The sequence below is a fragment of the Solea solea genome, chromosome 12 (assembly GCF_958295425.1).
Source record: "Solea solea chromosome 12, fSolSol10.1, whole genome shotgun sequence".
In the NCBI taxonomy this organism is placed as follows: domain Eukaryota; kingdom Metazoa; phylum Chordata; class Actinopteri; order Pleuronectiformes; family Soleidae; genus Solea; species Solea solea.
This window is the reverse complement of record NC_081145.1, coordinates 4,728,238-5,762,892: the sequence shown is the minus strand read 5'-3', so window position 1 is coordinate 5,762,892 and position 1,034,655 is coordinate 4,728,238. Positions and strand designations below refer to the sequence as shown.

The 1,034,655-nt window shown below is 40.5% G+C and overlaps 33 protein-coding genes and 1 non-coding gene across 66 annotated transcripts; 16 read left to right on the top strand and 18 right to left on the bottom strand.

The window, feature by feature from the left end:
• Positions 1-44,861: 44,861 nt before the first annotated feature.
• On the bottom strand, positions 44,862-57,679 carry si:dkey-234i14.6 (uncharacterized). Its single transcript, XM_058644478.1, has 5 exons — positions 57,027-57,679; positions 52,586-52,762; positions 48,256-48,465; positions 46,878-47,091; positions 44,862-45,960 (listed from the first exon to the last, which is right to left on the bottom strand). Exons 1-5 carry the CDS (start codon positions 57,495-57,497, stop codon positions 45,782-45,784), a joined length of 1,251 nt encoding a protein of 416 aa, XP_058500461.1. The 5' UTR covers positions 57,498-57,679; the 3' UTR covers positions 44,862-45,781.
• Positions 57,680-63,095: 5,416 nt separating this feature from the next.
• prpf18 (PRP18 pre-mRNA processing factor 18 homolog (yeast)) lies at positions 63,096-72,299 on the bottom strand. Of its 2 annotated transcripts, XM_058646422.1 has the most exons (11): positions 72,121-72,299; positions 71,486-71,563; positions 71,261-71,287; positions 70,009-70,110; positions 69,742-69,855; positions 69,285-69,431; positions 67,198-67,266; positions 66,175-66,315; positions 66,003-66,074; positions 65,741-65,896; positions 63,096-63,500 (listed from the first exon to the last, which is right to left on the bottom strand). In XM_058646422.1, the coding sequence occupies exons 1-11, from the start codon at positions 72,184-72,186 to the stop codon at positions 63,420-63,422; spliced, it is 1,053 nt and encodes a 350-aa protein (XP_058502405.1). In that variant the 5' UTR covers positions 72,187-72,299; the 3' UTR covers positions 63,096-63,419. The 2 variants fall into 2 exon arrangements, with proteins under 2 accessions (XP_058502405.1, XP_058502406.1); XM_058646423.1 differs by lacking the exon at positions 71,261-71,287 and having other exon boundaries at positions 72,121-72,298.
• Positions 72,300-73,927: 1,628 nt separating this feature from the next.
• Positions 73,928-82,541, top strand: bend7 (BEN domain containing 7). The gene is made up of 10 exons (XM_058645925.1): positions 73,928-74,191; positions 76,363-76,443; positions 76,519-76,881; positions 78,960-79,076; positions 79,159-79,502; positions 80,182-80,283; positions 80,409-80,526; positions 80,614-80,727; positions 80,896-80,937; positions 81,255-82,541. The coding sequence occupies exons 1-10, from the start codon at positions 74,128-74,130 to the stop codon at positions 81,308-81,310; spliced, it is 1,401 nt and encodes a 466-aa protein (XP_058501908.1). The 5' UTR covers positions 73,928-74,127; the 3' UTR covers positions 81,311-82,541.
• Positions 82,542-83,143: 602 nt separating this feature from the next.
• Positions 83,144-91,503, top strand: sephs1 (selenophosphate synthetase 1). Of its 2 annotated transcripts, none has more exons than XM_058645461.1 (10): positions 83,144-83,245; positions 84,789-84,911; positions 85,021-85,117; positions 85,430-85,533; positions 85,660-85,767; positions 87,878-88,032; positions 88,116-88,206; positions 88,301-88,400; positions 89,065-89,277; positions 90,487-91,503. In XM_058645461.1, the coding sequence occupies exons 2-10, from the start codon at positions 84,816-84,818 to the stop codon at positions 90,699-90,701; spliced, it is 1,179 nt and encodes a 392-aa protein (XP_058501444.1). In that variant the 5' UTR covers positions 83,144-83,245; positions 84,789-84,815; the 3' UTR covers positions 90,702-91,503. The 2 variants fall into 2 exon arrangements, with proteins under 2 accessions (XP_058501444.1, XP_058501445.1); XM_058645462.1 differs by lacking the exon at positions 83,144-83,245 and adding an exon at positions 83,531-83,985.
• Positions 91,504-91,609: 106 nt separating this feature from the next.
• cpt1b (carnitine palmitoyltransferase 1B (muscle)) lies at positions 91,610-104,366 on the bottom strand. Its single transcript, XM_058645451.1, has 19 exons — positions 104,140-104,366; positions 102,504-102,656; positions 101,290-101,429; positions 101,035-101,206; positions 100,529-100,630; positions 98,858-98,995; positions 98,704-98,781; positions 98,483-98,590; positions 98,249-98,333; positions 97,303-97,498; positions 97,034-97,219; positions 96,094-96,199; positions 95,892-96,008; positions 95,633-95,797; positions 94,589-94,723; positions 93,442-93,594; positions 93,244-93,357; positions 92,263-92,355; positions 91,610-92,146 (listed from the first exon to the last, which is right to left on the bottom strand). Exons 2-19 carry the CDS (start codon positions 102,642-102,644, stop codon positions 92,012-92,014), a joined length of 2,364 nt encoding a protein of 787 aa, XP_058501434.1. The 5' UTR covers positions 102,645-102,656; positions 104,140-104,366; the 3' UTR covers positions 91,610-92,011.
• Positions 104,367-105,068: 702 nt separating this feature from the next.
• LOC131469975 (actin-binding protein IPP) lies at positions 105,069-110,066 on the bottom strand. 3 transcript variants are annotated; one of them, XM_058645452.1, is made up of 8 exons: positions 109,114-110,066; positions 108,481-108,669; positions 107,982-108,166; positions 107,541-107,892; positions 106,648-106,793; positions 106,399-106,553; positions 105,501-105,658; positions 105,069-105,362 (listed from the first exon to the last, which is right to left on the bottom strand). In XM_058645452.1, exons 1-8 carry the CDS (start codon positions 109,339-109,341, stop codon positions 105,180-105,182), a joined length of 1,596 nt encoding a protein of 531 aa, XP_058501435.1. In that variant the 5' UTR covers positions 109,342-110,066; the 3' UTR covers positions 105,069-105,179. The 3 variants fall into 3 exon arrangements, with proteins under 3 accessions (XP_058501435.1, XP_058501436.1, XP_058501438.1); XM_058645453.1 differs by having other exon boundaries at positions 106,648-106,790; XM_058645455.1 differs by lacking the exon at positions 105,069-105,362 and adding an exon at positions 106,017-106,231 and having other exon boundaries at positions 105,572-105,658.
• Positions 110,067-110,130: 64 nt separating this feature from the next.
• Positions 110,131-119,944, bottom strand: chkb (choline kinase beta). Of its 4 annotated transcripts, XM_058645456.1 has the most exons (12): positions 119,396-119,942; positions 118,755-118,863; positions 118,497-118,610; positions 117,904-118,037; positions 117,703-117,807; positions 115,221-115,279; positions 113,049-113,111; positions 112,459-112,543; positions 112,241-112,349; positions 111,922-112,022; positions 111,369-111,450; positions 110,131-111,270 (listed from the first exon to the last, which is right to left on the bottom strand). In XM_058645456.1, the coding sequence occupies exons 1-12, from the start codon at positions 119,860-119,862 to the stop codon at positions 111,214-111,216; spliced, it is 1,485 nt and encodes a 494-aa protein (XP_058501439.1). In that variant the 5' UTR covers positions 119,863-119,942; the 3' UTR covers positions 110,131-111,213. The 4 variants fall into 4 exon arrangements, with proteins under 4 accessions (XP_058501439.1, XP_058501440.1, XP_058501442.1 ...); XM_058645457.1 differs by lacking the exon at positions 113,049-113,111 and having other exon boundaries at positions 119,396-119,941; XM_058645459.1 differs by lacking the exons at positions 110,131-111,270; positions 111,369-111,450; positions 111,922-112,022 and adding an exon at positions 113,229-113,269 and having other exon boundaries at positions 119,396-119,943.
• A 1,109-nt stretch (positions 119,945-121,053) lies between these two features.
• On the bottom strand, positions 121,054-123,284 carry LOC131469980 (zona pellucida sperm-binding protein 4-like). The gene is made up of 8 exons (XM_058645463.1): positions 122,849-123,284; positions 122,569-122,753; positions 122,378-122,475; positions 122,092-122,249; positions 121,818-122,010; positions 121,539-121,731; positions 121,361-121,436; positions 121,054-121,192 (listed from the first exon to the last, which is right to left on the bottom strand). The coding sequence occupies exons 1-8, from the start codon at positions 123,282-123,284 to the stop codon at positions 121,101-121,103; spliced, it is 1,431 nt and encodes a 476-aa protein (XP_058501446.1). The 3' UTR covers positions 121,054-121,100.
• A 549-nt stretch (positions 123,285-123,833) lies between these two features.
• Positions 123,834-127,013, top strand: LOC131469977 (zona pellucida sperm-binding protein 3-like). The gene is made up of 8 exons (XM_058645460.1): positions 123,834-125,109; positions 125,190-125,308; positions 125,418-125,521; positions 125,611-125,788; positions 125,886-126,003; positions 126,104-126,186; positions 126,324-126,577; positions 126,742-127,013. Exons 1-8 carry the CDS (start codon positions 124,657-124,659, stop codon positions 126,798-126,800), a joined length of 1,368 nt encoding a protein of 455 aa, XP_058501443.1. The 5' UTR covers positions 123,834-124,656; the 3' UTR covers positions 126,801-127,013.
• A 1,895-nt stretch (positions 127,014-128,908) lies between these two features.
• On the top strand, positions 128,909-159,998 carry mapk8ip2 (mitogen-activated protein kinase 8 interacting protein 2). 2 transcript variants are annotated; one of them, XM_058645808.1, is made up of 14 exons: positions 128,909-129,483; positions 140,577-140,682; positions 148,870-149,109; positions 149,223-149,301; positions 149,686-149,889; positions 150,297-152,547; positions 153,317-153,525; positions 154,711-154,786; positions 156,082-156,254; positions 156,358-156,467; positions 156,566-156,703; positions 156,917-156,987; positions 157,082-157,180; positions 158,097-159,998. In XM_058645808.1, the coding sequence occupies exons 1-14, from the start codon at positions 129,419-129,421 to the stop codon at positions 158,167-158,169; spliced, it is 3,894 nt and encodes a 1,297-aa protein (XP_058501791.1). In that variant the 5' UTR covers positions 128,909-129,418; the 3' UTR covers positions 158,170-159,998. The 2 variants fall into 2 exon arrangements, with proteins under 2 accessions (XP_058501791.1, XP_058501792.1); XM_058645809.1 differs by having other exon boundaries at positions 128,910-129,483; positions 149,686-149,787.
• Positions 159,999-161,538: 1,540 nt separating this feature from the next.
• Positions 161,539-167,571, bottom strand: LOC131470263 (arylsulfatase A-like). The gene is made up of 8 exons (XM_058645971.1): positions 167,298-167,571; positions 164,984-165,224; positions 164,541-164,759; positions 164,068-164,237; positions 163,223-163,347; positions 162,579-162,706; positions 162,376-162,478; positions 161,539-161,961 (listed from the first exon to the last, which is right to left on the bottom strand). Exons 1-8 carry the CDS (start codon positions 167,519-167,521, stop codon positions 161,654-161,656), a joined length of 1,518 nt encoding a protein of 505 aa, XP_058501954.1. The 5' UTR covers positions 167,522-167,571; the 3' UTR covers positions 161,539-161,653.
• A 63-nt stretch (positions 167,572-167,634) lies between these two features.
• LOC131470262 (arylsulfatase A-like) lies at positions 167,635-174,762 on the bottom strand. The gene is made up of 8 exons (XM_058645969.1): positions 174,455-174,762; positions 173,181-173,421; positions 172,852-173,070; positions 171,954-172,123; positions 171,633-171,757; positions 171,314-171,441; positions 171,113-171,215; positions 167,635-169,920 (listed from the first exon to the last, which is right to left on the bottom strand). The coding sequence occupies exons 1-8, from the start codon at positions 174,751-174,753 to the stop codon at positions 169,625-169,627; spliced, it is 1,581 nt and encodes a 526-aa protein (XP_058501952.1). The 5' UTR covers positions 174,754-174,762; the 3' UTR covers positions 167,635-169,624.
• A 49,944-nt stretch (positions 174,763-224,706) lies between these two features.
• On the top strand, positions 224,707-431,145 carry shank3a (SH3 and multiple ankyrin repeat domains 3a). 11 transcript variants are annotated; one of them, XR_009241848.1, is made up of 27 exons: positions 229,655-229,736; positions 255,515-255,971; positions 289,862-290,065; positions 294,165-294,236; positions 324,680-324,788; positions 325,310-325,461; positions 327,839-328,006; positions 332,760-332,876; positions 341,032-341,109; positions 342,137-342,203; positions 343,195-343,424; positions 344,568-344,737; positions 355,033-355,214; positions 380,539-380,652; positions 399,807-399,882; positions 402,985-403,067; positions 404,144-404,268; positions 404,896-405,031; positions 413,277-413,357; positions 413,536-413,559; positions 415,369-415,496; positions 415,623-415,728; positions 416,294-416,820; positions 417,721-419,804; positions 423,442-423,493; positions 424,490-424,524; positions 426,322-426,398. XR_009241848.1 is itself a non-coding variant. In XM_058645438.1 (27 exons), exons 2-25 carry the CDS (start codon positions 255,576-255,578, stop codon positions 420,756-420,758), a joined length of 5,475 nt encoding a protein of 1,824 aa, XP_058501421.1. In that variant the 5' UTR covers positions 229,655-229,736; positions 255,515-255,575; the 3' UTR covers position 420,759; positions 424,490-424,524; positions 426,322-426,362. The 11 variants fall into 11 exon arrangements, 8 of the variants coding, with proteins under 8 accessions (XP_058501419.1, XP_058501421.1, XP_058501423.1 ...); XR_009241847.1 differs by lacking the exon at positions 424,490-424,524 and adding an exon at positions 420,713-420,759 and having other exon boundaries at positions 426,322-426,338; XR_009241846.1 differs by lacking the exon at positions 426,322-426,398 and adding an exon at positions 420,713-420,759 and having other exon boundaries at positions 424,490-424,510.
• Positions 431,146-432,076: 931 nt separating this feature from the next.
• Positions 432,077-439,456, bottom strand: rabl2 (RAB, member of RAS oncogene family-like 2). The gene is made up of 8 exons (XM_058646605.1): positions 438,843-439,456; positions 437,905-437,934; positions 437,437-437,516; positions 436,698-436,777; positions 435,122-435,233; positions 434,905-435,002; positions 433,984-434,067; positions 432,077-433,512 (listed from the first exon to the last, which is right to left on the bottom strand). Exons 1-8 carry the CDS (start codon positions 438,947-438,949, stop codon positions 433,432-433,434), a joined length of 672 nt encoding a protein of 223 aa, XP_058502588.1. The 5' UTR covers positions 438,950-439,456; the 3' UTR covers positions 432,077-433,431.
• A 1,915-nt stretch (positions 439,457-441,371) lies between these two features.
• Positions 441,372-443,219, bottom strand: cimap1b (ciliary microtubule associated protein 1B). Its single transcript, XM_058646221.1, is given in 7 exon segments — positions 441,372-441,398; positions 441,400-441,465; positions 441,543-441,683; positions 441,779-441,885; positions 442,331-442,534; positions 442,622-442,736; positions 443,153-443,219. Coding segments are annotated over 6 exon segments (657 nt in total). The 5' UTR covers positions 442,734-442,736; positions 443,153-443,219.
• A 764-nt stretch (positions 443,220-443,983) lies between these two features.
• On the bottom strand, positions 443,984-449,651 carry zgc:77752 (uncharacterized protein LOC393862 homolog). Its single transcript, XM_058646253.1, has 13 exons — positions 449,563-449,651; positions 448,470-448,661; positions 448,306-448,386; positions 448,100-448,218; positions 447,288-447,425; positions 446,925-447,196; positions 446,534-446,836; positions 446,213-446,449; positions 445,500-445,616; positions 445,082-445,183; positions 444,892-444,972; positions 444,673-444,783; positions 443,984-444,560 (listed from the first exon to the last, which is right to left on the bottom strand). Exons 2-13 carry the CDS (start codon positions 448,658-448,660, stop codon positions 444,441-444,443), a joined length of 1,872 nt encoding a protein of 623 aa, XP_058502236.1. The 5' UTR covers position 448,661; positions 449,563-449,651; the 3' UTR covers positions 443,984-444,440.
• Positions 449,652-453,257: 3,606 nt separating this feature from the next.
• On the bottom strand, positions 453,258-457,362 carry LOC131470429 (ADP-ribosylation factor 4-like). Its single transcript, XM_058646252.1, has 6 exons — positions 457,172-457,362; positions 456,415-456,495; positions 456,212-456,321; positions 454,969-455,040; positions 454,372-454,497; positions 453,258-454,264 (listed from the first exon to the last, which is right to left on the bottom strand). Exons 1-6 carry the CDS (start codon positions 457,236-457,238, stop codon positions 454,178-454,180), a joined length of 543 nt encoding a protein of 180 aa, XP_058502235.1. The 5' UTR covers positions 457,239-457,362; the 3' UTR covers positions 453,258-454,177.
• A 3,347-nt stretch (positions 457,363-460,709) lies between these two features.
• Positions 460,710-467,182, top strand: si:dkey-30c15.2 (uncharacterized protein LOC558938 homolog). The gene is made up of 12 exons (XM_058645924.1): positions 460,710-460,895; positions 460,980-461,023; positions 462,202-462,268; positions 463,182-463,313; positions 463,831-463,935; positions 464,016-464,065; positions 464,149-464,268; positions 464,357-464,402; positions 465,204-465,275; positions 465,360-465,513; positions 466,006-466,088; positions 466,178-467,182. Exons 1-12 carry the CDS (start codon positions 460,854-460,856, stop codon positions 466,337-466,339), a joined length of 1,077 nt encoding a protein of 358 aa, XP_058501907.1. The 5' UTR covers positions 460,710-460,853; the 3' UTR covers positions 466,340-467,182.
• Positions 467,183-469,980: 2,798 nt separating this feature from the next.
• Positions 469,981-486,226, bottom strand: neto2b (neuropilin (NRP) and tolloid (TLL)-like 2b). Of its 2 annotated transcripts, none has more exons than XM_058644450.1 (12): positions 486,085-486,226; positions 480,145-480,201; positions 478,677-478,835; positions 477,375-477,623; positions 477,164-477,211; positions 476,910-477,037; positions 475,476-475,577; positions 475,184-475,310; positions 473,860-473,973; positions 473,357-473,487; positions 473,178-473,270; positions 469,981-472,199 (listed from the first exon to the last, which is right to left on the bottom strand). In XM_058644450.1, exons 1-12 carry the CDS (start codon positions 486,173-486,175, stop codon positions 471,750-471,752), a joined length of 1,749 nt encoding a protein of 582 aa, XP_058500433.1. In that variant the 5' UTR covers positions 486,176-486,226; the 3' UTR covers positions 469,981-471,749. The 2 variants fall into 2 exon arrangements, with proteins under 2 accessions (XP_058500433.1, XP_058500434.1); XM_058644451.1 differs by lacking the exon at positions 486,085-486,226 and adding an exon at positions 483,888-484,474.
• Positions 486,227-505,065: 18,839 nt separating this feature from the next.
• terb1 (telomere repeat binding bouquet formation protein 1) lies at positions 505,066-511,310 on the bottom strand. Its single transcript, XM_058645446.1, has 16 exons — positions 511,169-511,310; positions 510,958-511,068; positions 510,605-510,736; positions 509,829-509,960; positions 509,651-509,711; positions 509,424-509,542; positions 509,157-509,282; positions 508,926-509,078; positions 508,714-508,845; positions 508,456-508,581; positions 507,223-507,353; positions 506,833-507,140; positions 506,675-506,739; positions 506,485-506,562; positions 505,874-506,074; positions 505,066-505,070 (listed from the first exon to the last, which is right to left on the bottom strand). The coding sequence occupies exons 1-16, from the start codon at positions 511,203-511,205 to the stop codon at positions 505,066-505,068; spliced, it is 1,917 nt and encodes a 638-aa protein (XP_058501429.1). The 5' UTR covers positions 511,206-511,310.
• A 574-nt stretch (positions 511,311-511,884) lies between these two features.
• Positions 511,885-518,831, top strand: LOC131469556 (P2Y purinoceptor 2). The gene is made up of 2 exons (XM_058644619.1): positions 511,885-511,983; positions 517,755-518,831. Exon 2 carries the CDS (start codon positions 517,786-517,788, stop codon positions 518,773-518,775), a length of 990 nt encoding a protein of 329 aa, XP_058500602.1. The 5' UTR covers positions 511,885-511,983; positions 517,755-517,785; the 3' UTR covers positions 518,776-518,831.
• Positions 518,832-522,688: 3,857 nt separating this feature from the next.
• On the top strand, positions 522,689-528,197 carry pdp2 (putative pyruvate dehydrogenase phosphatase isoenzyme 2). Of its 2 annotated transcripts, none has more exons than XM_058646590.1 (9): positions 522,689-522,897; positions 523,321-523,458; positions 524,334-524,546; positions 524,679-524,798; positions 524,882-525,168; positions 525,264-525,369; positions 525,456-525,692; positions 526,077-526,376; positions 527,193-528,197. In XM_058646590.1, the coding sequence occupies exons 1-9, from the start codon at positions 522,829-522,831 to the stop codon at positions 527,466-527,468; spliced, it is 1,746 nt and encodes a 581-aa protein (XP_058502573.1). In that variant the 5' UTR covers positions 522,689-522,828; the 3' UTR covers positions 527,469-528,197. The 2 variants fall into 2 exon arrangements, with proteins under 2 accessions (XP_058502573.1, XP_058502574.1); XM_058646591.1 differs by having other exon boundaries at positions 522,897-522,958.
• A 214-nt stretch (positions 528,198-528,411) lies between these two features.
• LOC131469432 (B-cadherin-like) lies at positions 528,412-537,681 on the top strand. Its single transcript, XM_058644348.1, has 15 exons — positions 528,412-528,701; positions 528,996-529,067; positions 529,152-529,304; positions 529,390-529,545; positions 530,258-530,399; positions 530,492-530,655; positions 532,467-532,595; positions 532,670-532,855; positions 532,953-533,197; positions 533,888-534,030; positions 534,247-534,475; positions 534,560-534,780; positions 534,860-534,996; positions 536,861-536,998; positions 537,086-537,681. Exons 1-15 carry the CDS (start codon positions 528,663-528,665, stop codon positions 537,338-537,340), a joined length of 2,409 nt encoding a protein of 802 aa, XP_058500331.1. The 5' UTR covers positions 528,412-528,662; the 3' UTR covers positions 537,341-537,681.
• Positions 537,682-538,924: 1,243 nt separating this feature from the next.
• si:dkey-30c15.13 (uncharacterized protein LOC558731 homolog) lies at positions 538,925-540,785 on the top strand. The gene is made up of 7 exons (XM_058646035.1): positions 538,925-539,250; positions 539,339-539,500; positions 539,588-539,698; positions 539,778-539,834; positions 539,939-540,049; positions 540,170-540,316; positions 540,579-540,785. The coding sequence occupies exons 2-7, from the start codon at positions 539,339-539,341 to the stop codon at positions 540,630-540,632; spliced, it is 642 nt and encodes a 213-aa protein (XP_058502018.1). The 5' UTR covers positions 538,925-539,250; the 3' UTR covers positions 540,633-540,785.
• Positions 540,786-543,448: 2,663 nt separating this feature from the next.
• On the bottom strand, positions 543,449-677,725 carry frmd4a (FERM domain containing 4A). 8 transcript variants are annotated; one of them, XM_058644845.1, is made up of 24 exons: positions 677,388-677,725; positions 587,782-587,847; positions 581,740-581,834; positions 579,752-579,844; positions 572,085-572,169; positions 569,839-569,895; positions 569,013-569,035; positions 565,756-565,839; positions 565,596-565,661; positions 565,421-565,478; positions 565,123-565,209; positions 560,272-560,347; positions 559,201-559,343; positions 557,920-558,061; positions 555,955-556,088; positions 555,732-555,854; positions 553,131-553,362; positions 552,969-553,025; positions 552,292-552,529; positions 552,020-552,178; positions 551,134-551,466; positions 550,468-551,045; positions 548,863-548,971; positions 543,449-546,652 (listed from the first exon to the last, which is right to left on the bottom strand). In XM_058644845.1, the coding sequence occupies exons 1-24, from the start codon at positions 677,430-677,432 to the stop codon at positions 546,550-546,552; spliced, it is 3,186 nt and encodes a 1,061-aa protein (XP_058500828.1). In that variant the 5' UTR covers positions 677,433-677,725; the 3' UTR covers positions 543,449-546,549. The 8 variants fall into 8 exon arrangements, with proteins under 8 accessions (XP_058500828.1, XP_058500831.1, XP_058500827.1 ...); XM_058644848.1 differs by lacking the exon at positions 677,388-677,725 and adding an exon at positions 653,460-653,872; XM_058644844.1 differs by lacking the exon at positions 677,388-677,725 and adding an exon at positions 632,382-632,681.
• trnam-cau (transfer RNA methionine (anticodon CAU)) lies at positions 549,134-549,206 on the top strand. The gene has a single exon. It is a non-coding gene; the product is annotated as a tRNA-Met (tRNA).
• A 3,774-nt stretch (positions 677,726-681,499) lies between the features above and the next one.
• Positions 681,500-687,975, top strand: LOC131470183 (receptor-interacting serine/threonine-protein kinase 3-like). Of its 3 annotated transcripts, none has more exons than XM_058645829.1 (12): positions 681,500-681,794; positions 682,288-682,462; positions 682,575-682,881; positions 682,966-683,114; positions 684,385-684,434; positions 684,886-685,041; positions 686,865-686,947; positions 687,084-687,141; positions 687,233-687,300; positions 687,403-687,439; positions 687,532-687,774; positions 687,853-687,975. In XM_058645829.1, the coding sequence occupies exons 2-12, from the start codon at positions 682,308-682,310 to the stop codon at positions 687,858-687,860; spliced, it is 1,314 nt and encodes a 437-aa protein (XP_058501812.1). In that variant the 5' UTR covers positions 681,500-681,794; positions 682,288-682,307; the 3' UTR covers positions 687,861-687,975. The 3 variants fall into 3 exon arrangements, with proteins under 3 accessions (XP_058501812.1, XP_058501811.1, XP_058501814.1); XM_058645828.1 differs by having other exon boundaries at positions 687,400-687,439; XM_058645831.1 differs by lacking the exon at positions 681,500-681,794 and having other exon boundaries at positions 682,339-682,881; positions 687,400-687,439.
• Positions 687,976-689,011: 1,036 nt separating this feature from the next.
• impdh1a (IMP (inosine 5'-monophosphate) dehydrogenase 1a) lies at positions 689,012-702,605 on the top strand. Of its 2 annotated transcripts, XM_058646259.1 has the most exons (16): positions 689,012-690,037; positions 692,403-692,501; positions 693,280-693,328; positions 694,756-694,857; positions 694,973-695,047; positions 696,757-696,963; positions 697,470-697,557; positions 697,632-697,831; positions 697,907-697,997; positions 698,112-698,207; positions 698,341-698,484; positions 699,140-699,281; positions 699,371-699,514; positions 699,602-699,685; positions 700,993-701,009; positions 701,162-702,605. In XM_058646259.1, exons 1-16 carry the CDS (start codon positions 689,802-689,804, stop codon positions 701,263-701,265), a joined length of 1,878 nt encoding a protein of 625 aa, XP_058502242.1. In that variant the 5' UTR covers positions 689,012-689,801; the 3' UTR covers positions 701,266-702,605. The 2 variants fall into 2 exon arrangements, with proteins under 2 accessions (XP_058502242.1, XP_058502243.1); XM_058646260.1 differs by lacking the exon at positions 700,993-701,009 and having other exon boundaries at positions 701,162-701,271.
• An 89-nt stretch (positions 702,606-702,694) lies between these two features.
• prrt4a (proline rich transmembrane protein 4a) lies at positions 702,695-708,806 on the bottom strand. The gene is made up of 3 exons (XM_058646258.1): positions 708,538-708,806; positions 707,515-708,359; positions 702,695-705,445 (listed from the first exon to the last, which is right to left on the bottom strand). The coding sequence occupies exons 2-3, from the start codon at positions 708,233-708,235 to the stop codon at positions 703,359-703,361; spliced, it is 2,808 nt and encodes a 935-aa protein (XP_058502241.1). The 5' UTR covers positions 708,236-708,359; positions 708,538-708,806; the 3' UTR covers positions 702,695-703,358.
• A 4,764-nt stretch (positions 708,807-713,570) lies between these two features.
• si:dkey-5i3.5 (uncharacterized protein LOC565091 homolog) lies at positions 713,571-720,722 on the top strand. The gene is made up of 4 exons (XM_058645417.1): positions 713,571-713,776; positions 715,288-715,559; positions 717,950-718,196; positions 718,321-720,722. Exons 2-4 carry the CDS (start codon positions 715,323-715,325, stop codon positions 718,680-718,682), a joined length of 846 nt encoding a protein of 281 aa, XP_058501400.1. The 5' UTR covers positions 713,571-713,776; positions 715,288-715,322; the 3' UTR covers positions 718,683-720,722.
• A 580-nt stretch (positions 720,723-721,302) lies between these two features.
• On the top strand, positions 721,303-729,065 carry rbm28 (RNA binding motif protein 28). Of its 2 annotated transcripts, none has more exons than XM_058645416.1 (20): positions 721,303-721,689; positions 721,878-722,024; positions 722,122-722,207; positions 722,312-722,387; positions 722,507-722,599; positions 722,682-722,753; positions 723,500-723,620; positions 723,759-723,979; positions 724,065-724,131; positions 724,255-724,364; positions 724,444-724,517; positions 724,645-724,780; positions 725,193-725,257; positions 725,342-725,500; positions 725,659-725,808; positions 725,901-725,975; positions 726,064-726,193; positions 726,410-726,548; positions 727,551-727,653; positions 728,692-729,065. In XM_058645416.1, exons 1-20 carry the CDS (start codon positions 721,572-721,574, stop codon positions 728,836-728,838), a joined length of 2,289 nt encoding a protein of 762 aa, XP_058501399.1. In that variant the 5' UTR covers positions 721,303-721,571; the 3' UTR covers positions 728,839-729,065. The 2 variants fall into 2 exon arrangements, with proteins under 2 accessions (XP_058501399.1, XP_058501398.1); XM_058645415.1 differs by having other exon boundaries at positions 721,306-721,689; positions 722,119-722,207.
• A 90-nt stretch (positions 729,066-729,155) lies between these two features.
• On the bottom strand, positions 729,156-731,692 carry LOC131469950 (leptin-like). Its single transcript, XM_058645418.1, has 2 exons — positions 731,366-731,692; positions 729,156-730,516 (listed from the first exon to the last, which is right to left on the bottom strand). The coding sequence occupies exons 1-2, from the start codon at positions 731,504-731,506 to the stop codon at positions 730,178-730,180; spliced, it is 480 nt and encodes a 159-aa protein (XP_058501401.1). The 5' UTR covers positions 731,507-731,692; the 3' UTR covers positions 729,156-730,177.
• A 169,356-nt stretch (positions 731,693-901,048) lies between these two features.
• On the top strand, positions 901,049-908,622 carry lrrc4.2 (leucine rich repeat containing 4.2). The gene is made up of 2 exons (XM_058646316.1): positions 901,049-902,463; positions 902,580-908,622. The coding sequence occupies exon 2, from the start codon at positions 902,701-902,703 to the stop codon at positions 904,702-904,704; it is 2,004 nt and encodes a 667-aa protein (XP_058502299.1). The 5' UTR covers positions 901,049-902,463; positions 902,580-902,700; the 3' UTR covers positions 904,705-908,622.
• An 82,327-nt stretch (positions 908,623-990,949) lies between these two features.
• hgfb (hepatocyte growth factor b) lies at positions 990,950-1,023,015 on the bottom strand. Of its 2 annotated transcripts, none has more exons than XM_058646458.1 (18): positions 1,022,855-1,023,015; positions 1,019,938-1,020,097; positions 1,019,601-1,019,713; positions 1,017,587-1,017,701; positions 1,014,679-1,014,827; positions 1,013,148-1,013,268; positions 1,009,618-1,009,736; positions 1,005,356-1,005,521; positions 1,005,136-1,005,269; positions 1,003,749-1,003,842; positions 999,846-999,982; positions 998,566-998,595; positions 997,972-998,077; positions 995,590-995,664; positions 995,227-995,376; positions 995,026-995,132; positions 993,635-993,777; positions 990,950-992,458 (listed from the first exon to the last, which is right to left on the bottom strand). In XM_058646458.1, the coding sequence occupies exons 1-18, from the start codon at positions 1,022,901-1,022,903 to the stop codon at positions 992,279-992,281; spliced, it is 2,148 nt and encodes a 715-aa protein (XP_058502441.1). In that variant the 5' UTR covers positions 1,022,904-1,023,015; the 3' UTR covers positions 990,950-992,278. The 2 variants fall into 2 exon arrangements, with proteins under 2 accessions (XP_058502441.1, XP_058502443.1); XM_058646460.1 differs by having other exon boundaries at positions 999,852-999,982.
• Between the last annotated feature and the right edge of the window lie 11,640 nt (positions 1,023,016-1,034,655).

The following is a 1,034,655-nucleotide window of genomic DNA, read 5'->3' as shown; positions in this document are numbered from 1 at the left end:
CCCTCCGTACTGCGATGGGACTGTGTTAAGCTCTTTAGTCCACGTGGCTAATGAAATAGGGTTGGCAGGATTACATAGGGCTAAAGCACTGTGCCTGGTGAGCCTCGGAGAAAACCACTGCCAAACGAAAGGCAAGGAAAGACGGGAAAGGAGGACGAGGTTTGCGAAGAAGAGGGCAAGGAAAGAGTTTTGTGGGGGTGTAAGAGCTGGATGAGCAACTGTAGAGAGGAAAAACTGCATAATCACAGCCTGACAGACCGTGTGTAAGAAACTGACGGAGCCTTTATGTTTGAAAAGTGAAGCCTATGTGGATGTGGGACAGTGGGAGCCATTAGTCACCAGGGGGCGACGCCACAGGTTGCAAAAAGGTTGCAAAAAGAACTTTATGTTCACTATTCCCTACCATGAGCATTACCACACATCGCAACCAAAACCTTAATAAACATGAATGAGTCTATATTCTGTAACATGTTTAAGTGACACTTTCAAATGTGCATAGACGACAGAACAATCAGAAACAGAAGGATTCAATGGCAGCCTTTGCAATTTGTTAACTGCATTGTTTCAAAGTGCGATTTTTTAAAACATTTTCCTGAGGAGTTAATGGTCTCAGATCTGCGTCAGAGCAACATGAAACCACTTTTGTAAATGATTATAAGAGAAAAATGTGATTGTCCAGCGTCTGGTTGCAGGTGAATACGGTTGGATGTGATTGGGGATTGTTTTGTTGCAGTTCTGGAGATGTAGCTGCCTTCTGAGTCTGCTGAACCCCACGTTCCCTCGAGGCTCTTAATTTTTAGGGTGGTCAACCACTGGTGGAGAGAAATTGAGTGTTGTAGTAGATAGCTCACACTTGGCTTCTAAAAAGCCATAAAAGCAGCAGAAGGTTTTTTAACAAGTCATAAAATCAGTGGCGGGAACAGGAGGGTATTAATTAGATTAGCGCATTCATGGTCCTGTGATCACCGTTTCTGCTTCCATGATCATTTCTGAGAGATGGAATGAGATCCGTTCATTATGGGATATACTGGATATTGTGAATCATATGAACGCGCCGCCTTTCAGTGATACTGACAAAAACATTTTACATTTATAAAAAGCTTCATATGAAATATGTCACTGACTCTTCCTGAAAGTTTTAATCCATTATTAAAAAAAAATGTCTGCTTCTATTATACAGGTATTATACAGTTATTGTATGAAGGTTATTTAGTATATATATATATATATATACACATATATATATATATATATACATATATATTTATATATATATATATACATATGTGTGTGTGTGTATATATACTAAATAACATTACTGTTTGCAGGCAGCTATATTGTCTTGAAGGCATCAGAAGTATTAAAACAGTTATATAATGCTGTGTCTTTAAGAAGCATTCCAAAATTTTATAATAAAAGTAACATGTAAACCACCTTTCTTCAAGAAATTATTTTTAAATAATACGAATATTCACAAAATTGCATGCACCAATTGGAATAAATTCATAATCAAGATGATCGGAACACTATTTCAAACAAATCAAACATTAGGGCTGAAAAATATGGGAAAATATCTAATTGCAATATTGTATAACATGTTTTTTAAAGCTTCTGTTCTGTTGTGTGTGTGTGTAAAACATGACAGAGCATGAGACAACATCGAAATGTCAAAGTTGTGAAAGGCTCCTGGTTTCTATGTTCTTCTCTTTCCTCTCTCGTGTCTGTACTGCACGTCTGTCCGTCCTGGGAGAGAGATCCTTCCTCTGTGGCTCTTCCTGATTCTTCCTTCTCTCATTTTTTCCCTGTACAACGATTTTTGTGGATTATGTCTACTATGTATTAGATTTTATTTATTTTGTTTGACTTGGCAACATTTTTTAATTTGCAATTTGCTCATTTCATTGTTGCAAATTATGAATTTGATTGAACATATTTGGAAAGTGCCTCATAAAAAGCAAGATAGCTATTTTTTTTTCTTTTCTCATAAGCCTTTTATGATTTCCCAAACTTAATTGAACTTTATGAATGGAAGTTCAGTTCTTAAATCCTGTGGTACATCATTCAGTTTACCTCATCCTTCTCTTTCTCACTCCCCTCCTCTTGTCACACTGGAGGAATAAATCTGTTTCCAAACATAATGGGGCCCTCCAGGGGGGAGGAGTTTTGGTTTAGTATAGCTCCGTCCGATTGGTTGCTGCGGTTGATGTCGTATATGATGATAAATCTGGCCCAGGTGTCACCTCCCAGGCAGCAGGTGAGGATTGATGGGATACAGGAGGACTATCCATCATCCTGGGCAGGTGGCATGCTATCGGAATTTGGGAAATCTGTTCCCAATCAGTGTCCCGCGGTGCTCGGCGGGGTTTGCAACGCTGTTTGGGAGGCGTTACTGGAAATCAATGGCAAGCACTCAAGGTCAATGTACTGTTAGAAAACTCCTTAAGCTCTGAAGGATAGAGCTCTGTACTCTCTCTTGCTCACTTTCTCAGTGGGTGAATTTGAGGAGACAGCAACAGCCTCGATCCTCCGCTGCTCGGGCCCCTCAGTTAAAGGAAAGCTGGTTTTTGTGTGGATGTCATACGGGCTGTCTGGAGTCATTTGCGACGCAGCCCTTCTTCCAGGTGGAGCCAGCGAGTGTCAATCTGGGGCCGAGGCTGGGACTGGGGTTGGGGCCGGGGAGTATCGGAGATCTAATAAAAGCCCAGGGCGCCTGCCTGGCTCCTTATTCTTATAGATTACCTGTAAGTCACCTTGTCCCTGCTACTGTAAGGGTTGGGAGTTAAGCTGCATAAAGGCAGAGATTCACCCTCACCTCCTTTGCTGGCTGAAAGTCAATTCAGACTGCAGATCAGAGGAGAAAGAAACTCTGGTACAAACCTGCTGTGAACCTATGATTCAGCAGTCGGACTGTGAGGTCAGTTGCAGCAATGTAAACATTTTCCCTTTTTTTGGCCAGAAAAAGTAATTGATGCACTTTAAATGGAGTATAATGTAGTACTGCACAACACAACATGAGCTGTCTATGAAGTATGTGTAAGCTTTTTAACTGCAGACTTTATTCACTGTGGAATTACAACTTTACAGCAGCCATTTTAATAACATACATACACAAACACACAGCTCTGCAGAAATTAGGTTCTTCCTTATTAGGATCACACATGGGTCCCGATCCTGAAAAAGTCAGTGTTTATACCTGAAAACAAAAATGTCACCTCTCAAGTGATGGCTCGGACCAGGTTTTGGTCTACATGAGGACTAATGGTCCTGACAAGGTCAGCGATTATCCAAGAAAATGTCCTAAAGAGGTAACAAACACAAGTACACACACACACACGGATGCATGTGTGACAGGTTTTCATTCTTGAGTAAACGGGTAAACCGCTGCTAAAACTCGCTGAAGGTTTTTATATTGTTACAGCATCAGAGGAGGAGTTATGCTCACCATGGCTCCAGTGCGTCATCGAGCCATCTTTTAAGATACTGTACGTCCCAAACAGAAGACTGGAGACAAACTGTTGTCTGTCTTTACTCCACAGTTGTCATTTTCTTTCACATGTTCTCAGCCACTACTTTGTAATAATGCGTGAGTAGTGGAATCTCTGCATTTGCTGTAAGCAAAGTATCGACTACAGTGTCCATTTACACCAGTGTCCCCTCACCCACCTCTGTCCCTATACTCGGTAGCTATGCTGTCTCCTTATGTTGACCTCATTAGCTGTCTGGAGGTCAGGTGCATTAAGGTCACAGACCTAACCGACTCTCCTTCTGTTCCTGTACAACCTCCACTCATATCCTTTTCTCTCACCTCTTACCTTTACACTCGTTCTCCTTTTATCAGTGTTGAACTGTGCCAAACATTTCATACGTCTTAGATGTCTAAGTCCATCTTACCTTTACCTCGACAAGTCTTCCCATTGCAGACTTTTGCCACCCTGCCCCCTCTATCCCAAGGTGACCCTGCCTCACAATCCCCCACTATCGGTCAGGCTTGGACTTCTATTAATCCTACTTCATTTGTCTCGACTCTCCCCTTCACTTTGGGTGGAATTTATGACAGTACCTTAAATGCTAATGGGGTCTAATCTGTAGAGAGCTTCGCTCTTTTCTAAAGACTCCTATCACTCTTTGTGCCACGTGCATACAATGAGTCCACGAATACAGTCGGGGACAGAGCCAGTCTGGTATTAAGAGAAAGTTCCTTTGGTGAATAGGCAGCATGTGTCCATTCAAATGTATTTCCATCCAAGAAATCATGTCCTCTTTGTAGAATTGTGAAAAATAATATATATATATATATATTTTTGTCAGAATGCTTTAGTCTATGTTGAAAAGATGAATCCTCTGTCAAAGTTCAATGACTCGGGGTAAGAGTCACTGCAGGGAACTGGAGAGATTAATTTGAGTGTGGGGTACTTCACTGTGACCGTGTGTGCGTCCGTCCTGCTGTCTGTTCAGCCTCCTGTGTGCCACTATTAACATGGAAACTCCACACGAATGTTTAGCCCCACTCGAGGATAAAACCGTCAAAAATAAGTGCTTCCTTTCGAGAAGTGTGTGTTTGTAAGGCAGAGGATAAAACTGAACAATTTTCTGCCTCACTAGTTTATTTAATGCAAGGGTAAAATAATGCACATTTTAAATGGATGTAATTACTAGTTATCACTGGCAGTTACTCCACAGTCACTTTGTGCTGAAAATAGAGGGAAGAGAGCGGTGCCTCCTCTTCAACACTGGACACTACAACTAAAACACACAATGGTCTCACGAGGGGAACCAATCTGACACTCCAGTTCAACATACATGGGGGGGGGGGGGGGCCCTGGTGAAAATTGCGAGGGATAACACTTGTGCGTGTGCTTTGGATGGGACATATGGGATACAATACATGTGAACATGCACATCACACACACACACACTGTTCTGTACAGGCCTGAAGTGAAAAATCTGGGTGCAACATGAAAAAAAGATTCCCTTTTCTCAGCTCCCTAGAACCCACCAGCAACACACAAAAGATAGCAGTTTAAAGCGTGAGATGTCTGCTGGCAGTGTAGCTGCAAATGGTTCAAAGGAAGTCTACTGTAACTGGGAGCAATAGACACCAGAGGGGGACTCCACTGGTCTGCTTGAGTCTACATGTATGGGAGAATTGTTCTATTTCTCACTTGACGTAAAGCAGTGAACATTCTCCTGAGGTGTTAATGGACTCAATAGAAAATGATGTCAGTTTTGTAAATGATGCTCCCATTTTGAGGACAGTAGACAATAAAGCATGGTACACATGACCTCAACATGATGCCAGCCAAACTGTCAGTCTTGAGGCTTTAAAATGGGAGTTTGGCTCCTGAGTGACATCAAAACCGGTTACTAATTGGACCAATCAGCTCCCAGGATCAACCTAAACCTTCCATCATGGTACGGTTTGGAATGGAGAAGCCCTGGCTTGCTTTTCACCTGAGAGCAGTACCTTTACTTGCTACTTGTGATGTGTGGGCTGTGCCCGATGACCGTGTAGCAGACAACAATGGAAGTCATCCAGCAGCTCGGTTTGTGGCTGTTTGTCTCAACAAGACATCGAGCTTTGTGTGAAGAGAAGAGACTGCAGGCATTTGCATCGACTTCCATGGGATATTTACACCGATGTTTTTCTGTTGCCCAATCAGCTGTCTGACTGACCATTTTACTCTGGTACCCCAAAGGAAGGGTGCCAAAGAATGGAACGGTTGGGGCCGGTAATTTTGGTACTATTCCTAATAGAAAAGCTAAATAATATGTACCATATTATACCAAACCATTCCATTCCACTTGGTGGAAACATGGGTAATAACATGGGTAATAAAAGCAAGAAATGAAAGACACTTAATCTCAATAGCTTAATATAGTGACTGAAATACAATAGATGCTCTATAAAATAACATTTCTAACTTGTTTTTATCATGAGCGCTGTTATGAAATGTCACTTTCATTATTTAGACACTTAGGACGGATTCCACAGATAACTCAATCCTAATAATCAACTCAGTATAATTACAGCCTTAATATCAATGGAGAAACATCATATTGGAATGCACTGAGGCGTGTTTGGGGGATTGTGTATGTGCAGGTGTGTGTGTGTGTGTGTGTGTGTGTGTTCACTTCCATGCACATGTTAATTCTGTGCTGGTCACTGGAGTAAGCTAAGCTACAGAGGAGGCAAAGCTGTGATTGCGTTGAGCTCTGTGCTGCGACGGACAGACTTAATACCAGCCCCTCTGGGCTGAGATCAGCTATTAAGATAAACCAGGCCAACTTGGTTTAATTCCTGCGTGAATAACGCTCAGACCTGGCCCGCATTTGCATTCATGGAAATTTCATTAAAAGACTAATTTTGGCAAAGATTTGGGTTCTGTCCTGTTATTCCTGAAAGCAGAACATTGTCATTTGCATGAATGCATTATGTATGAGACGCACAGTGACATAAAGCAGTTTTGGAAATAGACACACCTCTTATTTCAAGCCCCCTTTTTTTTATATATGGGGGATGAAATAGTGGGTACATGATCCAGTATCATGTGCGGGCCACATCTATCACAAACCCTGTCAGCTGTGCTCTCTCTCTGGTCGTGACCTCTTTCAAAATGCCCGCGTGTGGTACAATTGTTGGTTCATTTATCTGAATATAAATTGCAGCAGGTCATTGACGGACGCAGCGCTTCAGTGAAAGAAGCAGAATAATGACGGCTGGTGAGACTTCAGCGAGGCTTCAATAATCAAAGTGTAACAACGCTGGTCATCCTACAGTTAAAACACCACCTGACAGTGAGCTATTGTTCCCTGGAACTGTGGCTACCCATAAGGCACTTCTACTCTCATAATCACCACACATAATGGATGATATGGGTCAACGTGGAGGTGGGGTATTTTTCATGCTCACTTTCAGCCAGCAAGCCTATTCTTTTATAGAACCTCTTCATGAGCGAGTTGGAACATCGCTGAATCTCACACAGCATCTCTTCCCGTTTTAACCTTGGTTTGACTTGTTTACCTCAAAACGTCACGGGGAGGTCACACTCCAGGTTCTTTGGGAGGAAGGGGAACATGGAACACAGCACGTTGTGGTGTGATGGGGGGGGTAGTAACAAGTTTTACCCAGGCTGCTTCCTCACAGCCCTGTGATACAGTAAAGTAATGTGATTTTCCCTAAATTGAATTTGCAGGAGAAATATGAGAAAAATGCATTCAGGTGAAAAAATACCAAAAAAAAACACGGTTTTTAAACCTACATATCTGCTGATTAAGAGAGAATTTCATGTATGTTTTCATATTAAGCGACACATTTATATACGCTGCATTGCATGTAAAAACACAATAAACCATATGGCCTTTTTATTTGTTTTCCAGCGCTGGTTTACAGCATCAAATAAAAGCAAATGTATAGGACTTTTATGACAAAGGAAATGACTCAAGACTTTTCACTGCACCCCGATGACTGAGGACAGTAAATATGACAATCAGCTGAGAAAGGCAGCCTCTGATCGGGCCACGCAAACCCAGCCGTAATTTAAAACACTCGCAGCACGACTTTATTCCTCATGCGAAGACTCTTCACATGTACATGACAGAATCACGCTCTCTCAGAAATGAACGCATTTATCAGAGACGGCGTCTTCTCTCACACTGTTACGTCGACACAGGGAAAGTGTAGCCTCATGCACTGTTGCCTCCCGCTCCCTAAATCCACACTGTAACACTGTCAGGGGCTTTAGTGAACGTGTTTACTGTGCTGTGCAGCCAGTGATCATGAAGTAGCCTCTTTTCCCCCAAGCTCCATCCCAACCACCTTAAACTTTAATAGTGGACAGTTAAATATTAATAACTGATATCAGCAGGGGCTGCTTTACTGTTTTTGGCAGCAGTACATTAGCCCACTTGAGCTCTATAACTACTCCCCACACACACACACACACACACACACACACACACACACACACACTGACCACAACTTCAGACACTTGGCAAAAATACAAAAAAAGAAAAAAAATAAAATTTTATGACTAATACCAGTGCACTTCACGTAGCAAAAATAAAAGGAACATTATATAAAGAGTTAAAACGAAGCAAAGTTACTACAGCACAAAAGTATGCAAGGTAGGCTAAATAGTATTAGCTCAGATAGTGAAAACTAGGGCATGACAGTATAGACTTGCACACACTGCAAAGTGCTTTACATATAGGAGGCAGTTTTGTGTTCCTCTATAGGATAAAGGTGTGTGTGTGTGTGTGTGTGTGTGTGTGTGTTTTTTGTTCCTTAGCCAGAAATAAAATATAAATAGCGTGTGAGTTTTGTCCTCTGCAGGTGTACTTAACACAGGAGAACATTTGATATCAACATAAAATGAATAATTAAATAATTAAACGGCAATAGTGATAACATTAAAACAGCGAAATAAAGGAGAGGATGAAATAAAAAAAACAGCACTCAAGGGAGGAGAGGTTGAAAATGTCATTTGTTCTGAGTTTTTAGTCTTAAAACACCGTCACTTTTAAATGTACATTCATGTCTGTTTATCATTCAAAGCATTGTCAAAAGTGTCTTTTATCATCTGGCAATAGGCCTGTGCTGCACACAGGAAGTGATTTGTTTTATATGTCAAGACAGACGGAGGCGGCTGCGAATAAAACGAGACGTCGGCAAACAGTTTGGAGTATGACGGGAAAATTCAAAGAGGCTCCGTGGAGAGTTTGAGAACTGAATTCTCCTGCTCAAAAAAGCTGGTCCGTTTTCAAATGACAAATTATTTTAGATCATTTCTGTTAATGAAGTCAAATCAAAGGCAAAAAAACAATGCAGTGTAGCTTTAAATTTAAATAGTAAGACTAAGGAAAAAGGATGAAAGCAAATCAGATGAACGTCTCCTTTGTTGGTTACAAACCTTCACAGACTCAGTTAAAACTGGGAAAGAACAAATTCTTCTTTTGCTTCACCTCCATTGTGTTTGTCCACAGTTTACTTTACATCTGTGTTTCAACTCACAAAAACATCTTCCAGGCTCTTTGTGTCACATCCCATGTTCACCTCGACTGCTCAGGTACACCAGTTTGTCAACAAACACGTCTTTACCTAAACAAGCAGGGTCTCCACAGGTCAGCAGACATCACACACACACACACACAGACACACACACAGACACACACAGACACGCTGTCTGTCCCCTGGTGTCTGGAGGGTTTCAGGTTGGCCGAGCGCTGCAAAAACGCAACCTTTTCTGCCTGGAGGCTGTACAAAAACAGGCCGGTCTTCAATCACAATTACCTTAATTAAGAGAGAAACTAAAGCTCAGCATTTGCACGAGTGCTGTAAGACAGTCAACGGAGGTTTAAATCAAAATTCCACGACTCCATCAGCAGAAAAAACAAGTCCCGGCTTCATAAGTTTTAATTATAGTTGTGTAGAAATTCTTCATAATTCAAAGAGTTTGTGATGAAATTGTTCTGGAGTAATCATTTCACTGATTTCAAAGTAAGAGCGCAGGCAAACATAAATAAATACTTCTCGGTTTAACATGTATTCCCAATGAGGATTCGCCTATTTATGTTTTATCTAAGGAAATGACTGGTGCAGCCGGCCCAGAAGAGCGAGTGTCAGCGTTTCTTACAGGCCCGACTCCGTTGGTTCTCTCTGTTCTTGTTTTCACACTTTCTCCGCATCTCCTTCACCCTCTCGTCTTATGTTGTGCTTTGCTTTCCCCAGATGAATCAGCGCGGGTTAAGTGAGTGAAGTGAGCATATACACAGTAATCCTTTATTTGCCTGATGAACATATTTGTTTGCTCTGGGGTCCTCACTCTTAGACGTAATTACATCCCCTATCTCAGCCGCTAATTACAAGGTTTTGTAGAACAATCAAGGTCCTCAAAGTCAAGTGCACTCAGAACACCTCTCTTTCTCCTTAACGCCCCTTTTTGTTTCACTGAACATCTCAACTTCTCTGATGTTTATTCATTTATCTTGGTTCAGTTCTTAATAGAAACATTTCTCTTTTTATTACCTTACAGTATTATAATTCAAATCATTATAGTGACAACAGGAGTAACAATGTTACCTTGTGTCAGTACTCGTTTTTAAATATTTACATTCACTTTTTTTAATAGCATATTGAAAGAGTGTGTTCAGTGAAAGAAAATACTCGGCGATGGTGATTTATAAGAACTTCGTCCCGTGATGTAAACATATCAAACCTCTGTGAAAAGAAAGCGCCTGTATTATCTGAGTTTGATTCTTTTATTACACAGAACTGTCACTGCGTCAGATTTGAGCTTCTGAAAGGTTTCTTTTTATTCAAATTTGAGGGAACCTGTTCAATATATATATATATATATATTTATTTATTTATTTATTTATTTAGTGGGCTCCGTCCATCCTGTTCATCTGTCATCACCCATTTCTTAATATATTCTGGAGTCAAGACTATAAAATACAAAATGTTCTTTGGAATCAACATTATTCATTTGGACAATTCTTGATTGCACAGTCTTTTTATTTTATTTTATTTATTTATTTACTTATTTATAATTTTTGGGGGGGTTTCTGGGGGGGGTTGAACTTTATATTACAGTTCCTATTAAAATGTAATAGTGCTTGTAATAATCAAGGTGTGTTTCCGCCGTGTGGGTCTATGTCTTCCTGTTTTCTTTCTTATAATATCTTGCATATTTTCCAATTATATTATTCTAGCAACTACATAAGGGATTTCCCCTTGAGGAGCAGTAACTGAACTGAACTGTCACTTATTTTTAAACAACCCCTGGATCCTTTTTGTATTATATCGTTATTTGCTAAATCTTTAAAATGTTTAGTTGAATAAAAAGTGGGCTAGTTTGCTCACACTAATAAGGGTTTTTGCTTTTCTTTTGTAATGAGAGACACAATTTGTTTTAGTCTGACACGTGTGTCCTCATAATTTAATTTCATAGTACACAAACACATCACGTCCTCCTCTCCGCCCTGCAATGTCCCGTGAATGTCTCATATCACTGCTCATCCACTAAAACTTTGTTGACAAGACGCTGCGGCGATGAGGCTCAGGCTCTCGTTCTCATGCAGAGGTCACTGTGGAGGAGAGCTCGTCGGTCCAGCAGCAGCAGCAGCAGCAGCAGCAGCAGCAGCAGCAGCAGCAGCAGCAGCAACAGCAGCAGCAGCAGCAGTAGCAGCAGCAGAAGCAGCAGCAGCAGCAACAGCAGCAGCAGCAGCAACACCGGCCCTACTGTGCTGCCAAGACGAGAGCAGGAACGCTGCTAATCTGAGAATTGGGGGGGTGGGGTGGCGGGGATTAGGCTGAACTGTTATTGTCTGTTTGATGAGGGATTAAATTTGGTTAATCCAGACCTTCATATGGGATTCCTCATTTAAGATAGCGGCGCGGTTCCATCACACAGCTTAACCGAGCCTCTCTCTCATTCACTCCCTCTCTCTGTGTCTCGCTCCTCTCTCTCGTACAAGTCAATATTTATATTTGCTCCCTCGCCTTTTGCCCATGTGACTTCCTTCATCTACATCTTCACTCCTCATTTATTCATTGAGCTGTGATTGTCATCACTTCAGATAAGGTTTAACAATTATTAAAAGGCCTGTTTTTTTTCTGTAAAATAACACAAAGCATTATTATATCAAGGAAATTATGTTTTTTCTTTTTTTTGCAGCGTATGTGGTCAAGAAGGTATTGCACAGATTCATTTTGAAGACTACTTTAATTGGTCTCCTACATTGATCCATCATCCTTCAGCCAACAGGTTATTTATTTACCATAATTTTAATTTATTTAGACAAGGTCAGAATGTGCAGTAAATTGAAGTAAGTGACATCAAATCTGCTTAAAAGAAGCAAAAAAAAAAACCTTCTTCTTAATTAATTTTAAGTGTCTCAATTTATCGGCTTCAGTCGCTTTGTGGCAAAAGTGACACAAGTGTAAATCACAAGGTAATGTTGTTGACTTTTCATCGGTTTAACAGAAAATACCCTGGTTATAAAGATGCAGATTCAGCTTCAAGGCGAGGTAGAGCCGTTTCCCTTGCATAAATTCTAAGAGATGAAATATTGACATTATTTCTCCGATTGATGCACATGAATTACTTATTTATAGTGTCAAATATTCATGGTTCCAATGTGATTTCCGGTGCATTTGTGCAGGTAGAGTCGCTCTCAGGAGAACACATAAAAGGACAATAACGACACTCTGAGGGCCATTTTGCTGTATCATCACTGTCCTCACTGATGTATTCAATTTTATTGTACTTTTCATTCAGTCAATACAAAAAGAAAGTGTTTTTTAGATGGCGCGCCACTTGCCAATACACAGGCATGATCATAAAAGTATATGATCTAATTGATTCGTAGTGAAAATAAATTCCGGAGTTTTACGCATCCGAGTACAGGCTCTGCACAGGAAACAGATGTAGGTATATTTCATAATCTCCCAAAATATGCTTACTAGTGACAGGCAAATAAAGCCACATATGTACATTTAAACAGTTAATAAAACAAAACCTGTTTAACAATCACAGCGTGCAGCGGGAGGGCAGGAGGACGAGAGAGAGACGGGTGAAAGTCAGTATATCATCCTGTTTTATCTGCACAGCAGCTTGTAAAATCCCGAGCATTGTCTTTGCCACACGTACACGGCTTTTCCTTTTCCCGTCCCCAACTCCACCTCCACCCACTGTTCACTCAGCTCCGACACCATTTAGAACAGTTGGCATCATTAATGGGAGGGATTGCCTCTAAATTGGCAACAATGAAAAGACAAATTATGAGTGGCAGAGTGCTGGAGAGAGAGAGAGAGAGAGAGAGAGAGAGAGAGGGTGGGTGGGAGTAAGAAGGGAAGAATTAGAGTATTTGAATAATTTAGCCCCCTGTGGCTGCGATGACAGGACTGTTATTCTGAGGGAAGGCCCCGCTGCTAGAGAAATGAGAGCATGTAATGAGACGTAAGCATGTGTGTGAGTGTGTTCCAGGTATTACTTATGTTGTGGGGACCTATATTTGTTACCACACTCATGTTATGGGGACATAAAGCAAGTCCCCATAAAACACAGTGAGCAGTGTATGAGGTGCGCGAAAAAAATAAACAAGGGCCAGTGTTCCCCTTATCCAAATGAGGCGTGTATGTCTGTATCAATAAATCATTTATAAACGATGAAATAGAAATGATGAAAATTCTGAAGTAAATACAAGATGCCAGAAGATGTCAGTGACGTTCACCACATCAGTTTATTTAAACGTTTAGTTACTTCTGTAACTTGTATATTTAGATTATCCTCAACATTTCCAACAATGACTTAAACTTCAAGCAGACATTTTAGTCCATTTGTTTTGGTGTCCTCTTGTTATTCTGTCCTCCAGGACAATCATGTGGCAAAGAGTCAGTGACTATAAGTAGACATTAGTAAAAAAAAATATAGATACTGTTCTTGTTTAAGAAAAAAAAACAAAAACTCTAGAAATAGAGAAGTGCCGTCACACAAATAAAAGTGCTGGTACAAATAGTAAAATGAAGAAATGCTGGTATTGATAGTTAAGATGAGGTTATGGTAAGAGCTGCAAATAACGATTATTTTCAAAATCGGTTAATCTTTCGATTTTTTCTCGATTAATCAATGAATTGTTTGGTCTATAAAATGTAAGAAAACCTTAAATAAAATGTTGATCGGTGTTTGTCAAACCTGGAAATGATGATGTTCTCAAATCCACAAACCAAAATGATTCACTTTTAATGATTTCTTTGTTATCCACAGCAAAGAAATTAAGAAAATATTCACATTTAACATGCTTAAACGATTGGAAATCTTGTATCACCGATTTCATCGATTATCAAAATAGTTGTCAATTAATTTAGTAATTGATTAATGGATTAATTTCAGCTCTAGTTAGGGTTAGGCCAGTCGTAGCAGGAAATGAATGTAAGCCAATGTAATGACCTGTGAAGTCATGGAAGCCTGACTGTGAGTGTGTGTGTGTGTGTGTGTGTGTGTGTGTGTGAGTGAAGTGTGTGTTGCTCACTACATTTGATTTGGCATGAATTTCCCCACATGACAATCAGGCTGGTTACAGAGAGGGGCTGGTGTGACACGAGCCCTGTGTGCTTTTCTTCTTGTCAGAAACAGAGAGGGCCGGTTCTGCGTGTCAGCATCCAAGTGTTGTTTTGTTTTGCGCGCTCTCTGCACACCTTTCTCCGAGCCATTACTCTATTTACCCCTGCAACCATATACTGCACATATACGGACGACCAGAGCAGAAGACAACTTTAGTGTAACTTTTCTAAAATAATAATGAAAAAAAAAAAGATACTCCTCAAACTGTTACCCCCCAAAATGTGGTGCAATCCATGAAACACTTGTTCTGGACCAGTCAAACAGTCTCTGTCTTCTGAATGTGTGTGTGTGTGTGTGTGTGTGACTGTAGGCCCAGTGACAGCTCCGTCCCTCACCTGTCCCCCACAGCGCTATCTAGGGACCCCCTCCCAGGCCCTCTCTGCAGGGGAAGAGGGGAGACACCCGAGACGCCTCCCCACACTCCACTCCACTCCTGCCTTTGAACACTTCCTCTACTTCAATGGCAACTTGTCTAAAAAAGCTCCTCCACTCACACAGCCACTTATAAGAAAGAATTCTCTCTTTCTCTCCTCTCTCACCAGCTCTCCTTCTCCCTCTGCCTTCCCTCTCTTCCTCTGCTGGCACTTGTAATTATCTTATGCCTGGGAGACAGGTTTTAAGCAGAGGTGTCAGGCCAGGTGCTTCCTGACAGCTGGGGATGATTAGGAGAATTCTGGAGTTCTGTCACTGGTCTCCATGGTGCTCCCCACGGCGACCGGGATGCCTTGTTGTCACAGCAACAATAGCAACTCTTAATTTGTTGACGAGGAGAAATTCATCAAGGCCTAGGTGGCTCTGCAGCCCTAAACAACAGGCCCTCTGGGGGGTAAGAGAGGCACACTGAGGGACCAAGGACCGGGCAACTGATGGAGAGACAAAACTTCTGCAGCTCTTCCTCACTTTGCTCATCACATATTTTTGCACCATAGCACTGCTACTTCTCACGTTTATTCATCGCCTTCTCTGTCTTTTGTTAAATTATAATACTATGCAACCCACAAATTCCATCCATCTATTTCAGTCTCACACGCTCAGTCTCACACGCACACACACACAAACACACACACACACACACACACACAGCTTAGTTCATTAGAGCCCAGCTCACTGTCCTTGACGCCTCTCCAGTGTGTGTGTGTGTGTGTGTGTGTTTGTTTTCTCATGTGAATGTTACAATAGTATTATCAGCCTTGTGTGTAAGTCGCCCTGTGTTATAACATGTGCACTGAGAGTAAAAGAGGGCAGAGACAAAGGCACACAGGCCTCATAAATGTTGGATTGGAGTGTCACTGCTGTGACACACACACACACACGCACACACACAGCTATTCTTGTTAGGACCCTGCACTGACCTCCATTCACTTGGACAGCCAAATTACCCATAAGGATGGTTTTGGTCTTCATGAGGACTTCTGGTCTTCTGGTATACACACACACACACACACCACACACACACACACACACACACACACACACACACACACACATAACATTACAGCCTAACTCACACTGGTAAAGAGAACATGGCCGACACCATGTTTCAGTACAATACTGGGGTTAAAGATTTTGCAAAACTATTAATGACAGAGCATTTGGTTTAAATAAATCAAACTGAGTTATAAAATGACCACAGATTTTTTTAGTGGAAGGTATGGCTAAATGTTTTATGAGCACGCAGTAAAAACCTAGATACATGAATGCAGGTGTTTGTCGCTCTCAATGAATATATCAGTGTTATTATTGTTATTGTTATTATTAAAGTGTAAGTAGAGCTTTAGGAAAAACTGGGGTCAAACTGTCGGCCTGCAGGTGTGCAGAATACCTGTGGGAGAAATGAGAGCGATGAAATGAGCAAAAGTCCGCTGGAAAAATGAACTGTGGTGAAGATAAGATATTTACAGTGTTAGAGCCATGTAATAAATAGTCCATAAAGGTAATTAATAATAAACGTGCCTTTTCACATCTACTAAAGAAGATATTGACTAATTTAGTTCATGAGAAATAGAATAGACTAGAATATACATTAAGTAACCAGGATATACACAGAATGGGCTTAATATTACAGAGTAAACCAGGATTACACATGAGATATTGTATTTAGGGAGAGGGAGAGTTGACGTATCACTTACTTCACAGTATTCCACAAACTCATTCCCATTCTTAAGAACTACTTAAAGAGTTGGTTCTTATTCTGAAAATATATTTGCTTAATTTTGGATATGATCTTTTTATTTCAATACCACAGTATAGTGTGGGGTCAAGGAAACACACACAGACTCTTGCACAGCATTCTTACTGAAAACATTCATAGACATAATTCCCTAGCCCCTTACCTTAACCATAACCATCACCGCTACATGTCTAATCCTAACCCTTAACCTAAACCCAATATTAACCCCAAAAACGTGGTCTTAAACCCCCAAAAGCCCTTTAATGTCGTGAGGAGCAGACAAAAATGTCCACACTCCCTGTACTTTAAAATAAATGTGTCACTTACTTACTTCTAGCTCTCGTTTGTACCCAAATGTTGAAATGCACTTATTGTACGTCTCTTTGGATAAAAGCGTCTGCTAAATGACATGTAATGTAATAATAATAATGTAAAAATGTTATGCTTTCCCTATAGCCCCTTACCCTAACCTTAAGCATTACAACTTCCCTTAACCCAAACCTTATTCTAACCCTAAAACCAAATCTTAACCCTCAAAGCCCCTTTGAGTTGTGACAGAACATGACAACCAGCCAGAATGACCTCACGCGGTTTGGTCCTCACAAAGATACACATACAAGAACTCACACACACACGGAGGGAGAGAGAGAGAGAGACAGAGAGAGAGAGCCTGTCCAGATATATGTACAGAAAGTGATCAGTGAGAGAGATTTTCAGTGGAAACACTGGCACAATTGCCTACATGATGAACTCAGCAGGAAGAAGGCTCTCACACACACACACACTGAGAGAGAGAGTCTTCATGGAGAGCCCACTGTGGTGAAGTGAGAGGGTCTAATTTGGAGGACATAATGAGTGGGTTTGGGCCTCCCTGCTGGTCTCTCTCTCTCTCTCTCTCTCTCTCTCTCCCTCTCTCTCTCTCCCTCCCTTTCTCTCTCTCTCTCTCTCTCTCTCCCCCTCACCTCTCATCACGTCTCCATTCACTTGCAGAGACAAGGTGCTCAACATGCAAAGGAGCCTCTTAGTGTTGCTGCTATTGATTTTCCATCATGAAAGGCTTGAAATTAATATTGATTCAAAAACATCCACATGATGAATGTATCATAGGCACAGCATGTCAGATACATTTTAAAGGGGAAAGAGAGTGAGTGCAAGGAGATGGACATAGAGGGAAGTCTCTCTTTGGTGCTGTGCTATGTGGTGGTATTTTTGTTTTGTTTTGGGGGGGGGGGCATGGGTTCACTTTGAGCAGTAAAGAGAGAGGCGAAAAAACAAGTTAAGAGGGAAAGTTAAGTAAAATGCTGATATCGGCAGAAGGGGCTCAGTTTTGAGCATTGTTCGTTGGCTTTCTTGCAAATACAGAAAAGAGGAATACTAGAGGGGGATAGGGGCTAATTAAAACTCAGATCAAAGCCTCCCTTTAAGTGTTTTTCCTCGACACATCCGGGGAAAACTCAAAACACCGCTTTTATTTTTCTGCCACCTCAGATATTTCATTTTGGGAAGGAAGAAAAAGAAGAAGATGAATAAAAAAAAAGGACAAATACGGTGAACTTTCTTTGAGTACACATTGTTAACACATTATCCCATTCACTGTGCTAACATGCTAACCCAAACACAGGGTGTCAGTCATGGTTTGCTTGTTGTGATAATTAACACTCATCCACACACGCGCACACACACATACACACACACACTTTTTAACAATCAAGATTACTGTGGATCCTAATCTGATTTCTCCTCATTTATTGTCTTAATCCAGCACCAAGCAATTAAGAATTGAATCTTCTCCTCCATTAACATTTCAATTAATTTTGAGCGTGACGTGTGTGTGTGTGTGTGTGTCTGTGTGCGTGTGTGTGTGCGTGTGTGTGTGTGTGTGTGCGTGCCTTGTGCCCAGGGTCCTGATATTTCTCCTGTAGCTCTGCGAGGATTACACCTTTAATCTACACTGTCACTCTGAATGAGCCCATAGACACACACTGCACTGTGGGTGTGGGAGCTGTCAGCTCTTCTTACTACAGATGCTATAGCTACACACACGCATGCACACACACACACAGTCCACTCTAATGCAGTTTACATGCAGGTACGTATATATGGCTCCTATACATGTCCTGTTCTGTCCTTAGAGAGTTTTTTCCTCATCAATAACTGTGTGATTGTCCTAGATTTCCTTTGTCCCACTTAGTGTATGAGGTGAGAAAATTAAGGAAGAGCGTAACATGAGCCTATAGAAAATATTTATCATTATATTTTTGAGACATTTGTCTTCCATACAAAAGAAAACCACATTTAATTTCCCCTAAAATAAAACAAGTCAACATTTTGTATTTAAAGTGCAACAGTGGGGTTAGATTACATGTATGGGTGTATATGCTGAGAGTTGTTTCAGACTGACTGACAATGATTATACGTTGTATGTATAATGTATCTTGTATATACATTGGGCATGTTGACCTGTGACCTGTATCCAGCCTCAGGCCTGACGTCAGCTGGGATTGTCTTCAGCCCTGCAGTAACCCTGAGGCCGCTTTGACGGGCGGGCGCTGTGTCCTGAGCTTTAAATGACAGGCTGATTATAGTGAGATTAAAAGATGGGACTAAATCTCATAATGCAACAATAACATTTGGTCTACACCAACACTACATGATTGTTCACTGACCCTATTAAGGACCTATAGTGAAATGTTAGGCTATGAAAACACTGGTGCGGCCTGAGGGAGCCACTAGTAAAGAGAGCAAGATCCAAGTCAGAACCAGGATCAGACGGAATATTCTAGAGCTGCACAAGCTGCTTTAACTCCTTGCTGGAAAAATTCAAGGCACAGGTTGACTAACATGAGACTCAAACTACATGAGGCCAAAGTGGCCACAAACATGTTTTACTTACTTACTGGTGCATACTTAACCAACGGAGACAGTTAACATAGAAACAGGACTTTCTTCAGTCTTCAAATCTTGACACGGTCTGACAGACATTCTAAAGTAAAGTAAAGCAAGCCATCCCCTCCTCATTAGTGTTGATTTTCTTGTGTTTTTCTTTTTATTGATTAAAATGACGGAGTGCTATCATCACTATGAGATGCAGACTCCACTTGCTTCTTCACTTGATTTTTTTTTCTATATTTATTTGATTAATCGTGTAAATCTGTGTGTGAATTGCTTTGAATTATTCAGACGGTTGTGCCTTTTATTTGTAACCCTAGTGACAGTCTATTATTCTGTACTGCACACAGAAAGAAAGAAATGTCTTTATTTTATGATTTATGTCACATTTTTGGAAAAGGAACTGCGCTCTAGTCTGAGCTTTGCCTCCACTCTACAGCAGTACCACCTGAGAAAACACTAAGCTGTCCATTAACACACCATTGTCACCAACGCTAAAATACAGTGGTGTAAATAGGTCGAACAAAGTCAGCTACACACTTTTCACAGGAGGCAAATTCATAAATGTTTGTCACCCGGGTAACCTTGTCTTGATACTTTGTCATTTATTTGGAAGTGCATTAATTCTCATCATGAGCCACATACACTTTCTGCTATGAAAAACAAACAATTCAGCCGGCAATTTGGCAACACTGACTCAAGTGACTCCAGTGACTCGATGATGGAGAAATAGATAAGGTGACTCTATTATTTTTTGTCATTTGTTTCCTACAAACTCAAAATCCCTCTGCTCCGCTCCGATCACACCCTGGTAAACACAGTAGAACAGTATTTCTGATTTTCCACCAGAGGAAGCCCGCGTACCACTGGTGGCCCACGTACCACAGTTTGAGAACCATGGCTCTACAAGCTTGTAGAGGTCATGTTAATCTTGTGACTGTCTCTGGTCCAACAGGAAGCGACATTATTACCTGGTTCACTCAGGATTGTAAGTGATTGAGCTGTACTGTAATGTGACACTGTATTGAGTTAGATCCAAACAGGTCACGCTGGCCCTTCCCCTCTCATCAGCATCACCAGGCCTTAAAAAACAGCCTGCTCACCCCAATCAATGACCCTCATATACATACATTTGCATCCTAACCTAATGGATCTTTACCTTGATTAGACGTGATCAGCACATGGACATTCACCTGCGACATTACTTAGCCACAGACCGAGAGCGGACTACATAATAAATAATGAAGACAGTTAAAATAAGGCTCAGTTTGATTTCAACTCACGCTGACAAGTAAATAATAACTTTAGCTATTGCTTTTCTTACAAGTGATACCCTATATGCAAATCCAAAATGAATCACACATATTTGTTTATTCTGCAGTCTATGATGAAGAATAGATATTTTAGAGCTTTGGTTTTCCCACAGCTGTTTTCCCGTAGCAAAATAATCACAGTGGAGTCCTGATTCACATTTTCATCCATCAATCCATTTTCTGCACTCACTTCTGAAAATTGTTCCTGCTCTCAGGTCCATATACAATACACAGTATCCTGCTGCTGCAAAAATCTAATGCTTTCTGAGATTGTTTTCACACACATCCAGGATTTTATCTGTACTTCTCAATCTGTCTGCCTTTTTCCATATTTCTCAATATCCCACCATTTTACTCTGATCTGTTACAAAATCACTATCACGAGAGAGAAAAAGAGCAAGAGAGAGGGCCAACCGTGTAAATCCCTGCCAAGTATCCTCCTCAGGGCAGGCTTAAATGGGTCTGTGGCAGTCCATTTATTTATCAGAGGCTAAATTCAATAAAACGGCCCATATATGAAAGAGGGGGAAATAGCAGCACTGTCTGACCGGAGGATTTATCACAGCTGGGAAACTCGTTGTTGCTCTTATCTGTCCAACACTGTTCCATTCTTTCACTGCTGATGACGTATGACTCTCCCCACATCCACCACCAGTGGCAGGTTGTAAGACGACCTGGCCACGAGACAAAAAACATTGACTCCACATACTGTGGAGATGACAATGACACTTGCAGAAACAACTGTTGGACTGGGGGTTAGCAACAGCTTGCGTTTCATTCAACCCATCTGTTATTCATCCCAAGAGGTCCACAGATGATGGGACAAACATTTAACATCTTTAAAAACAACAAGTCACACCAGAATAGCCTCAAAAACATTTAGGGAAATACAGTTATTGCAGTTTTACAGGGGATTAACTGTGCAGATGGAGACTGCTATGGTATGTTAGCTTAGCATAAACATAAAACAATTTTGGATTTTGTAAAAGAGGTCCATAAGCATAACAATTAAGATGTAATATGTATGTAAAGTCTAAAATGTTTAAGGGCCGCTTCACACTTTCTGTGTTCCAATCAGTATCTATGATTAGAACACATGCAAACTCAACCGCACACTACATTCCATTCTGGTTCATCCCTATTTGTATGTCCTTGTATTCTTTATGTCAGAGGTCTCCAATGTTTGGTTACATAAGTTTTTTAATCAAAGACTTATGGTGAAATGTGTGTATTTATACTATTGAAAAAATACATTTTTATGATCATTTCCAGGCAAATCCTATGTAACAAAGCAACAGCTACACAGAAACACGCCCTGTGTGTGTGATATAACGTATCAGCTTTGCAGTTGTCACACTGCAAATGCATCCAGTGTTGCACTGGCCTAACTCTCCTAATGTGAAAATGTTGAATACAGTTAACAGTTGTATGGGTGCTCAGGTCTCTACATAACACACACACACACACACACACACACACACTACCATTAACAGGATTAAGTTTGAGTCTCAACTCACAGCTATTACAACACTGTTTACCTGAACACACACACACACACACACACACACACACACACACACACACACACTTGACCCTCAGTGGAATATCTGAGATGATGTTTACAGCTAACAATGTGGGAAGCATCATTGGACACTTGGTGATTAAATGAGCAGGTCAGGGTAATAGCGCATTCACCTGTCACTCAACTGGTGGCATATTAGTCATCTGAGTGGCAGCCATCAACTGCCAGCTCTGCAGCTGTGCACATGCACAAGCGTGCCTGCAAACACACACACACACTCACAGGTGTCAGCAGGTCAATATCTGTTGACAGGTCTGGCTGTCCAGTCCTGTTTCTCCATTCATTTTCAGGTTGCGCATGAAGCAGGTCACACACCAAATCCTAAAACCCCGGTCGCCCGTGCTACTGTTGGTGCCATGTAAACACACCATCTCCCCTGCTGCAAGACGGACAGACTGACTGACCCACACATCGACTGGATGACACATGGACGGGTCCATGAGAGTCCCCAAGGACGTCCCTCTGATTAGGCACACTTATAGCCTCATGCAGCCGCACACACACACAGGGTTATTCTAAAATGACCTGCCATTATTTTGCAACCATGTCACTTCATATGAGACAGCTAAAAATCTCCACCTCAGACATGCAGTGACCTCACCCACACTTTCCATTTTGTTAAACCTGCCACTGTCAGAACATTTTGTGAAAAGGACCATTAGAACAGAAATGGCCCAGGCAGGAATAGCTTGATGCCAGCCATCACATTATTATGTGTCATATCACTTGATATTAGCCGAACAGGAGCCACTAAAGCTATCAAACTGTGCTTTTTCGTCATTAAATGTTCTAGTACACGGTCCAAGGCAATGGTGAATGATGGGAAATTAAACAAGGCAGTGAAATCAAGCAACCCTCACATCTGCAGAATGTTTATTGAATGACAGTTAAAGCTGCAGCGCTGTAACGCTTAAATATAAACAAATGTCCGTTGGATTCAAACTATTGTCAGATGAGTTCACACAATGCTGAGGAAGCTTATCAGCTCCACACTATTCTCTCTGCTTCTGAAAGGAGGCAACAGCAACGTGGCATTAGTAAAATGAGACAGCGGGAAACAGGTTGGAGGGCGAATGAAAACATATTTAAAACAAACACCCATGAAAGGTTTCAGAAGTGAATTCTACTGCTCATTAAGCTTGACCCCGCCTGCCCCTGCACTGCCGCTATATACACACAAACGCTCCCTCAGTTAGGTCTGATTGTATTTCTTATCAGAGCCTGATTTCAGAATAAAAATCATCAAATGTGACAGACTTTGACTCTGGTTTAGGTTATATATCCTGCTCAAATACTCAATCTGATTGGCTGAAAGATGAGACTTATGTTTCAGTCAGAGAGGAAAGTGGATTGCTCCTCAAAGTCTATTGTAAATTTAACCTAGCTTGTTTTTTCCAGTATTTTCATAAATGGTTAATGACATGATGTGTATGCGTGGGTTTTCTCCAGGTCCTCCGGCTTCCTCCCACAGTCCAAAAAAAACGTGCAATATGGGGATTAGGTAAATTGGACACTCTAAATTGACATAGAAAAATGTAATGTGCACAGAAAAGAGTGACACAAACAAAACAAAATTCCTGCCAAAAAATGGGAGCATGTGCATTTTGACAGAAGCAATAGCTCACCACAAAAAAAATATTATACTGTATGTAGAGCTATATTTAATATCCGTGCAACAAGTGTCAGTCCCAGTGGGCCTTGCTGTTTAAAACACATGCAGCAAACATGGACAGAGCATGTTTAATAAACATATTCTATAGCTTTCAAATGCATCTAATCTTGAAAAAGGGAGATTAACAAAAACACCCTGAAAAGGAAAGTTCCCCTTTCCTCTGTGGTTGCATTCCCATGGTAGTTTGCACAAACCCCTGAGGCAAAGCTTTATCCCCGAGCTAACATGCTCAAGTACCACCAATGATCAAAGTCGCCCATTTGTTTGAACACACTGAGACAGAGTCATTAGAAATGCATATTACAGGACAGCTATTGCATATTAACAAAGTCGGGCAGCCAATTAATCATTACTTCATCAATATCTCATTTGCATGAAATTATTCTCTTTTAAGAGCCTGTGTCTGGGGTGACGGGGTGAGCTCATCGATAATGTTAATGTCCCCGTGGGCCTGGGAGAGGGAGGTGAAGGGAGGAGAGACGGGGGTGAAATGGAGAGTGGGAGACCTTGTTCCAATGTATGACACACTCCTTTAAATACCATATGAAGAGAATCAGCATGTGCTTTAGCTCAGCATTAACGGTTTTATATTAGTTGTATATATTTATATTTATTTCCAAGTGAAATAAACTTATGCAGACAACACACACATACACACACACACACACACATATGCAATTATGCTATTGGCAAGGCCAGAGAGAGTGGAGTGTCTCAAGGTCGCCTAAGGCTCACGGCTCTTATAGATTGCAGCTACGGTGTGTATGTGCCCTGACCACACCTCAGTGAGTGCCACTGTGTGTGTGTGTGTGTGTGTCACCCTTTCCTAAAGAGTACTGTGAGATGTGCCATGCTTGTTAGCCATCAAGATATTGATTCCTCAGTAGAAGGAACGGGAATGAAAATGCACTAAAACGACGTGTTAGCTAATTTATGCAACAATGAAGCACATTCAAACGAATGCCTTCAAATACTTTGTCTGTTTGTTTCTCTGCTACAAAAGTATAGAGGACAGATTCTGGGAACATTTTCTGAAGAAATGTCAGGTTTGCTGATGATCTTGTTTCAGATATGGACTTTTTAAAAAATGACGTTGTGAGATATAGGGGAGTGTGCAAAACTGAGCAGCCTTTTGTTTTCAGATTGTTTCCACAACCATTAATTGTCGGTGGGAGATCATTTTCTGGAGCATGTTGTACTGTATTGCTCAAAGTCCTCTTCACACCCCGTTTGTAACCAATTAATAAACGCATTTTCACAAAAATGGAAAAATGTTCATCCGCCTGAAAAAATACCAACCAACCATACTGAACGGCCCTAACTGAAAGCCCAGAAGGGACTGCAAAGTGATGCCATGGTGACTCTGTTTCTTCTGGACTGGTAGGTTAACTTTGAGATCTTTTGAGAGTATTTGTTGTTTCCAAGTACCCAAAAAAGAAAAATGTTAGCATCACCTTAAATACTACAACTACAGGAAAATAAATGAAAAATTATGGCCTCAATAGATCTTTATCACCACCAAAATTATATAATTTCTTCCTTGGGCCATAACCTTAATCCCTTGAAAAATGTACTGTCCTTTACTTTTTACTCACAATTAAATGCACAAAAACAAACCTTCTAGGCAGAAGTATTAAAATAATTATGAGAGCTTGTGAATGAACTCAAATGCAATATTGGTTACTGACACCACTACATTTCCTAAAAAGAAGTAAAATGCTTATTTATGTAAATCTCATCGAATTTCTGCTTTTCACTCTCATCCTCCCTCTAGCAGGAGGAGATGATTCGGGTTCTCTCTGCTGATTACCAAACATGAAAAGGGTTTCCTAAGTTCAAGACTTTTCATTGATTACTAACCTCCTCCTCCTCCTCCTGCTTCTCGTCACTCTCTACCTCTGTGCTCACCCTCATTGACAATCCTGCCATCTCCTCGCCTCCTTTACCTTTGTCGCTACCCTTTACCCTCAGCACCAGCACCAGAACCTGCCCATGTCACAGATGTTAAGTGTGGTCAACTAAACACAACACTGCCAATTGTGCAAGTGTGTGTGTGTGTGTGTGTGTGTGTGCCCTTGCACACTTCTCTGACTGTCTATTCAAGTGTTTGTGTTGGAGGATACACTTGAGGCCTAATTAGAGCCGTTATAGCTGCAAAGGGAGTGGTGTAATGGCACATAATGAAAAATGCCAAATTTCCTCTCCAATAAAAACGAAATTGATTAATGAAAAGCACTTCGAGATAGAAGAGGTAAAGCGTTGCTGGATATAAAAGATGATGTATTAATCCTCTGCCGTTACAGATGGTTCAACCCTCCTGACAACTGCTATTATGTCGAGACACTGTTAGCATGCATAATTATGCTAATTAAGACCTAATTAAGTGCTAATTCTTTGGAGAGTCTCTTTCTTTGGTTATAATTTAACACGACTCAGCATTTAACACTTCTTAAAGATTTTTCCACACCCCCTGTGATTCATGTGCAACCCTTGTTCTGTTTGTTCTATGTTATAGACACATGTGGGCTTCCACGCTGGTCAAACAATGATGCAAAAAAAGGCCATGGTTGAGGGAGAAGTGGGCCTGAAGCGAGAGAGAGAAAATTCAGTGCATTGGTGTGGACATGATGAAAATTCATTTATGATAAGTTGAGTTAGAAACTGAAATATATTCAAGAGTTTGCAGAATTGTAACACAGCTAAGTAGTGCAAACTTGTTTCACTCAGTAAATGTGAGTGTTTACATTTAACCTCTCGCCTCTTTTTGATATCGTGTGTACCTAATAAAGTGGCTGATGTCTCCACTGGCTTTAAGATTTGTTCATAAACGGTGTATAAAAAAGTAGGCATAGTCTTCCTGTTTGGTGGCTGAAACTAACCAGGAAGTAAGAATATACTGAATGGCCACTAGGGGGCAACTCCACTCGTTGCTAAAAGAACTTAATTATACCGAAGTTATTTATAACATCAGTAAACAATTTCCTGAGGAGTTGATTGTCTCACTTGGTAGTTTGGGGTGTTCCTCAATTGGTAAATGATGTTCCCATTTAGAGGAAAATAGACAAAAAAGCTTTGGGCTATCATCGTCCAATAGGTGCCTGGCTGTATATTTCAGGCCATGTTGAATCCCTCAATGCTAACTACTAAAACAACTACTTGAAGACAATGAAAAGGCTTTTGATCTGTATCAGAAATTTTAATTGCTAATGTTACCTTAATGGGCAACTGACAGGAAGTAAAGGGGCTGGCTTATTTTAGCGGGACTTGGAAGTGACGCGCATGGGTTTTCTCCAGGTTCTCCGGTTTCCTCCCAGGCAACTGGGAACTTACTTACTGATCGGTAGACAAGGGCCCTGTGCATATTTTATTGCATTTTTGAGGATGCATTACCGCCTCCTTCTGGACTGGAGTGTAAAATCTGGGAACTGCTCTTAGTCCAAACAATCCAATTTGCATTACTGATTAAATGGTAAACGGTCTGTAATTATAAAGCACTTTTCTAGTCTTGATGACCACTCAAAGCTGCTTTACACCACAGTTATTCACTCATTCATACAGTGTATCTACTGTGTTTTCTATCACACATCTACCCATCTTACCCTTTCACACAGAAGCAGCATGGGGTTAAATATTTTGCCCAAAGGCACATCAGCATGTAGCATAGCAGAGCCGGGAATCAAACCCACAACTTTCATTTGGAATAATTAAACAATTAAAATGAGTTTATTTTATTTTAGTGATTTATTTGACAGGACCACAGATAAGCTTTGTTTATTCTTAATGAAATGCATCAATTCTAGCTTATGTGTTTCTTTGGTTCTTTTTAATTTGCACAGTCTGAACTGTGTACTTTTCTACACTGTCTTATGCATGTGCAAGAAGGTCTGAGGCAAAGAAAGTGATTTAAGTCACTTAAATCACTTTTCTTCCTCATGCTGATGCTCAGTTTGATCTCCAGCAGGTTGTCTTGACCATATCTACATGCCTACATGCTTTTAATTGTTGTAAAGTGGCTAATTAGATATTTGCACTAACAAGCAGTTGAACAGCTGCCCCTAATGTGTTTCCACTGTGTAGTAGTTATATTTCTCGTATTTCTTATAGCGTGTTTTTTTTTTTTTAACTAGTTGCAAGAATTAGTTGTCCAGCAGGTTCTCTGGTACATTGTTATGTTGAGTGACAGTCAGATCACAAGTGGTTACAGCACATTGCGTCAGAGGGAGACGGAAATTGTGTGACAGTGATCCAGTATGTGTTGAACAGCAGCACTACACATACACGAGCTGTGACTCAGTCCGTCATTAAAACAAAGCCATTACAAACTTGACATGACATCTGTCACCCCGGCTATCATCACAGATCAGGACTCTTGACCTCTCCCTGTCACGGTGCATGTAGCGATCAGAGGAAACGCAGCTCGCCGATTGGCTGCAGAGCCAAGGAGCTAAAGCCGTTTCATAATGCCGTCTGTTGTTATAACAGGCAGGTAGGATGGTGCAAATTGGCTGGTGTGCTTTTCTGAGTCTGGCAGTGGAGTTTCTAGAGTTTCAGCACTCCTCCTCTTTTTTGAAAGTCTCAAACAATTACAAACTACTTAATGTTGCATCAGATGGCTGACGTACGAGACCACGGGCCGAGTTGAGGTGCATGGCTGAATAAATCCCAGATTGTATCTTTAAATTTAATCTCTCACTAAAACCAAACGTTACATAAAACACAAAGAGAAAATTGTTGCAAGAGGGGAAACAGATGCAATGTAGTGTAGAGATTTTCTATGTTGCCTTAAATCAACGGCAGGCCTGTAGTGTTGGAGCAGGACTGTGTGCAGATAATGAAGTGTGGCACTAAGTAACTGTGGAGTCCCTGCCAAAGCTTAATTAGAGATTCATCCTCTGGTATATATCACTGTTAGTGTGTGTCAACAGGGTGCAATATATCAGCCGTTGGCAGAAAGGGGTTTATGGCCCAAACTGTGTGTATGCGCGTGTGTTTATGTGCGTGTGTAACAGCCACATCTAGGCCTGTGAAATTAAACACCAATAATTAATGGCAGATAGGAACTTTAGCACCTGTTTCAGTCTAGTGTTAATGGAGATCTTGCGGGAAAACCACTGTGTAGGGCTTTAAGATAAACAAGGTGTTTCTCTTTTAATCCGTATGTGGTCCTGCATTGTCTGATGGTTTTTGCCTTAAAGTGTGCTGCACAGATGCACAGTGTAAACACATTTGAGAATAATACACATTAATATAAGGATATGGGATGTTGAATGGTTGTAAAAAAAATAATATTATTGATTCTTGTAACAATAATAGTTATTACACTGTAATAGATGTTTAGTTGTGTCCATCCATCCCTACCGCTATCTACCGCTTTAGTTATTTTAGGTGCACATCCAGTGTAATCCTAATACTGGTTCCAATCCAGGATAAATGGGAGGGAGTTAAGCATCCAGCGCCAAAAGGGGGTTCCCCTTGATCTCCAGCCATGAGCCCCCCTACTTCTGTGCAAAAAAATTCTGTCTGTCTCTAAACCACCCCTCCACACACACAGCACACATCAAATAAAACCTTAATTGTCAATCGTGTCAATTATTTCTCACAACATAGATCCATCTATAAAAAATACCAGCATGTTATGTGAACTACATAACATGCTACACCAGCTCACCTTCGCTTTTAAAGAAATCTACTGCAATGTTTGGCTGAATTTGACTGAATGTCTATGTTTATATAAATGTAATTCACCTCAGCACGGTTATTTTGCATTTCCACTAGCATAGTACCTGGTACCAGGTTCTTTTTTAGTACCCGCTCTGGCGAGGTTCCAAGCAAGCTGAGGCAACACTATGCGTGACGTCACCAGGCTGCCGGCCACTGATTGGTCAGAGTTACAGGAAGCCTACAGAAAGCCAATGATTCCCAGTTTTGGAATTTCCGCTCGATCTTTCCTCCTGTTGCACCTGAAACCATGTAGGGTTCTATAATAGACAACAATCATCACCATCACATTCATGCAAGTCAGGTTTGAAAATGACACCAGCATGGTTCCAACAATATTAAAACAAAAGTTGTAAATACAGAAAATACAGATTTACTAAGAAAAAGGTCACTCAGATTCAATGATATCTGTTTGATATTTATCAAACAGTAGAACTCAGTAGAGTTATACAGTAGAGTGTATTTTCCTCAGTTTACTTACATATTGTGTGTCTGTGTGTGTGTGTGTGTGTGTGTGTGTGTGTGGTGAATAAATGTCACGTGCCCACAGGCACAGACAATTATTAGTACACAGTTTATTCACTCATTTAATCACAGTTTAAAAAAATAATTAAAAATAGGTTATAATTAGGGCACAATAAAATGAGTGAGTGAGTTCATCTCTGTCACTTCACATCTATGTGTTAGCTTTGAATAATTATATTTACATGGACAATAAGTGCAGCAGGCTTTTTATGAATCAAGAGTCATGTGCACATAAATGCATAAATGAGACGCTAATATCATTTATTTTACAATGTTTCATCTATGTGTGTGTGTGTGCAGGAGGAGGAGAGGGACCCCTGAGGTTTATATGATTATAAACCAGTGACCACAGTGCCCAGCACAAAGGCACTGGTCCATTGACACAGTAACACAGCCTCTGGGACTTGAGCTTATACATGCTCTGTGATGTCGCTGGCTGAGGCTGGAGGAGAACACACACACACGCACACACACAACTTGTTTTTATATCTTAGTGAGGACACACCATAGGCACAAGCATTCCCTAGCCCCTTACCCTAACCTTAACCATCACAACGAAGTGCCTAACCTTAAACTTTAACCTTACCCTGACCTAAACCCAATTCTAACTCTAATCCTAAAATCAGGTCTTAACCCTGAAAAAGCCCTTCAAAGTTGTAGGGCCCAGACAAAATGTCCCCACAAGGTCAAAATGTCCTCAGAAAGATAGGTTTGTGAGTTTTTTATAAATACACACAGACACGTCGCACAACTATTTCTTAGGATTACACTGACTGATCATAACCAGTTAATGTATAACCCTAACCTTCAACTAACCACAATTCAAATCTTAAAGGCGACATAGAATGCTTGTATCACACATATATGTTAGTTATGGAGGTCTACTTACATATATTAACTTGTTTTCATGATTAAAAACCTCCTAATCGCTGCAAACGAGCCGATCAAAATATCTCCTCACTGACACTCTCGTCAGCCGCGCTGTTTCAGACCAAACAGTTGCTGTGATTGGCCAGCCAACGAGAGCTTTCCTACTGTCCTGTGATTGGCCAGGTACCTGGAAGTGACGTAATAGATAGGCCAGCGCTCAGATACACAGCTCCCCCTCTGGCACGGTGGATGCTCTGCATCTCAGCAGCTACAACGAGACTAGTTCTTCTTCTTCTTCTGCGGTTGAATGTACGCAACCGGATGTGCCCGGACTAGTGCCCGCACCGGGAGGCGCTACGGTGGTGAGGATTTCTGATGACGACATCAAATTAAGGAAGTGTCGATCCGCTTCGCAGAGCCCAGGAAAACAATACAACACTATTTTCTCAGCAGTGGCTGAACTGTTTGTTCTGAAACTTTAGGGTTTCATAAACGAGGTAATGACGCAGATACACACACAAACGCAGCGTTAATTGGAGCTTCCGGTCTATGTCACCTTCAACCAGTTCCTCAAAAATGAGGTTTGAGGTCTTAATGAAGACATGAGGACATGGTTTATGCCAGTAAAAGTCCCCATAATGTGAGTTGTCTGCAGCGGGGCCTTTTCATTAGTGTGTGTGTGTGTGCGTACGTGTGTGTCTTTAACAGCACACATACAGTGCATACACTCCAATGTGGAGACTGTGATAAACAGAAACTTAAAGACGGTTAGTGATGGTGAAACAGAGACACAGAGGCGGCTTTACCTCCCTCTGTTAGCATCATGTTTCTTGGCTGAGTCATTTAATCTGGCTAATTGAATGCTCCAATAATTCTAAAGAGATTATAGTCCGACAAAGCGTCACACACGGGTCAGAGGTAAAGCGGGCCAATGATCTATTTGTCAAATACATCAAGTGCTCCTCTAATTTCCTTTGATTGAAATTGATCATTTTGTAAATGCACGGTCCAGATGGCTGATAAGATTTATTTCTTTTGTGCTGGGGGAGGCTGAGCTAATATTATGTAAAGGATGTGCAGATAACTCTGGATTAACTAAAGATCATTGTGAAGAAAGCTGGTTTTATAAAGCTCTACTAAAAGCTCTCACTAGGTGTCTTTGCTGATAAATTGGAGTGTGGCCACCATCTTAACTTTGCTTATCTAATTAGTTAATTAGGGATTTATTTTATGTTGAAAACACATAGAGTTTTCAAATGCCTGAAAACAGCTTCTGACAAGACAGTGTACACTTAACTAGACATTTGCCATCTATCCATAAGATGTCCATTATGTAAATGTTTGATTAAACATTCAAACTTTTATTTATGTAGCACATTTCGTACAAAACAATGCAACATAAAGTGTTTCACAGGATAAAAAGATAATCAAGGAAAACTATCCAGCTTTAGTGAGGAAGTGAAGAGTAAGGCAGAAAGGAAAATAAGTAAGGAGACTGAATCGGAAAAGGAGGTAAACTAAAATAAAAAATGAAATAGTAAAGTGAATGAGTACTAGAAATAAATATAATAAATAAAAGGAGTACCATAAGCAAGCAATGATAAGCATTCTTTACTTTGCATGTATTAATTAATGTAACGTATATATATACATATATATATATATATATGTATATATATACATATACACATACACACATACATACATACATACATATATAGTATATATATGCATATGCTTATACATATATATATATACATACATACATACATAGATACATATGCATAATAAATAATAAATTGCATCAGATTAACAGATTACTTTTATAGTAAAATATATATTTTTAAAATATTTATCAGATAATTAAAATGACCTCATAGATGCAGAAAACCTTTTTTTTTTCTTTTTACCACCTCAATGATGATTTTTAAACCACTCCATTGAGCAACTCAATAACGAATGCTAGCTTTTTCAACTCCAGAGTAAACCGCTGTAAAACTACTGTAATGTGAAACTGAACACAGATACTCTTTGATATGCTCCATGTTGCACGCGGCTGTATACACGCACAGGGACGCTCCAGTGAGACACTCCAGTGAGATGATCCAGTGAGACACAGATGGAGCACAAAGGTACGAGAGGTGACATTCTGGAGCGCTGAGATTTTTAGGATTGACCTGTCATTTCAGATGGTTTGTGTGTGGCTCTTTAGTGCAGCGATGAACTGCTGAGGTGCATTTCTCTCCTGACATTCCACAATAGCAGAAGGAGGAGGAGGACGAGGAGGAGGAGGGGGGAGGGTCTGGATTATTCCAGAGTCATTCCAAGTTTACCAAAGCAGTTGTTTCTCCCCTAAAAAGTCACAGTCTATGTGACTCAACATGATCCCAGCTCAGCAATTCGGAGAGTTTTCTGTCAGCCTTGCACAATAAACAGCTTTCTCCTAATGCCCCCTTCTTTCACCCTCTCCTCCTCCTCGTCCTCCCTCCCTCCCTCTCTCTCTCTCTCTCTCTCTCTGTTTCTCTCTCTCTCCCTGTCACAGTTGCTCATTTGCAGGATGATAGGGGGCATCAGAAGGGATGAGTAAGAGGCATTTGAGACAGGCGTGTGAGAGACACGGCGTGATATCTGTGGAGAGGGACGTCTCTCTCAGAGGCTGTCTCTGGTCACATCCACAAACCACAGACAACAGATGAAGCAGAAGAAAAAGGGTAACCCGGGCAAACACCCAGGGGCAAGATGGCAACGTGGAGAGGTTAGCACAGAGGAAGAGTGCACAGAGGGCGGAGGGGTCGTCGTCATGGCTCTCCCATCTCATGTCCCGTCATTTTAAGTGTGCTGTTGTTTGCTTGATGCCTGCTGTTCCCTCCCATCCCTTTATCTCTTCCTCCCCAGTGCTGCTCTTCATCTCAGGTAATCTATTTGAATACACTTAAAGGTAATAATTTAAAGTCAATAGAAATGGAATATAAAATAATATGTTTTCTACAATTTGTCATTTATATTTGATATATCTATCAGGAGCCAGAGGACGCCATGTTGGACCACCATGTTTGTAATGGACAAACTAAACACCTTTTTAGTTTGGATGATATCTGAAGGCTACCAGAGCTTCTCCTACATGAACACAAGGGAAGGATTAGTTGAAAGATACTCAGCTGTAACTTGCAACTTCACCAGTAGGTGTCGCTGAATCCTACACGCTGTACTTTTAATTAAAGTATACTAAACACACTTTCTGTGTACATGATTAATGTATACAGAGAGTGTGCTATTTTCAGCATACTAATAATGTACTTATATGTCATAAGTGCTACTAAATACGTTTGAGTGTATTTGACTTGTCTTTATTTTTGAGACGCAACAAAGACGTACTTAAAGGTTCAGTGTGTAAAATCTGTGTGAGATGTTTTAATTAGGCAGAAAATGTACAATCACCTGATTGTATGTGTTGTTTTTCATTATTACTGAATAAGTCTTTTATATTTGTATCAGGAGCAGGGTTAGCGCTAAAGAGGTGGACCTTTTAGACAACCATGTTTTTACAGGAGCCCACAATGGACAAATTAGAGATGTTCTGAGTTTCAATGCTAACTGATGCTACATAGGTTCAGCAATGCACTTGAAAGAGAAGAAGTGAAGTGAGAGATATTCAGATGTAACATGTCACACACTCTAATATATTTAAATATAAGTACAGTTTCAATGAAGTTTGCTTTATTATTATTATTATTATTATTATTATTATTATTATAATACAATAACTGTATAATCCAATACAAATGTTTTGCTAATTCATTATAATTATAATTTATTAGAATTTTTAATGATATGGATATCCTTTAAGTTCAAACATCAACTACTACTACTACTAACAAAAATGTATTGACGTGCATCTTAAAAGGTATTAAAATACAATACTGTAGTATATCTGCAGTAGTACTAATGACATGTAGTTGGCTATACTAAATACCTTGAAAACAGCTCACACAAGACACACAAAGTCCACTTAGACTGTGCCGATTTCACTGTGCTTTTCTTAACTGTATGTAAGATACACACAACAGACAAAGCCATTTCACATGGAGAGCGCTCCGTCAACCAGATCTGCACTGACTGCTCTTTTTGACTTTGTGTGTTTGTGTGTACTGTTTGAGGTGGGGGAGTACGTCTGCTTTCCTGGTGTTTGAAGACTCTGATTTTTGTGGCAGTGCTGTCAGATACCAGTCCACCCCCCACCCCCCACCATCCCCACGCCAGATCAGTGCCAGCACCGAGCAAGTGGCAGCGTCTGATGAGAGCCACCCGCCCCTGTGACGTGCGCTTGCCCTCTGCGACAGGGAATAATATGTTCCTCCGAAGAGCAAGCTGGTGGCAACTCAGTGATGCACACACTGAGTGGCACTGCGGGAAATTGGTTCTTAAACTGCACAGGAAGTTTTTATTGTTGGAATCAGTGGTGAACTACAGGAAGCAAGTGGGTTTAGATGCACGAAGATATAAGACTTGTGGATTATTTATCTTTAAGAATTATTTATCTTTAAGAAGTGATCATTTCTGCAACAGTTCTTTCCACAGAAGAGAGTTGAGTTAATTTCAGAAGTTTAACATAATTAGTGAGCACAAACTCTGTTTATGACGTGGTTTGGGATTTTGTTTTGGGATCAACACCTGGGGTTGCCTAAGTTTGTCAAACACAGCAAGCTGCAGGCAGCTATAGGTTAGAAATACAGAATGTTTCCAAAAAAAAACCCTAAAAGCCTCACTAGCCCTCTCAAACACGTCTCAGAAGAGACGACCACTTTGCTAACACTTGAAAATTAACCAAATAGACTTGAGGTTTGATAGTGGGACAGTTAGGTATGTGTGTAGGTCTGTGCATAAACACAATGTAATGTCGGACACAACTACAGCTCTCTTTTTCCATGTTTCTGGGTTTTTTTTGGCAACCACATTCTCTTAGGTTTTATATATGAATTGCATTAAACATTTAAATACTAGTAGTATTAGTACATATTTTACATAAAGCATATCCCATTTAACTTCAACAAATGTTCTCGAGCAAAAATGCTGCAAAACCCGTCATGGCAGAGACAACAAACTGCTTACATATAGGAAATATAATTCACAGAATATAAATACATTTAAATATAGGAAAAAGCTGAAATCTAAAAGTTCAAACACTGTAAAAACAAAAAATTATTAAAAACCAGTAAACACTAGTGACAAGTGTCAATGCTTATTGAGATAAATGACATTTAACCTGTTTCCTTATATTTTGTATTATTTTATATAGGAATATATTTCCTCTGAATTAGTTGTTTTAAAAAAAAAAACCTCAGCTATAGTTTTGATTAATTGCTGTTACATTAACATTTAAAATGTTCTTCTTCATAGGCCAGTGATGATTAACATGAGAGTATCAGCATGCAAACGTGTTGCTGCACTAAATTGTTACACTTTCTCCTTAAAAGTGCGTCTGCTCTGACGGAACGAACAATAAATTTCAGCGAACACATTCTTGTCAGACACGGGAGACGTCACATGGGTGAAGGTACGGCAACAGAGCGCAGCATTTAATGCACGGCACCAAAGCCATAACACTAAGTAGATGCTGCCCACTTAAATCTTAACATTCTTCATTCACTTTAGCTCACCAAACACGACAGTCCCCATAGGCGAGTAATGAATAATCATTAGCAAAAGGTCCACAAATTATTGATGTAAAATAAGCAATGATTCTTTTTTTTGTTTCGCAATTTATTGCCATTAACAAGTAACTTGCAATCCAATAAATGTCAGCATGGCTTTCAGTTAATTAAAGGGAAAGATATTATACAGTAATGCAGGGTGGCGTTTATATCTCGATTTCCACAGACTGCAATTTACTGCTCAGCCTTTATTTGAAGGGACCCACAAATAATGGCTATTAAGCCGTCAGGGGATGGACAGGAGATCACATTAATGAAATTAGATAAGGTGGAATGGTGATCTATGCAGCCTGGACTCTGGAGACTCACACAGAGACACACAAAACCACACCGACATTTACACATGCCGCACACAAGCATGACATGCTGGGACTGTATGCTGTTTAGTTTCCTATTTCCACATCTTTTTTTTTTTTTTATTTCGCCCCTGAACCGCTTGGCTTATGTTTTCTTTTCTTTTTTTCCCCCCGCATCTTTTCCTTCACCTCTTCTGCATTTTGTCCGAGCACCAACTGCAGCCCAGTTAGGTGTTCAACATGAGGAGCTGTCAGCTCATCAGGGAAAGTTTCCCCCCTGTTTGTCCTGAGCACTGCAGGTAAGCCAGTCAGTCCATCAGCTCTGGCATCAACACATGCACACACACACACACACACGCACACACATGCACAAACGTGTCCACATCTGCCCCAGTAACAGGGAGGTGTCACTCGGGGAGGCAGCTGCAGTCGATGGTATGACGGCTCTCCTCAAATCAGAGACCCTCGTCCCTGTCAACAGCAACCAGGCCCTGAGGCTACCACTGTCACACAGCGTACACCCCCCCCCACCCCCCGAACACACACACACTTGGGGGAGGAAGAAGAGACAGGAGGAGGAGGAGGAGGAGGAGGAGGAGGTGGCCACTGTGTTCTATGTGGAGTGCTGAATTCCATTGGATTAGGGGAGCAGGATGATGGAGAAAGGGGGAGGTGAAGGATAAAGAGAGGTGTGGGGTGAGGGATGTGTGTTTTAGTTCGAACAGTAGTCCTGATTTCCTTCCTGACAGAGAAGCCCCAATTATTAGCTGTGACAGTTTAGGGAAATTGGGCGTGAGTGTGACGGGACAGATAGGAGCTCAAAAGATAGGATGACAGATAATTGTCCGACAGGCGCAGGTAGAAATCTCGCTGCGGCATTCGGCTCGTTCAGTTTCATGCGTAACGATGCAAAAAAGCGACAATTCGAGAATTACATTCGAGACATTAAAGCTGTGGTGTGTAACTTTTAAAATATACAGAGTTATTTGTTACATTCAAACAATTGTCACATGAGTTCATACAATGCTGATCAGCTCCTCACAACTGCCTGTGTTTCTCATTATAGCAGTGTTTAGATCTTGTGTCACCCACCGACATTCCCACACTGCACACAGGAAGTGATTCTGTCAAGACTGATGGAAGGAACAGCAACAAAACAACACACAAACACTCCCTCAGTCAGGTCTGATAGTATTGCTTGAGCCAAATACCATGTAGTGCATCGTTATCAATTGATTGAGCTAACAATGGCTAGCCTGAGATACGTTCACGTCGTTTTTCTCCGACTTCTCGACTGGAACGCCGTGAACTCGGGTCACTCCCAGTTCCGAGTTCTGATGTAAATGGAACGCAGCATTACACTCTGCAGCTTTAAATCATTTTCCTCTTCATAAAAACCCCTCTAAAATTCCTTCGATTTCACCCTTTATTCCTGGCTTTGTCCTCACCCGCTCACTCTCTTACCCTCTCTGTCTTTGTGTGTGTTTGTATATGAATGACTCGGTCTGTATTCATGCTGGCAGCAAACATAAGAGGCCCTCTGTGCAATCGGACAAGGTGCCGATATCTCAGTCATGTGACAGTGACTTCCTGTCTGTGTGTCAGACAGCAGCTGAAGGCTCGTCAATACAGCCTCATGCTTACATCCTTTCCCATCTCCTCAAACACAAACTCACATGGTCAGTAAAGGAGAGAAAAAAGTGAAAATCACTTTCCTCATGTTCCTCCTCTACCTCGTCCTACATTGTAAGCTTATCATGATGGCATGAATGACAACTTTACACTTAAACTAATTTGATGTGCCATAGTTAGAAGCTGAATTTGCTTTTCCATGAGTTTAGTTGTGTTTCAGTGTGACAGATTATCCTGCCCCTTAATACTGTAATATTCTCTGTTTGCTTTAATAAAAGTAAATATTTTTGGATGTTTAGCAGGACACAGCAGTCACACAGTCGCCGTCCATCCCATCTACAATCACTCCACTTCCAGATCCAGTGTTGCCTTTTGTCCCTGCAGTCAACCAAAGCCAGTGAGAGCCTGGAGGCTAATTAAAAGGACAACACTGCCCTCCTGTGGCGGGATGATGCCAAAGCCAATAAAGGCACACAGTTGCAGCGCATGTGGGAATTCATCAACATTCAGTTACTGTGGAACATTAGTACAGCAGTCAGTCCGTCCACCTCTGTCATCCCCTGTTTCTCAACATGAAAAAGTAGTATCACTTTTAAGACTTGTCCGTCTACTTCTTCATTGAAATCTTTGATTTCTGCAATGATGACTCCTTGTCTGCAGACGTTTGTGGAAATATAGTGAATATCATGTGACGCCGAGTAAAGCGTGGACATATGTAGACTATTATAATTTCGCCAAACTGTTTTGCTTTGGATTTTTATCTCACGAAAAACCTAAATAAAACTACAGGCTCCCAAGCAAATATAGTCCTCCCACTGAATGGTGTGTGCTAGGACATATGAGTAGTTCCTGCTTCATCATGTGATGCTACAGAAGTTCTCTAACTTTTCTTCGATGTAGTTGTTAAATGTATTCAAACTAAATGTAATCACTGACAATCAAAACTGTGGGTCAAACAGTAAGTTTAATATTGCAAAAAAAGTCTTACCAATTTGATGTATGCGTTATTTATTTTGTACTTTAATCCCTGTGGGGAAATTCCTCTGTGATTCTCAAAATCCTCTACTGGGAACCCAGAATTAGAAGTAGTGGGCAGCCACGGAATGGTACACAAGCCTTTGACCTTCGAACCGGCAGAATTCGAACTGGCGTCCTTCCGGTTACAAGCCAAGTTCCCTCTCCGCTTTTCCATGGGCTATGCCAGTTACCGAAATTGGAGGAAAAATGTAGGCCGAGCTAGTGACCAATGAAGATATAATCGTGTTATAGAAAACAAAAACAAATGTTGGAAATGCTGACTCAGCATATACAAAATCAATCCTGTGTAATTGTCAGCTATCTGAGATCACGGGAGTCTTTATTAAAGGGTGCAAACTGGAGATTCCATCAATGAGAGTGGAGAAGTGAGATGCCACACTTACCCATAATGCCATGCACACTCACACACACACACACACACACAATAATGATCACTAATCCAGCATCAAATCTTCTTCTTTGGACGGACAGATGTCTGTTACTGTGACTATACAACACATCAAGTCTCTGTTTAACATTAGTCATTGATCCGCGCCAGGCGGCCTGCATCGGCAGGTCTAATTAATTTACGAACCTGTCATTCCACATCATCGATTAAGTTGTCCTTCAACCTGCTTTTAATTATATACAAAGATAAAAGATTTTCTCATTAATGTGTTTAATCTAATGAAAGGCCTAGTGCTACTGCAGGGCCTGGTTCAAAAGGTCCACACTATTGACCTTGGAGGGCACTGCGAGCGGAGGAAGGTTTTTAATTAGAAGGAGCAAACGGCTTCAGCAGGAAGAGCTAACATGTCTGTTGGATGGTGGGACGTGGGACGGAGCAGTTTCATAGATCTCAGCAGGTCACTGTCTCTCGCCTCGACTGACTGAAGCTCAAGACTCATCACTGTTTGATGCACAATAATAATATTAAGTATATTATTTAATATGATTCTGTTCAATCCAGTGGTAAATACACCTGTAACTGTATTTACCACTTTTCGTCTGATACTGATACCAATATTAGTCCGATAAAGTATTTTACCTCTTAAACCACTTAAAAATATTTTAATGTTTAAAAAACATAACGCCCCATCAGTGTGTAGCTATCAGTCATGTCCTTGTCCATGGCAGACATCTCTCTTATATAATATATAAAGCACCTGCTTTTAGAGAAGCACTGACATCACTTTTAGGGTTTTATGGTTAATATTTGACTTATTCCGATGTTTCTTTTATTGTATTATTTTCAGAAATGTTTATTAACATTTTCAAAATAAAACATTCACTTATGCACATCTGATGATACCGAATCAGCTCATCCCTATTAAGAACAAGTGGAATCACTTTTTTTTCACTTATTTTTTTACTATTTGTTTTTTATTACATTTGCATGAAGTGATTGAATCAACTTTGAGATCAACTAGTGCATGTTGCAGCTGAACATCCCTCACCTCAACCTTCCCTTCTAAGTGTGTTGGAGAGCATAATATGTAGCCTTCACTTAGCATCAAAACTGAAAAGATGTTTATTCAGTACATTGTGGGCTATGAAAAACCTGCTGATCCAAAATGGTGGCCTCTGTAGGGCTGACCCTGCTCCTGATATAAATATAAAAGGCTCATTCTGGGGTAATGGAAAAATAACAATTTATACAATCAGGTGATTGTCCACTAATGTCGCTTTTCCATGAGCTGAGCCGATACTAAAATGTGATGTCAACAGACTGCTGGCCACTGATTGGTCAGAGAGTGTTAATATTTTAACAGAGGAGTCTGGTGTATGTAGCGTGAGCCGAATCACGACCCGTTCAGTGGTATTTCAGTTCAGTGAATGTGTCAGATGGAGTCTGTGCTCCAGTCATGCAGGAAGTACCAAAGATTATGTGAACATATCTTTTTAATGAACTGATTCTAATGATTCAATTACACGAAAAAACGACTGCTTTGCCCGTCACTTGTTTGTGTGTTTGTGTCGCGTATAAAACTACGTTTCACGTGGCTGTTCCATGACGAGGGAGTACAGCTAGAACTGTATCATTAAAAAAGCACCATTATAAAATCTTAAGTAAAATAATTGTATTATGTATTTCAAATGAAAAAGGATTCCTCTAAATTTTACACATTGCACCTAATCTGATTAAATCAATCAGATTAAATGTTGATTGAGACTGGACCTGTATTTGAAAGTTAGCTTTCCATTCAATACAATTTGTGTTCTCAATGTTGCTGAAAATTTATATTGATACAGCAGCGTTACAAGAGTTACAAGCAAAATGCAAAAAAAAAAGAAAAATTAGAATGGATTATTAATTGAAAGTAAAAAATTTGAATACAGAATAAAAACATGTACAAATATTATTGACAACAACAATATACGTACTATACAATGTGCAAAGCAGTATATGGGTGACATTGCTGTTTCTTTTTCTTCTTTTTTAAAAAAAATAATACTAATACTGGCACAGTGACCTCGGTGACCCGCATGTGGAGGATAAAGCAGTAGAAGATGGGATGGCTGTGCTTTGGACCGGGGCCTTGCTTTACAGAGGTCGCCATCTTGTGGTGACATGTTGCTAAAGCAGCTGGAATGGGCAAATCAGCCAGGGCTTTTTTTTTATTTTGCATTTTGAAGCAAACTATTGCAGTATTGAGTATTGAGTGGAGGAGTCTCATTATTAGATGTCATTAGATTTTACACAATTGTAATCATCCCATCAAAGCCTTCCCAGTAAAAACAACATTTCAATCAGATATTAGATAATGCCCCATATTATAATTTTAACAAAACAAAATGTTAAAATTTACAATTAGAATGACCGTTTCCCTAATAGGACTGTCAGAGTTACTCAATACACGGTAATGCAGTGCATATTGTAATAACACGTCAAACGGATGAATACACAGCACTTTTAGAACCACACTCTAGCTTATGGTTATTGTCCGCGGCAATTTTATAAACAAACTTACAACATAGGCCTACCTTACATGAACACGAAAGCCATTCGTCGGTTGTTCCTTGTGAAGTGGGCGATGTCCTTTGACTTGAGCTCCAAAAGAAGTCCTTTCTCTATGGACATCAGTACCAAAGCTCCCAGGCGATCCTGTCCAGTACCGTTTCTAGCGTGCGTCTTGATTCGCTTCAGAGCCACATACCCTCCACGGCGTAGGTGGACACGGGGATGGTCAGCACTCAGTCAGCTCTTGAAGTGTCCGAAAGTGCAGCAGGTGTGATGGGCTCCTTGGCTCAAAGTTTGCCATGTTTGACACGTCTATCAGTTCAATCTTGACTTCCCCGGAAAGTCAAAGTGCAGCCCGTAGTTTTCAGCAAGGATTTCACTGTGTAGCTGCTGGTACGCTGTGAGCACGTCTCCAACTAATATTAATTTTCGGTCTTGAAATGCCTTTCCACTTTATTAGCCTTTTCTTTTAATCCCACTTCTGGAGTTGGACTTCCATTTTTTTATTTATTATTTGAAGTTTTTCTGTGAAACGCCGCCTTGAAAAAGGCGATGCTATCAAGCTAGCCACAACATCGCTCTCGTCTTCCGCTCTCAACCACTCTGGGGGGCGTGTCCTGAAGTGTGTCTGTGGTCTACCGTTAGACCTGCGTTAGACCTGCGCAGTGCGCTGGACCTACTTGTTCGGACTTCACGAAGGATCTTTTGTTTTTGGCCCACCCACTTAAAATCAAACTATCATTGGTCAATTTGCCCATCACTCTCCGAACCAAAACACACTCATACAAGTAGGCTTTCACCGGGATTCGCGAAGTCCTAACCAATTAATGAGCCAGCTAACCGGGCATAATAGAGACGGACGATTCTGATTGGATAACATGTTTCAGGACAGTAACCCTTTCATTGCTCATGGGAACTTGACAGTAAACTTAACTTTGGAACATAGATGAGAGAACATTTATTAAATGTATTGTATTAAATTATATGAGATAGATTTTTTTGTATATATATATATACATATATTTATATGTCGTCCAAAATCAGACACAAATATCAGAATATATTCGCCTCTCTGTGAGATTTTGAGTGGAAGTTTCTTCCATGAAGTGAAACGAAAAAAAAGTCACAATTATTTGAGTCGACATTATTGACCAAAAGATAGCTTGTAAAACATAACCACGGCTGTTGATGCACATCATGCTGCTGATGCTAATTTAAAGAATTATATATATATATATGTATATATATTCATATATATATAGATATATATATATATATGAATATATGTATTTTATTTAGAATGTTTTTAATATGAAATACAAAGTGAAGTGTTACACCTGCCAGACTACACCACTAGAGGACAGTACTGTATCATAGCAACCATTGTTAATGCTCAGGTATGACAATACTGTATTAAAATATCATTTAACAAATGCTGCATTGACCTGTCTAAATTATAGACAATTGTTAATAGTCCCTTTTTTGTTTAAGACCTTTATTTATACAGCTTTGACATTTTTAACCACACTTTCTAATTAAACACATGAAAGTGTGTCCAATAAAGACCAAAGATGTCACTCTTGCTTAAATAATCTTTATTGGCACTTCAGCTGGAGCAGGACATTAGTCTCCTTCATCTTAAATAATCGACTTTAATGGGTGATCATTGAGTCCTCTGTAGAAAAAATAATTAAAAGGGAAGTGAAATTGTAATACCAGCAAAAAAAAAACTGTACATTAAGTCTCCATTAACATGGTTCCTGTCCCCTATTTCTGAAAAATGCCCGAATATTAGATTCAAAGCACTCACACAAAATAAGCCACAAAACATTGCACATTTTTACCACAATTATCACCACATTGTCAAACCAACACAAAGACAAAGCGCTGGATAAAAACACTTTGGAGCACCTGCCTTTTCACATCGCCTGATTGTTCATGTGTGATGAATCACAGACAATAACAGTTCCTTAGTTCCAGCTATAATTGTATGACTCACTTCAGTCACTGATGTGCTGTACAGAACACAATCACCTGAGCGCTGGAAATCAAGTCACTTCTTTTCACAGTGAAGGGAGAAAATGACAGTGATTAAAGCTGCAAATATCACACAGATTTCCTTTATTCCTGTTACTACCAGAGCTTCATTTCCCAAGACGATGGTGTTTTGGTACTTAAGACAGGTCTTGAGACCACTTTTAAGGTCTCATCTCGGAAAATATGACACAGATTTGTTCTCTGTCTTGCCTTGGTCCCCTTCTCCTTCTTACATTAAGACTCAGTTGAGCTCCACAACTGATTTGTGATTGGATGCAAAACCAAAAACATAAGTAGACAGAATCTTCTGTTGTCGGATATCGGCTGATGTGAAATCTTAAAAAATATAGCTCCATGACGCACCACAGCCATAGTTAACATAACTCCTCCTCAAACACTGTTACAATTAAAAAAACAAACAAAACTCACTCATGAGTCACTGCACCTGTCCCTACATCACTGCCTTTGGTTTGCTATAGATGAGAAGTCTTCCCTGGATACAAACATACACAGAAAAGCTGTGCCACTTTATTTAAAATTGCTAAAGATGAGGAAATGAAGAGCTGACTCCAGCATTGAGGCTGCAGTACCACTGATAGAGGAAGAGGGAGACAGTGAGCATGACTGTGTTTGTGTACAGTATGTCGACAAAATGTGACCATAACAATGAAAACATTGCTTCTCTACATGTTTGTTGAGCAATAGTTTACATTAACATTCTGTACAAACACTGATAAATAGAGACGCACAGAGCTCCTCCCCTCCATACACAATTTTAGAGCAAACCCCAGCGTTTAAGAGCAAATAATACTGCTGAATTTTAATTTAATCATGTTTGTTATCATTCCGATTTGGCAAGTTGCTTAGTAACACATTCACATCCACAACACGGTGGACTTTGTGATTTTACTTGTAGAAACATCCTCTGTCCTTAGACCCTCTGAGAGGAACAAGGGAGACAAAGATTTTGATATAGACTCATCGTGCACTGGTCTAGGTCTTGACTCCGTCTTGACGCCTATAATCTTGGTCTTGTCTTGAAGTAGACGAGCAGTTCTCGAGTAGCTCTACTTGCTGAATCTCACAGAGACATATGGACACATGTTCGTGTCCATTATTCATCTGTTTACAACATATACTCCTACAGCTCATAACCGTTAGCGGTCCATTTCAGCAGCACACTCATGATTTATTGTAAACACAGCTTATCCACCAACACTTTTCACACGCTGGCGCCATGCACTCAGCAGGACGGTCTTCTATTTCATTCATACATAGATTCAGCTAGGCCGGTCTGCCTGAAGGCCTCAGCCACATGTCTGGAGTGCTGCATCTTAGCCGACAGTGCCTCTAAAATGTCGTTCTGGTCCACAGCAGTGGCTGTTCTGTAAATGAAAGATCCCATTGATTCCAGACCACGCATACCTAGATTCACCCCAAAACCTGAGAAGATGAAGAGACAGGAAAAGGGAAACATAGACTTAATCAAATAGATTTTACTATTGAAAAAACAAATGTATATGCTGAGAGATCTTGTTTTAATAGCCCATAGGTTTATTACTGTGAATTGGTGTAAGCCAAACCCACCTATTTTGGACCAATGCATACAGAAGATAGAGGATGTGAACTGTATGGAAAATATAACTTTAAAACTGCAATTTGGATTTATCTCGACAGATGGTCTTCAGAGCGGACCTGGAGTGCATTTGATTCTTTTTATTACATGAATACAGTAGGGGAAGAGCTGTATGTATAATGTCTAACCTATGATCTTGATGATGCAAACCTTCTTGTGAGGGAAATTGTTTTAATAAAAGTAAAATAAAAATCATGTTTGAGTTAGAAATATACAGCCTAGAAGTGTATCATGGTCCAGCAGAGGCTGTTATGAACAGCTTGGCTTTAGATCCATTTTGAATGCACTCTTGGCCCATTAGAAAAATAAGACATGGATTAACATGGACAAACATGGACTTTTTTTAATACGTTCATATTTGAACGTTTTTGTGAAAAGCGACACCGCTGATTCATGGTAAGACATTCTGTTCCTGATTTTGCAGAGAAAATACAAAACTGTAGCCTTGAAGTCATAGAACACAGCAGCACACCACGTACACACTGAGCAAGAAAGAAACAAAACCCAGTGAAGCTTCAGCTGAAAGGCCACAGAGTGCAGTAATGAGTCACACACAGAGAGAGAAATAGCTCTATTTTCCTGTTAATTTGAACCTTCGATATCATATCTCACTCCAGCCACTTGTACTTGTATTACAGCAAATGAGCTAATATACTGCATTTTAAGAAAAACATCTTTTCCATTTCTCAGCTCTGCATAAGCTTGGTACTTCACAGAGCCGTACCTGTGTCAAAGTTGAGGACACGTGCTGCTTCTCCCTCCACAGTCACCGCCACGTTGTCCCCTTCGATGTAAGCAGCGCTGATGCGTCTGTGCGACAGCTGAATCTCAAAGAGCCGTCGGCTGCACTGCATGTGGTGGCATGTGACGTCGCTGAGGCGAGGCTCGATGTCCGTCTTATAGGCGTTAAAGGACTGGTGGAAAATGTTCTTCATGATCTGGGCAGCAAAACAGACAACAACGACTGTTACAATATATTGTTTTATAGTTTACAACACCATTTAAAGCAGGGGTCTCATACTCAACTGATCTAGGGGCCACTGAGTTTCTTGTTTGGCCAGTAAGGGGCCGGTCAAGTGAAAAATTGAAATAATAATATTTATCACGATAGTTGAAGTGTTTTGATATAGAATGATCATAGTTCACAATATAAATGTATTTATGATACAAAAAACATACAGAAATAACTCATTTTAACTTGATATTAAATGGCGGGTCGTATTAATTCATTGGGGGGGTTGCATGTGGCCCATGAGCCACGAGTTTGAGACCTCTAATTTAAAGACCATGGCACAATTACATAATAACTACAGTTACACACATGTGAATGCTCTAATAAACACACTACAATGGAAAGCAACAGGTTAAAAACATTGTGAATTTGGTCACTTTAAAGATCCACTGAATTAGTGACATCTAATGGTGAAACTTTAGATTACATAAAATTAACACATCTGTCATTTAAATGAAGGGTTCTTCATTTCCAGCATCTAAAATGTGATTTTCATCTAAAAGAACAGATCTTGTGATTTCTAATTGGTATAAGATATTTTATTTTATAGCTGCATTTGTAAGTGTACACTAAGTATTATATTTTGCTGCATCCTTTCTTCAGTGTATACCAAAGAAATTGTAGGTTCCGCAATGACTCATAAAAGCTTGTCATTTTACGAGGATGCATTAAAGCTGGAGCTGAAACCGTGTCCACAGATTGCTGTGTGCCTGCTCATTGATTTGACAGTAATTGTGGGTATTGAGTGACAAAGCCTTTCTCCGGCTTTGTTGATTTGTCCCGCTGCTCTGCTCCTCTTCGACCCATACTTGCACAGTCATCTGTTACCAAGTAACAGTGCATCTGTATGGCCACCCACATAGCAACACGCATTCCAAGGACCATCTTGCTCCATACCTGTGTGCACTGCACACGCTGCGACTCCAGACCACACGTCATCAGAGAAGAGCTTGACGTAAGAGACATTTTGTTTACCAGTTTGTAACAGCAGGGTACACCTTCAGACAGTAGTGGACTCCCTCTCTATTGCTGCCACTTGCTTGAAAAAGCTGTGAAACCAAAGTCATTAAAAAGGGTACAAGATTCTTACAGAGGAGTTTGCTGTGTGCCTGAGGAAGCGAACCATCTTGGTGTCGGAGGTCGGGCAGACGAGGGCCATGTAGCGGTTTCTGAAGGTGCCGTAGATCTTCAAGTGAAAGCCAGGTTTGGACGTCGGGTTTCGATGCTCTCGGAAAGCCTCCACACCGTAGGCGGACAGGTCAAAGTAGAGACTGTGGGCTCGGATCTCAGGTGTGGGAACCTGAAGTGAAAAGAGAGGGGGGAGACAAAGGAAACCTCATAGTGACATCCATCCTAAGTGATCTGATCATAAAAACACATTGGGAGGTGGTCTGATGACACATGAAGCACATGAATTAGTGAACATGCATGAACACGATCCATCCTCAGGATGAATTAGAGACCACTGTCGTCGTCTGATCTGCGGACATTTCATTTTTGATCATTTATTTGCAGCCACCACCACAACAACATAACACTGATTTCTTTTCTCTAATGGTTCAAATGTATTTCATGTTACAGTGGCATGAGTATAGCTTTGATTTACTTGAGCTTCTCTAATCCCTTTTCTCTCTTTCTGTCACTCGTGCACACACACACTGTCAGATCTGTTAAACACAGTCAAAGGACATGTGATATGAGGACATGTGGTCACAGGAGACACAACAGACCCAACTTAGTGTTATCCACATGTGATATAACCTCTGAGGTCTGATCAGGGCCAATTACAAAACTTTCAGACATAAAAAGGATTGATATCATCATTTATTTGGGCCCAAGCACTCGAGCGAAGTTGAAACTATACATTTTGAGGGCCTATACATGCTCAAAAACTCACTAAACCTTGCACATGTCGAGAAAATGTACATGTTTTAAAGGTCATGCACACAGGGGTGGCAAAATTAATTGGTGTCACACCTTTAACTTCACCCCTTGGGCTGAGTTTGACCTACACGCATGAAATTCTGTGCACAAATTAATCATGTCAAAAAAAAGTCTTAAGAAAGAAAGTTTTAAAACTCCAAGCCCAACAGGAAGTTAGCCATTTGAATCCAGCAACCATGTTCATTAAGTCTATATACTGTAAAAGTCAATGTTCAGTTAAAGTCACAGCGTCACCTACTAGCAATAATAAATAACCCTTGTATGTATGTTTTCATGAGGTATGAAAATGTGAGTGAATATGGGTGTGAATGGCAAAACTGTAGTGTACAGCAGCTTTGAGTGGTCAAGTCTAGAAAAGCACTATATAAATACAGACCATTTACCTCTGAAAATGAGCTAAAATACACATCTATACATCGATCATTTGTATCTTGAAATGCAGTTTATAAATTAAAAGTCTGGATGTAGCCCTCTTGTTAACGATATAGTATCTTCACAGTCTAATTCATACAATACAGTGCATGCATGCTGAGCTGTGCATGTAGTGAAAGAACACAACCTTAACACCATGTCTGCCTGTGAGGCTGTTGTCACTTGAGCAAAGATTAAGAATGGCTTGTTTCTCATTCACTGGCAGTGCCTGCCGCTTTTCCCTAAAGCCAAAATTGATCAATTTTCTTTTCAATCACATAAACCAGCCAAGGGTGATGAAACAGCGTTTAGTGCAGTGGAGGTAGACAGTGAGGGAGAAGAGCAGCGACTGAGAGAGGATGGAGGAGACAGTAGGGCTGACCAGGTCATATCCTGAGAGGTAAATTCAATCACTACAGGAAACAGTTGCAGAGAAGAGCGTACAATAAAAGGCAGCCTCAGCCTCACGGGCAGCTGTGTTTGTGTCCAGTGTTGGTCAGATATTCACCTGAGAGCTCTTTACGTCAGCCTGTTTATTTGTTTATCCTCAGTAATCGTGACTGTTATTCAGTTTGTATTTGATTCTATATCCCACTCTTTAGAATCTTAAATCTTAGAGAGTATCACACAGCCAAAGAAAGAAGAAGTTAAATTGTTTTTGGGGGCATTTTAGACGTGATTACTCTCTGGAAGAGCTCCATATCTGTCTCCTGTTTAATGGGTCTCTTAGAAACACTGAGCCATGACTCAGAGAACCATCTGCCTATATAATGACAAGCGTCCTCTGGTGTGAAAAACATTGCAGCTGATGTATTGATATCTTCATTCATATTCAGCCAGCAGGGAACAAATTATTAGTGTGACCAGGGGGGATGTAATGAGTCAAAGCTTTATCGTGGCCATTACCTGCTTCCGATTCAGTGAGTAAATCAAAGAATGACCACTGATCAAACAGGCTGCCCATTGGAACATGACTGTTTATATGAGATCCACACATGGTGCTCAGCTGCTGGTGTGAGATCCACATCACTGTTTGCTCACATCAGCTTTATGAGGCCAAATAAAATCACGTCCACGGCAATATCCTGGTCCTGCCCTGTTCACAAACATCAAACGGTAGATCATTACCTCTGTGTGTGTGCACAGGAGTAAATGCATTAGTGCACATTAGTGTAGAATATAGGTCCGTGCAATATTCACCATAATACTGTTTTTACATGGTGAAGAAATGTCATATTTCACTGGACCAAATTGTCCATGTTTAATTCAAAAACGTTTCTTTACTTTCTTCTCTTTTGAGTGACCGTCCAGTAACTGAAGGCTCTATGTGGAAGTATCCTTGAGCAAGATACTGAACCCCTAATTGCTCCCCGGGAACTGTTCAGTAGCTGCTCACTGCTCTTTAATTCTAAGAAGGTTCTCAGCAGAGGAGCAATCATTTCTCTACGGGGACAATGAAGTACAATTATTATTATTTATAAGCTTGTTTAGAGTTCAGGGGCTTTAATTGTACGCATGAGCAGATCGTTCAAATGTGTCTTTCTATTTACAGATTCCTTTTGAATTCAACTCAGTGGCTTTTATTTTGAAGGTCTGTATGAAATACAATCATGAATAGAAATGTCCCTGGAATATTGTTATAAATTGAAGCCTATACCAACCACTAGTATAGATACATGAACAACTAAACACTGAGATCACTTCACTGGTTTCCAGTCAAATGCATGATTGATTTCATTGATTTAAAGATACAGTATATACAGAGGCTATAAGAATGTGCAATATAGAGTGTCTAGAGGGTCTCAAACTCAAATGACCTGTGGGCCGCTGACTGTCTCGTCTGGTCAGTCGGGGGCCAGTCAAGTAAAAAAAAAAGACCAACTTTTTTGGGAAAAGCAAACTGGTGGATGTTATGAGCTCAAAATGACATATCAATATGCTGTATTCATTCCTTTTTTTATATGTACTCTTGCCTCATGTGAGCTTTTCTGTCTTTTATCCATTGTTCTGTACAGCACTTTGGTCCACTGTGTTTGTTTTGTGCTTTACAAATAAAGTTGGATTGGATTGGATCATTTCAAAATATAAGTGCTTGTTTTAATATGCAACAATAAAAAAAACATATTTATGATGTAAAATTAATCTATTAATTTCAAAATAAAAACATATAGAAATGACTAGTTACAACTTGATATTGTTTGGAGGGCCACATGAAATCGATTAGAGGGCCACATGTGGCCCCCGGGCCGCCAGTTTGAGACCCCTGACCTAGACAATCTGATGAAAAACTATATAAACACACCTGAGCAAAAAGTACTAAAAATGTTTAAAAATTGTATAGAATTTGTGAAATTTGGGCAGTTCAAAGTTTACTTGGCTGGTTTTTATGAACAAAAAGACAAGAAAAAAACGCTCTATTTTGTGATTTCTGTGTCGTGGTGGGGTTTCTTGAGAAAAATCAACTAAGTTATCTTGATACATCAGCTAAAGTTGCAACAAAAAGTAATAAAGAGTTGAAGCCGTTGTCCTTCAGATCAAAAAGTATTTAATTCTGGATCCACAACCAAACACCAAGATGAGCACACAGCAGGATGCTGTGATACTGACCTTACAGTCGCTGAGTGTCCCTTATTTATGCAGTAAAAGTAGGTCATCTGTGGGGGAGGGGTTTTTCCCCTCCTACTCCAATTGGTTACTTTTATTGTTACGTAAACATTCCTTGACAATTGTACATTGATTGGTCACTTTGATTGTCATTCAGCAGTTTTGGGAACATTTTAGGTACTCCCCAAGCACGTGCAGTATACCTCCTGTCCTTGGGTGCTTTCCATCATCTTGTAACACACGAACATGGCCTTTAAATGAACCTGTCGTGGCCTTCGAGTGAACCTTATCAGATGCTCTTTTTTGCACATTAACATTGTAGAATACCACAAAAATAATTTTTTAAAGACTGAATATGTGACCTATAAACACACCCCCAGGATGTCCATATAAGAGTTGTACATTAGTCCTCTGAAATCATGGAAACCAGACCGTGTGTGTGTGTGTGTGTGTGTGCTAACCTGTCTCTGGTCTAGTCTCTCTATAGTTGCGTTAGCTCCATAGGCGTGGCAGGACTCCACCGTGTAGTCAGAGCTGATGCCCAGCACTGAGCAGGAGTCACCACACGACCCATCAGCCACCACGATCACACTTGGCCATTCCTTGCGGGGGATGCGACGCAGATATTCTTCAGTGAACTACAGGAACAGAGGTAACAGGATTATTCTCTCTTAGACATCACTGTTTTGTGTAACGTTAGTTTAAATGTTCATAGTATCAACACACAGTTAGTTACTGTGCTGAGGCGGAACTTAAAAATACTAAATTCCGAAATCGCCGGATGTGGGTGGAATCGTTGTCGCGAAACATCAGGGAAATTATTAAACTATATTAATCATTTAATCATTAATCATGATCATATATTGTCCGTATGTTCATAAAAAGCTAATCTTTACAACATTAAACTTGGAGCTCTCTCTTTACTTGCTCCATGTGCTTCTTCCACCTCATCTACTCAGACTTTGTTTTATATTTATTTACACACTGCAGCATTAATATTGTTTTTTGCATTTTGAAATACAGATTCAGGTATAAGTTTGGAAGTATTTATTTTTGAAATTTGAAAATTGACAAACATTTACGTAAAGTTTCCTCCTGGTGAACTGTCCCTACATGTGCTGTATAGAAAATGTCCATCTCAGTGATAGAAAGTGATGCTGTGGTTTAAAGGGCGTCCCTGTAAACCTGTGTGAGAATGTGGGAAATGTTCCCAAAACTGTATGATTTTGGACTGTGGGAGGAAACTGGAGATGCAAACTCCATGCAGAGAGGCCCTTGTTCAGACCGGGTCACAAACCCGGGTTTTCTTGCTGCAAAGGCAAGAGTGCGCACTTACAACTGGGAGGGGAAAAAAAATACAGACAAGTCTGCCTTAAGTGTACCTTTTTACCCTTTAAATTGCCCGCCCCTGCCCTTCCAAATGTCTGTGTACGTTAATGAGTTACTATATGAGGTAATGTGTTTTTTGTCAATATATTTTGTCTATAATATAATCCAACATTCAATAAAACAATTGACCAGAGAAGTAGAAGTGAAAACCAATAGAGAGAAACAAATTTTTCCATTAATCTGCGTTGTGACAGTGACTGATTAAAAAGGCGTCTCAAAGTCTGAGAGCTGAGAAACGGCTGAGAGCTTCATGTTTAATTCATTCACACTGCAGTGACCAGGTGATTTAAAAAAAAACAAAAAAATCCTTTTTACTTTGTCAGACCTTTGAAGGCTGACAAGGTAAAGAGGGGAAAAAGGTAATCAGGTGCAGTGTGTCTGTCTAATCAAGTGGAAATAGAGATCTGCAGGAGCACTAAGTGGAAGTGAAGTTAGTTTGTGATCAAAGACTCTCTCTTGACCTTGTCTTTCATCTCACTAAGTCCTGATGAGTCACTGGACACAAGAGAGGAAAGCTGCAGTTACTGCGAGTCAAACTGGAGCCGAGGAGAGGGAAAGAGCCAGAGAGGAGCGTCACAGAAATCACAACATACATTATCTCACAGTACTTTACCTTGTAGGACACAGTGAACAAGCACAAAGAAATCCCTCACCTTTAACAGGAAGAAATGTGACAAAACCACACTCAAAGATTCAATTTTGAGGTAAAAATAAAAAATTATACTGATATCAGTTTTATTCATAATGTGACAATAACATTAGCAGCAGCAACAAGTGGACATTTGAGATAGTCCTGATAGCTACTATATAATGAATGGTATGGAGGGGGAAAAACACAATTACACAGGATGCAATAAAAGCTCTGTCACCATATTATCCTCTGAGATACTGACACTTTTTTATCACTTAAACAGTGATAAAAATAGACTCTGCATGTTTCCAGCCACAATACAAATATCCACCAGACATTTAATCCTTCTTTTTCTTCTTTATTTTATTATCATTATGTCTTTGCTCTAGATCAGACGGGGATGAATTACTGAATGAATATTTACTGTGCTATAGTTTAAAATAAGATGGAGCATTACCACATGAGATAACGATAACATTTCATCTACTTTTCTCTAATACGAGGATGAAAATTAAAATAAAAGAATGTTTTTGTTTCTAACATTTATGTATTACATTTTAAAACGACAGCACAGAACAGAACGATCAAAAACACTTCATTTGCACTTCAAACACTTCATATGTGATTTGCCTATTGCATTGTTTCAAATTTTAATATGAAATGATTCATTGTTCATCCATATATACAGTATGTATATATATATATGTATATATATATATATATATACACATATGTAGGAGACACCCTTCAAAACCTCACACTGGTTGGAAATCCCTTTGAATCAAATAATACAATTTGGAAACGGTGTTATTTTGATGATATAAGACTTGGATTGGAACTTGTTGACCACAAATCGGGCTTTTACTTCCCACTGCTTGTCCTCGGGCATGAGGTCAGCTTATATAACAGGTCAGTTGATCTGACGTGCCTGTATTCACTCTGATAGTATACATGAGAAAATGGTGTAGACCTGCAGTCTGATTTTAAACTGATTGCTCCTGGAATAGAGCTGCTATTTGTGGTGCTTCGAGGGCAAAGTGGCTCATATTGAATGCAAGAAAAAAAAGTGAAAAGGCTTTTTAAATGTCAGAAGAGGACGGCGTGTGTTTGACTCAGGAGACTGAGAGCAGACAGCTCGTGTCTCCATGGCTGCTCAGAGCTCTCTTTTCCTCGACTGCTGGAACTAAGAGAGGATCAAATGTTGACAGCTTAAAGAGACACAGCTTTTAAAAGATTAAGACTGTCATACATACACTGTTCTCAGATCAGCAGCATCTGTAAAGGATCCCAGATGTTTCTTTTAAGAGGTTAAAGAATTTAAAAAAAAATGGATTCAATTGATTTTAAATCATCAATCTTGTCAAGTTTCATTTTCGTTTTTAAAACTCTGTTTCCACAATCGCTCAAAGGAGGAACTTCTATCATAAACTGTATGACATATAGCAGTAATACTGTAGATATAGCAGTAATACTGTAGAGCATGACTGTTCTGTTGGTTTAGAGGGACAGATAGACAGACAACATTAAGTTGTGAAGTGAACGTGAAATCATTTCTTACCTTTACACCACCTATGCCGCCAATTTATTTGGACATTAAACACAAAGTTATTATATTTTCAAAAGTGGTCAATATTCATTTGACTTTCTCAACTGAAATGACCTTCAAAATGTGAAGCCTGTTCTGTACCAATGCTGTTCACATGCACATATATCTATATCTATATGTATACATATATATACTGTATATATGTATACATAGCATATCTCAGGCAATTCGTCTCCTCACCAGATGTTTTCAGAAAAAGTGAAGATGGTGGAGAGATGTTGTGAGCCAGGGTGATGAAGCTAATTGGAGAGCATATTACTGGATCATTAAGTAAATTGGACCCTCTAAATTGACCATAGGTGTGAATGTGAGAGTGAATGGTTGTTTGTGTCCCTGTGATGGACTGGCAAACTGTCCAGGGTGTGACCCCACCTATCGCCCTATGTCAGCTGAGATATTGCACAGCACCCCTCACGCAACCCTCCTGTGGAGGATGAAGGAGTACAAAAATGGATGGATTACTGGATCACCAAAGATCCTGAGGGCAGCAGAGGTGGATCACTGCTACAAAACACACTCAAAGTCGGAGTAGATGATGGAGTGATGGGAACCAACAGACAACTGATTCTGCTTGTAGAGTGATCACTTCAACCCAGGTACTGTTGTTATTAAGCACAGTGCTGAAGTTTGCATCCAGATTCACATCTTCAACCAAACCCTGTAGAGGCGAGGCGAGGCGAGGTGGTACTATGTAGTGGAAAAGTGTATGTAGTATGTCGCATGCAAAACTCTAACATGAGAGTCAAGCCCATGTCAATCACACCAAAGTATAATGTTTTAACCACTAAGCTAACTGCTAGTCGAAACCTCATCAAAGCTACTTGATGACGACACACCCAAGGTACCAGATTGGTGTTATTTATACTACCACTAGGGGGCGCCTGTTTAAAAAAAACGTACCAATAAGTTGTATTTCCTGCATGTGACCCATCATTATGTTAGGTTAGTTATGTTATACTGGAGGACAGTCTCCCGCCTGCTGCTGCACTGCTGCTGCATACACACAAACGCTCCCTCAGTCAGGCCTGATAGTATTCATTGATAGAGCCTGTTTTCACATTAATATTTGTTAGTATTTTTTAAAGTGATGCACTGCAGCTTTAAATGACTTCACTTAAAACTGCTAGAGTTAAAGTCATGTCAAAGTCTCAGGATATAACAGGTTTAATTGTAAAATGAGAGTTAAGTTTTACAACTTAACCGTCTGTGTTGAAATGTAGTGTGGTGTTGCGTTGACTTGTGTTTTTAAAGACAGCAGGGGAAGTTTGAGTGCTACCTTTGTTCCCAGCTGCACCTTCACGTCCACCTGCTGTCGCTTCTGCTCCAGGATGCTCAGCAGATATTCCTGAAACACGCCGATCCTGGTGAAGAAGTGGTCGTTGTGCCAGCAGCCCTCCATGTTGTCAAAGTCCACGCCGAGTCCCAGCAGGAACTTCACGCTGCGTGGATCCAGAGCGATCTGCTGGGGCCGGCAGAGCAGCGCGCTCCGGTACCGCTCATCCAGCACGGTCAGTTTCAGCACCTTCCCGGAGCGGACAGCTACCAGCGCCGCCGTCAGACCCACGGGACCCGAGCCCACGATGAGCACCGAGATCCTGGCCCGCCACTGTCTGATGCCGTCCAGACTCACTTTGACCAGCACGTACACGACCACGGCCAGCAGAGTGCTGAGAGCCGTGTCACAGGCGAGAGCGCGATACTTTTCCTCCGCGGTGTCTCCGCTGTTTTCCGCCTGCAGTCCGTCCATGCTGACAACTGATGACCGAGTCCTCCACCGATCAATCAGCTGAGACCCCTCTCATCATCCTCATCATCATCATCATCAACAACAACAACAAAAACAACAACTACACCGTCACTGACGGAGGAGGATTTACATCCACAGGCACAGGACAGAGCAGCTGAGCTGCGACTTCATCATGATGATGCTCCCTCCTCTGCAAGTTCTCTCTCTCTCTCCCTCTCTCTCTCTCTCTCTCTCTGTGTGTGTGTGTGTGTGTGTGTGTGAGAGAGAGAGAGAGAGAGAGAGAGAGGTCCAAAAAAACGTACAAACCTTTCTCTGTGAGGACATTTTGACCTTGTGGGGACATTTGGTCTGGGCCCTACCACTGTGACTTTTTGGGGTCCTGAACAATTAAGGTAAGGGTAGGGATAAGGGTAAGGGGCTAGGGAATGCATTAAAATCCTTAATCCTGCCCATTCTATGATCAGCACCAGACTGTCTTCCATGTTTAACTGTTTTTTTTAAATCATATTCAAAACAGTTAGAAAGACAAGCAGAAAGTACTTAATATCCTATCAGGTGAAGCTAAAATTGCAATTTCATAAATAGAAAAAAAAACAGGTTGGAAAATAAAGATTGGCAGGTAACAATAAATAAATAAATATGTTTTTAATAATGTGTGGGGGATTTTTAAAGGTGTACTTTTCCTCCTTGGAGGATTCTGAAATGATTTTGCAGATGTATTATTTTGATGAATGTTTTTTTTTCTTATGTGGTCTGTAGTTGTCTTTCTTTCTTATTGATAATGTTATAAATAAAAACATAAAAATCAATATTCAGCTGAGTCAGCGGTCCACGCAGGACTTCAGATGGTTCGCTCTGTAGAAAACTCCACGCACAGGCATGTGAGTCTCATTCTCCAAAATCCAATAGATGCAAACTGCAGGGGGAGCATGAACAATGTGGTTTGGTTTTATCTGAGAAACTATTGATTTACCCGGCTAAAACAGGACAATTCGATTCTCTCCCACACACACACACACAGACCAAACCTACAATCCCACCAGGACCAATTACAAAGTGTAGTGACATTCACTTCAAACACCAGTGTCCTGTTTGGCAGACAAACTGTGACAAAAAGCAGCTCTTGACTAATCTGATTTGATAATGAAAGTTAACAGTCAGCCTGACGTTGGTGGCAAAAGATTAAGGCAGAAACAAATCAGGGGGGATAAGACACGCTGGTGAATGTTTGTGCTTATCACATGTGATCGTGGGAAGCTTCACAGCAGTATCTCTTCTCTCTCACACACACATTCCACTTTCAATTGATTAAAACATCTATCACAGGGCACTTTTCTTTCTCTTTTTCTCTTTTCTCTCATCTCCTCTCAGAAGAAAACAAAGCAGTGGCCATGAAGCAGCCTCAGAGGACAAGGCCAGAGGACACATACTTCATATCAACACTGAAAGTGTATTCTAGTTAGATCTCACATTGTGCTGTAGAAGCATTCAACCATTAACTCTCACGGTCAATTCGAGTGTCCACTTTATCTATATTGCATGTTATTGCAGTGTGGGAGGAAGCCAGAGAACCCAGAGAAAACCCACGCACACATGGGAAGAAGAGGCAAACTCCATGAAGAAAGGCCCTTGTTCCAACCTGGGGTTCAAACCTGGGTCTTCTTGCTGCAAAGGCAAGAGTGCTAACCACTACACCAACCGTGTGGCCTGAGGTCAAATCATTCTTTCAACAAAACTAAAAACTGGACATGGTTTCCAGCCAGAGCCTCAGCAGAAATGCACTGTTATATGCATATTTTATGTTTTGGACGACTTTAGACTCTTTTTTTCATATCAGAAACATGCAAATAATAGTTTTTGAGAGAGACTGTTTTATTTTACCTCTGCCAAACCATTTAAACTCCTTTCTGATCTTGTAAAACACACACGTTTTTCACAAAAGTCTGAAGAGACTGAGAGATATTTTCATCTAAATGCTTTATAAATCGTTTCTATTTTTGTGAAATCATTAATATTCATTAATATTCCTTAGTTGTTGCCGTAAGGAATATGGAGAAACGGGAGAGGTTTTTAGACGCTGCCATGTTTGTTTGTTTGTTTTTTAGTTCAGTTTAGTGTCACCTTACAGGCAAACGTTCCACAGTAACATTTACAAAGACGTCATTCTTTGATTGTATTCACAAAAACGGATCACTTTTGATACTAAGTAATAAGTTAACTTAGCGATGTGATATTCCCTCAGTGAAAGCACCTTGTGTTTGTCCTCTGCTGCCACCCTCGTTAAATGAACTGTGGATCCTGACCTTTAAGTTCCATTTGAGCCCTATAAACTGTTCGCCTAGATGGTGGTGATGATATCGTTAGTGACTCCTGATGTAACCACAGTCACTTTACATGAGGCTGCTGATGTTCATGTGACGTATTTACCATAAATCCTAGGTAAGAAGTGCATTTGAATCCATAAAACCATTAAAACCACCAGGGGTGCAGAGAGAAACTGAGCAAAAGCAAGACAAATACACACATGCGGAGAGAGAAGAAGAGATGTGTGGTGCTCATGGTGCTGGTGGTGCTGGTGGTGGTGGTGGGGGAGATGCACTTTACGCCTCCCCTGGTTATTGGTTTCCACCTCTGTTCAGGTGCCTGGCAACAATCATAACATCCAGCCAGTCTAGGTGTAAGGAGTAGGTGAAGCTCTAATTACAGACCCAGTTGGCAAGCAACCACACACACACACAAGGCTTTTACACAGACAATAATGCAGAGTGGTCACCTGGAAACAACACAATCATCGGAAATATTCCATTATAGTGTCTTCATTTGAAAGTGGAATAGACTCAAGGCAGAGTTCACTCTTTCACTTTTCATTGTCACGCATGAATAACACGCATTAAATAAGTCAAGTCTTATTATAGCAGAAAGTCCAGCTATGTGGGGGGAAAACATATAAAGAAATATTCAACTATTATATACCAACAATCACCGAGAACTTCACACAATTTCAAAATAAAAGTGTCTTGAAGTATACAGTAGTTCACAATAAAAAAAAACTTATTATACAAAATGACTATAAATATCAAGAACATATATTTAGGTTCTTGACAGCTGTCGCTAAATACACGACTCCTCTGTTAAATATTGAGATTTTAGAAATGTCCGTGCTAATTGTTGAGATTAACTCAAAACTCAAGTTTTCGTGGATTTTAAAGTCTTTTTAACTGATCTAAAGTTCGGCATTGTTCGGTTTGATTCTTGTGTCGGACGTCGCGCTCCTGATTCTTCCAGTGACGACACTCTGACCAATCAGTGGCCGGCAGACTGATGACGTCACATTTTAGTATGAATTTTACCCGCTGTACCTTTAAATGAACTGAATCTATTATCCTGACATACTTCACCATGAAATAACACTCTGGAAAACTATTAAGCTTCCAAGCAGCATTATTTGCTTTGATTTCCACATTAGTGTGCTAATATATGCAAGTTACACGTAGGCTATTGAGATTATCCTTCCATAAAGCGTCAGGATTTGAATGTGTTAATGACACTGAGTGGATCCCTCACATGTCCCACTCTGACACAATCCTGCGCCTGGAACAAAAGGAGCATAGAGAGCGGGTTTTTATCAGCTTGCTCACATCTTACAGCGAGTAATTGGACTGTGCATGTAAGTCTGAGGTCATTAGAGAGTGCCTCCAACACAAAGAATACAAACCCTCGATTGTTGTCAGGGAAATCAGGCGCCATTTAACCAGGACGTCCACACACGGGCTCAGTGCCAGGCAAATCTGGACATTTGTTTGCAGTCTTTACAAAACAAGCTACCTATGTTGAGACAAGGTAGCAACATCTCAACCACTCAAGGGGTTGAAATTAAAATACTGTTGCTACATCTTATAAGAATCTAGGTATCATCATTCAGCTGGAGGTCAAAATGGATTCCATTTTTAGGAACAAATCAAATTCCTCCATCAAGACAAGGAGGTATTTGATATCAGCAATTTGTTCACCTCTGCTGGATTATGACCTTTTGTAGTTCATGAACACCCTGAACAGTATCTGAAGAAAACTACGGTGGCCGACGCGGGCAAACGCACTGCAACGACCCAAAACACACAAGCGAAAACACACACAAACCCCAAAACACGCAAGACAGAAAACACACACAAGTCCCAAAACACGCAGCATAGAAAACACACACAAACCCCAAAACATGCAGGACAGAAAACACACACAAGTCCCAAAACATGCAGGACAGAAAATACACACAAGTCCCAAAACATGCAGCACAGAAAACACACACAAACCCCAAAACACGCAGAACAGAAAACACACACAAGTCCCAAAACATGCAGGACAGAAAACACACACAAGTCCCAAAACACGCAGGACAGAAAACACACACAAGTCCCAAAACACGCAGGACAGAAAACACACACAAGTCCCAAAACACGCAGGACAGAAAACACACACAAGTCCCAAAACACGCAGGACAGAAAACACACACAAGTCCCAAAACACGCAGGACAGAAAACACACACAAACCCCAAAACACGCAGGACAGAAAAGTCCCAAAACACGCAGGACGTGTAAATGTCCTTTCTGTTGGACATAACATTGCTCTAACAAGATAAAGCTAAAACAGGTCACAACTATCCCTCTGGTGCAAAAACACACACAAGGAAGTCTTGTGTTTATTTAGAAGCCACAACAAATACACTGGATAATCATTTAAAAGTCCTTGGCTGAGCAGACGTCACTGCTGACAGTGACACATCAGTTTAGACCTTGGACGAAAACCAACATATTTGGCACATTTGGTCTCAAGGACACAGCGAGTAACACTTCTCATGACGTTAGTTTAAGCCCTCCCGAGATACATTATTTCCCCTTACGTTCTTGTGTGTCATAAGCAAGTGGTGAGGGGGGTAAATGGTATTCTCTTTCTTATTCATGGTATTTGCGCTGCCAACTGTGATCGTGTCCAGCTGCGTCTCAGGCAGTGACGTGTTCAGAGCTGACGGACTGAAACCGTGGTGACGTGGGTTCACAGAGCCGAGAACACACTATGACCACAATGAACAGATCAGGGTCTCCATGGTTACTCGGTGTAATAAGGTCAATGTGTGATGCTGGATGCTTCTTAGCACAACACTGAAAGGTTTTCATCAGTGGTTGCAAATTACATTTTTATTCTTCTTCTCCCCCCAATTACCATCCAGTAATCCAGAGCACATAATTGAACAATGATTCCTTAATTTGCTATCTTCATCTGCCCAACGCTGCTTAATGAATTCTTCACTTATGAAGTGTGCAGTGCTGCAATCAAAGTGCGTCATGGTGCATGTTTTATTATTAAAGGTTTCCATGCACACACATCGTCGAGAAACGTGGTGGCTAAAATGATCAGGTTTTGTAGTCCAGATGCAGAGGACGAGAGAGCAAATCTACATAATTATTATGGAACGGATTTAAATTAAGTATTTTTCAGCTCTCTCTGCTTTGCACACAACTTCATTTTCTCACACAAGCTGCCTCCAGATACAGGGATTGGTTGATTTATCTGCTGAAAACATGACAACGCAAACCCACACAAAACAGACTCAGCAGAACTTTAATATCTCAGATGTAATGAAACTTACACATAGTGGATCTTTCTCTGCAAATAACACTTAGCTTAGCCACACCATGGAAAAAATAAAAAGACACCAAAAGAAAGCATGGAAGGGGAAGATCAGTTCAGTAGCTCATGATATATATTTAATATTACAGAAAATTGTAGAAAATGGATCCGACTCTTCAAAACATCCATAAATGTGAACGTTCTTCAATTGTTCTTCCACAACCGCACTTGAGAAAGACCAAAATCCAAAAGTGAAGAGCTCTTGACAACATTATCTGATGACACGATGGACTGGACACTTAAAGAGCATTGTACTCTACACACTTTGACGGAACAGTGGTGAAGTGTTTCTGGCAGATGGTCATCAGCCTCTTCAGTCCCTGTATGAAGAAAAACAAAAATAAAAGGTAAGAAAATTCCACTGTCATTGACACAGGTGCGAATCTCTATGTATGTCATTCAATTATAAGACAATAATTGATGTATCAGAATTTTCATTGAAAAACATCTGTTTTGGGTTTGTTAAGCACATTTATTTCCAGTTTCCTTTGAGAGTGTGTGTGAGACTGTGAGTCTCTCAGGTGGATCTCTGCAACCAGGTGAGTACACTGTGAGTGGCTCATTGGAAGGAGATTGGCTCACCATGAGTGGTTGAAGAGAAGAAAAACCCTCACTCAACTGCACTCTGGGCATCCTCCTCCTCACCTTTCCAAACAAATCCTGTGTCGTTGCAGTTTCATAGTAGTTAAGTCGTAGTGTGTGAAGATTTGGATAAGTTGCTGTGTGGGTATTTAAGTTCATTTTGAAAGCTGCAGTAAATAGAATATTTTCTTTGTTCCATCTTTCTTTTCTCCTGTTTTCTTTTTGCAGGTAGGATTGGGTTTGAAAAGAGAAGTTTTGGTTTGTTATTTTTCCCTCGATCCTCTCCGAAAATTAATAAAACTGCTACATTTGTTTGAACAGACTTTGGATTTATTTTGGCTTTCTTTCCAAAGACGAGGTGGAAGACACGCACGCACACACACACACACACACACACACACAACACACAAATCTACAGTAATAAGTATTAAATCACTGAGACAATCCGCAGTGTGATTATAGAGTCTCACTGTCCTGATTAAAAGAGCACAGAGAGAGACAGAGAGAGATGCTGCGGTTATCGCCTCCTCCAAGTCCTCTCACTGATTTTGGCAGAGAATTGTTCGCACACTTAAACAGTATTTACGTTTTCTTTTGCGAGTCCTCTAATTAATGTGTATTTACTCTGTAATAACATACGGCAGATTTTTCTGTATTGAAGTGTTCGAGAGAATTTTCCATGACATCAACATCAACAAACAACTGAATCGTTAGAAAAAATAAATGGTTTAGACTCGTCTTTTTTAGACATCAATAGTTGTATTTAGAGCTGCAACTAAACCTTATATTCGTAACCGATTAATCTGTCGATTATTTTCTCGATTAACCGCGTAATCGGTTGGTTCATAAAATGTCAGAAAAGGTTAAAATATGTTTGTCAAACCTGGAAATTATGATGTTTTGTCGAATGTCTTGTTGTAAATTCTTTGTTACATGGAGCAAAGAAATGAAGAAAATATTCACATTTAAGAAGCTGAAACAATCAGAAATCTGGTTTTAATCATGAAAAAAGCTTCAAACCGATTAATCGATAATCTGATGATTAGCTGACGATTAATTTAGTAATCGATTCATTATCAAGTAATTGTCTCAGTTCTAGTTGTATTCTTGTGTTCAAAATAAATGATATGTGTTACCTACTGTCGCTATCATCCGACCTGAGCTCATTCCGAAACCTCAGCAGTTTATTAAATCACCAACTTGTGCAGATACCAGTTGGTGATTTACACTGACAACAGCATGACGCAATTTACCGTCATATAAATAAGCTACAGACAGACTTTTTAGGAATTCCAGTCATTCAGTAATGTTACACTTTGCAATAATATAAATATATATATATATAAATATTTCTGATTTAAATAATCCGAGTACTTCCAATAACAGGAGAAGAGGCGGGAATACTTTGAGCACATACTAAAACTGTGTAACTCAAAACTTTTCTTTGCTCAATGTTAACATATAATGTACCACAGGGGTCACATTAACCGAGAATTCTCCGTCAACGACAGATATTTTTCTACCACGACGGAAGAATCTGAAGGCTGTCCCTCTTGAACAGAGGTTAATCTACTGTAACTTGAAATAATTCACACACAACACCGCCAATAACCACTTGTAAACAGTGGCGCCGGAAATCCCACATTATGGGGCCGTCCGTGCGTTTCCGTGCAGAATACGCTGGTTCAGAAAAACTATGAAGTCACATTCCCAGCTCTCTCTTGCGCTGTCATTCATTGTCTTGTGTTTAGAGATTGTTTGACAGAGTTAACAACTACTGTCAATGAAAGGTAACTAAAGTCAGTGTGAAGATGTGCTGGAGATCACTAGAACACGTCCTGTCTTTAGAGATTTCAGGCAGCCAAAAGCTGGCGCATGTATATGATCATCATATATGATGATACCAATCATCATTACATACATGAGTATGAGGAAGGACTGATGAAAACAACTGTGATGAACAGTGTGAAAATCTCACCTGAATGTATTTCCTTTGCGTTTCATCGTTGAGAACGTGCGCCACGTGTTTGGAGAAAATCTTTTCTCGCCCCGTACGGGCATGGATGCCCACCATGGTCACACCAATTGGCCAGGGAGCATTTCCAATGGCCATCTGCAGGTAAGCGTCATTCGCCTTTAAGAAAAATGAGACATATTGGTTAAAAAACGTGGCAGTAGATTAGTCACACTCAAAGTTCCTACAGGAAACAAAATCAGTGTTCATGGATCGTTTGACAAACCTTGACATATTCTCTCTCCAACATGAATTTAATAATGTCGGTGATTGACTCTTTGATGTCACCTGGTAAACTCTGAAAGAGATAAAAACAATTATGCATCAAACATTTTGAGCAAAAAGAGAGAGAGAGAGAGAGAGAAAAGACACATCGTCCAGCTTTTAAAAATAGATACCTTCTTCCTGAGTTTCCTGAAGAGAGGTTTGAGGTACGACTCCGTCTGTGAGTGTGTTGCACTGGCCAGTTTGCCCTGAACACCGCGCTTCACATGGTCCTCTCTTTTGTTCAGATCCTTGGCCCAAACACCGAGCAGAAACTAAAAATAAGAAAATATTACTCAAAATTGAAATGGTCACCGACATTAGACAGAGTCTCTTCTTAAAGCTGCATCGTGTATAAAAATATACAAATGTTTAGATTGTCAAACAAGTTCACGCAATGCTAATTAAGTTTATTAACGACGCCAAACGACTCTCAGTATAGCAGAGTTTAGATGTCATGTGACCTGGGGACATTCCTACGCTGCACACAGGAAGTCAGAGATGCAAACACGTTGGAGTATGACTGAAAACATAAATAAGTGCCCATAATAAAGTTTCAGAAGTGAATTCTACTGTTCAAAACCCCCCGCCGTTTAGCAGTTTGACGGAATAAATGTCTCTTGTCCCCACCCGCCTCTGCCCTGCTGCTGTATACACTCAAACACTCCCTCACTCAGGTCTAATAATGTTGTTTGACAGAGCCTGTTTACAGATGAAGGATGCAGCATTCAAATGATACGTTATTCCATTTCTGTTCACAAAGACCAGACAGATGCAGAACAATAACAACAGAAATGGTAAAAATGACACACTGCAGCTTTAACTTGTGGCTTTAATAATGTTACGTATCACAGTACATGTTCCATCTTGAAAATACCGTTATATTTCTATGTTTAATTGATAGCAATTATTTACTTACATTTTTTTGGGGTAACACTCTATATAAAGGAACACATATTCACAATTATTACAATTATTAAGCACGTATTAACACCTTAATCAGGAAAAATCTTAATTCATGTTGTAATAGGAGGTAGAATAAGGTGTTAATACATGCTTAATAAAGGGCTAGTATGCTATTTATGCATGTTAGTAAGCACCTAGTTAATGGGGAATATGTGTTCTTTAATATAAAGTGTGACCTTCTTTTGTCTTACCCTCAAAAACTTGTCAATGACGTCCTGGTCCCAATTGTCATCTCCTGTTCCCAGGGTTTTACCCAGAGCCTAAAGAGAGTTCAAACATTAAAGACAAAATCAACAACTACCTTCACTGACAGACGCTGTAAAACAGGGAACAGATTAGATGATGGATTACTAAAAATAACTGCATACACAATTTCACTCCAAGGCGGAGCTTTCAAATTTAGAGGTTTGAGCAAAACATCACACATCTATGCCCATATTTGGACATTGACTCATGTTGGTACAGAGGTTCCCACAGAGGTTCCGGTTATGTGACATAAATACATTTGTTTATACATGTTCACAAACAACCGAAGTATTTTTCCTAAGAGCTCATATTTTTAGGGAAACTTAAAATTCCGCTAAAATAGGTCAGGAATTAGCGGCTGCTTCCTGCACAACTCGACAAGACACAACAGTTTAATGAAGTGGATGATGAATTATGCCGAGTTTTGTAATGACTCTTCAGATTGAACTCAACCACTGCTCTTGAAAGCAGCAGGCTTCACAGTTGACTTTAAACCTCTGTGTCTGTTGTCAGTTTACCTTTTACTGATTAAAAAAAAAAACCTGAATTTACAACTAAATAAAACCATGTGCACAGGTGTATGACTGTGCTGCCACCCTGAGGTGAAAGGAAAAAAAATACAGTGAACTTGCTCGATGTATTAGTGCTGCTGTATAGCACTATTAGCTATCGTATTTTATTTTACTATCTTATTAGAATGTATTTTTTGAGAGACAACTCGCAGACTGATCTGTGGGTGGGACTTCAAGTCAAGACAATATGGCGAGAACAGACATGTTGCTGCTGTCGATGACATATCGGGTGATACGTCTTCTGGGCAAAAACAGTGGTTTTGTAGTGAATCAGAGGAGAGAAAATTGAACCACCAAAGGCGGTCGTCTCATGCGTGTCCATCACTCGGCTCATTGTCTCTACAGATCTATTATAGCAAAAATGGCAGACGCCAGGGGAAAAAGCATAGATGTAAGGTGACTTGAAGATTTTGAAATCACTGATGGTCCAGTGGCCGTTAAATCTCATGTGTGGAAGCATTTTGGTTTCCCTGTGTGAAGAAATGAGAATGGAGCAAAGGCGATGGAAAAACGGACTGCCAGACTACAGTGACCTGGGAATACGAGTAATATGAGAGGTAACTTGGCAAACCATCACCCTGAATATAGCATTTACAATCCCTTTATCCCACTTCCCCATAACAGAGCCAGGGCTGCATCAGTGAAGTATCAGAGGATGTAAATCCAAAGACCTTCAGCCATTTTCTGTGGTGGACAATGAAGGATTTAGAGGATCAGTAAAACACTCAGGAGCCAAAATATGAAACTCTGTCACAGACAAACTGATGTCAACCAGCTCTCTCATGCACCTGCTACTCCACACAACCATAGGTGTTGTGTCCATTATATTGGGGAGGGACGTGTGTCCCCCAAATTTCGGAATTATTCGTTCGGACCACCTTGCATATTAGTGCTTGATCAGTCCCTCCACCCAGCGCTGTTTGTATTGCTTTACTATAAATCCATTCCCCTTGATTGTAAGGAGAGACCACTGAAAATCTACTCCAGGTTTTAAGCATAACAGCATATTGCTACAGCAAGTGAATCGTCAGGCAGTTTAGTATTTTAAAAGTCTTTTAATGCCCAGTGCTTCAGTATTTGCTGCACAGAAACTATAGTCGGACTAATGAAACTAGGCCTAATCATCTCCATCATCTCTTGAGTCAGAGGCAGGGTCAGCATGTAGGGACACTGGAGAGAGTTGAATTGCTGATGTGAGTGATGAAGGGTGCAGGTTTAAAAAACATGCTGATGCATATGGACTAGTTAAATGAGGACTTATTATTGAACCTGTCTCTGAATAAGTTATTGAGTCAATTGTTTTTGTTCACTTAAAATATGACTATTACTTAAAATACATCAGAATGGCATCTAATTTTCTGGGGGAGGACCCGTATAATTGTGTGATGGGCTTTGAAGTGTTAACCCCTAATATTTAATGTGACCAAAAGTCATGATATTAAGTTATCAGAGAAATGTACCTCCAGTTCTTCTATAGTGGTGTTTTCTTCGTGTACTTTAAGGTCGTGCTGTGTGTCCACTTCTCCTGCCTCTGTTCCTCCAACTATCTCATTCAGGTACTGCTGGTCAATCTTGTCCATGGCTGCTTTCAGGTCGTTCCTCAAACCCTAAAAAAAAGGGACAACAATACATTCCAGGTGGAGAAAGAGTGAACAGTCATTGAAATGTTGCAAAATCCAAATTAGGATTTCCAAAAAATTACCACATGACACAATTTAGCAGCCACAAAACACAACTCACAAACACATGAATAGCACCAACGATTAACAAGTCTGATCATAGTGTTAGTGGTGACAGATTATATCAGGGCTATAATGAGAAATGTGTTAGTGGTGATGATGTGCAACTTTTCTGGTGAAGTGAATTCAGTGTTAATTTATGTTCCGCTCTGGAAACTTCGTTCCACCCCACTCTTACCTTGTTTACTTCTGGGGTCAGAATCTCAATCTTCCTAAGTCTTTGGAAGGCATCATAGTCAGATTCTCCAAAAAGTCGAACTGGTTCCCCTCTTTCTCGAAGTCGTCGTATTACCTAAACACAGTAAAAGACTCAAGTAGTATGGAAATCTTCTCAACCATAATTTTACTAGAAAGTCACACTGAGATTTAAATCAATTTTACTTTCTTTGACCCAACAGGGTCAGTGAACAGCATACTTCTAGCAAAATCACACATATTGACTCACCTCCTGTCGTGACAGAGTCATTGGCAGCTTCTCTTCAGTTAGTTCCATTTCTAACACTGGAGTGGCTGAGGTGGATGGCTCATCTTCCTCCGCATTTTCAATCTTCCAGGAGAGAGGAAACATATTTACTGGCATTAATGGACAGTTTTATAGGTAATATAAGGTCCACTTTACATCAAAACATTTGTCATTCTATGCCAAAGCAAAAAATAGAAAAAAACAAAAACCACTTGCATTATGTAAGTGATACCTTAAGTGTGCATTCCAAATCTTACCTGAATAAAGACAGGTCACTAAGTAACTTACCAGTGAAAGCAAGCGTGTTGAATGTTACTCTAATTTCATAACATTCATTTAGTGGAATTTGAGTGTTACTGCACTGCATCTGAAACCCAAAACACTACTTTGTTTGAAACAAAGAAAAATAAAGTATACTACCAGGTCATGCTTTCATAGGCACATGCATCCTTGCACCGTTAGATTGTGCTTCATGCAGCACAATGTAACAGAACAAACAAAGTGATGACAGAAGCCTGCCACAGAAACAACAGCCCTTCCTCAAATAAACACAGTAAACTGCATCTGATCGTATTAAGTCTGACATTTTAAGTCTTTAGCAAAGAACAGGAATAGATGTATCCGTAGGACAACTGTTAATTTAATGAAACAAAACTAGGAAAAAACTCATAATTGGACAAAAAAAATTAAGCCGTTTTTTAACATTTCAGTCCGGTACCCATGCTGTAATCCAAACAGTTGCTGTGTTCCACTCTGACTTTACTGCTTCCTTTCTTTGTAACCTTGCTTTCTGACAAATACCTGTTGCTGACTTTGTAAACAGTTTGTAAGACATAACCAGTACAGGACAAATGAGGTGGTTCAGGAAATGTAAGTGAATTTTTGTACCAAAAGAAATGCTCATTGCTTATGCAACTCTGACAACAATTACTTGTATGATTAAATAACAATTTTAAAAACAAAAATTATACTTTTCCGAAATGACCTAGAGCAGGACCAATTTATCAATAATTGTCAGCAGAGATTAATTGATGTCAAATAGGTATGTAGCAGATTGATTAACTTCATCCTCATAAGGTTATGTCTAACAACCAGTAAAGTTGCCTCCCCCGGGTCATTTCTGCTTTTATCCTTTCGAAAAAACAGGCCAAAGAAGCGGAAGCTTTCAGGACACGGTTCATTTTATTCCTTTGTCATGCACCCTGTTAGCTAGTTGCGCTGTGCAATCCCATACCTGGCTCTCGGGAGTCTCTCTCTGAACCTACAGATGCAGGCAGCAGAGGCAGTTTGGGAGAAAACAGCATAGTAAACACAAACATGAATGTGCACTAGGGCATCAATGCCATCAACCTTTGTTTTTCTGACTATTTATTTACAGAAAAAATTGGACTGAAGAAAATCAGTGGTGTCATAGGTGTGACTTTTTGAGATAAAGCAAGAGACAAAAAGTGGTATCAACCTTATATCCACATCTTCTGAAGTAATCCTCTTGTTCCTTGCGAGCAAGATCGCCCCTTTTGAAGTACTTTTTGTTTTCCTGGGAAAAGATAATTGCATTATTAAACATCTATGAGTGCCTTCCTAAAATAAATACAGAGTGACCTTCTGAAGTGCTTAGGATAATAATAATTATAATATTTAGGATAATAAACAAAAGGGTTCTTCTTTTTTGTTTTCCTCTTACGTCACTCCAGGACAGCTCAAAATGCGTGGCAACAATAATGCGTGGTTATTTTGTTAGTATTATTATTGAATTGACACATAATACTGTGTGAATTGGACCTGTATAAATATGTATATCCACACAAACACGAGTATACCAAGACACAAATTCATAGAATCACCAAAGTTAGCACTAATATGAGCCTTTGTGACGGTCGGCTATCGCCTGTGCTATGCTACATCACACAGATAATTTAGTTTGTCGCGTCTTATGTTGTCTGTTAAGTTCAGTTATTTACAGATTTCCATGTTGAAACGTGTTTATAACCATTATTAGAGAAGAAAGTTGTCTGAACTCAGATAGCTCTCGTCAACATTGGCTATTCGGTTAGCAGCACGCTAACAAAACAAACAACTTAATCAGCAACTTACGTCAACAAGCTGTTTCTCTTCGAGGAGCTTCCTCTTTCTGGCTATTTCAGCTTTAATTATATCCATTCCAGGGCGCCGATATTTTTCGTCAGTTCTTTATTTCGGCAAATAATGCCTTATCCAAAATATTAGCGTGGCGCAGCGGCTTTGAAGTTTAAACCGGAAGTACCAAAACAGGAAGTTCACCGAACACACCTTTCAGTATAAGAGTGCTAAGTGATTTCTTTTGGTCAATTGAACATACTTGGGTTAAACGAGTGACTTGGAACTGTGATTAAGAATTTCGAACTGTGGAGGGCAGCATTACACCTCGGAGCTTACAACCTGCCGATACCGCCCCAGTGAATTAGAATATAATTTCTGCTTTCAAAAAGCTATCAAATCGCCAGTGAAGTTAGTGTAAACTGGGGCAAGATATATTTTGTATAGTTGCCTGATACAAAGTGGACATTTATTTCAAATGAGTTTGAGGTTTCAATGTTGAAGTTTCATCAAAGTTGGTAAATCATTGCAGGCTGGACTCACAAATGTTATCCTATATTGTCAGTTCCACATTATCCACAGTATGTCCTTGTATTTGGCATTTTATTTTATTATTTTATTTATGTATTGCTGTGAAATATGTCTTCTTTTATATTTTACATGTTTTTTTCTAAAGTGCAAAAGTCCTATTGTATCCACCTTCACTACACAGCAGGCTTCCACCCTGCCTCCATTCTTTTTAATGTTTTTTTTATCTATCCCCGATGATAACGTCCAAAGCCAGTGTGCCACCTAATGACAAAGGGAAGCACGTATTCAGGCGTCTCTATAGAGCCATGCAATGTCTGCTGCAGTCACTTCACACCCTTACATGTATGGGGGTGTGAGGACCCATTCATTGCATTCAGTAGTTTATTCTTCATTCATTCATACATTGTCTACCACTCTATCCTCCACATGAGGGTAGACGGGTGCTGGTGCCAATCCCAGCTGACAGATGAGGTACACCCTGGACAGGTCGCCCTATGTCAGCTGGGATTGGCACCAGCGCCCCCCATGACCCTCATGGAGGATAAAGCGTTGGAAGATGAAAGAATGAATGAATATCAAAAATTGGGTTCATAAGAATGTGGACAACTGTAATTATAACACTAAACATATACTGGCAGAGGAGGTTGAGTGCCATGTTTTCATGATAACATGATATGAAGTGATGGTTTGATATCTCCAATTCAGAATGTGCAATTATCCTCTGCATGTTTTTGGATAGGTGGAGAAAACCTGAGCCTGGTGAAAACCCATGTGCACACATGGAGAACATGCAAACTCAAGACACAGACGGGCCCTGGTCAGACCCTGTTTATTCTACTCAAGATATTTTCCGGTTCTGTCTATCTGTCTGTCTGTCTATCTGCTCTAAGTGAGAGCATGATTGAAGGGAGACCATGTTTTCCCACGTTACATATAGATATGTCCATCTTCACTGTTCACACCCTGTTTGTTATAAGAGAGACTGATTTGACAACCAAGTGTCTCTCCCATCAATAGTTAAATGTGTGGTAATTCAGTCATTTCTAAATCTATAGAAATCTACAACAACAGTACAAATGAACAATATTCATGATCATAATTTGGGAATGTGTATGGAAAGTGTTTCCAGTTTGTGCTTTTGTGAAAATGTCTCTGTGTCATCTAAACTCAAATGTCTTGTCTCGACCTTTTCATGGGAATGTTACCATCAGGTGGCGCACGGGGATATGTGAGGATTTTTCAATATTAAAGTCATTAATTTATTTGCATGGCATAAGGGAGGAACCACGCCGTGTTGGGAAAAGGATAATAGATGTAACAGCAGCGTTTATCAGGCCAGGCTCCGCGTAACAAGGTGGCAATGTGCGGATGACTTTAGCGCAGGCTGAGGAGAAATTTAACTGCTCAACAAGGCGGACAGAGATTTAACTGAGTGGATCTGTTTAAAGGGATTTTCGTCTGCGCGTCTTTTTGGATTATAATCCCTCTGGAGAGATGGAGTGTGGTGAAAGGAAGAGGAGAAGGAAGTCACGGAGCTTTAAACTGGTCACGGATGAAGGTAGGCTGTTGCTGTTGCTGCTGCTGCTGGATGAAAGATGAAGACCGTGACAGACGCGCGTCCGTGTCTGTGTCTGGGTTTGTGTCTGGCGCTGTGTCAACACACGCCGACGACACTGTCAGCGACAAATGACCAACAACAGTCTGTGCCTCCATTATAACCAGCGGCTCAAGATTCAGACACTAACACACATTTCTGGACATTTCTCGAAACAGAGCTCAGTCCAATTTCATTTTTTTAAATAAAAGATTCAATCAAGCAAGTAATCATAGCTGAAAATGCAAAAGGAAAAAAATAAATCACAAAACAAGCAGCTGTTCTGAATCACTTTAAAGCTCCACACTCTCTTTCTCTACTTCATACTAAACCTACAGGTGGTGGTTTCTACATGGGATGGGGGAGGGGGGTGCTCTGCATGACATCACTGTCCCTGACAGTCTGCACACTGTACACATGAAGATGCACACTTTCTGCGACCATCTCGCAAATGGGTTTTGTTATAACAATATCAGTTTAATCCAGGACTCAAGAAAATAAAATGAGCACATAAAAAAAATCCTGCATGATTCATTAAAAGCTTCATATGGCACAAAAAGTTAATGTAAAATGCACTGAATTTAAACACTAAAGGGAGGCATCTCTACCAGTGTCTTCATCATAGCTGTGACTGGTAATGAGCAGTAACCTGATTATGGAGGGGACCAAAATGACGTCATTTACAGATGAATCAAGTGGACAATTCAGTTTGAACACTGAATTTCTTATTATTTGGGCTTCTCCCTTTAAGGGTCACCACAGTGGATTAGGGGTTGGTAAAAATATCATCCAATATGATAATCAATATGCCAGTAAATGTCAATATTTTAATTAACAAATTAAGGCGCTGTACAGTAAGGTTTGTGAAACTTGGGCAGAAGTTACCTGGCTGAAGAAGAGGGAGTTTACAGCGGGATAATGGTGGAGAAAGCTACGTTTAGAGATGCTCCATCCACGTTCAATACATAGACTTTATCCACTTAGGTAATCCTGTCCATCCTGGTCACTCCAAACGAAATTCCCAGTGTTGTCAGCTTCCTGAAGTTCCAGAACGCATATTGGAAAAATATTGACACACACAGAAAGAAACAATTATCCTTTGTTAAGTGTTACTTCATATTTGAACAGTTTAAAAACAAGCCAGACAAGTATTCCCAGTGGGAATATAGCAAAGAGGACTTCTGATGCAGAGCATCATGTAGAGAATGGAACTTGATTTATCTCTGCAACTACAAGCTTTATATGAAAGGTAATACTTTTTTTTCACAAATGTGTAATAAAGTGAAGAGAGAAATGTCCAAATATTTAGTGTTTTCTCACAGCCACTTCAATTTCTTATGAGTATAGAAAGAAATTCTATGAAGTTGTGAAATAAATTCAAAAACACAGAATTCCTTAATACGGCTTGTTAAGTATTGACTCGCACAGAAAAAAACAACTCACTGTCACTACAGCTTTATCAGAGCATCAATATACCCAGACCCAAAAAAAACAGTCAAATATTCTAATATTTGTCTCACTGCCTACTGTACAAACCTGTGGGATCATGTTCATCAGGTTTAACAACGTTACGTACCCAAAGAAATGAGGTGACATAAATTAAATGTACCGCAGTACCAGGTTTTTCTGGCATATTCCGAGATGACAATGCCAGAATTCGCTGGGCTCAAACTGTGAAAGAAGATTTCAGGGAGCATGAGTCATCATTTTTGCACATGGATTGGTCAACATCGAGTCCAGACATTAACCCCACTGAGAATGGCTTTACACTGCAGTCCAAGTCTCCTATTTAAAATAACAAGGTCTTTAAACTGAGATATAATGTTCATACAGCATCTGAACACCGACTAAGCAAATGATCTTATTGGGAATTAATCTGTTGCTCGGCCTATATACACCACTGTGTTACTTCAAGCAAGCATTATTTACTCAGGTGGTATAAACATTTTGAGAACCACTGGAACCCCAGACCAAATGGGGATACACCGGCCCCATTTTACCTGCATATTATTACCTCCACCAATGTTTTTCTCCAAGTAGCTTTGGTGGAGGTTTTCGCTCTACAAGCGTTTCTTCTACTTTAATCAGTGTTATTCAACTATTTAATGGCACAAATCCCCTCTTTTTTAATGCAGATTATGACCCTTCATATATGATGAATTCCAGCGGTAAAGATGCCAACGGAGAGCCTAAGGTTGCTGCTGCTGTGCCTGATGGTATGTGCCACTGTGAGGATTAATGGTAGAACCATAACAGATCCCATTAATTCCACTCATCTCTCTCTCTCACAGTAGTTTGGCTGGGGGATGAGGGCGTGGAGATCAAGAGACAAATCACAGGTATGATGAGGCTTCTGAGGGACAAGAGCAGCAGGGTGTATCAGCGTGCTGGAGCCGAGCAGGATGGTGGAACAAAGGAGCCCCAGGATGGATGTCGGGACTCGGAACATCAGTCCGCACCTTTGTGTCTCGGATCAGAGGATCATCAGAGCAACAGCTGGGACTGTGCAGGAGATCTCGGGGCTTCACCTTCATCTGCATCCACCACCACCCCTAAAGGCCCAGTCTGTGGCCAGTACAGCACCCACTCCAAAGCCCTGAGGATCCACAACGACAAGGATCTACTTAATCTACTCAAAGTCAATGAAGCTGAAGGTAGAGTGGTGGAGCACATGTATGTAATAAGCAAATATGAAAAAACCTGTTTCAAATAGATCTTGTGTAGTACTGAACATCGGGGCTGTTTCGTTGTTGAGATGGTTTTATTGAAGCGTCTTGTGTGTAATGACTACATGCTGCCAGAAAACTCAGGGACACATCAGCATGTAGACTTGCTCTAGCACAGAGCATCAGAATAGGGAAGAGGGGTGAATTAAAGGTCCTAATGTGTCATAACTAGTGCCACTAATGTGGCTTGTAACTGGAAGGACGCTGGGATGGGTGAGGGCTGGGGTGCCCCTGAGCAAGGCCCCCAATCCCCCATTGCTCCCCGCGCGCAGATAAGTGCTGCACACAGCTCCTGCTCTCGGCTTGTATGGGTTCACCTCTGGTGTGTAATAAGGATGGGTTAAATGCAGAGGACAATCACTAATTGGTGTGTGTGCAAAAATTACCAATTCTAATGAAACTAATTCTAATTCTGAAACGTGAAATGCCTGTTTTGGCTGGTTCGCTCATTAACGCTGCTGTAGAAACACAAGATGTTATTGTTACAGTGGGTACTGGACCCAAGAGCAGGCAGACGAAGACTGCAATATTCCATCTCGTCTGTTAACCCATTCATTCATAAACTGTTAAATTACCTTTAACAATGGGTTAACAGATGACATGGAATATTGCAAGAAGTGGAGGTGAAGGCTGAGAGCTGATCCAGACGGCGAAGAAAGGTAAGCGTCAGTGGCAGCATGCACGCAGGAGGAAGTTCTGAGCACAGGAGTTAACAGAGAAACAGAGAAAGCTGAGAAACTGCAATAACTGGACAGAATACGAAAGATCTTCAGGAGAGCCGTGATGTTTACCACCAGGAAATAAGTAGAGGAGCTTGATGATTGAACTGGAGCAGGTGTGCTCCCGCCGCAGGTGAACTGATTGCATGGAGAGATGAATGCAGGAGAGAAAGGGGGAGACGCAGGTGGAGATGAAGGCAGAGTGTCGTTTTTGTCAGGCTTCCTTCTTCTTATGAACTATAGGTGATGAGTTGATGATGCAGGAAAAGACCCCACTGACACAGGACTTGTACCGAACAAAGGGATTTTATTTAGTTACAAGTCAGGCGTCAGAACCAAGCTCTGCAGCAGCTCGGGAGAATGTGTTCTTGCCGAAACCTCCGAACAATTCTGCCTCAGAAAAGCAAAACTAACCTTATATAGATTTTCTAGCATTCTTATTTGCAGGCATCACATGTTTCGACCCCCGCATTTCTCCTGTTTCCATAATGCAACAGACTTGAAGAACAAGTCGGGTCCAGATATACCACACTGTCCCATGATCTTTAAATTGGACAATATCACCATTTAGTCAAACAAGAGACATCTATATTTCCTAACTAACCATATCTCAGCCGACCCTACTCGACAGTAGCTGGTACCTAGTGCTCTTTTTGGTACCTGCTCTGGTGAGGTTCCAAGCAAGCTGAGCCAATACTAAAATGTGACGTCAACAGACTGCCAGCCACTGATTGGTCAAAGAGTGTCGTCACTGGAAGAATCACGAGTCTGCTGAACTCTAGGTCCGTTTTAAAGACTTAAAAATCCTGAAAACATGCCTTTACCTCCTACATTTAGCAAGGACATTACCTCAATATTTAACAGAGGAGTCTGGTGTATTTAGCGACGGCACTGCTAAAAGCTGGCGACAGGAAGCACCCAACGATTCTATGAACAAATACTGAAAAAGAACTGCTTTTGCCCGTCACTTGTTTGTGTCGCATATAAAAAAACGTCACGGCAGTTTTGCACAGCCATGCTATGACGACCCTGCCCACAGTGAGGAGGTAATGAAGTAATGGACAATGACGTGCCTGTTACCAAACCGAATGGAGTTCTAGAACGGATAATGTAAAAGCGCCATAATCATTATGCACTTACACAAACATACATATGAGTAGTATATTGAATGTGTGCAAACGGAAGTAAATGTTACACACTGGACCTTTAAACACACATTTATGCTGCACAATTTGTTGACACACTGCATGCCAGTCACTGACCAATACACTACTGATTTTCCTGCAGACGCAGTATCTCCTGCCGTGCCAGAAACCCCCTGCTGTATGTGCAATTGTAAGGGCACCTTGCAGGCTATTTTGCAGGAACTGCGAACCGTGAGGAGGATGATGCATGCTCAAAAAGGTCAGTGGACTGAGAGAAAATTAGAAAGAAATAAAAACAAGACAATAAAATGTACTAATGTCTTTTTTTCTGGCATCATTAGAAAGACAGGAGCAGGCAGCATCACCATGCCAACCTCGTCTTGGTCCAGGACCAGCTCCTTGTTGTAGGCCACGTAAGTGGAGGCCATTTTATAAAATGGCACCACTGGGTGTGCCAAGTACTCGAAGAGCTGCTCTTAGCTCTCTGGAGGCATCACCGCTCATAGCTACACCTGCAGAAAGTGGAAAGAGGGAGGAATGTGAGAAAGAGCAAGACTCGTCCACAGCCACCAGTCATCCCGTCTCCTCTGAGGTTTCTGTGCCGCCACCTCAGAATAATTCAGTTCCTCTGAACCACTCACAGAGTCGTCCACTGAACCAACTGATGGAACCACAGTCATTAGAGGTAATCTGCACGTTAGCGTACATGAATGTGTACAGTATGTTGCTGTGCTTCATTTTGAACTTGATTTTAGTGTTTGATTTTATTAGGGTCTGGACTTATTCAGTCTCACGTGAATTGGTGTGTTTCCTTTCCTGTATTTAATTCAGCCTAAATTATGTCTTAAAAACATATAAATTACACATTGTACTATTTTTGTAAAGACATAAAATAAAAGGCCTCTTCTATTATAAGAAAAGGTTTTTCTTAAGCCTGTTTGACTCCATTGAGTTTTGAGGTTATTTTATTTCAGCTGCATAGACATTTTATCAGTTGTCATTTCTGAGAACTATTGTGTCCTCTGACCTTTTGGAATCTCACTCAAGTCATATTTTTAAAAGAGTATATTTTCTTGCAATGTGTCTGTGAAGGTCCTCAGTCATCCAGAATCCAGATCATATTCATCTTCAGTTGTTAGCTGTTGGCATCTGATTCCCAAGAGGCTTCTTCATTTCTTGGCTGAAAACCTGTCTAGATACAGATACTGAGGATTAGTACCTGGACTTCAATTTCCTTGTGATGATATTTACAAAATGATGAAAAATGATTGAGCAGCATGTTCTTTTGCCTTCACGTGGAATTTAATGTATTGAATTTTTTCTGGAGGTTATAACTCATACTGCGTTTTTGTTTCCTTTCTGAGGTTCGTCTTGCCAAAGATTATGACGTGTTTATCTCAAAAACTCAGCTGGACTCCATCCTCATCAACTACACGCGATCTGGGAGCCTGTTGTTCCGGAAACTGGTGCGTGTCTACATTCCGGAAGAACCAAAACACTACAGTCACGTTGCACCACTTGATATTTGCTTTTGTTTCTGACAATTACTGTATACTTATAATATATGATATAATTACTTATAATTGTGTAGGTGTGTGCCTTCTTTGATGACACTACCCTGGCTAACTCCCTGCCAAATGGTAAAAGAAAGAGAGGACTCAATGACAACCGTAAGGGCTTGGACCAGAACATTGTAGGTGCCATTAAAGGTAAAGTTTTACAGATTGAGTCATTAGCTTTGTAGTAAAACAACAATCATTACAGAGTATTAATATAATTGTGTGAACTCTGTTTAGTTTTTACAGAGAAATACTGCACTGAACACAGAATAGAAAAGTTGCCGGGGCCACGAGACTGGGTGCAGATCCTTCAAGATCAAATTAAGCTTGCCAGGAGGAGGCTGAAAAGAGGTGCCGTACTTCTATGGACGCTGCCTGCTATGCTTTTCTTGCAGTAATGTGTACTGTATATAACCCTATGATTTATGAGTTGGGGATATAAAATAGTGTTCTTTGTATTATAAAATGTACCAGCGCACAAAATGCAAGGTGAAATTTCACACTCCTTTGACTCCTCAGATGCTGCCGATTCAGACGAACCCTTAAATGGACCATCAACAAGTATGAAACACACACACACACACACACACATGCTAGTCTGCTCATTTATGCAATAGTATACCTGTATCTGTCTTTCTTTGCTTCTTTCCTATTTCACCAACTCATCTGCGGCCGGACGTGCTTATTAACTCATATGTCTTTGTCAAGCTGCCATTGTGACATTTAACATTCTTGCGCACTTCCCAAAATGTCAGCTAATTATCTTTCCACCACGTGGCATATATACCATCTTTCACTTTCCTCTTTGAGAAAACTGAGACAAAAGTCCTCATCAGATGTGAGAACATTTCACTGTTTTTCATATCTTTGTTTTACAGGCTGCGACTATAAGAAGCCCACAACAGTGGAAGCGACAGCAGTGAGCACAACATGATTGCCCTCATCATTTGATTTGTTTAGATGTTTCATTTCAGATCTTTCCTTTGCATATGTTAACTGTTATGTTATGAATATAAAGGGTAAAAAAAGCAACCAGATGAAGAGGAAGATGCTGGATGATACACACACACACACACACACACACACACACACACACACACACACTCACGCACTCCAGCTTTAGCGACTGTGATGATTTACGATGATTTTACATGTCAAACCCTGTGGAAATTGGACTTTGTACAAGCAAACAACAGTGTTTAAGAAATGCCATGTCATTTTCAAGACTGGAAATAGTTGACATTAAAGTAAACAGCTTTAAAAGCACTTGTAGTTCACATGTCGGTAGGAGGTTGTTTTCTGGCTGCATTTGACTGACTGACTGTAAGCGGAATATCTCCGAACAGTAAAGGTTGTTTTATGTTACATTTTAGATTTTATTGACGATCTGGACACGGATACAATTTTTCTTTTTTTTAATATTTATTTATTTATTTAATTATTCAACAATTGTTAAAGGTCTACTTTGTAACAATTAGTGACATCTGAAGGCCAGGTTATACCAATTTGCATTCCCACATGCACATACATGCCTGTGGTTCTGGTCATGCTTAACAAGGGTCTGCATTAGTCTAGTCTCACAGTCCATGTTTTTCCTTTGCATATCTATAGCTTCTGCTTCCGTTCACAATGCAATTGTACGTTTGGCTTTTGTATGCAAAGACGGCAGCCTCTGTAAATCAAGGCCTTGTCAAAAGTGCATACTGTATAAAAGGTGTACTCCAAGGCTATGACAACCAAACAATTATACACTTATACAAACATTCTTCACATTCATATATTCAGTTTCTGCCAATAAACTCCTCTAAATGTTTATGTTACACACTGGACCTTTAACCTTGTGAAGCGAGAATGTGCTGACTCTGGGAATCTGAGCAGCGTTGGCGGAGGTCGGCGCTCTCGGACTACTTTATCTAGTTTACTAAGAGCCACAATTAAGTACTGTAACAGTTCAGTATTCATGTATTTTGCACAAATTACATTTTGAGGGATGTTGTTTTGTGGATCATGCCTTTAAGGCGACCTGTAGTTCAGTGGGTGAAATGTGCAGTGCCGCATCAGCCTACATTCCAAACATTGCATTGAAAATAAATATTTGATGTGTATTAAAAAGTAATAGTGTTTTGGTTTTTTTCTTGAGTAGCCACACATATCTGTATTTACATTGTGATGGAAATACATTGTTTATTTTCTTGCATATGAAAATGCAGTGCCTAATAAGTGAATAGTTGTTTCCATCATTAAAAAAGGTTTCTTCACAACTGTGTCCTTGCGTTATTTTTATTAATGATTTCTGTCTGCATAAGTCACATCCAGGCACAACATCTCAGGTGCTTAAAGCAGTGGTTTAGCCTCTACAAATATATTAATATTAATGTGTTACACAACTGTAACAAACTGTTTGTTTTAATAGAAATATAATGAACATAACGAGATAAGGATATTGATTCACGTTTACAGATTTCTATTGACCCAGACCATCGTCGTTGTGTGTATTTGGAGGGAAAACGGTGAATTAAAGGTACACTCCATTGTAGAAATTTTGTTGCCAGACTTTACCGCTCGTTAAAGGGGATGTTGAAGCCGCCACTGCCCAGGCATAGGACCCTTTGATATCTCGAGAGTTCCCCCTTTGTATTTTCAAACAAATGTCATGTCATCGAGATAAAGCTCTACTTTATACGAGTGCTTATTCGATAATTGTTAATTTTGCCCAATAGTTGGATTTGTTCAACGTCTAATCTCGACATAGACGCCAAATATGTGTCGATTTTCGTCAGGCATTGTCTCACGTCGCCCGATTCTCGCCGCAGTGCATTGTGGTCCCTTCCCCGCTCTTCTGTTGGGATCCACCGCTAACGTGAAGCTGGTAAGGATAAACTGGTCAGAGCAATTAAAGGGGAAATGTTGCAAGAATATAACTCCGCTTTGGTCCTAAAATCACAGTTAGGGTTGTTGTAAACACTCCTATTGCACCACATCTTTACAAACTTTGCATAAGTCGCATGTTTGGCGCACTTTCATTCATATTAACGCTGATGTTGCACTCATCGCATGGCGAGGGACAGGAAGGGGTTAATTTTTTCCGCCGCCGACATTTTTGTTCGGTGCTCTTCTGCAACTTTCTAACTTACATGTGCACACAGTCGGCGCTGTTTTACGCCACAGTATATCATAATTGGGCCACAGCGCGCACATTATGCTTCTTTAAATGGTTTTCAGATAATCAGCTTGGCGCTTTTTAGCTATTTGTTACGCAGAGCTGCTTGTGCACTGCGCCTCATGCATGGATCTGTTAGCAAGAGCTAGCTCTGAAACCAAAACTCAAACAAACACTCAGAATAGATGCAGATGTGTCTCAGTCTGCAGCCTAAATGTGTTCAACCTGAGCGCCCTGTGCTTAATAATGTGGTTTTATAATACACTGCATGTAGTGAAGTGAACATGTGTACAGCAGTAGTATTGTTTGTGTTGGGTTGAATGAACTTGTCAGTATTGTGTGTCTTGAACAGTCCCACAGTGAAATCACGAGGACTCTCACCAACTTGTGTTTGTGTGCAGCATCACTTCAAATGTTTACAACGGACTTTGATGACATTCTCTGGGCATGTATGTTATGTCCCGGTGAAGAAATCATTGGATTTTTGTGGCTGAATGTTTGAAAATATTTTTGTAACCACTCAACATGGGGATGTTTTCAATATTTTATGTTAACTATTAAAAATGTTTGTATGTGACACATGAAAAACAGAAAAACAAAGTGTTTAGAGAGTGCAAATATCTGCCCATGGTTAATGAGTGATCATAGAATCCTCAAAATCCAACAGTTTCTTTCCAGAGCTCTAACTTACATCCACCAAAAGTTTAATCAAATTCATCCTCTACTTTTTGAGTTATGCTGCTCACAATTAAATCAAATAAACATATAAAGAACCTAAAAGCCTAACCTAAAATAAAGAACCACTTTCTCCTTTAAATATATACTTATCCTTGTCAATCAGCATGCAGCAGCTCGTTGTGGTGTTTAATGTTGTTAGCGTTGTTGTTTTTTAACAGTTCATTGGTGTTATCTTCACATGTGGAAAACACATTATACTATATCAATTACACAAATACTACACTGCAGAATATATAGTCATTTGCAACTGAGTAGTGAGTTTATAGTTAATTGCTTACTTGAACTAATAATTTCAAACATTGTCAAATACACGCCCTAACAATATCAAGAAAATTAAAATATTGAAAAAAACTACACATACAGTGATCAATGCAATTCTTTTGCTGTATTATGTATCAGTGTTAAAGCTCTTTTGTTCATTGATTCATGATTCACTGTATAACACATCAGTAAATAAACCCAAATGTCTGTTTCTAATCATTTTTTCCTGTCATGGTCATGAATGTGGTCCTAGTGGTGAAGGACCAGAGTTTCATCAGCCATGTCGGTGAGGGAGTCGTTTAACCCTGAAAGCTATGAGCTGGACAAGAGCTTCAGACTCACACGCTTCGCTGAACTCAAGGGCACAGGCTGCAAGGTTTGTTTGAAATCGGCCACTTTATATTAATGAACTAAAGACTCCACCTGATGTAAGAACACATTCCAAAAAATAACATTTGAAAATGTTGGTTGTTTTCTGGTCACAGGTGCCACAAGATGTATTACAGAAGCTGCTAGAATCTTTACAGGAGAACCACTATCAAGAGGATGAACAGTTCCTGGGGGCAGTTATGCCCCGGTTAGGTAATTGTGGTACTACAGCATAACAATGACAGACAACTTAAGTGCACGACTTTCTTAATGTTTAATCTAACCACCATATCTGTAACAGCTGTGTGTAATATAGCATAGTAAACAAAACACTTGTTTTCTTGCTCCACTGAAAACATTGTTTTTCATGCAGAAACTGAAAGCAGCGACATATTGACATGTTGTTTTTGTTAAGTAAGTTTGATAAACTGAAAAGAAAGTAGCATTGTAAATAATAAATCAAAACAGTCAAATTCTGCGTGACCTGAAGTCGTCTGGTGTCATTGATCACCATTATTTCCGTAGGCATAGGTATGGACACCTGTGTGATCCCCCTCAGACACGGAGGCCTTTCTCTGGTGCAGACTACAGATTACATCTACCCCATTGTGGATGACCCGTACATGATGGTATGGAAAATGGAATTATGTCACCAATTGTTTGCCACATGTTAAAGTGCATTGTTCCTGGGCCTACTGTGGCTCTACTGTACACACCCAGTAAATGCTTGGTTTATCAATATTTCTATTTTACAGGGAAGAATTGCTTGTGCCAATGTTCTAAGTGACCTGTATGCCATGGGAGTGACGGAGTGTGACAACATGCTGATGCTCTTGGGAGTCAGCAACAAAATGTCAGAGAAGGTAAGACCCATGTGATATTTTGAGTTCAGATTTGTTTTTACGTGTTTTCTTATGTCATATTTATACATTATCATTATCAACACTGCGGAATTTCAACGTTAGCCACTTATAACTTATCAGCTACATCTGCCCAAGTCTATGATATCTCAAGAATATCTTCCACTCTCTGTACCGCTCCCTGCACCAAAGTCCATATTGGAAAATCTTGGCCACTTTAAACCACAGCACCCAGGAATTGTTTATCCACTGCTGCCTCCTTCACTCATTTCTTAAGTCATCGTGTGACCTTGCTGTTTAAAGTCCTTTGTTTGTTTGTTTACCTAAGAGATACAAACTCATCAAACCAGGCTGCAGTACACCAGTGCATCTTTTATCGCCACAAGCTAAAATGTATGATCTTCTCTTATGTGTGTGAGTGAGTGGTTTACTTTAAGCTCCACTCACAAAAGGTTGTCTGAAGGAGATAAAGGTGCGACAGTATTCTTTAGATGTGCAATTGTAGATTTAAAGGGGACATATTACGCAAAATCAACTTTTTAACCATTTTAATACTTATATTTGGGACTCTGGGGGCCCTACCAGTCACCAAAGTGTGGAAAAAGAATACTCCGTCATGTTTTCGTGGTTCCCCTTAGTGTAAGTATAGGCGATAAAACACTCGATGTTGAATTCCCTGCGTTTATGACGTCAGCATGCGCATTTCACCGCGAATGTTACCGCCCCACCAGTGAGTTTACTTCGAGAGCTCCACCTTAGCTCCACCTTGTCCCTGCGAGAGTGCAGGCGAGGGAGGAAGAGCGGTATTATGTCAACGCAGAGGGACAAGTGTGCTGTTCGTGGCTGCACAGTGGAGCACAGTGTTTTACACAAACTTCCACAGAGGATTTGATATATGAAGCTAATGTGCCGGATAAAGTCAGCAAACGTGTGTTCGCACTAGACAGCGGTCGCCGTATTTAGTCAGGGGACGTATTTCACCGACGTACAAACACACACACGTTGTTAAGAAAAGGTCACATAGAGCTCATAACTGACCATTCTGACACGTCCTAATTAAAAATTTTGTTCAGTACGTCCTCCATGACCGGAGCACAGACTCAGTCTGATACAATCACATATACAGCGGCGAGCGGCAGTTTATGCCGCTCGCCACTGGCGATCAGCGGTGCTGCACTCTCTGTGCAGAGGTGACCGCGGCACCGCTGATCGCCACCGCGGCACCGCTGATCGCCAGCGGCGAGCCGCCTAAACGGCCGCTGTATGCGTTTAGGCAGCTCGCCGCTCGCCGCTGGCGATCAGCGGTGCCGCGGTGGCGATCAGCGGTGCCGCGGTGACGAGGTCTCCGGAGCATAGTCACCGGTCTGATACAGTAACATACAGCGCCAGCTTATGCAGCTCGCCGCGCGCCGCTGGCGATCAGTGGTGCTGTTCCTAAGTGTTTTTTAACTGATTAACAGTTCGGCACTGTTCGGCTCGATCCTTATGTAGAACGTCTCTTCCTGTGACGGCACTCTGGCTGTTTTCTGCGCACGCTGCCATGTTGATATTGTCAGAGAACTAGTGGAGGGAGGGGGAGACGAATAGAGCTGTAAAGCGCTGTAACGAGGACAAATCAGAAACCCCCTGGAAGAAGTGGGTGTGTGTTTGCCTGTGTCTCATTTGCATGTAAAGGGACCAAGCACGAAAACCGAGCGTTCTGAAAGGGGCGGGCTTAGCAGGGTTATTGAACTGCTATGATGCTTCATCCTTATGGTATTTTGACCAAGGCATGTCACTGACATGTTCATTAGGACACCAGGGAACTATTTTAATGGGGGAAATAGGGTATAATATGTCCCCTTTAATAAAAATTAGCCTTTTGCTAATGAGTAAATCACTGTGCCTGTGACAGCAGGAATGTTGTCAGTAAGCCTATAAATAGTCCATGAAAACAGTTAGTATGTCAATACCGCATACAACCCCACTTCAGAAAAACTCAAAACTACCCACTGTGTTAAAGGGAAAAATAAACCAAAGAAATCTAATGTAAAGAATTCTAAGGAAAGAAGTATTTTTTATAATTATTATTTACATGTTATTTTGCTGCTCTGTTATTCCTTGGCTTTTGCAGGAGAGGGACAAAGTCATCCCAATGGTCATCCAGGGATTCAAGGATGCAGCGGAGGAGGCGGGCACGTCTGTAACAGGAGGACAAACGGTGCTCAATCCCTGGGTGGTGATGGGTGGAGTTGCTACGACAGTCTGCCAGCCCAACGAATTTATCATGTAGGAAAAGATTGTTTAAGATCAGTCTTTAAATTTGTTCATCATCATTCAGTCATTTTACAATGTTGGATATTTTCCCTCAGGCCAGACAATGCAGTGCCAGGAGACGTGTTGGTATTGACTAAGCCTCTGGGAACACAAGTTGCTGTAGCTGTACACCAATGGTTAGATATTGTAAGTCTGTCTACTCACTTGTATGTAATCGTCTTGGACACTCATTGTTGTTTTTTTCATGATAATCATACATTCCTTGTTTGCCTCTTCTCAGCCTGACAAGTGGAACAAAATAAAGTTAGTGGTAACCCAGGAAGACGTCGAGCTGGCCTACCACGAAGCCATGATGAACATGGCACGACTCAACAGGACAGGTAAAATGACCCAGAATGCATCACCACATTTCAGCTTCAGATACACAGAAACTCAGAGTGTCATTGTTGTTTTGCAGCAGCCTCTGTACTGCAACCTTTGTTGCCAATAATGTCCAAATACATGTAACTGAACAACAAGGACAGGGCTTTATGTGGGGATATAAAAGGTCCACTGTGTAAAAGTCTGGTGAAAATATATTCATTTGGCAGAAATACTTAAAGACCAGGTGAAGCAAATGCAGATATTCTCCTCTTCTCTTGTTAGAAAGTAATGGCAAAGTGTGTCTACATTTATATTCTGTACAAACGCTTAGGAACAGTGATGTTACACTGCTTTGGTGTTTGCATTGTTTTAAATTGTGATTTTAAATGAAAACGATACATTGCTCAGTGTTACGCTAAATAACAGAAGCACAAATAAATAAATAATTCAAAATATTGTTATTATATTATATTATATATAACAAGTCGTTTGTTTACTTTTAAGTTTGTGTATTTAGCTCAAAATGAGTTGGTTTGACTGAATAGTCTGAACTTATTCATTTCACTGACTAACACTCAGCCATGTAAACTGTTGTGTGAGTCTATAATCATAACAATGAATCCTTCAGGTGCCCGTCTAACTCTCTCTCTCTCTCTCTCTCTCCCCCCTCTACCCATGTAGCGGCCGGCCTCATGCACACCTTCAACGCCCACGCAGCCACCGACATCACAGGGTTCGGGATCCTCGGCCACGCGCAGACGTTGGCGAAACAGCAGCGGAGCGAAGTGTCATTTGTCATCCACAATCTCCCCGTCCTTGCCAAAATGGCCGCCGTGTCCAAAGCCTGTGGCAACATGTTTGGTCTCATGCACGGCACCTGCCCAGAAACATCAGGTGTGTATTCATGGATGGAAGTGTGTGTGTGTGTGTGTGTGTGTGTGTCATAAGATGACAACATAAACAAAAACATTATAAAAAATGTTGTTTCACTCTCTGGGAGCTACAACTACAATGATTTGTAATTACCTGTCTGGTATGTAAAGATCATTGTACATCCCTGACGCACTTGTGGAACAGAAGGGGGTGAGCAGTCTCTCGTTTACTGTATTGCAATTATTAGAAATTATTTGAATTCTTACAAGCTGGTCCTTTAAGATGAAGAAAGAAAGAAAATGCAATCAGATCTTAGTGATGTGTAGATATCCCACTGTTAGGGCACTGTCCAGTATACAGTTCTAGCACTACTCGGCCCCACTCGTTTTTTTTTTTTTTGCTTTTCCATCAGTAATAATACCTGGTACTTTTTTGGTACCTGCTCTGGTGAGGTTCCAAGCGACCTGAGCCGATACTAAAAGGTAACCGCTGATTGGTCAGAGTGTCATCACTGGAAGCACCGACGTCCCCCGAAGAGTCAAACCAAACAAGGCAGTCACAGGCGGCAGACTTCACCCCATTCATGCAACAAGCCTCTGTCTGCCTGTATGTGTAACAGAAAAACAAAATCTAAATAAACAACAAGCCTCTGTCGGCCTCTGTCACTCATATTGCAACCAGGCGTGGAAACACACACAGACACACAGAGCCATCCAAAAACAATACTTCATGTCAAACTGTAGATCAGTTAGAAAGACTTAAAAATCCTGAAAACATGCGATAAGCTCCAACAAATAGCAAAGAAAATGTCTAAAATCTCAATATTCAACAGAGGAGTCTGGTGTAATTAGCGACAGCACTGCTGAAAGTGAGTCAAATTACAACCTGTTCAGTGTTATTTCAGTTCAGTGACTGTCAGACAGAGTCTTGTTCCGGTCATGCAGCAAGTACTGAATGATTCTGGGAATACTGAATAACTGATAAACCCCCTCCCCCCCACACATTGAGGAAGTAGAACCGAGTAGTGCTAGAACTGTATGATGGAAAAGCGGCATAAGAAAGAAAAAGCCTTCAAGTTAACAGTTTTGAATATCCCACTGTTGTGAGGTTGTGATAATTGGATCAAGATTAAAATGAAGGCATGTGTGTGAAAGGTAACACATAACGCAGCTGCGAGAAAATCATCTTTTAAGGCCCTTTTTAACCGACCAAATCTCTGTTCATCTACAGGAGGCCTGCTCATCTGTCTGCCACGGGAGCAGGCCGCACGCTTCTGCGCCGAGATCAAATCTCCGAAGTACGGAGAGGGCCACCAAGCGTGGATTATCGGGATTGTAGAAAAGGGCAACCGCATGGCCCGCATCATCGACAAACCTCGGATCATTGAGGTGGCGCCGCAAGCTGCCACGCAGAACGTCAACCCGACCCCCGGTGCAACTTCTTAATCCACCTTTGCTGAATCACAGACCAGAAACCCTGAAAGCTCTGTTGAGTGATTTTTAGACACATAAACTACAAAAACCATCCTAGAGTGTTGAAATATATACACACACACAATAGTATGTACACAGAAAAGACTGGGCTGGTGCGTCTACATGGAAACCAGTGCAGCAACACAGTGGCTCGGAGGAGTATGTCGCCACCCAGTGGACTCAACCTCAACTACACCCTCGATTAAAAAAAAAAAAAAAATTATTGGTAAGAAATAAGAGTGTACTTCAAATCCATATGCCTTTTGTGTCTGTTGTATAATGTAAAATGTGCTTGGATGAAAGGCAGCTTTTGGTAAGAGAGCGATGAAGACAATAATCTGATGCTTTTGATTCATTTCGAATCACAGGAAGTCTGGAGTCTGTCGCCTCTTAAACTTTGCTCTCATCAAGCGACATCAAGGTGGTGTGATGTGTTTCTGTTTGTCCGTTCACTTTGTACAGTCATAAAAAGCCTAGTTTTTAGTTCATTGCTGTAACTGATGCCTTGAAGGAGTTTGACCAGAATGTTAATTTCATTTCTTTTTTTTGTTTTGTTTTTATTTCTTTGACTTTTTTTTGTATTGTCCCCACACAAACTAATAAATATTCAAATAGAAGACGGTTTGTTTGAGCTGCAGCCACGAGCACGTACATAAATCTGTCACGAAGCTTCCAGCTTAATACGTTTATTTTTGTTTATCCTCACTGGAACAAAACTGTGCATGTTCAAATGGAAATCAGAGCCCATCTCTTAAAATAAACTCCTTATGATATAGTTTTCTGCATGTGTTTTTCAACTATAGGATTTGTGTTTGTTGTGTAAACATGGTGTTTTGTTTATTCGTTTTACTAAATTGACAAATGAACAGCAAACCTATACATGCTGTACATAAGATTTAATATAGAAGTGTACAGATACACGTCTCATATGCACAAACCAAAATCCACACACAAGATGACAATAATTACTTTTTCCTGTACATTCAAGATTTTCCACAAGAAGGTGAGAAACAACATCAGAAAACCAGTATTTCCTCACGTCATCATCAACGATGACCTCTTTTCCTCTGCACCAAGCAGCTGTGAAAAGTGCAATGTAAATATAAATATAAATAAAAAGGAGGCGTAACAGCGATTCCCTTGTGTCACTAAGTGGAATGGTTACGTCCTTGAACACGAGCAGAGAGATAAGTGGCACCTGTCAGCACAGCTTTGTGCTGTTAACGTGAACAAAGACGTGACAGATCACAGATGTTCTGCTCAGTATATGTCGACGGTGGCTGTTATAGGTGCTTTTTCCCATTTTCCATTTGCACAATCTTTCCATTATCCGCCATCTTCTTATCATTATCTGGCTTGAAAAGTCCCTGAATGTCAAGCATGGCCTTTTGTATGTGCTGTCCAAACCTGTATGAGTCCTGCAGGAGACACACACACACACACACACACACACAGAGAGAGAGAAGGATGTGACAGATGATTTACCTACAGTAGACTGTGGTGGAATGCATGATGACGCAGTTTGTGCTCTTACTGTGCTGGGGCACGAGAACTTGCAGGAAATGTGGAATGTGACGAGGTTTTCTCCAACGATGATATAGGACACGCCATAACCGTCGTCAGCCACCTGAGGGCACCAAAGAGACATTATAGTTTTTAACTCATTTTTACACATGCAAAAAAAAAAAAAAACTGCTAAACCTTTCCACGGAAGAGTGTTAGGGAAACAAATTAAACAGCATGAATTAATAATAATAATAGATTTTATTTGTAATGTGAGGAAAAAGTCCAAATTCTGAGTAAAAAAATCAGAATTCTGAGGTTAAAGTCAGAATTCTGAGTAAATAATCTGAATTATGAGATTAAAGTCAGAATTCTGAGTAAAAAGTCCAAATTCTGAGGTTAAAGTCAGAATTCTGAGTAAATAATCTGAATTATGAGATTAAAGTCAGAATTCTGAGTAAATAATCTGAATTATGAGATTAGTCAGAATTATGAGATTAAAGTCAGAATTCTAGAATTGAAATCAGAATTATGGAATTAAAATCAGAATTCTGAGTAAAAAAAAATGAATTCTGAGATAAAAAATCTGAAAAGTCAGAATTCTGACTTTTTTCCTCAGAATTCATGCTGTTTATTTTTTTTTCCTTCATCCATTTTTTTTACATATGGCCCTAATACTCAAGAATCACCAGTTTTACAAACCTGTTCACATACAGTAAGCACGGACCCAAAAAGTGCAACACTCTTTATTCTCAACTACAATGTATACTAGATTTAGATTTTCAAGAAAGTAAAATAATCTTAATTTCTGTGAAATTGTTTGTATTTTTTGCCTAAATAGAAAAAAAGTTTTCCACTACAAAGATAATATAATTTTAAGAAAAAAAAAAATCTAACTTTGTCTTTGAGCTAAAACTGGTGTGTGTTCTTGTTGGAATGAGTGACAATAAAAATGTATATGATGCAAAAAAAAATCTGTATTAGAGGTAAAGATGATGATGTTTTAACTCACTGGTCCAAATCCACCACCAGCACCCACATATTTAGGGAACTTGTTGATGTCCACTAAGTTGAGCTGCTGCTGTGGAGTCTGACTGGTGGACAACTTCCACGGGTCTGACAGCACCTGGAATCATATGTGAGTGGGAGACGGCACATGATCAGGCTACCTGCAGATTCCTGTGTCAGGAAGAAAATGTACAATGATCACCTTTTTAAGGAATGGTGAGTCAATGCCAATGTATTTGGACACGATGTAGAGACAGAAGAGGTGACGGTCAATGCCAGCGCCAGTCATGGCCAGACGATACATGTTCTGATGCTTATCTGCTGCCTTCCGAAACAGAGCCAGTCTCTGTGCATTCTTAACAAGAAGAAAAACAAGAAGCAAACAAAGAACAAAATAAAAACGACCACATTTCTGTTCAATGGTCAACTTAACCAAAAACACAAGCGAGTTTAAAGTTCAGAGATACATTATCTCTAGGACTGGGTGACCAAGTCCTGAGCAGCACAGTGTGACCTCTTACAGCAGCACTTCTCATAATGTGACCGTGACAAAGCTCACACAAGATCTATTCTTTCATAAAACAGGTGGAACTGTCGACTTGACTGTACTTTACAGTGCCTAAAGTACAGTTAGTATAAATTAGTATTATTAGTATTATTAATATCATCATTATTATTATTATTATTATTATTATCATTACTATTATTATTATCATTGTTATTATTAATTATTTTGGTATTTTATTATTATTAATTAACATTAATATAGCACTTTTCTAGTCTTGATGACCACTCATGTTTACACATTTCTGTCGTGTGTGGGGTTAAGTGTCTCGGCCATGGATATATTGGCATGTAGACTGGCAGAGCCGAGAATCTAACCCACAACCTTGCAGTTAAGAGACAACTCACTCATCGTCACCATCATCATCATCATAACAATAGTAATAGTAGTATTTTTCAATTGTTAGTGCACAGATTTGCTGTATTTTCTGGTTGCATCTCAATACAGATACTGGGAAATAAATGGATGGTCATTAAAACCTGCAAAAAGACCTTTGCACCTTACTGAGTGTAATGGAGCTTTTTAATTAAATTTCTAATTTCATTCATTCCTAATATCAGTCAATGTCTGTGTTTGTCTGTGTGGACAGGATGACTCAAAGAGTAAAAGACAGATTTGGATGACATTTTCTGGACATGGAGGTCATGGTTCAAAGAAGAGGTTGTTAGATTGTTAGATTTAGGTGGTGACGCAGACACAGGGGAGTGGATTGGCACCGGGAAAACAGAGATTTGCATTCCCTGAGTGTTTTAAATAGTCCCGAGTGTTTCTGTGTGCAGCTTACTGTTGCACCAGTGTCTTCCATGGCTCTGACAAATGCAACAGCCTCAGAGGTGCAGGAGCGCACCGTCTCTGTCCGACCGTCTCTGAACATGCGGGTCATGGACGACTCGTACGTCAGACAGAACACTCCCTGATCCTGTACAAGCAGACAAGAAATGTCACGTAATGATGCTGGACGATACATTTACACATTTACAAGATGGTAAAACAGCTAAGTATAGTAGTATAAATATATATATGCACATATACACATATATATATATATATATATATATATATACATATATTTTGTATATATAAAACTGTATATATACACACATACTACGTACAGTACATACATCAGGATATAAAGCCACACACAGGTTGCTTCTCTAGACTCATGAAAGTGTTATTAAATTACTTTTTTAATCAATATATCATGCCTAATTTATAATATTCACTGTTGACAACAACTTTATTTGAAGTCATAAAATGGCCATGATGTATCGTCGTGGATTAAACTGAAATATTCACAATTTACAACCCTAAAACAATCGAATCCCCATGTTCACTCATATATAACTGGACAGACTGATCACCTTTATCTTCCTTTTTATAAAACAAATGATTATCAATCATCGTGGCGCACACTTGTGGAACTGTGATTAAATTAGAATAGATTTGACTTCACTGATCCCACACTGGGCTAATTAGAATATACATAATTTGGGGGTATAAAATAAGCAATATAAAATAACAAGAGTGTTTATGAATATAAAAAAGTACTAAAAGTCAAATCTAAGCCAAGTGGGGGTGAAAAAATCAGATATCCATATTTCTGGAGATATCATAATCATAATAAAGAGATGGGTGGATGGATCTGTCAGGGATGAGTTTCATACAGATGAGCTAATAGGGATGACATGTAACTTGGGCCGATTCTCTGTTTGACTTTCTGTTTGAAAGCTGTGGGCCGTACAAAATCTGACCGAGGGCCATGATTGGCCTGCAGGCCAGACTTTGGACATGCCTGATATATAAGCTATAAGGATATTTGTATTCCTACCCTGAACTGTGCCAACTGCAGAGCCATCTGAATGAAGGCATCAGGACTGGTCCTGCACTTCTTAATCAGACCTTTCCCAAAGTCAGGAAACAGGTGACCATGAAAGTCCACGTCGTCAGCGATCTGCTTCGCTGCGAGGTACGATGTGTCGATGACGTCTCGGCACTAAAGACGGGTTGAAATGTTTGGTGATAAAAGGTCGTCCTAGGTAATCCCAAATGTATTCATGCCAATCACAAAACAATAAACTCTACTGAACCTCCTTTGGAATCTGCCACTGTAGCCTGGTGGGATAAGGCAGCCCCTTGTTCACATCTCCTTTACAGTGTCCCTCCTCTGTGTAGCCCAGGTGGAAGCAGTCTGTTGCAAGGACGTACTACACAGAGGAGGGAAAGAAATAAGTCACTGTAAAGTTTACATTTCTGATTGGACACATGATACCTGTGTCACATGTGGCATACCTCCCACATATGTCCCACAATCGGGGCATCAGCCCAAGAATGTTCAGCATTTATACCCATTTTTCCATTTGGATAAGAAATCAGGGTGAAAGATTTGTCGAACCACCTGTGAGACAAAAAAAAGGAAAGATCTAAGTTTAGTACTTCAGTGCAAAAATCCAACTACACCACATCTGTTTTATTCTTAAAGTAATATGCATAAAGTAACAGATACATTTTTTTCACTTGGTGAGACAGTGTAACAATGTGATGATGACCTCATCAGGTTTTTAAGAATAACAACACTTCAGAGGAAAGGGATAATAGAGAGAAAAGAGAATGGAATTAAAATATGGTGTTAATACGTCATAAAAATGTAAACATTTTGTTTATTTTTCTTGTTGTGAGTGATGTTTTATTTGATAATTGGGTTCTTCAACTGCACACAGTTAAATAATGGCTTTTGTTGATTGATTTTTCTTTTTCCTTTACTCTTGTGGAGCGATAACCACTGTAATACTGTAAGAAATAAATAAAGAATATTAAAACAAAGTTCAATATTAAATCTAGTTTCGCTGCAGGCATCGTTTTACACGCAACATGAGAAAAACATTCACAACACAACTCATACTCTTAATAATTGATATGCTGACATAGTTTAGAATAAATCAATCAATATATAAATAATGAATAACTAAAAAGCAAAAAAATGATTGAAAATGTTAGTCTTTCCATTGTTTATGTCATAAATATAATCATCAACATCACCTTTCATGTTAGTCCTTACTGTAAACAATAATCTGACATTGCACATGGAGTTTTTCTCTGTTTTTAATCATGACGTTCATTTTGTATCTCTTGTATTGTCTCGTGTGTCAGACCCCCCAGTAAAGTGATATGATGCTGTCCTAATAAAATAAAAGGCCATGAAGGAAGGCCTTCGCTCGCCTGCCTGACCTACCTGTCGTAACATTGTCCATGCAGCAGTGACTTGGCGTAGCCGTCGAGTGAGTTGGTCTTCGCGGGGTCGTAACCCTGCGGCTCGTCGTCCAGTGACAGGAAGAAGGCAGCTGACTCAACGGCATCCAGGGACACTCTGTTTACTCCCTGGCTGAAATATTTAATCCGAGCATGAGCCCATGGAACTCTAGAAGTCAGAGTGGGACAGTTACATCTCAGAGACTCTCCTCTCCAAGTGTGTGTGTGTGTGTGTGTGTGTGCTGTGTGTACCTTTTTCCTGCTGTCAGAGCAGCTAATTTAAGTTCTCCTGGCTGAGGCTCTGATGTATCAGCGAGTATCCTTTGAATCTGTGTCTCAAGTTCACTGGGTAAAAGGTGGCGCCCCCCGGTGTACAGCCACACTTGGAAGAAGCGGCCCTTGTGGTAGACGACCAGGTGCTTACGGTCAGTCAGGTGCTGCACAATATCTGCAAGAGGAGGTCACACGGGGTCACAACCAAGAAGTCACTGAGGAAGCATCGCACACAAGAATCCTGAGATGATGGTTCTCAGAGCAGGTGTTAAAGGGTGAATGGACAGAATACAACCGTCTGTGGGCTGAAACCTCAGACTGGATATAAATAATGTCAATCACACTATTTTCCTAAAAATGGGGACATTATTTACTAAAACTGACATCAAGTTCAATTGAAGAAGACTTGTTTTGAAAGGCAGTCGAGGGCTATGTCCATATTTAAACATGTCTTTAACTTCTAAAAGTCACATTTCTGGTCATTACTGATGTTTAGCTTTTAAAGGTCCAGTGTGTCAGAATAAGTGAAATCTAATCTAATCTAATCTCTTTTGCTTGCTCCCTCCCTCTGAGGTCACCTCAGTAGATGATCTGCATATTTGATTTGGTAGATATTTTCCTGACGCAACCTTCCCATTTATCTTGGAGTTCTTTGTATGATGGACCCTCCTGTCTCTCAGTACATCCTGTTTGAACCTCACCCCTGCTTTGTCACCCTGTCAAAAGTATAAGATCTTACTTTTGTACATAACGAGTGCCATGGTCTTCAAATATATCTGCTGTGTATATAACACTGTAGGCCATAAACCACTTTACGTCACTTTAGTTGAATGTGGGGCCCCCGGGGACCCCACAGGCTCTTGAGACGCCCCTGTTTGCCACATTGATTCACTTAAAGCCTACACACACCTGAATAGTTTCTCACCTGTTTCAATGCCAGGAATACGGGTGGTGTTAAACATCCTCTCCATCTGGTTGGAGCACATAGGCACAGTCCCCAAGGCCCTCAGCTGGGAGGAGGTTTAAACCAGTGGGTCATCGTGTAATTAATAACATAAAACCTTTTACAGAAATAGTTAAGATCTACAAACAAACAAGCTTTTAGAGGCTTTAAAAAAAAAGGTCCAGTGTTCTATAATAATGTCATGGTAAGAATTACCGGTGCGTGTTCACCGCGCTCCAGTTTGCGTCTGTACTGCAGCATGGCGTGAACCACGTTCCCCACGCGTGCAGCCTGCCGGTGAGTGGGAGTCACGTACAAAAGGTCCTTCACAAACAAGAAATAGAACATATTTTAAATATTATTACTTTTGTCTGTATGCATTTATTAATGTATAACTTCTATAATAGTATAATTAAAACAAATCACTAGTGTCCTACCATGATATAGAAGTTACTGTTGACCATGATGGGACTCCTGCCCCGGAGGTAGATATACTCCTCCCACCAGTCACTCACCTACAACAGATCAATGACATAATGATCAAACAGAATTTCAAGTGTAACGATATGTTACTAACAAAAAACTACTCACATAATTTGTTGCCCACCAGGATTTTAAGATCAAGTATCTCTGCAGTTGAGCTGCTTTTGAATCCTGAAAATCATTGGCCAAAATCTCCATTTGGTTGTACTGCTCACTGTCCAGAAGAGGACGGACCGACTCAAGATACTGTGAGGGAGAGGAGAAGGACGAGTGATATGTGCCGTCAGTACACAGCTGCAATAACATCAACAATGATGATAATAATAATAATAATAGAAGATGGAAATCTGGAGGGCGTCAAAAGCAAAATAAGCAGCACAGCTAAGAGGACACAGGGTGCAGATGGACTGTTACATTATGTCGTGGTGGACTCTAACCATGATCAGCCACTTTATTAGGCACATCTGGTTCAATTTTAGGGCAAAAATCTCGTCGGCCGATCACATTGCAGCAACTCAATAAATGTGGACTTGTGAAGTTTAAAAGAAACTCACAACCATCTCAAAGGTTTACAGAGAATGGTCTGAAAAAGAGATATAATAAACTAATATGATATAATCTAGTGAGCAGCAAATGGTTTGTTGATGTCAGAGGTCAGAGGTCAGAGAATGACCAGACTGGTTTCAGATGATAGAAAGGCAACAAGAACTCAAATATCCATGTGTTACATCATCACTAAAAGAACAACAGTAGATTACCACGATACTGCCATTTTATTAGGTACAGGGATGAGCAGTTTTTCTGATTTATGTATTTAAAATATGTACTTCAAATACTATATATTTGTATTTTATTAAGATGATATTCATTTCTGTATCAAAATACTGCAATGTCATGTATTTTTTATGTAAAATACACAATGACATCATAAGATTACAAGGCGCTGCTGTAGACTTGGTGGCTACTTTCATTAAAGTCACACATAGCAACACAGTGACTGAGTCACAAGCTTTCAGAGACAAACTTGTTTAGTAGATGATCTTATTTGAACTTTGACTTTATCTGTTCTCCATTCAGTGATTGGAGTTAGAACAATGGATCTCTACTAGACTTTGAACTTGTGTTTGTTCTTAAGAACTTGACAGGGTCACTTCATCCTGTCATGATTATTGGCTTCTGAGTAATTCTTGTATTGGATGGTAACAGCATGTTACATTTTTATATGTTTTAATAGACAGTTTAATGTCTGTTTCAGCTGTAGACTGAAATTAGAATTATTCAACTGCACTGTGAGAAAACTCAATATAAGTGTAGTCGGATCATCCACTTGAACGTTTGCTGATTCATTGTGGGCCAAGAAAATAAATCAAGATTCTTCAGGAAGAGTTCCTTGAATCTGAGTATTTTTTAGTATTTTGAAAATAGAAAAAAAAGTTTTATTGTTGATACATTTATTAGTGGGTATTTGGTCTTTTATTCTAAAATATTAAAATAAATATACATTTAGACATATTTGTGACCATGCCTGACAAAAAGTGGCTGATAAGATAAAAGATAAAGTGGCTGTCATTATATTAGTCCCAATAGTCCGGAATAATCAGTCACAGCTGAATTAATTAATTTCAATTAATTAACTCCCCATCATGTATTTTAAGATACTTTTGAGCCAAATTTATGGAAAGCCAATTATGATATTAATTTTATATCATTAATATATATTATATATTATTATCATATTTATTAATATTATATTATTACAATATTGAGTTGATTACACACCCTGTGAACTGTGTCATCTACACTGGGCACAGGAAGTCTGGGTAAAGACGCCTGGAAACTGTAGAGCAGCGGTCTGCGTCCAGAGAACATCCTCACCAGACTCTGAAACAAACAAACAAGATCATACACATCTTGAGCTGTGAGGTGCAGACACAGGCAGACACAGGCAGACACGTACTCTGGCAGCTGCTCATGCCAACAGCACATGGTTGCTTTTAATATTGGACAATTGTGATTGTGATAAAAATAGGACGAGGAAGTCCTACTGAACATCCAAGTTTATTTTCAGCTCTTGACGGTTTGGCACCATCTTACCTCTCTGAACTTCTTCCTCCATCGCAACCTCTGAGGTCTAATAACAGGCTGCAGACTAAAAACCTGGGAGGAGCAGGCACTTTTCTGTTCTGTTCTTGCTTAAAGTCACCCCAGCATTTGACCTTAACATAAACCCCCATTACATAGAAAATGAGTATTGGCTCAATCGTGTGTTTGAGGGACAAACGTACCAGCCACAGTTTGGTGGGCGCGCTCATTTTTCCATGGGACTCAAAAATCCAGCCGTGGTAGGAGAGCAGAGCTTTGAGAGTGTATCTCAGAAGGTAGATGAGGAACAGCCACAGTCCAGTAGCAAAGAGGATGGCACTCAGCACGGCCCGGCTCTGCACTGACATACACTCTCTGCTCAGAGAAGGCACAACACTGGCCTGGTTATGTTACACTCCACATGTACTGTAGATGGTAAACTGTGTGGGATTTCTGACCTTTGAGGCAGGTTGTCCTTGATGGTGTCGATCATCCCTAACGACGGATCGACACGAATGTACAAAGAACTCATCATCGCGATCACAGCTATCAGCCAGCTGGACGGACTGGCTGGATAAACTCCAGCCAACACACCATTCTGTGAATGAAACAGCAACACGTCAAAGATTTCACTCCACTTTGACCTAGAGCTTGTACTTTCACAGTGGGTTACTGTATCATTTAATAGTAAAAGCTGTTCACTATAACTTGGCAAATGTCACTGTGATTTAGCAGTTTTTTTATTGTACAAACACTGTATTATTACTGCAACTTCACATTATTTCTTGGTATATACCGTTTTGTTTTTGTTTTTTACTCCAGCTTTACAGTAATCAGTCAACCAGTATATAACTTATAATAATATTGTGAAGTTACAATAAAATGTTTTGCTACAGCTTTTAATATTATTGTTCTGTATAAACATCACAGTTGTGCCATATTACTGTGATTTAGCTGTATTTTCCTTCATACTTCAACTCTGTAAATACAGTTATACAACAGTATTTTATTTCCTTTATAAATACTTGATTTTTTCTGCAATATTATACAATAATATCCTATATAAACACAGATTTCTTTACTATAACTTTACAGATGTGCCATATTACTGTGATTTAGCAGTATTTTCCTTCATAAACAGTAACTTCACAGCATTGTCCCATATGAATACTGTCTTGTACTGTAATTTCAGTTTAACCAGATTACTGTGATTTAAATACTACATATCATTTTTTTCTTTACTGTTACTTCATGGTATTGTCCTGTATAAATACTCCGCGTTGCCATATTTATGTCATATTACTGTGATTTGGCAGGGTTAGGGTTTATACTGTACTGTAATACTATATTTTAACTATAAACAAAATTACCTTAGAAGCACACATATCCCACATTCACCATCAAACACAAAACATGTTGTATATATTGTAAATCCTCACAGTTAAAGCTAATGAAACGATGATGATGTAATAGTGAAAATGTACAGTTAAAGTGTGCGAAATCCTGAAAATCATTGAAAGTCCCCCATTAATGCAGCATCACTCTTTGTCTAATATTCTGTGGAAGAATAACGTCAAATGCAGTACTGTTACAGACTTTAAATACCGCTGATACGACACTAAATCCACGAGTCGCCTCACATTTCTAACACTTTGGTTCCATGTGACTTTACCTTGAACTGTATGGCCCTCTTCTTCCATGACGTCACCGCTGACAGGTAGATGTTCCTGAAGACCTCTTGACTCAGCGTGAGGTCCACACCGTCGGGACGCACGGTGAACTGGAATCCCACCGCCTGATGAGCCTCAGCCATCTCTGTGTTTTACTGACATGGAAAGTAAAAAAAAAAGGGCATCGCATTTATCTGGAAAATAGTCTTTATTAATCAAACTGTGTTTCCCTTGGCCACAACACACATGGTATGAAGTATGATATACTTCATACCATGTGTGTTGCATATTCATATTTTTATATTTGACATTATAAATGATAAGAATATGAATATGTTGAGACTGTGAGGGCCTGCTGTGTCCGCATGTGCCGCCACCTTTAAGTAGTATATTTGGAAAAGATAATAAAACCTTAAGAACAAGGACCTAGCACCTACAGACAACATTATTGCATCAATATTTCCAAGATTTAAAAAAAAACACATATAGATATATATATATGTATACATATATATACAGTGTTGCACAGTCACTCATCAGATATTACTTTACTAATTCCTGTGAGAAATTGGTTACAATCACATGATTCAAAGGTGATTTTCACTGTAATTAATGTGGAGATACACATTTAAAATATCTACTGTGTTGCAGATGAATTTACTCTGACCCATAACCCATATCTTCAATTCTGTAATCGTCTCACATGTCTTAGCGTTCTTTTGTGGCCCAGAGTTTCCATACAGACCCCGTAATTGTGAAGATATACTCCATTTATTGAAATAGGCCTCATATGGAAGAGGTTAATATCATCTATAGATTAAATGTGTGATGTTCAGATTTGGAGGGAAAAAAAGGCTGCAGTCAAAATTCAAATTCACATTTCATCATGCTCAGTATTCACAGTTAGATTGCTTAGTTATGTCTTTAGATATTATTATGTAGTGCATCTCCAAATGAACTTGACTGAAATTAAACATTAAAAAAAAAAAAAAAATAATGTGCAGTGTTTTTTCTTTTTCATGGTGACAAGAATTTTTTTAGGACACCTACATGTTCCCAGCTCTTTAAATCTACACAATCCTGTGTCACAAAGTCACAAAGTGCTAATGGAGAGGAATCCTTAATCTACATATTCTCCATTTAAAAATCTGTTTGGTTTTTATTTTCATTGTCATATGAAGTTCAGATTACCCCTGTGTAATGGCCAGCGGGACAGGTCTAGTATTTCTTTTTCCATGTCATGAGACTGAACAGTCACCAAGTGGGACAAAGTTCATTGGCCAGATATAGCAGTGCACCGGCTGAGCATGCACCCAGACCTGAGGTGGCTCAGAAAATATAAACAGAGAGCAACCCGCAGAGGCATACTGAACTCTTTTCTTTTCCAGAAGTCTGTGAGAATCGATTTAAAGGCGCTATTGATTTTTAAAAAGGCAGAATTCATGAAAGTGTCAGCACTGTGCACTTCAGCTCTCCCGTCATGGTTGGGTTGTCATTTAAAGTTTGACACAATGTCACCAATCATTAAAAAGATGTTAATAATTTAGAACGTTCCACCCTGACATGCAGTTAAATCAGAGTTTAGTTCACGAGCATGAATCAAAAAAAGCTTCCACAATAAACATGCACATATTTTACCGTGTTTCAGTCAGAGTCAGTGTGATCCACTCAGGCAAAGACACGCTGGGACTTTACTTTGTGCCAGTGAGGCAGTGAAATTCCCTCTATACTGAGGCTCGAGTGGAGCTCTCTCTCTCTCCCTCTCTCTGTGTGTGTGTGTGTGTGTGTGTGTGTGTGTGTGTGTGAGAGTGACTCCTGTGCCCTTGAAATCAGCTTTCCTCAGGTACTGACATTAGAGTGTTTTTTTCCTGCTCTGTGTGTGTGTGTGTGTGTGTGTGTTTTGCGACATACCTCTTTTTTGAAACAAGACACCACCAAACACAGACGGGCCCTGACGTCACGTGCTGTGAAGTCTCTGCTGCAGTGCTGTGTTAGGATGTACAGACACACTATAATTCTATAATTCATCATAGATCAGGGGAGGGCGACACTGACTTAAATGAAGCAAGCAAAGGGCCACAAATAAAGAATAATAAACCCATCTTTATATACAACAAGCATAGCCTTTACATTTAAATGTAAAAATACAACTTTTATTTTTTGTTGTGACATGTAATCTCACTCCTTTCTGTGACTGTTTCAAAAAGTCTGCGCTACTGTGCAACTTCTCTGTTTCTGTGGCTGTTTCTCATCTTAGCTCTGATTCTGTCATCACACCTGCTAATATCACGACTTCGATCTGTCACCTGAGCCGAGCAAGAGAGTCAGCGTAAGGTGAATCGTGAGGACGCAGCGGGCCGGATAAAACTGGTTTGCAGGGCAGACCAATGTCGCCCATGTGTATCATAGAGAGTAGAAGCTCTTGTGCAAGAAAGAAAAGATTATAATTGTGTATTATGAATTCATTACCTGATTCAGGTAAATCGTGACGCATACAAAAATAATGTTACATTGTTCTGAGTAGTGCCTGCATGTTCTCCCACTGTTCAAAAACACACAGCAGTCAGTATAATAACATCAGCAACAAAAGAAATCACCACATGTTCAGTAGTCGTAGTAATTCAGCCCCAATAATCACACTTATGCACAGTGTAGCAGAGAAGCTAAGAAGAAGAGGATCAGAAGTGCAGATGAAAGGTCGCTTCGTAGCGGACGGAGACTGGCAGAGGAGGAAAAGCTCGGAGGGACAGAGTTTGGAGGTCGATCTCAGCGACTGTGTTGTGCTCGACACTTGGAATCAGGACTTTGTTGTCTGCAACTGTCCCCTGTCCTGCAAATGCCACTTTCTCAGCCCAATGCACCTGGACAAAATGGACAAAACAATTGGGAGTAAAAACAATAAAGATGTATGACCTTTGACCTTCACATGCACATGCACATGACTCTCTTTTTTTAAAACTCACTTCTTGTCTCGTTAAGTCTCTGTGGTGAATTCTTACCTGTCCCCACTTGTGTGACTGCACGCAGAATGATGTCACGACATTCTCTGAGGCGTTTCCACCGATCACAAGCAGCTCGTCTGTGGCACACAGGAAGTAAAGAGTAGGCAGGTCCGTGTCTGCTCTGGTCAGCGTGGGCAGCAGTTCAGACCACGAGTCTGTCACACAGAACACACACGAGATACTGAAGTCCGTGGAGTGAGGTCAAGGAAACAGAGAAGACAACTAGGAGACAGAGAAGACAACTAGGAGACAGAGAAGATAACTAGGAGACAGAGAAGACAACTAGGAGACAGAGAAGGCAACTAGGAGACAGAGAAGACAACTAGGAGACAGAGAAGATAACTAGGAGACAGAGAAGACAACTAGGAGACAAGTTGAATTTGAAAAGCCTTTGGAATTTCTTGCAACAAGTTTTGAGATTTAAAATTATAACTCTTCAAAATTGTTTAACAATGGTAAAGGTACAGTGCATACATATAGATGAAATATAGATGAAGTGAAGGCTACATTCACCAATTAAGAGCAATGTTGGCCCAGCAAGTAGGTTGCTGGTTTAAATCCCGGTTTGACTGATGGCCTTTCTTTGTGGAGTTTGCATGTTCTCCTCATGTGCTCCACGATTTCCCCCCACAGTCCAGAAATACACAGATTTGGTTCATTGGAAACTCTACATGAGCAGCGTGTACCCTGCCTTTCACCCCACGTCAGCTGGGATTGGCTCCAGCTCACTGCGACCCTCGTGTGCAGGATAAAGTGGTAAAAAATGAATGAAAAATAAAAGTTGAAGGAGAATATTGAAGTTTTCAAATGTGAATTATATTGCAAAACAAATCTGAAAGCTTTTAAAACTCAATATCAAATGGACCCGAGTATGGGCTGCCCTAACGGACTTCACCTTGCCTCGTGTCGTACTGTAGCAGCAGTTTCTCTCCCGTCCTCTGGATGCTTCCCAACACATACACACAGTGTCCAAGGCAAGTAAGAAGAGGCACATCATGGGACAATGACACGCTAAACTGGAAGTCAGTGAGTGGCAGTGAGGAGACAAATCTGAGACAGGGATTACAAACAGTCACAACAACACAACGGTTTTCTGAAGGGCCAAAAAATGTTTTCCTTCATATTTCTGGTTCAGGACTCAGACCTCCATGTGTCCTGCCAGGGATCATAGCATTCCACAGCTGTGTAGAGAGCCGTGCAGGAGTCTGGACTCACCAGAGAGTCCAAGTACCAGCCTCCCACAGCGTAAACACAGCCGTCACATGCCACTGCACTGAAGTGTCTTCTCTTCTGTGGAGGCAACACATCGCCAAAGTGTTAAATATAAACACATGTCCGACTCTCTCTACATTCAAAACATTTCCAAAGGGGTTCACATCATGCGACATGTAATGCTGATGAAGCCTCTCAAAGCCTCTGTTTGTCAGTATATGTCATGTGGTGACATTTACAGCGACAGTGAGCTGGTAAAATAAGGTCGGAGTTTGACTGAAAACACAAAAACCTTCAGAAGTGAAGTGAAGCGAATTTACCAAACCATTATGTACCTTCAAAAAATCGCTAGCTGTTAAAGAAATGGAAGTTAAAATGGTCAGAAATGTTTATTATGTATGTATATACACAAATACATACAAAGGTCATGTGAGACGATAGAGAGTCTATTGAGAATGATTTCAGAGTAGAGCAAATGTAGACCACACCCTGAAAGCAAATGAAACAATGTTTATCACTGAAGGTGTACTTCTTGTTGCCAGGAGGTGGCACAACGACTGGCCAGGGTGGTGTCTGTCTGGGCAGAAGCCTGCTGTGAGGCTAGTGGGAACACAAAATGTGTTTGTAAGTACAATTCCTGCAAAAGTCATCGGATCGCTCTTGAAATCAGTCAGTTCGGTTGATTTGGGGAGTTTCCGTGCACATCAAGGCCCTCAGTAATAAGTTAAAGAAAAGGAAAGAGACGATGATGATGATGATGATGATGATGATAACGCTAACTAAATAAGGAACCAGTGGATGTGAGGATGGGTGTGAGACGCTTACCTTGATCAGAGGAGCTGTGGAGACCCACATATGAGTTGTGGGATTGTACCTGAAGGAAGCCATCTTGAACTCCCAGCCTCTCCTCACACGCTGCCTGTAGCCTCCTATGATGTACAGGTAGTTATACAGAACCACTGCAGTGAAACACCACTTATCCGCTCTGAAAGGAAGCTCTGTGACCGGACACCAGCTTTCACCGCCCTCTCCTTCTTTTAGGATGAAAACATGTCGTGCACGTTCCGTCTCTGGGTCACTCCAAGTCGTTAGGTTCTCCTTCCTGACGCTGCAGAGATGTCGCTCTCCTTGAGTCCTCAGTTTGATGACCTCATCCTTTTCCTCGTCCTTCAGTTGCCTGAATTTTAATGACAAGTCCATGGCTTTACCAGAATAGGAAAATGGAGGAACTTAAGCTTCATAATCACACTGTTAAATACTGCATACCTGGTGAGGAGTGACAGCTCCATCATGTTTCTACTCAGGTAAGTCAACACGGTCATCTTCAGCTCTGCACAGCAGATCTCCTGAGCCAGACTCAGGTAAGACAAACAGTTATCTGGCCTGAGTTCATCTGCCAGTACGGACAGACACTTTGAGAGGAAGGCCACTGTGAGGAGATAGCTGCCCACCTCCACAGTCACACAGGAAGAAAGAGGTGGTAGGTTGGACAAAGACTCCATTTGGACCTGGTATGAACATCTGTCCTCAGTGATCTGATCGTCATGGCGTTAAAATAGGTCCTGGATGCTTCTTCTGTGACCACATGCTTGGATTTGGGGTCCCCACCCTTTATTCAAACCAGCTCTGGATGTGGTTTTTGTGATCACATCTCATGTTTTGGGAGTGTTTAGACCTGAACTTGACACAGTCTGGCCTTGATCAGATGACTGAGGATGTGGACGTTTAAACCAGGTCTGAAAGGGGGTGAGGAATGTGTGTATACCTGGATGTGTGTGTCCAACTCCTCCTTTGGGACTTTGAACTTATTGTGGAAGGAGAACTCAAGGATATTGTAGAAGACAGAGGAGGACACATGGTCCAGGTGGATGAAACTCTCGGAGGTCTCTCTCATTTTGGACTGGGACAAAGCCCTGAAGTAATCGCTGCACTCTGAAAGTCTTTCAAGGTCCACCTTAAAAATCCATGATCTCAGTCACTTTTTGTGGCCTTGGTTTATTTTTTATTTATTTTTTACCAATTTGAACATCTTTAAAGGTCCAGTATGTAACACTAAGACTGTTTATTGGAAGACATTGAAGATACCACTTACAAGTATTTGTGTATATGTTTAAAATTAATTAATTAAAGCATTAGAATAGGCTTTTCACATGGACTTTAGACAAGGGCCTTGCTTTACAGAGGCCGCCATCTTGCGCCACCATGTGTCTACAGCAGCCTGAACACAAGTTTCCATTGAAAACAATGAACAACATCATTCAGGCCATTCTACTTCTCTGACACACGTGGGGAAAGGGAGGAGTGAGTGGAGGAGTCCACTGTTACACAGTCTCACCATTATGTGTTATTAATTCTCACACACTGGGCCTTTAATTCATGTGTTTTGCTTTTTACTCACGTGGAAAGTGTGTGTACAGGTCTGGACCGTAACCATGGTTTCCCCTCCATCTCCGCAGCGATATGTGCGGAGTGCCACGTCAGTTTCCCACTCCTCTGCATCTGCACTGGACGATCGCCTCTTGGCGTTCACACTTGAAACATCTCTCCACAGACGTGTTAGACCATATTTCAGCCATGAGCTCAGCCACTCAAAGAGCACCATTAAATACTGTCTGAAAGGATTCATGTCACTGACACACTGGTTGGATTAGAGGTGAACAAATGTGGGCTTATAGATTTCTTTCCCTGCACATTTATACAATATAGCACTTTAATGACAACAAACAATACACACATTGCTTAACTCTGAGATAACTTATAAACTATGTTCAATAAAATAAATATTAAACACAAGAAAACTAAAATGTGACTGAAAAAAGTTGGAGTACACTTTTATAAAGTTCCTGAGGGAAAAAAGTGAGTTAACTTAGATAAATAATATTTGACATAGTCTGTCCCTGATGATTTTATTTTCAAATGTCTATGCACATTACTACTGTGTGATTCTTCCATAAAAAAGCAATACTCAAAACACTGTGGACAGAAAGGCCAGTTTAGTCCATGTCCGTCTGGTTCGTCTCACCCTCCTTTCGCCAAGTCACATGACCGTCCACAACACAAGCAGCAGAGCAGCTGTCAGCTAAGATCTAAGATCACATGCCAAGTGAAACAGCATCATAAATAAAAGGCCTGGTGAATATACAAGTTCCATGTAAAAATTCCTGCAGCGGATCCAGTTAAATTTAGGTATCTTCTCTACCTTCTCTGAGCAGTGCACCTCTCTTTCTCCCCCTCTCTCTCTCTCTCTGCTGGTTTATTCTTGGCACATGGAATTCCAACATGGCTGCCCTCACTCTCTCTGCACGTCATCATGGGGTATTCAAGTTCACGACAGTAACATGAGTGTTGCTTCATGTCTGACAAAGGTTTGTTTTGAATATGTTTGAAGAGGATTCAACGATAAACAGACACACCATCACGTTCTAACCACTGGTTTTTATTTGCTTTTAAATGATAAGTTGTTGTTGTGCAAGCAGGACCAACAGAAGCAGAACTTTAACAAGAGTGAAAATCTACTCGGACAAAAAACAGAAGTTATACTCAAACATCTTTTTAGTAAAATAAAACGACGCAGCTACATGTTAATCAAAATACATTCATGGCAGGACGGTATGAATGGATGAGGAATTCACTTCACATTCAGGTTAAATGTGATGTGATTTTTCCAAAACAGTTTTCAATAACTGTTGCCTCTATTTTAGGCAATCTTGTTTAAAGTGGTTACATAACATAGAAATGTGCCCAATGGACAGTTTAATTCACCGGATATTAATATTCCAAAGAACTAAACCACCGGATTTTCTTTTAAAATTATTTTTAAAACCCAGCGGAATTTTACAGGTAATCATTTTCATATATCTAAAGAGGCGGATCCATATCAATTATAATCAGTTTAAATGTCTGACACTTATTTACTGTTTTAATTGTTAGAAGAAGAGATTTGTTTACTACACAGTAATAGCCCTGTTTTGATTAAGTTTCTAAACTTAACTTTAAAGCATATTTCACACATTTCATAAAAGAAATACTTGTTACAGAGGATGACTGTAAATACCAGCCCTTCTGGAATCCCTAACTGAATACAGAGCGAGGTAGAATGACAACAAACACAAAAAGCAGCGAGTTACTATTGTTACTGTTACAGTATGATTGTGGAAAAAAAAAAGAGAAAAGAACACGAATGCTGTTGACCGCGATTGTTCGTCCCTCAGCTAAATAATGGTCCTAGAACTTCAAGTGCAACTTTTAAAAACAAATGTGATAAAAACAAAATGAAATAAAAGTTTCAGTCCCTCTTCAATTATAAATAATAACATTCAGAGCTGTAGAGCTTGTGAGTTCTCTACGGGCGTAGGCACGTACTTCATTCAACTGTTTTTTTCCACGTGCGTGGCATTGAAGTGTTAAATTACTTGTCATAACCAGAGCTGCATAGGGCCAGAGGTTCATAAACGCATGACATGATTAAGAAGAGGAAAACGTCTTCACATGATGGAATTCAGGAAAAGAGCTTTTTTTGTTTGAAGTATGCATCGAAACGACACTGAGCGTAGTCCTGCAAGAAAAACGACATGTTAACAAGACACAGATTAACCCGAACTTATATATATGAATATAAAGGTGTGACATTTAAATGAAGTGTATTATCCTCACCATGTATCCAAACTCAATCTTGGATATCTTGGCTTGAATGATGGACCACAGGCCCCAGAGAAAGTGTGAAGCCAGTGCATACCTACAGTTACAATCCATCCAACAAACAAGTCAATATTATCATAAAAAATAAACACGACACAGACATGGTTCTTGGTCTTTTTCTGCTAAGAAATGTTTGATTCCACTGATTCAGACTAAAGCTCTAAAGCAGAGGTGGGCAACGTTTTTGGTTTTTGAAGAATCAAGAAATAATAATCACTCAACCTTTTAAAAAGTTAAAATGCTGTAAAAATTAAAAAAAATAATAATAATTTCAGCTTTAACTTTACCGATGCATTTCCTTTCCACTGAATATTTCAAAATAAAAGTCTGGCTGTGTTTCACAAGTTAAAAGTCTGTTAAAGTGAGATGTTTGGTATAGTGTTTGTATTGTGCTTCACAGGTCCTGAGCGTCGTCTCACCAAATCAGACTTTAAAACTGCTTTTCTATTTCAAAACTGCTAATATCACAACGTTGATCCGTCACGTGTGCTTCAAAGTAAATTATTACCGGTTTGCTTCGATGATCATGTCCTCTTCGATCTGCGTCTGGTCCGTGGGAATGTCAGAGTGTTTCCTTTGTTCTGCCAAATAATTTCTGATAAAATGAAGCTGCAAAGAGAAAGAAAAACAAGACAGAAGTCACATCACTTTCACACACTGATGTAAAAATGGTGGCTTTGCCAGGGAAGTAGGAGAGAAATGCGGGTCATGTGGTGTTTGGTGATGTCCCGGTCAAATTAAACTTGTATTACAAACTTTCACCACTAGATGGCGATGTGAGGCCAAAACATTAAGCTACCACAGTTCAAATACTTCTTCAAACTGACCTGCTGCTCTCTGGTGGGGTAGTTCTCTGGAGTGGCTTTGTAGAAAGGCCATTGGTCATAGGTGTAATTATACATCCACTCACAGAAATGGTTCCCAAAGTCAAAACCCCTGTAGGAAATATACCAATTCATGAATAAACAGCAACACTGTAGCCCCCAAAAATGACAATAACCTAACCATGAATGATCAAATGCACGAGTACGAGTTCACACGTTACCTGTAATTGTAGCTGCTGTACTCAAAGTCTATCAGCATGAGGTCGGTTGAGGGTTGGTCCTTGTTGTCCAGTATAAGAATGTTACCTGCATGGAAAAAAACAACCACCGTCATCCACTTTACTCACACTATTTTTAAACCAGAGAAGGATTCAGCTAAACAAACAAGAAATGTGGTTTATCTGTTACATTAACACGGATCTATACTATTCAGACAAGGTGAGTGTGGTTGGTGAGAACATCGTGTGTGTAAATAAACTGAAGTTTATCAAACAACTGATGTTTATCAACTCCTTGCAGTGTTTCTCCTACATCCATACAGCAGCTGACACATGATTGAGCACTACTTGTACCATTTTAATAATATAAATTATATATCATTTCACACCACGATGTATGTCCATGTGTATCAATTTATTGGACATAAATCATTGCGTCAAATGAAATGAAAAAAGACGTACTGATAAAAGGTGAATGCAATTCAATGCTATTAAAACAGATTCAGCAAACAAAAAGCACAACATTTAGAGACCATATGAATGACACCGGGCCACACGGCTGGTGTAATGGTTAGCACTCTTGCCTAGCAGACCTGGGTTCGAGTTTGCATGCTCTCCTCGTGTGTGCGTGGATGTTCTCCAGGTTCTCCGGCTTCCTTCCACAGTCCAAAAACATGCAATATGGAGATTAGGTAAATTGGACACTCTAAATTGACGGTAGGTGTGAATGTGATTAAATGGTAGAATTTCCTGCGATGGACTGGTGAACTGACCAGGGTGTACCGCGATTGGCACAACACCCCCCACGACCCTCCTGTGGAGGATAAAGCCGTGATAAAATGATGGATGGATGGATGATGGATGATGGATGATGGATGATGGATGATGGATGATGGATGGATGGATGAACATTAACTTCTAGCATCTGCACTGGATGGCTGAGGAAGGATGAGGAAAATACCACATTTCTCAACTTAGCGCGACCAGCCCGGTGGGAAGGAAACAGAACTTCATCCAGTTGTCCAATCTTATTTTTCCACGGTGACCTGCACTTTTGCGCCACCTGCTGCTCACCTCAACGGAAACACACATCGTCTTTTTGAAATCTGGGTTCAAATTTGCAAAATATCTGAATGGAAAACTCACAAGTAATAACAATATCTGTAAATCAAAATACATACAATGTATGCGTTAAGTGAATGAGAACTTTGTATTGGAAAAATGCAACAGCAACAGACTGAACCAGTCTAGTTGTTAAAGTGAGTGGTGTCACATGTTCTTTCCTGCAGCTGTCAGAAGTATGCGAATCCCTTTTAATCCATACAAGTGTGCAATATCTTAGTGTACAGTCCCTCATACTCTTCATCCGGTATGTAATAAGCCCATTCAAGGGAAAAACACAGTTTACTCTAAATGTTACTTCACTTTCTTATATTCCAAATGTTCCTACTTTTCTCCCTTACCCAAGGTTCATAATGCATGTTTACTATTCATTACTTCTCCCTTTTATCTGTGATGCTGTAACATTGCACAGTTCCAAGTCATGGGACTAATAAAGGTTTATCTTATCTTATTGTGTGCCACATATTCTCTGGCAACACTTTGACCAAAGATCTTTTTCGTCATCACTGTGATCGTGACTCACGGCCAGGAGAGAATACAATACAAAGTTGGTCGTGGGAAAACTCTCCTGACTGGTTTAAACAATATTTGGAATGAGCAGAAACTCATCTCAGACTCCTGGGGGGTATTCCATCAACGTAGCTAAGAATTGCCAGACTTAGGTGTAAGCTTGAAGCTTGACTAAGCTTCCCTTCCCAATCTAGCTCCAAGTCGTTCCATCACCTGTTAAGCCTCAACTTGTGCACGCCCACAGGGAAAATAAAAAGCCCATTCTAGTCGAGCGCGGAAACTGTGAAAAATGCCGAAAAGCAAGGGAAAAGAACGTGCAGAGATGTTCTCCGCAGCGGAGCAAACCCTCCTCATGGAGGTATACGAGGATTACAGCCACATAATCCGAAAAAAGGGCAATACCGCGGCAATCAATAAAGCGAGGGATTGGGCTAATCTCAGCCTCTTTGATGGAACCAAACTCTCACTCATATTAGCCAGACTTGGCCATTTAAGCTTGGCTTTGACTTTAGCCTGCTTGATGGAATACCCCCCTGCTCTCAAAGACACTTGTTTATTCGAAACCTAAATCTGTCACGCCTTCTTCACTGATTGGTTTTCACCCATAGGATGATGAATACGAATATGAGCTGCTTCTATTTATATGCTTTGGCTCTCCCAAACAAATGTGACAGTATAGGGCGAGGATGCCTAACCGGTTCAGACTACAACCCAGAAATGGGAGTAAAGCCCAGGTCAGATCAGGTCATGTCAATTAACATTTTTTAATTGCTTTATTGAAAATAGGGTGCAACATTTAATAAATAGATGTATAATATGTAAAAAGTGATAATGAGTAGAAACTGATTGGCGATTGACTGTTTAGAACCGGGATTTAGTATTTACCACAGGACAGTGAATGCAACACTATTGGCAGATACTATTCTTTGCTTCCACAACAAATCAAAATAAACAAAGATGGTGGTCGGATTATGTAAATAGTTATTAAAAAGATAATTAAAAACTAATGACCAAGTCGGAAATATTATGATAATCATAAGTGCTGCTGATAACACATAAGGTGTGTGATTTGTGTGTGTGTTTGTGTCAATATTAGACAGAGAGTATTAGACAGGATGCGACAAATTCTTTACCTTCCTGGATGTCGTTGTGACAAAACACCACTGGTGATGGAGTCGCTGCCAGCAGTTCACTAGAGACAAGAGTCACATGATCAGAGTGAGTCAGTGTTGCATGCATGCATATCAGTCCAGAATAAAGAAGTAGGTGAAGGTGTCCTGGACCAAAAACACTACAGTGAGGCAATGAGATGCAGATGTTATACAAGACTATTTTACAGCTAGCAAAGCCAGACTGCCATGCACAATGTTCAGAAGAGTTCCACCTTTGCCCTGGTAGTTTGTGATGTGCACCATTCATGGAAGAAACCGCAAGATAAGCGTATCACCTGTAGTTCATGTTGCTGTCTAAGAATTCCTTTATCTCTTAACAGGCAAGTGTTGTGTTTAAGTGCAATGAGTACAGTGTCTGTGTGAAGTCATCAGATGACTTTCAGACAATATCATGAAATTGTGTTTTAGAGATGTTGTTCTGCACTTCAAACAGCATTACACTAGAAGAAGAGGAATCATCATCACGGGCAGATCCAAACCAAATAAACAAAAGGCATGGTGACAGTTGATGAAGATGAGGGTGTTGGGACTGTAAACAATATTCTCTGATGATAATAATGTGATACAATTACAAAGAGAACCGTTATAAGCAAAAAACTACAATATATTAACTTAGAACTATTTCAGTGCCAAGATTCAGTGGTCAGAAGTCAGCAAAAAAACACAAAAAACATAATGGAAGGCAGCCAATAACTCCTGGAATTTTCTGGAGTGATAAAGTCTGAGAGGGCAAAGAAAAAACAATGTCACTCCGACTAACATTCTTAGGGGCAACAGCAGTTATCAGCACATTCCATGTCATGGCAAACAATGTTTCCTTTGGTGACACTGATGCAGCTTCTCAACAATAATGTGTTCAGAGATAAACTCAATAAACACTGAGCTGCTTCCAAGGCCAGAGTGTGAGGTGATCTCAGCGGTGAGTGTGTGGAGGGACTGGGACAAAGGTCAGAGATTGGAGTGCACACAAAAATACAAACACTCATCCAACTAAAACTCTCAGTCATATTCAAGCAAGACATTATCTTTTCACATTAACCTATATTAGTCCATTTTACTGTTGCCGTTATCTTAATCATAGATTTTGTTGGTAGTCTTATCTCATTCAGCTGTGAGGACATAGTGTGCTTGTATAAATGTTTACGCTGATTAAACCTAGGTAAATGTCTCCTGACATGTGTCTAACATGTCCTGGTAGGAGATAATGTGACGTGATGATCCAGGTCCCACTAATAGTTGCTGACCTACATTTGATCCTGTGTGGAGAACCTTCTATGGACATTATGTTGTAAACTTCACATATTAACAGTTTAATTTAATATTCAACCATTGTTGTTTGTGGTCGCCACATTCAGATTACCAGCCACATTGTTCAAATCCTCTCAAAACACACATGCACAACATTCATGTTACATGGGCACAAGTAGGACCACATGGTGAAGTGACTAGTGCTGTCACTTTATTGCAAAGATCAAGTTAATGAAGATTTATTAACATATTATTCCTTCAAAGATATTCAGGTATTCCTCATCCCCTGCCCATTAACATCTGCCGCTTCACTCAAGTGGAGCCAAAAGGTGGGTCTGCAGGTTTGTTCCCTGCATTCTCATCTATGATAAAGAACTTTCATGAGACGGTTTTCAGATGCTTTGGTGTCTTGATTGTCTGCTCAGGGGAATGGTTTAGTTTGCTTTCGTCCTCCATTTTCACAGCGGGTTAGTTTTGAGTTCTGAAAGCAGTTCTGAGAGCAGCACAGCATCACCATGTCGTTTTTTTACTGATGGATTCAAAGTGGATCTAAGGCCAAGCTGCTTTCACTGTGCCCTCTGCTGAAACACACAGTAATTACTTTAGATGGTGTGAATGGGTTTCTGTCTAGACTTTGAATCGGTTTTAGGCATGAGTCGGCATGAGTCGATACATACACACACATACATATACATATATACACACATATATATATACACATATACTGTATATACACACATATATATATATATACACATATATACACATATATATACACATATACATATATACTGTATATATATATACATATATACACACACACATATATACATACATATATACATATATACTGTATATATATATACACATATATACACACATACATATATATATATGTATATATATATATATATATATATATATGTATGTATGTGTATGTATATATATGTATATGTGTGTGTGTGTATATATATATATATATATACACACACACACATATACATATATATACATACACATACATACATACACACACACGTATATATATATACACATACATATATTATATATACAGTATATATATATATATATACACACACATACATGCACACATACATACATACATACACACACATTAACTCACACCATGCCACAAACATTATCTTAATCTCTGAAGCTCGTTCCCATAACTTACCGGAGGCTCTCTAGCTCAGCAACTAGGTTCATCTTCATCAGCTTCTTGTACTTTTTCAAATGTGCATCCCGGACAAAGTTAAGTTTTATCACTTGATCCATGTATCTAAAAGGAGAGAATAAAAAAACATATATAAATGTGAGAACACACAATATTGTTGTAGAGTAGTGGAGAGAGCATGGATTATCAAAGGATTCGTACTTGTCAATGGTCCCAAAGAGCCACTTTGGCTCTTTATTAAAGGGCATGACCATTTCATGGAAATGTGCCACTTTCGTGGCAATCTCAGCTGAAATGGTGGGATCTGAAAGTTGTTCTGTGCGCATGCGGGTATTCTGGGAAAACAGAGACACATGGAAATTAGAATTTCTGCTAGGGCTTCACCAACATGACGGAAGTGGCACCTGGACACCACTGTTCTATATGACACGGAAAAGCAATATTTGTAATTGTAGCACACACAAAAAAAAAAAACATTGATTACAACGCCATTCTCATCTAATGATTGAGAGAGGATTTCAAAGTGTGAAACAAATGACATCCATTTTGGACAAATATATGACAGATATGGGCTGATATTGGTTATCCGATATTTTAATAAAACTTAGTATTCATTAATTATATAAGTTTACACCTTCTGTTCCTGATAAAATGATAAATGAAGATCAGAGAGGCAGACAACAACTGTTAATCAAAAAGTTAAGATAAGTTAAGTTAAGTTAAGTCAGATGGAGGAGAACAAAAGTCCAAAATGAATTGGTCAACCCCTGACTTTGTGTATGTGTAAATCATACCGGAAGATACTGTTCCAAGCGTCCTTCAGGAAAGATGCCATATAGTTTTGGCCCCAAACATCGCTCTGCCAGGATGGAGAACATGACACTCTCCAACACCAGAGAGTCCACTCCCTGTACAAGACAAGATCATGATGCTTTTGCTTTTCTACCACAGATTATCCCTTTTCAAGCCTGTATATGATAATTCAAAATGTGCAGCTACACACATTTACAGAGGAACTGAATTTCTTGAAGCTCCCTTTTGGACAAACCAACCTGTAGGATGGCACCATAGACTCTGAGTAGCACCAGACGAGGTTCCGTTCCCACAGTGTGCACATGCTCAGGCAGACTACACAGATACAGCAGATTACTCAGTCCACCACTGCAACACAAGATCATTAGTGTTACTTTCACATCAGAGAGGAAAGATGACCTCAACACCAGAGCCACATCCTACTATTGATAGAAAAGTGTGTTACATTAAACCAACAAACCACTTTCTTTAAAAGTATAGATATTATAGACATGCATTCTTTCACCTTGGCACATAAACTGTTACATTATTCTATAATTGGATTAATGTAGAATTTTGCTTTGAAGCTTTATGTGGAGTTAGTGGGAATAGTGTTACATCTCTGCTAATTATTATTTTCAGAAAAAGGACATGGATGAAGACTATGCATTTCCTGCCTAAAAGATATGTTTTGAATGGAAAGTTTTCTCATGTTCATAAAGGTAAATGGCCTGAAAGAGAACTGATATCAAACCGTTTCAAATAAAACGAGGCATTATTTTGACAGTAGTGATACAATTCTGCCCCTCCTCTTTGGTGATGTTCATAAAAGCCGAATACAGAAAAAGAGGACAAAGGGACAGTGGTGTTTAATAACGTCATTATTTATGCATTTATTTACCTGACGATGCTGATTTGAAAGTCCTCCTCTCGGATAATCTTCCACGAGCCTGACAGAAAGTCTCTGCACCAAACAAACGCCTTGCTCCTCGTGTCTCTGTCCACATCTTCGCTTCTTCCATCTTTAAAAGACTCAGCCTCCGAGTCGTCATCACAGTTGCCTTCTAACAGAAGTTCCAGTCTCCTCTTTTCAACGGGAGGACTACTATCATCTGCAGTGATGGTGGGAATGTAGCTCAAAAGCTCCGGGCCAGGCTCCACTACTCTGCCCGAGCACACGTCGTCGCGACCGCTACATTTGCTTACAATTCCACTTGACTGCATCGTGAGTTTCCGGGCGAATAGTAAAGGAAACCCGCGGTTATATGACGCTCCGACACGGCACAACGGACTGGCTGACAAGCGCAGGTCGCCGGTAATGTTACTTAGCCGGAAGAGGCGACCATATGCGCACGGCCTGAATCTCATGGAGGAGAGTTAAAAGCCACCGAAGCTTTATATACGGTCAAATAAACGCTGACGGCCTCGGAACGCAGCCTCTGATGATTCGGACTAAGCCAAACTGGCGTATTCGGTGTCCAATCACAGCACACTTCCGGGGTCCCTTGCTAATCTCATTGGTCGCGTTGGAGGGTTGCAACTTCCCACGTGAGTTTACTGTAACGCGAAGGCTTCTGGGAAATGATGTGTGACGTGACAGCGTTAGCCTACAAAGAAAAACACAGTCTATAAAGGCACACTCCCTGAAAGTATAGTAAAACCACACACCCCCTTGGATGGATGGAAATTACATTACATGTCATTTAGCAGACACTTTTATCCAATGCAACTTACAAAGGAGTTAAGTACAACCTGCCAAGAGTGGAGTTGAACTTGCAGCTATGAAGTCTTTTGCACACAGGGTACCAGTCTTAACCACTGTGCCACTCCACCCCAGCTCAGTATGTGCACTATTTTTTTTCCATACAGGCCTCTATATGTATAGTAATATTATGTAATAATAATAATAATTATATGTATATATATAAATATATAAATATATATATATATATATATATATATATATATATATATATATATATATACATACATATAATTATTATTATTATTATTATTATTATTATTATTATTATTGTTATTATTATTATTATTATTGTTATTATTATTAATAATAATATTAAAACAATGGAGGCCCCTCGTCTGCCTTTCATCCATGCATTTTCAATGGGAATGTGAAAAGGTGAATATTTATTTATTTATTTTCATTTGATAACTGAATACAAACTCAAACTAAATCACACATAATTACATTAAATATAACTACCAGAAGCCAGCTCATGATATTTAAAACAACCAAACATATGGGTTTATTGCCTAATAAACTAAGAAGCCGTGGCAAAGCCATCTTATTTAATGTTTTGAAGTTGTTATTATTATTACTATTATAATATAAAGTGGGAGCTTATGGGCTGCCACTAAATTCACTCCATATCTCAGTTCCCCTTATATTACTGTGTTGACATGTCTAGGCTCTCATAGTGTGCACTGATCTTATATTTTTGGCATTGATATCACAGTACTGTATATCTGAAAGACATGTGATCACACAACACATTTAGCAACTTGAATATTTATTTGAAAGTCAATCACTTTCCAGGAAGTGTAAGGAACAGAAATTTCAGGAAAAGAAAGTTCTGTGGATGTTGTTACTGAGTATCTGCCATGTAAATCGGTTGACTGGTAACCATGGTGGTGTCCTGTCTGGTAGTTGTCAGGAAAGATGCAGCAACATGTCTCTCTGTTAACGAAACATAGCAGTGGTCAGTTGCTGTGAGACGGGGTGAAGGATCTCCAGTAGTTCGCTGTAGGCAGCTTGAGTCAAGTTTCAAACGTGTCTAGCCCAGCTGCCTGTAGTTAACTACTGAAGATCTGGGTGAGTGAGAACCTTTACAGCAATACTACTTACTCTTTCTGTAACACCGTGGTTCACAATTGTTTGCAAGAGAAGGTTGGCACACAGCTGCATCACAGTGTATATAAATCTGGTGGAAAACAAGTAAATTGCAAAAAATGTCAATGATATAATATATTAGAAAGAAAGTCACAATAAACTTAAGAAATTTTGTGAGAAAGTGATCTTATACCAGTTCCTTGAGAGGAATCAAAGAAGCCCCTGCATCTTCAGCACCTCCCTTCTTGCTGGGATTGGCGGCACCAGTGGCTACAAAAGTGAACATCTTGAAAATAAACCGCCTGTAGTGTGATGGGTACAAGACATCAGGTGAGCCACCCACTGGCACCAATGAGGTCAGGTAGCGGTCATCACGGAAGGGGCAACTACGGCAAGAGAGAGGGTGGATTACCAGTTTTAAAATGTGTGACCATCTCATCTATCTCAGAGACAATCTAAAACCTGTGCTTACCCATCAATAAGCAAGTCCCACTGAGGAAGACTGTGAGGGGAGGGGTTAGAAGTTGCCCAGCATCTTCCAAGAGTCAAAACAAGGTTGGGATCAGTCCTCTCCAGCATTCGGACTTCAACATACACTGGATCCCTGAGGACCTTCGTGATGGGGTAATCACTATCCAAGTAATAGGAGCTGTAGGCCACCTCCTCTGCTCAAACATAAAGTTTGGTTGGTAACACAAATACAGTTTAATGAGGCTAATTGCTCATAGTGGCTCCCTCAAACAAACCTTCCACACAGCCCTTGCCGAAACACTGTCCATTGCCGAGTCTGAGCTCCACTCGCAGGGGTCCAGGAGCTGCAACTGGGGGTGGTGGAGGAACCAGGCCGACCTCTATGACCAGAGCCTGAACTGAGGTGCCGGTGTATCTACACTGGCAAAGGAGCCTAAAACAAGACATTAAGTGAGGTTTATTTTGATATTTATGCTTGATACAACTTTGCAGACCTGAAACCCACATATTGTAACCTTTAATGTTGTGAGTAATTCGTCTTATGCGAAGAAAAACACATACTCATAGCTGCTGTCTCTGGTAATGGCTCCTTTGGATGCAATGGCAACTTCAAATGAGGAGGACATCCTGTTCTCATAGACTATAACACCAGGCTCCTCCTGCAATGAGATGGCAGCATTTCAATTTGTATTGCTACCTGAAAAAAAGGAATAAAATCTTATTGAATAGTGAAAAGTGTAAGTAACCCTTACCATAATGACGGTTCCGCAGGCAGTTGCCGGGAACTGGTAGATGGCAAACGCTGAAGAGGTACCAACTGGATTGCAACCTTGTTCATTTCCGAGGAAAGTAATTGTCTCCAAGTCAAGGTTGGGTAGGGTGGCGTCCCTAGCCACCACCACAATGAACTGGGCGTCTTTGGTGCACTGAAGAGTCACTAAGATAGTCAGAGAGCAATAATTATAAACAATACAAATAAAAAAATCAAAGTAAGAAGAGTTGTGTTTTTAAAAAGCCTGAATAAATACTCACCAGATTTGCCATAATAGCATGTGCGCCCATCAAAGCAGCAGTTTATAGCCTCACACTCTTGAGCAGAAATGGCGGGAGCCCCACACAGTATCTTGTACTGCTCAGCCACGTCACAGGAGTGAAATGATGAAGGCTGCTGGCTTCCAGGGATTTTTGATGTTTGAGATTGCTGTTGTGTTGTCAGGGGATCGTAGGCCTGCTGTGGCTTCTGTGCGGATGTTGGCCGCTGGTAGGCCTGCTGCGGCTTCTGTGGGGATGTCGGCAGCTGGTAGGCCTGCTGCGGCTTCTGTGGGGATGTCGGCGGCCGGTAGGGCTGCTGGGGTGGCTTGGGCTGCTGGGGTGGCTGGGGCTTCGTGCCTGGATAATATTGAGCATCAGCCAGCCAGCCAAGTAGGGCCACTGCCAGAAGACAACTACAAATCAGCTTCATTGCCATGGCTTCACAGCAGAGTGATTCATAAAAGAACACAAGATGCTGTGAAAGATAGGGTGGAGATTTGCTGACTTTTATAAGGTGTGGGTAATGTTGACCTATCCTGTTTGCTGCCAACAGCCAATCAAAGGCTCCAGTTTCTGGGTGGTCTGTAGTGGAGCAATGGAGAGATTAGAAATCATGCAAAAAAGTAAACTCAGCTTCACTGAGATAATCCATCAATAGATACTATCTTTAAACAGAACATATGGAGATGGAAAAACCCCAAAGGGCATATCTTAATCCTTAAAGCATGGACATTTTAAATTATTATTTCTCATCATAAAGATAAGATAAGATAGTCCTTTATTCATTAAGATAATAAATAATAAACATGCATTTCCAAGAAGTACAATAATAGAAGGATTTAACAATAAGGCTATAAAAGTTTAAAAAAAAAGTACATTGTCTATAATGTACTTTTTTTCCAGAACATATACAGTATGGGCTTGATATTTACAGTATAAACATCATTTGAACATGGGATATTCAAAACAGAAACACAATGAATGAAAGAGGTCAGAAAGATGACAGAAACAGCTTGTTTGAGTGGATTTTAAAGTAAATCTGTATGACCAAAGAAAGAAAGAAAGAAAGAAAGAAAGAAAGGAAGGAAGGCAGCTTTGCTGGTAAAGTGAGACGACTGGGAACTACTGAAGGAATTATCCCTGGTTCTATGGCACATGAGTGAGGTGAGCCCAATGTTGAAAAATAACTGTAGGCTAAAGAACTCACCTAAAGAACAAGTTAAGCCTGGTAGCAACACTAGCAGTGTTTGGCCACAAAAGTCACACACTGGAGCTTAAAAACACAGCTGGATTTCATTGAGTCAAAACGGATCAGTGCTCTGCAACAATGCAAAATATCCCTCACTTTGGCCATTTGATTTTTCTCTATGCTGTGACTAAGAGTGTTGAAATAATCATATCTCTTCTTGCTGGCATTCAGTTTCCTGAGTTAGTTTGATGTGACACTGTTTGGGGTCAAATTGATTTTCAGGTCTTTGCAAAATGTACTTTGGCATACATACTAAGTTTGACATGTCATGTCAAGAGCAAGTACACCTAACCCACGGTCAACATAACTTGGTCCATGGTCACTGACTATTTACACATCATGTGCTTAAGGGACAAATAAGAAATAATATCTTCAAATTCACAACTTTGATGCTGTTTGGCATGGTATGCTTATTATGGCTGATAGGGAGTGGCCAACTGAAGGGGTGGGATGTAGTGCTGGGAGTAAACAGGCTCACCATATTATAAAAGTACCTGCACACATCCTTGTTCCTCACAGCACCCAGTGAACTGTCCAGATCACTTGTTGTTGTGGAGCCATGGCCATGAAGTGTACTGCAGTGTGCCTTATGGCACTGTCCTTGCTTGGGAGCTTCTGCGATGCTCAGTGGAGCGGCTACAAGCCCTCAAAACCTTACCAGAAGCCAGCAGTTCCGACGAGACAGGAGCCCATCAAAAAGATTGCTCCACCCCAGCAGTCAAAGCAGGACTATGAGAAACCACTCACCTGGGTATATCCTCAAGTTGTTCAGCCCGAGCCCCAACCTGCCGTGCCTTTTGAGCTGAGATATCCTGTTCCTGCTGCAACAGTTGCAGTCCAGTGCAGAGAGAGTATCGTTCATGTGGAAGTTAAGAAGGACATGTTTGGGATTGGCCAGTTCATCAATACCGCTGACCTCACCCTGGGAAGCTGTACCGCTGTTGCAGAGGACAATGCTGCTCAAGTGTTGATTTTTCAATCTGAACTCCATGAGTGTGGCGGCTCACTGACAGTAAGCACTGAGATAATGGTTAAGCAAACTGTAGGAATACATGTGTGATGTTATCTGACTCTACAATGTTCTCTTTCTAGGTGACAGGAGATTCCCTCATTTACACCTACACGATGAACTATAATCCCCAACATATAGGTGATTCTCCTGTGGTGAGGACCAGTCAAGCTGCTGTATTTGTGGAATGCCACTACCCAAGGTAAAACACAAGGAAATGAATACAATAATGCAACATCTTAAACTGCTAAATCCGGTAAAGAATACCTTTAAAAACATCACAAATGACTTATCTGCAATCTATCATTTAGGAACCACAATGTGAGCAGCCTTCCCCTTGACCCCCTCTGGATCCCATTCTCTGCAGTTAAGGTGGCAGAGGAGTTCTTGTCCTTTACACTGACACTTATGACAGGCAAGTGATGGAACCATTCATCTGCACATTTCTACCTTTATGGAACTGTGATTTAAAATATATCACTATGTCATCATTTAATTGCACAGATGACTGGCAATATGAGAGGCCAAGCTACCAGTACTTCCTGGGGGATATTATTAATATTGAGGCAACTGTCAAGCAATTCTTCCATGCTCCCCTTCGTGTTTATGTGGACCACTGTGTAGCTACTCTTTCCCCTGATGTGTCCTCCAACCCCAAATATGCTTTCATTGAGAACAATGGGTAATGTATTTAAATGCTACAACTGTGATAAATATCACAAAATGTGCAAATATGTATATCTCTAATGTTTAACTCTATGTTTTTTCTTCTTTTGCAGGTGTTTGGTTGATGCCAGACTCACAGGCTCAGCCTCCAGGTTCATGGGCCGCTCTTCAGATGCCAAGCTTCAGTTCCAGTTGGAGGCCTTCAGGTTCCAGGGTGTTGACAGTGGAATGGTTAGTATCTCCAAGACTTAAATAGTTGGTTAGTGTTTTCTATTGTATGCCATAATAGAGAAAAAAAACACACAACTCAAACTCACTGTTATTCAAACAGGTCTATATCACCTGCCAACTGAGAGCAACATTAGCTGCGTATCCCCTTGATAGCCTCCATAGAGCTTGTTCATACAACAATGGGTGAGTCTGAGTGTGCACATACATGCAAGTGACATACATGGTCATTTAAAAAAACAACAACAACAACAACAACAACAACAAAGTGCATGCGACAGTAGAGTTGATATGGGACTTCTTGCATGCCCTCTTCTTCACAGGTGGAAGGAGGCCAGTAGTGTTGATACAGTCTGTGGCTCCTGTGAGTCTCCCTCATTTGGCCCAGTCGGTGGCACATCTGCTGCAATTGCAAGTGGAGCATCAACTATTTTTGCAGGTGGTTTTGGCCCTGGTAGCAGCACTGGCAGTGGCATTGGCGGTGGCATTGGCGGTGGCAGTGGCACTGGCGGTGGTGGTGGTGGTGCCCAACCAGTTATTCCCGCAAGAAAAATTCGTGATGTGTCCACAACTGAAGGTAGGTTGGGATATGTAAACACACAATCGATGTAGTTATTTATTATAGATTGAACAGCCATGTTTTTTTAACATTACCATATAGATGAATTCACTTTTTATGCTTTTATTTTTTTCGTAAGAGCCACACGGTTAATATAACACGTTTCCTGTTATCATCCTCAGCTTTCGAATGGGTAGGTGATATCGCCCTGGGAGTCTACATTGGGGAGAGGGCTGCTTAACTCCATTCCCTGCCACAGTAATATCCATCAAAATAAACATTCTCATTGGTTCATAGATCTGTCAGTATGTTATTTTCTTTCATAGTTTTAGCAGAACAGATTGAACAAGGAAACGACCCCATTTACTCTGTTAAATGCAAGATGTAACATGGAAGAAACATGTTGTAAGTGTAAGAAAACAGAAATCCCTGGGGTGAAATTAACGTGTTTTACACTGGCCTCTGAGTGATAATAAATATTACACATGGACTACATCTGCCCACTTCAAAGTCTGTAAATCCTTCCATTTAATGAAAATAAAAACACAACTGTGCTTAAAATGCTAAGTGCTATTTTTCTTGAAAAAACAAATATATACAACACATTTTCAATTCCTGCAGTTCAGAAGATGACAAAAATGTCATGGGCTTTATAAGCACAATTATTCTCAGCTGAATAATTACAATTGGTCAATTCTGTTATTGGAGGAATTAAGGCAAAAAAAAATCAGCCAATCCCAGCAGACATAGGGTAAAAGGGTGCGGTCACAACCTGGACAGGTCACCAGTTCATTGCAGATCATATCAAAATATTTATATATAAAGTGTGACTCCACAGGTTTTTCACTCATTAAGTGGGTATTTGATGCCCCCCAGGGGCACATTTGAGAAACTACAGCTTGGCAAGTACCACAATTTCAGCACTAAATGCAGTGAACAGCTCCACACTGTGTCTCCATATAATGATATCTGCCAGAGTCTGGGGTGAGAGTGAAATATAATAATATAGTTATTTATAATCTGTGATCCAGCCTCAAATACTAACATCACTGTGTAATCATAGTGATATAGGTTATGGCCAAATGGGGAATTATTACATTTAGGTGTTGATCCAGGATAAAAAAAAAATTAATCTTTCAAGATGGAATAGTTTTGACATTTAAGGTTTATATTCAGGTCACCAACATGGTTGCTAAGTGGGTTTGTCTGTGGTTTCCATGGTGGCCCCACCCATATTATGTTACTGAAACCATATGGGGCGTAATTATTCGCCCACTTCAAACCATTCTTACTTAATATCCAGGTAGCCTGGAAAGGGTACAAAGTGGACATGGGCTTGAAGTGGGTAAACATGGGTGGGGCCTCCATGGAAACCAGGGACAAACCCATGTGGGTTATAAGTTATAACTCGTAGACACCTATTTATGACCTTGAAAAGTCATGTAATTGTCCCTTATATACTGTATATGTACACGTTTATACAATATTGTGTCGTTTCACCAAAATCCAGGGTTATCTCTGTTGATCCCTGTTGTCCCATTTGTGATTGATTTTGATTCAATAAATTAATAAATAAATAAATTGTGGTCACCATTTTGGCCATAACAAGAAGCCCACATATAACACACATGTAAACTTTTTGTAGTTTAATTTGTTAGTGGCTTGTTTGACTGCTCTATAGGACCTTGAAGAGAGCTGGCCTGAGGGATAAGCATAAACTAAGTGGCTAGTTTGCTTACGCTGGCACTGGGCCCCCAAAAGTGTATGGAGAATTTTTTTTTTTAACATATTGAAGAAATCTAGATATTTTCTTATATATTTAAACATCTAAATAGTGTTGGAGGTGAAGATTGCTCACCTAGTGCACATTGACACAGGTTTTAAATCCAAAGTCTGGTATACTCGTTTAATTCAACACACTTTGCCCTCCAAGGTTAAAAACAAAACAAAAGTGACACAGGTTTGGTGTGGATAACACAGCTATCAATAATGCAATTTATAGTGTTTTCATTTTAATCAATAATAGTCCAGCACCGGCTACTGCAAAGGATAGAGGCCCAAAATCAAATTCTGCTTAGGGCCCCATAAAGTCTTGGTCTGGCCCTGACCTTGAATGAATAAAGGGGATAACTAAAGTTGAATGGAATTGAATGAATCTTTATATAAGCAGGGCTGTGACGGTAAATACTTGGTTAGTTTGTTTGCTGCTGGTCAGACCTGCAGACTTCAGCTCTGACAGCATCCACTCAGGCAGGACGGTCCTGCGCAAGTGCGCATAATACGGTAACGCCACTGACGTTATACCACACACACACACACACACACACACACACCCCTCCCTCCATCCTCCATCCTCCTCCTCCTGCACTGCTGGCCTCCCTCTCTCTCCCTCTTTCTCCCCTGTGTTTCACCGGCAGCATCACAACAGCAGACATTTGGCGATCATCGCAAACAAGGACTGCGGTGGCGCACTGACACTGACTGTGACGCTCCTGCATCATCGTGGGAGCAAACACTGGATTGTATTCTTTTTTTTTCCAGTTTTTGATTTGTGAGCTGTGTATTCTTCCTCTGACTCCTCTTCTCCTCCCTCCTCCTGCCCTGCGCGCGCTCCTCGGTGTGGATGCTTGGATGCAGATTTGACGGTGCTGTTCAGGCAGCGCGTCTGATTGCAGGCTTGCGGCCGGGGGAGGGGGGCATCCGCTCGGTGAGTGAGTGGGAGAGAGAGAGAGCGACTGACACCGACACTGTCCACGGCCGCGTCTGTCCTCTCCCTGCCCCTGCCGCTGTGACTGTGAATGGACTGCGCCTCCTCCGTGATTCTCTGCATTCGCTCTGAGTCATTTGTGGTGGAAGAAGATGGCGGACAGGGCTGAGATGTTTTCTCTCTCCACTTTCCATTCCCTCTCTCCTCCTGGCTGCAGGTAAGAGCTGGAGGGCGACAGTGGAGGGATGATGATGATGGTGGTGGTGATGATGATGATGATGATGATGATGAGAGGGAGAAAGGGCACTAGACAGCAGGAATATACCTGTTCTCAGCTTTGTTGTTTATGGCTGTTGTAAAACAGCACATATTAATCATGGACAGCATCCTCATAGATGGATACTGTGACAGGCCTTCACACAGTCTGTAGGTGCTGCAGCTCGTCACTGCTGCTTTGCTTGTGTTTGGAGCGGATTGTTCCTCATTTATCGTCATCGTCGGGAAGTAAAACAAGGTACAAATGTGTGACAGAGAGGGCAGATGACTGATCCCGAGCTGTGGCGACAGTCAGTCACCCGCTTTGCGCATTCTCTGTGCGAGGGAGGCCCACGCCCTGTTGAGTCCAACCCAAAGCAAAGCAAGGGCATGTTTGCTGAACAATGATTTACATAGAGAGAAGAAGGAGGTCTGTGCCACTGATACTGATGTTCTGTGAAAAACCCTTTGATGGTGATGATGTTGTGACCTCATAGGACAAATGTACTTGTGGTTTCTCTCTTCTTCTTCTTCTTCTTCTTCTTATTATTATTATTATCATCATTATTATAGTTGTTGTTGTTGTTATTTGAGTGTTTCATTAAATGTGCGTACAAAACAAAATAAGACATGCAAGACAGAAAAAGGAAGGAAAACAAATCGTTGTATTAGTATTAGTAGTAGTATTAGTAGTAAGTAGAGGTCCACTTCTGACCTCACTCATGTGTTTTGTTGTCTGTCTCTTTTTATTGAACCAGGAAGTTCCTTGAAACAGAAATTTCCATAGATGGGATGAGTTAAAGTAATACTCAACAAACACAACAACAAAGCAGAATCGTGTACAAACGCATCAAAAAAGCCATTATTCTTTAGTGTTGCCTTCTCTTTGGTACCTTGAAACACACTATACAAGTCTAAATTATTATTATTATTATTATTATTATTATTATTGTAAAATTATTGTTAAATTGGATGAAACTTGAACCTGGAATATTTCAACACTGAAATATTGCCTCAATATTAAGCTCTATTTTTGTCCAGGGCCATAGCCTAATAATATGCTTTGTATAAATAATGCATACTTCTTTGTATTTATATGTGGTTTCCAGGCAAAATCATGTTCCTACTTCGAGAACCTCGTCTTCACACAGAGAACACATCCAATTTAAGAGCTGTGACGACAAAACAATCGTCTACAATTGTCCCGCTATTGAATTAAATCAAGGGATTTTAACTCACCCGCACATGAGAATGATAGTGAAGGCTCTCTATGCACTAATGCATTTCATTGTGCTTGCTCCCTGTGTGTGTGTGTGTCCACATGTCCTATGTCCTCCAGAATGCAATCACATTAGCGAGCAGCTCCCAGTGGAGTTTTTTTTTTTCATCCACAGAATGCACTCCTGCTGGATTTAGTTACATACTGTAGCTCCACCTCATGAGCAGATCCTATCAGATCAATATGTGACTTTGTTTTTCACATAATGACCTTAGATCACAGCGCACAGACGACCGTCATCACAACTGTGAATTAACGTCACTGAGAAAATGTTTATGAATTCATCTTGAGCTATGACAAGCACACGTTTTACTTCTTAGAAGAGCTGTGACGATTATTCGACTGTTTTGATAGTCGGTTTTTTTTTTTAATAATTAAAACAAGCTGTATGATTTTTCAGCTGCTTAAATGTGAATATCTTCTTTCTTCATTAAGATATACTGTTAATTTATGGACAAAATAAGACATTTAGGATGTTTGGGATCAACATTTTTCTAAATGTTCTTACATTTTATGGACCAAACGATTAATTAAATAAACAACAGATAATCAATTATGAAAATAATTGTTAGTTGCGGCCCTATTTGTGTCACTGACTACACAATTGCAAGACTTTTTAGTCAACATTTTGTGTTTTGTGTGCATCACTGTTATGTGAATGTGATGGAGACTGATCAGTCTGAGTCATTTTTTAATTTCTTTGTCTTGAGTAGGCCGTAGAGTGAAATACAAACTGATCAGATTGATGAAACATCTGGCGATAAAACATAGTTTTAGTTTGCTCATCCAATAGAACTGCATGCACCACACCTTTTTTCTGTACATGTCTTTTTCTCTAACCACCTGTGTTTTAATGATGCGCTACAATAATCTGCTTTACATAACCATAATCCTGTTTTCAACATAATCCATAAAGGAGTATCATTTTTCCTCTTGTCTGAGCACCAGAAATGTACACTGTCATTTCTCAGTGTAATTCAGAAACCCGATTGATACAGTTTGTTGAATTGTTTTCATAAAGACTTCATTTTATTTTATATACACGTGTGTGTGTGTATATATATACACACACACACACACACTGTATAAAAATGATCATTCTATTATTGTACTGATCATGTTAAATCTCTCTTCCGGGTTTTCTGAAACCTAAAACAGAAAAGGTGTTTCCTACAACAACCCATATGCTCCATTGTTTAAAATTTGTGAAAGAATTGGGTTTTGCCGAGTCGACTCTTTCCGATGTGTCCGGGGAGCAGCAGTAAATCTGTGAAAGCCCATGAAAGGCAAGATTCTTCTTCTTCTTTGGGCTCACCATGTTATTCTGTTCTGACTAAACAGTATGTCATCGACAGATTAATCCCAAGCTTTCTTTATGGAAAATATTGCAATTTAGGAAGACTAAACCTAAATGGACTGCGTTAGATCAGTCAATATTGCGGTGAGTCACCAAACAGAAAAACAAATCCCTCGATCAATTATTGAAGCCATTTTGGAGCAAAAATGTGCTCCAGCTTCTCAAATGTTCTCTCAAAGGGGTTTTCCAGATCCTCTACCTCTGGTTTACCTCACTCCACCCTCTGCCCTCTTTAATTTGTTTGAATCTTATAAGTTGAGGCGTGGATGCTCCACTTGTGCTGTCAGACTCTTTGGAGCAGGCTGTTGGAGCAGGCAGAGAGAGGGAGGGAGGGAGGGAGGTGGCTGATGCTGGGTATAATGGTTACCACGAGGTAAGAGGCTTAAATCAAATACAGATTCATTTCAGCTTCATTGTGCCTCCCATGCTCCCATGCTCTCCATCTCTCATGTTGTTGTTTTTTGGTCCATTTCACTCTGTACATCCTCAAAGTGCCATCTTTCTTTTCATCTGTCAATCTTCAGTCAGTATGTTTCCATGCACAGTTAAGTTGTAGCTCAGCTGCACCGTGTAGTTGGACGACTTCCCTTTTCCCAGTATATTAGCACTTGTGGGGAATGTATTGGCTGAAGTGTGTCTGATACTTCCTGCTTCTTTAGGTTACAGCTGGTTGTTAGCATTCTGAGTCTTCCTACCATCCAGAAATCCTAGTTTTGTAAGCTGATCTCGTCAGTCCAAAATATGGACTGGCCTGAATTCTGCCATGTTTTTGTCACTGTTGTCCTCACTGTCCCAGTTTCTTCTGTTATTTATAATCGGGGTGGGAACGAGGACTGAATAATTCATCAAAATTTTATTTTCGCAATATTCAATGCAATATTTTTTTAAAGCCAAACTGTGTGTCAAAATTGCCCTGGTCTTTGTTTCTCACAGACCTGCACACATATCACACAGTAGTCCTTTTAAACGGGTTATTCCAATGATAATAGGAATAATGATGTTAAAAATGACCATTCCCTCTGACTCACAGGTGTGTTCGTCTGACTTTGAGGACTTTGATGTAACATGAAGTTTAACAGTCTAGATTTAGTCGGACAAATACCATCATTAATTTTTTTTTCTAATGTCACATAAACACAAAGACTGTGTCGTCTTTGTTTTTGGTGATTAAATAGTGATACATCTGATCACATTTCCCTCTCATGGCTAATGCATTGTTAATATTATGACTCATTGATCTGAAACTGGCCACATTGGAAATCATCACATGATCAAACCGATGCATCATCTCTGCCGTCACTTTAACAGTCACGTGATCTTCAGCCTTGGATCTAACAGAGAGTGCTTCATTAGGTTAAACGCATGACTCATACATGTGTGTGCGTGTGTGAGAGAGGTGGGGTGGGGTGATGGGGGGGTACATTACTGGAGACTGATGGTGGGTGAAAAGCCTGAGAAATTGATCTTATTAATGAGTCTGTGGCAACCACACAGAATCATGATGTCACCGAGGAGGAGCAGGTGCTCACGGTTAAAAGGCAGCTTAATCACAACAAAGAGCCTGTGCTGAGCCTCTATATTCCATCTGTATCCATTTTAGTATGGTTTTTACAGAGTGCTTTTTCATTTTATTCTCATATCACGGTTTGATTTCGACCATCTACTTGACGTGCTACACGAACACCTTTACACAAATGTGCTCCAAGTATTTGGATCTGACAAGGGACTTCAATTCTATTCTCTTCTTCATTTGAGAAGCTTTAGCCATGAACTGCTGGAGTGCGTCGAAAATGAAACAGATAACAAAATGAATTGAATAATAATAGAGTCTCCTTATCTCTCACTCCATCTTAACAAAAACTGCCTCCTGTGAAAAGTCTTTGAAAAAACATTGCTCGACCTATTTACACCACAGTATTTTAAAGTTGCTTTAAGAGCTCAATATTTTCTCATGTAGTATTTGATGTAAAAAGCTTGACAACCACTGATTTAGGCCACATCTACACGGAAATGTTGGTACATTTGAAACACTGTGCCTTTAAAACCATTAAGGGTCTGTGCATGCATTTAATATAATCTCTAAACTAAAAATAGCAATTGACATTGTTACCTTTCAGTGATGAAAATACACAGTAGTCGGTTAAAGATGATTTTAAAAATGGTTCCATTTAAAAGTTAAACATACTCCAGAGTGTGTCATATATACACGTACACTGTGCTTTTGTGTAGAATTGCGCCACATTTGCATTTAGCTTCAGTGCCAATGTAGTTGCACATCATTTCAAAGCTTACATTTATATATGAGGTTGTACACAGTTGACTTATTTAGGTTAAATGACTTTTCTAGCACTGTCTACATATTGTATATTGACACTTATTTATACAATTCGTATGTATTTGACACAGAAGTGAATTTTTAAATTGTATATCCTAACAAAAGCAATTCATTATGATTCAGAAATAGGGCCTATAATCATTACTGTTGATCATTATTGTCAGCCATCTTGATAATCACTTATTTAACAGATATTTCAGCTTCTTAAAAGTGAAAATGTTCTAGTGTCTTTGCTCCATACTAAACTATAACTATAAACTATAAATGATCATGTTCTCAAATGTGTTGTTTTGCAGACAAAACAACACATTTGAGAACATGATCATTTTAAGGTTTAATCACTTCATTGACAAAACAACCCACAGATCAATCAATACTCTGTGTGTCACAGGACGTCACATTTCTGACGTCCTGCAGTTGAGGGGAGATGGAACCACACTCTGTTGTGAGTCCACAGGTGTTACAAAACCACATGAGAACCCTAACACAAGCAGATAGAAACAAACCACATGGAGTCTGGAGGTGATGTTGGATACAAGGAGGGCAGGGGAAGGAAATGAAACACAAGGAATAGATGATATTAAAGATGGTTTGTGTTTGGTTCAGTCACATTCAGCCAGGGTAGAGATATCATCTCCACTCCCATATTGTTCACAGCAGCATTGATAATTACATTTGTGGTGATTTAGCAGAACCATCTCTTACCAGAAACCGTGTCAACGTTCTTATTTTACTTCCTACCTAAGAAATAATGCAATATTGAGTAATGTGACATTGTGCTTAGTGAGGGCATTGATTTTTTTTCCTGCTGCTCTGTGTGGGTATAAATACATTGTAATTACATCCATTTTGGGAGCGGCGTCATGGTTAGTTTGAAAATGGGATTAAAACTGGTACTCCACAAAAAGCACGGCTCCAAAAACAGTTCATATTTCAAAATAAACTCACTTCAGTTGTCACAAACAGTGGCTCGGTAGACAACGATCAGTCCAGGCAAAAACAGGCGATAATCCAAAAAAAAACAAAAACAAAACAGGAAACCAGATCACCACAAACAGCAAGAAGGCTGGAACATTAGACACTGAGGTACAAAGACAAACAAGGGAAACACAGCTTATATACAGGTGAATCTAATGAGGGCGGGGCAGACAATCAAGCCTGGAGGGGAAACACACAGGGGCAGGAAGTGAAGCGATCTGAAACAGTTTCACAATAAAACAGGAAACATGAAAGAAAGAAACAACAAACATGACTTTAAGAGGAATGCGGGTATGTATCAGCCTCACTCCCAGGGGGCGGCATTCGGACAAAAGAAGAGAACTTCTGTTAAACATAAATAATTCAAAATAATTATGAAATTGAAATGATCAGCTCTGGGATGCAGCTCTCTGCCAAAGAAGGTAGCCGGGTTATCACAAGCTCACCCTGTACACCTCTCTCTCTCTCTCTCTCTCTCTCGTTCCCTCACAGCCCTGAACAACGATCATCATGTTTGATCTTTAATCGATCACTTACCTGTCACTTTGATCCGCGTCAGCTGTTTTTTCCCTTCTTTTCTCTTGATTACAGGATGTAGGTGATGATCTAGATCAGGCCTTACAGCAGCTTTCCACCCTTAGTACTTTCTTTATTTATTGCTTTTCTAAGCTATTTTGAATTCATCTAATACTCTAATCTTCGCCTCGATGCCCGCCGCCCCTTCCTGTCCATCTCTTGTGTCCAGCAGGTTTCTCTAACCTCCCCACCCAAAATATAAATTTACCTTCTTTCATTTGTTTGGTGGTGACAAACTGCCTTGGATACAGCGGCGCCGATGTGGTGATTTTCCGCTGTGAATCACACACCCACACTCACACTTAAAAAACACTGATTCCCTGAAGGTTCAGACAGGCGAGGAGCTCATTAGTGGTTCTTTTTTCTCCAGGTTTGGGAAAGTCAAGCTCTTCAGCCTGTGTGTGTGTGTGTGTGTGTGTGTGTGTGTGGTCACACCCACAGACCACACTCAGGTTGGGAGGTTGGTGTTACTTTTGATGTATTGTGTCATTGTGTCTGGCAGTCAAGTTGAAACTCCAGTTCAGCATCGTAAACAATTGTACACTTGTCGATAACTTGGCCTTCCTCCTTTATATAACATCATGGTGGTGAGATGACGGTGCAGAAAGAGACTCGGCTGACACAAGGCTTGCATAGACCAAAGAGAACTTCATTTGGTACAAGCCAAGCATCAGGTTCAAGCACTGCAGTTGAGAGAGAGAGAGGGAGAGGGAGAGAGAAAGAGAGTGTTTCAGCCGAATCTTAGAACAACCCTGACCCCTGTCACCAGGATTTTAAACATTTTAAAGGTTATCTGACATCATCGTCATCTTATACATCACATTTGCCCATTTTTGGTATTCTATCTCCAGTGCAGACGCCAATTGAGGACCAAAAATGATCCTCCTTTCTCCTGTTTTCTAAGTGACATGTCTGCAATTTCACAAACTATCTAAATCCCATGTATATATCAGCTGTAAAGCAGAACTATGCAGGATTTTGACACTCATTTAACAGCGTCAGAGTCATGGTGATGGTTGAATGGCTTGTTGCGTCTGTTAGCAGAAAACAGTGAGGATAAAGTGGCAGAGAATGGATGGATGTTTGTGGTAGGGGGAGCTCCATCAAGACAAAAGGGAAAAAGTGACCAGCTCTGCTTTAAAGTAACACAAAGTAGGTGTGACGTTTGCCGAAGCATGAACCTTAAATTCCATTGTGCCGAGGCAGCCGATGCAGACCTGATCAGGCTTTGAGTCGTAGTGTCATCAAAGTGACCATGGATACATTATTTGAAGGTTGTAATCCTACATTGGGTCACTTTAAGTCTGCTAGAGAAGTTGTACAGACAGTGGCACATGAAGGATTTATTCAATATAAGGTATGATGGTTTCCTCACTTTTCTAGTGCATGGAGTTTGCCCACAGGTTGACAGAGTCAGTGAGAAGAACATGAAAGGCCTAGGGTCGTGTCCCAATGCTGATATGTGGTGTGGGTAACAAAGAAGTTAGTTCATGCTTTAATCTTCTAACATTTTGAGTAATAAAATAGAGGTCATAGGGAATCCAATATAAATAGGAGGTCAGTATGTGCGTCCATGCTCGAGTCATGGACTAAATCTAGTCAACATGGCTCCCCCTAAAGGAGTGGCCGGCAACACATGTTATAAAGGTACATTCTACAGTAACGAGTGTTAAATTAAGTCGGGATTTGTCAAATCAATCAGCTTCTCCATCCTTGGCCTGGTGCTGCTGGTAAAGCAGCTTGAGCCCCTTCTCTCTCAGGGCCTCACACATCGACTTGTGACTCCGCAGAGGAATCCTGCACAGGCAACATTACACTTTTCACTTTCAGTTTCCTTACCTGACACGTCCCTCTGTGAGCACCACACAGACCAGAACTGCAACATGACACTTCATGATGATCTCTCTCTTGGATGCATTGAGTCTGAACAGGCTGATCCCATATCAGCCACACTGCTATCAAACATTTAGTTATATCAGTTGTGGCAAGGTGACCCTTAGGGCTTTTTAATGTTACTCGCACCACATGTACAGCCACATGCATGCTCACTTAAAAAATAACCCCCTAAATAAATCGTATAAAAACCTTCTATTGACCTGGTTCTTATTGCAAATGTCATCACTTTGCTGCGGTCATCAAAGAACCATACAGTCGATGTATGTTCTGTATGAAAGCTATAAACGGCTGCATACAGGGGTCAAGTGCCTTTTTCATTGTCTTTAAAGAAATCTCTCCATGTTGTTTTAAATCAATACGCCACTTCGCAACAGTCTATCAGTTCAGATACTGTGCAGATTAACAGCAAGGTCAGCATGAACAGTTTTTAGGTCATAACACAGATGGAAAATCAATGTGTTATATCTTAGGCTTCAATATCAGGAGCAGTTACAATATAATCAACAATGTTCAGAAGGAAAATGTGATAAACTGCGCTTGTCTTTTGGCTTTCTATGAAATATATTGATATTTTATTAGTTTTCATAAATTGCATTTTTCTTTCATTGTGCAATGCATTCCAATCCTTTTTCAAATGTAACGTTCATTTTCTTTTTTGTAAAAGTACATAACTACACAAAGCCATACAGGATATATTTGTATAAACATAAACTAGGTATTAATTGCTGAAAACTGCAACGTAAACAGTCCATTAATGGACAATATTAAACATATAAGACTGCATATAGTGTAGACCAGGGGTTTCAAACTCAAATGACCTGGGATCACTGAGCATCTCATCTCATCTCATCTCATCAGGAGGCAACTATTCAGTAGGGGTGGGCATATGAACTTAAAATTATTGAACAATAGTCCATTATTATTGTTGTAATTATACAACAATATATAGTTTAAAATAAAAACCTATTTAGGACGCAAAATGAATCTGTTCATTAAAATAAAATACATATAAATAACACATTTAGACATTTACCATTGCTATCCTGCATCTTGCAAGGATTGTTTTTTGTTTTGTTTTTTAATTTGGAAATCAAATAACTTTGTGATTCACTCATTTAATCTTTTCCAATTTTCACTTTGCAAACATTTGTTGCTGCACATGTGAACTTAGTGAGCCACAGACAACCTGATATTTAGATTGTATTGTGTCAAATAAACTTGCACTTGGTATTGATGTGTTTTATGTTCAATAATGCACCATAAATATATGCATCATTTTCAATGAAGCTTTAGTGACAAAAAGATAAAAATCACAGTCTCATTGATTTTAGTCTTGTGTCTGACCCACTCAGTTACACACTTGCCTGTATTCACTCTATTGTACATACTGGCATATTTGGACTGACTTCCTACAGCTTTTTGACAGTAGACAGTAGGTTTTTTTTTTTTTACTTTTTTTTACCTTTGGTTCAGAATAAGCTGTGTGCTAAACCTCTAAACCACTTGAGTCCTTGGTCTCTCTGGTCAAACACCAGCTACTACATTCACATTTTGCCACTGGCTTTCTCAGTCCACTCTTGCATCAGTGGTACCCGCTTCCGTCACTCTCTTGTCCAACCAGCGTGAGGCTTGTTGTCCCAGACTCCTCCCCCTTTTTTTACAAACACCAGTGCTTTCACCTTTTTCTCTCTCTCTCTCTCCACCACAGTGTGAGTGACTGAGTGTCTCGTCTCACTGAGCACTTCACAGCAGCTGCAACTCGGTGTGAGATTTCACGACCAGGCCACGCCCCCTGCACTGCTCCTCACTCTCCCTCCCTCCACCTCTCTCTCACTCAGCACTCAGCTCACTTCTTGGCATTTTTCAAAATCATGCATTGGGCGGAGCTACCTTCAGAAGGGGGCTTAGTTACACTTTAAATGATGCCTGTACTGTATGTATGTGTTGTTGTTTTTTTTGCAAATTAGCCATCATTGATACTAAACACTGTCATTGCAATGCTTTTTGCATCAACTCCACGACCATCATTTACTGTCGTACATGAAAGCAGAGCAGACATCTCTTTTGTTTCACCTTCATATGCATTGGCACACCCTTGTGTAGACAGGACACCTATATGAGTGTGTGATGATGTAAGCTCGCATCTATACGTAATATATAGAGTGTCCTTTCCGTAGCAGCAAAGCTGCAATGCAGCATTTTCCTCAAGCTGGCTGCTGTAGAACCGAGGGGTCTGTTAAAATGAATGGGCCACAGATGAGATGCAGTCTGATCAAGAGAACCTGCAGTGTCGTGGATCATTACAGAGACATGCTTCACGCTTCTGTGCTGCCGGTATGGAGACTCTGCTATGAGAAGCCGCGACCAACAGGGCATACATATGCACAATGATTACATGTTTCTGTTTTTATTCAGCTTGTTGTTATAAATTGATGTAAGTAATGTGGGTGTTAGTGAGGCTGTCTCCATGTCACATCCTGACAGACCATGCGTTGGTTTCCATCAGAACAGGGGCTCAGCGTGTGTGGGCATGAATCAGTGAGAAATCCCTCCCTGGAGTTGTTCACTGATGAAACAGGCATATTACATAACACATACTGTGTAGTGAATATGCTGTCTCTCATGTACTTCCAGGCCAGCCCATGACATCAGCCTGGAGGAGTTTGACGATGAAGATCTCTCTGAGATTACAGATGACTGTGGGATTGGTCTCAACTATGACTCTGATCCATATGAAAAGGTAAAACATCTTTTTTTTAAACTCTAAACACAAACTCAGAACTTAAACACTTCAACTTAGACACTTAAAAGCACTTTCTTTCTTCTCAAACTCATTCCTTCTATTAAGACAACACACACAGCTATTATACTGTATCCTTATGTCTTACAGAGCATTAAATGAACACGTATGTGATGACTTCAATCAAAAACACATCCATTAAAAGGATATTTTGGCTTCATTAGGGCATTTTTATTCTTAATTGAGTGGCACCTGGTCATGACGTCTCCAAAAAGAATCTGAACTTACATTTTGATGCCTCAAATGCCTACAAATGTGTAGAAATATGTCTATTTCACGTAATATGTAGTCATTTCACCTCTATGCAATGAGAAATAGAGAAAATCAGTGCACATAATATGCAAAATTGTCACAGAAGAACTCTCAACTACAAGTCACTGGAGGCCCCTCTTATACAGGACTGAAGTGTTTGCACAGGTGAAACTAGAGTGAGTCTAATGGCTGATCAAGGTGTTAGATTTGAAAGGTCAGTGCTTTTAGGGGAACAAATGCCCTTTTTCCAATCGGCACGGTGTGGTTATTTTTGCATTTCCACTACAGAAAGAACCTGTTATTTGGTACTTTTTTAAAGTACCTGCTCTGGCGAGGTTCCAAGCGAGCTGAGGCGATACTATGCGTGACGTCGTCAGACAACCGGCCACTGATTGGTCAGAGTGCCGTCATGAGCAAGACGTCCAACACAAGAATCAAGCCGAACAATGCCGAACTGTAGATCAGGTAAAAAGACTTAATAATCCTGAAAACGTGGGTTCATCTCCAACAATTACCAGGAACATGTCTAAAATCTCATGTTGAACTGATGAAATGATTCAGTTACACTGAAAACAACTGCTTTACAAGTCACTAGTTTGTGTGAGTAAAACGAAGTCACGACAGCTTCATGCAGCCGCACAGTGATGACTCCGCCCATGTTGAGGAGGTACTATTTTGTAGTGGAAAACCAACCGAACCGTGTAGAGCCAAGGCGAGGCGAGGCGAAGCGAGGCCAGCTGGGAACTTGTAGTGGAAACACAGCAAAAGAGTGTGATTTTTGTAACGGCCGACTGATGAGACAAGAGATGAGACAAAAGGCCAACAAGAGTCAATACAGGCAGTCAAAAAAAAAATGGCAAGGTATCAAAATTCCACAAGCCAGAGACGCGGTCCAAAATACAGATGAGGTCAAACTCTAGGGAAAACAAGAGACTAAATGCTGCTTCTTTCCAGCTTGATCTAAGACAACTTGGCAGAAACTGAAAGTTGAACAGAGCTGATGTTTGGAGTTTTCAGAATTTTGTGTGATGGCCTGTTTTGTGTGTACAAATTGAGGAGGGGACACATGGGGTTGCAGTGGCTGGCATTGTTGCCTCACAGCAAGAAAGATCGGATCCTGACTCAAGGGCCTTTCTGTACGGAGTTTGCATGTTCTCAGGTTCTCTCTGTGTTCTCCAGCTTCCTCCCACAGTCCATGTGGATAAGGGATTAGGATAATTGGACCCTCTGAATATACCATGCCCCCTGTCGTGACCTTTTGTGGAGGATAGATGAAACCGATAAAGATAGAAACTGTAAAAGTAAAGCCATATAACCTGCAGGGCTGTGAAGCATCTAGAGAACAAACATAGTAATTACATAGTGCTTTTGTGTGTGGTTGAGATGATGTGTCACGTTACAACCACCATCTGCTGTTACTCCTTTGCAATTTCCAGGTGACAAATTATATGCACAGTATGCAATTTCTGCCACGCTCAATCAAAACACTAAACACTGACAATTTGTTGTCTCGTGAGTTTTTGATCTACAAAAATATCTCACTGCAGCTCACGAGTAGCACCAAATATTTTGCTCTGTCACTCTTTCATGGGGGGGCGGGTTTGCCCCAGTGATTATAGCAGAGCTGCGCAAGTAAGGAACATGAGAGAGCGAAAGATAGATTCTGGCTTGGTTTCTAGTGGGAGAGAACAGCTTTATTTGCATTATCGCTGTCTTGAGTAAGCACCTCTGTGCCTTCAGATTATAATCTACAGTCTTGCAGCTTCTCCAGCATTGCAGTCACTACAGTAATGACCACATGCTGCAGATATTCATTACAGTAGTGGGGGGGTAAAAAAGCTGAGATGAGTCTGTGTCTCATCAGCTGATTCTCCTGAAACATGTCCTGAGATCCCACAGAGCAAACAGCATATACTTTACTGACCAGGTTAGACTCTAATTTAATCTCTTTGGGTGTAAATGTTTTATGCTGGTGCTGTGGTGGAATCACAGCTGCAGCAGAGGGGGTGACCCAGTGCAGTTTGCTGCTATGCAGAGACAACCTCCTTCCAGCGTTCCCTCTCTCTCTCGCTCTCTCCCTCCCATATGTCTTCCTGACCTGCTATGCAGAGTGTTGCTTGGAGACAGAACTCGCCCTCCCCCTTCCCTCCCTCCCTTCCTCCCTCTCTCTATGCCATCTCTCCTCTGCCTCCCGCTTAAAAGATTTCCTTCTTTGACTTTCTCTCTCTCTTCTGCACTTCTCTGCTGCAGGGATTTAGCTCAGTGATGCTCCATTCTCAGGGTTAAGCTCTTGAATTAAATCTGCAATAATGTATTTTTGCTCACTTCCTCTTAAATACATCAGCAAAACACATTGTGGACAACTAGCAAAGCCCCTGTGTGACAAAAATGTTCTTTGAATAGCAAGAAATCCGCCAGAGAAGGCATTGGGAGTAGAGCTGAACTATTTTGGTAAATCATTCTGTATTTTATGAGTTTTCATTTTTAGCTGCGTAACTTCTGGTTATTTCCACGTCCACAAATGAGCAACCACATTTGTATACTGCTCCATATAAACATCAGCGTTACTACTAGTTAGCATCTGTATGTGTCCCTCGTGGATCACAATTAGTCGTTGCCTTTGCTGTTGCCAAAGGTTTGCCCGAACAACAATTCCCATGATTCCACGCTGCTTCAAGACATCACCAAACTATAGGTCTTCTAATTGTTTTGAATTAGACACTCCTTGAAGCAGAAATTACATACTGGACACTCCAGAGATAATAACTTTAATTTTACAATCTTAAAATTAACACAAAAAGTGTCAATTTGACACCAACTATGATAAGGACCAAAGATAATCATAAACAGACGATTCTAGTGTTACCACAAGACTGCTTTACTGTGTATGTAAAGCAAATGCAAACAATTTGAAGCAACAGTGTCTGTATATTGCAAATAACAATGCATTTAAATAATGAATTGTACTCCCTAAATTGCATTTTAAATCATGACGAACAACTAAAATGACAACAATGAAGTTGCCAATTTTGTTCTTTTAAAGGTGACATCGAATGCTCGTATCCCATATCCAATCCAATCCAATCCAACTTTATTTGTTAAGCACTTTAAACAAACCACAATGGACCAAAGTGCTGTACAGAATAAATAAAAGGCATAATACATAAAAGGTTCAAAATAAGATAAAACAGCTTAAAATACATTAGAATCATAAAACACAATAAGAATTAGCAGCCATACAATAAAAAACAATAAATTCAATTCAAATAGAAATATGTAAAATAAATAAAAAAACAAACGTCTCATGAGGTTTCAAAGGCCAAAGAGAAAAGGTGGGTTTTAAGAAGGGATTTAAAAACAGACAAGGACGAGGCCTGTCTTATGCACAGTGGCAGATCATTCCAAAGTTTTGGAGCTGCGACAGCGAAGGCACAATCCCCTCTGAGCTTCCGCTTAGTTTTAGGCACACTCAGGAGCAGCTATATATGTTAGTTATGGACGTCTACTTACATATATTGACGCAGATACACACACAAAAGCAGCGTTAATTGGAGCTTCCGGTCGATGTCTCCTTTAAATTGCTCGTATTAGAGACTTTTTCCTTCTCATGGCACAGATGTCATGTCCATGTCTCTCACATGCCATCACACACACACACACAAACACACAGACACACACACGCACACACACACACTCACTCACTTCACACATTTGAAAGCAGCAGACAGAGAGCATGTTGGTCTTTGTTATGTTACATCATCGCCCACAGGGAGTCTTCTTGCTGATATGGGACAGAAAGGACAGAGACTGAAAGGCGAGACAGAGAATTTCACGTGTTAAGATATAATTGATGTAACAGTGGGATGTGTGACACTTTGTCAACAGCAGCAGTCTCTGCTTTAGTGATGACACGCTGCTGCTGCTGCTGCTGCTGCTGCTGCTGCTGACAGTTTGACTCGGTCATACTGGACAGCACATCTTTGATGTTTTTGAGGATCAGCTAATCTCGAATGGGGGATTATGCCCCGGCCCCAATCCCCAGCTCAAATTAATTCCAAGTCATTATAGGATGTGAATGTGAACAAAAACAAGACACATACACACACACACACACACACACATACTTGCTATGCCTGGACACAGCTTATTCTGTCATTTAAAGCTTAGGGAAGGCAATTAAACATCCATCATATCAATGTCAGTTTTTCTATCCTGGTCATTTCTCACTCTATGTCAAAGTGCTTGAGCATTTCTGGGTAAGATGGTGTTTTTCTAATATCTGGGGAAGTGTGATTTCTTTTAAAGGTCCTGTGTGTAGGAATTGGTGAAAAAAGGGGACTTTTCAGCTATAATCTCTCCCTTTCCCGAGCATGTCAGGGAAGGAACAAGAAAAAGGAGAACATACCGATAGATAGATAATTATAGTATTTACTTCTTGACCAGATACAAGTAGCTTGTGGAAGAATTTAGTTTGGCTTTATGATAGGTGTATAACTTTTGCATTATGTAAAATACACATGCTGAAATTGCAACGACAGTACATCTTCAGTGTATTGTGCAGCATCTATACCATCTGCACTGATCGGGCAGCATCACATTCATGCTCAATCAACTGCTGTGCATTAGTCAGCAACAATGCTGGACCGTTGGCACCGCTGTCCTTTCTTGTTTTCTGTTGATGTCTGTTGGATCTTACAACACCACTTCATTCTCTGCTTCCCCTCTCTTCTCTCCCCTCTGCATCCCCCCCCCCCCTTGTCCTCTTCATTCACAAAGTCCAGCAGCCAATTCTCGCTCAAGGACTCTGCTCTCAGTGTCTCTCACGTGTGCACTGCTGCCTCTGTCAGCAGGTCACCTCATTAAGAATGGCCACACACACTTGTGCTCTGCTGCAGCGGGCAGTGCTGTGTCGTGGTGCAGCCTCGTACAGATTTCATGATGTGCATCAGTCAGGAGGTATAACAATATTCATGCTGAACAAGCCTGTGGTCTGTACTTTATAGAGATGCAATGGCTGCTTTGCACTGCCCTCTATTTTCCACATTTATATCTCATTGCTTACTGATCAGCATACACAGACACAGCTTTATGGTCTGACTTTGCCATCGGGTGGCAGTACAAGTGTGGATGCCGGGAATAGGACGCATTCCTACCAAAGAAGAAGAGAACGATATTACAGCTCCCTCAGAAACATCTGGTTCAAGCGGAGCCTGTGGATTCACATCAGCCTCTGTAAAGGAAGGCTACAAAAACCAAGCAACATTCATTTTAAAACAAGCCAATCAGAGATGGCAGACTTCTTCTGGCGCCCTCTGTCGGTCATAGTGGCAAGCCTCCTTAATTTTATATACTGGACCTTTAAAAGATATCTCTATTCATTCAAGGACTGTCTGTCAATCACAAAATTGCCCATCGTTTGAAACTTTGAAGTTGGCAGGTGACTTACTGAGGGCATCAGTGTACAGTGCTGATATTTGCAGTGTTTGGATGAGAAATGCAAGAGAAATTTGTCATTAATGCCAGAGAGAGATCATTAAATGGGCCGCTTCAGTCCTGTTGTGCATGGAGAAATGAATGGAGACAGATGCAAAAGAACACCAGACAGGGACTGCACTGTAACAATAACTGGTAGGGCTTTAAACTTGGCAGGTGACGTTCTATGGGTACCAATGTGTGCAGAGGGGACGTTGAAGTATAGTTTGGAGTAGAAATGCAAAATATTCTGGTTGAAATTCGCTGAAACATTCCCCCACTCACGTAAAATAAAAAACGCAGCAGGAATGGAAATGAAAGAGATATTGGTAGAAATGCTTCTGCATGCCTTTAGGCAGTTGTGCCAATAGAGAGAGGATATGTAAGGCAGTGTGCCACACAGGCACTGCATGGCAATAGGAATTTGATTTTGCGTTGAGAGCAATTTAATTCAGTTGTGTGTGAAATTCAGAGTGTGCAGCTTTTCTCTGGGTTCTTCAGTTTACTCCCATAGTCCAAAAACATGTCGGTTAATTGATCACCCTCATGTGGAGGATAAAGCAGGAGACAATGACTGAATGAGAGAACACATCTGTGCTCTCTGATGCTTGTTTATTAACTCACAACACTTCCCCTGACAGCAGGTGAGCACTGTGTGCATACGTCTGCTGTGTAACAGTCACAGGACTGTATGGGATGTCCTTGGGAACTGGAGACCATGGTGATCGATTGTCACCAACACACAACCCTTTATTTATAGTGCTCTCTCTCTCTCTCTCTTTCTTTAAGCTGCTTGTCTCTCTGTTGTTGGCTCCACTAAAGAATGTCTCTTGACAGCACAGATTATTCTCCCAAGCAGATGTGGCATTTTCACAACCCAGTTGATGGATCAGTGGATTTTTACTCTGCCATAGGTCACATATCCCCAGTGATGGATTATAATGGATTATGATGTGGGGAAACGGCATAGTGAATCTTGACAGTAAATCAGTGGAGTCAGAATCAAGAAATAGTATGACGCGCAATGTCAAGACATTTCTCCACAGTTTAGTCACAGTCGTGTTTTTAACAGAGAATATTCACGTGTACTCGCTCTGGTGGGAAGAGTGACTGTGTATTTCTGTTGCTGTAGCATAAAGTGGATGCTCCAGGAGTCAGCAGATCTGTGAGGTGGATGGGTGAGAGGGTGAGCTTTGATTTGGTCCATTAAAAAAAAGAAAAAAAAAAGGACTGCACTGAAAGGCAACGAAACTGCTGCGCTGGTCAATCTGCAAACCAGAGGCATCAATCCTGGTGTTTGGATTGTCAGATACAGTCAGATCATAGACCGTGCTGTCTATGGGAACAGCAGTGTTAGTACCATCAGTATTAATAGCAGCAATACTTAGAAGTCTTGAGGTAATTCTGACGCTAAAAAAAACGTTAAGATCCCGCAGCACAGCTCGATGCGTAAGTGTTCATCTCCACAGAGTGTGTGACGGTTGAATCACAGCACAGTGTGAGAGGTGTGTCATTTATTTACATTTTTTTATGCAGCAAACACACAGTATAAAGGCGTAACAGCAACACACTTGAATGTCTGGTTAACCTCAAAAATCACTTAGTGCACCACTTTCTGGGAAACCATCTGAAACCCGAGAGATGTTGGAACTATCGACTCCATTTCCATTGCTCCACTTACATTATCCTTTCATCTTTGTGTTACAGACAGACACACACACGCAGTCTGGTTTCCATGACTTCAGGGGACATTACGTTCACTTACATTCATTTCCTGGAGACTTTCTCTAAGTGTAACTACTACTGAACTGACCTTAAACCTCATCCTAACCATACAACATGTCCAAATCCCCATTATGTGATTACGTCAACATATTAAGGTCCCCACAAAATAATAAAACAAAGGCTTCTGACATCAAGCTGCAGCCTCTAGTAACTAGACAATTTACAAACGTTGCACGGATAGAATCGATGATATGCTGTCACTGCATCGATGCACAATCTTTCCCTATGCATCTTAGGAAACAGTCTCACACTAATGTCCTCATGGGTTCACAGGCACGAGATCCAAGAGAACCTAAAGAACAAACCTACAATGAAAACTCTTTCTGTTAATATAATTCTGTTCCCACCAATGTGTATGTTTTTCGGCATTTTACCGATGCCATCTGTTCAGTCAAAGAACATTGGCTGCATGCTGTCCATCTGTGTCCTCCTAATTTCTCAAAAACATGCACATTTTTGTCAAAAAACAAAAAAAGAAGCTGTATAAAGTAATAGACGGTATCAGGTTTCCATTTGTCTGCTCACTATTTGGTAATAGCAGCTTACCAAAAGAAAAGATGGTGTCACATTATCCAGGGTCTCCATTACTAACTCAATCTCTCTCCCTGCCTTTTTCAGGATTCTCTCATTCTGGAAAAGAGTGACATGCACCACCCAGTCTGCTCCTTCCAGGATGACTTCCAAGAGTTTGAAATGATTGATGATGAAGATGAGGACGATGAGGAAGATGATGATGATGATGATGAGGTTGACCCTGATGCACCTCCATCGCCATTTGCGTCCCCTCCTCTCTCCCCTACTCTTGGAACTCTAAAGAGCAGACCCACCACACTGAACCTCACCACCGCTGTGTCGCAGGTAAGCACACGGACGCTCTGGCCCCACAGCAATCACTGATGATAGCATAGTGTCGAGTCGCCATCACTGTGATGAATATGCTTGTTAGATACATTCCTTTCTCTCCTGTCAAGGATTCTCTGAACAACAACAGCAGTCTGTCTCCAAAGAAAGGAAGCTGGCAGGACTCCCTACGCAACCCCACCTCACAGGGTGAGCACATGATGAAATTAATCAATATGACGTCATCGCATTCTGAACTACTGTTGTGACACCAGCACCATGTAGAGGTGTCTGCAGCTACTGTACAAATTTCACCTGTAAGCAGAATACTGGATGATACCAGCTGATTGAGCAAACTATACACATCACATCAAATAATATAATATTTTCCTAGATATACTGCATGTCAAACAAAGAAAGTTGACCAATACAAGTGAGGTACTCAAACATCACAAATAACCATTACTCAAAATTAACATAAAGTTGATTCGTATTTTCTTTTCTTTCATTTGTGTAGTAGTTACACCATATGGGACTGTTATAGTTGCCTTCAAATCTCGTTTGGTTAACCTTAATTATTCTCTATAACTCTAGGCCGTCTGTCCCCAACCCACTCATGTCTGGAGGATGGTAGCCATGTGACAGGCCAGTGTCCAGCCTCTCCAGTTTCCCAGGCGCCAGTGTCTCAGAGCAAAGGTACTCCACCAAAACAGACAGGGGAGGGTAGGAACCCCCAGTCTCCTCACAGGCCCCTCCTCTGCGACATGGAGGGCAACAGGCGCGAGCGGCCCGAATACGGTAACAAGAAGGCCAGCGCAGCAAGCTTAGAGCTCATCTCATTAACGTCATGATGTGAAGTGATGTGACGGGAAATTGACTTGACTTGTTTTCAAGAAAAGTTCAGCAAATCATTGTTCTTTTGATTCTTGTAAACCTCATTTATGCTAAGAAATTAAATTAGTATCTTACAAATGACATTAGGTTTGCTGAACTTGACCATCCTTCATCTTTTTTTATACTAAAAAATGCAAACATCCTTTATCTGTCTTTATCCATTAGTATTCATTTTTGCTCTCTAAGTAGCTCTGGCCACCATCACCAAGTTCTGAATTTGTTCACCTTTTGGCAATCTCATTCACAATGTACTGTATACTTTTATCCATTCTTACACTGCTTCTTGTTTTTCCACTTTTTTATATTTGCAGGTTCATTTGGTCAACTTAAGTCCCACTCCATCTCTGGTGATGTCACCGAGCCAAAACCAGACCCTTCCATTCAAACAACCAGGGTACCCTCCATAGATGAGCACTCCCAGTGTTCAGACACAGAGGTGGACCATGACCTCAACAATGACCACATTCACAAACATTCAAACCGCTGTACCACTGACACCTACACAATCACCAGCGAGTCAGGTTTGGAGCCAGAGAATGACCTAGACCCAGATGGAACCAGTCACTGCTTGTCATCCACTGCTCCCATTGGAGCCAATGATGGGGCCGACACACCTTTGTCTGATGAAGAGCTTGATAAGGATTTTGAAGTGGAGTTTATGTGTAAAGAGACCTACGATATGGTGTGTAAAGAGAATCGGTCATCATATGTTGAATTCCCCCCCATTGAACCCTCTGAGCCCCCTTCCTTCTCCAGCTATGTGTCCTCTAGCCACTCTGAGGCTTTTGATCACTCCACCAGTTCAGATGCTCGAGGTAATTCCAACATGGACGCAGCAGCTAACAACTCCACCTCCCCATCCTCTGATCCAGGGATTGCAGATATGAACCAGCAGGGTTACATGACGTCAGACCAGGACAAAGATCTCAGTTCTCCGGGCTCTGACTCTGACCTTGAAGGGGAGCTGGAGGCAGCATTTGCCTGCGGAGGTCCTGTAGTTTCCAACATGATCTCCTCTATTTCAGAGACAGAGCTGGACCTTACTAGTGATGAGAGCAGCAGTGGACGTTCATCTCATCTCACCAACTCCATTGAGGAAGCTAGCTCACCCACATCAGACCAGGAACTGGACCCAGATACAGAGTTAGAGCAAGACAGTGGCATTGTTGGACTGAAAGCCTCTCTATTTCTTGGCCAGCCTGACCCAATCAAAGAAGGATCTCGTCTACCATCCCCATCTCCTTTACCCTCACCCACAATTGCCACACCATCCCCTGTTGACTCACCCATCCTACCCCCTGAGTCTTACGATGATGGCCAAGCTCTGATGGGGCTGCAGAATGTGGATGATGAGCTGTCCTGTGAGCATCAGGCTGACCCAGATGAGACTCTACCACCTGCACAACGCTGTGAAGACAGTCTGTCAAGACAGATGGTGCTCCAGATAGAACCAGACCACAGCCTAGAAAGCTTCAAGCGCTCCTTCTACCTGCCAGTGGGTCCTAGACTAATGCCAAATGCAGATGATTACGATGGAATAAGTGAGGGAGAATCAGAATCAGAAAGTGAAGATGATTTGAGTGAGAATTCAGACTCACCGTGGCTACTCAGCAACTTGGTCAACAGAATGATCTCTGAGGGCTCATACCCAATTAGCTGTCCTGAGGAGTGCTTAAAGAGGAAGGCATCTGTGTCAGACACAATCTCCCCATCATCAGACATTGGTGAAGGAGATGGATTCAATGATGACGACCAAGAGAAGAAAGCAGAGCTGCTGGAATCAGAGGAAGAAGAGGGTGGTGATGGGTACAGAATGGAAAGGATGGACTCTGGAGAAAGAGGAAGTGTGAAGTCTTCAAAGGAAGAAGCAATTATAAGTCCTTGTCTCTATATGAACAACTCTACAAGTGACAATTTAGCCCCTCTCATTTTAGAACGGTTTGTAAACAATGAGAGTGGAACTACGGATTTCAGCTCTGTGTATACCACAAAAGAGTCTGAGAAGAACTTTACAGACAAACTATCAAAGAACGTCAGGAGACAAGAGGATGATGTAGAGCCCAATAATGATTTAACGATGCTGGAGGGGGGAAAGGATCTGGACTCACCAAGCCTCAGTGAGAGTGTGGTCAGTGACAAGGATGAGGGACGAGAGACGGAGCCCAACAAGCCAGCAAACCGCTCCTCAGCCTCTCTTGAGCGTATCACTGAGGTCAAACATAGCCTGACGCTGGACATCCCTACTACCCAGACCAACCGCTGCTTTAGCCTTACCTACTCTACAGACAATGATGAGGAGGAGGAGGAGGAGGGGGACTGTTATCCATTCCTTGACGGCTTGGCGAAGCAGTCCTACAGAGATAGTGATTTGGGACTTGACAGTTCACCGCCAGTTGATTCCAGCGTGCAAGACCATCGTTTATCTGACCATGACCTCCCACTGTGTGAAAAGGATCTGGCTCTGAGGGAGCCAAATGAAGATGATGGACTGGCCTATGACTCCATGAAGTACACACTAGTGGTTGATGAAAATACCAAGCTGGAGCTAGTCAGCCTTAGAAGGTATGCTATGGCAAGACATAATGAGCAGAGAAAATGACATTTAATTACAATTATCTTGCAAGCACCTACATGATAACATTGCAACTCTGTAACTGTATCTATCAAGATAATATTACATAACATGAATGGCTGAAAAGTGTCTTTCAAAGTGAAATGAACTACTTTGTTCACTATTGGTTAGAGATGTAACTATAGCGAGATCATCAATGATTATACTGTGGTAACAAGTCCACAGTATGATATTTATTGCAATATTGTGATAGCAATGTGGCTCAGTGCTGTAAATGCTTAGGCTCTGTGTAATCTTAGCTTTTTTTCTTTTTGTAGAGAGCTGGTAAAAGTGTTAAAAGCATTGCATGACTTATGCAATTTGTGTGCCTGGATCATTTGTATTAATCACAATCAGTGACCACTACCGGCTAATACTAGAGCTAACCAACCGCCAACTACAAGCCACAGAACCTTTCTAGGTAGTCCAACTTTGACACTGGATCTCTACAAAGCCCACCCTCTTCCTTGCTTAGTCTTGCACATACTGCAACAATCCATCATATTTAAAAGACTAGAGTGGATGATGTATCAGCATAAGACCATGACGATGGTCTTTGCAATTCTTACTTCCCTTTGTTCTGCTCCACTGTGGCAGGAGGACCTTCTGTTTGATACTGTTACAGTTTTGTCACTGCAATATTGTGAAATTAACGCCACCGTTACATTACTATTATCAAATTTAGTCACTGTCTGCAATTGATGATTGTTGTCCTCACAGGTGCACCTCTGTTCTGAGCGATGACAGTGAGCTGTCCACGCTATGTGACGAGGAGCCTTTGGGAACAACTGAGGTGGGCTACGGTCGAGATGATGAGAAGGGGAGAGCAGAACTTCTCAGTTCTTCTGAGGACTCCTCCCCCGAAGCTGACCTCCCATTCTCCAAGAAGTTTCTGAATGTGTTCGTCAACAGCACTTCCCGTTCTTCCAGTAAGTCACACACAAGGCAAAGCAGCCAAATGATCGAAAGGATCGATACCACTCATTACTCGGTTCATATGAAGCTACAGCTATAGCTTTGTCTAAAAGTTAATGTGATGTGTACATTCGCATCAGTTGAACATCCCTAATGTAGAAACTGGTTTGGTACATGAATAATCATGTAATCAGGTCAGGCTAAATTGTTAATGCAAATAAGTGCAATGGCAACAGATGCAGGTCTGTTTTCAGTGAAGTCTCAAAAGCACGGCCCTCGAAAAGTAGCATCATCAGCAGAGGAGAGGAGGTATGTGTGGACTGTCGACATGCCTCGTCTTACTGCAAAAAGCACATTCGACTATAATTATAGCTGAGAAACAGCAACGATATGCAAGCATGTATCACTAGCAACTCTTTATGTTTGTCATCTAGTTGCACCTTCATATCCTTCTTCTATAGTGACCTACTTTGTGTTACCTAGTGCCTACTCTTCGTAATGAACCAACTCCCAATGTTGGCTGAGCAGCAGCGCATGGAAACACAGAAAAGCACATTTTCATTTACTGAAAATTAAACCACCACACATATCACACAAGCAGATACCGTGACAGGATTTGGGTATGTCGCCAGACAGAGACTACCAAATTAAAACAGGAAACAACACAAAACCCTAATACTAACAGGAAGTTGAAAATGATACAGCATTAGTTTGAACAGGTCCCAGCATGATCATCTGTCACAGTTTGGGTCATCTCAAATCCACTCTGGTATTACACATTATGTTAAACAGACCTAAACTAACCGTCTCCTAGCTTTAGTCTAACATTGTAAATGTTAAAGTTACACCAGTGGTGTAATGTGCTATAATTATCTCTCCATGGTTCAAAGGATCAGTCTTATATCAGTTGAACTCATTACTGTCAGCATGATGCATTAACATGTGTTCCAGATATGGCAGAGAGCCCACACAAGACCTATGGGAGAGCTCTGCTTCCCAGTACACCCATCATCAATCAGTGCTCATGCTTAATATTAATATTTCTCATGAAGGGTGATTTGCATAATGAAAGACTCACCGAAATCCTATTAGCTGACTCTCAATCAACACAGGACATGAAATACGTGAGAAGCACTGCAAGAACAAATAATTCAGTGTATTCGAGGCTGATTTGATGATTGTCTCTCTTTGCCATGTAGGTACAGAATCTTTTGGACTTTTCTCGTGCACCATTGATGGAGAAGAGAGGGACCAGACACACAGGGCAGTATACAGGTGAGTGAACGGGTCACTGGTCATTGTCAGGCTTTTGCAGAGCTTTGAAAAAACAGGTGTGAGGGAGCAGGGAAACACCTAAACATGCAGGGCAGTGGGTGCCCAGGACCAGGTTTGGGAGACACTGATTTTTTAATAGTGGAAGCCAAGAGAATAACTGCAAAATAACTGAAAATTATTGCATTTTGACGTCATTTCCATTTTGAATGAAGGCAAAATCCTTGTGTTTACAACAATAACAACAATATCTTCTCATAGTTTCACGGAGCTCAGTGTGCTGTTGAGGTCATGCAGCAATACTGAATCACTAATGATGTTAGGGAGGAGGCTGCTACAGCTCAGCAGATAGAGCTGCAGGGTAGCCAGTAATTAGATCAACCACCGCATGTGTGTATGTGTATGATTGTGTGTGTGTGTGTGTGTGTGTACTTGTATTTGTTGCTGCTTGTCAGGACCAGTAGTCCCTCATGGAGATCAAAGCCTGGTCCTAATGAGGCAGAAGGAAGTTAGGTTAGGTTGAGTTTAGTGGTGGTTGCGGTTAAGGATAATGCTTTGTTTGTGCTGTGTGTGTGTGTGTGTGTGTGATAGAAAGCTGCATTCTCCTCTCTTGAATGCATGAACACATGCAGTTAATGTGTTCATATTTTCTATACCACACTGAGTAATCAGTCATCATCTACCGCTTTATCCTCCACCAGAGGGTCGCGGGGGGTGCTGTGCCAATCTCAGCTACATCGGGCGATAGGCGGGGTACACCCTGGACAGTTCGCCAGTCCATCGCAGGGCCACACACAGATAGAGACAAACAACCATTCACTCTCACACTCACTCCTATGGTCAATTTGGAGTGTCCAATTTACCTATCCCCACATTGCATGTTTTTGGACTGTGGGAGGAAGCCGGAGTACCCGGAGAGAACCCACGCACACACGGGGAGAACATGCAAACTCCATGCAGAAAGGCCCTTGTTCCAACCGGGGCTCGAACCCGGGTCTTCTCGCTGCAAGGCGAGAGTGCTAACCACTACACCACCGTGTGGCCCTCACTGAGTAATCGTGTTTCTAAATTGAGTTGCTCTCCCTCCACTAGTCCGACCATCTTTCATGATTAGCTGTTCCATCCCTGCTTTCTCTCCTCTCTCTGTTCTCCTCTGGGAGTCACCGGAAACCAAAACACATACTTCTGGATCGATTGAATCTTATTCTATGCCGAGCTGCAGGGACAATGTAAGGACAAACAAAAGGTGGTGATATATTTTATTTATTCTCCTCATCCTTCTTTGCTGCCCCCTGCAGGTTCATTCCCAGACATGCGGATGAACTGGAGCTGGATGTGGACGATCCTTTGTATGTGGAGGAAGAAGAGGATGACTACTGGTACAGAGGTTATAATATGCGGACAGGAGAGAGGGGCATCTTTCCTGCATTTTATGCCCATGAGGTCATGGGCCAGTCAAAGGAGGTGTTGGGTAAGTGGATAAGATTTATACATGCTTCTCTGTTTTTTATCTTACTGTGAATGTCACAAGAATAACACATGCTCTGTATATTTGTCCACATCATTCCTTGTAGGGATGAAGAGAAATCCAGCATGGATTGAGACGTTCAGCGTTCAGTTTTTGGGCTCCGTTGAAGTACCGTATCATCAAGGAAACGGTATCCTCTGTGCTGCCATGCAGAAGGTCAGCAAAGAGTCACAGACAAATGGACGTACAGTATACAGTTTGCACCATTAAATCTTGCCTTTTTTTAAAATGGGAACACTTTCTGCCACGTTCAGATTGCCATATCGAGAAAACGGACGGTACACGTGCGACCTCCATCTCTGTGCGAGTTGGAGATTAGCTTGCAGGGAGTGAAACTGATCATGAGCCTGGAGGATGAATACGACTCCCTCGATGAGGTGTGGATAAATGAAGTAAGGAAACAATTCATTATTACAGCAGAAATATTGAATGAATGCTCTTTTGATGATTAGGGAAGAGGATACTGCGTTAGATTTGTTCAAACATGGGTACACAACTCATGTTCAACAACTGTTTGATATATCGATATGTATGTCTTTGACTAATTTGGAGTAAAAATAAAGTCTTGCTGATTTAAGCTGTCTCTCTGTGCTTGCTGTCTTCAGTACGACAGATGTAGCCACTTCTTCCAGATGAAGAACATCTCGTTCTGTGGGTGTCATCCAAAGAACAACTGGTAAACAAACACGTCGACACGTCCAACAACTGATGTGTTTAAGCTCACAGCGCAAAAGCTGACTCTGCATCGCGCTGTTTTCTTCTCTTCGCAGCTACTTTGGCTTCATCACCAAACACCCCATGCTCAACAGATTTGCTTGCCATGTGTTTGTTTCCCAGGAGTCAATGCGACCTGTAGCAGAATGTGTTGGGTGAGTCCACAATGACGTTATTATGTCTGTTATTATAGGGCTGAAAGTCCTAGATGAGAGCACATGTTTATCATCTGTAGCTGGACAAGTAACAAGTGATCCAGGGTTATTTTAGACACAAGGCTTTTATGTGCGTGCACGTCTGTAAGGTTGGATTTGAATAATTAAAGATGGATTTAGTCGACTTTCTCTGGATAGAGTGAGTGCTGGGATGAGCTAGAATGACCTTATATATCAGCTTCTCTTCCCGCTCTCTCTCGCTCTGTGCTAGACATCCAATAACAAAGGCAAACCATATGAGAGCAGCTGTGTATTTTCACTAGCTCTATTTAGTATTGGGTTGACAAGTCAAAACTAGTAAAAATGACTGGATCATATATCGGAAAAAGAGAACGTAAAAATCTGATATTAAAAACATAACCTGATTATCTCTTCAGTAAAAACATGATAATAGTATGGCAATCTTTTTTTGTTTTCTTAAATAATGGCAATATCAACTAACCCTAACTTGTAATAACAATGTGGCAGTAAGGAGATAATATTGTTCCTTCACATTAAAATGCTTGAGAATCAGAATGAATGTTGACATTCATACTCCCTTGTGTCCCACACCTGTTTTACATAAAAAAGCTATTAGGTGATGACTATAGAAAAAGTCGTGACATTATGTTTTTGTAATCATCAGCATAAATGTATTAACAGCTTGGTCACTGAAAACAGTGGTTTCCAAAGACTGGGTCGGGATCACAGGAGATTTTCTGTGATGTGTGTGTATGTACTGTGATATTATCAGCACAGATACTCATGGTTTGTTTTGTCATCTTGAGGAAGAACGATCGTCTTCTTCAGCTCTTTAATCACACCCTCACCTGTCTGTCTGTCTGTCTGTCTGTCTGTCCCTCTGTCTTTCACACAGACGAGCCTTCCAAGAGTACTACCAGGAACATCTGGAGTACGCCTGCCCCACTGAGGACATTTACCTTGAGTAAGAAGAGTTGCCGTGACGACCATCTTCTTCCTCAGCTTGTATATGTTCGTCAAGACGGCCACTAGAGGGCACTGCAAGCGGGGGTCATCTCTCCCTTGTAAACTACTCTCCTGTGTTCCTCCTGTGTGGGAACTTCATTTCTACAGTATGCTAGGCATTTGACTTGTTCCTTCATCTCTCTCTCTCCTCTCTTTGTTTATTTCCATCGCCTCGATGGAGTGATTGCCTGTTTCTTTTATCTTTTTCTATGATGTAAAACGAAGACGCTGAGCACCTGTTTATTTAAAAAGGTTCCTCTTTTGAAATGAAACTATGTACCTACTATTGCTGTTTCACTTTTCAATGCATGGCTAGTAGGGTTAATGCACACAGACACACCAAGATACACACATATCCAAGCGAATGGCAACAAGCAGCTCAACAATCGGGTAAGGGAGTGGTGTAGAATCAAGAGGTTGGCATTTGGTTAACTGTAAATATGTATTTGTTCAATATTGAGAAAAAAAAACAACAACAGCTAATTAGATTTCTACAGATAGTGACATTGGAGCAAAGTAGAGACAGTACAGTGAACCGTCCTTGGTCTGAGCTTATCCCCGTGTCGCGTACGAGAAGTAGTGTGTGTTGTAAATACGTGTATAGAAAGCAGACATACAGGCGCCTCATCCACTCTAATTAACAGCACTCACAGTTGAGACTAGTGGAGGGAGTTTGTCCTTATTCGTGTTGTGGGTATTCATGACTCACTCTGACAGGAATAACTGCAGGTGTATGCAGTGTCAGGATGGTGGTAATGACTTGCAAAAACCTTTGAGCATCATTTAAGCCCTGCGTATATTTTATTCAGCTTGGACGCAGCGCAGTAACTGTCAGCACCTTCAGAGGATATAACAGAACCATTTCACTTTTGTCCAGTAATCAAAAATGCACTGCTTGTTGGCCTTCGACATGGGGAGCTTTCACAGGAACAGGAAAGGAATGATGTGTCCACTGTTTGACTGTGGATCACTGTATGCTTTGCAATGATTGATGTGACTTTCAGGTCAAAGAAAGCGAAGGCCCCGTGAAAAGCCATAATCTCACACCTCTGACTGTTCAACTCTGGTTTTCAGTGACGTTCTTTAGTCTTTGTTTTCTTTTGGACTTTGCCGTTTAAACGAGGGCATAGAGACGACTGATTTGACTTATAGCTGAGTGTCGGTGAAGCTGTACGGCCCGTGTGCCTACTCTGCAGAGAGAGCAACCTGCTCATAATCAAACCTGATATCATAATGCAAAATTCACCTTTAAAAAAGCATTACACGCAAGGTTTTATAGTTATGTAAATGGTTAGACTTTGAGGTTGTTTTCAACAGTGAAGGGCAGAGGGAATGTATTTATTTATTTATTGCTTTTAGTTTGGTCAAGGGTTAAGTCATTATGGTTACATAATAACTTAATGGAAAAGATGTTTCAGCAGCTATTTTCTAGCACCTTACATAAGGGAAGGTTATATTTTAAAGTAATGCAGTCAGCACAGTTGACTCTTTTTATTTATTGATTTATTTTTTCAGCTTTCCATCCACAAAATCCTTAATGTTTCACATCTGCTTCACCAGAACAAACAAACAAACACCTCAGATCTGCAGGGCTTCAGTGTTTATATGGCAGGAGGAAGGTTGGGTGTTATCTACATATGTATCGCTGTCAGTTAGATCATGTATATACTATAGCGAATCTAAGATAGTGCCGTGTCCTTTATGTTGAGTATGTTCCTGAAATGACTATGTACATTACTTCTAAATAAACTTTAAAAAAAAAAGATCACAAGCAGACGACACCCCCCCCCCCCCCCCCCCCACGAGAGATAAGAAAAAAAACAAATATATGTGATTTGCAATAATTTCTATCAAGGTAATATCCCTACATGTCACACATGTGGCATAAAGGTTCCTGACAACTTCATGACTCTTGACAAACAGGCTTCCGTAGCACATTTTAGAGCATATTTGTGATGTGACGTCATAAGTGTGTGACACACCCATGAGACCACTGACCCATCTGCAGTTTAAGACCTAGACAGTGGCGAAGTCACCTGTCACCGGAAAGTCACCACCGAGTCTCGCTTTTTGTAGTGATTGCTTACAACTCCGACAGCGTGGCACAGATCGATATCTATCACCTTCTGATCATGATTTTCTATGTTGTTAAAAATCCTTCTTTACGTGCAACTACACAGAAACAGCCTCTGAGGATAAAGTAGTCCCGTATAGCCGCTGACACATACATTTAAACACTTAAAACCAAACTTTTGACTTTACTACAATAACAAGATTCCTCACTGTGTACCTAGAGCAAAACAGTATGTGATGGAACAAACATATCCAATCTTGTATCTTTAAAAACATGGACTTGTAAAATTCAATGAGGAAAAATAAAAATGAAGAAAAAAAAAAAAGACAAAAAAAAAGGAAATCTCTCTGCCTTGTCATGGATCTGGTCTTATGAATAAAATATATGCTTGATGTCCAAAATCTCGACTGTTGTCTTTACTGTTCACATATATTCTTGTGTGTGTGAGTGAAAAAGTTCATGTTCATGTCCTATGTACTCAAAAGTATGGATAACAGGGGCTGCATACAGTCATTCATTCTCATAGGGTACAAGTCATCAGTCTACCACACAGACAAAGTGCCTAAAAATGTTAAAACACAGAATTAAATATTAAGTGGGAGATTATTGACACTCAATATTCAACCTCATCAAATCAATATGGCATGCTAAATCTTTGCTATCCACAGTTCTACTCTTTCTATCTTTATGGTGATAAATGTGTGACGTGAAGGCCAGATAGTTTCTACAAACTGTTGACCACTCAGGGAAACCACAAAGTTATCATCTTTATGTAGTTTACAGGTCTTCACAGCTAAATAATAGTCACTGGTTTAACAGACTCTAAAATGTTGTCCTTTTAGCAGCTAAAGTGAACGACGCTAACGTTAGCTGAATACTCGTGGCTAACAACAGGAAACATTAAGTAATAGTCTCTAAGGTTTACGTCATTTTAGTAAAAACAAACATAGAAAAGACTATAACATAAATTACATACAAACTGGCATAACAGAGTAAGTTTTATTGCAGTTACCTTGTTCAGCAGGTGAAGACGAATCACTGCATGTTAAAGGAAACAAGCAGCAGGTTTTCAAACCATTTTGGTGCTGGCAGGGTCAACATCGTGGTCTTGGTTTTCTTTCTATGTAGACTTAATTCATTAATCTGTTAACTTCTAAATGTGTGGATTGATGGATCAGGATTTCACTCAGATGAGTAGTGGACAGACCCAAGACTCCGACAACCGACAAATTAAAAAATACTGAATTATACCATAATATTTTGCAGTAGTTTGATGTTAAAATTTTATTCCACAACAACATCAACATTTACAGTATTCATGAAGGACAGTACAGATTTAAAAAATAGAGGACGTTCAAAAATGTCCTGTATTTTTACAGCAATTTGTTACAGTGGCAGCAGCTGGGCTTGGGCGTACACTGAGGATTGCAGCATGGCTCCAGACTGGAATCTTTTCCTTTTGAAATTTGGCTCTCACCAAACACCATGGAGGCCTCAAACTGCTGCTTGACTTTCTTGATCCGCTCCAGCACGGCTTGAAGGTCGGGTTTTCCCACCAGAGGGAGTGGGTAGTTCTCCGAGGGATCAGCCTCCAGGTCGAAAAGCAGAGGAGGGTCGTGTGCCTTGAGAAGTGCAAATACTGGGCAGTCTTTGTCTGGTGTGGTACCGCTGTGGGTGGCACCTGTTCCAGAAACATGAATCAAAACCATCTCAGTTATGACTATGTAATAGGCCTGAGCGATAAAGACCCACCTTCCTGAAAAAACCCATTTCAGCATGGTCCTGACCCATCGCCATGACGTCATGTCCCATCGCTCATGACCATAGGTGAGGGTAGGAATGACAATTGGCCAGATTGAGAGCTTTACCTTTTGCCTGAGCTCCCTTTTCGTCACAACCCTTTTCGGCCCAGACCTTTGTTATTTGTCTTTTAATTTAATTCATGTTGGTACCCCTTCTATGACATACCTTTTAATTAGTAGCAATAACATGTAAAGAAGATTAAATGTAAAGAAAGAACAGTGTCAAAATTTTAACATCACCCAACACTATTGTGTGATGGAGCTTCCTCTTGGCACAAAAAAAACGTATTTACCTCGTGTATAGAAGTGAGCCTTGTACTTCCCCAACCTGAGGGCAAACAGACCGTACTTCTCTGTGGGATCAGTGGGGTAAAACATCATCGTCTCCCTTTTACTCTGCAAAAAAAGGATTAAAAGTTAAATACATTAATATACATTATCTTTGTCTTCTAATATTCCAGTATCTGCTGAGTGAGATGTATGATGATGCCTCTACCTTCGCCTGTTTGATAAGGAGTTCAGTCATATCGACGCCATCCAGCATCACCTTGGGCAGTTTGGCTCCTGCTAGTGTAGCGAAGGTTGGGAGGATATCGAGAGTACTGGCCAACTCATGTGTCACACCTAAAGATGTGAATTACAGAAAAAACACAAGTCCATATGGTATTACTATAAATACTATAACGAAGAAGAGCAATCAGAGAGGGCAGACCTCCACCAAGGCATTTGGCACCTGTGTTTCACATACATACTTTCACATTTTCATCCAATGGATCCAGAAGACTTTCTGCTTCTAGCTAATACCATATTACATACGCATGACAAAATTCATCCTGATCTGTTAAGATGTTGCTGAGATATACACATCAGAACTAGGGACTTCCCATGTTAAATTTAGATTTGAGCTTAATCCATGATCTGGACCAGATCTGGATTAAACTTTGTCAAAAGTCATCAAACAAAATCTGGTATGTGAATGCAGAATCAGACACTTTACCATCAGACTGAGATATGAGTTTTGCCCACAAATTTGCTCTCATCACAACTTACTTTGTGAATTAGTTAATGATATTTTGTCATTTTTTTAAAGTGGGTCCCTATACAAACATTTAGGGAAACACTGCACTATGGTGTCCTAACCTGGCCTGATGGTGCCGGGCCAGTAGGCGATGGCTGGCTCTCTCATGCCTCCATCGTACGTGGTGCCTTTCCCACATTTCAGAAGGCCAGCGTTACCGCCACGGGACATGCGCATCAGCTCAGGTCTACAGAGATAACAGGTTTTTTTTTATTAGAACTGTTATAAAAAAAAAATAACACAACATTTAAAAAATACAACCGGTTTCAATGTCACAAGAAAGCAATGAATCTAATCTAAATGAGGGCAACGATAACATGGGACTTGACCTTTGAGCAGACAGCTATTGGTTGTGGGGGCGGATGAAAACATCAATAGACAGAAAGTATGAATGTGACTACAAGAATAGACAACAGGCCTTAGACTAGACAACAGAAAAGTGGCTACCACTGCAGCCTCACAGCAAGAGGGTCGCCTGTTTAAGTGACAGTTCAACTAGGTCTGTGTGTTCTAACCGTGGATTTCCTCCAGGTACTCCGCTCTTTGGTACAGTCCAAAAACATTGTTTTTCTGTCGCCCAATGAGCTGAATATCATGGGTGGAGCCAGATCTTACCATTTTACTCTGGTACCCCAAAGGAAGGGTGCCAAAAAATTGAACGGTAGGGGCTGGTTATTTTGGTACTATTCATAATGGAAACACAAACATATGTTCTCATACCAGTCCGAACCAAATTGACAGTAGATATGAGAGTGAATTGTTGTTCGTTTGGAAAATGTTTCCGTTGGACTGTCGATCTGTTCGGGATGTACCCGGCCTTTCGCCCGTTGTTAACTTGGATTGGTTCCAGGACAAAGTGACAGACAATGAATGAACAGATGACAAACAAAGCAGGGAGCAAACCTACCCATTGTCTGAAGTAAAGAAAATCAGTGTGTTGTTGATCACTCCTGTCTTCGTCAGAGTCGTCAGTAGGTTTCCTATAGTGTTGTCAAACTCCAACAGAGAATCTCCGAATGGGCCCCTTAGAGTCTTCCCAGCTGCACCTTCACCTGCATACTGGGGGTAGTGAGTGTGCTGGAGGAGGAAACACAAGAAGTGCAATTAATGTAATTTTGACTGTCGCACCAACATAAGCTGTGTATATAAAACAATTATGGTCACATGATGGTCTTGGGGAGCTGGGGCCAATCCCAGCTGACTTATGGCAAAAGAAGGGATCCACCCAGGACAGGTCGCCAGTCCATCACAGGCTCAACATACAGAGATAACCATTCACCCCTATGGTCAATTTAGAGTGTTTAATTAACCTCTGCATGTTTTTGGACTGTGGGAGGAAACCAGAGAACCCAGTTATCTCTTTGTGTATTTGTTGCTTACATGGGAGGGATAGTAGAGGAAGAAAGGTTGTTTATTCTTGACTGATGTGAAGATGAAATTGGTTGCAAAGTCACTGTAAGCCTCTTCCAGGTCTAGGAAATTGGCTGGTTGCTGCTGGATGACCTCATTGTGCATAAGTGGAATGGTTACATGGCCAATATCACACAATCCAACACACTTCACATCTGGAGGGAAACAAGTCAGGTTCCAGCAGGGGCCCTGGGGAAAGAACAGGGACACAGACTAACTGAAAAAGAAATAACAAGTCAATTTTTTGTTACACTCATCTTCTACTGCTTTATCCTCCACATGAGGTAACAGGGCGCTGGTGCCAATCCCAGCTGACATAGGGCGAAAGCGGGGTACACCCTGGACAGGTCGCCAGTCCATCACAGGGCCCATTTTGTCATACATACCACAGATTATATTTCAGTCACACTAACCATGTCATGAGAGTAGGGAATGCCAAGGTACTGGTCAAATCCCTGCTTGGTTGGAAGAAAGGTCCCATTTTTCCCAAATCCCAGGTGCCACTTCCCTATGGCAGCAGTGGCATAGCCCAGAGGTTTCAAGACTTCAGCAATGGTGGTCTCATTCAGGGGAAGACCACCCACAGAGTCTGGGTACAACACTCCTGGATAGATGCCCGAGCGAGTCTGATAACGTCCCGTCAACAAGGACGCCCTGACAAGCCAAAGTTACCAGAAAAGGCTGTCATTTAACAGGAAGAACTGGGAAGGGGACTGTGTTAATTCTTATTAATTAATGCTCAGACGATTACAGAAACAGAGACAGAATGAACCAAGCCAAAGGGACTAAGGACAGAAAATTAAAGTTATCATCACACGAACGAACTAGTCTCCAAACATAAGAGGAGGATGACAACATTGATAAAGATAGCGACAGCTAATGCAAGCTCCAAGATGCAAGAGAGAGGTCTGGACTATTAATCGTATAGTGGTTGTCTGCATGAAAACTAAGATTTTCCCACTCTGGAACCCATTTAGACTTTCAGGAATCCAAAGAGTTGTTTTCATGCGGGGGAAAAGCCGGAATGATAAAAAACGTTGGCAGATTCTCCGAGATACATCTGTCTTTTGAGAGTCATGCCTATATATGTAATCCGAAAGCCGCTCATTATTAAAAACGTCCTTGTCTGGCATTTCAGCAAATTAACATCCTGTTAAAACTTGTTAACTTCACATAATGCGTACTACATGTCTTACATGTATCGTGTGACACAAGTAAGTGACGTACATTCACGCAGCGTAAGGTGGACCACTAACTGAATATTGGCACACATAAAAAGCAACAGATGAACATGAAACAGTACTATGTGTACGGCTGATTTTACTGTGAAACAAATATGACAGTTACATGAGGTTGCTACGAGTTTCCAAGTTGGATAACCTGACCTTGGAAATTCCAAGTTCAGACTATAAATAGATTGCAGCATTATATCCTGTATATTTGATATATTTTCTAATTTCAAAACCTTTTTTCAGGAATGCCATGACTGTGGGAGGGAACTCTGTATATTAATAATGTAGTGTGTAACTTTTAAATGTAAACAAAAGTATGTTTCATTCAAACAATTGTCAACTGAGTTCACACAATGCTAATTAATCTGATCATCAGCTCCAGAGGACTCTCTTTGTGTTTCTCTGCACTGCACACAGGAAGTTATTTGTTTCATGTCAAGACAGATGAAGGTGGGGTGCTGTCTGGATAGCTCAGTTGGTCGAGCTGGCGCACTCATGGGGCAAATGAGTCCCCAACACTGACATCAATATGACACTGTCAATAAATATACACAGGTCTTTACTTAGGTTTGCCAGTTTATTGCATAGCATTTCACTTGAAGCTCACACTCCTACCAACACATTTGTTATAAAATAACCAATATTATACTGTATATATTATACTATATACATATATTAGATACTGTATTATATTGGTTATTTTATTCTGGTGAGAAGAATCAAAAAGAATAAGAGGAGCGATTTTAGGAGCGATAAAAATAGTTTTTTCATACATATTACTGCTGCAACTTTCAACACACTGAGATATTACAGTTACATAAGACTCATCAGTCATCTTCATAAATGATCAATGAATTAATCTAATCGCAGCAGTCTTATCTGTAATTTCTAGGGTCCACCTGGAAATTGTGCCCAAGTGAAGTAACAGTTATTATTAGTGTGTGTGTTGATTTGTTTCTAAATTCCTGTTTAAAAATGATTACATTAAACCAGAAAAAAGGTGTTTCTGGGAAAAATCAGAGAACTTGTTTTAATACTTTAAAAAACACTCAACCAATTATCAATTATCAAGATAGTTGACGATCAATTAATAATTCATTACAATATCTCCCTATATGACAAATTACTATAGGCTGAAAAGGCTGCTACCTCCTTGACAACTATGCTAGTACCCTCTCCAACAATATTGTTATGCTTATATATTTTGGACTATAAAAATATGTATATCTACATCTGCTGCATATTTTAAAGCTGTCATATTTCAAGAACGGTTGATGATACAGTTTACATTTTTTGAAAAACGGATGACAGAGAAATGACTGAGTTTTAACATGGGAGTCAATGGGAGGTTTGAACCAAAGGTTATATGAAAATTAAAACAACTCACAGGGTTACACAACAAGCATAGCAACGTTTTTATGTAAAAAATGACGGTGTAGGTTGTCAATTGTGGGCAGGAGAAGAGTTTGTTTGTGTGTGTGTGTGTGTGTGTTACCTAGAAGGGCTGCAGACAGGACTGGTGCAGTAGAAGTCTGTAAAGCGGAGTCCTCCCGCAGCCAGTCGGTCTAGGTTCGGGGTCAGCGAAGTTGGGTGTCCATAACAACCCAAATCCCCTAAACCTAAATCATCTGCGAACAACAGGACGAAGTTAGGCGGTGAAGCCGCGCCACTGAAGCAGAGGCAGAAGCCGAAGAAGAGGAGGAAGCAGGTGGAATTCATTCTGCTGTCGTTCACATAACACGGAGCGTTCAGAGGAGCCGCCGTAGATAAATCACAACAAAGCGTCACGTGCATCGACGCGGAAACCGTCGCATAAAGATGACGTACTAGGAAATGTTTTATTATTTTATTACTATTGGACTACACACGTCTGTTACCTGCACAGGTGGAAAGACTACTGAAATATTCTGCTCACAGGAATTACTATGATTATTTTCATCAAATTATACTACAGTAATGACATTTTTCAAGCAAATAAGCACTTAAAAACTGGTTCCCGAGGTTAAAGTAAACATACAACATAAAGTCAAACATACGTCAGAGGAAGGCAAAAGTAGTGAATAAAAAAATTAAACATAATATGAAAGTAGGTTTTAAGTTATATATTATAAATAAGTTTTATTTTATTATTATAAGTGCTCTAATTGGGTCTTTGCTGCATTTCCTTTTTAGTTTAGTTTTTGATTTAATAGTGTGACCTTCCCCTTTATGTTGACTGTCCAGGTTCCCCTGCATGTCTGATGTTATATTTATCCTTTGACTGCAGTTGACAGTGTTAAAGCCTGCAGCTGAGGAGCTGTCCTCAGTGGTGACCTTGACTTGAGACCTGAAAAATGGTCATTTGCACAAACAGCAGAGGGAATAAATCTGTGGTGCAGTGCAGCACAAGTCACAGCTGATTTTGTAATCCACAATGAAAGCACTGAGCCTATTTATTTATTCTCAGAGTCGTGCTTCACCCGACTGGACACGGAAAAGGAAAAAGGAGGGCACTGTATGCATTTAAATAAGCTGGCATGGTGTGTCTATAAGAGGGATAAAATGAGGATGTGAATATATCAAACCGAAACACAACACTTCCCTCTTTACAGATTACAGGTATAAACTCTTTCAGGACAAGTAGGTCTGATGAGGCAAAACCTGATTTCTGAGAAACTTGTTTGGAGTACAATCATCAGTCAGGCAGTTACTGGTTATGATCAAGGTTAGGGGTGTTTCCTAAGACTAACTGCAAAAACCTGTGTTTGAACGTGTGTGTGCACGCATATAGTATATGTGTGTATTTGTGTAAGCATTTATCTCACAGACTGTCCAGAACTGCTGATTAGCCTGAGGGAAACATTTGGCTGATAGATAGTTTTGATTTACTATTCCCTTTTACATCTCTCTATAGTACTGACCTAAATTCAGCAGCTTTGTTTGTGGGTGAAGGAAACAGAGGCAGACAGTGAACAAATATTAATGCAATTTCACCAGCACTTTTGCTTTTCTGCGCACACATGACACACCTGAAGATACACCTGAAGAGATAAAAAGTCCAGTTGCTACTGACAGTGTGTTGTGGGTAACTATGGCGTGGATGAGTGAGAATCTAAAAAGACAACCTTTTCATGTGCACACAGTTGTCTATGTGAGACTTGCGAGAGAAAGGCTTCTCACACTGCAAAATATATCTTTTAATACATAACCCAATCAACCAAACAGAGAAAAGCAAATACAAAAAACTAAATTAATTAATTTACTGTCTACCCTTCATCCTCCTCATGAGGGGCCACGGGAGCCAATCTCAATATGAATAAGCAGAAACTGAGTGGAGCTGTGAAGCTAAATTCTGTTGTGTTTGAGGAGCACTAGTCTGTTAAAAAGCTTCCAAAATGCATATAATGTTTTTTCACTAGCGGGCGCCATTGGATCACAATTTCCCCTTTCATGTATTGCTTCAGTGTCTGGGCAGATTTAGTCTCACAGACAATCTCTTCAGCATCATGGGGTTAAGTGCCTTGCCCAGGGACACATTAGCATGACTAGAGGAGCCAGGAATTGAACCCTTGAGCGTCCAGGTAAAAGACGACTCACTGTAGCCTACAACACTAGACCTACTGTATCTTGAACTGCAGACTAATGTTGTGTTGAGACTACATCATCAAAAGATAAAAGGCAGTGCAACACAAATTCAAGTGTGTAAAAAAATATTTGGCCAGAGAGCGTATCAAATAAAAATCAGCTCCTCATGGAGTAAAAAGATTGGTCCCAATTATACTGTTCAGTATGAATCGCCATGAAAGTTTAGGGGTTTAAGAGTCGATGAAACAAGAATAGCCATCAACACTGGCAGCAGCTGGGCTTGGGCGTACACTGAGGATTGCAGCACGGCTCCAGACTGGAGTCTTGTCCTTTTAACATCTGGCTCACGCCAAACACCATGGAGGCCTCAAACTGCTGCTTGACTTTCTCGATCTGCTCCAGCACGGCTTGAAGTTCGGGTCTTTTCGACAGAGGGAGTGGGTAGTTCTCAGAGGGGTCAGCCTCCAGGTCGAAAAGCAGAGGAGGGTCGTGCGCCTTGAGAATTGCTGACCCTGGGCAGTCATGGTCTGGCGTTGTACTGCTCTTGATGCTACCTGTAAAAGAAAAACTAATCAAAACCACCTCAGTTGTGACTGTGTGATAGGGCTGAGCAATAAAGAAGATGCCCCATGTATGTGTTACATTAATGCTCGACTCTGGGCTTACCCAGTGCTTACTGCTGGAGGCAACTATCGGCAACTAGGCAAGTATAGAGGCCACTGGCAGGAGTGGTTGGAAAGTGTTGTCAAGTTTGAACATCAGCAACAAAGAGAATAGTCTTGTCTGAGAACACCATGTGGCTAGAATACAGAGTTAAAAGCATAAACATGATGCACGTTGGAATACTTGCATAAAGAGAAAGAGTTGATATGATGGGTTGTCGCTAGCATTGTTGCTTGGGAAGTTAAAATGAAATTTGTGAATGTTTGCTGCACTAAGTGCAAGAAAAGCAACGCAACACCACCATACCGTTTGGCAAAGTTTGACACCTCCCATTTAAAGTGAATGAGAAGTGTTTCAGTTGACGTCTCCACCAACAATACCTATGTTTACATTGTCACAAGTAATCAGAATAAAAGCCTATGAGGTGCACCTCCCTTGACTCTCTGTACCACGGAGGACACACGTTGACATGTTGACTGAGGCGAAGATGGAGTTGGAGATGGTGAAACTGGAGTAGAGCAGGTGCAGTGTTCAGAGTGGAGAGTTTAGTTTAGGAAATATGCAGTGAAGGAGGCAGATGCACACCTTCTAAAAGAAATGTGAAAAATGACTTTGGGCTGTTCTCCGCATTTTCTTTTAGATAGAACTTGTGTGGTGGCAGTTTCCTCGAAGAGCAAGCGGAAGCTTTACATTACCGTACAGTAACAACCTGGTAAAAGCAGTGTGTTAATAAGGAGATAATATTCCAGTGATACTATGCAATTTCTGAAGTAATAGGAATTACTGTAGGCTACAATCTGTGCAATAACTTAACATTACAATGTTTTAAAATCAGATTTGGTAATTATCATATTATAATGTTAAAATTATTACCACGCTACCATATTGTTATTGTACGTTAATGTGAAGTGGTGTAAAGTGTTGATACTGAATGTTAGTTTTAATTAATAACAATAATATTTTTTCTCTTATTATGTGGAGAAGGTACAGTATCAAAATTTGAATGATTATCACCCAACACTGCTGCGTGATGAAGCGAGATCTATTCGATTCAACAAACCGTGTCCATAAAACCTTATTTACCTTGTGTATAGAAGTGAGCCTTGTACTTCCCCAACCTGAGGGCAAAGAGACCGTGCTTCTCTGTGGCATCTGTGGGGTAAAACATCATTGTCTCCCTTTTACTCTGCAAAAAAAAGGATTAAAAGTAAAAAACATCGTTAAGATCTTTGTCTTCTCAATATTCCAATATCTGCTGAGTGAGCTGTATGATGATGCCTCTACCTTCGCCTGTTTGATAAGGAGTTCAGTCATATCGACGCCATCCAGCATCACCTTGGGCAGTTCGGCTCCTGCCAGTCTAACAAAGGTGGGGAGGATATCGAGAGTACTGGCCAACTCATGTGTCACACCTACGGTAAAGACATGGATTACAGACCATTCCGTCCATTCATTTCACTTTAGTATTTCTATAAATACTAAAACAAATTAAAAACAGTTGGACACATTGCATATTTGTATGCTCATGACAATGCCATAGTCTATTTAAGAGACTGACACATGCACAATGACAGTACCATATACTGCACTATGGGGTTCTAACCTGGCCTGATGGTGCCGGGCCAGTAGGCGATGGCTGGCTCTCTCATGCCTCCATCATACGTGGTGGATTTACCACATTTCAAAGGGCCAGCGTTACCACCACGCGACATACGCATCAGCTCAGGTCTACAGAGACGAAAATAACACAGCAACTGGTTGAAAGACAATAGTTTTCTGTATCACGAAAGAAGGCACTGAGGGCTAAGATAACATGCAACCGGACCTTGAAGCAGACAGCTACAGCAACAGCTATTGGTTGTGGGGGCAGATGTAAACATCAGTACACAGAAAGTATGAACATGGCTACAAGTGGAAAACCTACCCATTGTCTGCAGAAAAGAAAATCAATGTGTTGTTGATCACTCCTGTCTTCTCAAGAGTTGTCAATAGGTTTCCTATAGTGTTGTCTAACTCCAACAGAGCATCTCCGAATGGGCCCCTTTGACTCTTTCCAGCTGCCCCTTCACCTGCATACTGTGGGTAGTGAGTGTGCTGGAGGAGGAAACACACAAAGTGCAATTATTGTACTTTCTACTCTCACCAGCACGGGCGGAATATATATGGTGGACACAGTCCTGGGGGTGACTCCCCTGAATTCAAGTTTGTGGGAAACTGAGCTTCTACCTCTCACTTGATGTCACTTGAGTTAAAGCAGATCCATGCAGGATTTTTCCATGAATTTAACAGCTTCAGAGTCATTGTGATGGTTAATTGTCTTGTTGCAGGGAGATTGGCGGCTGTCAGAAAACATTGTCAGAGGAAGTGAAGAAGAGGAGACGACGGTGTGACTGCGCGAGGGGCCACGTGAGTAAACATCAGACTGGATTTTTCATAATGGCGAGATTTGAAAAATACAGAAACATTGTGGCTTTCCTTGAATTGAAAATCTCTCTCGAATTATCCTGCAATTTAAAAACACATATTTGTGTTTAGGTCAAGGCCCTGGATTTTAACTAAGTGTTATTTATTTCAGTGTGCAGTTGCTGTCTGTGAAGGTTCTCAGTCATCCAGGCCATTGTCATTTTCTGTGGTTACTGGAATTCCTTTGCTTGTTTAGTTGAAGACTTTTCACCTCTCTTCCAAGAGGCTTCTTCAGTTCTGACTAACTGGTGGAAAAAACTGTCTAAATTGAACGATGCAGATTGTTTACCCCTCTGATCCAGTTTCAGGTTGTTATCAAGAAAGAGTGTTACCTGAGAGTATGTGTATTTGTTACTTACATGGGAGGGATAGTAGAGGAAGAAAGGTTGTTTCTTCTTGACTGATGTGAAGATGAAATTGGTTGCAAAGTCACTGTAAGCCTCTTCCAGGTCCAGGAAGTTGACTGGTTGCTGCTTGATGACCTCATTGTACATAAGCGGGACAGTTACACAACCAACATCACACACTCCGAAACACTTCACATCTGGAGGGAAACAAGTCAGGTTCGAGCAGGGACCCTGGGGATAGAACAGGGACAAAAACTAACTAAAACAAAGAAAGAAATAGTCCATGTTGTGATACATATCAGATGACATTTCAAAGACTGATTCATTTCAATCACACTAACCTGATCATGGGAGTAGGGGATGCCCAGGAAATGGTCAAACCCCTGCCTCGTTGGGAGAAATGTCCCATTTTTTCCTAATCCCAGGTGCCACTTCCCTATGGCAGCAGTAGCATAGCCCAGAGGTTTCAAGACTTCAGCGATGGTGGTCTCATTCAGGGGAAGACCACCCACAGAGCCTGGGTACAACACTCCTGGATAGATGCCCGAGCGAGTCTGATAACGTCCCGTCAACAAGGACGCCCTGACAAGCCAAAGTTACCAACATTTAACAGGAGGAGCTGACTTAAATGACTCGTCACATTCCAAACCATTGTCAAATGAGTTCACACACAATACTAATTTATCCTCTCAGCTCAGTCACTCAACTTCTACCACTTTATCCTCCACATGAGGGTTGCTGGTGCCAGTTTCAGCTGATATAGGGCAAACGGCAGGCTCACCCTTGACAGGTCACCTGTCCATCACAGGGACACATATAGAGACAAACAGCCATCCGCTCTCATACTCACACCTATGATCAATTTAATGAATTCAAGAGCTAAACTGGAATCGGTTAGCAGAACAGAGAAGAACTTAGAAAGGAGTCTGACCTGAATAGATAGAATCAGGTGAAATTGATGAAAATGAAAAGCTTAAGTGTAACTGTGGTGTTCTTAACTTACAAAAAGAGCCCAAGTTACTTCCTGGTATTAGTAATGCAGCACTGCATACCAGTGTTGTTTTCAGATGGCCTCGTTTTCATGTTCTCCATTTTGTATTCTTAAAAGTGGGGATACTATGTCCTAACTGTCTTACACTCTGAAAACCCCTGCTTTCGATAAAACATTTTTTTTGACTCTAATTAAGAAGTGGAAAAGAATATTAATAAATAACCAGTCAGCATTGTATAATTGTTTGTGTATGTGTGTACTTTTGTGTGGACCACATGACAGGAAGTAAAGATATTTTGTGAAAGTCAGGACATTTTGGCTTGTCCTCATGTTCTGTCAAACCTTAATAAAAACGCAGTTTATGAGTTAAGACCTGGTTTTAGGGTCAGGGTTAGAATGAGGTTTAGGCTAATGTTTGGTCCAGGGTTAGGATTTGGGCATTTAGTCGTGATTGTTAAGGTTAAGCTAATGCATTATGTCTATGAGTGTCCTCACTAAGACAGCTGTACAAGATTATGTGTGTATAAGTGTGTGTGTATTCCTGGTAGTAATCAAGTCGTGGGGTCCTACATTGGTTTACACGGGTTACACGGGATGTCAAATACCTAGAAGTAAGTCAATTACCTAGACGGGCTGCAGGCAGGACTGGTGCAGTAGAAGTCTGTAAAGCGGAGTCCTCCCGCAGCCAGTCGGTCTAGGTTCGGCGTCAGCGAAGTTGGGTGTCCATAACAACCCAAATCCCCGAAACCTAAATCATCTGCGAACAACAGGACGAAGTTGGGCGGTGAAGCCGCGCCGCTGAAGCAGAGACAGAAGCCGAAGAAGAGGAGGAAGCAGGTGGAATTCATTCTGCTGTCGTTCACATAACACGGAAAGTTTCGAGGACCCGCCGTAGATAAACCAAAACATAGCGTCACGTGCATAAACGTGGAAACCGTCGCATGAAGATGACGTACCAGGAAATGTAGTCTCACTTACTATTTTTTGGGACTACACAACGTTAGCAACGAACAAATATGTTAACTGCAGAGGTAAGTTCTAAAATATTCTGCTCACGTAAAGTTAAATGATTGTTTTTGATGGAGTTTGACTCACGTTACAATTTTTTCCAAGCAAATAAGCACAAACTGATTTCCCAGGTGAAAATACACATAATAAGAGGATTAAGAATGCAGTGATAGCAGAAACACACATGGTGAGGAGATTAGAACAACGTGATAGCAAAACAAGTGAATACAAATATAATTAAAAGTAAAATCTCAGTTAAACAAAAAGAAAGGTCTTCTATAAAAGTACATTTTAAATAAATATAAAATAAATACATTTAACTTTTTTTTAAATGTACTCTGCAGTGCAGTAACAAAATAAAACATGTTGTTATGTGACATTCAAAAAATGTATGGAGGAATTATGTGTCATTTTGTCTACAATTCAAATAGGGTCAAAGTCACCATTGTAGTGACTTTACCGAAATGACCCAAAGAAAATCCCACTCTACATATCAGAGAACCTCCAGTTTGTTCTTCTTCACATCATTTTGCACTGAAGATGGGACACAGAGAAATGTTTCTTTGAAAAAGTACAATACTTAAAATATATTTGAGTCAGTGAACTTACACATAATTAAAATGACTTAAAACGTGCAAGTATACACGGGAAACTTCTCAAAGTTTTTGAATTACATTACATGTCATGTCATTTAGCAGACGCTTTTATCCAAAGCGACTCACAAGGGAATTGAGTACAACCTGCCAGGGGTGGAGTTGAACTTGCGACCATGAAGTCTTTGCACACAGGGTCTTAACCACTGAGCCACTCCAGTGGTTATGTTATGTTATTCATCTCTCTCCGCCTCTAGTTGAATACATTAAAAAAGATAAGCAACACACTAGGTGTGAGACTTAATCCTTCCGGCCTGTGTGCAATTTTTATGCATGGAAAATTGTACAACAGCAAAGCACAAATACTTCAATGTTTTGTCACATTCTTTTTATTCTTACAGCATATTATACACTGTACACTTTACATTGTAGACTGAGGTTCATAATCTGTTTACAGACTCATCACAGTGGTAAAAAAAGGGAAATGTGTTATATAATTATGTATTTATTGCATACAGGTTGTGGTGCATTTGAAGTGTCTTTCTTATTATGCAACAAATTGTAAAACGTGTCCACACACCACTTATAAATTATAATTCATTGTTATTCTTTTGAGTCATTCACATGACAGGTGCTCATAAGGGTGTACAAGAGTATATCTTGTGACCTTCCCCTTTGTGTTGACTGTCCAGCTCGTCCTGCATGTCTGATGTTTTATTTATCATTTGACTGAAGTTGATAGTGTTTGAGCCTGCAGCTGAGGATCTGTCCTCGATGTTGACCTTGACTTCAGCCGACAATTTGACCTGACAAATGGTCATTTGCACAAACAACAGGGGGAATAAATCAGTGGTGCATTGCAGCACAAGTCACCGGTTTCAGGAGAAGTGGACGTCACAGCTGATTTTGCAATCCACAGTCAAAGTACTGAGCCTATTTATTTATTCTCTGAGTTGTGCTTCACCCGAGTGGACAGGGGAGAGAAAAAAGGAAGGTGCTGTATGCATTTAAATAAGCTGGCATAGTGTTTTCATAAGAAGGAGACAAGTGTAAAATGAGGACATGGATACATACAAATCGAACCAAAACACAAGTTTAACTTTCCATCATTTCCCTCAGGTGATTTACAGATATTTCATTTTTTAAAAAAGACATGTCAAACAGATTCAGTGATGAGTGCAAGGCCTTTTATTGTAATTCACATGACAGCTGCCTTTTTTGGTTTTGATGAATTATGTATCATATCACATTTGCCTGTGCATGTGTGTGTGTACTTGTATTTGTTACAGCTGTGGGACCTTTTCTGGTATAAACAGTAATTATTCAGGACCAGTAGTCCTCATGGGGACCATAGTCTGGTCTGATGAGGCAAAACCTTATTTTTGAGGAGCTGGTTTAGAGGTAATGTGAACTCTGTGGTTAGGTTCAGGTTAGGGTTAGACAGTACCTAGTCATGGACAAGGCTAGGGATAAGGTTTGAAGGCTGAATGAATGAATTGAAGTGAATACAGTGTCCTGTGTGTTTATATATGTATATATGTATGTATATATATATATATATATATATATGTATATATATACATACATATATATATATGTACATACACATACTGTATGTGTTTGTGTGTGCATTTAGCTTGTGTGCTGTCCAGCACTGCCGATTAGCCTGAGGGAAACATTTGGCTGATAGATAGTTTTGATTTACTATTCTCTTTCACATCTCTCTACAGTGCTGACCTACATTCAGCAGCTTGTGTGCATGTGTGTGTGTGTGTGTGAAGGAAACAGAGGCTCCACAAATATTAATGCAATTTTATCAGCGCTTTTATCAGCACCTAAGTCTAGTTGCTTCTTTGTGTTTTTTCTTCACAGAGCTCCACCTACAGTTTTGGAGTGCGTATTTTTACGACACCACCGTAAACATCCATCAAATGATTTTCTAGCGTAAAAACTCACCACTGATGGTCACTGACATTCCTCCTCCTCCGTACCATTTGAGATTAAAATCAAGCTTGATGTAGTTTGTATTTGAATTCCTAGATGCAGCCTTCATTAGTAGAAAAACAACTTAATTTATGATTATGACCGTGGATTTTGCCACTAATGAGTCACAAGGGTGTTTACTGGACAGCCTATCTAACAGGATGAGGAGACCTGCTGTGGATAAATGACCATCTGCAGGTTGCCTCGAGCACAGAATGTCATTGGGGCACTGCTAGAATGCTGCTAATATAATTAGCAGGGTTACATGCAATAACATTTTCATTACAGTCATTACAACATATTGCAACCCTGAACTGTCAGTGAGCACTGGAAGTGTGGTATGACTGATACCATTTGATACACAATTGGTATCGAAGAACTGATAGCTCACTCATACTTTGTGTCGTCAACTGAGACATTTCTCAATCACTTTGAATGGAGCAGAGTCAAGCGTAAAGGCCCTGGTATACTTCCACACACATGGCTGTGTTGCGCGTCGTGAATGCAGGTATACTCGTAGATCGAAGATTTTCTTCTTCGGCAGAAATTCAGTCTGTGCATGCGCTGTCCAAGCGCCAACGCACTCTTTGTTCATGGTTCGAAAATCTGATCTGATCCAAACTGATCTGCATTGACGGATTGAGGCGATGGTAGCTAAGTGGTAGAGCAATATGAAAGATGTGTGATAGAAAATTGCACTGCACGTGTGTGAGTGAATGGGTGTGAATGGATGAATGGCAAAACTGTATTGTAAAGGAGCTTTGAGCGTTCATTAAGACTAGAAAAGGACAAAATAAATACAGACCATTTGCCATTGTTGAAGTGCGTGCACTGCATACACCACCAAGTTCAGAAATGGTCAACTTTCCAAGCATCAGCCAATCAAACACACTTAGTTCAGACACAGGCCCAAAATGAGCTCTCTGACGAGGGTGTTCTCCCCATTGTCAATATTTTTTGTTGGACATCGCCATCACTTTCACAACTTTAGTAACTCTTGCGACATAGTGAGCCATGACAGACACTGCTCTGCTAATCCTCCAGCACCAAGTACCAGCTCATAATCAATCAATATCAAATAAGGTCTAAACATAAATATGTTTAGACCTTATTTGATATTGTCACTTTTGATTGATCAGTCAAATGCAGATTTATGATATTTTCCCTGTTTAATGTTGATGTCAGAAAAGAAAAAAAAAAATCATCCATCATCTGTGTGCATGTGTGTATGTGTTCTTGTATTTGTAACCTAACCTTGTCAGGACCAGTTGTCCTAACAAATCAGGTCCTAATGAGGCAGAATCTAATTTCTGAGGAACTGGTTGAGTTTAGGTCTTACATTTGAATTGTGGGTAGGTTAAGGTTAGCGTTAACTGGTTGTGGTTAAGGTCTGGGGTAGGCTGTCCAAATGAACAGAAATCAATGCAAGTCTTGAAATGTATAGAAATATGATAATTATTCTGTGTTTCTGTTCTTGTATCTTTGTGAGGACCAAAACGTTTATGAACATAGGGAGTGATATTTGGTCTTTTGAGGGTTGAGACTTGGTTTTAGGGTGAGAGTGATTGAGCTTAGGTTAGGGTCAGGTTAGGGTTAAGCATTTTGTTGTGACGGTTAAGGTTAGGGTAGGGGTCTTGTGTGTCCTCAGTACAAATGCTGTGCAAATGTATGTGTGTACTTGTATTTGTTACCTCTTTAGGACTAACATAAACACAGGTCCAGTAGTCCTCATGGAGAACAAAACCTGGACCTAATGAGGCAGAACCTAATTTCTTAGACTTGAATTCTGGTTAGGTTAAGGTCAGGGTTAGTCATTAACTGGTTATGGCTAAAGTTAGGGATAATGTTTTGTTTAGGGTGTCAAAATCAATTGAATTCAATGCACTGTCCTCGGAAGAATAGCTGCACAAACCTATGTTGGTGTGTGCAAATCATCAACATCTGCTCTCCCAGCCCATGTCGAGGGTGTGTGTTCATCTGTGTGCACTTTACAAATATGTGCATGTGTAAGGTAATGTGTTTGCTTCAGGCAGATGGAAGTGTGGAACAAAACAGGCCTGCAGAGCTGATGGAGAAAATGATTCCCACATCTACTTTTCATCCCCTGGACAGAAAGAAGGAGAGAGAGAAACCATGCCCACACCTGAGGCCAGCCTCCCTCCTCACCTCTTCATCCTGCTCTCCTACATGCCTCTGCCTCTTATGAATAAGATATGCTCACTTGTTTTCACACGCTGAGAGTTTATCTTGCTTCAGAGGAGCAACAGCAGGTAAACACTGGTATGTGAGTCAACAGTAAACAAGCCCCGACAGGCCATTTGTATTCATGTCCTCCTCTCGCTGTTTGTCATTCCACACAATATTAACAAGCAGAAACTGTGAGTTAAACTGTGAAGTTTAATGCTGTTATGTTTGAGGACCACTCGTCTGTTAAAAAGCTTCCAAAATGCATTTAATGTTTTTTCACTAGTGGGCGCCATTGGATCACATTTCCCCCCCCATATCTTTGTATGTCTTGCTTCAGTGTCTGAGGGAGATTTAGTTTCACAGACAATCTCTTCTAAAGCAGAATTTACTGTCTATATGCCACACAATTTAACGAGCAAGACTATGAATATGATATTGCTGAATTGCAGCTTAGCTTTCTGACATATACTGCTGGTCTTTCATGTATTCATGCAGTTTCCTCACTCCTGTAAAAACAGCTCTGCCTATAACTGCCATTTCCTATTGTGAAAATAACATCCTGCATTGTATTGACCTAATTTACTGATAGGAGGTTGCAGGTGAAGGAGAACTAAAATCACTGGACACATTATACACATGTACAACTGCATGTGAATGCAGATATCTAATTAGCCTATCACCTGACAGCATTCAACATATTGAGGGACGTAGACATGGTCAAGAACACCTGCTAAAGTTCAAATTAAGCATCACAGTGGGGGAGAAAAGTGATTTGCCACGGTTACTTCGAACATGATCGTGAGTATTTCAGCTGATCTACAGGGTTTTTCACTCACAATCTTCTCTGTTTTACAGAGAATAGTCTGGAAAAGTAGAAAATATCCAGTAAGTAGATACAAGAGATGATACAAGAGAGATAGAGATGTAATGGATATTTGCTGTTTGAAAGATGGGTGTTTGTTATTATTATTAGTATTATTGTTATTATTATTATTATTATTATTATTATTATTACTATTATTGTTATTATTAGCACAGTAGTTCACAAACCAGTGGGTACCATTATGATGCATGGGTTCCCATGTGTGCATTACATGTGATTGAAAATCACTTTACAATCCTTCATTCAGCACTGCCTTGACAGCAGAACATTTTGTACATCTTTGAAGTTGCTTCTCAGAGAAGATATCATAATGAAAAAGGCTATATTGGAAAACTTGATTAATGTCCTGTGGCTTTCATGCAGACAACGTGCACATCATTAAGATAAATATTACACTGTTGTCAGTGCAGTCTTAGAAAAGAACTAAAACGGTTTTTCATTTGGCTTTGATTGCAAGCTAAAATTCTGTGAAGACAGCCCGAGAGTTATTCACTTGAAGCAGTTGTGTGAGCCAGTTTTGCATCAGTCTCCTGTATGACTGGGGATCAACTAGTCCTTTTGATGATGAAAAGTCATTGTTATTCTGGCTTGTTAGCTGAGGGAGCTGTTATAGAAACACAACCTGGCAGATAAACAGAGCTTCACTGGCACAACACAGGCATCGGAACAGAGCACGGAATTATGCAATGAAATCTAACAGGCCTCTGTGGAGTAACATGAGCTGAAGAACTCATAAATGTTTGAGTACCTGTCGGGGTAATGTGCACTTTTGTCGACATGCTCGGCTCATACATGGGTGCTCTCATTTTACCCAATGTAGAGCCAAAGTTCTCCGCATCATCACAATAATCAAGTGACGTTACAGTCAGGATGAGTGGTGTCTTTTTGCTAGATAGTTTCTAGTTACATTTTTCAGTTTTTTTGGTTTTTTTTTAAGACTTTTGACTTTTACTCCCTACATTTCAACATAAATATCTGTACTTTCTACTCCTCAAAAAAAACAGCATGCTAATTTAGGTAGAAAGCACATGATGAGGGTATTTATTTATTGATTGGGTTCTGTACATGCTGTAAGTCACACTGCCACTGTGAGCAACGCCTCCTCTTTCACTCAGTGCAGCCTGCAAACTGTAAATATACATGAACATGAAGAAACTGAAGCCGCTTTTAACCTCAGTGTTATCAAAACAAAAAATTTACAAAATATTCCAAAAAAAACCCCAAACCAACAGAATAGTGCATTATCTATGCATGGCCACATTTAATATTTACTACTCAGCACGCTTGAAACTGTAGTTACTATGCGAGATGTCGCCAGCCTGCCGGCCACTGATTGGTCAGAGTGCCGTCACAGGATGAGATGTCCGACACAAGAATCAAGTCGAACAATGCCAAACCGTAGATCAGTTAAAAAGACTGAACATTCCTAAAAAACGTGGGTTAATCCCTGAGCAGATTACGAGCAGCATCACAAACCCTGCCACTGTATTTCAGACCAGTGACTGTGTCAGATGGAGTATGTGCTCCGGTCATGGAGGAAGTACTGGTTCAGTTACACTGAAAGCAACTGTTTTACAAGTCACTAGTCACTCTTTTGTGTGTCGCGTGTAAAACGAAGTCACCGCAGTTTCATGCAGCCGTGCAGTGATATGTTGAGTAGGTGCTTTTTTTGTAGTGGAAAACCAACCTATAACTGTGCCTTCACTTAGCATCAAAACTCAAAAAGATTTTTAGTTTGGCTATTGTGGCCTAATGTAAAAAGATGGTGGTCCAAAATGGCTGCATCTGTAGAGCTGACGCGGCTTCTGATATCAATATAAAAGGCTCATCCTGGGGTAATATTTGTACACTTATGAAAAAGTATAATTATTCTGTCTTCAAGTATAATTATTCTGTCTTCATTTACTTTCAACTTTGTCTTACACATTGGGCCTTTAAGTAAAGACTTTAAGTAAAAGTACTTTTGCCACCTTAACGTTGCTTCCCAAACACACAGTGACAGTCAGTTATAAACTGCCCCTGCAACACTCCCTCGTGATCCACTTCCCTGCTTTTTTATGATGGACAGCTTGTCATAAGCATGACCTGGCTTGGCGACCATTTCCTCCACAACTGCCTGGTAATATTATCTTTAAAAAAAGGGCAAAGAGTGGTCCTCAAACCCTCTGCCATAGTCCAACTGTACCCTCCGGCTGTCGTCTGCTGCCATACAGCAAATCTACTTCCACAAGTGATTTATTCTCTTTCAGGCATCACCTCTGGTCTCGTCACACAGATGGATGAGCCTGAGAGATATACACACACGCACGTGTGCGCGATTAGAGGGAAACATCGCGTAACCTCAAAATTGAGTTTTTGCTGGGGATGAATCCTCCGCTTTGATTGTAAATAACTTTGAATTTATAAGCTTCAGCCACTGGTGTCTAATAATAAAGATCAGTCCCTCCACTTTTTAAAATTTATGCAAACACTGCTGTCAAAAGTAGATGGAAACTTATTTTATTTCCATTTCATTTAGAATTTTGCATTGTCATCACTTGTAATTGGAATATACTATATATAGCGAGCCAATTATGCTGCACTGTAGTGCACCCCCACCTTCTCGTTACTGAGTACTGTGTCGATTTGAATAAATTCTGACTTACAGTACTCGGGTTCCTTCTCCTGCACTTATCATGTTACTGAAATGAGCAACAGAGGAGCTTTTATTAAAGCACACATCCATATCACTGTTAGAAAACATACTTTAACCTATGTTCTCGTTAACCTAATGTATCACATACAGTTCATACATTATACATACATGTCACAGTCACAGATGCAAACGGGATTGCTAGGCTTTCATTAGCAACATCAGTGGTTTAGTTACAGTCTGCGACCATATCACTCTTAATGCTTTTGGAGCCACAAACTGTAACCGGTTCGAACCGCATGAGCGGACTTAATGATTATTTTCTCATTTGAGCATCATGAGGCACTGAGCTGTTCTGATACAGGCAAGAGGCGATATATGTTAAAAAATAAATAAAGGAACGGTAGGAAGCTCCAGATTTTGCATATGTGAATCACAGGATGCATGCATATCATTATTTTTATTATATCATTTTTTTTCTATAATATACTCGTCATTGAATGTATTTGATAACACTTTACATGAACCCTTCAATTATTCATCCATCCACTGTCTACCGCTGGAGCCAATCCCAGCTGACGTAGTACGGCCAATTAAGAGCGTCCAATTAACCTCTGCATGTTTTTGGACATGTAGGAGAAAACTTGTGCACACACAAGGGAGAACATGCAAACTTCACACGTGAAGGCCTGTATCGGGACGTGATCCAGCAACCTTCTTGCTGTGAGGCACCAGAGCTTACCACATACGTCCCCTCAATTATCATATTTATTTATTTACTTAAAAACAAAACAAAAAAAGTGATTCACACCAGCCCTTCTTAATTGAACCCTAGTTTGTTTGCTGTAAAGATGATGTTTGATGACGAGGTGTAAATGTGCAAGGAAGCGGACTACAACGCAGGGCATTGTGGGTAAACAACCCAATAGCCGGGAGAAATGGCTGCGCCCACTGTTGCAGCGTATATGTGTCGTATGTTCACATAAAATAATAGGATTTGATGTTTTGCTCTTATGTGGAGGAAACACAAGTTGTCCTGCATTAACCAACAGATGAGCCAGATTTCTTGTTCATTGTTTGTCTCGTCTTCAACTTGAGTAATTCTTGATGCAGCGCCGTCTCACACTCATGATGCCACAAAAAATTTAACATTTTCAAGAAATCCTGTGTCTGTCATGCTTATGTGAGATTCTAATCGTTATTAGCAGGTAAAGTTCTATATAAAACCAGAACCAGTGGATCAAAGTGTAAACATGTCAGTTGCCAGTATTTTAATATATATATATATGTATATATATATTTATATACTGTACAACACAGGTGACAAAGTGTGAAAGCCTTGGCTGAGGTCTGTGTTCTCTATGTGACCTTGCTTTCCGTGTTTTTCCTGTTTTCTTGACTCCTTCTGTCTGCTTTCTCCTGTCCTGCCATGTTCAGAGTGTTTTTCCACTGTCATTGCTTCTCGTCATTCCTCTCACCTGTGTGTCGACCCCTTCCACCTCTGCACCTGTAGCTCATTCCCTTGTTTATTACTTTGTATATATGTAAAAATATGCACAACAACAGTGACCTTAAGTGCTTACTGCAATGAATTGATTTTCATGTATTTCAGCACCATGTGACCAGTGATTGAAAGTATCAGCAATGGAGAATTAACAGATGACTGAAAAAAAATTACTTATATACAAGTTAAATGTGACCAGTGACAACATGTGTGAGATCATGCAAGTCGACCATGGCTGCATCCACTGCATGTATGTCATAAATCTTTTTTTAGATTATTTATACACACGTCTAACCCATTGACAAAGAAGTAAAGTCAGATTTGAGGTGCATCCATCTGTGTTAAACACCCTCATAGATTGCTTAAACACTGCATTTAAAAACTAACCCATCAGTGCTAAAGAGATGGAACAGAATTTTGTTTCTCAGCTTCATAATGAGGCTCTGACTTCACGGAGAACAGCATCACTCATTATCCTTGTTACTGCCTCCTGTGCCAGATTCCTTACATCACATGGAATCCATTTGGCGAGGAAGCAGAGAAAAGCTGTAAATTAATTAGCAAGTTAGACCATACAAGTGTCTAATTAGATTTTACTCGAAAATTGGCATGGCAAGCTATTAGCCACATCATTTTGAGCAGTGACTCTTCACTGAGCTGAATCTCCTGCTCCTGTCAGTTGGGTATTAAAGCTATCACACTGCACATCCACTCCCGTATACAGTATGTTCCTGGGGTTATTCTCAGAGTAGATATAAATCCTTAAATGAATTATTCTACCACTTCAATACTAACAAACCCAGATCTCATTTCGAGGGTCTCGCACTTATTAAAAGCTGGTCCCTGTCTTTCGGTGCTGGGCTCTTTCACATTTTTTGAGAGGTGACAGAGTTCCAGCTGGAGTACAGAACAACTCTTGCAATTATGAATGCCACAGCTTAAGGGGACGGTTCAGGTTTTTTGAAGTGTGGTTGCATGAGGTAGTGACACATTGACTGTGTAAACCAGCCTGACATTTGCTCACTCTCATTACATGGCCGCCAGCAGGGACAGAACAGAGAACAGCCACTTAACAAAAGGCTCACCTAATGCTCTCTATGCCCACTTATGTCTACAACATCTTACTTAAATGATATCATAAACTGTTCACGCCCTGCACTGAAGTCCACAGAGAAAATCAGCTATAGCACACAGTAGTTTTTAATCTCAATTTGTGTTCTTCAAATGTTCTCTTTAAGGACTTGTACAATCTTTAGATTCTAGGTTGAGCAGGCTGTGTAACGGCAAGATTAAGCTGCTGAAGACTTATTCTAAACGTTCTTGTGAATTAAGCAGGCTTAGATTTTATCAGGTAAATCTTTTGTTGGGCTAAAATCAATATTTCCTTCTGTCCCCGCTGGTTCAGACAAACAGCTGCACCCTCTTCAAAGTCAATGTTGATAAAGTGTCAATAGATCATAAGCAATCTTTAAAAAACCTGTACAAGCTGAACCGTCTTCTGCTCTTCATGGTAGCGGCGCGCTAGTTCATGCTTTGATCTCCATGTTTTGGGCCATAGTGATGTCAGCTCATTCTAAAAAGGTGTAATAAGGTGTTAAATGTATGTATTATCTCATGTCATGAGATAATACAAGTTCCTTGTTTCAGTTTATGTGACAGTTGATGGATTTGTATTCATATGTTTGGCGTGGTTAAGTTCAGAGCGATATCTGAATTGTGGTTAGAGATTAGACATTGAAGTAGAACTTTGCAAGTGTGGTGGATTTTTATTTTTGCCTTGAGATCTACAGAGCTGTGTTCTGTGTTTTTCAATTCTCGCCATTCAAAAAAAGCCAGTACAATGTTTACTCGTGTGTGGCCCCTCCCTCCGTCACACAGTGGTTTACTCTTCCTCACTTCCTCCGACAACAGTTTCCTCGCTACTTTTACGACAGGCCCGTCGCGATGAACGTCTAAAATAACGCTATTCGCTGTCTTGATCATATAGCCGGTACCTGGCAAGGGTGTGTGTGTGTGTGTGTGTGTGTGTGTGTGTATAGTGCTGTGAAGCAATTCCTGAAACTTTGTGATTCTGAGGACTCTGGGCCTCCTCTAGCAAGGCTGGTTTTCCTCTCCGGTATAGAAGGAGTGGAGACAGCCGCCGATCTCCACACAACCAGACATTCAACCATCACAATGACTATGAAGCTGTTAAATTAGGGTAAAAATCCTGCATAGTTCTGCATTAACCGGTGATGGTTAAAGGAATATTTCACCGTTGGAAAGATGAATGTCTATTAAAACTGGGTCATCTATGTAGTAGAGATGTGAAATAATATTTGAAGTGAGAAAGGCAGAATAATTTAATTTTGGCTCATGTAGAGGAGCGACAACAACTCCCAGAATGCACTGCGCTCGCTGCCCTGCGAGCGTCTCGCTGTCTCAAGCTTTGAAGCAGACAACGCTAGTTGTGTAAACACACAAATCCCTGTGAGGAATTAAATATTTAATAAAAATAAAAATACTAAACGAAATACTTGTCCCCCACCGGCCAGTGCCCGGTGCTCGCCGGCAGCTGCCGGCTTTTTGTTTTTACCGAAATGCAGCTTTTTTCCCCTGCAGCCATATCAGATTGAAAACTACATTTGATCACGAACTATTTGCATAGATGGCGGACACCGTGTTTACTTTTTGAAGTCTCGTCCCCCTATGGGTGAGTCTAAAAACTGGCGTTGTAGTTTCAAACCTTGAACGCTGATGTAATTGGAAAGGGGAAAAACTGATTTTTTTTACAAGTCAGTGGAAAACTGAGGGAGGGAAGCACAATTTTTTAAAAATACTACTGCTATTCTAGCGATACAAAGCCACATGCATATCAGTGAAGTATTTATTTTAAGGTCAGGGATAACACTTTGTTCAGGCTGTCCAAATGAACCCTTCAACACCTACGCCTCAAAGCGTCTGTCTGGACTTTTTTGCGTATTTAACCATAAAAAAGTGCTTTTGTTCATTTTTTTCAGAATAACTTTCAATATCTGGCAGTTATTTACAGTTCACTGCATGTTAAAATAGTGACTTAACAATTTTAAATGAAAAAAAACAAAAAGGTTTATTTAGAAAAAAACACTGTAGTTGTACATGAACACCAGATTTTGCGTGTTCTATTTGAAATTTGAACAGTACAACACATATTAAAATGTTCTTTCTTAAAATATGGCCTGTCCAAAAACAGGCCAAAAGATGAAAACTACGCACAGGCATCCTTCCGCCGTTTCCCTTTCTGGCGACAAAGACACTGATTCTCCTGTTTCCTGCAACAGCACGAGGGAAATCACCATAATAACCGCATGTTGGCTTTGATACGCAACTTCTCAGCTTTCAAAAACTGTCAGATTTTTTTCGATGCATAAACCGTCAAACCGTAATTACAGTAATGTGCGCTTGTGCAAACATGTCGCCTGCAACACGCTCGGTGTTAATGGAAGTTAATGGAAGTCAGTGCATGTCCTTAAAAGGATAGCTGCATGAAGCTGTGTGTGTGTGTGTGTGTATAAATAAACATTTTTATGCTGGCCACATATTGGCGTGCCACCAACTGTTCTCTGTTCCCCTCCTTGTGTCTGTCTATAGACAGCGCTTGACAGTGATCAGCTGAAATCAGCTGTGTCTTTCCTTGAAGGTGACCCTCATCAGATTTAGTCCGCATTGTTCAGTTTCAGCATGAATATGCAAATTGGCTTTTTTGCCTCCATCTGAGATGAGATCAGTGTGCATTGACTCGCAGACTGTTAAATACCCAGAAGCCTCATTGACATGAGTGATGGACACTGCCCTCCTCAGGTGGAAGAGTGAGCAAAATATTAGGATAGTCAGGTGTGTGTGTGTGTGTGTGTGTGTGTCATGATGCCACAGCTTGAGAAAGTTAATTATCAGAAGTAAATAGTTACCTTTTTAATTCAGATGTGATGAAGTGCCGTCCAGAATAACAGAACTTTGCTGACTGTGAAAGAAAAGGTTGCAGTTGAAAGGAAACAATGGCTGGATTCCTCTCAGGCACTCACAAAAAAAAGCATTCCTTAATTATTAATGCAGGTGTGGATTACCTCTGCAGAGAGGGAGAGTTTATGCACAGGTAAAAAGTGATCTCTTTCACTCTATCCGCCTCATTTTCTGTTCTCCCTTTCATCCACATCAGACCCCCTCAGCCGTATCATCCCCTGCTGCCCCCCCCCCCCCCTTGACAAAGTGGACCTTTGAACCCACCTCATGATGAAAAATGCACACACACACACACTGATAAGTAATTACTGGGAAGTTGCTGAAAAGTTTGCTTCCTTCCTTTTTTCACAGAGGAGGTATTCACCCCCCCTCCTTCGTCTCTGACCGGTCTGCTCCAGCCTGCATGGCTAACATCTCCTCATGACTCAGCTAAGTCTGTCCATCTCCCTTTGAATGGACAGGTACTGTTTCAAGAGCCAGGATCCTCTTACCATGGACAACAAAGAGAGGCCGCAATACCCTACTTACACACACACACACACACAAGGGGACACACAGGGACAGACAGTGTTTGGCTGGACAGCCTGAGAGCAGCAGCCACATGTCTCCCAAGCAACTGCCCAGAAAACTGCACAGGTTCTTTCTTGACTCTCATAGAAGCAGATACAGTGTTGTCCTTTGTGGTCACTGGAGTTTTATGCTTTTTCACCACAGAATTGTTTTGGACTTTTGTCGGTGGGACGCTGCTCTACCTCTCCACTGTCTCCTCCGCCTGTGTGGGACCCATTTCTACAGGTAGGACAGAGTAAATGATAAATGAACTGCAGTTGTTTGTCTGTTTGTGCAGGGTCACCAGCACCATTATTTTCACATGGTAAATAGTCTTGTATTCACATATCGCTTTTCTAGTCTTGATGACCACTCAAAGTTTTTGCGATTCACCCAAATTATTGCATTGCATGTTTTAATTCTACTTCAATACATTGCATTAGCATATATATATATTAGCACAATATTCAAGAAACCTCAATAAAGGGGCAGTGACGAAAAAATTAAATAGCACAGTGACAGGGCAAAAATGTGAGCAAAACACATACATTCTCACAATAAAAAACTTAATTGTTGAAGCTTTGTTGATAAATAAAGGACACAAAAAGAAACAGAAATGAGTAAAACAACCAGAAGTGGTAGAAATAGGTAAGAAAGCCATACAGGAGGAAGACATGTTTCTTTGCTACTTGTGCTCCATAAATTTCCCAAGATGCTGTGAGGATTTGAACATGATGCTCTGCTAGCACACACTTTAGTATCTTTAATAAGGGCCTTTTTACTGCTGCTAATACCCCACGCTGAATTTAATATTAACTTTAATAACTCTGGGAGAAATTAAAACACCTTATATTAAAAAATACATCTTGGGTTAATAGACGTGATGAGAAATTCATGAGCTTTCCTTTTCCTGGATGTTTCCTCTGTGTTCTACAGAGCGTCTCATGACTCATGGTCGCTCATTAAGACGCCTCGCCAGGTAAAATTGTTTGTTTACATGTGCTGCAGAAGTAAAAGGGGTCCTCTCTGTGTCCTCACCTGCTGGCCTCGACATGCTCCGTGCCTCTTTTCTCCTTTCATCACCGCTGCCCTCGGGGGTTCCTCCTCACCCTCCCCGACTCCTCCATCTGTTTCAATTAGCTGGAGTGCAGGGTGGAGCACAGAGGTCGCACACACATCCAAAGAGCTGCAGGTACACCTGCAGCACAGCACAGCACAGCACAGCACAGCACAGCACAGCACAGCACAGCACAGCACAGCACAGCACAGCACAGCACAGCACAGCACAGCACAGGGTTCACATTGCCACCAGTGAGACTGTGCAGCCGCCATTACTGTATGGGAGCTGCTATAGTGCTAGGAGTATTTGAAACCACTTTGAGCCAATGGTGACATGCAGCCAGTAACAATCAGCATCAGACACAAACATACAAAAACACGTGCATTATTGACCCAAGCTCACCTATATATATCTCCTATAACCTTACCCCACACAGTCACTGCACGGACATACAGCGGCAGGGTTTGTGATGCAGCTCACCGGTCGTGATCGCGATCAGCAGTGCTGTCCCTAAATACACCAGACTCCTCTGTTAAATATTGAGATTTTAGACATTTCCCTGGTAATTGTTGGAGATTGTTGGGTCTTTTTAACTGATCTACAGTTCGGTCTGTCTGGCGACGTCATGCAGAGTATCAGCTCAGCTCGCTTGGAACTAAAAAAAAGTACCAGGGACCAGGTATAAACCAAAATAACCGAGCACAAAATGCATCTTTACTTACGACCTGTCCAGGGTGTACCTTTTGTCTTTTGCCTGATACTGTATGAGCTGGGATTGGCAATTAAGTCAAACACAGCTCATTGCAGCTGTGGGTCAGGAATGTTAAATGTTACCAAACCTAAAAACAAAAATCACCAACCCCTCTCAAAAATCTCTTGATCAGAGGAGAAAATATAGATGCAACAAAGGTTTGCCAGGCTTGACAAAACCTAAATCAGGCTGGTGGTTATCACCACCATGGACTTTTCCTGCTCTCCATTAATGTTTTTTTTCTGTGTTTATTCATTCTCAAACATGCTTATGTTTATCCAGCTGACAGTAATTAGCAGTAACGATACGATGTCGTTGAAAGAGATGAATCACTGGCGACATTTTCACAAATGTGTCAAACTTGGTGCCACATGTTTTACTCTTGTTCGTGCAGGTCCAGCTGTCTGCCAGTCTGTAGTGACAGAGACAAGTGACAGAGTCATTTCACGTCTGAGTCAGTCTCTGTGTTCTCAGCAGAGCGCTCGCATGCTGCAGGCAAGGAAGCCACAGAGGTGATGTCCTGCCTTTAAATCTCTACATCTCTGTGCTTTGGTACAAATGTTCCATTCTTGTACTAAGACTCACGTGTGCTGTAATGACACACAGGACCTGTGGATTGTTTTTAATTGGCCCTGTAAATGGCAGTCAAGTGACACAGAAAGCGACTGACGTTTTCCCTTGAGCACTGAGGAGATACATGAAGAGAAACAAGGTCTCAAGCCTGCAGACAGCTTGTAAGATTGAACAGATTCGGTGGCAAACTCACAGAAAATGTTTTTACAATATAAAAAGAACATGTGTATTTAACCAGATTTATGAGAAGCACTTGTACAGGAGAGTGTGCCTTTAAAGGCATTAGGGGCATTTAACTGTGAAGGTGAGGAAAGGTGTTCACTTGTGAAGAAGAGCAGGACAGAGTGGATTCTCTGCTGGTGTATGAGTTTTATTAGGCACACACATGAGAGTGGTATTGATCTTCTCTTCTGCAAGAAGGTAAATGCACAAAATGGCTTTTCATCTTCATGCTGTATGAATTTTATACTTTTCCTGTTTTGGATTTATTTCCCATCCATCAGCTGTTTTTTGGAACAGATTTTTCAGTTTCATTTGTCAGTTGTTGCAGTGGAAAGACTCCTGAAGCTGCTGCTAATTTGAAAGCACTTCTTTAAAGATGTATTTCACAGACTGCATCCTTCTGAGCAGTGAAGATGACCTGTGTGATTTATACTGAGTACCACCTGAGAAAATATTGAGCTCTTGACGTAACACCATGATCTCCAACGTTAAAATACAGTGGTGTCAATAGGTCGAGCAAAGTCAGCCACAGACTTTTCACAGGAGGCAGATTTATTCCCAGTCATCCTCCTCCTCTTCCTCACAGTGAAATTAGATTAAGATGGAGCGAGAGATAAGGTGACTCTAATTATTATTTTATTATTTAATTATTTTGTTATTAAACACTCCTCAGCTCCACTCTGGTCACATACTCCTATTATACACAGTAGAACAGTGTTTCTGATACACGTACCACGGTTTGAGAATCATGGCCTTAACACAAAAACAGAAGACTAATACATAAAAAGAAGGTACTGGATGGTTAAGCAACAGAACAAATCCCGTCTTCTCTGGAGAAGATTCCAGCACCATTAAAAAAACACACACAGGCTTCATCTAATTGCTTTTCAGGTTTTTCCCTTCTGTTTTCTCAGCTCAAAAATGCACAGCTGGACTTCACACAGACTACAAATATTATCTCTCCATCTCATTTGGTGTTTCTCTCTCTTCTGACGTGAACATTGGGGTAAATGCTGAAGCTCTGTTTGACTGCATAGGAACTGATAGGTGTGTGTGTGTTTTAAGGCAAGCTGCTGTGAAGAATGATTGACTGTTTGTCTCTAACCCCCCATCAAGGATGAGACGAGCACTTTGGGGCTGGAATCAGTCTCATCTGTCACTGTGAGACTCCCTCTCCTGCTGTCTGTCTGTCTGTCTGTCTCTTTTTCTCTCTCTCTCTCTCTCTGTCTCTCTCGCTCTCTCTCTCTGCTATTTGGATTTTTGCAAACACGGGGTGTGGAGCTGCCGAGGTCAGTGGACGACTGGTCGATCATTGAAGGGAAGTTAAACACTGAGGCTGTGTTGACAAAAGCTCTAGTATTTAGAGCTGTAAGAGCCGTGAAATCACAGATGGACACTGACATTTTCTCCTGCTGGAATATTCAACTTTTCTGTTTCTGTAGAAAACAACAATCAGCCGCAGCTGTTGGAAATAGAACATCCACACGTGCAGGTAGTTGTGTGCTGCTTTGGTAATCACACAGTAATGTATTCTTTTGTTTAGAAGTAATGTAGAGGTGAGGTGGGGATTTTTTTCCTCTGCATTCTGTATGTGTGTCTGTTTGGGAGCAGCATAAAAGTTACGATGGATTTTGATACAATGTTCTGGGTTATGGTTCAAGGACTGGTGGGTGATCCAGATATGGCAAACTAAGCAGCCATGGTGGAGGTTTGAGGTTTGAAATTACCGTAAAAAACACTTATCAGCCTGCAGAAAACGTTTACATTTTAATGATAGCAGAAACCGCCGCATAATTACGGTAATGCAAATAAGCGCAACCGTGTTAAAAACACTGTAGCATTTCTCTTCCGTGTTCACATTCTTTTCCTTCTTTTCAACAAGGTCTTTATTGTGGCATATTTATTGGAGATGTGTGGCTTCACACTTGAGTCCGAGCATTTTATCGAGCACAGAGGAGGATATAAAAGTTTGAAACTGTAGCAGCAGCTCTGCAAAGCGGATGACATCATGAAAATTTGACTGAAATAAATGAAACAGTCCACGACCTTAAATATACAATATGGATCTTTATGGATTTAGAGTGCTGGAAACATATGAAGTAAGCTCAGTGCTCATACACACACACACACACACACATACACACACACGTAGTAGTCTCATCATTTGAGATATTTTAAATAAGAAATGTTACATTTAATATCTTTAAAGATGCTCAAGGTCCAGGATTTAGTGATATCTAAAGGAGAATGTAGCACACAGTGTAGCATAGTGAAGCTATTCGGACAGGATTAGTTTTACATGGAGAGGTAAAGAGGTAATGGCGTCTCAGTGATTTTAGTCCAAATTTGCCATGTCAGTAAAGATTGTGACGATTTTTAACTTAGGTCAAAAGGTCAAAAGGGTAAAATGAGTCCAGGTTATACTGATGCTGTACGAATAGACCAGCAGGGAAAATGTGCATCAAAAATAAATATATTCTGTTTACAAGTTGTTTTCCAGTGATTTTTCAGCCTGGAGGCGTCGGAAAAGTCTGTGATTGCTTACAGTTAAGTGGCTTTAGTTACATAAGCTCAGACGTGATCCTAGACTATGGGGGGCCCAGAAAGAGCGGGTAATTGGGCCCTTCACCATCATCTGTTCACCGTGAGCCCTCATAAAAATGCAATCAGTGCTTTTCAAACGTTGAACATTTACTTTTAAACATGAATCACTTAAAAGTGTACGTCATAGCATTAGGACCAGTTCCTGGGGGCCTATCTGCTATTTATGTTCTTTATGAGTAGTGTCATGCAGTGTCACTTGTGGGGGTTTGGATGTAAAGATGGTGAGCTGTATGTTAGGGGGCTTTATGCTTGTCATTGATGCTTGGGGCCCCCTTTTCTTTGGAGCCCCAAGCATTTTCCTGGTGTGCTGCGTGTCGCTATAGTAGGCTGAGGATATGTGGCTAATATAATCAACCAGTCCCTGGTCTGGTTTTGCATTTTAGGTGTTTGACCTTTTCCTGGTGCCATGTTGATGTGTGTGTGCTCTTGTGGTCTGAGATCAGGAAGCAACGTCATACACACATGACAACAGGAAGTAGTGGCGGTGCATAAATCAATTGGCCCCTCCCACTTGTGGTGGTTTTACTGAGAGTTCTTATCCCGTCAAATTGACCCTTCCAAACTGAGCGTATTGGTGACGCGTTGCATCACTGTAGTTACGCAACCGTTTGTGCTATCGGAAAAATTCCAACGGGTTTTTGAAAGCCGAGAAGTTGCACTTCAAAGCCAATGTGTGGCAAGGTCAGCGACCTTGGGTTTTGTGAAAGGCGCTTTATAAATCAAAGTCATTATTATTATTATTATTATTATTATTACGGTAATTTCACTCACACTGTTGCAGGAAGCCAGAGAATCAGTGTCTTTGTTGCCAGAGAGGAGAGAGTGGGAAAAACGCCTGTACATAGTTTCAATTTTTTTGGCCTGATTTTGGACATTGAGAGAATGAACATTTTTTATTGTAAATATGCTTTGTACTGTTAACATTTCAAATTTAGCATGCACAATCTTATGTTTGCGTTGTTTTTCTTCATTTTAAATTGTTAAAACAGTATTTTAACATGCAGTAAATTGGAAATAACTGCCAGATATTGGCCAAAAGCACTTAGTCACAGGACATTCTCTGGTCCTTATGGTTAAAATGTGGTAAAATGACATGACTCCCCCGCCCCATGTAAAACTAATTATTTCTGAAAAGAAGCATGGCAGCACAAGATGGCCACCTCTGTAAAGCACAACCTATTTTTATTCTAAGGCTTTTATATTAAAATGATTATACACTTATACAAACATACTTATAGTATATTCCCTCACAAATGGCTAATACAGTATGATGTCTTATTTTGTATACACATTTTAATGATATTATATCATAAATAAACCCAACATATATATACATCCCACAGCTATACTCTAGTATTGGAATAGTTTTTTTTGTTTTATTGAGAAGTGGGTCGGCACGAGGACGGCCAGGAGGAAACTGATCTGAGTATCGCTGACATTTAGCCTCTTCTATTAACAGATGGTATCTGATTGCATTAATTTAGCTCAGTCTACAGGCGTGAAATAATCTTCTTTGCTATGTGACACCACACACAGAGGCTCCAGTTCAGGGTTTGGATTTGGCCGTTTTAATAATTTAACACGCTGATTAAAGTTGAGACAAATGATAAAACATCCCCATGAAAGTCTCCTATTTTATGCCATCTCCACAGTGTAGCTCGTGTTGTGATTAGGCTGGAAAAAAGGTTTGTATAAATGAATGAATGAATGAATCAGACTGTATAGCACTAGATCTATAGTTATTTATATGAACAAATTAATGCATTTTATTTCATTTTGTTTTGAAAAAGAAAAGAGTTCAACATACATTTCTCAAAATCAATGACCTGAAGAAGGAATAAGCTAAAGCTCGAGGCTTATTAATTGAATAGTTCAGAATAGCAGCAACAATAGCACAAAACAAAGTTTAAAATGTTTAAAAGCAACAAAGAAAACAACAACAGTACACAATATCTGAGTGGATCTTATAAAAACTGTAGGTACCAAGTATATATATATGTATACACATATATATTTATATATATATGTATACCAAGCTTAAACAATCAAAGTAAAATACATTGTTTCTCCACTGAAGAAAGTATCAGCGTATCAGCATGGCTCCAAATCACCAGTCCCACATTTCTCCCCACTTTGAATCTCCACAGTCTGATTGTTGAAGTGGCAGCACCTGTGGAAAAAGAAGAGTGGGTACACAAGCTCCGTTTGACAAACGTTCACATGGCGCTGGTCAAATTGCAACATGACAGTGAAAACAAAAAAAGGACATGATCTACAAACCTCAACTGCTGAGTGGTTTGAGTGGAATGATTTGGTTTTATGCTTGATTAAAGAGAGGAACAGTTACTGTGACTGTTTGTAATATATCAAAAAAAGATACAAAACTTGTGTTTGCTTAAAAAAATACATATCTTTCTTCAATTATCTCATTTTTGGTGTAGGCAAGACGGCAGCAGCAAGCATTTAGTTAGTGTTAGTTTCTGTTTGCAGAAGTGAAGGTTTCTCGACTGCATCTTGATGCAGAAGATGACATTTACGATGGTCTCTGGATGCATCTTGTTGGCTGCTCCTGTAAATTCAACCCTGCATTACTTTTACTAGCTCTTATTGGCTGAGTTTAGAATATTTGACGAATATTCTAATCCCGGACCCGAGTGTAAATCTGATAATAATGAAACTGTGTTTGTTTTTAGTGGTGAGGGTGGTGTCAGAGGCATTCAGCTGTGGCGTGTGCTGTGGCGTGTGCGCTCTGTGGTTAAGACAGTTGTGACTTTGCAACTAGCTTCACATTCTCTCCCGTTTTTTTCCTCCATCAATTCAACTTTCTTCATTGTTTTCATTGAGTTTAAGACTCTTTCCTGAAGAGTCAACTGAGCTCAAAACTACACATTGATGAAGCATCACTACAAGGTCTTTAAAATTCCCCTCACGTATCTTTACCTCGTTCTGTGTTTCTATTTTTATTTTATTCCACATAAACCGTTTTCTGGCCACTACATAAACATGATGTAGTGATGCTACGGTTGAGCTGCTCAGTGTTTGACACGTGAGACTGCTGAACATGATAAAAACCGGCAGGTATACGAGAACAACTGTGCATGTACAGTAGATCAATAGAGCAAGAATGGATTTGTTTTCGGTAAATTAGTTCTCTCACAAACCACAAATCTACATTATAATTTTGCCCAGTTTATAATGCAAGAATGCAAATTTAGGATTAAGCATCTGTTATTGGCTAACTTGAGGCTGTTGTTGTCCTGGCAAACACTCGTACGGTAATTGAATGCAACGTTGCTTCTTAGATGAATCATGTTGTTATTGCAGGAGTAACATGGGTGTAGTATAAAAACAAATGAACACTTTTTTCCGCCCCTATAGTTTATTGATTACAATAATAAAACCTTGTACCGTTAGTTTTCTACAGTTGTATGTTGTTGGGCTTTTATTGTCTCTGAGGCATAAGTGGTACAGGACTAAATAAACAATATTTATCAAGCGCTCTTACTGGCACTAATGTTTGTTTGCATGTTCTCATCCATTTTGCTGTGTCATACAGCTTCACTGGATAGTTCATGAATACAATTTTGACATAACTTTTGCTATATACACATAACCCATGTGCCGTGTAATTATTATTATTATTGATGTTGTTGTTATATAAAACCAAAGAAAAACCAGAAAGAAAGGGACAATACTTACATTATATTATGTATTAGGGCCATGCTGATGGGGAAAAAAACTACGCTTTCAAAATTTCAAATAATAATACTGCGAGAAAATTATCATAATATTATAAGAAAAAAGTCAGAATTTTACAAGAATAAAGTTCTAATATTACAAGAAAAAGTCATAATATTACTAAAATTACTTTGTATTATTAAAAAAGGTCATAGTATTACCAAAATTGCATTGTAAAAAGTCATAATATCACTGAATAAAGTCGTAATATTATGAGAAAAAGTTGTAATTTTACAAGAATGAAGTCATGATATCATTTTCAGTCACACTTTGGTTTGAGCTTCATAAATAAGGAAATACTTGGTCACATCAGCACCACATTAGCATCAGTATCAGGACTGAAGTCTCTTCTGAATCACACAGGCAGACAGAAATGTTCTTCTTTGTGCAGGAGGCAGCTCTTCAAAGAGGTTTTATAGTTTCTTAAGAAAAAATTAGATTGATAAGTAATATTTCGGATCCAGAAGGAGGAGTACACTGACGATGCACAGCAGTTGTTAGCACAACAACACCAGAGGGCATGATTCTTATGATAAACTAATATGGCTTTGCACAGACGATTTACCCATTATGACATGTGGATGGAGGCTTACGCCAGTAAAAAAGTGAAAGAAGAAAAGAATTGTATTGTAATATTTTGACTTTTATTTCTCAGAATATTTCAACTTTATTCTTAAAAGCTTTTTTTCTCTTCAGTAAGGCCATGGTTCAATTTAAGGAGATGTTTGATTAAAGGGGAACTCGGCTCCCCCGAAAAGGACACAAGCTCCCCTGAAAGCCGGCTTTGAGACATTGGAGCTCTGAAACATTGTTCACACAGACTTTCATTTTCTGTACAATGAGATTCCTGAGCTAAATAACCTAATAATAGTAAAATATACTCTGTCATAAAAAAAATTAATGAAAGTTAGGCTTTAACATTTCCTTAACTTTGTCTCCTCCAAGTCATTTTAGACTACTACTTTATTTTAATATCGCAATTAAAATATCCATGATGATATTTCAAAGTGAAGGTGTTTGTTTTGATACGGAATGATGAATATGTCACAATAAAATTCTAATCTATTCATGTAACAGACACAAATACATCTAAAATAAAATAATAAGGTGGAAAACTGTCATTAAAATCCTAAACAAGTGTATATTTTAATGTCAAATGTTCACAAAATGATCCACAGAAGATTTGTTTCACAAGGTTTCCTAATATCTCTTTTATTGACTGCGTAATGGCTCTGATTTTAAAGATCTTTCATGGTACAAGTGTTGTAAATTATCATCTTGCACTAACCTGGTGTCCAGGGTGAGCTGAGGAGCAGCCAAGCGACGGGGTTCCATCTGTGCTGCTCATAGAGCCGTAGTGAAGATACACTACCTTGACTTGGTTTCACGCAGGTTCTACACTCTAATGGGCTGCATGGGCTTAATAGGGTGAAGTCAGATGCTCGCGCTCCCTGCCGTGACACAGCACAACACAGAGTTGTATCTTGGGTTATGCAAATAAATGTGCTGGTGTTCTATCATCCTTCTGCAGTGTGCAACAGCGTTACACACTCCCTCTTTTTTCACCTCAGCAGTTTGTTCTCAGTGCAATATCTGTGCATATAGTGTAGCTGTTAAGAAAGAAAAAAGAAAGAAAGAGGAAGAAATGACAATTCCAACACCTGAGTCCTTGAATCTGTAATTCAGCACAAGGAAAACTGATCTGTGAGCAGCAGATTGTTCATCCCCCACTTCTTCTACTGCATAATGGAAAATAGGGCACATTGTGTTGGTTCCTCACTAGTTTGTCATTATTGTCGCCTTATCAAGTCAGAGCTTCTCAGTGTTTTTGAATTAGTGGTAACATGTACTTAACAGAACATAATCAATGAAGAGGATCGTTTAAAATGGATGAATATCCATCCATCCATTATCTACCGCTTTATCCTGCACCAGAGGGTCACAGGGGATGCCGTACCAATCTCAGCTGACATAGGGCGATAGGCGGGGTACACCCTGGAAAGTCCGCCAGTCCATCGCAGGGCCTAAGGATGATATGATTAATTATATTATACTGTAGGTACAACATCTTCTTCTTTTGGGCTTCTCCCTTTAGGGGTCGCTACATCAGATCATCTGCCTCCATCTTGTCCTCTTCTGTTGCACCAACTGTCCTCATGTCCTCCCTCACAACATCCGTGAACCTTCATCTGTCCTCTGCACACGACCCAACCATCTCAACCTGAGCTGTTCCTCTATTTATGCTCATTTGTAATCCTGTCCGTCCTGGTCACTCCCAACTAAAATCTCAGCATCTTCAATGTACAACATCCTAAGCTTGTCTCGTGTTTTAAGACATTCATACTTATTATGTGTGCAATATCATGAACAGTTGAGTTTGAGGTCCCTATCCTAGGACCTATCCCTATGACAAATGTCATGTAGGATGCACGGAGGTAGAGCAGCAGTCTGTTACCCAGATTTGATGTAGAGGCAGTCATCGATCAGGGATAAAGTAGGTGACTGGGGTTCAATCGCCAGCTGCACGAGTGTTTGTACCAGTGTGGCCTTGGGTAAGACTCTTAACCCAAGTAGATACCCTGTATGATTGTCCCCCAAATCAAATTCTGCTTAGGGCCCCCTAAAAGCTCGGGCCGGCACTGATCCTGGTACATCTCTTTTTTTTCTATATGGCCTCTGATCGCCTCACCAAAGCGTCTCATTTCGACTGATGTCATGTTTAAATGCTTTTCGTGGCCCCTGCTTAGCAGCTAATGTTATGCATCTGCTAATGGGGACCCTATAAAAATCATAATTATAAGCAGCTCCATTATAAAAGCTAGAACCAGAACCAGAGATAATGGAGAGTCAGGTTCCTGCTATGGCCTGCTGTTTACAGGCAAAAGGCAAACTCACTCACTTCTATGTAGCGGGGAAATATGGCACAGCTGGACAGTGATTGAGGAGCTGCAATTTCCACGCTTCAGAGATGTGGAACAGGAACTCAAAGATTCCGCTCCGAGGGGTTTTGCTCACAGAAATGCGATGAAGAGTGTTTGAATCATAACTGGTGGATGGAGGAGAGCATGGACGGCCATGGAAACTCGCAGAAACAGTCCGACAAACAGAGGTCATGCAACAAAATGTCCACTCACACATAAACAAACAGTGGATGAAGTAAATGCAATTACAGAGAACAGCAGGGGTTCATGTGTGGTTGTTGCCCCTTTTAATATCAGCAGCGTCAACAATGCTTCGCCGTTACAAACGGAACAACTATGGTTCAACAACTATGATAATATGAATTTGATGACGTCGTCTGTTTATGAAACATGAAATTTCTCATTGAATTTCCTGTGTTTTTGTTTTCATACAAACCTAATTAAGAGATGAGCTCAGAGGGTTTGTCTTTGAATTCTTGCTCTCTGCATACAGTCAGTAAAAAAAACTGTGCCTTGCTCTGTGCAGCAGTTTCCTCTCACGCTCACTCTGATCACGATTCAGCTGTTGGCCAGAAAAACCAAGCAAAAACACAGAAACTCATTACTTCTCTTCTAGCCTTGCAGTAGAATTTCTTTTTTTCTATCAAGGGAAGGGCTGCAAAACGTTCCAGACATAAATAAACGTGCATGTGCCTGTGTATGTGCTTCTTTCTGCATGCATCTCACAAGACCTCGTATATCTGTGGGGCTATTATATACAGTGATATAATACATATATTATGTCTTCCCAGTCATAGATTTCTATTAATTCTTGAATGATTTTCACCAAAGGGTTCAGTGTGTAACATTTAGGAGGGTTTATTAGCATAAAGTGAATGTACTACCCATAAGTGTGTGTTCGGTACCAAAATAACCAGCCCCAACTTTTCTATTCTTGGTACCCTTCCCTCGTGATACCAGAGTAAAATGGTACAGTCAGGGTGGAGCTACAAGAGTCAGCTGACAGAACAACGTCACTCCCTTGCGACGGGTGTTTCTTCGACGTTTCTTGACGTCTTGTTATTCTGTTTGATTTCTGTGATTTCAGACATGGCTAATTACGCTCTCTGCTGATCAGTGGCCGGCAGTCTGTCACGTTTTAGTATCGGCTCAGCTCGCTTGGAACCTCGCCAGAGCAGGTACTAAAAAAGTACCAGGTACTATCGCTAATAGAAAAGCAAAAGGAAACCGAGTAGGGTCGAGCCGTGCCGTGCTGGAACTGTGAAGTGCCATATGTGTGTAACTGCTTTAAAATAAATGAAAATGGTTGGTTTTCATAGCCTTAGGCTTCTTCCACTCTACTACATTTTCAAAAAGTGTTTTTAGGTCCATGTCTGCAGACTTCCACACTAATACACCTAAAAACACAGTACATGATGTTGATTCTCTCCTCTGCTAACCTGGGTGAATCCAGCCAAGTCTGGCATGGACCCATTTTGGCCAACTTCTCTTAAAAAAGGGAACCAATCACAACCTCGCTGCACTCTACGATTATGACCGAGAAGCGACATCTAGCAGCTTTTGTGTACATCCAACATTGTGGCCAGTAAAGCACCTGTTTTTTTTATTAAGTCGTTACCATTACATTACATTACATGATAGCCATCGCTCCAATTATGTACAGAGGCATTCAGTCAAGCCTCTTGCAAGTAGGATTTGACTACACCCTTTCTGAACTCATACCAGGGAACCCCTGTGCAAGTATTTCAGAAAGTATTGCAAGCAAGACACAACAATAGTGAAAAGTTGTTTTAATAAGACCATTGACAAGGTGACACTGAATCTGAGAGTAAAGGTTTTGACATACGTGTGCATGACGCGATTTGCATACATGCAGCCCAGATTTTGGAACCGCGCGCAAAGAGCGTGTTGGGTGTGCGTGGACGGCGCATGCGTTGTAGCTTACAATTCAGTCTTGGCACAGTCTGCAAACATCAAACTTGATGTCCTACCAGTTTATAAGATCCATGTCGCAAAGTGTGGCTTGCAATAGTCTTGAAGGCCACTGTAGTTCCCTGATGAGTTTGGGAAAGGGAAAGGTGAGCGAAGTAATCCCCTGTATGTTACAATCTGCAGTCTCACCACTAGATGTCACTGATTTTTAAACACTGGACCTTTAAACTCAAACATTTATCTGCCTACATTTGCCTATGAAACAGACTCACATTCACAAATGGCTTTCATCTCGCTTTCAGTCATGAAATACATGTTTGGCCAAGACTACACCTCTCACATGTATTTCTTTTTCTGGTTTGGCTAAAAGTGGCCACCGGACAGACATAACAGTCTCCTAGCTTTCCATCTTATTGCTGGGCAGAAGTCCAGACAATAATAATATCTCCGTCTTCCACCCCGAACTCTCAGTGGCTCAACAGCACCAAACTACCAGCCAATAGCTCTATGAGGCCAGAGTAGAACTGAGAGGCAGGCCAATACGAGGAGTAATTAGTGCTCCGTGCTCAGCCTGCACTGTGGGGAAAGTGAGAAAGAGACAGAGAGATGGTTCGCTCCTGTGGAGTCACCGTGCCTCAGCCATAATAGAAAACTAAGGACCCTGATTACATGGAAGGGAGATTATTTTCCCGACTTAATTGGAAAAAATGGTCTCCAAAATGGTCTGTATGGGTGCGTGTCTTCTTACATAATATGTATCTACCTACATATTTCTCTGCAGTGGTATAAGGCTAACATGATTTGAATGCCGACACGCGACTAACATTAACCTGGAAAAAATGCACGTCAATTCCTTTTTAGTCCCAAAATACTGTTTGTATTTGGCCCAAATTGCATCTCTCACATGCGTTCCTCGTATCAGATCTGGACCCACACTGTGGCCTGACTGTTTCTGCACAAAACTGTTGTAGGAAATAAGAAGTGAGACTAACTAAATAGAGGAGATGGGGATTCTGTCTGTAGACACACAGCCAGTTTTTTAACCCAGATTTCTCCTGCACTAAATTTAGTCCATTTTGTTCTATTTTATTGTTTGTTTTTTTCTGTGCATATATGACAATAATATACGGTCTATATGAGTGTAGTCTTCCGCTTTGAAACATGGTGGAAGTAGCTTCAGAACTATATTTGAGTTGAAGCCAATGAGTAAATGAACTTCCACTTCTCACTCGATTAAAAGTGTCAGTAAACATTTTTCTTCATAGTCTCAATCACAAGCTTCAGATCTTCTTCAACAGAACCTAATGTCATTTTTGTAAATGATGCTCCTGTTTTGAGGACAATAGACAATAAAGCATGTCACATGTGAGTGGACACAGTGTGATTGACAGCAGGAGACATCTGTGAACTTCAACAATGTTCATGGCCCTGGTTTTCCAGACCTCATTAGAAAAATGGTTAAGGTTAAAAGTCAGAATGCAGGCATCTGTGATGCTCTGGGTAACACGACACAATTGGCTGCTAATGGTTAGGGTTTGGAAAGTGAATGTACTGTGTGCCTGTGTGTACTTGTATTTGTTACCTCTTTAGGACCTTTTCTGCTATAAACACTGACTTTGTCTGGAGCAGTAATCCTCATGGAGGCCAAAACCTGGTCCTGCTTATATGTTTACACCTAAGATTTGAATTGTGGTTGAGGATGAGATGAAGCACTAATGAATGAATGGAAAATCCATGCATGTCCTTGAAAGGACAGCATTGCAAACCCGTATGTGTGTGTGTGCCGGGTCAGTCAGTCTTCTCACTGACCCCCTCACTGTGACACTTTTCCGAACAGATGCGGAGTAGGTCAGTGATTGCTGTGTGTGTATTTGTCCTGTGAGTGTCCTGTGCTCAGTGACAGCTCCGGACTGTGAGGTCAGAGCATGTCGGCCACTGAACACTTTCTTCTGCCCAAACTTTGGAAAGTCCTGTCCTCGGATAGAACTAATTATACTTGGTGATAGGATTTGTCAAGCGTGTTTGGAATGGAAATATTTAGATTTCCAAATGTCATGGTCCATCAATTTTTGGAGTGATGTGTTTTAATGAACGTTGGCTCTTAATTGATTTGCCTTTGTGTTTGCTATAGGTTCCCATTTACCTTGAGGTTACTTTCCTTCTGTTACTTAAATACCTTCCTGTTTTTCTTCCTGCTGTCTTTTTTGGCTTTGTGATGTTTCCCACTCTTGTGATTATCTGAAGCACCCTGATGTGTTTAACCTGTGTTCTACAGTATATTGCCATTTTACCCTATAGTGTTTTAGTATCTGTGCTCCGCTGACTCTTTGAGGGTTCATTTGTTCAGTTTGCAGTTGACTTCACCTGCTTAGTTCCTTGTTATTTCATTCCATGCTCCCAAAGCTCCAGCCTTTTCTTCCTTCACCTGTTATTTTGGATTTTGCGTTCTGCTGTTTTGAGTTATTCCTGCCTTTGTCCACCACCTCATACTCAATTACCCATAGACCATTTTCTGATCAGATCACACTTATTCTGACACTCATCAACACGAAGACACGAGGAACCGTGAGTCCTCTCAATTTGATTAAAGGGATAATTCAAGTTTTCAAGTGTGGCTGTAAGTAGAAAGACATTATCAAGCACGCTGTCATTTTCATGAATCAGCCTTGGATCGGAAACTTGGACACCCAGACACAGTTATTCAGGGTTGATGAAATCTTGGTTGACAGTGTGTCAATACTGTTGCGGAGATTTGATTACCAGGTGAGACGACTAAGGATGGAGTTTCTGGAGTCAGTGAGGGGTTAAGTTGAAAAGCTTTACTGGAGACAGCTCAGATCTGATGAGAACTGAGGCGATGCCAGACATAAACAAGGAGATGCTAACAGGGGCCGTCCTCTGTCATGCTGCCACTGAATCTCAGAGTTATGGTATTTAAAGGGTTTTGGAGAAAAGGGGGAGAGGGGAGACGTATCCGGCACCTCACTCTGCTGATACCTAGAGTCGACCTTGGGGAGGACTGCATAGTTGAGATATAATGGGACACACTCTGTAGATAAATGATGGACGCCAGGGTTACACGGAGGTCTTTACTGAGTTGTGAGGTTTGTGCTTAGAAATGAAAGTTGCTAATTTAAAGAAGTTCTTCTCTTACAAATACCTGATACAACATCCTTCAAAAACCCTGAATTATCCCTTTAATAGTACACGTACTTGATCCCTATTATTGTTTTAGTAACAGTCCTATGAATCTTGAACGGCTGTCTACACTAGTGTATGTGTTTATTTTGTCTTCCTTAATCCTTCAGCATGACACTCACTATTACTGCTATTACTATTGCACTTTATTTCACTGAGTGACATTAAAGTAATGCGGTTTCATGGTCTGGTCTGCACGCACCAGCACTTTGATTTCCCCGTTGAATTCGAGACCCTGAAAGAATCTTTCACCCTGAAAAACCAGTGAAGAGAAACGCCTCAATAATTATACTTTGACTGGGGCTCTAATCCCCAACCATCTGACACAATTACACATATTAACTCAGGTAATTAAGCTCCAGAAAGCACATACACATGCTCTCCTTTTGTAGTGTGTGAGCACGAGGTGTGAGACAGAAATGTTTAGTAATGCAATTAGCAGGCTTTTATTCTCGATTACAAGCTGCTTTTATCATGAAGTGGCGTTTGTTTTCTTAATCACTGGCGTGTTATAATGTGCAGGTTCATGCAGAAAGTGTCACTGTGCAGAGTTTTCACAATGTCTTTGTTTTTTTGGCCCAGGGAAGTAAATGATCTCTTCATACCACAACACAAAGTCAACACAGTGAGATGAGGAAGATGGTGAATACTGAGGGATTTCTGAGCTCCGTCGACGTCAGCTTGAGTTTATGGTGGGTTACTGATGTACAGTTCTTCTTGCTTCTTGACAACCAGGTGAGACAGACTGAGGTGAGAAGAGGGAGGGAGGGCAGAGTGATGGACGGGAGAGAAATGGGAGGAAATGAAGAAAGGAGGAATCTCAAATCTGCTTCACTGGAAGTGATCTTGGCATGAAACCTAAGTTACCATAGCGACCCGGGGAAAGCTTTGCAGTGAGAAAGAGAGAACAGTCCTTGAGGTATTGTGTTTTTCACTGTCTTAGTGTTTTCACGCGGTCATTTGATGATAACTCGGTCCGTACGACCACTTCTCGGTGACATAATTCTTATCATTTCCTAAATAAGCGACTATTGAAATCCACCAAGGTTAAATTTAAAGTGCTGTGTGGATCCTCATGTTTCGTGGTCTGACAATCACTGGTTGAGAGGATTTGAAGCTTCACCTTCATTTGCATCAGTGCAGTTTCTCTACAGTAATGTGGATTGTAATTGGTCGTCTTTGATGCACTGGACTACTGGGACACGTGACTTTGAAAAGCTTATTCACCAGCATGTGAATTCAGATAGAGGCACACACACACACACACATACACAGAAGATAAAGAAGCGGCGCCATCTTCTGTGCAAGACATTAGATTTTTTTTGTTTCTACAGCAGGGGGCCTCAAACTCAACTTACCTGGGGGCCACTTGAGTTTCAAGTCCGTCAGGAGGGGGCCAATCAAGAGAAAAATACTGTGTGTGGGAAAAAAAACAGTTCTGTAGAGGCAGTAGAAGTATATCACAATATCACAATGATTGCATTTGTGATGATATTTGACATCATTTCAGAATAAAAGTGTTTGTTTTCATACAAATAGTCTGTTGTCTATGTTTAGGGAGTGTTTGCTTTGATGTTCTTTGGACGATCCTGTTCATCAGACACCAAAAAACATGTTAAAATATGATTGTGAGGTTTTATCAAATGCCCAAGTTTATTATTAGCCACGGTATTAACTCCAATGTAAACAAAAAATGTTGAAATTGAAATTGTTGTTGCCACCAGAAATCTTTTATTCTTTAAGGAGGTGCACTTTTTCTATTATTTTCCATAATTATAAATATCTTTTATGCAACGATTCCATGTCATAAACAGACTTCATTAAAATAATGATAATAAAGCAAGTCGGACTTTGATCGCTGATGCTGAATAATTCCTCGTCCTAAGAGGATTTCTAAATTAGAACTGAGCAGAAATGTTCTTACTTACTTTCTTCCACAGCCAGTTTTCCCCACTTAGCACTTGTGAGCAGAGCAGATGTGAGTCATTTGTTGACGGCGTCTTTAGCGGACAGTGACAGATAAATGGGAGCCATTGATTTCCTCTTTACATCTCGGTTGTCGAGACTCATTCCAGGGTCGATGTTTGTCTCCCTCTCTCTCTGAATCCTCTACAAAGGTTAGACATTCCTTGGCCAGCCCCTTATCACCTGGGATTTCTGTGTGTGTGTTTCTCTATTCAGTATATCTTTGTGAGGACCAAGACACCTTCAAACCACAAGAAGTGAGGGCATTTTGTGAAAATGAGGACAATTTGGTTGGTCCTCACCTTCTGTAGTGTAAGATTAAGGGTTCGGGATAGGTACTAGTGATGGTTAAGTGTATGGTAAGGGGCTATAAATGCTGAACAGGCATGGGTGTGTGTGTGTGTGTGTGTGTGTGTGTGTCATCATGTGTATTTATTGCTCCAGTTGCTTGATGAGTTGCTTTATTGATACACAGAGTTCATTCTGGAGAACTTTACTCATACTGTATAGATCAGGGGTGGGCAATTATTTTCCTCAAGGGGCCACATGAGAAACAAAAAATATTGTTGAGGGCCGGGGCAAATTTCAATTAATTTTATCTCTTTTATCTAAAAAAGCAGTAAATTGTACATACAAACACACACAATAAACACAATTACTAACCAACTCTTTTAAAAATATCAAATTACTACACTATATAATGAATACTATAATACTATACTACTGTGGTGTAGTGTAGATAGTACGATGTCACTTACAGAAAGTCACCTTTTTAAATGGTGATGTTCCAATGTGGATGAATAATAAATCATTCCATGTTTAGTCACTGCATGTTCAGTTCTGTTTGGAGTGTTTCTGAGCTTGTGCTTGTGTGTGTGTGTGTGTGTGTGTGTGCGCAGTGTTATCTGGCACCATGTTTGGAAAAGATTAAACCTTTCCCACAAAAATCTCATCTCTTTCCTCTGCTCTCTTACTATGCATTTGTCACCATCACAACAATTCAACCTCTGCTGTGTACACAGAGGTGTGTGTGTGTGTGTGTGTGTGTGTGTGTGTGTGTGTTTGTGAAGGCCACCAGAAGTGGTGCTCAAAATGAGCCCGTTATTTCCACCAGGAAATCACTGCAGTTATGGATTTTGTCTTTTGCCAGTAGTTGCATAAAAGCCATTGTGTCTTTGCATTTGTCTGAGTAACAAAGCAGTGGGTTTGTTTGCACAGTCTGTTAAAATGTCTTAGAAAAGCTTTCTTCTGTTTTTCTTAGAAATACCGTGGGGTCTCCATGGTTACCGGCAAGCTTGCGTCTCTGTCTTATATTCTGAAGAACAAGATTGTCATGAGTGGCTAAATCAACAAGAACAACGGTTGACGACAGTGGCCTTAAACATATCAATGATTCTTTCATTTCATTTCCTTTCACTGTATCATGAGCTCAGTGCATTCAGGTTCTCACTGTCTTAGCGCCATCTTGGATTCTTGTCCAGTTAGTATGACAAATTATTCCACTAAACTCTGTCAAGTGTCCAGCTGAGGCAAAATACAAATACACTGTCTGGAAGGTAGCTGAGCCCATTTTTTAAAGCATGTATTTACATTTCTGAACGTAGCTGACCAATAGCGACAACCTCAGATCATAAGAGGCTTGGATGGTTGGCACTGAGCCAAATATCTGAGTATTTGACCTTTTTGTGACTGGGTAGTTTATAATTTAGCACTTTTTTTAATCATTCATTCATTTCCAAAGTTTAGGGGAATCGGTTACCTATCAGTTTCAGGTCCAATGTATAAGATTTAGGAGGATTTATTGGCAGAAATTGAATGCACTCTCCATATTTTACAGTATACTCACTTTGAAATAACATTTGTTTGGTTTTCATAGCCTTAGAATAAACCTATTACACATATTTTAGCCAAAGGTCTTGCTTTACAAAGGCCACTGTCTTGTACCGCTATGATTCTATAGCAGCCTGAACAAATGAGCACATTTTTTGAAGTGGAAGCTTCCCATATACTGTAAATAAAGACAAAATGGTTTCACCCACACCCCAAGGATGAGTTGAATGTCTGCTATGTGACTGTATTTCCTAACACTCTTTTGGTAAGCGCAAGAAATTACGAAATTATGAAATAAAAAGTGATTTCCCACACAAAAGTGGAGAAGGGGGACAGTAGATAGTTTATGAGCAAGTGTTTGTTTTATGTCAATTAAGAAAACAAGGGTTCAGCTTAATAAGGCTAATGAGGAAGCACCGCCTTTAGCTCTGCTAGTTTAATGAACTGTCAGTGGATTACACACACACACACACACACACACACACACACAGCACACAACTGGTGTCTAATAAAAAAGGAAAGAAAAGCACAGTCATTTTTTTAAGTAGTTTCACTCAGCAACATGTTTTTCAAAACTTAAAATTGACTTTTGCAATTTTTCAAATGTACGAACGAGAGTACTTTTAATATAAGAGTTCTGCTGCACCACGCTAGCACCCATCAATTTAAAATATTTAAATAATTAATCAGTCCAAGTAATCATAACTAATAACAACTGTAATCATAGCCTGTCTCATGGCTGATTATGAGTACTCTCCAGTCCATTACCATTATCATGGCTGTGGTTGTCAACGTGATCTACCCCATATAGTGATGCACTGAAGGTGGATGATGCTGCGAAGTCCAATCAGCAGTTATTACTGGTGGAGAGAGAGGGGGGCGGTCATGCTTGTATTCTATCCAGTAATAAGAGAGTTTTAATGTGCCGTTGACCGTGTGTTATCACACATATTAGCTTTGTTAAATGACTTTGGTGACAGCCGTGTCACACTCACAGCTTCTCCAGTTTCTCCCGGTAGTGACCTCACCCATAAGAGACTTAACTCCCGTTCTGGAGTCTCAAGATTTGCAATTTGGCCAGTGCCATGTTGACATTTTTGTAAACGGAGGTTCGTTACAAGCTGTCAATCACACTGGTGTCCATTCATATCCACCTTTTCTCGTCTTTTATCCTCTAAATGGGAACATCATTTACAAAACTGACACCAAGCTCTGTTGTACAAGACGTGAGACTGGCGATTGAGACCATTCGCTCCTCAGGAAGAGGTTTACTGACGTTATAAATCAAGTGCAAAGTGGGCTCATTTTCCCATAGACATCCATTCAAATGGAGTTGTTTTTGCCAGTTTGTGTATAGTGGTTATTCATTATATTCTTATTCACTGGTTAATTGGCTTCAGGAGGGACCCGTAAGACTTTTTTGTATATATACGCTCTGTGGTTGAGACAGTGCCTCAATGAAAGCTGTAAACAAATTGTCTCCGTCCTTTGTTTTAATTCTTTTTATTCGCTCAAATGGAAAACAGGCATGCACAGCCCCACAATTGTTTATTAGGAAAAAAAAGTGGCAAATACTGGCATAAAGCTTTTGTTTACATGTTGTCTGATATACTTACTCAACAAGTTTCGACATTGCTGAACTAAAAATAATGGCTGCCTCATTGCAATTTTGAATTGAGAATTTTTGCTTTGGGATGAAAAACAATGTCTTTCAAAAAGGGCCCTCACGTATTTAGGGAGCATTAAAAAGACAGGCACTTGAGTGCATAATAGTTCCTGTGTTCATCTGAGGGACGTCTTAAATTAATCTATTGTGATTTCCACTGAACTTCCTATCAACTCTTGATTCAGACAATGTAGCATGTACTGTATTCTGAGCAGAGTGACATGACATTGAATTGACCTGGGAAAGGTTCTTTGCAGGAAAATGGTCACATCTTTGAACAATTCATTCTATTCTATTCCAAAAAAGCAACCCAGTCGACATGTTCATGTGGGCCCCGTAAGGTTTGTATTCGGCCTGACAACAAGCAAGTTTGTCTGTGGTTTCCATGGTGGCCCCTGCTGCGTTTCAATCGAGTAGAACCGTTCGATACAGCACAGTACATATCTTTTTTGCGTTTCGATTAGGAATAGTGCCAAAATATCCGTCCCCAACTGCTCCATTATTTGGCACCCTCCACTTTGGGTACCAGCATTGAAATGATATGGTACGGTTGTCCATTGTACCAGTACAACGTCACACTACGCGGCCATTAGGCAGAGCACACACCCAAACGAAACGCAAGGGATTTACCATTGTAAACCGTACATGGAAACAAAGCATAAGTAACCCTGACCCTGGGTACTAAGTGAGCAAATTATGCAGATTCCATAAAGGTTTTAGTAACATGGCCTTCCCATGTGGGTAGACACAGGTGGGACCACCATGGGAACGACGGACAAACCCGCTTATTGTCATATCAAACAAAACCCTTATGGGGCCCATATGGACATGCTGGCTGGGGGAGTGATTCCCGAAGCTGACATCTGACATGGATTAAATGAACTGTTGCTATGTGAAAACCATGCAGTGTGATATTACCTGTATATCTTGTATGCAGCTGCATAATGGTTAAGTCCCTCTCTGCCAGGCTGCACTGTGCTGTTTGCAAAACCCTTTAACCTCTTTAATGGTTGCCCTTCACTAATGGCTAACCACATTCCCAGGTTGCTGCAGGTATTTGGAGAGCCTGGTAAAAAATGTGTGATAGCAGGTGTTCCAGGTGGTAGGGTTGTAGTCATGGTGGTTTGTTTTTGCCTCTGTGTTTGATTACTGTTTCTGTGTTCTGCATGGCCGATCGCTGAGACACAGCAGCTCCGACTATCTATCTTTCTCTCTCTCTCTCTCTCTCTCTCACACATACACACACACACACACACACACACACACACAGAAAGTTCAATTTTTTAACTCCACCAGCTGTTCTCACCCTCTACAGACTATCATAAACACTGCACTGCGTCTGGGACAAGCTGAACACAAAAAAGGAATCTCGTTTACATGAATTAACCAGCCGACATTTGAATATGAGCTGAACTGACACTACACACAGCACGGAATGTGACTGTTAAAACATTGACATCAGATCCTGCAGGTCAGTTAATGGTTTACTTGGCCCCTCGTGGCCCTAGAAACAGTTTTGAGAGTGGCCACTTTGTCTGGCTCTGACCTTCATTTATCAGGTTGTTCGTTCACCCAGGACGACACACATTCCAGCTTGGCAGCAGGGATGTGGGAACAGCTGATGATGGATTAACTGAGAAAGACAACAGGACTGGTTTAAAGCCAGGAGGTGATCCTCAGGATTCAGTTCGTCATGCTCCTCTTCTCAAACTCTTGCCTCCGCTTCCCTCTTTTTCTCTCTTTTTCATTTCTCTCACTCTGCTCCTTTGAACCATAGAATTACCTTGTGTTCTCAAGCTTTGTGCAAGACACCTTTCTTATTTATCTTCTTTTTATTGGTATACACAACCACATATCCACACACATCGAGGGCTCCATCTTTCTGGTGCTCATTTTTACCTGTCTTTTTCTTCTTTCCTTTCCATTATCTGTATCTATAAGTTTCTCATTCGTCACAAATGATTAATCAGTCTCCCTCTGCCAGGTGCAAAACATCCATCTCTCTCCATCTCTCCATCTCTCCATCGTTCCCCTGCTCATCTGCGTGACTGTGTGTGGAATATCAACTTCACAGAGGGAGGATGCTGCGTGATATTGGGTTTCCCCTGCATGTTTACTCTAATCACCACACCTCGTTATCATGCATAATATGTTTGTTTCCGATGAGCCTGACAGTTGATCAATACCCTTCATATAGACACTAAACACTATCCTTCTCAGGGGGCAGGCACTCACAGATCAATATCAATTATCCCACTTCATTTGAATCTAGAGCCCATTCACTGAACAACTCGTAGAGAGAATAATCCCCAATAATCCTGATGTAAATTTGCTATGATTGTGCGTCACAGTTGAAGTACTTTAGTCTGAATAACACTGATGTGTGTGTCTGCACTTGTATTTGTTAGCACTTTGTGACATTTTCTGGCATAAACTGACCTTGTCATAACTTGCTGACATGTTGAGCACTATACCATGTCTGTGTGTCAGCCATCATCTTCAAACCATTTCATTCTTTGAGCTGACAGCATGAATTTGGCCTCCTTATCAGTTCAACAAAACACTGGTGCTATTTTCACTGTTGTCTTTCTCTGTGTAGACAGCTTCAATTATTTCCATATCAAATTGGACTGGGTGGTCAATTTGGGTCAGATTATTATCATCATTATTATTATTATTATTATGAATAATAATAATAATAATCCATTTTATTTAAGACATCTTTCAGAACAAGCCTATCTTTTAGGCAGAATTAAAAAAAAAACTCCAGATGTGTCTAGACTACAAGGATCTAGAAAACTAATCCCAGTGAATACGTCAGTTTCAAGAGATGTGTTTTCAGATGTGATTTGACATGATCTGGTGGGAGGGAGTTCCAGAGGTGGGGGAGCAGAGCAGCTGAAGGCTCTGGACTCCATGCTAGACAGGAGGTCAGATGGCACATTGAAGTTATCGTTTGTCGTTCCGCACTGGTGGAATGACCTACCGAGCGCCACCAGAACCGGGGCGTCCCTGTGTATCTTCAAGTCCCTCTTGAAGACCCAGCTCTTCCAAGAGCATTGTTTGTCCTAGCACTTACCCTGCCCCCATCTCCTTCTGCACTTGGATCCACCTCTGCACTCTCAGTCCACTGGTCCTATCTAGTGGAGTTCTTTCCAAGACTTCTTCTATTTAGCTTATTCCTCTTTTGTAAAGTCACTTTGGATAAACGTGTCTGCTTACTGCTTAAATGTAAATGTAATGTTCAGGAGCTCAGTAAGTCTTGGTGGACAGGTAGAGCTGGGTTTCATCAGTCAAGCAGTGGAAATTGATGTTCACATTATAGAAGATATGGCGGTTGGATGTAGACGATAGATAATGAATAGAAGGGGACCTAGAACAGAACCCTGGGGAACACCAGTGCTAACTGGAAATGGCCATGATTTGAAGGTTTTGAGTTGGATGAACAGAGAGATAAGATTCCAACCAGTTTAAGGGTGTATCAGTTGTAGGTGGAGTCAAAGGTCACACCCAGATCATCAAGGATGGGAATTAATCATTTTAATTGAATATACGTGTACATGCAGGACACGACTCACAGGCGCATTATCTGGGTTGGTTAGTCCAACTTTGAAAAGTTGGAATTAGTGCAATCAGTCGAACTAATATGTAATATGCAAACATGATGTATGTCATGCCCATACTATAGTTCAAATATATTATGTATATATATATATATATATATATATATATATATATATATATATATATATGTATGTATGTATATATATATATATATATACACATACACATGTATACTGTATATATATTCTTTTTTATCTTTATAAGCATTAAGAGATGCAGAGACACATTAAAATAATAAAATAAATATTAAATATATATACATATACATATATACTTAATGCTGAAAGATAAAAAAGAATTTATGATCATGAATTATGTCATCATGTCATGACATCACTACAAAGTCAAAAAACCAAGTTAAAAACAAAATTATCTGAAAGTTGGGTTAAAATGTAGTCATTTTCTGTTCAACTTCTTGAGCCGATAAACATTCATAAGATGTCAAAAAAGAAAACTTTAAATGTGTCTCAGCCGACTTTGCATTTGGATGGTGTCTTTCAAGCAGTAAATGACTCCACAGAAAATGAGGAAAATGAATTTCCTGTGTTGCTATGTTTTGGTATGCCATGTTTATTTACACCATTAGCTCCCCTCTCAGGACTTTTTTCAATCACACAGCCGTGTAACCTCCTCCTCACACTACCTATGTTAGTGTTCTGTCTTTTATCATTACTGTGAAAGGGTGTCTCCACTGCTTGCTGGACAGCAGTCCAGCTAAGATCTTGAGAGATGAAGACAGAAAAAGGAGCGGGGAGGAGAGGAGAGGAGGTGGACTGGGGCTGCCTGGAAGTTTGCTCCTGCCAAGGTGGCACAAAGGAAGGTTCATGTCTGTTTTTGTTAGTGGTCTCATGTGTCTAAGCATCCAGCAGAGGGCCAGTTTGCCATATCACTGATGTCTCTGCTGCCAAAGCGAATGGTGGTTCGCCACACACAGCCATCTATCTTCATACACTGACCCACTCCCCCCTCTGCTGCCTTATGGAGCCAGAGTTTCACCTGAGCATTTCAATCATTACAATAGCAAAGAGTTGTTTAACAAAAGGGCATTGTGCATCTTGTTGTTATGGCATTTAGCAATCATTGTATTCTCTTTTTACAGTGCATAACCTTCCAATAACCCCCCCAATCCACATCATCTCATAGTGAAGGCCAGTCAAGCCCATTGTTCGGCTCCTGTTGGCAGGAAGTGAGGGAATGAAATCCGCTTTTCTGACTGGGCGTACAGACCAGGTTGCATTGTTTGGTACAGACTGCTGCTGCTATTCATAGCATACAAAGTATTAACTTGGATACACTATAAAATAATTGACTGGGTATTCACAGTAAATTACTTAGTTGTGGACTAAGTAATTTGGACTTGTGAACTGTCCAGGATGTACCCCGCCTATCACCCTATGTCGGCTGAGATTGGTACAGCACCCCCCGCGACCCTCCTGTGGAGGATAAAAGTAGTAGAAAATGGATGGATGGATAATTGCATTACTTTCACAGCAAATTACTGTACTGTGATGTATTTAAAGTGATGTGGCATATTACTATGTTTTGGCAATATTTCCTCTATAATACAGAATTTAACTTGTAAATCACACTTCGAAAATACTTTACTAGCCAAACCTATTGTAATTTCCCAATATAAAACACAATATACACATAAAACTATAAACACATGTGAACACAATTTTACCCTCTTATTGAACATAGAGAAAAACAAAGTTTGCCTGAAAGGTGAGATGCTTTTCTTTTGAAGTTAGAATGCTGTGGTGGTAGGTTTGCCAACTTCCTGATAAGAAAATAAGCAAGGAGGAACAAATAAAATTCCATTCCCTACTCAGTTATACTGCACTTTACACACATTGCACTTGCCTCCCCCCATGTACCTGATATACTGCACTTTACATAGGCAGTTTTACAATAGTATTTCTATGTATGCAATATTATATCAACCAAATATGAGCTTTAAAATCGATTTAATAATTGTAGCCTATTAGCCTATTAGCCCCGTTGTACTTTTACATCTCACCACGTCTCTGTTGCTATGCTACACAGGACTCACAGTGAGTCGGACGACACATTAAAAGTTCTTTTTTGCTGTTGAAGTAATGAATGACAGACATATGGAGTGGGCCAGACAGCAGGAGGAGGGTTTTATTTTCTCTCATACAAATCATGCAACCTTCAGTAGTGGACTAATCTGTCATTTTTCTGTCATGGTTTTGATAATCAAAAATATGGAACAAAGTGCGTTCCTTATCTGTTCAAAAGGAACACATCTTTTATCTTTCAAATGTGGAACAAATCCTTATTTTATGGCAAACCTATGTGGTGGTGGTACACCTGTGTTAGCTAATTAGCTCATCTCACCTCACAGTAAACACTCCTTTTTCAGGTAAAGCCCTGTTAAAGTTCAACTTTGTTGAACATTGTTGACCAAAAGGGTTGTATTTATCCATACAGGAGCATTAAATAGCAAAAGTCAAGAGGTGTTACAAGGAGCAAGGATAAATAGCAGCTAATACAATTAGCAGGCATTTCACTACTCAAAATGTAAGAACAGATAGATAGATAGATAGACAGACAGAGAGACAGACAGACAGACAGATAGATAGATAGATAGATAGATAGATAGATAGATAGATAGAACTTTATTGTCATTGTACAACATACAACAAAATTAAGGTGCAGCTCCAACAAGTGTTTTTAAGGGGACAGATAACCCGTCACCAAAAGAAGAAACCCCAAAAAATATTTACATATGGTGCAGACACACACACACACACACACGCCCTAACACAAACAGAAATGCAAAACAGGCCCTATAGTGTAGTGAGGTGTGGAACATATACATGAGTGAGGAAGAAATAAATAGACAGCAGCTTAAAATGGAGGTACAAAATACAGCAGAGTAGAACATTCACAAAGTATGTACACAGCTACGCATACACACACACACGCACGCAAACACACGCACTCAGTGACCCACTACGGAAGGTGGTCTGAGAGTTCAGTGTTCATTGTTCTGATGGCCCAGGGGAAGAAGCTGTTGGTCAGTCTGGAGGTGCGGGCCCTGACTGACCGGTATCTTCTGCCTGATGGAAGCAGGTGGAACAGGTGGTGGGTTGGATGGGAGAACATTAACCTAGCATTTAAGCTAGCGCACTTTCTCCACAGTTTATACACAAACCGATTGATCATTAACGTCATTAATCTATGTTACGTTAGTGTTCATGCAAAGTCACATACAGGTATTAAAACATGTTCTTTCATGCTAGACGCTGTCTTTTAATAATCCACGGTGTGTTTCAGAACGTTATGTGGCTACATTGTTATTAGCTAGCTCAGCACATGGAAATCTGGTCCTCATGGAACACTGCCCTGCATGTCTTAGATGTTGCCCTGTTCCAACAAACCTGATTCAGATGAACAGCTCGTTACAAGGCTTCTGAAGAGCTTGGTGACAAGCTGACCATCTGAATGTGTGTTGTAGGCGTTGGTGGCAGATTTTGAGGCCTTACGGACGGGGTAGGGGGCTGACATCTTTGAAACAGACAAATGTATGCATCTTCTTCATATATTATGTATAATATGTGTTAGACATTGATGGAAAGCTTAGAAATCACACTTTTAGAATCTGTAAATAACTCAAAATGTCCCTCAGCCTACTTGTTCCTGGTTTTTCCATGGCTGGTCACTTATACAAACTATATTCAAGGCCAAACACAGGTAATTAAATGTGATGGATGTGATTATTTTTCATTTACGTCTATCAGCAACTGTCCTGTTGTTTGCTCTTGCTAGCCCAGTAACATAGCTCATAAGCTGCAGGAAGCTTGTTAGAGCACGGCCATAATTAATGTCATTAGGTTCACCTGTGGTTTCTCCACTATCAAGCCAAATTCAGAGAAAATAAAGTCCTCAAAGCTACATCACATTGTGAATATATATATTTTGAAACATCACAATTAAATCCTGTGAAATGTTAATGATACAATTTATTGCAAAGTATACAGTTAGAGCCGGTAAAATAGTGGGAATAATCTACAGTGTCTGATTGGCCTGACTGGACTGGCCCTTCAGTTTAGGTCCATAGTTTCTGTTATGTCCATAGTGTCCTTTTCTTTGTTTTTGCAGTCTTTGAAAAGCCATGGGTACATAAAACTATGAACAGGTGACACCTGGGACTTGCTGACTTTGGCATCAACTTAAAATGCAAAAGTTGCATCCTCTGCCCAGCAAGTGTTCTCTTGTTTGTGGCTCCCAGGGACATAAGTGTGCACACACACACAAACACTTGCATAAACACACTCTCACATGCACACACAGAAACACACACATTAGCCCATAATTTACAAGTTCAGCAGTGTCCTAGCTAATTTGTCATAAAGACAGGTTGACAGCACTTGAAGGTAAAACCTGAAGAATTTCATTTTTTTCATTAACAATAACTTGTTTTTCCCCCTGCAGCACTTATCTCAATACAGTACAGTGTGTTCAGGAATATACAATCAAGGTTTTCTCAGTTTTTATCTGACATTAAAAGAAGGTTAAAAAGGGGAGATAAATAAGTTGAGCTGTTGCAAGGACTGCACATACACTTCTTGAGGTGAAGAACATATTTATGAATCTAATAAATATGATATAAATATGGGGAATAGCACAGTGTGTCTGGGTAGCAGTGATAGGAAATGCAGAGATCAATAGACACAGCTTCAGGATGATATTATATAACCTAGATATAATTGTTACACCCGACTTAGCAGCTGCCAGAGCACAACATAAAAACACCAATGGAGAGTGAAAATTGTGTGAAAACAGTGAACAATCTTTTATAGTTTACAATGAAATGTGACAATGTGTGAGAGAATATTTACAAAAGACTTCAGGGGGAATCCAGGCCAAAATAATAACCAAAATCCAAACATTCCATCAACCAGAAACTGACTAAAGCCAATCAAGCAAATCGGGAAGCAAAGACACTCACTAATTCTGTATGTATGTATGTATGCCTATATATATATGTGTGTGTATATGTACATATATATATATACAGAGGTTGGTGGAGTAGCCAAAAAAATTACTCAAGTAAAAGTACTGTTACTTTAAGATAATAATTACTCAAGTAGAAGTAAAAGTACTCATGAAAATAATTACTCGAGTAGGAGTAAAAAAGTATGCAGTGAAAAGACTACTATACTGTAAGTACTGAGTTTCTCCGGATTTATTTTTGAAATATTCAGAGCAACACAAACGGTACAAAATAGATACATTATAATATGAAACAACAATGTTCACATTAAGATATTTTAAATAATATTATTTTAAATAAAACAATAAATACGGCCTTTATAATAAAATAAATAACCTTTGAACTAAAACAATAATATATTAATTATTTGGGAAATGAAATACATCACCGTTTAACTAAAAGTACAATAAATACGGATTATCCAATTCAGATACATCGGCACGGTAAAAGTATTCGTTAGCCGCTCAGCTGAGAGCTGAAACAACTGAGAGCTGAAACCCGGCGTCCAGAGTGTACAACAGAAACCCGGAGACAGGAGACCAAAACCCGGAGACAGGGGACCAGAAAACACACGACACGGACACAGTAAACAACGAGCCGCTGGTGTGTTTTAAGTCCACTTGGAGCCAAAATCTGTGGCTAACAGCTGGTGCCACGGCACGGAGTCACATGACAACAATTGTCATGTGACTCAAATGGCTGCATTTGATTGGCAAGATTTTGGCAGCTATAGCCAACAGGGAGAGAAATAGACCGCACATGTAATAATAATAAAAAAGATATTAAAAAATAAAGTAATGGCCGGCCTAAGACTTCTGCACAGTACTGTATATATATGTATATGTATATGTATACAAGGGGCCTGTGCCCCTGATTTCGAGCATTCTTTTGAGCTGCAGGTGGATGCCAGTGACCTCCACGCTGGGGCTGTCCTCCTGCAGGAAGGCACTCATGGCATTGACGACTCAGTGTGCTACCTCCCAAAAAAATTTAATAAACACCAGATAAACTACAGCACAAAAAAGCACTAGTGCTGTTGGCCCTGCAATATTTTGAGCATATATCTGTGAAGGTAAAAATTGAATTTGCTGTCTTGTTGAGGAAATTAAATTCCAATTTAAAAGAATCTCCTTCTCCTCTTAGAATGAACTCCTTACAAACTGAAATGCATGGTTTAATGTCGAATGAGGTTTTTGTTGAGCTACAATGGTGAATTAACACATTTGGAAAGCAGCTGAGTCATTTACCATCATTTCCCCCTGCTTCATAGAGCAACAAATAAAAGCTCTACCTGAAAGCCTTGCAGCTTTTCCACAGGAAAAGGAGAACATGGCAGCAGAGTGGAGCTTTTTTCTTAATTCATGAATCATTTAACACTTTTCTCATTCAATTGATTTTTTTTTTTTTCATTCCTAAAATGCAGAAAATGGTGTAAAAATATTGATTGGCGTTTGTCAAGCCTCAAAATGAGGACGTCCTCCTATGTTTTTTCCCCACAAAACATTTTTTGGTTCAGAGCAGTGGTTCTCATGCTTTTTGTACCAAGTAGCAGCTGAGAAAATATTGAGCTCATAAAGTAACACTAGTATCACCAACTTTAAAATACAGTGGTGTAAATATAGGCCAAGCAAAGTCAGCTACAGACTTTTCACAGGAGGCAGATTTATCCCCAATAAGATCATTTGCTCTCTCATCATCGTCCTCTTCCTCACAGATACTTCACACACTGGTATAGTGGAATTAGATTAAGATGGAGCGAGGGATAAGGTGACTCTAATTATGATTATTTAATTAGTTCAGTACTCCAGTCAAAATTCCTCAGCTCCACTCCGATCACATACCCTGGTATATACATTATTTGTGATTTTCCCCAAAATACCACCAGAGGATGTTCACGTACCATTGGTGATACACGTACCACAGTTTGAGAACCATGGGTTTAGACCAATGACACCAGAAAATAAACACATTAAAGACGCTGAAACCTGTACCTATTTTTATTTATTTTTATGAAAAAAATGACTCCAGCCAATTGACTGATTGTTAGTTATTAATTTAATAACTGGGTTATACTCAATTAATTGTTACAACCAGTGGTGTAGTCCAGGGTATACGGCGGTATACGGCGGTATATCTAAATCCCCCCTGATGCACACCATTCAGTATATCTGTGAGCCAGATTGCCCATTTTTTTCCTCAAGGATGGTGAAGCCATGACCCACCCTCCTCTGCCTCTAATTGGCTGGTACTCGCTGCTTTCACTGATTAGATTGGTTAACTTTAGGCATGAGGACTGATGAGCCAATCAGAGGCAGAGTAGGGCGGGTCAAGGAAAATATCTCTAACACCTTTAGGTGCCAGTGCCACTTGACTATGATAACGGCAGCAGACCAAACAACAGATTAAGAAATAACACAACAAGCAGCGGTAACATAGTATTTTGTTGAATGATTTACCGGTAAATGAACATGTTCAAAACAAACCATTAATTCAAAAAAATTATGATATTCAATATTTGTAGCGATATTTATATATATCTAACAAAGTATGCTATAAAAATAGTGTTCAGCTATTGAAAACCAAATAATTTATTTCAATTTTATGACAGTGCACTTTTGGTTGTGATGTTTGGAAGAGAATGATTTGTGTGTTTTATTTTAGATGAAATATGAACAAGGATGCATTGTCAACTTCAGATTTGAAGCATTTTATTTTAATAAATGTGCAAAAAATAACCGAAACACCATGTTTGCCTCATGGTAAATACATTTTACATTTATCCAGGCTGCTTGTGTGACCAGTAGTAACTGCAAACTGCTCCTAATCAAGTCATGATCATTTTATAATAGTGAGCAAGTAGATATTACAGATTTTTGGGTAAACTAAATAGAGTAGTCTTACATGTCACTGTTTCTAAAACAGGGCTTTTTTTCTGCACTACTTTAAAAAAAATAATATACCCACAGTATACCCACTTCTCCAGGGACCACTACACCACTGGTTACAACCCTCCTGCAGAGAGTAGAGATTTCAGATACAGATTTCCCCCCATTTAGTTAGAGTTCTGTGCAACCAAGGTTTGTGCACCTTCACTTAACTGTTGCCTCATGTGAACCATACAATTAAATATAATCCTGTCTGCTGTACCATGCAACTTTTATTTATCCATTTTTAAATGTCCTGCCTCAAAGCATGAACAGGGTCCAGAATAAAACTCTGTCATATAAAATATATAACTTTCCTCAGCATGGTGTTTCCCCCCCAATTTTAGCCATGCTGTATGAAGCAGCTAATTTAGTTTCCAAAATAAAAGTGTTCCAAATCCACTGTGGAGTGACAGCTCCAGTGGAACAATGCCTTTGAGGACATCAATTGGAAAATGATTTGGACTTACTTTACCAAAATATTTGATCAATATTTAAGATGATGTGACTTTAACCTTTTTACATTCAATATACCCAACATACCACTTATTATATACACATTTATTATATCAATAGATTCCCTGCATTGAATACTGTGGAATACTGTTTTAAAGTTGAGGGTTGAGGGATTATGATTTATTTACAGAATAGAGACACTTTTGTATTTGACAAAAATGCTATGTTTTACTGTATAATCTTTTTATTTTATATGGAAAATGTATATTCATTCATGTGAATGTCTGAAAGACAACTCAACATTTATAAATAGAAGAAGCAAAAACTCACGTTTGTTTTTACTGTTTGTTTGAGAAAAACAAAGTTTGCCTGGAACTTCTGTGAGAGGCTTTTGTTTTGAAGGTTAATGCACCTCTGTTAGCTTACTTGATCAATCGCAGCTCCCCGTCCACACACTGCTCTGAAAGACAGTTGCAGGTAAAAACCTTTGAAAGGTCAACTTTGTTGAACATTGTTGACCCTAAAATGTTCTATTTGTCAATATACGAGCATTAAATAGCAGAAGCTGCATGTTTTAAAAAGTTATGAGGTGCTAGCATTCATTAACTCTGATGAATACCAGCTAATACAGTTAGCAGTCATTGTTCTACTCAAAATGTAAGAATAGACAATTAAAGCTAACATTATTTAAGGCCAAATGCAGGTAAATAATGGTTTTATTTGATTATTGTTTTAAATGATTATTATTATGTATGTCTAATATAGCAACTGTCCCGTTTTTGATCATGCTAGCCCAGTAGCATAGCTCATTAGCTGCAGGCAGCTTGTTAGAGCCGGGCCATAATTAATGTCATTAGCTTCACCTGTGGTTTCTCCACTATCAAGCCAAAGTCAGAGAGAAGAAAGTTCCTAAAGCTACATCACAAAGTAGTTTGTCTGTGAGCTAAAGACTTGACAAAAAGGTCAGTGGTACCAAAGCTATGAACTGAATTAATTCCCCTCAGCAATAGATTTAAACTGACATTTTATAAGCTGTGCTAAATGTGACCACCTGCTTCTTTTCACTTGTGTAGGGTCAACATTTTCTCACGTGTCAAGCCAAGGATGGGAAAGAGCTGCTGGGTTTTCACAGTCCTCACATCGATCAAGTTCATCACATTAGGAGAACATTCTACCCAAAGAGTGAGTACATTGAGTGTTTTTTTTCTCTTCATAGTGTCAGGGTGGACTTTTTGTAAGTTTATAACTGTGGCTCAGTGGGTAGAGCAGGTCGTCTTCCAACCGAAAGGTAGAACAAGGTGAGGAAAATGTATATTTGTTATTTTCTCTCCCTGGCTCCTGGCATAAAGGGCAAGGAATCTATTGTTTTTCTTCAGGTTTTTATTATTATTATTACTATCATTATTATTATTCTGTGATGTTGTGGTTATTTTTGAGGGGGTTGACATGCATGAAAACTGCATGGAAGTCAGGTGTGGCAAAAATGCGATAGAGGCTTAGTGCATGGACCCATGTGTTGGCATTATGGCTCAATAGCACCCATAAAATTTAAATATATATTTAAAAATATACTAATAGGGTTAGGGTAAGGGTAATAAATCAATAAACTGAAAAATAAGCACAACAAAACAGAATATACCAACAAGCATACCAAACCAAATCAAAGAGCATGAATATCCAGAATTCAACAAGCAATTCAAACCGTAAAAGCGCCCATAACCTATTACTTCATCATAATTATCCTCCTAATCATCATCTGGGGCCAGTGAACTTAAATTAAAATTACATCTTGATAGTCCATCATGATGCTGCTATTGAAAATATTTAGGATGGTATTGCACACTGTTTCAAAGTTAAAGTGTTTTTATATATAGTTCACAACCAACAAACATCTATGTCTTTGATGCAAAATGAATCTGTAAACAATAAAAACAAACAGAAATAAAATAGAATCAAAACATTAAATCAAAACAAAATGTAGATAACTGTTATTAATACACTAGACAAGCTTATGTCTAGATTAAAAATAACTCCTCACAAAAATGTCCCCTTCCATATTTCCTTTGAATCGATCAAAGGGCAGACATTTTTTATTTGGTCCAAAACATTGGTGAATTATTTTTCCAAAGAAGAAACATATATTTCTGTATATAATTCAAAATCTGCACCTGTTTTCTTTATGAAAATTAAGCATATTGTTTAACACAATTGTGACTTTTCTGACATACTTTGATATGCCTGTGGTTGTCTGTCTGTCTTGTCTGGCTGTGAACAGCATAACTCAAAAATAAAGGACATATTTTGATACAATTTCTGGGGGATGTAGGTTATGACCCAAGGAGGAGATAAGATTTTTGTGGTGATATTGGAAACTGAGCGGCCTTTTTGGACATTTGCACTCACTGAGTGCTTTCGTGAGCTTGTGATTTGCTGTGATAGAGCATTACTGGAAGACCCCAAAATATTGACCACTATAATCTAACAATCATTACTTTGACGATATATACTATAAACATAAATGTATTGTCTGTATCTATAATATGATATAACAGTGAAATTATAGAAGCTTTGTGATTTGAAAATTGCAATGTTTCGAAATGGGATTTTGATTTGAAAACGATGGATTTTTCAGCACTTCTCCTAGTGGCTGTGACAACATATGCATATGCAATAGAAAAATATAGAATGTAGAATAGGAAAGGTAGGAAAATTGCTGCATATCCACTATTGAAATGTGTGTGAGAATGACTTAATGCAAAATTGTCAAGACTAGAGAGAGAAGTGGTTTAGAAATAATGACCATTTACCATGTGCTTAAAATAAGATATCATGCCAAGAGGATTAAAAACTGGCATTTCATCCACATCAGTTTAAGCTTTTTGTTTGTTTGTGCCTTACACTATGAAATAATATGCCAGTAAAGCATAACGCTACTGTCCAAAAACCAACATTATTCTGTTTCAATGATTTTTGTGGTTATATGGAGAAAAAAAATAAATCGCATTTAACTCGTATTTTAACCATAAGTACACAATGGTTTGTGCTATCGGTTTCTGAATTTCACTCGCACTGTTGACTCAAACAGATGTTATTTTAAACATGTTTTATACTGTATAACTTAACATGCAAAAATGTGTTTTTTGTGTATAACTAAAGTGTTTTTTCTAAGTAAAACTTTTTGTTTTTCCTCATTTTAAATTGTTAATGCACTATTTTAACATGCAGTAAATTGTTAATCACTGCCAGATGTTAAAGGTTATTATGGAAATATGGGCAATAGCGCTTACTCACAAGACATTTTCCGGCCCTTTTATGGTTAAAAAAACAAAATTAAAGATATTTAAAGGGTGATAAAGGATTAAGAAGACGAAAAATCAGAGAGCTTGTTATAATTATTCAAAAAAAGACTGAAAATGATTATCTTATTATCAAAATAGTTTAATTTATTATTAACCAATTAATTGATTAATTCCTGCAGCCCTAAAATTAAGTCAAAATATTGTGTTAATTTCACTACAGAAGAGACTAAATGACCTTTATGTTTGGGCACAGGGAAAATGTATATATATATCAGTATAGATATTAATTCACGGCCCAAACATGATATCGCTATCGGCATATTAGATATTGTGCTTCCCTACTCACGGTGTCCTGTGCCACCTTCTGTATTGTCACAGCACAGATAACTAATATAATTGAAGTACAGTGAAGGCATGCAGCCTGTCTTATTAAATGGCTCAGTGCTGAGTCCTGTGATTCTGACTTCTCCTATGTGTTTGATATCTCATTTTGCATTCCCTCTGTGTGCAGCCCTCATTATCGTATTCCAATGGAGTGCACTGGCATTTGACATGCAGACACCAAAGACTCTGGCAGCATAGCAGATCAACAGCCTCTCACAGCAGTATTCCCTCTGACTGTTTCATTTTTGTCTCTTTCTTTCTGTCCTGTCTCGTCTCCCTCATATATGTCACACAGGTGATGGACCTGAGGGAGCGGTTTGGGCTGTCACTTACTTAAGCATTAATTTGATTTGAATCAAATTACTGTGTGTCAGGGGTGAGGGGGCTGTGTATCTCTATGTGGTATTGGAGATGACAGGGATGCCTGCAGGATATGCATGCAGCTGCTAAAAGGAGACTGTTTTTAAGTTTTTTCCTGTTTGTTTGGGTACTCAAGTATCAGCACCTCATGATTTATAATGATCCAATTTTCACATTTTTACTAAATGATACTGTATGTATCGTACATATCCTACAGTGTCTGAGATGCAAACAAAATCTTTCTTATCAAAATGAAGGTGAGGTGATCATTTGCAGAAGAGTATCATCATAATATTGTGAATACCTTGGTCGAGTATCCCTCTGCTAGCGGAGCAAAAGCAAATACCAATATTCTCCCTTGTCCAGCTTCTTATTCTCTTCTTTGGGTTTTGTGCTGCCTCTGCCATACTCAATGAATAGTTCCTGCTTTCCTCCAAGATTTGCTTCCTCATTTGAGCAGGGGGCTGTGACGAATGCTGCAAAGTAGAATGTTGTAGCTCTTTTTGTGGCAGGGATGCAAAACCAGAAGTTTGCAGGTGATACATTCAGTTTAATTTCTGTAAAATGGAAATACTGCCTATAACAAGGCAGTTGTTCTTATGCCCATAAGTGATTTGAGCTCTCGCCTTGTGTCTTGAGAGTCTCAAGATAACTTCCTCCAAATTTAAAGACAAGACCTTTTTATTAGGTGTCTTCAGCTAGTAAACAAACTTACTTATATCATAATCTTAAAGATAATGAGACCTTTGTGTCTAGTTTAAATAGGGTCTTTAGTTCCACCTATTCTTACTTAATATAGGAGTTGTTGTACTTTATTTAGACTTGAGACTTCTGTGTTCCCTTCCTCCATTTTTTTTACCAGCTGTTACAGCAGGGTGTTTTTTTTTCTCTAACAGTGGCAGTTTTGAGGATAGTTTGTTGTCTGATGTCGGTGTGGACTGATTTCCTTTCACCACAGTGGTAACACAACTCTGCAAGGTAGAGTCATGAAACTACAGGTGTGAAGTTGACTCCACTTGCATCACTCTCTGACACTTGCTGTCAGAATTGATGTGGTAGCTATTTATTTTATGTTGCGGCACAATGTGGGCTTCTTCCTCTGTTTCGCTGGGTCATATCTGTCAGCTGTTACACCCCGAGCACTGCACTTTACATTCAACAAAGTATCAGAAAGGAAGGGGGCAGTCTGAGGCATCAAATCAATCATGGCCAAGTAAAATGCTTACACGTCCTGTGTCTAGGAAGCATCTTATTTGCAAAGGTATCTTCACTCTAGTGGTTGATCGATTAATCGCTTTAACAGGTATTGGGCTATAAAGGGACATTTTAAAACCTATTGGCATTAGTGAACCCTGACTCTGATAGTGCCCAGTGCAGTGGCTGTGCTGCCCACCCTCCCCATGTTGAGCCACAGTTCATGAATGTGAAATAATTCCAGTGCATGAAACCTACAGATTCCACAGCACGCTTAGTTTAGAGGAGCGGCTTCAAGGTGCATTCAATGACCCTCAGACATTTCTGCACGCACACACATGCAGTTCACTAATCAAACATCTGCTGATGATGCATACAAGGACACTCATCACACATTTTGTTACTCTTCCCTTATGTCCCACACATGTACATGGTTGTTGCCAAGCTATTACATTGGGCAAACTTTAGAAATAAGATGGTAATACCACAATAATAATTCCTTATTACAAAACTATTACATACATTTTTTTTATTACTGTGCTTAAATGTTACCCATTTAATTGTTCAAATTTAATACATTGCGTCCATCTACACATGTCTAGAGTAAGGACAGAATTAGTAAATTAATAGTCTTAGCTCCTGCAGTGTTATTTATAGCCTACAGCGGGTGTTGGGATGTGGCCAGATGGACAGTCGTGATCCTATTACCTGTGTTACCTCTCACTGTTGTGAGTGTCAGGCTCCAGATCCTGCATTCCCACAGCAGACGGCACACATGGACAGCTTTCTTCTCATAATTAACTCTGAACAGACCTCTGCGTTTCCAGCATAACCATTCAGGAAACAGGACTTAACACCGCACATGGTACGTAATGAGGGATTGTGATTTTGAAGGAGAATTTAGTTTTATAATTGAATAATAATATTGGAGTTTCCTTGTATCTGTGAGGTTAGAATGGAAGAAAAGCGTGCACAGGGAGGGTTAAAGGGAAGGAGACAGTGGAGAATACATCTGCTGAATGTTTGGCTCATTCACATCTCAGAGTCAGACACAGGACCTGTTGGTTAGTTGAACATCACTCTTTGATTTGTAAAACATTCAGCTTTTGTACTTCTCTGCTTTAAGAGCTGTTCCCTTAAGGTAAAGGGAATTGAACTAGAAAGTGAATGCAAAAATGTTTCATCTGATTTGTTACCAGCCTCTTATTTCAAAACTGAGACTATTACTACTGTACTGTAATATTGCAGTCTATTTTCTTTAATTGAATACAGGACTATGGTTTTAAAAGACAATTTTAATTTGCAGAAGGTTCATTTACATGCACAAATATGAAACCTAAATTAGTTATATCAGAGCTTCCCACCTGAAAGTGCCATTTAAAAAGGATGGTTTATCGATGAAAGAGTAAAACAGTAATGTGTCATTAAATTGATTACGTGGCTGGTTATAAACTTTAAGTGAATTTCATGAGGATTATTTTAAATTTGAGACATTTCTTTTATGCCCCTGATAAATATGAATGATGACTTCATTTCCCTTTGTCTTTCACACTGCTATTTTGTGGTTGTTAGAGAGGAACATGTACTGAGATGGAGGATGACGTGTTAAGATCTTATCTTTAGCAGTCGGGATATTGTGGGTGCTTCACATTGTTCAGTGAATATCTGACCCGTTTTTGATATAGATTTGTTTTTCTTGCATTCGGCCACAGTTAATTTGCTGCATCTGTCTTCATAGTGGTACATTTGTCATTCGAGTCCTAGTCTGTTTTTGTCATTTAACCTGAATCTATGTTTCTCCAGTTTTAGTTCAGTTTGTTATGAGAACTTGGGGCGAATTCTGCTCAATATAGCTGCCCTATTAAGATAGAAAACTATACATTATAATGTTTTAGTTTTTGCAGGAATAGTATCTACACAATAATATTTCATCGTAACACTGGTGTGTTTCCCATAATAGTATGGAAGTTAAGCATGTCTTATCCTATGTTTATAAAAACAAAGCCTCAAATGTAACTGTAAAAATGTAAGGGATGCACATATGTTATTACCAGTATCAATGCATGTACTTGTGTTTTTTTAGTCTTTTTTTTGTCATCTGTTCTCTCATCCTTCCTCCCCGTCTTCCTCTCTCTCTCGCTTTCATGTTGGCATGGCTTCACACACACACATGCACACACAAACACACACAGAGTCAAGGAGACCTGGAGTGCAAAAAACCCTACACATTCAGTCTGTTAAGTAAAATAAATGCTTCTCAAATCTACATATGGACCCCAGACCAAAATCTCATCTCTCTCTCATCTCATCTCTTTGGTTTATCAGACAAGTCATTCACGTCATAAGAAGATTTGGGTTAAAATTAAGTATAACCTTAAATATGTACGTCTTCATACCACTGTTCCACCCAAAGCAAAGCTATAACACGTCTAAAATTAGGAAAAAGCATCCTTACCTTTAACTTCAGGCAAAAAATCATCATAAGTCACTTAATATTACGTTATAATGAGTTATATTTGTATGTATTTTTTATTAACAGATGTATTTATTATTTAAATATATGTTTTATTGTTCACTAAATGTCTTGCTCCATATCAAAACAAACACTTATTTTGAAATTCTGCGAAATATCATCACAGATATTGTTATTGTAATATCATGATGGAATGCTGTGATATAGAATGCAACTGAACAGTTGCTTTTAACCAAAAAAACTGAACCTTTTTTCACTTGACTGGGCCCCTCTTGACCAGACTAGAGCAGGGGTCTCAAACTCAAATGATCTGGGGGCCACTGAGCATCTAACCACATAGACATACACTTTATTCTTGCACATTTTACAGCCAAGGAACCCAAAACCTCCAGCTGTATTTTGTAGTGCAGTGACAGACATTGCTGAATTAGTGACACATTGCAAAGCAAGTGCTGTGTGTTTCTTATCAAGTGTGCATGTTCGTCCCAGTTATAATAGCAGCTCATATCAACAGATATTAATGTGATGGCAGTAATACAGCAACAGTAACCTGCTGCTTCTGAATGTGGCAAGATGTATTTCCTTACCTAAGCATTGAAAAAATGCTGATCTTAGCTGATTCATTTGTATTCCAAATGAAAAGTTGACATTCCGATTTTTTTAGTCAGGTTCCCAGTGAAGGTTCCCAGTGAAGGTTCCCGGTGAAGGTTCCCGGTGAAGGCATGGTATCCACAGTCCTTGCTTTCTGGACATCAGCAAAAGTAGAATATCTGCTCATCGAGGCGGTGCTTTACCTGAGGCAACACCACTTACCCCCTCCCTCCCTAGGCAGATGAAATGATGAAAATGATGCTTGATGGGTCATTAACCCAACTGAATAACACTTTTGACCTTGAGAATGGAGATACATTTTGCTGACTAATGCAGACTTGGAGTGCATTAATCTGCACTGTCATGAGAAATTATAAAATATACACAAAAAAACTGGAAATCATCTGTATCACTTGCAATAATGTGTTTGTTCCCAAATGTCGCTGGGTAGTAATCTGTTCTCTTTTTAACTTAACTGATTCATTTGTAAAGCAAATGTTTACAAATGCTGTTTTGACTCACATTCATGGTAATCATGAAATACTCTCTTAAACCGAGAGGAGGCCTGTGTTGAAATACATTAGCCTGGACTGTGTAACAGCCATTGTCCCAAGGCATCAACCAGAACATTATCTTATAGCTTCATCAGATTTGACCATCAGCTCTCTGTTATTCAGCTCCCTGTCATCAGCTCCCAGTGATTATGAGGCGTCACTTCAGTTGCTGGATGCAGTGAATAGATAGCAAGTGCAGAGACAGATGAGATTAAATGAGAAGTAAAAAGCATTGTGGATCAGAAAGCGGAGTAATGAACAGAGAAGATAGAGTATAATGGAGTAATAACCAATTATTTCCTGAGCTGGTGTTACAAGCTTAGTTTTAAAATAATAATAAAAAAAGATAAATAACCATCAAGAATTAAGGCTTTCATTTCATGTGTCTACTGTCTAATATGCCTTATTTGCTATCTTCCTTAACATTTGAATTAAATCATAATTATGCAGAAAATAGAATGAAAGGGCTGCTTTCCATCTTGCCTGCTTCGTCATTTCTCTGCTCAAGAGTCTGGCTGCTTCCCCAGACTCACAATTCCTTTGGTGACTGGCCCAGCTGGTTCCAAAGTAATGCACTGAAGTTTGATGATAAAGAGCCATTTCTTTTCCCATGCTGGTGTAAAATCACCATCTGTCTCCCTGTCTGCTCTTTTCTAGACTGGACCACAGGTGTAACCATCATTGCACTCTGAATGTTTATGCTATACATATATAACATTAGGCTGTAGAGGAGCAAACACATTATCCGCAACCAAAACATGTTCCCTTAAATGGGGTACACTAAGGTACTGTATTTGAACTAGTGTGAAGCTATTCAAACATTTGCTCAAACCAATCACACTCATTATCCCATTTTACATTATTTGGCCTATATACTTTTTGGAGGCAATTATCCAATAGAACAGCCATAGTTACTCTACTGACTATGCATAGCGATCACCGCCAGTCAATGGTTTGATTGTGAACTGTGTCTTTAATGATGTTCCTCATATTAATGGCTTAATATAAACTAAGAATAATGCAAATTTCCCCTTGCTGCTTGCAGAAAGAGGTCAAAAAGCACATAAGGACTTTTAAAATAATAATTATAAAATGCAAATATGCAACCCTTACCTCACAATTTGTTTCAGGAATAGTCTAGAAGAGTAGAGATTAGCATATTTTGCATTAATGTATTGGTAAATGTGAGGAGAGGGCTGCTTGGTGGTTAATTGACTCAGTTTCTCTCTCTCTCTCTCTCTCTCTCTCGCGCTCTCTGTCTCTCTGTCGCTCTCTGTGCTTCTGTTAGCCTCCAGGCTAAATTAATGAAAGATCAGTGAAAGGATGTTTACAAGATTAACAAATGACTCAAAGCTGTTGTTTGTGTACATGAGTGAGGGTTTGTTTTTTCCCAGAGGGTCTGTGAGGTTTACACCAACGTACAGTAACAGGCCAGTATATTACAACCAAACTATTATGCCTTTACATTATGATATATAATGAAATGACATGCTCACATCTTCGTCCTTCTCTTTGGGTTACCATCACATCTGATGTGACCTGAAATTCAATTATCTAATTATCATACAGGTTTGTTGTGTTGATAAACACACCTCAGTCACATTGCTGTTGGCCAGCTCTGTTGGTTTGAGGAAATGTTGCATCATTGATTTTTCTTGAGGTTAATTTGTTTCCAGTTTTTCATTAGTGATTCTTCTCTCACTCTTGCTCCCTCTAAGCTTTCATAGACTTGGGAGTGACTTAACTAAAGACCGTTTTAATACAAAATCTGCCACCTCAGTCTGTGACTCTCAGACAAAAGACAATAGATGCTACACAAGTGTCGTGTGAGCAATTGTGTTTCAAATTTGCAAACCTCTGAATTGTAAGGAACTGCTTAAATGTTAACAAAGTATAACGTATTTCCAACCTGACCCCAAAAACCATACAAGTGAAGCTTGAGGTTTGTGTTTGAACTTTAACCTCTGTGGGTCTATTTGGAGAAGATTAAAGGTTGGAAACATTCCTATCTGTATATTTATTGATCTGCTTAGGTCTGTTCTGCATATTCCATTGAGAGTCCAGGAAAAATGACCTCCATACTACAGAAGGTGATTTAATTATCCAGACAAGAAAATGTAAACTGAACACATTATGATGTATATAAGATTCATCCCACTGCTTGCTCTCTCCGGGGACTGGATCTCCATAACTCCTCTGATTTGTAAGTTAATTTTCTAAAGAGTATAGGTGATGGAATGTAGATTAGATGGTGTAGTTTTATGGAAGGCAGCAGAGCAGTCACATGACAGTGTTAAGCCATGCATGTATAGGCTACGTGGGTATTGAGTAAGAAAGCTGACCAGGCTTCTAAAATGGAACTGTACTTTGGACCGAATAAGCATTTGTAGGTGATGTGCTAATGATCTCAAACATGACTTAGTGAGTGCAATTTCAGTAAACATACCAGTTAATTTAATCCATGCATGACTATTAAAAAGGGAAAACAAAAAGTAAAAAAAAAAAAAAAAAAAACACACTGAAAAGATGTGTGAACACTTTAACTCACTTTTCACATAAAACAAAAGGCATTTTTAACCATTTTTAATGAACACTGATCAATCTGGTGATTCATATGCCTTTTATCTTCTGCAGTGTCTTCTTCGGTGGCAGTGCAACACTGACTGACTCAATAATATTATTGTTATTGTTATTATTTTTATTATTATTAGTTAAAAAGCATGCTCCGGCAACAAAGATAAACCAACACTGTAGAAATGTATGTATTTTTTATTTAGGTACACACACACACACACACACCCGCACACAGGCGCACGCACACACGCACACACGCACGCACGCACGCACACACACGCCCTCTGGTAAACATCTGGTTCAGTTACAACATGGCAAGGTCAGTACTTTAATCCAAATTTTATTCGAGCTGTGTTCGAGCAAAGGTTTTTCTTGCATTGCACTTTCACTTTGTCCACTACAGTCATAGCTTTCCACTGTTTTTGTTTGCTGTTGTGTGCGTGGTGGGTCGGACCAAGTTTTTAAAGCAGGAAAAAAACATTGGATGCAACACTGCCTCTGAGTAAATGGGGGAATCAATTTTCTTTGCTGGCTTTCTTTTTGTGGGGCTTCAATTTTGCACGCAGGCAAATTCACACACACGCACACACACACACACACACGCACACGCACACATACTGATACACTCATAGGAATACACAGACATATGTACATAAAAGCACCCACATAACCACACAGACCCCTGTGGAGCCAGAAGTGACAGTATTAGGTCATTATTGTAGCTTTAGAGAAATGAACACTTCATCTCCAGCTCCTTCCCAAAGGCTATTGATTAGCCTTTCCCCTGCAGAGTTGTAAATGTGTTGTTTTTAGTTTCAGGGCACACTGCATCCTAGAGGAAATGTCAAATACGACCCTCTGTATTCCCTTACCTTTTTTTTTTTTACTTAGTACTAGTGCTGCATGATAAATCGTTAAAAAATCGCAATCTCGACTAGAGCTGAAACAATTAATCGATTACTAAATAAATCGACAACTATTTTGATAATCGATTAATCGGTTTGAAGGTTTTTACATGATTAAAACAAGATTTCCGATTGTTTAAGCTTCTTAAATGTGAGTATTTATTTAGTATTAATTTCTTTGCTCTGGAGAACAAATAAATCATTAAAAGTGAATCATTTTGGTTTGTGGACAAAACAAGACATTTGAGAACGTCATCATTTCCAGGTTTGACGAACACCGATCAACATTTTTTAAGTTTTTCTGACATTTTATGGACCAAGCGATTAATCGAGAAAATAATCGGCAGATTAATCGATTATGAAAATAATCGTTAGTTGCAGCTCTAATCTCGACGTGATCTCATTTCCTAATCGCTGCCTTCTCTCTCAACATATGAAACACCTTTTTGTCACGTGAGGCGGAAGTGCGTCTGCAGTTGAGAGTTTACAAGCAGCAGCGCCGAGTGAGAGCGGCACAGAACATAGGAGAAAGTGTGCGCTAAGGAGAAATGAATACAAAATGGATGAATCACACAACCACCCGACTCGAGCTTGTGCCGGAATAAGGCATCGGCTCGCCGCTAAATAGACCAGCCTCCTCTGTTAAATATTAAGATTTTAGACATTTCCTTGCTAATTGTTGGAGATTAACCCACGTTTTAAGGAGTGTTAAAGGTGACATAGACCGGAAGCTCCAATTAACGCTGCGTTTGTGTGTGTATCTGCGTCATTACCTCGTTTATGAAACCCTAAAGTTTCAGAACAAACAGTTCAGCCACTGCTGAGAAAATAGTGTTGTATTGTTTTCCTGGGCTCTGCGAAGCGGATCGACACTTCCTTAATTTGATGTCGTCATCAGAAATCCTCACCACCGTAGCGCCTCCCGGTGCGGGCACTAGTCCGGGCACATCCGGTTGCGTACATTCAACCGCAGAAGAAGAAGAAGAACTAGTCTCGTTGTAGCTGCTGAGATGCAGAGCATCCACCGTGCCAGAGGGGGAGCTGTGTATCTGAGAGCTGGCCTATCTATCACGTCACTTCCAGGTACCTGGCCAATCACAGGACAGTAGGAAAGCTCTCGTTGGCTGGCCAATCACAGCAACTGTTTGGTCTGAAACAGCGCGGCTGACGAGAGCGTCAGTGAGGAGATATTTTGATCGGCTCGTTTGCAGCGATTAGGAGGATTTTAATCATGAAAACAAGTTAATATATGTAGGTAGACCTCCATAACTAACATATATGTGTGATACAAGCATTCTATGTCGCCTTTAAGTCTTTTTAACTGATCTACAGTTCAGCATTGTTCGGTTTGATACTTCTGTGACAGAACTCTGACCAATCATATGTCACTTAAACCTCTAAAATAATAATAAAAACAATAATAACAATAAGCCCATTTCGCAGGGCCATGTTCAGGGCTTAAAGAATTCACTGTTAAACATTTCGATTTGTGAAAAATTTGTGTCAGAGAATCGTGATCTAAATTCTAAATAATAAAACTTGTGATTCACATTTTTTCCAGAATCGCGCAGCCCTACTTAGTACTCTCTCAGTATTTAGCCATTTTCAGATTCCAGTAGCATGCAAATAAAACTTATCAGAGTGTTTATGCATCATAAAGTTGTATGTGTATATTTCTGTGTGTTCACTTAATCCAAATCACACATGCTTTAATTATCACCAAAGAGGCCGGTTCTCCATTCCTGCCTTTTCGTGCGCCACTGGCATGGAGCACAACTTAGTAATTACTCTCTGTGGTTAATTTAACACTGTAGCCAACGGGCAGCCAATGAATGACCATCCTTCATAATATTAATGAGAGACTTAGTACAGTAAAAGGCTGGTAGGCAATCAAAGTGGACTGTTCTACTATTGGGAATAGAAAAATGTTATACCACTGCTCACATTGACCTAATTTATTCACATTTTTAAGATTAAGTTTAATGTATTTCTAGTGGTTAATGTAATTTTTCTTGAAGGACTGTCACTGCATAATCATTCAAAATGTCGTTATATCACGAGGTAGCTTCTTTATTGCCGTCTGTTTCCACCGATTAATTGTTGTGACAGTTATAGTCTGGTTTCGTGGATTTGTGTCTGTGTATTATGTTGTAACCCCTCCAGCACTAGCCCACGCCATCAGAGTCACATGTCCTCTCCAACATCACTTGTCAGAGAGTCTGCCTGCTGTACATCACTATCGTCTCTGAGGTGCATTTGATAATAAAGTTATTTTTAACTGTGCCTATTATTCCCAACATCATAAACTATCCACTGCTCTGGGCCCAGTGCCAGCACTGTCATTGCAGTGTAATAGCCAATACATCAACAAGTGTGTGTATGTGTGTGTGAGTGAGTGAGTGAGTAAGATCTCAGCTTTCTGTAGAGCTAAAGTGGGCATGTAGGTGTGTGAAACAACTACATGTCTCACAGTGTTCTTTTTTTTTTTTATCAATGGACTACATCAAATAGCTGTGTGTAAGTGGGCTCGTCAGGGATTAAAGCTGGGGGAAAAAACAATTATATAATATGTTTTATTGTTGAGAAATGAGAAGTGATCAATACAATCCAAGTAAAATACACAAGGAGAAATGCAGAACAGTATAACTGCAGCCCAGAGTTCAGAGAAGGAGTTTTTTTTACGCCCGGTTGCCCTGTGCAGTCATGTTTGATATGCTGCTTCTCTCTCTATTGCTCAGCTTCTACTGCTGTACTGTAATTACTGCACTTGGCAGACAGTCACGACACATCAGCAACAGACGGATTTGGGTGTTGGGTTGGGAGGGAATGAGCCACAGAAAAAAAAGGAAATGTGGTGGTGAGGATGGATGTTATGAGGGGAAAATGGAGTTCTACAGTCTTACTCAATAAATGATAGCAGTGTGAACCGTTTAGTTGGCCATAGATGTAAAGTGGGGTTTCCTTTGTAATAATTAGGGAGTGACAGCATACTTTACCTGATTTGTCTCTTAAAACTTACAGTATTTGCTGTGTATTTCCAAAACAGCTTAGAATTCATCAAGAAGCTCAAGCAGCTTCTGAATAATGGTGAAGCTTTGCCAGGTTTTACCAGGTTTTTTCCTTTAATTTGCCACATCTTCTTTCATCATGCCATCCACATCTTTGCCACTCCTATGTTTGGGGTTAGAGTAGCTGATATGGTGTTTTTTGTTAAGCTGCTTCTTTTGGCTTCTCATTTTAGGGGCTGCCACAGCAGATCATCTGCCTCAATCATGTCCTCTCCCGAGTGTCCTCCTCTGGTAGATAGATAGATAGATAGACAGACAGACAGACAGACAGACAGACAGACAGACAGACAGACAGATAGATAGATAGATAGATACTTTATTCATCTCACAGAGAAATTCACAACAGTTGGTACACCAACTGTCCTCATGTCCTCCTTCACAACATCCATGAACCTTCTTTGTGGTTTTTCTCTTTTTTCCTCCTGCTCGGCAGCTCCATCTTCAACATCCTTTTTCCAATATAATCACTATCCTTCCTCTGCACATGACCAAACAACCTTGCCTCTCTTGCTTTATCTCCAAACTGTTCAACCCGAGCTGTCCCTCGATGATGGTGTTTTCTCAACTTCAGAATATCTCAATGGTTCATCTGAGTAGTAGGTCATTTACTGAATGTAAACTAGTCTCTCTGAAAATCGGAAACCATGTCTGGCAGCTTTTCGTGGCCACCAAAGAGCAGCTGCTGCTTCCATTCCAATTTTGTTGACGCATTTTCCGTTACTCTACATATGTCATCTAGATCATTGGTCTTATTGGTTGTAGGTCTTTCTAATTGCGTACAGAAGCATTTTAATCTATGTCCTTTGGTCCAGCCTCTTGGAAGTGGGAGTTGACTACACCCTTTCCAGACTGATACTCGATCTCAAATGAGATGCGGTCTTGTATTAGCCAGACTAAGTGTAAACTGCCCCATCAAAGGATTTTTAAGATTTGGTGTACCATCTGAAATTGTTGAAATGTTATTGTTGAGGAAGTAGTTATTTGGGCGCAAATCATTGTTGACATTTGAGCCTTAATGAAGACATAATGTAAAAGAACGAGAGACACATTGAGGAGCGAACAGATTAGATTAAGCTCCAAGTTAACTTGCAGTTGCACCTTTTAATATACTCCCTGCATCAGGTAATACTGGTATGCAGTTGCTGAAGACAGAAATGGCTTTTCACAATTTATTATGACTCCCAGAAAGGAGTTCTGCTCATGCATCAATGGAGAGGCAAGTTTAGGATACATGTTCGTAGTTATGTTGAAAAAGGGGGAAAAGTTCAAGAATAAACAACTTAATGTTGGCCAAAATCTATTCAATGGAATACTATAATTAGTTGCTATTTGAATCTCCTATAATATTCAAGTACGTCAAACCAAATGCAACTACAAGTACTACAACTTTTTTTATTGGTTTCAATGGTTTGATTATCGATTTGATCAGTTTGAGTGTTTTTTTTCCTCTCTGATTTTTCATCTTCTTAAATGAAGTGAATAATGTCTTTGCTCTATTTAACTATTAAATCATGAAAATGTTTGTGGCCAGAATAAGACATTTGAGGAGAACATGTCAAGGTTTGCGATAGACTGATCAACATTTGTGAACATTTTCTGACAATTTGTGTCCCAAACAATTATTAAGAATATAAACGGCAGACTAATTGATTATGAAAATAATCATTAATTGAAGCCCCATTAAATATGATAACCTGAAATTCTGATCCTGGGTCCTTGTATTATATTTCAAGACATTTGAAGCATTTGCTGGTACACTCAGCAAAAACAGACAATGAAAATCTTTGGCTAGTCCGAGCTTCTGTTAGGTGGCACAAAAGTCTGGGTCCCTACAGCAGAAAAAGAGCACCAGTAGCTGATGCCGCTTCCATATTATGGTAGTAATATTTGCTTCTTGCACTAAATGGTGGGATGTTGTAGTTTCCTTATCAGTCCTTATAATTCCTCCACACACCTCTGTTCCTGATACTTTTCCTCTAAAGCAAAATGGAAATGCTGGAGGGAAGTTTTCAGACTTGTGATTTTGTTGACTGAATTTGTTGAATGGAAACACACCTAGTGAAAAGCAATAATCTGAATGATTACCTGTCAAAATCCTGTTGGTAAAGACTAAACAAATATTTGAAAGAGCTGATTATTTGTTGTAAGTAGGGCTGTGTGATGTGGAAAAAACCTTATGATATACTTTTTCTTCTTTTTTTTTAAAAATAAATTGACATATTCTCGACATATCACGACACAAATCACATCAATATTTCTGTTAAGCTTTAAGATTCCCCTTCACTCTGAAGTTAAATGTAAAGATATATATTAATAAAAATTGAACAGCACAACTGTAGTACGTTCTGCAAATGAACTTAGATAAATAGGCCGGTATATATTAAATAAAATCTTAATATTTACAGGTTCAACACTTCAAGTTTTACAGGAAAACAAAATACATTTTTCGATCAGTTCTAAATAAAGTTAATTATCTTCCTGCTGTGTCAGCAAAAAACACATGCAACTTGACCAATCCGATGTGGACACAAAGTATGACACACTTCACAGCTCTTCTTCAATTCTCTCTCTTCAGTCCGTATATAGCAGGGGAACAACAGTCTGAAAGAAATGTTTACAGCCAGAGAGTTGGTAACGAGGGTCAGTTTCTTTTATCAGCCACTTAAATCTGTTATTTTCGACCCTTCTTAGTTGCACCAAGTCTTTGGCAATAAAGTAGACGATTGCATACACAATATCATACTTTTGTTGTATGGCAGGGTGCTAGACAGAGAAGACACTATGGTCTGCTGTTGTGGTGTCGACCTCATGTTAGCTTTAAAGGGAGAGCCAAGGGATGGCATGGCTTCAGGTACTTTCTTCTCAGTCTTAATTGGGTTACACTGTCGCTCGAGGTTTCGTTTGGATTTTCTGCCACCATTTTGTCTTTTGACTCTGTCTCACTTCTGGTGTTGATGCGCATGACCCCGGTCATGAAAACACAGATGCCTCCCCCTGCTGGTCTTACACTGTGTGCATCAACCTAATGTGACGTGGCTGCAGCTATTCCAGCCACATGATTGTTTCAAAGCAACATTGCTCTAATTGTCATTGTCTGTTCGGGTTCAAATTGTGGATAAAATTTGTTCTATTAAAGTTATAGGAAGTGTTTTTATATTGAGCAAGGTGTAGGTTTTGTTTTAAAAATGCAGTCAACAAATCATGTTACACAAATCATGGCCATAAAGACCAAATAGATGCAGAATAATAGCAACAAAAAGTACCCAAGATTTATGCACTGCAGCTTTAAGAGCAGGGCTATTCAAGGCGAGCTTTTAAAAACTGTTTAAGTCCCTGTTTAATCCAATATTTCAGCTGAACAGGGTGCTAAGAAAAATGAAGATGTCTTTGTTTAATGCTATCCAGCTAAATACATAATGGCTGCAAAGCATGAATTCAGTACACTGGCAAGCCATTGACAAACGGAGGCACACAATTAAAAAGAGACGAGGCCCCATCCATGAGTAAACCACAGATGTACTGAAACAGTCTCACTTTCAAATGATGTGCACCATCTCCCTCAGTGTTGCGTCAAAATCTTTTTCATATCAATGCCACATCTTGTTTGCATAACTGTGGAGGCTCACGTCAAACACTCACAGTTTTTTCATACACCAATCAACAGGGTAATTCACTTCCTCAGAATATTTTGTGATTCGGTATTTTTACAACTTCAAGATGTCACTGCCATCTTTTTGTATGCAAATCGATTGTGTTACATAAGGCAACTGACGGATGCGCTCAAACACTGATGGATGCTTGGTGATGAATGTGAAGTCGAATGTGATCGTATGCATCACTCCAGTTGCGTATCCTGTCAGAGGGTTTACTCTACTGGTAAATCCAGAGTTAGGATCATATATAGCCAAATTCAAAAAAGACAGCACTGTACAAAACTTGCATCAATATCTTCATGTTGCTTGGTCATCAGGCAGCACATTGGAAGTCAAACATGGAGCAATTATCATGCTGTGCGGTACAATTGTAAAAAATGACACGGATGTTTTCAAAGTCGGTGTAGGTTTGTTTGTTCCCAAAAATGACTGCAGTAAAGGATGCAAAGAAAACTCAAAATATATTGTTTTAAATCATCATAGTGTTAGTCACAGATGTAATGTAATCTGCTTATGTAATTCAGGAATGAGGATAAAGATCCTCGAAAATCCTGCAGCAAGTCCCTCCTGCTAAGATTATCTATGTATTTTAATTTAATATCTGTTGTGGACTTTTGGAATGTATGTTTTACGTTGTCTTTTTCACGTAGTGGTAAATGTGGTAATATGGTACAAACTAGATGACCTTATAGTAGAGCTAGGGTTAGAGTTTGCAGATTTTGAGTCAAATCGAGGACACACATCATGATAATTTCAGATTGCGTCAAGTTGGATCCTGTGTCATTGGTCGTTGAGTAATTTTTGTAAATTTTTTAGGTTGTGACCAGCTTGTGAATTGACAAACTGACCACATGTTTAAGTGGTACAATGTATCATGAAATAGTTCAGTTGGGTTTTTATTTTATTTACGTTTTTTTGCTTTCTTTTAATTTTCCATTTTCCTTAAAATTGCAAGAACATACCACATTTGTGGTAGGATGTGTGTTTCTGTATCACAGACAAGGTTTTGTGTTCTTGCGGTACTAGTGGTTGCCTAGCAACACTTTGACCATAGTGTGTCCTCTGTAACACATTCAGTAGTTGCTTCTTTTAACTGCCAAGGCTAAACAAACTGAGTATTTTGGTGGTCATTAAATGTGAGCTGTCTAGTATTCATAGATTTAAATAAATAAACCTTTGTGTCCTACCAGAATAGGTGTTTTTCAAAACTTGCATGCACAAATAATACTTATTATTATACTATACATTACTATACTTTAGACTTTATATGTTTTTACCTTTTATTTAATTGACTGTGATGAAGGGGCATGAGGTAAATGTGTGGAGTTGAGAGTAAAAGGGTGGGGATTGGCTTCTAGAAACATTGGCCTTCATATGGTATCTGCCAAAACCACTCGGCTGTCAAGTGGATTAAGATTTTTTGTCATGATTTCTCTATTCCCAAATCACATCTCTACTTTCATGCGTCAAATTGAAACTGCACAGGATAACACCCAGATACATGTCTCTCCAGCAAAAGACGGGTGTAGATAAATAGTAGTAAGAGGTCTATTACTAAATTGCTTAGTAATAGGGCTGAAGTGGTGAAGGAGTTTCCCTTGTGATGATTCAGAATCTGTTGATTATCTTTTTTTGGCATATACAGTACGTTATCATCTCAAGGCACTTTACATAGTCAGGCCTTACAAGATAATAGACAGAGGGCGAGGCCCAAAACTTCATATGTACATAGTAGATTTTGCAGTGTAAAACTGCACTTATAGAGTTAATTTAACACTGTGTCCAAGGGTATTTGGTCCTTATCAGAATTGGTGTTAAATGAACTCTTTCCTAGGGGGCAATCTACTCAATCTATTGTTGTAATAACTCTAATGTCTGACTCTAATAATAAAGAGTCATTGAACTTTGGCACTGCATATTTAACACTGCAAAACTTACTGTGTAGCAAGTACAGTAAAGCAACAGAGTGAGGAAATAATCATTGCTACAAAGCTAACAGCTAGGCTTGAAAAACCACTGCAAGTAAATTTACGCATAAAGACAGTGAATTGAGTGTTGCTAACAAAGGGTGACAGCTATGATAGATGAAACAAAAGGAGTGTATGCCCAGTGGATTGTTGGCTACGGTAGCAAAATGTGTCATATTGTACAGAGAAGTGGAACACACTTCACAACAGCAGTAAAAGTGACACAATTAGTTACCTCAGCATGTTCTGGTCAGCCACTCAAAGCACTGCTCACCACCTGTTTTTACTACCAGTGCAGTTGCATTGTTTCTGTCTAAATCAATCCAAATACAACATGCGTTCACATCACACAGTGTTTCATAGTGTTCTCTGGTACCAGATGGTATTTCTGTAGGCTCATTTTCAACTGAAATGAACAGACATAGAGACGCTTCAGTGGCCACTTCAAATTCAAACTTTTAGCCACAACATTTTCTGTTTCCTTACTCAAAAAAGTTGGTACAGCGCTTTGCATGCACATTACCGTCTTATTTGTGGCTGATCATTTAAACATTCCCATTCCCTTTAAGCCTTTCTCTTAAACCAACTGCTCTTACAGCAACCCACCGACTGCACACGTGAAACCAGTTTTTCTCGAACCGATGTTATCTGTCAAATGTTGTTGTCCTGCCTGCTGTGTAAATGTGCACAACTACAAAACTACAAGTCTTTTTCTCCAGTCCATTTCAGGGAACTAGAGATGCGGAGTTTAAGGCTGGGACCACTCTGGATGCGTCTTCTGTATTGTACTTAACATTTTGTAGTACATATTATAGTATTGTACTCAACTTTAGTTCAAAGTGTTTGTGACATATTTGACATCTTTCGTTTTGCATGCATATTTCTTTTATAAAAGCCATGCAGCTGCGAGACATGTTCCATGTGGGCAGTGGGGCTGCTCTAATCCGTTAACATATGTCGTGTGATGCAGATGCACATCCAGTATGGCCCCAGCCTTAACTAACTCAATCATCAGCCATGAAAACAATCATGAAATCCCTTTTAATTTTCAGCCGCTGAGGTGACCCATTTTTTAAAGACAAGATAATAAAGTAGGCAGACCTTGTCTACATGATTGACCAAGTTGCTCACTGAAGTGAACATTGGTAAAATTGCTTGTTCTCAACTGAGACTGAGGTAACTGTTTTGCTCTCACTGCAATGCAGTGTGATTCATACAGTGAATCATTTTTGTGTTGATTATTTTCAAGCATGTTTAATCAGCAGTGGTTGTCCTGGATGTTAGCGCTGTAGTGGTTTTCTCTGCTGTCAGACACTCGGCTCCCAGCCTGTGTTTACTGAGCATCTGCTTGCTGCTTCTGTTGAAATGGTGCCAATTATGTTTAAATAAATGGTGTCACAACATGTTCATTAATGCCCCCTTTTCCCTCATGATGAGAATCACGACGAAAAACCTAATCATTTAATAGTAAGTGTGACTGTATTTTCTTGAGGTTTTGCTGATGTGTCCTTGGGCCAGACACTTTACCGCACGTTGCTGCTGACAGCTGTGCCGGCAGCGTGCAAATGGGCATGAAGGATGTGTGATAGAAAATGTGCTGCACATAGATGTGTGAATGGGTGAAGGGCAAAACTGTTGTATACAGCAGCTTTGAGTGGTCATCAAGACTAGAAAAGCACTATATACTGTAAGGCCTTTTACTATTTACAAAAAGTAGTTGAATACAAAGGCATTTAAAATGATAATAAAAATGTTTTCTATATGACAAAAAAGGCTTGAAATTACATGATCCAGATTTCGTTTAATGGCTGCATTTCTCACTCTGAATCTCCACTTTATTTTCACTGCGAGTCTGCACAATAGTTTTAAACCTTTGAACTCACTGCCAGCAGCACTACTGTGATCTGGTTATGCTCTTTAACACTATAGTTATAGGATCTCAGACAATGCACCGTGTTGGGGAAAAAACAATGTGATGCAGCAGAGAGGCTTGGTTCGGAAAACATTTGGATCCACTTCAAATATAATGCCACTACAGTGAGTGTTGTATCATGTAGAGAGAAACCCCTCAGCGACAGATATTGGGATGAAGACCACAAAATTGAACAGATCCCTTGAGGTGTACCAAACAGAAATGGAGGTAACTTTAAGATGTTGAAGAAAATGGAAACAGCAGCATATGATGGTGAAATGCTCTGAATATTCTGAGGAGGATAGATTTTAGGTTGAAATATACTCTCTTGGGACATATCTGGCTGTTTGGCACTTAGCTTTTGTTGAAGGCAACGACTTTAAAACAATTTTCTTTACAAATGATGACAACTTACATGGGAGTGGAGTAAAGCATCTTCTTTAAAGATCTTACTTCAGTTATGATGGAACCAGACAGTCTGTCATTGTGTTCATTCTGCAATAACAATATCTCACATACATGCAGTTTAGGGCTACAACGATTATTCGATGAATCAGATTTGAATCAATTACTAAATTAATCGTCAACTATTTGATAATCGAGTCATCGTTTTGGGGGGGCTCTATAATTAGCTTTTTAAATGTGAATATTTCCTGGATTCTGTGCTCCATGTTACAAAGAAATCATTAAAACTGAATCATTTTGGTTTGTGGAAAAAACAAGACATTTGAGAACATCATCATTTACAACACTGATCAGAATTTTCGGACCATTTTATGGACCAAACAATTACTCTATTAATCGAGTAAATAATCGACAGATTAATTGATTATGAAAATAATCGTTAGTTGCAGCCCTAATGCAATTATGTAGCTGGTTGATAAATAGTACGCCATATTCAATCTACTACAAATTTTGTATCACTTCACAAGGCCATTAATTTTTTTTCAGACTCACAGGATTCCAGAGATTCTATTATGACAATGTAGCTTTTATTCAAATATATGATTTGATATAACTTTGCTCACTTCAGTGATTTACTGGGATTACTCCAGAGTCCTCCTGTTGAATCAGCAGCTATGTTATTTGATATACTGTATTTGGAAACAACAGAAGGGTGGATTTGGAAGGAAGTGCTTTAATGAAATCAACGGCCTTGAAGTTTACTTCATTCTCGAACAGCAGGAGCATTCAGAATAAATAAACTCTGGTTTAGCTGCGCAATGCTCCAGTACATACTCTCTGAAAGTGGTGATGGTGTACCTACTAGAGCTAAATCATGAATTTATTATGAGTACTGCTCTATGTAGAGCACTTAAATACCTACACTAGTTACCTCTATCAACTCCTGTGCTTGTAGTAGTTGGCGGTGCAACTGGCAGAATTCTTTTCAGTTTTGTACCTGACTCAAATGCCCCTCCCCAATTTAAACAAAGAATCCTGTTTACTTTATATTAAGAAAATTTGCTGAAACTGCAGCATGGTGGCCTACTAGTTTCAAACCCTGTTGTTGCAGTCAGTCAGTGTAGCATATACTTGATCGCATTAATTTAGGCCTGGCACAGTGGCACCTTTGTCCTCCCCAGATCCCCAACCTGCCTCAAGAACTGTGGAGAAATAATGCAGTGCATAGTATGAAACTGCTCTTAATTGGCTGGCAGGCTTTATGAAGTTCTCTCTGGGGAGTCCCATTGATTATTAATAGGCAGTCTGCATCAAAGAGCCAACCAACACTCGAGCAGCAACCCTGGAAACACAGAGATCAACAGACACTGTACATCCACAGCTTTCTTTGGTCTAAAAGAGAGAATTGATAAACTGAGCCAGTGTAAGAAATAATTCTCTGAGAACAAGAGGAAGCAATAACTGCAAAGGTAGGAGAAAATCATTGAGGATCCAGTGTGAAAACGGATTATGGAACACATGTTGTTCCTTATAAGAAGTATTTGCCTGTTTTTGGCTGCATCCCATAGACACTTAAGCCATACACAATTTGTTTTAGAAACTTGTCTTCTCTGATACCTGTACTCTGGGATTGGATTTGTCAGAAGTCATCAGGAATGTGCAGGACAATATTGTTTAGTTCTTCTCTGATGGGGTGACTGTTTGCATGTAATGCATTTGTTGCCCTCTGTAACAAACTTGGTACCACACACCTGTCTTAAAAATGTCACCTCTGCTTCACTGATACATTGCCCAAACTCTGTAGAATCTTTTCTGACAGCATGCAGAAAAGCCATGTCCTCCGATATTCCTCTTGCAGAATGGGCAGAAAGAAATGCAAAAGGTTTTCCATAACATTAAACAGATGCTGTGTCAGTTTGTCACATTTCCAGTTCTGTCTGCAGGGGTGACAGATCGAAAACCAATAATAAAAGAGCTTGCCAAGCAGGATTTCCCTACCAGTGAAATCAAGACTGATATTATAATTCAACATACTTCATCATATGTGTGCCCAGGAATATCACTGCAGTCTTTATGTGTGTAAGAGAGAAAGGAGAGGGGCACATCTGCTTGCTCTGTCAGCTCATGTGAACTGGCTCTGGGATGTGGTGCAGCTACTGTAAAGTATTGATTCCAAAAGCTTTTAGCGCATGGCTAATTTTCCATATGGGGCCTCTGCATGTGGCCCCAGGCTCTGGATGGATCAGGCAGTGATTTTTTTATTTTCTTTTTTACACTTAGCCGCCACTTCATGTGAGCTGGCTCTGTATGTGCATGTGTCTTAGTGTCTGTGTAAGCACTGTTTTCTTACAGAAAATAATTGTAATTTTTTGTCCAGGATCCCACTTAATACCTTACTCACTGGACTTGAAAACATATCATATACTGGGCTTACATAAAACTCCCACCTCTCAGAAATAACTGCAGTTATGGTGATCTGCAGTGCACATCCCAGTCTTTTCTAGAACATCAATCAGACAGCCATGTTAAATATGAGACTGAGACCTTGCTGTTTGCCTCGTCAATCAGGGTAATTTGCTGAACTTTAGAAAGTTAACCCTAACAGCCATCAGTCAGTAATGTCCAGATTAAGGCAAACTCACCAACTTCTCAGTTGGTGAGTTTGTATCTTTGTATCTATCCAGTATCTGTCAGAGCACAGTTGCGAGTTGTCAGCGGAGGCAAATGATGCCAAAGGCTTATGAGAGCTCATAACCCTGTTTCTAATGCCTCAGGATCACCCTTTCCGGTCCTGGCGAGTCACAAGTTGGATCTACACTTCTACTGTGCAAGGACATTTATTTGAGGGAACCTTTTTCCAAATCCTACACTTAGAGCACAGGTACCCGACCTGAGGTTGTCGGGTCCCAGGTCAGGCCGGCTTGTACAAAAACCCAAAAATGATAGTTGGACTTGGGCTGGGTTAGTTCACTTCAGTTGGCACAGACACACCGTACTTTTCCTTTTCCCTTCTCCATTTCTTCCTATTTTCCCATCGCCATAAACAAACTGAGCCCAGGCTCTGACAATTAAAACAGAACACATGTCGAGTTCAGGTCAGGTTTGGACAAAAAATAGTGAATGCCTGGAGGGTTCGGTCAATATTCTCTTGGGCTTGGATAGAAAAGTGCAGCCCGAGCCACACTCTGCTCTGCCTTCCCCTGATTGTCTGTTGGTGGTCTAACACATTCCCAGATAATAATACAAAAACAGACACTTGAATTTTCTGATGCTAGTGATATTTATTTTATATTTATTGTAACTTGAATAGATATTGTAATAGAATAGTTGGCTACCATTTTCTACTTCTCATGATGACAAAGCTTCTGTCAGGTGATAACATGTGGTTACATGTTGAATTGACTTGCATCGTGTGTAAAAATGGACTAACATTACCAACCCCACAAAATAAAATCCTCATGATGCCCATCCCTAACTCCAGGAAATATCCTAACCCTAAAACCTATCCTCAAAATGCCCTTTTGACTTTGTGAGTACCAGCCAAATTGTTTTGAATCAGAATTTGTACTCACAACTGTAGAAAGACACGTGTACACCTGTTCACAGGAATAACAGAAAAACCTAAAAATCAATAAAATAAAATACAATTCAATTCAATGAACCTCTGTACCTAATTTCAGATTGTTAAATCACATTTTATTCTTCACTTAAGTCTAGTATGGAGTATTTATCTTACTTTAAAGTGAAATATGGTTGCCTGGGAAATCCCTCTGTAATATACAGATACTGCAGACAGCTACAACCACATTCTCTCTCTCTCTCTGTTTGGTGCATCTGGAACTCACCATTGATTTACCTTCATTCACATTCACTGTGAGAGAGAGAGGGAGAGAGGGAGGAAGGTAGCAAGAGAACAGAGAATGGAATGAATGGCAATGTTGTAAGGGACAGAGAGATAAAGTGTTTATGTGTGTGAATAAATGTGGCCCCGGGTGGCTTCAGTTTGTGAGAGGCCATGACATTTGCTTTACCAGGTGTAGAGGAGCGTGAAGCAGACTCTGATGGGGTCTGTGAACAGTTATCACATTTCCTCCAGGCCACAGCCTGTGGCTGGTTTGTCAAAGCTGACCGTATGTAACGCTCTCCCTCCCTCTCCACCACCCCTTTCCTGGTTCCCCCACCTTCCTTTTGTGTTGCGACTCCACCACCCTCTTCTCTTCTACTTCTTTCTTGACCCATTGACTGTCTCTGCCATATCGTCTCTGCCCCACTTTGTGTCACATTACCTCGGCCGATCTCAGCCTGCTTACCTATATCTCTCTACCTCCCTGTGCCCCAGCCATCTGTTTTGAGTGGAAGCAGGTCGGGCTTTCTAAAGGCTTGAGCTTGTGAAAGTTCTCATGTAGATTACAGCTCTATGGCAATGACTTTATAAAACTACCAGATGTTTTAGGTGCACTCATACAGTGTGTTCCACTGGATCCATGCACAAACTGCTGTGGTCATGAATTATTCACTTTGTTTTCACTGGGCTAGAGTGCCGGAGAATCGGTGAGAGGGGGTGGGGTGAAAGAGATCTGAATTGAACAGTGAAGAGACAGTAGCTGTTAGCTGATGCATAGGAGCAAGCCTCCTTATAATTCTAGTCCACTCCCGTAATGTTCCCAAGACATGGTTGCTAGACAGAGAATCTGGACTGCAGTGTTAACCAGTGGTGCACTTAGAAATCCCAGATGTTTTTAAGCTGTGTTGCCTCCCAAGTCCCTGGAAACCCATCAAACTAGACACATTATTAGAACTGCAGGTAAACTTTGTCACATAAGAATAATCAAGGGAATTAATACAGTCATTACATGATTGAAAGTACAGAGCTTGTCACAAGTGCTGGCTGCTGGCCAAACTATGGTGCTGTCCACTTTAACTCCTCTGCAATAGTTTTGTCTATCAGGTTGTTGTTCACAATTTGTGAAAGTGTTATTATCAGAGGCTCTGGTTTAAAATAGTGTGAGCTTCATACCTGAGAAACGTGTGTGTGTGTTTCAGGTCTGCTTTGAAAATAATTATGTGCACATGACTACGTGAGAGATTATCTGTGGTAAAGAGCAAAGAGTTGTCTTCAGTGTTTGAAAATATTACCAAAATAACTCTAAAGTTACATTTATTGCGCAGAGAGGGCTCTTTCTCATTAGATGGGCTATTTCTAAGAAACATAGTTGCCTGCAACGTTTATTGTTCTAATGATGTGATGAATTCATTTTCTCATTTACTGTACATTATATTGTGGTTAACACAGCACAGCAAACTCTGTGACGCATCACAAACACATTACAAATATAATGTTGTCAAATAAAGATTTGTCATTTGAGTAAAAACAACTTCACCTATAGCTGTCATTGAGGGGTGAAACTATGTCAGATGCCCCAAAATATTGTTTTGAGATAAAATACTGTGTAATGGAACGTCCTCCATCAGTACTGTAGGTTTTTTTTTATATTTGGAGCATGCACTTAACCCCTCTTGCTGCATACGGTCACTATGTTTACATGCACAGCTTAGTAGAACTGCAGCCGTAGCTCAACTCAAGAGTCAGGCAACTAGACAACTTGTCGAGTCCAAGTATACATGCGGAAGAGAAATGCAATTTATTGACTCCACCTCCATATGTGGTGCTCTATCTCTCTATAAGCCAGTGCAATCAGTTTCCTGTTGACCTTTTGATGTTACAGACGAAAAAACAGCAAACATTTAGATGGAACATTAAGTTCCTTCAGCTGCCCAAGCATGTACTCCCGGGTTGAAAAGTCTGCAAAGTCTGACTCCAGTCTGTTTAAGAGTATAAATGCAGGAGCAATCGGACTTTGAATCTAATTATCTAGGTATGTTAGCCGCTCAGAAAACCGAACTATTGTCTTAGTCTTAGTTAACGCACTGACTGACTGGTAATCCATCCTGACTGACTAAACCATATCATTGTGAAAAACCGTGCTAGAATAACATGGAATGGAAATGTAAAATGATGATCAAAATTGTTAAGGAATATCATTTATGTACCACTGACTGTTTCACTTGACCAATCATTTCAGCATTGGTTATATTATAATATAAATTTATAATTCTATCTAAAGAGTTGTAAGTGTGTCAGAAGAGAATGTAGAAGCCTGTGAACTGTGCCGGTGAAAATTAAGATTAAAAAAGTGTACTGCATATTATCCGCAAATCTTGTCATTTGTCGAAGCAGATAATTCTTTCCCTGTACATACTAGATCTCTTCAAGCGCTGTAACCTGCACACTTTTTCACTGTATGATGCAAGAAGGTTGAAATCTCTCCATCTCCCTGCCTTAACTATCTTGAGGAAGCATTAACGCTACAGCCATATTGGGTCCCTCCAATCCTTCAAATTATGTTATCTGTTGTCATTTATCATGTAGTTTGTCTGCATAGATAAATTGTGTTGCATTCTGGCTGCTAATGCTAACACATACAGAATAAATGTGTGGCCAAACTAACCAACTTTGAACTGAGCCGTTTTAAAGAGGACATTGGGCCAGTACTGCTGTGTAAGGGCACACAATTACTTCATAAACTGTGAAAATTGAGCTCCACTACAAGAGTTATCAATTTTGTTTGCCCTGAAGACCTGGCAAGATGAAGGCACATACAGGTAGAGTGATCTGCTAAATCCTCTAATATATTAGGGCTTCCTGCCATGCCTTTTCTCCAGTGCTAATGGGATTACATACCGTAGTGTCCAGCAGTGGCAAGGTACTCACATTCAAGCCTCTGCAGTGCAGGGAAATGCATACAGTTAAACTTCAGCACATCTAGTACAGTGACTTGTATTTTTTAACCATGCACCAAGGTCAATTTTGTTAGCTCAATATCTTTCCAAAGAGGCTGTTTACCTCAGCTGAAAGGAAAGACATGTCACAGATGCAGCAGCTTGGTATTTGTAGTGAGACTGCACTGTCAGGCTTGTCTTTCCAAAAGGTAGTTAGTTTATGGAATAACAGCAGGATTTGCTTTGAAACTTTTCTCTCAGAGAAGCTCTCCACAGGGATCAGTGCACTTTTCTAATATAATGAGGTGATATTTTGAATAAGGGGATCAAAGTCCAGTAGCACACACTGAAACTTAAAGGAGGAAGAGCCACTGGCAGAAAATATTGTCCATCCCCAATTCTCCGGAACAAGTCGCACAGATTTTGAGTTATTTACAGATTCTGAAAGTGTGATAAGGAATCGGATTACAGTGATCAAGTGTATGGTTTTAAGCATTTAGTGGCTTCCTCGAAATTTCAACTGGCATATTCTGAAAAAGAAAACCCAGAAAACAAAACGATTTTTCTTTGATTTGTGTTAGGCCAACTTGTTGCTGGTTTTCTCGTGGCTGGTCACATATAAGACAATACTGTCATGGTCAACTAAAGTATTGAGTGTATTGAGAACACAATTTACTGATATACACAGAGTTAAAAATGTAGCTTCACAGTCCTGCCACAAAATGTTAGCATATCTTTGTTGCATGAGAGGCAGATGGTGAACTGTGTAGCATTTATATCCTTAACTTAAAGGATATTTGTATACATATCTTTTAGCATAAAGTCAATCAAGTAATCTAAGAGAACAAGATTTATGCACCTTCTCAAGACTCTTTTTACAGCCTTGGAGAAATCTGGCCCAAGGAGGGAAACTTTGCCCAGTTACAGGGCAGTTCAGTTGACTGTTCTACTTCAGCTGCTCTACATACAGTTCCTTCACTGGAAAGATCGCAACTCCAGCATCAGCAACAACTGCCAACACTACAAAGCAGCCTAATAAAATGAAACAGTCTAAAAGAGAGCTGGACAGTAAATGCAGTTCAACACATGACTGTATGAAGGTAGTGTTTCAGACATGAGATTACCTTTGGTCGTCAGTCACATATGATCCAAGTGTGTGAGAATTTGGGAAGTAAATATTTAAACAATCAGCTATGTTAATCTAATGTATTGCTTAGCATTGTTTGGGTGTCGCTGTGTTCAATTTGATATGCTTTTAGTAAAGCAGGTAAAAGTCATTACCAATGTCAACTTTTTTACTGACTGACAAGGGGTAAGGAACACAATGAAGAGAAACCTCCCGCAATGTCAAAATTTAATTCAAGCAATATGCTTCCTAATATTATTAATTCACGGTGGCTTGCACTGTCACTGTCTTTTTAAATCAGGGAACAATTTAATATTTGATCAACGGTACCTGATCAAAGATAAAGTGAAGCATGAAGGCCAAATCCTGCAAAGCATTGATCTACACAAACACCCAACCCTGCTCTAAACCCAATGTGCCTCCTTTTTTTGGTACTTGCATGATGATTTTCTTGTTGTGCAGACCACAGTTAGGAGTTAGGAGTCTTGCATTATCTCAAAGTCTTTTTTCAGTTTTAGTACTCACATTATTCTCTTTGTGTTTTTACCCTCCATCTCCTCTTACCTCCTCCTCTTTATCCATTCCCTCTCTGCCACCCTCCTACCCTGCCTCTCTCTCGCTCTTCTCTCTCCCAGGCGAATGATGCACGCTGCAAGCTGTGTGTGTGTAGTGTGAGTGCCAGTTGTTAGTGTGTGTATGTGTGTGTGTGCAGAGAGGGAGAGAGAGAAAGAGAGAGAGAGCGCGCAACAGACTGAGCCCCTAACACGGAGCATGCCTCTGCGTCCGGCAGCCGGCAAACATGAGCCACCCAGCCCTCCACGGCAGGACCAGCAGCAGCAGCAGCACCACACACACACACACACACACTCACACACACTCACACACCCTTACACACACGCAGCAAACGGCAGCCACGGGGCCAGCACTGACAGCAGCAGCTCCCGGGAAGAGGACAGCAGTGTCCCTGTTCCTGTCAGTGTTCCGGTGTTCTGTCCCGCTGCGCAGCGAAGCCACAGTGCAGGAGCACCCATGGAGGAACCCACAGGCAATACCGTGGTCATCCGCATTGGTATCCCAGACCTACAACAGACGGTAAGAGCTTGTTCTATAGCCACTGCTGTAGAGAGGATAAAAGAGGGAAGCTGCCTCTCCCCCTGTCACTCTGACTGCTTCTACCCCTCCTCTGTCTGCTTCATGAATTTAGCTTTATTCCTTTTTATTTTTTATTTTTTTTAAACCTTTTGTTATCACTCTTTTTCCTCTTTTTTCTACCATGTTTTTTTTTTAATCACACCCCTCTCAATTCTTTTTTCTGTTTTTGGTATGCACACTTGTGTGGCTAAATTTGCCTGCTGGCTTCTTGAAGGGGGGGGGGGGTTCCACCTCCCACCCCTCCTTTCTCTGATGTCTCGCTAATAAATCTACCTCTTCATTAACTGGGCTTCAGCTGACTTTGACAACTGGCCACTTAGGATGAGGGTAGGAGAGGTACGGAGGGCAGAGGGAGAGAAAAGGCTTGCAAATCCACAGGAAGATATAAAGTGGAGAATCAAGATAGTTATAGCTGTGTTCTGGATCTTTATCTTCTCATGTCTCTGTCTCTACTATTGCTCTGTGCCAAGACAGGTCCAATCCAACATCAAATCTTTACCCAGTGGTTCCCCTGAAAATGTCTGTTCAGTATCACATCCACTGGAAAAAAAGGGAAAACCATTAGACCGTGACACTGATTCTTTCTTTCTTTCTTTTATTTTCCCATTTTCTCTTTAGAGTATGTTCAGTCCCTTTCTTCACAAAAGAGCACAGACTATGAATACAGCAGCAGCCATTTTAATGACATTTTCTTTTGGCTATACTTGTTATAAGGGGACAATATTATGCTGTATTTAACAATTTACATGGCTGGTCGTGCATGTGAGGGCCCTGAACTGCATGAAAATGCAGATAAAAGGAATACATTACATAACAATGGTTGGAGAATTAAGTAGGGGTGGAACTCACAGGGTACCTCACGATACCAATACATGATACCAATACATGATACCAATAATATCCCGATACGATATTCTGATAATCAATATATTGAAAGACAATCATATAGCGACACATCACAATATCTGTCTACCTGAAGAAAACAAAATGTTAAAAGTGCAGGATTTCTCACGTCATTGAGAACAAAGTGCATAAAGTCTATGTATTGAATGTGTTTGGAGCATCTCTTAACGTAGCCTTCGCCACCATAATCCCGCTGTAAACTCCCTCTTCTTCTACCAGGTAACTTCTGCCCAAGTTTTCCCCTCATTCATTTGAGCAGCGACATGAAGTAGTGACACTGGCAGGAACTGTTTACTTTAGACCTGGCGTATCGACTATCGTATTGGATGAGTGCTAAAATTAAGTGCTATATAAATTCAACATTATCTCAAACTCAGTGTGTGTTCTCGCAGTTTGTTTTAAGTTTAATTTGTACAGTGCTTAATCACATTCATCATCTTTCTGTCTCTTACTGGTATCTCTCTCCCTGACAGTAGCACACACACACACACACACACACACATAAATCCAGGCTATTGGGAAAATACCACATTGCTTCTATGTAACAACACAGCATTAATCTTTTTATTACGAGTGTTTCTCAGTGTCAAGTCACTACTTCTCTTGTGCTCTCACATATCCACTGGTGACATCGCCTGCTAATGGTATAGAAGAATACAAATGAAACCTTCAGAGAGAGTCGCTGCTTGTGCCAGGCTCCTCAGTTGGCTTTCTGAGGACCCTAGCTTACTTTGAGTGTATGTTTGATTTCTTCCAGACACTGATGGTGAAAGCAAGAGGCCGTTTGTTATTGTTGATTACCTCATTGTTGTTGGCTACTTGGCCAAAATAACCCATTGTATCCTAGTGAGGCTCCAGCGCTGTATGCCAGAAATAAAGTCAGGGAATGAAAGGAGAGCAGTTGAAAAGAAAGAAAGAGAGAAATCCCCAAAGGTGCTGCACAGTCACTGTCTGGGAACCAAAATGGTTTTCAGTCAGGCTCACACACTTTTGGATTCTTGCCTTTCTGTAGTCGCAAGGACACTAATGACTTTTAACTTAGGCTGCGTCCACTACTTTACTGGTGTTTTTGAGCTCTAAATACAGAAAAGTGTGAAACGCTGCTAATTTCACATTTGTTTGAAACATCTACAGCTGCATTTTAGTATGGACTGGAACAAACGGAGACCTTTGGCAATTATAACACAGTAAACCGCATTCAATTCCTGAGTAGATATTTCACAACTTCACAAACTCTATCAGTTATGAAAGAAAAGCTCAGTCAATGCTTACTTTTAGTTTCTGTTTCCCCTGGTCGTGGTATTTTCAGGTGTGTTAGCATCAATGCTGATTACTTTAGGGCTGGACAATATATCCATGCTTTATCAAAAATCGTGTCATTAAACAAGATATCGTCTTAAATCTCAGATATTATGGCATCTGTGATGTGTTTTCCTCGTTTTAAAGGCTGTTGCAGTACTGTTATTGTGTAGTAAGTGCTGTAACTAACGACAAAAACACTGAAACAATCAAATCAGTTATCCAAATAGTTGACAATTATTTTAGTAATCGATTAATTGTTGCAAACCTGCATGTAGTGTAGTCAAATACTATGACATTTATGATATTAAACTAAATGTTCTGCTGCCGTCATTTCTTCTTCTTCTCCTTCTGTCATTTATTTGTCCATGATCTAGTTTCACGTCACATTCAGCTGTGCTGTAGCTTGTCTTTCGCTGCAAACTTCTTGTTCAAACAGCAGTATTTCATTTTTGTGATTGACATGACAGCCTTAATTTATGGATATATTTCTACTCTCAGGCCCTTATTTTGCACCGATTCCCAACTTTGTTCTAAACATTCAGTCATTCAGTTAGAAAACTTGAATTCATCATGTCATTTCAGCTCATCATTCATACCAATTCAATGAAACATGCCAGTTTTGCTTCCGCTCTGGCAGAAGTCAGCAATTCCACTGGAATGTCTTCACAAATTGCCTTCCCTCGTTATCCTTTAATAAACACCAAAAAAAAAAAGAAATACACAAGGTATTTAAAGGTTTTTAAATTAAAGGTAACAACTGTATTCTAAGTATGTGGTATTTTATATTTATGCAGAGAGATAGAACTTGAAAACTCACACAGTCCAACTGAAAGACGACAGATGGTCATACTTTGTTTGAGATTTGTGTGTATTCTGATTGAGATTACACCAGAACACTGCCTGAAGCAGGATTACACCTCTCCTGCGGTGTCTCAAACCAGGATCAGGAGAATGAAATGCCATGCAAAGATGAAACCAGGCAAACCTTTTCCTTTTTTTTAATGCTTTTAAATGCAAAAGTTTAATGTGAATAAAAATGGTTTTAGAATAAGAGGGTCAAGGTTCGGGGTTTCTTTATTACTTCTCAAGGTTACACTTGTTTTGCAGATAGAAATTCATCATACACACACAGCACACCATCCTATATTAGCCTTGTTCAATAATACTAATACATGGCTGTATTGTTTAGTTCTTTACTTATGGGACCACAAACCACTGGCTGGAGAAAATGATCTTAAATCCATTATGTAAATGACAGGGACAGTCCTGAAGGCTGGAGTGTGTCTTTCTGTGCAGCTGTGAGGAGAGCAGAATGTGTAGGTTGAGTTAAGACTCTCCAATGTAATTACTGTTCCACATAAATTGGTTAAAATGTTTTAATTTGATTAATAAAGCATTGGAAAGAATATCTCAAGATAAAAAAAAAAAACGCAGCCCCAGTGAATATATTCTTTATAGTGTTTAATGAGGTGGTGAAGCAGAATAAGACAGGGTGGAAAATGGAAAAGACAAGTGCTGGGAATTCTGCTTGGTTTTGTCAACTCTATACATATCTACAAATAATATGGATTTGGACAGAGATGGTGGTGAATTTGAACTAAAGCCCCTTTTCCACCTATGGTCCCAGCTCGCCTCACCTCACCTCGCCACGCCACGGCACAGTACAGTATAGGTTGGTTTTCCACTGCAAATAGTACCTAATCAACGTGGGCGGAGTCATCACTGCACGGCTGTATGAAACTGCCATGACTTAGTTTTACACGAGACACACACAAACGTGTGTGACTTGTAAAGCAGTTGTTTTCAGTGTAACTAAATAACTAGAATGCTCAGTACTTCCTCCATGACCGGAGCACAGACTCCGTCTGACACAGTCACTGGGCTGAAATACAGCGGCAGGGCTTTTGATGCCGGTCGCGATCAGCTGTGCTGACGCTAAATACACTAGACTCCCCTGTTTAATATTGAGATTTTAGACATCTCCCTGGTAGTTGTTGGAGATTAACCCACGTTTTTAGGATTGTTAAGTCCTTTTTAACTGATCTACAGTTCGCCATTGGCTTGATTTGGCTTGATTCTTGTGTCGGATGTCTTGGTCATGACTTCACCAATCCGTGGCCGGCACCTGGAACCTCGCCTGAGCAAGTACTGAAAAGTACCAGGTACTATCGCTAGTGGAAACGCAAAATAACCGTGCCGTGCTGAGTCGAGTTGAGTTGAGTCGAGCCAGTGGAAACCCGCCATAAACTAAATCAAACAACACTAAGTACTTAGTGTGTTTGTGGCTAAATAGAGTTCTTGGGATTAGTTTACAGTAAAGTAGAAATTGTAATTCTCTCCACCATGTTTTCAGTCCAGACTGTTGGATGGCTTGCTTGGGCATATTTTCCTTCACTTGGATCTTAAGTATAACTTTTCATTCATCATACCCAACGCATCCAAAACTGATTGGAGCAGCAAGAGACAGCCTGAAATATTGCTAATGGGTGTCATTCATCACAATAGTCTGCCCCTCTGCTCTCTACCTACATTCATTCTTATTGTCCATTTGCTTCTCCAGTTGTTGCCTCTTTTACTGCATACTCTCTTTAATCATGCACAGAAGATAGTGTGCTGCCACAGCTATCACAATGATGGTGATGGTAATGCTTTAAAATGAAAGAAAAAATACATTCTGCAACTAATTTACATGCAGTTTGAGTATTCATTATGTGCGACACCATTGAAACATTTAGGTATCAAAGGTTTTAACTTTAAGTACAGGTCAATGTTACTGATTGACAATCAGGAAGTTTTTACAACATGACAATCATAAGATGACAATGCAGATTAGCAAGATAATAACAGACTGACAATCTATGTTGAGTTTGGCCTGCTGAGATTTTTGGTTGATTATTTAGTGTTATTTGTTGTGCCCTGAGCTTAAAAATCAGTAGAAGGCACATTAGACTGCAGCCCAAATCGTATTTTTAAGCATATCCAGATCTTATGTAGCTCGATTTTTTTCCAAAAGATGATGCAAACCACGTATGTGGTTCTGAATGTGATTGGATTTTTACAGATCTGTTTCAATCCGAACATCTCGGCCACTGAGGTAGGATTTGAGAATCTGCCTCACAATCATGTAGAGCCAGAGAGATGGAAGTTAATTGTATCGACACAGTGGAAGACAATTGCTTAAAAATCTGAAGAAGACTAGACTTCACAGTGTCAAAATGGACTCTCACACACACATCGGATATGATCACTTGTAATATATAATGTGAACAGTTGGTCAGGAAGATCAGATCAGATCTGATCTGGTTGGATATGCTCACAAATTTGAGTATTCGTCGTAGTATTTACCGTCCTCAATTCTGGTCCTGTGACACATGTGCTGTATGTTTGCTGTTTTGGAGATCATTTGTGTCTATTTATGTGAAAACAATGGATGAGGTTATTGTTTTTACCTGTGCATATCGTACAAGTGCTTAACTCTAAATGGGTGGAACCATCATTTTTGGTCCACCTGAAAAAACCTTATTGGTGCTCTAACCACTTTATTTTCAGAAGCCATTTTACTCATTGTTTCATTCAGAACATTGATACTTACCCCTTTCTCTCTACACTGTAAAAAGAAAACAGTTGACAAACCTTAAAAAAAAGATAGTGTAATTGTTAACACCCAAGTTAATTAACTCCATTCAAACTAAAGTAGGCAAGTTTTCTTCACAGAACTGTCCAACTTCTGATTCACTGAATGTAGGGCTGTTGCAATTATTAAAAATCCTGCCATTCCACCGTCTTGTTACATCCGCCACAGAGTCAGATTCATCGTTTTAATACAGTTGCTGAAGCTGAGACATCAGACGTTTCACAACACTGCTGTCTCCATTATTCTCAAATGGAGGATTTGATTCTGCTCAAAATCGACTGTTTTAAAGCAGATGAGTTTTCAGGAACACGGTGCATTCTATGACTTCTTTCTCTATTTGCTCGGTTGCATAACTGGAACAAAAAGCTTATTTCTAAACAATCAGTTTTGAATCAAATTCTGTCACGCTGGCTGGGTTTTTTTTTTTTTATCTATACGTGTATTAACTGTAATTTACCCCGCACATGCCTCTAATCAGGGAAAAGGAGCGGTGACCACACAATAGCGCGTCGGGGAAGCTCAGTGTAGCTTATAATAACAGCTTATATTAATTGCATAGCAGTTATCATGGTGATATAAATGGTTTTTCAAAGAGGAAAAAATCAATAGCCCTACTTACTCCCATGTGCTGCTTGTGTGAGTGTGTGAAACTGCACTAAGCATTGGTTTGACTTTAAATCACTGCTGTTTATTCACAATATCTATAAATAACTGTTTCCCTCCTCAGTTTCTTAGTCCTGACCTTATATTGTTGCTCTCACAAATCCAGGTAAAGTGGACCAGTTCATCTGATTGTATGCGTTTCTGCAGTCCAACCATGTACAGCATTGTTCTGCCTAATTAAGTCGAATGGGAACCTGTTGTCGATAACTAGTTAATCTGTGCTGCTGGTAGAGCTGACCCTGTTTGGTCAATAGATTGGTTGGTGGCTATGGATGTGCACAACCAAGAATTCAGTGTGTGCGTAATTTGCAATTTCTAACACCACCATGTTTCGACTGTAAATATTTGACTAAATTCAGTGTGTATAGACCTAAATATGGCAGAATTGTTTTTTTAAAAGCTAAAACCTTTATGAAACTGTGTGTCATATCATGAATGTAACATTTTCCAGCGTGTTGACTTAGAAACTTAAAAACATGTCATCATCATGAGAATGTTTTTTGGTGAATGTTATAACATTAACATCCACCAAATCATGACGTCTCATCACATTGATACATTGAACTGTGCTAATATTGTAATAACATAGTCGTTGTCACTCATTTACAGCAGTTTCCATAAGGATCTAGTCCAGATCTAGTCTGTTTCCAACAGAAACAGTAGAAAAGTTTCTTAACCAGCAGACAAATCTCTTCCATTTTACTGTACATATTGCCATATTGCCCATGGCTAGTTATTGCACTGAAAATAAAAGCGTGTGTGCTCTCTTTAATGATCCAGGTATTGAAAAATATCCTCATAAGGCTTATTATCATCGTAGCCTACAGTAAATACGATATTTACTTGATGTTTTTTTTTGTCCTGACCTCCTCCAGTTGCAATAAACACATTTGCAGCCAGAACTGCATGTTTACAACAATGACTCATCCGTCTGTAAATTGTTTCCGTTACACCTTAGGAAACTCAACAGACTGATTATTTTAATCAATTAAGTCTATTTATGGATGTGAGAAAAATAATCAAGGATATTTCACATCAAAAAAGGTAGAGCTTTGAAAGCTAATGATGAGTATATGCACCAGGTCTTTTCACTTTTCACTTTTTAGAGGCGTATTTACAAACAGATGTGGTGGAGGAATTGGTGGCCTAGAGGTTCACTTTGTGTGTGTGTGTGTGTGTGTGTGTGTGTGTTTGTGTATAGTGTTCATGGCTCATATAACAGTTAAATGCAGAGATCAAATTTATCTGTAAACATACTTTTTATTCCTCTTATTTCGATATATCCAGAGAAACTAAACATTACGTTCTTTCATCCACACTTTGTGCATTTCCCTGCTCCTTGCTTGGGTTTTACACACACACACATACACACACCAGTGGTTTGACAGTTCCTCCGAATACTCTCATAGTAACAGATTGACACGTGCAATGTTTTAACCGCTACTGCTGGGCATCTCTATGGCAAGCCTCTCAAGTGCCGGCGTTGCTATTTTTAGTTTCATTCACAGTCGTATCATGGCCACAAGATGTGGCTAGCACGTTTCTCCTGCCATCTGCCCACGACATCCATTAAAGAGAGAGTGAAGCGGAGATAGAGGGCGAGAGAGAGAAATGACCCAGTGTAACACAGCTTCCCATTTTTTTTCCTCGTCATACTCCCCATTCATTATATTCCCATCAAAGTAGAGAGCTGCAAGACTTGAAATAAGAGCAGGGTCATTTTTGGACATTCCTGTAAGCTTAGTGGACAAAACATCAAAACATCAACTCCTATATGCAGAGTAGAGCTGTCACTTTTTATCAAAAAAATGTAATGTCCGTTCAAACTTGAAGGTGGGATTTCAAAACTATACCTAAAAAAGCCCATAATTATATATATATACATATATATATACATATATATATATATATATATATATATATATATATATATATATATATATATATATACATATATATACATATATCATATATGTCTCAAAAAGGTTGGTGACCCCTGGATTTTATATATATATATATCAGAGGTTGCACTAGACTTTTTCGTTGTCTGTCATTTTGACTGACAGGGTCATAAAAATCCCGTCATAATCAATTTTTACTGGTCACTTTAAATGATAATAATGACATATTCAATTGCATTGTTCATATTGCAGTGGAATATGAACAGTTCACCTGTGGCCTAAACGCACAGTCTCACACCTTCCTCCTGGTCCACATGGACTTAAATCGCGTGCCTGCTTGCGCGTAGTTTCGCGTGGTAGGAAATCCCGCAACGTGCGCTCCTTCTGCACCAGTGGATCAGCTGCACCGGTCACAGACGCGCTCCAAAGCCTCCTGTCCATAGCTCTTTAACACGCTGTCAGCACTACAAGGATAGCGAGATGCATTGAGTACGGTGTCCAGGTCAGAAATTATGCTCAGATTCTCCGATGGGAATCTTTATTTTGTCGAACAACATTTTTCTATCCTCCCTCCTCAGCCAGGAGAACTCCCGCTCCCACTGAACTCGCCTAACCTCCTTACTGCCGCTTCCTCGCTCCGCTGAGGCCAAGGGCTGAGTTTGTCCTTCATCTGCATCTATCCCACTTTTTTCACCTCTTTTATCAACATAGTTTTTAGGGGTGTGAATTGCAATCTGTCAAAATGACGGATGGCTCTCAGATTTTTCCGTCACCGTTTTAAAAAAACGGTCAATGACGGAAAATATTCGGTTAACGCGACCCCTGATATATATATAAAATCCAGGGGTCACCAACCTTTTTGAGACAAAGCGCTACCTGAAGTAGAATAGTATGAAGGGCTGTGTATTTGCATTTTAAAATATTGTTCATTCAATTGCGTACACATTCATTTCAGCATCACATCACAATTTTGATCCACAATAGCAATGAGATTTTACTGACTGATGATAAAAATGCGATTTCATCCAGTTAGCCTAGAAAACCAAAAAAATATAAAATATTTAGTTTTAATATATATATATATATAATATGTTATGTTTCCCATTCCAAGACATACAATAATGCATTTGTTTTATCCTTTGAATATCAGACACTAACAGTTAACAGTTTCTCTCTCTCTCTCTCTCTCTCTCCCTCTCTCTCTCTCTCTCTCTCTCTCTCTCTCTCTCTCTCTCTCTCTCTCTCTCTCTCTCTCTCTCGCTCCCCCCGCCTAACCCTAACCTTAAAACATGTATTCAACTTAAAATGTAGTAATTTATGTTATGGGGACTTGCTTTTTGTCCCCATAAGGAAGACAAGTCCACATTATGTGACTGTATAAACAGATTTAGGTCCCCACAACATTAGTAATACCTGTACACACACACAGGTCTATCTGTGTCCTTTTAAACATCCAAGAAGTTTTTCTGTCGTGAACAGAATGACTTTTCCTTTATCTGTGCAAAACAGTACATCAAGCTTCTCATGCACGTGCAAACCTCCGCAGAGAGGACACGACCTATGATCAGGTACAGAGGCATTAATGGTCAGCGCTTTGCCGCAAGGTGCCAGCATTTGTTTCCAATGTGCATCTGCGCACATGTTCAATGAGTGATCACGACAGTCAGCAATTTAACAAGCCTTAGTCCTTGTAACGTCCTCTGACTGTGGCTAAATTCACATACAGCTGCGCTGAGCTGCGTTATGTTGTCATTGTTATTTTTTAAACTGTGCTGTGGGAACCGTACAAGATGCCCGTGGGCAACCTGGTGCTCGTGGGCATCGTGTTGGTGACCACTGAGTCAGTCCTTCCTCCTCAGTGGATAACCGCTACACCAAAGCAACTGGACAAAAGTGACCTGTGGAATTATTCCTGATTTTCAGAGAGTTGAGTCCTGCATATATATATAAGACTGGTGTATTGTAGGTCTGGAGAAGGGGAAAATGTAAGACACGATTGAATTTCAGGGGAATGTTGGGCCTTTGCTGCAGTTATGTGCTCAACTGAATGGCATTCAAGTTTATTATCCGTCTTATATTGAGGAGCTAGTGGAATACACTGTGATTGTGATGTAACAAAATAATAAATACTGTAATCGATTAATGATAAAACAATTACTGCTTGCAAGAGGACAAAGAATTCTCATTTAACTGTTTGATTGGTTTATTGATCCACTCACCTTCTGAGTTAACTCTTATTATATAGCTTCTCCTTCGTTCTTTCACTCTGCGTTGCTCTTCACTGTTTTTCTGTCTTTTTTCTCTCAATGACTTTATCGGCATCTAGTCTGAGAAGAAGCATGACAATAATGTCAACCCAATGAGACTGAGCTTGTTTTGTCTGGTCTAGATTGTTATTGTGTTTGTGCATTTTAACATTATCTCTAACCAGAGCGTCACTAGATTATAATTTGTTATATTATTGTTTAGATGTCAGTGTAGTTATCTCACTGCCATTAGTCCCTGGTAATTTACACACAAATAATAATCTTCATTGCCTTCTTCTTTTAGCTTTGCTTTGAAAATAACCTCAGTTCATGTTCACGTTAAGACTCAGGAGAAAGTTTCTTCACTCAAAGGTTGGCTGGAATATTTTTTCTTTCTATATTTTTTCTTCTTATTCAACATGGGTTAGGATTAGGGTTAGAAATTGCTTAAAAGTTGACTCCTACATGGAGTAATATGTCTCTGCTAATCTGTGCATGCAGAGGAGGGGGTTGTGTCAAAAATATGTTTGTGTGTCTTGTGTTTATGGGAGTTCATATCTCCCTCATGACTGACGTACAGTATCGATGTAGTTGGCATATTCAGTCTCGCCTGTCAACTATAATGGAGGAGAGAACTTTAATCAATATTTGGTTGTGTGCTTGTGTGTCTATGTCTGTTTATGCATGCATAAAATCACAGTGGCGGAGTGAAGCAAATTGGATGTGGAGAGCTGGAAAGAGAGAGCATCCCTCATTTCTGACACATTAAATGCAGTGAATTAGCAACGATTAGATTTGAAGGTGTGCTATTAAGTTTATTAGACATTTAGCTAAAACTAATATAAACTAATTAAACAGACGTGAGGTACATTTGAGCTTTGTTTGTGTCGTAACAAAAGAGATGGTTTATTAAACTGTATGATTATTTTCTAGAATGGGGATGGTGCGGCTGTTGAACTGAATTGCATTATGTTGACAGACCAGACCTATTATTTTGTCCAGTCGGTTCAAATCAATGATGGCAGACTAAAACACAGTTCCACACACTGCAGCCTTTGAAAGAAACCAAAAAACATCATGACATTGATCATGATAGGACTTATCACAGGGCATTTTAGGTAGACCGCATTGATTTTAGCTCCTTAAGTGGATATGTAATAGTTAAAGGGTGGAGACGAGTGTCAGAGCTGATGTGTGACAGAGGCACAGCAGCTAAAGTGAAAGGGACCCACTATGATGTGTGACAGAGGACAATGGTACTGCCTAAAAGACGGGAGGCAGAGCTGGAGGTGGCAGAACTGAAGATGCTGAGATTTTTGTTGGGTGTGACCAGGATGGACGGGATTAGAAATCAGCATATTTGAAGGACAGCTCTGGTTGAGCGATTTGGAGATAAAGTAAGAGAGTCAAGGTTGGCATGGTTTGGCCATGTGCAGAGGAGGGACAGTGATTATATTGGACAAATGATGTTGAAGATGGAGCTGCTGGACAGGAGGGGAAGAGGAAGACCACAGAGAAGTTCCGTGGATGTTCTGAAGGAGGACATGAGGACAGTTGGTGTAACAGAGGAGGGCACAAAGGAGAGGAAGGTTGCTGTGGTGACCCCTTAAGGAAGAAGCCGAAAGTGAATATGTATTATATATAACGTAGGGTTAATTGACAGAAAGTGAATATCCAACCATTTTTTACCAATTATCCTCCACAGGAGGGTCACGGGGGTGCTGTGCCAATCTCTGACATAGGGGGATAGGCGGGGTCACACCCTCGACAGACCATATATAGAGACAAACAACCATTCACTCTCCAATTTACCTAATCCCCATATTGCATGTTTTTGGACTGTGGGAAGTGAATAGAGTACTCACATGTAAGTTTGTATAAATAGTTGCTTTAAATAAAAATGGTTTGGTTTTTGTAGCCTTAGAATAAGCCTTTTATATGTACTAAAACTCAGGTGTCAGTTCTATGTAATCATGCTGACAGAATGTAAATATTATTATCATCAGATCTTTTCTCTGTCTACGTTTGTTGGGAACCATGAAAACCATTGTTCCATGTTCTGTAGCCAGTGTGTGGGGTGGGGAAAAAAGATAAGTACGTTTATCCATATGAGGCGAATATGTCTCTATAACTAAATCATTAAACACTAAATTATAAAAATCTCCAGTAAATAAAAGATACCAGAAGATGTTAGTGATGTTCACAGCATCTGTTTCTTTAAATGTTTAGTTGATTGGACTTCTGTCACACTTGTATATTTAGATTAACCCTAACATTTCCAACAATGATCTAAACTTCAAGCACACAGTTGTTGCAGATGCTGTCCCTGTGTGTGTCAAGACACACATGTGGCAAGAAGTCAGTGAATATAAGTAAACATTAGTGACAAAGATATTGTTCTTGTTTAACAGTAAAAATTAAAACTCTAGACACTAGAAACAAGCACGAGAGACATCATGTAGTGCAACCTTGGTAATACTTGCTGGTACTCAAATAAAAGTGCGGTACTCTAAATAGCAAAATGAACACACCTAAAATAAATCTTGCAGATTCAGAGGAGCAGATGGTTTCTAACTATTATTGCTGACTCCACTCTCGGTGTGTCCCCTTGTACTATGGTGTTTATAGTCAGCTTACTATATGGGACATTGGGTGTGTGCTTCTCTGTGTGCAGAATTGTGTGTGAACTGCAGTAATTATCGCTGAGATTGATTATTTAAGTGGCTCTGGCGGTGAGTGCGGTGAACGGCTGAGCGATCACACCTGTGTGCATGTAGTGGCAATGTGTCATGATTTTGTGCCACACGGGTGAATATTTCACTGTAATTCAACAACGCGAGTTTGTGCAGTGACATGGATATAAGTGCAGCACAATTCCAGTAACACTCTCAGTTTCCAGGTTGTTACTCGCCACTTTATAAAACTAATTCAGTTTAATGAAAACCGCCGACTTTTGCCTTCAAATGTGTTGACACTGTTTCCCGGAGGTGGCCGTTCAACTTCAATGCTGCAGTTGTGAACTGTGATGCTGTTGAGTGGAACGGAAAATTGTCAACACTCATTGATATAAATGTTGAGGACAAAAAGGCAGATGCGTGAGTGCTCGAGCAGTAACACAATTTATCACGTGAAGTTAGACGGAAAACATGGTACATCTGTGTAATACTGTGTCAAGCACAGACCCCACAAAAAGAAAAAAATGTGAAATCGCAAAATGTGTGGACGTTTGAATGAAGAGTTTCACCCGGATTGTTTCTTTGTTTTACTGTTGGACTGACACACACTGTCACATTTGTACCTACTTTATTGTTAGACCAGGGAGATAATAAGCATCTTCACCTTACAAAGAGTGAATTTGACCTGTTACTGTTTATTATATCTTTGTTTACACGCCTGTGTTTTAAAGAGTGGTGCTTTGTGACTGGCAGCGAGCATCAAAGCAGCAACAGAAGATAACGGAAAAAGTGCACATTTTGTAAATTGCAGTCATAAAATGATTAAATAATAAATCATTTTAAAATCAAACATTTTAAAGGAGAAGACTACAGATTAATCCTAGTTGTCATGATTGTTTGATCTTTACTTTCTGTCATTACTCTTTGTTGAATTTGGAATTATAAGTTCTGAATGTGCCATGAACCAGCATGTAATGTGGACATTTGCTCTTAATGTCATATAAACTTCAGTTCACGTTTGTAAAAGTCTTTTTTCAAGTCTATTTTTTGTTAAATCTGTTTTTCCTTAGTTACTGATGGTAGCCATGTTATCAGTGAGTGCACTTTTACTGTGTATTACAAAGGGCTGTGGTGCAGCAAATACTTGCAAAAGATGCATTATTGCACTGCAAGTGAGGCTATTTCTGACTCTTTTCTTTACACTGAATTCAAATTATTAATTAACCTGTCGGGTTCAATTAAAAGCGTGCACACATAGGCCTTTATATTCAATGCAATCAGTCAGTCCCTCCTGACTCCACATGGACCTGTCTGAGTGGGTGATGAAGAGAGACCAGAGCGTGTCTCACACAGTATTAAATGAGTGATTGATGAAGCAAGCTAAAACATATTCCATTGTTAAGCAATACTGTCAGACATGTCTGAGAGAGTGTGTTGAAATGGATTAAGTTATCCCAAAGAGGGGACTCTGTAGTAAAAGTTAGCAGATGATCATCATGAGACCTTATTCGCTGGCATAAATGGCTAATTTCATAAAACAGATTTTAAGAAACGTCTGTGGTCACACTGTGTTGCTGAGTGAGAGTTTGCTATGCCAGTGCAAATGCTGAATTTGAAGTCGCTGCCAGTGCCCACTGACCAGGGAAGACTGGTCTGCTTGCTCTTAAAACATTCAGGTCCAGAGTCCTCTGCTGATAAAATGTCCTATCAGTGTCTGCATTAAATTTGGTCAATTTAAGGTGTAAAAAAAAAACTACACATCTATAATCCTTCCCACTTGTTCTCGTCTCCTATACATACAGTATATCTCTTAAGAAGCAGACCTCTGACTGTCTGCAGTAGCTTCGCTTTCAATTAAATAAAATGGTATTTAAATCCATATATTAATATGGCTTTAAAACATAAGTAGGTTACCTCAATGTCTTTGTGCTGTGTCTTCAGTTCTTGCACTTTCCCTTCCACTGATTTTGAAAGCCTGAGGGTTTCATCCTCATATTGTCTCTCTGCAGCATTGTATTTGAAGTGGCTCCAAAAGTTAAACTTCTGTCACAAGAGCCACTGCAGAGTGCATTGTTAATGTTATTAACTGCTTTTCATTTGTTACTTATTTTTGCACGATATTGTATTTAAAATAGCCATTAAAAACATTTATTCCATTACGGCACTGAAGGAATAATTTACCCTTACACCTTCGCTTTCTGTTGTGCTTTTCTTGGAGACTGGCCATTTCAACAGGAATTAAACTTAGCTGTTCATATCAACAGGAATTATACACCCTTGCCTGTAATTAGTGAATGTACAGCCTAAGCATTTTCTGTGTGAATAGAGTGTGCAGTGCGTGTTCACACGTTGTCTTTCAAAGTGTCTGTATCTGGACTGTAGCCCATTAATCCAAGTTAATTGAATCAATGCTGTTCTCACCTTCTTGTCTCAGGGGAATTGGATGGTAATAGTTCAGATGTAAACCCTTGGGGGCTGTGTTCATCTTATGCAATGGGATTGGACCGGTGTCAGTGCGTAGAGCTGTGTATAGACCAACAGCTAGTTTCCTATAACCAGAAAGGCCCCAAGATGAAAGAGAAAGGCTCGTTCATGGTATTTAATTGATAATACCCTTTATCAAACAGCTTCTGTTGAGATAAGATAAGATAATCCCTTATTAGTCTCATGACAGGGAAATTTTAAAGTTGCTAAAGTGAGCTCAGCTGTAGTATGTGATTACCAAAAAAGAGCCCGACTGCTCATCCTTCTCCAAATGTGTGTGGATACTGACGTTGATATTGAGGCATGAGTTGAACACACACTGTGTTTTATTAGTTTGTCCATAGCCAGATGTGTCCTCATGACATGTTCTCTTGTAACAGCGATATTTCATGTTTGACCTGCTGTATTTTGTCACGGAATGAAGATGGCTGTTTGTCACAGCCAAAGCTGCCAAAGCAAAAATAATTTTGTTTGACATTTCAAGTTACGGGCCACACGGTGGTGTAGTGGTTAGCACTCTCGCCTTGCAGCGAGAAGACCCGGGTTCGAGCCCCGGTTGGAACAAGGGCCTTTCTGCATGGAGTTTGCATGTTCTCCCCGTGTGTGCGTGGGTTCTCTCCGGGTACTCCGGCTTCCTCCCACAGTCCAAAAACATGCAATGTGGGGATAGGTAAATTGGACACTCCAAATTGACCATAGGAGTGAGTGTGAGAGTGAATGGTTGTTTGTCTCTATCTGTGTGTGGCCCTGCGATGGACTGGCGAACTGTCCAGGGTGTACCCCGCCTATCGCCCGATGTAGCTGAGATTGGCACAGCACCCCCCGCGACCCTCTGGCAGAGGATAAAGCGGTAGATGATGACTGACTGACTGATTTCAAGTTACCAAAGTTGCAGTGGAAGGCCATGCATGGAAAAAGTTAGGAAATAATTAAGAATAAAATTGTGTATGCCACAGAGTGAGCTACACTTTGAAGTTGTCTCATTTTGGACCCCAGACTATGCGACATGTGGATTATCTGTAAAGAAAAAAAAAAGTAGTAGTTCATTTCCAGCACTCGGCTGAAGATTTGGCTATGATTCACTGCCCCAGCTGTAAAGTGTTCACCTAACAAGCTTAAACAGAGAGGAAGGAACATGCATAAAATATTGGCACTTTGCTCTTAAGTGACTGTGCCTGCACTCTACACCCGAGTGAACACCTAAAAAAACTTGAGATTGGGGCAGTGTAACAAAGTGTGACTGATTCCTATTCCCTGTTCTCCTTTGTCACTTCATACCAGAAAGTCGGCTTACAAGACAGGGGCTTCCTACACCTGTCCTGACAAATTGAATCAGTACAACCTTGAAGTTTAGTAAGTAACAAACCATGACCACAGCACACTGTATGATGCACTGTACCATAAACCACACAGGTTTCATTTGTACAGTAGCAGGAAGACAAGTAACAATATGTGCTCACTGAAGCTCATGTGTTAATATTTATTGGTGAGTGATCGGGTTGTGCACTATATGTAATATAACATTAGTAAAATGAGACTTATAGTGAGTGGACTGCAATATTCCTCATCCTCCAGCAACCAAAAGACAGCCTATCAGCATTTGGCTGCTCACCAAAACTTTTGTCCAGCTGGATGATTGTGAACAGCTCACTGCTGCCACTGGTCAGCTGCCCAGCTACTGTAGCAAGTCGATTCCTCGCTCATTCCTCTCGTGTCATTATTTTATCTGACAGTTAACATTTTTCAGACCGTGACAGCTGTAATTCTTGGCTGTTTGACAGATTTTCTCCGCTTTATCTCTCCGGTAAAGCAGTTAGGAGAAGCTCGGAACTCGTTTTCATAATTTTTTCCCCGTCTGAAGCAGCAGAACATGTTTACGCCGGCCTTCAAAAACTCATATGACTGCACTCACCAAATGATTTCCTCAGATTTGATCACAAAGACCATATTCAGAGGGGTCTGTGGAGGGAATGTGGCCACATTCCTGAGAATAAACGCTAATCTGTGTATTCAAACTCATTAAAAACCTAATTTTGTTCTCGCAAAAAGGCATGAGGTCAGCATGCATTTGAATTTAAGGCAGAGGAAGCCAGATCTGATCTCATGTGATCACATAAAACATATATAGTTTTTTTCCATGTCAGGTGTGAAGATTTGTACTTGGAGCTATCCACATACGACCAGATTACTGAGCACGGATGTTAATACCAGATCTTAAAAGCCCATTTAAGGCTGACAAACTGACACAAAACCACTCTGTAACCCAGAAACATAATGATACAAACAACCTAGCTGACCCTGGCTGATAATACAAACAATATGATCAGCCAATATTGGCTTTAAAATATATTATCGGATATCGGCAAAACCCCCAAGATCCGCCAATAATGACTAATGACTCCAACAGTAGGGTGAATACACTGCTCTCTCTTTGACTTCTATGCTTGAGCCCTGTCCACCTATTATTTTTTTATATTGATTTATTTTGCTCAAGGAAGAAAATGTATATCTACATCTGCTGCGACATGAGAATGTAAAGTATTATGTTGCAGTGGAAGTCAAATCCTGGTATAACCAAGGCCTTTCTGTGTGTGCACATGGGTTTTCCTCTGAGGTTCATTGAAGGCTTTGATTTGTAGATTGGAAAACTTTGGGATCAAACCAGTAACCTTTCAATAAGCAGACGAGCCCCTCTTCTTCACAGCCACAGTCACCTAATGAAACGGAATGATATAGCCTGAACATCGATTACTACCGTTTGTGATGAATCTGCCTCTCAATTCTTTGGTGTGCGTGCACTGCAGTAAAAAAAAAACACCCATATTATAGCGAGTGTAGTGATGCCACTGATTCTGCCACTGACTCATTTTCAATATCACATGGTTTCTGTCTTCTGCTACAGCCTGGTACTCTGTGGTCTCTCTAGTTGGCTTTAATTTTGAAATCTGAAATGTCATGTAGATGATAGGACATAGTTAAGAAACAGGCTATTATTGTGGATGTCGAGGGTTAAATCTGGAACATATTGTTTGTCTCACACAGCACACTGAATAATACAAAGAAACAGAAACAGGCAAAGACGTGCGATTTATCCAATACGGCAGGCAGTAACATGTCCTACCTCTTTCTTCTCATCTATTATAGATCACTGCGTTACCTGTGTTATAAAATATGGAGGGCCAAAAGATGAAACAGTGTTAGCTTATATCCCAGTGCCCAGTCCCAGTCCTACAGATTGCAGACTGAGAAACATATGCATCTGCTGGACTCCAGCCAAACAGAAAGATACTCACAGAGTGGAGAGTCAGTGGAGGATGTGAGGAGAATCTGTCTGTCAAATTCATAACAGATTGTGAAATAACCGCTCATGATATTAACAGAGGTACTGTCCTTTTTAACGTATCCACTGTATGATCCTGTTTACAAGGGAACAAACACATGTTAGCTATAGGAGCAATCTGTATTATCTCCTCAGGGCATTGGTTAGGACTCTCCCTACATCTACTAGGAGGCTCAGCACTGTTAATTAGTGCATATGTCATCTGGGCAGAGGCAGCCAGAGGTCTTGGGAGATGGAGTCAGGGCTGTGTGAGAATCATTACACTCCATCATCTCAGCCCCCCTCACTTCTTTCACTTTGCTCCACCACTTTGTTTCATTCTCCTTTCTCTTCTCTGTCGATGCATCACTTCTCACTGAAAGGGGACAACAATGTCTTGTCTCCCTCCATTGTGACTGGATGCCATCTGTGCCTTTAGAGATACAATATTCTTGTCCTGTCCCATGCATCATTCTTGCTTGCATAATCAAAAACAAATACACACACACACACAATACATTTCAATTAGTAGAGCACTTTTGGAACATGTTGTGAATTCCGATGTGCTCTGACATAATGTGTGTTTATTTCCACTTTCCACATAAGCTCGTGTTATTTATTTCCTGCTTAGACTGTGTTCATAACTGGCATTACCTTTGAGTCTCACATGGGTTTCCTCAAGGCATGGGCCAGCTTCCCATTTCAAAGTACCCACTGTGTGAAAAAGTGGTTTGAAAACCACTAAAATTTTCCATCAGATCGTCCCTATGGTATGAGCTGTTTTTTGTGATTTTTTAGACAGAGTGCAGGAGTCCCTCAGGTTACAATGTAGATTAACACATCAGATGTGCAGAAAGAGTGACTATGAGAGAATGATTCCACATCCCTTGCAGAACCCTTTTACTGTATGATAAATTCAAGCTAATGCTTGAGATTATTTGTAACCAGTTATGAGAAAAGGCGTGTCCAGCATTGGTTAAAAGAATACTGTAGAGCTCCGGTAACTGACGTCACACAACCAAGGTTCATCCCTTTTTGACGTATATACTAGACCCCTGGTTCTCAAACTGTGGTATGTGTTCCACCAGTGGTACGTGAGCTTCCCGTGGTGGTAAAACTCAGAAATATTGTCCTTCTGTATATACCAGGGTATGTGATCCGAGTGGAGCTGAGGAATTGCGTAGGAAATTAAGCAAATAACAAAAAAAAAACACCTAATAATTAATATTATTAATTAGAGTCACCCTATCTCTTGCTTCATCTTAATCTAACATCACTATACCAGTGGTGGAGTATATGTAAGGAAGAGGAGGATGATGAGAGAGAAAATTAGCTTATTGGGAATAAATCAGCAATGTGGGAACTCTTTTGACAATGGTTTGAATGTAACAAAACTTTGTTTGTGTTTTAAAGTTATTAACTAATGTTATAGCTGAACTTCAGGCCAGGCTTATTCATCAGTAAGTGCAACTAGTTAAAGTCATCAAAGTTAGTTCTGTAACTTGGATTTTTGAAGTCCCTCACCTTTTGTCTTTAGATTCAAAAATGCAAAGTTGATATATACATTAGCCACTACTTATCCTTTAAGAGTTTTAGGGTGAGCTGGAGCACATCACAGCTGGGCAAGCAGCAGGATAAACCCTGGACAGATCTTCAATTCATCCCAAGACTAGATGCAAAGTTGATCATAAAACATATTTACTCACAGTCACATTACATTAAAATTGAATTATTTTGCAGACTGTAAAATTGAGATTAGATGAGCATTTTGAACTCAGTTACATTCACCTCAAAATCCCAATAATTCAGTGTCATGCCATCAAATCCAGTAATTAATTGGAGAAGCAGCACTTTCTCTGTCTCTCTTCAGATAGCTTGTGTTTAGTTTCATATCATTCTCCACAAGTGTGACCTGCAGTTTCCTTTTTTTTCCTTCTCCCTCAAGCATCTTCACTCCCATCCAGTCATCCTTCACTTATGCCTTGAATTTAAGCAGACAAAAGATCAAGGCTTGGCCTTTGATGAAATAGCATAGACGGGTGGGAGACTGAAGAGAAGACTGTTAAACCCTTGGGTGTCTGATCTCAACCAGTGCATGACTAAGTCTGACAGGGAGAGAACAACACACTCTGCACATGTGAACAGACAAAACACATGCCTCTGGCAGAGACATGTGATTCAGCATTCTCAATAAGTGCATCTCAGGTGTAAGCAATGGTTCAATAGTGTTCCACACAGTTGTCTTGATGGCATGCCTCCACAGGTTATGTCCATGTGTCTTAATCTGCAAAATTGGTTTTTAATAATAGCAATAATAACTTTCATTTCTAAAGTGCCCTCAGCCAGAGGGAGTGAGTTCCAGAGGGCTGGAGCAGTGACACTGAAAGCCCTGTTGCCAAAGTTTTGCCTGCAGGTGTGGGGGGATGGAGAGGAGACCGAGGTCAGCAGACCGCAGGTTCTGGGAGGGATGGTGCACATGGAGGAGGTCAAGAGATAATGTGGAGCAAGTGAATGGAGAGACTTGTAGCAGAGGAGGAGAAGCTTGAAGATGATCTGGAACTTAATGGGGAGCCAGCACAGTTGTTTCAGCATGTGGGTGATGTGTAACCAAGATTTGGTATGAGTGAGAACCCTCGCACCAGACTTCTAAACATATTGGAGCTTATCCAGGATTTTCTTGGGGACCCCAAACAGGACTCCAGGTCGTGATATAATGAATGTTCTCAGCGACAGAATCAGGGAGTGACCATTGGGCTTTTTAATGTCCGCTCTTTGACCAAAAATGGTCCTCTACTCCACGACATCCTGGAAGACTGTAAATTGGACTTTCAATGCCTAACTGAGACGTGGCAACAGCCCAATGATTGGGTTTGTATACTCACTCAAATCTTGCACCATAGGGAGTGATGGTGGTCTTGCAATACTCTGGGCTCTGTCCTGGGTCCCTTCCATTCATTATCTATCTCCTTCCCCTCGGCCATATTTTCCAGAAAGTTTAACATCATTTATCACTACCAACCAATCACTTTATTTGAGAATAAAAGTAGGTGTGGTCATTTCCCTTTCACATTCAACGAGGTCTCCATATCTGTTGGAGTTACTGCGGAAATGGTTACAGGAAATGGGACATAGGTTTGAATATAAAAACCCCAACACAAGTTTCTCACAGCTTGAATAATTAAATAGTGACAACTTATTTTGTGCAAAGAGCTTCCAGTGAATATGCAATATTTGCTGCAACCTAATCATTTCCATTTTTTATTTGATATAAAAACAGATAAAAAAAAGAGCTCTTTGATCAAGTGGCAAGCAGCCACACACATGCAGATTTGCACACACACACACACACACACATAAAACAACAGTAGGTAAAAATTATCTAACTGTTTAAAATGGGCAGAGCATGAGCTAATCCGCTTCTGTCAAAAACAAAGTTTTCAAGATGAAGTCTTAAGCTTGAAAAAGGGTAAACATAACCCTAAACATATACAATTAGTTCCTTACCCTAATCTTAACCTATCCATAATTCAAATGTTAGCCTAAACTAAACCAGATACTCAGATATTAGGTTTTGTCTCATTAGGACTAAGTTTTGGTCTCCATGAGGACTACTGTCCTGACAAGGTCAGTGTTTATACCAGATATATACCTAAAGAGGAAGCAAACACAAGTACATGCCCCCTCCCCTCACTCTCTTTACCTCTGGTTATTCGCTCTATCCATTTCTCTTTCTGCTGAACTCGCACTCTCTCTCTCTCGTTTCCTCTCATGCTTTGAATGTGACATTCAGTCTAGCTGGCTCTGCATTGCAGTTCAAAGACACAAATGAGGAGAGGAGAAGATTCATTCTCATTCTTCAAGGTAGACGTCTGGCCAACTTTGAAGGAAGACCTTTGCTTTTAGTGGCACTAAGAAACGTCTGTTTATTTAGTAGAAGTCAGTGTTTATGTGTGTACCAATAAGGGTTATCACAATCTCGATCAATGAATTAAATATCAATCAAAACGATATCGACCTTCGAAAGCAAAGGTGAAATCAAAGATTTAACCACACCCCCAGTGTGACACCTGGCATCAGTGCATAGGGGAAAAAAGCACAGTTATGTGGTTGTAACCATTGTAGCACAACTACACATTACCTCCTCCTGCTAACCTGAAGCTGCTGCCAACTACTAGTAACCACGGCAACTGTTGATTTAGGCGACACATCGACCGAACTCCAACCATATCCCGCTTCTTTGAAATCACTGATGTGGAAATATTTTTTGTTTCCAAAATATTGAGTTTTGTCAACAACGTTTGTGTTTTCGACAAGAAAACCACGGTGTATAAGCTATGTTATGAGCATGTAGCAAAGCACAGGACATCTCCGAATGCATCTTCAGGACAAACCCTTCCGTCCTCATTAGGAGCAAAACTTTAACAAATTGGTACCGTTGTGTCTCATACAATAGATTTCATAATTTGTCACATAAGTACACATGCAACATACTGCACTGCCACTTACTGAGCTCAAGGAATCTGATTTTGAAACACATGTGCACCTTTTTCTTGTGTGCAGTGGAAAACAGGTTATTATTTGTGTAAAATTGACTGTACAGGGTCCTTTTTTTCACAGTAGCCATTTGAATGTTATAATTAATTCACAACAGGGGATGATACCTGCAAAGCAAACATCGCCGTTTGACTGGTGCAAGTTACTTGACAGTTCCAGTGACATCATTGACGGATGGAGAAATAGTGGCTTAAAAGAGGCATGTATAAAGTCAGGCTTCAGGGATGTTATGGTGCCAGGTTTAAGATCAGGGTGATTGATGGGGCACAATCTTCAAACAACTGTCAAGTGAGTGGAACAACGTAAGATGGTGGTTTGTCTAATACACTCAAAGACGCAAAAATATACTGAAGAAGATCTCAAGAATTGTTCAATTCTATTATACTGTGTTTTGGAAGTTGACCAATCAAACACCTCCTTTATTTAGTCTTTTTAGCCAAATACAAATATACTGGTACAGTAAAGAAGAAAGTGTAAAAGACATTTTTATCCTGTCTTTCACATCTTCATGGACAAATTACCATAATACCAATAACTCACTGTATCTCAAACAGAACGTGTAGTTCTGTTCTGTAATTCTCACACAGGGGCGATGTGAATAAATGGCATGAAAATGTGAAGAATTTGGCGGTGAATTTTGACACACCCTCTTTATTTACACCAAGACACTGAACAAGATGCGATGCTGTCTACAGATGATGAGCTTCTGCTTTGCTTATCTGAATATTTTATTTAATCTCACATTAATGTCACAACAACATGCATTTTGCCAGGTTAGATGTGTATTTTCTAAGATTGTGGCCAATAAATAGCTATAACATGCACACAAAATACTAATTAATAATATTAACATCATTCCCATGAATTACCCTTAGAGCTGCGTAAGCAAAAAATGGCACAAGAGGACGAAACCTGCACGATGGACAGAGATAGTAGGGTTGAGTTTTAAAGCGGCCATAGCATGGTCCTATCTCACTTATATGTGAGATATGGAGGTGTACTTCATGTTTGTACTTCATGTACAAACATGAAGTCGTTTTTATGGCAAAAAACTGACTGTCTTGTGATTGGCCAGCCAACGAGAGCTTTCCCACTGTCTTGTGATTGGCCAGTTACCTGGAAGTGACGTAATTGGCACGTCAGCTCTCAGATCCGCAGCTCCCCCCTGGAAAGGCAGATGCACCGCTAGCAATTATCAAAACATTGACTAATGCCGTAATCCCTTACGCATTTGATCCGGAGTCTGATCCAGAGTCAGAAGACAGTGTGACAAGTGAAAGATTGTAGCTTGGATAACGTTGCACATGCAAATGAAACACGAGCGTAGCGTGTAGCTTAGCCTGTAGCCGGCTATCGCCAATGCTAAACGACAAAACAAGCACACAAAGACAGTTATATACATATTGTTGGCACTGCTCCTTCCTTTAGGTGAAGTTTGGTGCTGTGTCCTGCTTTATATTGCAGTAGAGTAGTTCTTCTTCTTCTACGGTTGAAAGTACGTCACCGGATGTGCCCGGACTCTAGTGCCCGGACTAGGAGGCGCTGCTGTTTAGAGGAGTGGTGTAATTCGCCAGTGACGTAACTAGTCAACGGAAATGCCGCCCTGCTTCATAGAGCTCAGGAAAACAATCAAACCCTGCACTCTCAGCAGTGGCTGAACTGATTGTTATGGACTTTTAGGGCTTCATAAACGAGGTAATGATGCAGATACACACAGAAATGCAGCGTTAATTGGCACTTCCAGGCTATGGGATCTTTAATTAAGATTGTGAATGAGCCACAAAGATATTCTCAAAAGCCTGGCATTGCAAGGAGTCGTTATTACACAAGTTAAGTAAATTTAACATTGTTGAAAAACATACCAGAAAATAGTGGTGTAGACTACAAGCTACAACCTAATTTTCATCAAAAAGACCGTCTACAAGGTGCAACGCGCTAAAAATATGTTTAAAAAATATAGAATAACTACACCATGATACAGAGTACTGCCATTAAACTCACCTCACATGTTTCCTTTGGATTAAATACACCATTCAATGCTCAGTGTTGCTTTGATATAATTTGTTTGAATATTTATTAGAAACCATTTCCACCGGCTCTACTCGCCTTGCCTCGCCTTGCCTCGCCTCGGCACAACATGGCACGGCATGGCACGATTAGGTTGCATCTCCACTACAAAAAAGTACCTACTTAATGTGGGCGGAGTCATCACTGCACGGCTGAGTGAAACTGCGGTGACTTGTTTTATGCGGTGACTTCGTTTTATACGCGACACCCACCCACACACACACACACAAGTGACTAGTGACTTTACACCACACTTCTGTAGTTGTTGGAGATTAACCCACGTTTTTAGGATTGTTAAGTAGTTAATTTATCTGCAATTCGGCACTGTTTGGCTTGATTTCTGTCCACACGTCTCCAGAGTACAGCCTCCTACTCCACAGACTACAGTCGTCTGTGGCTCGTGATCAGCGGCGCTGTCCCTAAATACACCACTCCACTTTAAAAGACTCCTGTTAAACATAGAGGTTTCCCTGGTAGTTGTTGGAGATTAGCCCACATTGTTAGGACTATTAAGTAGTTTCTAAGTGATCTACAGTTCGGTGCTGTTCGGCTTGATTCCTGTGACGGGACTCAGCGGCCGGCAGTCTGACCAATCATCGCATAGTACCCGCTTTTAAGCACGCTTGGAACCTCGTCTGAACAGGTACTAAAAATAGTACCTGGTACCAGGTACTAGGCTAGTGGAAACGCTACTTAAACCGTGCTGTGGCGAGGCGAGGCGAGTAGAGCAGGTGGAAATGCGCCATATGAGGGCTCACTCTATGAATACAACTGCACAGCATGGATGATTTTTCTGAACCAAGCTAATGGTTCTTTTACTCCGCAGTCATTTTAAAATTTTAATTTCATCCGAAAAAGCACAAGTTTTACTGATCACATCAACGGTGCTTCTGTTCACTTTGACTTGTCAGGAGAGCGAGACAGTGTGTCAGCATGCACCCTGAAACTGAGGAAACTAAACCCCGCCATCAACTCAGCCATCGTTCATTTAATGATTTACATCTGTGCTTGTTCTACTGTAGCCTGTCAAAATGGATGCTGTGAAAAAGGAGGTGATGAAACAAGATGAACTGAGAGAGAGAGAAAACACTCAGAGACTGCAGTGTCAATATGGATCCAGATTTCAACCAAATTATTATAATATCATTACCTTCATCCCACACAATTGTCATCAAAATCAGTTCTTAGCTTTTTGAGACAGAAAAAGACAAATAGAGACAAAAAACTAACCCCCTTCCCTAATGTAAATAAAAACTGCATGTTAATCATTCATCAGTGAATGTAAATCTGTGGGTGAGTTGTGGCCTCAGCGACATTTGCACCACTGTGCTTCCTCTGAAGTTGAGTTTTGTCTGATGTGTCTGTTCAGTTGTGAAAGCTCCAGTGCAATGCACCAATTATTCCTTTGGTCTGGGAGCTTGTGCAGCTTGGAACATGCAGCAAAATCAGAGACTCTAGATATATCAGAGGAAATCCAGACAGAGGTTTTAAATTCATTGTTGGCCCAGTTTGGTCTTGAATAAAATACTGCCTCGGGCACTTGTAACATAGAGTTACCAAATGCAGCTAGTGTGCAAACATAAACAATGCTAAGTGGATCTATAGTCAAGGCCAAAAGCTTTCCTTGAAGTAGAGGATGAGAGGAGAGACGTCACGTTTCCAGAAAATCAGTGAGCTTTGAAGATGTTGATAATCTGAGCATTGTTCTGCTCTTGTTCTTCATCGTTTCTAATTTGCAAGGGTATCAGAGACCAGGCATTTTGCTAATTTGTTTTGCTATATGATATATGATTGCACAAATGTCTTCATTTAGATTTTAATTGACTATAATTAAAATGACATTGTTATGTTAATAAAATGGTGACATTTTATGTATTTTCTGTTGCTGTTAGAATGTTGCAGATGCTGATAGATGATGAGCATTGGGATATAATAGGTACTTGTACGTGCTAAGAAATATGAAATCAATAGAGCTGCGGATGTCACAAGCCTCAGTTTTAAAGCCGTCAGAGTTCACTACTCAATTTAACTCCACAGAGATTGAGCACTATATCACAGATGTTGACACACTGAATATATCTGATCCTTATAATAATGCCCCCAGGTGCGTTTCACTAGTGTGTACTAAAGCAAGATGGCGGATATGACTGTCTAAAAATGCAAAGAAGTGGCCATGAAAAGTTTCAGAAGTGTATTCCACAGCTAATTAAAAAAAAAAACATCCCTCAGCAGATTGATGAGATCAACGTTACTTGCATTTATGTAGAGAAGGGATGGACATGGACAGCATGCAAAGTTCGAGATATCAAGGTGCATGCAAACTCTATTTTAACACAAGCAGACACAGATGAATAAGGACACGTGATGCACACCGACTCAATTAGAAAATAACTTGCCTTGCATCTTATGCAGCTGGAATGGAAGTAATGATTTTTTATTTTGCAGAATAGAGTAACAACCACAATGGCTCATAATAAACCTGTAAAGGTAACTGTTAGAGTTACCTTTAAATTCATTGTGTGTGTACAGTACAATGAAACACTGCATGCATGTGTTGAAATATGATATAGACAACAAGATCATCTCACAGCCACAATGAACAATCTTAGTCTCTTTCTTTAGCTGATAACACTCTTTGATGTCTCTCCCATTTTTGGAGTCATGGCAATTTCTCTGTGGGACTGTTTGATGATACGCTGTTCTAATCTCTAGTGCCTGAGATAATGTATATTATGATTTGGTACAATACAAATAAGGTAGAGTGAATTGAGTTTCTGTGCTAGGCTGATATAAAAGTAATTTAACATATTCCTTTGCCCTACAGAGAGAGAGAGAGAGAGAGAGAGAGACAGAAGATTAGGTTCTTAAAACCTGTTACAAACCTAAACTTAGAATAATTGCCAGATGTACATTTATAGAATATCTCAGCAGTAGATGGTGGACTTCCACCTTCTGCTCAGCGATAAAGGCAGAGCAACAGATCCTGCAGGAAATAAGTTCAGTGCCAGTATTAAAACGGAGACGATGTTCCCCTTGTGGAGCGTTTTACTGGCGTCGCCACAGTGATAATGTATTATTTCTCCTATGTGCTCGTTTTTCACTTTAAGTACTTACTTAGTGACTCTTAAAAGTGACTTTCCTTGCTCTGAATGTTTTTGTTCTGATTAATCCCAAGGCCTACAGGAGGCTAATAACATACAAGGACACGTTGCTATGATTTAGCCTGTTTTATTGCCATGGCTCTTGTTTTTTGAGGTGAACATTTTAAGGGTGTGAACTTGAACAGTTAACTTGCAGAAAATACTGTGAGTTAAGGACAGGAGGGAAACCTTAGTTTCAATAAGGGCATGTGAACCAAATATTCACAAGCATCTTTTCAAATCAAATCACCCTGAAAGCACAAACTCACACATATTCATACTGAATGTGCATCCCATATTTCTCTTTGAAGTTCCATGTGCCTGTATGTGAGTTTGGATGCTGTGAGATGCCAAGATCTACCTGCTTCAACAAGACTGTTCCAGTATCCTTCTTAATCCTCAGCCTTCATTCTTTTTTTCTTTTTAAACCACTATTGTCTCATTGTAATTAAAATGAAAGCCTTTCCAGATACACAATGTTAAACCTACATTTGATGTTAGTTTTGTTTCACAGAAGAAAATGTGTTCAGGGACTGTACATCAGAAAAGTAATCAGTAGTGGAGCACTGGATGTCTTTATCCAAAAACACATTTAAACTTAAACTCTATTTTTGGAAGGTAACACATAGGGTTTAATAATTGGCAAATCTACTACTTGGTTTGCCAATTTGCCAATTAATAAGCTAACTAACCAACAGTGTGGCTGAACGGTCAGTTAGGACAACCCCTTACCTTGTTAAAACGAAATGGTGGTTGTTCAATTTAAAGCCAGTTTTCTACATTTTCTTTAGAACCAGAAGGGATCAATATGATGACCTCACTCAGCCTAATTACAAATCAGTTTTAATGAAGAGATTTGAGCTCACCCTGACCTAGTCCTCCAGACCTGACCCCCATGAGTCTGTTAGCAGGGGTAATAAGGGCTGTTGGCCTTACTCTGCATGCTAATGTAGATGGTAATTTAACAAAAACACAGCTTTGTTTAATGTGTGTTTGTTTTAAAATGGGATGTAAGCTTAAACTCCTTCTGTTTTTGTGGCTTCTTGCCAGTGACGGCCATAGCAAGAAATAAGACATTGTCTTTTCTCTATTTGTCCATCTGCTTGGAGGCATTATTTTGTCATCAGTGTGTCTGTTTATCCCATTCTCATGAATGCAGTCTCTCAGGATTACCTTAAGATTGACTTATTCTGCTAAAGGTTTAAGCCTTGAGCTTCTGCAATTCTGTTGTACCTGAAGCATTTACTGTTCCTGTCTTCTATTCTATTCTATTGTAAATACAATTCTGTCTTTTTTCTTTTATGAATATTTCAAATGTCAACACATTAAATTTGAGGACACTCGTCGGTACACAGGACACCTCACAAAACATCTCCTGCTGTGACCCATCTGCTTTGCTTTTGAACTGTGCCTAATATAGTGACCAATGAGTGTATGGTTTCTGAGGCTTCACACTGACTGTCTTCTAAATATATATAATGTTTCTGTGAAGTACTGATGCACCGGTTATTGTTGCCATCTGACTCTGGGCAAGATAAGATTTCCAAACAGATGTATGTGACTGTCGGGAGCTGAACGGGATAGAGTTGAGGTTCCAAATCAATATCACAGGCAGCAGTGATTGATTTATTGTTTGTGGGTTTGGCACACTCACTCCCACAGTCTCTGTTCTCCTGCTCTCTGCCATCTGTGGCTCAAGCTCCACAATGTGGTAACTAGAGGGAAGTGCTTTGCCCACCCACATTAACCATAGTCATATACACTATACTGTACACTGTCTAGACCAGACAACAGTGCAGTTATGTTAAATTTGGCATGATATAACCGGTATGTGGAGTTATTCTTTTATTTTATGTTTTTTGTATTATAATTATTTAACCTGTCCTGTCCAGTACTTAGGACATGTAGTGTGGTTGACTGGATGCCTCGTGGTGTCGAACTGATTTGATGTGCACAGGAAGAGACTGTGATAAGAGACTGATGATTCTCATTTATTTATTTATTTTCTAACCATGTGATGTGGTTCATAGGCTATAACTTCAACTTATTTTTGTGTTGTGAAATTAATAAAGGTGTGTTAAGTGTAATTTATACAGTTGAATTCAGCATTTATACAGGAAAATACAACTATACAGTGATGCACTATATGACATTACTTTTGTTACTGAAAAAGACAGTATTTAAACAGCTAAATCGCAATAAAACACTATATGATATTAGTACTATACTGTGAATTTAAAGTCAAATACTGTATCTGTTCAGGAAAATAGTAAATCACAGTAACACACTGTAAAGCATTACTTCTGCGAATTTATAGTCAAATACAGCTGCATCACAGTAACATATTGTGTGACTTAAGACTTAAAGTCCCGGTCGACTGGTCGATACGTTCTGGTTCGACTGAAATTCTGATATGTCGACTTTTTGCCGTGTTAATTTCATACAGTCTTTCGTTAATTTGATTTCATCTGGAGGAACGCAGAAGCACAAGTGCTAATGGGGGTGTTTTCAGACCACCCCTGTTCCACAGATCACAGCGTGTCTTCAGAGAACACTCCCCTTGTTTTCAGTATTTTGGATTAGCCCAACCCACAGGAGACAGAAAGACTACAGAACGTCAGGTGGTTTTATTTAATTTTGAGCTACAGTCAGTCTTCCTCTAACATCCGTGTCAAAGACATAGGCGGTGTGGCAGCATTTTACAAAAATAGATTGAGATAAAAAAGTCAAATGCTAAGTTTGCCAGCAACAGTTTGCATAGCATAGCTCGACTACAAACATATCATATAAAAACGGTAAGCTAACTCGTCTTTGTTATGTTGCTCCGTCTGTTTTGAGTACATGATCAAATCAGAATTGGCATATTTCAATGTTTTAGTCTAATAATCATTGATTTGTTTTATAACGCCGCAAAGCTGAACTCCTATGTTCAGTCTCGCTCTGTACGAGACAAATCATCTAAATATAACCGACTAGTCGATTTTCTTTGGTTGATTACAGCCCTAGATGGCAGTCATCCATGTTGAGCCTTTATTTTAAGATGACCTGGTTGACACTTGATAGGCCTGAGTCTCTTTGAAATCACTGTGTGTAGTTCTGATACAATTAAACAATGGTGTCTGAAATGCACACTGTCTAATTATTCATTATATTCTATACATTTATAGTCATTAGAAGAGAAGCAAACTTTTAATCGCAATGAATCTAGATTTCAAAAAAACATTTTTGACAGCCCTAGTACATACACAAAAGGGTATTTAAAAATTACAGTAATATTTTAAAATAATATAATTACAGCTTCTAGTAACCAGTTATTGTCTGTGTACAGTCAAACATTTTACTGTTTTATTCAGAACTGCGTTTGTTGCCATGGAAGAAGATCTAGGTTCAGGCTGATGAGGAGTAATTATCGTCATTATTGTGACTTCCCAGTGATCATGGACTCTTTCATTAGCGTATTCCATGCATGTGTTGTGTTGGTATTAGTTTACAGCTCAAATAAAACACTACTGAGTTGCCATTTACTGGCTGTCTGCTAAGAACAGGAAGAACTCTATGGATTTTTCTGATGGTCCCATCGATGTAGCGCGAGATCTCCTGGTGCTGCCGTTGGCCACCATGACAAACAGGTCAATTAGCTTGTGTGTGTTACAGAGGACAGTGAGAGGACCAACTGAGCAAAGATGGCTGCACACAGTTTAATGAAGAAAGAAGCAGACACTACACGGCAAAATCAGCAGTCCAAAATCAAGGCAGTGGACACTTTTAAGGTGTCTGTATGAGTCCACAGCACAGAGTGTTAATGTATCTGTTTTGGGAGAGTTCACACAACAACACTTATTTGGTGTAATCATTAAATGTTTCTAGAGTTACAATTCAACACTTACTATTGTTTGGTTTTTCACACCTTTGGTGTTACAGTTCAGAGTTAATAGTAATGCACTAATACTTCATTTTAGATTTAGGAACATATGAGGGATTGTCTTTGTCTGTTTTTGTTTATTATTGTCATGGATGATAGTGAGCTGGTAATTACTTCACCCCACAGAGTGGGAGTGAAGTATTGTTTTTGGTGGCTCTGTCTGTCTGTGCTATCACACTTGCTTGCAATATGAGCAACGGAGGCCGACAGAGGCTTGTCAGAATTTGTGATAGACACAAACATCAGGCACATGTTTATGAACACGCCACCTTCTGACCTGGAGTCAGATGCTCTACCGTTGCGTTCCACAGAGTCTGTTACACATATAGGCCGACATGGGCTTGTTGTGTGAAGGATGTGAAGTCTGCCATCTCTGATTGCCTTGTTCACTTCAGATTTTTCTCAAGGGCAATCACAAAAGATCTACTCTAGCTGTTGGTTGGTTGGTTGCAGTTACATATCATCTTACCTCATTTTAAGAAAATAAATAATTCACACTTACCGACAAACATATTTCAGCAATTTAATTTTCAGAAGGGTGTTTCTGTAAAAGGTTTTGTTAATATCAATCAATCAATCAATCACTCACTCAATCAATCAATCAGTCAGATTTTATTTATATAGAAGACTTTATTTATATAGAAGACTTTATTTATATAGAACCTTTCATACAAATCAATGTGGCTCAAATTGCTTCACAGGATAAAAACACAACAAGGAAATAGAATATTAAGCATTTGTTTACTTATTATAGAAACTACATCTGGCTTTTAGGATGACATTTTGTGGAAAGTAATAGAAAATGGTGAAATGCTTCCTGACCAATGAGCTTTTTTTATTATCATAAAATGCCTAACTTTTCCTCTGGGCATGACATTGAAGTTGAATGAATGCTTTTTATGATCTGATATCTAGCAAATGTGTTTATTTATGTGACTCAGTCAAACACAGCGCTCATATTCTCTGAGTTTGAGGTGCAGGATATTAACCCTGTGCCTTCCTTTGCCCTTGTGTCCACAGAAATGTATGAAATTCAATGTGGATGCTCCCATCTGGCTGTCCAAACAGCGGATCTTGTGTAATCTCAACCAGAGCCTGAAAGATGTTCTCAACTATGGCCTTTTCCAGCCGGCTTACAATGGCAAGGCTGGTAAATTTCTGGATGAGGAGAGACAGCTAAGGGAATACCCTTTCCCATCCATCGCCCCTGTACCTTATCTGGAGGTAGGTGTGGATCATATGTATGTATTAAGCTCCAGAAAATGAAACAGAGAGAGAGCGAGAGAAAGACTCACGTTTTAAGCATTGTTTCAGATATTCTGTTGTAATAGTTAGCATTTGCCAATTCCACACAGATGCATATCAGACAGAACACGACCATTTGAACATAACCTGACCATGCACATATTGTTTTTAGAGGATTTAGTTTTAGCATTAATAAAAAAAGGAAGAAATACTGTATATTGATCCACAGACCACTGCATCACTGCCTTTAAATGCTATGAATGCTTTTAATGAAGGTGCTATGCTGTTACATCCTCATTACGTCATTAAACTCTTGTAAAGTACTCTCATGTTGCAAGTCTCACTTTGCTTGTTCAATTTAAAGTGGTTTTGATTTGATTGAAGTGCTAAAGACATCATGAAATGAGAAAACAGTATATAGCATATTATCTAAAAGTTGCTTACTGAGCTGCAAGTTAGAACGAATATTATGTGTCACAAGATATTCTCCCTGCCCTCCTCACTCACACAGACATGATGACAACTTTTGTACTCTTACTATTAGTCGTGGAGGTCAAACATTCACTTGTCCGTTTGTTACACTTCCTGTCAGTCACAGTGAGACCAACATACTTGCACTCACACAGGTTTTTTTAAATGCTTTTGTGTCGTGACAGAGCATTTAGAGGACACCGTTTTCTGCTTGTGTCCTTCATTTTCATGACATAGCATCACTGTCTTGTTTTTCTGACCGAATTTTCTGAAGATGCCTTTCAAAGTGAATCAAAGGCCAGGCTGCACTCACAGAGCGCTCTGCTCACATCTGTTATTTCAGAAGCTTGATGCACACAGAACTGTGTCCAATAGCAGTTTTAGTATATTCTTTTTATTCATACTTTATATTACTTCATATTTACAAAAATCTTTGTTTAGACTGCAGGCCAAATCGGATTTGTAAGTATATCCTGATTGTATCTAGCTTGATTTATTGACAGTGTAAACAGCTTAATAACACATTAGATCAGATTTTGTCAAAGCTGATTCAAACCACATATTGAGGTGGTTTCAAATGTGGATCTCATCACTCGCAGCAGGACTTGAATGACAACAACAACAATGGCGTCAGTCAGGAGCGATGGAAGTTAATTGGAGGCATGTTAAATGAATGACACAGTGGAAGACAATAGTTTATAATCCGGGATAATTCAGAATATCTTCTCTTGCATTTGGACATGCGAGTGCCACATTGCATCATCAAACGTCCCCACCACGCGATTCTACCAGGCATCGCTGGTCTGCCTGCATCACACGCCCCGACTCCACTGCCATTCCATGAAAGGCGGCACAACTCTATCATTTCTATCTGTTTCTATCATTTCTGTTGTCCATTTTGTTTATTTTGTGAAGATAATTTTTCCGGGGCGTGGCCTATAACTATAGAAATCCATGTGGAAGACATGTCAATATGGATCAGATCTGATCACTTGCAATAACTAACGTGAACATTGGGTCAGGAAAATCTAATTCTCATCGCATTTGCTTAAAAATATGAGTCTAAATAAGGCCAAACTTTGTCTTAGTAAACACAACACGTAGGCAGAGTAGTTCTGAAATGATTCATGCTCTTCGTGAAATAGATATGTTAAGTTTAACAGGGACAGATTTAACGTATTCTAATTAGTAAATGGAAATTAATGTCTACATTAAATAACCCAAATCATTTAAAATGATCTACTTGAATGAAGCACTTTGATTCGCTTTATTAGAAATGTGCTTTATAAATAAAGTCTGATTGATTAACTGACTTTGATAACAACAAAATGAGAGTATATGCAATATCATGGACATTCAAATGATGTGTTTCAGATAAACCTTGTGCACACTCTTGTGTCTCGGGTCATTTTCAGTAAATAAAGTGCAGACGTGGTGCTTCAAGTGTAAGTCATCTTTACAGCAGCCGTCATCAAAAAGTGTCTGCTCTCGTTGTGTATGCAACACTGTGTTTGTTTCCTGATCTGATGTATCAGTCAAACCTTGCAGCAATAACCTGCAGCGTCTGTCGTCTCCCTGAGATAATAAATGTGCTGCTGCATCACGCTCTGTGATCTGAGAGAATTTGCAGGCCTACGCAGATTTGTTGCCTCACAGACAGTAGTGTAAACATGTCAGGTGTTTTATTCTGACCGGCCGTCTTTATTTTCACACTTTTTTACGATTATGTCAAGAGAGATGAAGATTTACTTTGCTCCAGAGCTGCAGTGTAATATCCCTGATGTATTGGCATACGGATTTTATTATTATTAACAGCATTATTACTGACAATACCTCATCTCAACTTGTTTTAGAATACAAATCTTAATAATAATAATAATAATAATAATAATAATAATTGAAACCTATGTGTATCAAGCATCTCTTCTCTTCTCTTCTCTTCTCTTCTCTTCTCTTCCCTTCAGTATAGCTTAGTTTGAGACAATAGGCTCAAATGCAGTGGTGTTTAAGAATACAAACATCATATTCATGCTGTCATCCACTTTGAATTGTATTACATTTCCTCATTATTTTGTAATGCATGACTAAAGGTACCTTTTTGCTTGGTGGTAGTTATTTCTTACTAGGGATGCAAAATTCTGGGAATTTTCTAAATTAAAAACTCTCCATCGGAAATAACGAGAATAAACTGGAATTTATTTGAAGCCACGCCCCCTATATGCTCTGTGTATTCCTCCATCACATGCACAGGTGATTTAAATTATAAAAAAATCCCCTTTTTATTCTCATGAAATGAACTATGGTTCCCATGGAAAGAATTGTCCGCCCCTTGGCGACACTATTCCTGACAAGCTTCAGCTTTCTTTGATTTTACAGTAAAAGAGCAATAACGTGTCCTCTAAGCAGTGCAGACGAGCTGCTACAGTGACTTGCTAATGGAAAGTGACGGGATGAGCCAGTGGAAGAGTATATCTGTCTTATATGAGTGTAGTAGCACCATGAGAACTGGAAATATCTGCTGTAATGTAATTCATGTCAATACATCCATTGTGTGCTTGGGCATCGCTAACTTTGTGGTTGTACTTGGATAAACTTCTGATTTAGCTTTGCTGTGTGTGTGTATGTGTGTGTGTGTGTGTGCGTGTCTGCTGCTGCTCTGTGGAAGCATTGTGTGTGTGATTGATTGACCAGCAGTTATTCCCTGTGGCCTCTGGTGTGTAGGGATGATTGACAGTTTTGGATTGGCTGCTCAAAACCCCTGTGTTCTGTCACAGATTTAACCTCTCGGTGAACAGGACACATCAGCGTGTATAAAAAAGACACACAAACATGCACTCATACACACACATATGAATGAACAGGAACAGAAGAAATTCTGGCCAGTGAAAGTTACACATTTTCAAATCTATTACAGGCTGTCAACATTCAGTGAAACCTGTTTTTAGAAGGAACAGCTATCGACCTATTGAATGACCTGGCTTTTAACAAGTTGGGAAATTTTCAGAGCTGTCAAGCACAGAAAACTAAAATAGATGATTTAGCAGTAGTAAAAGCACAAATCTGTTTAAGATTTTGTGATAAGTACATTTGTTGTCCGAAACATATAGAACACGAGCAACCAGAGTTAAGATTTAACTTTCACCGTGTGGAGGATAAAGCGGTAGAAGATGAATGAATGTATATGTATATATGTACATGTATATATATATGTGTGTATATATATATATGTATATATATATATATATATACATAAATAAACAAAGTGTCATATATGTCACTGGTTACTTGTAGAGTGTTGTAATGTAAGAATTTTTCAAATGCAAAGTGAGCTAGAAATCTTAATTAAATCACATTTGGTATACCACCCTTTGCCTTCAAACCAGCATCAATTGTTATGAAGATCCACGTTTTTGTAGGATTTTGTAAGATTAGAGTAGAGTCAGGTGTAACAGTTATATCAAACACCTGCCTAATACCTATGCACAGCACTGAAACCTATCTTGATTTTTGATGTCTGCTTAGACTCATATCATGTCAGTTCTGTCTCTCTCTCTCTCTCTCTCTCTCTCATATTGTGCCTCATTCGTTGACTCTTCCTGTTTTTCAGTTCCGCTACAAAAGACGTGTGTACACACAAACTTACCTGGATGAAAAGCAGCTCTCAAAGCTCCACACCAAGGTAAGAGCCCACACCTGTGCCATCTGAAGAGACTTCACTCTGTGCAACCTTCTAATCTGAGGGACCAACACATACACAGTGAAATATAAAATACTTAAATCACGTTGTTTAGGATCTACACAAGATGACTAACGGACATTAGGCCATTCAAAACTATTGATTAGCAAAAGGTTGTTGTGTTGTTATCGATGTCTGGTGCCTCTGGTGTAATTCTCACTGCAGTTTTCTTGCTCTTAATTCTACTATACTGTACATTTGTAAGTGGGTCAGTGAACTCAGAATTTGACAAACTTGTACACACCTGTACACACCTGTACACACAGCACAGGAACTGGGTTAATGGCCGACAGGCATTTTGTTTGCCCAGTTCCTTGTGAGAGACTTTTCCATATATGCAGGAGCTGAATATTTGGAAAGTAGAGGCTTGTGTCCTGGATTTGTCAAAATATACTACAACAGAGGGAATGCACGAGTGTGTGGGACATCTATATCAGCTTCACTGAATGAAAGGGAGATTCAGAAATGCATTAATAAGAGAGATGAGTCACACTTTCAAATGTTGTCTCTTCTCTTCTCTGGCTGGTCTGGTGTGAGGCGCTGCTGTCTGCTACTGTGCTACATTGCTTTGGAAAAATATATGAGTGGTGCTCAAGTAACACACTCAACCAGGATCATTTCCTGCTCTGCTGCAATTTATGTGGCATTTTTACAATATAAATCGCCTTTTAAGACAGCAGGAGAAGTAGAACTTGTACAATTCTCTGATGGAAAATAAAGAGCGTGATTTATTCGACTGGGCATCTGTGGACTGTAATTTAGGCTGGAAATCCCCTGGGTGGAACTCAAAAGACCAGTATTCTAATTCTGTGAGCTTAATGAAGATCTTGATGAAATAAAGTCTATATACATTTGCATATAAAATGTCAGTTTGGGTCTGACCTGACTCTTTACATTGAAGTTTATTTTATTGCATAACAATATCCAAGGATCGAAAGGGAAATTCTATTATTGACTCTTGCAATTTTAGCTGTCACATTTATGTCTATACATTGAGTTCCAAGCGTCACTGTTAGCTGAGGTCAAGCGTTGGCCTACTTTTCTCTTATGGTGCTCATTAGCCGCCAGCTAAAGTTTAAATTAGATCCAATTTTATAGGACTTTTGAGTTCTTTTCCCACCTCACCTGACCCAACCAGACCTTGTCACCTCTTAACTGTGCAGGTGAACCACATGGGGTGATGGAAGGAACTGTATAGTTTAAAAGAGAGCATGTGGGCTGAAGGACAGAGAATCAAAACTGCAGAATAGGTGGCTTTCTTGCAGTGAAGGTTTTATTAAAGATCCTTTTTTTGTAAGCAATTGACTCAAACAAAGGTAATTTAATTGTTTCCCTTTAAATGCTCTGATAGAAGAAACCGTTTTTGTCTTTGTACAAAATTATAATTATACTCTGCTTACTATAAACCAACAATAATAGTTTGATTTACTTGAAGCTCTTACTTACTTCTAGCTCTTATTTGTACCCAAATGTTTAAATGCACTTATTGTAAGTCGCTTTGGATAAAAGCGTCTGCTAAATGACATGTAATGTAATGTAATGTAATAATTCATTCAACACACTAAAGCCGGATTTGTTCTCCATCGCTGGAGACTTTTAAATGTGCAGAGTCACAAAATCGCTTTCTTTATCCATTATTTAAACAGGGAAAACATAGCACAGGTATGGATACAAATAAACAACCAGTGCTGTGCAACAAACTGTAAACCAGGCTGAATATTCTATGCAAGCCATAGCACTCGGACAGTATCTGAGACTGTATTTTATGGCTGTACATCACATCAAAGGGAACAATTCTGGATTTATGTGTCATTCATCCACCTTCCACAGTAATTTAGTCAATAATCGGACACAGTCAGACTTGAAAATAAAGTCCTGTGAGCTGTAACTGATCAAATAGGTGTGTCCCACTTTTACAGCTAATGTTTTAGCTTAGCTCTCATCAGTGCAGCTGTACATGACCTTGTGATGAACTCAACATGGGAGAACACAAGAGAATTTACAGTTTATGGGATTGAATTCTTTCACAAACAGTTGAAGAAGATATACAGTACTGGCAGCAGGTCAGCTGGTTTGATGGAGGGATAGAAAGATAGGTTATCCTGACATAGAATTATGAATGGAAGCCCTAGGCATTGTAGGAGCCATAGGAAGGGGGTTAATTGGGGGAAACGAGAGGCATATATGGCCGTGGAACGCTGTTAGTAACGCACTAGTTGGCAGTGTGGTCATGGATGCCGGAGACCACACTGCTGGAACAAGGGCATTTCTTATGTATTCATGTGTAATGAAACCGTTAAGAAGTCACACTCACTATGAAAAAAGATAAGAACTGATTTGTCTTTTCCAGTATTATCCACAGGCCAAACTCACAAATGCCATGATTTTATTGGTGTGTGTATATGAGTGGGAAAGCCAAATCCACAAAGGGCTCACAGATAAAATTGTTTTGCAGACTAATGCTATTCCTCCTACACCGAGGCTTTGCATTCATGTTAACGGCTTATTGTATTTATGAATGAGAATTCCTGCATTCTATTCAGCTAACAATGAAACTACTCAGAGGATGCGGCGCACTGATGAGTGTGAAAGTGTCTTGAGAGTGTCGTATGTTATTGTTCTGTTTTTGCGAGTGTTGAATGTACTGTAGTTTATTGTTTATTGTTGATCTATTGATCGATCTATCCATCTGTAGGTGTGATATTGTTGAGAGATGCCCGAGGTCCCGTCGAGCATAAACCCTCCTATCACTGCAGTGTTACTGCAGCTGCAACCAATATTAAATTTGATGTGGTATTTCTGCATAATTTACACACTTGCACACACAGCTGCGTGGCACAGAATGAGAGGACATTTCCAACGGGGGATTCCCTATACACGGCTCTCTTGTGCTCAGCTGAAATTAATTGTGCTGTGCCTCATATGAGATACAATATGTTGTATTTGTGTGCGAGAATGTGACGGAATTGCATGGTTCACACATAGATGTACATGTACATGTAGAGATTACTATCTTTGAATGAAACACTCTTTTCAGCAATACTAAGCCATAAAAACATGTCTGAAACACCTGCCATCTGCCATAAAACACCTGGTTTAGCATGATAGTGTAATAACAGAGATTGCAGCAGTTCCCTTTTGTGTCTGTCATTCATTTCCAACTCATTTAAACATCCTTGCCTTCACCCACTCTATCTCTCCTTCTCCCCATTAGTGTCTCCCTCGCACTCTAAGTCCTTTCTCCTCACTCTGTTTTCCCTCCCTCTTCTCTCTCTCTCTTCCCTCTCTCTCTCTCTTTCTGTCTCTCTGCACCCTCCCTCTATTCTTGTCAGCATCCTGCAAAATAACCCCTTACCATCTCTCTACCATCGTCTGTTCATGCACATGCACAGGAGTCACCGTGCGTGTCAGTGCCGGAGTGAGTATCAGTGTGAGTGAGTGACCATGTGAGTCTGCGTCTGCTACTTTGACAAGAACAGAGGAAGCGAAAGAGAGTGAGAGAGAGAAAAAGAGGACTGGACCAAAGGAGGAGGTTGAGGTGGACTGTGAATGGCCATGTGGAAGATGTTTTGGCATTGGAACTGTATTAGCTGACCACCGGGACTGAGTGTGTGAGTGACAGGGAGTGAGTCTGTGTGGGTGTTTGAGTTTGAGTTTATGAGATGGGATCCTCTCTGGGCAGAAGACAAGCAGCTGAGAGAAAGGAAAGAAGAATTAAAGAAGCCAGGAAGACCAGACTCAATAGTAAGGTACCCCAATAGCTCTCACCATCTTATTCATTTAATTTCACTATCATCTTTGGTGTTAATGCATCTTTCTACCGCTCTGTTTCTCATACTCTCTACCTCCAAATATGCACAGCCACTCTCCATCCCATCCCTGCCTACCTGTCTCCTGCTCTCTTCCTCTCTGCCTGTCGTTCTCTTGTTATGCTCTGCTGCATGTTGGCTGTGTGAAGAGCTGGTGCAGTCCTGTCTAACACTCTGACAGAATGCTAATGTTTTTCTCTGCACTGGTTCAGTTTCAGTGGGCTTGGATTGGAGTGTGTGTGTGTGTGTGTGTGTGTGTGTGTGCACAAACTCTTTATGTTACAGGCTGTGTGGATATTTGTGTCTAACTGTGGCGAGTGTGAGCTGCTTGTTTTGCTTCTGGTTCCCACTGTGAGTAAGGAAAGTGATTTGTGTGTGTGTGTGTGGGGTCATGTGTTCTTTATGGTGCAGGCATTCCTGAAAGTGTGTGGTTGCACAAGTGTGTTTATGTATGTGCATGGATCTGCCAGTGGGTCTCTCTAGGACAGAACGTGCCCTGTGGTCTTTACTGTCTGTTATCACAATGCTCTGCTTGTCTCACTTTGCTGTCATAACCTGCCATTGATGCCCGCTGATGGAGACAGCCTCAGTGCATTTGTGTGTTTTTGTGTCAGGGATATACAAAGCTGCAGAGAGCTGAAAAAGACAGCATGCAGTAATGGCCCGGGCACAGTGGGTGAACTTGTTAAGTAACTGCCACATACAGTATATTCTGTGAACCTCTGAGAGTCTCCGAGCTGTCAATGTTGGTCACTTAGGGCACAGCAGCTGGTAGCTTTCAACAGGACGCCCTGTTGGAGAAGTGACCTGAGCCATTTGACGGCGTGACCTACACTGCAAAAATATTCCATGCAGACTGACATCTTCCAACTGTTCATTAGGTCAAGTATTCATTCAGTATGTATGAAATTTACAGTGTATTAAATACTCACAGTTACCAGCTGCTTGTGTGTGCGCTTGTGTGTGTGTGTGTGCGCGCTTGTGTGTTTGTTTTAGAGGCACAGACTGGATAACAGGATCGATTTTGGCTGCAGCAGATATTTCTGTGTGTGAACAGATTGTGTCACTGTGTTGACATCACAACCAAGCAAAAATGTGGCTGACATCAAAATGACATTTTGTCTCGGAGATGGATGTCCTCTGACCCATGAGTGTCTATGTAATAATAGTGTGATGATTACTGAGTAGTAAATAGAAATGGGCGATATGATATATATATAATTAGGTGGTGTACACTGAACAAGCAGAGTAGTGAATAAAAGACACTAAAGGTATTTTCTGATAGTTTTTCCGCTGTAACGATCTAAAGCTCAAAAACATTCATGGACTGAGCTTCTGCAGTGAGTGACAGAGACGCTGCTATATGGAAGAACACATCTTCTCCTGGTGCTGCTGTGTGACACACTCACACCCACACACACACACACACAGAGGCTGTCTCCAGGATTCAGGACTGTGAGGTTTAAGAGGAAACTTTTCATGGGTGCTTTGGGCTGTTTTCAGCCACAGAGGCGGCCCGTGATGTCAGACTTTACCCCACTCCTCAGGTGATCCTGCAGTGCTTTCAGAAAGGATGACTCTGGGTCCATATCTTCATGTATTCAGCAGGGGGCATAGTGGGCACAGCTGTACCTTATTATCATGCATCCAATCACTCAATGATCTCTAGACATTGCTTTGTAGCATAGTCTGCTCACTAATTCAGCTGGTGTGTAAGTAGCAGCTATTAAAACTCGACACTGAGCTAAATTGAGATGATATTGTTTTGGCTCTGCCGTGTGCTGTGACAGTCCTATTTAACATTACAGATGCCTAACTGGACTGGGTTCTGCTCACACCCTGATGTCTGCTACCTTTTCTAGAATGTATTGTGAGTTGTAACTTGTGCTGCCCTCCACTACAGCATGACAATTTAAGTATTCTTATTACAATATCTAAAAGGGTGAAGCTCTTAGCTACAGCTTGGCTCGTAGCCTCCGTGAGACATCCTGCGTCCATAAAACAGCATTGGAAAAACTCAGAAAAACTAAATTATTTTATAATTTATTGCGGGTTTTTTGTTATCCCTGGTCTAATCTGCCTAAACAATGAACACTGAATGAATCCCTAACTGGGAGAAAGTGACTGTAGTTATGGGAATGGCTCAAAAGAAGAAACACCACTTCACAGTGTTGCCAAACTACGTCTTTTGTTAAACTTTAGCAGTTGACTGAAATAGTGTACATTATTTTTTTTTACCAGGAAATTGTGTAGTTCATGAATGTATCTGTGTTGAAAGTAGAGACTGTGAATGAATGGGTCTCTGGTAGCTGACGACCACAGTCCTAGCAGGTTCTGTGATATGTTGCTTGATCTCCACGGTTTTTTAAAATGCGCAGTGAACCCTGATGACTTGAACCTGGCACTGGTGCCGTTCATTTTTGCACAAGGTTTTCATGCCACGACGCTGGTGTAAACAAAGTTAGTCACATGACGTCCGGAGCTCTATTGATTTTGCTATGATTAGCATGCTCTGAAACCAGGCCATGTAGAAACTATAGCCCCAGGTTGTTGATAAATCGTCCCTGTACACTCACTGTGGGTCTTTTCTTGTAGGTCATGCTCAGTTTTAGAGCTGAAACGATTAATCGATTACTAAATTCATCGACAACTATTTTGATAATCGGTTTGAAGTTTTTTTCATGATTAAAACAAGATTTTTGATTGTTTAAGCTTCTTAAATGTGAATATTTTCTTCATTTCTTTGCTCTGGATAAAAAAGAAATCATTAAAAGTTCATAATTTTGGTTTGTCAACAAAACAAGACGTTTGAGAACATCATCATTTCGAGGTTTGACCAACATCCATCAACATTTTTAAGGTTTTCTGACCAAAACGATTAATCGAGAAAATAATCGACAGATTAATCGATTATGAAAATAATCGTTAGTTGCAGCTCTACTCAGTTTAATTGTTTGGGTTCAGTTTTTGTCTTTTAAGTTAAGGACATCTGTATGACAGCCCCTCTTTCTATGACGCTACAGTGCCATGTAACACATTACATTATGCTTAATTTCTTTTTGTTTCCTGTTCACATAATACAAACTCCACAATAATGTAATTTAGCTGGTGCTAAGTCTCACGTGTCAACAGAAATTGTCTGTATAGAGGGAACATTTTCAGACACTGCTGCTCAGCAAAAGTGCCAATTTTTGTGCATTTTAAATACATTTATTCATCATATCTGTCCACTTAACTGAAGTGAAAGTGGACTTGCAGTTTGGTCTTCATGTTGTTTTCACCTCATTGCCCAAGTACAATTTTTTTTTGCTCTTGCTCCATACTGTGCAAGATCCCACTAGCATGAGACGACATTATTCTAGGTCAGGCAGTATGAATAGATAACTGGAGAATAGGATGCCAGAGGCGTGAAACACAAAAGAGTTCTAATAATCATCTGCTTGAGTAAATACACTACCCTCATAGCCCCACATCTAAGACTGGAGTTTGTTAGCCGGCCTCCTCTGTTTTCTCTCTGTAGTCTGTAGGACTGTTTGTAGCCCAAGGCTCAAATGTAGAAAATGATAGATTTATTTTTTTGTTATATTTTCATCCATATTTGACAAGTTTTACTAGGCTGAGCTCCAGTTTACCTTCAGTGTGCTTCATCCTCTGGCTCCCCTGTAGTGCTTGTGCACCAGTGTATGTTTGTATGAAAGCACATGACTGGACCTGATTCAGCTCTTTCTTTCTCTGGATTCACTCATTGATTGTGATGACAGCATGCATTCCCCTCATTCTCAGCGACTGATGCCAGCTTACAAACACAAACACACAGTAACACATAAAACGACAACACCAGCAGAGCTCTGCTGCTGTATGACATGAATCTAGTCTTACATAGACTACACTCAATGAATAACCGCTACCCATCTTGAATTCTGTTTGTGGAGAATCGCCTCGTGCAGATGTAAACACTGACTGTGGGAAATATACAGATTACCATAGATTATGTGGGAAACAGTGGACATAGTGGTGACATACCATTTATAACCGATGTGTACAGACAAAATGTTTATCTCCTTGGAGATCATGCCACTTCCCACACAAACACTGATATTTTTTAAAACAAACTTAATGAGAAAATGTGTGCACCTGTGCATCAACTCTGATTAAATGTAAAAACAACCAGTTTTATTGAAGATAGTCCCTGTGAGGCAGATTTCTACCTTAAGCACCTTCAACTGTAAGAGATTAGGGATTTTCTGATCAGTTTTTTTGGCCCCAGATCCCGATTTGATCTTTCTACTATGGAGTATCTGCAAAAAATCTGCAAAAAGACACTTCTATTTGCTTAGATAATAGAGCTGCACACTACACTTTTGTATAGCTAAATCAGCACTGTGTTTGTGTAAATTGTGTCATTTAACTGCAACCAAATGTTTGTTGAACATAGGTCTTGATACCCGAGCATGTATGATTATTTTGTGTGCACACACACTGATAAGAGTCGTAACTTGAGTTACAGTGCCCTTCACCTGCTTTAGTCCCCACCAAAATGTGTATGCCTAAGACGAAAGAGGCGGGGAATTGTATTACAATATGACCAATTCAAAACTATGAGGAAATGCCACTGGAGTCTGACCCAAATAAGTCTGTGCTCCAGTCTGTATTTGAGCTGCATGAAGGACGCGCTCACTTAAGTAGCCGTCAGTTGGCACATGTGGAAAACTCTGCAGCTGAAGTAAATAATCGAGGAGAGCTAATTAGGATGATTGCTGATCTCTGATCAGATAAAAATGTCCAGATTGGCTCCAATTCCATACTTGTGCTCAAGATCAGGGCATCCTTAGTAAAAGATATAAACCAACTAAACAACAAATTATGCTCAGATAACCAGACCCAGAGATTATATGACTTCTAATATAGTCTAAAAGAAGTAGTTTTTATATGGTTGTTTTATATGGTTGAAATCAGTGCTCAGGACACACTGGAGACACCTTAAAGACCAACTGTGACAAAACCTGACAATTAAACTAATATTTCCACATGATCTCAGAGTGAAGGTGACAAGAAGCTGCTGTTGTGATTAATTAACTGAGGTGTGAAGCGATGGCTTTGACTGCTGTTACATACGCGTGTAATTCTGCGTGATGGATGCAGTGGCTCTGTGAGAGGACGAGTGTAAAACAGACAGACCTAACAGAGTTATCCCGGCGAGCACAAGTCTTCACAGCTCTGTGTTTTCTGACAAGCAGCTGTTACCAACAAGCGTTAGTGACAGGTAAATATTTAATTAAGAGTTAATGCTAAATTATGTTTGCCCTTCTGCCTCAGGCACCATTTAAGAATAATATAATCATTTTACTTCCATAGGTCAGGGATATTGCAACTGTTTTACGAGTTTAGTTCTGGGATCATTAAATGATCAGCTGAGGGACACACTGTGTAGAGGTTGTCTTTGTGTCCAGTGGTCACAGCTCAGTGTGTGTCCCCTCCACCTTCAAGTCAGATCCCTGTTTTTTTATTCCTGTCACCGTCCCCTCTGTCTCACTTTCTGCATTAACAACACACTGTTACTCATATTGTCTTTCATCTTTCATCACTTCTTCCTCGGTATAATGAAAAAACACACTGATCAGCTGTTTCATTCAGCCGCTTCTTTGCATCAAGTGTTCATGGTTGAATGTTAGTGTGTGTGTCGAGGGTGAGATATGAGACGTCTATGTACACACACTTCTAGGAGGCTTGTGATTCACCACAGGAAGATTAAAAAACAATTTTCAATTTATAAATGTGTTTTTTTGCACATGCCATTTTTGGCTTTTGTTTTATATAGGAATACGAATTAGAATAAGAATTAGAACAGGAGTTTCAAACTCAAATGACCTGGGGGCCAATGAGTGTCAAGTCTGGTCAAAAAACTGGGATGGAAAACTGTTCACTTAAAATTATAACACAATACTCCATCATGATATCACAATAATCATATTACTGATGATATTTAAAAAGTATTGATATGGAACGATATATACTTCATTATAACAACTCAAAACAAACTGAGAAATGCATCTACACCTGAGTAAATAATAAAGTGGACAACTGAGGAGAGAAGAGAAACAGTATTCCGATGTTTCTGTATGTCCTGTACATATAGAAAAGTCTTTAAATCAGAATCTTTGAATATACATGCAATTTACTTTCAATAATTTGGTTATTACAAGCAAATGTCTCTATACTATCACCTTGCTGGCATCTGTGCCTCAGCAGGTCACGGGCCATGGTTTCATTATATATAACATTTGACACCTCTGAATTAGCGTGTTCACAGGCCTGGATCAGAATAACCATAGGTAAATGTATTATAATTACTTAATCCACTTTTCACAACACCCCTGTTGCATCTCAGCACAGCCTCAGTCTCTGAAGCTCAATATGTTACAAACACTCAGTATCTGTCTTACCTTATATTATATATTCTTATATACTTATCTTATGTGCATATACAGCAGGGGTCACCAACCTTTTTGAGACCGAGAGCTACCTGAAGGGTAGAGAATAATATTAGGGCTACCATAGTAACATTTTATGTAATTTACCATTTAAATAATGAATATTATGCATTCAATTGCATACACATTACTTACAGTGCTTAATCCTGACGACTGTCACAGTTGTTATAAACGATATAAATGATATTTTACTGAGTGATCATATGGATACATGCAAGTGATTGCATACAACATGCAGTTATAATTTTTGTTTTGTTAAACTGTCTCTCTGTCAGTCTTTCACACACAAACACACACTGTCTCAGTCAGGTCTAACCCTTGTCAACCATTAAAACCTAATTGGAACCAGGTGCACACAGCAGGTGTGCCTGTTTTTTAACGTCAAAGTGTCTCTTAATTATAAGTCAGTGAGATATAACTCAAAGACACTGATGAATGGTCTGTCTTTCATTTGCTATTGTGAACTTGTACACTTTTGCTTTTCTTGTTTTTTTTATTTGCATTAATGGGTTTTTGGCAAGTTAACTAGGACTCAGTTGTACCGATGGAAGTGACAATGCTGGACAAAGCCTCGCTACCAGTGCAGCCAGGAGGGCGGGTGGGAAATGGTTGAGTTTACAACAGAATGCTTTTAGGGATCCACGTACAATAAGCCTGCGCTCTGCATGTTTGTGAGTGTTTTGATGAGTAGGAAAGAGGCCATGGCTTTTCCCTTGCTTTGTTCCAGACCTTTAGCCAAGCCTTTCATAGCTAGTTCACACTGCCCCGTCTGCCCAAACTGTAGTTCACCAAGAAGAAAACTAGATACACAGCAAAGGAAAGAAATATCCCAGTGCTGCTGAACAGGATTACTCAGGAGACATCATGCTTCTGCGTTCAGGGAGAACTACTAAGAGCCGGGCCACAGAGGTTAGACACTACACACTTCTGCACAAATGAAAATCATGAAAATCCACATGAAATGCAGGTTATTGTTACAGAGTGTGTGTGTGTAGAGACAGCTCTTTGACTTTGTTCTCCTGTAGTTTTTTTAAAGCAACATTTGGTTTGAAAGTGAAAAATTATTTATTTAATTTTTTCAAGGTAGGGACCTTTGTGTTTTTTAAGATTCTCTATCACAGTAAATCATGTGTGACATCTGTCTATTTTGACATGTCGGCCTCTATATGTGTGATTCATTTGACACCAGTACGATGATGACTGCTTTGACACAACATTACAGCTTACATGAGCTGTTACAGAAGAATGGTTTCACATTCTGCTGACTTTAATATTTAAAGACAGGTTGAACAGCAGACGGCACGCGTCCAGGTTAAGGCTGCAGCTTAGGCTACAGAAGGCATAGATTGATTCTTTTCTGTGTGTGTCTTTTTTCTTGCCCTTTATCTGCTTTTTATTACCCTTCAAAAAAAATCAATGAAAGGATCAGGAACCGCGGCATAAAGTAGACACACAGCCACAAACCTGAGTTAAAAGACTCTCTGGAATATGCTTTCAGTGTGCGTGTGTCTTTGTGTGTGTGTGTGTGTGTGTGTGTGTGTGTGTTTGCACCACAATGGAATCTAAAATGCTCCCTAACTTCAAAAGACTGTGGAGGGAGTGATTGGAGCAGTTATTGTGATTATAGCGAAAAGAGGTGTAAAATTGAATTGCATGTTACTCAGAAACATTTACACTCAATGCGGTGTTAAATGCTGTTGCTATAGCAACCGCACCCCATCACTGTCTCTTTATTCCTGCACTCATAGATCATGAATAATGTTTGTTTTGTGTGCTCAATTAAGGATTGCGTGTGTGTGTGTGTGTGTGTGTGTGTGCGCGTGCGTGCATGCATGCGTGTGGGGGTGCGTGTGTGTGCGCGCGTGCGTGCATGCATGCGTGTGGGGGTGCGTGCGTGTGTGTGTGTGAGAGAATGAGTCAAATAAATTCCATCCTCAATCCTCCAGTGCTTCCTTGTGTGGTGTTTGTCTCCCTCTGAGCTTAAAAGTGTGTCAAATTACTGGGAGATTTACTTTTTTGCTGCAACACAGTAAAGGTTTCACAGAAAAGCCAGTTTCTTGGGATCAAGTCCATACTCACTGTCATACTGTGTGTTTGTCTCCGTTAGTTCACAGCATTACACTTTAAGCCTGTTAGTATGGATATTGGAGATTAGTGAGACTTTTTGTGGTCAGACAAACACACAGCAACAGGCAGACACAGGCATGAATGTGTGTAGACTAATTGCCATGATGCATTACTTTGCATCTCTGTGTCTTCAATTAAGTCAATTTGGATGTGGAGTTTTATTTCCAAGAAGTGACTCCATCACACAAGATACTGTTGTCGTTGCCTCAACTTGGATGTGGAGCTGCAACTAACGATTGTGTTCATAATCGATTCATCTCTGGATTATTTTCTCGATCAATCGAGGTCTCGTTTGATCCAAAAAATGTTGAAAAATGTTTTTGTCCACAAACCGAAATCATTCAGTTTTGAATGATTTCTTGGTTATGTGGAGCAAATAAACCAGAAAATATTCACATTAAAAAACAATCAGAAATCTTGTTTTAATGATGAAAAAAAAAAGCTGCAAACAGATTAATCAATGATCAAAGTAGTTCATTCATTAAGTGATTTAATGAGTTTGGATTGTACATCCATCTAAGGCCAAAAAATGTGATATATATCACATTTTTGATATGTGATATATATTGAATTACTGCTCAGCCTGCATCTCTCCATTAGCTATAATGCTAATCTGTTGCCAAATATGACTCAAGTGCATGGATTTCGTTTGTCGTCAGCAGTTATCCACTTACATTTGCTCAAGCATCAGCAAATATCTTTGCTTTCAGTGTATTTGATGCTGAAAATGTGGATTTCTTGTCGCTTTGGGGAATGTATTAATTTGTGGTCACAGATAGGGAAAACATACGTGTTAAAATGAAATAACCTATGTTTCATGTTGAGAGAACATTAATGGTATAATACTGTATGTAAGTGCACTGGAAGTGAAACTCGTCTATATAAATGCTCGTAATAAACTCCCACACACTACTTTTCTCCAGTTGCCGCTAATGTTGACCTGACATCGCTGTCAATTCTTAATCTCCACAGAGCAAAGTATCACAGCTTTTGTTCAGTTATATCACAACACATCAGTACCACGCTGCCCTACTCACACGTAGCGAGTATTGATAGATGTATGGTGTGTAGTTTAACGTGTTGTCCCGGCTTTACAGAGGATTAGCTTCTGTGTTAGAGATGAAGGCAGAAGAAAGTCACAGAGTTAATGACTGTGCTTCTGAAAACCAACACTTTACAATAGCTCTGATACCCATGGAACTCATTAATGTGTGTCTGTGTGTGTGTGTATATACATATATATATATCTATCTCAGATGTTTTTGAGTTACCACAGATTGAAACAAGATAACATGTTGAGAGCACAGACCTGCACCGCATTTTACATACCTGCACTTGGAATCTTTACATTTTCATCCCCTGGACCCCAGAATACTTACTTTTGCTAAAAGTAGGACAAACGTACACATGTCTCAAAATATACAAATCAAATTTAAAATCAAGAGTATTAGTCATGTTGATTTGACTGTGCAGCATTACCTTTGAAAGCTTGATTAAACACAACGTTTTAACCCTTAGAACACAGAGCATTGCGGCTGCTTTATTCCATCACTATGTTTAAACCAGTTTATACAGAGTTTATAAGAATGTTCAATATAGAGTGTCTTATATTCTTTTGTAAGAAAACCTAGACAATCTGATAAAACAATCAACAACTATATAAACACACCTGAGCAAAAAGTAAGCAAAATGTTTAAAATCGGAATGAATTTGTGAAATTTGGAAACACGTCACAATTCAAAGTTCACTTGGCTCGTTTTTATAAACAAAAAGAAAAGATTGTGATTTATGCACACTTATTGCTACTTTATATCACTACTAAAAATGTGACATAAAAAGAATCATAACATAACATGATGACCACTCAGAGCTGCTTTACACTACAGTATTTGCCATTCACTCACACATGCATACAGCACATCTATTTTCTATCACACGTCTTTCATACCCATTCACAACGTGGGGTCATAAGTGTCTTACCCAAGGACTTGCAAAGCCCGGAATCAAGAAGAATCCAAAGACAACTCTCTCTACAACTGATCCACTCTCGCCCTCAATAAGTGAACTGCACTAAATAGTGACAGTCAGTATATTCACATATTTTTTTTAAATCCTGTGGAGATTAGACTGATTAGGCAAGAGAGTGTCGAACTCTGCTGTAATGATTATTCATTTCATTTATTATTTATCAGAAACAAAATTAATCACAATCATTTTGATAATGGATTAATCAGTTTGAGGGGCCCTTTTACAATCAAGACAAGACTTTTCAGCTTCTCACGTGTGGGAATCAGAAAAACTGAACCTCATTGGTTTGTGTAGGAAACAATAGAACAAACAACTAATCAATCAATCAATCAATCAACGAGTCTTTTTATATTTTTCATGTTTAGATGTTGCTGAGTGTTGGAGAAACATTTGTTGAAGGCTGTTATACAGTATTTATTTCTCTTTTTTTTTTAAATCAATTTAACTGACATACAGTTTTACATTTTTCCTCGGATTAGCAACTTTGCATTTCTCGAGTTCTATTGCTTTTGTGTAAAACCACGAGTGAGTCTGTTTGACTCTGAGCCCTTCTTTTTGCTATAATTAGATTGGCCTACAGTCAGGGAGCATGTACAATACAGTCAGCAATAATAAAGTCTGGGGACACACCAAGACCAAACACATACAGTATGTTCTGCAACAGAACTTCAAAAGGTCTAAAAATAGCAGAAACGTGTAGCATGCAAACAGAGTGGAACTGTTGGATCGCTAATCAAATCTAATCTCATTTGACCGTTATAGTGCAATTCATTTCAACCGGTGCAACATCTACCACGAGCATGCACGTTAGATTGCAGTATTTTCACATTCACTTTAAGTTTGAAGAGAAATCACTATTACACGGAGAAAAAATAGACTCTTATTCTCATTTCTTATCCCCTCTTTCTCGCTCTCTGCCTCCTCCCTCTTTGCTTGACTCTCCTCCACTCTCTCCTTACCCTCACGTGTCCTCATTTTCTTGTGTTTCTGCCACACCACATCATTGTGTTGCATTTTTAATAGGAACATGCTCTGCAATATATCCATGAATTATAGAATAAACTGACAAATAAAACCAGCAAAGTCATTTGACTGTTTTTTTTTTCTCCCTCTGATGTGAAAGAAAAGCCTCTGTTTTCGTGCTGAACCTAGAATCACAAGGAAGATGTTTGTAAGCAGCGTTGGCTTTACTGTATAGTCTTTACTCTCACTCTGTGCTTCTTGCCAAACAATCAAAGTGCATTTTGTTTTGCTTACACAATGCCTCTTACTTTTCTTTCTTCAGCTGGAGAGCTGAGAGGATAGTCGGAATACTTCTCTCTTTTTTCCCGCTGGTAACTTAAGTTAAATAAGTGAACTTCTATTCATGTAGCCCTGTTTGAAAAATCACAAATGTGTCTCAAGAAACTTAACTGGACTTCAGATTTATTCAAGTATGGTCGTATTAACAATATTAACTTTGCCACAGCAATTTCCATGGACCTGCCTCGAACCTGAACACTATCATTCTTACTGATAAAATGGCTGCCGCCAGGGACAGAAGCTAAAGATGGAAATTTTTGCCACCTAAAAAAGCCTCATCTTATAAAGGAATATATATGTATATATATATATATATATATATATATGTATGTATATATATATATATATATATATATATATATATGTATGTATATATATATATATGTATGTATATACTGTAGTACAGAGGAGTCAATGTTTTTTGCTGCCATTGTGTGAGTGTATATCTATATATCTCTATATACATATATGTATATATATGTATATATACATACATATATGTATATATGTATATATTTACATACATATATACATATATATCGTATATACTGTACTATAGAGGACTGAATGTTTTTTGCTGCCGTTGTGTGAGTGTATATCTATATATCTATATATATATAGATATATATATGTATATATATATACATATATATATACATATATATCGTATATACTGTACTATAGAGGAGTGAATGTTTTTGCTGCCGTTGTGTGGGTGCTGGTATGACGATGTAGCCTGGCTCTGCATGTGTCTCGTCATGAAACAGTGTCTCTCTCTGTGAGTCTGTGAGTTGAATTAAAATGCAGTGGCCCTACAGCAGCAGAGCGGCCTCTGTGAGAGAGAGGGGTCACGGCCTGAACACTCACGCTCCAGCCTTTGTATAAGTGACTGTCAACAAAGCGCAGACAGAGAATCAGAAACACTGTGTGCACTTGTCTCGTCTAATGTGTGACAGATTGTTGCTGCTACTGCTATTTAATAAGTACACCTCTGTTATTATGGATCACATAATGGAAAAGGCGTCCGGTAAAAGTGCAGCTGAATCACTTCCTCTGCCATTATGATTATCATTTAAAATATCACTTTTAAAGTGAGTCTGTTTTTCATCCTGAAGGTTGTCTCACACTTTTGGACCCACAGTATTTTTATTCATAATATATATATATATATATATATATATATATATATATATATATATATATATATATATACATACATAATATTTCTATGAACTAGAATATTGTACAATATATAAAATGCATGCCTTACACAGTATATTACATGTAGGAATTGGCTATTTATTGGTTATAAAGTACAGGATACAAGTACATCAATATGTGGAGCACTGTATTGATCTGAACGCTCTATAAACCGGTCAACGGCCCATTTCTTCATGTTATGAATGAGTTTAATGAGGCTGCCATGCTGTTACTTCCTCATTGCGTTGCTTCAAACTCATACTCTTCATACTCATGGGACTTGTGGGTTTAGTCTTTATCTCACTGTTGTGTGAATGAAAGCATAGTTATTGCATCAGTGTTGCGTTCAATTTCTATTTCTTCTTCTTCTGACTGGCCAAGAGTGGGTAGTAGTGGATCTAAGGTCAAGCTGTGCTCAAAGCGCCCTCTGATGGACCAAACAGTAATTACTTTACAAACAGGTTTTTATGGTTCAAGTTTCGATTATTGGATTTGAGATAAAAACTGACAGTCCCGTTCTACACACAGACATTAGGAAATAAGAAAATAAATGTAGGTTTGTTTTGATACTATGTGCATGCTTCACTTTATACAATGTCAAAAGTGTTTGTTCATGCTTTAAACATTGTTTTGCTTACTTTGCCTATAAGTAAACATAATCCTATAAGAAGGTATGTAGAAATGATTCATGTTGTTAACCATAAACCCTAGGGCTGCAGTAATTAATCTGTAATTAATCAGTTACCTAATAAATCATCAACTATTTAGAGTGTTTTTTTTTTTGTTTTGTTTTTTTATCACTAAAACAAGCTTGCAGATAAATATGTCCTGATTTCTTTGCTCCATGTAACACAGAAATCAATCAAACTGAATCATTTTGGTTTGTGGACAAAACAAGACATTTGGCAACATCATCTCAAATGATGATGTTGTGGGTGTTTTGCTAAACACTTATTGACATGTTTTTTTAACATTTTCAGACATTTTATGGAAAAAAAAACTATGAAAACCATGGACAGATTATTAAAATAATCATATGTTGCAGCCATTATGAACTGTAGTGCACTATTTTTGTCATTAAATAACAATAAAAAAGGTAACATCTATTTCAATATGAACTCAACTGTAACTGAAATGGAACGTCTACAACATGAACTATTTTTCCTGGTTAAAAAGTGTCTTTCTTTCATTGTATTGTAGCCTATGCATCTATATACATATCAAATCATCCCTTTTAACGGAGGATAAACATACTCAGTGTGACCATACGCTCGTCTTCAGGAGAAACAATGTGTGATATTGCGGGGCACTGACAGCAGAGCTCACTGTTCAAAAAAAAAAGTTCAAACTTAGTCTTTGTGTCCGTTTGAGGTCTGCGCTCTTTCTCAACTGCTTAGTGTGCACTCTCATCACCCTGATGTCTGATGGTCCCCAGAGCGTCTCCATGACCCACTGCACTGGCTCACTGTGTTTATTGCCTAAGCAGCTGTGACACTTTAGAGCATGTGTGTATTTTATGGGCCAGTTCACATTAGCCTAGTATATATGATCCTCCTGAATGAGCTTTATGTCGGTGAACATTGTAAATAATGTTCATCCATGGTGCGCCGTGCAGTTAGGGCAGCTGTGAAGGACCTGGAGCTATGAAGCCTATGTGGTAATGAGTGTAAATATGGGGCAGTGAAAGTGTCTGACACACATATATACGTCTACACTGCTGCTGTATGGATCACGCATGGATGCACATGGACGTTGAGCGTGCACACAGACCTCGTATGATGCTCTCACTCTGAATGGATGAGGAAGGAAGACCAAAGGAGAATAAAGCTATAGACCACTGGCAGTGCGTAAAACAGCCATGAAGGAGAGGCAGAGGGAGTCGTGTTGTCTCTGTAATTTCTGCTCTGCAGGTTTTTATCAGGTATCACACGATCTTCCTTTAGTGGTGGAGGAGATGAGAGTAAAACAAGGAGCCCTGGTGTAGCTTTAACACTCTTATCGGCCCCTGATTGATGATGCTGTACAAGGTTCTACGTCCAAATGTGACAAGATGTAAAAAGGTGTGTAGTGCAGGGCACAGTTCTGAGTTATTAAAGACTCTAAAGGACCTCAGGTGTTAAAGTAATGGCAGCTCAATGCAAAAGGTCTCGGAGTAATTATTAATAATAGTGTCAGTTTATGATATTACATATTTGAGCTTACTTTTATCAATAATATCATATTCTTTATCACATCTACACCTCCTGTAGAGATTATAACTGAAGGCTGTTTTCTTTGTTTAACGGGTTGGCAAATTGCAATAGATTGTGCAAGTTGATTATTGTTGCTGTTTCTTGCTCTGCTATAGATATTAGATAATATCATTTATTCATTTTTCCCTTTTGTCCTTTTCCAGCTCAGCAGCTTTACCCTGTGTTAGTAAATGTGTGTGTGTTTATTCACGGTCCATTGTCGATAAAACTGACTGATGACAGTTTACCAACTTAACAAATGACCTACAAATTATGATCATCACACTCTAGTATTCCCCACAGTTTAAGAATGTACTTGTGGTGGTGGGTAACACTGCATGTGGCCAGTTTTCCTACAGAGATTCTAACAGTTTAGAGCAGCAGAGTGTAATTACAATTCACAGTCATCCCATAAACACCTATGCAGACTCCCTGTCATGTAGATAATACATTTTACCAATGTTTTCTAAAAGCATCACACGCGTTAGATTGGTAGATGTGAGCTTGGAGTCTGCCCACAGAGAATCTGCCAATTCCCACTCAGTTACTGCTGCACACAAAACTCACACTACTATGTTGCCAAATATGACCTATGATTTATTGACATAATTGTATCTACCTGGAGCCTATGCAAGACATTGCATTGATTACCATTATAGTAGGAACCAACCATAGTAGCGCTAAAAATGGGAATCACGAAACATTAAATTATGACCCGTTTCCACTGTGGTCCCGGCTCGCCTCGTGCTAGTGGAAACGCAACTTAACTGTGCCGAGGCAAGGCGAGTAGAGCCAGTGGAAACACACCATTAGGTAAAGTAAAGTGCCAAACAGTGTGATTTCTTTAGGCCCTGCAAAATGGGCTTATTGTTATTATTGTAGTGGCTTAAGTGACACTAGCTCGACTCATGACATCATAACCAAAGAAAATGTGCGACGTCGTCAGACCGAGTGCCGTCACGAGAGGAGGCACAAGAATCAAACTGAACAATGCTGAACTGTAGATCAGTTTAAAAGACTTAACAATCCTGAAAACATGGATGAATCGCCAACATTTAGCAAAGGAAATGTCTAAAATCTCATCATGTAATAGGAGTCTGGTGTATTTGAAAGCCTGCGATCATGAGCAACGAGCCAAATGCGAACCCTTTTTGGTACAAGCTCAGGTCAGGTGGTTGTGTGATTCTCATCACTACCACCTGGGTTTTCATCACCATCCATTTTTTATTTATTTCTCCTTAGCGCACACTTTCTCCTATGTTCTGTGTGTGCCGCACTCAGTCTGTGCCGCTGCTCGTAAACTGCAGACACGCTTCCGCCTCCACTGAATCACGTGACGTAAAGGCACTTCATATATTGAGAGAGAAGGCAGCGACCAGGCTGCGTTTGGGATGAGAAACTCTCATTGTTTGTCATCTCATCAGCAATCATCATTGTGTAGTTGTGAATCACGATTGCGATTTTTTAACGATTTCTCGTGCAGCCCTACACTGCAGCATTTATATAACTGCAATATGGCTTTAGAAATGTTTGTTATATACATGTTCAAGTCAAGTCTGCAATCATAGTATTGAGTGTATAGAATTACATAAAATAAATGTCGTCTTTCTTTGTACAGTTTCAGCCATTGCTGTCACCATGAGAATCCCCCCCTTTGATCATCATCCTTGCCAGACGTTTGGGATTGTAGTGGCACAGGAGGGTCTGAATGATCTTTCCTTTTTAAAATGAATCAATGGTCCATTCCCTTGTCACCAAAGGGCCAAGTGATTAAGGGCAGTGAAGGACAGGCACGATTTAAGTGACATCCCACACAAAACTGTCCTCAGCCTGCAGCGCTGTGATGACAAGAGCAACAAAAATAAAATGTAGTAGTACTGGCTCCATAAAATTCAACTCCATTGTCACAATTAAATATCACACCAGACCAAACATTCATGTCTGTCAATACAGTGAGAAATTCAAGGTCAGTTGTGGAAAGTAATGAGACTGAAAACGGGCCTCATGTTGTGACAACTGTTTCAAAGTGGTGGACGTATAATTGCTGCCTGAGAGTTTCCTGCCATGTTGCAAATCCTTACTGAATCACTGCTGTAAAGAGACGGCGACTTCTCTTTCACTCTTTCAGAACACATCTCTTTCTCTCTGTGAAGGGAAAACAATTGTATTTCATGACAATTTAAATCGAATTTAAATTTATTTTGTTTACTTTTTGGCCCTCAACACTTGTTGGTATGTTTAGCAGATTTTTCATTTTGTTCCCCATGCTGACTCGATGTGAAAATACTGTAACCTTATTATTTTTAGTGGTTTCCTCTTTCTGTATCTCTTTGTGAAGGTTGGCCTTTCTTCAAGGAGAGGACTGTGGCTCCTGTGATCATGGTGCATTTGTGTGTGTTTCTGAATATGATGGAATTTTACCATGAAATGCACATTATCCTTTGACATTAGTTCAAATGACCTGATTAATAAAAATGAATATAGTCACCAAGTAGGGAGGCTGTAACCAGTGTGGAAGTGTCTTTGGGGGCAACTCTGCCACTTCTCACTTGATTTATGACTTAATTATACTTTTTTTCCCCTGCTTATGTAGTTTATGGTCTCAATGATTACTTCCAGGTCTTCATATAAAGTATGGTACCATTTAGAGCAGGGGTCTCAAACTCAAATGACCTGTGGGCCAATGACTGTCTCGTCTGGTCAGTCGGGGGCCAGTCAAATAAAAAAAAAAAGCCCAACTTTATTGGGAAAAGCAACAGTTGCGGCAAACAATATGAGCTCAAAATTATATATCAATATGCCATATTAATTCCTTTTTTTATATGTACTCTATTGCCTCGTGTGAGCTTCTCCGTCTTTTACTTCTTCTGTCTTTTATCCATTGTTCTGTACAGCACTTTGGTCCACTGTGTTGGTTTTAAAGTGCTTTACAAATAAAGTTGGATTGGATAATTTCAAAATAAGTGCTTGTTTTAATATGGTGCTTGTTTTAATATGGAACAATAAAAAAAACATATTTATGATGCAAAATTAATCTATTAATTTAATAATAAAAACATATAGAAATGTCTCGTTACAACTTGATATTGTTTGGAGGGCCACATGAAATCGATTAGAGGGCCACATGTGGCCCCCGGACCACAACTTTGAGACCACTGATTTAGAGTAAAATAGTTGATAAAGCAAGACACATAGTACTCTCAACCAGAGGTAGACATCCAGTGACGAGCTCCCGTACAGGTTCACCCCCACTTTTCTAAACATGGTTTCTCCTGGTTTCGAAAAGCCAACATGCCCTGGGCCAAAACTCTAACCTCAATGTGCCAAAATGGGAGTTAACAAACTAACGGGTGACGTCATGGAGGGTTGTCATGTGGACTTTGCCTGGTGGAGAGTGAGGTGCTGGCCCAACTGAAGAAGTTCAAGTACCACATGTTCTTGTTCTCTGGTGATGGGAAGATGGAGTGGGAAATCGATGGAAAGCAAAGCTCTTAGTTTAACAGTTGATGTATGTTCCGACCCTCGCCTGTGGTCATTGGCTGTGGGTGGTGTCCAGAAGAATGAGGTCTGCTGCAGAACGGCTGGGCTTCTGTATGTGCTGGGTTCTCTGCAGGTGCTCTAGCTTCCTCCCACATGCAGATGGGTTAAATGGAAACGCTAAATTAACCCTATGTGTGACAGTGAGTGGTTGTTCGTCTCTATATGTTAGTCCTGCAATGGACTAGTGACCTTTTCAGGGTGTACCCTGCCTTCCCCCCCTGTGTGAGCTGGGACTAGCTCCTGCTAACCAACGACCCTCATGTGGAGAATAAAACAGAAGACAATGAGTGAGTGAATCAGTTAAAGTGGGTCAGAAATCTAGTCAGGGTGCTTCTTGGACAACTCAGATTGTCCAGTGTCTTCTGAGCATGTCCAAATAGGAGCCCAGAAGACTCCATGGAAGACCCAAAACTTGCTAGAGGGATCATATATCTCGTCTGGCCTGAGAATCCCTCAGTATGAGATGGAAAGTGTGGCCAAGGATAAGGACGTTTGTAAAATCCTGCTAAGCATGCTGTCTTTGTGACACAGTCCTGGATAAGTAAAAGAAAATGATGATGATGATGATGAAACTGCAGGTTTTTATCAGGCATCATCAGACAATCTTTTTTAGTGGTAGAGGAGATGAGGGCCTCACGTAAAACAAGGACATTTTTTCCTCTGGAGTGGTTTTAACACACTTTTCTGGCACTGTTTGATGATGCTGTACAAGGTGCTACATCCAAATGTGACAAGATGTATTAGGTGGAAAGTGTGCCCAAGGATAGAGACGTCTAGAAAATCCTGCTAAGCATGCTGCCTTTGCGGCACAGCCCTGGAGAAGCAAAAGAAAATGATGATGATGATGATGAAGATGACACTGATTTTATACGATTACAAATAATGAAAAAGTGATGAATACCGACATCATTTGATAGTTGCTATAATAACAAACATATTTCAGTGCATTGGAGAGAAGAGGAATGAATGAAACAGGTGGTACGGTGAAGATGCAAGGAGTAGATGTAGAGAAAGTGGATGAGATTAAATACCTGGTTGACAACCAAAGCAATGGACAGTGCACGAGAGAGTCCAGACCAGGATGCACAGGATTAGGAATGAGCATATGCTAGGGACAGCTCAGGTTGAATAGTTTGGAGGTAAAGTGAAAGAGTCAAGGTTGATATGGTTTGGTCACATGCAGAGGAGGGATAGTGATGATTATATTGGACACATGATGTTGAAGATGGAGCTGCCAGGCAGGAGGAAAAGAGGAAGAACACAGAGAAGGTTCATGGATGTTGTGAAGGAGAACATGATGACAGCTGGTGTAGCAGAAGAGGACAAGATGGAGGGAGATGATCTGCTGTGGCGACCCCTAAAGTTAGAAGCCAAACAAATGAGATGATTATCTGTCAGTGGTGATAAGGTCTTATATGTGTATATGCAGGATCTTTAAAACTGGCAATAAAAAAATGGTTTTGCACTTCACATAATGAGGCGCACATAATGTGCTGTGACTGCACAAGCCTCTCGTTTTTTGAACAATAATTGTGCTGTTATCAGGAAACAGTGATTTACAGCATGGTTTCAGCATCCATTCATCAGCTCCCTCAAAAATCCGCTCAATCACAGCTTCTCAACCATTTACCCATTAGTGTGATTGACCGGCGGTTGTGTGCTAGTGGACTATAACAGCAGTTCAGTCAGTGGGTTCAGACTGAGCTGCACTTCTTTTACAAACAGGGCTGAATGCCAGGGAAGCTCCATGGATGCATCAATGTGTTCATCATTCTATCTTGTCTCGGAAATGTTTCAAGTCTAACAAAACAGTTGTTTTTAAGAATTAATTGAGCTCAAAGGACCACATTTCAGGACCTTGTGAGTGCTTTATTTTGTTATTAATTGCTAGATTGAACCCTTTTGTTATTCTATTAAGTTTTTCATATATCTGGCAGAAATTAATTTATGTTTTGATTGACTTTGTGCTTGGTAAACCAGTTTAACTTCTCCTCAGTCGGGATTGGTATTTCAAGCAAAAGTGTTATTTGACAATCACTGGGGATTATCCAACAAATATTTGCTGTATTTGATTCAGTGGTTTTTAATGGGAGCAGTATTTTCTGCTGTTTGCATGATGTCATTGTAAGATTGACAAAGTTATTTTTCTTTCAAGAGCGAATTCCACATTCAGGCCACATTGTTTTTATGTATGACATCACATGAGAGACAGTGCAGTCACATCTATATTTAAAATGCATACATTTGTATTTAATGAACTGTAGAGTAGCTCGGGAATCACTGCCAGGCCATTCTGCATGACCGTGTCTATAAATGGCAATGGCATTGCAAAAGACTGACCTATCTACTGTTTAATGGTTGCCACTAAAATTGATATGTAATCAGTGCACAGATGGTTGTAATAAAATGATCCGCGTGCACTGTATCTCTCTGTACCGGCTAAAGGCTTCTGCTGCAAAAAATTTCAAGCTGGGAACATGACAGGGAGTTTTTGATTAAGTCAGGAAGAAAGAGAATTGCAGTATCTAAAGGAGGAGACATAAAAGTGTTGCACATGTGAACATTTGGGGAAGTTCTAGGAAGATTTCTACTGTGAAATGTCTCTATGTCTCCCACTATATATGCTTAAAGTACTGGTAATCACTAAATCCACGTCTGTTGACGTTAACATGACGTGAAGGTTCAGTGTGAAAGAATTAATGGTGACACAGAGCTGGACGGTCTTGTACTATATAAGTCACATTTAAGTATATGATATTTACTGTAATTTTCTGATATAACATGGACATAAGTTTGAGTTTGAATGGGGCAATGATAGAGCAAGGTTGAGGGTTTGACTCCCAGCTCCGTTAATCTACATACTGATCTGTCCTTGGGCAAGAGAGACCATTTTACCAATTCTTCTTCTTCTTGTGATTTTATTTGTTAGTAACAAGTAACACAGATATAAGGGAAATGTATATATATATACATCTATATACATTTATATACACACACACATATATATGTATATAGGAAATGTAGTGGACTAAATGTAAAAGTTGCTAGATATATAATCAACAAAGTAATGTACAGATAGATGCATGTTGTACTTTGCCCAAGCATGTCATACACAAAGCAATTCAAATGTATACAAACATACTTATGGGTGGGTAGTTACACAATGGACTGTTACACAGAGAATTCAGTAGAAACACTTTGAAGAGATGATGATTACACACTGATAATCTGCAAAATAATTATCAGCAAATGCTGTTTAAATAATCTACTTTAAGTAATTTATTATTCCAGTTACTGTATTCATTTTTTTAACTTTTTTGCCCGACAAAAAAGATAATAAATAAATAAATAAATAACTACTGTACTGCAAACTAGGAATGTGCATGGATATTTGATTATTCTATTATTCCTTTGATTAAAGAAAGGTTTATTCAATGATTGCATGGATTACTAAAATATTCCTTCTACTCACACAAGCTGGCAGCAGCAGCAAGCATTTAGTTAGTGAACTGCATCTGTGTTAATGTTTTTATGAGTGCATCTTTAAGCCACTCCTCTACATTAAACATATTGTGGACCCCACAGAAGTCATGCAGTTTGAATTTGAATGCGTCTCATTGGTTCCTCTTAGTGCAGCATGCTGTTGACCCTGCATCACTATCACTAGCTCTCATGCACTACAGTTTGTAATTTAAAGTGTGTCATGTAGGATGTTGTTTTTCCTTCCCTTTAAAGAGGGTGTTGAAGTTAGTTTGAAGAAAGCGCATGCTACTGGATTTAAAGAGTCAATGTTTTGGAATAGCCGACTTGAAACTTACTTCAAAGTATCATCAGTACTCTCACATACTTAGTTGAATGACTTGTTTTTAATAAACTGTCAGATGGAGGCAGAGAGATAATCTATTTCTGTGTGCGGCAGTGTGATGTGGGATGTGTGTGTGTGTGTGTGTGTAATACCATTTTCGGTTGAAATGCCCATCCCTACTGCAAACTGTCTTATACGCTTAAGCTCTCATCTAACTTATTTACACATGTTTTTTGGGGCTACATCAGTCTGCAACGCCTGACTCTGCTTATAACAACAAAGTAAAGTTCGCTGTCTGTGGGTGTTTTTGTACCTTTCCTCCTCATACCACTCATTGGCTCAGTGAGTTATTTACCTGCTCTGTTCATGTTTCTACAGTGCATAACTATCCCTCTCTTAGAGCAGCAGTTATGTTATGTGAGTGAGTATCATTACTTTATATTACCGTTGTAAAAATGTACAAATGTTAATTGGATGGTAAGCTGCTCGAGAAATAAAGGAAAGGGGAAATGATCAAATTATAATCATCATCTCTTTGAGCAGTTTGACATGCACAGAAACTCCAGTGTAAAGCAAAATGCAAATGCTAATATTGCAAATTGTGCCCCAACTGAATGACATAACTGTTTCAAAATGAGATGTTTAAAGCAAGGTGCTATGATTTTATTATTTTATTTTTATTGATTATTTACTTTCACAGATTTTGTGATATACACTATATGGACAAAGATATTTGTACGCCTGACCATTACACCAACATGGACTGTAATGATGTATTTAAATACATATACAGTACTTTTATATGGAGTTGTTTCCTCCTTTTGTAGCTATAACAGCTTCCAAACCTCTCAATTTGTGTTCATTCATTCTGTTCAGCATTTATGAGGTCAGGCACTGATGTTGAACATACACCAAAGTTATTATTTACTCCACACAACAGAAGTGGTAATAAGTTGTGATTAGCTCGATGCTAACATAATATGGAGAATCCCATTGACGGGCTAGTGCATTAGCATCGGTGCGCTATTAACTTTACACACAAACGATACAGACAGTGCAACAGCCAAAAAAAAAACTGAGACCGTCTTAAAGGGGCAGCACAGTCGGGCTGCTTTTGGTTCGGGTTTAAAGACCTGCGGGCCGTGTCGGGTCAGGTTGTAATTTTCAGGCCTGTTTAGAACTCTAATCCCAAAGGTGCAGGATGGGGTTGAGGTCAGGGCTCTGTGCGACCCAGTCGAGTTCTCCCACAGCAGACTCATCAAACCATGTCTTTATAGTCCTTGCTTTGTGCGCTGGGACACAGTCATGTTGGAATAGAAAAGGTTTGTCCAAAATGTCTTGGTATGCTGAAGTGTTAAGAAGGTCCTTCTAGGACATAACGGGCCGAGACCAAAGCCTGATTAAAACACCTGAATTTGATACTTAACAGGTGTGACCAAATACTTTTGTCCATAAAGTGTATGTGAAAATTCTTATTCTTATTTGAAAGCTGCAGTGTGTAACTGATATATGGTAATGTTCCACTATGTTTTACATCTATTAACACAGTGAATATTCAACTGAACCGTTACCTTAAAAAATGGGAATGGAAATGACAATGTCCATCAGTAAACAAGCAATTGGATATTTTCCCTAAGCAGTATTGAATCATTTATCGTTCCGTGTTTGTGTGTGTGCAGATAAATCATAACAAAGCCATTTTATCACTCCCCTAAGAGGAATAAAACCCATATCAGATCTAAGTGATCACTGGAAACTCATCCCTGAGCATCTTCAAGGTTTTATCCAAGGCATTGTATAGAACACACACACACAGCTATTCTACTTAGGACACTGCATTCATTTGGACAGCCTAAAAAAGCACTATCCCTGACCTTAACTATAACCAGTTAATACCTAACTCTAACCTTAAACCAACCACAATTCAAACTTTTAGCCCTTAACTTAACCAGAGCCTCAAAAATTAGGTTCTGCCTCATTAGAGCCTGGTTTTGGTCTTGATGAGGACTACTGGTCCTGACAAGGCTAGTTTTTATGCGCGAGAAGGTCCTAAAGAGTTAATAAGTACACACACACACACACGTTGGAAAAGCACAACCTCAGTGCTCTTCCCACTCGTGTACATTGGCTGCCAGCGCTGTCTTTGTATCCCATCACCATAACAACTGCCTCACTGAGCATCTGAAAAAAGGAAAACGCCAAAGTGAATTCCTCATTCCTCTCACTCCGTCTGACTTGGAGATGGTGAGAATGGCGGTCGGCAGCTTCTCGCAGCATGTCCCTGTGTGTGTGTGTGTGTGTGTGTGAGAACATGAAGCAGGCGAGTAGAGGCAGGACTGCTGCAGATGTCTCAGTGTGAGGAGAAGTAGCATGTGTGATGTGACATTTGGAAAGGTGTAGAGTGACTTTTTAGGACGAGGGACTTACAGCAGATGATGTCACATATGGTGAGTGGAAAGAAGAAAAACGGCTGCTGTATTCTGTTCTTGCTCCTGAATGCATGTGTGTATATACATTTAAGTTGCTTATATAAGAGCCCTGTGCAAAGCAATTAAACGCAGGTAAAATACAATGACGTTTTATTCTCTTTTGCCTTCATATTTGTATGTGTTTCTGGAGGTTTTTGAACATGTGGATGTTATGTAACATCTCAGGCTCTGAGACCTTGAGTGAGCCTTCTAATGAAAGTTCTCCATTACGATCATTAGGGAGCGTGCAATTACACACTCAAGATACACTGGCGGCTGCACTTCATGTTTCCATTGATCATACTGTATGTTTAAATAAATAAGTGCTACAGTACATAGTTATTTGATTGCCTAAAATGTTTTCTCAAATAGTCTTTAATAGATTTCTCTGATTTCAGGCTTTAGTGAATCACTCCCCACACATTGCCTTTTATTAATATTAGCACGTGCTCTTACTGCAGCTTGATTTAATTGTTTTTAATTCAAATCAATCAAACGTCATAAAGGAAATTATATTATATATATATATGTGTGTGTGTGTGTGTGTGCACGGGTTTCCCCTCATTATTTATAGGTATGATTTTGCATGTTACAGAGTCTCATATTCACCTTACTAGTGATGGCTCCATACAGCTTTTTACTTATCCAATACTGATTTTGTGTATCTACCAATTCGATGATCATTATCAACTGTGATACAAATATTCTGCTTCTATGAAGAAGAAATCAACAGCCCAAGTGTTTAAAGCCTCTAAGCCTTTAGGTTAAATATAGGGGCTTGGGATTGTATCAGATTATTTACAATCCCAAATTTACCAGTTTTATTTTCTGATAATGTGCAGATATGTCGTGATTTACTAGTTTCATTGACACCAATACTGAGTATTTTATTTGCTCATCCCAACACATTAGAGCAAAAAAAGAGAAAACTAAATGTTGTGCTGCATGTGATGGTGATTGGCACAGTTTATCTTTCAGTTTAGGTTTGACAGATTGCAATAGCGTTTTTGCACTGACACTGATAAATGTAGCTGCATTTGTCACATCTGCAAAGCCACTGCTATTCCCCACTTGCATAGCAAGGTCTAAAAGCTGTCTTTTTAAATTCTTCAATCATGTAAAAGTGGCTTTACTTTACAGCACTTTCTCTGTCTTTTTCGGTTCATCCTGTAATAGCTTATATATCTATGTACGGCCTATGGTCCATTTACTTGGCACGATGGAACAAAAATAAAACCCTCACACACACAGAAGAGGGAGACACTTTAAGCTTTCATCTGTGAACTGCATTATTAAACATTGCCATCCACATAAGTCCCCATCACCCAATCACTGTTGCCTCTTCTTCTCTCTCCCTCATCTCCCTTTTCCCTTCCCTCCATCAGGCAAACCTGAAGAAGTTCATGGAGTATGTGCAGCAGAGGAGCAATGAAAAGGTTTCAAGGTTCCTGGAAAAGGGCCTGGACCCCAACTTCCATGATCCAGACACAGGAGGTGAGGAAGCCTTTATTAAGAAATATCCCACACTCTGTTCTTGTTAATTTCACTTTTCTCGAGTGCTTTCTTTCTCACTTCGTCTCAACAATTAAAAGACCATGTGTGCATTTTCTGAAATAAGCCCTCTGCATGCTGGGTAAAGCTGGATTACTCTCTTTGCTCATCTCTTAATGTTTATGCAATTGTTTGTCCAGCCATAACGGAGATTTCCCTGTTGGCTGACCTGTAAGCTGATAAAGGAGCTTTGAAGCAGGAGAAACATTACAGTGGGTTGGTTTAACAGCAACAGAAATCAGCCACTTAGACACACCAGAGGATGGCAATCATAACAACTGAGGCAGTCTGTGCAAGTCACTGCAAAAGTAAACCCATGGATTTATAAACTGTACTGGGCAATTTTGTCTTCAAACATCGGCAGCTTCATCTGGGAGAAGATCATTCCAGGAAGAATAATCAATAACATCATCGCAAACACGCTGCGTTTTTTTTACTGGCTTACACATCCTTGAACTTTACAGAATGTCCATTAACGCTGGCAGCACAGCTGGAGGGATGTGCCGAGCTCATCAAGGTGCTCAAGAGTGGAGGGGCTCATCTGGACTTCAGAACAAAAGATGGCATCACTGCCCTACACAAGGCTGTGCGCAGCAAGAACCATACGGCACTGATCGTGAGTATCACACACACACAACCGGGGCAGAACGCTGACTCATCTCTTTTATTCCCTTTGCGACACCAATTGCCTGCCTACAATGGAGAGTTTGCAGGCAGCCAATCTCAGGCAGAGGGTGCTTGAACAGTGGAGTACAGAGGGTGTTTGAGCAATTACTGAATATGTGAGGCTTAATATGCCCCGTGTGAATGGACCGTCATATCCGCTGAATGGCCTTGTATGTGTCCAGGGTGCAGAGGCCTGTGACCTAAATGAAAGGGTTTACATGAGACATGCTAATTGGTTTCATTATGAGCCAGAAGTGTTGCAAATTCAAGAAGTGTTGAACTGGAATTGGCCATTTCCTCTGAGTCATTGTTCTCAACTAAATATCCAGTGCCACTGGACCATGTAACATACAGCAGTGATGTTGATTAACACATTTTTCTGTCATTGAATTGATCACGGCCACACTGTTGTTGTAGTGGAGTTTGCATGTTCTCCCCATGTGTGCGTGGGTTTTCTCCGTATTCTCCGGCTTCCTCCGACTGTCTAAAAACATGCAATATGGATATAAGGTAAAATTTGACATTCTAAATTGACCGTAGGTGTGAGAGAGATGTGGCCCTGTGGTGAACTGTCTATGTCAGCTGAGACTGGCACAGCGCGCCCCCGCAGTCCTCATGTGGAGGATAAAGCGGTAGAAAATGGATGAATTGATCAGTACCACGGTCTAAATGATCATTTCATCTCGTAATTAATCACATCATTATCTGTCATAATGCGCAATTAATCATCCTTTCATGTAAATAATGAAGTCTGTCATGTTCGATCACAGAATGAACACAAAGGATATAACTTTAGAAATGATTGTGCAATAGCATCTTTGACCTTAAACATAATATATGGAACTTATATGCATTAAAAGCATTAAAATTAGTGACTTCTATTGGTGAGCCTATAGACTGCACCACCTGAACTATGGTGGCCTTCACATACCAGAGTGTAGTTTTTGCTTCACATTGAAAAATGCACATGGTGGTGCAAGATGATGGCCTCCATAAAGCAAGGCCTCTGACTGAAGTATGTTCAGTATAAAATACAAATACACAGTCCTTTTTAATTATATAGTGATGTGATGCACTCATATATGGAACATATATTCAGTTTCTGAAATGTTAAACACTTGACCTTTATCAGAAAAACCAAGCCTGTGCCAAATTAAAGAGCCATCAAGGCCATTAAAAGTAAATAGAAGAACATGTCTTGTGTGTACTCATGTATAATTATGGAGCCACTCTGTTTTACTCACAGTTTCCACTCTTCCATTGTCTTCTTCCGTACTCTGTCTTCTTCATATAACGTGTGATGCAACATTTACTCTCCTGATTTTATTTGAATGATTTCTCCCAGTCCATCATCTCCTACAGCAGTTCCTATCTATTCAGTCAACCATCTTATCCACCTCAGTCCATCTTTCTCTACATTTTGTCCACCATTTTCAGCTGTCCATTTAGCCAAATGAATCATTAGTTTCTCGTTGTCCACCCATGACTAATGCAGTCCTGTGTCATGACAGGCTGTAGCAGACTGTAGAGAAAATTGTTCATGAATGATCTTTGACTCTGGAGTTGTCGTGTCCACAGGAAGTAAAAAAAACAAAAACACAACTACATTAATTGCATAAATGTTTGTAGAACACATTAAGTATTTGTAATAATGTTTATTTTGACATCACTAGTTCACTAGATGGATTTATTTGTTTATACCGAGTGTTAAGATCAGCTTTTGTATATAAAGCCCATTTTCCACTAGCGTGGTGCGGTTATTTTGCATTTCCTTTAGCTATAGTACCTGGTACCTGGTTCTTTTGTTAGTACCTGCTCTGGCGAGGTTCCAAGCGAGCTGAGGTGATCCTAGGTGTTGACGTCGCCAGACTGCCGACCACTGATTGGTCAGAGTGCCTTCACAGGAAGAGGCATGAGTCTGACACAAGAATCAAAGCAAACAATGTCAAACTGTAGATCAGTTAAAAAGACTTAACAATCCTGAAAACGTGGGTTAATATCCAACAATTCCCAAGAAAAAGTACTGAACAAATCTTTTTAATGAACTGATTCTAATGATTCAGTTACACTGAAAACAACTGTGTGTCGTGTGTAAAACCCAGTCACAGCAGTTTCATGCAGCCGTGCAGTGATGACTCCGCCCACATTGAGGAGGTACTATATTGTAATGGAAACACAACCGAGGCGAGGCGAGCTGGGACCATGTAGTGGAGACACTGCATTATATTGGAATATTGTACATTCCCCAATACTGATGCAACATGATGATAACTGGAGTGTGTGGAGACCTCTAAGCGTAATCCTTCCCTTCTTTTTTCCCCCTGTAGACACTGTTAGACTTGGGTGCATCACCTGACTACAAAGACAGTCGGGGGTTGACTCCTCTCTATCACAGCTCAATGGTTGGAGGAGATCCGTACTGCTGCGAGCTGCTGCTGCACGACCATGCCCAGGTCGGCTGTGTGGATGAGAATGGCTGGCAGGAGATACACCAGGTAACACACACACACACACACACACAAACAAAGATAAAATAATGGTGTGTTGTGTACAGAATACAAATGCTATTGCAGGATGACTGGTCTCAACTGGTGTATTTTTTACAGAGGAAATTTGGGGAACTGTGAAAATTTAACATCATCTAAGACTTTTTAATTTTAAATGAAACAACTATATATATATATATATACATATATATGTATACAAAAGAATATGTATATTCTTTTGTTGTAGTTTTTCAGATGTTAGCTGCTCAAATACATTCACTCTTTGGAAAAACCTTTACGAATTAGATTACATTTAATCCGATCAGATTAGGGTTAGATTCAGTTTGACTTGATTGATCCTTGATTGAGGGGAATTCACTTGTTACAGCAACAAAAAGGTCAGGGTTGAAAATAGACTGAGAAATAAATAGTATAGATAAAAAAAATAAAATAAATAAATGTAAAAATACAAATGTAAAAAAAATATTGGTAGAATAAGCAATACAATAAGATATATTCAAAATATTCTTTTGAAATATTGACATTATTCATAAATATACTCTGTAATAATGACCTCCCACACCTACTCGTAAACTCACCACTTATTATTATGAAGTTACCGTGAAAACTGGCCTGTGGCCTCTTCTTATTTGTAAGCATAGAACGTGTGTTGTTTTGTCAGCAGTTGACGTAAACAAATAACAATATTTTTATTATAATAACAAACATCACATTACATTACATTATGTATTCATTATTAAATGTGACACATTCCACACTTTTTATTTCTCTCTGTTATAAATATGTTGTGTCATTCCATATCAAAACAAAGACTTTTACTTTGAAATGCTGCGAAATATCATCCTAAATACTGTGTATTTAATGTGTATGTACTGTGTGATGTGATATGATAAAATATCGTAATTTTTTTTTCTCCTGACCAGACTAGTAGTGTGTTGGTCATTTGAGTTTGAGGCCCCTGCTGTAAAGCATACATAAGTTATTGTGTAATGAATGTGTAATGAAGCGCAAACACAGTACATTATGTGCATTTTATATACATTCAGCCTCCAGGCATGCTCTACTCTGCAAACCTAATGGTGGATCGTGGCTCCATGCTGTTATTGCTATATTTTATATCCGAGTATTGACAGAAAAACTCAAGGTCTAAATGTTCTCGTAGAGTAAAGAGACGATGTTTTCTAAACAGAAAGAGACTCGAGTTCCTCTGTGCTTATTCATATTTAGTGTCAGCAAAGCGCAGAGGAAATGTTGACTGTTTGTTGATTATCTGTAGCGAGAGGAAGATAATCCACTTCATTATAATGTGTGTAAGGTGTACGAGTGAAACAATCAAATATGTTGTAGTTCACTTCAAACGTGTTGACTCTTCTCTGGAAGAAAAAAACATCATGATGATAATGATGATGTGAGGGCTGGATGATATATCTGAAAAACCCTGCACAGTGTTATATTTTCATCGTTTGCACACATTATCTTATCATGAAACAAATGCATACCCTTTTCCTCCCTATCAGATGTCCCTATGGACACATATTACTCAAAGTAAATAGTAGTAAAGCACCTGATGTCATTTTTGAATTGATGAATAAATCATTTCCAGAGTTGTTTTGAAAATGTGTTAAAACTTCATTTTATGCATGTTTTTTTTAATCATTTTTAACTAAATGTTGCATAAACATTTGGGAAGATTCTGCAGAATCACTGTGCTAGTTTATCTGTCGGCACTATAAATATGAAAACAAATTAAAAGTACGCTGCGTTGTGCTGGACAATAATTCCACTCTGCCCCTTCATTTGGATTAGATTTTTCCCTTATGAAAATCACTGTTAGCCTCTTTTAGCTTTTGTCAAGGTCTCGCTGTTATTAGTGTGAGGTAAAGCTTCTGTAAAGCTTCTGTCACCACATGTAATCCCAGGTGTGTTGGAGCAGTCTAACACACTTGCTCTTTTTTTGCGGGTCACCAAATACATTTGCAGAAAAAAAAAAATTCAGCCATTTAAAATGTAGTTATTTGTTCAGTATTTTGAACAACGTGCATAGAATGTTGTGATCCATCTATCAAACATGCAGATTATCTCATGGAACGTCTGGTAAATTTAGAAATGACAGTGAATGACGTCAGATATTCAGAACGTAATCAGTCTGTTTGTTGGTTTCTACCTTCAGGACAGTTTGATTAAATTTAAATTTAGATTATCTCTCGTCCGCTATGTTTATGAATCAAACGTTTCCAGCTTTTTATATTGCAATTAGGGGCGCATTTTATGGTAATGATGGAAATCAAACAAATGGACCCCTCCTCATAACCAGGAAGCTTTCATTAGTCTGAAACAATCAAACTGATGGACATCAAGTACTCTGTAATCAGAATTAAAAAAAAGAACTAACTGCCAGGATGTAGCTTAGCCGGCCTCTAGCTCCTGGCCTTGGGCCAAATTGAGGCCATAGTTTGGCTGGGAAAGAGATTCCGCTCCGTACGGTGCTTGTCTCGTGCCAATTAAAGGTGTACCAGGACAAGAAAAAGGAGAGGTCTATGCTTCTGTTGCCAGTAGACCATGTGTAGTCCTGTACGGGATAAATTGATGCTGCAGACAAGAAATCAGCAGCGACATAATGCCATAACACCCTGGTCATCATGGAACATGCACAAGACACACTCAATGACAAGAACACAAATAAAGGCCAATAAGGAGACTATCAGGGACTATAAAAACATCACAGGCTCGGCATGTATCTTTCACACCCGGCGCAAAGTGCAGCACGAGTGACATTGCTCGTTTCCAACCGACGCAGTTGTCATTTTCATGATTGAGGATTGATGGACACTTAGTCATAAACGTTTGAGAGTTTGAATATGAAGAATCAACCTTTAAGAGGAAGAAAAATGAAATAATAAAAGAATGAGAATGAGGCCCAATAATTGGTGTCTGGTGTCTTGTCTTTGGGCCCTTTAGCACAGTGGTGCAATAACTGTGTTCTCATTATCACACACTGCCTCTCTCCTCCATCCTGCTTTCCCTAAAGATTGTTCAGGTGTTACCATAGTAGCAATTAAGTCATTAACAGAGGGAGAGAGAACAATGAGTCTCAATGTGTGGACGCAGGAAAGGCTTTGAACGGAAAGACTGAGAGTTCATAGATGAATCGGATTACGCCTCTTTATGTATACATTTAGGATAATTGTCGGTAAATGAATGAGTACTGTATCCTCACAGATACAGATTTATTTTGCCTTTTTACCTTCTCACCTCTTGTTTTTGTCTTTGTCCTCTTCCTCATCCTTAGTATTCCACTTGCACACTCAACTGCGTACAATAGAATACATTGTGTGAGGTCTGATAACCAACACCAAACCAGTCTTAGTGCTGTCACACAGTCTTAGTGAGACAGAATACACGAGGTAGAGAACAATTGTTGCAGAGGCTCGCTCCATTTCTTTGTCAATGACAGAACAAATATACACGGAGTACGAGGGAGAGAAGAGAACAGAGATTTAGAATAGATTTAAAAAAAATTGTTTATTGGTCCCAGTTATGTGAATCAAAGCTACAAAAGGGGGGGGGGGGTGCATCACTCTTGCGAGAATAACAGATTTACATTTTGCCTCAGGTAAACTGACAGAGGTTTTCCTTTGCTTTCAGAGACCATTAGAAACAACAAGGGAGGAGAGTTCCACAAAGAACGTAGCCCAAGGACAATCACAAAAATGGATTAGTCAGTTCATAGTCTTTTCTAGCATTTCTGTGGCCTGAATGTTACAGAAGCAGTGTTCAAGCTTTTCCACACCATCTGTGTTTTTTTTGTCTTTTTGTCTTTTTGTGTGTGGTAAAAAGGAAGTGGCATTGATGAGTGTTTTGCTCGTCACTTCATTGAATCAATAAGAAATGATTGCTTCTCTTAAATAAACATTTTGATTGATAAATCTGCATTTTGCATCTGCTCCCATGTATTATACTTTAGTAATAAAAGTAATGTATAAACTAAATTGTAAATACATGGAACAGGTCATCAAATACTAAACGTTGTCAAATTTGGTTTCTAAGAACAAAATCAACTGATTCAGATTATTAAAAATAATGGCAAAAATCAGCAATACTGTCACATTTAACTAAGTAATATCCAGGTAATAGCTTTTTGTAATGAGTTTGACTGTAGGCTACCATCCTTCACATTAAATGACCACATTATAGTGTTGACATTCACCTCCCTTATATCCCACACACTTATTCACATAATCATTATGTGTTGTCGATTCAAAGTTGTGATTCATTTTATATCACATTTTTAGTATTGATATAAAGTAGCAATAATTGTGCAGAAATCACAAAATAGAGTGTTTTCCTTTTCTTTTTGTTCATAAAAACGAGCCAAGTGAACTTTGAACTATTTTCAAATTCCACAAATTCAATCCGATTTTAAACATGTTAAGTACTTTTTTTTTTGATTGCTTAGGTTGTGCTGAAAAAAAGTATATGAGACACTCTATATTGCACATTCTTATAGCCTCTGTATAAACTGTTAGTTTACACATAGTGATGGAAAAAGCAGCTGAAATGCTCTGTGTTCTCAGGGTTAAATTGAAATCCAGCAGGTTACTTTTGTTGCTTGATCTTTTTGGGTGCTATGATAAGATGATATTAAAAACTACTGTGCTGATCATGTATAATCTTTAATGAACCTTTTTTGAGATGTTCAAGTAAACAGTGCTTATTTTAATTCAAATGTGTGTCCTTCTAGGCGTGCCGCTACGGCCACGTGCAACACCTGGAACACCTGCTGTTCTATGGAGCTGACATGAGTGCTCAGAATGCATCCGGAAACACTGCGCTGCACGTGTGTGCTCTCTACAACCAGGTAAGGCTTATGCTATGTGCGTTTGGGGAGTGGATGTCGGTCAGTGTTCTGCTATTTATGTAGCGGAGGGAAGCTAAAGGTCAGGAGGATAAACACCTGTGTGATGTTTTTTCCCTCACTTGTGTGCACTTGAGTGGCAGAATGAATCACAGGTTTCTGTTACCTGGTAATTTTCTCCCACTGTATTTGCTGCCTGTTGTGACATTGGACTTCAAGGGGAGATTAAGAATAAGTGGTCCAAAAGGGAATGACCACATTAGTACATTTTTTGTGGTCTGTAATTTGGATGAAAGCAGCAGACCATTGTTGTTTGTCTGGTGTTTTTATGCTTCGTATTTAATATGTGACTGATGCCTTGGGAACTGTCAGTGCCAGGATGGGACTGTGTGCAATAAACAGGATCATTATTGAGCTGTCTGCACCAGGATCAATTATCAAATCAACCTGAAATGTTATGCTTTTTGTTTTTTAAATGGCACAAATATGTCACACAATGCTGATTAAGCCTATCGTCACCACACGACTCTCTTTGCGTGTCTCTGTATGACCATGTTCAGGTATCATGTCACAGGGCAACATTCCCCAAGCTGCACACAGGAAGTGATCCATGTTATTGCAAGACAGACGGAAGACAGATGGAGGCAACAGCAACATTGTGCTAGTAAACCGAGGCGGCTGCAAACAGGTTCAGAAGTAAATTCTACTGCTCTAACAGTAGTTTGACGGGATAAATACTTCTTGGCCCCACCCTCCGCTGTGCTGCTGCTGTATACACACAGATGCTCCTTCAGTCAGGTCTGATAGTATTGCCTGTTTTCAGATGATGTACACAGTAGAGCTGCAACTAACAAACATTTTCATAATTGATTAATCTGTTGATTATTATCTCGATTAATCGATTAATCGTTTGGTCCATACAATGTCAGAAAATCTTAAAAAATGTTGATTGTGTTCGTCAAACCTGAAAATGACGATGTTCTCAAATGTCTTGTTTTGTCCACAAACCAAAATGATTCACTTTTAATGATTTCTTTGTTATCCAGAGCAAAGAAATTAAGAAAATATTCACATTTAAGAAGCTTAAAAGATCAGAAATCTTGTGGTGGTTCATGTGAAGCTTATACTCTATATCAGGCTTTATTTATCCACAGGATGAGTTCTGTGTAGTCAGAGGTTGCTCAAAGCAAAATCCTAAACAGGGAGTTCTTGAAGAGACCTTTCTGCTCTTTAATTGGAAAGTGGAGTCGTGATCAGTTCATCAACATTGAATGACCAATTTACCCCTTCCTTCCTTCTCTTGCATACAAATGTGCGGGTGTGTGAGGGTGAGGGCACAACATCAATGCTTAGTGATTTATGTTGTTGTTGATATTATTCAGCCTCTGTTGGGTCTTCATGAACATACAGGGTTTAACATTATTTGTCTGCTGTGTCAGTAAAACTATCTGAGGGAGCGTTTGTGTGTTTACAGTAGCAGTGCAGGGGCGGGCGGAGACAACAATCATTTACTCCATTTATCATCAGACTGACAAATGATCAGGTTTTTTTGAGCAGTAGATTTCACTTGTGAAGCTTTTCTTGAATGATTCTTCATACACTAACCCCTTTGTAGTTGTCTTACTTTACGAGATCACTGTGGCTGTTGCCTTATGGAATTAGATTTGTGTCAATATTTTCAAACTAATCTTTTTAAGAAAGCTGCCTGCTGACTGGCTACTGAGTTTTGGAGTGACAGCTCAATGGACTGGAAGTCGACACAGGCTTGGAGTCCATAATTGTAAATATCTAACATTTGTCAGATTATAAACGTTTGTCAGATTATAAACGTTAGATATTTACAATTATTTTGTAGGGAAAAACCTGGGGAACAAGTTCCCGACGGACAGCGAAGAAGGGATATAAGAAGGGATATAATCAAATTAATTAATTTACAGTCACAACTTGTAAGTCTATGCTGGTTTGTGGTGAGGACGGTGATTCAGCCACTGGAAGCTAAACACCGCACTGAGCTGATTGCCTTAGCAGGACTCCAGCAGGCTCAACACAGGACCGGCTCTGCTGATTATGTACAATCACAGAAAAAACAGGCCTGGTAGAATTAACCAGGAGAGTGGTAATGATCAATAGCTCCATATTGAGAGAGAGAGAGAAAAAAGGGACAGACAGGTGAACTCTGGAGCAGGTGGATGAATGACACGATTGCATAATCAGCAACAGAAAAAGCCGAATCAATGCAGCGAAAGTCCCATTCCTGGCACCTGGTGGGTCATTTACTCATCAGGCTTTTATCTGGACAGACATGACCTGCAGTGAATGGGATTTAAAAGGCTCTTTCAGCTGCCACATGGATCCATAACAGGTGGCTGAATTAATGAGCGAGCGAGAACATTGATTAGTGAAATTAAAGAGAACTAAACACAACCTGTAACAACAGTCCCATAGAATAAGTGGATAATATTGAGTAATACTTCATATCTTACCTAAAATATTTCAGCCTTAAATTATGATTCTTATGTGTGTTATTTGTTAGTCTTGCATTGCCCCTTTATCTCTTAGTGTTTTGATTATTCTACTTGTTCTTTGATTTGCTCTTGCTTGCGTTTGTGTGACATGTTATTGATCTTTGGACATCATTTCGTCATTATTCATTCATTGTTTACCACTGTATCCTCCATAAATGAGGGTCATGGGAGAAGCTGGAGCCAATCCCGGCTGATATAGGATGAAAGGCAGGGTACAACAACATATAGAAAACATATACAGACTAGAAACAACCTCTACACTCTCACAATCCCACCTATGCTCTATTTAGAGTGTCTGATTACCCTAAATCTGCGTGTTTTTGAAACTGTGGGAGGAAACCAGAGAACCCAGGGAGAGGCCCTCTGTCAAACTGGGATCTAAACCTGTGACCTTCTTGCTGTGAGGCAAAAATGCTAGCCAAACCATCACCGTGTGACCATATTGTCATTATTATTCCATGAAAATAAGCTCAAATCTCCTCCTCAGTTTTAATAAAGGGAGAAAACCTAAAACATGTCCATGAGAAGAACATCTGTCGCACACTTTACTCATGACTGACCTGCGTCATTAGTGTATCATACTCGACTTGGCTCACGATGAATGTCTGTGTGGTTAAAGTAATCAAATGTAGCAAAACAATGGCGAGGACTCCTGGAATGGATTTACTAATGAATTCCTATAGGAGGCTTTGGAGAGAAGAGTCAGACAACAGATGGTCACTGCTGTAGCTGCTCTCTCTCTGTGTGTGTGTGTGTGTGTATGCTGCTGTGTAACTGTGCAAATGAGCTGAGAATGTCAAGAAACTCAGCTGTTAACTTTCTAAAACTTTTTTTTTCATTTGATTAAAGTCATGCACAGTTAGCTTTGACAGTGGTGATAATTGTGTGACAACTGTGTGTGTGTGTGTGTGTGTGCGTGCGTGCGTGTGCGTGTGCGTGCGTGTGTGTGTTAAGATGTGCGTATGCATGAGCATTGCTGTGAATGAAACTGCATAATGCATGGTTAATTAGCAATTAGCTTAGCTAAGAGGCTGTGGGTGTTTATCTATATGGGTTTTGCTGTTTTAGACCTTTAATGGTGTTCCAGGCTGTTAGCAGCAGGTGTAATCATACATTATTCATACGTCCTGCTACATTTTTACTATCCACTGTATGATTTACATGATCTTTGCAGGGTTATGCTTCAGTACAAGCTGCTCACTTTTAACTTTTATCTACTGTATGTGCTGTTACCAGAAGAGGGCGCTCCACTGCATTAATGTTGCTTCAGTACAGTAATGTGTGTGGGTAGGAGTGGACAGTATGAACAAAGGAATTAACAATAACACTATCCATGACAATATTTCAAACATTATTTCAAAATGAAAATAAACGGACCTGTGAACAATTTCCAATATTTTTTATTTATTTATTTTAAGATGCAAAATTAATCTTTACTTACAAAAATGAACAAATTGACAGTAATTAAAACATATTGAGCATTATATTCCGTCAATATTTGATCTCTTCAACACCTGGTTACATGATATGGTGTACACTTTTACAGGATATATAAAGTCATTTTAGGTTCACACTTTTATTTACTTTACACCAAACTTTTTCCTGTATTTATGCAGCAGAGTCAGGAGGAGGATTTCTCCTCTAACAGCTCAGACAGGTCAAAGCTTGTCTCCCACTGTTTAGTTTGAGATGCAGCTGGTCTGTAACCTAGTGTGGACTGAGCACACACAGCAGCATGAGCTGCAGTGTGTGTGTGTGTGTGCCTGGTTTTGACTTCGATGTTGACATAATTTAGTTTTGCTCTAGTAAAGGATTTTTCACTATACAAAACTTTATATAGTGGTACAGCCCTGGTGTGGGGGGTGGATTAGATCTAGTGAGTAAAGCCTCATTGATGTAAAAAAACCTCAATCAATCAATCTCTGAATGTGTGACTCAGTCATCACCAGACTCATTGTACTGATTGTCGTGTTAATTCTGCTCTCAGTGTTAAATTACATATCGATCCTCAAGCTGCCAGTACATGCACACATGACCATGTCCATCAATCTATGACTGGCTGTTTTGTCACCAGAGGCTGCTGTTCTCATTTACTTTCAAATGTAGAGCCTATGGCAATAATGTGGTCATGAACTAATTATTAGCATGGTGGGGTTTTCTTGTATATTATTTTTTAATATGCCATACATGCAACATTTAGTTATAGATAAGTCATTTATTTGTTGAATACATGTATTTAATACTTGTAATACTTGCTTCATGTTTCAAGGTGAGGCTAAAATATAATATCCTCGTTTCACACTGGATTCATACCATTGTATTATAACCGATGGTTGTCAATCACTGTACATTTTTGGGGAAATTGCAACCTAATGGGGATGATTTGTCATCATCTTGGCTGCATTAGTGCCACTCACACATATTCAGTGGAGAAACAAATGTCAGATAGAAGTAATAAATATCAAGTGACAGCATAAAAACATCATTTATAGGTAAAGACTGTGAATCCCGCTGCACTTTTTGTAGCTTCCGTGTAACAGATGCAGAAAGCAAAGTGAAGGCAACAAAAGTATGAAGGAGAATGAACTTGTGACAGAAGAACAGAGCAATTTCAGACAGATGAAGGTGCAGTTACAGAAAGAAAATAGAGTGTGTACCTAAAAGAGGAGCTACATACAGTTAGGCCCAGAAATATTTGGACAGTGACACAATCTTCATGATTTGGGCTCTGAATGCCACCACATTGGATTTGAAATGAAACAACTACAACGGAATTGAAGTGCAGAATTTAAGGTTTAATTCAAGGGGTTGAACAAAAATATATGATTAAACATGTAGGAATTGTAGCTATTTTTATACAAACACTCCTCATTTCAGGGGCTCAAAAGTAATTGGACAAATAAACATAACCCTAAGTAAAATGTTACTTTTCAATATTTTGTTGAGAATCCTTTGCAGGCAATGACTGCCTGAAGTCTGGAACCCATGGACATGGTTTCCTCCTTTGTGATGCTTTGCCAGGCCTTTACTGCAGCTGTCTTCAGTTGTTGCTTGTTTGTGGGTCTTTCTGCCTTAAGTTTTGTCTTGAGCAAGTGAAATTCATGCTCGATTGGGTTGAGATCTGGTGATTGACTAGGCCATTGCAGAATATTCCACTTCTTTGCTTTAAAAAACTCCTGGGTTGCTCTTGCAGTATGTTTTGGATCATTGTCCATCTGTACTGTGAAGCGCCGTCCGATCAACTTTGCTGCATTTGGCTGAATCTGAGCAGAAAGTATATCCCTATACACTTCAGAATTCATCCGGCTGCTTCTGTCTTTTGTCACATCATCAATAAACACAAGTGACCCAGTGCCATTGGAAGCCATGCGTGCTCATGCCATCACACTGCCTCCACCATGTTTTACAGAAGATGTGGTGTGCTTTGGATCATGAGCTGTTCCCATTCTTCTCCAAACTTTCTTCTTCCCATCATTCTGGTACATGATCTTAGTCTCATCTGTCCAAAGAATGCTGTTCCAGAACTGGGCTGGCTTCTTCAGGTGTTTTTTGGCAAAGTCATTTCTGGCCTTTCTATTTTTGAGGCTGATTAATGGTTTGCACCTTGTGGTGAATCCTTTGTATTTACTCTCATGAAGTTTTCTCTTTATGGTAGACTTAGATATTGATACACCTACTTCCAGGAGAGTCTTCTTCACTTGAGTGGATGTTGTGAAGGGGTTTTTCTTCACCATGGAAACGATTCTGCAATCATCGACCGCTGTTGTCTTCCGTGGACGTCCAGGCCTTTTTGAGTTCCCAAGCTCACCAGTGCACTCTTTTTTTCTCAGAATGTACCAAACTGTTGATTTGGCCACTCCTAACATTTCTGCTATCTCTCTGATGGATTTCTTCTTTTTTTTCAGCCTCAGGATGGTCTGTTTCACTTCCATTGAGCGCTCCTTTGACCACATGTTGTGTGTTCACAGCAACAGCTTCCAAATGCAAACGCCACACCTGGAATCAACTCCAGACCTTTTAACTGCTTAATTGATGACAGGTTAACGATGGAATAGCCCATGCAGCCATGTTATTATTTTTTGAAGCCTTCTGAGTCAATTGTCCAATTACTTTTGGTCCCTTAAAAAAAAGGCGGCTACGTATTAAAGAGCTGTAATTCCTAAACCCTTGCTCCGATTTGGATGTGAATACTCTCAAATTACAACTGAGAGTCTGCACTTTAAGCCCATATGTGTATATATGTGTCATATATATATTTGTATCCTGAATATGTTTTCGTAAACAGCTAAAATAACAAAACTTGTGTCACTGTCCAAATATTTCTGGGCCTAACTGTATGTGTATGAAGAATCTGACATGGAACAGAAAGCAATTTTCTGTAAATGATGTCACAGACTGAAGCCTCTTTCACTCTAAAGGTCCTTTATGTACCTGAGATTATTCAATGCTACAAAAAACCCACTATTGCCAGCCTTATCACTCCTGCATCAACTGTGCGTAGAATGTAATGTCACAGATGTGAGGAGTCAAAATGAGTCAGTCACCGCCATAATGGAGCTCAGTGACAGTGTTGCAGCTGTTACTATTTTGTAGCCTTTACTTCCGTTTCTCAGTCAAGCTTGACAGCGAGTGGGCAAAGTGCTAATAAATGAAATCAAAAGATAATGAGGACTGTCCCAAGTTGTAAGTAAGTAAGTAAGGTTCGCTAAAAACATTCACGGCAGTGGAATTTGCTGTCAGAAATGGAGCAGATGAAGAAGAGGTTTGCATGTGCAATCGATGGGAGCTAAATCTGATAAAAACCTGCATGTATTGCAGATTAATTTAATCTGGGAGTGAGTGCTGGTGAAATGTATTTCCACCATTAAATCTGTTAAAACACTTAAGCACTTCATGTCTGCAGGTTTTTTAACCGGTGGGAATGGGCTGTAACTTCTAATACAGCATTAATGATGTTAAACAGAGCACAGAGAGTCTGAGCCGAGCCGCACGAGTACAGTGTAGAAGTCAAAACAAAGCAGACATGACGAGAGACGCTCGCCCGCAAAACACATCGTGGCAAAGAATCACCAACGATGAGGGGAGATAACTGCTGTTAGAATTTACATCTGCAAAGCAATGACCACATTTTACACAGCTGAGAAGTATGAGTATGAGTAATGATATGTTGTATTATCAGGATATGAAATTACCTCTATTGGGATATGAGATTTTGGTCATATTGCCCAGCCCTAAAGAGAATGTGACTTGTATCATCCAATCTCTGCCCATGGAAAAAGAAATGAAACACAGCAGTGTGGGATTACTTCAGATGTCTCATAAACGAAGGTGGAATTGTCCCTGAGGCCGGAAAAAAAAAAACACCAGCTCGCTAAATATGTGTACACAGAATTGTCTGCCAGAAGAAGACACACATTAAAAAGGTTTGCTATGAAAACACCATCAAGTACAGTGTGTGTCCAATGTATACCCTGGAAATGTGTATATTCAAACAGCACGTCAGTGTTGTCTGTCTGTCTGTCTGTCTGTACTGTATCTGCTTATTTGCAAAGAAATAACCACTGACCCTCAGTTTCACCCCCACAACAACCAGGTATGACCATTAAAGGCATAATGTCGCTGTTTTCTTTCAGGAAAGCTGTGCACGAGTTCTCCTCTTCAGAGGGGCCAATAAAGAAGTCAAGAACTACAACAGCCAGACTGCCTTTCAGGTGTGTGTGTTCTTTATGCTGTAGCTTATGTTTGCATAAACACAAGTAATTGGAATAAAAGCCTGGTCAGAATAAAAAATATGTTGTGTAAACATGCCAATCCGAAAATGACCACAAGAGGGCTGGTGTTCCTATCCGATCATGACTTCCTGGTTTGCTGCTATCACGTGTCCGATCTACGTAAACTTAACATCCATTCTTCCATTTTTATTTATTTTTTGTTACTGCTGTATTTTCATTCCAACAAAAACAATAATGAACAGACACGAGTGTCACAGATGTGGAAGAGGAAGAAAATGAGACGGATAGTGGACAATGAGGGGACGAGCAGACTATGGAAGTGAAGCTTCTACTCCAGCTTTGACTTCAACAGAATTAAACAACACTGCGCATGTCAAAATCGTCCATTCCACTGAACAAATCTTTTCTGAATGAAGACAGTTTGCACGTGTAGACTACTGTGTCTGGCATCTATGTCATAGATCAGGGGTCTGAAACTCAAATGACCTGTGGGCCACCGAGTGTCTCGTCTGGCCAGTCAAGCCAACTTTTTTGGGAAAAGCAACAGTTGCGGTGGACGATATGAGCTCTAAATGATATATCAATATGCCGTATTGATTCCTTTTTTATATGTGCTCTATTGCCTTGTGTGAGCTTTTCTGTCTTTTACTTATTCTGTCTTTTATCCATTATTCTGTACAGCACTTGGTCCACTGTGTTTGTTTTAAAGTGCTTTACAAATAAAGCTGGGTTGGATTGGATCATTTCAAAATAAAAGTGCTTGTTTTGATACACGATATTAAACAATAATAATAAAAACATATTTATGATGAATCTATTAATTAAAAAGAAAACATACAGAAATGACTCGTTACAACTTGATAATTGCCAACAAGTACCAGTTTTACACATCTCGTACAAATATGGAAAATTTATCAGAACAGCAAGAGAAAACACAAATACATGGAAATGAAAGGTATTTGTTTGTAGTTATTTCTAACCTGAACTCTTTTCCCCCCTCCTCCAGGTGGCTATTATAGCAGGAAACTTTGATCTGGCTGAAATCATAAAGGTCCACAAAGTATCAGATGTTGGTAAGTTGACAGCGATGGTAGTAAAGTGTACATCAGCAAATAAGCAGCCTGTGGTCAAGTGAAGGGGGAATTGCCCCTGTATCTACAGGGCAAACCCTGAAAGGTTCCCCCTGAGCAAGGTACCCAACCCCACTTCCCCTCAAGCTCCCAGGCTCCCACTTTGTGTGTTTACTACTGCTGTGTAATAAGGAGGGGTTAGCTGCTGGAGTAAAGTTTACTATTACTGGTCGGTGTGTGCAAAAGGTAAGACATTGAAGTTCTAGGCTCTTCTAGTGTCCGTGGGTGCACAGGGTTACATCAGATACAAATAGACAGGAAAGAAGAGCAGATGTGTGTGTAAAAGAAAAAGAGACAGAGATGTAATGGCTGTGGAGAACGTTCCAGGTGCTTGTTTGATCCCTGCTGTGAGCAGAGTGTCTGTGACATGAAAAGGAAAACTCTGCCATCTACTGTGGACAGGATGCAATGCCCTCCTTTTACATTATCAAGTACAGTAATGTTGTTTACATAATGTTATGCATTCATACCTTTTCATTATAAACAGTCAGCTATTCATTTATTTTTCAGTTTATTTAAGATGGAAAATGCATATGAATCCGTATGTATGTAAATAACAACAGCGTTGGCCTAAAGGGCAAATCTGTCGTCCATGGCCTGATGTTTTGAGAAAAATCTGCTGAAAATAATGACAAAATGAAAAAAAAAACAGTGCAATATTAATAAGAATATGCAGACAGCAGCAGAGCATTACACAGCATGCACAATATCAGTATTAGTATTGTATAGTATCAGTATGCAGTAGGATTATTGTGTAATATTTGTATAATAATAGATGGTTTATCCATTCATGATGTGACATGACTTGCTCCGATGATTGTCATTAATACTATGATCACTGATAGTTTGATCATCATGTGTTGAATGTGTTAGTGTGCTCTCACTTCAGATGATTAGCATCGTAGATGTCTGACTTCTGTCTCTGTCCTCTCAGTACCTTTCAGGGAGACGCCGTCCTACACCAGCCGCCGTCGTGTGATTCCCGGCCCCCTGCCCTCACCACGTTCCTTGCTCCGATCTGCGAGTGACAACAACCTGAACGGGGACCACGATCACATCCGCGGTCCGGCCCCTCGAGAGACACGCGGGCGCCAGGGTCACTCCCCTGTCCCCTCGCTGCGCAGTCTGCCAGCTCTCGGGCAGCAGCACAGCAGCCTCGGAGAGGTAAGAGGTAGAGGAAGACTGGATTATCATCTGTGTCTGTACACTGTAGCTCTGAGGGTAGAGGAAACTACACCTTCAAATATTTGTACATTCACATTACAGTAAATCACTCGCTGCTAGTTGTATTACTTTCACAGCAGATTACTAGATAGATAGATAGATAGATAGATAGATAGATAGATATTTTACTTTGTCTTCATTGTAATTTTGTCATGCAGTATATGACTGTGATTTAGCTTTTTTAATTATTCTCTTGTATATATGCTGTAGTTTACTGTAAATTCAAAGTAATTATGCCATATACTATTTCATTATCAGTATTTTTTTATTGTGTCCTCACTGTTATGCCACAGTACTGTGATTAGCAGTGTGTCCCTTTATGAAGGAACATTAGCTGTAAAATCAAAGTAGCCTCACCTGAAGTACAATAAAACAGACAAATGCAGTATTATATTGCGAATTATCACAGTTAAACCCTGTGAAATGACAACTATGTCATTTAATGTGAAATTCAGAGTTAAATCCTGTAAAATCCTGATAATTTACATTCATAGTGAAGGAAATAAATTAGAGGTGGATAACTGAAAGGGCTGAACAATTCACAGTTTGAAACCACGCAATCAACAAATTGCACAGGTTACAATTGATTTTAAAAGTTAAAGACAATTCATATAATGGCTACAACTAAGGATTATTTTCATAATTGATTGATCTGTCGATTATGTTGATTGGTGTTTCCCAAAGTGCAACATTTTTTTAATGATATTGAGCAAGAAATGAGAAAATGTTCACATTTAAGAAGCTGGAAAAAAATCCCACTAAATTAACAACCAGTTAATTGATTATCAGAATAGTTGGGAATTGATTTCATTGCAGTTCTAATTCATGTCTTTGACTCTCATCCACATAGAGTGTAGTAGTCAGTACTTTGACTTCGTTTTAAATCTATACCACAGTAAATACTGAAACATTGAAGTTTTACTGCTAATCAAATCACAATTACAACATGTGTCCGAAACAATGCATTTAACCCAAATCATTCAGCCCAGATAATTTGACACGATCCCACTGATGAAAGCCGTCTGTGTGAGGAATGCAATCTTGTCTGCATGCATATGATTCCTCTGTTCTGTCACATGTCAGAGTCGTCATGGTGAGATGCCTGACAGCAGTCTCCAGAGCACCGGCAGCTCCAGATCCTCGCATTCCCGCTCGCCTTCACTACATCACATGCATGAAGAGGACAAGCCCGTTCCCAGAAGGTCCCACAGCCATGGATACCCTCACGGACATGGACCTCGTGGTAGACTCAGGTCTGTAAGATTCTCTTTCACCTCAATTTCAGATGTTACTTATTTTATTGAAAAGAATGAATTTAAAAACAAACATATCCTGCTACTTCATATCTAATATAGAGGACTACATGTTACAAGCATGATTATAATATAGTCCAACAGATGCTTAGACTATATATATAAAAAGTGTACGTAGTCTCCTGGGTGCAAAATGAACAGTTTCACTAGTGACATGTCAGTTTTTGAAACCAGAAAGACAAAATGGACATGATCTTCTATTTAAGAAGAGCTGAAACTAGTGATTGAGATCAATAACTCCTCTGGAAAATGTTTACTGACATTATAAATCAATTGAGGTTGCTTTTTAGTTCCAGATTTTTGGGACTCATTGACGTCTTCCATTAGGACAGTTTACACCAAGGGTGTCAAACCCATTTTAGTTCAGGGGTCACATACATCGCAGTTTGATCGCAGTGGGCCGGACCAGTAACATAATACCATAATAACCTATAAACAACAACGTTTAATTTCGAGGCTTCCTGGCTGCACTCTATATGACATCCTTGCCAATTAGTGATTGTTAGCTCATCTATGATTATTTTGTTTATTTATTGTACTATTGTTTATTTGAACTCTGCTTATAGATTATCATTCTTGTTTATCTATTTATTTTTATGTTCTGCCGTGCCATGGGAGTTTAAAGGCATCTCTGGGTTTGTCAGACACATTTATTGTGCTACACAATGACAATAAAGTGCTTGAAAAGGTTTTGACTGACACATCGATCACAGTAAGAGATCTTTTTTTGGAAATGTGTTATAGTCTTTGTTTGGCCCGTGATCTTGTCAGGGTGTAAGAACAGTAATTGCTGTGTCTGGCATAGACAACAGACATGGTAATGCAACAGGCTGGGCCTGACGTGTTAAATCTGTACTGTTATATGTGGACAGAGTGAACATGACATGCTCCAAATCTGTGTGTGTGTGTGTGTGTGGAAACGTTTAAACGTACACCCACGTGCACATAGCTGTGTGCATGGGTGTCTTCACAGTTCAGAGAGAGACAGATGGAAAGAGGCTAATAATGATCACCATGGGGACCAATTGAAGCCTGCCAAGTGTGTGTATGTCGGTGTGTTTAAGAGAGACTGAGAGACAGAGAATGCAATAGTGAGATCATGGCTGTGAGTAATGTCATCAGTGCAGCAGCTTGTCACTTGACTCATGCTATAATCCACAGATGTAGATGTGCTGGGTGCTGGAACAAACCTGCTACACCAGATCATTAGACAAACTGTGCTGTAAACGAGGCCTGTGATCACAGCTCAGAGCAGAAGCCTGTGATGGTCCACTGACACGTGGGACTTCACCTCACGCCCAGTTCACACATAGACAGGTGTTATTATTGAAAACGCAGCTTTGTGTTTTTCAGTGTATTTTGTAGATTTTCACAATCTCTGTTCACAATGTAAAGGATTTTTGTCTTATAACGTCTCATTGTGCACCTGTGTCTCCTCCGCTTGTGTACATGAGGTGAGTTGAATAATGGTGTCAGACATCGCCAAGCCTGTGCTAGTGTTAGCTTTTCTGAATGGACATCACAAGTAATATACAGTGCATTTTGTCTACAGGAACAGATAATGATATTTTTTCTGTCTCTCTCTTCTGAGTGGCCATAAATGCATCAGAATTACTGTTACATCGCCACCTGTTAACTTTGCATGCTTTTAACACAACTTAATTGTGGGTTTTTGTGTTTTTAAGTAAGATGTTTATGAGGACTTATTGTCTTTGGACATGATTCATTTTAAAACCAGAGGAGGGGAAACCTCCCACCTACATGTGGGTACATGTGGACTCATACCCGAGGCAAAGCAGCAGAGAGTGATTGTACTTTTGAACAAAAACCTGATCTGAAAGCACAATATTTTACCATTATTTTTACAGATACACGACATAGGCAGGTGCACAACTCACTCTGTGCTTGTTATTCACACAGATGTCAGCTCATTTACAAAATCCCAAAATGAGTCTGTTCGCACTGCAGCAAAGTGGAAATGCACCTGGCTTTTAAAGGTAATGGGCACTGACGGTCACACATTAATTTAGAGACTAAATACAAACCCTCACCTTGTGCAGAGACTTGTATTTGTTTCTAACTTGCTTTTCGACATGACATAAATGCACATGTACCTTAAATGCATAGGTTAATAAAATCAAAACTTTTGTCATAGACACACATGTAACATGACTGTGCATGCACTGTGAATGCACTGTGTGTCGGCGTGAAACAGCCTGATGTCTGACAGGGGAACTGTATTACAGACACAACTGTAGCTGTACACAGCTCTCCTCTAATACTCTGCTGTCACTTTACTCCATCCATCAAACACTCGCCGCGCTTCTGCTTGCTCTCATTTTGTACCTTTCATCCTGTCTCTCACACACACTCAAACACATACACACGGTGCCATTAATCTTTAAAAGCCAGAAAGCAGCCAGAATCCTCAATTACATCATGTAACTGCAAATATCAGACGGCATTAAACATAAAGGTCTTTAGTGTTCCATCTGAAATTGGATTATATGAAGTGGATTCGGTCCATTCATACATTTCCGCTGCAGTAAACACCTTTCTGTCATGTATACCTGTACAGTAAGTGCATCTACCTCTGCTGCGTCCGACACTTTATTAGCAGAAACATTTGCGGTGCTGCTACATGGTAGCGTGCAGATTGTGTTGATGAGACTATGAGGTAAAATGAATGGCTAGAGGAAAGAAAAGTTAGGTGTGTCCGCTGTGTCCTGGCCTAAATGACTGTCTGCACACGGGGAGTTGTTCCTCTGTGTGCATTAGCCTTACACCAGGTGCTCAAGTGAGGTGAATGTATAAAAAGACAAAAGAACAAGCAGCTGGTCCCCATGATCAGAACCCACACCCAAATGAGCCTGATACTGTCCTTGAATCTTTCCTCTCGCTCTCTTTTTCTCACTGTCACCTTCTGTTTATGCCCAGGGTAACTCTTGGAGCATCATGGGTACTGGGAGAGTGTGAAATTAGCTTGGCTGGTCAACAGCCTGCTCAGTGGCAGCAGACTCCAGCAGGTTCCTGTAGCACACACCATCACTTGCTCTTGCTTTTTTTTCTTCTTCATAGAACAGCACAGAAACACATTTTTAAACATTCAAGTTATGTTTAACCATTAGAATAATTGCCATGAAGCAGGGATCAGCAAGTAAACTAGAAGTGTTTTTTAAGCAGTTGGCCAAAATGTCTAAACTAATCTGACATTCTTCTAGCTATTCCATCATGTATGAAATGGGAAGGTTCAGTCATTGAATAGACACATAATGACATAAAGTCTACCACAACTTTTATCTGTGATAGTGGGAGGAATTTGTTTGTGGTAGTATCTGCACATTAATGAGGGCATCTAATCACGTGAGTGTTGAGGTCTGTTGTGCCGCTGCTGTCTGGGCATCTGAGCAGGAATGACATGCCGAAAACCAGAGTGACAACAGAATCCATGGACATCAGAGGGTAGTGGATGGATTGACTCTTGCTTGAGTGCAATGACACAGTCCATTCGTCCGTAAAACACTGAAAAGTTACTGGTGAGTAGCGGCAACAAGTTGCGCCAGCGTCCACTCAAACCGGAAGTTGTCAGGAAACCAGTGACGAGCCATTTTGCAAAAAATAATGTGAGCAGCACCTTATCTCTCGCTCCATTTTTGTCCACACTAGCATCTGAAAAGATGATGTGTGAGGAAGAATCAGGCATCAGGAAGCACCATAGGTAGTCGTGAGTAATGAGCATTATTTCTCATCAGTCCACTCCACTCATATGCTCTTGCTGTGGTACATCACGCATGGAGCTTACACCTTGTCTGCTTTTCAGCATCTTCTGCCAGTCATTCTGAGCCAGTATGGTAATCACAACAGCCTCGATGTCCTTCATTTTAACCATTTCCTCCAGCTGTTTCTGCAATAGCCAGCTCTGAAGTGTAATCCTTACAGCATGTGAGTTCTGCCCTTGGGTCTCCTCCAGTTTGACATGTTTTACTCTGAGGTGTTCTGCATATCTAACTCCTCCTCGTCCCTAAGGCTTAGCCTAGAAACCTTTAGAAGGGACCACATTTGTCCTTATAGCCGTGATCTCCTGCTTTCTGTCACTTCTCAGAACTCATGAGCAAAGGTAAAGACTGCTGTTTAGTTTATTCCTCTTGTTTCATCAATAAATGCATAGAAATAATGTATTCAGTAAACTTGTTTTTATCTCTTTTGTCTGTGATATTTCATGATGGTTTGTTATATTTTTTTAAACGATCATTGCTGTCTCATAGTGGTCTGTAAAATGACATTGACATGGTTTTGTAAGAGAGTCAAGGTTGAGATGGTTTGGTCACGTGCAGAGGAGGGACAGTGATTATATTGGACAGAGGATGTTGACGATGGAGCTGGCGGGCAGGAGGAAAAGAGGAAGAACACAGACAAGGTTTATGGATGTTGTGAAGGAGGACATGAGGACAGTTGGTGTAACAGAAGAGGACACAAGGGAGAGGACAAGATGGAGGCAGATAATGCACGGTAGCAACCCCTAAAGGGAGAAGCTTGCCTCACAGCAAGAAGGTTGCTGATTTGGATCCCAGTTTGGCCCGAGGTCCTTTCTATGTGGAGTTTGCATGTTTTCTGCGGGTATTTCAGCTACTTCTTATAGGGATTAGGTTAATTGGACACTATAAACTAAATAGGTGAGTGTGTGAGTGAATTGTACCCCGCCTTCCATACTATGTCAGCTGGGATTGGCTCGAGGTCCCTCCGTGACCTTCAAGTGTAGGATAAAGTGGTAGAAAGTGGATGGGTGAGAGAATAAGACCTCACTGCAACACACCCTGAAATAAAGTCATGGCATCACCATTCTGAGATTAAGGTGAAGTTCAGAGTTGTTCACACCAACTAACAATTTCTTCTCATGTTTTGTTTTGGCTAAATCTATCCAGAATACACAGATGTGCTGCTCAGCACCTCTCTCTACCGCCTGCTTGATAGCCATAAACACCCCCCCCGCGACTGACAGAGCATACATTCATTCCAGTGTTGCAATTCAAGGAGACTTATGATCATTAAGATGTTCAGTGTAGTGCTTATTATGACTGTGTGTATAATGGGCCTCAACTTACCTTAGAGAGCCGGGCTATTTGAGGGGAAAAAGTAATTTACTTTAGACAGCAAGGCAGTCATGTGAGAAAGTCTGCATCTTCAGTGTGTAATATGGAGTATATAGTACGGAGTCAGTCTCCACCTAACTCCACCTAACCTAACCTTGACCTAGGATTCACACCAGTGACTGGGGTTGATGCTAATCCACCATTAAGCAAATAAATAAAAAAGAATCTGTGCCAAGGTTGTTTCTTTACATGTACAACATAGAGGTAATGCACTCCTTTCAAGATGTTACTCAAATGTGAGAATAGTGGAAGTAAATAGTCAACTGGGGCCATAAACATTGTATTTGTAGAAAACAAATGGACTGTGAGAGATCTGGGTTCATATTGACTTCTTAGTTCATTTGTTGGCAATACTTTATTTCCTTTTATTGGCAGTTACCTCTGTTAGAGTGGAATAGCTAGTGTCCTAGGAAACGGTGGAGCCTGGAGTCCACGTTAGAACTTTATCTGTGTGTGTGTGTGTGTGTGTGTGTGTGTGTGTGTCTGCATGTGATGAGTCCTACATCTGTATCTTTTAATGAGACAGTGAAAGAAAAGGGAAGGCAAAAAACTTGCAACCAAACAAATTCTACCAGATAAAAAAATACTTTGTGTCAGTGCAGCACATGTTTGCACATGTTTGCACTTGTAAAAATATGTAAAATAATGTTTGTGATTGGTCAGATACTGAAAACATGTGTAAGAATTGAACAGATACCTAATCCAGGGGCCTAATGACATCACGGTTAAAAACATTCATTTTTAACCGTAACCATCACAATTAAATGCCTTAAATCTGGGTTATACAACATGGTATCAATTGCATTCACTAATATATCTTAACATGACATCATTAATTTCACCTCTGACATCTGATTTGTTTCTTTATTCATCTATAATCTCTCTTTCCAGTCCAGTTGTGGCCGATCCACACCACAGTAACCATGCATGCTTGCTTGAGGGTAATGCAAGGAGGTTCGTTGGTAGCCACACAGCATACAAATGAGGGCGAACTCCAGGCAAGAATTCACCACGACTGGATTAGAATGTTGGATCAAGTGTAGAACTCACGCTGACCCTCATTTTACTTTCAATGGAACTGTGGTCATATACATACACATTACAACAGTATAATGTAGGTCTAAAACCATCCATATCAGTTAGCCTGCTACTTACCTTAAACCATTAGCCCTCTGAGGTCAAATGAATCTTAAAGGCTAACTAAACCCCCTCTTTTGAAGCTAACGCCACCCAATGGCTGATTTTGAAAAATGTCAAGTGAGGGAGAGTGGGGAGCAGTGCATGGGGCGTGGTCTGGTAGTGAAATCTGACATTGAGTTGCAGCTGTGTGAGGTCCTCAGTGAGATGAGACGGTCATTCACCCACATCACGCAGAAAAGCGACAAAAAAACACTTCCAGGGGGAGGAGTCTGGGACAACGAGCCTCACCCTGATTAGTCAAAGAAGGTGATGAAAGCTTGTACCAATGACGTAAAAGTGGACTAAGAAAGCCAATGGCAAAATCTGAATGCAGTATCTGGTGTTTGATCAGAGAAGCAGTAGATAGGCCAATTTTTATCACATGTATAATTTCATTACTTTACCTTGAACTGTCAAGATTTGCACCAAGATCAATGAATAATATTACTAGATACACATATACTGTACACTTGGTTACACTGTAAAGCCAGTCAAAATGTCCTCACTCTCTCAAAATATCGTAGTAGTGGTAGTGATGTAAAGCAAGAATACCCAAGTTAATTAATTAAGGCCTGTCATCAACTTAATTAGTTACAGCTGATACAAAGAAGCAAGAGGACTTTCATTTTCACTGATGACAGTGACGCTCAGCACCGCCAGAACAATGAGAAGCTGCAGCTGAGTGTCTCCTTCTCTGCAGTGCTAATGATAATGATTTTTGTAAATGAGCCTAGTAACCTTTAGCTTGCATATTAAGTCCTTTAGGGCTAGGTTAGGGTCCAAGTGCATTTAGGGAGTGACCAAGCAGTGGGAAAGTGGCAGCTGTGCATGGTTCATGCATGTTTTTTTTTTTTTTACGAATGAATTGGGTTTGTTTTGAGCTTAATATGCAGTAAACCATTCAGAGTTCCAACTACTATTGCCTTAAAAAGTAAGTCTGTCTCAGTAAACTGTAACTGGGCTTTCATGTCAATTTTGATTCATGTCAATAACAGTGAACTACTTTTTGTTGGTCCAAACGGAGCATGTTTGCGGAGCAGACTGACGAGAATTAAAAGCTCATGTCTCACAAAGCTGTTCACTGACGTTGCTGACCGCTCTGTGATAGCTGTTCACTCTGGTCAATATCCAGAGAAAAAGAATGTGGATTCCTCCATGGTCAGGTGTTTTAAAGCATGCCGTTCAGCAGGTGCACAACTTTAAGTAACAGGTGGTAAATGTCATGGAAGTCAAATGCATCTTTGATCACCAGCTGCTGCTACTGAAGCTTCTTCTAACTGTACAGATGTTCAGATGTGTCAGGTGTCAGTGTTTGTCTGTGTGTGTGTGTGTGTGTGTGTCTTTCTGTCTTTGTCACAGACAGCAACCGGGAGAGAGAGTGTTAGAGAAGTGAGTTGGGAGGAGTTGAGTGAATCAAAGCGCTACTCACGCTGCTGTAACATGTAATAATAAAGTGGCGAGCTGTGAGGGGTTCCATCCTCCTCCTGTTCCTCACACAAGCCTCAGGTGCTGATGAGAGCAAAATTATAGTGAGATGAGGTGAGAGATAAGGTGCTGCTTATGTTATTTTTTTCACATGTCACTCCATGGTCCGGTCAAAACCTCAGCTCCTGCTCTACTCTGGGTCAAAAGCACAGTCACTTTCTGCTACATCGAGAGAGCAGTGCATCTCTGACTGTACCTCATTTTCAAAACAACATAGTCATGTGCATTTTGATGTTTCATGTGCTTTTTCTTATTTTCTTTATAAACACACTGGCTATTTTGAACTGGGTGGGAGAGAAGGCCCTCATGTGTCAACCCAATGATCACCAGTTTGGCTGAAGAGAGCACGTACGTCCAGGCTGTGAACATAACCTCACAGTAGGAGTATGAGGTGGCAAAGATGTGTGGAGGAGGCAGATTAGAGTCATTGAAGTAGATTGCCTGAGGAGATGTATTTTTTTTAAGTTGTCTGTGTTACTTTGACACAGCCTCATCTCCCTACTACTCCAGCCTTCCATCCCCTCCTCCCTGTGTGCCGCTGATGATTTCAGTGCCAGCGCTCAGACATTAACATGCGGCAGCCATCCCGGCTCCTCAGTCCCTGCGGTAATTGGAAAGCCGTCAGCAAGCCGTTGTTTCGATGGAGAGATGGACAGAGAAAGAGAGCCTGAGTGAGATGGGAGAACAACAGTAGCAATAACAAGTTGGAGAAAGAAGGAGACAAACAAGGCTTGAGATGAGGAACAGAGGAGTGTGGAGGATGGAGAAAGAGGGGGAAAGGGCACATGAGGGTTGAATCATGAATGAAAAAAAAATCGAGGCTTATAAAGTCTCAGATGCAAAACACGCGTGGGGGAAAAGCAAGAGATTGAAATGAAGTAAAAAGAGACGGATATTTAATCAACTTAAGAGGTTTCTGTAAATTTGAAGTCTTTCAAGGAAATATTGTTGAGAATTTAACATCAAGTGTCAGTTCAGTGCATAATCAAGTCGCTCTTCACAGTAATATTATATATGTATGCATATATGTATGTAATAAGCAAATTCTGTTAAACACGACATGTACTTATTAGCTGCCACAGCACAACCAGCAGAATAGTAGTGAATGCAACTTACACAGCAAAGTAGTGATGAATGAAGAATGGGCGGAGCAGAACCGCTGCTGTATTAGAATTCACCACCAGAGAGAGAGCGAGAGAGAGAGACAGAGAGATGCAATGCGAATACATGCTAAGACTAAAAGGAATAAGAGGCTGAAATGGAAGCAAGAGAATGACAGAGAGAAGGAGGGGATTCAAGGCAAAACAAAACAGGGAGGAGCGACAATTAAACCAAATGGGCTGGAGCATCCCCCCGCCCCACTGCACACAAGCATGCAAACACACACACACACACACACACACACACACACAAACAAAGACAGATGTGCACATACGGACACTCACAGCCTGCCTGAGGAAGCCATGGCGCATGCACGCTTGCACACAGACAGGCAGGAGATCAATCATGCTCTGAGACGAGCACGCTTGTGTGTATGTCAGCGTTGTGTTAGTGACATGCTGTTGGTGGCGTATGCCATGCTAACGGAGGTGCAATCTTAGCAGAAGTGAGGGGGGAGCAGTCTGTGTATGTGCATGTGCGCACGGCTAGAATGCACATAGAAGGCTTGTGCTGTGTGAGTGTGAGCGAGCCGTCAAAGGGGAGGGGAGCCACGGAGCGCAGTAACAGCAGCATCACTGGAGTGTGTGTGAGCAGTGGGAGTGTGTGCGTGTGTGTTAGAGGGGTGGAGGGGAGAGGAGAGGCAGACACGGCGGGACTCCCGGGAGAAGGAGCGGGGAGTCGGGGAGTAGACCCAGCCTCTCTCCTCCACAGCAGGAGAACCAGGACCCAAGGACAATGAGAGGTCTGTAGCCCAGCCTGGACCTACTGGATCTGGGGACACACAGGGATCTCTGTCCCTCCCTGGAGGGGGCTACTGCTGGAACCCCGAGTCGGGATGTGTTTTACTGAGGGGAGCCTCCACTTGGATTTGACAGACCCACACACAGAAGGAAACTGTGCAAGCCCTCTTACCATTAAATATTACTGCTTCTACATGTGTTAGGATGCAGGTTAGAGGGGAGAGATAAAAGAGAGAGAGGGTTAAAGGGAGCAACAAGGATTTTCTCTGTGCTATTAAGAGAGGGAATAAGAAGGGGGGGTTGGGAGGAGTGTACTCTCCTCTCATGACTCTCCCATGGACTGACTGTTAAGTGCTGATCGGCAGGCAAAAAGGGACTGGTTAATGAATCCCTCCCTGGCCACCATAACAACCAGGGGGAGCCACCAGGTCGCTGTCCCACTGACGACCATGTCGGTGACCACGGCTTTCAGCTACCAGCTCCCTGGAATCACCACAGTAACATATGTGTTTGTTTACAGCCCCGGCTCAGTGCAGCGAGACCCAAGCCCCCCTCATCATACCCCTCCAGCGTTGACAGGCCCCCGTGGGCCAAAAAGGAAACTCTACAGTGCTGTCCCAGGACGTACCTTCATTGTGGTTAAACCCTACACACCACAGGGGGAGGGAGAAATCCAGCTGAACCGTGGAGAGAGGGTCAAAGGTAGGTTGTCTACTATCATTACCTGCTACCAACAACTTTGTGACACTATAACTACTAATCTATGCTTCATACCTGTCATCACTACTAATGATTCCCTGTGAACTCCATGGCTTCATGTAGTGGGGTGTGTTGCAGAATCAAAAAGCAGACATTCCTATGCTGATACTTCACCATTCCTTCACTGAGATTTTCACTGCACAGGACTTACATAATACCTCAACCTGGAAGTCATTTCAGTGTCTTTGAACTTGACATTGTGATCTACCATTCACTGCCATTCACTTTGTAAATATGCTGTTCTGTGCTTTACATGGAGTTGCCGTGGCTTTGCTTTCATGTGTTTGTGTGTGTGTGTGTGTGTGCTTTTGTCCCCATCCATGCTTCACTCAAGACTATGACTGTAATGACGTAGAAGGTAAACTCCATAATATTCTTCTCACCCCTGTATCTCTCCCGTGTATCTCAGTGTGCTCAACCTTACACCTGCAGTGTAGCACTTATTTCCTGCCCCTGTTTGAATCCACTTGAGATGTGTTGACAATCTCAGTAGAAGTCTGTGATCACTTCAAGGAGAGGGCATGCAAATTCAAACGATTGCTTATCGTTGTTGGTATGCATACCACTCTCCTTACTCCTCTGTGAAAGTGCTTCTCCCTGAACAAACAAGTACTTTTCTCCCTCCTGGTATCACCTGTCCACAGAGCCCCAGCTCCTCACTGAGCCCCCACAAGCCCACCCACCCTACATCCTGCTTCATCACATACCTCACAATGGATTCAACCCACATTAAGCCTGGTATGCACTGTAAGATTTGTGACTGTCCTAGACAAAACATGGCCAACATGAAACAATTCTTAAACGTGGTTCTAGAGGTTCAAAGATGGCTGTTGTCACAGTCTTACGAGCAAAGATAGCTATGATCTTCATCTACTGACAACCAATGAAAATGCAACATTAAAAAAATGACGTACTAATACAATGGAGGCAATGGTATGTGGCGTACAATGTGTATTTGGCATCTGCCACCTGTACTTTTGGATTTTTCTCCACATATAAAATATTTTGCTGGCTACTATTGGTGTGATGACGTAGCTGATGATGTTGCTAACTAGGATTACAGCTGATGACATCGCTAACTTGTGTCACAGCTGAGGATGTACAGTAGCTGATGATGTTGCTAACTAGCGTTACAGCTGATGACATTGCTAACTTATGTCACAGCTGATGATGTACAGTAGCTGATGATGTTGCTAACTAGCGTTACAGCTGATGACATTGCTAACTTATGTCACAGCTGATGATGTACAGTAGGTGATGATGTTGCTAACTAACATTACAGCTGATGACACTGCTAACTTGTGTCACAGCTGATGACATTGCTAACTTATGTCACAGCTGATGATGTACAGTAGGTGATGATGTTGCTAACTAACATTACAGCTGATGACACTGCTAACTTGTGTCACAGCTGATGACATTGCTAACTTATGTCACAGCTGATGATGTACAGTAGGTGATGATGTTGCTAACTAACATTACAGCTGATGACACTGCTAACTTGTGTCACAGCTGATGACATTGCTAACTTATGTCACAGCTGATGATGTACAGTAGGTGATGATGTTGCTAACTAACATTACAGCTGATGACACTGCTAACTTGTGTCACAGCTGATGACATCGCTAACTTGTGTCGCATCTGATGACATACAGTAGGTGATGATGTTGCTAACTCTGCGTTACAGCTGATGACATTGCTAACTTGTGTCCCAGCTGATGACGTACAGTAGGTGATGATGTTGCTAACTCTGCGTTACAGCTGATGACACTGCTAACTTGTGTCACAGCTGATGACACAAAATAGCTAAGATAGGGTAAGACCAAATATCGATTTGGTGATATATTATTGTCCTTCTTCGTGCAATAAGAGAATCGATTCAGAGGTGCCAATATCGTTATCTTCATTAATAAATGAAGGCGCTCAGAATGAAATAGTCCCTGCCTGTTGCACAAAAGCACTAACATTTTTATTTTCCTTTTGAAAAGAAAGATTTGTTTACATAGTTGTTCTATAGTCCTGTAATTTAAATGTAACAGACTGTAAAACTCCTGCTGCAGGACGATGCTGTTTCCTTACATTTTGGAGTTGTGCCAGTCTGATGGCACATTTTGACAATAACAAGTTAGTGCGTTTGTAAAAGAGGCAGCGACAGTAGGACTTTTGGCACTTTGTTCAAAGTTATCTCTATTGTGAATAAATACAGAAATCCTGCACTGACCTTCTTTAGTTAGACACATATTGTGATGTATCTATATAATATATAATATACTGTATCTTTATCATATAGTACTTTATAATTCAATATATTGATCATCACAGAATCATTGTAACATGATATTATTGGTATCGTGGACCATATGTCGTTTGGTACCCTGTGATTCAGACTGATGTTATTGCTAACTTGCATCCCAGCTATTGACCATTGTACTGTCGTCAGGTCTATTAGATCCATATTGCACAGTGTATAAGGATCTAAGATCACTAAAATATCACAGTCTGTAGGAGGCATTCAACAACAAACAACATACTAACAGATATGGCTCAATACCATTTTTTTGTGTCCAATACAATACAGCTGTCAAGTCTTAAATTTCGTCTGATACCAACGTCAGTCCAATTTAGTCTTTTAATCAAATTGGCTGTTAATACAGTGCTGATGCATTTACCACCGATGACCATAAACATCATGCTCAATCTGTGTGCCAGACATTTCCAGCCCTCCCTCACATCCTTGTCACATGATGGTGGTGGACATCTTTCTTTACAGCATGTTACCTGTGTTTATTGAAGCATTTACAGGATATATCAGGGTTTGTTTTTTTCTTTTCCCCATATCTCACCTGGATATGTTGGTCCTTTGCCAGATGTTTTGTGTCCCAGCCTCTCTGTCCTCATATAACCTTGCCAGCAGACCTCCTCCTGTACTGTATACTTTGATGCCGCTACATACTATTTTTCTTTTTTATGGAATACACTGTGCTGAGGTATTGAAACGGGTGATAAACAATCCAGACTAAACAATTCTCTACTCATGTTTTTGCTGAATGTTGCTGCATTGTCTCAATACTGTGATGTATACTGATGTTGACACAAATTTTATCAGAAATGTGATGAATCAACAGCAGACACTATGCCTCCATCTACTGAATGGATCTGCTGTCACAGCAGCCAAATCCATATGCCTGCCACTAATGTGAACACAGGGTTTTGCCGTTCGTCCATGTTGGCAAGGCAGGAAACGAGCTCACAGTCACGTTGCTGCCAGCACCATGGCCTAGCCAACTGAACCATCTGGCACTGTTATGCAAAACTGACCATCAAAACCACGATGCATGTTGTATTCAATGCCTCAGTAGTTCTGTGATATAATCTGAGGAAATACAGTCAATTCTAATTCGGATGGACAGTTCACGTTCTATGTCAAGGGTTTGCTTTGAGAACCACATTTTGTGCAGTGTATTTTATGTAGTCCTAGCAGGGACTGACCAGTCCTCCTGGTGCACAAGAGAGGCCAAGCTTGAGAAGCTACTTCCTGTAGGGATGGATGACCCTTGGTTTGATACATAATGCATTTCATCTAATCTGCATTCATAAATGGATGAGTTGCTAACAGTAATAGAGCTCATTTGCAATGGAGGACAAGAGGATATAAGGAAAATGAAAGAGGGAAAGGGGATTTATTTCTTTAACATTCCCCGACTTATCCTCCTGTTCAAGGTGACAAACAAATCACAGTTATAGATCCTGGAATGTCAGCTGAGGCCAGGAGTAGTTCCCCCCTCCTCTTTCTGCGTGTGTACTTGTACTTCTTACCTCTTTAGGACCTAAACTGGCATAAACACTATCCAAAACCTGGTCACAATGAGTCAGAACATAATTTCTGATTAAGAAATTAAGATTATGATTAAGGCTTTGTTTAGGCTGTCCAACTGAATGGAAGTCAATGCAGTTTCCTAAGAAGAATATCTTAGCAAACCTGTGTGGTTGTGTGTGTGTGACTGTATTTGAATGTGCCTGTTTGTGTCCTTCAACTCAGATTTTGTTTTGAAATACAAATTATTATTGATGATTCACATATTGTGACATACCGTAATTACCCTTTATGTTCCCTTTCCCATCTGTCCCAAAACATGCTCACTCACACTTATGAATACATTCATACAGTCATCTCTGTTCCTGTTAATGTTCTCACGTCCTTGTTAATCACCAGCTACACAGGAGGAACATCTGTATGACGAGATCAGACTGGGTAAATCTAACTAGATAATCTGCCTGTGTGTTTGTATCCATGCTTACATACTCTGTGTAAATGTCATTACCCAATCTTTATTGGTTACAACCCACCATAAAAAGAGCGAAAGAAGAATAGATTATTTTAATTTGTATCAAATATATCAAAAGCAACATGTACTAAACCAGTACCATAATAACTATTAAAACGAAATATAACGTCAAAACTTAATTAATAGAATGAAAGATATCATAAAATGCTATTTTATCGCTGAGTCTTATGGCGAAAGGTTTATACAGGAAGTAGTAAAAAGCCTAAGTCAGTGGCTCTTATTTTGAAAGCCTGGTTGAAAGGACGTGGTGCACAAATGTGATTGTTTTCTGGTAATCCCTGTACCTACAGCAAGTAGTCCTTTTTGCACATGTGCAGGACAAATTAGCTTTCCAGTACAAATTGGGTAATGACAGTAACATTAGCATTAGAGTTCTTTTAGCCTGCCTGGTAGAAGGACCAGTATTAGAAGTTGGGTACTATTGCGTACCAGTGTGTGTACTGTACTTGGCATCATACTGTGTTCACACTGGACATGACACAAATTCTTCATGGGGCGAGTTTACATACGTAGTCAATGTACAGACACGAGTAGGTGCGATTCATGCTATCAGCGCGATCTAACCGTTCCAACACTCGAGTTGAAAATGTTCAGCTTTGGCGAAGAATCGCAGTGACCAAACAGCATTTAGATTCTCTGAATGAAAAACGTATCATTTTTGTGTGCGGGCATTCAGAGCTCTACGACACAAGTTGCTATATGCACTCTATCTCTTGTGGAAACGTCTGTGGTTTCAAAACAACATCCGGAGTCGGACACAACTTGGTCTGCTCATCGTGTGAAAACATCGCTGGATACTCTGCAGACGTTTCCCCAGGAGATAGAGTACAACAATGTGTCTCATATTAGCCACGGTTCTCGATCCTGCGATGGGAAAATTTGTGTTTGGTGTGAACGCAGCAAATGGCTGTAGTATGCTACAATACACGATTTCCTACTTTTTGTAATAAAGAATAAATAGAAAATATACAATATAGCTTTTTACCAACATTTTCCACAGCTCGTTGTTTTATGCAAACATAACAGCTGGATACTGTAACTTGAAATAGTCTATTAACACTTATTTGACTTACCCTCGAAGTCTCTATATTGTAATCAGTGATGCTAATTCATTCATCCGAGTAAAAGTAGAATTAGTAATAATTAATAATTATCTTTAAAGATAAGCAGGAATATACAGTATATAGCATAGTACAGTAGTCTAGACACCCATTATATCCAGTGCTGTGATTTGTATGCACGTAAAGAAATGAAATGACCCCCTTTTTTAACCAGTTGTGTATTAATTCTTATAATACATTATAGCAAACGTCCTGTGCATTGAAGACGATGAGGATTACTCTAATCACATTAACAATGACGATGAAGGTAAAATGAATGTCTTTTCTTTGTCATGTCATAAGAAGGATGACAAAGTGGGTACAACTGTAAATCATTAAGGAGACACAGTCATTCATTATTCCACGACCACAACTAAATCATGTTAATGTCTTGTGTTCCCTCTAATGACCTCAACAAATGATTTTTGAGTTGCTGATGTCGATCTGCACAATGAGCTAATGAAAATCTGCTTTTTCATCCTTCAATTTCACATAGTTTAGCACAGATCAATGCACATAGTATGAAACCTGGTTGTAGATGATCCTTAAAAACAGTATATGATTAGACTTAATAAAGTAGAGTCCCCACTGTTATGTTTTCTCCCACCTGTTTCCTCCACATTATCATTAAAGAATTTCCTTGGAGAAACTCCCAGTCATGACTCGCTGATTGTCAGTCCATTTTTCTCGCTGTCTGAGATCAATGTCTGTAGACAGCCGTCGTCTAGACTAACAAAGCAGGGTCATCCACATCCAGCTCTGCAAGCACACTGTTAGTTTCAGGTAATGGGATCTGTTTGTTCTTCCTCACTGCCCGCTCCCTCACTGCCCCTGGACCAATGAACTCGAAAGCACTTGGTGTCACGCTGTTTATTTGTGTGTGCATGTTATTATAAACACCAAACTGATTCTTCAAGGAATTATCTTTGTGTGTGTGTGTGTGTGTGTGACCACAGGACCAGTAGTCCTCATGAAGACCACTACTTGGTCGGCTGAACCTAATTTCTGAGGATCTGGTTCAGTTTCTAAGATTTGAATTGTGGTTAGGTTATGGTTAGGGTTAGGTATTAATTGGTTAAGGTTAAGGTTAGGCTCTCCAAATGAATGGAGTCTTAAAAAGGATAGCTGTGCAAACCTGTGTGTGTGTGTGTTTATGCTCTTCTCCCTCATTGACGTAATCTGATCTCATCATCTGGATGGCCATCTCTTAAAAGGCCTATTATTGTCACCATGGTAACACAAGTCATCAGTGACACACTTGTTCATAGTCATGCACAGACAAAATCCCAGGTTTAATCTCAGGTTTAACTCGTCGGGCAGATTAATCAGGCCAATATGGGCCGTTAATAATCATCATTGACAAATGATTCTTTGTTAAAAAAAAAACATTTAATCCCATGATTAATTTGACATGTTTTGAATTCCATTTTACTTCCATGACACTTGCATCAAAGTCACGTGTGTCCTCCACTCGTTCATTTACAATTCATTAGCACAGTTTGAGACCTCATTTAAATCGGTTTCAATTCATTTTTTTTGGTTTTACCATTTTAAGTGTCTGTGCAGTTAAGCAGTGCTTATCAAATGTTTGTTTGATACCCTCTTTGTGTGTATAAAGAACTCCTGCTGAGCTTTCTCAAGAGGCTGTAGCGCACACAGCCTCTGTAATTTAATAGTGACATTATAAAACCATCAAAATGGTGGAGATTCCAGGGCAGAATCCATACAAGACAAAGTGTTTTTTTTTATATTGTATGTTATATTTTATCAAATGGAGAGGAAACAAGTGGCCAATCATATTGGCCTAAAATATCATCCTCATATATATCCGCTGCACTGATTTCTAAAGTACGGCATTGGCCGTAGAAGAATCCATATTTGTCGACCTCTAGGAAAAACACAACACACATGCCATGTTTCCACCATGGTACAGTTAGGTTTGGTTCAGTATGGTATAGTTTGGGATGGTAAAGCCCTGGGTCAGGCTTGCGTTTCGACTGAGAACAGTACCTTTACTTGGTAGGCAGGGTGTAAGTTGTGCCACGTCAGCCGGACATGTAGCATGACGTTGAACCAGAGCAACGACAAAGAATAACGACATTGAATGCGACACAACAGACAACAGTGGAGGACATCCAGTAGCTTTTTTTGTCTCAACAAGACATCAAGCTTTGTGTGAGAATAGACTGCAGGTGCTGAAGAAACACTATGAAGCCTCACGAAACAAGCTCAGGGCTCCCACTAATTCAGCACGATGGCAAGTTGTATTTTTTTGCACACTTTGTGTTTCTATATCGGTCTGTGAATATATTGTTTTACATGAAACAAAAAATGAAACGGTTGGGGATGGTTAGGTTATTCTGGTACTATTCCTAATGGAAAAGCAAAAAGTATGTACCATACTGTACCAAACAGAACTGTTCCACTCGGCGGAAACACGGCTAAACACGTTCAACTGAACATATGTGTACCCTCCAACCCCGGACCCCCACACCTCTAAGGAGCTTTAACTGCACATTCAGGATATTATTCTTTTCAATAAGGTGACACATTTAAGAACACGCTTCCAGAACACTTCCATCAATGTCACACACTCACACAAACAGTGAGCAGGACCTTCTCCAAACGCCATTATAAATCTTACAGACAGCCATGAAAATGAAACCAATGCAAGTAACGTTGAGATTAGACATTCACAAACATGATTAATGGGGTTTGGCTGAAACTAGTGTGTGCAGAATATTAAAACTGTTATGGCCGGTGGAGGATACCTGAACCGGCTACAGCAACACAAACACCCGTACATACAGGTTTTTAATGAATGATTCCAGGTTTGTCTTCACACAGGCTCAAACTGTCACTATTACCACTGTCCTGATTGCACCCAGAATGTAGCTCCACCATTTATCAATAGTGTGATATTGAACTCTTGCAAACTATTTCTGTTGAACCTGTTGACTTCCCGTGTGCTTTTTCTCTTCAACAATAGCTATACACATATACTCTATATCCACAATGACTTGTGGATGAACAAAAGACAGTAGATAATACAATACAATACAATACAATTGTGCACAATACATAATAAGTTTTTTTTCCACCACACAGCTTGCTCTTGTTAAGTCTAAAATGCATATATGCATCTGTTCGTTTCCAAGCAACAGGTGCTTGGTGCTGTACAGTGTGGCTCTGTCATGTCATTTTCACTGACAGAAATAAGAACTATGGAATAATGCTGTTACAGTGTTTCATAAAAACCTCCACCGGGTTTCACCCATGTTTTTTAAGAACATTTCCTCCGTTTTCTCTTCATGTGCTTGAAGAAAATCAGGTTGTATAAAAGCCTGTGTTCTAATTGCTGAATTTTAAACTAAATGTCACTGTTAGCTTCACACACTGAGCTCAGGATGAATTAATTAGACTTTCTTTCTGCCTGGTAGCAGAATATGTGTGTGTGTGTGTGTGCGCGCGTGTGTGTGCGCACTTATGTTTTTTCAGTGCATGTGCAAGTGTGAACTCCTCTCTGTTGTTTTGTGTCTGCATGTGTGTGTGTGTGTAAGTGTGTAAATCCACATCTGCCTGTGTGCTTACTGTTGTGTGTGTTTGTCTTTGTGCAGCAAAGTGTAAGTAATTGCCTCCCACAATTTAGATAAACAGCATCCTTCAAGTATTCAACAACCAGCTGTCCCGATATCCGAGGCACATATGGAAGAAATGTCTGTTGTTCTCTCTCACTCCGTGTCCTGTCTATCTGTCTTTTTTTATTCCTTCCTTCTTTCCTCAATTCTTTCTTTCTTTTTTTTAAACATCTGATTTTTTTTTCCATAGAACGTGGTGGAGGTTGGTTTTTGGTGAAAATGTACACAAATGTGTCACATGTCTTTCACTCATTAATTTAAGGTTTATTAGCACAGTTTGAGACCACATTTATATCACAGTCTTTGAGCTGTGTCAATTACACTTAAACACTTGTTATTAAATGTTAGATGCCCTCTTTGTGTGTCTAATAGAAGAATTGCTGAGCTTTCGACGTCAGCTCGACTGTTGCTCACGCAGCCTCTGTCTCTTCTCCAGGTTCTCTGGTTTCTTGCCACTGTCCAAAAACGTGCAGATTTGGGGATTAGGTAAATTAAACACCCTTAATTGACCGTAGGTGTGAGAGTGGATGATTGTGAACCCTGTGATGGACCTGTCCAGGATGTTCCCTGCCTTTTGTCCCTATGTCCTCCCCCCATGTGGAGAATAAAGCGGTAGAGGATGAGTGAGAACGAGTGAATGACAATGCTCACATTCATTCGTACAGCAATATTCAGCAGCAAATAATAAAAAAGTAAAAGAGTACTGAGATTACAGCCAATTACTGTATATCTGTTCTTGAAAACAAGGCTGAACATTTCATTGAACACCTCATGTGTTTGTGAGCTATTTCCCAAAAGCATCCTTAAAAAGCACAAAAGTATAGTTAATGATAGTTTGCCTCCACACGTCATGAGGGAAATGTTTTTCTTTCCTCAGAAATGAACCATAGACGTGATAAATGTAACTATATGTATTTTAAATGCACACTTCTGTTGATGGTGTGTTCCCATGAACCACATCAAGCCACACGGGTGAAGCCTGAGAGACCGCAATGATATTTACTGTAATTTAGTTTATGTGAGGTCATTTCACATGTGACCCAAGAGAAATGAGTGCTATCTGTGGTCTGTGTGTGTGTGTGTGTGTGTTTATTTTGACTGAAGTGTGAAATTGTAGTGGTGAGGACGATTTAACCGCTCCTCACCACTTCAAAGGGCCGTTTCATGTAGTGTTGGGAAATCGTCTCTTATAGCCAATATTACGGGGGGTGGGGCCATAAACTCTCCGTCTCTGTGGGAGAGAGAGGCATGTACTAGCCGCTTTGCAAAGTTCTTCTTGTCTGTGACCTGCTGAGTAGTTTGATTTGATTTAGAATCATGAAAAAGAGAAAAACAAGAAAATAATGAACAAAACCCAACATATATATCCATTGTCAGTGTTTAATGCAGGAGTCTTAACCCTCTTATTTTGATGTTATGGCTGTAGTATTGTCAGAAATGTTGAGTCTTCTGCCCCGATTTCCAACATAACTTTGACTTTCGATGTCTTTCAGTTATTCAACCATTTAGGAATCACGTTCCTGAGAAGCTGACGTCATAAACGTGTGATGTGCTGGGGAATCTTGTCTGTGATTGGACAGTTGTTGCGTGGAAGTCGTGAGGGCTACCGTAATAACAAGTATATGGGTGCAAAGCTCTATTTGTCTGCTTTCCAGTATCCATCCACACATCTTCTAGTGCTTTATCCTCCACATGAGGGTCACGGCAGGTGCTGTGCCAATCCCAGCTGACATAAGGCGAAAGGCAGGGTTCACACTCTCGACAGCGCGCCAGTCCGTAGTTTTTGAATTTTCTAGATATCACAAACGGTCTAGGAGTTACGGTAATGAGATGTATACCCAATTAGAATGGTCACAGAAGGGTTAAACTCAGATGACCTGGGGGCCACATGAGCTTCAAGTCTGGTCAGCAGGGGACAAAAGTACAACTGTGTGGGGAAAAACAACTGTTCAGTCGCTACGAGGTGATATTAGCTTAAAATCATCAATGATGAAATTCCATCATGATGTAGCAATAACGACGTTCATTATGCTATTTCACATTATTTCAAAATAAAAGTTTTGATTCGAAACAATATATAGTTCACAATAAAAACAAAACAGAAACTTACCTTTAAGTGCAGGCCACTTTAAATCAATTGAGGGGCCGCATGTGGCCCACGGACCACAATTTTGAGACCTCTGATGTAATGAAAACCACTTTAGTTCAGCGAATGAATGTGAAAAATATTTTTCGAATCTGTACCCAATTAATGTGAGCTTTCACATTAGTGATGGAATTTTAATTAATTAAGTAAATTTGCAGCGAAAGTCGACCTTTCTGACCAATCACAATGTATTTGGTTGATGATGTGGTGTTAGAAATATTCATTTAAACAAGCGTGCCCAGCTGAGACTGATTACTCAAAACTCTGGACCTTCCTCAGATCATCCATCCTGAAACAGCAGCATGGCAAAGTTTAAGCTCCTGAACCAGGAGGAACGAGCTTTCTTCTGCTCTTTCGTGTTGGCTGCCGGTTTCTTCTAATTATGCAATTATTTGTGGTCCTTGAAAATTCATCCCCACATTATTCACAGTTTTGTGCCATTTATTCACAAGCCCTTTATTATACAAGGAAAACTCCCACGGACAGAAGCTCTGCTTCCTCTGCTTCCACTGAGTCGAAGTCAAGGTTTGGTGTTGTGCAGAGCATTATATCAACGAGTGCCCTCAGAATCATTGAAACGTGTGTGTGTGTGTGTGTGTGTGTGTGTGTGTGTGTGCTACTGATAGCGGACGGGATCACAAGCCAAAGGCAAGGACGTTGATGTCACAGCTAACTTTCTCACTGTCCAATCAGAGCAGCAGCAGGGTGTAAAATCCCGCCCACACACCGACCCAATCCCCACTGAAGCCACCACCTGTCCTCATATTTTTTCTTCATCTTGTATTCCACACATGACTCTGTGGTGCAGGGTTATCTGGAGTGACTTAGACTATAGAAATGCAAAGCCATGCTTGTGTTTACATGCATCTAAGTCACTGGGATGCAGCCTCCAAAAAATGCTAATCAGAAGCGCAGAGGCAGCAGTTGCAGAGTTAATCAGCGCATGAATAAAGATGAACAGAAACACTGCTGCATTAACAGCACTCATGCAGATACATACTCACAAACTGTCGATATGCCTTTGACTTACACTCACTCTGTCATGTACGATGCTTCATATTCTGTCGGAGTTGAACATGATGAGCACAGAGCTGAGCTGACTCAAGGACTCCAGATGGTTGTTAGTACCAAGCCTTTTTTTTTGCTCTGTGACAACCTAGTTTATGTGCATGTAAAGGTCACGTACTTAGCTGGAGGTGTAGTTGAAGAGGAGCTTTTAACAGATCTGGAAAAACCACGAGTCTTAGAGTTCTAACAGAAATGGACTCTGTGTCCTTTGTATCCGTGTCATTAATGACTTTGATCTCTATGACTCTGTTCAGGCCTGGTATTAACATCCGTCTTGAGCGATCCAATCACAATCAAGTTAAAATGCATGTAAAGCAAAGGCAGAGTTCTTATCTTCTTACGGAAGTTAGAGAAGAGTGGCTGGACAACTGTGGAGTGAAGACGGAAACACTTTCTCTCCAGTCTTCTGTGCAGGATGTTTTTACATTTCTCAATGACGTACCAGAGACTCGATATAAACATCATTTTGGCTTGTGTTATTTATTCAGAGGTGGTCAGCTCATATTTAAGTCATTTATTGCAACATAACTATTCATGTGATGCCTTGACTAGTAAATAAAACGATTAGATGGCCGATTAATGACTCAGTCAGTCATTGAAGTTGAAGATTTGTGTCAATGTATGAAGTGTTGATGTGATTTTTGTCACCAGAGTCCGACTTGTTTTTGCCCTGGAGTAAAGAAAAAACAGAGACAAAGACAGAGGTTAACTACTAGATACAGACTTTTCTATTTCTGTCCTCACCTTAGTGCTGATACAGAAGGAGATAAAGAATGAGAGATGGAAGAGAGTGAAAGAAAAGTAATGCCGTGTAGCTCCCCTCAAGGCAGAGTAGTTGAGAAGAGGGATCCCTCTGAGTCATCCTGAGTCTCCTCCTCCACCTTCTCCCCACTATGATTTACAACATCCCCACCTTTCATGCTTTCCCTGCTTTTTCTGTCGCTCCTCTATTTGCCTTCTGACTCGACCGCCATTCACCAAAAAGTGGGCTCTCATTGTTTCACAAGATTGTGAAGTACACCTCTCTCTCTCTCTCTCTCTGTCCTGACTCTCTGTTGAATACTAATGAGCCAGAGACTGCACCACTCCCTCATCCTCTTCTAAGCGAAAGAAGTCCTGTGAGGACACATTTAACTCCGGGCCGTGTGACCGTCCCTCTTCCTCTCTATTTATTCACTCTCTACTTCATTCATTCCCGTGTCTACTCTGGGGTCCACTCAGGCGTTCTCCACCACCTCACCATCTTAATTAACTCTCAAGTCTACTTTGACCCCGTGTACAAATCTCCACCTCTTTTCTTTAAACTTCCTTTACTTTTAATAGGTTGGCGTGCTCTGTTATTACCACATTACTGCAGAGCCTCTGTTCACCCTCTGTCTAAAACAACAGCTTGCGTCTGAAATGTCACAGCTCTCACTCGTTCAGAGCCTCTGATCAGCTGTAAATGCTGCTCTAGACAAGGTCACAGTGGCATCAGTTCATCCATATCACTGCCAAACGATGTCCCTGTTAACTGCGATGGACGCGATGTTGTCTGCTCTCGTCAGGTCTGTCTTTGCTGCGCTCTTCTTCAGTATGACAAAAATATTTCTGGAACTCATTTGACATTAATCTAGAGTGACAAGTTAAGGTAGGATTTGAGTCAGTCTGAGTGCTCAGGCTTAACATCTGTGTCTGTGATTGGCTGTTATCACTAAGCGGATCTTTGACCCACACAAAAAGCTGTGTGATTCACCAACATAAACACATTGTGAGCAGTTAGAGTTCTATTTTGTTATTTATCCTTGTATTTTTACTGCTTTCAAAACTCATATAACACTCAAGGGTTACGATACCAGGTGTCCTCTGGTTTCCCTCCTATGAATTTGCATATATCCCATCAATCCATACAATTGCTTCAAGTCCAGTACACTTTTATTATCTGTAGGGAGTCATTGAGTAGTTCAGAGGAGTGGGACCTTGTTTCCAGTCCATTTTGTGATATTCAGAACAGGATTGTTGAAGATGTTGTTTGGAATGAATGAACAAAAGTGCTTTTTTTTCCCTGTTCTTTGCAGATGATATTGTGATATTGTTGACTTTATCACACCATGACCTCCACTGACACAGTAGCTGTTAGCAGTCAGGATCAGAGTAAAGTGAAAACTTGGTGGTCCAGTTTAGGAGTGAGGAGTGAGGGTTGAGATGCACAGACAGATCAGCTCAGCATCAGCAGTGATGTAAGTGTTATTTTTTGTGCTAAAGAGGGAACAGAGTCAGAAGGAACTCACTCATGGTCCTGAGCTTTGGGTACAGACCCAAAAAATGACATCCTGTGTTGGAGTGGGTGAAATGAGCTTTCTCTTGAACCTGGCTGCGCTCATGTTTTCTTGATATTCTGAGCTGAATGTGATTATTTTTTTCTCCTCTTCTGTGTGTCAGAGGAGTGTCAGTGTGTGAGCATGTCTCTGATTCTGTCCCTCTTATAAAGACGCCACTCTGCTCACTCTCTCTCTCTCTCTCTCTCTCTCTCTCTCTCTCTTCCTCCCTCGCTCTCTTCTTACTCCACTGAATTGAACTGAGGTTTAATAAAGAGAGCCGGGATCCAAATGTAATAAGGGCTCCACTTTAGTTATTGGACTGATCTCCACACTCATCTTCACTTTGCTGCGTGCTCATAGACTCACCGAGATGTATGCTAACTTTCGTTTGAATTGAGAAAAGCCTTACTCTGCAAGTCCAATCCATCCCAAGAGAGCTGCACAATAAGGTCAAAAACTCATACTGCCATTATTTGACAGACACTAAGATTGAGATATGATTCACGACGACACGGCCGAACCATCTTTGCATTTTGTGAATTGTGTTGTCAATAAAAAGGAAACATATACTGTGTTTTCTCATCTTTATAGAGATTTGGGGCTGTTGTTTTGTCTCATGTGTCACAAACGTTATCTTTTGTAATCTTACGCGATGGTTTGTGCTATCAGAAAAATTCCAAGGGTTTCTGAAACGCTGAGAAGTTGCACGTCAAAGCAAACGCATGGTTACCATGGTAATTACACTTGCGCTGTCGCAGGAAGCTGGCGAATCAGCGTCTTTGTCACCAGAGAGGAGAGAATTGGAAAAACGCCTGTACATAAGTTTTTGGACATTGAGACAAAGACTGAAACAAATATTACTTATACTGTTCAAATTCAACACACAAAATCTGGTGTTCATGTAAAACTACTGTGTTCTTCTTCATTTTAAATTGTAAATACATGATTTTAACCTGCAGTAAATTGTACATAACAGCCAGATATTTAAAGTTATTTTGGAAAAGTGGGCAAAAGCACTAAAATCACGTGACTTTTTCTGGTCCTTTTACAGTTAAAATAAGCAAAAAAAAAGTCCAGGCGAACATTTTGAGGCTTAGGTGTTACAGGGTTGAATAAGTTCAATGTCTTTAAGTTCGAAATGAATTCTGCAGCCCTGATGCACAATACACGTTATTACTGAAACCAACTTAAAAAATAATCAAAAAAAGAATCCCTTCAATGGAACTGGCCCAGAGGTCAGATCACAAGTGACCTCACAATGATGATTTGCTTGATTATGTATAAATAAAAATGAAGCCACGTCCTGTCATGCTGTCATTGTCTTTGTCTTCATATATCTATTATGAAATTATGGAATGCAGCTGTGTGTTAAATGTGATTATTTTGCTTTTATGAACTTTATGTGTCTGAAACCAAAAGTGGGAACAGATCTTTTTTTATTTGGTAGAAAGGCTTTAAGAAGTCTTTGCAGCACCTAAGGAGACAAAAGGAAGAGTCGGTGTATCTGAACACAGCATGCATGGTTACACCTGCACACACAGTAGTTAGTTGGTCAAACCCCTTTTGTATTATTTGTGAATAGTAAGATGTGCACAGCTTTGCAGAAATTGGGGCTGAGAGATATTACAGGGAATCGTGTGAAATAGTGTCAGTGTTAAATATTGGGATGTAATATACGACTTGCTATAAATGAATACTTAAAGCTGCAGTGTGTAACCTTTGGTGATGTTCTGCCTATGAGTTATGTGGAGCTGATAGACTTAAACAGCATTGTGTGAACTTATTTGACAGCAGTTTGTATCCAACAGATATTTCCTTTAAGTATCCAGTGCTAACACAGACCCAGACGGTGATTACGTAGCCTTAAATGCATTTAAATGCTTTTTCTTTACTCTAAACAAATACATCCATTGCTACCTGGATTGTTGAAATGATAAATAAGAATTTGAAACAATTTCTCTTTAATTTCCGTCGTCTCAACAATTCTCACATGAGGGTGATGCAGTATGAGCGAGCGTCTGGGAAGCATAAAGTGTTCTAAGACACCATGTTGGGAGAAAATGATTGGACAGAAACAATCGTCTGCCTTCAATGGTAAACTGGCACCAGGAACAATCTACATTTTTCGCAGTTCAAGCAGTCCATGGCGTTATATGGAAATGGAGCCGTATTTTGTCTTTGGCTGAGTTCTCCACGGTCTCTCTGAATCAGAGTGAGTGCATCGGTGGCAGAGAGCCATCAGCCTCTCTCAGCACAGCTGCCTGCTCTGTTTTCTGTCTCTGCGGGCAAATACAGAAGCCTGACGCACCCACTGTTATACGTGTGACAAATACACTCTGATTACAATGATTCAGTCAAATCAGTCCTGTGACTAATTCATGTTAATGTTATTTTTGTTGAATTATAGTTGATTTTAAGATGATTTCTGCCGAGCTGCTTTGCCTTATGTTGTCACATCTTCCCGCTCAGTAAAATCAGTAAAAGTAGGCAAATGCAACACAGATCAAGGTCATCACAATCTCCACTGTGAACACACTGGTGAATCAGCACTTTTATAACAGTTCCACTAAAATGAACATCATCACCTTCACAGAGGGAGCGTCTGTTTGTTGAGCTGCTGTGTTTGACTGCATTGAGTTCAGTTTAGTGTGTGTGTGAGCTCACTCACTCATTCACTCATTCATGACGGTCTCCCTCACTCTGTGTGAGTGAGAAAAAACAACGATGAGAGGAGAACAAAAAAACTAATGACTCAGCTCAAAGCAGCGTGAAGCGAAGCAAGAATTAAAATGAGCTCAATCGGTCATCACGTACGCACACACACACACACACACAGACACACACACATAGTCAAATAGGGATGCACTGAAGCTTGCCGGGAGGGTGTGTGAAGAGTATAAATAGTTCTGCATCCTCACAGAGGCTATTTTTAAACCAAGAGTCGTGACTGACTTAACCAAGGGCAAAGCTCGGGAGTAAAATGCGCCTGCGCACAAACACACACACACACGCACACACACACGAGAGAGAGAGAGGACATTGCAGTGACTTCCATCCATTCAACGGCCAAACCAAAGTAACCTTAACTATAACCAGTTAATGCCTAATCCTAACCGTAACCCAAGCACAGTTCACAATTAACCTCTGTAACCTTTCACCAGAATTGAGAGGTTCTGCCTCATTAGGACCAGGTTCTGGTCTCCATGAGGACTACGACTGGTCCTGACAAGGTCAGTGCTTGTGCTAGAAAAGGTCTTAATACACCTACACACACAGAGAGAGAGAGAGAGACTGAGAACAATACTCTGCTGGACTTTTCCCCATGACAACAGACTCCTCACACACTTGTGGAAACACAGCGTTTCCCCTGTGTCAGCTCGTGTCTGTGTTCCGCTGGCTCTCATCTCTCTTTGTCGTCTCTGAATGCGAGCAACTTCCTCACACTCTCTCTCCTCTTTGTTTCATTCTCTGTTATTCTATTCTTTCCATTCACATTTTTTCTTTCTACATTGTTTAGAATGTTCCATTAATAGCACGGTGAGACAATGTGGATCAAGAGTGAGAACACGCTGTGACTTTCTATCACGTCTAACAGGACACAGTTAGAGATGATGCATCTGAGGCCTTTGCAAGATCAGTGTTCAAGCTGTGTTCAGACAGTGTGGGCGCAGTGGCTAGCACTGATGCCTCACAACAAGAAGGTCACTGGTTCAAATCTGTGTGGAGTTTGCAGGTTTTAGGTTAATTGGACACTCTAAATTGAGCGTGAGAATGAATGGACCGCGTGAGCTGGGATTGTGAGTGATATTGTGTTCAGAGTTTTACCTCAGGTTTCACATGATACCAATCACAGTGCATGTTGCTGATGATGTGGCATTAAGAATGTTCAAATGAGCAAGGAAACAGTTGTAAGAAGTGGTCATGGTTAAGCTCCTGAATCAAGTAACCTCTCATCAATGACCAGGTGCACCAGGTCGACATCACCAGACACTCACTCCGTCCATTTCTTCTTTAATCGCTTAACTGCAGCATGGTGGAGTAATAGTTAGTAGTGGTTAGTACTTTTGCCTCACAGCAACAAGTTGCTGGGTTCAATTCTCAGTCTGGGCTGCGTCGAAATTCACCTAATGATTCACAGTTGATGGCCCTTACTCATGAGCAGTTAGTGTTGGTCACTCTGTTCAGTCAGTCAGTGAGTGTACATATGTACATATGTACTGACACACTGTGCCAATACAACAGTATAGCCTCTGCTCTTATATACACTGCAGCACAATATGCTACAACCAGTGTTGCCAGCTTAGTGCGTTTGTCACTATATTTAGTGACTTTTCAGTGTGCGTGTTTTGACTGTCACAAATACACAAAACAAATACACATACAAGATGGCACCAAAATGAAGGACACACAATTTTGTCCATGATAACAATGGTGTCCTATTCAATTGCAAGACAGGAAAAGTGTTTCTTCACAGTATTTGTATTTATTCACTGTAGAAACATGTCTTTCAATGGCACCTTTGCCTTAAATACTTACGTCACCAACGTCGCCGTCCTTAATACTTTTGCTGATAAATCCATTCTCTTTTGACAGAATTAAAAGATGTTTTACATTTCAGCATTTCTGTCACATCATCATCAGCAGCAGCAGCAGCAGCTTCCAGCACATGGAAGCCTTGTTTACATTTTTAGCCAATGACACATTAGACATGTATTTGATCATTACAGCTTTCAGCCAATTGTTTGTTAGACCATAGATCTCAGGGCATTGGAAGTTATGCTGTGTTCCAGTGTAGTTCCAAAAAGGAGGACACCTGAGTGTCTGGCTGCAGGCTGCGCAGGACAGGGTGTTTAAAATCCAGACATATGGCCACCTTACAAGAGAGGACTGCTTTTAACATTCCATTGGATCAATCAGTGTACATGTAAATATAGCCAATAGTCAAAAGGCACCATCAACATTGCATATTATACAAATGAGGTGTGATGGCGTCACACATTTGAATCATTTTTGCATTTGGCGGCGTTTCAGGCTGCTTTTAGCTACGCTGGCTACTGCTCCACATCACACTAACATGCGAGGAGGCTTCTCAGATTTGCTTTGTGATCTTTGGCCCCGCTGATTTACCTGTGGAGGTGATTATTAATCAGTGTCTCTTCTTGTAGTGATACCGTCCAGATAGTCCTGGCCACTGACTGTGCAGTGGAGAGAAAAGCTGGTGTCCAGCTGAGCTGTTGATTACCTTATGCAGTGAGCTGCTGTTTAGTTAAGCCTCAATGAAGTAGGTCATCTTTACCGTTCTACTTGTAGTATTTTTTAAGAACTGTTATTTATTCTTTCAGTGTGATTATTGTTAGAGGAGACACCCATGTAAAGAAAAGGCTGTATTTTTCATTTTGACCATGGCAACCAGTTTTTCAGATGCTGGTTCTTGCAACCCAGATATTTCCCGTTCATGCTCGTCCTTCAGAATCGAAACTCTGCTTCCCTTTATCTGATTAAGAGAGAAGATCAAAATGTGACTTCCAAAGTGGAGTCTATTGTTAAAATGAACCTGGATGCTCAGTGGGGCTGCAGAGAACCTGTGTGTGTGTGAGTGTGAGTGTGGGAAAGAGAGAGTGAAGAGGAAGAAAAATGTATAGATGCTGACAACTTTTTGGTAATTACTCAGAGTTCCTCAGGGCGGCAAAATAAAGGTTCGGCACTGTAGATTAGAAAAAAGAAAAATGAATGTCCTTCAAACCAGATAAACCAACAGACAAATAATCTAGCTCATTTGTTGCAGCCTTCCTAAATGTCACTGCACACAATTTTCTGATAAATAAATGACATCATTGCAAACCAAAAAACATAAAATAATGAATAATATTGCACACCTCCTACAGTTCACCTCCCCTGTTCCAAAGATCCCTCCAAGCTCCACAGGGCTAAATCCTTTTGCCCTCTTTGAGTTATTGTCATGGAGACGGATGAGGTTGTGGTTTGTTTTAATTTCAGGACAAAGTGAAAAAAAAATGTTGTTTGTTTTCTTGTAGTTCCCTTCAGTGATATTTTTCCAGTATATTGGTCTGTATATGAAGCTGCAACAAGGCAGTCATTCAGAAATCCTCCTCTTGAATTCAGCACTCAGGTTGTGAAGAAGGACATGAGGACAGTTGGTATAACAGAAGAGGACAAGATGGAGGCAGATGATCCAACTCCTAAAGGGAGAAGAAAAAAGAGAATTCAGCACAAAATGTCCCTTTCATAATGCAGTTTCATTAAGTCTGTATCTACTTTTATTGTCTTGATCGTGAATGTGATGCTTTTTATAGAGTGTGACATTGTGAATGTTAACGTCCACAACCGGTGCTTCATCACATGCACCTCCAGCCTCATCTCCTGTTGTCTGTTCATCTCTCACATTCCCGAGAAGGCAAAATCCCTGGAAAAGCTGGAGGGAATGTTATCATATCTGGCGTAGACATGCACACGATGGCCGAGGCATAAAACCACAGGGCAGTAATTGTAGTTTCAGACCATTTGTCAGTTGTGACATGTTGTGAAGTGTTGCAGTGTCGTTGCCAGCCCTTTTCTGCAGCTTGTCAGGCCGTCTCCACGACTACCACACAACTGTAGCTCTCCACATGGCAGTGATCCTAAAGTTGTCTGGCCCGGGAAAAAAACATCAACATGGCACACATATTGTAAATCCTCCCACACAGACATGCTCTGTTTGAGTTCCTTCCTGCCTCTTGGCTCCTGTGAGCCCACAACTGATTCATCACAGGGCCGCAGCTGTCATGCCAACACAGTGCTGGCAAGCAGCGAAACAGTAGCAGTCTCAGGTAGAGGCTACTCATGCCGCAGCAGCAGGCTTCATGGACACGCTGTACATCATAAATAACTAATGTGTCTGTGGCTGATCAGTGTATGAATCAATTTGCAGAGCTTAAAATTGTTGTTAATAATAATAAATAACCTAGCTTCTTAGTTTTGTTACAGTGGCTGTTTTGGTCCCATATTTTGGTAACAGTGTTAATTGACTTGGTTTTAGGGTTAGATTTGGGTTTAAGTTAATTGTTAGGGTTAGGAATTTAGCTGTGATGGTTAGGTTTAGGGTTAAGGGAATGCACCGTGTCCTCAGTAAGGGTTAGGGTTAGGGTTAACCCTATATCAGTAATAATGCTGTACAGGATTGTGTCTTTTCTACTTTCTTATAATTAAGTTATTGGCTGATAATTGGTTTTATTGCAATTTTGGGAATGCGTAAGTTGTAATTAATATTAACTAAAGAGGACATTAGAGTTTTGTGTCTATATGTTTAATGACCAGATATACAGTTATAGATAGATAGTAGGGCTGCAACTAACAATTATTTTCATTTTATGTCATTTATGTCCACGGCAGAACGGCAGAAAATGTTAATATACATATATATATATGTATATATGTATATTGATCACAAAATGATGACGTTCTCAAATGTCCTGTTTTGCCCACGGACCAAATTGTTCACTTCTATGGTGCAAAGAAACCAGAAATTGCTCACTTTTAAGAAGCTGTTTTGATTCATTAATTCATTTATTAATCACTCAATCAATCAATCAACTTATTATCAAAATAGCTGGCAATTAATTAATTTAGTAGATGACCAATAACCGATGAATTGTTGCAGTTCAGTTGCGGGCAGAAAGAAAGAAAGAAAGAAAGAATAGTGGATTGTGCTGACATTATACTACAGGGTTCATGGTGATTTCTGTCCATTTTCTTGAATGATAGTGTCACTGACCAGAAATGGATTAGAAGTGGGGCTGTGGTGTGGGGCTAAGGGATTGAGGGACATGAGCGATCGCGGCCTAGAAGCTCAATCAGAGGCCTCACCTTCTCTTTCATTTGTGTCAATGCTCAACAGACAACACAGCCAGCACGTCGTGGCTGTTTAACTGAGGCTTGGAGACAATTACTGGGAAATCATTCAGAAACACAGCAAAGAAAGGTGGGAGAAAAGCCATGTGTAGTAAAGAGAAAATAAAGTTGCCTGTGCTCCTGGGTGTTCCCAGGAGACAGGCACAGTAAAGTTGTGTTAAGCTGAGATGAGAGTGAGGGATCAGTTCATGTATCCTCTGTGTGCTGAGTGTCATGTTTTCTACAGCAGCGAGTCGATAAACAGCAGTTTCCCTCTCAAACTCCACTTCTCTCTTAGCTATTGTACTTAGAGGTTCAGCCTGGCAGAGGTAAGTTTTGACTTATTTTTTACAATAACTGTGCATTTTTTAGATTGTTATTGACAAAAAGCCAGTTCATATTTTATTTAGGCCCAACATTTAGGCATTAATTGTAAATTAAGCCGGTAGAGTAGAAAGCAGCCAGGCAGAATTCTTTGAGTTTCATACAGCAGTCGCCTGGGTTGACTAATAACACATCATAATGAAACATGCTTCTACTCCAACAAGATTCTTCTATGAAGTACTTTAAAAGCCAAGTATTTGCTCCGAGATACAGCAAAGAATTCTGTGACTAGACGATATTTAAATGTTTGCTATGATGAGGTGAAGTCCAGATGGCTGTTTCCTCTCGTGCTCCGGGTTACATCACTGTGACATCCCCCATCTTTGCTGGGTGGAATACAGTTTGGAGGAAGTAGACCACATCATTTAGCAGGATGTCTGCTGCAACATCATACTGCCGTATCCTAGCAACCAGCTTAGAAGAGAGGCTTGTTCAACCAAGGCTTCAGTTCCAGCTGGTGGTCTCTGAGGTGTGCGTGTGGCACGCGTGTGTGAGCATGCTGGGATTAATGATAAGTGTTGTAGATATGATCACGCTGGCTCAGTTCTGCATGAAATATCAACATTTCCTACCCAGTCATCTCTAATTACCACAGCGGAACTTAAGAAAAAGAAGACTCTCTTTTTTCCCCTAATCTGTCAGCTGATCTGAGCCATGTGTGGCTTTTCTTCCCTCAGCTCTGAATCATGCAGGTCAGGTCAACCGGGCACTGAGCGTTATTTTATGTCTCTGTGTGTCAGTTCTGTGATGAAATGGTACTCCTCACCTCACCTCTGTCAGCTGGAAAATGGCTCCTTATATCAGTGTACTGTAGTCATGAATCATGAGTCATATCCTTCATTAGACCAAGCTCCTTTCATAGAAACACCAGCTTACAACGAGCAGCAAATCAGCCTTTAAACTAGAACCCTGGTTTATTTTGTGATATGATAATGTCATATAATGTGAGGTTTGCTATAGAAAATGTTTGGTTTCAAACAACCATTTACCGTTACACTCACACCTACGAGTGTCTGGGACTGTGGGAGGAAACCAAAGAACCCGGAGAGAACCCGGAGAAAACACACGCACACACACGGGGAGAACGTGCAAACAGAAAGACTCTTGTTCCGACCGGGTCAAGAACCTGAGTCTTCTTGCTGCAAAGGCAGGAGCGCTAACCACGACTCTTGGAGTACTCTTCATGTGAAATTAAGAATGTGTATATAGTTAGATGCTTAGTATATTGTTATTGTTGGTGTGAATGTATGACAGTTATATAAACCAACAAATCCATCCAATGTAACCTTCCTACAGAATTCACCTGGAACCTCAGCCATGAATGTGACCATAAACCCCAACTCTGACTATTTACATGTCTGTTTATCTGTTTATCTGTATTTTGTTATTTTATACCTCTCAGTGTATCATCACGCCAGTAGGGTAGGTGGGTACGAAAGGAGTGGTTTCACTTATTACATTGAATTTGTATTGAAATAAAGGGGGAGTTGGTGGCAGGGCAAAAAAAAAAAAAAAAAACTATAAAGTCATGTCAAGACAAAGTTTTCTCGAAAGAACTTTTAATACATTTTTCACATTTTCTCTTGACTTTGCACTGCATATGTTATAAACGTCTGGATAATCATGGACATAAACTGCAACTGGAATGGTGGATGAAAGCAAACAAACACGTGTTCATATTTTTCATTATCTTTGTGATGTCTCTAATTCCCCAGTGTGATCTGCTGACTTGCATAAGTCACCACAACTGATGACCTAATAATTTTCCCTCTTCATCTATGCAAGCTGTACTGTAATTACGTCATCTAGAACCACGTTTCTCAAATTGTGGTGCGTGTACCACCAGTGGTACGCAAGCTTCCTCTGGTGGCACTTAATCAGAAATACTGTTCTACTGTATATACACCAGAGTGTGTGATCAGAGTGGAGTTGAGGAAGTTTGAGTGTGTAGAAAACGAAACAAATAACATTAATAAACAAAAATAATAATAATTACAGTCACTTTATCTCTCTTCATCTTAATCTAATTTCACTATACCAGTGTGTGAAGTACTGTATATGTGAGGAAGAGGAGGATGATGAGAGAGTAAATAATCTTATTGAAAAGTCTGTAGCTGACTTTGCTCTGCCTATTTTTTTACACCACTGTATGTTAACGTTGGTGATAGTGGTGTGACTTGAAGAGCTCAGTATTTTCTCAGGTGGTTACTTGTTTGAGAACCACTGACCTAGAACATCAACACCTAAATGCCTCTCTCGCTCTCTGCCCTTTTGGTCTTTTTCCCCCCAAGATTTTACAGGATTCACTACCTCACAATGATAATGACTTGGTTTGTTTTATGTCAACATGTAAAGTGAATTAACTCTCTGTCATTTCATTCTCTCCCGGCTCTGTTAGTGCTGAGTATAGGAGAAGGAGGATTCTGGGAAGGCACGGTCAAAGGAAGGACAGGCTGGTTCCCGGCAGACTGTGTGGAGGAAGTTCAGATGAGGCAGTTTGACCCACGGCTAGGTAAGATACCAACATGGACACACTCATACACAACATGCTATGAACTTGTCCTGCTATACTCACAAGTCTCCATCAGTGTGAGTGCATGTCTCTGTCCGTGGTGCTGAAAAGCAAAGTTCTCTGCTCTACATGCACAGATGCAAACAGGACAAACAAAGTATTACACACAGCAGTGACTGAATTGGAACAGAGAGATTATACATGTTTGCCCTCCACAAATATGCTACCACTCAGAAGAAGAAAATATATTACGTACTGTATACACTTACATATATGCATGTACACATACAGACATTTTAAATTAACTAATATTCCTCGAAATCTGGCCATCAGAATATTTCAGCGTTCAACATATTTTTGTCTCAACTCATGTCTTTTCTTAATACTGACAACATTTAAATACTGACTTTAGTTCACAAGCGTCAAGAAGGAATTTAATGATCAGGACCATATTGAAGAATCATGTCAAAGGTGACTTTCACAGCTGTTGTTAATACTCATAGTAACTCCCCTCCATTGGTTAAACACCAGCAAGAGGTTGAATAAATCAAGTTAGGTTTCTTCTTGGACTGTTGTGCAGAGTGAGTTCAGATTGAGTTTTTTTATTGATTTTGGTTGTTTTTTACTGTTTCTCCAGCAAAGCTTGTTAGTTTCGTGCCATTCTACTGCTCATCTTTCCTTCACTCTGTTGCTGAAATTTGACTTCTTACGGTGGCGACCAGCTGTCTTTGGTTTTCCTCCCACGCTCGCCAAACTCTTAGTGAAATCACATACATCCATCCAAAAAGTTCAACTTTTATTGTAAATGTGTTATCAGGGCCAACTTTAACAGATTACCAGACTGCCTTTTAGTTCACACATTAATTACATATAGTCTTCCATTTTTAAAATTTAATTGTATTGTGTATTGTATTGTATTACTATGTTTAAACATACAGTATATACAGAGGTTATAAGAATGTGCAACATAGAGTGAATTGTATCATTTTTTTTCAGCACATCCTAGCAAAAAAAAAAAATGTAATTTGTGAAATGTGGAAATATGTCACAGTTCAAAGTTCACTTGGTCGTTTTTATGAACAAAAAGTAAAAGAAAAACATGTCAATTTTGTGACTTCTGCACAATTGTTGCTACTTTATATCACTACTAAAAATGCACCTGCGGCACAGGTAAAGTGACCAGTATGTATATTAGGGTGAACATAGAAAATATACAATAAAAAAACAACAAAAGTCTAAAAAGTAATTAAAAAAACAATCAATCAGTTCACTTAACATTGTGAGAAAACGTCTGAGGACAGATTTGTGTGTGCTCTCTCCGTCTGACGACGATGAATCTTCCGTATGTGCTATGATGACAGCTTTAAACAGAAGCCTTTGTAAACAAGTGGGAGTACATCTGATTAATGTGACCAGTGCCTGTTAGTCATTTAATTAGCAGATGACACGTTTCTTTTGCTATGGTCTGCATCACAGACAGCCGTCATGAAAGCCTCGGGTCAGGATGAACGTGTTTAGTGAGATGTGAAATGTGAAATGTTGCAGCACGTAGATGACACTCACTATACTGGAAATGGGACAAGAATGAGTTTGTCATAAATATCATGCATCTCCTGAGAGCTATTTTTAGGGCATCTCTTTTTTAGGGTTGTTCAGGGATTGAGGTAACCTCAGAGTAGGTGTGGAGGGATGAGAAAGGCCGGAATCTCTAAATACCCCATTTAAATGCATTGTGAGAAAAAGATGGGGTAAGCTGGAAAAGAAAGGGCCAGATAGCAGAGGAGACGGATGGTGGAGCATACTCTAAAGGACAGCAAAGTGGAGAAGGCAGAGCGTGTCTTTCAGAACGGTGGAGAGAGAAAGAGCGAGTGGAGTGAGATGGGCCTGATATTGGCTCCACTCACTCATAAATCCTAAAAAACTTAGACTCTCTTGTCTATTTGTTAGGGATAAACACGGCCTTGTGTTTTCCTCGGCCCTGCTTCACTGACACTGTGTATTGTTGCTGTGAATAAGAAGATTGAAATCATCAAACACACAAACTCACAATGAATCCAGTCCATGAAAGATGTGGTTTTACATCAAATATTTCATTTTATTCTCAGGCCAAAACATCTTTCTATGAAACATTCTTTCAGTTGAATTTTTTTTAACAAAAACAAACATAAAATAGTTATTGTAATCATTTAGTAAGATATTTGTGGTGGTGAATCCTCTAAACAATAGGGATATGCATCTCCTCACCACACGGATAGATGTTCAGATTAGAATAGGCCAAATCTATCACTGTGAACCGTCAAATAGATTGTTCATAATTATCATCGTTACTTAGGCACAGTTAGACAAAAGAGCTAAGGCCTAATGTACGCACAAACATTTCTGACGTAGTGACTATAAAGTAAAAGTGTCTGTCTGACACACTCATGGCCATGAGCTTTCACAGTCGTGGGAGAAAGAGAAACGGACAGATTATTAATTTTGTAAAGCCTCGCTCACACTGAGAGAAAAAACAACAATATTTTAATTTCACTAATGGCACAAATTAGAGCCAAAGAGTAAAAAAAGGAGATGAGAAAAAAAGAACAAAAACACTGCTGGACACAGTTCCGTGAGTCAGCTCGGTGAGTCAGGCTTTTGAGGTTATATGATGTGAAAATAAAGCAGCATTTCAGAGACAACCATTTTCCTATTGCGTAAGGCCTCATGTGCTGAGGCCTCATCATAAACACACCGTTCCCACTGGTCCACAAACCCATTCGCGCAGGGTTTTTATCAGCTTTGGCTCCAAACAGCATCAGTGGGAATGAATGACCCAGGTGAACGTGATTATTCTTTCTTCTTCATCTGCTTTGTTTTTGCCAATGTTGTGCCATTTCTGGCACAGTGCCACAACAGTGCATTCATCTTTATTAACATGTGTTAGCATTAATGTCTATTGCCTTCCGTTCTTTTTAACTTGACACAGTAACTCAATATAATTAAATAAATCAATCAATCGGATAATCTAAATGATCAATTTAAGGGGTCTTTTTTGCATCTTTAAGTAAAAAAAGAACACTGTAATATCAGCTATGGAGCTGGAAAATGTCTTATTTGCCCCTTTTCAATTCAATTCTATGTTACTTGTTACATAGACAACCTAATGGAGAGCAGAGGAACCCAACAATTCACACAATGAGCAAACTCTAGGCATCAGTAGAGAGAAAAAACTCTCTTTTGACAGACGAAGAAATCAGACTCAGAAGCAGACTCAAAATATGTGCAGCATCTGCCTCGACCGGTCGGGTGAAAGGAAAAAATGGGGGACAGAAAGGGGGGAGAGAAAGGACAAGCGGAAGTGAGGTAAAGACAGAAGAAAGAGACCAGGAGCAGATACACAACAATTGTATCAAGTTAAAATTTTTCAATTGTATTTAAAAACTCCCAGGCACACCTGCTAATTTTAATGTAAGAGGCTTTAAGCTATTCTCACATCCATATGATAAAGGTTAGTCATTTAGTCTCACAAGCACAGAGAGTCTTATATAAGACACACACCGAGGAAGTAACAGCATAACAGCTTCAATAAACAGATTCATAACTTTAAACTACAGTTGGTTTCTTATGCATTCACATTGACACAGTGATCTGCGTACTCGTGTTTTTGCATCTCTTACGTTACGGATAACTGATTTATATAGGATAATTATAACACCCCTTATTTATAATATAATAAGATATAATATAATATAATATAGTTGGAAGTTGTTTCTTAGATTGTGGTATTGACAGGGCAATGCTTTTTAAAATATTCCAAATCGATTGCATGTGAGATGAAGGTAATTAAATCATAATTGTGTGTAATGATCAAAATAAAAGTGTAATGTCCTGCACAAAATGTTTGATCTATGTTTTGATAGCATGTTAATTTATGAATCTACTGAGGTGTCTCATAGCTAATATCACCCCTGCATTTGACAGCAGTTATAGCAGCACTAAATAACACAGACTGACACAGTAACACACACTTAAACACACACACACACACTTAAACACACAGAGAGACACACTTAAACACACGCAGTTGTTTATCTGAAGGCAACCACTGAGGCATCACTGACAGTTAGGGCAATGTGTCTCAGCCTAGTGAAGCAGGAAAGACAGTGCTGTGAACAATTAAGTAACCCAAATACTACTGCTCTCTGTCTCTGTCTCTCTCTCTCTCTCTCTCTCTCTCTCTCTCTCTCTCTCTCTCTCTCTCTCCTCCACTGAACATCAGCCACAAGTCATGACTCTATAAGTGCTACTTCTCTTTATCTCTGTCTGCCTTCATCTCTTTGCTGCCACATTTGAAAGAGCCATGAGGGAGAAGGGGAAAGACAAAAAAAATGGGATGATGGTGGAAATAAGCCGTTTCTGTTTGAGGGAGCAGGAGAGTGTGGGGGGTGAGCAGGTGACCATGTGAATGAGGCACACTTAAAACCATCGCTGACTCTCTCGGCTGTTATCTGTCACTATGTACTGCTTATCTTTCTCTCAGCACAGCCAGAGCTGAGCCAACAGTTCGTCTTCCTCTGGTGGGGACAGACAGAAGGAGAGAAGCGTAGATGTCAGAGGGAGAAGACAAGGAGGGGAAAAAAACGAAGAGGACAGGTGGAGAAAATGGGGCAAAAAGCAAAGACAATTTATTGAATTAATTAAGAGTCGATGCAGTGGAGAAAGTCTGCCAGACTGTCGGACTAAGACTAAGACAATAATTCGGTTTTCATATTTCACTTAGTCCGACTAAAATCGAGATAGTCTTAGTCCGGCTAACGTACCTGGATAATGTGATGTAGGATTACTCCTGCATGTACTGTATATGCGCCGCCAGACTATAGTCAGGTTTGGCGCATGCAACAAAATTTCCTCCCCTGTCTTGACCCGGAAGTAGAAGAAGACGATGTTTAAACTGCGGAAGTGTTGCTGGGAATCGTACAGTGGCGGCGTCTTTATTTAGACAACACAGTAACCATAAGAGCCATGTTCCATCTAACTTATATCACCATTAACATGCACAGCAGGTATGAAACATACAGAACCACAGCACCGTCCATTCCTGTGATGCATTTCTCACCAACACACAGCACACATGCTGCCGCCCTGTGTGTGGGGGTTAATGGCAGATGTTTATCTGTGCTAATGGAGGGAATAATGGTGTGAGTATGAACTGCTCTTCCCTTTCTAATGATGCTGCCAAACTGCCAGGGGCCTCTCGTTCTCAACAATCGTTCTTTTAATCTAGAATCTGTTGTGATCATGCAGCCCTCCAGCCTGCTGCCACGCAGTAAGACATTTCCCCGCTACAATCACGCACACAGAGTCGAGCAAATGTATGAAGAAGAGATCGTTTTTTAAAAAGAAATCAGCCATAATTTCCATTACATTGCCCCTGCAGTCTGTGAAGAACTCAAGGACGTCTTCAAACACAACCTCACATGCAAGAATAATGCATAATTATTTTTCTGTGGATAAGCTATGTTGGGTTTCTCCGTTGTTTTCATGTAAACTTTCATTGCTTTTGTCTTTGTGCTCGTTCACCCGCGCTCTCTCCCCTCACACCACAGCGGTGCACTTGAATGACTCACAGCCGCATGAATCAGCTCAGTCAGATCCAGCCCGAGCTATTTTTAGTCCTGCCCATTAAGAAGTTTTGGAGTGTGCCTGCACTCCTCCAGAATGCTTAAACATCAGTGATGCTGCAGCAGCTGAGACTGACATGGGCAGAGCACGTCAGAGGAGAACGGGAAAGAGGGATGAAATGACGGTGCCATGGATTGGTGAGGGATCACAGAGGAAGTCATTGGGCAAAACTGTGGAGCTAATGAGCGAGCGTTCCTCTGTACGTGGGCTTTGTGTAGTGCAGTTCTTCCTCACTCATGCACTCATGAGGTGCACGGTCAACAGTTTTACTGCTACAATGATGGATTCCAGTCATTATCTGAGCCTGTTTTAATGGTAGTTGTCGGCATTTTTGTCACATAATTAGTTGCACTGTATTTCTTTTGAACATGGATACCGGCACTGTCACTTAAAAGGAAAGACAGATTTGTTTTATTAAACATTTGCTAATACATTATAAAGGTCTAGTGTGTAACATTTGGGAGGGTTTATTGGCAGAAATTGTCGTGATTTGTGTCTATCATGGATGTTGTGATTCCCAGAAGCCCCGGAGGAGCGGCTGTTTCTTCCACCATCAGCGTCACCATCACTATCAACCATTTCTTTTCATCAAACAGGAAAACTCCTGAGCACCGTTTAGAATTAATTGTAAATCAACAGTAATAACCTATTCAGTCCCACTGCTCTGACATAATGCTTGTCCATTTTGTGCTGTGATGCATTACAGCAAATCTGCATTGTACGTCTCGCTCGACTTTATTCATTCTTTAGTCTGACGGTTGTCAGTGGATAACTGAGCAACTTGATGGATAAATAACAATAGGCATAGAAAAGTGTTTACCTTCACTGAGAAAATACAATCAAATCAGCACTCAGTCAGTGAAATCTCACCTTTTCTTTGTGTCATGACAAGAGGCTTCGACGTGCCGTCCATCTAAAATCCAATGCATAAAGCAACGAAGAAGAAATGAGCAGAGAGAGAATTAAGAGGATTGTGTGAAGTGTTTCCATCCTTTCTGGTCTGCAAACACCACTGTGGTTCCCTGACATGCTTGGAAAATAAAGGGTGAATACAGATGACTATGTATTAATAACTACCTTCAGAGGAGCTTCCCATTTAGAAAGTCATTGTGTTTCCAATTGGGCAAAGGCCAAAGCTCTAGCCTGGGTGAACCCAGCCAAACTACCAGCAATTTGATTTTGCTCTGCAGACTCTGGCAAAGACGCTGTTTTGGCTAACTATAGAATCTCCAAAAAAGGCGAAACAAACAGTTATTTTTGCCCTGGCGCAGCTGAGACAGGCTTAACACGATGACAACAGAGAAACGACGTCTAGCAGCTTTTGTACATACCCAGCATGGAAGAATGATGGTGTTCGCCAAACTACAAAACTCCATTAGTGCTCTTGCAAATACATGACTGAGACATACATACACACGCTTACTGAAATATGTATATATTGACTTAATAATCGATGAATCAGGTGTGTTCTTGGACGACAGAGAGACAAAAATCTTCTCAGAAGCCACACATGGATGTGAGACAGCAAGATGGTTGTTGTGAAATAATGTCTGACATGTATGTTTTTCTTCTCTCAGCTATGAAAATGGATAGTTAGAGCTTACAGACATCAGCGGCTGATCAGCATGACTGTGTGTGACAAGTGTGTTAGAATTTCACACAAAAAGATGTCTTGTGTAAGGCAACAAGTTCACACACTGTTTGCACCTCGTAAGCTGCATGTGAGTCTGCTGAAAGAGAGCCTAACCCTTTGTCTGCTTGACATTATTTTAGTTTTTCATCATCATTTCCATCCTCAAAACAAATGTGTATTATATTATATAATACCTTGTATTTACCTTGCCCAGTGGCAGATCAAGTTGTCTTTCACCAGGAAGGTTGTGAGTTTGATTCCCAGCTCTACTAGTCTACATGCAGATGTGTCTTTGGGCAAGACACTTTACCCCTCGTTGCTCCTGACAGCTGTGCCCGGCAGCGTGTGAATGACTATGAAAGATGTGTGATAGAACATGTGCTGTATGAAAGTGTGAGTGGAAACTGTAAAAACTGTAACTGTAAAGCAGCTGTGAGTGTTCAAGTTACGTTTTCTCATAGTGCCATAAAAATGGTTTGTGTCAATCACAAAAATAAGCAAGTATGCAAATGCTGACATGACAGAGCACGTTCATGTACATGGCCGAGTACACACTGTGTATACAGTACATGACACTTCCATTATTGTCTATATTCTGTGTGGAGTCTGTGTAGCTTAGCAAAAGATGCATTGTATTCGACAAAAAAGTGTGTGCGTGTGTGTATGTGTGTGCCTTTGGTATCAAGGTTTAGCTGAGTCAGTGTTATAGTTGGGCAGTTCAAAAAGAGGTCTGCTGTTTAACCCTGTAAAGTAAAATAAAATAAATCCACTGAAGTGTCTTACAGTGACATGTCTCACAGTGTTAGTGTGTGTGTGTGTGTGATGCGCCTAGTGCAGCATGGTTACTGTGTTTGTTTGTTAGCAGCAGAGTGATGGCCACTATCTGTTCTTCTCATCAGAAGTCAGTGGAGTGTGTTGATCCATGGCTCTCGCTCCCTCTCTGGAGGACAGAGCCATATCAAATCATTGTAGCTAGCAATGATATTTGAGCAATGAATCAAAGCTGAACCAGGTCTCACACTGTGGAGCAAAGACATATCACTTTTGACAGGTGCCGCATTGGACAACAGCAGGTCACACGCACTCATGCATTCATACAAACAGGCTCATACACACTCTTACATCTTATCTTCATCACAGTTTAATTATTAAAGCGTACTAGTGTCTGGGCATGACCACTCACCTACCTCTGTAAAGGTCCAGTTTGAAAGAATTAGGGACAACTAATGGTCAGACTGCAGAATTTTCCACTCAATCCCTCCCTTTCTCTAACGTGCCAGGGAACAACGGCCGTCTCCACATGCCAGAAAGAAGATCATTCTTCATTTGACACCGTTCCCTTGGGGTAGCAGAGTAAATGGTACAGTAAGGACAGGTCATGAGTGGAGCCGGTGGAGCTCCACCAATGACAGAAACATGCTACACCCTTGTGTCTGGTGTTTCTTCAATGCCAGCATTCTATTCTCATACAAAGCTTGACGTCTTTTTGAGACCGACAGACACAAACTGAGCAGATAAGAAATAGCGACTGGATGTCCTCCATTGTTGTCTGTTGTGTTGCGTTAGATGTCGTAGCACCGGTGCAATGTCACTCAAAGTATCGAGCTGGTGTGGCCATCAGACTCAGCCCACACCCATCATACAAAATAAAGCCTGACCCGGGCTTTGCCATTCCAAACTGTACCATATCGAACTGAACAATGATGGAAACACAGCTTTAGAGTCTCCAATTGGCCTTATCCCAAAGGGCTCGAACCAGGAGCTGAATTGTGTGGACCCATGAGGTGACACACAAGAGTTCATTCAAAACACACAGAAATCTGCTTGGATACAATTCACATAGAAAAAAAGAATGATGTTGATTGTGGTGGAGAATAGAAGCAGGGGCAAGACTTAGGATGTGCATTTTGATCAGAATCTGATTATACAGTAAGTTTTTTCCTGGTCAGGTTCAGTCACAGCACACGCCAAATTGAAACCCCATGATTGCTAAACACAGGGACGTAGTGGAAGTGGGCAATGCTTCACAGCATATTGTGGCTTCTCCGTCTTGTGTGGCCAAGTTGTAAACGCACACCTCAGGAGGTGATCGCACCACATGTAAGACGATCCGCAGTCTTTGTTCTTGTTGTCTTTCAGTGAGTCGCATGATGTCTCACAGCTCAGCCGACAGTGACACTTACAGGTCCAATACATGCAGCGACTGAATCACTCGGCGACATTGAGTATTCAATCCACTCCATTCAGCTTGAGGAGTCGGTGTTAAAGATACACTTGTTCCTGTTCCTTCTGCGTCGCTTCACTTTCTTAGAACATGCGTGTCTTTGTTTGTCGGCTCGTCTTGACCTTAACTCAGAGGCGTGTTGTGATGAGCCGTCGCAGTGTTTGAAGTTGTGTGCTTGTGTCATAGTTGCTTCTTGTTGTCTGAATTTGACTGAATTATTCAAGGCTTTGTCTACTCTGACTGAGCTGAGGTATAGGCGTACACGGTAACAATGAGCTCTCTGAACGCTCGAGAGGCAGCAGACATTTGTATGTGCAGCTGGAGGCTGAAGCTGAATGGCACCGTTTCAGTTGTACATATTTGTTTATTTTACTGCACAAATGGATGTTTTGCTTTTTTTAAGTCATCATGCAAGGTTGACTCTGGGGCCAGGCCAAACTCTGGGAGATGCAGTCTTTGTGGAGTTAGAAAGGTTAAACAATGGATTGTTGTCCAGTGATGGTGTCAGATCTGCCATTGTTGTGTAGCAGCATAGATGGAGTAGTGACAATCGTGAAGGCAGAGCAGCAGACCTCCAAATGTCATGAACTGTACTGGGGTGAGTGGTTATCTTCTAATAACTCTTTACATTATTTTTACATGGTCTTCTAGAAAAAACTGAAAAAATACCACTTTTTGTTAGCTGTAAGAAGCTGACGGGATGACTCAGCATAAACATCGTAAAGACAGAAGAGCAGCGTCTTACTGCAAGTGTGCCAGTGTTCCTATTTTTAGAGGACATGGTGTGTGACACAAATTCAAATGACTGTGACTGATTCAGTGCAAAAATACCACACTTGAATTGAGGAGCATGTTTGACAAATAGGGCTGAGCAATTCATCATTTTTAAAAAACAAGATAATTAGCGAATTGCAAAATCCGCCATTTAAATATTATGTTTCTCTTTTATGCCAGTTAAAAAAGGAATGCATAAATGTACTTATGCTTGACTTGTAATAATTTAGTCTTACTGTAAAATAACTATTGTACAACAAAGAACTCATCAACCAGCTTTTCAATCAATTGAAATACCTCATGATAAAGTAGGAAGTCTTTTTTGGTATAACGTGCCTCCTCTTTATCTCAGCCCCACCCAACTATAGACATAAAAAGCCTTTTTGTTTCATTCTTAGACATTTTTTATTGTAATTGAAGGTTCCCAGTGATGGGTCCATTTTAAACATATCATGATCATCTTTCCACAATTCAAGCAACTTTCTATTATGTTTAATGAAGAAAAAGAGAGTATATACTGTATGTCTCACTTGATAGCTTTGATAAAGACTTTTCCTTTGGTGCAACCTTAATAGATTTAATTTCCTTTTATATTTAAAGCCTGTCTTCCTAATCCACTAGTGCTTTGACCCTGTAGTGACATTGTCGTTGATCAAAGCAGCTTGTTAGACTAAAACGTGGGTGTGAAGTCTGTAATATCTGCCCTCACTCATCTCTCTCTTCCTTCTCTGGCCTCTGCAGGTTCACACTGATAATCTTGGTTCAGGATAGGCTCATTAAGCTCTTAACCTAAAACAATGACATCAATGCTCATCTGTTGAAATACATTCAGCGGCTGATGAATAATGTGTATTCACGGCACCAGAGAATGCAGTTCTCCGTACATGTGGGTCTCACTATCATGGCTTAAAGTTGTGGTTACTGTGGTAACAGCAGACAGAAGATCAAATGATGTATCTCTTTTCAGTCGAGCCAGATAAACACATAGGAGTCATGGCACAAGTCTTTCAGGTCAACAGAGGGTTACAGTAAAAGCAGTTACCTTGTGTGGTGCTGCTGGTTTCAGCCGTTCTTCTTCTGACATTTCCCTCTTCAGTTGGTTTGTCATTTTGCACTGACCCTGGTCAAACCTGCAGTGTGGTACCGTGTTTCAGTGCATTTGCATTATAGTTGGTTTATGCTTTCAGAAAGGAACACTTATCATAATGAAACTATTTATTGCAACAAATGGAAATATGGTTAGACTTGGCTCTGATGGTCCTGCTCTGACCATGTAGCATTCTGAGCCAAACAGGGAGCACAGTTCAGGAAACACCCACACAAGAGTGAGACCAAGCAAGACAGTGAAAAACATTTTAAACTTTTCACAATTACAGTTAGTTTTTATTTGCACACCAATTAGTGTGCCACGGAGCAATGGTGGTACCTGACTCAGGAGCTCTCCAGCCCTTGACTTGCCCCAGGAGTTGAACCACCAACCTTCTGGTTGAAAGCCCTATTCTCTTCCACTTGGCCGTGGGGCTGGCCGGGGCAGCCTATGGGCAGTGATGAGAAGCAGCATTAGTGTAGCAAAAAATGAGTAAAGCGCAGTGTTTTTGTCTGTCAGCTGATCACAGCTGGGCCAGATGACTTCCATGTCCTGCATGAACTAACGCAGAATCCCATGTTCACGACACGTGTAAAAGAGACAAATACAGACAGTTTTTTTCCCTCTATGCTGATAATGGAGGTCAACATCGTCTCAGAGCTGAGTCCATGTTTGTGTTCAAAAGAAAGCAAGTGTGGATGGACAGACGCTGACACTGTTGTGTTACACCTCATGGCTCTAATTTTGGAATGTCAGCAGCAGGTTATCTGAACTCACACACTGGGGCAACATTATGGCATCTTGTTTGGTTTAGTGGAAGCGAGCAAAGGTGGCCTATAATGAGGAGTCCTCTGATGCTGTGGGATCTCTGTGGATCTCTGAAGCTGTTGAAAGGAGATACACAGCATATAATAATCAATTAAATATTGGCACACATTGCCAACTGACATTCACTGCAGGATACAGACTTCTCATAACAGTTATTCATTTAGTTGTTGTCATCTACTCCCTCCTGTCACAGGTTTTACAGTTAATCTGTCCTCCCTTTTTCCCCCCCCACTCATAGCAGTGCTTTTCTCTGTGTTCAGTGTCATCTTGCTCTTCAGATTCAGGCTCTACTCATTTCCCAGTTCATTATATTTATCTGTCATGTTCATATTTGCAAGAAAAAGTGTGGCGGTGCATCACAACCACATTAACGACTTGTACTAGTATGGGGCTGCAACGACTAGTCGACTAATAGTCAACGGCAAAATTAATCGACGACTAATTTAGTAGTCAGGTCGTTAGTGATGTCGTTGTGTGTATTCCATGGCATGCAATGCCACATTAAACAATGTTTCACTGTCGGTAATTGTAGTAGCTCTGAGTGAGACATCTCACTTGATGCACTGACAGCACATGCGCACTAGTGACTGGGAACAGAATGGGAAGTAACAGTAGGAGGCGGCTAACGGCGCTGGTATACTTCCACGCACATGCATTGTGCTTCAGGGTTCTGTAGTATCTCACTTCACCATCGGGTGGCGGTACAAGTCTGGACACAGGGAATAGGACGCATTCCTACCGCATTCCTACCAAAGAAGAAGAGAACAATGTCAATTCATTTTGCACATGTGCTGTCCACGCACACTCAATGCGCTCAATGCGCTCTTTGCGCGTGGTTCCAAAATCTGTGCTGCACGCACAGCCTGCACATTGTGCGTGTTGACAACACAAATGGCGTCATGTTCACGATGCACATTGGGTCCACGTGCACTGTGTGTGGAAGTATACCATAATATTCAAATGTATTCTAATATTTTCCGGGTCATTATATATTGTTCAAACTTTGTATTTGGATTCAGACGCACCTCGATCGCTAATGTTTTTTTTGCAGTTCATAATCTGACTCGTCGCTTGACTATTGAAGTAGTCATTATCGTTGCAGCGCTAACACTGTATATCATGTTCAGTTAGCTCCAAACCATGTGCATGGTTTATTAAAATTTACTGCTATATTAAATGACTGTATCCATCTTTCATTGTTCACTCTGTCACAGTGTCCTTGTGATAGAGTAATAGCAAAACAGACAAAGAATGTGAGAAAGTCAAAGTAAATGAAGACACTGCTCTGTCCTCTGTGACATGTGGAAATCAGTTTCCTGCTGGAGCTTCCAAATGAGAGTCGCTATGTGTGACAGCACGAGAGAGAAGCAGAGGATGGCTCTGTCTTTATCTTTCCTTTTTCTGTTTTCCACTGGTGTCTCCTCACAGGCCGTGTTGCTCTCTGAAAGTTGTGTCTATCTTAATTTATTGTTCTACTTCATTTAAAAAAAGTGTTTTAGCATTCAAGGTGTAAGGAGCCCCTAGAGTTTTACTACACCCCCCGCTTAGTCTCAGTGATTTAAGAGAACATGCACAACATGAATGTTAAACGCCACAGAAGGGGAGGAAAGGAAAGGAGGGATGAATGTGAATTTGGAAGGAAAGAATTAAAAAGTCAATGAGGCTCACTTTACAAGTGTAAGTGTGTTTATTTAAGTTGTTAATTAGAATTCATCAGGGTTCAGACCCGATGCGTGTCCATGCCTCTGAGTGTGTTGTGATGTGGTATTTGCATCGTTCAGATAGCAAGGATAGCGATGGCGTCTCGGTCTGGTGAGGACGTAAAAAAAGCACTAAAAGACAGATGTTTACAGCAGAAATCTGAGATACCGTATGTTTCACTGAGTCAGTGGCAAATGGCAAAACGTGCTAAATATGGTACAGCAATCACTGGTGAGAAGACACTAACAGCTAATTCACACATTTTTATGGATGAGTTATCGCCCACTTTTTTTTAAGAGCACACAGTGCAAATAAATTGACTTGATTGTTTGTAGATCAGAGGGTCACACAGTCAAAGTCACAGACAGGAGATTGTGTTTGCAGTGGAGAAATGAAAGTTAAGATTGATAGTCAGATAAAGTAGATTTATGAACCGATGATGGTTTATTTAGGCGATAAACGTTGCCAATTGTCCATTGTTTGGATAAATCCACCCAGACAGCCTAATTACAGATTATATAGTGGCCCCACAGCCCTCATGTGGAGAATAAAGCGGTAGACCATGAATTAATGAATTAATGAATATATATATATATATATACAGGCCAAGGCCACACGGTGGTGTAGTGGTTAGCACTCTCGCCTTGCAGCGAGAAGACCCGGGTTCGAGCCCCGGTTGGAACAAGGGCCTTTCTGCATGGAGTTTGCATGTTCTCCCCGTGTGTGCGTGGGTTCTCTCCGGGTACTCCGGCTTCCTCCCACAGTCCAAAAACATGCAATGTGGGGATTAGGTAAATTGGACACTCTAAATTGACCATAGAGTGAGTGTGAGAGTGAATGGTTGTTTGTCTCTATCTGTGTGTGGCCCTGCGATGGACTGGCGAACTGTCCAGGGTGTACCCCGCCTATCGCCCGATGTAGCTGAGATTGGCACAGCACCCCCCCGCGACCCTCTGGCAGAGGATAAAGCGGTAGATGATGACTGACTGATATACAGGCCATTGGGCGACAGAGCACTGTTGCCTTGCAGCAGAAAGATCCGGGTCCACAACTCGGTCCAACTGAGGATCTATCTTCATGGAGTTGGCATGTTCTCCCCATGTTCTTTCGGGTGTACCCTGCCTTTTGACTCTCATGTGACGCGGTATACAATGAATGAATTAAGTCATATACAATATATATGTCCTGATTTGAGATCATCGCTTTGTGCCTAGAAAAGCTAATGTAACTAAAGCTTTTAATAGGAATTAATAGCTTCCGACAGTCTGAAAGGCTGAAAGTGAACCTTTTTATTTTACTTTGCTCAAAAGCAACTGAACAAAGGATGGGATGCACAGTACATGTGTGTGTTGTGAGAAGTTTTGACCAGCAGATAACCCAGCATTTAGATCTCAAGCCTTCACTCAACACAAGTGTTCGTATAACCTCAGGACTGCAGTTTCTTGTGCTCTCCCACTCAGTTATGTCGGCATTCATCTGTACCGTTTAGCCATTGTCGCTGCCATAACAACTATTTCAAATTGCTTTTTGGTCTTTCCATGTAAATTGCTTCTGCTATAATCAGAAATGTGAAGTGCAGTGGATTGTTACCTACTTTGCAAGAGACAATTTTATGTTATGAAAGACCAACTTGTAACCAGTTATTTAAACAGAACATTTGAGATCATCAGGGAGTATGAATATATTGAATGACCACTAGGGGGTGACTCTGCTGGTTGCAAAAAGAACTCACTTGCGTTACAGTCAGTAAACATTTTCTTGAAGGGTTAATCATCTGAGGTTTCAGGTCTTCTTCATAATGAGCGTACACCCGTGTGATTGACAGCTGGTATCATCCAATGGGAGCTTGATTGATGTCTGTAAATGTCTAATTGTGAAACCCCAACACGGTGCTGGCTAAATCATCTCGAGTCTCAAGGCTTTAAAACAGGAGTTCAGGTTCTCATGGGTGACCAGTTGCCATTACAGCAACAATATATGTAATAACCCTAACCCTGTACTACAGTTTGTTTGGTGTGCACTGAGACACTGAGAACATTTCTTACTCATTTCTTACTGATTCCCTTTTTGTCCTATTTTGAAGTGTGGACTTTTTGGATGAGGACCAATGTGTGATACAGTAGCTGAGTAAGAACTGTAATATCCCCTTTTCCTTCAAGACCAGCTCTCTTTTACAACTAGTGCTAATACAATTACAATTTCAATTCCACATCTTTCCTTCCGTGAAGTCATTTCCAGTCCAGCTCAAGCATCAGTGCATGTCCTACATGTCACATCATATACCATCACTGCAGTAATCCAATCACATCAGGTCCAGGTCCTAGGAAGGAAGGTTTTGCAAGAGACAAAATGTGTGAGAGTGATTTGGGTGTCTCCTGAATTCCAAGAAACTTTAGCACTGGTGTGAATGTGCTGGTTTGATGACAGCACCAAGACACCGAACCAAACTAAAACCTGAAATTATATAAAAAATATTTGCCAGTATGAAAGCACTAATATTGCACCATCTGTTAAAGACTATAACAGTGTAACAGAGCAATACATAGTCCTAAAATTGTAGTACAGCACAGGCCCTTAGATTCCCAAAGACTGGGTCGGGACCCACAGATGGGTCACAGGAAATGAATTTCCTGAATTTTCCCAATCTTTTAGTTAAGCGTAAAGTGAAGTTTTAATTATTTTACCAAAGCTCTCTTGGAAATAATTAATTTACTAATGTACACTAGGTGTTTCATTTGCTTTTATCGCAGTTGATATTGTGTTGTGGGTCTCGATCTTTAAATGTAGAAAGTTTGGCAAACACTGATGTTTATCAAGCTTTGATAAGTTCCAGCTGTTCATTTTCCTTTTTTTAACTTTAAGTTTGTGAGTTTGCACACTTTTTATCCGTGTGCAGACGTTTTTGTCAGCCAGTTTGTAAAATGTCAGAGTAAATAAATAACAACATAAATAATAGGTCACTGGTCTTTCCTCTGGCACCAGAGAAAGCTGAGGAAACCCTGTCTGATTAAAGGGAAGGCACAGTGTCACCTCATACTGTATCTGCTGATTAAAATGTTGGCATAACACCATTACCTCGGCACTTTGCCAACACTATAAACCCGGTTGCCAAAAGAGAAATGCCCTTTGCATGAGTGTAGTTCCCAACATTCTAATCCACTTGAAAGGGACATTTATCTCCACAGACAAAATGCTGAGGACATCTCAGTTGAGCTGAATCAGAAAATCTGACAACTAATCGAAGAAGCAGATGAAAATGAGAAGCCAGGTGAAGAGCAGAGACTGAAGGGTCAAACTTCAACATGAAATTGGCAATTTTGAGCAAATTGCTAATTTCCCACTCTTGTGTCACCGAGTGACAGTGGGTGCACTTATCAGAGCTTCATGTTGTGTGCGCCTGACAGTCTGTCACTCACACTCAGTCAGACGGACAGGCTGAGGAGGATCTGAGGGTTCCCGCCACTTCAAGTCTCCTCTACTTTGATTTTTTTTTTTTCTTCTTTCTCTGTCACGTATACAGTCTGTTTGTATCAGCATCATTACGGTTGTTTGTTTTTTTACTACATTTGTTGCAGTGATTGTCCTCTACTTGCACGTCATCATGATCAACATTGTCATCATTTTATTTGGTAGTTGTAGCATTAGATTAGATTAAATTAGATTAATACTATTTTTTTAAATTGTCATTTCTTACATTATATACTTTCTTAGACCAGTTTTTTCTTGTTTTGTGTGTGACTGATTAGGTGTATCACCCAGTGAATACAACACAATAAATAATAAATAAACATAATTCATTCACCTGTTACCCAATCTTCTAATATCTGTGGTGGAGATAAAAAATCACCAACATACAGAAAATAATGGCAAAAAGGGTATCTATTTTATAAAAATACAATGTAAAAATACAATATAAAAATAGATAAAAACATGAATCTAAAATATAAGAATAGATAAACAATGATAAAAACATGAATCCTCGTGCTGTAATTTTTCTTCATTATCAATATTGTCATCATCATTGACATGTAATATAGGTATTATTAAATGATTTTTTACTTTTGCAAGCATGTAGATGTCATGGTGAGCTGAAAGAAAGAAGGGAAGGAAGAAAAATGGGGAAACTAATAATGTTCTGTCAAAGGTTCAGTGTGTAAGAAATGGTGACATCTAATGGTGAGACTGTAAATACAGTAAAAAAAAAAGCTTATTTTAAAGCCGGAAAAGTCAAACAATTTACACACTGGACCTTTAAAGCATGTCTCTGTGGCCTAAAGGAGTATTGGGCTGTGTGGTCAGCAGACTGTTGTTTAGTGGATGTGCATTATTGGGATGACTAAAGGGCATCAATCACTATCAGCACTCCCATCGGATAAATCCACCCACACGCTGACAGGAAGTACACACACTCAAACACTCCATACTAATTGAGCTGGACATGTTGCCCGTTCTTGTGCATTTCCTATTAAAACACTATTTCACTGATTGCAAAGTAGCTTATGATAAATGAAGCATGATAATAATAATAATAATAATTAAAATAATAATAATGATTACCCCTCTTCTGTGTGCTGGTAAGTGATTTCTTCACAATGCCCTGTAGTCATTGGAAAGACCGTTGAACAGCTGACCTCGCTATCAAAGCACTCCACTGCTCGAGTCATTTCACATGATGACTTATGGGCGATTGGCTGCCAAGAATATGACACCAAAAGGACAATTTTGTCATAACGTGATCGTAGTGCAGTCTAAGTAACAACATAATGTGAGCGCAAGACATTGTTCAGTAATGTTTACACTTATATCTTTCTTGAATCTGAATAGCTCGGCAGCACGGGAGTCCCACAGGGAAAACACGACTCTCTCCTCTTCTCTTCACCTTGTATACACATCACACTTCAGATACAACACAGACAGCTGTCACCTCCAAAAGCTCTTGGATGATACAGCCACTTTTGGAGGTGTATCTGAAGGGAATAATATTATTATATTAATATGTAGTCAAAATTCCTCAGCTAGTAGAACAGTATTCGTGATTATTCTCCCATGTACCACCAGAGGAAGCTCTACCTCTGACCCTTTTTGCTGCTCTTAATCACTTTCTCTGTCTACCTACCTACCTACCTGTACCCATCCATCCATCTAAGCCTTTTTGGATGTGTTTGCACAGACAACATAGAGTATTATGGAAACATTAAAATACTACAGAATAGTTGTATTAAAAAGACATTTGATTTGTTTTACAGAGACTCGGGAGGACCGCACTAAGAGACTGTTCAGACACTACACTGTGGGATCTTACGACAACTTCACCTCATACAGGTAAATCCTCTTTGTCTGGTATAGCTCTCATGACACTGCAGGGTGCCGTGTATACTGTACTGCACACACACACACACACACACACACTGCTCTGTTACTTTAAGAGAGGCAATGGAGTCCATGTGATAAAATGTGTGAGTGCTTTGCAGTTGCTGCCATCTATAGACACCATGTGCCAGTGCACCCGGTGCAGTGTAACAGTAAAATGCACATGGAAGTCTATTGAATAACAGTTCATCAGCATGTTTATGTCTGTGGAGACATGCACGTCTTATATGGATGATTCGCTTCCCTTGTTCCCTCATAGTGATCGACACAGCAGCACAAAGGGTAGCATCAAATGTAATGAAAAGATAAATAACAATGTAAAGATGAACAAAAACACAACATATGCAGGTTTTTGGAGTCAAAGTGTTTTTTTCTCCCTCTTAAATCTGTTAGAGTGGGATAGAAAGCTGCCCAAGGTTTTTATTAAAATGCAAATTATCGCTTTAATGCCACACTAAACAAAGAGAGAGAGACAGAGTGAGTGTTGTTTCCGTGCACTCTCTTATTCCTTTGTGAAATGTCAGGGTTTTGCTTTCTTGGTTTTAGGTGGATTAAATGTCACCTAAGTTCCTAGAGCTTTAATATTAGCATTACAACAGGCATGAGTCGGTGCTTGAAAAAGCTCACACACAGCAAAAGTATATCATTAAGATTTGAATGAAGCACTTGTTGAAATGACCACATGATGCAGCATGTGATTGACAGAATGAAAATGTAGTTGCTCATAATATCGTGAAGTCTATAGATAGAACAGAGACACAGTGAGTTATGCTGCAGCTCTGTGGATCTCTAATGGATATCTGAACTGCAGTCCAAGGAATATTAGCTTCACAAATGTCAATGGACAGATTCATTTTCAGGGAACGCTGTGAGATCAGCGCATCTACTTCATCGTGTTATGTAGCTGCAGAGAAACTCTGAACAAGGACAGTGAGTATATTGCATTAATGTGGCGTGTTAGAGCAGATATGAACGTGTAGTGGATAAAAGGGGTTTGGACCGATGCTTAACCAACATACTTTTCCGTGCATAATAATTGCTGCAAAAGTGGGCAGATAGCTTTTTCTGAAAGCAACAGTTTGACCTCCCTCCCCTACTTGTTTCAATACTTCTGCCTCCACCAGCAGGAGCTGTGCGTTCCCCCGGTAAGTCTGAGAGACTGTGTTGTGTAACTCTGCTAATGGAGGCTGCAGTCACCCACTGAGGTGTAGCCTGGACACGTGAAGCTCTCTCCATCTGATGTAGCTGTGACAAATAATGGTGATGGTGTTCAGCAGTGCTCTCAGTCAGCGTGTTGTAAAGAGAATTAAAGATATCTGAAGTCACGCCACAGTTTTGTTTAATGGTCCAGTGTTTAGAAATTTAATATTTAGTAATCAGTTTTAGTTTTGTTACAGGAGAGGACATCAGGGATAGGGCAAGAAGGAAGCAGATGATCCGCTGTGGCAACTTCTAAAGCAGGCTTGTCCAAAGTCCGGCCCTCGGTCAGATTTTGTACGACCTGCAGCTTCGTTTTTATAATGTGTTATTTTAAATTGTCAAAAAATCATGTGTCGTCCCCGTTAGCTCAGCTGGTAAGGAAGGAGTTTCTGAAATGATAATTGTGACAAGGAAATGAAAATGATTATAAAACAGTGCATTTGTATGTAACTTTTAGACTTTTGTAGACTTTTTTTGTATGTTAACCCTTAGAACATTTCGGCTGCTTTTTTCCATCACTTATGTTTAAACGTACAGTATATACAGAGGCTATAAGAATGTGCAATATAGTATGTGTGTTATATCACAACCTAGGCAATCTGATGAAAAAATATAATAATTTTCACCAACTTTATAAACACATCTGAGCAAAAAGTGCTCAAAATGTTTAAAATCAGATAGATTTTGTGAAATATGGAAACACGTCACAGTTCAAAGTTCACTTATGAGCAAAAAGGAAAGAGAAACAGTCTAACTTGGTGACTTCTGCACAATTATTGCTAATTATTATACCGCCATGTGGCCACAACTGTACACATAACTAATCCTCATGCTGACAACCACGTTGCCGTCAGAGAGTGCTTTACTAACTCTGCTTTGGTTGTGCCTCACAGGCTTTGAATGCTAATGCACAGCTTGAAATAATAATGCCCAGCATGCTGAGCAGCCAAGCACAGGTTCACACCACAACAGCCTTCACTTCCCAACGCTCAGGAAAATCAGGCAGTGATGAAAGGCTCGATTACTCTTTGCTCCTTATTCCCTCCATCATTAATCAGGTGATAATATTGCATCTGAGCCTTCTCTGTCAGTTTCTTTAGTGAAAACCCTTTAAATCCTCCTCGGCTGCAGTCTCATCTGAAGGATCAGGGAGGAGATTGATTCACTCTTACTCTACTATTACAAGGACTCTCTCACTCTCTCTTTTGCCGGCTAGCTCTCTCTCACTCTCGCTCTCATGTGTATGTGTGTGTTTGTTAGGGTTTCTTAGGATTAATCGCAAAACAATCGCAAAAATCGGAAAGATATCCAAATTTGCACTTGTTTGATAAAGATGTGGATGAAGTTCTACAGGTGCTGCAGAAATTTAATGTCATGTTTGTTTGTTGATATACTCCAAAAAAGTCAACTCTGCATGATTTTGATGTTCTTTCTTGCATAAAATGACACTGAAGATGCAAAGAAATGACCAGTTGTGCCAATTATGAACCATATAATAATTGCAATATCTGTTAAAATGATTGCAATTTCTTTTCTTTCTTTTTTTTTTTACCATATGCAGTGGTTATGTGTGTGGTGTGCGTGCCTGTGTGGGCTTCACTGTTAGTGTAACCTCTGGGAAACCTGAGCTGCAGTGCCTTGCTTGGCTTTTAACTTGATTGGTTAAGAGGAAAGGGAAAGTGTGTGTGTGTGTGTGTGTGTGTGTGTGTCTCCCATCACCCTCCACAACCCCACCGACTTACCCTCTTAACTCCTCTGCCTCCCCTCTCACCTTCTCTCTGTGAGTGTGTGTGTGTGTGAGAAGAGGATGGTGTTGGATTCATACCTGCTCTCCCTCTGCTCTCTCCTTCACAGTGATTATATCATAGAGGAGAAGAACGCTGTTTTACAGAAAAAAGAAAATGAGGGGTTTGGCTTTGTCCTGCGGGGAGCGAAAGGTGAGCTTAAAACACACACACGCGCACACACACACACACACACACACACACATCTTTGCCTGCATGTTTGTTTTCAACACGTGGTTTGATGCTCACCGACTATGGCTGTCACTCAGCTGTTACTGTGTGAGTCAACAACATGATCAGCTTTGGTCAACACTCAGCGTGTATACTCAGATGCACTCGGGCGTCTGTGTGTGTGTGTGTGTGTGAGCATCATCCTTGGATGAGCTGTCAGCTCGCTGTCCCATCTGTTCCCCACACATGGTGTTGAGCTTCTTCACACACACACACACACACACACACTCCTCTTTACTCTCCTCTCTCATTTCATTGTTCCTCAGTCTGTCCTTGTTTTTGTTTCTCCCTGCTCTCCTTCACCTCCTTCGTATCCTTCTGTTCCGTCGTCTTACCACAGTGTTTGCATACACAATTGCTTTTTTTTTTGTACCTTCAGCATTTTTTTTTTAACCCAAACCTACCCGCTGCTCGTCGACGCCGCCACAAATTAATTTTTACTCTCGCACGTGCCAGCTCCTTACTCGAGTTGGTTACCATGGCGACGCCTCTCAGGCGCCTTGCCGGGAGTCTGTTACTGCTCCATCACTCACTACCATGCATCTTGGCTCACTTTGCTCTCTTTTACTCATTATTTATTTTACTCTCCACCAGCCCAGAACACACACACACACACACACTGTAGTTCACTTGTGTAGTTCACTTAGTGTGAACTCTCCTGTGTCACTGGTTTAGTTGAACTAGTTCCAAGATTAAATGGAGTTAGTAGTAGCACATTGATTTGGACGTTATGGACATGTGAGGACCTGTTTGTATTGTTTCTACATGTATCTGTGACATTGTTTAGGTGCGGCAGACAACACTTGTACATAATCAGTTATGTAATCTCGGTAAAACTATTGAAAAATACATTGTTCTCTCAAAGGAAATTAAAATTCTGCTGAATTAAACGGACGCATTTTCTTCACGAAATATTCTCTGCGGACTGCACTTGATTTAGTGGAGAAGCAGCTATAGATTTGTATTAACTGTCTCTCTGTCTCTGTGTTTCCTCACAGCTGAGACGCCCATCGAAGAGTTCACCCCGACCCCAGCGTTTCCTGCCCTGCAGTACCTGGAGTCTGTGGATGTGGAGGGAGTGGCGTGGAGGGCCGGTCTGAGGACAGGAGACTTCCTCATTGAGGTAATTAAAGACAGCGCTCCACTTGCTGTTTCCTCTCATGGCTGAACACACTGCTGGTCGTCTTGAACGCAGAAGAGAAAGCGAAGTACAGTATATACAGTATTTTTTAACTTTAAATATCTTAAAAGGTCCCAAACTCAAATGACTTTGGGGAAAATCCAGATATTCTTATTCATATTTGCGGGCCACAAGTTTGAGACCATCAGATGAAGGCTGTGAGCTCCACACGTCTCTCTGTGTGTTTCCTCAGTATAGCAGTGTTTAGATCTTGTGCTTCTTTTTATGTCGAGACAGATGTTAGAAACCATTCTTGAGCGTGACGTACAACCAAAAACACAAAGAAGTGCCCACGAAAAATTGTACTGCTCAAAAAAACCCAGTCGTTCAGGAGTGCTTGTCCCCGCCCGCCCCTGCGCTGCTGTTGTATACAAACAAACGCAACTGACAGAACCCATTTTGAGTTGATGGATGCATACTAATACATATAAAGGACAAACAGAGGCAGGATAGTAGTAGTATCTCACCTTGTCTTGAATTTGGTAACTGTGGTGCCTTCATCAGCAGCATTGAAGAAAACCAAAGGTAACACTTGTGTCAGCGTGTCTCCCTCTGTGTGTTTTCTCTCAGGTTAACGGGGTGAATGTGGTGAAGGTGGGTCATAAACAGGTGGTGTCCTTGATCCGGCAAGGAGGCAACAGGCTGCTGATGAAGGTGGTGTCTGTCACGCGCAAACCAGAGTCTGAGGAGGTTATTCGCAAGAAAGGTAAAGACCAGAAGACGCTTGTTAGACGCTCCTCTGCTTCCTCTCTTCATAGAAACACTATTTCACAGCCTGTGCTAAGATACATATACTGAGATATTAACTAAGGAATGATATGCAAAGAAAAATACGTTTTTAAAAGTGTCAATTATATCAAATAAAATATTTACTTTTGTGTCAGATATACAATACTGAATAAATTAGTACTAATATACAGTATTAGAAAAGTAGCTGAACTAAAATGCACTGTTAATGCACTACACCAACACAAAAGATACATAAGCATGCCTAACATTGAATTTTAATGTTATAAAATACATATAATAGTTTAGTGCTTTATTAAATGTCTTGAAAATGCACGGCCCTATTGTGAAATGTGAAATTGTGACTCATGCTCTCTGTAACTCATCTCACTCACTGTGCCTTCTTTGTTGAAGTCTGAAGCTGTTTGATAGTGGATTTTATGATAAGGAAAACGATTTGTTTTCATACAAAGAAAATTTTGTGATTTCAACCATGTTTCTTTGCTGTATATTTGTGGTTTCCATGTCAACCACTCCTCACCAGTACTCAGCTCCCACACAGTCAGTGCTAGCACTTTGACCTCAGGACTGCGTGCATGTGTCTGTTTGTGTGCAAGCGTTTTCCTCGTTTACATTTGCTGTGAGACAATGACAGCGATACATGACCTATAGTTTTTAAGGGTCAGGACTAATGGTCTCTCTTAATCTCTCTTTCTGTCTTAATCCCACTGTTCAGTACCTGTCTCTCTTGATGCCATGAATCAGTGCTACAGTGGGTTGTCCTACAACTTTCATCCTTGGCTCTGCTTGTCCACGTGCCGATGTGTCATTTAACCCCAAAATACTCTTGGCAGCTTTGGCAATAGCATATAAAAGATGGGGTTATATTCAGTATTGATATCAGTCTGATACTGTTTTTTGGAGAAAAAATTTAAGATACGTCACAGTTCAAAGTTCACTTGGCTCGTTTTATGAACAAAAAGGATAACGGACTAATTTTGTGACTTCTGCACAATTATTGCTACTTAAAATGAATCATAACTTTGACCTAACGACACATAAGAAGACGGAAAAAATAACGCAATTTTGTAAAGCTGAATATGTGACCTACAAACACACACCACCAGGATGTCCATATAAGGAGTTGTGTATTATTCCCACCGCAAATTAGGGTTAAAAAAAAAGTGCACTGAATAAAAGTGTTTGTGTGAATGGTTGAATGGCAAAACTGTAGTGTACAGCTTTTGGAGTGGTTATTCAGTTTTGTTCAATGTTATTTATGCACACATTATCTCACTATAGAGAGAATAGAAACCCAACAGTTTTCTGGACAATTAGATTTATGTGTGAGTCAAATGATATATCCTAGAAAAAACTAGGATAAACTTCCAAAGTTCCACACAGTGGAACTGGAAGCCACGGTGATGTCATCTAAAGTGGCAATGTGGTCAGAAAGTTTAGGGCTGAGTGTAATGACCTCCGTCTGAAACATCCGGCCTCATCAAGACTAGAAAAATGCAATATAGATATGTCTGATTCCAGTGAGTGCAAACACAAAATCTTAAATGAAGCTCCACTATAAAATAAGCCTTAAAATAACTCCCTCACCAGGTTGAGTTTGCTCAATTGTCATAATTGAATGAGTTGTTTTACACAGAGAGAGAAGGAAACATCAATGCCCCCTATGTTTTGTGTTTGTCAAATATGCTTTGGACATAAACATTAAACAGAGGGTTATAGAATTGCTCTTTTTTTAAAGGCCAAAAAAAAATCCAGAGAATTTATAAAAAGAACAGCACACCATTGGGGGGGTTATGTGCTGAAATTTGACTTGTTTCTGACCAGTTGCCAGGCAACCAGTGGGCCTGACATCTAAGTTAGTGGTTTCAGCGAGTATATAGTTTGCCACATAAGAGGAGGGCCGCAGGGGGAGCTGTGCCAATCTCAGCTGACATCAGGTGACAGGCGGGGTCACACCCTGGACAGTTCGCCCGTCCATCGCAGGACCACATATAGAGAAAAACAATCATTCACTCTCACTCTCACACCTATGGTCAATTTAGAGTTTCACATTTACCTAACACACATATTGCATGTTTTTGGACTGTGGGAGGAAGCCGGAGGACCCGGAGAAAACCTACGCACACACACGGCGAGAACATGCAAACTCCATGCAGAAAGACCCTTGTTCCAACTGGGGCTCCAACCCCGGTCTTCTTGCTGCAAAGGCAAGAGTGCTAACCACTACACCAACCGTGTGGCCCTGCAGGTTTTCAATTAAGTGAAAAAAAAATGTTTTGCAGGTTTATCTTGAGACAGCGACATGATATTTATGTCATCCAACTCAAACGTAAAGAAAAAAGCATATAAACTCACCAATTACTTTATTAGGCACTCCATTATTATCATTATTATTAGGGTTCGAGCAACAAGGTTGCAAGAACCCTATTGAAATGCAAAAGATTATTATTATTATTATTATTATTATTATTATTATTCCTAAAAGTAAATCGCATTTTTGAGGCCTTTCACATACCCCAAAACTCACAGATTTTTGTGACCGCATCAATCCTGGTGTAAATTTACGTCTGAAAGTCGTTCGGGGATAATGCGTGGAAAATTGGAGGTGGGAGGGGCTAAAAAGTCACGCAAAAAACTTCTATTAGGTCAACTCATGTCGGGTTTAACGTACGTGAACGAAACTTGGTACACACGTTCATTAGGTGGGGACGGTCAAAAAAGTCGATGACGACTTTCCCGTGAAACCTACAGGAAGTCCGCCATCTTGGGTTGATTGGCGATTTTTTGGCGATTTTGGCGAATTCGCAGCAATGGTATTTGAACTAACTCCTCCTAGAGTTTTCGTGCGATCACCTTCAAACTTGGTGAGGTCCCTGTGGACCAGTTGAGGAGCTCACGGTATCAAAAGTTTTTTCAAATGTCGCATGGCGCACGAGATAGGGGGCGGCAAAGTTCGTGATGATTCTGATGTTTCGCATCAGAAAAACAAAACTCTTATAACTTTGCGATGGAAGGTCCGATCCGAACCAAACTTGCTACCATTGATGATGGGCCATGGCTGAAGACGTCTATGAAAAAACGGTGAAGTTTGAAAACAGCGCCTCCTTGTGGTGAAAGAAAATACACAAAAAAAAAGTTTTTTACGATTTCGGGAATAACTTTTACACAGATAATCGTACCGCACTCAAAATTGGTGACAACAGTCAAAACACATGGTAGATGATGCGTGATCAATATGACGACAAATTGTTTAACGGTGTTGCCATGGCAACGACGCAAAGTCGGATTTTTGGGACAAAAAATCAAACTGCTACAACTTTGCGAATCCTGGTCCGATCTGAACCAAACTTGCTAGGATTGATGATAGTCCGGCCCTAAAGACGTCTATATGAAAATATTAAATTTCAAAAACAGCGCCCCCTGGTGACAGTAGACAATATGACAGCTTGTATTTCAATTATCTCCTCCTAGAGCTTTTGTGCAATCACCTTCAAACTTGGTGAGATCAATGTGGACGAGTTGAGCATCAAAAGTTATCAAAAGCTTTTTAAAATATTGTATGGCGTACGAGATAGGGGGCGCCAAAATTGGAGATAATAATAATTTTTCATAACAGACAATGAAACTCTTATAACTTTGCGATGGAAGGTCTGATCCCAACCAAACTTGCTATAGTTGATGATGGTTAGTTGCTGAAGACGACTATGTTGCTGAAACGGTACATTTTGAAAACAGCGCCTCCTGGTGGTGGTAGAAAATTCTAAAAAAACAAACTGTTACAACTTTGCCAATCCTGGTCCGATCTGAACTAAACTTGCAAGGATTGATGACAGTCCGGCCCTGAACACGTCTATATGAAAATATTCATTTTCAAATACAGCGCCCCCTGGTGACAGCAGACAGAATTACATTTATAGTTTTTGATGCTGCTCCAACAGGGATTGTTGTATCCACTTGAAACTTAGTATGTGGGACCCCAGACCCTTCCTCAACATGTCCGTAAAAGGTCACCTCCCTACAGGAAGTGGAACGCCCGAAACAGGAAGTAAAGTCTTACATTGCCCGATTGACACGAAACTAAATATGTGAGTTACTGGACCTTCCCTGAACATGTTTACGGAGACGCCGTTGACCAAACAGGAAGTCGGCCATTTTAAACAGGAAGTGCCCTCTAACTTTGCCGTACGTTGTCCGATCTGCACAAAACCTTATATGTGACACCAGGGACCTGTCCTGAGCATGTCCGTAAAAGGTCACCTCCCTACAGGAAGTGGAACGCCCGAAACAGGAAGTAAAGTCTTACATTGTCCGATCTGAACAAAACTTGATATGTAAGACAAGGGAACTTCCCTGAACACGTTTCCAGAGACGAACAGGAAGTTGGCCATTTTAAACAGGAAGTGCCCTCTAACTTTGTCGTACGTTGTCCGATTTGCACGAAACCTTTCATGTGACACCAGGGACCTGTCCTGAGCATGTCTGCAAGAGATGACCTCCCAACAGGAAGTGGAATGCCCGAAACAGGAAGTCAACTCTAAGATTGTCCGATCTGCACAAAACTTGATATGTAAGACAAGGGAAGTTCCCTGAACACGTTTACGGACACGCACTTGACCGAACAGGAAGTCTGCCATTTTAAACAGGAAGTGCCCTATAACTTTGCCATACGTCGCCTGATCCCCCTCGAAATTTGGAACGACATGCGCGGGGACGCCGCTGAAAATAACTAGTACTGAAAATAACTAGTACTGAAAATAACTAGTACCGCGCGCGGTGAATGAACGGGTGAGAGCGCGAGGCACGCGGGGAGCCGTGGCACACGGCGACCCGCGTGGGTCGGCTCGAACCCGTTCAGAACCGCGCGCGGTACTAGTTATTTTTATGATTATTACACAACGGCCTATTTACTCACCTACACTCAGGCAATCATGTGTCAGCAGTGTAATGGACAAAATGATGTTACTATCAAATGATCGGTTTCTAGTGAACTCAGAATGAAACCAAAAACAACAACAGTGGTCACAGCAGAATAGTGTATTATGGTCTGTATTTTAATAGCAATTTTCTAGTTTGGATGTCATTTATCCAGCATGTCTATGTATAGCACTTTGTTTTCCTATCACACATCTTTCCATTCACGACACAGGCGTCAGGAGCAATTTGGGGTTACTAGTCTTGCCCAAGGACACGAGCTGAGCGGGGAATCAAACCCACAACTTTCCAGTTGAAAGACTACTCACTCTACCACTGATCCACCGTCTTCCCCAGATGTAGCCGATAGGAATGCATGAACATGCAAACATGTTTATACTGTATATGTAAATGACAGTCAGGGACCTATGGAATTAGATTTGTGTCAATATTTTCAAACAAACAAAAATCAACCTCAAAATACACAAATTACAAATAAAATATCATAAATATTGTATTTTATTTGTTTGATAATACATTTTTTGTTTGCAATGATCGGGAAGCTCAATGGAACTCCGACAAAATAATTATCTCATGTAGCTAATGTTTGTTTACCAATTATTTTGTCGGATGTCGACGGGGAAAACTTGGGGAACGAGTTCCAGACGGACAGCGGCTCCAAGAATCGCTAACAAAAAGCCACAGCGCAAAGAACAAGTGAGGGATCGAAACGCAAAAGAGTCGAAGCAAACAAAATTTCAATTGTTGCAAACAAAAAGTGTATTTTCAAACAAATAAAATACAATATTTTTGCCTGGTCTGATGAATGTGAGCTTCAGCTTAAGCACACACATGATAGAGGCTCAGAATTTGGCATAAACAACATAAATCCATGAACCCAACCTGCCTTGTGTCAAACATCCAGGCACCAGCAGCTGCTGCTGCTGGTGGTGGTGGTGTTGTGTTGTGCTGTGCAGACTCTCTAAGTTTTTTAATTTTGGTTTGTATTTCACAGTGTTGTTACTGCACATTTGCTCATCTCACAGTATAATGGCTATGTTCAGCATTAGAGTTAAGATTGATACACAGCAGCAGACATTGTCTCTGTTTCTTAATGAACAGCTCACCGTGTACTTCAGTATTGAACATTATACGTATGACATAATCATTCCAACACTCAAAGCTGCTGAGACCACAGATATTTGCTTTGGAATAGATGCATAACACAGCCGTTGATTTTTGAATTGGAATTGAAAAGATGGACAGAGATAGATTTGATTGATTGATTATTTTTGTTATTGTGTCATGCATGAAGGATACGCCCACTCAGCCCAGAGTGGCTTACATTTACCTTTATTTAGAAATTCAAGCTGCAGTAGAACATAAATTACAGATAATGTTTTAAACAGTTAAACCTTCCTGGGTTTATTTTTTTTCTATTCCATTCTGTCGTCATCAGTGCACCACAGTATTTCTGGATTCTGACAATACATTTTATTCAGTAAATGTTCAAGGATCATAGTGAGGACAATACAGAAGAAAGTGTGACTCGTTCTCAATTTTATCTCATCGTAATTAGAAACAAAAGCATAGCACTTTAAGGTTCTTTACTGAGCAACTAACGGCCACTGATTTCCTAACACATTTACTTTAACGTAAGGCTCAACACAGGCTTGATTTGAATATAATGGGTTCTTAATTTGGGTTTTAACTACATGTCTTGTGGATAGAAGTGCAGGGAGACAGACAACACAAACAGCTGGAGACAAGATGGAGTGTTTCTAGTGTTTCTCAGTGACGGGAGAATGAGATGAGACACTTTCCAGTTTCAAACTCTCTCCCCCTGCACTGCGCCTTCAGTGGGACACTTTCTGCATTTTGTGCCGCACTTTTGCAGAAATGCACAGATGCGTGCTCGCACATACACACTTGCATACACTTGCAGAAAAACACACACTGCACCATGTAAACCCTCACTACTGCCACCGTTGCCATGGTGACTACACTGCATGTTTGAATTAAGCATTACATTACAGCAAAAGCATCCCTCTCTCTCTCCTCTCTCTCTCCTCTCTCTCTGCTCTCTCTCTCTTCCTCCAACCTCCTCCATCTCCTCTGCTACTCTACCCGATTGTGCAGCCTGGTGATGAGAAGATGTTTGTTATGGACTTTACCCAGGATGGCGTATGTACACTAGATGTGAGGCTTCTGACAGCAGCAGCAGCAGCAGGATAGCAGGGCTCCAGAGCTTCTGTGGGATTTAGAGATCAGTCGAGCTGCATTGGTGCATTGAGTGTTAGCTGCTTTATCTTGAAGACAGGGAGTTCATTTGGCTGCATTGAGGGGTTATTGTTAAGAAACTTGGGGTTTGTTCAAGCATGCAGTGATGGCTGCTGTGTGTGGCATTGTTGTAAATGTGCAAATGCATGACTGCAGATGCTATGTGCTTAAATACATGGCTGCATTCTTTTCTATTGTTTTTACTGTGACCCAATTTAAACCGGTCACTGTCTGCAGTTTGGAACTATGTGTTTTATTGGTTTGAGTGGGTAGATAAACAGTGTGTGTGTGTGTGTGGTTGGACAGGGAGTTTTCCATGAGCTTTAGGGTATAAAGTTCTGCAGTACCTCATTTTTTTTCAGCTGCTATATTTACTGTTATCGCTTCATCTGTCAGCCCATGTCATTACAACCTCCCTCAGGGAGTTTGTTGTGTGTATCTGCATGTGTTCCTCCATGTGGCAGAGTGTGCATGTGTGTGTGACAGCCTGTGTGTTGGTGTGTTCTTGTCTGATGCACACCGGCTGACTTCCAGACAGGCAGAATATTAAAAGTGAGATGGACAACATTTTCTCCTTCCCTGCCGCACTCATTTTATTCACTCTGCTTACTGTGGCGGACAAATTCAGTTCAGTGTGTAATGGGAAGATTCAGAAAGCTGGTGGCATCGCAGAGAGGACTGAGCTGTATATTCACTGCCCCTGGGCTCCTCAACAGAGAGGAATCTTTGCAACACAAAGACTATAAACCTGAAAGTCGTGGAGACAGACTGTCAAATTTAAAGCCGCTGGATGAACAGAGAACAAAACATGAAGAAGTTGAGCTCCAGTCGTAGCCTGAACAAGGTCCTGTCCAAGTGCGAGACATCCAGTTCATCGGAGTTGAACCAAATCAAAGCAGCGAGAGCGGGATGGTCTGGCCGTCTCAGAGATGCAAGGAGGGCACTGAGTCGCAAAGCCAAAGGATTTTCTCCTCCTTCAACTTCATCCTCAACACCATGCCTTCTCTCCACAGCTCCCCCACCACCCAAGAGAGCTCCGAGCACCACACTGACGCTGCGCTCCAAATCCATGACCGCTGAGCTTGAAGAACTGGGTGAGTGCCAGAGACCTGGCGTGCAAACTGCTCACTCTCGTCCCCTTTCCCCGTCATAGTTCTGCTTTTCCCTTGTAGTTATAACCTGCTGTGTCTTCTGACTTCTAGCATAGTCACTTCTGTTGGCTTGTTCTTGTCCTTTCTCCTCCTCTGCTGACGCTATCTTTTTCCCACCAAGCTTCTGCTCGGAGGAGAAGAGGAGGTGAGTCTGAGGCAAAAAAAACAACAAAAAAACAATAACAACTGACACCTCACGTAATGACATCATCATTCATCACTGCTGTTTCACTTTAAGCAGCTTTGATAGGAACCAAAGAGCAGAACACTTGAAACATTTTCCACTTTTCTTGTCTCTTTTTCAGTCTCTAAGCTTCCATTCCCTCGCAGTCATCAGTGCACTGAAGAGTACTGAGATTGAGATTTTTGTAAAATACAATACTCATGACATAAAGAGGAAGCATATTGCTGCCACGCTGGGAATTACTCTGTTATATCAAGATATGTTCACATTATTATTTCATTTAAATGAAGAAACTTTGTGCAGAATTGATTAAGTGAAGAAGTGGCTCATCTTTGTGCTCTTTGTGATTCCATTTTATTTTATGCTGGGACATTCATGTTTTGAGCCTCATCATGAAGGCCAAGTGCCAGTTCATAACCGGAGTATACATCAAGGGGAGTCCACCTCTGCCACTTCTGACCTCCACCAAGGCTTTTTGTCATCTGTCTTTTACATACCTGAAATTTTAACTAACCCTTGTGGATCTGTACAGAACTTTACCTGCTTATAGCCACGACCATCTTACATGAGCTTGATCAAATTCATCCTGATCTGATAAGATGTCACTGAGACACACACGTTCATGTTTTTTTTAAAAAAAGAAAAACTTTATTTAAGCAGGAAAATCCCATTGAGATTGAGAACCTCGTTTTTAAAGAGAGTTCTGGCCAAGGCAGGCAGCAGCAAATACGAAACACTCCACAGTTACAAATGTACACAGTAAAAACAAATAAAATAATCCAGATTACCATGAAAAACAAAAGTCAGCCTCAAGAACTCTCAGTTTGGATTTAAAAGCTCTCAATAAAAGTTCCCCAGTTTCTAGTCTTTCATGCAAAAGGTGCAGAATGGACACCTTTCTGCACCCAGAAAGCAACAAATGATTTTAAGATAAGATAAAATAAGATCGTCCTTTATTTGTCCCACAGTGGGAACATTTACATTGTTACAGCAGCAAAGACAGTAAAGACAAAGATAATAAATAATAAACACGCATTACCAAACAATGTACAATATATAAAGAACAAACAAGTTAAAATAGAATGTAGAATGTACATTATAGACAGTTTCCTGAATATATACAGTACGGACTTGATATTTACAGTATAAACAAATATTGGACATTGGATAATATACTGTATATTTATATTGCACTTGTGTAGATTTACAGTTTACTGCATGTGGTAGGGAGGAATGAGGAGTCTGGTTATGTGTGGTCTACTGAGAGCAGTGTTTGTCGTACAGTCTAACAGCTGCAGGGAGGAACGACCTGCGATAACGCTCCTTCAGATGTTTCAGTCTGTTACTGAAGGGTCTGCCCAGTGCTGTGATGGTGTCGTGCAGGGGGTGGGAGAGATTGTCCATCAGAGATGATAACTTGGTAGTCATTCTCCTCTCTCCCACCACCTCCACTGGGTCAAGGGGACATCCAAGAACAGAAAACGTAATGTCCTTGGCAGAGATAAAGAGATCAATTATAGTTTTTGTCATAACACGATAAGGTTCTATGTCATAATATCATCTTGCTTTAATCTGAAATTGTTTAGATTATTGTGTGATACTGGTTCATTTTCATTGTTCTGGCATTGCAGCAATATGCTTACCTATGCATTAGCTACAATTTTAATCACAACACTGCATGAGTCACCTGTGTCACAAATGATGGCCCTTTCTCCTGGACTTGGGTCTCAGTGTTTAATTCTTATTTAAAGCTTATTTCCTTCTCAACAGAGAGACTAGATGAGATGTTGGCGTCCCAGGAGTCCATGTTACGTTCTCAGCCCTCGGAGGCGGATTACAGAGCGGCTACTGTCAAGCAGCGGCCTACCAGCAGGAGAATAACACCAGCAGAGATCAGTGTGAGTGCACCTACTCTCAGCACACAAAAACAGCACTGACCTCATGTATTTGTGGATTTGATTGTTGCTGCTTTGATCTTGATGGTCTCATAAGTGTCTTATTTTCATTTCTTCCGTGTATGATAGTCACTGTTTGAGAGACAAGGGATGACTCTACATGGAGGTCTTCACACGGGCGTTGAGCGCGGTCACATTCTGCTACCAAAGGGAATGTCCAGGACCAAGTCTTTTGGTAAAACAATCACCCATCCTGTACATATTCAAATAAGGTGAATGATAGTGTATCTTATGTAAAGTATGTTTACAATACTTTAACATATAGAAAAGAATCAGAAAGCACCACTTTTGTGACTTGCAGTCAAAAAGAAGACACAGAAGGTGGATCAGCATTATAATGAATTGAATTTGTGGCCAGTGACAGAAAAATACACATTAACAGTTAATATACGTCCCGATGTATACTATACATGTTCAGGATGTACAAATGTGTTCACAGAAACAGCTTTGCAGAGCAGATGTTCAAGCACACAGCCTGCTTTGATCGTAGATATACACATTCAGTCTCAAACCTGTCTTTCTTTTTTGAACACTGTTTTCTGTAAGTACACTCAGCTGATGTGAAATACATCAAATACAAGTATTGTATAGCTCTTTTAAGACAACTGACATTAACTTGGATGGATTCATTCAAGTGCAACTTTCATGAAGTTATTCACCTGACGTGCTGGTGTGAAATGGTCCTTTTCCACGAGCTTACGCTGCATCACCAGATCATCTGTGCTTCCCCTCCTCATCAGGTGCCACTGAGGAGGATCGGCTGTCTGCGCTCGCAGGCGAGCACCGCTTTCCCCGCAGTTCCTCTATGACGGACAGCCTCCGAGACCACTCGCAGCCCCATCCCATCCCCCCACCTCCGCAAACGGCGCCTCCTCCGCCCCCGTACTACCTAGACACTGGTCCACCCCCGGCCTTTTGCCCCCCTCCTCCCCCATCCAGGACCCAGAGTCAAGGCCACGAGCCTGGAGGCCGCTCCAGCTTCAAGCCGTCCTCCCTGGACCTGCCGTACGAGGCCGCTCAGCGGCAGGCCACACACATCGAGAGACAGAAGAAAGCTCGCTCCATGATTATCCTCCAGGATTCTTCACATCTACCTGTAGAACCTACAGAAATCCCTCGACCATCTGCTGCTACACCACCTGAGCGCATCAAGAGGAAGGGGCGGGTCATTGACAACCCGTATGCTAATGTGGGTCAGTTCAGTATTGGATTATACACACCTACCAAGCCCCAGAGGAAAAAAAGTCCCCTGGTGAAACAACTACAGGTAAATTGCATGTTTGGAATTATTTCTCTTTTTAGAGACCGTACATAATGCATGCAGTCACACCTGTCTGCCCATTATTCCTATCCCCAGGGCATGTTCACACACACAATAAATAAATAAAGAAATAAATAAAGTATGTAAGAAGAAACCAAAACACAACAGTAACAAATCATGTGGGTCTATGCAGACAAAATACATCATGAAGTCACAGACACCTTTGGTGTTAAAGCACATATACAAGACCACACCAACAGCAACGTATTAAGGGTTAATAGTGGTGTCAAACTGGCGACCCGTGGGCCATATATGCCCCCCAAATCGATTACATGCGGCCCACCACTTAATGTCATGTGTTTATACACAATTTAACTAAATATTTTTGCTAGCAGTATTTTTTTGTAAAAGTAATAATAAGACATTCCGTTGTTGTGTGTGGTGTGTATTAAATTACATTATAAAAAAAATGTGTATATATATATATATATACATATATATATATATATATATACAAACAAAAGCCTGTTTGGTGTTTCAATCACATTTGGGTTGTTTTCCCCCCGACTGTATATATACTGTATGTGTGTATAGATATATTTACATATATATATGTATATACTGTATATATATATATATATATATATATATATATATATATATATCTTTAACAAACATTCAGTGGTTCACAGTCCCTATTCACATTAGCCTCTAATATTATACCATATTCTTACCAACATTATTGTCCAACCATTCCATTAAAAATAAGAAATCAGCTCAGAGATTGTATAATTTTATGTCTATAGTGCAGCATTGTTTTGGATTATTCAACATAACATTTACATAGAGAGACTCTATGACATCTTGATATGTTTGGTTGTTTTGTTTTTGTTTATCTTTCCACAGGTGGAAGATGCACAAGAAAAAGCCTGTTTGGCCTTAGCTGCTGCCCACTCCCGAGAGAGCTCACCCTCAGGACGACACCCACACACCCATGGGCACACACACACCAGCCGTGTGGACTACTACCAGCAGCAGCTGATGGCAGAGCGAGAGCGCTTGCATGCCCAGGGAGAGATGCTGTTTCAGGGTAAGGGCCCCTTTGCTGCCGCCATCGCCGGAGCAGTGAAAGACCGCGAGCGCCGCCTAGAAGAACGGAGGAAATCCACAGTCTTCCTTTCTGTTGGGACCATGGAGGGGGCGTCAACCACCAGCTCTGACGCACCCTCTCTCACTCAGTCTCACTCCATCGATGAACGAATGCTCACTCGAGAGCTCGGACAGCTGCCTCCCCCTGCCTTGGCCCTGAGCCCCTCGCCCAGTGGGACAACCTTCATCCATCCACTCACAGGAAAACCCCTGGACCCCAACTCGCCGCTGGCTCTTGCGCTGGCCGCAAGGGAGAGGGCACTGACCTCCCAGTCCCCAGCTAGCAGCCCAGAGCCTAGGACTAAACAGGAGCGGGCAGGCCAGGGCATAATATTCATTGACACTCAGACCAAAGAGTCTCCACATGAAAGGGCATCCACACCTCCCCCTTTCTCACCTAAAAGCACCAAGGCAGCAGGGTATGGACTAGGATCCTCCCCAGCCTCAGTTTTAGTTCCCCAGCCAACCAAAACCCAGTGGACTACATTAACGTCACCTGTTTCATTCCGACAGGAGATGGAGGCCAGAGTAGAGGAGAGGAAGGAGGAGAAGAGGCTAGAGGATAAGAAAAGCATGTTAATCAGTATTATGGATACATCACAGCAGAAGACAGCGGGACTAATCATGGTCCATGCTACCAGTAATGGCCAGAGTGGTGGGATAGGTGCAGAACTGGAGCAGATCCCTGCCTCGGCATCCGCAGAGCCAAGCAAATCTCCAAGTCCACGGGCTAAATCCCCTAGTCCCACAGTCTCCCAACCCAAGGCCCAGCCTCAAACTCAGCATCCTGCCAGTCCAGCGCAAGAGAAGAGTCTGGCTCAGGGAAGCTCAGAGGAGGATGTAGATCCATACACGGTGACCCTGCCCCCTGCAATGTTGTCATCGAGTGATGAGGAAACAAGAGAGGAACTACGCAAGATTGGAGTGGTACCACCACCGGATGAGTTTGCTAATGGGCTGCTCGCACAGGCACAAAAGATGCTGGTGTCCCCAACTAAACCCACCACCTCTCCCACAACCCCGACAACAGCAACATCCCAAACTCCCACCACCCCAACGGTGACCCCCACACAGTTTCAGCCTACCCAGCCCTCACCCCACCCCAGTGCAACAGCTGTCTCAGGGAAGCCCTCTGACCCTCTGGAGCCCCCACCAGTGGGCGAGTCTGGCTCTGCAGCTGATTCAGGTGTGGAGGAGGCTGACACGCGCAGCTCCAGTGACAGAGAGCGAGACCACCACCTCGAGACCACCAGCACCGTCTCCACAGTCTCCAGCATGTCCACGTTGTCCTCAGAAAGCGGCGAGCCCGCCGACACACACACCACGCACACCTCCTATGCCGACGGGCAGACTTTTGTGCTTGACAAGCCGCCAGTGCCTCCTAAGCCCCGCCTCAAGTCCCAGATAGGAGGCAGTAAAGGCCCTGTCACCTTCAGGGACCCTCTGCTGAAGCAGAGCTCTGATAGTGAGCTGCTATCACAGCAACAGGCTGCTGCTCTTGCTGCTGCTGCAGGCGGAGGACCCGGGCTCCCCTCAGGTGGTTCAGCCTCTGTGACTGGACTTGCTCCCACCAAGCCGCGCTACCTCTTCCAGCGGAGGTCCAAGCTGTGGGGGGACCCAGTGGAGCCCCGCGGGCCAGGAGTGGGGCTAGGTATCGGGAGTTTGGGCAATCTCGGTGGGCTTGGACTGGGGCTGGGTGCAGATGAGGGAACAAAACCGTCTGTAATGGGGGAGCTGAGTTCACGACTGCAGCAGCTAAATAAAGACACTAGGTCACTGGGAGAAGAACCACTGGGGGCATCACTTGACCCAGGGAGGAAGTCACCTGTGACAGGTGCTAGGTAAGACCAAAACTGTCCTTCTGAGCGACAGATCACTCTGATTCGTTCTCGTACATACAACAAAGGCAAAGGCAACTCCAGTGACCTGCCTCTGGGAAAAAAAGGTTAATTACATTCCTTTTTCATTACCTTATGTAAGTAAGCCCTTTGGATGCGAGGCTTCCATATGTTATTTAAAGGCAAACAAATCTTATTACAGTTCAATATATATTATCTATTTCAGTCTGAAGTCCTATAGAATCTCTCTGACAGGGGAAATGCCTAGAGTCGCTTTAAAATGTCTTTCTGTACATGATGTAGTTTGACTACATTTTAAAAATATGCAAATTGATCTTTATTTAAAGGTCCAGTGTGTAAGAATTTACACACTACATCTAATGGTGAGACTGCAGATCACAACGCCTTTGCTCACTCCTCTCTTTCCCAACTGAGTAAGGGAACTTCCTCCGTCCTTTCCTCCTTGCTTTTTGGCTTTATTTGGGTGGAGCCATTCATCTTTGTTTGCTTTTGCTTCAAAACCCGAAATGCTGGTGTCTTTTCTGGCTGCCGTAGAGACATGGTTGTGCAAGATGGTGGCCACAATAAAGCATGACTCTTGTTTTAAAGTAATTATTTTATATATACACTATTATACACTTTTACAAACGTGTAGGATATTCAATTTGTGCCAATAAACCATTCTAAGTGTTACACACTGGACCTTTAATCACTTGTTTTCTGTAATGCTTGGAGATAATTGGATCAGCAGCTTCCCTGACAATGTACAGTAAGCGTAGAAACAATGTTGTCAAAGACGAACACAGGATATCTGAAGCACACGCAGGTGCTTTATGTCTATGTTTTCTGTGGGTTTCTTTTTTTTCCACACCTTACCTGAAAATTCAATGAAGTTGTTTATATTCCTGCAGATGTGAGGACACTGGCGAGAGTAAACCTCACGTGTATAGACCATAGGGTAAACCACGACTTTCAAATACATTCTTCTTAACCGACCTATCAACTAATCCCATTGAATGAAACAACCCCTCTGTCCCTTTTGTTCCATGAGTTCTATTTTTTTTTTTTTATTATTACCTTGTTTGCACCACGTGATCATTTCTGAATCTTTTGAAAATAAAAAAAAACATAATAAAGCTTTTGGTTACAGTTACCAAGTTACAATGTTATTACAATTAATGGCTCTGCACCAACATTCAAATTTGCTTCTTGTTGCCATAGCTACAGGTTGGCCTCCTGTATTGTGCATTTTAAAGTACATACAGTAGTAGTCAGTAAGTCAGAGTAACAGTGTGTGTGTGTGTGTGTGTGTAGTAGTAGTAGTTAAACTGAAGGTGCAAACAAGGTAACAAAGCTTAGAGCCACTCTCCTTATGCCAAACACACTATTCACTGTTCAGGTTCTAACCTATGACCCTGCTAGTAACTGCCCTCAGGCCTGTGTCATACTTTCCACATTCACTGTCCACAGAGAGCAGCTTTTCATTTCCGCATGTGTGTACATGGCCACGGTTCTGTTTATACCTGAACAAGGTTTCACATCAGTCTGGCGCTGGTCCTTTTCAGCAAATGCTCATAAAGAGTTTACCGCATTTTTCGGACTATATGTCGCACTAGAGTATTAGTCGCATCCGTCAAAAAATACGTCACAAAGAGAAAAAAAACAAGCTTCTGTTCAAGAACCCATTTGTGGACTTCAGCCCATGATTAGCCTTCTTTGATTTTTTTCGTAGAAGTAAGAGTTACCTCTGCTTTATTTTTCACTCACTCCAAACTTTCTTTCTGCTGCTCGATTACCGTTTTTCGGCTGCATGCTTTATAATTTGCATTTAAAATCTGCAGTATAGCGTTTTCTTTTTGGTGGCATTTTACCCGTGTTCTCTCTGTCTTTACGCTTTAGTCATGTCATTTTTTCGGTGGTGCAGTAGCAGTGCTCAATTGTCACAAGTGTGGACGGTGCCCTCTTGTGGTCATAGATGACATAGCGTATATTTTTGTAAGTCGCTTCTAAATATAGGTCGCATGGCCAGCCAAACTAATAAAAAAGTGCAACTTATAGTCCGTAAAATACGGTACTTGTACTTGTATGTCCTTTGACCACTGAGGCCATCATAACCTCAAGTATCCATGGATACATCCTCTTGATTTACTGGACAGTAGACACATGCATCCACACAGACCCCAACTGTGATGTGGAAAGTATGAAGCGGGCGTTTACAGCTTTTCCTTGACTTTTTTCCTGAGTCCTTGTTCAAATAACACATAAATACATCCACAGCTCTTTGCAACCATCACTGATAAAAATGTCGTCCCCCATGCCACAGTAACATGTATATCAGTGATAACGTCAAAGATTTAAAGATGTATTCTCAGACGTATTTGAACAGGACTGAACTATAATGGTGTGTCGTGTTAGAACCATCCACACATGACGGAGGCATTAAAAGCCATGTTCAGGATGAGAAGATAAATAAATCCTTACCTCTTTAAAACTCTGTTGCAAGCATTAGACACAATGTTTAGACACAATATCATGTTGTAGTTATGCTGTGTTTTTCTGTATTGGCTGGTTGGGAGTTAAATTAATGAATGCTGTCTATACAGAACTTTAAAATATTGAAGTCAAGAGTGTTTGGATTTATCTGTATCAGAATGAGAAAAGGGCTCAGGAGATTGTAGGCGCTGTTCAGATGCAGTGCAGCTTGTCTTTATCTCTGTGAATGATGACACTGGACAACTCTGCATTCATACTCTTCACTGCTTATTGAGATGACGTTATATAGAATATAGAATATATAAGACAGAACAAACTTGACAAACTTCACTCACGTGTGTTTCTGCTTAGCTTTCATCATAATTGCTGACAGAGCAATCTTAGAAGAAGTTTGATTACCAGAACAAATAAGTAGCCTTTCCTTCTAACACTTAGCACTTGCAAAACTTTGTATCCATTATTGTTTATCTTAACATGGCTACACCCATGTAGAACAAGACTGCGGCTACATCTTGTTGCCTCTGGACATTTTGGAGTCAGTGTTTACTCCAGGGCCTTCATTAATGCAGCAGTGTTTTGAGCTCAGGAACAACCATGTAAGCTTATTTTGTCTTTGTATGGCATGTTTCTTTGAGCCCATGCACTGCTTAGGTGACCACAAAGGAAATACGTGCAGTCACGATGTGATACTGCGCTAAATTCAGCCATTTATCATGGATTTTAACTAACAGCATCATGATCTCTGGATGGAAACGGTGGCCATTATATCCTCCATACGACATGTCATGTGACACACTTCTGATTGGACTAACCCTTTTCAGAAATGGTTCCATCATTCATTCTCGCCGCTGATTACCCTCAGCCACACACACCATTGTCTCTCTCACGTTCTCGGCACCATTATAATGCTCTTCCTTCACTCACTCCATGCATGTTGTCGTCCATTTAAAGTCCACACAGAAACCACACATGCTGCTGCTGCTGCTGTATTTCTGTCTCTCTTGTCTCCACCTCCATCACCTGCTGTGTCTCATAGCTCCGGGTGGTTTCGGAACCTGTGTTTTTGTTGTTGTTTTTTTTCAGTTTCACTTTGGTTTTCTGTTGCTCTCTGTTTATGTAATTTGCATAACTTTGTTTTGTTTTTCAGTGGTTGTGTTGAGGATGGCCATGGTCCCTGACTGTCTTGCTTATTGAATACTGTAGGTTACTAAAATCGCTCTAAATCCCAGTAGACTCTGTTGCCCTTTGTGTTACTTAACACACACACACACACACAGCAGCTATTCTTGCATTGACCTCCATTCTTTTTCACAACCTAACCAAAACTGTGTTTCAAGTCACATCCTAACCCTAATCTTAACCAGTTCCTCAGAAATGAGGTTCTGCTTCATTTTTAGTTTTTACTAATGGACCCAAAAAAGTCCATGTTTACCAGAAGAGGTCAATACACACACACATGGGGACAGCATGCATACACTGAAGAGCAGCACATTCAATTGCAAAGTGTAAATGGTACTTTAAAGGAATACTGCAACGATTTGCATTTTGCTTTGTACTTTTAGAATAGGGCTAGTATTTTTGAAAAATTGTGCTGCCCAACCTCAGTTTCCCCTGAGAAATATCTTCATTCTTTTTTTTGTTACACTTGGTGTTAGGAAGCACAATTTTTCAAAAACTACTAGCCCTATTCTAGTAATACAAAGCTAAATGCAAGTTGATGCAGCATTCCTTTACATATAACAATAGTTTAAGTCCAGATTATTTGAAAGTGCAAACTTTAAAGGACATGTGCCCTTCCTTTCTTGGCATATTTGTGTGTGTGTGTGTGTGTGTTTGTTTTTCTTTGTTTGTGCAGTGTTTGATATGTGAATAGTGTGCTCATTTCTCTCTCATGTAGCTCTCACTTGTCAGACCTTCCAGTACTGAAGCCCACTCTGCTGTCTAGCACATTAGCATCACCAGCACACACACACACACGCACACAGAGTGACATAAATACACACTGTGCGCACACATGCACACACACACTCACTCTTGTGCACATACACAGTCACACGTCACAGGTAGCAGAGTTGGCTGACGTCTGGTAGGAAGGCCACGTCTCATGGAGTGATGCTAACATTCTCTCCCATTGCTCTCTCTCTCTCTGCTCACCTTGCATGCTCCGCCCTGCTGCTCTGATCTGATTGGTCTAGAACTGACTGTGCGCCCAGGAGGGCAGGACGACTGTGTAAGTGCGCATGGAGCTCATCTCATATCCGTCGGCTCTCTCGTACTCTTATCATTTTGGGGGTTTTTTTTCGACCTGTGCACTGCCTTCCTTCCTCCCTACCTGTCATCACACACCGTAGTCCAAATCTTACACAATTTAGAAAAAAAACAAACATGAGGCATATCTGTCTTTGAGTCACTTGCTAACATGCATGAATAAAACTGATACCATTGCACCAACTTTTTAAGCCTCTCTTTTCTCTTTTGCTGCTCACACCAAACTAGAAATATCGCACATCAGCCTAAATCTCTAACATAAAACTCTCAGTTCAGCCCGTTCTTTCCTCCATTAGCTCAACAATAAGACTAATCAGCCACTCTTATTGACTTATAATTTTATTATATTAAAAAAAATAGACAATTAGGTGTGGAGCAACAGATGAACCAGAGTCTCCAAAGCAGAACATGGAGTGACTGTTGCTGCATCAGATTCCATTTACATTAGTTGACGTGTTGCTGTGGGTGGTGAGGCTGGGTTGGTCGGTCGGTCGGTCGGTCAGTGAGATTCTCCTCGCTCTAGACAAAAGTAATGAGATGAGCGTCAGCTGCACTTCCATGGTAAATCAGCATTAGTGCAATTCCATTTAGGAAAGTTCTGGAAAGTATCTCTGTTTTCTTTTTGCACTTTAAATCTTTTTAACAAGCATAAACAAAGCTGGAAACAGAAGTGAAATTCTACTCTCATCAGATTTATTTACTGTGTCTGTGTATATGTGTACAAGGATTGTGTGTAGTGTGTGTGCATGTTTATATTGTATGTCACAAAATGTCGCTTCTTGCTCAAATATTGCCTTTAATTTCCTTGTATTTTGAGATGTTATGATCATATGTGTATATATAGTATATGTGTATACAGTATATATATATACATATGTACAGTAATAGGTCAACAGATGACCCAGTGGTCCCTCAGGCCACATCCACACTATTCCTTTTTTGTTTTAAAATGCATTAATGTGGCTCTGAATATGCCTGCTGAGTGTGGACGAGCGAAAACAGGGATCTTTAGAAAACGATGCATTTTCATGATCGGTTCTTATCAGCAGTGACGCAACTCAAAGCTCTGCTAACACTTTCAGCTTTCAGCTTCAGTTCCAACAGTTGAACTAACGAAACAATGACGTCGTAGCCCATCATTTTCCTTCATGTGTTCGGAGCACGCACACAGGTTTTGTGTGCATGCTCCACCTCGTCTTCTACCTTATACGTTTCTGTAGGAATGTTACAGAGCCACGTGCAGGCCGGGCATGTATACGACAGTGGTTTGAGTCTTTTTGGGGAGCGTTTCATATGAATGAAACAATGCTGTGTTTACAGAAATGAACAAATCAGAAAAAGATCGTATAGGGAAAGTTCTTCTTCTTTTGTGTGGATTAGACTTCAGTATAGATACATATTACTTCTGAAATGGGCTTAAAAAAACTGATTCCAGCTGTTTGGTGCTACAGGAACTACATGGAGCTTACAGCCGATGACTCACCTGAGTGTTTTTAACCAAAGCTTCTCAGAAACTCACATTGCTACCAGCAGTGACTGGTGCTTCTGGTTCTTGCTGCTTTGGTGTTGCTGTGATGTGATACAAGCTTGGTCTTTCTAACAGTCAGTAACCTCAAGCCTACAATAATTCCAACTTAACAATAACCGATACTCAGTGTAAAAGCTTCCCTTTTTGATTCCTCCTTCTTCTTCATTTTCACTTTGTCCACTTGTAGCTCCTCGGTTGTCGTTCCTCAAACTCTGTCTCTGTCTTCTGCAGACTTTTCAGCAGCCTAGGCGAGCTCCACACCATTTCTCAAAGAAGTTACGGCACCACATTCACCATCCGCCCAGGCAGCCGTTACCCCGTCACCCGACGCACCCCCAGTCCAGGCTCAGGATCTCCCGATCGGGGCGATCCTCTCGGGCGTTATTCAGGCTATGGCCTTCCTCCGTCACCGACTACACCACCACAGACCATCCTCAAATCCTCCAGCCTCAGTTTACCCCAGGAGCCTAAAGAGGTGCGCTTCGTAATGAGGAGCTCCAGCGCCCGCTCCCGCTCTCGCTCCCCTTCCCCGTCACCCTCCCACTCACCAGGCTTGGGGTCGCCACTCTTAGCCCTGCGGCCCTTCCACCAAAAACCCCTTCACCTCTGGAATAAGTACGACGTGGGAGACTGGCTGGAGAGCATCAACCTGGGGGAGCACAGAGCAGGGTTCCAGGAACATGAGATCGAAGGCTCTCACCTCCCGGCTCTGACCAAGGAAGACTTTGCAGAACTGGGAGTGACACGAGTCGGACATCGCATGAACATTGAACGAGCACTAAAGCAGCTGCTGGAGAGCTGACCCCCGCCTACAAACAGAGCAACAGTTAGAAAGAAACATCGGGAAAGGAGGTGGAAGATATAAGAAAGAACAAGAAAAGATAATTACCGCTCCTCTTTTACTCCTGCTGCATCACTAATGTCTACATTTGGTTCCTAGCGACACTTTTCCCTCCTGTTCTGCATTCAAACCGTGCACCTGACACTGCTCTGAAGAGGATGAGTGGATATGTCCGCCCCCCTCTGCTCAGCCCGGAGTGTCTACCCACCTTTCAGTTAGATCAAAATGGACTTTCTTTGCCGAGGAGACTCACCTGAGCTCCACTGAAACATTTCATCCATCCAGTTTGATCTGCATTTGCCTCAGTAACACCCACACTGTTCCCTCCTCTCCTTCTCTACCTCTGTCCCGCCATCTCTTTGGGCCTATGAAAGCCTTTTGCAGTTTGAGTAAAGGAGGAGAAGGAAGACTCTTTTTTTGTTGGTTCCAAACAGAAAGCTCAGTTGCCTTTCATATTATTTATACAGAGATCACCAGTGATGAACACAGGACAGAGAGGATCATGCCGACACGGCGCTGAAGAGACACATCTTCTCTGTTCCTGCTGTTGTTTTTAAACCGAAGACTTAAGGTGGAGCTCCACACAGTAAACCACGGGAGAAAACTCCTCCACCCTGGTACCCAGACTGTGCTGTCTATTATATTTGGAGAATGTTTAACCAACACTCGTGGCTTTTTTCTTAATCAAAAAAACTTTTTTCTTTTTTTTTTTGGTTTTCCAAAGGGAATATTATATATAGGTATTATATAATATAATATATAAATGTATCTAAATATAGCTTTCAGAAGAAAAGACAATGTTGCAAAGAGGAAATGTAATAAATGAATCTTTGCCTGTTTTTTGGTTTTTAGTATAGAAGGCAGAGCGAGATCTTTAAATTTATTCCACCAATAGTTTACTCATTTCTACCAATTATATACATATATATAAATATATATATTTGAAAGAAAAAAAGTATATAGATATGGAAATGAAATTTTTGTCATAGGTGTACAATTTTTCCTTATGGTCACCCTTTCTCGAATCGTAGCATGACAAGTTGCATCATGGTCTTGAAGCGAGAGTTTGTTGTTTGCTTTTTATTTTTCTTACAGTCTTCCTTCATACTAAAGGGCATCCCATAATGTGAGGCTGAGACCCCAGATGACACCCATCCCTACTGCCACAGTTACAGACCTCAGCAACCTCTCTGATCCATCCACCCGGTGAATAAGAAAGGGGCTCTTCATCTCATGCCTCTAAATCACTCAGGGATGGAAGTTTGGGGCACTAGCATGAAGAGGCTGCTGGCTCTTTAAATACGATGCATTTTACTTTCTTAACTGTAAGGACATTTTAGCGCCACCACAGTCTGATAAAGTGTTACGAGGGCTAGTTAAAATTTCCATCCCTGCAATTCCTGAGGGTGCTTCTCAGACTGGGCTGCAAGGTCTGTTCTAGTGAAAGATGGTTGTTTGAGCAGCAGAAGGAAAACCTCAAAAATCCAAATGTGGCTAAATTAAGCTTTAAAACTGTAGTGCGTAACTCTGAAATATAACCAAATTAACCTGCGACATTCAAATCAGCTGCACATGATTCTCTCTGTTTCTCAGTATAGCGGCGTTTTAGATCTCATGTCACCTGGTGACATTCCCACGCTGCACACAGGAAGTGCAACAGCGTGCAATGTTGAGCGAGTGAACTGAGATGAATGACTGAAAACACAAAGGCCCCAGAAAAGTTTCCCAAAAAGCTGTTGTTCAGCAGATTCATGGGATAAATAAGTGCACTGTTTAATCAAGCTAAGGGCCGTAGTCTGACTAAGACAGGGAATTGGACCACTTGCACTGACTCCGCCTCCATAGGTGGTGCTGTATCTCTCTATAAGCTAGTGTGTATTGAATCTGTTTCCTGTTGACGTTTACGTCACAGAAAAACAAAGCGTGAACAGCGGACGGTGAGATGGACGGTGCTGTGGTTCTGTTTGTTTGGTACCTGTCAGACCCGTCCTAGTCAGACTAATTTGTTTACAGGACATTAAGAAAACCGAATTATAGTCTTAGTTTGACTATAATTGGACTTTTAACACGCATGTAAACACACTGAATGTTTCTTGTCCCTGTCCCACCCCTGCTCTGCTGCTGTACACACACAAACGCTCCCTCATTCAGCTCTGATAGAATTGACAGGGCCTGACGCAGCAAACAAATAATGTGACATAATTTCTCTTCACAAAGACCAAACAGAGGCAGAATAATAATAATAATAATAATATCAACACCAAAAGTTACGCACTGTAGCTTTAATTTCTCAAATAAAGCAGATGCTTTTAGTCTTCAAATCAACTCCAACATAACTTGTCATACAAGGGCTTGAACAAGCTGGACACGACAGTGGACGTGTGTCTGTAGCTTATCAGGCTGTGGGGATGGGAAACCTCTATTTTAGGTCTTATAAGAAAACTCAACATGTTACAACGTGGCAGTGTCTTGTAACATTCACTTAGTGAGTCAAATATGATCATTATAACAGTGGCAGCCACAATTCTTACAACTGAGACCCAGGTTGTAAAAATGTTCCTTTAAAAAAACAAAAAACAAAGATAAATACAGTATATCTACAGTTGTGCTCATGAGTAGCTTCTGCTGGCAGTGAGAAACAGTGAGTTATATTCACGCAACAACAAAAGCATTATATCCATAGCTTTTCTCTGGCAAGGTAATCTTTACCTCAAAAAAACGAAACCACAACTAAGCGATAAGTTGTGTACATCCTTTTTTTTCCCCCTTTTCTTTTTTGCTAAGAATTTGTAAAAGCAGGTGGTGAATATAACGTATCTGGGTTGTAGGAATAGCACTCACTGCCTCACTGTGACCTCACTAATCATTTTTTCTTCTGACTCCAGTATTATTTATGTCCTCAGACTCATTTGGACTTTATGTGTTAAGGGTTATTTTCTTTTTTTTAATGATTATTTTGTTGTTGATTTGTGCCCTCAGACACTGTGGGTAGATTTTGTAGCGTGTGGAACATGATATTTAAAATTTTCACTCATTTGAATTTTAGAGTGACAGAAAAAAACAAAACCAATATCCTGTCTATTCTAAACGTGTAAAAATGAACAAACTACAAATATTTCCTTTTTTTTTTGTTTTTTTTTAAATCACAAGCAATGTACATATGATAGATTTCATATAAATTTTTTGAAAAACAAGAAGTATATAGATCTATATATGAATGTTTGGCATATATGCATAGTTAACCACCTGTGAAAAAGGTGAGCAGATTTTATTCTTTCTATGAACTCTTGAACTTTTGAACTCTGAACTATGAACTAGGGGATGATTTGCACAAAACAAGGTGACAAGGTGCTAACAACATAACAGCCACCCATCGTTCAAGCGCATGTGTGCATCTGGAATCCCCCGAATCTCTCCGTGTGGTTGTTCCTCTTCAGTGTGCATTTACAGCTGTTTGTCTCCATTTCAGGTGGGGTTGTTGTAAAGAGAAGGACAAGGAGACTGCAAATGTGTTAGTCCACTATAGCCTTACTGTAATATGATCAGAGCGTCCCCCTGCAGTGGCTGTGTCACACACACACACACATTCATACAGAGAAATGCACACTGAATATAATTGTTTTGCACTGAGTGACGTTATCTCTCAATGAAGTGGACGGACTGACCTGAGAGGAGGCTGACAAATAAAGAAAGATTACACCATGGTACTGCGTTAGGGCTGGGCGATACGTGATATTATCACAGCGAAGAGTTTCTAATCAGACAATATCAACCGTTGTCGTGATAAAATAACAGATAGTTAAAGGTACAGTGTGTGAAATGTGGCTACAATTCTGCACCTCACATGCAGCCTTAATAGTATAGCATTAAAACTCAAGTTTTGTCCAGCGCAGGCTACTGTAAAAAACATGGTGGTTATATATTATACATCTGTATAAACAATAAGTATAATTGTCTTCTATGTCTGTTAAATGAACATGATTTAATCACTTTTTTACACACTGGGCCTTTAAAGGTTGGGGGTTGCTCCTGAGTGTAGGTTGAAGAAACCACTTAATTGTGGGTTTAAACTTAAAGAATAAGCAGAAAACAAGAAACTTTTTTAATTCTGGGCCAAAGCAGCAATTTTGTTTGCACAGTGCCTTAAAGGTCCAGTGTGTACATTTTGGATGAAATTATTTTCATTTGGTAGAAATCGAAGATAAAATAATATAATATATATATATATATATATATATATATATATATATATATATATATATATGTATGTAATGTAAAGCAGCTTTGAGTGGTCATCAAGACTAGAAAAGCTCTAAATAAATACAGACCTTTTACCCCAGAATGAGCTTTTTATATTAATATCAGGAGCCAGGTGGGCTCATTGAGGCCACCATTTTGGATCACCATGTTTTTACCGTAGCCCACAATGGACAAACTAAACATCTTTTGAGTTTTGCTGCTTACTGAAGGCTACATAAGTCACGGATATTCAGCTACAACTCCCCAAATGTGATGCCAACACTGCAGAACATCCTACGTACAGTTATATTGAATTATTGCCCAGTCCTACACTGTGTGAAACCATGAGTGTTAATGTTTTATACAGCATTACAACTGTAGCTCACCTCGTGAGCGTGTGATTGTTTTCTACACCTGTTCCCAGATGATATTTGCGCTCCCTCTGTCTGGCAGCACTCCTTTTTCCTTTTTCAGACATTCAGTTTCGGAGTCTTTTCGTGTGGGTGACGATCCGCTGAGGAACAAACAACACGGAGGGCAAAATGTGCCAAAAAATAACTTTTAACTGTATATTTGTCTTTTGCTTTAGGACTATCTTAGTTACAGCGTTCTTGAGCTGTTAGACTTAATAATATGGTGCCATCTCCTGGAAATCTTGAGAACTACAGACATTTGTTCCTTCAGTGTTTCCTACAGGTGGAAATACAGTCAGTTATTATTTTTGTGAAGAACAAGGCTATATGTATACACACATACACGTGTGTGTGTGTGTGTGTATGTGTATACCCTGTGTGTATTTATCTGTGAGCTTTGCATCGACATCATTTCTATTTCAATTCTGAGACAAAGCATCACAACTGCTTGTTTTTTAACTGTGATGAAGGTCGTTGAAGCAGCTCGACTTACTTTTCCCCGACAAACAGACAAACAACAACAGAGTCTGGACTCTGGTTAACACCAACGACTCTGCTTGAACTGTCGTGTAAGTTTACCAAAAAAACAACAACAACAACAACAACATACAGATGCAAAATGAGCAACGTGTAACGTAATTTACACATCATTAGGTCAAATATGAACGATTATCTTTGTCTTATTTTCTAATCAACAAAGCACAATCTTATGTAGTGTAGTGGGGGTGGGGCGGGGGGCAGTATAACCTTTTTAGGGGAAAAAAAAAACCCACTGGTGTCCGATCACCCACAGGAGCCAGTGAACTTATCATGAAAGGGGTTTTTCTTTCATTGTTGGTTTTCTCCTTGTTTGCACTGTGAAGTTTAGAACTGGTGGACGTATCCGTGCAACGCCTCAGCCTCGCCTCACGCACGGGAACTTCCCCTTCTCGGCATCAGGCGACCAGGATAATCTGGATTTATTCAGTATAAGCGTAACAAATTCACTTCTCTTTAATACACAGTTATAGCCCCGAGCTGAGATACGAGTAAATAAAACACTACCTACAGTGAAGCGTCGCAGAGCCGAGAAAGGCCGAGAGTGAAGGTCAAGGCAAGATCTGAGCTGTTGCCTGGGATATCTCCACCACAGAGATCTATGTTTGTTATATTATGTAATAAATTTATAATTAAAACATGAACTGCATCTGATCTTTGTTCCAACAACGTTTAAAACTGTCATGGCTCCCCCTGCTGGGCATTGAACACAACAACACTAAATAACAACAGCTTCTACAGTTCTCATTCACACGTTCACATTGAGTTCATGTTCAACGCTTCACATTCACATTATATTAGAAAGATAAATGGTTTTCTCGCTAAAACAAACAATAAAATTCACTTTGGGATTTTTCAGCTAGTACAGATTTTCTACTGTTGGTGTAAATTTAACAAAAAACAACGAGTGACATTCGTCAAATAGCAGCTAAATAAAACTCCCATTTATTCCAGCGGGTTTATTTCACTACAAAAGAGGATTAGTGCCACATGTGACCCATAACTCTGAATCAAATCTCAGAATTCTGTCTTTTTCTTTGTTTTCATTTTGTTTCCAAACACATTTTCACACGTGGTCCTAATCCTCATCTGTAATTTCCCTGCCAATAATGGATGGTAGTGACTTGCTCCAATCCCATCACAGTTACATAACTAACAACAGCATACTGGTGGGTCCATGTCCCATCACAGAAACTCTGTGAAGATCTGACATTTTGACTAAAAGCACGTTTCTATTCGCAGCTTCAAACTCCAGAGAAAGTGAAATAATCCATGAGATGATGAGAGTTTTAGAGGTGGTGTAAAAATCTGTCAGACCACGTCTGGACTCTCTGCTGTCAGTCCATCATCGTCTGCCTCCGAGTTATCTTCCTTCTTCTCCAGGTCAAAGTTCTAGAAGAGGACAGAGTTACATTTAGAAAAGACAAAGATTAGTGTGAGCTTTTCATTGGCTTAGAAAGTCATTAAAAGTCAATTGTGTTGAAGATAATTAACCCACAACCAAGTATCTGCACAAATCCTGTTAGTGATGACCCAGTACCCCTTTTATTGTCTGATACTGACAGCACAACCATAAATATCTGCCAATATTTTTTGCTTTTTTTTTCCCGGTAAATAAGTCCACATAGGTCACATGATCTCAGCATCTCTCACTCACATTGATGGTGTGCGTCTCTCTTTACAGCCTAAGCTTCATTAAATCAAGAGGAAACATCATGATTTCAGTTGATAGTGAATATCATGTCAGTTCATCCCGACTGCTAACCAAGAGCAGATCATAAACAGACATACGTGGAGTTCTTTTATAGAATAAATCACATTTTCCTTCTTCGCTGTTGTAGCGTCATGTGTTCATGTGTTTACCTCCAACTCTTGCAGGACTTCATCCATGAAGTCACTGGGGTTTTGTTTGTAGTCCACGGCTCGTTTGATCATCTCTCTGAACATCTGCAGGGACACAAAACCACCGACTGTCACACGAATGACAGAGCTTTCACTGAACTTTATTATGAATGAATGTACGGACAAGAAATGTCACGTCATACAGTGTGATACTGAGGAGCTCAACATTAGTAAAGACACAATCTGTCACACAGATCTTCTTCAATGATTTTAAAACTAAACTGCCGTAGCAGGAACATCCCTTATTTTTAACTGTCTTAACTGACACACAAATAAAACAAAACGTGGGTTAATCTCCAACAGTTAACAGCGAAATCTCAATATTGAACAGAGGAGTCTGGTGTATTTAGAGACAGCACCACTGTAGTCTGTGGAGGAGGAGTCTGTGCTCCAGAGACGTCTGACACACAAATCAAGCCGAACAGTGCCGGACTGTAGATCAGTTAAAACTAATTAACAATCCTAGCAGTTTCACGCAGCCGTGGAGTGATGACTCCGCCCTCGAACAAATGTTACTTTAAATATGTTTCATACTGTTCAAATTTCAAATTTAACACGCAAAATCTGGTGTTTTCTAATTAAAATTTAAAACTTCATTTTAAATTATTAACACACTATTTTAACATGCCGTAAACTGTAAATAAATGCCAGATGTTGACAGTTATTCTGGCAAAATGGGCAAAAAGCTTTTTAAGAGTTACAGGACATTTACTGGTCCTTTTATGTTTAAAATAAGGAACGCACATTTTAAGGCTTAAACCTGATTAGAAACCTCAAATTAATTAATTAATTTTGTGTGTGTGTGTGTGTGTGTGTGATGATGGCCCCCGTCACATTATCATCACCATATTATTTAAAACAGTAGGAGAATGAGAGTCAAACCTTTACTACGTTGGTCCCGTCAGCCGCTGAGACAAAATAGAACGGGAGTCCTTGCTTCTTTCCAAAGTTAAAGCTTCTCTGCGTCACTTTCAAATCAGCTGCACACAAGAACACAAGAAAACACGGAATAAACGATGTGCTCCAACCAGGAAGACGTGTCAACTCGTCCGTCACTTCATGATTTAATCATGAATTTTATTTTTAAAAACAGACCTACCATCTATTTTGTTGGCGACCACACAGCATGGTATCTCTGGTCTGTACTCTCTCAGCTCCTTGTACCAGTTTGTCAGATTCTTATACGTGATCTTCCTTTGTACATCAAAAACCTGGACAGGAAGTAAGAACACAGGGGAATGGAGTCTGGTTTAGAGCTGCAGCTAACGATTATTTTATTTAAGTTGTATAAAATGTCAGTCAGTCAGTCATCATCTACCACTTTATCCTCCAGCAGAGGGTCGCGGGGGGTGCTGTGCCAATCTCAGCTACATCGGGCGATAGGCGGGGTACACCCTGGACAGTTCGCCAGTCCATCGCAGGGCCACACACAGATAGAGACAAACAACCATTCACTCTCACACTCACTCCTATGGTCAATTTAGAGTGTTCAATTTACCTATCCCCACATTGCATGTTTTTGGACTGTGGGAGGAAGCCGGAGAACCCGGAGAGAACCCACGCACACACGGGGAGAACATGCAAACTCCATGCAGAAAGGCCCTTGTTCCAACCGGGGCTCGAACCCGGGTCTTCTCGCTGCAAGGCGAGAGTGCTAACCACTACACCACCGTGTGACCTAGTATAAAATGTTGACGTTAATAATGTGATAAATATAATCTAATGTATTATTATTAGTAGTAGTATTATTACAAAGACATCATTCCGTGTTGGTCAGTTTGGGCCAGTGTAGGGCCACATGTTACATTACATTACATTACATCAGTCATTTAGCAGACGCTTTTAAGCGACTTACAAGGGAATTGAGTACAATCTGTCAGGGGTGGAGTTGAACTTTCACTTGTGACCATGAAGTCTTTAGCACACAGGGAACCAGTCTTAACCACACAGGGTACCAGTCTTAACCACACAGGGAACCAGTCTTAACCACACAGGGTACCAGTCTTAACCACACAGGGTACCAGTCTTTAGCACACAGGGTACCAGTCTTAACCACACAGGGTACCAGTCTTTAGCACACAGGGTACCAGTCTTAACCACTGAGCCACTCCAGCCCATGTGGGCTGTAAGTTTGAAACTCTGATGTAGAGTGTTGTTATTGACTGTTAAAGCTAAGATACGTTTGTTTTATGAAAGCAGAATGCATCATAATGTAATGTAATCATACATTGTACAGTGATCAGCCCCAACAATAAAACCTGTAACTGCTTTTTCTCTTCATTTCCTCACAATTAAAGGCAATATTGTAGCTCATTGCAATAAAAAAGACGCTCACATTATAGTTCATTGTATTGAATTTCTATTATTGAGATATTCGTTGATGGATACATACATACACTCCTAGTGTGAACTGGCATCTTTCAAGCACCTCATGATTTCTAGATTTAGGTTTAAGATTATTTTCGCTTTAAAATGTTCACAAAAAGACGCGTCCCCTGAGTAACACGTTTTTGTAACATAACTACATAGTTGTTTTTTTGCAACCTCAGTAAAATCTGTTTCCTCTTCATCCATATTTGTGCACTTTTTAACCAAAAAAAACATCTTTACATTTTTGAAATATCTTTTAAAACCAGTTAATAGTTATGCAGTTAAATAATAATAATTTGTCTCACCATGATGCAGGCGTGTGCTTTGTGGTAGTATGACGGGTGCATGCTCTGAAAGCGCTCCTGACCTGCAGTGTCCCAGAAATCTGTGGGTCAAAATCAAAAGCCAAATAATCGAAATTTAAACAACTTCTGCTTCAACACACTCGACACATTAGACAATCTTTAATACTATAAAACAAAGAATATGCAATATTTTCTATATGAGAAGATTTACTTTGAATGGATAACACAGTTACCAAAAACAATCACCACCTTCAATGCAAACAATCTCTAATCCAAGTAAAAAGCAATTAAACAACAGGTATTTTTTCACCTTAATTAAATGGTAAAAAATAATAATCAACATCACTCCTGATTATAAAAACACTGTGAATAATTTTCAGTATCTTCCGAATAGGTTTTACCATTTGAATACAACACCTGCACATCAGTGTACCTAAAGCATAACAACATGGAGCGTATGCTTTTATGCTATAACAACAGGGACACTTCCTACCTAAAGGTAAAGAATGTAACAATTTGATTTACACGTGTCATCAGAACAAAAGTAGAGATCTTAAAATATAACAGAAAATAAATAAATACCTGTGGTAAATGTCATGACATACGCACTAACACAGACAAAATGATCTTAAAAATTAAAGATATACAAAAAAACGTGGGTTTGCAAGAAGGTTAAGCTGTAAAGATGATTTATATTTATAGATTTATATATTAACAAATGCTGAAAACATTTACATACCGACCGCCACCGTCCTGTTTCCTACAGTGGCCGTGTGTTTGTAGAGAGTCAGAGCGTATGTGGACAACTGCTGTGGACGACTGAGCCCAGAGTTAAGGATCTGCACTTCACAGGGCAAATGGTTTGCTTGGACGGAGGCATAAGCAATCGATCTTTAACAACCTGATCATAAGCTATGACAAGGTGACATCATATATATCATTTTAGCTGAGTCATGTTGTGGCCCGTCTATGGGATATTGAGTTACTTTTGTTGTTAAAAGCTTTAATTTGTGAAAATGTCTGTATCGGTAAATACTTGAGTTTGTGATGTCACATGAAAATGTGATATGGAGCGATTTAAGAGGCTGAAATCAGACAACTTTTTACATTAAAAACACATAAAAAAACAGTTAACCAATTCATTTATGTGTGAATTACTAACTTCTTTAATGTTGCAGATGTAATATACAGTGCATTATAAGGATACTATTCATCCATGAGAAACCTCTCCATCAACCTAGAGAGAGGAGAGAGAGAGAGAGTTCACAGGTTTACACCATCCACTGCACTTCCAGTATGAACTGTTTCTCTTAGAGATGGATGATATGTCACATAATATATTTTGAAATTCATCCATACCAATAATTAACATGATAAAGTGAGATAACTGAACATTTTGATGTGTTCCTTGGTTTAAGTTGAAGACAAAATAAACAGTGCTATTAAATGTATTTTTGGACAGAAAACAAACAAAAACAAACGTGTTAAACAGAAGAAACATTTTACACATTACATACAGACACTATATAGAGTATAAATTGTGTAGTATATTGTTAGTGAATTGTTGTCAATTATTAAACTGTGAAAGTAAATTTATTTGGCTATAGATAAAGTCCTGTTCTTCGTCTTTCTTTTTAGAATTATCTCTGTGCTCATGTGTTTAAATTAGGGCTGCAACTCATAATTATTTCCAATTAATCTGTCGATTATTTTCTCGATTAATCGAGTAATTGTTTGGTCCTGAAAATGTCAGAAAATGTTGAAAAATGTTTCTCAAATCTGGAAATAATTATGTTCTCAAATGTCTTGTTTTTGTCCACAAACCAAACTGACTCAGTTTTAATGACTTCTTTGTTATATGGAGCAAAGAAACTATTCACATTTACAAAGCTGAAAAATCTGAAAAATCTGAAACTTTGTTTTCATTATTGAAAGAACACTCAAGCCGGTTAACCGATTATCAAAATAGTTGATGATTCATTTACTAATCAATTAATCGTTGCAGCCCGAGTTTCAATAACCTAAAAAAAAGCCAAAAGTAAGTTTAACTTGATGATCATCACATGAATTGTGAATATGTTAATACTGCAGTACTGTGAATTTCTCTGTGAGATGAATAAAGTATCTATCTATCTATCTACTTACTTTGATTTACCCACTGCACTGTCTCCCAGGCAGATGATCTTCACTTGTTCATCTGAATCATATTTCTTCTGGTCCAGCTCAGGAATACTGCCGACGTCTCCAGCCATGTTTTCCTTTATTTCTTGCCTTGATTTTCGTGTTTATAAGAACTAAATCTTTCCTGAAATACCCGAATAAATCCCCGAGCTCCTGAGAGCAGCTACCACGCGACTGCTGAGCTAGTTTGCCATCGGTTAGCTGAGGTTAACTTGGCCCAGTTCGGCTTGGAATGGTTCATTTCACCGGTTAACCTGTCGCAAAATGAACAAACCTGTTGATGGTAATCAGTGACAGAGCTGATCACTGATGACATTTATCGTCTAAAAAACGGTGTTACCTTCTAATCGATGCTCGAGCCGAGGGGTGCTAACAGTGAGCTAGCGGTGTTAGCATGAGTTAATCACTTATTTAAATGTCTACGAGTTGCTTATTCTTCTACGACACGCGGTCAGATTGTTGTGATTCGATCTATTTTCCAGTGACATATTAATTCAGGTAGAAAAGTGAGCAGATGTTTGTGTATTAACGCCGACGATTTTCGTTCCTATGCAACGGGGACGCCTGAAGGACCACTTTCAAATGGACGCCGCTGCCCTTACATGTGCCTGTCAAAAAAGACATTACATACTTAACCTTGGTTTGAGATACTGAAATGTATTTTAATTATGTTGTGTTGAAATTCAAAGTAAAGCCAAAGGACATCCAGAGTGTACATAATATTGTTCCCACAGTTTTCATCTACATGCCAATCAGCTACAGCTATGCAGTAAAATCAGTTATCCTTCCCTTCCAATTATTTTACAACCAGACAGAGCCATAAATGAAGATTTTCACTACACTATCATTGTTTAAACTAAGATTGTATTACTACTATTATTATTGTTATGACCTAATCGAAATAGGTTATGTTTTTGATGATACTGACTGACTTTTAGCAGCATAGAGAGTTTGGTGGTGATCCCAATATGAACCTGAGCAGCCTTGGTGGAGGTTGCACTCAATTATTACTTACAAAGTAAAAGTAAAGCTTGATAAAACTGAATACTCAATAAAACATGCTTTAATTTACCATGATGAGCTTGTTTCTGAGACTATTCAAGTTAAGTTACTAGTCAAAGTTAGACTATTCAACAGGATCTTAGAGAGTGAGGGGATGCCTGAGGAATGGAGAAGAAGTGTGATGGTGCCCATTTTTAAGAATAAGGGAGATGTTCAGAATTGCAGTATCTATAGAGGAATAAAGTTGATGAGCCATACAATGAAGTTATGAGAAAGAGTAGTGGAAACTAGACTGAGAGTAGAAGTCAGCATTTGTGAGCAACAGTATGGTTTCATGCCTAGAAAGAGTACTACAGATGCAGTATTTGCTTTAAGAATGCTGGTAGAGAAATACAAAGAAGGTCAGAGGGAGCTGCATTGTGCCTTTGTAGATCTGGAAAAAGCCTATGACAGAGTGCCGAGAGAGGAACTATGGTACTGTATGAGGAAGTCTGGAGTGGCAGAGAAGTATGTTAGACTGGTGCAGGACATGTATGCCAACTGTGAGACAGCGGTGAGGTGTGCTGTAGGTGTGACAGAGAAGTTCAAGGTGGAGGTGGGACTACATCAGGGTTCGGCTCTGAGTCCCTTCTTGTTTGCGGTGGTGATGGACAGACTGACAGATGAGGTTAGACAGGAATCTCCATGGACTATGATGTTTGCAGATGACATTGTGATCTGTGGTGAGAGCAGAGACCAGGTGGAGGAAAAGCTCGAGAGGTGGAGATATGCAGAAAGGAGAGGAATGAAGGTTAGTCGCAGCAAGACAGAATATATGTGTGTGAATGAGAGGAACCCAAGTGGAACCATGAGGCTACAGGGAGTGGAGATAAAGAAGGTGGAGGATTTTAAGTATTTAGGGTCAACAGTCCAGAGCAGTGGAGATTGTGGCAAAGAGGTGAAGAAACGTGTTCAAGGTGGTTGGAATGGGTGGAGAAAAGTGTGTGATAAAAGAGTATCAGCCAGAATGAAAGGAAAGATATACAAGACAGTGGTGAGACCAGCGCTGCTGTATGGTCTAGAGACAGTGGCACTGAGGAAAAGACAGGAAGCAGAGCTGGAGGTAGCAGAGATGAAGATGTTGAGGTTCTCTTTGGGAGTGACGAAGATGGATAGGATCAGGAATGAGTCAATCAGAGGAACAGCACATGTTAGATGTTTTGGAGATAAGGTCAGAGAGGCCAGAATGAGATGGTTTGGTCATGTACAGAGGAGGGATAGTGAGTATATTGGTAGAAGGATGCTGTGGTTGAAACTGCCAGGCAGGAGGTCTAGAGAAGGTTTATGGATATAGAGAAGAGAAGGTTCTCTATATCCATAGAGATATAGAGAACCAAAAGAGAAGGTTTATGGATATAGTGAAAGAGGACATGAAGTTAGTTGGTGTGAGAGAGGGGGATACAGAGAACAAGGTGAGATGGAGGAGGTTGTTTCTGAGCTTTATTCAATTCCTCATTCAGTCACGTCAACAACGAGGGGTGACGATGTATTCGGAGTGACGGATTCCAAAGGAGAAGCTTGGATTTTTTGCAGAAGTGACGGTCACCTAGAAACAGAATTTTCAGTAAATTGACCAAATCAAAGTAATTTATGACTAAACAAGGTCTGATGGTTTTTCTTTACCCTCTCAGGATAGTGTGAACCAGGTCCTGGTGTCTTTGTGCCACTATCAGGAGCAAAGTTGCGGCCTGTAATGCTGTACTGGGGCAGTTTCTGCATGTAAGTACCAGGGTCCACAACTTTGTAGGCAGCAGGGCTTGGACTCTGGAGGGGAAACAAAAATATAAAGCAAATCGACAACATTTCTCGATTTCTTTAAAAAAAATAAATGTTAATTATTCTCTCAACTGTGTATGTACCGTCTTCAGGTTCTCCAGGAAGCTTCCACTTTTAGTGAAGCCACCAAGTGAGAAGCTGGGGGCTGTTTTAGGCCCCAGCACAGGGGGCAGAGAGTAAGCAGCTGGACCTGCAGAATGAGCCAAAGCCAGGTGATGCCATTAAACTACAATAATGATGACTGACATAAATAGTATGGTCAGTCAGTGAAAGCTTAGGTCTGTCCCACTGTGCAATCATCAACCATTTACTTTATGGCCACTTTATGGCATAGAATAGAGGGAGCTGTACAGTTTTGCATAAGAAAGAGTTATTTTTAAATAATCACTATTTTGAGGTCTAAGGTGAAACAGTTCATTGTCAGATTTGATAAGATAAAATTTGTTTTTTTTATAGCCTTAGTATAACACTTTTATATGTTTTTTAGACAAGGACCTTGCTTTATGCAGATAGCAGCTCATATAACCTGATACATAGTCAACAAAGAAGAAAACAGCAGATAATCATAGAGAGAATTGCAAAACATCCCTTTCGTGTTTTTTAATCCCTGACATGTTAGGAAAAGAAATGCTGACCCGGTCCAGGGGTTTGGTACAATCTTGAGCCATTTGTACGGTTGGAGCACACAAACGCAGGACTTCCTCCTCGGCCTACACGAGTGATGTTAGAGGGGATTTGGTACTTTGGTCCAGGGGAGCAATCAGAACTGCACAGCTCGTGACGAATCCCAAAGCTGAACATTGGTGCTTTGTATCTTGTAAAGTCATGTTTAGAAGCTCCTGCATGGAAGGAAATAAGGATATAGGCCAATTGTCATTAAAAGTATGATATATCTTTTTTTTAAAGGCAAAGGCCGTTTTTTGTACCTGTGAGTCCAGGCAGTGCATACTTGGGTCCTGGGCTGAGACAGTGGGCAGATATGGGCCCTGCTGGTCTATGGGGTCTCCAAGTCCCGACCCAAAGTTCAGAAGTTGGCATCACCTTGAAAGAAAAATAGACTGTGACTAAGAGCAAAGTTTTAACTTTTCCTACTCAAGCAGTGATTTTTAATAGCTTTTTGTGCAGAGTTTCAAGTTCTCACAACGGTTTCATATAAGAGTTTAACCAGCACAATTATGACCTGCTGTCACCAGAAACAGCAATACTGCCACCCAATCACTGATACAATACAACTCCATTAACTAGTGCAATATTGATAAATCACAGTGTTTTATTTGACAGGATTTAGTTTTCAGGAAAAAGTGACACCGACGCTACACATGTGACACATGCTCAGAATACAGTACAGCAAAAATGCAACACATGTACAAACATATGGAATTCGTGGAAGCTTCTACTTCAGTCTATTCACACCTGAAATTCATAAATAAATAAATAAATACATTTTTTCATCTTACAGAAATGCTGATCCTGTCGTGTGTCTGTGTGTGCGCCAGTGGGAGGTTTGATCCCTGCAGCTCAGCATGTACACTGAGCCCAAACAACAACTGTTACTATTCACTATGACAACATTGCTATGGAAAAAGACTCCAGTGACAGAGAGGCTTAATTCTCTCTCTCTCTCTCTCTCTCTGCCTCTCACCTTTTCCCCAGCTGTATTCATAAAAGTGAAATGTTGTGCCTAAACAGTCCGTCATACGCAAAGGGAGAGCATTTTATTGGATCACCAAAGATTCCGAGACATTGCAGGGTTGGATCCCTGGCGTAACGTGCTCTCACAGCGAGCACAGAGGATTTAACAGATTTAACTTAACAGATTCTACCTTTGTAGTGATCACATCATATCAAGACGAGAATCCATCGCTCACTTTGTTTAATACCTTGTTTGTTTTACAAGAGATAATTGATACAGCAGGTCTGAAATACGGTTCACTCCAGCTCACCACCACAGTGTCATTATAAGGGTCAGGTATATTCAGTCTGGTATATATTCAGCTTCTGTGATATATTGCTTTATCTCCATGGATTTAAAGTACACGTTGACAGCTTGAAACGGGTACTGGCGCTGTTCATTTTAGCAGAAGTCACATGGAGCTCGATAAACACTGAGGAACTGACTGGCCGAGGTTCATGCTCTCGGAATGCTTTCACTTGTTTTTAGTGATCAAAGGATGTAGCAGGTTAACACACAGACACACACATAGTACATATACACTCACCTGTCACTTTATTAGGTACACACACATAGTACAGTGGTAGCAGTCCCATCTGCTTTAAAGTTGCAAGTGTTCAGTGATGGTGTTCTTCATGGTGGTCTTGTTTGAGTTACTGTAGACTTTCTAGTTTCTGAAATACTCAGACCAGCCGGCCTGTGACCAACAACAGTGCAATGTTTCAAAGTCACTTAAATCACCTTTCCTCATCATTCTGATGCTCAGTTTGAACTTCAGCAGGTTGCCTTAATCTTGGGCTACTTGTCAAAATGCACAGAGTTGCTGCTGTGTGATTGACTGATTAGATAATTGCACAAGCAGGTGATCATGTGTACCTAATAAAGTGGCAGGTTAGTGTACAATACATGCTTGCACTGGAACTGTTCTTGTAGGGTGTAACAGTATAATGCTCACATTTTTATGTATTATTTTCTTTGTGAGGCATCTACTATATGACAATATGAGAGAAAAGGTATAGCATAGTTATAGTTTTATTTGTTTATTTATTAAACACAAGGGCAGCTTCTCTTCCTCAGAGGGTAGCGATGCTGCAGGTCCGTGAGAGGAATCTGTAGTTGTGGAAGGTTTCTCTCATACTGGCCTTCAGGACTTTCATTAGAGGTGCAAGGTTCCTCACTTCCTCTTGAGGGCGCTATTTGCAAAACAAAAAAAACAAAAACAAAAAAAGAAGTAGAAAATCATTATCAAACTCAACATTGCCAGCACACACACCCACATAAATAGACACTCACACACTGCCTTGCCTTTGTAAGTGCACGGATGAGCCGCTGCAGCACTGCCTCCTCTCTGTGAGGACACAGGCTGGACACTGAACTCACACAGCTCAACAGACAGTAAATGGTGTGTCTCTGCGGCTGTGACGATGAGAGGAGTTAAGCAAATTACTGTGTCAGTCTTTGCCAAAAAAGTGTCCGAGTTTGAAGGTTTTCATGAATACTGGGGACAAAGACATGTTTCTTTACCGTCTTGAGCACACTGAGAGACTTCCTGTTTTTTACACCAGTGCACAATCTGTCTATATCCTCTGCACTGAGGACAGGCTCCTGGATGAGGTTCGATTGGAAAACAAACACATGTTGGAGAGTTAATTTAAGTTATTTAACACAATGTGTTAGTGCGGTTCACAAATTTATTCTGTTTGATCCCACTCACCCTTAACTTTTCTAGCCAGGTCCACAGCAGACAGCTGAGGACATGAGGGTCTGACTCAGTGACCAGCAGAGCCCAACCACAGTCACTACTGTTCAGCTCCTCCTGTTGAAAAGAAGGAGGAGATTTAGGGTTCAAAATATATAGATAAAAATCATCATTGTGTGAGTGTGTGTGAGTGTGTTTTTACATGTACTTATATCTGTGTGAGGTTCAAATTACATACAAGCCTATCTTTATGAGGACATTCATTTTTGTCTGAGCCCCACAAATTTAAAGGGCTTTTTCAGGTTGAAGACCTGGTTTTAGGGTTAGAATTGGGTTAAGGTTAGGGTAAGGGGCTCGGGAGTACATCATATGTCTACGACGTGTCCTCAATAAGATATAAAAACAAATGTGTGTGTGTGTGTGTGTTTTATACCTGCATCAGAGCTGATCTTTGCAGTATGATGTCTCCTGGTGTACCATGATCTGCCATCGCCTTAGCAACAGTGCGGGCCACTAAGGTCGAACCTGGATTATGTGGGTTTCTGAGCAGCTTGATATGAAACAAAGAACATTTCAAAGCAGCGTCTAACAAACGTTTCATATGAGCACCCATTTTTTGAAAGATGACAAACAATTGCACCCAATTGAAAAAATGGAGCAAATTTGTGCAAATGTATAATATTTCGGACATCTTTACTGTAACACTGAGTTTTATTTTTAAAGGAATAATAAACAGATAAATAAATCCAAACTTGAAACATCTGTTACTTAATGAATGTGAAATAAAAGGCTACAAAACAATTGTGCTAATGTATTTGGTGAAAATCCCAGTCAACATGTCAGTGTAGGTCCCATAAGGCTTAATTTCAGGCTGACAATACGTGGACATGGGCTTGAAGTGGACAAACTGTGCAGGTCTTATTATGGTTTCAGTAACATCTCCATGTAGGCAAACAAGGGTGGGGCCACCATGCCAGGACAAACCTGCTTGGGACCTATACTCTCAGCCTGAATAAATCCCTTATGGGGCCCACATGGACATTATGGTGGGGACAGCTCCCATGGTGCAGTTTGGGGTCCAGTCTCTGAAAATGTTTTGGAACATCAGCATTTTGGTAATCATCACAGCATTTTTCACAGCATTACCTCAGTGCTGGAGCTATATTTGGGAAGTGCCTTTTTAGCTGCACACTTCAGCTTCCCTGCACAGTTGTTGCTTGTCTCCATGCTGGATATTGGGACGCTGAGTGTGTGCGACTTTCTGTTGGTCTGGTGACCTGGTGAAGGTTTGGCAGGGACCGGACTAAATGGTCTCAGATCCTGCACACACCAGTGTTTCTCATTTCCAAGTGCTGGGGTCCACCATGGACTCAACTCCAGATCCTTCAGGACAGAGTAAAAAGAAAATGGATTACCTATTTGGATAATGAATGCATGTATTCTTCGATGCATAATATGAAGTTTGACCTCATTTCCTGAGATCTTGCTGAGGTCAGAGTCACTGTAGCAGCGTTTGTCCAGCAGGACGTCTCTCTTCCTCTCCATGAATCCCAACGGCTCATCCCAGGAGTACACTGACCCCGAGCCCACCCACGAGCCCTGATGACCTTCCCTCAACAAGGGCAAGTACTGTTTGGCCACCAGTGTCTCCCTCACAGTCCGACTCAGTGTCCTCAGCGCTGACCTCTTCTCCAGCTCAGCGTAGACCTCTGGAGGAGCAGGGAGACCCAGGGCTAAGCAGGAGAGACGCACACACAGGAGATACACCACCTAAGAGATGGTTATCATAAAGAAGGAGTCACACTCTCTGGTAAAACCTGGAAATAACTGCCGTATAAATATTCCATTAGATCCTGACCTTTGGTGTTTGTCTGAGGGTGCGTCCCTCCTGCCCGTGCAGCAGCAACGCCTGTCGGTTCAGGTAATGGTGCAGGGTGAAGGGGGCTCCGTGCCGCAGGCTCAGGTCTGGATATTGGATCAGCTGTGTACCAAGCAAGCGGGCAAAGTCAAACACCTGGCTGATCTGAGCCCGAGTTTGGATGGAGCGGGGCCGTTTAATCCGTACATAGTGCACAGCCTCACTGGGGCTGATACGCAGAGTGTAGATCAGGTAACAGGCTATCAGGACGCCTATAGAGCAGCAGGAACACAGCAGAGACACAACAGACACGAGTGTTACAACAGAAACAGTGAGTGTGTGTCTGTTTACTTGTATTTGTACCTGTTCTTCCCAATCCTGCATGGCAGTGCACGGCCACTCGTCCTTCCCTCACTGCAAAGGCCAAGACCTTCACGCCATCAATGATGCTGACGAGAGAGGACACGCCAAAATCTGGCATCCCAAAGTTGTAAAAGTAAACTGCAAATACACAAATATATGCCCATATTTAGTTGCATACTATTCATTTGGTAACATCGTATGCAGTATAATGAACGGTTTGATTCCTGTCCCACAGATAAAACGTAATCGAATCTGTCTCTCAGCATTTTGTCCAAACCTCACCTCTGTATCTTTGTGATCGGTGCAGATTTACAGAGGGAAGTCTCTGTCATTTTAAACTAAGATTGTTTAATTTGAGAAATGTATAAAAATGTATAAACGTGTAGTAGTGTAAGAACTATGTGAATTTTAAGATCTTGAACTGCAAATTGTTCAAATGTATTAAGCAAGAAATAATCTTCTTCCAGGCAACACATGGACAATGCTCTGAAGGTGGGCGGGTTTTTTTGGAGACTATGGAATAAAAAAAACATCCATTAACCATTTTTATGAATTTAAAAACTGGATTTTTACAAAGTAACTGGATGAGAAAGACACAGGTCTTATATACAGATTGATAAATATGTAAATGTTGGTGTGTTTATGTGGTACACTGTATTTTCATACCTGGGAACGATAGAGGGAGATAGCTTATTCCTTTTTGGACATCAGATATGCTTTCTATATAAGACCTAATTAAATGAATATATATTTGCACTTGTTTTGTCAACCTTGTTTGAAATAAATCAAAATCAAAAGAGAGAATATCTTACTGTCATTGTCCATGAAGATCTGTGGCGAGTATGTAAAACCACTTCCAGGATCTAAAGGAGGTCCACAGTGAGCGTGATCTCCTGGGAGCTGCATGTTAATGATCGATCTGATGTTCAGTCTAAAAATAATGAAGAAAACAAGTGAAGGGTTCAATTGTTACTTTAACGTATTATCACTGCATTATTCCACTATAACCAGTGATTACCTCCTAAACTGTTCAATGATGTTGTGCTTCTCAATCAAAGCCGTGGATGGTCGAGCCATGGCGATGATGTCATCAGTCAACCTGTGATAGAAAGACACTCATGATCAGTAGAAGACTTCCTACTGTTGTACTGTACCTTTGTGACTGCAATGAAAACGTCTCACCAGGAGGAGAAAAGCCCTCGAATGACCTGTTGGTTTAACGTCCAGCACTCTGGTCCCTCATAGCGACAGTCGACTCCTCCACAGGCCAGCAGACACAGCAGTCTGGGTGGGATGGCCTTCACCAGGTTCTCCCTGGTCTGGGAGTAGCTTGGCCGTGGTACTGGGACGTGTGGAGTCAGGGTCGGCATCATCCTGCTCCAGGGGGAACTCAAACAGTCAGGCTGAACTATCACAAATGTAAATGAGGTTCTGCAGGTCGACACACAAAGACACGCCTTTTTAAGCTTTATATTAAAGCTGCAGTCTGAAAGTCTTGTTGTTGCTGGTGTTATTATTCTGCCTTTGTTTTCTGCCTTGGTCTTCATGGAAAGAGACAGTGAAACATGCTGTGTCCTTTATCTGAAAATAGACTCTGTCAAGCAAAACTATCAGACCTGACTGAGGGATCGTTTGTGTGTATACAGCAGCAGAGTAGGGGCGAGCGGGTAAAAGAAGCTGAACGGCCGGGTTTTCTGAGCTATGAGCTGCAATTCTGAAACTTTTCATGGGTGTTTCTTTGTTTCTTTGGCCCTAGCAACACGGAAACAGTCATTGTCATGTTTAAATATACTGTATATAAATTGGGCAGTGGATAGCTCATTTAGAGCAGGTGAGGGCCGATTGCTATGACACAACTTCTAGATCATCTGTGCAAACTGATCTAGAACAATAGATGTATTTTTGCTATGTTTTCACTTTCAATTGGTACATTTTTAACCATCATCAGCCATCAGTCCCAAAAGGACCGTTAAAGTTCTGTGTGTCTTCCTCCTTCTCTCTCCTCTTCTTTCACACTTCACTGTCCTATCTAATTATGGCAAAAAAAAGCCCTCGGAAGTGTCCTCAAAAAACAGGAACACCTAATCATCAGTACAATAATTAGTACATCTAAACTTTGAAATATCACAAAAATACAACATTTCATAACAAATGCTTTAACACATTAGAAATGATGTGTTGACATAGTATAAAAGGACCCCAATGATTCACAATGAGAGTTAAATTGTGAAATAATAATAATGAAAATAACAAGTCAATCAAATGAAAAACTTACCTTTCTGATTTTGTTTGAGGGTGAAGTAATAAATCTGATGAATGTCATTCCATAAAGCAGTGGTGTTTTTTGTGAGCAGCAGAGTTCACGTGTTCACTCTGTGCTGTGAGCAGTGTAAACTGTGTGCTGACCCAGCTCCACTAAGCCTGATTATCTGTCATAAATACATTACAATAGACATTCACACATGATGGCAAGCCAATTATAAAATGATTATATCTTCACTTATAATCACTGCGTATGGGTGTCCTAATTACCCGCCACGATACACACTGCTTTGAACATGACTAGATAGAAATCATTTTATTTTATTCTATTAAAATAGAAAAGTCTTTACATGATGTCACTATTTGTTAAAACGTTTGCATTTTTTATGTCTTTATTTGAATTTTCTGATGATATATATATGTATATATATATATACATATATGTATATACATATATGTATATATGTGTATAAAACTATTTGTTAAAACGTTTGCATTTTTTATGTCTTTATTTGAATTTTCTGATGATATATATGTATATATATATATATATATATATATACATATATGTATATACATATATGTATATATATGTATATACATATATACACAGATAGATAGATAGATACTTTATTGATTGATTTATTGAAATTCAAGCATCCAGTAGCAGTAACATACTTTGAACATACATTAGAGGTAACTTATAACACAGTAACCATACGCTGAAATTGACCTGAGATAAATGTAAATTTAAATATGTACAGAGAAATTAGAAATAAGCAGGAGTTAAACTCTGAAAGTTAAAAAATGTGCAGAGGAATTTAACATTTGCATAGAAAATAAATATATAACTGTGTTAAGTTAACCCGTGCTAAACATCTATACAAAAACTATATAAAAAATAGAAAGTGACTAGAAATAAAATGTTTTATACAACTATAAACTGTATTAAAACTATAAAGTGACCGCAGAAGTAAAAATGTTTTATACAGTATAAACTATATTAAAAATGAACACATTACATATACATAAATACTGTGTATATACTGTATATATATATATTTTATTTATATGTTTATTTCGGTCATGACATTTAGATCACTCATCACACATCATCGTAAATAAATAAATAAATAAATATATGTGTGTATGTATACATATGTACAGATTATGTTTCTGTGGTGAAGTAGGTGTATATAGAGAGTTTTAGTCGTGAGCTGTTAGGAATGTGTTTAAGATTTTATTTGTACTGTTTCTCTATTCCTTCTCAGTCAAGAATAGACTATTGTGGGATCAACGTGGGTGTTCCTGTGCTGCAAAGGTTCTTCAGGCAGGAGGACACACGGGCGGATTTCAGCCTGTGCAGAGAAGCCCTGGATGTGCTTCTGGACTTCTCAATCAACAACGGAGACATGGATGGGGGCCACAATGGAGACCCTGGTGTTTCTCTTCTGGCTAGCAAGTGGGGCATATTATAGCATGGTCTCCAGAGTGTTCGACATGCCTCGCTCCACTGTCCACTGCATTGTCCACAGAGGGACTGGTGGCCCTGCGCCACAGGGTTATTTACCTCCTGAGGACCCCAGATGAACTGGAATCTGTTTCCCATGGGTTTACAGTGCTGGTGAGACACCCAGCTTTCTCTAAAGCAGCTGGAGCTATCGACGGCTGTCATGTCATGTCATGTCAGGTTCAAGCCTCCAAGTGGCCCTGATGGTCACTGCTACAAGAACAGGAAACTGCATCCAGCCAGGGTCAGTCCATGATACCAGAGTGCTCCGCCACAGCCCTCTGTACAGGCGAGCATGTTATCCTCCACCAGCACATGTGTTTAGCTTATTTTGTGTCTGAGTACAGAGTGCTATGTCAATCTGAGTGAAAGACAGCTACAGACAAGCTACAGTTGGGAAATGGTTTAGGTTTTGTTCGAAAGAGAATCAGGACAGAAGATGCAGCTGTGTGTTGTGCTTGTTTCTTAGAAGATCATAATTCAGAGAAGTATTATCAGAGCATTTTGGAGTAATTCTTTCCTCATGGGACTGATACTGATACTTTTCCAACTGAGTCCAGTTAGAGGAAAACCCAGTACGTTGAAAACACTCCTGTGGATTTGTGGAATGGTAGTTTCTGCATAACAGAATTAACAGAAATAGTAAGACAAAAGGATAATGTGTTTGCAGAGGTTTTAAATGGATTACGCACTCTGTACTAGTGATGTGAACACCAGTGAAGTATATGTGGCTTTGAGACGTGTTACAAATTTGAGCAGACTGAAAATTAAAGATTTTGTGGACAAGGCTATTTACTGTAAGGACAATATTACAGACAACCTCATACACATGGCACAGTTTGTACCACATACACAAGTAGCTGCATTCACAGTGTTTCTAATGAATGTGCAGAGTTTAGGTTGCCATCTTACAGATTGACAGTTTCAGTGAAGTCACTGTACAACATGTTGGATTTGGCATGTATTTGTAGCGAGAAGACCCGGGTTCGAGCCCTGGTTGGAACAAGGGCCTTTCTGCATGGAGTTTGCATGTTCTCTCCGGGTTCTCTGGCTTCCTCCCACAGTCCAAAAAACATGCAATGTGGGGATTAGGTAAATTGGACACCCTAAATTGACCATAGGTGTGAGAGTGAATGGTTGTTCGTCTCTGTGTGTGTGGCCCTGCGATGGACTGGCGAACTGTCCAGTGTATCACCCGATGTAGCTGAGATTGGCACAGCGACCCTCTGGTGGAGGATAAAGCGGTAGATGATGACTGACTGACTAAACTATAACATTTTGGACGACGTACTAAACTATGACATTTTTGTCATATTTTGGACGACATACTAATGTGACAAAAATGTCATAGTTTAGTGTGTTGTCCTAAGGGTTGTCTTGAAGGGTTAGACGACAACCATAGCAACACAATACACACTCATTAAATCTGAAAACGTCAAAAAAAAGTACAAAACTCAAACTGTCATTGTATTAAAACTGTAATATGTATCAAAACGTTGATTTAGGTGAGAAAGATCCCATGTCCTGTGGCCCATTTAAAGTTACAACCACGTTTCTACGTTAAAGTATGACAACACTGTGATGCTCCAAAGTGGGCTTGGTTTTTCTCCTTCTTTCGACTGTTCCCCATTCATGTGTATGTGGAAACTTCGCAATTTTTGTCTTCATGGTTTTGACGACAAATGAACTCTCGGTTCTCACAGTGGTTAGAGTGAGTGCTGCCACAGTTGTGTTAACACACACACACGCACACACACTTTCTCCCATGAAGAGGATGCAGGCTGAGTTTATCACGAAACAAAAAATGTTGTCACTTCTGTTGTAATAGTTGTTATACTTTCACTTGTTCAATTACTTATTCTAAACAATGGGAGGAGTCCAAGACAAGTACTTTTTTCAAATGCTGGCTTTATTCAAAGGTTTTATTGTAAAATATTTTTAGCAAATAATTTGGCAGCTCCAGGATCTGCAAGCAAAAAAAAAAAAAAACATCTATGGGCAAATTTTTGATTTTTGGTTTCAAAAGGAGTGGACTATCATACAGAATATGCCAACAAATGGTACAATAAACTCAGAACTAAGCACTGACACCAAACAAGTCAATTTCATGCAGACACTGGCCTTGAGTCAACACTGAAAAATCAATTGCTTCCGTCTTTGTGGTTAAAAAGATTTAATGTTGGAGAAGTCTGAAGAACTGAGGTTTTAATTTAATCATTTATTGTTAAAAGAAAAGAGGAGGAACGGGGACAAACTCACAAATAATCAAACAGGATAAAATCCTGGTCAATAGTAAAGTCAAATTGCAAGTAAGCAATTTACACACACAAACTGGCATGGTTCGGCCACACCACAGGAAACACTGCAGCACATATGACATGTATCACACAACTGTTCTGCATCCGTTTGTCAAACAAAGCTGCAAAAAGCATCTTAGGAGCTGCAAGTGATTTGTGTAGAGGGACCAGAAGGCACAATATTCCTGTTTGGATCCATTTACGGGATACGACATATGATTTTACATTACTTACAAAATCTGTGAAAATGACCCAACATCCTCACTCTCATAGTACAAGCTACACACCTTTGAAGAAACAAGCTACCTCAGGATTAAGCACAAAGCAGTGAAGAGTGAGCTCTGAAAGGGAGTCAGATAACACTTGCTGTAAAACTTGTTGCAGCAACAAAGTTGTTTCTTCCCTAAAGGTCTAGTGTTATATTATCATTTCCCAAAACTTACTATAAAAAAGCCCAAAAATGATGCAAGTAGTTCACTACTGCAAATGCTGCCTAGACAGGAGCCAAGGCATCAAGAGGAGAAAAATAAAAACCACAGAATTTCCCGAAAAGGCCATTTGCTCACTGTGCAACTGAATTACAAATGGTAAAGAGTTTCGAACCAAGGGAGAAAGCAAAAGATATTACAATAAAGTATTGATGACAAAATATGAAATACGAAACTGTCAAATTTCCCAAAGATAACAGAGTGTCAAACAGCCTTGTCCTTTTTTCAACACGAGTGCTGGAAGACCAAATGTTTCTGCATTGAATGTCTGTGCCTTCTCTCCTGTACTGTGGTGCTCAGTCTGTCACCATCATCTGTTCCGTCATTCCTTCATTAGTTTTTGTGCAGCTCTGTGGATAACCAGTCAAGTCCTTCATACAGCCCTTGGCCCTGGGTGGCACAGGTTGACTGAACATACCACTGTGGAACAAGAGATCATTTATCTTATACAGAATGCTGTTGCACACATTTGCCGGTTTGAATTTTACTGCAGGTGTAGGGACTGCACGTTTATTCACATTACTTACTTTTCTGTTGGTCCTGGAATGGAGGCCAAGCTTCTCTGTGAGCTCGGTGGTAGTTAAGGCGTTGGGGAGATCTTGTTTGTTAGCAAACACGAGCAAGACGGCTTCTTTCAGGTCGTCCTCTTGCATCTGGAGAGACAGAAAAACAGGGATTAGAACAACAGTCCTGAGATTTTATTTTAGCAGGCACATGATCAATTAGGGCTATCACTTTTTTTATCCAAAATGACCACTCAACGCTGCTTTACACTACAGTTTTACCATTCACCCATACAATCATATTGTGCCAATTTTCATACCCACTCACACACTGCCAGCACAGCTGTCAGGAGCAATGTTGGGTTCAGTGTATTGATCAAGTACACATTGACGAGAAATCAAACTCAACCCTGGCTCTCTCACTATCAGTGAAATAATTAAAAAATTCATCATGTAAGGGGGATCTGAATATCTTCACATGAACAGCATGCCATGCATAATTCGTTCAAACTGGAATTTTGTGAATAAAAAAAAAAGTGACAATCCTAATTGGTCATTTGTCTGGTCCAATTCTTCCCCTGCCTTATTATCCCCACTGAGCTCGACATAATAAGTACCTACCATCCTTGAAAGCTCGTCTGCAGACTCTGCCACTCTTTCTCTGTCATTACTGTCCACTACAAAGATGAGGCCCTGGATGGGACAAAAAATAAATAAACAAAACAAGAGTTGTTAGATGTACCAGGTAAGTTTTAGCAATTAAAAAAGTGCAGGTAAAATCAGTGTTGGGCAGTGGCGTCGTTACAGGTAGTGACATCAGTAGTTTTACAACAATTCAACCTTGCTATTTCCAGAATTAAATGTTTTTTTCCTGAAGCTCTTTCACTGATTCACTGAGATTAGAAGAGAGTGAAACACATTTCACTCTTATTACACACTTTACATGGACATGAAGACAAGACACCTGGGTGGGGCTGTGCCAATTTAGTGCTATGCTCTGTTAAATTCAGGATTCATTCTATTTTTACAATAGATTAAACTATAAAATATCAGAAAATAACAGCTGCAACAATTACTGGATTAATCGATTATCGATCGATTACTTAATACCTTAATTTAAGGTGTAAATATTTTGTATTTACTCAGATTTTTGCAAACAATAGTGAAAGAGGTGCAACCCATTTTAATCTAGGAGTGACTAAAACCTGATTTAATAAACAACACACTTGCTAAGGTTTGTAAACCACAGAGGTGGTTCAACCGGCCCCTGATGACTCACAACTAAATATGCAACTGGAAGAAGGCATGGTTAGACAGGACAGGAGGAGTCTACTCCAGTACAAGACAAGCTGATGCACAGCTCAAGGTGAATTCTGCATTTACAGTCAATGTCACCAGTCAAAAGAGTCTTTGTGATCTGTCTTTGTGATATGTCCACATGTTTTCACGCCATTTACCACGGTCACATTTTTAATGTGACTTATGCTTCCTTATTCTAGAAGTTGTAGAGCATTATCTCTAGTTAGTGGCGTGAAGTTGGTTGACCTTTAAGCAGTGTCTGATGTAGCAGCTACATCTACCATGTCTGTGTAACTTAACTAGCTGCATACTTGAGTGTGTTGTGTCCGAGTTGTGACATGTCATTTGAGTTGTACTGAGTAATTAGTGGCTTTGCTGACTACATTTCCCAGTGGCTTCCCCATCACTGGATAAAACAATCTTGCTAGACATAGTTAAGATTGAGGAAAGGTACCAGCTATTTTATATGATCCAAGCTCTAACTACAAATTCTTTTGGAGAACTCAATAAATTAGGAAAAGTAGAATAAGAACATATACTTCTTGTTGCACAGCCTCACTCATACCTGCGTGTTCTGGAAGTAGTGTCTCCACAGAGGCCTGATCTTGTCCTGGCCGCCGACATCCCACACAGTGAAAGTAATATTTTTATATTCTACTGTCTCCACGTTGAAACCTTTACATGACAAAATACAACACAAGAGCTTATCAATACACATTTATTATTAATTAAAGGCCGTCATTAAACAATAGGGTGACCATCACTTACCAATAGTTGGGATGGTGGTTACAACTTCACCCAGCTTCAGTTTGTACAGGATTGTCGTTTTTCCGGCAGCGTCCAGCCCAACTACAGGGAAGAAGAATGTGGTTAAAATCATGAGCATGTTTTCCAGGAAAGGAAAACTAAATATTATACAACAAGCCTTTTAGGTCTAATCACCAGGTAGCAGTGCATGTGACTTCAGAGTGAGACTCATCTGTCATCGGGGACAGTCAAGCTTAACAAATATACTCATACTTTGTTTACATATCACTCCAAACTGACAGGACGCAGTTGACAAATTAATAATGTACACTGGCAATAACTAGTTTTAAGTCATGAGGAGTTAGTTACACAATCATTAGTTAGGCATTATAAAAAAATAGGACAGGTTACGAACTACTGTCAATAATCCGCCATTTTAATGAGCAGTTATCCAACAATTCTTTGACGGAGTTATTCTGACATCGGAACATAGAAGCATTTGATTGTAATTTCAGCCATTTCCGGAATGTTTAAGTTGCCCCCTTGAACAGCGTCATTGCCAAACTTCCTAGATAAAACAGTAACAGTTAACAGTGGAATCGTCTATAGTTTTTTTCAAACAATAACTCATTTGACTGACTCTTGTTTTTTTCCCACTCGACTCGACTCTGTCCCAGATGTTTGTGCCGAGAACGACTTCGCCGAGAACGAGCAAACGAGTGCTGTAGCTACAGCTAACGCTACAGAGTAATGATAGCCAAACAAAGCTTTCACTCACCCATTAAAATCCTCATCTGTTTTTTGCCGAAGAGACGCTCGAGCATCGAAGATATAGAAAGCCCCATATTTGACCGAGGATGCTTCAGTGAAGGAAGGAGACGCTGTATTTATTAACCGCAGCAGAGTTACGGTGGGATGGATGATTCTCCTCTCCGACTGCCACGTCCGGGCCAACGTGGAATCCATGACGTCATCGGTTTGAATCAACTTTATTAACACACACATCGACAATTGACAATAAGTAGTTTTTGTTTTCTTTCCCCCGTTAAATATAAACATTATTAAAGCCCTTCTGTTTTATTATGTTTCCCGTGAGTGGGAAACATAATACTACATTTTCTTGTAATTTATCGCTGAAAGTGGAACAATAATACGTAAATATTATGAAACTACTAAAAACAATGCATAAAAAACAAATAAATAAACAGGAAGGGGACACACAAAATGTGAGGATTTAAATTTAGTACATTTAAATAAATGGTAATGTTGACCAATTTACGGCTTTAAATATTTGTGAATATTTACCATTCAAAATTAAAAACCCAAACATATCAATAATATCAGTGTCACGGTTTTCATGCTCAAATTACATCGCAACACTCTTACACGTAGTTTTGGACACGTCGCATCTTATCCGTTGTTGTGTTGTAAAATGCAAAGCCAGTTCCTACCACGAGATGTCACTGTGATACTAATGACAGAGGGGAAGTAGAATCACAGTTAATTGTATTTCATTTTCATTTTGCGCAAAGGGCCACATGTATATATATATATAAAAGTTATGGGTTTTTTTGCAATGTTTTTTTTTAAATAAAATAAAATAGCCTGACTTCTGAGAGAAAAAAAGTCATAATTCTGAATTTAAAGTCATCATTTTTTCCCCAAAAACAATGTGTCCCTAATCCTCTTCTGTATGACAATCATGTTTGTAAATGTTGAGACTGTGACAAAAGAAAAATAATATTTTATTTAAATAAATAATTGGTATATTTTGGAAATGTCTATATCCACATCTGCACAAATATCCACGTGTGTAAATCAAATCAATTTCGAACGGTACACACACACACGTATATATATATATGTGTGTGTGTGTATTTACCCTGCTCAAACGACATTGATGAATTCCCAATCAATTGTTTACATGTGGTTTCGAACACGTTGCATTTTCTCACACAACTTGATTTCATTCTTGATCACATGGTGTTGTTAAACGCAGAGCTAATTACTACCACTAGATGTCCCTGTCATACAAAACCACCGATGGAAAAAATTCACTTTGATCAAAGTTCACTGGAATACATGTTCTTATTTTCTCACTGGCACAGTGTTGCTGTTGTTTTTACAGAGCCCCTGATTCATTTTACAAAGGGATTTATTTCATGCAATTGGGGAAATGTCTTGTTACTCTTTTAGTGTTTTATTTACACAGGGGACAGTGGCCCAAGGCTGATCCCTGATTACCTGGGGGCCCAGTAGTATGTTGAGATTTAAAAATAGATAAATAAATAATATTAAAGAAATCTAGATATCTTTAGGTATATTTTGTTATCTAAATAGTGTTGAGCTTAAGTTATTAAACTGGTTGACTTTACAGTTGTATCAATAATAGACAAGACAAAAAATTGTGAAATTTGCCATTAAAGCAACATTAATAAAATCAAATAAAAAAAGGACAAATAAAATAAGTCTGAAATACTTCCGCGTTGCATTTCTCAGACAACTTTACAATAATTCAAATATCTACCAGGACCATACACAAATGTCCCTGTAATACAAAATATATAAAAGTTCACTGAACTCAATATCACAGTATCTCTTTTTATGGTACATGTTTAGCTAATTTCAGATGTGTTGCCAGCGTATGTCAAATAAACTGTTCCCTGATCCATCTCAACTTTGAAATTGTAGTAAAAGACGAAAACATCTTTTCAAATGACATGTAAGACAATGGTGTGACAAAACATGACAATAGTACATGTCAGAGTTTCAGACTTTTAAAATCTATATATTTAAGTTAACTCAAAAAACTGCAGCTCATGTTGGTGTAAGTGTAAGTGAAATGAACCATACAAAAGTAAACCAGTGTCATGTTGTCCTTGCTCAAGTTCATAACAACAACATTCTGACACCTAGTTTGGAACACGTTGCATTTTCTACATTGAGGAGGAGCCGCCATATTCTGATGCCACAGACAACACGCAGAGCCAACTCCTGCCACCAGATGTAGTCAAAGTAACAAGTAAATGTGTTTGTTTTGGTATGGAAAGACGTACAGTATACTTGACAATAATAATAAAACGGCAACAACTGCAATCAAATCACTGAACAAACTTATTTCACTTTATTAGGACACGGAAAATATGGGAAACATGTATGCAGTTTCACAACAACACAAACATCATTATATTAATGTTATGTGCACATTTTCTGAAGTGTTAAAGTTAAGTTTTATTTGCAGATGATTCCACCTTATATTGCTCAGGGGAAAACCTGAACCAGCTGCCTCAAACAATAGAGAGACTGTTACATCAAATAAAGATATGGTTTGATTCAACTAAATTATCCTTGAATATAGATACAACTGAATGTATTATATTCTCAAGCCGCCAAAAAACAAGCAGAAATAATGCTTCACAATGTTAAAATAGAGAGAGGATATGAACACAAATTCATTGACTATAAACTAAAGCAAAATTAATCTAGAAATATCAAATCAAACATTTAGCAGGCCACATGAAATGATTAAAGGCCACAAGTTGGAGACCATTTTAACATACTAAAGAAATCGAGATATATTGAGATATGGGCTTATGTTATTTGGTTTTATTTTGGAGTTAAAGATTTGTAAAGTTCAGTATCACCACACTTTGTGCGTCACCTTGGACATTAAAGTGCAAATTAATACTAGGACATTTTCGTGATTTTACTGCCCTCTAAGGTTAAAAAAAAAAAACTGGTGACACTGGTTTGGTGTAAATAACACAACTAACCATCCATCCGTCTTCTACCGCTTTATCCACATGAGAGTTGGGGGGGGGGGGCGTAGGGAGCGATAGGCGGGGTCACACCCTGGACACTGGAAACCTTACGTTACTGGTAAAACCTATGTTTGTCCCATTATTTCATGTGGAAAATGAAATGTATTACGCCAGGAGATACACACAGTGACAGTTTGCTCAAATGTAAGACCAACATTCAGTCACATTGTTTCCATCCAAATGCCGTTGACCACAGACATTGAAAGACATAAACAACATCTCGAGACTTTTGTTTAGTCCTGTGCATATAAAGAAACCCTCGGGAGAGCAGATAATAAACATCTTCATCGTTTATTTCAGTGGAAAATTTGACACTATAGTTGCCAAAATAGTACTTTCATGTCTTGAAATGAGACACATACTGTCCTGTTTGGGGAATGCCACGGGAAACAACAGCAGTAGAACTCAGCCGTTAAGAGCACAAAGGCCAAAACACAAGCACACAGTCAGAGCAGGTGGAGTCAAAGAAGCAGCAGTAGCAGCAGTAGCAGCAGCAGCAGCAGCAGCAGCAGCAGCAGCAGCAGCAGCACGTGACAAGGTGCAGACTTTTATACAAGTACTGTCTGCTGTGACTGGACAACATTCACACAGCGGTTGGTTAGGACAGGCGTGGGTTTTGGATGATAGAGTTACATTTGTATGTTTACCATGGAGCTTAATGGAACACTGAGTGGAGATATGGTGAGTTTGTTTTCATGGAAATATTTAGGTTGGAAAACGCTGCCATACTTTTCTGAAAACATGTTTTCATTGTCTTTCTTTCAGATTGATGAGCTCACCATTGTGTACTTAGTATCACTTAGCCCCAGGTAAAACTCTCTCTGCCTTGATTCTTTTCACTTACGTTCTTAAATGAACTCTGAAGCCGTTTTGTTAAAACAATTGACTCATTCTGCCAAAGTCTGCCAAACCAGTACGGTAACATGAGGCCGGCTGGTGTTGTCCTCGTGAATGAGCCTCTAGTGTGGCTCCATGTTTGTGTTCGTCATCTAAGTGGATTATTATTCAGCAGTCAACTGGATATTTGTACCTCGATCACAGTACGTCGTCGTCCTGCTGCTACGTCTTTGCTTCACTTTCTTTCTTTTGTCCGAATGCACAACCTTTCTGATTTTGAGGGGGAAATCTTTTTGCTTAAAGGTCCAGTGTGTAAAATTAAATTATTATTATTCTTCTATTCTTTCATTTGGCAGAAAGATAATTATACTTTTATTATAATGTAATAATAATTGTACGTTTTTATTGTATAAATAGTTGTTTAACATTACCCCAGAATGAACCTTTTATATCTATATTGGGAGCAGGGTCAGCCATTTTTGACCGCCATGATTTTACAGTAGCCCACAATGGACAAACTGAACATCAATCATCAATAAACGCATAAAATGAAGCGGTAAAACATTTGCATTATCTCTTGGAAATAGCTGTTTTTACCTATTCACTGGCATTCGGAGCAGCTCATGGCCAAGAAGAAATGAATTGGGCTTGTGACCTTTCTTGTTGGTTCAAATCCCGGGGTCAAGGGCCACGTGCCCCTGAGCAAGAGACCCCCATTGCTCCCCTGTGTGCACATGTGCACTTGTGCGTGTGCACGGCTGGTGTGTGATAAGGATAAGGAGTTAAATGCAGAGGACAAACTCACTGTCACTTAAAAAAACAACTCTGTCTAATTCTAAAAAAGATCTTTGGAAACGTGATACACACATTTAAACGCCTTACTATTTAAATTAAACTTAAAGTCTTTCCCTAACTTTTCATATAGGGATCCACATCATTCATTCATTCATTTATGAGCGGCTGTCATGCAGAGGTTTGTGTGATTTAGTCACCAAAAGTGTCTTATACACAAGGTTGGCCCAGTGTCATGTTATCATACGTTTGCAGTTCAGTGTTTCTCATGAATTTTACACCTTATTGTTTATTGATTGATTGATTGATTGATTGATTGATTGATTGATTGATTGATTGGTTGATTGTGTAATTGCAGTGTCATTGGGAGTGTTTCTGTGCTGGTAGTGTCCTTGGTGAGGTGGAAACATCTAAAACAGCAACAGGTTAGTCAAGGTTGTGTGTGTGTATTATGTTTATGGATGTGTGTGTGTGTGTGTGTGTGTGTGTTTTGTTAATGTGTGTTGTAGCTATTTTTGTTGATCTGTTTGTTGTTAGTGTGTGTGTACTCAATATAGTGGGGACCTAGATCTGTTTACATAGTGACATAATGAGGACAAAAATCTAGTCCCCATTATGTCAATGATTACATTTTAAGGTGAAGACATGTTTTATGCTTAGGACGAGGTTATGGTTAGGTTAAGGTTAGGTTAAGGTTAAGGTAAGGGTAAGGTTAAGCCAGTAGTAGTTATGGTTAAGGTTGTATTAAGTCTCCAGGACATTAATGTAATGTCCTCACTCATGGAAACCAGACTCTGTGTGTGTGTGTGCGTGTGTGTGTGTGTGTTTGTGGCTTTGTGAGGACCAAAGTTGTATAAACCATACGGAGTGAGGACATTTTGGCTCCTCACTTCTTTAAAGGGCTTTTTGGGGGTTAAGACCTAGTTTTCAGGGTTAGGGTTAGAATTGGGTTTAGGTTAGGGTTAGGCCTTTCGTTGTGATGGTTACAGTTAGGGTAAGGGTCTAGGGAAGGGATTGAGGGTCTATGAGGGTCCTCACTATGAATGAAGTGCAAAACAGCCTTTTACACAAGCTGTAGATGTATGTGTTTATCAGATAACATGCATGAAATCAAACTGTGCAAACTGTGATTCATTTCTCCAACACATCTGTTGGAAAGGTCTGTTTTTCAAACGTTTAATAATATTAGATGTTAAAGTAGTGGTCGTGGAAAGAATCATGTTTGCTGTCCATGATCTATTTGGTGAATTAATAATAGTCACAGTAGTTTTTGTCTTTAAAAAGTCGGTCCACATATCTAAAACAACCCTTCCTGTGTGTGTGTGTGTGTGTGAGCAGGTGCACCTCCTCGTGCAGCTCACCCTGGCAGACCTCCTGGCCGCTCTGACCCTCATGTTCACCAGTGTGATGAACAGAGTCAGAACAGACGACAGTGTCACCATCTGCCAACACAGCCTGCCGCTGTCACTGGTGAGGAGCGCTTACTTTCACACTTACTTTCACACTTACTGTCACATGTGTCATCGTTCGGGCTTTTTCCCTGAGTCATTCGAGCAGTAAAATGAGCCGCAGTCTGACGTTGCTTATATTGCATCTATAAAGTTGTTATTTGGTGAGTAGTTCTTGTCCTCACTTATGTATATGTTGCTGTTCCCTCAGCCTGAAAGGGTTCATGTTTTAATGCATTCAATTAAACCTAAAATGTCTGATTTACCATTCTGTTGTGGGCCTAATCTAATTCTAATTGTTATATTTGTTACGATAAGAGCTAAGTGATTAGTGACATCTTATGGTGCCTTTGCACAGCATAAAGTCTGATGTTGTTCTTTGTTAGTGGAGTAATATTACAGTGTTCATTGGAAGTAAAAAGAATGAAATGTTGGAACCAAACTTTATGTCTTTTATTCTCGTTTTTGCTTGAATTAGTTTGTTCTGTAATGTATGGAGAAAGAAAGATAGTTTTTAACACATTATTCGTCTGTTCTAGACTTTTTACTTCGTTTCATTCCTGCTGGTGGTGGTTTATGCGTGGAAGTCCAAGGACGCGATCCAAGGATGGAGAACAAGACCAGCAGAGGATGAGAGTGAACAGGTACGAAGCCTGCAGCTGCATTTTCAGAGTCAAATTCAAAGATCATGGTGATCATTCTTACTCTGTGTCTTGGTTTCCAGAGTCAGCATAGGAGGAGAATGTTGCACATAGCTGTGAATGTGAGTGTGTGGTGAGTTTTGGTTCTGTCTCTGCAGACTTTGTTGACATCATCATGGGTCAAACACACTCTCTGACTCTGACGCTCTATCACAGGTTGATTCCCACAGCGATATACATAGGATATGTGCTCACTCCTTTCATGAAAGAAGCGTTGGTGATTCCAGTCGCTAACAAGCGAATAAACATCCGTAATAACAGCAAGTACTGCAACAGGTGAGTGCACAAACATACATAATACATAGTACATGATTGAAAAGTCCCTGGTTTGAAGTATAAGTGAATGATTTTTCTTTTGTCACAGTTGTCTCTTGTTCTTGCACATATGGAGGGACTCCTGCTCGGATACTGTGAGTGTAACTTTCTCTCATGAAAGACTTTCACACCGTCACTTTATCTCATTCTGTGTTCTCAGTTGTTCACTGAAAGGGGGGTCAGCCAGAGGTCAGCAAGTACATTTGGCCTTGGCTCAATATTTGTATATATCTTCATCAGGCAAAATCGTGTTTTTCCTCTAATTTAATTTATTCAATATTGTATAAAAATGGAACATTTAAGAGACGTGGGTTTTTTTTTTAAAGTGTCTTAACCCTTATATAACATATAACACAATGCCTTGTGTTCGTAGGTCACATATTCAGGCTTTACAAAATCCAATACTTCTGTTTCCTCATGTGTTGTTGAGTCAAAGTTATGATTTATTTATATCCCTTTTTTTGGCAGTGATATAAAGCAGCAATAATTGTGCAGAAGTCACAAAGTTCAGCGTTTTTCTTTTCGTTTTGTTCATAAAAACGAGCCAAGTGAACTTTGAACTGTGACGTATTTCCAAATTTCACAAATGTAATCCAATTTTAAAAATTGTTACTTTTGTCTCACGTCGTTTATATAATTGGTGAGAATTATTATTGTTTTTTTACTGAAAAAAAGGATATAAGACACTCCATGTTGCACATTCTTATAGCCTCTAATATATTCATTCATTCATTCATTCATTCATATGTAATGTAAGAAACTGTTTGATTTTGGCTGATAAGATTGAGTTTTTCTTAAACACACACACACACACACACACTGTCAATATAATAAAGTCAAACATACTGTATTTGTTGTGTTTGTATTTATGTAATTCATATTTTTTGTCTTTCCAGGAGTTCAAACACGACATATTTATCAGAACCTTTCTTTTCCTCGTGGTGATTCCAGTGATGCTGTCTTGCTCTGTGAGTCACAAGCATTATATGACAACGATATATAATTGGCTCACGTAAGCCAGATGTAATCATTGTGGTGTTTTCTGGTTTCAGGTCATTTACTATAAGGTTGGTAAATGGTATGAGAGACATCATTCTCAGGGGATTTTTCCAGTGGAGGGAGACGGACGCTCAAGACGGAGATTCTCCAGAGAGTTCTCTACGGCCAGAAATATGGTGTTGGTCATCTTGTTCTGTTGGGCACCAGGTATTCACTTTATTCAAAACTAATTTACTTTACTAACTTTTAAATATTAACAAATGCCAGTTCGATTCAAACCATCGTCACATGAGTTCACGCAGGGCCGGCCCAAGCCTTTATGGGGCCCTAAGCTGAATTTGATTGAGGGCCCTTCCACCAATCTCGCAGTAGCCGATGCTTGATACCAGTGTAACACTTTAAATTGCATTCATTATAATTTACTGCAAATACCCCCCCCCCCCCCCCCGAGTGGTCATGGGCCCCCAAGTGGCAACTGAGTTCACTTATGCCTTGGTAAACCCACCCCTGCTCTGCTGCTGTATGCACACAAGCGCTCCTTAAGTCGGCTCTGATTGTGCAGCAAACAAATAGTGAGAAATCCTTTATGTTTATGAAGAGCACACACACACACACACACAGAACAAGAACAATTACCAAAAGTTACACACTGCAGCTTTAGTTTGTCCCACTGATGGTAAATGCTTCCCCTGGCTGCAGCTCTCGTCCTCATCTTGCTGTCCACCCTCATGACATGGACACATGTGGAGCAGCGCAGCCTGTTTGGCCTTTACGTGATACAGGTTTGTGTTTGAGGAACAAAAAAGGAGGAATTTCATCTGATGTCGGAGTGTCGAGTCACTGAATGGTTTTTTTTGGGGGGTGTTTTCAGGCTGCCAGCGTTTCCCTGCAGGGCTTCCTGAACAGCATGGTCTACGCCTGGAGACGACCAAATTTCACAGAGGCCGTCCTCGGGGAGAACACGCCACTGGTGGCTCACAACCACATGGCCTTTTTTGATGAATCGCTGAAGAGCTCGTTGACTGAGTGTTGACTGGAAACTCACTGACACTTAGAGACAGTTGTTGGCACAGTGAAGTGGCCTGAGGAAGACTGTCTGTCTGTCTGTCTGTCTGTCTGCCTGCCTGCCTGCACACTTCCTGACTTCATTCACTGAGACTGAAACCTAATACGCCCTCATTCTCTGACTGAAAAGAGAAACAACATGAAAGAAACAGACTCGTTGAACCAGCAGTTGTTTTTTTTTATTATTATGATTATTATGTGACTTTGTTTATGTGATAAGCAAAGTCACACAGGGACATTTCTCTGTAAAAAGAATTGTGTTTTATTTATATGGCAGAATTATGAGGTGTGTTATTTAACAGTGAGAGAGAAAACCCACAGTCACATTTCTGTCATGTCAGGAGCAGATGTCAGCCTGCGGTGGTGGAGTTCACTCTCAGGAGCACGTGTGTTGGAACACTGAGGAATGCTGACTTGTTTAAGACAAGACAAAAGGGGGCGGAGCATCTGCTTTGTTATGCATGTGTGCAATCATAACTTATCTCGTAAGAAAAAGAAAAAAAAAAAGAACGAGTGATTGTGCAACGCTGGGGTCTCACACAGGGCATTCCTTATATGTACCATCACATAAAGATCATCACGCTCTTCTTGTGTTACAGTATTTCAAACTCCATGACCGTGTTTTAGCCTTTTTTGTCACACGACTTTCTGTTAATGGTTGACTGACTGTTTTATTTGCACTCGCTCTTTTGCACTTATTTACTATTACTGTATGTTCTGTACTGTGATTTAAACTTTATGTTCAGTTATGACTGTGCTCATAATCAGCAATATGGATTTGATTCATTAAAACATAAGGGTTACACTGCCATATTCCCTCAAGTGACTTTTTTTTTGGTCTGTAATGTGTTTGTAGATCAATATTACAGTTATAACAGGTTTTTTCACTAAACTTGCCGGTTGCTCATCGCTCATTGTTGATTGGACATCATATGTTGACACATCCAGAGCACCAGTGTGCGGATATTCTGCTGCGGTGACCCAGAGAGAGGGAGAGGCCAAAAGCAAGAAAAACTATTCTGTAGATGAATATGAATGATAAGGGTATCCTACACACAGTTTGGTACTTTCCACATTTTAAGGTGTAATCTTCACATCTGTCAAGGTTTTGAAAGGAAGCCAATCTTGATAAGAGGCAGCATCTGACTTTTTTCCACACTCCCATGAGAACCTGTCTGCCCACCATTACAGCAGTATTAAAAATACTGCACAGGGCTTTCTTTGAAACAACATGATGACATCATGAGAGCACAGAACGTGAGGTGCTGCTGCAGACGGGTTTGTCTTTGGGTTACGGTTCATTTGCCTTGACATCCACAGACAAAGTTGAATGAATAAAAGCGCATTCATCTCTGCGACCAAAGAATCCCATTTCAAAGTTGTTATCACTTTGAAACGACATGGTCTCCTTCTGTTTCTGTTTTGTACCTCAATGTCATTCACTTCTGTGCTGTAACAGCAACACAGGACATTGACAAACCTCATTCTCCACCACTCGCAGTAGTTCTGGCTCAGATTATGGGATTATTTAAAATACTTGTTTTCAGTAGAAACATCCCCACATAAGGTTGTGTTATTGACAGTGTTTGAACCAATATTTACGTTTACATTTAAGCATTTAGCAGACGCTTTTATTCCAAAGTGACTTCCAAAAGAGGAATAAGCTACATAGAAGTGCATGGTCTTATATATATATATGTGTGCACTTTAAAATCCTTAGTCAGATTTAGGGAGTATTTTTGGTATTTTATTTTTTTAACCCATGGTAAACTCCTTATATGGACATCCTGGGTGTGTGTGTTTATAGGTCACATATTCAGGTTTTGCAAAATGTGATTTTTCATCACCTTATGTGTTGTTGAGTCTAGGTTAGTAGAGATATAAAGTAGAGCAAAATAGAACGTTTTTCTTTTCTTTTTGTTCATAAAAACGAGCCAAGTGAACTTTGAACTGTGACGTATTTCCAAATTTCACATATTCAAACCGAATTTGCTCAGGTGTGTTTTTTTTTCAGATTGTCTAGATTGGGCTAAAAAAAAAGGATATAAGACACATTCTTATAGCCTCTGTATAAACTGGATGTTTAAACACAGTGATGGAAAAAAGCAGCCAAAAATGTTCTGTGTTCTCAGGGTTAATTTGTGAAATTTGGAAATACATCAAAGTTCAAAGTTTAAACATAAATTAAAGAAAAACAGTCTATTTTGTGACTTCTGCTCAAGTATCTCTACTCCCATTTTTTATGAGAGCAGAGATAAAATAAGTGATATAAATAAATCATAACTTTGTCTCAACAACACATAAGGAGACGAAAAAAAACCCACATTCTGTAAAGCCTGAATATGTGACCTATAAACACACATCCCCAGGATGTCCATATGAGGGGTTGTACATTATTCCCACAGCAATTTACCAAGGATGCGCCTGCGACATGAATCTGTATAAATTGTTTCCCCTCAAAATATTTATAAATTCAGGGCACTGACATTGTTTAAAACGAAATTGGATGATTTGGTGTTTGTATTTTCCTCAAACTGCTATAGTTTTGGGACACAGTGGATTTAGTCTGGCTGGCGTCAGTTTGAAAAGCTTAAAGATTTTTTAAAATGAATGACTTTTGCTTTTTATATCCACTGACAGCTTTATTTGATTTGAAATATCCAATTTTATTCAAGGCTGTGAACAAATGACTGTCTGCTCCTCTTTACTCTTTACCTCTTCTTCTCGTCTGATAATCTAATACCATAGTATATTTTAAACCTTCATTTGCCACATAGATAGGGGTTATATAGATAAGGGCTGAGAAACCATGGACAAACTAGCTTGGGACCCATATTGTCCACCCTTATTCAGGGTTTTGCTGGCTGGGATGTTTTGCTGTTCTCCTTTATTTTCGTCAAATAAAGCTTAAATATAGACTAGACTATATATATATATATATATACACAGTATATATATTTATTGGCTGAATGATCATATTTTTTAGACAGTGATTCACCAAATCAAACCTTTTCATTGTCATGTTTTTTTTGTATATAGAACAATATTCATTGAACTATATATAACAACACATGACAGGGTTGACTGTGTGTGTTCCCTCTGTACGCGTAGTTGCTCCATTCTGTGCTCAGTGAATTTTCTGAATGCGATTATGGAACCACACCAGTTTATTAGCTGATGATGGTGATTACTGCTGTTCTGATTACATTTGCTGTTTTATTCTATTGTTTGTTTTGCTCACTATCAATAAAATATAATCAGTAGGTCAGCTGTGTCCTCTTTGGTTAACATTTAAACATTCGGTTGCTGAGTCTGTCAAAACTGTTTGTAGTGTTTTGCGTGCATAGGTTTGGCAGCGGTAAGTTTGGTAGAATATGGTGGAGGATAATTGGATTATACAACAGGACAATGTAGTCCAACTAATTACACGGGAAATTCCACTGAGCATACGTGTGTGTGTGTGTGTGTGTGTGTGTGTGTGAGACACACCTATTAAAAGATTTCTGATCAACACACACTTGCAGGGTGGAAGAAACTGCTCCACTGCTACTTTCCCATAATAAAATGTCTTCATTTAATAGAAGATGGGACTTTTCCTGTACCAATGATATTTATTCCTTAACAGGGAGAAATTACACAAAAAGCCCAGGTTATTATTTCACAAACATTCTTTATGGACTTAATTTGCTTTACAATAAAAATGGGTTTTCACAGACAAAGCACAGCATTGGAATCTCACTTCTCTTCCTCCTGTGTGAGTTCTCCTGAAACTGAACTGAACTGAAACGTTGTTCCTTTTGTATTTAAAGCGTGACAAATACTTTGCTTATTGATCTATTTAAAAGACAGTAGCAGGAAGCTTCCTCACACCGTCTAAGTTGCATTGATACATTTATTGAATTAGAATTCAGTTTTTATTTGCACACACACCAAATTAGAATTTGACCTCATCCTTTTTATAACGCACACAAAGCAGGAAATAGGAGCAGTGGGCACCACAGCCCTTAACCTGTCCTGAGATTTGAACTGGCAACCCTCTAGTTATATAAGCTTAATTCCATTCCACTTACAATGTTTCAGTACAATAAATTGTCTAAAACGTTGTCTTGATTGTACATTTATTCTGGAGGTCTCATACTGAAGATATGAAGATGGACACATATTCGGTCCAGTCAGTTGTGTGTGTATTTATATAAGTGTACTCGTACATAGATCCCGTATATTGTTTGTAACTTGATATCCAATCCAACTTTATTTATAAAGCACTTTAAAAACAACAACAGCTGAAACAAAGTGCTGTACATCAGAGATTAATAAAACAAATAAATTATAAATTATATATGTGAGACCTAATATCAATGTAAAAAGATGAAATGGGCCTTTTTAAATCCAAATTTAAAACACAATTTTTTCAGAATGGCTTTTAATAATAGTGTGGTGACAGTTTTTATTCTTGCGTGTTTTTAATTTAACTTTCATGCTTTCATTTATGTTTCAAAAATATGTTTTTACCTACTTTGTGTGTGTAATGCTTTTATTTTGTAAAGCACTGGTCAACTGTGGGTTGTTGTAAAAGGCTAGAGAAATAAATAAATAAATAAACAAATAAATAAAGTCTCTATGACTGAGGTTGATGAATGTTTTGTTACACAAGTTACTAAGGACGATGTATAGTGCGATTCATGTATTCATATAATGGATAAACATATTCTTTCTACTATAAGTTGAAACTGTATTTAAAGCTCCACTGTGGAACCTCTATCGCCCCCTGTGGATTTTGGAGTTATTACCAAAACACTGCAGTCTCCATGTCCTAGTTTTCTCTACTCTGCCCTCGCCCAGTCACACATACGCAGAAAGAGAGAGAGAAAGAGAAAGAGAGAGGGAGAGAAAGAGAAAGAGAAAGAGAGGGGGAGAAAGAGAGAAAGAGAAAGAGCGAGGGAGAGAGTTTTCTCCAGTTTCCTCCCACAGTCCAAAAACATGCAGAGGTTAAGTGAACACTGTAAATTGGCCGTAGGCTTTATCGTAGGCTTTATCGTAGGCTTTATCGTAGGCTTTATCGTAGGCTTTATCGTCCACATGCCGGTCACCCGGACCGGCATGTGGACGATAAAGCCGTAGACAATGGACGGATGGATGTATTTATATTATTGATTTATCATGGCTTTCATTACTTGTCCAGACAAACCACACAGAACAACAACATTGAAACAGTATGTTTCTTTCAGCTGCATAAGATCCATACCCATGGTGCACTAGTGCTCTTTTGTTTCAGTTTAGTTTGACTCTGATTTGGACTTCAACAAACAACCACTACAAAAATGTAAATGAGTGAAGTAAATTGATCAGTGCAGGTTAAACTGCCTTGTCTGTTCTCTTCATAGGTCCATGGACAGGGATCTTTGCTGAGCCATTTCATAGTTCCCTCTGCGGCTTCCTGCCCTGCGCACGTACACATCATACCTGCCGTCCTCCTCCTCCTCTTCCTCCTCCTCCATCACTCGGTCGTGCCGCTCCGTCGCTCTGTCTGTAACACTGTGATGGCCCTGTGTTCGGCCTGGTTTCATGCTTGGCCAACTCTTCTTACGCAGACTGCTGTTAAAGTCCCTGAAGGGAGGTAAGGTGCTGTGGAAGTCCCCTCTGAAAGGAAGCAGCTCCATGGATCCTCTCTCCAGGCAATGTGCATCCTGAGTGGCTTTGATGGAGTTGACAGAGACCTGAGAGCCACAGTGGTGTTCGTGTACACAGCGTGAGGTTGACGAGGATCTCCTGAGCGCCTGCAGGGACTGCAGTTCTTCTGATAAATCCCCAAGATCCCCAGACATTTCCTGAAAATAATAATATTTCCAGTTTACACAGAACTTGAAGACTAGAGCTGTATTTCTATCAAGTGGAACGGTTCAGTCTGGTACAGTACGGTACGTATTTTTTGCATTTCCAATGCAATAGAACCAAAATAACCAGTCCTTATCATTCAATTTTTTGGCACCCTTCTCTAAGGGTACCGAAGTAAAATGGTACGGTAAAGCCCCTTTTCCACCTATGGTCCCAGCTCGCCTCGCCAAAATAGTACCTACTCAACATGAAATTGCCCTGACTCCGTTTTACACACACAAACGAGTGAATAGTGACTTGAAAAGTAATTGTTTTCAGTGTAACTGAATCACTAGAATCAGTTCATTAAAACAATTTGTTCAGTACTTCCTTCATGACTGGAGCACAGACTCTGTCTGACACAGTCATTGGACTGAAATACAGCGGCAGGGTTAGTGATGCCGCTCGCTGTCGCTAAATACACCAGACTCCTCTGTTAAATATTGCCGGGGTAATTGTTGGAGATGAACCCACGTTTTCAGGATTGTTTCAGGTCTTTTTAACTGATCTACACTTTGCGAGGCGAGTCAATCCGGTGGAAACACGCCCTAAGTTCAGGATGGAGCAAGACGGGCTCCACCCACGAAAGTCAGCTGATTGGGCGACAGAAAAATGTCACTCCTTTGCGTTTGGTTTAAATATGCCATGGAGGTTGGGGCACTCAACCACTAAAGAGAGGGAAAAAAAAAGATGTAGGAAAATAAGAGCTGCTGGATGTCCATTGTTGTCTATTGTGTTGTTGTCTGTTTTTATCTTCCTTTTTCGTCGTTTTTCGTTGTCTTGGTACCGGTACAACGTCATGCAACCATCGGGCACAGCCCACACCGCACCGACCGAGTATAGACACTGTTCTCAGTCGCAACCCAAGCCTGACCCCAGGCTTTATTATACCATGATGGAAACACAATAATCTATCACAGTACTTGACTAACCTTGTCTCTGAGGGTAAAAAGTTCATAATGAGGGGGGTCAAACTCCTCCTCGAACTCCCCCCGGTGAAACAGGTCATTCTTTCGCACCAACACCTTCAAAATATAATAGAAAAAACACTTAGTTCAGTGGCTAATCTTACACAAATGTTGTATTTGTGACATGACAGTGACTTTATTACCTTTTTCCGCGGCTGTTTGACCTGCACTAGGATGGAGATAATGAGCAGCAGCAGCACCACTCCAGTAGACACACAGATTACAGTTCCGTGGGTTTTCGTAATCTGGTGAAAGAGACCTTTGTTCTTTTTCTCTGGATGACAGAAATGAAAAGAAGTGAAATATTATTTCCATTCAGAGGCTCCGAGGGAACATCAGTCATTGACTCATCACCGCGTGCCCATCAGGACAGTCTGTATCTTTGGCTGCCAGGAACAATTCTGAGCCAAATCTCTGATAAAGCGCAGACATCTTGATTGACTGAGGTCAGTAAGAGCCACATCTCAACCTAAATGGCCACAGAAATCACAGAGCGTTCCAACAATCACGACAGGACGATAAATAACAGATAAACTTGTCTTGGTGGACTTTCCTTGGTGAAAATCCGTAATGAGACACAGCCAATGTGAAAAGTCATCGTATTGCACAACTATAACAGCAAATGTAGTATTTAAACAGTATGTACCTTTGCAGTTGCTTTCATCCCAAGGAAAGACACAGTTTTGTACGCCGTTACACACCAGAGAAGTGTTGATGCACATGTTACTGTGGCAAAAGAACGCGCTGCCCACACACGGTGCTGTAAATGAAAGAACACATGCATTCATACTGAGTCGGAATTTTTCATTTAGACAAATGTTACTTATGTAACTCATTGAAACAAGTTGTCTGGGCCATTTCTAGAACATTTCTTTGTGTCCTATATTCAGTGTTAAAATTAACCGATAAAAACAAACAAAATCAGTGCAGGACATAACAAAGACAACCAAAGAAATAACCTGGAGGGGAAATCTGTGTATTCATTAACAACTGATAAAAGAAAATGGCTGACAAACGTAAAAACTTAAGCAATTCAGAGTATATTTTTTTAAACTTGTCAGCCATTTTATTGATTTGCTGTAAATAAACGGCTCGTTATCAGGCGTCTGCAGTGGGCGTTGATTTGAATCAGGTGTGCTGGAGCAGGTAAACATGCAGGGGAGTGACTCCTCACAGGACCACGATTGAGAAACACTGTTGTAATGCTTTAGGATAAATGTAGGAGCAAAAATAGTATTTTCAGTAGTTTTCAATTGGACTTTTTTTTTAACATTGCAAAAAAACTAACAGTGCATTAAAATCAATGTTGCTGCCAATCATTGACCCATCTCAGGGCCTGATGATGATACTAATGATAATAATAATAATAATAACAATAATAATAATAACTAAATATTCCTTGAAATGCATTTTATGGAAATTATTTAAGTTTATCTGTTTGATTTTATAGAAAAAGTTGAGAGTTGTGAAAACATACTGGCCTTTAAAAGGTTAAAATCCCAACACTATAATTCATATTTAATATGTATATTTCAGGCTGAAGTAGTTTTAAAAGACTGACATTTTTGAAGTTGAAAAACTATATTACTATATAATGTTTTTACAGCTGTTTTTTTGGAAGGTGGCATTTTCGGCTGCTAGGAACAAATGAGTAAGTTCTTGCATAGTTGAGCCATTTTAAGCTAATTTAAGGAACTGAGATGACAGTTCTAAGGTTTACCAAAAATAAACATCCTCTGGAAAATTTGAGCTTTATTCATTCAACACAGCCAAATGGCTGAATAAAAAACTAATTGGCAGGAAATGTCTGTAGGAACGCTTTAGGGTAATCAATAAAAACTATTCAGAACCAGTTTTACTGAATAGAAATCACAAGAGAGTGCAATAACAGATCTGTCAGCAGTCATATATTCAAACTAAACAAAAAGGAAACTGGTCAAAATGTCAAATGTCAGAGGTTTAAAACTCACGGTCCGAAAAGGAGGTGAACAGCATCCGGAATCGACTGAGGCGGCTCGCCTCATCGGCCCACATCCTCACTACTCCCACACCAGTGTCCAGCATGATGTCGTTAGCTACTGTGCTGCAAAACTTGGCCTGCAATAAACCACACATCAGTGTCTCTCACAGCTCTGGATGTGTCGTCTCACTGAGGCCGAGGTCTGTAGAACAGTTGCTACGCTGGACATTTCAGCATATTTGACACAAATCAACAGACTTTGATTTTTATAATACATCAAATATGATAAATGTATATGTTACCTTTAGGTCCTCAATGGCATTGCTGCCATCATAAACAGCCACAAAGTTTTTCTTGCACTCATTTGAGTTTTCCATCTGGTATTCCAAGAATCGTAGGTAAATCTGGAAGAAGCGATAATGATGATTTATGTTATAATGTACATTTAATTCATGCAGTCGTGGCAAGGCAAGGCAGCTTTATGTGTATAGCACATTTCATTCACAGGGGCAACTCAATGTGCTTTATATTAAAAAAACAAAACAACCGTTAAAAGTTGGAAACGTTGAAACACACAATTTGAACAAAACCCAGTTATAATAAAAAATAAAACAGTGTAGAGGAAAAAATAGATAGAGCGAAAGAAAACAATAAGTTAGACCAGTGGTTCTCAAACTCTTTATACCAACACCACCTATCAAGCCCTTAGGAACAACGACATGTAGACTAGTGGAGCCAGGAATCAAACCCACAACCTTCAAGTTGAAAGACGACTCGCCCCAAATGTATACAGTAGAACAGTATTTCTGATTTTCCACCACCAGAGGAGGCTATTGTACCACAGTTTGAGAAGCATGGAGTAAGACTGATTAGAGCATAAAACCATAATTTAGCTATAAAATTATTAAGTTACTCTGTAACAGTGATGTTTACTCTCGTTATCTCGTTAACTTCCGGCTGGTGCTCTTTCTTCAGCAACACAATAAATATGACCCTCCATCCTCAAAAACACTAAAAACATGCCGCATTTAACTCCTCTCAGCACGCTCTCCCTCTCCATGATCTCCACTACAACTGCCTCCTTGGTCACGTGACATCATTTCTTCTTCGTGGCTGGAGTTGGCTTTCCTAGTGCGACATTGTAGGCTCCTGTAGAAACATGGCGTGTGCCACTCATGGAGGACTTTGCGGTAGCGGCCTGTGCTTTTTTGTTATAAATTGCTTTTTCTAAGGCCACGAAATTCATAACAATAATTATTATACAGCAATTATACAAAACAGGTGTCCGTTTTATGGACAGTAAATTAGTTTTTGCTAATATAGCCTCAGAAATATAACAAACTGTACCTTTAAGCTTATCTTCACAAAAAATACAATTTATACAAAAGAGAACTCAAAGAGAATCTGTTACTGAAAGTAAAAGTCAATGAAATGATGCACAATAACTATGAACAGCACAAAAAGAGAAAATGTGAAAGTTTGATACATATTTGTGTCTTTTCGTAAAACAAGATTTCGTGTTTTTCGTAACAAGTGATTAAAGACAACATCCACATGAACTGCAGACAGCACCCCAAAAATGTTACATACAGGTTACTTTTTAGCTACTTTTTTAACTAATACATTTACTAAATGAGTTGTTTTTGTAGATGAAGATTGGATATTTTTAGATTAGAATAAAATTGGCCCAATATTCAATGACTTCATTTAACAGTAAACTCCATCAAAGTCCATACCCTGTTGTTTGTTGGTGCTCGTATCGTCCATATGCAGTCCACTGCCTGGTCCGGCTTCACTTTGTACTCTTCGTCCACCTGACTGGAGCGGATCAGCCCGTCAGCTCCAAACAGCTCAAACTGGCAATCTGACAGGAGTGATAAGAACGTGGAGATGCAGAGGAGGAAAAAGAAGATTAGGAGTGAAACTGTCCTGACTCTGCGTGACATATTTGTCTAAATATACAAAACTCAAGGTGTTGTAGTTGCACTACCTGGAATTGGGTTTAAAAGTCCGCCCACATGCAGATGAAATTCAGGGTCTTTGAGGGAAGCAAACACAATATGAGGCCCATTATCAGTGCAAACACAGGCATTTGATAGACATTCGACGGAAGCCTCACGTAAGAAGATCACATCAGGATGACGCAGTGAGAACATGGCCAGTGAGGGAGCAATAAACACCCTCCAGTGTGTTTGAATCACCTGCAGTAAAGCTGTACTGGACCCGGAAGCCGCTTCCTTCCAGCTCTTCATCGCTGAAGAAGCGGATCCACATAAAGCGTCCACTGGAGAGGACGAGGCCCGGACTGGCTGAGCCACAGAAGCGATTGATGAGTGGAGAGAAGCTGAAGGGACCGTCGCGCACCTCGATGTGGTCAAAGCGACACTGGAAAGACGTCTCCATGTGGAAGGTGTCGTCAAACACTAGCTCTATTCTCTGGCGGGGCAGAGCTGAGGGAAGCAGGGAAGTAATTCAGGAATATAATCTTGCCACAGAGTGATGAAAACATGACTTTCAGACTTTCAGATTTCCCTGAAGGTTGCTGATTTTTTTAGTCTGACAGGAGCCTTGTTTTCAGGCTCACATATGTGACGACAGAGCCTTTAGTATTCAAGAACATAAACCACATAAATGTAACCAATGCTCATAAATGAATATGTTTGTCTTTGTTGCCTTTGTTACCAAGACAGATACCATGAACACATCCTAATGTCGTGTTACATTTGACATACAGTTTTGATTTCAAGGGGATTTTTTTCAATTTGGAAACCCGGAGCAAACACAAACTGTTAGGATACAAACAGTCCTTCTTTTTGCCTGAAGCTAAACTATGTTTTTCTTAGCAGGGATGTAAATGTTTGCCTGACTAAAACTGTACAAAATTGAATTTCTCAAAGTCAGACGAACACATCTAGATAATCCAGTTTGGGGCGCCCCACAGTTCCCACCCCCAGGCTTTGACCTTAAAATGATAAGAAGAAGCCACAATACAGAAGAAAAACGTGGTAAAATCCAGAGAGGGGCATCTTTGCTCTCTGTCAGTTTAAATAATTACATTTTTAACTATTTTAAGACTCAACATGCTAACATGTAGCCGCCAGCTAAACTCTGAAACTCTTTCATTTTAGGCCATGTTGAACTCCCTCAAGGCTCATTAATAAAATAACTATTAAAAGACAATGTAAATGTTTTAGATTGATAACCTTAAAATGTCCAAATTTCCCCTGAGCAATAACTGACCGGCAGTTAAGGGTTATATTTTAGCGTAAGTTGTAAGAGACATTCCGTGCATATTGTCCATTAAGCGTAGATTAAGGGTAGACATACATACATATATATGTATATATACTGTGTATATATTTATATGTATTTATATGTATATATATATATATATATATATATATATATATATACATAAATATATACACAGTATATATAGTAGCAATTACTATACATACTCTTGGTAGCTTCACCCTTAGGCTCAGTTACACACTGCTGCTTACCTTCCAGTACATAAAGGCACTCCTTGTTGGGGGGGTAAGTGTTTGGGTAGTTGGGGGAGCTGAAGGTGCCGCCGTCTGTGTCTCGGAGCCAGTTTCCACAGTGATGAGAACGCTGCGGCCACTGAGACGGTTTAACTCCTTTAGATCCTGCACCATCATCTGCACGTGAAATGACAAATCAGACTTCCATCCTGACAGAAAATTAAATAGTTAATAGATTAAGTTACTAGATAAAGATGATCCACATGTACATACTTGTGTAAAAGTGTCACCAATCCATGATAAGAATATCACGTCTACATATGACAAACTGAGACAAATGTATGGAATGACTGAAGCTAAATACAAAGATAGGAGGGATGTGTACATTAACACTTGGAAAACAAAATAAACGTCTTACTTATGAACCATAGAGAATAAAAGCTAACAATAAAGGTCCTGCGTGTAAGAATTAGTGACCTCTAATGGTTTGACAGCATATTGCAATGACTGGAGGACTTCTTCACTTACTCCTCCCTTTCACAAGTCTCTGCCGTCTGTCTGCCATCTCCTCCTTCTACTTTATGATTTATAATTTCATGTGAGAGGAGCAATTCTTAATTTGTGTAATTAGCTCCTGTAACAAATTGGGAATAACCATCATGTTGGAGCAAGATAGCACCTTCCATAAAGCAAGGCCCTAGCCGAAAGAACAGACTGTAAAAGGCTTATTTCAAGACTACGTAAACCAAATCATTTTTAATTTTAAAGTGAGACACTTATACAAACATACTCTCTGACTCCTAAACATCGAGTCTGAAGGAAATTCCATCAAATATGATATTAGATAGATAACTAACACTGAAAGACATGGCACCACAGACAATAACATATGAGGGAAACAATCTATGAAATCTACATGATGGCAAGAACATAAGACAGTGTATAAAAGGAGGAAGCAGGTTTGAAAAAGGGTTCCATGACATGAGCTCTTCTCAGTGGATTAACAATATCAGTAAATAAAGAAGTTCAAGAAGTTTTCTTCAATAGAACATTAGGTCAATGTTATAAAGTATGATCCAATTAAGAGGAAAACAGACAAATCATGGCCACAAACCATGTATATTTTTAGTTTTCCTCCTGAAGCCAACCAGGAAATAAGAATATATTGATAGGCCACAAGGGGGCAACTCCACTGGTTGCATAACGAAGCCTATGGAACATTATCTTCTACTTCTCGGGTGATTTACAGCATCGGTAAACATTTGTCCTGAGGATTTAAAGGTCAGGTTAAACATGATGTCAGGTTTGTGAGCTCTGTGTTCCCATTAAGAGGAATATTGCAAAAATAAAGCAAGGCACGTGTGATTGAATGGGATATGTATGAGTTATGAAAAAGACGGCGATATACATGTATGTGTTTGAGAAGTTGAACAGTGACACAGTGTAGTTCTTCTGTCAAAGGAGAGCAGCGAAGGATCCATCTTACCTTTAGTCTTCTGTGCGCGAGCAAATCCCTCCTCAATGAACAGGAGAAACATCCAGACTGTAAAAAAAAAAGAAGAAGCCCAGAGAGTGTGACGAGGGTATGACCGGGGGAATCACGGGAGTAGGAAGATGGAGCTTAGTAGGATTTGTCTGTGCTTGTTCTCTCCTCTGAATCTCTTTATAGATAGATAGATAGATAGATAGATAGATAAGCTTTATTTTCACACTCAAGGTCCATACAAAAAGTAAAAAAAAAACCAAGACACACAGTACAAAAGGAATAAAAATCCCACAATAGAATAATAATAATATAAAATAAATAGAAAAAATAATAATAAATAAATAGAAAAAAAAAAATCTTTATACACTGAACATAGCAGGAGGTATAGAGTTCAAAACCAGGGATAGAATAATAACTATCTCCTATTTTTGCTCCAGACTTTTTCTTTTGCCACTTTTGTGTTGTTTATTCATATGACACAGTGTACAATCTGCTATTTAGACTGTGATGGCAAATACAAAATAGTCTGTTTCACGCAGTCATATCTTGTGCCCAAAATATGACCTAAATACAGAGTTTAGCCTGAAGTCACCAGGCCAAAAGTTCCCTTTGAGTTTTCTCCAAAGTGGCAAACACAGCGATCAGCAGTTCAAATGGTTGTGGACATTTAGAGGACATGTACTCTGTTTCCAGCAGTGCTGAAAGACTGGCTTACATGTGTCCCTTCTGTTCATGTTGCAATGTGTCGTGTTCATTTACCAAATAGCATGTCATAATATCTGCAGTGGGTTTCTAGAATCCCAAACTTGCCCACACATGACATGAGTCATGGTCAACACCAGAGCCTGCCTAAGGATCAACCAAGGATGCAGAGCCGAGTTAGCGCCAACCAGATAACTTAGTCAGGAGGAACCTGAGCAACAGACACCAGAAACACAGTCAAACAGCTTCTCCAAAGCACATTTCTCCAAGACAGTCTAGCTGCAGACCTGCACTGTCAGGACCCTTCGTTGCAGACCTGCACTGTGAGGTCTCCTGCACTGTCAGGACCGGAAGTTGATTCGAAGCCTTTCAAAATAAAAGCGACCATACCGGAAGCACGTATTTTTCGTTCCCAATGTTTCTTGGATCTTTATTTTATGTTTACAATGTAAATATGTTTATGTGTATCCATGTGTTTAATGAAAGAGATTTCAAAAAAAAAACTGTATATCTTTCCAGTTCAACTGTATAAGGTGAAAAAACTCAGGAAAATGTCAAGATAAAAAACGAACAAAATATTATATATAAAAAAAAGAAAATACAAAACGTTATGACCACTTCTAGGGTTATTCTACAGATAATCAGTGCACACTAGATGTACAGCTATTGTTATGATGCCCTATAAACATTATAAGCCTACTCAAAACATGCATTATTTTACACCAGTATTTTAATTTGATATAATTCACAAAAAGGACAGCTGTTAGTTTAGTCTGCACTACAAATTCATATTGAAACCATACATCTCTGTAAATACACCTTAATGTGTGATGGCATAATGCATCTACACTCCAACCTATTGCTGACTGTTCTTTGCTTTTATACCATTATTTATCATTGAACATTTAGCCCCCTGCACTGCTGGAGCCATTTACATATTGATTTACTTATTTTTTTTATATAGGCATATCTTATGTTTGTTTGCAATTATAACACCTCATAATTCATTTAATAATTGCTTAATATTGTTTGTGCTATGTTCTTACCTTGTGCTGTTGGACCACATGGAGGGTGTGAGGGTTGATGATTTTAAATGAACTTAGCTTTGTGTATTCAAAGTGAATTACTGAATACCTAGTTACATGACCCAGATAACCAATATCTCCTAAGCAGTTTTTTTTAATGATTTTAATTATTAGTGTTTTAACAACAACAACAACAACTTTTTCCACAATTTTAATTTTTTATTTTTTTTCTTTCTACTCTGTACTCACAGTACGCCTCGTAGTACCCTCGTTTGTCCATAATCTCTTCACAGAAGAGCCACATATCTTCAATCTGGTAAAAAATAAATTTAAAAGGCTCAAGAATGAATTCTTTCTCTTCCTCATTCAGATCCATGGTGTCAAACAGCTTTCCCATTTCCTGCGCAGCCTCCTCAGTTTGGGTGCTGTTCATGTTCAACATCTGAGGCATCTCCACTCTGGCTGCAAACAAGTGTTGATGTCGTAATAAGTAAAACAAAATTATATAAAAATGATATGATATAACTCAGTTTTCTTGGTCTTTGAGTAGGAAAATTGCACATTGAAGTGAGCACAATCATACGATAACAACGCTGAAAACTACCCAAAAGTCCAAAACCCGATTCTTTCAAATTAATATAACTTTACAGGACAATATATAGTGTGCAACATAACGTTCTAATGAATAAAGACTGTTTCTGTTTCTTCGTATGACGCAAAGTTGTTGTCACTTGACTGTTACTCACCTCGTCGTCTTCACACGTCACATGGGGAACGAAAAATACGTGCTTCAAGTATGCTCGCTTTTATTTTGAATATATGCTTCCTGTATGCTCGCTTTTATTTTGAAAGGCTTCGAATCAACTTCCGGTCCTGACAGTGCAGGAGACCTCACAGTGCAGGTCTGCAACGAAGGGTCCTGACAGTGCAGGTCTGCAGCTAGACCCCTCTCCATTTCTCACATCTTTCAACCACTGTTCACCTTCAATTAAGCAATTTGCTTATCTTGTTTTCTGTTTTGTTCATTTCTATTTTTCTATTTTTTTTTTCTTTCTACTTTTTATTGTTCTACAAGTGCTTTTATTTTATTTATGACATTTCAATGTGTGCTGAGAGTCTCGGGAGGACATTTTGTTTTGCTTGCATAATAACAATAAAGAATCTTGAATCTTGACTTGGTAATGTAACTGTACCTGACTCGGCCATTTGATCTGTACACACACACACACACAGTATATAGTTACATTTAGTTGATATTGTTTCAATCTTTGATGTATTTGTACTAAATGTTTCCTGTAGAACTCCAACTCTAATTGTGATTTTTGGTAATAAGCTTAATTCACAACACTATTTTTGGAGGTTATGAATTAACGGTTCATTCTTTTGTTTGTTGCCTCTTCAGGACATTTTTCTGTCATAAACACTGACCTTGTCAGGACCAGTAGTCCTCATGAAGACCAAAACCTGGTCCTGATGAGGCAGAACCTCATTTCTAAAGGAACTGGTTAAGTTTAGGGCTAAGATTTGAATTGTGGTTAAGGTTATGGTTCGGCATTAACTGGTTATGTCTTTGTTTAGGCTGTTTAATGCACTGACTTAAAAATACATGCACAAACCTGTGTGTGTGTGTGTGTGTGTGTGTGGGGGAGAGAGAGATCAGGAGCTGTTACTTCAGCACCACCACAAATAAACTTTCAACACTAAACAAGTAGTTTGGCTTTTTCCAAACTTAAGCAGTGTGAATATTGAGCCAAAAAACAAACACAAATATAATTTTTGTATTATTATTCTTTATCTTTTTTTATGTGTTATGTTTTTTAAGTTAATTTCATCATCAGGACTTTGTGGCTTTTCTTTCCAAATAGGGTCATAATATTTTTGCACAAATCAAAACAAAGATATATTCTACAGAACAAAGTGAAGTGTGTCAGCAGCATGAGCAAGAGTCTTCATCTTTATCTCTCACTCCTCTTCGGACACAGAAGTAAAGCCTAAAGCATGAATGAGCTCACTCACCTACATTCATCCTCTCAGCGGAAGTCCGTTCTCTGCTTGTTGATTTCAAACTGCAGCAGCTTGTTTCTCCTCATCACATCATCATTGGTCCGGATTAACACACACACACATACAAAAATCCAACTTTCACTGTTTCATCCTAATCCCAGTGGTGAAGATGAAAGAAGCTTTTACAGTGAAAAGAACTCCTGATTTATCGTCGCACTTTAGAGAAATAATAAATACGCCGCCGTCGTTGTTGCTGCAGAGCGGAAGTCTGCGCCACTTTGGTTCTTGTTCTCTCACAACAGCTGATCTGTCTGTGGCTCTTTTAACACTGAGCTTGTAGTTGGCGCGAGAAGAGGGGACGAGCTGATGCGCATGTGCAGAATCATACATGAGTAATCATACTGATTGCTATTTCATTAGCAGGTTACATGCAAGCGCGCGCGCGCTCTCTCTCTCCCTCCCTCTCTCACACACACACACAGTCTCGTTTCCATGACTTCAGAGGACATTGCATTGATTTACATTATGGAGTCACTTTCCTGCAGACCTAACCTTAACCTCCTAACTATACAACATGTCTTCACCTTAAAATGTAATCATTTCCCATAAAGTGACTCTGTAAACTGATGTAGGTCCCCACAACATGAGTAATACTTGTAACACACACACGTTTGTGAAGCTATTCTCAGGCCACTGAACTGACCTCCATTCATTTGCGTTGCCCCACTTCAGACGTTAGCCCTAAGCTTATCCAGTTCCTCAGAAAGGAGGTTCTGCCTCATTAGGACCAGGTTTTGGTCTCCATGAGGACTACTGGTCCTGAAAAGGTCAGTGTTTATCAGAAAAATGTCCTGAAGAGGCAACAAACAAAAGTATCCTAACACTAATGCAAATACTAAGCAAGTCTCACACCTCAAACAATCATTCCAAGTTTTGCAGAGGAAATGAAGTGTCCTCACAACCATAGAAAGACACACAAACACATACATACACGCACACACACAGTGAGCATAAATCCGTCCCACACTGTGTCCCTGTGCATTTCTTTGCAGTGCAGAAAACAGTGAACATTCACTGTTCTCTGCTTTTTCATCTTTCTTGAAGAACACACAGTGACTGCAGCTGCAGACAGATGAAAAGAGGGGGAAGCCATGAGTTCTGGGATGCATGAACCTGTCACTGTGTGAGGAACTGAGGATGGCAAATTACAACTTCTTTAATAATGGAATATGCTCCTGGCAAATGTGATAATTGAGTTATATAATATAATATATTATAATATGATATAATATTACACAGCAACCTTTCATGTAAAAATCAATAGATTGGTAAACCAAATGTAGCTGCGCCACAATATACTGTACATATATCCCACATTTCTGAAATAAGCTGCTTAAGCTTACTTATGAAAAGTAGTGACAGTAAAAATGGGACTACTGCTACAATAATAAGGTACAAAAGTATAGTGAGATACTGATATAGCTGATACATGATATTTCACTTTATGTTGATAAAGCCACTATTGTGTTTTTCCTTTTATCTTGCCAAAAAAAAAAAAAATGCAACCATTGCACCAAACAAAGTAGCCAGGAAACCGCAGCAGTGCAGGAAGTGCAGGGGCCATATTTTCAGTCTCCAAGGTTATCATTATTCATAAAAGAAGGACCTTTTTTCTTTCTTTTTTTTGCTTCTGCAGTAAAAACCGTGAGGTACATTATTTCAGTGGGAGACAAAGAACGTCAGCCACAGAATATATGCAGCCTCATAAAGGGCCTGTGTTTAAAAGTGTCTTCTCTTTTGATTCATTTGGTGTCACCGACTGCACTGTAAAAAGTGACTCTAAAATAACACCAGGGCCAGATCTACTCTGGGAAAGTGTTCAAATCAATAGCTTTGACGTTCATTTAACAGGAAAACTGTTCATTCAGAGTCTATTTCATTCTTTTGAAGCGTTGAATTCAACACTAATCCATCTGGTGTTAAATTTACGTATACTTTAACACTGCAAATTTTACAGTAGTGAAAATACACTGCGACGATTCCGTTTTATGCAAATATATACATGTACATATATTTATACACACACGGAGTTAAAGGAGGAGGAACCAAACAATGTGTAAAGTAATACATGAATGCTGTTCCTTTCAGGGAAATGTATTCAGAGCATTCAGCGAGAGAGTAACGATTAAATGAGCAGTTGTGGACAAACCTCTGACGGCCGCTGCTGTGTCACCTGGTTCTGTTGAAGAGATCACATGAATCCAGTGTTCTTCTGGAGGCCACAGCTGCTGCGATGGCATTTAAAACTACACAGAAAGCACATGCAAATGACCAGTTGTCAACAACAAACCCTCACTCTGTCTATTCTCAGAGAGGAATCTGAAATCTGTTGTCATGGCAACACGTCGGGTCTGTCTCGTCTGGTTTTCTTGTCTTCTGAGGAACACGGCAGGCAGACAGAGGTTTTACAAGATTTGACAGAGACGCCAAACGAAAGTGGAACAGAGCAGACAAAATCTGCCTCGACTGTCTACCTGCACTCCTGAAGGGAAAGCTGAATGTCAGACTTTACTTTTGGGAAAGCACTTATAAAAGTGAAATGCCCTTGAATCATTTGTTTGACCCTAAAGCATCTGAATAAAAGGTATAAAATCAATTTTCAATGTAATCAATCAAGTGTTTTATGATTAGACTGCAAAACTGAATACATTTACCACTTTGATTTCGTACTAGACTTGTAACTGGTTTTAATAAAGGTTAAAAATAACATTAGGGTAAGAATAATAGTACTTTTCCATGATACAGCTCTATGATCTGTACTTTACTTCATTATTTATATTTCTGACAACCTTTACTCTGATACATTTCCCTCAACCATCTTTGTTACTTGTTACTACAAAATAAAAGTTTGTTGTCGCTAGTTGTTTTTAGTGGCGCCAGCTGTCTTAGTGGAGTTAAAACACACCAGCAGCTCATTGTTTACCGTGTACGACACCAAGGTTCTGGTCTCCGGGTTTCTGGCCTCTCTGCAATAAAGCAAACAACAGTGAGAGCAAAACAGGAAGTGACAACACCAAAATAAAGTAACTGAAAAAGGAAGTGAGTGACATTTTCTGTTACTTACTGTGGATCCTCACAAAAAGCAGTGGTGTGTTGTATATGAATGCACCAAACTGACTGCACGTCAACCCACATGACATTCCTGCGCTGCACACAGGAAGTGATTTGTCAGAGGCAAACGGGTTGGAGTATGACTGAAAACACAAAGAAGTGAAGTCTACTGTTCAAAAATCCTTGTCATTCAGCACTTTGGCAGGATAAATGTCACTGTGTTGCTGCTGTATACACATGAATGCTCCCTCAGTCTGGTCTGATAATATTGCTACCAGATGACGGACGCAGCATACTATATACACAGATAATGTTACTTGACCAAACAGAGGCAGAATAATAACTACAACTAAAGTTACACACTGCAGAGTTAAACATTATTATTATCAAAATGTCCCACATGAACTAATCCCTGAAAGCACAGACATCCATCCAGAAGCTGCTTGAAAAATAATTACACATCTCTTTTTAATGTCAAAACTGAGGCAGCAGAGAAGAGCAATAGTGAATCCTAAGCAGTTGATTTGCAGGACCAGGATTGTAATTAGCATTTTGATTGGAGTTTCAAAAAGGCAAGTGGTTGCTCTTATTAGCGTCTGCTTAAGGATGAAATTAACATCTTTAATTTAGCTCCGTCCACAGCTGAGTGAACCAGGTGAAATCAGCTTCCACTGCCTCCTTTCTTCCATTTGTGCATTTCATTATTCTGAAGGAAACCATGCATGTGACACTTACATCAGCCCAGGTATGTGCATGTGCAACCTGTGTTAGTCTGGAAAGTGCTTTCAAGGACAGGGTCGTCCCCGGGGTCAGGGATTTACACGCCAGGACATTTCATGCACTCTCTGACACACACACACACACACACACACACACACACACACACACTATCTATGGACTCACTGTGAATCACCAGTGCCACAGCTGCTCAAACACAGATTGATGAATGTAGAGGAAAATTATCAGCTTCACAGGAAAAGTCATTAAAACGCCACCATGAGCTTGTGATTGGCAGGAAATCCCTGTGGATTTGGCCTATTAGTGAGGAAGCACAGTAGACTGCATGTCACGGCTTTAATAGGGTGGAAAAGATTACTGCGTCCAATTGACTCCTCCATTATCATCACATTGATGTGTTGGTGGGTTCTTTCATCCTCACACACACATTTTTACTGTCTCTGCTCGTACCATTTTTTTTTTTTATTATAATTTTTTTACCATACATTTGATGCTACAAATGTAGATTCCTACATTCAACTAAATGACAAAAGGGTCACATTGAGCAGCTGCAAACACATTTAACTTTTCATTTACTTTTTTTCTTAAGCTGTAGTGTGCAGCTCTTAAATATAAATAAATGTAAAGCGTTGTGAAATGAGTTCACACAATGCTGATTAAGGTCCCACCCACACGAAAATGGAACTTCTACTCTTTTGTTTTTGTTTGAAATGTCTTAATCCAGTAAACAGATGCAGAACAGTACACGCCAAGTTGATTCCATCTTCTCAGCCATGATTTCATCCACACTTTTTTTGTATTTCTCAGCACGAAACATCGCAAACACAACAGCTATTAACGGACGTCTGTTTATATTCTGGAGTCAAGTTTCTGTGAGATCCCGAATCCCTGGAATCTCCTCCCCTCAAATTATTTGATTAAAAGTGTGTGCTCTAGAGCTGCAATTAACGATTATTTTCGTAATCGATTAATCTGATGATTATTTTCTCGATTAATCGAGTAATTGTTCGGTCCACAAAATGTCCGAAAACGTTGATCAGAAATCAGAAATCTTGTTTTAATAATTAAAAAAGCTTCAAACCGATGAATCGATGATCAAAATAGTTACTTAAGTAATCGATTAATAATAATAATCTTAACTGGATCATCTGTGATTAAAACAGATTAGAACAGTTACAAGTCAGACTTGCACATCCTCTAGTGTGGGGCAGGCTTTAGCGACACTCCAGTGCCGCGCACAGGAAGTGATTTGTTTTATCTCAAGACAGTTGGAGGCAACAGCAACACTGGGCTAGTAAAGTGAGACGACTGTAAACAGGTTGGAGTATGACTGACAACACAAAAGAAGTTAATTTTACTGCTTTTTGCCCTGCTCAGCGCTGCACTGCTGCTGCATTCACATAAACGCTCCCTCAGTCAGGTCTGATAGTATTGTTTGACAGAGTTTTCAGATGAAGGAGGAAGCATACGAACAGAAGCAGAACAATAACACCAACAACAACAAAAATCATCAAAAGATACACACTGCAGCTTTAAGTTGAAAGGTATTCATCCACATGGATGATTCCTTACATAATAGTCAGCTTAAGATTCAAAGCCAAACTGAGAGTAAACACACAGATCCTGGTCTCAGACAGATTTAGATATAGTGATATCATGCAGCAGGAAGAGCAGATGCTATATAAAGTCCATTATTATCTCTGACCCCTAACAGACGAGACAAAGACATAAAAGGAAAATAAAAATGACCTAATTCACCACAAAGTCAAGACAAGAACACATAAGTCCTTCCAAACATCTGCCGAACAAAGAAAAAATCCATTGTAAGATTTGGATCTGTGCTTTACACTCTCCATAATCTTCCCATTCACAGCACCACATACACACACACACACATAGGATTTTGTTCCTTAAGGTATTTTCCCCATTTGAAAGATTTGAAATAAACTATGAATAAAGAAAAAGTATGTTCTACTTTATTTTTGTAACTTTACATATTTGTATTTGTTGGCTAAACATGTGAATTTCCATTAGAGACACATTACAGCAGATTCTAAACATAGTTACTGCATCAGCACAAAGAATGAATCTATGCTATAATACCATAATCACATGATTCTGTGTCTCTGCCAACATGTAATACAATTGACATCGGGACCAAGGTTCAATGTAAACATTCTGCTTTTCTACAACATCTGGCCAATCACATAATGATGAGTGTGGAGCGGCTGGCACGAAGGTTGTGACCTCACTCTTACGCAGAGTAGGGTTAATCCAAGTATGGATTAGTCTGCTTCTCGCCAATTAAGGAACTCAAAGTAAGAATAACGCGAGGAGAAGGATGTGGACGTTCTTCAGGAACTAACATGTGTTGTGTTTTCATGGTTTCTTTGTGACAGAAAAGAATCCTCAGTGTAAAACTGACGTGAATCAAAACCACAGTACTTAAGCTCCAATGTCACCAATCATTTATCAGACATTCTGACCATGTTTGACCCACAAATACAGCAAAGTAAAGCAGCAACAAGCTTTACTCCAAAAGAAATCTTCTTAGCCTGGTCTTATCTGTGGATGTGGCAGGAAGCCACCAGTCCAACGCCACTTTAGCTTTCTCATAAGATTTGACCCATGTTTTACCAGTGTAATTAAAACAAAAAAGACATGTTTTAGGCAATCAAAATAATAATTCACAGCACATAAGCAGACATTATTGGTTGTTTTGTAGTAGATCTGGTGAAGTCTACAAACAGGCAGAACTCTCTCTCCAGCTAAATTCTAGTCTAATAATGATCAGTTTGTGTGTTTGTGTTTTTAGTTCAACTACATGAAAAAGAAAGAACACTACAAGAGCATAAGCCCATTACATGTCATTATAAATCTGTAAATAATAATGAGAATTATAATATCGTGGTGACATGTCAGACTTTTTCCATCCCTGTGATTACTTTTTCATTCCTCAATATGAGCTGAACTTTTAGGGTTTTATGGGAAAGGGATGCAGATGTGCGTGCGACTGGGTGTTAACGAAGAGGTTTTCCTCCCCTCCCTGCTTCACCCACTTTTTAATTTAGTCAAATATACAAAGCTGGTCTTTGCAATCAAAGCCTAAGCAGTTGTAAGAAGAGGCTTTAGAGACGTAATTAAAAAAAGAAAAAAGAAAAGGAAAAAAGCCTGAGTGAGAGAAAAGACAGCTTTGGACACACAGTGTTAGAAAGTGAGAGTCTGGTGTTCACACCAACAACCAACAAGTGTCAAAGCAAGAAGAAAGAAAAGGTGACAGAACATGCGTCCAGCAGCGGAATGGACGCGAGGACAGGGGACACAGATTTGTCCACACATAAGATGAAAAACTGTTCATTTATGATCAGTACTGGCAAGAAACCAACATGCAGTACAGTACAATACAGTACAGTATAGTTCAGTACAATACAGTATAGTACTATATAGTGTAGTACAGTATAGTATTGCATAGTATAGCACAGTACAGTATAGTACAGTACAATACAGTATAGTACTATACATTACAGTATAATACAGTGCAATACAGTATAGTACTATACATTACAGTATAATACAGTGCAATACAGTATAGTACTATACATTACAGTATAATACAGTGCAATACAGTATAGTACTATACATTACAGTATAATACAGTACAATACAGTATAGTACAGTACAGTATAGTACAATGCAGTACAGTACAGTGCAGTATAGTACAGTACACATACATGATATATCCACATTGTGACAGAGGAAACCTTTAAAGTACAATATTATATTGAAACAGACAAAAAAAAAAACTACATGAAACAAATCTCGAAAGTCCAGAGAGTGAGTTGTGACTTTGGACGATAAGACTTTGTAACACAGTTTTAATTAAACAACACACTGCTGCTACGCTGATTAATTCCAACAAGTAATTGTACTCCCTCTCTGTGTGTGTGTGTGTGTGTGTGTGTGTGTGTGTTGCTTTGTGAGGACCATACGGAGTGAGGAAATTTTGACTGGTCCTCGCATCTTTAAATGGCTTTTTCAGGGTTAAGACCTGGTTTTAGGGTCAGAGTATTGGGTCAAGGTTTAGTTGTGACGGTTAAGTTTAGGGTAAGGGAATGCAGTGTGTCTATGAGGGTCCTCACTATGATTGCTGCTCAAACCTATGCGTGTATGTGTGTACTTGTATTTGTTACCTCTCAGACCTTTTTTCCCAGAAACGTTGACCTTGTCAGGACCAGTAGTCCTCATGGAGACCAAAACCTGGTCCTAATATGGCAAAACCTCAGGGGCTATCCACACGAAAACGAGTCGAGGTGAATCTGAAAAAAGTTTGTATCGTACTGGTGTTTAAAACAGAGAGGAAAGGTGTGTTATGTATATATCTATATATATGTACATATACATATGTATACAGTATATACTGTTATATATACTTTGCATGCATTTGTGACAGTACGGTTGTTTTAGGGATGTGTGATTAACTGCATCACCAAAAACCAGCTTCTTATGCAGTAACATATGTTGCTTTTCTTTAGGCCCAAAACAATTACTCGAATAATCGATTACTAATCGGTTACTAAATTAATCGTCAACTATTTTGATAATCAAGTTATTGGTTTGAGGGTTTTTTCATTATTAAAACAAGATGTCTGATAGTTTTGGCTTCTTAAATGTGAATATGTTCTTATTGTTGTTTATTTGCTCCATAAAACAAATACATCAATAAAACTGTAGCAGTAGATTTCAGTATACTTTAGTGTTGAAAAATGTGGGTTTAATTTCACCTCCTTCTACGAATAATGATGATGTTTTCTGGCGCATTATGGTCTTTGTCCACTGGGTGGCGGTAAAGACTCCGTGTAGTCAGTGTGGTCTCTGGACCACTACATTGACGCGCGTGCTTATGTTGCACGTATACATAAAGACTTAACGCCTCGTGTACACGTGTTTTAAGTTGTGTAAATAAACAAATAAAGGTGACGTCATGTCAGAGAAGCCGCGGGAGCTGCCCTCGTGGATGGTAAAGAAGGTCAAAGTGAAAGAGAAGGAGCCGCCGCTGCTACTGCTGAGCAGGAGGAAGAGCAAAGTCGCGAGGTAATGACGTAAATAACCGACCAGAGTGTGGTTTGTGTGTTTGAGCTGCTTCAGTTGTTTTTAAGCAAAGACGCGTCTGTGTTTCCAGGTCTGTCTGTTACTGTATGAACGAGAAAGAGCTGGTGGAAGCCGTAGCTTCTTATCTCACCAATGGCGTCTGCGAGGATGTGGCTCCCCGTACCGACCACAAGGTGGAGCTGTTTTCTTTCTTTTCACAGTGTCGTGCAACACGACCAAGACGCCCCAGAAACAAACCAGCAAATACAGTTCCTGTCTCATGTGAAGACATTTAACACATTTTGACTACAATTAAATGCTTCCTTTCACGCAGGAGCAAAAGTCAATCTTTGATTATCTGACATTATTACAACAGTCAATTATCAATATTGATTTAGCCTAGATACATGGAAATGAACAACCTTTAAAGTATATTTTTTTGTCAAGTATTTAACTTGAAGGCCTTTAACATTGGTTTCTATTCAAATATCAATAAAATTTCAAAATGAAAAAAGAATAAAAGGAGGAAAAGCCAAAATTGAGACTCTAAAACGGTAAAATCAAATATGCTATTGTCTTTTTCACATGGTTATTTCCTGAACCACTAAGTAATGATTTTCTTCCTCATCACAGGTTGTTGATAGAACAGAAGACAGGACTGTGAAGCTCAGAGGAGAAAAATCTGCCTCTTCTTCAAAGACAAAAGCAAAGTCAGTGACAGTGGATTTAGAGGAGGAGTCCTCAGACTGCAGCGCCGCTCAGGAGTCGACGTATGTTTCCGAGACAGACTTGGACATCACTGAGGTGGAAACTGTGCCATTCACCATGAACCAGCAGCAGTCGGTACCTGAGGGTCAGAGGTCAGGACCAGCTCAGGGTCACACAAGCGTTGAGCTTGACACTGAGAACAGAGAGGAGCGCTCACACAGGCCAGCACAGGTGGACGAGGATGACATGCGGCTAGTTAAGGAAATCTTTTTCACCTGATGATGAAAGTGAGGAATATCACACAACTTAGAAAGACAGTTGACCCTGTACTACCTCTATAGAGCTACAGATGTTGCTGCAAATTGTTACATTGGTCTCCTTTAATCAGTGTGAAAGGAATGAAAGGGGTGATACATTAGTTGTCAACACTACTGTAATGAAAAGGTGTAAATGCCTGTTTGTGTACCTGTTAACTCAGATTAAGCGAGATAAAGCTACAGTGTGCAACTTTTGACACCTTTATCTAAAAACAGGTTCTGTCAAGCGATACTACTAGACCCTATCAGAGGGAGTGTTTGAGTGTATACAGCAGCATAGCAGGGTTGGGCGGGGACAAGGCGCATTTATCCTGTCAAACTGCTGAATGACGGTGTTTTTTCAGCAGTATAATTCTATTCTGAAACTTTGCGTCTGCACTTCTATGTGTTTTCAGTCATACTCTACTTTACTCGCTCAGTGTTGTTGTTGCCTCCATCCGTCTCGACATAAGACAAATCACTTCTTGTGCGCAGCATCACAATCTCACTGAGCGGCACGAGATCTACTCACTGCTATACTAGGAAAATGAGAGAGTTGCGTGGAGCTGATGCTTTAACATTAAACGGTAAAAATCTTTTTGAGGATTTAGATTTGCTTTGTAAATATGAACATATTATTGAGCTTAAATCAATGTGAAATGAGAGAAAGCACAGACATCCACCAAGGCCTCTCTGTGGAAATGAAATGAAAGTCTATATGTCTGCATCATACTTTATGAATAAAGACTATGTTTTTGTCTACATTTTCTGGACTGGACATTAGACTGTGGTGGTGATACTGATTAGGTTTTTCTTTTTTTATAAGAAACCTTGTGAGATAAGGGAGCTTGTACATGATAGGAAACGGTGCTCATTGTGTTTTCTAATTTGCTGAACACTGAATCTGCACTGTTGGTTTACTGTTGTCAGATCAAATGATTAACAATGCAATTAATAAATGGAATTTTAATGAATGTATCATATTTGTCAGACAATCAAAGAAAGTGAAAGTGAAAAATCAGCATATAGCCACTGTCATATATAATGCTTTTCTGCCTGACTGAATGAAATCTGAGTGTAAAGATTATTCACAATAAATTAGTGTATAAATATTTATATGCTGCTGGGTCATAAGAAAGTGACAAAGCTTTGATTATCAAATGACATTGCTTCAATAAGCTTAAGCGATTCATCAAAAAAAAAAAAATGCTCATTCAGTATATTGAGGTCAGCTGACATAACATTGTTGGACCTGAACCTGATCCACAATTTAAAAAGTGAGACAGTGCTGTGTTCCTTTTTAGTTAATGAAGTCCTGAGACAGCAACGGTTTGGACCGGACTATCTCCAGTCAGACTTCAGGCTCCTCTGCGACACACAGGTCAGAGCAGCTGACAGAAGCAGCTCTGCCTGCACACACACACACACATAGAACCAGAGGGTCATGTTTCCCCAGCTCACATACGCCTGATGCTGCAGCAAAAATCCTATGATGCCGGTCAGGATGAGAAGGCTGGACGCAGCCTGGCAGGCAGCGCTGAACCCCAGCGCTGCTCTTTCTTTGGAGTAGGCTGACAAAACCACGGCCAGCAGAGCGAAGGCCACCAGCACCACAGGAACGTACAAACCCAGGATAACAACTGCTGAGAGGATGGTAGTTTTCAGCTCAGATTCTGCTCCTGTTCCAGCGTAACAGTTCACTTCACCACCATGTTCCTGTGCCAGACACACGCGGAAGGGACTGACGAGGACTTCACTGGAGAGGATGAAGACGCCAGCATGAAGCATCAGGGAGGAGACGACCTGAGTGAGGATGAGCAGGAGGAGGAAGATCAAAGTCCAAACAGTCCAGTTTGTGGGAGAGTTCACAGAGAAGATGGCAGCAGCTGAGGGCCAGCAGTGAAGTCCCATGACCTCTGACCTGTGGATTTCAATGAACACATTTTAGTAAGAAAAAGCAACACTTAGCCCTTTCTTTTACAAGTGTGGCACAAACCTATAGCTGTGTTTCCACCATGGTAAAGTTCAGTTTGGTACAGTAAAGCCCTGAGTCAAGCTTGCGTTTCGACTGAACAGTACCTTTACTCGGTAGGTTGTGGTGTGTATAGCATGACGTTGTACCTGTGCGCCACAACGACAATGGAGGCCGTCCTGCAGCTCTTTTTTCTCTCCTACTCGGTTTGTTGCTGCTTGTCTCAACAAGACGTCAAGCTTTGTATGAAGGAAGTGACGCTTTTCTGGCGCCCAATCAGCTGACTGTTGTGGGTCAAGGGTACCTAAAATGGAACAGTTGGGGCTGGTTATTTGGTATTCTTCCTAATGGTAAAATGTGCCGTGCTGTGCTGTTCCACATATGATGGCCTTTACAGACTATTTTTCAGAAATAAGTCAGTTTGTGGGTCACATGGCGGAGTAGTGGCTAGCACTGTTGCAGACCCGGGTTCGCAGCCTGCACTGCATGAAGATGTTCTCCCTGTGCGTGTGTTTTTTTTCCCAGGTTGAATGGCTGTTTGTCTCCGTGTGTTTGCACTGGCGACCTATCCAAGGTGTAAGCTGGGATTTTGCTCCAGCGCTCCACGACTCTCATGTGGAGGAGAAAGCAGTAGACAATAGATGAATGAATGAAGTCATTTTGTGAACTGCTGTGACACACGGCACCAGAGTTTAAATGTAAAAGAAACAAAGAACCAGAGAGGAGATCGTGTTTAATCCTGTCAATCACAGGCCAGTGGTAATACATAACCAGCCTGTAACACAGGTTCAGTCCTATAATTATCTCTGTGTACACAGTGACAGCGTGTTCACAGGGAACACACGTGTTGACTGGGTTTGCTCGACACTCTGCCACCTGACACTGTACAAAAGCACAGTGTCAGGTGTACTTTATTCTATCATAAAATCAAGTTTACTCTGGTATCTCGGCCTGGTTTTAGGACCTTTGTGTATCATCAGTCAGAAAAAAATCATTAGTCTTCAGTTTATGTTTGAACAGAGTGTTCTTGAACACAGAGTACCCTCTGTGACCCCTCCCACATTCTGCATTGTCAATATGTTACCTTCAGGCAGAAGATATAGTGTTCAACACAGCCAATCTGTTCACTTAGTGATAACCACACACAGATTAGATTCAAGTTATTGATGTTTTTATTTCCCCTCTATGGTACAGGTCTCACACATGTGGCCCTCCAATCAAACCACTTAATATCAAGTTATAATGAGTTATTTTCATATGTTTCTTTTTTAGTAATAGATTAATTTTGCATCATAAATTAGATTGCATCTATCTATCTATCTATCTATCTATCTACTGGCCATTTAAGTACAATATTTCTGCACAAACATACTTCATTCTTTGGAAGGCTTGCTCTTGGGGAGTGGACTGTGAGTCAGGCTTTTGTCCACTTCACAGGTCTTGACACACCTGTGCCACTAAAAACAAATGAGTCATGTGTTTAATAGTCAACTCTTCAGTCAGCTGATCTGCATGTCCCAGCTGACTGGCACATAATAATCATAATAATGTCATTTCAATGAAGTCAGCACTTAAATCACGAGCTCCTCTTAAAACTAGAACCTCGTGGTTGTGATCGTTTTCAGGTGATTCGTCCTGTGAACGAGTGCAGCTTGACTTTTCTTTGTTTACTTACGCTCAGTCGACGACGTCAGCCTGGCTCTGGTTGTGCAGTGCAGTGGTTTGACTTTTGGTCTCGTGAGCGCGCACGGTGCGCAGCTGTTGGCGCGCGCTTCAGCTCCAACACACAGTGAGCTCAGAGAGAGAGAGAGAGAGAGAGAGGTCATCTACAACGTCTCCCGCTGTCACTGTACCGGATAAAGGTTTCGTTCAAGGTTGGTTCTATTCAATGTTTTTTTTTCCTCTGTTGTAAATTATAACAGCAGTTATTAATTTACTTGTTGTTTTTTTTGACTTCTCTCCAGTTTGGATGTTATTAAAGTTTTTGTTCAGGAGGCAGGGAGGCGTGGTCGCGTGCAAAAGCTCCTTTGTTTCTTTTGCCTTGACAATCAATAAGGAGATAAGTTTATGTAAATCGATTTGGCAATGAAAACGCATAGATCCATGATTGTCACAGACAAAGAAGTGCAATTATTGTTATAGTTTCGCAATGTAAGGGAAAACCATAAACTCTTAATTATTTGATTATTTTATTGTGAAATGGCAGACAAGTTTCTACGGCATGTCCAAACTTGTCCTTGCTTAATAAAAATAGAACTATAAAAATGAAACATCAGCAATATTATGTAAACATTTATCCCACTATCTACTAGTACTGCATTGTCCAGGGTTTAACAAAATATCAGCTTAGAAGAAATATTTTCCAATTTGTGTGTTTGTTTATGTTGTTAGTTTTGTAACCTCAATTTTGCATGTTTAGAATCTGCAATTTAAAGGTCCACTGAGTATCATTTGTGATGGGTTTACTGCATAATTCAAATAAACTACCCATATGTGTGTGTGAATACATGTACAATGACTTTGAAATAAAAACAAAATCATGTGGTTTGAATAGATTTTGAATAATGACGCGTGCAACCTGATGTGATTGCTACGTTTAGCGTTAATAGCACTTCTGTCCTATTTGTTTCACAGTAAAGCAGTCGTACACATAGTACCGGTTTATTTTTAAACGTAAAAAATACAGCTTTGCTGATTTATCAACTGGAACATGGGGAACTTGGATGGTGACGTCGAACAAAAGAAAAACACTGCCTCTGGTTTGCCAAGGCAACGATAGTTCCCTGACACGTGGGAAAAAGACAGGATAGCACAGGAGTTTCACCATTAGATGTCACCACCAACTCTTACACACTTTAACAGAGAGTTTAGTGTTTAACCTTCAAAAAAAATGTGATGTAGTTATTAATAATAATATTCTTCTCAAGTCCTGCACAGGGTGATCATGGGAAACAGGTTTGGCAGAAAGCGAGACGCTGAGGCTGACAGTGGAGAAAATGCCGCTGCTGGCACAACAGCGACTGAGGCGGCTGGAGAGCCAGAGACGTTAGATGTGGTTCTGGAAAAACCAGTGACACCAGTGGCACGTTTACCTGATGAAGCATGTACATCAGAGTGCAAAGCAGCCGAGGCTGCTGCTGCCTCAGCTTCACCCGGTGATGCTGAAACGGAGGCGGTGAAGATGGAAACTGAAGCTCCGGTTCAACCTCAGCTTCTGGCCTCAAACACTGAATCTCCACACACAGAACCAGTTCCAGAACCAAAGTCTGTTGCTGAAGCTCAGCTTGAAACAGGCCCAGAACCTGTATCTCAACCAGGACCTCCCTCAAATCACGATGCAGAAGTTGAAACTAAGCTGGTCTCTGAGTCATTACCTGTCCCAACTGAGTCTATGGAGCAGCAAACACTTACTCAAGAGTCTATACCTGAGCTAAAATTTTGTTCACTACCTGTCGATGACCTAGATATCTCTGAACCAAAGCCTGTACCTGAAGCTCAGATCAACCTAGAACCACCCTCAGAATCTGACCCTCAACCAGGACAAACTGTTCCAGCACCAAAGCCTGCAGCTGAAGCTCAGCCCAACCTAGAACCAACCCCTGAACCTGCTCCTCAACTAGAACAAACTGTTCCACAACCAAAGCCTGTAACTAACACTCAGATTGACCTAGAACCAACCCCAGAACCTGTTCCAAAACCAAAGCCTGCAGTTGAAGCTCAGATCAAACTAGAACCAGCCCCAGAATCTGTTCCTCAACCAGAACAACCTGTTCCAGAACCAAAGCCTGTAGCTGAAGCTCAACCTGACCTAGAACCAGCCCCAGAATGTGTTCCTCAACCAGAACAACCTGTTCCAGAGCCAAAGCCCATAGCTGAAGCTCAGCTTGACACAGAACCAGTCCCAGAATCTGTTCCTCAAACAGAACCTGTTCCAGAGCCAAAGCCCATAGCTGAAGCTCAGCTTGACACAGAACCAGTCCCAGAATCTGTTCCTCAAACAGAACCTGTTCCAGAGCCAAAGCCTATAGCTGAAGCTCAGCTTGACACAGAACCAGTCCCAGAATCTGTTCCTCAAACAGAACCTGTTCCAGAGCCAAAGCCCATAGCTGAAGCTCAGCTTGACACAGAACCAGTCCCTCAAACAGAACAACCTGCTGCAGAACCTAAGCCTGTAGCTGAAACTCAACTTGATCTAGAAACAGCGCCAGAACCAGTTTCTCAACCAGGACCTTCCTCAAATCAAGTGGCAAATGTTGAAATTGAAACTAAGCTGGTCTCTGAGTCATTACCTGTCCCAGTTGAGTCTATGGAGCAGCAAACGCTTAAACAAGAGTCTTTACTTGAGCTAGACATTTGTTCGTTACCTGTTCTTGACCTGAAGGTCCTGGATGTCACTTGCCAACGTGTAGACACTGTTTCCTCCCCAGTTCCCATCTCTGAGCCAGTCAGTGCAGACGAGCCCTCAGATGTCGCAGTGACAGAGGAATGCCAGAACAGTGCTGAGGCTGCCGCTGAGAGTGAGAGTGGCAAATCTGTGGGAACATCAGAACCACCGGTAAAACCGAAAGCGGTGGAAGCAGCAGAGAACCTCGAGCAGCTTGTGAATACTGCCATTGAGGAAAGTGTTAGTGAACTCCTGCAGAACTTAGAGCTGAAAGAAAGTGATGTCCAGCTCCCAGGTGACGCGCCCATCACAGACGTGAGCATGTCTACTGAGCTGATGTGAATCCACGGAAAAGTCATGTAAGAAGTGAATACAGGGTTCCCACATATTTAGGTCAATGTCTTCCGCTGTTAACCAAAGTGTGGGAACCCTGTCAATGTTTTATTTTTTTTTTCCACTTGTGTGACCTGTTAAAAGCAAACTGCTTTTTTTCTGTGGACCAAATGGGGCTGATATCTTCTCTGTCTTCTACCAAAAATTGGTACCTTCAAGTCTTTTGATCAGGACAGGGTGTACAAGCTTATTTTCATTTATTGATAGACAACAGAGCTTTTCCTCTTGCAAATGTCCTAAATGAGAATTAAAGTGTATTTCTGTAAGGGACCATTGCTATTTGACAGTTTGATAGAGAAAATACTGAGCATGAGAGTTTTTTGTAAATTAATTCAAAACAACAGGCGAGGGACAAAAACAATGCAACCATGTTTGGACTTGGCAATATTCCTTCAACAGGTGTGATAATCATATTGTAATGGGGTTTGAATGGGAATGTTTTGCTTTTGAAAATAAAAATGTTTCATAAATCTTGGCCATGCAACTTGTTTTTCGTTGTTTTTTAACTCCAAGAAATTGTCCTATGTGAAGATTTTGAGAGCGTAAATGAGTTGAAGTTAAAACAAAGGTGAGCTTATATGTTAAATGACCATAAAGCTTATGCTGAATGAGGAATGTGGTCACACTGGTTTTAAAGTGATAACGGCCAGGCTGTTAAATAAACAAAATGGGGCATTTGGAGATTTCGTCACCACAGAGCTTCACCAACAACATGTGAGTACATGTATCAGACACAGTTTTCACATTGAAATGCAATTTCAGCATGTGGAGACGGCGTCTTCTCACAGTCGTGTGGGAAAGAGGACAAGAGAGGAAGGAGGAGAGAGAGTAGAGGGAGAGATGAGGCCACATTCTTTCCAGAGGAAGGAGGTTTTTTAGGGGGTCCTGGGTCAAAAGTCTTCAGTGTGACGGTGTTTCAGTCCATGAGAAATCTGCTCCACACATGCTTCTCCCACCGCACTCCCCCAGCCCTCACTGCAGGCTTGATTAAGTAGTTTGGCAGTTGGTATGAAGGGTATGAAAAATGAAACTGGGAAAAAAAAACAACCACCATACTTACGGAGCAGCAACAGTTAATCTCTGTTAAGTTTTGTCCAACTCCTTAATCCATAATCATATTAAATCACACTCCCAAAAACATTTGCTAGTCTAGTCACACCTAACTTTTAACAGTTTAGGCTTAAGACATAGCAAACGGTTAAGTAAGTCTTGTGGTTTATGGCAGCATGCTGACGAGTCCTCATGGGAGGGGAGAGGCACTCTTTCACAGTGATCTCAGCCATTCTCTGAAGCATGAGATTTAACTGCATCTTAATGCACAGTGAGAAAAGATAAAGCAACATTATGCCCCGGTCCCCCTCCCCTCCATTTCCTGTCTCTTCACAGACTCCAGTGGCTAAAAATATTTTTTTTCTGTGACAGTATATCACAAAGTAACAAATTCTTTAAACATTATCAATTGATTGTTAAAGTCTTAAAGAGCAGATGCTGTTTCCTCACTTTTGTGATAAAATATATTGCGATCAACTAGCGTTGAATCTAGCAGATGTGTCATCACAACATGGCGGTGACTCATTGAGAGGGCGGTGACTACAGCAACACAATGAGCCAAGGTCCCAGTGATTTTTGAGTCTCAAGTGAATTTTATATTGACACACACAGAATAAATGGTGTCTCCAGTTACATTTTCAAAGTCTGCTTGCATGAACAACAAACAGGTATTTTAACAGTGAAGGTGCTGACAGGAAGTTAAATGTCCAATGTGTAACATTTTGAAAGGTTTATAGCCTTAAAATGACCCTTGTATCACCATGTTATGTTTCTGCAGCAACACACCAACCAGAGCATGCTTTTCTTTGCACTTTCCAGTGGAAACTTACAGCACCAAGAAAATAGAACGCCGGCCACATTGACCTGATGCATATAACAACTTTAAAACATCTCTATCTATGGGAACTAGGGCTGCAACTAACAATTATTTTGTTGATCAGTGGAAATTATGATGTTCTTGAATGTCTATAATGTCTATAATGTGTTGTGCACAAACCAAATTTATTTAGATTTAATGATTTGTTTGTCATAAGAAACCAGCTGAAAAGAAGTCAGAAAGTGTGTTTGAAACAAGCTTTCTGATTTTTCAGCTTCTTAAATGAATTGAAAAAAAAACACTCATTAATCCGTCAAAATCAAAATTAGCGTTGCAGCCCTGATGGGAACCACATCGGTAAACGGGCAACTCGACACAATTGTTGACAACAACATGGTGCTATCTGGTATAAGGTCATTGTAGTTTGTTTGTGTTTGTTGCAGTTGGCAGTCTCACCGTTAGATGTCACTACCTCTTCGACACACTGGACCTTTCAGGAACTGAAACACCTGGTTCAATGTGTTCACAGTTTTAACAGAAAGAAACAATTAACAGTATATGTAAGAACTGGACAACTTCACGATCAATGAAATTGTGTGAAACAAAGAGGACGATTATTAATGGTCTGCCCCAGGGTTTATGAGATTATGTGCAGCCAGTATCCAGGTTATGACCTCTGTGAAGGTGAAAGCAAGAGGAGAAATGAAGGCTGTTAGTATCAGTCCAGTCTGACACTTCTCTTACAACATCACCACTATATTTCAACATTTCCTCTAGTTACCCTTAGCTGCTTGTATTTCTCCTCAAGGCGGCTCTCCTCAACGCAGAAGTCTTTCCACTCTGTTCTCTGAGAGTGAAAATATGAGAAAAAGTTGTGAGAATAGATGAGACAGAAGCTGTACTGAAATGTTTAACTGACAATTTAAACAATAAAAAAATCCCAATAAAAGTCAGATAATTTTATTTGTTCTCAGGAACAAAAAACCTTTGCACTTGAAACAGTCATGGTGATAAGAAGGTGCTGGAAAACATTGCATAAACACATTAACATGCAGAAGTGGACCACTTTGTTGGTATTCTGTCACGAAACACAAGAACCAAGAACAGTCTCTGAAATCCTTTGACACTGACAAATGTAATTGGGCTCCCTTCCTTGTCTTTTCCATGTTGTACACTTTCAGCCGTCTCTTTTGGGTCATTATTCTGTTGAAGGACACATGAGAGACTGAGCTTTCCAACACTGGGCAGAACTTGTTGCTCAGATTCAAGGATGCCCGCGTCAAAACATAACCAAGCTCCCCCATGTTTCACAGCAGGCGTGGTGTTTTTTCTTCTCACACTTCCTCTCCAGCTCACACAGTTGCTGTACATCAAGGGAGGAATAGAAGGAGGAAAATAAAGTGTGGGCTGTGCAGAGGAAGGAAAACTACAGTATTTTAAGTATAGACTCGCACAAAGTGAGTGCTGGGAAAGGCATTTGGCTAAGAAAATGCAGTAAATCTCAGTCGGACAGCACAGAAACACTGAACTTTATATCTCTGCATTCGGTCTGTAGCAGCTTTTTGGCTTCAGTCAAATGTCTAACTGAGATTATGTGCACTTGGAAAGTTAGAATGTGGAGGAGAAAAGTAGGCTGGAGGGTAAATATGATACTGTAAGTACTGAATGTGCGAAATCATATGGTGGAACACAAATATCTGCTGAGTGACACACGCACACCGGCTCCACAGTGTGAAACAGCTTCATACAGCCGTGCTGTGCTGCACGGATCCAGCTCTGTCATGTGCTGTGAGAACTCTGGCTACAGATCGACATTCCTTTTGCTGTTTGTGTGCTGCTAAGATCACACTTCAGAGGGCAGCTCCCATCACACACCCTCAATCACAACATTCACACACACTTAGCGCAATGAGCTGTAACATTACACACACAGGCCACATTATTGGGTACACGTGATACCTTATAAAGTGTCAGCAGTGGCATCCAGTGTGCTCTTCTGCTGCTGTAACTCATCTGTGTCTAGGGTCAACATGTTGGGAGTTCAAAGATGTTTTTCTCCATAGCAATGTCTATATCAAGTGGCTATTTGAGTTGCGTTACTAATGTCTTTCTATCATTCTAATCTGACCTCTGGTATCAACAAGGTATTATTATATTTGGCGATATTCAGTGGTGAGTTTTTACAACAGTTAGGCTAAAGCGGTAGACAAAGGATGGATGTTTATGATGGTGTCGTAAAAATATGTACGACACCACTGCAGGGGGAGCTCGATACAGAAAACATGTACCTAATAAAGTGGCCGGTGAGTGTATTTACCGTCAGGAGGATGCTGCCTTTTTAAATATGGCAAATGTATAACACCATGCAGTACATACCAGTTTTGTTGTAAGAAGTGAATGGCGTCCCACTACCGCCTCTGCGCAGTGGAGTCAAACTGATGCCTGGGATTTGTGTAAAAAAACCATGTACATTATCTTTTATCAATGGCTGACATCTAAAATGACCAGGAATCATCTTGTCAAGCTTTCAGAAGGAATTTGTCAAACAACTTCCAACAACTCGTTCCTAAAGCTATAGATCAAATAGCTTGCATGGCAAAGAAGGCATTTTGTTTTTGATAGTTTATTTATGTTCACACTGTGATACAAGGAAACAAGGAAGACATGTTAACTCTGATGTGCTTCTTACCATGATGTTTCTTCCAGGGGATTTCTGGCAGCGAGCTCCTGACTTTCCCAACTCCCTCTGTTACAGTGAAGGAGAGCTTAATAAAGTACAACAGTGACAATGTAATAGACAAGGAAAATAAAACTGAGTGTTTTTGCAAACAGTGTGTTGTGGTAAAGTGTTTACATTTATCTTAACTGAGGTAATGAACTAAGCTCTTTCCCTTAGTCACGTCATGTGAGAACACTGCTGTCACTACAGCAGTGTTCTCACATTTATCTGGGCTTGGGACCACCACGTGGAGTACACTGGCCCTTCCGGGGCTGGGATCAATTTAGAGTGTCCAATTAACAATGAGCTGTGGATTGGGAAGCCTGCTCAGAGGCACCACAGCCCTTGACCTGGCAGGGATTCAAACCTGCTCAAGAAAGAAGTCACTAATGTTCCTTAATTACAAAGAAAATATTTAAATTGTGTCGAGGATTAAAAGCTGCAGATACAAAAGCCATAACTCTGGGTACCTGACATAGTCTGCCTCACGCAGTAATATCCAGAACATGTTGCAGTATTAGTAGTAGTAGTAGTAGTAGTAGTAGTACTAATGCTAGCTTAATAAGGACTATAAATGTTAAAGGAGAATGTAGAATAATGAACATAAACACACACAGCTGCCTGGTAAATTGAAATACTGTGGTTCAGATTGTGAGACTGGACCAACATGATTTGATAAGATGTTTTTTACTTTGTAAAATTGAAACGATGAAGCCTCTTACCAATCCTTCCTCCAGCTGCTGACACTCTCCCAGACACACCGTCTCCCTCGTACTCTCTCCTGAACATAGGGCTGCAGTGACGGGTCCTGAATCTCTCTGTGGCCACTTGGAGAGTCTTGTGCATGTCACAGCTGTGATGTAAGGAGCTTTGAAGAGATGCAAAGGTGCGACTGGTCACTTTGTCAAAGGGCAGCACACAGCCTGAATCAGGGAGGGAAGAGATGTAGTGAATTGACATAAGATCTATAGCTGACTTTACACTGATGTCCTACTAAAAACAGAGGTATGGACATGATAGTGATTGTTTGTCTTCAGCGATGTCAGCCCCTAAATTTTCCAGCATAAAAGACTACAACAGGTTTATATAAGACAATAAATAAACTCGTCTGGAGCAATTCTGAAGATGGGTTAGTATATTTCTGCTTCTACTGATGTAATACTTTCACCTTCACCTTGGAAGCAATAGCAGAAGTCACCAAACTCTACTACTATTAAACTAAATCACTTGCAGACAATTCAGGTTTGTTCTTCACATGAAGATCATTTAAGACAGGAAGGACAAACGCAAGGCGGAAACCATTTTGCTGATGGTTAGCTGAATGTTCTCCTACCTGCACACCGGGACTGAGGGAGGGAGTTTTCTTCTGCTGTGAGTTTCTTCCCCTTATTTTTGTCCCAGTCCAATAACTCTACATTTTACAACAAAATAAATAGTGTATAAATCACACACTGACTGGAACACAAATAAAAGCAAAGCAATCTGTAATTAGAATAATTAAGGCATGAAGATGTGTTTCTAACCTTCTTTAGTATGTATGTCTTTTGGTGAACTGTGCCTCACTGATGTTGGGAGTGTACACATCCGTCTAAATGAATATAATAAAGAACAGGAGAAAAATGACTGATGAAAGCCTCTATGTGAACTCTAACCCTGATAAAGAAGCACATACTCTACATACCTGTCGGCTGTTTTTGGCTCTCTGCTTCCCTCTAGTGACTTTACATGAGAAGACACTGTGGCTCTGGCATCTTCTCTCACTGAGAACCTCTCATCTCTTTCACTGCTTTTAGCTTCCTCCTTCCAGCTCATGTTCTTCTGTAGACTGTCCTTCTTCTTGGCTTCTTTGTGCTTGTGAGTGCTGGTGCCTCTGTATGTTGTGGGGATGCTTTTATTTCTCTCCTGATGTTGCACATGTAAAGGTAAGGCTGACGGTAGAGAGGAGAGAGCTTGCGCTGGCATTGCAGTTGGTGGCTCTTCCTGCACAGCCTCCGCAACATGAACAAGAGAATATACCGTAAGTCACAACTCGGCTGTACATGTTGATTAAACGGATTAATTAATGTCTAACCTTGTACTGTTTCTGCTCTAGCAGTTTAATCCTGTGGAGCAACTCCCTGGCCGAGCTCCTGAAGCTCTCCATGTTTGTGAGGGGCTCCATTTTTGTATCCTCCTCATTTCTAGACTCTCCCAACGACATGGCTTCACAGGCAGACAGACAAGTCATTTTGAGAACTTTTCTATTGTCCACCTAAGACATTTTCACTTGTTTGTTCAATCGATCCATTTGATTTGAATGGCAAACATATCAGTTAGGTGAAGGGAATGCAAACACTTAGAATCCCACCTCAAATGATAAAGGTTTGGTTCACACTTTTCACAGAAACTTTTCACAACTGAAATTGTAATTAATCCTGAATGTGTTTCTTCCAGGATGGCATGGTTGCACTTTATTGGTTGTTTTATCTATTTTATTAACTATTGTTAATTGTTGTCCTGTGTATGTATTTATTGCTATTTCTATTATTAGCGTATGTTGTGTCACTGTTGTACTTAGTTTTTACTGTTGTCTTATGCTGCTGGCTGCACTACAAATTGCCCTCCGGGGACAATAAAGATCTCTTGACTTGACTTGACTTGTGTTTCCAGTGACCATGAATTTGATCTTGCTTCCACCACCCCATATGCAAACTGCTTAAAAACAACAACATCATGTCTGTTAAGTAGCTGTCAATGTGTATGTGTCTGCACAAGTAACAGGGAGAGAGGTGGATAAAAAGAGAAGATTTAAATATTTACCATAATCTGGCTCTGACCTGTGCTGGCTGAGGCCTGGTTGAAACGCAGGTAATCACTTTTGGTGGTGAATTTGTGATTTTGTGGTCTTTCAAGCAATAAGCTATGATATATGATGACTTGGGCAATATCATGAATGGATGAATTAAATATTCAAAATTCAGCTCGTCAACACCATGACTGTTGACTACATCTGTGATCTCTCTCTCCACACTGTCACTTTCTGACTTTCTCTGATTCCACTTTTCAGGCTGACAAACAGAATAACCTTGTTATTTTTAAAATTCTGAATATATTTGGGCGTGGTATTCAAATTACGCTCATATCAGCCACCACATTCTATCAAAGGCTGATCAGGTGTACACCAGGCTTGGGTGGCATACACACTTGGCGTATGGCGATATTTACACCTGAATCTGCACCCGTTTCTAAGCAAGTCTGATAAATGAGGGCCAGTGAGTGTGAAATATAGTTGCATTACGATACAAGCAAAGTTGCCGTGACTTACTGGCCTGTTTGCAGGTCTGCAGTATGAACGTAGTAGCCTTCCTGACTTCCTCACTGGTGTCCTCTGTGAGTAAAGTTATAATAATGGGCAGGCCTCCACACTGTACAAACTGGAACTGATGCTCCACTGCAGAGGAGAGGACACACACAAGTGTGAGAAATATTTGGACAGCAAAAAGAGTCAAGTTGTCCTCTTGCACAAAGGAAGTGTACAGCAGTGGGTAGCTCTTCCAGCAAACATATGAGACACAAAACCTACCAGAGGAGTCAGTGCAGTGACCCAGGGCAAGTAAAACAGAGAGCTTGTTCTCAGGAGCCAGATTTGGACTGGTCAGCAGGGAGAGGAGTTTGGACACGATGCCATACCGAGCCAAACCTGAAGCCAGAGCAACTATAAAGAGCACATTGTCAATGGAGTTGTCTGCATGAATTGTTTCTGTGCATGGGTTTAAGTGAGAGAGTGATACAAACAATTGTCAGTGATGCAAGCTGACAGGGTCTTGGACAAAGTGACAGAAAGTTGGCAAGACAACAAACTGGTATCTGCCTCTGGAGCTAGACGAAGCAGTGAAAGAGTGAGTGTTTCCAAACCTCCAGAGTGAGAGAAACACTCCTGAACCCAACCTGCAGAATACAAAGAATTGTGATTGTTTTCATTTCATCTCAGGATTAAGTCAAGTCATTTTTGAAAGTTTCACCTACTGTTGTTGGCGACTGTCATCGCTATGAACGAACAAATCAAATTAAAAATCCCTTTTTGTGTCAGAGCAATGTGAAGCCAGGCATTTATTATGGGAAAGGTAGCTGCACACATTCGCTGACCCTCATCTGAAAGACAAGAAAAAATAAAGTAAACATGGTTTTTATTACACCAGATATTCCAAAATACCTCATCATGTAGTTTGATTTTAAAGAATGTTTTATCTATTAACTGCTCCATACAATGCACAAATACAGAGATGACATTACCATTCTGAGGATTGTTGACGCATCCACAGAGAGCATTAGCTACTGATGTCCACAGCTGGTATGTGTGAGTAGCATTGACTACAACTGAAGTAGTGTCCAAGGAAAGAGGAAAAGTAGTCCTGCAAATATATTAACCATTAAACCTTATGTATGTGATTATGAGTAGATATATTTGATTAAAAATGTCAGAATACCTACATGGATCTAGTTATATCACTGAAAAGTACCTGAAGAGGCGCAGTAGGATGTCCAGGCAGCCAGAGGTTTGAGCTAAAGACTGACCTGATTCTTCAAAAAAAACACACAGATACTTAAATCAACTTTACTTTCTCTCACCATCATTTTGTAAATAAATCAATGAAAACCTATATATTTGAATTGATTATATTAGCTAAGGAGCCTTACTGTTATTAGCTACCAACACAGAGAGCAAATAGACAGACACTCTCCTCTGTGTCAGTGAGACGTCTTCTTTCAACAACAAACCGGCAAGGTCTGCAAACGTCTCCTGTGTGCAGAGAAAACTCTTGCAAAACACTAACCAGAAAGAAAAAATAAATAGTATGTTAACAACAGGCAAAGATACAATAAAATGACAGACATTTGAAAACACCCCAATACAACAAAATGACACTACACAGGCTTGTTGAATACCATACAACTTGCCACGTTGTCAGTTGTTTAACACATATTTCCTGTTGGGCACTGGTGGGACAATTTATGCACTTTGGGATGTTATGTTTCAAGCACTACAAAGGGCACAGTTCAAAAAGTAAAATGGAGTAGAGGGGGTCACATGTTTTGTGTTGTTTGGGTACAAATGACCACTAACACTGCCACAATAGTGGTAAATACCTAGCTGTGCCTTTACTACCAGATCTATACTCAATGTATGGACCTTACTTTACTTATAACATCATCAATGATCCAAGTCATCACCTTTTTAACCTCCTGCCATCTGGATGGAGATACAGAATTATTAGAGCTCAGACTTCCAGGAAGAAAAACAGCTTCTTACCCAGAGCCATGGCTCTGCTAAACACTGCTGTAATAACTGAGGCATGTGCACCAAAGTGTGCAATAGATGATATTTGTAATAGCCAAACGGATATCTAGAACATTTAAACAGATTTGTAACTAACTGGAGCACTTCTAGGTACTTTTAAAATGATGTTACTGACCATTATCCTCTGCCAGAGTGCCAAGTGTAAAGAGAGCAGTCTCCTTCACATCTGAATGAACAATACTGGATTTGCAGAGGTTGTACACAAATGTCACTCCTCCCATTTCTCTCAGCAGGTCCACATTATCCTCTGGCATAATGAAACATAAACATCAAAACGGTTTCATGCCTGGACATAATTATATATATATATATATATATATATATATATATATATATATATATATATATATATATACACATGTAAACACATAATTTACTTTCAACTCCAGCAACAGATAGGACTGAAAGATAGGATCCCAGGACACATGGTTAGAGGAAATAACATGGTATATTGCCATTGACATTTACCTTTGTTTTCACAGATGGAGTGAATGGTGAGCAGAGCTTGTTTCTGTAACTCAGGACATTTCATCTGGATCTTCAGACACTCCAGCAGCATGCAGAGATCTGTCCGTGTTGCTAAAAGAGATGGAATTAGCATAGCACTGTGAAACAAACACACGTGTATGTAAAAATGACATTAGCTGAATTGGTACACTGAGTAATCGACGTCACTTACTATTACGGCGGTTGCTGCCAACACCTGTCTTATCCATCACTCTATTTCTAATGCCTATACTATATTTACAACAACGTCTTCACTAATTCACCACTTCCTGTTAAGGAAGTGTGTGCTAACGAATTAGCCACGTAGCTTAATTGAACAATTAAGCAATGTTTACGTCAGCTAAACATTTTCTGTCCATTTTCCCGTTTAACCCACATATTAGTGAACGAATTAGTTAATTAAAACAATAAAATAAGTTAAAGGGGAAAAACCGTTAGCCAACGTTTTCGCTGCTGAGTCTGTCGGGTGTTGACAAAATGACGACACACTCCTAATGCAGTTTTAACGAATAATAAATAATAAAACCTAAACATATCTTATGAGGCATAATATTAAACTCTGTTTTTAATGTAACACGCACGCATTTTTTAACAAAAAAGTTTCATAGCAACCGGCAACCGCGCTGTCCTATGTGACGTCATTAACGGTTATGTGACGTCTGTGACTGTTATGGATTTGTGAGCTGTTTGGATGAGGGTACACAACTGCTCATATCACTGCTGGAACTGAGAGAAAAAAGGCTTCTAACGATCATGTCTTCGTGGCTGAGCTCCGCTGCTTCTGGTGCTTCAGAGACACTGAAGGCTCCTGATGTTGTGGCAGGTCAGACTTTGTACAGCAGCTGCTGCGGTTACTCTGTCCTGGAGTTTATTGGTGAAGGTGCATTCGGAAAAGTTGCCAATTGCCTGAACCTGACATCCAGAGAGACCGTGGCTGTGAAAATCATGAAGAAGGATATTGAATTCATCCAGGACATTGAAGATGAGGTAACCATGTTAAACATGATCAGTGTCCTTGATTCTGATCACTGTAATGTGGTTACGTTTTTTGAGCAGTTTGATCATATGGGACAGACCTGTTTGGCTTTTGAGATGCTGGACTGTAGTCTTTATGACCTGCTGGAAGAACGTGACTGGAGGCCTCTGTGTCTTCATGAGATCCAGCCAGTTGCACAGCAGCTGTTGGTAGCCTTGGATGCCCTGAGGGGTCTCAGGATCCTGCACACTGATATTAAACCAGACAATGTCATGTTTGTCAACCGGCAGGATCGACCCTTTAGTGTAAAACTGATTGATTTTGGTGCAGCCATTCCAGCCTCTGAGGTCGAGCCTGGGATGATGATACAGCCGACGGGCTACAGGGCTCCTGAAGTAACCCTGGGACTTCCATTTACAGAGTCTGTAGATGTGTGGGGAGTCGGCTGCATCCTGGCTTTCCTCTACCTCGCCGAGAACCTCTTTCCTGTTGACTGTGATTATCAAATGATCAAATGCATGGTTCAGGTTCTGGGTCAGCCCGAGGACCACGTGCTCTCTGCTGCTCAATATACCCCATGTTTTTTCATCGAGGAGGAGGCTGGTGAGAGCACAACATGGAGGCTGATGACACCAGAAGAATTCACTACTGCCAGCAGCATGAAACCAGAGGAGAGGAACAGCTTTATTGAGCTGCCAGGCTCTCTGGATGACCTGGTCAACATCTATCCAGAAGGAAAGGCTGCTGACTCTGAGGACCGGAGGATTTTTATTGACATGTTGAAAGGTTTGCTGCATCGTGATGGGGATCAGAGAAGCTCTCCCTGTCAAGCTCTGCAGCACTCCTTCTTCACCAGGTCCCACCCACAGGAAACATAAACAGACTGGGGTAATACCTCCACAGCCTCAGCTGTTTCCCACATGGAGTCCTCTGATGAGGGAGGCGTCCAGGGCTCCTTGGACCTGTGATGAAAAACTTTGTCTCACATGTCCTCAACATAAAACTGCCTGGTTTTCAGATGGACCAAAACCACAGGGCTTCAATTAAATCTTTCTTTATCAGGGACAATGCAGTGAGACATAGTGGACATAGAGTCCATATGATGTACTGCACATAGAGTATACAGCATCCTGCTAGTTTGCAACTCCTGTCCCTGTACTTCACTGCCACTGCCTCAGCATCCACTGGTCAGATTATTCAATTCAATCATGACTATTTTTGCTGCTGCTGACAGTCACCTTTACAGGACTGACTTTCATTTTTAAACTATCTGATCTTGCTTCTTTGAGTTTTCTGTTGTGTGATTAGTTGTAATCAAAAAATCCAAAAAACAAAACAAAAGAAAGCTGGTGAAAAGTTTTTTTGATTGCCTTCATGTATAATGTATTCATATTTTAGAATTTATAAATACACTGCATGTATTGTTTTCAAATGAAGGGTTTTAGTTTGAATCACAAATGCCTGCCTAGTGTGTGTTTACCCAACACTGACTTCTGATGGTGATAGTTTGTTGTGTAATTATATATGGCTGGCCACAAAGATGACTCATCAAAAAAAAACTAGGCAGAACTAAAGTAAAAGTTAATTTGAACTTTTATATCACTTGATAATAACAATCTATAATTAAATTATGACTGTCCCTGATCCCACTACATATCGATTGTCCTGTTAATATCTTTACATCTTTATTAATCTAATCTAATCTAACTAAAATCACTCATGAAATGTCATTACGAATCAACTGGAAGAAAATATGGATGATGCTTTTAGTCCTGTCATGGATTAGAGTCTATCTGACCTTGTTTGTTTAGGTTTGTGCAGTATGTGCTTGTATGTTAGATTGTCTAGATAGACATAAACACACTGCAGTGCTGAGTGAAAATGCTTGTTTAATAATTGTTTAATAAATGATTATTTTATTTATACAATTCTGTGTATCATTTTCAAATGTTATCCCTGTTACAGTAAGGGTGCGTTTAAGTTGCCTGCACATATGTGTATATACACTGCATACTTTATATAGCCAATGATAATTTATTCATTTATAGATAATATGTTGTTGTAATGATGAATTAATCTTAACACAGGTATAATCTGCTAATAGCTATCTACAATTCAATTATGACTGTCCCTGATCCCAATATACAGTTTATCTGCTATGCTGTTAATATATTTACATCTTTATTAATTAAATCAAATACAACTAAAATATTTAAAATTTGATTTAGTAAATTTTTCTTTTCTTTTTCTTAAATAATAAAAAAATTTTATGAATGAAGCTTTTCCATGTGATGGCAACAATCTTCTTAAATAAAAACAGTGAACATTAATCATCATCATCATCAGCGCTCATGTCCCAGTAAACTTACTCACATTTTTTAATAATAATGTTAAATTAATAATGATGACAGCCGTTTTAAAAAATACTTTTCTTTTTCTTTATTTTCTCCATCACACAACACATTACCTTTTTTTAAATGTGGTTCTATGATGACATATGTTCAATGGCAGGGTATGATTTGATATTTTATTTTTCAAGAGTATAGTACAAAATTCAAGTGGAAACTTAAATTTTGTCCTTTTTGTTTTCTTGGTTTTTAAATCAAAATCTTTCTCAGGAGAGGCCACATCTATTTACTCTGTTCAGTAGATGGCGCTCCTCCTCTAACCACAGGCTGATTGCAATTACATGATGTTCAAGTGTTTTGTTTTTTTTTATTTATCACTTGTCTAAAGTCTGTCTATATTATAATATTGACATAATAGAAAGCAAACAACTTTATTAAATTACAATTGGAAAGATGTAACTGATCAGGTCCAGGGTGTTTCTCCTATTAGTGTTGTGTCACAGCATTATTCCCCCTTTTCTTGTTCAGCATGTTCCCTGTGGGAGCAGATACAGAGTTCTGCAGAGTGACTTTTATTATTTTTCTTCTTCTTTCAGCTTCTTTTTTAGGGGTCACCACAGCAGATAATCTGCCTCCATCTTGTCCTCTCCCATGTGTCCCTTTCTGTTACACCACCTGTCCTTATGTCCTCCTTCACAACATCATATATGCAGTTGTGTGGATGATAAAGTCATGAGTGAAAAGTTCTGTCATATTCCTCAGACAGTGTTTAAGTCTCTAAAGTAACACATTATTTGACCTGCACACAAAAACCCACTAACCCTGTACCACTGACATCCTGTTGGATATCTCCACCCCTGAAAGAGAAACTGATAGTATTAATAGACTCACAGTACTAAAGGACAACTGCAACTCCGGTAAGACTGTTTCAACAATTACTCTACATGAGCAGCTACTGCCTATACTCACATTGCCTGGATTCTAAAATGATGTTTTATCTGTGGTAGCATTTATCAGCTAATTCAATATATGTAATGTAGACATATCTGAGGTGAGTGCCAGTTAAAAGAGGAAGCAATACAAATGTAATATTTATATATAATACATGAAATTGTGACATTGAAGGGGAAACATAAATATTTTTCTGACTGAACTAAAGAAAACTACAACATCCTGTGTTACATGTGTTCAAGAAAGAAAACTTACACAGTAAATACTAAGGCAGAGATGGTGGGTGTGATCATGTATTGCTTAATTATTCAAAAATAACTATGTTTAACAATGGTTATGTTCTTACATGACCATAGACTGGCAGGATTAGTATATGATGAGTAAATATTGTTCCCACAGAGAGGTCGACAGAATCTCATGGAAATGAAATGGAAAAACTGAGGGAAAAACCTGAATAATGAGCAGTGGAAGTGTAAAGTGCACAGATACTTAAACGCACTTCAATATCCACTGGAGTAAGAGAGTACTTTTCCCCCCACCTTTATAGCAACACTATGTAGCATTAAATGTTTGTTAATGTGTCGCGGTAAAGCACATCTCTGGTTAATTAATTTATAGCCTCAACACACAGAAAATGCCAGGCAACCTATATTTGGGGAAGTGATACAACCAAGTGTCATGTGTGAGTACTTACTCACACAACCCACAATTTACCCACAACTGCAGCTAATCTTATCAGATTTGTCACTTCCTCAATTTAGTGATGTGGACAACACCAGCACAGAGATCTCCATCTTCTACAACCTCTGAACAATTTTAACACCCTTACATTATTTCTTCTACATCTACAACAAAAAAGATCATGTCAAACTCTCCATTAAAAGGCCAATATTATGCTTTTGGAAGGTTGCAAATCCATTTTTTTCATTAGCTTCACAATTTACTGTTTATGTGAGTTAGAGGACAAAATACTGTATTTTTCATCTGTCACAAATTGACTTACAGATACTTATTAGACAGGTACTCATGATATTTTTCCCTATGGTATTCAAATTCAGCATCAAATCATATGCCTTTCCATTGATTATGTGATGTAATGTACTTTACTTCTATAGCCCTTTACAACCCACAGTTGACCAAAGTGCTTTACAAAATAAAAACATTACAGACACACAGCATTAAAAACAAATTCATGAAACATAAATCCAAAAACACACAGGAATAAAAAGTGAACAAAAAGAATAAATAAAATATAAAAATAATAAGAACTGTCACCACACTACTGGGTATTAAAATTATTAATGACCGTAAATCTCTGTCGTGCTTACGAACAGTTACAGTTTCTGTATATAGGCTGGGGCGAGGTCATTAAGGGCTTTAAAACAAACATTAAAACATTGTTTGTTTTTTTTCTTTTGGGGGCAGCCCAAGTGGAGAGGGAACTTGGGTTGTAACTGGAATGTTGCCAGTTTGAGTCCACCAGGTCAAGGGGCTGCGGTACCTCTGAGCAAGGTATACCCAACACCCATTGCTCATTGTTAATTGGACACTCTAAATTGACCTCAGTAGGTTGTGTCAGGAAGGGCAACTAGCGTAAATCATGTGTGCGGATCAGTTGCTGTGGCAACCCCTAGACAGGGAGAAGCAACAACAACAATAATAATAATTATCAGTATCCATCCATTGTCTACCACTGTCTACCATGGGGGCTGGAGCCAAGCCCGGCTGACACAGGGCGAAAGGCGGGGTAGACCCTAGACAGGTCACCACTAACTAAGTAACGTGAAATAAAAGGTGATGTTGTTCCTCTGTGTCACAGAGACACTGCTCATGAAGTAATGACTTGTGTATTTCACTGTCATTCTTTTGTTTTTACTAAGTTACTTTTTTTTTTGGAGCAGCAGAAAATGGAGCAGGTTCTGCCAGACTTCCTCTATGTCATTTTAAAAATGTCAGTCTCCAAAAGGACAATCAGCACTTAACACAAAATTAGTTTATATTTATATGCTTGCATGAAGGGAGGGGGGGTCTGTGGAGATGGCAGTTGAATGGGAAACTCTGAGCTGTACGGAAGAACTTTTATCGGTGAGAAGGATTAAGGAAAGACAAAGGAGTGGGGATGAGGGTGAAGGGCAACTTCCCTCTGTGTTAAAAAACTTCAAACTGTGATTACGGACTTCAAACTACCAACTGTGGAGGGTAACATTGCTCCTCTTACTTTACAGCCTGCCGTGACTTATTGGAAGAAGAAGAAAAGCAACAACAATTTTGTGTGAAGCCCCTTACATTTTGATCAGCTATGTGTAGGAGACTGCAATGGGATTAAGATTAAAAAACCCTCAAGTACCACTAGCTTGCTTTAGTTTGATTCAATGTAGGACTCTTCTTCCTGGAGTCACCAAAGTCTCTTGAAACCCCTCTTAGTGTAACAAGTTTTTGAACTAATATGACATAAAGAACACTATTTTATTGTCGTCCAACAGGTGTTAGAAGCAACAACATCTCACAGAAGATATGGTGGTTTCCTCACAACTTGGAAACAACAGCAACAGTTCTGGATCTTGCCCTGGGGAAATCCAGCATGTGTCCCTCACCGTCCTCCTGTGCATTGTCTATATCGTGGGCTTCTTCCTCAATGCTTTCAGCCTCTGGGTCTTCTGCTGCCGGCTGTCCAATTGGACCTCTGGGACTACCCTGCAGTTCCACCTGGCTCTCAGCGACGCAATTGCAACACCAGCCATTCCCATGATTGCTGTATACTTTGCCACAGGCAACAACTGGCTGTTTGGGAGGCTCCTGTGCCAGGTCAAGATTGCTCTGCTTAGTCTGCATTTCTATGGCAGCACTGTGTTTCTCACACTCATCAGCATCCATCGGTATACAGCTGTGGTGCGCTTCAACAAAAGCTCCCCTATAAAGCGGAAGCAGTTTGTCAGGAAGCTGTGTGCGGGAGTTTGGTTTGTGCTTCTGATCCAGGCTCTGACCTTTGCTGCCATGCTTCCTCCCAGTAAAGATGACAATAACAGTCAGTGTTTCTCCATACATCAGCACGACCTGACAAACATCTACTTCATCATAAATTTTATCCTGCTCATCTTTGGGTTCCTTCTCCCGTTCCTTGTGTCTGCTGTTTGCTACACCCTTCTGGCAGGCACCTTAGGCCGCCTCAACATCAGCACACCCCAAGGTCTAAAAGTCAAGGTGAAATCTCAGAGAATGGTCGGCATGTGTCTGCTAATATTTGGCCTGTGTTTTCTGCCTCTGAATGTGGTACGAACTGTGGCAGTGATTATCAAAAAATACTACCCAGACAAATGCCACTTTCTCCAGCAGTGTGAGAAGGCTTACTATGCGTCCTGGTTATTGGCAGGAGTGAACAGTTCCCTGGATCCATTCTTGTACTGTTTTGGTTCACAGAAGTTTCAAAATGCATTCCGGTCTTTAAGGGTTCGGCAGGTGGATGGTCCGAACAGAAGCGACTCAGAAGGGACTGGAAATCAGTAGCATGCAGGCCAGGATTTAGAGTTATTGGACAGAACAGGTTTAGATCAAGTGAGGGTGATCAGTCCCTTAAAGTGATAATTCAGGTTTTCAAGTGTGGTTGTATGAGGTTCTGACAAAGTCAGCGCTGACTGTGCTCTTTGCGCCCTTTGAAAAACAGATTTTATACATTTGACAAAAGACTCAGAGAGGACAGCTGCTTTTTTTCTTTTTTCTTGCTTATTTTTACCACAAGCCATGTGCTTTCACACCTAACATAGACAGAAGAAATGATCTTCCTCCTCAGTTTCAACATCTATATCTGTCGCATATGCTACAAACACATGTCCTGTTTCTGTTTCAAAGGAAAAGCACTCTGTTTTCAGTTGCTTGAATTCAGTAGAGGGATGAACCAATGATACTGTGTTGCCTCACAATGCACTCTAAAAATGTGAATAAAAATCAGCAACAGCATTTTAGCTGAGTCGTGTTGTGGGCTGTTTTTCCTCCTTCATGGGAGAAGAATATTTTTTACACAGTTGGAGAAGCTCGCACAAATGTGAATTTGATTCTGACTCTGTTGTTAAGGCTGTGAAACACTTTGTGTTACATTTTATTTAAATGAAGTGCTTAACAAATAAAGATTGATTCTTTTGTTTTCACACAGCATACCTACTACTACATAACCATTATTTAATTATGCCATGCAAACTGCTATTCTCAGCTATATGTTAATAAGCACCAAATCAGAGGTGGTGTCACAGTTTCAGGTCAGGGTCCCATCATGCAGCACTGACCAGGCTTAATATGGCTGTGTATCATTCACAATACAAACTGTGAATAATGTCACTATGACAGAGGCGGAAACATTGATGCCTGCAAACAAAAATGACTGTACTCTAAAAGTGTATATTTAACACCAGTTTTAGGGAACATAAAGTACCAAGAGTTGGGTGTTGACGCAACACGATCATTATAGACTCTAAGTACAGCGCCACATTTTAACACTTTGTAGTGTCAAAATATACTCCCTAATTTTGACACTACATCAGTGTTTTTACAACTGTAGTGTAAACCTAGAACCCTCACAGAATAAAACATTTACTACAAGTCAGTACTTTACATTCACTTCACAGAGTTGAGTACAAGCCAACTATTTAGAGTAACAGTGCACGATTTAATATTTGGAAAGTTAAGATTATTTTTGAAATACCTGCAAAGGAACCATCAATCTCTTCCTCACCCAGTATTGTTTTTTCTTTTTTTTTGTTGGACCAACAGTTATTACTAAAACATAACAGTACTTCTTCTTTTCCTTTCGGCTGCTCCCTTCAGGGGTCGCCACAGCGAATCAACCTCCTCCATCTCACCCTGTTCTCTGTATCCATCTCTCTCACACATTTTCAGAAATACAACTCTTTAATTCAAATTTGTCCGACAGGTATCAGTTTGACATATAATCTATGAAAAACATCATCAGTTGCATTTGCACAAAGCACCAGTGTCACGGTCACTGTTTTTTAGGTGGCTAATAAAGCCTAACAAATTAAAATGTGTGCATTAAAGTAAATACAATGTGTTTAACACAAGTAAAAACAATACATTGAAGTAAAATGTGCAAATTGACTGACCAAATACATTGTTAGAAGATGTTTCTGGAAGCCTGAAAAATGACAAAATCTCTAGTGGCATCCATTCTGCTTACACAAAACTTTCAACCAGGATACAAGGCATGTGAAATTCTGAGGTGACAGACCAACAAAGCCTCTAAACATCAGTTAAGGAGTTTTGTGAAGACACATCATGTGTGTGAAACTATGAAAGGTGGCGGGATCAGAATGCCACAGAAGCCCTAAAGGGTCATACATACATACATTTTATTTCCTCCATTTTACCGTGATAATGACATAATTAATTTGAGATCTTGAGAAAACAAAATAACAGTCTAGTCTATTTCATCATTGCAGGAAACATTCAGGTTCACAAAAAAAAAAGCACTTACTTGTACATCGCACTTATGACTACCCCTTTATAGTTTGGCTTACTTGAAGCACTTACTTCTGGCTCTTGCTTGTACGCAAATGTTGAAATACACTTATTGTAAATCGCTTTGGATAAAAGAGTCATGTCTAAATGACATGTAATGTAATCAGCAGGAGACTATCGATCACCGCATCACATATCTATTCAATCAAGGCCTGACACAGGCTGAAATAGCTTTATGTCTTGCTATAACAGACATCTTGAATAACAGTCATCTAAGAAGATAGTTAGCAAGGCTTCAGCTTTTTCAGAGGCACAATCTAAGTGAGCCTGATGTTGTCATTTACTAAATAGTTGAAATCTCAGGCCTATCACGTTGCATTTCATTCATTATCTCTCAAATCAATTATCTCGTTATCTTGGGAAAACAGTGGAAAATATCTCATTCTCACGAGACAACAGAGGAAAACTATCTCTTTATTTATTTATAAACTTTATTTAAATTTGGAAATATATTGAGCAGCAACCTCATTTACAATATAGCTGAGACAAAACCCAAAACATTGGAGGACAAGACAAAACACAAAATGTTTGAAAAACACATAAGCATATCTGAAATATAAAACGGAGTTTGCCTTTATTTTTGTTGGTCACGCTATGCACTAACTATAGTATATAGTATATATTAACTAATATTAATAAAACAATAAAAATTAAATTTAAATTACAGTAATAAGAGTGAATGTAAGTTTAAGTTTGTGTTATAGTCTGTTAAAACAATGGGAACTACATTAGCGGTTAGTGTAACACCCTGAAAAAGGGGAAATGTGAATGAAGACTTTCAGACGATGATGTATTTTAGTGGTAGAAACATATTTTACAATGGATTATTACAACAATAACATGGATTCTTAACAAACTCTAAATACGCTCTCCTGTGTTTACAGGTAATCAAGTACAGACATTTGTAACATTTACTTGTGCCATTAAATCACAGGTGACTAATAGAAATGACAACAAAGTATAATAAACAGTGTATATGTACTTATATACTCATATTGGCACACTCAGACTTATACTGTCAACAAAAATACCACTGAAACATGTCTCTCATCCGATTACCTATTTGTCCAGTTGCTTATTAAATGTACAATGTACTCAGCGGTATTTATCACACATAATCTCAATTAACACCATTCATTGTGTGAAGGTAAGTATAAATCCATTTTGTACACAAACACACACACACAGACACACACCGACTGACCTCGCACTATTCTGGTGAGCTGAGTGCTCCCCCTTCTGGCCTCTGCAGGCATAGCTAATCGATCAGCAGCAAAGGCTCAACAGGTAGGTCAGGTGATATTCTCAGTTTTTCTTTTAGGGCATTTTAACCTTTTTACAAGTCATTTAAACTGAGGTGCTTTACACCAGGACTGATCTATTTATGAATAAATAGCTTTGTAGCAGCTTTTTATTTAATGACATCTTAAAAAACAACCTAAACAACTGAACATTAATAGCAAAGCATGTAAGCAAATATCACACTTGCAAAGAAATTACTTAAAGTTGAAAATATTTTTGATTTAAAGTGTGACTGTGAGACGTTTAACTTGAAATTTCTCTAAACCGTACAGTAAAAATGTCTGATTTCCTGTATGCAAGTAGATATCAACGCTCAACACAAAGTTGAGTCTTGTTCAGAACTTATAGAGAATTAGAGAACCTTTATGCAGTTGTTCGAAATTCATTAGGTCTCTGATAACTTATAGTTGTGAGGATTTTCAATATTTTCCATTCATTGTTCTTTCAAATGTGCACTCAACTGAGATACAGTGCCCGCGGTGTTTTATTTTGAAAACCGGATGTCTATCCTTATAATTCAGCTTGATTCGTTAGTTCGCACGGCTTTTACCGTAAAAGTTTTGGAACTTTAAGAACGTTAAATTCCGCATCAGATGGTTTGACCACGCCTGACCGCAGTTATTCATTAAGCAACAACAGTCCGTCTAAACAACGATTCTCCGCAGAATCTTCAGAGGAAAACAAGAAACTGATGCCATTCATGCGTCGCTTCTGCTTTGATGCTAAGCCATGAAAGAATTCTCGCTCATTTTGTCTCGCGAGATCTGGCAACCCTGTCCCGCAGATGACGTTGAGGTGGTACGTCAGTAACGTCATTATATTTGTGGAGCTGCTGCCTGTCAATCTGTTCTGAGTCGTGGTCCGTACTCGTAGTTTCTGAGACTTTAATAAATCAGCTGTTAACATTATTCATTGTGTAGTTGTGTAGCTTAAGCACAGCATAATGTGTTGCCATTGTGTAAAACGTTAGCGGAGGAGCTAACCAGTTAGCAAGCTACAATTTGTGCCATAGCTTTCTGTGTTAGCTGTGTGGCGTTGTCGCTCTGTATTTACATAAGGAGGCGTTCGCTGCCTTGTTTTGACGTAGCACGTTATCTGAACTCACTCAAGTCGCTATTATTATGTTATTGTCAAACGGAGAATTGTGCAATTCTAAAAAAAAAAATGCGTCATAGTTAGCCTGCGGTTATTTTAACTGTCTATTATTGTGCCTTGACATAGACATTATTGCGGTTAAGCTGCTCAACACACTGCCAACAGCGTGACAGCGATGCTATAGAGATGCCAGGTCGAGTCTACGCCAGCGTCCTTCAGAGAGCTTCAAGCTACACACTGCCACCAACATCTACCCCATGTCAGGTCTGTATCCCTATAGAATTAATACTTTCACTTACATTTTTAATATTCAGCTTTTGGTATTCTATGTGTCTGTCTGTAGGCATTGACTGACTGAAACAAATATTAAAGTATTTTGGTAGTTTTCCCATTGAGCTGGAAGTATAATACATAAGCTAATTAAAAAAAAAGCAATGTTCTCATGTCAAGTCAAAAATTGAATAGAATAGTGATATGGCCTTTCACCACAGAAACGTTTTCAAAACAAATCTTCAGTAGTTACCTGGAGGCATGTGGACTTGCTTGAGTTATGTTTGAAGACGTTTCACCTCTCATCCAAGGGGCTCCTTTAGTTCTGACTAACTGATCCAGGTAATTAGCCTCTGTATGGTGGATACATGTCTGCAGGTGATCTGCTGTGGTGACCCCAAAAAGGGAGAAGCCAGACCCAGATTACAAATTTGTTAAAATCGTTATTAGTGATCACTACAACTAATCCACCTGGCATAACAAAATATGAATTAAACAACATGGCTTTTGCACTGGTGAGCTTGGACTGGTCACTCTAAAATGTGCAGTTTATCTTAAAGAAGTACCTTCATTAGACACTGAACTAAAGCTTCAGGCAGGGAATTTTAAGGAGGGCTGAGAACCTGACAGTATCTGGTATGACCACCATTGGTGTCAACCCTCTCAAAGAATGGATCAGGTAATTGTTTCTGTGGGATATTGGTCCACTCCTCAATGCAACAACAGTGTTTTATGTGTTTATGTTTCTGTTGAACATGTAAACACTCTGTCAAAACCTAGAAATTATAAGTGTTTTATCAGTTGTAGGTGTGTGGTACACCATTTAGAGACCTCACAATCTAATGTTGTCATAATTCTTTTCCATTCAGTATGCTGTCCTTTCAGCATTTTACTGCCCCAAACCTCGACGAGCCTTCCCTTGTCACTCTTCATCCTGGAACACCTTCAGATCACAGCACCTGCACAACAGTGGTGAGCCAGGACGCTGGTCTCAGAGAAAGCAACACTTCTCCACTCATCAAGATCTAGCCTTTCATCTCAACCGGGTCCAAGTCAACAGTATTCTAAGATCTAATGAGCAGGTAATGCAACACAAACCCCTCAATTAAATCACTTTTTGGCTCTTTTTATGGCCCACATGCATAATAGTTAGGCAACCGCCCATAAATACAAACCAGTTGTGTTTATCTATGTTGCTGTCATCTCTCTTTCAGGTTGTGAGTGTGCCAGAGTTTGACAGCTGGGGACTCAGTACTGTGACCAGATTTGACAGTAACCAGCTCGCTGCTAACATACCTAATGAAGACCGTCGTAGTGCAGCCACCTGCCTACACGTATGTATATTCTCCTTTCCATCTCCCAAAATCCCCCCCCACTTCTTTGCAAAATTTCCCCTTTATTGTCCCACCTTCTCTAGTCAGAGGGCATGCTCTTTGGTGTGTTTGATGGCCACGGGGGAGCGGCCTGCGCTCAGGCCGTCAGTGAGCGACTGCTCTACTACATAGCAGTATCGATGATGCCAAGGAAGACCTTGGAGAAGCTTGAGAAGTGCATGGAGCATGGCAGACCTATTCCGCCGATTTTGCAGTGGTACAAGCACCATGCAGACATAAACTATCGTGAGTCAGCTTCGCTCTACATCAACCACCTCAGAGTTTTCTGGCAAGAATTACTGGAAAGTGAAGAACATGCTGAGGGCATGAGGTAAGTATTCATGTATTTTTATTTACACTGCCGTTTAATTCGTCTTTTTTTTTTTTTTTTTTAAATACGTCTCCTTCTTGTCCCTTTTCCTTTAGCCCTGCTGAAGCTCTGGACCGGGCTTTCAAACGCCTGGACTCTGACATCTCCTTGGAGGCTCAAGTCCCTCTTTCCAATGACCTGATGAAAAACACGGCCATCCAGGTAGTAATATAAAACCCTCTCTGCTGCTACAGTGAGATCAAGATGACAAAGCGTTGACAACACATGCATCAACATCGTCTGTTCAGGTGGCGTTTGCCGGTTGCACTGCCTGCGTGGCTCACATTGGCACAGACTCGATTCACCTGGCGAACACCGGTGACTGCCGGGCGGTGATGGGGGTTCAGGAGGAGGACGGTTCGTGGAGCGCTTTACTGCTGTCCGACGACCATAACTCCCAAAACCAGGCTGAGGTGGAACGAATCAAAGCCCAGCATCCAACCTCGGAGAGAGACACGGTTATCACAGACGACAGGCTGCTCGGGGTGAGGGGCTTTCATGATTTAACTGTGAAGTGATATCCATTTTAGAATCCTAAATGATTTTGCACATCAACAGTGATGCGAAATTATGAATATTTCAGAGGTTCACTTTGACAAACCCTCACTTTTCACATCAAGTGTGAGGAGATTAAGTGAATAAATATTAAGGACCAAGGCTCCAGTGATCCGACACCTTCATGTGGAGGATAAAGCGGTAGACAATTAATGGATGGACGGGAATAAACAAGAACAAGGGAAGAAACAGGTGGAGACAGCATCTACTGTATGGATGATGAACTGATGCTAACTCATTTTACTTCATAAAAAGAAAGAGTGCATCTGTTGTCCAAAGACCTTCAGTCACTGAACCTTTTGTGGTGTTGGCAGGTTCTGATGCCCCTTCGTGCATTTGGTGACATGAGGTTCAAGTGGAGCTGTGAGCTGCAGCAAAGCATTTTATCCGGCCTGGAATCTCGAGTGGATGTGGACTCTCTCAACCTGTACCAGTATTCTCTACCCAACTACCTAACTCCACCCTACCTGGACGTGACGCCTGACATAAAGTATCACAAACTTCGACCTCAGGACCGCTTCTTGATCCTCGCCACTGACGGGCTGTGGGATGAACTCGGCAGTGAGGAGGCGGTGCGGCTGGTTGGAGAACACCTGAGTGGGATTCACCTACAGGTTTGTTTGTATGAGGATTGTTTATTTTTGATGTCACAGACAGTGTTGGGCAAGTTACTCACGAAATGCAATCATTTACTTATTACATACATATGGTTAAACTGGTTAGTAAGTCAGTAAGTTTGATAGTCATTCAGTAAATGGCTCAATCAGTTTGTAAGTCCAGTTAATCGGTCACTCGGTTAGTTAGTCAGTTTGTAAGTCACTGAGTTGGTTAGTGTAGTAGTTAGTGAGTCAGGTAGTCAGTCAAATGGTTATTGAGTCAGTTGGGAAGTAAGTCAGTGAGTCGGTTAGTCAGGCGGTCAGTTTCTTAGTCATGCTAAGCCAGGTAACTTAGTCTTAATGCAGTCGCTCTCCTTCAGCTGTGCAACAGCACATCATCTGTGCTTGAGGCACAGGATTTATGGCGTGTTTCCACCGGCTTGACTCGCCTTGGCACGGCACGGTTATTTTGCATTCCCACGAGCATAGTACCGAGTACCTGGTACTTTTTTTAGTACCTGCTCTGGCGAGGTTCCAAGCGAGCTAATGCGATACTATGTGTGACGTTGCCAGACTGCCGGCCACTGATTGGACAGAGTGCCGTCACAGGAAGAGACGTCCGACACAAGAATGAAGCCGAACAAAGTCGAAACTGTAGATCAGTTAAAGACTTCCTAAAAATCCTAAAAACGTGGGTTAATCTCCAACAATTACCAGGAAAATGTCTAAAATCTCAATATTTAACAGAGGAGTCTGGTGTAGTCGAGGCAAGCTGGGACCATAGGTGTAAAATAATATTTTTACTGAGTAACTTGTTTCTGTTCCTTTCCTCAGGCTCCAGTTTCCCGGTCTGAGCGTCAGGTGAAGTTGGGTCAAATGCTTGAACTCCTAATGAAACGGCGAGCTCGCGCTGCTCCTGCCGTGGACACCAACGCTGCCACACATCTCATCAGACACGCAGTGGGAACAGGAGAGTACGGAGAGCTGTGCCAGGAGAAATTGTCCTCCATGCTGGCTCTGCCTGAGGACCTCGCTCGCATGTACAGAGACGACATCACTGTGACTGTGGTGTTTCTGAACTCTGACCTGGCCAGACCTCACCACCGCTAACGCCATATCAGTCCTTCAAACGGCGATGGACAGAGATTTAAAAAACACAAAAACATTTTTAGGAGATTTCAATGCTAATTACTACAACCTGTTACATCATGTGCTTTATCAATCTTTTCAAAGTAAGGAACCGTTTTCAACTTGGTGTTTTCTTTGAATGTCATTGTGCCAAAGACAGGTTACATAATTATTCATTATTGCAGTATTTTGTCAGGTCAAAATAGACGTGTGTTCTGGAGTCAATGCACATTCATACACATCTATTGTTAATGTTGAAGGTTAATGCAAAGCTACAGAATAATGCACTTACTCACTTTTTCCCTTGTCGGTTTGTTACTTCTTTTTTCCTCTTGCATAGTTCCATGTTTTCTCCTGTTTACCTGACCTGTGTGTAAACTGTGAAGTCTTAATGTTCAAGTTGAAGGATGTTAAAAGTGTGCGAACGCTTCATAAACAATATGAGGAAATTTGTTCAGTTACATTTGGATTACTTGTCTTGGAATACAGAGATCATTTCTATCCTCTTATTTTTGTATAGTTTTTTGCAGGGTTTTAACCTGACAGTGAACGTGAAATAAGCAGGTAACATTTTTTGAGTATTATGGGCTGCAATCTGATCCTCAAGTGTTTTGTAAACATATGTGTGTGTGTGTGTGTGCTGGCTGTCACCACAGAAGTAATGGTCCAATTAACCCACAAGTAAAAGTCAAATAAAGTTATATATTTAGACGCGTGTGTCGCTGGTGTTTTGTCCAACAGTTTGTCATTTAGAAGTGAAAATGAAAAAAAAAAAAAGTGCTGCAGAAGGTTTTTATATTGATCTATTTTTTTATTTTTTATTTTTTTTAAGGAGAGGAGTTACCTGCATGAACACACGCACACACACACCTGCATGTTTTCAGTGTGTGAGCGTTTACCTCGTAGCCACTTTGTTTTTACTAAGCTCACAGTGATAAGATCAAGCACCTACCTGACATCAGAAGTGGAGGACACACACGATAACCGTTGCCACAGGCAGTTTGAAGAATTAATACTTGGGAGCACATGAGTCCGTGAAAGGAATAATTGATTCAAATGGTCAAGGAACTGTTCAGGTAAAAAAACAGTTAAAGAAGAAGATCTAATTATAAGAACTTGGAACAAAGCAGCCGATCCAGTTTGGAAAAGATCTTTAAGGATCAGTTGAGGAACAGCATGATTGTAAGGACTGCTTTGTTGCTGTGTCATGTACAGGTGAGTGTTTGACAATGAAATGCTTTTTAATGTTCACTTTTTTTGTTTTTGTTTCTTTTCTACCAAGATTTCTATTCCTTTATAGTCAGAAAAGTGAGGAATGTAGTCGTTTTTCAGGTTTAGTCTTCTGAATTGACGATAAAAACAATTATACTTTCATTTGTGTATATCTGGGTGAGTCATTAAATAATTGAATACAGAGGTATGTTATTTTCTCCTGCATACACTTGGGAATATTCATTCATTGCTTGATAATTAATATCATGTTATCACATGATAATGTCTGGTCCTCAGTGTTTGGCTGTTCTGGCTGCAGCAGCGATCGACAATAACAACTGCTCTGAAAACAAAACCCCAACAAACAAGGTACATTTAAACACAATTGTATGATTTTAAACTTGCTTAATTGGATTAAAAGTAAATATCTGACTTGATGTCCTGCTTTTCAAGAAGCTCCACTCACACCTGGGCCTCCATCAACCCTCCACCATTGAGTTTCCACACGTGTCTGCCGTTCTGAAGCGGATGAAGAGGGAGTGGGTTATTCCACCTATTAACTTCCCTGAAAATGACAGGGGTCCATATCCAAAATATATGGTGAAGGTAAATGCAGCAGCCACAGTTGCTTAATCCAATGTTTTTGACGTTTCCGCCTCTTGACTGATTTGTCTTCATTACTGTGCTTCAGATTAAATCGAGCAACGAGGACAAGGTGGCGATAACATACAAGATCAGTGGATCGGGTGTTGATCAGCCTCCTGAAGGTGTTTTTACCATAGATCGGCGATCTGGGGTGCTGTACCTGACCCAGCCACTTGACAGGGAGAAGACAGAGAAATACATTGTGAGCTGAACGTTTAAAGGTCCAGTGTGTAACATTTAGGAAGGTATAGACACAGGAGTATAATACCCACAAGTACAGTATGTATCCATAAGTACATTACCAGGCTTAGAATAGACAAATAGACAATAGACAAATGCCAGTTTGAGAACTCTGTACTTCAGCAAGGGTCTTGCTTTATACAAGCTGTCATCTTTCTCCATCTTGTGCTGCTATGAAAGTCAGGACAATTACAAATTGAAGGTTGTGGGTTTGATTCCCAGCAACCCCTAGTCACTAGTGTGCTTGGGCAAGACACTTAACCCCCATGGCAAAACTGTAGTGTAGCAGTCTTCAAGAGTAGAAAAGTGCTTTTTGAGTACAGACCATTTACCCAAAGAGCATCATCATCATAATTATTGTCATCATTGCCATAAACATTAAAAGATAAAATAATACAATTATTTTAGTAAGTATAATTGTATCTTTGTTTGTAGTTTGTCTGTATCCAAAAGTGTAAGGAGAGCCTTTCCTGTCGCCCCTCTGATCTCAGTGAATGGTTCAGTCTCGTCTGTGACTGCTCTCTCCACTGCAAGACAACCACTTCAATTTAGTCCATATCATTACCCAGAGTTCACAGCTTCTTGCACACTGGACCTTTAATCTTTCATTTAAACGTACAATATGACACCATCCACTACTGTTATCATAACATCCAGTATGCTGTGTATTATAGCTGTGGGCCCACGCGATGAATGAGAGGTATAAAGCCGAGGAGCCCATGGAGCTCATCATTAACGTCATCGACCAGAATGACAATCCTCCACAGTTCACTCGGAGCCTTTTCTACGGCAGCGTGAGTGAAAGCGCCACAGTAGGTGAGAGGGTTAAAAAGCTGCACTGGTCCTTTAATCTTTATGTCACTCCTCAGTAATATGTGCATTTCAAGCCACTTTTGTCTCGTCAACAGATGATTCTGTGGTGACGGTAACAGCAGAGGATAAAGACGACCCACTGACAGATAACGCAGTTATAAGGTACCGGATATTGTCTCAGACGCCTCAGGGACACATGTTTAGTATAAACCCAGTGAGTGGAAGCATCAGTGTGGCAGCAGGTGGACTGGACAGAGAGGTAAGAAACACGGCTCTTCTTCTTCTTCTTTCTGACACCATCTATCACTTCAGATGACTCTGTCATATACTGGGAGATAAGAAAGGGATGATTTTGTATCATGGACTGTGTCTAAGACCAAGGACCTGATGAAAGTTCTTACAAATACCATCACTTGTCATGTTTGATCGTGAACTGAAAAGATGTATGCAGTAATAAAATACCAAAAAATACAGACAAAAGTGGGACTTTCTGTCTCTGTTTACCAACTATTTCATGTGGAAAATGTTACACCTGCTTTATTCAAGACCTTACATAATCATGTTGTACATGTTTGACTTAGTCGAAGCTTGTTAATATGTGAGACTGACGTTCTTACAATAATGATTTCAAAATTCAAGACAGTTTTCACATAAAACGTTCATTAAAAACTGACTACTGTCTGTAGAAAACCATTTTGTTCTCATGTTATTTCCTGTATTTTCTGGTTGCCTCTAAAAACAAAGACTGAAAAATATAAATTGCAAATTAAAACAACAAAGAAGTGGTGGCTGAAGGCATTTGCAGAGTAATAACTTAATGTATGCCTTTTTTGTTTATATAGTGTCACAAAGTAAATAAAAAAAAAAAACAGGTTGCAAAAACTACCAAAACAAATCTTTAATTAAACAAACTAACAAAAAACCTTGAAGCACAGCGAGTAGAAACACAAACTGAACTGAAGCAGACTGACCTGAAACAAATGTGGCGAGAGGAGCTAAAGGAGCCAAAGGAAGCGACAATGCCACCGGGGGAGTTTCACGCCAAGCACAAGGGAGCCAAGGTCAATGCCACCTCCCTTTATAATGTGCCCTCTGGTGGCGATTGGTGGAAAATCAAAGGGCTCACTATCAGGAGAGGAGACCACTATCAGGAGAGGAGACCGCTCTCCTGCTACACAAACAAATCGATTATCTTCTCAATTAATCGAGTAATCGTTGTTTGTCAAAACCTGGAAATGACGATGTTCTTGAATGCCTTGTTTTGTCCACAAACCAAAATGATTCAGTTTTTAATGATTTCTCACTTCTATGGAGCAAAGAAATCTAGATGATATTCACATTTAAGACACTGAAAAAATCCCAGAAACTGGTTTTAATTCTTTAGAAAACAGTGGATGATTGATTTAGTAATCAATTAATAACACACATGAACTACTACAGACACTGGGGAGGCAGGGATCATTAAACACATGTACAAGGTGTTTGGGTTTGTATTTTTTTACAGGGTAGATACCAAGAGGGTTTACCTTTTTTATTAAACTTATACTACCATATTACCCACAATGCCACATTCAATATGCTTTCCTTTGAAATAACGGACTTGGCTCAGACACACTTCACTCACACTTTTAACTGATTAACATACACACTGCACATGTACACAATTAAACTTCTCGTTTTTCTTAAAACTCTTCAACAATTAACAGCTCCATAAACACTCTTTTCCTTCTCATAACTTAATCAGTAACTTATTCGATGCCCACATTTTCTAACAAGGGCTACACACAGGTGAGACACATTAGGGGCGGGGCCGAGGTACACACACAGAAAACACTTCAAAATAAAACCGGAAACAAGGAACAGAAAACCAGACACAGACAACTAAAAACCTCAAGGTGAAGAAAACAGAAAGAAAAAAGAAATCCAACTGTTATACTGTGACATTCAGCTTATTTCATATTTACCTGGATTTCGCCTCATTTAAAGTCATCTTGTGTCTGTATTGTGCTGCTGATGATGATGATGATGATGATGATGAGCTGACCCCCCCCCCCCCCCCCCCCCACTTAGACTCACCCAGAGTTCAAACTGATCATTGAGGCTGCTGATATGGAGGGGGAGGGGCTAACAGACACCTGCACGGCCGTCATTAGCGTTTCTGACAGCAACGACAACGCTCCACAGTTCACCATCACGTCTGTAAGTTCAAAAAGTCCCACATTCTACATTTATCATATGGAAACGATCATAAAAGGAACTTCATTTGTCTCCAGGTTTCCACATCAGTCCCTGAAAATAAGGTCGGAGTGGAGGTAATAAGGTTAAAGGTCACCGACAAGGATGAGCTCGGAACTCCACACGCCAACACCATATATTCAATCATCAAAGGCAACGAGGGCGGAGACTTCAATATCAGCACGGGCTCCGATAAAATGGAAGGCGTCATCATGACGGTCCAGGTCAGAACACGCGGGTCACTGTTATTGATCAATATTCATGGCTTTGTGCTTGATTATTATTTATTATGTTATTTCCTTTCTCTCCTCCGCCTTCAAGGAGCTGGATTTTGAGAGCACGGCCATCTTTACTCTGCTGGTGACGGTGACCAACGAGGCGCCGTACACGGCGTCTGTGTCCACCTCGACAGCAACAGTCACCGTGACAGTGGAAGACCGCAACGAACCTCCTGTCTTCAGTCCGGCAGAGACTCGTGTCAGCATATCTGAGGACGCGGAAGTAGGACGTTCTGTGGCCGAGGTCAGAGCCGAGGACCAGGACACAGGCAAACAACAGAGCGTCAGGTCACTGCAGTATTTACTTTTCTTTACATGACGACACTTTTATGTATGTTATTATCTTTGTCGACAGTTTTGACCACTCAATCTGACTTTTTGTGATTTCCTCCGCTGTCTTTCAGTAGAATAGCACAAACCGTCCTGTAGTCACATAATGTGCTGTACTGTGAAGCTAAAAGAGAGGAAGCCAAATGCAAATGAGCCCCCTTATAACCCCCCTCTGGCTCCGGCTCTGTGTCTTCAAAGTCCACATTTCATTTCTTTATTCATTTTACTGTTTCATCCATTTTACATTTTCATCCATTCTCTGTGCTCTCCCTCTTTTCCTCATGTGGCATGTGGAGAGGATTTAGGCCACCATTGGATTTGGATTATTATGACCATATATCATTATTTATCAATTTCTTTATTGGGACACAACCAGAAAAATATGTATACAGTGTTAAAATAACAGATCCTACAGGCTACAGTGTCAACAATTGAGTGTGTCCTCCTCTTGTACTTGAACAACAGCAGGACTGTTTCTCTTAAACCCTGACATGGAGTGAAACAGTGATTGAAGAAGATAATAAGATTCTAATAGCTATGAGCAGGACTCAGTGGATCAAACTGTAACAACGTAAGGTGCTGGTTTATAAAAACACAGGTGACTATGACTGTTATTATTATTGTTGTTTTTCTGTCTCACTTCTCCAGATATAAACTGAACAATGACACTGCCAGGTGGCTGAGCATCGATCCAGACTCAGGATTAGTCACAGTCAAAAGCAGCTTGGACAGAGAGTCACATGTTGTCAGAGACGACAGATACACCGTCCTCATTTTGGCTTTTGACAATGGTAGCTTTGTATTTTTGTATATATATATATATATATATACATATATATATATACACATGTATATATATATATATACATATATGTATATATATATATATATATATTTATACATATATGTATATATATATATATATATATATATATATATATATATAGACATTTACAGTATGTACACTTGACTCTTACTGAACAATAAACCTACTGAATGTTTTCCAGATACTGTCCCAGCTACAGGGACAGGAACTCTGCTCGTGACTTTACTGGACGTGAATGACCATCTCCCCGTGGTCCAGCAGAGAACGGCTAACATGTGCAACAAGGATTCTTCTCCGGCTCTGCTGGATATCGTGGACCTGGACGGATCAGGTCACGCTGGACCGTTTACTGTGGAGCTTCTGGGAGAGCACAAGATCAACTGGACTGTCAGCATCAACTCCACGAGCAAGTGAACCCCCCCCTGATATGTGCCGTGCATGAGCAGGGCTTGCTTGTATGCGTCATGTGATTGTTACTGCTGTGTTTCAGGCAGCGTGGCAGCTCTGGCTCCCAAACGGGAACTTTCCCCCGGGGACTACAGCGTGCTCATGAGGATCTATGACGCTGGCTCACTCTACCAAGACAGCACCCTCAGCGTGGAGGTGTGCCAGTGTGAAGGAGCCGCCTGGAGCTGCTTCACCTCACTCTCTGCTCCTCTCATGCATGCTTCTTCTCTCACAACCTCAGTGCTGGGAGCCATTTTTCTTCTTCTGTGTATGTACATGCACATTTTTCTTATTCATGTTTGTTTCTTCACTTACTTACTTACTCTTACTGTTCCTGTTGACCACAGTGTTGCTCCTGCTGCTGCTGCTGCTGCTGAAAAGAAGGAGAAGGAGCAGCTCAGAGAAGCGGGTTCCTCGTGTGCAAGATTTTCCCAGAGACAACATCTTCTATTATGACGAAGAGGGAGGAGGTGAAGAAGATCAGGTAAAGGGAAAGAGAGGAGACTTGGTTAGAACAGTTTTCCAGTTTGATATTACAGTCTTTCCCCCCGTTTTAAACACATACAAATGCAATTGTGCACACAGAAGCTTGTGTATCTCAAATGTCATCTGTGAACACATCAGGACATGATTTATACTGTTTACATCAGCAGCACCCGTCAACGACAGCGCTCCTCATGGTGTTTTGTGTACACAAACAGTGAAGCAACATGTCTATGGTTAAAAATTAAACAGTGCTATTTTGTAAACAGGCCCTTCCATAATCAGCTGTTCTTGGGGACCTCCAGCTCGGGGCCTCGGGGCACATTTTTGTTTTGCCTATGGTGTTTCAACACTCCTGTGTGAGGATACTGTTTTTTTAATTTTACCTGTTGTGAGACAAATAAAGGATTATCTTATGTTATCTTATTAATAAATGAGATAAAGAGTAACAAAAATAACAAACACAGGTTACAAAAAACTAATAATGAGGCTTTAAAGGGGACATATTATACCTTATTTCCCCCATTAAAATAGTTCCCTGGTGTCCTAATGAACATGTCAGTGATGTGCTTTGGTCAAAATACCATAAGGATGAAGCATCATAGCATTTCAATAATCCTGCTAAACCCGCCCCTTTCAGAACGCTCGGTTTTCGTGCATGGTCCCTTTATATGCAAATGAGACACAGGCAAACACACACACACTTCTTCCAGGGGGTTTCTGATTTGTCCTTTTTACAGCGCTCACTCGCTCAGCTGCTTCTCGTCTCCCCCTCCCTCCACTAGTTCTCTGACAATATCAACATGGCAGCGTGCGCAGAAAACAGCGAGAGTGCAGTCACAGGAAGAGACGTCCTACATAAGGATCGAGCCGAACACTGCCGAACTGTAAATCAGTTAAAAACACTTAGGGACAGCACCACTGATCGCCACTGCTGATCGCCAGTATGCTGTATGTGACTGTATCAGACTGAGTCCGTGCTCTGGTCATGGAGGACATACTGAACAAATATCTTTAATTATTTGACCATTCTGACAATTATTAATGTCAGAATGGTCAGTTATGAGCTCTATGTGACCTTTTCTTAACAATGTGTGTGTTTGTACGTCAGTGAAATACGTTCGCTGACTAAATACTGCGACCGCTGGCCGCAGTCTGATGTGAAGTGGTGCGAACACACAAACACACGTTTGCTGACTTTATCCGGAACATTAGCTTCATATATAAAATCCTCTGAGGCTGGAAGTTTGTGTAAAACACTGTGCTCCACTGTGCAGCCACGAACAGCACACTTGTCCCTCCGCGTTGACATAATACCGCTCTTCCTCCCTCGCCTGCACTCTCGCAGGGACAAGGTGGAGCTAAGGTGGAGCTCTCCAAGTAAACTTACTGGTGGGGCGGTAACATTCGCGGTGAAATGTGCATGCTGCCGTCATAAGCGCAGGGAATTCAACATCGAGTGTTTTATCGCCTATACTTACACTAAGGGGGACCACGAAAACATGACGGAGTATTCTTTTTCCACACTTTGGCGACTGGTAGGGCCTCCAGAGTCCCAAATATAAGTATTAAAATGGTTAAAAAGTTGATTTTGCATAATATGTCCCCTTTAATGAAACAAAACCGAACAGAAAAACCATGAGACACAGGGAGCGGAAACAAAAGTAACAAGACTGGGAAACACATGGAAAAACTACAGGAACAAACAAAATAGACTATATTTATATTTAAATAGACTATATAATAGACTAACTACACACAGGGACAATCAGACACAGGTGAAGTGTCTGATTGTTGGGGCGGAACAGACGATCAACAGGGAAGACGCTCGTTTATTTAACTTGTCAAAGTAAAAATGTGTTCAGGATTATGACCTGAGTGAACTTCAGAGGAGGCTGCACAAGTGTCCTGAGGTCACTGACGTCCTCCCTTCAGTCCAGAGCCGCCCGGGCTACTGTCTGCAACTCCAGCCGAACGAGGAAATTAGCAAATTCATTGACAGTGTGAGTGATGCTGAAACGACAGTGTGTTTCTATGACGTGTGGTATTTGCATCAGTGTTTGAAGACATGTCCTCGGTGTGTCCTGCAGAACCTGTGTGCTGCAGACTCGGACTCCTCCGCTCCTCCCTATGACTCCCTGCTGGTGTTTGACTTTGAAGGCCTGGGCTCTCTGTGCAGCTCTCTCAGTTCCATCGTCTCCTCAGACTCGGACGAGGAGCAGCAGGACTACGGGAGCCTCAACCAGTGGGGGCCAGTCTTCCGGAGTTTGGCTGAGCTGTACACGGGAGGCACAGAGGAGGACGACGACACAGAGACACTGCCGGGAAAAAGAGAATGGGTGTGAAGTGTATTTAGAAGATCAGAGAGTTTGCAAACTCTTTCTTGTAAAATCGAACAGTTATTGGTGACGTTTCCTGCTGCAGCTGAATATCCCTCACCTCAACCTTCCCTTCAGTTAGCATCGAAACTCAAAAGATGTTTAATGTGTACATTCTAATGTGTAAACATGTTATAATTATTATTAGTATTAATATTTAAGGCTCATTCTGGGGTGAATGAAAAACAATTCATAAAATGTGTGTAATTGTATTGTTTTCAATTTCTGCCAATTGAAAATTACTTTTTAACCTTTAGCTCTATCATTTGAATGTGTTTTGCCTTTTATTCCATTTGCATTAACCTTGTTTTTAAATAAAATCTGTTGTGTTTGTATATTGTAGTGTGTTTGTTTGTGATGAATTGGATTTATATTGAAATCAACACTGATAAAGGAGTTTTGACGAGTTACACCTGTTCGTTTAGAGTAGTAATAACATTTGTCATTGGTGATTTTATTGTTAATATTCACCTAAAAAATGAAAAGCACAAAATAAAATATACAAAGCGCTTCAGTCTAATGTAAAAATGTTTGGCTTTTTATCCGCAGCACATCATATGACAGTAGTAGTGTTGCTGCGCAAGTTTCAGTTCAGCTTTATGGAAACACAAACCCCATCCATCACTGTGTCAGGGGATAATCCGCTTTATGACTTCTTTCTTACTGCTTCTGAGTAATCTGTCAATAATCTGTGTCTCAGTGTAGACAAGTGAGGACATGAATACACAACTCAGAACTTCAGGCACTCTCGTGTGGAGCATGAGCAAAATGACCTGACGGTAGTTTCTTCAAACATGACAATAAAACACTAACCAGTTGTGATGCTGAAGGTCTGAGATGCTAAGAAGTGGATCAAATAAAACCCTGTTATAAACTTGTGAAGGTGTTTTATAGAAATAAAGGCTTTCTTTTTAACCACATTTTCATTATTTTGTTCTAAAGTTCTGCTTTCCCCGTCTGTTTGACGTGATTCTTCAACAGCACCTGCAGACAACTCGATTGTAAATGAAAAAGCACAGTCCTTGAGCTCCATGCAGCCAAAAAGTTTCAATCAACAAAAAGAAAAAAAGGCACAAAACAAGGAAATGATACACTGTGCAACGGACATTTTAAGTGCAACCCTGTTCAGTGCAAAAATAACACAACAATACTAAGCAGAAAGAAGTGAAAATAACACAGAGACTTACAAAGTCTATAAAAGTGGACTTACAGGTGAAAGTGTATAAAAGAGGGCTTTTAGACAGGCGGAACAGTATATACAGAACATAATGTGTGTGGAAAAAGCTGCATTTATCTGTCAGGTAAAGACGACACAATATGAGACATTTGGTGCAAAGACAAATTAATATTAGAGCAAATTAAAATAAATCAAATAAATGAACACATTTAAACTATAGCTTTAATATCATGCTTATTTGACATGCTTTTATTGTGATAGGTAAGTGGGATGAGGGAGTGTTTATTAGACAGTTGAAGATGTGCGGTTACTGCAGCTGACACAAACACAGCGGGCCAGGAAGGTTGAGGGTCAGGAATACTCTGTCAATCTCTGTGGATTTAAAGAGCACAGTGAACTGTTCATGAGCTTTTCCTGCCAACGTGGTGGAGGTGTAAAACCACCCCAGACCACCACAGCCTCTGCGCAGGGAGCGATGAACACGATGTGACCTCTCACACCCTTTAACTTACATTTCCTCAAGAGTGAACTTTAACCAGTCACTATCAGGGAAGTCAGGTGAACTTTGAACTCTGTGTGAGTGACAGCGGCAGTGAGAAAAGACTCTGTTTCACTTTAAATGTTTTTCTTATTCCAGCGACATGACAGTGAACTCTCTCTGTTGTTATGAGTGACGGCTTGGTGACTGGATTTAGGAAAGGTAAGTGTGGAATATGAATGATTGACTTTTTTTTTGTCAACTTTGGTTTTCTTTGCTGAAAACTCCTTTTATTTCTCTTCCACAACAGATGAGGCAGAACATGTTTCAGGAAGGACTGTACCATGTGTTTTTTAACGATTTACCTTCAGCCCGCCCACAGACTCAGATCACCAGTCACCAGGATTTGACCAGTGCCAGGATCCATCGCTGGTTCTCCACCGTGGTGAACACCAGACTGTTAATCACTGGGGTGAGACAGGTTTCCATATTAATCAGCTTTGTATCCCCAGTCTGTCTCCTTCACTCTCTTCTTCTTCTTCTTCTTCTTCTTCTTCAGGTGGTTCAACTTGTCACTGCTGTAGCCTGCATTCTAACCACGGTCACCCATGCCTGTGTGAGCTACAACTGCTCTGTCGCCATGACAACACCAGTGTGGTCAAGCCTGTTTGTGAGTCCGGTCAAATGCAGATGTTTGTCGGGCAGATGTGAATCAAAAATGAAGTGATGATTGTGTGTGTGTGTTGCAGTACGTGGTTGCTGCGTGTCTGGCAATGGAGGTGCAAAGAAGACCTAACAAATTAAAAGTAAACAATCGTATCACTTAACAACCTTCCTATGTACTTACTTTGTTAATCTGCGTTAATCTGCGTTAATCTACCTCACTTAATTTTGCATCTGTGAAAATCAGATCATGGTCCTGATGGTTCTGAACGTCTTCACTCTGCTGTTTGGATTCTCTGCTCTCCTGGCCAACAGTCTCACCTCCATACAACCTGTCGCACTCAACACTAACCAGCAGGTAACTCTGCTTTTCTTTGGTCCAGTGTGTAACAGTTAGGAAGGTTTATTGTCTGTATGCATCATGTCTCAGCATCACCTCTGTTGTCATTGCTCTTCTTCTCTTCCTGTCACTCACCAGCGCGTCGGCTCATACGTCGCTAAAGGCAGCTCTATAGCATTTAGCATACAGTGTTTCCTGTCATCGCTGTACATTCTCTTCCTGTCCTGGAGTGGCCTGCATCGCTATAGCAACGCTCACACTCAGCCCTACAGCCGCCTCGCACAGGTATGACTATATTCCCGACTTCCAAGAAACCACTAGTAACAATAACAAGAATATAAATGTGAAAGGTTTATAGAATAGAACAGAATAGAAATATTTTATTCATCCTAGAGATTGGGAAATTGTTTTATATAAAACAAATCAGATATCTGTTGTCAGTGGTTAAAGGCAAATCCATCATAGTTGCAATAAATCATAGAAAATGTACAATATTCAGTCTGGATTATCACACATTTGATTTATTCTCTCTCTCTCTTCTGTTCAGGATCCAGATGAAACCACTGGACCTTTAGTGGAACAAGTGGAGTTTAATCTGTGAAAGTCACTCACTCTTAAATACTGTATATTTTTGAATGTTCACAAACAATAGACTCAACTGTCCTTTTGTAAACTTAGTCGTTGTTGTTGATATGAACAGTTTGTACACTCCTGATTTATTATTATTTGCTTGATGTAATAAAGTTCACATGTTAAACTTCTCTTCAAGGTTGTCTTATGTAATGTTGAAATAAATGTCTCCATCTAAACCACATTAATAACATTCATTTTTTTACTACATTAATAATTATTATTTAATTTATTTCCAGTGCTTTCCTATTAACAAGGAATAAAATAATTTAAATAAAAGCACATACTTTACAAATATTTGGTCAATGCCAGTCCAATTTAAATAAAATAAATAAAAGTGCAATAACCAATGTTAATGGTATTAAAGTGAGTGCAATAATAATATAATTACTATAACATTATATAATATAAGATACAGAGTGACTCACATTATGTGACATTAAGGAGGTATCAGCTTCCCCATGTTGGACACTAGAGGGCAGCATCACACTGTGGTTCTCATGTAAAAGTCCACACACAGATCAGCTGCCTCTGCTTTATGTAAGAAAACATGATGAGAGCATGAGAGCATGAGAGCATGAGACGTGTTAAATATGAAACGTGTTCTATTCATCGCTTTGATCTGATTATTACTGAGTGTAAATAAATGTAAAAGTGTTTTCTTTATTACACTGATCCTGACTCCTGTTATTATTTAACTTAGATTAACCTGCACTGAGAACCTAATAACAGCATATAATCAACAGAGAGAGAGAGAGAGAGAGAGAGAGAGAGAGAGAGCAGAGGGTGTGGTGTGTGTTAGACTTCTGAGATGATGGAGTATTTCATTAAGAATATAAAGCAAGGTCACACACACACACACACACACACACACACACACACACACAGACTGAAATCACAGAGCAGCTAGTTTCTCACGGCATGTCGGCCTAACAGCTTCCAGCTGTTGCCTGGTTAGTGGAGCTGCTGTGGGAACACGCCGAGCACAAAGAGCAACGTGAGATTCATTAGTGCATGGACGCAGACTGAGAGCAGGATTGTCCAGGTTCCACCACCAGTGATTCTTCTGCCATCAACACCAAGTTGATATGAGTCAGCATGAGACTGTAAAATGTAAATAAAATGCAGCAAATGCATATTTAGTGAGTTATATTGTGGGCGGGGCCAGGGTGTACCTTGCTGCTCACCCTCTGTCAGCTGGCTCGGCTCCAGTGACCCACAACCCTCTTTTGGCACGGTTGAGAAGATACAATGGAAGGATGGATGTTTACGGTAGTGTCAAAACAATTTGTATTCCGAAACTGTAGGGGGAGCTGTGTAGAGAAAACCAGACACCAGGCAAAGTTCCAGTTTAAGTGGAGAGGCAGGTGAACTGGTGAATCAAAGGAAGAGTAACTTAACAATTAACGGCTCACGTGGCTGCAATAAAAAGACCAGTTTCCACAAACTAGTTAGTTTGACTTCAGTGATTGTTTTTAAAAAGCAAGACGTCGAAAACAAGCTGCATCTTCCCCCGTGGATGTGTGTGTGTGTGTGAGTGAGTGTGTGTGCGTGTGTGTGATCAAGGCTCTCCAGTGTCCTCACCAGCTGACACCAGTTATTATTCAGAAGGAACACCAGGAAGTGACGTACACACACACACACGTTCGACATTCATGACTTGAGGGGACATTGCATTGACTTACATTCATTTCCTGGAGACTTACTCTCACCTTAACCACAATTACTACTGGCCTAACCCTAACCTTACCCTAACCTTACCCTAACCTCGACCTAACCTCGACCTAACCTTGGGGATTTGCTTTTTGTCCTCACAAGGAAGACAAGTCCCCATAATGAACAGGTTTAGGTCCCCATAACATCAGTAATACCTGGACACACACACATCCGCTGTGTTAGAACTAAAAATAAGATCAGACTGATATAAAGTGTGTAGATAACATTTAATATGTAAAAGTTTTGCATAAAATGAGGTTTTAATTGACTCATTTACAGAGGTTACAGATAATGTCTGCAAATAAGTACATACTCTGATTCATTCTGTGATTTATGTCACGACACTTTTGCCATCTTTCAAATCTTAGAACACTGGTTTAATCAGACTGTGATCAGTGTTGACGTGAAAACGTGGTATGGAGTCATCTGTGGACTGTGTGGTCAGTGTGATCTGAGTGAACTTGGTCACACTTTGTGAATGAATGAATGAATGAATGAATATGTGGGGAACAGTGTCTCATTGTGCAGGTGTTCACTGTCATGTCGTGCTGCTGCTGTGTGACGATGACTCACGTTTCCTCATCATCTCTTCTATCAGTGTTTGTGGAGTTTATCTCCTCTGACTCCACAGGATTTCCTCTGTCTCTTGGCGGCTTGGATGTGATGATGAGTGAGTGAGTGAGTGAGTGAGTGAGCCTGAAGGAGAGGAAGTGGTGACTCCATGTGGAGATTCCTTTTTGATAAGTCTCACTGTGATTGCTCCTAAGAACCCGATCTGACCCACAGGGATTAAAACATGTCTTTGATTTTTTTCTTTTTTCTTTTTATAAAATAACTTCTGACAAAGACGTTATGGTTTCGGTCACATGTGTCAGACTCTCTGTCTCAGACAAAACAAGAAGCCAGGTTTATTCTAATAGTTTATCTAAAGGAGATAATCTAAATGATGGAGGTTATGGGCCGGGGTAAACTGATCCACACTCAAAGATGTGAAGTTTTTAAAAGACAGTTTTTGACACTTGTGTCGTAGTTCACAGAAGATTAAAAAAAAGAACAGACAGAGGCACAATCTTGAGAACATTCATCAATAATTTATTTTTCTTACTCTCAAGAACCACCGCGGTTTTCTCCTCTTGAAAATTTTATCATCAATTTCCAACAACACAGTTTTGAAAAATGTAAAGTTACTATACAAATTTTTAATAGAAAAAAGAATAAATTAACTGTGGAATTCTTTTTTTTTCTTTTCATTTTCTCTCTCTTAATAATCCCACATTTGTTTTTTCTACAACACCTTTTTTTTTAATGTTTTGTTACAGCTGAACAGAGGTGATAAAATGGAGTTACATGCTCTATTGTCTGGGTTAGGGAAGTGTCCTACTGCACTATTAAAACGCTTTGTTAAAAGAAGCGGGCTTTTTGCACGTCTTTGTGTTGAGTCTCGTGGTTACAGTGAACAAACGTCTGGATCCTTGTGTGACAAAGCAGTAACTGCTCATTTTTGTAGCACCTGAACGGGTCGTTACGATGTCAGAACTGAAATAAAATAACAAAATAACAATACTGAGTCATATAAAATGTTAATGTTAATGTTAAAACCCCCCCACACACACAACCGTACAGTGCCCCTGCGCACATACAGGAAATGATTGATATAACAGCTCATTTCTTTTGGAGTATTTAAAAAAAAGATGAAACATTGAAAACAGTGAGGGGGGGCGGGGGGTGGGCACACTTCATCACACTGGGTCAGAGGTCACAGATTAGCACAGGGTCAGACTAGGGGGCAGGGTGTGACACTATTGGAGGAGGAGGACGTGTTTATGTTGCTGGATCTGCATCGTGGCCATGCACGGGATTGTGTCTTCATTTTCTCAATTATCAGCTTTGACCACATACCGGGAGACGGTTAAAACTCCTATGAACATAAGTCTGGTAAAGGAAAACACCATGAGTACCACTGCTCCCATGCATCACAGCACAATAAAGGATTTATCCAGACAAACAAACAAGCCCGATTCTCTCCGGCAGGGCCGGCCCAAGCCTTTACGGGGCCCTAAACTGCATTGGATTTGGGGAGCCCCACCCCGTCCCACCACCTTCACTATTATCGATACAAGTGTAACACTATAAACTGCAGTAATTAAAGTTAAGTTATTATAGTTATTTACACCAGACCAGTGTCACTCTTGTCTTGTTTTCTAACCATAGAAAGTAAAATCACAAAAGTGTGGCGAGACTGAACTTGAATGAAACAAGTTTAAACCAGTTTAATGACTTTGGTTTTTAAAACTTAGAACAGATGTGCAAACGTGCACCAAATGAGCAAAATAAAACCAAATAACTTAAGTGCAATCTAAGTAGAGATCTAGTGTTTTTTATCCACACATACTGGGGGCCCCCCAAACATCAGCAACCCCTTAGATCTGCTTCTGCCTTGGGCCGGCTCTGCTCTCCATCATTAGATAACAAATCAGTCGTAATCTGAATTAAAACTGCCTTAAATTCTGATTTTTGTGCAACAAGGAAACATTTTCTTTTTCTGTTTTCCTGCAACATAATCACATGTCGGGGGGGGGGGGACACATGCAGAGGTCTGCCTCCTCTGTATAAAACCTGCTGTGCTTTTCTAACCCTGTTTTTTTGGAAATCTGATTGTTGTTTGGGATTTTTGTGGCGAAATATTCTCCAAACTTCTAATTATGGCTTCTCCTCGGCCCCAATACTAGGGTTTTTAATTATGAATGAATCTATATCCATTGAATGCTTGAATCTGTGGCTCTAGTTGCCTCCGCTGTCCTTTGATACGACACAAAAGTAGCTCCAGCCCTCGTACACATGATTTATGTTGTGCTTTAAGACCAAAGTGAGATTGCACCTGATGCCAAATTGTAGATGAGATGTGAAGTGTCTCGTTGTCTGTGGGGATTTGAACGGCTCTGTCGCGGTTCCAGCACAAAATACAGTACACATTTGTCACAAACAGTGTGTTAGTAGTGAGTCAGGAGGCTCCGGTCACGCTGCACACACGGACAGAGCGATGATGGAGCTCACGGGGACTCACAGATAAACGCAGCGTGGTGCCAACAACCACATACAAGCGAGGCCAAAGGCCGAGAGACAGTAACTGTAGAGATTTATCACTTAACAGGCTCAATGTCAAGTGTGAACAGCCAATCACTCTTTTACTTTCAGTGCAGAAAATGCAAAAAAAAGAAGAAGAATTTGAAAAGGAAATGTCGCAGTTATAGTGAGTGTGTGTGTGTGTGTGAACCTTCACCATGATGACAGAAATCTTACAAAGACCAATGAGAAGAAACAAAAATGAGCACGGACTTAAACCCAAAACATCCACATTCACCCTGAGATGCACTGATGAGCCTTTTTTCTTTGTTGTTTTTTTTTTCACTCCCAGCATCACAAGGCAGAGAACGTGGTGATAAACGGCCGCTTCAGTCCAAACGCGTTCATGTACTTGTGTGTTTAATAAGTTTGTTATTGCTTTAGTCCTCATCGATTAGTCTACACAGAGTCACAGACACCCGTCCCGGTGTTGTCGTTTCAGTCCACCATCACAGTCTGTCTGGCCCCGCCCACCACCACCACCACCACCTGGTGTCAGTCTTTGGTTGTGGGTTAAAACTGAAAAGAGGTTGAATGTAGTGTAATGTTCGTTAATCCAGATTATTTAGTTTGTTTAGGGAAGAAATAAAAATGGATGAAGACCAGTAAGAGTTCTGTGAGGGGCCTGTCGATAAAGCGGTGGCTCAAATCACGTCCTGATTTGGTGGCAGTGCGTTACAGTTGGTAAAGTTGCAGGAGCAAAGATGAGATAAAATGATAGGAAATCCTGGCTTTGTTGAGCTTCAGTGATGTGTTCTGTGCTCTCTCTCTCTCTCTGTTCAAACACTGAGGTGACTCTGCTCAGTCCAGTCTGTCATGTAAAAACCGGCCCTTATCAAACGCCGTGTCCCTGTGAAATGGATGAAGGACAGGATGAATGAAGGGAGGAGGAGGAGGAGGAGGAGGAGGAAGGCTCATGTCTAGTCTGCTCGGGTCGTTGGGGCGGAGCAGGATTTTGTAGGGTTTTAAGGATGAGGTTGTTGGTTGTCGATGGGTAGTAGTGAGGGACAGGGGAGAGAGGGCGATGGGACGTTTCTGGAAGGACGGTCTCAGACCAGGGTTCCAGGTTTGGCCTTGTCGTGTCCGTACCACTGCACGTCTGCCAGCTCTGCACACAGAGGGCTGCTGAGAAAACAGCTGTCACTGAAAGACCTGCAGACCAAAGACAAACCAGCATCACACTCACTTCACTCCACACAACACAGAACACAGAACACAAACACTTTCATTTTCAGAATCTTTCCAACCTTTAAGTTCAGATTTATATGTATATATTTAAAATAATATGCAAATTAAATGACGTTAGAGTGGATTTCAAGGAAACTATTCCAAATTCCAAATTATATTATACATATTATATATAAGATATATGTTATATAATCTAACATATATATTATATATATTATATAATATATATATTATTTTACAAATATGACTATAAATAAGATATTACATCATGCACAAATTTGCTCTTTACTTTGTGATTTGAGTCACGACAATTTGTCATTTTTAAAATAGTATAGAAAGCTGAGGAAACACTGATAAACTATAGCGACCCAATTAACAGTATACACATTTCTGTAACATCTACAATTATCTATAAATATTATGTTTGTTAAATGAATCACAACTTATATATACAGTGAATATATACAGAGACATAACTCGTAATTCTGCAAATGTTTTTGGTGAAAATAGGTCCGATTGACTCACTTCTGTGTTACGACACATGCTGGATGTGGTTAAAATGTTTCTATTAGTCAATCCTGCAGGGAGTGAGCCACATTTAGCAGAGCACATGCAGAGATCAGATACAGATACAGCCAGAGAAAGTACCTGACACACAAAACCTTCACCAGCAGAGCGCAGGAAACCATGAACCCTCGTCACTGTCAGACCCCACACTGCTGCAAAAACACTGCACTTAGCAGTAACTTTAGCGTTGCTTCTAAAAGCTCATGCATTTCCATCCAGAGCTGCTATCTTGTGATTTATGATGGGAGGGTGGGTTAAGTCTTCTCCAAAGGTTCTCAGTGGGTCTTGGAGCTCTCTTCACCTTGCGTGTGTATATTTATTGTCTCTTTTATTCACTATTAAACATAGCCATGAGTTCTTCTGGGCCCTGTGATGGACACCACGATCCTTCCATGTTTCAATACTGCGTTGGAAAGTTCTTTGAGTGAAACTAAACTTCTAAACCACTTTTCTCCAGGTGTGAACTATTGTCTACAGGTATCTAGACATAGTATTTGTTGATCTAGGAGCAAATCTTTACAGTTTAGTGTGAAATATTGAAATTCTACATGTCATGTGATACAACTTGTCTCATCTTCTGCCTCTCTTTGTTGTGCCACTGCATCTTAGTTTCACAGGTACACATTTACATTAAGATCTTCTCTCATTAGCACTAAGCTTGTTGTCCCAGACTCCTCCCCCTGCAGTGATCCCCACTCCCCCCCTCCTTCTCCTCTCCCTCAATAAGTTCTCAGCCCACTTCCTTGCATTTTTCAGGGTTTGGGCGGGTTTAGTTACCCTAATTTAAGCCAAATTTTGTCGTCGTTGAATAATTTACTTAACCACGACCCCAGGACGTGTCACTGCATCCGTTTGGGTGCAATAACTCGCTGCTAGCTAAAAGATATTTGCTTATTTAAATCAAGGTGATTTTTGACCAGACAGTGCATGTGTGACTAGTAAACCTTTAGCATGATTTTATGATCCATTTACTGAATAAACTGAATGTAAATTTGGTTCTGTTTTCACACTTTCACAGTACAATCTAGGTTTAGACCACTGGCAGGCCGAGACCACAGACAGTACCTCTACGCATCAGAGCTGGGCTGAGGGGGAGACTGACACACGTCCTCAGTAGGAGAGCAGTCTGCTGTGCCTCTAAACCAGGAGAGAGGACACACACACACACGCACACACACACACACACACACACACACAGACACACACACACACAGGCACAAGGAAAGACGGGTTAGTACAGACAGAGAGAGAGAGACACACACACACACACACAAAGGGAAAGATTATGTTAGGTCACAGGATATCGCTTAATAACGACGTGAAACTGAGTAGCAAGAGTGAGGAAACAAAGATTCCGTGAGTAAAACGTAAAATACAAACAGTTGAAGTGAAACTGAGAGGATTGTTTGAGTGAGAAAAATCACATTAAAGACACTTTTAATTTGTGACAAGCAGCATCGGACAGACAGACAGACAGACAGACAGACAGACAGACAGACAGTCAAAGCTCGAGGAGGCGACGGTGACGTTTGGACAATAATATCCAGCTTGTCCTGAATTATTCACATCTTTTAACACGCAGTCAAACCTCTGCTGTTAGCTCTTACCCGCTCTGCCAGTTGAGGATGTGCTGTGGGCTACAGGGAGGCGTGGGCGTGGGCGTGGCCGTGTGTTCATTGGAGGGCGTCATACTCCTCTGGCTGTGAGGGGACGCAGCTGAGAGGAGAGCTGACAGTTAGTCAAACAGGCAACCAAAGCACATGCAGTCCTGAACAAAGGAGACAGACATCAGGCCATGGGGGAGGGAGGAGGGGGGAGGGGGGAGGGCAATTGCGTAAGAGAGGAATCCCAACTATGTCTCTTACAGAGGGGCCACCGGCCTCGTTAGCGCAGTAGGCAGCGCGTCAGTCTCATAATCTGAAGGTCGTGAGTTCGAGCCTCACATGGGGCACTGTCTTTTTCCCTTAACTCAAGTCATTGACCCTTTGTTGCAGAAGCAAAGATGAACTTTGATTTAAGAAAACCCTTCATTCTTCAGTTGGATGGTTGTGCTGTGAGCAAAGTTTAAAGTACAGAATGTGGAACTCTAGAATGACTTTAATCTCAGAATTCATGCTGTGGCACTAATACTCTTCCGTAGGTCTCACAGTAAAGAAAAGAAAAAGAATATAAATGAACTGTAAATGAAATAACGGAGGTTGTAATTTTAGTCATGAGCAGAGACGTCCAAAACAAAGTCAGGGTTGTAAAGTCACAGCCTTTAGTCCAGGTCTAAAGGCTGTGACTTTACGGCTGCTGCTGCTGCTTTAATCTTAACTTACATGTCAAAAACAGCTATTATTATAACTAGGGCTGTTAAAGTTAACGCAACAAAATAATTTAAGTTCCATTTAAGTTTGTTTGCGGTGTGCGCTGACCTCTGACCTCTGTAAGAGAGATCGTAGCTGAAGATGGAGAGAGGTGAGGGATCGTTGGACGGAAGGTTTCTTTTTAAGAAGCTGAGCGACGGAACCGTCGATAAAACTTAAGAGTTAAGAGGCTTAAGAGTCACCTGACAGACACAGACAGCCATTGCAACTCCCATGCTGTAATAGTGCAGCGGACCCTTTAAGGACCATGTGTGTGTGTGTGTGTGTGTGTGTGTGTGTGTGTGTGGTTGAGCAAGAGAAGCATGAGAAGCCAGAAACCAGACACAGTTAGCATTAGTAGAGGCACTAATGTGTAGTGTTCTGTGCCAGTGGGAAAAAATAAATGCCCAGTCTCCTCCAGCTCAAGGTGCGTGTCCATGTCATGTGTTCATCATCTGCCAGTAAGAAAGTGAAGGTTTTAGCCCAAAGTAGCTTCCTTTTCTGGCCCTGGAGAGACAACCTCCCCTATGCTCCCTGAGTTCCAGAGGAAAAGTCGCAAACGCATCTCAGGATAGCCGTTGTGTTAGCAATACCAGTCGATAACAACACTATACATGAGATTTTGTGCACACAAATAGCCGAATTTCTACGATTAGAAATTCAAAAAGCAGCGATGTTTGTTAGGTTGCTCCGAGTTTCTAAGTAAAAAATCCAAGGTCGGGGCGTTGCCTCTTTAGGAACGCCTCTGTAATTTCCAACTACAAATGTAAGACAGCCTTTTGTTCCACCCCTACTTTACACACACTTTAATCTAAAGGAATATTTTCATTTGACCCATATGAGTGAAAGTTTAATGCAGCCTACCTGGTGAGCCTTTGGTGAGTGTCCCTACTCTGATGCCTCGTCCAGGTCCCAGAGTGCCTTGCTGTGACCCCGTCTCAGAGGAGGTGGACCCCGAATGTGAATGACTCCTTTCCTTCAGGCTCCCCGAGGACCTCTGGTACCAGCACCGCAGCTCCTCAGACACCGCTGCCCTCCCCCCTCCTCCACTACCGTCTCGCCCCAGTGATGGAGTCCGTACGATCTGAGAGCGCGATGGCGTGAGTCGGCCGCTCCCCTCCCCGCCCTCCTCCCCCCCCCAGGCCTCCTTGTACAGTCCCCCGGCCGTGTAGGAGCTGGATGTCTTGAACTGGGCCTTGACGCTGTAGTGTCCCTCCTGGTCGCTTTCCAAGCTGCGCACCACCACGGGGTTGGGGCTGCCCTCGACATACAGCGGGTACTCCTTGATGCGGTACTGGGATGAAGGCTGGCTCTGGCTGCTGAGGTAAACTCCATGGTGTCCCCCGCCGATGCTGCCTCCACCTGTGCTTCCACCAGAGCCGTTTTTAGCTGCCAGGTTTGGCATGGAGCCGGAGTTAGAGGAACCAAGGTGACCTGCAGACCTGGAGAGGGAACAAAAAACAATCTTTTTTTATTCCTTTAAACATAGTTGGTATAATAATGATCTCGTATCGCCACCATCCTTCTTACCTGTGTCGTTGCCTCTGCCTCTGCCTGGCTTTAGAGGGTGAATCCTCTCCCAGGGTAGAGTAGTTGGGGTTGTTGCTGGGAGGTCCCCCAGAGGGGTAGTAATGCTCTGAGCTGCTTTGGCTGGTGCAGGACGAACAGTCGTCCAGTGGGTCAGAGCCATTGGAGCTGCGTCCCGGTCCCAGGAAGAAGTCAGGACTGCCCAGTGTTCCCAGCGTGTGCTGGTGTGTTTCTGGGTCGGATGTGAGCAGCTTCCCCTGGGACTCCAGGCTGGAGCTGCGGTTCCTAAAGTGCTGAGCGAGACTGTGCAGACGTGTCGGACTGATGTCCACTGACCTGTGAGATGAAGAATTATAAACACAGACTCAACAACACAGTCTCAACAGATCTCCTTGTTACAGTTACAGAGTAATGTTGACTTAGTATTTGTTTCTCAGAAACTTGACACATTCATGCATCATTTATTCAATAATCATGGATGAGCTGATCATAGTTTATGTATTGTTACACGATAATGGTGAAAATGACTGTAAAATGATGAGTATTCTAACTGTGTCCTCTTGTTGTACTGGTTATTTCCTCTTTAAGGGAGCAAAGTCCTTGTTACACAGGTGAAGCATGATGTTTTTGAAATGGCTGGTGTAATCAGTATTTTTGAAAGGTATCATACACAAAATAACAGTATTCAGGCATCACTAAATGTATACATAATAGGTAAATGCAGATCAGAGAGACAGATCAAAAGTGTTTGTTGTTATTAATCTGTTACAGCTCTCTATAAATGCAAGAAACATCTGTCAGGCTGTTATTTGCAAAACTGTCTAACAGTTTGCTCCACAAGCTCTAATTTTAAGCTTAAATAATAACAATTACAGACATAGAGACTGACCTGGTAGAATGTACATAGTGTGGTGTCCTGGACCTGAGGTCCGGGGTGGAGGGCATGCTGGACTGAGAGTTCCAGTGAGGGAGGCTCCTGATGGGGCTGCTCTGCAGAGAGTTACTGCCTCCTGCTTCTGCACTGCCAGAGCTTGGGAACCGCCTGTGACTGAAGAGAAGAGTGAGGGGGTGAAACAGAGCAGCAACAACAATCCAAACGCAGCCTCCTGAACATAATGTGCCGTGGCTTTATTCTGAAAGGACGGTGAAAGTGCTCACTACCTGGAGTGAGAGGAGCGTTTCTTGACTTTTTCATAGGGCTCGTCCAGTGACGACTCGCTCCACATCTTGGGTTTGATGGGCGATTTGTCGTAGTCGGAGCGCGTGTAGTGCAGGTGTCGCAGGCCGTCCAGGGACTGCGGCGGAGGGGGCCGACTGTGAGATGGGGGCCGAGGAGGCAGGCCCTTGTGAGGTGATGCTACTGGGGAGAACGTGGGCGTTCCTGTGACTTGAGGGTCATCTGAAACAAACAGAGAGCCAGGATATGAGATATTGGATACAGGGATATCCATCTTATAAAGGAGAGAAGATGGAGAAAATTCAATTTATGTAATTGAATTGTCCTGAGATATAGTGGAAAATCCGGGGATAGATAGATGGATGTATGTACTTTATTGATCCTTAAAAACTGGGACATGTTTGTGTTACAGCAGCATGGTTTCTGTCACTAATAGATAAAAGCAAGCGATTTAGAAATAAAATATAAAATGTTAGAGAAAACAGACAGCTACACCAAAACATAAAAGATATTATAATTAAGTGTATTTCAAGTTTAACAGATAAACAAACCAAACACAACAATGAGTCACGCAAATTAGCCATTTTGGGCAAAGTTCTAAATGATTATTATATTATTATATATTTTATTATATATAAATGTGATGAATGGAGACACACACCATCGTCCAGAACCAGCGCGTCAGACAGGGAGCTGTCTTCAGAACCAATATTGGCTTCTGTGGAACAAAGATGATGATGTCAGAGATTGTACAAAGTACACATAGATAATAAGAGCTCTCAAAATGTGACTTCCATGCACTGAATAAGAGTTTTATTAACACCTTCTATGATAAGCGATGCTCTCTGCGTAGGCTTCTTGCCAGAGCGGACCCGATGCTCGTTGATGGAGTTCTCAATTTCCTGCAGCTTCTTCAGTGCGTTGAGATAAGACGTTTTCCTCTGCTTCTTCAGCTTCTTGCTGCTGACGTGAGGATCACTGGCCAGACGGCGGGCCGCCTCTGTAATCTGGGACTGAATGGCAAACTCCCGCTCCAACCTCTCCAGCTCCTCTTCCTGGGATAAACACAGACACACGCACACACACACACACACACACACACAGCTGAGTAACACAAACATGCACAAAAATACTGGATTCGCTCACAGATTTAGCAACAGAAACCTGACACAGGAATCCAAGAACAACAAAGCTTAGCTTGCCGACACGTATTCAGACTGTAACTCTCCCATGCAATGTACTGGGTCGGACTCTGCCAGTGAAAACACACTGAGGAAATCATTTATCTGCGCTGCAGCCCCAGCATTTTCTCACCGTTGCATGTTCTCTATTGAGACACTCAGTCCCCCCCAATAAAAACACCTCTCCATCAATCCATCCTCTCCTCCTCTACACTTCTCCTGGGAAATTGTGGAGCAGAGGCCGGAGAGAGTTAACCAAGGAAAATACACTTCATCATTCCGCAAATGTATTGCTTACTGCAAATGAGTGTACAACCATAGGTTTATGTACAGACCATAATAAACAGCACAGAGTCTTGTGAATGTGATTATGAGGAAACACACTCGAGGCAGTCCTGTGACAAACATGAACACATTGTACAGTGAGCGTGTAATGTGTGCTCTATCTATCAAACGATGGAACACACAATCATGTTAGTGAGGACGCTCATAGATGTAATGACAATAAATGCCTTATCTTAAACCTCAACTTACACTTAATTCAAACTCCAACACTAAAACCAAGCCTTAACCCTTAAAAAGGCCCTCTAATGCAGTGGCTCCCAGCCATTTTCCTTGAAGCCCCCCCTTGCTTGTGTCCAGGACAATCCAGGCCCCCCTGACCTGTTGCTATTCTCACAGTGTATATAGTGATAAAAACTGTACTTAAATCAACCATCGCCTTGTTTTCTTTTTTTGATACCGGTGAGTCTTTGGTACTTTCACGTTTCTCACAGAACAGGAACGTGATCAGGTATTGGTGATTAATAAATTGAAAGGTGGACCATTTGGGTGATACTGACTTCTAATTATCCAGTAGAGTGTCTGAATGGGATGCACAAATATAATTATATTAACCTCACAAACTCCCCCCATGTGATCTCTGGCACCCGCCTAAGGGGGGGGCTTGGACCTCAGGTTGGGAACCATGGCTCTAATGTGTGACAGAACAAATTGACTTCACGTTCACAAAATGTCTCCCCCATTGTGAGACTAATAAAGGATTACTTTATCTTCCTTTCTGTGGTTTGTAGGTTTTCTGGTCTTCACTAAGATGCAAGTACAAGTACACACTCATAGTCAGGAATGCATTCCCTAGTCCCTTACCCTAACCTTAACCATCATAACTGCTTAATCCTTTTAACCCTTAACCTAAACCCAACTCTAAATCTAACCCTAAAACCAGCTCTTAACCCTCAAAAAGCCATTTTAAGGGATTTACAGTACATGAGGACCAGTGGTGTAAGTTTTTGGTCCTCACAAAGATACCATCACAAGAACACACACGCACCATTTTTGTCTCCTAAGAAAGTGAGAGTAATAATGTCTTCAGCTGGGTCAACATCTTATTGGAATCCCTTTCACTCACAGTGTCTCTCGCTTTTCTTTTCACACTCCTGCCAGAGCAGCTTCCATGTGTGTGTGTGTGAGTTTAAGCTGTTCAGGATAAATTATAAAATAAGAAACATCTTTTCTGCTTACACGGCTCTTGTGTGATATTGTGTCGGATTCTTTTCAAGGCATATGAAAACCTCAGCAACACGTACGCCCAGACATAAGTGCCTGCACGCACACACACACACACACACACACACACAGAACAGAACACAATCCTACTATCACCACTTCCTATGGCGAGAATGCTGCCAGGCTATTTTTAGAAGTTCTACTGTTCTCAGCCATGGCAGAAAAAAGGAACAAGTGACGTTCGGTGTTGCATGTCTCAGTCTGTAGCTCACAGTTTACTTTACTTAGAGAACAGATGAGTTAATTAATTAACCATCAATCCTTTTTTAAGTATGAGCTTTTAAATGAAATGAATTCTGAACAACCCTTGAGCTGCACTGAGCTTTCAGTGATCAATAATGTCCATCCGCAATGCATTAAAGGTCCAGTGTGTAACATTGAGGAGGTTTTATTGGCACTAATTGAATTTACTACACATAAGAGTGTTTGCATAAATGATACAATTTAGAATGAAAATGAGGTTTGAATATGTTGTTCAAAAGGTTTGGTTCGTTTCACTAAAGTGCGAAAGTGTGAAAGCAAACCCGGACCGGCTGAATGTTACAACCCCCAATTGAACCTGACCCACTTGAGACAGTTAGGTGTGAAAACGACCTGTAAAAGGCACATGTAGCAGTGTGGGTGAATAGACGCTGAGGTTAAGTGTGATTACGAAAACGGAGAGCTTGCAGCTTTACCTCTCCCTTAGGAAGAATTTTCTGCTCGTCCAGTTTAAAGGCAGTACCAATCTTTCGCCTCACTGTCGGTGGCTCCTCTCCTGGATCCAGAGGATATTCTTTAGGAAGCTTTCCTGTCAGCTCCTGGAAAATTAGACGAGAGAGGAGGCAGTTAGAGACGAGGAGGTAGAAAGTATTGTGGTTTCCAAAGTATTTGCAACAGTATCTCAGTGTTTTGTCATACAGCTTCTCTGATGCAGATGCTCTTTAGTTCTTCTAGTCGCTGTTTTAGCGTTTCCTCTAGAGCTTCCTGCCGGGCCCTCAGCGCTGCCAGCATGTCTTTCTTGGCCGTCTGTGAGCTGTCTGATTCCTGAGAGCCTGCAGGGTACACACAGCATAGGATGTGAGGGAAGGACTCAGTTTGGTGTTGTGGGGACTGTGTGGGGGGAATCTTGCATGCACCTGCTCGCCTCGCAGGAGGATGTTTACGAGGAAGTGAACGGGACGTTTCGATAAGGAAACTAGAGTGTTTAAAGGAAGGGGCAGTTTGGGACAAAGTCTGTGACGCACACAGTATGCACACAAGCCTCTGAGATGGTGCCAGCCTTGTTTGCGACAAGCTTCACTGAAAACAACCCAAACACCAGCCACTCACCCGCCCACAAGCTCTGTTTTTCTGGGTTGCTCTCGCTGTGACCCTGTGTGGTTCACCGCGAGGACAAACGGAGCTGCAAAACAAACTAATGCTCAAACTCTCCATTGTTTCTATGCATAAATGTGACACTATGGCTGCCCTGTGCTGCTGGGCAAAGCAGTAGATCGTGAAATCAACACACTGATGCAGCACTAATGAGACAAGTGATGGGACTCAGTCAGATAAGACAGAGACACACTGTATGATAAGAGGTGGGGGTTTGAGTAAAGACGACCAGAGAGAAGAGAAATGGGGGTTTAAGAGACGAGGAGCGGATAGTTGAGGAGATAAAGTGGGATTGGTTTGGGAGGCAGAGATTAATGAATCTATACCGACTGAGTAAAGAGAAGTAACGGAGGAAACAGATGCAATCAGATAAAAATGAGAAGAGCATGCAGGTCATTACTACTGACACACAAGTGTTGTTCAAGTAATAGATTCCCTGAGGCAGAGGTCTTTAACTCGTGATCCGTCGGTCATATGTTATTTCTGCCTTCTTAGTTTTATTTTGCATCAGAAATGTTTGTTTATTGTGAACTTTATATCATTCTTTTACACTTTTATGATGAAATCACGTTAAATATCGTCATAAATGTCATTATTTTTACGTTATAGACAATTATTTACTAGCCTATGGGCATTTTATCCTACCATTTTAATCTAATTATTTTAAAATAGTACTTTAAAATGCTGCTATTATGTAGGAATATGCAGTGACAAGCTTTATGATTTTTCAGCTTCTTAAATGTGAATATTTTCAGGTTTCTTTGCTCCACGTAACAAAGAAATCATTTAAAGTGAATCATTTTCATTTGTGGAGTTTCATTTCCAGGTTTGGCAAACACTAATTCCACAACATTGTCTGACCAAACAATCCATTCATCAAGTATATAATTGACAGATTAATCGATTATGAAAATAATTGTGTTAAACTTTAAATAGCTGACTCACAGCCACATCCAGACCCACATTCTAGCCTCTTCATTTTATGCTCATGATGCTGTTTGTGCGAGTGCGAGTCATTTCACAAGTGAAATAAGCTGAAATAGGCTTTCAACATGTGGCTGCTGTGATTCAAACAGGCGTTTTCCTGTACTCTCATTTTAGCTCATGTATAAATCTGTCTGTCACACTCCTGACTCATACAGCACTGATAAGCATTGTTTTTAAAGGCTGTGGCAGACTTTCAGTCCCTCACTCACTAAATTTAGCAGGGCCAGGGTCCTCTGGTGGATGAGTCTGTGTGACATGGAGGGAGGGAGTGGTGCTCTATACATACAGAAAGACAGTATGTGTGTGTGGGTGTACGGTCAGTATGTCTTTCCCAGAAGCAGCTGTTTCTGTCCGTCCACTTGTCAGCGAGGCTCCTGCTCATCACGACACATGTCAGCTCACTCAACACACTCGCACATGGCAGGTTTATCTCTCCCGGTTTGTTCTTACGTCAATCCTCATCAACACACACACATATCATCATCTCCCCTCACTCATCACACATATCCATTAAACACTGACCTGAGGACAGCAGACTGCCACTGCTCCCGCTGATAATTTTGCCCTTGCTGCCCATGTTGGCTAGTTTGGAGGTCTTCAGCGTTCCCGTTTCCGTCAGGTCGATCGCAATCTCGCTCAAACTCCTCGCAGCATGGATTTTTGACTGAAGAGACAAGAAGACAAGACATTTGTAAGGTTTTTGTTGGGGTGGTGAACCCTGATGGGGATTGTGTTTCTGCCACAGGATGTGTAAGCTGGACGGTGACAGCTGTGTCTGCTGCGTAAATAACGCGGCGATATGTCAGAGCACACGGTAAACAAAGGCAACAATGGACGACATTCAAAATGAACATGTTTGTAATGCACTGGATATTTAAATCTGCAGAGTGTAACGTCTGGTGATATTTGTTACCGGTGAAAACGTGATTCGATTGCTGCATCCTTCATTTGAAAGCTAGCTCTGTCTAGCAATACTATCAGACCTGACTGAGGGAGCATTTGTGTGTACACAGCAGCAGCACAGGGAGCAAGAGGCATTTATCATGTCAAACTGCTGCACAACCAGATTTTCTGAGCACTAGACTTCATGTTTAGATGTTGCTGTTGCCTGTGTCTGTCTGTCTTTACATACAACAAACCACTTCCTGTGTGAAAGACGGTGGTGCAATGTACAGATTGGTTATTTTGGTACTTTGGCTTCACTAAATGCAAATAAATTAGGGCTGAACGATTTTGAATAAATATCTAATTGCAATATGATTGGCGATATCAGAGGGAGTGGTCATTTTGACATCATTATTGTCATTTTCATTCAAAAAAACACATTTAAAAGGATTAATGTGTGATATTTGTGTACGATTTACGATGTGTAATAATAATTCATCTAAAATGATATTTTGACACACATTGCGATGCCGATAAAATTACGATAAACTGTTCAGCTAAAATAAATGCTCCTGCTGCGCTAGGGGCTAGCTTAACGCGATGACGACAGAGAAGTGACATCGAGCTGCTTCTGTAGACATCCAACATGGCCACCACGTCTGTCCAATTGCGTACAGAGGCATCGACACCTGTGACGTGAAAGTGGGCGGTGACTACAGTCTGCAGTCTGGTGTTAGCCGGGCTAGCTAACGCCGTACACAGAACCAAACTGTACCGCTTGTGGGAAACGTGGCTCCGGATCCTCTTGTTGACTCCAGATACAGAACTTGCCGTATGGCTCGCACATGTCTAATCATGTTTGTGGTGTGTGGTGTGTGGTGTGGGGATTGGAGTGGGTACACTGGGAGAGCGACTGACCTTGCTCTGCTTGCGGTCCAGGTAGAACTGGTGTTGGCTGATGGCCATGGCCCAGATGGACTTGATGAGGGCGGGACAGGCGTACCAGGTGTGCACAGCAATGCCACTGTGACCAAACGTCCTTCTCGTCACCGACGCCCTACAGTAGGAGCGGACACAAGGCCTCCTTATATACACTGAATATAAAAGATAGCTCACATTTGCATCAGTGATAACAGCTACGCTAATTCACTGCTACACCACAACTGACAAAATCACTGCTGCTGAAGCTGCTTTTAATGAGGAGGAAAAACAACCTCGGAATTCTCGGAGAGCAAACGCCACTTACTTTTTACAAAGCCACACACGTTGCTCCCCATTGTTTACTCATCCTTATTTAAACACACATCTGTAGCCCAGCAACAGAACCAGCTCACCCAAAATGACAGCTTCCCTTAAAGAAAACACCACTGCTCGCTGTTTCACCCCGTGTGTCTCTGTCGTTCCCTCCCTCCCTCCCTCCATCCATCCCTCCGTCTCTCTGTAGAATAACACTCTGCATATATAGCCATGTTAAATAAACATGAGAGGTCACTTCCTCTGCAAAACAGCTATCAGCTCCCTCTAGCAAGGGTCTGACCTGTGTGTGTGTGTGTGTGAGACAGAGAGAGAGTGTGGCTTTACGAGTGTGTTAATAATCAGTCTATCAATCTATGTCAGGCTCCACTGGGACATCCCCAATATCTTGCTCTATTGCCAAGACAAATTCTACAACCATTACGGAATTAGATTCAAATCTCTCCTTTCCTGCGCTGGACTGTGCGTAGCTTCAATCTTGACACTTCCACATATGGCACAGTGGTAATGTACAGTACATTCTCCTGGAAAACATCCATAACTGTAGGAAAATTGTATCATTTCCAAAATAATCTAATAGCAGTGACATTCAATCAATAAAGAAGGACCCATATGAGATGATAATCCTCAAAGCTGTGAAGATTCCTCATTTTTAAATCGATAAAAACACGGAGACTCAATACATCACACTTTAGCAAGTTGACAAGTTGCTTGAATTTGTGATATAAATTTACCTCCTGGGGTCGTGAACTTCCACTGAAAACTTCTTCTCTCTGAAATACAGGTTCTCCAACTGACGCCATTGAAACACCTGAGGATCAGGAGAAACACACGCTCTTCAGGCCTGCTTACTCAAAAAACATGCTTCACATTAAATCCACGCAGCGTTCAGCCAAATCATCCTCTCTCTTCCTTCGATGTTCCAATTTGTTACCCAAAAAAAAAAAAATGGATAAGAATGGGAAAAAAACAAAACCCAATGAAGAGGAGGAGTTAGGAACAGAGAGGGAGGACCTCGTCTGGAGCTCAGTGATCAGGTCCAGACCACGCAGCGTTGTCCACAGTGGATCCCTGCGCTAGATGACCTCACTCTGGAGAAAGACAGCGTGAGAGGGAGGAGGCTTTCTTCCCTCTGCTCTGCTTTTTTTTCTTCTCTCTCGCTCTCTCTCTCACTCTCTTTTCCGTCTCCTTTACGAACCATCAGTTTCTCTTTAAATGAAGCCAACGCCAGCTGGATGAGAAAGTTTCCCCCAGGACGTAGTCTGAGACATGTGCGGATCTTAAATCCTCCCAGACGCAGGGGAACAGAAATTTTCTAGATGGTGGGTGTTCACCATCTGTAGGCATGTGTGTGTGTGTGTGTTGGTGAGTGTGTGTAAAGTTAAGTTTCCTCCGCTCCTGGAGCTCTTGCGCTATGAGCTTTCAGTGGGGAGGGGGCGTTAACGCCTTCCCTGCTCCTGACCCCTCCTTTCTCCCTCAGGGACGGCGCTTCCTGCTCTGGGCCTTGCGGTGTCTGTGTGTGTGTGTGTGTGTGTGTGTGAGTGTTTGTGTGTGTAACAAGGGGTCAGGGGAGGAGTGATGAAGGGGGTAAGAAACTTTATGTGGCCCAGTAATTGAAGTGCCTCAGCTTTGTACACACACACACACACACGTTTGTTCCTCTGCGTCTGTTTCTTGTTAGAGAAAAGCTAGTGTGGGCTCATTCAGAGCACAAAGAAACCTGCATCCATCAGCTGGAGCGGGCAATCACACAAACCTCTGACGGCCCTGGAGCGGCAACATAAAGTGAGCAAAGTAAAAAACCAAGCTGTGAGAAACGACAAACAGGAGAAAATAAAAAAAAAGTCCAAGACAGGAAAAGGGAGGAAAAGAAAGAGGAGAAAGGGAGCTAAGGGAGGAAGAGGTCACAGCCCAGGAATTTGAACAGCCTGGGAAAACAATGGACAGATGTATGACAGAGAGGAAGAAGAAGGAGGAGGAGGAGGATGGAGACGTGATGAAAAAAATTATGTCAACGCAGACTAATGTATGTATGTTATTTAAGTGACGTATATGTCGCACATGAGCATGAAAGAAGCTCGCTGAGGCTCTTATCAGAGTTCTTACCGCACATTTTCAATGTAGTGTGAATTGCTAATGTTGCATGGTGCTAAATATAGCACGCCGAGCAGATAGTGATCATGTGTGTGTGTGTGTGTGTGTGTGTGTGTTTGTGTTTGTGTTGGATACATGTGGGCCAGGGCTGCAGAGATAGGACAGGTGTTTGTAACGGTGTTCAGGCACGAGACCGCTGCAGCTGCCCGTAATTTACTAAGTGCACTTTGATGCTTGTCGTGATAAGCTCTACATGTAACATGTGTGCAAACAGCGCTAAGATACAGTCACAGGACGTTCAACAAAAAAAAACAGAGTCACTTTGTTTCAAATGATATATATATATATATATATATATGTGTGTATATATATATATATATATATATATATGTATATCATTTTTGTGTGTGTTTCTACACCATTTCCAAAAACTGCTCTATTCACAGAAGCCTATTGTGATAATAGAAACCTTTGTAATCTGTGCGACGACTTTGTGAATAACTTTAATATCTGATGAAAACACGCTGACAGCTTCTTTCGTGTCAAAGTAGCCGGGGCACTTGGAGGGCTGTGCGTGTTCCTGTGCGTGTTCCTGTGCGTGTTCATGTGCGTGTTCCTGTGCGCGTTCATGTGCGTGTTCCTGTGCGTGTTCATGTGCGTGTTCCTGTGCGTGTGCTGTAAATCTTCTTTCTTCTGACCGTAAATAACTTGCACAAATGGCCACAAACGCACACAAGAACAGGAAATGACTGGTCATTGTTCGACACAACTGTGCGCTCATATGCTCAGACCCACGTCTGAGTCTTAATAATGTCTGCGTCCCCTCATGCAGATAAAAAAAAGGTCAGATCTAATTGAGTGTAAAGGCCTTTGTCCTGCTTGGTGCACTCCCTAAGGATTGTGGGAAGAATAGAAAGGCCAAAATAACTAAGGGTAGGTTGTATTCATTTTTAGAAAAGTGGGCTCCTAAAAAACTATTGTTTCACACATAGGTGGGGTCCTGCCGTGCAATAATTTATCCACTAGTTGTCATGGCGACAGGCATTTCCTGTCGTCTGTCTGTCCTGTTGTTTGTGTTTTGGTTGTAGCATTAATGGAAAAATGAGTAAGAACAGACAGTGTAGCTGCCAATCTGCGGAAAATACAACACAGACAAAAGCTGACTAAAGTGAGTGTGTTCTCTAAATCCACTCCTGACATTTTTTGGATTATACGCATGTGAGATGATGATCATTTATGCCACAGTTTTCTTCTTCTTCTCGTGGCTTGGTCCCGGTGTTGACAGAAGCTTCTCCATTTCAGCCTTAAGTCAGACAGTTAGGTAAGTCAGTCAACACGCGGACCCTATAATCTGTGTCTAAATGAGTCAGAACGCACCGCCGAGGCTGCTCTGTGTGTCTGAGTGTGGCCTGCGGTGAGTCGAGTGGGGAAAGTGCTTTAACGTCCCCCGAATAAAACCATGTGAAGGCTGCGGTAGGTGGTTTGCATTTATAAACAACAGGAACTCCCCTCATAAAGACGCTAATTGAACACAACTGTCGAGAGTACACACACAGCGATTATTACACGGAGCAGCGTGAAATCACCAAGTCACTTATTAATGAATAAAAACAATGGCTCTGAAACAGACTAATTGGCCCAATATGTCTCATAATTAGTGTTCGCCCCGTGTCTCACTGAGTCACGACGCTGACAACTTTATCAGTGAGAACCTTGTGTTTACACTCTGACTCAGTGGTTACTGGTAGTAGACGGGCTGATCGACTAATCCCCCCACAATCAAATGCTCTTCCTCCCGTCTGCAGGAACGGGGATGAGACTCATTACTGAGATAACATGGAAAAGTCCTACTTCCTGTGGAACACTAAACAGCAGCAACTGTCTTTTTGTCTGGAGGGGAAAGACGTGGATTCAGTGTGGGTTTTCGTCAAAAGACATGCAGCACACAAATGTCCTTTGGGTCAAGCTCCTTAGACTATAATCTCAGTTTAGTCTAAGCCTTTTTGTGAGTGTGTGAGTGTGTGTGTGTGTGTGTGTGTGTGTTTTGGGGCCAAAAAGTAAGAGTGAGGTGAAGGTTGGAGTAAGTCTCCACTAGTATGAGAAGGAGCAGAGAAGGAGAGAAGAAGAAAGTGAGAGGGGGTCAGTCCTGAAGCTTAATGAACCAATGACTCACACTGACTGTTGCTATGGCAGCTGAACCCTTGATAAGTCACTTGTGTGGGAAATACAGTGAACTTTTCCTCCCTCAGACTCTTGAGAAGCTATAATTTACCATCTTTCCCTCAGTTTGACCATCGTGTATAAACAACATGGACTGGGTTTTTCTTTTTCACAGCGGTAATCTGGTGTTTGTCTCTGATTTAATGGGAAATAAAGTGACCTGGTAACTCAACACCTCAGCAGTGTTGTTGGGGAACACACTAAACACAACACACACACACACACACACACACACACACGTGTGGCACAGTGTTCATGGCAAACAGGAAAGCTGTGGCCAACAGGAAGTGTTCATCAGGATGTCGAGATCAGAGTTCCTGTGTGTTCCTGTGTGTGTGTGTGGGTTTATGAGCAGCAGTGTATCATGTCCTGTATGAAAGGGTTGCTGTTAACCCCATTAACACCTTATGAGACAAGGCTGAATGCCACAGATGAAGGCTCTAAGCACGAGTGGGAGGTCAGAGGTGAGGTGAGAGAGGCTTTCAGGGACTGTGAGGAGGACTTCATTCACAGAAAGACAGAAATAAGAACAGGACAGGAAGCAAAACATTCCAAGACTCAATGTCTCCAGACTCTAGTATTTGCACAGCATTGTCTCATGGTGACACGACACAAGTTACTGTCTGGATATCTGAAGTAGCAAAAGATTTATATTGACTATGCTCTTATCTTATGTATATTGTGTGAACTGCAATGTTATGTGATGAGTGATCTAAATGTCATGACCGAAATAAATAAATAAATAAATAAATCTTTAAAAAGCTCAGAGGGAGGTACTGTAGGGACTAAGTGTGCTAAAATGTTATCTTTTATTCAACAATTATTACACAAAGTTTAAAGTTAGTTAATGATGACCTATTTTATTTTTAATATATGAATGCTTTTTACATTCTTTTGATTTAAAATACAAAAGTGTACTGCAGTGCACACAGAATGCAGATTGGAGAGACAGAACAATAGTGTAAAGGAAGTTAAGGAATTCTGGGTCGTCTGTTAAACTGTTATCATTTATCAGATGGAGGAAAAAAGAAAAACTACCATCATACTTACTCGTTACTCATTTTTCAACACATGAAATGAAATGTCTCAGTGCTGTGATTGTTTTTGCATGTTTTATGTCATTGTGGATTGAAAATGTATACAATTAAACCCCACCCCAAAAAAAAGCAGGGTGAAAGAATGAAGAGTGAGAAAGAAAACAAATGTGGAAATGATCCTGATTCAGTGGACAGAGAGATCAGAGATCAGAGATCAGAGGGAGACTCATCTCACCTTCCTGGGCTTGACCTTGTCCTGGTGGTCATACTGAAAGATGCCTTTATAGCTCAGACCCAGCCACCACGGGATCCCCTGCTTGTCCTAAAACGTACAATAGAAATACCTCAGAATAAATGTTGTGGTTCGACAAAGAGAGAAATAGAAATAAAAAAGCAGTTGCAGTGGCAGATGCAGAAAAACAACAATCATTAGCTTTAAGCTTTAAACTTTAAGCCTTTAAACTGCCGACTTGCGTGTCCAGAGTGAACAAAATAGCTTGTGGTGTTCAAGTGTGAGTGCAGTAAAACTGTACCTTAACAGCATAGTAATGTACTCCATATGTGGGCAGAGACTCCACAATGCTCATATAACTGTGAGGAGCAGAGAGAGAGAGAAGGGTGTAAGGGTTACAGAGAGCACAACCTTCCATATGACAGACAAACATAACCACAGATGCATACTGTGCATACTCCACTGCACACACTTACTTCACAATAGCTTGGCCTCTGGACTGCCCGCTGAGCTTTTTGTAATGCTCTATGACCCGGTCTTCACTGTGGACGAGAACAAACAGGAGAAAATGGGAAATAATTAGAAGGAGAAGAGCGCTCGAGCAACGTTCTGGTGAATAACGGACTCGTCTCTCACCAGTAGGCCAGAGACGGGTGCTCCTTTAGGGCCTGGGTGGGCAGAGCAGGCAGCTTTTTCAGGTCAGACCTGGTTGCATCATTACTTGAAATGAGAAACCACAAGACATGGTCAACGCTGCTTCTGCTACAACTACCATTCTCCGCTGTAGGCCTGACATTTTCATGCAACAAAAAAAACAACTACCACGGAAAAGAAGAGGACATAAAAATATTTAACATAACAGTAGTTTGACATCTAAAGCAGAGCCGAATATTTCCCAGAGCTGTCTCAGAAGTGTATTATTGAATTTAGAAGGCTGCAGACACAGTAATGACATTAAGTCGAGAGCAATGAATACAGATGGGCCTTAAATGCTTTGTATTCTAAAAAGTGGGGGCCGTCTATTTCCGAACAGCTGCAGAGACACTGACAGATGGAAACAGAGGAGGGAGAAAACAGACACAGACATGAAAGATAAATAAAGAAAGATAAAAAAACAGGGATGGAGGAGGAAACAACAAAGATGAAGACAGTGAGCCAAGGCTTTGCCCTGGATTCAGTTTTCAGGCCTCCATCGGCAGAGGGTCTTAATATCCTCCACTAATCCTTAAGCCTCTTTCTGTCTCTCTCTCTGTCTCTCTCTCTCTCTCTCTCCAGCCTTTGCCAGGGCCTCAGATTGAGGAAAGCCCTGGGAACATGACAACCTATGAGCTAAACCCTGGAAGAGATCCATGCAGTGCACCCTGCCCAACTGTTCCTCAGCGTCTAAATGCAGCTGTGGGCAAAGATTGCTTCATATCCATTACAGTAATTACTTAAGTACAGTATACACGACTGCACTGTACATAATAGAAGCACAATTAAACACAGTCAGTGCACGTCGACACCGAGGTCATCATTGCAACTACATGACATATTAATGATGTATATTTCAATTAACTGGGTTTAAATGAATACGAATTCAACTTGTCAGCATCAGCCAATCTCCCCACTTTGGGATTAACAAATTTTGGATTACTGAAAAAGCAGGTAAACTGCTGTGGCAACCCTTAGAGAAGGAGAAGCCTAGATGTTTTATTTTTATTTTTTTTTATTATTTTATTATTATTTTTTTATTTTTAAAAAGATTTTTTTTTATAGGCCAGATTTAAACAATTATCATTTCATTAATCACTACTTTGTCTAAGTTTAGACATTTTTATTTTTAGAAACTGAGAGATAAAAGTGACACTGTAGAGACACTGTATGATAACGAAGAGCTTTGCTGAGTGCAGGGGCTACAGAATGTTTTTGGGAGGTATGTGTGTCACAGGAAGGGGTGAGGAAAAGGGGGGGAGGAGGTTTAAAGGAATGTCTCCAGAGTGTGTCACATTCCCACCCTCTGTGGGATACTGTATTTGTTTTCTCCTTTCAGCAATGGAAGTAAGGTCAGAGGTGGCCCATGATCTAGTCTGTTATCTCTGCGCTGCAACAAAGGGATGAAAAGACGACACACGCTTAAGTCAACATCACACAGATGTAGTGTGCATCTGAAGGTTCTGGAGTGCCCTTTAAACATCCACAAGTCTGTAAAAGCTCCACAGCTGCAGGATTTAACGATTTAATGATGACTAATGTTGACATTTTTAGACCTAAATAGCTGATTATTTATATTCTGAACGTAGAATTTAATGTCAGGGAACATTTCGCTGTCACTCTACACAACAGAGACATCTTTGATCGCTCAAATGAACACATGCTTTTCTCATGAGTGACAGCGGAGGCTGAAAAACGGGCGAAGCAAAGTAGAACAGGGACGAGAGGAGAGAAGGAGGGAGGTTTGTAAATCAGAGCTCAGAGGGAGACGGTTGTCAGTGCTGCAGCTTGATGCTCAGGAACAGATAGACCACTGATATCTTCTCTATTGTAACCTCACTACGACTCCTGTCACTGGGGAAGGAACACAGCAGATCGAGACATCACACGTTCACTGACTGGTATCAATATGCTTTTGTTGTGTTTCGTCCGTAATGTGGAAGCAGCAAAACAGCTCAGGGGAAAATGCTGCTCTTTACAACAACATCATACTTCCTGATGTGCTACATTAACACAGTGACCGCTACTGTAATAATAATAATAATAATGTCAATGATCGGAAACTTGATTATAGATTTAATTTCCCGGTTCACCTGATCACACATCAAATAAGCCCCAGGCTTAAAAAGACATTCGGTTTATTTTGCTTGTTAAACAAAATGGGATGAATCGACACATTCTGTCTGTCATCAGGCCACTGAGCAAGTCAACAAGGTGCTTTTCTCCACTTATTCCCACACATGCACCTATGAGAAGTCTAACATGTATTTATTTACATTAATAAATACTTATCATGCTTAACTGCACTAACTACCAGAACTGGAACCTTAAATTTGGCACTGATAGCTAATTTACACTGTGTTCCTTTAACAAGAACATCCCCTGAACATAGATTTACAACATAAGGGTGACCATACGTCCAGATTTAGGCCGGATTTTTACCTCCAGCCAGACACTCAGTTGTCCTCCTTTTTGGAGCTGCGCTTGAACGCAGCATAAATTCCAATGTCAATCAAATATGTCTGAATGCAGCATCATTTGGTTCTCTTTGTAAGAGTTAAGAAGGTGAACTGAGCAGTGAAACATTGTCAATGAAACCCATCTATATTATGTAGACTCTTAAGCTTGGTTCACACTGCACGTGTAGTGGCTGCGTTTCCATTTCTCGCTGTTTTTTCACAGTTAAAAACATAAATATGATGGTGTTACAACTATTTTTAGTAGCTGAATGTGGAGGAAATGAAGGAAAACCACAGGAAAACTTATATAGACAGGTGAGCGACATGCAGCAGAAACACAGCCAGTGTGAACACCCTCACGACAGCTTAAAGGGCGGTTTCACAGAATTTTCACCCAGGAAGTGACTTTGACGTCGACCTTTTGTCAATTTAATTAGTTTTTTTTTCAATCCAATCATCCTCTGCTGTTGTGGGAATGAGACATGTATCTCAGATCCACTGTCTGATGATCAAATAACACATTTCTCTCTTTTAGTAATTAGTAAAAAAAAACAAAAAACTGTGGGAACTTTTACGACAAAAACACAGTTAAGTTTTGAAAAATAAATCCAAACTTCTTAGTGTCATTCTCTCAGCTTCTGTAGCTCACAGTTAGAGGCAGAGCATTCATGATCCAGTCGTACTCTTTCTCAACACCATGGTACAAGAACAGATGTATGTTCATTAAAAAGTATAACTTACCTGGTGAAATCACCCTTAGCCTCCTGTTGGAAAAGAAAGGGAACGAGAGAGAGAGAGAGAAAATGACATATGTGACAATAAAATGTGTTTATGTTCTGTTTGTACAAGTGAACGTGCAGTCAGGTCTGCCGGCCCAGAGTCACACAGAGAAACATTAAACCTTACAGTGAAAATCTCTGACGGCCTAAAAGAGCAGAAACCTGATACTGCACATCTGCACCTTCACAGAGGGGACACACACTCACACACACACACATGGTCGAACCACTCAGCCCACTCTTTGTGTAACATGACCTTACAGTATCATGGTTAATGGACTAAACTACTCTGAGGAAGAAGTAGAAGAGAGACAAACTGCGGGAGCTGAGGTAAAAAACTAATGGAAGAAAACTTTTGAGGTACTCTTGAGGGTGACAAGTTTTCTTATGCTGCGTTTCCATCGTGGTTTGGTACGGTACGGTACGATATGGTACAGTTTGACCAGTACCTCTGGTTTGTAGGTGAGGTGTGGGCTCCGCATCAGTAGCACGACGTTGTACCGGTGCAACAACAACGAACAATGACATCGAGCCAGTCTAGCTCCACCCTGACCTTCCAGTACCATTTCACTCTGGTACCCAGTGAAGGGTGCCAAAGAAAAGAAAGTTTGGGGCTAGTTTTTTGGACAATTCCTCATGGAAACACAATTAAAATACATACCATACTGTACCAAACAGAACCATTCCATTCTATGGATACGCAGCTTTAAATTACAATGAAAGTAGCACTCCTGGTGTATTGTTGTTGTTGTTTTTTTATAAGCACAAACAAACAGACGTTATCTTACTTGTAGAATATAGGAAGCCAATTCGAAGACAATGTCACTGTCCACTTCAATAAGCTCCTGTAAGGCGAATAGAAATAAGAAGATAAGACAGAGGACAACACTTATACATTGAACTTCTCTGGGCATCAAGTAAAAAAACACAACATAGACAGTGCTGATGGGAGTAAAAGTGGCCATTTCTCCAGGATGAGTTGGTGGATCCTTTCATGTCCCTGCTGCCACACTCTCCACTTTCCCCCCTCTCCCTTCTCTAATTTCATGACCTTTGTGGATGGAGCTCAGCGATTAGAGGCAGAGTGACGGGGGTTTGAGCGGGTTGAGGGTGGGCACACTGATTACTCAAAACATTTTCCAGAGGTGCTTTTTTATTTTTTATTTTTATAACATGACTGTTTTTCTCCAGGAGATCGTGGGGCTGCTTTGAATTCTATTTAACTGTCGCATTGTGAGGGTTGGATCGTGTTTATGTACTTTCACCAACCACATTCTTATACATATACATGGCTGTTTTATGTGTGCACTGAAGGGTGGTGGGGGGGGGAGAGGATAAGGGTTAGTGGGCAGTGAGTAGTGGGTCAAGTATGTCAGGAATGTTCCCTTTACAATCCACCTCTTAATTGGTTGGGGGGGGATCAGACGGCCGGGATGAAACACTAGACAGAACAAACCCATCCTGGGTGGTACACGCAGGGCGGCTACTATACACCATCACTCACTGTGTGTGTGTGTAATGTACACACATGAGAACCCACAGCACATCACAACAATGTTTCCTCCAAACTATACAAGCAGATGCTGTGAATGAGATCTACTGCAAATGAGCAACAGATTTACTTCAGCAGACTATTCCTCTCTCTGTGTGTCCTTTAAGGGCCATCATCGTGTCTTTCACACACACACTTTGTTTAGCTGATGTTCTTATCAAGCATGATGCGAGAAACAGATAACAGACACAGTAGGTATCTTTATCAGGGACACTGCTGGTCAAACATCATTACAAAGTCACTACATTTCATGTTTCAGCCTCTTGCTTATTGACAAACACAATAATACTGTACACTATACGGTTAAAAACCTATGCGACATGAAGCCTCCACTGTAAACTATGGAAGTGTTTTAATATTTCACAACATTAAACAGGTATATATCATATACACTCCTCTGACAGCTTAAAATCTGTTCATTTAAAGGTTGATACACCTAATTAGTTTAGAAAATAATGTTTTATAGTGTGAAAACAATGGAGCTTTTTCTTCCTTTCAGGCCTCATACGCCCTCTTCTGGATATAACAGAGAACTGCGTGACCCTGCACTCCACCTCTCAGTGTGACGGGCTGTGAACTGATGTTACAGGATGGAATAATTACTGGCAGAATATCAACAACTTCACTTTCCTTCAGGGTATCAACAATTTTTCAATGAATCGATTATTAATCGATTACTAAATTCAATTAATTGTCAACGATTTTGATAATAGATTATTCGGTTTTAGAGTTTCATTAATAATTCAAACATGTTTTCTGATTTTTTAAGCTTCTTCAATGTGAATATTTTCTGTATTCATTGCTCCATTTGACAAAGAAATCATCAACACTGTAAAGAAATGTGATTAGTGGACAAAACAAGACATGTGAGAACCTCAGCATTTCGAGGTCAATGGCTAAATATGCAAAATAACACATGGGCTACATTGTCAAAGTGTTTTTTTTAGCTCCTCCAAAGAGCAGCTTAACTCAAAATGTAAAGGACAGATAAAGGTGGCATTTCTGGGCTGATGTAGGTTAAATCCAAGTGCATTGACTCTGTGGGAACCTGAGCGGCCTTGGCAGATGTTTGCACTTTCCCTAGTTTCCCCCTATGGTTCTTGTGTATCTTGCTGTTAATCTGTATGTACATGCAAATTGCACAGCCAAACTAAATAAGCCTTAACAGTGACAAATGGCAGAGAATGTGTATGAACTATTCGTTATCTAGTGGGATTGAGTGCAGCGCCTAACAGGACGGCTAACAGCTGAGGCACATTTTCTGCTTCACTCAATCAGTGTCCAAGATGGCCTCCTGGGGCATCGCTCTTCATTTAGAACCTAAACTGTGCTGATAAAGAGACACATCAGTGACAGTGTAAATCCCTACAGTGCTTCAGCCTGGAAGAATCAGAGGCTATCCCACATGGTGACATGTGAATAAATATGAATACATTCCTCCGTTCATCACAAATGACCTGCAGGGCAAATGAATGCGTTTACCTTGTAGATGATGGACTTGGCATTAAGAAAGAAGAGCTCGATAGTGGCATTGTCCTTCAGGTAGGATATACTCTCTATGTAGAATCTGGAAACACAAGGAAACACAAGGCCATACATTAGCAACGACACAGGCAACATTAGGAAGGAATTCTTTAAATCAGGGCTGGGTAACACTGACATAAATGAAGCAAGCGAGGGCCCACAAATAACATATTTAATTTCATTAAACCCATATTTATGTAGAAATGCTGTAAAAACACTTGTTTTAGCTGTGACAAAAGTCTGGCACATTGGTCATTTTCTATTTAATGTGAAGGTGTGAAACTGGAAGATGAGTGAGTGAAGTGTCTGAAATTACATTTGCTTCAGAAACAGAAACAAGTACAATTCAACATGCTGATGTCATAAAAATGGTGCAATGACCTAAATGACCAGAGGAGGGCGCATCACACCAAAAACCAATGTTCTCCTTGAGACCATGGTGCCTGGCAATGAGCCACTATTATTAGTTTGTGGGGTTCACCACATTCCACAATCTCACACACACACACACACACAGGAGGATTGAAGGTGCACATGATGCACTTCCCACATTGTCTCCACTCAGCAGCAGCATCATCATCATCAGCAGCAGCATCATCAGCAGCAGCAGTGTGCAGTGATTCCACATCCACGATCACTAGAAGTGGAGTAAAGCAGCACAGTAACCCACTTCTGGCAGAGCAGTTGTGCAGGGAGCTCATATAATAACGCTGTCTAAATTTAGCTCATGAATACTCGCAGAGCCAGAGGGCAGATGTGACGATACAGCAGGACGATAAAAAATAAATGGTGTTCGCTCCACTCTGGTGGAAACGTGTATCATGAAGATGCTATAGGGTCTCATGGTGCTGACGGTCTGAAATGACCCCAAGCGTGTTTTAGGTGAAGCCTGACATTTCAGCACAGACAGTAAGACACATTAGGCCACACATGTACTAATTACTGTGGACTGCCTATCGTCCTACGTCAGCTGAGATTAGCACAGCACCCTCCGGTGAAGGATAAAGCGGTAGATAATGGATGGATGGATGCGTTGTATACTTTAAGTTGATTTTTATGTATATTATTTTATTTTAACATCATATAGAGTATGCTTTTTGACTGCATTGGTTCTATCTACAACCCAAACCTGTATGTACTGCTGCCTGTCTTGGCCAGGACTCTCTTGCAAAAGGGATTTTTAATCTCAGTGAGTCAGATTCCTGGTTAAATAAAGGTTAAATGAAAAAATAAAAAGAAATTGCATCTTATAAAATGATAAATACATTGATATTTGAGACTTTTTTGTCGTTTATTTCACACACAGTTGTAGAATAATCTACCTTATTAACACGTTGTATTATTTTTGTACGAGTGGGTGATAAAAATGATGTTTGTATTATGTTATTATGATGATTATGATATTATGTTTCTTCTTAGATTTTCCTTTCATTATATTCAGAGCCCAGGGAGAGCAGCCTTTGCCTTTTGAGTGACAGCTAATGGGGATCCTAACAAACTAAACTGTCACTATACGACTTGATAAATGCCTGTAAGAGCACATACTGTGACCTGAGCACATGTCCTTATGAACACACTTACATTAATGTGTTCATTTGTGTGCAAGTGAGTGCGTGCGGCCACTGAGTGAATGGGTTTGTACGAGGATCGATAATAGGAGGGCTTAAATTGTGTTACCCATTGAGCTGCGAGAGCGAGAGAGAGAATGAGGAACCTTGTCAATATTCAGTGTGAACATTTAATTAAAGCCAGAGTGTTGATGAGACATGAACACACTGTCAGCGGCAGCACAGCCACAGCCGCAAGCACTCAGGGAAGACACCCACTGAACCAGCAGGAGGTGGGCATCTGTGTCACATTTACTGGGAACACACACACACACTCACACACACCACACAAATACCACATATGAATGCAAATGCAGTATATGACATGCACCTGCACAGAGAGACACCTACACACACAGAGCTTTGTATCCTGGTGATGAAAACAGTACGCTCACACTAATAATAGATCCAGACCGGACATCTGGAGTGATTGTTTTTCTACTATTGGGCTGCTATATTCCATTGCTATATTGAAATGTATATACAGAGGCTATAAGTATGTGCAACATAAAGGCAATCTGATGAAATGTTTGTTTTTTCCATTTTCACCATCTGTATAAACGCACCTGAGCAAAAATCAAATTGAATTTGTTAAATTTGGAAATAATCCAACGTTCAAATGAACAATAATCCAAGAAAAACTGTGTATTCTGTGATTTCTGCACAACTGTCATTACTCCCATTTGTTTTTCAAATATCCATCCATCCATTTTCTAACGCTTTATCCTCCACAGGAGGGTCGTGGGGATTGCTGTGCCAATCTCAGCTGACATAGGGCTGGACAGTTCGCCAGTCCATCACAGGGCCTCATGGTCAATTTAAAGTGTCCAAGTGACCTAATCCCCATAGTGCATGTTTTGGGGAGAACATGCAAACTCCATGCACCGGGGGCTTGCGTCTTCTTGCTGCAAAGGCAAGAGTGCACCAACCTCTTCTTTTAAATATGTGATATAGAATTAATCTTAATTTTGACTGAACAACACAGATCTGTGTAGATCGGATTATTGACCGTCAGTTTAATAAGGTTTACAGGACAGATGATGTTTGAAATGCTGTTGTGATTAACTTGCAAAATTAGCAAATACCCTTGTGGAAGCTAATTGGAATCAAAATAAACAATAAAACAAGACCTTAAACTAAAAAAAAATAAAAATAAATAACAAAATGCTGTTGGGTTTCCTTACAGACGTTGGTGGAGTAATGCTCCTCACAGACACCCACTAATTCTAGCATTATATGAGAGATGAGCAAGACCTAATAAAAGTATTATTTCACAAGACACATTTTATTTACACAGGACCTAAAACTACAGGTAATTTATGTAACAGACATAACTGAGGTTTTCATTCAGAACACAAAACGTCAACAAAAAGCCCCTTTTCCAGCTATGGTCCCAGCTTGCCTGGCCTGGCCTCGGCACGGCACAGTTTAGGTTGGTTTTCCACTACAAAATAGTACCTACTCAACGTGGGTGGAGTCATGACAGTTAATGAACTGATTAGAATCAGTTCATTAAAAAAAATTTGTGTTCAGTACTTCCTTCATGACTGGAGCACAGACTCCGTCTGACACAGTCACTGGACTGAAATACAGCGGCATGTCGCTGAATACACCAGACTCCTCTGTTAAATATTGAGATTTTAGACATTACCCTATATAATTGTTGGAGATTAAACCACATCTATAGGATTGTTACGTCTTTTTAACTGATCTACACTTCGGCACTGTTCGGCTTGATTCTGGTGTCGGACGTCTCTTCCTGTGACGGCACTCGACGTCGCACATAGTATCGCCTCAGCTCACTTGGAAAAAGTACCTGGTACCAGGTACTATGCTAGTGGAAACACATCTTAACCGAGCCGTGCTGTGCCGTGCCGAGACAAGTCGGGTCGAGCCAGTGGAAACCACGCCATAAAGGTTTTGACTTCCTGTAGACTGAGCAGGGAATCTCCTAACTGTATATAAACTCGCAGTCAGGCTGTGGGAGAACACAGGTGAACCCAATAGATCCTGATTACACATCCACATTATCCACATTACCAGGATGATTACTTTCAGCTAGGGCTGGGCGAAATGGCTCGAAAATAATGTCATTGATTTTCCTCACACCAAACTTGATTCTAACCAAGTATTATATACAAATTACAAATGACAAAGAAATGACTGGCTTTTATTTTATCACTGTGAACACCAGAGACAATAGAACTATTCAACAAGCTTCCTACTGCCTCCAAACAATGTCCCAACTTTCAGGGATCTTATCTTAACGACAGGAGTGGTGGGAGTTAACCAGAAAACCAATTTCCTAAATGCTAAGCTACAAATGCAAGGTTCATAACAACACAATTATTTCAATTATCAAAAGCTGTGAAGGGTGCCCACATGAACCATACCATGCCAGATTTGGCACGATTCTGTGGGGAAAAGTAGCAGTAAGAGAGAGTAAAGCTCCACACACTGCAGTCTGAGAATCTTGAGTTTACTGTTCCAAACCATACCATGACAAGCTGAACTACTGACCCTCGAGGTGGAAACACACCTTAAAAACCACTTTACACAGCTTGTTTAAGGCCGAGCCGTTCCGTGTCAATGACAGCAGAGGAGGGGGTGTGCACCACTGTTCCTGCTTTTATCAGCGCAGAGAAGGTAATTACAGAGACGGATCGATATGTGAGTGTGAAAGGGAAAGCTGGCAACGATGGGACTCAGCCATTGCTGTGCTATACCTATACATCATGCCTGAGATCCTGGAGTGTCAACACTGTGTTATATAAGCGCTCACAGGTTAGTTTGGTTCAGAGCAGCATTATCCAGTGTCTTCTTAATGACAATATCATGAGATCCTAGTATAGTGTGTGTGTGTGTGTGAGAGAGAGAGTGTGAATAAGGGGGTGGGGAGTTGCAATGGTGCAGTCAGTGTGTGACATTTGGAGAGATTGGGGTTAGAGATTGGACTGAACTGCAGTCCAACGGGAGGCTAAAGCCTCAAAATGGTGTCAAAGTTCACTGTGACACAATGACGCCACCACATCCTCAAACACCCATTAGTCTATGCAAATACACACACACACACACACACACACAATGTTCATCCCTGGCAGTTGCCCACATTCACTTCCTCCTGAGTTCATCTTGACTATCAGCTGTGATACAAAAAGCTCAGTTTTTTTGATCAAACAACTGCAGGGGAAGAATTAGCTCCCTGGAACCACAGCACTCTCAGGCCTGTGTCTGAATAGTAACATCTTCTTCTAACATATAGTCGTGTGGATGTACTGTAGCATAAAACAGCAGTAACAGCGCTCCAGATGTTATGTGACTCAGTTTCTATCAAGTGCCCTCACGGCAGCCGATGAATGGGACCAGTGCTGGATCCAACCTGTCAGATTTCACTGCACACATTAAATCCACAGAGATTGACCCATATATCTATATATCCATATATAAAACTAGACACACTGAGACTAAATTTGATCCTTTTAATGCCCCCGGCGTGCTTCTTATGAGTTTGGAAATAGTTGGAGAGCATATTATTCCAGACCTGCAGTATCCCGACATCTCCCACAAACCCCTTGAGGGGTTGCTTGGATGGAGATGAACGGCGTCATTTCCTGCCAGAGCAGAGAGGGGGTGGGGGGGGGTGGGGTTACCTCGGTTGTGTGACGTCAGCTACATGAGCTCCATGGCAACCAAACATCTCACATTTTTAACGATCACTATCACACTGTACAACTACACCACTGCTCCCTAAATAGAGTGAACAATGGGTCTATGAGCTAAGGATAGGATTTTGACACAGCCGTCTCATTGTGTCGTTGAGCTGTGTCGTATATGTCAGCTGGAAATGACTGTTCAGTGACATTGTTTCAGATGAACCATGTGCGTCATGTTACTATGGACATTTCTAGCACAGTTTCTGTCCCTGGAGAGCGTATGACATCATTAAGACATGTTGGGGACAGGGGACATCCAGTAGAAGCTAAACAAAGCTGCAGCTTTCTCTTTCAGGCTCTCACTGAGAGGGTGTGTGTGTGTGTGTGTGTGTGTGCAGAGGTAGGTAGGGCTGTGTGTTTACATTTGAGGCTAAGAATGATCAGAAACTCTCTTCTCAGGTCAGGTGCCTTTTTCTTTCTTTTTCAAAAAGTCTATTGAAGATAAAGCGCCCACATGCAAACCAAAACATACACACACACACAATCAAACAGAGGTTTTTTTTGTCACATACAATACATAAATGAGCCAGTGCCTGTGTGAGGGTAAAGTGTGTTTCAGTTCTGAGTGGAGTCATTGTATGTGGAGTACAAAAGGCTGGGAGCAGAGTGTGGGACTGTGTCCATTACCCTGTCACGACAGGTCAGAGAAGAGCTGGCTTTTAACTGAGGACATGACTCTAAGGCTACATTCACTCTTACTGACACACTTGAAAGGGCACGTCACATGACTTTTTACATACGCTGGTCATGCACACAGTGCTGTAAACAGTAGGAAGATTGTCTACTCGAAAATACCACAAACTACGAACAGCAATGAAGAAAAGTAAGATCACACGTGATCAATAAGACTCAATCAGGAAGCAAATGTGGGTGAAAAGTCCTCATTTCTGTCTGTGCAAAGTTAAATGCAGGTCTAGAGTTTGTGTTTTGTTTGTTTTTTAAACTTAAAAGTAGTTTGGCAGAGTTTTCAAAGTTTTCTGACGCTGTTCAGATATAGACGTCCATCAGGGAGTAGGGATGCAACAATTATAGACTGTGATGGTACAATTATTGTTTGAAGAAAAACCACGGATCCATGGTTTTACTGATTATGGTCATAATGCATTGTTATTTTTCAACATTACACACACAGAAACACAACTTTTCAGTTTTCTTGCAGTGTCTCTGGAGTGACTACATGCTGTTTTGGTACAATTCTCCTTTCCCGTTGTGCTGGAAAACCCCAACACGTTTGATTCTACTACAGGACCAGCTCAGTGTTTTATTAAGCAACTTGAGCCATTGTTTAGCAAATGTAGCCAAGTATCTGTTATTTAATGTTGAGTGGCAACAAGTGTGAATGGTCCAGAGCTCCTTGTGAAATGATTTAGTGAACCAGACTGATGCAGCAACTTCTTATGTGTTGACTTCTCCTCACTGTATTAACGTGGTTCATTTGAGAATGTGACCAGAAACACCGTTTTTTAACTGCAGTTAACAGTCACTGCCAGTTTCCCCTTTTTCCCCTTGCCGTCTTAGAGCATTGGCCTCTATTCTAATGGTTTAAATCTTATTTCAAGTTATGAGCAGAGCTTAGATTCACTCAGTTCCTCCCAAATCTTTATTTCTCCGCCTGTCACCGATACACAGACACAGCTGCACACACACACACACAGATTGACAACAGACACATCTGCACGGTCAGACTCATTAAAAACATTATTCCTGTTCCCGTAAACAGAGACGACAACCACGTGTATTTGCATATTGCCCGTGGTCATGAGATCTGACCACATGTGGTCCGGGTAAGTGCACGTTCATGCCAGGTGTTGACAGGCATACTTTACAGTGTCCACGTCTTCCAGGACCCGTGTTGATACCAGGTCTGTACAGATCTTTTTCTTTTGTTTGTGGCCACAAGGTGTAAATGCAGCAAAACAGATGAAAAAGAACAATGTGGACAAAGTCTGAAGCAGCAATAATAAACGCAAACTGCAAGGACACTGACAAGTAAATGTCCCACATGTCAAATCATTTCTACAAAGAACTGCAAAGCTCTTTGAGAGGACTCTGCCGTCTTGTTTTGATCATAGCACTGTGAACATCTGTGATGTGATTTACATGCAGAGCATACTGACGAGGTCTAACAGGCTCATGATTGGCTGAGAAGCCTCGTGGTGGGAGTTAAACACTCGGGTCAAAGCAATTTCATAAGGGGCCTGTCATCACTAACCTCGTTAATCTGTGCCCATTACCCAATAACTGTATGCGTATCAGAGGCCGCGCTTGCTGTGTGAGGGGATTTAGTTAGTGAACGGAGACTCACCTGACACAAAAGTACAGGACAATGGGACCAGACTTCTTAGGGAACTCATGTTCTAACACCCTGCGGTCCAACTGCAGCCAGCTGAAATGGCCCCTGAAGAAAGAAGAGAACAAACAATCAATCAGTGTTATCATTTATGGTGGATCGTCATTTAAGGTATCTGTGATGCCTTCTCCTGGTTTTAAACACTATTGAACTGATGATAATTTATCATATTGAATAAATTGGTGAAATATGCTAAATGTAACAATTTAAATATCATTTATTGTTGAAAAAGACTAATTATTTGTGTTATAGCATAATTTTTCCAAATGTATAGGCAATTTTCTAATATCTAACATTAGAAAGACAAATAAATTCTAATAATGCTCTGTATTACATGATTTTAAAATACACTGGTTGCCTTAACAGTAGATATTTTACTTTAGAGTGTATTTACCGTGTATTGTCATGCAACATCTCAAAAGAAAACTTTTCACGAGTCCAGAGAAACAACCTGTGTGCAGCTTTATAACCATATCTTGTATATCAGGAAATAGCCTAAAAATGTCCAGATATTATTTGTAAGGGTTATATCGTCCCGTCTTATAACGTAAAATAGTGAATTGTGATTAGATTTTTTTGCCTTACTTATTATCCTTCCATGTAGCAGCTTAGCATTCTTTCCTTTTAGCTTTACTTCACTTCCCTCTCTCTCTCTGCTCTAATTCCTCTGTCTCCCTTTCAGCAGAGGAAAACTGCAGCGACAGCTTGTCACCCTGGTAACCCTGCGTGGCATCCTGCATAAGTGAGGAACATCTCTCTCCTCCTGTCTCTCTCTCTCTCTCTCCATCCCTCTCAGCTCCACACACAGTCTCTTGACCAGTGCTGAGGCGTCTGCTTTCCCCAGGCACATCTACAAATCTACACACATGGAATTAGTCTTGGGGGGGAGGACAAAGTGTGTGTGTGTGTGTGTAAATGCCACTGAGCAAAGACCAATTTTGCTTGACATTAGTCAGTGTGTCCACAAGATAAAACAAAAGAAGACACACATAGGCAGTGGAAATGTTTGCCTGTATGTAAATCACGTGGTTTTTTTTTCCAGTATCATGTCTTTCTAGGTCACAAAACACAATAAAAGTCATTTGAATGTCAGCTTTGCATTTCAGGCACAGTTCTAATGACAAGCCGCCTCACTCACAACCTTTCTCTCACCCAGAGCTGGGCAATCATGGCCTCATCTCAACATCAAAAACAACAATATACCTTTCATTTGTGAGGGAAAAATGAAAACCATCAACAGGATACGGGGTTTATTTTAAGGTCGCTAAAATGGGCATGCACAAAACAAAACAAAACAAAAACAAAACTCAGTTAAGGGTTTAAAAGCACACTGGAAATTCCACAGGAGAAAGATGATGCCAAAATCAACAGCCACATTTTGCTGCAATATTTTTGAAACCATATTTATATCTCAAAGCATTTCCGAGAAACTTCATCGTGGCACTTTGGAGCTTTATACAGCGTTTGTCAAAATAATGTTAAGATTTATTGTTATTATTGCAACAAAGGTCAATTACTGGACAAAATAATAGGATCGAGCTGCGAGATAAAAACCACGTCATATACGATAACGTTGGTGAACACTGCACTGACAATCTGCAAGTATCCGCATGTATATATACAGTATATATACATATATACATATATATGGTTGTGTTTGTGCTATTTTTATTTTAGAGTGTATTTTATTCCATGCACTTCCGTTACATGTGTTTGTCATGAGGGTTTGTAAGGTCATCTTTGGGGCCATTGTCATTTTATTCAAATATATCAACTGATACATCGTTTTCAATATCATTTAGATCAATGAAAACAAAGGGAGTTTTTTAAACATGGGATCCGTCATACTAACTGGTCTGGGGCAGCAGAAGATATGGATCGTGTTTGTGTTACGTCGAGTTTAACGCCGTTTCCAGAGTCACTGATGCTTGAATGTCACTTACGTTTCGTCGGTGTATGCGATTCCAAAGTACTCCTTCTCCTTGAGGTTAAAGTGAGAGGCCACGAGGTCCAGCAAGTCCTTGGCCATCAGCTTGGGCTGCGGGGGAGACACAGACATGTTAGTGTTAGTGTTGCTCTGCAAGTGCTTGTCCTTATCTGCTATAATAAGTCTGAGTGTACTGGTGCGGCGGTTTATCACACTGCAGTTTTAATTAGAGCAGATACATATGGGAGAGTTTTTAATGTATTCTTGCAGGTATTGATTCAATGCAGTGACTAAGCATTTCGACAAACACGGGGGGGGGGGGGGGAGGGCAAGAGAGAAGGAGATAAATGAGAGAGAAAGTATGTGAGAAAGATGGATGGAGTGTGTGGATGTTGCTGACAGTGCAGGGACCCTGCCCTTCTCCTCCCTCTCCCCTTTCAGCTCCTCTGACCCACACCTCTACTGCAGAGTCATGGCTCTGGGCTGAGGGACTGTAATGCGGGGAGAGGGCTGCAGTTAGCTTGCTAGCCTGTGTATACGCCTGTGGAACACTGTGTGAGTGACAGCACGTGTGGCAACATGCTCCATTCATCCATTCATCACAACGCTCAGAGCATGCATCTCAAAGCCCAATGAAAGCTGGGCGACCGTGCTGATGCTGCTGCTGATGCTGCTGCTGATGCTGCTGATGCTGCTGCTGCTGATGTTGCTGATGCTGATGCCATATGCTGCTGGTTTGTGACATCCTGAGTAACAGCACGCCGCACCCTGAGGTTAACCATGGGTGTGCCTCACTGCCTACATTTTCATCCCACTGACACACACACACACACACACACACACACAAACACAAATCTCCATCCACCGAATGCTTGCAGCCCACTCACAACATGGAGGACGAACACATGTGTGCTGTGCACGTTTACACGAAAAGAGGAAAACACACAGTGTGCAACCACATCACACATCATATACACAGCTACCACATCGTGCTACATTGTGTACATTCTCAGTAATCTCCCCCTTGAGGTCCTTGATGGTAAGCTCACTTCGCGGCTACAACTGAAGTGAGGGAAGCTACTGAGAGCTGTAAAAGAGAGGGAGATGATGTCATGCACGAAGCAAGCACACACACACACATGCAGCAACACATCTCCAATGACCTAGATCTCATATAAGCATGACGCCTACAGTGATGCTGCTACACAAAATGACTCTAGAGAGCTTGAGCAGAAGCCCACATATTATCGTTGATCGTGCTTTCTGACAATGGTACAGACCTTATTTTAGAAAACAGAAAAAAGTAAGTAGACGTCCGCCATCGTTTTAAAGAGAGACTTCCGGTGTGGTATTTACGGTCAGTAGTTGCAGCAGGCACGACAACAACTTTGACACTTTGACAGCGCTTTTCCATTATACAGTTCTATCACTACTCGGCTCCCTTACACAACACAAACACACAAACTAGTGACGAGCAATGCAGTTGTTTTCAGTGCACCGAATCATTAGCATTAATTAATAAGATTAGCTCAGTGCTTCACAGACTCAGACACAGTCACTGAAATACGACTGAACATTACATTATTAGGGGGGTGGAGTGGGTCAGTGGTTAAGACCCTATCTTGTGTACGAAAGACATCATGGTCGCAAGTTCGATTCCACCCCTGGCTAATTGTACTTGATTCCATTGTAAGTCGCTTTGGATAAAAACGTCTGCTAAATGACATGTAATGTAAAATACGACTGAACGAGTCACGATCGGCGGCTTTCAGCAGTGCTGTCGCTAAATACACCAGACTCCTCAGTTAAATACTGAGATTTTAGAAATGTCTTAGCTAAATGTTGGAGATTAACACATGTTTTAAAGATGTTTTGTCTTTTTAACTGAGCTACAGTCCGGCATTTTTCAGCACTAGAAGAAAATGTCAAAAATACTCTATACTACTACTCTAATACTATTTTTTTAATAGATTTCTGCAAAACATTGTTAAGAAAGCAGACATTCGCAGAAGCGTGCCACAACAAAACAGTAAGTCAGACCCCTGGTTACTTCCATAAAATCCATCTATGAAATGTTAAGTTTGCATTTGTGTTGTTTAATATACAATGAGACATCATTACAGGCTGGTTTGAGTCCTGGAGCGTCTGACGCTGAAGAAAATTGATGGTCTCATCCACAAATGTTCTTACCAGTCCTGTTGTTTGCCCAAATGACACAGCAGTCGCTCAGGAGAGCAACACAAGGCCTCTTTGAAGAGCTCAGAACATCTTCAAAGTGGACTTTTTCAAGGTCTAGTAAGAGGCTGTCTTTATGGCATTAGTAGTAATGTATGTTTTGGTTCAGTCAGAGACTGGTGGTCTCTCATTAACACGCACAAGCCAACGGCCTCCTTGGTAACAATATCAATTAAACCTCATCCATGTCACCACAACATAAGACACATAAGGCAAAGCAGACAGAAACCTGTTGGAAAGGTATCGAGATAAAACTAGCATCAACCATTTGCCAATCATTTGTGAAATATGGTCACATAGGGCTTTAATGGACAAAGGCACAAAGACATTTCTTTATCAGGGCTGGGTCAGGGCAAAATACCACTTAAATATCTGTAATGGATTAACCTTTTTACAGTCCATGGAGTTGTATAAATATGGTATATAAAATAACTTCACGAAACATATAACAGCCCTCCATTGACATTTTAAGACAAGGTGTCAAAGTTACCATTTGTGCTTGAAAGATAGACTAGATAAGGACATATTTACTGACAGTAATGGGACACATTTTCATGTACTTTCCTCCATAATATCATTTCAATCGTCGTGGGAGTGCCGTTTGAATAAATGTCATTCTAGGTGGTTATGAAAAGGTCTTACAATATTTGATCTGGAGAACCTCAACAGAGGTATTTCCCAACATTTTACAAAATTGCCCAGGAAATAATCCAAAATGCCACTAAAAACATATTTCTGATAAAAAAAAAGTTGATTTCTTGTGTTTTAATGCTTCTATATTGTTTTATATTTAACCTTAAATATTATATCTTAGCTTATTGATGTATATTTTTTAAACAACAAAGGGAAAGAGAGAAACGCTATTCCAATTCCTCAGTAGGTCATGTATGTACAACGGAAGCTGACTTGACTTTCCTTTTCACAACGTACCTACAGTACATTTATCTGCAGCCTAACATGACCTCACTTGGTAGTATAATTAAATTGTTTCTTGTATCTTCAAATGACAAGTCAATCTCTGCTTTATACACAAACTGACACGTATCTCTGAGAGGATAGATATTACTTATTACATAACAGATGTATTTATTAATGCTGTGGAATAAACCAATATAGTATGGTACATGCGGTGACTGACAGTTAATAATACATACAGCAAGCAGACAGCAAAACTCTCTGCTGGCTTAGACAGCATTACTTCTAATAGACATTTAGCCTGTGCTTCCTCAGCAGCACAGGTAATTAACAGGACAGGAATTGCAGTGAGGTGCAGGTGAGGGGGGAGACACACCAGAGCAAGAGAAGCCACAGACACACAGGAGTAGCTCACTTGCGAGGCTCCATCAGCCAGTCACAGCCTAATCTCTGCAAACAGCTCTTGTGGTGTTTGCAGGGCTGTTCAGATTGATGGGACACAACCTGGTTTATTAGTGTCAGTCCTTAAGAGTCCAAGGATGGGTAAGGTAAAAGGTTTCTGGTCAAACGTCAGTCAATCATTCACATATGTTCCCTCCTACCCTCCTGTTCAGGGCTGATATTAAAATCTGTGTATAACTGTTGACACCTGGAATTAAAACGCATTTGAGATGTTTATGTGACCATGTGAGATCAGATCTGATGTTAGAAAGTCACTTTAGACACTTTATAAGTCATTCACATAAAGATTGGAATGGAAGCTTATGTCCACTTTACCTTTTTACACTACACCACTCTATCCTCAGGGAGCGACATCCATGTGATTGACATGTCTCCATGTGGTGGTGTATTTGGTGGTTAGCTTCCATCTCTACAACCAGGTCAATAGGTGTGTGTGTGTGTGTGTTGGCCTTCTGGCACATGGTTCCCTGCCAATGAGGCGATGCTCCATAAACAAACCACACAGGACATGCAATCAAGGGCAGGAGGAAGGATGTGAGGCAAGAGTAAAGAAGGTGAACAACACTTCAGGGATGTAAGTCAGTGATAGAAGTGAGATCCAGCCCTTCAGAGGATCACTGGCTGCTGCACTTGGCGTGGCGACAGGAAGTTAAATGAAAAGCTCCATGGGCAAAAGCCTTGACCACCTATGCTGTTAAATTATCAGTGAAGACATTCAAGAGCCCAGTGGAGTGTGCAATACTCGAGCGTGGGCTTAATATAGAAAAATAATAATATAAAAAAAAAGCTTATGAGTTATGATCGTTCCCTTCAAGAAATCCTTTTTTGAAATAAAGATTTGACTGCTGCTTAGTTGACTGGAAAACTAAGAATAACATCATAATTCTCTGTGGTCCAACTGGCTCACTGTGCATCCGCACAGCTGAGAGAAGCGAGGGAAGAGAGAGAGAGAGAGAGACACAGAAAGACAAAGAGCAGATTCCTGATTTAAATGACAAGGGGTCTGTTAATAGCATCCTGGGCTTTTTGTTACGTCTTCTTGTGCTAAAGTGAAACAATACCATTAACTATCACTGGGTATGTTATGGTTTAAAGTTGAGTTTTCTTAAAACTTAAAACTTATAAAACATATAAGACAAAGATGACTCTAATGTCTTTATTCAACTTTTCAATTCCCTTTTTTGTTTCCTGATAACCTCAGAGAACAAGTTGTGCAAAGATGTCTACGGGGCTGAGCACTCAGAAATGAGTCTAGGTGAATGCACAGAGAAAAGGGATTTATATACATATACACGTATGTCCATGCTCAACATCATCCCCAGTTTTGGCGTAGCAGCACTCGATCACCACGCACAGGCCTGGCATATGTACTACAGCATTAAGAAACTTTTCTACAGTTTTGTTCCATTTCTGTGTGGATAGGACGTAAAAACCCAGGTTATCAGAGGCGATCTTGAAAGTCAGGGCCCTACTGTAAGTCTATGTAACATTAATTACATGGATAAATGGTATAAAGGTGAGTTGCTGTTTGTTTTCATTTATATATTGGCAAATGTCACACGTAATGTGGACGCCAAGAAGATTAGCAGCCATTATTGTGGAGGCTGATAGGAATGAGTGAAAGAGAAGATGCATGTATTAGATGATAAAGTGCTGTTGCGCCTTTTTTATTTGATTATTTAATGTTTTTAAACCCTAAATGCGTCTTACTATGGCTGCAGATTTAGAAGTTAGATGGAGACAGTCAGACAGGGAAATGCAGGTAAGAGTGAAGAAGTGGAGTGATAGTGAGAGATATGGAGAGAGGAAGGTCAGAGAGATGGAGAGTTGAAGTGAGAGTGAGAGAGCAGATAGAAATACCAATTTGAAAGAGAAGATCAGTTCTGGCAGAGTAATCAAATCAGAAAGTCAGCAGACCTATCCTTTGGCGTTCCATTTTCTCTCTGCTCCCATCCTTTTAGTTTCTTCTCCTGTCTCTCCATTTCTGAGCTCTCATCTCACTTTTCACTGCCTCCCGAGTTTCTGTGTCAATCTTCCTATTTCCCACTTGTTCCAGGACAATTACCTGCTTTTGTCTTTCTCCTTTTACGGAGGAATCAGGTAATGGTCAGACCCCAGAGAGCTGCTTCTTTATTATTTGAAGCAAAACCCAAACGCTCTGTCCTTTAAACGACCAAAATGAACGTAACGATCAGTGATAAAGAAGAGCAAGTGCAGGAAGAAGTTTGTGTGTGTGTGTGTGTGTGAATGGTGAGAGATCAGGTGAGCATCCCAAAAGTGCTAAGTCACCTACTGCTGACCACATTTCCCTTGATCAGCAGCATTTGAGTCCCACAGGATAACAGACATTATTCCTCCCTCGCTCTGAGGATGCGAGAGTCTGCAAAGAAAGTGTGAAGAAAGAGAGAGAGAGAGAGGAAGACAGGCAGGACGATGAGAGACTCACCTGTACGAGGAGCTCCAGCTTCCTGTCATCGAGGAGGTGGACCTGACATCGCCTCCCCTCTGTCATCTGAGAAAAAAACAAAACAAGGGACACTTATTACATGTTTCACACATTATATATAAATGAGGGCTTTTATATCTATATCTATAAGGTTGTTGCATTAATAATCATCATATTTATGTGTGAAATACGCTATATATTTTAAAATAAACATTATATACTGATTAAAAAAAGACATGCAAAGGACATTATATTTAAAAAGGTCACTTGTTTAATTCTAAGCTTAATTATTTGTGTTATAGCAGAATTTGACCATATTTAGTCATTTCTAGTCAATTTCATTGTTTCAAACACATGTAAATATCCTTCATTTAACCTTAAAAAATAAATAAACCAGATATTGTCTGAAATAAAGTGCGTATTTACAGTGTAGTGTCACTCTCATTTGAGAAGTGCAAACATCGCAAAAGTTCATCAACTTCATCATGAGCTTAGAAAAACAACCTGTGTGCAGCTTTATATCGAGATATTATTTATACACCATATCGTCCAGGCTTACAAAAATTATGATATTGAATGATAAAAAAATAAGCACATCTCTGTGCGGTATCTCAAAAATGAAGTTTCACAAAGTAAGCACAGCTAACTACACACAATGAGCCAGAACTCCATCCATCAGCGCAGTCACCATCGAGAGTAAATCTGGCTGCTGCTAACGTTCACTCAAGTGTTCGCCTGCGTTGTTGATACAAGGTTTACAGAACAGAGCTGCAAATCACACTGATAATATCCATCTGCCGAGTTCATCCATAAACACTGAAGCAGGTGCGATGATGAAACAGCCAACTGTGGGAAACACTCAGCTCACACACACACACACGTTAGACCAAACAGTTCACACCACAGATAAAGCTAAGCTGTTTCCCAAAGACTGTCTGAGAGTTTGCTACTACTGCAAAAAAAAAGGGGTGAGCAAAGGAAAATGAACTGAAGAAAAGAATTAAGATTTGCTTAAAAACAAATGTAGCAGACTGTGTGTTTGTGTGTGTGAACAGGAAGCTGGGACCCTTGAGGGACACAAACACTGCCCGGCTCCTCCCACACTTCCCTCACATCTGGGTGACCCGGGGGGTGTGTGGGTGTGTAAAAGGGTGGAGTGGAAAGGGTCCCAAATGCTGAAGAAGGGATTGTAACACTGTGCTTCCATCGTGATATGGTTCGCTTTGGTGTAGTATGGTACGGTTTGGAATGGTAAAGCCCTGGGTCTGGCTCGCGTTTCCATTGAGAATGGTGCCTTTACTAGTTAGGCGGTGCGCAGGTCAACAACATACACAGCGTGACGATATACTGGTGCAACGACAACGATGTACTGTGGCATCACAACATACAACAATGGAGAACATCCAGCAGCATTTTCGGCTGTTTGTCTGCAGGAGTTGAAGAAGTGTGTAGTTGTTGTGGTTCAATATTCACATATTCACGTCTCGCTCCAAACTAACCTTACCGTACCATTATGCTTTATTACCCCAAGGGAAGGGTGCCAGAAAATGGAATGTAGGGACTGGTTATTTTGGTACTATTCCTAATGGAAATGCAAAAAACATATGTACCATACTGAACCAAACTGAACTGTTCCACTAGATGGAAACACGGCTCATGGCTGGGACGGCACAATGCCACTTTTCTGTGTCTGACACAGTGATTTTAGACCTTTTTAACTATGATGCTGATGCATTTCAAGCTCAAAGACATAATTCTCCAACTCTATAACAAATATTCTTCTCCCATAAAGAGGAAATTAACAGCCCACAACATGACGCAGCTAAAATGATGTTACTGATTTTTATTTGATAGTTATCCAATCTGTGCACAGTAAAAACATTTGATATATAATTTTTTGGATTGTATCATATTTTACATGTTATCTTTTGACCGATACTGAGTATTGTATCTGCTCATCCCTCAGAGAAAGACTGAGGGGATCTTATTGTCGTGAATTTGATGAGAAGTCTCATCAAAGCACAGGTGCCACGTAAACATGAGCACGAGCACAAACCGGTTTGTAACTCATAGCCATGAGAAGGATCATGTTGTTCACCTGAGGCTCCTGCAATTCGGTAAGGGCGTGTCAACGACATGAGTACGACATACACATACTTTCTCACACCACTCCGGCCCAGCTGGCATTCACGTGGCAAGTCAGAGGCGAGAGTTTAGCAGAGAGCTGAGTGAGAGACCTCATCCCTGTGTGAACTTTGAATTTGTCTGAGTGTGTGTGTGTGCGCACGCGCGTGCATGAGTGGCTTCAAGCTTCTTTGAAGGGTTTGGTTTACCCACCCACTAACCCTTGATCTTGTGTGGTTTGAGGCTTTGGATTGGGTGCACCTGTGCACACAGTCAGTAACACAGAGAGAGATGGAGATAGAGTTTGGTTTCCATGAATTCAGAGGACATTTCATTGACTTTTGTCCCCCATAAGGAAGACAAGTCCCCATAGTTTGACTTCAAATGTAGGTCACCACAACATGAGTAACACCTGGAACACACACACACACATTTAGCCTTTTGTTTCCTTCACTCCTGGTGTTTCATTTCCAAACCTTTCCATGTTTACACTGTATACAGTGGTTTGTAATTAATACCATGACTACTGGTTAGAATAATAAAAATAAAGAACCCTGATAACATATCAAAGGATGATGTCGAGCAACAAAACATTTAGCTGGCTACACAAATCTAAACCTTAACTCCACTATATCCACACCTGCTGCAAGAGCAAGAGAAAAAAAAACATCAGAATTTTCTGCAGAATACTTTAAACTGCAATGCAGATAGTGTTTGCATCCACACTGAAGTCCGCACTCACTCACTGGCACTCAGCTTCAGGCACCTGGGAATAGTTCAAACCCGAATGTCAAGGTAACAAATTGTTGCCTGGAGGCTAAACTTGTGCAGAGCAATCTGGCAGACACAGACGCTTATTGGTTTAAGTCATAAAATTCACTTTGTGGCGTTGGACACATGCTACTGAGCTTCTATCCACCGTGAAATCAGATGTACTGACGTTTCTATGAATAGCGTGTTGTCATTAAACAGCGCTGAGGAAAACAACACAGAACATAACAATTGGGAGATTTGGAATATTTCAAGTTTAAAGTGGTGTAATTGAATCCGGAGCGTTGCGGTGTACGTTCACAACCGCTCTCACTGCGTGGATATATTTACTTTACGTTATAATGAGGTTCAGCTGAAAAGAAACATGTTTCGTCCTTCACCACCTCACAGCTCATGTCTGAATCATGACTCGCCAAGATTTTAATTGAATTTGGTGCCCAGTGCTTCCCAAAGTGTGGGTCACGGCCCACTGGCTGTCCTCGCAGCTATTGCCGGTGGGCCTCAGATAGGGAGATGATGCGGCTTTGTAAATATAAGCAATTAATGGAAGACTGAAATACAAGATTAAAGGTCCAGTTTGTGACATTTAGGAGGGTTTTATGGGCTTAAGTCAAATATCTTACCCATAAATTGGAGTGCCAGTCAAAGCTCTAGACACCAAAGCCTACTGTATATTTTTATAAACGTATAATCACCTTAGAATGAACATTAATTGGATTCCATTGCCTTAGAGTAAGCCTTTTCTAGCTTTGAAGCATGAGCTTGCTACACAAACGAAGAACAACACGATCCTTTCCGGCATCATAGCTCAAGTGAGGGGGTCGATGCAGGAGTCCTCCATTTGTTGCAACCTGCAGTCTCACCACTAGATAATTCAATCATTTGTACACACTGGACTTTTTAATCCAGAGAAAGGTGGAAATGCTACATTAGGGTTGCCAACTGCAATAAAACAACAAAGACAAAGAAATGATATAGATACAACAGGCAGGAAAATCAAAAATGTAGTAAATATACTGAAATATGATGTTTTGCTTAGTTTTGTTTTGTATCACCGCCTGAGTATAAAACATAATGCAGCTGTGGAACGAATATTCTGCTTCTCTCCGAAAGAAGAAATAAACATAACTCAGTTAACAATCCTGTTGCTGTATTTAATTAACTTTAGTATGTGCTAAATGGAGTATTTGTCATATTTAGGAATTTTGGATCATAATTGGATTCCATGGTTCTCCTTTTCCAATATCCTGATGCAGTGATTTTGAACAGTAAGGAATGTGTTTAAGTGACTGGAACAGAAATCTTTGTTACCTTCAATGTTTTGCTACATTCTTGTTCACATTTGAATGTGTGTGTGTGTGTGTGTGTCTCCTAAGTTTTGCTTCATTTTTAGGGGCCTAAACCCTCTGAAGTTTGGGTTGGACTGAATGTCTGGTCTGGTCTGGTCTGGTCCAACTTACAGTAATGACATTATCCAGGTCTGAGTTAGTCACAAGAAAGAGTGAAATTAAACAAAATGAAGACTGTGAGTCAACAGAGTCGAGAGAGCAGAGCAGCCACAGTCTTTCATTATTGCTCTGGAGCTGACACACACACACACACACACACACACAGATGCTTGGTCAGTGCTTGCTAAGGCAGTAACGTTATAATTAGTTAGTTACCTTGCAAACAAACGCTCCTCGCGAGGCTCCCACACACAAATAACGCCAGTTCCAGGGATAAAAATAAAATGTAATAAAATAAAAGCAGAAAATATTAATCCCAGTGAGAAACGAGTCGTGTTGTTGCCGTGAAATCATCAAAAAACACCCCTCTTCCCTGCCGGCCTAGGGGAGGCGGCACATCAGCATCCATGTTAGTGACCATTAGTTTACGTTTGAGTATCAGGTCGCTGCGTATCTCCTGTATCCTCGAAACACTACGTAGCTGCTATGTCGCATATCCTCGCCATTCAACACTCAGACACGCCGCTGAATAACGGCTTCTCTCTCATCCCTCCCTCCGAAAGCGGGCAGCTTCTCACGGGTCCAGTCCCGGTAGCCAAACCTCCTCCACCTCCTCCTCCTTCTCCTCTATCTCCTCCTCCTCCTGCTCTTCCTCCTTCTCGTTACCGGCGAACGCAAGGATAACAGTGGACCGTACCAACGTTCGTTCACTAACCGGGGGAGGGGGGAGTGCGTGGGGGGGACGCGACCGGAGGACGCAGGTAACGGTCTACGGTAGCAGTCCGGGCAGCAGCCGTCACTCACTGGCTGTGTCTCTTGCTGTCACCGGAGTTGCCTCGAAAACACGGGAATAATGGAGGCAAGACGAGGGGGCGGAGAGTGGAGAGGAGAGGAGAGGTGGGAGTGAGGGGGGAGCGAGGGGGGAGTTTTCTGCTGCAGTTCACTGCCATGAGAAAGTGCTGCTCTCTCTCTCTCCCTCTCTCTCCCTCAGCAGTGAGAACCTACATCACAGATCACTGCATTTAAAAAGTACCTTTGAGAATAGAAACTTGTAGAAATTAGGACCGCAACTAACAATAATTTTCTTAATCGACTATTCTCTCGATTAATCTGGTCCATAAAATGAAAAGTATAAAATAAAAGTATAATCTAATAGTAGGAATGACACACACAACACTATTCTCTTTGCAGCTGATTAAATCAAGCGTACACCAAGTAAGTGCTATATACATATATAATATCCTTTGTTTATACTGTAAATATCAAGCTCATACTGTATATATTATGTCTATAATGTATATTCTTTTTTCATTTTTTAAAGTCTAAAAAAGGACTATAAAATTAAAAACGTTATAGTCCTATAGGGACTAATAAAGGATTATCTTATCTTATCTTATCCTAAGTACACACTATCACATTACTTTCTAACACATAACAACAAGCACTGCTCTCAGTATAGACCACATACCATGTGCAACGTTTACACTGTAAATATCAAACTGGGGCTGAACACGCTTTATGTTTTCTGGTTGGATCACGTCCACATTCTAATAGTTTCTCTCATGGACCCACATCACCAGCACATCTCATCAACATATGCACTTTTACTATTTAAGTTATCGCAGACAGACAGACAGACAGACAGACAGGGATACAACAGCATGTAGCAGAGGTAACAGCTGACGAATGGCTGATAAATCACAATGACAGTCTTACTGCACCGTGGAGTCAACTGCAGCTCCAGTGAAGCAGGGTTTCCCTTGAAAGACTGTCCTCATATGACTGTATAGTGCTCATAAAAACAGGCCAATACATGTGCATTTTAAAAAAAATAGATTTATGTTTATTTCTTCTTTTACGTCTTAACATCGTTACATTTCAATTCACTGGGATCTCTCCCTCTAACTTTTTTTTGTCACTTCCTGTCTGCACTTTCAAACACAAACTGGTTGCTCTCAGTTTGGCCTGCATGAATGATTTTCTTTGGCCCTCGGTCACTGCAGCCGTTGGTCTGACTCTCTCTCCCCCCCCTCTTTTTTTATATGACCTAAATTGGGCACTTGTGTTACTTGTGTTCACCTGACACAGCTGGAGCAGCAGCCGTTGAAACCACAAGTTGTTAACATAACAGAAAATCAGTCTCGTTTTTTTGGCACCATAAATAGATGCTAAAGAGCGCAGTGAAGGCAGGGATTAGCCATTACCTACTGTCAATAAATGACTTTGAATGACTCGCCGTGCACAGACCAGGGTATTATTGTATTACAACATGAGTAATCCCCATGTTATGAAAACATTGTGAAACCACACAGTGCCGAGCACATGGACAATATGCATACATACTGTCAGCGCCGGCCCAAGTGGTTTTGGGGACCTAAGCTGAATTTGATTTGGGGCCCCCGCTCCCACCACCTCAGAGTAGCCAGTGTGTGACTATTATTAATACTATAAATTGAATTAATTATAGTTGTGTTATTTACACCAAAACTTGTGGAACAGATGTGCAAATGTGCACTAAATGAGCTCCAAAATAAAACCAAGTAACTTAAGCTCAACACTGTTTAGATATCTAGATGTCTTAAAATGCTTTTTTTATTTTCAAATAGTCAAAGTAAATAAAATGTTTCAATGAGGTTACATGTCGCAAAGGTTTGTATTTATACAGCATTTTAACTTTTAAAATGTAAATGCTATGGGTTCAATGAACATCATTTCTTTAAACCCTTTTTTTGTGGCTAAGCTGCACTAAAGATTTGTTGTCGTTCAGTATCAGAGTTCATCTGAACAAAATGCAACTGCACCATATTTGAAATACGACTTTAAATTTGCAGAATGTATCAGGAACACTCTCTTCCAAGACATTCAGCAAGATGCAGTTAAACTTAATGTGCTTGGCTTTTTTTTCTTTTTTCTTATGTTGCTACCATAGGTTATCCCCTTCAAGCCCCACAGTTCAGCTTGAGTTTGCAGAATGCAGAAGGTCACATGAGAAACAGGGAGGTGTATCCTTTCCTGTCCCTGCTGGATTTTTCTGTTTCTGGATATTTTTGGCCTGTTCCAGACACCGGAAACTGGCCTGTCCAACTTAAACATCTCCAGATGACTCTGTCTTTGGCTTTAATACACACACTCATTCCTCCGTTTACTTTCACTGGTCAAACGCACATCTCCATTTTATTAGTTGCTTCCTCAGTCAGCGATCACAAGGACACTGTTGTTTGACCAGCGCAGGGGAGGAGGGGACAAGAAAAAGACAGAAGGGAGGCTGCAGAAAAGCTGCAGAAAGTGACAGGAGTTTATAAATGATTGCCTCTGTTTGGAAAGGATGTGACCACCTCCAGAGAACCTGAATGATAGATTCATAAAATAAGAGAGGAAAAGGAAGGAGGAAAGGAAGCAAGGCAGGCCAAGAAGTGAGCAGCCGCACAGCTGTTTGTCCAGTCCTCGCGCTCCTTTACTCCCCTAAACACGGTCACCTTTCAGGGACCCGCAGAGAATGTTGCCAACATGCACAAGTGGAGAAACACTTGTAGGTGTGACATATCTGGGTCCTGACAGAGCCTTGTCATGGAGCCAGGGGCTTCTATTCTGGGCTGAGGTGTGGTTGTAATGAGGTGCTGATCTGGTGTATTTTATGGAGCAGGGCTCCAAAAGGGGGTGGGGGTGGTAGATCAGAATGGGTGAGGTGGTTTAAACAGGAGGTGGGTATTAGAGTCAGGTTTTAGGGGTTGAGCTGGGAGACGGGGTGGATGGTCTGGGCTGGAAAAGGTAACCTATATTGGTGGAATGGGATATAAACAGCAGCAAATGGCTAATTGAAGCAAGCTGGAGAATCTCTATAAGCCCCGACTGTGGGACGCTGCGGTAGGCAGTTAAAACTGACACACGCACACACATGACCGGCACACTCTCCGTCTGTGCCTGTGTCTGTGTCTGTGTCTCGCCCACTTCTCCTCCATATCTGTGGAGACTAAACAAACACACACATCACTTTGAGAGAGCCAACGTGGTCTGACACAGGCAGATGATTTACGACGCCGCCGAGATCAGTGGAGCTGAATGTGGCGTCATCAGTTTCAATCTGCATATGGCGCGGATTACATTTCAATACATACAGAAAGTTACACTGTCGCTCTCGACACGCCACCGTTTCACTTCAAAGGGTGATTGAAAACCTAACGTAAAAGAATAGCAGGGACAGATATTGTCCACCGAGTGTCTCCTGCAGCAGCGGACTGAGACGGCGCAGAGAGGGTCGTGGAAAAACAGCCTGAAACGTCTGGAGAAACAGAAAGTTTTGTTTGTTCAAGAGAGCGTATGTGCGACTTACATTTCATATACTGTATATATATATATATATATATTTATTTATAGGTCTGTGTGTGTGTGTGTGTGTGTGTGCGCTTGTTTTTCTGTGTGTCTGTTGGCTCCACCCTCCCGCCCTCCCTGCCCGTGAGTGTCTTTGGGACGGCAATGTGGTTCCAGTTAGGGCGTTTTTTTGTTTTTAAATCAGAAACACACTGGCTCTTCAAACAAACTGCAGATATTTCTGTAGCCAGCTCTGCTTTGTTCTCCTTTTACTACAAAGCTCCATTCGCAGACTTAACCAAAAACCTTTCTCACTGTTTTTAATTTTTTTTAATTTTCCCTTCATTTTCAGCTGGAGCAACAACTTTGATTCAAACTGACCGGTTGAGATGTATATTTGACTGTGAGGTGTATCAGCATAGGCACAATGAAGGTATCACAGGGTAGATTTGATGTGATCCAGGCTTTAGTTGTGCCGAATCCGCACAAATCCATCTCTGCTTTCACAGTGTCATTTCAACGTAACTGCCATGTGCACCCAGAGGAGCTTAAAAAATAAACACATTCAACAAAGACTTTGCCGTGTTAGGGAAATAGGAATAAAAGCAGGGAATTAGTGTTTTGAATAACTCTAAATTTTAAAATTGCATCGTTATCATAACCCAAACAGCTTCACCTTGCTCTTGAGGAATTCTTGATAATCTGAAATGATTCCTTTCATTCTTTTCAGATTACTTACTGAAAGGTCACACTCATGCCATTATTTAATCTGACTACTGTCCTTGTCCCAGTGTAAAAAAGTACACACGGTGGAGTAGTGGTTAGCGCTGTTGCAGCATAAAGACCTAGTGCACGCAAAGTGAGGATGAAAGGCTCCGTCTGTCTGAGTATAAATGGGCCTCAACTCTATCCCAAATCATGTAAATGCACTGATTGTCTGATCTTAAATCAATAAAGCGAATCCTCATAATCTCTTTTAAGTCGCTGGGATCAAGCCCACATCCTTTACTCATTTGCATCCTCTCTCCTTCCCTCAGTTCACTAGCCCAGTCTCTCAGTTTCTCTTCTTTTGTACTGTCACTTATCCCCAAAGCTGTGTCACAGAAAACAACTGGCTCACGATGTCGTCCACATGTGCACGCGCACACTCGTATGAAGAGGCTGAAGTTATATTTAATACAGACGTCAGAAAACGTCCCTCGTCTGTGAAATCCGAGAAAATAAAAGCCCCCCCTGTGCGCCACAGTGTGTCAGCAGCACGCGAACAAGTCACCAGTGGCCACTGTGTTTAGTCTGCATGTGGGCCATTTGTCTTTCATGCTACCAACACTTTGAATGTGTTTGCACTTGTTTATTTATAGTGATGAGCTGTATTCAAAGTCGTCAGGAAGGATTACTCCACTCTTTCTTTCCCACAGGAGAGAGGAAAAAGAAAGACTCTTCATTTTTCACGTCCGCGTCGCCCTTCACTGACACAGGAGAGACATTCCATGAATTCCAGACCAAAGGGAGCACTTAGTTGATGAAGCTACTATAAGCACCGCCATTGTGTGTGCGTGTGTGTGTGTGTGTGTGTGGGTGCTGTATATCTTAGTGGGCGTTCCCTTCCATACATCTGCTCTGTGTTTGTAATAGATCTGAGGTGATTCAGTAACTGAAGAAGCTTCTGAGGAAGGACAGAGGACACAGCGGTGAGGGGAGTGTGCAGCACACACACACACTAAGGGCAAACAGGTATGAGTGATGTCATGTCTTTTATCTGAATCAAGCCCAGTGTTGGTGATCATGGGGGTGTCGATCTGCAAGGATCTGGGCGTATGTGTCATTCACATGGGAGGGATCTTTTACCCCCCACACCTCCTCTCTTCATCTATAATTCACACGGTGAGAAATCACCGTAGACCTGAGCGACCGATACTGCTGGCAATGCATGTGTGACGTAGAGCAGGGTATTCAGTGCTGCACTGCTTAGACTGCTCTATATATAAATGTATAGTCTGTGTGTGTGTGTGTGTGTGTGTGTGTACTCTTTCTGTAAACTCATTGAACCTTGTCTTCATTTCATCTTCATTGCTGACATCACTTCATGAAATAAACAACTACAAATAAGTAGTTGTTTAAGTAGGATGCACTCACAGTACATTCCCTAGCCCCCCTCCATACCTAACCCTTGCCCTAAAACCAAGTCTTAACCCTCAAAAAGACCTTTAAAGTTGCAAGGACCAGATTAAATATCCTTGTGCTCAAAGCTTACTACACACACACACACAACACTTTTTCAAATATTCATTTCCTGAAAAGTCCGTCTAACCCTTAACCCCTACCTTTAACATTATTACTGACCCAAAAATCTGCTATCACACACACACAAGTTTGCTCAGCTATTGCGTGTTTATGCCAGAAAAGGTCCGAAAGAGCAAATACAACTACAGACATCCGTGACTCCGACTCTCTTTCCGCTTTCAAATCCCATCTGAAAACACATCTGTTCAAACTAACATCATCCACTTTGATTGTTTTATCCATCCTTCCGTTTCAAACCCCTCTGTGCGTTATTAACTTATGCACAACTTATTCATTTTACTGTTTCACAATTGTATTTTTTCAACTGTAAACAAAAATAAAATGGATTTTCATTATTATTATTATTAAGTACATACACACATTTGCGCAACACATTGTGGTGAGGACACAATAGATATTTTGTCTTCCCAAGCCCCTTACCCTGACCTTAACTCTAACCCTGAAACAGCCCCTTTAAACGCTGACAGAACATGAGGACCAGCAAAAATGCTCTCACTCCCTCACAAATGGATGAATACAAGAATACACACACAAATGTACACACAGAGGTTTGCACAGCTATTCTTCTTAGGACACTGCATGACATTCATTTGAACAGCCTAAACAAAGCTTTATCCCTAATTTTAACCACAAACAGTTAACGGCCTTAACCTAACCACAATTCAAATCTTACGCTTAAACTTAACCAGTTTCTCAGAAATAAGGTTCTCACTCATCAGGACCAGGTTTTGGTCTCCATGAAGACTACTGGTCCTGACAAGGTCAGGGTTTATGCCAGAAAAGGTCCTAAAGAGGTAACAAATACAAGAACACGCACACACACACACATTTCCTGAGAGTTTACCCAAACCCTAACCCTTTAACCCCTAACCTTGGACATAATCACTGACCCAACAATCTGTTTTTTCTCATTTTTAACACTCCTACACACAGGTTTGCACAGCTCTTCAGTGTTTATGCCAGAAAGGGCCTTAAATAGGTAACAAATGTACACACACACACACACACACACACACACACACATGCAGCTTGCAGCCTAAACTCAAGGACAGGGTGCGGTGCAGACCGGCTGAACTCCAGTGCCCTCTGTCCTCAGTCCTGACTGTTTGGAATACCAAACAGTCATCATTTAACATGCTGAATATTAAACAGCCCTGTCTGCAAACTCCTGTGTGTGTGTGTGTGTGTTTGCAGTCTTGGTATCTCACATGTTGTGGGGACCTACATTTGTGTACATGGTCGCATGATAGAAACTAGTCTTTTTTATTTAACTATTAAGCTTAAGGAGATAACATGTCATCGAGGTGGAAGTGAGGTAAGGCCTGGGTTAATGGGTTTGGTAACAGTTGTGGTAAGTCTCCAGGACATACGCAAGATTATGGGGTGGGATTATGTTCGTTTGTTCACGTCTGTGCAGATGTTACAGCCCTGATGTATTCTGCATTTACCCCGAGACCAGAGCAAGATGGAAGAGGACGAGAAAATAGATTTGGTGTTTAAAAAGTGCCTTAATTCCCTCTGCTCTTTGCTAATTTTGCCCTTGTGCGCCTTTGTGTGTGTGTGTGTGTCTGTGTGTGTCCTTCAGGGGCTCCAAAGACCATACGGGCTAATTAGGGAGACAGTCACAGAACAACATCATTCAAAGTACGGGCTTTACAGGAGCTCCCAAGGCTTCTGCACATAATAACTCTTTGTTTTTAAAAGCACTTACTTGTATCTCTTGGTGACACACACACACACACACACACATACACACACACACGCACACACACACGCACACACACACGCACACACACACTCTGATTTAAATGTTTGACCAGCTCCAATCCCCTGTGCTCTCCAAGCCAAATTGCAAACAAAAGTTGCCATGACGACTTTGTGGGAGATCTAGGCGTCTCCATCAAGCCCTCTCTGCTAAAAATGTAGGACATAGAGAGGAGGAGGAGGAGGAGGAGGAGGAGGAGGCACTGCAGGACAATGCTAAGACACTGTTCCCGTCACATGTATGACCTAGAGGTTGAACTTAAAGTAACAGGGTATGAAGTGAAGGTGTTTACTCGATCCAGCTGATGACAGTGTCATGAAAGCTGGGCTACACCAATACTACGCTCTCATCCAGCTCCTCAGTTACTTTACCCGATTATTTCACATTTTTTATTTGTATTGCTGTTTCCTTCTGTAAAGTACAGCAGACACTGAGCACAAATCATTTCATTACTGGTGAACAAGGCTTCATTAGAACATGACAATAAAGCAGCAGAGACAACAAGTCATGTGCACCAGGAGCCAAGTAAAGTATCAGCAGTTCATAAAAAGTGCAATAAAAAAAAGTAAACAGTACAACAAGATATGAAAAATGATATAAAAAAAACAGTAGAAAAACAAAACTGTCCGGGAATAAAAGCATGCATGTGAGTCAGTGTAAACAGGAAGCTGATTCTTAGTCTCAGCGGTATGAATGTCAAACAACACTTTCTGTTATGAAAACGATGCCAAGGCTGAAACTAAAATTGAGAGCAAGTGTTAACGGAGCTTTTCGTTCACAGCCAACAACGTCACGTCACACAATCCCATCACACCAAAACCAAAACAACACCATTTTGGCAAGAAGCCACGCTGTTGATCGCCGGCAGCGCTCTTCTCCTCAGTGGCTGTTTTCATAAATGGTGGAGAGAGCAAACCTGAGACCACTCCAGTAGATCACCAGAGATCCTAAGACACTGCAGCGGTGGATCACTGTCATAAAAAGAGAAGATAAAGGAGCGATATCTTGTTTATTTGACGTGCTTTTATTGCGACGTGTAAGTGTCCTCTGGAGTCGAATAATGGAAAGTTGATCGGTCAGTGGGAGATGCTGGGTTACTGCAGGTCTGGAATAATGTCAGTTCCAGCTGTTTTCATACTTGTGAAAAGCACCACGGGAGCATTTTTGGGGTCAGTTATAATCAGTCTGTCAGGTTTGCGATACATATTGCTCCATCTCCCTGGATTTAAAGTGTGCGGCTTGAAACCGACACTGGCACTATATTATAATATTTTCCTGTGCTATCTGGATCTCTATAGTCATGGCTGATTAGAAACAACTAGAAAGTGAATGTGTTTAAGTGCATCATCATGCGGACATGAAATGAAAACAACTTCATTTCTGGGGAGTGATGTCTCCGTGTCTCTGTGGCAGAATTAACAAAAACAGAGTCATGTGGACGTAGCCTTGCACGGCAGAGACGAGGACACTCTTTAGTCAACCTACTCGCTGTTTTCCAAAAGCAGATCCATCCACCTCCCCATCCCCTTTTGTCCTATACCACCATGCAATCCCTCAGGCTACTCTGGCTTAGGTGGTGTTTATTTATGTGCAGGATCGGAATAGAGACAGGAAAGAAAAACAATCTACAACAATGACAAAAAGACAGCGAGGAACCCACCGTCTGAATGGGGCAGAGCAGAGAAGAGAATGTGGGGAGAATCTGGAAAAGAGGCAGATAGACGTGTGCAGAAGCAACGACATAAAGAAAACAGATGGTGCAGCCTCGGTTATTTTACCTCGCTCCAAACGGATGCTAATGACAAATGAGAAATGAGAAATGAATAGACATTTCCCCGTATCTGGCCGGCTTTCACTGTGTCAGGATTTATCTCTCCATAGCTTTGGCTCAATGTGACTGTGCTCCATTACTGCACACTTGATTCCTCTGAGCCAAGGTAATGAAAAATGACCCAGCTCATCTGCAGGGAGAGCCCTTTGGCAAGAGTGTGTGGTCTGTGTGAGTCTGTGTGAGTCTGTGTGTGTGTGTGTGTGTGATTCCTCGAGTCCAAAGGGAATCCTGTCATTGTAAACGTATCGAATGTCTTCCATTTGGCCATTTCACCCGAGGGGAAAGGAGGAATATGAAAGTGTGAGGAGGGAAAAAGAAGCTGTTGCTCAGTAAATAAAAAACCTGATCAATCATGCACTGGAGTGACTTCATTTTTCTTTTCTTTTTTTTTTAGCTTTGAAGTTGAATTATTGCTTTTGCTCTTAAGGTGATTTCATTTTGCCAACTAACTGAATCTCATGAACATGTGGGCACATGTGTTCATAGTTTCAAATCACGTGACGTTGATAAGTATTGAAATAAAATGCCTGACAAAGTTTTGCTTCTGAGTAAAAGATGAAGACACCAACCATCACTGTTACATTAATATTGAAGAAAATAGCTATATGTATATATATATATATATATATATGTATATATATATACATATATATATTATAGATTATGTATTGTTATTGAATTATTGCCCTAATGTCATGATTATTTGGACTATGTTTGCAAAAAAAATCCCATAATTCCCATTGAAAGTTTCCAGTTTTTAATATTTTGCCAAATCCTGATCAAAATAATTCACGATATTATTCCGATGGCTTATTGTGATGTTTTAATAAATGTCCTCTATTTCCGATTACAGAAATTCAGCACACTTCACGTACTGTAAGAGCTTTTTAATCACGATGAGTGATAATTTCATCCTTCACTAGTAAACTGTCAACTTGCGATTGTTTTCGTCTCGTCTCACACACTTTAAACCCCTGTAAACGTCTGTTCAGTAAACACACTGTTGAGAGGATATAATATCCACACTAACAGAGGATCTGAGCAGGATTTCCTCAGATATTCACCAGATTCTCTTCATAATCCCACTGGGATTACCATCCTATACCGAGGCCCTGTAACCTCTGAACTTAAAACTCTATAAAGCCTTATATCCCCTTCACTAATGCCACTGTTAAACTCAACAGAACCAGGACCACCTCCAAAAAAAGAAGATTTCAGCTCCACTCTGGCCACAGCCCAGACACACGTCAAGGATTTAGAGGGATACCAGCCAGATTTATCAAGTTTTAGCTGCTCAACCTTGGCCTAATTTCCCGCCTGCCAGATATCGCAACTCATGTTTTCTCATGTTTGACATCTGAATGGTCTCCAACATGGCGCCTGATATCTGGGAAAGATTTGGTGTCTGGCAATCCTTTTTGGATGAAATCAAAAACAATGTCGGGAATCATTATATTCTGGATATGAATGTGTGACTTGCAACAGCATAAAGTGAACTTTTGTAGCAGGAATGTCGCTGTGTTCTAACTATTAGTGCAATTCTATACCCGAGGTTATTCATGTGGGATGACGAGTGAGAGGAAGCGAATGTGTAATTCCTGTAATTAATCAAGTGATCCTGTCACCTCGTCGAGTGAATTCTCACATCACTGGAGAGATTTCACCGTGGCACAGCTTAGAAGCTTACGGTGCGCGGCGGCGGCTAAATGACACGTGCACATGCTTTTAAACATTTAACACGCAACGGGACCGCAAATCGCCGCTCGACTCGTCAAACGCGTTCATGTCAACAAACCATGAATGACGGGTAAAAGTTTGATCCCGTGACGAGAAAATTGTTTCCTCGTGGCTGAGCCGCTGATGAATCACGAGGAATCTTTTCAGTTCAGACGCCGACAAGCATTTCTATCGTGTTCCTCTTTTACACACACACACACACACGTTTACACTGACACGGCGTTTGATAAATCTGGGAACGGAGCAATGGAAATGTTTTCCAGACAAACTATGCAAATAATCCCCCTTTCCCCAGGGAGATACTGTAAACTGCCTCAACCACCAACTGAACCTAACGTAAGAGTGTTTGTGTGTGTGTGTGTGTGTGTGTGACTGTGCAAAGATATCAAACAAAAACACGCCTCCAGCTTGTTGCAAACAAGTTAAAAAAGATTGCAAGAAAGTAAAGAACTGGGGGGAAAAAAATGGAGAGAATGGCCTCAACCCCTCCCATCACTAAACCTCTCTCTCTCTCTCTCTCTCTGTCGTTCTGGGAAACAATTTTCTCACATACAGATCCTGACTTTGGCAATGAGAACAAAAATGGCAGCCAGACAGAGAGAGTGATCAAAATTCTTCAGTAGGAAGTCACAAGTTCAACTTCAACCTCCATAATTGCTCAGGCTGGAGGACAAATTGCCAGTTGTGGATATTTGCCGGCCCGGCCTTGAGTCTATTTACTGACATCAGTTCAGAGGAACATGAGAACAAATGGATGGTGAAGTGAACGCGAGAGTCGGAGGGACTTAAAGTGAATTAAGAACAGTCACGGCCCGATTCAGTGGAGCTGCTGCGGATCACAGCGAGATTCTTCTTCCAAGAAATCCACCAAGCTTTGACCGAACGCCCGCAGTTTATCAGACGACACACACACGCAAATGCACCAGCCCCGAGACACAGGGAGGATTGTGTATCCTGGTTATTTTAGGGTCTCGCTGCCATGTCTCTGCTTCATATCACAATGTACTGGGACTCGTCAGCGGGAAGGGAATATGATCAGGAACAGGGCTTTTCTCACAGGAAACAGAGGACCAGTGAGTTCAGTGGGAGGAACGCGGCCTAAATGGGATGCAGTGGAGCCTCAGACTACCACAGAAGCGCACAGCAATGAATATGTATGATTCTGTCGATTTAAAAACAAACGTATCCCGTGTTGCCAGGAGACGCAGCTTATTTGCCGACTCGCAAGAAACCTTCCTGTCAGCTGTTATTACCGAGCGCTGTAACGGGAAATAAAGTGGGTCTGTTTAGGATGTTTATCTTGTCATGTCTAGGATAATAATCTACAGGGATGCTGAACTTGCTGAGGAAGAGTTTGGCTGGATAACATGTCACTTTGCATTTTTCACAACCAAGAATAGGGCTCGTAAAACGCTCAAACGTGGGAGCTGCAGGACAGACGCTGCTGCTGCTGCTGCAGGTGAATGCAACATTCTAGAGGGAAGTCCTGCCACCTGTGTTTGTTATCAGCGGATCCTCAATCCTTACGCAGGATATCCTGCTTTTGCAAATGGGGGGTTTGGGGTCGGGGGGTCGGGGGGTAGTAGGGAAAGATGAGAAGCAAAACGATCCAGTGCAGCGTGGCTGAAAATCAATGCCAATGGGAGGCAACACGAGAATAAGTGACCGAGACTGGTCCAGAGACTCTGTCTAACGGCGCTCGCTCACACGGCCGTCTGTGCTGACCTCGCTTAGAGGGTCACTCCACCAGAGGAAGACGTGTGACTGGAGGCTGTTGAGTCGATATTACTCAGCCCGATGTATGAACGTGTGAACGTGCCGCCGATTTCCCTCGTGAGAGAAATGATTATTATGTTGCCGTCTGCTGGTGCCACAGCACAATCATACAGGCTGCTGCTGCTGCTGCTGCTGCACATGCGATGTTTGTGACTTCATTATACAAAGAATAGAATAGAATGCGTTTGCAAAAGATTGCAATGAAATTTGCAGCACTGCTTCTGATACAGTGAAAAACAACAGAAAGACACCATCTCTCACACAATCAGAAGAATAAAAAAAAAACAATGCAGCATTATTATCTGTTTTCTTTACAATAACTTTGAATTCCTTTCCTTTGTTCTAAAAAACTTTGTACACAGTGCACATGTCGCATCCAGTTTCTGTCTCAGTCTGTTCCCGTGTAGTTATATACGGCCAAAAACCACTTTGACCTACTTCTTTGGCCCAAATATGAAACGACGTGCTGAGAGGGCTTGCTGCATTCCAAAAAGTTGAGATATATGAATGATGGACTGATGCAGATGCAGCGAGACACTCATTATCTGACATCATCTCCACTGAAAATAATGCATTTGTGCACACAGAAGACACAGAGTGTGAACAGCCCCCACATTTTTCTTTCCTTTTGCATTTTCTCTTGTTATTGTGACTTACTGTTCTCGTTACTTGACATCTAATGGTGAGACTGCAACACATTCAGAACTCCTCCACTTTCTTTCTTTCTTTCTTTCCTAGGGAACATATGGTGATACCAGAAAGGATGTAAACACCACTCTCTCTCTCTCTCTCTCATACTTCTGCATTGGTAATAAATCACGTTTGTTTGTTCTGCTGCAGAAACATGTTGGAGCAAGATGGCGGCCTCTGTAAAGCAAATATCTTCTCTACGATTGAAAGGCTTATTGTACACACCAAAGTGATTATACACGTACACAAACATGCTTTTGAGGAGCATATTACATTTCAGCCAATAAACCATCCCAAAAATGACACACTAGACCTTTAAAAGCCTAACGAGGGCAGAGAAAAGGACTGTGAATGAGCAGTTAGACATTCTATATTAATAAAAAAGGTATATGAAAGTATATAAAAGGTATGAGGAGTTTAACGCCTATCGAGAATGCTGCATTATCCAACACCATCATCAAAGGAAGATGGGGGAAAACTGAATGGAGTTCCGGTGAATTCAGGTCACCTGACTTAATGTGTCTCAGACTCAGAGTGCAGGAATATTCCTGATCCAGTATTTAGGACTGCCTGTGATGGAAACCTTCTCTAATGAGAGTAGAGAGAGAGAGAGAGAGAGAGAGAGAGACTTAAATAAGATATGAAGAAGGAATGTACAAAAAAGAAAGAAGCAAAAACAAAAGAAGTGGAAATAGAAAGTCAAAATGGAAGAGAAGACACGGGGGAACTGGTTTAGACCAGTCATTCTGGCTCAGAATTCATAGTATCTCTGATTAATTGGTTCAAAATAATATTTTGTGATAAAGTGATAAGTGAACTGGGTCAGGATAATATGTGGTCTTTAAAAGGTTGGCTCTAATAAACTCGGGTTGAGAGCAGTGGTGTGGATGAGAAGAAGGTGGAAGATGAGAAGGATAGTAGAAAGCTTAAGATAGCACAGTTAAGACTCTCTGTCAGAGTGAGTCTGGGTATCTCATTAACAGTAATAAAGGAAGTCAGGCAGCAGAGCGGTGCAGTGAGACAGGGAGACCCCCGTCCTGCAGACTGACACACTGACTCCTCCTTCTCTTTTCCTTTGCAACTCCCTCCATTCTAAACGGCTCTAATTTGGACTGTAGCACTTCTCAAAGCCAGGGGGAGATGTTGTATAAAACTCAGCAGCAGTTCTCCAGAGGATGTTTGCAAAAGTGTTTAAAAGGCCTTTGTTTTGATAAGTGCTTTAGTACAGGCTGCTTCAGACTCTGCATGTCTCTAAACCGGAGGGGGGTGGGCGGTGTGTGTGTGTGTGTGTGTGTGTGTTGAGGACGGTTTTTGTCTTCGGGAGGTCTGGTGTATTATTTCAGTTTCCTCTGATTGTGTTACCTTCCCTCAGGATGCTTGCTTAGGAGCCGAATAAAAACACATGTGAGGACAAAAGTTAGAATAACAACTATTCTTATTCTCCTCGTGAGAGAAGAAAGGGAATTTGAGCAAAAAAGAGGCAGGAAGTACATATACAATATGTTTATATTGATGTTGATGTATACACATACACACACACACGTATGCATGCACGAAACTGGACTTTTTGCCGTTATATTGGGAGTGCTTGGGTTGATACCGATACTGATATAGATCCAATTTTTCCATCCGCCCAATATTGTTTTTCATCTTCTGTGTGAACTAAACATACTTTTTTGCATTGTCATGTTGCAGCAGATGTTAATATACATCTTCATTGTGCAGAACAATAATAATAATAAGTATCATCTCAGTATCATTATCAGTATCAGTCTCTCTGTGTAACACACTGTTGGGATTGTGCTGCTGCTGCCAGCTGCACACAGGGCAGGTGACATGTGTGAGGAATACTAATGGCTGCATGAAAGACCAAAGTACTGATCCAGACATGGTGAAGTGAATACTGAGTGAGCGGTTTTTGCTGAATCACAGTGAGAGAAGCACAAGGTAAAAAAATAAAAAAAAGAAAGACGAAAGAAAGAAGCTGCAGTTGGTTTCAATGAATGAATAAAATCATTCAAACTGTGAAACTGTTTAGGATGCAACGGACATCCGATAAAAACACGTTTCTTTTCACATTTTCACACAACATCAGATCCTTAAAGGTGCAGTTTGTCACATTTGGGAGGCTTTATTAGCAGAAATGAGCCATAAATATGTTTGTATAACTGTAGAGTCATTGCACCCATTCACACACTTTCATACAGCGTGTTTTGTCCAAGCGCAGTCAGGAATCTAACTCACAACCTTCCAGTTGAAAGACGACTCGTTCTACCACTGAGCTACCATTGCCTCCATCAGTGAAGATGAAGAATTGCTTACTATCTTACATGATTATGACCTAAAAACATCCTTTCTGGTATGCGAGGGCCACCGTGGTACCCTGACGCACTGGGGAAAGGGAGGGATGAGCAGAAGAAGTCTCTGTTTGTTGCAGTCTGCACTCTCACCATTAGATGCCACTGAGTCTTATACACTGGTCCGAGCAACACGACGCTTGAACACAACAGTATTGTTAAGAGACAACAACAAAGCAGCGTTTTAAACGCAGTAGATAACCTTGATTGTACAAAACTCTACACAAAACATTTGTGACGTGTTATACGTCTCATTTCTACAGCGTTACCGATTTGTCACAACATCTAACCCAGTTCTGTTTCCTCTGGTTAATGAAAATAATCAGTCATCTTTAACCTTTTCTCAGTTTCTGGCCATGTTCTCCTGCCTGAAGGACGTAACCTGGCCTGCAGCACTTCAGCTGTTCACTACACGTCTCTCTCTGTCCACAGTGTAGAATCGCTTCTTTAAAATGGTTTACTGCACTGGAAATACGTCCCCAGACAGATGCATGTTAGGGAGCGCAAACCTCTGCCCAAGGCCACTCAGTTTTCCACAGTATCAGTTTACTCCCCCTTTCTCGCAAGGTTAACTTCTTCTACTTCTCCATTCGGCTTCTCCCTTTAGGGGTTGCCACAGCGGATCAACTAACTCCTCATTAACAACATCCATTAACCTTCTCTGTGGTCCTCCTCCTCCTAAGAATGGCCCATATTAGCCTCACATCCAACTTAATAAGTTATTCTTCTCACAAACAGACCGAATGTCTGGAAGAGTTGCCCATAGGCAAATCAAGCCTTTTGTTTTGCATATCTGAGTTTCAGCCTACCTGGTAGAGTGGCCTTGAAGCACACCTGTGAGCGTGTAACAGGTGCAGGGGTCCAGGAAGGTGTCTGGCATGCACACAGAGGCGTCTGAGGGCCGTGGACGTGAGGGTCCACAGCAGACCCTGCCGGGTACATACCGCCTCGTCCAGACACAACAAGACGGCCTCCATGCCTGCAAAGTTCTCTGTGATAACAGAGGTCCAGTATGTGCAGCAGCCCCTGGTGATATCACTGGGATATCCACAAGGTGATATTAGCAAGTCTTTATTCGCACAGGTGAGGCATGATGGGTAAAATCCACACACAGACCCAGCAGGGAATAAGTAGATATGATTAGCCTTTAAGTTCCTCTTGATACCACTTAGCGCTGATGGATAATAATTGGGTCATCTCCAGAAGTAAACCACAGGGAGACCTGTGGCTTGCTCCTCTCCCGCCTCTGTCCTCTGTTTCTCAGGGACTCAGCAGTCGGGTTTCTCCTCAAGGTCAAACTCTGCTGGTCCTCCTTCCCCAGTCCCACACAGCTGTGTGACTCTTTACCCTCCTCTTCCTTCTCCCTCCGTCCTTCTCACTGATGCATATGCACTCTCTGTTCAGTGTGTTCCAGCGCCACAAACACAAACATTCCCACTAAGGAAATGCTGCCGCTCTATTAGTCTCCCTGGTTGTTTTTAAAGAGGTATGCACTCTAATACTGCAGCACACACTCTGGGCCAGTTTGTTTACAGTATGTTAGAAAAAAAAAATCAAATGATTGTGTTTCCTCTGACTTAAAGCAACACAATGTAGGAGTTCAATCTTCAAATAATGTCTCCTAGATGATTTGGATGGTACATCAACCTACAACAGGGTGAATGGCACTGGTACCATGGAACTGGTCCACAAAACCGGTGGACCAAAACAGCTACACTTTTTTGAAATACTTGAAAATCTTGAAAAAGTAAACAATATAATCATATTTGTAGAAAAACGCTATAACAGTCTACTCACAAACAAATATTACAGAAGGGCTATTTATGGTCAAATTTGCCAACAGCCATCGTGGAAACTCATTAACTTCCATCTCTCTGGACCTGTGTCATTGTTGTTGTTGTTATTTGAGTCACTTTGACACTTTGAAATCCTATTTGAGTGGCTGAGACGTTCAGATTGAAACAGGTCTGTAAAAATCCAGTCAGAATCGCATTGGAAACCAACTCCATATCTGGTTTGAATCAGCTTCGGACAAAAACAAATGTGTTTTTTGAGCCGTCCAGACTGCCAAAAAAATCAAGCTACATACAATCTGCATATGCTTCAAAATCAGTCTAAACAAGGCCTGAGTGTAGCGGAGTCAATCCGTGTCCTTGCTCGTTCTCTTATCGCAGCATAGTTGAGCTACATCTCAACTTTAAGGTGCATGGAAATGTACGGAGTGACTGTTGTCTCACACACATTGTTACACTGGACACTGTACATGTGTTTGTCATTGTAAACGAGGAACCACATGTGTGCAGTGTGTGCATTCATGCGTTGCATACACAGACCAAAATAGTCACTCAAGTGAAAAATGCTGACATTTGGTCCGTAACAGTTCTGGGATTTTAGCCAGAATGTTTTCAAAGAGGAAAGGAAACATTTCTTTTTTCTTTTTTTTTTTCCCTCCGAGCCACTTTTCCCAGGCAGGAGTATCCTGACCTGACCTACAGTATCACATTCTTCCAAAAAATGAAAGAAATTCAATGTGTCTGCTGCTCCAACCAACATGAGATTCACGTCCTCCTGAAAGAATGTGAACACAAACAATGACATCAAACTCAATTCCTTTCACTGAGACCAAAGACATCCACCATCAGCCTTATTTTACATGTCATTGCACACACACATTTGCATCCATGGCCACATGGAGGCAATGCAAGCTGTGCCAAGCCATGTCTGCTGCTGCTGCTGCTGCTGAAACAATAGTGTTCACATTGTTGTGTGTGTGTTACTAAATGATAAATAAATCAAATACCGGCACATACTTTTTCTGCCTTTGACAGACTGACCAACATAGGTAGTATTTCTGTGACTGTGGAAAAGGAAAAAAAACAACCCCCATAAATACTCATGTTTTATTTGGAGCTGAGCTGATTCATTTTTCCAATTTCCTTCCATTTTCCTCAGAAAGTGTTTGATCAATACAGAGAATGCAGTATCTCTGATACTGTGCAGTCACTTTCTGACTTCCAGCCAAGCCCGACTCCACTGTGGCTGGATTAAATAGTCCACTCTGATTCATTGAGGGGGGGTTTATCGACACAACCAGTCAATGCTGTACCGCTGAGTTGGTGTGTATGAGTGATCGGACATGAATACTAATTGTTGCATGATGCTCGTAAAAAGGGACGGGACAAAAACTGGGCTTTCACACACATCAATCCATGCTCGTGATTTTAAGAGACAAATCTCTATCAGATGTGCATTTTTCCTCTTTTAAAATAAGACTGATGTTAGCTTGTTACGAAAGTCAGCCATTATACATCTTATTGAGACAGAAATTGGATAATTTTTCTAACTTTCTTTTTGCCTAAAAAGAAAAATAAGCCACACATTTAAAAACTTGAAAATCAGTGTTGTGATTCATTTTGGTCGGCATCTTTCCAGTCGTTTCTAATGATCATGTTTAAAATATGTGTTTTTCACTTTGTGACAGGTTCATTTTTAACATGGCATCTTTTTTTGTGCAACAAAAGTAATGATTATTGTTGGGGAATCATTAGTAAATGAAGTTAATATTTTTCCTTTGTATCTAAACTTACTTGTATTTGTGAACATTGTCTAACAGTGTTAAAAGAAAACAAATTGAGTAGAGCAAGGACAGAGGGCTCTGTCCGTTTCTTTGTTTTTGCAATAATATTGTGAATGAATTTAATTGGTCAGGAGAATCATGATACAACATTCATATTGCCTTCTTATGACATACAACAATTGTATTATTTTTAGAATGTTACAACAGGGAAGAATCCAAATATAATGACGAAAAAGAAAACAAGCTTAAAGCACTGGGCTGAAGAGTTAAACTTGCAACAAAGGTCCAACTAAAAAGGAAAAACACGAGGAAGGAACAAAGACAATTTGGCAGGGAGTGAGAGGAGAGAGCAGAATACAGAGTGGAACTCAGAAAACCAGAAACAGGTGCAACTAATACAACACAGGTGAAGGTAATCAACAAACCAGGAGGAAGTAAGACAAACGGAAACGCCACACGAGCACAGATACAAAGGCTGCAGTCGGAAAGTCTGTCCTCTCATCTGTTCCTTGACCTTGTTCGAAAACGTCACAAGGTCAAGGAAAAAGTTGCACAGACGGCTAATTAAAAGAAGACTCGAGCATGCATCACTGCACAAACACACAATATTTTTTTATTAGTGTTTATTTTACTGAGCACATGCCTTAAGAAGAGTTTCCCAGCCTCTTCCTCGGGGCCTGGTGTCGCCCTCTCATTCTCGTCTTGAGAAACCCATGAGGAATGTGTGCTATCCCGATGGTGTGAATTTTCCAAAAATGAATCAGAGTTTGGCTGAAGGTGGAGACGTTCACCTCTCACCCGCTGTAATTTACGAGGCCTGCAAATATTTGTCGTGCTGGGGAGGGAGGCGGGCGCTTCGCTGTGACCGCGCACTGTTCCCATGATTGTGTGTGTGTGAAATGTCCTGCTGAATCCTGGGAAAAGGTTGTGCAAACCCAGTGATGTAAACACACGTCGTCAGAGTCATCAGCTGTTACCACAGTTAGTTAGAAGAGGAGGAGGAGGAGGAGGAGGAGGAGGAAGAAGAGAAAGAGGAAGAGGAGGAGGAGGAGGAGGAGGAGGAGACCCCGGCTGGGATTTTACAATCATCTTTGTAAAGGACAGATGGGCTCGTCCGCTTTTCCCAAAAACCGAGTTTGAACAAATATTACGTGACACGCTATTTCTAGATATTTGGATTTATATGCACTTGCAAATAAATGTGACAACATTATTTATCATTACTCTTAGTGTTAGTCGCATGAGGTTGATAATGAATCAGGAAATTAGTGAAACACAGCCAGACTCTTATTTTGAAATGGACAAGAAATGTACTTGTTAGGTTTGGCCATTTCATTTTGTATTTTTACAGCTTTTTCTTTTTCAAAATACCTTTTGCATGTTGCATATAAAGACATGTTTAATGATTATTGAAGAAAACCTTTTATTTGTGGCCCTTCGCTTGCTTCACTTATGTAAGTTTGCCATTTTTACAAATAAAAAAGAAAATTAATAATTCTGTATTTAAATTATTTGTATCATATATTAGTATTTATACAAACATATATATATATTTTTGTACTTCTACTTTTAAAATGCTTTGTTCATTAAATGTGCATGCATATCCATGCGTGTTAAATGATTATTTCTTTAAAACCGTTTATTTGTTATATTTATTCAATTCAAGATGGATCTAAGGCCAAGCTGCACTCAGATCGCCCTCTGTTGGACAATGTTGTGATTACTTCAAACACTGCACTTCTAGGCTGTATAGTTTGAATACAGTTTTAGTTTTTTTAGGTTTCATATTTGAACTCTCCACTCCAAAATCAAACTCCCATTTTGGATAAAAGCTTAAAACCCTCGTTGACACAGGTGGGAGTTGGGAAAATCATCGGTAAACACTTATCTCTACTCCATCTACTCGTCTCTTAAGTTCACTCCTCTCAGTACTCGTGTGCTCTCTGATCTTCACTCAGGCGTGTTATACCGGAGAGCACGCAGTGTCAGTGCGAGAGAGAGAGGGAGAGAGAGAGAGAGAGAGAGGGAGAGAGAGAGAGAGAGAGGGGGAGAGCAGTGGAGGGAAATGGGTCACAGACACTGTTAATTCACAAGAACATTCACAAATGCAGCAATAAGACACACAAAAACTGCAAAACTGATGTGAGGACAAGACAGTAGAGAGAGCAGTGAACACACACACACACACACACACACATACAGATGATTCTCAATCTTCTCGGTTTTTTACCCCCGAGCTGTAGTCACCGATGTTCTTCTAAACTGTCACTGAGTCTCGCTCTGACAGAGATTGTTAGTGACACACACACACGTGTGCAATCCGATTCTGATCACTTTAGTTTAATGTGATCGTATTAGAGGAGCGAGCGGCACAATCGATAACAAAGTAATGAGGCCCGAGAGACGGATGAAAGCGGGCAGCTTCTGCACGTATGTGTCTCATGAGTGCACGCGTTTTCCCCATTCATGTGTGTGTGTGTTATAATTAAGATGAAAATCCAGTTCACTGTGTGGAACCTCATGACGGCACAGAACCTTTGAAGTATCAAGACTTTTTAGTCTCTTAGGTATAAAAGTTGACCTAGTTTATGCGTTATATGTTGTAATATACACATGTGCACACACACACACACACACACACACACACACACACTCTCAAGCTAATCATTCTCTCCACTTTGCCTGGCAGATAAATATTAATGAGGATTACTGTGTTAGTGTAGCACACCCACAGGAAAATAAGAGACTGTGTCGAGCTCTCCATCTTTCTAACCCTTTCCCGCTCTGTCTCTCTCTCTCTTTGTCACTCATGTGCACCCACACACATGCCCACACACACACACACACACACACATAGTGCGGCTGTGTCTTAAAGATGAGGAAAAAGACTCTTTAACACACCATCCTTTCTTTTTCTGTCCAAATTCCTCGTTATTCCGATACTTTTGTCAAAGCACGGTTCACACACAACCCATACACCCCCCCTCCACACCCACACACACACACACAGAAAACTATGAATAAAGCCCTTCATATGAGTGAGTCACAGACAGTGCCTCGGTTCTCACAGAGTTATGTTATCTATAACAAAAGGCACAGATTGTAATGGGATATTTCGGGAACATTATTGGGGTCTTCACATCCTGTTTTGGGGCAGATGGAATTTAAGGCTCCAGTGTGTAGCCTTTTGGCAGACATTAAAAACACAGAAGTGTGTTTTATGGATGAGCCTGGAACCCTAAATATGGTGTCAATGCAGCCACTCAAACTCAAATGACCTGAGGGTCACTGAGTGTCTGGTCTGGTCAGTGGGAGGGTCAAGTGAGATTCTATCCCTTTATGTTGCAATAATGATATTTTGAGCTTTAAATAAAGATGTCCACCATCACCATCAGCTGTGTGTTGTAAATGGCTAGTTATATCATCAGCACCAAAAAGACTTAAAAGACAATCAGACATGTATCAATATTGGCAGAAAGTCAAGGTTTTGATATCAAGATGGTATCAGAAACAAAGAAGTGGTGTCAAGCCACCTTTGGTAAGTGTGTAATCACTTAAAAATAAAACAAAATTGTCTAGTTTGTGTCACCTCTCAACGAAGTTCTCTGTTTGTCTCATCATTAGATGTCACTAATTCTACCACACTGGACATATAAATCCTCTCCCCACACAATTTTTTTTAATCACTGATGAGAATGTGAATAATTTAGAGGTTGACGCCCATTCCTATGGACAGCCTTATCCCCCAACCTCAACCATAACCTAACCACAAGTCAACCACATAGCCCTAAACTCAACCAGTTCCTCAGAAATGAGGTTCTGCCTCATTAGGACCAGGTTTTGGTCTCCAAAAGGTCAGGTTTTATACCAGTAAAAGTCCCAAAGAGGTAACAAATACAAGTACACACACACACAATCTGGTTTCCACAACTTCAGAGGACATTATATTGATTTACATTCATTTCCTGAAGAGCTACGCTATCACTGGCCTAACCTGATCCTAACCTGATCCTAACCTGATCCTGATCCTAACCATACATATCTTCAACTTAGACTGTATTTTTGTCCCCATAAGGAAGACAAGTCCCCATAATTTGACTGTGTAAACAGATTTAGGTCCCCACAACATGAGTAATACAGACACACATACACACACGGTTGTATAACAGTTTTTCTAATCACATTTCATTGATTTCCATTCATTTGGACAACCATGCAGTTAATACCTATCTTAGCCTTAGAAATGAGGGTCTTTATCACTAAGTCTGGGTTCAGACCTGGTTATAGGCCCAGGCAAAATGTCCCCACAAGGTCAAAATGTCCTCACAAACATTTGCCCTTTTTTTTGGACCTCACAAAGATATAAATACAAGTATATATACACACAGAGTGGGACAGAAGGAGTCCACTTCCATCTATCCTGCTAGCAAACTGTCTCCACAGACATCACACACGATCACTGGCTCCCTCAGCCCTCAGCTCTCACTCACAGACAACAGTCCGTCTTCTCATCATTGTTTTCTTGTGCTCGCTACAGATTTACTTTAGCTGAGCTGTGTCGTCAGGCCTGTGCGTTGATTTTGGAGAGGGAAGAATGCACTGAAAAAATATCATATGTTCAGAGAGGGATGAAAGAGGCGAGGCAGAGGGAAGGGTGGGAAGTCTCCCCATGTCTCCCCCTTTCTCACTGTTGCTCAAAAACATTCTTCCCTTTGAGCAGCCTTGGGGAGAAAAGGGGGCTCCCCTTTCATGGTGAAGCGGGTGTGGTGCGAGAGGGGCCTATACCGGAGCTTTTAGCTCCAGCTATTCCCACCTCTTTCTTTCTTCCTTTCCATCATTTCCCTCTTTTCTTTGTCTTCCTAATTGGGCTGACTGACCACAGCTCTCTCACCTACAGTCCTGAGGGCAGGTTGAGATGTCAGAGAATCAATAGTGCAGCAAGGCAAAGTACAGCTTTAGGGGGGAAAAATAAAAAAACCTCCGACCTCGGAAGAGAAATGCATCTTAGTGTCGTTCCCTTTGGTTGCCATGTCGACTTCACAGCTGCTTAAATGAGTCCTGACTCTAATATGGAGACAATTGGATCAGTGTGATGAGAAACGAGCGTCTGACCCACACAAGTGCCCGAGTCCAGCTCTGACCTTCTCTGCGGTTGTTGTCGACGAGATCTTTAAAAGGTAACAAGGATCAATTAGTATTCCTGCCTCACCTTCTCTCAGTCTAGGCCTATGGTGGCAAATTACAGTCGAGCTATTGTGTGTTTGCATTCCTCTCCTGCTCATGAATGTGAGCATGTCTCTCTTTGTGTGTGTGTGTGTGTGAACTTCTCCTCTCCTGACAGTGATCCCCCGCCTCCAAACTTTAAACCCCTGCTCTCCTGCTGTGCCCTTGACAACAACATGTTTCCTTGGAGAGTGATCCAGACCTCCTGAAATCTGAAATGTTTCTTTTTTTTATTTTAGTCTGGTTCACAACAACAACCCCCCCGCCCCGCCTCCCCCAGCACACATTCACATTAAAAGCTTAGCTTGTTTGTTGTTTTTTTGCTTTAATTTTGCAGAAAACACATGAGCAGCTCAACATGACATCAGGAGAACTATGGATGAGGGAATAATCGTGTCACTGTACAGGAGACTTCATCGAAAAGAAGCTGTATTTTTACACTGTCAACAGCATCTGTGTAGTTTCTCATCAAGATCATGATTATTACTGATGACTTATTGAGTTTTACGAGGGGTTCTGGTGAAGCCTTTTTAGAATGCTAAGACATTTCTTCAATTGCTGCCACTTTAATTGTCACAAAATGGTCATAATATTGTAATAGAAATGACGAACGCTGGCGAGAAAGCGACAGAAACTCGACACTTTCTTCTCATCTGTAGAATGTTCTTGTGTCATGATACATTTCAATTTTGGGATAATTGCGAATAGAGAAAATCTTGCACATTTTTTCACAATAAAGGGTTCAATAAAAATATACTTGGAGCCAAACAACATTGCAGAACACTGTTTGGTAATGTACTTGTATTATAGCTTATTTTCTGAAAGGACACCAAATGAAAGTCATAATATTGTTGATACAAACTGCTTTGGTCAGGATAATTGTGTCAGGAAATTTAAATGTGCAAACCTCATCAAATCCATTCATTCTCCAAAGGAATAAAAATAAAACATAGCACAGATACAAATAATAAAGCTGACAGTATGAGTCAGGATCATACAACTGAACCCCAAAAGACTTCAGGAGACGTATTCATGTTTTTATTAAGTCAAGACTAGACTACAGTCATTCTCTGTGAGAACTGTCGTCTCTCCGTCATATACAATTAGTGCAAAATGCAGCAGCTCGTCTTCTGAGTGGAAAAAGACAGCGTGACTTCATTAAACTAGTTTTGTCCTCCCTTCACTGGCTTAATGTCAGGGTCGGGATTGATTTTGAGATTTTATTGCTTGTTTTTAAGCTTTTAAATTGGCTGGCCCCCAATTTATTCATGTGATTTGGTCCACCTCCAAACTCCTGCCAGAGTAACGGCAACTTCCAAGCAGTTGCTCGTGGATGTTCCCAGATCAAGGTGCAAAAATGGAATGATTTGCCTTTTCATGTAAGAGCAGCTTAAACCCTTGAAAACTTGAAGTCTCTGCTCTTTGGCTTTCAATTTAGTATAAGCTGTTGAACCAGCCTTCTCTATTATTCATCATAATATATATTTCTATATTTATTTTTTGGTAGTTTGCTGTTTGATTCGTTTTGCCTGTTTCTGACATGTATTTGTGTGCCTGTGCAGCACTTTGGTCAAACTAACACTGACATTGATAACTGACGTAGAGCGGTGACATGGAGAAGACTCAACCCTTTCCCCAGACCATAAATTAAAAAACATAGAGTTCCTTTTCGAGAGACAATTATGAAAAGTGGGTGGATGAAGAAGTGTAATAAACCAGGCTTACAGGAGACGGAGGCCTCACAAGTCTAGATTTGAAGATGGGATGTTTGAGTCACAAAAGCGCAAAGTACAAAGAGGATTGGAGGTACAGAAAAGAAGAAAATGACTCATAAATCAAGAGAATAAATCAAGTTAGTCCCTTCTTTTATTGTTCTGTGGTTACACAGCACATATCTTATTCAGATGTGTCATAGCCATGGGCTGTGAACAAGGAGTGCTATGTTCTCCGTGTAGATATTACTCAATTAACTGGGATAGAAGCCCACATCTATCAGAAACCTCTGAGAGAGACATGAGACAATTCATCTGTGTTAGTGATATAATGTGACAAGGCACAGATGAGGTGGTGGAAAGCAAAACGGAGGATCCATGTTTAAAACTGTATGAATTAATCTCTCTTACTTTCAAACAGAGGTGGGCGATGTGGCCAAAAACGAATGATGAATTCATAGAAGTCCTTTAAAATTGAGCTTTTAACTGTTTTTATTAATTGTTGCATACAGATTATATCACTGGACACAATGTTTCAGGAAAACAACTCTTTTATTTAAACTTAAGCATCTGAGTAAAAATTCAAAGACGTATAACTGAAGTATAATGTCTCTCACCTCTGGCATTCGTACATTTTTGTACATTTTTTTTTTAATCAAAAATATGTATAATTTCAATACTGAGAAGATTTACACCAGGATAAAAAAAAGGTTTAGGGGTTTAGTTACACTTTAACAGGATAAATACCCCCCTGCTCTGCTGCTGTATAAACACAAACGCTCCCTCAGTCAGGTCTGATAGTATTGCCTGACAGAGCCTGTTTTCACATGAAGGACGAAGCAAATAAATAATGATACTTGGTTTCTGTTCATGAAGACCAAACTGAGGCAGAATAATAACAAGTTATTATAATAAGTTATGCACTGCAGCTTTGAAATATCCTTCAATGGTAGGATGAATACAGATGTATTGATGTTTTCCCTGTACATATGCACTCTTGTATGCAGCTCTCCCAGTTACATAAGGCAGAGACAGATTGGCAACACATTATCTAACAGGACATGTCGGAGCAGGACGACGTTGCAGCTGTGTTTAGAAGTGAAAGTATTTCAAAGCTTCATAATGGACACGAGAAGGTTGTCATCACCAAAGAGTCAGTCAGCCTTTTTAAAAACACACATCGGGCAAAGAAAGCAGTAGATCACCGAGCTTTGTTCACCTGCCGCTGAGCAGTCTGACACGCTGATGATTTCAATCCTGGGTTTAAAATGTCTTTGTTGATTTATTGGACGCACCTCGCCGTCGGTGCGTGGTGTGATAGATAACCATTCATTCACTGCTTTACACACAGCCAGCGTATGCACATCCATCTATTCAAGTCATTTTACCGGCGCAACAATACAGTAACGCAAGTAAGCGTATGTAAATCACGACAAGTAATCCCCGGTCAGTCTGGCTGCTGTGACGCAGAGAAAGGGAATGCAATCAGGAGAGAGACAGACCTCCACGCTCCCTTACTGTGCGAGAAAATCTACTTTTCCAAGATAATTGAGGTGATTTTGTAGGCTGTGTGTGCTCGTGTGTGTGTGTGTGTGTGTGTGTGTGTGTGTGAGGCACCTGCCAATCATCCAGCAGCAATTAAGTCTCTCAGAAAGGACAATGAATATGAAGTTTCCTCCAATCAAGCATCATTGTGACAATGATTTCAGTTCAGATCACAGTTCATCCATTTACCACTGATCCACTGTAGAATGACACACTGTGACCTAAAAGGAACTGAACTTTTTCAAACTCCACAGTGACTCCACATTTACACCCCTAATCTGATTTTCCTCTTTACATGTTACAGTGTGATTGTGATGTGGATTTTAATCTGATTATGTCAACATCATATGCCTAAAATTGGACTAAAAGAAAGAGATCCGAATAATCTAATGTATATGGTGGAGGTGTCATATTCATTTTAAATGTCAGAGTGCATTGTGGGTCCGTGGCTTCACTTTGTTGACGGAAGGTACAAAATGTTCAACTCACCAAGCAGCAGCTCGAGTGACACATTATCACATTATCACATTATGCAAACATTCAGATGAAGTGCTAGCTAATCAAATGATGTTACATTATGCATTTAAGATGAAATACTACACCGTCTAAGCTGAGCTCTCAGACAAGGCCATTCTGCCCAATGTCAGACACAATGCACCCAACAATGACCGACTACCAGATTGCAGTTCCCATTTTAAATTGTGTATATTCTACTCTTATTATTTTTTTTACACATTTTAGCTTTCATTTTAGATTGTATCGTCTCCTTTTTCACATTTTTACACCTTTTCTCTTCTTGGTTTTTGCACCAAAACACCAAAGCTATGGGCATTTCTCACATACATAATATTCTCAACCACAGAGCATGAAAGCTGGTGGAAGTAATGCAGGGTTCACGACGTGTTGAGCTAATGGGAGCAACTAACGAGATCCATCCCATACAAGAAAGAATAGTGTTGTGTTTGCACCGAAACAGTGTGGGAATATACAGTAGAATATGTCTGTGCTTATTAAAGTGAAAGCTGTTTCATGTGTAAATCATGACAGCATGAGTAAAGTATGTATATGTGTGTGTGTGTGTGTGTGTGTGAGAGAGGCTGCATTCTCTGCTGTGTGTACGTTCCAATCAAAGAGAATTGAAACTACAAACCCAGCGACGAGCCTCAGAGGAGTTGATGGCATTAAGAAGTCACATTTAATCAAAGAGGTGTGTCAATGAAACAAAAGGCACATTATGCGTATGTGCATACATACACACACACACACATATATATGTTACACAAAATGAACACAAAATTAAATTCTTATCAGTATGAGTCTATAAGTGCCACGTGATTGTGGGGAAAGCAGTGAGTCTGACTCATTCATCTCCTGGACACACACACTCCAGATGTTTGATTCACTAACGTCCGCTGTTTTGACAAGACACACAAATGCAATCACAGCTGCATGTACTGTATGTACTGCACACCCACACACACACACACGCACTTTCCTTGCGGAGTAAACAACTTTGCTCAAGAGCAAAAAGAGATGAATCACCTGGCAGGTCGCAGCCTGTCTTTAAAGCGACATAAAGGTTCCCTCTGCAACGCACATTCCACATCTGAGCGTTGCTGGAAACTGTTATCTCCAGTCCACAGCAGCCCACACCCACCACATTTACACAAACACACAAACACAGAGGCTTCTCAAGCCTCGCCGCCGGCAGACAAACTGATTTCCACTGATGCACAAAGCTCTGGCAGGACAGCCAGCACACACACACACACACACACACACCAACAAGCCAAATTCATGCCAAGTGTGTGTGAAAAAGGACGTTTACATATGTCTCACGTCAGGTCAGTTGAATTGTCCCTGACAAGCAGACAAACTGCACTCAAACACAGTTCTCCCACTGAGGGACTTCACTGTGTCACCTTGAAAACTGTGGAATACATTCAGAGTGACAGAAAACTCACTCAGACCATCATTGTCCACAGCTGAGATTAAAAGCTTTACTCCTGACTTGCCTTTCACTAACTCAGACCTAATACTATTCCCTGGATTAGCCAAGGACCTTTCTTTATTTTAAATCCCACTCCCACACACACATGCAAGACATGGTCACAGAGGAGAATCCTTACCCTCTCTCCACTGTTCCTCCTCAGAGTCCCCACCGGCAGCTTGAGCATCAGCCGGCGGGTTCTCCCGGGTGTCACTGCACCTTGGACCACCATGGTGCGATCCAGTATGTGTGTGTCCGTGGGTGTGTGAGCATGTGTGTGAGTGTGTGAGGTGGGAGTCCTCGCCGTCCCGTCCAGCCTGGCGGCAGGGTGTGTGCGTGTGTGTGAGGGAAGAAGCTTGTGTGATGTGTGTGTGTGTGTGTGAGGTTAGAGCAGCTCCACACTGGTCCTATGTGCCTCTCACTGCTCCTGTTCTGCTCCGTGTGAAACCACTATCCATGCTGCTCCTCTCTCAGCGAACACTCCTCTCCACTCTGCTGCTGGGGAGGTGAATGAGTGTGTGAGAGAGAGGGAGAGGGAGTTTGCTTTGTCTTTCCTCTCTCTCTCTCTCTCTCCTCCAGCTCTCTGGCAGCTCCCTCCTCCTCCTCCTCCTCCTCCTTCTTGCATCTCTCTCCCTCTCACTCACTTATTCCTTCAGTTGGGGGCTTAACCAGGTCACTGGATTAATGTGACGTTATGGCTGTTATTAGCATACACACTCATCATGTCACGTGACCCAATCATAATTGAGTCTGAGCACACACACACACACACACACACACACACCCACAAGCACACTCCCCCTTTTACAGGGAATCACGTGGGGGAACCTCAAAAGGAATATGGGATGTTTTGCCATCTGGTCGGGAGATTATCTGCAAAATCCCACATCCAGCTTTCTCTCCCTGCACTGTCTGCTGGAATAAGACACAAAGGCAGTACACACACACACACACACACACACACACTCATTGTCAAGTATAAGCACAATAATCGTGCACGCAGATATCCATCACTCTATCATTTCACTCCCTGCGTTGCATTATTTTGAGCTGAATTATTTTGCACAATAAGACACACAAACATGACAACGATGCATTTATAAAACATAAATGCAATGCCGTGAGAGGCAGAAAGTCCTCAACACACGTACACAATCATTCTGAACCACACACAATAAACTTGATTAAATCATTACGGTCACAAAAAGTAATCTAATAATGTGTTACCATGAATAACTAAAGCAGATTCACAGATAGGATTCTATTTAAAGCCTTCATTTATTAAACAATATGCCTAATTTCATATAGATGACAAAAAAGGCAGTCATATATGAAACAATGTACTATTAGTCTGTCTATAAGGCTATAGATTATTATTATGCATTCAATCGTCATTATATTTAACAACCATAGAATTCTTTTCTGCATTTTGCGTGCAATATATAATTTAACTGTAAGTCTGAGACAATGAGACAATGAGCGTACAACCACTTTTTTGATGTACGCACATTCAATAAATGAGGGCCAATGTGTTTCTGCGTGTATGATTTGTGTGTAATGTGCGTGTACGACAATAATATAGCGCAACAAAAGGTGTAAACCTAAAAAACAGCTGTGAGATGATTTTATAGAGATGAGAAAAACTGATGCCGCCAACACCTTAACGAGAAGTTCCATCTGCGAGTGACACATTCAGGAAGATGTGCCCCAAAATGCACAATCTGACCTCATTCTTTTCTTCTTCTTTTTCCCCACCCACAGTATAAGGTGAGACAGTTTCGTGGAGCGACGCTCTCACGCAGATCCTTCAGAGTGATGACGGCTGCAGCTGCAGCTGAGTCAGTCCTCTCTGTATCCACCATGGTGGTCTTTACATGTCCATTAAAGCTATTGGACTGGTGAGTTACAGCTGAACGTAGTGACTTACTGTCATATTCCCATCATCACTCACTCGCTGAGCTACAGTACGCTCGCCTCCGCACATCAATACTGAACTGACTGTCAGCTGATTAACTAAAGTGGATCAGCACACACACACACACACACACACACACTAACCTACAGCATGTTCACATATACTATATTACATTACTACGACTGTATATTAAATAGATGGATGGACGGATAGATCATTTCTCATTTTGAACGACATCCTTTTTGTAGTTCCCCGACACGCCCAGGAAAGAGAGGAATTTCACATTTAGCATATTTACCTAATATCATGCAGCTCTATACTCTACTCGACCATATACATGGACTCTAACAACAAACCTGTATGATATTATTGCTATAATCCCTGGATTAGAACCAGTGTGATTTATCTTGGGAGTGATGGTTATGAGGTGATCTGACGCCTGGTCACAGGATATAAAAATGAGATTAAAGCCACCGGTCAAAATGAGCAACCAGACACGCCTCCTCCATCCCACACATCATATCTCATGGTATAAGAACCCCCGATGGATTCAGTGACATGATGCTGTATCGGTTACACACACACACACACATACATGTACGATATACAAGCACAAACAGGCGCACATGCTAAAAGCGTGGAGGAGAATATCATCTGCAGAGGTAATCCCCAGTAAGCATTACTTATTTAATAGCCTGATCCACATTGGTGTGTGGCCTACATAACAATATCACAGGGCTATTTATACACTTTAACTGCAGCCACCCTGGTGGTCGTATACATGACGTACTACTGGAGCAACGAGGAGAGGAAACGCAATTCCTGCCTCTTTATTTGCACCGTAACTTGTGCTGTGCGTGTGATGTTAATTCAGACTGCAAACGCAGAGATTATCTGCCACCGCTGATTTGAGAGACACAGCGCTGCTGCTTTCATTTTCAGGATTTTGTTGGGCACTTTGACAGTTGGTTTTTAAGTTTATTTGTTCTCATCTGCGGCTCATATTTTCTCCTTTAAAAGATGTTTTCTTTATTCATTGTTCATCCCACTGCACGAGGTGATAAGTCCTCATCTTGACAGAAGGAAGGGGAAAAAAAGAAATTAAATCAAAACCAGCATGTTACTATTCTTGACGCTTTGGGCAAGCTGCACAATGACCCATTTCAGTCAACAAGAACACACACGTAAAGCAAATGTGATTCACACTCGTGACTGAGAATAGGTGAAAACACAATAACATGTGGAAATAAGACTGCGGATAAAGAGTGGAAGAAAAGACAAAGCAGAGATGATCACTGTCAAAGAGGAAAATGAGAGGAATCACAATGTGTTTTACTGCTAAGTCGGATTTTTGTGCATCACATATAACAAAACAAGATAAGATTAAAGGACCGATGCAAAAGAGACAATTCAAGAGGCAGACGTGTACAAAGAAAGTGCATTTACTGTGTTTCTTTTGTGTCATTTATAGGTATTTTCTTTTCCTCGCAGTAGTTGTTGCACATTAATTGACTCTGAAAAGCCAGCCAGTCTCTGCCCGTGGCTCTCTGAGTCATCCCTCTGGTCCTGCTCCACACACTGTTTATATGCATGCATGTGCATTTATTTCTGTGCGTGTGGGTGTTTGTGTTTACAGAAATGCCCTCTAACTAGACTCTCCCTCCATCCCGAGCGGCGAGGGCGGGGGATGAATGTTTATCTTTCTGGACTCCACAAATTACAAGAGGTTGCAGAGAAATCACAGACATGTAGTTGTCCTACTGCCTAAACAATACCACCGTGATGTAGCCTAATTAGATTCATTTCTCACTGTACGCCTCTGTGTGTGTGTTGGTGTGATGTCTTCCTCCATCTCACCAGAGTGGGATGAGCAGAGAGCGGAGCCTCCCACAGTTCATCAGGCCAGAACCAATCTTAATGGCTTCTCCACAGGGGGGGGCGAAGCGTACACAGTTATTATCCCCTCAGCAGCAGCGTCTACATGCAAGAAGGCCTGGGAAGGTCTTTTACATTCTCAGAGCGGCGTAATCTCAGGCAGCCCATGAGATGTGAAGGAAACAGGGATGTCGTTGTGTGTGACTCACTCTGAAAACTGGGACATATTTGTAATTTGGGGGGGATTTGATGCAACGCTGGGACAAGCTGTCCTGTTCAGACCGTGTCGCTCGGCACAGCATCTGCTCAACCTGCTGTCAGGTGTCTCCACTGTGTGTGTGTGTGTGTGTGTGTGTGCAGGTGTGGGTGTGTGTGCTCACGCTCTAAATCTGCTTTTGTACTTTCACCTTGCCAGTGATCGGCTGTGAATGAATAAAGACACACTATGTGCTCTGACTATAACCTCGACAAGGTGAGAAAGTAAGGCCTTTAAAATGATGACATTGAGCTGCATCGATGCCACTGTGTGAGAATTAGTGACATCTAATGGTGAGACTGCATCGGGTTGAAAAGTTCATAGTCTGTCCATGATGCAACGGTCAAATTTGACCAAATGTGGCTTTCTTTTCAACATCGTCTCCCCCGTGATCTACACTACACACTTCTTCCATTGGTGTTGTAGTACTTGGATGCCCTTGGCATAGAAGCTTTTTTTAGGAATTATTTCCACTGCATGCATTTGTCTCTGGCTCAAAGGGGTGGACCTAACATTCATCCTGGTTTGGGAAATATTCAGGAAAACCAGCTGGATCTGGTTCAAAACGTGCCAAGTTCTCCTGCGACATGACCGGCCTGGTGTGCTTTTCATCAGGGGTCGAAAGCTGTGGCACCAAACCTTCAACATGCCAAGTTCACTGAGCAACGGGAGAAAATATCCAGTGAGGTGCTGCTCGCTGGGAGAATATGTCTCGTAGAGACCAGAGGTCAGAGGTCAATGACCTGGCAGCTTCCAAAAGATAGACAGACAACAGTGACCCAAATAATCACACAGTACAACCGAGGTATGAAGAAAACCATGAATGCATAACAAGTAGAACCTTGAAGCAGCTGCAGCAGCAGAAGACCATGCACACTGGGTGTCACTGTTCTGTCCTATGTACCTAATAAAGTGGCCAATGCATTCATTCTGTCATTGTCTACCATTTTATCTTCCACATGAGGGTCATGGGACGAGCGGGAGAACAATCCCGGCTGACAGGGCGAAAGGCGGGATAATAATATACAGAAACTAAAGACATGCTAACTCTACAGAGAAAGGCCTTTGGTCAGACAAAACCCCGCACCTTCTTGCTGTGAGGCGACAGCGTCGGCCAATACTCCGCCGTGTGGCCCCTAAAACGGCCAATTACATCACACAAAGGTCAGTCAACACAGCGAGTCCCTGGACTCATCAACAATAACATGAAGTGAAAAGAGAACAGTGTAATGAAGGACGGGTTATGAGCGCGTACATAGACTGTGCCATGATACAAATGCCACTGTGTTTGTGCCACAGGGCTCTCCTCAGCTCTCCTGATCACATGACCTGCAGCCCTTTATGGCTGCTGGAAAAGAGCAAATCAGAGCAGAGCGTTGCAGCTGTGTTGGAAACCAACTGAGGTCCTGTCTCAGAGGAGGCGCTGGAGAGCAGTGGTGGTGGCGGAGGGGGGGAAATAAGGGATGTGGGAGGAACGGGGATGCTGAGCTCTGCCTCTGAGCCAGGATGTTGTGGAAGATGTGGGGGTGTTGGAGGGGAGAGGATTGGGATGGGGGGGTGGAGATTCAATTAAACGACACAAGGAGTGAATGCATTTTTAATTATGCCGCCTCATTTCCTGATGTGACTGTCAGCCTTTGTGCAAGACTCTCTGTGTGTGTGTGTGTGTGTGTCCTCCCCTCACCAGCAGCACAATACACAGCAGCTTTGGTAAGAGCTGATATGACGCAATGAAAAGATGTTTTTAGCAGCAAAAGAGGGGGAAAAAAAGAAAAAAAAGGAAATGCCATGGAACTCAGTCTCTACTCTGACATTAATAAATGGTATTTTGCCAATAAAATGAAAAGACACATTTTCTCCTTTGAATGGCAGCACAGTGTTTGAGAGAGTTTGACGGCTTGGTTTTATGAATCTGAAGGCTGACGGGCACCACTGTGGTGTGTGCATGGCGACGTCACACTTGAGTGCAGAAGAAATGAAACGTGTTGACCTGAAAGATCGACAGTGAAGCAATTCAGCGTCGACGCGAGCTTCTCGCGAGCAATCAAGGCAACAAAGAGCGTGACCTCGTTTTCTCGTAGTAAAAGAGCGGTAGTAAAGGAAGTTTGTAGCCTTGGATCCTCTCGGCTTTTCTGAATCATTTATATGCTCCGCTGTGCTAATGAAAGCAGCTCAGCGCCCTTGAACGTAGCCGTGCAGTCGGCTGCTGCTCCGAGCCAACGAGCAGCATAGATACGAGCTTCCGCTTCTACTGAGGGATGAACAAAATCCCGTCATGATTTTAATGACTGTTAATGTTCCTCTAATGACCCGAGTCGTCGCTCCCAGCCGAGTCACTTCACACATGCAAATGAAGGTTTAACACTCGCACCATGTATGCTGACGACTTAGATTCACAGATCACACACAAATGTTCACTATATTATCTGATTTTCAGTCTAGTCGACATTCATACTAGAAACTGGGCTTGAATCAGGTTTTCACCAGCGTTCACTCCCACAGACCAAGTAAAAATGGATGCAGGGTTCCAGTTTGAAAGGTAAATTATAAACGGTCTGTGCTTGTCTAGTCTTGATGATTCTAAAGCCACAGAGATTGAGCAATGTAATGCAGAACCTGACAGACTCAATATATGTGATCTGCACAAAACCCTCCGGGTCCTTTTCACAAGGATGGAAGGATGGAATCAACCGGAGCAGACATTATTTCTGCTCTGCTCCAGACAACAGAGAAAGCGTGTCAAATAAACAGGATAGGAAGTTAATTAGCGTTGGAGTCTGTAATGACATTGAAGATTCACAGCTTCCAGACTAGCAGTGAAGGGGAAGCGTTACTTTTTACAATGATCATGTCATCATTGTAAATTACATTTCCCATAAGTTTAACGTTAATATATATATATATATATATATATTCCGCCATCTTCACTTTTTATGAAAACAGCTCGTGAAGAGACGATGTATTCATTCACTGTCACTTCCTATGGGAATGGTGTTAATTACGTTTTTTTAGTGGGTGATATTTTAGTGCGAAAAGAAGCTTCTGGTCTATTTGATGGGTCACTGAAACAATCTTCTTCTTCTTCTTCTTGGCTCACGTCTGCATGTGTGAGCAGTCGTGTGTGCAGACGTACACATGCGTCGCCATATGCACACAGTCTGAGAGAAAGGGTGCGGGTGATTTGAATATTTCTCATTTGAGTATGTAAAGTGGCCTCGTTTTCTGGTCTCCACCAGCAATTAGAGAAATAAATAAATAAACAGCAGGGTAGCATTTTTACGACTCCTATTTTTCAATCCCACATGAAGTGCATGAATAATCCAAATCCTGCTCCGTTCACATAAACACTAATCTTTATTGCTTCGGTGACAAATCATCAATCGGCTACACAGTATAGGCTACATGGAAAAAAATGACCAAATCTCCAGAATAGGTGGAAGGATTTTGGGGATTATACATCAACACATAGTGTATCCATGACACTGATGCCCTGCAGCGGTGGAGTGAGTGACAACAGCGTTCATTGGAAGCACAGTACGTCTCAGGAAAGGCAGATTACTGTTTCTCCCTAACAGATGTCCCTGCCTGTAAACAATGTTGAAGGGAAACAGGAGCTTAACAACCAAACTCATTAAAGCAACCGGCGGATCAAAGCAACCAGGGATTCTGTCGTCGTATTTACAGCACGTGTGTTTGTGTGTGTGCAAAGTCAGATTTAATGTGCCCTCATTTTTGTTTCTAAACCTGTGCTTGCTTGTGTAATGCATGAGTGTGTGAGATGAACTGTAGAGCAGGTTTCTATCCCCGCAGTCTGTGAACCACAGTGGTCTGAGTCATCTTCCTCTAACCAAGTGTCAGCGGGCAACAGAAAGCAGCCATGGGACCTCTGAAGGCCTGCAACAATGAATCAATTCATCAATAAGTTAGAGACGGCTAAATGAAACGACCGTCAATGGATCCAGTTTTATTTTCAAAATAAAGTTCTTTAAATTCAAGCAATGTTGGGTTTGTGAATCTGCAATGCATTCTGGTTTCACTTTAGCACTTGGAATAATACACAACTCCTTATATGGACACCCTGGGGGCGTGTGTGTTTATAGGTTACAAAAAAAGCCTTTTGTTTTTGTCTTTTTATGTGTTGTTGAGTCAAAGTTATGATTCATTTTATATCACATTTTTAGTCGTGATATAAAGTGGCAATAATTGTGCAGAAGTCAGAAAATAGAGCCTTTTTCTTTTCTTTTTGAACTGTGACATATTTCCAAATTTCACAAATTCAATCTGATTTTAAACAGTACTTTTGTTAGTACTTTTATAGTTGGTGAAAATATATAACTTTTTATCAGATTGTCTAGGTTGTGCTGAAAAAAAGGATATAAGACACATTCTTAAAGCCTCTGTATATACTGTATGTTTAAACATAGGACTGAAAAAAGCAGGCGGAATGCTCTGTGTTCTAAGGGTTACACTTAAAGATATATGTAACACTTTTACATTCAAATATCTAAAAACGACAAAAGTAATGTTACATTCTTTTCAGTAGTGTACTTACATTAGCCAAGATGTTTCTTACACTCTTTAAATTCATATAAATACCTACTTATATTGAAGGTAATGGTATGTTGGGAAATGTGCAATATTTAAATGTAAACAATGGTTTAGATTCAAATCATTGTTAAATGAGTTCACACAATAAAGCCTCTCAGGTCCACACAGTTCTCTCTATCCACGGTAATGAATTATTAACTACCGCTCAAAAAAACAGCTCGTTCAGCAGTTTGACGGGATAAATGGTTCTTGACCCCGTCCGCCCCAGCGCTGCTGCTGTATACACACAAACGCTCCCACAGTCAGGTGTGATCGTACACCTGACTGTGTACAGTTACATCATTTCTGTTCACAAAAAACAAACGGGCAGAATAATAATAATAACTTCATCAACAAAGTTTGGGAATCATACATTTTTTCACATTTACTGTCAATTTATGGACCAAACGTGAGATTTCCTCTCAATCCTCTTTCATCCCTCATTCTTTTATTCTCACTTCTCATCACAACATGTGAATCCTAACTGCAGATAAATAGGAAGAGGAACTAAATCCCACATCTTGCTCTAATGCTTTGGATTTGCTTATTGAGTCATGAGTCGACCGCGTAGTCCAGGTTAGATTCTTGGTCAGTCGGTTTATTTGTCAAATCTCTGGGTCTGAGCTTTAATCACTCTGCCAGTTAATGAGAGAACATCTGGAAAGAGGTATGATATAATGTTGGCCTCGAGTCTCCGGCTGCAATTAAGCGCTGGAAGGGTCACAGCAGAGAGGAGGACGGTGACGACAGAGTGAGAAACAATGAAGTTTAAATAACGCAGAACAAAAGAAACCAGCGGGCAGACTTACAAAAACATCCATGAGCATGTGTTCCAGCGTGACCTCCATGTCATCGAGTCGAGCTGCGAGAGTCATCGTTCAGCAGATCCAGAGAACCACGCCAACAGTTATAATATGGACTTCAACAATGTAGACAGTCGAGACCCAAAAGTCCTGGATTTTAAGCCAGATTCACTTCTCATTCCCTGGTGTGTGCTATTATGGGATATTGAGGAAGAAGTTAAGCCACATAACGTGTCAGTACTACCAGTCCAGCTTTATCTGTCCACAATGTCTTTCCATTCTCCATTCAGTGCGACAGACGTCCAGTTGTAGTCCATATCTAAAAGAAATAAACAAGTGTATCTCCACCCAAGTTGGCTCTGAGAAGCGCCTGGATCCTGATCAGTACTCCGACTGGTTCCAAAAAGAAAGGGTGAGGAAATTTAACCCTCACCCTTCACTGTGCTTCAATTGGAGCAACCTGCAGTGCCTTGTTCAGATCTGAGTTATGGTCTGCAGAAGAGAAGATGCTGCCAACGCCCGTGCAGTGACTCTCAGATGGACAGAAGAGGAGGAGAAAGCATAAGGCTTGATCGTTTGTGATGAAGTCATGCATCTGTTTCTTTTCTTTCTTTTTTCCATATCTTTCAAGCTCACATCCTCAAAGTTTTTTTGGATCTTTCCTCCCCTCTTTTTCGTCTGTGTCCTTTCAGGTCTCTGTCCACAGTGGACGTCTTTGTGTGGCGGAAGAGCCCGGAGCAGCTGATGCCCATTTCTGGCTGCTTTTGGCCGGGGTCATCCTCTCTCACACACTGAGCCGCCCATCAATGGGCCTTTGTCGGAGCCTCATTACAGACTGTCCCTAGATGCCGAGAACTCCCGTTGACACACAAGAGGGAATCAAGGGTGATATGGTGCAGATCTGAGACTGGCAGCTTACGCAACAAGTGTCAGGGACGGGAGGATGGATGCTGTAGAGGAGAAGAACTGATTGGGATGGAGAAAGGAGCACATGAGGAGAAGGCTGCGCAGCAGACGGCCAGTGATTCAGTGACGGAGGAAGGAAAGCAGAAGAAAAGAAGGGAAGCAGGGGGATGAAGGATGTTGATAGGATGCCATGGAGAAGGGGTTGTTTTTGTTTTTCTGGCAGGCGCTAGTGGAATATCCCCCTTTAGACAGACTGAGTCAGGCGGGGGGGAGTAATGGGGCAAGTGTATGCATCACCAAACAGGATGTGAATGCATACTGTGTAGTAACAAGCTGACAGGAGGAAGACCATGTTTACGCACACACAAGAGAAGTCAGAATGTGGCAGAAAGTTTCTATTGCAGTAAACCAGCACATCTGGTTAGTAATCTGATTTCTCAGTCTTTCCAAACAATAGTTAGGTTATTATTTTTGTTTTCTTGCTTCTGTTGCAATGGAAGAACAAGCTCTGTCGTGATAGGAGCATGTTTGTTTCTTAATAAAAGTACATTAGTACAAGTCAGATTCTAACATGAAGTTTATAGTAACATGTCCCCTGCCTGAGGAACCTTTCAGCCGATGAACCGCTCGAACCAGACGTGTCTGAAGGAGCTGTAGCATCAGTCTTCTTTGGTAGGAATGTGTAACGCGATATGCGACGTGCACTTCGGTGCGTGCAGCATGTGCACAGAAGTATACCAGGGCCTTGACACTGAGGGACCGACCGAAAGTGTCACAGAAAATCTTTCCAAAAAGCTTTGAATGTCCTAATGTCTGTGACTGATGACTAATGAAAGGTCTTATAGACACAAAAGGCCTTAAAAGTCCACATCTTAGCTTCAACTGCTTCAGTTTTGACTGTCTTTGTGACCACAGCCTTGGCGTGTTGCTGTGATCTTTATTAAAGGACATTATTAAACTGCCAGATCCTCAGTTTAAAGTCTGATATTGGAGAATGATGACTCGTATGTTTCCTGTCACTTTCAGTACAACTTGGGTTAAAGGGTATAACAGCTTTGAGCACATGGTCGACCACACGACTACAGTCTTTGTCAGGCAGTTGCAGATCTGTTACCACATGAGCCGACGAAGGATTATGTTAAATTCAATTCTTTTTCATCCTGCCTTTAAGACCTCCACCACGTATACCTCCATCTTTCTCTCTTCACACCACCTCGCTCCCCTTTCACTCTTGTCTTACTCATGTCTCTCTCTCCTTAGCTGCACTGACGACCTCTGTCCTGTGACCCTTTCTTCCATGTGAGGTCAACAAGAACAGCCACTCATCAGTTCTCACATCAACTCGGCGGTCAGGAGGAGCAGTGGGACGTGACCGAGTCCATTGCACAGCCGTGACTCCGTGCACACACACACACACACACACACACACACGCCATGGGGTGTTAATGACAGAGCGCACGGATCCATCAAGTCCTTTGTTGCCCTCAGGAGGCTTTTTCGTCTTCCTCAAGTCACTTCTAATGCTGTGAATATATAACACTCATCCATTAATAATCTAGAAAAAATCCCTCTAATTCTCATCTACATGCTGCTCATGCATTATAAATACTGAAGATGGACAGTATACGGCCACGAAGGCTCGTGGAGCAGGTGGCACGCGGCGTCTGAGCGCAGCGAGGAGTGTCGAGAGCGGCAAGTAGCCAATCTCCACGAGTGTTCGCCATTAGCCGAGAGCTTAACCCCCAACAGAGAGGCGGCACAGGACAACACGCAGCAGAGGGACGGGGTTGTGCCGAAATCCAGATTTCTGTTTGTAATCCAGCGTGAGAGAGAGAGAGAGAGAGAGAGGGAGAGAGAGCGATAGCAATGCAATGCTACCACCTCAGTGAGAGAGAGTGCCGAATATCATCTCATCTCAAAAACACATTATGCTTCATCATATACAGTACGAGGTACATTTGCATGCATAAGTGAAAACATATAACCATAAAAGAGGGAGTTTGAAATGTCGAGCTGCTGTTTCTGCGCTTGATTTATTCAAATATAAAGGCGGGATTTAGAAGAATCCCCCTCCTGAGCCCTTATACACACTGCCTTGTCCACACACACACACACACACACACACACACGTACAGTAAATAAATGAGGACTATTATATAGATGACATTATATCGATGCATATATGCAAATATAGAAATGCAAAAAAAGGGAGTTTGATGTGTCAGGCTGCTGCTTGTGCTCTTGATTTATCTAAATATAACGAATCTCCTCTGAGTCCACACTCATGCACATACAAACAAAATAACCAATGAATAATATATAGATTTATAGATAAATAAAAACCGCATGATGAAATTGTAGGAATTCCACAAATGATTTATAGGAATAATTTACATTAAATCCATACGGAAGCGTATGAGCTTGATACATTTTAAAGTCTAAAACTATATGACACGCGTGCAGTACCTTCAGATGAAACGGGCTGCAACAGTCGGAGGCGGAGTTCCATTTTTCTTCGACACCCATTCCCGTATGGAAATTGACTGTCCTGGAAACGCCGCACACAGGAAGCACACCGGAGCGCTGGTGGATGGTACAGCATCGCATACTCTGCATCTCAAACATTAACCTGAGTGATCCTCTCGGATTTTTACGTCACATTCAGCAGAAAGAAACACAACAAAGACAGAGTTTAGCTCTACTTTGAGCAGGAGAGCAGAGTGTGTGTGTGTGTGTGTGTGTGTGTGAGCCTGATTGATGGTGATGTCCACCTGGCGTGGAAAGCAGGGATATGGGCTAATCAAACTCTGGGAAGACTTCCAGAATGGCCTGAGATTTGCTCTCACACACAGCTTTAGTACAGCTGTCTCAGTGAGGACACTCATGTTTGTTGTTTTACGACAGTGCTCAGGTCTTGATTGGAGAAAATATTGATCTCAATAGGAACAGAAATAAAATAGAAATACACATGAGGGCTGCACCTGACGAATATTTCCGTCTTTGATGAATCTGTCGGTTGTTTTTCGATTCATTCATCCACTGTTTGGTTGGTAAAATGTTGATATATATATTGCTATATCATAATTCCTTGTGATATAAAGCAAAGAAAACAGTCACATTTAAGACGCTGAAACATCAGAGAGCTTGTTTTATTCTATTAAAAGACACTCAAACACTCAAACTGTCTCAGTAGATTCATCAAAGACAATTCATCAAGTAATCGGTGGATAACAGACGAATCATTCCAGCTTGAATAGACACAATGCTTTCTCTTCATCGAGCCTTGACATAAACCTAAACCGAAGGATGTGAGACATAAACAGAAAGTTAGGATGCACCAAAATGGCCTTGGCTTCTATGGTCAAAATGTCAGAGGACATTACATTGACTTACATTCATTTTCTGGAGACTTACGTTATCCTAACCATACAACATTCACCTTAAATTTAATCATTTACATTATAGGGACTTGTTTTTAGTCCCCATCATGTGACTGCAGATTTAGGTCCCCACAACATGAGTAATACCTGGAACACACACACACACATTCAGAAATAGTATCCATTCCAGACATGTTGATAAAGCCTCTTAAGCACCTGCTTGCAGCTAACTCTCTAAAGCGTTTAGAGCGTTGAGTCTCTGACACTGGACAAATACGTGTTTCAAGTCTGCTGCACGTCACCTGCACACATACGACCTCATACAGCTTTAAATTCTTATCCTTTATTCTGATTTTTCTCCGTCTGAAATCATCTGTAGCTACCATAGCTCTGTAGTTGATTATCTTTTATTTTCATCTTTTGGCTCCAGCTTCTCAAGGACAGCAGAGTGCGGTGATAACGGGGATTCTGCAAAGTCATTCTCTGCAGCACTCAGAGGAAATTTTGGAGTTTTTGCAGAGTCACTCTGCACACCCCCAATCTGTCACAGCGCGTTAAAGTCTGCGGCTGTGTGTTATTTTTGTGTCTCTCTGGGTGCAGTTGTGTAAGGGAGGTGCACTCTACTCCACTACTGTCTTGTGCTTGTCTTGCTGCAGTGTAAGTCACCTTGGATTTTACAGCTCCACCCATTCATACTCTGCAAAGGCAGAAATAAGTCAAACAAAATGAACATATAAAACAAACACACTTTCCAGCTTGACCAGAGCATCGTCTCAGGCCTGTTCTGTCCTACATTGCATATGTCTGAGAGGCAGTGAGCACACACAATGCGACAGAAGCATATTTTAGTGGCTGGTCGTGCACTTCTGGCATTTTCTGCCCCAGTAAACTTAGCCTATTTACCGTAGAGTCGAGGAGGCGGACTCTACCAAGTCTCTACCAAGCCCAGAAATAGACACAGAAAAACACAAACTTACATCGTTAAGTGGACAAAAAAACATTGTTTCCTGACCACTGATTTCACAATTAACACTCTCGTACGCAGGCACGCATGTCTGCACAATGTTTATGAACTACTCTACCGTGCAAAGAGTCCACTCACGTCACGTTAGGATCAAGTCCCCGACCCCCCCCGACGTCCACGTGCGATTAGGGATGTGATTTGTCGCGGAGCGAGTGTTAAATGTTTGATGACACGGCTGAATATTTAATATTTACACGCAAGATCATGAGGCGGGGAAATGGGTTATACATGATCACGCTCCCAAGGGAAAACACTGGGATAATGGGAAAAGAAGGAAACAGGGGTTAACACATAGTGTGTGTGTGTGTGTGTGTGTGTTGTTTAATATGTGGATAAAGCATTTGAAATGGATCACTGATCTGTATTCTGATGATTTATACATGAACGGTTGTTTATACTCGGAGTTTGTCGTCTGGAAAATATAAGGGAGAATATTTGTGTGTTTTCATGACTGATTCATCAGCTGCTGTTGCTGAAACAGTGGTTGAGTCCAAGTGTGTCATAGGATTATGAGAAACATTGCAATTTGTGATTATTATTATGGGGAAAAATACCTTCTGTGGACATGATGCTGACCAGTAGAAAGCTGTTGTTCTAGCTGCTGCATTTTCTGGTGAAAAATAGTCATCACTATCAACCAAATAGAATTTAGTTGATAAACAATTGTTTGACTAAAATGTGTCATTTTTCCAGAGAACAGTGCAGAACAGTCAGATTAAAAGATGTTAATCCAGGCTGTTTGAGCAGAGTAAATCATGACTGATTGTTTGAGGGGCTTATTATTTTTGCTTCTCAGTCTATGAATCTATGACTGTTAAGCACATTTGGATGTTTTCAGCTGGATTACTGGAACTCGTCGTGTTTTGGCATCGACCAGTTGTTGATTCATCGTCTGCAGTATATGTTTTAGGACTGATTTTAAATTCCTGTTGTTAGTTTTTAAATCGGTGAATGGGCTGCAGGCCGCGCAGTATCTGGCTGAACTGCTGCACACGCGCGCTCCACTCACAGCGCTTAGGACGGCTCACCAGCTGCTACTGGAAGTCGCTAAATCTGAGCTAAAGATCAGAGGTGACCGAGCCTTTGCAGTGGCAGCTCCTCGGCTTTGGAATGTGAGAGCTTTGAATCTTTTTTTTTTTTTAAACTGTGCTGTTTCTCCTTGGCATTTAATTTAAAGTTTTTATGTTTTATATTTCACTGTTATTTATTGGCATCATTCTGCACAGCACTTAACCTCAGTCAACCTCAGTTGTTTCTACATGTGCTCTATAAGTAAAATTTGAGCACCTGAGTTTTAATCCATTGAGTGGACAAAAACATGCAAAGAGCATCATTGTTTGTTAACAAGTTTGTTTTTTTTCTTCACGTTTGTGACGTTTTCTTTGGCACTTTGATTAAATATCAAAAATAAAAAAAATAAAAAATAGTATAATTTGCTTGATTTACAGGTCAGACATAGGAAATATAGGAAAAGCTTGCCCTAAAGATTTGTTGTGTGGTATAAATCTGTCCCTTTGTTAGGTTTTTGGAGTTTGAAATTAGTTATTTCATTATTACATTGAATATTTACCTAAAAATAAACATTTTATGGAAAGCTATAGAGACATGGAGGCTATTTTAAATACGCTTTGAGATATTGGCTTGACCTTACATGTGCCCTGGGTGAAGAAACATTGAATACCACTGCCTCGTACAGTTTCCCACAAGCAAAGATGAAAAAACAAACAATACACAACATATTCCGTTTTCGGTGATGCTTTAAGAATTGATACATGAACTTATGTAGGTTTTCCTGCATTCCTCACACTCGAGTCAAACATCTTTCATTCCTGCGAGCTTTGGACTGGGCCTGGTTTGTCTGCATGCAGGATGCAGCTGTGCTTATGAGCCTCGTAAACCTCTCGGCTCCTCGTAAGTGGACAATTCTGCTTCTTCACAGACAATGAATCATGAGAATTCCTCCGGCATGTTAGCCATGCGCTCGAAAAACATGCGCACAAACCAATGTGTGTACAGAGTACACAGAGGATGCACCTGTGCGCGCACACACTGCATGTGATACTTGTGTTTCCTTGCTCCTCTCATGTGCCAGCTCGACCTACTCACTCCACCATCCACAACATACTGGGAGTATGTTTTCTCCAGGGAGAGTAGTAACCCAAGCCAGACGGTGCCAGCTCCACCTCCTGCTGCAGGCACGAGACTAAGCAGCTTGTTACCTTGCAGATGAGCCTCACACCTATGACAGGTGCACCAGCTCCTCCACTGTCACACACAGCAGCGCTGGCCAAACAACTTAGGCAGACTGTCTTTGTTAAGACCAGGAGGAGGAGGAGGAGGAGGAGGAGAGCCCTCAGGCTTCAGGGACAGAGAAGTAATTTGAGGAGATCATCTCCACCTCCTGACATGACTCCAGGCCATCTTTGTCTTCACTGTGAAGGTAAGAGGTGAAATCACAGCGATCCAGTTTGTGTGATTCTGCCTTTGTTTCCCTCTGAATCACTCTTCATCTTGAACTAGAGACAACCCGTCAACTCAACAACTGGAGTTCAGTTTAATGAAATAATGTTTTAACATCTTCACCCAGTGTCTCCATGACAACCCGGCCAACTGTTACAACCCAAATTACACTATAAATCGTGACAGGAGCCAGTCTGTGTGCATAATGTATTGACTCAACACCTAATATCATTTTGAAACATATAATAATCGCTAAATGAATTACATTTTCATGCATGTTATTTAAAACACACACTAGAATATTCCATATAGGGTTTTGGGAAAAACATTTTTTGCCACTTTTCACGTGAATTGAATGGATTTTGAAAGAAGAACTGTTTTCTTATGGCAGGTGAAAATGTGTTTTCATTAAATATCAGATCATGCAAAGTAACTGTGCTTCTATGTTTTTATTTTTCCCTCCCTCTTCTCTCCCTGGGGTGTGTCTGAATTCACTGATATGATTGGCCGTGTGTGGTCACATGACAATTTTCAGCACATGTAATTGCTCTGTAAAGGTTAGATAACCAGTTAAAATACAAACTCACATCACAATGTGGCAGTTACCGATGATTGATGGAAATAAGAGTACAGGGACTAATATTTAATACTTAAAGAGCAGAGCCAGATTGACCCCTTGGGCCACTGGGCCCCCTGTTAGTGCCCCTCCCACCTTCCTCCTGCCTTTGTCCTTGCTACACCTCCTTGCCTGCTGTGACAGACAGGACTTTATCAGTCTATCAGGAGGTTTCACTGCAGGCCCAGATCCACCATCCCTAGGTAGTTAACATTTATTTACATTCAGCTCTAGTAATCGTCATGGGAACAGAGGAGCAGCTGAAGCCCCCAGAGCGAAGGGAAGCAAAAAAAAATAAAACATATGGCTGCGAGCAACACTGAACGGGCCCTGACACATGACAATTTGTTATGTCCACACCCTGAAAGCAACATTTAAATGAAACAATGTTACTGAACATGTACTTCTTATTACCAGTAGGTGGCACAATGACTAACTTTGCCTGGACCGATACAAAGATGACAAAGAACAGAGATGTATTCCTTCAAACTTGCTTTTGGTCACTACCATGGTTGCCACGGAAGCCTGCTGCTCAGCTAGTGGGAACACAAAATGTGTACTAAACTGCCATACCTGCACAATTCATCGGATATCCCTCAAACGTGCGCTCAAAGTAAAAAAGGAAAAGATAAAAGAGAATAATCACAGTACATACAATAGCATCCTCACTGCAGTCTTTGATCTGGCCCTAAAAAAAGAGATGCACATGACACATAAAGGTGAAGGAGGTGGATTTACTGGGGAGGGAGCAGCAAATCCAATATAATTGCCCCCTCCAGTAGACAGCAGGGGCAATGGGACGGCCACTTGGTCACTGACAATGCTCATGATTATTAATCAAGTGTAGCCTCTAACATATGCTTCCTTCATTCAGTCCGTCTCTTTGTCCCTCCCTGTCGTTCCTCCTTTCCTTCTTGTCATTTTCTCTCCCTCTCTCTTGGTTTCACTTCATTTCCCCCTGTTTCTTTTTGTCTTCTGCCTGCTCATCGTCCTGTTTGGACAGCAGGAGGAGCAGGGTGAGGTCATTAATTATACATATTACAGCTTCCTGGTCACAACACACACACACACACACACACAGATAATGTATTCTTTACTGTACCCTTAGCGATCACAAGTAAATACCAAAGCCTAACCCTTAACCTAAACCTAATTTGTTCTATCCATTTTAAGGTGTGACAAAACGTGAGGACCAGAAACACTGCCCTCACTTTCACTAAATGTCCTCACTTTCTGGACCCACATGTTCAGCAGCTGTCCTTTCAAGGACTCTCGTTGACTCCTATTCATCTGGACAGCCTAAGTAAAGCATCATCCCATAACCAGTTGTCTAACTAACCGTAACTAACCACAATTCAAGTCTTAGCCCTAAACTTAACGAGTTTCTCAGAAGTGAGGTTCTTAGGGTTTGAGTTTGGGTTAACCTGTCTCCATGAGGACTACTGGTCCTGACAAGTTCAGTGTTTATGCCAGTAAAACTCATAAAGCACACACACACACACACACACACACAGAGCTGAAGGTCTCCACTTATTATATCCATACATCAGACAGGACATGGTGAGGAGAGATGCAGACCACTGATGGACCTCCAGTTTCCAGTTCAACAGCAGCATCTCGCGGACCTGCTCACTGAAGCACGGAGAAGGAGACCTTTAGGAAGACTAGGGAATCCCATCACACAGTGCACTCTAGTGTTGGAAGAGTGGAGCACATCTAAAGACGAGAGGCTCCAAGAGGTTTTTGAAAATCTTTTTCAAATAGATTTATAGGACTTCAAACCTGGACATCACTGAACGTAAAGGAGGTGATTAACATGGAGAAACATGGTATAAAGGAACACTACAGAGAGACGGTTTGTTGAGGTGAGACAACAAACTTTAGTCTCACCAAAAATGACTATGAATTACATGCTTATTATTATGATTTTACAGAGACAGTGTCTCTGCAGCACTATCATTTGTTAACGTCTAATAATCATCTGTCTGCTTCAACTGCACCCACTGTGGGACCAGTGGAACAACATTCCACATGTTGGATAGAGACGTGTGAGGATAAATAGTGGTCGGCTTCCTCTCTATTATCTGCCTCTTTAAGCATGTTTTTATTTGACGCTTCCTTTGATTTGTTCAAGTGTCGACATGTAGCTTACGTCGAGCATCCCTTTTTAAATGCTCAACAATGATGGAGATTAAAAAAAGGGAATAAATCTCTGACAGAACCGGATTCAAAGACGTGCAGCATCAGCAACGACCGGTTAGGGTGAAAGGAAAAATTAAAGAGGGAGGTGAGGTCGAGACAGAAGAGAGAGACCAACAGTTGCATTCAGTTTTAAGTCGGTTGTGATATGCTTATAGCGCTATGATGTCATTATTAGAAGCAGAGATGTTCACATTTAAACAAAGAAATCCCAAAAATAACACCCTGACGTAAAACTACAGTATGTCTCGTAAACGCTCATGCACATTTGAAATCAAGTATGTCAGAAAATGTGCACACACGCACACACGCACACACACACACACGCACACACAAACAAAGTACTCAAGCAAACAAACAGCTGTTGACGAAAAACCAGACACTTCCACATACAAACACCTCTGGACGTGTATTAATGACCTTAACTACGATGGCAGATGTGAGCATCTGTTCAGAAATACAACACACACAAGTGTCCATGCACACACACACACACACACACACACAGGGTTGAGTTATAAATCTGAAACATGTCACATTTAATTGTTTTAACAAGAAGTAATGGGAGCACCGGGGGTCGGCGAGACAATCAGGATGATGTAAGTATTCCTCGGAGGAGGACGGATGAGCATCAATCTGGCAACCTTGATTCCATACTTGGGTTTAATTCAGCGTAGTGGCAGGGTGATAATAGGATACCTGGCAGCCGCTATGCTGCTGTGTTTGAAGGTGGATTAGAGACGAGACAAACGGGGTCAAACAAAAACACACAGCGCGGTTCGGTAGTGGAGCAGGAAGGAGAGCGAACTTAGACGGATGGAATTAAAAATAACATTTGGATTCATCGCGCCTACGTCTGAAATGCACTGTATTTTCAGGAAATGTCTCTCAGTTTGTGCACAAACACAGACAATCCCCACGTCGGCCTGTTTTAGACTGAAACAGTTATTAAAAGCATGTTCCCCCAGCACTGCATTGCCCCCCTGGAGAAACCTCGGTGAGCTCATTCAAGCCGGAGGAGATTGGTAAACTGCCAGTGGTGTCATGGCCGACTGCTCCAGGAAATCAACAGCAGCTCTGAAGTTCCTCCTCAGCTCTCCAGGCTCCAATTTGCCACTTGGAACATATTCCCTCCTCCGTCCTCGCCCATTCACCGTCACCCATTCAATCTATTCCCTAATTCCATCCACACATCTTTGACCATTCTTGTAGCATCCTCACTGTTGTGAGGTTCAACAGCAATACAACTGTGTGCTGGATGCAGATGATATGGAGCATGCAAATTGACCGTTGTGCATTCACGTGTATTCTGTGTTTGCAATGCATCGGCTACACTGACACTGTATGTATAAGGAAAAGTATTGGTCTCCTTGAACTACTGAGTATACAGAAGAGTAGGTCAGCCTAACATCGCGACTCCTATATGTCACTTCCTGCAGGATTTAAGACAGGAGGCGGAGCTGAAGACGCTGAGATTTTCAGGATGGACAGGATTCGAAATGAGCACCTTCAAGGGACAGTTCAGGTTGAATGGTTTTGAAATAAAGTAAAAGAGTCAAGGTTGAGATGGTTTGCTCACGTGCAGGATGGACAGTGATTATACTGGACAAAGGATGTTGAAGACGGAGCTGCACAGAGGAAGAACACAGAGAAGGTTCATGGATGTTGTGAAGGAGGACATGAAGCCAGGAGAAGCCAGAAGACGAACAATTATCTTTAATTTACAAAAACTGTGGAAATCAAAAAAAACTCCTTAAAAGCACAGTACACCTGAAGGTGTTTGTTGTGGAGGTTACAGCAAATGATCTTAGAAGCTAACCAAAATGTTACAGCTAGTTTTATAGAAAAACGTTTTCCTCTGGATTTTAAGCGTTGGAAACATTTAGGCTAGTGTAAATACACTATGACGAATGATACCTTTAATTCCACACAACAGAGAATAAGAACAGAGAACAAGTGTTAAATCTATGCACGTTTTTACACCAATGACCTTTTAAACTGAAATCAACTGCTTCTATCGTCTCCTAAAGAGAAAGCCCGTTTGAAAAATGCAGCATTTGACTTTATTCTATGTTGTTTTTTCTTGCTGCCAAGTTCCTCTCATCACCTGGGGGAGGATGTGGACCTCTAATTTGTGTGGAGTTGTGAGTCAACCCCCCCCAGGACAGTATTCATGTGAGTCCAGGTCAGAGTCCAGAGCCAATCAGGCTGGAGCAGCAGTGACTGCTTCTTGCCTCCTCTCTGCTCATGTGTAGAGGTCACAGTTCAGAACCGGGGGGAAGACATGTCGGGGATGGAGGTATATGATGACATTAAAATGTGGAAAATTAAATTCTTAAATGCATGTGACTGATTGTAAATAACTGATAGTGGGTTGATGGGAAGTAAGGAACTCTTATTTCCTTAGCGAGTGGCTGTTTGTGCGTATGAGATAGTCTTAGATGTAGATGGACTGATAAGATGATGTATGATACCTGTACAATAGAGGGGTCACCTTTTGTTGGGGTGACGCAACTGATCCTCTGCTCATTCATCAAATCTGACTTTGTGTGTGTGACTCCGTGTGTAGGGACGTGTAATTGCCAGTGTGATCCTCCGATGGATAAAAGCAACACAGGGAAATAAAATCTCATGGGACTATTTATTCTTTGCAATTACACAGATAGAGTCAATATACATAACGTGAGTACTGCAGGCTCTTTATAGAGCATGTGTGTGTGTACACATAAAAGCACTAATGCATAAATTGAACAATGGCGTTCCTGTGAAGTCTTCATTACTACACTTGCACACGTGTCCTCTGACCGTCTTTGTGGACACTTGAGCGATTTTCCCCTCCTCCCACTTTTCAATTGCCGTTTCTTGGAAACATTTTAAGAATGCCTGCAGACTGATGAAGCCAATGAAGTGGAAAATCTGCACCCTCTGTTTCCATGACAACACCTAACATTAAGTGCATTGCTGGGTGACTTTCCCGCGGGTTGCTCAATTGCGCTATGATTGATCCCATCGCTTGGGCCTCTTCAAGGGGACAAGAGTGCATTTGACATGCTTGACACAGCGGGGCACGCGCGCGCACACACACACACACACACACACTCCTACAGACAAGATCAGAGATGGTGTGAGGACGACACACGGTGTCACATCATCAAACAGGGGAAGTGGAGATGTGTAGCAGAGAGGAAATGCTTCACACAGGGAAATGTGGGATTATCTGACTCTCTTTTTCTCCACATGACACAAACTGATGTTATATTACAGTAAAGCAGCAGCAGTTCTGCAGTTTTCGCTATCATTAGCTTTTTAGAGGTTGAGTGTTACATTCAGGAGGGTTTGAAAGTACAGGTGTGTTTGTATTAGTGTACAATGTAGTTATTCCTGAAAATATAGGGCCCCAACACCAACACAATATTGAATGGTAGTTATTTGTTTTAATAGTAAAACTATCATATATATATATATATGTATGTATATATACACATGTGTATATACTGTATATATATATATATATATATATATATATATATATATAATTAAAAATATATAATTTAATTTTTTAATAAAAAATAAAAAAAATATATATACAGTATGTATATATATATATATATATATATACACACATACTGTAAATATATACTGTATATATATTTTTTTTTTAATTAACATGTACTCGTCTTATCTTATGGAAGAGATCATGTTTTCATGGCAAAGGCTGCAATGTAATCATTTGTAATTGTTCTATCTTCTATGCAGATTGAGAACATGTAATGCCTGTGTGTTGGAAACAATATAAATTATCATCTTTGCAATAGGATAGTCTCATTTCAATCTATTACAGTGAATAATGAACTGAACTTTGACTTAAATTAATGATTGCAAATCCAACTGCATTTACAATAGCGGTAAGAAAAAAAAAATTGCAATTAGGGCTAAATAATTGGGGTGAAATATCTGATTCTTACCAACTGAAGCTTGAAAGGTTTTAAGAGCGTCGTCTCATTCAGTCGTCAACATGAATCGTGAATATATCTCTGTTACAGCTCCGTTGTTGATAATAATGGGAGAGAATTCCGATTAGTCACAGGAGACACGAGCACATTTGCAGTAAACAGAGGAAAGAAGTATGTATTGCTACTCTGTGTGTCCCCATTATTCAGACGACACATGACAAGTGCATTTATTATAGGCTATAAGGTGACAGCTGGGAGATGGGGCGCTGCAGCCAGTTGGTGTGCGTGCGTGTGTTTGTATGTACTGTATGTGTGTGTTTGTTAGCATGTGCCCCATGTGGCTCCATGGCTCCATGGCTCCACACCCCCTCCTTCTGGTGCTTACTTTGGCCTTCAAATGCTGCCAGCCAACCTGCTGTGCACTATACGTTTGTGTGTGTGTGTGTGTGCGTGTTCGTGTCTGACTGAGTAGCCAAAGGCTGTCCCACCTCATCATGCTGCACATCCAAACCTGACCAACTCTGCCTTTCTTTCCTAATTATTCTCATCCAGGCAGCGAGTGAGTTTGCTGCAGGCAGGTGGGCCTGGTCACATCCCTTTTGGCTGTTTTCGTCCTCTCCTCCATGCCGACCGACCTTAACCATCGTGACAGCAGTCTGCCTGCTAATGAACCAGGTGGGGAACGGATGGAAGAGCAAGTGAAGGAGGGTGTGGGGGGTGTGGGAGGAGTGAAACATGCATGATGGGTGAGACTTGCTGATGTCAAGTTGATGTGTTTGTGGTGATTTTTATATCTGGATGCAATAGAGACGAGGAGAAGGTGAGAAGTGTGTGTGTGTGTGTGTGTGTGTTGTTTCACACTGGCCATGCTTTAATTGAATAAATATGTACTGGTGGACATGTCTGCATGTGTGCTCAAGCCTTTAGCCATTTCTGTATTGGCTCCATCTGTCATGGGCAGCTGAACACAATCACACACACACACACACACAGATATGGACAGCTATTCTTGTTGGGACACGGCACTGACTTCCTTTCATGTGGACGACCTAACTGCTTCCTTCCTGCTGCATTTGCACTGTTTTAATCGTGTGTGTTGGTGACGGGTGTGGGGTTGTTTGGTTCATTGTTTTATTTTTATCCTGTGAATCACTTTGAGATGCTTTGCTTTGTATGAAAGCTGCTGTATTAAATTATGTGTGAGTGAGTGATTGATTGACTGATGAGTTTCTGCTCGCTTCATCCCCATGAGAACTATACTGGTCATGAGAAAGCTGCACATGGCAAACATGTGATGATATGATACATATCCCAATGCAGGTGTGACAATGTGATATATTGCTACATATTATACTACAAGCAAAGCAAAAAAAACCCTTCTGGAGAGAAATTTGGTTACATAAGAGTGGTATACGCTTATAGTTTCCTCGACTGAAAGTCTGCTGCCAGCTACTTAAATACAATACAAAACAATTATCCAAAAAAACAAACAAATTAAAAACTACATCTAGAATATTTCTATATTGCTACAACACATCAAACAATCTGATGATGTTCTGATAATATTATAATACTAGAGCTGAAAGAATTAATCAATTATTGATCGATGACTATTTTGATAATCGATTATCAAAATAGCTCTTTATGATTAAAACAAGATTTCCGATTGTTAACAATCTGGATATCAAAGAAATCATCAAAAGTGAATCATTTTTGATTTTGTGGACAAAACATTACAGAACATCATCATTTCCAGGTTTGATGAACACCGATCAACATTTATTATGTTTTTCTGATATTTTATAGACCAAACGATTAATCGAGAAAATAATAATAATCTATATAATGCTGCAATATTTTGTATCGATATAGACATAATGCAGGCCTAGCCCCTTACACTAACCTTACCCAACACAACTAAGTACCTAACCCTCCAATTCTAAACCTAACGCTAAAACCAGGTCTTAACTCTGAAAAAGCACTTTAAAATTGTGGGACCTCACAAAGATATAAATACACACACACACACACACACACACAGAGGCAGCGACCCAGCGCTGAAAGAGCGAGATAAATGACAGGAGTGAGAGAGAAGGAGCAAAGCAGTCACTCTGATTAGACTGATAGAGCAGTGACGGGGTTAATCTACTCTCTATTGATCTGCTAACACACAAGAGGAGTTGACTGAAGTGTTGACACACACACATACATGTGCGCGCGCACACACACACACACTGATGTGTGTACAAGCCGTGTCTGAGGATCACACACATCATCAAGAGCAAAAATGTCTGGAGAAGCCGGAGCTCCTCGTTCTGCTTTCCTATTCGCATACATGTATATTAAACACATGTGGGGATATCAGGGAGAGCTTTGAGCTCTGTGTGTGTCTGTGTGTGTCTGCGTGTGTGTGTGTTGATCTGTCGTTTCCTCCCGTCTTTACAACAGCAACTTTACAGAATCACAGCAAATAAGTTTGTGGAGTGAAGATAACAATTCCTTCAGATTTCCACTCCGCTTGCTTCATTCTTCACGCGTGCATGGCTTTGTTTGTGTTGACCTGCTTTTCCTTTGTATGTAACTGCACCACGGCAACACAGCTCACTGACGCTTGTTATTTATTTCATTTATCTGCTTCACTGCTCATTACTGTCATCTTAAATACAGAAGTGGAGAGGAAGAGCAATGCAAAGCACAGGAAGGAGGAGTGTGCACTATCTGACCTTTAAAGCCAGCTCAGCAATATTTCTGACTTTTTGCAAGCTGAGGATTGGATGAAGCTTTAAAGGCTTTTGCTCTTTATGTCTGATATTTCAGGTTGAGGTCACCTTCAGGGCATATACTGCTGCACACAGACCAAATTTGATATTTTTAGTCTTTTGACACATGGATGGTACTGAAATGTGATTTTAAATGAGCAAAGAAAGAGATCTCTGTTACTCTGTAACTGCAGTCTTAAGATGACAACCTGAAATCAATCTAAAACAGCATCATTTATTAAGGTTAAAGACAGCGGTGGCTCATCAATAGTGGGCGGTAGAGTGGAGGTGGGTATTGACATTTCATAGTCAATACCCTTAGTCATAAACCCAGCCACGGGGAGGCAACTGCTGCTAACACAGTTACTGCTTTCAGACAGACATGGTTCTGGTTCTAGTGACGTTCTAAAGCCTCAAAACCTTGGTGCTTTCTGGCAAACCAGGCTGTGTTCACACCAGTTTAAGAGGAACATGAGTGGGAGGACGTTACTCTGCGATACTCGGGTGAAAGTAAGGACCAGGTCGCAAACCCAAGTCTTTTGACTGCAAGGCAACAGCACTAACCCCTACTCCGCCATGTGGCCCTCATCTTGTCGAGTGAATAAAATAAAAAAATAACTTTGTTTGCCTGTGTGAAATAAAAGACTATATGAAAATGTTGTTGGTTTTTCCCCCCTGAAGGATTAGAAGCAGTACATGAAAGCAAGTTTGTGCCGTGTAAACTTTGAGGGACTCCTGCACAGTGTGGCTCACTACGCTGTGATTCATTCACATAAATCTGCCAAAGTGACTTTGATGCCAGAACTGCGACACGCCGATCGACTGCGGGCCATGTGAAGCTCAATGTGGCCGATGAAGATAAATGCAAAAGTCATTTAGTCAGTGGAAATGGTTCCCACAGCTTTTGGGTAAATGTGGCCGCGGTGGCAGACGGCACAGATATAACGGGGCTTGATTCTGCGCCATACCTTTGAAGCCAAGTCTATCACCAAAACAGCCCGCTGACGCTCCTCTTTGGATTAGATCATGGGCCGATGTGCAAATACCAATTACAGAGCTCGTATTAACTGCCAAACACACAGCGAGGCGCAGACAGACAGACAGATGGGGAGGTGGACAGATGAACAGGACAAACAGAACGCATTAAAGGGGTAGTCACACTCTTTGCTTCAAATCCCTGTGTGGGACAGTATATGCTGAACACAGGGAAAGAAGAAGAGGCTGAAAGTGACGAGAAGAGGAGCAGCTTGTTAAGGTGTGTGTGTGTGTGGGGAGGTGACCAGAGGGGAGGACTCATGTGTGACTACATCATCAGATCATCCCACTTGATTAACCCTTTCATCACTCGATAGTGTTCAGCTTATCCAACTGTGTGTGTGTGTATATATATATATATATATATATATATATAGACGTGCATCTAGGGTTGGAGATGCACGTCCCTACTGCCCACACAGCTGTGCTGGATGTCACACAGATGCAGACGCTCTGACAGCAACACAAACACTAGATAAAGGCTGTTCTATATGAAACCCACAGTTGTACGCTCTAAAAGAGGTGTCAAAGACAAAAAAAACGATATATATATATATATATATATATATATATATACAGTGGGGATGTGTGTGTTGGAATTTGCTGAATTAAAAAAAACATTTTGAAAACACATGCAAATGAAAACGAGAAGGATAATAAAACAAGGAGGTGAGGGAGGACGGTGACTGAATGATCTTTGTCCTTTTAGTGAGAACAGAAAGAAGAAGTCAGACCAGAGACAAGAGGTGTTCATGATTTACTGCAGTTAAGATTTTAACTGATGACACAAACCACAAACCTATGGTGGAAACACGCCATAAAAAGCCTCGGTACCCCTCTCAAAAATGACTCTTAAGCAGACACAGTCACTTTCAATCTCCATCTAGTCAGTTACTAACACTCTAATATTATTGTTTTTTTTAACATATATCACATTTAACTATTAACTGACTAAACTATTGTTTATTAACTTGATCGCCTAGTTTAAAGGATTTGCACATAATATACAACCCATTCTACAACTTAAACAGAGCAAAATAGTATGATTTAAATAAGCAATGCTGTTTATCACACCAAGCTGATATCAAATATCAGCTATGTTTTCCAAGCCAATGTCAATATGTGGATACGGTGATGTAAGTGACAACGCCCCCTTTCCAAAGGCTTAATCATGACTTCATAAATATTAATTACATCATTACAGCTTCTATCATACACTGCTTAACGTACGCAACTCACCCTCTCATGCACACTCATTATTATATCTCAAACATTCACTCCAAGCCAAAGCAAATGGGTTTTAATGGAGACACACTCCTCATCACCCTCATCACTGTCCACTAGTGATGGTCAGATTCACATTGATGCATTGAGTGTAGACATCAATAACTCTATAGCAAGTAAAGATGCAAACATGGAGGAAACAGTGTCCAGGTAATCGTAGAGCAAATGTTTGGTGATGGTAAAGCAGAACTACGCAGGATTTTTACAGAGTCATTGTGATGGTGAGAGATTGGGGGCCGTCTCTTCTCCCCCTACCGTCTGTTTGCAGAAAACAAGCCTTGCAAGTTGACGGCCGCCGACCCCGAGTCCTCAGCATCACGAGGGCTCGTGAGAACACAAATATCGATGGCGTTATTTTAGACATTTATCACGGAGGAGCCGGCGAAAAAGAAGCACATGAAACTGTTGTCGGAGGAAGCGAGGAGGAGGAGGATACGACCGTCTGACCGAGTGAGGGGCCGCACATGAGTACCGGCTTTTTTTGAATGGCGAGAAAGGAAGGGAGTGAGGGTAAAGCGGTAGACGATGGATGGATGGATGTTGACGCTGGTGTCTTCAGTATGTACTTCAAACACTACTACAAATGCTGCTCATGACTAAGTGAGCCGCAGTCAAATTGTAATTTTGCGAAGCATCAAATCACATTAAATCACACACTGTGCTGAATCGTATTCAATCTCACGTCGTCATCGCTGTTAGATTGCACTATAATTGCATCACATTAGTAGCTGAGTATCTCACACATGAGCATCTTCATGAGAGTTTCTGCAAATGCAGTGTATCACATTATTCTCTAGGGTTGGAGATGCACGTCCCTACTGTCCACACAGCTGTGCTGGATGTCACACAGATGCAGACGCTCTGACAGCAACACACACACACTAAATAAAGGCTGTTCTATATGAAACCCACAGTTGTACGCTCTAAAAGGAGGTGTCAAAGACAAAAAAAACTGTTGTGCATAACAAGAACAATCGTGAATCACCACTTTTGGACATTCACCCAATTCCCTACCGAAGCCAGTTCTCTCTCCCTTGCACCTCTTTCTCCACTCCCCCTTTCTCCATCGTAAATCAAAAGGCCAGTGGTTTGTACTGAAGGGAGATGGGCACCACTGTGAAACACTGAGTCATTCTTTCAAATGAAGCCCTTGTTAATTTGTGCACAGTCACACGCACACACACACACACACTGCATGCAAACTGTATCTCACTGTCAGTTTCGTACAATCCGAGTTTTCTCCTGCGTCTCCCACACACACACACCCAGGATTCTGCCTGGTGCCCCTAGCAACGCCGGCAGCTCAGAAACTTCTCAGCTGGAGTTCAAGCATCACCACGGCGACTAAAGCCCGGATTGATTCCTTTTACCAGCGTGCGAGACATTTCACCACGCACCCTACATGCCATTCTGGTGTTGGAGGAAAGAGCAAGATGCTGCTGCTGCTGCAATCCCCATGGTAACCTACCCGCGTCCTCATTGGAGACAGCAGTCCCTCCATGGCTGAATGGATTGGTTCTGCTGGGCTCGGGGTCCCCTGTGCTGTGTCAGTGAATTATTCCAGTCTCCAAATAGATCCCGTTAGAAATGCTGTCTCATCCTCAGAGCGAGCATCGTCTCTACAGCGGAGCTCCCTATACCCACACCCAGAGAGCCTGGCCAACTGACAGGCACACAGAGACTCTCTCTGTGTGTGCATGTGTGTGTCTCTGTGTGTGTGTGTGTGTGTCACAGACATGTACACACATACACACAGTAGGAAGCAGGAGGAGTGAGGGCAGTGCCAAACCTCCAGTCCTTCTCCTCCGTCCACCTGTCAGTTCTTCCTCTACAAACCACTGTGGTTTTAATGTGCAACGTCTCTCTCCCACTCCTTTGCTCCCCCTCCCACTCTCTCCTCTGCTGCTAGTCTCCCTGCTGTCTCTCCCTCTCTCTCTCTCTCTCTCTCTCCCTCTCACTGCCTACAGCTACATTTGTTCCCCTCAATGTGGCAAATGATCGCAGGTCTCTCCTGCTCGTGCTGTCCTTCCTCTCTCCTTCTCTCTCCCTCCACCCTTTCTCACCTTCTCAGCACACAATGCTCCCCTGCTCACTGTCAGCTCCTTGTTCCCGCCCAAAACCTCCTAAACAGAGGGGGGGTCAGGCAGAATGTACATTTATGGTGTGTGTGTGTGTGTGTGAAAGAGAAGAGAGGGCACTCTCAGGGCCACTTTTGTCCCTCCAGACAATAGCGGCTCTTAATCGCCTAGCAACCTGATCACCATTCTCTTAACAGACAAGGCATGAGTCACCCTCTTTAAAAAAAAACTACACAAACGCACACCCACAAAACTTGCTCCTCCCTTCCACATATTATGCCCTCGATCACATGGCTACACAACTACACTATGACCTACTGTGCATCTCGACAGGTTGACAGCGTTTAATAAAGGTTTGCGTGTCACGCTGGCGCCGCCGCCGAGGACAAACTGAGGCGCGTCCACTTCCACTGGATCCTGGTGGTCGTTTTATGTGTTAAAAGTGTGTCCTCATGTTCCTCCCTTATCAGTGCAGGAAATCACAGACGAATCATCACCTCGGCTGTGAGCCGCATCTTGCCGTTGCCGTGGTAACAAGGCCCATCAGTGCAGGCGCACCAGAGACGCAAGGGAGACTAATAGTAGTAGGAATAAATAAATAAATAAATAAATAAATAGATTCCTGCAGCCTATACTCTTCAGATGTGAAGACGGCTGTGATGTCTTATGACACCAAGCGCTGACACACCTTTATTTCTCAAGTCTCCTCCGTAGTGACACAGAGTTTTTCAGTTTCTAACACATAAAGAAAAAAAAAACAACATACTTTATACCAGTTACAAACTGTATACTTTAGGGAAGACACTTGTTATAAACTGCAATTTTCAAGAAATAAAGAGTGTATTACAGGAGGGACATTTATTTTAAATGATGAATAGTTTATTTTTATTCACACTAAAATGTACCTGACACACATGAGTAATTACCTTTAAATGTGAATTCACAGGTGACTGCTTTAATGGGCTTTGCACACATGCCACTACTGGACAGCAAAGCAGCAAAAGATTACACTTATACTGTATCTTCTCATTACATTTAATTAAAACATGGAAAATCATTCATTTGCTCTTTTTCCATATAGGAAACATAATATGTGTATATTATTAATTGTATTACAGTGGCTGATCCGTGGCCTGCTGTCTACATTGAGAACGTATGACGAGCGTCACAGCAGAAAAGCAGGTCGACTGGATCCTGCCGTGTCGTAACGACATCGATCGCAGGCTGGTGTGGACAGGTCGCACATCTCAGCTCAACAACGTGTGGACAAGATCAATACGGTGGCCTCATATACACTCTGTGTGTTTGTGCTCGTACGGAGAACATATACATACATATACATATATATATATATATACACACAGATTAACACCATCAATAGAAGGCAAAAAAAGAATAAACATACATGGGATATTATCAACTATCACTCACACACTTATTGAGGACATAACAATTGTAAAAGTGCAGCTGCGGGTCGGTCTCCCTGGGGCGACAGCAAAGAGCTCAAATCTCATTATTCAGCTGACCTCTGACCTCAGAGCGTCGGCTGACTCATAGTCTGCAAAAATGAAAGCTTATGAAAAAAACCAGAGGCTCCGTTATTCCTCACAGAATCACCACATATTTGTGGATGTCATCTTTTCCTAACGTCTGCATTTGTATACACTCACTTTATACGGCCACTTTATTAGGTACAGGAACCAGCACTCGGTGTGGTCTCCGGCTGCTGAAGTCTAGATGCTTCAAGGTTTAAAGTGTTGTATATTCAGAGATGGTCTTCTTCATGTCTCGGTTAATAGATGGATGTACTGTTGTTGTTGCATTGGTCACCTCCCACTTCTAAGAGGCATAACCAACAGATGGAAATCTGTACGCAAATCAAATGTGTCAACAACCGTGCTTGTTTTAGTTTTCTAGGAGTGATGGAGATCTAGGAAAGATGTCTAATGACTTTTTGTTTTCTGTTTCTCTGTCAAAGAAGAAACTATTTGCAAATTGCTTTCATTTGTGATTGATTGCCTTTTTTTCTGAGATTCTGTCGTTGGCCAAAAAACGATGATGTTTCTGCAGAGAGAAACCAAACTGCTTTTTTTATACTATTCTCTGATGGCTGCACATGAAAGTCCTAGTAGATCTCAGACCAACAACCACAAGCATGGATTGTTTGATATTAGTTAGCTGGTGTGTGTTTGTCACTAATGGATCACGACATCCCATGATCCCTCACTGCTTCCCAATGTCACAAACTAGGTATTTTGTTATTGTTTATCGACTAAGAGACCACTAGCAGCATAAATGATATACTGTGGGTTTAAACTCTGCCACAGTTCGTCTACATGTCTGTACATTCATTTGTGGACCTATGTTGGCCTGTAAGATATTTGCATGATACACAGCTGAGCAGATTATACCTAATAAAGTGGTAAGTGAGTGTTTGTTTAGCTCGGCTTATGTTGTGTTTCTCGAGAAGAAATTACATTTATGTGTGTTTTTGTTTACATTTTTTTCCACCAAGTTGTATGTGAATGTCTGTGGTTAACATACGGCCTCGTATGTCATCACCTGACCGTGAATGTTAACCTGTCAGCAAACACACACACACACACACGACCCTGCCTTTAACCCCTCCCGTCACCGTAAAGCGTGCACATAGCCATACATAAAGGATGGAATGGGAGGATGTGATATACAGGGTGATAACCATTACAATCACAGGACAATACTGCACCGCACACACACACACACACACACACACCACACTGCCCTTAAACCAACCCCCTCTGTCTGTCTCCTCCCCCTCTCTCCTGTCCCCGTCTCTCCAGCAGGAGCCCAGACCAAATCCCTTGTGAGTTTTTACATCTGGCAGATGTGAACTGACGCACGTTGGTCAGAGGATGCTGCAGATTTATCGCTCCAACTCCCCGCAGTTCTTCTCTTACTTTCATCTTTGTGTTTAAATGTCAGCGCTCTCATTTCACTTGTCTGGAGCCAGATGATGAAATTGTTTCTGCACAAACTGCATCATGTAACAACACAATGGTGAAAATGTGAAAATGGTGTGTTATTTTCTCGGGCTGTTTTGTCTTTCGATCGAGAGCTGCAATTACACTGCGAAAAAAGCAGCCGTCCATTGGGCTGAGGTAATTAGCTGCTGCGTAACAGACTGTAACTTCACGGGGGGAAAACAAAAGGAATTAATTGCAATGATTATCAATTAAACTGCGTCACAGCAAGAGAGGGAGTTTGAAGAGGTTCTCATCTCACTTTCTGCTGCTGCAACTCATGCATGCTTCAACATGATGTGGGTCTTTGTCAAGGTTTCCCATCTGCCATTGTGGCTGTTCCACGACTCTGTTTATAAAGCCAAACATCGGTCTTTTACTTCTAGTTTATTCAGTCTGCGTATGATATGCAACAATCCAGGGAATTTCAATTTTGCAGGGTTTAAAGCAAGACTACGTCAAAACACATTCGGCATCATAAATGACCAAATTGAACACAAGTGGGTTGGCAACGCAGTGGAGAGAAAACAGCAGATAGAAGGAGACAAAGAGAGAGAGAGAGAAGTCATATTCATCATTATTTACTGTGAGTGTTCAGGCGTCTGCCTGGGAACACAAGAAGCCATAAGTCAACGTGTGACCCTGTTACAACATTACAGCTAAATCAATGCCACAGGAGAGGGAACTGCTGTTGCTTTCATGCACCAGACTGGGATTCTCATCTTTTACAGACCAACAGCATCGACTCAGGAGGGATTTGGAGAGACAAGATGAGTGTGTGTGCTAAAAATCACTGTCAGTACCACGGGTGGTGAGATGGAAAAACAGATTATCAGGCTACAAACAGCTGGTACGTGTTACATGTGTGCACATAGTTCAGTTATTGTCATGTATGTATATATATACACACACACACACATACACTATATAACCCTGTAAATTATGTTATTTATAAATATATTTAATTCTTCTGCAAATGTAAGCTTAAAACTCTCAATGTTTATGTGATGATATTCTGTTCTGATTTTTATGTTGATCTTCAAAAACATTTATGCAAAACCCTTTCACTTTAATCATGTCATTTGCTTATATATGTATATATATATATATACATATATAATAGCACATAAGTAATCTATTACTCTATTTTTTATCTATTTCTATAATCTATTATTCTACTAAATGTTTAATACAATTATTATTTAAAAATAGATTGCAGCTATAGGTCCATCAATGTTTTTTCTCTAAAAGGAAATAAGATTCATGGATTGTTTATATTAATACATTATTTTAGTATCCAGATTATAGGCCATATATTCAAAATAAAGCATGTCATCTTCCTTTTGCATCACCTATATACATATATATATAGAGAGAGAGAGAGACTACCTGCTACCTTTTGAACTAGATGCCATTTTTTATACAGTATATGACCCAGATTAAAAATGATATGAGATTAAAATTTTTCCACAACACTGAAGTTGTTCTCACACTTGTTTAGCACCTACAGTCATGTCAGACTACTTCAAAGTCTCCAACTGTGTAACAAAGATTCTTCTCCCATAAATAAGAAAGAAACAGCCCATAACATGACTCAGCTAAAATGCTGTTGCTGACATGTTTTACATAGTCAAACATATGATATCGATATATATTTGATCCTTCCAACATCTGATCCAGTGATTTTGCCCAGTATCGATACCAACGCAGAGTATTGTAACGGCTCATCCCTGTTAATAATATCATGTGCTATTATTGACACATCTGTTCAGTAGTTATCTGTGGGATTAAAGTGGCCAACATGAGTATTAATTACACTCCAAGTCAATTAACAAGATTATCTCAATATTAAATATTCATTGTCCTCATTCCTGGTGGAGACTGGAGGTAAGCTGCGCTAAAGTAGACGGGTTAATCCAGGAATTACTTGAGCAGCATCGGTGGTGATACCTTAACTCACACACACACACACACACACACAGTCAAACTCTGAGTGTCTGCAAGTCACGCTCGCTCTCCAAGCTTTCAGCAAGATTTTAGGGCAATCAGTTACTGCTGTTTGGTGTCGGCCTCATGGCCAAGGCTGAGATTTACTGTGATATATTGCTGTGTGAAACTACTTCGGCTCATTCCTCGAGCCAAGGGTCCTGGCCTTGTTTAAGAGAGGCTGGGGCTGCTTGTTGCCAGAGGGAATTTGTCTGACATCCAATCTAAAGTTCATTAAACGGCAATCCTGCGAAATGTGCTGCTCATGCACATTGAAGTGCCAGTGCAGGCGCACACACACACACACACACACAAGAACATGTCCTCTGCCCGTATGCATAGAGATATACATTTGCTATGTGTGACTGCCCTCGTTGGTCTGAGGAAGCTCTCTCTTCTCTCACACTTCACCACAGCTCAGAGGAGGAACATCTTATCTCACCACTGCAGAGGGACGTAGAATTAGAGCGGGGGGGGGGGGGGGGGGGGTAAGATGGATGGCAGAGGCTAATGTGCACATGGTTTTGTAGTTAGGACGTGAGCGATTGCAAGAGAGAGTGGGCAAGGGAGAAAGGGAGTGACAGACAGAAAGAGAGAGAGAGGATTTCTAATCAATCTCATTTCCATAACGTTCTTGCACCAAAGAAACGTCGCCTTTGTGGTTCCACTGATTAGAAAGTTGTTTTAGCATCAGAGAAATCCCTCCCATTACTCCCTCAAAAACACATCTCACAGCAGCTGCTTTACGTTCAACACCACATATGCACCAACACATAGGTGTGCATGGATGAGTTCACGTCTATAAATTAGCGTTTAAAAGCACATGTGTGTGGAAAAAAATCCTGGAAATAGGAAATTGGTCCTATTCATCACGAGCCACGGTAAAGGCGTGCAAGAATGCTATGAAGTCACTCCAGAGTCGTCTCCTAGCAACTGTTGCCACGGGCAACCAGCATTGTCTGCAGACAGCACACAAGCCTTGCAGAGAAAGACAGACACAGAGAGAGAGAGCGACAGAGGAAGATTGATGAGAGTGACAGTTTGGTTGAGGTTTGACTAAATTAACATTCTTTTTCTGTCTTTTTGGCGTTAACAGCATCACAATCCACAAAACTCTGCCTGATTTACCATCACGCGTCTCCGCTTATACGCCGTTGTTCATGTTGTTAGCATAATTAGTTTGTTTTCAGGCACAAAAGCCCACAGAAATCTGACCTATTTCTACACCTCTGACACATGCTGCACTGTATATTCTGTAGCGACTCACACAAGCATTGCCCAAAGCAGGAACACTACGCTGCCCCATCATCCACACGCACACACTGCCATCTACTGCCAGTCCAGACCCAAAACATGCAAACATAAAACCCTGAGGATTTGACACTGTGAATCAAATGTGGAGGATAATAATTCAATTACAATCATTTTTAGTTTGCCCAAACTTGACCTTTGCTAAATCTGCAGTCATGAATAATGGAGAGCACTTGCAGGCCTGATACAGTGACAGAGAGTTAAATCTCCAATCTCCATAATGATAAAATCTGGATCATTATTCCACACACATTTTTATTTATTAGATTCCTCTCTTTGTTGTCTTGTGTCTTTGATCTGACGTTAATTGAATTCTTGTCGAAGAATCCATCGCACTATCGTACTTCCATTAACCAGCCATGGAGATGCTAATAGGATCGTGGTGAATTGAATTGCTCGTCTCTTTGAGGAGGTGAGACGAGTCATGGCAGAAAAATATGCTCGACAGGTTTTTACAGTTCGTCAAAGAGCAGTTTACAGCAGGCGATGGATGAGAATTACCTCAAACATCTACTCGGGAATTTCAGTGTTGTTGAACTGCTCACAGAAATATTAACCTGCATTTAAATGTATTTTAAATTTTGTCTTTCATCTTCTGCTGTGACTTATTGCACAGATTTAGGTTTATATTTATATTCATATTTGTCTTTACTCTTTATTTTCTTATTTCTTGCATTTATTGAATTATCTATATAATCAAATTAGCTAATTATCTTTAATATGTATCAATGACCAGAACAAAATCATCATATTGTGTAAGCTATACCTGGCAATAAACCTGATTCTGATTCTGATATGGTTACATTGCCATTTAAAAATGAGAATTGTGACAATGGAAATGACATTATTATAAAACCGTGTGTTTCTATGTAACCGTTAGTGTCTGAAAAAGGTCTGAAGTGACCATTGGCCCCTGCTGTATATATGTGTATGTTAAACTGGAGTAGCAAATAAGATGATATTCATAATAACACGCATATTAGGAACATTTCATATATATTTGAATGTTTCTAAAGCAGGAGCATGGAAAAACAAAAGAAGAAAAAATTAAAATGGAGATGAATCATGTCCAATTTCCTGTCTTAATTAGATTAAATATGTTCTTAACTATGTTTAACAATAGTGTGGATTGGGGAACCTGCTATAAAGGTAGACACTGCATTCATGTTGCAGGTTTCATTTCTGCTCCTGCTGGATTACAGGACGATAACATGTTCCCTTCACCTTCATCAGCTGCTACTGAGACGTCCACTTGAACCCTGGAGTCTTACGTGAAGCCGAGCAGATGTCGGAACTCACGTGGAAAAACAAAGGGAGCAATACAAAAGATGAATTTTGTGTTACGCCCCCTGACCTCCCCAATAATTAATTCTATAGATTGATTACAGATTATGCACAGTAGGCTGTGTGATTCCACACCTATAATTGGACATTGGAGGGAGGATTCACTTGGACAAAGAAAGATTTAGCACCTACAGATTATATATATCAACACAGATTATTTTATGTGTGAATGCCCAGATCACCCCAAGATCTCATGATTTCTTCCTTGGGCTATAACCGTGTATCCCCAGATCGCTCCTTTACTTTTATTCTTATACTTCATACAAATGCAGCCAAAAACACAACCTTCTCGAAGGAGGTAATAAAAAAAAAAAGGTGCCATGTCATGCGATATGATGTTACAATAGAAGTCATTACAGGCTGCTGCTTGGTGCACGTCTGCAGGGTAATAAGTTATGCATTACAGAAGGGATTAGTGTAGCTGAGGTCTTGTAATCCTGGAATCAGCAGCTCTGATATCAGTAATATAGCAACAAACCACTGCATGAAAAAAAACAAAACAGTCATGATCAACAACCTGCATTTAGCCTCTGTGTTTCTGCATGTCAACAGGCTCATGGTGTAACATGCAGAGAAGAAGCATCCACTGTTGACCTTCCTGCTCCCTGACCTGCTTGTATCTGCAGGGGTTCTTCAGCCTCACACCCCTGAATAAAAGGCCACTACACTCCCAACAACCACAACAGACACAACAAGCCTTGAAAATCCATCATAAAAACATAGAAAAGGGCCATTTCCTCTTCTCCCGAGGGTGCCAGACTGCATGTTGATCTAATTTAACAGTCTCCATCTCCCTCTAGAGGCAGACAAGGAGAACTACAATATAATTGAGGTGTGTCCTGCTCTTTCGTCATCTCCCCTCCCTCATTGTTGTGTGGTGAAGCATGTGTAACATGTGCTATGCCTCTAAACCTAAATCCTGTCACAGTTACAGTTCTGCAATTATGTTTCAAAATGAAACCACTTCCAAATTTAAAGAGATAGTCTGTGACTCACATCATGAGTCGCACACAGCTGCCAGCACAACCCAAAAACAATAACCATTCAGCCACTTAACAAACGGCTCCGTTTAGTCTACAGTATCTTGAGAAAATGGAGCCGTCAGACAGCGTTTTCCGACAGGAAACTTACGTTTGCTCTGAAACACTTGTCTCCACAGCAAAGTCCACACATGTAACACAGTGGCACACAGAAGCTGTTAATGCACTGCTCCCTCAATTACTAAAATTCAAAGGGAGTTCTTCTGTGATTTAGTTTGAAATCCTTTATTCAGATATACCTAAGTGACACAAACTTAAACAAGGCAGCAGTGGTTTGCTGCAGCTTCTCTGTCCCCACAAGCTACAAACACGTACGCAGGTGTGTGGGTAGTTCACAAACTTCCATTTCCAGCTGAAAAAAGGCTGTTTAATGGCGAAATCAAGCAACAGACACATTAGGCATAGAATTACACCTGGGTTAAATGGCTAAAAATTACATTTTCCTTGTGTCCCTGAAAGCAGCCGTGTTTTCGGTAAGTGCTCACTCACTTCCCTCAGGGTAGTAATAATGAAACAATGAATCCTTATAAGAGATTTAAATGAAACACGCACACACACACACACACACACAAACACACACAACCCTTAAACTGCCCTCGGATCATTTATTTTCTGAATTTTATCTTTATGCACCTGATGTTTTGTCAGCCTTTAAAACCTCTTCACTTTTGTCGAGCTCTTGAAAACAATAATAATAATAAAAAAGATGTCTTTTCAATATGCTTTGCAGGAATGGAGCTGTTGCTATGACAACCAAGGCTACACTTGTGTTAGTGTTGTGAAAGTGAAAAAAAACCCCTACTACTTCCTTAATATTTTGTCACAAGTTAAGGCTAATAAGTCAAGAATTATGATGCTGACGTTGGTTCTTGCTGTCACTCCTGCCAAAATGTGCTTTAATGGACTTCAAGGAAAACAACACTTCCACAACAACTGTATATTTGCCATAAAAACACAAACACTTTCTGAATATGGAAGTATTTCTGAGGGAAAAAACTGACAGTTTGACAGTAAAGAGGCTGAAATACATGTAAAACAAGTACTTTTACTTGTACAGTTTACCCCCAAAGAGGTAAACTGTAGCAAGTGGCAACATTTATATCCTGAACCAGATTAAATCACAACAAAACTAAATGTACAAATCAAATGCTGTAAACTCAATGTGTTCCACCCTTCCTCTTTTCAAGTGGATTTGTTTTTCTTCACAAGAAAAGAGGAATTGAGGAAATATTATTTCCATTTTAGAAAAAAAAGGGCACATTCTGAAGCTACAGTGTGTTTTATGCTTTATCTTTACTGTTTTAACACAGCCTGACATTTCAAATGTAAAAAAAACAATTGTTAAAGTGGCACTCGGCTCATCCTGATGGCAGCAGAACCTTGATGTGAGAGTCTGAAGCGAATGTATTAATTAAATTAATTAAAAGACATCCTTAAAATCCCATAATTTCTAAATCTAAAGGAGCCAGTTGCATTTTTGAATCCTCCTGTACAGTAGTAGCCGCTGTAAACCACAAGGAGTTGTAATCCACTTTACTAGCAGTAAAGGACAGTTTGGCAGTCAGACAGAACCTCTGGTCATAGTTCAAATCTGCACTATGTTCTTTATGTCAAAATGGTGTCAAATTGTTTGTTTTTGTGTGTGTGTGTGTATATTTTCATTCATGTAAAAATTGTGTCATTGTTGGCTGTCGCAGAAAAGAGGGTGGAGGTGATTTGGGTGCAAGACAGGGGTCTGTTTACTGGACTATCTCAAACTCACATTGGACAATGAATGGACACGTAGCAGTAGTTTGGTAGTCTCATGGAAAGACTGCTCAACATGTCGCGCATAATCTAATTTTTTCTTGTTATGGACTATCTATTTATTTTCTATAGTGTGTGTATATATATATTTTTTTTTCGTTTCTTTTTGCTTATAATTCTATTTTATTATCATTATTTTCCTTATTACTCTGATATTTCATTGTCAACATATACAGCTGTGTATTTTAACTTTGCCTTTGTTTGTTGTACAAATTAAAACTGAATAAAGTTTGAGTTTTTTTTAAAAAAAAAGGTGTCATTGTTGAAAAATGCCAAGTTGTGTTTTACATCTTGTACATGCTTAATACGTATACTATACATTTCAACAGACTGTGGTTGCAGTTGATTGTTAGAGAAACTTCATTGTCATGGTCAATGGACCCCCTGAAAATAGCCCTGGCCACCCCGTGGCCACCCAAAAGATAAAACTCTAGCTCCGCCACTGGAGGGAGCGGCCCTGTCGCTGAGTGCGGGCAATTTGCGCACACATACACGCCCCACACACACACGCGACACGCCCAACATTTGGCAGTGCTGTCCTGCCTCTCTGCATCGGACACAAGTATCTCCATAATCCAGTCCCCAAAGTTCCAGCGGGGGTACACACACACGCGCACACACGCACACGCGCGCGCGCACACACACACACATCCACTGCACACTCACCAAAGACGCTGGTGTTTCCCCCGCTGCTCTCAGGCACGTGTCAGATCAGTCAAACAGGGGCGTAGCTATCTCGGCAACTAAATAGGGCTCTTCGTGGGAAAGTGACCAACTGAATGAGTTAATTGTTCGGTTTGAGTAATCAGGGAGATTTATGGCAGTTTAAAAGTGCTTAACTGTCAGAGTTAATATGTTCTTTCATTATGACATTGAATCTGATGTTCCTTACTGATTTGATTCACAAGAAACATTTATTAATTTTTCTTCATTGATTCATTGAACAACTCGACTAAGCCATATCATTAAAGAGGGTGTCGCCAAGTACACCATATCTTCATCAGGCAAAACCTTTTTTTTTTCTACTAACCTTTTATCTTCTAATCTAAACTATTCAATATTGTACAAGTTTGTATTAGATTTGTTGAATTTGCAACATAAAAACTGCTCTTTTTATCCCCAGAATAAAAGGCACTGAACTATGCAGGACTGTTGTGTAGGGGAAGAAAAGTAAACAATATAAAAGACTTCATTTTTCCAGTTTCTGACCACTGCTTTATATCTTACATGTACAAAGTGATTTGCCTGTTGTCTGTTTTTTTTTTCTTCTTTTTTTGTGAGTGCTGCTAACAAGACAGCTCTTCATTATGACCGAGACCTGCTCCCTGTTAACTCACTCCATATGGAAGACAAGCAGCCCCACTGGGACCCGTGTCAACCCGAGTGTGAAACGTCAGGAGCACACACACACACACACACACACACACACTCTGCAGTGTGCGCGCAAATACATATGCAATCACACACCGTAACACACACACACACACCACACACAGGGAGAGAAAGTGAACCTGGAAGCAGGTTCTTCCTCCTCAGACATCTGCTCTGTCCCAGAGACAGATGGTGAGCCAATCAGACCGCCTGGTGCCTCCCTCACATGCCACCCTGCTGCCCCTCCCCCCAAACCTGCATCATGGCACATGTGACAAGTGGCACCATGCAAATGTGACACCACCATTGAACAATCATTAATGTATTCATTACATTAACACAGATTATGCAGCACATAATCCAAAATGTGAATCCAACCCGGCCCGCTTCACTTTTTCTTAGCAGAATACAAACTGTAGTTCACTGAACGACTCCCTCCTCTGCTGCACCTGCCACACCCAGACTCTGCAATGATTGATTAGACTGGAATAAACCAAGCTTATTGTGTTTTGATGCCACGACACTCTGCAGAAAACACTCATTTATCCACCGCGAGAGCCGTGTTCCCGCGGCAGCTTGACCTTCTGAAGGGGACAGCCGTCAGATAAATGTCTTATGCGGGTTCTCGCCGCAGGCAAAGATGGAAAAATCTCTCCAAGCTGCAGCGGGAATTTCATCTAAACATTCTTTGTTCATCTCAAAAGCATCGATTCACCGAGTTGTATAGGTCAATTGTGTTTTTGGACGAGTTGTGCGTAAGTGTAGTCGAGTGAGCGGCAGCATGAGGAAGAACCGCATCTCAGCGCCCACACACAAATCAATGAAATTGCTCCACTCTTCATTCACAAGCCTATATTTGTGCAGAGATTCACGCACAGTATCGACCCAAGGATCTCGTAATAAGCAAGGCATTTTTCACCAGAGGGATTTCACATGCAGACGTAGTAGCTGGGTATTTTTGGAGCTTTTTTCTCTACGTTTTTGGCCTTTTATACATTTATACATTTAAACTGTGGGACATGTTTCTGAAAACTGCTGCCATTCACAGTTTATATGTGCAGAAAGTTTTTCTCTTGCAATGTCACAACGGGAGCTGGTGTCTCCTCTTGTTGTTGGTGTGCAGTGTTATGTTTATTTATGTGAGGCTAGTTGTGTAACGATGTAAGGCCTTTTCCTGCCCTTTGTGTCACAGTGTGATGTTGTAGAATCCTCATTGTCCTCTTATGAGCCAACAAAGCGTCACATTTACAGCGATATTGTAGGTCATTGTGATTTAATTTTTTTCACATTTTGCATGTGAGTGGACAGGATTTTTTTTTTTTTAAATACCCACCTGCAGTCATCGGGTTGATAAAATTAGAGTAGAAGAGAGACACAATACAAAATTGTCCGAGTTGTGTGCGATACACGGTCCACGATACCATAATTCATTTATTGCAAGTCAATCATATAGCAATACATCATAATGTCTGTCTAACGGAAGAAAACAAGTGCAGGATTTCTCTATTCATTCACAACTATGTATTGTACGTGGATAGGAACTCTATTAACGTTGCTTTTTCTGCCATCATTCCACTGTAAACTCCCTCTTATATCAATATTTTCCCTGGCGCATCGATCATCAGTGATATCACCAAATGGATATATTGACCCCTCCCTTCTATCCATCGCCTGTGACTTTTGAACAAAATAAACAGTTCTTTGTCTCTTATATGCATTAAATGCTGCTTCTGAGAGTGTCTGCTAATTTCAAGATTCTGGGTGCAAATTTACCAAGCAAATATTGGCGTTTTAAAAGGCAGCCCATGGCCAAGAGGAAAGGAATTGGGCTTTAATCCTGGGACAGGCCAAGGGCTGGGGTTCCCCTGAGCAAGGTACCCAATCCCCCAATGCTCCCCAGGCTCAGATAGGTCCTGCAAACTCAGGGAAGCACAGGCAGACTCCGGTGAGCATCTGGCGGGCTTCTGCTTGTTAAAGCCTTTTGACATTAACCCCCTTCTTCACTTCACTAACACAAGCTGTGAGCTCGGCTGATAACCTGGCTCATCGCTGGTCAGCCATTAGACACAAAAGGAACAATATCACACCCCACTGTGAGTGTGCATTAACATGCAGGGGGAGACAGATAAATGCATGTGCTTCACATTTCCACACCTGAGACCTTCACTCTGTCTGCTGCTACACACACACACACACAAACAGCTGACTAGGCAGATACTCTGGTAAAGCCAATGTTTCACCTCTGCAGCTCATCAATAGTTAATCAGTCCACAGTGCAAACAGCACAAAAGATTTAAAGAGTATGTAGAAATCTAAAACGGAAACGTGTAACACACACGGACTAAAATGCAAACAATCAAAAAACATGGACTGTTATATGCACAAGACTGGACTGATTGTCAGAGGATACAGGGAAGTGACGCACTAGCAAGGCAGCTAAAGCTAATTAGGTCTGAAGTAAAGTACAAAAAACAACAAGTAACATATTTTCATGTCTTACCTTTGAACCATTTTGTTGGCTAACGCTCCAGGCCGCTCCTTTTTTTTGTCTGTACAGAAGTTTTATCGTACAACTCCAGAGCTCAAAAGTGTGGGAGCATTTTAAGAAAACAAAAGAAAAAAGTGTGCAATGCAGTATCTGCAAGACAGAACTTGCCTTTCACGGCAGCACAAGTGCGATGCACGAGCACCTGAAAAGGAAGCACGTTGTGGCTGACAACGATGATGAAGAGGGACCGTCGTCTCGGTAAGCTAACTGGCTAGTTAGCTGCTAACATTAGCGTAAGCTAACTTACTACTTACTCATATTGATAGCTGTAAACGTTAACATTAACAATGATGATTTGATTCATTAGCCTTAGCACACATATTTCAATCTTTCAAAAGCTAATGATTGTTATATAAGTGCAGCTACATGCTGGTGCGATAAACTGTATGTTATACATTCCATTTATGTATGATCCCATTAGTCGACTAATCGAAAAAAATAGTCGGTGATTAGTCGACTATCAAAATAATCGTTTGTGGCAGCCCTAGTTGGTCCACATAGTCTGTAGTGTGTACTTAGTAGAACTAATCACAGCAGCCATGACATAGCAGACAAAGGATAGAAACCACTGAGTTGTGACATTCTACTTTAAAAATACCTGTAAACATGTTGGATCAGTGGTTGAGGTTTTCTCTTGATGGCTGATATGAATGGGTATGAAAGATGTGGGTGAAAAGCAAAACTCTAGTATAAAGTAGCTTTTAGTGGTCATCAACTGAAACTGTATTAATTTATGCAAACAAATGCAACAAAAGAAAAAAATAACATTTCCAGAAAGACAAAAATATGCATCAACAGCAAAACCAAAAACACAGAAATCCAACAGCAAATGCATATGAGAAAACATCGGCATTTTCCCGAATAACAGAAATGCCCCGGGCCTGTAGGGGCGCTGTCGTGCGGCTCTATGATAAAAGTGTAGGTGACACAGGTAAGTGATGGATTGAAGGCGAATAACTGTGTGTTTTTACAACACATGGCTTTAATTGTTGTATTTAGAAAAGAAAAGACAAGAGTGTGGTCCAGATCTTTAACAGCATTTAACAGGAACTAATTGTATCAGTAGCAAAATACTTGAGCACCTGAAATCTATTAATGGAACTTCCCTCCTCTCCTCTACACTATCCCTCCACATTATATTATTTGACCATTTGCACTTCTAGGCTGTACATGTCACACTTTCAAAGATGCAAAATGTGACATGATAAAGTGACACTAAAGGAGAAGTACAGACATTTTACAAGTGTTTATGCAACACTGTCCATTATTTTATCAGCAAAACCACCAGTGCCACTGCTACGGGAAAAGTCTAGACATCCAGCTAATGACGCTAACCGTCATTAATCATTAATCAATAATACTGTACATGTATTGTAATACTGAAGCTAGCAGTAGTTATTGTCACTGCAATTTACTAGCAGGGACAATAGACAAAGCTAGCTCCTAGCTACGGTATTTGTCTTAGCTTGGAGAGAAGTCAACTAAAATAGACTTCCTTTTTCCCCAACAACATGACCCATGATGTTTCAATACAGCATCACAACAGATAGTAATGAGAAAATATGAAATTGTGTCGAGATGACTGTTTTGTCTAACACTTTTTAAGTGTATTTAACAGTTGCAGAAGCTTGTTATTTCTTTATCAATATCAATGACACATGCTGAACTGAGTCAACATTTTAAATGTTGGAAAAACAAACAAGGCATGTGTGTAATTTAGATGTACAATAATGCTACATATTTATATTCCTCATCCGGCTACACAGACCTAAAAGTACACACACACACACACACACACACAGTTATCAGCATGTGACCATTAGACGATAGTGAACACAACTATGGTGTGTTTTGTGTTGTGTGTCTTTTCCTACTGCAGCCACTGCACAGCTTTAGTCCGCTGACATCAGCAGAGGCAGCTTCTAACATCCCTCAAGCATGACTGTTCTGCAATCGCACTGCGGTAATAATGTACCGTGAAATGATGATAATAATAAATAATAAACCAAGAAGTGCACACATAAGCATAAATGATGAACAGATGCAAAAGTATTCAAGTGGGAGAAAATAAATAAATTGCCAGTTAATGAGACAACAGATGGAACAATGGTAACGTTGAAGTCTGTGTCTGTTCTAACTCATGCTTATCATCCACAGGAGGTAGAAAACTGTACCGGGCATAAATTGGCTCAGTGGGATTTTTGAAATGAACTGTCAAGTCTGGCGGGTTTGTAAAGGCTCGAGTGTTCCTGTTGTGTTTTTGTGCATCTTGGAGTCGATTGTTTGATTAAATCTCAGTTGGAGTTTAAAGAGCACAGTGGAGAGTTTATGATATGTGAATCTGAATCATCTTTTTAGACTGATATGCATGCGCAAGACGCACATACACTCTGCCTTCCCCTGGTTGCCATTGTTGCAGGGCATTAATCAATTATCTCAGTATGATGTCATTCTGCTAACCCTCCCCCATGTTTAGCCCTCCTGCTCTGTTGCAGTGCGCACCACATCAGGAATGGAGAACGATAATGTGAAGTGAAAAATAATCCCTAATATTCTTCTAAATCATGGCTTTTGCCTGTTTTACTGAGAATAAAACACACTTTTGCCATGGAGTCACGTGCATGGCCAAGAATAAAGAGCATATGACGTGGTCATAAGCAGTGGTCGGATTAGAGCTAAATGAGTCCTGTTGTTTGATCACACTGAGTCTTCTGGTCTCCATCCTCAGTGAGAGCATAATTGAATAAGGGACAGTAATGAAGAGGCATGGATGGCAACAAGAAGGGCAACGTGAGGTCATTGTTTTGGAGTTCCTGTTTTGGAGTCACATGTTTACACATCATGGCACGATGTGCAAGCCACTCACTTACAGCCGGTGTGAAATGGTGTCACCTCCGTGAAATCATGAGCTGTTTTTAGCAATTTGGAGATAATCCACTTAGTTTATGTACGTGTGTGTGTGTCAAGACACAAAGTTGCCCTACTTTCCTTCAGATGTGTTTGTACAGACCAGAGAAACAACCAAGGAGCCAAATGTTTGATTGAAGACCTTATACAGTCTTCCAGTTTGCAGGGTGAGTCTAAACAGGAAGAAAGAATTTACCGAATAGCCACCAGGGGGCAATACCACCGGCTGCAAAAATAACTCAGTTTGAAAGGAAATCTGTGGGAATACATTTTCCTGAGAAGTTAATGATACCACTCACTAGTTTCAAGTCTTCTTCATTACAACATGATGTAAATTTAGTCACTTATGCTCCCATTTAGGGGAGCACTGTGGCGGTAGACAATGGATGGATGGTTGGATGGATGGATGTTCCCATTTAGAGGAAAAAAGACGACATAGCACGGCACACATGAGTTGACAACAAGTGACATCTTTGAACTTCTTGTCTGGAAAAAACCGACACAGCCCTGGTCAAATCACAAATAACCAGCCTCTGTCTCTTCTCTGTTGGTAATTCCATGTGACACATTTATGAGGAATCCTGGATTAGCAGTTTTAGGCTAAACCTTCTGAAAGGAGCCCGGGAAATTTTGATGTAATTTTTGTCACCAACTCATTAAAACGTGAAGATTCAAAGCTGGTCTTTGTAAAAACTCACATTACTTTTACCCCCCATGTTTTTTTTTTGTTTTGTTTTTTAATTGGAGAAAGCTCTGAGCCTTTAAGAGCAAAACTAATCACATAATAACATGCATGCTAAAGACTGTAGCTGCTCCAGTTCCACTTTAAAGCACTAAAGGAACACTTTAGTCAAGAACACACACATCTATGTCTGTGTCTCTATGTTTGGATTCTCTGTCTGTCCGTGTTGCTGTGTTTTGGCACACTCTGAATAAAAATAGTCTTGTTTTATCATTATTAAAAGGCAAACTGGAGCTGTGCAGCAGTGGGTACATCGGTCCAGGTATGAGAACAAAGAAAACAACAACACACAGCAAGAATTGCTCAACCGAGATCATCTAAAGACACACCAATGTCACACTGTTCTGCAACCTTATTTTTAGCATATGAAAAAGGGCACACATTAAAAAAAAAAAAGAAAACCAAATGGAATATGAAGACAACTTACTTGCTTGAATTTGAATTATTTAAATATTTATTACTTAATATAAGTCAACCATTTTAGTCCCATGTGGATTTTAAATCTCACCATCACTGAGTCCCAAAGTGTGGGTCAGTGGCCTCAGGAGGGAAAATAAATACATGTATGTAATTAAGCTTCAAATTGTAAAATATTGATGTTTTTAATAAAGCTCTGTAAACAGTGACATTCATGTGCCTGAATTAGTTTATATCTTGAAATGCAGATGCCTGATTCAAAGTTTAAAATGTATTTTAAGCCTTTTTATAAAATAAATACGTATGAATGGAAATACTTTAAACTTTATTCTTGCATTAAATAGGTAGTGACATCTTAAGGAGCATATGTCATAAGGGATTAAGGAAACTCTTCACTGCCAACAATGGTTCAGACAGTTTCTTATTACTTTACAGCCTGGAAAATTCAGTTTATGTTGTGGAAAAGGCGTAAATAGGTGTAGCTCCACCTTTTTCCATCAGTTTTCCATCGATTCATGTGGAATTCATGTTCCTCAAAATCCACAGGCAAGGGGGCAGTGCTCTCCAATACTTTTCACTGATTGCTAGCCTGGATGAACCCAGCCAAATCTGCCACAGATTCAATTTCACTCTGCAGACACGTGTGGTAGAGACGCCATTTTGACCAATGACAGAATCTCTGAAAAAAGCACACCAATCGCAAACGTGTTTTTTCCCCTGGTGCGCTCGAGGCGGGCGGGCTTAATGTGACCATGACAGAAGTGTTGTCGAGCAGCTTTTGTTTGAATACATCTAACATGACAGCCACCAAAGAGCAGCTGTCTTTTGATTTGGCTGTAAGTGACTTCCTCCACGGAGCTCCCCTGGGCAAAAGTCATAAGATGCAATTATTAGATTGTGATCGCTCCTAAAAAAAAAACTGCAACAGCCTCTGCATATATCATCAGGATCAATGGTGTTATTGGTTTTAGGTCTATCCAACTGCATAAAGAAATTTCCATCTGCGTCCACTGGTCACACCTCTTGGAAGTGGGAGGTAACTACACCCCTTCTAGACTCATTCACATTCAAGCTCAGTTGAGATTCAGTCTGGATTTGAACTCTTGTTATAAATCATATTTAGGAGCCCCTTTAAGTTTGGATTTTTGTTCTTTTGGTTCTGTCTTTCTCCCTCTTTAGGGGTCACCACAGCAGATGATCTGCATATTTAATTTGGCAGAGATTTTTACACCAGATGCCCTTCCTGATGTAATCCCCCAACTCATTTTGGCTTGGGACCAGCACTAGAAGTACACTGGAGTTGGCCCCCCCATGGCTGGGGTCAGTTTAGAGTGTCCAATTAAAAATGAGCAATGGGGATTGGGTACCTTTCCCGGGGGGTACCCCAACCCTCTGGCCAAATGGCCGTTCTAAATGTTTCTTCTTCACCTGTATTTTTAACACTTACATTTGATTATACATTATATAAGTCCAGGATTTAAATAGGGGTCCGTCTTGTTCCAGTTTAGGTGAGGGCTAATCCATGTGACACAGATCTCGGCAGCGAGGCAATAGCTTGCACCGCTGAGGTCAAACGATATCATCTAGTTTGTGATCCGCTCTAATATCAGATGACAGCTTCTCTGTGCGTCTGAGCTGCAGACAGACTCTTTATTGATCTCTATATCCTTCTTCAGACCAGGCAGACGGAGAGCCAGATGAAATCAAACTCCCCTGCATATATAAAATGTGCTCCTGCGCAATTAAGCTGTGAAAATTAAGTGCCTTTAATAAAAAAAGACTCCATTCATCAATTCTCCTCCCAGTCATAAGATATATATATATATATATATATATATATATATATATATATATATTTTTTTACTTCATCTTACCCATTCATGATAATATGAAGCCACTGGCCATAATTCTCATACAATAGCCCCCCCCATCCTCAGTCTCTATGACAGACGAGAGAGCATTAAACTGCAGCTGGGATGATGTAAGCCTCGGCCAATCACATTAGTTCCAGACTAAATGACCCTGGAGGGGAAATAAAAGCACAATTTACTGCATTTATTTGTATCAGTCAAAACAACAGCATGACAGAAAATGTCCTTTTCCCTGATTATTCTGTCTGTCTGCGGTTGCCGGTGATGCAGGTTATTTGCCGTGCTGTCAGAGCGAATCATTTAAAGCAGCTCCCATAATCACTGTAGGAGATAATCACTTATACACCTGAAATATTAATACACACAGAGAGAGGCAGGAGGCATGATCAATATTCATTTTGGCTCCCACACAAACACAAGTGCACACACGGAAAATCCACACACGTACACATGTGCTGCATAAATTCCCATTAATAATTAAGATGGGCACAAGCTCTGAACAAGTCACCTTGTGTACAATGCCAGGAACTTTGGAAAGAAACTTCAATCTAATTCAGTGTGTTGCAACCTCAGAGTAAGTTAAAAGGTCCAGTGTAAGGTTTATTGTGTTTGTATTGTTTAATCGCATTAAATGAAGGTTGCTTGGTTTTCGTAGCTTTAGAATATGACTTTTAGGGAAAGGCCTTGCATGATAGAGACCGCCCTCTTGGACGGTTACCATAAACATTAAGAATGGCTGCCCCTACATAAACTCAATCTATCAAACCAATGAAGAAGATGGAGGAAATGACAGACCACACGTTACAAAACAAACACCAAGAGAGCTTTTGTGACAGAGATGCGATTTTATACGCCACGTCCATCTCTCTCTCTCTGGATCCTCTTGTCAGACACCAAACACAGAAACCTCAATGCCTCATTGAGGCGGACAGCAGCCATGTGTGTTTCCTGGAACACTCTTGCCGGGATTTAAAAATGGCTTGTTTGATTATTGTGTTGGACATCACGCTGATGACTCCTCCAGTGACAACACACTCTGACCAGTCAGTGGCCGGTCAATCTGTTGACATCACATGTTAGTATCGTATTCAGAGGACCTCAGAGTTCTGCACCACAAAAGTCTGAACGGTGAGAAAAGTGTGCTTGTGGAGCTCTATCCATTAATAGAATAGTGACAGTTTAAAGTTGTGACAGTAAGCCTGTCTTGACAGCAAGGCATTTTAAAGCTGTCAGCTTTGACAGTAAGAGCCCTGCAACATAAAGGTAGTGCAAAATGGAACAAAGTGGCACCAACTGTCCAGTGAGTAAGGATTGTAGATTGTGACAAACCTTTTTCCAAGTGTGTCAGGGAACTGTGGTGGCCATCACACACCAGAAAGAAGAAGGATGCTGTGGTTTTTTGTTTGCATCATTAGCTCCCGTACTTGAAAGCATGCAATGGGTGAAGCATAAAATGCTCAATCTTCAGTTACAAAACCACACATTTTCTATGTTAAAGCTCCCCTGTGTAAGAACTGGTGACATCTAGCGGTGAGACTACAGAGTGCAACAAACGGACGACTCCTCCACTCACCGCTCCCTTCCTCAAGCGCATGAGGGAACTACGGTGGCCTTCGCATTCCAGAAAGGATGAAAACACTCTTTTACAACTCTGGCTTACGTTAGTGAATCCGTCCATCGTGTGCGCAGTAAAATCTCACTTTAAAATATTAGATTGGGCTGCTGAATAAACACATTCTACAAATGGTTTATTATATCTAGTGTAGTCAATTCTTGCCAAAGAATCCTCCTATATACACCGTAGATCTTTACGACAGTCTAGTATAGTGACTATATTTATTTTATTTTCAGCAGAAATAAATGAGCACTTTTACTTTCTCCTCCTTTCTCTCTCCCATTCCCTTTGTGCACTGCTGCCCTCATCACTCACACTTCCCTGTTTCGCCTTCCTCTCCCAGGCCTGTCCGTCATGTCTTGTTTTCTTTCCCCTCAACGCTACTATTACTGCTTTTCCTCTCTCTCTCCCCAGTGGCGTGCCTGGCCCATTGCCATAGTAACAGACAGTCATGACAGGTGGAGATAGCAGGTAGTGCAGCGATGCACAACTCCCCCTGGGGCTGCAGAACGCCAAAACTGTAGACTGGGAGAAGGCAGAACATGTCCTCATAAACAACACTGACCAGTGTAGTCCATGCCAGAGTCTGTATCCTACACATACTGTAAAACCACATGGCCACTGTTTAACTGTGCAGCTTATGGAGATGAGAAAGAGGAGTTTCTATTTTATTGCTCTCTCTGGCCAGACCTGAACCTGGCTGGACCCAGGAGTTCCTGACCAATCGGTTTCATGTCAATGAGAGACTGGATTCTATACTGACAGCAGCCTGGGAATCATCTGCTACAGGCTGCAGCAAAACCGTTCTCTCTGCAATCTGTAATTGAATTGATTTAGTCCCAAACAGGGGAGATGATGCCGTGCTGATCTGTCACGCGCACACACACACACACGGTACAACCTTTAAACAACTTATTTCCATACACCACAGATACACACCTCGCTTACACGTCCATAGGTAATAAGATTGAAATAGCATCTGTTTCCGACATACACTCACGGCACCATGTCAACCATGGCTGCAATTGCTCCTTCAGGGATTTCTCCTGCTGCAGTAGTAGAACACGTGGGGGAGTTGGACAAAAGCTTTGTGTTTGATGAGCTAGATGCAAACGGAAAAAAAAAGAAAGAAGCATCTTCTGATCCTCACTAGGAAGTTATCGCAGGATTGTAGTCTGTACTGGTGTGGACTGTAGTAAAAGGGGGGGAGCAAACAGGCACCATTCCCTTTTAATGAGACAACAGTTCACCTCATGCTTTAGTGTTTGCAAATGTGGCAAATGCTCTGCAGAGAAAGCGATGTTAAAACAGTGACAACAAAAACATAGAAAGCCAGGGGAGAGCAATGCAAAACTCACCATGAGCAAAGACACGGCTGATTCAGGCATGAGCGGCACAGCCATGATGGGATCCTGCTATCGCTTCTTGGGGAGAAAAAGAGGGGATGTTGTCAGTTTCCTGGAGAGAGAGAGACTCTTCGTTATCCTTTTCTTCCTTCCTCTACGTATAGAGCTGGGAATCAGACTCACATCTGTCCCGGTGAAGTGTCCTCCCACTTTTGTGCCCTTCACCTCCTCTCTGCTCTCCAGTCAGTGCTGCAAACAGCCTCTGGTGACCAACTGTGTAATGTCACAGTCTCTGAAGGGTACAGTTTCTGAAAGGCAATCTCCGGTCTTCCACTACTTTGATCAAAGAGCGCAGCAGACCCCCCCCCCCACCCCTCCTTACTTCTCGATCACTTTTCAAACACTCCCTGCAGACCCCACACCCACCTCCCTCACCCCAAACCCCTGTGACACGGGTGCTTTTGGCTAAACGCTCTCCTCCCTCACTTGCTGCCTTCTGCCTCCCAACACAAAGCACATCCAGACCTGCATGTGAGTCTGTCCAGCGGCTGCCACACAGGATGTAACCTGCATCAGTGATGCTCGCTCCTCCAGTCTGAAGCACTGCTCCACTGTGGCGGGAAAGCCCAGACGCTCACCTCTCCTCTCAGAGATCCAGTGCAGAGAGAAAGATCCTCTCTATACTATCCACCCTGCCTCATATATCATGAGCACGAGACAAGGGCAGAGAGGGAAGCAAATAAAGCAGAGTGTAATAAATGGGTTTCAGAAGGACAGACAGAGGATGGAGTAAAAGCAAAAGCCAGGAGGAGAGAGATGTAGTGGAGACAGCAGCCACTGGTGAGAGAGCTCCACACTGAGCTGAGGGTTAATGAAGGTGGGAGGAGAAGAGGGAGGGGTGAGAGCAATAGAAATGCAGAGAGTAAGAGCAGACCGCGCCTACTGATGTCGGCAAAAGAAAAAAAAAGAAAGCAAGGCAGCATGGGATGTGAATAAATACACCTTCATGAAGGGAATGTGAGATGAGATTTAAATCTCTGGTAGCTGTCCTTAAAACTGATTTTTTTTTTCCACATCATTAATTATTTAAACAGAAAAGAGTCTCAGCATCGATTTTGTCTTGTGTGCACAGCAGGAACAGCACAGGGCAGAGAGGCATGTCATGCAGTCACAAGACCAACGGATGGTACTTTTGGTATGAAATAAGTGCTGTAATATTTATATAATTATTGTAATATTCTGAGTTATGTGAGGTGTGTATATCCACTCCACATGACTCTCCACTTGTCATTACCGCACACAGTGATGATTGAGGGAAGGTAGCAGCAAACAGTTGGAGTAAGGACTTAGAGGAAGAGTTGTCCTTTCAGAAAGCTTCAAAAATTGTGATAGAAGAAAACACAAGCACCCGTGAAATTTCTCATAGCCCTGAAAAGTGCTGCAGCAGAAGACGTGTCTTCCTCACAGCAGCATCTCCGTCACTTACTCCAGAAGCACAATTCATGTCTGTTTTTACTTCTAGCGGTTTGCTTTTGAGCTTTAGATCATAACTGCTGATAACTGCTGAAAAACACCTTTAGTCTTTATGGGGCAAGAGCCCCTTAAAGACTCCTACGACGTGCTCCTGGACATTGACCAATAGGATAACAGCGAGCTCTGATGTGGCATAACAAGGCAAAGAGTAAGAGGGATGCTGCTGCTGCTGCTGCTGCTGCTGCTGTTACACAATAGATGAAGTACACGGTACTTTGTGACACTCAGAAACTGTTCTACAACCTATTTATCTGTCATTTCTTTTTTTTGTGTGTCTGAGATCACGACCTTGACGATTACCCACAATGCTTTGATAGCCATGATTGACCTATGAGCTCGCTCAGTGTGTTGAACCGATGATTGGTCGGGGTTATACTTGTAGTGTTGCCAGTCCACTGAACAAGACACGACAAGAATCCATGCCACTGTGACTGATGATCTGACATGGGGATCGTCGTGAAAATGCTGTGTAGTCTGATCCCGGCAAAACTGGTTTCAGGACATGCTTTAGACCTGCTCGTCTGTGTAACACATCTCTCCACAATCAGACTCCTTCATTACCTCCACCAAGGTGCTTGATGTATTTTTGTCATTTTTGCCCTTTCTGTGAGCAGCACGTCTAAAAAAGTGGATTTCTTTATATATACACACACGTAGGTTATGGCCAAACTGAGAAATAAAGAGATTTGGTGGTAATAAGTCATAAGGATTTCAAAGAATAAATGTAACCTTGCAAAATATGGGAGTGAATTTACACTCAGAAGCAGGCGTTCTTGGAGTTTTTGCACTCTCTCAATGCTTTCTCTATTTTTACAATCTAAGCCCATCTATTTTCTGGCATTGCCGTCCCATCCATCATAAACACTAGTTAGACCATGTAATTGTGTGGGTAATTACTTACCTTAACTGTCAAGTTTTCTGTAATTAGACCCAAATGCAGGACTGCAAAAATGAAAAAAAAAAAAAAAAACACTCTCACTTTATCCTCCACATGGGGGTTATAGGAAAGCTGGAGCCAATCCCAGCAGGCATAGGGTGAAAGGTCCAAGGTCAACAACCACTCACACTTCATCTGCATGTTTTCAGACTGTGGGAGAAAACACAGAGAGAAGAGACGCAGAGACTGAGGTCGTGAGGGACTCGGTTCAATTGAGTTCGCTTTGACACTTTAGTGAAACCAACCAAACCTTTTGAATAACGTAATTCCCCTCCTCGCCTGAGGTGGCGCTGCATCAAGAATTGAACAAGAAAACTCGCTCATCTGTTGGTTCAAAAATCCTCGTTTTATGTGAACATACGACACATATACCCTGCAACAATGGGCTCACAAATTTCTCCAGGCTATCGTTCTACACGTATGATTTGGTTGTATTTACCCACAATGCCAAGCATTGTAGTCCACTTCCTGCATTTCACTTGAAGCAAACCGAGACCTATGTTCTTAGGCGGACCAGAGTTTGCTTCTTTGGTGCATTCACACTTTCCCAAACGAACCGGACTTTCCAAGCAAATGAACTAGGATTAGTTTTAGAAGGGCTGGTGTGCCTTCACCCTATAACTTGCTCTATAGGAGGCAGGGACAAGGGAACACATGTCAAGATCATAAGACACAGGTGAATCATGTCAGTGTGGAACAACAGTGGCGAGAAAACACAGGAAGTAAAACTAACCAAGGTACAAACACTTCAGAATAAAATGTGAAACTAACAAAACACAAGGAAAACATAAAACCTAAGGAAACAAGGAACAACACATACACTACACTACATTACTACAACAAAAGGTCCAAAACCAAATAGGTCTGTTTTTTTGTGATCAAAATATTTATTTTAGCTCAGTGGTAGAGCGAGTTGTGGGTTAAATTCCCAGCTCTGCTAATCTATACGTGGATGTGTCCTTGGGGAAGACACTTAACCTCACTTTGCTCCTGACGGCTCTGCTGGCCGTGTGTGAATGGATATGAAAGATGCACTGTTCATAGATGTGCTGTATGAATGTGTGAGTGCATGAGGTCAACAATTCAAAAAAAAGTGCCATTTAAATACAGACCACATGCAAATAACAGCCTGGCAGACAACGAGGCAGATAAAACAAAAACATTAAGTTCCAACTCGTCCACAAATGGCTGTGGGTCTATACTCAGTTCTTGTAGTAGGAGGAAAAGTTTTGATAATCTTGTGCAGACAACATTATTCAAAAGTCAACATACACAAAAACATGTGTGGGTGTCGTGGTTGTGTCAGACAATATATTCACTACACTACACCACACAATAGTAGTTGTAGTAATGTAGTAATATTTTCAATTTAGTTAGTAAATCTGCATTTTCCTTAATGTTGTCTATTTTGTGTTTGTATGCTGCCCAATTTACACCAAAACAATACAATTTACTTCTTTTTTTTATAAAGAGATAAAATTAATATTGAGCATCATATCTATTATCTTATATTATTATCTCAACATTATCTTATGTTTCTCATGTGGCCCCTTAGGGAAAATAATTGCCCAAACTAAACACCACCTGACCTTTGTATTACAGATGTAAATAAGTCAACCTTTGTAACTTCCTCATATGGCATATGGTTGCCACCACTCCAGGAAGTTGTGGATGTGTCAGATCTTTATATAGAATTGCAACAAAACAAGAAAAACATTACATTTTTGGGGTGAATTTTCATTTCAGCAAATGGAAGGAGTTGGTGATGTAAAGTTCAAACTTGTTGCATGTTTGTCAGGATTCTTTTTATTTTTATTTTTTTTATATAAATAAACCCAGCCCCTCTGCAGCTTCCTGCTACAGGAAGCTCAAGCATGCGCCAACGTTGTTCTGTCACAGTCAGGATAAGTGTGATAAGAGTGTTGGATTGTTTGGGTGTACCGCATATGGTAAGTATAAACAAGAAGAACACTTTGGGACTAGATTAAGGATGAAGGTATTTCTTGCAGATGTTCTGATATTGAATCATAACAGGCAGAGCAGACCGCTAACAAAGCTGGTTGGCAGAGATTTGTAGCAGAATAGTTTATATTACAGGTTTGCAGGTGATTCTATTTAACTCATGGAGAAAGATTAGAGGGAAGCAATGGCACTGCTGCTACCGAGTGACTAAGTGTACGAGTCTTGTAGGAGTAGGGAGAGGATTTAATGTAAGATTGAGTGTCACGTGTGTCGTCCAGTCAGCCACAAACACAGACTCTGAAGAAATGTTGACAGACAACACACAGAAAGAGAAAGAGAGAACAAAAGAGCTGCTGCTCTAATGTCTTTGTAACAGTCGCTTCAAACATTAATTACAATAAAGTGAATGTCATTTTCTTGTGTTTCTTTCCTTTGTGTGTGTGTTGTTGTTTTTTTAAATCCACCCTATGATTTTAACAGATTTGCAGTCTCAGCAGTAGATGGCGCTGCTGAGCCACACAGCTGAACTAGTTGGCAATGAAAGCTTGGAGAAATGGGAGTATGTTGGTTCTGGGGGGTTTGGCCGCGTCTACAAGGCCAGACACAAGCACTGGGGGTTTGATGTGGCCATTAAGCTGCTACATGGTGGTGTCGGGTAAATGTATAAATAGCCGCAAACAATTAATGCCTTCACATCCTGCTACTGTATGTAAATAGTTCAAGATGTCTTCTGTTTTTTGCTTTCTCTCTATTATCCACAATTGCAGTACCCTCGTGTCTGCAGAGGCGGATCTCATGAACAAGGCCTCCTGCGAGTTTGTACTCAGAGTTTATGGAAGTTATGAGGGAAACTTCAGAGGAGCCTCCGTGCAAAGTGGAATAGTCATGGAGTTCATGAGCAGAGGGTCAGTCCAGACTCTGATACAGGACCTCTCTGGTCATCCTCCATGGCCCCTGACGTTCCGCTTGGCCCATCAAGTGGCTCTCGGCATGAACTTTCTCCACTCAAGGAACCTCATTCACCACGACCTGAAACCAAGTAACGTACTGCTGAACGACGACCTTAACGCCAAGGTAGAATGCATCAGCGTCAACGAGTGAATTTGGTATTTGGTTTGAAGCTAATGAAGCTAACGGTGTGGTGTGTTTGCTGAGTAGCTGGCAGATTTTGGTTTGTCCAGAGTTTCCACCAGCGCTTTGAATAGCAACGAGAAGAAGAGCGGAGAGGTCGGAGGCTCGTACAAGTACATGCCTCCCGAGGCTTTTAAAGCTTCGTACGAACCCGTCCGTGCCTTCGACAGATACAGGTAAATATCATTCAATACAATGTCTGTTGAGGTTCTCAGTCATCCAGATCCAGGTCATAGTCATCTTCAGTGGTTAGCTGTTGGCGACTGGACAGGTTTGAGTTGAGTTTAAGTACGGGCGAAACTGAAAGTTTAGTTCTTTGGCCAAAACATCCAACATTTCAGGTTGGGTGAGGATTCAGTTGGACGTATTTCCTGCGTCTCTGACTGTGTTGTGTTATCTCTTTTCCTCAGAGTCAAATCTTTGGTGAGAGAGGAGTTATTGCATCTTGACTTGTCGTTTTACAAATTTCCTAATCTGTCTTTCCTTACTTTTGGTGTGATTTTGTGATGCGATGTCTGTTCCTTTTCAAACTTTAATCAAGTAAGACCATTCGCCTACAGCTAACTACTGAAGATTCAGTACAATATGGTGCAAAACCAAAGATTGTGTATAGAAATTGATTGATTGAGAAACAGAATCCTCAAGATTTGCCTTTGCCAATGTCGAAGTTCACCTCAAACTCTTATTGAGACCATTAAGGTAAATGTTTACTGACATTATAAATCAAGTGAGATGTAGAAGCTCATTTTATTAAACACTTCCAATCAAACCAAGTTATTTTTATAATTATCTATAGTGGTATAGTAGTAACTGTTACAGTAACACTTTGTTTTGATAGTCCATTGTTGACTCTCTCATGTCACCAGATAATCAGTTGTTATTAATTATTCAACTGAAAGGTGACAGTGTCAGTAGACTAGAAGTGATTGTAACGCTATGTTTGCAGTGTTATTAACCACCATTCAACTGGTTCTCTGTAAATTGTGTCAGCATCTTATGAGTTGACTATCTATGTCGGATTAGTCTGTCACTTGACAGTGAACAGGATCATGTCAACATGTGATCACACGTATGATCAATTCTTAGTTGACACTTTATTGTAAAGTAAACATCAAAGCATAGACAAGTTGACACTTAGTTGCTGTTAGTTGACGATCAGACTATTTAGTAGGGAATCTACACTTGCATCAGTAAATCAGGACCATCTAATTAAAGTGTAAAACAGTTGAGAACAGTACAAAGAAGCAAGATTAAAAAAAAACATTATTTGTTGACCTGATAATTAATACTTGTTCATTACTAGTAGAGAATCAACAATGGACTATCAAAATAAAGTGATATAATCCTACTTCATAGACATCACTTTAAAAAACTGGAATTCTACATCCATTTTGCATAAAGTCTATGTGCTAAACTTGTAATCTCAATGTGTCTTTTTTTCATCAGCTATGGTATCCTTCTGTGGTCTATTGTTACGGGGAAAGAGCCCTATCCATGTATGTATAAATCTTGTTTTTTTTTATTATCTTACCATTTATCTCCTCTAACTTTCGTTTTTCTTTACTTCAACCATCTAATATATTATTTTCCAAAATGACAGCCCGTCATCTCCTCTTCTGTTTGCACAGTAATTACTGTTTCCTCGTGAATTATCACCTCACAGCGAGATAAGATTGAAAATAGGGGCACTGCTGCACACTAATGAAAATCCCCATTTATACTTTCATCTGTAGTCCCTTTGCAGGTTGATTTAACAGATGAATGCATACATACACCACAGTAATACACAAAGTTGCATGTATACATTATAGCGAAAAACAAATAAAAAAGGTTAACAGTATAAAGCCTAGATAATTTGCACCTTTTCCATTAATATAATGTTGAAAAATGACACCTAAATGTACAAACTGTATATGTGTTCTTCGCCATATCATGGGTGATATACAGCTGCTGACAGCTGTCTTGTGGCCCTGAAGATCCCTCTTGGAGAGAGACCTTCTCTTGAGGACATTAACCAGGGGGAGGCAGAAGGATTAAAAGACCTGCTTGACCTCATGAAGGTGTGCTGGGATGAGAATCCAATGAAGAGGCCCTGCTTTAAAGGTTTGCATTTGTTGCGCTGATTAACATGTTTTATGTCCCCATATTAGAGCATTGGCTACGGTTAAATGGGCATGAGGATTTTTTTATCTATCAATTGGACATTTAGACCTGGATTAAAAGGTCCAGTGTTGAAGAATTAGTGACATTTAGACTCCAGAGTGCAACAACTCCTCCACTTACCCTTCTCTTTCCCTCATGGGACTATGGTGGCCTTCATATACCAGAAAGGATGGAATAAACAAACTTGGTGGTGGTCAAATGGGACACCCTTAAAATAAGTTAAAATAATTAATTAAATGTGTCATTAAATAATTACATGTATTTAATTAATTTATTAATGACACTTAATTAATTAATTAATTTATTTATTTATTAATGATCTGTCAAACTCGCCCATCAAAGTCAGAGGGCGGGGCTAACGCTGATCGAGTCTGATTCATTGCTTTGGTTTGAAATGGCATGGCTGCCATGTATCACAGCATAGCAGCAGAGAAAAGAAATATAAACCTGAAATAAATATTCTTTTGAGTCCCCCCCAATTCGTCATTTAGAATTCAAAAATGTGGTTTGTGTATTAAGATATGATGTTTTATACATAGTTTTAATTTAATTATTTCATGACACATTTAATTATTTAATGACACATTTAATGAATGATTTAATGGTGTATATATTTATTTAATTTTGGCCCTTTTGGTCCTCCACATTCAATAAGCCGTCATGAAAGGAAATATCCTTTTTCTTTGATGACGCTGATATAAATGAACCAAACAAAGGGCCACAAATAAAAAAAAAGATAATCATTAAACCTATGTACATTATGCAACATGCAAAGCATTTACATTTTAACTGTAAACATGTTTAGGTTGTGCCATGTGACCTCGTTCTATTTCCTGTGGAACTCGTTAAATGCAAGTGAGGTTTGAAACCATGTCAGACTCAGAGAGAAAATATCTAGATGTCCGCTCACATTCTGAGGCTGTTGCTCATCTTAGCTCAGATTCTCATCACAGCTGCTAACACCCCAACACTGATCTGCCACTTGAACTGAGCAAGAATCAACTTGAGGTACCCCGTGGGGATGACGCAGGAATTATTACGGGTTTTTCTGTTAAGGCCAAACCTGTCAGAAAACACTCGCTAATTTTGATGTGGTTAGCACAGGGTTACATGATAACCAATGCTATGTTAATTTAGTTATTCCTTAATCTGGGGAGAATCCCATAGCCCTCCAGCTCCTTAGTGACCCCTGAAAAAAAATCCATTTGAGGGGGCATTATCCCTCTACTTCAACATGCAAAAATGGTGGGAGCATAGCCAAGTGGGCCTACCTGGGATTTAGCCTTCCTCACTCCCACCCTTTTTTGCCATTTAGTCCTTTGTTGGTTATGCATTTACTGTACGTGTTCACTGTATCAGGTTCAAGTGATTTTTCTTCAGCTGTGTAATAAGCTTTCCATTCTGGCAGCTTGTAAACAATTGTACAACATTGTGCCACAAGATGACGACCTCCATAAAACAAGACTCTTGCCTAAAGTACAAATAAAAGGGTAATTCTACCAAATGAGTTTTATTTTAAAGCAATTTTAGCATTATACAAACACACACAAACACTTCCTGCCAATAGACAATAGACAATGGGCCTTTACGATTCAAGAAGTTCAGACCCTGAAATCAAATCCATACTTTAATCTTTCTTAATACTATATGCATGTTAAAAGTCAGATTCTAGTCGGACAAAGACAATAATCTGTATGTAAACATAGTGACTTACTGTGATTTACTGTGATGTCCTCTAAAATGTGAATTGCTTTATGTTTCAGAATGCCTTGAGGTCACTGAGACACTTTTCTCAAAGCAAAGGATAGAAATTCATGTGGCAGTTCATCACGTCTTGACAACTTTGGTACAACTCATGAATTCACTGTGAAAAAAATGAAATATACCTCTGAAAAATAACTTGTCACTGTATGTAATTTACGAACAAACACTTCTCTAATTGGTTTATGTCTTTCTCCCGTTACTGTTTTCTCCTCCTGCAGTCAAACACAAGTAATCAGCATTCAAGTGTGACATTCCACTGCTTTCCTCAGACAACAGGTACAGTACTTTGTTAAACACATACATTTAATCTGAGTCTTGTTTACGTTTTATAATAAATCATCTCACGTGAGTGTTTGTTTTCTTTCAGAACAATCAAAGGCACATGCCACTGTGAATGGCGTCAGAGTTATACAAAGTGAAAAGGCTTCAGCACAGGTATACTAGTCATTAAGTCTGACGACTTCAATAATTGATATCGCGCTGTAAATAATTGTCAGCGGTCAACGGATTAAATTCAATTTTTACTTTTACAAGCAGGACAATTCTACTAAAACAGTGAGTGACAGAGATAAAGGTGAGCGTCCGTGTCAGTGAACTGGCACATCCGTTTCCAATTTAATCCCACTTTTCATGCTCATGCTCTAATTGCTGCTCGTTGTCAAACAGCCAAGTTTGTGGACAACAACAGGGCGGCGCTAATTCAACACGTGTCCGAGGTAATGGCGATCGTAGAGGAGCTCGGAAACATGGTCCACACTGAAACCTACTCGGTGATTGAAGCGGAAAAGACGAGCCATCAACAAATGAGGGCGCTCTTTCAAAGGACGTTTCGTCCAGGAGGGGTAACTGTCAAAGCTGCCTTCTACACGGCCCTTCAAAGACATCACCCCGAACTGGTGGAGAGGCTCGGTGAGATCTGCTCCCAGTTTTGACAACATTTAACCTAATACAAGTTGTTTTTAAATGATTCTTTTTTTTTTGTTCCAGGTGGATAACTTGAAAGCTCATGTGGCTGCTCGCTGCATCAACGAATCCCCTGCCTCATAAACTGTCATTAGCGCTGATCACGACACGGATCATTGAAAGAGTCGGCGATCCGCTGTTTGGAAGAAGCAGAAATAAAATAAAATCGAACAAAATCAATTTTTTGAGTGATCTTTTGGTCCAGAAAATGTCGATCAATGTTTTTCAAAACCTGGAAATGATTCTCACATGTCTGAATGATTTCTTTGTTATATGGAGCAAAAAAAAAACTGAAAATATTCACATTTAAGAAGCTGAAAAATATGAAAGCTTGTTTTAATGATGAAAAAAAAAATATAACCTCACACTGATGAATTAATTATCAAAATAATTGACAATTCATTTAGTAATTGATTCTGTACTTTTTGGTAGTTAAGACAGTAAAACTGTAAAACAGGGCTTACAAGTTTTCCATTGTCAACTATGAGTGTGTGTGTGTGTGTGTGTGTGTGAGACGCTTCTTCCAGTGGGCTTGTGAGAGAGAGGGGGAGAGAGAGAGAGACTGGGTAAGAGGCTTTTCTGGCTCAATCCCTCGGTAACTGTCACAAGCAGTCAGTCAGTCACCTGCAGATGAAGGTGTCGAGGGCAACCAAGGCAACAAAGTTATTCTCTTGCCTCAGTTTGACTCAGTTGGTTGATCACTACTATTAAACCGAGTTATCGAGTTAATTAAAGTTCAAATAATATCAGAAAAATAAATATTTGAAGAACTTGAAGTTTAATCTCTTATTAAACACAGCACTATTATCACAACATGAGTGACTATATCTGGGATTAAAGTCACCTAACTAAAAAAACCAACAGTGAATTCCACTTGTTTTGAAAGGTTCTACTTTCCTTCACAAACACACACATTTATGACGTGTCCTTGCAGAAGCTGCAGTGAAACGGTCGATTCACCGCTCCGACTCCCTCAGCACCGAACACTCTCACGTTCACGCCGCGGCGCGACAATGAGGTGAAAGTGTCCAGTGTTTCAGGCGTCATCTTGACCTGTCCTTCTCCTCCACAGTCCTACTGGTGCTCTCCACCCGATAACACCCATCTCACCCCACCCCGTCCCTGCATTAACGCTCCCAATCCTCTTTGTGGGAGAGTGACGTCTGCTACTGTCAGAAACAGAGTTAAGCTCAGCAGGCACCAGGAGAACAGAGTGGGGAGAGAAGCTCCCTGCCTTAGGGATAACCAAGCAGCTCTGCTCCTCCACAGGGACGAGGGATTCTGCCACCTAACAAGATCTGACTCTTTGCCCCTGTGGCTGCTCCTGCCTCCAGCTGGGGAACAAACAGGTGCAACATCATATCAAATTTGCTTTGGCAAGATACTCAACTTCAGCAACAGGTGAGCTTCAAACTCTTGCCACCTGGCTGAAGGCCTCGACGGCCTCCAAGGATGAGTGCTAGGAAACCGGAATACAAAACCTCCTCCAGGAAAACAACATTGTTTTGAGACATTTCTACGACGACTGCTGCTGCTGCTGCTGCTGGAAGGATTTCAGAAGCAGACATCTCCATCTGTTTCATTCTGCTGTACGCGAGGCCGAGTTTGTGAAATTGTGTCCGTTGTGGTCCATTGTTACAGGGTTTGCTGACCAGACATACGCGGCTTCCTCTCATGTCAGGTGTGTCTGAAAGGTGTTTGTGTGAGCATGTACTCAAAGCAATGGGTGCTCATGAGAGCTTATAATTGAATCTAAGTGTGTTGCTATTGGGAGCCACTGGGGACATTGTCTACTTGGTGCATGTGTGTGTGTGTGTGTGTGTGTGTGTGAGGGTGTGATGATTTTGTTCATGTGTATGATACAAGTCAGAAGTGCTTGAAGAGTGAGTGAGAGAGTGAGTGAGTGAGTGAGTAGGTGTTTGTGTTTGAGGTGGTGGGGCCCTGTGGAGGTTGTAGCCCTGGATTTCCCAGAGATGGAGGGTCATGGTTATGACCGCTTTGGAGATGGAGAGAGGGACACTTACCAGATTGATTACCGGAGGATTGTGGGCGACATGGAGCCAGCACGGCCTCGCATCTCAAACAGAGACGGGGAACAAGCCCCCGCCTTTGGCGCCTACGCCCACCCGGCGCCACATGGACACGGGCATGAGACTGCGGCCCAGCGATACAGTGCTACACGGATCCAAGCTGGATTTGAACCCGAAAGGTCGGTGTCACACTCACTTCTCTGAATAACATGCAAGGTCTCGAATGTCGTATTTACTAGATGAAGTGTTTGTGGACACAGAGTTTAAGTTTAAAGCTGCAGTGTGTAATCTTTGGTCATCGTGGTTGATGTTAAAAAGACTCATTTTTATGACAGCAGTGACTCACCAAAACAAAAGCACCAAAACAGCAATTCATGCATTATTGGGCCATGTGTTTTACCTTACAAGGCCAAATCTCAAATTCTAGAGGAAAAGCTGAACTATGCTTCATGGTAGAAAAGTTCCTTCTTCTTTAATAAGGAGCAGCACAGCAACTTGCCTATAACGAAATGTCACGTTGTAGAAAATGTTGGACCAATAACATGCAGGACACGTGGTGTGTGTGTGTGTGTGTGTGTGTGTGTGTGTGTGCAGTGATCGGCATATCTGCAGAGTGTAACTTTGAATGATATGTCTTTGTTGACGATGTTATTATTCTACGTCTGCTTGAATATTCTTCATTTTATCAATTGAAAATGTTCTAATTTTAAGAAAAATAATCTACCAATGAAGAAAGCTTGGCTAGAATAACTGAAACAAGCTTGTTAATCTAATGTTCCTTAAAACAAGGAATGGGACACAAGAGACAAAAGTGACCTGCGTTTTATCAAACTGTGTTCACAAGCAAAGAATGTCTGCGATGTTAGAAATACTTAACATGAGTCTTCCTTTTCTTGATTAAGGCGACTTTACTAATGTATACTTTAAAATGTCATTGATTTGTACACACACACACACACACACACACACACACACACACACACTAATCTGTGATAGTGAGTATTGAACACACAAACCAGGAGCAGGAGCAGTTCTAGGATTTCATGGAAACCACTGTTAAAGCCTGTTACTGGTAATTAAAATCAGAATTTTTCTTAAAAGCAGATTATTTTTCTAGTTAAAAACATTGCCAACATTCATTTCCTTTGCCAGAAACGAGGCTTATTTACTTTACTTCCTGTAACATTTATTATTCTGCCTCTCTTTGGCCTTTGGCTCTGTCGGGCAAAACCATCAGACCTGATTGAGGGAGTGTTTGTGTGAATACAGTGGCAGCACAGGGTCACACAGGGTCAAGAAGCTGTTATCACATCAAACTACTGAACAATTGAGTTTCTTGGAGCAGTAGAATTCACTTTTTGTTTGTTTCTTTCTTTTCTCGGGTCAACAGCCTTGAATTTGAAAATGTTGCTGCCTCCATGTGTCACAGGGAAAAAAATGAATCAGCATTGTGTGAACTCCTTTGACAATGGTTTGAATGTAACAGACACTTCTCTAACTATAACATTGTGAATGCAATGTTTTCTGATGTTTATCCACTAAACTCACAAGCTCATTTATCACTCACAGCACAGCAGATCCTCTTATCTGCTGTGCTGTCGTCACAGAAGGACTTTCCATGGACAACGACGGATTCTTTTTATTAGCATGTCTGGCGTCTACATTGGTAAAAGGATCCGCCTCCTGCAAGCGTGTGAGAAAACAGGAGGTCAAGAGTTAAAGTGGCAATTATCGTGTTGTGAACAAGGCGTAAATCAGAATCAGAACACTTAATTAATCCCCGGGAGAAATAAGTTGCATTACATCCACGGTTCTCAAGTGGTTCTCAGGTGGTTCTTGGTATAAAAGGTTTGAGAACCACTGTATTACAAAAAAATAATATATAAAAGATAAAATGTGTAATACACATCATATTTGTAAGTTAATAGAATTTGTGAAGATGTGTACTGAAAAGCATTCAATTCAATTAAAGTGGTTAAATATAATTATATTTATCTCTTTCTGACAGTATATTTGTAATAATTATTGCAATTAATATGTTGCTTACTTACTATGCTGTACTTAAAAGAAAGTACGACCTTATTCTTGGTCGTACATTTATTTTTTGTTACATTTCTGTACACATTTATCAAATCACGACCCACAAACGGGTTGACGTTTGCTTGGAAATGATTGGTTTACCAGTTCAAAGATTTACCCAGATACAGGGTATGGTTGTCAATAAATGAGTGGTTACAATGTACCCAAGTTTGTACTAGTCCTGACTGATGATGTGACCTTTAAAACGAGAGTCTGGTCAAGAGGGGAGTGGTCTAAAGACAGTTCAGTAGAGTTTAAGATTATAACACAATATTCCATCATGATATCACAGCTAAGATACGTATGATGATATTTCACCAATTTAAAAGAGGTATTAAATATAATATGGAGAATTGATGCAATTAAAAAGAGATAATTAGACATTTTAGAAAAAGAAATGAATACAAATGTCTTGGTTAAATGGGTTAAAATGGCCGCTGCTTGATGTGTGTCGTCCTATTGCAGCATGGCTGACTACTTGATCAGTGGAGGCACAGGTTATGTTCCTGAAGACGGTTTAACAGCACAGCAACTCTTCTCCATTGGTGACGGACTCACATACAAGTAAGAAAATCCTATTGTTGCTGTCGATCTGCCCTCGAGTGTTTCTTCATGGACTTCTGCCATATGAGTCCAGACTTTTTGAACTTTCTAGTTAAATATTTTTGCTGCATTTTGTCAAAAAAAAAAATCAACTAATGCTATTTAACACATTTTATACATGGTTTTTGAATTAGTTTCTCTTTTTTCTTATCATTGAGGGTTTTTTTTTATATTGTTTTGCTCTTGTTTGAAGAAACCTAATAAATATATTCTTCTTGTTCTTCATATAAAAACAAGTGGACTTAAACACAGACACATTTCTAGCACACAGCGTGTGCACGTGCACCAGTGACACAGAATTATGCAACATGCTCCATTAAGTGTTTAGTAATATCACTGATGACACATCTGCTTGTTTCCAACATGGAGGATTATGATGAACGAGACTTTCAAGGATAAGTCTGAGTGGTGTCACGGACATTAAAAGCACTGCCTGTGTGTATGTGTGTGTGTGTGTGTACGTGTGTGTGTATACAGTTCACTAACGAGTGATGAGTGGAGTTTCCTTAATGGAGGCTATATAGAGGATTTATCAGTGGTGCAGAGGATAAATGGAGAATATTTAAGTGGGTTGAAATGCTTAACATTATGCCTGCTTGAAAAACTGCTGCATTGGAGGAATTAAAGTTGTATGATCCTTTTTATGGCAAAAGTAATGATGAATATAATCTAATAGTTTTGTAGCTGCAGTATAAGATGTTACGCTCAGACCACGTCTGTTTTCTCTCCCTCCTCTCAGTGACTTTTTGATCCTGCCTGGCTTCATAGATTTCACATCTGATGAGGTGGTGAGTACAACCACACTGTGGAGCACAAAAACTGCACTTCTGCACCTGCAGCTAAACATGCCAGAAATCAAGCTTTAGACTATCAGAGAGTACACAGTGAATTAAGTAAAATTAAATTAGTCTGTACACACACACCAGCATTTTCTTGTCATAATGTATTATATTGTTAATTGGGTCATGACCATCTTCAAAAAGTGGGACCCCAGAAAACTATTTTAAATTTAAAACATGAGAAAATGCATAAGAAATGAATAAGCATTTATGGAATGTTAATTCATGTTTTAACTAAACATTTAATAATGTTATTCCCATAATTTGAGGGTTTTTAAAGCTACTGGTAACATCAGTTAACAAGGTTAGCTGTTTATATAAGTACCAAATTACTTATTAATTAACTAGTATAATAAATTTAAGTATTAATTAACCATCCATCACCTTAATAATGCTCCATGTGTTTTGTATGAGAAGGTGCCAACCAATAAAATGTATTATTAGCATTATTATTATGTGTTTAACAAAGACTTCACAACGATGTATTAACCTTTATTTAATCTTAATAAAAATACTTAAAAAAAAGGGTCACATGGATCATCAATAAAGGCAGCGTTTGCTTAAGTGATGCTTGAGCTAATGTTAAGTCATGATTATTTAGTGCTATTATACAATTGTATACAGAAAATATCTATAAATGTTATCCAAAGAAAGACATTTACAGTTACTTAAAGCTCAAATTAACTGTCAGTTAACAGTTATTACTGACATGAACAGTAGCTTTATAGATCCTTGAATACCCTGTATTCATTTCCTAATTTCATTAACCTGAACATAAATGAGCGGTTAATTAAAACTGTATTGTAAAGCGTTACCTTTGTTAATTCTGTTTTATTTCACTCTTCATGAGCAGTTAGACTCGTGACAGGCAAAGAGTTTTTCATGTGCGATTCCTTCAGGCTGCAACCGTCTTCCTGCCCTTGACCTTATTTAAAAACGCTAGTGTTTTGTTCAAATATTCTATCCCTCACAAATATCCATGTGCACAGTCAGGGGTTTCCATGTAATTAATTCCAGTAATTTAGTTGAGGCTCCTTAAGCAGCGGGGTGTTTATTTGACTTGCTTTGTTTTCGTCTCTGCCCTGCTCTGCTGGGACGTTCAATTAATTTCCTGCCTCGGTCACATGGGTGATAACTCTGAAGTAGGTGTTCAAAACAGACACACCTGCGCTATCTAACACTCACTAACTCAGGAGGTCAATTCAGCATCAGTTTAGAACATTTTTGTTTATTGGCAAAAATAAAAATTAAGATTGTGTTGTGCTGCACACTATTTAACACACACACACACACACACACACACACTCATTGGTGTAGACCTATTTTCTGTCATGAGGTCATTACGTGTTTCTCTTTCTAAATGCACCACACTTTAGGATCTAACATCTGCGCTGACAAGGAAGATCACCCTGAAGACGCCGCTCATTTCGTCTCCCATGGATACCGTCACAGAGTCATCTATGGCCATCGCCATGGCAGTGAGTGCACAGCACGACCTGACACACACAGACCACAGAGCTCACCTGCTCCAATGAATCACGTGTACATGAGTATAATGAGTCTCTTCCTTGTCTCTGATTGGCTGCTTTCCAGCTGATGGGTGGGATTGGCATCATTCATCATAACTGCACAGTAGAGTTGCAGGCTAATGAGGTGCGCAAAGTCAAGGTAAGACAGACGCTGTCAACACGGTGTGTGTGTGACACTCACTGTGGCACCAGCTGCCCTCAGTGACCTGGTTTCCATTACAATGCACTGAAAACTGTAGCTGGATTTGGTAAAGGAAAATCCACATGTATGCACTGCTGTTAATAAGCAAATGTTGGGCGTTAGTTAAGTAGTAGATGCACACACTTTAAAATATAGTTCACCTCAAAATAACTCATTAGTCAGGGGTGTTAAACTCAAGTGACCTGGGGGCCAATGAGCATCTAGTCTGGTCAGGAGGGGGCAAGTCCAGAGAAAATATGACCTTCAAATCATAACAATAATCCATCACGATATCACAGTCAAGCTATTTTGCAGAATTTCAAAATAAAAGTGCTGGTTTTGATATGGAACAATGTCTACTTCACAATAATAATATTATTATATTCATGATGCGAAAAAAAATCTATTAATATCAAAAAAAGTAAATAATGAGGACAACTGCAATCAAAACACCTAATGTACTTACATATGTCATTTAATGTTGTAATGCCTGTCATTTGATAACAACCATATGTCTTATTATTAATATTGTAAAAAATGTTGCTGGCAAATATGTAGTATTACATTCTGTCTATATTCTATCACCTCAATGGCAGCTGTGTTTAAAAAATGCAAGGAGCATCTGTCTGTCATAACTATCCAACGTGTCACCTGACAGGCTTCAAATTTGGTAGGTGACTTAGTAAGGGCACCAGTGTGTGGAGTGACAACTTTGGTAGTGTTTAGTTAAAAACATCCAAGATTATCAGAAAAAAGTGCAACACTTTTGCGCCCCAAATCCCACAGTGCTGCACTGACAGATATTCCATTCATCTGTAACTCCAAAAATACCCACAAACATAAAAAACAGGCACATATTGAATAGTTACTGCACTGATTGTTTAGTGCCTTCATTTAGTTTTTGTCCACAAATTGGAAATGCACATAACAGGCGACCCAGCGACTGACTGAGAAAATGTTTATCATCATGCTATTACATTTATACATATTACATTGTTTTCATACAATACACACCTTGACATTTACTAAAACAGTAAAAATGAAGTAAAGAAGAGGAGAGGACCTACCACGACTGGAAAATGGAAATAAAACAAACAAACCATAACACTATGTGGTTGAACTCCTAGCACCTCAGACACGCCGGTGAAAGAAACAAAATCAAAACTGCAACACAAACTCAACCTTTTAAAAAAAAGTCACTATTACTAAAGCAAATTACTGTTAAAACAATACTGAAATAATACGAACAGCAGGTAGTGCTTTGCAGACATGTCTTTCTTTTCTTTCTACATACAATAACGGCAGAGCCACTTTAATACATCATGCACCTCAGGGTAAACCATGCAATAAAAAGCTAAATATAATATAATATGATATAATGTGTAAACATCCTGTTTGACTTACCAGAGCCTCGCATGGAGAAGCAGCCAAGACAATGTTGTCATGAGGAGAGCAGAGTGTTTCACACCTGCTGCCAATCAGCCAATTTATCCCTGATTTCCTGGCTTGACAAAGTTGTCTCTCCTAGGTCCTAGTGCCCCTCTGCTACCTTTTATGCTTTCATCTTATCATATCATGGAAACCATCTTTTAATAACAAACACTTGTATGTATGGTCCATTTTTCTTTATTTTCAACTCCACCCCTCTTGTGCTCTGTTCCTGTCAGAAATTTGAGCAGGGCTTCATTACAGACCCGGTGGTGATGAGTCCCCGACACACAGTGGGCGACGTGTTCGAGGCCAAGACACGCCATGGTTTCTCTGGGATCCCCGTTACAGAAACTGGCCAGATGGGCAGCAAGCTGGTCGGCATCGTCACCTCCAGAGACATTGACTTCCTGTCTGAGAAGGACCACGACAAACCGCTGGAGGAGGTCAGGCTCCGACTGATGTGTGTTTGTTTCAGGAGGACTTCAGGCACACACGGGGAAAACATGGAACCAAACTGAAGCAAACTAGAGGAACTGGGCCTGGTTTAGGGTTTCTAGAGTTTTTACCATGGTTCTCACCCCAACCCTAACCCAGTGTTGAGCATTAAAAAAACACAAAGATACATTTTGTGAACCCTAAACGGACCAAATCAGTTCTTAAATTGGGAAGATGACATCTACAGAGACATATGCAAGTTGTACATACAGTTCTATTACCAAACAGTTTATTTGAGCATCTGAATAAGTGAATTATGCCTGCTGGACATCAACCAATGAAAGAGGTTCGATTATAAAAGAGCAGCTGGTTAAATTAAATAAAATAAATGTATGTGAACCAGTTTTGGAACTATGAACTTAGTTGAAAAAAGCTGTCCTGGAGGGGGGAAAACACCCCTGATTAAATGTATATTTGACACAGTTTTATTCATTTGAACCTCTTTTGGATTCAGGCAATGACAAAAAGAGAAGATTTAGTTGTTGCACCAGCTGGAGTCACACTGAAGGAGGCTAATGATATACTGCAACGGAGCAAAAAAGGTAAAACATTACCAGAAAAGTCTTTCGTCTGTAGAGTCTTGAAGTATTCAGCCTGACCCCTCTGACCCCTGTAGGTAAGCTCCCGATAGTGAACGACAGTGATGAGCTGGTGGCCATCATTGCTCGGACTGACTTAAAGAAGAACAGAGACTACCCCTTGGCTTCTAAGGACTCCCGCAAGCAGCTTTTGTGCGGGGCTGCCATCGGCACCAGGGAGGATGACAAATACAGACTGGACATCCTAGTGCAGGCTGGGGTGGATGTGGTCGTCCTGGTAGGTCTTAACTGCGTTAAAAATGCTTGTTTTTTCTTGAAAATGTATCTAATCTGACTGCATATAAACTTGCAGGACTCCTCCCAAGGAAACTCAGTGTATCAGATCAACATGATAAACTACATCAAACAGAAGTACCCTGAGCTGCAGGTGGTCGGAGGAAATGGTGAAGTCATTGTCTGAACTCTCTCCTGCATGTGTGGAGTCAAACCTCCTCCTCAACAATCCCTTCACCATTTACAGAAGCTTGTTTTCTTTCTGTGCCTCTGATTCTGTGTAGTGGTGACAGCTGCTCAGGCCAAGAACCTCATAGATGCAGGTGTGGATGCTCTGAGAGTGGGCATGGGATGTGGCTCCATCTGTATCACCCAGGAAGGTTGGATGCTGTGTGCACTATACATACATATATATGTGTTATATATCAGAAAATAATATTGTTTCCTATCAAGTGAAAGGTAAAGCGTGTACACGTACATTATTGTGTTCATTATTTTACTCCTGTCTGTCAGTGATGGCCTGTGGACGACCCCAAGGAACATCAGTGTACAAGGTGGCAGAATACGCTCGTCGCTTTGGAGTGCCGGTGATTGCTGATGGAGGAATTCAGACGGTTGGACATGTGGTTAAAGCTCTGGCCCTGGGAGCATCAACGGGTACATTTATAAAGATTTTTATGATATTTATATGTGTGAAAAGCAGTTTACAACTGTAGAAGTCAGCACTGCATGATTATCTTTTAGTGGGACATGTAATAGAGCAAAAACAAGTCTTAGTATCGTAGTTATTGTTGTTTATTTGTAGATATTGACTGAGCAGTGAGCTCTTTTACAGCGATGCCCTGAGGTTGTATTTGAAACTGGGTAGCACAACATTAACAATACAAAACAGAACAATAAAATGACCAAATTCAGGTGAAGCAAACACAAATACAGAGCAGCGTCTGGTCATGAGGAGAAAAAAAGAAGATAAAAAAAAATACATATAAAAGATAATAATAAAGGTTTATTAAAAACAACACTTTAGAAGCAATTAAAGTGAAAATAACTAGGTTAAAAAAAACAAATGCAGGGAAAATGAGTAAATGTTTAAAATGTTTAATGACTCAACTTTCTTCTTCATTCCCCTTTTTTGGTGCTAAAAACTAAAAGCTAATGTACCAAGTTCAGCGTGAATCAGGGCAATTTCAAGATTCATTATTAAGCACCGTGAGTGCGTTTAATGTTAGATGGTGCTGGTTTTTATTGGAGAAGTGAGTTAATGGGGGATCATGTTTAACAGTGCTTAATAGTCCCTTATTTCTGCCCTCAGTGATGATGGGGTCGTTGCTGGCGGCAACCACTGAAGCTCCAGGAGAGTATTTCTTTTCAGATGGTGTGCGTCTGAAGAAGTACAGAGGAATGGGCTCGCTGGACGCCATGGAGAAAAACAACAGTCAGAAACGCTACTTCAGGTGCTGTGACAGGGACTTTTCGTCTGCACATGTTGATTTTAGAAAAAGCTGCACTCTTATTTTGTTTGAATATTTTTGTGTGTGTCCAGTGAGGGAGATAAAGTCAAGGTGGCCCAAGGTGTGTCAGGCTCAGTACAAGATAAAGGCTCCATCCATAAATTTGCTCCTTACCTCATCGCTGGCATCCAACATGGCTGTCAGGACATAGGAGCCAAGAGTTTGTCCATTTTACGGTAGGTTTGGAATCATTTGTTTGTGTGTTTGTGACTTGTTTGACTCTAAGTTTACAGTGTGTGTGTGTGTGTGTGTCTCTCTCTCAGGTCGATGATGTATTCTGGAGAGCTGAAGTTTGAGAAGAGGACCATGTCTGCTCAAATGGAGGGAGGAGTTCATGGCCTCCACTCGTAAGTCTGACTTTTTCCCCCTTCTCACTCCACACTTACAAATGTTTGTATAGTCCTAAAGGTCCAGTGTGTAAGATTTAAATGTTAAGAATGCAGATAATAACAAACGGTGGACTCATCCTTTCATCCCTCCCTTTTCCAAATGTGTCGGATAGCAATCGGACCTTGATGTGGACACCGGTGACACATGTTAATACCAGGTGTAAATGCATGTGCTACATGAGCGCTATCCGATCACAGAAAACACATCTAATGTCAGGTGTAAAGGGCGGTTAAGACACGAGCTATCGGCCACCTACAATGCTGTGCTGAGCTCGCTTCCTAAAAGGATCAACAGTCACACACAGAACAATGAAGACAAACTCCAACACTCACACAACAGCAGACGCTTCTGACCCTTTTTCACACCTTGACTCAGGTGAATCTAACAACTCTCTAGACAGGTATCCAGTCTACAGAGGTGAAATAGCAGTTATTCAGAACTGAAGAAGCTTCTTGGATGAGAGGTGAATCATCTTCAAACCTAAATCAAGCAAAGTCCAGTTGCCTACAGCTAACTGCTGAAGATGCATTGGCTTTCACACACCAGAAAAGATCTTGTCCTTCTTCATTTGTGTATTAAGCTCATGCTTAAAAAAAACAAACGTGTGCTCTCGGGCATCAACAACACTCTTGCTTCTGATTTGACTCTGGACTAGCTTCTCTGTCTCTCCCGAGCCATTTCCCAGTTTTTTCAGTTCCACCTCAGGGTCTCGTGTCCAGCCGTCCCTGGTCTGTCCCCTCTCCGTTTTCCTGTTTATGTTCAGAGTGTGAGTGCTGGTTTCCTCAGTGTGTGTCTGATCCAGTCCACTTTCTTCCTCAGGATCTGCCTGCCAACTTTCTCTTGTCCCTCTGTTCGCCACAGTCCATTGTTAGTGATTTCGTCGAGCCACCTGATGTTAAATATACCTCAGACAGCTGTTAGTAAAGGTCTAAATCTTCTGACATGACAAATGATTTTTTATTTTATAGCGATTATGTGCTTATAAAAACACATGTATGTGATGTATATTCCCTTTCTGCCAATAAACTGGCCTAAATGTTACACACTGGACCTCAAGGTTTGAAACTGTTAAAATAGTGATTAAAATACCAGTGATTTGAGTGTTTTTCTGTCCTTAGCTGTTTCCACTTGTTGTCTTAGCTTCACTTGGATTCGTTTGTCAAAAAACCTTTTATAATCAAATTCAATGTGTTTTACCTGTGTTTAGCACCATCAAACTGTCTTCTCTCTTCCTCTTTTTTTCTTATCCATGCTATCATATTAGATTTTCTTATGTGCCATGTAAGTACATCCACGTGGTTATAATGACTCCATCATTGTCTTCTATTGTCTTCTTTGTCTTCTTTGTCTTCTATTCATTCATCTCCATTTTAGATATTCTGCTTTTTAGAAAATGCTGATGCGTCACTCTGTTTTTCAATCTTCAAATGTAGTTATGAAAAGCGGCTTTACTGAGTCGTCAGGAAAGGGAAACGCTCGATCGGGACCTACCATTCCAACCCCAGCAGCCACGAACAGATGCAGTGGGCACATGTGACCAAACTACACGCCACAAGAAGCTGTTGTCGTCACCTGGCAATACTTGTTTGTGTTCTCCTTGTCTGTTCCATCTCTAACACCTTTAAGTTTAGATCAAACTACTTCAATCTGAGTCTGAAGGTTAAGGGAGGGTCACACCTGTTAAAGGACATATGAACTCTGTCTTCCTCTGGCTGAGGCCAAGGTGTAGTGAGGTTAATGTGATTACTCTGTTCATCCCTTATTATAGCTGAGCTCTGAAATCCGCCCTTAGTATTGAGTATACAAGAAATCTTGCAGTTTTAGCCTTTTCTTTCCCTGCTCATTCAATATCCCACAAGTGTTGTTATAGGAAATCAGGAATCCATATATATGTATATATATACATATACATATATATATATATATGACATTACAAAAAGCAACTTAGTCTTTGACAAAATGTCTCACATTTTATTAATGATAAATGTTGTAAAAAGCACATGTAAAATGATCTAATATACTAACATACCAGTATTTAGACATGGCCACACCATATTTTCTAGCCTGTGATCTTGTGTATAAATCTTACTGGGTCAAAGGTCATATTTTCAGTTTCTTCTTATTGCATTGCATAGTACATCTATCCGTCCGTCCATCCATTCATCCATACACTACTTTATTCTCCACACATGTATTTTCTCTTTGTGAAAATGAGGGTGTTACAGTGTAACTCACCCTGCATGACAAACCAGGAATCAGCCTTAATTCACCTTTCCATGATTATTACAATGAGCACCACAAAGGAGCAAACACCTGATAATGACACTCTGGATTTCACCTTATTTGCAATAGAACGTACTGGATAACAAACGGTCTTGGTAACAAACACAGGATAGAATCCTATACTTTTAAATAATCTAATGATCAGTCTATACAATATACTCATATATATTCACACATGTTGGGATCTCCATAATGTAAGTTTGCAAAGGCATATTGTAAATCACATGGCTATTGAATGTACATATATAAGTTATGTGTCTCATTTTCCGACTCACTACTTAAAAACAGAGCCAATGAGTCAGTTGAGCAAAGCCAGGTCACCCAAGTTAGATTGTTTTGTAGAATTATAGATGTTTTGGGCAATTTTAAAATAAGATTTCTTCATTTTGTCAAAACTACGACTATCTTTGGTATGAAATATGTCACTATGTCATATAAACACTGGATCTTTATTTGGCAATCGTGCAGCCAGTTGATTGATGATTACAGATTATACAGAAATTGTGAATGTATTTTTGTTTTATCCAATTAAAGGATTCTGAATTATTAAGTGTACATAGTGTTGCATTAATAAAGGTTATTTTAACATTGGAATTTTGAAATTGCTTCATCTCAACACAAACAGAGAGTAAATTGCATTCCTTAGGTGTTTTTTCCCATGACCACTAGGTGGCAGTAAATTATAGTAGTAGTAAATGAAATAATAATTTCAAAAATACAAAACAGATGGCTGGCTTGCCAGGAAATGCAAACATTATATTATCCCAAAACATGTTTGTTTTTACACCACACTGACATAACATAAAAGTACTACATGCTACATTGTCCAGTGCTTACGTCTCCATTCACAACTAAATGGACATCATTTGAAAAACAAAATACAAATACAGTCACTGGTACATAGAGATAGTACTATTTAGCCTCCTCTGACAATCAGTTGTATTTATTTATTTATTTATTTATATTATATTATATATATTATTTAAATTGTCTACCACAATACTATCAGATACAGGTTTGGGGTTTATATGCTAATGAGCATTTCTTGACTTTTGAAATGATGAAGATACATTAGCATTTAAGCAATGCTAACTAAACTTTTGTGGAATCCATTTTGTTTGTTTATTCATGGCTTAAGAAGGCTATCCTTTACATTCCCTTTGTTTTGTAGGATAACTACAATGTCCAAAGGTACATATTGTACCAATCATTTTAATAGTGCTGTATTAAAATGTCCAATATACTTTAATTAGTTTATGTCAAATAATTACAGTAAGTCACTACAACTTTTACAATGAAAAATCAGAATCAGAGTCTGCTACATTTGCATTCCAATCACAGTTTTGTCTATAGTTCAATGGTGTCACTGCAAACACTCAGAGCATCAATTTGTCTACACACATTGACAAATTCTGCCTGCACGGCCAGATCCCATTCTAGCTGTTTGCTTTCACTTAAGTGTTTGGTCCCTGCCAGTCGGCCAGAACCCCGCATGTCCCGTGACGCTGCGCTCAGGGTTCGGTAACGCCTGTGGTAAGACAGATGAATTGCCCGTGGAAGGCTGTGCTGAGTAAAGTTGTGCCCTCTGTTGGCCCAGGAGTTTGAGCGCAGCTTTCCTGTGTCTTTTGGATTGCTGCACAGACCCTGGGTTGAGCCAGAGACACTCCCTTTCCATTCCCAGTGCTCTGGTGTCCTGCTGTGAGACGTTATAGAGCTGTGAGGCTGGGAGCATTTTGAACCGGGAAGGGTTTTCTCTTGACCCACATCTCCACAGGAGGAGGTTCTGTATAAGGCATTATCTACAGAACTCTGCCCGTTCTTTGAAGTCCCTTGGCTGGGAGAGCTCAAAGAGTGGCTTGAAGAAGCATGGGCCAACCTCGGCAAACCAAAGATACTGTGAGAGAATAGGGACTCACTGAACAAAGCCTGATCAATACTGCGAGACAGGTCAATGGGAGATGGAGGCTGTAGATCCACAGTAGAGTCAGCATATTGTCCTAAGCTACCCAGTGATGATAACTCCACAGCATTTGTACGATTTTGAGGGGGGCTTGGGGGTGAAGGTAAAGATAATACAGTTGTCTGTTTTCGGCTGGATTTTGGAAGACAATCACACCCATTTCTTGGATGATCCACAATAGAGCAAAGAGGGAGAGCATCTGACTCTCGTTGGGTGATGACATTGCAGACCACCTGCTTTTCCTTCTTACCTTGGGACCAAGAATCATATGTGGAGAGAACAGGAGAATTTGCACTTCCTGGAGAGGGCAGAGTGAGCCCTCGCGAAGGTGAGCTGCATGACAGGCGGGACCAGGATCCAGGCCTGGGGTGAGTTGTGGTCTTGATAGAAGAGTGTCTGGAACATAGAGGGTGTGTGCCAATGAGAGACAACCCTAGACACACCCCTATCTCGCAAAGTCTGCAACCCACCTGGTAGCCCCACCAGGGCCAAGGATGGAACCCATAACCATCCACCCCACCTAAACCAAGGGCATGCAGGATCCCATAAAGCTGTAGTCCTCCACAGCCCAATAAACAAAATGAAGCTCCTACTCCAGCTACTGCTGCCCTACGCCAGTCCTCCACTTTGGAAAAGGGGCAACTTGCTGGTCTTATCACTTCAGGAGATCCTCCGTTCTCCCCATTGTCATTAAGCCTGTAGATGTGTTTAGTGTCAACTTGTATTAAGCAGTAGAAGGTGAGGTAAGAGAGTGATAGAAAGATGGTGAGACATACAAAAAGACCCTGAGGGAAAAGCAGGATCATGGTAGGAAGGAAGTCGAAGAGCTGGAGCAAGCCAACACATCCTAGAGATACTCCAAAATGCAACAGAGATACGCACAACAGCAAGCAAGGTTTGGGCAAGGCTGAGAAGTGGGTTGAAATAGCAAGTGGGAATGAAAGGTGCATGCGTGAGCGCAGTGAAAGAAGGAGGAAGGCCAAGGAGAAAGCTGAGATCAAACAGGGGAAGGGCAACACAGAGAGCAGCAGTGAACCTAGAGGGGGTAGACGATCCTGGTGACTGTATGCATCATAGAGCAAACAGAAAGCTTGGATCCCTGTAAATGCAAGGAGGAACAAGTGCAGCAAGGTGAAGTAGGGGCTTCCTGCAGGACACCGCAGGGGAAGCCCCAACAGGCAGATGATAGAGATGAGGCCAAACACAGTGAAGACAGACCCCAGGCCGTAAGTGTGAGCTTCCCACGCAAACCCCCATGTAGCGAGGGCAGAGTTCCAGTCCGAATACAGAGGGACATGAAGGGCAGGGATGAAAGCAAGAGAGGGATGCAGGGACTCGTTGGTAGTGAAATCATCTGGGAAGGTGGGATTCCAGGACTGGTTTGTTGTTTTGCAAGGTGCTGTTGAGGTGTCCATGTTATCATTGAGCAAGAATTTGTCACTGGATTTTTGCAGGCTACTATCCCTGGACGTATCTGTAAATGAAAGAAAACATATTAACAAGCGATTTGTTGCTTTGACAGAAAAGATATAATAAGAAATGTTATTCATTTTGTCGATGCTTGATGATGCTTGAGGGCACGGGTTTTTTCCTTAAGTTTCCTTTAAACCCAACATTAGATGAATAGACGATAGGCCAAAGAAAGGGAAAAGGAACATGGTGGAATATGTTGTGTATGAAGCTGATCTATAATGCAAGAGAGCAGGCTCATTGCAGGGAATCTCCAACTGGGTCAAAGAGAGAGAGAGAGAGCATGAGCAAGTAGTGTGTGTGTGCGAGTGAGGGAGAGAGAGAGACAGAGAGAGAGAGAGAGAGAATGTTGATTAGCCAATATTGACCTCATTGCTTCTCTGCATCTGTGTTGCTATTATAAAGCATGATCATCAGGTGCCCTCCCTTCTTTAATGTTATAATTTCAGTTCATCGTTGAACGGTTGGTAATGAAGTGATGAAGTCTCACATCGTACTGTGACTGTGTCACAATAAATAATGTACATAGCCCCTTATTCTCTAAGTGAAACAATTTTACACTGTGTGGCGTCTTCAGAATGAGATAACCCACAGGTTATAAATAGTGTGTCCTTGTTCTGCTCCTCCATTTAATATCAAGTGAACAAACTGAAGGGAACTTCCAAGCACAGGGTAGGTAAAAGACAATAAATCTTTTGTGACATGGATAAATTTGGTTGTTAGGTAACAAACTGGATGCAACCCAATTGATAAGAAGATTAAGTAAGGGTCATTTCTCACAAGTGTCTGTCAAAGCCTTCCTCCCCTCACTATGATGTGCTGTGAACCCATCATTTACTTTGACAAGTGAGTGGCATTTGAGTGTGTGTGTGTGTGTGTGTTAAATATGTTCAGGTGTGTACCACATTATCAAATAACCCTTGGTTGTGGGTGGTTGCAATTGGAATGAGACATTAACATTTGAGTGCAGGGACTGAGAGGAAGAATCTGACAAAAAGCTTGAAAACACAAGACAAGGGTGAACATTTTTGGGGGAGATTTTCTGAGGAGTGAAAGCTTGAGGGAGTTGAAGTGATACAGGCCATTCAGTGAATGTAAAACAACTGTGTCTGCCTGCAGAATACATATCACAAACACTGCAGCCACACAGTCTTGTGTTTAATGAGTCAACACTATTAATCCAATATTCAAATGAGTCACCTTGTGATTAGGGCTGTCTATTGGTATAAGATACATATCCTTATGCAGGAGCAATGACACAATCTATTATACTATAAAGAAGGAAATTGTATCGTCATTTTTGCCCCAAAATAGTATATTTTAAGAATTGGGGACACATGGAGGAGTGGTGGCTGGCACTGTTGCCTCACAGCAAGAAGGTCACTTCAACCGGGGCCCTTTCTAAGTGGAGTTTACATGTTCTCCCTATGTTTCCTGTCCACAGTCCAAAAACATGAAGAGGTTAAAAGGTTAACTGGACACTTGTTTGTCTTAGTGGTTGCTCTGCAGTGGACTGTTGACCTTGAGTAGAACAGTTTGGTTTGGTACAAGTTGGTACATATTTTCAGCATTTCCATTAGGAATAGTACCATAATAACCAGCACCTACCGTTCCATTTTTGGCACCCTTCTCTTGGGGTACCAGAGTAAAATGGTATGGTCAGGGTCAACCACAACAGTCAGCTTATTTGCCAACAAACCTTCCTGTTTTTTTCATACAAAGCTTCTTGTATCGTTGAGACAAACAAGCCACAAACCGGAAAGCAGGAAGCAAGAAAAAAAAAGAGCTGCTGGATGTCCTCCTTTGTTGTCCTCATTGCCGTCGTTCTTTGTCGTTGCACTGGTACAGCGCCACGCTACATATCTCCCTGATCCAGCCATCGGGCACATTCCACACCCCATCTACCAAGTACAGGTACTGCTTTCAGTTGGAACGCAAGCCTGACCCAGGGCTTAACCATTCCAAACCACACTGTACTGTACCAAACCAAACCGTACCATGATGGAAACACAGCATATGTAAATGATGGATGTTTGAACAAAATGATTTCTGTTTTATTTGAATGATTCTTACCTTTCTCTGTCACCATATTCACAGCTACTCTGTGGTCTGTCATATCAACCAATCCACCACCAGACTCTTTCACTGGGACATTTCCCTCCCATGTCTTCTCCTGTGAAGGACCAACTATTGTCCTTCCCCAACTGCCACTGACTACAGGTGGGGTGGGCTGGTCAGAGCTGTGTCCCGGTCCAACAGACAGTGGAGAAGAGTCTGATGGAAGTGAGCCATAAGTCTTATTCTGCAAGGCTGTTGAAATGAGGTGATTCTCTTGAGTCTGTATATCCAGGTTAGATTCAGAGCTGGTCTCAGCTGGCAGGTATTTAAATGTTTGTTCCTGGGTAGTTTGAGATGGCACATCTTCTGTTGCACTTTCAGAGGAGCTGGGTATGAAAAATTCCTTCTCATTTGGATCCATAAGCGACATTTCTGTGCTTGCCTGTAGATCAACATATTCACCGATCACACCTTGTCTGTCTGACTCCTCTGATGAGAATGAAGGCCAACTCAGAGGTTGACCCAGGAAGTCGGCATCCGTGGGCTCAAAGAGGGGACTAACCGGGACAGAAACAGATCCATGAAGTCTTGGTGTGGGCTGTGGAATATGCTGTGCTGCTATGTCTCTGCCTGGCTGTTGTGATTCCTTGACATTTTCTCCAGTTAAGGCTATGGCACGGAGTGAGGGAGGCAAAGAGAGGGGGAGGAGAAGATAAATATTCCAGAGAGACAGCATGGTGAGGGTCCGTAAACACCACAGCAAAGTCACATGCTGCAGGTTTTGGGGAACGTTATTATTGTCCAGTCATGTTTGACAGACGTCTAAAGTCAGGCTTCCAAGGACCTTGTGCCAAATACACCTGGAGATAAAAGAGAGGTGATCACTAAATTGCTAAGATATCTGCAATAAAAAGCATCATTCTGCAAATATCATAAAATCCTCTGACATATACACAACAATAACATAACACATTGAATACAGAACTGCCCTATTTTTTCTTATATCCTAGTTACATAGTCTAGTTTCAGTGCTCTTACCTCATCAACAGCCCGCTCTGCTGCAGCCTCTCTATTAAACATATATATGGCTCTGTGTTGCTGCTGCATGCCTGCCTGCAGTCTCTCTCGCTCTCTCTCTGCGTAGCACTCTGTGTCACACTCGCTGTGCTGTGCCCCCACTTCTCTCCATCAGACAGTCGACACACGGGACAAGACCCCACCTCCTCTTGACAACCGCCACTGTCCCACCATTGGCTCTGGCCGCACTCATCTGACAGGGAGTTTGAACGATCCCCCTCTATCCTAAATCTGAGGCACCGTCTCTTTTATAGTTGCGTCTCTTTTATAGTTGCAGATGAATCTTTGCTGTCTCTCTTCTTTCCCGACAAGCACTCACACACACGTCTGTCTGCTGTGTGTAATGTTCAGTATGTGATGTTTATCTACAGATGTGGAGAGAAGAGGAATGTGTCAACCTACTTAACTAACTAATGCTCCAGATCAATACAATGACAGTAATTTACAACTGATGCTGTGCCCTCCCTCCTGAAAGTGGTCCTCACATCAGCAGCAACCGCAATGCATGAAGCTGAAAATTCTCTCTGAATAGCATCCATGCATAACATAAACTATATACATATATAAACTATTAGCAGAGAAACTGCTCTTGCTTCTATAAATGTGTCAAGACCATCCAATTAAAGTGCAGTAGATATAATAATAGTCAACTGATTATTTGTTGGAGGATTTGGACAACACATAAAAGCTCTATGAAGGGAGAGGGGGGAAAAGAGAGATAGTATGTGCACACACACACACACACACACAAACATGTGGGTGTGCATATTTAGTGTCAATCAAATGACACTAAATAACTGTTGATTACTAGTCGAGAGTCAAAAATGGAAAACATGCCATTAAAAGTCTAACTCACACATGTGCTTAGCCCCCCAATGGAATAGATCTAGTAGCCTCGTGGCCTAATTCAATTCCCCCACGCATGGATCTAAAATAGACACTGATCCACATACCTTTGGACAGACACAAGTTACAAATACTCTCTCCCTCTCTCTATGGCAAGATGTAAAGATCTGGCATGTTCAGTTTTTAAATTCTCCACTCACTACTGTTGAATTAGCAAGACACACACACAGTTTTTCAAGGCAGGAGTATTGTGTGGGAATTGTGATGAAATTAATTCTTTTTATTCAAATGCACCCTGTAATTTAATTGTATGGGTTTCTGTAGTAAAGGCTGTTGTATCTCAAAAAAAAGGCTCAGAAGCTGACTTTGCTTATTAAGAATAATGATGCTTGTAACAGCAAATATCACCAAAATAATTTATAGGTGTGAGATTCAGGTTTTAAATATATATATTTAAATAAATAGACAATGCAGGTCACCGTTTTTCAGAATAAAAGGCATTGAATTCTGCATGACTTTTAAAAATCGGATTTTTTTTAATTCATCTACTGGGTCGGATATCAACCAGGGGGCCACCTGTTGCTGACAACTGCCTTATTCAGATAATTCAGTCATTCTGTTGTCAAGATAACAACTCCCCCACTGCCAGGACACAGGAAACGCCTCAACCCAGCCGTGACTAAAGGGACTGGAGAGGGACAATGACAAGCCAAACATATGAGCTCAGTGAGGAACATATCCAAATTATTGCCGCCTCACTCTTGCTGTCCATAACTCATTGGGTGACTGGTTTCTGTTTAGACAAGTCATCCTGCAGCTAGACACAGTCGCAGCAGGGACCAGGCTCCAGCTGGGGATGTGGACAATCAGGACAAGATCACAAAAACAAAGCTGCACAAGCAAAGAAGGAGATGATGTGACCCTGGTTATGATTTAGGATCAACTTTTATAAAACTCTTTATTGGGCATGGTGGTAGTGGTAGGCACTGTGGCCTGACAACAAGAAGGGTCTGGGTTCTGCTGACTGAGGCCTTTCTGTGTGGAGTTTGCATGTTTTCCCATGTGGGTTTTATGTCAGGTCCTTTATCTTCCTCCAGAAGTCTGAGAACATGCAGGTTACGTTAAGTGAAGTAAATTGTATTTCTATAACCCAACATCACAAGCACAGGAGGAAAAATGGGAGAAACCACAGGAAGAGCCAGAGTGGAGCAAATTTCCAGCCTGGGAGTTTCATAGGAGGAAATTGAATAAATGCAGGAAGAGTTCAAATGTAGGTAGTGAAATAGAACATTAACCTTTTACTTATTTAATAATTTCAGTTTAATATGGGAGCAAATTGCATTTATGTACAGTATATGTACAGATCATTTGCTCTCTCATCCTCCTCCTCTTCCTCACATATACTTCACACACCGTGCATTGTGAAATTAGAATAAGACAAAGGGAGATAAGGTGACTCTAATTATTATTATTGTTTAATGTATTATTATTCTTTGTTACTTGTTTCATTTTCTACGCACTCCGGTCAAAAGTTCTCGGTTCTACTCTTATCCCATACCCTGGTTTATACAGTAGAACAGTATTTCTGATTTTCCTCCAAGTACCACAAGACGAAGTTTGCAATTCTGCCATTAATTAAATGCTAAATTTAAAGTTAGTTTTAAGTTTTGATTTAAAGGCCTCGAGAGAGTCCGATTGTGTAATGTCAGCAGGGAGGTTATTCCACAGGAAGGGGTATTATAGGAAAAAGCCCTGTGACCTACTGGCTTCTTATTAACTCTGTGAACATACAGGAGCACAGTGTTCTTTGAGCACAGAGCTTGAGACAGAACATTGGAATTTATTACAGGTAAGAGGAACAGCGCTGGTTGAACGGTTTTCAGATAAAGTAAGAGAGTCACAGTTGAGATGGTTTGGTCACGTGCAGAGGAGGGATTGTGATTACTTTGGACTAAGGATGTTGAAGATGGAGCTGCTGGGCAGGAGGAAAAGAGAAGGACCACAGAGAGGATTCATGGATGGTTGTGAAGGAGGACATGATGACAGCTGGTGTAACAGAAGAGGACACAAGGAACAAGACTAGATGGAGGCAGATGATCCACTGTGGCGACCCCTAAAGGGAGGAGCTGGAAGAAGAAGAAGATGTGTAAGAGGGCGTGAACCCATTTACAATTTTGGAAGTCAACAGAAGCACTTTAAAATCTGATCTGGGAGCCAATGAAGAGAAGCTAAGCTTTATTTTTTTTTACTCGTAGTCAGAACCCTGCTGCAGCATTTTGAAGCAACTGAAGGCTTTTGGTGCTCATATGTGGTTGGCTGCAAACAATAGAACATTACAATAATCAAATCTTGATGTGGCAATTGCATTAATTAGGGTGCAAGGACCTCATTGATTCGGAGTAACTGGACCAAGCAGCATCTTTGTTTTGTCAGTGTAAATTTGAGTGCCAGTGTACACAGTGTCAGCTGTGACCCTCAAAGGAAAAGCTGTACTACTGTAGTGAAATGGATAACACAATAATGCCTCTGTCCAGGGAGTGGACTCTTATAACTACCCGGGTGTTTACCTTTTTTCTCTTTTGCTGAGAAAAGTAAATAAAAGATTGCTGTTATCATCAACATTTGATATACAGAACATATTGCTTTGAAAGTACAATATATTTAATTCTGCAACGCTGTTTTAAGTGCGACATTTCATCATTTAGAGTGTCGTCAAGTCACATTAGAGTGAACAGCAGCGCTAATTATCACAGTTGCAATGGATCCCAAACTGTATGAGGAGAATTTCATGTACAAGGTACAAGGAAAACACAAGAGCGGTGCGATAAAAGCATTAAAAAAAGAAGAAACGTCAAAGTGTCAAGGTACAAGATGCCACAAGACTTGTCCGTGAATCTGGTGTGTTTTCCATTATGGTCTGCCCACTTGAAGTGCTATCGACTGTTTTAAAATTGTATTCTGTCACAGCTTTATTTGTTGTACGCAGCAGCCCCACCAAGTGTACATTCTGCAGATATGCCAGTTACTTTGTGAAAATCAAAACCATTATTTTTTGTTTTTGCAGAGTCTTGAGAACCTCTGTCACCACTGTGGATTTCAGGAGATGGATGACTCACAATGCTAATGAAATGACATTAAACACATTAGAAAATTTGACACATCCAAGTTACAGAATTGGCATATTGAATAATTTTATGGTTGGGTATTGTCACAACTGAACAAGGACTTGGACCCAATTGCATGACTCGAGAGACAAAGTAAAACATAATCTTCTATCCAAATCTTTTATTATGAAAAGTGCAATGAAAACACTCATGGGGGAAAAACTAACACAAATAAGGGCTAAAGCTAACAAACAAACCCCTCTTTCGAACAAAGCTGATCAACAAAAAAATACTCATTGAGGGAAAAACTACTAGCAACAACTATACTAATAACAACTAGCAAAGGCTTGACAAAGTAGCAAACAAAAGTACCAAACCTGACAAGACAGGGACATAGAACAAACACTGACAAAACTTGACATTAGCACAGGGGGTTTTACTGGTTTTCAGGTTGACAAGACAAACTGGCAACAGACAAAAGGAGACACAGACCATATTTATATATATATAACAGGTAATACAGAACAGGTGGAAACAATCAGGGAGTGTAATATAATATATAATATAATAAATAACTAAAACCTGCTTTGTTGTAATATTTAAATGTGTAAATAATATTCTTCTGGGATTTTTATGTCCTATAGTTAGGTTTTACAAATGTGAAACTCCATAAATTAAACATATAAAATATGAAGATCTATAAATGCTTATGTCCATGTCTCGATGTGTCCTGTGGACAGTTTTACAGGCGTCTCTTTTACTATTGTGGTCAAAGGAAACACTTCTTTTTGGGCCGCTTGAGTGTTTTTGTTGCAGTACCACGAGTGGCCACTGGAAAAACATTACTGTTTTCAAGACAGAGGGGGGCGGTGTTCTATCCAGTTCTTATAATACATCCATGGCGTGAGCAGCTCCATAGGAATGAACGGAGCCTAAGGGGCGGTGCTTTATCCAGTTCTTATAATACATCCATGTATACACACGGTCAACTATGCAAATTGGGCGATGACGTCATTTACCGTCTTTTAGGACAGCCAGTAGCTATTTTCCATACTGAGAGGTTGGCAACACAGGAGAGGGAAACAGAGTGAGGAGGAAGTCGGTCGAATCGTCCGCAGGGTTAATGTTGTGACTGTGGCAAGTAAGGAACACATTTAAATTAGCAGAGCTCTCACTCCATCAGCTGTAATGTGTTTTGGAATATCCGGTGTCCTCATTTATTAGCGTCTCTGGCACAAAAGCGAAAGCAGGTTAGTGACTCAACAACAAACGTAACACCGTTAACTGATAGCAAAGTTAGCAACTGGTTTTGTAAATGTTGCTAAACAAACGACGTATTATGTCAGAGCACGGGTTATCTCCTTTTAAAGTAGCACACTTGACGTAAATGTGGCCGTTCTAGCTTTATTACACATATTTACAATCGACTAGCTTAAGTTCATGCAGGCGAAAGGACTTGAGTAAAACGGAGGGCTCTGAAAGGGTCTTGCGACCAAGTTCCATGTCTGCACTCTCCATACATTCACACATCGCATTACACCACTAACCTCAATTATGTACATGTGTGCTGTAGCTGTCCTCTCATCCAAGCTGACTTTCTCTATGTCTGACATTACAGAGATTGGTCTGGTAGCTTTATATTCACATCCTGCAGAGGAGTGTATATTATAAATCGTTTAATATAGTTCCACTCTTCTCATACTGCATTGCTACGTTTTCTTCATTAACTGCTTTTCATGATTTAACCTACTTTTTTTTTCTTCATATCAACTCAAATTCCTTGTGTTGTTATTACACTATTGGCAATAGGGCTGAATGATTATGGTAACATATGAAACTGTGATTTTGATAATCAAAACAAGTTTTCTGATTTTTCAGCTTCTTGAATTTTAAATATTTTCTGGTTTCTTTTCTCGTATAACAATGAATTGGTACGCGTACAAAAGAAAAACATTTATGGGTTGTATTTGTATAACATAAATCAATAATAGTACAATTTAATAAGCTAACTGCCGTGTTTTAAATTGTGATTTTTGTTTGAAAGTGATAGTTGTTCAGCCATTCGTGCCAAAAAAAAAACCTATTTGATTATGTCAGTGAACATGAGAACTCCCATGAACTTGAGAAGATTACTGGGGAAACAATGGGACCTGTGACTAAGAGATGACTAAGTAATCTTTCAAGTTACCCCAGCATGTAACACTAGTAATGACCTTCCCTGGAAGTCGTTAATGTAATGCTCGTGACTAATGGTCAGTGTGATGCTCATGAGGTGGCTTTGGAAGTTACTAGAATGTATCACTGTATCTTATAAATCTTCAATTTCAACACTTGAATCTATGCTTCAACTTGGCTTATGTCGGGAAGTTAGCAGCTAATTACCCATTCAAAGTTGGCTATTTATAGGGAGTCATGATAGATTATATAACACCATCCAAAACTTTGTTACAAGGTGCTGTACCATTTTAGAATAAATAAGTAAATACAAGTGATAAAATAATTCAAGTTGTTAAAAAACAAACAAAACATTTCTGTAGGGTTTTGCTTTCAGTCAGTTACTGAATCGGTCCTTGTTTGATGTTATTATATTTTAGAAATTAATTAATAATACCAAAAATGATCTGCCTAATTTGGTTGGCCCTTAACTTTCACCGTCATTTACTGAGATTGGCTATGGTGGCTTCCACCACTGGGGTCAATGTTGACATTTTAAGTTCATTTTCAAGTATAATGTTAACATAGCTCTTGTCTCTTCTTTCAGACTCTATTGTCAACTTTGATGTTCAGGGAAAAGTGATGGCAGCAGCAGCTATTTTGGCTCGAGCAACCCTGAGCAGAGGAATTACTGCCCACCGCCTCAGTAAGAATGTCACCTTTTACATAAATGAAACAGTATCTCCAGCCTCAGGATGTCAGAGCCATAAACCACTCATGCTGCTGCTGCCATGGCTGGGCTCTCGTCCCCAAGCTGTGGAGAAGTACTGTGAAATCTACTTCCGCACTGGCTTCGATGTGCTTGTAGTGGAGAGTGAGGTAAGGACAGTGTATACTTTTTTAATTAGTTATTGGCATCATAACCACAAATAACTTCTAATCACAGAGAAATTCAAAAAATAATTGTGCAAAAATAGGCCACAAAGATTTATTTTTCTTAATTGTGAATATTGTCTAGTTTCTTTGCTCCATATAGTAAATAAATCATTAAAACAAGACTAAACAAGATATTTGAGAACATCATCATGTTGAGGTAATTAGCATTTTTCTACATTTTCTGGAGTTATATGGACCAAACTACGTAACTTAGTTTACGGATCACAGAAATAATCGTTAGTTGTTATCAATGAGATTACTTAGGATGCCTCTCCAGGGGTAAAAGAGCCAGAGTTCTGCTATTGTTCAAGTGTAAGATGAGGTCACACTAAATACTGTGATGTAGGACCTTTGCTCTGTATTGTAGGTATTTTCTGTAAACACACAACCTGAAGGTCAGGGGCCAGGTGAGGGAAACAAAACTCAACAACACATCAAATGGCTCTTTGTTTTAAAAGGTGGAGGTAGAAATATGATGCCCCACAGCTGCATACTAACGATAGATTAACCAAAAACAACAAAAGAGACCCAAAATTTTTCATGAAATAGGAGTCGATGGACATGAGAAACCAGCTCAGATATTCTTATAAAACAGAAGGTCAGTTAAAGATGTTGATTCTCTGGAGAAACAAAAAAGGAAAAAAAACAACAACTGAGCAGAGCAGGCTATTTCCAACCTGCATAATCTCCCAGTCAGGTGGATTACCAGTACAGCTCCTGATTAACACTAAACGTGACTAAAAGACACCATCTCTTACAGTAAGTAACTCATCTTTCAGTTTATCATATATGAGCCGAAAATTTATATAAACAAAACAAAAACATAAATATTAACAATAAATTACATTATAAGGTACTGTTCTTCTCATTCCATGTAACATACAAAAAATGTCCTCATATCCCCACACTTGTCCAAGGAACAAGCTAAATGAAGTGTTTTTATGTTAACAGCCTTCTCAGTCTTTTATGCATCGTCCATATCTACATAATCTATCTGCATTAATAAGAACAAAGTCCCAAAAACACAAACAACATCACACAAACAACATTAGATCGAAAGAACAAGATAACGTGATGTAATGAGCTAATTATTAACCTCAGAGAATTGTGTTTTGTGAGAGTTGTACGACGATGAATATTATGAGTTCAGTTTACATCACAGGGCTTAATTATGTTCTCTTTGCTCAGATCTGATCTCGTCACAGCCACTCACACAGGTGTAGAAATGATGTGCAACATACATGTCAATGCACCTCTCACCTGAAATGACCCACAAGTAAGATATATGGCGCTGTCAGTGGTCCAAAGGTTCATGTTGTGGGGGATTATTTGCTCTGTGGGTCATAAAGGCAGATGAGGATCAACCTGTGGAAAAGCACGTGTAGTGTATATGGAATCGCAGCAGCTGCTGGCAACTGTGAGCTCATCTGTTTGTGTTGTATACTTTGTTTGTGCATATATAAATCACTTAAACTGATCTTTAAAAACAGTACTCTGCCATTCTAGATGGGAAGTAGTATTACAGCTTTAATATGACTTGCACAGTATATATTAATTGGTTTGAGTGTTTCTTTTTGTTTTTTTTTAACCAAGTTCACTGATTTTTCAGCAGCTTGAATGTGAACATTTTCTGGTTTCTTTGCTCCATACAACAAATAAATCATTAAAACAGATTAGATTTGGTTTGTGGACGAAACCCGATATTTGAAGGTTTGGGAAGCACCAGTCAACAATTTCTAACATGCTATGGAGCAAACAACTATGAAATCAGTTATGAAAGTAGTTGTTTGTTACAGCCCTAAAAGGAATAGGTTTTTTGACCTTATCAACACTGACATTGCTGAGTGTTGTTCCCGTGGACCCTCGCTCTCACTGAAAATACACTCAAAATCCGTACCTGCGTAAATCCACCATATCTCAGGAACTTTTGCCACAATTGTGTTGTTTGACAGCCACGTCTGACTGGAGGTGTGCAAGAGGCTCACTCTCCTGCACCAAACTCTACTTCTGCCTTATTCATATAAGTTTGTGCCACTTTGGTAAATCCAAACAAAGGCTTTTAGACACTGAAGTCACAAGATAAGAGCAGCTTCAGGGTGCATTCAAGGAACCTTGTAATTGTCATCATTGGCTGCTGCCACCTTGTGGTAATAAATGATTAGGCATTGGAGTGGAAATATTTGTTTTTGTAAATGCAAACGTTCATGAAATATTCATGAAAATATATTTTTTAATTGTTTTATTGATTCTAATCCTTATTTCTGAGCGCTTCTATAATCCTGTTTTTCAAATAAACAGCCAAACGTCATCTCTACTTTGTTTCCACACATAAGGTGCAGGAGTTCCTGTGGCCGCGCTGGGGTCTGGAACACGGCGAGAGACTGCTGGAGCTGCTCCAGAGTGAACGCTTTGTATCCCGCCCACTGCTCATCCACGCCTTCTCCATCGGCGGCTACACGTTTTGTCAGCTGCTGGTTCACGTGTCTCGGGACATGCAGAAATATCAGTCGCTCACAAAGAGGATCAAAGGCCAAGTCTTCGATAGCTTGGTGATCGGCTCCCTGGAGAGGATGGCTATCGGTACTGATTCATTTAATTCATTTGAATCAGTATATGTTGTTAGGATCCACAATATAACATTCACATGCTGTATAATACTTATTTTCTGTACAAATGTGATGTGTTTTTCCTCCCCTGTGCCCAGGTTTAGGTAAGACTGTATTTCCTCGCCTGGAGACGCTGGTAAAAAAACTAAGCATGCTTTACTTTAGCATGTTTAAACAACAGACGGTGGAATACTTTAACACAAGCATCGAAGTGTTTTGGAACACTCCTGTCCCGGCTCCCGCGCTGTTCTTCTTCTGCGAAAACGACGCGTTAAGCCACGCACCAACTGTGGAGGAACTGATCGAATACTGGCAGAAGCGCGGGATACCGATCACAGCGAAGAAGTGGGAGGATTCAACACATGCGGGTCACTTGAAGAGGCACCCACAAGAGTATCTGACCACTTTAGAGCTGTTCCTCCAGTCACTCGACATGGCACCACTCAAGGCCAAGATGTGAGATGGGTTACTGACGACCTAATTCCATTAACTTGATAATGCTTTTAACCTCAAAATATTTGTGTGCTTATGTTGTGTTGCTGTTACATGGGAAATCTAAATTATTTAATGTTAAAGACAGCTCACAGGTGTTTTGGGTTTGTACAGTTTCTCATATTCCACTACAAAGTTTAGAAGCCTGTCCCACACTAGAGGATAATTGGCCAGATTTTGGTCCCGATCCTGCCCTTTCGACAATCATGGGTGCCTTCCAATCTCAGTCTGATTTGTACAGATTATCTGACTAAATTATCCTGTAGTGTGAAGGACTAACCAACGCGATTTTAACATCATTGGATGCATCTTAGTCCAATTTCAAAGCCGTAAGTATTCAACATGTTTGATATTTACAACTAAACAGTGATTGGGGCATGAGCAGAACCCTGAAATAACCAATGACAGCGAGTTGACTGAGAAACAAATTTTTGTTTAGAACCGTAAGTTGTACAAGTCAAGTCTTCTCAGCCATGACTTCATCCACAGTTTTGTTTGCATTTCTCAACACAAAACATTGCACAAACAACATCTATTAACTGACAACGCAGACAGTCCGCCTCCATGTCTGTTTATGTTCTGAAGTCACGTTAAAATCACGCACGTTTCTATGAGATCACAAATCCCTGGAATCTCCTCCCTGAAATGTTTTGATTAAACACCGAGCGTCTTGACTGGATCGTCTAGTCTACGCTTTCTCAGAGTTGAAAATCCTCTAATGGGCAGGGGCAGGCTTCACTAGGAATTGTGATAATACTAGTGTCATTACATCTGTGTACACTGAAAGAAGAGTGCAATCTAATGTTGTGAGTTTTACAAAACTGGGGTTCATTTTAAACTTGGAAAGCAGTCTGTAAGGTCAGACTTGGGCTGCAACAACTGATTTTAATTAATCCACTAGTTGTTTCCAGAAAAGCGTAAAAATTAGTGACATCTACTGGTGAGACTGCAGAGTGTAGGCACCTCCGCTCACTCCTCCTGTTCTTTCTTTTGCTTCTGCTTTACAAATATTAAATGCAGCCTTTTACGAAAAGCAGATGGTTTTAAACCCTTAAACTTACATATGTCTGGGTAGTATATTCAAATTTTTACAAACAAACCATCCTAAATGTTACACATTGGAATTGTGAGATGCTGAAATCAGGAAACTCCTTTGTTATATGTATGACAACCAAACAAATGCCCACTCAAAGTGATTCATCAATTATCCAAATAACTGGCAGTTGCTGTTCCAGCCCTAGTTTAGACACAGTGTCATTATTGTCATCTATTGCAGTTCACTTAATATCTATAATGTTTACTTTATTTAATACTGTAAGTTTAATACTGTGTACACTGCAGATATATTTAGGAATATTTAATGAACTTGAACTAAAAAAACACAATAAGTGCCTTGAAGAATATCTCAACCTCCACGAGACATTCCACCATGTAGGCGTTTGATGAACACACTGAGTTACAGTCTAATGCACCCAAGGATTTATATGTATAGTCTTTTTATGTATCTATCTATCTATCTATCTCTATATCTGTATATATATATATATATATATATATATATATATATATAGAGAGAGAGAGAGATAGATATATATATATATACATATACGTATACATATATATACTGTATATAAAAGACTGTCCGTTAGTAAACATTTGCATTCAGAGCACATGGTCTCTGTTTGCCAAAGCAGTCTATTTTCCCTGTGTTCACTTTTTTTCTTTGTTTACTCCCAGACTAACAAAGCAGGTGGTGAGAGTTAGGACTTGAAAACTACAAATATTTGACGACAGAAATGTACATTTTTACAAGTAAACGTATTTCATGAAGGTGGATTTTGAAGGTAAAATGGTGCCTTCTAACACTGAATTGCTGTGTCTGACAACTTGAAGTGCAGTTATGTTTCATGACCTTGTTTGTGGTGTAGAAATAAATATTAAAACATTTTCTGGGTTTTTTCCCCCCCCCCAGACTCGGAAATTAAAAAGCCAAAGGCATTTAATTTGACTATTTGCATTTGAAGTGATTTGACTATTAATGTAGCATAGAAAAGCAGTTCAATAAGCCTGATCTGTATCAGGATAGGGGTTTTGAAGGGGGGTGGAATCTTGCCTTGCTTTTTCATTTTTATTTTTATTTGATCACCTTTTACAGTGTGCATGTACTGTTGATCTTTCCAATGCCCAAATGTTCTAATTAATTTAATTTGTGAAACATAATGCACAAATGCAGTCTTTAAAGTGTAACATTTTTGTAATTAGTGTATATTCACTACAGACTTCAGTATTGTTATAAGTATACAAACTAAAAAATCTAACTATTTAAATAGCTGTTAAAATGTATTCAGTTGTATCATTACTTTACATACACCTCTGTGTATCTTTTAGATATTTTTCACGTCCTTACTTTATTCATTTATTTCTTTATTTACATATTGATTTAGATATTTGGTATATATTCGGTTAGTTATAGCGCCACCGTGCGGTCTTCTACTGTTGCAGGCGCTATGGGACAACACCCGGTCACTCAGCCGGGCTGTTCCATTAGCGTGTGTGACAATCTCGACTGAGGGGGGCAGCAGAGCGCCATTGACAGCTTCACATGTGCCGTACTTGAAACAGGAAGAAGACGAAGAAGAACTGCTTTTCAAGATGGTTGCCCACGAGTTACCCATGATGTAAACATGCGACTTAACTCTGGCACCGAATGGCGATTAAACTAAACGGTTCATTTGTATACTGACCACTCTGAGACCGAGTAGATTAAAGTAAACTAGTAGTAAACTAGGCAGCAGTTTTGTTTTGTTGTAATTACTGAGTAATTATTGTGCTAAAGTTAGCATCGCAACATAGAGTCATGGCTACTCAGACGTTATTCGTTGCTTCTTTACCTGACACAGCCACAAACCAGCGTCTGGAGGAAATTTTCTCTGAAATTGGTCCGGTGAAGCAGTGCTTCGTCGTCAAAGAAAAAGGTGATGTTGCCACGCTCATATACTCAGGGACATTTTTAAATGAACACTAACGTAACCAGGTAGACTGTCCACTGAAGCTAAGTTGAGATAGGTCAAATAGACACTCTGACACTTGACAATTGACAATTGACAATTTGAGTTATGAAATGTGAAATACACTAAACAGTTTTGTCTCCTTTACGAATCAGGTACAGAAAAATGTCGGGGTTTTGGCTACGTCACATATTCCATGGAGGACGATGCACAGCAAGCCTTGAAAACGATAAAATTGTACGATGGACAGAGGATCTCTGTGTCTGTGGCAAAGAAGAAAACACAAGATAATAAGAAAATAGGTGTGTATGAAGACATGTCTCTAAACGTAGCTGTCTGGTACTGCTGTCACACCGTGTCCCTGTAATAACCATAAACTCCATGTCGTTGATGCAGCAGCCCCAAAGGAGAATGAGGAGAAATCAAAGGGCTTCAGGAAGAACCAGCTAAAGGCAAGACTTATCATAAGGAACCTCAGTTTTAAGGTATGGTGACGTAATATGTTGTGGATTTACAGAATGAAATACACCATTATTTTTCACTTGGTTATATGAGTTGCAGTGAAACTAGTTTTTTTTATGTATTACAGTGCTCAGAAGACGACCTAAAAGAAGTTTTTGCCAAGTTTGGAACAGTTCTTGAGTCCAAAATTCCTCTTAAACCTGGTAACAATTGCTTTAATTATCACAGCCATGCCCAGCAATACTTTTGAGTTGTTGTCAGTCCTGTACTCCTCAAATTGACTTGTATATGTATATATTTTATTTTATTTTTTCCACCATAGATGGGAAGATGAGAGGATTTGCATTTGTCATGTTTAAAACTATGCCTCAGGCTGCAAAAGCACTGAGCGCTATGAACCTGAAGGAAATTAAAGGTCAGTGACGGAGACAACTTCAAATGTTTATCTAGCTTGGACATTTTGATGCTTTTTCTAAATGTTTTTGTTTTTCTCACAGGGAGGCAGGTAGCAGTCGACTGGGCTATAGCAAAGGATAAGTACATGGCCTCACAGCAACCTGCAACTGCAGGTACATTTCTTAAGTCTATGAGTCATTTTAATTTGCAAGGCTGTTCAATATAGCTTAGAAATCATATCTCTATATTTGGAGGGTATGTCTCGATATATTTAAAAGGTGTTGAATCACAAAATAAATAGAGGAGAAAAAAACAGATCAGTGATTGTTCCACACACTGTCGGCTGCACTGCACATCCACAGATCGTTCCTGTCTGTTGGATAGATCTCACTCATGTTGCAGAATTATGCTCTTCGTTCTTGTAAAGTATGTAGGTTGACAGAAAGTCGCTAAATTTGTTGCTAATCGCTTCTTTTTTTTTGTTAAACAAAAAAACGTCCCTCCAGGGGTCTGTAAAGTCGCTAAATACAGTATGCACACGGAAACAGCACTAAGGTGTATGTGCTACAGTGTTTTTAGTCGTTTCAGGAGGTTGGAGATATTTTTACAATGCTGTCTTTACGGGGAACTTTTTGAAAACGGCAAATAAAAAGATTGTTTATGTTTCCATCTGGACGTGGCCTCAACATCATACAAAAACAGAGCAGATTATAAAACCTTAAAACCAGAAAAAGTCATCACAGATGCCTTTGACGATATCCCAAATCTAAGACTTGTCTTAGATTTATCTTGTCTCATTTCACAATATTGATATACTATTCATATATTCCCCAGCCCTATTTGCAACACAATAAGCTCCCTTCGTATGCATTAGATTGTATATACAGAGAGCATTAACAGTGTTGTATCTGTATCTCAGGAAATAAGAGTACAACAGAGGATGCTGCAAAACAGCCAGACCCTGAAAGTGAAAAGGATGAAGAAGAAGAAGAAGAAGAAGAAGAAGAAGAAGAAAAACCAGCACCACCTCCAAAGAAAAAGTATGAATCGGAGTGTCTTTCTTTCTTTCTTTCTTTCTTTCTTTCTTTCTTTCTTTCTTTCTTTCTTTCTTTCTGTTCATTGACACTATGTTTGAATCAAAACTTGCATGGCTGATTTCATGCTACATCTTTCCACAGAGTTGCTGCAAAACCAGTTGTGCAGCAGGAGGAGGAATCCCACTCAGAAGATGATGATGATGATGATGATGATGATGATGATGAAGATGAGCGCAAAGAACAAGACAGTGAGGAAGAGGAGGAGGAGGATGATGAGAATGATGATGATGATGACGAGAGTAACCTCGATTCGAATGATGATGATGATGATGATGATGATGAAGATGAAGAAGAGGAATCAGGTATAAATTGTCATCTTGTGTTTTTGCACATAATATGCACATAATAATGTTGATGATTAAACCCAGCTTTTCTGGTGCTCTTCAGCCCAAAAGAAAACCCCCAAAAAACTCCTCCCTTCAGATGTGAAAGAGGGCAGAACCATTTTCATCAGGTTGGTGATCCTTCTCTCCCTAATATCGAAACCTCTTCTATTTTCAGTGTGTCATTTATCATGTCACTTATTTGTTACACAATCACCATCATCATCAATTTTTCTTCCTCCGGGCTGATCTAGGAACCTGTCCTTTGACACAGAGGAAGAGGGTCTTGAGGAAATTCTCCTGCGCTATGGAGAGCTTAACTACATCAAGATTGTTGTCCATCCAGACACAGAACATTCGAAAGGTTAGTTAGTGGTGGCTGACTAAAACACCATATTTTCATGAAAGAAAATTGTCATTTTAAAGTTGTTTTGCATTTCTAGGTTGTGCATTCGCTCAGTTTAAGACAAAAGAGGCTGCAGACAAATGCATAGCTGCAGCTGAGGATGAGGCGGAGGTAAACTGAATCTAATCCTAAAAACTAACCCTAAATATTCCCCTTATCTTCACTATTATGTCATGGTTTCCTCCTGTTTTTGTGTGTAGTACTTTGAGGTGACCATTCACTGATTTGTCTGTTGCAGAATGGCGGCATCCGTGTAGATGGCAGGAAGCTGATGATTGTGGCAGCAGTGAGTAGAGAGGACGCCGCCAAGCTGAAGGTCGATAAAGTGAAAGTGGAGACAGGCACCAGGAACCTGTACCTGGCCAGAGAGGGATGTGAGTAAACCCAGTTAATGCTTTTGTTTTCTCACTCATTTTAAATCCACCAAGGAGGTTATATTGTTGTCCACAGTTATTCATGTGTGAGCAGCTTGAGCTCAAAAAGTAACCAATGGATTTGGATTAAATTGTCTTTCCCAAATAAGACATTTCGTCAGAATTTGGTCATGATGCAAATGTGGATTAGTCTATAATAGCAATGAGATGTTTTCCCCAAATTGTTTAGTCTTTATTTTATGTAGCTTTCTTACCATTACACATTACATTTATAAACCAAGACTTCTCTATGTGAGATGCAAAACCAGGAAAGCCACATCTGACTAGAACGATGCATGTTAAAATAATACAACAGGTTTAGTTACTCTCCTTCTTACACCGCATGGTCTTTTCTTCTGCCTCCAATACCCAGTGATCCGAGCTGGAACTAAAGCTGGAGAGAATGTGTCTGAAGCAGACATGATCAAACGAACCAGAGTATGTATATTATTTTTCCCATACATTTTAAAATGCTCTCTCTTAGTTTTATACTTATATTTATGTTTTGTCTGTTTCTCTTAGTTTGAAGAAATAAAGAGGACCAAGCTTCGGGACATCGGTGTGTTTGTGTCCAAGAATCGTCTGTGTGTCCATAACCTGCCCAAATCAGTGGACAACAACAAACTCAAATTACTCTGTCTTCAAGCCAATAAAGGAGTCAAAGGAGTTCGTGTCACAGAGGTGAGACATCGTGATCTGCACACCAGACATTTTATTGTATAATAGTTGTTGCCATGGCATTACCTGCTATGGAATTACTATCAAATGTCCAGTAGGAGGTGTTGTTGTCATCCTTATTCATGCTGTTTGTATGATGTACCTTCTGTGTGTCTCTAAAGTGTCGGGTGATGTATGACAAAAAGCCAGTGAAGGGCCAGGCGACGGGACAGTCGTTAGGTTACGGTTTTGTCCAGTTCCAGGACCACGAACATGCTCTCAGCACACTCCGTCACCTCAACAACAACCCTGATATATTTGGTGCAAACAAGGTGCATTTTATATTTACTTTTGACGGGTCATTAAAAGTACCAGTGTATTAGAGGCAGCCTTTTCAAAATGTCCTTTCTTTGTCATCGTGCAGAGACCTATCGTCGAATTCTCCCTGGAGGATTCAAGGAAACTCAAAATGAAAGAATTGCGACAACAAAAGAACAAGGTATGTTCAGTTTGTGTTAGAGCTACTGTTAAAAAAATCCTTGTTCAGTCATTTTTCAAATGGATTCTAACCCGGGTTTTCTTTGCAGCAATTTTCCCAAAATCGTCCCTTTAAAGAAGGAGCAAAACCTCAGGCACAGGCAGGCAGAGATGGAAAAGGCTTCAAGGAAGGTGGAAGTAAACCACAGACCTCATCAGGGCTGACAGGAAATGAGAGAGGTATGAAATCAGTGTAAGGCATTTAGACATGGGGCGTTTGATGCAGAGGGTTTGTTATTATCCTGGATACATCTAACTCTAAAAGTGTGACCTGATATATTTTCACAGGACAGTACAACGACAGGCAAACTAGTGTTAAGGAGAAACCATGTAAAAACCTTTTCATCATTGCTGTTACATTTGTATCGAGCCCCACATCTTCTCTGTGTTCATCAGCTCCCCTTAAAGACCAGAGAAAGGGCCCACACCATACTGGCTTCAAGACGCAGCCTGAGGTTGAACACATTGACCTGGAGAACGGAAAGAAACGAAGGAAGACTCTAGCTTTTCCTTCTCATCGTGGACCAAAGATCAGGTAATAAGCCACTCGTGTCCCGTTTACAATAACTGTAAAAATCATAATGCATTACATTTTAAGGTTCAAAAATGCTGTCAAACGGTTTTAAATGAGATGCACTAGTTATTTTTTCTTTTTTATGGTCGAGCACTGCTGGATCCAGGAGCGTTTACACCAGAAAATATTTTTGACAGCCCAGGTGGCCATTAATATTTCACAATTCTGGCCATGTGTATTTAATCCTGGACATACAGTATTTTTAAATAGACACACGAACAAGAAACACGCGCACACACAGAAAAAAACCCACACAAAATCTAAGTTTAACAAGTTTTCATTGAATTTTTGAAAACAAACATTCCACAAACTGTAAACTGAGCAGGCAAAAATCTCATTATTATAAACGGAATGGGAAATAAACAATGAATGCCCTGCTGAATTAACCAGAAATACATAATGCCGAGTCTGACTCCTTTAAATTAAGAGTGCTTTACACACTTATCTCCTGCGTTAACTTCACGTCTGTGTTTTATTGAAGTAAAGTGCCTTTACTTACCCACGCAGAGCTGTCATCAGTGGCACCGCATCTCGCTGCATGTCCGAGATGATACAAGAAACATCATTTAGCACTTTAAAAACAACAGATTAATAAAGCCCTGTACCTAGAATTTAACAAATAATACATGTATATACATATATATGTATGTATGTATGTATTCAAAATCAATTAAAAACTTGCAAAATTCAATGAAAAAACAAAACAAAACATGGTTTGAGTTTTGATTGGCATAGCCTGTTTCATTTCAAAAGACATGCACCGTTACAGTGTAGCAGAAAACGAAGGCTTTAGTTTTCTCGATACAATGAATCCTGTATGTGAGATTCTGAGAATTGCCTGGTTCATTTGTTTAAGTAAAACACATTTTAAATGTCTTGTAAAACAGCTGCTAAACATTTGAAAATATAATCTAGATGTCATCAGGGAGCATCAAATGGACTGTATGCTTCTGTCTTTTTCAGGATGAGGGATAAAGGAAAGCAGCAAGGTCCGCCACCCAAGAAAGCCAAACCTGGTTCCAACAGAAGACGACAAATGGAGAAGCCCATGCAGCCCAGAAACCAGGTTTGTGTATATTCTGTTTATCGATTTCCAGACGGATTTTCCAATCACAGGCCAGTTTTGTAACTTGCAAATAAAGAACTCTACTGCTGCCAGTTGCTGTGTACAAACCTTTTAAAGGTTTGCAGTTTTTTTAAACCCAAATACAAATACAACACAGACAGAATCACAATATTAGTTCAGTGTTTCCACCTTGAGAAAATAGAGGAAATGTAGCATTTGCATCATTTTCACAAAGGCTTGAAAAGTCACTTCTGGTGAACAGTGCTGAACTGTAGATCAGTTAAAACGACTTAACAATCCTAAAAATGTGGGTTTATCTCCCACAATTACCAGGGAAATGTCTAAAATCTCAATATTTAACAGAGGAGTCAAACCCTGTCGCTGTATTTCAGTCCAGTGTCAGACGGAGTACTGAGCAAATACTTTTAACTGATTCTATTGATTCAACTAGTCTCTCGTTTGTGTGTCGCGTGTAAAACGAAGTCACCGCAGTTTCATGATGACTCCGCCCACGTTGAGTAGGTAATATTTTGTAGTGGAAAACCAGCCTGTGCTGTGCTGTGCTGTGCTGTGCTGTGCTAAGGCGAGCTGAGCAGGGAGGCTCTAAACTTGAAATAATTGGGTCCATTTCTAAATCTTTCCCAAATATATTTTCTAATCCATGCACAGTGAATTATAAAATTAGAATTCAGATGCAGAGGAGAGAAGTGTTGATTGTCTGCGGTGATCAGTATATTTTATGTTTAATTTGTTAATGAGTGGTACTGAAGATCAGCCAATGTTCTCGGTTTTTGTATTGTATGTATTGGTTTTAGCGCTTGTTGGCTAATAACAATTAACAATCAGCACCATACACTGTCAGTACAACACCATTATTCTGTCTGTTGGAAAGGTTTACACGGTATAGGCCTTTAATCTGTGCCAACAGACATCACAAGGACCTTAACCTTTTAATAAAGTTGCCTATCAGTTTGGTGACACGTTTATTTGTTTGACCTCACAGTTCTATTTACTTTGTCCTTTCCTTTTCTAACACAGAAGGGAGCACAGGCAGCAGCGAAGAAGCCGTTCAAGAGCAGAGACGGAGACCGCTTCGACAGCCTGGTGGAGCAATACAAGAAGAAGCTCATCAGTCACACTGACAAGAGTTCCACTTACAAAAGAAACAAGTGGTTTGATGCTTAATGTGTGTGTGTGTGTGAGAAACAGAATATGTTGGACTCTTTTTATAGTGACAATAACGCGTCATGGATGTTCACGTGATAGTGTTGTGTCAGCTTGTACAGTTTAAGATGCCAGAGTGTTAAACTGAACTGTCCCTTTAATCATTCTGTTGAACTGAATTCTACAGTATAAGGATACTGTTTTTTTTCCTTTGTGTACATGTCTTTTTAATTAAATGTTTAAACTAACTTCAGTTTGTGTTTTTATTGTTGGTCTTCACATGTGTGTTTGGTTGCCACAGTGTTTATGCATTCAGTGAAAAACACAAGTTAATCATAAGCTGATAACTGGATAAACACTTCCCATAAAAACGCCCACCACTGAATGTCATTCTCACTTTATTTACGTTTCTCTTGTGACTCATCACTGACAAACTTGCATATACAAAAAAAATATATATATATTGCATTACAAATGTATTATAATATAGTTCCAAAAATATATATATAAAAAAACCCATTTGGCTATAAATAAATTCCAGTTCTTACACATTCTGTTTCTTTCATTTCTTCCAAACATGACATCATCGTACAACATGATCCTCCTCACGCTGCTGACTCAGCGTTAGCGGCTGAATCTGTGTGTAGATTGTTTACCAACACATCCATGATGATGTCACATCAGAGCAGAATAATACAAAGTATAAGAGCAGCTCAAGTATGTTTGTGTGCAAAGCCCAGGGCCGGCCCAAGCCTTTATGGGGCCCCTAAGCTGAATTTGATTTAGGGGGCCCCTCCCACCACCTCAGAGTAGGCGGAACTGGACTATTATTGATACAAATATAACACTATAGTTAAACTAAGTGGTGATACTGAACTTGAACTTTACAAGTAAACCAGTTTAATGACTTTGGTTTTTTAAAACTTCGAACAGTGCATTAAATGATCAAACCTCAACTTCAAAAATAAACCAAAATAATTTAAGATCAACACTATTTAGATATGTAAACATATCGGAAGATATCTAGATTTCTTTAGTGTGTAAAATTCTCCACACGCCGCTGGGCTGTCGCTGCTCAGTTGTCCTCATGCTTATGCTTAAACCTGTGGTAAGACCTTCTACAGCAAGACAATACTTTGGTACAAAATACGTGTTTTCTGAATCAAGTAGGCAAATAAATACATAAAGTATATAAATAAGTGCATATTAAAGAGCACATTTCCTTCAGTGGAGAAAAGTTCAACATGACCAGGAGGGAATGGCAAGTGTGACATCACTGATGCAGGACTTGTCCAAAACATGAGGCCTGACAACGTATAAATATGACTCAGAGTGTTGTTGGTTGTTCTTTTTTTTTCTCTCAGCAAGACTCAAGACGTTCCAGCTTCTTTAGCAGCAGTTTGAGGAACTCCTTCACTCTCATGAGAGCTTCAATGCTCACCGTGTGAATGAACTCCTTCTGACTCTGGAGCCTCTGCAGCTCCTCCGGCACCGAGGGTTTGGGCTGCTGCCCGCTGCAGTGGTCCTGCCTCCACTGATCCAGGAAACCTGTCAGCGATGAGATGTCACTCTTGATCTGGTGGACGCCGCTGAGGCTGTCGGAGATCAGGCTGTTGTAACCGTTCAAGACCATCAAGATGGAGGGCAGTCCGTCCAGGTCTTCAGCAGTAGCTGGACTGAGTGTCCGGCCCGCAGGGAACTGCAGAGAGACAACATGAGTCAGCAAAAAGACAAACAAAAAAAGTGGCAGTACTTAAGATAAAAGTGCAAATATATTATGACAATAAATATAACTGAATCATAAACAAAATGTCAATTATTTCATCAGAAAGTGACTTGAAACCGGATGTCAAAATGGATGCAGTCTCCTGGTTTGCCAAGTGAGGCACATAGGAAGCAGAGCAACCACTAGGGGGCGACTCCACTGAATTTAAGTCCATGGGAAAATGAACCTCTACTTTTGACTTGATTTATAACATCAGTAAACATTTTCCTGAGGAGTTAAGGAGTTTAATCACAAGCTTCGGCTCTTTTTCAATAGAATATAATGTCAATTTATTAAGTTATGTTCCCATGTCGATGATAAGATATGGCACACGTGAGTGATTGACAGAACTGATAGATGCCTGGTCGCAGGTGACGTCTATGGAATTCTCGTGTTTATTTAGTTAACAGTCTATACATGAAAAAAACATAGAACACCTTGAGTGAATTTAAAAGTCTGACAGACATTTCGAGTGGCAGATTTAGGACGTTTTAGTGGCAAGAATTGACAATACTACCTGTAACTATGTTATAATCACAAGAAAATTGTGGTTTTCATGGCCTTAGAATCAGCCTTTTATCTGTTATATACTTCAGGCTCAGTCTTGCACCGCCATGTTTCAACAGACAAACCAGCGAGAGCGTGCATTTTGCATTTTTAAAAAACCAAACATCTACATCCTTTCTGTTGTACCAAGGCCACCGAAGTTTCCTGCCTGTTACGCTTTGGAGGCGTGACCTGAGCTATTCTTCCAAACCTGTCCTTTAAAAAATTCCGCCATACCTGGAAGTCTTTGTCCAGTCTGACCACCAGCTGCTCAGCCAGTCTCTTCACTTTGGATTTCACCTCCACCGGCAGTGGAGCAGCTGTGCACATGCTCAAAAGTTGCAGCAGGGAAAGCAGAATGGCCAGAGTGTAGTCCATGATGTGAGGCGTTATTCTCCAAAATCAGAGGAGCACCGATTAATCCTGCGAGGTGACGAGAGACAGAGACAGAGACAGAGAGAGAGAGAGATTATGCAGATTATTCTACCTCTTGATGCTTGTCTGTCGCTCTCCATCTTCCACTTGGCATCTGGCCATGGTGTCATCCCACCAGGTATGAGCTCATATCAGCATGTCGTCAGTTTGGACTTCTAAACTCACTTCCTCCCACTTGTCGATTTTACACAATATGTTTAAATTGTGGCAACAAATATTTGGAATAGAGACACCTGTGAATTCCTGGGCTGTGCTACCGGTACAAAGATCACACACTGTCATTATCAACCCCCAGTTTCCCCCCCACCCGCCCCCAGTTTGTCTCTGAAGAGTCAATAGATAGGGTGAGCTCATAAAAACATGAAAACCAGTTAAACACACACATATACTTATATATATATATATATATATATATATAACAAAGACAGTGAAAGATAGCTGAAGAAGATGAGATGGAGAGGAGAGTTGACCTTACCTTGGCTGGTGTCTGTGTGTATGCCACTGTTAGGCTCCATCAGTGTATCTTATAGTGGAGGGATGTTGAGTCATCTCTTACTCACCTCACTCTGACCCCCCGCTTCCCCACTCATCCACCCCCGCAGTCCCCATCTCAAACCCCCACAAGCCCTTGAGGAAATGGGGATATGCAATACATATATTTTTTTGTAATTTTCTTTTTTACTAAAATCCAGTCCATAATCAATTAAACTTAACATCTATGTTTAATGCTCGTTTATAACTTATTTTAACTCTTTCCTGGGTATTTTTAAGGGGGAAAAATACCCAGGAAAGAGTTAAAATAAGTTATATACGAGCATTAAACATAGATGTTAAGTCAACAATAACTTTTAAGTCGTTGGAAAAACACAGATAATCCAAGATTACACCACAGCATTTTAATATTTAAAGACGGGGATGAAAGCAATACTTGGAATAATTCCAACATCTTCAAACCAAAACAGAGGGTATAACGTGTGTTTTCTGCAAATTCCACAGAAAAAGTTAAACAACTAATTTTCCTAGTTGGCAAAAACGTATATAAACATGTGTAATCCAGAATTATACATCTTAATGTTGCTGTTAATGTGTATTCATTAAAGAGAGGGATGAAAGTAGTACTTTAAATATTTCTAATTTTCACCTTCAAACCCAAACATAAGAGTTGATCATGTTTTGTTGGAAAATTCCACTAAGAACAATATGTTTTTTTCAATGATGGGAAAAACACAACAGCTAATCCAGAATTACACCACATGTTGACATTCCTGTTCTTCTTATTATACTGATTCATCAAAGACGGGCTTGAAAGCTATACTACAACATTTTTAATAGTTGGCAACAAAATACTAGGTTAGATCAAAACCAGCACCACATCACATCTGTATATTCCTGTTAATACTGGTTAATTTGAGGAAGTGATAAAAAAAGTATTACTTATTCAAATTTGTAATGCCAAAGCAAGTAAAAAAAAACCTTTTCCATGGAAAAGTTGCTGTGAGTCAACAACTTTTACAGTTAATCCAGGATTACACCACTTTTTATTCTGATTAAACGTCTTTAACATCATTGAATGAGAAAAGTGTTGAACATGACCGTTGAACAAAGAGCACAGGAAAACAGGGGATAACTCAACAGTACGTTCAGTGGTGAAAACAGCAAAACACACCTCAAAACGAAAGTTTGACAAACTTTATTAATTAACAATCAAGTGGCATTTTTGATCACCATGGAAACGTTTGCAGCTTTACTGAACAAAGGGGCCTCGTATGTCACGTCCTGTTGTGACGCACACTTCTCTTAACTGCTCCTCTGAGCGTTGCATAATGTTGTGAGGGTCACTATTTATTTAGCGTGTACCAAAACACAGCGTGTCTGAGTGCACACACGCACATGCAGAAAATACAATTAGTCACGCGCATAAAACTGTATTTAGGTTTGTTTTCTTCTTTAAAATCACCAAAATCATAGGGATATATACAGTATACTGTATCTAGAGGAGCTGCAATGTATAGGTCTATACATCGTCATATCTTTATATTGATCATTGTATCATATGTTCAGACTGTTCAATAATTAGCATTATCTAGTACGCAACCTACTCACACTGGATTATTTACCATAAATGACATCATTGTATATATATATATATATATTTATATGTAGGTTTTTGACTGTAATAATTAACAGCAACACATTTTAATGTTTTATTGTGATGTTAGTAAAGGTGTGTGTATAGAAGAATACATTAAAATACTACATACATTCTCACATGGGCACATATGCATTCATCAATTTCAATAAAACTGAAAATAAACAAATAAATAAATAAATAAATAAACCACAACATCGTCTTTATTATTAATTGTATTGAACTGAATAATAAACCGTATGGAATAACTGCTCTGAAGTTACAGTAAAATACAGCATAAGCAGTGGAGAAACTCCTAAATCGTGGTAATGTAGAGCATAACTGTCAGTTTGGAGTACTTAAATGACACAGTAACCTGTGAAAATACACAGTTGTTATAGTAAATATACACAGTACACAACAACGACGTGTGAAGTAGCCTGGTGGTCGCGTTGAGAGAATCCCTGTTGTGTTTATTTAACCTTGAGAACGACGACAGCCTTTTGGACGTCTCAGTGAAACACAACAGCATTGTTATGTGGTGTAATAAGAGAGTCCATGTGTTTGTAATGCAGGCCAGCTGTGCTTTCTTTTTTTTTTTTTAAATGGTCACATTTCGAGCGGTAAATTTCCATAGCATTTAATTCTTTTGTTCAGCACATTTGTTTACTTTGCTCTCATTTAATGCTATTCCTGAGAAACTGAAAGTTTCTCTTTCTCTGAAGCATGAAGAGGTCAACAAGGCCAGAGTGTGTGTGTGTGTGAGTGTGTGTGTGTGTTATTACTTCTTTACTGACCTTGTGGGGACCAGGAGTGTTAGAGGAGACCAAATCCTGGTCTTAATAAAGCAGAACCATATGTCATTGTTAAGTTTAGTGCTAGGATTAAGCGGATAGGTTAAGGTTGGGGTTACAAGTTAGTTAGGTTAAGGTGCACAATTGTGTGTGTGTGTGTGTGTGTGTGTGTGTGTGGTCTGCAGGAAACACATCGCAGCACCATGATGGTGATTTCAGTTTTTTCTCTCTCAAAGTAATTTACAGTAAATCCTACTGCATATTAGCTCATGCACGTGCACCGACTTGCTGACAGTGCACAGATACTGGAGGTCTCCCCAAAACCATTAACACATGGACACTGTGATACTCACGCATGGTTGAAAATCTCAAAATTGTTGGGAAAACGAAACACTGGAGGACATATTTCTGGGAAGGAAAGTGAATGGGCGACAGAGTGCATGCCACTTGATCTTGCGACGGGAATTAGTGTATTATTCATGACAGGGAAAACACACACGAAGGAATGAAATGAATGACAGTTGGATGAATAGTTTTCCAAATATTGGTCAAAGTTTCATCAGATTCGTTTGGAGGCTTTTCGGGTCAACGCAGCTCCTCTCTTGCTGGTAACACGGGCAGCTGACATCTGGGATGAATCGAAAGTGCGTTCTGCAAGGACTATTTTTAAATCAAGATTTTAACTGCCAGTATGTGACGTCTCAGAATGACCTCACAGCACACAAACAGATTTATCGTTTATCAATTTTATATCAGGTTTATATCAGTTAGGATTCATGAATAGGATTTACATGTTTATAAAGGGAAACAATAAAGGGACACAGTTACATTTACCATGACATGACAAGTTAGAGCAGAGTGTTACTTTGACAAAACGAAAATGGCAGAGAGCTACTAGTGTTTTTTTAATTTAATTATCTTCATCGCTTATTTCAACCCAAACAAAATGAAAGAGGTCGTTTTGCCTGGAATTTTTGTGTTAATGTCCACAACTCACATTTTGCAATAAACATAACGAAAAGAGTATGTAATTCAGCTTCATGTGCATTTTGCATTTCTTTCCAGGATACTCAAACTATTGAATTGAAATATTAATGCTGTCAAAACAGAACAGTGCTTTCACAAATACACCAACATTTTGTCTTCTTCACTTTTCACAGTGTAGTGGTTAGCAATCTTGCCTTTGCAGCAAGTTGGAACAAGGGTACGGAGTTTGCATGTTTTCCCTGTGTGTGTGTGTGTGTGTGGGTTATCTCTGTGTTCTCTGGTTTCCTCCCACAGTCCAAAAACATGCAATATGAGGATGAGGTCAATTGGACACTCTAAACTGACTGTAGGTGTGAGAGTTAATTGTTGTTCTCCTCAACATCTTCATCAAGTACAAACTGCAAACCTGGTGCAGGGTTTGCTCTTGGCGCCCCCCACAGCTGGGAAACGGTAATAAAATATTCAACTGTTTGCACATCATATGCAAATAGTTTGAATCACTTGCTCAACAAACATAAACGAGATGACTTATTTTACATAATGCAATAAAGTAGAATTGTGTAGTTCTTTTTGTGTCCTCAGTCAGACAGGGTCACAAACCTGGACCTTCCATTATGGTGCCGACCCGAACCCCAAAGACCTGCTCAGGGCTTCGACAGATTCTAAGTTGATTTAACATTATTTAACATAACATTCTTTACAGTCTCTGCCCATATATGCAATACTGAAAGATAATATATTTATTTTTATAAAAAAAAGACCTGACACAGAACTAAAACGTGACTCACTAATTTACCATTTATTTACTAATGAATTCATCCTTTCACAGCCTTTTAATTCCATTTCCGCCCTGTGAATTGTATCATTCAAACGTGTGCTGTCATATGCACAACTGTGAATAACAACATTTCAAAAAAGTTGCAAAAAAAAAAAATAAAGAAAAAAAGTTGATGCCTTTTGTCACTTGGCTCAGCAAAAAGAAAGATTACGAAACAGCATACGAGACTAGATTATGAAACACAGCTGGAATGAACAGTGAGTCCAGAGCTTTCTGTTTTCTCTGCGTCTTTGATGCAGGAGAATCAGTCACACTGCTGCACAAGACGACAAGGGACACTGCAAGGCTTCATTAATAAACCATGAGGACCTGCCTGTGTCACATGACTTATGGGAGAGAGTATGAGTCACACCCTCGTGTGTGTGTTTCTATTCCATCACTCGTAGACATTTCAGCTCCTGTTGAAGTCAGAACCCTCAGGTTAATTACCAGTTGAGTCGTGTTAGACCTTACACAGCATCAGATTACTAATCCAGATGCAGCGTAGAAACCAGGAATCCCACTCAGCAGGGTCTGCCTGGATGAGTCACAGGAATGACAGGAATTCCGTGTCTCAGGGATCCTGGACCTGCTGCCTTGCAGAACGTGTGTTTTATGTATTTTCATGCCCTCCAGACATTTGAGTGACGTCAGTGCAATAAAAAAAGAACCTGAATCAGCGTTTCCTGGAGCATTCAGTCCTGTTCAGTCATGTACTTTTAACAACATGATCATGTTAAGCAACACTGGTAACACAGGTCTGTTTTATAAATTCAACATAGACAGAAAAAACGCATTAAGTCGGAAGCTTTAAACACCTGAGTGAATTACACTGACTTTCTTACTAACTATGAGCCGCTGTAACTTTTTCCCAGCAGCATTTTATGGAGAGGTTTAAAGTTTCAGTGAATGTTGAATGAAACCATCTGACACATGATGTGTGCAGTGCAAACGTTTTCTCAGTGGTTAGTCTTGTTGCCTCACAGCAAAGAGGTCATTTTCAACCGAGGGCCTTTTTGCAGTAGCTTCCTCCTACAGTCCAAAAACCAAACATGCTCATTAGGTTAACTTGCCCTGTAATGGACGGGCGACCTGTCCAGAAAGTACTTTACCTTTCACCCTCTGTGGAGGATTTTTAAGTGGTAGAAAATGAATGAATAATTGGTAAAAAAAACAGGCCCAATATTTTCTCTTTGGAATGCGTTTAACGTGGACTGGTGGGTGTTAAAGCTTCAGTGTGTAATGTCTGCTGCCATCTAATGGTGAGGCTGCGTAATGCAACATATGGACATTTACTCCACTGTGTGTGTGCAACGGTGGCCCTCACTTCGTCATTATCAACAAGAACATCGAGGTGATTCAGATGTTCTAAAAAAACTGAAGAGTGAAGAGCGAGCGTCATGATTGTTTTGTTTGATATTCTGGAAGCATTGTGTTGCTATTGCTAGGCTAACCTATAGGCTACAGGTTCAGCTACTGGCAGTTTCTCTCTGGCTACATGACATGTGTTGTCCTCCTTATTGATTTATACACTGGGTTCACATGGGCGAGCTCTTTCTTCATCATTTGTGGAGCAAGCTTTCTCTTTGGGCTGCTGTAGAAACACAGCGGTGCAAGATGACGGCCTATTTAAAACTTATACAACTATACGTTATATAATATATTCAAACCCTCTGATTTCACACTGCAAATGTAACATTTGGTGATGATCCTGTCACTCCCATTGTGGTTGGCAACCTTATGATTTGACCCATTAAGGACTTCCTCTTCTTTCGGGTTCTCCACCACAATGGATCATCTGCCTCCTTGTTGTCCTCTCCCCTGTGTCCTCTTCTGTCACACATTTGTCCTCATGTCCTCCTTCAGAACATCCATGAACCTTCTCTGTGGTCTTCCTCTTTTCCTCCTGCCCGGTGGTTCCATCTTCATCATCCTTTGTCCAATATAATCACTGTCCCTTCTCTGCACGTGAGCAAACCGTGTCAACCTTGAGTGTCTTACTTCAAACTCCTGTCTTTTAGACAGCACCACTGTCTCCAAACTGTACATGAAAGCTGGACTCACTACCTTTCATTTTTGTCTATGACCCATGAAGGTGCAACCTGGAAAAAAAGCTCATGACTCCAGATATCGTCAGACTAGTTCCAGGCCTCAACACGACACATGTACACCATCATATGACTCTTTTCTCCTCTTTTTCTCTTTTAGCCGGTGTGACGGAGGGCAAGGGCTCGAGCCAGTTGACTCATGGTGAGATTTCATGCCTACATTTCATAATAACACCACTCGCACTTCTGTTTCCGTTACTGACCATTTCCAGTTTAGTAGCTCAGGCCAGCTTGCAAAGTGTTATGATCAAGCATCAGTTGCAATTTTCCTTAAAGCCATTCAAATATGTTCAACTATGCAGGAGGTGGCGATTCAAAGGCAATCACTGCCACATGACAAGAGTCAAAACCAATATAATTCAAGACTAAAAAGGAGAACATATGAAAAGCAGCTGAACAAACGGACTTTAAAGACAGAAGTCTGGTTGTGACATGTGCTCAGCAGATGCTCTGGACGCAATGACAGAGGCTGCTGTGATGTTAATAGACTAGCATTCATTTCAGAGGAAATGTGATTAAATCAGTTTATGTGAGCTAAAGTTGTGTCAGTTCTACTGCGTCAGAGCAGTGACTTTTTCAAATGACCAATAAATGAGTGACACAACTTGATTCAAACTTGTGTTCATTAAAAAGCCATACAAGAACAAAGTTTTAAAGTTTACTTTCTGGAGAAAGTAAATGTGCAACTAGAGAAAGCTCTCAGAGAGTATCTGATGCATCTGGATTCCCACTCAAATCCGGTAATGTCTTCATCGGGCCATAAACTACATTCCCTGAAAGTTTTTATTAGTTTTAGTTTTTTCATCCCCAAAAACATCGCCGCCTTGGCAGAGGTAATACAAAAATGTCCAATAAGTCCACTGTTTATATACAGTATCAAACATTTTCACCAAGCAAATATTTTCAAATTCTCTCTTTTACCTAGAAACGAAACTGTAAATATTGTGTTTTTATAAGTGTATCCAGGATTTGGTCACATGTTTGAGTCTGTACTGATCCGAGGTCACAGAGGTCACAGAGGTCACAACAAAAATGGAGACGAAGCCCCAATGGTTAAAGAACACTTTACATAAATCAAATACAATGAAAATGAACGTTTGGTTATTTCTGTATATTCTGCCTCTAATATTGTTGCGTCATTTCTGTTCACAGAGACACAGTTTGTTGTCAGGGCACCACCAGCTTTGTTGTTTTTACATCCGTCAAAGTCTGTGATCATCGTCATTTGGAGTGGAACGATGTGACTAAAAGTTGGGCTTACATATTAGCAAGCTGTCATTGACTTTAACTCATACAACATGTGCTTGTAAATCTCAAGCATGTGTCGCACAGACCTTATTCAAAGCAGACATTTCTCAACATGAAATAGTACGACAAACACAGAAGGAAGAAATTTGAAACAACTTAACTAAAGTGAGTTGTGTGCGTGTGGAGAAGACCAGAGCAGACGCCGCAGCTGCACTCAGTTACTGTCACCACTTTCAGTCCAGGTGAAGCACATATTAGACACACCTGCATGATGACATCACAGAGGTTTCCACACCTGTAATTGTGAGGAAAAACATGCCACGAAGGCCACAGAAACAACCTCCTTCCAAGAGTCACAGCAATAGCTGTGAGATCATTAGAATTACTGTTTATGTTCGAACACAACCAGAAGGTGACATTTCTTTGACATTTCTTTCAGGGAGCGGTTTGTCCAGCTCTTCCCCACAGTCCAAAGACACACACATTGGGGATTAGTTTAACTGGACACTCTTAAGCCCGCCCCACAGTAGAGGATTTTTAAATCCGACTTGAGTTTAAAAACGTTTAAAATCAGACCACAGACACAACGGACTTTGTCACCGATTTTCAATGTTTTAATCCTGAGAAAGCACAGACTAGACGTTTAATCAAACCATTTCAGGGAGGAGATTCACAGAAACTCACGTGATTTGCAGACTGTCGTCATTTAATAGCTGTTGTGTGTCCGCGCGATGTTTCGTACTGAGAAGCACAAAAAACTGTGAATGACGTCATGGCTGAAGAGACCGAATCAACATCTGTTTCCCGGTCGACTCTCGCTCTCATTGGTTGTTGCAGGATTCTGCCCATGCCCCGATCGCTGTGCAGTCGTAAATATCATATATATATGTTTAATACTTGAGACATCTGTGAAAGAAATTCTTGAGTCATCAGTGTTGAGTAAATCATATCTTTACTGCATGCATGGATTTTTGCATGGAGGAGAGACACTGTCACCAAGGACGGTCTAAAATGGTCTCTCCCCTTCCTCCAAAAAGCTTCACCACTTATACACAAACATCAAAGTTACAAACAAGAACAGACACCATACCTAATGTTTACGACCCTAGTAGATGTTATCTAATGTTTACCCTAACAGATGCCATTATGTGCAACCCTTACGTTGACCTTTCCTGGTGACCTTTCCCTATCATATAATCACCCCAGCATTCATTCACAGCTTGACTGTTAATTGTTGTCTTAGAACATTACAGGAAACAAGAAGAAAACCAGTTATTTCCCACACATCTCATCTGCATCTGTTAACTCCTCACACTACAGGATAATAGTTCAATTCAGTCTAAAATCAGAAGGCAACCACGATTGTCAGAAGGTCCAGATGGGGACTGAAATCTGGCCAATTATCCTCTAGTGTGGGGCGGGGCTTAAATGTACCATAAGGTGTGAGTGTATGAATGAATTCATTCATTCATTTTATTTCAGTTTGTTTAGTTCTCAAAATCAGTGACTTTTAAAGGAACAGGCTGAAGGTCAAGGTTTATTTTGGCCTAGCCTATACAATTCAATTCATTTTCTTAATTTAAATAATAATCCTAATTTTTTATTTATTTATTTATTTATTATTTTATTTTCTGAAACGTAACAGAGAGCTACACAATTGTAACTCATCTCTGAGCTCATTCTAACTCTGAAACACATCTATATGTAACATTTGTTCTCACTTATAAACAGCCCTCCTAAATGATCATTTCCTTCTCTTTATTTTAAAGGGTTTTGAATACAGACAGGAAAAGCTTGTGTTATATTAATATTTCTAACATTTTTAGATACATAGCTACAACTTTTAAAAGAGACGACCTATATAAAAACTGATTTCTTGGTTCTTACTGATGCCTTTGCACTGATATTTCACTGAAAGAACCCCAACATGGATCAACGTTTCATGAATTAATGGGAGTTATCAGTTTTCTATTATACGTCTATTATCGGTTTATTCAACACATGTTTGAGCAACACATGCAGAGGTGGACACACATGTTGGTCTCCCCTCATGACAAAAACAAAAACCCACAACAGTCTCTGAAATACATTGAAATGACAAATGTAATTTGGCCTCCCATCATTGTTTATTCCACATTAATACAAAGCAGGCTTTGTTTTTTTTGACTCAACTAAATATTTTTAAGAATAAAACAAATAGAAATGGCATGAACAAAAAAATATGAAACATATTTTTGTAGCAACGATCACTGCCAAAAAGAGAGTTTTGTAACTCCTGCATTTGCTCGAGCTGTGTCAGGGTGGTCTTGTGTTTTTCAAATCTTTCCATTGATGATAAATAGGACTTAGTAAGGATCATTTCAGAATGGTGTACTTTTTTGAAAGACGACTCACTCTACCACTGAGCCACCGTCACCGGTAGGCAACCGACAGTAGTGATCTGTCAGTGATCTTATCTAACCATTTTAATAGCATCATCATCATCATCATCATCATCATCATCATCAGCATCATTTCCTCACAGTGGAATACATGAGAGAAAGTGTGGGATTTAGCCTCAGGCAAATAAGTGGAAATGAGCTGTGGATGCAGCTGCAGAAGATAAGAGCAGAGTCAGCTACAGACGTTTCACAGGAGGCAGACTCACACCCTGGTGTTAGCTATATAGATTGAGATGGAGTGAGAGATAAGGTGACTAATAATTATTATTACATTTCATTTTCTACATAATTCGATCACATACCCTGGTATTTACAGTAGAACAGTATTTCTCATTTACCACCAGAGCTCAGACATAGCACATTTCGAGAACCATGGGTCTAAAGTTTTTCATCAGCCACACTATAAAAAACTAACATATAGAATTTAACCAATAAATCTGAGGTAACAATTTCCATTTACTTTATTTGGGTAGATTTAATTCCATATTTTGAGTATAAAATACCTGAAATAAAAAGCTATGGAATACCAAAATAAATTGGGTTATATTTATCTAACATTTCTGTATATATTCAACAACTACTTACTCATTAAAATTGGGTAAAATTAACTCTTGATGGCTAAGTAGGTAATACCTGATAATTACTATTCAAAGTTAAGTAATACCAGTTAGTTACCATTACTTATTCAGAGAAGGTAAGATTAATCCCCCCAACTAATAACTAATACTAATAACCAACTAATTCATTAACTAAATAACTAACTCACAGTGCACCACATCTGAGACATGTAACAGAGTGGAAAGAAAGCAGAGTGGAAAATAGCTAAACAAATAAGAGCACCAACACCCTGAAGGTCAATGTGATTCATTTGTGATTTAGAAAACATACCAAAGTCAATGTATGGGATACAGCAGGGGGGTGGGTGGGTGGTTTAGCCCCAGAACTGGTAGTGGTCTATCAGTGAGTGGTCTGTCATGCTTGTGGAGGACAGACGAGAGGACCTAAAGAGAGGGCAGAAGAGAACGTGTCCTGCGGTTGCTGCGCGCGCTGTTGAATTTGACCGGTGTTGTGCCGAAAAGAGACTGCTTGCCAATGTTTTTTTTACTGTGCAATAGAAATGTCCTGTAGCCCAAGTGAAGAGTAAAAAAAGTAACCTGATGTTTTCATAATGTAGACTAGTTGTCAACAATTGATGAGGGTAGATACTTTACCTTGCCACTTTTATTGTTGTTGCAATGTGATTTTACACCGCTTTGATCTATAAATAAAACCAGGTGCATGTACAGTGAATTTGGTCAATATCACTCTTTGCAATAAAGACTTATAGGGTGCAGGCCCTGCCGAAAAGTGACTTCACCCGATAAGTCTGTATTGCAAAGAGTGATATTGACCAAATTCACTGTACATGCATCTGGCAAACACAGAGAATGTTATGCAGAATGTAAAGGCAATCCGTTACAGTTACAGTTCTATATATACTGCATTATTGTATTCATAATTATACTCTTAAAGTTATCCAAAAGGTTACTTAAGTAAATGTAATGAAGTAAATGTAACTCGTTATTACCCACCTCTGATAGCACTTACTGATTTCTCATTATGTGTTATATGATTTCTATCTAATATGACGTTAAAACTTTCTTCATTGTTTTCTGCATTTATTTCCTAATCTTCATAAAATCATTGAAACTGAAGTGTTGAAATATAACTTTATTTATAGATCAAAGCGGTGGAAAATCACATTGCAATGACGATAACAACAACAACAATAAAAGTGGCAAGCCAAAGCATCTACCCTCATCAATTGTTGACAACTAGTCTACGTTATGAAAACATCAGGTTACTTTTTTATCGGCCAATTCCGACGGTGGCTCAGTGGTGGAGCACGTTGTCTTTCAACTCGAAGGTTGCAGGTTTGATTCCTGGCTCCGCTAGTCTACAGCCCCAAGGGTCCTTGGCCAAGACACTTAACCCCAGGTTGCTCCAGACGGCGGTCCTGGCAGTGAATGAAAGATGAGTGACAGAACACAGATGTAGTGTAAAGCAGCTTCGAGAGGTCATCAAGACTAGGAAAGAGTGATATAAATACAGACCATTTACCTTTGAATTGGTCACTCTGGATCCACAAAAGGTGTGAGAGTGAGTGGTTGTTTGTCTCTGTCGACCCTGGTCCACGGTGTACCCGCCTTTTGCCCTATGTCAGCTGGGATTGGAGCCAGCAGATGATGATGATGATGATATTTACAGTACATCCTATTCTCTGCTCCCCACCCTGCTGCTGTAACACGTGAATGTGCCCAGTGTGGGATCAATTAAGTCAAACCAAATCTAATTTAATCTCATTTACAGAAAACCAATTTTCAAACTGCCTGCGATCACAGGTTTCTACGGACAGAAAATCATAATTTTACATCAGCAAGGACAACAAGAGAGCTGTGTGTAGTTGTGGCCTCAGGCTGTTGCACTGCAGTACTGTAGAACTCATGAAGTAACATGTCGACACATGTTTATCCACATCTGTGTCCGATGTCGTGTGAGCTACAGGTAACTGCTAATGATGCGGCCGTCGCACTCCACCGCAGAGTTTTTATGAGAATTCCCTTTGGAAGAAAATGAGTCATGACTGAGCTGGAAGGTCAAGTGAAAGACAAGCAGCTGCTGAACTTTAACTGGAACAGTGTCATTTTGTGAATAAGTGAGTGGAGCGATCAGAAAACACATTTTCACACGATGGTGGGAGAAGTCAGTAATAACATAATTAGTGGTTTTATTATTGTTAATGAGACCTCTTTTGACTTTATAACTAACGTTTGTTCACTACAACTACACATATAATACGACATAGCTAATGACATCACAAGGGAAAAGCAGTGTGACCTCAACAGCCCAAATGTGACAGTGTTAGTGCGATTTCACTTCTTACTAATGCAGAGGAACAAAGCAAAATAAATCTTTCACACTCTATTTGGATGTGAAAATACTATAAATCTCTCTTTTTTTTTTTATTCTAACACCGTTGTTTTCAGGTCTGCAGGTTGTCCACAGTGGTGACATTTATAAATCTGAGCAGTTCTTGTCCTCCATGATGTTCTATTTCCCATTAATTGTATACATATATCAAGTATGTGTACTTTACATTCTCTTTTTGTTTTGTCTATATATACATATATCCAAGTGTGTGACATGACTATAATTAAGTATATATAGGAAAAAGTCTAAAACTAAACCTTCACTTTTGTCCCAGATAACTGTGAAACCCAACGATAGTCAACAGGGGAGGGTCAACATTTCAATTTGGTGACATACTGTTGTCCTTCCTCATGCAACATGATAATCAACACGCCAGTTCCTCGCCAGGCGTCGCTACTTCATGTCTCCTCGTGGTGGCGCTGCTCAAATGAATGAAGGAAACATGGGTGGAAGTGACCTGGCTGAAGAGACATAGATACACAGACTTTATGACCTTTGTTCTCAGTGTTGTGAATAAATAGAGAAATCCTGCTCCTGTTTTCTTCAGTGAGACAGATATATGGTGATGTATTGATATATGATTGTCTTGCAATATATTGATTATCAAATAATCGTTCTATCGCCGTGATATTATTGGTATCATGGACCATGTATTGTGTATTTTATCGTGAGGGAACCCTGTGATTCCCGCCCCAAATAGTAAATCTAATATAAGAGGCTGAATAAATCGGTTATGAAGGTACATTTTTTATTTTGTTCAATAAATATTGCACTTATTAATCTCAATTAAAAAAAACAAAACAAAAAAAATAAATATACATTATGTATTTCATGGTGAGACCAAAAGACAATGTTCTTGTTCTGACTGGACAATAAAGTTCTATTCTATTCTATAATTAATAAATAATTAAATAAATAAATAAATAACCACGATGAACAAATGCAAAATGGATAAAACCAAATATCTTCGCGCTGCAAGGTCATCATCACCTGCAAACTGAAACATAAATGTCCTACCTGCTGCTTCCCACAAATAACAATCAGACTTCTTAGCTACTTTATCACATCGACAGTGAACAACAATTATGTAACTTATGTATAAAAAACAACAAGAGAGTTGTTTCAACCTCAACACAACCAGTTCCTCAGCTGTTGTCTCTGATCAGTTAAGATGTAAATACATGATAAAATAATGTGTCATTCCTTCTATATAAATAGAAATATTGTCTTTGTTGTGTCAAACTCACACCACAAATGTCTGCTCAGTAAAAGTGAAATGTTTGTACACAGATGAGTATGTTTGGCTTTTCCAGACAAAATAATCTGATAACATGACACATGATCTATGTCCTCACTATATTACACCACTGTCACTACAATGAAGGATTTTCTTACACACCTCAGGATCGGATTTCTCCTGCTCTTGTAACTCAATGTAACAAAACCAGATCAAAAACAAATCCCACACCAGGAAAGTTGGATTTTGTCCTATTCAAGCCTGAAGTCACTGGATGGAAATGCAGTTAATGGTTTTTCTTTTCTTTACTGGAACTAAAATGCCATCACTGTTGCAAAGAAGTGATCAAACAATTGGCTTGAATCCATGTTTTTTTCCCAGCTCTTCTTTTTTTCCACTGTGCAAAGTTGTTAACAATACATAATAGAAACGACAACATTTGAAGTTGTTTATTGTGACTGGAAACATTTACAAAAGCTCTGAAATCACTTCTGTCAGTGCCTCGTGTGGATAGAGACAACAGCCTCATTTCATGGGAAAAACCCATATTTCATTTCTCATATTTCACTGTGCTCTAATACAGACAGAAACTGTACGTATATGTTTAAACTCATGCCACAACAAAGCATTTTAATTGGAAACATGACAGTTAATTGCTACATAAACACATGCTCAAGTTCAATGTGATCACCATACATCCATATATTTCTAATGGTTTATAGAGGGTTTAAATCATAATACCTCGTCGTTAAAAACCTGAGCATTGCTGCCACCTTCTGGACAAAAATATGTGACGCTTTACATGAATGACGAACGAATGAAATACATTTATTTCAATTTTACTTCTGAGGAAGGAAGCTGCTGTGTTTTTAAATAAAAAAAAAGAAGAAAGAAATTAAACTAGCAGATAGTCTATGAGGCAGAGAATCAATACTACATTCAAAACAGATGCGACTGCTTTTTTTTGTCTTTTATAATTATTATAACCTTTAGAAAAGCCTCACTGAGCTCCTGGTTTACAGGCAAGACAACAAAAAACTAATATTAGTACAATTTACAATGCATTGACTTTTGGTATAGTATAAAATAATAATAAAATATGAATTTAAAAGCTGAATAAAACAGAGAATGACAAAATATAAAACATGAACCATACCATTTACAGTATTCAGTGATAAAACAGGGTGACGTGAATGAGTTACATCATATTAAGTCATCCAAAGTTAATTTAAAAACATTCTGTGAGACAAAGTCTTTACTAAAATAATTCTGAGCAGCAGAGTTATTATGGAACATCTTTTTCCCCCAGTTCAGTGTCTTTGTGACGTTTAATAAAAATGAGTCCTGCGAGCCTAGGTCATATCATTTCCACCATTTTAAAGCAAGACATACGTTTGTGCAGCATTTGTCTTGAGGACACTGGTAGACATAATGTGTTCCCTTGCCCCCCCCTTACCTTAACCTTAACCATCACCACTAAATGCCTTACCCTAACCCTTAACCTGACCCAAACCTAAACCCAATTCCACCCTGAGTCTTAATTCTCAAAAAGCTCTTTTAAAGGGTCAGAGAACATGAGGACCACACACACACACACACAGTTATTTCTATGTATTAGTTAGCACAAGTTATTGATACTGATACTGCAGTGGACCACATAGTGATGCAGTGGTCAGCATCGTTGCCTCACAGCAAGAAGGTCACCAGTTTGAATCCTGGTCTGACTGAGTGTCTTTCTGTGTGGTTTGCCTGTTCGACCCACATCTTTCCTTCCACATTCAAAAACACATGCAGAGGTTAACTGGACACCATAGGTGAGCATATGTGTGAATGTGAGAGTGAATGGTTGTTCATGTCTGTGTGTTGTCCCTGCGGTGGCCTGGTGACCCGTCCAGGATGTACCTGCCTTTCACCTGTTAGACGGAATTAGCTCCCGTTTTCCCCCCCCTGTGACCCTCACGGCGAGGATAAAGCAGCAGAATGAATCCCCACAAAGTAAAACAAAAAAAAATGTTAAGATGTTAAGGTCCCTTGCAGATGCTTTTTGGGGTAAGGGCTTCCTGGATAGTCATTGGACAGCAAGCCCAGACCGCAAAAAGACCTGAAAAGAACAAAAGTACTCAGCCGCACTTCGCTCATCATAAACAGCTGACGTGACGCGCAGCAGCATCTGAAACACACCGTTACAAATGAGACAGAAGATTAGTAAAGGGAATAAAATGAGACGTCCATAACTGAAGATCCTCATGTACATTTCACCTTTACTTTTTCTGTCGCCACCTATTGGACCACATGGCCTTAACTGACATGAACAAAATCACACACCCAAAACAGGAAACTTGAATAAATAGTGTTTTTTTTTTCCCTGTTTGTAAATGTTCACTACAACTACACATAGACTATGACATAGCTAATGACACCACAAGGGAAAAGCAGTGTGACCTCAACAGCCCAAATGTGACAGTGTTGGTGCGATTTCACGTCTTACTAATGCAGAGAAACAAATCAAAATAAATCTTTCACACTCTATTTGGATGTGAAAATACTCTCTCTTTTTTTTATTCTAACACAGTTGTCGTCAGGTCTGCAGGTTTCTCCACAGTGGTGACATTTATAAATCCGAGCAGTTCTTGTCCTCCATGATGTTCTATTTCCCATTAATTGTATACATATCTCAAATAAATACTTTTGATGCTTTTAGTTTGGAGAAAATACCATAATCTGTGTCTATGTCAGTGTGATTTTGAGTGACTGGCTGATGCTAATCCCAGTGTCTCCACAGATTGATACACATGCCTCCTTTTATAAGTATAATTATTATAAATTATTCATATTTATATTCTTAATATTCAGATACTGTATATTATTGTTACTGGAATCCTTTCATGTATCGCACGGTATTCCACTCCCAGTAACAGAATCTGATTTGAAATTGAACTCATGCTGCTTTAAATAGAGAATATGCAAAGTCATGGATTATATATATATATATACATATATATACATAGACTGACGTTAACGTGAATAAAAATGAGACGTCGTATCGATCACCATGTGTTGATCAAAAAACAAATCAAAATCTGTGTTAAGGTGGATAATATTCTCCACACCTTGATTACACACACATATTATCAACAGGCTAATCTGCACAAACATAACCATCATTTAAAGCAGGAAATTAGAAAGTTGCTGATTTATTTAATGCTGCGCAGCGACTACATTATTATGTTTTACTTGCACGCATCACACTGTACACGTCAGGAAGACAGAAAATGACACTGTCATGCAAACTGCCATGAAGTTAAATAAAAAAAAGGACTTGAGATTAAATATTTCTTCTATAGCAAATTAAGAAAGTACAATTACATATTAACCATTTTTTAATGTCCCAATCTACGCTGGCAACCTTTTTCACCTTCTAATTTAAGATATCTGTTCATTATTTAAAATCACAGATGGAAAATAAAAGGTATATGAGTGTATTGTATACAAAACTGCATTTTATTAGAGTTATAAAGTTAAAATGGCCAGATACTGTATAGGAAGAAAAAGTGATTGTGGGACATACACTGGGAGTATAAATGTGGACACACACCTGCTGTATAAGCACATAGTGACGTAAAGAGAGACAGATATCACAAAGTGTTATTATAAGGGATGGCTTCATACCAATTTTTCTTTTCTCAAACCTAAACCAATATTATAGCCTTATTGAGTATCTACAATTTTCTTTTCTATCTTTTATCACATTTTGGCCTCATGACATTGGTGGTGTACATCTGTCTTTACAGCCAGTGCTTTAGGAACCATTTATGTGATTATTTATTTACATAATTTTTATGTTTTCACAAATATCAGTCCAATACTGATTAACCTATCAGCTCATTCCTAATTATCAGTGACTCAAAGTGAAAAACTATAAGAAAGACCATTGTACATTTTCCAATTCCCCCTATCACCCAAATAAACGCCAAGTGACGTCATTTCAAAGAGGTGTTACTGGCATGAAACAAGTAGTTGATAAGAGCAGGAAAATGTAAAGGTGAATAAGCTGTTGTTGTGTGAGGTGTTCCCAGACAGACAGTGATGCTGCAGACTGGAGTGAGGACCACACACCGGATGATCTTCATGTGAGCTGTCCATGGTTCTGAAAGCTCCACACACACTCACACACACACACACACCAGTCCTGCCGGTAAACGCCCTAAAATCCCCCGCTCTACCCCCCTCATCCACACCCTCACCTCCTCTCACGACACAGTGCACGCTTGTGTGTGTGTGTGTGTGTGTGTGGTGTGTTAACGCGCGCGTCTGTCTGACAGTGTCCGACCATGTGTGTGTGTGTGTGTGTGTGTGTGTGTTGGAGCACCATCTTGAAGCCGTATATGCAACATGCATCTCTCTTGGGGTTTTTCTTGTAACGCGGGGTTGCGCTGTCAAATCCATCCTGCCCTCACCCACGTCACGTCACCTGGCACTATTCTAGCCCACTGAATCCTGCTCTATATCAAGGATACACTGGAGTCAGTGGGTGGAATCAATCACACGCACACATATCACACACACACACACTTAAACTGCACAGAGATGATCCACAAAGTTTTATGGAAGATTTTCTTTTTTTTTTAAAAAATGACTAAATCCTCTCCACTGCTTGGTTGTGCGCATCGCGAGCGACCATGACGCGCAACAATCCTCGTATCCCCCCCCCCCCTCCCGTTTTCTTTCTTTTCTTTTTTTTTTTTACTGCCGTACAAATCCCGACCCCATCAATTTGACACACATGCACGAGCACAATCATGTGAAACAGAGGAATAAATGTCCCCACGCTACAGTTGTATCATGATTGCATGGGAGGTGTGAGATGAGGGGGGGGGGGAGGTGGTCGTTACCTCTGTGCGTCTCCGTGTCTCTGCGTGCGCTCGGAACAGGTCGCGTTTGTGCAAGTAAAAGCCCTTGGGAGGAGAGAGAGAGAGAGAGAGAAAAGGTGACATAAAATGTAAAGAACATGCAAATAAAACAGTATAATAACGTGTATCTAAAGGCAGTGACGTAGACAACGCAGAGCACCACCACAAGTGATACAATTATGCGAACATCAAAGCAAACAAATGATCTTCCACAACAGTCTCTGACAGCAGGTGAATAAAGCAAGCATCCATACATGTATATATGTATATGTATATATATAGATATATATATATATACATATGCATACAAATACATACACACCTCGTTACTATCGCTGCTGCTTGAAGGGTTGGTTAGGTTAGAGCGACGGTGATGCCATTTGCTGTGATCATGTTCACCTCTACATTTTCATCTCGATGCATTTTGGATGGAATAAAAAACACACAAAAAACAACATATACACATAAATAAATACTTCCATTTTGTACCCGTTTCCATCCCTTTCTGTAGGAAAGACTGCAAAAGCCCCAAATGGAAGCCACTCAATTCCTCCAGTCTGCGATTGACCCGCATTGACGTCATTGCGTCATTAGGTCTCCCCTGGAAACACGGGGCTCCCAAAAATAGCAACACATTAATTCAGCCTGCGCTGGGGTTGGCTTGGCGGGGGTGACTATTTGTATCAATCCATAACCCCTCCTCTGAATCTGAGCAATACTACAGCTCTCTCTCTCTCTCTCTCTCTCTCTCTCTCCATCTCTCTCTCTCTCAAGGACGAGCTGATCACGACTCACTGCTATTTTTGGAAAAAGAGAGAGAGAGAAAGAGAGAGGTGGGTGTGATGAGAGACGCCCGCACCTCTGTTCTTCTCTCTGCTGCTGGCTGCATGGCTGAGAAACAGAAACAGCACCGCGGGGATAAAAATAGCAGCCAGAGCTGGTCATGCAGCTCAGAGAGCAGAGCAGGGTGAGGAGGGAGGGAGGGAGGGAGGGAGCAGGAGAGGCAATAAAGAGCCGAAAAAAAAATAAAAAAATTAGTTAACGACCATCAAAATAAGGCCCTGTCACGGCGAGGGCGGGGGGGGTGGGGTCATTCATCCGTTCATCCATTCACTCAGATCCCCTCTGTAGTTTGCCACTGACTAGGCATCAGCACCTGCTTTGTCCCTTGAATTATTCACATTCATATCAGATCAGATGCATGTCAATTAAATAAATACATAAATAAACACAATATAGAAAATAATAATAATAATAATAATAATAATAATGAAAACACATGAGCTCTAACTTATGTGAAAAGTGACTTTCAAAAAAAGATCCTCACAGAATATGCACAACACACAAAAACAACACAAAAATAATGATCTGCAATTACGCTATATATATATATATATATATATATATATATATATATATATATATATATATATGTGTATATATATGTTAACTATGTACAGTATAAATCACACAGACATTATATATCCACAACTTCAGCTTCTGTACAATTTTAGAGTCGACCACAAACAAACGCATCAGATATACAGATATATATCAAATAATGTACACACACACACACACGCACAGGGAAAATAGCCAAAGCAATAGCAACTGAATATAATACATTAAATCAACATGAAACCATATGAAATATAACAGGTTTCTCTGTGGTTCTATATGTTCTATCATTTCTGTAGTGAGACTCATGTTTCACATACGTATGCTAAAAAACGTGCAGTGCATGGTTTGTTTTCAAGATAAAGGACCAGTGTGTAACAGTGAGGGGGATGGAAAATGGATGATTTGATTTGTGAGATGATGTTTGTGAAGTCAAGCTTCTTTCATTCAGCTTCTCCCCCTCTAGGGGTCACCACAGCGGATCATCTACTTTTTCAGTGGTCATTTATTCAGGTTGCACCAGATGTACCCCCCAAAGTACCGTAGCCCTTGACCTGAGAGGATTCAAACTGCCCTCCAAAGGTACAAGCCAAGATCTCTTTCCACTAATGCTGTCCCAAGTCAAACTCCATTTCAATATGTATTGTGTCATAGTTTCAAAACATGATGAAGCATTAGTAAGCAACACCATAAACAAACCAGTGGCAGCGCAATTTGCAATTAATTAAATCCTGGAAGAGGAAGATTCAGGATTCATGAAAACATGGACTGGACCTTTAACCACTCCGTACACTATTCAACATCTAAATATATCAATTGTTTATAAAAGTGTATGCATCCATTTTTTATCTTAATAAAACAGAATCAAAAGAAGAGTTGAACTGCAGCCTTTGTGTTTTGCTAACTGACCTGAAATCTATGTTTCTCTACATGTAGAACTGCTTTAAAGGAATAATCTGGGTTTGCAGCCTCAGATTAAGTCTTTAATGTGTACTATTGGCAAGGGCCTTGCTTTACAGAGGCCACCATCTTGTGCCACTGCCCTGTTACTACACACAAACCATGGTCACGAGTGTGATGTGTGTTCCCAGACACTCTTGGGAAAGGGAGGGAGGGAGGGATGGAGTTTTCCATTTGTTGCAGTTTGCAACCTCACCATTAGATGTCACTAATTGTGGACACTAGACCTCACATGTAGGACACTTACATGGAATTCTGACATGATGATACCCTTATCTGATCATATGTAATCACAAAACACCACCACCACCAATAAAATACATCATTTGATTCCAGTTCTCTGTGATAAATGAACGTGTTATTCACAATGATCAGCTGCAGCCATGGTTGTTCTCTGTGGTGAGTGATCGTGAGCATTGTGCCCACAAGTGTTAATCCTAAACTGCTGATGCCATCTACTGGTTATTTAGGAGATGTGCATATAAAAGAAAATCCAGTTGCATCATCCTCAGTGCAGGACTGGGAGAAATGTCTTCTTCTCACTAACCAGGTTGAGCATGTAGCTGTGAAAACAATGAGGTGGAGACAAGATCTGTTTCATTTCTCACTTATTCACCCAATGAAACTTTTATTTATATATCACTTTTCATGCAAGGAAATGCAAGTTACAGTGCGACTCAGAACAAGCCTCCACCTAACAACGATCTCAAACCACACGTGGCTGCTATTATGCATTAAAACAGTAATGAGCAAGTGAAGAAGGGATGAGGAGGAAAAGGAAGTGAGGGAACACTATCATGGAATCAGTGCACATTCGTTCCCTTTTCTGCCTTCCCTATTGGATTCATCCTCCACAGCTTCATAACTGATGAATGCCGGATTTCTTCTGACAAGCAAAGTCCTGCAGACGACAAAAGCAGAGTGGCGCCGTGACAACAGCGAAGACGCTGTGCAGTGGCCTCCACGGACAGCAGGTGGCAGGAGGGAACACTGTGCTGGAGCAAACCTGTTGCAGCACATTCATAAAGTATAATGCAGTTTATGTAAGCCTCCTTTTTTCTTTTTCTTTTTTTTTTATCCCTGATGAGCTGCCAAAGCCCTTCGAGTTGTAAATAACTGGTTTGTGAAAATGCAGGTTCACTGAAGCACTGCTACTTTAACAGCTTTGCACATCCTCATATCTGAAGCAGCAGCAGCAGCAGCAGCAGCAGCAGCCACAGACCTTCAGGGCAAACACACAAAACAGGATTTATTTGGAGAGGAAGATGCTAATGATGCTCATGTGTGTGTGTGAGATAGTGAATGAGAGAGAGAGAGAGAGAGAGAGAGAGGGGGTAGGGTTTTCCCTCTCCCTGCTCATGTTAACATTTGTATCTACAAGTGAGATCCTCCCATTCTAAATCCCAGCGTCTGCTGTAAATCCTCCAGCTCATCTCGTGCTAATGTGTCTCCTCGTTTCTTTATCTGTGTGGGGACTCATCACATGTTCCACGGTGGTTGAAACAGGAGAGAATCTGTCTATTACCGGTTGCTCATTCGGAGCCAGAATTGCCTGCCTTTGTGATCAATTTCAGACGCTTTGAGCGTATTTCTTTTTTAATTGCACCATTCTGTGGCCATATGGTTCAAATATAACACAACGGGGGATCCTGTGGGAGACATCAGTGGAATCGCCTTGGGAGAAAATAACAGCAGCAATATCTATCCCCAGCTATAGAGAAATTAAGAGCAGACGCTGGCATCCATTACAGCTCCTGACGGTAAGCAGTTTAGCTCGGGCTGCTGTAAATCACTGCCACTGGAGACGTGCACTCTGCACTGGCTTTATGTGTGGTTTTTATCTCCACATATTCCTGATTTATCAGCTGTTCCCTTTTTTGGCAAAGAATAATAGGACCCCCAAGCTTCACCTGCTGAGGCTCCACTGCATGAACAAACTTATCAATTTACTCACAGGAGCATGCTATTCTTTGCATATATACCTTAGGAGGTTTCTGATGTATGTCCTGCGCCGAGACTAAGGGTATGTGTGTGTGTGTGTGTGTGTGTCTTTTTAACAGCATTATAAAGGCACTGCAGAGAGACATAGACTAGTTCATTTTCAATTAGCCGGAGACTCGCATTAACTGGTGATATTAAAGAGGAGAGTAATGCTGTCGTACGAGCCAATAGTCTGTGAAGGCCAGAATCTGCTGAGTCTGAAATGTGTGCGCGCTCACACACACACACGCTGTGTTTGTCCAGCTCAAAATATTCCCTGATGTACAGTTGTCATTCGGTCAAAGCCATACATTAGCAGCATAAATATTAAAATGACAATCATGACACAAACAACTATTACACTTCTTCTTCATTCCACTGTAAAAGAAATAAAACACAATATCCAGTCATTATATAATAAAATAATACAAATAATAAAAAATATACAAAGGAAGTCTAAGAACATTTATATTGACCAGAGAGTGCCCTTTTCTCCACTCCCAACCCCAAAGTGATCAATTGTAAAAGTTTAAGCCTTTTACAGGAATATTATATATGTATTCTATTCCAGGAAGCTGGAAGTGAAAAGTTTTCTTTCAAAAACTATTTTTGTGTATGTTGAAAGAGAACTTCAGTATCTAACTGAAACTTGTCAGGTGGTTCGTCCTATGATAAGACCACAGTGGGATGGTCTCACTACAGCACTATTAAAACGGGATTAGTGGGAGGGGTCAATGAATGTACGCACTGCCATCGTCCGTGTGTACTACGCTGTTGAAATGCATGAAAGTGAAACTTGAGCGGGGAGGAAACAGTGTGTTTCATTTAGGTTTGGAACAGTTTGAGACCACGTGCCTCCTGCGCCTCGGACAATTGCGTTCGATCTTGTTTTGGTGGTGTGTAAGGTGTTTGTCATGTGCCAAGGTTTAGAGTTCTCAAAGGGTCGGGCCGCGGGCTGGGTTTGGGACAAGAAAATATGCAAATGAGTCGGGTCGGGTCAGTCCTCATGCTTCCCTTTTTCCACTCATGAAACACATTTCTCGCAGGTTGTAAATGATATGTTGTTTGTTGTGAATCATCGCTGTTCACGTGTGGTGAAGAGTAATTCTGGCTGCCTGCTTGATGGAGAGGGGGCAGACCTGACACTGCTGCGTGCATACTGCATACATACGCCTATAGCCTGGCTGGAGAAGATAGCGCCATGCGCAGCAGCCGGCACTGGAGGACCCAGATGACGCGAGCCAGGAGACGGGTGCTGCGTCAACAGCAGTAGCAGCAGCAGCAGCACCTGCTGCAGTTGGCACGGCAGGTGTTGTGTGTGCCAGCCAGTGGCGTGAACGTTCAATTATTTAAGTTGTGAAGAGCTAAATGTTTAAATTTTGAATAAAGTTTGATTTGAATAAAAATAGACAAAGCAGGTTTGGTAATATGAACAAACTCAAACCCTAACCCTTGTAACCAAGTAGCAACCATGCTTGAGAAACCATGCTAAAGAAATCCATGGAAAACTACTACTAACTACTTGATGGAATATTCATGCACATATTTACTGTTATATTTACAAGGCAACAAAAGATATAAAAATACAAAAGAGGTCAAAAGGCTAGTAGTAACTGATCTTAAATGCAGACAAGACGAACACAGCAAACATGCAGGCTAAATACAGGGATAATGGTAAACAGGTGAAACACATCAGGGCGGGGCAGGAAATCACAGAGGAGGGAAACTACAGGAAGCAGACACTGACATGAGCCAAAAACCCAAAAGAGCAGATGAGAAACCAGAGAAACCAAAAATACCTGAGAAACAGAAAACAAGGACATGAGGAGTAGAAACAGATGACCAGACAGAACTGCACAGAACTTAGCAACAGTGAACAGATGAACAAAGACTGAACAGCACAGACTCATAACTCATTAAGACGCAGGTGAATCTCATCAAGACAAGGCAAAGACAATGAGAGGAAAACATTTGGAAGAAGTACACCATAAAACAGGAAAACAAAGAACTCAAACCCCCAAGCAGCATACTGTGTCGTTCACACAACACATAATTGCAAACGTCCAACAATCACTACACTCAAAGCTTGGGCTGCTCCAATCCGTCGATTCAGCCTTTTTTCTTTTTTTTTTTTTACCTTATAGAGGCACTGAACTCATAAAAACTGCATCAGGGAATATTACAAGATTTGCTCTCTGGTATATAACTTATTTGCTTCTACCGGCTCATTTACAGCGTCATACATTTTCTTTGTCAAAGGTTTTAATTGTGTGCTGAATATGTCGATAGTTACTGTACTTTAGGAGGAGCCAAAGACACATTTCCACTCTAATCTGTAGATTAACATGAATTCAAAAGGTGACCCCACAGAGCCTGACAGTCTTACCAGAAGCTGCAGGCAACAATGGAACATTTGACAGAATCAGGTCAAATCCTTGTTGAAATGTCACAGTTTAGTTCATTCAATAGATGACCACCAATGTGATGCTATCGCTCACGTTTCTGGCATGGAGTAATAAAAGAAGCATCCATCACAAGATTTAATGCACATCGTGTCAAGCACAGCCTGTGCATAATTCATGCATCTTGACTGTATAATTCATGTATGTTAAATTATCTATACAATTCATGGTGGTCCCCCTGTAGGGTTCCATTTCATGTATCATTCTTGTGCATGTGTAACTACAGTAGTTCTAGGAGATAGATTCTGCAGACAGGAACACCACTGCGCCTTATAAAGAATTGAGTTTCCCTGTGGTCAAGAAACAAAGAGAGAGTGAGACAACCACTGCTCAAAGCTGCAGCCTCCTGAAAGTCAAGAGAAGGCTTGGGCTTTGGGATTTATATGTGTCCATGTCTGTTTTTCACCCAGCAGCGTTGGCTCTGTGGGTGGCAAAATCAGTTTGTTGAATTTTGAATCATTTTGACAAGAGGATGAATATTGCAACGTTAGTCATGTAATAGTTTCACAACTATATTGTCAATGGCTTCATCGTTGCTTTCAAACTAATATCAGCAAACAGGCACTGTTCTCTTGACTTAACAACTAACACACACATGGACTTCCCTCATGGTTATTCTTATTTGTAATTGCATTTAATGGTTCTATTCTATTCTATGACACACCGTGTGTACATATGTACATGACTTCCCTATTCATGAAAATAAGTTTCAGTTCCATTTGAAGGCAGCATTAGTCGAGCTCAGTGCCTCCTAAATTTTGGGCCATGCCTTTGGGCCTTAAGCCAAGGACAAAGTACCCTGATGGACAGCCGTGGGGCAGTGGGTGTTGTTGATGATTATTCACTTGAAACAGAGACAAACTATTTCAGTTTGAGTATCATCTATTTTATTTCATAGTTGTGTTACATGTTTTATTTAATCTGTGGTCCAGGTGCTCGATTATCTTTGTATGTAAAGCCTTGCAGCTAATGTTTGTCCCTAGTTGCCATCCCATCGTAAGCTGTGTCAGCACATCCAGTGCTTGAATTTGAGAGAATTGGTGCTGGAAAGTCCTTGAAAATGTCTTAAATTTGATGTCAACCCTTCCTTTTGATGCAGCAACTACCTGTGAAGTAGCCATGAAGAGGTACGCTTAAGAGAGTAATATATATCGGAGCCAAGTTTCATTAATTAACTCAAGAGAGGAGAGTAAATGGGTTGACTGTTCGGGGAGTGAATTAGAAGAAAAGTTATTGACTGGTGCAGAATGTGGACGACTAACGGGGTCATTCCAGTAATTACCAAATAATCAATGTTTTTATCCATTTCTCCCTAAACTGTCTGCATTCCTTACCTGCTGTGTAGGACAGAAAACCCAAGTCCCACTGAGGGAACGTAATTCACTTCTCAGCAGTATTACAGCAATATATATCATCAGTCATATAAGCGTTCACTGTCCCACTGTTCGGCAAATATTGATAAAGTTGCATCATTCAGGGGGAAAAAGAATGGGGCTCTTTGTCAAGCAGCGGATGGAACGATTTTACATTCTGCTGCCTTGTATTATGATGGATGATGAAATGCTGGCCTAAAAACCAAAAGTGAACAAACAAAACAAAACAGCAAACTCGGCTGGAATACCCAAAGGACAGTCACTGGAGAATGAAAGGGGAGATTGATATTCTATCAACAGTGTTTGTTTGTTTTGCTGTAAATCTATTGAGAATATGCCCACATATATTAATAGGAGGAAAACTCTATATGAGCTCTTTTTTCTTGAAGATGTCTGTCAGCAGTATTGCTCCCAAGAAAGCGCCTTCTGTGCATTTTGTTTATAGCAAGATGTAATATGTGTACCCTTTTTGTCCAGGCTTTGGTCTGTGCCAGTGCAATACTACTATTATTACAGTACATTAGAGTGAGCACATCATATTCTGTAAGTCACTCAAGTCTCTAATATTTACACTTTCTAGTTGCAAAGGTCGGAATCTTTTTTCCATCTCTGAGAAAATAAAAATTGCGTCCAATTTTATTTAACGTATTTACGGACAGTACACAGATTTCTCACAGACGTAATTTTGAAAATAACCATGATGTGTCGTTAGACATTAAGTGTTGAACTGATAAACTGGCCTAATGATATTCACAATTATTTATTTTATTTACAGCCAGCAAAGTCTGATTATGTTTTAAAGCTACAGTGTGTAAAATGAAGCAACATTCATTGATGAAGTTGCATGTTGCTGCTGAATATCCCTCACCTCACCTCAACTGTGTTGGAGAACCTATTGGCATGTTTCCACCGTCTTGCCACACCTCACCTAGCCTCGGCACGGCACGGCGCGGCACAGAACGGCACGGCACGGTTAAGTTGCATTCCATTAGTGATAGCACCTATTAGTTTCTGCTGAGTACCTGCTGAGGCTGAAGCAAGCTGAGGCGATACTATGCGTGGCGTCGCCAGACTACTGGTCACTGATTGGTGTCGTCACAGGAGGAGACGTCCGACAGGAGAATCAGGACGAACAATGCCGAACTGTAGATCAGTTAAAAAGACTTAACAATCCTAAAAACGTGGGTTAATCTCCAGCAATTAACAGGGACATGTCCAAAATCTCAATATTTAACAGAGGAGTCTGGTGTATTTAGCGAGAGCACCGTTGGTCGCGAGCGGCATCACAAACCCTGCCACTGAATTTGTATTTATTACAGACTCTGTGCTGGAGTCTGTGCTCCGGTCATGGAGGTACTGAACAGAATAGTTTTAATTAACTGTTTCTAATGATTCAGTCACACTGAAAACAACTACTTTACAAGTCACTAGTCATTTGTTTGTGTGTGTCGTGAAGTCACGACTGCAGTGATGACTCTGGCCACCTTGAGTAGGTACTATTTTTGTTGTGGAAAACCAACCTAAACCGTGGCACGGTGAGTCGAGGCGAGCTGGGACCATCGTGGAAAATCATATGTTGCCTTCAGTTAGCACCAAAAGCAGTTGAGTTAGCCCGTTGGCTATTGTAAAATCATGGAGATCCAAAATGCCTGCCTCCACAGAGCTGACCTGGCATCTGATATAAAGGCTGAAAAACTGTTCACACAATCAGGTGATTGTACACTTACAAAACAAGCTATAATTATTTTATATTCAATTTCTGCCAAAGAAAAATAAATGAATCTACGTTTTACACACTGGAACTTCAACTATGTGTTTTGCACCACCCTGACAATAATACAGCTGCAGCCATGGGTTAAAAGCCTAATGTTAGCAATCGCTATGTCCAAAATGCATCAAGCAGAGGAGAAAACAAGCTGCCTAATGTTTTCACAGTCTGTTATTGTCACCTTGTCTCCTCTAATTCTCTGCTGCGGTGACTTTGCTGCTTGTCGATGCAGACACACTGTTCCAGAGACGTGGACATTTATCAAACAGTTTCACTCATAGATTTATTGTATACAACCTTATTCTCCACATGAGGATCACGGGGCCACTGGAGCCAGTCCCAGCTGACGTAGGGGGGAAGGCGGGGTCACAACCTGGACAGATCTCAGCATGTTTTTGGACTGCAGGATGAAAGTGTGTAGAAAAAAAACCTACGCACACATGGGGAGAAAATAAGTGAACTGTTTGTAAAAATAAAACAGATGGTGGGACAGTTGTGTATGTGTATGTGCGTGAACATGGTGTAACACTGGGTGAAAGTCTATTTCCTTGTTTTCATCTTATGGAAACTATCTGGCAACCTATACTTTCCAAAGTTTTGAGCTGCGATTGCAGCACAGTACACTGCAGCTTTACACATTATACATACAGCTGCTTTAAGATGGATGGTTGTACTGTATGTCTCACTGCACTGTTCTGTTCTCTGGGTCTTCTCTGCAGAAAATGTGAGATACAAGCATATAACACTGATGTTAATACTCATTTTCTGTTTTATGCAATTATTTCCTGTTTATCACTTCGTTTTTACTTTTTACCTTTCGTTACAATTTTTCTGAGAAATAACCTGAACCATCCACTACTACTCCTTGCGATTGTTTTAAACCAAAAAATGTGATCACAACCACAGAAAGACACGGCTATTCTTGTCAGGACTCGGCCTTTGCATGGATTTCCATTCATTTTGACCTCCGACACAAAACCTTATCTTATCTATATAATGGATACTGCGTTTTTGCTTCATCAGGACCAGGTTTTGGTCTCCATGAGGGCTACTGGTCCTGACAAGGTCAGTGTTTATACCAGGAAGTATCCTTAAGAGGTGACAAATATGAGTACACAAACACACACACACACATCAATACAGCAGTCACCTGGCTACAACTGCCTGGGGAGAAAATGTCATCGTCATCCTCTCATTCTCCACCTTCTCAGTAGGGAGGCTGTGTGTGTGTGTGTGTGAACAAACACTCACACACATACACACACAGTTGTTTCTATGCCCCCCCCCTCCATGAGTGAAGAAGCAGCTGGAGTCCTACCACTGTTATCAGGCCTCCTGAGGGACAGAAGAAGGACACCAGAGAGCTGATTCATTCTACATGTGTTTAGATTTGACGGAGGAGGACCCTTTTCCACCTGCAGTGGCAGCCTCTGTCCTGTGTGGGGCAGCAGAGATAGCAGCAGAGCCCTCTGCTGTTTCTGCATGATAGCAGCCAGTTGCCTGGTGCTGCCGAAGCACTGACACACATTCAAGTGTGCACACATGTACGAGCACACACTGAGACAAATCAGCGAGGCCAACAGGCTGGACGCAGATTTAGACTGGGCACAGTTGATCGCCGTGTAGTCAAGCCTCCTCATTCCAAACTGACACAGATGGCAGTGGTTAATAAAGTAGCCGATGAGGACGGGGGAGGAAGGGGAGGAGGAGGAGGTGGTGACGGACTGGGAATTGTTATAAATCTTTGTCTTGAATGGAACAAAGAGATTTCATCCCACACAAACGGCACAGGCGAAGGCTGTATGTGATGACGGGGGGAAAAAAAGCTGTACTGTATTTGTGTGGCTGATTGATAGCAATATTTTGCTTTGAATTGGAAATAGAGTTAAGGATGCATTGAAGCAAGCCAGTAAGGGGATTAAACACTCTGAAAGTACACTTAAAGCATAAATATGATTCTGTCCTTGAGCTGCGGAAAGTGACAGCATCCTCGTGTAATGGGTTGAGCGGTAGCCGCTCTGTGAGATCATTCATACACCGAGTCATTTTTCAAGCACTCATCCCAGAATGAATGACTGTCCAGAGGTTTTTCATTTTCATTCCAGATCCATTCTTCTCGGCCAAGCGTGACAAGTGACTGGCCACATGTACAGTCTGTCGCTTTGCCTTCTCTTGCCCCAACAGGTGGTGTGTAATGATGTGTTTTGGTGCACGTACACAAAATGTCAGGGCATGGAACCAAGAACACCTGCAGCCTTGACAGCCAACACTAAAATGATAAATATTAGATGGTAAATTGGATAAGCTAAATGTGCAGCATGCTGATTAACTAAACGGGGGCACATGTTTTAACTGTGACTCATATATATATATATATATATATATATGTATATTTATATATAAACATACATATATATGAATATATATATATAAATATATATAAATAATATACAAATATGTATACATACATATAAATAATAAAAATATGCACCATATATGGTCTGTATTTATATAGCACTTTTCTAGTCTTGTTGACCACTCAAAGCTGCTTTACACTACAGTTTTGCCATTCAACCATTCACTCTCTGTTTATTTTCACTGGCTCTGCCATGATGAAGGTGTAGAATAACGCCATCACTGCCTTGATGTTATATGTGTGTAGTGCCGTGAAGCAATTCATGTGTCTTACGAGACCAGAGACTTTGTGAGACCTCTGATTTTTGGTCGGCAGCTCTGATCTTGCATTGCAGCCTTTTCTTTTACTACCAGACAGTAAGGGGAGTGAAGACGGAATTTATTCTTGATAGATTTCTTTTTTTTTTTTTTTTAAATCTATTACTTTTTCTATTTCCCTCCATCCTATATGTGTCCCTGCCTCCAGCAGCCTCACATGCTGACTAATGGTTTATGTGTTTGTGCGATTTCAGGCGGCGCTCAGGGAGCCGAGAGCAAGAAGGCTGGAAGAGAGCACGGACAACTCAAATACCCACGTGTCCGTGTGTGTAAATCCCACAGCATTGCTCAATAACGAGTGGCTGATTAATCACCAGTGTTCAGAGGGCATCTTGCTGTCCTGTGTAGTACTACAGAGGCTTGACCATGCCAACATGTGACATATATGGGTAAACACGCATGTCCTGTATACCATTCTTTCCCCTTGCTACTTCTTTACCCCTCATTAACTCTGGATTTTGAACTTTACAACCTCCACTTTGTTTTCACAGGAAATGTTTGAACTTGTAACAAATCAGTTCTGCTCCATTCTAATGAGACAGTCCGTGGGTTTCCATGTACACATAAGTCTACAGTTGTAGCTCAATGACACCATTTAATTGAACTACAACGGTGGTTCAGTGGTTGAGCGAGTCGTCTTTCAACTGGAAGGGTGTTTGATTTCCGGCTCTGCTAGTCTACATGCCAATGTGTCCTTGGGTGAGACACTTAACCCCACATTGCTCTGGGTAGCTTCGCTTCGGCAGCATATGAATGGGGTATGAAAGGTGTGTGATAGGAAAGGTGCCGCACATCAATGTGCATGGTTGTGAAGGGGTGAAGTGGTCATCAAGACATGAAAAGTGCTATATAAATACAGACCATTTACGGTCCTTGTATCAGTGTAAGTGTGGGGACTCAATTCAATGAACAAAAGCTACAGTAGGGGGCGATGTGCCCACTCTCACCTTGTTATTATTAAACATTTTCTAGTTGACCTCTTATGTCACAGGACAAAAACAACTTTAGCCGGAGGCTAGTTGTTACCATGTCCAACACCATTCCATTAACTTGTAAATATTTCATTCTTTAACGTGACAGAGCATAAATTCAAAGCCCAAAAAATGCACCAGTCTGGATTTCTCCATATTGTTCTCTCTATTGTCCTCCTGTGCACCAGCGTCAATTATTTCCAGGTCAAAGCCTGGAGGCCAGAACTGTGGAACATGTGCAGAGCGCATCAGGACCAGCTGTGTTAATCCAGTTTTCAGTTAGATTAACATGCTCTTAAATCTGATTTAAATTTTTTGAACATCATGTAAAAATTCTGAGTGCAACAGTAACTTTAGCCTTTTTTTCTGTGAAGTGTCCAGGAAGCAGCTGACCTCAGGCCATTTAAAGCTGTATTTAAAATATAAATAAATGTCTGTTATATCATGCAATGTTGATAAAATCAGCATCATGTGAGCGTCTTTGTTTCTCAGTATTGTGGTGTTGTGTTGTGTTGTGTATTTCAGAACAACAGCTATATAGCACTAGTAAAGCAAGATGGCTGCCTTTGGTTGAAATATGGCTGAAAATGCCAAGCAATCCCAAGCAGGGTCAATACTTATTGCAACCAGATAGCAGAGGAGTGGTTTCCAAAGACTGGGTTGGGACCCAAAAATGGGTCATGGAAGATGTTTTTTGGGTCCCCAAAAAACCCTGGGGAATTTTCCAAACCTTCTCATTGAGATTGTTGATTGTTGTAATTTGAGTCACGATTGTTTGCCTTGTTTAAAAAGTCGATCCCTTGATAGAAAGTTTGGGAAACATTGGTGTAGAAGTTGCATTGTATTGGTAATTACTTAGAATTCCTCATGGGGGCGATACAACTTTGCCACTCGAGCTTTATGTTTATGAATTTGTCTTTGTGTTCCATCTATTTTTAAATGTTAACAACAGCACAAGTGACAGGAGTCTCGGAGCACCTGTGCTAAACGGCGACAGCCTGAAAACATGAAAACATCCTGTTGGTTTGTTGGTGAGTGTATGTTTCCCAGATGGTTTTGTATTGTTTTGCTGTGTGACTGTCTAATGTGTATACATGCCCTTTTAAATTGAAATATGTGACACTAACTTTGGAGGAGCTTAGCAATCAGCGCTTGGGAAAACAAAAAGGGTGAGAGCTACTGGCTGTCCTTGTCATGTTCTGACTTATGGGATGACATTTTGCTGGAGAGTAGGAAAGAGACACATGTGTCATAAGTCAATTGTGCACAATGCATCAAGAGGACTGGACAGAAGCATGTGAACAAATCTTTAAAACAACAAAATCAAAACACTGGAGAGAGTCATTTTGGAAAATAAACATTAAGGTGTTTCATACTGGGCCAAAATTCAATACAATAGAGAATTGCTAAATGTTGGAGGGAGTGCAAATCATGCTCATGCTTCTTTCTCCAGTGCTGAAAATCTTTTGGAAGTTCAGGATAAAATTACATTTTTTTTTTTATTATTTAAAAGTGACTAATATAGACAATCAATATACTTTTTTGGTGTAACTCCATCAGAAATGAAAAAGAAAATCGACAAATATTCTATTTAATGATAGTTACATTACAACACATCCATTAATGCGTGTAAATTAATACTTGAAATGAAAGAAATGGAAGGAATTACTTAGAAACAAAGAGGAGGAATTTAAGAAAATAGGTAATGGAGTTGGATGGAGAAGAACAATACGTTGATGGGTCACGTCTTATTTTTGGTTTAAAATAATGTTTCAAAATGTTTATCTGGTAGTAAAATGTATGTTTTTTGTTAAAATGTATAAATATATTCGGATGAATTCCATTTAATTAAACTTATCCTCTGTAACAGGGCCAGCCCAAGCCTTCTTTGGGCCCTAAGGAAAATGGGATTTTATCATGCCAATGATTACACAACGCTTCTGGGGGAATTCTGCACAGCTGTGTTGCAGTGGCATACACAGATATTTGGAAGGGCAGGGGCGAAAATGAGAAGGGCACCTAGTGCGAAAAATGAAAAGGGCACCTAGTGCGTACACCACCACTTGTACGCTTAAGGCAGTCATGTCTGAAATGCTGACTGGGGCCAAAGGCAGCAGCCTGACCCTGGGGACTGAATTTCACGTGGACCTCTATATGGACCTCCACACATTATTGTTTAATTTCTATCACAGAGATTGGCATTTTCTTTTATACAGCACTGAATATCATTTCCTCTAAGGACACCCTTTGGGATATTGTCATGTAGGGGCAGCAGGGAACTTCATAACAGCACCCTTTTTAATTGGAAGGGCACCCACAGGAAATGAAGTTGCAAGGGCATCATTTTCCATCTTATAGGGCACTGCATCACTTTTCTCCTCAAGAAAGGCACTCCCTTAGAAACAATACATTTTTAAAGTTCTATTTTGCTTTCGAGGCCACATATGAATGACAGCCAGTAGGGGGAAGCTCCTCATATTTTTATTTTAGCGTGTGACTCAAGAAGGCACTTTAGCGCCGTGATTGTCCCATCCCTGTTCACGCCACTGCTGCGTTGCTCGTGTTATCAAAACTTGCATCATCCTAATGTCAGACTTGCATGTTCTTACCCTTTATAGTGGCTTTAATCTTAAATGATAGCAACATCAGAAGAATGGTCTTGTGTTGATTTTCACTTAGTATTCAAAATGGCACAATTACAAGAGGTATACTGATGTCAGCCTACTAAAAAGTAACACAATGAAACAGCAGATAATTCATTTATTTTTACCATGAATAATTCTATGCATGATATTATTTAGCCCAGTGGTTCTCAACCTTTTTATATGAGAAAATATTGAGCTCTTGAAGTAACACCATTATCACAGTGGTGTAAATAGGTGGAGCAAAGTCAGCTACAGACAGATTTATTCCTAATAAGATCATCTTCCTCTTCCTCACATAATCATACTTCACACACTGGTATAGTGAAATTAGAGTCACCTTATCTCTCGCTTAATCTTAATCTAACTCTTTTTTGTTATTTGTAACTATGGGTCGTTTTGGGCGCTGGTTTTGAAAACGTAGACATAGGTCGTAATTCCTGCATACGACCTACTGTATATGTACGTTTCATTGGAGGACAGTCTCAGTATTTCTGTTTTGCTCCAAGTACCACAAGAGGAAGCTTGTGTACCACCACTGGTACATGTCCCATAGTTTGAAAACCATGGATCTCACCTTTTTTTTTTTTTTTTTTTTTAATAATGCCATGCCTTGGCTTAGGTAATGTTACCCCCCAAAAAAACAACAACAACAACAGTTGAATGTAGAATGCTTCTGGTGTGTTTATGGTGTGCTTATGCAAATATCCACGGCCTTAGTGTGGTACATTGCAAACAAATGTTGGACATTGGAAAGTATGGAATTAAAAAAAGAAATGACTTATCATGACATAAAACCAATGATCTTAGACTAAACCAGACAAGTCTAAAAATGGCAGACCCATCTGTGCGTAAAGAGAGAAGAAAAGATTCAGAGTCGAATCGAATCAAGTATTAGTACTATGACACAACCTTCAGTACAACATCATGACAGAGAGTGTGATTTTGTTCTAGAAACACTATTTTATATTTGAAAATTAGGAGCTACAATAGACATAATAGACATTCATGTGTATGGATGATTAGTTTCTCACTGAAAGTTGTCATGTATCTGTGTGGAAATGTACTGTTTAAATACTGTTAAACTATCTTACAAGAGACAAACCGTGGATCACTTCACTGTCAGCGGATCATGAGACGGATGAAAGTTTAGACAGCGGCAGAAATCAAACGACATCTTGCAAGTTTAATTAACAAATCTTTTGGGATTCTGGGAAAATGACATAATAAATGTTGAAAAGTTTTACTAATTAACATATTACAGTAACTGCTGCTGCTGCTTCACAGACACAAATCTGTGATTTACGGCTTTTTTCAAAGCTGTTCTCGGTGGTTTTGACATATTTTTTTAAACATCTTTACGTGTATTATGATGAGACCATACTTTTTAACATTATTTTAGCACCAATTCATATGTCCATAGTTATTTAAATAGATTTGAATATTATAAGTGGTGAAGTCAGTATTTTACAAAATATCATGGAGTGATTTTGTGGAACTGAAATGTGCATTTCATAGATACGACAAACAAAGCTCATATTTCAGTCACACCATTTAATGCTGCTTTTTTAACATTTATCTATTAATATATTAAATGTTCTATTTGTTTTTTCTACATTTTTAAACATCTCAGTGAATTTTGAGCATTTCTAGTGTATATCACATGTATATTTTTCTTGTATTTAGGGGTAGAAACCAGGTCAATTGGTAATGTGACACAATCTCATGGCACTTGTGAAGAACAAAGAATTAAGCCTGAAACCGATTTTTATCTTTGAATATTTTAAGTGGTAAAGCACACCAGCTGACATAAATAATTTAAAGGTCCACTGGGTTAAATTTGTTGGTGAAATTATTTACTTTGAACATAAAATAATTATAGTTAGTTTTCACTGATTGTTTTTCATTATCCCAGAATTAGCTTTTTACATTTATTGCAGGAACTGGATCAGTTCTATAGAGGCCAACTTTTTGGACCACCATATTTTTACAGTAGCCCACAATGGACAATTGGAAGGGAAGGATGAGGTGAGGGATACATTTAGCTGCTACATACTGTACGACTTCACCGATAGATAGTGTCATGGCTACAAGAGGAAGCTTATTAAAACAGTTCAAGATGACAGGTTGTGAAAACCCTATAAGCAGCAATAAGAAGGCACCTTCACTAGCATAAGAAGAAAAAAATGTGAACCTCTGAAATTTCATACATGTAGTTATCACATCGCACATCTGTCTTCTGTGCTCACTGTCATCTACGACTGCATTTAAAATACACTTTTTTTTAATCACTTTTTAATGGATAGATGATTGAGTTTGGGCTGTCGGCCTCAGCCGTTATCCAATTAGAAGTATCGGCCACTGATTAAAGCCACTGATAATTATATTTTATTTTTAACGGCATGACACGTGTGTAGCAAGGCGTTAATATACTGGTGGGAGAGAGAGAGAGAGAACATAGTAACACAATTCAAAGACAATCAATTTCATATACCACTGCTGATTTGTAATTTCAAGGATATGTCACTGAAATATTTATGCATTAAAAAAGTACGTCTCTCTCCAGTCATGAGTCCACGTGCTACACTGGCTCCTGTCGACTGATGCAAAATTACATTTTCTGTGTCGTAGGTTGAGGTAAGTGATGCTTGTACAACATGAGGCAGGGGGAGGTGAAAACACTGCAGGCGCTCAGTGTCCATGTTACGCTGGTGACTTCAACCCAGAGCAATCCATCATTTAGTTTGATATAGATCAGTGAAAAGGGACAGGGTTTTTTTGTGTCATATGTGACTCCATTTTTATGGGATAGTGACAGAGAGACTGCTGAATGCTGTTACGGCTGCTCCCTGACAAACACACACACACACACACACAGGGAGTTCTGCACTGTCACAGGCAAGTGATCAAAAGGAAATTGCAGTGTGCTCTGGGAACCCTGATGGGACGAGGGTGACATTAAAGAAGGTGCTTAATTCAATGCGACACATTCATTTACACAAAGTAAACGGCTATTAATCACGTGTACATGCACCCTAAAATTCATACCACATTATACACACGCACACACACCATGAGGAACCCATAAGGTAAAACAGAACATGCACATGTAATGTAGGCTTAGGGAAGGTAGAGTTTTTCAGTCCCACCCTCATAGAATCAAATAATTACTGGAATAAACCCAAAGCAATGCAGTAGAATATCGATGGATGGATGGATGGATGGATGGATGGATGGATGGATATTTACTTGTTTTTCTTTGCCTCAGATTATTCATCAGCAACTGCAACTTGTTGGGCTTTATATTTGGAATGGAACTCTCTTTGCTCTGTAGCCACGTTGCAGGGTACTGTGCCAATCGAAGCTGACATAGGGCGATAGGCGGGGTCACACCCTGGACAGTTTGCCAGTCCATCGCAGGGCCACATAGAGCGAGACAAACAACCTTTCACTCTCTGACTCACACCTACGACAATTTAGAGTGTCCAATTTACCCAATTCCCATATTGCATGTTTTTGGACTGTGGGCGGAAGCCGGAGAACCCGGAGAAAACCCACGCAGAAAGGCCCTTGTTCTGACCGGGGCTCTCGCTGCAAAGTCAAGTAAATATAAACTATTAAAATAAATTAAACAGCAGCATATATGATTAGTGATCCTGGTCAACATAAGTGAGACACTTTTATTTACACTAACTCTGCACAAGTTCAAAGCTGTAGTGGATAATTTGTGAATATAAACAGACATCTATTACATTTAAACTCAACTCAACCAGAGGCTGAATAATAACATCAAAAACAACAACAACAAAAAAGTTACGCACTTTTACACAGCTTTCATTTTCCACCAGAATGCCTTCCCATTTTACTCTCAGCTAATATGTTGTGAAGCCTCGCTTTTTCCAATGCAAATATGAATCAAAGGCCATGAGCTCCTGGGCAGGTGATGCTGAATATTCTTTTCTCTTTTCCTCTCTCTAGACTAAACGCAGCAATTACACATTCTCTTTCGTCTGTCATAAGCTAAACCTGGAGCCACGGGCTGTATACGCATCTATCAGGGCAAGAATGTTAAATATCAGCAGAATTAAAAGGGAAGCTTTTGTTACAAAGCAGGCATTTGACATCTGATTTACAGCCACTCCATATTTCTCTTTTCTACAGATGGCCTCTGGCTCTCCAGCCTCGCAAATCCCACAGGAGCCAGAACATCTGTTAGTGTGGACTGTTTCATATGAAACACATAAATTCCCAGGCAATGACAAGCTTCAGTTTGAGAGGGACAGGGAGACAGAGGGAGAATATGTACAGTGGATGATGACCTACGATGCAGAATCTGAAATGAGGGGTTTGCGTGTTGAAAAAAAAGGACTGAAAACAGATGGAAGAAGAAGAAAAGAGAGAGAGGGGTCCAGAGTACAGCAATAAAGTTAATTTACTACCTATAAGTATGTTTGTAGAAGTCTATAATTGCTTTAAAATAAAAGTGTATGTTTTTTTGTGGCCTTAAAGTACGACTGCTGTTTTATGCCACCATGTTTCTACATCAGGCAAAAAAGGACAAATAATAAACAAACAAATAAGAAGGACATCATTTCTGGTTTCAGAAGGCCGCGTCATTGTTAGATGTCACCAATTCTTCAAGTGGCAAAAAAAACAAAGATAACACAAAAACATGCGAATTAATCTTTGTAAAGGTGAATTTATAACACTGCATTACCACCATCATTAAAAATGGGCCTCATGGTTGGTGTGCCTTTGCAGCAAGACGACCTGGGTTCAAGCCCCGGTCAGAACAAGGGTCTTTCTGCATGGAGTTTGCATGTTCTCCCCGTGTGTGTGTGGGTTTTCTCTGGGTTCTCCGGCTTCCGTCCACAGTCCAAAAACATGCAATATGGGGATTAGGTAAAGTGGACACTCTTTATTGACCGTAGGTGAACATGAGAGTGAGTGGTTGTTTGTCTATGTCGCCCTGCGATGGGCTATCGCCCTATGTCAGCTGAAATTGGCACAGCACCCCCACAATAAAGTGGTAGAAAATGGATGGATGGATGGCCAAAGACTCATTTTCACCATTGTCAAGGATGATGGGCCTGAATACACAAGAATAAGTTAGATAAATAAATCAGTGTCTCCTCTAGAGCCTTGACTGATATTTAATAAATTCTTTGTCGATCTGTGCAAAAGTGTCACACCATTCATAACAGTGTACGTTATGAATGTATGCCATTGTCACATGAGTTCACACACTGCTATGCTTAGTTCCCCATGTCACCCATGCTGCACACAGGAAGTGATGAGTTTCATGTCGAGACAAGCAAAGGCAACAGCAATGTCGCGGTAGTAAAGTGAGACGACTGAAAACAGGTTAGAGTATGACACACAGCAGTTTGATGGGCTTGACACATCTTGACCCCACCGCTGTTCACACTAAAATGCTCCCTCAGTCAGGTCTGATAGTATTGACTGACAGAGCCTGTTATCAGAGGAAGGACGCAGCAAACATGTGGAACATTGTTTACTTAAATCACCAAAACTCTAACATCTGTATATAGTTTGTGTTAAAATTCATTAACATTGAATGTGTGTGAGCTTCTTGGTTATCACAACAATTAAACGAGGCAACACAAATGTCGAGCAGGTGACAACTGCCCGGTTTCACCAAAGCAGAATTAAGAGATCCAGGATTTGAGAGAGAAACCCAGCGTATCCATGCCAGGGAGAAGGAGGTGTAGCTGTGTCAAGACAGTAATTCTGAAAAGACCAGCAGGTGAATCTTTTGATGGCGAAATACCAATACATTCCAAAATGGTGGCCACCGAAAAACAGCTTTAGTTTTTTGATTTGGCTGACTTGCTCCGCGGAGGCAAAAGTCGTTAGATGCCATTAGTAGATAGCGATCACTCCTAGGAAACTAGAACAAGCATGTTTGTTGACTGAATACGTCATCCGGATCATTGGTTTGACTGGTTGCAGGTCTATCCAATTGCCTAAAGAGGCATTATGATCTGTGACGGTTGGTCACGCCTCCTGCAAGTGGGAGGTGACTACACTTTTCCAGACACATACTCAATCTGAGAGGAGATGGGATATTAACCCTGTGATGGATTGGCGACCCTGCCTTTTTCCCCTGTGTCAGCCGAAATGAGTGACCGTGGACCTCACCTGGACGATGAATGAATGACTAAAACTAACACATGCAGAAGGCCATGTTTGAACATGTCAAACCTGGAGGCAGATGTACTACAGCAGTAGAAGACCACACAGGACGCCAACCCTGACACGTTGTTGGTCGTCATGTGTACCTAATTAAGTGGCCGTGAGTGTATCAAAATATTATTCTCACAACTTCACTGAGAAACTAAGCTTACACCTTACAAGTTTCTCATTAGGGTGACCATCAGTCACAGAACAAAGATATGAATGAGCCGCCAGCAAAACGTGTTCCAACTCTTCCCTCAAATGTCCTCATTATGAGTGTAAAAAGGTCGGTGTAATCAACAATGTAGTCACTCTCAATTAAAATGGAATTATTTTTAAAGGCTTGAAGAATATACAGGATACACACACACACACACACACACACACACAGCCATCACTTCTCCTTTGCTGTCTTTCTAACTCACTCTATTTCTCTGCCCTAATCCCCTGTTCAGACTGAGGTGATTTAGTCTGTTACTGTCAGCAGTTTGAAACGGCAGACTCGTATCCATTCATTGCATTGTGTTGTACAATTACAATGACAAATGCTTGAGCGATTTTCCTGGCGTTGTTTCATTAAAAAGAAGAAAAAAAAAAGCCACTGGGGGAAAGAAATAGCTGGAGAATAAAACTGTGTTTTAACTCTACAGGGTCTTTCTCATAAATATTGTAATTGTCCAGTGATAGAAAGAGGAATGGCAGCCAGAGATATTTCCAGTTTCCTGGTTAGTGTAGAAAGCCTTAACTTGTCGACAAGCTGAGTCTGGGAGATAATAAGTGAATATCAAAACAGCATCTCCATCATTATGCAGCTCCATAAAGGGATGACAGTGCAGTATAAAACATGCAGATTTTGCAGACAGAGCTCCATGAGGAGAATCATAATTCTGTGCTGGTTTGTGCCACATTGAATTTGAAAGCCTTCTGTGAAGAACAGTGATGGGTGCTGAGATTTTCTTTTGCAATATTTCTGTAAAAGTCAGTTTTCCGGATGAGCTGTAACCATGTATCACCAGTAGGATGCGCCAAAGCAGTCTACTGGTGCATCACACCAATGTATTAACTTAAATAAAAAGACTATGCTTGTAACCGTGAGTGCTATATTGATTTACCACAAAAAATGACCTTATTAAAAACTCAAATATCAGTTTGAGTTTGACAAACCACCTGTCCAAAACCTACTATTTTTTAAGTAGTGGGTAATTACACATATTATTTGTGCATGATTTAATATTTTTGACCATTTTTACTGCCATTTCTGTAAATTACAGTCTGTAACATACTGCTTTTACGGAGTGTAAAACCTAATATTATTAAACCAGACATTTTCAAAAGATTCAATTCAATTCAATTTTATTTGTATAGCGCCAAATCATAACATACATTATCTCAGGGCACTGTACATAGACAACATCAAAGAGAGCAGAGAACCCCAACAGTTCACACAATGAGCAAGCACTAGGCATCGGTGGAGAGAAAAAACTCCCTCTTAACAGGAAGAAATCTCTGGCAGAACCAGGCTCAGAAATGTGCAGTCATCTGCCTCGACCGGTTGGGGTGAAAGGAAAATCGGGGACAGAGGAGAGGTGGAGGACAGAAAGGGGAGGGGGGAGAGAAAGGACAAGAGGGAGATGAGGTAGAGACAGAAGAGAGAGAGAGACCAGGAGCACATACACAACAACTGTATCAAGTTACAAGTTAATACAATTAATAATATCGACTTTTTAATTATAACACAATAATAATGGTGATGATGTGGGTAGCCTCGAAAACTGGATCTTGGTCCCGCAACCTGCATGATGAGAATACAGAGAGAGAGAGAGAGAGGGAAGGAAGGAAATACACAAACTAGGGAGAGAAAGAGACAAGGTTAATGACATATAAAAAGTCAAAATCATATCCTGAGTGTGAGAGAGTGAATGTGCGTGCACCACAGATAAAAAATCCCCCAGCAGTCTAGTTCTATAGCAGCATAACTAAGAGCTGGTCCAGGTTTCCCTGAACCAGCTCTAACTATAAGCTTTATCAAAAAGGAAAGTTTTAAGTTTAACTTTAAATACAGAGAGAGTGTCCGCCCCCCGAACTATCATTGGGAGCTGGTTCCACAGGAGAGGAGCCTGGTAACTAAAGGCTCTGCCTCCCATTCTGCTCTTGCAGACTCTAGGAACCACAAGTAAGCCTGTATTTTGTGACCTAAGTGGTCTATTAGGGCGATAAGGTAAGACTAAGTTTTTCAGGTATGAAGGGGCCTGACCATTAAGTGCTTTGTACGTGAGGAGGAGGATTTTAAATTTAATTCTAAACTGTACAGGGAGCCAGTGTAGAGAAGCTAACACTGGAGTTATATGGTCTCTCTTTCTAGTTCCTGTCAGAACTCGTGCTGCAGCATTTTGAATTAACTGAAGGGTTCTAACAGACTTGTTGGAACATCCTGATAATAAGGAGTTACAGTAATCTAATCTAGATGTAACAAAAGCATGAACTAGTTTTTCAGCATCCCGTAAAGACAGAATGTTTCTAATTTTCTTAATGTTCCGCAGGTGGAAGAAGGCTGTTCTGGAAATTAGTTTAATGTGTGAGTCAAATGACATTTCCTGGTCAAAAGTAACTCCAAGGTTCCTCACAGTGGAACTGGAAGCCAGGGTGATGTCATCTAAAGTGACAATGTGATCGGAAAGTTTTTCTCTGAGGTGTTTAGGGCCGAGTATAATGACCTCAGTTTTTTCTGAGTTTAAAAGTAGAAAGTTACAGGTCATCCAGGACTTAATGTCTCTGAGACATTCCTGGAGTTGAACAACCTGATTTATTTCATCCGGCCTCATTGATAAATAAAGCTGTGTGTCATCTGCATAACAATGAAAATGTATGTTGTGCTTTCTAATAATGTTCCCTAGAGGAAGCATATATAAGGTAAAAAGTATGGGCCCAAGCACTGAGCCTTGTGGAACTCCACAATTAACTTTAGTTTGTAGTGAGGCTTTATCATTAACATGAACAAACTGGAATCTATCAGATAAGTATGATTTAAACCAGCAGAGGGCAGCACCTGTGATACCAAGAGTCTGGTCCAGTCTCTGCAGTAGAATATTATGATCTATGGTGTCAAATGCAGCACTAAGATCCAACAGGACAAGTAAAGAGACTAGACCATTATCAGAAGCCAAGAGAAGATCATTACTAACTTTAACTAGTGCTGTTTCTGTGCTATGGTTTAATCTAAAACCTGACTGAAAATCTTCAAACAGGCCATTAATGCGCAAATATTCACATAGTTGATTAGCAACTACTTTTTCTAAGATTTTAGAAACAAAGGGAAGATTAGATATAGGTCGGTAATTAGCTAAAATGTCTGGGTCAAGGGTCGCTTTTTTGAGAAGGGGTTTAATAACTGCTATTTTAAACGTTTGGGGCACATATCCAGTTAATAAGGATAGATTAATTTGAGTTAATATAGAGCTGTTAATTAAAGGAAAGACATCTTTAAACAGTTTGGTGGGGATAGGATCTAACTGACAGGTTGATGGCTTAGATGATGAAACTAATGATGTTAATTCAGGGAGATCTATAGGGGAGAAACTGTCTAAATGTGCACCTGGTGCTTCTAAAGCTCTTGTGCTAAAAGATGAGTCAGTCCCAATATGAGGGAGGAGATGATCAATATTTATTCTAATTGATGTTATTTTATTCACAAAAAAGTTCATAAAGTCATCACTGCACTCATATGTGTATGATTAATGAATCAATATAATTGTATTCATGTACTACTTGAGGTACTGTGCAGTCTCTGAGAAAGACTTCAGATATACATCAGATATTTGATGTGCGGCTGCTCCGATCATAACTCTTTCACTCCTATAGCTTTTTCTAAAGTGTTCTTCTCACGCTTTTTCGCGCTTCTGTGTCTTAAACTTAAACCACAAACATTATTTGGGGTTCAGAAAATCAGTCTTTGCCTTGTCTTGTATTGAGGAGCGAAGTGCATGTGCACTAAACAAGAATCGATGGCCAAAGTTTTCTGCACCCTAGACTGGAAGTACATCACAGACAACATAGAGTATTCTAAATCTACATTTTTATTACAGATTACCCTAACCCATCTCAATCGACTAAATGCAGGAGCCCAAAAGTCTGTGATTGATTGATTATTTTACAAGTGTCATGCACCACAACGTGACCACATGGAGACAAAATACAGCACACAATGATTAAATGTGCAGGTAAATAAATGCCAAAACAGAGATCATTTCAAACACAGAGAAAATACCCTCCCTGTTGAAATGCCTCAAACACAAACTGAAAATAATTTATAATTAAGTATCACTTTACATTCAAAACCTAATCTAAGTCTTCTGCAGTCAATTTCTCAAACAACTTAAATCTGGATTCCTGATATGGACAATAAAACAGAAAGTGAAATAAATGTTCTACCTCGCAGCACACACAACAAAAGCCACAGTCTATCTTCGATGGGAAATTAGAGCGGATGGGAATCAACCAACATCCAACATCTGAGCTGAGTACAATCTGTGTACTTAGCAGCCAGTGGATTTTCCTTTTAAAATGAAATGATCAAAACAGGGGAAACAAGCTGTTTCCCAAATTCCACTTAGAATAGAAAAAAAAAAACTTTGCGACCTGGTCCAACTGAGGACCTTTCTGTATGGAGTTTGCGTGCTCTCCTCTAAAGTGACCAAAAGTGTGAGAGTGAATAGTTGTCCGTCTTTGTGTGTTGGCCCTGAGATGGACTGGCGACCTATTCAGGGTGTACACCGCCTTTCACTCTGGGCCAGCTGGGATTGGCTCCAGCTCTCCATGACCCTCATGTGGAGGTCAGAGCGGTATACAATGAATGAATAAATGAAAGTCAAAAAAATTAACCATTATCTTTTTACACAGGTCAGTTTTTGTTTTAGAAAGTCTTCACACTTAGTGTTTGGAATTGTAAAGACTGGCCAACATCCTCATGACAGTTTACCCTAGGTACACACACACACACACACACACACACACAGTACATTTACATGCACAGTTTAATCACACTACGGCCATAGTCCGACTAAGACAGGCAATCGGACAACTTGCAGAGTGTGTGTCTGATTCCGCCTCCTTAGGTGGCGCTGTATCTCTTGATAAGCTTGTGTGTATTGAATCTGTTTCCTTTTGACCTTTACGTCACAGGGAAATAAACAATTAACAGTGAGATGGATGGTGAGATGTTCGGGCTGTGGTTCTGTATGTTTCGTACCTGCTGTACATGTTAATCGTGATAGAGATTAGATACTTCCAGTGCCAAGGCCCGGGAGGACATTTTGGTGCATGCATAGAACCCCAAGTCTGACTCCAATCTGACTAAGTGTACATATGCATGATTAATCGGACTATGAATCTCATTATCCAAGTATGTTGGTCTAAGACTAGTTTGACTTTAGCCAGACTAACGTGTTTACATGACATTAAGAAAACTGAATTATTTTAACTGCTGTGGCAGCGGATGGCTCATATAGCTCAAAACTACATTGCTGCTGCTCAGTTGGGTTCAGTTGCCAGCAGCGTCGGCTAATGTGGTTTCTGTTTTTATTCCTATTACAGGTAAGGGTTCAGCTTCCAGGCTGAGAAAAAGTGAGTCACTGCGTGAGTGTTTTTGTGTGTGCTCGCCTACATGTGTGAGTGTGTTGGCGCTGGCAGCAAATGTTATCTCTGAGAGAAATTAAATGGTGAAGTGTGTTGCAGGGTAATCCTAAAGATAACACAGAGTGGCAGCCAGCAGGGATCTGCTCGGCTTCTCATCACCTTTAAATCATTTTTTTTATGGCTGTTACCCAGCGGGCTGCAGGTGATCACGAGTGCAGTAACACAAGAAGCTCACACAGAGCAAAGAACAACTGCAACAAGACTGTGGTTTCAGGCAGTCATGATTATTTAAATACTATGATTGTAATGCAGAACATTGAGATGGAAGGCTACAGCCCAATACTGTAACATGGTTAATTAAAATGTCAGTTGGTGGTTTACTGTGGGTTTAGCTGATTAGCAAGGTCGGCGGCTTCAGACAAGCCAGGTCTGCTCAACTAAACAACACAGTTTGCAAAACTGCAGTCTTGGAAGTGCAACCTCACACACACACACACACATACACACACAGAGGTACAGAGACATTTATAAAAACATAACCAGACAAGTGTGTGGACAGACAGGCTGACGGAGTCATAAATACAGTAGGAGAATGGCAGAAACATCACTTTTCATGCTAATTAGCTGTCTGATCAAGTGGCACAGACAAATATAGGTGGGCAGGCTATACTGCTGGCTTGCTTGTGGAAATTAAAAAATATGCAGAGCACTGTAATACGGTTTTAAACAATAAAGAATGGTTTGTGTCTTGCAGAAATGCTGATACCTTGGGTTCACAGAACTGTTTCAACAACTTGAACAAAGTCATTTAAGGACAGATTTTTCTTTATCTATTCATTATCTTTGGCTTGTCCTGTGAGGGTCACATCTGGGAGAGCGGGAGCCAATGCTAAAGCCTATCAGCTCCATACAATTGTTTTCCTCAGAACAGCAGTTTTTTGTTTACCTGTCTGTGGCATAACCCATTTTACAGGAGGAAGAAGCACACAGCACGAGTAAAGCGTGATGGCACTGTGGCTGAAAACTCCACAAAGTGGTCATGAAAACAAAAAAGTAGATTATTCTGTTCAAAATAAGACTTGACAATATTTTTTTCCCCATCAAGCAGCCACTTGACTACGTCCCTGTGCCGATCTGCTCTAAGTTTCCTGAAGGCAGTCTGGACAAGTTATGCTACATTAAAAAACTTGAGATGGCTCTGTTTCTGTCTCTCTCTCTGTAATTATACGGGACTGGGCAGGGTCAGGGGAGTAAAACGAGGTCAAATCAAACCTGCAGTGTTGTGGTAATTACTCAGAAGGCCACAGGGGGTGATAGAGGTTCCCCACAGGAACTTTAAGGTTAACAAAAGATTAAAGGAAAGTAACAAAATCCTCAGACCAGTACCTCCATTTTAATTACTTTTATTGGATCTGAAACCAATTATGTTGCCTTTGGACTACATCTTATGGCAGGTGCATTAAAGGTGCTGTCCATATTGTTTTTTTTAAAACACCTTTATTCACTTAAATATTTTTCATTTCAACTTCCAAGTTGTCTAGGGAAAATGAACGGCAAATGAAGCAAAACCCAGCATCAGCTGAAGGACACGACTCCCCATCAGGAGAAACACGGGTTACGTGTCTTGCCCAAGGACACATCGGCATGTAGCAGAGTCTGGAATCAGACCCACAACCTTCTACCACTGAGCTACTGTTGCCCACTGTAAGTTACATTTAACTTATGTACTTTCCAGTGTGTGTTTGACACTGAGCGATGTAGTCATGTGCACATTCAGGTCTGTGTGGCGTGTCACCGATGGGAGGGGCCAGGAGTTGACCGTTAAATCTATTCTTACTAGATTTTCCTGAATTGTGGACAGCACCTTTAATCCCCTGGAATGTTCTTGTCATTGTGACATCGCCCTCTGTACAAAGCTGAAAAACCACAGCACATATCATGTAAACCTGTACATGAACAGACCGAGCTCACTTAAAAACCTCAAGGGCCACCTGCTGCCATTGCTACTCGCTTTATTGTCTGTATCATCACCAATGATTCAGTTCCAGCTCGGTGCATAAGTTCCCTCAAGTGTTACAAAACAAATGACCTAATGTCGTAGACCATTAAGTTGATCCTTGGACGCTACATGGTCCCCCCAACATGTTTATGTTCAGGATTTTATTAAAGCATTAAGCTGAGCTGTTCTGGCCTCTTATTGATCCTGGTTGTTGCAGCAAATGAAGCTGAATGAAGCTACTGTTACATTTTCATACTTCCTGCTTTCATGTCCTCTCAAACATGAGCTCTGCTGCCATCAACTGTCCATCATCTGATCTCTGTCCTACAGCAAAGGTGCAGCACAGGTGTGTCTTGTTAGCCAATCATCTTGTTGCTGTTTTATTTTTTGTAAGTCATGCATACCCTCCTCTTCCCCATCACCACTGAGTCTTTGCAGTGTTTGAATCTTGGTCTCTTAAGGTCACCAACCACCATCACCAACAGTGTCTGGACTGGGTATGATTTTCCTCAGAAACAGAAGCTATAGCCCCTTTGGTCCCAACTCGCCTCGGCATGTCATGGCACGGCACGGTTTAGGTTGGTTTTCCACTACTATAGTACCTACTCAACGTGGGCGGAGTCATCACTGCACGGCTGCATGAAACTGCCATGACTTCGTTATACACACAACACACAAACAAGTGACTTGTGACCGGTAAAGCAGTTGTTTTCAGTGTAAATGAATCATTGAAATCAGTTCATTAAAAAGATTTGTTCAGTACTTCCTCCATGACTGATGCCACTCGTGATCAGCAGTGCTGTCGCTAAATACACCAGACTCCTCTGTACAATATTGAGATTTTAAACATTTCCTTGATAATTGTTGGAGATTAACCCACGTTTTTAGGATGGTTAAGTCTTTTTATCTGATCTACAGTTTGGCATTTTTCGGCTTGATTCTTGTGTCGGACGTCTCTTCCTGTGACCGTCGTCAGACAGACGACCAATCAGTGGCCGGCTGTCTGACGACGTCACGCATAGTATCGCCTCAGCTCGCTTGGACCCTCGCCAGAGCAGGTACTAAAAAAAAGTACCAGGTACCAGGAACTATCGCTAGTAGAAACGCAAAATAACCGTGCCGTGCCGAGGTGAGGAGAATCGAGCCATTTGATACCTCTCCCCTCATCTTGTCTAATCTTCACAGACTCTTTAAAGACTATCAGCACATTATTCTATTCAATCTGTGACAAATTCATTTTCATTCACTTCTCTCTCCTAATTGAACTGGTAAATTAAAATGAAAAGCCAAATCACTTTTTTTCAAATTAAATTAATTAGTCAGCTAAACTGCTGGTGAGATTACACCACCAGCATTTTAAATGAAATGCACCTCTGCCAGCGAGGCAATTCTGTTTGTTTGTGAGCAGCACAACTCAAAATGTAACAGATGGAATCTGATCAAATTTATGGATGATACAGTTTATGGCCCAATTATGAAATGAATAGAATTTGGTGGTGATATGGATACAGATCACCACTCGAGAGCATTGACACTGTGGGGAGCTGTGTGGCCTTGGCAGAGGTTTGTACTCGTTTTCTTAAGTTCTATGGTTCCAAGCTTGTGTACCACCAGTGGTACACAAGCTTTCTCTAGGGGTACACCAAGGTATGTGATCAGAGTGGAGCTGAGGAATTTTGAATGGAGTGTGAGGAAAATGAGACAAATCACAAAAAAAATATATACAATTTATTAATAATAATACTGATAATAATAATAATAATAATAATAACAATAATAATGATAATAATAATGATAATTATAATAATAATTTGAGTCATCATCATCTCTGTATTTTTACGCTGGCGATAATGATATTACTTCGAGACCTTAATATTTTCTCAGGTGGTACTCAGTTTAAAATGTTTGAGAACCACTGATCTAGTTCAATATAAGATTCTGTGCAAACTATGGCTGCCTCTAAAGTTAACCCTTTAACAACTAAGCCTCAACATGTCTGTCTGTGAGTAAGTGTTTTTGCTCATTTTTACAGAATAACTTTCAATATCTGGCTGTTAGTTATTTAGAATCAGAATCAGAATCAGAATCAGAAGAGCTTTATTGCCAAGTACGATTTGCACATACAAGGAATTTGTTCTGGTGTCATTGGTGCATAACAAGCATACAAAATTTTAATATACACAGTATATAAATGTTTTTTTTAAAAAGATGAAAAGAGCACTACAGAAAGAGCAGTACAGCTGGGCAGAAGTGAGTAACAGTGAAATATTCACCAGGTGCAAAAGTTCACAGTAATGACGTTAATGTAACGCATAAAAAAGATGTAATGATAATGTGACATGTAGAGGCAGAGGAGGAGTGTGAGGAGTCAGAGTGTTAGGGGGGGCCTGCGGGCCTTGTTGATAAGGCTAGTAGCAGACGGGAAAAAACTGTTCTTGTGGCGTGAGGTTCTGGTCCTGATGGACCGCAGCCTCCTGCCAGAGGGGAGTGACTCAAAAAGTTTCTGACCGGGGTGGGAGGGATCAGCCATAATCTTTCCTGCACGCCTCAGAGTTCTGGAGGCAAACAGGTCCTGGAGAGATGGAAGATTGCAGCCAATCACCTTCTCTGCAGACCGAATGACACGCTGCAGTCTGCCCTTGTCCTTGGCCGTGGCAGCAGCGTACCAGATGGTGATGGAGGAGGTGAGGATGGACTCAATGATGGAGGAGTAGATGTGCACCATCATTGTCTTTGGCAGGTTGAATTTCTTCAGCTGCCGCAGGAAGTACATCCTCTGCTGGGCTTTTTTGATGAGAGAGCTGATGTTCAGCTCCCACTTGAGGTCCTGGGAGATGATAGTTCCCAGGAAGCGAAAGGAATCCACAGTGTCAATTGTGGAGTCACAGAGGTTGATGGGTGCAGGTGAGGCTGAGTTCTTCCTGAAGTCCACAACCATCTCCACTGTCTTTAGAGCGTTGAGCTCTAGGTTGTTACGGTTGCACCAAGTGACCAGCTGTTCAACCTCCCACCTGTAGGCGGACTCGTCACCATCAGAGATGAGTCCGATGAGAGTGGTGTCGTCCGCGAACTTCAGGAGCTTGACGGACTGGTGACTGGAGGTGCAGCTGTTTGTGTACAGGGAGAAGAGCAGAGGAGAAAGAACGCAGCCCTGGGGGGATCCGGTGCTGATGACCTGTGAGTCGGAGACATGTGTTCCCAGCTTCACATGCTGCTTCCTGTCAGACAGGAAGTCAGTGATCCACCTGCAGATGGAGTCAGGCACGCTCAGCTGGGAGAGCTTCTCCTGAAGCAGAGCCGGGATGATGGTGTTGAAGGCAGAGCTGAAATCCACAAACAGGATCCTGGCGTAGGTTCCTGCAGAGTCCAGGTGCTGGAGGATGTGGTGGAGGGCCAGATTAATTGCATCGTCTACAGACCTGTTGGCTCTGTAGGCAAACTGCAGTGGGTCCAGGAGGGGGTTGGTGATGGCTTTCAGGTGTGAAAGCACAAGACGCTCAAAGGACTTCATAACCACAGAGGTCAGGGCGACGGGTCTGTAGTCATTAAGTCCTGTGGTCCTTGGCTTTTTGGGAACAGGGATTATTGTCGAGGTCTTGAAGCAGGCTGGCACGTGACATGTCTCCAATGAGGTGTTGAAAATGTCTGTGAACACTGGAGACAGCTGATCAGCGCAGTGCTTCAAGCTGGATGGGGAGACAGAATCCGGACCAGCTGCTTTCCTGGGATTCTGTTTCCTGAAGAGTTTGTTGACGTCCCTCTCGTGGATGGAAAGAGTCAACACTGAAGTGGGTGGTGGGGTGGAGGGGGGGGGGGACCTTTAAGGTGGGCATTGGTGGAGATGCCCAGGCCCCTGCTGAGGTGGGGGAGGTGGAGGTGAAACACTGGAGCTGGGGGTGTTGGGAGGTGTTATGGGGGATGGTTGCAGGACTGTCCCTCTGTCTTTCAAAGCGGCAGTAGAACTCGTTCAGGTCGTTGGCTAGGCGTTGGTCGTTAAAGGAGTGGGGGGCTTTAGGCTTGTAGTTGGTGATCTGCCTAAGCCCTTTCCAGACAGACGCAGAGTCGTTGGCTGAGAATTGGTGTTGGAGCTTCTCAGAGTACAGTCGTTTAGCTTCTTTCACCGCCTTGCTAAACTTGTACTTTGCCTCTTTAAGTCTGTCTTTGTCACCACTCCTGAAGGCCTCTTCCTTATCCAACCTTAACCTTCTGAGCTTGGCTGTGAACCAGGGTTTGTCGTTGTTGTAACTCACCCTGGTGCATGATGGAACACAGCAGTCCTCACAGAAGCTGATGTATGACGTCACAGCCTCTGTGTACTCATCCAGACTGTTGGTAGCAGTCCTGAATACATCCCAGTCAGTAGAGTCCAAACACGCCTGTAGATCCTCCACAGCCTCACTGGTCCACTTCTTTGATGTCCTCACTACAGGTTTGCAGAGTTTTAGTTTCTGCCTGTAAGCAGGAATCAGGTGGACCATGACGTGGTCAGAGAGTCCCAGTGCAGCACGGGGGACGGCGTGATAAGCATCCCTGAATGTGGTGTAACAGTGATCCAGAATGTTCTCCTCTCTGGTCGGGCATTTAATAAATTGTCTGTACTTGGGGAGTTCTGCAGTTCTGCAGTTCTGCAGTTACTGCATGTTAAAATAGAGTATTGACTAGTCTTTGTCTCAAAGTCCAATTTAAATTTATAAATTTAAATTGTTGGTTTTGACTTGCAACTTCTCAGCTTTCAGAAACCGTTGGAATTGTTTCCAATAGTGTAATCACAGTAATGCAAAGTCAGAATCTTTATTGTCATTGTCCAACTCGCATTGCACAACAAAAAGTGTCCACATTCAGTGCTGGTATGGAATTACGTATAAAAGAAAAAGTAAAAAATAAAATGTAAAAGAAATATAAAAGTAAAATGTAAAAATAAAATGTAGAAGACATATAAATATAACAGAAGAAATATAAATATAAATGTTGCGCTTGCACAAACGTGTCGTTGGCGATACGCTCTATATTAAAGTGTGAAGTTGTTGAGTTAAATCACATTTAACCGCCCAAGATCTGTAATCTTTCAGTAAAATGCATTAAAACATCACCATGACGTTAAAGGAATACTAACATAATGATATGAACAGGTTTTGTCTGTATACCTTCCATTAGAAACATGACTTCCTGTCCCTGAGTGGAGGAGGAGGTCATTTTTAGCTGTGTCATAGAAATGATGGGTTTGCGGTGAAATGTAGGACACATTAAATATTGAAATCCTTCTTGGGAGGTCCTCATTATCAACATATGTTGCTCTCATCTGTGCATCACTCTCACTTCCTCTACTTCTGCTGCTCCCTCTGCTACTATTCCTCCCACTTGTGGTGTCAAAGTTCTTTCCATTTTCATTCAGACTCACATCATTCATCAGTTTCTTCACTCACTCATTCAGATGGACTGTGAAAAGTAGGTCGCTCACCTTGAAAAAGAAGTCTCTTGCTCTAACAAAGTGTTTTGTTTACACTGGTGGCATTATTCCCCGGAGATCTATTTGGCACCATTAAGCATTTGGCCTGCTCAGCGATTCCACCTCTTCATTGCTGTATCTGCCGCTAATTACCTTGTATTCATGCAAGAAATCTTTAATGTAATATGCTTGATGGGTCAAAATATTAAAAACCCATAGGCAGATTAGGAACCCAATGATATTAATACAGGCTGACAACAAATTAATCGTATTTATCTTAATTCCTTCTCATCCGCATCAGCTTTTCTTTGTCCTATCTTCCTTTTAAGTCTGGTTTGTTATTTTCAGGTTGCTTTTCAGGGTGAAATATGTCTCCTGACTGCTTCACGACACTGAATCACCCACTTGGGAAATGAAAAAGAGATGAGAGATAGAGAAGGAGAGATAGAGAGGGAGAGATGGCCCATAAAGGTAAACTGGGCAAATGGCCAGGCCTTTTAAGTCTTCCTTTATGAGGAAATAGCTTCGTTAGATAAACAGGTGTGCTGATGTAGAATGCCAATATGAAACACATCAGCTGGGGGATTTATAGAGTGACTGTTGTTTGACCTTCAGGATCAATCTGACTTAAGCCTGTCCCACTTAGTTTCATTAGGCTCTACTCGCCTCGAACAGCACCAAACTGTAGATCACTTAGAAACTACTTAACAATCCTAACAACGTGGGTTAATCTCCAACAACTACCAGGGAAACCTCTATGTTTAACAGGAGTCTTTTAACGTGGAGTGGTGTATTTAGGGACAGCGCCACTGACCGCTGCCGCTGTAGTCTGTGGAATAGAAGGCTGTACTGAAATCAAGCCGAACAGTGCTGAATTATAGATAAATTAACTACTTAAAAATCCTAAAAACGTGGGTTAATCTCCAACAGCTACAGAAGTGTGGTGTGAAGTCACTAGACACTAGTGTGTGTGTGTGCGTGTGTGTGTGTGTCGCGTATAAAACGAAGTCACCGCAGTTTCACTCAGGCGTGCAGTGATGACTCTGCCCACGTTAAGTAGGTACTTTTTTGTAGTGGAGATGCAACCTAATCGTGCCGTGTCGTGCCGAGGCGAGGCGAGTAGAGCTGGTGGAAATGCGCCATATAAGCAGTTTTCTTTGTGATGGCCCTGCTACTTTACTGTGAGAATCTTCAATTGGTGGAGTGAGGATTAAAAGTATGTTTGTTTCTTTTGGGACAAAAACTAAAATAAGTCATTTTCCTTCCTGGGCCAGAGCAGTTTCCGAAACACATTTGAGTGTTCTTCTCAAGTGACTCTTATACGTATGTGTGTGTGTGTGATGACCATGACTGCATTTTGTTGATGTTGGCATCTTGGACGCGTCCCAGGTCCTCTCCAGGCCAAAGTGAGGAGCAATATATCTTTCCTTTGTGTCAGGCACACACATCTTTGTAGCATCCTCCTCCCATGTGTACTCCTCTCCTGTGTGTGTGTGTGTGTGTGTGTGGCCTTGGTGGGCTGTCTTGGCTCTTGTAGGAACAGAGAGTGTGTAACTAAGCACATCCTGTCAGACAGTCATGCTGTCTTCTCCTGGTCCAGACCTCGTCTTCCCTTCATGCTCCGTTTGCCTGTTACTCTCAGGAGACGGGCCGCTCTGAACGAGAAACCCTGCAGTGAAAGCACCGCCCGACTCGGAAATCTCTGCAACATCCGATACGTTTTACTACAAGCCACGCCGGGCGACATGGAGCTAAAACATGTGATATCTGTAGACCATTATGAGTGTACAAGAATAAAATGTCATCAGCATGCTGTATTGTAAACACTCCCTTGTTAATATGATCCATGTTGCATTCCTTTAGGTTTATGCGTACATGGAGATGGTCATCAATGAAGAAGATGACACTGTCATGTATACATTTCTGTCACAAAATTGTCCTTGTCCACATTTTCCTCTTTTTCGTGACTTTCAAGCATCCAACCATAAGGTCAGTGGGAGGGTCATTTTACCGCCCCAGATAAGCCCCATAGGTTATCTTTAGATAAGAGCCTCTTTGTTGGTGCTTTTTTCCTCATATAATGATCCATGTGGAATCATTTGGTGAGCCAATGATCCCTGAATATTAGGAATGTTACATTACCTAGAAAACAAAACCTAAAGGTCAGGGTTGCAGTTTGAGTAACTAACAATAACAACACACAGTAACAAATGATGTTCGTTGGTGGGTTTTCGAAAAGATGGCAATGGGAATAAAGCTCCCCACAGTCACCCATTAGTTTTATTCAATGGATAAATGTAGAAACAAATGGGCCCAAAAATACAGGTGAAACAGGTGTCACTGGGCAAGAGGAAACAAAGGGGCACAAATTGGCTTTTTCAATCCAAATCAAAGTCCTTTCATCCTTTTTTGTGCGGCTTTATCTTCCACATGACGGTCATATGCCGGGGAGCTGCAGACAATTCCAGGTGACTTAAGTGTGAAAGGCGAGGTCACAGAGGTCACACCATGGACAGGTCACCAGTCCATCTCAGGGCCAAAACACTCCCTCACTTACACCTAGGGTCAATTTCTAATTAACCTCTGCATGTTTTTGGTCTGTGAGAAGCAGAGACATAACCTCCACACACAGAGAGAACATGCAAACTCTTTAGAAAAGGACCTCGGTCAAACCAGCATCCAAACCGGTGACCTTCTTGATGTGAGGCAACAATGATAGCCACTGCAGAACCATGTAGCTCTTAATCAAAGTCTTTCAAAAAGAACTATTGGCATGACTTGACACTGAGCTGTTCAAGTTCCAGCTCTCTCAATGTCTGTGCTTTAGTGTATAATTGTGCTGCATTTGCATTCAACCATGTTGTTGCACATTTGAAATGTATATAGTTGGTTAAACACAGTTCACTTACTAATTTATTTAGTTCTTGTATATTTGATGTAAGTGTAGTAGTATTCCTAGTATATTTAGTTTTAATAGACTGTTAAATTCTATTTTGTGTTCTTGGTTGGGATTAAGGTCGTTTTCACAGGTAGTAGACCACAACCCTCGGTTCAATTGGGGATTGCAACATTCAGCCGCTCCGAGTTTGCTCTCACACTTTAGTGAAACAAACCAACCCTTTGAATAACGTATTCCCCTCCTCGCCTGAAGATATACTGAAGGAGAAGACGAGACACAATGAACAAGAAAACTCGCTCATCTATTGTTTTAATGCAGGACAAGAGCAAAACGTGGCGCTGCATCAAATCCTATTGTTCTATGTGAACATACGACACATACAGTATACGCTGCAACAATGGACTTGGCCATTTCTCCCGCCTATCATTCTACACACGTGTATGTTTTGGTTGTGTTTATCCACAATGCCCTGCTTTGTAGTCCGCTTCCTGAGATCAGTGATCTCATTCTCTTCACTCTCAAACTTGGCCTCAGAATCATGAATAAGAATGTGCTTCTCCAACAAACCACGGACTAAAGTCTGTCTCATCTCATATTTTTTGCTTTCACTGTTATGGCCAGACCGGTGAGCAATTTGTACGAGTCTGTCATTTTGCATGAAATGAGTGCCTTCCAGGTGGGCATTTCAATAAAATGATACAAACTTAAATTCCATGGTTTGTGCAAACCCACAAAAGGACAAAACACATTTCATTCAGAAAAGGAAAAATACTATCAAGTCAACAGAAGGTGTTGACATTGAGCAGGTAATCTCCAAACACAGGTGAACCCAATAGCTCCTGATCAACAGAGCGACCTGTAAACTAGATTCTGGATCTGTGGCAAACTTTGGATCATGCTAAAAGCATCAATTTCCTCTATTCAATGACATTTCATTAATATGTTTTCTGAATATGAATTGTGTGTGTGGTATTTGCTCCTTTCAGAAATAAAACAACTCTCACGTAAGAAAACAAGTAATATGAAGAAAACACGACATTAGAAACAGATAATATTGACATGGAATACGAACATTACAAGAAATGTGTGATTAGTGAAAGTTATGACCTTTCAAGTTAATATAAGTAAGAAATAAACATAATGTGAATGTGAGAATGTAATGTATGTACATAAAAACAGCTAAAGGGAACTAAAACAGCTCAACTCATGCTTTCAAACCCACAAGGTTCATACAGCTGACGACAAAGTTGGCCATGAGCCCAGATCCTTCATCAGATCCAAAAAACCTGCTAGGTAATCTCAAGGATTTCCCCCGATCTGCTGATGCTCAGTGATCCAAGTGGAATTATTCGATGAGCTAATGCTAATGTCACATACTGGACCTTTAAAGCTACGAGCACATCAGTGAGTTCAAAAGTTCAAAAACAAGCTGCTTGAAGGCAAGTTGACATGAACTGAGCTTCTGCAGTGAGGCACAGAGACGCTGCTGTGAAGACATTGCAGCTTTGAGACACACACAGGTGAACTCCACCAAACATTTCGTGAAGTTCCTCTTGAGGGTTTTCAGCCAAGCAGGTGGGCAGAGACATCAGACTTTCCCCACTCCTCAAGTGAACCTGCAGAACTTTCAGAAATGACAAACCTAGGTCCATATTCCAACTGCTGTGCCGGTGTGTTCTATATAATGTATAGGAGCTGTTCTGTAATCGTATTTTACCATTTGGGATAGGAGTGAGTATTTCTTTTGCTTGCCCTATCTTAGCTCTCCCCAGGTAATGGTGGTCCAGATGAAGTGACAGGAGTGTCTTTTCCAAGCTTTAGTCAGTTTGTGGTTGGTAGAAAGTTGGGGAGTCTTTTGTAAATACTGTATATTCTCACGAGCACTGTCACTTTACACTACAATTATAATAAATTGTTCACTGTTGTCTCACAATTTTCACTCCCCATTCGTGTTTTTATGTCACGCTCTGGCATCCCCTATTGACTGTGTCAGACGGAGTCTGTGCTCCGGTCATGAAGGAAGTACTGAACAATTAGATTAAATGATTCAGTTACACTGAAAACAACTGCTTTACCGGTCACTAGTCACTCGTTTGTGTGTGTCGCGTGTAAAACAAAGTCACGGCAGTTTCATGCAGCCGTGCTGCGATGGCTCCACCCCCGTTGAGGAGTCATTATTTTTGTAATGGACAACCAACCTAAACTGTGCCGAGCCGAGGCTAGTCGAGCTGGTACCGTAGGTGGAAAAAGGGCTTTATTTACATTTGAAAGTTACACACAAACTGTTTTTTTTCATCCGTTAGAACTTGTCAGGTTCTATTCACTTGTACAGAGACAGTATCAAATAACAGCTGTATCAGTGTTACTACTTTGCATTGAGGCTTCACTGTCAGACCCATTAATTCCAACATGTATCTTTCACTCATCATTAGCAGAATTACTCATTACCCAGTGGTATAAGGGCCATAGAAGTTCATGTAAAAGTGGTTTCAACGTCACATTGAATAAATGTGACTAATGATGATGCTGTCACATAGACACACGAGCAAGGTCTTATGTTTGATTGGCTCCCCACAGGGAAATGATCGTCCAGGGACAACTCGCTCAGCAGCAGGGGCAGCGTACTTGTTAACATCCCAGTAATTAGAGCATGTGTTCTGATTCATAAGTACATGTCATATGAGCATCTAAACACTCACATCTGTATCTGCAGCTATGTGTATATACTATATTTGCGGGATGCTACAGGTGGAGCCAGGATGACGAGTTCACTTGGAAAACCTAGAAAAAAATCACAGAGGACGTTGAACAAATGTGATAAGGACCAAATTATATAAGCCAGGTTTTCGCAATCCTGCTTCTGGACCCACTTCCCTGCATATTTTAGATACTTCGACACACCTGTTTCAAATGCATGGCTCATTATCAGGCTTCTGCAGAGCTTGTGAACGAGCTGAGCATTTCAATGAGGTGTGCTGGGGCAGGGAAACGTCCAGAACATGCAGGACAGTGGGTCCAGAAGTCCATAAGTACAGTGTCCAGTTAATTGGACACTGTAAATTGACTGTGAGTATGAGAGTGAACTGTGTGTCCTGTGATGATGCCCTGCCTCTCGCCCTGTGTCAGCTGGGATTGGAGTGGCCCTGTGACCCTCATGTGGAGGATACAGTTTTATAAATCAATTATTGCAATGTTCTGTGTGCCCAAAAACAAACTTCAAACTTCAATCACTAAATCATTCTGCAGTTCATGTATTGATGAGGACCAGAATGAGAATATTGAAGTCCCTACAGTGATTCCAGAATCGAATTTAAAATCCTTTTACTGTTTTTTTTTTTTTTTTTATGTCTTATTGGACTTGGTTCTTCTTATCTTTCTGATTTACTATTAAGCTTTAATCCACCCTGGAGAACCCTATAAGGTCTGCTGGTAGTCGTATTTTAATGATCACAAAAGTTAGATCTAAGACCCATGATGAGGTGTCATTCTCTCATTTAAGGCGCACAGTGTGTGGAATAGCCTTCCCAAAGGCATGCTTTTATTATTCTGTCATATTTTGATTTATAAAAAATGACAACCATGTTTCTATTCATTTTAATTGTATGTATTATAGCTTATGTCCATATTAGTGAAACATGTTGTAGCTTACCTTTGAGTGTGTTTATATACAGATTATTATTATTATTATTATTATTATTATCATCATTATTAATACTATTATTATTATTGCCATAGTAAAAAAAGAACAAAGCTGGATATTACATTGTTAATTGTGTGTGAGAAAGTGACTCTTGATCTAATCAGGATGCTTCTACTTACTCGTGTGTGTGTGTGTGTGTGGAGATATTCTGGCCACATACACCTGGCAGGGAAACCCTAGACACATTCCAAATACGCTTGTGGGATTACAGGCTATATCCCATCTGGCACAGGAGTATCCTGGGATTCCCTAGAAGGAGTTAAAGGATTCCCATCTTATAAACCCAGATATGCAGGAACATATGGAAGAATGCCACGGGTGTATGGTTGCACTCTCTCTGTCTTGCTTGCACACAATTTTGTTTCTGTGTGTGTGTGTGTGTGTGTGTGTGGGTGTTGTGGGAGAATCCATGTAAAATACAGGCTATGTGGGAATTCATGTTAAAGGGATAGTTCAAGTTTTTCTTTGTGTGTGGGGTGTATGAGGAACCTTTGCAGAGTCACCATTCAGTAAACAAACAGACAGGACAACAGAACATGATTCACACATTGTTTTGATGTGAAACGGAAAAGGAGAAAAATAAATCATGCTATATTTTGACAGCCCTTTTCTGAGGCACAATTTGAATAATTTTTCATACTTAAGCACAACGTTTCAGAAGCTGTATTATGCGCCAGATCAGTTGTTTGGGTTAACATTTTAAAGGGCTGTTTAACAGGATGGTAAACCACTAGAAGTACTCCACACAGTAAGGATGGTTATTGATTTTTATTTTAAATTTTTCTATATTACCTTTTCTTCTACTCCGCTGCTTCACCACACGGGCAGCTCACTGAAAGCTGTCTATACTTTAGTAAGTACCATACACACCATGTTTACATGGGTTATGTAAAAAGCATGAGAGGCCTTTTTCATAACTCTTTTCATAAGTGCTTATTTGAGTTACTGCTGTAAAAATATCTGCGTAGAATTTCATTCATCCAGGTCATCATTATCCAACACACATGGAGTCGGTAGCAAGTGGACTTGAAGTTCCTCTTGAATACGTTTCTGAAGAACTGAAGAAGCCTCTTGGACGAGAGGTGAAACATCTTCAAGAGAAAATTCAAGTCCACTTGCTACCGACTCCATGTGTTTTGGCCAATCTCTGTAAACACTCGATGGTAGTGAGAGCCTGTCTATAACCAACTATGCCACATTCAAAGTCAGTCACCATCAACTCACCATCCTTCCTCACTCTGATGCTCTGTTTGAACTTCAGCAGGTCATCTTGACCAGTGTTTCATCAGCTTTTTATACAAGGACCAGCTTTTTATTAAAGATATTAAATACAATATTATTTTGCATTTTTCATAAATATGAATGAAACGGCTGGAAAAAAAAAATCTATAAAATATATCCAGCTCCAGTAATGACTTGTCATTCACATGTAGAACTTATTTTTCTTCTTCTTTTGGCTTCCGTTAAGGGGCCGCCACTGCAGATCATCTGCCGCCATCTTAGTGCTGATTACAGGGAACCACATATTTGATTTGATGCCCTTCTTGACGCAACCCTCCCAATTTATCCGGGCTTGGGACCAGCACTAGATGTACACTAGATGTGGACCCCCAGTGGTTGGGTATACATGAAGCACATCAATTCCAAAAATGTTTTTTTTCCCATCTTGTTGTGACACAGAAATGCCCAGAAAAATCCAATGTGTGTCATAGTGGATGCAAGGCTGTGCTTCTCTTTTTAAAATAACGTATGTGTTCGCAAAATATGCTGCAAATGAATCGCCCCTTATTGTTGTGAGTTGCTGTCATGTTCGCGTTAATGTATAAACCTAATAAAATGGCTAATGAGTGCACACCGTCCCTCTATTTCTTGGGTTTATGACGCATTGTTTCTTCATCGTAACCTTAGCATCGCTATCGTAACTGCACTGCTCGTGTTAAGATGATGTGGTGGAGTTTTTCCCTTAACTCATCCGTTACAGTCTGGTTGTCTGTGCTGTCTTTCTTCCAGCAGCAAAGCAAACAAGCCTCAATCATGCAGCAAAGTGAAAGTCAATATATTCGCGAAATGGATCTGAGTGAGCTGCCTAAGGCCCATAAAAATAATGGAGTGTGTAAGATTATTCCAGGCACCCCAAATAGAAACAGGCCTAAGGGGGGAAATATCTGGCATAAGACAACTCCACTCATCTGTGCACAGCAGGGGAGTGCAGGAGAAAGAGGGTGCGATATGAACATTTACCTGTGCCAGGAGACCCGCAGCCAAATTTAGAATATTACAAAGTTCCCCTTTATTGTTATTCTCCTTTCTGATATAAGCTCCCCTCATGTTATATGGATGTAAGCGCATTGTGCGCTTGTGTGTATTAATATATTGTCTTTCTGTTTCCCCAGCGAACCACTGCTCACACAGCTCTCTCTATTTGCATGCATTTTTTCCTGCAAACAAAAAGGTTTCAGTACTTTTCCCCGGAGATGGAACAGATGCAGAGTGCGTACGATGTTAGGAATAGCAATCTAAAGCAGAATTTCTATTGTCTATATTTCACATGTATGAGTTGAGCCCAACTCATGGAAGACTTGTTTTTGTTTGAAATCCATGTGCTCAAGCTGAAATAGATGAATTGACAAATATTGCATGTGTGTGTGTGTGTGTGTGTGGGGGGGGGGGGAGGATAAAGGTCAAGTGACTTTTCGTGGCAGCTCGTCTCCAAAGATTCAGTGGAATCAAATGTGTTCACTGGCCTGACGGCTCTGTGGCCAAGGATGACATGAGTTGTCACAAAGGAAACACAAGGACACACTCTGTCTTCATCTGTCTTGTTTCAACAATATGTGTTGCTTTTGTGTGGACACGACAAAAACGCAGAGTTTGTGGTATATTTTGGCACTGATCGTGTTCAGAAACTAACACAATCCAAGAAAAGGAGATTTGAGTTCAGTGTGAGTGTATCATGCCTCATCTCTTCGGTGAGTTTCACATAAGAGAGCATGCAACAAAAACTAAGTGTTACAAAACAGAGAAGGCTTGTGCTACTTGTTTGGTGGATCATTTGTATTTGGTTGCATTAAACAACCAATGACTTTTGGTTAAAGGGTAACTAAACTAAACCCCCCAATGTCTGATTTTAAAAATGCCAGGAAGTGGGACAGCAAAGAAAGCTCAGCTTCCTCTAAAATGTCATAAAATAAATGGTCTTGTATGTACGGTTTACATCTCATTACTGAGCGTGCACTACAACGTGAGCAACTATATGACGAGTATGTTCAGAATCAGAGCAGAGCGTTTTCTACAAAAGGAATGTATAAATAACTGGGCCTGAAATGAGCTTCCACTGTTTCACAGACCAGCAACTGCCACTGAGGGAGAGTGGGGAGCAGCTGTAGAAAATTAACACTGCAGGTGCTCAGCATGAGAAAAGCGATGAAGTGACATCCCTGGCATTTATAATAGGGAGGAGGATTCTGGGACAATGAGCACGGTGTTGATTAGATCTGCTTATTATTATCTGCTATTAGTACCAACTAGCAAAAATAAACCCAAAATGCTTGAGACAATTAGCGATTATTGTCTCAATTTCAAGTATACTCAACATCTGACTGCAATACATTTATTTTGTATTTTATGAACAAGGTTCAAGATTTAAGGGCAAACATCCGTCCATCTGACTGGTCTATCTTCTCATGGGTCACCCTTGAGGACTCCACGGGTCACAAACTGCGTCTTTCACTTGAGGAACATTTCAAAACTCAAGAACATTGCAGGATCAAGCTCAGATCTGGAGATGATTACTCATGCTTTTGTGTCATCTAGACTGGATCACTGCAATTCCCTTTTTATGTGTTAAGGGCTCTTTAAATAGTCTTTGGGTGGATCTTTGGGTGGATCACTTTTCAGGACAGAATCTTCTGTCGGTGACTAAAACTCGATATATAAAACCAGAGGTGACCTTTCATTTTAATCTGTCACTCCTCGTTTGTTGAACACCCTGCTCGCGTCTGCGTCCGACTGATGGTTTACTCTCTTAAAGAACATTTAGTTGTCTGGTGGCAGCATTTGGTCCTACATTTATGACGTTAGAAGGCACATCATGGCATTGGCACGATTCGTATCGCCTGGAGCAGCTGGAAAAAATAATTGCATCATGTTCCTTGTGCCTGCACCTTCAGAAAGAACAAAGAGTTTATTAGAATATTAAAGGTCCAGTGTGCAACATCTGCATGGGGCTTGTTGGTAGAAATCGAATATATTACCCATGGATTTGCTTCTATAATCTATTTAAAATAAAGATTATCTGATTCTTATTACCTGAGAAAAAGCCCACCTTTGATTAGGTTTGATTGGATTAGATTAGATTTATTGATCCCACACTCACATGGTACAGCAGCAAAAAGGACAGGGGTAGACACCAGACACGAATAGAATGAGCAATACAAAAAGTGTTATATACATACAGTGTGCAACTCTCATGATAGAAAATACAAGTGGATTATTGCACAGGTGTATTGAAACAGATGAAGGTGATTACTTTTTTGCAGGAGATTATAGGATTACAGACAGTATAACAGAGATCTACACAGTACTGTTGTTGAGTCTGATGGCAGTGAGGATGCAGGGCTTGTGTGTGTGTGGGTTCAGGCCCATCATGTTGTCCATGATGGGCTTTAGCGTTGTCAAAATCCTCCTCTTACCCATTTCCTTGCAAGACAGAGCTGCCATCTTGTGCAGCACTGTTTCTACAGTAGTCTTCTTCTTCTTCTTCTTCTTCTTCTTCTTCTTCTTCTTCTATTGACTTCTCCATTTAGGAGAGACACAGCACATCATCTGCCTCCATCTTGCTCTATCCCTTCAGTGATCCACATATTTGATCCCCCTCCTGACACACACATACACACTCACAGTGTTTGAGAAAGGGAGGGGTTTTTGGAGGTGTCCTTCATGTGTTGCTCTTTGTCAGTAAATGATCATTTCTGTAACTTTTCTGCCCAGTCATCTTTACAGAAAATGTCAAAGTGAGCCATTGTGAGAATACAAATGGAAAATCTCTGGGTACTGACAGCGGGTAAATGGTTCCTGCCTCCATGCTCCGCCTCTCACCTGGATGTCCCTGGTATTTTGTCTGGCCCACACAATCTCCGGCTGCATTCTTCATATCTGACTTGAAACCAAATTCACAGAGATTCATGTCTGAAAACAACAGAGAAAACACAAAGAGGAACTGAGGCTGACCTCGAAGGAAAGGTAGATGTCAAAACTGATGGGGTTTTATGTCGTCGGTTGTTGTGGAGGTGGTGTCAGCAGAAAGTAAGTCATCTCGACCAGAGGACATTGATGGATGGAAGAACTTCAAACTCTCAGTACAACTGTTAATGCACCGGCACAGGACAATATGAGTCATGTATAATCATATACCTGCTCAATTAGTTACATTCCAATTGGCTTAAACTATATTTTGTATTTATTTCTAAATGCAAATAATAGCCTGCAAACATACAGTAAATGTGATGCATGCTCAATATTATACCAGGGAAGTTATATGTATTTTTACTGATGTAACCACTTGACAGATGGAGTAACTTTCATATTTGTGTTGTTATTTTGCTCTGTATCATTCCTTTCTCTCTTTTCTTCTCCATCAGTCTGTTTAATTCTTCTGTCACTCTTACAGGTCGTCCTTCTCTCACCTCACTTCAAAACACTTCGGCCATATGATCATTATCTCACAATTTGGTGTCAAGTGCAGCTTCAGACTGTCTTGTGGCTCGTGTGAGAGGAAAGTGGGAGTGGTGAGTGGCTCTGTGAAGAACACAGAGATGGAACAGTTTACCAACATATTGATCAACTGCCATTTCCAGCTCCTCCACTCAATTTATGTTTTCTTAAACCATGCTATGATGCCCTTGCAATGATCTGAGGCACAATTTTATATTTGTCATTTTTCTTTTCCATCTCATAATTTTCCTCTCATCTTTCACTACTATGGCCTAATGAGTAACTCAATAACAGCAACAACTCCATTCTACTTCCTCCCCCCTTTGTAACTCCTGTGTTTTTCATATTCCACAACAAGAAGGAGGGATTGAGCAAGAGGAGAGAGAGAGAAAAAAACAAAAACCCGGAGACTTCCTCTCACTCCGGGCAGCAGTAAGTGATGGGCCCCCCCTCTGAGAGTCACACTGGTGTTGTCTGTCACTGCACCCTATCTGGCGCCAGCACTTTCCCTCTTTGCACTGCATAAGCTGCAAAACTGTCTGTGCCATGTGTGACAGCCTGATCAGAATTCCCTCTGGAGTCTTAGCAGCGTTGAATGGAATAAAGGCACCGCATTTAATTAGATACACATGCTAAATTTAGCAGAATGAGTGTCTATACATACGTTCAAAACAGCCCTGTTTACCTTTGCTAATATGCATGTTTTATGCATGGGATGGCTTTTCTGTTAGATTTCATTGTGGTGCAGTAATTGCCGTGAGCTGAATCATTTTGCTGATCGACGATGTTTTCCCTCAACTATCTGTGTGACCTGGGAGAATACAGTTATTTCATTGGACTCAAATAAGAAAAAGAGGAGAACTGATCACAGTTGTCGAGTTATAACTCATCAATAATTGCAGTATTTTGTTCGATTTACTTGCCATAAACGCTCACTTATCTCACCCCTTGAACACCCCCTGAACACTCTGGATGTCACCAGTCCAGAAATATACGAGAGTGGGCTGAAAGGTTCATAGGCTGACTAAGAAGGAGTAATACCAGAGCAGTGAAACTTGGCATGCATATAAATTCAACCTTCGTCTTACTAACTGCATGATTCCCTTCTAGATGATCCCACATTTGATAGCTAATTGAGGACTTTGAAAATGAGCACAATATTTGGCACTGTGGTGTCACCAAACAGCTGCAGAACATGTGTCTGTCAAACATGTGTCATCATAAAGTACATGGACGACTCGGTTGTTACTATCATTGGACATTGGTGTGAGATTCTTATCTGCAACTTAACATGTCAAAAGCCAAACAAGACTATTGATTGTAGAAGTCACCACACACATCAAATAACAACCTTAGACTCAAACGTCAACTGTGAGGACTGTGTGTAAAAATGTGTGTCAGTCTAAGGCATGTTGACTTTGTTTTATCAAGCTCTTATAGAACGACTTTTATCTTTTTGTCTTAACACATAAAACCTGTATTAGAGCACTTAGCAAACTCTAGTTCAAGCGATAGACGGTGAATTTGAGCTTATCCCCTAAAATTACACAGTTGAACAAGTAATATTGCACATTATCATATTTTCTTTTGTGTGTGCCAAATTGATATATTTATTCAAGTGCTGGCCCAGTGGTTCTGTTATTTCTCAAGTGTTCTAAGGCTTGATGAGTGGAGACTTATAGGATTTATAATGTTTCTATTTCATGCATTGTTATGTGTGTCATGTCATGTCATGTCTGTAAAATGGGTACCACTGTTTTTATTGCTGCAAAGCTATTCTACCTACAGGTAAAAATCAATCAATCAATCAATCAATATATAATCAATGCGCTTTACATTTACATATACTGATCTCGAGCGCCGTCAAAAAACAGCCCACAGATCCCTGTCTCCAAAAACCAGAATAAGTGCGTATCGACCTTCACATCCCTTATCAGCCCTCTTCACCCCTCCTCCCTGACCCAATATGCACACACACCTCCCCCCTGACCTCTCATCTAATCCTTAATTACCATGTCTAATTAGGCCTTGACAGCAGAGGTCAATCAACTAATTACAGCAAGACAGGATGAAAGGAAGACAGAACAGAGGAGCAGTCAGTCAAAGACCTCACAGCCTTGATTAAGACCTCAACATCGCCTGCATCTCTTTGAGCCGACTGCCCGCCGCTCGACCTACTCTTCCGCTAGATTTAAAAAAACGAACAAACACACAGATACAGGCCTGTGAAAGATTCAGAAGCAGAAATATGCCATCGTCAATATCAGAATCAATTCCAGTGGCCAAGAATGAGGAAACTGACTGTGGGTTTTTTCATTTCTCTGTATTGAGATTAAAAAACAAAAAACAAATACTAAACAAGTGAGCTGCATGTTGGGTTGAATAAGAACAGTGCAGGTGTAGTAAACACAAGTATTTCATTTAAGCAGTCTCTCAATCAAACAACAATGACAAATACCTAGTTTAATTATGTTGGGAAGCAGCACATGCTCATGGAATTGTTTGTCTTGTTGTCTCCTTTGTTTCCTCTGTGAGTTTACAAAGACACAGCAAATGAATACACTCAGCAAAAGACAACACAGTGTCTTAGTAGTACTACTAAATTTTTCCTCCTCACTCTGGGGCTATCAACACGAAAACAAGTCTAGGTGAAAACCACTCAAATATTTTATTGTATCTGTGTTTTATCCACATGGAAATGGCATTTCGGGAGCTCTGAAATGCAAATGTTTGAAAATGGGGAATGGGAAAATCTCATAACGCCACCCAGGTGTTCTCTTATAGACAACCAATACACTATTTTGGGAAAATGATGACATCACAAACACACGGCTCTCTCTTGCACTTGCTGTCGCTGCCTTTTCTGTTCTTTACTTTGTCGTACTACACTATATGTACACTATATGTACTACACTGTATAAAATGTACTACACTATAGGTACTACAGCTTTTAGAGTCCTTCAGGGCGGTTTCATATGAATGAAAACATTTCCTGAATTGTAACCTTCATCAAAATGACAAAGAAAAAAATATTTTTGTATTATTTGTTCTGTTAAAGGTGACCAAAATGAAACATTCCATTACCTTGAATAGAAATGTGAATTTACAGAGTTCTGGAAATGTTTTAGTCAAATTAAACATCACAACTCAACACAATATATATCATCGCTCTAGATGTTTTTCAATAGCATATATATACTGTATAGGCACTGCATGTATACACACACATGCATGTCAGGCTGTCTCACGTGTACATGGACAGCAAAGGTTGTACTGCGTGACAGCAAATTCCCCCTTCAGGCCTCTCACCCACAACTGTCACTTCCAGCCTCGTCTCTCATTGATCTACAGGTGGAGACTCAAGCTGGGGACAAGTCAGATCGATGTAGTGGCTGGATATGTGCAGTGTGTGTGTGTGTGTGTGTGTGTCAGGCTGGCTCTTTTCTTTGTCATTTTTTTTTTTATATGAACACAAATATTTCTGCACCCATTCATAGGTGTTTCAATGTGTGCACATATTGTATATGCTGGAAAGTGTACATAGCATTGTGAAGGAGTGTTGCACGTTAGATTAAGACCTGGATCAATGCATGTTGAAGAATCTTGTATTTTATAGCCGCATCAATACTCAGATCAGTGTCTTAATCAGCAATGTGTATCTGGCCTGGAAACAGAGTCCCCAGGGAAAGGCTCTTTGGAACGCCATCACAGCTTTGAAGCAGGCAGCACACACTCCCCGGCCGTCCATTCACTGCTGTACAGTGAAGTAGCTACAGGATCTGTGGCATTAGTCATTAGACTAAAGCTGGCTGATTATTTGCTTCTCATAAATGATGCCTACATGATGTAGAATGTCATATAGAATGCATATATTTATAATGAATTAATAATTTCATCTCCAGTGCAGCACTTTGCTCTCACAGGCTTGTCAGTGAGGGAGCTTGTGGGAGTTTCATGAGCATATTATGGGCTGTGAAGCACAGAAGATCAAACGATAGGAAAGGGGAGCAAAGTGAAGGCTGTGGTTTTCTGCACTGTAGACTTTAATTCTAATGGATGGAGAGATTCTGAATGTTCATACAGTAACCCCACACACACACACTGTACCAGTGGGAGCTTAGTTTTCAAAAAATTATCCCAGAGTGGGAACATGTAAAAACGCTGTCCACGCTATCCTTGGGTTTCTATGAAGACAACGATGATGATGATGATGATGATGTCATACTCCTTCCTCTCTCCTGCACTTGCTGTCTGTTTGCTTTATGACAACTTTTATTTTCTGTCCATAGTTGCCTTCTTCATTCTCTTTACGTTTCAGTGATTGTATACATTGTAATTGATAGTGATATGAATAAAGCTTTATTTTTAAAAAGTTGGCATGCTCAGCATCTTCTCTCTTTTGTCATTTTTTGGGGAGTTTTGTGTGGACGAAGACATTTCCTGAAACAATGCTGTGTTTACAGAAAAGGTTTTTAAAACGACAAAGGGCTGATTGATCAAGTGTTTTGTTTGATCCATGTCCACTTCCCTAAAACCAAACTATTGTTTGATGATACATGTATACAAACACAGGTAGTTTATTCATTTTCAGCCAATAAAACCACCTAAATGTTACACACTGGACCTTTAAAAAAGTGGTGAAAGAAATGCCATTTTTAACTAGACTCTTATTTCTGATGGATTATTATTATTATTTGACTTCTGCTTATTTGTTATCATAAGGATTTGAATTGAAGTAGTAGTAGAAGTAATTTATGCTACATTTCATGCAAGAAATAGTGATAAAAAGTGTTTGTAGATTGATTGATTGGTTGATTTGACTGACTTATATTTATCTGTAAAAATTAAAGGTCTGACTGGACTCTAATTTTCTCCTCCTCTTCCATCTTCTTCCTCTATACTTTCTGTTCCTGCTAGTGTAGACATGCATTAGAGGAGATTAATAGAAGGGAGCCATGTTACAAATCATCCGCAGTGCATTTCCCTATTCATCCTCCACCCCTCTGTTACTCCTCACCTCCTTAATTCCACCATGTCTCCATGTCTTTCTCCTCCTCTTCCTCTCTCCCCCTGCCTCTTTCACACTTCTCCTCACTCATATACAGCAGAGTGGTCAGATTGCAGGCCAGCCTGAAAGAGCAAACCATTTATCCACCTCGGAATACTGGAAATCTGCCACAGGTGCAGTGGAGCACAATAACTCTTTCTCTTATGAACGCACAAGCTTCCATTTGTCTGTGTCTGTGTGTGTGTCTGTGTGTGTGTGTGTGTGTGTGTTTGAGCCAATGCCATCATTAGGATGCAGGTGAGATAAATACTGATTCTCTTCAACCTTTTGGTCGAGCCAAACTGTTTTCCTTATCAGCCACCTCCACCATTTTGTTTCACCAGGAGTCATTTTTTCATACACTTGTCTGCCCACACACTAGTGGGGGGGGGGAGGGGGGCTCTTTACCTGTCTGGGTTACCCCCAACTCACTGCTTACAAGCCCAACGTCTTTCATCTTGGTCATAGGCTGCTCTGAAGCACTGTCCAGATATTGAACCCTAAACTGCCCCTGACCTACTCATGATAGGCTATATGTGAATGTGTGAATGTAAGTGTAAACCATTTTGAGTGGTTAACGGTGTGTAATAGTGAGGAGGGTTTACTGACAGGAACTGAACATAGTCGCCATATGTATGTTTGTAGTAGTGTAGAGCAGTGGTTCTCAAAACACTGAGCTCTCTTAGTACATGTAAGCATTTAGCAGACGCTTCTATCCAAAGTGACTTACAAAAGAGGAAGAAGCTACAGAGCAGAAGTATTGGAAAGAACTCCACGAGATAGGAACAGTGGACTATAGAGTGTGAGAGTGGCGAGGTGGATCCAAGTGCAGGAGGAGATGCAGGGGAGGGGGTAAAAGGTCAGTGCTAGGACAGAGGATGCTCTTGGAAGAGCTGGTTTTTCAAGAGCTTCTTGAAGATAGTTAGGGACGCCCCCTGTTCTGGTAGTGCTCGGTAGGTCATTTCACCAGCGTGGAACAACACATGAAGTAACCATTATCACCAATGTTAAAATACAGCGGTGTAAATATGCCAAGCGAAATCAGCTATGGACTTTTCACAGGAGGCAGATTTATTCCAAATAAGATAATTAGCTCTATAATCGTTGCCAAATTAGATTAAGATTGAGCGAGAGATTAGGTGACTCTAATTATTATTATTTAATGAATCTTTTTTTTTTTGGTATTTGCTTCATTTTTTACGCACTTCCTCAGCTTTCACTCCGATCACATACCCTTGTGTATACAGTATTTTATGATTTTCCTCCAAGCACCACCAGAGGAAGCTTGTACCGTTTGAGAACCATGGGTGTAGACGGATGAAGACGGTGTTGTTTGAGCTCACCTTGCTCCAAATGCAAAAGTTTTGTAAATAGTATTTACAGAAAATAAAAAAAAAATAAATTACAAAAGGATCTATTTCCTGTCAGTGTCTCTCTCTCACTGTCACCTTCAACAAACACCAACCACACTCTCCCAAATGTGAAGGAAGATCCCTCTTTCTGGCTCTCCTGGTTCTTCCCATGAGCACAATCAAACAAATGATAAATGTATCTAGTCAAAGATAGGGAAGGGAACTGGGCATGTAACTGGAGGGTTGCTGGCTCTAATCCCTAGCTCAAAGGCTGGTGTACCCATGAATAAGGTACCCTATCCCCATTGCTTATTGTTATTTAGACACTCTTTATTGACCCCATGAGGGCATATACAGTGTATTGCTTGTGCTCTTTCCAAGCATGGATAGATGGATAAAGGGGAGACGCAGAAAGAAGAAGAAAAAGAAGAAGAAGAAAAGCTGTATCTAGTAAAAGAGGAAGTCTTAGAAGTTAGTAACTCTTACACAGTGGACCTTTACAATAAGAAAAGTGCTCTGGTTTTATCTCAGTTTGCATTCCTGCGCTTGTTACTGATTTAACTCCCCTCGCTTTCCTCCCACACTCTCTTTCTCTGTCCAAACCCAGCTCCACCTCCTGTCTTCGCTTTCCTGTGCCAGCGTACTGCTCATATTTGTTTGCTTAACAGATCTCCTCAGCAGAGGGATTTGTATTGGCTGTAATAAGCTCTGCTCTTGCCCACCTGTGTCAGCTGGTTCTCTTCTCCGTCTGCCTCCTGCCACGCACTGACTTTGTAATGCATTAACATACATTTCTGGCACAGCCAGTTGGTGTTTGCTCTGTTGTGTGTGTGTGTGTGTGTGTGTGTGTGTGTGTTCATATGTGCAGGGTGTGTATCTTTGTTGTGTTATGTGTTTGCTTGCGTGTGCATCACCGTCTCATTCTGACATTGTTATATTCATGACTGAGTTGGTTTCCATGAATTTCAATGTGCTGCTCTCTGTAGCAGCTGGTGACAGTTTATAAGACTGCAGTGCTCTCTAACCTCCAGAGGCCAAGCGTTTACGCATTTACCCGCTAATCGGCTCAGTGACTCTGCCTCGCTCTTGACCAGGACCCAGACATAAATCTTTCAGTTTTGTTTCTTCAAACCAAAGAGTTTTCAAAACAACAAAGGAAAAAAAAAGAAGACACAATTATGAAACAAATTAAGAGAATAAAAAAAATGTCCAAAGGTCACACTGTACCAACTAATAAAAAGGCTAAACTTGCAGGCTGGAGTGATATTCATTTATATTCTATCGCTTTATCCTCCACATGAGGGTTGTGGAGACTTGGAGCCAATCGTAGCTGACAGTGGGTAAATGGTGGGTCACACCTGGACAGGTGGCCAGTCCATCACAGAGCCAACAAACTATTCACTCTCACATTCACACCGACGGTCAATCTCGAGTGTCCAATGAACACCCTCTGCATGTTTTTGGACTGTGGAAGGAAACCCGAGAACCCAGAGAAAACCCATGCACACACAGAGGAAACATGCACACTCCACACAGAAAGGCCTTTGGTCAGACCTGGTCCCAAACCCCCAAATCTTCTAGCCATGAAGCAACTCTATCCACTCTGGAGTAATGTATCTGTCAAAAATTTTGTTTTTAAAGATGTTTTTGAACTTAATGTTACACATAATTTAATTTCTTGACTTAATCCAAATTTATTAATGTAGCACTTTTTATACAAGGCAATGAAACTCAAAGTGCAGTAGGTGTTCAGTAAATGTTCCATCTCATGCTGCCAGCATGTCCATGTGGGCCCCATAAGGGTTTATTTCCAGGCAACCTGGGTACTAAGTGGACATGGACTTGAAGTGGACAAAGGGGATTGGGCCACCACCCGGAAACTATATGTACAAACCCACGTGGGACCAATATAGTCATCCCATTCATAACCCTTATGGAGCCCACATGGACATATTGGCTGGTACTGATATATTAACCCATTTGTGGCAATAAATTTGGAAGATCATTGGTTTATAACTCACCCCATCAGTTGGGGTATCCATGAGCTACAACATGAGGCAATAAACCTAGCATGAAAGTGCACCATTTAGCTGTGGGGGCTAATCAAGTCAATATGGTAGCTCTGGGCTAAGTTGAGGAGAGGGAGAGAAAGCGGGAGGGAAGGAGGGAGACAGCTCATGTAAGTCGTGCCACAAGACCACTTGTTGTACATTGGTGATGTTTACACTCATTCAGGTTGTTTGTAGGGCACTGAACCCTCTAATATCTGCAAATATATTAGTTACCAACACAACTCTAATTTCTTTGATGTATGGACCGTCCACATGTGACAATTTGGTTTTGCAGTACCTTTAATACTTTAATAATACTAATTTCCAAGAGATTGAAAAAAAGAGCGCTTGATCTGGTTTGTGCATCTGGACTTTGATCCAGCAGAGTTCAGCGGGTGGCTTTCTGTGGAACTGTGATTCCTGGGGTAAATCCAGCAGCAGTAAATCTTAAAAGGCAGTCTGGCTGATGAAAGGATATGATGAAATGAATGTGATCTGCCTTTAGTTGATGATCACATACTAAAAGGATGACCTGATGCAACCGGTTTGCTCCTGAATGACTGCATGATTGACAGACAGGACATTCAGCCTCTTATCAACGGTGCACACTGACAGTGACGGACAGTCGGAGGCCGTTTCACAGGCGAGGTGTGTCGACAGTTTTGTCTGGGAAATGACAGACTGACTGACTGACTGTGTGCGTTGATATTTTATTTGACCAAAGTGTGAATGTTCCTCACATCAACTTGAAGGATTGTGTTGGCTTTGTGAAAGACAAAAATTAATCATCTAGAAACTACTGTACATTAAGATTGAGCTGTTTGCTATAAAAAATTATGAGGTGTCAAGTGTTAAAGTTGATCTGAACCGTGAGATCCATCAGTCATCAGATACTGTCTTTAAATGTCAACCAGTGAGACCTAAAACACAATTTTATTTTCCACGTCCAGTAGAAAAGAAATTGTTTACTATTATTGTCAAATGACTTCTCACAATACAGATTAAGCTGAATCACTGTTTAGATATAGTGCTACCTATAGTGGCTTCACACAGGAATTGTACTGTTCCAAAAACCCAGTGGTTCAGCAGTTTGATGGGATAAATGCCTCTTGTCACCGCCTGCATCTTTCTGTTCATGAAGGCCAACAGTGACAGAATAATAACATCAACAACACAAGAGCACTCAGAGAGCACAGACTTCCAGCAAGGCTTAAACACTTTGTCACCTGCATTTTACATAAGGAAATATTTGTGAAGTCATCAATGGATAGATTCTTACCAAATGTTCTTACAAATCTTACCAAAATTTGTTGGGAACAGAGGTGGGTGATCACCTGCCCGTTAGAATGAATTCTGTTTGAACTAGATGTTCAGAAACAAGCACATTTTGTCAATATTTTATAGCTTTGTAAATGTTTAAGTGAAGATTTTATTTATTTATTTTTTTTTTACTGAGACAATATTTTTTTACTGAAAATGTCAATAAAAGTTTATGTTTTCATCAGTTTCATAAGTGGATAATTTAATATTTAACTGATCCTGCATCAGGTCAGTCTTTATCTCTGTCTTTACTCAGTGAAACTATCCTCCGCCTCCATCTTCTCAACATGTCTTTCACCACTAAAAGTCGATTTGGCGTCGGTCTGAATCTTTTGAGTTGTTTTTGGCCACTGCCTGAAGTTCTTCACAGGCTTAAACTGCCAAAAAACACTACAACAAATGGTGCATTTGGCCTTTCCTGATGTGGATTTCAACATACCATGATGACTAAACCTGTAAGGATGTTTAACTATGCACTCCGTCAGTGCAGCACTAATGGTTTTTCATACCATCTTTGTGCCAAAACAACAAGCAATTATGGCGTGTCTCCACCAGTTCGCCTCGCCTTGGCACGGTTAAGTTGCATTTCCACTAGCATAGTACCTGGTACTTTTTCCAGGTTCCAAGCGATCTGAGTAGGTGCTATGTGTGACATCGCCAGGCTGCCGGACATTGATTGGTCAGAGTGCCTTCACAGGAAGAGATGTCCGACACAAGAATCAAGCTGAACAATGCCGAACTGTAGATCAGTGAAAAAGACTTAACAATCCTAAAATGTAGGTTAATCTCCAACAATTACCAGGGAAATGTCTAAAATCTCAATATGTAACAGAGGAGTCTGGTGTATTTAGAGACCGGTGACCTGCATCACAATCCCTGCCGCTGTATTTCAATCCAGTGACTGTGTCAGATGGAGTCTGTGCTACGGTCATGGAGGAAGTACTGAGCAAATCTTTTTAATTAACTGATTCTAATGATTCACTAAGTCACTAGTCACCCATTTGTGTGTCACGTGTAAAACGACACCGTGCCATGCTGAGGCGAGGCGAGCCAGGACCATAGCTGGAAAAGGGCCATTAGATAACTGCTGCTGACCTGAACAGGCAAGTTCAAGGATGTAATGGCACAGTGTGCTGTACTCTCTAATGTGAGGTCAGCATGTGAGACTGTTGGCATGAGTGGCGTTAAAGGGGAATGTTACTGTTTTGAGGCAGACCCAGAATTATGTAAGATTATGATATTACTGGCACTTATATATAACAGTGGGTCACATCTGTAGTGTGTGTTTTTATATACAGTTTGTATGTTGATGCCATTTGAATAAATGTCAGCAAGATGACATAAATACTAGTATGTTTGTATTGCATTCACATTTGATTACACACAAGTTAAAGCTGCAATGTGTAACTTTTGGTCAGTGTTTGTTAATGCAAACAATGTCACATTATTCGTATCATATCCTTTGAGAAATACTGAGTCATTTGGAAATAGCATGAGTTTTTTTTGTTTTGAAAAGTTTGTTGTTAAAATCACTGTTACAATTACGCAAATCATTTATTTGCGTAATTTAAATTATTTAAAACTGAAAAAGGCCAAAATAAAGATGTTGTTACGTCATTTTCAACCCATGCATTAATTTTTGACAATAAGAATGAGAGCATGTCTTGATTAATCAAGTTTTTTTGTTTGTTTTCTGCTTATGATCTAGAATTGAATCTTCACTATTTTGTGAAGACGAGTAGTCCGGGGTGTTGGAGATATGGACCATCACTGCCGTACTGAGCAGATGCTCAGAGGACAGGGGTTTTTCATCCACTACACTACAAAAACAAACAAGCTGTTTTCTGCAGAGCAGAGCACAGCTGCAGATCTGCTGAGTCAGGGATAATAATAATAAATAAATAAATAAAAAGGGCCTGATTGGGTGCGGGTGATTAGAACAATTAGCGAGCATTTTTTCCATAAGCTGTTGACACAATTTTCAGAAAGATGTACTTAAACATTGCAGATACATACACGTGCAATTATGGTGTGTCATTGATGTGTGTTTGTTGTTATAAAACATGATCAACTGTGTTTCCAAGGGGCCCAATTTATTTGTATAAACTCACACATTCTCAGAAAGATCAAAAGCCTTCAGTCACTGTTTGTGCCTTTTGCCAATGTTTTCAGCACATCATGACATCAAAAGTTCATTCCGACCAATATTTGATCCATCTCTGCATTTGAAAGGGCAACAGAAGGCAGACAGACATCACTGCCCCGGGCTGATTGAGCATTCATTTGTTATTTAAATCCTGATGTTTCAACTTTAGTTGATTGTGTTCTTTCAATCTTTGCAAAGTTAAAGTCCTCCAGGGCTGCTGTTCTCCCAGTAATGTTCTCTGTGTGCTGATGGTGTGTTTGTGGAGCCTCTTTGAGTGATTACCACATAGTGCAACAGTACAGGCTCTATTACCACAAGAAGAGAACTCTACAATGGAGAAAATAAAAACAAGGGCTACAACTTATTCACTATTTGATGACAAAGTGTAACAGAACTCACAGTATCACAGTTTTTACATTTCCATCCACTGGATCCAGAAGGCTCTGTGGATCTATATAGAACTGTACATGCTTATAGCTATTATGCGATATACACACCTGAACTTTTTACATGGGATTTCCCAAGTTAAATTTAAATTGCTGCCACATTTGAAATCTGGGAACATACTTGGGTGGTCACCTACCCATCACAAAAAATCAGATCACAACAGATTGATCTGTCAAAAACTGTAGCCAAGAAGTTGCTAAAAGAAGCACAAACTTACAAACAAAGGTAAACATTAAAATCGTACAAAAACATAAATCATCATACATTTTTTTAATCATAAGGTATCACAATTCTTAACCAAATTTCCATAATTTGGTGCAAAAGTTTTAAGTCTTGCTCGCCACACAGATTGACTATGGGTAAGACGGCAGAGTTTGATTTCAGTCTGTTTTTTAAAAAGTGCAAATGTTTAAACAGGCTGATGGAAACCCAGTTCAGGATGCAAATTCAAATGTACGCACACAGTTGGATGCACACGGCCCTAATTAGAACCACTTTGTCACTTTTAATTTTTTTTAAATGATCGCTCCCAGATGTCCACGCATTCAAACACACAAGCACCACGGGAATCGCATACTGTGATTCGCCGCCTGTAGTCACAAGGTCAAGCCGGTGAATCAAACAGCCATCCCAGCAGACTCCACTTTCCTATGGGACATGAAAGGCTTGGGCGACAAGCTGCTGAGTCCCACAGTCCTCCCACCAACCCCCCCACAACCAGGACCTCTGCTGCGAGTCACGGCAGGAGACTTTCTCTGTGGGCTATAGAACCCCTCGGAGATTTGCACCCAGCAGCAGCAGAGGATCAAAGCCTAGTGCAGAAAATAGATCAGATTAATGAAGCCAAGCTGTTTTTGCAGCTCAGATACATGGTCACCATGATGGTGACCAGCTTGGATAAATCTGCCCATCTGCAAATTTTGTTCTGGTAGAGCAAATTTCTGTGTAATCTGATTACACTTAGTCGGACGACGATGACTCCTGCATGTGTACGCTTAGTCAGATTGGAGTTGTACTTGGTGTTCTGTGCATGCACCGACATTTCCTCTCTGGTCTTTGACCTGAAAGCTTGGAACATACGCCGGCGATGTCTTTCATGGTCAACACGGCAACCACAAGAGCCATGCTCGATCTAATTTGTAACGACGATTAACATGTTTTTCTGTGACATAAAGGTCAACAACAAACTGATTCAATACTCACTAGCTTACAGAGAGCACCACAAACAGAGGCGGAGTCAGATGTACATGGCCAATAAATCGATTTTCTCCTCGGTATGTATACTCAGACTCGGCAAGTTGTCCAATTGCCTGACTCAGTTGAGCTTAAGCCACAGCTCAGTTAAACCGAGTGTTCACCGTTACTTTAGCAACATAAGCTTCTCTTCTCTTCATCAGTAGTAAGCTTGAGTTAATTTGTAATCAGAACCCCATACAAACACTGCTACTTTAACTTTAATAGCACTTCTGTCATATTTATATTCATTTTGAACATAAAAATGATACTAATCTGTTTCTGTGTGCAAAATATCATGTTTTTTTTCCAAATTCCAAATTCGCAACTGGAACGCTACAAACTCGAGGGGAAGTCCTGACTTCCGAGGTGTCTAAAGCTAACTACTGAGGATGACCTTCACAGACATTAGTCACTTGTGTTACATAGTCTGCTAACCTCCTTGGATGTACTATTTGTTTAATTTCTATTGTATCATTTCAAACCTGTCTGGCCATTGACAGCAGGCATCAACAAGGCATATTCTCTGACAGAACTGCCCCTCATGGGACATTTTATTACTTTTTTTTGTTTGGACCATTCTCTGTAAACCCCTGATTTGGGAGTGGAACTCCCAGTAGAGTTTAGCAGTTTCTGAAAAACTCTGCGTAGCTGCCATTCTATCACTTAAAGTAACTTAAATCAACTTTTCACATCCCTTAATGTATTGAGTTGCTTCCAGGTGATCAGATATCTGCATGAACAAGCAGTTGATTCCTGATACCTTACACCCAATAAAGTGACCAATGATTGTTGTTGAATGTGTACTGTGACATGTATTGCATTCATTCAGGATTAGTCCTTATTTTCTACCATTGCTTACAGTACTACTATGTTAGAACTACACATATCAGTTGCACAGTCCATCATTTGATTGTCAAGGCATTGAACCAGGTGAAACGTACTGATAGCGGTACTACACACAGCATGACAGGCAGAGGAAATGAAGCAGAACCATAGATCAGAGAGAGGAGGAGGAACTCTGAAGGACACATTTGTCAAGCACTCCTAAACCCACATGCATATAGATTAGAGGAAGTCTCATTAAAAATAATTATCCTTGAAACATATGGCTATTCCAGACCCTAACGAATACCTTTTGGCTCGCAGGGTTGGTAAATGAAGCTGACCACTGTAAATCAGCCACAGCAATAGCCTGAGGCAGATTAAGTTAGTATCTCTGCATCTGGACAAACTTAGATTTACACCTCAAAACAGCACAGACGACATCAGTCAAGCGATGCATTAAACCTCGTGGTGAAACCTGGCCTTGTCTGTCAAGAGTGGCTGTGCCTCTCTGGAAGGACCCGCTTTCAATTAAAACTTTCACTGTTGTCTCGAGGGCCCGTCACATGTCAGGGCGACAAGAACGCCAACATTTCTGGCACATAACAGTGCAGTATATAACATCGTACTGTGCCCCATGAAGGGTTGAGAGATGATAGTTTGACTCCAACTTCTGTCTCGTTCCAGACACTGATTACTCTCTGCACAGTTAACTTGGAGCTTCAGCTAATTAGCATCAATGATAATTAGCAGAGTCGTTAAGAGCCTTATAATCAACTTTTCTCCTTCACTCATTTAACTCCCTGGGGCTGTCAGGTCTGTCTGTGTTGGTTCCTTCTCCTCAGCAGGCAACACACATTACACATGCTGTGTTACAGAGCTTATTTTTGTTAAAAGATGATGCTGAGTCAGTTTGAAATTAAAAACAGCACATTCCCCTGCATTCTGCAAAGCATGGATGATTGTTGTCCATGGCGCACAACAGTGGACATTTCAGTGTATGTATAGAGCTTACACTCATTCATTCATTCATATGAAAGCTGACATAAACTCTTTAGTAATAGTGTGTAATATGTGTCTTTAGTATGTCCCAAAACATTGCACACAACAGCTATTAACTGACCATGTTCACTGCCATATATTTATATGTTCTGAAGTCACATTAAATCACGCGTGTTTCTGTGAGATCCCAAATTTCCTTCCTGGTATTGTTTGATCAAATGCCATATATGTAGACGCATGTCTTGACTGGATTGTCTAGTCTGCGCTTGCTCAGGATTAAAACATTGAAAATCCGTAACAAAGTTTGTTGTGTCTGTTGTCTCCTACATTTTTAAAATCAAATGTGTGACAACCTTTTCTGCTGGAAAGTATGAACTTTTCTCACTGTGCACCAAAGTCCAAACTTAACAAATGAGGCAGCGGTAGCAACTCCTCTATGTTCCCACAGGCTAAAAACACACATTTCCTCTATAACTGGGGAGAGTAAGTGGTCATAACCTTCAGTTTCTTTAGCTGAGTGGCTAAAATCAGCTTTTTCCTTTTGTCCCTGCTGGCAGCTATCAGTGAGAGCAGGTGTCCAGGTCCCAGGATGGTTCACTGACATTGCAGCACACAGAGAAGTGCAAAAGCAGTGTTGATAAGGTGTCAATAAATGATACAACCCCACTTCAAAAAAAACAAACAAAAAACAACTATCTATTAATTGAATTAGTTTACTTCCTCTAATTTCTGTCACTTCCTTTTCACTCTCCATCAACAACACAGCTCATTTTTGTATTTGCTGCATACTTTTCACTGTTACTTTAATTGTTCCATTGCTCACCACTACAGCTACCTGAGGGGGGAAAAAGTGCTATTATGTTTCTGTTTTGGGTGCACCGAGGGAGATACATTGAAGCTTTGTTTTTCCAGGATATTTCATACCCTGTAGAAGACAGAATTACAAAGTGAAAGTGGAGGTTAAAGGCAATCACCATATGAATTTACTCCATAATGACACGATGAAGCAAAAAAGTTTGATCCATTGAGACACAACAGGGCCATCTAAATACTTATAGTTTATAGTAATACTTTTTTTTGGTTTTTTGATGCAAAGGGTCAGGGTTTTTAATGACCCACAACCATGACCCATTATGAAACCTGAAACCTGATCCGATCCTGACCCACACATTTTGTAATTCCCCATAGATGTATGGCTGCACTGTCAAAAACTTTGGATGTATTCACACCAGCCCTTCTTAATCGACTCCTAGTTTGTTTGGGTAGATGTGAATGCGCAACTGAACTCCGATGCGCACCAAAGAAGTGAACTCTGGTCCGCCTAAAACTTAGGTCTTGGTTCAAGTGAATCAAATGCAGGAAGAGGACTACAAAGCAGGGCATTGTGGGTAAACACAACCAAAACATGCGTGTGTTTGGAACAATTGTCTGAGCCCATAGTTGCAGCGTACATGGGTCGTATGTTCACATAAAACAATAGGATTTGATGCAGCTCCATGTTTTGCTCTTTTGGGAGGAAACAGAAGTTTTCCTGCATTAACCAACAGATCGTTTGTCTCGTCTTCTCCTTCAGTAATTCTTGATGCAGCGCCACCTCAGGCGAGGAGGGGAATATGTTATTCACAACATTTGTTTTGTTTCACTAAAGTGGGAAAGTGTGAAGCAAACTCAGACTGGCTGAATGTTGCAACCCCAAATTGAACCGAGTCCCCAATCGTACTGAGTCTAGCGGACTGCTAGGTGTAAAAATGGCCATAGCCTGCTCCACCTGAGCTGAATGTGCTGGAATAAAGAACACTGCTCTGACCAGCAGGGAGAGGAGAGGGTATAAAGGGCAGAGATTTTTGGTGCTGGTGGTGTATATAAACAAGCGCCCCTTTAGGAAAAAAGTATAAAATATAGATGGAATCTCTTTCTGTGTGTGTGTGTGAGAGAGAGAGGGAGAGAGAAGGACGGAGGAAGAGAGGAAAAAGTGGCTGAAACTATACAGAAAACGAGTCATTCATAGTTTATTTATAACCGTGACTCATTTGCCGTCTTTTAAACAACCCACCCAGCCCCAAAGCTGTATTTTCTTTTAAGTCCACCTGAACCCGCTACTATACAAACAAATCTTGAAGTTTGACACTTATTAATGATTTTAAAATAAATCCAAACTGAATGGATATACTAAATCACAAATGAGGCACAAAGGTGAAGTGAATCAAAATGCACATTTCACAGTCTCAAGAATCTTCAAAGAGTTTCTTATACAAAAGCGTAGCTGGCAGAGTTATCAAAACATGAAGTAAGTCTCGGGGTCAGAGGGCAAAATCAAGTCAGAGAATAGCGCTGGCAGACAATGAAAAGTAAAAGGGGGAGGATTGATACCCACTACGCAGAGAGAGACACAGGTGAAGCTAATTAGGGCGGAGCAGGTAATCACATGTAGGTCCAGTATTTTAGTATTTTTTTCAACAAAGAAAAAAAAAACCCACAAGTATAACAACATACAAGTCAGAAGTAATAAGAAAGAAATAAGTGACTAAATAAGTATCTGTAAAACTATGGCTTCAGCGTTTGTTTGCAATTACTTATTACACAGTCTGCTGATCTGTATGACTGGGAGTGCTGTGATACACTGAAAAAAACAAACAAACTCAGAGAACTGCCTCCAGCTGGCTTCACGCAGTTATGCGTAGATTCCTCATTCTTTGTCGTAGTTTGTCATATTATTTTTTCCTCAAAAACTTGGTTGGGACCAGTGGCATCACGTCATAATAAATAACAGGGTCTTGTACATAATGAACACACACACTCACTGTATACAGTGTATTCATTGTTCAATGTCACCATGATGCTGAAATGACCACTGACTGTGACAAAAAGGCCATTTTTTTGGGGCAATAACTTCACAATAGCACTGCTACTTGATTAATAGGCAAGCACTTGAATAATGTTTGGTCTATAGAGCACAATAAGACTGAAGCGAGCGATATAAAAAAAAAAACATATTTTAATGCAGAGAACAGCCTTATTTTTGCCATATATAGATCACAGAATCATCTCACTTTAACAACACCGGACAACGAATGATGCGCTCGGCAGCAACTTAGGGTTGTCAAGACTCTCCAAGTCCTTGATTCGATTAAATCTCTGATTGTAACGTCACATTTCGATTCAATTCAATTATTTTTTCTTACTCTTTTAGCACTTTTAGCATCTTTAGACTTTTTTAGTCTAGGATACTAGACTAGGATACTATTAGTTAGCAGCAGCTTCAGGTTAGCAGGAGGAGCTAAAGTGCAGTTGTGCTACAACGGCTACAACCACCACACTGGTTTTTTTCCCCATGTCTGCAGGACATCACACTGGCGGTGTGGTTGAATCTCCGATTCCACTTTGGCTTTTTGAAGGTCGAGATTGTGACATTGTATCAATCGATTTTCGATTTGCAATCGAGACCGTGTCAAGACACAACAGCCCACCACCATAATCCATAATCTGATGTATAAGAGTTTGTTCTGGATGGCTGGCTGAGATATTTAAGTGACCCTTTGAGCCTTTTGGTCAGCTCTTGCAGCACAGGGTCACAACCTGCCAGCAGCTTGATAATTGCAAGAAATGTCCCACTGTTTAGTTATAAATATTAATATAAATATTTCCCAGTGTCGCTGACAGGATAGGCTGCAAGTAGCCAGTGTTCGTGTCACACTCACAAATGCGCTTCAGCATTTAACTCCAAAAGAGCACAGCTTTACGCACGTCCTTCACCAGCTGAGCATCGATGGTGCCATTGTGTTTCCCCTGTTCATACACCACACAGGCTCCAACATGGTGCCCCCTATCTCTCACTCCCTTCACCCACGCATTATTATAGAGAGGTGGAACACAAACTGACAAATCCCAGGACCGCCTCTCCACTCGCACGAGCCACGGGATGCGGGATGCAAAATGCGGGACACCTGGTCACCCGAGACAGGATACAGTTTTAAAAACATGCTTGAATATGCATGCATGCACCCACCAGCGAATCCCTTCAACTGCATCTAATCAGCAATCACACGGCAGCAACTCACGCATTTACGAAATAGGTAAGAGTGTTTGAGAAACTGTTGATCCACTGGGAGTTTCACACACAACCATCTCTGCTGTTTACAGAAAACAGGTGTGAAAAAGAGAAAGTATCCAGTCAGTTATTTTGGGAGAACATGCCTTGTTTGATGCCAGAGGTCAGAGGAGAAGAATGACCAGACAGGTTTGAGGTGAAACAGAAAGGCAACAGTCACTCAAATATCCACTCTTTACAACCATGGTATGAGGAAAACAATCTCTGAACACACAACACTTTGAACCCAGCAGCAGAAGGTCACACTGGGTGCCACTCCTGCTTTGTAAAGCATCCTTTGTACCTAGTAAAACTGCCAGTGAGTGTATATTCTCGACAAAGGGCCCAGCTTTGCCTGCTGGTGGGTGGCATTAGATAGATCTTATTTAAGCAATTACTTTACAGGTGGTGGGTGTAGGTGAGAAGATGCTAAACCCCCTCTCAGGATGTCGTTTGTGTATGTGTTAATGTGCCTGTGTGTGTGTTTGTGTTTTGGCTACATGAGGCCTAATGTCTTGGCATGAAGTCATCCTCAACTAATCATCAAAACACTAACACCTACTCACGCTCCATGTGTGGAGAGTCACGGTGTTAATGCAGGCTGTTGTCACACCTGTTGCTCATGTTTCTGTGTGTTTGTGTTTCTGTGTGGGTGTGTGGTGCCGAGTTGTGGTGCCGAGTTTGCAACAAAACAACACACAACAGAGCGAGGCTTACGGGGCTATTACCAGGTCTGATGAACAGCCTGATGTAACACAGAGAAACCAGGTCAACATATGCATGTGTTTAATAACACTGTTAAACATAATGTAAGTGGACTATCGGTGCAACAACAGCCTCCAAGTGGGGATTTGTGTCCATCCCTTCATAAAATTGACAAAATAATTATACATTTTCTATTATGTGAGAATACCATGTCCTTATTTTTAGAAACAATACTACATTTTTTCTTATTTCTAAGTTTCCTCTTCAGGAGAGTATTTTTTGCCCAATGTCAGTAGGGATTTGCTCCAGTTCCCCTTGCCTCAAAGGACAAGCAGCAGACTATATCTAATGGATGGATATCCTCCTATTAACCTGACTATGACTGTTTCATCAGTGCAGAACTGTTGCCTAGATACAGGCAGCTACTAGTCTGTTATTTAACTGACCTTCAAAGGAAAGAAGAAAAAAAAAAAACAGTGACAAGAAACTGTGATTCTAAGCTAATATCAGTGTACACAGACGTGAAACTGTAAAACAATTAAGCTTGCTTAAGTGTCCAAGGCTATTTGCTGTGTTATATTAGGGTTATGTGGTGAGTTTTCTGTGGCCGTCACTCACCGGCCTGATGCAGCCAGACATAGCCGTCACCCTTGTCTGAACATGCCAGCCAAGGCCATTTGTTTGCATAAGGGACCTGCCAGCGAAGCCATGTTAGTGTGGCCACAGAATTACAAAATGACACACATACATTTGCATTGTATTCACACACATACACAATGGGACACCAAACAGTGTCTGTTAGGGATACTGTTGGTAAAAGTGGACGTGGAGTGAATATTCTAAAATCCATCTTAAAAACATACCTCATATGCTTATGTTTAAATTTGAATTTACACTGCACTATACTGTCTTTTATTCATTTTAAAGTAAATCATTGTCTTATGCAGCACTATCATATTGTATGCTGTGTTTTAGTCTAACATTTATTTTGTTATTATTTAACAATGAGCACATTGAGTTGTCCCTGTACAACTTGCCTTCCTTACCTTGCCTAAAAGAGACATTACCACAAACACATGGGATACGAGGTATTTTGAACCACTAGAAAACACCTTATTCCTACTGGAGATGCCAGTAGGAATGCAACAGGAAAACAAAGCCCCCACAGGTTGAGTATATTCCTCTCAGTGGCTTGTTACTATATCACTCTTTGGTCTGCAAATGCCTAATAATAATGCATTTTCACTGCCACGAGGTTGTGGCTAATATGATATGAATAATATGACATCCATTTGAGTTTATAGTACAGAGGGTCAAAATGACAAGATGATTTTCTATTGTTGGAGTTACACAATTTAATAGTGCAAAAAGGAATTCCAGAATGTGTACCACACTTTTGCCTTTCAAAAACATTGCTTTGTGATGCTGTTTTTAATGATATAAGTCGAGCATGTGTATATGTGTACATAAGTTGATTCTTTTTGTAATTTCTTCCTCTGATGAGGAGGCTATTTTGAGAGGGGGTAATGAAGGGCAGGCATGCACCAGCTCTTTGCTTTGTGTGATGTGCCTTTTCTGTGACTACTGTGTAATGTTGTCTGCATTTGTGCGGCTACATAAAACAACACAACTACTTTTACTGCTACAAAGGCCGGAGCCACACTGGGTGCATGCGCAGGGAATAGCGGCTGCATTACTGATTAGCTGCTATATTTTACTTTGAAAATGATCATAAAAATATACTTTTTAGAGTGCTTTTACTGTCAAACGGGCACATGACGCGTTGTGTATGTGACATGGGCGACAGACAGAGACAATAAAATGAGAGATGATAATGATACATCATGAAATGCAGGCGGCTTTGAGTGCAGCTGCTATAATCAGTTCACATGTGTATGTCAATGAGAAGCAACACAGAGGCATTGCTCATGCATAGATGTAAAACGACTAATCAAATAATTGAATTGTTACGTGTATAATCAGACATATAAGACTCAGAATGCTGATGCTGACACGCAAAAAATCCCTGAAAAGCTTTATGGCTGACAATCAGACGCTTTGTTCTTCAAAGAATCGGAGTAAATGTTGACGAGGGCACGGACAGAGATCAGGAGGGCAGAGGAGATGAACAACGAGCACACAATGAAATGCTTGATGGTGTGACGAGCTGGGGTTTGTGCGCAGTGGAGGCCTGGTGGAGATGATGAAATGATTGCATGCAGGTGTGCTGATCAGGAGGAGGGATGTTCCAGAGCTCCACGAGGACGGCGGAGACATGGAGCCCTGATTAAGAAAACTGACAGGAGACCTCAGGCAACAGAAAAAAAACAGGAAGGAACATCCTAATAATGCCAAACTGCCTCATTTTAGCAAAGCAGAAGTCAAAAATGCACCAGGTTAGAAAAACTGGAGGAGAGATTGTCAACTTGGGACCTTGGAGAGTTATAACAACAACAACAACAACAACAATATAACAATAACATATAATCAGCTGGAATCAGCTAAAATATAATCATTCTGAACTGGCCAGAATGTTCACACTAAAACCTGAAAAGAAAACCACAGAATACTGTGGACAGGAAGAAAGAGAGCAGTGGTCTCCATTTTGCTCGCTTCGTGCAACAAGCACTGTAGGAGTATCACGTGTATGTGTGATGAGGATCACGTTCAGCGGCGGACATTTGGTTTTGATGAACTGGTGTGAATGCAGGTCGGTTGGCTGGGAGCACCAGGGTTCTGAGCAGAACTAGAGCCCAAACAGGAGCCGCACTGGTTCTATCTGGCATGAAAGCACTAACAGAGGATTAATTCTGATGACAGCTGGTATAGTTTCCAGATTGGCCCGAGGCCACCAGGTACACACTCAGCAGCCAAACCGGCAGTAGTATAATGACTATAACTATGGATTACCCGACAATCAATTAGTAAGGATTAGCAGATAAAGCTCTGTCTGGTTCTGATTGATGCCAACCAGAGGGATTAAATAATAATGCGGATAATATTTTATTTATATAGCACTTTTTTAAGCTTATGCACAAAGTGCTTTTCAGATTCAAATGACTACAGAATAAAATCACAAGGAGGAAAAGCCACAAAAAAAGACACAAGCACCCCCATGGCTAATGAAAATGAGACGATATCAAGCAGCACTGGGCTTATAATGAAACAGAAATAAGGTCAATGTTAATAAATAAATTAGCACATATAAAATATGCAGATATGTAAGACACTCTCATATAGTACATAAATACAATTGTTGGCATGAAAGTGAACTCTTCGTTGAAATTTGTTTAAAAATCTTTACAATAAATGGAGAAGTTTATATTAAAGCCAATAAAATGAGTGCAATAACTACAACATTAGGATCAAACCAAAAAAACAATACAATGTGTTAAAAAAACAAAACATATTTTGATTGGAATTATATATGAGACGATTGATAAGGTCAATAAGCAGCCATCGTTTCATTAGGGACAAAAAAGTCACCTGTCCAGCAAAGTCAGCTATAGCTGTGACAAATACTTTTTAAGAGCAAGGGAGCAGGGGAATCTGTTTCCACACTCCATAATAAACAGATTTCCCTGGTAAAATATGCAGATAAAAACAGAATAAGGATGATAACAACCAAGGTCAGACTCAGACAGATAGTGAATCACAGTCTTGGCACGTGAATCCTGTGTGTGTGTGTGTGTGTGTGTGTTATTCTTACACTTATAAGTGGGCACAAACAACCATCAACATCAGTGTCTGAGGCTGAATGAAAAATTAATGGACAACACTATCACTGCTGCAATGCTGCGTTTGCTGGTGGGAGAGAAAAAACAAGAGTTTGATATGAGGCCATTAGGCTTTTTTCATGTTTAAAGAGAGACATTACAATCTCTTGGCAGCGTCAACGTCTGCAGCAGGAAGATGACACGCTCCTCTCATCTCTCATTCACTTAATGGGGTGAATTATTGCCGTCAATGCATGTGTGCCCTCCTACAGCACATGCCATCACACACACACACACACACACACACACAAACACACACCCGTGGAGACCTGCTTTGATTTTGTCAGGGAAATAAATCAAAATCACATGAAATCATGTCAAACGGGAGAATGTGTCCCACAACGGCGTGCGCCACAATGCCAAGGACAGCGCCGAGTAGGAGGCGAGCTTTTACCAGATTACACTTAGGAAGATTTCACACTATCCTGAATGCATTTATCTATCTATCTCAACTAAATATGCCCATTCAACCCTTTGCTATGAAATGGATGAAAGAATTGACCTTGACCACTTACTCTCTCTATCATTTACTTTAGCTGTAGTGTTGTGTGAAAATGACTCCAATGTTGAGCACAGGAAAATAAATGAATACAGAAATAAATATGAAACTTCGGGAAAACAAACACGGTAAAGATTTGTCGCCACATGCTCTCACTCTCTCTCTTCCTCTCTCTCTCTCTCTCTCACACACACACACACACACACACACTGGGTGTCACCCATAGTCCCTAACATCTCTCGCCCACAGCCCTTCTGGGCTTGTCTCCATGGTAACAACAGCAGGGACAATGTCCTTGGCGGAGATGAAAGGATGGAAAAAGAGAAAAAGAGGGAAGAAGAGCAAAAACTGCAGTACAGACACTTGTGGAACCCCTAAAAAATGATGATAATCTGGTGCATGTTTTCATTCATCCCTCAAGTTTCCTTCTCAATGAGTTGCACGATGTGAACGAGTGATGTAACAGATTTCTTTTTTTCCTCCAGGGTTACCTTGACATTCGCCCACTATATGTTTATCTCATTACCTGTTTTCTTTTCAGCCGTGTTTCTCTGTGAGCAGCATAACTCAAAAAAAGTAAAGGACACATTTTGATTACACTCTCTATGTAGGTCATAACCCGAGGAAGAAGCGATTAAATTCAGGTGGTGATCTGGATGCGGATCTGGATTCAGGATTATTTTAAAACAGCCTTGCAAAAAAACAGGGCAGTGCATTGACATTGGGGGAAAGTGAACAGCCATGGTGGAGGATGTTTGTTCCCTGTGTTTTCTCGATTGAACAAGTGGATTCAGTGACTATATATCTACCTTCTCCATAGCACTTTGAACATCTGTGGAAAAGACCACTCTTCGCCTGAGTGTCCACTAAATCAAAAGGGCTTTGTTGTTGCTTTGACAAATATCATTGTGGGCAAATGTCATCATGCCCTGAAGATAAATAAATATCCAAATTCAATTCAGATTCGCTCTTATACGCGACTAACAGAACAACATTAGAAAACATCAAAAAGCTCCACTTGTCATTCCCAGAGGCAGAGTCACTGATATGAAAATGAAATTTCAATCCAGTATTAACTTACTCTGCCCTTTGAGGCACATTCCCCCATCAGGTGATATTACTCATGTACTTACAAATACTAGAAGCCACAGTTCCGTGGAAGCACTTCAATGAAGGACTTCGATAAAAGCTGCTCCGACTACCTTTGTTGTCCCGTGTTACTGCAGTGAAGCTGTTTGTTTACCTGTGAAAAAAATTATCCAATATAATATGTAAATGCTTCTCTCTTTCTGACATGAATACAGAGCACAGTTTATTCTAAATGAACTAATCAGGACATTTTCTTCCTGTTATTCGAGGAATCCGACCAGGAAGTAAAAATATAATGAATAGACACAAGGGGGCGACTCCACAAAATAACCTGGTTTAAATGAAAGTCTATGGGTCGATATACATTCAATGCAGACAAGTGGGATTTGTCTTTATCACTACGTCTAGCTTTTCTTCAGTTTTGTAAATTCTACTTTTGATTCTCGGCTACAAAAAAGACCAGAATGTGGAAACAAAGCGTCAAAGAAACCTTTTCCTCTTCCATGATACAAGGAAACAGGCTTTGGTTGAAAGCCTTAGATTTGAAGACACCACCAAACTGTTGCTATGTCTGTTCGTTTCACTTTGTTGAAAATAAATAAGTTTCATAACTTATTTAATTTATATTATATATATCATGTTGTTGTAGACGGTTGGATTAATTAGAGACTATAATTATTGATTATTCACAGCAGATAATTGGACATGAAATATTAGAACAAACACAGTCAAATAAACCTGCTTCAGCTTCTTAACACTTCTCTTTAATCCAAAAAAACCTAATTATTCAATAATATGAAGAATCAGCTGAAATGACTTTGATAAAAAGTTACAAAATGATATCCAATTAAATCATAATTTATTAACTTTATCTTGTTTTTGTAATGTTATTATTGTTGTTGAGTTTCTTTTATTTACTTATTTATTGTTTTGTTTGCTTTTGTGTTTGGTTTATAATTATCTTGTTTTTGTGTGGCTTTAATGAAGTTTAAAAAAAAAAAAAAATGCGTCGGGCGCATGAGAAGGAGTCGACGATTTGTGTATTACTTCAGATCCAGATGGTCTGATGTGCTTCAAGACTGTATATTTTAAAAGATATCCACATTTTGGAATATAAATGATATATGTGTCACGTTATATCTCTTCACAGAGGTAAATCAAGTACCTGATTTTAAAAACATTACCTCATTCAGTTCAAGATTAAAAAATGCAGCCAGATGAGTCATGCCAGTGAGTCTACACTCAGTAACAAGCTCCAGCACAAGAGTGTGTGAACACACTTTTGTGTTTGTGTTGTGTGTCTTTGTGTGTGTGTGTGTGTGTGTGAGAGAGAGTGACAAGGAGGAGGAGATAGATTGAGAGAGACAGAAAGGAAAGGAGTAAAGAGAGTATTACTGCCCCGGGTGTAGACATTACCTGTCTTGATAGCAGATGGGGCAGATCAGATAGCAAGGTCTTTTTGGTGCATGGAGCTTCCAGCAGGGGCACAGCCTGTCACGCACATACACAACACACACACACACACTGTGGGGCGTGAGGTGTGCATGGCAGCAGTGGTGGGAGTTTGATGGTCCAATAGCTGACTTATTATATGAAGCTCACCTGCGACTCCCTGTTGTCAGTTTGTGAGAGAGGAGAGTGACAGCAGGGTGAGGATGAGGTGAGCATATCAATGCCCGGCACACAGCTCTGCAGTGAAGAAACTGTGCTGAACTCTTTATGTTTTTATGAGAAGTGTAAACATTTTTGACGGTTCATTAAGAGAGTGGCGGCACCAAGAAGACTAATGGGAAACATTACAGGAGCGAGAGAAAACAGAAGAAAATTATGGGCAGGAGGAGAAGACAGAAACTATTGTATGGAAACAAATCTGAGTCATTAGCAGGGTTTATTATGTTACTTATGAAAATAATTGTGCAAATGCAATAGCTTTGTAAATGTGAAAACTGTAATGCCATGTGAAGGAAGTTGATGAAACTACAGTAATATGAACTCGAAAATGTCGGGATTTGTATTTATTTGTTTTAAATGAGCCTGCTTCATGGTGTAGAGCAGCGTGCTGTGTACTTCTTATACAACAGACAGTATTGTCACAGTGTAGTAATGTTAATAGGAGGAAATATTTCAGAAGAAGAATATATTCAATTATATTTATTATACTATTAGACTATTTTTCTTTCAGGTTCTCCACAGCAGATGCGCATATTTGATTTAGCAGACTTTCTACACCATTCCTGATGCAATTTAGGGTTCGGGTTTTAATTACAGTGGTCCATAATGACAACTGGAACAGGAAGAAGACTCAAGCAGTACACTCATAGGCCGTTTCTCAATATCCATACTTGTGCGTACTTGCGTACTCCCGTACTTGTGAAAACGTCATCAGCCTCAGTCCAAGTTCTGTTCCAATTCTCAAGTAAGCGAACAGCGAGGACGGTTCTCAAACCCGGAAGTGTTCTCGCGCCGCCCATTTCTACCCAGTATGCATCGGAGGTGACTTAAGCGTACTTGGGATGGCCATGTGTCCCAGAATACATTTTTTACATACAGTTTTAACATCATTTGAGGCGAAAAATGAGTCAATTAGAATTCAAACATGTGGTTTGTTAGGATATGGCAAATTTAATGCTGTAATATTTCCACATTGTACTGTATATTGTAATTATATAAATAAATGAATAAATGAAGGTAAATATTTAAAATGTGAATAAAATGACAATATATATGCATTTATTAAAATTTCATATGTTCATTCATCAACACTGTAGGTGGCGGTAATGAGGCTTAAGCACTCGGCGCCACCCGCCATTCAGACAGTAGAACAAGGAAGTACGCTGCTGTTCCAATTGAAGAATCATTCTTGTGTACTCCTGTACTTGGCAAGTATGTACTCCCAGCATACTTCTCAAGTATATACTTCCCAAGTATGCAAGTGAATACTTGCGTACTTGAGTATTGAGAAACGGCCATATACTTCACAAGAAACCCAAGTACAGAACTCTTGGGAAGTCGTCGTAGGGAATGATATTTCCATATGAACCACGCCCACTTCAAATTTCTGGCCAGTGACACAATAGTTGTCGGACACCACAAGAACAATTTCTGCCCAGATGATGTGTCAAGAACTAGTTGCAAAAGAAAATCTCATTCTCATTCTTTTCTTGCAGCCCTGGGAGAGAGAACTAATTTCAGCCCTTAAAGCATTCGTCATTCACTGGTGAGATAACTCAGTACACAACACAAGCAGGCAATCACCGATACAACGATACAAAATTACAAGGCTGAAGGCAGAATCTGAGAAAACAAGAAGAGCTAAACTAGCAGAGACTGAATACTGCAGGTGTGATAAATGGAACACAGGTGAGAGTAATCAGGGCAGGGCGTGTCATCAAGCTGCTGGGAGTGACAGGAAGTCAACAGACCTGCACCAGTGGAGGAACGTAATGGCGCTTTTCTAACGTACTCAAACCAGTATGGACCCAAATGCACAAGGCGGCAGCAGAGGCACAAGACCAAGGGAGGAGGGCGTATTTAAAGGAGCATGAACTGATTAACACCAGGGAATCAACGAGACTAGACAAGACAGATGAGGTGCAGACAGGAAGCAGAAAAACCCTTCACCAAAATAAAACCAGGAGTACACATAATCTAAAATAACTGTCTTAATGGGACATGACAAAAGCTGTAATATTACTAAATAAAGGTTGTTATATTACAAGAATGAAGTTGTAATATTACACTTTTTTAAACTTTTTTTTAGTGACTAGGCCTTTATCCACATGATGTGATGGCTAATTCCATCTATGACGCACTGAATTGCAATGCCACACAGCTTAATTTTATTACAAGAATCAATATGCCATAAAGTTTTGGCTCTCTTCCGACGTCATGCCTGTCTGTCGGAGTTCCACTCCTTCTGGATTCAAAATGTTAATTATCAATCTAATTATTTCTTGAGAGACGATAAAACCTCTGTGAATAGCCTGCAGGTGGAACCAGCGGCCGCCTTGCCGTCGACCACTACCAGCATTTCCTCCTCCACAAAAGAGAGGATTTCTTCCAAGTCTGTGTGATTCTGTCACAGAATAGAAGAAAATAGTAAACTTTTCAAAGTCCTGATACTGATGCTAAAGTGGTGCTGATGTGCCAACAGTTGGCGGATTTCCTTATTTGTGAAGCTCAAACCAAGTATATGCTCCACGTTCCTCATCTCGTCACAGGTTGCACCCGATCATCTGGGATTGGGTTTGAACATAATTTCACAAATTGGTCTGACCTTCTTAATCTGAAGAACTGAAATAGGCTTCAGTGTACTTACTGTGAAGGTGTGTTTTCAAAGTGACAGGCACCACTTTAAGTTCTTTATGTTCATCTTTAGTTATGTGTGAGTGTGTTTGCTGCTGGCTGTACCACAATGTACCTCTATAAAGCTGACCTCGACTTTGACTTTATTCTCATAATATAATGACTTTATGCTTGAAAATATACCCTTTTTTCATCAGTATTTCTCCGTCACAGTTTTAAATGCTAATAGTTATGGCACATTTTTAACATAAACCCTTTAACAATTAGCTAACATGTCTACTTTTATCCCTGGACTTTTATTTCTGGACTTATATCCACTTTGAAAAGCCCTGCCTCTTAATCCCCCCATTCACTTCATCACTTTTCTAAATCCCCTACTTTTCTTATCTCTGCATCTACCTTAGTTTCTCTTCTTTGTCTCTTTACTCTTTCACAATAAAGAGTCAGTGACAGGAATTCTTTGTGATTAGAGGCCTTTTGGTCCTTTTCTTTTGATGTCACCACGCATAATGCATTAACTATGTCCTTGTCAGCATGCATTCCTCTCTTTAACGGTGTCTGAACCGAGTGAGGGAGACGATAAATAAAAAAATGTAAGTTAAAAAATACCATTAGCTCCCACACTTTGTAAACCTTTTACCACTTCCATGCTTTTTTCTTCTTGCCTTTTCCTCTCATCTCTTAGATAGAGATGTATTGCATTACAATCACCACTGAATCATTCTGACAAATGTTTTCACATTTCACATTCATGTTAATTTTTATAAATGTCCTCAGCTGCAATCCATTTCTCTTTGAAATAGCATGGAACAGATTTCAGGAGCATCAGGGTTTTTTTTTTCTTTTTCTTTTAATGGAGCTTCAAAGTATCTTCCTGGTAAGTGGGTTGCATGTGGCATGAGCGTGCAATAAACTCAGTCAACTTAATCGTCACTCCTCAATAAACTATCCCAAATAAATGTGTGAGACCTCAGCGAAATGTCAAGGAGGAACATGAATAATTACAGAACATGCAAACCTTGAGAAGAATATTCTCCAAGGTAATATTTAACTGACATCTCATGAGTCAGGTGTAAACATTGTGTGGGGATGGTGCTGGTTAGGCAGTGGTCTAATGACCCTTAAACTATTTTTCAAGTGGCACCACTATTGAACATATCACATGCACGCACACATGGACGTGTGTGGCAGTGCGGTCATTGTCTCTTGCACACACATCAATCACATCACTCCCACTGCGAGGACTACTCGGCTCTCCTCGGTTTGGTATGAGACACGTCCTTTTTCCATTAATTCAGTACCACCTTGACGTGGGCGGAGTCGTGGTTGTGAAAACTACTGTGACATTGTTTGACACGTGACATCATCCATCCATTTTCTACCACTTTATCCTCCATGAGCGGGTCGCAGGTGGTGCTGTGCCAATCCCAGCCGACACAGAGCGATAGGCGGGGTCACACCCCGAACAGCCCCAGCCCATCACAGGGCAAACAACCAACCATCCACTCTCACATTCACACCTATATCAATTTAGAGCATGTGTCTCAAACTCATGGCCCATTTTGCGTCATACATGAACTATATATCAAAACAAACACTTTTACTTTGAAATGTCATGCAAAATATTTGTAACTACAACATCATGATGGATTATCAAGGTATACTTTTAATTTCTAATCACTAAACTGTAAATTTTTCCCCAAATTGCAGGACTTTTTTCACTTGACCTTGCCCCTCCTGACCAGACTAGAAGTTCACTGGCCCCCAGGTCTTTTGAGTTTGAGTATCCAATTTACCTAATCCTCATATTGCATGTTTTTGGACTGTGGGAGGAAACCAGGGAACCCCGGAGAAAATCCACACACACGGAGAAAACATGCAAACTCCATGCAGAGAGACGCTTGTTTCAACCGGGGCTTGAACCTAGGTCTTCTTGCTTCAAATGCAAGAGCGCTAACCGGTACACCAACCATGTGACCCGTGGCAAAGCAGTTGTTTTCGGTGTACTGAAAAAAACAGATTCACAACACTGGAGAGGATGGGAAGCCACTCACATTATGTTTCCTAAACACAGAGACAAGGAGCTGCACTTATAATCTCGTGTTACATTGTGTACTTCACATCCACACTCACATACATACAGTAACTCCCTGTCACTGAAAAATGAGAATGTACCAGTTGGTTCAATGTTTAAACAAAACAGACAGTGAGATAGAGATTTAAGGAAAGTGTTAGTCTGCTCCGAGCAGCAGCAGCAGCAGCAGCAGCAGAGTCAGGGCAGCCGAGGATTACCACATGATGAGGAGACTTAACTCTTCTGTCAAAGTGTATGAGCTGCTTTATTGACTGGGTGGCACAACAGGCCAACAGTTTCATGCAAAATTCATCCTCATCATCAACTACTTTATCCTCCATATGAGGGTTTGTGGGGCTGCTGGTGCCAATCCCAGATGACATAGGGTGGATACAGGATATAGGCCAACAAGCTGAAGATAAACTGAGCTGTCGAACAAGACTTTTGGATGACATTAATGTTTAGAAGCCAGAGTCGGACTGACCCTTCTCCCAACTTGGTGTGTTTTATCACAATGGTTGGTACTCAAGAAACACTGTGTGGCCCAACCACTTATTAGTAAAGTCACTATTTAAATGTTTCCCTAACCTGACATTTTATGACTCAATATATTACATTTCTTGCACAATGTGCCTATAATAGGTTATTCATTGGGTCATGTCACACCCCGACACAACATTTAATGGAAATCTGTTCAGTACTTTTTGAGTAATTCTACTGACATCAAGTGACACACCTTCTTCTCCTTGGCAGAGGTTGTCAGAGAGGAAATCAGGGACTTTAACGCATGACTGACGATGAACAACTTTAAGACTTTGTCAGGCTGGAAACACCAGGTGACTATAGTGATTACATACCTGTTGTTAAGTTGCTTTATACTGGACAAAATGTCACAGCGAAATAGCAACAGCAAACAGCATAAGAGGAATTTATCTTTCTTGTATGTAACTGTTGAGAAAGACGTAATGTGAGGTGTGAACAGCAGTTATATTAAAACCAGATCTGAAAGGGTGCGGCAACAGACATTCACGACCATTGTCAAATTGGTTACCACCGTGATTAAGCCCGTCAGCTCTACACGACTCTCTCCGTGATTCTAAGTATAGCAGGGTATCATTTGTGTGTCAGTGGGGAGACAGCAGCAAACTTTAGGTTCAGGAATCATTTTTGATTCTCTGAAACACGAGTGAGGTAGTGAGATAGAAATGAATACTGAAAGAGAACATCCATTAAGAAAGCTCTGCAGGCTCATAGACCTGGTTCATAATGAACTGTGGTGCATCTTGTGTTCATACCGTGTGTCTCACTCATCTCGCCATGCCACAGATATGATTTAAATTTACTTTTCGATTTACCTCTGACAGGAAACGTCACATCATTTTTCTATTCTCAGACGGGAGGGAGGGAGACACACACATAATCTTCACAGCTGCTAAAATTGTTTAGAATATATAAAATGTATGTTTTCAGATTCAGGCTAGACACTGAAACTACAGTGGGAGGAGTCAGTTTTATTAAGGAATCATGCTGGTAGAATATCAATATCATTATCAACAGATATTTTTCTGTTTCTCTATTGCATGAAAAATAGGCAAGACGTGTGCAGTGTGAACACTCATTTATTAACGTGGCGCCGTAATGAAAACCCAGCCATGATGTGTGAACCAGGCCAAAGGAGCCTTTCATAAGGAAACGGGTTTAGGTGAATACACATACTTTTTTATGTCGGAGAGGTGTTCCGTCCACACGGAGGCAGCGTTTTGGCACCTGAAATTGTATTTTTTTGAAAATGTAAACAAACAAAAATAAATTATTTCCCTTTCCTTCCTCTGGCTCGGTTCACTCTGTATCGGTTTCTGTTATTGTATCAAATGCTATATGTTATATATCTAAAGAAAAAATATTGTTTTTGATTTTCGCTGTTTCCATGTAGACGTGGTCTAAGCCCGGAGGGGTCGCGACATTCGCTGTATTTTGTCAACAGAAGTTACATACTGTAGCTTTAAAACAACATTCAGTACCAAGCAGTAATTAAAATATATAAAAACAAACAAAACAGTGGCTTTCCCTGTGTTCATTTGAAAAAGCATCTGCAATTGAAACTGCCCATATTAATAAATATGAAAGACCAACCGAAACCTTTGCCTTTGTTCGTTTCCAGCCTAATAAAGGCTTTTAGAATAGATTCTCCGGTTTAGATCCAAATCGCTTTCTGTTTGCCTGAGTGGCAAATATGAAACCCTGGTCCAAAGTGCTGTAAATACAAACTAAACATAGAATAAATGAGAGAAAGAGTGAGCACAAGCATGTGATGATAAACTGGCAAAATGTGAGGGAACAAAATAGACATTTATAACCCCACTGTTAAAAAACAGGATTTGAATAATTGGAAATTAAATGATGTGTGAGCATCAATTATGATCATTATACTGTATGTTGGCAGCAGTTTGTATTTGTGTGTGTTACAAAAAGCTGATATTTGACAGAGTAAATCTGCTTTTCCATCTCCATATCAAGTGCATGAGCGTTAGCCATGAACTGAGGTGAATGTAGCGGTAATTATCTGTACTGAAGAGTGTATCGTGTCCCAGCAGCAGTCTGTTCCCTCCAGCTATCCTGCTTAGCGCTTAGAGAAGAATAAAACAGCTCAAGGTTAGCACGTGCCCCCGCTTTTAAGTATAAACCCCCTATTTAGAAACAGATGCTTGAGGGAAATTAGAAAACAGAGGGAGAGTTCACTGTTTGAGATTGCATCACCATCCTCCTGACAGCGTAATACACAATCATCTTATCTTCTTCTCTCACGGCACTTAAAGTAAAGCTTTAAAATAATTCTACCTGTCCCATTATATGTGATTAGATCCAGGCCAAGTGCCAGTGTTTCTGGCAGATTATGGCCCGACTCTGTGGTCGTGGGGGCTTTACTGTAGGTCAATTTGTTGAGTAATTATAAATGTCAGCATCCTTATTGATTAAAACGTATTAAAATGGTAAAATAAGCCAAGATAATGGAACAAACCAAACTCCATTCATCTTCGCTTAGAGATTAGACTCTGGAGAGCCGTTCTACATGATTGCATCGCAGAGAAAGTATCTGGCATTGCTGTGCACAAAAGCTCCGAGGATTTCCTTTGCAATCCACACGACACATCCCATCTCCGCGACGAAGAAATTACAGTCCCAGTAATTACAGAACTCTAATTAAGCCAGAAGTGGCAGAGAATGGGAAAGGCACACTCCCATGACATTTCTACAGGAAGAAAAATGATATTCCATATTTAGCTGTGGTTTGGAGAAAAAAGTGGCAGGATAATGGATATGGTGGTTTGCAGAGGCAGAGGTCCTTGTGTTAGCATCCTCTGATAAATACTACACTTTATTTTGTGTGACCGCTGTAACCCATGAAGACAAATCATCTCTGCGATCATAAAGGACCACTGCAGAGATATTAATCTGAACTAAATACTGTGAAATTGTAAAGCTTTATCATAATGAAACTCCCAGCGTAGCTCAAATCATTTAAAATCCTTGCAAAATGTCCATCAACAAAACCATAGGAGTCAAAAAGAATTGGTACAGCGTGGTGCAACGTGTCCTTGGCAGTTCCAGGTGGTGTTAATATTTGGTCACTGTCATTAATTTGCAGCGCTGGACAAAAGTAAGGACACCACTTTAACTCCTGAGCAGGTGGTGTGCTGTAAAATTTGGGTTACTGTATTTTTAAACCCTCAAACTGTGACCCTGAAGAAAACCACGCATGCATCTTTACCAGCAATTCCCAAAATTACGAATTTTGTTGTGCAGTCCACTAAAGCCTCAGATTATAAATAATATATTTCATAAACGGACAGAAAATAACATTTTAACTGTGCAAGGCTGTGCATATTTATACTGTAAAATATAATTGTCCATTAAAATTAATGAATGGATGCTCATTGTTTTAATATGTTTGCCTTGAAAAAGGTACATGGATGTAAGTTTATATCTTTTGTTTGACTTTACTCCAGATTTAGTTGGATTTACATCATTGTGTCAGGTTGTCACAAATAACAAACAACAAGTTAAATTAGTTTCATTAAATCTTGAATATGTTGAGGGTTATTGGAAGCTTAATCACAAAACTGAACATTTAGAGAAAATAAGAGAAAAAACCTTTTCTCTTAATTTATTTTTACAAACTGAGCACCTGCAATATTTCCACAGCCCATCAGGGGGACATGGCCCAGGCTTTAAGAATCCATATAATACATGTGCAGAGGCACAGCTAATGAATGGGCCCTTGTTTTTGCTTCCTCAGATTTTCTTGCTTAATGTATAATATACATTATTTATTTCCAAGCACATATCATCACTAGGATTTACTCTGTAAATGAAAGCATACGAAGAATAAACTATTCAGTGAGTACAAAGGGGGAGAATTGTTATTCGTCATATGTATACTGCAGATAGACTCCTAACTATAATAAAATAATTTAATCATTACAGGATATCGTCTTTGTAATACTGGTGATAACAATGTGCACATGCATGCACTAAAGCAGGTGCCATGGCACACACACACACACACACACACACACACACACACAGCAAAAACTCACACTTGGTCGAAATTCAAGGATAAAAATGTGTGTTTTTTAAGTATGTCTTAAAACAGACCACTTATAAACAAACAATAACAACTTCAAAGGAATCCGGTAGTGTATTGGGAGCCAGTAGTGTGAAGCCTGAATGGGAGAGATGCATTCATGCCTGTGAGCTGCTGTTAAAAGGCGCGCAACAGCATTTTGAACAAGCTGAAGGTGAGCAATGGAAGCCTGCGGCTAAGCCCGACATAAAGAGCATTCACAAGTCAGGCTTTGCCTCACAAGGAGACACAAGGTGAACACAAAGCATGCACTCCACAAATGAGTTCAAGAACATAAATATGTTGTGTGTCTGTTCACCTGCAGTCAATGTGACAGAAGGCAACTCTGTGAAAGTGGGACAGCTTTCCAAAAATGTTGTGTTAAATATATGGCTTTTCGGTGCATCCTCTGCAAACAGAGTGTGTGAGTGATTGTGTTGATCAGATGAGCCTTCCAGTGATCTGACAGATGTGATAAATGATCGTCTTTGGTCAGGGAGCTGTAATCAACAGGAGCTGACTGGCAGATGAGAAAACACAGCGAGCCTCCTGAATGGTGACAATGTCAGCCCACACACAGTTTTGTGTTGTGTTGAAAGCTTCTTTGTAGTCCAATTTTGAGACATTTTTGTTTCGAAGAATGGCTCGATTTAAAAAAAAAAAAAAAGACTCAATGGATAATTGAAGTTCTTCTAAAACACAAATACTTTGTGTTTGTACTTGCCAAAGCACACAAATTAGCCTTCACACTGTGAGTAACAGCTTCAAACATCGTTGCAGTGCTTTGTTGCTCACCTTTGAATATGTGTAAGTACAATATATGCACCTGCTGCACGTGCAATGGGCGGGTCAAACTGAGGATTGGCTGAAGAGATTTGCCTGTACAAGCAGCTACAGACTACAGAAACGATCACATGGTTCTGGATTCTTGGATAAGTTTTACGGATAAAAAGCAATTTAAGAAAGAGAACACAATCCAAACACACTTTGAGGCACAGAGACTTCACAAATCTATGCAACATCACCCTCACAAGGGTTGTATTTGTGTCCTCAGCAGATCTGTCCATGACTTCCATGGCAAACTCAAACCATGTTTGCCCACATGGGTAACATGTGTGGCCCATGTAACTGAAACCATATGGTTGTACCCAAGTAGGCTGGAAAGGGTACTAAGTGGGCAAACACAGACCATCACTTGGGACCCATCTTCTCAGCCTGAATAGAACCCTGATGGGGCCTGTTTTATTATTTTAATAAAGCCCATTAGATGTGTGTGGAAATAAAACTCAAATGTGCAAATAAAAGAAGTTTACAAGGTTATTTGAAAATCTGCTTCTTATACTTGAGGAGACATTATTTCATCCATTGCGTACAAACACAATAGAAATGAGCAGATATGATATTCTGTATTGAACTGATGCAGTATTGGTCAAAACCACTGGACTGAAAATTGACAAAAGAAAATCGAAGAATGTTTGAATGAATGGTACCTAACACACACTGTATTCAAAGAAGTGGTGTTGAGCCATCGCCACACCGCGGCGCCTCACACAAGTATAAACAAGGATATAACTGAGGAAAAAAATCATCATGTTTATCATGTTTTTTTTAAATCGTTATCCATGTTCAATATGGAGCTTTTCCTGCAACATGATGAAAACTGCTGAGAAATGTCTGATGTCACTGAAAGAGGGAACATTGTGGGTTTTTGCCCTGCAAAGATGTAAAACAATAAATTCTAAAGACCCATATCGATTTGATCATATAGCATCTCTGAGTGTATTGGATATGACATGTTATACATGAATTAAGTTAATTAAAACTACAATAACCAAGTTATATGATGACAATATTTACTGAATTCATTCACTCAGTCATTTTGTAAACCATTTATTTTTTTACCATCCCTGCTGTTAAACTTATGGGAGGTGCTACATATTGACTCGTGGCATGTAAAGTGTGGTTTGTGTGTTTGGTAAAGAGAAACAAAGCAAATGGGTGATATGTGTGATTTGAAACAATACGACCTATCACGCTAAGACTATTTGCCATCATGAGGAAAGGAGGAGGAGGAAAAATGTTGCCTTGTCAGAGAAAATGTGCTTTTTAGTAACAATGGCATTCTTGGTACACAATCTATCTCTCTGGGCCCGGTGGGGAATGTGTTTGTCTCTTCCACTTGCTGGCAGGGGACAAAATCAATCATGACTTATTGCTGGACTCGCCTTTACAGTGTCTCTCACGTACATGTCCTCAGTCTACCTCGGCCATCGGAGGACAAACACGGCTGATAAAGGTGCACTGACTGATGTTTGACATGCCGTCACTCTGCTCCTGTGCGTGGAACATTTCTGAATGAAGCGCCATCTGTCTTTTCATTGCACCACTCTTTTAAATGACTTCCCCTTTGTTCTAAAATGTTATGAGCCATTGACAAAAAGAAAGAAAGAAAGTGCAGTGTCACTTCTAATTTGTGACATCTTTTAGATCTCTCTTTCTCATCCACTCATTTATCCTTGTTCCATCTGATACCTCTCTTCAGCCCAGTATTACTCTGCAGCTGACATCCTAATGAAGGTGAAATAATGCATGAGGCTGGTAGAGGGGGATCCTTTCCATGTCTCATTATACAATATTAAGAGACAAGAAGCAGGAAGGAAATATTCTCCCCATGTATCATTCACATTTAACTGATGTCCTTGTAACAGGATTTTTTTTTTTTTTTTTTTTTACACAAACCAATTACTGTTTCTTACATAACGTTTGGATTAGATCAGACTAGACAAGTTCCGGTACAAAGACGAGCTATATACAGTATTCATATATATATATATATATATATATATATATATATATATATATATACATATATTCACCATTTGTGTTGCCTGCACTTGATATATGAATTAATTATGTAACATCACATTATCCATGTATTATGCATCTATTGAGCCAGTAATTTTTCTCTGATGACTAACAGCTAATAGAAACAGATTGCCTTCACTCGACCTTGACATGCCTTTCACCCTCTCTCTCTCTCTCTCACTCTCACTCACTCAGTCTCTCTCTCTCTGCTTCAACTGAATTTATTTCATGTTGATATTTTCTATTATACACATTTAGAGAACCCACTTTTGGGCAATCAAAATGGTCAGTGACTAATTATTAATAATAAGTATTATTGTTATTAGTCACAGAAACAATGAGTATTCACATCTTTCACCTGCAATAGATTTTTTATTTTCCCTCACATTCCATTGTTATTTTAAAACTGATTGCAGAGTATAGGGCATTAACACAATGCTCTCTCTCTGTAATCTCTCTGATTTAATTGAGAGTTGCATACGGTCACCACCCCACGCAGGGGTTAGAGGTTTCGAGTGAGTCCGGTGGAGGTGTTTATCCAGGGTGGAGGTGACCCATCAGCCATGTGAGCTTTGATGGGGGGGTTTCGGACTAGCAGATCCAGGAGGGAAGCACCTCCGGTGTGCAGACGTAACCCAGACTAGAGCCGGGTGGGAGAGATCTTAATCATTTCCACTGTGCACTTAAAATTACCTGAACATTCAAGGTATTAGTCTATGTTTTGTTTTGTTTAAATGTCTTTGAGAAAGCATGTTGGTTCTTTTTTTCTGCACTTTACCATACATATTGACTCTTAACTTAAAAAGTTCTTTTTTGCATTGTTGTACAACAGTTTTCCTCAGCTTTCAATTTGTTGGCGTCATTAATGTCCTATTTTGCAGAATATAACAACATAATAATATCTTAAATAATACCTTGCCATAATAATATCTTGCTTTTCTCTCATCTCTCTCTGCGAGTGAATCTGTGGCTGCACTCAGAAGAAAGAAAGAAAAAAAAAAACACTCCCCCATCTCTTGTCAGTAAATATCCAATCACTGTTAGTATGCAAATGACCAATGACGTCATAGCAACAGATGAGTCAGATTTCACAAGCAGGAGGACAGAACACAACCAAGTAGAGTTTAACGGAGGGAAGCCCTGTCTTGTCTGCAATTGGATCGCGCCTGACCACTTGTAACTACAATGTGTAAATACACTCGAGACACGTAGAGAATAGATTGTTATTCAATCTGGCAAACCACTTCCATAGGTGGTTGGAGACACATTGTGACCACATTGAACAGAAGTGTAAATGCAACGAGTCGCCGATGCATCTCCAGCGCGTCTCTAATCCGCCCACAACAACTACACGAGCAGGAATGTGTTGGAGGCTCCGAGCACAGCGAGCGTGAAAGCGGCGACAAAACTGTGCAGTCTCTTCGGCTTTTGTCGGGTTTCCACTTCTAAGTATTTTTAGTGTGAAGGGAAGCAAACAGTCACAAATACAAATAGGTGGGAGAGAAAATAGAAACATATACAAAAATAAGTAATTCAAAAAGAAATGAATAAATATAAAAAGTCATTAAGTAATTAGCTCCGCCTTTGTCTCACCCCGTCCCGCCCAAGAGTGGATCTGGCCTTAATGTAGTCTTGAAAGAAAACAACTTCACGTTCCGTAAGGTGGCGCTCTTGATGTGGACACCGGACATATATGTTAATACCAGGTGTAAATGCTTGTGGCCAAGTGCTATCTGATCACAGAAAATGCATTCTAATGTGAGGTGTAAAGGGGGCCATAGAGAGTTTACTCACTCGTCATACTTGCAGTTCCTTTGTGACAATTGTCAGCTTGCTAACAGCTTCAATTCACACTTGATGCTGTGTGATGCATTTGTTTTTCAGACCTTTTAAAAAGCCTCGTGCTGCTGCTGCCTGTAGTGTTAACAGTAGCAGTGATGCTGCTTTAACTCATCAGGGACGGCAGCTCATCATAGTGCTTCTGCACCATCTACAATCACTGACTCTCCTGTGCCCTCCCACACAGACACTGGCCAAATGCTGCCTGTTTTCTTGGCTGCCAGTGACTTGAATGCCAATATACCAATTATCAAAAGTGTAAATTTGCTATTAATGCAATCATTTAATACAACTCCACACAACTGTCCACTCTGTTGTACAAGGTTTTCCTTTTTGGAAAGATGGCACTGCTAATCAGAGGATTTTATTTTTAACGAATCTGGTTTTAACAAAATGGTTGCTCATCTTGGTGTGTTGGCTCTGTGATGGGCGACCTTTGGTAGGGTGCACCCCGTACATGATGACGATGGTATCATGATACAGTGATTCTGGGATACTCTCTTCATCACAAGACAATGTATCTATGATATATCATGATCTATGTGTAACAGAAGAGGAAAAAATATTCCTGAGAAGGCGAAAAGTATGTGTTCATAGTATTTGTATTTGTTCAATACATCTGTCTTGCAAAGTGCAGTGCCACAAAGCAGAACATTTATGGCCTTAAATGTTGACCTAAAAATAAATAAATAAATGCAAAAAATATACATTCCAGTTCTTAATAAGCATATAGAACTTTTTTTATGTAAACAACAAAAGAAAAACTTTTTCTTTACTTTACTTTTGCTGACAAACGTGTGCTCTTTTGACCATTCAGCATCTTTTCGGGATGTTAACATTCAGTTAACGAAATGAGTGACACAGCTAGCACATGGGAACAGGGGGCGGCTTGTTCACATTTTCAACCAATGAGAAATCAGAGAATTGAGTGACACCACTTTTAGCCAATCATTTTTAACCGAAAGTCTTACACCATTGGACGATATGCAGCGTTGCGTTCAGGTGCACCTCCAAAAAGGAGGACAAATATGGCGTCCGGCATGAGGCTTTTAAAGGCATTTAAATTCCGGACTGTCCGGCCTAAATCTGGACGTATGGCCACCCTAATGACGATTTAGTTAATCAGCAATTCCATGCCAGAGGAGTACCTTGTTGGGTTGCTAGACTGATATCAACTTGATGTACTTGAGTACCCCAGCCAGCATGTCTACGTTAGACCTGTAAACGAGGCCTGAGCCCGACAGAACTCAGCCCGAGCCCGACAAGAACATTTTGATTGACAGCTTTTTAAAAGCCTGAACCTGCGTTGGTTTCTCACACCAGAGACACACGCGATTAAGTGTTGGATACTTGTCTCCCTCAAGTTCCCGTTGTGCTTTATAGAGCGGCATCACCTCTGAGATATTGAGGTATCTTTCTGATGCTGACATACTTAGCCAGTGTTGTGATGGTGCCTCCATGATGAGTGAGGTAAACGGGGATGTACAAGCACCGCTCCAACAGATGCTTGCTAAATATATCCACTGTTACAGGCACCAGTTGTGTGCGCCATGCAGGGTGAGCCGTGTATGAAAAGATTTATCGACCTCTCAAGTTTAATGCACAGCTTTTTTTCAGCACCACTATACGTCTGAGAAATATGATGTGCCTCGTCTCAAAAGGCTGCTTGAAATCCAATGGAACAGCCACTATGAAGTGACAAGGTGCATTGTTGACAATCAAGACCAGGTTCTTAATATTCAACCATAGGTGACAGAGATTAATGATGCTGTGCATCAGGTCTGCTGACTCAAATTAAGAGGCATCATTTCTTTAAGATGGGGAAGTCTCCAGAGAGAATGCTTAGTGTCTAGAAACTGGATATGTGCACTGCTTATGTCGTGGGTGCATCACTGGAGTCATTAAAAGACACAAGGATGAGTGTAAGGTAGAGTTATAGCAGGCACCTGCTTGGGATGATCCACATGCTCTAAAGAGGAGAAAACACCATGGTGACAGTGTGGCGCTCTCAAGTGTGGGCCATTCAGACCATGATAATCCCAGCATCAAACCTCATCAGTCTCCCAAAAGATCCCGGCTCAACATCCTTGACAGGGTGATTTCAGAAATGGAAAATCGATTCTCTGAGAAGAATGATGACCTAATGAAAGCCACGTCTGGCCTTGCACCCACATCTAGTGCATTTCTGGTTCCCACCCTGCTGGAGCCTCTGGCTGTGCTTGCTGGCACCACTGCAGAGGATGGAAGTGTGAAAGAACGAAATTCTTGTGGCAAAACCAATGTTGATCAAGAAATGTCCAAATGATTCAGACCTGTCCACTGTGCGAACACCTGCAGGAGTATATAAAGTGTATGTTATAGCCCTGGTGATTGGTCAGCATTATGTGAGCGCTCCTTATCCACACTCTCAAGACTCCAGACTCCCTATAGATTCATGTTACACGAAAGAAGAGTTCTTTTGGGATCTTGGTTCATGAGAAATCTATTACAAATGACTGAGACATAGACATTTTGCAAAGGTGCAATAACAAATTGTGGTTTATGTTGAAAGATTTCAAAACGCTTCATTAGTTTAAGTGATGAGACTATAGTTTTGTTATTGGTTATGATGCAGAGTCTTACTGGGCTGCTAGGCACATGCAAGGAAAAATAAATATGAAAATATTATAAAAAAATGTATATTTTAATATTATAAATGCTCCCCCTGAGGGATTGTAAACTCATCGTGGTTAGGGGGTTTGTGTACCTCATTGACCATTAGACCCACACCTGCATAAGCATAGTCTCTCTGGACAGGTTGAGGGGAAGAGGTCTGACCACAGACACAATGTGAACAGCATTTTCCTTAGAGAGAACTTTGTTACAGACAAAAAAAAGGTAATTTTAACAATTTAAACTTTCTTCTTCTTTCGGCTTCTCTCTTTAGGGGTCGCCACAGCGGATCATCTGCCTCCATCTTGTCCTCCTCCTTCACACCATCCATGAACCTTCTCTGTGGTCTTCCTCTTTTCCTCCTGCTCGGCAGCTCCATCTTCAACATCCTTTGTCCAATATAATCACTCTTCCTCCTCTGCTCGTGACCAAACCATCTCAACCTTGACTCACCTACTTCATTTCCAAACCATTCAACCTGAGCTGTCCCTCAAATATGCTAATTTCTAATCATGTCCATCCTGGACAATTTTGGGATTCTCAGGCTCTTTTTTTCACTTCAGCACTTTCAGAACTGTTGTGTAATTGGCATGAAATGAAATTTGCTGATAATCCTAAATGCTTTTGAAATGATGGGACTGTTCCACTGGAATTAAAATAATAATAATAATAATAATTGAGATTGTCCGCCAGGGAGAAAGTAAACGAGATGGACAATCTGACGTGAAGAAAGGTGATAAGAGTTCAAAAGAGTGACAGTACAAGCAAAAACCAAAATAAGGAGAAAGGATGTGAGTCTTTGAATGTTGGGGCAGAGATGACAAGAGGCACTCTGTGTGTTCTTCTGAAGTGGTGCAGAAAGGGTTTAAGAGACAGGAGGTGACACAAAAAGCAATAGAAGTGAGAAATAAAGGTGAGGGAGGGAGAGAGGAGGAGAGCGAGGGCAGGCGAGATACAGAGGATGTGAGAGATCCCGCTCTCTGAAAGTAATGAGAGGTGACAGTGTGAATTGCATTAATGCTAATTAATCCACGCTTGACCACATGCACTAACGAGAATACAGATACTAATGCTGGACCACACTTTAAGTAAGTAGGACAGGGACACAATTGCACATACAGTAGAGGAACTCACACGTGGCGCAAAAAAAAGACACGTGAGCGTGTGATGACTGCACATACACTGTGAATCACTCGTTCACCCAGGCTGTAGCGGGTCTGCATGTCACACAACACTCTAAACTCTAAACTTCAAGCCTCCAGAATTGCTATTTGGATGGTGTCACGTTGATGTTTTGCCATGTCGTGCATGGGTTACCCGAGCCAATCCCAGCTGACATGGAGCAAAAGGTGGCGTAGACTCTGACAACCACTCACTGTGTCATTCACACCATGGTCAATGTAGAGTGTCCAGTGAACCCAAACAGCAAGAGTGGCCAGAGAGAACACACACACTCACACAGAAATGCCCTCCAATGCTATCCAATGTTACGGCATGTACTCGATCCAATATTTTGAATTGCAGTACCCATTTTAAATACTATATCTTACACATAGACCATTTAAAATAAGTAAATATAATCCTGACTTCCCTAAAGACACCAGTGGTCCAATATTTAACTGAGAGTGGGGTTTATTAGCAGAAATTGACTTTTCGACACATGGAGATGTCATATAAGTGGTTTAAAATTAAAATTGGTGTGACAAGAAGGAGGTGTGACAAGAAGTGTTAGATATCACTAATTCTCATACACTGGACCTTTAAATGTGTATGGGGAAACTGAATACTCAGAGGGACAGTTACAGAAAAGAAGTATGTCCACACTCTTCTCTAACAGGTTTTCCAATAATGTCTCCGCTGTTCTTATACCTCTTCCATTTGTGAGAAAGAAAAACAAACACTCTATTTTATTTGCATGACCACAAGAGCTATCAGTCAATGCTGCTTTAGAGGACAGTCTTCCAGACGTGCTGTGAAATTGCATCGTTTTGGTGCAGCAAAACTCCACAATAAGGCCATTAAATTAAACATTCAAGTCCGATCACATTTTCAGCATAACATAAATTAGTCTTTGGGAGTTTATGGACTGTCCTTGAAGCATTTTTCATGTTTTATATCCCATTTGTTTACCTCAGTATCGTGGACAAAATGTCAAGATGGGCTTGTTGTGTTGCACATCCTCATCAGCTTCAGGTAACATCATAAAAATGTCACTCCCTCTCTTTGTGCAATACACGGACTACTAAGTTTGCTCTAATTTAGGCTTTTATTCAAGGCCAGTGGGTTCCATGGCTCTTAATTGAATAATAGACTGTCTTGCCTAAAAAGGCCATGCCCACAGAAGAATGCACACTGTCTGTGGCATTTATTCTGGCATTTGGTGTGTCCAGAGAGCATGCTGAGAGCATGTCCCTGCAAACATGGCAGTAAATCTGCACTAAATGTCCCCCTGTCCTGTCCCCTCTCTCTCCCTGTTTGCCGGAACCCCGTTTTTCACGTGCGGCCTCGAGTATCTGCTTACTTTGTGTCAGAAAACAGACACAAACATGGTGCCCACTGCTCGACCCACACACCATCACCACCCGGCGACTCAAAAAAACTGCCGTTGACTGTGAGTGACATTCAAGCCTGCTGCTCCAGAGGGCAACTCATTATAGAATGCTAAACACTGCCGTCTAAAGGGCCACGTAGTGTTAATGAGTGTTGGCGGAGGATGTGACATGTGTGTCCTGCCTCCGTGCTATAGCGCTAACATACAACTGTGACCTCGACGACAGGCGATGTTTCCACACACAAACACCCTCCTCAATATCACCATTTTTCACTCACACTTTTTTTTATTGTGTGACACTCAGTATGACAAGACTTATTTGCACACAATTCATTTTCTCTTTTTCTTTATCTGCTGCCTGTCAGGCATTCAGCTAAGACACATATTCAGTCATTTCATTTTACCTAATTTGAAAACGTTCAATATTTATTTTTTAGTTTTATTGAAAATTTGATAATTGTCTTTTGAAATTACTTTAATTATTAAGTTCACTTAGAAACTTTAGTTGGGACATATTTTCAATTATTCTAATGCAGTGATATTGGGGAAAAAAGTATTTAAACGATGTTGAGTTGTTGAGAGATTAAATCAAATCTGAGACAAGAAATGTGTTTCTTGTATTTAATACACTACGTTTACATGCACAGCTTAGTCAAGCTGATTCAGGCAATTGGACAACTTGCCGAGTCAGAATATACATGCTGAGAAGAAATTTGATTAATTGACTGTGTACGTCTGCCTCTGCCTCCATAGGTGGTGCTGTATCTTTCTACAAGTCAGTGAATCAGTTCACTGTTGACCTTTCACATCACAGACAAACAAACAGTGAACGTACAGTTTACATACAGTATGTGATAAAGCTTATTCTAGGAAAAAAGGTAGAAAGTGTGGAATGGTCAGCAGAGCAATAGGTAAAGGTGTGTTAGCTTCTAAGAATAAGTCACATACTAATGTCATGTGTCTTAATATCTGGGCAAAAACCAAAGGCAACATAGAAACAATAATAACGTAATGCAAGATAAAAATATTTCCATTAAACCAGAGACAATCTGTCAGTCATGACATGGAAAGTAAAACATATAGAAAAATGTTGCTTTCCTATTCAGTGCCCATTTAAAAATATGAGAGGTCATGATAATGTGAATTCATGTCTCTCACCTTCTCACCCATACACATACACACACTCAGCTGTTACTGACTCACTATCCCCTGGTTTCTTTTTCACCCCCTTGGCATATAACGTGGGGAAATACACTCACAACCACATTATTAGGTACACAGGTCACAGGTTTGATGAGATGCACTTTGTGATACCTTGGTTGTGAAAAGATGGTAATATGACTTACAGCTGCCTTTCACGTGGAACCAGTCTGGCCATTCCCCTCTGACCTCTAGCAACAAGGTATTTTTGGCCAAAAATTGTGCTGCTGACACGATATTTTCTCTTTTTCAGACAATTCTCTTTAAACCCCAGAGATAGTTCTGTGGGAAAATCTCAGTAGATCAGCAGTTTCCAAAATACTCAGACCAGCAACAATGCCATGTTCAAAGTCACTTAAATCACCTTTCTTATTTGTGCTCATGTTCAGTTTGATCTTCAGCAGGACATTTTGCCCAGTGTTTTCCAAACCTGAATATAAATCATGTCAAGCAAATGTCTGCATAATATTACATTTCAGACTATATTTTGATCCTGTTTCTGTAACACCAAATATTGTTATGAATAGGTGAAACAGCCATTTCCAAGATCTATCTGCTTGATTAATGTATCACAACTTCATTGTGGTGTTTAATAAAACTTTAAACTATAAACTGTTTCAACTGTGTTACTTTTAAATGTGCAAATGTTTGTCATTGTCAGAGGAGTTCACACAATGCTGATTAAGTCTATCAGCTCTGTGTTTGGATCTCAACAACATTTCTGCACTGCACACAGGAAACAATGGTGTAGATGAGGTGTCAAACTCACAGCACAGTTTGATCTTAAGTGGGCTGGACCAGTCAAATAATAGCATATAAACGACAAGAACTCCAAATTCTTCTTGAGATAAATACCATTAAATGCTAAAATATTGTTGAAATTGCACTTACACATGTGCATTAGGACTTAAAGACCACAGTAGATCTACAAAGGCACAAACTTAGTTTAGTCACAGGTATCTGAGAAATATAACATTTCAACAAATTTATCCTGCGGGCCGGATTGGAACCTCTGGTCTAGATGGTATTTATTGCATAAAAACAGTAAAACTACAACAACTAAATTTACGCACTGCAGCTTCAGTAAAAGACTGAAAAAAATGTTCATCTGAATGAATGAATGAGTGAATCCTGACACAGTCTCTTGGAATCACTGGTCACCATGTTGCCATGTGATTGGCTGATTAGATATTTGTGGCAACAAGTAGTTAAACTGTTAAGTGGCTTGTGAGTTCATCGCTAAGTCTGTCCATCTGTCTCTCTGTAATTACATATCTGGAGCAGAACTCGAAAACCATTTGAACTTTTCTTTTTGCATGAAATTTCACAAGTATGTTAATCAAGTCTATTGAAGTGGAGCCTTTTGATATTTTGGGTTTGCCGTGGGCGATTTGACATCTCTTGATGACTCGTGCAACTCTCTCCACAGCTATCATCCCCCTTTCAGTCTGCATGCATGTAGTGTATATTCAGAATGCCACCTCATGTCACTCATATCTGTGGGCTGTCAACAGAGATGGCTGCTCTCCGCGTCAGCCTGCTCATTTACTCACACTGCTGTGAGTGTGGAGTGGGAAATGCTTTTTTCGGAACGACAGATTGTTCTCTGATTTTTGCTCGATAACATTTTAAATGTTTTAGACCCTCATCCCCCCACAATGTGACTTCATACAAACTCACCCAGTATATTCCATGAGATCTCAGCCAGCATGTCCATAAGGTTACATTTCAGCTGACAATATGGGCCCCAAACAGGTTTGTCCATGGTTTCCGTGGGGCCCCATCTATGTTTGCCCACACAATACTTCTATGTGTGGGCCCATGTTACTGAAACCATATGTGACCTTTGCCCACTTCCAGCCCATGCCCACTTAGTACCAACTTAGTACCCAGCTAGTGTGGAAATGGAATTAAAGTGGGGCCACCATGGAAACCACAGGACATACCTACTTGGAACCCATATTGTCAGCCAGAATAGAACCCTTATGGGGCCCATGTGGACATGTCTTCCTCTCTCTGCTAATAAGTATAACACCCTGCGTGACAACATGAGGGGCTGCAGCTCTTTTTGAACTTAAAAACAATTTACAGACTTGCTGAAGACCTGGGGTTTCCTCCTACTTAAAACTAACTTAAAAAAAAGCCAAGAAACGGGCGGAGCGTTGAGTGAGGGAGAGGAGGAGGGAGGGAGAGTGAGGAGCAGTGCAATGGTAATGGAATCTGACGGCAAGTTGCAGCTATTTGAGGTGCTCAGTGCGGCAAGTCTCTCAATCACGCTCCAAGTGCTTGACAAAGAAAGGCGACAAACTGACACCGCCTGTGTTTACAAAGAGGGGGAGGAGTCTAGGACAATCAGCCTCGTGCTGGTTGGACAATAGGGTGACGAAAGCTTGTACCAGTGACGCAAGAGTGGACTAAGGAAGGCAACATGTATATTTTTAATACTTTACATTAAACTGTGAAGATCTGCATCTGGATCAGGAAATAACATTAACTAGATACCCATATACACTTTAAGAATGATTATCTCCTGTGCAGTGTATTATATTTTGTGTGATTTAGATGTGTATCTATGTTATCTTGTGATTCTCTTTCATGGTTTTCTCTTCTCTGTTTTAATTCACAATCAATTGCAATGTTCAATGTTGTAATTGTTCCATTGTTTTTTTTTCTGTAAAGATTGCCTCAGGGCATGAAACACACTGCAAACAGTCAGATGAAAGTCTGATTTTGACACTTGATGGCCCTATAAAGAATTGATTTTATTTTTCCAACAAGCATAAATCTATAATGTGTTTTCTGTTTTATACGTGCGTACTATTTTTTACTGGACTCTGAGCTGTCTTTGTGTTGTTCTGACCTGCCAAGTGACTGCAGATGCAAATAAGCTCCAGACTTTTATCTTGTACAGTGCATCATATGGTAACATTCATATTTTAACTGGACACTGCCCCTGTCCTTTTAAAAAAAAATAAATGTGTGAATTGTAGATACAGATGCAGATAAATGCAGATAACCAGTCTCTTTTATGATTGTCTTGACATTTACTGCTGACCAAGGCACAGAAACTATAACTCACTCACTCACTCACTCACTGATTTATCTGAGAGACTTGAAATTGTGCACTAAATTCACTCTCTGCTGTTGGACACGATTTGCCTCTCTCCCTCTCTCTCTCCCTCACACACACACACACACACAGACTTATTTGAATGCTCTCAGACGGACATGTATATCATCAAGAGTATTTTTAGACTGACTGCTGGCTAACGCTGAGGAAAAACCTCTCCATCTTCTCTCACTTCACCGCTGTCTTTGCTGTTTCTCTCCGTCTCCCACTCACTTCACCACTCAGAATCTCCAACCTCCTCATTTCTGTACAACATGTCCATCCCTCGCCTAACAAGTCATCAAAAATCTCACATTTACAGCACACATACATACAGTGTGATATCGACATAATGATGTTCTCTTTGCCTTGAGACAGCCTCTGATGAGATTAAACACAGTGCACTCAATTTTCTTCCTGTAAAACAGTTGCAATTCGGTTTTGTAGCTTATGTTAAGTAGACACTGCACACTTAAATTTGCTTTTTTTAAAGTGTAATTTACATGTTTTCCCCAAAATACTGCATCCAGGTAATTCAAACCATTGTGGACTTTACCTGTGCGCCTCCTTGTGTTATTCATTCATTAACTTTCTACCGCTCTATCCTCCAAACCCAGCTGAAAAAGGATGAAAGGCTGCCCTACGATGGACTGGCAACCTGCCCATCATAGGGAAGCCTTTATGCAGAGACAATCAACCATTTACTCTCAAGCTATTGTTAATTTAGAGTTTCCAATTATGCATGTTATTTTGGTATACGCGGAGATAACTCTTACAACACTCCACACAGAAAGACCTTCTTGCTGTGAGGCAACAATGCTAGCCACTGCACCTCATTGTGTGTCACACTGTCAGTAAATATAAAAGAGTAAACACTCTAATAAAGGTGGAGGGTCCCTCAATTACAAATGGACATTTATGAAGTGGCTCATTTTCAATTCAGATGAATGTAGAACGAGATTATGGAGGCTTTCAATCACAGATGTTGCTGTTTGCCCAGGGTAGTGTAGTGTCCTCACACAGAAAGACATTAGTTGATGGGCAATGGGGTATGAATTGCATAAGATCAATACATACAAAAAGTATCATCATTATATAATATATTTTAAGTTATATATTATTATATAACTCAAATCTAATTTGGCCATTCACTGACTGTAGCCTTTCTACCTTTCTAGACTGGAGCTGATGCCAACAGCTTCAACTGCTTGGGACCACCAACGTCTTCCACAACCACCTGTACCTCAGGAGAATCTGGAGGGAAAGTTTCCTCCACCTCCAAAGAGCCTTAACCCTTTAACACCTAAGCCTCAAAATGTCCAATATTCTAAGCATAAAAGGGCCAGAAAATGTCCTGTGGGTAAGTGCTTTCGCCCATTTTTTCAGAATAACTTTCAATATCTGGCAATTATTTACAGTTTACTGCATACTAACAGGGCCACACGGTGGTGTAGTGGTTAGCACTCTCGCCTTGCAGCGAGAAGACCCGGGTTCGAGCCCCGGTTGGAACAAGGGCCTTTATGCATGGAGTTTGCATGTTCTCCCCGTGTGTGCGTGGGTTATGTGGGGATAGGTAAATTGGACACTCCAAATTGACCATAGGAGTGAGTGTGAGAGTGAATGGTTGTTTGTCTCTATCTGTGTGTGGCCCTGCGATGGACTGGCGAACTGTCCAGGGTGTACCCCGCCTATCGCCCGATGTAGCTGAGATTGGCGCAGCACCCCCCGCGACCCTCTGGTTGAGGATAAAGCGGTAGATGATGATGATGACTGCATACTAACACGGAATTGCTAAATACAAAGCTGAAAAGGGGCATATGCCACCTAGCATAGTGGAGGCCATCATACTTCCTTAATGGATAGATTCCCTGTGAATGTTTGTACACTGGAACAAGGACAGAAGCCCACTTATATGATAAAGCTTGAATTGTGCATGGAAACATATTTTAACTTATAACTTTTTTTAGTCTTTTAAAACATAATGCAGTGGGGCAGCCCATGGCCAAGCAGAAATGTAACTTCGCTTGTAACCGGAGGGTTGCTGGGTTCAAATCCCTGCAGGTCAAGGGCTGGGTTAAACCTGAACAAGGTACCCAATCCCTCATTGCCTAATTTTTATTTCCAGCTTACATCGAGTGAACTCCGAGTGGCAGTCCCAAGCCCGGATAAAATGTCAGGGTTGTGTCAGGAAGGGCATCTGGCGTAAAAAAATATTTTGCTATCATTCGCTATGGCGACCCCTAGAGAGGGAGAAGCCGAAAGAAAGAAAGAAAATAGATGCCGTGGGCAGTGTGAGGCTCAGAGCTGGGGGTAAAGTTACACTTATACGAGAATGTGATTGGTTTCAAATTCTGACAAACTTTTAGTGGAAAAGCAAAACACCATTAATATGTGAGCCATAACAATGATCCAAACTCAACAATACAAGGTCTATGACATTGAAGCAATTTTCACCCACTGCTTGTAGTATATGTACATCTGGGGATTAAACTGCTGCAATATTGAAAAAAAATATAGTTTTTTAAAAAACATATTCCATAAACTTTATTTTAAAGGCCTATGCAATTTTATGGTGATACTCCACACAGGGTGTTTTCTTTTTTTATGCAGTTTTACCAAAGCCAAGCTTCTCTGTGAAGTACATTTCACCTTCAAAGGACAGTTTTTGAGTGTAACATTAAAAGAGAATCATTTACTAAAAGTGAACTGTGAAGGTTAATTAATGGGTCCCTTTTTAAGGGTAGCAGTGACTGGAGTAAAACGAGACACTGCTAAACTACAGCATAAGACACAGAAATTATGTTTAATGAGTATATCCAATTTAATGAGTAACTTTTCCAAGATATTAATCTGTGGTAGAGATGTGAAGGAAAGGCCGACCAAGTAATTGCAAAATCAGAGTGGGTCCTTTTTCCTTTTTGGCAATTATAGTGCTTTTATCATTAATTTAAAAGCCCGGCTCCGGTTTGAGCCAAATATTCAAACTAAGCAGAAGATTATTAATAGGATCATTTTCATTCTCACTGAATTGATGGTGGTGGTGGTGGCTACAGCAACAGCTGTGGTTAAAATGGGCCAACACCAGTAGTTGCTTTGCGTTTGTGCTTCAGGGACAAATGTTCACATTGTAATTCAGGTGATGTTGAACAACAAACTATCAAAACCACAATAATAAAGTAAAATTCTTTGGTAGGATTTTTCATGAGGGTGATATAAAGCAGTTTGTTTTGTTGCCTCCTGGTTGAGTCTCCTGTGACCACGGGGGATTGGATCGGGATTTCCAGGCCCAGTATTCATACACACCACAGTTATGTCTGTTCATGAGAAGAAAATTGGGTTTTTAACCAGTATGACATCGCAGATGTGTCTGATGTTGACATGTTTGTGTGTGTGCAAGATAGAGGTGGAGAGAGAGAGAGAGAGAGAGAGAGAGAGTGAGAGATCTGTAAAAGGGATTAAGGGATTTAAAGCACTACACACGCTGCTGTAACATTAAATAGGATGTTAATCATTTGAAAAAGCAGCTACCAGTGTTGATGTGACATTATGGAGGATTTGGACTGAGTGGATGGTCACTAATCCATCCTGAGGACATAATGCCTCCTCCAAATGTGGTTTTTGGGTAGCCCATGGCCAAGTGGAAGGGAATTGGCTTGTAACTGGAGGGTTATTGGTTGAAGTACCAGAAAAACTCAAGGGCTGGGGTGCCCCTAAGCTAGGTATCCAGCTCCCATTGCTGCCCAAGTGCCACTCGCTGATCCTGCACCCAGGTTGTGTGTGTTCACTACTACTGGTGTGTAAAAAGAATACAGTAAATGCAGAAGTCAAAGTCACTATCACTAATTGCTGTATTTGCACATAAAACTTTATTCTAAACTTTATTCTGAATGTGAGGTCACATTCAGGATGCATTGGGAGAGTTCAGACTAGAATGACGGATAAAAACAGGACTCAAATGCAGAATACAAGACACACAGGGTTCAGGCAAGTTTAAGTAGACAAATGAATGTAATACCAGGGCCAGTTATTTATGCATACATTCTGCCCTCCACTCTGACATATTTAACCATTTATTTTATGACATTTAATAGGAATAAAAGGTTCCCTTGCAGTCAATCATCTCTGTAGCTGACATGGCAAAAGGCAGCATACACCCTGGACAGGTAGCCACTCCATCGCAGAGCAAACACATGAAGACAAACAACTATTCACTCACACATTCACACCTACGGCCAATTTAGAGTGTAAAATTAAACTTTGTATGTTCTTGGAAACTGGAGAACCTGGGGAGAATCCATGCATACTGGGCTTTGAACTGGTGACCTTCCTGCTATGAAGTATATATATATATATATATATATATTGAAATGATTAAGGTAAATATTGCATAATGAGTCAAATGTAAACTGCAAGGGTGCAGAAATCTTAGGTCTCAGACTCTTGTTGCATAGTGTATGTGGACAATGTGCTCCTCACAATGCAACAAATAGGGTTAGGGTGCTCCAAACCATATTTATGTTGGAAACAGCATGAGACATGGAAACACAACAGAGAGATGAAGTAGCCTTGTTGAGAGGAGAGGAGAGGAGAGGAGAGGAGAGGGAGAGAGAAAGAGCTGCAGAGAAAGAAAACTCAGTTCAGTGTCTAAAAACAACACTGACTCAGAGGAGAACACTGCAGGGAAAGCTATAGGTGAAAGAGCTTGGACTGATGCTTTGACAAGTTGGGCATATACATATATGTATGTATATATATATACATATACATATATAAGAGTGGCATGCAATCAGCATGGTGGTAGTGGAACCAGAACAGGATATTCGAGGATGTGCTCAGTAAAAAAAAAAAAAAAAACATGACCGGAGATGGAGATAACGTAGACCTGTACTTGCAATCTGCACAAAATCAGATCATTAATTTAGTTGAGTTTAGTTTAGTTTCCTCTCTGTCACTAAAATTGACAACACAAATAAGGGTATAAAGCCTATGCTGTGGTCAAGATGCAGGAACATGAAGACACAGCAGTCATCTGAAAGTGGATTGTTTGCACACTCTTCCTTATTCTGTTGGGAACCATTGAAACACAATGAAAGCCATTTGCTGTTTATTGATTCCCAGGTTTGGCTCAATAGCTCTGGATGATGACAACGCACAAAGAATGGTCGTCTATTGCCCTTTAGGTTCCCCAGGGAGGAGGCTTTGTGTCAGACATAACATATTACACTTTTTTCTTTTTTTTTTAAGTAATTGATTTGTAAAACCATTTTAACACATTATATAGCGCCCTAAACAAGCCACAGACAAAACATCACATAAGCACAAATACTTATGTTGTTTCAGTATGAATACATTATCTATAGTCGGGCTAATGCCTGGCCCATACAAGAGGATTTTCAAATCTGAGTTGATAATAAAAACATTATTTCAGGTTTTAATCCTGAGAAAGCACAGATTTGATGATCCAGTCAAGGGGCAAGACCACACATTTTTAATTTTAATGAACGTTTAATCAATGTTTGCTCTTATTGGTTATTGCGTGGTTCTGCTCATGCCACAATTGCTGTTCAGTCATAAATATCAAACATGTTTAAGATTTCAAATCAGGAAGACTCTGATGCTTCCGTTGATGTTACAATTGCGTCTGTTAACCCCTCACACTACGTTCAAATCAGCCTAAAATCAGAAGGCACTGATGATTGTCGGAAGGGCCAGATTAGGACTGAAATCTGGCCAAATATCCTCTAGTGTGGGGCAGGCTTTAAATAGAAAAGAGCTTGTCGAAATATAACCAAATAAACAAACCATTTTCTGTGTAGAGTATCGCAACTTAAACTTAATTAAACTTGCATAACACATATTTTCAAAAAAACTAAACATTCAAATCATTATTTGTCTTGTTGCTCTGAAGAATCAAAAGGTGAAATAATCCAATTATCCTTTAAAAGGTGTGCTTTTAGGCTCTCAATCTCTCTTTGTTCCTCCCTCATTCCTTATTTTATACACAGGAATTTAAATTTCTTCAAAGACAACAACATAAAAACTGATGGAATGCAAGACTTGGTTTATACTAGAACTCGTAGTTTGGGTGCAAACGGCCTCAGGTCATTAAAAATAGAGAGCTTGTCTATTGTTTACTGAAATGTATGAAATTTTAAGCTAAGACGGATGTTCCGCAGTCCTATGAGTCAGTGTTTTTGTACATTTAGTATAGCTGTGAATCTCCAATATATCTCAAATATAAAGGGAGTGCCAAATAATAAAATAAAGTATGTTAAAACACAACAATTCAGATTAGTGTTATTTATTTATTCCTATAATTTTAATAGGCTCTTTGCACAGCAGTCATTTTGATATCTATAATGCAGTGGTATAGTGGCTAGAACTACATCACCTATTCAAACGCCAGTTTGACTGATGACCTTTCTGTGTGAGTTTGCACGTTACCCCCCGTGTGCGTGACACTCTGAATTGACCATCGGTCTAAATGTGAGAGTGAATGGTTGTTCGTCTCTGTATGTTTGCCCGCCGATGGACTGACCCTCTCGTCTTATATCTGCTGGGATTGGCTCCAGCACCCCCGTGACCCTCATGTGGTACACAATGAGTGAGTTAGTGAGCACAGGAAAAGCAAAGGTGTTACTGATCATATTAACAATGGCTTTGTTCAGTTTATGTAAGTCAGGACAGTCTGACTATGAACCAGCATGCACGCTGAAGAGGAGGAGGTGCTAAATGGAACTCAGCTATCATCAATTATTATTTACACCTGCGATTTTCTTGTGGTGAAAATACATCACTTTTCATGAGAGTTCAGAAACAGTTCTGGCACATCATTCATGTGGATTTTATAGATCAGCATGTTTGGTTGTCCAGAGCCTCAATAGAAACATGACATGACCTTTCATGGAGCTACACACACTTCAGGCCACCAATCTCCTGTGCCAACCAACAGCCACTGTGCTATTTGGCTATTTGTGCCAAGCACTGGGAGGTGGGTGAAAAGCTCAGGCCACATCAGTCAATGATGTTGTTAGGGCCTCATAACATACAAAGTGTCAAAAGAATCCATAGTATACAAAAGACTAGCACACAATGATCAGATGCACAGAAATGTAACGCAATCGAAATAAAACTGGCGTCTCTAAAAGCCCTTTGACGTACACAAACCCCTCCACAACCCAGTTGCAATTAGCATATATCCAATCAAACTGCTAAACATCCATTTTTTTCAGCAGTAGAATCCATCCGTCAAACATTTTGTAGGTGCCTCTTGGTGTTGTCAGCTATATTGCAAATGTTTGCGGCTGCTACTACTGAAGTAGCGCCAGTGCTTCTGCTTTGCCTTTGTCAGTTGTGATGAAAATGTCATGATCTGTCACTTCCGTTAAGTATCTTGTTTTGTTTCTACCTTCATGTTCCATGTCTTGTCTTCCTGTTTTATTTTGAAATCACTCACCCTTGTCTCTGTTTCAGGTTCCTGTCTACCCCGCCCCTTCCTTGTCTGCGTGCACCTGATCCCTGATTGTGTCTACCACACCTGCATCCTATCACTCCCTAATCAAGCACTGCTTATGTTCCCCTCTGTGTCTTGTCGCCAGTTCGTTGTAGTTCATAGCTCACGTCCCAGCACTCTTGTTTCACAGCCATAGTTTAGTCTTCTCGTGTTTTTGAACCTTGCCTGCCTTTTTTGAACATGCCTTTTTGCCTGACGTTTTTGTACCTCTGCCTGATCTCTTTGACCTTTCGTGTACCGAACCTCTGCCTGGATTAAAACTCCGTTACTGACTGATTCGTGTCCAGAATCTTGCATTTGAGTCCCTTGTTCTGCTCTGCCATAGTTCATGATAGAAAAACAAAGTACCTCCTGTGTGTAGTGACAAATATTTTGTTTGCCATGTAAGGAAACTCACAGATTTTTGCCCCTCCCACTAGTTAAATGTGCATTTTATCCGGCAACACCAGGTTAATAATAAAAACAGCTGATTCAGAGTATCGATCAACCAAAATAATCGTTGTGTGGCCCTAGAGAGAGGCCATCAATAAACTTCTATTCAAAAAAAAATACTGTAGAGATTCATCTTTTGCTCCCACCATCTGTGATGAGTCTCCATTTATTCCTCTAAAATATGCAATGCTGTGGGTTTTTACCCCCTCATGCAGTGTCTGCATAAGCGATATGTGTTGTGTTTGCACTTGTGTCTCACTTTGACACGTTGCCCTGCTGCCTGTGTTCAGTGACTGAGCTTGTATATCTTGAACGGAGTGAGCTTAGCACAGCTGTCCCTGTCATGCATCATTCCTCTGGTCACATCCTCCCGTACTTTATCCATCTGCTCAAGGCCTGCATGTGTGCGTGCACTTGCACGTGCGTGCATATGGGAAAGCCTGCAATTGTAATCCTCATCCTGCTGCATCAGAACAGGTTCTCTCTGTCACATCAGCAATACCCGGAGGAAAAAGCTGAAGCTGCAAGTGTGCGTCTACGGTTGAGTCGCAGGTTTGGAAACTGACGGGCTGTGTTTTAAAGGGAGTGACAGCCAGAACATCCCAGTACTGAGTTAAAAGCTGAGTAAACTGAATGGACGAACATGCACTCAAAAGATTCTTCAGAATATTTAATTTTAACACAAGTCAAACTGCGCTGACAGCTGGACACCATTGAGAAATTGGGGATGAACTGTTGATGAAAAGAGTTAGGTTAAAAAGCAGAGCAAGAGAGGCCGTCAACGCTGCTGTGCAAATGAAAAACAAAAAACACTGCATGTGCACTAAAGAAAGTACATGTGCACTGTAAGTTAAATGCCTTACACAGTCTGGGTCTGAAACACAATTAACTCACATTATTGCTTTTGTTATTGTCCTCATACACAATTAATAACTGTCGCCTTGTGAAATGGGGGATAAGTCTCACAGAATTGTGTTCATCTCATTAAATTACACTCCATTAAAGGTGTGAAAGAAGCAGAGTAATTGAGGAACCATTTAAGTCCATGTTTAACAAAAATGTAAACAATTACGTGTAGAATGGCAGAAGAAGCTCAAGCCTGAGCAAAGCGTATCAACAGTATGTTATTTTAATTAATTTGGAATGAATTGTGTTCAATTTAAAAGGCGGCTTAGACAAAAGCAGCAAGAGCAGACTCATTTTCCATCCTAACTATCTTTAACTGCTTGCTTGTTTTCACTTATACTTTGCTATGTTGTATATTTTGTTGTTGTTGTTGTTGCTTTTCTTGCTGTATTGTAAGGTGACCTTGACTTTTTTGAAAGGCACCTAACAAATAAAATGTACTATGATATAACTATATTATTATTTTCCATCCATTCATCCTGCTGAAGCCAATCCCATCTGACATTGGGTGAGAGGCAAGGTACAATCCTGGGAAAGTCGTGATAATGGTCTGCTGTTCAGCCCAGACTCATTTTCCCACATTAAACATGTTGTTTACAGTCCGACTGTTAGTATCTGATGATTCACTATCTTTAAGCTCCAGTGCACAACTTCTGCCGCCCCCCTGAGGAATTCAATGTGATTACCAAAACACTGCCAGTGTGTATTATCCATTGGCTAGAAATGTTTATCCCATCAAACTCCTGAATTTAAAGGTATATTTTTTTGCTGTCGAATCTAATTCTGAAACTCTTCATTGGCGTTTCTTGGCACTTTCAATCATACTCCAACTATTTTCAGCTGTCATGAGGATCATGTGGAGCTGAAAGGCTTAAATCTGCAGTGTGAAGCTTTTGGTGATTTTTTTTTTGGCCTCTATTTGATCTTCAGGCTCTGTCAAGCAATGCTGTCAGACCTGACTGGGGGAGCGCTTGTGTGTATACAGCAACAGTGCAGGGATGGATCGGGACAAGAAGTATTTATCCTGTAAAAATGCTGAATGACCAGGTTTTCTGAGCTCTGCCACAATGAGTAAAATAATGCTATTGGTGCCTTGATCTTATAGCTGGTACCTGCGTGTAGTGCTGTAAGAGTAGTCCATACAATAACGCGACTTCATATGCGGCTAACATTGTTGTTGCTGCTATGGTGACACACAGGATGTGATTCTGTAGTCTGCTGATGCTGGAAATCTTTGTAGGAGAAGAGAGGGAGGTGACGTATCGGGGGGGGGGGGGGGGGGGCTGACTGTGATCGGACATTTTGATGTGGACACCGGAGACGCATGTTAATACCAGATGTAAATACATGTGTAGCGCTATCCGATCACTAGCCAATCACAGTAAGCACATTGTAAAGGTGTAAAGGGGCCCAATGGCTCCAATGATACAAATCCTGCATATTTCCACTTTAAGACTAACTTTATTAGACATGTTAGATATTTTTTGGAATGTACTGTCATTTCATATTGTACATGTAGCAAAGTAGCAGTGGTATTAACACCAAGCAGCTGATGATGTTTAATAGTTCACACGGTTAAAGCACAGGTGCATAGTAGCTTTTCAGATTTTATTTTGTTTGAGCCAAACCAACATTTTAAGCTTTAATAAGAATTAAAACACTACACTAAGTATTGATTCAAAGTCACACATACTTACTTGTGCTTCAAGCTTCCTTAACAACCACACTCACTTCCTGGGTAAGGCTGCAGACTGGAGGAAATCGACCTTTTGATTAGAGGATAGCCCGTCTACCCACTAACCTACAGCCACTCTGTGTTACACAAGCAGTTACAAGCTCTGTCTAACCACTTTCTATTGCTCCCTCTTCAACAGACAAGATGAGTTCCGACACTGGTGTCTTTTTTTTAGTCACATAGACATTTTTTAGCTGCAAGCGACAGTATATCCACACAATGCAATAAATTATCTTCTTTTAATTAAAAACTATGTCCATTCAAGATATTTTTAGTACCAGGCCCTCAGTATATTGAAATAGTCAGAGATGCAAAAAAATGGGATCCCAAATCATTGTAAAATACAATAATGTTAATAGCTCAAAGAAATGATGTGGCACAGGAACCTCTACAGCATGATGTATATAGTGTTTTGTGAATAGGGGCTTCATCAAAGAGCATTGGTACAAAACTGTTGCAGTTAATTGAATATGCTGTGACATACAGTATTGGAATTGGAAGTATTTAAGTAGCCCTGTACCTTTTTGAAAAAGTATTTACCTTGAGTATGTAGGTGCATTTGTACTGTGTAGTTCCAGTAACTATATGCCATATTTCCATTATAGTACAGTTCAGTTTGGTACAGTTTGGTATGAGATATGTAGCATGACCTTGTACCGGTGCGGCGACAATGAATGGCGACATTGAACAGACACAGCAGACAACAATGGAGGACATCAAGCAGCTCATACATGTCCTGCTCCATTTGTGGCTGTTTGTCTCAACAAGACTTCAAGCTTTGTATGAGAATAGACAGCTGGCGTTGAACAAACACAACGCTGATCGTAAGGGTGTTACGTTTGCTGTTGCCCAATCAGCTGAACCGATTTACTCACTGAGAAGAAGGTTATAGTTCCAAAAACTAAATGGTTCCTGCAGGCTATTGCTAGGGTGAAAGGAAGGGAAGTTACCAAGGAAGCAGGACAGTTAGCATGACAACACGTGACACCTTATAGAGATCAGCTTGAATTCAACACTGAAGCACACCCAGGTATATGTTTGCCTCTTCAAAAATGGCGACCACAAAATGAGAGGATTGTTGTGACCATTCAGAAAAGAAGCACTGGAAGCCCAACCCACTGCTTCCTAAACTATCTGTAGTCTATCCCTATCATTCAGACAGGGCCATTTTGGGGCCAAATAATTGCCTGGTACTTTCATTTATGTCCTAGTTTCTGTATAGCTTCTGAGAAAGTCCATAAGTCCTCATGCTGGTTCCTGGTAGTGGATGTTTTATGAGTAAGTATTTGAGTTTCAGTTGGTTGTGTTGTATTGTCATATTTCCGGTTTTACTTTGTAGTTTCTTCTTGGTGTGTCTTCTCCTGAGTTACTTCCTGTCATTGTCTGGTTTCCAGACGTTGTGACTGCCATGCACTGATGTGTTTCACCTGTGTTCAATTACCCCCGCCCCCCCAGTATACTTAGTCTCTGTTTTCCCCAGTCTCTGTCTGGCAGCTGCAATAGAAAATCAGGACAAACAGTCAGAGACGATCTTTTAATGGGGGTTAACATGAGTTTATTGAATCTACAACAGCTAGGAATTAATGGTGTTGAACTAGAGGGAAATTAGGTTTCTGAGAAATTATAGCCGCAGTCATTAGTTGAGGGAATAATGGTATTTTGGTAGGAAATCTGGAATAATGACATTAAGCTAAAATAGTATTTTTTTAATCTGTCAGGTAAGGAATAAGACTTTTTTTTGCTAAAGGTAAGGGATCAACCAATACAAGTTAAAAGAGCTATAATGAAACACTTAAAATGAGTGGATTTGCAATTTAGCATTAAGTCAGTTTTCGTTTTTAAATCTTGTACTTAAAGTCATGATGTTGCACACTCTGGTACCATATTACATGCTACTTTACCACTAGTTTGCAGTCGACGTCAAAGTCTCTTTGTCGGGTTGTCTGTTCTGTTGTGGTTCCTATATTTCGTCACTTCATCAGGGCGGGACAGACAATCACAAAGGAGGGGAACCAGACAATCACTAGATGACTTGTTTTTTTGCCACTTTAGAGCTGCACTAATTTCCCCAAAACTCAGCCTGACCTATACAAATAGAAAGTTGATGGTACATGGATTACACTATAGAAATACTGATATCAGCCTGATTAGGATTCTACTTACATTTGTGCTAATGCATTTACGGCCAAAACCATAATGCAACCCTCACTTACATCCTTATCATATGGCAGAAATGGTGGGCATCTCTTTTCAAAGCATGTTGCTTGTGTTTAGTTAAACATTTACATCATAAGTGTTTACTTTTACTTTTTCCACCCAGGATTGGACCAATGCAGAGTATTGTATGGTATCACTTTATTTTGACTTCAGTATCATTTCAAGAAACAATTAGTTGACACTTATTTATATCCACTGTTGGTCAAATGGTCCTGACACACATTTACAGATGCAACTATAGAATAGTTGACTGTCAACAGATAAGCAACCAGCCATGTCAAGGCAACTCAATTTTATTTATACCGCCCAACATCACAAACACAATCTGCCTAAACTCATCTACGATTTGATGTTTACTCGACAATAAACATATTGTCAACAGAATTCAACTCAGAATTGATCATACTTTTGATCATGTGTTGACTTGATCCTGTTAGCCTTCAAGTGGCAGCTTAATCACAAGTAGACAGTCAACTAATAAGATGCTGACACAATTTACAGAGAACTAGTTAAAATGGTGATTCATAACACTACAAAGATGGTATGTAGAGCACTCAGGCACTTTTGTATAATGTTAGGGTTAAAATATGTAAAGCACAAGTGCATTGGCAGTTAGTAATGGTCATGTATCAGTTGAATTAGTGTTAGTTGATTTTATGTTGATTGATGAAATATCAAAATAAAGTGTTAACTATTGTATCTGCTTATCCCTAGTTGTAAATATTGTTTATCAGAGTGTATAAATGAAGTAAAGCAAAACATGTAACACTATATCTTTATATTAATTTCTGTCCATATTCAATATGACTTCTCAAATTCAAGTACAACCTGTTACGGTAACCTACTGCTACTACTATTGCGGTTGGAATCTCGGTTGGTTTCCTATGTGTTAGGATAGAATAAGGATTTTTGTTTCAAGGGGAGAGAGAATATCACATGGGCAGAGAAAGAGACAGTGAATGAATCATATGCACTGTATATAGCTCCAATTCTGCGGAATAGATAGTTTTCACTCTGCTTGACGTGTCCGTCATTACTCTACCAGCACATCCTTCCTTCCCTTCCTCCTTTCTCTTTCTTGCCTACTGCTCAGGAAGTATACTGACGTCACAGACAGACACAAAAGCACACGCACACATCTGGACCATTACAATTTGAAATGCCCGCACACATATGCATATAGAGAGAGATTTTCACTTGTTCCTACTGCTCCCCGTGACCTGTGATGGGGCTGACACACTGTCTCATTTGATCAGCGTGGAACCATTGTCTGACATCTTTATTGGAGATGGGGGCTTCAGGGTGGGAGGTTGAGGGATACAATACATGAGCAGAGGTAGAACGGGAGAGAAGAGGGGAGGCAAGATGAGGGACGGTATCTGACCAAAAGAGTCCTCAAAGTCTTGAAGATTTCTCAATGAAGGAGGGAAGCTGTGAGAATGACTGAGGGGAGGCAGAGTGAGTAATAAAACTCAATTCAACTGGACATGTTTTCCCCTCAAAGGCATTTGATGATCACGTGTGCAGCTGTGATACACACACACACACACACACGCACACACACAAGCACACTTATGCCCTTTCAAGCTTCATGGGTTTGATAGTTTTTTTTTTTTTTCTAATGGCCTCAAGCTTGGAGGTCACAAAATATGAGACATGGCTTTCAGCTGTTGCAAAATCCAGTCACACACACAAACACACACTTGCATTCCTGTATTGTACTCCAAGTGAGGACAATACATCATAGACAAAATCTTAACCATAACCTGACACTAAGCCTAAACCTATTTATAACCCTACCATTAAAATCAAGTCCTCAAAAAGCCTTAAGCTTAAAGTTGCAATGTCCTCACTTCCCATGGTCCTCACAAAGGTTTACATACAAGAACACACATAGGTTTGTGCAAGCTATTCTTGTCAGGAGACGTCATTAACTTCTATTCACTGGAAAATCTAACCAAACCCTTGTTACAGTTAAATCAATCCCTTACCCTAACCTTCACCTAAACACAATTGACATCTTACCTATAGTGTTAACCAGTAACTCAGAAATAAGGTTCTACTCATTTAGGAAGCTTTGATCTCCACGAGGACTGCTGGTCCTGACAAGGTCAGTATTTACACCAGAAAAGGTCCTAAAGAGGCAACAAATACAAGCACACGTACACTTTCCAGTGCCTGCAACTATGAGTGTGTCTCCAGTACACGCCTGTGTTTATGTGTCTGTGTAGTTCAGTGTGTGAGCATTTGTGCAGGACACTATGGCCAATATAGTGGAAAGGATGTCAAGAACACTTGGCTGTGATGTGTTACCGTGTTGACCAGGACCCAGCTGTGGTGGGGGATTTAACTGGTTGTCAGCATGTTAATTAGTGTTGTCATGATAATTTGAGCCTGCATGGCTGTTGCCACAGATTGCATAACGGGCCTGCGGTCTTTCAGGACACATCTGGAACCACTGATTGCCTTACAATTAGAATAAATAAAGGTAACGCTGCCGTCAGACCTGTATCTCAGAAGACCACTCGTTCATGCTTAGCTATGTGGGTAGAATTTGCATACCATATCACATGTGTGCACATGTTGGGTTCAAGCATGCATATGAACCATACACACTGATTTATGGGGAGAGGCTGTGCACAGTTCAATGTGACGGTCAGCAAACACGTCTCTGCACTTCAAACAGCCTCCTATGTGTGAGTTTGTGTCAGCATATCAGGGATGTTTAGGAAAAAGTGTATTTTGTGATTAGACGGTTGCACTTGTTTTGGTTTTCATGTGAACTTACAGGTACATTATGTAAGAAATGTACAATATGTCATTAGAAATATACGGAAACATGTTACGCTGAGATACTGCTTCACTGACAACAGTGGTACAGCCAATATGTTCACAATTTAAATTTCCATTTGTGGCTAGTAAACTCTATACTTTGGTTTGCTGTTCTGGCCTGTTGCTCCAACCACCACCACCACTCATGCCATAACTCAGTTCTCTCTCTCTGCAGCGGAGATGTTATTGAAAATGTGTTGGCTGAAAGCTGAGAGGAAGTTGAAGACAGATGCGCAGTGTTGCAATTTAATTATTTTTTTCCTGAGCAGGCAAATGATTCAACTTCAGCCAAGGTTAGGTCTCTCGTGCACTCACTCTATTGTTGCCTAACTATTTATATATAAATTGTATATGATAAATGGTCTGTATTCATATAGTCTTGATGACCACTCAAAGCTGCTTTACACTACTGTTTTCCGATTCACTCACACATTCATATACAGTGTTCAGCACAAATTCTATCACACATCTTTCATTCACATGGAGTTAAGTGTCATGCCTAAAGACACATTAGCATGTCGACTTGCGGCACCAGGAATTGAACCCACAACCTTCCAGCTGATGACTTGTAACACCAGATGTCTAATATATGGTAACATTTTGAATTTGGCTTCTCTCAAAGTTTGAGAGAGAGGAAATGAGGACAGTTGTTGCAACAGAAAAGGGCACAAGGGAGAGGACACAATGAAGTCCTGTGGCGACCCCTTAAGGGAGAAGCCCAAAAGTAGAAGAAGTCTATCCTAACTGAGAGCTATCTCAAAGCAGAGAAGCTTGAAATTGTGTTTCTGATTGTTCAACTGCAGGACCAGGGTCACATTCTAGAAGAGAGACCTTTCTGGTCCTACTCTGGTTGGTTTGCACATTTGAGCTGTGGTAGAAACTGTGGTGGGCACAAGATGGCGGCCTTTGTAAAGCAAGGCCCTTTCCTTAAGTGTACACGAAATGCTGACGTAAAGATCATGTGATATTTTACACTTATTCATACATTCATTCAGCATACTTATACAAAGTATATTCAATTTCTGTCAATAAAACTGACTACATGTTTCACATTCCTTTGAAAGCTATGATCCATGTCCAGGCAGAAATTATAAATGCCAGTCTTGACCTTGAAATAGACATTTTTATTTCAGCTCTCCATGCATCTGGGACTCTCAAATAATAAGGACCTACATCTGTCCACAGACTTCAGACCCCTGTTGCAATGGTTAACACATACATTTTCTACATTATTAAAGTTAAACATTGTGCTGTTCCAAATTTTGCTAGTGGCCTTCTCACTTGTTATTGGCCCAAATGCATAAACCCAAAACAGCATGGGTCATCTACTTGTCACATCAAAAGGTCACTTGTTTTCATGATGACTGACGACAAATATGACTCACTTTATTGCATCAAGCATCATAAAGACAACTTTGACGGTTTGCCCTTTTGAACTATAATAAAAAAATCCCCTGTCCATTACCACAGTTTTTAATGCTAGCAATGCTAATTTATTACCTCTCTGGTGCTCTGTGAGACAAGTCTCATGTTTGACCCTTCACACACACACACAGGTTCATTTGGATTTTGACCTTGTAGCCATAGATAGACTCATCATGGTCAGCACTGTCTGATCACAGCTGGGCCGTCTTGACTTGACTTTACTGTTACACATGATGTTAAATGACCTAAAACCCATGTCAGTAGATTGGGAGCCAACCAAGACCATGGATCCAAACCTACGTGCACTGGTCTCCTGAGGTCCAGCTGGACATGGGAAGGGCTTTTCTCTGAGGATGTGAGTGGAAGAACGGTGTGACCAAACCGAGCCTTGACCTCTGTGTTTCTTATCTTCAGATCATTGAAGCTTCTTTCATCATCCACTGTTAACAACTGCTATTTATAAGTCCATCATATGCTGACAGTGGCTGCAATGCATAATACTGTATGTTTTATTTCTACACCCCTTAATGTTTTGCACTCCTGGCATTAAAATAAAAGTTAACTAATATGTTCACTTTCCTCCTGACTGCAGCCAATCTTTGAAGCAATTTTAAAGCCAAAGTTATACCAGTATTTTAATCCTTGAAAAAGCCTCCACTGACGTCAGCCGGCCTGTCAATCAGTCTATCCTGGGATAACCTGCACTTAAGATTTCCTTGCATTCAGGGACACTGCATTAAACAAAGTTGGCCTTGGTTTTCTTCATCATTACCCTCTCTCACCCTCTCTCACCCTCTCTGATACATAAATATTACTTTACTATCCTTTACAATATTGTCTTCTGACATTTCTAGTCATTGTTTGATACCCCTACCATACCATACCTGGTTTTGTTAAGTTAAGAGTTAAATGACATTTAAGTTGAAATAATTATACTTATTGAAAATAATGTGCATTTTATATTTATATCAGGAGCCAGATCAACTCTACAGAGGACTTCATTTTGAGCCACCGTGATTTCACAATAGCCAGGGATTTTCGTAGTTGCCGCTCAGTAGCAGAAGCCCTCACCTTTCATATCTGCCCCAATGTGTTCAAGCATCAGATATTATTAAAAGTTTATATGCACATTTTTTCTGTTTAATCTGTGATGAATACATTTCCTTTCATTAGTCTCTCTTGATTGGTCTACAAGGTGGGCCCAGGCTTGGTAAGCGGTCTTGGGCTGAGCTGAACCAGGCCATGAATATTCGTAGGAAGCATTGTGTTTTCTTTCTTTCTTTATTAAAAATGATAGTTGGCTCTGTACTGGCATTGCTAATGTGTTTTACGCAGTAGTTAGGGTTGAATTGTGCTTCATTTGTCTCAACAATACATACTAAGCTCACTGCCCCATGAAACAACGTTAATTCCTCAAATCCCAGAATAATAATAATGAAATAAATGTCCCTCTACCCACTTTTGATCCAGACATTTTAGCTGTACTGTGCAAGTTTCTTGGCACTGCAGGTGAGATTAGCTGTCATGCTACAGCAGGCAGGTAAATAACTCCAGGACATCATGTCACACATTCTGGACTGGAGAGAAGAAAAGGGAGATTTTCTTAAATCCTCCACCAAGGGTTCGATGGTCCATTCACCCGTTTAATGAGGTCTGTTAGCCAAATGAGCAGTCCTTCAAGTGCAAGTATATACGTGTGTAAAAGTGTTAATATGATACTCTGCACAAGTGCGCTTAGATGCATGCTAATTTATTTTGGTGTGCACGCGCACAAGCACACTCGCCCATTTCTTTCCATAATTCAGAGCCTCCAGAGCTATTCGTCACAATCACTCATGGAAAGCAATCGGCCTTAAAAACGTTATGCACCCATGAATATATATAGCAAATGTATAACTTGTTAAATCTAGCCAAATATCTGCAGCTATTCTCTAATGCAATGGAAATGTCATTAGTCACTGCATTCTGCATTCTGGATTTACGGTGTGCATGCTTTCACATGGAGCTAATCAGCATTTCTGCAGTCAGACATGTATCAAAAAAATGTGCTCATTCCAATCTGCAAGGATTTGCAACGAGATGTTTTACACATCTTGTGTTTGCACGGAGAAAATTGTGAACCTGTTTTAATCAGGTGCTAATAGTTGCTGCAGGCTTGTTGCAGAGAGCGTCCCACGGTGCTTCTGCAGAGTCTATTTGGGCCCTTAAGTGCCCACTGCTGCTTTAATACATGACAGAATTTTGAAAAGGGCAATATGAGTTTGGTTTTTAATTAATGTGGACCAACACACATGAGCTGATTGCAAATACTAATAATGCTTCACCGTGTGTATGTTTACCCTTGAGAGGGCACAAGAGAAAATGGACTGAGATTTTCTTTTTTTCTTTTTTTTAAAGATACAGTCAATCCACAACAAAGCTCTAAAGTGACTTTCAAGCTAAACTCAGTGGGTTTACCTGGGATTTTTTAACCCATGTAGATTAGCAAAAACAGGGCTATTAACACCATTGTTTGCTCTGCCCTGTGGTGTTTTTTTTTGTGTGTTTTTAATTCACCTTTGTGTCAAATGTCATGCCTTAAACATGCAGGAAACAAAATGGGTTGGAGGAAGAAAACAACAACAAAATGGAGCCCAGTGCCTTTGTTACTGTTACTATTTTGTATCTTTCACTTCTGTCCCTCCTTCAAACTCAACAGCAAAACATTTTAAGGCAGGAATAATATGAAAGAAAATGTAGATTGAATTAAAAAAAAAAAATTGAGTGCTGTTCCAAGTTGTTAAAAGCAAGCTTCACAAAAACATTCATGGCTAAAGGCTATGCTTGTGGCAGAAAGATGAATGCACATTTTAGCATTGCACCAGCAATTACTGCCAAAAAAGAAGCAGACAAAGAAGAAATTTATGTGCATGAATATATTGCAGCTATAGTGGACTTGATCCAGATCATAGCTGTTGTTAACATTGGATGATGAGAAGCTTCGATGTTCTGAATATGAGGAAAGTGGAATAGAGGTCAAAGCTGGGTCTGGACACACTGTCTGACCTTACACTCATATCCCCAGGCATTTCAGAGAAAAGACCTTCCCCTGTCCAGCTGAACCTCAGGAGACCACTGTAGGTTTGGATCCATGGTCTGGGCTGGATCCCAATCTACTGATATGGGAACCATTGTGTGCAACACCAAAGTCAAGCCAAGAAGACCCAACGGTGATCAGAAGTGCATCTATTGCTACAAGGTCATACCAAATTAGCCTGTGTGTGTTTATGAAGGGTCAGACATGAGACTTGTTTCCTGGAGCACAGGAGAGGTACATTAGCAATGTTAACAATAAAAGCTATGTTAATGCACAGGGATTTTATATTGTATATTATATTTCAAAAGGGCAAACAGTCAAATTTGTCTTTATGAATCTTGATGCAATAAAGTGAGTTGAATTTGGAATATGACAAATAAAATGAAATTAAATGTAGATAAAATAATAAAAAAGCACTGTTCCTGTCTAGTTTATAGTAGGTGTGAAAACGACCTTACATTCCTACTGATGCTGATCAGAGCCAAAGCCTCTTCTTTAAACCCAGGATTAAGGAACAAGTTAAAACAAGCACACACACACACACACACATATACATATCTATCTATCTATCTATCTATCTATCTATATATATATATATATACATATACATACATATATATATATATGTATATGTATATAGTCTTCACACACCCACACACAAAAAGTCATACATTGAATGATTATGTAAGTGCTGCCTTAAACCAGTTATTTAAATGGCTGGAGCTTTCACACATTTCAGGAGGCAGCAGCAGGAGACTCTGTGACACAATGGCATATTCTGAGCAGGGCAGAAAAGTCTTTCACTGAAATGGACATGGAGCAACTTTTCAATTTGATTATATATGGAATATGTCAAATACTTACATTTTGCCTATTCATCATGTTAGACTCCAGTGACTGTGACTCCAAGCAGCTCATTTCAAGCGTTTTGTCCACATTTTACACACACACACACACACGCATCTATTTTTCCTCGGTCATTATCATATAACGAGATGCGAGTAAGACATAAAAGCAGATAAAGACGTATGTCAACAAACATGAATAATGTGTTAATTCTTTTCCAACAAACAAATGTAGGTACTTTACTTAAATGTGCCATTTCTGTCACTGTTGATCAATCCAAAGAGATAGCACACTTCTCTTCTCTGTTTATGTTGTGTAATCGGTGTCACAATTCCTTTGAGGCTTAAATGAATATATCATTTTGACATAGAACCACCAGATTCTTTATTCTGGAAAAACATCAGCAAACCATGCAATGTTTATTTTGCACATTGTGTGATTCAGTATTGCACACAAACACTGTTCTCAGCATTTCCCAGGTCAAACAGCTGTCAGATTAACAGTGATGCTGAATATGTTGAATACTTCCAAATATTATAATTGGTTTACCAGGGTGACAGCACTATATTGTTCTTGGCCTTATTCAAAGAGTTATTTTAAGACGCTTTGCCGTCCTGACTGACATTAATTAGGGAAAGACGTCATCCACCATTAAAACGTCACCACACAACAGCACAACAACACTTAATGTCTGTCAGTGAATGTGTGCTGGAGATTTTGTATGGGTTGGGGGCATTAGTGTAAGCAAAGCAACCAACATTGTGTGTGAGTGTGCGTTTGTGCAGATGTTAGTGTTCCCTGCCTTGTATCGGTGTCTGCCTCTCGTCTCTTGTTTGGTCTCCATACGCAGCTGTGTGAGTGTGTGTGTGTTTGTGTGTTATTTTCTGTTGAGGTAAGCACTTTGTTGTGAGACACCAGCAGGAACGCTCACACCTACGCTGAGCCCTAATGAGGATTTTACTAAACCCACAGAGTCTAGTATATAACAATACTGGCCTCCATGGAAACCCTGACACTGCACTAATATCGTCTGTGTGTGTGTGTGTGCGTGTGTGTATGTATGTATGTGTGTGTGTCTCTTGCAAGCAAGAGTTATTGACACTTAAGGGGACAGAAGACGAAAAAGGAGGATGGTGTGAAAATTGGGAGGGGATTGAAGGGGATGGAGCGGGAGAAGAAGTGGGACTGGTATGAGTGTAGATGCTAGATGGAGCCGGGTTTATTAATATCCATTTGGGGGGCACTGTGCAGGGTCCGCACTAATGCTTCTCTTGGCATTGACACAGTTTGGCACCCTGTCTGAAAAAGACTCAGAAAGTGCTCTAAGACTGAAAGACTGAGCAAACTACCCAGACTGAGAGAGAGAGCGGCATCATTTCATGATTTACCTTCCTTTAGTGTTTGGTTTATAAGTTGACTGATTTTACAAGTGTCTTAATGCATAAATATGGTGTTTAGCATCTTATTTATTCAAGACCTCATGATATCCACTAAAGTAACTAGCAAATAACATTGCTGATCCCTTCTTTCATAACATTTTGAGTGTTTTTTTCAACTTAATCACAGTGTTCTTGGTCAAACTGACATAGCCTGGTTTACATGAGGCTGCATCTCAACGTCATTTGAGATTGAGGATGGGTCTTGTCAACTCCCACTTCCATGAGGTCATAGATCAGAATGCTGTAGCTATGGGAAACGCGTCAACAAACATGCTAATTTTCTAGAAGCGATCTTGTAATGGCGTCTATTGAGCAAGTCACTTGAAATGGAAGCGACAGCTGAATCGGAAGATAGCTGCTCCTCAGTGGCCGCCATGTTGGATGTATACAAAAGTTGTTAGACGTCAATTCTCTGTCGTCATCCTGGAAAGCCCACCTCTAGCACGCAAAGAGAAAAAAAAACCTTTGTGATTGTTTCCCTTTTGTCAGACATTCTGTAGTTGGCCAAAACAGCGTCATTGCCAGACGTGTCTGCGGAGCGAAACCAAATCGCTGGCAGACTCAGTTCACCCAGGCTATGATGTTCATCCAACAGATGAAACACATTCCCATACACACATACAGCCACCCACACATCAACTATATTGTTACACTATATTGTTTCATAGTTAAAAATGTATAAACAAAATGAAGTGATCAGCAGTTAAACTATGCCGGTCACATTAGACCATGAGCACTGAAATAAGGGAGGGTTCAATGAACACTGGAGAAAGGTTAATGTTTTTGACTAAACATTCCTGTACTTCATTACAAAATCTTGTATCTCAGGCTGAGAGACAATGAAACCACTGATAAACACTTCAGTGTTACAGTTAATGGCTTCGGTCTAGCAAGATGGAAACAGCGTGCTCAAATTAGTGTGGTTTGTCTTGTGAGTGAAGGCTTCAATTGTGCATAAGCTGAACAGTAATGGCATGGACTATAAGCCAGAGGCATGGTGAAGTTAAAGACTGCAATTTGTATGCAAGGAGAGGAGCATCTGGTCAGCCAATTACCATCTAATGGTTGCTCTTCATCCAGTGTTAACAGTCGTCTTATATGCACCCTGTCCGTACAACACAAACACACACAATAGAACCACTTTTAATGTTCCTACATTAAGTTACAGTCAAACAATGCTTTCCTTAAAATCAATCTTCCTTGCCATTACGGCAATTTTGGCATTTCCTCAAATATAAGAATGTGAAGTGACAGAAACATTTCAGACACAAACAAGAAGAAGAAGAAGGACTTTGATCTGCGATGGAAAGCTCTGAACTTCTGTGCTGAAGACCGCCCAAGAGCAGTGATCCAGAAGAATGAAGGGCAACTTCAATCTGTGTTGAACTTCCAACTGTGGACGACAGCATTTCACGTCTTCAGCCTGCCCCACACTAGAGGATAATTGGCAAGATTTCAGTCCCGATCTGGCGCTGCTGACAATTGTAGGTGCCTTCTGATGTTAAGCTGATTTGTACATATTATCTGGTCAAATTATTCTGTAGTGTGAGGCGTTAACAGATGCGATTTTAAAATAATCGGCCCAGCGGAGTCTTCCCGATTTGAAAGTGCAAGTATTAAACATGTTTGATATTGATGTACGACTGGACAGTGATTGGGGCGTGAGCAGAATCTCACAAGAACCAATGAGAGCGAGTTGACCGACTCTCCTCCCTGAAGTGTGTGGCCCTGTGTCTTCACTGGATCGTCTAGTCTGTGCTTTCTCAGGATTAAAACATTGAAAATCAGTTACAAAGTCATTATGTCTTTGGTCTCCCATGTTTTTCAAATCAAGTTGGATTTGAACATCCTCTAGTGTGGGGCAGGCTTTTGTGCGCAGCCTGCCAAAACTTCTTGGAAGAAGAAGAAGATGAAGAAGAGGTCTGTTGCAGTACAGTAAGCACTTCCTCCTTAAGACCTTTTATAACTCTGTGGTGGCACCAGCCATCATTTTGGAGTGATTTGCTTGGCAGCAGTTTATTCTCAACAGCAAACAGGAAGAGTCTGATGGACTGATAAGAAAAGCCAGCTCAGACCTGGGATGCCCCCCTGACCCAGTGGAGGTGGTGGGAGAAAGGAGAATGATAGCCAAGCTGTTATCTTTGATGGACAACCTGTCCCAGGCCCTGCAGGACACCATCACAGCACTGGGCAGCTCCTTCAGTGACAGACTGCTGTTAGACTGTTTAACAACTGCTCTCAGTAGACCACATGAAACTCATCCTGTGTTGATCCAGTGTCGTGTAAGAGTAATATCTCATGTGTGCCATCCTCAGTGTTTACACTATAAATATTAAACAATAGCAATTATCAGTATATTTGTACAAGTGCACAATTGCTTTAAAATAAAACAAATTCCATTTCCCAGAAATACACTTGCCGTACACAGTAATAGTACATTTACATTGATATAGTATAAAAGCACCAATGTCTATACTGTATATCCAATTCAGCCTGGATCCCCAAGCCAAAGAGGGGCCAACCCAGCCATGGAACCACACCAAAACACCCCGAGCACCACTGAAGCAGAGCTGGTCTTTGATTATGATTATCAGGTCAACAATTCGATTCCCCGGAGCATCATGATGCATTACTTGCTGAATTTTCTACATAATAAAGCACATGGCTTTATTTTTATCAAGCAGCATAAGTGGTCTGATGAATATTAACTCAAGTATTGATTTAAACAGCGTTCCATTCACCAAAAATAAAATCAATGCTTCTGCAGTTGTGCTGCAGCTTCTACCAGCTAAAAAATACAAGCAGTGGTGTGAGATTCTGACAGTATTATAACGTCTCACTCATCGTCTACCACATAATCCTACTGTTGGACGCTGGAGCCAAACCCAGCTGACACAGAGCAAAAGGTGGGGTACACCCTGGACAGGTGGCCAGACCATGTCAGGGCAAACACACAGAGACGAACGACCATTCACTCTTACGTTCACACCGACTGTCAATTCAAAGTGTCTAATTAACCTTTGCATGTTTACGGACAGTGGAAGGGAACTTATGAACTCAGGCACACCCAGGAGAGCATGCAAACTCCACATAGAAAAACCCTTGATTTATCTGGGATTTGAACCAGTGACCCTCTGGTTGTGAGACAAAAGTGCTAACCAATACTCCATAGTATAAAATAATGTGGTAGTAGTTATAGTACTATGTTATAAATCAAAAAAATAATCATGTAATGTTTTAATTTCTGTTAAATACATTTGTACTAATATAATATAAAAGTGTTGCTAACTATGTATGCAGAGCTAACATTATAAGGACTTGACATCCATTCATTTGGACAGCCTCACCAAAAGCATGGTACCTAACCTTAACCATAACCAGTTAATGGCAAACCCTGACCTTTACCTAACCTCAATTCAAATCTTAGCTCTAAACTTAACCAGTTCTGCCTGATTAGGATCAGGTTTTGGTCTCCATGAGGACTACTGGTCCTGACAAGGTGGGGGCAGCCTGCTAACCTTCGGCGCTGTTTGCAAACGTCCATTTCAAGACAGTGTTGTGCAAAAATGTGAAATCCTTCTCTCGCAGTTCAACCACACTTCATCACACATCTGACTGAGTGCTCTCACCACCCGCAGGGAACGAGGTTGCATCGATTATGTGCTGTCGCTGCATCAATGCAGAATCGTCTATATCTGCATCACGGTGCATCTGAAGAACAATTCATTTCAACAACCCTGACACAGGAGTGACATGTTTATTTGAGTTAGATCACCCGGCAGGCAAAGTGAGTGGAAAGGTGGGACAGCACACCTGAAACATGCCGAGAGGTCCTCACATCATCTACCATTATGTTATGTAACTGGAGATTTTGAGTCACTGAGCTCCAAAGAAACTGCCTAAATAAAGAATGCTACACATGGGAGGAGTGGAAGAAGAGTGGAAAAAGGGAGGGATGGAGTGGGAGAAGATTGCTTGCAAACTAATGACTTATTCCTGAAGATCAAACACAACAGACTAAACAGATAATTCCCAGCCAGCGATACTTAACACTGCATAGACGGTCTCTCTTTTCCTCAGCTAATTCACAAGGGGGGTAATTAAAAGAAGGGCTATGAAAAACACTCAAAACACAGGCACACCGGTGCTCGCACGCACTCCTGCATTGTGGGAGGCCTGCCACACGTGGCTTTGAAAGCATGAGTTGTATCCCTTTGGCAGCTTATTGCCTGTGTAAAACGCATTTACAGTGTCAATAAAAACCATTTCTAATCATTTGTCGAGTGCACGAATGTGCAGTGCCCTAGGTGCTGTGACTAACACATTTCCCTTGTCTCTCTCCTGATAAATCGTGCCGCTGTTTTTTTTTCCTCCATACAAAAACGCACGGATGCATGTGAGAGGACAGACACGCACACACAGTGTCACGCAGAACAACACACCATGAGAATCCATCTCTGGATACAAGACAGGTCATTGTGTATGTGCTGTAACATATGTCGTGTTTTTGTCAGAGGATGTGGAGAGAGGGCTTTATTGTTGATTTAAGCCATCAGAGGCTGATGGGGGTGTAACGGAGGTGGGAAAGCAAAGATAACAGCGATGGAGAAAATGAAAAAAAAGAACGTATTGATATTTTTTCCCTCTCCACACACACCTACACGAGAGATCTCACCCAGACAAATCAAACAATCCACAAAGACACACAAACACACCTTTCAACATGCTTATAGAGACACACACACCTATGCAAGCAAGCCATGTACACCACTGCTGCACCCAATGCCTGGTTGCCTGGTTATCCGCAGCGCATCCAGCACGAGGTGGTGCACGCCAGAATTGACCTCATCACCGCCAGTGTGTTAGGGTACAAAGGTTGTTGTTGTTTGTTGGTTTTTTTGTGGAAAAATACTTTTCTTGAAACAACAAAAAAAATAATAAAATTGCATAGGGAATGTCCTGTTTCCCAGAACCCAGCCACTGGTGGGCCACATCCAGCATACACCTACTGCCGATTCTTAAGTCTGGACAAATGGGGCATTGTGCCTCGGTAAGGGAATTGTAAAACCTTTGCCAAATCATGCAGATCACTGATGTGTAACAGAAGAGTACAAAAGGGACAGGGCAAGGTGGAGGCAGATGATCCGCAGTGGCAAAAGAAGAAGAAGAAGAAGAGAAAGTTCTGTTTCCATGTTGATAAAAGCCTTGTACTGCAGATTTAATCTGGTCAACGTTATGTTCAGAATTTAGTTTCACCATTCGTGTGAGTCCTAGAGGCTCCATATGAAGCTGTGCACATACACAAGCACACACTTTTTGCATCACATTGCATTTATGGATTAATCAGGGTTTTTTTCTTGCCCAAATAAAAAGACCCCAAAAATGTTGAAAATGTGTTTGAGAATCGATCAGGCTATATCACAATCCAGTCACACTTTGATTTGGCCCCCAGTTTAAATGTGTTTCCCTATGTCCGCTTTATTATGGGACCAAACATAAAGTATCTTCATTATTGGAGGATTTTAGTTCAGTTCTTCACTATAATGTGTAAGTTTGGTATATATTTGTGCAGCTTGAAAATACATGGAATGGAATGATACATATTTGTGCATTTTGTGTGGAAATAATGAGTCATAATGCTCCTTTTTATGCAAACGCACAACGTTAGTAAGTCCGATGAAGAAAATCTGGGTTGACAAAGCAAGTTGATAACCATCTTTGTGGTACTTGTTATCTCTGGTTGTGGATTTAGGTTTTGTCGAGCCTGCCCAAGAAATAAAACCCTGACTCTGCTGAACATGCTTCGAAATACAACCCTCTGCTCTCCAGAGCCAGAAGCTGTGTGTGTGTGCACTGCATTTGAAACTGCATTTGTGGCGCATAGCATTTTTGTGAGTGTAGTTTCTCTTGCTGTTTTGTGGAGAGGAGAGGAAGTGGTGAGAGACAGTGCCAGTCTCTCTCCTTATGGGGGGTCTTGTGTGTCTGAGACTAAAAGCTAAATAGAACTTCAACAGGGGGGCTAATGGGGGCTCAGTGACAGGTGTGTGTGTGTGTGTGTTCTATAACCTTTTCCAAAGCTGAAAACCGTTCATGGCTAAGTAACCGGAAAGCCACGGCACATTTACGACGTCATTCATTTCCACACTACCTGTTTTTTCAACACAGCATGCCGAGGTAAACTGCAGCACACACACTCATTTGCATGAGTGTATGACCTATGCAGCTCACTCATCCCAGAAGGACCGAATGGTAGTGGATGTTAGAGTAATGCCATTTTAACAGCGGTGGGGAGAAAAGTGGCTCCCATCGAATTAGCCCTCCATTCACTCGCACTTAGCACTGTCACGGCCACGCTTCATCTCTTTGGGACGGATCACTATTCACTGCACAAACACACCTGCAGTGCCAGCGCGGCCCATATTTACACTTCACATACATATGATTTTCATATAAGACCATGAAAAGAAGTGAATATGTAAATCATTATCTTTGTTGTTGCTGCCATTGTGAATACTGCTCTCACAATTATCCCTAACATCATTATCCTTTCTACACCAGCATCGTAAATATGGAAATGGGAGAAGCATAATTATGGACTGAAGATTTCCTCATTGACTATTTAAATATGATACATTGTATTGTAAAAAAAAAAGAGACATATTTAAAAGCAACACAATGAGGGATTCCACCCTTCAAAAAATGTCTGCGGGTTTATTTGAACTGTGTTTCCATCATGCTACAGTTTGGCTTGGTTTCAACTGAGAACACTAGCTTTACATACGTAGTGTGACACAACAGACAACAATGGAGGAGATCCAGTAGCTCTTTTATTCCTGCTCTGTTTGTATCAAGACGTATAGACGTTGGGCATTTGTCTCGACTTCCATGGAATAGTTACACCGATCAAAGGGAATTTTCTGTCGCCCAGTTCCACCCTGACCTTACCATACCCTTTTACTCTGGTACCCCAATAAATTGAATGGTTGGGGCTGGTTAGTTTGATACCATACTTTACCAAACCACTTGGTGGAAACATGGCATTTGATTGCACAACAGATTGAATGTCTCCTCTATCAAAGCCAGAGCAGGTCTGCATCACCTGCATTGCTATTATGTAACGTCTAGTTTTGGGTTAATGCCACAAAAAGAACTACAAGATTCTACTTTACACAGAAACTGAAGAGGGTTAGTGATAGAATAGGATGCTGGACAAGGGAGAATACTGGTCCGGGTTTCAGTTGCTGGTGTTCGACCTTGTCCTGTTACTGTTAGACTAGTAAGTCTAAATCATTTCTTTATCTAGAGTGTTTGAACATGCCTGACGTGTTATTGAAGTGATTTATTTCTCTCATCATCTCGTTCTGATTCAAACAATGTGCATTCAATGAGCAATAGCTTATTTAAGCGGGATTGAAAATGCAAGCTAATTAAAGCACTATTGTCCTTTTGTTGTTTCTTCAGGGAGTTAGTTTTCATTTGTAATATTGTGGAAAAAACTTTTTTATCATATTGGTATAAAACGCATGTTACCAGTTGCCATTTACCAACTGTAGGGGGACCCCAAGAGCAATTTTAAACTCAACATTTTCTCATCTTTGAGATTTCTGAGGATTTTTAAGGCGGAGGATGACAGTGCCACCTTAAAACTCAACTTTTGTACAACCTTACATTTTCCTTTTCTGCATCATTGTATAGTTTTCAGCGAGTTTGACCAATTATTGCAATTTTCCTTGTGCAAAACGTTTAAGGTGGCATCACTAAATTGTCTTCCACGTTCCTGCTTATGAGGATCCCACTGTTGCAAAGTTGCTGCTACACAGAGGGTTTTCCCAGCAGACACCACAGACAGGCTGGGGTAGTTTTTTAATGATTTTAATTTAAACTCAAACATGAAACCTAAGTGTCCTGCACTGTTTCCAAGCAGCGCTCTCCATTTGCAGCTCTCCTCTGGTCGAGCCACTAATGCCAAACTAATGCCAAAAGAGAGGTTGATTAGTCAATTCACCCCGGCTGAGCTAATCAACTCACCTGGTGCTGCTCCTGCTGAGTCACCTCTGCCCTGTCTCTCCAAAACCACGGCCACCTCCACAACCACATTTAGCAACAACGCATATGAAGTGTGCGTGAACAATGCAAACAAACAAAAAAAGCAGCTGAGTTTTACTGTAAATACAGACATGAGGTGAGTCAAGAGCAGCTTCTGAGTCAGTGAGTCAGTGTAACACCTACACATGCACGCTGCAGCAATGACTATTTTTTGCAATTTTCATTTTCCCCCACAGTTTCATCACAAATAAGAGCTCAAACTATTTGTTCCCTGTGTTTTACATACTGGCACCTGCAATGATTACAGCTTGATCCACTGGATTCAGAAGACTTTCTGGATCTGTGTAGAACTTTACCTGCTCATAGCGATTACCATCTCACATAGGCATGGCAGAATTCATCCTGAGATGTACACATCTGAACTTGTTCAATGTACAGAGGATGGAAGCGGCTTTTTCATTTATGTCATTTATGTCTATCAGTGGCTCTCTTCATTCCATAGTTCACTTGTAAGTGAGGTCCTAGACTATCTATTTCAAGTGGACCAGAGTTCGGTTTTGTCTAAATCAGAGGTCTTGGACTCAATCACACTGACTCAAACAAACATACCGGGGCTCGTACCAGGCTGGTGTGAACGCACCTTAAGGTTCTACTTCAAATTTGATTGACTGCACAGCAGATCGTTGTTGACTCTTGCCTCTGCTGTCTGTTTCTCCTTCTCTGCCTGTTTCACTCTGTCAAATGTTTTTTTTTTCTTTTTTTTTAAAAAAAAAACTCAAAACCAAGTGTTTTTTCAGCATCTCCAGCATGTTTTCAGGTGTCCACCTCTCTGTTGGACCAGCTTTTCTTGCCTCAGGCTCTGAATGCCACAACACTGTAAGACCATGGACCACTTTTGCAGAAAAAGGTGGATTCTCTGGGGATTCTGCTTATAATATACATCCATGATACATTCAATGAGCTTTTACAAATGCATTAGATATGTAAAACTAGGTTACACATAAAATGTACATCACTTAATATGAAAAAAATATTAGGAATCATGATTTAACTTTACATTTTAATGAGGCACTGATACAGTTGACTGTGATTTAAATTGAATGCAGGTTATTTAGGGAAACTGAAACGAGTCGTTATGGATTGGTAGAATCTTTGCCTGAATGTCTCAACAGGCTAAACCAAATTAACAGGCTTTGTGGGGTTACTGAAAGGGCTGAAAGAGGATATTCGCAACACTATAAAATATGCATGCGGAGGGAGTAATCATCGCTCACATACACAACATATCTATTCATTAATAGCTCATTTTATACCTCGTGATTTTTGTTGTGCCGTTAATGTTTATTGTCTGTAATTGTTGCAGCAATCATCATCACATGGTTGTCTTTCTCACAATGTAGCGTGATGAACAATATAACAGCACAGCTCACAGCAGGGATCAAGCGCTGTCCTTTTGTCAGAGAAGGGAACACTTCACTCGCTGTATTGACTACAGCTGTGCTGAATGAACTATAACAGCCTAGTTATTAAAATCAATAGCAATAACTACAATTCCTCTATTTCAGATTGGCTCTTGACTCAATCAATGGATATCAAATTACCCTGCCTCTAGAGCGCATAATCCCACAACACCAAAATAGAGCAGGCTTAGGTCCTGAATATAGATCAGAGTGCAGAGTGCGTATCATAATGAAGGTGCTCATGGAGAAATTACACAACAAAAGAGCTGCTCTCTGCAGAAATGGTCAGGCGCTCCATACAGTGTTTTTATTGCAGTGGCAACAAATGCAGTATGGTGAAGAAAGGCTGTAATAGCATGTGGGGGGCGGCACAGGAAGTGATTAATGTAACGTCAAGGCAGACTGAAAACTGCAAACGAGTTGGAGTATGTCCGAAAAAACAAAGAAGTGTCCACAAAAAGTGAATTCTACTGCTCCAAAAAACCTGTTAAACAATTTTGACAGTATAAATATGTCCTGTTGTTTTTGGAACCTTCTATCATTGTGTGTGTGTGTGTGTGTGGATTTAATTACTGCTGTTAACATGACCCGTTACCATTTCAAATTAGCACAGACGCTGTTCACTCTGTGCATAATTTAAGTGTTAAGGCTAACCCTTTAACACCGAGTGTATCGAAGACGACACGTTTGCACACTTTGCATTACTGTAATTGCTCGACGGTTTGCGGTTTTTCGGAAAAAAGAGAGGGAAGAGTTGGAAAAACGCCTGTGCATGAGTTTCCGTATTGAAATACTGTTCAAAGTTCAAATTTAACATGGCAAATCTGCTGTTCATGTACAACTACAATGTTTTTCCTAAATAAATTCTTCATTTTAAGTTGTTAATACACTATTTTAACATGCAGTGAATTGTAAATAACTGCCAGATATTGAAAGTTATTCTGAAAAATGGGCAAAAAGCACTTAACCACAGGACAATTCCGGCCCTTTTATGGTTAAAATAAGCACACAAAAAAAAGTCTAGACAGACATATTACGGCCTAAAGGGTTAATAGCTTTGTACATTGTATATATTATTATATTCTTTTATTATATACTTATTGGTGTTTTTTAATGCATCTTTACCATTTGTTACATTTCCCTTTTACTGTGTGTGCTGCTGTTACACTGTAAAAAAAATCCCCTTGGTCACAATTAGTCCGTCATACCTCTTAAACATAATCATTTTTTTTTAGCCAGAGGAAAAAAATCCAACCACACTCAGTTGAAATCATCAGTTAGGGGGAGTACAAGTGAGTTAAATAGTTGGAGCATGATTGTTTTAAGGTAGCGATATAACAATAAGTAGCATGTCAAACAAGATAATGTATTATTTGATTGTAAATTGTTAATTATTACATACTGTATATTATAATATAATTAATATATTAATAAATATAATTTATTTTGGACCAATCTCAATTTTTAAACAACAAAAATAACTAACCATATTGTGTCTGTTTAGGTGAATTCGATTACAGGCTAGGTCCACTTAAATAAAAAAAAAAAAAAAACAGAACAATAATGTTGTATTTTATAATTCAATTGGGTCGTGGCAGAGTTTGTTTGGGTCCCAAATCAAATTTGCAGATTTTTTCCAAACTTTTAGTTAAGATGACTGAAATACAACGTGCATAAAATTAAGCTTTAATTAATTGCTTTATGGCTGTAAATTAGTCACTACATTATGGACAAATTAGCTCTTTTTATGATTTATATTGTGATTTGCTTCATAATTGTTTCCCATTTTTAAAAGGTCCCCACATAGAAAGCTTGGGAAACACTGCTGTAATACAGGGTGATTCATAAATCCAACATTACTCATTACTGAACATTCGGATCATAAAATGTCTAATGTGATACAAAGGATGAACGGAGGGAAAGAGCAAGAGAGATAGAGAGGGAGCGAGAGAGAGCACACTCCATCCTGATGACTCAACGTCTTCAGGACGTTTGTAGTAAAAAGATACATGAAAGCTGATTGGTGCTGGATGAATAATTTGCACTTGCATTGCTGTGGTTCCAATCGGCTGTGGAATTCAACAATGAAGAGGAGTAATTAGTTTTTATGTATTGTTAAATCTTCTTTCTCCCTAAGAAGCAATTCCTTAAAAAGCACACACACACACACACAATTTGCGTCTTTTTTTAGTGAGCATGCAGAGTTAGGATTAAGAAAATGAGTTCCATTTTAATATTATTGTTGGCTGTAAATCACTGAGTCAGCCCCTGAAATGGAAAATCTGATGTGTTTGGGAAGTGGTACGTGCATATGCCTGTGCACACGTGAGCCTTTAGATGCCCTCAGAGTCAGTGTGCTTGTAAATAAATGGCCAATTGGTATTGACTTCAATTTAGAAAATGCAGCCCTACACTTTTCTCTCAATGAACCCTTTGGAGGGAAATCCACAACTGCTCTGCCAAAGGAAATGTATAACTGTGGGGGTCGCAGGCTCCAGTTTAGGGTATTTACCGTTTCCACAAACATAAACAAAGAGGAGAAAGGCCCTTGTGCACTCGTGATGACAAACGCTATGATCTGTGCTGAGAACACACTGCTCATGCTGTCGCTGTTGAAATACGGCAGTGACAGAGTGACTTAGTATGAGGACGGGTGACTGAAGGCTGGCCACAGGCAAATATGTCACAGCTAGTTTAGGCTTCACATCACATCCCCATACATGGTTCGGTGTGGCTCGTATGAGTCAGCGGAAGCTGATGTTTGTGGTTTACAAGCAGAGGCGGAGTTGGCAGCGGCCCACACTTAAATGGATGAAAAGCAATGGGTAGAGATTGTGCCTTGACAGAGTCCATAAGTAAAACCTGAACTTAGACCTGGTGGGTCCAGAGAACTGATGGAGAGTGCCACATGGCTGGCCTTTCTACAGAAATACACTGCCCGGCCCCATAAAGAAAAAAAAAGGCACTGAATGTTTTGCAGTATCACAATCTATGGATGTTTCAGTTGGTCAGTTCTAGGTTCAGCAACTTTGTGAGCCCACGAATATGAGGTCAGCTGACTAACTGTACTGAATGACCACAAAGCTTTTCTCAAATCAAGGTTTATTGAACACTTAGGTATTAAGGTTAATAGCTTTGTACATACATGTATATTTTATCCTCTTTTTTATTATATACTTCCTGGTGTTTTTAATGCATCTTTACCATTTATTGCATTATTACTGCTGTTACAGTGGAAAAATTCCCCTTTCTGGCATAGTTTGTTACAATTAGTTCTTCAAACCCTCTTATACATAATTATTTTATTTAAAAGCAAGGGGGGAAATAATCCAACCCCACTCAATTTAAATAATCAGTTTTAAGATTTAAATAGTTTGGCATGTTTTTTTTAAGGTACACATACAAATAAGCAACTTATCAAACAAGAAAATGTATTATTTGTGTTATTTATTATTTGATTTGAATGTGTTAATCATCGCAATCTTACAAATAGTGTACAACATTAAAGGAGCTGTATGTAAGACGTTTATTGTCATAAAATGACCTTAATATATCATCAAAGATTAGAGAAACATGTTCAAATGAGATTCAGCCGGCACATTTTGTTTTTGTTTATGAGTTGTGTTAAGTGTAACACTTTGAGGGGCAAGGCACAAGCACGACAGCCACTTAACACGACTAAAGTACGCAGCTGAAAATGATAAGAAGTGACAGCAAAAAAGTTTCAGATATGGATTCTACTGATAAAAAAAAACTTTGACATTCAGGTGGGCTGCAGAATAATATTAAATCCCAATTTTGGCTTCTCACAAAGTGATCACTCGATAGGAAAAATGCATGCTCCGACAATAGAATGCAACATGAATAAGGTCCATAAACAGCTGCCTGACCAATTGCCTACATGCATGTGTGAATCACAGCTGCTGCTGTTCCTGCACCACACAGCTCCAAATTCCCTGGACACAGGATTAGGGTTAGAGCATAAAAATCATGCCTAGCAGAAGATGGTCCTCGCTCTCTTTCTCTCCCTCTCTCTATCTCTGTGTATGTGAGAATGAGGAGGAGGAGAGAGGCAGCAGGACATAGATGCTGGTAGTGTTTTGGTAATTACTTAGGAGTCCACAGGGAGCAATAGGAGTTCCTCACTGGAGCCTTAACTCTTTCGGAGAATCTGTTTTAACATTTAATCTGACAAAAAAAAAAAAAGTTTGGCTTAAAAAGGCATTTACTTTGACTATGCACCGCAAACATTCTATAAACACGTTTGACATAATACCAGAGTGTGTTAAAAATGCAACAAATAACCAAAAATAATAAATTAAATAATCATGATTTGAGTCACCTTATATCTATCGCTCCATCTTAATCTAATTCCACTCTTGGGAATAAATCTGCCTCCTGTGAAAAGTCGGTAGCTGACTCTGCTCGGTCTGTTTACACCACTGTATTTTAACGTTGGTGATAATGCTGTTACATTAAGAGCTCAATATTTTCTCAGGTGGTGCTTGGTATAAAATGTTTGAGAACTACTGTACTAGAAAACATATAAATGAGGCAATATGTCAGACAACTCGTCTTTTCGCCAGCTGTTTTCGTCATAAAAGTGAAGATGGTGGAGAGATGTAGTGCCAAAACAGTCGGAGACAGGGTAATGGGAGATCATTTCACTGGATCCCCACAGATCCAGAAAGACAGAGGAGGTGAATCACTGCCATGAAACATGCTCACAGCGAGCGGAAGAAGATGTAGAGCTGGGAACAACACAAACAACGGATTTCCGTGGTTCACTCTTGGTAAAACATGGACTCAGACTAGATCGACCAAGAGTTAGTCTGCACAGCAACGTAAAACAGCAATTGCTTACGTGACACTTACCAGTGACAACAACACTATCTTTAGCTGGTAGACTTGAATGTTTGTCACAAAGCCAGATAGTGTTAGATAGTTTGGAGTAAGATACAGGGACGTTAATCAGGAAGTTAAAAATGTCAGGATACTGGAATAATGTCCTCTCCACCCGTGTACAAACTTGATTTTAAATTAAATTATAAGGATCAGATATATTCACTTCAAACTCAGTGGATTTAAAGTGTGCAGTGAACTCTGACCAGTTGAATCCAGCACTGTTCCTGTTTCCATATTTGCTCCATCGCAGGCTGCCAACATGACAGGTTCATAGAAACGGAGTCACATGACGTCCGGAGCTTTATTGGATGCTATTTTGCACTATACACCTTACATTTATGACAATGTGTCAAGACACAAGCTGCCATGGAAGGATGATGTCTGTGGATTGCACACAGAAGGACATGGAACATTCCTCAGAAATGAGTGTATTTTGGAAACAGAAAAAGTGTCCATGGGACATATTCCAACGTGACAATGCCAGGATACATTGGGCTCAAACTGTGAGATAATGGTTCAGGAAGCATGAATCATCATTTTCACACCACATAGTCAAGACCTTAACTCCACTGAGAATCTTTGGGATGAGATGTAAAATATTTTACTCAGCGGTCCAATACTACCACCATAGATACTCTATCATAACAAGCAATAATGCAAATATGGGTTGAAATAATTGCATGAGTAGTAAATGTGTGGTTATAATCAAAGAGAAAAGTAAACATATCCGTGAGTGTGACTTTATTTTTGGCCGTGCAGTGAGGCACAGACTGGGTGTCTCAATAAGAGAATTTCTCAATGGTCATATTCTGAGGCAGAAAGCCACTTCCTTCTCAATCCAGTGTCAGTAGGGGATGATGTCTCCCACTGAAATTTGAAGGTCCTTAGAAAACAGACTTGCACACACTCACTGCATCACTTCACGAGACATCAAACATTGACAAAGTCCCTTTTTAGTGCTGCCTGTTGGCACAGTAACTCCGGGCTAACAAAGTCACACGCTGGCAGAATTTTAATAACAGCAAGCCAATCACAGAGCTGCATGGGGAGAAAGTTATTTGCATATGAGAGGTGAGGGAGTCCGTGCAACACACTGCCTTCATACATCTTGAGCATCGTGGGATGTGGATCTATGTGCACACTTCTGTGTTTGTCACATAAAAGGAGGTTGGCAGGAAAAAAAAAAAATGCTTGCTTTTCGGCCATTAGAATAAAATGAAGAGAGAGAGACAACTTCACTCCCTTCACAAATATTTCTTGTGACGTTCAACAGGATGTTAAATCTTTTATGGCAAATTAATTTAATCCTCTGGGTTCAGGGCTGTGGTTCAGTGTGCAATGTTCAACTCCACACATATGAGTATTTAAACCCATGTGGCTTTTGAAATCTCAACTCATCCCTTCCTGTAGGGGTTTGCATAATATAAAGCGCTCAAGCTGACAACAACAAAAGCAGCCGTGGAAACTGTAGTGGAGTTGCATTTTTAAAGGCCCAGTGTGTAAAATCTGGGTGGAATTATTTCCATTTGGCTTTGATAAAGGTAAACACTAATACTGATACACCTGATACATTTTACCACCTGATTGTATGAACTGTTGTTTTTCATTACCCCAGAATTACAAACTCAATGTTTCCATACATGTGACCGTGCTGTTGTTGAGAAATGGGAGTTAAACAGCTGTTTACTCGCCCACCCCCAACTCATTTTAACTTAAAGCCGTTCATGAATACAAAACAACATTTAGTGCTGAGCTAGGTTTATGTCCTTTTGTAATTAAATGCAGTATGGCCTATACTCAGATTAATGGGCATTGAACATTGAAACTGTTTCCTTAAGTGAACAAGCCTTTCTCAGGCTATTCTGTGGTTAATCAATGGAGTTAATTTTGTGATTGGCATTTGAAGAATAGCAGCACTAGTACAAATAACAAATGTCACATATTCAGGCTTTACAAAACGTGATAATGCAGTTGACCTGTAGAGCTAAGTTACACCTTCTTTTATATTGTATTGAAAAATATAGAATTATAAAAAAGGCCCCTCAGTCACTTCAGCCATGGTGCCAGAACTTGGGGCTACACACTCCACACACATACAAATGAGGGTGTAATGAAGGTCATCAGTCAGCAAACAATGAGAGCTCTGTCCAGAAATGCACTCATTGCATGTAAAAAAAAAAAAAAGAAGAAGAGGAAGAAAAAAAAAGGATAGGCACGTTTATATTTTACCCTCACAGAATCAATCACAGCACTAATGGGATACACAAATATAATTAACTGGGTCTGAGCATCCAGACGTGAAAACCAAAATAGATAAATACTGCAACCTGTTGAAGGCTAATTTCCTAGGTGGCTTTATATATTTATTTCCCCCTGAAACACGCGGCTCTGATTAATAGTGTTTATTACCATAATCACTGTTATCAGTGTACCTCACATCCCTAACATCAACTAATACTTTTTTTAAACAAAGTGACTGTGCTGCAGCGTATTATATCCCCTATAATGATGATGGGCTTACTGAATGCAGTGAAACAAACATAAACATCCTGTGAACTGGGCACATGCTATTACATGTTAAAGCCAAACCCACACACACACACGTGGAGAACTTGCAAAAGGTACATTTACACATTTACTATATCTCAAACTTCTGGTCATCCTATTCACCCATCTAAAATGCACATATTCTGTTCCATTCAATATGGAGCCAGTCCCATTATTCACTGTCTCTCACATGTCCCTGAGTGACCGGTGCGGGATCAGTGTCTGACCTGCGATTAACTGGCTTTTGTTTGCAAATCACCAAATCAGCTGCTGCGTTCCGTTTTGAGGCAAATCAATAAAATCCATTGAGCTGCATCGTTTCTATTAAGCGCTGTTGGTCAGACAAGTTGTGACTTCAGTGTGATGGATTTGTAAAGCCAAATTGTCAGCTGACTGTGTGTGTAACAGAAGATTAACAGTGGAAACACAACATGGACTCTCATTGACGGATGCACCAATTTGCTTGGGCTTCACCTTTTGGAAACTGGTCACTGATGATCTTGTAGAACATGTTTGTTCAAGCTCTCTTTTACTTACTAATAATACTTTAATATAGTAATAATAATAATAATAATATACTTTGATCATTTTTATTTATAGAGCACATTTAAAACACAGTTTTCATTGATCAAAGTGCTGTACAGAAGAAATAAAAGAAGTTTAATGAAGTCAGGGGACAATTGTTTCCATAACCATGGAGAAGCAACAGCAAAGACTCCCCTTTTAGTTTAATGTGTGATCGGTGCACAAAACCGAGGGATTTGTCTGTAGATCTGAGAGAACTGGGGATTGAGTTTAAAGTAATGAGGTCTGTGATATAAGATGGGGCCTGTCCATTCAGGGCCTTGAAAACAATCAGTAAAAAGTTGAAGTGTGCTCTGAAACAAACACGACGCCAATGCAAACAGGTAAGAACTGGAGAAATGATGCTCTCGCTTCCTGGTACCAGTCAGCAGCCTTTCCGCTCCATTGTGGAGCATCTGCAGGCATGATAGTGTGGACTGAGAGAGGCCATGGTATAAAGTGTTCTAGGCGTGATGGTATAAATGCGTGGATGACGTTCTCTAGATCATGGTATGACAGAAAAGATTTGAGTTTGGCAAGGATTCTTAACTGGTAGTAGCTGTTTTTAGCAGATTTTTGGCATGGGACTTGTGGGGAGAGAAGGCACACAGGTGCTCCAGCCTTTAACAACCAGTAACCCTCCTGTTACAAGCTATGTTCTGTTTTCACTAGGCCATGGGCTGAGCCTTGATGTCAGCTTTTCAACATTTCTTTTGGGTAAATATAATTGTTTTATAGTTGTGCTTTTTGCCCAGCAATTTTGTGTGTTTGTGTGATTGTGGACAGCATAATGACATTTTCTGGGGATGTCAAAAGCATGAAATAATAATATTTTCATAGTGATTCACTTACAGATCTGGATGAGTGTTGTTTTTTAAGCAATTGCTAACCTTGCAAGTGTCAATCACACATGAAGAAGACCCCCAAAGTGCAACACAACATGTTTAATGTCCAAATTATAAAGTCAGAGTTCAAAACAGGGTAAAGGAAAACAATAACATGTGTATATGTGCTGTATGTAATATACAAATATATCAGGTACACAAAAAACATAATCTGTGTGAGAGATTTTTGTCAGTGATTTAAGCTACAAATGTGATGGAATTGCTATTGATATTGTGTATTGACGTTATGTAAAACCAAGTTGTTTTCCATTTTCTGTTTTCTCTGATTCCATGTGAAAAAGAAATCCAATAGCGGCATTTACACCAAGGGAACATGGACTGATGGTGTAAAGAAAAAGTGTATCAACATCATCACAGTTATAAAAGTCAGAGCAGGAGAAAGAAATGTGCACAGTCATGTCTGTATGTAATTTAATATATATAATTCCCATTGAATGTATACATTTTCCATTTTTATAACCTGTCTTCACTACAATGATTTAATGCCTCTGTGAAATCTAAAATTCTTTCAGCAATATTAAGCCTGTAGAGAAGAATGACTCACCTTAATTACAGTCTAATTATCAGTAAGTTCCATGAGGAGAGATTTATGTAAAGTGTCTCACTCCACAGCAGGATCACACTGTGGACAGCTCCTGGTGCTGAACTTAAATCTAATAAACTCACCAGAGAAAGAGGCCACAATGGCTTTAGGAGATTTTCTTTGCCACAAATGTTTACTTGGACTTGAGAACAATCTGATTACTGTTGCTTAAATGTCGAGGTCAGTGTGACGCAACACCTAATGCCCCTATGGCTGATATTGTTCATTTTTGGTGAGGTTATACATTTGGTCATTTTTAATGGTATGTGATATGATATTCATAGGTTGTGTATAGTGCTGTATATTGGCAATATGACAGATAATACTGGCTCAAAAGAAGACTTGTAAAACAAAAATGCTTGTAAAAAAGCCCTCATGCAAAGATTGTGCGCAGTAAGTGGAATATGTGTCATCCAGCAGCTGACTCAAACGATAAGAATATGAAGGTGCAGTGTGTAAAAATAACTGACAAATGATGGTGTGACTGTATGAAGACTCCTCCACCAACTCCTCTCTTTCCCAAGCACACAGGATGTTGTTCTTTCTTTGCATTAAAGCTTCCACTTAAAAATGCGCATGCTGGCTGTTTGTCATTCTGGGCTGCTGTAGAGACATGGAGGTGCAAGATGATAGCCTCTGTAAAGCAAGGCCCTTGCCCAAATTACCTAGAAAAAGTTCAATATAAGGCTCGTAAACACCAAACAAAGAGTTATTGCAAGCAAGTATACACTCACAAAAATACATGTATCCTGATTAGTTAATTAGTAATAGTTGCCAAGTCTGACTATACAACTATAAGTGACTTTGGGCTTGTTTCTCTGTGAAGTGGCAGGTTACAGGGTTTTTAGGCTTGTTGCTAGATGTGGATTTGGACTTGTAACCAGCTCCATAAGTTGTCAAGCAGATATTTTCAATATGTTATTTAAAGACAGGATAGTTTTTCTGCTTGCTGGATCCGTCAACAACTCTCATTCTCTCCACCCCGTCCTTTTCCCCCATACACACAGGTGACAGCGACAGACTTTTTCCCACCCACACCTTGCTTCTGATTGGCTCTGATCCAAATGGTAACGAGTACTCGCCAATAAAAGGTAGAGTAGGTTGTTTATTTATTAATTTTTTGAGCACATAAAAAGCATTTTTTTTTTTTTTGGATTTAGGAAGATATGTATGTGTTTATGCAATGTTTAATGATCAGATCTTTACTGTGATAAAGTACTTGGTACATCCATCCATCCATCTTCTACCACTTTATCTTCCACATGACGGTCACACAACACTGCTCCTAAGTCTCCTAAATGTTACACACTGGACCTTTATGAGGAATAATGTTGAGAGCAATGGAAGAAATGGACCATGTTTACATGCCAATGTCAAAGGGGCAGTTAGGGCAATATGGATTGTTCCTGGACTGATTTTTATTTTAATTTGTGTATATGCAACTGGAACAAGAAAGAACTGAAAATGTGTTGTTAAAAATATTGAAACCAGAGACACTTACAGTAGCGAAGCACAGCATATTTTTTTTAATGATTGTATTGCCCATGCAAAAATATGCATGTTGGTATTTGGAGCGATAGCTTGACCTGCATAAATCCAGCTAACAACTATCTTGAGAGCATTTACTTTACAGTCAACACTGCACTTCTCATAACCCTTTTCTCTCCACTCCAGTACTATCTAGTGACGGAAGTGCAAAAAAGTGCAGGCACAGTTAAATTTCACATTTACTTAAAACCCTGGTACACGTGCACACTGCACATTATCCAGGTGCTAAAAGTGTCTTTGCCTCACTGGGCTGAATAACCCTAATTATACAGATGCTCAGCAGCATGGCTGACATTTACATTACAATTATATATTACATTATAGCCTGGAATCACAACTGGGGCTGAGTATTTGGGTGAAAAACTGTATTAATTGTGTTTTGTCTGATGGATATTGCAAATTTGATTTGGAAAATAATTGTTTTAAGTAAAGTTTCTGCTGTATATTCACTGTGGTGATAAATGTAAACGTGACAAAAAAAAATTCTAATGCAAAGTTGAGAATTTAAACTTTTTTCTTGTTTAACCCATGAATGCACATACAGATGCGAGGCAACACCCATGACCTTAAGGCTGTAGTGAATTGTGTAATCAATCAGAAATATGACCTAAGACTTGTATATTATAATACAGTATGTGTGTGTGTGCTGATGCACAGCTATACAGCTACTAAGGAACATAATTGAAAATATACATTTGTATTCTGTTTTTGATAACACTTTACATACAAGGTAAATGGTCTGTATTTATACAGCAGTTTTCTAGTCTTGATGACCACTCAAAGTTGCTTTACACTACAGTTTGTGTCATTCACCCATTCACACCCATTCACTCACACACATACAGCACATCTAGGTATGTACAGCGCGTTTTTCAGTCACTCATCTTTCATACCTGACACACTGTCGGCACAGCCGTCAGGAGCAACGTGGGACACATCGGCATGTAGACTTGCAGAGCCGGGAATCGAACCCAGAGCCTTCGATTCACTCTACCACTGAGCTACTGTCGTCCCATGGTAATATAGTAATACAACCTTACATCTAATGCAATTAATTGACCTATAGAGCATCAAAAATAGGTAATACATGCAATTCCATTATTAAAATAATGGGGCCTTGCTATAAATACTTTCTTACATTACATTTTCAATAAATCATAAGCTTTGCTAGTTGCTAGCACCATTTTTAAACACTGCAAATGTCACTATAAGGTTGTATGTTTGACCTTAGACCACAGGGTCACTTGGCAGCACACAACTCCAAACCCCAGGATGAATTTGTGGTTTGTATTGAAAGATTATTACATTATTTGTCTGTGGACAAACACTAATGGCATAGCGCCTCCTCCTCCTCCTCCTCCTCTTCCTCCTCCCCTCAGACAAACCTGACAAAACCAAAGTAAATACTGTCTGTGCTTGTGATTCCACTCGCTCTGGTGTGGTTTTCTTTTTGAGTCGGTATCAGATCAGCCCACAGTGAGGGAATGGGTATATCCTGGTGTGAGTCAACTCTCCTCAGAGTTTGGGTCGATGGTGCTGACTGAGCCAGGACAGCTAATAAATCACCTCCTGCCGTTCTAAAATGGCGGGCTTGTGATTGGGGAGGGAAGGGAGCCGTGAGCGAGGGTTAATGAATACAGGCCACATCGATCTGCTTCCACCACCGCTTTCCTCTCTCTCTCCCTCTCTCACCATCCACTCCTCTGTTCTCAGGCCAAATGCTGCTCCAGCACTTTACTGACCTGCCACATGAGGCACAGGCCGAGTGGCGATGGATCCACAGGGGCCAGGAGACATCAAGTGGTAGCTAAGGCAGGGTAATGGCTAATGCTAGCAGCTAATTAGGTCTGTCAGGTCTAACTACAGGACGAAGAGAGGCTGGACGGGTGAAACAGTCACTAACAGTAACTAAGCTGTACATGTTGTTTTGATTCCCCTGCGGCTGCTCAGCTGCCGAGCTGCTATTAGCATTTGCAGGAGAGAGAGGGAGCAATCGTGATTTGACCATGTTAGTGCTGGCTTCAGCAACTGGCAGTGACACTATTTGTCTCAATCTCTGGGAGTCTTGACCTTTATAGGCTCAATAGCATATGTGTTTGGCCCATGACCATCGGGGGTCAGCTAGCATAGCCTGTCTGTTTAAACCCTGACTCACTTCAGGAAGGACAGCTGCTTATGGTCATTATGGTGCTTCCGACGTCAGCAGTAAGAGCGAGCGCTGGTGTCAGAAAAGGTAAAGTGGTATAATGTGTACAATTATGGGCCATCTGCTCTAAAAGCAACAGACCTGCAGTAAAGCCACAGCGTCACTCCGGGCTAATGCTGCAGCTCCAGACCCGTCTGATGCTTCTGTGGTGGTCACAGCCTGCACAGACTAATTGGGTCACTCACACTCTCTCACACACACACACACACACACACACATATAAAGAAAGAGAGTTATCAGCACATAGATTTAAATTCCGGCTACATTCAATTCTTCCCCTTTTTACGCCTGACACAGCATTGTAGGGCAGGATGTCACTCGCTCAGTATTGACCTGACCTGTACTTCTTTATACGCCACACTGCTTTTGGGTCTGCAGATGTTTAGCCTGCTATTGTAGTGACTCACATTCAACCTCTCACTCAACCGGAATGTATTCCACGTTGTTGCATCTTTGAGAGGAAAGCTCACACTGTGACCAAACTATTTCTTCTTCTAGGAAACATATTGGACTTTTTGACCGATATCCTATATGTCGATACATCGGGAGTGCTTGAGCTGTTAACTAATATATACACGTTCTTCCCTGTGCCCAACTCCAGAGGTAATTTAGGTATTTAATTTATTGTAGTGAAATTACCATAATATTTGCATAATCGTCTACATTGTGCAATATAAATACACCTAAAAAAATGATAGTTGCAGAGTGTGGCAACAAAGAAATCAAGGAGGTAGCAGCCTATTTAGCTCAATCTTGGCACATTCACCAATATCGGAATAAAACAGTTTATAGCCAATATCGTGCCAATTTTGAAGTTTTTTAAAGGTTGTATGGTAATAACTAATAACTACTGTATATTAACATCAATCCTATATAACTAGGACCTTGTATGGAATCCATGTTTTAGATGATTGAAACTGAAGGATGAATTTATTTTTCTTTTATAAAGAGAAAAAACACAATATTCCCCAATAACCAGCAATTGCAAAAGCTGATTCCATGTGTGCAATTTATTTCAGAAATCTTCATATTAATTTGAATTTAAGGTCCTGATGTTTCTTAGACTTTATACACAGTAGAAGAAAACTCGGGCAGAAAGAGAAACAAGACGCCAACGGGGTGATTGGATAATGAGGCAGGTGTATTGCAGCTCTAATTGGGACAGACAAGACCAGATGATGAACAGCTGATTGCACCAATGACACACCAGAGATGACAACTTGGAATTACTACCTTACTGATCTTATGCTAGAGCACACATGGAAAACATCAGGTCCGGGTGCCTGATCTGGCTCGGGATGTCCTCACGGGTTACCTCTAGTTGACTTGCTCAGCCGGAGTGACAGTACAATGTAGTGATATTAGCAGTTGTGACGACAGAGTCCGAAAAAGAAAAGTTGCCTCAGAATGTTTCATCTTTTAACATGAGTGGACTTCTAAAGAGTAATTTCAAAGTCTGATATGGTGAGATAAGAAGAGACAACACTCAGGATCTGTGGATCACAATTCAGTTTTGTGCCATCACATTACTAGCATTTGGGGTAAGGGTTAGTCCCTTTGCTTGCTTCATTTATGTCGGTGTGACTCTCTGAAAAAGAAAAGTTGTCCACCCTCATGCTAAAGCTTACTTTTAACAAAACTTAACACAGCTTCAGAATTTACAGGCATGTCTGTGACAAAAGGCTGCAGTTTCTCATTCAGTACAGCCATAACAATGATGTACATTTTTTGAATGAAAGCAAGCATATCTTCATCAAGGTCAAACTGACTTTCTATTATTATTATTATTATTATTATTATTATTATTTAACATTGGGATCCATTTATAGCAGAAAATGAAATATGTGTTTTTGTTTAATCTCTATTTTCCATGGCACATGCTCCATCCCAACAAGTTCCATTTGGCGTAATTCCACGGACAAATAAAGAGCATGAGTGAAAACAAAGCTGACAAAAGGTCATAAATGCTGCGGTGCACCAATAAAAGCATCACATCGTTATTCAGCAACTGCCGTTGTCTATTATTATTTCATCTGGTGGGACCCAAATAGAAATGAGCTAAATTACTGAAGCAGTTAGTAATATATGACGTTTTCGAAAGACAACACAGATTTCTATTTTTAATTGATTGATGCTGTGGAATAACACACTATTACACCACACACACCATTCCATTTCTTACAGGGTAATCCCATAAAACGGCGTGCGATTTATCACATGCTATATATTTATTTTCAGATGACTATAAATCCTCATCCCGCACCTTATTTCACATGTTTAACAGGAGAACAGGCCTGCGAAGATGTTGGCTGATGGATTTTTGTAAACAAAAGGGCAGAAAGAGAGAGCAAGAGGGAGAAAGGCAGCTATAAAGACAAGGAGGAGGAAACATCAAATATTCAATGTGTTAACTGACCTTTTCCATGCTCATGCCCTCTATAATGGCATTAACACAGCAGTTACAACTATGGCCATCAATTATCCGACTAGTCCACGCCTGCAACACCTTAACTAATAGTTATCACCCTCCGTCATGCTCTTCCCTTTTCGCTCTTTCTTCCTGTCACTGTAAAGGGGAGAGACTGGTTTGTTATATTCATATAAGGGTCCGTCCATCGGAAAACAAGTCTAGATGATCTGCTTAAGTTTGTTTTATTGTATTTTCTTTCCTTACAGACAGAATGACACTGTTTAAAATAGTTTTGTTTTGTTTTGGATTTTTTTTAGGGGGGGGGATGAAGAGAGATTATCAGAAAGAGTTAGGACAGTGGTTAGCTCTCTTGCCTTTGCAGCAAAAAGACCCGGGTTCATGACCCAGTTGGAACAAGGGCCTTTCTGCATGGAGTTTGCATGTTCTGCCCGTGTGTGCATTGGTTTTCTCCAGGTGTATGGGGATTAGGTTAATTGGACACTCTAAATTGACTGTGGGAGTGGATGGTTGTTTGTTTATGTTTGTGGTCCTGTGATGGACTGGCGAACTGTCCAGGGTGTGACCCGTCCTATCGCCCTATGTCAGCTGAGATTGGCACAGCTCCCCCCGTGACCCTCATGTGGAGGATAAAGCAGTAGAAGATGGATTTATATTATGAACTGATTTAGATTTTTTTTAAAAAGTGGTTCCCCATTAAAAAAAGTTTGGGAAACATTGCATTAAAGCACCACAACCAAAGACGAGCTGCATGCGGCAGATTGCCTTTTCAAAACACAGACACTGGTGAGGTTTGCTTTGTCTTTTTTACTCACTGTTGCTTTCATCTGTAATTTTGGCTTTGTCAAAATCATTCTTTGATGCATAAAACATAACTGACATTTCATTCATTCATCGATTCCCTTTGTTGCTAATACAGCACTGTAGGGTAATGAAGGACATTCTGTACTCTTCTACATTCAAAGCTAAAAATCCATCAGTTTTCCTCTTCTGTGCCAACATTTACTTGTATTTATTCCAAACTGTGGTTTTGAAGATCACATTTTTTGGTGGTGAATCTCAAAATGCTGTGCTGATAAAGAGGTAATAACAGATCATTTTAGATACATTGGATTTGTAATTTAAAGGTGCAGTGCGTAATGTTAGGTCGCCCCACAAAATAAAACTAAAGATCAGGGGTCGCATTTGAAAACTAAAAAAAAAAAGAGACAACAATGCAACAAATGAGCAGTTTTCCAAAAGATGGCATTGGGAACAAATCTCCCCACAGTCAAACACTAATTCCATCAAAAGGATAGATGAATTAAAAAAAAAAGCTGTGCCACAAAACACACAAAAACAATTAAACACCAATTAATTTGTAATTGTTGGCGTTGTTAAAGTTATTGTTCTGCCTCTAATTGTCCTTCATGAACAGAAACAATGTAATATCCATTTGTACACTGTGTCCTTAATCTGAAAACTGGCCCTGTCAAGCAATATTATCAGACCTGACTGAGGAGGCGTCTGTGTGTATACAGAAGCAGCACAAGGACGCACAAGGGCATCAACTCAAACTGAACTGAACTGAACAAAAGTGTTTTCATCTGATTTAAAAACTAAAGTTGTGTTTTCAGTCATACTCCAATCCATTTGCAGTTGTCTTGCTTTACTAGCGTAATGTTACTGCTGCCTCCTTCTGTTTTGACCTAAAACTAATCGCTTCCTGTGTGTAGCGTTGTGGGTGATACCAAAGACACACAGTATATGCTTCATAAAACATTCACACGATGCAATAAAAAGCTTATTAGAGCTTGCATTGCATTCCAATGCATTCTGTCAATTGTCAATTTGGTGTTCCAATCTTATTTTTCCCGAGTAATCTAATTTTCTTGTTATGAGGAGAGGATCACTGTTTTTGACTTGTGACATAAATGCAGACAAATTGAAATGTATATGCCAGTAAAATAAAGGAAAAGGGAAGCGGTGACATCTCTTATTACATTATTTAAATGTACCGAGAGGATAATACTGGGCTTTATCATTTATTCAGCGCTGTATTTTATTTATAATCGTATATGCTAAAGCAAACAAGGGATCACATACACTAATACTAATGCATCAGTCCCCATACTTTACATCTGTAAACTGTACCATGCATCCATTTAAATTAGTTCCTGTATCACTTCGTCCTCTTAATGTTTCAACGTGGAAATGGAGCATTAATCTTCACACAGTAGGATGTAAAATTCCAGTCATGTCTTGTTTTTTCTTTCCTTTCTTTAAAATAAATTAGACTTAGAATTGGAAATGACAGGCATATTCATTATTATCTGCATGTTTTCTATGTGTTGTTGTCCTCCAATACCAAATATACATTGAGCAAACATACAGTAAATGTGACAGCAGGGAGCAGAATGAGAGGGGGAGAATATGATCATTAACCAAATGCAGAGAGGGAGACTCCTTCTCCTGCATTCTAATGATGCTTAATCCAACACTATCATCCCTCCCACTCCTCACCCCTAATCTTCATCCTTCCTTTTTCCCGGCTTGACTGTGCCATTTCACGAGAAGGCAACTATGGAGCACGTTTGCTCATCTGTCTCCCTCATTCTCCCGCTCTGTCCCTATTTATCTCATTTCTCACTTCCTTCTATAGGCTCCTTCTCCGTATTTCACCAAGGACGTGGATATATCTCCTCCTACCCACCTCCCATCTCCTCCATCCACCCCCCCACACACACTCGGTCTCCTTTTCCTCTATTTCTATCTCTCCATCTCCCCTTCTTTCTTCTACTAGATAACTGTGTGCAAGCTCCTCCATCGTTCTCCTTCCTCAAGAGAGGAAAAGACTGGCCAACAGACGCAAAGAAGCCAAGTCAGCATTTCGGTCCATTATGATGTCACAGAGCCCCTGACCCAGCCTCCAAAACACACACGAAGAAATATAGAGACACACAGAGGAAATCTCTACAATTGACGAAAGTAACAAATCATTTCTGTCCGTTTCGTTCCCTTCGTTTTCCCAAGTTGAAGAATACCAGCATCTTCACTGAAAAGCATTGGCAACACTGCTGCGCTCATGAGACAGTGAAACAGGCAAATGAAAAACCACTCTAGAGTTGGAGTGGAAAGTCTGACCTCTTGTCTGTGCCGACCACACTGGACGGGGACACTTTTAATTTTAACCACAAGTCAGGGGGAGGTGTGTGCATGGAGATGGGGGGGATGAAGACAGGTGAGGCGATCCTGAGCGTTAAAAGTCAAGAGAGAAGGCATGAGACAGGGGAACACGTGAGAGAGAGAGCGAGATCGGACGCGCGAGCTAAATCGAGGAGAAGATAGTTACAGCGAGGGAGGGAGAGAGAGGAATGTGTGTGTGTGTGTGTGTGTGTGTGGTGGGGGGGGGGGGGGGGGGGGGGGGGGGGATGTGTTAATACACAGGAACACTGCATCAAACCAATGCACTGCTCTGAGGCTGGCTGAGCATCTGAGAGGAGTGCGTCAGCAGTACATTCACGTTCCCACTGAAGGACAAAGGGAGGGAGGGTGGTGGTGGTGGTGGTGGGGGGTAGAGCAAGCATCTCAGCTGCCTGCAACACCGACACACATCGGAGAGAGAAGGGGGGGAGAAAAAGAAAAGAAAGAGATTGAAGAATAAACGAGGCAAGGAGATACTGGACTGGAAAGATGCTTCTGCTGCGTCCGTGATGGTGGGCTGCCTGTTTGAGCACCTGCGTGCCTCCTCTTTACCATCTCTCTCACACTCTCTCTCTCTCCTTTGCGCACTCTATCTTTCTCTTGCTCCTAATCTGTCAGTGGTTCTCTCTCTCTCTCTCTCTCTCCTTCTCTCTAATTCACCCCCCCCCCCCCTCTTTCTGTTCTACTCTGGCTACTGCAGTAGTCCACCAGCCAGCCGCAAGTCTGACAGCAACACACATGGCCAACTGCCACAACTTACTACCTCAGCCCCGGAGAAAAACTAACAAATAAGGAAGCGGAGGAGCTCTGCAGACAGCCGGGGGGACAACGAGCAGACGGAAAGAAGAAAACTCAATACCTTTCTCTGTTTATGGATACAGATACGGAGCTGACTTACACACACATCCTCTCATCGTCATCCTCTCCGTTCTCTCACTGCAGAAGAGGACAAGAGTGCTCTCTCTCACTCTCTCTCTCTTTCTCTCTTCAGAAAGCCCTTTTTTTTTGCAAAGCTCCAACAGTGCAGCGCATCCTCTCCTCCACCCCCCCAACCAGCGCCACCATCTCTCTCCCACCACCCCCCGCCCCCCGGGAGGAATAGACGGATTACTGCTAACTGTGCACACGGCAGCCTGCAGCTGCTCTGACCGGGGCCAGCCCAACGTTGGGAGGAAGCAAGAGGAACACAGAGGAGGAGTGGCGGAGAGAGGGGGGGATGACTGTGCCGGGAGTTCTTTAGCCTTTTTTTCTGTGTCTCAGTCCCTGTCACAACGGGGCTAATCAGTGACCGACTAGCCCTTGGCAAAGTCACAGTGAGGGAGGTCTCTCCGGCAAACAAGCAACCAGTCGACAAGCCAACACATGTACCAGGAGTCACACTGAGGATTTTTCTTCTTTTTTTTCCCAGTTGGTCACTTCTTCTCTTCTTTCTCTGTCATGTTTTTACTGCCTCATGGATCATTGTGATATATCCACGGCAGAGCTGCGTTTCGGAGTCTGCAGTCTGGCAGAAGGGCAGTTAGTGGGGGCAGAAGGGATCCAGGCACCTGCCAAGCCTTCCTGGCCTTACCTCTGCATGTGAGTGCTTTCCATGCTGCTCTCGGTCTTTAATACCAGGAGCCATTTTGTACCCTTGGCTAATAGAGGGGGCCACACCACTTTTTCAAAACGTGAAAACAAGAAAATGTCTATCTAAAGTCTTTCCATGGAAAGAAATGCAAAATCATCGTGATACATGACTGCTGCGTTTAATATTTGGGACGAGGCAGAGAGGAGTACTTTCAAACTAATGAGGTATGTAACTGATTTTGCTTTTCCACCTTTTTTTCCTGCATTGCTCTGCGTCCACTACCTCTATTAATATCTCTGTTTTTCTTCCTTTCTTTCTCACACATCATACATTGGTTTAGCATTTTCCTGTGCCATCAATGGAACTTGGGAGCCTTGAGTTGCTCCAGCCAGGCTAGTGTGGTCTGTCCTCTGGTGTGTGCCGTCTCCCCCCACCATGTAAAATAATGAGCCCTTCACACCATGAGTCCTCTGGGCCAGGTTAGTGTGCAGCCTACCTGGAACGCAGCCCTGCTCGCCGTGCTCTCCCTCATGGTGCCTGCCCTCAGTATGTGCCAGTCCACGGGGCCTGTGTCGGGCTCGGCTAACCCACAGAACTGTCCAGGTGTGTGCTCCTGCACGAACCAGCTCAGCAAAGTGGTGTGTACGCGCAGAGGCCTGGTTAGAGTTCCTCCAAACATCCCAGCCAACACCAGGTACCTGAACCTGATGGAAAACAGCATAGAGAGCATACAAGCTGATACTTTCAGACACCTGCATCACCTGGAGGTACTGCAGCTGGGCAGGAACGCAATCAGGCAGATTGAAGTGGGGGCATTTAATGGCCTGACCAGTCTAAATACCTTGGAGCTGTTTGACAACAGACTGACAGTCATACCTAGTGGAGCTTTTGAGTACCTGTCAAAGTTAAGAGAGTTGTGGCTTCGAAACAATCCCATCGAGAGCATCCCCTCGTACGCCTTCAACCGTGTCCCCTCACTCATGAGACTGGACCTGGGGGAGCTGAGGAAATTGGAGTACATTTCTGACGGGGCGTTCGAAGGCCTTCAAAACCTCAAGTATCTCAACTTGGGGATGTGCAACCTGAGGGAGTTTCCTAACCTTTCACCTCTGGTGGGACTGGAGGAGCTAGAGATATCCGAGAATGTTTTCCCCGAACTGAAGCCTGGAGCTTTTCGTGGGCTCAAGAATTTACGTAAACTTTGGATTATGAACTCAGCCATCACTACCATTGAGAGGAATGCATTCGATGATATCACGGCCTTGGTTGAGCTCAATTTAGCCCATAATAACCTGTCATCTCTTCCTCACAACCTCTTCACCCCTCTGCAGTACCTGGTGGAGCTACACCTGCACCACAACCCTTGGAGATGCGACTGTGATGTGGTGTGGCTTTCCTGGTGGCTCAGAGAAAACATTCCCACAAATTCCACCTGCTGCGGACGCTGCCACACCCCAGCCCACATGAAAGGAAGATACCTGGTGGAGGTAGATCAGACGACCTTCCAGTGTTCTGCACCTGTCATACTCGATGCTCCGAGAGATCTCAACATCTCGGCAGCAAGAGTGGCGGAACTAAAGTGTCGCACAGCTGCCATGAGCTCAGTGAGATGGCTTCTTCCTAATGGGACTGTTTTGACACATGGCTCAGCTCACCCACGGATATCTGTCCTAAATGATGGGACTCTGAATTTCTCCAATGTTCTCCCGTCAGATACAGGAGTCTACACTTGCATGGTGAGCAACATGGCAGGAAATTCTAATGCCTCAGCGTACTTAAATGTCAGCAACGCCGAACTCAATACGTCTAATCTGTCCTACTTTACCACCGTGACAGTGGAATTTTTGGAGCCCACAGTGGAGGAGACACCTAAACCCAAGCCTACAGTCCCCGCCTCGCCCTCTGTGTTTCAACCCGTCTTCATCTCCACGCCAACCGTGCTGTTCCAAAATACTCAGACTCCAAGGCAGGTGTCAATTCCAACTGCCAGAATCCCGAGTGGGCCAGCCGCCAGCCTGGATGAAGTGATGAAAACCACCAAAATCATCATTGGCTGTTTTGTCGCTGTTACCTTGCTGGCAGCTGCCATGTTAATTGCATTCTATAAATTGCGTAAGCGGCATCAGCAGAGGAGCACGGTGGCAGCAGCCCGGACCATAGAGATCATACAGATGGAGGAAGAGGTTCACCCCGTTCCACCTCCCACCTCTGGATCTAGCGGCTCGGACGACACAGGTTTGGTACTGCCTACATTAGTGGAACACAACAGCAACACCTTTAAACCCGGGTATGTGTCCTCCTCCTCCTCCTCCTCCCGCCATGGGGGCTATGGAGCCCACTGGACCCAGAACAACTCTCTGCATCGCTCAGTCAGACAGCATCACAGCCACATCAGCACCATTGCTGATCCTTACGTCATAAAGACTACGCAAGGCAAGGAGAAGGTTCAAGAGACTCAAATCTGAGAAGTGCTTTCTTTGGATTTATCCCTGACTCTGCCCCAACCTCTCCTTCTCCTCTCCAATTATCACGAGTCCATCCGTCCATGCAATAGAATGCACAAAGAACAAAATGGTAACTTTCTTTTGTACAGAAGTGCAAAGCAGAGACAGTTTTTTTGTTTGTTTCTTGTACATGCCTATACATAAGTATATAAATATAAAAAAAAATCTAACTATATATATGTATACGTATATATATACATATATACGTATATATATATATATATATATACATATATAATGAAACTAAGTCAGGAAGTGGTGAGACATGCAAATTATATTAGAAAAGAAAGTAATTTGACACTATTTTCTAATAACTTGTGACTTCTATTTAAAAAAAAAAAAGAAATAATGAATTGCTTTTGTTAATGATAATAGAAGGTGGTACTGTCTACTGTAGGAAAAGAAGCATTTAGTTTGTTTTTGACCATCTTTAGGATGCAGTGAAAATAACTCTTTATACAGGCAAACAGTTTCTACATACAGGCCCAACATGTAAGCTCCAGTTTTTACTGTGCCAAATATTATATGCAATAAAATGGTTATTTCCCAGATGAAAGACACAAAAAAGACACAAGCAAAATCTAGATAGAGAGAAACATTTGTTCAAGAATAGCGACATAATGGCACAGATAGAGTGTGCTGTTCAGTAGCCATCAGCCAAATGCTTTTGGACTGCAGTGAATTTCTGCAGCTAAGGCTTAACCCTCTGTTTGCCGGAGCCGAGCTGCGTTTATTTGACAGTGCCAGTGCTTCTTAGTTAGAGCATATCTAAACATGTTGATTTAGTGTGCACATAATTCCGTACTGGTTCAACTGGCAAAGATTAAGTGCAGGCTAAAAACAGCTCTTGCCGATATTATGTTCTGTTCTTGGTTGCATTTTGAGTATTTTTATTTTCCCTTTTGGTTTTTGACATGCTTCTTAATGGCTTGCATAGTGTTTAGGGCTATTTAGTAATGCATTACAGCAGCTGCCTGACTTGTCTCTGCAAGGGCTCATTCTGAGGCTTTTTCTTTTTCCTTCAAAAGGAGCAGACATGGTGCAGTGATAACAGGGATTTGCCGGCCGTTCTGTTTTTAGAGGAAAAAAAAAATATCACAGGATTGAAGTGAAACCAATTGAATGTCTGATAACTGGGGCTTTTCCATGGACTACATTGAAACATGACTTTCTTGTTTTTCTTATAACCATTTATTTTGAGCAACACTATTTTTATGGAGAGACAAAAGAGGCTATGAAAAATAAAAACCTCTGGTTTGTATTTCTCTAATCAGAAACATTTTCATCTGATGTTGTTTTTTTTTTCCTTCTCTCTGAATATATTTCCATATCAGTGTAAGTTGTTTAAAGGCTGGAGGCAGTATTGTAAATCGTATCCTACTCCAAACCCCCCGTTCCTACAGTCCTATGCATTTACTTAGTGTCTGCATGAATGGTTCTTTAAGTAACTGGTGTACAATGCTGCATTATACCCCACAGTGGGGCTCTAGGCAGGTCAGATATAGGCTGTTGGTCTTTGATGCCTCAGCTTAGTTCTTAACATTGATTTCTCAGTGACTGTGAAGGGAAAAATACATGTATCCCACAGTTCTATAGTTTGTGGGTTTCTTTTCCTCATACGCTCCACTGCAGTTTCTATTTACTATCAACATCTGACATTTATGAAAGCGAGAAAAAAACACACACATTTACATCAATTGACTTGAGGAGAATCACTTGTGAGTGATTTATCATGATATGAGGAACATAAAAGCAAATACTTCCAGAATTAAATTTTAAAAATCCCCAACATCAACAGTTGATATTTATATATATATTATATATATACACACACAGATTTATTTAAAGCTGTAGTGCGTAACATTTAAATATCAACAAATGTCATGTTTCATTCAAACAATTGTCAAATGAATTCAACACAATGCCGAGTAAGATTATCAGCTCCACACGACGCTCTGCGTTTCTCAGCATAGAAGCATTTGGATCTCATGCCCAGGAAGATTGCTATACTGCACACAGGAAGTGATTTGTTTTGTGTCAAGACAGATGGAGGAAACGGCAACATTGCGCTAGTAAAGCAAGACGGCCCCATGTTACAGTGAGACTGAAAACACAAAGACGTGCCCATTAACTGTTTCAGAACTGAATTAAAAACAGTCAGCTTCGACAGTATTGCTTGACAGAGTCTATTTTCAAACGAAGGACGCGGTACATGCACAGTGTAATTGAGCTGACTTAGACAGGCAATCAGATAACTTGCTGTGTCCAAGTATACAGGCGGTCGATTTATTGGCCGTGCTTGTCTTTACTTTACATCAGAGAAAAACAAACAGCGATGTAAGATGTATTGTGCTGTGGTTCTGTATGTTTTGTACCTGCTGTACATATATAGCTTTCGCTCTAGCTAATGCTAAGACTAGCTCGATTTTAGTCAGACTAACATGTTTACATGACGTTAAGAAAACTAACTTATTGTCTTAGTTTGACTACAATCGGACTTATGACATGCATGTAAATGCACTGATTGTTTTTGTTCACAAAGACCACAGAGGCAGAATAATAACATCATAAATCACCAAAAGTTCCACACTGTTGCTTTAAGATTAAAATAATCCGTTCATAGGCCCACAACGGGGACATTTTCAACTGCTGTTTGTGTGAGTATCTCTTAGGAGTCTTTTTTTGTCATGCACTTTAAAAGGCCAGGTGTTCCTATTGTCTGTCTTCATGTTGCAGTGCAATGTGTGCTCCTGCTGAGGCTATTTGGGGAAATTACAGTTTAACCCCTGTGATCATTTGGGGAGAACACCAAGGCTTCGTGTAAAAGTCGACTTTCTGTACCATCAAGAGGCGGTTAATACTGTGTGGCAGTGACAGCGACTTGGGTTTTGGGTTATTACGTGTTTCTCAGACACTCACGATACAATGACGGCATTATTCTAGATACCTAACTGGCGCGATAAAACAAAACCGGGACAGCGATTATGTAACAGTCTGGATTACAGGTCGAGTGGGAGTCACTTCTCTCAGGAGCTTTTAGTCTTTGGAATATATCTATTGTTTTAATAGGCATGCGTTGAAGGCAGAAAAGGGGAACACCTGTAAATCTATTAATGTATTTTTGGAGGTTTCCATCCTTAGAGAGGTGCTGGTGTTTTCGACGAGCACACCTGGCAGTGTCTGAGTACAGGTGGCCCTCAACAAGCAGATGGATCTAAAATGACTATGTCAAGTATTTCCTTCAGAAATGGGAGTCTGGCACACTGCTGGATTTTCAGTCAGAGCCAGAATGCGACGCCCGCTCATTGCTTTTTTACAAAGCAGAATGTTCTTGGTTGTTACAATATGTGTGGGTTAATAAAGAGCAGACTCTTGTTATTTTTTTCCCAGCCCAGTGTGGCTCTGTCCTTGCTCTGGCCTCATGAGAGGATGTTGTCTGCGTGTAAAGCCTTTACTGTGCCTGATAACTGGCCACATACAGGATCACTATAACAACTACCTCCTTTCTTCTTCCTTCATCCTCCTCCTCCTCCTCCTCTTCACTCAACAGCTAAAGAGGCCATGGAATAACCATGGAATTGCTTCAGAAGGGCTGAATAAGAACCCCGAATCAGTGGTTAAAAGTTAAATACACATTAATTTGAGCACTTAGAAAAGAAGACACACGTAGCAAATGATAAGTATTGTTTACACTAATGAATGATTTGCAGCCCAAATTGGCAGGGGGAGGCACAAAGACACAGCTGTTTGCAGCATCTCTTTCTCTCTGGCTTGACTGATTCTCTTGTTGACAGTCGCTTCACTTCCATGGGGATGAAAATGGAATCAGGGCAAGAAGTTTTTAGTTTCACAACCATGAATATCGAGAAGGAAACCACTCAGTTTTTTCTATGTACATTATTCACAACGCTTTAGAGGGGGCAAACAATACAACTGAGGGTGCTTAGCCAACTTAGCCAAAGGGGATAGTTCAGGTTTTTTGAGTTGTGGATGTATGAGGTTTTGACACATTATCAACACTGACTTCAACAAGCCGTTTCTGTGAACCAGCCTGGGGCCCAGACAGTTGCTCCTACTTAAACCATGGTTGCAGGGACATAAGGAGCATTAAATCTCACCTGATAAAATCTACTCCTGCTGCAGTCTATGATGCACGTTTCTCAAGAGGATGTTTGCAGCTTTTTGTCACCTTTCCACACCCTATTCTGTATGGAAACTGAAATCTGTTAAACCACTTTCCATGCACCAAATTCCATAGAGAAAAACAGCAATTTGACATCATGGCATATTGAAGTTATTGATCCGCGATCAGTAAATTCACGTTTGTTATTTTGTGACTTTGGGGTTTAAAATCCTTTGTTCAGTTTTACCTTAGGGACACAGACTTACCAAATGTATCCTTGCAAGTTTAACAACCAGATTTCTCTATGAAATTTGGTGTGGGAGAGCCAGTTACAAACTTCAGATGACAGCCAAAATATGGTTGTCTAATAGTGACATAAAGCAGCAAATATTTCTTCAGGTGGCTAAAATGTGTTTTTTCTCTAGTTCCTGTTGGCAGCCATCACTAAGAGCAAGTGTCCAGGTTCCAGGCTGGTTCACGGCAGAATGTGCTCATGCAAACACACAAACTGCACTTTTCCCTTTGAGCCTACTCCTGACTCCTGATCCAAAAAAATGCAGGTACGGACATAATGCTATCAACCAAGTTAATTCAAGTTTAGGTGTGAGTCTGAATACACTGAACCATTTTGGGCTGTCCCTAAAAGATGACCAATGTTGTGACAGTTTCTTTAGTTGTGGATCTTAAATAATCCTATAGTTGTGGGAGAAAGGGTCAATGGTGGGCATGGTTGCAATCTTGTGACCGAACATAGCAAGTCAAGATGAAAATGGTTGACAAACTAAAAAAAATAAAATACTTCAGTTGGTGAAGTTTATTAAATGTAGTTCATTAATTAAACAAATTGCATTCAAACTGAAGTTGGCAGTTTAAATGGATCTAACTTATTAACATAGTACTTTCAATGGCCTTCATTAATTTGGGTTTTACTAATTGAAAATGTTGTTGCTCAATCATTCTTTTACAGTGCATCTCAGTGGTGTGTGCCCTGCTATTACAAATACCCAGTTTTAACTTGTAACTTATGATTCAAAAGGAGCCATCATGTAACATTCTACAAACATCATACATGATGTCATAACTAAAGCTCCAGTGCACAACTATTGTCAACCCCGTGAGGAATTCTGGGTAATTACCAAAACACTGCCGGTGCCTCTCCATGTCAACTGCCTAGGTGGTCCTACACCACCCCTTTCCTTCTGCTACCCAGTTGCCAAAAGCAATTGACTATATGCAAGATCACGTTCTGGTTTTCAATAAACCAGCCTTACTATTTACAGTAAGGTGTCAGCCAAAGATGCAGAGATGTTCTACAGTCGGTGTGTGTTTAGCAGTGAGTCACAGAATGTAGCAGACGCAGCAGTGCTGTGTAAGCCATTTTCATTTTAGGCCATGTTAAATACCCCGGGGCGAACTACTAAAAGAAAATGTTTTTTTTAATCAATATCAACATTTTTAATCGCTAATGTTACCTTATAAAAGTCCAAGTTTTCGTACTGAGCAGAAGTTAAGGAGCTGGCTTATATTTTTGCAGAAGTTGTAAGTGACATTCCTTGTAAATTGTAAAAAATGTTGTTTTTTTTGTAGCAACAGGATCCACAAATGAAACTGTATGTGTTTGCTAGTGCTATTGCTGTTGTGTTTCTGCCTTGCATTTATCAGTTGTGACATAAAACATATCACTTCCTGTGTGCAGTGTTCGAATGTCAATGACAACTCAACACTGCTATAACTACAAAGAGAGAGTTGTATGGAGCTGATAGGTTTAATCAGCATTGTGTGAACTCACTTGGCAATGGCTTCAACGTAATGGACATTCAGCTTTAGGTTTATTAGATCTATGCCGCACATTTGGATTGGAAATGACATGTGCTTTTGTCTGCTGGTGGCACGAGTACTGAAGTGGAATGATCACCTGTGTTAACTGCTGAAAACAAACACCCAGATAAGATCAGTAGTAATAATATGAATAATCTCTCTGTTGTCTGTTGCAGCTGTGTCAGTTTTGTTTTTTTTGCTTTGAATTGGTCTTGAATGCTGCCTTGTTGCAAACGAGCAGACATTTTGTCATGACTGCAACCGTCTCCCTGTCTTTGCCCTCTCCCTCCTCTTTTATCACTTGCTAATTGCCTCAAAATCATCGACTAAAACCCCTTCAATACAGCACAAGCAGGCGGTGTTTTAAGGCAGCCTCGTCCTCTTTCATGCTCTCTGTCATTATCATTCTTCGGTTATCTGTTTGGCCCAGCGACTGTCACAGATTTGCATCGTCTTTTTTGGAGCATGCTCACAAATGCCCACCCTTATATTTTTCCTCCCTCTCATTGATTTCCAGCCAATGGGTTATAGATGAAGTGTCAGACAAAGATGTGATGCCTCTTTTTTAAAGTAAGCGTGTCAGAGGATCCTGCTACCCATGATGGCTGGGGATGGAAGAGGTTAAAAGAATGGCTAAGCTGCCACTATACAATTTGTCTCAGTCCGGGTTGATAGGATCTGTGGAGAGACAACAGGAAAAAAGGGGCTGGGATAAAGCTCTACAGCTGCCATTCCATGAGGTTAAGGGTTTGTTAGGAACAAGTCTTGAGCCTCAAGATCCATATCTGTTAATGAAGTCTCCGGCAGTAAAAGGTGTTGGTCAGGTGGCAGGCCACAGCAATTCACTCACAGTTTCTCCACTGACTGATGCTTTTTTTGTACCGACAAAGGGATTGTAAGAAATGATCCACGGTCTGCTTTGAAGTGAGAAATGGCATAGCCTCAAGTCTCATCCCTCTCTCAACGCTTGAGTAGTCAGCCTACACTGACTATGCTCTTTGAGACATTTAAGAGTGTGCATATTGGCTAAGATCAGGACAGTGCGGTCAGTTTCTACAGCACTAAAATGCTGTGAGAAAAAAAGGGAAAGTACTGCATGGGGTCACAAAATATTAGTGGAAATCGGGCGCTCTTTACGGATGAAAGCGATAGTCTATTCAAAATCCACAGTAACGACTGCTTTTTCAGTCTTATGGGAGAGTTCATGTAGTAAATGGTCTGTATTCATATAGTGCTTTTCTAGGCTTTGATGACCACTCAGACCTACTTAACTCTACAGCTTTGCCAGTCACCCATTCACTCACACATTCATACAGAGCATATATGTGCAGCAAATTTTTTCGATCATCACATATTTTTCATTCCCATTCACACACTGTCGCACAGCCATCAGGAGCAACACGGAGTTACGTGTCTTGCCCAAGGACAAATCGGCATGTAGCATAGTGGAGCCAGGAATCAAACCCACAACCCACCAGCTGCTCTACCACTGAGCCACCGAGTGATAAGCCATGCTTCCACAGTGGAACAGTAAGAAGACAGAAAAATGCTCGCCCGCAGGAAAAAAGAGCTGTGGATGTGTCACTTTCCACGTCGTCATTCGTTGTCATCGCACTGGTACGGCGTCACACTACATGGCCATCGGGCACAGCCCACACCCCGCCTACCAAGGTACTGTTCTCAGTCAAAACGCAGCACTGACCCAGAGATTTACCATCCCAAACCATGCCATACTGTATCAAACTATTTGAGGCAGTTCTAAAGAAAAGGCATCCAAGGCACTCTGATGTAGGAAAATAAAACAAAAATCCTTCATGATACAAGATAAAAAAATATTTTTTATTTTATTTTGATGCCTTTCTTTTGGACAGCCATTTCAAGGATTCAAAGGCTTTATTGTCATGTACAAAATCTAACAAATCTCTGCTATGAAATTCTTCTTCCATATGCTCTCTACACCAAGACGTTTCTGAATCATAAATGCAAGAAAAATAAGGACTAATTAAGTTTGCTTGTGATGTTAGAAAAGTTAGAAAAGACTACAGCTCAAACAAAATATACAATCCTTGATTTCATTTAACGGGAACAATGGGATGTGAACAGATTGGAAAAAGTTTGAATCAGAGCCTCAAAACTATTTGTGCAGTGCCTGTTTTTTCTTTATTTTCTTTAGTTAGACTGGTGGTATTGGGTCAAGGCAAAACAAGACAGCATAGTAATGGGACCCATGTCTATTTAGCGTGATTTTCAAAAGTATTTCAAGTATTCATGCTAATCCACTAAGGGAATCCTTTAAAATAATTTGTTCGGTAAAAGCAAACCAATATTCTCACGTTGAAAGCCATCAGGAAAGAGTGTGTCCTTCATAGCAGTGACAGGAACTTTACTTGTGTGAGGACATTAAAATGTTATTTTAATGTCCTCACACACTGTTCAAGAGGTTAAAGCAGAGTGTGTTATGAATGGCAGCACTCTTGAGCAGGCAATGGATAAACTTCACTGTTCACCATTCACATGGAGCCAACACCATAAATATTTGTCATTTTACCTCTGTACTGTTTTCAGTAAACTTCTCACTTGTGGGATTTTAAAGAAATGTTGTACTCTGTGTGTAGGGATGGACGCCCTTGCTATTTTCTGAGGCTAAAAAGTAATCAGTCAATTACTTTCATACAAAGCGAGGTGCATATGACAGTATTAGTAGATATAACGTCTGAAGTTTGTTTTGAATTAAAGAGAGGCACTGGAGTGCATATCAACACCAAAAGTATTATATTCAAATTCTATAATCAAGAGACACACATTGACAAACCACTTGAAACACTAAGGTAGAGGTGCCAAATTAGACTTTGCCTCAAAGCAAATATAACTAGACTTCATGGACTCACCATGAATCAATAAATAATGACTAAACCAAACAAATACAGAAATAAAATTTAGAAATTGAGGGAAAAAAAAACAAATGCATGCAAAAAAAGACAAGGCCCCTTTAAATCTTTGGCTCTTTCAGTCTTGTCTAGCCGTGTTCTACGTCTTTGAAGTGAACTCACGACTGAGAACAAGTACTCAATAAAATTTTATTTACTTACCCTGAGAGTCAGTGAAAATATCACCACTTTACATTCAGGAAAGCTGTGAGTCTGTACAAGGGAGGAGGAAATTGTTGAAATTACATAAATACGTATAATCTACAGTATCAGTAGTAGGCGACTAGGCCATGATTCCCAAAGGCTGGGTTGGGACTCACGGATCGGCCTTCAGCTGTGAACTGCAGCAGCAGTTTGGGTCCAAGAGAGTACAAACCAAGCCCACAAGAAAGAGTCTGTTTATTGTGGAAAATGAGAAGAGTTTAGATTAATTTTTCACAATTTAAACTCAATTTTGGTTATTATAAAAGTACTGAATTCAAGGAACAAGAGAAGAAGAAGAAGCAAAGAGGGAAGACGAGGCAGAAATGCAACATTATGTATGCCAACTGCTGCAAAAACTGAAAGGTACCCAACCCCAACGGCTGCTTTTGTCTCACCTATATTAACGAAATGGGTCATATTTGTTTACCATCTGTTAAAAGTTGTTCCACCTCCACAAAGTTTCTGAAACACTGTAGTAGACCATATGCAAGGTCAAACAAGGACACACACAGTTAAATAGCCGTACGATGCATTGACAATACACTTTTAGATAATTTAACAATACACAAATGCTCAGTGTTCAAAAATTTAAAGAAATAGAGGAAACAATGAAAAAGATTGCATCACAATCATCCGAATTCCATATATTGTAAGTGATCAGTTTGATTTGCATGTTTCCATATTGACATTGTCTAGACTATGGCAGTCGAGAGTGGCAGACCAGTGATGCCTAATGGAATGATTTTATCCCATTTTTTTTAAACTATTTTTCTTCCACTGTGTCGATCGTTTAACGTCATTCGAGAGGACACTTTGAAATCTTACCTGAGCGAGCAAGTCGTTCATATTGAAATTGATCTGTAAAAATCTGATCAGAATTGCGTTTGAAACCATGTGGTTTGAATCAGGTTTGGAAAAATGGGATCTCCTGTTTTTTAGCTGTCCACATTGCCAAAATACCAAGATCCATACAATCTGGATGTGCTTTAATATCCGATTTGGACTGCAGTCTAAATAAGGCCATAGAGGGACATTTGAACACATGAAGGAACAGACAATCAACCTGACACTGACAGGAAGTAAATCGGGATAACACACACACACACACACAAACAGAACTACAAAATAAAACCGATAACTGAAAAGACGAACAACTGAAAAAGAAAACAACAGAAAATCCAATGAACAAAAATACAATTACTTAAAATTACTCGATGACATCACTGTTGAATAGGAGGACAGTACTTCACCCAAAAGATACGTCATTGGTTCAGGTTCAAGTTCAGTCACATGACCTCAATTGACTCAATTTTTCAAGACATATTTATTCCAGTTTTACTTTTGGACTAAATTAAATTGGGTGCCATTCCTTATAACAGGCGATGCAGCACTTATAATAAAGCTAAAAGCCTCAAGTGTTTGGCTTTGTTTCAAATCCACTGACAAAAGAAAAAAATTATGAAAATTATATGACTGACAAAATATTCCAGGACGTGGCTGTATTTCTATAATGAGTGTGGTTTACATATTTTGTGGCCATCATTGTTTGTGATGACATGGTACAGGGTCATGTTTCTGAGAACCACCCTGGGACCTGGACACTGGAAAACATGGCTGCCAGCAGGGACAGAAGTAATAACAGATTTTTGCCTCTAAACTAAAGGCTCACCTAATAAAATCTACTCCTGTTCAAGTGTATGATATCGTACAAAGACGTCAGCTGTTTCTTTTCCTCAACGTTGGACAGCCTTTTCCAGCTGGAAGCAGATTTAAAAACTGCTCACTTTTCTACACCAAAATGATGCCTCTTTACAACAACTTTTTAAAAATTGCGAACTTTCAATTTACAAAAGGTGTGCAACATGAGATGAGGCAGAGCCTCACATGTCATCATGAAAAGTACAAAATGAATAATGATAACTTAAATAAATTAGTCCACTTGCAATATACACTTGTTGTATAATTCCAATAATTTTGATACTTTTCATACTCAAAATTTCTGAATATACACATTTCTGTTAAATTGCATAAGACCCTAGAGCGACAGCGGCAAACTGACCCTTATACCTCACCCTCACTGTGCTATCCTTAACACACTGGGTTGATGCATACGTGCCTGTTGCTGTCTCTCTGTATATTGCCAATATAATGTTTGCAGACACATTTATTATACACCTAGACTTTCCACAGTCTGGCTGTTACCTTTTAATTCATGTGTGACATATTTAGTCTTGTTGATCGCCGTCGTCGGACATAAAACTGCAGTGAAAAGGCACATGGTGAGGCAGACGGTACCTTGCCGCATTGAAAGGGGGCGTAAGTGAGCCCAACAGGTGGTTGTTGCTGCGGTTCTTGGACGATGCAGAGCAAATGCGCGCTCTCTCTCTTGCCACTATAAATGTAACATTCTTTCTTAGCCAAATATGTACCTTACCTATGTGTGTGTGAATAATGCTGATGAGATATGAAACAACCAGTAGTCAATATACTGTACATGCTGCCAATTAAATAGTAAATTAGCTACTTTTGTTTAGATCCAGTTGCAAGGCTATTATTATTATTATTATTAGTGTTGGAAGTCGTAGTATTGTCATCATTATTATGGTTTGACTTAAACTGATATCAGTATCATTTTTTAACAACAACTCATACTGCTTGTATAAATTACGCTGTATTAATACAAATTATCACGACCAATTTAGAGCTTTCCAGACTGAATACAACCGTTAAACATCTGCTCTTGGTCTCTCTCTCTCTCTCTCTTCAGTCTCTACCTATCCCCCCCTCCCTCCACAAGTGCTCATTGTGTGAACCCTTGGGCATCTATTCTCCTCGCTTTATAATATTGTGAGGTTTCTGCTTTACTATGTGAAGTGTCTTGATTTAATATATGTTGTGATTTGGTGCAATACAAATGAAAGTGATCTGATTTTAAAGTGTCAAGAGACATAGACTTGGTACGACCCGTGCTTACGTGACGTTGGAGAAGCTGCTGCTGATCCAGGCCTATTAGTGTTTTCCAAAATCCATTTTCAGAGGGAATCATTCCAGCTCAACATGCTCAGCTTTTAAGTCTGGTGCTAAAAGAGCAACCTGTTCTCACCCGGAGGGAGTCATACCGCCGCTCTGTCACATCCCTCGCCATCGCCTCACAGACATACAAGGTTCCCTTTTGGATCTGAAAGAGACGCACCAAGCTCTCACTCACTCCAATGTAAACCCATTGGCTGCACATATAGGCACTCAGAGCGGAGCAGGGGTAAAATAAAAGTCAGAGTATGAGGTTAGGGTTAGGGACCAGGATAGGACTGAGGTTATAGGGTTAGGATAAATATCCAGGTTAGACTTAAAGGATATTCACTGTTGGCTAACACTCAGACTTTACATCATCAGCATTTCCATGACCAATAATACATCATAAAACAAAAATATAAAAACAATCACACAATAAAGTGTGATTGGACACTCACTGGCGCAGCTGTGCCGCCCGGTGCCTCTCTCTCAGACGCGGAAGGAAACCCTGTGCATCTGCAAGAGGACACAGAGAGACTTGACAGAGCAGCGGTATATGACGCTCTTGGAAGGAATATTTATTTAAGTCCTCGATCAGTATGTCAGGACATCTTGGCACGTTTGCCAATACATTTTAAAGCTAATATCGGCCAATATGGATATTATGCCGATAATATAATGCATTCCTAAGATGTAGCATTCAGTATGGTATGCCACCTGTTTGAGGTCCACAGGCATTTTAAGGGTTATGATGTCACTTATGGACTTATTGGCACTAAAGACTAATTAATGACAAAGACAAAGCCACTTGAGCTGAGACTCACTGTCAGTTTTCTTCAGCGGTTTTGTGGTTTTCATGGATGCATTAGCTTTAAACTTGACTTCCGTCTCTATTCACTTGCATTGAACGGACCCTGCCAATAACATCCGAAGATTCACAGTTGCTATGGTTCCTCTGGCTTCCAGTGCGGTGGTGATTGGCTGTTGAGGAAACTATGACAGACATGGGGCTGTGTGAAAAGAGAGCCGACTGTGACCCTGACAGAATGTACTGTATTCATATTTACTTTGAGGACCTTGGTTGGACGGGCACTCCAAATGAACGTGAATGGGCCTATTCACTGACTGAGTTAACGCGGGGGTAGACAGAGGAGGAAAAAAAGCCTTTTTTTTGCAAATCACACAAAGTAGTGACTCATGTGTTTAGTTTATGTCATTTTACTTCTTAAAATGTGGTCCTGCCAGTCTTGGGAAAAGTTTTACGATTACAGATGAAGACAATGAAATTTGTTCTTTCCTTCAAGAAAAGTTTTCTAAAAACCTGGCTTTGTGAGAAATAGCAGACATAATTCTTGTGTAGTTTAGTAAAAAGGGACATGGGGCAACACGTGGGACATCCACTATTACAGCATTATGCTTTGCCATAGACAAAAGGTCATTTTTATATATGTACAATTTAAAAGTGTTCAGACCATTGGTAAGAAAAGACTCACTCTTGTTTCTTTGACAGTTGACTTCATGTGGCTATTTAACAGATTTCTTCCCTGCTTCACGTTTTGATTAAAGATGCTTGGAGACACTCAATTTATTTCCATTTTTATTTCCATATTTCATTAATTATTTTTCCTCAACTTACCAGTAGCCACTCACTAATAAGATTTAAATAACTGCAATAACACACATTATTTTACACATTAAACACAGTTTTCTACGAGGGCCAATCCTGGGACATTTCTGTTAATTTAGTGTTAAAATCAACCACACAGTGAACTACCACACACATATAAATTATTTACACCTTGGCTGATGCAATAAAAAAAAAAAAAAAAGTACTCACATTTTTGTTGTGGCTTGTGTTGCAGCATTTTCCATTGCAGTAAGCATAGTTGCATCGCCTGTGGACTCTGGTGCATGTGGTCAGCATGTTGCACAATGTCCACTCACTTCCACTGAGCTTTTTCAGACAGGAATGTTGCCCTAAAAGTTCTCAGATTGAACCAGTTTTGCCCTTGTTAAATCCAGTAGAGGTTTGATTTGCACTGTATCCAAGTTCTCCATGTCAGCCTCCGGGTCCAAGGCAGCGACACAAATCACAGAGCTGTTGCACACACTTTAACCTGCACACAGATCCCCATGCATCCACAACATTTCGTATCCTTTCCAGTCTGTACAGTTTCACAGATTATTTGACCAAATTCACCTGCTTGGGTTCATTAGTGCCACACACAGAAATTTCCACTGTCACATTATCACCAGATCCGGCGAGAGTAGGCAGAAAGAGCATTATTTGGTTGGGGATTGTGGCTGTTAGGCAGCAGAACTTCCTGTTGGCACAATTGTTTTCCCTCCAGAGGTTGTTAATGATATATAAAAAAACTGCATTTCAGACTCACTAAAGGCTTGCCTAAATAGATAAAGCCCAAGGGAAGTGGCTCAGTGCACAGTTGTAAGCTCCAGCTCCTTGTTGTACATAAAACTATCAGGAAACACACAGGTGTTCCTGCTTAATCCCCTGCCAATCACAGGGCTCTTAGATGATTGACAGGCATGCAGCATTCACTGACCTCCAGGAAATCTAATTAATGATACAAATTGTATTCTTATCACGTTGAATCATACAGATCAACGTGATAAGTTGATCTGTATCAACTTATGGCCAGATCCAGACAGATATGTTGCCTTCATTGCATCTCAATCTGTAGCTATGCAGAAGATCCACGCCTGTATCTTTCTGTAAACTATGTCACAGCAATACATTGCACAGATGACACTGCTCTTCATTGGTCCTGAACAAATACAACCGTTTCTTGGCCCCCTCACTCCCACTGTCAAGTCAGGAGCAAAACAAGACAGAACTTTGTGTGGACTAACGTGTGAGAAAAACAGTCATGCTTTCACAATATTTTGTAATCATTTAAACAAAGAGGACCCAAAAGCTGGAATGAAGTTAAAAAATGAGTTTTAAAGTACAATAAAAAAAAACAAAAGGCAATAAAAAACAAAAAAACACACAATCACACAAGAGTGTGGCAGACAATCACAAAGACAAGACATAAACAAAACCAAGTATGCAAATAAATCTTTGTTTTTTTTCACATTTTGATCCACAGAACGTATTCTGGATCTATATAGAACTTACCATCTAACATCAGCATGACAACATTTATCCTATATCTGTTCAGATTTCATTGAGACAGTGGTGTACACAGACATTTACAAGAGCAGGGGTGACAATTATTATTATTATTATTAGTATTATTATTATTATTATTATTATTGTTATTATTATTATAAGGTTACCTATGTTATATGTATGTTAAAGGCAGCCATGTCCAAAGTACAAACTGGGGCCTTAGGCAGTCCAGCTGTGGGGACTGAGTTTCATGTGGACCTCTATATGCACCTCCACACATTATTGTTTAATTAGTTTCTATTAACAAGATTGGCATTTTTTTATACAACACTGAATATCATTTCCTCTAAGGACACCGTTTGGGACACTGTCATGTAGGGGCAGTATATAGGGAACATCATAACAGCACCTTTTTTAATTGGAAGGGCACCCACAGGAAAGAATGTTGTGAGGGCATCTTATAGGACACTGCTTCACTTTTCTCCACTAGAAACAATAAATTTCTTTGAATTTATGTTTTGTTTTAAACGCCACATATGAATGGCAGCCAGCAGGACACTTCCTCATGATTTCACCGCTCTATAGGGTATGTCGGCGTGTGTCTTGTGACTCAAGAGGGCACTTTAGTGTGCACATGTGTTTTCAATAGGGACAGGTCCCCCGGGGTTGGGGTAATGACAATACAATCATGATGGGCCCCTTGTATTTAACAGTTTTTGGTCGTGTAACTGGTCCAGAGTGGAGGATGAACACCAACAGTGACAGTTGCAGTTGCTTCTTTTATAAAGAGGCCATTTTAACTCATAGAATTTACTTACATAGGTTGTATGCACTAGTTTTTGTATCAGTGTGTTTTATTCACCTTACTATTTATGCATTCATGTGAATGTATGCACATATCCACATGTTTGTTTAGTTTGCATGTGTTGCACCTTTAAATGACGTATGTTTATTTTCTCTTTGCTTTAAAAGTGCTTTATTATCATTATACAAACTATAATTATATACAAATAGCAGCACTAAAACCACATCTTTTTAAATACATTTAAGTTATTAACAATTTATACAATATATTCACATGGCATTGGCCAAGCAATTGACATGGATTTTACTTCGGTATGAAAACGTAGTGAGTCACTGTTTTTACCTAAAATCTGACTTGTATTTCTTTATTTTTTTAAAGCCAGGAAGGGAAGAACATTTTTAAAAGGAAAATAACAACTGATGAATCAGGAATTTTATCAAAGCTGTGTTCCATTGCTGTTAGCAACTTTAAGTGCAGCCGCGGAGCCTTGTACGTCTCTGACCTTCTACAAACTCTTTCAATAAAGCAGCTTGCTGACAACTGATCCATCATACTTTGAGAGAATGAAATCTTTTATTACTTTTACAGCTGTTGGAAATTGTGTGGTCCCTTGACGACAGATTCTTTAAATGTATGCATTTCAAGAAAGTACAGCTCTGTTGTTTTTTTGTCTGTGCAGAGGCAAAGTTCATCCAAGGTCGGCTCTATCTGTTTTCTTTTGCTGCAAAAAAATAAAAAAAAATATTCTCCAAAACAATTCAGCCACTGTCTGTAAACTCGTCCTGCAGGTATGGCACTATAGAGCAAATGCCTGCCAACGCTGTGCAGCACACGCAGTCAGCCTGTCACTTTTTTCCAAAAAATTGTGACATGCAATTCTTCAAATTTTGTCTCCCTTTTCAGAAACTGTAAAAACCATGTGAAAGGATATGGATGTACTACACCATAGACAACTGGGGGGGGGGGGGGAGATGATTATTAAATAAGATATGTCAGTGGATACAACAGATTTACATGACCATAAACATAAAAGAGCCTAGGATATAGGAGAAGGAATAGTAAATATACAATATAAATGGTAAATGGTCTGCATTTATATGCTGCAAATTGTTTTACACTTCAAATTTGCCATTCACACACATTCAAACACCATCATCACACATCTGTCTATCCCATTCACACCCCGCTGATTGCACAATTTGGGGTGTTAAGTGATCAATCGGAGGAGGGAAATATCTGTTTCTGTCTCCTCCAAAGTCTCAAAATTCAGTTGGTTGAGCAACAATGATCAGCAGTCGCGAGTACGAAGGCCCAACATGCATTGTGCCTTTCTGCTCACAGATGCTGTTCTGTGTACATGCAGAGTAATCCTTTATCCTTCATGTGTCAGCAATACTGATCATCATATTTGTGATCATAAGTGTTTTTTTGAATTGGCATGAAGACACTGTAGGAAAGAGACATACGGTCTTACAACAGCAGTATAAAGTATTTTAACGTAGTTTAATGTATATATTTACATGCATGTAAATATGAATTGAAGTAAATGATAAGATAAGATAGCTTTATTTATCTCACAGTGGAGAGAAAACGGCGTTACAGCAGCTCAACAATAGATAAAAAACAAACACACAATATACAAGTAAGTAATACAAGTAGGAAATTATTTACATAGTATAAATATAAAATATACATATGTAATAAGGTGCAGTTTCTCTCGGTGGTAAGAATGTACAATGATCGTAAACATGGCGTTATGGCGTTATGGCAGACCAAAAATTAAATGTGATAACAACAGGGACATAAACATCGTTATAATATTTATACACTGTTGTTGTAGAGTCGTACTGCAGTTGGAATGAATCACATGCGGAGGCGCTCTGTCCTGCACTTAGGGTGTATCAGTCTCTGACTGAAGGAGCTGCACAAGGACCCAACAGTCTTGTGTAGAGGGTGTGAGGTGTTGTCCATGATGGCCGATAGTTTGGCCAGGGCCCTCCTCTCATGGATGACCTGAATGGAGTCCAAAGAACAGCCACAGACCGAGCCGGCTTTCTTTATGATTCGGTTCAGTCTGTTTTTGTCCCGCACAGAACCCCCCCCCAACACACCACAGCAAACAGGGCTACTCACGCGACCACAGTGTCATAGAATGTCCTCAGTAGTTTCCTGCACACCCCAAAGGAACGCAGTCTCATCAGGAGATACAGACGGCACTGACCCCTCTTGTAGAGTGAGTCAGTGTTGTCAGACCAGTCCAGTTTGTTGTTTAGGTGAACACCCAGGTACTTGTATGTCCTCACCCTCTCGATATCCAGTCCCTGGATGTTCACCAGTGCAGGGATTTTGGGTTTCCTGCTGAAGTCGACCACCATTTCCTTCGTCTTGCTGGCGTTCACTTGAAGGTGATTTAGCTCGCACCAGCTGACAAAGTCCATAATGGTCTGCCTATACTCCAGATCGTCCCCCCCCCCCGACACACGCCCCACGATAGCGGTGTCGTCTGAGAACTTTTGGAGGTGGCAACTGTCTGTGGAGTACCTGAAGTCCGAGGTGTACAGGGTGAAGAGGAAGGGGGAGAGCACTGTGCCTTGGGGGGCTCCCGTACTGCAGACCACCATGTCGGACACACAGTCCTGCAGCCTCACAAATTGGGGTCTATCTGTGAGATAATTGATGATCCATGCAACCAGCCGGTCGCTGACACCTGCTCTCTCCATCTTCACCCTGAGTAGTGATGGTTGTATGGTATTAAAGGCACTGGAAAAGTCGAAGAAATGATGATGTAAGATTTCTCTCAATTTTGGTGGTTTTTCAAATGGGAGGTTGTGAGTTTGATTACCGGCTCTGCTCGTCTACATGCCAAAGACATTTAAAACCATGTTGCTCCAGCTGTGCAGGCATGGCCATTAATGGGAAAGAGTGTGAATGGCAAAAACTGTAGCATAAAGAATATCTGAATAGCACTTTTCTAGTCTTGATGACCACTCAATGCATTTACCACGCTCACCATTTAAAAGCTTTATTTTTGAGCACTACACCTTTATTAAAATAATCCATCCACCAAATGACAAATTCAACAAAACATTATACTGGTTAAAGAGCATTATCCAGTATCTGGTATGACCACCACTGGCCTCACACAGTGTGACACATATCCCCTTCAAATAATTGATAAGGTTATTGATCGTGGCCTCTGGGATATTGATCCACTCCTCCTCGATGGCTATGTGATTGGAGCAGTATGAGCGTTTTGTTTTACTTTCCCCCTCGCACATTTTTGTTTACATTGGTTGCTATGGTTTCAGTTCCGGTAATCATTGCGGGAGCCGGTACATTTCCTCTTGTTTTCTATTCAGCTGATATATTTGTTTAAGCCTGTGACCCGCCCATTTTTATAGTTTTGTTAGCTTGGCGTTTACTTTTTCTTTTGCTGTTGAGTGTGTAACCTTAAGTAATTTGTTGTTATCCTCCCCTTTCAGTTGCTGTAGGCCGGTGGCCGTGATCTGGTGATGGCATCCTCCCGTCTTGTCTTGCTTTGTCCCTGGGAGCGGGTTTTTCGTCACTGAAGTGATGTTGTTGGGGTTTTCTTTGGTTCCCTCCCCTGCTCTAGCCTTTGTCCATCCACTTTGGCCTCAGCCCTGATTATGTTTTTCCCCTTTTTTTGTTGGTATGAATGAGTTTTATTGAGATTTTAGAATCTACGGTTTAATAAAAATTGTATGTTAACTTGGAACCATGTCTCCTGCCCCCTAAATAACCTGAACCTGTGTGCCTTGTGTCTAACTGTAATTCCCTGGGTGAAAGTCCCAATGTGGCGTTGTTATGCTTTCAATATTAGTTTCCTACCTTATCCCCTCCTGCGCTCGCCACATGAAGTTGTTGGACATTGGCAAGAATTGGAGCCTGCTGCTGTAGTCATTAATTCATTGTGTACCACTTTACCACACAGGGGGTCTGATGAGGTTGCACGCCACATAAACTGGAATGTTTTTAGTTGAGTACAGAGCCTCGCAACATGAGGAGACGACGATGATGATGATGATGGTTGTGGATGAATGGCTGAACAATAGACAGGATCGCATCACTGTCACAGCACATCAATTACACCTGTGTTTGTTATCCACTAGGGGCCACTCTTCCTCACCAACCCAACACCTTACCTGCTGCCTACCATCTGCTTGATACATTGTAAACACTGATTCATGTGTGAAGAGAGCGCTTTACCAACATGCAACACTTGCAAAGCATGCAAACATGCAGCATTTGCTCACTCGAGTCGGTTACAAGACCCTGGTAAGTCTGACAATCACTTAGCTTCCCTGAGATGATTTCTGACCGTTTGCACACAACTCTGCATCCATGCTAATGCTCAGCTGTCTTAGAAGATCTCTCCCATAAAGACACATGATGTGGCGTCCAGAGCTGATGTGGTAACACATGGTCAGCAGTTATGAAGCCTATTGGACGTATTGCTAAGTTCTCTTGAAATATGTTGGAGGAAGCTTATGGTGGTGAAATGAACAGTAAGTTCACGGGCGACAGCCGGGATGGCCATTCCTACAGTTAACATGCTCCTTCAAAACACTGCACTGGACTTAGAGTGACTTTTTATTGTGACCAGTCCAAGGCTCACCTGAGTTATAATAAGCCTATTGATGTTTGATTTGCCAGATGGATTATTTTAGTAAAAGTGTAGTGTTCAGTGATACAGACATTTAAGAGAAAGAAGCCTTTTACTTACTTCAATGCCCAGAAAATGGGAGCACAAACAAAAGTGTTGCATTTATATTTATATTTGGTGTATATGCATGCTTGTGTGTGTGTGTGTGTGAGACTAAAGCTGTGTGTGGGTGGTGGCAAAGATGAGTTTTAATCTCGTCAGTTAATGGTCAAAGATGAATTAACAAGCGTCTGTTATATAGTATAAAAAAAACAACTTCAAAATGTTCTTTGTAATGTATTTCTTTCTTCCAACACTATTTATGTTGTGTTTGAATTACGCAGACCATTAGCACCGGCAAATGTGCTCCAGGCCATGGTGTGGGTGTGTGTGTATGTGAATGTATTTGCTCATAAATGACTAAGTTGGAAACAAAAGTGTTCACTGGCGTGTCAGTGGTATTAATAGAGGGATGAGGAGATGCAGTTGTTTCGTCTCCTGCCTGTGCTGCACATTCGCTGCCTTATCACTTCCAAACACTCTGCTTCAGCTCTGTCAACTCAAATGGACTAACTGCTTTAGTCTTTTGCTCCCTCTTATTTTCATTTTGGCTCCCTCCCTCTTTTCCGCTCCTCCTCTACCCACATACCAAGGCCAGTGGCTCTCATTTCTCTCTGTCCCTTGCTATCTCTCTCTCTGCATCTCTCTTTCTCTCTCTCTGTATCACATGCACAGCTTCTAAATGACTTTCTTTAATTTGAATTCTGTGTAAGGATCCCACCTTTTCCCCACTGCTTATGCCGCTGAGTCATACCGTTTCCTTTGAGCTGTTTTCTTTTAGTGACTCCCTCTAAGCACAGCTCTGCTACTCTATACCATTTCTCTATTAATCTTTCAACTGCCAGTGCCATTTGTTGATCAGCTGTAACTATGAATCTTTCAAATGTTTTTTTTTGCCTCTTCCTCTCCTCTGAATCTCTTTTCTAGCCTCTTAGCGAGTGAGAAAGGATTATATTGTGACAAAGAGCCCTGGTGCAGTGGAGGGGGATTTGGGGACGCCAGGCTCTCTGTCATCTCAGGACTTGCTCATATGCCTCTGCTCTCCATTATTGTCCCACTGACGCATCTGTCTAATGCAGGGCAGGGAGAGAGTGAGAATTAAGGGATGAGTTATGTGTGTGTTCATGGATGTGTGTGTGTGTGTGTGTGTGTGAGAATAGGTGGCTTGGCACCGGCTTTAATTGACAGAGCAGTAACATTCTTCATCAGCGTTTTGGCAGTCCACACACAGGCTGTACACTGTAAAATGTGATACCCTTATTAGGTTCTGTGAAATAACCCCGTGTCTTTAACACTTCTGACCATTTTTAGACACTATACACAAACTGTTACATTTTCAAAAGTGAAACCTAGACTTATCGATGGAGTAACCCTTCCAGAAAATGGAAAGCTATTACTCTTCTCTTACTATAAACCTGAACGTGTTTGTCATATCATGTCTATCGCTTCTAATTCTCGTCAGAATCTCTTGTGCAATTTGCATCTAGTAATTTAGTAATCCGCAGAGGTAGAGGAAGTAGAGAAAACAAACGGACACTGTTCTTGTTTAAATAAAAATCATACCAAACCAAATCAAGATGTATTGCCATTTTGCTGGCCACACTAAAGTAGAGCAAACACAAAGAGAGAGTGTTTCTCTTGGGATCCACAATATGGGGCAGTAATGACAACAATAGCACAACATCCATAACGGTACCAACCCTCATCCCCGAGACGTTCTTAAAGTTGCTGAAGCATTTCTATTACTATTTATAGAAAGTACTAAAAAGGTAAAAGTGACGATAGAGATAAAAAAGAGAATTATAATAAAAGTGAGGTAATCAAAATGATTAAATGGTGAGGTGCAATAAATTCAATTCCTGTTCCAGTTTAAGCTGTGTAACGGTCTAATGGTTTGTGAGATAAAGCCAGTGTTGCCAGATAGAGTCAATGATTTCCAGGCCACTATCTGATAAAAACCCACCAACAACCTTTAATTTAATACTTACTCTTATTATTTACTGTACCATAGTTAAAAGCAATGCACACCGGCAAACTTAACAATTAATACAGCGACATCATCCAGTCACTACAGACTGTGTGTTCAGGACGTGTCCTTTTTGTGTCTGGATACACAGTCATGAGTTAGCAGTGTGAACAGCAAAGGGCCGAGAACACATCCTTGAGGGGATCCAGTGCCTTAGCATGATGCATTTGGTGTTTTTCCCTTATGAAAAGTGTGTGTTTCAGTAAGGATGTCCCGAAAGTGGCTGTGTTCAGGCAGAGTAGGAGAAGTTTCTTCTTCGTCTTTCAGGGGGATGATGGTATTAAATGCTGAGCAGAAATCAAAATCACATACAGGATTCTGGGTTTATTTATGTCCTGGTTTTCAAGGTGGGTGAGTGCTGTGTGCAGGGTGGTGGATATTGCACCCTCTGTGGAGCCGTTGAGGCAATAAGCAAACTTGAGTGGATCAAGCAATGTTTGGTTTGACAAGCCATTCAAAGCACTTCATCACTTTTGGGGGTTAAAGCAACAGACAGTAGTCAATATTGTGGGGGGGATTGGAGCTTCTTTTAACTTTGGCTTGACTGAGGGATGTTGAAGATGTCAGTCAGCTCACCAGCACAAGCTTTGACCACACATTTTGGTATGTTATCAGGACCAGCTGCTTTCCTTGGGTTAATCCTGCTTGGGGTCTTTCGTGTGTGAGCTGAGTTGATGAGGAGAGCTGGCAGGTCAGATGGTGGACGGACCAGCCCCTCCTCCTGGTTGTCAGGTTTGATGCTTCAGAACATGCAAAGGAGTTGCTGAGCCTGTAGAGATGTGTCATCTCAGCCCCCTGCTTGGTCCTATAATCCATCAGTGCTTGTATTCCCTGTGTAGCAGAGGTGTTCATGTACAGTATAATTCTTTGCATATAAGTGCATATTGCTACCTTGATCCCCTTTGATAGCACAGACCTGGCTGTAAAGGAAAACAGCCTTGTCCCCATCCTGTATGCTGCACCTTTAGCAGTCATGCGCTGCAACTGCACCTTTGTAGTACAAAAATAAATGCTATATTTTTGAGCAAATGACTTGCGTGTTGATTTAAAGTCGTACTGTTAAAGGTGACATAGAATGCTTGTATTGCACATATATGTTAGTTATGGAAGTCTACTTACATATATCAACTTGTTTTCATGGTTAAAAACCTCCTAATCGCTGCAAACGAGCCGATCAAAATATCTCCTCACTGACGCTCTCGTCAGCCACACTGTTTCAGACCAAAACCACACCCCCAGAACGTGGACTGTGTTGTGATTGGCCAGCCAACAAGAGCTTTCCCACTGTCCTGTGATTGGCCAGGTACCTGGAAGTGACGTAATTGGTAGGCCAGCTCTCAGATACACAGCTCCCCCTCTGGCACGGTGGATGCTCTGCATCTCAGCAGCTACAACGAGAGTAGTTCTTCTTCTTCTGCTGTTGAATGTACGCAACCGGATGTGCCAGGACTAGTGCCGCACCAGGAGGCGCTACGGTTGTGAGAGGAGTGGTGAGGATTTCTGATGACAACATCAACATACGGAAGTGCCGATCCGCTTTGCAGAGCCCAGGAAAACAATACAACACTATTTTCTCAGCAGTGGCTGAACTGTTTGTTCTGAAACTTTAGGGTTTCATAAACGAGGTAATGACGCAGATACACACACAAACGCAGCGTTAATTGGCACTTCCGGTCTATGTCGCCTTTAAGGCGATGTTTGAAATGAAAATAAGCACACTTCTCACAAACAGCAGATAAAGCACACTGTACATTTGAGTGGTTGCTTGTGTATTTGACAGCTTTTACTGTCCAGTAGGTGCCTCGTTGCAGGAGATGTCTTTGAATTTCTGGTTTTAACACATGTACAACTAATTTTGCAATGGGAACCTGAAACGTACGTTATGCTTGCTTAACAAGATACAGCACAACTTTTGATTGTGAGGCAGACGGTGTATATTTCTGTCCATATGATATCAGCCGAAGACTAAATGGAATCAGACAATGAACTTGATTGGAATAAATTGCACACAATGTATACTGTAAGTGTTGGCATGCAGTGCTTCAAGTCACAAAATCCGATAAAATATCAGAGTAAATCACATTAACCGTAGACATCACTGCTGGCTACGTCCTAACACGCTTTCCTTCACTGGTGCCAGGGTGTGCACGTGTTTCTGTGTATGAATCTCAATCAGGGATATTCATTCTTGAATTGATAGTGTGCATTAACCCTGTATACAAATGAAATGTATTTCATAGAATTGCTTATATACTGTCATTCAGAATAATGAGACCAACTGAGCTGTAACTATGTATTGTTTACCAGGAATGATAGAGGGAAATGACAGTCAACTAATTTTAGTCTTGAGGAAATGAAAGTTGTTGTTGTTTTTTTACACTGCAGAGACATGGCTGATTGGGTAACTGCATCAGATATGTTAATAGCCACGGTGTGATATGAGATGCACAGTATGTGAACATTTTACAATAATTGGAGCCATTGTGCTCCTAGAACGGTGAATGCTTTATTTCCCTCAAAGCAATTATATTACGGAGGAGTCCCTTGGATTGACAGGTAGTGTGAATTATGGGACCTTCTTCACAAATGTGTGTATTTCTTTTTTTTTCTATCTCTAATTCATTCAATTAGCACTGTTACTTTTGATTTCCTTAATTAGCAAACTTTTCTAAAAACATGTGCTAATGGCCTTGTTTAGACCTGGTATTAACATCCATCCTTGTTCACATGTGGACAGCCTTAAGTATGACGGTTCACACCTGTGTCTCCTGTGACCACATATGATCAGATCTGGCTTCCCTCACCCTTTATTCAAATACACACTGAAGAAAATTATGTTTTTACTGAGTCTGACTGCCAAGTGGTGTGAGCCAACATAACTTATAAATACATTTAACCATTACAAAACAGAAACCATAGTGATGGTGGCTGCAAATAAATTAGCATATGAGCTCTAATTAGTATAGAAAAAAGTGAAACTGCCATGGAGGCGGTCTCAGTCCCGAGTTCAGCTTCCCCATCCTCAAAATGCCTCTGAACGTGCTTTCTGTGATGGACTGGATCAGACTGGATCACTCAGGTCTGAATGGTGTCTATGTGTCACTGAGTGAGGATTGAAGGGCAAATTTCCAGTACTTCAATTCATTCATCGTCTACTGCTTTGTCCTCCACATGAGGCTTGCAAGGTCACTGGAGCCAATCCCAGCTGACACGAGGCGACTGGCAGGGTAAACCCTGGGCAGGTCACCAGGGCTAACATATAGAGATGAGCAACAGTTCACATTCACACCTATGGTCAATTTAGAGTGTCCAATTAACCTCTGTATGTTTCTGGACTGTGGGAGGAAACCGAGACAAAACCTGCTAGCCACTACTCCGCCGTGTGGCTTTCCAGTTCTACGATTTAAAATACAATTTTCACATTTCTCGTGAGTGCTCTCTAAGTGCCTACTGCACTGAAGCACCTTACACTATTTAACTATTTGTGACTTGTTTGTCTGCAGTAAACGCAGATTTCACACTATGTGAGGTTAAAACACAACTTGTGTTACTATAACGACCATATTACTGAGATGATTTGAGTCTGAAGCTGTGAATCACAGAACATGCCACAGAAGCAAACTCTTCCTCTAATGCTCTCATGGCTGACTTGGCCAGGACTCTCTGAGGGAAACACTGGCTGGGGCCTGTTAGAATTAGACTGGAAATCAGGCCAATGGCATCACACCAGAGACTGTTGTAAAATTATACAGTATACTGAGCATTCTGTGTCATACTGTATTTGAGCATTATAACTCGATGCCAGACTATGTAGAAACTTGGTACATAATGACTGATGAGATGTACTCAGCTGTTATACACAAGTCTCATCATCTCCATGGAAATGTACCTTGACTCATCCTGGTTTTAATGAAAGGATCGTGTGCGTGTGATGTTTGAATATGCCTTTGGCCATCTGTCTGAGCTGATTTTAGTCTATAATAAACATTATTATTCAGCAGTAATATTTGATTTGAATGGGAATTTGATTCTTGAACGTGTTTAACCGGGCAGACAACCTAATTAGTTTTATAGATGTAAACAAAATTTAGCAAGGAAACATGAACTCAAGGTTTCAGCCTCGAGCTAAAATAACTTTACATCACTGGGTGCCACAGTTCACACTGTGAATGTGCAAACTGATGTTATACAATATTATTTTTAAAGGCGACATAGACCGGAAGCTCCAATTAACGCTGCGTTTGTGTGTGTATCTGCGTCATTACCTCGTTTATGAAACCCTAAAGTTTCAGAACAAACAGTTCAGCCACTGCTGAGAAAATAGGGTTTTATTGTTTTCCTGGGCTCTGCGAAGCGGATCGGCACTTCCTTAATTTGATGTCGTCATCAGAAATCCTCACCACTCCTCTCACCACTGTAGCGCATCCTGGTGCGGGCACTAGTCTGGGCACATCCGGTTGCGTACATTCAACCGCATGAGAAGAACTACTCTTGTTGTAGCTGCTGAGATGCAGAGCATCCACCGTGCCAGAGGGGGAGCTGTGTATCTGAGAGCTGGCCTATCTATTACGTCACTTCCAGGTACCTGGCCAATCACAGGACAGTGGGAAAGCTTTCGTTGGCTGGCCAATCACAACACAGTCCACGTTCTGGGGGTGTGATTTTGGTCTGAAACAGCGCGGCTGACGAGAGCGTCAGTGAGGAGATATTTTGATCGGCTCGTTTGCAGCGACTAGGAGGTTTTTAACCATGAAAACAAGTTAATATAATAAGTTAATATGTAAGTAGACCTCCATAACTAACATATATGTGCAATACAAGCATTCCATGTCACCTTTAAATCAACACCAACATCCATGTGATGCACATCCACACAAGCAAAATATAATGGTAATATTTGCTCTATTTCACCACTCAATATGCAAAGTTCCTGCATATACAATCATGTTATATAAATTTGACACTAACCAGTACTTAAAATGAAACGCACAAATTAGGTTAACACAATGTTGTCATTGATTGTTGTATTTATTGATTTCTCTGTCTGAGTTACCGTGCTTGTTGCAGTCCTGCGTTCCTTCCTTATTTGTTGTGAGGCAACAGTGCGAGCCACTTTGCTGTGTGACCCTCTTTCCTCATCCAGTTGTTTATATTTACTTATACAGTCCAATCCCGAGCAGATATTCCAACTGTTTCTACATTTCTGCCCAACTCTCCATGTGTAAGGTAAGGAAATGGACTAAACCAAATGTTTCATCAGCATAGGGGTATTTGGGTTTGATGAGTTGTAATTACTGTTTGTATAGTTTATTTATTTAACATTCACAACACAACCACAGTGAACCTTTGCACTTAGTATCTGGCTGAACCTCCACTGGCAGCAGTAACCACAACCAGCTGTCTATTAGACCTAAATTCTCCCTTCCAGAACTGCTTCAGATCAGCCATGGTTTTTGGTTGTCTGATGTAGACAGCTCATTTGAGTTCATTTCATAGCATCTCTGTTGGGTTAAGCTCTGACTGGTCCACTCCAAAAGACCATAACCCTTGTGTTGGAGCCATTCTGTATGTTATTTACTTCAGTGTCTTTGGGTCATTGTCTTGTTACATCACCCAGCATCCATTTTTTAATTCTGATTAATTGATGAAAAAATACATGAGGTTTTGCAGATTTCTTAACAATTATGAAATGATGGGTTCTTGGTGCATGCATTCACTTTAGTTCCACAAGTTCCACTTCCTGGAGACTGTCTAAGTACCACTGAGCCTCTCATCCTGAGCTGGCTGATGTGCTGTTCCTTATCCTCATCCTGTTTCCCTATGTTTTGTGGTCGGCAATTAATTTTTGGCATCATTTATTTATTTTTTTTACTTGTGCCATTTTGTCATGTTTATTCATTTACACAACAAAGAAAATGTAGATCTAAATCTGTTGTTATATGACCTGTGCAGTTGGGTGCAGAGAAAAATGTATATATTGGTGAATGAGGCCCAATGCTCCCTCCATTATTCTTCACTGTTGGGATGATGTTTTTATGTGGGCATACATTTACAGCAAATGTAGTGCTGTGTGTTGTTCCCAGAAGCATTGTGAAGTGTCCAGATGCTTTCTAGCATGTCATTTGGAGAACAACAGCTACTCCTGTGTTTTCATAACATGTTTGCCCAACAGTTTGCATCTAGTTCTTTCATGAACAGAGAGCTTTGCAATAATTCCTTCAACTCTATTGCTGTTATTCTAGGGTTCTTTTATACTTGTTGAGGATTCTGTGTTGAGCCTTTGGAGTCCTATTGACTGGGCGCCCACTTTGAGGCAGACTACTTAAGTGTTTCCATTTATTGTAACTAATTGTCTACCTGTAGACTGATGGACAGTGGAAGTCTTTGAGATTAATAAAGAAAAACCCTGACCAACTTTATACTTTTAAAATCACAGTAGCTCTGTCATTTATAGGACCCCAGATATGATAAAAACACCAATCAGCTTTTGTTGACATCATTAGTCTAAGTCTAGTCTATGTTTCAGGAATGTGTTTAAAGCCTCCTCTTCTGATGCTAACTCTGTCCATTGCCTGATTTGGAAAAAATGCCAAGAAGTGGGCTTAGAGCTGAGTGAGGGAGAGTGGATCAGTGCAGGCAGTGTGGTCTGGTAGCAAAATCTGATTTGCAGGTGAGTCTGTGTGGAAAATCCCCACCACTGAGCCTCTCAATCATTCACAGCGACATCACCAGTGTTTAGGGGGAGGAGTCTGGGTCAACAAGCCTCACGCGGATTGGACAAAGGGTGATGAGAGAGTGTAGCAGTGATGCAAGCATAGCCAAAGAAAGCCAATGGTAAAATTTGAATGCAGCAGTTGGTGTTTGACCAGAGAGAGGCTAAAATGTTTTCTTTTCTAACCAGGCGTGTTACTGTCATGTTGGTGCAGTGTTTATTTTCTAACCAGGCATGTTGATGCCGTGGCGGTGCTGTTTTATTTTCTAAACATGCAGGAATGTTCACCTCGTCTTTAAATTACTTGTTTTAATAAAAACAAAAACGAAAAACTTCCGTGTAGTGTCTTTCTATGTAAATATCTCATATTACAACCATACACGGCGTTACAGGTGGGCCCACTTTTGTCCGTGACCCACTCATTCAGTGCTAGTCACGCGCACTCACTCGCCATTCATAAAGTTGATGCATTTATGAACAAACTCCTTTGATAAGAGATTGAATGCTGGCGCCGCTACTGGTTACAACATGAAAACCTGTGGCTTATATTCAGGTGCGGCCTATATATGTACAAATGTTATTTTCTTTTAAAGTTTACTGGTGCGACTTGTAGTCAGGTGCGCTCAATAGGCCGAAATTTACTGTAATTTCAATACTTTAAACTGTGAAGATTTGCACCTGGATCAACAAATATCATATACCAATATGCACTAGTTTACACCTGAAAAGGTGGTTTAGGGGTTTAGTTACACTTATTAAACTGTGTTTGTTAGTATTTGTGACTTGGATGAAGAGCAGGTCACCTTTTACCACGCAGAAGGGTAAAGAGGAATGTGGTTATTCCAGTGCTTTTGTTGTTTTTTCGGCCAATCAGCTGCACATCACAGAGGAAACGCACAGCTACTTTATATGCAGCCGCTGCAGCGGAGGCTCCTCACCGTTACTGCTGCTGCAAGAAGCTGTGTTTGTTTTCACCACGGAAAAAGAAGAAGCCACAACGGGTAGCTGCAAACTTTCTCCAGAGCTTATAAACGACAAACAGATGGATTCTTTAGTGGCCAAAAGAGAGTGACACAGGACATGAGAATAATTGGACACCTTCAGGTGAACAGACGTAGGCCTACAGTAGTTTCTTCTGAGGTGAAGACATGACACTAAGGTGAAAAGAAAGCACCCTGAACCTCTTATTAACCTTCTATCATGTCGTTAATCTACGTTACGTTAGCGTTGATTTAAAGTCACATACAGGGATAAAAAAAATAATAATAATAATTCATGCTAGACACTGTCTTTTAATAATCCACGTTTCAATGTTATGTGGCTACATTGTTATTAACCAGCTCAGTATTGTCGTTTTAAAATGCAAATGATACGCACATGGAAACTTCTGTTCGATCAGATGATCGTGTTATAAGCTGTAACAGGAGCATGTGGACCATGTATGTGATGTCACTTGGCTCCCAGAAGGTGTAAATCTTTGAGGCTAAAATTCTCCCTAAACCAGTTTGAGGAGTGCCTACATTCAAATGGCCAAATCTTCTCAGATTTCTCACAGTGTTAGACAAATTGGAAAGCTCTGAAATCACACTTCAGAATCTGTAAATAACTCAAAATGTCCCTCGCGAGACCTGTTCCTGGTTTTTCCATGGCTGGGCACATTTATGTAATGACATTTTGGAGGAAGCGGAGCTTCCCTGGCTGTTTTAAAGCAATCACCTCTCACCACAACCCACTCAGTCAAGCAATGTGCCAAAAAGTTTACACAGTTCTGCATCGGCCTCAATTCAAATGTGTAGGCACAAACTGATCCTGTCAATCATATTTCTGAACCTTAAGGGTCCAAATTGTAACAAATAAAAGTTTGTTGGCAGATATTGACTTGCTTTGCAGAGTCCACCAACTTGTGCTGGCATGATTCTACGGCAGTCCAATATTACTAACCAGCCAGAGTGTGCATTTCACGATGAGAAGCAGACGCTAACGACAAAAAACGAACGAAGAAGAAGGACATTGTCTTTCTTTCAATTTGCAGTCTCACCATTACATATCAATCATTCTTACACGCTGGACCTTTAAGTCTCAGGTTACATGTCAGTCATGAATGTTGTTAAACATACATGGTTGAATAAAATGGCAGCACACTGTCCTCATGCTGCCAAAGATGTATTGCTTGTGAACACCCGTTGGGACTCCCCAAGAAATCACACCGTCACTCTGCCAATGTATGTTTGTGCAACAAAGAAAATATGCTCTGTCTATATGCTGCACTTATTTTATGAATGAAACAAATATATTTGCAGAAATAACAGTAAAGTGAGACAGGTAATGGTTGCTTTGTAGGTAAACAGCGAGCACATTTCATCACACTTCAGACTTCTTCACTGGTGCAGAATAGTTGCAGCTCCATTTTTGAGGGCAACACACCCTCTGTGGATCATATCATTCCGTAGCTCCTCCATAATAACTCCCACACTGAGCAGAGTCTCTAGGGAGTGCCACTGACAGCGTAGCGGCTCACAGACTGCTCATAGTACCAAGCAACCATGACCCATCGCTTCTCTTGAGTCGTCACGCTCTCAGCCACAGCGGGAGAAGCCGTTGAGGGGCTTCTCACTGTCCAGGCTAATGTTAGCTGCTACGGTGGTGAAGAAATGTCATCATTAGCGTTAGCTCAGCTCTTAATGTTAACTGTTCTGAAGGTGAGAGAAGAAATGTCATCACCCAGCCTTTGCAGAGCATTTGGCCACAGTGGAGAAGACACCAATTTCTGAAAAATGATTCTCCTTTCTCATGTCTCTGTCCTTTCCCATGTAGCTACTTACAAGGTTTCACTGTTTGTTGTCAACATCACCCACATTAATATCAATTACTGGCATCACCCACGAACAATATTTACATGGGCTGACATAAGGGGGAATAATCCATCAGCTTGCAGTCTCACACGCAGTATGAATGGCTAGAATGACAAGAGAGGACAGGTTAATGTAATGCAAGATCTAATCAGATGACTTGGTTTTCCCTCACTGCCCCAGGCCCCTGATTTGTTGATTGTCCTGTTGCCCTATGGGTAATCTGGCCACGTAAAAGTCTCCACACATCTAAGGCATCAGCCCGCTTAATTAGAATATTAATCTTTATAATGGCCACACACACACACACACGCATGTAGGAATAGGAGGTGGGTTGGGCGCTTGAGACGCTTTCTTATAAGCAGGTTAGGACTCCCTGTAGCATCAATTGTGCTACAAACTGCTTTGATCAGTTTGTATTCTCAATCCAATTTAAGCACTCGCCCAAAGCGAGAGTGTGTATATATGTGTGTAATTTTGTTTATAAACTGTAAACTGCTGTTTGGCCAATGGCTGCAGCTGAGCAGACACTGCAGGCTCCAGCTGAATAATATACAACACATACACTGTGTGTGTGTGTGTGTGTGTGTGTGTGTGTGTGTACACCGACTGTGTGGGTTCTGTGTGTAAACACTTTGGGTAATCAGGCATCATTGATATTCTAAGTTGATGCTGGCTACATTCAGGAAGTAAGGACCAGCCCATTAAACACAGCCAGCCCTTTGTACTCTCCCCTGTCTGTCTGTCTGTTACACAGACACACACAAGTTGTCACAGTTCATTTTTGGGGACATTATTTAAATTTGGATTAATTTCCTAGTTTGTCATTAAAACCATAGCCACTTGTTTTCAAACCCAAATCCTAATTCTTCACTTTGAGATGAAAATGTGCTTCTCCCCAAATCGAGGATACGTCATTTTTATTGAATTTATTTAACAAAGAAGACACATTGAGGTTATAATCTATTTTAGGATCAGTTAGCAGCAACATACTTGCAACTTGACAACCTCCATGACAAAAACAAACACCAGAAAACAATAATACACATAGATGTATTACAGACTATTTTGTTAGTAATATGTTTGAATGAGTCATTCATAAAAAGAAGTCCTCTGACTCTAGCTTCTTAAATAGGAATATTCTCCGGTTTATTTGATTCTCAAAGTGAATAACTCTAATCCACTAATTTCACAAATGCTAATACTATAGATCTTATGTGTTAAAAACATGACACGTCCAGAGCAAGCAATAATTATCAGTCATTTATCAGCTGTAGCTCACAGTCACTTCTCTCTTTAGTCTACAGTTAAATAAATAAAAAGGGATGAGGATTTTGAGTTGGAGTTTGGACAAGGGATCATTTCAGGACCAGGGTCAGTTGCAGGAAAGGCAAGTCTGTAACTTTTGTAACTTAAACAGGAAACTTGCCTGAAATAACTGTAAAATGCATCAGTGGTGAAGCGTCCCAACAAGCTAAAATACAGTGATGGTCCTGGAAGCAGAGTTGGTGATCCACCTCAGCGCTGAGTGGCACAGAGGGCCAAGAGGGTGGATGGCAAGGCAAACTTAGAAATAGCATCACCAAATTCAACTTGAGACACTATAAACAACACTGTACAAGCCTCAGAGAAATAAGACACCAGCCTGCACAGACACCCAATTGTGTAAATCTCGACTGCAGTACTAAGAAGACAAGCTGTCTCTGATTAAACTAACTGTTTGTGCCCAAAGGTTAGTGGCCAATGAATGATTTCAAGATGCTAAGAAGCTTAAATCTAATGAATTAAGATGAAATTAAAAATACTGTGCAATGTCCAAAGTTGTAAAAATAGAGATGTGTAAAAACATTCACGGCTAATGGCCTAGATGAATGAGCATCTTAGTGTTGTGCCGGAAATCATGTTTACCATTTGGAGTGAAAGCCAGAAAAAAACTATACCATTGAGTAATTTGATTCCCCAGAAAGAACATTTTCAGAACAATTTCATTTTAGATTTTGTGTTGAATCCCTCAAAAAACAGCTACTAAAAGGTAATATAAACATTTTTATTCTATATCAGAAATTTTAATTGTGAATGTTGCTTAAAAAGTCCAAGTTTCCCCTCTAAGACAATTATCCACTAGCAAAAAATGATTTTTATCAGATATTGTAAGTGATGCTCGGTGCATATAGTGCCTTAAAGTTAACTTAATTCTAACCCCGAAACCAAACATCTTAACCCTCAGGAATCCCTTTGAAGTTGTGAGTACACACACAGAAAGATAGCGAGAGGGCACATCCATGCAGCTATAACAATTCCCACCCACTCAGTGTGAATGAGTTACTATGTTCAATATTTATCGTTCTAAAACCGCGGCTGATCAGATTAGTATTAGCGCCTCTGCTTAAAACAACACAGCATAAAATATTCAGCCTGTGGAAGGAAGAGTCATGGGAGCGCTGAGAGTGTTTATTCATGTTGCACCCTGGGAGAGAGCTCGCAGGAGCAGGTTGGAAGGAAGATTTTACAGTGCACAGCAGAGCTCATCAGCTGAATATATTACTCTGCTGCTGCCGAAGGCAACCCTGTTCACTTTGGACTCCTACAGAGGGAACACTGCTGATCAGCAGGACGGACACACACACACACACACACATGCACACGCTCACACAGATTCTCTGTACCATTTCACACCCACCCACACCTCTCTTCCCCTCAAGCTGCCCTTTCTTTCATCTTCTTCCCCCGTCCCTTAATGGGTGGAGGAGAGGATGTTAATAGTCAAGAAAAGGTCAAGGACAGCCACTCAGGCCACAAACCACCTTTAGCAGAAAGTTACCAATAGTTGCCAGGTTTCAGAAAGACACGGGGGGTTCTTCACCTTGAAGATGTGAGCGTGTAGCTCAGCTGGTGCAAACAGTAAACACTGGCTTGCCTTCTTCTTTTTCTCTCAGATGTTTTTTCCCCTGTCATTGTCCATGAATAATCATTTGAGTGCGGAGAAAAGGAGAGACCCCACCTTTCAAGCAAGGTCATGTTTTTAATTAACCACAGACAATGCCAATTTCAGGTAGCTATGTTAATGACCAACCATCTTTCAGTTAATTGCAATTAAGAATTTAAAATGGGGCCCCATGGTGTTTAAGTGGCTAGCATTGTCGCCTCACACCAAAAAGGTCGCCGGTTCAGGTCTCGGTTCAACTGAGGGCCTTTCTGTGTGGAGTTTGAACGTTCTACCATGTGTGTACGTGGGTTTTGTACCAGTTCTACACATTCCAGTAACATACAAATTAGGTTTGCTCACTATAAATTGACCATAGGAATGTGTCTCTCTGTGTTTACCTGCGTTGGAGTGGTGTCCTGTTCAGGGTGTATCCCACTTCGCCGTGTGTCAGCTGACACAGGGCGAAAGGTGGGGTGCACCCTCGACAAGTCGCCAATCTATCACAGGAACGCAACATGGAGACAAACAACCGTCCTCCACCCTCACATGGAGGATAGAGTGGTAGACTATCAATACATCTTAGTCAGCACACATCTACCAAAACATAAATGCAATTGGCAGAAGAAGTCAAAGAACAGGGAAACAAATGTGAGATGAAGAATGTATTTCTGTTTTCTGAAAATTTCTGAAAATTCTGTTTGTCAATGTGCATGTGATTGACAAACAGAAGTTAAAAAAAAGACACTTTCTGGGATGTAAATTGTGCTTACTCGTAGTAAGAAAACGTGCCATGATTTACCAAGTTAGCCAGGTACAATTCAGCCATCACAGGAACATCTGCGTCTCTGCGGCTTGACTTAACGACCGGCTGACGGGAGTAGGGATTTTTGTCACTTGCAAAATGTGGTTTTCCTTTCAAACGTCTGGAGAGAAATTTAATTTGAAATAATACAGTCTAGAAGCACACCCCACCGTCTCAAGTAATTACCTTGCAGTGCAGCAGAGGGCACCCTGAGCCCAGCTGGGCTTTAGATTCATTTTGAAAGCCCATAAGAAAGATTTGACAGTGATGTCTTCAAGGCTACTTTGTTTCTATAGCACAACTAGGGTTGACCAAAGTGCTTTACAAGGTAAAAGATACATTTACAACGTACGGCAAGATCATTAAAAATGTAATCATGATAAAAGTAAAACTGTTAAATCGTTGAAATCAAATTAATACATCAGATTTAAATGTTCTCATCCTTAAGTGAAGGCCAGAGAGATGAAGTGGGATAGCGAGCGCATATTTAACTTGATGTTTAACTGTGAAAATGAAGGACATAAGATAAACCGTCCTCCTGAGCCGACAATAACAACAGCAAAGTATCTGAAAAGACATGTGGATGTATTAGTAGTAGTATTATTGTGGTTTGCTACACAAACATATAACTAATGATCTCCTATGGTGCAACATATAAAATTTCCACTTCGAAAAATACATGAGTTTGTATTATAACCACTATTGTTTATTGACCCAATCAACTATAATTAAAAGTTAACTAAATCCCCACTTCTGGCTAACTTTGCCCAATGCCTGAAAAATGGAAGGGAGAGTGGGGATCAGTGCAGGGGGGGCACTGATCCCCACTGAGTTTGACACAGAGCCTCTCAATCGCTCACACCACGATTCAAGAGGTGAAGAGAGAAATGCACTGAAGGACACCTCCAGCATTAATAAAAGGGGGAGGAGCATAGTAGAATGAACCTTGCACTGATTAGACAAGTGGATGATGAAAGCAAGAGTGGACTAAGAAAGCCAGTGTAAGTTTGAATGCAGTCGCTGGTGTTTGACCAGAGAGGGCAGTAGATACAACGTTTCTGATGAATAATCTCACTTTATCCCAAAGTTTTACACTGGTTTACACCAGAAATAATGTGTAGGGGTTAATTACACTTTAGTTAGATGCAGGGATTTTTGATTGAGCTAAAATAATTACAATGCAATGGGCACAACACAATGACTGGCATTTGCTGACAAATACTTTAGATGTGACTAATGCACACACTCTCCCGTGCTCTTTCTTTTTTGGCTTTTTTAAATGACAATGTTTGTGCTTTGACTGACAGGCAACTCAGCCTCCCTGCATCCTCTCCTCCTCTCTTCTCTTAGATTTTGAGCTTCCCTCTGCTCTCATTCTGCCTGTCAGCATTAGAAAGCTCCGTACCAAAAACACACACACACACAAATGCGGGAAGGAAGGGAGGGAGAAATTATTAGCAAAGAAACGGAGGCCTTGAGTCTTAGCTGACATAATATCTCTAAGCTACTGTAACTGAAATATATTTTATTAGATCCTAGTAGGGACTTACTTGTTCATCACCGTGGATGCACTGGTACCAGGGCAAACCGTTACAGCTCTGCTCCACTGAGTTTTATTTCCCTCTCTTTGAGGCAGACTGTAGCCTCTAAATGTTTGACAATAGTCTAACATGCCTCTGACAAAAGCTTGTATTCACACTGGCTGTGGTATAAAAGTAGAAGAGGGTAAAATTGGATGATTCGCTGGATCTAATAAGCCAATGATTCTGTTTCCATGTGGAGTGTCATTGCCACATTGCAATAATCTAGTGGATAGAATCACTGCATCATTATCTTATAAATGGTACCTTTTTTATGCAAAAATGATGACATTTGCATTTTTTGATTGACAGACGTTATCTTCCAAGAGGCTATAAAATTAAACCTGGAACATGAGAAAATGCTAAGTGGGACGCGAAGCTTCTTCACGGCCATCGTTAGACTCATCTGGCTGAGTTTCACAGTCACATTTATTTACATTTCACACACCAGGCTGTATATAGCATGTGATTAGAAATGGTTATGTGAAACTATGAGTGCCATCTGAGGGGAGAGATGATATTCTTACAGGGACTGTTACACTGAGACGACTAATTATGTGTGTGCAGTTTGTTGAGTCAAACAACAATAAATGGGGGTAAAAAGCCTGCCAGGCTCGTTCAGGCAGACAGCTGGAATTGCGCTGCTGCACTCACGGGTGACACAAACTGCCACCATAATAACTGGATAAAAGGCAGCAAGTTTGAGCTAACGTTTGCTGCTCTCTTTTAATCTGAATGCATGTGCTGCTGCTGCTGCTGCTGCTTCAGTGCTCACTTTGGATTCCCCCGTTCTTCTCTGCTGCTGCTGCTGCTGCTGGTTATATAGCTTAATACTTCAATTCAAAAATCACGTCTCAATCTTCTCATCCTCTGTATGACCTGTGATTCTCCCACTGAGCTTGTGAGCAGAACAGTGAAGAGGTCAGGACCTATAGAGCACCGGACATCACGTGATATAGCTGAATCCAATATTCCAGACCTGCAGTATCCTGACAACTTCAACTACCTGATTAACTTCCCTTCATCTTACTCCAGAGAATCACTGAAACGTTGCTGTGCTGATGAGCTCTTGGTAAATCTAGTCTGAATCCATGATTTACCAAGCGCTAACCATGAAATATGTTGCTGTGAGCACGTTTCGCTCCTGTTAGAGTGTTACAGTCTTCGACTGTTTTGGCATCTAGCCACCATCTTCACTTTTATGATGAAAACAGCTGGCCAAGAGGCGAGTTGTCTTACATTACCTGATTTATGTGTTCTATTTGTTTATTTGTTTATTTTTATTTTGCACAGTTTAAAAGAAAAATATAAGATTGACAAAGAATACAAAGTAACATACAGTGCAGGAAGAGGCAGAAAGCCTAGTGGGCTTATTTGAAGCCTCTACCTAAATAATGTTGAAATTTGACAATATTTAAAAGAAAAACACAAAATTAACATACAAAAGAATCATCTAACTATATAAAAGTGACAACAAACTAATAATCACAAATTATATATAATAACAAAAAACAAACCAATAATAAAAACAAAACAAACATTAATGTAAAAACAAAAGTATGAGTGTGTAATGTATGCGAGTGTGTATCTATGTGTGTGTCTCCATGAGGGAAATATTGGTTTATACCCCTAAATTATTGATTTCTTTGGCATGTGTGAACCAAAAATAAGACACAGAGATATGAACAACAACACATGAAAGAAAGCAAATTACAAAACAACCGTTAAATAATCTTTTAAGTGTCTTTTGTATAATTTTGTGGAACAGTTTTTTGCCAGATGGGAATAGTCATTCCACAATTTAGTACCCCTAAATCTTATTGAAAATTGACCTCTGCAGGTAAGAAATTTCGGAAGATGAAAATCTGAGGATTGACGAGTTGAGTAGGAATGAACCTGTGAATTTGTTTTAAAATACGTCTTGAAATGCTCAGGAATATTCCCTTCACTTGACTGTATGTTATACATAAAAACACATATTTGAAAAATATTAATGTTAAAAATAGTAAGAATTTGTAGTTTTTGAAATAAAGGAGCAGATGGTGTATGTGACTGATCGAGTTGCAATTCTAACAAAACGTTTCTGGAGGACCAAAATTTTGTTGAGAGTACTGGAAAAAGTACTTGCCCAAACTATATTACAATATGAAAGATAGGGATAAATTAAACTGTAATATAGAATCGGTTGACAGTTTGTGGTGACAAGCTGACTGATCCTTCTAATTATACCAATAGATTTATTTATTTTTCTACTAACCCAGTCAGTTTGTTCTTTCCAGCTCAAACTCTCATCAACAATGATTCCCAGGAATCTTGTAGATGACACTTGAGGGATCTCAACAGACTCAATTGAAATGTTAGATAAATCCTTAGAATATGATTTTTTACCACTGAAAATGATAAAGTTAGATTTTTTTATATTCAAAGATAATTTGTTTAGTCTGAACCAGGTAGCGTAGGCAGTTAAACCAACATTTGCATCCTTAATCAGTGAACTGAAATTTGAATGAGAAAGAACAAGAGTTGTGTCATCTGCAAACATTATTGGAGAAAGGATATTAGAGACATTAGACAAATCATTAATGTATATAAGAAACAATAATGGTCCCAGAATGGATCCCTGCGGAACCCCACAGAGTAGTCTGGCCTTGTTAGAATAGCAACCCTTAACACAAACATACTGACTTCTGTTGGAAACATAATTTTTTAACCATTTGTGTGTAGTATCATGAAAACCGTATTTATACATCTTTTCAAGTAAAATATGATGGTTAACTGTATCAAAAGCTTTTGAAAAGTCTAGGAAAATACTACAGGTAAATTCATTATTTTCAAGTGCAGAAGTAACTTTGTCAATCAGGTGAAGCAGAGCCATATAAGTGGAGTGTTTTTTCCGGAAACCATACTGGTGTTTGTAAAGAATTAAATTAGAATCTAAATGAGAAAGAATCCTCTTGTAAATAATTTTTTCTAATATTTTTGAAAAACATGGCAAAATAGATATGGGTCTATAATTATTAAAACAACAAGGATCATCAGCTTTAAACAGAGGGATCACTTTGGCAACTTTTAAATCCTCTGGTACAACACCTGTTTTCATAGACAGAGAAAATATGTGAGCAAGTGGCTGCAGTATTGACTGTTTCACCTGTTTGACAAGGAATGGAGTAATGTTGTCATGACCGGCTGAAGATATTTTTAGTTCATCAATTATGTCACTTATTTCTTGAATATCAGGGGACTCAAAATAAGAAATAATAGGAAACTGTCTAGGGATAAAATCCAGTGGGTTACCATGGCATACAGATATTTTATTAGCTAATTCATAACCAATATTGACAAAAAAGTCATTAAATTTTTGAGCTATATCAAATGGATTTGTAAGAGAATGTTCACCATCCAAAAAGACAGAAGGTAGCTCTGGGGCAGTTTTTTCTCTTTGCAACAGCTGATTTATCACTTTCCATGTGGTTTTGATATTGTTTGAACATCTATTAAATTTTTCACTATAATATTTCTTCTTTGCAGATCTAATGGAATGAATATATTTATTTCTATAGGATTTATAAACGCAATGGCTAAGAGGAGTGAGATTTGAGAGGTATTTTCTGTATAGTTTATTCTTTTTCCTCAACAATTTCAACAAATCAGCTGTAAACCAGGGCTTATTTGAATCTTGACTGTATTTCCTGGTAGAACTTCCGATTGGGAAACATTCATCAAAGCTAAAACTAATAACTTTCATAAAATATTTGTATGCACACTCATAAAGGTCATCCCATGAAATACTGGTAAGCTTGTCTTTAAATTTTGAAATATTTGACTTGCTCATAATTCTTTTGTACATTGTTTTCTTGGTATGTTTAGCTCTATTTAGACTCTTGATTAAAGAGTACTGGAAAATAGGAAAATGGTCTGACAAATCTAGATACAAGACCCCAGATTTCATTCCTTCACTCAATGAGTTAGTTAAAATATTATCAATCAAGGTTGCTGAATTTTCTTTAACTCGTGTAGATTTATGAATAAGAGGGAAAAAGTAACTAGAATACAGAATATTAAGAAAGTCACCAGTAAGGGTATCTGATTTATATTTAAAAAGATTTATATTGAAATCTCCTAAAATGTAACAGAGTGTATCCTCATTGTTTATCAGATCAAGAGAATTTGACAAACTTTCATTGAAATCTTTGATGATTGAGTCAGGTGGGCGATAAATAACACCAACAACAATATTCTTTCCACCAGAGACACCAGAGAGCTCTACAAAAACGGATTCCACCTCAGCCCCATCAGACTTTAGAGAGAGATCATCCCTGATTTTAAATTCATAAACATCATTGATGAACAAAGATACTCCGCCTCTAGATCTATTCTCTCTTACACAGTGAACCGAATTGTATTTAGGTAATTTAAAAATGTCTCTAGAGTCCTCTATAAGCCATGTTTCTGATAAAGCAATAACAGAAAAATCATGATTAAGTGTAGATAGATAATGCATGAATTTGTCATAGTTGCTGGAAAGACTTCTTATATTCAGATGAAAAGTAGAGAATATATTTGGAGCCATAGAAACACACAAGTCATTAAACTGAGTATCATTATAATAACTACAAATTTTGGAGGCATCAAATGATGAGAAAAAATGTAGGTCTGGGTCAACATCGAAGTTGTAAGGGTCAATAGTCGAAGGATCAAAGGGTTTAAAAGTCTGGCCTTCATAATCAGGTTTGTTGTAGTCCATAGTGTGTATAAGAAATAATGTGCTGCAGATATATAATTAAATAATCAAAATAGTGTATAAAATGTCTAATGATGGAGACTAATGAGGCAGACTAACGTGCCAGAGTCTGAGCGTTGCCTTTCCTTTGGTGTGATGGGTTTTGGGTGGGTGGATGGACAATAAGTTTGTCATATCTCAAATATGCAATGTCACCTCTCTCCCGTGCGGCCTTCATTGCTGGGAGAAGTTCTTTCCTTCTTTGCCGGACGGCTTCAGGGAAATCCTCGTTTATGAAGATGTTGGAGCCCTTCAAGTTTTTAGCTTTATCCAGAACAGCAAGTTTATCCTTCAGCCGTAGAAATCTGACCACAATGGGTCGTGGCTTTTCTGACAATGCCATTGGCTTCCCAGTCCTGTGAGCCCAATCCAGCTCTATTTTCAAGTGATCCAGTTGTAGTTTTTCACTTAGTAGTTTTCTCACTTTTTCTTCAGATTAAGACACCTTTTCGTTCCCAGACTCTTTAATGCCATTTACAACAACATTTTGGCGTCTTGACTGGCCCTCCAGATATTCTGTCTTGTCGGAGATTGAAATCATGCTTTTACAAATTGTGTCCAAGTCAGTCCTGGTTTCCATACAGTTCCTGGACCAAGGTTTGCATGATATTTTAAAATCATCAAAATCCTTTTGAGTCATTTCCAGACTCACCTTGAGATCATAGACTTGCTTTGACAGATCATCAGTCCTCCTGTTTGAAGAGTCAACTATGATCTGCACACAAGTTTTGAAGCTTTTTTCCTGTTGTTCAAGCAAAGTCCTGTAAAAGTCTTTTTGTTGGTCCAGCAATTCACGCACTTGAGCCATGGTGACATATTCCTCAGTGGTGTGGTTTGAAGCTTTGGGTGGCATGGTTTATTTATCCAGGCCTGCTAGGCCAAAGTTCAGCAGGAAAAAGCCAGAAACCTCCACAAAATGCTAACAATGTCCACAATTTTGCTGTAAAGAGTTTGTTAGACTCTTTTTAATTCAGTCAGCAAAAAAAAAAAATTAAGTTCTAGGCAGGATTCCTTAGATTTGTGTTGGATAGAAAACCAGAGCTACCTGAGCTGCTACTGCAGCTGTGTCTGTCTGTGGCTCTGTGTGTCTGTCTGTCTGTCTGTTCTAGTTACTGTACATCCAGTGCTGCCAACTCCGCCAAAAGGAAAGTAGCTATTACCCGTCCGAAAAGTCGTTAGATTACGTATTCACCTGATTTACCATACGTATGCTATTGTAGGAGAGAAATAACATCATGGGATGGACAGAAAAAGTGAGGAAAACCCACCCTAAATGTGTTTGGAACCACAAATTATCTTCTGTTGATACTTGTTTTTTTTCCTCATGCTTGATGTGCATGGGAGGGTGCGTTATAATTTGCATCCGAATTATTCGCATCTCCATCCCCTCTGATAACGATACATGCTTTCACATCAGTCTCCGAAATTCTCTAATACCAGCAGAAAAGGCTTTTTTTTTTAAAAAAAGCGTCGCGAGAGGGGTCCAAATTGTGTTATCTTGGATGTGTGATTTCAGCGACCGGAGTTCTATAGGGAAGATAGTGTCGTTATACAATATTATGGTGATGGACAGAAAATGTAAACTGTCTTGGCCAGTGGTTCTCAAATGGTTGTTCATGGCACACTGCCAAGAGCTATGCTAAACGTTTCCAGATCCATTCATTAAAAATTTATACATATTGGTTGGCTACGGAATTACAACCAATAGAAATTGTTCCTAGATTTATCAACAGATTAAGAGAAACGCATGTCCAAGACCCTGGATTAATTGTTCATCTCGTAGGAGTTCAGGGGTTGAGAAAACAATTAAGAAACTCTGCTGTAATCCCAACTGTCATTTAATGAGAATCAAGGTAAAAACTGGACAGGTCACCAGCTTATAAGAGTGTACAGAGACATCGTCAGTTTAGAGTTAACCTAACCACGCACACACACACACACACACACACACACAGCAAGAGACTGTGTTTGTGTGAGGTCTGAGAAAATTGAAAAAGTGTTTGATTTTGTGTCATGCTGCCCCAGTTATGATGACATTCAAAATGTGCTTTTAGTAAAAAATGTCATTTATGTGTGCTGATTTTTTCCTTTTCTTGAATGATAATTCAAAAGCCGACTTGTGGTTCAGTCTGAAGAAACAGACGGTCCCAAACAAGTTGATGCAGTCTTCCATTTGCTGAACAAACTCCGATTTTGAAGCATTTAAATTGCATTTTAATCCAAGCCATGTCACATTTTAAGTTCACAGGCTGCAACAAAGCTCCTACTGGATCATACAACCTGTCAATCACAAGATGGCCACTGACACATACATACCATGATTTATGAACTATTTTTCTAGAAATAGGAACTCAATTTACAAAGTCAACACCATCTTCTATTGAATATGACTTGAAACAAATTGTTGAGGCCATTAACTCCACAGGGACATTTTTGCTGATGTTATAAATCAAGTGAGAAATTTTCTCATTTTCCATTGAAACAGAGTTATTTTTCCAATTAGTGAAGCCTCCTGGTGTTTAGTCAATAAATTGTTACTTTCTGATTAGACTCGCCCTGCAAACTGAGAGACTAGTGATGCGTTTCATTTAGAGAAGTTGCAAAAAGAAATATTTACCAACACCAGTAACACTTGCTCACACAAACCATCACCAAGGAGACAGGACTCACAGGTAAATGCCGATTCAGAGAAAGATACGAAGTTAAAACCATGTTCAGTACAAGGAAATCAGTCCAAACACTGACGGTAACAAGTCCAGAAGCAAAAACCAGTTACGAGAAAAATGGTGAAGACAGCAGGGGAAGAAAAAACAGGCTGGAATGCTGAGGCAAAGGTACACGGTGAACTGGCACAGACAAAGGGAAATGCAGGAACTAAATAGACTCATGGAGACCACGAGAAGCAGGTGTGACACATTAGGGCAGGTGTCGGTAATCAAGGAGGCGGGAAACACAGGAGGGTAGGGAGTGAAGACACCTGAAACAAGACAAAAGATGTCGTCGTGGGCTGTCCCAATTGTCTCATGAATTGTCGGCTCCTTCTCATGCGGCCGACAAATGAAGCCGAGGTTTTTGAAGGATGTATTTGTGCATCCTTCACGGCCAACCGTATCCCATAATTCTTTGAGCTCCCAAGCATAAACACCTAAAGACGAACAATAAGCTTTTTTTTGTCCCCTAAACAATAAGACACAAATGTTGTGTAATGTTTTTTGTAACATGACAACAGGCTTGGTGGAGCCTGGAGACAAACACAATTACAACAATGAACAAGTCATTATTTGTGTTATTTAAACAATATTTATATTTGTTGATTAGAAATTTGTAAGAATTAAGCTTAACAAGGTTCATTTGACCTTTGACCTAATTAAACTTGTGTTTGTGTTTCTCTATTATTACATAACATATTTAACAAAGCAAAATCACTCACTAAAGATGACTAAGAATACCACTTGTAGGTCTATCAGTATATTTATTTATATATTAATTTATATTCTATTTTATATTTATATATTTTTGTGATTCAGAACTTCAAACTGTGGAGGGCAGCATTTAACCTCACGGTCTACAGCCTGCCGCAATTTATTAGGAGAAGGGGAATCGGTGAGTTAGACCCTCTCATTTCACACAGCATCAATGCAGCCTTGACTATTGAGACACAGCTACTATGTGAGTTTCAAAATAAAACAGGGAATACACATTTTACACAAATAGGAAGTAAAAAGAGGGATGTAACACAAATAACACGACAAAGTAGCAGTCTTTGCATGATAACAGCCATCTTGGAATCCTATGCCAGTGTTGGTGAGGTTATAGTTTCCAAGTTTTGAACTTTGAATATTGAAATTTGAAGTTCTGACCACAAATGGAATGCACCGTATGTCCACTTCAAACATAGATGGTGCATTTTGTTTAAAACTAATCTGTAAAATATGTTTCGGTGTATGACTAAAATGAGGGTTTGGCACTCATGTGCATTAAAATAATATAGAGAATCAATACATCAAACAAGCATAGGGAGAATTAGCTACAAATGCAGCCAAGACATGAGAGAAGTGTTGTTAAATCGCTGGATATTGTGAAAAAAAATGGACATCTGCTCCCTTAAATGTGTCCTGCTGCACAGTTTGTCTTGAGCAGATGCAGACAGTTGTATCCTCTGTTCAGGCTATTTGTTGTTTTTGTTTCAACCAACACATTTTTCCTCTCCAGCCACACACTCAACAGCCAACATCCATCGTTAACTTCAGTACCATCTTTCACTGTGATTCCTAAGTGACTTGCTGCTGGAAACCAACAAACAGCTCCACCCACTGTGAAATCCCACCCACTCACTGAATGCAGCTGCTGAGTGTGTGCCTGATTTCTGTGAGTGAACGCTGACGCAGAGTTTGGAGAACTGTGCGACTGTGCGTATCGTGACGAGTGCTGCTGTGTATGCCGTCACTCCAAGTTCAGGCTTGTGCTGCTGTTTTTCTGCTGCACTGCAGAGGCCTGCGCCGCCTCCTGCTCACAACTTTAGACCGGTTTCCCCGGCAACCAGGGTGTCTGCACATGGAGAGCAACCAACTTCCCCAGATGAGAGCTTTTGTCAGTACAGTCACGATCACTCGGAAAGAGAGAGAGAGAGAGAGAGAGAGAGAGAGTGAGTGAGAAGGAGACACAGAGAGGTGGGATATCACAAAGTAACTCTTAGCCATATAACACTTGTATATCTTGCTAATGCATAAATTGCTATTTTAACCAAGTGGGCATTTGTTACCAAGTTAGAGGTGTGCAGTCTCTCACACATCATACAGCAGGGTTTCTTAATCCTGGTCCTGAGGACCCACTGCTCTGCATGTTTTAGATGTTTCCCTGCTCTAACAGACACTGATTCAAATGGTCAACTCATCAACAAGCACTGCAGAAGCCTGATTACAACCCAGTTACTGAATCTGCTGTGTTGGAGCAAGGAAACTTCTAAAACATGCAGGGCAGCGGGTCCCCTATGCTGAAGACTCTAAATTAGAGCTGGACCAACACTATATGGGTTTTTCTAAGCAGATCTGAAGAAATCACGGCAGCCGTGTTGGGCTGATATGTTTGGCCAGTTTTCCATTTGTTCCTCCATCTGATAATATTATTATAATTGGTTTAATTCCTGAACAAAACTCAACTAGCTTTGAATAACACAGATGATCTGTTTCTTAAATCTGCATTTTCGGCCTATGCTTGTGTGTAAACTAAATAATAAGTAAACTAATTTCTTATTTCTAGTCAACTTTTGGATGAAAAAAAAGCAGCATTGGTCAAATTTCTGAGGACATAAAGTGTAAACTTGCATACTATATAAGTTCTAAGTGTACAATCAACAACTAAATGGTCTGATTTATAAACCATTGTTTTAATTTTAGAAGTCTTAGTCTTTGAATGATCAAACAAACCAAATAATACTTAATACTAGTTAATGGAAGAAAGTATCTGCCTAATTAATTGGCTAACCACTTATCCAGTTTAGCTCTGGATTGACCCTTGGTGTGGATGTAAATAGGTTTTTGTCTCTGGATGTCTGATAAGCTGAGCTGTTCAGGCATGAAATTGTCTTGTTAAGCACTTTGTATTAACCTTAATTGATTTTAAGTGTTAAACTTAACTCGGATTTCTCAGTACTAATGGAACGCACCAATAACCTGGTACTGGGGACACATTTATATTCTGGTGGTAACATATTTTTCCCTCTGGAAAAAAACTCCCTCCCTTCACCAGAACATTCCACTTCTCTCACTTGGCAGAGACTTCTGCCAATTTAAGTTGCCAGACATGAATCGAGGTGTAGCTCAAAGCTCAACCTCTCTTCAGCAGCACTTTACACTTCCTCCTGGAGGACTATTCCCAGGCTTGATGTAATCTCTTCAGATTATTCTGGATTTAACCTGACACCTCACGTGGAAGGCTGCCAGGCTAGGTAGCTTCCTGATTTGATACCCTAACCACCTTGATTGGCTCCTTTTGACACAGCGACTTTACTTCTTGCATGTCCCTTAGATGTTATCCTAGAGTTATAGTAAGAGCTATTTGTTTGTTTTGATATGTAGTGGTTAACTGGAAGTCACTGGTTTATTAATAATTCATATCATTTGATGTTGTTTATAGAATTAAAATCCGATTTTGTTCATCACTATTTCTTGGTAGTTTTATTTGCCATGTTTGAGTTCTCGTTAGTATGTTTAGCTTTGAGCAAAGTGTGGGTATCACGTCAGTTTCTTATGTAGGATGAATGAGGGAGAGCAGAATGCAGCTGCGAAAGTGAAGCAGACTTGAATTCTGTTGTTCTTTTGTTGGCTTGCTTTTGCTCAATAAACCACACAAAATAATAATAAAAAATGGAGTGGATATTAAGTTTCTTTCATCTGCACAAGTTACCTTGTTCTCTTTCCTTTGTCTTTTCCAAACAGCTTAACAGACTACACATGTTTTATTGTAGATACTGGTGAGTTGGTAATCTGTGGCGTACGATAGAACATCTCTCAATTATTTGGAACCAACTCCATGAAAACCTATTGTGACCTTGCATCAAGGTCAACCTGTCATTTTCACCTCTGGGATCACTGCCTTTGCATATTTGCCACATATTAAAATTGTATGTTTATTCATTAGAATAAACCACCTGAGATGAGCCAGTCCAATCTTCATGACATTATTCAAATACAAAATATACTGCATACACATAAACAACAAACAACAGCAGTAGGGTAAGGCAATAATTAAATTATGCATAAGTGACGATGGTGATCGGGACTTCATAGACTAGCAGCAGCCAGAGGAGACCAGGCAGGTAGATCCAGGCCATCCATAAACTTTCCAGGAAGCCCAGACGTATCCACAGCTGAGAGCCACGTGTCGAGGTCATTGCTGGTACCTCGGCGTGCAGCTGTGTCCTTCAGGTTGCTCGTGAAGAGCTTGCCCAGGCTGTGTAGATGTTCCTAAGGAGAAATCCCATGAGGCGATTGGCACCTATCTTGAAGAAGGCACCCAACAGAAGAGATTGTCCTAAACTGCTTGATATTGCTAGCATACTCCTCCTTGGGAATCCAAACACCCTCTGAGGTTTTGCTCTCTCATGCTGTCGCTGTAGGTGTTACTGAGGTAGCGGTTGATGTTCCCCTCTGGACATGTGAGTTGACCACTGCATTTCTCTCCCAGCAATTTCTTTGTGAAGCCGAATGGATTGGCAATGAAGACACTGCGCTTACGGGGCATCACCTTGCCCCTCGTCCTGTGCCACTCAGTATGCCAAAGAGTGGTTAGCCTTTTCAGTACCACACCTCTAAGTTCTGCCAGGCCTGCCTTCTCTTGCTCACTTGCTTTCTTGTACTGCTCCTGAGTGTCCATACCTCTTGTCTGAGTTGGGAGATCTTTGCTTCCCGTCGGTTTGGAATAGGTGCTGCAGTAGTAGTCTTGGTGGTACGTTGTTCCTTGATACCAAACCTGTCTGATGTTCATTATGAAGCTGCTCATTGTCCTGAGCCTCTGGTCCACTCTTGGCTGTTACTTCTACATCAAACTGGTGCCACTCTGACTCTTTGTTGGCAGCAGGCCTCAAAATCAGATGGTGTTCCGGGGGTGATCAACTTGTGTCCAGGTAGCGCACTACGCCACACAACCCCCCGCCGCAACCAAAGCCAACATGAAGCCTTTTCAGCAGCTTCCATGATGTTCTTCATGGCTCTTCGCCTGTTCAGTCTGCAGATCGCTAGGTATCCCAGGACCCGATGTAGAGACTGGCCTGCGAAGCCCCTGCAACCCACTTCAATGGGCTCGCAGCAGGCCTTCCACCCATTCCTCTGACACTCTGCCACCAGGTCAGCATACTTGGCCTTCTTCCGTTCTTGAGCTTCCTCCATCCGAACAGTTAGCTCCAGTAGCACCACCTGCTTGCTTGCCCTGGACATCATTGTAGCAACAACACTGAATTTCAACTGCCTCCCAAGGTCAACCAGTAGTTGCCAGTCCCTTGCTGTTGCATGCAGGCCCCCCTGGGTCTTCTTCGAGGGCTGGGGCTTCTCGCCTGCTCAAACAAAGGTGATGGTACACTTGGAGGAGTGTTGCCACTTGCTGTTGTTGATGCCGGTATCGATTTAGACATTTAAAGCGATAATTAACTGGTTTCTTCAACTTTTGCTCAGGAAGAAAAATCTATCTATATTTCATTCTCTGGCATTCATCGCAATAACTATCAACACTGACTGATTTGAAAGTTTTTTATTATGATGGGTTTGGGCGATTGCCCAGTCCTAACTACAACGTCTATTTACATATTGTAATTGCTATCCTTTTCCTGTGTTTGTTAATATGAAAAAAAAAAAACACTTGTAAAATTATGTTTTGGTCTTCAGTGCACCGCTGCTTTGTCTGCCCCCTTCACTAAGAATTCACCTGCTGATTCAGAACAACATAAGCTCTAACTGCTCTAACAATGTTGACCAAGCTTATAGTGCCTGATCCTTTTATCTGAGCCACAGTTGAGAGAATGCATTCTGGAAGTGTGGTGGGGAAAATAGCTCTGCATTATTAAACTGAAAGGAGGGTTTATTTGTAAGTTTGTCCTTCTGTTAGCAACTTCCTGTCTACAATTTTCTTTTCTAGGTAAATTGCAGGTAACACAGTGTCTGTGCCTTGTTGGAGCTCTGCGCTCTATGAGTGCTCTCATTGTTATTACTTTTTTTAATAAACCTTTCAAAATGGAAGGTGAAATATTTTCTGTCAAATCCTGGTGAGGATTGTGTGAGCTGTTACAGGTTTATCGTCTTGTAAAACCAGTGTGTGTACATTCTGACAACAAATAGAGACAAACAAACACGGAAAAACAGAATTCATATTTCCCAGTATAATATTTTTGTGCAAAATAAAGGGGATAACACCACAGTGTGCTGCTCAAGGAAAAACATGTAAATGTATGTCTTAAAAAAAAGTGGGTAGTCTCCTCCTTTTCCCCCCTTACCTCTCTCCCTCCATCCTCATCTCCTTGTCTCACTCTCTTATTCATTTCTCCCTTGCTGCATTTGTCTGGATGTATGACTCACCTGACTCCCAGGCTCAGCTGCAATTTAGCTTTTCAGTTTCATTCAAAACACAACCCCCCCCCTCTCTCTCTCTCTCTGTATCTCCCTCCACCCACTTGTGCAATCTATTTCCCTTGATAGTGTTTTTTGTGGCCCCGGCTGACCCTTCCTCTTATGAATAATAATGACTTTTTCCGTCACACACATTGGTCACTGAGATCCAGTCAGCAGTTGCTTGATGAAGATGGGGCGGCCTGCTGTCTCTTTAATGTAGTAGTAATATGATTACTATCACGGTGATGTAGCAACAAGGGGCTGATGGCTGTATTTGTATTCATATTGTACTCGGTCATTTGGTGGACTAATAGCACATCCATGTTTATAGTCTGGTCATTATGGCACACACACACACTCATAACTCTCCATTACAGCTAACAAGGACATGAGAACTCCAGCGTCAGAGACACGCACCAACAAATGAGGGCTTCTTTTATATAGAACTGTGGTTTGTGTGCTTGAATGGCACAAGTCCTCAGTTTCAGAGCAGCCACACTGTTAAAGCAGAAATATGCAGCATTTTGTACCCTAATTTAACATTTTCAGTCATTGTGCTGGTTAAATGGAAGTCTCAGTTCTCGTAAAGACAAATTGCGGGACACCAAACGCCCTAACCAGCTACCGGCTATAAGTTTAAGGCAATAATGTGTCAATTATTTTTACAATCAATCGAGTGCTTGTTTCGAAAAATGTCAGAAAATGTTGAAAAATGTTGATGTGTTTACCAAACCTGAAAAATCTGAAAACGTGTATTCATTATTGCAAAAAGACTCAAACTGAATCAATCAAATATTAAAATAGCTGACGATTAATTGAGTAATTGATTAATAATCAATTTATTGACTAATCGTTGCAACACTAGCGTTATTTTAGATGTTCATCAGGACAGAGCCAGCTAAAAAGAAGCAGAGAAAACTGTTGTCCGAGGAAGCGAGGATGAGGAAACGACCGAGCGAGGGGCCACACACGAGTTAACATCGGACCAGTTTTTTTCAAATTGTAAGAAATAATAAAAAAACACAGAGGCATGCAAAACGGATGCCAACCAGCAAGGACATGGCTCCACGGCTTGTGTTCAGCGCCTCCATTGTAAACATAATCCATGTACATTTAATGTACATGGCCTGGAGAAGGGAAGGGATGGGGGAGCGTCAGCGGTGACTTTTTATAGGATAGGATACAGTGGTAGACATCGGATGGATGGATGTTTACAGTGGCATCGTAAAAATATGTACTCCGAGACTGTTGGGGGAGCTCCGTAGAGAAAAAGCAAGCAGACTTGCAAAGTTTCGCGTTAAGATTTATTGTCAATTGTTTGTCCATTCCTCAGCCATCATGTCAAACACGAAGTTAAACGCTGCTCTTCGTGAACATATTTTTGTCCTGAATCTAACGTTTCCTGTGTTCTCTGATCTGGAAAATCAGGGAGTGCAAGTCACGTCCTCAGCACTGATAGACACTATCTTGAAGTGTGACACAGAAACAGAGACAAGCGGACACGATCGGGAAGAGGCATGAGCAGATAAAGATCACCTCTTTGACATGACCTCTGTCGATGACGAGCATGCACACGCACAACGTGTAAAGCTGCTGCCAAAGGTTTTCTTTCTGGTGCAGCAGATTAACTCCAAACTCCATGAAAAACTAAGCAAATACAACAGACATGAGAACAATTAAGTCCAGAAATAACATGAAAGCACAACATATACCGTATATGAGTCTGTACATGCCCTACAAAGTCCTATTTAATTCTTAATTACACAGTATTCAGCAAACACTACTTGAACATTGAACATGTGAACACTGCATGACCTTGCATATGAACAATATGGGTAAAATATATCGCACAATAACTTCAATTTCATTTTCTCTGACATGAATGTAATGAATAGAAAATAAAAGTACAAGTACAAAGTGGATAACGATTATTTCAGCATAATCAGGTGAAAAGGCGGTTGAGTGTGTCACACTTATTGTGGACACACGCTTTCACACACACACAAAAAAATGCAACCAAACTATTTTTATTATGATGTTAAATGTCCTTAGAAGGTTGTTCACATTAAGCCACATGTAGATGACTATCCATTAGCATGTCACAGGAATGATCACTTAATGTCAGCAACAATCAGCAGATAATACGCACATAATGGTAAATGGTCTGTATTTATAAAGCGCTTTTCTATTCTTGATGACCACTCAAAGCTGCTGCACGCTTACAGTTTTGCTATTCACCCACTCAAAGCCATTCACTGACACCTTCATGCAGTGCTTTCTCTATCACACATCTTTCATAACCCATTTTCACGCTGCTGTCACAGCTGTCAGGAGAAACTTGGGGTTAGGTGTCTTGCTTAAGGACAGATCGACATGTTAACTAAGAATCGAACCCTCAACCTTCAAGCTGAAAGATGACTTGCTCTACCACCGTCTTACACAATTATGGATTATGCACCAATATTTAAATTTTAACACACTTGGCATTGAAGCTAACAATTTCATGGCTATTCCAGTGATTTGGGACCTCACAGAAACAATGCACAAATGCACATTCTTGAGTTTCAGCCTCTTCTGTATGTTCATCAAACGTGAGCTTGTACTTAGCTTTTCTTATCTGTCTGGTCACAGTTTTCACATAAAATCAGTTAAGCACGTGTTGGACGTCTTGTGTGGTAACGGACTTCTCCACTACAGTGTCAAAAAACACAGAATTAACACGGTCCATTGAGTCCTTCATAAATAGCCCTGCTATATAGGGCATGGCAGGACGTTATTCATTTAATGTGTACTGTAATGGGGTTTATTTCACACATAGCTGCAATAAACCCAAAGTTTAAGGAGCGAATCAAGCCCAGAGAGAGAGAGAGAGAGAGAGAGAGATATGTATGGCCAGACACGGTTTTCTGGCTCCTTAATTTAAGAAAACAAAGACAGGAGTGAAAAGTGAAAAAGAAATCGGACTGATTATGACAAAAGGTATTTGGGAAAGTCTTTAATACAGCAAAATGACTATCACTGTCATGTTGATGCTGTTGCTATGGACTGCACTTACAAATATTTTGCTTCTGAATCTCATTTAGATCTTTGAACATGTGGACACACTTTGGAAAACAAAAAGACAGAGTGCTTTTATTTCGTAAGAAACAGCTGTTCCACTCCACAGCACGGCCATATCATCAGCGTCATCGCCATCTGTGATCCATGGTGTGGCTGACTTCATTCAGCCATAATGTGGATTGCAGGCCACTGAGACACAGGCAGGAAGTGGTGTTTCTCTCTGGTCTTCTTTAATACTATTCATTGTCTTCATCTTGGGAGGAGGTAGAGGAAGATGACGCAACAGCTGCTGAATCCAGCTCTGACATGAAAGCAACAGTCCATTCCAGGGAGACGAGGACATCCACTATAGATCCATCCTGTCCTGACATTTTAGGGCCAGTTGTCCATTATGTAGGAGATGCTGAATTAGGAATGAGGTCAGTAGCTGCTCTTTCACAGGTACGGCTCCCTTATCGTGATCAGCATGTATGGAACATATAAAGCAAGGTCGAATCAATCGTATTATATAAATCCAATTCATAATGTATAATTCAGGAAATGTTACATATACAAGTAGATGCACACGGTGTTATTTAAAGTGTCCTGGTTCTTCTTTGTATCATAATAAAACTATTAATGATCTTATGGTACTTATGTTAAATTATGAATTGTGACATAACTGTCACATATTATTTGGCATAAATGAATGGATTGCTTGGCATGTATTATTATTTACAATAGCATGTGAATATATTATATGTTTATAATACCCTTTGCCCATTTATTGGATGCTTTTAAAACCAAACAAGCATTTGTTATTATTATTATTATTATTAGTAGTAGTATTGTGTTTTTCTATGTTTTTTTATGGTGTTCTATGCTTGTTTATTCATCTAATACCGAGTGTGTATTGGCAAACTAAATTATGGCAAAAGAAAATGAAAAGTGTTTGGTTATTGAGTGGAATCCAGGTTCAAATCTGCAGGTGGATGAGTCAAGCCTTTCATGCAGGGAGTCTGCACATGTTGATAAGAAATAACTTGACAGCAGGTCTGATCACAGACTGTGATATCATTCACAAAATTCCCCCGTGAGCAGGGGACTCGAGTGTCACCATTTGAGAGTTGAATGTGTGAAATACGGCGACGAATGCTTTTGTTCTGACAAAAAGAGTTCAGTACAGCACAGTCATTTTCTTTCTTTCTTTCTGTCTTTTTTCTTTTTTTTGCATTGCGATTTCAAGGACTCTCATGAAAGCATGAGGCCATCAAAGTTGCAAAATGAAACACTGCATTAATGGAGGGGAACCACACTCAGAAACAAACAAACAAACAAAAGCTACAAAATTACAGAGATTATTATTATTCTTATCAGCTATTAATATACATGACTGAATCTTATTCCTATAGCTTATATTTACAGTTTGTTTTCAAGATGGCATGATTTCGTGTCCAGTACTGATTCTCGTCCTGGTCCGGGCCTTTCTGTGTGGAGTTGTTCTCCTTGTGTGTGTGGGGGGGGTTTTTCTCCAGGTTCTCCGGTTTCCTCCCACAAGTCCAAAAGCTGGTGAATTGAACACTCTCAAACTGCCCGTAGATGTGAGTCTGAGAGAGAATGGTCGATTGTGTCTATATGTCGCAATTAACTGGCGACCCTCATTTGAGGATGAAGCGGTAGATGATCAATGAATGAATGAGTTCCTCAAGTGTGTAACAAACATTCTTCTCCCATAAAGAAGAAATAAACAGCCCACAGTCTTAATGATATTTCAATCAGTGCCACTAGTAGTCTAGGTTATCCTGCAGACTGTAAACTATGCGCTGGTGTATCTGCTGATTGCTTTTCTCTAACCTCTGCTTTGTATCCAAACTGTATCTAAGGTCTCTCTTGTAGTCTGTCCTCCTCCAGAACTTGTTTCTGTTTGGCAGCGACTTGTTTTGCCAAATTCTTCAGATGAGACCACAATCTGGCAAAACCTGCACCATTGTGTTCCTATAACTGTGAACCACCCACAGCCTTGTGTTCATGCCATCTTTATTAATATTAATATTGATATTAATATTAACACTAGTTGATTTTTTCCTGTCATTGTGACCATCTGCCTCTCTTCTATGTTTTTTGTAATCTGCTGAACTGAAGCTCTTTCTGAGGTTTCTGCCATTTTTTTTTGTCCTTTTTCATGTGTTTTTATGGAGTTTTTTTCTCACTCGATGGGATAGAGGGTGTGAGGACTGTAAAGACCTTTGAGGCGAACTATGTTTGTGATGCTGGGCTATATAAATTAAATTGACTCGACCTGAGACTCAGCTTTTTTTGTATTTACACTTTTACAGTCTGTGAAAAGTGAAGCATGTGATCTATATGGAAACGCAGTAATTATGTAAAACTGAAATGGCCAAGCAAATAACACACATAGACCAGCTACTGTATTTGTCTCCACACTTCCCTCACAAAGTCCACACAGGACTGGGGCAGAAAAGGCTCCGCTGTTGTGTATGTTTCTGCCAAAAACTGGTTTCGCCTTTCAGACAATTCCTCCATTACATTACATGTCATTTAGCACATGCTTTTATCCAAAGCGACTTACAAGGGAATTGAGTACAACCTGCCAGGGGTGGACTTGAATTTGCGACCATGAAGTTGGTCTTAACCACTGAGCCACTCCACCCGCCAATCATAATGCAGAAGCCCAGCGTCCCGCCCCACTGCTCCAATGACTCCAAGAGAAGCTGAGCTTCCCTGGAAGTCGCATTTGTCCATTCACTATCAAGCTAACCGCAGTGAACCACAGTGAAAAATAGCTATTCTGTGCTGTCACATAGAGAACAGTTGAAGCTGAGCTTCAAGTGGTTTTAACGTGGAGGCTGCGGCGGGGAATACGAAAATCACGTAAGATGATCCGTCATCTGTGATAAACAGCTGACTCTGAACATTTTAGAGGAAGCTGAGCTTCCCTTGCTGTCTTAGAGCAATCATCACTGTCCTAGAGAGAGAGAAACTAAAATAAAAAAAATGAATCTCTTCGGTATAAAGGAATCAGCAGTACAGCATGCAGTATTATCAGTGGTGAACCTGTATCATGGCCTCATGAGCCTGTTTTGGAAAATACCTTTGAGTTTGACCCTCAGCTTGGCTCAAACAGGAAATAAGTGTGTGACAGAAAGCTGAGGCTAAACATAATAAACCACCGGCATACAGTGTCTCCTTTGTTGGTCAAAACAATTTAAATGCCAAAGACATTTCTTTAATCTTATCAAGTGAGGAAAATAGAAGCACGGATTGAAGTGATTGCCTGTTTGATTACGTGATTGATCACCTTTTGTTGATCTTTCATGCTTATTGTGTTGTGTATTGTTGCTCTCTTGAAAACATAAATTATTTTATTTTCCATAGAATAATATTCTATTCAATTTCAAGCTATTACTTTGATTTAGTATCTTCACTCCTCATCTTTCCACCTCACACTGTATTATTTAATTGCTTTGTTTGATTTATTCACAGCGGCTTAATACAGCTGACATTTTCATGTTTATTTTAAGCTGCGTCTACACCTAGATAAAGGAAATTCAATATACTGTATCCGATAAAGAATCCACATTATTAATAATATAAATCACGCCATGGTGATCCCCAGCAGATTTATTTTTGATGTCCTGTAAGAGAGATTACCTTTTTTTTTTTTTTTTTTTTTTTTAACATTGGTGTAAGTGGAAAAAATACATAGAAAGAGACTAAATTAATTCAATTTCCCACACACTTGATTCAATAGAAATGTTACATTCAAAGTGCTGAAGACCAGATAAGAGATAATTGACAAAATGGACCCGCTATGGTAAACCCGATTAAGTGCACTCATTATCTATGACCTGACCCTCAGCTTGTCCTGACCACACACACACTCACACACACACACAGGCCTCTGATCAACCACGCTGTTGCTAGGCAACCACTGCAACCAGCTCCACATGCATCCAAACACACTGCCCCAAGGGCTGACAAAGATAACAGTGATGGTGTGCATATGGAGGTGTGTAACCCCCCTTCCCCGCCCATTATATCAATCACCTTAATCTCATATTTCAAATCCAATTGTGAGTAAGGATTACATAAAAAGCAGACCTGCAACCTGTTGAATTGAATTTCTGCATGCATGCGATGTTCTACACTCGGGGTCTCAAACTCATATGGCCATTGAGGGTCAATGACCTGCTAGTCTGGTCCTAGGAGGGGTTCAGTCAAGAGTAAAAAGTTTAAGGTTAGTGGGCAATATAAGCTTAAAATGACATCACAGTACTCCTAATAATCAGTGATGCTATTCATGTTGATGTTTTACGGCATTGTTAAGTCAATGTGATACATAGTTCACAATAAAAACGTCTATTTATGATGAAAAATTAATCTATAAATAACAGAAGCATAAAACATAATGTAGTCAATTGTAATTAAAACACTAAACAATCTCATTTAGAAGTGAATATTGAATGTAATACATTTCATAATGTGATACATGTAACCTAATATATTGTCAAATACTGTTTACCGTATTTGACACACACGTTTACAAGGAAGAGACTGTCAAGGTGCAGTTTTAATTATAACTTAAGCATAAATAGCAGGCTGCATAAAACTGACAGCCAACATCGGGCCAAAAGTTCCAGACCTCTGTTCTACACCTTCCTCAAAGTCCAGTGTATAAGATTTAGGTGAAATGATTTCCATTCAGCAGAAACAATTATAATGACGCTTGTTTATGTGAGTGTGAAACCACCTTGGGCCCTTTATGTGAGCAGGTCTATTGAAGCCACTATGTTGGACCACCATGTTTATTATAGATGAATTTAACATATTTTTAGTTTTAATAATAACTTTTTATTACAATTTTATACTTTTCTACAACTTTACTCTGTAAAGATTTTCCTACATGTTTGGAAGGGCAACAGCCAGCTCACCAATAAATGTTGTTAAATCCTACAAACTATACCTTTGAGTCTTCACTATATTAGGAATATGTAGCTTTATCTCTAAGTTTGTTAATAGCCCGCTCTTCCATGCCAAGGTCCATAGACCAAATTAGCATTTTTATGGAGCTGCTGTTGCTGTTGCCTGGTTTGGTCAGTTTGTTTCTTCCTCTCAAATAAGTGTGATATTCATGTGAAGTTACGGAGTTTTGCAAGTGTTTCCTCGAACCATAATCCTCACCTGTGAGCAGAATTCCTCACTTCACTGATGACACGTACCTGATGCTCGTCGCTAATCAGCTTGCTGTTGATAATTGTGTGTTGTCGAGCGTAAAGCTTCTCGTCCGTTTGCTTCTCTTGCAGGTGTGTGTGAACTGACCTGGAAATTGAACATCTGCAGCTGCAGCTCTGAGGCTTCAGCATATCTGGCGCTCAAACCTTTAGCGGGGACATCTTCACAAATTTGGAAGATATTCCAGATGTTTGTTGTTTTTCGCAACATCTTGCTAAAATTAGTGGCTCTTGAAAACCATTCAAGTGGTCACACACAGATGTGGCGGCAATCTCTTTCATCACAGTTAGATCAGTTTTCTACTTACCTTTACTGGCAAGTTGAATTAATTAAATACACTCATTGGTCATTTGATTAGGTACACCCATTCAACTGCGTATTAACCAGATATCTAATCAGCCTGTCACATGGCAGCAACTAAATGTATTTAGGCTTGTAGACTTGGTGCAGACGACCTGCTGAATTTCAAACCGTGAGCATCATGGGGAAGACAAAAAGTGATTTCAGGGACTTTGAACGTGGCCTGGGTTATTGCGGCTGGTCTGAGTATTTAAGAAACTGCTGTTCTGCTAAAATTTTCATGCACAACCATCTCTAGGGTTTACAGAGAATGATTTGCAAAATACAACATATCCAGTAAGCAGCAGTTATCTGGGAGAAAATGCCTTTTTGATGCCAGAGGTCAGAGGAAACTGGCGAGACTGGTTTGAAATGAGAGAATTCTGCAACATATGGCACTTTTCCATGAAACAGCTGTAGCACTACTCGCCTCTCGATGACTTGACTCGATTCCGTTTGGTATCAGGAACGTTGTTTTCCATCACTTCATAGTACCTCCTCAGCGTGGGCAGTGGTCGTCGCGACACATCACGCTGTTTGCGACACAAAGACACAAACGAATGACGGTCAAAGCAGTTATTTTCCGTGTACTTAATAATTAGAACCAGTCAATTAAAAACACTTGTTCACCGAATCGTCAGTACTTCCTGCATGACTGGAGCACAGACTCCGTCTTACACAGTCACTGAGCTGAAATACAGCTGAACGGATTGTGACTCGGCTCACAAGTGCTGGCTTTCGGCAGTGCTGTCGCTAAATACACTTTTAGAAATGTCCGCAATTAACGCATGTTCTGGGGATTTTTAAGTGTTTTTAACTGATCTACAGTTCAACATTGTTCGGTTTGATTCCTGTGTCATTGCACACTTGACTCTTCCATTGACGACGCTCTCTGGGTTAGGGTTACTTGGACCCTCGCCAGAGCACCAAGCACCAGGTATCACTAAATGGAAAAGCAAAAAAACAAGTCGAATTGAGCTGAGTAGTGCTGGAGCTCTATAATGGAAAAACACCAATAGTAACTCAAATCAAAACCAAGCGTCTCTGAACTCCCAACCTTAAAGCAAATGACCTACATCAGCATTTAAAAAGACCACAGGAGAAGAAGAAGACCACACCAGGAGCCACTAGCATAGCATAGCAATGATAGATGCATAGCATAGATAGCAAGCATATAGTCCTTTATTCATCCCAAAACTGGAACATGTTGTGTTACAGCAGCATCATTTCAGGGAACATTATATAACATATAGAAATAAGAGAGTAAATGTGAAATGTATGTAAACAAATGCATACAAATAAAATAATAAGCAGCTAAACTATACAAAGAAAATGAATCATGACACAGTAGGAAAGTATAAGTACACACACCGCAGCAAAGGAATAAAACAAAAATACAAATATTAATGAAATTCATTGCAATAGCAACAGAGACAGCTTTGAGGCACCCGTGTCAGAGATAAGTAAGAGAGAACTCTCTAAAATTCCTGTTCCTTTTCCACAACACCCTTGTTCATATTTCAGCAGTGAAATAACTCCACTGTTTTAGGTGCATATAGGGGGAAATACTGGTGTTGTTTAGGTGCCACTGAGACATGAAATAAGACCCAGAAAGCCTGTGAGTCGAGATTTTATTACTCCATGCAGTTATAACAGTAGAATTATTTCCTCTTTTGTCAAGATGATTGCGAGCTTAACCGATGTAGGCGGCTGTCAAAAGCCTAAGCACAAGTGTCTGTTACTGCTAAAGAATTGCACTGCTCTGTAAAAATGGCCAAATCTCCCTCCTAACAATCTGTTTCTGTGTCTCACTGTTATTTTAAGGTAAGTTGAATTTGAGTGGGGTATTTTAAATGGACTTTTGTATAAACCATAACACTTATAATGTTTTTTTTTTGCAGTGGCTTATTTTGACAGAGAGGCACTAGAGGAAGACACAAATACATGACATGACTGTAACAACTTGGGCAGCAAATGGGTTCATAAGCAGGACACTCAGACGCAAGTTGTAGAAAGTAATAATAATTTGCTAAAGCTAAATGGTTCGGTCCACATGGGTAAACAGTCAGAATAAGCAAAGGTATCAAAATCACCAAACAGAGGGCACAGTCAAGAAGAACAAGAAGGGTCACACACACGAGACCACACAGGGAAAAATATGGTAATGCCATCAGAAGAGTAAACGGGCAGATACTGACTATTGAGGGAAGACTCTGGACTTGTTTTGACTGCAGCCCAAATCGGATTTGTTAACATATCTGAAACAGAACCTGGACTTCCTGACCAACCGTTCACATTATATATTCCAAGTGATCAGATCTGATTTGCTTGTCTCCATATTGAAATGCCTTCAACATGGTTTTCTATAATTACATTTTACGCCGTGGAAAAAACAAAATGAACAAAAAGGACGGCAGCAATCTGTGCCTGTGCCTGTTTCTGTCCCAAACTTTCTTCTGATTACCATGGAGGAATTGTGCTGCCATCACTGCTAGAATGGCAGTGGAGCAGGGCGTGTGGTGCAGGCAGACCAGCAGTGTCTGGTGGAATCGCGTTAGATCACCAGATCTACAGATGCTACAATGACAGATCAGAGCTAAAGCAGGGTGCAGGCTGAGCAGAGAACACAGGTTGGTCAATGTTAGGTCCTCCAGCAACACTGATGTGAACAAACGTCAGTACTCTACAAGGGCAGAGAGATACTGTACACAGACAAATAAAAAAAACACACACAGAGATGAAATGATGCTTGTGGAGAGAAACTCAAAAGACACTTCTGCTCTCAGCACTACATCGAATCTAAATAGGGCTGTTCATGAGATGGGCACAATTGAGCAAGTGGCTCAGGCTTCAACTCATGCAGGGGGTGGGGGAGGATGGGGTTGGGGGGTGAGACTGAGGAGATGAGGAGCTCGGAGAGAGAGGAAGAATCCACAAGGATTAACAAATGGGGACGAGGATAAAAGATGAAGGACGAGAACGAAGGAGAACTTCGGACTGTAGCAAAGAGACTAAGGAGACGACAGCTGGGTGGAGAACTTTGGGCTGCGTTTAGCTTTGAACTGTGGTAAAGAACTTTGAACTGTGGAGGGCAGCATTACATCTCTCATTGTACAGCCTGCGGGAAATAACCTTTATTAGAAGGCGGGGATCCTTATAAAACATAGCTTTGCTCTTCAATCAAGCTTCAGTTGATAAAGTATTACTGGAACAGTGATAGGGTATACATGTGAACCATCCCTACAATCTTCCTGGCTGCCAAACTACAACGACGTTGAAGTAATGTTATTATCTTTGGCACAGTAAAATCAAAATGTACTGTTCCAGGGTCTGGACCTGCGGCTACAGACATCTTCGTAAAAATGTTTGCAATCAAGAAAGTGCACATATACATACATACATGGAGGGAGTTTATCTGAAAGATACTTGCAAGTGCATCAGCAAAAATGTCAGGTAAGCATCTGTTTTACATGCTACTGTGTTTTTCAATTTGAAGAAAGCCTGCTCCAATGTCTTCTCTTCCTTGCTTCCTCCACTGATTCTTTTTCACCAGGTCTGCCATAATGAACATTTAAAATAACCCTAAAAACACCTAAGATCACTGCTGCTCATCTTAAAGCCAGTACCTGGCTAGTGTGTGTGTGTGTGTAGTGCTGTAAAGCAATTTGTTTCTCGCAAGACCCAAAACTTTTCAAGACCTCCTGATTCTGGGGACTCCGGGTCGACCGCCCTGATCTTGCAAGGCTGGTTTTCCACTAACAGACAGTAAGGGGAAGTGGAGACATGGAGACAGTCTCCCCACAACAACACATTTAACCATCACAGTCACTCCAGAGTTGTTAAAGGGGTAAAATCCTGCACAGTTCCGCTTTAAAAACAGTGTGTGGCCTATGGAAAAACAACCTAAAATACACCATGGCGTCAGGAAAAATACTTGAATTCAATGTTACAGTGTTGCACACTTATTTAAAGTGGGGGACCATCTGGTTTCTTTAGGGTGACTTTGATTTTTCTGTATATAGAAAAATGAATAATGCTGTTTTTAAATCAGGCTAGACTCAGACAGCCAGTCAGAAATGTTGTCTATTGTTGATGATAATTTGTCACTTGTCACTTGTTCCCCATGTGCAAAGATGACTGTGTCATCAGCATACATTTGGATTTCAACCTCAGGGCACAGAGGTGTTTGGTCATTGTCAGTTAGAAAAGGTCTCAGCAATGAGACTGCTGACAATCTACTAGGATTAGGGTGAGAGTGGAAACACAGAGACTATGTACTACCCCTTAATAAATAAAAAATGCACCAATGTTCTCCATTAAGATTTGATTTGCAACTCTACACATTGTTTTCTTACCGAACCCATCAGTTGTATGAATTCAACTGGCATACAAACAGCATGGAAGAAATAATGCCATGCTGTAAGAGGCAATAGAGAGGAGAATGGATGAAAAGTAACACAATAATATAACCTTGAATGCACTTGAGTACCCAAAAGCCTGAGTCCTCCTGCAGCGTGGCTGGCTAACTGCAAAACAGGCACAGCAGACAAGATTTCAGAGATTGCTGCAAACTTCAGGAGATCTCAGTGGCTCTCACCAGGCAAAAGGCCAAGGAAGAGGGTCAAGAATACAAGTAGCTGTGGAGCTGCTGACTCACATCGCATTTAGATGACCCCATTCAATACTGGATGGGAGATACTGTATGTCTGTGCCTTGCTTCTGAGGAGCATCCGTGGTGAAGGCAGAATAAAGTTAACAAACCAACATTACTTTAATAGGATATATGTAAAATATGTGCTGAAAAAAATCTATATATGGAAAATATGAATTAGACCATCATTTATTGTCTGTTCACACGGACATTTTTCTTGCATCACATACTTCAACAATCATTGCAATGGCTTTTGCACTCACAGTTTGTATGCGAGAGAATGCAAGAGTTAAATAATAAACCTTACAAACACTAAATGCTTTAAATATCGACCAAAATGTGTATAAGAGTGAGAAAATCTTGGCTGAAGCTCAATTGATTCACTGCCCTGGAGAAAATGATCCACACCACTCTTCAACATCTTCACCACCTTTATCCATTTACATTTGAAACAATGACGCTCTAACACAGAATATGTACTTTGTTGTGTATATATTTCAATTCTAAACGTGCGCTAGAACATGATTAGAACGTTTCAATAATTCGCTCAGAGTCATTTATCAAGGATGATGCGTCTTGTGTGATTTTCGTATTCCTGTAGCAGCCTGCGCATTAAAACCACTACAGCTCAGCTTCAACTGTTCTCTGTGGGATGGCAAAGATTTGTTTTTATTCCACTTTGGTGAGCTTGACAGGGATTGGACAAATGCAGCAATAATGTCACTTCCAGAGAAGCTCAATTTCCACTACAGTGGTTGGGGGATGGGTGACCGTGGACCCTTTGATTATCTGAGTTAAGCCATGATTATCAAGTTTGAATGAACATTACACAAATAAACACATTATTACTTCAGAGATATTTGGATATTCCCCTCTGCCCGCACACACAAATGTGACTGCAACATTTATTATTACCATTAGTCAGGTTGATCACTCATTACTCTATGATGCCTCCTCCGCAGTGTCACTTGGGTTTAGCTGACACATGAGTCAGCAGATTTGTTTGCTACTTTGCAATATGGTGGAGAACCTGAAATACCTTTTGCACGCTGCTTTTCAGATCCCTTGGTGTTGTGACTGTCTGCTAAGGAGGACAATTTTCTGCTTGTGTCCTCCATTTTCACTTTAGGATAAGAAGTTAACCCCTGTTCATAAAAATTGCTGTCTTATTTTGCTGATGGATTCAGGGGATGCCCTCTGCTGACATGTGTTGTAATTACTTTAAACTTTCCTCCAGTTTGAATGGATACCCAAATTTCATTTACAAAAGTGACAGCACTAGTGCGCAGTAGGCTGAAATTGCTTCAGAACTGAAGACGCCTCTTGGATAGTCATAATTGACCTTTCTTGTGTCCTCGATTTTTACAGCAAAACAACATAACACTGTCATTTTTCTCATGGGCCAAGAGGGTATCCAAAGCAGATCCAAGGCTGCAGTCAGGGTGCTCTCTGGTGGACCCTGCAGTCGTTACTTCAGACACTCTGACGCACTTCTAAGCTGTAGATTTTGACCGTGAATGGGTTTTTTAAGTTACGATTTGTCTTTGAACACAGAATACAGGGCATTATTTTAGATTTTCGACTCACAAGCACCCCCACAGTTGCTAAGTGTAATTGCACTGTTGTAAATGCATATACTGTATGTGCACAAGGACACAACTTTCAAAGTGAGGAGACACTCTATAGATCATGTGAGCCTCAAAAGACGCAAAGACACAGCTGCTGTGCTCAGTGTGTGATCACAGAAGCAATAAATAACCCGCATGTCTGTGCTTGTCTGCCATTAGAGTACAGGATAATGAGCAGTTATTGGAGATTGACCTGATTTTACCCCATGTCTAAAGCACTCTTCCTCTCTGTACCACCACACATGAACATGCATACAAAAATACATTAAATCTTGTTTACATTAAAAGAGGCCACAGTCAGTGTCACAGTCAAAGACTGAATGGGGGAGAGTGGAGGCTCATAAAAGTGAGAACAGAACAGAGAGGAACAGAAAGAGGTCAATCCAACACGCCGTTGATGTACTGCTAAAACTGTCTCGTGGCTGTCTGTTTATGTTTGTGTCTCTTAGCACCTTAAAGGGATAGTTCTGTTTTTTTTTTTTTAAGTTTAGTTTTATGAGGTATAGACACATTATCAACACTGACTTGGCTGGCCATGCGTGATGCCTCAGAGTTCACCGCTGTTTCCATGAACCAGCCAGGGACCTGTACACAAACTCAAAAATAACCAAAACCCAACATGACAAAAGGCTCACCTGATGAAATAGGTTTGATGCTTGGTCTCCCAGTTTTCAAGCACAAAATCATTGATTTTACAACACAGTACATTTGATGTGAAATCATGTGACAAGTGTTGTTAATTCAACTTCTGCATCAAACAATAAGTTCAAATGTGTTATCTTGAGACATTAGTGTATGAAAGTTTGAAATGTTCAGATTTACATAAGTGACACAAACTTCCCAAACAGCACAGCCGTAGACTGGAGCCTCCCATGTCCCTACAAGCTAAAAATGCAGATTTTCTCCATAGTCTTCAGTGTGGGGCAGTGAGTTGGCAATGTATCAGTACCCCATACAACCACACTTAAAAACAACCCCTGGAGCTCACCCTTTTAGCCTGCCCCACACGAGATGATAATTGGCCAGATTTTGGTCCTGATCTAGCCCTTCCAACAATCAATTCAATTCAATTCAATTCAATTTTATTTGTATAGCGCCAAATCATAACATACATTATCTCAGGGCACTGTACATAGACAACATCAAAGAGAGCAGAGAACCCCAACAGTTCACACAATGAGCAAGCACTAGGCATCAGTGGAGAGAAAAAACTCCCTCTTAACAGGAAGAAATCTCTGGCAGAACCAGGCTCAGAAATGTGCAGTCATCTGCCTCGACCGGTTGGGGTGAAAGGAAAATCGGGGACAGAGGAGAGGTGGAGGACAGAAAGGGGAGGGGGGAGAGAAAGGACAAGAGGGAGATGAGGTAGAGACAGAAGAGAGAGAGAGACCAGGAGCAGATACACAACAACTGTATCAAGTTACAAGTTAATACAATTAATGATATTGACTTTTTAATTATAGCACAATAATAATGGTGATGATGTGGGTAGCCTCGAAAACTGGATCTTGGTCCCGCAACCTGCATGATGAGAATACAGAGAGAGAGAGAGAGAGGGAAGGAAGGAAATACACAAACTAGGGAGAGAAAGAGACAAGGTTAATGACATATAAAAAGTCAAAATCATATCCTGAGTGTGAGAGAGTGAATGTGCGTGCACCACAGATAAAAATCCCCCAGCAGTCTAGTTCTATAGCAGCTTAACTAAGAGCTGGTCCAGGTTTCCCTGAACCAGCTCTAACTATAAGCTTTATCAAAAAGGAAAGTTTTAAGTTTAACTTTAAATACAGAGAGAGTGTCCGCCCCCCGAACTATCATTGGGAGCTGGTTCCACAGGAGAGGGGCCTGGTAACTAAAGGCTCTGCCTCCCATTCTGCTCTTGCAGACTCTAGGAACCACAAGTAAGCCTGTATTTTGTGACCTAAGTGGTCTATTAGGGCGATAAGGTAAGACTAAGTTTTTCAGGTATGAAGGGGCCTGACCATTAAGTGCTTTGTACGTGAGGAGGAGGATTTTAAATTTAATTCTAAACTGTACAGGGAGCCAGTGTAGAGAAGCTAACACTGGAGTTATATGGTCTCTCTTTCTAGTTCCTGTCAGAACTCGTGCTGCAGCATTTTGAATTAACTGAAGGGTTCTAACAGACTTGTTGGAACATCCTGATAATAAGGAGTTACAGTAATCTAATCTAGATGTAACAAAAGCATGAACTAGTTTTTCAGCATCCTGTAAAGACAGAATGTTTCTAATTTTCTTAATGTTCCGCAGGTGGAAGAAGGCTGTTCTGGAAATTAGTTTAATGTGTGAGTCAAATGACATTTCCTGGTCAAAAGTAACTCCAAGGTTCCTCACAGTGGAACTGGAAGCCAGGGTGATGTCATCTAAAGTGACAATGTGATCGGAAAGTTTTTCTCTGAGGTGTTTAGGGCCGAGTATAATGACCTCAGTTTTTTCTGAGTTTAAAAGTAGAAAGTTACAGGTCATCCAGGACTTAATGTCTCTGAGACATTCCTGGAGTTGAACAACCTGATTTATTTCATCCGGCCTCATTGATAAATAAAGCTGTGTGTCATCTGCATAACAATGAAAATGTATGTTGTGCTTTCTAATAATGTTCCCTAGAGGAAGCATATATAAGGTAAAAAGTATAGGCCCAAGCACTGAGCCTTGTGGAACTCCACAATTAACTTTAGTTTGAAGTGAGGCTTTATCATTAACATGAACAAACTGGAATCTATCAGATAAGTATGATTTAAACCAGCAGAGGGCAGCACCTGTGATACCAAGAGTCTGCTCCAGTCTCTGCAGTAGAATATTATGATCTATGGTGTCAAATGCAGCACTAAGATCCAACAGGACAAGTAAAGAGACTAGACCATTATCAGAAGCCAAGAGAAGATCATTACTAACTTTAACTAGTGCTGTTTCTGTGCTATGGTTTAATCTAAAACCTGACTGAAAATCTTCAAACAGGCCATTAATGCGCAAATATTCACATAGTTGATTAGCAACTACTTTTTCTAAGATTTTAGAAACAAAGGGAAGATTAGATATAGGTCGGTAGTTAGCTAAAATGTCTGGGTCAAGGGTCGCTTTTTTGAGAAGGGGTTTAATAACTGCTATTTTAAACGTTTGGGGCACATATCCAGTTAATAAGGATAGATTAATTTGAGTTAATATAGAGCTGTTAATTAAAGGAAAGACATCTTTAAACAGTTTGGTGGGGATAGGATCTAACTGACAGGTTGATGGCTTAGATGATGAAACTAATGATGTTAATTCAGGGAGATCTATAGGGGAGAAACTGTCTAAATGTGCACCTGGTGCTTCTAAAGCTCTTGTGCTAAAAGATGAGTCAGTCCCAATATGAGGGAGGAGATGATCAATATTTATTCTAATTGATGTTATTTTATTCACAAAAAAGTTCATAAAGTCATCACTGCTCAGTGTTAAAGGAATAGATGGTTCAGTGGAGCTGTGGCTCTGTGTCAGCCTGGCTACAGTGCTGAAAAGAAATCTATGATTATTCTTATTTTCTTCAATTAGAGAAGAATAATAGGCAGCTCTAGCTTTGTGTAGGGCTTTTTTGTAAGCTACAAAACCATCTTTCCAGGCTATATAAAATTCCTCTAGGTTATTGGAACGCCATTTTCTTTCTAATCTACGTAACCCCTGTTTAAGAGCACGAGTATTGGAGTTAAACCATGGTGCTCGTCTCATCTGATTCACCACCTTCTTTTTCAGAGGGGCAACACAATCTAATGTAGTACGCAGTGAGGCCGCTGTACTATCAACAAGGTTATCTATGAGGGCGGGGGTAAAATCACAAACGGTACCTTCAGATGTACTGACATATGGCACCGAGTTAAATAAAGGTTGCACTGTCTCTTTGAATGTATTAATATTATTATCAGACAGGCACCGGCTGTAGCTGTATTTCTTATTTATGTTATTGTAGTTCATTATTGTACAATTAAATGTGAGTAAATAATGATCAGTAAGGAGAGGGTTTTGAGGAACTATGTTTAAGTTATCAATATCAATACCATAAGTTAAAACAAGGTCGAGGGTGTGATTAAGGTAATGAGTTGGTTTATTAACGTGTTGAATAAAACCTATTGATTCCAACAGCGAGTTAAATGCGCAGCTAAGACTATCACGGTCAACATCTACATGGATGTTGAAATCCCCTACAATTATGATTTTATCCGTCTTAAGCACCAACTCAGATAAGAACTCAGAGAACTCTGATAGGAACTCTGAATAAGGAGCAGGTGGACGATAAACTGTGACTATCATAACTGGTTTTTGTGATTTCCAACTAGGATGAGCTAGATTAAGAATAAGGCTTTCAAACGATGAATATCCTAGTTTGGGTTTGGGATTGATTAATAATCTAGTATTAAAAATGGCTGCTACACCTCCTCCTCGGCCTGAGCTTCTAGGAATATGGGTATTAGTATGAGTGGGTGGAGTTGACTCATTTAGACTAACGTAATCTTCTTCATGTAACCAAGTTTCAGTTACACAGAATAAATCAATACAGTTGTCAGAAATGAGATCATTTATTAAAACAGATTTTGAGGAGAGAGACCTAATATTTAATAGTCCACATTTAAAAGTGGTATTATTTGACTCTATTTTATTGTTAGTATTAATCTTTATTAAGTTAGAATGTCTAACTCCTCTTCTGTTTGTTATTGATTTATTTACTTTATTTACTTTAGTTTTTACTTTAGTAGGTCGAGGGACAGACACAGTCTCTATGGGGTTTTTAATTGGTGACTGCTCGTAAAGAAGCACAGAGAAGCATGAAAGACTGCAACTCTGTGTCCTGGTCTCAACTCTGGTTTGTCATGGGTTTCTAATAAAATGCTCTAAGCTGCTAGATAAGAGAGCTGCTCCATCCAAAGTAGGATGGACGCCGTCTCTCTTCATGAGACCAGGTTTCCCCCAGAAGTTTTGCCAGTTATCTAAAAACCCAATGTTGTTTTCTGGACACCACCTCGACAGCCAGCGATTGAATGATGACATGCGGCTATACATGTCATCACTGGTTACATTGGGCAAAGGACCAGAGAAAATTACGTTGTCCGACATAGATTGTGCGTACCTACACACAGACTTAACATTAACTTTCGTGACCTCCGATTGGCGTAATCGGGTGTCATTACTGCCGACGTGAATAATAACTTTACTGAATGTACGTTTATCTGTAGCCAGCAGTTTCAGATAAGATTCTATGTCGCCCGCTCTGGCCCCGGGAAAACACTTGACTGTGGTCGCTGGCGTCGCTATTTTCACGTTCCTCAGGATGGAATCACCAATCACCAGAGTTGGTTTCTCAGTCTGTGTGGTGCTGAGAGGGGAAAACTTGTTTGAGGTGTGAACAGGTTGGTGGTGGACAGGACTCTTAGGCTTAACACTACGCCTCTTACTGCGGACAGTCACCCAGCTGCCCTGTTTGTCTCCCGGCTGCACGGGAGCTGCTGAGGGAGCTAATGCTATGTGGTCCGCACCGACTACTGGGGAGTGGCTAACTGATTTAGCTTCTATGGTGCGGAGCCGAGTTTCTACTTCACTAAGCCTCGCCTCCAACCTAGCCAGCAAGCTACATTTTTTACAAGTACTTTTATCGCTAAAGGAGGCAGAGGAGTAGCTAAACATGTGGCACACAACACAGGAGAGAGAAGGAGAGGGAGAGAGAGAAGCCATCGCTGCTAAGCTAACTTTACGCTAGCAGAGAGAGAAACACCGTACGTGATCTACGTAAACGATAGAGTTTGAACAAAAGTAGTGGGTGAGAATATTAGTCGTAGTACTAGTATTAGTAATAAAAACGAGCGTTTGTTCAGTTAGAACAGTCGATCGTTCCAGTAGATAGAAAACCGCAGAGAGCGCAGAAGGCACACAGCGTAACACCAGTGGAAGCACAGGAAGTGACACAATACGTTACCGCCCCGGACAGTTCAGCCAATCGTGGGTGCCTTCTGATTTTAGGATGATTTGAACAGATTATCTGGCGAAATGTCTTCACAATTTTAAACCGTAAGTATTATACATGCTTGCTATTTACTAATATTTACTATTCGCCCTTCTCAGCACAAAACATCGTGAACACACAGCAGCTATTAACTGACGATGCCGACAGTCCGCCTCAATGTCTGTTTATATTCTGAAGTCATATCATGTTAAATCACTAAATTTTCTGTGAGATCCCAAATCCCTTGAATCCCCTCCCTGAAATCGTTAATTAAATGCCAAGTGTGTGGTCCTGCGTCTTAACTGGATCGTCTAGTCTGTGCTTTCTCAGGATTAAAACATTGAAAATTAGTCACAAAGTCTGTTGAGTCTGTGGTCTCCCACGTTTTTAAAGTCATATTAGATTTGAAAATCCTCTAGAGTAGGACGGGCTTTAAGGAGTAAGTCTGAGATTTGGAGAAACCGCAGAAGGAAAGATAAAAGCCTTGATTTGATGACACGTGCTGTGACAGACACAAACCACATTTGGAGCCGATTGTGTCTTCTGGATGCATAGCAAATAAAAACTAATATATATCATTGAAAGAATCTGCTCAACACAGTGCAATATGTGCAGAGTTTGCATTGACAAAATAGACCTACTTATTGGCTGTGTATTTGCAGTGCTCCAGCACAAATGCCAAAGTTGCTTTCTGCAGAGCTGTGCACATTAAAGAGGTCTTCTCACCCTGCTTTCTTCGTAGACACATATCCCTGCTACCAACTGCCTCCGTCAGCACACACACACACACACACACACACACATTCTCTCTCTCTCTCTCTCTCCAAGGACATTCACTTAAATGCATGCAAAGGCACATGCACAAACATGGCATATGCACACACACACACACACCCCTCAGCACCTGAATTCAGGTTGCTATAACAGTGTAGGCCATTTTTAGCTCTTTAATAATACTTGAATAGTTGTTACCTGAGATAACTCGAGGGAGAGGAAAAACAATTCCAGTCTCCCACAAGCACTGAAGTTTAATCCTCTCTTGCATCCAAGGGAAATAATGCTTCCTCTAATAATTCCTTTGGTCTTTCTGTTCACCATTGATGTCCTTTTGTGTTGGCCGGGGCCATTAGTTCTGACACGTGTATAATTGATTATCATATTAACAGCTAAAATCATTCAGCCCGTTTTTTTCTGAGGCAGTGGAGAAAGACATGGTGTATACAGGCTTTGAGCTGTCAGGTTCATAGCTTGTCCCCATTGCTGTAGCCACAGTATATAAGAACAAGATGTAGTCTATAGGAAGTAGGATGGAAGTAACAGTAAGCCACCAGGGGGCAAAAAGTAAAAAATAACACAGTTTAAAAAGAAGTCAATGAGGAATTAAGCCTCTATTTCATGCTTGATTTAAAATGTCAATAAACATTTTCTTGAGGAGTTAATGGTCTCAATCACAAGTTTAAATTCTTCTTCAATAGAACATGATCAGTCAGTTTTGTAAATGATGTTCCCGTTTAGAGAGATAAAAATAGACAATAAAACACAGCGTATATGAGAGGACACCACTGTAAATGACGATTTGTATCGTCCTGTAAAGCTGCTGTAGCTGATGTCGCACAAGCAAGGTAACGCCCTCTGACAGGAAACAACGCTGTTCACCTCTATAGACATATATATATACTAGACGACAAATAAGTCACACAATATGTCAGACAACTCATTTCTTCGCCAGCTGTTTTCATCATAAAAGTAAAGTAATGGATAGTTGTTGTGCAAACGCACTCACAGCGAGCAGATTTCGTGGTTAACTCTTGGTAAATCGTGGACACAGACAATATTTACCAAGAGCTATTCTGAACACCAACATTAACGCAACAATTATTTACATTACACTGTGCGTTGCTAATGCTAACATTATGTGCATGTGACACCAGTGCTTTGTTTAGCCGGTGGACTCCAGAGTTGAATGTTTATCACTAAACCAGATTGCTCCAGGCTCTTGTAAAACTTCAGTGATTCCGAGTAAGATGAAGGAGAGGAAGTTGAATCATGAAGTTGAAGATGTCAGGATACTGCAGGTCTGGAAGAATGTATGTATATATCGGTCAATCTCCATGGATTTAAAGGGCATGCTGAACTCTGAATCCAGCACCGATCCCGCTCATGTTTTGCTGCCATGATGGCAGTTCATAGAAACCGAGTCACATCTCTATTGGTACCTGGTTGCAGGTGTTGACTGAATTTCCTATTTCAAAAACTGACATAGCACTGGTCAAATTGCATATCTCTAGTTCTTGTCTTCCTTAAACTGTTTTTCAGCTCAGCTGATTACTCGGAGGTCACATGTCAGTGTCTGCTAGAGTAGAGGGATTACACGTGAGGGACACAGTCATCATTGTTCTCTTTACTGAAGTCCAAAGGTCACAAACAAATATTATTAAGGGTTTTGTCGGAGCCACGACGCAAGTGAAAGACAGATGGAAGAGAACAAGAAGAAGTGGTTTCTGAGCCACAGTTCGATAAATGAGCATAACACAATTTACTTTATAGGCGTCTTGCCGTGAGCCACTTTAAAGGGCAAGGCCAGGCCAGCACTCTTTGGCCTTATTTGAGAGGCCCCATTAGTGGGTAGAGTTCAAATTGTTCCCAGTCATGTGAGCATATACACACGTATTTACACCTAAATAGTCTATCCTGATAATAATAAACTACATTAGTTTAAATACATGACTGACATATTATCTGGACACCAAAACCAAATTTTATTTTCAATTTAATGAGGAAGTTCAGTCAATACATTCCAATAATTAGTTATGTTTGACAGGTATTCAGTCATGAACCAACACTGTTAAAACGATATCACAAACGTCTTAATGTTTCACTTTATGTAAAGAGTAGATCAGGGCAGTTGAAAAATTAGGTAATTAGTGAGTAATTCATTAATAATTTGAAGCTTGTTGTAGTTGATGTTTATATGTAAAATCACAGAATTAAATGGGATTTAAGACAAAGGAAGCATATTTAAAATTATTGTTATTGTTTAACAGGATCTTTGAGGATTTTTAAGTCACGGGGTACCACTAACCCTACTGGAAAAAGCAAAAAAGTGAGTAGAGTTGAGTCGAGTAGTGCTAGAATTGTATCATGGAAAAGCAGAGTGGCAAAACTCTTGCTAAAGTAAAGAGACATCACATCCATTAAAATTATGCAAAGGAAAACCATTTACTGTGTGAACTGCATGTTAAGACACATTTGTTTTCATTAGCTTTTACCAATTCAACTAATTCAATTTTATTTTTATAGCTCCAAATCACAACATGTTATTTCAAGGAACTGTACAAAGACAAGATAATCGCGAGCAGAGAAACCTAACAATTTACACAATGAGCAAGCACTAGGCATCAGTGGAGAGAACAAAACTCCCTTTTAACAGAAGAAAAAATCTCTGACAGAACCAGACTCAAGGTAAAGCTAGTTCTTTCAGGTATAAAGGGTCCTGATCATTAAGTGCTTTGTACGCGAGGAGGAGGACTTTGGTGTTTAGGGCTGAGTATAATGACCTCAGTCTTTCTGAGTTTAAAAGTAGAAAGTTACAGGTCATATAAGACTTAATGTCGCTGAGACTTTCCTATAGTTGAAGTACCTGATTTATTTCATCCGGCCTCATTGATAAATAAAGCTGTGTGTAATGAAAGTGTATGTTGTGCTTTCTAATAATGTTCCCTAAATGATGCATTAAACAAGGTAAAAAGTAAAGGCCCAAGCACTGAGCCCTGTGGAACTCCCCAATTAACCTTTGTTTGCAATGATGCATTATCATTAACTAACAAACTGAAATATATCAAACAAGTAGATTCAAACCAGCAGGGGGCAGTACCTGTGATTCCGAGAGTCTGCGCCAGTCCCTGCAATAGAATATCATGATCAATGGTGTCGAATGCAGAGACGAGACCATTATCTGAGGCCTAGAGAAGGTTGTTACTAACTTCAACTAGTGCTGTTTCTGTGCTATGATGCAATCTAAAACCTGAAATATTCAAACAGGCTGTCAATGCGCATATATTCACATAATTGATTTGCAACTGCCTTTGATATAGGTCAGTAATTAGCTAAAACATCTGAGTCAAGGGTCGTTCGTGGGTTGAACTTTTATTTGTGTTAAACTTTATTTGTGGTAAACTTATAATTTTGTGGTTGTTTTCATGTGTGTGTTGTTTTATTGTCTATTTTATGAGTGTACTGTGTACGTACAGATTTTAGACTGTACAGCAACTCTGTTGTTTTAAATGTGCTTTATAAATAAAGTTGGCTCGGATTGGATTGTTATTATGGCCCTGCTCTATTGTTTTCCTCAATTATAGTATAAAAGACTGCAAAAGATCATGAGCTCATCTTCATAAATTTCTGTTCTCCTCTCAAACATGCACATTATCAATTACTAGCTGTCACCTCCCCACATTGTGAGTGCTGCTATCAGCTGTTCATCAGCGGGTCTCATCTGCCCCAACAGCACTGCAACAGTTCGCCAGTTAACTCTTTGCCATTGTTTTTAAATATGTTGTGTCTTTCTGCTTTGGAACTCTCACTCTCCTGTCATGTGCACACCCTCGTCCCCATCACCAGCAAGTCTTGCAGTCTCATCTAATCCATCATACGTCATTCATTCCTCCATCAGCTTCATCAGGTCAGTCACCATCAGTCACCATCACCACCATGTCTAGACTTGTGGAGATTTTCCTGGTTGCTGCTTTAGATGCAGAAGCTTTGACACATACCCCTGTCATGTACCAGTGAATAAGAGTCTTTAAAAACAATCAGCACATTATTATGTTTAATACTACAGCACATCTTCCAAAGTCCCTAATAAACTACAGGACATCCATGCCTCCTCATCCACACTGGCTCCGGTGATCGCATCACCCCTGTCCCGCTAAAACCTCCACTGGCCTCCATAAGGACCAATAAAGGAAATCCTTCCTGCCAGCGGGAATAAAACTGTATCAAACATCTGCTTTGTCAGACAGAGAACACGCTGGTCTAACTTAACATGCAAATCCCTTCACCCCTGAGCCTCCATAATGATGCCACTATGTACATATTCATCATAGATTGGTTTAGTCAGTTGGAGTCTAATATTTTATTCCTTATTCCCTTATGACTTGGTACAAACTGCACAATGGACATGATTTTTCTTTTTCTTTTCTTGATTGGTATATGCAGTTGAATTCTTATATTCCTAATAATAATCATGTACTGCATATAGCTGTGGTGTATGTCCACAATCTTTAGAATTTATTTTGATATTGTATGTTATAATTACATTCCTTTTTTGTAAAACTATATATTTTTTATGAATATGAACATTTCATTTGTATAGTTTATTCTTCTTCTCTTGTCATGCTATCAATCTGATACCAAAATAAGTCAAAATGTTTGTCAAATTTGCTTTTAAGCCATATTAAAATGTCAGGAAGGATGTTGACAAAAAGGAGAGGAACTGTCTATGACGTCAAAGGCAAGTTGGTGGCATACAGCCTCAACCGTGGCCCCGTATCCCATGGTTACCATATGCCGGACACCACTGGGAACCTGGGCCGGAGAAAACAGGGTGACGCACTAGACGCACACACAAACTACAGGAGAGCTGGCACCTAATACGAATGCACATAAGCACACCTATAACCACGTCAGAGCAAAGCCGCCGTACCTGAATGCAGCACTCGCTGACGTCTCGCTCACACGGAGGGTGGCATTTCTAATTCCACCGTGGGTTAGAAAGAACACAGAAGGCTAATATCAGCAGAATCTCCAAACGGGAGAAGGAGCACACCTCTATCCCCATGAGATCATCCTGACTGAGGGAGATAGATAGGGGGAGGACAGGGGGAGAGAGATGCAGACAGACAGAGAGAGGGGGGAAAAGGTCTGAGACAGAGTCACAGACAGAGTCAGACAGAAGGGAAAACAGGAGGAAGAGAAAGCAGCACATTATCTCTGTGTAGCGTCCTGGAAGGAACAGCCTGTTTGCAGAGTGATACCTATCAGCTCCCTGGCTGTTTCGGGAGATATTACTGCACTGTGGTGTACTTTACTCAGATAAAACCTCCCTATGTCTGATAGAAAAACTCAGGAGACAGATAGCGGTGAAGGTGAAAGGGAAAGACGCAGAAGGACTGTCAGACACATTGACAGACAAAAGATGAGCAGAATCGCTGATCACTTCCTTTCAAACGTTCATGTTAAAGGCCTCATTGGAAAGATAAGGCAGAATGCGTCCTTTGGCGAGTCCTTGTGTCAAAATGATACATCAAATGACAACAAGTGCATGTGGTATCATGACGTCCCAGCATAACTCAAACCCACACTTGTTTAAAATTAAAGGGATAGTTTAGGTTTATGAAATTAGCACAAGGCTCACCACATGCACTTTTGCAGTTTACCATAGTACAACTTCAGCCTGCCATGTACATGCTGGAGTAACTGAGATTATAGCTTTGGTAGTTTCTAGGAAATTAAAGAAAGTAAAAAATAAAATCAAGATTACAAACAATTCAAACAATAGCAGTAGTGTAAGTGAAGTATGCTCACATCTCTAGCTATGCCTTCTTTTGTCTACGATATCTTAGATTTTTTTGCTGTATCTTGCCTTTACACAGCCTTTCAAAGTTGGAAACAGAAGTTTTAAAACCATTTACTCTCCAGCACCAAACTCCAAACAGAAAATATGTGTTTTTGGGTCATAGGAGCTGCTGTTCTGCTGCCGCTGGTAATTTTGTGTCACTGAAAGATAGATTTCAGACACCAAATACAACTAAAATGGCTCAGATGTGGTACTCCACACTGATTTAGACTACAGTTTTTGGAGTCTGGAGTCAAAGTTTGGATTTCAAGGTTGCACCCACCATACAAACACTGATTATTTCACTGTAAATCAGTTTCACAGAATCTTTATCCATACAAGTATTAACACTGACACTGACTGCAAGGGTTTGAACATCCTATCAATGACAGCAGCACTCTTAAGCCTAACTCTCTCTTTTTAAAATAGCCAGCTGCCAGAACATTACACTTGCACTTATGACAGCGTCACCTGCTTTCTCATCCACGGCCCTGTGCTCTTTCTGTCTCTGTGAGGCTGTTTGAAACGACTATTAACAACCATTCTGAGAAAACAGCTGCCAGTCCTTCCTTCCACACCTGGTATGCACCAGAATATTTATAACTGACCTGCACTGCACTCCCAGAGATACACTTATGTGCAGAATAGCTAAAGTATATGGAAATATGCACTTATCACTTGCTATGATTTCATACCATAATACAAACACAACATGCTGATATGAGATCTACCTTTAGCTTGTGTTTCCTTCCTGTGCATCTCCATGTGCAGAGGGCTCGCTAGTACTGCTTAGTACTGCACTAATCTGTTTGCTAAACTTCATTCAACTTCGCTGTGCGAAACAAATCTACTGACCTGCTGCACTCTGCAGGTGCACACAGTCACACACACAGGCTAATGGCACAAACACAGAGAGCAACGCCAGATTTAAAGGGAATAGATAATGTATATCTATTTTGAAAATTGGACACATACCATTCCAAAAGGGGGTATTTCATTTTTACATCACATATCCATGTAATACGGGACAGTTGGCAACCCTAGTGTAAAGCTCGTTATCCCAGGTTCACTTGCGTCCATGTGAACCTGGCGTACATGGACAAACCCACACAAACATGGGGAGAACTCTGTTAATTAAACACTCGGTTCTACTCGACAAAAAGGATTTAAACTGGTAACAATTTTGCTGTGAGCCACCAATCCTAACCACTGCGTCACCATGCTTTGCCCACAGGAAAATCCAAACAAGTCAAGTATGCAAGTGCAAAAATTAGTTTTTTGCACAGTGTGCAGCAGTCAGGCTGAATCTCATCACCATCAAATCAAAAATGCATCAAGTCTTCCACATGGAAAGTCTTTGGGAAGTCAGTTGTCACGTTTGGGATTTAGTGATCTTTCAGACGATGCTGTTTAATGTCCCCCAGCCTGTCACGCACCTCTGATGATTCACCCCGCTGTGCCGCCTGCGTGGCAGTCTGTCTCTCAGTCTGTCGTGCCGCTCCTGGGCTCCAGATTGAATAACTAATGATTAATATCAACACAGCCTCTGACAGGGCGACTGATTTAACACAACCATCGATCCAGACCTTGAGATGTCACGAAAAAGGCGCGGATTGAACCACGGGCAAGGTTCTTGGGAGACTAAATTATCCGAGCTCCGCGACCTCAACTCTGTGTGCATTCTTAAAAATGCTGCCTTTTCCAGTCCATCCTTTATTTATTTAGATTTGCTATCAAAATCCTAAAAAAAATGCTGGATGGTGTATGAACATGAACTTACTGTCCACTTGAATATCAGTGTTAAGTTATGGACAGCTTCATTGTAAAAGCACACGGTATGTTTACAAGTCGTGACTTTTTAGAGATGGGAGGGGGCAGTGGGGAGGTGAGACATGGGAGAAGGGAAGAATCAAACCAAAAATGTGTTTGTAGTGTCGTTTCCCAGCTATATTTTGTCACTTATACAAATAATAAAATAAATGGATACAAAAAAAAGACACAGCTAGGAAATAAGCATGATTAAAAAGAGCAAATAGCTTTGAATTAGAACTGAGAAAACGTGATCTGTACTGTACAGTATGCACTTACCTCCATAAAAGTGGACATTGTCTTCCTCAGTCACAAGTTTCAAGTCTTCTCCAATAGACAAAGTACAGCACATATGTGGACAACAGTGTGATTGACCGCTAGTATCATCCAATACGAGCTTGGTTGCAGGCGACATATGTGAATTTCCTGTTGCAAATCGTTATCATGACGCTGGCCAATTAAATCGCCAATATCATGGTTTCAAAATGGGAGTTTAGATTGCTATCCTTACCAGTTGCCACTTGGCTGTGCTGTGCCAGAATATACAGTAAATAAACCATTTCCATTTTTAAAGGATTTCATGGACTTCATGTTCTGGTCTAATGCAGGCGAACATTTTGTGAGTCTCAGACCAACAATGACAGATGTGAGAGGTTCAGACGCAGCTGTTGTCACGTCATGATCGAGGTAAAACCCCAAAGTAGACAGTCGCAGGTAAAGTGATTTCATATATCTTTAAACGGTAGATATCTTTATCTCAATGAAGCTGCCAGGTGACTTTCCAGGCTTTTAGTTTGTGTTTTCCTTCAGGCAGAATGTTTTATAAAGTGCTGGCAAATTGGTTAACGTGAGCTGGAGCTGTACTTAGACTACCTACAATCTGGCAGGGACTGGCAGCAGGAGCAGGTTTCTTAATCTGGGTGGATTGGAAGACATCCAGGTGTTCTCCATTGCTGTTGCTGATTGTGAGCAGGTGTGTGGAGACCAAAGGTGCAGGGGAGCAAAGAAAAATGAAGAAAAGGACGGACAAATAGGGTAAGAAATAAATAGAATATTTAGAGTAGGCAGTGTTGCACAGCATGTTTCAGCAAACACAATCACAGGTGATTCTGGTCACATTACCAATGACTCCGTTCAGTGAAGCGGCATAAACTCCTTCACTGAGGAAGCTAGTTTGAAATGACCATCAATCATTTCATTGTTCACTTATGTGATTTTTCTACGGTGTTCTGCAATCGGTGTCTGCAGAAGTTTCCAGTTCACATTCACACCACATGCTCAATTTAAAGCAGACGTAGACCGGAAGCTCCAATTAACAATGCATTTGGGTGTGTATCTGCGCCATAACCTTGTTTATGAAACCCTAAAGTTTCATAACAAACGCAGGGTTTTATTGTTTTCCTGAACCAGCGATTGTTAGTGACGTAACTACCAGGTCTCACCACTCCTCTGAACAGCAGCCCCTGATGGTGCGGGCACTAGTCCGGGCACATCCGGTCGCGTACATTGAATTTTTCCCCCGTTCCAGAGGGGGAGCTGCAGGTCTGAGAGCTGACGTGCTAATTACGTCACTTTCAGGTACCTGGCCATTCACAGGACAGTGGGAAAGCTCTCATTGGCTGGCCAACCACAACACAGTCCGTGTTCCGGGGGTGTGATTTTGGTCCGAAACAGTGCGGCTGACTAGCAGATTTTGTTTTACCACAAAAACAAGTTAATTTATGTAAGAAAACCTCCATAACTCACATATATGTGCGATACGACCATTCTATGTCACCATTAAAGGCCCTCAGTCACATCAGTTCGCAAACCCTGGTCTTTTTGCTGTAAGGCAATAGCAAGAGCGACTGCACCACCATGTGGCCCATTAACAACAATATTAAGCGACAAATTATAGAATTTAGTGGAGGCTGCGAGGGGTATAGCAATTCTCCACTTTTATCCCCTCACGATGCTTAAATTTAAACACCTTTTTTAATCCCTCATGGCTAACTACTAAAAGACAATGTGAACGGTTTTCAAGAATATCAGAGATTTTAATCGCTAATGTTCACCTGAGGCCTGGATTTTTAGGCCTATCCAGATTATTTCTAGCTTCATGATGGTCGTGACCTTATGTACAGATAGAATTTGGACATTCTCATCGGTGTCATAAATTCAGGACGATCGTCTCGCAGTGTGAGTGCTGCTATGACGTACGGCTACATTGAGGATGCCAACTTCAATGAGTGTCATTGCAGACTTTATTGCGGTCCATGTTGCAAAGCGTGATTTGTAATGATCTCATAAGACACAGTCTGGCAGCCTGGCATAATGTCAAACTTCTGCTCTAATTCTGGAAGTCTACAATAAGGTATGCACTTTCCCGCTCACTTTGTTACTGTCGGGTGATTTTTATTAACTGAACACTTCATGAAAAATGAGAATCAAATTGATGGTAAACTGAATCAGGGCCGAATGGTGTGTCGAGTTGCAGGGGGAAAAAAAAATCAACACAATTCCGGAAAAGGGTCTGTATTATCTTACTTACACTATATCTGCTGCCTTGACTTTTGTAACCCTACACATGACACTTATAAATTTACACACAATGGTTCTAAAATTGAAGAGTCCACAGGGAGGAGATTAAGTGTCTAAAAGAGGTTTAATGACATTACAAAGAGGAGCCAATTAAATTATAGAAGATATTCTTAACTTAGACCGAATCTCAGTGATCTGTAATGGGAGTCCTGTGGCTTATAAAAGCCTTTGCCTGGAATAATCAGTCTCTCTCATTTTCCCTCTCACTCTTTCAACCTCTTTCAATCCCACTCTGTCTTTTCTTTCTCATAGACATATGTAAATAGTGCATACAGTGGGAATGACAGCAATAAAGATTCTAATATTTGTATTGATACAGTGTAATGCCACAGTTACACTGCAAAAAGAGCCCTATTAGAAATAAGCCAAATTTTCTTAAATTAATAAAAAAAAATATTCTAGCCTCTTTCAGACTGTAATTTGCCTTAAGACGAGGGAAAATGGCAACATAGACATTTGTACTTATCACAAGCAAAACAAATTCTGTCATAAAAAAATCTGTGACAGTGAATTGTACTTAAATTGTACTTAAAATACATGCAACTTCAAATCAAATCAAATTTATCAAAGCCAGACTAATACATGCTCATTATTTGATTGGCAGCATTGTGAGTTCTTCAGTGTAGAGTGAATGTTACTGAATAAGTCAGGATAATAGATTTTCTTTTTTTCGGTTTCATTCATCACCAACATGTTATTCCCCCCTGAAATATGAGCTATGGGTACATGTTAAGAACTTGAATTACCACCCAGCGGCTGTATGCCTCTGCTCTTTTAGTCATTTTTCTTTTTTAACATGTAATTTTCACTCTTCGTTTAATGTTCAAATATCAAAAGAACATAGTTTGACCTTGATGCAAGTCTAAGTGAACATTTGGGCCAAATTCTGAAGGATTCTCTCTGGGTGTTCAGGTAACACATTCACAGGTTTTATGATGTGACCTTGGTGTTCGCCCTCAGAATCTAATCAATTCATCCTCATGTCCAAATGAATGTTTGTGCCACATCTGAAAAAATTCCCTCAAGGCGCTCTTGAGATATCGTCTATTCAAGAATGGGGCGGACATGAGACAATCCTCTGTGGAGAATGGACATTAACCCAGTGTTGTATTGCTCGCTGAGATGGAACTTCTCTATCATCTGTGTAAAAAAACTGTGTAAACCTGGAAGAAAAAGATACTCTCTCTATCCAAACCCCAAGAAATCACCCAGATCTACAATTACACCATTTAAAAGTGTATTAAAAATTTAGTAAGATGTCTGCTCTGCTGGCAGTGGTTTTTGGAGAGTCCGCTGGGAGAAACTGCAAGATCCTTAACCTTAACACTCACACACGTCATTCAATCAACCGTGCTCACCTGCAGCCCGTCACACACACACACACAGCACAGAGACAGACACACATACAAGGAAAGCACGACACATTGTGTTTTCCGGCTTCATCCCGCAGTCCAAACGTCTTTGTCCTGCGATGGACTGTGAACTGTCGACGGTGTCCTTTGTCTCCAGCCCCCTCGCATCCCTCATACAGAGGATAAAATGTTAGAAAAAGAATGGATAGTGCAAAAGATTTAAATTCTTCAGTAAATTATTGTGTTATGATTGTGAATTTGATCTACTTAACCTGTTTTTTAAATGTTTTAATCTGCTGTCATGTTAGTTTATTTTATCATTTTAGCATGTACAGTACTTTGTGACTGTTTATCAATGGGTGCAGTGGCTCCTCATCGCGAGTGTTTAGATCCTTTGCTGCACCTTTCTCATATATCATTGTAAATATTATTATAATTAATGATTGTGTACTTGCTTGGACATATTGCTTTAATTTAGGACCTCCTTTGAAAATAGTATGATCCATCTAAAAGGGGTTTTCCCAAAATAATTAGCAATTGAAGTGCTTTGATGAATTATGAAAGAAAGACAGAGTTGTTGGAGTCTCTCTCTCACACACGCACACAAACACACACACACACACACACACACACACACAAACACACACACACACACAAAGTGCTTCCCCACCAGCATGAACAGCCCTGACACAAGCCACACTGTCTGGATCATTAGACTTGTGTATGCTGTAGATCCCACAGTGCACTGAGCCAGGGTGAACAGCTCACACTCAACGTGTATGTGTGTGTATTTGTATTATTTTGTCATCTCTTAGGACCAGTAGTCCAAAATCTGGTCCCAGGGAGGTAGAACCCCATTTCTGATGAACTGGTTAAGTTTAGGGGTAACATTTAAAATGCCGTTAAGATAAGGTTAGGTATCAACTGGTTGTAGTTATATAATAAAACCAGTTGTGTATATACTGTATGTATGTGTGTGTGTGTGTGTGTGTGTGTGTGTGTGTGTGTTGTGTCAGCACACATGGTGCATAGCGACAGACATTTTCCATCCTCATGTATTTTCTGCTTGCGCGATAACTTCCTTAATTCACCATCAAAGGATTCAGCGTTTAATATCCTCTCGGTCTTTGCTCTCTTGTGGTCTTTAACCTACACACACACACACACACACACACACACAGGGTCAGTATCTGTCTCTCAACAACTGACCCTGTATGAGCAAAGTGTGTCTGTGTGTGTGTGTGTGTGTGTGTGTTTCTGTGAAAGAGACCGAGGTATTAGTCAGATGAGCCGGGGCATCTGTACAGGCATTGTGCTGCTGTGGTGCCATCTTCTGGTGGGGAAGCACAACAGCCTTGACTCAATTATACAGCAACAGTGAAAAATGAAGACATTCAAATGTGGCATTTAAAAATGTGACACAAAACAACACAAGGGATTTAAAAACAAACAAAAAAAAAGACCTTTAATATAGTCACAGGCATAATGCATTTCAAATACATTTAGCATAGGTGTTTACTTGGAGTGGATTGTGCAGTGAACGTGAATGTACACTCAGAGGACAATGACACTGTGCAGCCCGTGGAATATAGCAGCGTGCAGCTTCCTTCAGTGCACAAACAAAAGTCATTCTTACACAGACATAATGTGGTTATAACACAGAGTGAGCTCCATATTTACACTGGTAACAGAGGCGTGTTGATTTGATTCCCGGGCCCTTTTCTGTCGTCTCAGCGGAGCATCTATTAGAGACAGCGCAGTCACAATGACCCTCCCCTTCTTTTCCACAGCAAACTTTAAAGTGACACACTTTGTGTGACGCTAATATCCAGAGTGGATTGGAGTTGGAGATCTGCCAAGGCCTGAGTGTGCGTGTGTGTGTGTGTGTGTGTGTGTGTGTAATTCACTCAGCTCTGGCTCAAACAAGCACACACACACACACACACACCCATGAAGAATTAAAACAGGTTTAAGCAAACACATGGAAAGTGTACACAACAACGTTACATGTTCACCTTTATTTGTATATAGGCTTGACTAGCCTTACATTCCTTTATCTACACGGGATGCATCCTTAAATATACAGTCAGTGGTATATTGATAACATTACAATACTGAAAATTGAGTTTATACTGTATCACACAGCTGACAATATGGAGGCTGAAATGCAGATAACACGCTGTACATCATTTCTCGGCCTGACGACATTCATTTTTCCTCTCGTCGTAGATCTATAAGACCCAAATCACCTTTAGAGTGTCACAAATACACTCATTAAAATACTATGTACAGTAAGAGCCACTTTATCGAAGCCCCTTGCAGGTGCGTGGAGCTCGCTGGGAGTGCCCTTCACGTTGCCCTACCATTGGATGGTTTTCTAAAAGTGGCCCATTGATGTACTCATCAGAGGGAGCTGCTGAACCACACTGCACTTTTGGTGTTTGAAAACATTTCAAGTAATGCCAGGAATCAAGGAGTATCCACATGCACACATACCACTCGGGGGTGAATTTGAAAGAAAATGTTGAAGAAACTGTGGGGAAAAAAAATGGGTTTTGGGTCCCACTTGTTTTTAAATTCACCAATTCTAAAATGTGAATAGCATCACCTTTTCTTAATCCCACGCGGTAAGCTACACGACATCCACTTGCATGCATCTATCCTTTGATCAGTTTCTTATTGGGTGATAAACTGTCCTGAGTGCACCACAGGGGCTGACAGAAGAAGGCGCGAGTCTGTCCGTTTCTGTTCTCTGCTGAGACGACGGCTAAACGCTCTGCAGGTTGGGGTAATATCTGAAGACCTTGTAGATCCACTGCGTGTAGAAGGGGACGTTGATGAAGATGCCGGGCTGGTTGGCCCGAGCGCAGCTTCTGCCGTGGACGCTCACGCCAACGATGACCCTGATCTCGCCGTCCTGACACACGAGGGGGCCACCGTAATCCCTCTGCACCAGAAACAGACAGCATTTTATACCTTGTGGTTCCAAAATGGCTGCATATATACATATATATATATATATATATATATATATATATATATATATATATATATATACATATATATACATATTCATATATTTATTTATTTTTTTGACAGGGTTAAATGGAAACAAGTGCTCAGTGACAGCAGTATTTTTGGGACATGGACAGCTCTCTGCCAAACACAGAAACCACCAAACTAAAGCTTTAATAGCTGATGAAATTGAGTGCAACACTCCCCAGCTGCTCTATTTATACACAGAGTGAAGACTAAGCCTGACGATTCAAAGAACATTTGCTTGCGATTTAGATCAAGTTTAGCTTTCAAAGTGCCATATGAAGCCAAGGCACTAATATCTTCATACATTTACACTTAAACCAAAGGGTTAAAAGCTTGTTCTTGTTTATCAACAAGGGCTGAATGCACCAAACGAATTCTAGTGTGGAATTTCATCAGATACACATTTTTTTGGGGGACAAAAAAGCCATTGTTTTATAGATAACAGCTGCACCCCAGAACCAACTGGAACATGGTGGCATGCACAGATGCAGAACTGTTTTCTGTTGTGATCAATACACTAAATCCAGATGTAAAATTCACAATAATGGATTGTCTTAATCAAGGGCAAAGACTGATTTGAAGTTTTCTTTCACAACATAATGTCTTTGCTTGTGATAAATACAACTTTCTTACATTTTGGCCTGGTTTTGTCTAGTTTTTGGTCACTATTTTGATAATCGATTAATCGGTTCAAGCGTTGTTTTTTTCAATAATTAAAAAAGGTTTCAGATTTTTCCGCTTCTTAAATGTGAATATTACTGGTTTATCTGCTCCATATAACAAATAAATCATTAAAACTGAAAACTGAAAGAGATTTGACAACATTTTTCAACATTTTCTGACATTTTACAGCCCAAACAAGCACTCGTTTAATCGAGAAAATAATTGATGGATTAATCGATCCTTAAAGTAATCTTTACTTGCTTACCCTACTTAACCAATCAGGATGAATTATATCAAGCTTATGTTAGATGTTAACAGCTATAAGCAGGTACAGGTCTCTATAGATCCAGTCCAGGTGTTGGCATATATATTGTATGTGTCTGAAATGAAGAGAGCTGTAAGAACAGTGTGTGTTTACCTCACACACTCCCTCATTCCTCTTGCCTCCTGCACATATCTTGGTGTTGGTGATGTGGAAGTTCCCTCTGTGCATTTGTCTGCACTTCTCGTTAGAGACGATGGGCAGGTTGACCGCCTTCAGCACGTCATCGTGGCCGGTGCCTGAAAGAGTTACAGGATGCATTTTATTATACACACATAGTTCATTCAAACCAAGTCATCTGATTGGACAAGAGGCGTTCCATGATATTTAACCAGCATATCTGCTTCACAGCTGTTTATCATCATTAAACAAATAACACAAGTTCAATCATTAATGGTTGTGGCCACATGGTGTGCTGGCATTGTTGCCTAAAGGCAGGGATTGGCTCAAGCCCCCAGTGACCCTCATGGAGGATAAAGCAGTACAAATAAATGAATGAATGGTTGTCAGGAGAGGACAAGGAGAAGGAGCAGCATATGTTCTAAACTCAAAGAGCACAATGACTTATATGTATGTGTCATGCAGGCATATGCTCATTGTTTGTGTTGCTAAGCAACAGTCCAGTTCGTCCAGGTGAAGAACTATTTGTGTTGGAGTAACATAACTCATTTAAAAATAATAATAATCATAAAAACATATAGCATCTGTAGAACTGTTGTATAGAAGCAATATCCCATATATATAAATATATATATATATATATATATATATATATATATATAAATATATATAAATATAAATATAAATATATATATATATTTATATATATATATATATAAGGCTCTCAGTTGCAATGATATCAATTACAGATATCACAAACTCAAAACCGATACCGATATTAGTCTGATACAGTCATTTAAGGCCATTTATGAACTATGAAGCTGTCTTTTTAAAGACATAATTATCCAACTGTGTAACACACAAATATTGTTCTCCCAAAAAGAAGAAATAAACAGCTCAAACATGACTCAGCTAAAATGCTATTGCTGATTTTTACAGTGAAACATGTGATATATAGGATTTTTTGGATTGATATCAGATCCAGTGATTTAGACCACTATCGGGCCGATACCGATACTGGCCGATACTGATTTCCATCCCTGGTACATATCTAATACATGGAGGGAAATCTGAGTGATTTACAGACAAAACTGCACATTTCAAAATATAAGTCTTCCATACAACTGTCCGTACATCAACACACCCAGCGAGTAATAAATACATCCAGACACATATAACCTGATGTATTAGTATAGGATCATGTGAAAATATCGTTTATATCATTTCAAGAGACAGAGAAATACAAAATATATAAATCAGGACTGCTGCAGGAAAAAAGCAATATATTGCAAACCCGCGAGACCTGAACAACACTGTATGGTTGTATATAAATCAGCTGCAGTGAATATAATATAACCTATCAGTACCTTTGGTTTCACCCCATCCATACATTTTACATATAGTTCCTTCTGGGATGGAGCAACCAGCCAGAGGCAGCTGAATCGTATGGACATTGTCTGCAGGAAGTGCAGGCCTGGACATAGGTAGTAGAACAAAGAGAATATGATTAAGAATAACATCACACATGAATATACGGTATCTTTACAATCATTTTTCCAGACACTCACTTAGACAGCCTTATGAGGGCTAAACTCGAGCCCTCAGGGCCACATATCACATGAGCGATGCTGACTTCCTGTCTGTTGGACCACTCGAGAGTTCCCTCTCGCATATCAGAGACTCCGAGCCACACTCGATACTCGCTGAGGTCCGGAACGCTGGAGAGGCAGACGACGCGGAGTTAATACTTGAAGAACGATTCCACATTTATTGCCGATCGGGGGAACACAGTAGCAACTAAAAAAGACCCCGCTCAACTAAAATGGATGCAATATACATTTGTATTTATTAAATAAATGGTATAAGAGGAAATAAATACACAGACTGTTCAAGTTTCAAGCAGAAAAAGAAAAATATAATTTTATCATTACCAGGAGGAGAAACACTGTCTGTCAGTTAGAACCCATCCCTCTCGTATTAGTGAACCTCCACACCAGTGCACTGACCTGGGAACAGCACAGAAAACAAATTAGACATTCAAAGACTGTGTGATCGGACTGTGTTAACTGTAAAGTGGGAACATTTATCGATGTTTTTCTTAGCAAGAAAGCCAGACTGATTTATAATTTGGAAATTAAAGTGCTTTGGAGTCAGTCTTGGCATCTTGGGGGAGAAATAAAGTGCACGCTAGTTTGATAGAGAGCGTCCTTGTTTTTAATATCTCTGGTAAAGGACACACAAGTCTTCAGTTAACAGAAACAAGCTGACATGGATTGTGAAAACAGCAGGACAGTTAACAGGCTGCCAACAGAAGCAAATAGATGATCTTGACTATACAGCTGTGCACAGGAAGGCCCCTTCAATCATACGTGACAAGACATAACCCCTCCTTCCTGAATTTGGAGCGCTATAGAATCCCAAAAGGTTCTTTTGCCCCAAATGCAAGAACTGAAAACCCAACTTCAGTTAGTTTAAAGGACTGATTATGGAAGCTGGACAATATAAGAATGTACAGAGGGTGCAACAATGACACTTCTTCTTTTTATTCCATTTGATATTCATTGTTCTTAATGTGCATGCATTATTTTAAGGTCCTTATTTCTCGTACCAGCTGGATAACATTTTTTTTGTCTGTGAAGTGTATCCTTTGTTCTTTGTTAGCTGTTTGTTGTCTCTGTTGTTCTGCAGCTGTTGTAACACTTTTGCCCATAATAATTTCACAGTGGGGACAAAAAAAGAATACTTCATTTTATTATTTTCACTTTTCCTATTCATCAGTGTAATTTCCCACAGTCTCAAACACACCATGATTAGAGGTGGGTGGGGATAAATAGCCGCTACGCTCAAAGGAAATGAGAAGCAGGCACCAACAAGTCTCCTCCCCTGACTCGCCCCTCTTGCATGCACCTTCATTTTGGACACTTGTTGTGTTTATCTCTCAGATGCAGCCTCCCCACACAAAACTCTGAACTGACAAATGAGTGACAACCAAGCCACTTAGGACCTCCCCTATCTTGCCGATGGTCCCACAGAGCACCCACCCAACCGGATGAGCTTAAACCCACTCCTATTTTCCCTCAACCAAAACCAGTCAGGCCACAGGATCGTTACCTCTCTTGTCTACTCTAGCTTTACCCTAAACCTCACTATCCCGTAACACCATGACCACGACACAAAATGGACATATTGTGGTCCTCTAATACATTTACGACACTAACTAATATAATACTACTAATAATAACCACCCAAGTTACTGGAATGCAACACACTGATCCATCAATTGGAAGAGACCAAATCAAGAAGTGGACTGCAGCAACCACTGACCACACACAAATGTTGACAACTTACACCTAAACTGGGACCACAAAGTGACAAATATGGAGTGCAGTTCCCACAAAAAAAAGGTCACAAACTACAAGTTACTCCAGATAAATTATTTACACATAAGACAAAAACAAAACACACAAAAAGAACAAAATTCCTACAAAAACGAGCTTGAAAAGAGACACCCAACGTACAAAGCATCACCTGCAGACAGACACACAATTAGTAGTAATAACTGATACAGGATAAGAGGCGACCTAACACTGGGGCATAATGGTGTCCATGGTGTCATACAGCCCCAAGGACCCCTTCATTGTCAAACATAGTTTTGTGAATCTTCGATGTACCATCACAAAGATTCAGGCGTAACAGAATTTAAATGCACAGTGTGTCACTTCTGCAGGTAGCAATCTCCAATGAAAACAGTGACAAAAGGTTTGTTTTGGTGAAATTGGCAAGCAGCGCAGGATCAGGGAAATTGTCAACTTGTCTCATTTAGCTGTTCTTCTTGTGTGCAACATGGAAATATGACAAGATTTGAGAAACACAGCACAATAAATCATAGTGAAGGATAATCAAGGATGGATGAATCAAGCATTTTCCTCCTCTTCCCTGTCTGTTCATTAATTTTTTTTTTGGAATGGAAATACAGCAGTAACAAAATGGAAATATGTCACGTTTATGTGCATCAGACATGTGATAGCACCAGGAACCGATCTGAATGATGTTTGGCATCTACAGGCCCTGAATGACATTTTCTGAATGGGCTGTATCAGATCCGATTGGCATGTTTACATCTTTGTATTTAAATGAGCATATTCAAGGTACAGCTCAGATAGAGTCAATGTTGAGATGGTTTGGTCTCATGCAGAGGATGCAAATATCGTGTAGTCTGACCTCAGCCTAGTGCAAGGCTGAAACTGAGCATAGTGGAAAAGCCTTTTCTTCAGTAGTGGAAGATGTGTAGAATACTAAACACACTGCTTTACCCTTTCTGTATGCTGACCATCCAGCTGCCCTCTGATATGCTCACTGGACCTCCTCCCACTATCCTGGGACCTTTGTGAACAAAACAGCCCACAGAGGACAGCTCACCTGGAAGAATAAACACACACAGGCACACACTGAAAAGTCCATACCTTATGTAACATGTGTTTCATTCAAAATATCAGAAAATGCATTCAGTGGCAGATTTTCTATTTACAGTTGCAACTCAAGAGACACTCTAGTTGTCACGTGATCCACTATAATCATCAAAATATAGGAAACAGCAATAGATAAAGCCATAAGTTTAGTTAATTATCAGATATGCTTGAAAGAATTCACTTAAACTCAGTCATTGAGTTATGTTGCAAAGTGAACACGTTACATGGACAGACCAACACACACACAAACACACACGAAAATACAGAAACAGATGTCATAGTGACAGCATAACGTCCTGTATTATGTACCAAAATAGCTGCAGGTTCCAAAAACATCACCACTTGCTTTGGACACAATCAAAAACAGATGAGCAGCAGCTGAGCCAAACACATTAGACAAAGAAACAGAAAGAGAGAGAGAGAGAGAGAGAGACTCACCCAGTGGAATGTTGTTCTGTGAAGCATCACCTGCAGACACACACAAGTGAGTATTAAGTGATACGAGATAAGAGGCAAACTCACACGGGGGCATACAGTTCATGGTGTCATACAGCTATACAGCCTCAAGGACGCACAAGAAGCACAGCTTTGTGATTGTTATGATGTAATTGACCTTTTGGAGGTAACTGTGTTTAAATGCACAGGGTGTCATTTCTGCAATTAGAAATCTTTAATCAAAACAATGAGCCCTTTTGCACAGCGGCCAATTTGACAGTTCCCAGTAGCAAAAATCATCAAACGAATGATGGCCAAGGTCCATTTAGCTTCGTGTGTGTCAGGATGCATGGTGGTTCACTGTCAGAGTGTCCTGACTTGCATACACTGAACAGAGCCATTGTTACTGTGATCAGTAAAGCCTGCTAAAAACATGTCAAAACAGCCACTGTGCAAAAGGCCCATAACAAAAACAATAATAAAGACTTAGTGTGGGACATTGTCTCACTGACTCAGAGAGACTTGGTGGCACAAGGTGCAGCAAATAGCTGAGGTGTCATGATCAATTAAATGAAGAAAAAAAAAACAACAACAACAAAGGCTAAGACTAAATACACTAAAAATCAATAACAGGTTTGACCCTGAAGTTATCGCAGAGATAGAAGAGTTTTGGAAATGTTTCGGCTAACTACACAACTAATTATGCAACGTTATCTTGTCGCTAAGCAGAGCAGACGTGTAGCCTATTCTTTGGATGAAAAGATCTTATTCATTCAGAAAGTAGAGCTTAAATAAATCTTTTTAAGAAGAAATACATTTATAATTCAGAGCAGATTTTTACTAATCTTCTGAAACACAGATTTGAAATGATTATTTTTTTGGGAGGGGGGAAATTGATCTTATCATTTCAGCTGTTTGTGTTGGGTGAATGCAATACACTTCCATATAAAACCAACAAAGACACAGACACGATGCCTTTTGGCTCCATGTGGAAATGGTTAGACAGATTCCTCCCCTGTCTTCCTGATGACTTGTGAATCTCTTCTGACACACACTGACCTGCTGGTGTGTAGACAGATGTACACACTGCAAATAAAGCGCGTGTGTGTGTAAGTGAGACAGACAACCAGACGGTGCGAGCAAATCTCAGCTGGCTCCGTCCTCAGATCCCCAAAGTATGACAAATTTTCTATTTCACACGGTCTCACAGATTGTTTCCTCTCCTAACAGTGAATGTGTGTGTGAATGTGTGTGTGTCTGCTCGCACACACACATATACTCACTCTTACATGGTTTGACAGTGCAGTAGTCCCAGGGTATGGCAGAGTTGTTGGTATAGCACCAAGGGCCATGTTTGTCTTTATCAGGGTTTCTGCAGTAGCTTCCCTCTAGGCCAGGCATCAGCATGCCCCTCTCACCACTAGACAAACACAAGAACGAGCCAAAAACAAACCTTTTATTAACATTCAGGAGACAATTCTCAAAAGATAAGATAGGTTGCTCTTTCTGTTGATGTGTTCATGCACAAAAACCCTGGTTTTTCTCTGAATTTCTCAGATTTTTACGGTTTTACATTTCACACCTTTAGTCATTTCCCAAATCGTTAATCAAGCCAGAAAAATAAATGGCAAAAGTCTAATTAAAGTGTCAATACTCCAAACCTAAGCAGTTTGAGACCCCTAACATCAGACCACTTACATAAAGTCCCTCTCACTAAGTAAAACATTGAATGCAATTTCTTTATTCCCACTGTCATAAGATTCAAGAATTCAGTTTTTGTTCCAAAGTATACAATAATAAAATAAACAAACATGTACACATATCATAGAAGATTTTTATCTACAGAAACATATGAAAAAGAAGAATCTAGGGTCAGAATTTTAAATCAGGTTTTAATAATGATAATAATCATAAGTAAAAGTAGCAGCCAGAGCGTAGGACACGTTTGACAATGATCTGCACTTTGAGCCATGTCAAAGATATCTTGTCCACTTTTACTTCCTGTGTTTGTCCTGTTTTCCCTTCTTTGGGATTGTCCCTTCTTTGGGCACCACCCTGATGTGATTCACCTGTGTCCAATCACTCCTGCCTCCTGGTGTAATCCCATTTTTTTAAGTTAAAAGGGCTGGAGGTTAAAATCAACCCCTACGAAATGGGACACCGCTCGAAGAACGCATCATGTAAGCAGACAAATACGGATTTGGAGATTGTGGCGATCCCTAAAGGGAGAATAAGCTCACATGTACTATAGTTACATTTAAATGCTTCTCTGCAGCAAAGTGGAGACATGTCAGAGACAACAGATGTTCTCAACACCTGGGAATACTAGTGGCATAGCTAAAAAAAGGTGAAAAAGCCTCCATTTGAAGTGCTGGTTAGCACTTAAGCATTGTTTCCACCTATGGAACAGTTTTGTCTTTTCGCATCTTCTTGCACCTCTATTTGCGTTTTCATTAGGAGTAGTATACCAACCATTCCATATTCAGCACCCTTCCCTTGGGTTACCAGAGTCGTAACCCCCCCTCCCACCCACCCACCCACCAAGTAAAGGTACTGTTCTTAGTTGAAATGCAAGCCTGACCCAGGACTTTACCATTCCGTACCATATTGTACCAAACCCAACTACCGTGATGGAAACATGGCATTACACTTCACCCTTCCACTCTGGTACAAGAATCCGGACACAATACGCCGACACATGTATACACAAATGAAAGGGGTAAGGAGATTGGTGAGTTCCAATTGTAGTTGGAACGCGGAATTTACAAGGTCAGGGGGCCTTGGATTTCAAACACAGAAACTCAAAGCAACCTTACATACCCCAAGTTAGGATTACAAGATGTCTGGCCCCATATAACCAGTGCTTCTTTTACCATTAATATTACTCCTTTTCGTATTTGTTTCACAGTAAATCAGTCATACTCGTAGTTCTGTTTTTTGTCCATGAACATATTATGTTACTGTATATTATGGAGAGGTTGGTAATGCCTGGTATTGCTAACAATTGCTATGTTTGCATCCATACCTCATACTCTCCTGTCCTTGTTTTTGCCTCTTTTATGTTAGTTTAAATGAATTTAATACTCTTTTTGATTAAATTCTATCCCACATTTGGGTGCTATTTTGCCGACCGCGTGACATCAGCTGTTGATGCAAGTGAAAAGACTTTATTGGTGATTTACAACTTTTCGTTAAAGTCATACAGAGTTAGCCAGATTGGATCTGGGGAGTCAGACATCGCAGCTGTGTAGACTCTGCAAAAGGATTACTCACTGAGACAGTATGCACCCACCTACACTCGAATACCTAATGCATGCTCGTGTAGACATATCCCACACATGCGGGTATTCTCAAAAGAGTTTTAAAACCACAAACAGAATTCTTTCCCACACTAAAATTCCTGCACTGATAAGGTGAAATAAAAAAGAGGGAATGCTGGGTACCAAATCAAAGCAACCCAGCATTTCAAATCTGTGTTTATGTGTGTTGTATTTTTAGCAGCTAACTCTCCGTCTCAGACTCACTGACCCAGAGTTTTGACCCATGGCAGGAGCCAAGCAGTGGAGCTGATTGGCCTTGAGGTGTTCCTACAAAGGAGGGATCTGGGGTCAAAGGTAAGGAGTGAAGTGTATATCCTCCAGCAAAGTCATCACTGGGAGTCATTCCTGCTGCGTTAGGTCATCTTCAGGGAAACACTTCTAGAGCTATTAGGAGATGCTGGAGAGGCTGCACATGGCACCCACAGGAGCCTTTTTCTTCTCTGAGAAACACAAGGCCCAACCTGATCTGCTAACAACACAAAGGCCTACCTAGAGGTCAATAACAGGGCACCTCCTCACACTAACAACCACATATCAGGTTCACACACATGGTTCTGGGAAGCATAAGTGCGTTAGCCTGCACTAGTGAGGATGTCACAGACAAGCTTGTATCACCTAGAGCTAATGACTCAAGCGTTACCACGGAAAATATAAAAATACCGCTGAACATGTTAGTTCCACTAAAATAATACTAAACAGAAATTCTCAAAGTTGGACTGACACACTGATAATGTGGTTGGGAGCCAAATTACTACAGCATGAATATGTTCAACTGCACCCAAGTTGGCCTAATGCGCCAAATTGGCACACGTTCCATAGTTCCTGCCCTCGGGCACTGACCCAAAAATAGCAAAAGAAGCTGGTACACGGAAAACAGCAAGGAAAACATGTAGAAGTCCAGATTGGTTTATTTTTGGACTGATGAAGAGACTGAATATTTTGAAGTTAAATTACTGTAGAAAGATGCAGAACGGCACTTGAGATGCAAACAACTTTCTCCTACTTTAATTATACAGTGGATTCAAGCATCTTACATTTTCTGCTGTTGGTGTTGCTGATGCATCTGAAACATATCAATGTTTTAAATGGATGGATTGTTTTCAGCCATGCCACATAAAATGAGAGGGGCAATCCTGGGGTGATTTAATAAGCTTTCATTTGATATATCTTCCTGTTTGTTTTCTGAGTTTTGCCCATTCACTTACTGTTTATAACTTATATAGATTTTAAATTGATCTTCTTTTTAATTTACTTTATTGTAATAGTGTGTAGACATTTTGGCACTCTGTCATCCCTTTGTTGTTTGTTTTAATGGCAGACGTTATGCACAACCCTTAAATCCTTAAATTAAAATCTTTGGTTGGATTTAACAGGGAGGGTGGGTTTGGCGGGAGAGTGCTGGGAGGGAGAAAATGGGAGGTTAGATGGGCACTGTATCTGTAGAACCAGCTTTTGGACAATCACTAAAAACCAAATATGCCTTTGAGTCGGACGTCACATTCACGAGATAGATCAGATGTGATAGATCAGATGCAAGAAAGATTTGAATGTAGACCTTTAAATCAGATCTGTAATGAATTGGAATTGAATCAGATTTGAGCAATATGACTAGAAATCTGAACATAGGCACTCTCTACGTTTGAAACCTTTAAAACTTGCACACTATTCTGCACAGTTATTTGCTTTGATCTCATTGAGCTCTTAAAAAACGTCATTTGTTAGACTCTGGTTGAACATGAACATGGCCTGTGCTACATCTTGATTTATATTTTAGACACACACTCTTGTCTGCAGTTTATTGACTGTGCAGGTCTGTTTTATACCAAGTTTGGGAAAGTCATTAAGTTATAAAATAGCAGGGCCAACCTGTTGCTGTGGTCTGTCCAGGGAGAACAAGGGAGCTTTGATCGAGTCCGTGACTGTTCTCCTTGGTAGTTCTCCCCAAAGCCTTGATAGCACTCTGGATTTGGACAAGAAAAAGGAAATCAAAGTACAAGATATTATTATATGCACATACTCCAGGTTTGGAGGTAACAAGAGCTTTGAATAAAAACATGTACAATAGGCATGTACTCAAGACTACCAAGCTTTTAATAGAAAACATATGTCATGTAGTATACCAAAATTTTACTTTTACAAATTCTAAGGGTTCATTAGTAACAATCATGAGAATTAAAGGTGGTAAGAAATTAATCAAATTAAGTCATAACATGACCATGATGGCATGTGTCATTATAGATGAAAGATAATATCAGATAAGATAGACATTATTGTCCTGAAGGACATTTGTTTGTATTAAAAGCATTATTGTGCATATAACACATACATATAATTACATTAAATGGGCTGGCAGCTCAATATCTGGCTGAACTGCTGCACATACACAGTCCAGTCAGAGCGCTTAAGTCATTCTGTACAGCACTTCGGCTTGGTCATTTTTCAAATCGGCTCTATAAATACATTTGAGTTGATTTGAGAGTTGAGTACATAAGAAATGTTAAATTGTCAAAAGGTCTGTTCATAGCACTTTGACACGCAAGTTGTCAGAAGAGTTAAAAACAATGAGCAGCAGTTGTTGGTCGGATTAACTGAAGGTTACCAAACCTAAAAATGACTCACTACTCCTCTCCTTTGAAACACTGCTTAGTTTCTTTGTAATCAAACTTGGTATTGGATCTTGAGCTGGGAAAATAAAGAAGTCATCCACAAATATATCTTAGAAAAACATGGATCATAAAGGAGGTTTTAATGCTGTCCGTCACTCTTCTGATATGGGAACGTATTCAACCCTCAAGGGTAGACCACAAAACAACCATCAGAGAGACTTTGTAATCCCACTGCTAGGCACACACAATCTCAAAGAAGTAGTCATGAACGCTCTTGGGAATTAGCATTTGCGTACTGAGCCATGGATCTACATCTTCTACGTCCAAAATCCCACCCAGCACTGATTCTTGCACTGTATCTTTCACTGTCCGGTGAGACCCGACAAATCCTGAGCCCCTGTCTGTGTTCGTTTATGTGAGGCGTGGTGGTCGGTGCTTCCCACAGTCCTACAGGGCTACAGTTTTCCACCGGGACGGAATAAAACGGGGTCACAAAACAATATATGTGTGGATACATTGTCTCGTGTGAACCACTCGGAGCAAAAAATACGAAAATGCGCAATATTTCTCTGCTTGTGGTGTAGGGGTAAAAATCAGCCTGCCCACTTGCTGTTTTGAGTGAAAGATAAAGCTGTTGAATTCCTCACCACTGACAGTCTTGGTTTGGGCACCGCACTGAGGGATGCTGGTACAGAACATTATGGGGACTCTTGGGTCCATAGTGAAGCACCAGGGGGATTCTTGGCCATCTGGATTGCGACAGTAGTTTTCTCTCAAGTCCCTGGAAATCACAGAGAAAGTTGTTGACTTATACAAAGATGTAAGTGAATGCAGGCGGGTGAGTGAGAGAGAGGGTGGCTGACTCACTTGCAGGCATAGGCTTGAGGAAAGAATGTGTGGTTGTGAGGATACTGAGCGTCCCAACGTTGGCAGGTGAGTCCGGTGGGCGTCATGTCCACTGTCCCTCTATAACCCTCCCCTCTGCCCTGGTAGCACTCAGTAGTTTCAACCACATTACTTTTGGATGGTGTTTCTGTGGAAGAGCAAAACATCATATGTAAACTTTATCTCTTTTTTTATCTCTCTACAATTATCTCTTTTTTGTTCTCATAAACTCAAGCTTACACAATAGTGTAATCAAAAAAAATATTAGTATAGCATGAAGTAGGGCTGAACAATTTGCTGTTTGAAATAGTGCAACTAACAAATCACAAGAACTGCAAGTGTGCTATTGTCATTGAGCCATAGTATAAAATCCCAACATAGATAGACTTGAGTCAAACACTTTTACCAGCTTTACACAACGAGACAAAAGCTTAAGTTACACAGAACCTCAAGCAAACAGTTCTCAAATCTCACCCCCTCCACGCACCAGCTGCTCACAGCTACATTACTTTCACAATTCCACTATAAAAGTGTTTCCCAATTTTATACAACATGGGGAAAGATGGCAAACTATCCTGACCAAAATCACTCGAATTTGTGTATAATGTGGTGGCTAATTTACAGAAATATCTGTAACAGCTAGTCATTTTGAATTTATAAACAAATCATTTCCAAGAGATGAATTACTACTTCATTGTATCTGTGATATTTAAAACATTTATACATAAATTTGAACAAAAAATGGGGAAAATGCAAATTTGTTTGGGCCCCCCAAAAAAGTCCTGTGAGTTCTCACTGGGTCCTGACACAGTCTTTGAGAACCACTGAAATACAGTACTGTGGACTTGAGCTATCATGAGGTTTCAATATAGTATTTCACAATAATGCTTAATCTAGTTGAAAAAAGTGATTGAAAACTACAAACATCACACTATTCCCTCTAATTCCCTCTAATTCCCACTATGGGAATTCAAAAAATACACATATAGTTATCCTGTGAGTTTGACATGACAGTCGAGCAATAAACGACAACAAATTTGGTTGAAATTGTAGATGGATTATGTGGAAATCAATGACTGATACAGTTAAGTGGATTTGTAAAGAGTGAGAGAGCGAGATGAACCGTGGAATTGTGCTGAAACTTTCGTGAACCACAGTATAGATTATAAAACAGCACGCATGGCTCACCACACCGTTTTCCATTTGGCTGCAATTTCTAGTTTCAAGTAATTCAATTAATCCTCCCACTGGATGCAGGATTTCATCTCCGAACTGTCAGCACCAAATTGTTTGGACTGTAACAATTAGCTCAGACAGCTAAATCAAATAGACAGAAAGTAAAACACTCTGTACGTGTATGTGTGTGTGTGCACACCCACATGTCTTACAGTGTTAACACGAGACCCGCAAATACTTTCCTCTATGCGTTTATAATGATGATGTTGCTGTCGTACATGTACAAGCAATCATAAAGAATAATGAATAGTGTGGACAGATTCAGTGTGACACTGTCTTTGACGTGATGAACGGCCGATGAACAAGCCTAAATGTCTTGGCCACCTGCTTTCCACAGACTAACTCCCTTTATGTGTTTAGAAGACTTACAGGATGATGAGGTTAATATGGAAAAAAAAAAAATAGGCTTGCATTCTTATCTGCTCCACTTGTCTTTACAGAAATGGTGTGATAACAAAGGTACATGTACCCTACAGTATAAGGTTGCAGAGCTTCAAGACTTGGAAGAAATAGGTAGAAAACAGATGTTTTCTAACAATGTTTAGGTCGACAGTCTGTCTCAAAAAAGATATGCACTATTTTGACAGAAAAAAAAAACACAGCTAGCCTTGACAAAAGAACATTTTGTCTCTCAGTGTCTTGCTCCGTCCTCCCTGCCTTGTTTTGATTAAAGCTAACTGGGTCGTAAACATAGACTATTCCCAACAAAGTCCCATATCTAAGAGCGAGAGACACAGAGAGAGAGATGGAGAGTGTGCAGAGGGTAGGAGATGGTTTTTAGAGGGGGAATTGTTGTAGAGTGGGGGTGGGACAGTGAATCACTGGCTCAACATGGAGCAGTGCCATCTAGTAAACACACTGCCAGGACGGCTGATGATTCTAGCAGGCAAACAGGCCACTCAAAGAGAAGAAAGAAGCTGAGCCCAGCAACAACAGCTCTGGCCTGTTTGACTGTATGTTCTTGAAGACCACACCGGCTGCCTCACTGACTCGGTCCCTGTTTGCATGGTCAGCAAAGAGCTTTGCAGTTGGTTTATTACAAGTGAAACCACAGAATGAAATGTGACACATGACAAGTGAACTCTAACAGTGGGTTCACACTACAACAGACCTGTGGCAAGGGACATGATAGACTTCATGACACAGAAGATGCAAATCGCTAGGCTGGGTGAATCCAGACAAATCTGCCAACAATTTGGTTTTTATTTGCAGACAAGTCTGGCAAGGACGCTGTTTTGGCTAAATACAGAGTCTCCGAAAAAAGGGAACCAATCATAAACAGGTTTTTCCCCCTGCTGCGCCAAAGGCAGGCTTAACACAATGTTGACAGAGAAGCAACATCTAGCAGCTTTTGTATACATTCAACATGGGCCACCAAAGAGCAGATGTCTTTCCATTTGGCTGTTGCTTCCATTTTAAGCGACTTGCTCCATGGAGCTCCTCCTGGAAAAAGTCATTACATACCATTTCTAGATAGCCGCCCAAGGAAACTACAATACTTGGTCTGATTGGTTGTAGGTCTATCCAATTGCATACAGAGACATTTTGAGCTACATCTTTTGGCCACACCTCTTGCGAGTGGGAATTGACAACACCCTTTCTAGAGCAATAGTCAATCTCAAATGGGATCGGGATGCAGTCTGGTGTTAGCCAGGATGGCCAATTGCACAAAAATCATCCTGCAGCACAAAATACATGCGGTGTGAAAATTACATGACTTTCAGAAGACCAACTATTTTCACCAGAAGTGATGACAGGGGGGTGCCTTTTTTTCTGTTCTCCCTCAACTATGGTTGAAGTTACTTGGATTGTAAATTGAAGTAGTGGAATTAGGGCTGGGCAATATGGCCAAAAAACATGCTCACGATATTGGACTTTTTGCAGATATCTGGTATGCTTATATATCGAGAGTTCCTGAGCCGATAACCAATACAATATATAATACGGTTTTCCCCATGCCCAACTGCAGAGGTAATTCTGTCTCTTCTGTGGTGAAATTTTCATATTTTTTTAACATATTCTTGTCACAGCAGATGTAGCTATACATTGTCTTCATTGTGCATAATAAATAATCATGCAAATGAATAATAGTTGTAGAGGGCGCAAGCACAGATGTCAAGGAAATAGCAGCCTATTGAGCCTACTGTTTTGTTCATTAGCATATCGGTGGATCCGATAATACATTTTAAAGCCAATATCTGCTGATCGTGCAAATAATATTGTGCATCTCAAGTTCTTAACCTACATCACAGAAACACTAAATGTTAAAGAGAAGCTCAACAATTTGAGACAAAACATGATGAAAACATGTGTCTCACAGTGTGTTTGCAAAGTGTATACATTACATAAATATTAATTAAACCTTTTGTAATCGTGACATTGAGGAAAATGATATTGCAATATGTATTGACTAAATTACTGCTCCGCCCTAAGAAGAAATAGAGAAATTGTGTCATGGAACAATTTTGATGTCCGACGTAAGTAATGCACACCTTTGCATTGAATGTGTACGTAATTTGGTCACATGGTGAACTTTAATCGAGTTTGGCGTGAACACACAGTCACACATCAATCATACATGCTCACACCACATGTGGTGTGCAGGGAACCCTTGTAGTGTCTCTGTGTGTAATAGGAATCCAATATGCTGCAGTAACTGAGCCCAGTGTCGTTTGACCAACACACGTAAGAGTTTGCACAGAACAATAAACAGCAGGTCAGTGGTGCAGGGGAAAAATAAACATTCTGGCAATTAGACAAGACATAACAGAGAGCCAAACCTAAGAAGGGGACTTTGTATGTGTCTAAATTTGGTTGAATCAGCCAAACAGAGTGACAGGCGTGGTAAAATGAAAGGTTCAGGAAGTTGTACGTTCTGGTGCAGTCAATCACGCTTCTTTGGCCGGACACAAACACACCCACGCCCTCGTACTGACAAGTAGAGGCGAGCACATTGCATGCATGACAAACGCTAACGCGTACAACCACACACGGACAAACAAACTCACCACAAACTTTGATGCTGCAGTACTCCCAGGGTGTGTTTGGGTCCGTGGTAAAGCACCAGGGTCTGTGGCGTCCATCTGGATTCCTGCAGTAGTTATCATCCAGGCCTTTGTCAGGGAACCTAATAAAAAAAAAGTCATATAATACAATTTCAGTATACAGATGCACAAAAACCATAACAGGAAATCAATGTATTGTGCAATTTAAATTTTAACATGACATAAAAACGAGATAGAACAATGAGGGAGGTAAAAGGAGCAGGATAAAGTAAAATGTAAACATCCACACCCCTTTCTTGTGATTAAATAACTAAATGGACTCAATAACCAAAAAGTAAATTATACAAAGTACTTTTTCAAAACTTGGATGCGATACGATATACGTACAACCCAAATTAAATACATGCATATAAATAATATAATATATATAATATATAAATAACTATGGACACATATCTTGTTTATTTACAACCCATATAGCCAACCAAGGCACTCAATAAAAGAAAGCAATGATTTAAACCCAATCCAATTCATACTGTATATCAGTGCCTCACAAAATGTCCTTATTGTATTGTTTTTAGATGTATTTACAAGTGTGCTGTGTGTTTGTTGCGCTCTGCAGTGTCAATGTTAGATGTCACTCATTTTTATAGCATGCAGAATCAATCTCTCATCTGTGATGGTCCCTTGGTCTGTATTTTCTATTTGTTTGCATTATAGCTTATTGATTGTTGTTTTCCTTCTGTGCAGAAGGTTACCTGGGGAACTGAGGTTGTTCTGGTTTAATAATACCTGGGTCAAGTTTCAGCCTTTTGGGGTTTGCACCGTGAACATCTCTCACACATGCCACTCATCCATACACCCACATTCAACACTGATCTTACGGATGATTTCGCACCACCAGCTGGACTGGACTGAAGTACTGTGCTACAGAGAGCATGTACAGTTCACACATATGGTCCACATGGTCACAAAATGTGGAGAAGCTCGCATTTGCCCACAAATGTTCCCCATGCACCACGGCAGACATGGGCATTTATTTTACATGGACCACAGCTGACCTCTGCTCACACACAGACGTGGAGTATGTGGGCCAGAACTAGTTGTAAAATCATTTTTAACTTCCACATAAACCTGTAAAAAACAACGGACACAACCCATAAAGCCGACCCAGGCACTAAATAAAATAAATAAATAAAAAACAGTCCTTAAAACCCAGTCTTAACTTCCACATAAACCTGGAAATGGAATAACTTCTCCTCTAACCCCCAAATACGACCCATAGGAGTGATTCACAATGTACCGCCCCAGCTGTAGGAGAGATGACACCAGTATTTCTTGTGAGGTTATAGGGTTAGGCCCACAGAAGGAGTGAGGTTAGGTTTAGGGTTAAAAAGACTTGGCTAGACAGTAAGTTACAGACAATAACTTAAACTAGAAACTATTTGATGACAGCACACCCACGGTACCAGATTGCTGTTATTCATGCGACTGCTCGGGCGCCTATTTTAAAAACGTAACACATGACCATTGTCTTTCTGAGAAGCAAGCATGCAGAAGAGAGACAATTAACTAATGTTCATAACAGAAGCATTAATTGTGTTTACATTCTATTTACTTTCAGTCGTTTGGCAGGTGCTTTTATCCAAAGTGCTCAACATGTAAAGGTTACATTGTAATAGGAAACATTTACAAAGTTAATGGAAAAGATTCATTAAAAACTACAATGCAATCATAGACATTCATTAGTGTTACGGCGCAATGAGAGACCATCAGGAGGAACGGAGTAATGAGTGCTAGCTAAGTTCAAGAAGGAACTGCAGGAGTAGAGAGTGCTCAAGACAAGTGGGGTTAAGAGGGGCCACATGGCAGAGTTACCTCACACCAAGGAGGTCAACAGTTTGAATCCCGGATCGCCTGAGGGCCTATCTATCTCCCTGTGTGCACATGGGTTTTCTCCGGGTCAAGAGTTAGTGGAAGATAGAAACTCTGCTGCTCTGATAGCATTAGGGAGCGTGTTCCTCCATTGGGTAAGACTCTGTACTCTTGTGCTCAGGGAGGGTACAGATGACCCAGAAGTCATTCTGTAGGAAACAGTCAATGACTTGATTCAAGCTGCCATTGACAGCCAGTGGAGGGCGATGAGCAGCAGAATGACAGGTTCCCATTAAGGCTGGTTGAATACTACTACCCTCTAGATCATTTGCAGTGGGTTCAGTGTACAGGTAGTAGGGCTCACCCACACAGTTCTCTACACTGTTCATAAGCCATTTTTTTGCAAGTCTCAAGTCTTTGGTCACGAGTCCAAGTCAAGTTGAAGGTTGAAATAAGCATTCTCTGATTCCATCTGCTTTGTCCCCAACACTGCACCGTTAAATTGTATGAATTCAAAGCATGTGCCATACTATTATCCATATACAGTATTTAAATTGATCAGTTGTAGGTTTACTTGAAAAGGTCTTCTGCAATGCAACGTGAAGAAACTAAAGAAAGTTCTGCACCACTAACTGGCTGTATAGACATATGTGGATTGATACTGTGATTATTAAGACATAGAAAATAACCTACAGCAAGGCTACACAGCTAAAATAACCAGCCCAGTTAGCTAAATTAGCTCCGGAGGCTAGCAGCAGTTAGTCTGTGACTTTCACAGTGGAGAACTACTGTTTATGTTACTCATGCAATTTGAAACTGACCTGGAATAAAGCAAGAATGACAGTATGATCTCAGCACTGATTATTATCTGCTTCTCACTTCCTGTTGATGCAGAGCAAAGCAGACTCCAGTCTGTTCACAGCTCACTGGAGTGAGTGAGTAAATTAGCTGCACTGCTGCAGGTGTTCTGCGGTAATTCATCCCTAAAAGTCCCACATCCCTCCAGGCCTTGAGCCTCCAGGCAATGCAGCATCAGGCCAAAGGACCCTCTCTTTACATTAGTGCTACGAGCAGTCTGGGACCTCGTTTACACAAACACTGGGATGATTAAGGACGTGTTAACGAGTCCCTGCTAATTCAGACCACCTGCCATTCGACAAGCTGGAACGCTCACTTGACACAGATTCACACCACCGTCTCTCTCACACACACACACACACACACACACACACAAACATGTAAGGGATACCAAAACAGATGAAAACATATGGCCTCCATGAAATAGGATTTAACTTATCTCATGGCTGGACATGGTTAATAATCGACTGAGAGCATAAAGGAATTTGGGTAATTAAGTAAGAATGAGGGGTTTTCCCGACAAAGCGCTGCTGAAAACACACAAAAATACACTCTAGACTCTGATGGCAATCATTTAGGGAAAGGCACATGGTCCAACTCCAAATCACTTCATCTCCAGAGTAAGTGGGCCACAGCCACACAAATATGTTGTGTGAAAGTATTAGTATTCTCGTAGCTTTTGGCCATTATACACACATACTCCGTGTGTGTGGGCTTTAGTGTGATTGAGCAGACAACGTTTAAAGAGTACAACAGTGCATGTGTGTGTGTGTGTGTGTGTGTGTGTGTGTGAGTCACACCTCTTAGGGTGGTACAGGTGTTTGTGAGGTTCATCCAGGTCCCAGCGTTGGCATTCCTTCCCACTCTCTGTGTGGTCCATGGGTCCTCTATAGTCTTCCCCATTACAGTTCATACACTCCACTGTGGAGCAACAAACACACACAGAGACACAAGTACATAAACAGTTTACAGTAACACAATCATCTCCAGGGGGTTTGGTTTTCACTAGAAAAAAACACTTGGAGCAAAGGACAAAAATAAATCACAGCAGTTCCAGTAGTGTAGTCACAGGCTGACAAAACAATACACTTGCACAAAGTGGATCATCCAATTTAATATGTTTTATGGCATGGCCCAAAATAGTTGCACAACATTTGGCAATGAAACCCTTCATAAATACTTAACAACTTTCCCCTGAAGTTCAGAAATGATATACATGCACCTTATGTACGGAAATAAATATGAAACGTCAAAGTAATGAAGGCGAGGCTCTCTTTGACGTAGAAAAGGCGCCGTGTGTTGTACGAGTAGTCCACACACTGTCTAGTGTAAACAACAGAGAGCATGCAGATTAAAAACAGATGTTTAGGAGTGCCCTGCTGTCATGACAGAGCACTTTTAGTACCATTGGTGTGTGTGTGTGTGCCATGACACACGGCATGTTTTTTTGTGTCTGTGTATGTTTCCTATTAGGTGCAGCTAATTTTTGGAGAAACCCTTCCAGTCATTTTTGTATGAACAATAGCAGAGTTCCTAGCAGGAAAAAAGAGTGTAATTATCCTTGTTATACAACTTGTGATAACCCCAGTGGGACACCATATGTGAGCCGGGGAGCAAGAAGGATTCCCTTCCTCGCCGTGCTGTTATAGAAACACTGCCCACTTCCTCATTAACGTTGTCCAGTGTCATATGTGCAGAGGAAGCAGGACAACCCCCTCCTCTGAGATTAGATAGCACAGGCCATTATCATCCCCGTCACCAGGAAAACATCACTGTCTGACAGTATAACATCGCGGCGAGGGAGAACGTGCCTCCCTCTCATTATTATATTATCAAAGTTTTATGTATACAAACCCAACTATGTCCTTCTGTCTGTACCACAGGGACATAAACTAGCTAACAATTCATGTATTGGATACGACAGCGGGATTAATATCCTTTTACATTCCAACACATGCCTTCAGGTTCAAATCGTTTACAAAAGCGGGATCTGATGAAATGAGAGCAGACAGCATAAACTGAACCACACACCTGGAAACGGCTGCAGCTGGCCTCGGTGAATAAAGAAAACCTGTGCACCCCTAATACATACATTCTCACACACACACACGCGCGCAGCTGTATAACAGAACACTGTTGGCACCAGCACTGCTTAGTCCAAGGTGCTGTGTGTGATTGCTTAATGTGCTACGGCTCATTTCAGACTATCAAGCTTGAATTGGTGGAGGCAATTTGCAGCGTGGAATGAGCGTGATCTTACGATGAAGAGACATTATTTTGTATTATTTGCGCGTGTGTGTGTGTGTGTGTGTGTGTGTGTGTATAGCCTACCCTCCGAACACTGGGGAATGCCACACTCCTGGTGTCTGAGGTGAGGTCGGGGGTCAGTGGTAAAACACCACGGTCCAACGGTGGAGTTGTCTGGGTTGCGGCAGTAGTTTTCTCTGAGGTCCCTTTTCCTGGACCTCTTAGACATGAATCTGTCAGAAGCAGAACTGAAGTTCAACAAACAGACATCTGCACCAAGTAAACAAGTTTCAGATCAGCAACTATGAGCATCTGTATGCACCCGAGGCCATGTACTGTTGTTAGGGGAGTGATTTTCACCCTATAGAGAGCGATATGATACGATCCAAGGCAATTTGATGCAAGAGAAATCTCTGTGAACGTTCTCAGTCATCCAGGTCATGGTAGTCCTGCACCTAGTCCTGTGAACCTGGTTCAGTTTGGTATGGTTTGGAAAGCCCTGGGTCAGGCTTGCATTTTGCCATTTACTTGGTAACTGTTTCACTCGGTGGAAACATGGTTTCACAAAAAGTCCAGTTGCTTTTCGTTTTTAGCACTTTAAAGAATCCAAATCTTTGTTTAAAAATGTAGTTCATAGGTTTTAAATGTAAACAAATGTTTGTTGTACACAAATGACTGAAAGTTGAATAAGCCCATCAGCTCCACATGACTCTCTCTGCACCGCCTGCACACAGGAAGTGATTTGTTTTATCTCAACATTGCGCTAGTAAAGCCAGACGACTGCAAACAGGTTGGAATTGGACTAAAAAATCTAAGAAGCATCCATGAAAAGTTTCAGAAGTGAATTCTGCTGCTCAAAAAACTCGCACATTCAGACAAATCCATCACTGCTCAGCTTCAAATAGATCAGATAACATTCTGTTTGTGTCTGGTGAGGAAAGACCACATTATAACAGTAAAAGATGGGACAATAATACATTTAGTTTGACACGTTATCTTTGTTTACTCCTGTTCTTCTAATTCCCAGAATGATGAATCATGATGAAGCTGCTGTTAGAACCTTGCAGCTTAAAAAACACGTATGTCACGACTCGACCAGTGGAAATTTACAAAATACAAAAGTAACGGATGAAAACGCTGAAAGAATCAAATCACTGACGACAGCATGTTGTTAAGCAGAGAAAACACGCTAATATGTAGGAGCAACGGTAATCTTTCATGACAAAAGGTTCTGGAGATCCTGTTACATTGACAAATGACTCACGTCTTCTACATCGGGCAAGCATATGGCTGTGGTCAGCAGCGGTGACGATGGACTGTATATGTTGTAATCTCTGAGTCAGTCTGTGTTTTTCCACATGATGATGAGATGATAAAACGTGGAGTTTTCCAGTGAAAAGAAACATTTCACTGATAAAAATGGAATTTGTTCTTCTCCCTGTGTGCGTGTGTGTGTGTCAGCGTTACAAAGCGCCTGGATTTAATTACGTGACCTTAACAGTGGTCTGATAAAACAGGTTCACTGGAGGCAAAAAAAACACACACACACACTGCCCTGCTTCTGGTAAAATGACAACTCACTACAAAGCCTTGCAAAGTCATTTAAATCCTGAGAGGAGAGGAGAGGAGAGGAGAAGAGAGGGAAGAAGGAAAAGAGGAAGCAATAACAGTGGATTAAAAGTTTATGCGTATGTTGTGTTCCTGATTTTCAGATAATAATAAATAAGAGATAATAAATAATAAACATGCATTACCAAAAATATTGTTATAAATAGAATGTAGAAAGTACATTCTAGACAGTTTGCAGAATATACACAGTATACAGTATAAATAAACAAAGTTTGAACATGGGAAATGATATAAGTATATTGTATATTGTACTTACAGTACAAACACATATTGGACATGGGATAATATGCTGTATATGTATATTGCACGTGGAAGGGAGGAATGAGGAGCCTGGTTGTGTGTGGTCTACTGAGAGCAGCGCTTGTTGTACAGTCTAACAGCTGCAGGGAGGAACGACCTGTGATAACTTGGTTTTAGGGTTAGGGTTAGAATTTGATTTAGTTGTGATGTCTAAGGTAAGGGTCAAGTATAGCTAGGGAATGCATTATGTCTACGACTTTACTCACTAAGAATACTGTGTAAGAATGTGTGTGTGTGTGCAAAATAGCAAAGCCGAGGTCATCTAAAATATGGTCTAAAAACACACAAAATAATAAAGCTAGAAATATTGATTAACAGACCGTATTTACAATTTATAGCAGTTATTATAACCTGATGATCACTCAAACATACAGTTTTGTCTGTTTGAGTGACTTGTCTGTGTCTGTTTCTAACAGACAATTGATCAGTGAATTAAAACTCTATTTTATGCATGCTATTTTAAAACATACAGTAAATTCACAGCATGGGTTGTAGGCATCATTTCTTGCATGCTTTACTTGTTTTTGTAGAGTAGATAAAAGGATATATGCCGTGATCTTGTCACTTGTGACATAATCCTGTAGAAAACAATGCTTTATAAGCATCTTGTGTTTGTTAAACTCTACCTAAATTGTTCATTTTTCCCTTCCTTCCTTTCTTTTTTCTTTTTTTTTGAAAAGTATGCCTGCATCTTGAAAAATGAGCTTAATCTGGGGAATACTGTAGGGATGTAGCCGGAGCTTAACCAAAGGCTGCGTATTTGATATGATCCTAATCCTAGTAAAACACACACACACACACACACACACACAGACAGACACGGACACCCATGCCTTTACAAAACAGTAGGGACAGAGCAGGAAATGATCTGTGACTCTGCGAAGCGTTACAATGAGGTCACCTCTGATGAATGACTGCTCCCTGGTGCCTAATCAACCCGTAGTATTTCAAATTCACACAGTCACACACCCGTTGTGCCTCGCCTGCAGCTACTTGCTACTAACAGGCCAACAGAAATAATGACAAGTGCTGGTTGTTGTTTGAAGTTGTGTGGAAATCTTACTTGTGTTCGTGAGGAATAGGAGAGGCCCAGGCCTGGCACAGGATCCCACTCACAGTCACTGACCTCCGACCCCTGTAGCTCTGACCTGTACCCACAATGCACTCCCTGATATAGTCTGGAAGAGAGACAGAGAAGAGCGAGGATGAGGAGAGAGAGTGGAGAACAGAGTGAGTGGGTGTGATGAGCCAACAACCTGAGCACTGTTGTGTACACACACACACACAAAGCCAGTGTGGCCACAGTGATGAGAAAAACAGACAAAGGGAAGATGTTCAGCTCTAACAGGGAGCTTTAACAAGGACACAACAATGCCAAAAAGACAAAATCTGCTTTCCTAATCTTCCGCAAAACATTTGGATGGAGTGGATCGAGCTTCCGCAGCTTGCATGTTCACTGTGGTCAGTCCTGAGAGTCCAGTGGGGCGGGGGTTTCCCTTCATTTACACAAACACTGCTTAATGACAGAAAATGAAGCATAATGTGCAGCCACACAATAAACATGACAAGGGTTCTTGCCTTTCTTCATTTCCCCTTGTGAGGGCTGACGACTCTACAAAGCTAAACCACTCTAAGGAAAATCTATAAAAATATAAATCTTATTAACATGCGTATGTCATTATTAAAGTGTAAATAAATGCTTTTCAGGTGTAAACCAGTGTATATGGGTATCCAGTGATGTTCTATATTTGTTGATCCAGGTGCGAATCCTCACAGTTTAGCATAAATGCATTGACATTATACACGTTATGATACAATTTGGTGCATCTACTGCCTCTCTCTGGTCAAACACCAGCTACTGCATTCAAATGTTGCCATTGGCTATTTCAGTCCACTCTGTTGTCACTGGTACTGTTCTGCGAACTTCCACAGTTAAAGTTTAGTACTTTTTGATATGTATAAAAACTTTTTTGGATACCTGTTCATCCCTGTTAGCAGATAGTATAGTTATTTTACCACTCAATTTTTTGCATTTGTATATTTTATATTGCTTATTATTAGGGCTGTCAAAGTTATTCAAATTCCCACAATTTTTAACTCAAATTTGCTTGATTTGATTTCAGTTAAATCAGAGTTTGACACCTACAGCTCGATGTATCAGATTCCACAAAAAGACCACGCCCCCTTACTGATCTGCACTCTCCTTCACTCAGCTCTCAGCCAACTTCTTTGGCATTTTGGGCAAAGTTAGCTGCATAAGAGGGGGTTTAGTTATTCTGTAGCTGTATCTTGATAACGCCATTTAATTGCAGCACTCTGCTTCTCCCAGTAGACAAGAACTGGCAGGGAATTAGTATTGAATGAAGTGTGTCCGACTCCAGTCGTGTATTTAGAATTAAGCATTTTCAGGTAGACCAAAACAACTTTAGCTCACGGGTATTTGATACCATGTCGAGCACGAGACTGTGTCATTCTACCATCCATTAACTTACACATATTTAATTCTTTACGCTGACAGAACATAAATTACATCTCATTGTCAGTCCAAGAATGCAGTGGTCTGGATTTCTCATGTTTTTCTTGCTGTTGTCTTCTCATCCCGTGTTCTGGCTTCTTCTATTATTTCCAGGGTCAATGCCCGGGGGCAGGAACTGTGGAACAAAGTTTGCAGGATTTTCCTAACCTTTCAGTTTCGATTTATGTGCGTATCTTTTACAGAACATGCAAAATAAGCTGTTTTTGGTTTTACTTTACCAAGCAAAAGTCTCCACGGGTTGCAAAAAACAACTCAGTTAAAATGGAAGTCTATGGGGAAATGAACATCTACTTCCAACTTGATTTATAACATCAGCAAACATTTTCTTGAGGAGTTAATGGACCAAATCACTAGTTTCAGGTTGTCTTCAATACAACATAATGTCAATTTTGTAAATTAGATTCCCCTTTAGAGGAAAATAGACAATAAAGCATATGAATGGACACCGGTGTGATGATTTCAGGTTTAACATCTGTAATTTAATTTAAAAACTTTTCTTTTGCAATAAACACAATTGACCACAATTGAGTAAAGCGGTCACCTTTCTTTTCATAGAGTTGGTAGTTGAAGTCCTGTTGGATCTGCGCGCCTGGTGAGTTCCTGTCAAATGACAGCCACTGGCATTTCCTGTTTTTATGATCATAGAGGAACGCTCTGGAGGAAAAGGAGGAAAAGACAGCAGGCAGAGAGAAGAAAAAGAAGAGTGAAGCACACATGGGTCAGTTTTTACCTTTACACCTTGAGGCAAAAGAGGAATCCCGGGGCAATTACTGCAGCTTTCAGCCTTACATGCAAAACACTTCTAAGCCTGTCAATCCAGTGAGAGAGCAGGTATTTCAAGTAGTAAAAAGGTTTAAATGACATAGTCACAGATATACCTGCAGCTGAAGGGGAGTCTCTTGTTGCGGCTGCAGGATTTGGCACACTTGGTCATGTTCAGCTTCCTGCCTTTGGTCAAGAGGGACGAATCGGGAGACGTGACCACCAGTCGGATACCCTCGGTTTTCTGATAGTCCTGGAGTGCATTTCGTCTGCCCTCTGATACACAAGTGGAATAAAGAGGTGCCTGTTAAAGTTGTTTATTTTTTCACTTTAGCACTTATCTGCACATGGTGTAAAAGAGGTATGCATTGCTCAGGGCCGCATGCAGGAGACGAGCTGTGACTGGCTGGGGTCATACCAGAGACAGCTAATGTGATGATTCCTGACAACACTGTCCCTTTAGTAGTTACAGCTTGACAATAGTGTCTTAACAAAACTTGAGATTGAAATGTAACAATTCATTTTAAGTTTGGAAAAAATGAAGCAACACTTTTTAAACAGAAACATTTCAGAAATCTGGGAAAAAAAATACTACTGTCTGTGATGTATCTCAAAGTGTTGGACATTACATTGATACTGAACTTTTCTCAGATTGATAATAAAGAATATTATATTACCCTTCCCTATTGTTATTATTATTATGACGATGATGATGATGATGATAGAAATGAAATTATCAAAATAGATGCTTAGATTGAATGTTTAGGAGAACATATGTAAATGGATGATATTGTGATATGATTTACAGTGTAAATAACAATTAAGTCAAAATCAAATAGATTTAAAATATAATGGAGCATTAAGCATGGGATACAATCACACATCCCTGGCTTCGCTTGCCTTCATTCTGTGTGTCTCTGGGCCATACACTTAACCCCACGATGCTCAGATAATTGCTGTATGGATGTGTGAGTGAATGGGTGAATTGCAAAACTAGTGTAAAGAACCTTTAAATGGTCAGAATACAGACCATTTATGATTTACAGGAAGTTAAAGATGTTTGTTTGTATTTGTTCAGTAAACAACGACCAGCAGACGTTGAAGTTTGCTAAGTGCACTGTTTCATTTTTCAATTTTGACTAGAAAATGATGCTGCTACACCATTATATTACAAGAATACTACAATTCTCATTGCCATTTATAACTACTCTCTCTTAAACTCCACCTCTTTCACCACCTCTATCCTCTCCCCTCCTCCCCATTTTCCCCTTTCCCCCGATCACCTGAGACTGCAGGGATTTCGTCCTTTTAAAAGAATTGTGTAAACTGCTTATTATTCTCTTTCTTTGTCTCTATAATAGGTCTTGACCTGTCCATCACGATCTCAGGTCTCATGATGACTTCAGTTTTAAGGTCCCCCTCTGCCTGAACAGAAACAGGTAATTCAAACCTTCTCCCATAGTAGTGGGATTATCCTGGTACTGGGATTATCTTTTGTCCAAACTCTCCCTTTAGCATGCTGCAGCTGCTTTTTAGCTTTTTAGCCCACTTATTGCTGCCACATGCTTATTTCTATATAATAAAAAAGACAACAACTCTTTTTTTTTACCCTGATATTAATTGTTGATGATGATGCTGCTAAATGACCCTGTCTTGACTTTTAAAAGAGATTTTACTCTCAGTAAAATAAATATTGAAGCTGCAGTGAGTAACTTTTAAATACAAACAAATGTCTGTTTACAATTAAACCCTTGTCGAGTGAGTTCACACAGTGCTGATGAAGTGCATGTGTGTTTCTCACTACAGCAGTGTTTAGATCTGGTGTCGCCCGGCAACACGCTTTATTTTACATCAAGACAGACGGAGGCGACAGCAACATGGCGGTAGTAAAGCTGAGTGCAGACTGCAAACAGCACGGAGTACGACTGAGACACAAAGACGTGCCGACAAAAAGTTTCAGAAATTCTACTGCTCCAAAAAAAGACCACTGTACTGCTGCTGTATACGCACACACGCTCCCTCAGCCAGGTCTAGGAGTAAAGCTTGATAGTGTTTAGATGATGGATGCAGTATACAAATGTCACAAAGGCAGAATAATAACACAACATCAACAAGTTAGCAGCGCTAACGTGCATGTGATTTAATGCAATGATAACAAAAATATATACAATTTTTATTTTCAATATTAAGTCTTTGTTATAATTGTTGTTGTTTTTGTTGTATTATTATCACACAGCCTTGGTCTGAGGGTCACAGTGGGCGATCTGCTAATGAGTCCAATAAGACTGAGAACACCGGGTAACAGCATTACAATGTGGGAATTAGTCTGCTGTAATTGTTATGAAGCTAGATGACCTAATAAGATGCACAGTCATTTATCACAACACACACACACACACACACACACAGGGGAGGGGAGCCATGCTGTGTGGCTGTCAGTTGACTCAGTTGCTGGCATGTGTGAACTTCATCCATCTCAGAGGTTTTCATCACCGGCAAAGGAGAGGTCCATGTGGAAATGTGCACGTGAGGCTGAATGATCATGTACACAACAGGACAGAAGACATGAGACACACCAGGTGGGAGCTGATTGATGATGAGCAACATGAGAATGAGCATGACCGTGTGAATCAAAGCACAGTGTAGGACTTTAACTGATCTGATTATAATATTGGTCATTTTGTGCTACAACTGCATAGATTATGTCACTTTTTAGAACCATAATACTAAAGCAAGAGCAGAGGAGGTTCGCGAGTAAAAGCAACCATATCGATTTAACACACGCGCTCGCTCTCTCTCTCTCTCTCTCTCTCTCTCTTGTTTTTGTTTTGAAAGAAACAGGAAATTACTTTAAGAAATAATCTCTACTACTACATGTTCTCTATCTATCTATCTGTCAGGAGCGCAAACCGGTGCGTTCTGGCACCAGTTCCAGCTCCGGTTGCGCACAAGCGGCCAGTCATTCGAGCACTTGTAAGTAGCTTCTTTTTTTTCTTTTTAAAGAAAAGACCCGTAAAAAAAAGACAAACTTACCAGAATAATAAATGACAAAGAGTCCGAAAATGAGCTTGTAAATCCACATCGCAGTGTCACGCCACAAACACAAGGATACACTTAAAACAGGTATGCTGGAAATGCTGCGTATACTCAGCGCGCGACGCACCAGTGTCCGACCGCAACCGCGAGATGTTGCCTCCACCACTGCACAGATGATGCGTCTCCTCTCTAAGTACTTCCTCGCCTCTCCTCCCCTCCTTCCTTCCTCCCTCCCTCCTTCCTTCCTCCCTCCCTGTCTGTATCTCTCTCTGTCTCTTTTTTCCCCCCCCTCTTATCTTCGTCTTTTTTATGCTGCTATTCATTGCCCTGATGTCGTAAACACAGCATTGGAGATGTGATATTTGTGTACTCATATATGCTCCATAATCACAACCATACAATACACATGTTTACATTCATAAGGACTTAAGTAGGAAAGTAAGACACAGTTTGCCAAATAGAAACTTTTGTTGCTCAGAATCCATTGTGTTAAGATGGGGAAATAATGTAAAATTCATTTTGGATTAAATATGGTCACCAACAGGAGAAACACTGTCTAGAGAAACACATTCTTTTACAGTTTTTTAAAATATATGTCAATAAAAAAATAGCATTTAAAACAGTTATTTGCTGTTTTAATATTGTGGTTTATCAGTGTCTAACTTTTTCTGCATGGATATCCACTTTTTAAAAATCATTTTTTTATAAACCAGCCAGTTGTATGCATGTGGTTTAAACACATATACATGAATATTAAGTAAGAGACTGGAGAAAAATCAGCACTTTTATTCAATGGTGATAAAAAAAAACATACTAAACTTGAATGTTAAAATATGAAAGAAAGTGACTATGCAAATTATTCATTTCATTCTACAGTATTAAAGCAAGTACCAGCTCCCAATGTGATTAGTTTCTATTAATTATGCTTTTCCAAAATGATTTTAGTTGAAGATGTTGCACTTTACTTTACTTTGATCAACGTCCTTGGGTGCAAGAAAAACAATTCACAAAACCTGAAAATGGTTTGGTCACATAATAAAATGATCTAATTTCTCTGACGTGTAGATCCCCGTGGTAACATAAGATGACTGTTTATCATCACTGCAGCATTTCACTCGATTCCTTAAATGTTTAATTTCAAAGATCATCAAGCAGGACAGCGAGCACAGCGCCAACAGAGGCGTGAAAGAGGTGGTGTGTGAGCAGGGCAAGGGGGTTTGTTTATGTACCCCAACCCCTCCCCCCTGTGTCAGATAAGGAGTGACGTTACAAGTGTGTGTGTGTGTGTGTGTGTAGTATCCATCCCCTGAGACTATCATCTCTATTTCCACCGATGACAGCATGAGATAGGAGACATGACACTTACCCGGTCTCAGCATTATCGCTTCACGCGCGTGATGAGGCTCCTGTCATCCACATAGACAGTTATCACAGAGGAGATTGAGTGTAACCGCCTGGTGGAGATTCCTCCATTTATTTTCTTTGAACATACACCATGTGCCGCGAACGTGCACAGATGGAGCTCAGGTCGTGCTCAAAAGCACCTGCTGTTTTTCCCTATATGACCTGGGAAGGGCCCCCATCCATCTATCTATCTATCTATCTATCTATCTATCTATCTATCTATCTATCAAAAAGGTCACTGGCCCAAGAACATACAGATGAGGTTACCTGGACCGTAGGTGTGAGTGTGAGAGTGAATGGTTATCTCTGTATGTTAGGGATGAGCAGGACTATACTAAACATCTGTATGGTGAAATGTAACTAAGTATTACATTTGTCACTTTTTCCCCCCCCAAATAATATGTATGCCTGTATAGGGCGCCCGCTTTTCTCACGCCACTGCCGTGCACACAAAACAAAACAAGAGGAATAAGTGGGTAAATATGTGGGAGGAGGCAGACGCCATCACCATCTTCTCTCTGGATGGGTGAGTAATGCTCCTGCGGCTCTCTGACAGGACTACAGAGACATCTGCGTTTCTTAACAATCCACCATGAGTCAGATACTTTCACTGAAACAGAGCTCAAATGTCCTTCTTTCTCTTTTGTCTTCCCGTCTTTCTCGCTCTCCACCTATCCTTATCTATCCAGACAAAACCGCATAGGCCAATACATGCATTCATTCTCATTTTCCCTCATGGGTTTTCCCCATAAATGTATGTGCATGCACATCCACGAAAGCGCATGCTCACACCTAATGAGCAGCAGATGACTGGATGACCTTCACCAGTTTGAGCCCGCAACAAGAAAGCCCTCATCACCACACTCTCGTTACTGACTCTCCAAGCAAGAATCCAGTGGGTGTTTTCCACTGCGTCTGAGCGCCACCATGGCTTCTCCTCATCCTCCATGATGTAGAACAACAGTGAAAGAGCCAGTCGCTCTCACACACACACACACACACACACACACACACTGCCTCGCTCATGTGAGAGTGCTGTCACCGTCCAAGACTCCTCACATCTGTGCTCGGTTACTGCCAGAAAACTTCATAGTGTGTCTTCATACAGCTGGTAATGGAGGCAGGAAGCTCAGGCGGGAGATGGAGATGATATGGAGGGATGAATAAGATGATACACAGACGGAGAGGGCAGATGAAGAGAGAAGTGAGAAAAATGAATTTATTGTTGCACGGAGGCTCAATACGGACCAGTGTGATCAAGGCGGCTCTGTCTGAAAGTGTGAGGGTGGTGTATTAATAGACTTGTTTGGAAGTTCCAAGTGTTACTCACATGTTGTATACTATTACGTCTCTGTGCATGTACAGTATTAGTGTTCATTTTATCACCCCTCTTATTTATTTAATTCTTAGTTTCTTGTACCGGGACCATGTGCAGCAGCATTAATCACAAAGGAAAATGTGCTTTATACCAGATTGTAGCTCTCTAAGCTAAATTCCATCTGCAGTCCCGCTGAGACGTTACACATAGAGCAATATGGAAAACAATACAGAGCACATATACAACAGTAAATAGTACATTATATAATAAAAGTGCATTAAAGTAGTAAAGAAAATACAGTAGAAAATACAATATAGCAGTAGTCGTGAAATAAGTAAGTGTAAGTTTATGCTTTTTAACCCCCTGCCCAGCCTTAGTCCCCTCAATGCCCTGTAATTAGTCTTAGTCTTGTTCCAAAAGTCCTTATTTGACTTTGTCCTAATTAATCATTTACGATACCATTTTTGTGAGTGAAGTTTTAGTCGACTAAAAGTCTCATATTTTACTCTTTACTCTATATTTTAGTCTTTTCTGAATCACATTTTCTTTTTTTTTAGATTATTTCCGATTATCTTTTCAGTCAAATATTGTTTCCCGCATCTGAAATATGGATTCATTGTCATAATAATACACACTTGTTTTCATGAGAGATTCTGATTTCTTGTCAGTGTCATCATATTTAAAATGGGACCATGAATATCGAGCCTTTTCCTTCTCCCAAGCATGTTGTCACTGTGGCTGAAATCTCCAGTGTTCTTGCTCCATGTAGTTCCGTGTTGCAACAACAGCATGTACTGGAAATTAAGTTGCATATGAACTCATTTGGAATATTCTGAAGGCGTAACAGCTGGATATCTGTTTTCATTAAATTTTCATATTAGTGATGGAAAAATAAAGGTTGTTGATGAATATATTTGGTCTCGTCTGATGAAATGAACACTGTTGCACTGAGCAAAAGTCCCAGGGCACCATTAGATTTGCTGTTTGAGCAAAGCTCTTACGATCATAGAAAATTATTCTTATGTCTTTATTAGAATACAACCCAAAAATACAGAACGCATGCATGCAGTGTTAAAGCTGTAATATGTAACTCTTAATGAGTTCACACAATGCTGATTAAGTTAATCAGCTCCACACGAGTTTCTCTGGGGGATTTGTTTGACATCACGACAGACGGAGGCAAGAGAAGAAAACGATACGGTTACGAACCGGTTAGAGTTGGACTGAAAACACAAAGAAATGCCCACGAAAAGTTTCAGAAGTTAATTTTTCTGCTCAAAAAATTGGGTCGTTCTTCAGTTTGACGTGATAAATGCTTCTCCATCCCTGCTCTAGTGTTGCTTGACAGAGCCCACTTTCAGATAAAAATCATGATAAATCCCCTCTGTTAATGAAGACCAAACAGGCAGAAATAAAAACATTGTGTGACTCAAAAATGTGCATGTTTCAGCTCTAAAATGCCTGAACATTTCCAAGACAAAATAAATAAAATAAAACAGCTTCTACGGGCAAAAATGTCAAGTACTTAGTGAACTCCCCTTACACTGGAACAATAGAAGGACTCTTCGGTCTTTTAAATGGAATGGAACCCTAATTAATATCATTGGTAAAACCTGTGATACACACATGTGGTTGAGTCCCATCATTCCATTCATAATGGATCACAGCATTTGACAAACATAAAAATCCCAATTTTGCCCCAGAATGGCCGACTACAAAGCCAGTGGTGGCCTATTGTGTTTTCACAGTCCTTGTGCAAGATTTCAGCTGCAACAAATTAGTTAACCCCCATTTTGACCTCTACTGTCGCAGCTTCTCCTCCTGATTTCATCCATATGACCTTATGTACAAGAGAGTGAGTGAAATGGAAATGGAAAGAGGGGGATGACAGGAACAGGGGACATGTTTGAGTGAGATGGGGGCTGGAGATAAGGAAAGTGGAGAGGGATTTGAATGAAGAAGCGTGGGAGTGCTGAGCAGAGGTGGTTCAGGTATTTCATTCAGCAGGAGGAGAAAAAAACGTTTAGGTGTTGCGTTGTTTATGTTGTAATCCGGACGGACAGCGGCTTTTCACTGGTGATTAAATTATTCCAGATTGATGAAAGCTCTTGAATGGACTGAAGCACACATGCTAACATGAGACAACACAGACGCACCACTAACTTCCCAGCCCCACCCCCACTGTGTGTGTGTGTGTGTTGGGGTCAGTGATGACAGTGGTGTGGATAGACGCTGTAAACACAGATACTGTGTCAAGAGATCCTTCTTTTTTAAAACAAACACACGCTTCCTGTTGTTGCTGCGCGCGATTGTAGTCACTGCTCGTAAATTGAGATCTGGTGACAGTTACAAGTAACACAAATAAACCTCGCGTACGCACAATCTGTCCATGCAAACACACTCACACTCACACACAAGACAAAATATGGCTTCGCTTGTGAAATGTGTAAAAACCCGAGCTTTTTTTTTTTCCCATCCATCGCAGCTCTGTGTTCCGCCATGTTTTGGTGGAACTTTTCAGATTGCGACAGTGGAAGAAGAAATGTTTTAACATAAAATGCTCATCAGCTGTCCGAGTCAGCAACTTATCCACGTGTAATAAAACTATACGATCGGGCGACCTCAACAGATATAAACCACTCAATAGGCTTTTGATTTCAAAAAACTGCTGTTGTCGTCGCCACTCGCAGACTGAAATGTACTCAGTATAGGGAAGAAAGGGCGCATCATTTTTGCAGATGATGTGCCAATTTATCACTTTAACAATGCTGTCATATTGGCAGATGTGCTCTGTAAATGTCATCATGGTTTGTGGATTTTACTCAAACTGACACAAATGCATAAAAACAAGAAGCATTCATACTTTTAATGGCTGCTTTTTTGTGTTTTCAGTCATTTGGCCAACATCTTGCTTTACTAGCGCAATGTTGATGTTGCCTTTGTCCATCTTGATATAAAACGCATCACTTCCTGTGTGCAGTGTGCGAGTGTCACTGGGCGACACGAGACCTAAACACTAGCAATTGTGCTTTGCGCTTTGTCACTTGCAGTGGAAATCGCGCACATGACTTTACTCTGTATGCCACAGCTAAATGGCCGTCCCTGTATCTACACAGGCTCTCACATTTGGTTGATCTTCATATATAAAACCATTCTTGGCCAGTTTCCTCCTTATCTGTCTATTTACATTGTGCTATTGTCTTGCTTTCAGATACAAATGTCTATTTATGACACAACATTTCTAAAAACCATGGTCTGTAGTGGAAGAAGAATTCATATAATTCTAACTTGTGTTAACATACAGTATTTGTTGTTGGCCTTGCTGATGCAAAATTATGATTTTATGCCTTTTTGCTGCTCTGCAATTATTTACTATGATAATCCCCAAACAGGACATTCTTTGTCTCACCTCAAGGAATGAAGAGAATTAAAGCAGACCATAACACAATAACAGAATATAACTACTTTGATAATTATCCATTTTGGCAAATAGTGACACATTTACCAACACAATAAACAATGAATATGTTTATCATATGTTCTCCTGAGATTTTCTTTACTGTATATGTACAGCACTGTATTGTTTTTTGTTGTCTGTCAAATGGTGTGATCTCTGGTATTTTTATGTGTTTGAAAGTTTGTCTTCTATATACACACATTTCTAATTAGTTAAACTCAGATGCTTGTTATGCTCAAGCATGTCTTGAATAAACATGACATAATAGATATGTTCTACAGAAGCCATTTTGGACATTTTATTTTTAATTTAAAACATATTTAAAACATATTTACATAATTTCACTACTGCATACATATTGCTTGCATTACCTTGTTGCGTTCTAATAAAGGGATGGATAAATAATCATCTACGGTCATTATAACATTACTAAAACAAATGGAATGGTGGCCTATGACGCATTTGCTTCTTCATGTAATGCATGTTTATTGTTTATTTCATGGAAATTTCAATTTAAAAAAAAAAGTTGAAGATTGAAACAGCAGCAAGAAAAAAGTTCATATCAAACATAATGTTTATCCATAAAAGAGTCAAATTCAACTGTTTTCTAGCAGTTTGTATTGTCATTACAACACTTATTGAAAGTAATGAAGGTATATCTAAATAAAACAAAACTGCATAGTCATAGCTATAGACTATAGGCTAAAGGGGTGAGCAGGTCCTAAAATAGTGCCGAAACCTTGTGTTTCCCCATTTCTTCACACATCTGTTAAAAGTCAACTTGTGTTGTCAACTGCCGTCTGCTAATTTACCCCTGCATGCCTCACGTAGCGGGAAGAGAGGGAGGGAGGTAAAATTAAAGGGGAAGAAAAGCGGCTCTGGGGCAGCAGGTACTTTTCATCCCACATGTGTCTGTGTCAGACCTCATACATGTAATTAGCATGTTGATGGTGAACATAGTGGCAGGCGGGCGGGCAGGCGGGCGGGCGGGGGCGGGACTGCACGCGGCCTGGGTCTTCAGAGGCCAGCAGACAGACATGCACACAGGTAAAGTGATATGCATAAATAAACAGCCATGCACACATGAACAGATGCACACACAGGTTTGACCACTTCACCTGCGTGTAACATTTAGAAGGTTGTATTGGCAAAAGAATAAACTTCTAATCATAAATATGTTTGAATGAGGGTATAATCACAATAAAATAAAATCAACATTTGGTTTAGAATTAGCCTTTTATTTAGATACGGTGGGGGTTGCTTTACAGAAGCTGCCATCTTGTGCCACCATTTATTTTTAGACAATAATAGACAAACCAGCCACAGTGTTCGTTCTGCATTTTGAAGCAGAAGATTAACTACATGACTGAAGAAGAACATCCTTTCTGGTATGCGAAGGCCACCGTAGTTCCCTGACACTAAGATTTACACACACTGGCCCTTTAATAACACATTAACACATTTTTGTGAACAGATGTGAGGAAATACAAGCACTCAACCCGGCCTGGTTACCACTTACAACGAATGCAACGGATGCTTAGGAAAATCTACAAGACGTCAATGCCTTTAATGATGATAATAATACTACTTAGGAAATAGCAACATTTGAGTTGCTGCCTTTTAAAGCATGGAGTTTAATCAACTCAGTGAACTATTTTACAGGAATAACTGCTTTGTGATCATATACTTACTAAATGTAGTTAACTGTCCTTTGAGAAGGGGAGGACTCTTATTCTTTTATAAAAACTGTGGACAAACTGCTGAGCATCCTGGACAATGCCAGCCACCCTCTGCACACTGTCATCAGCAGCCAGAGGAGCCACAGAAGCCTCAGCAACAGGCTGCTCCTCCCAAAATACAGGACCAACAGGCTGGGGGACTCGTTTGTCCCCCGGGCCATCAAACTGTACAACTCCTCACTGGGGGGGAGGAGGGCAAACAAAAAATAAAAATAAAAAAACGGTACGAACTAATCAAACAACAACGACAACAATAACATAATGTGCAATAAAACCATAGACCATTTAATAAATGGTTAATCAAATGAACTCTTATATTACATGTTAAATGTTGCTCTGTTGTTGTTTGATCAAAAACTTTGTCTTCTCACTTGCGGCACGGTTTAGGTTGTGTTTCCATTACAATATTGTACCTCTTCCACGTGGGCGGAGTCATCACTGCATTGAGATTTGATATTGTAGACATTTCCTTGGACATTGTTGGAGATGAACCCACGTGTTTAGGATTGTGAAGTCTTTTTAACTGATCTACAGTTTGTCATTGTTCAGCTTGATTCTTGTGTCCTGCTCATGACTCTTCCTATGACGGTGGTCAATAACGTTTTAATGACGTTCACGAATAAAACAATGATACAAGTGAGGTAACATATGACTATCTGTACAGCACCGATGAATCTCATGCAACGTGTCATCATACAGTTGGACTGTGGGTCCGGCCTCACAATCCACAGACCACGCCCTACTGTGGACTGGAATGGAATGTGTCCCCCTTGAGACATCAGGTGAGCACCTGGACGGAGTTTTCCTGCAGAGTGCCTGCCAATGACACTAAGTGCATTAAGTGCATACACACTCACACTCACACTCACACACACACACACACACCGCCTGATTCTGGCACAAGAGGAGAAACCAAAAGTGGTGTGAACACACGTGTGTGGGTGTGTGCGGTCATGTTTATAGGTTTGGAAAAGCCTGTGGCATTTCCTGATGAAGCCATGCCAAATGTGTGTTCTTTCCAAACCTCAGTTTGTATAACACTGTCTTCCTCTCCCTCTCTCCCTCTCTCCCTCTCTCCCCCTCTCTCTCTATCTCTCTCTCTCCTTCACACACTATTCTCCAAGTATATTTAAAGATTTTTTTCCTTGGCTCTCTTTGTAGCCAGATTGGGTGTGAGTTTATAAGCACAGGTGCCAAGAAGCTTGAACAATAACAGGGTTTTTTTAAGCCTTTTAGTCTCCTTCTCTATGATTAATGCCTTATTTGACGCTATGTCTTTTGTGGCCCTCGAAACTCCTTTAGAGGTTAAAAAAACAAAGATCCATCAACAAATACTGTTTGATCTGAAAACCACATACAGGAAATCACATAGTCAATGCAGCACAGTCAGTGATGCAGCAGTCACTGATGTTTAGCTTTTTTTTTTACTACATGACATGAGCCTCACTATATTCAACCTCAGCGACCTTATGCCCCTGCCCTGCTGTGTTTTATGGTGACGGAAAATGCTGACCCCCCCCCCCCCAGGTCACTTACAGGACGGTATGTTATTTTTCTTTCCATTTTGATAGACAAAAACTGCCAATTATAAATGTTGCAGCTGATGGAAACCACTTTATATCTTCCAGATTCGGGGGAAGTTTATCCAGACCCGGGTTGATTGCCCTGAGAGTGTTGTGACCCAGAGGCTGCTGAGAGTGTTTGGAGGCTAAATTTAGAGCTTTAGCGTCAATGAGTTGCAATATTGATACAAAAATAGCCTTCGCTGATAAGACTGCACTCAAACGGACGCGTGTTGCTATCAGAATGGAGTTAATGAACTTTAAAGAGGGGGGAGGTTCACTTGTGCTGACGCTTGCACATTCAGTCACGGGTCATGTTGTTGATGCAGCATCACTCTCATGTGTCACTTCCTGCAATTAGTGGAACAAGCCCAAAAAGCCACTCTCAGACTTAAAGTCAACCACCAATGAGTCATTGGTGATACACTTTCAGCTTTAAAAGGTTTGGACTGGGTGAAATGCTCTTCCTGACGGTGTTAGTTTCTAGCAGAAATAGTCGGTTTGGATCAGCAGTTGTGTGAAAGTTGCTTTGTTGGGGGTTTGAAAAGAGGCATTGGGTAATTTAGTGATGAAAATAAACTCACTTGTCACTCAAAATGCTTCTTCGTGTGTCCGTCATTGTTCTGTTTGACATCACGACAAAAGCTGCGTCAAGATTCTGTTAAAAGAATCAGCCACAGTGGAGTTAGTTTGCTTTTTTGTTGTTTTAAATCAATATAATCTTTTCAACCAAATAATCTTAACCAGAAGTGTGAAACTCCGTTACAGAGGGGGCCGAAATTGAAAACTGTGTCCGAGTCAGGGGCCAGACGAGGTCAAATAACGCAATTCTGAACAGAGCAAGCTTATAGATTAAACAAAGAAACAAATCAAAATTAAATATGTGTCATGCTGAGATATATGAGTGAATGCAATGGATACTTTTTCATAATAATTGATTTAGAGAGGCTACATATCAACGCTGGACTACTGTTTGTTTTCAAAGTGATGTACACATCAGTTAGAGGACTCACAAAAGAAGAGAAGTAAATGTTTTTCCACTGAAATCAGCACTATATTAATGCAATTTTCATCTATAATCAATAATTATTACTAGACACATGAAGCTGAAACAGAGGGAGCGACACACAAAGCCCCCTCTGGCACCAGCTGTGTGTTTTCAAAGGCCACATTTTCAGGTAACTTGCAGGAAAGACATAACATATTATCTTGTGGGCCAAATACAATTGAATGGCGGGCCGGATGTGGCCCACGGGCCTTGAGTTTGACACATTCATCTGGATGGAAGATCAATGATGAAATGCCCAAAAGATATGTTAAATATCAATTATGTATCTTTTTTAAAAAACAAAAAAACAATTGTTATAAATAGTATCCTTGGTTTGACTGTGGCCTTGCAAACCTTTTGCTCTCGGTCACTACTTTTCAATGTCAACAATTAAAGGAATATGTAAAAAAAAAAGGAGAAAAGAGAGAATATTCTAGTCTAAACAGACAAAGAAGATAAACTAAGATAAAAAGCAGCTGTTGCATGAGCTGAAGCTGTAATCACCGTCACTTAGACCTGTGTGTCAAAAGGAAAATTGTACGTTGTCATAAATAATTAGACTGATGCCCCAAAACTACCAAATAAGGTGCAGGTTTTAAACAAAAATGTCCGAGATGTCAATTCTCAACTTTTATTGTAAGCTGAACTCGGTCTCTTTTGTGGTTTTTTTCCCCTTGTTGTGAAGTATTCCAAATAAATTGAAAAGGCCTGTTGAACCTGTTCCTGCTTTTTTCTCCCGCGTCTGTAACTTCTTAAGCCAGGCATGTTAAAGGCTACGACCTCGTTCCATTTACAAGAGTATCCCGTTACAACCTCCCCTTCTAGATTATCGCTATATTGCCCACATACAAAGACCTCCCAGCCTGACACATCTCCAAGAAAAACAAACGTCTTCATACTCTCCACCCCAAACTGTGGCCATCTTGATCCTTAGATTACCATCAGATAAACACAAATACCATCAAGTGAAGCACACATTATGTTAAACTACCCTGAAGGTCTGGTGTTACAGCATCTGTCTTCCAATGGCAGGAGATGGCAGAGCTGTCTGTGTCAATAATGTCTCCAGAGGCGTCAATAAATTAGAAACACAGGGTTCCTGGGGGTCGTCGCTCTGGAGTCACAGGGACACGCGGCTGAATGGAGACCACAATGTTTTCACAGTAGCACACAGTGGACAAACTAAAGGTCTAACTGAAGGCTACATAGGTTCTCCAACACACGTGATATTCAGCTGCAACTTTACCAATACATTTCACACACTGTACCT

Bases quoted from the DNA above. Each gene is read 5' to 3' on its own strand.
- LOC131470262 (XM_058645969.1), bottom strand. From the start codon at position 174,753: ATGCACGTGACGCTATGTTTTGGTTTATCTACGGCGGGTCCTCGAAAC. The intron at 173,071-173,180 runs GTTAGTGTGATT...TTCTATCCCCAG, and splicing joins TCCCCTACTCCCATGATCAG to GGTCCCTGCTCGAACCTGAC. The intron at 171,442-171,632 runs GTTAGAACCCCA...TCTTTACCGTAG, and splicing joins GCCCGGCACCATCAGGCCAG to GTGTGACACATGAGTTGGCC.
- rbm28 (XM_058645415.1), top strand. From the start codon at position 721,572: ATGGCTACTCAGACGTTATTCGTTGCTTCTTTACCTGACACAGCCACA. The intron at 724,132-724,254 runs GTTGGTGATCCT...GGGCTGATCTAG, and splicing joins GGCAGAACCATTTTCATCAG to GAACCTGTCCTTTGACACAG. The intron at 725,976-726,063 runs GTATGTTCAGTT...TTTTCTTTGCAG, and splicing joins TGCGACAACAAAAGAACAAG to CAATTTTCCCAAAATCGTCC.
- hgfb (XM_058646458.1), bottom strand. From the start codon at position 1,022,903: ATGTGGATTTACAAGCTCATTTTCGGACTCTTTGTCATTTATTATTCT. The intron at 1,009,737-1,013,147 runs GTGTGACTCACA...TTTTTTTATTAG, and splicing joins CACCTGTACCACCCTAAGAG to GTTCCCTGACAAAGGCCTGG. The intron at 998,078-998,565 runs GTGAGTCTCTCT...TTATTCTTCCAG, and splicing joins ACAGAACAACATTCCACTGG to GTGAGCTGTCCTCTGTGGGC.
- LOC131470263 (XM_058645971.1), bottom strand. From the start codon at position 167,521: ATGAATTCCACCTGCTTCCTCCTCTTCTTCGGCTTCTGCCTCTGCTTC. The intron at 164,760-164,983 runs GTTAGTGTGACT...TTCTTTCCCCAG, and splicing joins TTCCCTACTCTCATGACATG to GGCCCCTGCTGGAACCTGAC. The intron at 164,238-164,540 runs GTAAGCAACAAA...TTCCTCCTCCAG, and splicing joins TCCTCTACTATCCCTCCCAT to CACACTCACTACCCCCAGTA.
- terb1 (XM_058645446.1), bottom strand. From the start codon at position 511,205: ATGGATAAGACAGGTGTTGGCAGCAACCGCCGTAATA. The intron at 510,737-510,957 runs GTAAATGTCAAT...TCATTATGCCAG, and splicing joins CTCCATCTGTGAAAACAAAG to AGGATAATGTGGACCTGCTG. The intron at 508,846-508,925 runs GTTTGTATCACT...TGCTCTTTATAG, and splicing joins AGCTTGCATCACTGACAATT to TTGCTCTGGCTTCAGGTTTG.
- bend7 (XM_058645925.1), top strand. From the start codon at position 74,128: ATGGAGTGTGGTGAAAGGAAGAGGAGAAGGAAGTCACGGAGCTTTAAA. The intron at 74,192-76,362 runs GTAGGCTGTTGC...TTTTTAATGCAG, and splicing joins TAAACTGGTCACGGATGAAG to ATTATGACCCTTCATATATG. The intron at 79,077-79,158 runs GTCAGTGGACTG...TGGCATCATTAG, and splicing joins GATGATGCATGCTCAAAAAG to AAAGACAGGAGCAGGCAGCA.
- LOC131469432 (XM_058644348.1), top strand. From the start codon at position 528,663: ATGATTGTAAGGACTGCTTTGTTGCTGTGTCATGTACAG. The intron at 534,476-534,559 runs GTGAACCCCCCC...TGTTTCAGGCAG, and splicing joins AGCATCAACTCCACGAGCAA to CGTGGCAGCTCTGGCTCCCA. The intron at 534,997-536,860 runs GTAAAGGGAAAG...AAATGTGTTCAG, and splicing joins GAGGAGGTGAAGAAGATCAG to GATTATGACCTGAGTGAACT.
- cpt1b (XM_058645451.1), bottom strand. From the start codon at position 102,644: ATGGCTGAGGCTCATCAGGCGGTGGGATTCCAGTTCACCGTGCGTCCC. The intron at 100,631-101,034 runs GTACGTTTGTCC...TGTTTGTTTCAG, and splicing joins CGCCCACCAAACTGTGGCTG to AGTCTGGTGAGGATGTTCTC. The intron at 98,334-98,482 runs GTAATTCTTACC...ACCTCCTCCCAG, and splicing joins AGCGCGGTGAACACGCACCG to CTGAGGGCCTTGGGGACTGT.
- impdh1a (XM_058646259.1), top strand. From the start codon at position 689,802: ATGGAGGGTCATGGTTATGACCGCTTTGGAGATGGAGAGAGGGACACT. The intron at 696,964-697,469 runs GTCAGGCTCCGA...TTTTGGATTCAG, and splicing joins ACGACAAACCGCTGGAGGAG to GCAATGACAAAAAGAGAAGA. The intron at 697,558-697,631 runs GTAAAACATTAC...TGACCCCTGTAG, and splicing joins ACTGCAACGGAGCAAAAAAG to GTAAGCTCCCGATAGTGAAC.
- prrt4a (XM_058646258.1), bottom strand. From the start codon at position 708,235: ATGCTGTCTCTCTGGAATATTTATCTTCTCCTCCCCCTCTCTTTGCCT. The intron at 705,446-707,514 runs GTAAGAATCATT...TTTCATTTACAG, and splicing joins GAATATGGTGACAGAGAAAG to ATACGTCCAGGGATAGTAGC.
- neto2b (XM_058644450.1), bottom strand. From the start codon at position 486,175: ATGCCATCGCAGCAGCTGTGGCCTCCAGAAGAACACTGGATTCATGTG. The intron at 480,202-486,084 runs GTTTGTCCACAA...TTTTTTTTACAG, and splicing joins CACAGCAGCGGCCGTCAGAG to TCTGGATGTTTCTCCTGTTC. The intron at 477,624-478,676 runs GTAAGCAGCAGT...TGCTTCCCTCAG, and splicing joins GTGCCTTTATGTACTGGAAG to CTCTGCCCCGCCAGAGAATA.
- LOC131469556 (XM_058644619.1), top strand. From the start codon at position 517,786: ATGGTGGTTTCCTCACAACTTGGAAACAACAGCAACAGTTCTGGATCT.
- LOC131470183 (XM_058645828.1), top strand. From the start codon at position 682,308: ATGGCGCTGCTGAGCCACACAGCTGAACTAGTTGGCAATGAAAGCTTG. The intron at 682,882-682,965 runs GTAGAATGCATC...TTTGCTGAGTAG, and splicing joins ACGACGACCTTAACGCCAAG to CTGGCAGATTTTGGTTTGTC. The intron at 683,115-684,384 runs GTAAATATCATT...TTTTTTCATCAG, and splicing joins CGTGCCTTCGACAGATACAG to CTATGGTATCCTTCTGTGGT.
- shank3a (XM_058645436.1), top strand. From the start codon at position 255,576: ATGTGTGTGTGTGCAGAGAGGGAGAGAGAGAAAGAGAGAGAGAGCGCG. The intron at 290,066-294,164 runs GTAGGTGTGGAT...CCTGTTTTTCAG, and splicing joins CCCCTGTACCTTATCTGGAG to TTCCGCTACAAAAGACGTGT. The intron at 404,269-404,895 runs GTAATTAAAGAC...GTTTTCTCTCAG, and splicing joins CAGGAGACTTCCTCATTGAG to GTTAACGGGGTGAATGTGGT.
- LOC131469977 (XM_058645460.1), top strand. From the start codon at position 124,657: ATGGCCATGAAGTGTACTGCAGTGTGCCTTATGGCACTGTCCTTGCTT. The intron at 125,110-125,189 runs GTAAGCACTGAG...TTCTCTTTCTAG, and splicing joins AGTGTGGCGGCTCACTGACA to GTGACAGGAGATTCCCTCAT. The intron at 126,578-126,741 runs GTAGGTTGGGAT...TATCATCCTCAG, and splicing joins TGATGTGTCCACAACTGAAG to CTTTCGAATGGGTAGGTGAT.
- si:dkey-30c15.13 (XM_058646035.1), top strand. From the start codon at position 539,339: ATGAGGCAGAACATGTTTCAGGAAGGACTGTACCATGTGTTTTTTAAC. The intron at 539,699-539,777 runs GTGAGTCCGGTC...TGTGTGTTGCAG, and splicing joins CAGTGTGGTCAAGCCTGTTT to TACGTGGTTGCTGCGTGTCT. The intron at 539,835-539,938 runs GTAAACAATCGT...TGTGAAAATCAG, and splicing joins GAAGACCTAACAAATTAAAA to ATCATGGTCCTGATGGTTCT.
- LOC131469950 (XM_058645418.1), bottom strand. From the start codon at position 731,506: ATGGACTACACTCTGGCCATTCTGCTTTCCCTGCTGCAACTTTTGAGC. The intron at 730,517-731,365 runs GTATGGCGGAAT...GTCTCTCTGCAG, and splicing joins GACTGGACAAAGACTTCCAG to TTCCCTGCGGGCCGGACACT.
- zgc:77752 (XM_058646253.1), bottom strand. From the start codon at position 448,660: ATGATGCCGACCCTGACTCCACACGTCCCAGTACCACGGCCAAGCTAC. The intron at 447,197-447,287 runs GTACAAATACAA...GCTGCTCTATAG, and splicing joins TGCAGGATTGGGAAGAACAG to GCGTCCTGATAGCCTGTTAC. The intron at 444,784-444,891 runs GTAAAGAAACAT...TCATCGTCACAG, and splicing joins CTCTCAGTGTGCTCAAGACG to CCGCAGAGACACACCATTTA.
- rabl2 (XM_058646605.1), bottom strand. From the start codon at position 438,949: ATGGCTGGAGACGTCGGCAGTATTCCTGAGCTGGACCAGAAGAAATAT. The intron at 437,935-438,842 runs GTAAGTAGATAG...TCCTCTCTCTAG, and splicing joins AGTGCAGTGGGTAAATCAAA to GTTGATGGAGAGGTTTCTCA. The intron at 435,003-435,121 runs GTAGGTCTGTTT...TCTTGTGTGCAG, and splicing joins GGTCGCCAACAAAATAGATG to CTGATTTGAAAGTGACGCAG.
- si:dkey-5i3.5 (XM_058645417.1), top strand. From the start codon at position 715,323: ATGGCAGCAGCAGCTATTTTGGCTCGAGCAACCCTGAGCAGAGGAATT. The intron at 715,560-717,949 runs GTAAGGACAGTG...TCCACACATAAG, and splicing joins TGCTTGTAGTGGAGAGTGAG to GTGCAGGAGTTCCTGTGGCC. The intron at 718,197-718,320 runs GTACTGATTCAT...CCCTGTGCCCAG, and splicing joins CCTGGAGAGGATGGCTATCG to GTTTAGGTAAGACTGTATTT.
- frmd4a (XM_058644839.1), bottom strand. From the start codon at position 609,869: ATGGAGGCCGTCTTGTTGTGTCTGGACGAGGCGGTATGTACCCGGCAG. The intron at 581,835-587,781 runs GTGAGTCTCTCA...TCTCCCCCGCAG, and splicing joins AGCTGGAGCTCCTCGTACAG to CCCAAGCTGATGGCCAAGGA. The intron at 553,363-555,731 runs GTAAAGCTGCAA...TGTTTATCCCAG, and splicing joins AAATTCTTCCTAAGGGAGAG to GAAGAGGAGCTGGAGAGGTT.
- sephs1 (XM_058645461.1), top strand. From the start codon at position 84,816: ATGTCGGTGAGGGAGTCGTTTAACCCTGAAAGCTATGAGCTGGACAAG. The intron at 85,118-85,429 runs GTAATTGTGGTA...TTATTTCCGTAG, and splicing joins GGCAGTTATGCCCCGGTTAG to GCATAGGTATGGACACCTGT. The intron at 88,207-88,300 runs GTAAGTCTGTCT...GCCTCTTCTCAG, and splicing joins TACACCAATGGTTAGATATT to CCTGACAAGTGGAACAAAAT.
- LOC131470429 (XM_058646252.1), bottom strand. From the start codon at position 457,238: ATGGGGCTTTCTATATCTTCGATGCTCGAGCGTCTCTTCGGCAAAAAA. The intron at 455,041-456,211 runs GTATGAGTGAGG...TGTCCCATCCAG, and splicing joins ACTACTTCCAGAACACGCAG to GGCCTCATCTTTGTAGTGGA. The intron at 454,265-454,371 runs GTAAGTAATGTG...CTTGTTCCACAG, and splicing joins ATTCCAGGACCAACAGAAAA to TGGTATGTTCAGTCAACCTG.
- LOC131469980 (XM_058645463.1), bottom strand. From the start codon at position 123,284: ATGGCAATGAAGCTGATTTGTAGTTGTCTTCTGGCAGTGGCCCTACTT. The intron at 121,732-121,817 runs GTAAGCACAGGT...CTCTTGCCGTAG, and splicing joins TGGGACTTGCTTATTGATGG to TTGCCCCTTCCGTGATGACC. The intron at 121,193-121,360 runs GTAAGTAGTATT...TTTCGTTAACAG, and splicing joins ACCACGGTGTTACAGAAAGA to AGAGACATGTTGCTGCATCT.
- mapk8ip2 (XM_058645808.1), top strand. From the start codon at position 129,419: ATGGCGGACAGGGCTGAGATGTTTTCTCTCTCCACTTTCCATTCCCTC. The intron at 149,110-149,222 runs GTAAGCACACGG...TCTCCTGTCAAG, and splicing joins TCACCACCGCTGTGTCGCAG to GATTCTCTGAACAACAACAG. The intron at 154,787-156,081 runs GTGAGTGAACGG...TGCCCCCTGCAG, and splicing joins ACACACAGGGCAGTATACAG to GTTCATTCCCAGACATGCGG.
- chkb (XM_058645456.1), bottom strand. From the start codon at position 119,862: ATGAGATTCAGGCCGTGCGCATATGGTCGCCTCTTCCGGCTAAGTAAC. The intron at 118,611-118,754 runs GTTGGTTTGTCC...TGTCTTGTACAG, and splicing joins TCTATGGTGCCATCCTACAG to GGAGTGGACTCTCTGGTGTT. The intron at 112,544-113,048 runs GTCTGCTAGGCA...TTTTCCATGCAG, and splicing joins GCATGCAAACTCGAACCCAG to GTAACATTCTTATACTGGAC.
- prpf18 (XM_058646422.1), bottom strand. From the start codon at position 72,186: ATGGATATAATTAAAGCTGAAATAGCCAGAAAGAGGAAGCTCCTCGAA. The intron at 71,564-72,120 runs GTAAGTTGCTGA...ATCTTTTCCCAG, and splicing joins AAGAGAAACAGCTTGTTGAC to GAAAACAAAAAGTACTTCAA. The intron at 70,111-71,260 runs GTATGGGATTGC...CTCTCCTGGAAG, and splicing joins GAGAGACTCCCGAGAGCCAG to ATTGAAAATGCGGAGGAAGA.
- lrrc4.2 (XM_058646316.1), top strand. From the start codon at position 902,701: ATGAGTCCTCTGGGCCAGGTTAGTGTGCAGCCTACCTGGAACGCAGCC.
- pdp2 (XM_058646590.1), top strand. From the start codon at position 522,829: ATGAAAGAATTCTCGCTCATTTTGTCTCGCGAGATCTGGCAACCCTGT. The intron at 524,799-524,881 runs GTATGTATATTC...CACCTTCTCTAG, and splicing joins GTGCAGCCACCTGCCTACAC to TCAGAGGGCATGCTCTTTGG. The intron at 525,169-525,263 runs GTAAGTATTCAT...CTTTTCCTTTAG, and splicing joins GAACATGCTGAGGGCATGAG to CCCTGCTGAAGCTCTGGACC.
- si:dkey-234i14.6 (XM_058644478.1), bottom strand. From the start codon at position 57,497: ATGGACGGACTGCAGGCGGAAAACAGCGGAGACACCGCGGAGGAAAAG. The intron at 47,092-48,255 runs GTAAGAATCTTG...TTTGCTGCCCAG, and splicing joins GGCACACAGCAAACTCCTCT to ATCATGAAGAACATTTTCCA. The intron at 45,961-46,877 runs GTACGGCTCTGT...TCATCTTCTCAG, and splicing joins TGTCCTCAACTTTGACACAG to GTTTTGGGGTGAATCTAGGT.
- si:dkey-30c15.2 (XM_058645924.1), top strand. From the start codon at position 460,854: ATGTTTACCATGGAGCTTAATGGAACACTGAGTGGAGATATG. The intron at 460,896-460,979 runs GTGAGTTTGTTT...TCTTTCTTTCAG, and splicing joins GAACACTGAGTGGAGATATG to ATTGATGAGCTCACCATTGT. The intron at 464,066-464,148 runs GTGAGTTTTGGT...GCTCTATCACAG, and splicing joins GCTGTGAATGTGAGTGTGTG to GTTGATTCCCACAGCGATAT.
- LOC131469975 (XM_058645452.1), bottom strand. From the start codon at position 109,341: ATGAATCCTTTCAGACAGTATTTAATGGTGCTCTTTGAGTGGCTGAGC. The intron at 107,893-107,981 runs GTATGCAGTATT...ATTAAAATTCAG, and splicing joins GAGCTGTCACTCCTCACCAG to GCAACTGAAGGACGAGGAAA. The intron at 106,554-106,647 runs GTCTGAGTCCTG...TCCCTGTCTCAG, and splicing joins CCCTGGCAGGACACATGGAG to ATTTGTCTCCTCACTGCCAC.